General features: G+C 31.8%; 2 protein-coding genes across 2 annotated transcripts; one reads left to right on the top strand and one right to left on the bottom strand.

Annotated features, from left to right (window-relative positions):
* Positions 1–160,534: 160,534 nt before the first annotated feature.
* Positions 160,535–167,188, bottom strand: LOC130444713 (coiled-coil domain-containing protein 40). Its single transcript, XM_056779989.1, has 7 exons — positions 166,147–167,188; positions 166,004–166,059; positions 165,749–165,945; positions 163,425–163,836; positions 162,935–163,174; positions 161,593–161,715; positions 160,535–161,026 (listed from the first exon to the last, which is right to left on the bottom strand). The coding sequence occupies exons 1-7, from the start codon at positions 167,186–167,188 to the stop codon at positions 160,535–160,537; spliced, it is 2,562 nt and encodes an 853-aa protein (XP_056635967.1).
* Positions 167,189–197,511: 30,323 nt separating this feature from the next.
* On the top strand, positions 197,512–946,297 carry LOC130444229 (nephrin-like). Its single transcript, XM_056779287.1, has 14 exons — positions 197,512–197,864; positions 493,668–493,718; positions 700,309–700,441; positions 785,583–785,788; positions 804,300–804,410; positions 831,119–831,325; positions 866,930–867,093; positions 868,992–869,136; positions 880,945–881,075; positions 935,494–935,653; positions 938,321–938,704; positions 942,176–942,388; positions 944,153–944,395; positions 946,108–946,297. The coding sequence occupies exons 1-13, from the start codon at positions 197,780–197,782 to the stop codon at positions 944,389–944,391; spliced, it is 2,229 nt and encodes a 742-aa protein (XP_056635265.1). The 5' UTR covers positions 197,512–197,779; the 3' UTR covers positions 944,392–944,395; positions 946,108–946,297.
* Positions 946,298–1,007,706: the final 61,409 nt, after the last annotated feature.

Below are 1,007,706 nucleotides of genomic sequence, written 5' to 3'. Positions count from 1 at the left end.
AGTGAAATTCATTTGCATAGCATTAAACGTTTCACGCCAAATAGTTCTTGTAATAATGATAATACCAATTACAAGCTAGTAATTAGTAGTATACGTAATGGATGGATTAAATACAAATATAAATATAAATAAATATATTAAATATAAATACAAATATTATTTTTATTGAATTCTCGGACTATTCATTTAGTATATTATGGAAAACGAATACTCAAATAATTTAATCGAATTACTTTAATCAAGCAAATACTCATAACATTGATACTTAGCAATATTCTGAAGTTTCCATTTATATGGTGCGAAATCAATCTAAGCACATTTTTTCTTCGTGGTAACCTTCTCAACATTTTTCGGTTTTCAAATACACTTATGAAGAAGCAAAGGCTTAAAATCTAGGTATTGCGATGATTATTCACTCCTCCACTTCACCTATCTGCCTAGAATATGTTTTGTAAAACGTGAAGGCATACAATCATGTTGAAACTGGATATCTCTATTTTAGACATAACTACCAGAACCAAACTGTTGTGGAAGTATTTTTCCGGTGAGATTGTATTAAAAGATGTATCGAAAAATGTTCGTCCTATAATTTTATTCTCTTCAACCCCTTCCCCAAACTATCTTCTGGGCGATAAGACTGAATTTTTTCTACTACGAGTAAAATATTATTTTATTTTTGCTTAGCTGATCACTACTTCGTTCAAAAAAAGGCAATCTTTTGATATGATTATCTTGCAGTATTAAGTACCTAAAGGCTTGTTGATTCGTGCAATTTGAGTTTTAAGTATTTTACGGTTGACTAGAAACATCAGATATATGCTCAATAAAGATTTTAGAAGTTTGTCTACATTGATATACACTTTTTTTTCTTACATGTTCATTCTGCCTAAATTGTTTTTCATTTTAAAAAAATAATAAAGAATATCACACCTCTTCATTCAGTCAATCATATTAAAAGAATTTTCAAAATAATTTTGCTAGTATTTGCGATATATTCGAATCCACTTCTCTTGAATATTGAAATTTTTAAATTATATGGTGGTAAATTCCTTAAACTCTTCATTCACTTTCACAAAAATAATAAGAAATGAACCATCCGATTAAAGTACAAAGCAAAATGTTCTGTGTAGTGGTTGTTAACTTTGTTTAACCGTGGCAACATCGCGCCATTATTCTTTGCTAGCTAACGTTAATCTTAATGAGGGAAGCTCCTTTTTGCGTGAGAATTATATTTTTAGATTCTTCAAATGCCAAGAAGAAAGTATGTTGTGCCATTAGTAAAGGTAAATGTCAGTAATTGATCTTGTTACGATGATAAAGGGTTTATGTTCTATTTTATAAGAGTATCTCTTTCTTAAATATCAAAGCCACCGAATACTTTTAAATGTAAACGAATTTCTTGTGGAGTTAACGTTGGAGGTGACGATTATAATGTAGCATGACAGCGGCACGGTTTTTTCATTGAAGATGGGTGACGTTCTATTTTTAATAAATATTAATAAATATGTTGAATCATATTATTTAGAATATATCAAGCAACAACGTGTACCGTCAAAATGTGGGATTGAACGAAACGAATTATAGTAGAATAAAGCATTATTACCCATATATGGATTCCTTGAATCCAGAAGTATCCATGTTTCCAACACAACATTTAATTGGGTATTGGATATATTCGTAGAAATAACATGATTTATTCACAATTGAAAATGAACTATTTTTAGTAATGAAATTTGAAGTTTGGTCTGGAGATAACTTAAAGAATTGAGGTATACTAAGTTTTGTAACTTGTGAGAAGAAGGTTGAGCTCATGTTTCTGGTGTAGTAAAGAGTAACAGAAAGAGAGGAAACTGAAAAAGCTAAAGATATTACATATATAAATAATGAGATAAGGAAGCTAGTAAAAAACTCTGAATAATTATCCTGATTTCAACTATCAGACTCAAAAAATGTTTAAAAAAATTAGATTCCATTCAAAGACAAATGTACGAGTCAAATTCACTCAGCCTTTTCCATCAATAACTTCATTGAATTCATTTAAATATATAACAAATACATAATTTTTCGATTTTTCGATAGTTTCCTTCTCTAACATTTAATCCGGCAAAAGCTTCTTCAACGGTATGGAGATGGGATTTTAAGGGAAAAGGATTAGAGCTGTATGCAGGTTCTGAAAGCCCAGCCTTCTAATTGTTTCAATTATGTGATGGATCTTTTGCAGCCGGGCGTTGTTGTGCAACAACAAAACCTTTCTTGATAGTGGACTAAGGCATTTATCTCCATTGATTGACTTCGATTTATTGATCAGGTAATCATTGTATATGGTAGACCATACAATTTTGAAGAAAGCTTAGGTATACTGTTGAAACAAGATAAGTGTCATTCTATTAGTTTAATGCCGGTCATCAAATAGAGTTAAGAGACGCCCCACTGCGAAATAAACATCGAACAACTTGTCCAGGTCCGCACTACCATATTCAATTTTCAAAATCAGTGAATTATTCAGAAGTATAGATAAACAACAACAATATACAAACAATAAATACCTTGGGGTTACTAAATAAAACCGGTACTGAATCGAATAATACTGATGGCGAAGAAGAATGAATACAAAATGGTATTATACATAATTCGAAAAAGTTTCCCTACAATCATCAGCTAGGGTTTCCAGTTCAAAGTCAGAAGTTAGTTGTGAGATGTGCAAGTGTGCAGTCTATTGAGGTCAAATTATTCCTAAATAGTTTAGTAAACAATAAAGTATGTGGCAAACGTGGCTTCAAGATCAAACATCAACAAATCGATAGGCAGATTCCATAGACGTCCTACTAAATCCTATCACAGAGAGAGGCTAGTCGAGGAATGTCCAGAAAACATTAGTTTAGAAAAATACTTCTCAGAATACACTATACAAAATTACAAAGCAAGGTGTGACAATGAGAAGAAGAAGGAATGTTTCTTGAAATTTTCTGAGAATCAACTCCATTATGTGAAAGAAGCTACTCGTAAAGTATATATTCGCATTCAACATAATGCTAAATCTTCAAGGTATTCTTGCAGAACTTGAAAGTAGAAATATCCTTGAGATATGTTCGGTATAAACACTGTGAAGATATTACAAAATCCATAGTTCTTAATAACATCAATATAGTGTAGAAAAGGTAAACAGTAATGGGAATTAGTCGTTTGATAAAGTGGAGAAACGAATATATAATAGAAATTCGGAAGTAACGTACTGAAGGGAGTCTAATCCATTACTTGGATGATACATATTTTGACAGCCACGATGCTGTTCATGAAAACTGGACAAATGATAATTGGAGATGTAAAACCAGAACATCCCATTCCAGAGGTGAGTGCATATGCATATTACATTGCGGTGGGAGCAAGGTTGAGCGAATTATGCATTATTATTAAGTTCGAAGCATCTTAAAGATAGCTCTTTATATTACTACCATAATATTGAAGGAACCCCCCTCGAATTTCGGTTCAAAGAAGCTGATACCAACACTACATGCAAACAGTGCAATTATGCTAGATAACTCCTCCTATCATCAAGAGAAAGTCCTAAAATTGCTACTTAATATGCTTCCAAAGCAACATTATACAAAAAAGCAGCTTACAAAGGTTTCAAGAACAAAAATAATTTTCAAAGATATACTGTAGACGAAATGGTCAAGAATAATGGTCACACAAAAGATCATCTCCGTATTTAAGGTCCAAAGGAATAATTATGGTCTCAACAACAAATACACCTAAAAATTCCTCATCCGTTAGAGAACGTAGCACTGAGTAATGTAAAAATTTCATAAATCAAGTAAAAAGAGTTGGAAACCAATTTATGCAACATGTACCAGTTTTCAATAGACTATGTATGTCACAACTTTAGAATTTTCCAGAAAATTGTCGTAGCTACGAATCTACAAAGTTATTTCTCAGTATGATTATACTGTTATAAAATAGTCACTCTAAAGTATAGATATTACGGCAACAAAAAATGGTCTAAACAACTTTACCTGCCAAAGATTTTTCAACTCCACGAGTAACTTTAATCAAAAAGTGCTATGAAACTTTTACTCTAGTTTTTAAGTTACTAATAAAACTTTGAAACCACAAATTCATCTTGTATTTAATTTCTGAAATTATCTTCGCTTGTTATATTGAGTACAATTCGATACAATTCTTAATGATGGGCTCCTTATCTAACATTTTATATCTGATGACAAGCATTATATCATTTTGTTAGTTCTAATATGCCGAAGCTTTTATACGAAATCGGCAATATTGTAAAATTACCAATTCTAATGGAAATAAATTAGTCACAATTTGACTGGTAAATGTTAACATGCCTCGATCAAAATTATAAATTTTTGGAATATGTGTTCGATTAGGTTTAAATAATTTGATAGATATTGGTAGATATTTATGAGAATCAACCAGACGTGTCTACTTAAAATAAATGCAAAAAACTGTCTCAAATGTGACTGTATATTTTGATAGAGGACACACAGTGTCATCAAGGGTATTCTGAAGAAGACGAATGGACAGAAAAAGTGAAAAGGGGAACAAATAGATATTTTCATGATTTTAGTATCTAAAGTTACTCCTTACAATATTGTAGATAAAAGAAAAAGTATTTCAAATTCAACATGTGAGAATTAACTTAACTACACTTAACGAACATGGATGTGAAAAAACATTAATATTTCTTTCAATGGCGGAAGAGAAAATAAAAAAATCGAGACACTGTTTACAAAATCAATTTAAGCATTCTCATATATCACAACCAAAAGAACTTTTGCCACTTGCAGAACATGATTTATTAGAAAATACAGCAATTATTATAAAGTGATTTTAGCAGAACATGAAAAACACCGAAAGTGGAGTTTTAATTTTATTTTGATTTATAACCGCATTTTGCAAAGTTGTTAAGGTTATTTTTGTAAGATAATGAGCGAACGAAACACATAAATCACCACCGTTTTTATATTATCATATTTTTATGACTTTTCAAATTTATTAGTGAAAAAAATTCCTCTGACAAGTGAAATGTAACCAAAAGAAGGCGTGATGAGAACATTTGGTAGAAATAATGGAAAACATAATTGCATATTTTGTATAGCAAGATAAGATATAAAAATATTGTTCACCCTATTTCACCCTATTCACCCTATTTATGTACATTATATTATTGAATCTCAAAAAATATAGTAAAGGAACTAAATGAAACATAACATCTAAAAACTATTTTTCAATTATCATTCAATTTTCATACATAATGAGTACCACTATTATCCTCAACCCTTCACCATTCTTAGGATAACAATATGATTCCATCTGTATAGAACTCTGGTTCGCTGGTAAAAACCTGGTGATAACATTTATGACATCTCCTTCATTGTAAAATCTTTTCCTTCCATGTAGTTTAATAAAGACCGGAATTTATCATTATCTTATACTTTGAAATATATATTATAAAAATATAAGTTAGATGCATTAAAAATTCCTGAAAACATTCCAAAAAAGTTGAGGCAATTTTTAGCTACTGATAATGTCTGCCCTGACGTTGTGACCCACCATATTGAACAACTTCAATAGTAGAGTACTGAATCGACCATTTGTGTGCAAGAATTACCTTATGGGTTAACACCACTTGGTTTTACAATCGTTTGCATTCAACATTCTCACATATCACTTTTTAATCGTACATGAGAAATGCCTTAATAAAATATTGTTTCATTGATTGAATTCCATGAGATCTATTTATGTCTTTGTAAACATTCTCTTCATACTCAGAAAGTTTGTCTAAATATGAGATTGTCATTTTTATTGGAAGAAGAGTATCGAAATAAGATAACAAAAGTCGAGGAGAATAATTCATATAAAGTTTAAACCACTAAATGGCTCCTAAGAACAACAGAAATGCGAACTCTGAGATCAATAACAGGACATACGTTACTCGATCGGAAGAAAAATGAAGAAATAAGGGACATGTGCGATATTCAGGATGTAGTAAGATGGTCAAGGAGCCGCAGAAGAGAATGGAGAGACCATATTGACAGAATGCTAAATGAAAGGTTACCAAAAATTACAAAGGAAAAGAAACCAGATACAACTCGACCTCCTGGATGACCACCTATAAGGTGGTATGAAAGCTGGTCCTCAGCATCCCAACTACTCCTGGCAAACCCTTGATGAAAATACAGGACCTAGTCCTAGCGTAAGAAGAAGAAGAAGTATAAATTTGACTTTCCTCCATATTCTGAGAACAATACGTATTATGTAGAGGCAACTATCCCGATCAGCTGCAAAATTTCTACTTTTTTATTTATGGTCAGAGCCAGTCAGAGTAAATCCAGTCGAATAGAAGAAAATCGTTGACAACTGAATTTCTCTCCTAGTTAATCCTTAGCAAAACTAGTACAAATTTTTCGGCTATTCGGCTACTGATTAATAACAATTCCGTCGCAAATCTGGAAGCTCGAATGACCCCTGTGAAACATGCGTCCAGATGGTTCAATAGTTTTTTATACAAGAGCATCATCTTCTGTAAAAAAAATCAATATTACTAAGATAATTTATCGTTATGATATTATGTTCGGCTCAAACATCGTCATTGAATATAGAAATTGCAAAAATTAATTCAATTACAACTGTAAATAGAACTAGCACTATATCATACCTTCAACAAATATATAATGATTTAATGAGGAAGGACTCAAAAATAAGGAGAATTATACCTAGAAAAATATTTAATTTCAATTTTTCTCACAAAAGAACGTCACATCCTTATATTATAACGGATATATTTGTCCCACGGATGCTTCCACTATTCAAAACAATTTTTGTACTCATTTCTAGAAATCTATGACAACTCCTTTCTTGTTTTTTATCTTGACCACTGGAATGATACGGAATTGGTGTTCTTTCATACTTTCATTCTTTGCCTGTGAGTAAGTAGAATTTGCAGAGACAGTCTAAAACTATTAGACGAAAATGGTTACAGATATTTTCTGGACGTCAACAACAACAAATATCATAAATAGAATTATTGTGCTCTGTAAATCACGGAATCCACCCGTACAAGTTTTTTGTATAGCGCCATTTTTGTTATAAGTTGTTTTTCTCAATAAAACTGATTCAGCAATATTTCAACCAAGAAAAAATAAAATAGCACCACTAAACATTGTTAAAATGAACTGGAACCAGAACAAAGTATGGCAATAAATGAACACAGACAGACAAACAGAACAATTTACACCACTGATGTGGTGATGAGTTGCGCTATCTAATGTTTTGCAAAAGAAATACGTACTACAGGGACTCGGTTTAGGGTGAAGCTATTCCTGTTATTATCGGATCCCCGTAGTACAGTAAATTTAAGAGTGAAGGGAATTTCTGGTATTCTATGGATTGAAAGGAACTACGTAACTGCGTAACGGGTTATAAATGAGGAAAACAATAGAGAAACAACGACATAAGACAAATTCGTAGAGTGCAAGATGTTCTTTGATCAAAAGGTCAAAAGTATGAGAAAGATTATATGAAGGAACTGGCTGATTATCAGTTTCAGAAATGAGAACCATCTTCGAAAAGAACAAAAGAAAAGAAATTCGTAATAAGACAAATAATGAATGTATTTGAGTCGAAGCGGTGAATGAATAAATTAGCAATTTTTCTTAAATATTGATAAAAATTTTATTTTTTATGAATAATTTGGTAATCTGTCTACTACTACAATTCTGATTTCGCATTGCTTATATAGTTAAGGTTGTTTTCAACGAAATACACGAATTGGTCAGATTCATCAGACACATATACAGAACAACAAGTAATGAATTGAATATAAATATAAATATTTCATGATTATAACTGAATTATTCCATTTACAAAAACAAAAGTTGATATTGAGGCGTTGTTTAGTGAAAACCATCATCGCATTTCTCACTTTTTTCTCTAAATTAATATTTCTAAAATAAAATGAAGTAACAATACAAATGCGATTATTTCTTGTATACCATGCGGCATCAAAGCCGCAATTTTCTTTAGCTGTACTAGAGTTAGTTGAAGCTGGAAAAACCTGTTATACACTGTCGTTACGACTATTGATTTTCAGCCGTTGCGAGTAAAAAATGGGAGTGATCATACTTACCAGAATGTTCACTAAATTCTACCCATTTGGTCGCTTAGTTTCTGTTTGTCAATTTTATAAGTGAATCATTGCGAAGATTTTTTTAAAATGATACACAGATTGAGGCTAGATAGATATAAAAAATTATTGATGCATCAATAGAACACATTCGTCATGTACTGACTGAAGGATAATACATGCTCCTTGGGTACCGCGTTTGCTCACTTTGAATCAAAAGCTTAATCGAATAAACCGTATTGATGCGATTTACGCAAAAAAGCTAGATTTTTAGCGGTGATTGTGTTGAAATATGGAAATAAAAATTTCTTGTTTTTTTTGTTAGGCCTAAAACACTCGTTTATCATTGAGTTGAGATCTGTATTTTATTGTTACAACTCAAATGTTCAATATTCTACTTGATGATATTGTGATGATATATGTGAATGTATAGGACTGATCAGAAACTATGATCGGGTTAACACCACAATGATCTGAATGTTCGGAAACTAACCCGAATTCGTTCATTGTTTTTTGAAAACTGATCGAGTTAATCGGGTCGTAGTTATGGTATGATCCTTTCTACCCTGCTAGAGCGGTGGGTAAATACGATAAACTGACGGGTTGTTTTATTTGTTTATGGCTAAAAAGTTACTTATTTCTCTTAAATGACCATGTACTATTAATTCTTGTGAGCAGCGTCATCAATAGTTTACTGAGATATGCGGTTTCCATACTTTTCGTTTTTTTTTTAGCATAAAAATAACTTATTGGTCAGTGCAAAATCCGTGTAAGGTGGGGTATTTGGAATTTCCACGGAAAACTGAACGTGATGTTCGGAAACCGAGATCTAAATCCAGTTAGGATTCACAATTAACTGATAGGTGATCTACCGGAAACCGAGTAATAGTTTCCAGAAAATCTTTATGTTTATCGTTGGTAGAAACTGAAGATGACTATTTATTGATAGTTTGTGGACGAGGACACTTCTGTTGTAAGATTGAACTATAGAATTTTCAATTCGAAATAATAGGAATTTTGATTGTCATTTCATCGACTAGATTCATTTAGTATATAATAAAACGTACGAGCACAAATCAATTGATATATAAAATTTTATCATCGAAACAAATAAATACCAGCGCGCAAAAACAACATTCCCAATTTCCAGATAAATTTATACAACACCAGTTTTACGATGTTGTTTGTAAATCAGTAACCTGATATTTTAAATATTGTCGTTTTAAATTGTCATGTACAATTCTAATCAAATTATTTATATTATTTCGAATATCGCAATATAAATTCGATTAAATTGCTAATAGTATTATTCCAGTAGCACGATCAGACCTAAAATCTGTTATCCACATAGGACTCATCAATAGAATTTCCAGTTGGTATATCAATATTTCAAATTTTGACCCAACCAATTCATGTATTTCCGAATATCATATTCGCTATTCAATTCAAAAAATTTTAATGATGACGAAAACCAAATGAACAATGTCAGTTGGAAACTTCTGAATTTTCATTTATAATTGAATAAATATTTCTATCTTCATCAAAAAAAGCGAGAGACTATTTTTCGAAAAGTGATGATAAAAAACATTCGGAAGGAATAGTAATTGAAAACGAGAAACCATAGACATATTAAGGAAATATGGAAGGAAAGTGAAATAAAGATAAATGCTGCAGAAAAATCTGTTACATACACTGTACTTTTGTAAGTGATAATTGTTGTTATTTCTTCGAGGTATGATGGAAAAATACGTTTATTCATTCTATTTAAAATAAAGTTAATTGATAATATGAAATTTCCATCATTTCCTGCAAAGTATTGCCCTAAGAAAGCTAAGCACTAATTACCAATTTGAAATAATAATTTCCTTAAATATTTCTTCTGCCAATTTTTTTTTCTTTCAATCAGTTTTTTGTATTTCTAGGAATAGTGAGCATGACATTGAATCTGATGAGTGAAAACACATCTGAACATACAGGATGATAATTTTAGACACCCGAATCCCGCAATTTGAAAACCACTTTCACACGATGAGAAAAATCATTATTAGAAGCTCTCTATTCACATCTAGATACGTAAGCATTTATGAACCCCCTAGTAAATTTCAGAGTTAATTTTCTCCTTGGAATGAACTTCCTTTCCACAATAGAGGAAAACGGCTTGATATTTGGGTCTTTTCGTGAAGCGGTGGGTCAATAGTTTGTCATGAGAAACTTTGAATTAATAATTTCTGGCACTATCCATCAGCACTTCTTTTATCTAGATGAACACGAGCTTTCAATTCCATGCGAAACGAAACAACTTTAATTTGACTACGAAATTCTTCACATCACATGTAGCTGGTCTTCCAATAGCCCTTCTATACTTGTTTTTATCACTTGCATGATTCAAAATGCCTGATATCACTAGTTTTATTACCTTTAAAAATAAAATTTAAAATCCCAAACCATTCTACATCAATAGTAGAAATAGGAAAGTTCTAACACAGTCTCGGAGGTTCTTAAACATCTAAAAACATACGTGAGAGTTCTGGTAGATTCTAGAGTAATAGTGATAAGAGAGATCTAGCACAGTTTCGGCAGATGAAGAGCAGTTCTGAAAACATATGATTCATACATTCGAATAGAACCAACTTGTGATTACGCTAATGAAACACAAAATTTGTGCCAGAACTCTCTCATATGTTTTCAGAACTATTTTAGAACCCCCGAGAGTGGGCTGGAACCCTCCTTTCTCTACTACTCACATCAGGACCAGCAAACAACCAAAATTCGCTAAGACGAGTGAAATTATATTCCAAAGTTTTATTTTATATTTCATCTGCCTCTTATAATATCTGCTAATATGAAGTTGACATAATCTCTTTTGAAGATATATTTTTCGTAAATTCTAATACACAAATTCTCACTTTTTGGGTAATTGTGACTCTCCTTTTTTTTCATTCGTTTTCCTCACTATATAAATAAAACTATAATTGCAAAATACTCTTGCATATATACATACGTCGAACATTAATTGGTGAATCTATTTCTGTATCGTACAGTTAAGATTAAAGATAAAGAATATAAGTGGAATTGTTACTATTGCAAAAGAGGGAAAGATTATCGGTTTACCATTCTTTATCTCTCTCCACTCGCATCTGATTTCTTTGCCGTTTCCATCACTTGAAACATCGACGTTATTACGATTCAATCAGACTAGAATAGGAAGAGAATGATATACGGATATTCTGTCTGTTACTTTGGGCAGTTCAGGCACATTTGAACAAGCTCCCATACCTCGTTCTCTGTATTTTTAACACAAATGACCTTCTTGTCGAAAGCTTCTACCAAAAAATATCCCAATTCTGCAGATAGAACTAGCCTATACCAGGGCTTTACAGAGGGAAACAGCCAACAAATACTTTTAAACACAAGATCATAATCCTCAAAAATGCATTTGGTGAGCCAATGTACTACGATTGAATCACATCAATCACATTATTAATTACTAGTGATCACATTTTTCCTATCACAAAAGTCATGTTTTCTTATCATGAATCACTAACCTAATATTTCGACTGCACTCTGTATGAGCAGCAAATTTATTTATTATCGAACGCAACTTTTTCCACTTAAAGTGTCACCTCAACGGCAGATGTCGGCGTTTGAAATGCTATATCGTTAAAATAAAAATAAACAGAAGGGTAACACGAGGGATAAGTTACAGAAATAATCATAAAATCTTTTAATTATTTTGTAGTAAATACCTTTACGCACATTCTGTAAATATTTGTTCCGTGAAGTATCATTTTTGATGTTTTCTATTATTACCGTCAATAATATTTCGTAGAAAGGAAAACTATTTGGTTGAATACTCGTGGGATTCATTTATATAGTCAGCTGTTTTCTTCTATTTCCCAGATGAATATTTTTAGACCGATGTGAATTTCTGTCTCCGTTTCTAAGAATAGATTGGAAAATATAACCTCAATCTGACTCTGGAATAATTAGAAGATCCTTCCCGAGTAAATAAAAAAATCTGGGGATACAATATGGAAACGTTTATTTATTATTAGGTTTTGTTCATCTACTGTTTACTACATATTTAGGTTTTCTAGATCAACGTAACGTAGAGTGACTACTTTATTAATGACTCATCATATTTAATATATCAACAACATATTAACCGAATCAGCTAATTGAAAAAAGTTTGAAATTCATTTTCAGAAAAAATTATTCTGCTGTCCATTGAATCAACTGACTGAGATTGTCAAATCGTAATTATCACGGGTTCCTTATTCTCCATAATTTATTAAATTTTAGCTTGTGTCGTGGTTCGTAGAAATCGGATTTCGTACCTAACCTAACCAAATTTAGTATTCAACAATTGTGTTTTAAGCATGACATCCAGTATTTTGTAACCGCCATCCGGAAGAGATATTGAGCTTACTTTGTTGCTGGGATCCTTAGCCAAAGTCTTGCATAGGAGCAAGACCAGGTATATATTTATGAACCCTCATCCAGAACTGTCAATTGGTTTGCTGAGATATTTTTCACACTGCCTTTGGGCGTTATGAAACGCCTTTGGTCAGCATCTAATTTCTAGCAGTTGGCCTCACATAAGGGCTTTTTCGGTGTTCCTCTGCTAGGAACTCTGAGCATCAATAGGTTTTCATTTGATTGTTAAATCAAATGCATCGGTAATCGCATTTATCAGTTTTGTACACTCATATCAATGTCAACGGCGAGTTTGTCTATGCGGTATATCCAAAAGCAACCAGTGAGCTTCTCACGAAAGGATTCTCAATTAGTAAGCTTTGGGTTTGTGAGAGTAACTTTATCAGCTTGAAAAAGGTTAGTTGATGGTCCAACATATCGGAACCTCGAATGGCATATGCCACGAGCCAAATAGGTTCTCTTTATCTATTACGAATCACAGTGTGTCTTCAATTGTTGACTACTAGGCTCATTGAGCCAAAGAAATCGGAAGTCGGTTAGGAAGCGAAACTTGGAGTTCACATCCCCATAAACCATGATGCGAACTAGATTCACAGTTGCATGTATTCACAGTTTTATACGACTTCAATTGAGCCTGCATGAAAACACACTATGTTCTTGGTTGAAACGCAAGCACGCGGATTGTCATGAGGTATACAGTGATGTAGTATGTTCCCCGCTAAACCCAGTCCTTTGACCGTGCCTTGAACAATTCAGGGTTTCCGGATAAGGACAACGCTATTATCAATTTCACTGAGCCTTTTGCATAAAACCACCGTTTATGCCTTGTCGTATAATTGGCATGATAATAAAAAGCAGAGCTAACCGGTAAATGCTGCGGTATGTGGCTACAAGCGGGAAAGGGCTAAACATATGTCCACTCTCAAATGATAAATTACAAATAATATAAATGTTGTAATACATTAAAGTTTTGTATTAGCATCATATGGAGCTCCTACACATCTGCGTTGTAGCACCAGCACTTGAAAAACCGATAAATACTATTGGAAAAATCTTATTGGCAAGTGGAAAAATATTCTGCAATTAGCTGAAAGAAAGTGAACACAATTCTCCTCATACTGAATATATGACTTAAGTACTTTCATTATTATTGCAACAGTATGTACTGTGAAATGCTTAACGAAACTAATAATGAGGTCATTAATATCAAATAGAAAGTAGTTTTAAAAATTAAATTGTATAATCAAATGCGACTATCCTCTATGACAGTATCATCTAGCAAAATACCCATGCTCGGGAGAAACTTGCTCTCTCTCTTTAAAGCAGCAACCGTAGAAAACGAGCTAAGCAGAGATGTAGATTTTAGAAAAGCAAAATTTTGTCATCCACTATAAATTGACTGAATCGCTTGGTAGAAACCTAGAAGATATCCTTTCCGAATTTTCGGAAGTAGTTCGAACTGGATCCCCAGCCCTCACTCAACCTACTAAAATTGATTTTTGTATATTCTTACATACTCATTCTTATTTGCAGAAATTTCCATTAACACTAGCTTGAGGTGTCGATAGAAAAATATAGAAAAACACATTTAGGAAAAATATATGTTTGATGAAATAAATACAATATTTGTAGTAATGTAAGTAATTGCTACTTTATCTGATCTCGTAGGTGCTACGAGGTGCCTTTTCTGAGGTTTCCTTGTAGCCTAATGAACTTTTTAATCAGTCAAAATGACGACGACATAGAATAATTCAGAAGCACTTTATACATATTAATATAATTTGATCCAGAAAAATATTTTCAACTATCAATTCAATCCACGGGACCCCATATACAAAACAAACTCCTTCAAAAATCATGTCAATCATAGTCAAGCAGAAGAAACCAGGATAATCCAAATCAACTTATCCATAATTAAAATTGCCTCACATAACCGCAATAAGCTTTTGTCATTTATTTGCCATATAATAATTTTTTTGTATCCTTTAGATACTTTAAATAACATTTTTCTATGTAAAAAATTCATGCTGTTCGTTCCATATACATTTTTATTATATACGTACGTGACAAATGAATCTACACTCAATAAATTGATCTTACTGAACCTCTGAAATTTTTTCTCAGAATGAACTTGGTGTCATATTAAGTTGACGATTTGAATGACTCATCTAAGCGTTATTCGGAACTGGCTGAATGTTTTGATGTTATTTTTGGAAATGTAGTCTATTGACCTAACAGTCGAGAAAAAAAAACTGTTCATTTGAATTAATAGTTGACATACCTAGAAAAATTATCTTAAAAATCATTTATGCCAAACAAAGAGGAATAATTTGAATTCACTAGCAACAAATTGTTTAAATGAATTGTGAAAGTGAAATTCAAAACGAGATATATAAATTAAGACATATGGGGTGTTTCTAAATTGATACGACAAAGTTCAGGAGGTGATTGCTCGTATGATATTACCCTTAAAAGGTGGTGTACGGCAATCCATGACACGTAGGTTTTATGTATTTCATTAATTTGTTCATAATTATGAAGGAAATACAAAAATTACCTAATACCTAATTTTTAGGTGCTCGAGTGTCTTGAAATTGCAACTAGTATTAGCAGAGGAAGCTTAATAATAATTAGAAAATAAAATAAAGTCTATAAAGGGAAACTTTGGGAATTCGACACATAGAATGAAAAAACCCTGTGAAGTCAGTACTATAACATCAATTGTTTCAAACGATGATGAAAAATGCCTAACGAGAAGGATTATTTTCAATTCTCATGTCAATCAGAACAAAAACCGACGTTGATTTAAGCTTTTATTTGTTATAAATTGAGAAAAGATGCACTATATATGTAAATTTCTAGTTTCAGTTGCTTTGATGGAGTTTTCCAAATAACCTAGTTCTAAATTAACATTTTTTTGTACGTGATTTTTTGTTATTATGAATGTGCATTGAAAACATACCAATAAAAAAAATTGATATATGTCAAACTATATCCAATGATGTTTTTTCCAATAATTGACGTTGCTAAATTCATTCCGCGTCTTTTTGTCAAATTATTTCTGATTGGAAACTTCAGTTGAGTTATATTTTACTAGGGATTCATACCGTAAGCAGGGTATTGAAAAACCATATAAATTCTCATCGAAAGTAAAATTGCTGAAATTACTCATCGGTATTTGATCGTTGCCGGCCGAATGCGTATAGATATCAATGACAAATGAGCTTATCTGTTAAAAACTTCTGCGTTCCAGACCAACAGCTTCGAAATTTATGCTTGTAGGAAATCGTAAATTTTCAAACATGACCATTTTCTTTTCCACTAAAGTGTAAAGGGTCATATCGAATCGACAAAGTTTTGCAAAATAATTCTTAAAATACGGTATTTCCTCAAAAAATGCATGAGGATCAACTATAAAAAAATAGGATCGGAATCAATAGGCTTAGTGCAAATTAAAAGGCTAAAAGGTTTTTTACATTAAAAGTAAGACCAATTGATTATCGTCATCATCTGAAAATAACATAAGTCGTCTAGTTTGAACAATAATATGCAATCAAATTAATCATTCGACCAACACGTAATCGAGGATTAGCAATAAAATGATTCTGTTTTTGTGAAATATATTAATATTAAGAGCCTTCATACTTCATTACAGTCCCTCCGTTTATGACTCGAAGCATTTTACCTAATAAAAGGCAATAAGAAGAAGGTAAGTTCGATACAATTTCAAGTTATTGCTAAAATCCTTCTTCTTCCATTTATTTCAAATGTTGCCCTTTATTCTCCGATTCCTCAATCTAGATCTTGGGTCATCGATATCAATAATTCGACCTTTTGAAGGTCTATCTGCTGATATTTTAGTGGTTGGCTTCTCTTGAATGCTTGTTTCGCAAGCTGATCCTCCTCCATTCCGTCGATGTATGCTTTCCACCCTCGTCTTCTCCTTCGTACTCATCTGTTTGCATCTGTTGTCTGGTTGCAGATCTATCTAATGTCGGAACTGCGTTTTCTGTCCCAAGAAGTTATTACGGCTATTGATTCAAGAGTTGTAGAAGTGAGATTATGACAAAATTTAATACCAAAGTGTACCAAATCTAATACATTTTCCAGCTTTCGAATACTTACGTATTCATCGTTTGGGACTGTTTGGGAAGTTATTGATTATGGTTGTTATATTATGCACGAAATTTAAAACGCCGCAACTCTTTATCAAATTTTTATACTTTTATTCATATTTTAGTACACTTTGGTGTTTAATGTTTTTACAATCCCACTACAGAAACAACTAATATAGCTGCCATAGACTAGATATTTTTGTTCTTTCCCAACTTTTAAGTAAATATTTATTTATTATAAACATTTTGCCATTTGAGTGTGATTTATTTTGAGTAATGTTAGAGCAGGGTATACTGGTCAATTGGGAGAAGGTTAATGGAAGAGGCCAATCACATTTCATCATTCACGTCGTTGCCCAAAGAATTGAATTTTTGACCAGTCAGGAGGTGGAGTTGTTAAAATATCCACCATACAGCTCTAATTTGGTATCTAATGACTTTTTTCATCAGAAAAATCCATGTTCAGTATAAAACTTAAATTATGCAGCTACCTCTGTAGAAATGGAAAAAGTGCTTCGATAATTAATTCAAACACACAAAAAGTATATTGTATATGAAAGAATCTATCTATGTTCGGACCTAGTTGACCAGCTGCAGTCCACTCAGATGATGATCGTTTTGATTCCGTAGTGAAGATATAGATCCATGTTTTATCCATTGCCATATAGCAATGCAACAAATCTTATTTATTACGTGCTAAATTAGCTAAACACTGCACTGATCAACACGTTGTTGTTTTTGATTGTCTGTGAGTAAACGCGGCACCCACTTTGAGAAAAGCTTTCTCATAGTCAAATGTTCATGCATAATTGTAAGCACACTGCTTTCTGATATCTTTACGGCCTCAATGTCAATTTACGATCTATCTAACCAATTAAACAACAAGAACGTCATCGGTGTCTGTACGACCATGTTTAAATTCATCAAACCAATAACAAATGCTTCTTTTTGATGTAGAGTCCGGATAAAATTTTTGAAGCCATTGCTGAGCTTGTACAGTACTTTTTATCAAGAAGCAATGATAAATTAATACACGAAAATTTTGAATCAATTTTTTGATAGAAACATCCCCTTAAATGGCTGTCACTTTTTCTGACTAATCAAGAAGTCATGAAATTTTACACATAATCTTCTGAAAGTTGCTATTTCATAATCGTAATATGGTAAGTGGTAAACCTCAACATTTAAATGATGACAGATATTTTCTTATTTACAAAAAAAGTCTCGAATATTCAGGAAGAAACTAGGTTTGAGATAAAAAGGGTTCGTTAAGGTTGAGTTTGTCTCAAAAAAATATGAAAATTTCTCTTGAGCACTTCAATTATTTTGCTATATTGGCGAACTCAGTGAATATAGAGATATAAAGAAGATACTTCGATACTTTCGTTTTCAAAGTGTCAGTGATTGTCCATATCCAATAAAGTAAATTTTTGGATAGGCAAAGTACTAAATGATTCTAGTATTGCTTGCCCTGTTTCTGAATCACATTACAACACTTTCCTTTTTGAAAATACCTGGAAATGCACTTTTATAGTAAAGTTGAAAATAGGATATATATTAAAATCTCAAAAAACTAACAAAAAGGGGTACCACAATTCGATGAAATATAAAATAATTCTTAACACAAGTATACAATTACAATCGAAAACATTCATGTCACTGTTCTGAAAGCGTGGATTGCTTTCAACATTTTTTTCAAACCAACTCTGCATTTCCGTGGAGTAAAAAATTGTAACGATTTATTTTGAGTACCTCTAGCTTTTAAGACAGTGACATTAATTTTCTCGATAGTCATTTTATTCTTATTTTAAAAATTATTTTAAATTTTTTGTTTGATTAAAACAAAGCTTGTTTTTAGTTTTTGTCCACCGTAATTTATTATTCAATATAACTTTTTAATTGTAATTGAATGTTTATTGTCAATATCTAATTACGTTGATAACCATTGAAATATTTGATGTTTGGAATTAGAATTGATTGATTGTGTTTGTTTTGATTAGAATATGTTGGCTTCATGTCCTATTAATTAGATGCATACTAACGACATTTCAATTAGTGATTATTTCCATCATTTGTCTTTTAAAGATGGAAAGAGATAAATAATAGGAGAGTGTATAATTGGAAGACAAGAATTAATGTTGCTTGATGTGTATATCCATATTTCATACATGGTATTTTAAACCGAAAGATGCTCATAATTTGAGAAGTGTTATCGGATATCATGAACAAGATGTGATAGAAGCGAAGCTCTGTTGGTAACTCTTCTTTGTAGCTCATTACTGTTAGTGTACCCCATCACTTTAATTGTTTTCGATAGCCGGATTCGCCGGTCGTGGATTCAAATCTCTTTCACGCTATAAAAAAACTTTTTTTTGGCAAATTTGTTTCATTGAAATTATCACTGAATATTTCCTGTTTAAATGGATTGAAATAAAAATTCTAGTGTTATTGTGAGTACCCAACGCTTTTTTCAGAATAATATAAGTTTGTTTCATTCATTCACTAATCTTTTAAGCTTATTTAAATAAAATTATTTCAAACTTTCCAGTTCGATATGCTTTAAAAGCGTGTTTTTAGCTTTTTAAAGTATATTTATTAGGCATAATTTGCCACACAAATAGATAATTTAATGTGTGAAATATGGTTACAAAAAAAGCCAAAACCATATTCAGATGAAGCTGTTGAATTAAGGTGCAAATTGGGCAGGATATTTCTTTTATTATATTGAAGTGAATTCAAATTTTGTTATGGAAACTAGAACTCGTTCTTAGTTTGAATTAGGAATAGAAATAATTATTAGATTGGATGGTATCATAAAAATGTCAAAAACTAGTTATATTGTTGTCATTGATATTTTATTAATCAGTAATTTTGATGAGTGCTCTCCATTTCCTTATATTTTTGACTATTTCTATGGCCTCTTTAATTTTATCTGTTTATCAGTTCTTTGTCGATAGTTCTTCTCCATGTTCGTACAGATTCGATGCTCTGATTGGTTTGTTTATTTTTTTTTGTGTTTTATTTTCTCTCTTTCAGTTATTTTCCATTATTTATTTATCAGACTTCTGTTCATTAACGTGAACTTTCCTGGAAAATATTTTAATTATATTTTAAACTTTTCACTCTATATAACACAACATATCAAACATTTTTCTGAAACAGACTTAGTTTTGTTATTCTTGTAATACTTATTGAAGACCATATTTTATGCATTCACAGCGTTTTAAGCCATGCCTATTCTTCTTTCGATGTCATTTCCAGTACATCCTTTCGTACTTACTATGTTACCTAAATAGAAAAATTGCTCTACTGGCTCTATTTCTTTACTCTGTAAATGGTGGCGCTTTCTGTTTAGGTTTTGCTTCGAAAGGTATTTGTTTTTCTACGATTAAGTCCAACTGATGTTTAGTTATAATGTAGCCTATAAGTTTTCTCTCACATGTGATTTCTATTTGTTGTTAATACACAATATCATCACCAAATTCCAGGTCCATGTTTTCAAGTAGGTTCAATGTTGATTTCTGACTTTTTATTATCTGTTTTAATTACTATCTAAACTTACTCATGCATATTCACCCCGTTTTGAATTTTGATTTGTTGGGACTGTACTGTATCCGGTCCATGCTGTGGAATTATTACAAATACTTACTTTTTTCCATCAAAACCTTTTTAGAAGTCTATAAAATTTAACATGATATCTTTACTTCCCTCTTTTATTTGCTGTATTATTAATCTCAGTGACGCTATATGGTAAGAAACTGTATTTGTATAGATCAATGTTATACGCTTTGGTATAAAATTCTGAAATTTTCCATAGCAATAAAGCATGTCATCTCTCTCATACCAATATTGAAGAATGATTAACCTGCTAAAAATATGTCGATTATAGTCTATAAACTGATTTTTATTAATTCAATCACTGCCTTGATTAATAACAGCGACTGTACAAACAAATAATCAAAATATTTTTCTAATATCAATTACTCCAGTTTGAATTGAAGGTGTTCAATGTCTATATATATTCATGATGTGATATTTATTTATATCTTTTTCTCAATCTGACATGATATGATTCATCATTATTTATTTTCTAGTTCAGTCAACTTATACCATGATGAGAATGTAACATGATCATCGTTTAACAGAAAACAGTAAAGCCGCGGCGCCGGTTTAATAACTAACACGCATTCGGAGTGTCAATTTTCATATTGTACTAATAATTAGTACCAGGAAATAAATAGTAGTCTCAATAGTAGTGAAATGAAAATTGAGAAATGTGATTCAAACTTCCAAGAAAATATTTGATATGCTTCATATCCAATTTATTTTATTTACCGGAAAAGGAATTCTAATAAAAAGCATCAATGTGAGATTATGTTGAAGTTTTCATTTTTTTCCTTCATTGCATCAAGATTGAACTAATATTGAGCTTTATCAACGGTAATTCATTGCAAACTATACAAAGTTTATAGTTATTTTATCTATTCATATGGTTCCTATAACTATAATTCAAAGTTTTATTCTATATATATATATATATATATATATATATATATATATATATATATATATATATATATATATATATACCTTCATATTATCACGGGATAGTATTAGCATATCTCAAAAAATACCATCCATAGATAGATATGTCGATACATTATATGATTTTAATATTATGATAATCCTGATTGGGTAGTTGATAATGTCATAAAACTATTACATGTAAGAATTCATAACATGATAAAATGAAACAAATAAATCATTAGAATTATCTTTACATAGAAATTTTGTATCCAAAATGGTGATACTAGTATCTAATCAGGTAATTTTTACAAATTTTTGTTGCTATAATTCGAGAAACTAAGATTGTTGCTGCAGGAATTTTTCTAGTTATTATATATGCGTGTTATAACTTATAAATAAGTAGTATATCTTATTCCGACCTATTGGTATTCCAGAAAAAAAGAAAGTGACACCAATGTCATCCAATACGTAACTACTCTTAGCATTTGCATCCATACTAATTCATTGAGATTTATTTCACATAAAGTTACCATTTCGTCCACAAATCTATTTTTGTGTATATTTGCAAGGGATTGAAGTTTCGGTTTACTGAATGATTAGGAAATGGTATATTTTTCAATTCAAGGCCTTCGTAAATTTGGATTCACGCCAACTGCTTCTTTCAACTCATGTTATCCATTACAGTATACCTAAAAAATAAGACGAAACAAAATTTCTTTCGAGAACATAGGTTTTCCGAGTCAACCAACAAGAGAACATCCCCGAACACAACAACCTTCTTCGCATACATCCGTCGGTGGATCCTTAGATAGAGGCGAATTCTCACATGCGCGTGTTTGTTATTTGTTAGTATTTCTCTCACTGAGACAAAAATTGGCCTTGCATGTATTTTGTGAAAATGAAGAATAGGTCTTAACTCCTTCATTGCAGGTGAAAACTATCTCAGAATTTTAAAAAGCCAAATAAAGTCTTCACGTGACTAATAAATATTCATCTGAATCAAATCAAAATGTCTGTGTATTTAGTAGAACTAAGCGTTATGACTCATATTCCAAAGGTCCTTGAAGAAGAAATTTAACTTTTCCAATTTTTTGTATTCCATTCATTCGATGAATATCATAATATTTGGCAAAACTCTTATGATGAAAATATTGAAATACATGGTGAAAACTATATTTTCGGAACAATTGCTCAATGGCATATATTATATTTTCTTTTTGGTTTTGTAATTTGCAATTTGTAATTTCTCAGGTCTTGAGAGCTTTTCATCAAACTGAACATTATTGGTTTTCAACCAATTAATAATCTGATATTTTTTTGATCAAGTGGAAGGTTACTTTTCTGCAAGTATACTATGATAAGACGCAAGGGTTCTTTAGAATTAATCTCTTTTAAATTAGGAATTAACTGTATACTATATACACATATATAGATAATACTATATATACTATCATATATAATCGTAACACATTAAACAAAGCTCATGTCAAATTCAACTTCTAGAAAGGTAAGTTATTCACGTTACGTCAATTATATCGTTGTCTCTCTTCACGATTACTACAATTTGAAAAAACTATTACGTATATCTTTTAGTTGATCTTATGAAGAAAACATTGATTGATTTATTTCTATTGATAGAAGAAGTTAGTATGTATAAAATAAAAATGTTTGATAGATTGGGTCACATGATGGAAAACTTCTACCGATCCGACGTATATTCAAATATGTATTCATCTACCAAATGTAGATATAGTTCAGACATGTATTGAATTGAGAAAATCAAAATTTAGTAGTGGTTTTAACACACGACATCAGAGTAAGTTTAAATTTAAAGTGTCACAGGCTTAGATGGATTCATTTATATTTATGAAGATGAAGAACCGCACGTGAGAATTCAGTCTAAGAAAATTATTAAGTGATATTCAATCTTAACCAAATTCACTTGTACTAGTGGCACTTCGAGAGTCTAGTTGTTCCTAGTACAATAGTTACCATAAAATTAGGATCATGATCTGAATGTCCTGAAACTAACCCGGATCATTTTTATTGTTGTTCGGAACCTGATCGAGTTAATCAGGTAGTAGTCTTATGATATATATCATTTCTACCTGAATCCCAGTTATAGTTTTCAAAAAGTGAGCTAATAGAAGGTTTCTCAATAATGAAAACTAATTTGTTATATATCAAGCAATAAATCAGCAGAAACCATATAAAAGTATATTAATTGATCTTACATAAAATACAAACATCACTGTTGGATTGTTTGTGATATGTAAACAGAAAATTTCATTTAAATTACGTTTGAAAATATTTAAACAAATTTTCAATACTATCGAGCACTTTCTCGTAACTTTTTCTTGTTCCTTGTTCATCCACGTTAAAAATAATGTTCAGTTACTACTCGAAATTAGTTCTTTCATAGATGATATCAGGAACATGACATGAACTAACAATATAATTAACGTAGCAAATGTGTTTTCACCCTCTGATAAATTCCTATTGCATCAAAACTACCTTGTATCTGAAAGCATATTTTGTATGAAGAATTATTCCTAACGACATAGCAACTACCTCAGGAAATGTTTATTAATGGAATTCATATTTATGTATCAAATAGGAAATATGTACATAATTAAATTCTAGTGAAGAATTTGAGTTTATCCGCCTATCACAATCGTAATTTTTTATTGCTCTTAAAAATTACAAAGGACCACCCAAAGTCGTTCATTATTACAAAAATTTCGGTAAGCTTAATAAGTAGAAATGTTGACTCATGTTCTGAAGGTTAATGACGCAAAGCATCTGAGTGCGATATATCGCAATTAAATTGCGTTCATTTACTACGTTAGGGGCACTAATGAGCACTTATCATCCACAATTAAATCCACCCCATTTAATGTAACTTAATACTTCAGATAAACGACTTTGATTAAAGTAGATTGATAGCAACAAAGCCGCCAGGAACATGCCAAATGAAAAGAAATATATTTCGCAATATTCAAAATTGGTTTTTTTCATTCAAAAATGTGTGATTATTAGTTGATCATTTATCATAAATTACCTTCAAAAATATGTGAGGTAATGAGAATTAATAATAATTTATTCTAAACTAGAACTAGGATTCGATGCAAACGTATATAAACATTTTTTACTCAATGTTTTCTTCCATCAGTTAAAGATGCCATAGATCTTATATTACTGCGATCTGCAACAAAAAAAAAACACGGAAATAACTAAGAAGAAATCAAACATTCGTTGCGAAGTGAAAAGCTTAGAAAAAAATTTTCTATTGTAATATACGTTCTTCTTAATTAATATGGTATAGATGAAATAGAAATGAGAATATACAATCCACAATATCTGGAAAAGTAGCATTGTGGGCGATCAAGGGACGTTGGGAACATGGACTTTCATATAGGTCCGTCGTGCTAATATCTGGAATTTATTATAGACTTTATAACAATAAGAACAGATACAGAAGTCCTCACATTAGTTTCAAACTCATCTAAAAAAACTACTTGGTACCATATTTTGAATATATATCACTTATACCAAGAGTAACAGAAGGAAATAATAATTGAATAGAATTCATAAAACTACAAAAAATTGAGTCAACGTAATAATTTAAAATATCTATCAGTATTTAAGAAAATGCGTTAGTTGTAATGAAAAGAAAATATTAGTGGGAAAAAATATAGGAAAATTATCATGAATTATTCTTCAATATACAGGTATAAAAGAAAGAGGATGATAGGTTTATTCGAAGGAAGCTTAATTTATGAAAATCGATACACCATATTGACTACAGTGAAATATCTAACGGGATAACAAATTATCTTATTTGATCATTTTTTCTAATCCTTTCACTTATTCTTCTAATATTTGTGATTGAATTCAAACAACAGGAAAATTATTCTATGCTAATTTCAGCATTTATTATTGTTTTCCAGACAACGTCAATCCTTTTATGTAGGAAACTCTACAGATTTTCCTTTCAAATCTCGTAACCCACCGTCGCCTTCCTTAATTATTTTTGATTATTACCAAAAAACTTACATTCCGTTTCGACAAGTGTAAAAAGTACTGATGATTTCCAAAGGCGTTATCAGGCTAGAAAACTTCCATGTCTTTATAGGTACAAACGAGAACTGTATGAATCAACGAAAAGTTATTTGTATATATAATTCAATGCTAAATAAGCTCCACGACACGCAAACTTATTTTGAATCTGCGTGAATTCCACGTAGTAGTAGAAGTAATAAAATCATAATCATATTCGAGTGAAAAAATCTGGCTCAAGTAATATTATTCCTAATAAATTTAGACTGAAAAAGGAAAGATATGTTTAAAGTGATGGAGAACAGGGATATATGTATCTATTCGTTCTCAAGACGCTAGAACCCTTTAAAAAAATTTAATAAATTAGCCTACGATGAAGTTTGTTTCCCGAATAAATATTTTGCCGTATCTCCAGTCATACCTATTTTTCAGTGCTCAAGTTGTTAATTTTGAGTATATGATTTCCACTGCATGTTTGAATTCTGACTACAAGTCGAGAATATTCCTATTTCAAAAACAGCTTTGATTTGGTGATCATAATTTACTCATTCAATATCTCTCGTGCTAATGTATAACAATTTGGTTGTTGTCTCGGCTAGCAATATAGACAATATAACCACTAGCTTGTTTTGCATAACAGTATATTCGTATCTATGGGATATAGTTTCCACCTTATTTGAGTATGTGTACACCTGTTTGAGTTAATTTTCTTGTTTTAAATCCCTTAGTGCAGCACATGTTCGTTCGAACCTCACAAATTCTGGCAAAGAAGCTCGAAGCTCTTATAAAAACTATGAACTAGCCGACGATGGAGTTTGATGGAGATTTTATCATTTGTTTCTAATCGTCTCAATGGAATTATATCCACATTTTCCATTGCTTGAGGTATTCGTTACTGATGCTTAGCCCGGTTATCGATATACCTATTTCAGATACAACTTTGATTCGGTGATTCAAATCGCTTCTGCATTGCTTATACAGATGTATACTACCAATGTGCTTATTATCTTGAGCTGCACGATGGGCATCAGTGAATAGGATTGGTTCTACACTTTGTTTGCGCATATTTGCTCCAGCTAGAGATAGTTTGTTTTAAATCTATACGTGTAGCACATGTATCCTTTGGATCTTATCACTTTGTGGAAATCATCCCATTGGAGCCATACCTGCAAGCTTAACTGCTTAAGGCGTCCGTTAATTTTGAGCACGTGATTTCTACTACAGGTTCAATCCATGTTAGTTGTTGAGTGACCTCAAGCTTAACCAGGTTGTCGATATTCCTATTTAAGAACCCGAATAAATCTCGTGGTCATACTTTATTCAGCTTATATCATTGCTGCATGGTCCTCGGAACATTACAACTTTGTGGCCAATAATCTTGAAGCAATTTAAACCAAAAACTGATTGAATTAGCCGACGATGAAGTTTGTCTTGCAATTAAAGGCTTAAGTTTGTCTGCAGCTGTTTCAATGGAATCAAACATTAATTTTTCACTGCATAATGTGTTCATTACTTCTACTTAATAGGGTTATCGAAATTACTATTTCAGAAACATTGGATTCGATCATACTGCTTGTGCGAATGTGTAGTTCTAATGTGGTCTAATCTTGTCTTGGGCAGCAAGGTATTAATCAGTATACCAGCTTTATCTGCAGAGCAATACCTTCCTAGTGAAAGGATAGCATCCGTACAGCAAATATTTCTTCGGCCTTTACCATTTCGTAGTTCTCTATGCATGTTTTATCCGATATTACGCCTTCGCAGCCTACATGCTAATCGACGACAACTTCTGATATTTTTCCACTTCAAGCGCAATGTATTTATATCTAATAATGTTCAAATTACCATTCTGGGGTCTGCTCTCTTCATAACCAGCGTTTTTAGCACTTCATAATTCAAGAGAATTATGGAATTAATATTCCACTCCATGTCGCAGGTTAGAAGTCGCATCGTTTCGATTAAATCTTGTCTAGAGCTAATGCATGCACCTTGGCAACAATGGTCAACATGCGGCTCGTATCGAATATTATATGTTATGTTACCCTGCTTCTATAACAGACCATTTTTAAGATAAATTATGATATAGAATCTTTTGATGTTTTTTAATCAAGTTTCTCAAACAATTATCGACTTTACTATAACCCCAAACTGTAAAGATAAAGTTGTTACAGTTTATAACGAATTAAAACTGCTTCAGGCGTTAATGACGTATTCTATTTGAAAGAATAAATGCTCTTGTCTCAAAAACTTAGCTATTAAATATTCAAAAGGTAATGTTATCTTCAATTTTATTATATTGAGTAAAAATATGAGCAAAGCTACTTATGGCTTGACAGTATTGGTCCTCTTAGGCGGTATTCTATTGAGACTTGCAAATCGTGTTGTATCGTTCTCTGCCATCAAAGGACAACAAAAGACTTCTCAGGCGCTCCAATTATTTTATAATGAATTAGACTTTGCCCCAGCGTAATTCTTCTCGTGAAAATAATAGCAGCTGATAAATTATTCTACACACTTTTAAGGTAAAACGTCGCTTTGTCACGAAAAGAACCTGCAATCTTAAAAAAATATTTATGTACTGAATTTAATTACTGTCTGGATTTAATAAGGCTATAGATAATAATTTACGTAACAAATTTGAGCTGAAGCTCGCGATAATATTGCTTTCTCTAAAACAACAAGAAGCTAACGAGAACTGTTCTTAAATGTTGAGATGAATTATTATTATACTTTAATTAGAGCAAAAATTAAAAAAATAATAAAATGTAGGAGTCATTTGCTGGAGCCACACAGTTTCAAGTTATAATAGTTTTATGATAATGAAAATAGTTACAACTTCCATTTAATGCTCACCGGATATAATACTCTTTGTATAGCTCCATCTTAGTATAGTGATTGTATTTCGACCGCATTACGGTCACTTCGTCCATAAAATTTTGATGGGATAGAAAGAACTTTAATTAAAACGTAGCAACAGTTCGAACAATATATCCGAAATGAGTAATGTCTTGAAATTTCTACAATAGATGCTTTCCCTATGTGTACTAAACTCATTAGCTCGACGCTAATGAGCTTAGCACACAAGAATCAATTGGTATAAAATTCGGTGAGCTTTGTGTCACGTCTCAAATTTCAAAACACACCACAAATTATTTGTTGTCATATACAGAATACAAAATACTGAATTAACTGAATAAAAATTCGAATACTACATAAGTACTTTTTATAACTATAGTTTTTACTATAGATTACCTTCTTAGGCTTTGAACTTGTTTCTGCATCCAATAATGCTAGAAAATATTCATTACGCTTTTAAATATTGTTAATTTAGGTCTAAACACCGATATAAATCTAAATAAATGTCCACATATCTCACAGTTTATCATGAAAGCGCAAGGTTGAAGCTCAAAAAGCCAAATTATTTATCTGGTGCTTGAGGAACAGTGAAACATACGACTGTGTTTGATACACAGATCACAAAAACGGCAATTTGGAACATGCGTTTGAAATTTTGCTCACCGGATTGGAAAGCAACTGTTAATATAGAATTTCAGCAAAAATGTGGAAATGGATTGAACTTCATCATTCTATCCCAGTGCGTGTGAAATATTTATTCCAATTCACACGTATATTTTTCGACTACAGAGCTCAAAATAGGCATTTTGCTGACAGCTTTTAATATTATGGCAATTTTAGCGATTGTAGACGGGGGTATTGTAGACTTTGAGTAGAACGTAGCCAATGACATTCCTTTAAAATCGTTATCGCAGAAATTTCTGGCGCATATTTTACAAAAACAAGAGTTTTTTTCGTCCTTTTGTCTGTCTGTCTATAGCAGCGATACAGGAAGCATGTAGGGTTTTTTGCATTCAATTCCTGTATAGCTGTTGATATGCCGAAATTGAAGAAAATTCAAGTATTATTAGGAAAAAATTTACAAAATTGACCAAGAAGCGATCCCCATGGCCAAATGACCTCAAGTGATAGAAATTGACGTGAATCAACAGCAATCTTTGTTAAAAGATAGCATAAGACATCGATCAACATGAAATAACAATAAACGTCTATTGGCTTTAATGTCACTTGAGGTCATTTTTCTCTATGAAAACCAATTATTGTTAAGAAATAATTGGGACTAAATTATTAAATAAATCAAATTATTGATACTTTTCTATTTTCATTTTTTATTAAAACTTTTGTTAATTTTGAAGCGGCGCACAGAATGAACGTGAACGTGACGCTGGTTCGCTAGTAAAGTCAACCTTAAAAGTGCATGTATATAAAGAAATTTGAACTGAGAACTATATACAAAGCGTCATTTGATACGGCATGAGTGAGATCCCTTAATTTAAATGAAAATATCTACAGTCACTTTACTACTCAAAATGTATTAAATAGATCACGACGGATTTTTAAAAACATGAAGAATGAATCGGGATTCATATGATCTACTATTGAACTTATTAAGCATAGACTCAACAAAACATTCAATAAGAAAACCTGATTGTCGATTAGATCAAAAAGATAATCACCATTTTTGTCATGGAATTTTCAAAAGAGGAAATCATTCTCTATATTCTGCCAAATTTTAGTTTTCTTTTATTCAGCCGACTGTTATATAAACACTATTAGTCGAACCAATTTTTGGTCCATGTTAAGTGAAAGTTTGAGCAAGGTGATAAACCCAGAACTAAATTTTTGACTAACGATAATTAGTCATGGTGATGAACAAAGCAAGACCAAGATGACCACTCGTTCGATTTTGGTTTTACAGACATGTCTTGGTTTTGGTATCTCAAAACTAGGTCTTGCTGCAAGGATCTAGGTAGATTTTTTTTAAACCGCAAATACTTCTAAATTATTAACCAAAAAACTTTTTCAGCAAATATGTTTTGTGAAAGCTACATAATTTTTCTACTAAAATGGTCAGCCAGAGATCCCAATATTTCTAAATACAAGTGAAAAAAGACTAAGTATTTCAGCAAATTCGCAGATCTATGTGATCCACAGTTTGGAAGTATCTTATCTATCATTGAAAAACCTTTTTGGAAGTCATTCATAAGGGTGAGAATTATGTATGAATTATGTTATTGAAGGAATATGTGTAAGAAAAATCAAACTTCAAAAAGAAGGTCAAAATTTTTCATTGGTCATACTAAGTTAAGTTGAGTTTTATAATTAATGAACAATAATTAATAATTTTTATCTGATGTATATCAACCGGGTAAATCAGTAAATATATTATTTATGAAAGATATAATAAATACCAGAGATTCAATAAACAACGAAAAGATAAGCAGATTAAATAATAAATTAATAATTTTCTAAGAAGCACTAACAACTCAAGTATTTGTTAAAAGTCCAATCTTTCTCTAGATAAACTGAAAAAGTGTTCCAATATACTCTATGTTAATATCACACATATAAAGAATTCTAGTTAGTTATAGCGACATTCTATATAAAAATTTCATGTGAATGGGGTTGAAAGGTATTTCAAAATTTATTGTTTTTCGACCCATGATGATACTTATTGTCAAAATATCAACACCTCATATCTCTACAAAAGCTCAAAAAATCTGGCTTCCAGGAACATTAATTATATAAACATTCATACACACATGTTCCACCCATTGAGCTTCTATATAATTTACTTCAGCTTTTCAAAGCAGTATTTTTAGATGTGGACCCTGACATCATGTTTGAAGTGCATAGGATGTTGGTGTTATTAATTAAAATATTGACATTAGACATAGAATGAAAAACGCGATTCTTTGATGAGAAATAATCACTTCTTGATGTGTATCTTGTCATTACCTAATTAAAATGAATTGGAGTAAGAATAATATTATGCGCATACAGGACGATATTAATTATTAAAATCTTAGTATTAACTCATTTCTAATTAGAAATTGCCTTGAACTTATTCGTGGTAAACAACTATCCATACATATCAATATCAAAACAATTTCCTTCATTTAATAACCTATTTTAATAATCTGTATTATTCATATAATAAGTGAATAGTATTTCAAATCCATTTCATCTTCACACTCGCATTTACCTATAACCAGTAAGCTCAAGCCTTCGAAACAAATGGTGTCTTTAATAAGATGTCATAGTGTAGTTCTCATAGTCAACTAAGTGATGGATTTTTTCCAGATATGAGTAGGTGGAGACAACTATATCTACTCGTGAAGGACCAAAACCAACAAAATCTTATTTGAATAATACTAGGTACGATCGGTAGTAGAAACTCAACAATCGTTCGATAAGATTTAACAATATTCCATTTTTTGCCATCATGAATTTTGAAATAGGAGGAAATAAATCCCTCTTGGATATAACAGCTTATGTTAACTCCCACACCTTGATAAATATCTCATGTATTCTGGTGGAAAGTGAATTACACGCTGCATTATTTATAAAATGAAGTGCATAGTATTTCAAATCCGTTTCATCCTCATACTCGCATTAACCTATGACCAGTAAGCTCAAGTTAAACTTCGAAACAAATTGTGTCTTCCTTCTACTTCCTTTTTCATTGTATTTGATCTGATCTATTTCTTCAGTTTTTATTTTTGTTTCTTGGTATATATTTTTAATAAAATGTCATAGTGTAGTTCTCATAGTCAACTAAGTGGTGGATTTTTTCCAGATATTAGTAGGTGGAGACAACTATATCTACTTGTGAAGGACCAACATCTATCTTTCATTTCCTTTTTCATTCTATTCGATCTGATCTTTTCCTCAATTTCCATTTCTGTTTCTGGGTATATGTTCATAGTAATATTTCATAGTCTAGTCCGCATAGTTCCCTAAATAGTGGGTGTTTTTTCCGAGATTGAGCAGGTAGAATTAACTATATCTACTCGTGAAGGACCAAAATAAACTAGTCTTATTTGACTAATACTAGGTAGGTGTAGTAGTAGAAACTCAACAATCGTTTGATAAGATTTAGTAGTATTACATTTTTTGCCATGATGAATTTTGTAATAGGAGGAAATAAATCCCTCTTGGATATAACAGCTTATGTTAACTCCCACACCTTGATAAATATCTCATGTACTCTGGTGGAAAATGAATTATACGCTATTTACGATAGCAAAATCGAACCTTGTCGATATATACGAAAACCTACAATAAAAAAATAAGTATTTTGACCTTCAGTTATACTCACTAACTTTACTGTACTAATGAATCATTATTTATATGAAAAGTTCCAATACTTTGTAGGTATCTACTTATTATAATGATTTACATAATTGTCTATATAATTACTCCGTCTCTACAAATCCGATCGAAATTAATTTCTTTCTGCATCGAGCCATCGTTAAGATATCTGTTAACAACTATGTTATGAATTTAATTCTGCAGAAAACTATCTATCCATATATATACAAACTAATCTAGTCGATGGTGCAAGATCGACTAGATTCGGACTCCTTGTATCTATCACGACATTCCTGTTTCTGTGTTGAGAATTTCGGCGGTTTCATACAATCGGTTCCGCTTGATACAGTTCTCGAAATTCAAAAACTAATTCATTCACTCAACAGGAAGGCATTATTAATAATGATTCTCTTCACATGTTCTTCAAATGTCTTGAACTCTAATAAGACTGAATTTCTAACCAATGTATGGGCGGCAAGACGAACGACGACACAAATCTTTGATCTTGAAACAGCCGACAACGGATGGTTTACTCCCGATATGAATACCAATGTCTTTGCGCTAACACTATTAAGTTTATCCACATATAAGACGAATGATATTGGTTCTAATGTGTGGAGTCGACGTCATAAAAATTTCAATAATTCGAGATTTTTCGGTCTCTATACTTTTTCAATCAAGGGAACCAATGGTTTATATATAGAGAATTAGTAATTTTGTCAATAGAGAGAGTTTAATCAGTTCAAAAGTTGTAGTGATCGGTCATAAAGATTTCCAAAGTGAATTGAATTATAGAACATCACGAAAATTTTCATTTGTTCGTTACAAGTATCATTCACCAATAATCTTTTTCTGATTCAGAACTAGCAGTCGATTCAAGGCGATATTATTAAATGCAAAATCTTGTGCGAGATTTGAAATTTTTCTTTCTCCAGATCGAACCTTCCGGCCCCCTCATCTTGTTCCCATCGCTTCTTTACTCTGACTACGGTACTCGCATTAAGACCTAGATGAGTTGCCAGTCTTCTGATAGACCAGCCATCATCCAATTTGGAAATAATGGTAGCTATCAAAATTTCAGTTATTAGAAGAGGTATCAAGTACACTTTCACTTCAACTGAAATCAAATTAATCATTGAATTATCTGTCGTTGACGATGACAGTGAGATTAGAAAGGAACTCTGATTTACGCAGCCAAAATGTAAAAATATGCTTTTTTAGTGAGCATAAGTGTACTTCCAATCTATACGTGATTCCTCCCAGCTTCTCACATCTCAGAAAATAACAGTTACTATTATTTATCGTATCGTAGCAGACTTATAGGCAATTTGAATAGCTCTGATACTTCCTCATACTGGATACATTACTTCATATGTCACCTTCAATCAAATAACTTTGCAGGCGTCCCAAGACAAGATTTTAATGTTGTAGAAAGAGTAATAATTTACTCATGAATATTTAATATCTACCTCTTCACTCATTTGTACCATCTGCAGTTTTGATTTAAAGATAAAGTACACTTCTACTGAATGTCAGAAATATGCTGCCGAAACATATCAGCTTCAGATTTAGCCAAATTACATCCTGAATGACATTTAACAAATATTTTTTCCTACTATAATTCTTCAAAGATATTTAACTTCAGCATAAACTAAAGAACAAGTACAGATTCATGATATGTAAATATATGTACGTAATTATGTTTCAAAATCAATTTTTTTCAATAATTTTTGAAAGATAGATTAAATGCACGTTTCGACTTTTTTTCAAGTCTTTATCAAAATATGTATATAATTATATATTGTGGTCCATAGTTGCTTTCCACATTGAGATGTGTACATTTGTGTGTTTTCAAATCCGTGCGAAGAAATTTAGGATGTGGTTGATCGTATAAAATTATGATGAGTCCTACTACAAAATTTCCTTAATTTACCTAGTATATTTTGAGGGGATGACATTAGCAAGCATTAGCGTAATTATTGTCAAATCTGTTATTCGAGATTGATTTATATAAAACAAGAACATCAGTTGAAGTGTCTGTTCTCTACTCTTGAAACGTTGTTTATTGTTGGTAGTTTGAAGCTACTTTATTCTTTTTCCTCAGAATCTGTTTAGAAAACAAAACAAAAAGGATTAAATCTCAAGTTTTTTATTTTTAATCAAATTTAACCTTTTAAGGGGTATGTTTCGGGCTGAGGAATTTTGTTATTAAAAAAATTCTTCACAACATTATAAGGGAGAAATTTGAATATCGTCGTATGTATATAGTAGCACCCTGTATATACTACAAAGTAATACAGGGTGATAATACACATATAGATCCAATCGTATCAAAGTAATGGTATAGTCGCCAAAATTACTTGTCTTATTCACTACTTTCAAACAATTTATGAATTAGAAATATATTAATGTTTAAATAAATTGTTTGTTACGCAATCCACTTACAGTTACAGACACGTTATGCTTTGGTAATATTTTATATAACAATAATCCACTTCCAATTCTCCAATTACATTCGATTTTTTATGAATAACAATTTTCCCGATGATTCCAATATGCTATTCATGTAATCCGAAATTTATTGGGCATTAGTTATACTCTTTCCATCTAGTGTTGAGTTAACGAAAATATTTTGAAACAGTAGCAAGGAGAAATAATTTCATTTTCATTGATTCTAAAACAGAAATCTCTCAATATTATGTTGAAGTTACGCTATTCTCCAAGAGATGGCAGGCCGATGTCAATTTGAAGATAATTAACAATATTAAACTTTACCTGAACATCACATTCACATTGACTAAATATGAAAATGATGTATCTCTGTAGCCTCCAAATAAGCAGTTTAAAAATATTACAAAGGTATTTTATATCGTATATATTTAATGTCGTATTATGGTCTTGATTATAACTAATAACTTTACCGCGAGCAGAAGAAATTGCAATGATTTTCAAGCAACAATAAATTTAGGAGTTATCTGCATTCGAAATTTGTAATTTGCATAGAAGAATATTTTGAAATCGTCCTATATTTTTTAATTTTTTGATATATTCAATACGAAAAACAAATCGAATATAGGTGTTGTGTTCTAGATATAAGGCGTAAATTTCATGTATATAAAAAGTTCAAATTTTGATTTTAAAACTTAGAACAAAAAATTTTTAGGTAGTTTTATACTTTCGCGGTCCCCTATAAAAAATCGAAAAATCATCGGATTTCGATAATTTTTTTCAAATCTTCATTTTCACGGCAGATTTATGAAAAAAATTGGTTTCAGGGCTTTAAATGTTCTTGAAAATACACGTATAATTGTTAATAACTTTTTTCAAATAATCAAATGAAGTAATTATATATTTTTTTTCATAATTCGTACAAAAAAACGAACATATTGAAAAAAGAAGTTATACAAAAAAGTTGATTTATCATGTTCCCACAATATTAAAAGTTGACTTTGAATTAAAAAAGTGCTAACCAAGATTGACTGTTAGAAATGGAAAATTAAAACATTTTTCATTTTTTTTTCCAAAGTATTCCGTTTTTTGTGTAGATTAACAAAAAACAATATACGAACTGCGTTTGAAGCTTTGTAAAAAACTTATAAACAATTATATGCAAAGAAGTGCGTTTATTATCTCATTTAAAGTCATGAAACTATATGAAACTCCCGGTGAGATATTTCCCATATTTTTTTCATACATCCGCTGAACGAGTATTTAAAAAAAATTCATCGAAATCGGATGATTTTTCGAGTTTCTAGAGTGAAATTATGAAATTTTTATTATTATTCTTAAAAAGGGTATTTCTCAATTGTTGAATGCCAAAACCAAATTTTTATCAATCTTAATATACCTAGAATTCAATAAACTCACAATAGAAGAGCATCTAGTATAATAGATTATTCAAAAAACAGCGAATATTCTTTGTGACCTCTATTTGCACGTATAAGAGCAACAAATCTTGGTATGCTTCGGATCAATATATTTTTCTAACTAAAGTTGTGGAAGAAGATCTCAACCCAACCTAGATTTCACTTCTTATGAAACCACCGTAGCTCGATATGGTCTCGCATTCTAGTCTACAGTCTAGAATCAAATCACAATAGGACTTATTTTTAAAGATGACGTTTCTCCATTCATTAAGTATCAAAACGTATTCTTCTCTTTATTGTTGAAATCTTAATTATAGCGTTAAAAATTCAGTTATAGTTTCTTGGATCCGATTAAGTGTGCTAGGAATGGAATTTTTGGGACTCATTTAGCGATTTTCAATATTCATCTGCCTCGAGATTCATTCATCCAATAGCCGTAGAAGACTGCCGTTCAATTAGTTTTCTTTATAGTCTTATTAAAATTAACCAAACGCTTTATGAATTCTGTTGAACCGATCAATATTGTTACAAAAACTAAAATCATTTCGAAAAGGTCGACTTAGTTTCGAATAGAGAAATATCCCAAACTTTTGAATAGGTGTACCTACATAAAAAATGTATTGTTTGGGTAATCGCAGCTTATAATTTTCATGCTGGATTGTTAATAATGTTTTCCAATTATGATTTGCATTAAATACCTGATGATATACTTGAAATCCATGGCCAGAAAAATACTATTTGTATTATCCATTTTTATGATGCATACTATGAAATCGAAATGAAAATTTCAATATATTTTTGAATTATATGCTTAAAAATGGAAGTTTATGTGAACCACTGCAAAGAGTGGTAATTTAATGAATTATTTGTAAGATTTTGTACTTATTTCTATTTACAAAATTTTCATGATATGCCTAATTATTTCTTGATAATCATTAAATTAGAAATTATTACCAGTAGCCCAGATACGTGAACGCTTACTTGACTATTCAATTTTCTGTTGAGATATAAAAACATATTCATCTTATTTTTATAGAACAAAAAAGAAACAACACCAAATTATGATACAAGAGACTAATCCAAGGATTTCAATCGGAAACAACAAAATATTAAGTTCTTTACAAACCATTTTCAGTTACCGTGTTGCCAATTCATCCAAAAAGCTTTTCTTCTACCATATATCGATTTATTATACAGGGTATCCCACGTGGTTTTGACCATTATATTCTTCAAAAACTATTTGAACTACGGCATTAAAATTTTGCAGTTACAAAACATGGGTAGTTTTGTTCTGAACTTTATCATGCTCTCATAAAGAGTACACGTGTTAGATTTTCTCCAGAATATGTTCTCCCTCTGCTTGAGAACATTCCACTGAATGAGAGAGCGATTACGTGGAAGCAACAGGATAGAACAACTTATCATTTTCTTTAGCGAGTAACGTCTTGGATTTTTAAATAGGAAAGTGTTTGTTTAAATCAGACAGTACAACATGCAAAGACCAGCATTGCAGTGATCGAAAAAATGAGTTGATGACTCTACAAATGTTGAAAAGAACAAACAAAAACAGCGTTGTGAAGATGCTTTCATCGAGTGTTTGACAATGTTTCACAGAAATAAAGCCGAATTTTTGCGCCGTTACATAACCATAAAAATAGTGATGGACTTAGTAGCAAATTGTTATTTTATTACAAAATTGTCTCTCTGAAAACAAAAATCGAATTTTTTCCTCAAAATCTGATTGCATTATTTTCTACTGTGTGTACTATTTTCTTATTCACTTCAATGTTGTGTTCTTTAATGTTATAGATCATCTAATTTTACAAAAATGCTCCTAATTATCCAGTTGTATGATTTTTCTACAGCATTCTCTGTGGATTGGATCGCCATCAACACAAATTTGATTTTCATCGCTAATGCTTGACGACCTTAAGACGAATCTGAAGTCTGTTTGATTCTTCACACGGTTTCTATCAATACCTACATATTTATAGAAACCATTGAATTAGTCTTATTGAAATTCTGAAGAGTGAATATGGATTTGGGTAGTGTTTATTATAAAAATACTATTGATTTGTTCCATGGAAAAAATTTTTCTTGAAGTTCTCGGTTGGATTATTACATCTTGTCATTATCCGTGTTGATACATTACCCATGCATCAAATTTCCTTATTGTTACAAGTGAAAAAATCACTTTGGGAACAAAAAAAATCTCTTGGTAGTATGTATTCATTCCCAATGATACCAGTGTTACTCACTTCAAGCTAGTATCTTGATCAATTCTCATATTCGCTACATCAAATTCAAAGTAATTAACGACAAATCATCTTGAACCTTATTTGTTTGGCAACTATCGGTTGTAAATGTTTTCAGTGAATTTTTAAACATGAAAAAAGTTGTTAAACGTTATGTGGTACTTTTATGGCCTTATTCTAACCAATATAGAAGCTGAACAAATGAGGTGACGACTCTACAAATGTTGAAAAGAACAAATAAAAACAGCGTTGTAACGATGCTTTCATCGAGGGTTTGACAATGTTTCACAGAAATAAAGCCGAATTTTTGCGCCGTTACATAACCATGGATAAAACGTGGGTCCATTACTTCACACCCGAAACAAAAGAACAATATGAACAAAGGACAGAAAAGAAAAAACCGGCTGTAAAGAAAGCAAAAACAGTTCCATCTACAGACAAGGTCATGACGTCGGTTTTTTTGGGATGCGCGTGAGATAATTTTCATTGACTACCTTGAAAAAAGAAAAACTATCATCGGCGAACTTATTGCAACGTTTCAGTGAAGAAATAAAGCAAAAACGGCCGCATTTAGCTAAGAGTTAATGGCAGTTATGGCTATTTTGATAAGCTTGACGATAAGTAAATATTTTTTTTCCAAAATTTTTGTGTTTTCTTTGTTCTGAGACCACTCTCGTATAAGAAAAATCCTCAAAGAAGAGAATTAATATATAGGATGTCTTATCAACTTTTATGTATATGGTACCACGTTACCCGAAATTTAACGTGACAAAGTAGCTGCTTGCTTTGAATTTGTAATAATACCTACGGTTCATATCTCTCAAACTCTAATATAAAATTGTATATACTTTGCATCCGCAATGTTTCTCGAAGAGTAGATATGTACACAATTCGTTATTTTACATCTAAAGTTTGATATTGCTCTATTTACATTCATTGAAGACATTTGAAATAAATTGTTATAATAGATTTTTGGGACAAACTAAATTCTGTGTTGATATAAACGACAAATTCCAGAAGCTTGTTTATTAATTCCTGGTACTTCCTTGACTATTTCTGAGATATTCATTCAACACTAGCAAGTCCTAATTCCCTTTTTGTACTTAACATAGCTAGAATTCTGGTATTTTGAAACAAAGATAAAAATGTAATGGAAATTTTGAGCATTTCCTGGATTCTTAATCCTTTTTAGTAAATCCTCACAGTTATTTCTAGACCTCTTGAATTATTTTTGATGATTTCCATAACTGTCCCAACCGTAAAATTCGTTGGAGTATCTTATCCCTAGAGGAAAACTCCATTTTTCATTGGAGTCAATTTTCTTCCTATCGGTAATACATTAGAAAGAAGATAGATGACTTCAAATTACAGGTATGAGTATAAGCGAAACGGATCTTATATCCCCTTTTTATAATTCATTGGTTTTAACACCTCCGCGGGTCGATAGCTAATGCATAATGCATCAATTTAAAAAGTAGCAACGTACCTTGGCCAGTTATTTCAGCTCCTTCTCATATTCGAACAGGACGGGACCGGCCAATAAACTACTGCAATGAAAATATGTTTTTGATTCCAAACAAGCAAAATGTTCAGAAACGACGAGCCGTGATCATCAAGTTGTATCCTAGACTCACTAATGTAAACATCAAATGTTGTAACATTATTAGGAGACGGTCAGTAGAACAAGTTTTTCTAGATAGAGATACAAAGATACGTTTCATAGTGGTTGCATCAAATCAATTGATTTGTTTTTCAATTGATTCCTCCAAATAAAACATATGAAAGGTCACACAATAAACTCAAAAGTAGCGTTTCGAAATTATTTGTAGTTACTTCATATTTCAACAATAACTTTCACGTTATTAGATCTCGTAACATGATTTTGCTATTTGGTTTATTTAAATGGCAATAAAGTTTTCATCTATTGAAGACTGCATTTGGTTTATTTCCATAAATTGAATAAAATAATAAGCTTGTCGGAGTAGATTATACAAATTTTCATGAAATCATTAATGCTGTCAGTTTATGCAACATAATATTATTGTATGCGAATATTCTCTTAAGTTTATCACGAATGGGTAGACGTAGAAAAAGTTTTAGGCGGTAAGCCAGTTAAAAGCCTAATACGCACTCACGATAAGTTATTTACAACTTTTGTAATGTAATCTATAATTACAAACATGTATTACACAAGCTAAAAGTTCTCACTTTTTGTGAAGAACAATAAATATAAGAAAGCTGTATGTAGAGAATATATGATGTTTGTCAATCTTCAAATGAAGATACTTTTTTTAAATCTTCACAAACTTGAGAGGGAGAGCATTTGAAACAACCTAGTGAATGATGCTATTGAAAGCTAAACTTAATTATGGTTGACTAACATCGTACAAGTTTCTGGAAAATATTTTTAAAAATCTGAAAAAGGGTTCGAAGAGAACTTAACTTAACAATAAAAAAGCCCAAGGATTCATTCTTATATTTAGGAGTAAAGAAGTTGCTTAACTTTCTCGCTTTCAAAAAAACTGTGGAAATAATCTCAACACATTTTGCAATAGAATACAACATTTTGAATAATTTGAAATCATCAACTGAAAATAGAGAATAATTTGTCGCTCTGGGAACAAAAATCGAACTTTTTTCTGAGAATCTGATTGCATTATTTTCTGCCGGGACGTCTTATGACCAAATTCTTATTCACTTCACTGTTGTGTTATTTATTGCTATAAATGATCTAATTTTACAAAAATGCACCTAGTTCACCAGTTGTATGATTTTTCTAAAACATTCTTTGTGGATTTTATCGCAATCAACACAAATTTGATTTTCATATACTTGTGCTAATGCTTGACGACCTTAGGACGAATCTGAAGTCTGTTTGATAATTTATAAGGTTTCTATCAATACCCACATATTTATAGAAACCATTGAATTGTCTTATTGAAATTCTGAAGGGTGTATATGGATTTGGGTAGACTTTATTATGAAAGTACTATTGATTGGTTCCACGGAAAATTTTTTTTTGAAATTCTCGGAGTTTGGACATTACCCATGCATCAATTTTCCTTCCTGTTACAAGTGAAAAAATCACTTTGAGACCAAAAACAACCTCTTGGTAGTATTTATTCATTCTCACTGATACCAGTGTTACTCACTTCAAACTAGTATCTTGATCAATTCTCATATTTGCTACATCAAATTCAAAGTATTTAACGACAAATCAACTTGAATCTTGCACTATATCAATATGGATATTCTTCAAACTGATTTATGTGACCAAAAACAAATAGTTTGAATAATTATTATTACTATAAATCTCGATTCTATCTGGAAATTTAGATTGTATATAATAATATGTTTAAACTTATACCACCATAAAGTAATCGAGATGAAATTTTCATATTGTTGAGAAACATTGACTCAATCCGCTCCTGGTATACATTATCACATAAATTTTTGTCCTGAAATAATTACAGGGAAACCAAATACCTCCAATAGATTTAATTTAAGTGCGAGCTAAATGATCTTAACGAACGTTTAGAAGAAGGTCTATATATAATCCTAAATATGGAATTATTTCGGCTATAAATTATTTATGTACGTAATTATATACGTCAGAATGACGAGTGCAGAAATGAATATATATATATAACGTGAAAAAATAGGTCAAAAAATATCTCGTAAAATTAAATGACAATACTTTTGTAGTAAAGTGCGAGATTGTTTTTATTAAATAAAAATTAGATTATCTTCGATTAACTTTATTGGAATAAAAAAATAATATAAAATCATATTCAGTTATACATTATGGATTTTGAGTAGAGATCGACTTTTTGTAAAATTTTCAGAGTAATAGCTTAAGTTAACATTAGATGGATTTGACTGGGTGAAGTAGTCTAATTTGAATGATCCTAAGTGATTTATTTATTGTCTAGTATCTTTGGGTTTGATTATAAGAAAACATAATAATGAAAAGGGGTATAAATTGCGGGTACATGTTGTGTGTATCATTAGCTAATGCTGTCTGTGTTGGTAAGAATCGTCAACTCGACTCTTTCCACACTCCACCGTACAGTTTATTAAAAATATATCTGCACCAAACGATCGGTACCAAAATAATCAAACTTCACACTTCTTGATTCTTTTTATATGTTTTTGCAAATGAATCTTCTTAATTCTAGGTGTTATTTAACTTTTTCACTAACTTGTTCAAGAGCCATGGTTCATGCAGTGCGCTATTACCCTGGCGTTTGCGAGTACAAGGATGTATTAATAACAATAACTTATAAGAAGTGTCAGGGTAAACTTTGATGAGAGAAAACGTAAACCAGAGTTACGCAATAAATTAAAAGAAAAAAGATGTCCACCGAAATTCTGAAAACTGAAAAAATGCAGTATCGAGCCATCATCATGTACCTGTATTAAAAAGATTAAGAGGTAAGCATATTCACGAAGATGTGCTTAATACCAGTGGTGATCAATGTCCTTCTTATGCGACCGTGAAAAATTGGACTGCAAAATAGATCCCCAAATGTTTAAATGTTAACCAAAAGCGTGCAAGGGTAGAAGCATTGCGTTCGATCTGTGCTCGATTTCAAAACGATGTAGACGTCTTAAACCGAATTGTTACTATTGATGAGATTTCGGTACATTTCTACGATCCAGAAACAAAGCAACAATCGATGGAATGGCGACACTCTGGTTCTCCAAGACCTAAGAAGTTTCGTGTCCAAAAATCTGCTTCAGTTTTTTAGAATTGCCATGTTATCATGATTGATTTTTTGGATAAGGGTAGAAAAATAACTGGAGATTACTATTAGACATTAGTGACCAATCTACGGGAAAAAATTAGAGAGAAAAGAATCGGAAAACTATCCAAAGGTATTTTGTTTTTGCTGGACAACGCTTATGCACACAAATCTCATGTTGCCATGCACAAAATTCGTTATTTAGAGTTTGAATTACTAGAATCCCCCTTATTCACCAGATTTGGCTCTGTCCGACTATCATCTCTTTTCTCAACTGAGAAAAAGTTTGAAAGATCGTAAATTTTCTTCCAACTGGAAGGTAATAAGAGCTGTGGAGGTCAGGTTTGCAGAGCAAGAAGAAACATTTTGAAAGGTCTAGAGACGTTGTAGGTTCACTGTAATAAATGTATCCAATTAAGAGGAGAACATGTTGAGTAATAAAATATTTTTGACATTGAAATTTTGTTTGGTTCTATATTAGGCTAAGAATATATCCTAGTATATTCGTCCAGAGCAGTACAGCTCAATGCGATATGTGTTTTGCCATGAATAAAATGCATTAAACTTCGAAGAGACTATACATATGGCTTTCAGAGGCATTTGGCTAGAGATTAACATATTCTTTCTGCGTTTGTCTTCGTATGACCAGCAAGATGTAGTGATTTTTGGTATTATTCACAACTGGTTTTCATTTTGTGTGAAGCAATAACTGCATAGAAGATGTGACCCTTTTCTACATAGGGCTCAAGTGAAGATATGCCAATACATTCCTTTTATCCAATATCTGTGAAAGTTTTAACATTAGATGTAGCACCTGTGTATACCAGGTTTCGCAGTCACACAATAAAATATCTCGTTGGTTGACTAGTCGAATCTGCCAGGTTCGATTCTTGATTCAAGTTCCATTGCATCCAAGTTTTGTGGGCTTGTTACCCAAATATAGCATTCTACATTTGCTACACTTTCATGTTGATTTTGCAAATTCTCATTGTTGGATAGTTTGACATCTGAAGAAAGCAGCTCATATTCTTGGTCACTGACTTCGCTTCTAGCTAGAATTTCTTTCAATTCTTTTTTTTATCAACAGTGAAAAATAGTAAACTACTTCAGTCTTACCGAGAATGTAAATTTTTGATACAAATTTTCAATGAAAAGACATATGAAATCAACTCAATTTATCAACAAAAAATATCAAATTTCGACGTACCGAAACCGATAAACACCGAAAGAAGACTGAGGAGGAATTATTTATGAATGCAACATGTTTTGAAATTCCGAAAGTAAAAACCTACAATATTGATGAAGTAAAAGGAATCGAACAATAATAACCGTACAAATGCCAATCTTTTTTTCCATATAAATTATAATTAACAAAGATAAAAATACGTCGCTGCTATATATAAATCCAAAATGTTAATTTATTCCAAAGAAACACGTGGATTGCGGAAAAAACAAGATATTTTGCTTTGAAATAAATATAGATACACTGAAACATGGTAATTTGAATATATTTTTGTATCGAATGTGGTTCTTCCCATTTCTTTGATGGGACAAATGGCACGTCCCACGACGAGTTAAAACCATCTGTATATGGCAAAATACTTATAGTAGAATCATGAAAATTTCTATGTTTGGGTTTCCGGATAAGATCTTTTTAACTAAAATATTTTCTGGTTCCGGTTCTACCAGAAGTCGACTGTAACTTTGATATTTCAAATGAAACACTCTGTATATTAATACATTTTTCAAATCTGCGTAAAATTATAGTATACTTTTGTCTGAAAACTTTTTTCGAAAAATGCATACTTTTTGACTGATTAATTTTTTTGTAAAAAATTTGCAGACCCTTATAAATTATGTTTTTACGAGAATACCCTTGAAGATATGAAAATGATTCCTATTCAGTTGCTTTTAGCAAGGTCAGACGTGTTAGAATCTATGTCAAAAAATTTTCCATTTCCACAGGATAAAAGTATAAAAAGTGTTGAAAATTTAACTTCATAAATATCATATTTCTTTATCTATTTTTTAATAGAATCACTCGGTTTTTTCTATTTGAATGCATTTAGGGGTGAAAAATAAGGCAAATTCATGTATAGTTTTCTATACTTAAACCTTACCATTATCCAGATATTAAATGTTTTCAGTAAATTTTTAGAGATGCAGGTGTGGTCTAAATTTTATTTTGACCAATTGATACAAGCACTAAGAAATAAAAAAGTATTTTTCTTCATCTTTTCAAAGTCTGTGAAAAAAAATCAAATCAAATTGTATCTACCAATGCTATACCAACTTTAATTTGGTCGTTTCCGAGATATTTGAGGTTTTAAATTATTATTGTATTTTAAGTTTTAAGTATTAATTTTTTATGTATACTTTTGTAATAAATGACACTTATTTAACTGTTATTAGTCAATTGTTGATACTTTCGAAAATCGTTAAAATGACTCGTACTCAATTTAATAACGAAGATTATGTAAATTTGCTTTCAATACATAGTGAATTGAACAAAGTTGTTACAAGAATATGTACTTTATTTGCTGCTATCTACATAATCTTCGTTATTAAACTCTAACGATTTTCGAATGACTAATGACAGTTAAATAAGTGTCATTTATTCCTCGTAAAAACTAATTTTTAAGGGTCTGTAACGGTCAATTATTTTACAAAAAAATATGCATTTTTCTAAAGAAGTTTTTAGACAAAAGTATATTAAAATTTTAGGTAGATTTCAAAAATGTATTAATATATAGAGTGTTCTACCAAAATAACAAAGTTACAAACAATTACGGTTCTACCGGAAGTTCGCCATCATTGAAAATATTTTAGTTAAAAAGGTCGTATCCGAAAACCCCAACGTAAAAATTTTCATGATTTTACTATAAGTATTTTGCCATATACAGATAGTCTTAACTCGTCGTGACACACCCTGTATAGAGACATAGTTTATGATAAAGCTCGGCCTAAACTCCAATCGAGTTCAATCAATTTTCTTCTCAATGAAACAACTCGTTGGGTATATATTAGTTGCTATTATATAACAGTAGCGATAATTGTTCAATTATCCATATATTTCCAATTAATTCAGCTTATCTACATTGTTTACAATCCCCTCATGCATTCCGTAACTATGTTACACACACCTACGCTGTCTATATTCTATATATTCTAGCGCTGTTCTTCTCGTTCAATTGTTGGATTCATTGCGTCTATTACGATTATATCTTCAATCTACCCAGTAGGGAGTACAGACACACTCAAATCGTAGGAATATTCACAGTTTTGATACTAAAAATTATATTACGTCATATCATTACTACAAAGTCATTATTATTTATATGATATCATCATTTGTTCTCAAATATAATTTTAAATCATGAGATCGAAGCTCAATATCCTGATATTAATTGACATTCTAATGAATTGTATCTATTATACTTAGCTAAGCATCAAACTATCATCTAAAGAAACGTTTATAAGAGGAGTTTCACGAGGGTTGATACTTAAGTTTTGAGATATGGTAACACTAATGTGAATATGTCAAATCTGACATTGCCATCAAAAAGTTTGTCATTTTCAATTGTGAACGTGCTGTCATTCGAGTGCTATTTTAGTTGTTTACAGATACTTGAAACATCTTGTTCAAAAAATGGAATCAATCACTTTTTCGTTCAATGGTTTTCTATGAATTTCGACGCAAAGTTGTTTTGACTATTGGTGATGAAGCACCATATCGAGCCATAGTGTTTCACTGGTTTCCCGCTCTTCGCTTTCAAAAAGATTTTTTCGCGTTGTATACGGCATGATTTTACCATCATTTAAAAAAAGCTCGTGCAAAGAATTGCTGCAAAATTTAATCGACTGTACGGGTCTTTTAAGACAAGCCACACCAATTGCAGGAGACAAATCATTTTCCATCACGATAATGCGAGTTTTCACACATCAAAGAAGTTTTTGAACAGTCAAAACGTCGAACTGATGGGTCATCCACCGTAGAGTCCTTGTTTGGCACCCAATGATTACTTCTTATTCTCGCAGATCAATAACAAATTGCTATGTCAACGTTTTTCTACTCCTGAAGGAGCTGTTGATGCAATAGAATCACATGTTTTCGTTAGTTTAGGTAACCTAACCTCAATCGGAATGGAAAACTTTATTTAAAAATTGGTTCAAACACATGCAAAAGCAAACAATAAATTCATATCCAATCATAAATTTTTGTTTTTATCTCAAAAATTAAGTAGTAATCCTCGTAGTCCAATCAGATGTATCAATTTAACTATAGAGCTTACATAGGACAAAAACGAGCGTACTTTTTTCAATTTTGCTTTCATGGTTTTACCCTCGAAAAATGTCAAGTGAAACTAGAAGTAGCTTGATTTTTTTTTAAGTACCATGATGATTGAATTATTCGCGTGAGAATCATGGAATTGCTTTTACAAAAAAGATGTGAAGTTCTCGTTACACGTTTAGTGGTATTTTGTCTAGTAAGTTGAAGAGGTATCAAGTAAATATGTCGAAATTCGACAAAAAGTTCTATTGCGTGAGAAAGTTTCCAGGAACTACTTAGATTGAAGAGAGAACAGTTCAGTTTTGTACTTAGAGTGGTGTCCTCTCAAACAACAAACTTCGAAACCAACATGAGTTAGTTATATTATTTGAAATATAATAAAACTTCATAAAGTGTGGAAAGTTATGTCCGAATAAATATGGAAATTCTGTAGAAAAATAAAGACTCGTAGGATTTAAAAAAAAGTTGTTCGAAAAAATATGTGAGGTTTTGTGTTTTATAAGCAAAAGGAGCTCAATTTTCGAATAATCCGCGTATTTTCCATTTCATTATTCAGATTACTAAGATACTGATATGGAAATTTGTTTCCATGCATTTCTAATTCCACATGTATAGGAACTTATGTCCTTGAGCTTTAGTTGGAGAGGAATTTTTTATACCACATCCGTGAAAAGTGCAAATGGATCACAATCCGTTTGTAGATATAAGTGACTTCCTATTTCTAGCCATATCTACCTGGAAATAATTCGATTGCAGACATTCGGGATTGATGGATATCTTAATTAGGACTTATTTCATTAGTTATCCGTTGTTAATTGAAGATACTATATAACAAGATTAATTGCGTAACCGTACAGACCTTAATTATACCTTAGTAAAGGTAAGATACGTTACGTTCATTTCAGGGAAATTGAGTTAGGGTTTTCATTGATATTTAATATGATAACAAAGAAATGGTTCACATTATTTACATTTCGTACTCCTTGAATAATTTAATCAGATGATGTCGCACAATTTATCACAGTGTTTATTATACTTAAAAGCCCTAAAACCCTCACATTTTCTTATCAGCAATCTTGTGAATTAGGCACTCCGCTTTGGGCTAAATGACATGCTTACCAAGACTTTTTCATATTTTAGTGCAAACTTAGCTAAAACCAACGCGATTGTATGAAACGTAAATAATTCTTCAGTTTGTTTCTCTAGTATTTGGAATAATAAATCAATCAATATCAATCAAATTGTAACCTAATTCAAACCTAATTTTTGATTTACAAATATTATCTTCTGAATCAAATGCTGTTTCTATTGCAAGCAATTTTTAAGTTGGAATATTTTTTGGAAATTTCGTTTAAAAAAAGGTAATCACCTACACGGTTATCAAACTAATAGTTCAAATAAACATGTATGTATAATCGGTATTCTTTTCGCGATATCTGAAATCTAAATTCTATGGATGTTATATGAACTTGCAACGTACTTTAAAATGCTACTTGTTTTTCCCAAATTATTTTTTAATTTATTATTTAATATTAATATCGGCGCCTCTGTGCTTTTTTATACAGGATAATATACACTTTACAAGTGTTTAACAGAGCTAGATTGACTGGTCTACGGGAATAATGTTCTGTAATTCCAGTCGTTATCATCAAGATAGTTTTTTGCGTAGTTTAGTTATCTTCAGGTATTTTTCTTGCCTCCACTTACACAAAGAATAAATTTTCCTGCTTCTCTTTCGAGTATAGGTCCATCCTTCACCAATTGTCCTTTTATATTTTGCTTTATCCTTCGTACCATTTCACTAATTCAGGAATATATGTTTTTTCTCAGTATGTTTTTTATCATTAATTCGATAAGATCATTACTTTTCTATTTATTTCACGTGCATGTGTTTGCATGTCGCGAAATTTGACTTGTCAATTGTAATTATTTGCATGGAATCTCCATTATTCAAGGTGTTTCGAGACTTGATCCGAGAAATTCGGGAGTGAGTAGATGACATGGAAAAATATTTTTCTTACCACACCTCATTTCTGAGTTATATGCAATTAGATTTAGGAGATATGTAGATTTTTAGATCGTTGTATATGCCATGGAAACTGTTCGCCATAAAGAGACATTATGAATAAAATTATCATAAATTGTAATTATTTATTGAAAATTCAATAACACAAGCAAATATTTTTAATTGGATGATGGAGCCTCTCACCAATCCCTGAATGAAAAAAAAGTCATGTTAATAACATTTTTATTAATAGATGGTTTAGTCGGGAAGGTCTATTTGCATGGCCACCGCGTTCCCCTGTGACGCTATAAGACAAAATCTTGGAAAGTACAAGGTGCCCACTTCGAACATCAATTATAGTTTTTTTTGTTTTTATTTGATAAGTTGTACGCTAAACAACTCAATTTTCCTACATCTCAATTTTCTCCTTATATAAGTAATTTCAAAAAATGATAACAATCATGATAGTTTTTTTAGAATGTCCCTTTATGGCGAAGGCTTTCCTTAACATATACAACGATCTAAACATCTACATATCTCCTAAACCATAGATTTTATCTTTCCATTAAAAATTGATAATGTTCAAAAGTATAATTTCAAAAATATTCTTAAATATAATTTCTGATTTTGCCTCTTTGAAAGCCTATAACTGAAAAACGAGGGGTCGTAAGAAGACTTTCACAGCATTATTTTCATGTCATCTACTCAATGCCCAAGTTTTTGCATCTAGTCTTCGAACACCCTGTATACAATTAGTTTACAATAGCTTTCCAGGATATTTGCAATATTTATTCTGTGTGTTGTATGATTTTTTGCCTTCCTCACTCGATAACCTTTTAGTTATCTTCTAGATTTTGTATTGAGTAGCCTTCTAGACGTTGAATGATTAAATTGGCAGGCACCTTCTTGTCACATTAAGTGATATTATCAGTTTTTTTTATTTACTATTCTATATGTTTTTTCCGTATCCGTATTTTTCCACTCTGCTTTATGTATTACTTCAAATAATTTATCTAAATGTCGTCCCTGTAGCCTTACATTATTTTATCATACATTATTTCAACTTCCTGAATCCCTGGTATTTCTTTTCTCATTTTCAAATATAGGAATATTTCACGTTTTTCATGACACTCTATAATTGAATTTATTCAGTTAAAGCTTTATTTTCTAGCGCCGCAGATACAAAAGTGAATAAAAGACAAGAAGATGGGTTATTGAAACGGTTTTGTAACAAATTAAAATCACCTGGACTAGTTTAAACTTATTTTACTTGTTATTCAGAACAATTTTCCCACTTTTCTCTCGCATTGTTCGCTCTTATCTGCGCATCAATTTTTAGGTTGTTAAGACTATTAGCTGTTTTCCATTTATATTCAAGTGAACTAAGACACTCAGTTTTGTATCTTATACTCAAATAATGACGTCGTTGCTGAGTAAATAGAAATACTCTCAATAAGATTATTTACATCGATGACTGTTCTAAATAATTCAGTATTGTGTACTTATTTGCTTATTTTGATTACAAAATCTGACAACATGATGTCCTCAACTTCACTTTCAATCTGAGCTCATAAAACTCACTGAAACATAAGGTTTCAAGCTTGTCCAGATTGCAGTTAGATCTTACTTGTGAGACTGATAAGGAGTCAGTATTGAACTGAGTTACGACATCACAGGTGAGAATAATCTGAGTTTTGTTTTGCTGTAATTGGAAAGCAGCTATTGTTTATGTTTTAATTAAAACGAGAAAACTAAAACGAATGCTAGAATAATATTCGGTAACTAGGTTTCAAGTAAAAATAATTTTATTGGTACGAAAATTAAACAGGTCACTCCTTCTGTATTTTATTTCTTTGTCATCAACAAAAAGTATTCATATTGTAGACAGCAACTGTCTCGTTTATTCTTTCACAAATAAGTTGTTTTTGTATGCCGCTGAACATAAATACGTTTACATCTGTGTTTTTCATGTAAATTATAATTTCCAGATTCAAACGTATCGTCAAGCACAAACGTGAAGCAAAATTTAAGGAGAAACGAAGAACGAAATAGACTATTTGTTTGTAAAAGATAAACAAATCGTAATATAGCCACAAGAAATGTATTATGCTAAATATCAGTGGTGTACCAAGATATTTGTATCTTGGTAATCTATTGGTAAAAAATTATACAATGAACTTAGAAAATTTTCAACGAATAAAAATACAACTTGATGGTGTTTATTTCAAGTCGATAGGGTTAGTAGAAAACTAATAAGTCTGGATATATTTTATACCGCCCGAAATTCGTTCCGAATAGGTACCACGACATCAGCGCCAATTGTGTAGGAAAGCAGCTTTTGGCTACTGGCTAAAGTGTTATTATAACGACAAAAAGTTGATGTGTTAATAAATATAGAGGAAGGGTTTTTTCGTGGTTCTCCAGACAACTTGTCCCGTATAGATTTTGTCGCAATGGCTACTAACGATTTTATAACTAATAAAATCCGCGGGAGGAACTAGATGAATAGAATACAAGAAGAATTTATGTGCATAGAACCTCTCAATGTTGAGATACCAAGTGTTGGAGCTTAAACAAATATATTACTTTAATTCGGTGCAAATTCAACTGCGATTTTAAGCTTAAGTAAGATGGTCAAATTTTTATTAAAAAATGAATGAAACGTGATAAGAAAATACTATTGTTTTCTAAATGTGATACCAGAACTTTGGTATTTTAATTTAGTTACTGCCTGATAACTAGCAAAAGGTGTCAGTTTATAGCAGTTTATATAAAAAATGTAGTTTTTATGAAAAAATATGCTCGAATCACATTTTGACGATTTCGTCATGAAAATCGGACCAACTTAATTTTTCACTCAAAAAAAAGTTAGACGAGAATTTTGTAGATTATTACTTGTGAAAAACCGGTAGTGTCCCCTTTTTTCTTCAAGATTAATCAGACTAGATGCTGTATATACGCTGATGCAAAATAACAAAAAAATCAAATTACTAGTAATACTTTGAAACCACTACATGTTACTATAATACGTTAGGCTACTCTGTATCTTTTCTACTCGAAATTATTTTCACAACAAAACCGATTACTTGAACTAGATAAAACAGTTGCATCTTATCAATTTTCTCCCTTGGGGATACTTAAAAATAATTTATTTGTTGTAGTAATAGTGGTATTGGTACATTTTGGTACAATACAATATTTATAACGAGCCTTTGTAGATTCAGGCTTCGACATCCTAACAAAGACGGTTGCTAGTCGGCGCTAGTGACCTAAGCAACCGAATAGCACTTATCATGAGTGCTAGAGAGTGCGGTAAAGCGCAAAATGTATGTTACGGCGCGGCGTGTGTCCAATCATTTAAAAATTTTAGCCCACATCCTTCTTAAACCCATTAAAATTGAAATGATATACTTCTAAGGAATTTTATGTTGACAAAACTCATATCCACAGTTAGCTTAAATGATATTGGTTTACTAAGTGCATTATTGATTTTATGTAAAACAATAATATGTGTAGTCTTATTTAGCGATTGCTATGAACGTTTTCATTTAGTTATTTTTCTACAAAATTTCACAGAATTTACACTTGCCTACGAATGAGGCATTCGGTGTTAGGAGTCATTGTGATGGGTGGCAAACAAGTCTGGAAACATATATGATATAGAAGCAGCATATGAAGACAGAATCGACTCATTTGATTTATCATAAAAGATAAAAGTGGAAGGCAGAGATGGGTAGCTGTACGGGGTTGGGAATTTCGAGCAGACCTCTTATTATTCTCAAAGAAAGTTGCGCAAGATTGATTATATTCTATTTTTCAAGATACTTGTTAAAACTACTCAGTTTCATCTCGCTCAAGATTTTCCTCTTCCAAGTTCTCCCTTTACTGATTCCGTATTTGTATTATCCATTTTATTTTCGTATTCATATGTAGTAGTGCCACTATATCAATTAACACTCAATCACGTTCATTTTTGTTCGCTTGCATATCTGCTGTTAGTTCTTTATCAACAATTTTTTTGAGGTTTTTGTAGCTCTCTCGTGGCCTTATATTTTATCGAATTTTGTTATTATTCAACATTTATTTTTTTACTCTCTCTCAATTATTCCTTCTTGAAATTCTACAATCACTTATTTAATTTTGTTTGCAACATTTGCACTCAGTACTTCAGCAAATTTCATACTTAGTCTTGTTGCGTCCCTAACCACTAAAATACATATACCTCTTTCAGTTGGTAAGAAGCTTTTGCACCATCAATTTCAAAAATTACACATCTCATATCATCACTTCATATCAGAAACGATTCGGCATTTCCCATAATTTTGATTGGATATTTTTTTGTAGCTTAGAATTTCCAGGAAATCAATTTTTTTATTACGTTTTTTATCTATTTTTTTCGATACTTGTTTATCGTAATTTCTCACGTACGCCTCTTTGGATCCTCTCTATAATCTGATTATTACCAATAGCAAGCTGGAAGTGGATACCGGATGGGACATAAAGAAATATAAATTGTAAAAAAGTGATGTCATTCAAATATCTGGGAGCAAACATAACAAGTAGTAAAAATTTAAAGAATGAAGTGAAAGCTCAAACAACAAAAGCGTCATCAATATCAGGGTGAGATTTAATATTTAAAGTACAAGATCCGTGTAAGATAAGTAATGACGTACGCGATAGAGACCAGAGCAGAGAACACCATAACTAAGCGGTTTTTAAGAATTTCTGAAATGCGAACGCTGATATCAATAGCGGGACACACATTGACCCCAAGAGAAATTATGAAATAAGGGAGATATGTGATATCCAGGATGTAGTGAGATTGGCAAGAAATCGGCGGAGGGAATGGAGAGACCACGTGGACACAATGTCTGATGACAGGTTGGCAAAGATTGCATAGAAAGAAAAGCTGGTCTTCATCATCCCAGCTGCAGCTAGGCAATCATTGATGCAAATACAGGACAAGTCCTAACAAACGAAAAAGAAAATCTTCTGGAATTTTTGGTTTTTCAAAGGTTTGATTTGTAGTTTTGTGAAAAATTTTTAATTTCAAATACTGAATTTATGAAACCTGTGATTATGAATATTCCTCATTGCGCCAAAACCCCTCCAAGTTTAGGTATAAGACGTCTATAAAGATTAGGTCAACATTTTGCTTCCCAGTAATAACGCCACTAACAGCATCGTTAATCATGTGTGAAATTGAAAAAGAAATGATGTCTTTTCATCCCATATTCTCAAAAACCCTCGGTATATTTATACATTTTACTACTTTTTTTGGTTCTCAACGAATCAAAATTATTAATCTTTATAATCCTTTATATATAATAGATAATAGATTTCCACTGACACATTCCGTTCAATAAACAAAAAAATATAAATAGAACATCTAAGCCGCCCATCAACATCAAACTTGAGTTTTTATTAATTTCCGTACTTGTTAATTTTCTTTATTCCTTCTTACTACATTCTCCAAATTATGAGGAAAAACATTCAAATTGCATTCTGTGAAGTTTTCGAGTATTTCTATGATTTCAAAATTTCCTCATATCTCATGATTTATTATCTACCTATAAATTGTATATGCAGATTCGTAGAAGATCCTGATATTTTCTCCTCTTCACTTCCGAGAAACTTTTGTTCTGTTTCCTATTTTCCTCCATCTAGCATTTATCATATTCATGTACTACTCACTATAATTAAATAACTTTCAAGATGAACTTAATGAATATTCAATTTAACCTAAAGTAGAATATATTTATGTCTGGCATTGATTTTCACCAATGGATGACAGAAAAATGTGTTTGTTCAATATGAAGTATGTATTCCACTTTGGAAGGAGCTCTCGTCTTCTACACTTATCATGTATGAAGATAATACCCTCTAGGGAGCCTAAGACGTTGCCGTCGCGTCAAGCTAACCTAGATCGTGTACGTGATACGCTTGTACAGGGTGTCGACATGCTCAATATGTCGCCGATGAACGTGCGATAAAAAACAAGAGAGTGGAAATACTTGTAAAAGTGTAATAATTATCTAAACGACGTCTTTATTCTCAGAATTTTCCGTAATCTCTACCTCATTCTGAACTACTGAACAATATGAATCAAAAAAGACTTGTTCAATTCTTTCGAAATTCTACCACTTATTTTTTGTAATACTTAATACATTTTGATAAGGAGTAAAATAATAGTATATTATTCACGGGTGAATAATGGAGGTTATTATTCAAAAAGTGAAGTTTACCGAGTGAATAATAACTCATTATACGCAAGTAGAATACTATACTTTATCCACGACTACTGAATATTTTTGCTGAAGTTTTCATTGGAAAATTTTGTTACCTTATTAGAAACTCTTCTATTTTATTATAACAAATTTTCCAAACAATATATTATTGTTCATGCTCCATGAAAATCAACACAAAAATCTATGTATTAGTTTCACAAATAATAAGTATCTAATATTTATTAGAAGTTACTAATAATCCTAGTTGCCAGTTCAAAATTCATATTCCATATGTTATACTTTCCTTGACTTCTCTGGCAATAAATTTGATTAGGCAACTTCAGCAGCTTCTCTATTTTCTCACGGTGTTAGAAAAAGTCACTTTCATTTTCTATATCTATTTTTATTTAGTTTTACCAAGGTACGCTGAGAAGCAGATATATACGTCAAGCACATTCATGTCGTTGAGAGCTCAGAGTTAATGTTCTATGCCTTCAAAGTGGAGGTCCCTGCTTTGAATCTGGTCTAGGAAAATTTACTTGTTATCTTAACAGAACTAAATTGAAAATATTCAGTATTGTTTCACATGATAACATTGTAAGAACCGATTTTTTATATATAACTAAATCAAGAAAGCATCTGACAGCAGTGATTTATGATTCATTAATCACTGCCGTGATTAATGGGTATTATTAAGGTCGAGCAAGAAGACGTATAATGGCCACAACTTTATAGCAATCATGGATAAAAATAATTTTGCGACATCTTTTATAACTTGATTAATTGAGATAGTACAAGTAACAATATTTTAATGCATATGAAAGTCCGAGACTATCAAATATACTCAAAATCTGTGAAGTATATACAAGTTTTTCGTCTAAATGCAAAATTTATTCTTAAATTAAAAGGGTAACATAAAACTCCCAGCCCCAAGCTTTTACTTGAACAGAGATTCCCTGTATCAGATCTCAATATTTGTAAAAATCATGTCTAGAAGGAGACTTGTAGCTGTTCTGTAAAATATTTGTTTTTGTAAGCCCTTAAAAGAAACAAGACCAAGATCATTATCACAAAAGTGAAAATGTTACATTATAAATAATATTTCAAAGGTGTATTAACCAGAAGAGAATGTAGTATCGATAAAGACTGTTATTGCAAAAAAAGAAGGAGATATTGTGTGGTAAAGACAAGCTAAATATATTGATTTGATTCAAAGATGGATCGGAGATTATAGAGAATGAAAATCGCAGCGGCAAAAAACGGAATTATCTCAAATGTTTTTGCACCGCCTATCTACCAATTTCACAAATCTTTGAAACTATGCAAAAACTTTTTTTTATAATCCTGTGCAATTATACTACTCGTCTTCAAAAATGGTGGTTTTTGCTTGTAAAACCACAATCAGTTTGATTGAAAAGTATCTTAAAATAGGTTTGTCGCGAATGTGTTAATTCGATACTTGTGGTCAGCTTTCCGAGGTTAATTGAATATCATCAAAATTGAGGGTAAATGAAATTATCGATTTGTATAACAGCTAAATGGATATACAAAAATATTTTGAGAAATGGTGTCCAGCTAAGACTGCGTAGCGGTTCCGTTGTTTTGGCGTACTTTCACGGAAAATCTGATGTATTGAAATCTACATTAAACTTATGGTGTGAGTATTCTATAAAGGAAGGAAAGCATAAATTATAACAAGTATCTTAAGCTTCGAACATTCTTTAAAAGAAGAATGAATTGCTGTTAGTCTGACTTTGTTCATGAAATAGAAAAGTAAAAATATTTGCCATGTCTTCAATTTAAACTTAATGATTGAAGCGTTTTCCTTGAGTTGATAAGATACATTTTTTGTATGAAATGGAAAAAAGTGTCAGAATTCGTTATTCAAAAAAATATAGGGAGGACAAAAAAGGATTTTTTTCCTAAATGTTCTATCTGCAAAACTGCATTCCTCGCTATATGGTCAGGTGGTACTGACTTACGAAGGGACATATTTTATAGTACATTGTTTACATTTAATTGTATTATTCCTATGTAGACCAAAAACAGCTAATGGCTAGGAAATACGTATAAAAATATCCAGATTCATAATTACAACATTAAATAATTTCGGTAACATAAAAAAAGCCACTTTATTAGAAATGCAACGAAAAAATTATTTCCTAGCATAATTAGTTTTGCAATAATAAGTTATAACTTGGATAAAGCTGGACGAGTCCATTTTGTACATATAAATGAAAAAAGTTGGTGTTATAGGAACTATTACGAATTTAAATAACATATTTCCTAGTAAGACTTGCACCAGCGACAATTTGATTGCAAGACGACTATCTAACCACGCATTTTTGTTATATTTTCAAACGTCCAATTCATATATGAAAGGATGATTTAATTGACTAATAATATTTAACAGCGGACAATTTGAAATAATTTGAAATATTTTTCATTATCTAATTTTTCTCAATAAATGTCACCCTGAAATTAATCGCGGCATCTTTTGGTGAAAATATTTATTGCTAGTACTGTCATCTATAAGTTAAATTTTAAAGATTGATCCTGAATGTTGTGACATTCCTCCGTTACATACAGAAATCAATTCATGGGATATTATTGAATATTTCACTTTACTTCTTATTGAATCATATATTGTAATCAAAAACGAGAATTTCAAGCTAATAGATTGAGTTAATGTACGTAAAAATTTGATTGAAAAATTTCAATAGACTTAAACAGTGGTGATATCATGGTGCCAACGATCGAATTTGCCATAATATTCCAAATCGATTTGGACGTAAATCACATAAAATTATTGGTTCAGTACAAATGTAGATAATTGTGTTACTAATTAAACCCGGCAGTACACGCAAATACTCGGTATTTCGTTGACTCCTTATGATTGTAGTATCATGGTCTCTTGATTGTACGCCTCTGAAAATGATTTTGAAGTTGTACCTGTCGGAACCAGAACAATTAAGCCATTCAATCGTTTCGCAATATCCAATTCAACAAACTAGCGCTTAATACTCGATATATGAACTAAAAATTTCTAAAGTTGGTGTTCGAAGTACACGTCACGATAATTTAAGTGAAATATGAAATTTGTTAACTATATTTCTCGTTTCTCTGAACTATTTATGTGATGAATATAATATTCACCAACTTCGGAACTTGGAGTCACTTGTGGAATAAAAAGGATGTTATTCTAGTATTGAGAATATATAGAATATTAGATATTCGATTTGTAAGTATTACGACATTTTTAATATTTGATCATATATAAATATTGTAAGTATACGTTCTAACGAGAACTGTGGGTCAGAAAAAAAACTTGAAGGAAAGCAAACAGAGTTGACAATAATGTTATAGATATAATATTAAAAAATTATCAAACCTACCTCTATATTAGATTATGGGAGATAGCAACATTCCAAATAAATCTTACAAAACGACACTAGAATACAGAAAATAGAAAAAGGGAAACAAAAGAATACCAAAATGTTTCTAGATCAACACAAGATAAAAATAGGGAGATCCGTTTCCATTACATCATTTAATATAGTTTAATGGTTAATGTAGTAATCCTTTCAATTGCGGTGAATGATCCTAAAGAACTTTCCGGAGCTTTCGTAGAAACGGCATAGTCAGTGAATCTACGACTCAACGAAGTTTATGATAATGACAACACCACAAAGAAAATAAGCAGATATGAGTTTTCCAATAGAACTGAATGAAGAGAAAATGATAAGTATTATATATCTTGCGGTGGTTATCAAGGACGACGGTAATGATAGAGGAAATCTAGAAGCAAGGATTACGGAGAAAAATAAACAGTTGAGAACAGTGAATGTGATAATAAGTTCCAAAAAAATCTTTGGAAGGTGGAGCTACATCTGTACAAAACAATAATAAAACCAACAAAGAGCTACGGAGACGAAACATGGATTCTTAACAAAGTTGACGAAGACAAAGACAAAGTTAGATATATGGGAAAGGGAAATAATCAGGAGGATACTAGGAAGTGAAGAGAAGTGTGAGAATCGTAGCTGACAAAGACAAATGACGGAATACGGAATTTATTTGGAGAAACAGAACTAAGCAAAATAATAAGTTTAGAAAGAATAAAATGGCTAGATCACAAAGAATAAATGCCATGTTTTAGAGCAAACAAAACAAATCGTACATAGAACAAGGAAGATAAAAAAAGTAAGATCAAGAAACATATGGTGCGTAGAGGTATTAGAAGGCAGAGGTAGATAGAAGGACTGGAAAACTTTAAAGCTATGGGCCTAAATTGTCATGCTTGTATTGATCTACAAATTTAACTTTGTACACTCTTTGGCATAATTTTAAATCAATAATTGTCTTTTTAACGCATATTTGAAATTGTCAACTCGGTACTGTATATACTACAAAAATTCTTATGATTATTGGGATATTTGTCAATAGTTCTCTAAATTATTTGTTCTCGAGATATTTAAGGTTTCACATACAACTGAAGCATTCGTCATAGCTTTTTTTCTAACCAGATACTATAATCAATTATCTGATCACCTCAGAGATTCGACTTCACACAAGGTGATTTGAATTATCCATAATACAGAGTTGACCAGAAACTTGGATAGTTTAGATCTGTTTTTTCCAGAGATTACAACAGTACATTCGATCTTTTCCAGCACAATTCCACTAAGAGCAGTATTTTTAAGATCCACTCGATAGGTAGACGAGGCTCATGCTACCGAGCTCCTCTACAGATGCTTATAATGCCAATTTATAAAGACTTCTTCTTCTGGAGGAGTGCAAATCTGTGGAATCAGCTAGGCAGATATTTTTCGTACATTGATTGATATAGTTAAAATAATTATAGTTTCATTATTAAATGTGATTCAATATCCATTTTCGAATAAGCTGTTTTTCTTGCAATTATATCATCATATAAAATTCCGAGATCTCTTTTTTCAAATAATAATATTGAACAACAAACAACATCAAGATCGGAAAAGGGACGTTTGCGATCGATCGGTCGCTTACCGTACATTGTTTTGTGAAGTTGTGTAGCGAACTGCAAAAATATCGTAAAAGAAATTGTGTATTCAGAATTCGCATTAATGAGATTTCATTTTCTCGACAGTGGATGTATAGAGAATATTAAATTTTTATTCTTTCAAATTTTATGTAGAATCTGATATCATATAATTGTTTCAATATCTTATATTTGAGATTTTTCTCATCGTAAATCACGTCCGTTGTGATTATTTAGTATTGATAATTTGGCTACTGATGAGGATTGAATACAGAATGTATGGGTATATTCCAGCTTTATGAATTCATTCTATACATTTAGAGAAAAGTTTTTCAAACAAACAAATCATTTGGGACAAGTCCATATTCTAAGATGAACTCATTGGCACAACCCATTTCGACTGAAATGTTTTGCCATGGCTAAGCTGCTCACAAAATTTGTTTCCCAACGAATATGTGTTAAATATGATAAGGCGTAGTGTTAATACACCAAGTTTAAGTTGCTTGGAGCGAGGTTCAGAAGGTAGCTGATTGAATAATTTTTTCGCACTGAAGATAATGAAATTTTTCGCCAGATCATAAGTAGGTATGGTTGAATAGAAGTCCAACTTCTTTCTTCTAGTAGGATAGGTATGCATGGGTCTTTCAGTTCAGTTGTGGAAATGTTTGCGAACCAAAGACACGGATCTTCTAAAATTAAGAGAGCGGGGAGAGTTACAATTTTGTGTATTTTAAAATAGAATTCGGAATGCGTTCCACTACTCAAACCATAAATATAACGAAGAGCTCGTTTTGGTAATTTGAAGATAGAATCGAAGAGGTGCAAACTACAATACCTCCAGAAAGGCAAACCATACCGAAGATGCGATTCGAATAACGAGTATTAAGTTGTGAAAGCAGTGCGAGAATTCAGACACAGCAAAGCAATCAGAGGTTAAGTTTTGTACATGTACACACCATTGAGGGGCACCGTCACTATGTAGACCAAGAAATTTGATCAAATTAGAGGATTATATCAAGTGATCGTTGAGTTTAGAGGTTTTAAAGCTCCTTTATAGGATAAAACTAAAGTTTTGTCAGTGTTTAAACAGACACCGTTTGTGTCAGACCAGGAATTAATAGTTATGAGATCATTGCCCATGGTCGAATGTCGACCAATCCAGGTTACACTGGTGTCATCCGCGAATAAAGTGAATTGATTCGTAGGTCTGTGATATAATTGGGGATACACCACTGCCAATTGGCAATTTACTTTACAACAAACCATTTTAATGGAATACCTCGGATGCCATAATATTCTAATTATTATTATATTAATCAGAATTTTATGATCAACACAATCAAAAGCGCTAACGAAATCACAAAAAACCGAAACCGTATAAAATTTATTGTTAAGTGAGACATATATTTAATTGAGAATATAAAACATAGCGTCATTAGTTCATTTATTAGGTAGGGGGGAACCAAATTGTTGAGCTGTCAGAATTTTATGTTTAAAAAAAAGGGTAATAGACAGCTTTTCATTAGTCGTTCAATTATCTTCGATAGGATTGGTAATAATGCGCCCTTGTGCGAAGGAACTATTATAGCTGTCAGGAAAAGCCCCTTTTCAAAGGATTCGTTTATTAGCGACCATAAAATGTCAATCATTACTTCTGGAAAAACCAAAAATAACTTATATAATAATTCATCGATACCGCAGGATATCTTGTTTTGGATGCTGAGTATGGTTTACTCTAGCTCAGATCTATTTACGGGTCTGAGAAAGAGATTGCCATTGATTCTTTTAGAAGGAACGAGAGAAGAGAGAGCATCTCGACATGTGGATATTTTGGAGCTAATATTCTCACTAACGTCACGAAATAATTTTTAATTTCGACTGGGACGAGATCGTTAATGTTGAACGCTATTTGTTTCTCAAATCATTGATGACAGACCAAGTTTCTTTCGACATATTGTAAGCTCTCAATATGCGATTGTAGTAACAGTTTTGATTCATAGATAAACTGTTGAAAAATATGGACTTTTTAACTCATTTTCATATTTTTCTGTCTTAAAGTTTCCGCATGGAAACCAATAACGTACGCTACGAAAAGCTACAACATCTTGATTATCAATTACTAAGCATATTTGTGCAGAAATCTTTGTCGCTTTTATGACACAAGCATTAACTTGATTCAAATTACTTGTTGTTTCCAATATACCATCATCAACATCACTTACTGTCAATATACTATCCAGATAATGTTACTATTGAGCTCTATTTTTAGCCAATATGAAAGATTTCGAAAGCAAAATTTCGAAACTTTTGATCAAGAACAAATCTTGATAATCTTCATTTAATGCTAGAACTCATTCGTTGTAGTCAAATCAATAAAGATAATATTCCATATTTGTCGTTTTGAAGTATCATATTGAAATAGCTGAGTCTAAAGTGTATCAGCATTATGATCAGATATAAGTTGTTTTTTGGTTAATCTACGTTATTGGAAATTTTTAAGAATAATGGTATCATTTATTTTCGTTTTTTATTAAATGCTACTTTATTAAGAATAATTTGAGTTTTCAGATATTTGTGAAGATGTACCCTTAATGCAGATTGAAAATTACAAGAGGTAAACAATTTCTATGCAATGTGTCCCCGAATAAGTGAAAAGAATCTTGATTGGTGTTTCTTCACAAAACACTAAAATCTAACATAATTTAGGTTTTGAAAGTGCAATCAGAAATCAATTCATAAAATATCTTTTATATGGAAAATATGAGGAAAGTTGATTAGAATCAACATCTAGGCCTATGTATAAAATTTCGAAATCAGTTGTCGACATCAATTCTAAATTTTAATTCTTCTGGAAGCTTGAAATTTTCATTTTTATCTCTTGAAAAAGTCGTTTGATTTATCCTAGGACACAGTCTACACCGCATCTAATCTCAAAACCTACGAAACCAGTTGTTAATCCTTTACGTTAACCATCAAATATTTCTCTATTAGAATTAATTCAATATATTATTATGGTATCAAACTTTCTATTCTGCCTTTTTTCTTGATAGATAGTACAAAAAAAAAATAATTTCAAGTAAGAATTTTTCAGTCACGTACCTACCACACAATGGAACATCAATGCTTTTTGCCATTTCGAAAGACGTAGATAGCGTTAAGCATAATAAATAGTGTTTCATGTTTACCAATAAACCATAGACAATGTGACCTCAACAACTAAGTACGACTATTTCGCTAACCGTAGTGTTAATTCCGATGTTTAATTATCTTGGCCAGGCAATATTGTTGGTAATATGTAAACAGGACGCAGAATTTCAAATCGATAGCCCAGGAAATACAGGAAGGAGATTGAGAAATATTAGATAGATATAATTAAACTACAAATAGTAACAGAGTTGTCAAGTCTATTCAATGACGGTGTGTATCAATTAGTTACTTAAAGAAATTACATTTTGATTACCTTAAGGTCTAAATCATTACATATGTGAATAACCTTTTCATTTGTTCATCTTGAAAAAAATACTATGTGGCAGCACAAAAGTCCGATATCATTACTTTAATTTCTAAGATTATTTGTTGTATTTAAAGTTGAATATGGGAACAACTTGATGATAAGAAATGGACATGTTTAATAGCAATTTTGGATTGAAATAAAAGATCTACTTGGGGTTGAGAAGAATATTTCTTAGAAATTTATAACAGCTAAATTATAGAAAATCATCAAATCATTTTTTGGATGAATTTTATTCTTATCATTGTTGTGTGTCAACACAAACGCTGTAACTATAGCTAACTGGTCAGATCAAGTAATAATTTTACCGATCTCATAACGACTTATAATTTCACAAACTGATCTTTCCATTATTTCGCCCCGGAAAAACCAATAAGATACATGAATAAAAAATTTGACGCGGTGTTCTCTCAGAATTATTTCATAATGAAATAAACGATGCTAAAAATTCTAATAAAAAAACAGAATACTGAATACTTTAGATATGCTGTCATATTGAACACTGAATCGCATAAGTATTTTTTATTTTATATGGAATGATGATTTTTAATGTAAAATTTTTTTCAAGCTGCATTAAAAATGTTGAAAAATAATTTTCTGGAGTGATGAATGGTACGGCAAAACCAAAAAATATTCATGTTTATCTAATTCATTAGTGATCGTATCTAAAATTCATGATCCAGCAATTAAATAAATTTCTTTAGTTTTTTTATTTCTTAGACCTTTTGATATCTTAATGCATCTATATGTTTTTGATTCTAGGTCTGTTCTGTTTTAAATCTTAGTCTTTTTAATAATTTTTGGAGGAAAGATACAATTTGATGCTCCGACTTTTCTTTAAGTCTTTATCAAAATATAGATTTGACGGACTTGAATACAAGTTGAACCATTAAGACACAAATTGGGAAAATAAATGGAAATCTTACTAGACCTATATCAATCGGGAAGAAAAATGAAAATATACTATGATTTGGTAGCTTTAATAATGAGTTTGGCATATGATTATTTTACCTTTTTCGCTCAAGCTCCATGTAAAATAACTATGAGTTATTCAATGAATTTCTGAAATCTTATTCTCACATATTCCTAGAAAACTGTGTAGCTCCTTAACACATTTCAAATTCTTTTTAGAAATATAACTTCATTATAAACAAAGCTAGTAAATTTTCAGTATGTAAATGACTTCTTCTGCTTCATATCCATTAACTTTTGAGATGCTAGAATTTTATAAAATAACATATTTTCAAAGCTTTCCTTTTTAATCTGTTGAATCGGACAAACTCTCTTTCCTGATATCATGGATGATATTATATATAAGTTAAAGTTAAAATTTGATATGGATATCGATATTGATATGAAGAAAATGTAATTTTGATTGAATAGAATGTTCTAAATTCTACTGTATATTTTAATTTGAATATTAGCAATAAACCTCAGACAAGTGACATTTTGTTACTTGTCAATAGAGGAAAAACGCTTCCTACATCACAAAAAACAGTCCTTACTTCCCAATTTGAGAAACAACAGTAATAATTATGTACGGAAAGAGCTGGTGGAAAATTAACTTTATGCTTCAGTGGAAAATTGAGTGTCTTAAATATATCAATGGAATTCGACTGGATTGAAGATCTTCATTATGATAAAACTACCCCTATGTTTTTATTGAGGAAGAAACAAACACTTGCCGTTAGTTCAGTTACATAGTATACAGTTTATATTTATCCTAGGACAATTGGTTCAGAAATCCATAAAATACAACTACGTTTCATCAACCTCACAAAAGCTTTTGACCGTATCAAATAGAAAGATGTTATTCACTTTTTGTACAAAGGAAATATACTCATCCTGTGCTACACCTATGACGCAATGGGGTACAAAAAATTATTGAATTCTTCAATCTCCCAAGAAAACAGTACAATATGACTATTTTGACTGGAAAAAGCCTTATGCATGACATCAAAATAGTTCATTAGATGCAAATTAGAACTAAAAGGTCAAGTAATACGACAGAATGAAATTCAAGTACCTTGTAATTGACATAACCAGTTATGAGACATAAAAAACGAGATTCGAAGACAAGTAGCTATAGCAAATGAAGTCGTGGGATGTCTTCAGAACGTAGTATAGCGAAGCAAACACCCAAGACAAGAAAAGAATCCACGAATTTATAAAGCAACAGTCGAACCTATAATGATCTATACATCAGAAATAATGCTAGAAATATCAGAAATGAAAAAAATCTTAAAGACCAGAGAAATGACATTTTTACGGTAGATCTCTGGAAACACACTCATAGATTGAGGAAAAAGAGAAAATATCAGACGATCATGTGAAGCAAATAACATAAATGAATGTGTTTTACAGCATAAGAAACGACGTAAACAACATATAAGTTGAATGACAGACGATGGACTAGTAAAAATTGCAGGGCATGAATATCCAATTGGAACAAAGAAAAGAGATCGACCACAAAATAGTTTGAGTGAACACTTACGGTCTCGATGACGAAAGATATCGAATAAAGAATGGGATTATTATTATTATTGCCAGAAGCACTTTTGCTTGCTCAGAGCAAAGGATAAGGAATCAGACAAGATACAAGATACAAGATACTTTATAGAATTAAGAGGCTTCAAGAGATCAAGATAGTGCAGTTTTGGAAAACAATTGATTTTAAACACTCAAATAAACTCTAAAATATTCGTTATTCATGTTATACGTATATGAAATGAGAATTATTCGTATAATATGAAGTAATGAATCGATACTCCATAATTATTCTGATATGATATACTGTAATGATTGGTCGTCCTTCTTTTTCTTAATTTTCCTCTCCTCGATGGCGTCGCTACCATCAGTAATGTCCAGGAACAAGTTCTCCTTATCTCTCTTCCTATTGTTCTCTTAATGAATTCAAATCCGGAAGGCGGGTCGCGAAAACGGAGTTTTGCATTTATTTGCATAATTGTATATATTGATGTTCGTTAACGAATGTAGCTCAATGTGCTTTAGAAGGAACGAATCAATAGAGGTTCATCCACAAAGATCGATATTCAATCTCTCGATTGTTGAAATAAAATTATACTTCCGTCTTAAACGGATTTTCTATCGCTTCATTCCTCACCCATAATTACTAAAATTCTTCGAATAGCATTACAAAGGGAAATTTATTTTGAAGGGAAAACGACGTTTTTTTGCACATCTCTCAAAATAATATTCCAATAAATGTGAGGTATGGACATAACCCTTATAGCATTTGGTTTAAAATAAAACTACTTTGTTTCATAACTGTTTATTCAAACAATTCAGTTCGGTACTGCGTGGATGATCATAGAAGTACATGGCCCAATAAGGAAAAGACAAAAATTTTGGAAAAAAATATATTTATTTTCAAAAGTAATCTCCTATTAGCTCTATACTCTTTTCCCAGTGATGTTCAATAAGTTCTAAGTTCGATACGTTTTTCATAATAAGAATCGTCAAATTCCTCAAAATAGCCATCAACTGCCGACATCACCTCTTCATTGTTAGAAAATATTTGACTACCAAGCCATTTTTTGATGTCTGGGACCAGGAGGCTAAATCTAGCGAATATGGTGCGTGAAGTATCAACTCAAACTTTAATTCATTCAACTCGAAATTTAATTTATTAGTTTTGGCTATTGCATAACGGATGTGTGGACTGGTGAATTGTCTTGATGAAATAACACTTTGTTCTTAGCCAAATGTGGCCATTTTTGCTTGATTTCTTCGCTCAAACGCTGCAATCAATTATGCCATAATCAAGCAAATTATGTCATGCGTATCCCAAAAACCGACTCCATGACCTTTTCTACAGTTGGAACAGTCTTTGCCTTCTTTGGGGCCGGTTCGTCCTTTTCATTCATTGTTTTGATTGTTCTTCTGTTTCGTGTGGTGTGATGGACCCATGTTTCGTCCATGGTTATGAAACTGCGTAGAAATTTGATTCAATTTCTGTGAAACATCCTCACGTTGCTGTTTTTGTTCCATTGTGAAAAAATGCGGCGCCCATCTTGCGCATAACTTTCTCACGTCAATCGAATGAGCATAATTTTGGGACCAAAATACAAGAAGGCATTTTGACATTTCATCTAACCATTTAAAAGTGAAATGTTCACTTACTCCTTCCTTTCCCCCCTATACCGACTTCTAATATTCCCTATTTTTGTCATCCTCTGTTGATTTTTGTGGCTTCAATAAAGATCCTTCAATGCATCGGTTTTCCTGCGACGAATTTTGTGGACCTAATTTTTCTAGAGCCATAATAATACAGGTTTATCAATTTCAGATAATTTTTGTATTCCTGCTCCCCCCACCTAACTTTTTTCGCAATGAAACTGGCACTTCTCTACATGACAGTTTGACAGTTGCCATCTATATGATTTTGATTAAAGGAGCATCATATTCAATCATCGAGTTTTAACTTTTTTCAATTAGCATTAATGTCCTACTGCCATCTTATATATGAGCTAGTTTAAGCTTCTATACCATATTTCTTGTCAGATGGTGCCAGATCAGAGCTATATGGGGGATGTGGCATCACTTCCCAGCCCAGCTTCCATAGTTTCCCACGAGTATCCAACGATGTGTGAGGCCTTGCATTATCATGATGGAACACCAAGTCTATCCGATTTGACAACTCTGGCCGTTTTTCTTTGATTGCTTCATCAATTTCATTAATTATTGACAGAAAATATCAGAATTGATCGTTTGGTTCCTTGGAAGCAGCTCAAAAAACACAACACCTTTGTAATCGTACCAAACTGACATCCTGAGCTTTTTTTGTTGTTTTTCAGCTATCGATGTGGTTTGTGCTGGTTTGCTCTATGATTGTTTTCTAAATATTTTAATGTACAGGACTCATTTTTCATCACCAGTGATGATTATTTTCAAGAGAGGGGTGGTTCCATTTCGTTTAAGGTGCTTATCGCAAATGTTGATTCTTTGTGTTAAATGGAATTCTTTGAATTCAATATCTAGCCAAAGGCAATTTAAATGTTATTCAATTATTGAATATGATACAAATGGCTGATTCGCAACCTCTGGAACAATTATATGACGACCCTCTTCAATTATGACTTTGATTTGGTCATCGTTAACTTCATTAAGCCGACCAGAACGTTGCTCATCTTTGAAGGAAAAATCTCCAGAACGTAATTTTTTATACCAATTTTAACACGTGCGCTCTGTTGAGCAATCAGCACCATAAACGTCACATATTTCTTTGTGATCCGCAGCAACTTGGTTTCCTTTCCAGAAATAAAAAAGTAAAATATGCCCAAAATTTTCGTTTCTCCACTCCATCTACAACTAATAGCTCCAATAGAAATCACGCACTTCTTGCTTCTAAAGTTACGTCAATGTGACAGGTATCACGTGACAAACGGCACGTACAGCACTGACATAAGTTATTCAAAAATGGAGCGAGGCTGTCTATCAGTAAAAAGGGACAGTTTTTAGTTTAGTTTGATCTTTATTTAAAAATTTTCAATATGAAATAATTTCTCAGATATCAAGAGACTAAAGGTTGAAATCCGAATAGTAATATAAAGATAACATTTATGAGTTACCATATGTAAAAAATTTACTGAATAGACTGAGTTTAGAGCCTATTGAAAACAGAACTAGTTGAAAAATGGAGAAATATGATGAATATAAAACATGCTCTTTTTAAGTTGAATTATGTGTATGTATATTTCAATTTGACTCTGCAAATGCTGTTTCTAATTAATTATACCCGAAAATAATTTCAAATATTCCAGAAATGGAAAAAATTTCATATTGTGTTGGGACTAATTAATTTGGACAACTGAATACCTACAACGAACAAAGTTTTCACTTCCAAAGTTACTGAACATAAGCACGTTGTTTTGATATAATGTGAATGTGAATGTTGGTAGTGATATTATTCCTTTAATTATATTATATTTTTCAAACTTGGAGAATATAAGCAGCTTCGTGCTTTGTTAGAGCAGATATAATTTGTAAGATGAAACCCCAAACAAATATTTATTTTTATTTCAAGTATTTGTGCTAATGGAAAATAAATAAATTTCAGAAATATGAATTTTTATATGTATAATAAATAATGATTTATTGCTTCTCATCCGATTAATACAGTCTTACTTAATCGGTAGTATAATCATAAAAAAATGGTGGATTTTCTTATCACTAACAAATCACTCACTTAAATGAAGACACTCTTATATATTTTGAAGACACCATTCACTATATGTCATTAATTTATAATCAATACTCAGGTTTTGCGTTAACGTTTGTCTCTATAACTAACTACTTGTCACACACGACGCCGGAACCCTTTCAACCAAAATATACTCGTCAAAGAACGATGCTTTCTAGAAAGAACTCTCTGGTACCCCATCTCCTTTCTATTTCTATTATTCGTTTTGTCTCCCGTTTCATGTGTGTTTTTCGCAGCTTCTAGAAGATGTCAATTCTCATTATGACTAAACACGACCTTAAAGAGTAGATCTGCCATCTGTATATCTTGCCGATGCTCAGGGATTTGTAGGCCTTTTAATAGATGGTCCATTTTAATTCTATCACTGTACTTCACAATCATCAAATGTTTATTTTCTGAGAAAAACACCTGTGCATACACCATAACAAACATCACCATATATTTATTATCAAATACTCATTAAGAAAGAAAAATTCGCTGAACACGTTGACTGCCATCTATGAGATAACTCGTATTGTGTTACCATTTTTGTGCAGCTACGAATAAACTTAAGTAGGCGTATATAATGCTAATATCGATAGTTGGCTTCTGGGAATAGAACAAAAGTCAAATACTGCCTTGTATGAACAGAAAACTAGATAAAAACCTTTAAAACCGTATAACTAAGAAAATTCCTTCGAATGGAAGGTACAAAATAATGTTTTATTGTTTGTGGAACTCCTTCAAGAAATCTTCCACACAAAGAATTGTCTTGTCTTCACAGGCTGGACAGAAATGAAGCGTTTCTCAGAGTTTTTAGCTTAGTTAGCTGAGTAAATATATGACTTGTCTTTATCGGACGCTAATTATTTGGAGCTGATGCAATTTGATTTTTTTCGGAAGGGATTACATTTCTTTTCCTATCAACTCTACGACAAATTCTCTGAACTTTATCAGTTCTATTTTAGAAGAAGGTACTTTTTGAAAATTGTGGCCATTATGATCATATATCTATAATATGTGAAAAAAACTTTTGGGTTCGTCTGATAGTCTTTCTCAGACATGAGTACTACGAAAACATTTAATCTGTCGATGCCAGATATTCCTTTATTGTAATATCGAATTCTGTTTGATTTCATAGGAATATTTCCATTGCGAATCGGCATCATTTCAACAGCATGCATGTACTAAGTACTAAGGACAACTCCTTTGTATTTCCATTTGCATACATCAACAGGATAATTTTGCTGCCAATTTCACTCCACGTTTTTCAGTTTACAATTTACCACAATTTCCTTTTTTGTTATTTCTTATTTCCACAGACATAAGTTCTCCCTGCTTTTAGGAGTTGTGCAATAGTATCAGAATTATAAGAATTATCCATTTAAACCGTGTAACATTTATCAAAATGGTGAATGTAAAATAACGTCAATAGTGTGATTAACATTACTCTCAGTTCCCTCAGATTTTCCGCTGTAAATCTTTGTTCATACGTTTTGTTATCAACTTTTTGATTTTTTTATGTATTGGTGTAAATGCAACCTTCCCCGCCATAAAATCATGGATTCGTCAATAAAAATATTTTTATCTGGTATATAGGTTTCACACATAATATTATTAAAATCATTTAGTATGGGTTTCTCCTTGTATAATCTTTTGGGAGATGGTATTGAGCTATCAACTAAACTACGAAGTAAAAACTGGAATCGATTTATAGTAAAATATTAGCGCCTAAACCACAATAGTTGAAAATACAAATTCCCACTCGTAACAATAATCCAAAAAAAATTTTCATCTCTCCATCACTGACGTTTTACCACTTTTCATATTAGACTTGTTTATTGCTTTGCGTTCCTCAATTTCTTGCGCAACATATAAATTTGTTTGTTTCACCAATAATGCAGGAAATTCATCCGAAAAGGTAAGTTCACCAGCGTTAGTATCGTAAAATTTGCCGTATAAAATTTCACACAAATATTCTCTTGGAAAATAAATAATTCAGGACTTTGTTCAATTTCTGTCCCCATATATCATTCGTATTTGATGTTGTTGCCTGGAAATTACCGTCATTATTCTCTAATTTAGCATCAACTTGAAGTTCAGAGAAGACTTCATCTTTACCATCACTTGAATTATCACAAACTTCATAATAGCTACACTTAGATTTGCGTAGTATTCAATTTCATTTCAAGTCAGTGGTTTTTTTCATATTAGGCTCTTGATAACTCAGTTATAAGAATAATTGGAAAACAAAAAGCTCAATAAAGACTGAAATGTGATAAATTCGATCACAATTTCTGACGAATATCGACGAATATTTATGATTTAGCTTCAAAGAAGCGATAAGTCGGATATCTGCGTGCAAATACGCGCGAGTTAACTCCTAGTTAGCTTTCGCTAAGAGATTTCTGGTACAAAAGCCAACTACGAGATAATTTGTGAAACCTTCAAATTCTCTTTTTGTGGTAGATTTCTTAACATTGCTAGTGGCAGTTGACGTGTTAATAAATTTGTGTTGGTATATGAACTGCTTTCTGAATTCGATATAAAGTCATTGTGCTTTTTAAATTTGTAATTGAAACGACTATGACGTATTTTAAATGAATTTCTACTACTTTAGAGTGTTTCTCCTTCTGCTATTACAAAAATAATCATTCTATTATAGCTTCCCGCAAATTGCAGCACATGCATATGTTTTACGATTTATTCCATTATATTCTTTAAGTTGTGGCAAATTATTTTGTGATATTGTGAATTATAATCCATTTTTCTCAGAGACTCGTATTGAAATTAGTACAAGGAAGAGCGGACATTGAAAATTATACAAGCAAAAAAAATGTGACAAAATATCAAGAGTGATAGATTTTAAGTATTGTAAAAAACGTGAAGAAACGGACGAGACACTTACAAATGAACATAAGATACCTCAACATGATTTCAATAAATTTAATATATGCATTTGAAATCGTAATAATGGTAGAACATCATAGAAAGATGGAAGCACTAATAAATAATTGGATGGATGTGATCGAAAAATTAACATAGAAAAATGCGAAACAATGATAATAATAGAGACAAATGGAAACCACTTTTGAATATTTTGGAACAGTAATCACAATTAAGGGCAAAATAAGCTGAGGTTACAAACATATGGAGTTGAAACGTGGGTAACTAAAAACTAAAAAAGGAAGGACAGATCACGAAAAACATGTAATTGACAAATAATCAATTTTCAAAACATAGGAAACCAATGATAAATCGAATGATAATACTAAACGACAGATTAGAAAAAGATGATGAAAGTAGGTAAATGGATAATAAATATATTTCCGATGCCTTTAACTGAGCGAAAGGAGAAATGAGAAGGAGAATATTAAAAGAAAATTATCATATATAAATTGCATTTTGATGTAATTTTCCATTGAGTTTTCTATATCAATTTATAGCGCTTATATTCAGAAGTGAGTAATAAAAATTTCTAAAACTTAATACCTGAGTGACTCGTGAAATATTTCATAATGATTCTGCTAGCTTGTATTTAGTTTAGTAATTGGAAATATAAATTCATGCTCCGTATACGTACAAAGAACAAAGTTTTAGAATATCATATCTTGAAAACAGGTTTCTACAAGAGGAAAACCGCGAAACTTCAGCTATTATCCATTGAAATTCTCTATTGAAGAATCGAAGTTTCATCAAAGACTTAAGTAAAGTTACTTCATAAACCTATACATACCTTAAAAACGACACCTTAGCATTATATACGGGTAGCAGGGAAAGTTCTGTCAGATTGGGTTCAAGGTTCCCGACCAAAAAAAAAACAATTACTTTGAACGTGTCTTCAAACTTTCAGAATTTGCAATCACACATCAGTATTAGTAGTAGTATTCAGTATTCAGTATTCAGTATCAGTATTTTGTTCCTGTAGGTTTTATCAAATCTTTTCATTAAAATATTTTTCCAATTATTTTTAGATACTTTAGTTGTCAACATTTCTTGTTCTTATACCACAATTATTCCTTCAGTCCCAATTTCCATATTCTGTTTTAAAGCTCTTTCCCTACTAGCATGGATAGGTTGGTTCGATTAAGTAAATTGGTCTCAATCTCAGTCTCCTTGTCTCACTCTTTTGTTAGTTTCGAAACTATTTATCACATTTCCACTAACTTGTGAAATATTTTTAATTAAATCAGCTACTGCAATGTTAATTCCATTATCTATTTCTGATTTTTGTCTAAAAGCGAATATACAATCCTGAGTTGATATGGTTGATATGAATTTTACTCGTGTATCGATTAATGTGTTGTCCCAGTCTTGTAAAGTAATAAAGATTAGCGATATTCCTTCATAAGTTTTGCATCATTTCTATTGAATTGTGGTTCCAAGCTACTTGTCCTATTCTTTGTAATAATTTCATACCCTTACTTGCTTAATACTTAACAATTTCGTATGTATTTCTTCCATTTCTGATATTTCGTCTATTTTCTGTTTGTCTATCACCTTTACCACTTCGCTTCTTTTTATTTCTGCTCCAGTTGCTTTTAGTATTGCGCTTGTTCTTGTTGTATTGCCGTTTTCTCGTTGTTCTTTACCTTTTTCAGATACTAGATGCTGTTAGTATCGAAATAATTCATTGAATTTTTCTTTTTCTTTTTGATTTATCCCAAGATATGATGAATCATTGTTTTATTGCATTTTCCTCCATTTTTTTTTCAAACTCCTCACTTCTTTTACTGGGTTATTTTTTTGTATCTCCTTGGAAATTATTTATTCAAAAAACGCACATACAACCGAAATTCTCCACATATTCACTTTCTATATTATTGTTATTATTGTTGTTTCTCATTTCTCTTCCATTCTATAGTCAAAGTTTGTATTTGATTTATAAATAACAACTCAGTGGTGATTACCAAACAAACCAATATTTCAAATACGTTGAACCCATTATAACCCATAATAACAGCTATGAACAAATGGATTTCAATATTATAATGAGAGTAATATCTTTACCAGAAGTCAAATATAGTAACCACTTGATCTAAGCGATTAGCACAGAAGCCATGATAGATTTCCTCCTTCTCCAAGTTCCAGTGGAAATGTTCTTGGGGTAATTAGAAAGTAGGGCGGCGTAACGTATTGCTGTAGTTTGTGTCATCACATTTTCGTATAAACATACCAATGGTGCAGGGTCGTTAGTGACCCATTTGCATTTACAATTGGGCGAGGAAACTATTGGATCCCTCGACATGGCCAAGGCGGTATGGGCGAAGATAAGATCTTAGATAGGATGCTTCTCAACTATTTAATAAGGTTTCAAAAGGACGTCGCCAGTTGCATTGAAACATGTATTGATAAGATTTATCGTTACGTAATTGAGGATTGCGGTCTTGTTAGAATAGAATCGTGAATTTGATTTTAACAGTATTTATAGTCGGGACATTAGTTGAAAAATATGACATCATTCCAATATTGTAGTTATTTAAAGTGTTTATAACGTAATGAATCATTGTTACATAACTTCTCACTTAATTTTGATAGCTCCGTTACTTTTGTAGCTGGAAAATATCTAGCTGTTTCATATACCTAAATTATATAGAAGTAGTTGGAGTGTCCTAGTTTCTGTATCTGTGTCATTTTTTGTATGGTTACTATTCATGTTTGTATCAATAAATCATTATTATTTATTTGTATTGGATAATACAGAAATATATTCTTTTTATAGTAATTAGAGCACAAAATATTTATCATGAAGTTGGATAAATGAATACAAAAATACTTAGAATAAAGTTTATCCGTATAATTATTATTATTGATCTAAATTGTAGCATGTAAGGCCACTGGATGCCTTCGAGTAAATTGCAACCACTTTTTTCGTTATTTTATTGCTGTAGCACGTAAATAAATAGTTTTTCAAGTATTTTCAAATAAGCATTATCCTATGTTAAGCACTTTACAACACTAATAAGTTTTTAACGACATTTTATAACACTCAAACAATTCATCATTAATCCATTAACGCTCAATTTACTTTTTTTCAACCAATTTCGAAGGAAATTACAGAATATCGTTAATTTTTCATTAGAAACTCATATGCGTAGAAAAAAAAATAATATTACGTCTAAATTCATTCAAAAAGGGCCGTTCTCAAGTGAGGAGTATGGGAGAATGGGACTATAAATTTGATGTATTTGAAGAAATAGGATTATAAGACCAAAACATCATTTTATGATAAAAAGTAACAAATCGGACCAAACACCATACAAAAAAATGAACAGAAATACCATTAAATGGTATACGGATTGATCAAAAACATAAGATGGAACTGGAATAGCAGTGTACGGGCCCAGTACCAAACACAATGAAAGTCCGGGCAGCGCACCAAGCATTTTTCAAGCAGAAATCCAGACAATTGAAAAATGTGGTCGGTTCAATCTAGAGAGGAGCTATCGCAAACAGGAAATCATCATTCTGTTCGATAGTCAAGCAACCTCTAAGCTCTAATATCATAAAATCCAAACTTGTTTGGGATTACCTAGAAAAATTAAACGAGCTAGACAAGAAGAATAGAATTACCCTACGATGGATTCTGGACACACCGGAGGGAAGGGAAATGGAATAGCTAAAGCATGGGTAGACAAGCCCTTCATGGTACCTGAGCCCTTCTATGGTATCATTTACAGAGCAATTGAAAAAGCACTAGAAAATAAGGTAAATAGGAGCAAAATAAACTATAGGACAACCTAGAAGGGCTGAGACAGGTAAAGACTTTTCAAAATGTATCAACCAAGTAAGATCAATCTGCGAATACTAACAGGAGTTCATCGGGGCACTGTTTTCTCGACAAACATCTGAAGCCTAGCAGATAATGTGACCTGCAGATTTTGTTGGACAGAGAACGTAACCTCTATCCAAATTCTATCGAAATGTGAAACACTAAGGAACTCCAGAGCACTGCACCTGGGAGTGCATGAAATAGAAGACGAAGATCTCTGGCAATTAAAGCCATCTCACATTCTAGACTTTTTAAAAGGAGTGGGATTAAGGGATCAGCTGTAAACACTGAGTTCACTAGTATCGCAGCAAGAAAGGGGGACACAATAGATCCTTTGGGCAGACAAGATCCCAAACCCATACATACATACATGCATAATAAAACGAATAAAAATTTAATTTTCAGTCCAGTTTCATAATAGCTGACATTTGATTTTAATGTCGTCGGTATGCTAAGTAGTCAACCCTTCATCAATCGTTGCTTATGTCAAATTTCCGGGTGACCCATTGTAATTTGCTTCAGGAAATATTTTATTGATATTGTCTTTCCACCGTTTACTGCACGATACAACAATAAAGCATTGACCACTGCAATTTCTATAATACGCGTAATCAAACACGGATATCACTTTATTCCTTTGATTGGTATTGAGTGCTCTTCTAGCAATCAATCGTGATGAACACCTCCCATATGTTGATTGTAATTTTCACATTTCGTTGTAGAATTGGTATCCGTTCCTTCTTTATCGACTCCATCGGTGGATTGTTGTCTTAAAGTTGGCAACAAGTGACGCGCATTTATTGTCATTCCACTTCAAAAACCAGTATCTCATTTTTCTAATTAAACTGATAGACAGAACTTTTGAGATTTGTGCATTTCATTTATAGTTCTAATGGGATACTTTTGGTTTCTGTTCTCACTAATAGTTTCCATTGATCGAAAACCCTTTTCGTTTAGTTTTAGAGATAACTATTGAAGAAGTTGTTGGAATCGTTAGTGTGGATTTCGGGATTTCTACAACGGAACGGAAATCCTTTTAGAAACTACTTATCTTAGTTCCTAAAGGTTTACTTGCAGCTCCACCGCTTTCTTTTATACCATACGAGGAGAAATTGCAGCAGTATCCATCGAGTCCGCTTATTGTCCAAAGTTTGTAGCCAAATCCTATGGGTTTCGCTAAATTGCTTCAACGCATTGTGTCCATGATATCTAGCAATCATATAACATATTTCTAAATAATGATGGAAGATTCCTCAGTTTCGTAAATTTTCATATTTACATTTCCTATGAGTGGAAGAATTTTGAATTTTCTACGTTGGGCAAATTTTGCATTATTCTGGAAATGAAGCACATATTTCATTTGAAGATGAACATTCCTACTGAAAGAGTTCTGTACACCGGTACTGTCGGACCAGTAGTCTCTTTCACTTGCTACTGTATGATACTCGGTGAATATCAGAAATCCAATAAATGTTTATAACGGAAAAAACGTGCTTATTTTTCTCAGCGGTTGTTTCTCCAATGATTATATCGAACACAGTGCCGTGAAAAGTTTGGACAGGAGATAAGTTTCGTTTTCATATTTTCAAAATTTTCCTCCAATTTATTTCTTTGTGGATGAAACTATAATGTGTAGGAACTTGCTCCAGTTAGACGAAATGTCTTCACTTTTCTGTACACTTTGTGAGGAAGTCTGCGTAAACGTACACCGTGTTAACAGTGCCAAAGTTATATCGTCATCACAAAAAATACATTCAAGATTTAAAAGAATTTTGCACAGATGTGAACTAGACAAAATTTGGAATGACTAAATCAGGTACAATTAGTGGAGATACCTTGTTATTTACATTTTATGGTAGAGAGGGGAAAAGCTGGTTATATTACCACCAAGTGGTCGAAAAAAATTCTTAGAAACTGTCCTCAAAAGAAGAAGATGGGCGCTACTGGGCTAAAATGCTTCTAACTGTTCAAAAGATCCAATTGGAAGTTAAACCTTTTTCCATATATTGTCAAATGCCCTATTGTATACTGTTCACAATAAAAGTTTGGAAATGTTTCAAGAATCACATTTCTATGAAAACGTTTTTTTTTCAAACTTTCTTGACAGTCATTCAAAATGCCATGTTTATATTAATCATTCCAAAAAATATTATACACTGTAATAGCTTCCATTTATGAAAAAAAATCATTTTACATCAAAAATTGAATCAACAGGTGATCTAGAAACCAGATGTGAGAGATGAATAAGTTATAACTTAAGGATGTGATTTTTCCAATTTCCTCGGTCTCCACTATTTTCTTCCAAGTAAGTTGAACAGAGTATCATAATAAACATAGTAATAACACATATATCACGCTTTGAGAGTACAAACTAGCCAAACTAAAATAAATAAACAAGAAGTTGCAGCTTTATGTACCTATACTAAACACATAATTCAATGCTTATTATACGTATGCTTGGAAGTTTTAAGTTCTACGTGTCCAGTAGAAATGCAAACATACTTGCGAGAAATAGTAATTTCAAGATGCATGGTTGGATAACCTTCTCTTAGTCGACCATGAAATTACACGAATAACTGAATTATAGTCGGTTGAATACTCGCTGTGAACTAATTGAAACTCTAATACAGTATGTGGCAAGTTTCATTAACTGAGAGAAGAATAGAACTTTAATTGTAATTAAAAGTAGATTAATTACTTTACAACTATTTTCTAAAGAAGCTCCGTTTATTTACCTCAACTTTCAATGATTCAGTTTCTGGCATGTACAAATAAATCGATTGTGATGATTTAAAATGATTATATGCTATGGATATAGACTATTTGATTACTGCCTCTAGAAAAGGCGCAGAAACAACAAAACAGTATAGCGAAATTGGTGAGAGAGAATAAAAAATAGTCATATAAGAGCTTCTTCTTGTGAAAAACTATTTCAAAATTCTTACTGGACTTGTAAATCTTATGCTACTTTCAGCGTACCAACTTCAGAAAATATCTGGTTATAAAAAATTGCTCAAATCAATCCTACATTAAGTTTGTATTCTCAGAATTTTGCTTGTAGAGGTACAGATAATTCAAAAGGGTTTCCACTTGTATATCTTGGTTATACAATATTCATTTTTATTATTTGTTTCTAAATCTCTTTTCACATGCACCTGAAATATCTATTGTGTTTCCTCATGATAGGGCTGGAAAGAGAATAGAAAATCGTCATGTAAGAGCTTCTTCTTGTGACCAATAATTACTGTATAAAGGTTTCCGTCCATCATTCGTGAAAGATTGAATGCCTAGAATTATTCTATTTGCTAGAATAATTTTTTGGTAAAATATCTGTTTGAAATATGGACTTCATTTTTCTGGTCTTTGTGTTTTTTGTGAATCAACTCATTAAACACAGTATTGATTTTTGTAAAAAGTGATTATTTCAGACGTAGGTACTATGAGGAAATGCAATTACAGTTCTTTGAGGTATTGGATTGGGGAAATTACTGATATTCACACTATGATCTCTTCAAGCCCAGTGTACAGAAGAGAGTTTACCTGTATATATGAACTGAAACGTCGATGTTGGCGGCTTCGGATCTGAGTGTGTCTGATTATCTGAGCTCAATTTATTTTGGGTATGCAGGTGTGAAGACTAACACATGTGAGTGAGTCACTCAAGCATGTATGTACAAACTGTTAGATAGTTCTGGATAATTTATCAAGTAGGAAACGTGAATGCGCTCCTTATACTCTTGGTTTTATTGTTAACCAATGATTACTTGATATGAGAATCCTGCCGATCCTCATATCAAGCATCCAGCAAAAAGAACCAGGTTGTCTATCAGTCATTGCACTGCACTGCACTGCACTCAGTTTTTTTTCTCCGAATTGAGTTCTCAGATGTACAGATAATTCAAATAGGTTTTATTCATCAGTTTCAACTTGTATACCTAGGTTGTACAATAGTATTAATTTCAATTTTTTGTTTTAATTCTAAATCTCTGCAGCTTGAATATGCATATGAACTATCTGTTCTGTTCCCTCTTGATAGTTCTGGAAAAGTACACTATAGTTTCCCATAAGCTTAGTGCAATGATAAACTTCAAAAAGGTTGATTATTCGCTTTCATTTTAAATACCTCAGTTATATAGCCGACTACTGCCTCGATACACTCAGTTTCACCCTATTCTCCACGCTAGTTCTCACGAGGTATTCGATGAAGTAGCCACGAGAACGCGTAGGTAGTTTCTACTTAGATCGAGACATTAATAGACTTATATTTTCTGAGAAACAATATCGAATATCTATGAATAGATATAGATTTCCATAGTCCGATTGGTATTTCACGAAATAATTGGCTTCTGTCTTGATCCCCGGTATACTGATACCCAGATAAGCAGAACTTGCTCTTATTTTATAAACGATCTTCAGATATTTTATAACCAGCATTCAATTAAATGAAAATGTGTCTTCTTTCCAATATTTTCCATCACTTAGGAAGACTAAGAAATTTTTTTAGACAATACCTGAACGTTCTAGTAGGGGAATTGGAGGATTTAATCACAAATTCCTTCTGTTCTCAGCTGAGGTTTCCTCTCTAACAATAACCTATATATTGAACTGTTAAATTTAATAGAGGGTACAACTTTCATACCTATTAACTCGTCTGGAGCTGATCATAACAATGGTGGTAATGGAAAAATACTGAAAGTTACAATAAACTTTTCCTAAAGTTCTAATTGTGTCAAAACGCCGCTTGACAAGATAACGTGCAAGATCAAAATATTGCAGAGACGAATATTGCATGTCCCTTGACATTACGCAAGTCTTTAGCTATTATATTAAGGTTACCACTAATCAGAATTTCGGAAGAAAAACTGAACATCCCTAACCACAAATTTCATTTTATATTTTGTGGGTGGTTTAAAACTCAAAATAACAAAGATAGGTAAAGTTAACAAGAATAGGTCAGCAGCTGAATTGCTTTTGAAGTCTTATGGGCAGAAAAGAGCGATGGTGGGCCAAGCCCTGGCTAGATAAAACAAAGGAAAGCATAAGTATAGCTATAGAATTAGGCGAGAAAAGGAAATGGATGAGGAATCATTTGAAATAGTTTTAAGTAGAATAAAACAAACGATAACAAAGAAATACTTGGCACCAAAACGATAATGTCGCAAATGCGAGATCTTGCATAAAACAAATAGCTGAACTTCATCTGCGTTTGATCAAGAAGTATTGTGTCGTGCATTGCATTGCACGTTATTTTGCATAATGTCAAGCGACCTTAAAGAATGTGAAGTGTTGCGAAAGGGAAAATTGAAACAAATATATAGCAGAAAGAATGGAATAAAGACAAATGATAAGGTACAAACATAATATTGGAATGAAAAAAGCGATGATCAAGTTACATACCTACCTACGTATCTAGTTAGACGAACTGGTTCGTGATTTATAAATTATCATGTTTGTATTTCCTCTCATTTTTGTTGAAGTTACAATTTATATACAATAAATGGATGGAAGTATCAAACTATCTATATTTTGAATGATTAAACACCCTGTACGGAGTGAAAACATGGATCTTCAATGTTCTATATACGCATCCTGAAGATACCATGGACTGACAGAATGAGCAACGACGAAGTATTAGGACGCGTTGGTAGCAAAAGAAAGCTGTTGACAATTATTAAGATAGGAAGAACATCTTACATAGGACACATTTTACGCAACGACAAATACCTTCTGCTACAGAACATAATGCAGAGCAGATTAGAGGGAAATAAAGGCATCGCACAAGAAGAAGAAATCCTGGTTTCGTAACATAAGAGAATGGACGTATCTCAGCGGCGGAGAATTGTTTCATGTTGCTATAGACAGAGACACATTTAAAAACGTTGTCGCCAACCTTCAATAGGAAGACGGCATGAAAAGAAGAAGAAGAATGCCCTTTTATAATATACCACATCCATATAATCAATTTGAAAAGAAAATTCTCATTGTCAACAATCCATAACAAAGATTTATTATCAATTATCTATATTTTTACTCCTTATATTCCTTATTTGATTTATAGTTTTTATAGATGGAGTATTATTAACCAAATTATTATTTTATGTGAGGAATTATAGCCAGAAGATAATACCAATAAAATTACTGTTTTCTAATTAAACCACTCGAAATTATCAGGTCGTTAATCAACATACATACTTACAACTAAATATTTTTTGGCCCTGTCATTTATATTTTAGGTACTGCCTTAATAGTATAGCCCTCATCATAGCTATAAATTTAAGCTCGACTGATACCCACATTAAGTGAATTGCTCGAAGATAAAACTTTTGGTTGATTTTTATTATGCCTGTTGAATTAATTTGTTGTCGCTAACCGACGTAAGGCTGGTATCGACGAATCAATTATTTTGCGAATAAGATGTTCTTTTGAATGGTCGTATGATTGAGATCATGACAGAATAATTATCATATTGTAACGTAATTGCTCGTTACAAACACCTACGTGGTCTCTAAAATATCTTTTCAGTTCCACAAATGACGGCAGAGCTTGTATATTTATTGATAGTCGTAAATCGTTGCCGATAATAAAACTTTTCATGTGATTTGAAGTTTGAACATGATAAACTATAATTTCAGGTGATTATCAGCCACATGTTAAATTTTAGCGTGATTTTGAATTTGACCATATATTAAAATGAGATTAGTCCATTAAAAAAATTTATTCTGCTACAAATATGACCGCCATTGTATTCGAATATTTTCAATGAATTAAACAAAACTTTTTTCAGCAGTATTAGATATGGCAACCTTTTCAAACGGAAAAGCCGAAGGCTACAATCTGAAAAAAATTCTGTTTCTGAAGAGCCAATAATAATTTTTTTCGTTGCAATAAGATAGTAAACAGAGTCTTCCGGTACTTGATGCAAAAAATTTGAGGGTGAGTAGATTACATGAAAAATCTGCTCAATTTAAAGATAGCAGAAATGAATTTTTCAATTTATGGTTTAGAAGATATGAAGCTTTTCAGATCGTTGTACATGCCAAGGAAACCGTTCGACTTAAAGAGACATTCTGAAGAAAATTATGATAAATTGTAATTATTTATTGAAAATACATACAATCAAACATTTCTAATTGAAATACTGTCGAACATCCCTTTACTTACAAAAGGGAAAAATTGAATTGTAGAAATATAAAGTTGGTTAGTTCGCGAGTTATCTATTAAAAAAGAAAAAAAAACTATAATAAATGTTTGGAGGGGCTATCTTGAACTTCTACACACTTCCTTAGTCTACGGTAGATATTTCTTTGAAATTGGAATAGAATTTCAAGATTCGGCCTTATAGCGTCACAATGGAAGTCTTTTTCATTGATCATTTTGCTCCTGTGTTCAATATACCAAGCTTTCAAGATATCCCCAAAAAAATGAGTCCATTGTTTCTAATTCAGAGGAATGTGGTGGTCATGCAATTAGACCTTTTTGTTAAAAAATCAATTGTAAAATTAGTATGTGCAGCGATCTAGAAATCTACATATCTCCTAAACCACATTGTTGAAAAATCGATTGAAGAATTCATTTTTACTATCTTTAGACTGCAAAGGTTGTTTTTCTGAAAGGTACGGATTGTTAACCATTGGTCATGGGCCGCCCCTGGCCTTCGGATAGTAGTGTAGAATTATTTATCCCGCCAAACACACCAAATGGACATACGGGATCATCCATTAAAAATTTGTAATGTTCAAATGTATAGTTCTTATTTCTCAACTTTGAAGGCCCATAACTCAGAAACGAGTGGTCGTATGAGATATCCTTTCATCTTACAGAACTACTCGTCACCTACTCACTTCCGAATATTTTGTATCAAGTCTCGATACACCCTGTATATATTACTTTTATTGATTGATGAGCTGCTTTGTATTTGGATATAGAAATTGATGAATCATTTACAGAATAATTGTGCGACAAAATCATACGCTGAGAGATTTTTTATTGTATGTAATATTGCCTTTTCAGACAGATTTCACTCGAAAATTGAAAGTGAAAATAAGAAAAGCATGAACTTCAATTAAATATAAATTCGTATGTTTATTGTTGTACTAAATTGATTTTTGTTTTACAAAAAATGCAGGAATAACTTGAAGTCCGTGAGATTCAGACAAAGAGCAGGACGGGACATATACAAGAGGGAAATCGAGCAGTGCAAGACGACCAAGACTGGGAATACCAGTTTTTTAGGTCTTGCCGTTTTTCACATGTTGCATTATTGATACTAATTCTTTGGTCGAAACTTCTGAGTCGAAATATTATGAAAATATTTCCTTACAACAAATGATCAAAGAAAACATTATCCTGACCTGGGTTTTTCACAAAGGAAATGAATGAAAAGAATAGGATTGAACGTATTTGGAATCTTTAAAACTAGAAAAAAAATATTGTAATTGTTATTTTAAATCAATTTTAATATAAAATCGAATAACAAAGGCAGTTTAATTGTATCTGCTTCGATTTTGTTCATTCTATATTTCTAGAAACTTTTCACGTTATTTGTACCAACAACATTTCACTCCTAATTTGTAAATTCCCTTTTCAATTGAATCGATTAAAAAACTAATTATTTTCAAATATTTTCCAAAAAATTTTCTTCTATAAAAATCTGCCGACTTATATTGACAAGACCAAGAACAAGATTGGACCTTCCAAGACCTCCAAGACAGTGCAAGATCAAGACTAACTTGTTTTGGTATGGGTTCTGTATTTATCCAATACCAGTTGTGGTGTTTTCTTGTAGAAAAATGAAGTTTAGTTCATAACTATCAAAACAAAAATTGTATAAAAACTATAATCAGTCCGTGTCATCATTAAATACCTGACCGTATTCAACCTTAGCTCAACCACAAAAGTTGTTTCTGAAAATTTTTTTTTCTGATAATTACGGAAAAAAGTTGCTTATGATTTTTTAGTGATCATATTTAAAGCAGGTTATGAAAACAGACTGATGTTTGATCTGGATATGAGTCCAATCACAGGAACAAATTTTTCCTTTCATTTGTTACAAAAAAACTTTCATCCAAGAAAAAGTAGGTTGATAAACACGAGAAGGCCAACTTGTCAACCAAATCATACTATCGAACATCAACATAGACGCTTTAGGCAAATAATCATTGTGATATAACGATATGTAGATGAAGATAGACCTGTTACTATAGGTAAATTATATTGGAGCATTCGATCCTTCAATATTTTCTTTACCGTTTACGATAATTCTGTTTCGGTGTATATGAAGGATTCAATGGAGAGCTACATGATATCTGAGTTGCTATTGAGGGATACAATTGATTGAGAATAATAAAGACTAACTTATTGTACGTCTAATGGTGAAGGTTTTCTCATAGTTTATCAATATTTTGCCACGACCACTACAATTATCCAATTTAAATTACATCAAATATGAGTTGAAGCTGCTTGAAACAAGGTTCCATTACCAGACGTCGACTACCTTTTATTGTCGATGCCCAAACATGCACAACTGTGTACTCAGCTAAGCAGTAGTCAAGTATAACTGATAACTCAAGATCTCCTACAATATTTATACAGGTTATATTTCTTTTTCATTTAGTCTAATTCTCGACTTCTTGTTTGGCTTATCCCCAGTAAAATCCAAATTTCAAGTTATTTCGGCATATCTTCCTTCATTTTTAATATGTGTCCAAACTCACTCAACTTTTGTGGTTAGTTTTTTTTGCACCGCACTCACTACGTTTACTCTACATCTATTTGGGTCGTGCTATTCTCTTAATTCAATCTCTTTTCTCAGTATCATTTGATCCGTTGATATTTTCTGCTTCGATCTGTTGGTTATAACAAAATATTTGTAATCATAAATCAGCTTTGCTAGTATAGATATTAGAATACTAGATATTTTTTTATGAATTATTTCATCTGGGTTTACAATTGTTACTGGATACTTTAGCCTTACTTAAACGTCCATTTTCTCTTGTTCTTGTTTCGCGTAGTTACTCCTTTTAGTATATTTAATATTCTAATTATATTTGTCGTATATTTATATGCTAATAGTATCGTTTCATTTCATTACTCCACTTCTCTATTCTATTTTATATCTCTTTTTTTTTCATCTTCCAAATATTTTTTTATTGTTTATCTGATTTGGTCCTAGCTTGTTGTATCTTGTGTATATTCAATTTTCTTCTTTGCTAAATTTTTCAGCTATTCCATCTATTAGACTAGATAGATAGTTTACAACGCATCCTTGTCCCACTTCTCTGATGATGGAAATTTTAGTTTTTATACTTCATGACATTAATTATTCACCAATTTGTTATCTATGTGTGTCAAATCTCGTTCGTGCTATTTGGCAGAACTGCTATAATTTCACTGGGTAACGATTTGAAAATTATGGGATTCACTGGTTCTTTTATATCCTTATTACTTTGTCTTTTTGTTTGACTTACACTACCTCAACTTTGTGTTCTCTTTTTTTATTTAACAATTACATAAAATCGTTTCAATATAAAGTTAAATTGATAATACTAATCACCTTCCTTGGTTTTCCTCTAAGTTTGCACATAGCACGGTACGTACAAAAAAATAGTCAAATATTACGAATTTGTGGTGGTGTTGTGTAACCTGAGGTAAATAGAACGGTGCTTTTTTGGATTAAACTACCGAATATAAAATAAACGTTGATTGAATTTGCGTTCCCGTTCTAGACTAATTGAAAATGTAATTAATACGTGGGTTCGACTGTTACGATACCGTAGCACATAATTTATTAAACATTATCAATATTTATAAGGGTAGCGCTATTTCCAATAACAATAATTGCAATAGCGCAAATGTGGAATGAGCTAGGTATACACCGTAATTGTTATTTCAAAAACAGGACCGGAATAGGGATTATACTGAAATATATTATAAACTATCAATCTCCAAATGAATAAGTGAAGTAGCTCAAATAATTTTTTCCCAAAGCATATGACATTAACCACATTACTTTAGAAATCATGGCTTTTTTATGAGGATGGTAGTCCAGATGCTTGGAACTGCTATGTTAATACTTAATCTGTTATTTATCATTTTTGAATACTCTACCGTAAAAATGTCAATGAATTGAAATAAATACCTGTGTGATTAGATTGAAAGTAAGCTCGCTTTTTTCACAAAAACAACTTCAAATCGAGTTGTAGGGAAATCCACTATTGACGTAGTACTGTCGACGTTTCAAGCGGTCAAGAAACTAGAAACGAAATATTGTGCAATAGTGAAAATAGACGTGGAAAACGCTGTTGATTTTGCTTGTTATAAATTGATAAAAACCAAGCTTTAACAAATAAACATCTCTAAATACCTGGTCAACTTATTATCTAGTTACTTCGAATCAAGAAATATAGTCCTTGAAAACAAGGACTTTCTCAGGATTCAGTACTAGGCCCCGCTTTGTGGAACACTTTCTACGACGATGGCCTTAGCCTGGAACTGACAAAAAATTTTGTAACCATTGTATTGGAAGACTTTGTAGTAAAAGTCAACGAGAACTTGGAGCGGATCAATACATATATGGAGGAGAATGGACTCAAACTGGTTCTTCACAAAACTGAGACAACCCTGGTAAGAGGAAACCAAAATAGAGCCAATATTAGCTTCACGCTGTAAGAAATTACCAGAGATACTACCAATATCATTAAACCGAATGGACAAGCCACTAAGCTTCCGAGAACATATTGAGTATATGCCACAAAAGGCAGAAGAGAATATGTGAAAACTAATAAGAATTCCCCCGAACATGAGTAGACCAAACAGCTGCAAAAAAATGATTTTGCAGTGCCCTTCTCTAAAGTAATATAATCGATTCCAAAGAAACATAGTTTAATTGGTAACGTCAGCCTGCAGAAGTACCTAATAACAGATATAATACTCATAGACCTTTCTTTGTTTTTGTTTTCTCTGTAGGGAAGAAAATCCTCATAAGCAATCAGCGTCATCGTCGGGTAATGTAGAACTCTTACCGACTTAAGCCTCCCTGATCTCCCGCACTTCGCAATGGAATCCAATCCTGCAATGTTTCATTGCAAAGGCTGTCTATCATTATGTCTAGTTCCTACCCACAAGGACTCATCTGATTCTAAGAATGTATGCGTGGCATCATTATTCTCCCTGTAGTAGATGCATTTAGCAGTATCTGATCTCCGTCTGGTGTATAGGTATCTGTCTGTGAGTGCTTGTGTTAAGAAGTAGTTAGTTTCCCAACGCTTCTTGCTCACCCAGAGTCGGTGAGTCCATCGGCATTATGTTCCGTTACCCCATTTCACTTGCCTCATCGGGATGAGATTTGTTTTTACATCAGCCTTCGATACTTCGTCGTACCTGTCTTTTCTCTCTTTAACTTGCAGCTCCATAGTTGCCAGTCCTGCAATTGCCCCTTTTCCTTCGGCAAATACGGTCAGGTACGCAGTGCATATGCGGACAGTGATCTTTCTCTGTAGTCGTGTCAGTTTTGCGATATATCTAATAATTACCGAAAGAAGCTTCATAAATGAGAACATCGAGAATGAACAAAACTTGAGAAAAAGTAGAAACAGAGAAAGCATTCTAAGAACGTAACAAGAAAGATCAGAAAACAAAAGCACACTAGACAAAACACCTAATAGTTAATATCCGTGAATAAGTACACTGCGATAACCTCACAACTGACTACTTGCTTATCCAAGTTTTGTCAGGACATAGTGTTCCGTGTTTCTATGTAAAAAGATTTGGAAATATCAACATAGAAAATTGAACGAGTATTAAAAGACCCCGTGGAGCACATTATTTTCCATTACACCAAGTAGGAGTGGAATAGAAACGTACCAAGAGTTAAATCGCGAGATAACACCCGATAACCTCATTGAGACAATAATGGGAGCAAACATCATTTCCAAGAAAGAAGAAGACGATTAAGAGAAAATTACTTATAGTAAAACAGCCTGATGTCAATGACGAGATGCATCGACGGCAGTATTATAGCATCTGCGAACGCTGTTCAAAACGGCAACTTCACTAAGGCGTCCACTAGCTGCATCCTTTGAGAGAAGATAAAAAAAATTGAGTTGGATTGAAGTAACTAAGCAGGTTAAGTGAAAGGCTAGGGCAGGACTGGCTCTTCACGGAATAGTAGCATACCCAGTGCAACTTTTTTTCAACCGTGCTACTTTGTGTACCAAGGCTTCTTCAAATGTTCTTCCAATTGTAAAAAGATGTAGCAGCGGTACCGGCGGCCCGCTTAACAGTAGTTTTAGTATACGATATGTTAATGGGCGAGCAAGATGATGAACAATAACTTTTTTTTTTCGTAAACCTATATTTATCTAAAAAATGTTGAAAAAATTCATACGTTAAACGATTGTATAAATATATTAAAAGACCTCCGAGATATTTTATAATTTTCAACATGATGAAAATTGATTTCACACCTATAATCAAGTGAAAAAACAATACCTATATTGATTATTTGAAGCCGCTTTAAACGAAATATATATTTTAGGTGGTGGGCTGGCACTTAGAAAATCGATTTTATATTTAAGGTGAGCATTTAATTAAGCAACCTGTTATTTACACGCTCATCCTTCTATTTTCCTTTGAAAGATTTTTATTTAGTGAATTATCGAGAGTTTAGGCGAAAGATACTGTAGGGATAAGCGGTGCACGGTTATTTCTGTAAGAATATATTGGTATTAGCTGCTAAGTTTCAGAAGTGATATATTTTTGTCTCCCGTAGATATGCTACAATAAATATTGTAATGACTCAAATTCATCCATTCGCGCTTAATTTATCCGCATCTATATAAATGTCAACAGTTACCAAAATATTAAGTTACTAAATATGCAAACTTCTTGTTTTCCAAGAAGTCCTCGAACACCTATTAGGAATTCTTGATTCCATTGTCTGTTATAGTTATTGAAAAATTATAATCAAAATGATGTGAAATATATGTTAGAGTTAGAGAAAATGAAGAAATTAGAAGTTTCATTGAACCTGTAAAATATTGATCAACCTCATAAAGTGTGTTTTTGCCATAATTTGATTGTTATGTTCTACCTTCCTGGACTCATTAAATGTATAACTCAGATTTATTCTGGAAACTTTATTATTCCTAATCACTGAAATGTAGATTATCCAACAAAATAATTTGACCAAATTCTTTTCATGTTAATGGGATTATATATTATGTAATTTTGATCATGATGGTACTATGAACACTCAAAATTCTAGACATAATTCAAAAGAGAAGTAATCAAATTGAATTTCTAGGAATAATAAATTGTTTCCTAATCAGTGAAATGTAGATTATTCAACAAAATAATTTGACAAAATTCTATTCGTGATAATGACATTATATGTTATGTAATTTTAATCATAATGGTGCTACGAATACACAAAATTCAAAAGAGAAGTAACCAAATTGAATTTCTAGGAATAACAAATTGTTTAGTTGATGAACATTGTCAAAATCTACACCAAGATTAAAAGAAAATGTGTGTACAGTTTTATTTTACACTTTAGTAGTTATAATTTCATTATATATTCTAGATATTTGCGGTATACATATCAAAGCAATTTCTACCCTATCTGCATTCTACTGGAAATGGGCAATTATACAATTTTCATGATTTCCTGGAACGAAGAAACACTAAATAGCAGCCGGAATTGTATTGACGATAAAACTATCCAATGGTAGTTTATATGCTCTCAACAATTTTACACATCGTTATCTTGCAATCCAATCCTCCCTAAATTTCCTGCTCTATTTCGTGATATAAATTTCCAACATAGAGGATATAAACCAAACATAAATAGCAAACTAATTTCATTGGAAGTGTGGTAGAATGCCGTCAGCGGTGGTTTCTTTTGGTTTTTATCAACATTTGTTCACTAACGACGATTTTACAGCCCTCTCCTGGCCCCGATATCCTAATATTTATCTTTGACCAAATCCCCTTCGAATATTTTGCAATAACTTCTATTTGATCATATATCCTTGATGATTCAGATTACAGTGTCAGTTTCATCGCTACTAGCACTGTTACTGTCTCTTCTGCATCCTGTCCCAGCATTCCAGTCTTTAGAGCTTATGTTTTAGCTTCATAGCGTCCTGAAATCGATTTTTGTTTTATCCAGAGCACTACGCACATAGTAGAATAAAATTTATTTTTTTGAATGGGACATGGCATCGCTGTTTGTGAATCGTATGGTACTATGTACTTTCCAGAGTTTTTGTCAGTTCCTCGCTCGATCTTTGTAAGATCTTGTTCTTGCAAAAGGTTCTCATATCTTTCCCTCTTTCTTTTCCGGAAGAATTCCCAGATTTCACGTAAAGATCAATCCTTTTCTGGGAAAATGAAAGTCAGTTTTAAATTCTGTAGTATATTTGTCAAAGTATATGGGATAAGAACTATATTCCACATGGTTAGTTTTGCTAAATCGCACATAATCTCTGTGCAGAGCAGTTATAGTCTTTGTTCCTTCTATAAATTCTTGTACCACATCGGAGCTACTGGTCTTAAAGATTTTTGTGCTTTGTCCTTGACTCACTTTCGATAATGCCTTCAGTTTGTTTTTTTCTTTGTTTTTTAGCTACTGTTCTTATAATTTTGGATGTTATACCTAATGTAGACATGAAAAACTCTTTACGGAAGTGTGATAGTAAACCTTATTCTGATTGCGGTTGGGGCTAGTGCTCTAAGAAACCCATTTAGGAGTGACTGAAGTTTCCCAATAGAAAAGTATGTTTTTGAATAGAAATATCCAACTTTTATCACTTGAGCCAGTACCAGTCCAATGATATAACGAATTATAATCTACTTAACATGATGTTGATAATACCTAAATTTCTGTGATATCAGAAAAACACACGTCGTAAATTTAGAAAATATAATCTCACTATCATACATGACACTTGCTTGAAGAGAATTCGACGATATATTTCCAGAAAGAACATCACAAAAATTATAGGAAGGGTAACTCACGAGAACTTTGTTTTGAGTTATATTTCATAGTAAAGACCGTACTATCTTCGAATGTGACGTTTTGTTCCTGAAAACAATTGAGTTATTCGGAATAAAATTTACCTTGAAAATTGGTACAAATAATAATAGAATAGTGTTTGTCGAAAAAAGTTTACCTACATTTTACTTCAAAACTGAAACAATTAAAGATGTGACGTTATTCCTCGAGCTCTGAACCGAATTTATACGGCACTTTAGGACAGTTTTATGCATTATGAGGATATATTGGATATATACTATAATATGACACAAGAAAACAGGAAAACGCAATATTCGAGTTGTTTCTAGAAATATGCGACAATAATGTAAGAATATCTTTGTTTAAAAATTTATTGAGGAAGCTCAATGAATCATCTTTAACAGCAAGTTACTTTGATGAGGTTTGCAATGAATATTTTCTTTTCTTAAAGTCCCCTTTTTTTGTTATTCCCGTTTATCAATTAGAAGATACTCAAAAATATTGGGCACTTCTCACTCCTATGGAATGATGTCTAGATAAATTATATTTAACGTTACGAAAATAACCTGTTATTTTGTACGTTCTCTCGCGAATATGCTTCAGAAGTGTGCGATATTTTAAAGAACATAACATTAGCAAGGTAATTGAGTTGATTGTACAGAATAAAAGCAGTTTTGAAAAATCCATTATCTAAATCACAGTCACGTTAAATTGGCTGAAATAAAAAATTTAATAAACATCCATTATCATATAACCAGTTATTATTAATCTATTACGGTTTTGCCTAATGGTATGGTGAAGCAATTTAGAAAAACATAGGTCTAACATCTTATACTGTATATTTTTGCACATATTTTCTACCCAATTGGGACGAAATTGGATTCTAATTCCCTATACAAACAATTTTCAAGCTAAAAGCATCTGTTTATGATCTAGAATCCTTTTCTACAAACGTTGACGATTATGTCATCGATCAATATAGTATTTACTTTTTTTCTATGAAATTGTATTGTTTTAACATTGACTTTCGCTATTTCTTAAGCTGTTCTTTTATCTGTCTCCTCTCCCAATTATATATCTGTTCCTAAGGTCATAATTAATTTCTATTTGTATTATGAAGCGTCATGTTAATACGTTAATTAAATCAAGCGCGAACTTCATGAGTTTATACATAAAAGTAATTATTTGTATTATCATAATAACGGCAAAGGAAGTTAGGAATGTCTTTTTACATGTATCTATAAAAACTGCGAAGCACATAAAAGTTTTCGAAGTAGAACTCTTACGTGAGGATATTTCTTTATGCAAATTGCACCTTTCTTAACTAACTTCTAGATTCAGCCATGATGTTTGTTTTCAAGATCAACTTGTGAGTCTTAGAAAGAGAAAACTCAACTTTCGTTTCAAATGGTCTTAAGAGATAGCAATTATAGATATTAATTAATAAGGAATGATCGATAACTATATAAAATTATCCTCACTCGACTGTTTTAAAATTTCATATAGTTTGTTTTTTATATAAAAAAGTATTATTGGACGATAAAGTGTTTGACGAAATAATTTTATTACCTGTGTTCTAAAAAAACTACGTACAAACTATGTGAGTTTAATTTTATTGTTGATAATAGAGACATAAAATTTAGTTTATCATATTCTTTCGTATCTTTATAAACGATGTAACTTTTTTATACAAATATTACATGAGTGGAGAAAGTACAGTTATTCTGATACCCCGTAAAGTTACTATTATTTTTATTAGTTTATCATACAAAATGAATATTTGTATTTGTTGTTTATGAGCTATCATATTCTGTAATATTCTTTCAACATTTATCCTCAATTTTTGTGTACAGTATGATGTCACTTGAACCAGTTATATATAAAGATACTTGCAACTTAAATACTAAAGCACAATAAGCATCCTCTGCATATTTCTTTTATATATTTTATCAATTAAAGAAAAATAATTTCCGACGTAAAATTTTCTCTTCTAGTTTTTCGTGTCCATAGAAAATTGAAAATTATACTTTCATGTTATAAGGATACAGTTGATTTTCAAGCTTAGTAAATAATTAATCTTTCTTTTCAGTACTTTCAAGAAAATGGAGAAAAATTGTGAAGTGTTTTGGAATAAGACTTATGTATGACATATTTTTTGAGCTGCTTTCAAACTCTACCTAAAGTTTTTATCGCCATTTGCTTCTTTGAATAATCCATTCCTTAGTCTCTGTTTTCTTCTTACTCTGACATAAGTTTTGGTTTTGCATATCCTATAGAAGCCAAAACATAGGGGATGGTACGGTTCAAAGTGGACACTCACACTGTCAAATTATTTAACTTTTATCCATTACTCTTAGATTCTTATTTGTATTTTATGCAAATTGTGTTATTTGTATCTGATTCGTATTCAAAAATTTTCCTACTTTTCGAATGAAACTCAATTTTGTTTCATTCCGTGGATAGTGATTGGTTTTCATTATTTATGTGTTATGTACCCCATGATATAGCATGAGGGTATCGGTACCAAGTGGTACAGCTGAATTTAGTAATAATACCCTCTTATACCGTTCTATTGATTATCATGTTGGGTATATATCTAAAAATTTTTCTCAGATTTTTGTTTCATTATCAAACTCATGATCTATATTTGCATAGACATTGTATTTTGTTTTTTTATATCAACATTGGCTACTGCTTCATTTTATATCTCTGTGATTGTTATTTTATTTGTATTTTTTCAAAATTACTAATCACTTGTCAATAATTTTCTGAAATCCAATAAGTAAAATATTTTCATGGAAGTAATTCTGTGAAACAAAAATAATAATATGATAATTATCTTATATACCGTATTGAAAACTAATATATTTATTTTGTAAAATTGTTTCACTATTTATTTTTGGTCATTCTAGTACCAATAAAATTTTTTCATGAATTATTGGAAAGTATAATGAGTTTCTGATCTTTCTATAATCTCTAACAGGTTCATATTGTTCGATATAAACCTGTTAACTAAAGTGTTCTCAGCATTTTCTATTTTCCACTCAAGCTTTCAAGCAATCTCACTATCTCAACCTACACCCTACCACGGCGTTGACCGGAAATGGAAGTGCCATTTCCGATAATGAAATCTGTAGGATCTGAAGTTTGTCCTTAGGTACAGGACTATTTCTCGTTTCCTAGATTACTTATTTTTATCCTTTTTTGTTTCGAACTACAGGGTGAATCAATCTATTACTGAATCGAAAGAAAAATTATCTGTTAACTTGTTCAAAGGTTGTTGCTATTTATATATACTTTATCTACCGTAGTAGTTATATAAGTTTTATCCCTATTTTCAATTCAACCAATCCTTAGTTTTATTATCAACATCAAGTTATTATAAACATTTTTCGTTGTATGGATTCTTCGGTTTATTTCTTCTTTAAAAATCTCGAATTTATGAATCATTCACAAGGAAACTATTTTCTATCCTAACTGATTCTGGATAAATTGCCCTTATATTAGGAGCTTCCAAAAAAAAGAGTTTCGCCAGTTATTTCAACAGTTATAAAACGGACTTTCTCAAAGTAAATAGTTTCCGGAATAGTTCGTGAAAGCTGGAAATATTTCAGAGAGAGAAATAATAGAATAGCCGTAAATGTTCCAGCATCCGGAATTGTACCATTTCCACAAAAAAAATATTACTTCAGAAATAAAATTAAGTATAAGTACCACTAAGAAATAATTATTTTCAAAGAATGAAAAGAAAAATACTAAGTATATTTTGTGTAGAGGATTTTCTCCGCCCCATTTTATAAATACGAGGGTAGTGAGATATGCCAACACTAATGTGAATATTTTCAATCTGACAGTGCCATTATAAAGTGTGACATAGTCAATGAATGAATGAACGTACTGTCAAAAAAACTTCAAACACGTCTATAAAATCGTAACCCGAAGCTAAACAACAATCGATTTTATGGGTCTTCCAAGACAAGCCAAATCCAAGAAAAGTCGCCTGTTTTTTCGTAATAACTATATTTTTCGCCAACGTTCCCTCAGAACAACGTAGAACGGTCAATCCTGAATGATACGCCAGCATTTTTTCGCCAAAAGTGTTTGAAAAAATCAAGGCAACCAATGGGAAAATCATGTTCCACCACGACAATGCGAGCTCTAACACATCAGTTCGAACAAAAACGCCCCGTTTTTGAATAGTGAAAACATCGGATTGATGGTTCATTGGCACCCAATGATTTCTTCTTATTCCCGCAGATCAAAAATCAGTTGCGAGGTGAACGATTTTCTACAACTGAATAAGCGGTTGATGCGTTCCAATCACATGATTTGGAAATACCTCAATCGGAATGGAATGGAATGTCAGTAGAAAATTTATGAAGCAGTAGAGAACCTTTTCACTGGTCAAATCAATCAAATAATAATCTATTATTCTGGATCAAAATAGTACAACAACTAAAATTTAAGTATCATTCATATCAATTTTGCGATTGAATTGAGAACACAAAAAATTAGTCTGAAATAGATAAAAAAACGTAATCTATACGTATACAGCATCATAAATAGAAAATGCATCATAAAATCTGTACTATAGTCTTAAGTAGAATACTACTGAGCTGAAAGATTGTGGATACTTTGGAATACTAATGTAAATGAATATTCTAGCTGGTGAAAGAGGGATTTCCTCAAGAGTAATATGGCTTATTCTACTGCAATTAAACCTAAATTACATCATCCACATTTATTCTTCTTACGAAGACTCTCAGCCGAGAAAGATCTTTCCATGTAGGTCCTTGCCAATGACTTTCCCCAGCCCAAGAACCATTTTTCAATACTTCTATCCAGAATCATATCCTCTACAATTTAACCTTTTGTTGAACAAAATCAACATTATAAAACATCTGTTACCTAATTTAGTATGCAAAACAAGTATATAATACTCACAAACAGTAATGTCTTCAATAATTAGGTTTGCCTTGTATTTTGGAGATTGTTTCAATATAAACTGTTTCGCTTGTCTATCATGTGGTGAATTGCTTCAACAGTACTCAGAAGGTTCCTGGTCAAACTGTATTAAACCAGCATGTTTCGGTTTTATTCGGTTTTTTTGTTTATGATTTTCGTGACGAAGTAGCTAAGTTACTGTGACTTCGCTACAATCACTCAGTGTCTCTAGAGTATAGACACAATACATTTGAAAACTTGCTAGATTTTGCTCAAAATAGATACTTAAATAAAAGATAGATAAAAGACTATGAAAGGATCTTTGCAGTCATCTATAAATGTTTTTAAACTGATATATATATATATATATATATATATATATATATATATATATATATATATATATATATATATATATGGGTCACGCAATTTATCTTCTATATTTTCCGTTACTTCTTTGACAAGCTGGGTACCAGTTGAATTATTGAAGTGCTGATGTAATGAGAAATTTTCTATTGAGTGTAGAACTAGACTTTAGAGGAGTATTTCACAAAGTGGAGAGTTGGATTGAAATATGGCTCGTGTTTGGTAAATTTGGATAAACTCGTCATCTTTCCCATTCGATAAGTATGTATTCCTCAGTTAAGTTTCAAGGAAACCTATTTTTTCATTTAGCACCATCAATTTTCCTAGTTTAGACTGCAACAATCAAAAGTGATAATATGTTAATTCACAATTCGTGGAAAAGTTATGATTCTCAATTTCCTCATGGAAATTTATTTGTATTTAGATATGCTATCGAATTGTGTAGTTTTCTATCTATTACAATGGGACATTATTGAGTAACATAAACGTAGCAAAACCTTCTCATTTTCGTAGTAATTGAATCATTTACTCTCATACATTTCTTGAAACAAAGCAATGTATCTTGAAAACGAAGATGACACTGAATCCAGAGCTTCACATTTTACATTATCTAGAAACAGATTAATGACATGATCGACACAGCGTTCCAAGTAAATTGTAGAAATCCTATTTCCTGGCAAATGAGTATAATAAAGTAACACTTGAATAAATCTTCGTTTACATAGCTACAAATTCTCTCAAGGTAATCCATTTTATTTTAACAAAGCGAACTTTTACTACATGAATGTTCTATTTTGTGATTCGAGCAAGAGATATTTCAGAATGTATAGATAAAATATTTGTTCTAATGAATATTGTTATTTATCATTATATTTAGATAATACGAGGACGGTCCAAGAAGTACTTGGCCCAACAATTAAAAAAAAAATATATTTAATTTTAAAATTATTCTTTTTGTAGCTCCATACACTATTCTCAGCGCTGGTCAAGGGTATTGAACCTAATACCCTTTTTCATAATAAGAATCTCAAGCTAATCAAAATAGTCATAAATTGCCGACATCACCTCTTCATTGCTGGAAAACTTTTGACGACCGAGCCATTTTTTCAAGTCTGGGATTAGAAAATAATCCGAGGGGTCTAAATCTTTCGAATAGGGTGCATGTTGTAGCAATTCAAACTTCAATACATTAATTTTGGTCATTGCAATAACGGATGTCAAGGATTAAAATTAGCGAAACTGAATTATAATTTGTATTATAATAATAAGATATAATTAGAATATTCTAAGAAAGAAAACAAAGAATGGAAATTCAAATGCGTTCATTACGAGATTTAACATCCAGTCAAGTCCATATTATAAAAGTTACTCACAAAAATACGAACAAAGCAATTTTTAATCAAGAAATTATTAATAAACAGTGAATAAAATCAAAAGAAATTTCTCGAATAAAAAATGAATGATAAGCTATTCTGCCGAAAATGCTAGCAAAGGGTATATTTAGTAATAAAGAGGGAGTTATGAGAAAATTGAATCTGTAATTAAAAGAGAGTTTCTCACCAGAATTATTAGTCGTAAGGATTGTTTCAATGTTGCCTTTGTTTATTAGCTCATGAAGAGAAAAGGGAGATTAGGATGGAACATAAATATAGAAAAATGAAAATTGAATTACCCTATAACAAATCTGGAGACGCCATTCTCATATATAATGGAAAATATATTTCTTAACGGTAAATTATTCTTTAATTGGTTACCACACAATATTAGTATCTACTCAAAAAGGTGAAAAATAATTGATATTTTTTCTTGAAAGGCGTCAAAAATTTTTAAACGACCTATAAACTATCACTACGAACCGTTGAAGGAAGATCTGGAAATGATGCACAAAACAGCAGCTTTTGCTTCATTTCTTGAATATAGTAGGAGATTTATTCAAACGAAATGAGTCTGAAATACAAACTTAGTAGATGTATCTAAGAATCAGCAAATATAAGTCTAGTAATACATAAACAAGCATCTAACGAGATTGTATAGAATATCAATTCCAATAAATCATCACCAGAATCAAATCTTCATAAGCTAACAAAAAAGCTATACACCCTTCATAAATCCAATCATATGTACAACTAGCGGTTATTAATATATTAATATTATTAAATTCTTCATTCAAATCAGTTACACAGTTTATATAAAACATAGACCATTCAAATAAAGAACAAGTATGTTGAGGCATAATTGTAAGAAAACGACTTGGAAAATGCATTTGAATTAGATGTTAATTAACAATTCGAATCTCAAAATGTATTCTAATCAGATGAATTTACTATTGACAGTGGTGCCATCTATCAAAAATTGGCGCACTTTTCTTCTTCGAAACATTTATCCACCACTCAGAAATCTTTGTGGGTTCATGCATAAAAACTTTGCTTGGCCGATTGATATGATGCAAGATTAATAATGCACGATGCTTGTCATTACGCAAGTCTCTTGCCGTTGCATCATGGTTCCCACTAATAAAAATTCCATGAGAAACAGTAAAGAATTCATTAACCTTTTATATTTTGTGTTTGAGTTTATGGAAATAACAAAATTAGGTGAAGTAAACAAGAAAATATAGTAAGCTGCTGCCTATCTTTTGGAGTCTGATGGGCAGAAAATAGTACACATGTGATGAAGCACAAAGCCCTTGCTAGATAGAATATGGGAAAACTAGCTATAGAATTAGACGAGAAAAGATGCAAAATTATATTTGAGAAAATATGGAAAAAGATTTTAAAAACTTGAAAATGAAACATAACTAAGAAATTCTTGGTGAGAGACATAACATCAGGAGATCATTTTTTCCTAGAATGGGAAATCTCGAAATCTTTTGGGAATAATTTAATGACTAAAAATGACTGAAATAAATTAAAAAATATAAAAAACAAATTTACTATAAGATGGTGCTACTGTCATTTCAACGTATTACGGTGACTGTTGCTGGGGGCAACTGTACGAGCTTAGAATTTTCCAGTCAAAATTGTTACCTCGATAACATTGTGCATTATTTTCTTGACTAAGAGTCTGGTTTCGTGAACTTTGCAAATATCATCACATGATCAAATACTTCACAATTCCAGAAAGGACATAACAACGCCATATGAAAGATGGCTAAAGTAATTATACTATCTAAATCCGGAAAATTACACAATGAATTGACGTCATACATACATACATACATACCTATCATACATACCTATCTCCCTATAGCCCTATAGCCGTTTATTTGAAAATTGTTTGAGAAAACTCAAGGGAAATAAATTTTATTCCATACCAACTTACGTGGATCCCGACCTAAAACACCAGGAATTAACAATATCCTCTAGAATTCTCTACATTAACACTGGAGAAGACCTTTTTAATTTCTCCAAGGTCCCAGTAAAAATTATCATGAACGTTGTCTTTTCTACCTCGATATTATAGTTGAAATAATGGGAAACATTATCAGATCCTCCAAAAGATACTCTATAACAAATATATACAGAGTGATAACGCCACTCCATAAATCTTGAGAAATCTCCATCCACAGGCCATTGCTGTAGGCTTCAGCTACATTCTCACATATAACTGCTCGTCGTTACAATCAATTGTACAATTGCGTCTTATATGTTTTAATACGCTTAGAGTTTGGAATGGAGGAATTTAAACGCACGCCAAATCACCCAACCTCTAATTGATCAACTATACAATGACTTATATTTAGATTACACTATACACTAATTTTTTTTCCGGTTCTTGTTGTATTGGTTAAAATACTAAACTCTACATTAATTATAACTCTAACTCTCTCAGTATTCATATTGTCAAATCTGAAAAAAGTGATTTACATAAAATTCCCTGCATCTGCTAAAATTGCATCATTTTTCGATGTGTACAAGTTTCATTTCTTAGCAGTACGAAACGCAAAAATCCGATCCAAAAACATTCCCGTTATAGATTCAGATTTACCTATATTAAGATTAAAAATATGTACATATTTATGCAATTGTTAATTATTGGATTACATCTATTTACATGCATCAACAGACGAAACATTATAAATTCACTTTATTCCAATTTACTCAACTGCTTCGACATCCATTAGTGAAAAACAGGAAATCCGGTAACAGAAGAAGAGGAGACCGCTCGACAAGACTTACTGACAATGTGTCAGCTTTCTAAACCCAAATAACAATTCCCTGGAAAGACTCGGGATATGTTTTACAAATGGGCTGCTAATTTGTATTGAAAGATAGTTTCAATTCTGGTAGTTCGAACATTTAGTGTAGAAAATTAGATGTGAAATTTCCTTGATATTTATTCGTGAATAAATAGAATATTCATTCACGTTTTGTACTGAAAAAACTGTGTATTTTTCCATATAATTCTTTATTCGAGGAATTGAATTGGAAGAAGAAAAATTTATTTTAAATTCAAATTTAATGTTCTTATGAACACAGAGTAAATTTAGTTAATTCACTTTAAGTAAATTTTATTTATTATAAACAATAATAATAATTATAATACCTCATTTTTCTACATTTTTCATTTACAAACATTCTAACAAAACAGCATTTATTTCTCAACAAGGAAAGTTGAAACAATAATCAAATGATATGTAAAAGTTTTCAAAAACTTTTTCACCAAAATTTAATATGCAAATAAGCAGCCTAGAGCAATTTTTTCTCGATGAAGTGAATGAGAATTTTCCTAAGTTGAGAAGTTTTCCAAGAAAACGAGTTTCTCACCAAATGCGGCTATGAATTTAATATTTTTCTTCTCATTATTTTCTAGTTATAATAACTTTGACAAGAAAAGTATTTAGTTCGGTTAGAAGCGGGTGATTTTTAGAAGACAAACTGTTGATTCCTGAAGTACTAGGAAACTAAATGAAAACATCTCCCATTAATGTTTTCCACCAATTTTTGCGCAATGACACGGATCAACAGAAACTTCTGACATTAGTTTTCTTATTTAGTTCATATCCATTGTACTGATGAAGTATAGTTTTTTGGTTGTTATCTAATAATTTTTGATTTTCTAAAGTGCTTCACAGAAAAGAGGAAGAAGTTAAATTCACTCTTGAGCTAGTTCTTAGACTGAACGAACAAAACACACAATAAGAAAAGAATAGAGTCTTATGGATTAGATGTTCAAAAAGTTCCTTAACATTTCTGTTAAACAAATACCTATAATTGACAAAAATTCAAATTTTGAAACCTGCTGTAACTAGATTAGGCCATATTACATTTGAAATTTGTAAAAGCTTTGGATATGGAGGTCGATCATTTCAAATATATTCGCAATTTTTGGTCTCAGTATAAAGAAGTTGGCATTTCCAATGGACCAAAAATTTCTGAACAATATTTGGAACTGCAATGAATTAGTTGTAAGGTTGCTCTAGGAAACAATAAAGCTAAGTTGTATCATGTAATAGAGTGAAACATTTTAAAAACGTTCACTAGAAGCTAATATGGAATCCAAATTGCATTATGTAGAAAAATGTAGATGATAGCTCTAGAGATTTCACTGAGGAATAGAGAAAACTATTCTACTAAGATGAATGAAGACTGATGTGATGGCAAATACTGCTGGACTTTACTGATGGGACAAATCAAACTTTCTGTGCTATCCTGGGGTTTTGAGTAGAACAATATTTATGGAGAAATTTCCATGAAAAAGTATAGTTTCACATTATTTGCAAATTCTTACCAGTTGAGTAACTTAAAATTTTGAACAATGAGGTAATTTTTGGGCTTAACAATTGATGAAACTAGGGATTCTACTTTAGTTTTTAGGTATGGCAGCACCGATTTGAATATGTCACATCTGACAAAGCCATCATAAAGTTTGACATTTTTAATAATGAATGTACTGGAACGTGTTGTCATTCGAGTGTTATTTGAGTTGTTTACATAAACTTGCAATATTCATCTTTGTCAAAAATGGTATTAAATCGCAAAAATTTTCGTGTGACGCTTTTTTATAACTTTCGACGTGAGTTAAACAAATAGCAGTATGCCGATCAACTCATGTTTCATTGGTTTAATTTTGGGTAATAATACTAATATGCAAATTCTAGTCACTGAATAACCAGTCTTGTTCATGGTTGTTTTGATTTACAACCTAATTTACATTCCAAAAAGCAAAAATAAAACTATTTTCCTCAAAGCTTGGCATCGTGATGAGATGTTTTGTAAAATTTATCGTAATGATAAAAACATCTCAAATATTTGTTGGAAATATTTCACGTTTTTTTTTTGAAAGTGTTATGAAAATGAGTTTACCAATACTCTCGGGTTGCTTCCTATATGGTTTTAGTGAGGTAGTCACCTTTTTAAAAAATGTACGGCTCGTCTCCTTGCACTTACTTGAATCTCTAGTGAAATAAAAATCTATTCAGAATTAAATTATGGACTCTGATGGAATATGGTTCATATATAACGTACTTGAAAAGAAAACGAAAAATTGGACCTCGGCTTAATTCACGAATGTGATTGTGATATTAGGAGACCTTTACGAAAGCGGATCATAAAGTGTATTGAAGTTTTTTGTTTTTGTTTACAAATTTGTTATTGTTACATATTTAAGGAATAATAAATTTTTTTTAATTTATTTTATTCATTTATTAAACTTTTTAGAAGCAAATAACTCGATAACCGATTGAATTACACGAATCAAAGAAGAGTAACTTTTTTGTGTAGAATTTAACTCTTTTTAATATTTTTTTATCATTTTAGTTGTAAGTTCGGCCCAAAAAAAGTTTACTTTGATTTAATTAACACAAACAAGTGTAACTAGCGCCCTCTATTAGCAATGTTAAATTAGAGTTCAAATTATGATTCTTCATGCCAAAAAACGTAAAATTGCCAATTTTCAAGGAAAAATTGTGAAAACATAAAAAATTATTGTGAAAATCAAAATTTGAATCAAAACTTCGAACACCCCGTATCTCGGAAACTCGCAAAAATTGCATCAGGCATGTTGAGCAGAATCATCATATTTTGAGGTCTAGAGTCTACAGTTCAGAGATGGGACATTCTTAATTAATCAGCCTGTATAGAAAAAGTGAACCTTTCTAAACATAACAAGGATTGAGACAAGGCGACCCCCAATAAGAAGAACCAGTATCAAGAGAAAGGGAATGATATTTGACAAAAGCATCAATGCTTAGTATATGCTGATGATGTGGCATTAATAGCAAGAAACAGAAAAAAGCTTGAAGAAGCCACAAAACAACTAGTAACAGCTGTGCAGACAGTCTTAGAAGAATATTAACATTAACAGATATCCAGATCTACGAAATTGCGAATTCAGAAGACAATTTTGAGACCCATCCTGACATATTCCCGTGAAACCTAGATAATGACGAATAAAATCAAATAGAAATAGAAAATCTGGAAGAGAAAAATACTAAGAATCTTTGAAGGAAAGCAGACAGAGTTAGAATAGGAGAGAAGATCAAACCATGAAATTTACATACTTTCCAATGAGTCACCAATCACCGCGTTTATAAAGATCAGAATGTTACAATGGTTAGGTCATCTAGAACGAACGGATGAAGACAAACTCTTGGAACGAGTTGAATGGAAGATACCAGAGGGAAAAAGGAGAAGAGATAGACAAAAAAACGGTGAATGGAAGTAGTGGAAGAAGACCTGAGAAAAAAAGCAAGGGACCGAAAGAAGTGGAGAGAAATTACAAGGATGTGGACCTAAATCGTCTGCATTTCTTCATATGAGCCTATATATAAAGGAAAATTATTAAAAATGGAGGAATCATATAATATTGAAGCAGATGATGACAGTTTTCAACAAGATCAGTGAATACTGATTACAGAACAAACAGAACAGAACAGAAAAAATGATTCTATTTTTGTTCAAAATATGATTCTCAATCACAATAAAAAAATTCTTATCAGTATTTTACTTAACAAATCCATAATCTATCCAAGAAGAAGCTATGGTAGTAACCTCAGAGAAACCTATATTCCTTGATTGATAACCTTATAAAGAGAACAATAAACAGTTCATATACCATGAAATTCATGCAAATTCATTTTTTGGTCAACCTATTCTTCCAGTTTAGTTTCACGACTTAACGGTTTTATTTAATACTTATCATAAAAAGGCATCCGTTATGAAATTTTGTATTTTTAGGTCACGTTTCTCATATAAAGAACACAGAGGTACAATAAATTTTGAAAATAGAGAATAACATAACCATCTATTTTATGAAAAGTTAATATTTGGAACACGTAACAACTATATTATTTCATAAGTTTATGTAAGTTGTGAACGCCTCTGTTGTCTTTCCTCTTCACTTCATTGGGATAATTCCAGGAACGGCTTATTTCAATCAAGTTATGAATCAAACTTGGCTACTTTATTCAATAAATTATACGACATTGAAGACAGTTGAACGAAATATAGGACCTGTGTTATAAAAAATCAAACATATCAGTGTAGATTCCAATAAAACGTGGATTTCAAATTCACTCTTTGAGTTTGTCAAAAAGGTTTAAGTTACATGGATCAACATCATTATATTCCTCATTTACAATAAAATTAAGCTTCATTCCGCGGAAATGGAAAACCTCTCAGAGATAGTGAATATCAGCACAATCAAAAGAGGGCATCTAACCAAAATAAATTTTCGTAATAGTAGAGAAAAATAAACGTTTGATTAAAAAAAATAACTGAAAAATTTGGAGAGCTACTGAACAGGAACGATGTACAAAATAAGAATATTGGTATGAATGTAATGAAAAATGACAACCACAATCTTTTAAGGATTTAAAACAAGCTGGAAACCTGGAGGGTACTGAATTACTGCAGATCTAGTATAATATGGTGGGGAAAGTCTCAAAAAGTGCTTTGAATATGTTTGTCATTGCGTCGATTCAGCAGTTATTGCCAAATGAATAGACATACCCTTATTGACACCAATTATAAAAAAAAGAATATTGGAATTTGGAAGTTTTCATGGGATCTTACTTTTGAGGACTTACTAGGATTAAAAAGAATAGATTACAATCTATTGATGCTGATCAAATAACAGGCTTCAGAACCGGTAGGTCTACGAGTGATCAAATTTTCAGTAACTGGAATATCTTTTTCCAACAAAACAATAAACTATGTATATGAATAGACATACTATAGTCGTACTATACTCCAAAAGATTTCAGTTCCTTCAAAAAAGAAAAGATTTGTTGGAGTTATTGGTATAAAGGGATCAAGACAGATTGATCGACCACATAATGGAAAAAATTAATTTTAATTGAAAAGAAAATATTCTAAACAGAATTTCATAAATTTTTGCAATCACTGATGATGTGGACGGATTGTGGAACTTATAGTTAACAAGAACAAAGGAATAAATTGTAGTGTACAGAGAAAAGAGTATGGCCAAAGATGCAACAAATTTAATACTGAACTTGATTTAAAAACATGACAAAAGAAAAGTTCTGAAAAATATATTGACCAATATAGGATGGAGATATCTTGAGAATAAGTGATTCATAGTGACATCTGGTACTAAAACATAATGAAAGAGAAACAAAGAAGATGTACACAGAAACAGTAAAGTGGAAGAGATGGATTGGACTCCTAAAAAAGGTAGTTGATAAGGTATAACAAAACATTAACATATTGAAAATCAGAAATTGGGAAAGCACGGCCAGATATCGAGTGAAATGAAGCCGTGTCTTCAAGGATACTGAGGTTCTCCATGAAATCAAGAGTAAGTAAATATCTTTTTCTACAACCCTCTAAAAACTGAAATATTGAAAATATAATTCGACAAGCTAGTTATCCAACAAAAAATACCGCAATGTTTAGTGAAAATATTCTGGCCTAAAAGGACAAAATTTTCACCCGGAAGCCATCTGCAGGATTTCCGGATTAATCCGAATGTTCGGAAAATAGTACGTATTCCATTCACGATCGTTCGGAACCTGAATTAAGTGATGGTTTCTCCGTTTTGTTACTACTTATACTATGAATAAAGCGAAATTAAATATTAAATCAGCAGATCTCTCCGGATTGCATCGAAAACCATATTGTTTTCAAGGTTAACCACAATCTACATATATAGAATAATTCATATAATATGTGAACGATATTTTGATCATTTCTACATTTTGTCCAACGTTACTCCATTTTCTTTATCGAGGTCATCAAAAATTTCCTAGTGTTTGAAAACAAAAAATAATTGTATGGTGCACTTTTGTCCCGGTACAGTGCGATCAATTTTTTTTTAAATTCTTGATAAATCGACCCAAGAAGGGTTTGTTGGACTTTCTACCAGAAAAACAAGATTGCCTGACTTACGACTGGGTGGATGTTTGTCAGAAGATCCAAAGAGGAACCAGTTTCATGTGCCAGAACTGGAAATTTTTTTTGTACAATAAAATTTTTTTTCAATAATATGAAGTCCTATTTTTCATCATTTTATGGACGTTTTTGAAGTAAAAGCAGGTAAAAACACAAACTAATATGTCTGGTGGTAATTTTATCTTGTCTAACCTTGGCCCAACCAATACTAAACATAGGTTTGAGAGTATGGGACAAAGTTTTCCCATATCAAGGCAACTTTGACCCAAACATTAGAAAAATTCAATATAATATTGCAAAATAATCGAGGGGTCTCAATATGGTTTTAATTTAATGATATAATGTTTGCTTACACATTAATACAATCAATGTCAAAAGATATGGAACTGATAAAACCATAACATAGTTTTAGATTTCGACCAATCTTACCTCAGCTGACGGTATTTTGCCGTCTCCTTGAACGTGGTGTGGGACCAAAAACTTTCAAACGTTTACAGTTATTGAGTTTTGGCTTTTTCACTGTCGGCGTACAAATAAAAAAAAATTAATCTAAATAAAAGGTTTTTGTGGGTTCAGTTTTGAATTTTAAACTTTTAGTGTTGGGATCCACAATCGGATGATCCTCCTGATCCTGAATCATAATTCCCAAAAAGTCCTGATATTACAGGGTCATTACGTAATTCATATAATCTTTTGTTCATCTGCATCTGTTCAATAGGCAATTTTTGTAGCGTCTCTAATCTGATTCCACCTAACTACAGTGAAAGTTATTTCTGAAACCCAAATCGTATAGTTCTGCACAAATATTTTTCGCAATAAAAGTATGAATTAGAGACTACAAAGTATTGGAAAAGAAATATTTCATTTCATGTTCATTCCAGTCTTAATACTTGGATGTTGAAAAACAAGCTGGTATAAACTGATATTGCAAAAATTTGTAATTCCCGAAATATTACACAAATATGCTTTAACCCCAATTCACAATAAACAAAAATAATGGCTGTACTGCAGATTCGTCGCTTAATAGTTTCTGACCCGGTAATTTTGTTATAAAATTCGATTCGATCATATGACATTTTTTACTATAAAATATTCTCACTTGAAAAAAAAATACGTAAGCACGTGCAAGTTTTGAGGTTAGATTGCTAGTCGACGACGCAGCGACCAAAGCGCAGAGGCGAGGGAAGCGTGAGCGGTGGGTGCCGGATTATTGGACGCGCCGATCTATTGAAGTGCCGGATTAGTGAGATTATACAGCACATTGAAAAATTCAAAATTCCAATTATATATTATATCTTATATTTCATATCTTTCTACTTCAACGGCCTTCTTTAAATGGGCTCAAGTTTTCGTCATAATACTAACAATTTTCTCCTAAATTACAGTCTGGGTATCATTAATTCAAAATTTCAATTATAATAAATATTTTCCTAACCACGTGTTTTGATTGGTTAAGTTACAGTATTATCTTGAATCTTTCAAGTGCTCCCTGTTTTCTTATATTCTTAAGTAGGACAAATTTATACTTTAATAATAATCTCGACGATTATCATTTGATTTGAATTTTTAATATATTGAATTATTCATCAAATAAATTCCATGGTAACTAATGAAAATAGTTGAGTAGAGGCTAAATAATGATAAATAAAAGATTAAAAGGAACTTTTATGATTTGAATACGATTTACATGTAGTTTTGACACGAACATTTAATTTTTTCATCATATATTTATTGTCGCACTAACTACAAAGATTATTATTATTATTATTATTGTAAAGTAGAGAGATTATATTGTTTGGGAAGTTGTTAGCTAGTCTTTCGTTTTGTACTTTTCACATGTATCACTTTAGTGTGCCCTAGCCACAAGCGATCGATGTTTATTTAGTTTGTACGAATTTTAAAACTGTTGTTCCATGATTGATATGTTCCACTCGCTTTGTCACTTGTACAGAACTTTTTTTCTGATTATCTCTTTATAGTCAGTTGCGTACAATTGCTGCTCCGTTGTTATCTGCTGCGTCTTTGGCACATTGGTCTTCATTTCGTTTTCTGGGATGCCAGAGTGTGATGGGACTTAATATTTGATGTAGTTATCATTTAATGTTATTAATATCAAGTTGTACTAAAAATACGCTTAGAAATATTATTCTAATTGAACTTACGAAGGACAACATCACACCTGTAATTATTCTTTGGCGATCTCATATTTTAAGCTCCAGAATTCTCTGTCTCGTTTTTAATAATTCTTGAATGTACCAAATCTATAATTTCTTCTCTTCTAAATCACTTCATATCAACAGTTACCAAGATAGGATATAAGTTTCAGTAATGGATGACAAAGATCCTTTACATTATTTCACATTCTATTACACCAACTAAAAACAGTAGATAAATAACTGCAGTTAAATATACTGTAACGTTTTTCGTATTTATTTTCATTCGTGGGGCTAATTGATAAGCACTGCCTCTTACATTCTCAATTTATTCACACACCATACTTCAATTAATTCGTTCTTTTCACAACGACTATTCATTTAAAACTAAACTAACTGCGCTTACACAATTCCTTATTTATCCTAAATAAAATTCTACAAACTATTAGAACAAATCAATAAATAGATTTTACTAGATATGATTTAAAAGAAATACTGTAAATAAACCGTCTTTTATAATAAAAGTTCTAAAAACAATTATGAAAGGCACGTCCGCCATTACTAAAAAGTAAAAAAAAGTCGCCGCGCGAATTCACTGAATTCCAAAATTCCATTTTAGCTGGAAAGGACCGGCCTAAGGACCAATTTCGCGAACTTCTTTGTAACAATACTTTAATCTTATAAAATACCAATTCATCAACATATTATTATAGATTACTTCGACAGAAAAATTGAAATAATAGACAAGAACGGCTTTTATAGTTGAAAACCAGTTGCACAATGTTTGCTTTACTGATAGCTGTACGTTATTTTCTTAATCAATGTTAACAACAGAAACTGAAGCGATGAAAATACAGTTCTAGAAAAGTACTTAAACATTATTTAAACCAAACGAAATAATGAGGATGGTACGTTTTCAAAGTTGTATATTCTCAGTACAAATCAATTTTCGAATTGAATCAAAGTTACAAACTAATGTATTCAATTAAGAACACCTTCAATTATTATATTAATTGCTTCTATAAATTTTCAGGTGTTCGAAAGGATCCCGTGAGTTTATAATTTAATGGCTAATTGTATGGTAGCCAACGACTGTGATGCATAAATTTATTAAGAAAAATACATTTTTAAAACACCGTTACCTGGAATGAAATTAATTGTTTCGACGATATTCAATATGAACCTTACAAATAATAGCTAATAAATTATTGTTATACACTTAATTCTACAATGAATTTTAAAAAATCAATGAGGTAGAGTGGTTTACTGCAAATTTGAATGAATTTAGTTTCTACTTTTTCTTGGCGATTCTAATAAAGACTCTATCGTAATGTAAACGTATCGTATGTAATGTATCGTAATCCTCCATTTTCGGAACTCAAAATACAATTTGGATACTTGGTTTTAAGATCCATTATTTCCCGGAAGAATAATATAAGGATTCAAAAAAATTATTTTTTGAATCAAAAAAATGCTATCACTGTATTTTCGTGATTATCGGCAAACATGTTCCCATAATCCTACTTAATATCATCATTTTATCTTGCAATATACAGAGTGCTCCGGGATGCAAAAATTCGGGAGTAGATAACATGAAAAAATTGCTGTGACATAATATTTATGATCTCATGCCAAATGGTTGACAATCCGTAACTTTTACAGAGATAACTTCTACAATCTAAAGATAGCAAACATAAATATTTCAACAATAAGGTACACTTAGTTTAACTCGATAAAATTTATGGTTTAGGAGATATGTGGATTTTTAGATCGTTACACATGCCAAGGAAACCGTTCGTCATAAAGAGACATTCTGAAGAAAATTATCATAAATTGTAATTATTTATTGATAATACTTGTGTATTGAAACACAATCGAACATTCCTAATAGAGCATAATTGTTACCAACTATTCTTTCCCACACATTAACAAAAAATCGATGTTGATTCTTTGTATTTCATAGTGAGGATTTTCATCTACCCATAAATATCAATTATGGAAACTTTCTGGATCTGAAAGGAGTAAAGAAGCTGCTCCTGGAAAATCCTATGAATGGATGTCCTGGATACGTTAAATTTTAGTGACATTTTGTGTACGCTAGTTGTGGGATCAGCATCAACTGCATCTAACGCATTTTACTCTAAAGCTGGTGTTCATATATTTCGTTGTTGGCCTTCGCCACCTTTTTTTACTAGGACACATCCTGAAATATCATTTTATAAGAAACAATGGAAACTAGTTTACTCAATTTATGTAGACAAACCAGTTTCCCGCAAGCTGTATAATTCTACCCAGAAAGCATTCAGTAAACAACCTTCTGGCGAGTTATCAGAAGCCAAACCATCCAACTATCCAGCCAACCATCAAAATCATGTCGGAATATTCAGTGAAGGTAAATTCGGAAATTGAATGCGAAGATCGGAAACATTTATCAAAATTCGATTCTGGGTTGGGGTCCATAATCAGCTGATAGATAATCTAGCCTCAGATCATAGTGTCCTAAAAGCCCTTCAGCCTGATATTTCACTCTTCAGTTTTATAACTAGTACCTTGCTCCTATCTCCCGTACGAAATCTTCATTTTACCAACTTTCTTGGTGTATAATTAACTGTTGAAATGATGAGTTCATTCAGAGAAAATTTGATTTCTTCCACTGAGATTTAAAAAAAATTTAAATAAATATATTCTCTTGACATAGAGCACGTTTATTTCACAAGGTCTCAGTATTACTTCAACTGACGTTCTCAGCGGAAATAATGTACTTCTATGTATGCTGTCAATAGCAATGGAGGTGAAAATCTCATCTAAATCCGTTCCATGGCTAGGGAGTAAGCGAATAAACAACAGAACCCAAGTTTGTTTTAAATTATAAATTTCCACGTAAAGTTAGATCGCCTTCTATTATGAACATTCAATTTAAATTATTGATGTTGAAAATTCCCGAAATTTCATTTCAAAATATTTAAATCATACATTTTACCGTGATAGATGAAATTGTTTATGCTATACTTCACAGATAGAGGATCTTTGTTCAAATTATGATGAATCACGTAGTTAAAACAAGTTACAAATAGTAAACACGTTGTAGCTAAATTAAACCCACTCTATTTCGTTAGATTTGGTATTAATGATACTAATTTAACTTCAACGACAAACATCAGATACCGATGTACAAGTTCTTCTCAAGTCTACCACCTCCTTTCGATATAAACTATTATCCAACGTAATGGAACCGACCACTGAATTTATCGAACCTTAAAATACTACACCATTATCAAAACCTACCTGGTTAACTTCTAAGAAGTTTAGTAATTAATGAGGGCTCTTGTTAATCGAACCTTTCTCCTATTATTTATTCTAACAAACTGTTCAATCAGCCAGTAAAATTTCTACATTCAGATTCTTCTCAAAACAATTTAAATTATAGAAAAGCCATTACGGTGATGAATTGTTTGATTGGTATATTGGTTCTTTAAATTTAAGTGGCGCGGTCGGTAGAATAATATTTTCTGAAGTGGAAGTCGAAGAGGATGTTTCCATTATAAGGGAGTTATTGTACGCTATACAGCTTGAATTTTGAACTCGAGGTTTCTTGTTTTATAGACCAGGAATTTTGGAAAATACAAGATAATAGGATTTTATATTTGAGCAAGAAGGATAAATCACGAAAGTTGAAGAAACTAACCGTTAAATTGATTATTTTTCACAATATATTGCTGAAATGAACATATATTTGTTCTGAGTTTTGTAACTTTTTGCCGTTTTCTATTTTTTTTTAGTTTTTTTTGCGTGTATTGCGTCTAAACTGAATTCTGATATGTATATGGTTTTTCCCATCACCCAAATTTTAGAAGAATGTAACTTAAATAAAGGAACTCTTACGTGAATACCACCAATTTTATATCATTTAAGAATATTCATAAACAATGGGTATCTAACTTTACTGAAGTTATTTTACGGTCTTAAAACATTCAAGTGGAAATCAGAGTGATCTAAACGTTATTTTGACTTTAATCAATCACTTTTGAGTGCATTCAACTTTCAACGATGATGGCGATTCCCACACTGTGCCACCAGATTCTAACCGTAAAGCGATTTTGAGGATAAAGTTCGCATTGTAAGATTAGATAAGTTCCAACTAGATGTTTGTGGTTATGCGACTTTTATGAGACATCAGATGCTCTTTTCTCTTCTTTTACTCGGTTTCTCCCTATCACTCACAAATCTTAAGAGATGGGAGAATATAGAATATTTAAATTCGAAGTTATGAACAATCCAGTGGTGAATTTCAAAAAGATCCAGGCAGCAATTCATTATGTGATTTTTTTCGCTTGTATTCACCAGAAGTTTTACGTTTAAGGATCCAACCGTAGTCCACTATCATATTTTTCGCCAATTAATCCACTGAATGGTTTTTCATCTAAGCAATTTGCTAGGGAAATCTCTCTCCCTGTTCACTTGAAACTGCACCCATATTGCCGGGAAAAAATTGTGAATGGAAGAGAAGAAGATGCAGTTTAAGTGACATGGTGCAACATAAGGCATTATAAGATTTTCAATCTGAAGTATGGTTCCAGAATTTTTATTGTTGAAAATTCCTCGTAACGATCCTTCTTCAAGCGTTACTTAACCCATACGCGGGATTGTTTATAATGAAGGAGGGCAGTTCTTTTTCTCTGTAAAACTTTAACAAAAACTTTTACGAGGGCCGTTTTTTTCCAACCTCAGATAGGGTATAAATGAAAGACAAGTTCATGAAAGACAATAACTCTATTACCAAAAGGTTGGTACACTTATGGTTTCTTTCCGACAAAATCACCGAAAAGATTAAGACTTTTATCATATCTCTGAAAAAACTTTTCAATACCCTCTTCAAAGAAAGTTGTCGCCAATGAATTCAAGTAGAGTACAAAACAGACCTTGAAATTTCTGGAAATCCCATTGACAAAGCTGTAATGGTGAAGCTGCGGTTTTCTTTATCATTCTCTCAAGTCGTGGAACCGTGTCATCTAAAACGACAGATTTATGTCCTTGGCCCCCTTCATCTGTATATCTTTAAACTTTCGACACCATTCACGCACAACACCATCACTCATGAAGTTTTCACTATACACACAACTCATTCTCCGATGGATAACCAGTATAACCTTTAGCCTGTAGAAAACAATTCACAATTTGAAATTCACACTTGTCAGGAACATCAATAATGGCGTACATGTTTACGTGGCTGTAGCAAAACGCCGTTTGATACCAGGATGTCAACAATGGCCAATGGTCAAGTGTGTAGTGCGAGAGCTGGAGGCTCATGCCTGCTTTCTATTGCCTACGTAGCGTCTGCACGGAGCGTTCGGAGGTTGCAAATAAAACGGCCCTCGTATAAACCTCAATTTAAAGTGTAGTGAAGGTGAATAAACTTTTTACAGATCTACTAAGAGTTAATTGAGGACGTTATAGCCAATCTTTGAATAGAAATTGTTGGTTTCTGGCTCTGCTGTTCCATTCCTATAAAACAATATTTTGTTGAATCAGTCTGCAGTCCTCAGAGCATTGCAACCACTGTCAGATCCGCACAGATGTTCCATTTATTATCTTTGTGTTCCATACCTTGACGTAATATTCTGGTATGTTTCTTCCATATTTATAGCATAACGGAAACTAATTGCCGTTCGTTTCCAGTGAACAACAAAATCTTCACATATTTCTATAGAATTTCTACTGTTGCAAGCATGAATATATCATTAAGCTCTTGTTAAGGAATAAAATATGACTGTTTGTTGCTACTATGTATGAAAACGACTTCTTATTCAAAACTTAATTCGTACTATGGCTTCTTTGGATCATGATCATTTGGTTCATCATAATTCTCTGGCGGCTTATAGGATTTTAGTGCAGAACAGTGTATTTAGAGGAAGAAACAGTGGGAAACCAGGTGGAAGCTCATTATAAGAACCCCTCGTGTTTATAATGGTATAATTCACAATAAGCTTAAGAAATTGTGTGAATTAAAGGCTTATATAACAGAAATGGTGTGGAATATAACACAAAAATTTCATAAAAAACAGAGGAATGAATATATTGTTATCGTAATCAAACATTTTAACGCGAAAGAGAAATCACGGAACTTTACGTGAAATTTTGTTATAACACAAATATTTAGTGGAGGAAACAAGAGGAAATATGGTGTGAGTTGTTTGTGGAAGCCATCGTCTTGTATGTATGTATAGATTTGGAGTCTCGCATACACTCAAAGGATCTATTGTGTCCGTCTTTCTTGATGCGATACTGTAGAACTCTGTGTTTACAACTTAGCCATCAATCCTACTCCTTTTAAAAATTCTAGAATGTCGAAAGCCCTCGTCTTTGTAATAGTATAATTTCCAATACACTCAGTAATTGCAGATATTAAAAAAAATATCAGGAGTAAAGACAAAATTATTGAATAAATGAGTAAGGAAAGTTTATGATTTACAGTTGAATTGAATTTTTTCTCAATAGTTCACACTCAGATGGAAATAATTAATATTTTACATAGATTTTGATCGAAAGACAAAAAAATATAATCGTTCTCATTTACAAAGTTATTTTTTTTGACATTCACTTCATCTCACTTTTTGAAAAACCTTAAATAACATATCATCATACTTCAAAAGAATTCATTCAATAAAAAACAATCCACCAAAGGATTCACGTCGGCAAATTAATTTAAAAAAACGTTGAATATGAAATATGAATCATATGAAAAATTTCCAATTATTAGTTAAAATGCCACTTTAGCGTGTTGTTATTATGTAATTATCATCACACCCATAAACAAATTCAGTAACATTGAACATTAATTGATTCACGTCACTGATTGAAATAATCTTGAATTATCCAAGTTTACTCAAGAAGATTTATTTGTTTTATTTCGATTTCCATCCAAAGTTCAAAACTACCCAGGAGATATAATATTTATTGTAATTTTATACAGCTACAGGCGTAAAGATTAATTATATTAACAGAATTTTCTATAATCCACTAATCATAAGAATCTCTTTTCTTAATAAGGGTAAACACAAAATTTTTTTTGTTACACATCACTTTCCATTAAAAGTCTCATTTTCAAATAATATAACGAATTCATTGGTGTTTTGAATTCATGAATTTAATCTTGACATTAGTTGAAATAATTATGTCATTCATCATATCATTATAATTATATTTAATAGAACAAGATTTTCACAATTGGATCCTATCCTCGGCTATACAGTTATTCAGATATGGAATATCGTTCTGGTAATTGAATTCGAAAACCTTGTTATACTATTCTTCTTTTTCAAGAGTTATTTGCATTTTATTGTTATGATTATTCCCAGTGCGCTTGGTATGCAGCAAGAGAACGTTAAATGCAATGCCATGTGCAATAAGTTTTGATGAAAGGCATCCTCCGATGCTGACTAAAGATCTCGCATTTGTTACTTTATTTATTTTGTGCCATTTTTATTGTGAGCAAGTTGTAATCTTGGGAAAAATCTTGTTATTGTGGTTCAACATCCAACCAAATATCAGATAGTTTATTAAATGGAGCACTTGTGAAAAATTAACTTTTTGTCTTTTGTGGAAAATTGTGTCGTTCAACAGAGTAGTTCACTGTGAAAAGTGGTATTTATGGATCCAAGTTATGGATTATTTTTATCGAGACACTGAAAACTGAGAAGCGGAGGATTTAAGACATCAATACACTATTATATCTCATGAGTCATTTCGGTTTTCATATGTGAACATTTCTACGCTTGAATTGAAATATTTCGTAACTTGTTGAGACTTATCTTTAATTCTATGTAGAGTCAGTTGCTACGTACGTTTTTTCATTGAATAGATGATTATGAAATAGTATGAAATTAATGTATTCTTTAGATATTATTGGAAACAAAAGTTTAAAGCGGGAGTGATTGGAAGAAAAATATATGATATTGAAGAGGAAGACACAGTTTGAGCGAACGTTAAACTTATATAAAGTATAATTTTGGTTTCAATTTAGTCCGGACCTTGCATCCACATCTTACTATTTATTCCGATCCAAGGAGAAATTCTTTTTAAGAAAAAATTTGACCGAATCCAATTTGTAAAAGCACTGTACGACAATTTTTGCATCTGAGCGCAAATAATGATTTTACTCAGGTCCTAAAGACCTTGCTGAAAATTTTGTTAATACAATAGAATACGACGGGCTATACTTGTATGATGATTTAGTATACAAAGTGAGCATTGAAAACAAACATTATTCATAGAAGCCACCTCCCTATTTCTTATCAAGACAAAATGGATTGAAGATTGAGATATAATCAAAAATTATAATGAATATAATTGTGTCAAATGTAAAGAACAAGAGTCAGTTTATAATCTCTGTTTGTGCTCGATCTTCCTGAAATGCGCGATTCTCGTGGTTGCGTTCTCCAAAATTGTCCGAATTCAAGAAATCACCTATTTATGTTTAGAGTTGGAATAACGTAATTTATTTTGGGAGCAATATATGGAATCCGTCAAATGGATTGAGTGGTTATTGAGAAACAATTTCTCTTTCTGAAGAAAATTCAATAAAGTTGGTTGTGTGAGTCTTTAGTGACAAAATATATGAGTTTAGTCCAGCAAGTTTCAAACCATTTGAACAATGATTATTCAAAATTTCCACAAAAACGCGTTTATGTTTGTCATTACTTTCACATTTAACTAAATCTCCCTCCCACCAAGATAGAAAGTGATAAGGCAATAAAAACATAATTGGATTAATTTTCTTCAAAAATAGCGGATGAATGCAGAGACGCATAGTCGTGATGGAACAAGACTCTTGTGAGTAAACCAGGATAATATTAGTCGGTAATTGTTTTCCTCTTGTCTGAATGACAAGATGATACCACCAACGAAATAAAAAAGAAAGCATAACATCATTGTCTTAAAAATCGGTTTCTGCTTCCTTGGGAATACGTTTCTCGGATGAGAAGCATGATGTTTCAACTCGACATATATTTTTATCATTTAGTTATCATAATGTGTACCCAAATACCACCCGCAGTGATACGTTATCAAAACAATCAATTCAATTTTCAATATTATTGAACTATTGATCCACCTTGCCGATAGGTTTTACATATGAAAATGTAAAATAACCAAAACTGAGCCGATGGATATATTCACGAAGTATCTAAGTAACTAAGTATAAGGGTACGGATTTAACTAACCATTTCTGAACCCGCTGCAGAGAATAGTCTGCATGCAGCATAGTCCATATTTTTTTTGGCATCTTTCAAACTTTAGGACAATCAGATATCTTTTGACATCATCTATTGATTATTTTGAGTTCTTAATTGATGTGCAACCTAGCGACTCAATCATATATAACAATTACACTCGCGCGGCTTTTTTTTAACATTATACTATTATCTAATTAACAACTTAACCTTCTGTGTAACTAGCTAAAGTCTCACTGAATAGCATCATTAGATTTCTGATATACTTTGTACGCTAATTAACGCACACCTGAACATATAAAATACCCTGCTGTTAACGGGTCAATCCTCTTGAGTCTTCTCTCTATTCCTTCAATGGCAATGAACTGGATTACCTCAACATTGGTGTGGTGATGAAGTCGTAGTTCATTACAGCTCAGTTAACTATGTCTATATACAGATTCTTTTGGAGACTACTGTTTCGAATGTACCAAGGTGCATCCACGGTGTTCCTTAGTACCTTGTTTTGAAATCTTTGAATGGCTTTTAGACTACTTTGACTAGCACAGTCCCATAGGTGGATACCATACGAGCAGATAGGCTTGAGGATATGTTCATAAAGCATAATCTTCTTTTGTACAGACAGAGATTGCATTTTACCCTTTTCTTTTTAATATGATCTTTCCAACGAAGCTTTGAGTCGAGAGTTATTACTATATACTTCATCCGAAGTTACAGAGTAGTGTTAATAATCTAGATTATGTATAATTCCCTTTGCCCGATGAAAGTTAATTCTAAAAATATATCACGAAACTTTTGATATTGTTTAGACATTATTTGATGTTTTGATATAAGATTGAAGACGTGAGGAATTCGAAATATTTCATTTGACAGCTAATGCGTTACAAATAAGCAATTGAAAAAGTATTTTTCCAATGAGTTTATATATAACATTCATTGCAACAAGCAGTAGATATAATATTTCAAAAACAAGATTTATTATTGTTATAAAGAAGTTTAATAGAAATCAATCGAACACATTTCTAATTTCTTCAAGTTTACGTTTACATCAAATGCAATCTTCAAATATTCACCCGTCGCAGATTGGATTCAATTAATCACAGCTCGACACTTAATTTGTGGTGTTCTTGTGGTTTTAAAAGTGATCCTCCGGTGAATTTTATTTCTTCCACTTCCAGTTCAGACGTATAATTAACGCGACTTAAAAACAATATTGAAAACATCGTTAAAACTCAAACACAGTTTACATCTGAAAACAACGTGAAATATGACTTATGCGTCTATTTTTAACTAAAAAAATACGTATCTTAAATAATTAGAGATATATTGTAGGCAACAAATAATGTTTTCATGACATTCTCCTATAGCTAGAATCATGTTAATTTTTTTTGAGGAAGATACTGAATACTGTTTCAACTTAAAAAATGTCTCTACAAAGTATTATCGTGAAAATAAACACAAAGAAACTGGAATTATCTAACTTACCTGTAATTTAAATTACAGGATCAGATATAAACAACGAATATTGTTACATAAAACACTACCAAGAAGAAAACTGAAGTATTTTCAATGAAGGGTTGATAACTTCAGAACGGCTAGATATATTAATAAATAGTTAGAGAAGAAATATCACGGTTACTAGTTCAAAGTCATCTAAATTAGATAGATTGAGCTACACCAACTTTTAATTTTCGCAATAAATTGTATACGTCAAGAGCAGACAAACCTAGGTAGATGAAACCTCATTTAAATTCGACTCTATTTTTCATTTAGGATTCAAAAATATGATGCATATACAGCGTTGTCGCCAAAAAATCGTATGTTTGTTATGGTTAACCAATTTTGAGATATCTTGTAATATAAAATAACTTTAGATGGAGCCGTAATATCTATAAGAAAAAATTTTGAAAATGTCATCGTTTGCCAATAGAGAATACATGAATACAGATGAATCACTCTATTTGGAGAAAGATGTATATAGATACTGAGGGACTCTGCAGTAGTTTTGTAATAGCGATCAAAAGATATTTCAAGAGCCGCCAAGTTACAGATTTGCGATGCATTTATACAACCAAAAATGCTGTGTGGCAGCGAGTGTGGAATCATGAACAAAAAAAGTAAACAAAATAAAAATATGGGAAAGAAAGGTACTGAGAAGGATGTTTGGAGGAGCACAGGAGCGAAACGAGTGAAGGAAAAAAACGAATGCAGGGATCAAGCGTGAATAGAGAACTGGCAACGACGAGTACACAGGAAAAAAAAGCATTTTTATCAAATTCTTTCAGATATCCTTTGCATCATTTATAAAAAAAACTATTAAGATTAGTGACCAATAAAGTGTAGTTTGAATAACAAAATTTTGAATGAGTTGTAATATTGGTAAATGGAAACAATCAAGTCTCATTCACGTATGGTTATGATTTATTTTATAAAATTCTGATATAACTATTACTAAAAATATTAACAGAATCTTAATTTTCTATCAAAATTACTTTCCCGTCTGATTATGCATTTGACCAAATATTGATAACTCATTGGTATTTTGGGGAAGACGATTTCAATGAAATGTGATTTATTATAGTTCAAAAATAGAATTAGCATTAGTTGATTTAATAATAAATTAAGAACTATGATTTAGGAGTTGATCATTGATATATTGATTGATGGCTTTAAAAATCTTTATCATTAACTGAACATTAAGAGAATAATATAGTTTCAATCAATTTTGAAAATCCATCTTTCCATATATGACTAATGATAGAAGTCATACGAATACAACATTATCTTTGAATAATTGTTGTGAAAGAATAATTTCGATTTTCTCAATTGATTGAATTGATATCAATCTCTTGTCAAAATTTCTTTCGGATGGCAAGTGGTTTCTTATGTAGAATATGGTTATGCTTTAGAGATGGCCCAGATTAAGGAAAACCTTTTCTCTGCAGGGCTGGGATTTTTTTGTATTAATTTTCATATTGCTGGTGGAGTTGATGTTCCCGAAATAGTATAAAATGGAATTTCAATGTAGTACCTTAGTAACTAAGGGTATAGCTGCTTCTATATTGTTTTTTGTCGTTGACCATTTTTCTGATGAACAAGACATAATGGAATTTCGTTACAAAATATTTAAAGCATTTACAACATATGCAGCAGAGAAAATAATATTCAATATACTGAAATTCATCAGCAGTGAGCTTCTAATATCATGTGTTCCACTGGTTACGAGTGGCATTATTTGTAAATGGTTCGAGTCCATCAAAAATTCTGGTTATCAAGCTCAATTTAACAATATAATAGAGTAGAAGAACTAGAATTGACGAAACCTGTTGTTTTTTAATGAGAAATATCAACTAAGTTAATCGTATCCTATCATATTACAATTTTTTTTCCAAAGTTGGATTCTTTTTGTACAAAAATTATGCCTATTTCATTTGATTGCAAAAAAAACAATGATTCTTTTCCATTTCGATACAATCTAGCATTTCTCTACTTCAATAAAAAGAAGGAATTCTACGACGTATTACAAAGTCCTTAATCTACATTCGTCCCCTTCCGGCTCTTTTCTCTCTCTTTACTACCCACAATTTTCTTTCCTTTTGGAAAAGCAAATAAAGTCGTGGAAGTTGAATTTCGCAATTTCGTATACTCAGAATAAATGAAACTTTAAACTGAAAATGTATACAATGTTTACTGTTGTAACGATCATTTCAATAATTAATTAGGTAGGAAAGAGTTATTTCAATTGTTGAAGTCATTTTCCAGAAGTTGTCAAGAGCAAAAATATCGATGCTCCTTTATAGAATTAAAAAGAAGCTATTGCTTAAATGCTCTTGATTTGGTATTAAATATTGGTCATTATAAATAGAAATGTATCGTTTAAGGTTAATCGGTATATGTACTATAAATAACGCCTCACTGAAAGAATTTAACTAAAAAGCTCTATTCTGATCATCCTGTTTACCTAAAAAAAAGCCAAAAAGACGCCATTTTGTAAATAAAAACAGTTTGAAGAATACGAAGAGACTAGGAAAATGTGGGTGAGAACATGAGTATCGAAGAAAAGGGAAATGAGGAAAAAATATCCAAACTCCAAACTAAGGTAGCTGACAATACATGAATCAATTACTCTTCAATCATTTCGGAAGTCTGGGAATGTTCCTAATGTGCCTCAGCTATATTTTGAAAGTTGGGAAGCAACTATACATCAGGAATTGAAAATGAAAATTTTGAGAAAACTCTGGTGAACGTTAGACTCGGTACCTCATAATTTGATGCATCAATCGAAGAAGAAAATTGGGAAAGCCAGTCGACTAGGTGCTGATTCAGATAAACAAAATGTGTGACACTATAGTGTAGTAACCATTTTTTCATAGAGTGAAGTGCAAATAATCAAATTAAAACAAATAATTTGCCCGATTTTTTTGTCCCCATAACCCATAGCATGGTAATAGCAACGGAGTTGGTATTAGTATTTTATTTATTGACTAAATTTTTAAACACAAAATGAATTTGATTATGTACTGATCTCACTACTCATAGGGTAATCTGAAGTTATAATAAACCTACAATGTTGGATTTTTGTTATTTAGATTACAAAGCTGTGAGGAATGATAGATGAATTTCCTTGTTTTCGAAATTTTTTGATATCATAAATATTACCTGTTGATTTAAGAATTTCTAACTAAGGATATTCGTAATATTATTTTCACACACTTGAATCACTCCAAATAATAAGGTTTGTTTTTCAAATAATCACAAAATAAAGCCCACCTGAGTATTTTGAGAATATTATCTTTCTTCATTTTCTAAATGTTTTTATTATCAAGCAGCTTGCATAAGATGTCATCAAATCAAATTGTTAGTGAAAAAACTCAAGTTACATAATATCTGTAATGGATGAAACATGAGGAGGAATGGAATGTTATCCGACTTTTTAAGATAATTTCATACCTTTTGAGTAGGCAGAAATTGTTTAAAAAAATCAAAGTTCTGCTACATCATACCCGGCATGAACCTTATTAAACATTCTTATGCCTTCATATTTGACATTGAAATATTTATACACATCAGAACATGCAATTTCCAATATGTGCTTGTGGAGGTTTGGGCTCCAGACTGGTTTGTTCTTCATCAACGTCCCCATCCTCTCACTTTGATTCTTTGTTAACCTTCTCGAATTTGATCAGTACATCTCATACGAGTTCTTCTACTGCTGTACATTTTGGTATTCATGATTCTCTTATGTATCCGCTAATACTTCATTGTTCGAATGTGGTCAAACCATATCAACCTCTGGGCTTCAATGAATCCGATTATGTTTTCATTACCTAACGTTTCATCGATCTCTCTGTTTGTTGTGAAATGAGCTTATAGCTTACATTCGAAATAATAACTGTCTGCAAATTGCAGGAATTTCATCTCGATTTCTATATATTTGTCCAGTCAAGTAGTTATAATGCATTATATTATCTGTAGAGCTTGAGGATGATTCAGTGGAGAATTCCAAATGGTCGTTTAATAAATAAATTAAAATGGAATGAACCATACTTTTCTTCCTGTTCAATAAAGAAATAACCACTTGAATACCTCAACTCTCTTTTATTTGTCTGCTCTAGAGTAGAAAAATATGTCAACGAAATAGTTGAGAGATACACTTTTCTCAAAATTATTCAATTTCTTGAACTGCCTAATGTCATAAATTATCCCGGTACTAGTTTCAGCAAGTTTGTTGTTGTTGGAGAAATTCTTGTTTTAAAACAACATAGAGACTGGAAAACTGATAAAATAGCTGAAGGATATGTGCAATAATCTCTTGGATACGAAGTACGAGTACTTCCGGGGGATACCCGCTGAATAATATTGTTGTTAATAAAAATATCACGTAATCTGCGTTGGCTAAACCTCTTACTTCTAGTGACGTTCGAATAATCACTGCTCAAAATTGTTGTACGCTTGAATATGTGGGATGCAAGAATGGAAATAACGTATATGTAAATTATACTGTACTTACTTCTTAGTTTGAGTTCTCTAATAAATATTGTTTGTTAGTTTCATAAATTGATTATTTAAAAATGACTTGTCATTTGAGAGAGACGGGAAAATCATATGAATAACATGGGAGTGAAGTGCCTTTTTCTCCCTTGAAAGATTACCTCATTCTCGGAAGGAAAAGTAGTATTTTCCTCTCTTCTAATACAAATAGGTGTTATCGGTACGATAAACGAGAAAATACGAGTCGTAAAATGTGTCTTGACCAATAACGAACTCCTACAAAATCATAGATAAGGAATCTTTCTCTTGCTGAATTTCAGTTATTATACTATTCATAATTAAACTCTCGAAACCCATTTATAATAATATGATTTCAGAAGTGTCATTAAGCAGAAGATCCTGAAATAAACGACTATATATAAAGGTAATTTAAGCAAAAGTAATAAATAATGAAACGATTTTAGAAACTGAGCTTTTTTGAAAAGTTTTTTGATGAAAATAAGTTTAAAATTTTTCCATAGTAGAAATTTCCAAATAGAATCTATATAACAAAAAACTTACAGAACATATGCATTTCTAGTTTTAATCAATATAAGTTTGACAAATGCGGGTTTTCTTTTTTAAAAATTACATCGTCCAAATTCTGGACGTTGCGTCGGGCAGATTCATGGAACCTGGGTTCGGTATTTATTGCATCTCGCTGGAAAAGTACCGCCAAGATGCTATTAAATTCGCGAACGGTATTTTCTTTCAGTTCAGAGATTGTCGCCGGACTTGTTTCGTACACTTTACTTTTTATATAACCCCACAGAAAAAAGTCCATGGGGGTAAGATTCAAGGACCTGGGTGGCAAAGGGGTGTCGACTAAATTATCAATTTGCTAGTGAAGAAATCACGAAGCAGCACCATGGTCTCTCTAGCAGTGTGAGGCGTGGCGCCATCTTGCAGAAACCATGTCTGTGAAGTGAAGGCAGGATGTTGGAAATAAATAATCGTTAAATATTTGCCTATAAGCAACACCGTCTATGTAAAATGCCCGCCCTTGAAAATTTTCAAAAAAATAGAATCTAATTATTCTTCTTCTTGACAACGCACACCAAAACGTCAATTTGAGATTGTGAAGTGACTGTTGATGTTTTAAGCGGGAGTTTTTTCTTTTAGGAAACAAATAATGATATTTTTGCTTGTTTACACTTCCATTCAAATGAAAATGGGCTCCATCACTCCAAAAGATAATGTTCACTGTGCGAAATCCGTCCAAAATAGTTTCACAAAAATTTTTGCGCATATAGGCTTAGGCGTTTGCACAATTTGAATTTTAATTTGATGAAATTTAAGATCCTTGTGCAATATTTCGTGCATTATAGTATTTGGAAGCCCCAAGACAGCCGCTCTCTTGCGAACGGACTGACGCGGATTACCGCGTAAACTTGTCGCGACGGGTTCGATAGTGTTATTTGTTCTCGACGTCTTGCTGGGTCCCGGTCGTGGGTTGTTTTCTGCTAAACTTGTTGATATTCTCACCTATGACCGAATCAAATCTTTACTTATGGCGTCACGTAACTGTCGAATATTCTAACGTGAACAAAATCTTCGACAAGCAATTGCACACGAATTCAAATAGGCTTCGAGTGCAAACGCACGTTGTTCACTCATCTACTGCGACATCGCGACAAAATAACCCGCTCGACTGACGATGGTAACGAAGAAATTCGAAATTCAAATCCTAATTCCGCCACCGGACACCCGTTACAAATTTGATAATTATTTTGATGTATCCATTATATGGCTAAATAATTTCATTTTTGTTTATTCGCATTTACATCTGACATGACATTTATAAACAGGCATTCAGGAATTTATTGGAACTATTTACGGTGCAAATACCTCTAATTTCAATTATTGATTTGAATAATTATAACAGCTAACTATTTAACAGAGAAATACTCTTATCAAATATTTGATATTTAAATTATTACCATTCAGTTAAATCGATTGCTTCTATATCAGATAATGCAGGTGCGGAATAGTTGATACTTTTATACTCCTTCCAAAACAGGATAGTTAGTCTTGAATATTTGAGTTCGTCCAATTTCCCCATTTAAAAAGCAGCAAGAGTACTTGGAGTGGAAATGTCGCACATACGTAAATTTCTAGGAATTAGGCGGTCATAAGTCGAAATTCCAATAATCCACTAATGACAAACAATTTTTTTCCTGGAATAGTAGACTACCTGACGAACAATAGCCAACCCCACCCACATCCCTAGACTGCGCGAGCGCGCTGCATTACTAGTCGAAACTTGATTGTCGCACTTACTGCACGTGAAAGTTCTTGACACCCTTTGCGTATATCATTATTATTTATTAAATTAATATGAAATATGAAATTGTATTAAATATATTGTCAATAAATGACTTAATGAGCCGTCAATAATACCCTTTTTTAGAAATGTTTTTCCTTTATTTTTCAATTTCAATCGAAAAAAAACTTTACTTCCGCACCTTTCCGAGTTACATTTTTGATTTCATTATATAGTATAAAGTCTTATAAAAGAAACTGCTTAAAATCAGCTGCTAGTTTTTGCTAGTTTTAAAAATAAACGAGTTTGAAATTTTTTTGACAAAAATAGGAAAAAATCGGATTTTATGTTTTTCTGTCAATATTATTTTTTTATTGTTATAGGTTCACCTGGCTGCTCGGTGGTGAAAATGTTGACTCGTAATTACCTCTTCGATAAAATGAACGAGCAACATTATCGATAAATGAAAAAATTGAATATTCAGAAAATTATTTACTCGTGTGTTACGGGGACACAGAAGAACATAAAAATGTGATAAAAAAGAAGTTTTCGTATTTTAAATGTGATATGATAAAGAGGTGATCTCGGGCGCATAGAATACTTGAAAACTTTTTGGCGGCCAATAATTCTTGGTTGGAAGGAACATTTAAGATCCCCGTAGACACGCATCAAAGGCCAGGACGACCTACCAAATCTTTCACCGAATCTAGCGAAAGAACAAAGAGAAGAAAAACTGGAAGAGTCCGCGCATCTTTCGACGAAGAAGTAATTGTTCACGCGGCCCAAGTAATTTTACAAACAGAAGGAAAAAGAAACGCGTCTACTGTTTTAAAAGACATTACAAATTCTTCTGCGTCTGCCAGTGATTGTAAAAACAGACATTGAAAGTCTAAGGAAATAGAGCCCCTTACTCCTCTGCAAGCACTGACAATGTTTGTTGAAGCCGATTTGACCAGAAGACAGTACGAAATTATTCGGGCAACGAACAAAAGATTCTCTCCACATTATGAATTATTATTGAAGGCCAAAGAAGATTGCTACCCACCCAAGGAGTCATTACGAGTGACGTATACCTGCGCAGAAGGAAACCTACAATCTTTGTTGGATCACACTGTAACCAGATTATTCCTCTTCTAAGAAGAAGTCTTACTCACACTTGATGGGGTTGTGACGGCTCTCAACAAGCTCAGTTTAAACAAAGACTCTCAAACGAAGATGAATCTGATGCTAATATTTTTATAAGCTCATTTGTGCCTCTACGAATTGTTTGTGGTGAGGATAAGAGTAGAATCGTGTGGCAAAATCCAACTCCATCTTCACCTAGATATTGCCGTCCAATAAGATTTAGATTCGTAAAAGAATCTACGGACATCACCAAAGAAGAAATCAATTATGTAAAGAATAGTGTAAACTCATTAAACTTGACGAAAGTTGACCTCAATGGAGAGAATTTTTTTTTCAACATAGTTTTAAAATGACTATGGTTGACGGAAAGGTCTGCAATGCAGCTACAGACACCAAATCGACCAGCAGATGTTATATATGTGGAGCTACATCAAAAGATTTTAACGATTTAACAAAAAAAAATGATGTATGCCTTGAAGCTCTTGAATTTGGCTTTTCCGTATTACATGCAAGAATCCGGATATTCGAAAGTGGGCTGTATTTAGCATATAAATTGCCCGTGAAAAAATATCGCGAGAGACGAACCGAAGAAGAAAAAAATCTAGAGAAGCAAAAGAAACTTGATATTCAGCAAAGATTTAGAGAGGAGACAGGTCTCTTGGTCGATATGCCAAAAAGTAACTTCGGAAACACAAACGATGGAAATACCAGCTGAAGATTTTTCGAGAACCCTGAATTGTCTGCAGAAATCACTGGGATAAGTTATGACTTGATTATTAGATTAAAAGTGATTTTAGAAGCCATATCAAGCGGCCATAAGATTGACGTAGCAAAATATGATAAATTCGCCATGGAAACTGCGAAACTATTTGTTGAGTTATATGGCTGGCATCCTATGACTCCAACGATGCATAAGATCTTAATTCATGGAGAATCAATAAGAAGAAAATTCGTTGTTGCCGATAGGGCAACTTTCGGAAGAAGCTGCTGAGGCCCGCAATAAACATTTTAGGTCTTATCGCCTAAACTTTGCTCGCAAGTTTTCGAGGGAAGAATGCAACTTAGATATTTATCATAGGTTACTATTATTATCCGATCCATTCATTAGTTCCATGAGAAAGACCAAAAAAACCGCTTCAAAATTATTTTTACGGCGAAAATTTAAATGTAGATGAATAAGTCTCCAATGTATGATTGATTATTTTAATGTATGTAACTTTAATATTGTATAACGAATGTAAAGATAATATATTTACTTACTTATTAGAATAAAATAAACTTTGTTTTATTCAATAATACATACCTTAAAGTATCACTAAAACGTAGACAGCTGTCCCTCCTTGGGGAAAGCCGTGAGTATGTCATATGTATTTTCAATATAATATTAAAAAACACTTTGAAATCAACTACGATCTCGAATAAAATATTTTTTGATAAAAAATCACAAGCAGGTGCGCCTAACCACCGTGCACCAACAAATAATTTCGATAAGTTATTCCAAACACAGAATTCTTTTTATGTAACTATTTTATAATATAAATATCACATAAAATAATTTTGGCCGCCTAAATCCTGAAAAACGATCCATGTGTTTCGGTGGATATTGATCTCGAACGTCTGTCGGTTGTAGTGTTCGGGAAAGACGTGCCTTAATAGCTGATTTCACATGCTCTTCAAAGGAACGAGTTCAGATAAATTGATAGGCATGTGATCATGAGCCACGTCTAACTGTCGAGTAGGTCTCTCGCAAAAACTGCTTTGCTTATATTGGACAGCTCGGAACAGCATCTTCTGTGGTAGTATCATCAAAGTAGAGTCAGGTCAGCGACCTTCCTCCTATGTTCTAAGCTGTCCAAGTTTCTGGTCATTTCTGGATCGCCTATAAGTCGAATCGCTTTCTAGAAATTAGAATAGATGATATATATATTTATCAACATATATACTTGAGTCTAACATCTATTTATTTTCAAGATGGATAATTTTTTGGCACATAAACTCTAACTATTTAAATAAGGTAGAATCAACACAGCCGGATTCATTCTCTATTTGAAAACTTTTGATTGTTATTGTATAATAAGAGATTGATAAACAAGTAATTGAAAGAAACTATACACCGGTCCTGCACATTTTTCTTCCGCAATACACAACATATACCTATTGGACCATGGTTTCAAACTTAACGTTATACTTCATAAAAGAATGATTGATTACAGGAATTATGCAATATGGCAGTATCCTTGGAGAGGAGAGAGCGGGTAGGGTCGATATTCACCTCAGAGCAATCTGCAAAGTCTCAAAGGAGAATATGAGCGAAAAAATTTTATGAAAGTGACATAAGTAATAAATTATTTGTGTAAAGAGGGTCTACTGACGTGTATACTTTACAAGGAGTGGATGAACGTGTTGGTAGGGAAAACATATGTTTGAACAAAAATTTTTTCTGAAGTTTCAGGATTTCTAGGAGTTTTTATTTAATCAGGACAAGCGCTACTACAAAAAATTTGTGAAAATACATGAGAACTCAATTAACATAAATTTTGCAACAATAACAAAAATGATTAAGGAAAAAATGTATGTTGTTGTTTTTTCTTCCTACCGAAGCAACCCTTGTATATGAGAAAATCTTGTCGAGGTAGATTAAAGTTAATAAATTGCCAGTTTAATGTAGTTTATTACTTTTTTTCATATTGTGTCAACAATAAGGTTGGTTATAACAAGAAGAAAATGTAGATTGGGAAAAATTGAGAACAGAATTGAATCACTCGTAAATTTGAAGTATCCTTTCTTGGCCTAATGTGTGATTTGTGACGCAATTCCCATTTCAAATGTTTACTGCCGTCATGAGGGAGTGTGCCGACGTCCCAGAAAGCGGTACACAAAATATGATAATGTTCACCTAGACATAGATTGTATTAGAGTTAGTAGGAGAGTCGATTTGAAAGCATATGCGGAGTAAGGGGGTCGGATTGAATTGAACGGCAAAAAGTTCGGACTGATATAATTAAGTAAATATGCAAAACTTGTACACATTGAGCTTAAATCTGGTAATCCAAACCCTTATTATCTCAATTGCTTCCTATTTCTAGTTTACTCTTCCGAAGAAATGATATTTGTACCAGTTTAGTTTACCAAAACTCAATTTTTAACATTCTATCTTGGTTATCATCACATTTTTCACAAATAGGATTCCCGTATAGCATTAAATTCATTACTATTTTTTATACAAAATTTCACATATCCCAATAACCTAAGTCTTAGTATTTTCTCGAAAACATTGTTATCACCGCATACTTTTCTTCATTTCTTCATTATCATCGGTCCAGCTGAAATTTTTTCATTCATTTGAATAGGATCTGCAGATACAAAGTTGCCATAGGTCTACTGTCACAATCTGAAACTGGTTTACTTTGAATTGCTTCCACATCAGTATACTTTTGTTTCTGAAAATCAAATCATTCAATAACTGTGAAATTGAAAATGCTCCAGTAGAATCCAATGGAACCAATTAATTTGTTATCTGATAAACTGCAACCAATCAGTACAATATAATACCAAAAAGAGATCAGAGGTACATAATGATCTAATTCAATTTGACGTTTTAAGTAGTTACTTAAAATTTAAAAATGTCACGATTTGATTGTGATATTGACGTGAATATTATAGAATGCAACGTACCAAAAATCACTGATTATAGTAAAAAAATTGGACGACGGAAGAATTGGCGTTGATTTTGAAGGATTGGGCTGTGAATATAAGAAGAAAATATGATATAGACTTTAAAGAAACTACTATCAAAATCATGTGGAGCCCAACGAGTGAGCTGTTATAAAAAAATTATGAAGAAATGGAAGTTATGTTTGATCCATTCGTAAGTGTTGTATTTCAACAAGCGCGATTCTGTACGATGAAAACCGTAATCAGATCAAAAGGAAGTGAGGTTAGACAGCATCAAATTCTGTAGAAATAACGAGAATGATACATTTATAAATTTGAAATACACCTGAAGGGCTCCAATGGAAATTGTATCACCTATGGGGGGATTGGGAATCTGATGCTGGCTTAACTGACTTTTTTTGTATTGAAACAAACCACGATGGTTCTGTAACAGAGAGAGTTGAATTCAGTGAGTTGGTTCAAGAATATATACTGAAAGAAAATTTTTAATAGAAATGGACGACAGCAGCGTTTGTTATTTCTAGGAATGAATCGTCACTGGAAATCCGAAAGTGATTACTGGTATGATCATATACTCATCGGAATAAATACGATTTAAAATTGGACAAAATGTCTACCGAAGCGATTGGCTTGAATACCAAGGATCACCCCTTTGAATCGACCGCGGTTAGTCGATTGGCCAAAATGGTGTACAAGAGAAAAAGCTTATATAAATTACGGATCACAACAATGCCAACTCAATGGAACCCTACTTGAATATTGACGGAGAACATCAAATTATTAACAGCATACGTATTGGAAATGCGTCTTTATCAGTTACAGAAACTATCACGCCTGGATATTTACAAAAATTTTCTAATTGCTACTTTGTTAATTGAATAAATGGTATTTTTTTCATAATTAGCATGAATTTTCTATAATTAACATGAATTTTCTTCAATTAGCATAAAATTTTCTATTCGAATGACCCTCGAGAATTGATAATTGGTCGAAAATTTTGTAACGACTCTCCCAAGCTTATTGCTTATAGGCAAGTAACAAGTTATTGAAATTTGTTATAAAAGTATTTCAAACAATTATCAATGTCCTTAAGTTATTACTACTGAAAATTTACATGTTGAATACACAATTTTCGTGAATTTCCTTCATTTTTAATGCAAGAGAAGAATGTATATTCATTATATTTCGTAATATTTCGTTAGGTGCCGCCTATGTTCCTTAACATAAATGAAGACACATATTGAGATAGTAACATAAGGAAGGCAGTACGGAAATATGAAAACACATGTCTAATAAAAATCAATTTATGGGGCAGCAATCTGTTAATGGAAAGTTCGAGAGTCACGATGAACAGGATTCTTTTTCCAAGAATATTGTATTACTAGCTAAAAATAAGAATAAGAAGTGATAAATCATTACCTTCACAGTTTCAAAACAAAACATGAACTGTAATTTTTTATCGGGAATAACATATTCTTCCAAAAAATCAACATTCTACTAGAAAACATTGTATTTTTGACAAAAATTTTGTCTTTTTCCAGCTTAGGACATTTTACTGGCAACAACAACAATAGATTTGTATAGAAAAATTTAATTTAGATACATATAAACAAAGTAATACGAGTTGTCACTCAAATATTTGGTAATGATAGGATAGTATTGTTTGAATATCATTTTAATGGATCGATTTTTTTCTCCTTAACTTTGTGCTTATTGAATTGTAGTTCGACTTCAGAATATAAACTTCGCAACGATACGTCTGGTATTATTTCCAGTTCAAATATTCTAGGAACCACACCAAAGTAAAAATTCCGTTTTGTTTGATTCGTAATAATCTTTTTTTTATAACTCCATTGTCAATAAGAGCTGTTTTTTTCTATTATATTTTTTCATATCCATTTTCACATCTGGTTTGCATTCTTTAATAGAAGTCATAGGTTTGCCCCTGTTTTTCTAACAAAAGGAGTATATGGAAATGTGAAAGGCTTTGAATAGACAAAAAAAGATCGAGAAAAATTGAAATGAAGATGGATTCTAAGCAAGAAAACTGATAAAAGCAATAGGAGAAGCACAAACTGCAGACAATAATTAGCCAGAAACCTAGAGCCGGTAAAAATAAACGAGTTTGTTTGTGCAGATTACTGTAATATTGGTGAATATATTTAACAGAATGGAAGAAAAAGTAGACACATGGAAAAAAACAGTAGAAATCTTTAGAATTGTGAAAAGTAAATATCGAACCATACGAAAACAATATAGTAAACCAAAGTAGGAAACTCAAGGATGATACAATAATGAAAAGATTAAGAATAGATGAAGTGATTACATGGAATCATTTTCACATAAGATTGAGAAATAGATATTGGGAGAGCGTACAGAGTAAGAGGAACTAAGACAATATACCGAGAAAAAGGAATAGACATATAAATGAAGATAGACAATTCGAAAGCAGTAATTACCTAAATATTTAGAAGTAAATGATGAAAAAGACACGAAATGAAATAACAGCAACAAAGATGAAATAATTATAGCAAATAGCAGGGAAAACGAAGATGGATAGGATGAGAATTGAGGTTATACATGAAAGCTCAAGCAGGAACCGAAATAAAACAAAATAATTGAAAGACGATTCACCACATAAAGAGAACCACCTCACCCTAAAGCCTCATAAGGAAAGTGACAGTAGCGAAAATATATAAATTTAGTTACAGTCAGAAGCTCAATACGAAAGAAGACAGACAAAATAATACGATAAATGAATGAAGTAGTAAAGGAGTGGAAAAATGGAAAATAAAAAATCCTGTCTTTGGTTGTCGATAAAAAATTTAGAATAGTTTTTGAGTTCGAAAGACCTTTCGAACTCGGCCCTTTCCCAAGATGTTGCCAGAATGTGTACAGTTTCTATTGAATAGTACGATTTCATAACAGAAGAGTTGAAACTGAAACAGCAGCAAAGAGCATAAAGAATTCTAGACAAAAAAATAATCGTCTCTCACCCGCATACCACAAGGGCATGAGGAGATGCATTTTATGAATCCTTAAATACTATATCTCACATTATGTATGACGTCTAATATCTATCAAGAAGTTCATACTTCATACGAGGGTTGCTAGTCAAGTTAGGAGATATGGCAACACTGATGTCAAATCTAGTTTCGACATCACAAAGTTTGACATTTTTAATTATAAACGTACTAGAAGGTAATGTTATTCGAGTACTGTTTGGGTTATTTATAGATGCGTGAAACATTCATCTTTCTTAAAAAATTCTATAAAATAGCGAACATTTTCGTGCGATGATTTTCTATGAAATTCGACCTAACAGTAGTGTGCCGGTTAGTCACTTCGACTATCTCGAGCCACCAATTTTGAATGAAACACCAGCATTTGTTTGCCACTAGTATTCTAAAAAATCAAGGAAACACATACGCGGAAGACGAAATACGAAAACAAAAGCGAATTGATGGGTTGTCCACTATACAGTGCTTGTATGGCACCCAATGATTTCTCCTTATTATAAATTGCGAGGTCAACGTTTTTTTTTACATATTAAGAAACAGTTGATGCGTTCAAATAATATTTTCTGGAGGTCTTCAATCGGAAAGTGAATAAATGCTGCGACAATTGGTTAAAAGTCATGCAAACGTGTATTAATAGCAATGGAGGATCCTTTGAAACCAATAAAGCCATATCCAATTATATATATTTATTTTTATTTATCTACGTTGAAACTTAAGTAGTTTATTGGTTGAGGACTATTGACAACGTTACTAATAATTTAGTAATTTATGGAATAGTTTTATTTAAATTCTGCGTATCGCATTCTACGTTTCTTACGCTGTTTTTACTAAATTAACTGCTTTTATAAATTTTATTATGGTCTGCTGTAAACAATTTAACAACAACCCAAACGTGCACGATTTGAAAAGCTTAATAATTAACGAAAACAAAATAATAATGCACGTATGATATGAAAATCTCTCAAAGCTTCCATTTATAATTTGGGTTGCAATTTTGCCAAGATAAATGCATACGGCCAGTTTCAATTGCGAGTAATTTGAAGGTAGATAATTATACACCGAGTTTTATTAAGAGCTCATAGCTCATTAGTGTGCGATGAAGAAGCTGATACTAAAGGGAGAAACTTTTCAGTGATTATACAGTGCGGGTGTTCGTTAAAAATAGCTTGGTAACAACAACAACAAATTTGTTAACAAAAAAAAGTAGAATATTTTGATGCTGGGAAAAATATTTTCATTGAAAAGGGGACTAAATCATCAAATGGTTTCCCAATGCTATTCATCACTTTTTTGCCACGTTTTCTTTTGATTAGATAAGTTCAGGTAAGGTTCCAGCCTTCGTCCAATGTTTAGTCAAAGTTGTAAGGTGAATGTTGATGCAACCGGTTGGACGCATCTTTTATTGCAGTACTGCATCCTGCCTTCCGTCCAATGTTCAGCCGTACGCTGGAACGCAAATAATTAACAGTGGAATTTTCTAGTTTTAAGTAGAAATATTTCATTTTTGTGTTAACAATATAATAAAAGTACATGGAAGAGGTTACAAAATTAACTGTTGATTTGAATTGAACTATGAGAAACAGTTATTAGACGGTGAGGGCTGAATTACTGATTTCAAGAAGGGACTATGATAGAGAGGAAAGGAATAGTAACAGGATAAGATGAAGAAACGAATAAAATACAAAACTGAACAGTTTGGTAGGATAATTAGTAGAAAATCTGAAACCGGCAACAACGGGCTCTCTACAATACGCAGATGATTTATATTGATATAAAATACCAGTAATAAGATGTGGAATCTTATGCAAATATCGACTAAAAAATTTGAAATATGAGATAGGAAGTGAATACTTGTGAAACAAATGTTTTTATTATATTTACAGAAGATAAGAAGATAGAGCGAGGAAAAACAGAAAAAAATAAACGGGATTGTAGTATACACTGAACCATAATATGAAGCGACATCGATATATCGGAATATACGTTGAAATGAATATTCACAAATGATCACAATGCACAGAAATGAAATTAAAATCAAAAGATAAGAGAAAGAACGGAACAAGAGCCAGTAGTAAGAGAAGAAGAACCAAGAAATTGGTCCGTATACATCCACAGAATGGAAGCAGGCGGCTAAAAAAAGTGTTGGAACGGAAATACAATCAAGAATAGAAGATGTAGACCAAGAAGAAAGTAGGAAGCCTTAATGTCGGGAAAGAAAACCCCAATTGATATAAAAAAACTCGCAAGTACCAGGAAATTTTTCTAGACACCTGCAGAACTAGAAAAAATATTTATTGATAAATGGAAATTTTTCTCTTCCATATATTGGAGGTAAGAGTTGAATGATGATGTTGAATTTATTATGGTTGTAGTATTTGATATGTAAAAATATTAGGGACTCGAATATTTCATTGTATTGTTAGACAATAAAAGATGTTTCCTAACTAAATATTATGGTATTGTTCTTTTTAAAGAAATATACATTCTTCTACACTCCATATCATCCCGTTGAACTTTGATATCACTTTTCTGTTTCTTGCGCACGAAATGGAATGACAAAATAATTGTTTATAAGTTATTATAGTTGTTTTCAAAAGACAAATGGGAGTTTGATGGATAAAATTAAATCATAATCGCTTTAAGAAGGTACCACGGATTTTCTGATTTCATAATGAGTGAAAGCAAAAAAATAATCAGAGATAGATTCGTACAAATTGATTATTTATCGACCTCAATGGTTTCATTGAATATGGAAAATTATTCAAACGTAATTAGAGTAGAACTGATACCAAATTTCACAATAAAACATCATTTTAATCCGAAATAATGTTATTACGACTCAATTAAGGATATTTCAGAGAATATGGGAATATTATTTTGAAATGAACATTTTACACATATTTCCTGTTCTGCTAAAACACCGTACCCTCAATCTCGTAAATTCACAACTATGCAACCTTCAATCTCTGCTTCACAACATTCCGCTTCCATTCTATCTTTTGTACCTCAACTTTGGAATTCTTAACCTACACGAATGCTGAAACATTCATTTTTTTTTGTTTTCAAAACCACGTTCTGGAGAAAATTGGATAAAAATTTCAACATTCATGTTTTAACTATAAATGGTCATCAATATTTACCAGAAGGTAATAAAAATCGTGAGTAAAACTAACTATGCATTCCACGAAATTATATCAATTGCAAGTCTTCGTTATGCGGTATCTGTCAATTAAACTGTCACTAGTTTTAAATACCATGGAACATTTTTTCTGGGAAACAGTTTATTCCGGTTCTTATTTCTTTTGTAAATTTAAAATAAGGACCTTAACCCAGGCAAAACCTGACTTGTGCCGATTTGATGATATCGTATCTAGCATGTTACTCACTTCCAATGACAAACTAAGTGAACCGGAGTTCCAAGAAGTTATCACTGAAAACAAAGGGATTCATCAGTTATCCAACGAGTTAATATTATTCATAGGAAATCATTCATACTTTGTACAAGAAATTCTCATTTGATTGTAATGGTACACATAAAAAAACACAATTAAACGTATCGGTGCGATTGGAAAAGTGAATGTTCTGGTTCATATTTCTTTCCTAGGTTTGGAATAGAAGGTTCATTTAACCTTGGAATTCAGGTGCTTATAAAATTGACGTTCAAACTTTTAAGAAGCTTTACACAGCAAAAAAATTAACATGGATATTAATAACACCTTGTGAAGCTCTTGTTACAAGTTATTTATGAAACTTTGATTGCCTCGTTTTTCCATGTTGTTTTTGGTAAGGCTCTCCACCAGTAGTAGAAGAAGTGAACGATGACGTGATCTGTTTTCTTCTGAAAATCAGGATGTATAACGCAAATGAGTTGAGATCACCAATATCAACTATGTTCATGAAAAGTCTAAGTGGCCGACGAGCAGTTTTTCTAGCACACGAATATTCTCTTATCAGTTTGTCAGCATTATCAACTGCGCTCTTGGTTATTTGTGACTCATTTTCAGTTTAAGGAGAAATTTTGGGCTGATAGCATTCCTAATAAGGTTAATTGTATTGAAAAAAAGTAATTTGTAAGAGGGAAGCTGGTAAAAAAATTTTCTGTTGCTATACCGTGCCAGCTGCCGTAGTATTTGTTTCTGCATCTCCAGTCGACAACTTCCTGGTGTACTATTGATGATTACGAAGATACCATATTTTCACGTCTGCGTGACTTCTGCGTTTATCAACAACGTCACGGCCGTCATATGTTATATTTCACGTTCCAAACAAAGTTTGTGAGATAGTGTATTCTTTATGGTTATTTAAAAAGTGTAATTAGTATACTGTTTTATAAGATGGTAATGTGTTATGTACCAGAAGGTATTTTTCTGCATAGTTTATCAGAGAAGACTTCTTCGTTGGTTTGAAGAAAAATTAACTCTATCATTCCAGCCATGGAAAACAAATTCAAAAACTCTAAGGAAGCACTTGCATCCAAGACGTGCGCTTACAATATTTCTTCTTTGTTGTTTGATAAGGGCAAATAGCACAGTTTACCATTTTAGACCAGATTTTGTTGGTTTGGTTTTCAAATCCCTCCTCATGCTCGCGTTGTGTCAGTGGTCAACGTCTTCGAAAACCATTAAATCTAACCCAAATCTGTCAAAAACACCTAGATTCAAATTTGGCACCGGTCAATGCCCGTCCGGCGTTTGAATGGTACCTAACTTATCGCTAACTGCATAATATCGCGATACTGTTGCAACGATTGCGCAATATACACATATGATAATATTTGTAATTTCAATCACATAGCTAGAGACGCAGTTGCCATTTGTATTTTATTTGTAAAAATATTGTAGTGTATTTCTTATTTATTTATAGTATTTCCATTCGTAGGGTGATTTAATAATCACTGCCCTCCCATATTGTTATTTGATTTGAATACTTAACACAACACTAACTCATAAAATAATTCATTTATCACTATCACTTAACTAACTTGAATAATTCATTCAAATTCTTTGATTACTTTCTATTTTGGACTATTCACTACGCCAATTCATTGTAAACTTAACTAAACTGCACCACACAAACTCCTTATGTATGCCAAAGGAGTAATAAAAAAGTCTATAAATTGGGGAAATAAAACAAATAAATAAATAGAACTTCTTAGTAATTATTCAATAGAAACAATGTAAATAAATTGCCTGCTTTGATAAAATTTAAATAAAAACCTAACATCCGCCGAATTTTAGAATTCCTGGTATTTCAATATAATATAAAAGATGACCGCCTTTGCCGAATTTTAGAATTCAATTATATCCGAACAGGGCCGGCTTACGGACCCATTTCGCGTAACAATATTGAGGAAAATATTGTACTGTGGTCCTTTGAGAAACCCCTATTTTTATTCAAAGGTTAACCCAGCAGACATCTTGTTCGCACCTATTTCATGATACGCTCCTAAAAAATGTACGTACTTTCACTAATTAACCAAATAAATCGAAAAATTAACCGTATTCCCATATTATCCACAGAATCAATGCTAGTTACAAAATATGTATAATTCAAAGAAATTTCCATTAATGTTTATGCATAGTAATTTGGTAATGAAAAAAAACAATTTCTCCTGTTATGGTAACAATGTAATATGTTGAAAAATTTTAGAAAATGTCTGTTCTGGTTTCTACTTATTCGCTAGTATTAGGATGGAAAAATTTTTACCAAGCAAAAGCTCAAATTTCATGCTATTCTCCTAGTAAACCTGAGTAAATCTAGTAAACCTAAGTCAACCGAAATTGCAGAGGTTGAATAATCTTTTTTTTCGAGACGCTTGAGATATGCTAGTACATTGATGTATAAAATTTTATAGAAACTATATGGAAAAAAGAAAATTATATCTTCGCCATTTTTCCACTGAGAGTCGCTCAGAAGCAGATCAAATGGATTAGTTCTGATTCTTGTGATAAAACGTATTGATTTCATTTTTGGTCTATTACTAATGGTTTATTCGGAATTATTAATGTATTAACGTATTTCAGCCTCTATTGAAATATACCATAGACATACTAGAATCAAATCTGTTCTTACAATACTCAACAGTTTTTTATCCTAAGTTGTCATGCATTAAAAAATCTTCATTAACTTATATGCGTCTAGTATTGGTATTTTGACGAAGCGTCAGAATGATCCTCTAACCTGTGTTTCTTATAGTATTTTAAACCTCTATAACACTATCTCTGGGTTGTTCTTTCGTAGGAAGCTTATGGTTGCTGAAGCCAATTTTTAATGTTCCCGTGCTAAAATACATGTAATTTTGTTGAAATAATAACTCATCCTGGGATATTCTGTAAGAGTGATTTATTGTTGTTGGAGATATTCTTGAGAAAACCACACAATAACAGTCGAAATGTGAAATATAACTTATGGCTGTAGTTAATCATCTGTTACCAATAATTTATAATAACACCATAAAATTTGCTGTGAATTCTTACAGAATCACAAAATAGGTGTCATAAGTTCACTTAAAATTCGGATAAGTTAAGAAAATGCAGTAATTTTGTTTGTACTGTTCCATAAATATACACACATATGCGTTACATTAAATTCTCCCCTAAAAAAGTAAATGAAAATTTAATGTTATTGTTCCCTAAAAATTCTGAAATGGTGTACGCTATGCGTGCGTGTGGAAAATTGTTGTGGTAGTTTGTGAAGCTAAATTTAACATACTTTTATGGAAGTGAAAGTTTTGATGATCTAACTATCCAATTCAATGCATACTCAAATGAAAATATGATCAATAATTTAAAAGTTTAGCAGTCTTAAATATTTTATAGTTTGGAAAACGTATTTTTGGAATATCATGAGAAACACAACTTATGTTAACTTTTTAGTAATCTCATACGCATATAACTTGAATGCATATCAATTTGAAAAATAAACAATTATCTGGGCTAGGACTCATTCTTTAATAAAAATAAGAAAATATGGCGTGGAAGGTTTTTTGTGTCATCTTTTCAGTTTATTCAGTCTCGTGATTTAATTTAAGTTTTTTCTTCTTTACTATGCGCCCGAAGTAACAGCGCCTTTAATTAGGATTTTTCATCTGGAAAATTGGTTGTGCAATGGAATCATAAATTTGTGAAACAATGTTTGAGGTAGATAAAGAAATGTGAAGTGCATTTTACAAGGTATGTTTATACTAGTAATTTCAACAATTCTCCAATCTCAATATTTGTAGTTATCCTAATTGTAACTACAAACCAATACATTCAGAAATCAGAAAAACACATTCAGATTTTAAGTGATATACTCTTTAAGAGTTGGGTTTTGCCAAAAAATGAGAATAATAGATGCAAAAAGAGAGAAGAGCAAAGTATTTGCAACAGAGCTGAAATAACAAAGAAAACGAATGGTAGTGATTCAAACAGGAAGAATCATCAATTAAGGGATGGTAGAGAAAATGGGAGGATAAATGAACACAAAACATAAATAAAAAAGGAAAACCAAGACAAATGATAAACGCAGTATTAGGTGGAATTCTAAAAGACATGACGAAATCTGGGGAAAGAAAAAAACGTTTGCAAGATACAGATTGAAGCTTCGACAGAAGCGAAAACTTTGGAGTATCCACTTATTTTCAAGGAATTTCTCAGTACATTGAAAGTTTCTTTAAAAAATTGGTACCAAACGCTGATGTAAAAAACAAGCACAAGAGGATAAACCCTATTACACTCGAGATGTTCGAATGGTGCCTAATGTATGGAGATGCCTGCGAATATTGATCTCGAACTTTTGTTGTAGTGTTCGCGCAAGACGTGCGTTGGTAACTTATTTCACAGGCTTTCACGTCTCCAAAGAAATTTCCAATAAATTGACGTGACGTGACGACCTGCGTCGGCAGGTGAACTTGTTGTTCATGACTCACGTCTGCCTGTCGATTATATCGTGCAAATAATGATCCAGGTCGGATTATGGACAGTTTGGAAGAGCATCTGCCGAGGTATTATAGGTCAAACATGCTCTAGGCTGTCCAAGTTTCTGGTCAACTCTGGATCGGATAAGTCAAATTGTTTGTTTGGGAGCCGAGTTCCAAATGTACGAAAAATACTCCAAAGATGGACGAATGGTCTTGAAGATAGCTCCAAACGCGACTGACAATGAAAAGAGATTCCATAGTTGTCTCAGGCAATGCAAAAAAAGTAGTCGTTAAGCAGATTACACATGTTCATAACCAGGCGTTGACATTTGATTAATAGAGTCTTCACGGGTTCTTTGACAAATAAAGGAAGTTTTTCACTTGACATTAATCAAAAGTGGCGCTTTATGGTAATTGAAATTGAAAGGACCTCTCCTCCCGCATCTGAAAATTAACCTGAAAAATCTTTACTGTTAAGTCGCTTGTGACATAGAAGATTATTTGAATGTACCTCTGATTCTTTGGATTATCTATTATAACTCTTATATCAAAAAGTGATGAATTATTCGCGTGTTTGTTTTACTGACAGATAGGTTTTGATTTCACCATCATATCCGATTAGTATTGGAAGTTAAATTAAAAATTTCCGCCCAATTTTTAACGATAAAAACCAACATGTCTTCTGTTAGAGTAATCATTTTGGGTGTACATGCGCAATATACTTAATAAGGTCGACTACTTTCATTCAAATCAAAATTATTAACTCTCATTGTAGCAACTGATTCTTTGTATTTACTTGAGATAGAATCTCTAAACTTAATGATAATAAAACAGAATCCCCAGTTGCCTCACAATACACAATATTTCTAGATTTCCTGGTTCCTGATGACTGACTAGGTTATTTATGATAGCCACGTTAAAAACCACAAGTTTACCATGTACTAAATAAAATGCACCCGTATGTAACTACTTAATGTATCAAATAATAATAACAAATTGAGAAAATTGCGGAGTTTGTAGATATTATGTTGAAACGAAATACTGATTAAGAAGCTTTCCGCTCATAACTTCGTTACTGTTCACAGTAACATGAGTGTATCAGTCAAACTAGAGTGTTTGAACATGTTTAGTATGGCAGAGAAGACTTACGTTACATATTAATTTTGCTTGAGCGCTTTTATATGTATTGTATATAAGCCTTTTGAGTGCTCTACTTATAGTTTGGAAGATAAAATTAAATCTCTATCACAGATGCAATTTAATAAACATGGTAAACCTGTGAAAACAAATCATTATGTATAATTTTGGTACATATGAAAATATATTTTGTTATCTGGTAGTTTTGATTATAGAATTTCCATGCAGTTTGAGTTACCTATGAATAATTTTGTGTATCATTTTCACAATTATCAGTCTATAGAATCTGAGATGAATATGAAACTCTCGACTCTTATTTAGTTTCAAAGGATATAGATATAGAAACATAGATTTTCTGAATATTCCCCTATTTTCATTTCAAATAATTCAAAAAATGATTAAGTATTCGTAGATTCTCATCATTGCCATTAATCAACAAACTCAAATCTTAAAATATCTAGGCTTTTCTAAATTCAAGATAACTGTAGATATTGACTTCCATACCATGAAACGAACGTGATATCTGATTTTTGGTTTGGAGGTCATTAAAAAGTATATCGTCGGATTTTGAACCAGTTGGAATATATTCCATTGAAGGGAGATTCAATTGCTTATATTGGGCATCGTATCCTCAAAATTAATGGATAAAAGTGATAATTGAGTGATTATCTTCAGGACAAGTACTCAGGTTTCATATATGATAACAATTCTTCTTACACCATTTTGCACGTATTCCCTAATATATTTTCACCTTTGTATGTTCATATAATTCATTGTTTCACACTAAGACCATAAAGATCTATTTCCTTTCTGTTGCTGTGATACTTGGTATACTCAGTATTTACAGCTTATCTGTACTGGTACTGGGCTTATACTCCAATTGTGTGTCGTTTTGAAGTAATTCCTATTCTGATATCATTCACATCTACAGTGTAATTTTGAGATAAACTCGTTCCAAAAGTTAACTTTTCAATATTTCTTTCTGAAGTATGTCCCAGATTTGACTTCGCTCTGAGATAACTTGCCGAGAAATGTGCAGGGTCCTATATAGTAAAGTCCTGAAACACTTTGTAGTATGCTTTTGGATTTCATAACACATTATTTATGTATGCCATCAGTCTCTTTATTTTAGAGCCACTTTTAAAAAATAGTTCATAATGCTTGCATATTGCTTCTATTGGTTATTTACTGTAGTTTTTTCAACATTTTCTTCGATAAAATCGTGTCATTTGCAACAAAGTTCTAAGAAGAGAAATCAACAATAATGTGACAGCGACAGTAGTTGACACATTGAGCATTGAACAATCAAACAAAGATTACATCCATTTTTCAATTTCACAATACTTTAATTTCCCAAAAAGTAAGTCTTGCAGTTTTGAAATGCCTTTGTTGGATTCGATTCTGACTAGTGTTTGTTGTACGCACTTTGTTCGAATTTGAATTTTTTAGAAGATTATGTAACTGAACAATTCATATTCATCAAAATACTACAATTTAATCAAAAATAACTCTGTATAATGCTTCTAATTTCACTCATAAATCTCTTATCTCGATACTGCTTAAATATAATGATGCTTTAGTCTTACCCTGATTCAATCTGAGCCCTTTATACTCTTGAAATGGCTTATCCAACCAGTTTATCCTTTCCACCGATTATTTTGTTTTCTTGAAACAATATTTTCAACCGGATTTGAACGTTAATCTCCATTTTCTGGGATTATGAAGAAATAACGATATAATCTGAAATAACTGAAATAAGATATCTCTTATACCTATTTCTGTCTCCTAAATTCGAAATATGTACTCTATTCAATAATTCTAATGAGGATCAACACGTTGTAACATCTGGCTGTTACAAAATTAAGAGGGTACGCAATTCTTAATATTTATCATCAATATGCTGATGAGGAAACCATTAAATGAAGATTATTATAAAAAATTTAAAAATTTGATTATCGACAGCTTTATTTTAAATTTATGCGCTGAAATTCCACTTAAATATTCAGTTTTACACCTAACAATGAACCGAAACAATCCATAATAATAAGAATTGAAAATTAACATAAATAAAATTTATTCGCGTCTAGTTATTTGCTTAAAACGATGAAATTAACTAAAAGTGAACATTAATTAGGAAAATGAACTTCGCAAGCATAACAAATTACATAAGAAATCGTTATATTGATTCTATACCAGTATATATTGTTTATAAAGTGTAATCCTACAATTAGGATGTATATGTTACGTCCCAAGCCCGATCTTGTACGGAGTCGAGCTTCGTACAATGAATTTGTACGAAGTCCGATCTGTACAAGCCATTTTGTACGGAGTCGAGATTGGCGGACTTCGGACAGAGATGATTGTACGAAGTCGACTCTGTACAACGCTGGTTGTACGGAGTCGGAGATGTTAGTAAACACAAACGTAGTTATTGTGATTGAAAGTATGTTCTCCGGCTAGTTGGCTACCATCTATTGTTAGGTTAGGTTAGGTTAGGTTGCGTGTACTACTTCGGAATGACCCGCTCATTACCGAGTGAGTATCGATGCTCCGACTCCGTACAACCAGCGTTGTACAGAGTCGACTTCGTACAATCATCTCTGTCCGAAGTCCGCCAATCTCGGCTTCGTACAAAATGGCTTGTACAGATCGGACTTCGTACAAATTCATTGTACGAAGGTCGACTCCGTACAAGATCGGGCTTGGGACGTAACATATACATATAGAGTCCAGCAATTATTCTGGACAAGTATTGAATGATCGTAATATATTATTTTCATGACTAGAGAACGGATTCTATGCTGAATGGATATTGCATGCATATAAATTTGAAAAATTTTATTTGATTTCTCATTTTTTCAAAAATAAGGTTGTCCTAGTGCGACTCATTACGTGAAATATTCCAGGTAGAAAACTAGGGATTCACTACTTCTCAATAAATAGGGTGGGGTTGAAGCTTACTGCAATTTGGTTTAAACATCAATTAATTACTTAACCACGTCATCAGTGAATGTTAGTTAATTACTGCGGAAGTATTTTGGTTCCAGAGAAATACATAATATCAAAGGACAATTCGATCCTGCTCAATTCTTGGACTGAAAGCTATTACAAGCTTGCTTACATCAATGGAAAAATATTTTGTTATGCCTACAGTACAATGCTGAGTTTTCAAAGATTGTTTCATTTCTTCCGTTTTGGTGAATAATTTTTTGGTTCTCGGATATTTAAAGTTCAGATAGTGTAAAAAATGTATGTTCTTATTCTATTCTAGATATCAATTCAACGGAAATTTTCAGTGACATAAGAAGTCGGGATAGAACTACAAAAGAAAATGAATCAAAAATTCCAAATTTCAATCACCCTCAATTGGTAAACCGTCGTTTCATAGCCTCTGATAAACAAAAAATAATTTAATGCTGATTTATACGAGGCATTGACTCTATTTCCAAAGATATTTCGAGAAACTATTTTAAGGAAATTGTGTCTTACATTAACAGTGATACAGCGGATTCAAAACCCTGAAGAAAATTTACGAAATTTTGAATAGAAACCTCAAAATTGATATAGGTATAAATATATACATATATCAAATTCAAGTCACTTTTACTACTTGTTTACTAATTGTTGAAAAAAACTTTTCGAATTGAAAAATATTTTCTCATATGGAAGACAAAATTACAGTAAATATAACTTGAAAAAACACATTTCATAAATTATAATAATTTCTTTAGTTTTGTTAGAATAATAAACAAATTACTGTTTTGTAATTACATCCAGTTTTCTACGTAAAAGTAAATTAATTATAAACTTTTCAATGAAAAATATACAAAATTCAATTTTTCATTATGAGATTATTTCATATTTCATCAACAAATCTCGGCCTGCGTACATAAATCACAAGAATAACTTTTCGACGTATCCTGTTTTTCGATATTTCGGAATTTGAAATGGGTACTACAATTGCAAATTCCGCTAGCTGTGTTATTATTATTGTTGACAAAAAACACCTTAAGCCCAATGAAATTTACCAATTATCACCACCTCTTTGGCAAAGAGCTATGGGATCGGATCTTATAGTAACTGATTTGCAAGAGATAGAATTCTCTGATTCACCGAATAGAAATTAGATATGATGCTAAGGCGTTGCTTTCTAGCTGCTAACTGTTTCCTCTTTCCAGCTGCTAGTGATCAGTAAAGTAGGTTGCTGAAGCATTCTGCGAAAAGTAGGGTAATAATATGAAGATGATAAGATTCTGTGTTATTCTCCGTCATGAAAGAAAAGCGGCTGTCATACTAGTTAATAGCTTTAGTGTCCTAGAATCTGGTATCTCTGCGAAAAGTTGCATTAATTTTGAGTGAATGATACTATAGGTCAACTCACTCCATATCTATGTTTGAGTTTATCAGATTAGAAACCAGCATTAATCATTATTAGTTCTTGAATACAGAGTAGCTACTTCAAAAACTTTGCCAGAGTAATGTTTGAAATTACTGTGCAACTGAAGAAATAGCTCAAAGAGTATACTGTAAAGCTTTCGTTTCGATTTTTATGATTGCGATATATTCTCTTTTTGTTAGGTTTCCTCTTTTGGTATTTATTATTTTGAAATTCTATAAATTCATTTCCTCCTACCGAATCAATAGTGTATCCAAAGCATCTTAAACAATAAACGGGCCTAAAGGTAAAATTATTATATAATAATATTTTTTGTATACAAACAAATACCGCATGACTTAAATTCTTCAAATTGAAGTGTGGTGGCCATTTATCAATGGGTTGTGAACTAACTATGAAGTCAAAACCATATTGATGTCCACCCTTAACTATGAGTTTGTTGATAGCAAATCCGAAATTACCGTTCTCTAAAGTCATTATAAGCGATATTTATTGTCTTATTCAACCCTAATTCTAGATTTAGGGAGAAGTATTGATGTATTTTTTGAATGAATCAAACTCTAAATGGTTAGGTTAGGTTAGTTTATGTTCTCTTAAGGTTCTCTAAAGTCGTTATAAGAGATAATTATCATCTTACTCAACCCTTATTCCAGATTGGTGAATGGTGAATTAGGCTTTCCACTTCATGACCAAACTTCTTGCTCCATTTTCTCCTCTGCTTACTCCCACTCTTCTTTAATGGACTGTATTCTTGTTGGACTTGAGTGGTTCGAAACAGAATAGAATGAAAAGAATTGATGATAATGATAAAAATAATGTTCAATTTTAAGCACTCTACTACCGTCTTCAATCATAATTTCCAGGATAAACTAAAAGTAACAATTGGTCCATTATGAAGATAGATATTCATCTTAGATCATTCGTAACGATATATTAGATCCTAGAAATCATAAAAAAGTAGAATTACCTTCTCTAGATTCGATTAGAACGGTAAAACCCTGTATATATTCAAACAAAAACGGTTTAATTGGATTTTTATGTTAAACTGTGGAATGTGGTAAGAATAAAGATTTGATTGAAATATTAAAATAAATGTAAATGTTATTTCAGTTATTTCTAGTACCCAAGGCGAAGCTACCAATAGAAATCTTTAATTGCGTTGAACTCACCTGCCTACCATATATGGGCGGAATAGAGAGATGTAAAGACCAGAACTGAATTATTAAGACGTAATTACTTAAAAAATTTGTGCTTTAGATACATTAGTTATTTTTTGCTGTTTATAGTACTTCAATAAAAAATAATGTAAACATTGCATTAACGTCCATCGTCATTATTTGATTATTTCTTATATTTCACAAAACTGGTTTTGTGTTGAGTTCTGATTTAGTAAATAATCATTTTCGGAGAAGAAACATTATGATTTTGATTTGTTTATATTTTTTCCAGTTAGAAATTGATGAATTTATCTCATAATGATACAATCTCCTAAGATGCAATTATATTTTAAATATTATTGAATGACTAATGCTTACTGAGCAAAAATAAGTGTTTCTAAAACTCTGTATTCTACACCATCTCTGTATATTTTTTAATCAACGAGTTTTCTCCTTTTGATGCGGCATATAAGTCAAAAAATCGGATGTGATTATAATTGTATGGTATCTAGGTACTCAATGTTTTCAATTTACAAATTCGAGAAACCAAAAAAAAAAACATATTATTATCGAGATCGTTTTTAAAAATAACTGAACGAAAGAATTGAATCTAAAATTTGAATTTCGAATATACTGCCATGAGCAGGAAGGAAACTGTTGTTTCATGTACGTTTACTATCACTATTGAACTAAGAGATGGCGCTGAAACGGGAACTCGAGTTAGCTATCTATAGGATGTGGTTTATCTATAGTTATACGACCTTAATTTGAATATATCAGTACGTATCAATATAAGTTGAAAAATATATTTCCGCATGTGTTGTAACATTACGTGTCGGTTTGACGCCAAAGTTCAGGCATCGAGTAGCTTCGGGCTCCAGTTTTTCATCGTGCTCCGGGAGGTGTCAGTGAAGGAAATATAATACTTTAGGGGAGGTCAACAGCCAACTGAAATCATTTTACTTGCCCTCCTGGATTGGAAACCTGGGTATTCGCCGATGGTATTCCTTACGAACCTGTTTAGTTACGGAGTAGGACCAGAAAGCAAAACAACGGTTAAGTGCTTTTTTGTTTATTAATAGCTTGAAATAAAAATAAACTGTATATGAAGACACATCAAAATAACTAAGAATAGTCGTGAAAGTCAACGATACAAAAAGCGTAAACTATCTATTAACTTTCAAGTGAAGTACAAACGGCTGCTAATCGGTACGGCAGAGCGTGGCAAAAATTGGATAATAATAAGAACAAGTAATACATTAGTATACACTATTTATTAACAATTCAGTAATTAACAAGTGTAATAGTTATTTATCAAATAATTCCTAAGCATAACGATTTTTCCAATAATGAGATGCGCGATATGATTTGTGTGTGCTCAGTCAAATTATAGTGGTCCAGCTACGGCTCGAAGATATTCACAATTATACCCAAATCGAAGGGAACCCAATTACAAACTGTACCGAAATCTTTACAACCGCTTAGGTGAAACGGGGTCTTTACGCTCTAAAACTGAACACGGTTCTACAAAAAAATCACTGCCGATGAAGAAGATAAAATTTTAATTTGTGTTACGGAGAATCCAGATGTCAGTACTCGCCGATTAAGTCTGCAAACAGGTATAAGCCAATCATCTTTTTTTAGAATACTGAAGAGGGAAAAATTGAATCCATACCATCACACTCCTGTTCAGAATTTATTACCTCAAGATTCACCTAAGCGTCTACAATTTGCCCATTTTTTGCAATATAAACAAAATGTTAACCCAGATCTTCTGAATACAATTTAATTATAAAAATAATCATTTGTGGGATTCTGAAAATCCACATGATATAAGGGAAACATATTTTCAGCACGAGTTAAAGGTTAACATTTGGTGTGGTGTAATATGTGGATATTTAATAGGTCCTTTTGAACTGCCAACCAATTTAAATGGATCTCTTTATTTATATTTTCTTCAAGAAAATTTACACGAATTACTAGAGGATATACCTCTCGCTTTAAGACAAAATATGTGGTTTTTGCACGACGGAGCACCAATACATTATTCTTTACAAGTTCGTCAATACTTAAACGAACAGTTTCCGAATCGATGGATTGGTCGTGGAAGTGAGTTTGCCAAGAGGACCTGATTTAAATCCTTTGGATTTTTCAATTTGGTCGTTATTTTATTTGTAAGTTTAGCCCAAAAATAGTTTACTTTGATTTAATTAACACAAACAATTGTAACTAGCGCCCTCTATTAGAAATGTTAAATTAGAGAGCAAATTATGACTCCTCATGCCAAAAAACGTAAAATTGCCAATTTAGAAAGAGAAATTGTGAAAATCTAAAAAATTATTGCGAAAATCAAAATTTAAATTTAAATTTTGAACGTATGTCGGAAACTATTTGCATCAGGCTTGTTGAACAGAATCATCATATTTTGAGGTCCAGAATCTACAGTTCAGAGATTGGACATTCTTAATGAATCACCCTGTGGAACAGAATATGAAGATATTTACAGAGAATATAATTCAGATTTGACAAGAAACTATCTAGTACAAATTTCTCTTCAAATTAGTATAATGTAGAATTTATAATTCAAAAGTAACAAATGTGTGAGCTTCGGTAAGCAAATTGCCAACATTTTAGTGCTTTCCAATTCCAGTTTATATACGGAACACTGATTTCACAGAACATATGCAACTATAATTGTGGATGACGGTATTGATATTACCACCTTAAAACCATACTGTGGCTAGAAATTCTCTACGGTGGCACTGAGTTATATTAAACCAAGAGTCCTTAATACAATTAGTGAATTTGAGAAAAGTCTTTATCTAACTGAAAATAGAGATAGAGATAGAAGAAGAAGAAGAACAATCTGAAGAGAATCAGCCTTCAGATTGTTCACAAAGTTAACAATAACTGATTTATCAATAAACGAAAAATATTTGTGATTTGTACATATTCATATGTTTTTCGTGAAGTTTCATGTACTGTTCTTGTTTTGTGTGATTATTAAGTGATTCAATATAACTTATTAGTCATAGTAGAAAAATAATGTATGATACTTTCTTGTAATCGCCTATAATACACTCTGATGTTATTTATAAAACTGCCAATCCTTTCACATGTGTATAATTTTTTAATCATTCAATGATCTCTATAGTATAATGTAATAAGCTCGACCACGACATGGACAGTGAAGCCGGCCCTGTTATGTTATAATAAATCTTCCAAATTTTGCATTACATGTTTTTATTGAGGCGGCAAGCTTTTTACATTATTTTGTTAGAACTAATTTCTAAGAACGTCTTTTCAGTTATTTGTTTATTTATTATATTGAGAGTTTATGAATAGAAGCGATATTGAGAGGATCGAAATAGAAAAGTAACCGATGAATTTGAATAAATGAGAAAAGTATTGATAAGTTAATTAGGTCTGGTGTGAATAAGTAAAAACAGTGTGTATAAATTAAACCCACCGTTGGGAAATAGTACAAATAAACTAGGAAATAAGAAAAACATTACAATATTATTTATAGAGCGAGTGATAATGAGAATGATTTCAGCACTACAAGTGTAGCGAATGGAGTAACTCTTTCGAATGAATAATAGTCATCACTGGGCGAATAGAATTCTTTACTTCGTTACAAATTATGAAAAAACACAATAGTACCTGCTGGACGTGAGTTTCTCCGTTCGATCACTGAATGGAAGTTGAAGCAGCCTCACTCATATTCACAACAATTTCCAAACTTCTTAAATTTACAGCACTGTGTAGTATATACTGGCGTCAATTGTTTTTTTTTATCTTTCGCTACCTATTCACTTTTTACTTGTATCGCTGTCGAATCAACTCCGACTTCTAGTTGGTCTTGGGAAGAATGCGATTGATCTTTGTTGTTGATGGAAGATCTCTACCCTTTCTACGTTATTATTGATTTCTGTTAACACGATAATTATGGATAATGACATATTTAAGTTGTATATCCTGTGATAATGGTATTTGCAATATCGTCAATACTTTATATGGTATAGTTGTTCGCTCCCACTATCTTCCCTTCTCGTTAGAACTTGTAAGACTACTGCGGTTGATTTCCAGCCTACTAGGCTAAGCTTTGATGTCACCATCCCTACGTATCTAGATTGTGCCAAATTGCTTTTTGATTAAATTCGACATGACGATTGAATAATATCATTTCATCTATTAGTATTTCTCATTCAATGCAGAAGATTAAAAACTGTCATTATTTGTCAATAATTATCAGTAATCTATAGTTTGTGTGGTAGTTTAGATAACATTGAAGAGTTGATTGATAAGTGTTGCTCTATGAAGGTAATTATGATGGTCTTTTAGGGGTCCCGGTATATGGACGAATTAGGAATCAATTAAAAGGACTGAAATGAGAATAAGCTTCAACCAGAAGTTAATTGAATTTAATAAGCTTTTTAGGAACGAAAAATTGATAATAAAGATTCCTGAAGTTCCATCAAACCAAAATGAGTTCTGCTTACCTGTCAAATTAATAGACAACATTTCACTAAGCAGTCTAATAAAGTTGAGCCCGAAGAAAAAAAAGGCGAAAAATCCTTTAAAACGATTACCTGTGAAAAAAAACTCAAATTAAATTACAGACTTTAATTGACTACGACCCTTAAATTAAATTTGCTTTTTAATTTCTTTTTTGGGAGGAAGCCGAAAATGGAATTCTTTCCGTTATCAAGAGGAACAGCGCAAAGAGGTCGTGAAGAATTGCTGGTAATTACTTAAAATATGATCAAAATATTTAACTCTCGATTGCTTGAAGCAAGGAAAGGGTGGATTAAAAATAAGGTGAATTTTTCACAGTATCGCTGGGAAAAAGAATTATAATAAATAAATTTTTGTTTATTCGAGAAAATTGAGAAGGAAAATCAATTAGAAAAGGGATCACTTGGTTAAAATTCATTAAGACATTCCTCCCAAGTACGATGATAACATATATTTGTCTTGGTTTATTCCAATTTATCTTGGAGATTTTCTGGAAAAAGTGGATGGGATACAAAACATACAAGACTTATTTGTCAATTGGAAAGATAGTTCGTAATGATAATTTGATTTTTCGATTAATTGAGCTGTGGGCAACTACGGAAATACAAAATTTTTCAATAGATTACTGGAGGAATAAATTTTCAAAGGTCGACACAAATTCATTACGGTTAGTTCCCGATAACCTTGTGACGTTTTCTCTGTACATTTTGGATAAATAGGATAGTTGATGAGTTTCTTAAAGTTACAGAAAACAGTTCACATTATCGGGTAAGTATATGCTACGTCTACTTGATACTGATGAAAAGCTCACTTAAAAAAATTCAAAACGACTGTTTTCCAACGGTATCTCACACGAAGGCTCACCATCAAACTCCAGAAACAAAATTACAATCGAAATAATGGACTCGTGAAAACAAAAACCATTTTTCGTGCCATTGAGGTGATGGCCACAGTATTTAGGTATTTCAATGGATGATTATTCAGTAAAAAAGGACAGAAAACAATCGTATTTGTTTGTAGAAAGAGCAAAGTGCCATGTATCTGAAAATTCGTACGCTATTGTTGCAGAAAAATTATTCAGACTGAGTCACGATGTACAACCTCATCCGCCAAATTCTGTGAATCTAACTTTCTTCCGTTAATTATTTGTTTACTCACATAAAATATTGGATTGAGACAAACGCAGCTTGAGGCAACTTCTGTGTTATATTTCGGTTCACTAAGAGTATACGTTTTCAAGAAGAATGTGCTGAGAATAGTATTCCACTGTAGTATTGAAACACATTGATACTATGTTGGATTTGAAAATTTTGCTCTCATAATAATTTCTTGAAATACTAAGTGCATGTCAGGATCGTGGGATGAAGTGTGGTGGAGAAATTTATCAATATAGTGCCTATCACATATTTTTCAAGAAATTTCCGGTTTTTACAAAAAAATATGAACACCAAAAACATATCTCAAGCTGCAGATGTTCATTAAATTGCTTTTACTCACAATTTTTATTCATATTTTGGAGTAGAAAACTACAGAAGAAACTCTACTTAAAAGCAAAAGAAAACAAATAATATGTTTCGACTGGATTGAATTGCTAAATAAATGCACTGAATAGAAAAAATATATACTTGGATTTTAACAACAAACTCTCATTTTCAGAGCGCTGCTAGCAATCGTTGCAGTTTGTTAGTGTGCTAGTATGTTAATACGAGGTATGACAAAACTAGCGCTGCTACAGAAAAATTATGCATGCACCAAAATTTAGCTATTATCAGCCTAAAGTGTACTGTAACGTTTTCACTGCTTACAGCTTGCATTACTTATGGTGTTATAAAAATTATAAAAAAACCTACCTACATCTTATTGTAAATAATTTTGTCATATTATCTTTGAGTAGAAATATTTACATATCATATTTCATACCTCTTTTGTAGTTTTGTATGTTTTTGTTGGTGACATACCAGGCTCCTAGAATTTAAGTTATTTAGCACTGTTTAATTTGTCCTTTTCTTGAACTCTTTTTATATAAACAAATAGAATGTTTGGTTTATTTTCTTTTGAGGTTTAGTCTTGGTCTAAAGGACGCAAGCATTATTCGAAAATTGCCAGACGTGATATAACTGGTGGCAGAATTATGTTGCTTGTAAAAGCCAAGTTGCTTCCCCTTAGAAGGTTATAGCCACATCTAGTAACTGTTCACGAATTAAGTTATTCGTGCAGTATTTTGTAAATTTTGCGGATATTGATTTTTGGTTGTTTTGATGGGTGATTTGTCAACTGGTGCTTTTGAAATTGAGCTATTGTTGCACCTGGCTGGATTATCGTCATGACGTGTGACCCGATTTTGCTCAAGAATTCTGCTGTTAACTTCACTCATACTTTTTTTTGACTATCAACCGATGCGTGATATTTCCGAAGAAAAATTTGACGATTGGCGAGATAGTTACCTTGTTCTTTTTGGTCAGCGACAGTGGTAGCGCTAAGATCAATTTCTCCAGAAATTTTTGAAAACCGGGATTTAGCCGGCCGGAGTCTTCCGTCGATTTCTAATATTCTGGAATATTAAATTGTTAATTGACATTCAAAAAGAAGTAGATATAAGTTCCCTTCGTTGAAAAGGAAAGTAAGAACCTTTTTCTTGTAAAAGCAGAAATATTTCTAATTACTGTCTTATGAACCAGGTTAGGCTCCAAATAATAGACTTCTTTTTATTGCATTCAGGAACGGTCAAAAAATTGAGTTATAAATTATTTCTTTTAATATTCTATAAATTGTATGATTGTATTTTTTAAATTTTTCTTTTTAATTTAACTAGGGACCTAGTTTTGGACATAGGACCTTTATTGGGGTTTAAAACTTAGACGACCTTAATTTGGGTTTAACGTCAAACTTTGACTCGTGGAACTACCCAGTCGGGGACAATTAACAGAACGAACTTCTTTAATTCCTGACCATATTCCACGGATATGGTCCTGTTTGTATTCTCCTGACGAGAAGGGAGTCTCATGTGTGGTTAAAGGTCAGATCAACTCTTATTAGTTTTTTTGTAAAATTTATTTCATTATTTCCTGTTTTCCTGTAAACCAAAACTCATATTTTGCGGGTAACTTTTTTTAACCTGTTTTTTTTATAATTTCAAATATAAATCTTCGTATCTTATTTTCAACAAGTAGTTTTATTTGGAACTTGAAAGCAACCAAATTTCTGTACATATTAAACACCGCAAAATCTTGCAATGAACCCTGACAACACACATTAACATGATAAGCTCAGTCGGAACCCAAAATGTGACTTTTTAGATTACAGTACTCTTTCTATTACGATGTCTCTCATATCTGTAAAAAAAAACAGTGTAGCCGTTGCCCTCGTTTGTATAGGGCATATTTTTTGTTTTGTAATAAAAATGATCGATGTGGAAATAAAGCAAAGCATGTTTGTGCATTTTCACTCAAATCCTGGAATAACTTCACATGAAGCTCATAATTTATTGAGGCAAGTGTATGGCAATGAATGTGTGTCATGTCCACGTGTTTTTGAGGGGGTTACGTGTTTTCGAGAAGTTTACATTTGAATCGCCGTTTCATATAAGAATGAACAGAAAAAATGTGTGGCAAATTGTACATTAAAATTTCAACGTGAGAAAAGTGTGAGTGAGGAAAGTGTGTGCAAAATTGGTGCCTTATTCCGCACTGTCCGTCAAGAGGTTTCTAGCCAAGTACAACATCTTAATGTTAGTTAAACAGGATCTTGAATCGTGCGATTCCTACCTCTTTCTTATCGTCAAACCTGCATTGAAAGGAATAAGATTTGAGTATGTTCAAGCTATGGAAGAAAAAGTGGCACGCCTCCTAACAGAACTAGGTTAACACTTGGATTAATAAATACTATTTCAAATTGATCGTAAACAGATCTGCTCTTGTTCACTTTAAAAACAAACGGAACGGAAATATTAACAATATATTTGGGGAATGTTACTTGACGCTAAACTCATCTGTTGACTTTGGAATAGAAATATACTGGCTCCTAGGAAGAGACTGCACAATTTCAAAAAACTGTTTCTCTGCAAACAAATATTCAGAAGCGTCTGGACATATGGTATACAGATTTAGGAAATTATATTCAAATGATACAAAGTTTACAAAAACAAAAAACATTCAAGTTATCCAGCTACTCGACAATGCCAATTTAGTGACAAGTCTCAAGATGATCAAGTCATTTGAGTTACTGAGCTAGTTCAAACGACGGTGTTAATTAAAATCAAAATATTGTAGAAATATACCGTTACAGAGACACTAATGTATATCAATGAGAAAGACCTAAACATTAAAGAATTTCCACAATACACAAGTGAGATCAAATGAAAATCGCTTATTTACCCTTTCAGGTAATGATAACATAGAGGATCGGAGTTAATCGCGCGTTTTCTCTGACATTGACATTGTGTAATGAAGAATAACAGAAAATAGTCTAATTCTAGAAGAACTGCGGAAAAAATAGGCTAAAATTTACGAAACAAATACGTTAAACAGAGAAAACTATATATTTGTAGCATCAGATATTCGATTTGGAAACGCTGCTTGGGTTTCAGTAATAGTTTCAGTTTGTCATTCTATTTGGAAACGCCTATAATTCTGAATCAATTATATTCATTCATCTGAATATATATAAGTTCTGACTGATTAACTGATTTATCATCACTTAGCTCAACCTAACAAAGGTACAATCATGAAATTTGCACATTAAATTTCTTTTAAAACATAACCTCTCAATAATAAAGGATTTTTAGACAACAGTTGGTGTAATATATGAGTCGAAATTACTCAGAAAGCTATTGCTCTAGGTTTAGGGTAGATAATGAGAAACAAAATTTGATTAGTGCATAAATGTATTACTTGTATTCTATAATGAGAACTACGTATATATAGATCCTTGAACTATTCCCAAACTGTTATATAATCTATTCAGAACAGTTATCTTCGAAGGAAAATCCCTTGTTATGTATTCTAATATTTTCATCAACTTCTTATTTTGATTTTTTTGATACTTATATTCATTTATCAGATCATCTTCATCATTATATTTTAAATGTGGTTTTTGTTGTTTGACTATCTGCTTGTACATAACTGCTCGTCGTTGCTTTAGGAGGAGTATTTCAAATTTGAATTGTCTGTTCGTTTTGGCTGATTCTAATTGATTTTGTAGGTGTAGTACCCGATTTTCTCTATCGCTCCTACCCTTAATTGTATCTTGCAAATTTCTTTCAGCTTCTAGTATTTGTTGTTGTACTGATAAGATCGATTTTTTAATTGTTTCTGTTTCATTATCTGACTGTTTAATTTGGTTCCTTATGTTATCTATTTTTTTAAGAATATTCATCCGCATTTTACTACCTGGGATTCTTTTCTAAAAAAATTAACAATCTTTTTTAATTTATTAATGACAAACTGTATTCTTGAAAAAATACATATATATGTAGGAAATTTATGGAAAGCATTCAATTCAATAAATCTAACCAACTAAATATGAAATTAGTCAGTTGCATGATAGGCACATATAAATACTCGCACTTCAAAATGCCACTGACGGAGAAATCACAATAATTAATATGTGTTATGTATTACGACATGTTTTTCTTATGAAAGAGTTTGAGTTTCAGAGAGAGAAAAGAAGGAGGGTGTGTTTTGTTGAAGATATAATGGTAGTAGCTCATAAATAAGGAATGACATAGATATGTTATTCAAAGAAAAAAAAATTACTTGATTGAGTCAAAAAAAGTGGAGAATGAAAGGACTGGAAGATCATGTTGAGAATATTAATCGCAATGACTATGAATAAGTGAAAGAAATAATTTGTGAATAACTGAGGTATGAGGCTTGGACCACTAATTGTAATTAATAATAAATTTATTAATTATTGAATTATAATAAAATGTTTGATTACAACAATATGTTGAACAAAACGTTACTTACCATTGCAGCATCTTTCGATTCTTTTGCTTCTGATACGAAAAATATTGATTCTCTCCTAGATATACAATGCTTGAGGTTGCAGAGTAGCTTTTCCTGTACTTTTTTGAGCTCAGAATATATTACCTGCATATGGAAAACCAGGAAGATAATAAAAAGAAAAAATGAGTCAAGAGACTCCTTACTACAACTCTGATTGTAAAGCAACAAATTGTGAGTTGATTTATTTGCATAATAATTAAAACTAAATGTTCACGATATTTTATTATTTTACTATCATTCATTACATAAAATAACCAAGAAGTATGTAAAAAGGGAAGAACTTAATTTCACGAGCGGCTTGTAACAAAAGAAATGTTTGGATACATCAGTCTTATTTCTCAAAAATTGACATCATAAATGACATGGGTCTGTTTCCATAACATGCTAAGAAAACGACTTATTTTATCAGAAAATGTATATCAATGTTATCAACATTTAAGAGCATCTCTAAGTCCAAAATATATATCACTAATAGCAAGGTTATATATTTTTTGTTTGATGAAATTTTTATGTAAATAGACAAAGAAAATCATAAATACATGAGAATCTGATTCCTATGTTCAATTATCTTAGTATGTGCATGTTAATGTAAATATGTAACAAGGAATGTCGATATTACGATGTTTCACATTTATTGACATGGACGTAGAAAAAAGAAACTCTGATCTACTCATTTCCAATCTGCTCATGTGAGTTTCATTTGAACGTCACGATAAGTTTTTTCTCCACTTTTCTAGTGAGTATTGGGAATGTGTGACACTCGCTTATATTTTTCCTTCATTGGGTTTTTCACTATGAGATAAGTTGTTGTTTGAATTGAGAAATGAGTGAAAAAATGTTAGATTTTCAGCTATCGCACGAATACTTTACCATCTGATCAATTTATATTCGCAATTTTCTTAAAATTAGATACGGATATACTGATTTGTTTACAGTTCATTGCTGATAGGATAGATGAATACAATAGTGACAGCCGTAAGAGACGGTCGTGTGATTACGTTTCGTGCGTTGTCTCTGTCTGTATTGAATGTTTGTTTTGTTTTGACTTGACTTGTTTTCAATTTTCGTTTCGGTCCAACATCTTATAGGTGCGCTAATATATGTGTTGTTTCACTAAAACTGACCTTCAATGCTCACATTTTCTGTAGCACTTTCAGTATTTGACAGAAACTCCTCGTATAGTTAATATTATATATAATAATATATAATAGATATATATAAAAAACAAAGACAGGCAGCGAAAGCTGTTTCGTTTATGTAAAATCATGATTCGCTGCATGATAATGATTTTTTAAATACTTACATTCAATCTGTGAATTTGTATTTTCAAATTACTTGTATCTCCTCCAGCTCCTTTTTCATTCTTGATATCCAAATACGTATTCCTAGCTTCTTGGAATTTTTTCTCCCATTCCAATCCTTCTCTATTTGTTTCTATCAAATTTTTACTTAGAACTAATTTTTCTTCTTCCGCTTGTGCTATTTCAGCCTCTAGCTCTAGTAACTGCAGTTCTGAGTCTTTTAATTTCGATTCGTATTGGCTCTAAAAAATTTGAATGCGAACATATAAATATTCCATACTTAAAGATTGGTTGCGCAATTCGTATATAGCGTTTTGCTCAAACTTCGTCTTCGTGTGATAAAACCAATAGATCCACATTAGTTGCACAAACTATTGATAAAATGACAACCAATAGCAATTAGAAGCTGTCATGATAACCAAACTGTTGAATGGACTAATGCGTTTGAAGTAAAACAATTTTAACCAAATAAATATTTACGAATTAATATACCTGCAACAAAGTAGTAGTTTTATCCAAAGTTGTCTTTTTGTTTCGGGTTTTGAAGACGTATTCAGATAATACTTTTGATTTAGTAGAGAGAGCATCGATTGCATTCGACACTTTTTTCTCATTTTGTCTTATTTGTTGAATTTCATCATCGATTCTCATATTCTTTTGTTCCAAAATCAGTACTTCCTTCTTCCTCAAATTGATGTTATGAATTTGTTGCTGTCGTTCACCAGATACAATGAGAATATTATTTTGTTCACGAAGCCAAAATAACTGTAGTTTCTTAATAGATTCTTGTGTATCGTCTATTGCTTTGTTGAGCTCAACAATCCTCAAATCTGATTTCGAACCTAATTCAACATTTCGTGAAGCTGTCAACCTCTCTAATTGAATTGTTTTTGCCGCAAATGTCCTGAGGAATATGGAAATTTAAATAATGAATGTATCACAGGATAAAACTTCCAAAATAACCCAAGCCGAAAGAACCTTTTTGATAGTATGATGAAACTTCAAAATATGATAGAGTGATACTAACATGACTTTAGATATTAAATCTACTACCCATATGAACCTAAAAAAATAGACTTATTTGGAGGGGACGTATACAAGCGCGGAGGACGCGAAGGACACCTCTACTACCACCGAATAAATGCTAATATTGGAAAGCTACAAGGTACTCAACGAGTTTCGGAATAGTAGTAGTTGATATGTCAGATAACTGTTATGTAGGTTCAGTGGCAATACAATTGCTGATAACCTAGCCATGCTAGAAAACCAAAACCTACAATTGAGACCCCTAATTAACACATTACGGAGCCCATTAAGCTACGGTAGATATGATACTGCAGTTATGATAGATACTGAATACACTGTTTACACCACCACTACACCATAACTCATAATTACACTGTCTGACGCGCGTTTAGATAACTAAGTTATTGTTTTCAGAGACTGAAGGTAAACAAACAGTGTATTTAGTATGAATATCACCAAAGGTTCTAGAAATTTCAACTTAGTTATCATAGAATCTTCTTGGGTAAACAGACACCTCAGGGTAGGGGACGAAAATATTGTAGCTAACTAACATACATCCTCTGCCGCGCTCAAGTTATTTTCAACACTCAGTGTAAAATTCTAGTGGAAGATCCTTGCTTTCAAGCTAGCCATTGTTATAAATGGTATTAATAAGAGGGTGGGTCAAAAATAAATCGGAATTTTGCTTTAAAAAATTCATTCTCTGTCACTTTCTACTCACTTATGCCACATCTCGGAAAGCTTTCGGATGCTTTCTTCGTAAAAACCTTCCGGCTTGTAACGGAAATATTCGCACACGAAGGATTCTATCTTCGTATTGCTTTAATGAACCAAATAAATAATAGTTGTATGGTGACAAATCGAGACTATAAGGAAAGTGTTTCCAGTGTTTCCCATTCCAATTTGTTGAACGTTTCCATAACAAGCGGTATGCGATCTGGCTTTATAGAATATCGCGTTGTTTTTATCTATTTGTTAGGAGGTTATGTTGTTAAGAAAGAGAAAATCAACCACAATTACTCTTCTCATGTCCTAACACACGTTACACATTGATACATTACAACTTTACCATTGATAGTGTAACATTCGCTGTAGCTGGTACGTCTTCATATTTTTTTCTCTTCCCCATAAACTCTTCAGAACATAGTATTGTACCCAAGTATCGTCTGTGATGAATATTAAGTCCTCTTGAAACCGCCGCAAGAGACGCGTGCACCAGCATGAGAATTGAAAATTTCTGCTCAAAATTCACATGTCCTGACTTCCATCTGACTGAAATTTTGCAGTAACAGAGTCGCTCAAGAATTATTTGCTCAATACTACCTACGCTGATATCAAATTCTTCGGCCATATTGCATATAGTATGTGGTCTATCAAAATGAGTTTTTATACAGCGCATGTAGCAAGTTTCCAACTACTTATACTATTTATACACTTTAGTCTTGGAGAGGCCCTCATCCCCGCAGATTTCACTTTATCTTCAACCAACAAACGAGTAATGATGCGTTGCGCAACAAATACTTGTACATCCTTCTTGCTCATGGGCCTAGCTGTGCTCCAGACTTCGTAATAGACCAGTCCATCCACTTCTACCATCACGAGCTTTTATTCGAAAATTCCGGTTTACATTTGAACGGCCCTTTTAATGCTGTTGCATTGAGTTCAATTTCATGAATTCACTCTGTGAACTTAAAATGAGAAATGGAGAATTCCATCACTTGTTGGCATATTTGGTGAAAAAATTCAAAATTCGAGTTGCCCTTAAAAAATGGTTCAAATATGCTACTCACTTCTGTAGTTTTCTATATCGGAACTCGTATTTCTCCTTCTGAGATTTCACTTGACCTGCTTCCTTTTCCAATTTATCCAATTGCATACATAAATCATTGTACTTGAAATTAAGGTTTTCATTATGAATCTTTTGCTCTTCAGAATCTGCTACAACACTCGCGTGTCTGTTTTCAACCTCCATTAATATCGTATTTATCTGAAGAATTAATTGAACAATTATTCATCCTAATTTTAAAAAAATACTAATAACCTACCTCCTGTTTTTTATGCTGCATTGCGGCTAATGTAGTTTCTACTTTTTTTCGTGACGCTTCATGTGTGATTTTATTTTGAATAATCTCCAATATTTCTTTTTCAATTGATTGTTTTCTCAGAAAATGATCGTTAATTTCCTTACAGATTCTATCTTGTTGTATTTGTTTTGGCTTGACCTCCTGTTTCACTTCTTCTAGTCCTGATTCAGTTTCTTGCATAACGCGTTGCAAGTCAAACAGCTTACTCTCTATTTCGATCCTCTTCGATTTTTCTTCAACTAATTGACTAGTTATATTCTTAATGTCCAGGTCTGCTCTATTTTTCAAGTGTACTAATTTTTCGTTCTCTTCCAATTCCAGTTTACATAATTTTTTAGTTCCTATAGTTTCCATTTTCAGAGCCCGGTATTTCTCATTCAATTTATTGAGGTTTCCAGAGACTTCGTCTAAGATTTTAGATCTAGCACCTACAGCGTTATAAGCTGCTTTCCATGATAACATCAAACACTTGTATTCAGTTTGTCTAGCTACGATGTTAGTGTTCTCTGTTATTACGAATTCTTCTAATTTATCCAATTCACTCTGTTTGGTGCTCACTTGTAAATGTATTTGTTCTAATTCCGCTTCATGCTTCCATAATTCCTTTTCAAGAGTATGGAGCATGTAGTCCTGTCGTATCTTTTGCTTATTGAGTTGCTCGTCGTCTTTTCTAGCTTTCTCCAAAATTCTTCTATTCACGTTTAGTTGTGTTTCAAATTTACTTCCATAACGTAAGAGATGATTATTCAAATCCGTTACAGCTTTTGTTTCAGCTTGAAGCTCTTTATTAACTTTCTCAGATTGGAACAGTTTATTCTCGATCTCCTTCAGAACTTTTTTATTTTCTATCAAATTATTCTCCTCTTTCTGTTGTTCCAATTCTTTGAGCTTAATATCGTTTATCAACGTTTCAAGTTGATTGTGTTGCTTACATACCATTTGCTGCATCTCATACGTTCTTTCTCCTACAGCTTCAATTTCTTTGTTTTTGTAAGTAATATCTTGCTCTATTACAAAAATGTCTTCTTTTGCACGATCTATTTGAGAAAGTAAATACTCTTTAAGGGCTTCTTGGAACTGAGCTAATAATGGATGCTCTGGTTCTAGAACAGCTTTAGATAAATCTGTGTCATCTTTAGTATCCATTATCTGATAAATATCTTTATTACAACTGTTTAAAAAAATACTTCTTCGGTAGGTTTTACAAAAAAATGTAAAAAATTACTGACATTAAACTGACAGATAATATCTTGGATCAAATCTCTTAAATATGAATTATTTGACAACGTATTGACAGAAATCTCTTTAACAGTCCCTTATATGTCGTTTCTTAGTTTCTCCAGATCATACGAGGGTAATTTTAAAAGTATGATCGGATCGCTTTCGGATCAATTCAAGCTTTACAACTTTTTGCCAGTCTCTAACTACACCGTTTATGGACGAGACACAACGGTGAGGTTCTTTGGCCCCTGTGGCAACTTTTATATAAAGAGAGTGCTAGCAATTGGAATAATGTTCCAGCCATAATGGAAAGTGTCATAAATGAAGGTAGAAACTCAGTGGTTTTCGAAGATATATTTGATTTAATTCTGACTTATGAGGCCGAAGTAGTCATATTTGAAAAAAACAGTAGTTCTGGTCACATTGAATAGTCGAATATAGATCCTTGAATATTTGTTGTAACAAGATTACAATCTTGGTGGAAATTGGACAACAGTATATAGTTACTAGTTTTAAATTTGGGGTGAATGATGGTGATTTCAGATTTATCACCAGAACCTTTGAAGTAACTCCTCCATTGCTTTAATGGTATGAGGCTTGAAAATTCGGTAAAGTGACACAATAATAAAATTTTTCGATGAAGTGGCCACTCCTCAGGTAATTTATCAAATATGGTTGCCATATATTACAAATAAATTACATTATGGTATTCCTTCAATTTCTGTTTGGATTTGAGCCGTTAAAGAAATTGGCTTACTCTCTTTTGCCAAATTACCATTTCTCCACATCCCGTCTACCTGCCACATATTATCTGCTCATCTCTTTGTCTCCTCCAGAAGTTGATTCTGAATTTCATATGTAGATATATTCTGTATTCATGAAAAATAAATCCCAGCGCACTTCATCGCCAGACCAAATTTTCAAATGTCTTTACTCTTCAATTGTCATTTCCACCATCTAGTCTCATATCAGGGATAAGTAACTTCATTCGTCTCCACTAGGGAATAATTCTCCAATTTGCCCTATAATATACTCTTTTCCAATGCTTTTTTCTGAACACTCCTCGTATATTCTGGGAATTGACTAAATTATTGATAAATATAATTTAATGCAACTGAATTATAACTATCAATTATATAGTTAATTCCTAGAATATACGAGGAGTGTTTATATAAACAAAAATGGAGAATTTTTTAAATCAAAAATAAACATGTTGAATTAATACAAATGTGATGTGGATTTCTCATAAAGAACAAATCAAAATAAAACAAGTCTATTAAATTTCCTATATATAATAGGGACGCATCATCCCGACAGCTGCAGGTGTATCACAAAATATCAACACCCTAACCTTTTATTGTTTCCAATCGTTCCAACTAAAAGGGGCCCCAATTGAGTTTCGCTATCAAAAAGTGATCAATTGACTTCCATCGACCCTATAAAATTTTTTCGAAAAATTACATCCGAGCACGCTCTATACCTCAACTATAAATGAAGGACGCAGCTGTAACATGTGCGGCTTTCTAATAGGAGAGCCTGGTTTAGTATTAGTCATGGCAGTAAGATCGATGGTGTTAATAGCGCCCTCTTTAATCAAGTATACAATACCATATGCATTCTGGCACCTTGTTGGGCCCGAATATAGACAGGTAAACAGAAATTATACAGTAACACACGTCGACTCTTCGATCCGTCTCTATTAAGGTCACAGAGGGTGGAGATACGAGAGGCTGTTGATGAGTTTTACTTGTTTATAGCAACGTTGGCGTGTTTTCCATATTCAAACGTTGATGCACGACTTTTTTTAAATTATTTGTTAAATATTCCTATCGAATCATCAGTAATTATATGCCGGAAAATCAGTAAATCATATTTAATAATGTGTAATAGGGTGTATACAGAAAATCATATATATAAAAACTATTTGTCAATCCCTTTATTTTTTCAAATCAGTAGTTTGTAGAATATAATATTTTTTACTAATTTGATATTTATTAAGTAACTTTTGGGAATATAACTAAAATGTCATACGAGGTTATTATATAATATAATAAACGTAGATATGGCTGTGGATGCAGCAAAAACTAGCAATTAAGTGTTGTAGGCAATAGATATTTGTATAACAAGAGAGGAAATTGCCACTTTTTCTCCTGAGGATGAAGTTCAAGGGAGGAAAAGGCAATCTACTCCCATGTTATACATAATATTTTAATACCTCTCTCAAATAAAATCATTTCTAAATAATTTATTTACGAGACTAACAAACAAAATGTATGTATTAGAATGCTAAAACTAATGAGTTGGTAAAGTATAGCTTACAGGCTCATTCTTGCATCTTACATATTTTTAATTTGTAGTAGATTCATATTTATACTAATATTGAACGTGCAATTTTCCGCAGTTGTTATTTGATCACCATCTAATTCAGTTTTCGTAATATTTTCATTATCAAAATGATTATACAGCTGGTATTACCCAGAAGTACTCGTTCTTGGCTAATTACAATCAATTTTATTAGCTTCCCATAGTTTGGTTTGAAATTTTGCAGATTGCTGCACATATATTTGAGTGATATTCGTAGATTTCTAACATGTATGTTGCTTTGAAGCAAGAATGTCTCTTCCAGTATTTGCAAGTAAACTTCTTCTGAAGCTTTGCCTGGTATAATTCATGACATTAGGCAGTTTTAAAAATTCTGCAATTTTTTAAGGAATTTTAGCAATAGTATCTTCTCCAACTTTTTGGTCTATAGGAGACAAATAAACGTCCATCCTAGGAAGTACGACTTTGCTCCCTACAGATCAGGTAATATATACTCCAGAAAAAGGTAGGCGGAACTAATTATATTTCGAATACAATCGCCACAAAGTCTGTGGTATTTTCTTCATCTTCCATTATCAGAAATAAAGGTAACAATTAATTTGGATATTGTTCATCCCCACACTTCATTGTTTTAAATTGCTTACGGTACAGGTCATTAAAAGCAAGGGGTCTCCATATTATATTTTAATTTAATCAAAAATGATAAGGGTCCAAAATTACTTTTGTAAAGAAGTACTCATTACCAATTTTTGTTACATTCAATGAGGGGTCAAAATCATTATCAGGAATGTTTCTTCCACACTTTTGTTCGGTTTTTTGGCTAAATTGACAGAAAAATGAGTGATACGGAACTGTTCAACGACTCAACTTTCCCCTGCTTCTACAAAGTAATGTCAACTTTCATTTGTTAAATTTCGTACGCCTTATTTAAATTTGTCATGACTAGTCTCTAATTCTATTAAAATTGCTTCACTTTTTTGTGATCATTATTTGTTTATTACGTTTCTATAATAAATAGTATGGAAGCAAAAGTTTCATGCTGCCAATGCAGGTTTTATCGAAAGAGTATCCAGGTTTAGGTAACTTGAAGGTACCAGAAGACAATGCTAGACTATATATTACAAAATTAACGCGAAATAAGATCTGAGAATTTAGTGGGTATTAAACTCTTACCACTTACCAGCTTTAGCTCTGATATTGTACCGTTCGATTTATATTTATTCAGATCTATGATGAAATTCTTGCTTGGGTAGAAGTTTAATTTAAGATGTTGGACTAGCCAATGCAGTATATTTGCACTTACTATATAGCCGATCGCTGCCCGACTATATAACCTTTTAAGCTCTGCATTCGTTCTTCTTCTCAATTCCGCTTGTTCCTCTTAGAAACCTATCAATCTTCCTCTCTCTATTTCTCCTGTTTTCCTCTTTCTCATTCATGACCCATATAACTCCGTAGGGTATATAACTTCCTGTGAATTCTTAGCTTCACTACCCTTGAAATATCTTCGGACCTAGGTAGGTTTCCTAGAGCTCCAACTATTTTATTATCTCTTGCCAATCTCTTGTCGAATTCGTTAATTCCGTACCTTTTATCAATTATTGTCGTTCCCAGGTATTCGAACTCTTGTACTATATCCAACTGGAATTTTTTGTTTCAGATGTGGCAAATTCATGCAATCCCAAAAAATGGTTTTGTCAAGGTTTCAAAGAGCTTGCTGAAGGTTTGGTTGTATTCATAGAATACGATGGATTATACTTCGAATATTAAGGCTTTCTTTTTGTTTCATTATTTGATGAATAAAGTTAACGTCGAAAAGTGATATAATTCATAAATATCTCTTATAATTTGTCGATTTTCACATATGTGATTAATGACCGTTTTCCATTTATTCAGTTGCTGCCATGGTTAGGAGAAATTAGGGACCGAGACTCCTCTAATATTTTGGATAGTATACATTCAATAATGTTAACTGGATGAGGGAATTTTTTTAAATATACAAAATGAATGATAAAAATCAAACATCGAATATTCTCTAGAAGCATATAAACTCAAGATTAACTTTATTTTCGTTAGATAAACGAAAAATATCCCTTTATATTAATAATATATGGCTTCACCTAATTAAGTTATCATGTTATAAGTGATTGTAACGAATCAGTCACTTGTTCCTACAATACAGGTAAAGTCCAAAAGTATTTCTTCATATGAAAATAAAAAATTCTTCATATCAGTTCCTCTTCTAATTTTATTTGAACATTCGATGAACAAATTGAGTAATGAACAATTAGATGATTGTTTCCGACTACGAGTTATGATCTAAAATGTTGGATTCTGGATTAGATTGTTGATAAAGATATGAGCTTACATGAATAGGAAATCTAGTGTTCAAACTTGATCACTGAGAAATGTTTCCAACTATTCCACTCAAGTACTGAATGTTAAGTAGTTTTACGTACTTGTCATTGTCCAGGTAGATCCTCTTTCTGTTATTGGGGCTTTTCTTTATTACTCCCTTAGTTCTTATCTGATATCGAATATGTCCGGGATGTGTGTACGGATTAACATATTCCACGCATCAGTGTTGCAGAGCGTAACATCAATACGCGTTTTAGAGTTACCTGTTTCAAAAGTGTGCTGGCCATTGTTTTTCGGTACCCATTCTATTTGGGCCAGCCACTCCTCTACCATTTGTCCTTTTATATCAGATATGGGAGATCCCCGTGTCGCGGATTTCGCGTTTATATATCCGGCTAGGATAGATAGTCCATTGTTTCTGGTAGCCATTTCCAAGGTTGTATCAACGGACTTTTGGTATTCCATAGCGTTTATGTTCGGTGAGATATACGCCGCCGTCATGGTGATGCCCTTAGTTTCGAATAACACACAACTATCGCCTCGGATCATCATATCGATTTCTAAATTTTTGTTCAGTATGGCTATCGCCACACCTACTTTCTTGTCTACGATCCATCCATTTGCGATGTTCCATCTTAGACCTTCCCAGGTTCACTTGCAGCACGTTTATCTGGTATCCCCCAGTTTTTTTGTCTAAGGCCATTTGTTCTTATCTAATGCCCAACTTCTCATCACTCTGAGCAGCAAGAACGCGACCCGTACTATCATATATTTAGGAAGTGAAATTATAATTAGCAATAAAAAATAAATAATAACTATATAAATTTAAATCTGTAAAATAATAAAATAGTTAAAATAAATAAATAAAATAAGTTGTTGTCGTCATGGTGATTGTATATGAATCACCCGACGACGACAGTCTAAAATAGGCCGCCGGTGTATATGGCCGGAACCTAAAGACAAAAATAACACATATCACCATTATAAAAGGTTTAAAACCTGGGCATAAAGGTTGTAGAAATACCTATTGTCCATTTTGGTAAATTAAATCTTATATCTACAACATTGGTAGATATTCCCGCCTATTTCTATAGAATTAATTTTCTAAATTCTGGACACTTCATAGTGTTCATCATATGTCCTTCGATTTTGCAAGGCATACATTGATTCAGCCCTCCGCAGTTGAGGCACTGCTTTGTCCTGTCCTCCCCCTTACAGGAGGTCAGGCTGTGTCCGTATTCCAGACACGTAAAGCACCTGACAGGTACTATTCGCTCCCTGACCCTGCACGCCGACCATCATATTTTGATTGTCCTAGTTGGTATGGAGAGCAGACACATCTGCTCACCGAATTTTGTTTTCTCGATAGTTTTATTTCGACCAGACCGGCTAAGCCAACCAACCTCCTCTGAGGTGACCACCAGGTCGAGGTCAGTGATATTGAAGACTGTTAATTAATGATGTTTGATTGGAAATAAGAGGCTTAATTTGTGTTGACTCAAGTATTAATGCAAACGGCGTAGCCACCGCAATCTATGAAAAATGTTTCAAACTTCCTTATACATAGAAAAATTGAAAACTCTATGAATTAATAACTATCTATGACTTGGAAACTTTGTTGTAGAGAAACCTCCTTCACGTCTTAAGAAAATATATTATACCAATTGTATTATAAGGAATTGTCTCTTTCAAAAACAAAAACATTTTTATAGTAAACTTTATTTTCTCAATATTTATAATAACATAATTTACAAATTATAAACATTACAAATCAGACAGTGTGAGAAGACAATAAAATTTCCACTGAAAGTGAGTATTACCATATATGGATTAGGAGTAATATGAGAAAAATCAGAAATAAACAAGCCATACTAAAAATAAAACCAGAAACATGAGAAAAAAATGTTATACTGCACTTTCACTTATTCATACAAGTGAGTCGGCTGGAAATTGAAGAGTCGAATCGAAATAAGCTGTTAAAGTTATAAATTCAATTCAGTTATAAATTCAATAAAGTGGATAAAATTTTTGATAGTCGCGTTTAGAGTCGATACTGTCATCAACATCAACATAAAGAGTCTCTGTCATAAAAATATAACTAGCAACTTAACATAAAATGTTATTCGATATATAATATAAACCGGCCTAAATATAAGTAGATTAAAAAAGAAATCTGTCTCAAACGAAACTTTTCTTGAAGTTTATCTTCCCAAAAGGAAATATTTGTCCTCCTAAAATTTACTACCATCTTATACGAACTCTATCTTCGTTCCAAGAGTTTTACAAGTAGTTTTAATCACTAACTGTTCATTATTTGTTTTTGTTTTGACTTTATTACGAGAGAATAGGCATGAGAAGTTGGTAAATTAAAACTTAGTTTATGGGCAGGAACATCAAATAATAAGATAGGGGACTAACTTGAACGTCATGTATAAACAACAAAAGTGTATCTATAGTTATAGACATCTTTGAATATTTTCAGACGGAATTGATTACAGCCGCTAGTCGTATTATGTACAATGTTATTCTAAGTTGAGTATATGATTGAAATTTGCTTAATTAACTTAATGTAATCGTACAAAGACAGATAATTTGCGAAGTGTAATTAGAATAGATAATTCCAATCAAACACAAATTTCCTTTTCGAAGGAGAAAGCATCAACTACCACCGATAGATTTGAAATTTTTGTTATTTTTGTTAAATTAGCAATAATACTTGAGAATTTTGTACAATGCTATTCCCAGGTATCGTTGAGTACAAACCTTCTCAATTTAATTTTTCAAAGCTCCATCAAACATAACACGATTCGTATCACTGTTCATAATGATGAAATTATCAGGCGTACTAAATATAATTGCAAGTGTGAAGATTCTGCCCGTTCGTTGTATAATTGTTTTGTTTGTATAGATTCTTACCAACAAACTTCACTGTATAATTGATTATTTTTAAATGTGATTCCTCTCGCCCACTTTTGTAGATAGACATGAAATAAATTTCGCCGATTTTTATTGCCAAATAAAATTAGTTAAACATACATTTTTAACTTGATTATTGATGCTATCTGTATTGTTTTTACTGAATTCAATTTATTCCTACAGTCAAGAAGTTATTTAATATTAATAATTAAAGCAGTATGATCCATGTAATTCTTGTTTGTTTGTTTTTTCTCAACTTTGTTTCTTTGTTATTTTTTCTAGTTTATAAGCACTATAACTTTCACGCGAGAATAGATACTTTTAGCACAGAATATGTCGTAAAATACTTTTTTCGTGTCTTTGACAGGTTCTGAAAACTCCAAACTTTCATATTATCTTTTTATATATGAAACAGCATTTCAGTCAGTACCTTCTTCTGATAGACCACCGACATACATCGGAGTGTTAAGTCTTCTTCTTTCATTGCCTCATCAGTTATGAACGTTGGCTATCAACAAAGCTATTTTTATCTGGTCTACAGGGTTTCTAAATAGATGAAACTGCAAACATGAATGCCGTCTTCTCTCTGCTTCCCTCTTACTATCTACTTTGCCTTGGACAATCAGATGCAAAAGACCGTATTTTTCTTAGTATGTGGCTAAATAGTAGAGTTTCTGATTTTTAACTTTCTTCTATTTCCCTGGCCTCTGAATAATCTGGCCATATTTGGTGATTTGCTTCGTCAAGTATATTTCCAAAATATGCCGATATATCGACGTTGCGAAAGATTCGAGTGTTTTTAAAGTAACCTCGCAGCTTAAGCTTATTCTATCCGTGATCATATTTCTTATGTCTGTTTCCATTCCGCGTTTATTGTGGGGCTGTTAAACATACATTTTTAACTTGATTATTGATGCTATCTGTATTGTTTTTCAAGTTACTGAATTGAATTTATTCCTACAATCAAGTTTTCTAATATTGATAATTAAAGCTGTATGATCCATGTAATTCTTGTTTGTTTGTTTTTTCTCAACTTTGTTTCTTTGTTATTTTTTCTTGTGTAAAAGCACTATAACCGTATTTGTCTTAGTATGTGGCTAAATAGTAGAGTTTCTGATTTTTCACTTCCTTATATTTCCCTGGCCTCTGAATAACCTGGCCATATTTGATGATTTGCTTCGTCAAGGATATTTCCAAAATATGCCGATATATCCACGTTGTGAAAGATTCGAGTCTTTTTAAAGTAACCTCGCAACTTATTCTATCCGTGATCATATTTCTTATGCCTGTTTCCATTCCGCGTTTATTGTGGGGCTGTTATTTGTGTACGCTTCTACCCTATCTATGTCTTGATATCCTTGATATTAACTTTTTCTAATAATCATATTTTTTGTTTCGATATATTCAAATGGAGTCCATATTCTTCACTTGCTGCTTATATTTTTTGCATGACCTTTTGAAGTTCTTCATTGTTATTTGCTATAATTTCTGTGTCGTCGGCATATCTAATATTGTTGATTGCTTCTTCATTTATTTTGATTCCATCTGATAGTTCAGCCTGTGCTTTTCCAAAAATTTTTTTGGAATATTCCCAGCTACAGAATTTTTCCCGCTGAATGAATCACCTACTTTTTTTTTCATTATAGCTCTAGTACATATTAGCGATAATACGTCAATGCTAGTGTTTCTAGGAACCTCGATAATTTCTTCTTATTTAACGTTATCGAAAGACTTGGAGAAATCGATAAAGTACAGGTCTTCATCTTTGACCATATCTCTGCATCTCTGGATGATAAACTGTAGGTTAAATATGGCTTTCCTTTTACCTAGATTTTTACGAATACCAAGATGTTTGTTTCACATTTTGCGTATATTCGATTTTATAAAATTTTGGTAAAAACCTTCGTTATGTAATTTATGAAGCTTATTAGGTAGTATTGTTCACAGTGCTTCTCATCGTTGGTCATGGTTTTTTAGGGACAGCGATTAAGGTTGACTGCAGACAGTCTTCAGGAATCTTTCCAGTCATAGATGTTGTTGCTCAAAATATGAGGAAAATGATTTTCTGTTAAGCACATTAATTCCAATGTTTTACCTGGTTTGTTATCAGGACCCGGTTTTTTGTCATGCATTAAGGACCTTGGATCTTAGACACATAGAAGACATCGTCGTCTGTGTATTTACTTGTTCGTTCGTAATCAAATAGTTTCTCTGTGTAAGTCTTCCATATGTTTAAAAGATCTGAGCTTTCGAATATTAGGTTTCCATGGGTGTCCAACAAGATGCTAATAATATCAAAAACTAGAACTCAAATTCCATTTAGTATTACGGTTGAAAAAATTTGTTTTTTTTTGCAAAGGGTCTTATCATCTTTAACGAATACGTCATCTGCATAGTTTTCGTATAATCAGTTTCTTATTTCTTAAACCCTTTTATAAGTTTCAATTGCTAAATTGGCTTGAATTTGGGCCTCGAATTGAAAATTAGTTTTTGAAACTGGTCAGAAATAGACTTTGCATAATAGAGCGCTTGCAATTTAAATATAAAAATAAATATCTCTTTTAATCAAAAAATAAATAAATAAATAATTTTTCTGCGGTTCTTACATTTCAAAAATATGTAGCAGCTATCAATAAATTTCACTCAAATTGTGTTTAGGTCTTTTTTATCATTTCTTTCTCGTTCCTTTGTTTTCGAACCATTTCTGAAAATTCTCTTCTGTATACTTGAATTTTCATAATTCAATTATTTTCTGTAGTTGAAACAGATCTTGATCTTCGCATTCATGCTGTAGGTGATTTATTCATGAATATAATTAGGAAGTGGCCAGTGTCAAGTTATATTACGATAAACAAGAAATAGGTCGAAACGTCAATTTTCACCTGGTTTAAAAACAAATTTGAGAAAAGACCTAAAATGAACACTATTTAGCAACAAAAACTAAAAAAAAATATAAGTTGAAATATAGAAAATTTCGTTGAAAGAATAACTTATGGACATACCAATAACAACCGTATATATTGTGTGAATTAATTAATATAATATTGATCTCACGACTTATTTTTTTCTTTTCTAGAGTCCGAAGTCGTCCAAAGGAAATTTGTCCTCGTCTTTATCCTAAGTAATCCGGAAAAATCTTAAAATCTCTTAAATCCTTTATACCGTGTACAATGAACAATGACCAAGGAAGTGTAGAGTTGGAGGGGTGACTAGACGAATGAAATAGTATAGCTTATCAGGTCTATGGTCGACCCTATGCACAAGGATCATTTATCACAGCGGCAAGAGCAAAGATGGATCGATTGTCTCTATTCTGAAGTGGCACCGCTCATCGTTCACATATATGCGAGATTCTGATTTGATTTCTTTTCTGGTATTCTCACCGCCTTTAAATGATTTATTACGATTAGACCATTTTTAAGGGTATTGTGTAATTTTTTTCCTTTGTCATAGTGAGAAACTATTCATGGTAAACTACATTTCTACATGTTTTCAACGTTGGTAGAAATACAACCATATGAAAAGAATTTCTTAAACATTCTTCTCTTTCAGTTTAAGGGATATTTCAGGATTTCAATTCAAATCAAAATTTTATCGCCAAATCACGAATCCACTCACAAACAAACAACGGAAAAGAGTGAAGAAAATAATATAATAATGCTGTTGGAAATGAGTTTATACTGTTTTTTTACTCCGTTTCACGTAGAATTTATGTGGAATTCACAATAATTTCAGAGACTATAGTTTGTAATTTCAGGGAAACAAGGGACAAAACAAGAATCCTAGCTAAACCTAAACTATTGAAATGATGATATCCCATTAAAAGTAGTCTGCGTGGGCAGCTATATATCAGAGTAATCGTTGTTCTCACTTTTAGTCACAGTGTTCGAAGTCTAACTTTTCTTCCAAGAAGCATATCCCAAAATGGAGTTCATTCAAGACATTTTCCATGTCACAAGGATTCAAATCAAAATTCTCCGTCAATCCCATCAAAAAAATCATTATACACGTTTCTTTGTGAGGTTTCACTTTACTACACAAATCTTTCACTTCAATCAGTTTTTGAAAGACTTGTTGTTTTGAAAATAAATTTTTTTCATACGCATTTTGGAGAGTATTAGTACCAATTACTTTATCCCATGTCGCTTTGGGTCTTCCTCTTTTTTTGATTTTGTCTAATTTTGCTTACCATACTCTTTTCTTCAGACTTGAATTTTCCATTATTCGTAAATCCACCAACTAGAGGGTCTTCGCTCATTCAATACCCTGAGTTTACTAATTTCCAGATCTTCTGGTATCGGGTCATTTTTTAATCTATCCTTTTTTGTAGCTCCTCTCGCATACCTGAGATATGTAATCTCTGCAGCTTTTGTCCATTGGTCATAGTCTATTTTCACATCCTTAAGTCAATATTGGTATAAATTACTTTATAGATATTTGGTTTTGCATTTCTTGGAACTTCTTTTTTATTTATCAAGCAGTTGTTGTGATATGTATTCACGGAATTTTCAATTCCCTTGGCAATATTTTGCCTAAATTTTCTATTCTCATATCACTATGCTTATTATTTGGTGTTTGAGTGCGATTACTGCAGTCTTTTCCACACTTGTCCTCTAACCACACTACTTTAATGTACTTTTCGAGATATCACAGTTTTCCTGTAGGTATTGGATGCTTTCTGTAATAAGGACTATATCATCAGCATATGCTCCATCAGATATTTCCACTATTTGTAGGTTTTTATATGCAACACACTCTTTCTGTGATTAGAAATGCCTCTGACATTAGGTTTTTACTAATAACTTGGTTGCCATTTCGTTTATATATTTTTATCCTTGTTAGTTCGTCCCATCAAAAAAATAATTGCACACGTTTCTATGATTGTCCTCCTCATTCATAATCATTGGTGTTGAATAACTGCATGATTTGACAATAACCCTCACATATTCAACGCTTTCATCAGTTTTTGAAGTTAAGGTTTTCCTGTGAGGGTTTCAAAACATTTATGTAAACTACCTTCGTAAAGTGTCAAAGGCAAAAAATTTATGAAGTTGGGTTTTAAAGGAGATTTGAGTATAGTATTTCCACAAGTGACCATAAGTTCTAATGAGATTTTCGCAAAAATTTGGATAATTATATTCAGGATTGTTAGAGATCGTTGTGTTATAATTCTTATCTCCAAAGTATCGATGATGTTGAGTGGTAATGTGAACGTCAATTTTAACAAGATTTTGTGTGAGAATTTTATATGTACTTCCGTGGGTATTATGCTCAAGGACGAGTTATGGGATTAAACGGAAATATTCGACGCAGATATTTCAAACGAGTAAATGATTGGAACGATAACATATTATCACCATTTATTTCACATCAAATAAACTTTTAATTGTTTGCAGATCTTCCACTCACAATAGGTTTTAATGATACATCAGAACTATGAAAAATATATTAGAGATTCACTGTTATCCAGACTACCACCATTGAGTTATCAAACCTAGAGTTTTGCGAAGTTAGTAAAAAATCAAATTTCTTAGACATTAACACCTAATTCTATTATATTAAATCAATAAAACTAACAAATTGTATGAGAAGAAATTTCTAACGTGTTTATCTAGTTTGATTAATGACTGATTTAACATTGCGTGTTTGCAACATTGAGAAACTTCATCATTGATGCTTGAATGGCATGTTTTGATTATTAAGATTGCTTTAATACTAGTTCAAAGCAGACTGGGTATTTTATTAGTGCGTTGAAAATACGAGGTGCTAGATTACATGAAAACATAGATGCAATAATTTGATATATTCCATAATTAATGGAATGTTGATTATTTGGTCGTGAAATACGTGAAAACTGTATGAAATGAAGGATAATTCTAGACAGTGGACTTCATTCATCAAATATAATTTAATGCCTAATTTTCAGTCTTATCAATTTGATGATCCTTTAATTTGATTTTCTATCAGTCAATTACTCGTGAAAATATAAATATTTCGAAGTTAAATCTTAAATATTCAATCGTATTGAGCTAATAATCGAATGGTTCTATTCACAGAATGAAATTATTATGAATGAAACTAAATTTTGTATACATATTAATCGATACACCCACAGTAAAGTAAAATCAATCTGCTATTTACGATATCATATTTGTTCAGGTAATTTGGTTACAATTTTTTTTCCTGTAGCTCTTTGTCTATATGGATACAAAATTATGGATTTTTATGTTCTATTACTGATTTCACTGAGTTAGAAAACATACGAAATCACCCAAGAAAATTGTGACAGATGTATTTTGTTGCATTTGAAAATCGTTTATTATATGAAATAACATCTCAATATTCATTATTATGAGTAAATTTATAATTCATATTTTGATCCAAGTAGTGTCCAGTTCTTCGTAAGTGAAGATGGTGCAGATGAAATCCACTTCCTACACTCCCAAAGTAATGGAAATTTAGTTTCTATCGTCGAATATCAGAGTATGATTATGTTGATTGGTCATGAGATGGAGGTATACATAGGGATTGTAGAGATGGGAAAAGTCTATGGAGAATCTGTTCTGTACGTAGGTGCAAAACCATTCTTTCCATGCAAAAGAGTACCGTCTACGGTGTTGGCAAATATTCGCAAAGGTAGGGTAGAGATTTGTCTTTTAACACATGTGCTAGTGAGATTTTCCACTTGACTTCAGAGCACAATCTAAGAATCACTAAACTGGATAAAGACATTGCAGATAATTATATTCACTCTGATACTTGGAATATATAAGTTTCCATTCAAATCCCGGTACTGAAACTCTGTATTTGTCGATACGAATCAGTCATTCTTGACGTACATAGTTCACTTATATTCCACTACTTTCAGGTCTATCATCTATCAATGTATGTTTCCTATCTTAGAGCTGGTCGTCCTCTACGTCCACTTTCCAGAGGATCTCACTTCAGTATAACTTTTGGGCACTTAAATCCTGACTTTTTGGCATCTTTTGAATGTGACATAACATTATAGAGTTAGGTTGTTTTATTTTACTTGTTATTGAGCCTTTTACCCCCATTTGTTGATAGATTTAAATAGTTCTTCCGGTTTTGTGACTTGTAGACACACTCTCATAAAATTGGAAGTTCCCAATTTATATCTCATTGTTGATATCATCTGTCTCTTATGAGGAGATATTCTGCATTTTTTTGTGGTTCTAGTGCTCAAGGCAGCCAATGTAATACCATTTTGACATGTCTTCATTTTCTTCTGCAAAAAGAACTCTATCATTAGCGATTATAGGTAAAGATAGTACATATCCATACTTCTCCATAATTCTCATATCATCTCTTTTCCATAGATATTAAAAAGTGTGAACAATAGGCCCTATCTTTGTTTTAGACTTTGTGATATATGATTTTTCTAAAGCATTTCTTTTCATAACTTTCCACAGTTGCTTTATGTCTTGAAATGGAATAAGAAGTATTTGACTGCTTAAAAAGCTTGGAAATAAATGAACGACCATAGAAAATATTTAGAGATAAAAATTGACGTTTCGTCTTCTCTTCAAGTCTTTATCAAAATATGATATTGACACTGATAATTTGCGTATTTATATTGATCTATAGATCACCTTCATCATGAATATCAAAATAAGAATAAAATCAAAATAGAAATTTGTTTTAACAAGAAAGATCAATTTTTCCTTAGTTTTTACATCTCATATATATGGTAGTGATCAATTAAATTATTTGTAGTTTTATTAGAATTCACAAATTAGAGCTATAAATTTTGCTTGAATTATTTAGGTCTTTTTTATCATTTATAACTTTCTCGTTCTTATGAATGTGAACCATTTTTCCGTTTCAAGAATGTTTGAATCTTTATTATTGAATTTATCTTTTTTTAATGTTTTATGGTTCCTCAACACAGTTTTATCGTATTGATGACCTCTTAGTCTATTTTCTGAATACTGAGATGTCTGCCCCATGTAGACTGCGTCACAATTAGTACAAGGCACTTCATATATAATATTACTTCTTTCGTTTTTTGGTGCTTTAGACTTTAATTCAGTGAAATATTTGGATAATGTATTATGTCTTTTATGACTTATATTAATATCATATTTATTAAAATAATTCGATAATTGTTGGAGAAGTTCTTGTATATATGGAAAGGAAAAATGTTTAGGTTTTGGTGTTTTTTTAAATGATTGTAGTATCTGCATATCCTTTTCATGAATATGTTGTTTATCATTTTTTACGGATTATTATTTTCTTTCAATGCAGTATTTGCTTTTTAAATTGCTAAGAATATAAATTCAAGTTCTGATAGATGGATAGATCTATAAGCCAAATTTATCATCACTGATTTTTTTTGTGACATAGGTTCACACAACTTGAGGGTTAAATATCTTGAGGACCAAGATGGTTTCGTATACCATTCTGTTCTTATGTTCGGATCAAGAAAATTGATTCTATTGTGAATCAAAGTTTTTCATGCTTATCATCAACGAAGCAAAAACTAAAAAAAAAACATTTAGCTCCGCAAAACGAGGTACCAGAGAGTGAAATTATTGGGAATGATATTACATTCCGGTATCCATTGGGAGGGAACTCATTATGCCCAAAAATTTCATCACAGTTTTTTGCAATGACATTGCATTCCTATATTGGCAGTAATCGCGATTTAGTTTGCTTTGATCCACAGAATTCTAGTCTTCTGGCTCATGGTATGAAACAATGGAGCAACTCTAGCAGACTTCATTCAGAAGACTGCTTTGTGAATTATTCACCATGTTAGAAGTCGAGGAAACTACAGCAATCTCTTCACAGATTATGAGATCCTACCATTGCCTTGCATATTTTTTTCAAATACTTCTGTGTTATCATAGGGATGTATGAGATAAGGCAACTCATATTTAGGCTGAATAACAAGTTTCTAGATTTGCATACTAATAAGAACGTGGGAAATATTAGCCAATCGGTTCTACCAACTTTCACTTGTTTTATGCATTCCGAGACTATATGTCTTTCAATTCTTAGCCTCAATGATTTTTACCTCATTATCTCATGTTGATAGCCGGTTAGTGTTATACTAGTCAAAAAATCGTATCATATAATATAGTATTTGAGAAGATGTCCCTATAGAATTTGAGTAGATATTTCCTTATCCTTTTTTTCCTGCATATTTTCTTGATATTTAACATCGGAGTCTTAAAAAGAAACTTATAAACTAATCTATCGATTTCCAGTTATAAATTGTTGAGATTTCTAATGCTCCTCAAAAGACGAACCCAGAATACGGAACTTCCAAACTAATTAAAATTATAATTGGAATTGTTTTTTAGATTTTTTTAATTTGAATCGTCGGTTGGAACTTATATTTGCAACCTATTACCTTTGAACTTAAGATTTTTTTCAGTGTTAGAAAAAAAGAAAATGTGTGAATATTATAGGCTGCCATGGTATTCTAAAATAGTCTCGAATTCCAAGCCCAATACTCTATATTTTCAAATCCTTTTTGTGATCATTATACGAAACTTTTCATTGCTGACAATGATTATTTCTTAATCTGCTTTCATGTAGTTTAAATAATACTGCTATCCAAAGTTACTCTTTTCCAAGAAGTGTACTTATAACCAATAATTGTCTTTCCAACATTTCACGCTTGAAATTTAATTTAAATAGCGGAATTCGAAGGCAATTTTCCAAGTTAACGACTGTCGACAAAAATAAACATAAATTTATCCAAAACGGTGTTCCTTACAGTGGGTTTAATAACGAGCGATTCATTACACAGCCGTTGACTGCTATTTAACAGGTCAACGCTTTGAGTCAGAGTAGACTTATTAAGTTAATTAATTACTTTAATAATTGCGCCCGATGAGTGACGTTAGTCATCGGTATGTCTCAGAACATAATAAGTTGACGGGATGTTGTTAACAACAACGTGTGATATTTAGAGAGTAAACTATATTGAAGACAAGCAATATTCTAAATTTACCAAACTACTTCCGATCCGATATTGAAGTGAACTATAAGACTAGTGTGAATTGCCATAATCAGTGATTAGTTAAAATTGAAATTGAAAGTGTGAATAGAAAGAATCTGATTCCAAGAATTCTCAAAATTATCGTTTGAAGTTCGTTCTGTTATAGTAAAGCAATCGAGTTCTCGTATTTTTAATGAAATGTTAATTATAATTTAATATGAATGATGAGAATATTATAATTATAGTGAGAAGCAGTCGACTTTTCTTAGAACGGAGAACATTTACAGTGAAAAGAATACTGAACTAATCAAAAACTGATTTTGAATCGATTCCAATTTCGACCGGCAAATAAAACAACTGATTTTCTATTCATAATTTTCAATATAAATTGAGCCCTTCAGTTTTATGATTTGGAATAAAATCTTCCAAAAGAACATTTTTCTCGTGACGAATCGAATTGCATTCTCATCTTTTCAATATTTCCATGTAATATGACACAAGCAATTTGGGAATTAAACGAATCCAAATTTTTTATTTCAATCTCTAGTAAAATTTTTTTGTCAGAACCGTTTTCCTACTATAAAGTAAGGTAAACCATCTAAATATGCAGGTGTTAGCTGTTGGTAAATGAGTCTCGTCGACCATACATGCTTATTCGCAACTATTTGGTCTAATCTACAATTTATTGGTTGTAGAGCTGCTCATTGCCAAAGACTATTTAACACATATCACTTGGAAACATAGCTTAATTGGGCTAACAGATTTTTCATGCTTCTAGAGCTACAGTTAAATGCAGATATCCCATTAGGAGCATTATGTTTATTTGAGTTACAGGTGAAGAAAAAATATGGATATTGACTCATTCTATATCATTAAGTCCAGGAAAAATATTATTGCGGAAGAGAAGAGGGAATAATGCTTTTCTGTCAAAAAATTCTCCAAAATTTGTAAACAAGATAGTAACTACGAAACGCACAAATAACGAATTGAATTCATAAATAATAAAATCTAAATATACACTCGTAAAATTCGATGAATGACGATATTACCTCTCAAAATCTCCATTGTCAAGATTAAACATACGGCAATTCTAAAATATGTGAAAATTTATATTTAGAATTGAATTTTGTTATCAAATTACAAGTCTACACTTTCCAGTAAATAAGCTCTCAAATTCTTGGGGAATACAGGTAAAGATGTTATAGATTTGATTTCAATTGGCAAATGATTGTGCATTTTGTTCGCATTGTTCAGTATTGAGCATGAATTCTGGATGTGAGGCACGTAAATATTATCGTTCTCAAAGTGGATAGGTGTGCAATCAGTTTTCTAAAATAAAAAAGCGACCTTAAGGATAAGGCAAACCGACTCAAATATGAATGAGGAAGGAAGAGTCTATATTTTGAATCTAGTGTCCCTGCAATGAGTCCTACTGATTCGTCTGAGTGAATATCTAGCTGCTCTCTTCTATAGTTTAAAGAATCGCTCACATCAAGTCGCACAACACGTACCCCAGATGGGAAGGGGATAACGCATACATATATTCGAAATTTAAAAAAATGTTAACTATGCAGAGAAAGTAGCTGCACTGAAAATTTTGTAGTATAGCGTACCAAGACGATTTTCGATTTTTAGGGGATCTTTTACATGTTCCCATCTATTTTTGGTGCAATATTGATTATATTTGATTGTACACTCGTTTATTTTCATAGGTTTTGTTTGGTTCTATTTGTCAGGAAAAAGTATTACAAAATCGACCTTTTTTCCTTCAAATATTTATATAGTGCTTTTCAGATAAAAGTATCCACCTTTAATAACTTTTGTAATACTGGTATTTAGAAAAAATCCCAAAACACGTCAATTCATGTTGGAAGGGGCAAGCATTATGGCTTATTTAAACTTACTGGAAAAGCCACCCCCTCACCCCTAGCAGCATCCCCTTTATTTTTTTAAATTACTTTTCATATTTTTTATGTAAAATTTGGATACTCCTCTTTGAGCTGATTTCAAAAATGTATAATACTTGTAGGTTAAAGTGGTTAGTTTATGAGATAAACAATTTTTCTTTTAAGAGCACAAATTTTACTTATTATTTACTTTCACCTTATTTGCCTGTACTAAAATGAGTTGTACAACAGTTCAAACTCTTTAATCTTTTTAACTGTGCTATTTATTCTACTTAAAAAATCCAAACAACAAAAAACTCTACTTTTTATTAAAGTTTGACATTGTCAACTAGAATTTGTAGTCACTATTGATAGTATAATTTGATACATTATTTATTTTGTTTCTCTGAAATGGTTTACTCTTTGCAAGAAAGAATTGAAATTGTAGGTTTATACTACCAAAATAATAATTGTGCAAGAGCTGCTGCTAGAATATTTAACGAATTACATGACGGAAGACATGCAACTCATAAGTATGTAATTCAACTGATGGAGAAATTTACCACAACAGGGTCTGTTTGCAATAAAGTGCATAAGCGAGAGGGACTCGTAAATAAAGAAGCAATCCAAGTGGCAATTTTAGGGCAAGTCAGCTTAGAGGCTCAACAACCCCAATCGTTGTCAACAATAAGTAGAGCGATCGGTGTTTCATCTTCTACAGTTTTCCGAGTTCTACATAAATTCAAGTACCACCCATACAAAGTTAAGTTGGTGCACGAGTTGCATGAAGATGATTTTGATCGTCGTCTAGAGTTTTGCGAATCAATGACGCAAATTATCAATAACAATCCACAATTGTTAAACAATATTTGCTTTTCTGATGAATGCTCATGGTCATTAAATGGCTTAGTAAGTAGGCATAATTGTAGATATTGGGCTGAAAGTGATCCACATATTATACGTGAATTCCACACACAACATCCCCAAAAGTTAAACGTTTGGTGTGGTATCCTAGGTGACCACATTGTCGGACTTTTCTTCATTAACGGAAATTTAAATGGTGAATCATATCTTGAGTTACTCAGGGAGGGGGTTGACCCACGTATTACAACAATAATAGAAAATGATGATAACCTTTCCTAATAAGATTTACTGGTATTTCAACAAGACGGAGCTCCCCCACACTATGCTATGCCTGTCCGACAATTTTTAAACGAAACATTCCCCGCTCGTTGGATAGGTAGAAGGGGGCAGATGATGGAGTGGCCACCTAGGTCACCGGATTTAACACCCCTAGACTTCTTTTTATGGGGGTATGTAAAAACAAAAGTTTATGCTACCCAACCAGAATCTCTGGATGATTTACGAGAGAGGATAGAAAATGAATGTCGACAATTAAACCCAGCCGTATTAAGCAATGTCAGAATGGCATTTCAAAATAGATTATACCATTGTATGGAAGTGAATGGTACTCATTTTGAACACTTATTGTGACTTCATAATAAATAGCACAGTTAAAAAGATTAAAGAGTTTGAACTGTTGTACAACCTATTTTAGTACAGGCAAATAAGGTGAAAGTGAATAATAAGTAAAATTTGTGCTCTTAAAAGAAAAATTGTTTATCTCATAAACTAACCACTTTAACCTACAAGTATTATACATTTTTGAAATCAGCTTAAAGAGGAGTATCGAAATTTTACATAAAAAATATGAAAAGTAATTTAAAAAAATAAAGCGGATGCTGCTAGGGGTGAGGGGGTGGCTTTTCCAGTAAGTTTAAATAAGCCATAATGCTTGCCCCTTCCAACATAAATTGACGTGTTTTTGGATTTTTTCTAAATACCAGTATTACAAAAGTTATTAAAGGTGGATACTTTTATCTGAAAAGCACTGTATGAAAGATAGTTGTATATTATACATAAAATTTCATGAGATGACACTGCCCAGGCATTCTCTTACTTTTCTTACCTTTTAGTCCACTGAAGCACGGAAGTTACTGTCCATTTTCGTTGCTCGCATTACACCGTTTGAAGTTATCGCAAATTTTTTTTCATTAAAACATTACAGTATATTTTCCATGTGTTTGAACAATTTACTATGTCATAATACTAATAATTTCATGAGCCTCGATAATTCCACTACTTGAAAGTCAGAATATCGGCCAATATTTTATTCCTCTCTCTCTCATATTTGTTATAACGAAAAGGATTTTTGAAAATTTGACGTATTAATCCACCCTCAAACCCTCATTTCATAGAAAAAGGTATCTACCCTCCGACATATGTCATTTCCTCTATTTCCCCAAGGTAGATAAATTATAAACAGGGCACACAGTATGGCGTTCATTACAACATCTTTTGAATGGCCTCATTCTATTTCGCCAACGTTAGTTGTTCAGTGCAAGGGTTCCCTCAAATTTATTTTATTTTTCCCCAAGTTCTGTGGCTTCACGCGAACGAACAATATTTTCTTGCAATTCGTTCTATATGAAATGAAACTAAAAAACTTTATTGTTGAATAGAAAGTCATAAAGTAGTGTAATATAGGATGTTTTAAATATAAATAAAATGAAATGTAAATAAGATTATGAGCAAAAATAATTTGAGAATCAACAATATATACCAAAGTACCAAAGTTAATTATATTCGAAGATAATAACAAAATTGCACTGGCTCTCATTATTCAATTAAATACCCGTGGTAGATTAATAAACTTGACGTTCCGGCTTTCCGACCTCCATTTGTCGTCTGTATAGAGAAAATTGTATCTTTCATAAACCTGACGTCGTGCGTAATGTTATTAGATATTTAAATGAATCTTTTTATGCACACACATCTCAAAACCTTCTTTCAGTATTTTTAAAAGAAATAAAAAGGAAGGATTCCTTCTCTGAATATGTTCAGGGTAGCATTTGAATATCACTCCTTAACATTTATGATTATTTTCTGAAGGAGCTTCCTGGGAACTATTAAATCGCTGTTCGTGACCTGTTTCTCTTCGGATCCTTTGTCGATTTTTGCATCGTGGAGTTGTCTTTGAACTCTAAGTGTCGATATAATACGACTATGGAGGATGAAGGTGGGGAGTATAAGGTAAGGTAAGTGAGGAAAACATCTGTGTATATGAGAAAGTGTTAATGCAATACTCAGTAATGAAGTATGATGGTGAATATTTCAACACAACATCCTCAAATTGATCTACAATTGCTACATTCATACCATACCTTCTCTTCACACAAACTTGATTCTGGTTTTTGAACTAATATTTATCGTATCCAGTTTTAAAATTTTTCAACTTTTCTCCTATATGAGATACTTCTCCTTACCTCTACTTTCTATAAACTCGACGTAATGTACCATGAAAATGAGTCCTTACAGTTGAAAATAAACATCAACATCACACTTACTAGTCTGAAGAATTCAGTTCTGAGAAGAATCTCAGTTCTGAATCGCTTAGTGAATAATCTACTCGTGATAGCGAGAACAGAATCTACAGTTAGTTGAGACCTTTCCAGCCTTCATCTTTTTAAAAAAATAAGAATAATTGTTTAAATATTGAAAATCAACACAGTAATGTCACAGATAGTCACCTAATGACTGCAGGTCTAAAAAAAATAGAGTTTGGATTTTCTGTCAGCCTAACAAAAATCCTCAATTCGCCGGATCCAATAGACAAAGTTATGTCACATGAAAGACATTAATTATCGCTCCTAAATGTTAATTGTTCTTTAATCTAATCATAGATAAATGTAACTTCTAATTAAATCGTATTGTGTTCATTATACTAATGTTTAGTTTAAATTGGTTCTTATAAACTTCGTTTTTATTATTTTTATGTTAATTTTGTTCCTTGGTTTATTCCAAACGAAGTTATAATGTGCCAGGACACATCTATATAGCATTTTTTTAAACTTGTTCAATTTAGTACTCAGATAAAAAACTGATAAATCATATCACATTGAAAATAGAATTTTGATTGTTCAATTTTTCTTCCGCACAGTAAAAATAATGCCAACGTCTAATACAAAATCAATAGTGCCCCATATGCAGGCGAGTTGTATACATAACTTGGCATAAAAATTTATTATATAGTTCATTTCAAAACAAATTGTTGACCCGAAACACGTTTCCGTAATAGACATTTTCGCTGAGAAACGTTACTATATTTCTAGTAGTATCGCGGCAATACGTTACTTTGGGAAAACGGCTGGAAAGAATGATCTATAAAAATATATGGTGTCTACCTAAACGTAAGCGTAATTAAGCTTCCACAAAATTGTAATCATTAGAAATTTGTAAAATACGCCCCTCTCCACTTTAATACATAGTTCAGATTAACCGAATGGCAAAATAATTTGGAATTGAACTAAATTTATTTTAGAAATATTGAATCTTAATTAATCATTTTTCCATTGTTGATATTTAATAGATTAATTTTTTACACGAGAGAGTGTAAGCTATTAATTCGAAAGCTTCTCACCTCAAACTCATCCACGAAATATGTTACCAGTAAAAAATGATTTATCGGAAAGAAAAAATTATCAACTTGAGGTATAACTGGTTGTTTTCACAGCTGAAACAGGAATATTATTTTCAGAGAATTAAACAACATCAGCTTCAACATAAAAAGCTTAACGACACTTTCCATACCCTGGTATTCTATCACGGAAAATAAAATATGTAAATTAAGAGAAATTTTCCGAGTATTTCACGACGACGTTATAGGAGACACGGTCATAAAAATATGTACCCATATACCCGTGACGAATAAAACAAAGCGGGACTCATTTAAAGTTATACCAGACAATATTCTCTTCCATACTGTACCTACGTGAATCTGGAAAATCAAATGAATAGGGGAGGACCCCACGACGTGTTATTGTCGTGGGGTGGTTTTAAACATATAAACGGAAAAAATATGAGAATGTACACCTACTTTATACTTTCTACCAAGGGAGACACACATTTTTGAGAAATAGGGTTATGGGTCTTGTAAATTACGAAAGATTCGAAGATTCCACTGTATGTGAATGGAATAATCGAAATTTTCCAAATAGTTGTGCGAAGATGAATGTGCAGGAATTATGGAGGGTAAAGTTAAGGAAAAATTTGCTGTTTACAGCTGGACACTTTTCCAACTAACCCCCATACAAGACGGTTCTCCTTACCTTTACCTTCCATAGTAAAAATGATTCCGTTATTATAAGTATTCAAGAGACTGTTTATTTGTGAAGTAAAATGCTTACGGTTCGTGAAAAGATTATGTTGATTTCGTGATTGGATATTGATAGACTAGGATTAACTCTGTGACGTATAGGAAATTTATTAGGAATTACCTGACCCAATAAAGAAAATTGAAAAAAATTTTGAAAAAAATATATTTATTTTTTTATTCCATAAACCAGCTAACGGGGGTGAGGATTTCTTTTTGTTAGTGGTACATAAAAATGTATTATGAATGATTTCCAGTGCTCTAAACTTCTTCCGAAGTTGCCATTGGTGTACAGCTTTATCTCAAATAATAAAATCTGGCTGATAAGCTGAAGATTTATATCAACGATTATTGTAACCAGTATTTCATTATTTCAAGAAAATTAGAACGATAAATTTATCCAGAATTATTATTGATATTAAGAAGGAAATTAATCCAGCTAGTCCTATAAGTAAAAATGAAATGGATTTCTTAGCAATATATCTTTTTCGCAAAGTGTCAAAGGAAAGAAAAGGCATTTTTGCTAAATTAATACTGTGATAATATTAACTGAGAAAATTGCCAAACACGATATTTTTGATCATGAGTAATATAAAATTCGAAGCGCTGGTTAGTGCGAAGAAAAAAGCTCTAAATTTCTAATTGGGCTGCTTGATTCTATTTACCAAAAACGTCATTTGCATTCTCTATAATGAACATCACGTTTTGTTGAATATAATTGTCTAGAATACATTGAAATTTTTATAATTCAGCTATATTTTGTAATGTAATATTCAACTATGTAAAGAGTCATCTGTAGTCGTCTCATAAGAAACGCCAATCAAAAAATTTGATCTTTTAATATTAATAAACGAGAATTCCTCCGATTTTCTTCATAATTCTATTCAATCATCTGCCGTTTTAAAAAATACTGATCTGTGATTGAAGTTGTGATAATATCTTATTTCTTTTATCGTCACACAAGTTGTAACACTGAATGATACGGTATTGAAAACTTGTCAGAAGGACTGTTCCGTTTCATTCCACTTAATGTTACCAATTTTTCATTTTTCCACGTATACTTGAAATAGATTTTTGGTTAGATGGCTATTTAGTTTTAAATTGAATTTCTGATTATCCGAATCTATTTATCCGAAATTAACGTAGCTAATTTGAGAAGTATATAAATTTTCGTAGGAATAGATTCACGAAAAAAAAACTATTATAGATATTCGAGATCAAAGAAATACAAAATCCATATACCTATCATACTTAAGAGATTCTCCAAGTCCAAGTTGAAAGTTTTAGCAACGATAAAAGGATAAAAGATTTTAATCCATTACTGATTAAATTGAATAGAACATGTACTGAACGTAAACAAGAAAAAGCACTGTCATTTGCTAGCATATAGAAAATGTTTTAAACCAAATCAAATAGAAGCAGTATTAGTAGAAATAGATAAGTCAACCATTAAATGAATAATATTATTATCGCCAATAGAGAAGCCATTAAAACTCAACAGAAATATGAATTTAGGAAAAGTATTATGAGCTAGTAACGAAAAAAGTCCTTGATTATTTGAAAAACAATCGCACTTATATTCTCAAATAATGCTATATATACCTATATTGTTAAGAATAAGTTCAAAAAATGGTTCCCTAGGCCGGCCCTGTCCAGCACATATGAAATTATGTTGCTTATGTTATGTTATGTTATGATGTTTATTTGTATATAATTTTTTTTCTAGCGGGCGGTTCATTTAGAGTATTTTTCTAAATAATATCTAGGAAAATCTATTTATCTATTTCTTTCAGTTTTTTTTTTGTAAAATTATACGAATTTTATTTAAGTATATAATTGGATTTGGTAAAAGCAGTTAGTTAATTTCTTATAAATAGTCGTAGTGAATAAAAAAATTAGTAAAGTGATATTTATAAGTGAATTATTATAAATAGCGTATAGTGTGTAATCAAATTAAGAAGATAAAAGTCAGTGTTCATTAATTCACCGCACGAATAAAAATTGCAATATTGAGAAACAGTAAAAATGACTCTTAAACTTGAAAAACCCGTATAAGAGGTTCCACTACGTAAATCAATCAACATTGCACATTATATGAATACTTCTTGACCTTTTAAAATATTCAATATTCAAGAGATAGGCATAATTCCCCTAGTTCATATGAAATGAGAGGCATAACCAACTAGGAATAGCTTCAGATTGAAAGATATGTTCAGCGGAATTTCTGGATTTGGCTAAAGCAAAACTGTAGTGTCAATGATTTGAACAAAAATTCGTTTCCAGAGAATAAAGCTCGTTGCTAAGATCTAATACTAGTGAAATATTCGGTATTGATTGAGAGAATGAACATCTAGAACTAGAATTCACTACAAGCAACATTCTGGGCTCAAAGGTGTATCTCCTATACTCTTCTGTTATACAATATTTGAAAAATAGCACATATGTACTGGAAATTCTGCGAGGAAGCAAGAACGGCTTCACAAACATGGGAGCTTCGAAGGAATCCACCTGCAGGAGTATCATTAAATAGTGATAGAATTCTAAAAGATGTTTGGTTTAATGTAATCAAAAGCAACTGCAATCATCTCAAAATCAGTGAAACAGTTCAACTTCTTGATTCTAATGGGAAAGTCCAGTTTCTCAATTTTTTTCTGGATTATTTTTCATTGTATTCAAAATAAAAATGAATAACAAATAATGGTATGAACCCAACTGATCTATCAACATATAATAATCTATGAAACAGGAGCAGTTGATTCAAATATTAGAATTGATATTTTATCGCATCAATAGCAATTCTCGCATTCCAATATAACCAAAATATTCGTCAGCTGCACAAGTATATGTAGATTGGACAAGTAACTGAATTAAGTGGCAAACCTTCAAACTTTGTTACGTTATAGTAATGATGAAAGTATGGAAGATTAACATCAGATATTGGAAATAACGAATATGATTATTCTAAATTGACTTTTTCACTGCTTTGTTTCAGCGCTTTGCTTCGTCTGACACTATTCGAATATTCAAGATTATTTGGTTCATCCACCACCAAATTTTAATCTGTATTCAATAATTTCAGTAGACCTATTTTGGAATATAATGAGATTTGCTATTGTAACCTAGCGATTTATTCGGAAAAGATGGTACAAAAAACTTTTTAACATTAAATTGGTCACCGTTAAAGTCTGTTATGGTCGACATTTCTAATTACCCAATTACTCGAATTGCATTTGGCACAGTGAGCCACAATGTAAATGACCGAGCGAAGAACGAGAAATTTTCAGTTAGTCAGTAAATTGATCTAGGTATGTTCCATTGTCTCGAACGAGTGAAACCCCATATTACTCATCCACTTGGTCGTTGGCCGCTCGCCTTCCTACTCGGGCAGTTGATGCTGGTGAGTATGAAATTTATATCACAACTTTCCTACTATTATCAGTCAAATATTCATCATATCAACTATTCAATTTTTTTTTCTTACTTCTCACAAATCGTCTTGTTTTTACGGTTTGAAAATGTCCAAACGGTTATGTGAAACCACAGTGAAGTTTATTCTATTTGGAGGGGACCTGTTAACATCGCAGAACACAGCTGATAACTATAATACCTGACCAGCTGGAATGTAATGTGTGTAGTAAATTTTGACGGACAAGAAAAATATATTCCATCATTTGATCAAATTCATTCATCATTTTATCTTTATATATTTTTGGATAAAATAAATAATTTTCCTAAGCAAATATTTTACGGGTAGACCAACGACTAACAGCCTATTAATTGTCTAAAGTATAAAATATTATACGATACCATTTATATAGTTGTCATAATGTATTTTAATCTGCTATTTGAGGCTGTGAATATAATTCAATGATAGATTCATTGGTCGAGAGAAGAGTTTCTCAAAAGAAAAAAAAAAGGTTTCTGCTAATACTAATCCATAAGATTTTTTTTGTCATCCTCCACACCCTGGATTTGTGGAGTGGTATCATACAACGTTTTTAGATCAACACTTTTATTCAGAAAAAGTTATTTATATATTCAAAGAAAATCTATGGAGTATCGATATTTTACAGCAGATAAATCCTATTGAGAAATTGAAGCAAGAAAGCAGTATTTAGATAAAGTGAATATTTGACGTGCTGTGTCATATAAGGTGGGATTCATCGAATCTTTTTTCATTGAAGGAACGTTGAAGTAACATACTTACCAATACTGAAACGATTTATTCACAAACTTCCCTCAAATATTCGACTGACTCATTTCTTTCAATATAATTACTGCTCTGCTCAATATACAAATATACAATGTGCACTGTTCGGCTGAATATTTAGTTTGGTGAAAGGTGATTTGAAAAAATTAGTGAGATCTTTTGGCCGGCTAGATTATCAGACTCTACAATAATGATTTTTTTTGGGGAAGGCTAGAACAAATAGTTTTTGAAAAATATTTCAAATGATACACAATAAAATGTTGGACAACGGTTCGATGAACAAGTACAGACAGCTTTTGAACAAATATAGAAAACGTATAGAACAATGCGCATATATATAAAGAGATAAGTGGAGCTTAAAATTTAATCCGAGGTTTTGAGCTCACTTTTATATAATTATCATTAGTGGTAAGCCGATACTAATAGACCAGGTGTAAATTTTTGAAACAATAAAAATTGAAACTTATAGTTGAAATAAGTCAAGCAGGGCTAGGGTTCAACAAGTAAAAATTTATATCGAGAACTGTTCCATCTGTTACAATAGTCGTTTCTCTTAAGCGGAAGACATGGTAAGTCTAAGGACTCTAATAAAATCGTATTAAACATTTTGTGTTTAGCGTTTCTTCATTTTTGAGCCAAACTTATTCTTATCCTTTTTGTTTTGCTGTTTTACTTCGTATAGTTATTTATTTAAATAAGGAATGCAAGTTTTTCAAATACTGCTTCAATGGTTCATAATATATACTGATCCATAAAATTATTTAAAAGAAATATATCATTAGAAAGTCGTTCTGATTTCTTTGAAAATCAAAATAACGTTCGTATATCATTTGAATCCCAAACAATAATTCAGTTCTCAAATATTAACAATCTCTAACATATAATAACAATGATAGATTTCATACAATATTTGCAATAAAATATGTTATACTAAATGCCAATATTCTATTTAGGACCTCTTCAGAAGGATGTTACGAAAGTGACTATTGCTACCTTCCGAGGTGTAAGAACTCCAACTAGGATAGAACACCATAGATATGTGACTCTTCCAGTTTCCACATAATTTTTGATTGCATATTCTCTGTGATAAACATTCTTGATTCAATAATTTAACTTTGTAAACAAGTAGACTCATTTCAGTATTTCTGAAAATGTTAACGTAGGAGCTCTTAAGGAAACATCCCTTACCTCATTCAATTACGAGAAGACATCCTTACCACGGACTAAAAAAATAATTACTATCTGAAATTATCCTAGTTTCGAAGGATTCAGGATTGATAGGACCATTCAAGCCAGGATAGGGTGTTACGAGGTAGGTAGTGGGGTCCTTTCGCGCGCAAGCTTTCAGCATTTTGAACCGTTTTACCGTTCAGTATCACGCGGGACTCGCATCTTACTGCTGGTAGATCGTGACATTATTTAACTTATTACGTGTGTACTTTTCTCGGTGCCCACCCACCAAAGATGCACTGCTTTCAATAATGCAAGTGTCAAATTATTTGAATTGAACGATTTTGTTTGCGCTTTAGAGCAAGCGCATTGGGTGAACTCTTTGAAAATTTATCTGACAGCGCGAATTGTGTACTGTGCTATTTTTTGTGATTGTTTATTTTTTTGAGTGATGTGTGACTAAATTTTAATGGATATGGAAGTGTTCACATTTAAACTTTGTGGTTATTTGATATTATTTGGAGGAGTTTTTGGATCTTATTTACATTCACAAGGTATTTTATAAAATAAATCTAATTTATTTATTTGGTAATTATATGATTTGTTTAACAAAACTGTACATATTAAAACTTATCTAATAATTTTTCCATGATTAAATCAGAAGCAGGTAATTATTAAGAAGAATGGTTTTGGTGTAATTTCAACTATGTAGTTTATTCCTTCACTGATTAGATATTCTACTTGATATATTTTTTAAAACATTAGTTTTTTTTTATTTTCATGTAAGCGCTTTATCTAGTATCAATATTGTTATTTATTCCTTTTTATATGTGGGACAAGTTGAAGGTAAAATTTCGTTTTGCTGGAATCATCTATATAGAAAATATCGGTATAAGATAGCCGTATCAAAAATAAATATAGAAGAAATCCGCGGATACGAATCATTTTGATTCTCTCAATTTCATGATAACTAAAATTATTTACTTAAAAAAATATTTCTATTCAATATTTTAGATACATTTCCATACATATAGGCTGAACTTTGGCATATGGAGTTTTCAATATATTTTTATAAACATTCATTTTTATTGATACAGTCATCTGTTATGTTTGAGATATTTTTCTCAGCATAAACGCACAAACATTATCTCGCGTAAAACAATAAGCCTTTTTTATCAATTTTTTAAATAATATGAAAACGTAACAATGCTTGGTAAATATTGAATATCTAATTGAAAAAAATACAATACCTATTTTGCATTCGAAGAAATGTTATAAAATCCAATCCATCTTTAAAATAATTATTCTCCAAAACTATCTTGATAATACAATAACGCTTCTAAAGATATTCACGAAATTCATCAGCATATTCATCTCCAGGAACATGATGTCCCTTAAAATATATTCATCACTGCATTCCATTGCGATATCATCCTGCTGGTATGCATCCCATCACCTACCACAAATACCACATTATATTTATCTGTATGATGAAAACAACCATAATTGGAAACTTCATTATGAGATATACATTCATATTTATGAATAAAAATTGCAAATTCCACATAATAATTTCTACTATGGTATAAGCAACTATTTTATTTCACAAACAACTTGTCTTAAATCATTTGAGTTTCAAGCAACACTCCCTAAAACTGAATGCCTTGGTACAATGCGTCAAAGATGATATTTTGTTCTGCTCAATGTGAAAATAAACAGTGTTATTAACTGGTAACGTTTTTTTATCATCTGAACTTAATAGTTGAATACAGTTTTGGATTCGATGGAGACCTGATGTATAATTCACATTTTTATCAGCACAATCAGTTCGAGCTTAGAACTAGTGAAAAACAAAATTAGAAAGTGTGGCCCTCCAGTTTTTGCAGATCCATCAACATCTAAATAAAAGCATTACTACATTCAAGAAGCTATTATGGCTCGTCCTAAAATTTCAACACCAATACAAATTCGTTTATGTGATTCTCTGTGAGTAAATTTAGTATTTTGGTAAATAAGTTCGGAAAATCTAAATCTTTAACTGATAAAAGACCTTTCAAATCAGGCTTCTTTTACAAAAAAAAAACATTTATCGGATTTGTTATTTTCTACACCACCTAGATATGCACAAATCTGGAAAATAATATATTGGAATTATATCCGTATCATTCGAATGGCTGTTACTAAGTTAAGCTGAGTTCCATGTCTACTTTTAGGTAGTTAGCTCATTTACGAGAGTTGATACTTTTGATTCATTGACTCATTTGTATACAAAAAAAGAACGTACGTACAGTAGAAACCCAGATTTAATATAATTATCAAAATGAAGCATATGAATCAACGTGTAGTGATTTAATATTTGCGTTTAAAGAGTTCGCCCCACAGAAAACTACCGAAAATTTGGTGAATACATCAAAAGAATCAGCAGTATCATATGAAATAGTGATAAGGTGAGTCGAAATGTAATTTTGAGTCCATTATGAAAATAGAGCACCCACAATGGCTACCAAATACGAAAATGTTGAATTAAGTTGATGGTTTTGTGCTGCAGATCCACGAGATTCTATTGAATGGATAGATAAATGAGGAATGTGGTGTCTCATAACAAATGGTAAATAAGACTAACTGAAAAATGAACATGGAAAAACTGTAATCGTAATTCAATTAAATCATGTAGATACCAAATTTTTGATTGAAAAGATCGAAATTCAGAGCCTCTGTAGAAATTCATGACGCAGCCTTCGGTGGTGAAGGTCATACTGAGCGTTTCCGATGGTTAAGTCGTAATTTACAGGTGTTTACAGAGTAGTTGAGTAGGCACAGGTCCATATTGGAGCAAACCAGTGGCTCTGACACACTTCGATACTTATAGAATACGTGGTGTTATTTGAATGTGTCATATGAGAGGGATATCAGTGGTTTGCAGATGTTGAATAATCCTCCTTTCAGTGCTTATGAGGAATGATGAGAAAAATCTTTTTGGAGAATATATTGAAAAATAAAAATTAAAACTTCGCAATTTTTTTGTAATTGCAAATAGATCATTACAGTGATGTTTGAAATGAGACATACCTGCATCTACTCTATACTACTCAACTACGTTTGTTTCCAGAGAACTACATATCTATGAGGTGTGTCCATTAAGTAACGCGACTAGCTCTACTATAGAAAAAGTATGCATACGCCAAAGGTTAGCTGTTTAGCCTGTAGCGTACTCTTTCGAAAGCGATGTCTATCGTGTCTGTAGACAAACCAGTGTAGCCGTATATTTCGTTTGTATAAAGGCTGTTCCTTCTTTGAAACAAGTGTATGGTGATGAAAGTTTGTCGCTTTCACATATTTTTGAATGGTTTGAGCGTTCTTAAGATAGCTGAGAGAATATTGAAGATGATTCACGTTCAGGTCGCCTTTCTACATAAAAAACGGATAAAATTATTGATAAATCTTCACATTTTAACAAAAAGAAGCTAGCAAAAATATGTTGGCACTTTGAAGGCGATGGAAAATGACTCAAACTTATTCGAAAAGGTGCTAATGTATGATAAATTGGAAACAACAAGTCTTCTGAAGCTGTGAAAGAAACAGCGGCGCACGTCATGATGGAACAGACTTCCTGGACTATTTTGAACAATGGAAGATTGGCAAGGAGCGATGTTGAGGTAAAGGAGGAGTATATATTGAAGGTGATCAATTATTTATAATTGCGATCGAGATTTGAGAGAAATACATATATAATTTAACAACATTTTATCAATAAATGGATCCAGTTGTTTTAATTCTAAAAGTGTAAAATCAACCCCAACAAATGAAAATTACGTTCTCTTGACAAAGCAACTTAGTTTGGAATAAATAGAAAATAGAATTCCATGCTTTTGATGACAATGAGTTAATACGTTTAAAAATTATGAAAAATACGAACGGAAATTATTTTGTATAACTGATCTCAGTTATTGTGATTGGCGTGCTTCTGGTATGAAGAAGTCTTCCTTAAAGCTACTTCAACGATATTAATATAGCATATTTCATTTGAATGAAAGCTATTCTGCAGTTAATACTTTCTCAGGGCTAAACCTTTATCAATTCAGCTCTATTTTTCATATAAAACATTTCGTGTCTTTACGAATTGCATGATAGTCTTAATAATTTCATTATATTGTGCCAGCATAAATGTTAGTCTTCACGGTCTATTAGTACATGCTTAACAATTAATGTCAAACATCACAGAGCTGTTCGACACCGTAAACCTAATCATGGGGCAATCCCGTGTATGGGAAGCAATGGAGTGACATGATTACTTAGGAGACAGTTAGCTAGCAAACGTAAATTACACTTCTTTGGAGAAAAGAATGAAATATTTAACGACGGAGAAATTCTTGATGTTATTTTAGCAATCTTTGAACTCTATATAGATGGATAGAATTTTCTTCGCTTGAATTAATAAAAATATAATAGTATACGAAAATCTAAGAGGTTGATAAAATCTCAGGTTACATTTTTAAATGTAAAATGTATACTTGTGTGGTTTACGGAGTTGTTTTCAAATAATGATTCTTCTAAAACAATTATAATCGTTTTCATTTATTGTAAAATGATAGAAAACCATTTTGAAGCACGAATATTTTGGAAACAATTTTCAATTCTTTTGAAGGGCAAGATCGTTTTGATGTTAGACCTTCTAGATATTTTTCCACTTTCTTTGCTAAGGTATCAATCCATGAACTATATGTATAGATTACTACCTATAAACACGTGTTGTTTTGATATAATAGCTCAACAGTTTTCTTAAGAATCTCACAATAGACAAATCTAACAAGATGTAAACACAAAAAAACCGAACAAATGTGATTTAGAATATATCTTTGTAACTATAACTGAGGACAAAATAGATAAAAATGAAATAATAGATGAATAATAGGAATAGGATTAATTATGGGAAAACTACGAAAATAACTATTTGACATAAGATTTTCATCGTTAAACGCCAATATTTTGGCGACAGTTTTGCAATAATGAGAATAAGTCAGGTAATACGAGGTGGCAAGATGATAAAAAAAGCCGTGAGCAGCAGAGCTCCATCACGAAAGTCGAATTTTTCGTCGAATGAAGAATTTAACTAATACACAAACAAATCTTTCCATAAAATGAATTTCTTGGAAATGATATAAATTCTCAATCTTATTTCTTTATATGGAAAATTTGCTATTCCTCAATAACTTTTCATTTCACAAGTTATCTCTCTCTCTCGAATGAAAATTCATAATTTCAATAGACCCGGTGGTCTCGAACCCTCTTGTTCAATTCCAATTGACAACAAAGAAAAAATTGTCATAATGACAAGAAATATCGAAAATGGGAAGTAAAAAAATCACCCTAGCAACGATCATACTCGTATTATTCATTAAATAGGAGGCGGTCCAGTTCAACAATTACAACGATCAAAATGATTTCGGGCGTTTTGTGCTAGAAGAACTGAAGAAGAAAACTTTGAACTTGAGAAAGACAATTCTTCAACATCACCCCTACTTGCATGCGAAGTTCGAACCCTCTAGTTAAACTTTTTCTGGCCAAAAACTAAGAAAATATAACAAAAATGACCATAAAATGGAGAGGGGTGGAGATGGAAAATTTCGACCTTAGACAGGAAATCATCTCGCAACTAATTGAACCTACATGTGAAATTTCATTTTTCAGTCGCTTTTCATTTGACCTGCAGAGGTGAGCAGAGGTCAAAAACCACTTTTTTTGCACTGCGACCCCTCGAAATATTCATTTGTTTTCAACCAAACGCTAATAAGATCAATCCGCCGCCATAGAGCCATGTACGCTAATTTTGAACCAAATCGGACTCATAGCAATTGCTCCAGAGACGAAATATGAATTGTAGCTTAAACAGAGAAGAGAAATAGATGATTAGGTATTCATCATTCTGATAGTTTCTAGCAATAATTTCTTATAGCAGAGTTTGTATTATGGAAAGTACTCTTTCACTGTTGCAAGCATTAGAATTAATTAAATTGTACAATGGTGTGGGAATTAATAAAAAATAATAATAATTTATGACAAAATAAATATGAGAATATCCCTAGATAGATAGTAGAGTTAAAGTAGCAATTTACAAAGTATACTTTGGAACGACCAATGATATAAGATATTAATACACTGAAAATCGTGGAACTTCAAGTGGAAAAAAAGAAAATCAGAAATACGTTGGCTGGACGATTTGGAAAAGTTCACAAAAGCAAAATATACGTAACTTTGCCAAGACATATAAGTTGCAAAGTGAAAGAGAAGGCTACAAGAATTGATTAGATAGATGGATAAAAATTGGTCAAATATTTCATAATAGTTATATGGACTTTACGAATATCTAAATCAAATGTATGTCATATACTAATTTTCATTATTTATCTCTAAACCAAAATCTTTTCTGGCATTTAGTAATTTTTTTGTATTTACACAGTTTTGCAATGTACCTCAATCTAGAAGTTTAACCATGTTTTCCATTCCATATGTATGCATATATTCGAAACAAAAATCGAGATCATCCGCTCTCAAGAAATAAAAATCTCAATTCCAAAAGTTGAAAAAATGTAATACTGAATTAAGCATTAATTGTGTCTTCGTACTTCACTCATTTGATATCCGTTCATTGAAAGCTGGATATGTTATTTCGAAATATATCTAAGTTGAAACCATTAGTAGGTATCCAATTAGCCCCAAAAGACACGCCTATGTCTCACCCTTTGAATGTTCCATGGAAAGTTACCGACAATAACGTGATCAAAAAAGTAACACGCGAACTTAGAACATGTATGTATATGATAAATTCCAAGTTGTACATAATACAAAATGACACAAGGGATGAGATAGCATCCGGAGGGTTATGCAGGTTATGTAGTTAGTGAGTCATGAAAAAGGTTTTTAATTACACACGTAAATATTTGATAATAATTAGATCTAGCCATTTTTATAATTTTACGTGGTGCTGGTAATACCTAATAAGTATTACTACAGTTTTAATTCCATTTCCTTTCTTGTCTGCACCTTGAATTTGTCCTTTGCACATAGTTAATAATAATAAAAAAGTACCACTGAGATATGAATCAAAAGCTGTGATACACTCGCAATTAATCACGCTGCATCTGTTCCAACTATGTACCATAAGTGAAGCCACTTTTCTGGCATTATATTTGCATTGTCTTCGATGGAAAATGTACTCATAGTGCTGAAGTATCTTACGAAATAAACCAATCGTATGAATTCAGTAAACTATTTAGAAATAGTAAGAATGATTCAAAAATGAAAATTGAAGAGAAGGGGCGAATAAGAGGTCTATCGATGCAAATATGCAGAAATTAGGTGCACTTTCATTGAAATACGTTATTGAAATATTGAAACGATTGAGAAAGGGTATGCTTAAAAATGGACCAAAAATACTGGTTTTAAACTTATCAATGCACAATATAGAGTCGCTGAGACACATCCGACTATTTACGAAATATATGGGAAAAAAGAAACGTTCCAACACTATTTCTGACACTGGAAGCATATAACACAACAGGTGAAAGACAATTTCAATGATGCTTCCGGTAGTGTCAAGTAGATTAAGTTGAATTATATTTTAACATCTTTATTTGTTCTGTTAATATCATATTCACAGTATTTTTTCATCACATCTGGTAACATTAGCTTGGATATATTGTTATCTTCTTCATCTTCCTGCTGTGTATAGGCATCATTGCCTGTTTTTCTTCACATCATTGCCTCTGCTCAGTCACCTGGGAGGTTGTCACTCCATCTTTTCCTAGGACTTCCAAGGCTTTTTTGTCCTGCTGGTGATTTGTCCCTTGATATTTTCACAATTCGTTCTTCCGTCATGCGTCAATGTGCTCATTCCATTTTATCTTTCTATCCAGTACCCAGTCATTGATGTTATCTATCCCGCATGTTCTTCTTACGTTTTCACTTCTTTCTCTATCCATTAGTGTTTTTCCCGCTTTTCTTCGAACTATTTTCATTTCTGTAGTCTCCAATATCCGTTTCGTTTTAGAGGTCTCAGGTCGGGTCTCTGCTGCATAGGATAATATAGTCTGATTGCGGTCTTGTATATGCGGGCTTTTGCTTCAGTTCGAATGTGTTTATTTTGCCAAATTGTGTCATTTAGTTATGCTGTTGCTGCTGAGGCTCTTGTAGCTTGGTTTCTTACTTCCGTCTCCACGTCCCCGTGTCCAGATATTTCGATTCCCAAATATTTAAATTTCATTTCCTGGTGTATTATTTTGTTATCCACCACAAGCTTACATCTGATCGGTGTCTTGGAAGTAACCATTGATTTTGTCTTTGCCGCTGATATTATCATATTGAACTTTTTTGCTGTTTTGTTAAATTGGTACAGTAGCCTTTGCAGATCGTCCTCGTTCTCCGCCAACAGTACCGCATCGTCTGCATAGCACAGGATTTCGACCTCTTTATTTCCCATTTGTATCCTCTTGGTATGCGTACTTGTTTTATTATTTCATCCATCACTATGTTAAATAGGAGCGGGCTGAGAGAGTCCCCTTGCCTAATGCCCCTATTTGCAGGTATCTGTTCAGTTAGGTCATCATTTATTTTTGCTTGGATCGTATTTTTTGAGTATATATAGTTATAATAATATGAATTAAATCGGCGAAAACCGTCAAAATTTTCATGAATTCGGTTTCATCACACTTTTTTAATAGGCTTATATATAGTTTGTTTATTTGAATGTCTGTCGTTTGTACTAAGAGCAAGTTGCTTATTTTATAAAAATTTCGTTCGATAGAGAACCGAACCTCCTTGTTGGAAATTAAGCACTTCGACAACCTCACAAACTACACTGTTAAAGCTCGATACAAATTCCGAGGTGATGTGGGTATATAAGCATCGAAGCTATTATACGAGGGTGGTATCAATTAGAAGACTAAAAAGTGCAAAATAGATAAAGTTCAAAAAAAAAACTGAAAAACACGCTTTTGAAGCATAAACTAAAAAGTTTAAAACAATTTTTAAAATAAGCTTAAAACATTAATGAATGAAAAATAGTAGTATTATTGTGAAAAAATCGTCGGGTGCTCGAATGGAACAATGCGCCCCACGCCAATCGAAAATTCTCACTACCTAATATCGGCCTAGGTACATAAAATATTATTTGGTATCTACACAGGAGACAAAAAAACAATGACATAGTAAAAAGTCATTCACCAATTGTCAGATGTCATTGTTACCTTTCTAATAACACGTCAAACGTCATTTGCAACGAATGTTTTCGTCGACATCTGATGACTCATGACTGTTTGTTATCGTTTGGCAATCCACTTTATTTCGATGTCACTGCTCGGTTCGCGTTCGGTTATATAATTTTATGAACACTCTGAGCAAGATTTTTTTTGCTCTGAATCTTAAGAATTCGTAGATTTTTTTTAATTGACTTGACTGAATGAAGTGAAAAATGCTATACAGTTCAGACTCCTTGTATACAAAAATTTTATCACATAAAAATGAATGAACTCGAAACCAAAATAAAGATTAATCCAAATTTCTTTCGACACGCTTTTATAGTTACACCTTTATGTTAGCTTGTTTGTTTGTAACTGTTCAGCAAAACTGAAATATATGGTTTAAAAAAGCTAAAAACGCACATTTAAAGCACATCTAACTGAAAAAGTTGAAAATATTGTTTGAAATAAGCTTAAAACAATAATGAATGAAAAATACTAGTAAGAAGCGTGGAGCTGTCGTTGTACGAGAATTATGGAACAAAGCGCCCAACGCTTTTCTAACAATGATACTAATATTTTTCATTCATTGTTGTTTTATGTTTGTTAGTTATTTTAAAAGCTTTAAAAGCTCGTTTTCCAGTTTTATTAAACTATATTTTCTAAAACTATTTTGTTTTTCTGTGTGCAGAGAAATTAGTCACAAAATGTTGGAACAATCTCCAAGAAATCAATACAATATTATGGTTGTTTCTTATAATTATTCCACTATTTATCAAATCCGATCTAATTTCTTTAACTAACAGCCTTGACATATAAACTAATCATTGCTTAACATCATAATCAATATTGGAGTTAAATTTCTTTTTGAATAATTAATTACCAGCTAAATATTCATAAACAGGATTGTTGATATTTCCTGATGTGGTTTTAGTTTATCAAAACTAAAACAGTTCATGTTTCCATTCAGCATGGATAATTTGTTTATGGAGAATATACTACAAGGTGAATTTATTATTTATAGAACAATTGTCATTTGTGGTCTACTTTGTATCGGTCATGATAATTCATGTTTATTGAAGAACTGCGTATATATTAAATATATCAATGTTCAATTATATCAATTGAGTACGCATGAAATCACTATCGATTTGGAAGAATCTTCGTTATGTATTGAAGATAATATTAATCTAGTTGTTTTATATTTATTGTCATTCTAATGATACTATTTTATCTAGTAGCTTTTTACGTCGGCTGTACTGCTAGGAAATATGTACAAAAATAAATAAACAAGCCGAAATTTACTAATTATACATTTTGTATTTGAAAAATAATAATCCCAAAAGAGAATATATCATTATTTCATGAAACAAACTCTGTATAAACAAACTGTTTTACGAATATATTTTTGATTTTGTAGAGTGAGTTTTATTTATGGAACGCCTCAATTATTTCAGAAACGGCTTGTACGATTTTTATACCTTTTTGTATACAATCATGAACTTTGTTATCTCAAATAGATCACCCTGAATATTTTTCACTTTTCGACATCCTTATTATTTTTCATGTAATGTTCCCTATACCTAAATTGTCCTTTTTATATCTACATTTGCATTATCTTCGCCGAAGTTAAAATAATATATTAGTTTAACGAAACTGGTTCAGTGAAAGATTTATCCAAATCAGGGTGCAGGAAACCTGCATCAACTAAAAACAAGTCTTTAGTGTTTCTGTCCTGTTAGACACTTGAGTAGTAAACAGGGATCTAGATATTTCGCAATCATCCGTAATGAGAATTTTACGTGTAAATGAATTCCATCCATACAAAGTAATGTGGGTTCAAAAGTTGTCAGATAACTATTTTGATAGACCTGAAGAGTGTCCATACCGATTGATGGAAAAAGGTTACAATTAAAACTATCCAAATTTTTTAAGTAATGTTATGTTTAGCGATGAGGCGACTTTTTTATTAATGGAAACGTAAATTGGGATAATTGTAGATACTGGTCACGTAACAATCCTCGTTGGATGCGTTAATGCCACATCCAATATCCCGAAAAACTGAATATATGGGTTGGAATAATAGGCGACAAAATAATTGGTCCCTTTTTCATTGAGGGTAATTTAAATGGTCCGGCGTATTTTGATTTATTGAAAAATAGTATTATACTTGAGTGTGCTCAGATATTTCCAAATCCAAATGTCCCCCTTTCTTTGAACGAATATTTTCAGTTTATCAAGAGTGATTATATCGCAATAAAACTGTTCCTTCATTTGTCAAAAGATGGTTCTCAAACAAAAGTAATTAGCATTAATTTTTCATATATTACTACAAAATAATCTAAATATATCTTTTCATAAATGTACTTGTACTATAAGCTTCACAGAACAATAGAACAAGGTTTGGATTGACCAAAAGCCTTGTATGTTCAATATTACATAGCCATACAATAAGATCTATTTACCATAAAAGTTGAAAATTTAGTTTCATTTTAATTCGAAGAATCTGTATCCGATAAATTTCACCGAAAGTACGATTTAAGGTTTTTCCATATAGTAAGGAGTTCTAAATAATGTACTATCAATTATAGTTTTGCTGCAATATGCAGGTGTAGTGTGCAATCTAATGTGAAATCTTGTGAGATTGGAAAACAATTAATAATTATTTGTTTCAAATCATTTATATAAAAACATTTATGTAAAATTGTTGATGACAAAGTGAAATTAGATAGTATGACGCCTTATGGCGAGTTTCAAATACAATATGAAGCTCCAAGAAAATCAAAATTTTACATAAGAAATCATTTGATAGGAAGACTTCGAAAGAAACTAGGTGCGTTCTTCTTTAGAGAAGAATTTCCGTAGTACACTTGTACTTGTCACGGTTCGAGATTCACGGATTACCCTGTACTGAGTCGAAGTACACTATGGAAATTTTTAAAAGAAATAGGTTTTCATTGGAAAATTCTACGGACAAATAGAAAAAAAAAACGATATTGTAAAATGAAGAATAAATTACCTTAGGACTATAAAAAGAATAATAAAGATAATAGTACACAGTTCCGGTTACAACTTTGGAGAAATGAATGCTGATGTTTTTGAAGTAACGTTCTAAAAAATCTTCTTCCTCAGAACTGTACAATAGATATGGATAATGCAATTAATCACCCAAGACTTTTGGAAAATTTGCCCATGACTGAGTTGTTGAAAAAAAATATGAAGAACTTACTAAATTCAAGTTCCATACCGATAATGTGGAAAGAGAATTGTGTTTTTTTGTGTTACTTAACAGTGGTTAAGTCTCCACTATATCATTGCGAACCTAACCCGATTGAACTGGTATGGGCACAGGTAAATATGAAGATAATATGAAGTCGGGAAAAGATATTATATCAAAGAAGATAAAAGAAAAAGAAAAAATGTGGCAGCTGGAAAATATTACAGATCAAATGATCAAGCCACTAAATGTGAATATTCATGTTGTGATTCCGATTCTTATTTGAATTTGTAAGAAGTTTCTCTGCTCTTAATAGTGGGGTTTTATATTAAAATATTTCTTTATAGCCGTAGAGTTATTCGAAAGTCAAAGTTTAAACTCTTATTCCTATACGTCCAGTCTAACAGAATTCATACCTTGTGAAAAACGAAACATTTCAGAAAAACTCTCACCTTTTCGACGCCTCCTAGTTGAAAGTTGTACGCAGGTTAATTAAGTGAAAACATAAGTGTACACCGGGCATATTTTATAAATTTGAACAAAAGCTTTTTCATACGAAAATCTTCGAGGTATAACTTTCTATAGAAGGAAGTGATACGCTCCTAAACGAATGCTTAATTATTTTATTACTCTCTCATACATAAAAATATTATTTTCCAATGATCTAAATGATATTTTGGATCAAAATTATTTGTTTTATCCAATCTACGAGTACTACAAGTATTCTCTAATATCAGTAGAAAATTACAAAGTTGACATAGATTTTCTCAATTTTCCACATACAGCTTTCAAGTGTAATGGAATGCTACAATAGTACTAGTTTTTTCGTCATATTCAATGGTTTATCAAGGTGGATTTTTAATATCGATAAATATGAAATAGAAGGAAAATATACACAATAAAAAATAGATTACAGAAAACCGTGTCGAGAAGATTTAAATATTTGACTTGACATGCGAAAAAAAAACTCACAAAAAATTCTTCTATATATATATATGGATTTTTATGTCGAAGCACAATATATCGTGTGAAGGATACATTCACTTAGGTTCATAGGTTGAATTACCCTCAAACCGACCTAATGTAATGTTCCTCCATAATTCACAGAGGATAATGGCGACATTCAGATCAATAGGATGACATGTGATTATATAGTACCGCATCGTATATTGATTCTCAACCTTTGTTTGGGATATTTGATCATTGTTTTCACAACGGTTGAAATATTGAGATTCTTCGACAAATGTTCAAAATATCAATTTTATTAGATTTCTTTGGAGATAATTGGAAGTCGTATTTAGACAATAACAAGAAAATACAATCACTGGTATATCTCGGATTATAACAAATTGTTATATAAAATGACAATTTCATCATCCCTCAGTGAAATTTAACTGTTTTCCTAAAATGAATTGTCGCTTATGTTCCATTAATTATCGTTATTTGTAGCGACATATTTCCAGAAAGCCACAAACGGGAGAATCTCCTTATTTAGAGTATCTGTAACATTTCTGTATTATAATGTTTCAATGCGAGCTCACTCTGTTGTAAATATTTAGAAAACCATATTGAAATAAGAGATATTTTTTTTTATCTCCTAGTTTTATAGTTGTTTACCTGATGCAGGATTTTTTCTGAGTATTCATGAAGTGTCATGAATTTTAAGCAACTAAATGATGATGAATTCAGATTATCTCGCATTATATTGTCGGCTATTGAGCTTATTGAGCTTGAGGACTTGAAGTTAAAATAAAATCACACAAAAATCTGCGACAATTATAGTGTGAATGAATAGAAATTGTGGTTCTATTTGTAAGACGTAAAATACCTTCTTAGTTCAAACTGTGCATTTCGATAAGTATGAATTCATTCTCAAATATTTTTGGACGGATTTCCAAGGAGTATCGTATATCAATTATTTGATGGAACAACTAGATTTTTTCAAGTTTCTATGGAGAAATTTTTCATATTTCTAGAGTAGCGTCACAGTATAATCGCTCAAAATACTACAAATTTGTCATTTGTTTCAATTTATATAAAGGTAAAATTAATGGCCATCCTAAGTAAAGCTAATTTGGGTACCATTAGTGCAATTAATACTGTTACGCGCATTTACGTACCGTGTACGAACTATAGACACACTCTCGGTAGCGTAAAACTTTATTTCACGCACTAGTGTGAAAATGTGAAATGTAAAAATTATAATAAAAGTTGTATGCAAATTATACAAAACTAATTTTTTCTGAAATCTTGCACGTACCTTATTTTATATAGCTTGTTGGTTTGTTGATGCAATATTAGGGTTAAAAGTTCTTCAATCCTTCTTTCAACTTAATTTTTGTTGATTTATACATTCTTCCACAGTTATTTTGATATTTATTGGTAGTCCGTTTCTTTGGCTGAGTCCGATATGTGCTTTTATCCACAAAAATTTTATTTCATATTATTTCATTGGCTTCCAGTTTAATTTTTTGAATACTTTACTTTTTAAAGTAGTGTCATTTATGTCAAAAGGTTGACTAACGCTTGTGAGAACTGGAGTCCGATGGATTATGATGGATTTTTTATATCCATTTCGTTCAATGAATTCAAGAGCTTTGAAGATCCAATCGGTTCATGCGGAGACAATAGAAGTCAGATAATCACGTTTTAATCGCATTTGAAACTTGGTGGTGTATATATTGAGCTACCAACACAACTTGATTGCTTAAAGGCATCTGTATATAAGTCAGTATAATTATCGAATTTGCCAGTAAATTTCTATTGTTAATTATATTTTGTGGTCTTTAGTGCTATGAAAAATTCGCAAACTTCATAATATGTCTTTGTGATATCTGAATTATTCCATGAATTTTAATTATTCCTGAATGAGAAGCATGTAATGGGCGAAAATTTTTTGAACCATTATTTATTTGTGAGGTCATATGTATTCAATTCCGAAATGTTTTTAATTATTGTTGATTGCCCTTAGTAGTATTTGATCAATTTTTTTGTTAGTAAATTCCTATGAAATTTTAATTACGGTTCTAATGCTTCATTTCGAAATGATTCTACTGGTTTAGATTTCATTGCCATAGAGCGTACATCCATAATTTATAATTGATCTTATATATATTTTGTGGAATCAATAAGAAAAAATTAAATAACGGAGCTAAGTGAAGAATATAATGTAATAATACAGTAACGCCACTGTTTACTTTTGAAATGGTCGTAAGAATCTATTCTCTCAAAAGTGTTTTTAATCGATTGTTAGAAAACTCGATGTTTTTATTACCGTGAATACTTTGTTGAAACATATTTTCAATAAAAACCAGTCTTTATGCCATAGTCCGAATATCTTTATCGGTCATTTGAGTCACTTTATATTTTGAACATCACGATAAAGAATATGAAATGAAAAAATTTGAAGTGTATTGTTGAATTTGTGTCGAGAAGAAGCGTTCATATGGAAATTTTTATGAATAGAAGATAACATAAAAAAGGCGGTAAAAATAAGAGGTAAATTATGAAATTTTGTAGACTTCGTTGGAGGCTCACTGGTCAAAATGATTATAATTATAACTAAATATAAGCAAATCGAATAATATCAATCAATTCAAATGACATGTTACGGAATTAACCGAATTTAAATTGTAAATTGGATTTATTTTCGGAAATTAGAAAATTTATCACCTCTAACATCTGTTAGAGTTTATACGGAGTGTTAACGTTAAAGTCGTACGTAATTTCAGAAATTCACAATAATATTTAATGTAACATAGATTGCAAGCTGTATAAGAAATCCGTAACTTATCTCTCATAGCTTAGACTTAGTCTAACAAGAAGAGCACGTGATAAATACTTCAAATTACCAGCGGCCCAGCAATTATTCGGAGGGAGTTATTGAAATGTCAAAATTGTCCTCATCTAAAACTCGTTTTGGTGGCATGAGTTCGTGTATGGGAATATGTATACAGTAAGTGATTTGGAACAAAGTATTCGCTAGCTAGATTATGAGCATTTTAGATTGCCACAATCCCACTAAGAAAACACTTACTTATATACATTAATATACTAGCTAAATTGATTCGAAAAGTTCAGGCAATTTAATCAATTCCAACATCTTTCAAAGTCATCACTATTATTATAAAAGCTACCATATTTTTCCTATTTCAGATAATATTCAACAATATTATTTCTCAGTTCACTAATGTGAATCATTGTTTGATTGTTCGTATAGTATAGTATATTATAATGTTTCTACTAGAAGGTGCAGGAATAAGACTATAGAAAGGCCTTTTGGTCTAAACTGAATTGTATGGATCTGATAGATATAGGGATCATTAGAAAGATGCTACCACCCATATGGCGCCCAAAACAATCAATTTATCAGGGGAATGATTTCCACATCGAATCATCTCTTGGAATTCGTTGTCAAGTAACCGTCAAGATCGTGCGACTCCTCTTTCCGGTTTTTTTTAGGAATGGTGAGATCTACTTAAGTGAACGACAGACGAATTTCGAGAACAATCGTCCGGCATTTCATTGTCAACTGTGCGACTACTCTAGTCAGATTATTATTTGATATTCGCGATTGAAGTACCTATGGACATATATCGAGCTCTAGATAAGGATCCAATCCGTCATCGGTCGAAAAGACTGACCTAATTGTCACAAAATCATCTTTATGCGTCAAGTTTTTTGAAAAGTTAGCGAAATCAAGGACCATATGCTCATTTTATTACATACGTATTAGGAAAATGTTAACATCAAAATCTACAAGGAATTAGATCTGGTTAGGAATTTACTTTTTCCATTTCCAACTGAGAAAAAGTGCTCTTCTCAACAAGCATGTATGGTTTCAAATCTGTCTGAGTTTTAACACTCAGTATCACTTATTTTTTTGACAGTCATTGATAACAAAACAGATTGGGCAATATAGCTTCTGTCAACAGGCATGTATGGTTCTACTCCGCTCAAAATTTAAACAATCAGCATTATTTCACTTCTTTTTTGGCAGAACACCTAGTGATTTGAAGAAAATGAAGAAAGTCACTGTTTGAGATCGCCTACATTATTTAAAAACACATTCTTTTATATGAGAATCATGTACACTTATGTTCAATGAAATAGCATACAAGACAAATTTTTGCTTGATATTTGTTGCAATCTGTACTAATACCAAATTATCAGGTAAGTATTCACAAAAAAATTTTCATTCATTCACACATGTGGCAAAAATCCATTAATTGGGCTACGAATTGAATTCTCAGCTTCTGTGTTTTCATGATTTAGTTTCATGTGATTATTTTTTAGCTCCAAACTTGAAGAAATAGCACGGCGGAATGTGATTTGACCTCACAAAAAACTATTCCACCATCAATCCAATATCAGTTTGAAAATTGCACAAATCTAATTTTTTAAAATATAATAAAAGGTTTGTACGAAATTTGTAGAACTCAAAGAAGACTATTCAGTCAGATAGAATAATTTTCATATCAATCAATCTAAGTACCTCCCAAAAATATTCCATCGTCACAAGATACCTCACTAAAAAATGGCATTAAATTCTATTTTAGAGCAACTAGCAATAATTTTGCAATTACAATTTTCAATAGGCCATAAACCATTGATGAACTTTTTCCATGTCCTAATTAATTAATATGTACATGAGAAGAGTCGCGAATTTTTAATAACAATAACGACAAGTGACGAATTTACAAATCATAAATTTGTAAATACGCTCATAAATATTCATAGATTCTTATCATATCTTCAAACTCTTGAAATTATTTATTATTATGAGTATTTCTACAACAAACCTTTTTGTGTCAATAAATGACCGCTATAGAATCAGAGATCCTACTCGCGTTCATTAAAAAACCTGGCTTTGCCATAAGCTCATAAGAATTAAATTGTTTTATATAACGATTTCAATTCTACAAAATCCCAATAAAGTTTCCTAGGCAATTAAATTCACTGTATGTCTGGAATCTTGTTTTTTTTGCAGGTAAAAATTCAATAAAGGTTATAATAATAATATATAATAATAAAATACTTATCCATGGAGGAACTCCGCATTGCAGACAAAATAAACGATGTTTGATCGTAACTAACAGGTCTGTGCAAAAATAATAAGCAAACTTTGATTATTAAAATCTTTCGCTTCGTTGGAGGGTAGAAATAGAGTATTTCAACTAATAAAATAACGATCTCAACAACTTATTGTTTTTCTACTAAATGTTTCATGTCGCTAACGAATAGATATATTTTTTTTATTTTGCGTGCTACATAGGAAAAGTTTCATACTTCTTCAATAGAAAATATTAGGTAATAGTTAGTCAGTAAGAATAATGGAAATGTTCTTTCAATTTTTGTTTTAAACACTTTTTGGAATGTTTTTTGAGTGGGTATATAAACACGGATCATACTTAACAATAGCAACAGTAATTTACTGTAACTGAGTAATGTGAGTGCTTAATGCTGATCAAGAGCTTGCTGACATTGAAAATCCTAACTATTCTATGGATAAAATATGGATAGACGATTATAGCACAATCGAAACAATAGATTTTCTTCGAGAAACGTTTTCACAAGAAAGAAATAATCATTTGTTCACGCAATAAAGTCATGTTCAGAGTTTAGGGCAACTGCGTAGGAAGTATGTGAATAGCCAAGTTATCTGCAAACTCTTATACCATACTTGTAGATATGATATTTCTTCTCTATTTGGTTCTATCATCTTCTGCTTCCTGTTCAGCCTATTTCCGCATTCCTCATCATTCTACATGTACCACTTCTATTCTAATTGTTCATTTGGTTTCCTCATATCACTCATTCCACATGTTGTTATCGCTTGCTTCAATACATTACGTAGCAACCAGGATTCGCAAGCATATACCAGCATTGATACTGGTATATTGGTATTCTGACGCATAATAATTTGTTTTTTCACGTTTTATATCTCTTTTTTGCTGGAAAATACTGAGTATGGTACTACATATGTGTATTTATTCAGTTGATTATCTCTTCGTCAGTCATTCTGTCTGGTCTTACAAGTATCCGTACAACTCAAAGGTTGTTAACGCTTTTCTTGTTCTGTTTTTGAATTGAATTGTTGAGCTACTTCTTCTGATATGTTGAATATTTCCATCATTACTATCTTTGGTATATTGATGTGCTGTTAGCAGTTGGGAAGTCAGTATTCGAAAAAAACCAACGGCTTGTTTTGGATACTGAACGAGTCAATTATTATCTTTTCGTTTTATAGAAAATATAAGCGCCTGGGCTTCCTAGTAATAAAGGACGGGACGGGACGTGGTGTTCTGTTCATACTTAAGACATACATTCCTCTGGATTAGTAAATATTAATATTTTTTCTTTGAATTTAATCACACAAGAGTTCACAAAACATTGCTTGGATACAGAAAACAACTCTATGCAAGATTTCGAGAGGTATATGTAGAAGTCACGCCTAAAAAAATAGAGAAAAAATATTCAGAAATCATGCGAAAAACATATCGAAATAGAGAGTGAATTTATATAGCGAAATTGAATCCAAAATAAAGTGTAATATTTCGGTATTTCTGCTCACTGTTTTTTCTTCCGTTCGTCTAATTTTACTGTAATTTTTTTATCGAGTGATTATGTTAATTCTAATACTCCACTTTTCACAGACAGTTCCAATTATTAACTTTAAACCAACTTTTTATGGCTTGTTGGAGAGATAATTTGTCAATAATAATTTGTCAATAATAATTTGTCAACAATAATTTGTCAATAATAATTTGTTATCAATGTTATTATATCAATTTCTCGGATGCGTATTAGATAGAAATGATGGCAAATAAATTGAATAAATATAATTAATAGGATAAATAGTTACATGAAAACTAATAAACGCAATTCATTTCTATTCATTATATGGACAAAATTTTCAGGGAAAGATTTTTTGTAGAGACATACAGCAGAAATGAAAATTGATGTAGTTAACTTGGTAGTGAAATATTCTAGTACATTGAGGAACTTATAACTTATTATACTATGTTATGCTTGTTGAGATTTTGATTTGTTGAATCCAAGGCAGACCTTAGGGTGTCGACCGCTCGCGTGCAAAGACCTAATGTGCCTCCCTGTTGAGACTGTTCTATATTTTAACTACTATGCATTATGACATAAACTCATCTGGGAACAAAAAATAAAAAGTTTATGAAAATGCAAAAAATTGAGAACTAAAAGTTTCCGTCACTCAAGTTAAAACATTGAAAACATACTAAAATATTGAAAAAATATAATCTTCCGAAAAAAATACATGTATTATTTGAAATACAAAACAACAGGATTAACTCAGAAAATACAGCCCAATGAGAACTTGGAAATTAATCTTGTGAAACTAGAAGTATCTAGCTCATTCTTTCTAAAAATCCAATTATTAACTTTAAACTAACGTTTTATGGCTTGTTGGAAAGATAATTTGTCAATAATATCAATTTTTAGGATGCGTATTAGATAGAAATGATGGCCAAATCTGTAAGCCTTGTTTGTATTATTATTTATTGATTTACTAAAATTTCGATCGCCCAAATCCATAGATACAATTATGCTTAACAAATTCTCAATGTCTCAATGTATTACGTATATGAAATAGATATTTGGGCGTTAAGATACTTCGAAAAAAAGAAAAATCCCAGAATAGATTTTATTTCTTCGAACTCGAGCAGCAGTTTATATCATAAAAGCGAAGTCGGTCTCTGTAGAATGAGCTTCATCGAAAGAAACCAGGTGTTAGAGCTCCATTCTAATGATAAATAAAACCCTAAAAGATACACTCATAGAGCACTTCTTCGTCTCATCTAGTTGCAGGACCCTTCTAACAACTAGAGTTAAAGGTATAATTAGATCGTCATACTCAAATTATAATCTTAATGTAATTAATTTGAACAAAAGCGAAAAATACTTCCAATCAGACACCACGCATCCTATAAACACATTTTGCAGGATCAAAATTAAACTACCAATTCATTCCAGCAGATTTGAAATGCAAGAAGGAATTTGAAACTGGTCTATCACTGCGCCTGTTTCAAGATTATCTTAGCCCTCAAACCATGCTCCAATATCCAATTAAGGATTCTTAAGCATTTTATTGAAGACATTAATTATTGACAATATAATACTAAATTCAAAATGAACACAAAAATACCAATGTTTCTAGAGTTTCCATTACTTATTTAGTAGCCATAATGCTCCAGGACTAATATCAAGACTCCGTTTCTGAACACTTATATTTTCTCATTCACACATTTGGTTTGTCTAATAAAATCAGATACGGCCAGCGGTTGTCCATTGTTTTGGCCACGCTCGTGCGGTGCACTCGCTGTAAATATGCTAAAATTGGCCTTAGATGATTCATTCAATTGTAATTGATGATGTCCATCAATAACTCACATAATTTTCAATTAGCAATAAATTTAAAAACCTTTCTACCAACGCTTAGCAAGTCTTTTAGTCACAGCCATACAATGAAATATGTTTTGAAAGCAATATGTCACAAACAATCGGAAATCGATTGGTATTATAAGCGGAAGAATTACCAATCACTTATTTGCATTCAAATACATAATCAAATGCTAATTTGATCACATTCTCAAATCGATGATATGTCATCTTGTAATCGAGCTGTACACGTCCACGTTCACATCTAGTGACTTGATGTTTTGAAAGAGACCGTTTCGCCCAGTTTCTAAATATCTACTACGTGTTTTTTATCTACAATTAATCAAAGTATAATTAATCATTCGTTGACATTTTGTGCTGGAGATTTCGAACAATGACAAGATTAATTATGACTGTGAGGTTTTTTTGTATATGAGAGAAGTTTGACTTTACAGGATTTTAACATTGCAGTAGTTGAATGTTAATTATCACCTACGTCTCATGCAAAATATGTTTTGTTGCAATGACATCGTCGCTTCGATACTGTTGTATTGAAATTTTTCGTTAGAAAAATAAGAATTGATAATTTTTTACTGGAAATCTCCCGATTTTTTCTTGAAATATATTTGACATTAAACATCTTTTTGCCACACTAATCAACTCACTTTGCTAGTTTTTTTGTGAAGATGGATTTTCTTATTTAATTTCAAATGATTATCAAAGTATTGACTCGAATTTTTCATACATTCACGCGATTGTTGACAATAAACGATTCAATAAAATATTGATGAAATATTAAATAACGTCGCGTGGATTGATTGCACAAAACTGTTTATACTCTATTTATCTGTCATTCTATAAGATTATTTTGAATAGAATCCATTCGATAGCTTAAAGGCTTGCCAACGTAGTTCATAATAATAAACGTGGAAGATGAAATCTTATGAAGCCAAAATATGAAGACAATAAAAAATTTCAACAATTACACTCAATTTAAAATTGACTAAATTGACTGAATTGACTTTAAAAGTGACTGAATTAATAAATAAACTAATAAAATTTTTGTCCCAAGTCTTAATAAAATTGGTCTTAATGGAGACTCAATAATGGAAGCTGTTGTTTATAATGCTGGGAATTAAATAGCGAAAATATTATCTTTATATAAAGAGATAAGAGACGCCCCACTCCGAACTGAAGAGTTATCAATTTGTCCAAGTCCGTATTACAATATTTGATTTGCATAATCAGCAAATCATTTGAAAGGATAGATAAATAACAATATTATACTTTTCGGTCAAAGATTTTGAATAATTTTTAAGAAAAAGCGATATTATTTTACAGAAATTAATTACGATTGTTGAAATGAGTTCAACTGTGTACAATTCTTATTGATGGGTTCTTTATCTACGTTTGTAACCCAATTATGGTTTCACCAATTAAGAACATCTGTAATAACATTTTCGCCATTTGATGACCGGCATTTTACAAACTTATTCATGTGTAAAGGAACGTGGAGAAAAATTAGTCTGACAGGAATTGAGTAAAGTTAAGAACCGTAGATATGAACATAATGTGGTAGAGTTGAAATAATTTGAAAAAGTTGATATTTCAGAAAGTAGTTGAAGAGTAGATAAACATAAGAATACCATAAATTGTGGTTATTTGTTGCATACAATGAGTTCAAAACTTCTGTAGTTCTTGATATTACCATCTTTATTTATCCTTCAACTATTTTTCCACATATTATAATCATTTTTTCATAAATTTATCATATCTGTCTGCATTATTAGCACATATGATAAATCATTTAGAGCTATAGCTGTATCGTGCTAATGCGAGGCATTAAATTGGTTTTGTAGAATTCCCAATAAATACATTATTTTTTTCCACATTTTTTTCATTATTTTACCTGTTTCCTATGTTATATTCAAATGTTTAAACATCTCAGCTCTTATTAGTTCAAATTCGGTTTGAAACACTTTTCTCTTGACATTACTTTTGAATTTATTTCGTTTTTTTGATTGAGGGAAATTGTGAATATCGATTTATTCGCGAAAACTACTTTCTCCCCGCTTCTAGTTCTAGTTTTAGTTTTTTCTGTATGGTTAGGTATTCAAAGAGAATATATGCAGGTTTGCAGTTATTGACGAAACTATAAAAAAATTCGCGGAGCATCTGCTAAATACTGAGGACCAATCCATGTTTCAATTTCAAGTAAATCCGTGAATTTGTCATCCCTTTCTCTCTGATGATTTTCCTGCCTCGTTTGTATGTGATGATTGGTGTATGAAACAATAATATTTAGAAGAGTATCTGGGAAAAAGTCAGCCCAAATATCTGATTCTTTTTTTAAATTTCTTAGTGGTTGTTTCACATTTGGAAAATTTTGGCTAAGATTTTCTTTCCGTATTATTCTACATCTGGGAATTTTATATTTAGACCAAAGGCTAATGCCTTCAATACCAAGGGACGCCTGCTCGCTTCCATTAACAATTTCTGGGATTTCTACATCATCTTCTGACTCATATGAATCAACATTATCAAAATCAACACCTTTATCTGTTCCATTTCAGCTGAACATTTAGACATTGATATTTCCAATTTTGCTGCTTCTCCCACGAAGCCAAATAAACCAGTTATTACGAGAAACATTCGAAAAGAACAATAAATTGCTCTACTTTGAATAAACTGACACAAAATTCTGATATTAAATAAGAGTAATGCCCAAAGTTAATATTTATAAGAATAAAAATAATAACATGGAAGGTCCCAATCGGACTATCAGTCTGCAATCACTACAAACACAAAACATCTACACCAATTGCGACGAATGTGCAGACGCAGATGCAAGTGCACTCTGGATTTATTCCATAAATAATGAAGCTGCATGGTGAGAGTACGCGCGTGATCTCTATAAGTTTAAATGATGGAAATACATAACTTCTCAAACCCTTTTGATTCAAGTGATAGTGTTTCCAATAAAATTTACTACTGATAAATATCAAGAATTACCCAATTTCCGTCTAAACTGTTATGGTCTTATTAATGACTCGGTATTAAGCGAAATTTGAGCCCGCAACATGCTCCCTGAAGATATTAGTTCTGACCTTATTTCTAATTATACGGTTTTGGCTTTCGTGAATAATATGTCTTACTTATATATAAATCTAGTTTGACCACGTTATATACATTACGATATGATTCATGGTTTTGAAGAGCTTGGAGATTAGCCAACATCTAGTGTCTAGATAAAAGACATAGTACATTTGAATAATCTCAAATTTTTTCATTAGTTGGGATACATATGATAAATTTTTTTGTCAAACTCCGAGCACACAGTATGATGGCCAAGAATGAAGCAGCATCTTCCTGGCTCAAATCCTCTATCATTGGCGATTTAAACAGATTATTTTCGTTTAAGTTGCAGACACATAAACACCAAGTGTGAATTGTTAACGGTTATTCTTTCCTTGAGGCCAGAAGGGAACAGTGCAGAGGAAATTCATTGTGGTGCCAAAAGTTTAGTGATTGCCGAATTGATGAAGGGAGTCAAGGACGCAAGTCTCTCGCTATAGTTAACCAAGCTGGTAGTGGAACTCGAAAGTTCACAATAAATGAATTATCGATGCAATTTCCGGAAGTTACAAGATCTACCTTGTACTCTATCGTTACTTAACATTTGCGATACAGAAAAATTTGGGCTGCAACGATGATGACAATTACAAATCTAGTCGAATGGGTGCTGCTTTGAAGTTCTTTGACAGTTACAATACTAATGGATGTGCACACAAATTCTTCAAACTTCAAACGAACCTTAACTGTGAAATTATCGACATAAAATGCGCGCCACAACAGAGCCGCCTGTGTTTGGCTCGCGGTGATCGAGGCTTGTCGCCACGCGCTGTAACGTTGAGATAGGGCTTAATAGTAGCCAATAGTGAAGTGCCAAACACCGGACCTGCACTAATATCAAAGTATACCAATTTGTGGAGTGAGGTTCAAAGAAAACGATTTTTCCAGGTTCAAAAATGTTCAGCTGGTCAAAAGTTATTAACATCGAAAATAAGTAAAAGTCGTCGATTTTTCGACTTTTAAAAATTCATAAATTTTTAAATGTGCAATATATGGAAATATAAGAAGCCTTATCATTTTAAAAAAGGCCATATTTGCATAAAAAAATTTTCGCAAAAACGCCGGTCATACTTTGATTCAGCTGCTCAAAATACCAATTTTTTAACCTTGGCCCTATAATTGCACACGGCGGCTCCCGAACTATACATTGAAATGCTGTTTAGAAAATATTTATTATAGAATTCGTTTCATACTCACATGTTGTTTGTAGTTGGCTGTTCGTCACATAAGATAAATTATTATGAAATAATTTTGAAATAATCTAGAAAAAATTTTATCAATACTAAGATTGATAGTTATTTTAATAACATTGATAATTAAGTTACTTAATCAAAAATATTTCATACTTGAACTGTATAAAATTTTCTATAATTTCAAACTCTTTTGATTTTTGAATAATTCTCTATGCTTCTGTAGTAAATACATTTTCATTTTGTATTGAATAATCAGTTAACAGATTATTATATTCTTTATGAAATTTGTTATAATATCTCAAGTGAAACTTTGAAGTTAGTTTTCATTTAGTTCCATAACGAGAATCATAATAATTTGATGTTATAATACATCATAATTTGGAGTTTTACTGTCTTTGAAAGCCTTAAAACTAATAGAGTCAACGCCCCGAATGTTTCAGAGCATTTAGTAAATTGACGATTTTATAACTTCTTCATTAAACTGGAAGAGGTTCTATATATAAATTAGAAATAGTAGTCTGTGAGTTCCTTTTCAACATCCTTGATATAACACCTAGCATATTTTCTCCCATTAATCATTATAATATGAAAATTTCTTTTTCAAATTAATGATCGTTCGCTAAAGTCTCCATATTATCTGACTTTTATGAAAAGTTACGGACAGAAAGATTTTTAGGCGATAAAAAATGAACCCGACTTAACAAACTAAAAGTTTAAATGGAAACGGGTGTTGAAAATAACGAATTAAGGCCGATTCCGGATGCGTCACTGAATTATTAAAGAATTTATCTCGAATGACACTGTGAATCTTTTTAATATTATCATGTCCGATGATTTCGACGAAAAGGTGGATAAGTTTGATATACTCCACCTCAACTTATTGAATCTTTCATAAAAAGGTCGATTTGTGACACTTTTCCCAACCATCTCTTTTGTTGAGATAGAAATTTTTCTAAATATTCCTTTTCTTCGATGTTGCAAGAAAATATGATCGGAGAAGACCAACGTGCGACAGAATTTGAAAACTGAGATGGGGAGGGGGTAGAAAATTATCAAATCATAGATATGGGAAAAATAAATCTTGGAAAATGGAATAATTTGCTGCAATTACAAATTTGGCGTAAATTACATATCAGTTTATCAAAAACAACTTGCAATTTCTAAGCAAAAAAATTGAGATTTCTTAGGGCAAGAAATAGAAGAAGATCATGTAGCTTTTAGACAGAAAATACAAACCGAGAACTATGTATAAATCGTAAAGAATTTTATGGTATTTTTCAATTGAAAATCAGTATTTCACATAATCTCAAAAAATTGATACTGAGAATACTAGTGTTCCGAAGGTAAGAATATAAAATTAGGTAGACTGTTATGCTCAATCACTTTTCCTCGAAGCCGAGGAAACACTTAGGTGGCAACCGCTTCAAGAGTAAGCACAATGCTTCCTCAAAAGATTGACAGGAGACGTCTTCAACGGTTACAAAAGCTGGAAAACCGTCTCCAATAGTGTGTCGAAAAAAAAATTGAGACTATGTCCAAGAATGGACAATAGCATATGAATTAATAACAAGCAACATGTTTTTCTCCACAACTCTCGTGATAGTTAATTTCAATTAAAATTCACAACTCGCATCTTAGAAATATTAGAAGTTCGAAAAATTTTTGTAATAAAGAATGAAAAGAAAATTAATCAGGCAAATTTTTATTTGATTTGCATCTTGATAATATAGTTACAAAACTACACATTTGTTTAGTATTCTGTTAAGATGCCATGCAATTTAAAGATTTTGACGAGTGCGCGAGAAATTATCGAAATCTAATTTTCGAGAAAAAGACTCCATCTTATACATAGGAGACAAATGAAGAGATTGCTAGTTAGTTAATATTTAACAGTGCATTTAAAATGAATATTAGTTTTGTGATAGTAAATGTTGTCGGTATATGGATGGCATTTTCTCTAAATCAAACACAGAAGAATCCTCCAATCGGAGATATCAAACAATAAAAAATATCAAGCTTGTTATAAACAAATTCAATACATCGAAATATTTGTTTAATAAGGTAGAACGAATAGTGTATGGTCAGAATATGAAATTTGAGTACAAAAAGATGATTTTGACGGTGAATATTGTTATTTCTGAAGTTAAATATAAATACAATGATATAACAATCACGAGTGGAGGTTAATTTATCAAAACAATATTATTAATATGGAAGAGAATGGAGAGACCATGTTGGCAGAGTACCAAATGAACGGTTGGCAGTAATTGCAAAGAAAAAGAAACCAGACGCAACTCGACCTCCTGGTAGACCTGGTAGGTGGTATGAAAGCTGGTCCTCGGCATCCCAACTACTCCTGGCAAACCCTTGATGAAAATACAGGACCTAGTCCTAACGTAAGAAGAAGAAGAAGAATATTATTAATACATAGTTCAGTATAAGAGAAAAAGATGCAGCGTCAAAATTAATTTTAAAATTGAAATTACAACAGAGCAGGTCAAGGTGTGCGCGAAGAGTTTCAAATTCTTCTTCAATTACAATTCGGGAGGGGTACAAAAACGTGACCCCACAGAAAAAAAAAAATTACAGGGTATCAGGTCGCAGGACCGTACGGTCCAATTAACAAATCCTAGTATGCCTATCCATTCTTCAAAATGAACAGTAAGGTATACATAACACGTAGTAAAGTGAAACTCCATCCAGCATGAAATGATGGATCTTCGCGAGTGTTGTCCATTTGCCCACGTGAATGTGAAGCATTTCCAGATAACTTCCTGTTACATGAATCTCAAAAAAGTATAAACTCACATCACCTTCCGCATGAATATGTGTCCCCCCCCCCACACACACACACACCAGAAGATTCAATTCTTCTTCAATGAAGAACTGAGTATTCTGGTCGTTCCAATACACGCAGCCATGCCAATTGACGTTCCGTTCAGCTTGAAGGTTGCTGCATCTGAGATACCACTCGCAAAATTTCAAAATGCGATCGAAATCATCCTCGAGAAGTGCATGGAGGAGACGTGCACGGTGAACGTGATAGTGCGTGCGTTTCAGCAATACTGTGGATTGATTCGACTGCTCAACTAACGCCAGCTACACCAAATTTTCATTAGCTGTTACAGATATCGGTTTTCCAGGATTCGCGTCTGTAACAGAGTCCGTTTTTAGAATTTCTCGTATGTTTTCCACACTAATGAACGATTTGGTAGCAGTGAATTCGAAAATTTCACAATCCGCGTTCGTATGCAGATACGACGAAACATAAAAGCTCTTCTTTAAGCATGAAATTGTATAGGTTATCCATTCTGAAATCGCGTCTATTCGACACAGGAGAAACTAACTGAAACAAGGCATGCATCGTTTTATAATCTTTTTCGACATCGATACTCAAACGTCAGAAATTTTCGTCCTCAATGAATTTTGTAACTCTTGATTCAAGAACGCAAAAACTTTTATTTAATATTGATTTAACTTTCTAAGCCCAAAGACTAAATGGATGTCTTCTCTAACAACTAAGCAGATGTACGTAAACAGAATGTTTCCAATGTAAGGATGAAAAAGGATATCAATAGCGCTCAGTTTCAACTACTTGCAATTTTATAAAACGTCAGTAACTTATCAAACGAGAATTGTGGATAGTTGTCACTGACAGTGCAATTTTCACGACTTCGTTTCACGTATCACTGTGTTGTTTTTTCCTGGTTTTCGCTCATACAAAATACGGCAGTAAACAAGATCGATGAGTGGAGAAAAATAGGAACTATACATTTCCCATTCAGATAATGTATAATATTTTCCATGAATCATCCTTAATTTATTAATATTGCTAGCAATAAATATGGAAGTGAACGTTGCAAACAAGTTTTTTAATTCCATTTTCAAATAGCACTCGCTATCGGTTTCTTTTTAGATTCGATTACTAATCGAAAGAGATACATAATAAAATTCTCTATTTCACTTATCAGTTATCGTTTGTAATATAAGAAAATGAAAAAATTGTACTCAATTTACCATAAATGAATATAATATTCATTTTGTATTTAATTTGTAACATGATAGTTATGGAAATGTGTCATGAGAAGAATTATGACTAATTGTTAAATGGAATGGAGTTTTGTATATCTACAGGATGTATTTTCAAATCAAAACAATACCATTAGCTTGTGATCTTCTGTAGTTACATAGTTCTAATGTTGATGTAACGATATTGATCAGATTGAGATCATTCGCGAATACCAATTTTATTTGAATTTAAACTTTACACTACCAGTTTTACGAGGTATCAAAGAAATTGAGTCATACTTTTACCACATTTACGACTACACTATTGTTTTCAGACACTGCAGGTAAACTCAATTGTGAGTGTTGGTGCAGTGGAAGTGTAAACAGTGTGCAACTAGAAGTCATAAATATTTTCTTAGATAGTCGGAATTGATACATGGTCTCATTATCAACAAATAATGGGATGAAATTCAAACTTTGCCACCAATTTACAGTTAGTTGATCAATAGGGCCAATGGTCAATATGCTTCTTCCCTATAAAAGTAAAATTGATTGGAAAAGTTCTCCATTGTATAATGTTAATCACACAAATCGCTTTTTATATGAAAATATATCTATCTCATATTGACCTGCACAATATTTCAAGTTTTATTCTCAATTTGATATTGGGTGTACTACAAAAAGTTTTTTCCACAATTGCTATGAAAAGTGACGTATTTCTGGTAGCTAACTTAATTTCAAAACCACATATTGCTCACACTGTGAGAAATATCATTTCTCACGGCACTTTGCCCACACTACATACATTTATATGGAGAATCGACAAAAATCGTCGAAAACTTGTTGGCTATTGTCAACTTTAAATACAAATCTATACACAGGTCACTGCTTCAGACGTTCTTCGGCAACAATTTTAGTAAATGCAGGAGGGGACAATACAATACCAAGGCAGAAAGATACGTCGAAAAGACTATTAAAAATAAAATTAACGTTGCTATTAAAATCGTCAATTCCTTTGAAAAATCACTCGAACCTCTCACAGAAATGGAGACATATAATACACCGTATATGAACAATCAAGCTTCAACGTCTAAAATTAACATAATAAAAAATTTAATAAAAAGAAATGACTATACAAAATTGTAACACTATATACTATTCTTAAAAAATTTTCTCATTTAATGAGTTCGTGTTTGTACCGACGAGGGTGTCTTGAATTATAACTACATTATTCGTGCGATAGAAGCTGTTTTTGAAACTGATAGTATTATCAACATGCATAAAATTATGAACCTGATCTCATTACTCCATCCCACTACGGTGAATTCTCTTTTTGAAACTGATAGTATTATTAATATCCATTGTAACAATCAGTCACATCGAATACGTTCCCTTATTAATGGAAACGATAAATTGGTAGTACAAGAGGAGATTTAATGTATGTGTAAGCTAAATATAGCTGAATATGGAATTAGACGACTTTGAGGATATCCCAAGGTTGAGTACTCGAAATCAAAGTGATTACCTACACCGAAGAAAGTAATAACAAAAAACAAACGACGATGTTCTTTCGAAAGCTGCTTTTTTTCTTAAAAAAAACCATCATATGTCGTTTGGAACTGTGTTTTTTTGAAAATAAACCATTAAATTAAGTTAAGAACTAGTTTTTTTTTAAATTTTGCTTTTTTAATAATAAATTCTCATAAATATTTGAAAATTCTCTTTATTTGGAAAACAAACAAATATGTGCCTTTGAAAACTATTCTTTCGAAAAAATGAACCAGCATGTATGTTTGCCTTTTTTGAAAATAAACCTCCACATGTATTAGGAAACTCTATTTCACAAAAAAAACCGTTATTCGTTTCTTAAAACTGACTTTCCAATTTTGTTTAACATGTTGGATTCCAAATCGAAGTCCATGGAAAGTTTGTTGTAGAAGATTAACCGAAAAGTGATTGTGTTACGATTTTTTTCGCATTCTATTTAGAATTGTAGCCGCTCAGATTTAGACCTTTCGACCCTGTATTTTTGTGGGTAGTCTACCCCCACTACTTAATTACAGCTTAACACATGTTTAAGAAGCATCGAGTATTGTTGTCCATTTCTTTCTGTTCTGGAACAGAATTTTTTTCAACTATCATTTTTTTCAATTGTTCTCACTATAAATTCCAGTTAATAAAATTCAGTATCTGCAGTGCATTATTTACAAAAATCGCGATATTTTGGATTTGTTCAAAACAAACCCTGTAAATTTCAATGATTGTGACCGGACATATGAACAATGTATTCACTATCTTGGACTTGAATGGTACCTACTCCTCTTATATGGAAAAGGAGGGTTTTGGTGTGCCGTATTGTTTTTATACATTTGCTTCTATAAAAAAATGTGACCAATGTAAAAGTCGGTGGAAATAAGGTGTCAAATAATAGGATCCTATCAAAAAAGTGTCTACTGGGTCATCTTGAATATCCAAACTGAAGTTTTAATACAGAAATAGATTCCTCGTTAAAAATAATAGGGGCTCACGTTTTACTTTTTTCGTACGGCCAGAAATCATAACTGCAAGGTCCAACAATTTGGTGTTTCGCCACAGTGTGCGACGTCTTCTAATATAGGGTAAGGTACCTAGTCATTGGCACCTTAAGCGTAGGTGCAAAATGAAATTCAAATTTCTTGACTGTGGAATATTTTGTTATATTGACTTTTTTATTTATATACAAGAAACTTAGAGCTTTATCTAAATGTTTACATCATAAAAATATTCTCATGACACTTTTAACAAAAATTTTTTTTGTACAAACATGTAAGATTCAGGAGTTATTGGCACCTAACGCTAGTCATTGGCATAGTTATCACTGTAGTCATTGGCACATATTTATACAATGTTGGCACCTTGAGGAGCCAGTTATTGGCATCCCAAATTTGAAATTTTTGAACTGTGGACAACAATGTACACTTAAACATAACAAAAAATAACTGGAGTTGTGGATATAATTTTTTTATTAATTAAAGCTTTTTGGATTGACATGATTTGCATAGAAAATGCTCTACATATAGATTGTGTTTTTTAAGGCATCGGTAATGGTAAATTCGAATACACTTTTCACATTTGATGGCAAAATTGGAAATTGTAGAATTGGAACAGCATATATAACATAACCCTTTATTTACGATTTTATTGTTTTTTGGAGGACCTTGCTCTTGAGATGTTCCATCTTCAGATAAATTTTTTTCATCAACTTTAATTTTATCTGTTTTAATCTGATCTGAAATTTTCTTTCACGTTTTCCTCTGTCTGTTTCGTGTACTCGTTATGTTCAAGTGCCGATGATAAATTTCCGATGTGTGTTTTCTTTTTTAACGCTTTTGCTTTTGAAGATTTGGTAGCAGCATTCAATTCTCTCTTCTTTCTTTTTTTCTTTTTCAATTTTTTCTTTTTACTTGTATTCTTTTTTTCCGTCCGGTAGATGTAATGACAAAAGGTATTCTTTCGGTTTGGCTTTTACCTTTTCTCTCTGGTGTCTGATGCCAAAACAAATATTCTGCAATCGGTTTTGTTGGGGTGCCATTTATTTGTTCCATGTTAGATGCTTCAAACTCACCTGAACAACTGGGAGATTGTAAAGATCGTTCAGAAATATTTTTGGACTCAATGTCATTGTGATTGTATTCATTGTCAAGTGAGTTGGATTCAGTATAGTCGTCTCGTCCTAGTGTTATACCCTCAAGAATTATAATTTTTTTGTTTACACCAGCAGATGATGTAGATGGTTGACAGAAATCTGCGCTGATAATAATTGGCATTTTATATAATTGTTCTTCTGTAAATGGAAGTTGCTCTTGCAGTTGGGTAGGCTCTGCTAAATCTATATCATAAATTGTAACAGCAGAATCGTTTTCTTCATCATTATGGTAATCCTCATGTGTATTATTTGTTAGCCTTTTAAAAATATTCACTAATAGCCCAAAGTCTTCATTTGAATTATCTACGTTTGGAGATTGTATTTTTGCCTTAATTTGCTCTAGCTTTTCAACTCCGATTATTTCAACAAAGTCATCGTAAGTGACGCTGGAACAGCTCTCAACATTTTGTTGAATAGGTTGTTTAATATTAGTTGATTTGCCGAGACACTTAGAAAAATCTATTTTATTCACATCCCACGGACACAAACCACAAGCTTCAAAGCCATTTGAAATAGAAGTGGTTTTTAGACTTGCTACAGCTTCTTTGAGAATAGGAGCAAAATGAACCTTATTTAACTGAATAAACGGGTTGGTTCTCCTCCACTTTAAAACTGCTAATTTCCAAGCATTCTTTAAAGGTTTAAAACAAGAAACATCTGCCGGTTGTAGCAGTCTTGTGGCACTTGGGTATAAAGCGATAAGGATTATTTGTAGTTTGGAACATAAAGTGCTGAGTTCGTACGTCATGTGGGTTTTATGCCCATCCACAAACAAAATTATAGGAAATGTAACGTTTTGTTCAACAAGATGAGGATGAAGCACGTTTGAAATATATTCAAAAAATAGTTCCGACTTCATCCACCCGTTGTTACTAATTCCTAAGCCCCAATCGCCTGGCACGCTATTAACAATGTTACTAGGAAGTCTTTTGTACGGATAGATGACCATTGGCGGTGTGACAGCACCAGACGCTGCAAATGTAAACATCACCGTCAAATTAGCTTTAGCGAGCCACTGATCTATGTGATAAACGTTTCTTGAGGCCCGGGGAGCAATGACTTTTTCTTGTTTAGGGCATAAAAGAAAACAAGTTTCGTCGCCATTGTACACCCTTTCCGGGTCGTTTAGAATTTCAAAATAGTTTTTCTCTTTCAAATTCTTTTCTAAGCCATGAAACCAATTTCTAATGTCGTTTTCAGAAATAGCGCTGCTGGCTTTGGTGACTGCTTCCGGTGTTCGATTAACGAGGTTTGGGTGTCTGTTTAAAAATTCTTTGTACCAGTGTCTTCCTGGAGTATTGTCCTTAAATGGAGTTGGCCGAGGATTCAGGTCTAAAAACGTTTTCACAGATGCCTGCACATCGTTTTTTCGTCTGGGGAAATCCTTTCTATAGCTATCAATAATCCACTGCTCTAATATATTTTCCTCTTCTTCTGTCAAGTAAGACGAAGGACCGTGGCGAATTTTCTTAAATTTTTCACTCAAGCGGTACTGTAGAGTTGGTCTAGGAATTCCATATTTCACAGCTGCTTGTTTTTTTGGCATCCCATTTTGAATGTCCACCAAAGCTTTTTGTATCAGATTTTCGTCGTATTCTTTGACATATTTGGATTTTTCTCTAACTTTCGGCATTGTAGTCTATTAAAAAAGAAGAAAAATATAGAAAAACTCACTCAAAGTTCACTCAAAAGAAAATAAAATTAATTTTTGAGCTTTCTTAAACAAATTCATGTGTAGAAGATTGCTCATTTAAATAATGTTAAAATTGTTTAGAAACAACACAACGTCTTTATATAATTGACTTTATTGCCCAAAAACCTTTTAAAAGTTTGAAATTTAATTGTTATTCAAAAATTTCATATGTGCCAATCACTAGACACACGCTAACTGCAGATTGCACTAGTTATTGGCACGTATGCCAATAACTACTCACACAAATAATTTTGTACCTAGTAATCGGCACCCACAAAATTAACAAAATTTAAGGAACATTTTCCTAAGAATCAATACTCAACAATGCTAACGATCTTTATCGATCTATCGTAAAACAGATAAACATAAATCAAGTAAAAGAAAATATTATACAAACCTTTAAACACAACACTTTTCTAATCGACACAGCAAAGTAATGGCGTTCACCAGTTCACAGTTGAAATAAAGTGAGATTCAAAGAAGCCATTTGCAGAAATATGGTGGCAACTGTATTAGTCACTGAGAATACAGTACCATCTAGTATTAGATAGCGAAATTTAAAGCTAGCAATGTAAAGAAATCTTGTAAATGTAATAAATGAAGAGAAATGCCAATCACTCGGCCAGTGCCAACTATTAGGTCTCTTACCCTAAAACCACTTACCGCTTTTTCCAAAGTCATGCTTGATCATCTTCATTGTTAGTTCAAGGTATTTCATTGCTTCACTTCGATCTACTGACTGTGTCGTACGCTTGCTTATGATCAATGAGGAGAATATGTAACCATATATTCGTGACTAACACATTTCAGCTGGTTTATCATGAACAGTTAGTCAACTGTACCTCTGCCTTGTCGTAACACCGCTTGATAGTCTCCAATAATGTCCAATTCACAATTTTTCAATCTTTGAAGCATTTATGGAAAGAGGATTCGTGTGAATTTCTTGTATTTTCATATCATTGGTTTAATGTTTATCGATTGGATAAATATTTCCAATGCACTACTCATATGAATTTGAACTCGAAAATTTGATTACGGATTGTATTGCTTAGAAATGGCTATAATAATTCCTATAGAAGTGTGTGATCTCTTCAAAATAGTAATTTAACTTAATTTGCTTGAACTTCATAACCCTGCCCTCAAATTGTTCATCGGTTTTGTCGAATCAAATGTAACATAACTTTTTTTATTTGAAAAAAAAAAAGAAATCATTATTTGTATGTTTATGGAGAGAAAAACATTTGTACAATGTTTTAAAACTATTAAGGGGATATCTTAGGTACGCGGATATATCATGAACGAAGATATGAAACATAAATTAATAGCGTTGACTTCGTCGATTCGCCTATAAACATGCAGGAGGTAGAAACGTTACAGCGATGTTTTGCCGTTTTAACGCCTGAAGTGATATTTAATCTCGCATGTATCAAAATAATCTAAAATTATCACTGTAGGTATCCATTAGCTTAATTAAATTTCATGCTCAGAATATCTAGATAATGAACAGAAAGTGAAATTAATGTTATGTATAGGAATTTTGCCCAGTCAGGGGATATCCAGTAGACACAGTCAAAATTGTTTCACAGCTGGAAACAAACTTTGATTCACAGTGAAATATGAGAAAATCCTATTTCAATAGAAAACATTTTTCACTAAGAATAAAGGAAAATATTTTCGTTTGAAGACCAAGTCTAAAAACATGTTTATAACATTACAATTGCGTAATTTCGAACAATTTCGGTCAGTGAAAAACTGCAACTCGAGTAGAATATCAAGTACTAAATTTGATTGAGAAACTTAATTTGATTGAATTGTCACGATTTTTCTATATCAGCATTTGATTCGATTCAGAGGATTCGAAAGACACGGTTCATTAGAGGAATTGGAGGTAATGATTCTAATTTAAATAATTTGTCGCTGAAACTAATACATTAGAAAATTTTTGGAAAAAGAATAAGAATCTAATATATTGAATGGATCATTATAGAACGTTTATACAAATCTCATTCCAGACATTAACATCATTAAATTTCATTGAACCAAATTATGTTGAAACTTTAATGGACGAAGTTGTCTTTATACAAAGCAGATGGTCCTAAACATGCCATCTCTCACAATATACTATGAAATTGAGTAGAAGTAACACAAATAATAAATTTTCTAATGTGAAAGTAAATGAATGATTGAGTAATATAGAGACACTAGAAAAATTTGTTACATTTATTGTAGAAGCGAAATATTTAGACAACAGAAACTGCAAAATAAGACTAAATGAATATTCATTATTGATAAGACTGATATATAAGTCCACTTTTCGAACTGGAAGATGTTAGATATGTTCGATGCAGTAAAAGAGACAGTAAAGGACATCTAGATAGAATGGCTTATATGAATAGAATTAATAACCAAAATTTTAAGAAAATCTTATACGTAAAAGGATACTTCCAGTCAAGCTGGACATGTTGGGAAACATGTCAAAGAAAGGAGTAAGATCAAAAAGGAGTAATACCACTGGAATTATTTTTTGTACAATAATTTTGACGATAAATACCCCACCTCTCATACCATATATTTTTTGGGACTAATCGAAATTCCATTGGGTTGATGAGGATACCAGAAAATATCACCATGAAAGTTTTTCTTTATTATAAGTTTTTAGTAACAATCGGAATATTTTTTACATTCTATGGGTTAATTTGCTCGCGAGTGTTAGATACTCTGACATCTATAATGTCTTGGTAAGGCTTACATCGAGTGATGCAACCTCTTACACCTCATATTAAGTCTATTGGCCAACTTTTTGTCAATCCGCATTTCGTTTCGTTAACAACTCCTCTAGTAGTGGATTTGGGTGGGTTTCTATAGTTTTGTGGTATTGAATGATCCTCTCTTGGATAACTTCTTGTACTGTGTGCAGTCCCATCTCCACGTGACTGGTGTGGTTTGAAATACCACAGACAATTATAGAAAACTATCCAATTACTTAAAACATAATACATCACACACTAACCAAAAGAAGAACGATTCTACAGAGTTGTAATGAAATATTTACATCACTCCTTTAACACGAAAGAAATCGAAGAAGAGCTGAACAAATCAGGACACAAAGTCAGAAATTTAATGAACGCCAGACACATATATACCAAGGAGCCCTGAACGTGCGAGTAGGAATTGAATGCTAAAGGCAAAAAACATAACACAGGGAGATTCATACAGACACTGGGGTAGGAAACAAGCAAGGGTAATAAAATATAAGAGAGGTAATTGGAAAGAACAAGATATTGTACTCTATTCTATGTTAGTCTTACAATCCAATTAGAAGAAAAGAATTTGTTGATAGTACTCGTTAAAAAGGTTTGTAATATAGTTGATAGTCGTTGATACTCGTTAATTATTATTTTCTTCCAGGCATTAATTCAGCTTTTTGCTAATATCGACTGATTCTCATTTCAAATTTATTTTGTGTGTTATGGAAAGACCATAAGCCTTTTTCAAAGTTAAGTTGGACATATTATTATCTAATCAATTTCTGTATGTTAGCAATATGTACATTTGTACATTTATATTCATATATTTTCATGTGATTTTTACCACATCTTTAGAAAGTATCTTATTTATCCTGGAAGATGATAAACATATTTACACCATTCTCCATCTTGGCTCTTATTTTGTTCACTTTATTTCAACTGTACTCTACTTACTGATATACCTTGAACGGCAAAAGTTTTTTTTAGTTTTGTTATATCAGAAAATATATTTTGATTCCAGAAGTAATATGATTATTCCTAATATTCACCCCTCCACTAATGAAAACGGAATAATCGCCAAATTTCATCCCAGATTAGAGGAGCTTGGTACGTGCAGTATCCGTCGTGGAACATGACCCTTCAACAAAAAATTAACATAACAATTTTTTCAAACTGGAGTAACGTGCTAAATGAGCTCAAGTAATGTTGAAATTTGTTTATAGATAATATGATAACTTTTAATAGAATTTACCAGTGGTTGAGTTATTCAGAACATTGGCCATTAAATAACAAGAAAGAGACACTTCAAAGGTCCAATAGCAAATATTTGTTAATCCCAAGGGAACAGTTGTGAGCCTCAACGGGTACTGGAGTGATAGTAGTTTGAGTCTATCACGAATTTTCATCAGCTGATGCCCATTTGAAAATGGCCGTCGTGGGGTGCCGTTAGTTTCTATATGAAGATTTATTTATTTTGTGAAGTTATTTGTTGGTTTTTAGACCTCATTATTCTCAGTTTTACTGAGAAAAGCATTTGCGAAATTTCGTCCTAGTAACTAAGCTTTATTAGTATTTTTCTACCATGTAATTTTGTACGTACTCTAAGTGAAGTGGTGACCTGAATCTGAGAAGCATTATCCAACGCACCATTTTGGAGTTTATGGATGATCAGACGCAAAACAGTCGCAGCTACTTCCATTATCTATCGAAATTACTCCCCGGCAATTTCTTACTACTTTAAAATTTAATACATATTGAATAAAATAAATGCAGCTTTAAAATTTCAGAATGTAAGTACACGTTTCTTGTGAATTCTTATTTTTTCACATTATTATTGAACATATATACCAAAGACCTTGTTCAATTACTCATTTCATTTTCTATTCTGTAAAACTGTAATCTTCTCAGGGTTTAGTAAGTTAAGTCATATTATAAAGAAGACTATACACTTACCTTAAATGTAACAACAATAGTACTCTTACACTTCAGAATACAGCAATTTGTTACAAGTTCAGTACGAAAGTATTTAAAAGCAGTTAAGCTTTCAATGCTTCCATTTGGGTTTTGGTATAGAAACTAGTAGTTAATACCAAGTATGCTACAATATCCATATTGAAAACTTGTGCAAAATTAGCAGGATTCTGACTAAAGCCCTTTCCATATAATGATAATGGTGAATCTATACTAGAATGCAACAATGACAACTAATGTCTAAAAGTCTCCCGCAACATATAAGTTTACTGAATTTTGTATATTGTTTGGAAGCTTACAGCAGACTGACAATAAAAAAATGTTTAGTTTTAGCTGCATCAGTTTCAATAGTATTCTTAATACTGAAACATTCACTGCCAGAAAAAAGCAAGAAAAGCTATCACGGGTTCATAGAGAGTACGGATTGTTCAACCCACTGCCACCATTTTGATGTAGATCAGCTGTTTTTTCTTTAAATTGGCCAAAAGCTGTCAAGTTTTGTCATCATCCTAGATAATGAAAAGACATGACATGATAAATGAGAGTCTTTCTTAAAAAAGTACATTTCTGGTTAAAGGAAGTAAAAAATAATAATTCACTGATTCGACCTCACCTCGTATATATTTGATACAACAATATCAGCAAATGTAATCTATGGTGTATTTTTTACTAACTCTTACAAAATCTGGGAAAAAGTAAACAAATTATTTATACTCTACACTAACGCATCTCATTTATAGATATTCAAAAAAGAAACATTGAAGCAGTAGTAAATGCATATAACATCTGAAGACAAAAAAATAGACTAGAATTCAACATTCAATATGGGTGGAAAAATATTATGTGCAGAAATTCCGTTATTATATTATTATCAGTTACGAATTATTGTGCGAAATTTCAATTTACGCCAACGTTTTTAAGTAGCGAAAAATCAAGTTGGGAAATTCTGTTACAAAGATAGATACAAAAGCAAAAACTACAATTCAGGTGGTCTGAAGATATACTGCATAAAAGTATAGAATACTAGACTATTTAAATAAATAAGTATAGAATATTAGGTTTTTATCGATGCTTTTTCTTCTTAGAAGGATTGTATTTCATTCTTTCACTTATTATATTTTCCTTGTTATTTATCTATAGTACTGAGCATTGAATTAATTCCCTTTAAGTTCTTATTCCATTTAATCGTTTATTCTACATTAATCTGTTTCATGTTGCTTATACTACTGTATTTCTAAATATTATATGAACCTAACTTTTAAAATTTGCTATATTTTTTGAGAAAATATAATAAGAGGAAAGGTAATATTTATTTCATCAATTTATTAGTTCTTAGACCTCTTGATATACTCATGCTTGTAAATGCTCCTAGTTCTAGGTCTCTTCCGTCAATTTTTTATTAATCTTTTGAAGATAATCCAAAAAAAAACTAGTTTTGGAAAGGAAGAGACCTAGAATCATGTAGGATTTATTTGACCAATCGGAACGTTGGTTGAACCAAATAAACTAGTTAAGAACATTATTTTTTTGTTATTTATCATATAAACCGAATGGGACATCCATTATTCAACTGAAATGAAATATGAAATGAGACTCAATGATACTATATTTTCTAATTTTAATTCTACTCATTTAAAACCTTTAGAGCCATAATGATATTTTTGTGTTTTTTCAACAAGTTGCAATCTATAATTCCCATACAAACAGATGTTTTCAAATTTTAACTGTGTAGCAATTTCTGGGATATTTAGTTATATCTAAGCTGAATTAACTGTCTGACCCTTGTTTGTAAAACAAGTAATAGATTATTCATTTCAATTACTTTCATTAATTACATTGTGCTATTAATTCAAGTGTTAACAAAGTTCTATAGTCTAATGGAAATAAATTCTTATTTCATTTTATTCTGTGGCACTCGAAAATCCACATATTGGCAATTAGAGCTTAGAGTGTTCCTATTTTCTCTCGTTGTGAATAAAATTGGCAATATTTTTGTTTGCGTTTACGAAGCAAAAAATAATGTTAGTTTGCTAGATGAAAAAACAGGTAATCAGACACTTGTTCAATTACTTTCACTCTCCATTCTCTTCACCTCCCAATAAAGTCCCTGTTATTATGCACCAAATCACCAAAAATTCGGTTTATTCACCTTCCAATGAATTAAATCTTCGAACTATCCGAGTTACTTCCCTAATAAATTATTAGGCAATCACAAGCGTCAACTAAAGAATTTAATTGAAACTGAACCAAAAAATGATTCATAAAAAGTAGCTAATGGTATTTATTAAACCTTTATAAGATTAGATCATTTTCCGAAATAAATGGATGCTTTCGAATATATGGAAGATTTGTTTTTTGAGGAATTGATTGAAAAAATGCTGCAAATGCCAGAAGAAAGAGCTTATTCCGTTCGACATAAAATTTATCATAACAATATTTGGTCCGATGATGAATTTCATAAACGGTTCCTCTTATAGAAGTTCACCGTTCTACTTAAAATTCAAGCAATAAAACAAAGTTTACAAAACGAAGCCAATCATCGAGTTGCTATCCTAATACATTTTTCTATGTATTTGTTTTTTACTCTTATTAATATTCTTTTAGAACTTTATCTAGAGCTGTCATGTCAATGAATAAATTTTTGATAACTTTGAGATTTCTGGCTATAAAGCAACTATTTCAAAAATTATTAACCACGTTCGCTCTTTACGAGAAAGATTGATAAAACTTCCTTTGACTAACGCGGAAAAAAACAAAAAGTATTGAGGAATTTAATTGTATTTATCGGTTCTCCAGAGAAATTAGGTGCACTATGTACTCATAGAAAAATTTTAAATCCATATAGGAAAACTAATTACATGTCCTTTTTCTACTTAATACACTGTTTACACCACCACTCACAATTAGACTGAAGGTAAACTTTTTCAGTCTCTGAAGACGATAGCTTGATTATCGAAACGCGCGCTAGACAGAATTATGAGTATTGGTGTAGTGGTGGTTTGAAAAGTGTATTCAGTATGAATACCACCAAGGGTTCCAGAAATTCCAGCTTAGAAACGGAAAATAGTTATCAACACTCAAGGTTTGAAACTGACATAATAGGTGAAAGTATACTCCTTGGAGATAATGGATATAAGGAGATTGATATTCTAGGCATTGAAGAGAAAAACTACGAAATAATCCAAGAGAATCATGGAACTCACAATATTAGAAAACGTTTTATTGATAATTATTAATTAATTATAAACACGTAAAGTGTTATTTGAGTAACTTAATATCATACTCATCGTGTCTCATTGTTAATTTTAAGTTCGATATTTTTCCATATAAAATCATTTTCTTCGTTTTTTGTCTACTTCCCTAAAACTTGCTTCTCTTCTAAAAATGGGAATTTCTTTCTAGTAATAACAAGTTGGATGCCCACCAACACCTTTCGGGAATTGCTTAATTTCGAATTTTCATAACATCATATCAATTATGATAACATTTTTATTCCTAAAATCACATTTGTCTGCGATTTTGAATGTTGATTTTCAAGCTAAACCGAGTACTCTATTTCCTATTCAATACATAGATAATAGATACAGAAATAATGTAGATAACTTTCATACCGTTACCAATGATATTATTCAGTAATCACATAATAAAGTGACAGATACTTATTAGTTACTTGGCTTCAAAACAACTTGGGTGACGAAACTGTGAACTGTTATTGGATAATTAAAAGTTCCTACTAAAGTTATGTAGCTAATAATTATTTGGAACTTTATTAGAGGGTGAAGAAACTAGGCCAGAATAAGCTACATTCGATTCGCTTATTATTTTTCCAGAAACGCTCATGTGGACGTGTTTTATTGTGGTGGAAAACAATATCATTCTAATTAGAGTCGATTTCTTTTTTTGTTTATCATAACAATCTAGAGATAACTGCTATTGTAGTATCGCGATTTTCCAATGTTGGTTGCTAGATAGATAGATAGATAGGAAGACCTTACAATAATGGATTTTTCTTGAATAAGGGTAGTTTATTAAGTGCACATTCTGATAATAACGCAATATTTCACTTAGTTTCATAAACTACTAGAGAAACTTATATACTTATATGGAAAAATTCTTTTTCCAAACGTCATCGCATTCCACAAATTCCATTAATATGTTTCTCATGGTTAGATCAATAGTACGCATTTCCTTTCCGCCAATAACTCAACATGCATTATACCCGTAGGACCTTTGCAAATAATACTGTTTGAATTTATAGAGTTCTATTTTTTGTCATGCAATTTTCCGAAATTTTGTCTCAATATTCATTCATTCAAAGCTCTAATATTCACTTTTTTCTTCAGATTTTTCAATCACATAATATGATTCTCAAAAAATAATAGGTGTAAAGCTCCATCCACTTTTCAAATGAAATTATGGAATCAATTTCGTTCAGAAAATAATAATTCCAAATTGGCACTCCGACTTCTAAAATTGGAGTAGGTACAAAGAAACATTGCATAATTCAATATTGAAGATATCAAACTTTAGAAGGTATAAAAAAGACTTTTAGTAATTCAATTTTATTTCAAAAGCCGCTATTAAGTTATAAAGAAACGAATCGGCTATCCACGAGTAGATGCTTGAGTTTAGACCAAAAGGAAATATTCTTTGTTGCTGGAATTGCTAATCAAAAAGTTGTTAAGAACTCCACTCGAATTGTTAGTCGATTGTTCTCCAGTGAAACCTAGGTAATAATATCCAAGCAACTTCAGATCTAACTTTTCTTTAGTTATCGTTTACTGGAACAGCAATTATATGATACTAATTCACATAAAAGGCATTGTTTAGAGCCCGTACCAAACATATATTAAGATATCCTTATGTACACTGGAAAAAATAGCAAGCTAGAAACAGTTTTTTAGAGTTATACTGATAGATTCTATTTTTTTATTTGTATATTTGGGAAGACCTTTATGAATCAATAGATAATTATGAACCATTTGATACATTCAACAACTGTTGATTTAACCCTATGTGATAGTGAAATCGATTCCTTCTTGAGTAGAAAAGCAGCTGCTATCACAAGGATAAGGACAATGACAAGGATGAGAGGGTTAAATAAAGAAGATTGAAGAAAGTAATGTAACACTGTGGTTCAATAGGGCTTACAAACTCCTGGACGAGGTGCTGTATGCTCTCCCATGAGGTTTATATGTTCGCACTTACTTTACTCTGGGTCTTTTTCCCTAGTGCCCCTAAAGTTTAGGAGAATTCGTAGGGGTGATTGCAAAAACTATATTACAACAAAAATTATGATAATGATGGAAAAACAAATGATCCCAATTGATATGAAACAAAAAAAAAGAAAATATTTGTATATAAATCCAGAATTCACTGTTTCGTTCGTCTGAGCCGAATGAATTTTTTAATTTTTCCTTTGAGTACAAAGGCATACCTGTATACTGTGTGAATAAATTTCTCACCAAGCAACGACCTTTAATGGCTCTGGCTTTTTACCTCCGAAGTGAAAAAATTCGTATTCAGCACAGATTGTAATTACTTTGTTCACTAATTAGAAATTATTCCTATTTCAAACATGTAATTGGAATTATCTCTTCCATGTTTACAGAAGAAAGTATATACGGACACTACCTAGCATTTCTCGCTAATGAATATTCTTATTTCCTACTGCGAAATGAATCTACTCAACAATAGAGAATCTCTATAGACCCTATCTAAGATTTTCCGCTCATAAATGTTCTATTTATCAAAAAGTTTACTGCTATTTATCGACTCATTAAAAGAGAATTTATGTAGATACTAAGATTTCCCATCCATGAGTATTATGTTTATCAATTTTTACAATGCGATTCATACACTCAACAAAAGACAATCTATCTAGTCTCATAAACTTGGACGTATTGAGATATCTAGATCAGTATCAAGATTGATCTATAAACAGTTAGAGATTATGATACACATTGTCAAAAATGTAGAGCAGATAAACGAAGGACAACGCTCACAAAAAACTAAATCAGCCTAACTAAAAATATAGATATCAATTTACACGAACGTTTCACTGGATACTAGGCACTACGTTCGTGTTTCACCAGAAGATAAACTTTCACTGTTCACAAGACCTTCGCTGACCTTGTCGCGAGAATCAACCTTAAAGTCTCTTACTTCAGGTTGCCAAACTAACTAAGTTTGGGTTCACGGAGGCATTTCACTTGCAACCGCAAAACAAACTCCCTGAAATTTCCGGAAATTTTCCAATTCATTGAAAATTTTTTTTACTCAGTGATTCTAAACTACTGGCGAGTTGTTGCTATTCGATCAGTATATCTAGTGTGGTTTAAGAAATCACAAACTTTTGCAAATTTGCGGGATCAGTTGTTCACTGCATGCCGAAGTATTTTATAATTAAAGGCGATTCAAAATTGAATGATTTCCAATTATTTTGCTTTGATTAAATTTTTATATTTCCGTGTATATCACACAGAGCAGATTTACTTCGACTGAATAGTCTATGCCTAGACAACCACGGACTTGGTGATCGTCAATCGATGCCAATAATCATACTCATAAATTACAATGATTAAATGTGAAATATGGATGAATTGGCTACACAACTGGAATGAAAATATGGATAAATTGGTGTTTATCCACGTCCACACTGACCTACAGTCTAGTGTAGAAACCATGGAGATCTTGAATCACGTGACTAATACGTTAGCACTATATTCATATGAATAAATCAAAATTTCTGACAACTCAGTAGAAATAATCGTTATGACGAATATTCCAAAGATCAGTGTTTAGGCGAATAGGTAATTAAAAACGAAATTTAATTTTTTCTTTTTTATTCATATGGTTAACATCGATGAATTTAGCGAAACTCTTTTGAGATAAATATCGATATACTGGGTGAATGAGTCGCAAAATCTTTCTCACAGTTCTCTGTTATAAATCGACTCAGATGAATATTCTATTATTTAGATGTACAATATAAGGAAAATATAAAAAAAAATTATGTCAATTTTATATGATATAATCAAGAAGTTCTATTTCTGTGGAAGGATTACATATGATACATTGAACAAAAATTTAATTATACTACACAATTCATATTATTTCTACGGAAAAGGAATCTTAACCTCACAAATAAGGTATTTTACTTATTGTCAACGTAAGTATAGGTAATATTCCTTTTTTTTATAAATTATTTTATATTATTACTATTATTATTATTATTGGCCAATAATACGTGAAGGAACTGACCTGAGATGATAATATCTTGCAATATCAGATCTAAAACTTGTATTTACTTCTGTGAATTGTCAGTAACAAATCTTCCACTCATTGGATTAGTAACAAATCTTCAACTCGTTAGATTTTCTTCAGTGCAGATATTTATCTTCCATTCATCTTTAATAATTCGCAATTATTTTGTATTTTGATTCAAATTTAACTTCTATTTCTTATAACTTTGCACTCCCCATTCTCTTTTTTGCTGATCCTACTTTTTTTTCTAGATAAATAATGATCCTCTTTTTTTATCTCCTTAGCAACCATATCATATGACTCACTAGACTTTTGCTCTTGTCTCCTCACAATGTCACAATGACAAACACTTGTCAGAACTTATATTTATGTTTTTAAATAAACTTTTATTTCATTAATAGTTTATGAATTTTCACTATTATGGGTCCTTTTGGCAACAGTTTCATATATTTTTTTAAAAAAATCAATCTTCCACTAAGTTTTATATTAATTTATAATTAATAACATTATTCTATGATACAAATTATGATTTGTACATATGCAATCCTTTAGAATATATCATTTTTAATAAATAATTCCTTATATATAAAATAACTATAATTAATTAACTTGCAAATATCAATTCAATTTCTTTTATTTTTTTATCGATTTTTTGCCTTTAGTTTAATTATCTTTAGTAAAACTAATCTCAATAAATTATAAATTTTCATTATGTACCTACTTGCTTTTAGATTTCTGATCATTTCAATATATATATTAAATTTAGAGTTATCTCTATCACAATGTAACTACTGGCAAATTATGAGTTCATTGAGACATGAAACATATTTAAAATGGTGATTTTCATACGCAAACTTTTACAATATAAAATTTTATAAATGTACAAACTTTTCTGTTCTTCATTATTGAGAGATTTCTTGTTTGTACCTCATTGTTTCGCAATTTCCGAAATCTTGGCTTTCATTGGTTAGCTTGAAGAGAATTTTTGTATATAATTAGGAAATTTCAGAACTGATTTTCTAAGAAACCTGTTGTCCTAACGACTCTCGAAATGAATTCGAGTAAGCAGAAATATCATCTTGCTTTCTAAAGAGTATAGTAGATTGGAATTGAAATTCGTAAACTCTGCGGTGACTTTCGAAATCGACAGAAACCACTTCACAAACAATTTTAAAAATAATTAATTTCTTAACAATTTCGTACTTCAAGCAATAATAAGTAGCGGAATCATTTTGGTATATACAATTCCTTTTCAATTTATAAAGACAATCTAATGAGCAAAATATTGAATTTGACTAAATTGAAAATTTCTGTTATTATAACAAATAGGAATTGGAACAAAATTATTTAAAAATTGACACACTTTCTATTTTATCTGTAATTGAATGAGGTAGAACACTTATTTTGTGGTTTATATAAAAAATGAAGGAAGGAAGTCGATTTGTAGACTAATATCAGAATATTAAAATTGGTTTCTAAAGGTCAATATGCAGCCACTAAAGAATAAATGTATTTGGGAACAAAATCATAAGCAGCAGCAGAACCGAAGCAGAAATAGAAGAACGATAAATAAAAGAAAATAATCTGTGGAACACTGAACTCCGTAATATGATCCAAATCTCCAAAGAAAACAAAAACATCAATTTTGAAGACCGTTGTTTTATATGGATGTCAAACGAACCATCTGATGTCAAATATAGAAAAGGCTATTATCCCTAGAAATGTATTTTTGGCAGCGAGCAGCGAGCTCCAGCATATTACTAATATCACAATATGAAAGATGATGAATGTTGAGAAAACCATACTGGACATTATACAGGAAAAAACAACAACCCATTGGAACGTAAATAAGGAAGATCGAAAATGACCTGGGTAGAAGAAGTAAGCAAGGCAATGTCGACAAGTAAGGGTTTTTAATGGTTGCGCTATGGGAGTTTCCATATTACGTGTTATAGCACAATTCGAAATTAAATTGAAAACATAAATAAAAAATTCAATCCTCACCACAGAAAACTCAAATTAATTTTCTTGATGCCACATTACATAAAATTAACAATATCATAAGTACAGAACAGTATACAAAAACAACTTGAACCTCCACATATTTGATCGTCAATTTAAGTCATATTTTATCACAAAAAATATCAGTGATAATTAGTTTGGCAGATCTATCTGAAGCATCAGATTTTGAATTTAGATGCTGTCTACATAGGGCAGACATCTCAGAAAAAAAACTAAAAGGTCATCAATACGGTAAACAAAAATAAAACTGCGAACAACGAAATATCATAAAAAAAATACATTCTATTATAAAGATTCAAAAATACTAAATAAATAAATAAAAACGGTGAAAAGAATCTTTAGAAATTGTTTACATACATAAAAACAAGAAAGCTATCGATGATAGAAAATACCCTAATAATTTGAGTAAAATTCATATACTATTCAATGTTTGGTAATTATAGCTTATTTGTAGCTTTTTGAAAAAATTCACAACAGCAACAAAAGGTGATGGAATAAGAATATCATGAGTAGACAGCAAACCATTACCGTGAAAGTTAAAAAATTGGTTCAAAAATATAGAAAGAGCTGGTATAAGAGTGTATAGACCTGAAATAAAATGCTCCGGAAGCTTGTGAACAACCTCAAGCACATTCCCAGCGAATATTTATGCATGAAACATGACAAACAAAAGATAATAATCCTAAATTTAGTTACCCTATTATAGGTACTTGAACACAGCGGAGTAGAAGAAAATGAAATAGTAGAAGAAAATGAAATGAAATTATACCATAAATGATAAAGATAATTGCTATTATCTATTCCAATTAAGATAATATAAAAAAGGTGTCCAAAATCCACCACCAAGATATATATGAAATAAATGGTTACCGATATTTTTATGTTTATCGTGTGGCTCTGCACATTCTTTGAATTCAATTTGAAATTTATAAATGTGATGTTGATCTTAATAATTACACCTATTAAATTACCTCCTCTCAAATTAATGATAAAACTAATTAAAAATGTTTTTCCTCTCGTACTATTTTCACATTGATCATCTTAATTTATTAGTTGAAGTTTTTTCCACCACTTAACATCCTAAAAACATTCTTCAACACTTTTTCACCATCATTTTTAATCCGTTTCGTAAGATGTCTTGTCGCCTCATTAGCTTTTTTAATTAAAACTTCTCGTTTCTCGAATTTGTTTATCAAAACAAACTCTTAATATAAAATATGGATTTAATTGGGTTGATTCGTGCGTCTGAAATTGACCAGTTTCGTTCAATTGAATTATTTTTGTAAAAAGTCAAGTTGAACCATTTGTTGCATGAATTATTCACCGTTTTCATATAGTTTACAGGATATATTCTATAATTAGAAAGACTCAATTTTTCAATTATTTATGCAATAAAATAATGAAAACGATAAAAATTTTCCAAAACAGCACCTCTTCGTATCTACACACTGTTGTAAACGAGTTTTCCAGTTTTCGATCTGCGTTACGACCAGTTGGACCGCCTCTACCCAGCCTTACGTTCTCTCTCGAGCGTAGATGTTATTCTCGGGAATAGAAAAAAGTGTAGTGGGGCCAAGAAGATCCTATGCTTCGAGGCACCAACCTAGCGCACATCTTCCTCATGGCCAAGTTTTCTGTCATGATCTAAAAAACTCGAGTTTGAAGCATACTCAATCCATCAGCAATCATTAAGGTGACTGTTCAATACATTTTCGTTGGTTTTGTTGATCGAGGGGCATCCAGTGCGGTCTTTGTCTTCCACTCTTCCCTGCATTCTCGGAATAATTTGAGCCACTCAAAACACCCGATCTAGTTATGGCAAATCATCGTAGGTGTCCTTAATCATATCGTGAATCTCTTTGCCCGCCTTACCAGGTGTCACAAAAAATTTGATCGCGTATCGCTGATGCAGTAAACGCCCTATGATTCACGGTAACGAGGTATTTCCACAGGGGTTCACAGTACAAGCGATTGTATCTGGCCGGGAGATGACAACCGATTTTTCTGGGTTTCCTAGTATCATTGTCCTCCAATCTGCGCGCGCAAACCACTTTTCTTGCTGACGTTATCTCAGGAAAAACCAAAGTCCTACTACTCTCAGAATAGATCCATTGAAATAATCCATCTTTCGTTTCACGCTATTCTAAGATGGCCATTTCTTCTTTAACCTCCGATAGGCTATAAATAAAAGACAATTTCATATAAAACAATAATTTTATAACCAATAGATTGGTTACTTTTCGACATAATCACCGGAGAGATTGAGATATTTGTCATATCGGTGGACAAGCGTTTCAATTCCCTCTTCAAAGAAAGCTGTAACCAATGAATTCAAGTAGAGTACAAAACAGACCATGAAACTTCTGTAAATTCCGTAGACAAAGCAGTAATGGTCAATCTGCGGTTTTCTTTAACCATTCTGTCAACTCGTTGAACCATGTCATCTGAAACGACAGATTCGCGTCCTTGGTCCCCTTCATCATGCACATCATTACGGCCATCTTTAAACTTTCGACAACATTCACGCACAACATCATCACTCAAGAAGTTCACCCCATATACACGACTCACTATGGCCTTCAGTCTGTAGAAAACGAACCACACTTCGCAATACACACTTGGTGGGAGCATCAATAATGACGGAAATATTTACGTGACTGTAGCACAACGCCGACTGACGCCTGAACGTCAACAATGGCGGAGTGTGTAGTGCGAGAACTTCGCATTGACCTACAGCGCGTGCCCCCACTTTATTCTGCCCGCGTAGCCTCTGCACGGAGCGATCGAAGTTTGAAAATAACTGGTAGTTTAAAAGAGTAGCGTGATTTATTTGAGGAAATTCGATTTATTATTTCGCAACTTTTCGTACTATCAAGCATATGGATAAGTTTAAGAGCAAAGCTTATTAAAAAAAAAAAAACACGATGAGTGAGGACAGCCCCTGGATCTGTTTTCAGTATAATGTTGTACTGTTTGGTTGTCTTCAGTCCGATGACTTCAAATCAATTGATTCCATTGGATTTCTACTGGGGCAAAAAATTTCCAATGTTATCACCTTCAATTAACCTCAACAAATTATCTGAAGTTTTGAAACAAAATGCAACATTTTTTTCAGAAGAGATTCTTCGTTTACAACTCGCCTGATCTGAAACATATATCATTTTTTTCAAATATAAATACTAGAAAAAATATATTAAATCGCTTTTAAAACTTCTTTGCTATATACTAATTAAGAAGGAAACAATAAAAATAACGACAAACAATAAGTAACTATGAAAGAATGCATACCAACCAAAAGAAATGTTGAGAGAATTCCAGTAATCATTGGTAGACTCCCTGTTATCAAGTTTTCTACAATTCTTAATGAGAAAACAGTTACCCCAAAGTCACTATCTGCTTTTCTCATATGAGTATATTGTGAAATAAATATTTGCTCCACAGTATTATCAACAATATAACATTAAAAGTTAACAGACTTTTTTTCCAGGTTTTCAAGTTTGAGTACCACGTATTGTTCTCCCAAGAAAATCTTTTTTTTCTGTTGAAAACTGTAACTGTGGAAAGCGATCATTCATCATCCGTCCACATTATAAATTGAATAAATTGGGGTCTTCCTCCAGTCTATGCATCATATGTTGACAGAACTCTAAGCGGTTTCCATTTTTAGCCTTTCGTAAGACGTCTCGGTAGTAGTTTGTATGACCTATACTCATTGTTTTTCAATAATAAATCTCAGTATAACTTCTTACACAAATTAAATAACGTTAGCAATTTCATGCGTTATCATTATTGGATGTATAATCAGTGTTCGTAGAATTCAAAACGTATTTTCCAAAATAAGACAGACGTACCAACATTTCCACATATATTCAAATAAAAGGAAAATACTTACCAAAAATATAGAAGTTTTTGTAAAGTAAAACTGCATTTTCCATGCTGCTAGAAATTATCAGGAGAATAGTTGATTTTGAAAAAGTACAAAACTTTTTTTTGTATTTCTGATAGATAGAAAATAGTATCAAATTATAATGAAAAGCTCAGTAGAATGTTATTCCTTCAAAACTATACACAACATCTATCACCAGAAGATTTAGGAGCTCGGTAAGTTATATTCTTATGAGACATTCGACACATGTTTATACATCAAATTGATGGATAGACCTCTTTGGAAAATACTAGTATCATATATCCTAGTCTTTGTGTTAATATATATATATATATATATATATATATATATATATATATTAGGTCTGTTCCAAAAATCCTAAATAAAAACTTGATGATTGAACATACAACTCTATTATCGTTTAAAACCTTAAGTATTTCTTTATGTGCACAGTAAAGAACGACATTATTGTCTTTATGTTCCGTCCCTTATCAAATAAATTATTTAGTTTTTTCTGGAAAAATGTTGCATTTTGTGACAAAAATTCGTGTGATTTGTTGAAGTTGAGGTTAACTGAAAGTTATAACAACGGAAATTTTTTGCCAGTAGAAATCCAATAAAATCAATTAATTTGGTGTCATCTGATCGAAGACAACCACTCAGTACAACATTATACTGAGAACAGATCCTACGGGCTGTTCTCACTTTATCGGGTTGCAATGGATAGAAATTGATTTACTTCGATATTGTCGTTTCAAATATTCAATATTACAAAATGTCAGAATTTGGTTGTGATACTAACGAGATTATTAATGAAATTATAGAATCAAACATACGAAAAAATACCGTTTACGGTAAAAAATTGGTATGGAAAGCATTTAGGGACTTTTGCAGTGATAGAAAGTATCTATTAGATGAAATTCTATTAATACGAAAAATATTATAAAGAAAAGAAAGTTATTATTAAATCATGCCAAAGTTTTATATATATATATATATATATATATATATATATATATATATATATATATATATATATACAAAGCTAAACATTCTATTGAGAATTAGTAGCCGCTCAAATTGAGCTCTTTTGACCCTGTATTTTTGTGGATAGTTATTTCACTCTATTTAATTACAGCTTATCGCATATTTTTTGCAGCTTCGACTATTGTTCTCCATTTTTCTCTGTCCTGCACCTGTTTGTTCCACTCTCGTACACACACCATATTTTCCATATCTTGCACAATCTTATCTTCCCATCTATTTTTGTCCACCAGGCAATCTTCTCTCGCTCGTTCTCCATTCTGTGATTTTCCTTGTACCTTGCCGTTTTTCTATTCTTTTAATGTGCCCGTACCATTGTATTCTTTTTGTTGTATATACTATATCCTTATTTTCTAATATATTTTTAATTTCATAGTTCATAAGTCCTCTACATTCTTTATTTCCAACTTTCACTGGTCCATGAGTTTTCCTAGTTATTCTCCTCCCATATATCCTTAGTTGTTCTTTGTCTATATTTGTTAGTCGCATTGTTTCAGCGGCGTATGTAACTACTGGTTTTATTGCAGTCTTGTAGATTCCTAATTTGGTTATTTGGTTGCTCTGCTTATTCTTTTGCTCTGCATTATAGTTTTGTACTTATTACATGCCCTATACCCCGCATGAATTCTTTGTTTTGTCTCGTTTTCTGTGTCATTTTTCTGTATCATTGTTCCTAAGTACTTAAAGGTGTCAACTACTTCGAAATTGAGGTCATTTATACGCACTGTTTCTTGTTCGCAAAATTCCTTCTTTCTTTCAATCTCCATATATTCTGTTTCTTTCTGATCTATTTCCAATCCTCTTTTTTCTACCTCTTTTACAATTTTTTCTAATTTGTTCTCTAGACTAGTTCTCAGTCTCTTGCTAATAGAGTAAAATCATCGGCATATGCTATTATTTGTATTGATTTATCAATGATACTTCCATCGATATTACATTCTCCCAGTATACCTTTAACTGCAATGTTAAACAAAACCGCTGAGAGTACGTCACCCTGCCTTACCACAGCATTTATTTTGAATTTCTCAGCTGGAATAAACTTATGGAATGAAAATACCACTACAGGGCTGCAACAGAAACTCTATCACATAAACAGTGGACAATTATCTGTTGTTTCACTGACTTTTTTTGCATCTAATAAGAAATCGAGTTGAATATAACCCTGTATTAATCAAGACTTGCCAATATGGTTCAAGAACGTGTACTGAAAAAAGTATTAAAACCAACAGATAAAAAAATCGTCACTGGACATCTGAAAATGATATGATATGGTTTAATAATATGGTCATTAGAAGAAAAACGATTCAAAATTGGACAAAATCATCCTCCTAAACGATTGACTTGAATACCAAGATAAAATTACTAATCACTCCAATAGATCGACGGCGGTCAGTCGATTGATCAATAGCAAGAAATCAATAAAATTCTACGTAAACATTGACGAAGAACGTATAGAAACTAACACTTCTGGATGTCTCACTCAACTTTTCTAATTATTATTTTGTTGATTTGCATTGATACATGTTCAAAAAATTTATAGAACTATCTCAAGCTTGTTGTTTATAGGCTGTAGGCGGAAGTCTGTTTCCAAGCAACTAGCAAATCTCTTATAAAATTTTTGCCAACAATTATCAGTGTCCTTGGGTTATTACTACTGAATACAATACGAGTAGTTACCAGTACGATTATTTCCTGCTGCAATCTTAGCACCTCATGTATGTAATTACGATTGACCAATTATACCATTGAAAGATGATAAATTGGTCAAAAAAGGTCATTTAAATTTATTAATTGGTCAACATTACAAATCTTTCTGACGAATGCGTAGATGTAACATGCCTATTTTGTCAAGAATCATACTCACGTTTAAAATTTGAGGAAGAATGTATAAGATGCCAGCATATGAAAATTACGGGTCACACAACGCCAATTCAATAAAATCCTACATGAAATTTTGACTAAGAATATCATAAATCATAAATTATTAACCGCATGTGTATTAGAAATACTCGATCTTCACTCAACTTTTCTAATTGTTCTTTTGTTCTTTGTTTTTTCTCTGCATTTTCTCTATAATTTGCAAGAAATATTCTATCTGAATAACCCTCGAACATTGATAAATACTCAAAAATCTTATATGGCGTCAATCTGTTTCCAAGCAAGAAGATTTCGAAATCTGTTATAAAATTATCTATATCATTAATTAGAACAAAATTTGTCTTGAAGATGCAATTCAATAGAAAACATTGAATTCATTTATTTCAGTTTGTGTTTTTTCTAAATTCTGTATATTTTAGTATTATTTATAATTCACTTTCGTATTTTTACAAGATTTGAGAAAATATTAAAGTTCAATTTAACCTAATACCCCTAACACAATTTTAATGTAAATATATTATGAGAATATCGTGGACGTGTTACTTGCTTACTTTTTCAAGTCCGTATTTAATGATCCAACTGTTTTCGGGGACTTTAAGTCTCGTCTCAGAGGAATAAGTCGTTGAAGTTTTCTTCCAGCTTCACTAAATCATATGGTTCTCTGAACAGGAGCTCAAAGATTAAAATCTAATTTCGTGCGCTTTTTTGACTATAGATTAAGCTCAAGTTTCCAAAATTAATGTAGCATAAATCGAATATGAGGATTTTGTATATAAATTTTTCTTTTTGTTCCTTAAACGAGTTTGAATGCTGGAAACGGATATATCTCAAATTCAAATTACACTTCACACGTTTATGATGGCTTGCAAAATTATACAACGAATGCAGAATACAATTTTCATTTCTGAAATAAACTAACCAGCTGTGATTAGACTGTGGATATTGCATCCAAAAAAAGTATTTTTTTGGTACGAGATTACTATTTTTTTTTGTATATGAAGGAAATTCTCATATTTTTACATTTACTCATACACACGCACATGTCCACATTATCCGAGCGCAAGGGAATAAATCTGTGAGTAATATGTGTGTATGTATATATGCGGATAGCTCGACAAAACAGTCTAGTTGAGAAAGTTACTTTACTGATATCTCATTTTCCAGCATGATCTTTTAACTTCATATGATCAAACAAGTGAGTTTTCTTTTTTCTGTAAAATGAATATTTGTTTTAGCTTTCTTGAAATCTTGCTGATATCTATTTCATATGTCCCACTAGCATGGATATCATCAGTTATTTCTGGAGTGGTTAAGTAAATGAAGTTCCGAGATTTTCAATATTGTCCGAGCTCTTATTGCCACTTTCAAAACTAGGACGTTGCAGTTTCACTTACATTTTTGGATTACGTATCCAGGCTTACGTATGCTGAACATAGGAACTGAAACTAATTTGAGGCAAGCCCGAATGGTGCAGGCCTCAACTGTGGTATAATTTGTAGAACGCGTGATCAAGTGGTTTAGCTGTTGGTGGCTTACTTACTGGGAATTCTGCCACTTGAACTTGGACTTGAAAATGGCTATTACCAATTGCCATGTTACACTAAATTGATATATCACTTAACATGAATATCCTCACAAAATCTGATTCAATTTGTTTATATGAATATTCACATTTGTATCTGTGAAGACAAAGCAATTATCCATATAATTAGATATTTCTGGTCACAAATAAATTGGAGTTTTTCTCAAATTACTATCACCATCAATAGATTTATTATTTTTATAAATATGAACCATTGGATGAACTTAACTTTTCTATCTTATTGATAATATCTATTTTGTGTCATAATTAGCAAAAAAGTATATAATACTTATAGATTTGATACATCTGAAATAATTTGGTAATATATTATTTTCTTTATGACATTTCATATTTAGATTACATCTAATTTATATCATGATTCGATTTTTTAATATAGTATTAGTACAAACACATAAATAACAAAGCAAAGGTTGCCCTTTAGATTCTCCTCCACTAATTGTGCTATAATACTTGTTTTTGAAACCCCTCAAATTACAACAATATTCATAATTTGTTCTACTAAATCTAATGAATTTTTTATTTGGTATTAATCTTTGTATTGAAATGGTGTTAAGGTGTGTACTCGTATATGGTAAATTATTTATTAGTTCAAATATCTGAGCAATTTTTCGCAAATAATATTTCAAATCATTTATTCAAGAAGAAAATATCATATATCTACTGTATGTTTCATTTCAACAGCGAATGGGCTTAGACGAAATTTATATTAAATTCTTTGTGCCATAACTTCAGTTTTTCCATTTGACACTGCATGAAACCAGCTTGTTCCATTCCTAGCAAATTCCGGCAAAATTATATACAAAAGAACAAAAAAAATTTAACGGAAGTTATGAGAAACAGCAGTGTATCATATCGAATCAGCCAGTGGACACATGTTCCCTAAAGTATTCTAAAGTTTTCGTTGTCTGTCCGTCCATGCTTAAATAAGTTAGGGAGCGGGTCTCCTTTGGGACATATGGCGCCCCTTCTACACGGTGACAAAAAGCTCAGTCTTGGAAAAACGTTCCGTCATTTATTACTCCCAAGTCCGTATTTTACATGAAGCTCAGAAGCGTACATTGTGTTTGTTTTATTTCTTCCCAAAAATAACGTACATTAGTGTTGGGACTCAATGAACATCACGAAGTTGTTATACAGTTTTCAAGAAATCATCTAATCATCGACATAGATAAATACAGGGATATTTATAATGAACTGTTGAATCGATATCGGAATCATCTACGTAGTTGTACTGACGAAACCGCGGAAATTGGAAATATAACAGTTGTAGATATTTAACCAATTAAACTTTCAGTGTACTCACGGTTGTTAGAGGCAAAGAGTAATGATTTTAAATTATTGACAAGCGTTAAGAACTAGTCTTTTGAAGAATTTCCACATTTTTTGTCAATTAGTTTTACATCAAATGAGAACAATTCATAACAAAAACCATGTGCTCTTAAATAAGGTAGTACTTCAATGAAAAGACACATATGGTTGATAAATGCGGATATGTGATTAACATTTACATCATTAACACAAAAAATTATAATGTAATTTGTGTTCTGGACATTACCAACACTATAACGTATGATTTTGTATACGATATGACAATACAAGAGTAGGTACTTCAGGTTTGAGATATGGCAACACTGATAATAATACGTCAAATCTGAAATTGCAATCATACAGTCCGATATTTTTGATTCTGAACGTATTCAGAACGTGTTGTCACACGAGTGCTACGTATTTGAGTTATTTGCAGATACTTGAAACAATCTGGCATGAAAATTTTGTGACCAAAAAGATACCGGATACCGCATTTGTCAATCACTTAAATTGATTGATGCAAAAGAATAAACAACAATCGACTGTATAGTCCTTTCAAGTTGAGACAAATCCAACAAAAGTTATTTGCGCACGAAGTACTTTGAAGTACATGGTCGCCTGTTTTTACGGAATAACTGGATATGTCTCCGCCTCTCCATTAGAGAAGCGCAGAAGTGTTTGAAAAAACCAGGGAAATCGATTGCAGTAGAAGAATCAGTCTTCACCACGACAATGCGAGGTCTCACACATCAGTTCAAACGAAAATGTTTTTGAACTGTCTAAACAACGAATTGATGGGTCATACGCCTTACAGTTCTTGTTTGGACCCAATAATTTCTAGTAAATACCGCAGATTGAAAATGAATTGCGAGATCAACGGTTTTCTACACCTGGTTGCGTGCGGTTGGTGCGTTCAAATCACATGTTTTGGAGGTACCCAAATGTATATGCAATACGAAATTTGAAATATTTGTTAATATTTGTCTCAACACTTAAGTAGCAACCCTCGTACCTAACTTGGAATATGATACATTTTAGAAATCAGCTGAATTTGATCTTTATTAGACGAATTGTGACAAAATTTGAATTGAATTATCACAACTAAAACAGATAAACCGCACTGAATCAACACTAGCCGTGTCGACCCTCGTCTATTCTTTATCTTAGCATTTATTCATTGATAAATACCTAAGGTATTGAATGCTATATTTCCATATTCAAGTGAAATACCACCACCAGAAGGCATCTCATAAAATGCTTTGTTTTCGCCAGACATCCTCACGTCCATTTGGAGGTTTGAGGCTAATTTTGATTTTATCAGAATTTAGAAAAGATTTTCCAATCAATGATAGTCCAGTTCTGATATATTCTCGCAAAAAACAATATCTGTTTAAGTTTAAGTTCTCCCTTAAGTAAAGGTTTCCAAGACGATCCTCTGTTGCTCAATCTCGTTTCACGGAAACGTCTTCTAGCATGTGGTAATAGATTGCCGTTTTCTAGATTTCCTAGTCAATTCAATTATTACATCCAAAAATGTTAGTCTCGATAGAATCCAAGAAGATTTGAAGCACAGTGAATAATGTATATTACGGATCTCTAGAAATGAATGATTAGTTAAGATTTTGATGGTTCTACTATTCCTAAATACACATTAGAACAACATCATCCTACAGTATTAACAGTGACCTCAATATGGTTCAAAGGAAAACAAACAAAAACATTTGAACATAACACCTTGTATATGATAAGAATGATATATTAGACTAAGTTTCAACGTCAATGGAATGCATCCAGATAGAATAATATATGTTCAGAAACCATTTCAGGTCGGACGATATAGCTTACCGCTGTTATCTCATGAGATGTTGACAACTGGTAGTTTCCTGTTATTGACACTTAAACTGAATAATGCAAGGCATCTACGGAACACACCCAATATTTAGAGTGGTTACACCTGTCTTATATTGGACATCATGAATAAAGTGAATCAAAATTATTCGCTATTAATTAAACTATAATTCAACGAGGTATTGAGAGTGGTAATACCACGGAAAATCTGATATTCTCCTGTCCACTAGCTTATAATAAAGTAGTTTGCTGATCAAAATCACTTTCCCAATTAAAATTTCAACGACTCTTATTCAACACATTATTTTTGACAGTATCACTAGTGTTTATTGTATGTTAAGAAGATTAAACATAGGGATTTGAAGAAGTGTGTGCCATTAAGTTTTGTGTTTTTGATATATACTCGAGGAGTAGAAACAGCAAAAATTGCTTGCTTAAATCACTTTCAAGCATCGGACATTCGGCTTAAAAAACCGTTGAACATGTGAGGGATCATTCAGGATAAAGTCGTCTCTAAACAATAAGGATAACAAGTGAACAATCACATTTCACCGTACATCAGGTTTTGAGAGAAATGCGACAGATTTGTGCCAACTGAACAGAATTACAATCTAAGGCGTTGATCTTATTGAGTAGAATGTCAATCACGCAAAATCCTTGAGTTTTTTCTTTCTCTCAAATTCAAGCATATCTTAAAACGACGTTTTCAAAAGATTGTGGTGAACTAGTTAAAATCCATAGCAGTAAAGACTTCCGGCGCTTCTACTTAAAGTGGAAACAACCATCCACTGGTGTATAGCTGCTAAAGGGGATTAATTTAAAGTTGTTTAAAACGATAAAACTGAAAATTCAGTTTTCCGCAAATTTTATTCAATATATTTATTGATAGTTATTCGATTTATTATATAGAATGTTGTGTGAACTGGCGACAATTACAGGTATTGTTATGAAGAACTGCATCAGACTTTTTCAAAGATTGACCAATGAATCAAATATATTTTCACTAATAAATGTTTCATAAATTTCGGTACGTACTTATTTTATAGAAATACGGAAATCTACAACCATGCAGAGAAGAAACACAATTTTTGAATTACTAAGATGGTAAACGTATAAACAGAATGCTTAAATGAATAAATTTAGGAACATAATAAACGATATAGTGAAAGTTTCGCAATTATATGCAGTCCATTGATTGCGAATGTCATCTGTTTTCTATTTAAGTTAAAATTCAAGAGCTGTTCTTTCATTTCTAAAACGCCATGAGGGTTTCAATCCAGTATTGTTGCTGAGTTCTATATCGATATTTCTATGGCAAACAGAATGAAAATATCTAAAAAGAGTAAAAGAATCAGTTCAGCCTCCAGCGCTACTGAAAACTAAATTAAACAATGCCGTGAAAGCTCAGTACGTTCCCTATCAACTTCGACATTGGTTAATATTTCAATTAGTGGATACCGTGTTGAAAGATTCATCTTCCAATACTATTTAAATATTACTGTGAATTTCAATAGTATGAAAGAAAACAAGGTATTTATTGAAATACTTTGGAAAAAAAAACAACATTTATTCATGGAAATAACAATGAAAAGTTGTAGGAAATAAGAAACTTTGAAGAACATCTATAATGAGTTTAGAACTGTATTTTTGTTTTACCCACTAAAAAAAACTTCTCACCTCTATTCCAATTCAATATTCTTGGTTATAAGTATGAAAAGAGAATTCGATAAAACTATTATTTTGTATAACCTGTTGTATTTCTATTCAATTATCACATATTTGGGATGTTTCCGACTTTTAAAATACTTGATAATATGTTTTAAATTATTCCAAGAACAAATACTATCAGAAAACTAGAAATCACCGTTTACTGAAGACTATATTTTACAATAAACTTTTATTATTAATTTGACTATCTGCATGAAGTAATTGAGTTAATACCTTGTCTCTCAATAAAAACAGTGGAATGAGATATGAAAACTAAATCTTTTGATTTGTTAGTCATCTATATTAGCACAAACATATTCCTATTCCTATCAACAACAAGATACAGACGTCGGCCTAAGTTAGGCAACGCTCTCAAAAATTCGGCAAGTATTTATGCGTGAGGTCTCGTGGGTCAAGTGACGGTCGAAAGTTATCTGGAAATGCTTGAGGATTTACGTGTGATTTCTTCCAGTGATACCTTATAAAGGACCGCGTGTTTGCAAGAAGACCGCGTTTCCCTCTCGACCTCCGAACTGCAATTGAAGAAGAATTTGAAAATATTCGCGGACAGCTTGACATGCTTCGCCGAACGTGCCTCTCCGTTGAGGATCGTTGCCTCAATACATTGGTCAAGATGAGCATCAATTTGAACTCTTTATCGACTCCCTTCTGTAATTTCTTCTAATAAATTTATTTTGATGCATCTTTTCTCTTGTTGCCTGAGTTATATCGACCTCTGAATTAATGATTAACTATAGAGTAACTATAGCCTAATGGAAAGCTATCAAAATAACGTAGAATGAGTAACAATGAAAATAATGATTTTAATAAGTGAAAAAACCAAATTGAAAAACTAGAAAATAATCAGTGTATATAAGGGTAGAATGGTTAATAATATCATTAGAAATCATCCCACACTTTTTCACATTAAAATGATATCTGTAGTAATCACTTTACCCTTATTTGAAGTATTCTCCAATTCTTAATTTGGTTTGTTTTTAATACACGTTTTTTTCAGTTTTTACGCAAAGTGGATAACTTATGTAAGAAGTAGGTGTTGTACACCCGCTACCTATCTGAAAACATCACGATTTCTTTTGATTATTGGATCCAGCAAAACGCGTGTCGGATCACATTCGTTGATAATAAAATGAATCCTTAGCATGAAGAACCTGATCAGGATTTTAGTACGAATTTAAAAATTTCTTGTTTTGTCGTATTCAGTGTGTGCGAAATTTCAAATTAAACCGACCTCTCCAAGTGCTTGAAATCTACTCCAAAGATTCCCTCACACACATATACCAAAGTATTACATGAATGTTGAAAATAGTGCATTATACTTTCAAACATAAACCAAAAACTGGGTTAATAAACGCTATCTAGTTAACAGAACATTCCATTGCCATGGATTAAACTATATTTGGATAAAACATCAATATATATGGAAAAATATTGAGTACATTTAATATGATTTGCATGCAAAATAGTAAAACACGTATGATATGCGTGAGGCATATTTTCAAATTAGAATTTATGGAGTTGAGTTTAAATAATAATTTTGTCATTCTAATGAAAACCATCTTCTACGTATTGTAGATATGCATAATTAAATGTGAAATTTTATATTAGAAACATTTTTAACCTAACATCCAGAGTTCCGCTCCTGATTCCGAGTTCATATTCCACAAGGCGAAAGAGCTGCTTGATCTTGGAAGGCGTTCGGCGACTGCGGGTATTATTGGAAAATTATAAAATCAAGAACAGCGTTGGTGCTGTCTACATTTATTCTCGAAAAGAGAAATAGCTACCCGACAAAGGACAAAGAAATTACGTTTTCAGGTAGAGTCCGTTCAGCTTATATCGTCATCGCTTTTCCTAATAGCTAAAAATTGGTTATCATAATATAAATTAACTTTCCTGACTAGCAAAAATAGTTAAAAAAAATAAACTCACTGTCAAAAGGAACAACTTGTCGTAGAACTGGAAGAAAAATTCATTATATGCAACCTAGCAAGGGAAAGTATTATAAGTGAGACTATGATGTAGATCTGGATAGTATCTGTTCAAATACATTGTATTCCTCTGAAGAATGTCCCTTTTAACAATTATGGTTTCGTTATCCTTCCATAAATCACGTATATGTCACAACGTGAGTTTTGAGAAGATAAAAAGGTAATTGAAGCTACTATATCAGGGAAATAATGAGGTTACTATAGGCTGGAAAATATTGATCACTTTATATAGTAATGCATTTTTTTGATTTCATAGATATGAAGAAAATTATTATTTCAACCTAATACTTAGACTTCTTATCAACCTTTTTACTTTATCGCGACGAAGGGCACTCTATATATTCTAAGCTGTCACGAAACTGGAGACGCTAGAGCTGATGACTCTTTATGTTGGTTTCACAACTGTAAATCTAATTTTTTATTATGATTTTTATGCGAATTGTAACTCATTGGAGTCCACATAGACTGGGCGATTTCCAAAAGGCAGATAGCGCAAGAAATATTGAATAATGATAAACATCGTGTTCTTTTGAAGTATTGGGCGATTAAACATAAATACAATTTCGATCCTCGACACGTACCGGCTAAAATATAGACTACCCACAGACTTAAATATACTATTAGGTGTAAACTGCCCAGTTGATAAATTGTTAGGATTCCTAAAGGACATTAATCTACTAAACAAAATCTAATATTGTATATTGTTGTATATTGTTATACACCCCGCAATCACCTTGGGTGAAAGCGGATTAGCTTGAAATAAAAAAAAAAAAAATTTCGATCCTTGTGTTTTCTATTCATTCTTGAACCTAAGAAAAGATTTACTTTGACAAAGTTCCACAACGAAGAATGAAATAGACGAAGCTTTTCGAGTTTTTGAGAGCGTTTTAAAAAGATGGCTGGCTTCAACCTTCTAAGTTTGGGGAAAAGTTGGTTACAGAAGTGCTTTGATGTAGTTAGTGATCACTTATATCATAGAATTTTTCTATTTTCTACAAAATTCACGGGAAAACTTTGAGTATTATAAGTAGAATATTAACAGAGTTAAAATGAAAAAACGTGATAGATAAGATATAATAAAAATCGTTAGGTGAATAAATGAATCCACTCTCAGCACTTTCTTGCTCCCAGAATTCATATTAACTGTTTTTACATTTGCAATCAATCTATTTTCTAATGACTTATGTTTTTGACTTTATTCTATCTATGTCAAATATTGAAATTATATCACAAAGTATAATTATAAAATTTATCTATACAGTGAAAGTCGATCAAATAACTTTTGTTGATGCCTTCCGAAAAAATTTATGAATTGTTTAAGGACATACTGCACGATATCCAATTAGATAGAGTATTTACTATATTATGAATAATAGAATTTGTTCATGTGCCATCATAGTATTGAAAATTAACTAATGTGATGATAGTTTTCAATACCACGAATTTTTTTCAATACGTAATTTTCATACATAGCGTATTTGTGAGCCATTTTACTCGTGGGATCAGAAATAGGTCAGAAAGTTTTATTTTACTGATTGTTATCCACAGTCAACATTTATATCCATAAGTTTCCAGATAAATTATTTAATTATGGTGGGTACCATATGTCCCTTTAAATGGTAAGCGAATTATTTCAAATAAGTTACTCATATTTTTCATCAACTTTATTCGATTTTTAACTTCAAAAGGGTTATCAATGCCCTGTTAATTGGTATTGAAATTTTATATTCATGACATGAGCCAATATTAATTCCAGCGAAATGCTTGTAGTGTATTTGCTACCAAAAATAATCTTTTCTAACTAAACTTCTAACTCATATGCCATATCCATCTTTTATACATGAATGGAGATAACACTTTTTTGAACAAAAATGATATGGAAAGTATCAACAAGATGAAAAGTAGTGGGCAACAAATAAGTAACAACAAACTCTAGGAGATAACTTAGAAAATAGCCACATAGCAACACTCGAACCTGAAAATAAAGAGTAACGGATTAAACTGTTAATGAAGAATTCCAAAAACTAGAAACGAGAGATAAAGAATGAGAAAATAAAAGTTCTATGTAATTTTGGAATTTGTTTAGGACTAGTAGGAAACCGAAGAAAACAACTAACGATACTTAATACTCATTGAGGTCAACAAAAGTAATATCAAACTAGTATTTATTGATATGGGATTTGTCTATAACGCAGTCATTAGAAAAAGTATAAAGACAATTCTAGAAAAAAATTGGAATATCTAGTAGTATAATAATGGCTATAGAAATATTAATATAATAGTATAGAAAAATGTATGAAAAATTTCACAATATTTTGTACTTCTTTAGATATCTCAATCCACTTTATCTCAATTAAATTCCATGGAAACGTTTTTATATTCGGGATATTTCGACGTCTTAAACTTTAATCAAACGAAAAAGTTTTCACCTTCAGGCTGTAGACTGAAAAACAGGTAGAAAATGTTCCGTATTTTTCTGTATACAAAACTTTCCAAACTTTACGTTTGCAATCGATCTTTATAACTGTAATTCCGACAAAACCTTCGAAATTTTTCGGAGCTAAGTTCAATCAATTGAATAATTGATCTCTATACAACAACTTTTTTAATATTATTTTTTTCCTCCTTATAATAGACTTGTAATTTTTTCTTTGTGATGATCTCATGTTATTAAAGTTTGAAACAAGCATATTACAACCATATATATAAAACCGATTATCAATTTTGGAGGTCCCAAATATATATCACATCCTTTTTCATAGTCTGATTCCTGATTCAACGTCTATTAATATCCTCGTCGAAAACTTGAATCACAGTAATCATTTTTCTCCAATATACTCCTTTTGAACGCGATTCTCAATCAAATAAAAACTGTGAAATCGCATCAAACCGACCCTGTTTGAGAAAGAAAGACTAATGACTATGGCACCCACAAAATTGCTTCATAATTTTCCCTGGTAACCTTTCCGCTATCAATTTGAAGCGACAGCGAAACTCAGTTTGGAAACGCCATACTTCAATAAGTTTATTGTCCTCCAGAATTGGCCAAAAAATTCTATAATGAATGTTTTTTCGGGAATGTTCTAATTGAAGAAGTTTTATGACATTCTACAAGTGCCTTTATCATAAGTCGAGAATGAGTTATCATCCTCTAATGATTTATGATTACTATGGAGTTTCGTACAAATCTATGGAATTCCATTTCGATCAGTTTTCGTTCAAAAATTTGCGTTTATCAGTAATGATTAACAGAAAAACTAGGAAAGTGAAAAAATTATTTATTCTTAAACATAATAAAAATATGAATAGTGAATGTTTCGATTCTTCTGCGGAATAGTTTCGCCATAAAGTGAAAGCGAGAATCAATTGTATTAAAAGAATCATTAGAACATTTCAAATGTCAATGCTACAAAACATTTCGCTATAGAAGCATGTCTAGTTAAATCATAATCTTCCGATCTAATTTCCATTTTATTTCATGCTAACCTACGATGTAGATGATGATCATCACTTGCTCATAACAAAAGTTATATAAACTTCGTTCTACAAATCGTTTTCTCATTAAGGTATTCGAGTCTTTTTCACATTGTGGTAGTAGTTTTGATCAAGCTCCTGCATTTTGATTGAAATTTTTCCCAATTAATTTATTCCCAATTCCTCTTTGTCTTTTACATTTTTATGCTATATCAGGTCGCTTTCTCACACTTTATCTATCAGCAGGTATTTGTACACAATTTTAATACAGTTTTCAGTATCTTGTTTATCAGTTATACTGCCATGTTTATCATTTAGTAATTGCAAATGAGGTCACATCAGTCAATACTAATTGACACGGCGTTATGTTAATGGATGTTAATGTCAATCATTTTGTTCACTTTGAAAGGGATCAGTTCACGCTGTTATGCCAAAAAATATCTCCATTTCTCCTCAATTTGTATCTCTCCATTTCCAGTAAACCGCAGCTTATTTGTTTATCACCATATGGTCCCCATAGAGGATTTTCTGTTTAATAATTTTTTTCCTCGCTCTCTCTGACTTTAATATTTCATGTTCTTGACTAATTACTTGCTCGTCGTCGTCGTTACTTTTTTTTTCAATGGCATCCTCACACCCACTGCCGCATTCCTTAGAAGGAACATATTTTTGCTCCTTCAGAGCCCATTAGGCAAGTCATTCAAATTCTTTCTCTGATAGGTTCCTTTTATGATTTGCTCTATGGGCACTACATCTAGACGATCCTGCACTGCATCTAGACGATTCTGCACTACATCTAGATGATCATTTGGGTATCAATAAAAATTATTCTTTGTGTACAATACAGGAAATTGTGAGGTTGGCGATAACCAGAGCTTGTCACCAATTAAGTGACCGGTGTTAGTCGTTTCTAACTGACACAGCAGAGTAAATGTTAACATAATGTATTTGTCACAATATTGTTTTTCAAACCTATCAGATTATTGGATATACCATAAAGTCTTATCACCAAATCTCACCGCAAAGAAATTGGAAAAGTAGCTTGACATATAGAATCAACAGCATTTATGAAATGACTCAACGTCTTGATTAATATTCACACGACATAAATCCTTATCTAAAAAAGGCTACTGTATTTATTTCCTCTTTGCAATACATACATGGACTACCAGAATACTCTTGAACAAATACAGAGAAGTTCCCCTGTAAGTGAAAACAAAGATAACTAGGTCATATGAGAAGCTTTGAGATGTGAAGGTGAAATAAGATCCGCATCAAGAAGATGCAGTGCAATAAAAGCTTTTAGCGCTATTTTGGGATATGCTTTTGAAAAGCTGAACAGGAAAGGCAAAGGCATAAACTACTAACTCAAAGTTAAAATCTCAATGAACTTACCAACATGGTTGGAAAGCTAGAAGTACATTTAGAAATAGAAAAAGAACTGAACTAAATGGATCTTTCCAAAATTAAAGTGCTGGGCATTGAAACTCAATAATTTCGGTGGATGACACACAAAACTGGAATTGATCTTTTAGAATAGGAAACTCAGAGAGAGATCAGAGAATTGAGAGAGAATATCCGAAAGAATAACAAGTGAAAAATATTGTTGGAATAATAATCAGAATGAAGTGAATAGAAATAATGAGAAGTGTGAACTCATGATGGACGTGCAAATTGAAGAGCAAAAGAATCCACGAGAATTACTGGGCTACTACTTTGCATATACCAGAACAATTTAGTTTCCAATGCGGGCAATAACTGGTATAAAAAAATTTCAGCATGCAGAATGCATTGGAGATAGGTTTTTTCAGAAATGCATGTGGCTAAATCGTTAAATAATCTGGAAACTTGAACTCCTGAGGTTTGAATAAAGAAAAATTTCAAGAACTATATTGGATTATAAAGTAGCTCGTCTGAACGATATTTCTAATTCAATATCATTGTCTCTTTTCTAATTTTTCAGCGCCCATTTATACTTTTTCCCCAACCATATATAATATTTTCTCAAGCTAAACTTAGTAATTTTGTACGAATTAGAAAATATATATACCATCGCAAAGGTTAATCTATATTAGTTCGAATATGAAATAAAACATAATGTATTGTTGAAGAAAAAGGAGCAAATCAAACTGCATCTCTTTAATCAACTATTCCATATGAATATAACCTGCATATCAGATATTTTCGCATACAGAGCTGGAACAAAAGCTGATCAAAGTGTCTGAAAATGAATGGAATAATGACCCTCTGGATGAAAGCATGCAATGTGAATCGTATTGAATAAATGTCAAATGGATGGTTTAGGAAGCGAAGACATGAGAGGAGAATACAATCAGTATATTAACAAGATGTCTCACGGAGAGTAATACGAAATAATAATGGAATTATACATAAGTGGACAAAGTGAGTATTCACAATATTTGATGAAATAACCTAACAGGCTATGACTGTTAGTGTTGTTTTCAGAATGTTTACGAAAAATTAATTTCTTTCTCATAACTATCTGCTATCTCAGCACTCATTTTTACTTATCTACTTCTAATCTAAACTTAGTAATCTAGTGCGAATTAGAAGATATTACTGAACACCATTGCAAAAGTTAGACGAAGAATAGATAATTGGGTCTAAGTGAAAAGAGTTTAACAGGAAATATTAATCAATCAGTTTGTATATAAACAAATAATATAAGAATCTTGATCTTCGTAGAGGATCAGCCGCGTTGTATAGTCAGAATAGAAAATATACCGATCGATGTAATTGTTACTTTTCATGTGATCGAATAGGAAATAAAAAGTTATGTATTGTTGAAGAAGAGGGAGTAGATCAAACTGCATTTCTTGAATCAACAATTGATTATTAGTAAAACCTGCAAATCAGATATTTACGTATACAGAACTGGAACAAAAGCAGATACAAAATAGCTGGAAATGAATAAAATAATTATCCTCTGAATGAAAGCATGTAACGAAAATTGTATTGAATAAATATCAAATCCCTGGTTTAGGAAGTGAAGACATGTAAGAATACAATCAGTATATGAACAGAATATCTTACTATTGAATATAACGAGATAACAATGGAATTATTCATGAGTGGACAAAGTAAGAATTCACAATATTTCATGATATAACCAAACAGGCTATCACTGGTAATGTTGTGTTCGGGATATATAGAAAGAATTATCCTAATTCTTTTACTTTCAAAAAACATCTTAAATTTTTATAGTGGAATAATGGTATTCGGTGCTCTATAAGCAGTTTGGATTGATAGACAGCTGCTCTTTAAACTTGAAACACATTTTGCTCCAAATGGCATTTTTTAATTTGCGCTGAGTTGTTCTTTGTAACCAATCGACAGATTTTATTAATTATTTGGGAGTTTTATTTGATTTCTTGTATTTTACCGTAATTTACAAGAACATTGTGAAAAATTTTGCCGTGGAAAAAAAAGTGAACAAAAATGTTAAAATATACATATTTTGTAACAGCCGCCATTTTGTTTCTTTTTCAATTTTTTTATTTAAAGGTGGTAAATCACGATATAAGCTACCTTCCTCTTTGAAATGCTTTTTGAATTTTTTGTTTCATATTTACCAAATTCGAGATAATCCAAGCGCAATGGGAGGCTATCATTCTCGCAATTTCAACTATGGCGTCCTCTATATAATGAATTATAATTAAAAAATGATAAACAAAAAGTTTTATATGGATTTATAATGAAGAAAACGAGAAAAAATATTTAATTATGCGTCATTTTTCACCCCCATAACCGGTACTAGTCCCTTAATTTATCTCTTACTTTTCCACTTCAAAATGATCAGCTACTAAATTGTTTCAATTTTTTTTATCGAACAAAATTAATTGCTGTTAGTCTATGTGAATTGCAACCGTGTATGAATTTCAATAATTCAAATGTACAGTTAACAAACAGCTGTATAAATTTACTCGTTATACATATTTGGCAGATGAACAATATGCTACATGTAACGAAAATTAATATACATACAAATAATTTTATATTGATGAATGGAACAAATGTGCAGATGTAACTAACGAATACGAAACATTAATAACGACATGGTATTATTTTGATGAAATTTACATCGAGCAGTTCTTGTGTCACATGTGTTTCATTCATTCATAGGTTCAAACATTGAATCATACTACAAAGCTCATTTTAATTCCAATGTATATTTCTGATTACACCGCCGTGGAAGAGTACCGTGAGAAGTGGGATAAAAAATGAAGTATATGGATAATAATTGGAAGGAAACTTCAAATATTCCATAGTGATGACAAGGTATACTAGACTGCTTTAACACACCCTCCATTATCTCAGGACTTCTTTTTTTATACCTGAAGCGTGAACAATTACTACCGGTGGAAAGCAAACGTCTGTTTCTCGATTTGAATGAACTACAGCTTGCACTTTGTCTATTGTTTATGTAAGAACGTTTCAGATCATTTGCAATTTTAATAGAAACTCTTATGATTAAAATCATTAATAAACATTTTTGTTGGTACAGAGAGTTTGGTAGAGTCACTCAATGCCAAAATTAAAAGGTAGAATATAAAGTAAAACAAAATTAGTTAGTCAAAATAGATATATAAATTATTGTGGTTATTTTTGATCGAAACACTTTTCCAGATTAGTTTGTTTATATTATGAAGAATCTGAAAAAAAAATGGGAAAATCAATTTTTTTACTATGTATGCTGTTTGTCGACTACTGGCTCCAATATGTAATACCAGTCTGAACCAGTATCAGACACTCGACAAATAGTGTCTGACAATAAATAGAAGCGAGATATTAGAAATTATAACTAAGTAATCAAGAATATGGCACACAATAAAATGACCGCGTTAGACTAAGATACTCAAATTTATGTGAAATTCTTTCTGGTGTTAATTAGAAATATTGACTTAGAAATGTCTGCGGAATCAATACTAATACGTTGCTTTTCATAGAATGATAAATAATAGTTAAAGACATCAAGTGAAATTTGGGCCAAGTTTTTTTAATTAAGTACCTTTATAAGATACATCATTTTTTATCGGTCCGTATAATTGTTTCAAATGCTTAATCGGGAGCATTAGCAACAGCAATGCAATCAGTTTTCTTTGTAGTCTAGGGCCAAAAGTCATCCAGACTACGGAGCGTATGATTGTTGTATGCCTCCATTAAATGAGAAAAATGTTTGAAAGCGATCGATATTCATGAGATCTGTGCAGTATAAAGAGTGTTAGAATGGATTTGGTGAACAATGAGGAACGTAGTGGCTACCCTTCTCAATACTAACTTTATTTGAAAAGTTGACCAGATAAACCAAGAAAACACTGAGTGGTAAGCACCATTACAATGAGAAGGATGTTAAAACAGCAATGCTGTAGTGGTTTTTAAAACAGAATCCGAAATCTGATTGGTTTATATATGATACGTACCTTCATTACAGTGGAAGTTTTGTTGAAAAGTACAATTAATGAGATATCTCTGTAGATCCTTTTTAAGAGCTTAGAAACATCACGTGATCCTCCATAACAGACCCTTTACTTCGCAGATCAGTTGAAATCTCAGTTTTTCGACTATAAAGGTTGTAAATACTGTGTTGACCCTTTACTGTTGTGAAAAAACGAGGAACGTCTCGGATTGGACTGGATCGAGCTTAAGAATAATTTTGGTTATTTCTATTATTACGCAATAGATGCTGAACATTCTAACCTACATCAAACGTGGAATATTCAAATTTACAATTTATGAAATAATTTGTTTTAAACAATGCAAATCTTCCTAACTACCTATGGAATTTTCTTAAAATGAATTCAATGATTTAACATGTGATCTGAATTTATTGAAACAAAGATTGAAACCGTTCATCTCAAGCTTGAAAGAAAAAGGATAACAATTTTTCTGTGACATAAAGAACTAGTGATGATATTGCGATGCTGTGTTCAAAAGAATACAAACCAACTGTAACGTTTGTTTTCAACAGCTATGAAATAAGTTTAATTACACTCGCCTTACAGCACAATGCAAACATAATAGAAATAAATTAGTATCACTTCCAATTGATCATTCCATTAAAATTGGAGAAGCAGATGGAAATATTGAAATGGTTATAGAAAAATTTACTCACAAGGAGCATCAATAACCGATGTGTGGTTTCGAAATAAATGATTTGTAACTTAGTTAACAACTGGTTAAGAGAAATTCAATTCGTTCCTTTGTATGTAAGACAGTGGAGCAAAGCAAATTAATGAGGAAAAAGATTTTTGGTCTAATAGAAATTAGAAGCTATGGGTAAAGTCAATATAAAAAGGAATCCGTTGGTAAGTAGAAAGTTATATTTCCAACATTACATAACAAGGTAGGAATGATTAAGTAGTTCGTTAAAACGATAAACAAAAAAGGAGATTGTAGAAAATTTCCGAAACTCTGTATGGAAAAGTTTGAGGGTAGAAAATTTGAAAATCCTCAAATAACAAACAACAAAGCACCAATTTCTGCAAACCAAGCTGACAGACTTTAATATTCTGGGAGTAAATATCAGTTTAAATTTACAATATTTCCGCAATTATCTATATACATAATGTAGGTTTCAGATATTTTCTCTCTATTTACTTGCATGTGTCATAATATTTCCATGCTTTTAACACTTATAATATAAAATGAAGGATTTAAAAAAGAGAGAGCAGTTCCTTCAAAACCATTTATACTTTCATAAATTGTGAGCACTAATATATCCAAAATCGATCTTATATCAAAGGTGATACTCAATATACTCGGAGCAAATGAAAAGAAACAACTCAAAAGTGACTGAAGTCACCAACTGACCAACGCAAAAGTGAACAATTGAGTTTTGAGATTTCCAGACTTTTTTCAAACACATACTGAACAACAGATTTTTCCCCTTATTTTAACAGAGTGAGAGGAGCTATGCCAAGCCAACCAAGCAATTCAATCCAAACTTTTTTTGCAAATGTATAAATTATCCTATTCGTTCATCTTTGGAATATTGCTCGCACATTTGGAGCTCAATTCCCTGAGGATGCTTGTCTCAATACAGAAGAGAGAAATTCCACTTATGGGCGATCCAAAGTTTGGTAGAAAGGTCGTTGACCTGACTTTGTTTTACTTATACTACCACAACAAATGCTCCTTCGAGTTGCACCTAAAGCATTTTCTGTAAGACCTACTCAACAGACAGACATGGATCATGAACACCTGCAGACACCAAGAACGTCAATTTATTGAGACGTCTATCTTTGGAGAAATGCAAGCTTGTGTAATCAGCCACCAAAGCTCGTCTTTCTCGAACACTATAACCTACAGAAGCTCGAGATCATCATCGACAGGTATATCTACTTGAATTACTCGTGTAAGTGTAACAGGGTTGTGCTTGTTTTTTACATGAAAAAATAACAAATATAGTTTCAAGAAATAAAAAATAAATGAACAAATGAAATGTAGAGAGTAATTTTACTATAATATACTGTTTAAGTGGAAAACTCGTGTTGTCGTGATCAGATTGAAAACAAAATAATCTCTGTCCATTAAAACCTCTGAGAGTCGGGTGATTCAAGCTGCCAACGTGTTGCCGACTGGTTGGTAAGCAATTGCTCCATGTTTAGTTTCTTTTCAGTTGATTCGTATGTATTGACCAATGTTACAGGAAGAAATGACTATAAAATTTGATGGATTTAAACGATCTAAAAACATTAGTCTCATTGTTTGAAAATGAACTTATTTTTTATTCTCAAACCACAAGCTCATGCTGCATAAACACAAACTCAAACAAACTCAAACTGATTCAAAAATCATTCGAAGCTACTAGATCAAGAAGACATCGCAGCGTTCTGAATAACCAGTATTTGGATAATTCTTGGATAATCATAGACAACTCCATCAAGAATTTGAATTCCACAGGTGAGTGAGCACATTAGATATATAGGGTGTTGCTGAATAAAGTTTTCGTTATGAACAACTATACGTAATTTCTCATGGTTTATAGCAAGATCAGAATATACGTATGAGGATGATTTAAAACTATGTTATGGAAACTATAGTTTACAATTATTAAATTTATAATGAGAAAGATCTATTTACTCATGATTGAAGTAATAATTAACAATTTAAGGAGATGATAATGGAACTGACAAATTCAAATTTAATACCGACAATTTGGAATTTTGTCGTTTAACCATCGTAAAACATTCAAGAAAAATCCATTTATACTCTATATTACACGAAGACAAACTTTGGATTAGTTTGACTTGTTATTAGATAGCATAGCTAGAACTATTTGAATAATTTATCAATCAAGTTTCGTTAACTCAGTGATTAAAAATAATTTTCCAACAGTTATTAAGTACTCCAGTGAAAAATGAACCTTCTAAACTTCTAGAAACTATTGTATAATTTCTGAACAACACCTGAAATTAGAACTACGATTTTACTATAATGAAATTACACGAACAAAAAAAATGACATTCGATTTATACTCATCAATTCTAACGTTTTCTTATTGTAAACTGTTTATTTGTGATGTAAACTTTTCCTGGTAAAAGAAAAATACGCATTTATTAGGTCTAGCTAAGATATATCTTCATGCACCTTTCTGTTCATTACAATACGTCCGCAAGCCCTTTTTTACATTTATCATTCCGCGTTTCTTACGTTATACACATTGCTTCTTCCTCGAACGACACATTTTTCTAGTCTTTTTTCTGTACAGGAAATATTTTAGCCTCTTGGGACAGACTGAACCAAACAGAAAACTTTTTATACCAGTTGACTGCGGAAAAGAAAATCAAGAAAGATTTCGTTTATTTTTCTTTATGCTGAAGTTTTTTTTTTAAACGTTGCTTTTTATATTAACATACCAGTATTTGGGAATAAATCGTTGGGACTTTTTGCAGCGTGAATTATTTATAAAAAAAAATAACGTAACCATTACGTTCGTAGGGAAATAGGTGAAAAATTGATGACGTGTTTATGTATATATTAATTATTGATATTTGAATAGAAAATATTTGTGTGTATTGAAATAGAATTTTGTTGATAATGCCATTGTAAACACTGCACCACAAATAATTGCTTGAAGTTAACATCCGATTAAATAGTAAAAAAATTAAAGTGATAACAAGTTTATTGGTTAATTCAATCAATTATTTGCGTTCTTCTAGGAAAATGGTTACAGTGAATGATTTTTTTTGGTTGAGGTGACATTTTCTTTTTCATACTTTTAATTTTAAAAAAAATTATATCCCATCATATAGTTTAATTTCAAATAACATTGTTTTCGATGTATATGTCGTATTTCAATGGAATAGGTATGGAAAATCATCTTTTGGATATACCTGTGTTTATCAAGGGTCGTGGGGACCTTAAACAGGTAGTAAAACGGGGACGAGAAAGAGGGAGGTTGAGGTGACGACAGCGGCAACTGCAACGTGCAACTTAACGTACGTTTTCTGGATAGTAGTTTTGTTAAGTGAAAATTATGTGACCTAAAATAAAATTTTATACATGTTGCCAACGAGAGTTTAATTGGAGACGATTTTTTGTGGTTGAAGTTCTGCTCAAGATTTTTTATTTCTTCGTGTGGAGCTCTGGCAAAAATTAAGACTTGACTACAATTTTTTCATTGAAGATACAACTAAAAATTCATATTTATTTAATTTGATATAAGAAACCATTTTTCAGCCTAATATGCATTAAACTATTTAAATTAATATAATTATCCAATTTTTTATTTTAAAATCAAAAGCTCAAATTTTCAATGGAAATATCTTCATCCATGTTATTATCTGCATATTTTTTTTCATCCACTGTAACGGAAGTCCGAGGTTTATATGATTATGATGCTCCAGGCGCTCCACTAGCTGATTTTTCTAGTAATTGGAGTATTCCGCATTATATCTGTGATTCTGATACAATATTTTTTGCTTTTCCCGACAATGTTTTTCATTTCACCATCTCTGTTACTGTTCTCTATTTTATAAGCCTCTTTTCGGATTCTGCAGGACAGTATATGTTTATCATATGTATTTGCTTATTCTTCTCAAACATTTCTTCTCAATTTGAAGTCTTTCTTGGTCATTGATGTAATATAGACTTGTACCCAGATATTAAGATGACAATTAGTATTATATTATAGGTAGAGATATTATTGAAGATGAGATGAGGTACCGTGAGATAGGGTACCCACGAAGTCTTTACGGGAAATGCTTCCCATTTATGATAAGAAGACCCGGGTTGACTTTATTGGAAGCTCCACCATACTAAATACACTATCTACACTACCGTTACAACAACAACCAGAATTAAATTGGTATGTATTTAGATAACCAAAAACTTCAACAAGGTGAGCTTAAACCTATCAACTTCAGTCACTTATTGTATACTACATTTCTTCACCAATAAACTTTCTCCGCAAAAAACATTTTTCTCTTAAAGGGATGGGCATCTTTTCCTTATTTAAACTGTTATTACTTTTATATATCTCAATGCTCTCAAATGCATCCAAAATTTATTATTCGATACATTTTTAACATTTTGGGTCCGTCCGAGCTATGAAGTCTTCAAACCGCATATAAATGGATCTCTTAGATTGCCCAACAAACTCCCTGTCACAATCAATATAGCTAATTTCATAGATAACACACTTTTCCAAATTCAGTTTTTCATCTTTAGTAACCCAACAAAACATATTTTTGTTAATCATAATTATTCTTTCATCATATGTAATGATCGAATGAAATACCAGAGAAGAGTTTATAAAAATTTTTGGTCTAATAATGAAATGCAGTACTCGTGAAATCTTTGTAGAAAGTTTTTCATTCTAATGAAGAAATGAGATACTCTAACTGTCGTGAATCTTTTCGTATCAAAAATACATAACCATATATTTTTCGCCCCTCATACTTTCTCCAAAATAAATTATTTTTGAATGATGTTATCGCCCAAACTAATTCTCATCGTTTTTTGGTAGATTGAAGATTCAAAGGCATTGGAATGTTTGGACGATTTATCTCAAACAATCGTTCAATACGTACATTTCGTCTCTTCGTCTCAACGATCCACAAGCCTATAACGTTATTATCATTATTGAAATCAAGAAAAACGCCATCTTAACTCTTAGATCTAGCAAACAAATTTTTCCATGGAATTTCAAGAAGAAATTATATCATTTTTAATTCGGCTCGTATGGATGTTTTTTCAAAATATTATCAAGCCTGTATACCATAACTTGTGACAACCTGTTAATATAATTATATATAGTTAATTATAGTTATTAGAATATTTGAGGTATTTAGAGAAGGCACCGTCTTCACGACATTTTTAAAACAAAACTGTTTTACCATGTTCATACAATGTGCTGTGAAATTTTGTACTGTTTGAGAATAAATCATTCGGTGCTTAGAAATGACTTTTGTGTTGGTTTCGAGTCGCGAACTCTCTATTAAAATTAATTATCAGGTACGTTTATGAAACATTCTAAACAGGCTTTAATTACTTAATTTGATCATGCGAGGCATTCTGTACTCTTATCCGCTTAGGGTAATAACTCAATTGAAAATTTAATATCACACAATTTACACTATTCAACATAAACCATTGATGCGGAAGAATTACTACCGTGGAATTATTTCACTGTTACATCTTTACAGTAAAAATCAAAGAAGCACAGTTCAAAAAAACACTTTACTGAATAATTAGCCAGTGAAAATTCTACTGCAAAAATTTAGTAAAACGAAATATTGAAAACATTTGAACTGCCTAGAAAATTATTCGTTTATAGTTTTGGAATTAATTTCTTCTTCATATAAGTAGGGAGTTATATCAAAAATTACCAAAATTTGCTTGATTATAATAATTTATTTGATTAGTTTAAGTTAGCAATGCAGCTTAAGAACACTCAAAGCACTCAACAATTGAATTTTTTTACGCCTTACATTTCTGCTCGTGTAAGAAATTTTAGACGTAAGAATTGTAGAAAATTATTTGTCGGGATAAAACTAGATATACAGGAAAAATACTCAAATTTCGACTAAACTGATAAAAAATTTGAAATTTGTTCATTTGTGTAGTAATTATGGGATCAATAACAAAATAATATCGATTTTATAGAGAAATGTAGAGGAAATGTTTCTAAAAAATTGCGACGGCGTAAGCTAAATTTATATTTTTTTATCGCTGTTTATTTCATGAATATTAACAATTTCGAGATACGGTTCACTGCAAACGACAGAAAAAGAGTTTTAGTTCGATAAACAATGGAATTTGGAATTGAATTCATATGTTTTTTAACGCTTGATCAAAATAGACGATTGATTCAATCGTTTTTAAATTTATTGGTGGAAAATTGATATTATTTTCCCTTTTAATTTCAAGAAAAGGCTTTCAGAAACCACACATTTAAACAAAAATTATTTGAAGCCGAGATAAAGAAGAATGGTCAAAACATTATGAAATATTTTCAGTTCTTGAATAATTTGTGGGGTTGTTGGATCGAATCTGTTACGTTTCTCCCCTATCATAAAGCCTAATCGCTGCCGCACTATAGTTTTGTTGCCCCAGTTTAAAACAAATGCCTTGGATATTTACAGCTTCTCATTATTATATTAACGTTTTTCTCTTGAAATATGTGATTTATGATTTTCTCTTCTTTTATAATTAGAAACAGCATTTCAAACTGATTGATCAATAATAAATTCCAAGAAAACACAAAACATGGCTTAAGCGTTGATATACTTGTTAATGAAGTTTCGAAAATTCTGCTGATATTTTTCATGGAACTACTGTTCTTCCTTTGCCACTAGCAGCCGAATACGTTGAGGACTCAAAGCTGTGCTAGTAAGCTGCGCTATTAGAGAAATCAAAGAAATTATCTTCAAAAAAAAATGATGTGAGATTAGTTTCTAAATCTTGCTTTCCCAGATTAAAAGGTTGTTATTGTGTAACTGTTTTTTGTACCATGAGTTATAAGGGGAATTCATACGTATAACTTTATCCCAAATGAATGGTTTGTATATAGTAACATCATCTTCTTTTTCGACAGTTTACTACACGAGATCACCATCATCATTGCATGTCCAATACATTTCCCATCATAGAGTTGGTAATCTTATACTTTGTCTTCCTGAAGGTTCCCATTTTAGTATTCGTTTGGGCTACCTGTATCTTAGCGTTATTAGCCGCCAACAAACCATTACATAGCCCAATTTCTAGTTTCCTTGTTATTGAGCAATCTACTCGTAATCGTTGCCATATTTATTCAGTGCTAATTTCAAGAGAGATTTGTTGAGTAGATTTGTTGAGTTTTTTATAGATGAGCTGAGTAAATCTTTTATGTTTAGGATGAGTTTTATTCGGTTTTGGCCTGATATGGTAATTACTCCTCTGTAAGGCTGTAGCAGTGGTGGATGGTAGGTAATTTGTACTACATTTAGGTTGAAACGAAAAAAAAAAAAAATTAAAACAGAGTGAAGAAGCAACGAAATGAGCGCACAATACAAAACGTTTCTTCTCAAATATATAGGATTTTTTTTGTTACTTTTTTTAATCTGTTCTGTCTTTTTCTGTCTTATTCTCTCTTGTCGGCAATTTGGCCGGCGAACCGGTTCACCAGGTTACAGAAATACCGCAAAAAACCTGCCTCACCGACGATATGCTTATTTTGTCAGGTTTGAGGTTTCAAAAGCACATTCTCATATACATCATACTTCTTTGTTTTTGTCATTGGCCAAATTTTCGCTCCAGATAAGATGATATTCTATATTATGCTTTGGGAGATTCTTCTTTGTATTTATTATTCCTGTCTGGATCTATCTCTATCTCTATTCACTCGTTTTCCCGGACAGATTTGACTTACATGATCTGTTCAATCCTCTCCTTCCAAGTCCTTGAGGGTCTTTCTCTTCTTCTTTTATTCTGCGGTTGGTACAATAATACAATAATACAATAATGTCCGTGGCAAAGTAGTTGTATTCTGTCTGAAGTAATGTATACTTGACCTGTTCTTTGTCGCATACTTTCTTTTCGTATATGCTCTGTTCTGGATATCCTGTACAATAATCTGAAGTAGTTAATTTCCACAGCCTTTATTATTTTCTCATTAGTTGCCAGCACTCGCATCGATAGGTCATATTTTAGTTGAGGTCAATTTTTTCTGAACAAAGCAATGAATACAGAATTTTTTCCTCATTGCACTCTAATTCTACACGCAAATGTATTTACAAGCTTATTTTGATAAGTGCGGACATCTTTAGCTTAAGGTCGGAATTTTCTTAGACAGCCCGCGTAATTGGTAGTGTTATTTTACTGCAAATCCTCTCTTCAGGAATAAATTAATTTCAACCTCCAATTTGTGATAAATTGAATCGTTTGTGGTATATACAAATAACAAGAAAAGCAAGAAGGAATACAATGAAGCCAGAAATATATAAAGTCACAGAAGCAATTGAAATATCACAGACTAATACATTTTCCTATTTATAAGACAAACTGTAGATTCAGTCAATTGGGAAAACCAACGGTAGAGTGGATGAGAAAGTAAATTTTGAAGAAGTGAAGCAGAACGCTTCACAGAAAAGTTTTTCTAGTCCGTGAACATGAAAAAAACTGTCATCTTCCATCTTCCATCAATACTCAGATTGAATTGAACAATGAATAAACACATTGCTTGCAAGAGAGATTCAGATCGATAAAAATAGAACAAAGCTTCAACAGAATAGTTGTTAAGACTTGTCGTAACACATTTTATGCGTTCATTGAAGACGTTGATGGTTTTATTTCTATTAGTTAACTATTTCATAAAGATGAACAAGTAGCCCGCGGTAAACGCTGATAAAATACAAAATTCACATCGTAATAAATTTTCGAACAATTTGTTATCTTGAAAACAGCTGTTTTTAAATTATGACTTATTTATCGAACGATCATTCACCTTTTGTTGGTTTATGATAACAGCGGAGGACAGAACACCACTTGAAAATTTGTCTCGTTTTAACAAACGCAACCAATAATTCAACTGTATTCCATTACAACACCTAACCCTGTCACATTTAATAAATTCATAACCTCCGGTCACATTCTTTATTTAAATTTTTGACCAAATAAACATTTTACGAGATACAGAGGCAACGCGACTCTTTCAAATTTGATTTACGATGCCGAAATAAAACGATCTCGGTAGAAAATTCTCTGCGGATGAGAAATAACTTTCCAATGAACGGTGTACGTTATCATAACGAAGTCAACACTGTTCCCGTCAATTTTCTAAATTAGTTTTTTTTTTTTAATTAATGTAAATGATCAATTCACTACTCAACTTTGAAAATTAGAACGAACAAACCTTGAACGTAATGCTACAATATTTATTTTCTATTTATCGAATATGATACCCTAAAATGCATTTACTTTTCATTTTTCTGATGTCGATATGTTATTAGATAAGTTATAAAGATGCCTGAGCTAATATATCATTTTTTTATATATCTGTTGCTCCACTCAATTTTTTTTTTTCATATCTGATATACACGTACAAGTGAGAACAATGCGCATTAGCTGAACACCAATAATTTTGTTTCTTTTCACCAAGGGGTATTTGTGAAATTTACAAGAGCTATTATTTTTAACATTCGAAAACTGATTGCTGTTATATTTAATCAGGACCGCTTTTGACGACATTTATTTGTAAAGCACTTTATAGTGAATTGAACCATGTTAGTTTGAAAGGTGAGAATAGTTACAAATGGATATCAAACAGCAGAGAATTCAGAGCATTGAATCAGAAAACTTTATGTTGAGAACGAACAATGAAACAAAGAAATATGGACAAATGCTTGACATTTCGTCTTTGATACTATTTGATCCTATTTTAGGCACAATACTACTGCCGAAAAATGTTAAACTTCTACTTACAAAACAAGATTATGAGGTAACAACAATATTTCACAAATCACTTCACAGTATTTCACACTACATTTGACACTATTTCACAGTAAGAACCACAATCCTAGCTCTTCCGCTGCCAAGAAAGAGAGTCATCTATGTGCCAGACCAAAGTTTTACTGACTTATGTCAGGTTTAGCACAAGACGTACATGAGAAAAAGGGATATTTTTATTGACATTTGCTTATCATCACGTACACCCTTATTTTACCTTACCATTGAAGGATTACCTTGATCTTTTATTCAAAGAAAATATAATTTTTTTAATTTTCTACCTCTTAGAACTTTTACATGTTTGTCGTGATGATTTACCTTCGATTAAGATTTATTTTAATCGAAAATCAAATTAAATTAACAGGTAGAAATTTGACGTGAATATATATTTTGATAGAAACTGTCAAGTATGTCAAATTCCCACTTTTTGATTTGAGTTGATTATTTATCAAAATACAACTAAAATTAAGAAAAATCTTCACGAAAAAAATTTTATTAGCGACAAGTTATATGATAGATGCTAGTCAATATATTGAAAAAAGTACCAATACAAATTATTTGCGGCTTTTTATCTAATTTGCCTAAGAGAAGATTTGAGAAGATGGAGAAATTTCGAAAGAAAAGAGAAAACCAACAAACATTCAAAATTACAATTAAACTTAGGTCGATATATCTAACTAACTGTTGGGCGGCAGAGATACTGGAAGATGGTCCTTGTTTGTGCTATTTGGTATGGTGAATATAGCTAGAAGTAACTTTTTTTTTAATTTCTTCTCGTAGATATAAAAGAAAATAGAAACCAGTATATGATAGATACTCTTGCTGAGTTAAAGCTAAGAAAATTTTAACAAACATTACGTTGCATCAATCTATAAAGTCATATCACCCTCTAAAGAAAATATATGAGAAATTAGCGGGAACTCATCATCATAAAGCCTCTCAATCCCTTGGTTATCGCTTATAGCGCTTCAAAATTCTTCTTTGAGATGAATTATTCCTCGTTTTCTATTTTTGTTTTCTTTATAGTTTATAGATTGTCTTGGCTGCTTTTTGTTATTATTTTCCATTCCTTTCAGTTCCGACATATTGCCCTCCAGTTCTCTATATCAAGTGCTCTTATGTCCTCCTCTATTTCGGTTCTCCCAGTCATTCTCGGCCTGCCTCTTCTACTTGTCCACAAAGGGGTCCATTGCATTATTCTTTTGATTATTTCAGTTGGTTTTCTTTTCATTATACGCCCAGTTCAGTTAGTATTTGTGCTTTTATGTATCACTATATTTTCCTTCTCCCTCCTATGTAATGTTTGGACCTATTATCGTTCCCATTATCTTTCTCTCTAAAATATATATTTTAATTTTGAGTGAATATATTAACAAGGGATAGATTTTAATTTCCTGTATTGTCTTGACTGAAATAATGAATTATTTAACAGTGAATGCCTGTAATATTTGTTGTATTGCTGGAGATGAACTTGAGAATGCAATAATAGGCTATTGGGTGAACCAAATAATGTTTCAAATAATCTGAGAGTTTCCCGCTACCTGTTCAACCCTTAACCACAGAGCCTCCATGTTTAGGCCGTAACCACAGAGAGCCGGTCATTTTGACCGTACCAACTTTTTGGACGATAAAGTGGACCTATATTTATATATATTTTTTTGTACAGATTACCTATTTCTGTCCTTTCATATTGTTTTCAATCGAATTCAATTGTTTTGGAAAAAAAATAAATATGTATTTACTTGGAAGTATTTATATTAACAAATTTTTGTCAAACATATCAAAATATTGCCATAATAACGAAAACCTTTTTTTTTAATTTCTTAATTTTAACATAAGCGGTATTTTATTAAGTAACTTTAGTAATAATCAAAAACATTAGGCACACATTATAACATTATATAAAAAAATCTGCAAGTGGTAAAATTTTGATACTTTCAAGGAGAACGTTCCTTGTAAATTCTTTTAGTGCATTCCATACATATGGGAATCCTACATAAAATACCAACATGAAATGTTTTTCTTTCATTTTTGGACGGACACCTTCTGCAAGTTGTTCTGGTGGGTAATTTATCTTCAGGTGGGAATTGTTCTTGATCCTGCAATTTGAAAACTCGTTTGATAGACAATTTTATTCCTCGACCAATATGAACATTTTCATACCTGCGTTTCATATGGAGAGTTACCAATATCATCGCTAATTCTTTGCCAAATTGATGGCGATCAAATATCTCGATACGACTGTAGGAAAATATATAAATTTACTCAAGATATATCTAGGAGTCTAAAAAAAAAATAGCCATGGGTCATCGGCGAGTTCTACGACGCGTAGAGTATACGCTGCATTTTTGACCTAAACTGTCGACGCCTTCTTTCGTTAAATTATAATAATCTATTATCTCTGGTTTACCACTTTTTTCATCAGTTTTTTCATTATGGTGCATGAAAGAGTGAGTAATACTGCCTTGTTTCTCTTCGGAACGTAGGGTAGAAGAGTTGTATCACTGGTGAACCCATAGAGACTGGAACCAACACAAAAAATGAAGCAGGGATTTCGCCTTTATTTTTGTAGCGTTCCCACATAAGTTAACCTTTAAGTCTTTAGGTAATTAACTACCTCCAACGAAGAAAACCAGTTGTCGGCGGTGACGTTTCTGTTAGTATTATAAATTAGTTTGGACAGTTTTAATACAGCCTGAGTCGGTTTAGAAAATACTTTTTCATCGTTGCTCAAGAAATGACCATCAGAATCCTTTTCAGAATACACGTAAGCATAGAGAAGGTATCCAGTTCTTGCATCCGTTAAAGCCATTACTTTTATGCCATATTTGCAAGGTTTCGCTGGCATAAACATTTTGAATCTACATCAGTATCAAGTATCAAGTAATTCATTACGCAACGAAATATATCCCTCCCAGAGCCATCTGTAGCGAAAATCGATCTGATATCTTCATGATTCGATTTGAAAATTGTAATGTAAAAACATGAGGCCAAAGAAAGCTTTTAGTTCAACAAGATCCAATTCACGAATGTCGGCACTGTTTTCTTTTTGTATTTTTGTTTTATTTTCATCAATCGTGCATTAGTGTATGGAAGAATTGCATTTAAAATTCGTTCTTTAAATAGAAGACTCCATACTTGCTCCGGATTGGCATTATGCTCATATATATTTTTAAGACCTGGGCATTTGAGGACAATGTTATGTTGCAAGGTATGCGTATTTTTAGGAACTGCAGGAATCGATTACCTTTAAACCTATTTTTCTCATAAAATGCGGTACTTTTCTCCCCGACGTCTTCATGGTTTTCTTGGTTCATTTCTTCAGCTTCAATTTCTGACTGAGTTTCATGATCGGATGGTATGAAGTCGCTATCTGAGTCAATTTCGCTGGAACCAGACTCTATTTCATCAGCCCATTTAATCAAAATCTGCTCATAATTCATATCCCCATATTAAACTTTTTTGGAGGGCCTAGGGTTGCAATGCATACCCAATCTAAAAGCGCAAAAATTAAAAACAAATAAGTATAACAATTTCAATTTATTACCTAAACACAGATCACCGGTATTTTTGACCGGCAGCGAAGTTTGCACGTGAATAATTTCCTTAATTTGAACACAACACAGTAGGCACTTTAGCTGTCGCTATAGAACTAAATGATGGGAAGGTACACAGACGCGGGCACGCGAAAGTGGTAGGGATGCGGAGAAACTCATTCGCGGGGTCTCTCACTGGTCAAAATGACCGGATGTCTTTGGTTAAGGGTTAAGGACCATTTAGCCAGCATCTCGCTTAGTTTTTTTGTAGTAGTCGACTTTAGGAGTCTCAGCAATCTGTATTTTTAAATGAAACTACTACACGTAAACTAACACAATGTTGAAATGGGTATATGGAAATAAATATTTATCCCATAGAAATGTTGAAAGAAGACGAAAGTTCGCTTTGTGGAAGACCACATTCTGGGTTCTTCATCAAGACAATACACCGTCACATATGTTCCTTGTAAAATGATGTATTACCATATTGGAACATCCACAGCGTTTGCCTGAACTTATCCCTTATGACTTTTCTATTTCACAAGATGAAGTCAGCAGTGAAGGCCACGCAATTCACAAGTTTGCTAAAGGTAAGTATAACATGTGACCATATCATGTAGGTAAATATGAGTCAGTTCGTGTGATAGAAGATTATGAGAGTATTTTTTTATAGCAGCAAAACTTAGTACCAACTGAATTACATATATCCACCTGGAGATAATATATCATTGAAACATGGATGTGATGGATTTTTTTTTCTTATTTGGGAGATAAAAGTAAAAAAGTAAAAATGAAATTCATATACAATTCGTTTGATGTTTATGTTGAAAAACAAGTATAATTGGATTCGAAAATAAGAAATGTTTGAATTCAATTTCGTTATGGGAAACAGTATAATTACTTCATAATTTCCCGTTTATAAGTAGCCAATTCCTATTCAAGAAAGAGGTCGGTTCATTTCTGATTCAAATTAAAGGGAATAATTTGAATTATTGATTTCCCTCAATCCACATCGGTAACTGCAGAACGGGTGCTATGAGGATTAGGTGGTTTTTCGAATAATTTAGGAAATGGTATTTGTGGTTATGTTTGTAAAGGCAGGTGAAATTCGGTTATTTTTATGAATATCTAATCCTGTTAATTGGAATCAGAAAATGAAATTTATCAACTTTGAGTCAATAACTAATTTTTTTGTTTTTGTTCTTATTTTTATTCAATGGAGATCTATATGTCTCCTGTATATTATTCAAAAAACTGTATTTTCGTCTTCACCAACTTTTTACTGCTTGCTTCCAGTGGAAATACACATAATTAATATAATATAAATAACAAGCACCGATATTGTATCTATCCATTTTACATGGACGTCACGCGGCTTTAGCTGCGCTCTAAGGTGAAAGTAGCTTGGCAAAATAGGAAAAAATACTAGAGGCTCTACTGTCTAAGCCACAACCTATTCATGAAGCAACCAAAGAAAATTAAAGAGGTTAACATACTCGCCCAGAAAAAAGAATGATTTCCTTTCATTGACTCGAATTTTCCATTACAAAATTTTCATTAGAAGGAATAAATTGTAAAAACCTCTTCTAGAGCAGGATCACTACAAAAGTCTTTCGAATTTGTCGTCGATAATCAGTAAAACCAAACTTTATGGTCTCAGTTGTCTTCTTAAGGAGACTACCGCCTAAGCCCTGAACGATATAACCTCCAACAGATTCTGGAGAATGTAGATTCTGTAGGGAGAAGGGTGTGCACTTGGCTCCCTCATGCCCTGCTATTGCAAGAGTACGGAAGAGATGTTTTGGGCCAGAAACCTGTAGCTGCTAAAATCTGTACTCAACATCACAGCATAGATATTGGAGAGCAGTATCTCAATATTGTAGTTCAATCCATCAGTGCTGTATATAAATTGTTGTTATAAAGGATGTTCCGTGACTTGATGCAATATATTCGGGAACAAGTAGTCGTGAAAATAATACTGGGACACGAGAAAAATTTTGCCAAAGGCCTTTAAATTTGCGAGATCAGAACCTATATTTAAGTATATGATCTTCCGTAGTATGTAGTACAAATGTTTTATTTAATCATTATTTCACCTTGAAGTTTTGTTTTAATACCTCCTGTTAGTATTCCTAATATATAATTGAATTGAATAATTTATGATGATTTGCTCTCCCAAAACATAAATTTCATAAAGTTGAAAAAAGAATATCTTTTGTTGAAAAAATCAATTAAAAAATTTTTGTCGTTTTAATTGAGCTCTTCTATTACGTTTATGTAATTCACGGGTGTCCTGACTTCCCAAAGTATATCAGTGATGTCGGCTATTTGAACTTTATTAGATACTTTCTTGAGATCGATAAAACAAAACAGAGGTTTCTAATATTCATGTATGAAAATTGCGACTCCGCTTATTTCTATTTCATTCATTAATTTTATTGTAATAATTTTGGCAAGCAGCTCAATTACGTTGCTCTGCTAGGATATCATTCTATAATATTCTGGATAATTCTGCTTTCCCTTCCTGTATATTGGAATAGTGATGCTGTTTTTCTAATCAGGAGATACTTTTTGCGTTTGGATAATTTTTTAAATAGTAATGTGATCGCTGTTTCAAGCTAAGGTCCTCTGTACTTTCGTTAACAATTCGATCAGAGCCAGGGGCCTTTTTGTTTTTTAATTTTGCTAGTGCCTCATGCACTTCCTTTCGTGTTATGTTATCTTCTTCTGAAAGTTCTTTGTATTATTATTGTCCACGTTGTCACTTACTCGTGATCCACATCTTTCACGTACGCTTCCCACTTTTCTGGTTTAATGATGTTTGTTTGATTTCTTCGTTGACTACCCCTTTTCTGCTTTGCTTTTTAGTGTGTTCCAAATTTTCTTTTGTCCTTCCTTAGTAATATTAATTACCATTGAAAAAGGAAATCCACCTTATCCTGTAATTATGACGATCCCACAATTTCATATCAATTTTGAGGTTCCCAGCTACTGTATAATATTATACAAGGTCTATTTCAAATATAAAAAATATAAACTGGAGCTCTGGTTTTTCCAATAACCACGGTCAATATAATAGATTCAAACAATTTCAACGAAATTTGTGCAGTAATCACTCCATTTCGCAAATCCACGTCCATTTAGCGAATTTGATTCAATTCAGTAAAATATAAAGTAAAAACATAATATATATATATATATATATATATATATATATATATATATATATATATATATATATATATATATATATATATATATATATTCAATATTGAGTAACTAGAATTAATGGATATATTATTGTTGTGAATAATTGAATAATTTATCTCATATTTGTTGATGGCCACTTTCAGTTCAAATATATATTCAAATTTTTCAATTGTTTATTATAATACATTGTGTGTAGACACGAAAATTTTGGGGAGAAATATATTCATTTTTAACGTAATCTCCTTGTAGCTCCATATACCTTTCCCAGCGACGATGGTCAATAAGTACGATACCTTTTTATAATATGAATCATCAAGCTCCACAAAGTAGCCATTAACTGCCGACATCACCTTTTAAGTTTTGTAAAATCTTTGACCACTAAGACCATTTTTCAAGTCAGGGAACAGAAAATAATTGTATAATGTGAGAGATGGTGCATTTTCGTGATGAAACAACACTTTCTTCTCGCTCGTTTTTGCTTGATTTCTTCGCTCAAACATTGCAATAAATTCGCATCAAACTTACCGTTAATAGTTTCTCGTTTTCGAGGATATTCAATGAAAATTATCCCAAGTGGATCCCAAAAAATGGACGCTATGACCTTGCCTGCAGATGGAAAGTTCTTTTCCTTCTTTTGAGTGTTTTTTGTTTCGGGTGTGAAGTGATGGACCCATGTTGAAACATTGTCAAATACATAGAAACATCTTCATGACGCTGTTTTTTTTTATTCGACGATCATCCAATACCGCATTGTGGATTTTTCTCAACATTTCTGGAGTTGTCACCTCAGTTGGTCGATCACTGCGATGCTGGTCTTCACAGGTCGTATATTGTCGTTTAAACTCTGCTACTCATTATTTTAATATTATTAACCAAGTAGAAGTCTCACTCAGAATAGAATCTAGTTCAGCTTTTATATTTCACATTCAAACGCTGACCAATTTCTTCCATATTTACAAATTCACTGAAAACGTTCACTAGTGATGACTGTCAAACAAATACTAAACAACCTGGAATCTTTGGAATCCTCTGGCAACTACCGCCATCTCTTGTCAGGCCAGGCATTTCTGGGACCAAATATTTCAATTGAATGTTACCCACAGTTTGTAGTACGAGAGGTTTTCATTAGAAGTAATTGCGTATAAATTTACGTTAAAAGTTTCTAAACTGTAGCTTTCCGATTCCACAGATATAATCTTGTCCTAATTGTGACACTTCCATTTATAGAGATTGTTTTTTTTTTAATAAAACGGAAAAAATTTATTAATTCCAAAAAATTCGAGATATTTCGATTTATTTCAACATTTTGGAAAAACCCTAGCCCACATTGTATAACCAATAAATATAAACTTTCACCAACAACCAACAACAAGCGCTTATCTGTTAATTCCATACATCCCACTCATCGATATTTCATACAGGATTTCAACCTTATCCGCAAACTTGCACAATTTAAATCGTTTTGAAATCGTGAGCTGCTCACTTAAAAAAATACCCTGCACTCAATAATTCCTTTGAGCCAATTCGTTCAATATAAGTATTTCATATACCTAAATTTAATCACATTATTTTATTATGTGAGTTCGCACATTACAACTATTATTTCAGTATTGATAGAGGGTAGGCCATAGTCAAAGTATTGTCTTGGCAGTTTTTTTCAGTTTATATTTCATGGGTAATTGAGGTAAATGTAGCTTCAATAAATGACGATTTTTGAAATAGAATTATTATTTACGGAAACTATAAAGATATCATAATCGACCAACCGCAACTTGTAATAATGTAAGAAGATTCCTTAAAAGTCACCGTCAGTTCAACCAATTCAAGATTAGACGTGACATTGATGTTATGGGTTATTATACGGCCCCTCCAAATGCCTCCTATCCTCCTATAGAAATTGTGCAAGAGACCTTACCCTAACGAAGAAGTATTCATCGCATTTCGAATAAAGAAAAAAAACATAAATGGAAATTTTGAGCTTCAGGTTGGTATTAGCAACTCCTCATTACCTTGGGTATATTGCTCAGCATCATCACATGTATGTTGATAGGTGGATTGCCAATCATCACGGTTTATTTCGTTGGTCTTGATTTGATATTTGAGATTATATTAAAAATCATGTAAAACCAGTTACAACGAAAGAAGATATGCTAGCTTTCTTCTAATTCTTCAACACCCGGCCATATTCCCATAATTACAAGACATAACTGAATAAAAAGGATTCGTTGATGTTTAGAAGTAGATGTTGCTAATTTTGACACTTGTTAGACATTTTTCTTCAATATTACATATAATAACTTTGGTTCGTGAGTTATATAATTAAATTAATAAAAATAACTAGTCGAAGTTTTTAATGATATTCAAAAACAATTATTCTTCCACGCTATCGATTACTACTTTGTGTTCTTCTGTGTACCATTTCTTTATGCTGAAATAATTAATTGATACGTTTCAAGTAACATGATGAAAAAAGGGTTGCATATAGGTACAGAGAAAATCGATAGAGACAAAGAAATAAATGTGAAAATGTAATGAATACAGGGTGTTCTATTTAAAGAAAACAACTCAGCGTGATCAATTTATCAAATTAATCAAAACCTCTCCCGCCACACCTTGTATACGGAAAGTATAAAAAACTGATATCAAGAAGTGTATAAGTGTGAACACGTTTTTGGAAATACTCTAGCTAAAGTAATACCAACAATAGTTTCATTGATATGATATATATATAATATGAATAATCATATTAAATAACGTTAATACCAATCAAATACGATTTTAACATTTACTCAAATTCATTCAAAGTTGAATATTTCTAGAAAACAAACGACGGACCATTTCTGAATTCTCATCAGGTATGACGTGACATCGAAAAAGTAAATTGTCCATGACTAAACTATTCCCAAAAGAATCATTATGATCGACATTATTACGTGGTTAATTTTCTTTCTCCGTCATCCTTTCGTTTTAATGTCAATGCTCGCAGGTTTTCCAAATTATTGAGAGATCGATATAGTGAATACTGATAATGTCTCCGCTTTCCAAGGGGTGGTCGGATCCCTCAGGTAGCATTATGGAAACTTGAAGAGAGAATTACAGAGTAGCCTTCAATTACGGATAGTATAAAGCTCGCTGGAATTTTTTGAATTTGTGGTAGCGTATGAAATTGAAATAAACTATATTGGAAATTAGTGAAAAAATCTCATTTACATACTTTTCCACAATCTCTTTTACAATAGAGGTCTTCATTTCGTTTTATAGTTTTCTCCCTGATTATCCCGTCTCTAGTTCAGTCCTCTTCTGTCCAGGTTGTTTCCTATTATCTATATTCCATTTCCTCTTTGGGTCGGTCTCTAGCCTTTTTTTGTTACGATTCCCCATATAAGATTGCCCAATCCGTCTCAACTGTTCCACTGCACTGACAACGTTCAATTCAATATCAAATTTGACGCTTCTTGCTCGCTTATTTTTTCTGTATTTCTATTTCACACGATATCATTTTAACACCAAGGAGATGCGCGACTATAGATTAGCATCTGTAGTAGTGCTCATTCGTAGATTACAGTTTTTATTCGTTTATTACTCTGTACTCGGCTACATAATATGTAGATATTGTTTCATTTTACCTGTCGATTACTCCTTCATTAATTCCCATATCTTTCCCAGTTCATGTATTTGCACGGTTGTTTCTTCTGTTTTGTTTGATTTTGTCATTATTACAGTCTTTTGTACATTTATTTTTGATACGTATTGATTCATTTTATTATTCCACTTCTGTATTTGATTTCGTAGCTCTACTTTTGTATTAAAGAATATTAATAAGAATAGAAATGTTGATGAACAACTGATGACCATAGAGAACATACAGAATTCGAGAAGATTACAAGTGGTTTGGTGACTGACAGAATATTGAGACAGAGAGGAGTTATAAGCCCTTCATTGGTCCTGTCAGTTATATATGAAATAGCTGAATGAGTGGACAAAAAAAAGACAACACAGATAGGATACGACAGACTAACAACAATCCACTTCACGAACTAATGATGATCTACAATTTAGCCATCTTTGAAAACTATGTATCAACTACTGATCGTGGGTTAGAAAAAAAAAACATTTGAGAAAACTGAACATCCAGGGTGGTAAAAATTTTGTACGTAGTTTCTTCGGTGGATAGGCTTGTTTTTATTGTGTCGACTCATTGGAAACAGATTAAATTTTAGCTAGCAAGTGATAGTAAGAACGTCTCAAAGTCATCAAGGTATACCTTTAATATAACTATTAAGAGAAACAAACATGAAAATTGAAATTTTCACAGTGAAAGACTCAAATTTGGAGTATACAACGCAGATAAATCAAAGGAAACTCGATAATCTAGCATCGGTTGCAAAAGCATTTGACAGATTACTTCAGATCCACTTTAAATTGATAAGTATCACAAAAGATTTTACAATATTTTACACACTTTTTTTGTTTTACTCACTGAAGTCGTATATGATTTTAACCTTATCAAAACGATGATCAGCAATAGAAAGTAAAGAAATTTGAGATGAGAATGATGATATGATTATTAACTTTCATTTAAAAATTATATTGAGTGTTTCATATAAAATGATACTATTTTCTATGAGAATTAGTTGAGCGAGCATCAGTTTCAATCATTTATTCAGTGCACCAGCGAAAATATATTTCTCAAAAAGCGCGACATCTCCCAGAAATACGAGCTCCATTTGAAACATAAAGGCAAATTTGACGGGGAAATTTGTTAGGGATTGCGTAGCGACGAAAAGGAGAATTAATTTTGCTGCTTCCTAATGTTTATTAAAAGAATGACAAGAGGAAATCCAGGAAAAGATAAATAGAGTCGATTTATACAGAACCTAATTTGAAAAGAGGATTTAGAGAAATTTGTATAAGCCATACTTACTATCTAACGTAATTATTTGGCTTTTTCACTCATCCTCTAATTTAGCAAATTAAATCACAAACGACAAACAATAATTTGGGAACAGTTTAATAATATGCAAAGAAGTTTGATTATTGAAAATAAGGATAACAATGATGTGAGGAGTTATTTTCTATTACTGAAATTATTTTCAATTAACTAATATTTTCATTTATTGTCCTATATATTTAGCTACACAATTAATTCTACTAGGTTTTTTCTATTCTAACTTAGTTGAACCTGTAATGAATTTTCACAAAACTTGTATGAAGCTGGCTGAATGAAATAGAGCCTCTACTATTTCATTCAGACCTGATTTAAGATTGTAGAAACCTCTACAATTATTATATGACCCGTTTGCATACAATATGTTACTGCGTTCGCAATACAGAAAATCATTCAGACGGAAAATAGAGATCTCAGCTACAAATTCAATGTATAAGACAAATTACAGTACAAAGAGGATATAATTGAATGGTAAACATACGTAACCTACAACTAAGCTCAATTTATCCTTATATTTCCATATGTCTTTCGACTGTCATTTCTATGGATGGAAGTTAAGTTCATCACGATCCACAGGAAAGTATTTTTTAGAAAAATAATGGCACTAATTAGACCAAATGAAAAAGAAAGATAATGTACGAATGAAAGAAAATTGTAAGTAAAAAATGATAGAGAGCAATTCCATAGAGTAAATTTGCAGTTAAATGGAGTGTATCGTTAGAAAATAGCTATGGAAAACATAGTTTGTTATACCTATGATAGAACGAAATATATTATCTCAAGAAATAAAAAGCTTTTGGTAGGTGAATCATCTTGTGGAACATTACATAACTGTTTCCATTGAAATATTTTATTCGACATTATAAGAAAATCTATCTTAGATTGTTTTATGATATAACATAATAATTTTAGTTGAAGTGAAAACAGAACTAATCCTATATCCAAACAAAATATCAGGTAATAGATATAAGTACGCAATTACATACAATTTAATTGAGCATTTCATATAAAAATGTTCGGTCTGCTTCGTTTATTTTTCTTAGTCAGAATAGAAAGTTATCTTTGTACAATTGATAATAATAGCAATAATACGTATTAAATATCAAAAGTTAATATAAAGTCTTAAAAGTATATATTTGAACGACAAATATTCATTTTCAAAGAGGATATGAGATATTTAAATACATCACAATTCAAATCACTGTAGTGTCGCAAGATTCCCGATTCACTCAAAAACAACGAAGCAAAGTAAAGAAAATATAAAACTAATTGGAGAATTATGAGCTGAGAATGTCTGGAAATAAAAATGAGTAAAAATAATGAGAGTGGTTCGGAGAAATTAGTTCTCAAAAACATTCTTAACAAGATCAGTCTTTCTTTTTGATCCAATTGCTAACATTGGTGAGAAGTTTTTAACTATAGAGAACAACTGCTATTATTGAATTTGTGTGCGAAAATTCGGCTAATGAGGATAAGATAAGTTTTTGGTCTATGCATTGACTGCTGCTTTTCAAGGCAATCACAAAAATACAACAGAAATTATCATAGAAGGAGATTTGTAAGCAAAATTTTAACAAAGAAAACTTGTCAACGTATTATACATTATAAAACAGAAAAACAGAAACAATTCCGAATACAAATTTAATTGAATTATTCAATAAAACTGGGATGCTCAACATATTCCATCTCGGTATTTCATTTTAAAGAATCGCCTCTGAATCTCAACGAAGAGCCATTTTCGATAGGAAGTGTATTACTTCAATAATGTGTCAAATACAACACATTTGAACTCCGGAGAAGCTACTCGAACAATATTGAAGCCCGTGTTGACGCAGAGGAAGGTAACACTCAATATTTGATGAAACTGAAACGGTGCAGTTCATTATATGCTTCTTTAATTATGGTCTCCTCTTAAATAATGTCAGACCGTTCATATACTTAGACGGGATGTTTTGGTGCATCCACCGTATAGCCTTGATCTTGAAGATCCAGAAAGAGTAGCAAAAAAAAGAGAAATGCATCAGAAAAAAACCCAAGGGGGATTAAAGCTATTTGTTAATTGGAAAAACCAGGCCTGGGATCAGAAGAATGCTGGAGCTGTGTGATAGAGAAGGCCAAGGCCATGAACTAAATAGTCGAGAGACTAAGTAAGTTAGTGAAGCTCATTTCAATAGAGGATTATGAGAATAATTTGTTTCCGTTTTCGCATAGAATTATCAAAATTTATGACGTTATTATAGCTTTAAAAGAAAAATGTCGATAGGTTGTTAATTTTAAAGAAGCATATATCATTAAGGCTCTAAATTCTTACTTAAAAACATAAATAAAAACTATTTTTTCTAATCCCATATATCCCATGTAAAGCTCATCAAGTCAGTAATTAATTTCTAATCTATATTCAACATACCCATCACCGATTCACTCACTAAGAACTAGTATGAATAAGAATTCAATTTCTGCTACTCAGAACTCTTTAAATGTTAATATAAATAGACGATGCTTCTTAGAATGAGAAATCGTTCCTTAAAACAATTTAAGAATCATTTTTATCTAGTTGATATACAGGATTTGGTTGGTATCTCTATTCTGAAATAGTTTCAGAATAAGTTTATACGATATAGTTTGGTCTTTACATCCCTAATTCATAACTGAAGAATACAATACATTTGAAGCTGATAAAAATCAAAGTGGAGAAGAAAGTGGTTTCCCAGTGAAGTTATTAGAAATAGGTAGGTGACAATTGCATGAAAGGATCTCCAGATTGATGAGAAAAAAATATTTGGTAAAAAGAGCGAATACTAGATGTATGGACCAACGTTGTTCTATCTGTAAGAAAGGTGACAAGATCTGCAACGAGAACTACATAGGCATAGTATTGTGGCCTACAAAGTTTTGGCCAGAAGTCGGCGAAGCATAGCGGACTAAATTTTCGCCATAGAAACCTTGGAAGTAGCGATCAGGAAAGCCTAAATATACCCACGGGGTTCAATCTACCACCAGAAGCATAACATTTTAGCATATGCTGACGATATTTTATTACTAGCCAGATCCCGAGGGTAAAAAAGTGTATAGTCTCAGGGTTGAACTAATTATATAGAAGTGCAAAGGGAAATCACACTTTTCAGGATGTAAAACGAGAAATACCATTCTGAAAGACTTGATTATCTTTCTTCATACCAATACGGGTAGTAGAGCAATGTTCTTTGAATAAACTTTTGCGAACAAAAGGCTTATCCAAAGCAGTAAAGATTAGTAGTAGTAGGAGTGAATAACTACTCCGAAAAATAATGGAGGAGTGGAACTGAATTAAGAATCATGGAGAAAAGAGCAAATGCTAAGTTGGAATGAATATATAAGGATCCTAATATTACACACAAGTAGTCGGTGCCAGTCACTATTATTCGGTTTATGTTGGTGAATATTCCAATGAATTCCAACGAATTCAGTACCTCTGCATTATTACGGTTAATTTCCTCTTAATAGAGTTTTGTTATCTGAATGGTTTTTGTCAGGTTATATATTTTCAAGTATCTCATTTTATACAGATGGCAAATAATTCATAATTAAGGAAACTTCCAGAAATTTATTCAAATTACTGTTGCTTTCCGAACTAATGAATCCGCTAATGAGAGTATACAGGAATAATGAAATATCAAAACTTCAACTGAATTACTTTTTTCGGGAATTCAGAACTTCTCGCGGTGGAATACATTCATCATACGGTTGCGAAGTTAGTGATTCAGGAAATGTAAATATATGAGAATTTTCGTTTGTTCCCGAGACAATCCGCAGCTTCCTCAAATGTCTGGGGGTGTGAAATCAACCATCGGCTTGATTTATAACTTTATATAATCAGTGGCTCCCTATAAAGAAGCTGTTTTTGAGGTTAGAAATTGATAGAAATAATAAAATTGTAATGTTAGTTGATTATATAGTCTGTTTGTCGATAAAAATCGTTTTTTGTTAGGAATGATAAAATCTGATATTCTTATACGACAATTCACTTGTGATAACATGTTATGATATCTTGTAATACACTTAGTTGTTTCATTTCTAGATAGATTACACTTCCACTTCTGGTTCAAAAAGGGGTGATCTAGAATCCAATTTCTTCAAAAAACAACATTAAAATAACCTCAGTATTTGTTATGATAACGGTCTTGGAATTTTGCATAATGTAAACATGATTCGATCGGGTTTATTTTAGTTTATTCTCATTTTATCTCTGTCAATCCGATTGTAGAGTGAGGTGAGTTGTTCTTGAAGGTTAATTAAGGTATTGTTCATATAATATGGTTGAGTCATTGGCAAATATCCCAAGTGAAGTATGTCTTTAGGTAAGCACGTCAGATGTGAATAGGACGTACGGCAGCGGCACAAAGACACCTCCTTGTGAAACTTTCGCTCTTATGTCAAATATATTATTTATATAGGAGGAAGTGAGATAAGATAAAGATTTATTTTATTTAGTATATCTTCTGCCAGAAATCGAAATATTCTTGACTGACGTCCAGAAAAACTACCGAATAATGATTCATCTTTCATATTCGTTGTTAATTTCGTATGTTCTTAAGTTAATTTGTTGAGTTATTGATTGCCCCACACTTCTATTCAAATGTTGATTCTTTGTCGTATGAGTTTTTGAGAAATTTTGAAAAATAATTATCATTGATCAATAAGAATTAGCTTAGGTAGCTTAAAAAAAAGTTGGAGCCCTCCAATAATACCAAAAAACTATATAGCTTCTAATCTTCTACAAGGCCCAGTTTGGAACTTTGACATGATAGAGCATAGAAAAAGAATTCGCTTTATTTTACGGATACTACCACAGCAAATGCTCTTGCGAGTTGTCCAACATAATCTCACCTAGAGCAGTAATTGCGAGACCTACTAGAGTTCACCTGTAGACCCCAGAACGTGAATTTATCGGGACTCCTTTCTTTGGAGAAGTATAAGCCTGTGAGAGGTATTCTTTTCCCACCCACATTTTCAAGTTCAAGATCAATATTCACCCAATATTCTCACAGTAGGCAGCACACGAACTACTTGAGTGTAATAGTTTTTCCCACTTGTGCTCTATTTTATTTTTACATGAAAAAAAGGTTCACATCTGTAATCTCATTTCCTCAAACGGTTATTGTGCTCGTGACTCCTTCACAAAATTCCATTTTTGTTATCTTGGCATTGTCAGTTATTTGTTCTGGCAAGGTGCCTTTTTTGAGCTCAACAGTTTCATGATTCCTTCCATTTTATTCTGAGGGGGGATTTTGATAGACTGTTGTTTCTCAGTAGGCTTTTCTAAGCTCTAATCTATTTCTTAATGTATTCCATTATTATGAGGAGTAAATGGACAGAAGACATACCAATTACTTTGTTGGCAACTTATGCTGATGTCACATCTGTACTAGCGTCTTACACTACAAAGGAAGTACATCGAAGGTATTGAGACATTCAAACAGGTGCTTATATAGTATAAAAAACTATATAACATGAACATAGAACATTTTCGTTCCAATCCAATCTAGTCAAGACCCTCAAAGTCCAGAGAATACTATATCTAATATCTAATAACCTCACGGCTTTTTACTTTAACTATTCTCAAATAAAAAATCGATTTTATAGAAAAAGTCCCAAAATTATCTATGAAGTATTTTTCAAATTTAAGTAAACCGAATCCTCTGAATAAATATCTGAACGTACTGCTCTGATTTATTTCCTTCTAATCCCTACCGACATATATTCTGTAAGATAAACAAATTATCTGGTAGAATCTACTTCATCAAGAATATAAATCTCAATTTGAGAATTTTATAAATCAAGATGAGCTCGTACCTAAATTTTTGTAGAGGCACAAATGAGTTATACTTCGCACAACAATAAAACACGAACAGAGAACTTGAAATAATTAGTTAACAGGCTGATTTATTTAGATTCAAACCATGAAATACGTGAATTTTCTGACATTGTAGTTAATTTCTGACCACAGAAAACTCTTCCTTAATGTGTTTAGCTTTCAAAAACTTCACTTTGTAAAAAAACAGATATTTATCATAGTTATATTATTGTTGGTGTATCAAACTAATATAATAGAAATCTGATTCATATAAACCGAATCTGAATGAATCAAATCTTCATGTACTCAGTTTACATGAATCAAATTGTAATAAATAGAATAAATTTCAAGGCGTTCAAGCTGAATCTCATCTAATCTTACTTTGTGGAGAGGGGGAGTCTCGGAAAATATAATGTAAGTGCTTTTCCGTAAAAAACAGAGTGAAATTGCGAGAAAATAGTATAGAATCAAGTAAAACATGTTTCTTGACAAAAAGATGACCAAATATTACACAAAAATCTTTCAAGATATTGTACATGTTTACTTTTCGTATTACGGAAAAATTCTATTTCGAAATAAATTTATATTACGTTATGAATGAGATAAATTCATTACATGAGAGTGGTTGAATCGGGACGAAGCTGAAGGAACAGATGATTTTATTGAAAATCATATGGATGTTGGTTCCAATAGTCACTCTTGAGACCGTGCACGGGTCTCCCTGGACTGAATTGGAATAAATATACTTTTGTGAATCTATGGATGATGAATCAAAGCAATCTTAAATAATAGTATTACATGAAAGTATGAAGCAAATTATAATTAATTATAATTAAAAATAAAGAAACACACATTTTGAAAAATCTCACATGAGATTGGGAGATGGGGGAGTGGGTTGAGTCAAATCTCACGAAATCTCACCAGTGGAGGGAGGGGTAAAAAAATGTTTAAAAAAGCCTCACGTAAATAATAGACGCATCCTAATGTATCTATATGAAACTAGTATAAATGAATGGAGTCTACATAAATTTCGTCTATGGAAAACAAATACTCGTATATTTGAATTACGATACACAAACACCGATATGCTGACTTGTCGGCTCAACGCCTGGCGCATGACGTCACACTGGAATCAGAATATTTTGTTGGTTATTGAGATTACGTTTTTTTTTTATTCATCGGCTTAGCCAGTATTTAAGACTATTGTAGAGTTAACTATTTTTAATTTCTTTTTATAGATTGACTTTTCTATTAAGAAATCATAATGCCGTAGCTACACGGAAAAATACTAATGGAAATACCAAAGAAACAGGTATTAAATACTTTGGATTTCTAAAAAATGGAGACTTATCAAAGCAGTGGATAGGATAGGAGCCACAGTATTCCCACAAATGAGAAATGTCAGGCACGTTACTGGCTGAGAACAGTTTCCACGGGCTCCCTTCTATATCTGGATTGAGAATTTTGGCAGGTAGCTCAGATATCAGAACAATAATTTTTTGAGAGGCATGAGGCCTCTTTGAGCGCAGGATAAATAATTTTTAATAAATTGGTTCAAAAAACTATAGTTTGTTACCGTTTGTCACATAAGTGTCATTTGCGGTGATTCTAAGCAGAACACGGATATATATAAAGCTAGAAGCTGCCAAAAAAATTTAGTAATGTTAAAAAATAAACAGTTTCCTAGGTTTACGTTCTGATTCTCACAATTTTTTTGGGAGTAATATTTTTTCTTGACTCTATAAATTCTATTATTCAACTACCTGAATAATGTTCTATTAGATTCTTACAACTTATTTTGTTGTTTTTTTTTGAATTCATTCTATATTCAATTCTATATAATGCAAATTATGCTCTGGAGCCGGTTCCGCTTGGATATAGTGGAATTCTGAAACTGGGTGAAGGCGATGCCTTTGATGAAATACCAGGAATTTGATTCTACATGAGTTTTTATAGCAAGCGGTTCATTTACTAAAAAGATCTACTTATTCGTTTGTTTTGTTTCTTTATTTTCCTAGAACTTTTGGAAATCTCTAAGAATATATATATAAGGAGGTTGTGTAGCGCAGTTCAGTTCAGTTTATTATAAATAGTCGTAGTGAACAGGCCGAAATAGAAAGTAATCGAAGAATTTCAATGAATTATTTAAGTTAGTTAAGTGACAGTGATAAAAGTGGATTATTATAAACTAGTGTATAGTATTTAAAAACATTAAGAACCTAAGAGACAATGTTTATTAATTCATTTCACGAATAGAAATAGTATAAATAAATTAGAAAAAATTTCATTGGTGTCAGCTATGGGGTGTTGTGTAAATAAATAGTGACATAAACGTGAACTGAACTGAAAGTGACATAACTGAAGGCAGAACTGGAGAATCGCGAGCTGGAAACATCCGGAAAAAAGATCGAATTAGTAGAGAGACTCAAAGTGGTACTGGTAAGTGACAGATTGAATCTTATCTATTCAAAGACGATTCTTCCACCTTGATCTCGTCACTTTTTACTATTATGGACGAGAAGATTTCAACATTAAAAAACGATATTTCCGTCAACACCAAAGACGATATTTCAACTTTGAAGAACAATTTTTCTGTGGATATTTTGTAATTTTAAACTGACATTGCCAATGACATGGAAAATAAGGATTTCATCCCTTAAATTAAAATGAGCAGATACAATCGGAAAAAAATATGAAAACGAGTAATAAGAAGATACAATCTGGAGAATAAATTGACAACGATAAAATCAAAGAGATACATAAAAAAGATCGCGAATTCGAGAACAGAAGACATTCCAGCAGAAGAAAATCCTGCAATCAAGAAACACCATTCAAGACAACGGCAGTTCTACACGAGTTTGAATGCATTAAGAACGTAAGACAGTGTTCAATTATGAATAAAAATTATATAAATAAATTAGAAACCAATTACATTGTCTAGGATTAAAACATATATGAATGGCTTGAAGAAATAAATGACTATCCATCCATTGCTTTTTAAATTAACATGGAACTTCATAACAGGTATAAATCATACATTAAGCTTCACTTTGATTCCAACGTGACGTGACGGAAGATGACACGTGCCTGCGCATAAGCATACCATGAAGCTACATGATTTAAATTTATATAATTCGAATATTTATGAACTGAATTCACAAGAATCAAATCTACATGACTTGAGTTTTTTTATTCTCAAAAAATTGTTGGTTAAGGTGGCTCCCTAGAATCCCTTCTCTATATCCGACTCTATCAAATATTCGACCAAAAATTGTATACAAAAAATAACTACTTTCCTTACTAATTAAATGAACCTCATTTGAAATTGAAATTGTGCGGCAACGTTACCGCACGAATGACGAAATAAAAAGACAATGTAACTACATATCTATTAATTACGTCTGGTTTACATAAACTTTCGAAATTTGTTTGCCGTGTTATTATGAAGTTGCAGCTGGAAACTCCGTGAAACGAAAAATATGTAATGCAGAAAAATTTCTAAAATTATAGTTGAGCTACGTGGGTTGCTTACATGATGACGTGTTTTTCCCAATACAAAGTTTTTTAAAATTTTTTCCCTCTCCGTACATATATGTCTTTTAATTCATTTTTTATTAAAACTGATCTCTGATATCATGAGGATTTCATATTATATTACTTTCATAATATTTTTTGTTTGTATGTTTTATGTATGTAGTTCAGAGTGTAAAATGCTCTAGTAATTCTACTCTTCTTAGAAAGATCTTGCCTAGGTTGATTCTAATTTGCGGATCCAGCTACTGGTTTTATACTTAAATACCTTCCCTTAGCGTTTCTTCAATAATTTTGTAGCCGATATTACAGTTCAGGTCACATGAAGGGTTTCTCCACCCCTGTTACAGCCAGTCAGTCAGCTACTTCATTTTCTTTAAATACATTTTATCGTGAAATACATTAGAGGGTAACCTTATTCTTCTTGCCCAGCTCAAACAGCTTGTACAACCATTTACAAACCAGTTTAGATTTTATGCCATTAGAGCTTAGAACTCTAATGGCTGCTTGGCTATCGAACAAGATGATAACTCCTCTCCAAAACAGGACATATTTTTGATATGCATGAATGTTTGCACTAAAAATGTTTAGTATACGAATGTTTTCAAAGTTGTTAACGGTAATTCGATGTTGCGGTTGCTTCATGCTGAAATAAAACTGGTTCGCATTCAAGATTAAAAAAAAAAATATAAAATTTTCTGAAGATTTATCCATAGAAATATAAATAGAATAGAATATAAATACTAAAAATCTAAAAATAGACCTTTCGGACAAGGTCACGGCTAGAATATCTTAGGATTCCAAATTTTCTCATTCCATCCAGAAAATGAACAAAAACTAAGTAAATGTTGAGTACGATTTATTGTCTCATCCACGTGGTATCCATATGGTATCATGAACAGTGGATCAAAACAAACGGAAAGGTGATGGTGAAGTCAATTGCATAGTTTGCGCTATTACTGAGAGACATACGTGCACTGATTTTTTTGCAAATACGTATCTCTGTGAACAGGTTTTCGAACAAATCGTTAACATACACAAAAATTCATAAAACATTTATAATTTAACTGTTTTTCTAAAATATATCAACAAAATAGATGTAAAAAATGAAACCTTGGAATATTGGGGTCTAATTTTATTTTCATGACAGTTCTTGCTTATCATAGAGTATTGGAAAACATTTTGTAAAACATAGAAATTCAAATGTTCCAAACAACTTATCTCCAATCTTCTTGAATAAACAGCAAATAACTTAGGAAATAGTTTCCGGCGAAATTTTGTGAAATCATGATACAAGATTGGAAATAAAACTGAAAATCATTTTATTCGCTGGAGAATATTCGTTTTTGTTTTAATTGAACATAATGTGTTTCCCAAAAGATAATGCTCTTGGGAAAGCAAACAACTAATTACCCCTGTACACACTCATAGGCTTCTTCTGTATTGATGAATTGAATCAATCCTATAGTTTTGTATATATGGTTCTAGTAAATAATTGTCCAGTTAAAAATACTTATTTTCACACAAATTTAGGTTAAAGTGAAATTAATGTTATTGTGGTTGTAGTAATAACAGCTGATTCCTCATAGTTCTGATTTGTTAATAATTTTATTTGAGTCATTATCACGATAAAATTTTCATTGATAGTTTCCATTTTCTGCCAAATATGATTTTATTTTTCAAATCTTTAGAATCTACTTCAATTTCCAACTTTAGCAAAGATAAATTACTTATCTATTGTCGCAACCGATCTTCTCAATTCAATAATTTTCTTTGAAAAACCCGAATTTTTTTCAGAATTGTCCTAAATCTAGACACTTTTATTCTGATACCGATCGAATTTGATTATATACGAATCTAAATAGAATGCCCAAAGTGGAAACCAGTTGAGTTTAATGTAATCTATCACGATGTTCTATTGAAATTTATACTATTAGATTGGAAATACGTTATTAAAATTGTTCACATTTATTTTTAGTACAATTATTTTCAAAACCCTATAAGAATTTCACAATTCTCAGTAATTAATCCAACTTGAACAGAAGCCTTGCATCTTGAATAAAGTTTAGTACAGAGTAAATAGACCGAAACGTTTAAAAAGTACCATCATTTGTATGGATCATTGCATTTTATTGACAACATACTCGTTAACATAATTGATATTTATTGCTGTTTGCCCATATTGATTGATATTATGACACTACTCAATTAAAATAAATATTTTTTCATTGCAGGTAAGCTGTGACAATATGGTATGTATTGGACTTAATTATCTAAAAAACAAGATGAAAATATTTATTCACTCAATTCTCTTATATGTGTCTCTTCTATTCTGTTGTGATACCCAGCCTGAGTTTACTTTAGTGTTGCGTACGAAGAACAATGCCTCGCGACAGCTAACTTTCGATTTTGTTGCTTTTGATTCCATTTTTCAAAATCTGATTGGCTATTTTCTTGTGATTCTACTTGATTCACTACTCTCTCTTTGCAGTCTGGCAGCCTTCTCTATTATGTAAATGTCCGCTTGAGAGATATCATATCCAGTTAACAGGTTTTACGATGTTCAGTTTCTTTGACTACACACCCGCTGCTGTTTTAGTTTTTCGAGGAGTTTAAGATTTCTTTTTCTATTTCCCTCTGCAAGGAATTTTTATATCATCCTTTCGTTGAAATTCCTTTTGATGATCGTATACGCTGTGTTATGAGCTAATAGATCCTAATATGGAATATAAAATGATAAGGCTAACGATTGTTGAATATAAAATTTCAGTGCGAATCTCTCCACGTATGCTCAAATATATTTGCAAAATCGTATTGAAAAGTGTTGTCATTTTCAGCTTGAAGAGGTAATGAATACTACACAATATTTCTATCAAGGTTGTTGGTATAGATTCTGAACTATATTGCTCCCATTTTTATCCTATATTCAGTTATATTTTTCCATACCATCTTAAGCAGAATCCACATATAAGTTTGTTGATATTATTTCCTAATGCTTCTCTATTTTAAATGCTCCTGTATATTTGACTGAATTTTTATTGCATGCCGCTTTCCATCTTTCTTTAAAACCTTCAGCAATTTATACCCATACTTTGCATGTCCAAAATATTTTGTTACGAATGTCAAATAAATTTGTTCAAAACGAGGAAAGTAATATATCTGCATACAAACACAGTGTTAATTAAATATTGACAAAAATAACAAGTCTATAAATAATCCATAACCATCATTACGGTTTAGTTGAATAATTTAGTCTATGAATAATTTACCGTGAAATTCTGGGACAGTGAAGTTTTGACCAGCTCATGATGTAATTGGTTCAGTCACCACATGTTAGGAACAAATCACGTTCATACATTATAAATACTACAGGTTCCTCTCGTATTTTCAAATATTTATTGGCTACCAAGTACGAAAAGTAATAATTAGTACTTAAAACTATTTTTAGATTATTTATTAACAAGAGTTCTATTTACAGAGTGTTTTTTAGCTCACTAGGGCAAATATGAAATATAAATGAGGTTTTTCGTGGAATTTTGACTCAACTTTCTCGCGTGTATTCACTTTAACCCATACAGTTTGCTATCCTACTTATATAAACGATTTCCTACAACTGTGATGATGCTGTTTTAAATATCTTCCTATATCATTTCATGTGTGTCTAGTTTTCTTACTGTTTTTTATCCCAGGAAAGATTTTGATTCTGCAACATTTTTGTGAATCTATTACTTGCGTTAATACTAAAATATCACGGTATTTCTTATGTAGAATGCGACTTACTCAAATGACACAATTATCCTCATGATTTATACTAGGTAAAAGCATTCTAATAGCTCACTAATTGAGCTTGAACGTTTTGAGACTATTGACTTTACTTTACATTCACAATTACACTATCTACCTAAGTTATCGTCTAACAAGAATAGTATTCTTTTAGGCCCTCTCTCAATAGTTCACCTAAGAAATAAACAAGTGGGTACACCTGTTATGGAGTAGTTTATTGTGACCTTCAGCAATCTTCTCTATTTCTTTTTAGCTGTTTTTGTAGAGAGTTCTCCGAGCACTTTATTCCTAATAATTAGATGTGAGCTTCTCTCTAGTAGTCTTTGTTTCTGGGTTCAATTTTCTTTCCTTTTTGATATGTTTCTTCAACTTTCATTTTATGGAATAATCATGTTCTATATAACTGTTCCGTCTTCTTATGAGTAATCGTGATACGGGTAAAATTCCCTTCTATCAATACTCCATACGTTAGTCCAAATATCAATTTTATTAATTGAATTTTGAAGATTATCACCCGCCTTCTCCAACAAATAGTATTCCAATTTCGTGTGCAAATATTGACAGTTTGATATTTTTCGTTAAAGATATCACAGGTAAAGAATGGATACAAATTACTGTCAGCTTCTGCTGACTTCTCTGACTCTGTCCTTCAGGTAGGTATGTACTAGCTGAACATAATAGGCAGATAGATATTTTTTGATTTCTATTAAGAAACCTCCATGGAAAACTTTATCAAATGCTTCTAAATGTCCAAAAGAACAGATGAGCATGTATTATTTCTAGTCTATCTATTATATTTGTTACTCGATATATCTATTGTGGATGCCTGTTTCAGAAGGCAGATGTTATCCTTTTTAATCCAGTTTTGTTTTCATTCTTATTGATAGAACTTATGGGAAATTCTTGTGAAGGCTATGAACAAAACAATACGTAAACTGAACCCTAAACTTTTTCTCAAGGGGCTTAAAATCTTGTTCGAATGTAGATTATGTAGCTACTTGAACAGTCTATTTCCACAAAAGATGATGTTATCGTCAATTCCCTCAGTACTTAATTGTACGAGTAATCAGGCAAAAATAATGTCAAAACATCATTTTCGAGATGTGAGGAAATGATGTAAAAGTTTTATTATTAAAAATAAAGATTAAATGAGGTACTATTATTTGTTAGCAATGCTCTTGTCGCAACGATGTATCAATAACCGCAAACATTTCTGGAAAGCTCCTTTCGGGATAGTCTGCATCTGTTTCCCATTTAGTACGATTTTTTTTAGAAAAGAGGCGTATAGCTCTAAATCTGGACAGTGGACATATATGTCCATGAAGACTTTTAGCGACAATACTTGAATCAGAAGCGATTTGTGGAACGGCCCATTGCTTTGATGACTCTTGATCCATTTATCTGTAGGATTTTATAGTTGTCTCCCTTAGAACGAACTCTGATACTATGCTAACAATCGAAGAAAATAATGATCTTGATATTAGACTCGATGTTTCAATGCTTTTTAGAGTTACAAATTTTTTATCGAGATCTAAATTTTGGTCAACCTTAATTTCAAATAATAAGTTTAGCAACAAAATCTAGATTTATTTGAAGACGATCTTTCAATTTCTCGCCAATTGGTAGACGATTTTCCATTATGAAAAGCCTCAGGTACTCATTTATCTTATTCAGTTAATCACCGTAACAGATTCATGATTTAATTGTAAACGAAAATTTTTAACGTTGCTATTAAAAAGTTTTTTGAGCATCAGCTTGTGTTATAAATTCTTTGGTTATACTGATTATGATGTCTTTCACATGAAGAACCTATAGCTATTATATCAGTTGTATGGAATATTTAAAAACTTGTAACCTAATTACTTCTTTCTCTTGATAATCCAATCATGAATGGAGAAAAATTTAATATATCAAGTAATTATTTTCCTATATTATTGATACTGGAGCCTGAATACTGTATTTATGAGTTTCATAATCTCCGTTTTGGATAATTTTCTACAATATTGTTCCCTTGGAATTAACTCTATTTTCAATAATTTTCATTACCTCTTTATGTTTAGTGCGTTGTACTTGTTTTTGGTCTATTCTCTTCTTCATTGATATTCTTATCATTGCCATTATCAGTTTCCTAATTATTTTTTATTTCAAAAGTTTGGGAAATATTCTCTACGTGAATACATATGCCTTTTGTTAGTCATCACGTGCCCATTCGTTTGAGAGACGATAGTATAATGGAAAAACGGATATGTTCAGAGGTAGTCGATAAGATAATCTAAATAGAAACTTTTTTCGAGGTCTGAAAATCCTTCAAATAGAATATTAACAAGTATGAAAGATGAAGTTGGAAGTCAAGATGAGTATAAATCATCTATCAGTAAACTAAAGTTCTAGATTGAGACCTTTATAATCACCATTTGGAAGTTATTATATTTCGGAATAATCATTGACGTCGATCAAGAATTTACCATTAAAATAGATAAATTCCCAATTAGAAATTCTTTAGTACTCAAGTAGAGTCAAGGATACAGAAACTGGAGATTGGGAAAATTTAATCTCATGTGTTGTAATTTCATCATTTCCTAGTCTTTCGACTCTGTAGATACAGACTCGTTCCAATTTTCTCTTTATTATTTTTGTTAATCTAAAGCTTTTGATATTTTGATAGGGAAATAGTTATAGATCGACATAAGTTCTTTTTGAGAGATAAGTTTTTTCCGAAATCTAATTAAAAAGAAGAAATAGGAAGATAACTTATTTGATTTTGTATGCAGAGAGGAAGTTTCATGAGGGATATTGTTTGTTTTTGGAATGGCACTAAGGAGAAGATTCCATCAAAAGAAATGCGGTTGAGTTGATTTTTGTGTGTATTTGCTATCTTTGGCGTGAGAAATTGAAGAAATCTAAAAAGGCAATAGGAACACAATAAAATTGAATAGCTCGACGACACAAACAGCTTTTTGGGTATATTGATTAGGTGGAAGCTCGTAAAAGCTTATACATCTGCGGTTCACTAGATTACAGGAAAATCGCAGAAAACTCACCACTGACAATAGGAGTTTGGGATTAAGCTAATGGGAATTGGAAAATTTTGAAGAAGGTTGCAAAACTTTCTGGTAGTTCCTGATAGGCTGTTGCTAGTAGACGAAGAAGATATAAAAGGGTTTTATTTTGGGTTTTGAGAACAATGCAAGGATAATAATTGATCAGATGAAATAAATCACGTACCAAACTTGTATAGAATTTATTCGACTCAATATTGACCAAAATGGTTTCCTTGGAGCTGAATCTACACTTGTATTTGCAATACCTGTGGATTTACTACTCATAAAATAAGAGCCTTAGGTTAAGGTGGTTGGATATGGATTGGCAATAAGCGTTGTTCTTCATTCGATTATGGATCGGATGTATGTTTCATACATAGGAAAACAGAAGAAACTCACTACTTTTCAATATTAAATTTACAAAAGGAACTGGAACTATTTTGAATAAAACATATCAATAACAGGAATAGAAAGGAAAATTGCAAAGTTTCTGACAATTTTTGTTGACTTCAATCAAATAGATGTAGCATTAAATTGTTCATAAATCTATGTATGTGATATATATCCGAAGGTATTGAAAAATACTATTCCTTACAGTCCATTCTATTCCAGTTTCTTAGTTAAAAATTAAACGTTAAATTCTTTGCCGAAAAGGAATTTCCCAAGTAATTCTTACTTACCAAAGTTTATCGGTGTAAAAGATTAAATATACAGGTACGGACAATACCATGCGTTAAGTTTATCTTCAGTCTCTGAATACGATAACTTATTGAAATACGCATGCGACAGTATAATTGAGAGTGGTTGTAAACAGAGTGTTAAATAGTTGCTTAAATTTTTTCTCATGTTTTGTTTGTGCACTTCCTCATATCAATTCCAATTGAATGTAATTGAAGTCTGTATATATAAGAGGCACATTGGAGACATGATGTAGGAGGAAAAGTAAGTAGAGTTTTTAGGTCAATCATGTACATAACTCAATTTCCCTGCGAATTGACATATTATCAAGGTTTACCTTTTCAACAATTATAGTCTTAATATCAATATCATTTTATATTTCTATCTATTTGATATATAAATTAAGCTTGTTTAATGAATGCTCCTAAATTCGAGAGAATTTTCATTCATATATCTCAGTTTATATAGGAAGCTATTTGAACTCTAAATTTTCATTTTCAGGATTTCCAGCACTGCAATTCTCTTTCATAGTATAAATTGCGATCATTCAGAGCAAATGTTACTTTTCCAAAAAATTTTTGTTCCACATATTATTCAGATACAAAATTTTGCTTTTTGTTTACAGTACTCTGTTCATGTTATTTTCCCATTGATAATATTATATTCTCTTATTATCACCGGTAATTTTGTATGTATCTCTGATTTTGATTAATGTTCAAACCGGATGACCTATAAAATCTACTACGTATATGTCCTCATAGTATTTTCATTTGATGGCTTCGATTTTAGATACGAAGTTTACTTCCAGCGTCTACCAGGGGTTATATCATTTTGATTAACCTCCAATGAGTTCGGGGACACACTAAAGTGAAAGGAAATGATATAGCAGACATACTTGCTGAGCAAGGGACGAGTAAATCATTTGAATGAGATGAAACTTCCTATGAAAGAAAACACTAAAAAAATGTGGGTAGGGCAAAAATCAGTTACTGTAATAATCTACAGGGGTTAAGACAAAGAAGATCTATTGAATCTTTCAACTAAATAATAATAATTTACGCATCAAGGGATATATGAAGACGATTGTTTTAGCATAGCATACAACGTGCAAATTCTGGTAAGTAGAGCACGAAACTTCATATTCTCTCAAAAGACTACGGAACTCCAAAGATTTACATCTGGTGGTGTATGAAATAGAAACTGAGGATCTTGGTATCTAGAGCCATCCCAATTCCTGAACTTTTTGTTAGGGGTGAACCCAATATATCCTTTAGGTTGCAGTGTAGATGATACCCAGAACCACACGTAACTCCATCACCTTGATACCCTGGATATCCCCGCAAATTTCTATATATCCAAGTACACAAATTAGGAACATGCTAGTTAATATGCTCTGATTCTAAAGTATCTTATATTCTAAGTATAAATACTTCATAATTTGGTGAACGGTGGATTTTATGATAGTGAAATTATTTCAAAATAATCGAAACATTGAAAGTAGCACGTACGTTTGAATTTACGAATTTTTATAAACATTATGAATAACTGCTTGATGTGTTCGGTCCTGTTTCATCTTATAGAAATTCATTTGAAAGATAAACTTGTTGAAACAGAGACGTTTTGAAAGGAATTTACAAGGATTGGCAGGTTTAATATGGTTAGTATGCAGAACTTAGTTCGTATGCTAAGAAACTTGATCGAAGAGTTGAGGAACGGCTTATAGCTTAATGGCTCTTCCAGCGGTTTAATATTTCACGTGTAAGGGGAAGTTTTGTCTAATTGTTGAAAATTTGACGGCAACCATAGTGTTCGCAAACAACAAACAATGAAGCGGACCAAGTAAATTTAGATTTTATATAGAGAGTTTATTATAAGACTTTATACTTAACCAACTTAATTGTTTTCAGTGGTTATCTTTGTGTAAAATAGATAACCCTATTAAGAAAAGTTTTGATATGGAAAGATGTGAATTTTAGTTATCAAAAATATGTTATTATACACAAATACTGTTTTTAAACATCATTATTTGAAACGTGAGTGGTTTCAACATGATTCCAAAAATATGTTATCAATATTGTTGACTACAGGTTTTGTCTGATATAATACAATATGAAAATGAAATTCTTGATCATTTTCTTTCGAAGCGTCAGTTCAATGAGATAAATCCGCAATTTATATTAGAATAAATACAGACAAAACTTATCAGTCTGTTTGACTGACGCCTGTCTGACATAGAATGTAAGTTCAATGGTGGTTGTACAGTAGATTTGGAAGGTTTTGGTTGTTGATTATTAGAAACTGAATTGAAATATTCGAATTAACAGTTGTAAATCAAATGTACCGAAATCGGTAGAAAAAGAAGGTATCCGATTCATATTAATCCGAAAGTGTCAAATGTGAATGCCTGAATATTAAGCATCAAAAGTAAGTATCAGTGTTCACGTGGAAAATAGAAAGCTTAAGTTCAAAAATATTTGAGGCGTTTATTTACCTCAAAATCCAAATAAATGTTGTGTCACACGTTTGCAGATTCACTCACAAATAACGAAGGAAAGTGAAGAAAATAATGTAATGACTATCCATGATTAATCTGAAGGTTTTTTTATTATTGGATAGTTATTTCATAATTCTGAAGCCTTTCTACCTTTTCAGGTGTAATGCATGCTGGAGTTGAGTCATTACGTGGGCTTCCTTCTCCACATCTTATTCCTCGATTTTACCCTGCTATTTCAATATCTTCTGTCCAGCTTCTGCTCTTTCTTTTTTTTGTATTAATCGTTCCTCTTCCATTCATAACATGGCTAAACTAAACTAAATTCAAATTTTCTTATATAGTGTTAATCCTAATATTGTCGTATCTTCATTCATTCTCTATTTTTCAGAGAAATATTTTTTGTTTCGTGTGAGTGTCCATGTCTCTGAACCGTATATCAATATGGAAATTGATACTTTTTTATTTGTTTTGGTATTGCATTTCTAGCTAGAAACTGTGTCTCAATTGCATTGAATAATCTACCAGCTGTTGCAATTCTCTCGTGTATCTCTTATTCCAATCTGACATAGTTTTTAGTCTGTTTATATAGAGCCATCACTTTCCGTTTTCACTTTTATTGACATAGTTTGTAACCACCTAGTTTAGAAAATGTGATTTTCGTAGCTCTCCTAACTGCTCTTTCCAATTATTTTTTTAATCACCTGGCAAATTTACCAACCGCAAAAATGGAAGATCCTTTTACAGAAACCTCCCTAATTCCTGTATTTTCTCACAAAATTCTCGTATTAGTTTAATAAAAGACTTACATCAAAGCAAATAATTAGTGAATTGACAAATTTTCTTCGTAATGACTATGAAATAATAAGAAGAGAACCGGTGTGTCAGAAGGGCAATAATAACAGAGAATCCTCTTAAGATTTCCGTCTTAAAACAACGAATCGGCTTTTAAAGGAAACCAAAGAAAATTATCGCGAGCATGCAGTTGAAAATTAAATTCAAATACTTATTAAAAGAACCAATATTTTGTTCTACCCTCTAACAAGATGAAGACGGAAATATAAGGCTTCGTTACGTACAAAAATATATATCATAATGAAATTCCAACGATTATGATCGACATGCTAAGAGTTCTAGAAGAATTCCTCAGTCCTGTTCTTTCCCAATTTATACACAAAACCACGATTATTGACGAAATACCAGTAAACGAGCTCAAATTATATAAGAGTCCACTCCGGCTCATAATTTCCGTTGTTTTAACATGCTTTTATAAGTTCCACTTTTGTTTTAATAAATAATTTTATTAGATCACATTTCTTCATTTTAACAAATAAATTACTTCACGTCGTACATCTTTGGAATATTACTTGCACATTTGGAGCTCGGTTCCCAAGCATAACCTAAAGGTGTTTTACTCAATACAGTAGAGAGTAACTCGACTAATAGGCGATCCAGAGTTGACTAGAATTTTGGACAGCTCAGAGCATAGAAAAAAGGTCGCTGATCTGACGCTGCTTTACAAATAATACTCTTATGAGCTGTCCAAGATAATCCCACCTAGAGCAGTATTGACAAGACATACACGACAGGCAGACGTTGCTCATGAAAACCAAGTTCACCTGCAGATGCCCAGAACGTCAATTTATCGGGACTCATTTTTTTGGAGGATGCAAGCCTATGGAAGCAAATACCAAGGAACGTCGCGTCTGTCCCGAACATTACAATCTACATAAGTTCAAGATCGATATATACAGGCATCTCTACACTCGAAGTACTCAATAAGGTTCACCTACTTGCTTTTTACATAAAAAATAAACACATGTAGTTCCAAGAAACAAAAATAAATAAAGGAAAGTATTTTTATTAGAACAAAATGCTGAGCTGTTAAAACCTTTCAAGGGCAGATGATTCAAATTGCTAGCGAAGCAACAGATCAAGTTTTTTCGAATCGATGTCCAGCCAGTTGGCAACCAGTTGCCCCATCTGTAATTCCCCATTTACATACAAATGTTGTTACTCATTGTAAAGTGGTTAGTAATTTGCGTCAGAAATGAATTTATTACGAGTTGATTTATGTGTATTCGGATTCGGATGCTTACTATGATATTTTCAAACTAGCTTTGTGTTTTGAAATGAAACTAATGAAAAGTTATAATGAGTGGAATTGAGTCCTAAATCTTGCTATCACCATTTTAAGCAAGTTAAGTACTTAAACGGGGGAATAGAGAATGAAGGAAAATAAAGATTACCTATATAAGAGACTCACCTAGAAACACAGAAGTCCATCTTAACGTAGACGGCCATTCCGAGCTTATTAATAAAATAGGACGTAGAGAGAAATAATTAAAAGGAAAGTCCTACGAAGTTTATTCCAATTCCTTATTTTGAAATACATATTCCTGGAAATATTTTTTGTATTCCGCTTGTAACTATTCCCTTAAAAGTATATGTTTCACTGTTTCTTTAATAGTTATTTCAAAATCTCTTGTGGAAAAGTTCACGTAAACCACATGAATTCGGTTGACCTCAAATGTGACATACATATTGAGCTAACAGTCTAACACTCCTTTATTCAGTATTAACTCTTGTTTATGGCTTCGGTCTTTCCTAAAGCCTGCGGTAAAGAGTTCCGACATAAGCATTATCACCAGAATAGGCCCTGCTTTTTATTCTAAAGCAATTAAAATGCTTTGGTTAACATTAAAAGTTCATAAAATTAATTCTATGCCAAATTTTGTTGCGAGAAGGAATTCAAGAATTCTCTAAGCATCAATTATTAATTAGAAACACTTTTAATTAGTTTTTTCTTCATATTCATTAAAATATACATCTTCTAGAGAAAATAGATCATTTGAGAGAATGACTCTAGATATTTAACATGGTAGATTTGTTCCTAATCTTTGACACCGGTTATTAGATCAACCTAATTTTAAATAATGTTTTTATGATTCCGTATTTTCCCAGAATATATGAATTTTGATTGGCTTATTGCTTATTTACAGTATTCTCAATTCTACTAATATTCAATAAAGTAGTTAGATCATATTGGGTATCAGATTACCCATCCCGAAAACTGATACTGGAATGTTTTCTCGATACTATGATAGTATTCACATGAATGTTCGGAAAGTAATCCGGATTACGTTCACTGTTGTTTGGAGACTGATGGAAATTATTGGGTAAAAGCTATATTATAGAATCCTTTCTTACCTAGTATACAAGTAGATAAGTGTGATCAACTTATGTGTTCTTTCATTTTTGTTTTGGTTTTTGAACAACTTCCGGGTTTTCTATTATTTGTTCTCATGACCAGCGTAATTGGCATGTTACTCAGGCTTATGTTTTTTGTAGTCTTTAGCTTTTCAAGATAAAAATAGCTCAATGGTATTGATGTCTAAAATCCATGCAGATAAATCTGTAAAAACTGCTAAATTACAATAAATTATCATAAAATATTCACAAAAAAAAGTTGTAATGTAATGGAAATCCAAGATATTGGTTGATTTGTAGATTTGAAAATCGAACGCGACCTGTGATAAATGCTGGTTTTGGGTCATAATCATAGTCATAGATTAAGAAAAGCTTCTTACTTTATGAATAAAAAGGCAACAACCTACCATTTATGTTTCCATATTAAAAGGATTTCATAACTTCACTATATAACGAATTATTTTATTCCTCATTGGTATGTCTAGTTTCCTTAGCCCATAAATTAACAGCAGTTTGTTTGGATTTCAAAGAACACTTAAATAAATTAAAATTGGAGTTGCAATATTGCGTCAATTATGTATTATTCAGCTATTATAATGAAATCCTTTTATTTCAGTAGTCTGTAGTTATTACACACTATAACTTGAATCTCAAATTGGCATTTCATGAGTGTAAAACTGATGTGGTGGCGGACGGTATATAAGCAGAACTTATTATACTTCACTACGAAAACTATAATTCAAATGTTTATAATTCTTCCTGAAAAATCGTCAAAACTTTGCATTAACCACATCGATTGCTAGTTTCTCTCGATCATCCATCAAAAATGTCTAATTTTTAGTGCCAAATACATTAAACCCTCACAATGTAATAACTCCAAAGCCTAAACGAAATTGAAATTTATTTGCTGTTAAATTCCGTATAACTTCATTGGAATATCCATGTACCGAACGTAAATCATCATCGCCTTTTGTGGAAAGACATTTATCTGGTTATGTAAGGACTAAACCGGAAGTTACGCCCCAGGAGCGCTTTAACTCAAATGAACTTCTGTATGCTTATACTGTGCCAGTTCTTGCGTGCAGTACATTTATTGCCGGACATTATTTACACCCGCAAGACAGTCGTTGCAGATTTCAGAACTTGTGTTATTGTCGTAGGTTATGTTGATGTTATTCTATTAATTTTGATCCTGTGCTTACAAACCAGCGTACTCATATCGCTTGATAACACTTGATATCACGTTTAGTGTATAATTGAACAGTTGTTATTAATTTGGACATAAACAGGTGTTTCTGTTACTATCAATTATTCGCTATTAATTATTTATCATGTTCATTACTTATATATTATGATAAACTGTACGAGAGGTTTATCTTGTCCAATAAGGGCTATAAAATAGATTTTCTAGGAATTGAAAAGTCAATAATTCGTAATTTTCATGAATGCTACAATAACAGCCCAAGAATTTTACTCAAAAAAAAAACACTGCAAAGTGGAAAAAATTGCATAATTTGTTCAGAATTCCATGCTTATTCAGAAAATTACAAAATTAGAATTTTTTTCTAGATCTGTCAAAATTTGATTTTTACTCAATTTCTTCTGACAATCACTTTTGACGCGTTATCATCAGTTGGTCTCTTCAGATCAAGTAGAAAAAATTTTGAAAATTATGCTATGCTATTGGAGTTTGCTTCCTAAACGGGCAATTTTTTTCTTTCTGGTCTTCTGCAGCTGGAGTCGTATGCAACCTCTAACACCATAAAAGTATGTCGAATGGGTACTTATGCTGTCAACATTTTTCGAATAAAACATCAAAAAACAATTTATTGGCATGATACCGAACATAAATGCCTTGGAGCTATACTGAGGTCGTTGTATGTTCTCCAACTAAAGAGGGTTGCATGAGCGGGGAGGGAGGAAAGAGGGAGACCTAGATCGGCAACTTGATTTCACAGATGTGTTTTTAAAAATTTTGAAGTAAATTGTGGATCTATCAATGATAGATATTAAGACCAATGCGTTTTGGATACTAATGTCCATTTTTCGAAAAGCTCACTTGACAAAAAATGCCTTTCAATGATGAAAAATATAACGGGGGAAGACATAGTGAAAAAAATTTGATATTTCCACTTATGGCTAATATTGAGAGATCGAAAAATTGAAACCATTGGTAATAGGACAAGCCATGAAGCTGCGGTGTTTCAAAGGAGTGTGGACCTTTCCCACTGCTAACTGGATAATATCCATTTAAATATGGTAAGAAAATTTTCTTCACACAGAAATATAAATAAAATATTAAGCAATATACTTGAAAGTCTAGAAAATATAAAATATTCTTTATTCGCAATATAGCGAATCTTATTGACAAATAAAAGGAAATATTAGTAAAATGAAATTTACTCGTTAACTGAGTAATATTTTCCCATTTTTTCTTGATACAAAACCCATAAAGTTGTCGCAATCGGAAAATAAGCGTCAACTCAAAATCTTTGTTGAAGTCGTTATTTTCATTTTCTTTGTTAATGGTTTCGTAATATCGAAATCATATCTTCTGATCTGATTCGCAATATCCTTTGACCGTTCACAAGAATATACACTTTGTGACATAGTTCAAAGACATTTTCACCGCTCCCTGTGATATTGTGTTTTACCGAAATAGCGACCAACTCGATTTATTTTCCAATAGTCGCGTAGGGTTCACTTTATCGCCTTTGGCTGTACCTACTACATCATATAATGGGATCAAAATTTCGTGCTATGTGAAAGCTACAGGGTAAAAGCGTTTTTATAGTAGGTGACTGTCGGCAGGATTCACGTCGAGAAATTCGTTCTAAGCATAAAAATGATGTATGCTACATAATTTGATAAGTACTTATAAAGATGAATTAGAATTTATAATCTCTCAATTGAAATCGTTTAGAAAATTATCATGCGTTAGCCTCTTTATAATGGATGATACATACAAATATTTCACGGGGACTATCTAATGACTCAAAGATTGATTGTGAAACTTGGCACAATTCACAATTTTTCGACAAGATCCCCTAACATCCCGTGATTTTTCTGCATTATACGTCTATCACTTCTTCCAATCTCAACACTATCCAAATTGTTTTTTTATGAATAGCGTCATCTTTGCAAAGCAGGAATTCAGCTTTTTCAGTAGCTATTTGACTGAAGTTACAGGTACCATTATATGCATATTCTTGTTGTTTGGTAGATGATAATTCACGAGACAATATTTCGAGAGAATTTCTGTCATTATATTTCTAATTCATTGACTGAATGTGTTTTTTTGTCTAGGTCTCCGAGTAGGAGCGGAATGACATGTCTGCCTTTGTCCTTTGAACATTTTTCAGTATATAAGATGCATCTTTTCTTCATATTCCTTATATATAAATACTTCAGAACAGTAGCGTGGATTTCATACTACTAATATCACCTTAAGAAACACTCCGTATCACAGTTTTCGGAACAAATTTAATCACAGTTCATATATTAGAAAGAAATTAAGAATATCTAACTACATAAAGCATCCAGTACGTTTATTCGATATCAATTCAAGAATGAATTTTCACGTGTAGAGTTAGTTACATGCTAGACCCCACCTAGTGAGAGGTGATTATCATTTATACCCATTAATCACTCATGATATTGGAGGAAATGTACAAGATGAAATAGACACCGAGAAAAAATGAGCTCATATTTCATTTTCAGAGTGTACACCTTTAGGAACAAACATATAAGTAAAATCAAACTTTAATCAAAAATTTAAGAAAAGATCATCAATTCGATAAAGTAATTGAAGAAGTGACTATAAGTAATGATTAACGATTTATATAATGTAGAATTACAAATATGGACCGAGTGGGATGAAATATGATACTAATAGACTCATTTATAAATAGAACAAATGAATTAATGGTTGATAAATTATTAAGTTGAATTCTAAATTTTTTCTGGGATAAAGAGAATCTAGTGTTGCTCACTCATCAAAAAATAAAAATGAAGCATGATTGCTATCAAATTATGTGATGGTTTCCCAAGAAAATATATTCACAGAAAAAGCTATAACTCTACTTACACTAACTAGACAAGTAGGCAGCATTTCATATCAATAATGGAATAAATCAATATCAAACTATACTTGTTACTTAGCACAATGCTAGTAAGTTACTAATTTCTGAATAAACCCGTATAATTTCCGAATAAAAGAGCTATCGTCTTTAAGCTCTCCATTTGGCATGATGAAGTCCTGGTGGATATATCTGTGAAAATTAATATTTCGCGCGTGGAAACAGATTTTGAATATATCTTATCAATGTAAAAGTTTCTGTAGTCAGAAACATTTTAGCCTTGATGATTTTACGTTAGCTAGAGAACCAAGAACTGCTAAAATTAATTGTGATTAGTTATTCATTACATATAAACAAACATTGAAGAAAACAAAGGAAATTACGAAAAAAAACATAAGGAAATAGGGAGACAGATAAATTAATGACAATTTATAAAGCAAATAACAAGTTTCTACAAATTACATAATGACCATTATACCTTTCAACGTTTTTCAGTACCTGAAATACTTTTTTATTAAAACACATACACTTAGTATCTTCCATCTATCAAATTATCACTTTTGAGCGCACTGAATATGATGTTCTATATAGAGCCAAATAAAAATATGAATTTTATCATGTATATGGGGCTAAAACGATATTATGAACAAATTTTTCCAATAATTTTTTTCTAGTATGCAGGAAGGAATCTGGAATTTCTTTAAAAATAACAAAACGAATTATTTCAAATAAATAATATGTTAGCTTTTACCATTTTTTCAACATTTCTGTTGAAATTATAGCACATAGTTCATACTCATATATAAGTTTTATCTCGTAGTTAGCGTAGGGCGGAAGTATATTCTAAAATAATCTTTGAAAATGAAAGATATCACTATGTATAAAGGTATAAGACTTCAAACCTAAAATCGAAAATATGGACTAGCGTTTATCTTGAATATGATATGCTGTATATCTAACTAAAATCAGAATTATATTCAGAAACTCTTATCATAGTGCTGCTGAATTCCAAAAAACGGATACATTATTTTTGAAAGGTATTATTGAGCTAGAGAAATTATAGATTTTCCGATTCTCATTTCCCGCATAAAGGTAAGACAAAGAACATAGGTAAAATTTCTGAGTATCCGTTTGAAATATTTATTGAAATCCCACGGTTCCTTCGAAATCGTTTCAACGTACTTTTAAGTATAAATGGAAGTAAAATTCACTCCGAAATGTATACCTAATATGATTTTATCAAATATTTACTTAATATAATTTTTTCATCTCCGAAGAAAGAAATACCCGTTCTTTTTTGAATATTAAGAGATCTATATAAATGAAAATCACGTATACAATATTGGCATAATTTTTTTTCCGAGCGATTCACGTTTATATCAGATATTTGAATGAGATGAAAATATTATAAACTTTGTTTCACAAGTCTTCGTGCATTGTGAGAGATGAAAATATCTTGTTTATTTAAAGATATTATTCTATTGTAATATCTCAGTACTTTTTCGGAATATATTTCAAGTTGAAAACAAACAATTGAATTTTCAAAGTATCATTCCACTTTAAAAATGAGTAAACTTCCTATTTTCTTTTAATGTATTCACTAGAATATATTACCTTTAATTTTTCACAACATCTTTGCTATTATGTAATTGAAGTCAATTCTGTTAATTATATTTTTAGATCAACTTTCGACCTATCTCAGGATTTATATTCGATTTATAATAGATAAAGTTCGATATATGATGAATATCGTCGACTTACTTTCAAAAACTCCTGAGTCAGTTTTGACTAATTTCACTGGAGGAATGTGAAACCTGACTATATTCTAATCGTAATTAAGTAAAGAAGAAAACTGGAACAATGAAATGAAAATAATCATAATTGAAAGAATAAAAATATAAAATAATATAAAACACTTTGAGAAATGAATCTTATTTAAACGGTAGGGTGTCATGAAAAGATGATAGTTCACTGATATTACTTCCTCCAGTTACTGTAAACGGTCGTATTATTTATTTTTTTAATCGACAGATTTTAATAAAGAGAAACTATAGCATAAAATTTTTTCTAATGCCACCCAATCACCATCAAAATTCAGTTTCTAGTATAGTTTTCCATCAGGTCTATACTGTACGGTACACAAATCAATATCAGATCTCCTTTTTTATATCCTGGACGAATTCAAATGTGATATTTTAGTGGCAAAAAGTTTTTGAGATATCTATGATCTGAATATTCAACTTGATAGGATCAAGTACTTAAGGTATCCGATTTACAAGCAGTAATATATAATTTCTCTACTACGGATTCTTCCCTCAATTGTACAATGCATGTTGTCTCATTCCATCTGTTTATGTCTACTTCCCAATTATTTTTTTCTTTTATTTATTATTTTATTTTTTTCTAGAGCGTCGTTATTAGTAATTGATTTATTCATTTCCAATAATGCTGAAATTGAGGCACTATTTTAGAGGAAGATGACCCACCATTCATTTGAATTTGGAACTAAATTCACAATGAAGTCATTAGTTCTCATGTCCCCCTACATCTTGAGAACAAAAAAAGTGTACTATTAAAATAAAAAAATCATACCGCAAATTAGATTGCAATCAAATAGTCTGAATCAAAGCCACAGAAGTCGTTTTCCAAGAAAGGAATCAAATTTAGCAACTTATCTCTGATAGTTTACATTTAAAAGATAATTATGGTTTCATTACCATAGGTTTTAATAGAAAACCGTCACTTTCTTAAACATTTCTTCGTATTTCAAGCAGTCTTTGGTTCATGATCATAAGCACATTTTGAACAATGACGCCGAATGCAGAATGTAGATCTAGAAGCTTTTGAGTAATTCCATGACATGCAACTACATGGAAGGTTTTGCTAATGTGCAATAGATGTCGCTATAACTAATTTAATAGTTAGGGGCTTCGAAGAGTGATAAATAAGGATATTTCAAATATATTTGTATTAAAACCTTATAAATCGTAAAAATCAGACTTCTATTTTAATGAAATCCAGTATTCAGATTAGAAAGCTGGCTAAATAAAATTTATTGTCATCGATATATGATACCTACTTTAAAAGTATCCCTTCGTGTGTTAAAGTTGAAATCTTGCTGTGTGCCAGCGCGATCCCGTGGCCTTAAGTGAGGTATCATGAGATATAAGGGTTTCAATTATGAAAAAAGCTTTCACTACAAAACGTGGAAAATTACTGTGAGAGAATGTGTTAATGACTGAAATGTTCGTGGACAGCTCAAAAATGGCATAAGATGTTGAAAAAAAATCATAACAAATATTAATTGCAGATTGATTGGATATTCAATTTGATCATGTGAGAAGTTATTTATAAAATATCAGACAAAAATTAGTTTATTATGTTGATGCATATCTATGAAAAAAATTGAATGTCATGCCGGTATTTTTGTACTCAAAATCACTATTTTCATTTAAATGGTCAGTTCTGCAAACGAAATGGATAGATGGTGACAACTGAGAAAGTCCATGGACAAAATTTGATCTTTAATCGGTATTGGTGACTCTCTAGAAAATATTACGCAAAATCTAAAAAGAGCGAATATTTCGAAAAAAGCAGTTGGCGAACAGGCTTTGACAACTGCGGCAACAATTCAACGTTTCCTGTACTCCAAAAATTCATCTAGAAAATTTCAAATCTGTGGATTCAATTGATAGTGCTCTAGAATTTTGAAGTGCCATCATCATCACTTCATTATTCGCAATCGAGACAACATCTGTTGACATCATCTTTTATAACAACAATATGGAGACATATTGCGCACAACAAACTAGTAACCTGTTTTCATAATTGTAGATGGATCTTCAAATGGGTTGATGGTTAACAATCACCAGGAACAGTAAAGTATGTGACTGAGGAACAGCTCATCAATGGTAGGATATTCGTTACAATATCTTGTTGGTTCAAATAATTGAAAATTACTGGAGTACAACTATATCATTTTTCTGTTCTCTAATTGAAAACGTGACGAGAATTCGCTGTCTGCCAGGCTTTCAGGACTGTTTAACATTAAAAATATTTTTATAATCAATACTCCAGGTATCTTAGAATAATATAAAAATTTTACCTATTCTAGCGTCCGGCCCATGGGATCGCAATGGGAGATGCCAGCTTTGCTACATGAAGGCATCTTTTTTTTGCTAGTAGCGTCGTGTTGGGTTTTATTTATAGAAGTTTATAATCAATTATGTAAACCACTTCTTTCGTGTAATGAGATAAAATACCGATAACATAATTTTTATACTTTTTGTAGCTATGATAATGAAATAAATATTTGTGGTTCAACATTCACTTCTGTGGATATCACATTGTCTCACATATCTCCACAGATTTATTGGGTATTATGTAATTTATAATTATGATCGGACTCATTCTGTTAATTTAAATTGGTGCTTCAAATGGTCAGTACAAAATTAAATAAAAGAATTGAGTAATATACCGAGGATAAAAGGAAGAAGGATTTTTAATTGGTATAAAAGATCATCTCAATCGAAGAGACCGAATGGCTCAAAGTGAAGAATGGAGGTAATTAAATTAATGGAGTAAAGAGTTGACCGTTTTTAAAAAAAATTATTCAAAAACTCTACATTATCACAAGTTTCCCGTTGTGAATATGAAACTTAAGCTCTGTTCAAGGGTCACAGCTAGAACCGACTCTGAACCATTTTTTATCAATCCAGGAACGCAAAAGAACTAAAAAATAGAGGTTAGGGAATTGTTAATCAGGTTTTACATACGCTAATAATTTTTGTTGTTGGATATTAGTAACAACATCGATTCGATGCAATCTGCGTGAACATAATAAATACAGAAAATTCAATAATTAACGAACTTCGATTAAAAGTGAGGCCTGCAGGATAATATAAAATAAAAGGTTAATGGAATGAATTGAGGACATGTTTTGGAGCTAAATATGGACTCATCAGTGTATGTAAACAATGTGACTTTTTGCAGAAAAATTAATTAAAAATACAATAGCTCCGAATGAAAGTACCTACCTCATGGCATCCAGAGAAAATTGAGTTTATCTTAGTAATTGCTTCTACAATACCTACATAATTTATCTTATCTATTGTTAATTTTAAGATGAGAAGTTGTGAATTAATTTTGTTAACAGAATCTCCCGTATAAAATGAATAAAGGGTGCTAACAAAGACGGAGTAAATAGAACGAAATTGGAGAACTATCAAAGGATAACTGCCAACGTTCATGTTGTCCGCTAAATGACGTTAATAATAAACAAAGTTTTAAATGAAAATCTAGTAGACTCTGAGAAAATCTCTTGAAATACAAATAATCAAGGTTTCCATATTTCATTATGTTATTCAAATATTTCTATTCAAGATATCTACAGAGAACTTCTTTCATTTTGAAAACAAATTTTCCGGAAAAGGAAACTCCAACCGTGTTATGAGAAGAAACATAACTATTTATCTAGCAATTCATCTCGATTTTCCCACAATTCTGTACACAATAAATTTTTCGCTCTCCAATAAAAGAAGAATTCATAATTTTTTGCTGCATCTGTTCGGTACCACTTCCTGATTTACTCACCTTTCTAGGCTTGATAGAGAAAGATATAATACAATGTATAATAATTGTTTTCCGTTACTTTGGATTACAAAACAATTCATTCAAATTGTTCTTCAATGAGATTTGTTAACATTAGTATAGAATGCAGATATTTCCTTTGCAAAAAAGTTCCCTCTTTTACCAAATTTCAGAGGTTCATAGGGATATTGAAATTTGATCCACTCGTTATATGTGGATCCACTTCATGAATTCTTTCTTCTCTTATTTTCTGATACTCTTATCCCCATTATCATCAAATTCAATTTCATAATAAACTTGGTTTTATACAGAAAACAATTTATCAATTTTTTTGGTGTTTAATGTACACTACAGGTCAAAACTTTTTGCCCACCCCATTATCCATTCATGAAATTTTCAAATAACACACTTCAACAAATTTCTTTATCATATTGTCAAGTAATGATCGAAACGCTGTCTGATAAATCGAGAAAAATAGTCAAGACAAGTTAAAACTTGCAAGTACCGGCTGATTTGTGATTTTATACCACAACTGAATTTTTTATGGCGAAGTTTTTGATTGTAGTTTAGTCACAGTTAGCCCTTTGAGACGCAAGAACGTGCTGTGATTCATACTTTTCAGACCAAGACAACTTTTTGTGCAGTTCGTATACGAATTCTTTATTCTCGCAAATTCAGACTAGCAAGTTCGGTACCAGAAATGGGTGATATTTTTAGCTACCAGATGTAATTAGTCGCAAGGGTCATTATAGTCTAGGAAAAGAGAACCTTTCGATAGCCGCCGTATTAAAAACACCTCGACGTACCGTGGACCAAAACGTGAAAATATATGCATAAACCAGAAGCTTTACGAACAAAAAACGTTTAGGGGGCCTCTAACCGCTGAAGATAATTGATATTGATATTGATCAGTAAACATAATCGACGACGTACGGACCCAGAGATATCAGCTCAAATCAATGAATCTAGGGATCTGCATTTGAAAACTTCTACATAAGAAAATTAAGATCAACTGGCCTCTTTGAGAAGGTGGTAATGAAAAAACCTCCTCAAACAAGTCAAAATAAAATTATGAAGTTGCAGAGTCTAAGGAACATAAAAATTGGACGCATTAAGAGTTTTATGAAGTGATGAGTCAAAGTTTGAGGTTTTTGGGTGTGAAAGATTGAATTTTTATGGGACAATTTGGAGAGGGAAGTTATAAAGCAGTGTCCTACTTCCAATTCATATACTTACTCGTTACAGAGAATGCCAAAAATGTGCACCGAAATAATAAAAGCAAAAGGGGGTTACATCGATAAACCAAAAATTTAAATCTGTAATAATTACAGACTATAGTTTCATTACTACCATATTCTTATCTATATATGTTTTTGAAATATAAATATCAAAATCGATCATACAAACTATAGTGTGGACGAAAACTTTTGAGCAGAAATGTACTTTTATTGCTCAAGCTGCTAGCAAGCAACTTGATATTTATTCCATGGTGGTAGTTTTATCAACTGTAACAACGTTGTGAAGGCTTATCTTTTCATTGCTAACACCTCGAAGGAGCTTAAAGTTTAAAATTCCAAATTTGTCGATCGCTACGAAAGGATACAAAAGCACAATTATCAAGGTGACAAGACGGGAAGCGGATTTATTCATTCATGTCAATAAGGAAATTTGTGAGTCAACATCCTGCTTAGGATTTACTTCTAAAACCAAGCGTAATCCTCGAAAAGCTCCCAAGTAATCATGATAGAATCGTCGGACTATTGTGAAAAGCTGTTCGGGGCAAATATAGCAAATACCTTTTTCTGCCCATTTACTTCGTTGAAGTTAAATGAATTATTTACAAAACCGTTCGGTATGGGTATTACACCTGCGTTTTTGGGAAACTGCGATATTGACAAAACTGGAATTTCTTTGAAAACAAGATGATAAGAAAACAAAACATTGTAGGGGGAATGTGCTATAATAATAATAAGAATAATGGACTTCACCTTATAAACGTTGTATTATACAATAAAGTAATTGCTCAAATGAAACACTGAATGTAAATGAAAGTAATTTATACGAGTTGTAGCTCAGTAGTGCATCTATTATTATCACTGCAATCAATATTATATTGATTTGAGAATCCACCTATGAATTATATTATATCCAATTATGCAAACAAGAAGTAAAATGGACCCCAATAAGGATTTCAAAAAGGTGAAAGCATTGATCATAATTCAATAGTTTTATCGTAGAGTTATGGATATGGATAATCTGGTAATATTACAGTGTATTTACTATGTATTACATGGTTTATTGATTTATCTCTTAATAACATAGTTTTTGTTTCTGCGAGCGTATATCAATAAGGATAATTTTCTTCTCATGGCGAATATAGAATTTGAATTCCTTCGACATTTTTTAAATTTGGAAGAAGTATGATACGAAAATTATCGTATGAAACCTGTAACAATACTTAAATTAAAACAATTTAGAAACGCCCTGTATATAGTTTATTCAGAAGTAATATAGAAATACTTGAGCTGTAATACATTCTTAGGTTATCAAAATAACCATGTCTTATTTTCATATTTAATAAATCGTATTATTAAATTCGTTACATGCTTTTCTTTTCGTTAAAAAATTGTTTATTGATCACGAGTATATGCCAATGTCTTTTTGGCTTTCAGTTGGCGTTAAAAGAAATTGAATATACTACGTAAGAGAGCATGTGGAATTTTAAAACGAAAAGATGTCAAGCTAAAAAATGTCGTTACTTCTCAAGGAAAATATTTTGAGAGGCTTTTACGGATTACGTCTTGTGTGTCTTGGAAATATCGTTTGACGTAAATTATTGATGAAATAGTGGAGTCATTATTGATGCATAGATGTTGATGTGTGTCTACGTTGAAAGCTTTTCAAACTACAGTAATGAATCGGTCGTAAAATGGATTGAATTTAAATGGATTTTATTAAACGATGGAATATTAGGTACTAAGAAAAATAACGTATCTACACAAATTATATTCACGTTTAGTCCTAGGAATACCATCACATTACTGAAAACGGGGTACATATCTGGATCAAATTACACAGCTACAGCAAGAATAATATTATCAGTCAGAAACAAAAACAATAAAACAAAGTTTAGTATAATCACCAGCGACGGAATATATGATTAAGAGATATATTTTGATTACATACAGACCCAAAGCTATCAAAATCAAGGTTTCGTATAATAAAGTATTTCTTGAATAAATATAATGATTTGTTACGGTCAAACAATGGAATATATAATATATAAGGTATCAAGATGGAAATGTATAGCCCTCCATGTGTCGACTCCCATAAAAAGTTAAATAATATATGTAGCCAAGTAACATTTACTTTGATAAATATAATTTAACAGCTGATTTCATTTAAATTATTTCAATTCCTAGCGAGGATGTACACAACCTCAAAAACCTTGAATAGGAAAAGGGGTTTTGTGGGGTGTTCCGAATAATAAATAATTAATATTTCAGAAAATCTCAAGAATGCTATAGCATTCTTTGTGGTAATAATTTTTTAATTAATATTAAGCTACTCTATATAGTAAAAATACTGTAAATATTTTTATTTTCTTTTAATCAAACTGTTTTATAACGGTGTGGTAGATTTATACACAATATTTCTTACTTAGTTAATTCATGCACACGCTTACATAAAGTACACTATACTATTTACTTTTCACTAAACTATAAACTAAGACTTATTAGTGAACACTTTTTAACATATTATTACTGTTTAGATGTGTTTGGTATGATATCAGATTATTAACTGACTTCCTGGCTGATGAACAGGAGAGTATTTGTACAAAAAGAATTTCCCCATTTTTGAAATCTAGAAATAAAACAAGAAAATAAAAAGGTCTAGTAATCAATTCTTCAAAACAATATAAGCAACTTGCCGCTGTATATAAGAAACTGCTTTAGATACTTCCATCTTTACCGAACAAGGTCTGCTTCACGGTCCATGTCGCGTTCGTAACAGTACTACGAAACTCAAAATTTGTAATTGTTGAACTCGTGAGCCAGTTAAGCCTATTACCGACAAATTTCAAATATTATTTAAAGTTAAAATAATGATCCTCCTTCTAATTTTTTATATATCTATTTATTTTATTTTAAATGACAAAAATATAGTAATTATAAATGGAATTGTACTTCTTGTCAGCGTCTTATATATGATATTTTTTTAAAGAAGGATTACTAGAAGTTCATATAAGCATCAAAAAGATAATATTCCAATAGTGTAAGCAACTAGCAGGCCGAAAATGTTTCCAAACCGAAACTATTGAGGCTTGAATTTTCTTAGGTGCATTCACCATACGCATTTACAATATAGTCAGTTGCTAAAGCCTTCCTCTATCGAAATTTTTAGGCTCTACCAATGTATTATCCTAATTTGAAATCAGAATTAATATCGAAAAACATGAGAGAAATTGTAATGCATCCATTCAAGTGACTATTGAGTCAATTGAGACTATTCCATGCAACTTAATACCATAAATGATTTCCCCATGAGTAAATTTCAGTCAATTTAAGCGAACAATATAACTGCTGATCTTTGCTATCGACTGCAGTTAAATTTCGAGTAGCATCGTTCGTGTGAAATAGAATTCTAAAAAATCAATTCACTAGCCGTTTTCCAAACCCAAAAAGACCAATTTGAATGGAATCACGTTTCTACACTTTTTTTACCAGAACTTCCCAGATTATATATTCTTTTTCACCGGAATGGCATCGGAAACGTCATAAAAGTAAGACGGAAATTGAATATTTTCAGTTCAATTTCATTCAGTAGCACCGACCGATATTTTATACCATGAACCAAAAATAAATTTCAAAGGGAAAACCACGGGCTTAACTATAAGGAGTGAGTTCCTAGATTTGGGTCCATTTAACATTCCCTACAATAGACCGAAATTCATATCCCATTCCTGATTTGAAAGATGTATCCTGAAAAGTCCTAAAAGATTCTAAATGTGTATTTTATGTTATCACTGGAAAATAAATGTAAGATACTCAGCCAGGATCAGAATGGGCAGGTTGTCGTGTTAAAATTATGGACATATATTATAGTTATGAGCTTCACTTTATGGAAGCTCATAAGTTATCTTAGGAAGCTTTTTTCTTGAAATATTACCATCAATTGTTTTAGAAAGTTGGAAAATATATTTGGGAAAAACTATCCTCTTACTTATTTCTTGAAGGAAATTACAAATTCCCTATCAATACTAAACTCCATTTGATTTTGTTCCCAAATAATTTTTTGTCCAACTCAGTTTAAATGGAGTTTTATCAATATGGGATATTTCTCAAAATATCCATGGTGTGTCAATATTATAGTAGTTTTTAAATCCTATATAAACTGGATTTTATAGTGAAAGTTAATTTGTTTATTTATCACTTCAGATTGTTCATCAATTCTTCCGTCAGGGAAACAAACCCGAATTGACTTTTAAATCAAAGAATAAGAAGCTTAAGAACTCTCACCCCAAAAATTTCACAGTAATGAATCACATATACGACCCATGTCTCAATTTTTTAAAATATGAAATTTGTGAATGTATTTCCTGGAAACTTGAAATTTTATTGGTGATGAAATATTTTCACTTTCTTAAAATATTCATAAAGAAATTACAATGCCAACGAGACCATTCTTAAAGACATTTTATATTGAAATGTTTTCATACAAACGAGGGCTAGAATTTACTTTCGAACAATAGATGTGGCGTTAATGAGGTGCAGCTTTTGGTGATGAAACACAATCAAAGAAGACTGTTCACAATTGTTATTGGTGATAGGTGTACGTCAATCAATGATGAATGTCGAGTAGGTCAGCCAAAATTGATTCTCATTCCGAGAAATATCGATACTGTGCGTAACATTTATTAGAGAATATCGGACATATAGAGGCATCACCTATCACAGACTGTAATACAATAGATTTTGTACGAACATTCAGGTATGAGAAAGATAGGTTTTAGATGGATTTTGTATGCCAAGTACAACATTTTAATATTTGACAAAGGAAAATTCATGTCTCATTGCCCGTATTTCCTGACGACTCTTTTTTGTTCTCCATTGTGGGACAAATGATGCGCAGGCAGCAATTTTCGTCACCTTGAGAAGCTCTAAGGACTCCCAAAACCATGTTTCTGCGATATCAGTTTCAGAGTGAAAAAAAAATCTGCAAAATTGGCTTAAGCGTATGTATGTGGAAGATATATAGACCTTGAGGATCAATATTTCAAAAAGCAGTGAAACAATTTGCTCTGATCTTGTTAGTTTCTATTTCACTTTTTGCGATAACTTGAGATGCAACCCTCATAAAAATGTTATTTTTTAAAAAAATGAATATGAGTACAACTCAAGTTGAATTGTTTATCGGATGTAGCATAGAGGTTATTTTATTCACTTGTCTGGTTTATTCTCGAAAATCCATAAAAATCCACATATTTCCCTAGTCAATTTCTATAGTGTTTTACAGTATTTTTTGAGTAAAATTAAATAAATTTGTCATGTTTCATTAAAAAAATATAAGAAATGGGTATATTATTATATATATTATTTCATAGTCGACACAACTTCATTGAGGTAGGGTTTGGGTTATGGAGCGCAACCTAGTTGCTGTCTCATTTGTAGAACTAAAGGCGGCTACAAACATAACTGTAAGCTTGACAAGCATGCATGATCAAGTTTTTTGTGCAAGAAAGCGTGAGCGTCTGTAGGAAAAATCAATTTAAACGCTTGTGCAGATTTCTCCCACAGACGCTCAAGCTTGCTTGCACAAAAAGCTTGATCATGCATGCTTTTCAAGCTTACAGTTACGTCTGTAGCCGCCTACTCATGAATCTTTAGACGTGAATAAAGATATCCACTTGTGTCTTGTAGAATATTAGAGAATAATATCTAACAGAATATTACATCATGAATCATTTGATCCGATTCGTGAATCACAGATCAGATACGGGAATCATATATTTAACTACCGAAAATTTATTTATAAAAATTTTATTAGCACAAAAACACAAGCTAAAAATGAATGAACTCTATTGATTTCAAGCGATTGAATTAATTAACAATTATTGAATGAACAAAATTCATTTAAAAGTGTTCCTATTTTATATTAAAATGCTGATACATGTTTACAAAATATGATCTTTTTGCGTATCAATTTTTAAAATATTCTAGATTTTTCTTCATGATTAAGAATAAAAGGAAATGGATGATGACTCTCCACCACTTATCCTATGTTAATTAACGCACCTTAATCGTAGCGTCATATTTTTTTAAATATCTTTCACTTCTAGTCAATTTTCTATAATTTCGAAAAAGTTAGTTTTATACAAAAACTATTTTTACAAAAATCGTTAGACAAAATAAAATCGCAGAAATAATCTCACTGTAGTTCAAATACTTTTTACAAATTAACCTAAATATTCAAGTTCTAAAATGTCGATAATCGAGAATATTCCGTACCCTAGATTTCATTTTATGCTATCAAAAAGTTACAAATTTTTTTTCTTCACTTTTGAAAACCTTTCACTGACGGTAGGCTTTGACGACAATTTTAGGATTAAAAAGGTTGAAATAGTTTTGGGAACGGTCATTGATATTGTGTACTCTATAAACCAAATATACGATTAATCTTCATCACTCTGACAGAGGGTTTTCTATTCGTTGACAGATTATATATTCGTTGATGTTATAACGTTCCAAATAAACACATTCACTAACTTGTATTTGAAAGATGCCGAGATCAAAAAGTGATACATCAAAATCATCGTAATAAAATAATGCTCATATTTATGAGCTATAATTACTCAACTTAAAGAAGTATCACGTGGTATATAAGAAATATATATGCAATAAATACCAAAATGTGACCATTCTTCACAAAACTACCAGAATAAATTGGTATTTATAACAATGTTGCATACACAGTCTATGCTTTCTTTTGGTAGCTTGAAATAATTGTTTTTTTAAAAACAAAGGATTGCATGTATACCCAAGATATCAAAAACTTTTTTATCTACCTTGATCAAAAGTCGCAATTTTTGCACATATTTCGAGGCAGTGCATTGGTAAATCTCCATAAGAAATAGGTGCAAAAACGCGTGCTAACTTTCGACTGGCTACGCTTCCGGCAACATGGCGCGCAGTGCAGAAATCTCAAACTTTCTACCCTAGTAGTATGAATACCGTTCCACAATTTCAATTCTATTTCCAAGATTTTCATGAAATGACTCAAATACTTTAAGAACTTAAGGAAAATGAAAGTTTATAGATGAGTATTGTGCTGGAAATACGTTACCTTTAGACTCGTCTACGATTTTTTCAGAATATGAAAAAGAAAGTGTGGGAATTAACAATATTGCAAAATACCATCTGAATTTCCTTTATATCTGAATCAACAAGAGTGTCATTTTTTTTACACTTCTGCTGATCGTTTGCTACTTTCCTGGTAAACAGTGGGGTTGGTAACACATAATTAAAACGACTCGGGAGCTCCACAGTTCCCGAAAGCTAGATAGATGATAATATTGATAAAAACTAGAATCTGTGAATAAATTTTGATATGCGCTATCGAATGTATAAATAAGGGGCTGTGTCACTTATAATTAACCAGAATATATCAATTCAGAATAATCTTTGTTTGTCTGGAAATATAATTAAAAAATGTATATAATTCGAAAAGCACACAGTGAATTCACATTTTGGAGCTAATTATCTAATAGACAAAGATTGAATTGGAATAGCTTCATTTGAGAATAAGTCAACTAGTGGGTACGTACATATAATAAGAATACAAGTGAATTAACATGAATTGAAACTCTTATTACACACTGACTTCCTGCTTCATTTTTGTTTCACGTTATTATAAAGTTACTTATCTAATTTTCCTACCCTTACGGATGTAAGACGTGAGGTTGCGGATTTTTTTCCTGGGGTCTTTTTTCGAGAACTCTCTCCATTTCTTCAGAACTTTTGTTTTTGGTAGTACCTCATTTAGTTTTCTCAATTTTTAATAAGACTGTTTATTTCATCCTCCGATGACTTCCTTGGTCTTTCTCTACCGATTCTTATTATTGAGGCTTCGAATAGTGTTTTTATTATTCTTCCCCCACAAATGTTTTTTGCACATGTCCGAAGGATTTTGTTGATTTTTTTACGTTCTCTTATCTCTTTAGGTATTTGATTGTTCCTTATAAATGCTGTTTTTATCGCGTTCAATTAATTTTACTGCGCTTGTTGTCCTTTGTATGATTTCTTTCTCTTATTTTTGATCATCGATTCATCTTTTTCCTATTTTGATCGAGTCCGTCTTTATTTTTGTGCATATGATAATTGTCTTGGTTTTATATTGAAAATCTTTCTTTCAAGTTTTCAGTTGTACAGTTCGAGATTGTGAACATGTAATCATATCATCAGCTTAAAATATTTCCGTGTCATAACTTTCTTCATTTTCCATTATCTTTATTATCAGCGTTGTCTTTCCTCACTGTTTGTTTCAAATATTCTTGTTGTTTCGAGATACGTTGTAACTTTGTATTTTATTGTAGTGATTTTATACAAAATATCATTTATATTAATAGTAAAAAGTGACATAATTGCTTCCAAATAATTACTGTAATTCATATTAATTGATAATGTATCACTTTTTTCATTTAATAAATAAATAACTACCATCAAATGAGATATATCGTCCATACGTGTTAACTAGTCTGCATACGAGTTATTTTGTGTTATCCTCCTATAGATGATCCTGTCGGTTCCAAAGTCGGACAGGCTGGTAGCAAGGAAGTATTAGAGCGTGTATATTATGGATTGGGAGACAGCGATCAGCTTTTCACAGTACACTATCTATTTCCGGTTGTAATCTGTTAGCGCAAAGATAGATTGGTCTGGTATTGAGAGAACTAATCCCTTGTGCGAAACCGATGATATGACGAAAATTACTCGTAATACTGTGTAGAGTAGGGAAAGAAGCGTGAATGCAAGTTGAATCTTTTTATCCTATAGATTACATGGATTAATAAATTAAAAACATAAATACCATTTGTGTGAGAATGGAATCATAGTTTTGAATTGAATTGAGAATATGTTAGTATAGTTGAGAATATGATTATTTGAAAGTATAAAGAATATTTATTGAATAATAGATGTATCGTTTACGAAAAACCATAATTTCTTTGCATTATTTAACGATGTTATATGATTTACTTGGAAATATATGTTGGAAATATTTTTTTTGGGAAGACCACTTTCACACTTGTGGCCATGACCATCAGCTGCGGTTAGGTGCAGTTACTATTTGTAGCTATATAGACGAGAAAATGTTGTGGTAGCAGCGTGAGTTTTTAAGTAGATACCGTGATTAATATAATTATGATCATATATCAACTTGTACAGATATAGATGACCTCCCGGTTTGTTACGATAGAAGCAGAAGTTCTGTTGAAACCAAAAGGAAATAATTCGCCGGTTTCAGTTTGCTAACCACGTCAAATCCACAGCTGCGATTGAATTATGGTAATTGGATGAAATTTAGGATGAAATAACCTTTCCTTGTATCTAGATGTTTAGCATCTACTCCAAAAATCTGAATCTATTTGTATCGTATCATTTTGGATTGCGGAAATGAGAAAAATTCTAGACACATGTCAGAAAACGTACTAGTACATCCTGGTACAGCACAAACAGTATTACTAAAATTGATAAAAACGAAATTTAGCAAGGCATTAGCAATATTATAAAGTATTACATACCATTCCCAGGACTTTGAATGTGTACCTCAATTTTCAAATTTTTCTCAGGCGTAGTTTTATCTGATAACGAAAATACGTGACATTCGATTAGAGTAACGCCATTTTCTTTCTTCCAATCAGCAAACTGACAACTGCAGATATAAGCTTTAGGGTCAGGAGTTGCAGTACTTCTATAACGCATAAGAAAACTTTGATAACTAATAATCTTGAGGCGAATATGGAGGCAATACTTGCCTCTAAGTGTATAATAATACACAAAATGATTTTGTATATTAATTTTTAATCTCAAACATAGGATCTATACTTTTTTTAAACTGAATAATGAGGAAGAGAAGATACAAGTATAATTGTGGAAAATGGAGTTTTCATAATTTTTAAGTGATTATAAGGCATAGGAATAATTATTATGCCACCATAGAGTACAAAATAACACGAAATATATATTAACAGATCAAAATGGTAGAGTTTCAACAGAAAAAGCAAAAATAATGGAAATATGGAAGTCGTATTCTAAGCTAATACTAATGGGAATAGAAGATAATAAAGACAAAATAAAGAAATTAATAGCATTAACATTGGTAAAAAGAGGACCACAATAAAAACAAAGAAAGGAAAACAAAGGATATTCAGAGTGTCAGCGTTCACCATAATTCGCTTAGTTTTTTTTCTGATTTGTAATCTCTTATCTTAATCAATAAGGTTTGAAAAAACTAGTTCATAACTCTTATTTTTATTCGAAAACTGGAAGCATTTTATCGAAAAAGTCGCTAGAAACAAAACATAGTAATATCTAGGACTTGCAACTTGTTTAAGTAAAATTTCGATAAAAAATTCCGTACACTGGGGTAGAGCACACCCCGATTCAATTTAGGTGCCAACTGGTCGTCTTAAGGAAAACCGGTCGGCTTGAAAAATACTGCAGGGACAACTAGGGGTTATTGTTGAAAGGTATATGAAGTAGCACAAACCAAAGGTTACTTTGAATTGAGCTAGAATAGTCAGTAGCTTGCCTGGGGTATGTGACACCTTGGTGTCCTGAGAAAGGAAAAATAATTTTCATAGTCTTAAGAATCACTCGAATCAAACATTTCCTATCAACTGTGTATATATAGCACTTCGAATTACGTGATGTCGTCGAGTATGAAAATAAAAATTATAATCAAGATATACGGGGGTTATCTAAAAACCTTACAACCTCAACCTAAAGATGTCAGCGCTTATTAATATGAGTTGGAGACAATGTTTACGCCTGTGTTAAAAGATTCTTACTAAAATTTCAGTCTTGTATTATTAGTAAGAGTTGTAACGACTGGAATTTCGCTGGAATAGGTGTATAGACTTCAAATAAGAATATGGAGAAGTATAAAAAAGTTTGTGGCAAAAAAATGTCTTGTCTATTTATTATTGCCAAAACTGTTCAGACAACTCCGTTAGTCAGTCAGCAGCATCTGTACTGCTGCCCGTCGAGGCAGCAGTACAGATGAAAACGAATCGGTTGTTACAAGCTGTTCAATAACAGCTACAACAAACCAAAAACGCACAACTTTTCACTAATAAGTCGTCCGTCTGAAAGAGACTTAACAATTATGAGAATATCATATACATTCTGTTGAGCATATTTGTGTTTTCAATAACAATACACAACTATTCCGAGATTTTGCTATGGAGTTTTGAAGTTTATGAATCTGAGAGCCAAATATGTGAAATTCATATGCATATCATACTCTCTAGAGATTTAAGTTCCCCTCTAACATGAATTTTTCACAAATCATTGAGTTCAAAGAGTTGAGAGGCAAAAAAATTGAATTTATCCAACTTTTTCTTTGTTTTGTTTTTATGAGGCATCAAAAACAGCTTGTGTAACCATAAATTTACTTGTAAATATATATAACAGGGAAAAATATAAATATGAACGTCTCATAAACAAAAATTTGACTAAAAAACGAGAGCAATTTTATTTTTTCTCGAGTACATTACATTATTATAGTCTTTACTAGAAACTGATAACAAGATGTACACATATAGGAACAGTTCTTCTGAAGATATAGTATATCAAATATATTTTATCAATACACTTTCAAGAAATGAGCTTCCTCAAAATTTTGTGTGATAAAGGAAGATATCAAATCGTTGACATGATGATGTAATGACAAAATAAATATTTAAGGTTATTGCACATAAAAATCCAATTAAAAGTAACAAAATTTTTCAATGCACGAGGTCTATCAATTTAGTAACGAGGCTGATGCCTTAAAAATTATTTGTTATAAAATTGTTCAGTGACCTTTCAAAGTAATTGTCTGTTTCAAAAATTCACCGACTCAAGCGATTTTTCCAGCAATTCTTCTGACAGGACCTACAGTTGTTTGGATGCTCCCAATCCATTCATTTTTGATTGACAAAAAAATACGTTGCAGAGGTACAAATTCACCGAAAATACTGGTGGTGGTAATAAAAATATATATATAGTCGAATACTTCTTGAGAAACACGGATCTATGGACGATTGTCATTCGAATATTGTAATAATTGGCGATAGCCACCGTTTACTTTTGAACTTTAATTACATGGTCGTACTTTTCATAGATTCAATTGTAGGGTGCTTTCCATAGATATTCAATAATGTTGATGCTGTTCTGTAATGTTTTTTTAACCATTCTGCACAGAGCTTTCTCATTCCAGGATTTAGGGTGCGTACACGATGAGCGTCGTTCTTCGCATTCGTGGTCTCAAATCGTTTTTCAATATTTTATGCCAATGTAACACTTGTGCATGGCTGGAAGATTCATCACCATTTTCACACCTATGTTAAAATTAGGAGAAGAGAACCACCCACAAATAATTCCATGGGACGGAGAACCTTCAAAATAATATTTACGTAAATTCCATTTGTTTGACATAATGACAATTCGGAACTTGAAGTTTTGTTTCTCCATATTTACCCCATTCTTCGTATAAGTACTGAAACTGATATATCTGTTGAGATTATGGGAAATTTTGCTACATGAAATCGAAGACATAGCATATATAGCTAATAAACCACACTCGTATTTATCAAAAGCTCATGAAATAGTGTTTGAATATTCTAGAGTTGAGCAATTGAGTATCAAAATAACATAAGTTCCAAGTGAAAAGACAGTTTATGAATGTTATCCACCATTTCGACTTCCATTTATAGATTTATTTACAAATCACAAGTATTTATGATCCTGGATTAATGATCCCCTCTAAATCCTGATAAACTTCAATAAAAGCTATCGAAAGCCTGCGGTATCCACATATTTCAGTGGTTCACCAGAACATTCTGAAATTACTTTCATACTACTGAAGTTTTACTTTTTCAGTATGATGCTTGCTTTTTCAATTTTTTTTATTGATAATTCAGATTAAACAGCGATGAACAACATTCTCATTTTCTAACGAAATTTGATAATATTGTATCGATTTGATATACTCAATCGTGAAAATAAGGCATTCGAATCCGAATTATTGATTTTTCACTCCATTTGCCGTATTTCCTAACAAAATAGAAAATTATTAGAAAAGTTCTGATTGGCATGGAATTGAATTTATTGTTATAGAAACCTCTGAAGAGAATTAAATGGAAAATACATCCTAAGAAAATTTAAGACTCTATTAAATTTACTATTCCCATTTTCCGCTACTCGCCGGAATTGTCCAACTTCATTTGAAAAATGTTCGACAAATTCAAGGGAGAAAGTTTGAAGCTCATTATAATGATAATATAAGGCCTGAACTTAATCAATTTGTATTTTCGGCGAAATTTTCAAGTGGAGGTTGAAGAGTTATTGTGCGAAACAGAACTCGAAAATATAAATTTCATAAAGTGGAGAATTCCTAGTAACTTTTTATACATGATAGAGCAAAATAGGCTTAATTTTGACTATTATGAAATATTGGCTCCAATAAATTTTCTGTATATTTCATATACAACGCAATTGTATTCACATATATTCTGTTTTGTGTTATATTTTTTGAGATATGATATCATCGGGTGACATTTTGATTTCCGCTTTTTTTGGGTAAGTATGATATTCTTAAATTCACTGATACCAGATTTGATTAATCAAAACAACAGACTGAAAAGGGGGAATCGTCCGTTTCATCTGTAGTCAAGGTCATGGCGTCTGTTTTTTGGGATACTTGAGGGATAATTTTCATTGACTAACCTGGAAAAAAGGAAAAACTTTGAACGGCGAGTATTATTCAATGTTTGAGCGAAGAAATCAAACAAAACAGGCCGCAATTGACAAAGAAGAAACTGTTGTTTCATCAAGACAATAAACCAGCACATGCATCCGTGATTATAATGGCAAACGTTATCAAATTTAAGTTTGAATTGCTACTTTATGCATCCTATTTGCCAGATTTAGCTCCTCGGATTATTATATAATTCGAGAAAAAAATGTCCTAGTGGTCAAGGATTTTCCAAAATAAAGAGATGATGTCGGCAGTTAATAGTTATTTTGCTTGACGATTCTTATTATAGAAATAGAATTGAACATATTGAAGATATTAAACATACTGAAGAGCCCCGTCCCATTTCAGTTGGCCCAATTGAAAAAAATTACTAATTATTGCTTTTTCAGCTATTAAAAACCGGCAAATTGTTTTGTTTTCCGTAATTCCTTGAGGCATGGCGTTTATTAAATTCTGGCAGTATTCGGGAGTAAAATCATCCCAAATTTCTTGTAGTCTTTCTTTTAATACCATGACAGTTCTAGCTGGATTTGCACGCAACTGCTTTTTCAATTCATGCCAAAGTGTTTCTATTAGTGATAAATCTGGACTACCTGAAACTCACTCTAAAAGTGGAATATTATTGCCTGAGAACCATTTTAAGGCCTTTTTGACTTATGGCATGCTGCTCCATTTTCCCATCGGTTAAAGTTACTTCTCTTGTTGGCAACAATGATTCTTCTAAAATATCCAGGCACTTTTCAGTATTGACAATTCCGTTTATGAAATGCAGTTTACCCACTCCTCTTGCAGATATCGAGCCTCACACCACCACAGATGCCGGAAATTTCACTTTCCGCTTCAAACAATCTGGATGAATAGCTTCATTTTTTTGTCGAATAACACTACTTCGATCTCACCAACGCAAACTTCAAAACGAGACTCATCACTCCAATGTATACAGCTCCACTGTTCAAAACTCCAATTTGTAAGCTCTTTGACCCATTTAAGTCTACCTTTTGAATATGAGTCTATAATGGCTTTTTCTTGGCCTAAATAAAGAAAATTTGAATTTAGAAAAATATACATTAAACTAAGGTGTTACAAAGTTCACCGTATGTCCGAAATCCTAATTTTGTGTGGATCTTGAAACCCGCCTACACTGCATTACTCCAAACTACCCTTAGTTGTTCATAGTTAGCACGTCTGTTTTGTTGAATTATTGTTTTCAACGCTTGTTTATCTTTGTCTGATAATTTCGATTTTCTTACGTATCGGCGTTTAGAGACAATCGAACCATTTGTTTTATACAAGCGAATCATATTTAGAACACTTTCGCGATTTCTGACTTCTTTCCCCTATTTTTGAATAAGTTTGTTATGATCAATTGAATTTTTTCATCAAAAACTTTCCCTCTACCCATTTTAAAAATTATACTCACCTCATTACTTCAAAAATCTATCAGTCACTTAAAAAAAACATTTTGTGAAAATATGACTTACACCGGCTACTTTATTATTCGCGTATTTTACACCTAATGAAACTTTGAAATCAATTTTGGAAACAATGACCCTTGTGTATGCATAAAAAAATATTATCAACAAGACCTATCTATTTCCATTATATTAAATATCATTCAAAATATTTGACACTAATCATCCAATACCTATTTTAGACGTAAAAGTAAAAGTTTAAAGCATTTTACTAACAGCTACTTTTTGGCATTATAAAATAAAGTTTAATAATTTCGAATTTTTCTAGTGGGGCAACTGAAATGGAACGGGGCTCGTGAAAGGAGAATATGCTGAAAAATTAATTTTTTTAAATGGGACCATCCTTATATAAAAATAAGTAGGGGAACTTCTGAACTCAATACATCCACACTTTCATAAGACTCTTTACAATATTTTTATTACATATTCGCCACTCAGAAGACTCAGAAAATAGGTTTTATACAAAATTTTCGAAACCCAATCTCTACTTGAAATTGAAAACTGAAAAATTGGAATCGAGAATTTTTTATGTCTGTCTAAAGTCGTGTCATCTATCTCAGGAAACATTTTATGTGGTCTTCATAATATATCCTGGTATTCTCATCAAAATAACGAATGATATTAGATTTTGTGTTTAAATAATAATAACAATAGGTTCCAAATAACCAGATTTCAAATTTCTCACAATCATAATGTTACGAACAGGCTCACGAAATGGATCCTTAGGCTGGCCCTGACCAGCTACAATGGAAATTGAAAATTCGGCGAATTCGCGGTGCGTGTTGTTGTTTTTTTATAAATGGCGAACGCGCCTTTGATGAACTTTTTATTATAGAAGGCGATTTTTCACTATATTTCTTTTGAGAAAGTCTATTAATTTATTTTTTCTGATTCTAGAACTTTGTAGAATTCTGTTTGTGGTATATGAATAAGTTCATGTAAGTTAGTTTTAAATGAATAGTCGTAGTGAAAAGAACGAATTAGTTAAAGTAATGGCAGAAATTATTCAAATTATATTCATAAATAAATTATTATTGTATAGTTGGTGAATAAATTAAAAACGTAAGAAACAGTGTTTATTAATTCATTCTACGAATATAACGAGTGTAAATCAATACAAAAAACTTTACAACAATATAAAAAATAAAGATTGTATATCCTACAGTACAACTAAATTATCAAATAGGTATAGGTGATATTTCGGAATTATACTAGATTAGGCATCTTTGAATATATTGAATATTAATTGTTGGATAATAAGAAAAACGATTTATTGTTTGTTTCAGTTAACAACTTTAATGTATTCATCCAATGAAAATAACCGTTATACTGATTATTTTACACTTCGATAATTAATTTCCGGATAGTTGTTTTCAAAAGCATATTTACTACTTTTCATCATTGTGTGAACTAATTTCGGATGTTTATCAAAAAAATTCAGTTGTGAATAAATCTATAAAACATTATAAATCAGTAGTTTGATGAATCATCGTGATTTCACCATAGTTTGTATGAGGCAATACAAAATATGCCAACGGGACATCACTCTCGCCTAATGTACAAAACCAGCTAAATATATTTTCATTCGGATTGACAGTAGAATCCACATTATATAGACGTCTAGTCAATATTCTGTCACATTATCTTCGCCGTAAATCCGCATACGAAATGAATATTGCTTGTGATTTTCGTTTAAAATTCCACATTGCATGCTCTTCGATTTATTTATTGCTCAGCAGTGAATCAATCATTGGAAGATATATCAATTTTGACATAGTAGGGAATTTTTTCTAATTCAGTCCAAAAGCGTTCATGCGAGTAAATCAGGAAACATTAATAATCAAAGTATTCATCAAGAAAAATGATGAATAATTAAAATTGTTATTTTAGTATTTGTTTACGATTTCTTCCACACCAATTTATTCTTGCAGCTTGATAAGTAAAAGCCCAATAATGTAAATTATACAGAGTGAGTTTTATGTATGGAACGCCTTAATTATCTCGGTACGATTTTTTTAAATTATTGTGCGCAATGGTTTTGTGAAACGGTCGGTATTATGGTGATTATAGTGGTATCTACATTGTTGTCAGATCTTTCCTTTCTCCGGAAAAATTATGAAATTTATTATTTCCATCCTTAAGAAATACTGATTATTCTTTATGCGATTTTCTCTATACCTAAATGCCATAGCTACATTTACAGTATCTGCACCAAAGTTACAATAGATATTGTATATTTAGATAGCTAAACTCGTTGAATTTCTCTAATATTTTATGTGCTAATACAAATCTCGTAAGGTCTAGTGTCAGTAAGTTAGTAAAAAGTTAAACGAAATTGGTGCAGTAAAATATTTATCCAAATTAATACGCAGAAAACCTACAACAACTGAAGACAAATCTTTAAATGTTTGTCTCATGTTAGAAGAAGATCCGCATTTATGAAGTAGAAAAACTACGAATTTTAGAAACATACAATAAAGGCGATTACAGCAGATGCTGTCCATTTACTTAATTTATTCTTCTTATATCTATAGTAATCCTATTTTTTGATTCGTGAATTCAGAAATGTTTTGATTTATAAACGATGCTTTTTAAATGAACCCACAGGAAATAGTCTAAATAATTCATGTCGGGTGATCGCGAGGACCATTCGATAAAAGCAAGCCTTCCAATACATATTCTGGGAAACACATTATTCAAGTATTGCATGTTCTAGCCAAATATTGTCGTTTGAGAAATTGTTATTGTCTGAAAATTTCCAATAATAAAGATTTTTTTAAATGTAATACTATTTTGCATTGCATCTAAATACGCCAGACCATTTAAGTACCCTAAATGAGAAAGGGACCAATTATTTTGTCGCCTATTATTCCAGCATCAAGTTTTTCGGGATATTGAAAGTGGCCACATCGCAAAACAACATTACTAAAAAAATTAGATCGTTTTTCTTGTATCATTTTTCTATCAATAGGTCTGCAACCTCTTCACGTCTATCAAAATCGTCATCTGACAACTCTTGAACTAACGTTACTTTATATTTATGGAATTAATTATCACGTAAAATTTTCATTACGGATATTTGCGAAATATCAAGTTTCCTGGATATTTTTCTAGTTCTCAAGTGTGGATTGTCTTCTAGCAGGACACAAACATCTAAAGATTTGTTTTCAGATGATGCAGATTTTTGGCGCCCTGCTTTGGATAAATCTTCTACTGAACCAGTTTCGTTGAACTTTTTTACTAATTTATTGACAGAAGATCTTGATATGGAGTTTCGGTTAGGATATAAATTATTGAAAATAATACATGTTTCTTGTTTACTTCTACGTCAATCACCACATCCTAATATCATTAAAATATCAATTCGTTTCCAGATAAACGATCCATTGTGACTTTCAATAAACTTCAACAATAATAATTAATGGAAACGTCTAATTTGTTATTGTAGCAGACTTAGCCTCCTAAATGTATTATTTTAACCTCGGCGGAGATAACACAAATGTAGGTATAACTCCAAAGTTATGGCATTTAGGTATAGGAAACAAAAGATGTACAATTATACGTATTTCGTAAGGATTTCGAAAAACAAAAATATACAGGGTGATCCATTTGAAATAACAGAGTTTATTATTTTTTTGAAAAAATGAAAGATATGAGAACAATGTAGATACCGCCATAATACCGGCAATATCACAAGAATCTTGTGCACAAATGTTTATAAAAATCGTACAAGCCGCTCCCGAGATAATTTAGGCGTTCTATAGAAAAAACTCACTCTGTATTTCATTTTTTCTGGATATTATTGAAAAGGTTTTGTTCCGTTACTTCAACTTTTCCTAGAATATCTGAAGATATTCACAAATGAGTTCCGATATTAAATCATAGTTGATAAGATTCATTTGATTAATAGGTTCCAATAAAAGAAGTGTAGTTTACTTGATATAATTTTTTGTCAGTGAAAACTGTCATTATTTGTCTTTATTATTTATTACTCACGTTGTGGTATGCGGCATTGAATGCCTCGATTTTCCAATTTTAAATATTATTTATGAGAAAAACCGCAATGCAAGGAACGTATCATATTTCTTATCAATTCATACCTAATTTGTACCTTTCAAAGACTTCAAACAACAATATCAGTACTCGTACAATCGAAGAATTGTTGGAAAGTTGATATTTACTGTACATAAATGCAAATTTCCTTTCTGAATATGGCATCAAAGAACATGTTAATATTTGTGGTATTACAAAAACTGCCATAAAAGCTTACAAAGATCAAAGCCACTATTTGCACGTTTTTTTTTGTTACAATTGAGATCATTATTTACAAATAAAGCGAGTTATACAACAAATTTTAATCTACTTTCTATACTGTATTATTTTTAGATAGTTTCTCTATAAGAAAACCAAATATATTATCAACTTTTATATAGAAAAGACAGATTCAAATATAATTATCATTATTAATACCAATACCAATGTCAGAAGTTGAATAGTTAACAGTCAAAAACTGGAAAAATAACTTTCTAAAATAGTGATGAGATCGGAGGCGGATCCAGAGAAGGGATGGTTAGGTTAGGCTATAGGAAGGCTATAGCCCCCCCTCGGATATTCAATTTACAATAGATCACTAGATAAAATGGGTAATTTGTTTTGTTCGGCTGCTGAACATGATAGGAATCATAATACCACACAATCCGATTATGCCACTACTACAAGTTCATTCACCTTCCAGCTCTCATTCATCTAGTGACAATTTTGTGATTTAATTCTGTAAATGAGGTTCCAAATCTGAAAGGACTAATTTCGTCTAAGTTTTCTAATCAGTTAAGTTAATGAAGTGTTAGAAGCTGCCAATATCTACTGTGAGGACATTTCTGCTTCAACATTAGAGTTATCCGCTGAAATTGCACTTTGGCGGGTACATTGGAAATTGGCAATCACCAAGAATCTTCCTCAAAGCTATGAAATTGCTTTGTCAAAGTGTAATAAATATTTTTCACCCAACGTTGCAATTTTATTACATATATTCGCTACGTTAGCGGTCACAACTGCCTCGACCGAGCAGAGTTTGTTTTCGCCGAGAAAAATCAAAACTTATATCAGGTCAAACATAACAGAAGATCGATTGAACGGGATTGCACTGGTTCATATTCACAAAGACAGGGAAATTGATGTAGATCATTCTGCTATATCGTTTTGTAACCATGATAAACTCAGACAAACTCTTCGACGCTAAATACTTCCATTTTTATGAGGATTTTAAACATTAGCTCATTATTATATATTAACTTTAATCATATACATGGTATGATCAAATTTGACTTGGTCTTCTGCATACAATCTGCATCCGTGAATCAAATCGGCAACATTGTCTTTTTCAAAACGGGTTTCTGTTTGTCAGCTGCCAGCGATTTGTTTGACGATATTGCAAGAAAATTAATTAGAAATTTTGAGGTTCTGTGGTTTGAGGAGTCCAATTGATGGCAAACGTAAGTATATGAATGACTCTAGGTATCCATTGAAGATCGTGAATGAACAAAAACCAAAGATACCACGTCAAGATCGGTCGGATATGGATAGTCAATAAGGAATAATAATTGGCCGTTTTAAAGCATCTACGTGAAGAAATTTCATGCAAACGACTAGATTTGTGAATAGAAAATTCATGAATTTTACACCATGGTGATGCGCCGTCACGTTACATCATTATTTTGACTACTATTTGCCAAAAATGAGACGAGAGTTACCGCTCAGCCACCGTATTAGCTACATTTTTTTCCTTTATCGAAACTCAAAAATTTGCATCGAGGAACGCTTCTTAAAAAAATAGAATCCTCAAAAATCATACGTTTGAAGGTACTGAAGGATATTCTAACCTAGACACACAACAATTGTTTAGAGAATTGGAAGTCAAGCATGCTTGTATTCGCTCGAGGAACTTATTTTAGAAAGATTCATGTAGTTTTGTATTGAAGTACGTGAAAATGTTGCTTTTTTGGGAGTCCGGGTTGAATTTGATCACATTTTATTACATATAAGATGGCGAGATCACGAATTTACTCGTTATTAACGTATATATTTAATATTTTAGTTTATTAAAAATTGAGTAAGTACATAAATTTTCTTTATTTTGAGTTGTAAGCACATTGTGGAAAAGAAGTGTAAAGAAACGCTTAAATAGAAGAAAATAGTAACCAAATTATTGTGATAGATATTTGGGGATCAAAAATCGTTAGTTTTTTATACTTCTACATCTTCTACATTTTGTAAAGTTTCTCCTATACAGACAATACGTATTCTGCTAAGATCTGATTTGATAGTCGGTTGATCGTTACCTGACTTGTTTTCTAATTGAATGTCCTTATTATATGTCATTTATTTTCTTAACTTCATGGACTAAGGCGGCTATGATTGTGTTTACCTTTCTGCTTTCTGCATTTCAATTGGTGGAATGCACATCTTTTTGTTCGTGTCTTGACGTCTAGCACAGCATCAGAGCACAAAATTGAAAGTAATTGCAGAGAATTGTGTCATCCTTTGGTAATTAATCATACAATAAATTAATTTTCCCAGTTAGATATCTTATAAGAGAACGTAACGACCTCTGTTTTTTCTCTACGTTTTCGAATCTATATAAACAATTCCAATGAATGCAGCTTTTTCATTTGGAAAGACATGACAATGGTCCGAAAATATGAGTGTAGTGGACAGACATCTTCTACATCGGATGTAACTGTCCGTCATCTGAGTTCGGACCGGACTGTGGACAAACGCCCTAAGGTCCTTGTCCTACTAGGGGGACGAGACTCAAAGCGATTATAGATATCACGCAATAACTGTTTGTCTCATAAAATATGGGTGAATATACCGCTGACCTCTCATCGATGCGTTGCGAAATGATTGCAAGTGTATATTTGGGGTTTCAATTATACTGAATACATTTTAGATAACAATTGTCCATTTTATCTAAATAAAACTATTTCTACTAGTGTAGAGAAATCAAATTATGAAATATAAGCTCGTGAAATTACTAATTATATATTTAGTGAATATGTACTATGCTGTAATAAAATATTTCTTATATATTTTATAATTTACAAATTATTGAAGGCCTGCATTGAGGCTGATCTGACCGTAAAATTCTTTGTAGACATATTAAAAATGTTTTATGCTTTCCTAAATTTATTTCCTCCCAGTAAGGAAAGGTTTAAGAAAAAATTTAGACCCTCCGAACAATGATAAACTTTTGTTTGTCGGTGGGTAGATTAGAATCCAGCGAATTCAAGGCATGATGATATAAGGCGAGTTTATCTTAAGAAACAGAGACGGTTTCAGAACAATAACACTTTATTGATATCAAAAATTGACCATTCGGAATGAATAGATGTTTTTTGGGTTTATTTTGATCTTAGTTCAATATTTATTTTACTATATTCCTTGCAGTCGAGAAGTACGAGCGCTATATTAGCATCTTCGTTAAGGTTCAAGAAAAACCAATCTTTCCACTACTTCAAAACTATTTCATATACATAGGAAATGATTTCTAATATCTTTCAACCATCTATATAATATGAACTTGATAAATCGAAATTTTAAAAGAATAAGATTCTCAAAGAACTTCCTTCATTATTTTGTGTAAATGAAGACTTACTAGAAATTCTAGACCTTTTTGTATATAGTTATGGAATGCAACCTGTCGGAGAATTGTTTTTCTCTTTATCAAAAAAAGTAGTCTAGATGTATATTTCGGGATTGACTTTCAAAATCATTTAATAAGCTGATTGTGGAATTGAAAAATCTCTGGTCCTTTTAGTAGTGCACTGATTCGCATTCATCAATGATAATTCTTTAATTAAATACGCCAAGAAAGTTATTAATTGATCATAGCTTCGATAAAAAAATAAGATTAAGCATCTGCATTGCCACAGAAACCACTGTCGGAGTTTCAGAAAAATCAGAAAACGCATTAAAAAATTAATTACTTTAGCTTAGCTTCTAGTGTGGAAATAATTGGAGGAAAACAATACTAAATGCGTTTGGCACAAGTATGATAAGCCACCCCACAACTATTATCATGAAACTCTATAGATAAAATGAAAATTTAGTAATTTTTGTATGGTTAGGTCAGGTTATGTTGAGGGTGAAATCAATAGGTCTATTTTTGGTTCAGATTTACGACATTCTCGTCGCCATTTATATTCTATGATTCTGTCCCCCCAATATTCTGAAGGTACATGCGAAGAATGCTCTCAGAGGTCTCCAGCTGGTCTCAATTCTTTGGGTATGAGCCCTCATGCATTTGCATAATTTTTTCAAAGAAACTCATCTGCGCATCATCACGTTTCACATACAGATAGATCTTGATGAGATCTATCGAATTAAGTTATCCATGGTTCGATAGCTGTTTGCCTTCCTGAGATAATGGCTACTTTCGATATCTCCTGAGGTGAATGCTTCCGCATAAAATATATATGATGAATCGATTTCTTGTATCGCCAATGGTCTATGTATAGAGTTTCATGATGATCATCATGGGTGGCTTATCATACTATTACCAAGCGTTTGATTGCAGTTTTCAGAATTCTACGAAAAGCGAAATAAAGTCTTTGAGAAAACGAGGTATTCTTGAAAAATGGGCTCTAAATATAAAGCGAACTAATGGCACCAAACATAACAAGATGGATGGCAACAAAATTGGAATATTTCCACGAAGCTTCTGCAAATTAGGTATTATCAAACATATTTTTGAGGGATTAAGATACAAATGTCTGGCCAAAAGAGAGAACCACATGCGCTTCCAGAAAAAACAATTCAATTGTGCAGATTTGACAATTGAAGTAATCAGCAAGTTGTGGAAAAGTGGAGAAAAGTTTTATGAAAACTCACTTTCACATTTTGTTACTAGAGAAATAATCGATCATTTCTGAAGCTTTTTTAACGTTGAAACTGATCGATTCCTATAAATTAGTAATGTTTCCATGGTCTTTGCTAGATAGATTATGAGTGATTTCGTAGTGGAATTGTAGCAAAACTAGACACTAGAGTGTACTAACTCTAATATGTTTCCGAGCTTTCCAGTACATATGTTTTCATCTTCTATTCAATGAAGCGTCAATTTGTATATTGATTTTCTAAAATCCGAAAAGGAACAAAAAAATATAAAACGTCGCACATAGATCGTTTTTCATGATTTAGGCGACCAAAATTATTTTATGTGATATTTATATTACAAAATAATTACATAAAAAGAATAACCTTTAGTAGTATTTTCAGTTTAGATATATACGGGATATCCTTCTATTTTATTTCATCAATTTATATTTGTTAATAAAGTAAAAGCCTTCTCTAAATTGTTTCAATATACATTATCGTACAAACAAGTAATGATAAAAAGTAATGTGTGCCGGATCTGTATGCCGAAGGAAAAATGTAGCTATCTCTTTGTAATAATCAAGATTAGGAGTTGAGTGCGGGTGTGGGTGCAAGAGAATCCCTTCCTTCGAAGGGTGAATTCGTAGTTGTAAGCCTAGCAGATCGTAAATTCACAGCTTTCCTTCTGTTCCGGACCAAATCCACTTCCATAATTTGCGCACCGGTCAGGTGGAAGGAACACAATGGCGGCACACTCTGAAAATATTCATGTTGTATTATCTCTGCAATCAATTGCTTCCGCTGTGTGTAGTTATGTAGGGAAAGTAGTAAAATATTTTCTGGTGCTCCCTGGGCAACCGACATTATTCATTCAATGCGGTAGGTGAAAAAAATGACAAGATTTTTGTGTTCTTCCATTGTTGGAATTCGTACAACTGTTATAGGTTATTTCAGCAATATGCTTCATAGGAGTTCGATTCAATTCTTGTATATAATGTGGTTGAATGAACTTATGGTGTTGCTGATAGAACCTCTCGGAAAGAATATTTGCTTCTTATGATTTACTAAAATTGTATTTATCAGTATATAAAGCATCAATAGATTCTAGATGAAAGAGGTATAAATTAAAATTATCGTTTTATAGAGAATCAAAAATAATATACTTCCAGATAGCACTCTATCTTGAGAGGGGTGGGGGTCGGATTCTCCTGAAAGACAGCATGAATCGTTTGAACAAAAAATCATGCCCATGGGAAGCTTGTCCACACACACCAAATCGGAAACCCTACAAGCACTAAAACAAAATGAATCATGTGTTTCAGCATTTTTAGACATCCAAAAGGCTTTCGACAGAGTATGCCGCCAAGAACTACCGTTCAATATAAAAAAAATTACCCCATCATATCTTCCTTTTACTCAAATATTACCTAAGTAATAGATATATACAAGTCAAAGTCCTAACCAATAAAATCAGGCCTTCCTCAAGGAAGTATCCCTGGCCCTTATCTGTACCTTATGTATACCACTGATATTCCAACTACCGACGATATTCTAATCGCTACCTTCGCAGATGATATTGCAATAATATCTTCAGATGCAGACTCTACAAGAGCATCAGAAAAGCTACAATACCACCTAAATGTTCGACAAGAATGGCTACATCAGTGGAGAATGGGAGTCAACACTGACAAATCCACACCAAGTCAAGTTCACCAAAAAACGAGGTGTCTCTCCGCAAGCGACAACGAGGTGTCTCTCCGCAAGCGACCATTAACAATATGCCTGTTTCAGTGAAAACAGAAGCCAATTACTTCGCACTACACTTGGATGAAAAATTAACTTGGAAGAAACACATACAAGCTAAAAAAACACAACTAAAGCTAAAATCTCAAAATGTGAACTGGCTAATCGGCAGACGATCGTAGTTAACAATTAGAAGTTAAATACTTATGAAAAAAATAATCTCATAATATGGACATATGGCATAGAGCTATATGGTTGCAGTAAACTATCGAATACCAAGATACTGCAAACTTTTCAATCTAAAATACTTCGCATAATAGCTGATGCTCCATAAGTAAACACACATTACACACAGACCTCGGTATTCCAACCATTAATGAAATTATTCAGACATCAGCAATAAGAAACAAAAACCGCAACGAAAACCATCAAAATCCACTAATATCCAAGCTTTACACTGATCCAATGGAACAAAGAAGATTGAAAAGACGCTGGCCACAAGACCTCATACGGAGGTCTTGTGATCTAGGAAGTCCCATCAGTGGATGGTCCCCCCCTTAAGCCAACTCTGTATTTTTGGAGTAAATTGTAAATTGGCAATTAAATTGAAAAAAAAGAAAATTTCGGAAATCATAAAAACAACTTTGTTATTATGTCAGGTACATAATATCTGTAAGATACCAAAAATGTTGGTAGAATTGAATCACGTACATAGATAGAGTCTTTGAAAATATTTTAGAGGGATTAACACTGATAATTCAGATCTGAAAAGGTGAGATGATTATGGAATTTATTATATTTGTATATAATTTGAATAATGAATTCACACACAATTTTCAATTTGCTTTTAAATGGATTTCTACGAATTAATAATAATCCATATTTCTCATCTTAATTTGCTCAGAGAAATTCTCATTTCCTATAAAGCTTTGTTTTCTGGTTTTGCTCACGTCGCGTGAGAGTTATTGGCCATGACCGTATTGCGTGTTGTACTTTGATGTAAAAATTCAAGGATATTCATTATTTAAATGATTTGAAGGAGAAGTGTGTATGAAAAAGTACTGTAAAAACAATCAAAATCAATCTGAAGATTATGCTTTGTGTTGCTTTATATCCTTTGTTATTATTTCCTTGACATTCGACGACAGAATGAAATTTGTCATAGGTACAATCAGTTTAATCGAGATGTAGACACGTTTGGTTGCCATGAGATTAATCAATTTAGTTCGTTCTCGTGAGCCTGAAATCTACCAGTGGTGTGACAAAAAGAGCATGAAAACAATATCAAATCTTGTTCTCAATTGAATTCCATTAAAGAGTTTATATCTGCTTATATCTGCTTGGCTTGTCTTACGATCATAATAAAAACACGTATCTTTCTCGTAGGATCTGTTTATATAGGTCCGAGATGTCGGAAATTAATATTTCTTCTGGTTTGGTTTTTGAAACCAGACTTATGAATTAGATTGAATGTTTTATTTTAGATGTCTTCTATTCAATTTCTAGCTTTTTCTTGATCTTGTTAAGCAGATTGAGGAACGGATTCATTTTCTTTTTATGTTAGAAAAGATTTACTTTTATTTCGATTGACTAAGCTTCACTCTAGTCAGGATAAATTATCTTGATGAGATATGTTTTTATAATCAAGAGAAGCTTACGATTTACATTTAAACAACCTCTACAATTGTGTGTAATCGTGTTCTATTATTATTCTACAGAGGGCAGTATTTTCCTAGTTTGATTCAATTATTGTGCTTATCAATTTATTAGCATAGTAATGTAATTAGTAGCAGCTTTGTTTGATTTCATATCAACCAAATTTTCAAAAAACTATGAAATATGAGTCTACATTTTGGAATTAAAAAGACATCAATTATAAAATATTATTTATAACATGTTGTATTTTGAAATAGAAACTTAGATCACTTGTGATACCGATAAAAAAGATAACTGAAAATGAAGAATAAAGAAAAACTCTTGAGACAAATTTTAATATTACATCAAATAACAAAATTTCTCTTGTCTTTGATTGAATGAATGATTCCAATATATGTATTTGCTCCTGAAATATTATATTACGAATCTGATACTGTCCGATTATAATAGAATACAAAAATTTGGCGAAAACGCGGCATCTTTAACGCTTCTCATAAAGAGCGGCGAGTTGTTTATGTTATTTTTTTAGACCTCATTTTGTTTTTATTTTCTATACTTTTTGAGAAATTCATTCTGAGTATATAAACGAGTTTGCTTAGCGGAGTTAGTTAGCTTATAATTAAAAGTCATAATGACAGAACGACAAGTGACCGTTTCATTAAAAAAATCATATAAGTTAGTTGAGTATTAGTGATAAATTAATTATCATATAAGTTATTGACTCTACTGAAAGTGTTTTAATAAATTAACTACGTAGATTATATATACAGTGGTAAATAATTAAATAACAGACAATATATATAAATTCACCTCACAGATAGAAATTGTATGAATAATTGAGAAAAACATTACAATAATCATTAATATTTGCTAAAGACATAATCTGATCCAACGACGCCGACGTGTGGTTGCTGCAATGTAGTGAGATGGTGATATACATGTTAACTATATCAGCTGGAGTTAAAACCCGATTACGGACAACTTCTGAAAAATGAAATTCGAATTTTCACCTGTCGGTAGACAATGACAAACTACCAATCGTATAATGCCTAGATCGGTGTATTCCAACGTGGGTCAATGCGATTGTTCAGGGAGGCAATTTGAAAATGGGCTTGACACGAGCCCAACACTTTCGCTTTGAGTCATTTAAATGCTATATTTCGGTGCCAAAAATTTAATGATAAGGATTAATTTATTTGTTATTCCATGCAAAAGCGAGTATTTTTGGTTTAATTGGTCTGATTGAATTATCAAAAATATAATAATAAAAATTTTAAAATTTTTCATTGGCTCCAAAAATGTGAAGTAAATCTTTACTAGTTATTCTTAATCATCTGACTATTTTATCGGCTGATTCAGATCTTCTGATTGAAACAAATTGATTCACCATCATGAGTTATGCAGCCAAAATTGGTGGATTTGTCAGATATATCCCATATGCAGAATGATCGAAAACTCACAGAATGGCAATGTGTTGAGTCAATTAAGACTTTATTTTATCTATAAGGAGAGATGGCATTGGTGTTTGAGGAAAAAGATAACCAAATTAAACCAACTGCTGCAAAAATACTATTGAAAATGTTTGCATCTTTATATACATCGGAATATGGGTTTGGTACTTGGAAATTAGCTGGATATAAGACAATATGTGTGTCATATAAGAAGTGTATGAGAATTCTAGAAATGCTGAGGTTGGAGCTTGGTTCAAAAAAAGTTGCGAAACACTGACTGTTGATTCACTATCAACCAAGAATAAGAGAATAAGAGAATAAGAGGTCACCCACATCTAATCCAGAACCTGACATAAGAAAAAAAATGATATAATTATTCTAGATGATCGCACAAATGTACACTGATTGTTTTAATCTCATATTCATTTCTGAAAGTAAGTTCATACGTGGGATATATTGATTCTGCGCAGACGGATCTTTTGAACTATTTCATATGTTGAAAAAATGATAATGCTTCACGGCACTCATATAGGTATTACGTTTACATCATTTCCTTCGACCTACTTGAACATTTTACATCCAATCAAACTCTATCAAAACGTTCTCAAAATAAAGCCTTCATGGTTCATGAAAATTGCCAGATGTTTTTCCATATATTAAATATATTTTCGCATACATTCTAGAAGTGTATTACATGTATAAAGGAAATTTTGTTATTCAACTACTCGCATTCCGAATTCGAAATTGACAGCCGCCTTGGTTAAATACATTTCTTTAAAAATTATGGAAGGTAAATGTGTGTAACAATCTGCATTTTCCTGGGAAATCACTAATTTCATTGATTCTGAATACAACAACATTCAAGTAAAATAGTTAGCGAATAAAGGCCGTATTGAAAGTTCACAATTGTCAAAGATGGTTTCCGTAGTATATGACCTACTCATCTCCATTTTTCTTCTTAATCTTCATGTGTATTTTCTCTTTTTCAGTAATGTTCCAATTACTTATCCAGATGGTGAAAAAATTTTGCTTGTAACTACGAGGATGGTTCCAAGAGTACCTGGCCCAACAAAGGAAATACATTTTCTTTTAACTCTATACACTTTTCCCAGTGATGTTCAATAAGTTTGACGCCCTCTATGTAATAAGAATCGTTAAGCTCCTCAAAATAACCATTAACCACATCATCTCTTAATTGGTATTCGACCACCGAGCCATGTTGCAATAAGTCTGGGAACAGAAAATAATCCGAGACGGATAAATCTGGCGAATAGAGTGTATGAGGTAGCAATCCACAATTCATTAATTTTGGTCATACCAATAACGGATGTGTAAGCTGGTGCATTGTCTTGATGAAACAATACTTTCTTCTTAGCCGTTTTCCCTTTATTCCTTCGATCAAATAAATTTGCTTAATACTAGACGTTAATATTGTTTCCATTTCCAAGATAGTCAATGAGAATTCTCCAACGCGCATGCCAAAAAAACGACGCTATGATCTTGCCCGCAGATGAAATGGTGTTTTCCTTCTTTGGAACCGGTTCTCCCTTTTTAGTCCATTGTTTTCTTTTGTTTCAAGTGTGAAGTGAAGAACCCACGTTTTTGTGAGACATTGCTAAATATTCAATGGAAACATCTTCACGACGCTGTTTTTGTTCTATTGTGAGAAAACGCAGCTCCCATCTTGTTCACAGCTTTCTCATATCCAAATTTTCAGTTAATATTCGATCTACTGCACTTTTTGAATTGCCTATTATGTCTGCTGTCTCGCGCACTTTCAGTCATTTGGTCGACCATTCCAATGCTGGTCTTCGCAGGTCGTATGGCCTCGTTTAAACACTGCTACACAATATTTCACTGTTCATAACAAAGGAGCAATCTCACCCAGAGTAGAATCTAGTTCAGCTTTTATATTGGTTAGGCTAAGGCTTTTCAAATAAAAGTGTTGTATCACATAATGGTGACCAATTTTTCCCATGTTTACAAATTCTCTGAAAACCGTCAATATTGATGGTTGCCAAACAAATATTTAACAACGTGGCGTTTTCAAACTTAACGTAGACATTGGTAAGTGCGCGATATAATTTTCTGGAAAATCTCATTTCCAGGTTACAGCCTCACTACTACATTACCTCAAACGTCTTCAAATTGCACTGATTAACTGAAAGTATGGAGATAAGCAGAGCAGTTGGAACTGCGTGGAACGCGTTGAATAATATTCTGAAGAAAGTTGGTACTTTCTATCTGGAGGAACTAGCGACATCAATGTTTCCAACCTTATGTTCTTGAAAAAATAAGAAACATGGTATAAGTAATTACTTTTGAAATTGGAATAATATCAGTTGAACATCCTGTCAATATTAAATTTATGAAGCAAATAATGAACCAACGACTGCCATCTTTTCCAAGCCTTCAGAAGATCTAGAATTTGGTACTCAATATTTATGAGTGTGAAATACCATTGATTAGGCGTATGGAGAGCAATTTTTAATGCCGGATCCTGTGTCTTCATTTATCTATATCGATATTACATTTCATTTTTTCCAACATGCTTTTATCATAAGACTCAGAATATATGTAAAGGAATATTTGGACTTCCGAGTACTTCGAAATAAAGGAATAATTTGTGATTTTATACCTTTAATTATAACTTATAACTATACGATGATTTCATAAATTTCTTCCATTATTCTTGTCATTATAATCACGCTCTCTATTGACTTTATCAGGAGGATTCTCTTTTTGAAACTACGACACTCAAGACGTAGATGAATCAATAGCTTAGAAAGTCTTAGGAAGATGGAGCTCTATTATGAGAGATATTTAACGACTTAAAGTTATCATTCAGATTTTGAATGAATTGTTACTTCTTCAGTGTCTCAGCTATTTTTTCTAGACAAAGTCATGTTGTACCACTCAAGAACTAGTTTATTCATAATTCAGTTGCTCTTAAAAAGGTTAGTCGAAGAAGCAACCATTATTGGTGGTTACCACTCTCTCAGCTGACATTCCGTTATAATATTCATGTGACAAACTATGAATAGAATACATTTGAAATGTTTCTATATAGATAAGAAATTCAATTATTTGGTTGAGGAGGGTGAATTTTTATTTTAGCGTGAACCATTAACGATTTCTCATTTCGTCTCTCTATTAAAATGATAGTAGATTCCTTCTTTTCACCATAACGACATTCTAGAATTAATTAATTGATATAGAGCATCGACGTGAACCGACGATTGAGTGCTATCAAAGGTTTATGATAGTCGTAAAATTCTCTAATAATACACATCCGGGGGTACTTTATATTTAAGATGAATGATACAGATTTTATGGGGTGTTAACCTATCGCCTTCAGCATTATTAAATGGTTAAATGTGGGAAGACTATTAGAATCGTAATTGTGAGTTGGTAGTAACACTTCTAGACCAAAGGCAAATTAACTATTATACTCGTATATATAAGGCGTTGTTCTATAGAGATAAGTCTACATGATAATAAGCTATTTATTGAATGGTTATCATTTTGAGATGAAAATTCAATTTGCTTCTAGACAAAAAAGCAGAATACGTACAAACTGGTGTAATATGGATCGTAGAGCATGTGAGCTCTCACTCTCCTTATCTTTATTTCCATAATTATTATGATAGATCGGGTAGGACTACTATAAGTGCATGCGCATGAACCACTTCTACATAAAAATGACCTGGATATAGATATATTCTAAGACCAATCAGGAATATAATGGATTTCACTTGACCAGTTCAAGAAAAGATGCTAGAAAACTAGATTAGGTTAATTCTAGTCGAGAAAGAATGAACTTCACAGAAGAAAACTATTCTATGTACACATGTCTTATGGCCTAGGAGCTGCAGTAGTAGTGGAGAATGAAATACACACATTTAAACCATCTCCACATAATATCGTCCACACTGAAGAATTCTATGCCATATTATAGGTACTAATCATCGCTAGAAAAAAAAATACAATAAAATAACCATAACTACAAAGTACAGGAGCCCAATACAAACCATTCAACAACTTTTTCCCAAACACCCAATAAGTATCCTTATTAAAACCCATTGCACCTCATCCACCAATCTAAGGCAAAAGCAAAAGCAGACAAATGTGCCAAAGAAGCAGCAGCCAAAGGACAATTAAAACAAAAGTTTAGTGAGTGGAACAGATCGCGGTAGATATTAAAATCATTGAAGCCATCCGTCCAACCATAGAAAAACAGTTTTAAAAATCGTACGGCCAAATAAAATCGATCCTTTAAGGCTAGGTGACACACACATATTTATTTAACCGAGAAAACTCACTAAAATGTAAAAAAATTTATTTAAACGAAAAACTAACAACTTTCCTAACACCATAATGTCTCTACATAACAATAATTGTAATACCACAAACTTAATCAAATATCTAAAAGACACTCAACGAAAAAGATTCTGGAGGAATCACATAGAATAAATGCCAGAAGATAGATGGGTAAAGTGGGCTAAAGTTTAGAGAGTGAACACTCGCAGACCTGTAGGCAGATCACGAAAGAGGTGATACGAGAGCTGAAGTTCAGCTTCTCAGGAAGATCCAGGAAGAGGGCCAAACGTACAGGATTGAGTAGGACCTGGTCCTAATGAAAGAAGAAGAAGACACTCAACTTTATCATAAATGGTGAACAACAATGTCGCTAATAACCTTTGAGTTGATGCGACAATAAATAAAAAAAATATGATGAGCTTTGTATACACCACAAGCAATTGAAATTTATGGTTAATTGAACAATTAACCTTAAATTAATAAAGAATAGAAATTGACACTTTTTAGCAGCTACTTGTTATACTCCCGTACAAATGGTGGAAGTATGTAAAGTTCCTCATAACTCACACTGTATATTCATGAGATTTTTAATTGTGCCTCCTGTTATTGGGATCAACTGTAAGAATATAAAAAACCATTATATAACTGTGACATTTAGAAAATCAGTAAGCAAGCAATTTATTCATATGTGCATATGTATCACCCAATCAAAAAGGATTGGATAAAACGAAGTAAAGGGACACATGCTACCGGTAATATTGATAACAAATTAAATATAAATGCAAACATATGGGCGTGATTTTAAATAATTAATAATCCTATCCATTTATATCGTTCAGAAACACTGTTGCCTATTCAATATTTATATACCGACAATAAACATGAACATGGGTTGAATCGTATAACTATATCAATTGTATCAATCAATTTAAGTAAATGTAATATTCCTCACTTCATTAATATTCGTAAAAATATTAACATTCAATTTAATTCAGGTTATTTATTTGTTTGAAATAAATTGTAGATATTTGGACATAATTTGAGATAATTTCAACTATCGACTATATTTTCATTCCATATAAAAGTATTCACAAATTCGTTATTCAATGAAAAAAATGATATATAATAGAGTTTCAGTACTTGTTTCAGTAAAATAACGATTTGATGCACATTTAAGAAGTGAGTGTTTCTAAACTGATATTATTCCCGTTTATCTACGCTTATCTTGGATGTTTTACGAAAAGCAAAACGATATCACAACATATTAAAGAAGTTTCGTGGATGTTTTGAATTTAAACCTTAAGATTATTCACAAACACAACAAGAAAAATTTTAACTGCAATTAAACTATCTACTTTCTCTTGGCCTGTACTTGTACTTGATTTTCTACTCGCCAGTTCTTCCATCTCGCACAGAATATACAGAATTTCAATACTGATTGTTTAGACTTAATTAAGATAGAGAATTTAATTGGTGAGTATGGTAACTCAATTGTCTAGGCCTACTAAACCATCTACTTATACAGTAACCATGCACAAAACTGGAAAAAAAGGTACACATTAAATTTGAAATTATTATTTCGATTTTAGTTTTGTTTTAGTTTGAATAAAGTACTGAATAATCTCACGTAACTCTAGAATATATTTATCAGATAATAAAATTCCAAGTTCCAAGTTGTATGAACGAAAATGTGGAAGTGAGTCGATTATTGGAAAAAAACTGTCCAGGCCGTCATTAAATCTTAAAAGCAAATTAAAAGTACTAACATGTCCTTTAATATAAGTGACTGATCATTCTAAAGTTAGTTTGAATTGCGTAATGGGAAATAAGTGGCAAATTGTTTTCTTCAATTGTGACGGTACAGTATGATTGTTCCACTGTAATTTGAGAAAAGAAAAAGATCAACCACTTTCGTCTTCACCAAAACTCATCGTGTCTTCAGGTGCTCATAATCCACCAATTCGTTTTCTTACTTATATATCCATATTCATTATCAAAATTAGAACCAATAACTTTCTATAAGGTAATTATTTCCCTACCATTGATGATGCTATTGCAAAAGAAACCTTTCAGGTTTGAATCCTTTTGTCACGTATTAAAACCTGGTTAGTTCAAGTATAATTTTAATAAAGTTTATTCAAAATCCGTGTTAATTTTTCACTTGGTTCTGAATGGAGTATTTACTGTATATCTTTTTTACAAGTCATATGTTGCTTTGTAATCCAATATCTTCGTACTGCCATTCTGCTAAGACCTGAGTGCAATTTACGAAATCATGAGTAGTTGAATCCTCTGCTAGATAAATATCATTATTATTAGATACAAGTTATCTTATTAAATAATTATCTTTTATTATAATTAAAATCACCTCATCCAACTATTTATCTCTTGCAATAAGTATTAATATCCATCCGATAAATAAAATTGATTTATCTGTATATCTAGTGCCACATAAATGAACAAATCAGATATCAAGATTCAATATCTAGCTACATAAGCTATAATTATCCAAAGAGCTAGCTTCCTAAAGCAAATCAATCGAATCCCTGCACTAATTCTTTCAAATTCGATTCAAGAACAAGTTCTCAAATACAATATTAATATTCAACAAAATAAAGAAAGATGAAGAAATTATCCAGCAATATCTTACCACATAAGGCGAAATCAATCAGATATTAAGTCATTCAGAGAAATCTTGATACAGAATTCAGCCAACAAGATAGATTTGAAATACATTCATCACGGTGAAATTAAGTAGAAATATCATTAACCATTCAAGACCAATCCAGCTCTATAATATGAGATAAATTACAATATTTATCCAAGATCTAACCATAAAGAGCAAGATCTACCGCAAACTTAGGATTAATTCAAACTCTAGCTAAACGCAGCAAAACTGATTCAGGATACTGCTGCCTGAAGGAGAATTAATTGGCAGTCACACTGATCAAGACTAGATCAATTTGAAATCTAGCTACTCAAAGTAAGTTTGATTCAAAATATTGATGTTCTTCCCACACATGAAAGACTAAAAATTAATAGAAAGTGGAGACTCGATGATTTTGCTAATCTCGAAATCTCGGTTTCAATTATTAAAACTAAGAAAATGATACGGCGGAATAACAAAACATTGACACAATCATAATGGATACTCTCTTTTGAGCATTTCAGTAACCAAGCAATTTTCCTAGAGTCCGAAGGTAAACAGTTTATCCGAGGACGGTGCTTTGGTTATCTTAAATTTGTATAACTGATTGAAATCAATCATAAGAAAGTGTTAATACTAAATATTACTAATACTAAATGACAAAGGGCAATCAACATCAGATGATATTACTCATAAAAGGTTTTTCATTGTGAAAAGTTCACCAAAATTCGGATGCCACTAATTTCCATTCCATTTTTCGTAATCGTGGAGTAACCATATTTTCAATTCGTTATATTCTATCCAATTATTCTTGTAATTATCACATGTACATATGAATTTAATCGTTATTTACAATTCATCATATTCCATTAAACGTGATACTCTCTCGAAAATCAATTTTCCAATCAATTATTGTTTATTCAATGAGATTAATTACTTAAGTTAAAAAATATCCGTAATCGAGTTTCATAGCCCTGAGTTAATTCATTAATGACTAGATATGAGAAAGGAAAGAAACGCCACCGTAGATACAATATAAATCACGAAATGCTACCACGAGACTTTTTTCTGGTACAAAGAAAAGGGAGAACAGAATAAAATGATATATGGAAAACCGCAACTCCAGTTCAACAGCCCTGACAACAGAGACGTAGATCTTTTCTATGAAAATTATTCACGTTCGATTGAGATTTTGAGGACCAAGAAGAGACTCTCAAAAGTATATAAAGTATACTCAATTTAAGCCGTTACAAGTTCCATGATTTGAAAATTTTTCATTTGGTATCATTCACCAACTTAGGAAGAGATGAAAAGACTGTATATACCAAAAAATACAGACCAAGGATTCTTAACGACAGGATTTTCATCCATTGAAATACATTTTTTTCAGGGATATCAATCAAGTATAATTAGATAATGTGAAGGTGACGAATCATCCACACATGAAACAGATGTTATGAGGTTTGAATTCTGTGAAATACATTGAAATAGAAAACGGTAGTATTTGATACGAGGGTAGCTGAGTTTTGAGACAGATACATACGAATATTCATATTTGGGAGTGGCTTCATTATTTTACAAAGTATTCTCCATTGTGATTAATAAACTTTTGCATGCGTTAGAACCAACTATCGTTTCTCACATTCTGATTAAGGCATCTTCAAAACATGTGATTTGAACGCTTCAACCACTTCTTCAGATGTTTTGATCTACGGAAATTAGAAGAAATCATAGGGTGGCAAACAAGGACTGTACGACGGATGACCCACCAATTCGATGTGTTGACTGGTTATAAAAGTTTCTATTTGAGCTGATGTGTCGTAGTGGAGAATGATTGGTCTTTTGTGATTGTGATTATATCATTTTTGGCAAAAAATTGCTGTTATACCATTCTAAAATGACCGTTTTACGTTGCTCTAATGGAACGTATCAAGTAATTCATAAAATTATGAGGTATGCATATGCATGCATCGTATATTGGATATATACGAGTGGAACTAATTACAATTATGCATTATTCTTATGGTTTATTACATGACGATTTTGCAATATCAGTGAAACACGGTCGCTCGAAATGCCACCATCCGATTTGAAATATTCACATCAGTGTTGTCGATTGGCTTCGTAATTCACCAATTCTATATCCAATAGAAAGCCTTGGCTATTAAGAAACGATTAACTAACATGGAGTTTACTACAAAAGAAAGTAATTGTGGCTCCACGATGAAGTTAAGAACATGTGCGCTATACTAGTGGAGTGAATGGTAAGGTATGTTGATAAGATCATTTCTGATAAAGGTTTTTACCAACTTTTTCCAATAATAAAGTGATTTTATTATCTTTAATAATTTTGTACTTTTTCCACTTCTATTAGATACAAATTACAAATTAGACTTGAAAATTAATTGTATATGTTATTGCCCCCAATTCTGAATATACTACTTAGTTTTTGGTCAATATCTTCTGTATTAAGTTGGAAAGTTCTGTTTTACTTCATCAATTTCAAGTCTATATTTTCATGTTTTTTTTGGAGTGATGTATTGAAAGTACCCAATATTTTTTTTCTTCTCAATTTTCTCATGTTTGCTCCCATAACTTCATATTTTTTCAGTTGTTTGTTATTTATATATTTTTTCCCATTTTCACTGTTAACAACATCATTTCTAACTACAAAATCAGATGACATCGAATAATTTGTATCAGTAAATATCTAAAATTGTCATTTTGAAATTAAAAAACTGTTGAAAACTGATAACTTGTCATTCTACTTTTTAGGGGGGACTGCACTTTTTTATCTGCAAGAATCGACGTCAATGGGAATACCGATCGAGCTCTCACTTGAATTACTTCATAAATATTCCCTTGACGTGGTTTCCGATTTCTCACTGGAACATGCGGAAAGTATTTCATATTTCTTTTGATTATTATTCATTGTTTTGCGAAAAGGTTACATAAAATCAATATGAAACTTGATAACTATTCTTCAATTATCAAAAGAGGGAATTCGGAGAAATTTGATTATCGAACCATGTGGAGAAAGCTCTTGTTAACTTTTTGGGATGTTCCGAATATAACGTTGATTATTTCTATAAAATTATTCGATTCTATATTACTATCAAGTTTGATATGACATTTTGATATCCCAACAAATTTTCCTGAAGTCAATTCATTTATAAAGAATTATTATATAATTCTTCTCACTAATTATTCATCTAATCTCTACATTTTTTGTTGCAAGTAATATCAGGTGAAATGAAATTGTAATACATAAAATTTACTTCAAATTGATGCTTCTTTTAAACAACTAGGCGTTGAATTTAAATCGAGAATAACTGGAGATGCAACTACCTAGGTTTTTATCCATTTAAGATGCCGACACTTAATGCAAGATCAGTCAAAGTTCGTCCTATTTGAGGTAGTGATATTTTAATTTTCGACAGTTTTCCCAAACAACTTCATCAATACAACAATAATCCTTCGACACTGGGAATTCCAAGTTGTCTACTCTGGGAATTCCAAGTTACCCATCTTTTATAACTTTCTCTCCCTAGTACATACTTTAGAAGCTACCCAACACATCTACATCCTTCTACATTTTTTCTTAGCAACTGTTTATTTTCCTTACTCACACAAATGCAGGCAAGACGTTTCGGAGGACACATAACGACCAAAATACAGTCTTTACGAATTCCCGTACACGTTGTTGGGTTTCGTAACTTGGCCCAATCATTCCAACGTTTTATGGACGATGTGCTTCTTATTCGTTTATTTGGATAATATATTGATAGCATCCATAGATAACTCACAACACCGAGATCATCTCATCCCGACTACACTTTTAAGAAATCTGACGTCGCTTCGTATTATAATTAAATTTGGGTTCCAAGTTTTCCAGGCAATTAGTGAGAAATTTCAAATGGGCGAACTGCCGACATCTTTAACCAACTAAATGTGGAAGTTGTCATGTGCGATGTCCGCACGACGGCAGAAAATATCTAGTGGTTTGTTTTGGAGATATGCAACGTATAGACGGTGTTGATTATTGTTCAATTTATGTTTAAGAAAACCTTGACGTTGACGCATAGTTATAATGAAAACTTGATTCGAATCAATCGATATTCAATACAAAAAAACTTTTTTTTGTTTTGTTATTATTATGAATATTTAAAAATGCATGAATACAAACAAATACTCAACTATATTTTACATAAAAGAACTAGAATACTTGAAAATGAAAATTAGATAAATTGTAATACATGAAAATAACATGAAATAAGCACTGAATACCCTCTGTGGCATCTTTCCAATAAATTCTTCTATGTATCCACTGTTCCAAGGAATTGTCATAGCTTCAGGTAAACAAAACTAGACAGGAGCAAGAATCTTAAGAAAACATACTGACTGACCCGTATACTTTTCTATCAAGTGGTGTTAGAAGCAGAATTATGAAGTCTAACTCTTTCGATGCAATTTTTTGACAGATCAAATGAAAACATTGACAGAAACAGTATTTTTGAGAATTTTGATTCATTTGAGGTCACTATTTGCGCACACGTTGAGTGAATCTCACTAGAATTTCGGCAACATTCAGATTCTGAAACTGAGTATGAATCTCTCACTAAATATTAGACTTTGTACAGCAATTCGAATACACAAATGATAGAGATGGTAAACAGTATACAGATACTCTGTTCCATTATTTACCACCATAAAATTTGAGGCAGTTTAATTCAAACCTAGTCATATCTGCGAAAGAGACAATGGCATTGACTAATAATTATGTCGGTGTAAGCTATCCGCACGTTGGGTGACAATTGAGGACCAAAAGCGCATTTGAATGAACATTTCCCTATGAGAAATGATAATGACATATTTTGTTCTTAAAATAAATATCTGTATCATCTTCATTATCATTATTGAACTTACTATAATATTCAAAAATGCATAATCTAAAATGGAAAATAGAAAAGTTGGTAGTGACTACAAGTAAATTGATACACCATATTATTTTTCTTATTCCAAAAATTGCATCCAATTTTTTAGTCTCCTATTCTTACCAAATCGGCCTCAATGTCTCCAATTTATTAACCACATTCGTATATCAGAAGATGTATTTCCTTCTCGTTCACGTACATGTTTAAAAAAATTTCTCGGTGATAATTAAACATTGTTTTTAAAGTGGAAGAACAAATAAAGGAACCGAGAAACAGTAAATATTATCCTGAAAGTGCTCCGACATATAGAATCATTTGTTCGTGGTTGTTTGCTTTTAAGAGTGGAAATATGAACACGGATGATTCTGAGGACCACTTGAGAAACGGTAGACGAAATAGGGTTCAAAATGTGTAATAAGCATTGATTATTGAGTAAAAATAATAACTGACTAATATTATGTTGATTTGTTGAAAAATTTAGATGTCGAACATCCGCTTTGGCGAAGAAAAGAGTTTTGTTAAATCACGACAATGCGCCTATCGTAGGAAAATAAGGGAAAATGTATCAAGATTTATTGGCAATCGTCTGATCTTGATCCAAACTCAAAAAAATTGAAAAGCGATTCCAAACGAATGATGAGGTGATGGCAGATACAAAGCAATAACAAATATTGAAATATCCAATGATAAATGTGTACAAATTTCTATAGTACCCTTATAAATGATCGAAACAAGATAAGTAGAAAAAAATACTCTCAAAGCTGTAGCTTTAAAATATAAGTGAGTCAATGAGCTCAAAACAACACCAATCAAAATATGTATGTTTGTATGTATGTATGATATTATTAGCAGCTTATTCAAACTTCCAATATCAATTACAGATTATAAAAACTGGTTTGAAACCGTTGCCGACAATTTTGTTGTGATCTACCATAGACGTAGATACCTCATTCCATGAATTTATTATATTTATAAATACTTTTGAAAATATGTATATCTTATGCGAGAAAGTATTCGGCAAAAGGCAATTGAATCATTATAAATTGGACGGCATTTTTCGCCGTTATTTAGACAGATGCACTTGTGGTTGTAAAAAATTATTGTTATACCTTGGTAACTTGATACAACTGAATATTAAACTATGAAACGTAGATATACAAGTAAAATCGACCTACTTATAAGGTCGTTTGGTTTAAACAGGATACCCGTCTGAGTCCTTTTTGTATCTCATTCGTTTCTTTCTGGAAATCGAAATTTCAAAGCAAAAACCAAAAGGAAAATAAATTATTGGCAAATAAAACAAAAGGAAAAAAAAAACATTACAATTCCAATGTATCTTTATGAATAATCATGGTAGTCAGAATCGTCTGAATTATGATGGTTTGTAATGAGGGTGATACCACATACTCATCTTTGATAACGTGTTCAACACAGTTTATCCAAAGCTCTTGGTGGTCTGCTGCTAGAACTTTTTTTTACGAATTCTAGAACCACCTCATTCGCCCATGCCCCAAAGAAAGTCATATTTCTATTTATTTAAAGAAATTTAAGAATTGAGTGAATCTCACCCAACGACCCCACTGTTTTTCGTAGACTGTCTGACAAGAATATTTCGAAGAAGTTGTGCTTCAGCCAATATAAATTTATTTACTCATTCGATGTTTACGTTGGCAAACAATGGAGATGGAGACTGTTTATTGGATTTTATAGGGGGAGTGAATATTATTTTTCATTTCTTAATTTGGTATGAGTGCCGTGCGTATTTATGAGATATTCATGTTCCTCGCATAACTCTCTTCTGCAATTGATATTGGAAAACTATAAAACAGAGACATGCGACATAACAATGAATCGAAAAATGGCACAGCCTTAGTTGTTTGTATGGTCTCCACTTTCTAGCAATATACTTGTAGAACATCCACAAATGTATCCATTTAGTTTTAAACAAGTTGTGTCCTTGAACATTGGTGTTTTAAAATACGTTTTTTACAAGACATTTTCAATTCATATTAAATTATTACTAAATATCAACATTATCCGAAATAACGTTGCCGTGGTTTCTCCTTGATATCTCTTCACGTTTTCAGTTATGAAATTTCCAGAAATATTATATTATGATATGCTTTATAATTATATTACATGTGAAGCTTCCCCATTTTGGTCGGAACTAACTTTATAATTGAACTAAAAATTCTGACTAAAAAACGTGAGAAACTCACATTATCCCAATTAATAATTTTTTCAGTATAATAATGATGAGTAATATCCAGATTTATAAAAATGTTCTGAATATAGAAACTATTTTCTTTTCGAAACTTTTAAGGTTTTACTATTATTTTAGAGCTAAATTGACGCACTACGCTATCCAATGAAGGAAAGTACTTCAAACCATCCAATATCCTGATCTGATTAAATTATTGTACAGTTCTACATTTATAGAATTTTTCAATAGAAATTAAATAAATCTATCCAATTAAGGAGATTTTTTTAATATTATATACACATACGATCGTTCTAATTCCTATAAGATGATTCCTCTTGTATTACCAGTTCATCATTGATGAACAAGAGGACAAGAAAACTGACTCAACAACATCTATTACATTGCTCTTTATGAAACATCAAAAATAGAGATCGTCCATACTCTCATCGTCTCGGGAGTAAGTTTTAATTAGAAATTCTTCGAAAAAATAATTGGAGTTTCCATCTTCCGTAATTGAATAAGCCCATTTCCTCTTTGGAGTTACGGACCACTCTTTCTTCTGGCAATTTACTCAGCACGCGTACTATAATAAATTAAAGCTCACTGAAAGCCTTATCATCTGTTTAAAAATATTGCAACCAATACGTTACGTCACTAAATTTCATGTGAAACAGTTCAGAGCTTCTAGAACAAAGATATATTTTTCAAATGCCTTCACTCCTGAATTTAGTTTACAAATAGATTCATCAACTTCACTACTAACAATGTTTTCTAGTAAATGTGACTCAATACTCAATTTGTCGTTTTTCTCTGATACTTTGTCAAACAGACAAGTAGGTATTCCCTTACATCAGACTCATTTGTAATATAAACTTTTTAAAATGTTCGGAAACTGTGATATTTCCCAATTTTTTTTTTCCTATAGCAATATGAACATCAATAGAATATTTGATAGTGATGGAAAATTTATTTATTTTGATTATTATCTATCTCCAAACGTCTCATCATTTCCTAAGAAAAACATTTCTTCTCTCACACTATTTTAGTTTTAATGTTATCAAAGTTTCAATATCTTTTAAAAATTCATAAAAAATTTATCGTTAAATTGAACTGATATTTACAACTATAAATTGGAGATGTACTAGATAAGGTTTCTTCAAGCAAGTTGGAACCTCTTTTTTCGTTGATTCATTTGTAGGCACGTGAATTAATAGTTTTTCAGGTGTTTTTAAGAAGGTGTTAGTACACTCAAGCATTATTTAACACGGTTTGAAAAGACATTTTATAGGACGATTACAAATAAAACACCGAGAAAAGCTGCGAACTGTTCCAAACAGTATTTAATGACGTAGTGGCAACGCCATATTGATAACGAACGTTTTAGTGGTAAGTTTATACCAAAAATTAATAAACCTGATTCTATAGTGTTGATTATTCAAAAAGATATTATAATAATGTCAAATTTACGGTATATTTAGCAATTTAAATACTTTTTCAACCTTTGTAAAACACCCTATTATCGTGAGCCTGAATCTTAGATGAGGTATAAATATTTTTTCACTCTAGTCAAAAAAATATTAGACTTTGATAAGTTATTATGTATTATTCATATTAAATATTTCCCTCAATTTACCTTTTTCTGATACATGTGAGAAATCATTTTCCGTATCCTATTTCAGTCAGCTAAAAATATATGAAAATGATCGTTTTATGTCTTCTGACAAAGACTGTCCAAAGACCCGCAACTGAACTTTTCGTTCAGCTCATAGTGGTCCAATGGACCTCAGGACGTATTTTATTTCGAACTTTATTGCTTCATGGGATCGTATTCAAATGTGTTTTACAGTTTGGTTGGACCGTCCCGGGTACTTGAAACATTACCCTACACATGGTTCATTAAATTTTTTCTCAGGATCTTCAATTTTCCAACTATACTTTTAAAATTTTTTCTGTTTTCATCAACACATTCCAAATGATATTTGATTCAAATCAATTTGTGCTACCTTTCCATTGCTTGTACCTATATTTAAAAAACTTTTATTATAAAATATTACAATATCAATGCAACAAAATTGTTGTTTATAATCACAATTATTCATTATTTGCACAACACGGAATAATATTATGTGGTTTGTCCAAAACTAATACTGTAAAAAATAATAACTTTTTCCACTTTGGATTCTCCAATATTTTTTTCATTTTATTCCACTGCATCCTTCACAATCTTTTCTTATCTGGTGACTTGGACTTTCTTTCTTCACTAGGCAATTGTTTTTTTAGTTTGAGCGTCTCTTGATCAGCAAAATCCGTAGTTTCTTTCTTCAGTAACTTCTTTCCAACATTGATTTGAGAATCGGTAATTGCTATATTTTTTTCTGTTATTCTTTTATAAAGAATATTGGCATTCACCTTTGCAGTACCAAATAACAGCTCAATAGCAATCTTCCTAAACCACTCCAACGACCCACTCAAAAAAGTGTAGAAGATTTGCCTTTGTTATAGTCGACCACGGCTCAAGGCTTTACAACCACTCCTGATCACCTGTCAACGCTTACTGTTTCATTGGCATGCTTTGTAGAAAGCAACAACACGCCACGTTCCACTTTCCTTTGCTAGTAATTTAATGTTTCTCCAGCTTCTTCTGTACTACGTTTTTGAGTAGACATTTTCTATTTCCTAGATATACCTCCAATAAATTGGTTTGGTATCCTAGCAGCTTTTCTGCTAACTCCAAACTCGCATAATAATTGTCTGTTACAATTCTTCTTCCTTGGCCCAGATGTTCCGCCAAACTCATCACAATATTTAGGTACAGACTGTTTCTTCCCCAGTATAAATTTTCATATGCCATGTATATACTTGTATGACGTATATGTTAGTTTTGTTTGGAATGTTTCGACTGATTTGAAGTCTACCACGGAAAGGAATCCTTCTCTCGTCAATGCCACACATTTGTTGAAAGTCGGTTTGCTCAGTTTATCTAGTTTGGAAATCCTATTCCCTTCTGGGCATTCTTGATTGTTTGGAAACTTATTTTTGATATTATTTGTATATAGTTATTCATGTAATTAGTTGTATAAAGAGAGATATTGTTTAACAAGCGTAATATTTGCCAAAACGAGCACCAGCGTGTTTTGCAAATTACGCGTGCACAATATTCTGTTTAAGAAAATATCAACATGATTTTGACCAAAGACAAATGCCCTGAAAACACTCTACTGACGACAATATTATATAGACAAAATTTCTTGAACGAGACTATCTGCATGATAAAGTTTTTAAACGGCGACAAAATTTGCTACATAAGAAAACTATTACAGCTACGTAGACAATGAATCCTTAGTCTATCCTTATCTATAGTAAATCTGTTTCAAAAAGTCGTATGTTTGATCTGATATACTTTCCTCGAACTCACTGTATGGCTGTATCATGAATTTTTTTAATATCACGGTTAGTTCACTGGAGATCAAATAAATTTCTCATCCTCCAAACATCAGTATCAAGGTATGTTTGTTATTCGATCAACTTTTTTGAAGCTGCACTATCGGTGGCTTATCTGGGATTTTTGATTCTGTATAACATGATACATCATTGAACTATTTGTATTGTAAGTAAAAATTATATTTTGGTAAACCGAAGGTAATTGAGTTTATTGGAGAAAAATCACCAAAATTATATTTAAAACGTAACCCAGACTGTCTTGGTTTCTGTACCTTTTAAATTATTGTAAAAATATGACCCGAGCGAAGACGTTTAAAACATGTTTTAACACTTTTCCACTTAAGCGAGAAGTTTGCCGTTCTACTATCTAAGTTTGAGCTATAAACGTTATCAAGGTATCTATATATCTTCGAAAAGTCCCCGTTGCAGTACTTGCGGTTATAAAAGCCATGTATATAAATTTCCGGGAAACTTATTTTCAATGTGACCGCATTGTTCATGAATATAGAGCCGTTTAGTGCACTGCACTTGTTTGAAATAATATCTGGAAAACGACTTGTCTCCACATATGTCAAATACTAAAGACTAGCAGTCATCTTCGTATTTATTGATATTGAAATATTGATAAACAACGTATTTAAATACAAATAGAATACACCGATTCACATGAGGTTATAAGTCTAAATTATTTTGTTTTCGTAAGTTCATCAACCACATAACTCAATTTAGTTCTAAATTAAGTCTAACAAAACATCCAAAAAAAACGAACAAACAACCAACTTACCCAATTAATACTGTTACGAACAAGGTCGCGAAATGGGTTCTAATGTACCTGTCCAGGTACAATGGAATTTTAAAATTTTGCGAACTAGTGTCGCGCTTTTGATTTGTTTTTTATAAATGGCGGACGCGCATTTTGTGAACATTTGATTATAGAAGGCAGTTTATTTACAATTATTTATTTATTTTGATTTTCGTTGTTCTAGAAATACGTAGAATTTTATTTAGGTATATAAGTGATTTGTTTAGTTAAATCTCAAATAAATGGTCGTAGTAAAAAGAACGAATTAGTGGAATTAATTGCAGAAATTATTTAAGTAATATTTGTAAGTAAATTATTATAAGTGAGTGTGTCGTATAATGTGTAATAATGTGAATAAATACGAAAAACGTTACAATACTATGAAAGAAGGGGTAATACTTCATTTTGAAAATTCTCTTCCTTTTTATCTCATAGATGAAGGCAGATTACTACTGGCTTGAAAAAAGAGATTCTCCCCTGAAAAATTAGATTTTCAAATATCTGATAAATCATTTATCATTTACCATTAAGAACAATTTATTGATATTTAACATAGAAATGTAAATAAAAGGTTTGGGTTGTGTTGACCAATTCTTCCACAGTAACCACTTAAGTTATACTGTCACGAACTCATCTCCGTCCTGGAGCCGGTCCTGCTTGGATATAGTATAATTTCAAAATTCGCCGCTTTTGATGAAATACCCGAAATTCGTTTGATATTTGTTTTTATATAACTTTTTATAGCGGTTTATCTACATTGTTCTCTAAGAAGTCTTTTGCGATATTGTTTTGAGATATATAAGAAGTTTTTATAGCGCAGTTTTGGTCAGTTTATAATAAATTATTTAAGTTAGCTAAGTGATAGTGATAAGTGTATTCTTATAAGTAAGTTAAGTGTAATCTTTAGTATTTGAATAAATTAAAAACATTAGAAACAGTGTTTATTAATTCACCCCACGAAGAGAAAAAGTGTAAATAAAAACGATAAATATTAGAATACTAAACTACTATAAAAACATACAAATACAAAATTCATTGAATACTGAAAACAAAGCACTATAATTCTTCCCCTTCACTGTTGCTCAAAAAGCAGTCGTTTATATTCATTTTTAAATGCATTTTAAGATAACATGTAATTAGGAATATTCAAAAATTTCATAAAAAGGGACATTTAACATGAGAAGGAACGTTTTTATATTTGTTTATTATATGTAGGTATATTTATTACATTACTCCGTCTCAAATTTAAGTTATAGATGTCTGTTCTATAAGTAAGTCTTGTGTACAAATAACTTGGTGATTTGTTTCTTAAAATTTTGTCGTAAAAATTTAGACTGCAGCTCTCTTCTATTGTACATACTAAGCCAACCCGCATCTTTTAGTTTATACGAATTTTTTCCATTTCGCCTGATGCCGTAGAATAGTCTTGAACAAGAGTTCTAGTTTTTATAATTCTATGAGTATCACTTTTGACTAAACATAGCCGATATACCACATCACAGTAATTAAAATGTGTAAGCACCAAAGAATCACACAGCATTTTCTTTATGTCAATATTTAAACAAATTCTTTGCTGATAGATTAATTTTAGTAAAGCATAATATTCACTTAGTTCTTCAGTTATATATTTTCCAAATTGTAATTTGGTGTCGATAATCAAACCCAAATATTTACGTATCCACTAAATGTAAGTATGTTATTCTCAAGTAGCGATTGCATCCGATTGAGTACCTCTGCTATTTGTGCTTCAAGGTCAAAAATCCATGCAGTAGACTTAGTTGGATTGACTTTTGATGAATGTTTTTTAGAGATGAAAGTAATTTCGAAAAGTTTCTGATTTTTTTTGTCTGAAGCCTCTTGTATATTAGAAAGTTTGAATAAATAATAAATTTTTTTGTCGTCAGCACACATGTGGTATTTACAATTTGGAAGATAAGTATGAAAGAAGATTATGACAAAGAATGAGGGGAAATATCCCAAAAGCATTAATAGTTCTATTACATTTGTCCATTAACTCGTTCAAAACAAATCCAATCAATCCTTTGCAAGAAAAAACATTTTTTCTCGATCGAACATTTTCTTTTGTTTGTGAGAATTAACAATAAAGAATCGCGCATACGAAAAATTTATTGCGAAATTTCAACGTTATAGCTGGTGTAGTATACACTCTTATCGATACATACCACACACAAACATGATTATTGTTATGTGGTAGAATCTATTTGTATGTAACAAACAGTCAGCAAACTGCGTGTGGTAAATTCAATTATCTTGTAACTGTCAAAAAACCGCTGTGGTTAATACAAATACATCGTTGGTACACTACGTATTATTTATGTCAGAGATTGTGTATTGTTCATTTTGTAACTGTTAAGTTAACCGTGTACTAGAGTGAAGTTGATGAAATCATACGCGAACAAATGTTAAAATGCAAAACTGCGATGACAAACTTTAGTTACATGCAATCATTTTCAATAGCTGAATTCTTTCTTTAATATAACTGACGAAAAATTTGAGAACTGAACAATTGACTCCTTGGAAAGTGGAATTCTTCCTTACAGTTTAAACTGTGACTCTCCAGTATCTGTATTGAATCAAGAATCATTAACAGTATGCTGAAATATATTTTTGAAGTCTCTACGAAGGAAGACTTTGTCATTGCAATAATGTGAAACAATAACATTCTTTCATCGAAAGATCTACAGAACGTTCCATAGAAGTTCAGAACTTAAATCTCTACATCTGGCTTATTATCGAATACTTGAAGGAAATTATGAGGTCTGGCTATTAAATAATAAGACTGCGCGCCCGGAGAGCGCAATAGACGGATGGGGTAGAAAACGAGTAGTGCGTTGGGTATCTAGATATTTTGTCTATGCACGTCTCAAAACACGTTTCCGTCACTATTATAGCATTTGTGCACTAACGGTTTTAAACGAACGTGTTTTTTCCTCGTGCCGAAAACAATGTGGCGTAAAACAGGAGCACCGTATCATTCTCAAATTTCTCGTTAAAAAACTCCGACTATAAATTATTGCACGAGTCCTATGGGGACACTGAAGAAGTCACTACCAGTACCCAGATCGCTCTGTGACTGTTTCAACTCCGGAAACAGTGACCAAAATCAACCCAATTGTGCGCGCAGATCGATTGTCGAATGAACATCCAGATGATTGCCAAGGCTGTAAACGTCGATAAGGAAACGAATAGAAAAATTTTACGAGGAATTACACATGATTAAGTACTGATTCTATCAATGGAAAAAACTTATGGAAAGGTGTGTGGAGAGGGAGAATGTAGAATGATTTTTAAACAAAACCCTTTATCGTAACCAGTCTTGTTATTTAATAGTCAGACCTCGTATTGAAAAGTTAAAATGTCATTCAAACTTTAAAGCATGAAGAATGAGATTTTTGGTGGGAAAGGTTCATACACCAAATATTCATACTATCTTCACTTATGGAATTAAGTTTCAGATACCATACTGAAATAATTATTGAGATCGATCATATTTTTGAATATAAAAATAGGATTCGTGAAGCAATTTACAAAAGCTCTTTGTCAAATCTTGAAAGCTTTTGCATAATAATTTCCTTAAATTATCAGAAGCTGCTTTGAGAGTTGGTATCGTCCAAAATAGAAAAAATAAAGGTTATTGGAGAATTCTAGGAGCTACTGAATGCTCATGAAAAACAAGAGAGCCGCAACCTCACACATATGATTTATTTCTTCCTTGGGAATAAAAAGCTACATATTAGAGAGCTTAGTTCTAGTATGATAGATAATTTCAAACTCATGAGCTGCAGAATGTCCCTTAAAGTACACGTTATACAAGTTCACGAGAAAATCCTTATTCCCAGACTCATAATTATAGTTATATTTGAGAAAGGAAAATGAAAATCTACCTCTACATTAGTTGAAGACAAGTGAAAAAAGAGTAAAGACGCGTGTGATTTCATGAATATGTGAAAAAAGTATGCTCCATATGTAGAACTGGATGAGTATAATCATTAAAAATTGTTTATATTCTGATAACTTCAACGTAGATATCGGAGAAAGATCGAGCAATTAAATGGAAATCTACACTAAATCTTGAAACAAGATAGACGCTATTTAACCGAAACGTCAAGTCTACAACTCAAAATGACGCGGTCTCACCGCGTATCTCTTCCCGAGCGTTCGAAACATTGTTAGATGGTAGAAATGTCTGTTAATTTGATGAAATTTGCCGTGTCTTTCACATTTCATTAGCCTTCAGTCGATCAATCAATACGATAGACCAGTGAACAATAATTGATTTGTGTTAAGAGAGAGATTGCATTTTATACTTGAGTTTAATAAGTGAATAAATGCAGTACCAGAATTTGTTCACAATCAAATTAATAATAAAAAAATGATCTTATGTTTGCTTCTTTTTGGGTGTCGCCTCCTTAAACTTGCCAACTAAGTTGGTGTAAATTCTTCGAAGAAAGGTATATAAAGGAGTATTTATCTAATGAAAAATCTACTGGTCTTACTTACGAGAGAAAACATGCATTGATTCAACAAATTTATTATTATTAAAAATGTATATATGAGTTTAAGATAGTTTGCTACGCTGATGACGCGGTTGTGATATCTGAAGATGAGGATAATCTGCTAAAACTGCTACACAGATTTGAAACAGTTGCAGGAGAATTCAATATGATCATATCGAAACAAAAGACACAATCCTTGACAAAAGCGAGAGAACCAAGAAGATGCAAACTGGCAATTTATAATGAAAGTGTAGAACAGGTTATGTCTTTTAAATATTTAGGGGTTAACATCACGAGCAATAGGAACTTGAAACAAGAAGTCAAAACGCAAACAACAGCAGCATCTAGGATATCAGGATTCCTTCGAACCGTGATATGGAGAAATAAATTTTTAAGTATCGAAAGCACAACACGGATATATAAAACTTGTGTCAGACCAGTAATGACATACTCCATAGAAACGAGGGCGGAGACTGCAACTACTAAACGGATTCTTAGAACAACCGAGATGAAGACAATACGCTCAATCACAGGGAAAACACTGAGAGACAGAATAAGGAGCAATGAAATCAGAAGAATGTGTGACGTTCCGGATATAGTGAGATGGGCCAGAACTAGAAGAAGAGCATGGAGAGATCATGTCAATAGAATGAACGACGATCGACTGGCGAAAATCGCAAAGGAAGAGAGACCCAATACAAGTAGACCGCCTGGAAGACCACCAAAGCGCTGGTATGAGAGCTGGTCCTCGCAGTCACAACTTAGGCTGCCTCTTTGAAAACACAAGACACAGTCTTAAAATAAGAAGAAGAAGAAGAAGAAGAAAAATGTATATTAAAACTACAGAATTTTTATAAATGATACCGAAGTAAAGTATAGAATAATACTATATAAAAAAGAATTTTTTCGAAAATGTCAGTTATATAGATGGAAAATTGAAACATCTTCTACATTATGAACAAAAATTGCTGACTATGTATTAGAATAATTCTGGTTATAGTACAAAGAGAATTACAAGGATTTTATCTCCTATAAAAATCAAAATATGAGTATATAGTAAGTAGTCAGCTACATACAAAATAATTGCGCTTTTTATATAAAGATTATCAGTCTGCATCGTTATTGATGCCTGCCGAAACATCTAGCCAAAGTTCCACGATATGATAAGCTTCATTGTGTGCCATTTGTTGGCAAATTCATATCAAAGAAGAATGATTTTTGAAATATACTATGTATTAAGTGTTAAATGTAAAAGGATCAAAAGCGAGCTTTAAATATATATATTCGTGTAAAAAATACTCATTTTCATTAACATTATCGTGCTTATTTTCCTTCATTCATGTGGTTAAATCAAGCTTCTTTAATAAAAGTCGGATATTGAGAATTGAGTATTTCGACTTTGAGAAGGATTTAACTGTTGTTCAGTTACTTTAAAATTTCAAATCGAATTGTGTCACGAGATTGTTTATTACCTGACAAACAAAACAATAAAGTAAAAAAGGGAAAAAACGAATATAATAACTAAAAACGCAACTATGATTGATATAAATGTTTATAATGATAATGATAAGTAAAATGATTTTCGCTATCAATATGTACTTGATACTAATCATAAATGTGGATAAAACTTAAATTATGTTAGGTTGTGTGTTGGAAATTGGAAATAATATTTATTTTTCATCTGGCCTATCTAAATACGTATTTCATGCACTAATTGCAAACAAAGTTTTCGCACAACGTCAACTTGTATTAAAAAGATGTTAACTTGATAACACAACACTCAAAATTATCAAATTCTGCATTATTTTTGCAGAGCTTGCTAGTGATGGAATCTTCATTTACATTTTAATGCGATATAATTGCTCACTTTGAACATGATCTGAATATTTGAAAAGTAATCTGGATCTCGTTAACTATAGTTTGGGATGTGGTCTTGCCATATAATAGGATCTTTTCTATCCTAGTAGAAGACAACGCTGTTTTTCTCAACTTTAAAAGTTGAACACACTGTTTACCCTACTCCAATATACACAATTAGACTGTTCAACGCATGTTATTTACCTTCAGCTCATGAAGACGATAACTTGGTGATCGAGAAGCACACAAGATATTGTAATTGCGAGAGCTGGTGAAGTGATAGTATAAAAAGTGTGTTTGGTATGAATAGTATGAATGTACAAATGATTCTAGTAATTCCAACTCCCTTCAAATATTATTATTTCTCGTTACATAGTTATTTTCCTATAAGAAGCCAAAAGTTGGAGAAAGCAATTCTCATATTTCTGGCTTGTCGACATAAGAATGGATTATTGGTTCAGAAATTTATTATTAAGTACGTAAGTATTGGTAAATCACTGACAACTACTCTTTGATAATTATTCAAACACTAAAATATATTACACTGAATTGTTTTTTTTTGTTTATTCATTAATTGAAGCAATAAAAACTGGAGGTTTCATTAGATTGAAAACTGAATGTGACGTTCGCAAACTCCGCTAAAAATATCCAAGATCATGGTTTTCGAAAAGCCTTCTATAGGATGGAAATTTTTAACCGTGGAACAAACATACACGATGATATTTTTGTATATATTGACTGTGGCAGTTGCCAACAAATTACGAATGGTTAGAATTTCAATTATTAAAACTATCTTCTAACGAAGTGAGTTACGAATAGATATGCACCATTATTATTAATGTAGGAAATGTCACAACAAGATGAGTTTCAATGATATAACGTTTTTAGAAATAAATATTCATACTATAAGGTATGTAAATATTATTTTCTAGTGGAGAACGGGAACAATTAAATTTTGATACTAGTAAAAATATTCACATCCCGTGAAGTATATAGGAATTTCTTTCAATCTCGAAGAATTGTCTGTTGTATTTCTATTGATAATTTTCGCTTGGAATTATGGACAGATTCAACCGGTTTCCATTGCATAATAAAAACTATTATTTTATCAACAACATCAAGCTATTAATGTGAATATACCAAGTCCTTCATAAAGAAAAAAATAGTGTTACGAACAAGTTCGCAAAATAATTTTTTAGACCGGTCCTGTCCAGCTACTATGAAATTTTTCGGGCGGGGACGTTTAGATTTTTTTTAATGTTTATTTGTATGTAATTTTTTAGTAGCAGGTGGTTTATTTACAATATTTCTTATAAATAATTTCTAAGAAAGTCTATTTATTCATCTTCTATTTATTTTGTACTGGAGCTTTGTAGAATTTTATTTAGGTATATAAATGATTTGTGAAAACGCAGTTTTAAATAAATAGTCGTAGTTAATGAACGAAACTGAACTTAAAAATCACTGTTAGTTTGTTGTTGGTAGAATGAGAAATTGAAGGTAATTTCTATTTTTAGTTGAATCTTGTTAAATATAGGATGTTTTTAAAATTGATGAGATACACGTTTTATATATCATGAATTATTAGAACCTGAAAGTGATAAGTTCACTCACAACCACTCGTCAAGAACAATTGATACATTTTTCTTAATCACGTCCTCCAAATTAGTATCAAAATACTTTTTTCGTTATATAGGAATAACAAAAAATGATATTATGATATCACTTATCTAAAATGTATTATTATATTCTTTTCAAACTCATTACGCAATTTCTGAAGTCTCATTCTTGTTATTTCACCCTCTACTTCTGCCTATTTAGTGATAACGTTGACAATGGAAGGGGCCAACGTAAAGGTATAATCATTCATCGATCTTGTTAATTATATTTTTACGAAGGGTGCTTTCGAATATTCTTGAATATTAATGGAATTATAAATTATTCAGTACAAGAACTATGATCATTATTGATCTCACTTTACTGAAGTTTAACAAAAAAAAATGTGATATCTTGCGTTAAAATATTCTTATTTAAGCGTCAGCGACGGAAAAATCACAAATATTTGTGTATTATAATATGAGGGGCTCCATTTACAAGCTAGCCTTATCCATCTTCTAGGAAAATTGAGATAGCGGTACCTATGAATTATATTAACAGGGCCTTATGCGATGAGCACTTTAAACGTATCAAAAGTCGACTTATTTTATATTAAAAACGGGCAAAATATGATGTATTCCCTAAAGTGCCTTGTTCATTATTTGTATCATTTCGAAACTTGCCACCAATAGAAATTCAGCACTTGTATAGTGTGAATGCAAAATATTTATTAACCCTAGTAACACCGTTTAAGTCAATACAGACATAACCTCTCATCTCAAGTCTTCTAAATGACCTCCAAGACAATGTTATTCGTACTATCGAATCAACTAACTCCGCTGCCAAATAAAACCCTTATTACCCCCTGGCTCAACAATATACGGCCCCTCGACTTAAAGTTCAAGAGGAAACTTATCCGCCCCTACGACTGCTAGCAACAGCGTACGAAGATCTCTTTGAAACCTACCTTAGTTTTCTGGACAATTTTCCTGTATCCTCTGTGTTGATGGTTTGCTGTTGTAGAACAGCAAATTGTCTTTCAAACAGCTTTTTTCCTTTTTGCATCTGATAAATAATTTAGAAAAAAATGAAAGTTTACAGTGCACCAATTTCTATGCACGCAAGTTTATATATTTCTAATTATGATTTTGTGAAGAAGTCGTCTCAACTAACAAAAACTTATTCTGTCGTATATATTTGTCTTGAGATTGAAGTGACAAATTATTTCTGTGCTCATAATCTCTACACTACGTTATACACAAAGGAAGCAACAATAGCTAAATCGCATTTCCAGTGGTTGGGCTTCAAAGGACAATATTTCTCATTTCTTTCTGTACGTATATTTTCGGACTGTAGATAAGAAAGGCCATCTTAATAAAATCTACTCAAAAACCAAGAATTGCTCCCAGATCTGAATTGAAAAGAAAAAAGAAAGCAATTCAGTTCCCTAAATGATGAAAAGTCGAACATCAAATACGGAAGACGCAGAAAAACATTAGAACGTTACTAATATTTTTGGAGAGTATATTGGACATACTCATTAAATAATCCATATACAGGGTGTTTGTGTATACGACCGACAACGCTCTACCACAGAGAGATCTCAATAAATGATTCATTTTGATATAGGAATACTTCTACTAATTGCTGAGGTGTTCCAAATTTTAAATCAAGATAAAAAATTTACCATAAATCAAGAACGCCTTCAAATTCTCTTTTCTAATATGGTGACCAATATGCTCCTGAATGAAGTAATATTTGCACATAAACAAACTTTGGAAAAACCAGTGGAGCGCTGTCAGGGTTTGGTGTCACTTTTATCCACTTGTTTTTCACGCCACTGGAGCAAATTCTTTTTTTAATTTTGTTTTAAATTGCCAATTTATTTTTAGTAAAAAAATTTATGACCTTTTATGGAGCTAAAATGAACAGTATTGTAGAAATTTGCCTCTAAACTGTCGCTTACTTCAATACACTTATTACACCTTTTTGTCATTGAAAAACGTTGAGAACAAATCTGGATGTGATTGAATGATTTCTGCCACAGATTGAATTCTAACTATCAGATCTTGTTCAGATGCGATGATTATTTCCTACACTAAGGTCTTCATTTAGCCCCATATAGAAAATCGATAGGATTTAAGTCAGGTGATCTTGAAGGCCAATAATTGGGTCCACCTGGACCAATCCATTTTTCTCTAAAACGTCTGTTTATGTAATCTCTTGCCGCTGCAGCAAAATGAACAGATGCCCTATCGTGTTTGAGAGGTAATTTCAAATAATATTTTTGAAAGGCCATCTTTAAGTATTCGAAGTGTTGGTCGCGCTTTAAGAGTGGACCATTCTACTGTATGGAAGTTTTAAAAGAACAAGTGTTACATCCATACAAATTGGCCAGTGTTCAATCATTAGAACCTAGAGATTTTCAGGTGCATATGGAATTTTCAAACTGGTATTTACAAAAGTGTCGTGAAAATCGAAATTTCCCAAAATATGTGTTGTATACCGACGAGGCTAGATTTACTAGGGAAGGAATTCTCAACTTTAGAAATAGTCACGTTTGGGATGAAGAAAATCCGCACTTTATTCGTGACATGGGATTTCGATTAATGTGTGGGTAGGTATGGTTGGAGATTGCTTGATCGGGCTTCACATTTTACCAAATAAATTGATTGGAGCAATTTATACTCGCTTTCTGGAAGGAATGTTCAATGAATTGTTGGGGAATGTACTGTTCAATATTAGACAGCACATGTGGATTCAACACGATGGGGCATCTGTTCATTTTGCAGCAGTAGCAAGAAATTACATAAACAGACGTTTTGGAGAAAAATGGATTGGTCGGTGTAGACCCAATTATTGGCCTCCAAGATCACCTGACTTAAATCCTATGAATATTTTTATATGGGGCTATATGAAGTCCTCAGTGTACGAAACAATCATAGAATCTGAACAAAACCTAATAGCTAGAATTCAAGCTGCGGCAGAAATCATTCAATCTCATCCCATTTTATTCTCAATGACATGTCTTTCAATGAAAAAACGGTGTGATAAGTTTATTGAAGAAAGCGGCCAACAATTTGAACAATTGAAATTATGAATAATTTTTATTTGTATTGAACTACTCACTGTTTATCATTATTCGACATTAAATGAATAATTAATTGATTCGTAAATTCTTTACGTGCTTGCAAAGTTTTGTTTAGATGCAAATTTCTACTGTTCATTTTAGCTCCATAAAAGTTTGTTAACTAAAAATAATCAGGCAATTTGAAACAAAAGTAAAAAAAATTATTTTCTGCAGTGACGTAAAAAATAGGGGGATAAGAGTGAAATCTAACCCTGTCAGCGCACCATTTGTTAAATTTTTCCCAAGTTTGTTTCGTCAGAACATTAATTTATTAAGGAGCATATTAGTCATCAAATTTTATTTATGGCAATTTTTTTTTATTTTGATTTCAAATTTTGAAAACCCTATACCTCAGCAATTAGACCCCGCAAGGGTTCGAATTCTTATATCAAAATAAATTATTTATTTAGATCTCTCTGTGGTAGAGCGTTGTCGGTTGAATATAAAAACAATTTGTATATTTTCCACTATTTAAGAAAGAAAGCTGGAATAATAATTGATTTCTGCAGGAAAAAATTAGTTTCGTAGATCAATAATTGGAATGTAATATTTTTCTAAATCTGTAGTGAAGCACAGATTTGAATCAATAGCATTACACTAAAACCAATATCATCTGGTAATATTAGTTATATTGACGTTACAGATATTACTGGGAAATATTGGAAAGACGTGAAATGCTAAAAAAGCTTTGAAATAGAACAAATATCTCTCTTACTTCAACTAACGTTAAACGTCGTAACGATTTTGGGATTGGATTGCATAGTTATGACTGTAAATAAAGGATTATAGCTGATACATAAAGTTGCTCAATAAAATTGAATATCTGAGTGTACCACTGATAATATATAGAACCCATTATCAATGTTAGTAATAAACTCAGAGTCTTAATGTGAAAGATTTTCTCCAAAAATCGCTACATGATTCACTAGTTAAAAATAGGAAAAGTGGTATAGAAAGTAGTACAATAAAGGATGTATAGGTATAAAATGGACGAAAAACGATATGATAATTCAAAATGTATAGAACAATTGGAAGAATTATTCTTAGCTAGCTTAGGTACAAAGTTAAATATATATATTAAGAAAATATTAGTACGAAAATGTGAAGAAAATTTATATTTTTAGCTATTGTGTAGAAATTAATTTCGTATTGATAATGAAGTTCAATGTAATGAAGTGAAAATTATTAAAAAATGGAATTTGTAAACATGGAAAAGATTTGTTATACAATACTTTCATTTCAAAAGCCTTAGCCCGACCAATATAAAAGCTGAACTAGATTCTACTCTAAATGAGACTGCTCCTTCGTTATCGACAGTAAAATATTGGGTAGCGGTGTTTGAAGGAGGACGTACGACATTGCATGCAATGGTCGACAAAATGAGGTGACAACTTCAGAAGTGTTGAAGGTAACTGCATATATCGATATTAGCAGACATTAGGTATTTCAGAAAGTGCTGTAGATCCAATATGAACCGAAAATTGGAACATGAGAAAATTGTGCACAAGATAAGTTCCGCGATTGCTCACAATGGAACATAAACAGTGTCGTGAAGATGTTTCCATCGAGTGCTTGACAATTTTACACAGATATAAAGTCGAATTTTTGCTTAGTCCCATAACCACGGATAAAACGTGGGTCCATCACTTCACACCCGAAACCAAAAAAACCTTCAAAAGAATGGACTGAAAAGAGGGAACCTGCTCCAAAGATGCAAAGACCGTTCTATCTGTAGGCAAGGTCATGGCATCGGTTTTTTGGGATGCGCATGGGATAATTTCCAATAAATATTTCGAAAAGAGAAAAAACTAAACTAAACTAAACTTTGAAGTGCTACCTCATCCTATTCACCAGATTTAGAACCCTCCTTTTCTTATTATGAAAAGGGGGTATCGAATTTATTAAACATCGCTGGGTAATGTCTATGAAACTGAATGAAGATTGCGTTGATAAATAAAATTTTTTTCACAGTTTTTGTGATTTCTTTGTTGGACCAGTTACAACTCGGATCATCCTCGTATACAAAACATCGTTTTGAAATTTTTAGAATTGTTATGGAAAGGAAGTGTAAAATAATGCACTTTGTCGTATATGAAAATTAAGTTAATTGATTCAGACACCACAATTCTTCTATTGAATATATAATTATATCATCAAAACCAAGAAAGTATGAGAAAAGGCATTAGATTCATCAAAAGCTAATAAAAAATTTATAATAAAAGTTCTCCTAAATACAAAATTTAACAAACTAACAGAGTAGATGAAATCTGGTAATAATGTAACATGTTCATATATATCTAAACCTATTGAACATAATAAATGAAATTCTGTAATATACGAGCAAAGATACATCAAAGTTCTGAAATGAGATATTTGTTTGCCGTTCCATAACACGATCTTTTCCAAACGCTATTTTGACACCTTGCGGTTGCGCTTATGAAAGCGAAACCAAAAAGAGGGAAACAAGTGAGTGCGGTATCTTGTATTAACAAATCCCGCTAGATATTTATGGTAGCTATTTGCGAGATGTGAAGCGGCCAGTGTTCAAGCTCTATTTACTATTTATCTGTCCCTTTGGTACCATTTGACTCTATCAAGATGGCGGGACTCAACATCGTGCTCGCCTTTTCTCTACAGAGATTCTTATTCTTTATTTCTTTGTTATTCGAGACTTGAGCCGTTTGCTTGTTAGTCTGGAGAAATAGCTATAAATATTTCCCGTGATGTAGCGAATTATTTGAGATGCTGAACTCCTACTAACTCTAGCTGAACAAGTAAAACTAATAAATATAAATCTTCCTATGTCAATTTTTTTCTATTTATTATATTGATTCACCCGAAGAAATAGTCACGTCAAGGCAAAAATATATTGTAATTTCTAACAAACATTCTGATAACTGGGTATTCATGGTATGCGAAGCTGTGATATCAAAAAGTGATAACATTCAGGTGATATCAAAAGAATATCCTTGCTAGACCTCCTTTAACTTCCAATTCTGCTAATCATTTCGAAACTTTTTTTTATCGAGCATTATCACTTATTCATCTTCAAGTTCCCATATTTTTTCTTATTGTTCCACGCTAAAGCACGGATTGTTCGGCGTATAAGTTCATATCTGAGAGCTACATCATCATCATCATCATCATCATTAACCCTATCAATCGTTTGGATTATGATTATCGCTTATAGCGCGTTAAAATTTTTACTCCTATTACTCGTCGTTTTCTATTTATGTTGTCTTTATAGTTTATTGTTTGTCTTGGCTATTTTTGTTATTATTTTCCAATCCTTTCGCTTCCGGCATTCCGCTTCTCATTATATGCCCAGCCCATTTGAGTCTTTGTGCTTTAATTTATCTCACTATATTTTCCTTCTCCAGTTCTTTTCCTATTTCTTCGTTTTTCTTTTCTCCGTCCATTGTTTTGTTTGAACCTATTACAGTTCTCATTATTTTTCTCTCAGTTCTTTTGAGTTTTTCTTTTTTTCCTTTTGTTGATTACTGTTGTTTCCATCGCATACGTAATTACTGGTCTTATTAGGGTCGTATACATTATCTTGTTTTGTTTTTGTTTTGTATTAGGTTTCTGTTCCTTCCATTGGCTTGATAGCCTTTTTGTATGTTCCAACGTTATTCCTAGATAGTTAAAGGTCGATACTGTTTTATAATTGTATTTGTTAGTTTTCAATTGGTTTTCTCTCTCTTCTGGTTTCCCCCCATTTTCATATATTTCGATTTTTCTGCATTTCTCCAGTCCGTAATTGCTACTTCTTCTAATTTGTTGATCGCCTTTATTAATTTCCTCTGTCCATTTCCTATGATAGTTACATCATCTGCGTATGCTACTATCTGTGTTATCTTATAATTCTTAGTGTATATAATTCTAAAATCATTGTTCACATTGGAATAATCGCAAAATTGATCTTTACGATCGATTGAAACGAAATTAGTCCGAATTTGGTGTTGACTCTCAAAATTTAATGCTAATTGTGAATTTCGAATCGTCAGAAACCTGGCAACACCCAATTTAATATTTATTGTTGACCTCATTTAACTATCAGTTTTGTCCATGTTATCTGATACTCAATACAACACTCTGGAGAATAGTTTCCAAAAGCTTCCATTAGGGAACTTAAAGATAGAATATTACATTCTGTATTGACAAAGTTACTATTTGTAATTATTAAAATTATCAAATTGAGAATACTGACAAATCAAATAAGATAAAAAAAAATATTTTCCGATAATGTTCAATTTGATATCTGATGGTTCAAAATATATAAATTGATATGTGTTAAGTGGATAACGATTCTCTAAAATAAAGTATTTTACGGCGCCTCCCATTCTAATATATTATTTGTTGAACTATGTTGAGCCAATTCTATCCGATTTACAGCAGTCTGTGCTTAGAAAACATATAGTATAGTGAGAGTAGTAGTTTTTGCTCGCTTCCTTCCTCTCTTTTCTGATTTGTAATATAAGGATCTCGCACTCAATTTGATCAAATATTTTCTTCTTCCGTTAGTACTGATTGGTAGGAATTTAATTCCTCTTACTAACACAAAGGCACGTCTGGCCCAACGGATCACAGCCAATTAGTTTATAGTTCTTTCTTAATCATCTGCAGAGTTGCATGTTGAATGTATTGAGACATATTATTGAAATTAGAAATTCTCATTTGATCTATTGATTACTAATATATTTCACATCACTTCATCAGTATGGCTGATAATTTAGAGTGTGTGATTTGTGCCTCGGAGCGAGGAGAGAAAGTGTGAGTGAGAAGAAACTAAAAAAGTGTCACCGTATTCCATACTTACGAAAGCATCATAACCTGTAAAACAAAGATGTAATTTTATCTTCAGATCTTTATTATTATGGATACCACCGAAGTTGATTTCGGATTTTCACAGCTTAAGCCGAAGTTCTTTGAGGCAAAAGATACAAAAAATATAAATGTTGCGTCATCAACATCTCTAACTCGTTATCAACGGGATTACCATATGCTCAGCAGTTGTCAACATCACAGAAAGTTCTATGATTGTTGAAAGTGTGACTCAAGATGTCAATGTGTCTATGGATTAGACGAAGTGATAATTCTCAAATGGATACATCTTTAGAAGTAAGATTTATTGCAGATTCGCACTTCATAAATTCATAAGAGAATATTTCAACTATAGAAAATGGAATTCCAGTAGTAAAAGGTACTATATTTTTTATGAGAGAGAAATTGAAAATTTCTTAGTGAAAAAGTCCTCTTAAAACCTCGTGGCATTTTCCATAATTATCACAAAATTGTTTTTTAGGAAATATGAGCTCTGGTCATTTTTCATTATTTATTATTTTCTTTCATTCTAGCAAAGGCAATATATCAATTAATTTAGCGGGTTAAGTAATAATACGGGACGTAATTTAATTTCAGTACTTTCATCACAACATTTAGAAGAAAAAAATCGTGTTAAATTTGCTGGGAATATTCGAAAACTAAAATCAGCTCATAAAAAAGTTATTGCACCAATAGGTGGTAAATCCTTATTTGCTTATTAGAAAGAAAAAGAGAGGCCATGATCTTACACAAAGAAATAGTGAACATTAAGAAACCAGAACTTGAAAAGTGAAAAATTGATGTACGGTGATTGTTCAGTTCATTCACATCTATATTTTATTGCTTCAGTTATTGGGAGCTAATTCCGCAAACTACAAAAAAGTGACAGTTTCAAACGTCTTGTCAAATCTGAATACCAAGACTCAATTAATACGACCCATAATTGAAATTTTGAAACTTCCAAACATATACGCTTTAAAATGTCTCACTAGCAGCCGCTTCTTATTTAATTTTTTTTTTAAATTTTGAACACTGGCTGCCGTGATATTTCAACCGTTAAAATCGCCATCCATAGTAATTTTTGTAAGGTTAATTATAACACATCAAAAATTTACTTAATTTTCACACCCGCCTAACCTAAGGGACCTCATGAATACCGCGGTCAGGCTTAGCTTGTTTACTGGGTATAACAGTCTCACTGGACGAAGAATCGTAAATATGTGTTGTCAAATTCAATCTGGCTCTTAGACTATAGATTTCTATGTTATGGTTATGAACGTGAGGAGAATCTTCTGGAGTTGCCCATTGAATTGTTCCATACCATGTGTTTATACGCAAGATTTTCTTTTCCTTTTGCTTAATCTATCCAAAACCTTGAGCATAGATTCATCAAAAAAAGAATTGCAATCATCTCAAAATAATAGATTTTTTTATTTGGAATACAATGTTCACAATATTTCTATTCTAATAATCTAGTTTAATTTATAATAGACAAATAAACTAGATTCTCCTGGAGCGGGCTTTCCAATTAAGCGATTACCGATTATTTTGTATTTATTTTCGCCCTGGAGCCGGTCTTGCTTAGATATAATAGAATTCTACAATTGGGACAAGTCGCCGCCTTTGATACAATACCCGAAATTCTGTTTTAATATCAGCTTTAATTTCAAGCGGTTTATTAACATTATTTCATTCAAATCTATTTATTCATTTGTTTCGTTTCTTTTTAGAGAAGTTATGGAATTTTTCTGGGGTATATATATATATATACAGTGCTTTTCAGATAAAAGTATCCACCTTTAATAACTTTTGTAATACTGGTATTTAGAAAAAATCCAAAAACACGCCAATTTATGTTGGAAGGGGCAAGCATTTTGGCTTATTTAAACTTACTGGAAAAGCCACCCCCTCACCAATAGCAGCATCCCCTTAATTTGTTTAAATTACTTGTCATATTTTTTATGTAAAATTTGGATACTCCTCTTTGAGCTGATTTCAAAAATGTATAATACTTGTAGGTTAAAGTGGTTAGTTTATGAGATAAACAATTTTTCTTTTAAGAGCACAAATTTTACTTATTATTTACTTCTACCTTATTTGCCTGTACTAAAATGGGTTGTACAACAGTTCAAACTCTTTAATCTTTTTAACTGTGCTATTTATTCTACTTAAAAAATCCAAACAACAAAAAACTCTACTTTTTATTAAAGTTTGACATTGTCAACTAGAATTTGTAGTCACTATTGATAGTGTAATTTGATACATTATTTATTTTGTTTCTCTGAAATGATGGTTTACTCTTTGCAAGAAAGAATTGAAATTGTAGGTTTATACAACCAAAATAATAATTGTGCAAGAGCTGCTGCTAGAAAATTTAACGAATTACATGACGGAAGACATGCAACTCATAAGTATGTAATTCAACTGATGGAGAAATTTACCACAACAGGGTCTGTTTGCAATAAAGTGCATAAGCGAGAGGGACTCGTAAATAACGAAGCAATCCAAGTGGCAATTTTAGGGCAAGTCAGCTTAGAGGCTCAACAACCCCAATCGTTGTCAACAATAAGTAGAGCGATCGGTGTTTCATCTTCTACAGTTTTCCGAGTTCTACATAAATTCAAGTACCACCCATACAAAGTTAAGTTGGTACACGAGTTGAATGAAGATGATTTTGATCGTCGTCTAGAGTTTTGCGAATCAATGACGCAAATTATCAATAACAATCCACAAATGTTAAACAATATTTGCTTTTCTGATGAATGCTCATGGTCATTAAATGGCTTAGTAAGTAGGCATAATTGTAGATATTGGGCTGAAAGTGATCCACATATTATGCGTGAATTCCATACACAACATCCCCAAAAGTTAAACGTTTGGTGTGGTATCCTAGGTGACCACATTGTCGGACCTTTCTTCATCAACGGAAATTTAAATGGTGAATCATATCTTGAGTTACTCAGGGAAGGGGTTGACCCACGTATTACAACAATAATAGAAAATGATGATAACCTTTCCGAAGATTTACTGGTATTTCAACAAGACGGAGCTCCCCCACACTATGCTATGCCTGTCGTTGGATAGGTAGAAGGGGGCAGATGATGGAGTGGCCACCTAGGTCACCGGATTTAACACCCCTAGACTTCTTTTTATGGGGGTATTATTTAAAAACAAAAGTTTATGCTACCCAACCAGAATCTCTGGATGATTTACGAGAGAGGATAGAAAATGAATGTCGACAATTAAATCCAGCCGTATTAAGCAATGTCAGATAGGCATTTCAAAATAGATTATACCATTGTATGGAAGTGAATGGTACTCATTTTGAACACTTATTGTAACTTCATAATAAATAGCACAGTTAAAAAGATTAAAGAGTTTGAACTGTTGTACAACCCATTTTAGTACAGGCAAATAAGGTGAAAGTAAATAATAAGTAAAATTTGTGCTCTTAAAAGAAAAATTGTTTATCTCATAAAGTAACCACTTTAACCTACAAGTATTACACATTTTTGAAATCAACTAAAAGAGGAGTATCCAAATTTTACATAAAAAATATGACAAGTAATTTAAAAAAATAAAGGGGATACTGCTGGGGGTGAGGGGGTGGCTTTTCCAGTAAGTTTAAATAAGCCAAAATGCTTGCCCCTTCCAACATAAATTGACGTGTTTTTGGATTTTTTCTAAATACCAGTATTACAAAAGTTATTAAAGGTGGATACTTTTATCTGAAAAGCACTGTATATATATATATATATATATATATATATATATATATATATATATATATATATATATATAATGAGTTTCTGTAGCGTAGTTCAGTGCAGTTTATAATAAATAGTCGTAGTAACAGATCGAAATAGAAAGTAATCGGAGAATTTGAATAAATTAGTCAAGTGATAGTGATAAGTGAAGTTGTGTGTGTATAGTATTCAGATAAATGAATAACGTAAAAGTAATTTTTATCAATTCACCTCACGATTAGAAATCGTATAAATAAATAAATAAAACACTACATTTCTATATAGTACTGAAAAAATTTTAGTAAATGGATGTTTCATCATCTGTTTTTCCCAACATGTCCGTGGTGGAGCACATTACCGGTAAAAAAGTTTTTTAGATATTTTCACGATTTATTCATGATAAAAATCGTAAAATGGTATCATAGGAAAATTACAAGCGGTAGGTGATAATTGCAGTCCAATATTATAATTTTATTTCGGAAGATTTGAAAGGTGATATATTGCAAATTCCTTTACTATACTACTTATTTACAGTATAAGTATAGTATAACTCATTATAGAATATTCGTTGAGAATGAATATATTCATTGATTACAATCAAAAATCAGCTGCAGAAATCATAATACTGTTGATAGTTATATTTAGAATCACACCGGTAGTTTGTTTTCCAAGCTTCCGTACTATATACGAAATATCTTGATTAAAGTGTGGAACGAAAATGACGCCCTTTTGTTTTTAAGGATGTTTGCGAATTGTTGCGCACGATTCTTCATTTTCTTGTTGACATTTCGCAGCGTTTGGAAAATTTGCCACTTTGTACTGAAGTTCACACAGGAAGCCACGAATTTAGGTTTGCTGAGCTTTATGTTTCAATTGTATGGAATTAATTAATCAGTTCTCAGATAGATCAACTTTTGAGTGTAGACATATCTTTTTGTTGATACATCTCTAAGATTTTAGATCTCTTGAGATTGAAAATTAGTTTTTCAAACAGATAAATGTGTTGGCGTTTTGACATATTTCGGTCTCTGTCAAAATATGATTTGACAAATCACATAATGATATCGATCAATAGATAATCTGCAATAAAAATAACAAAGTAATTTTTTTATCACAATATACAAATTTATTTATCCTTTGTGACGATATCGAAAAAATAAATGGCAACCATCCAATGGAATCATTCATATTTAAAAATTTCACTTAGATTGTTCAGATATTTTTTATAATTCTCCTCATTTTAATGTATAAAGATTTTCGCAACAACTATTGAATTTTTTAATGGATAATTTAAGTTAATGAGGAAATATTTCATTTAAAAAATAATCACCCCATAGCAAAAGAAGTTATATCATCTATCAAGTACTTTGTGATAGTTGTGACTTTATATACATACGACAGACATCTTCGTATTAAGAAAGTAGACTAAATGGTCATCAATACGATAAAAAATAAAACTGCATTAACAAACCATGGAATATAAGAATTAGATGAATTTGAGTATGAAATTTTCATACATTCGAATACCAGAAAAAGAAATTTTTGAGAAATTATTGACATAAGGACATATGGATACAACCCAATAATGGAAAAGACTCGATAATTTCAATAAAATGTGTAATTTTTTTTTAAATTTCAATGTAACTAAATCTATTTTGATAAATAGCAATAGAACGAATTTTATTAATCTGAGAACCAATTAACAGAGATCTAAAAACATATAAAATAAGGTCTATGAAGTAAGAATTAGTAGGAATTTGGAAAAATATTGACAAAGTGACTGAAAATTGGATCAGTATTGAGTTTTTTGATTCTGATATTCCAAGCAGTTTCACGTGAAACATTCAATCGCGAAAATTCAAAAAATCTCTGAAAGGAATTCAATAAAAGGAAAGAATGGTTAGTATAGTTTCTCGAAATCGACAGTAAAATGAAACATTAATGCCGATTGGTCGATAGAAATCTGTAGTAGAATCGTGAAGAAACTAAACTGTTATCCGCTTCATGTTCGACAGCAGTCATTTACACGTCTTACAACCTTTTAACATAACGAATGTAAATAAATAACATTTGCAAGCCAATTTTTAAAAAATAATCATATTATTCAGCTGTGTAACTAAACGCGACATTTATAACATATTCAGTTTGCCTCATTTCCAAATGTTCTCGCAAGTATTTTAAATTCTGAGTGATTTCAGAAAAAATATAATATGTAATATTATATGATATTTAAGTATATTTTTGTCCCTCATCTGGATAGTTGCCTCGGCGTCTAGCGAAGGCAACTAATCTCCAGGCTCGTGATAATAAGTATAACTTTATTACCTTGATACATGAATACCTATTATTGTTGTTATTGTGGTCGAAACAAATTTGTGTTTTGATATTCATATCGTAAATTATCTATAAATTGATATTTTGATAAAGACTTTAAGAAACTTAAAGTCAAAAACATCTAGAAGCAAGAACATATCAAAAGGTTTCAGAAATAAGAAATTGAAGAAATCAATATTCCTATGTACATTTCCAGTCTCGAATCATATTTTGAAAGAGTCTGAAATAGATAAACAAGTCAATACTCATCTGGGAAACTAGAGTAGACCTGCTGAATGTATCAACTTGAGTAAGAACAATCTACGAATAGTATTCTATCGGGGTACTGTCGCCTCAACAAACACATGAAGACCTAGCAGAAAAAGCGGCGTGCAGATTTTGTTGCACACAGTACGAAACCTCTATCCACATTTCTACCATCCACAAACCACCTGGGTGCGGATGAAATAGAAGACGAAGATCTTTGTTAATTAAAACAATCCCACATTGTAGACTTTTTGAGAGGAGTAGGATTAATGGATCGGCTGTAAACACGTCAATATTTTTACCTGTTTTAAACACTCATTTCCATCAGGAGTTGTTTAAAATCAACACTATTCATCAAAAAAACCATAGGAAAGTATAAGAAGTATGAAATTGGAGAAATTGACATATTTTAATATTCTGAAAATTCACACAAGTATTTTCTGTTCGATAATTCATATAATTGGTTCTTATATCATATAACTGAAGAACTTATTTTATTCGATTAAGAACTACGGATTTTATTTATATAATATGGTTTCACTTCTTTTTCCCCCTCTATTCTTTATAATAAGTTCTAAATTTTTGTTATATATCTTCATTAATTATCATAATATTTCACCTGATTGTTTTCCTCTATAACCAGACTGCTAATTTACCAGATAATATTGTTAAGTTACGAGGCTCCTCGTCCCAATTTCGAAATTTCAATTTTTTGGATTATCATTCTATGACCAACGATAAGCATGAAACTGATGGGTATCCAAATTCAAATATTTGGTAGTTATATATTTTCGTAATAATTTTTGGGGTTTTACTATTTAACATTTCGAGCTATACCTATATACGCAGGTAATCTGTTATTTCATGCGTATCACGTCCGCCTCGCTATTTATAAGAGCAATCCCATTGATTTCATTTGAATCCCTGACAATTCAAGTGGGAGCCATAACATCGACTAGCTACGACTGACGTTCATCCACAGATCGAACCCCAGATGAACGGACCAAACAATAACCCCCAAGCGAAACCGTAACAGTATTGAGTTGTTCCGCAACACTTGATTATTTACATAACATGATTGTTTAAACACAAAATTTATTTTGAAATCACTTCCAATTTACGCCATATTTAGTTAGAAAGCTTACAACTCCTAGTGATTAATCCGTATTTGCGGATACTGCAGGATGAATAATAAAAGTTGATGTTGTGGCTCAAGATCCTTTAGTCTTAAGAAATATGTGGTACAATAAGAAAGGAAATTTTTTAGAAGAATTGTTAGAGTCTTCATTGGAAAAACAAAGATTCTTGAAGTAGATGTAACGAGCCATTCATAGTGCTGTGAATTGATTGAAAACTGATTAGCATTCTTAAATATACATGTTTTAAATATGGATTACTTAATGATAGAAATGATAGGAATAGTGATAATTCAATTTGGGTAGTTAATTGTTTGCAAGATGCTTTTAGCTATCCGTCATCATCCTGCTTTGATATATGATAGAATTTTTTCAATCTGCCACGACCAGATAAAGGGTTGCGGATCATCTCACAGCTTGGAATCTCGTTCCAATCACTCAAGAAATTCCATTATGTCGGACTAACATTTGACAAAATATAATAATGATACCCTAAGTTCACGTGATGATTTGGCTATTTTATTGTTTATTTCAATATCGCCAACGAATTGCTAACTGTGAAAATCTGCAAAAGGGACAGGCTTTCTGCCTGCCTGAATCGAACACAAATATCTAGGACGTCATCTCTATGCTACAGATTTAACAGAAGCTTCAACGGAAGCTTTAATTGCTATTGGTACATGGAAAATGAAGAAACTAGGAATATCGTCATTGGTGAACGCGTAGCATGTGGGAATTTCACACACATGGGTGAGCTTTACAGTTTTCCTAGTGAAGCTAGAAATTATAAGCCTAGTAAGCTTTTCCCAGCGTTGGTTTCGATAGTTTCGAGGTCTATTTCTATTACGGTTTTTGACCGTCCACTGTCTTAACAATGAATTATGAAAATGTTGAAGTGGACCTAATGACTAAAAAATTCTACGAAGTGTAGAATTTCTCACAGGTTGTATCTTGTTCTAATTAGCGATTCGGTGGAAGGTTCAGTTGGACGAATGATCAGTTTTTGTCGCTAGCTATAGATTGAAAGTTTGTTACCTATCATGATGTTATGATAAATATTATATGTTATATATGTTATATGAATAACATTTAGCTTTTATCATTTAATGATCTAATTTGCACCAATTTGGGTTTTTTATATTTTTTGTATATATATATATATATATATATATATATATATATATATATATATATATATATATATATATATATATATATATATATATATATTGTATAAATTATAAAATAATAATAAAATATAAATAAAGCAATAAGTTCAGTTCTGTTATTCGGTTATTTAGAGCAGTTTATCACAATAAAATAAATAACATTCTTTATATTAAGTTTTGGCCAACACTATATTCTAAATTATTATTTAATTTTGACAAATCCTGTATAATCAAAGAATTTAATCCATAAATTGACAGATAAAAACATAAGTATATAATATTTGAGTTCACACTTCCATGTAATTTAGTTTTATGAATGTAATTATGAGTATGAATGAATGAATGAATGTTTGTAAAATAAAATAATTGTAATAGCTAGTTAAGAAATTGTATATTTTGAATATTTTATTCATTATAAAGAACAGACCCGGTCTTAAAACTATTATAATCTGACCTTATAACCATAACAATTTATCGCAATAAAATTTTTTAATTTGACCTCACAATATAATACCCTGAGAATAAAAAAAATAATAATAACATAATAAAATAAAGAAATTCAAATAATTATTAATGGCGCCCAAATTAAAATCTGATTTTATTTAAAATAAAATGTATAAAAATAAACATTACACACTATTAATACCAAAACAATATGGCGCCCAACGTGGGGCATATATAAAAATTGGGTATAAAAAAAATTGGACATAACAAAATTTGGCATTGAAGAGTTTACAGTAATAACAAATTTAAACAAGAAAAATGGAAAAAGGAATGACACTCAGAGATGGGAAACAAATAAGAGCAGAAGGAGAATCAGATGAAGAAGAAAGGAGACATGGAATGGGTGATTTCCAAGTACATTATATGGAACAAGACCATAATGAAGAAACAGAGAGAACTGAAACAGAAGAAATGATAAAAAATCAAACAGCAGAAAATTCACAGAAAAAGAAAGAGAGGATGGATATAATGAGTATGTTTCAGATTATGATAAAAAAAATGGATGAATCTAAAGAAGAAATAAAACGAGAAATGAATACAAATAGTCAAAGAATGGAAGAGAAAATAGAAGTTATGAGAAAACAATTGGAAGAAGTAAGAAGCTATGCCGAAAACAAAATACAAGAGACAAAACAAGAAATTCGAGATGAAATGTTAGGAAGATTAATGGAAGTGAAAAAAATACAATCTAGAGAAATGGAAAATATTAAGAAAAATGAAAATGAATTAAAAATGGAAATAGGTGGGAATAGTAAGAAAATAGAAATAAATACTGAGAAGATAAAGAAATTAGATAGAGAAATAATGAACTCGAATAAAAATATACAAGATATGGAGGAAGAGATGAACAAAGAAATAAAAATGAATTTTAAGATAGCAGAAGAAGAGAATTATAAAACAAAAAGGGAATTTAAAATGGAAATAAAGAACATACAAGGAAAAATAGAACAAATTGAGAAAAAAGGAATGAGTATGGAATATGTTGGAGGAGTAAAAACAATTTATGGAGCAACTAGTCAAAAATTTGACGGAAATATTAAAAAAATACATCCAAAAATATTCATAAGAATTTTGAAAAATCGAATAAGAGGAATAAATAATATTGAAGACATAAAGGAAATAATAAGAGATCATTTAGAAAATCATGCGTTAATATTGTTTTCTGCCAGGGAAAAAGATATGTCGGATTTTGAAGATTTTGAAACGGCATTTTTACAATATTTCTGGGGGGAAAATACTCAATCAACCATCAGGGAACAATTATATTTCGGAAAGTTTGATGAAAATAGAAGCCATAGTTTGAACAATTATGCAATCCAACTACATACGATGACACAATATCTGGAACTACCAATCCCTGAGGAGGAAATCGTTATGTTCATAGCAAGGCATTTCAAGGCAGAATTGGCTGAGACCATTGCAATACAAAATATAAGAAAATTGGATCAATTATCTATGTATCTACAAAGAGTAGAGAGAAATTTGATCAGACATGAAAATTCACAACAAAATATAAGAACAAATTATAGAAACAATGGAAATAATCAGAGAAACAACAATCAAAATAACAAATGGACAAATAATAGATTTAATAATAATAGAAATTATAATAATAATGCACAAATTAATAATAACAATAATTATAATAACAATAATTACAATAACAGAAACTACAATACTAATACTAACAATAGAAACAACAATGATTCATACAGACAAAATAATTATAATGACAGGAACAATAGACAATATAGAGGAATGGAGAGTAGAAATTCTGAAGGAAATATGCAAAAAGGAAATGGAGATCAAGAGACAAGAAGAGTAAATTTTCAAAGAATCAATCAAGATAGAAGAAATAGATCAGAAAGCAGAGATGATGATGTAACAAATATAAATGAGACAAGATTACATACAGCACAAATATATAGGGAAAATACAAGACAGACAACTGAACAAATAAATGACAATGAAAATTTTTAAATACGCACACATCAAATAAACAAAATATATATATTTGTAAATATGAAAATCCAAATGAATTTATAAAAATAAATGAAAATATAGACACAGATGGGAATAATAGTTTAATTATTATAAATGGGCTAATTAACAATTTAGAAGCTAAATTACTTATTGATACTGGATCAGAAGCATCAATGATTAATCAAAATTTTGTTGATAAATTAAATATTCCTACAAATAAAATTATTAAAATCCCAAAAATAAATTTAATAGGTGCTAATTCAAAGAAAATATGTGAAATTAATAGATTAATAAATATAAATGCTAATATTAAGGGAAAAGAATTTAATTTACAAGTATTAATTGCTCCAGATATTGAGAGGGAAATAATAATAGGATATGATGTGCTAGAAAAACATAAAGCCATAATAGATATTGAAGAAAGAAGATTAAAATTGGATGGAACATGGATTAACTTTGAAATAATAGCTTTGAAGGAAGAAGGTAAAGTAGTTAATAATATGTACAAGGAAGATTTGAAAAAAAATTATGATGAAGAAGAAGGGGAAGATGAAGTTATAATGGATTGTCCAGAGGACAGAAAAGAAGAAATAAAAATGTTAATGAATAAATATAATAATTTATTTTCAAAGGAAAATAGAATTGCGAAAGATTATGTACATAAAATAGAAGTCAATGAAGATATTAAGAATTTCAAAGCTAAAACTTATCCTATTCCATACAAGTATAAAGATCAAGTGAGAAAATGCATAAAAGAACTATTGGAAAATAAAATAATAGAAAGAAGCAACTCACAATACATTAATCCTATTGTTGTGATATTAAAAAAGAATGGAGAATTGAGACTTTGTTTAGATGCAAGAAATATAAAGAAGAATTAAAATTTGGTTTTCTTATTTCTTTTATAAATAAAATAAATCAAGAAAACAAATTTTGGGAATGTTGTTATGGTATGAATATATCCAAAATAAATTATGAAATAATAATAAGATATAAATAAAGCAATAAGTTCAGTTCTGTTATTCGGTTATTTAGAGCAGTTTATCACAATAAAATAAATAACATTCTTTATATTAAGTTTTGGCCAACACTATATTCTAAATTATTATTTAATTTTGACAAATCCTGTATAATCAAAGTATTTAATCCATAAATTGACAGATAAAAACAGGAGCACCAACTTCAAAAATTTGTGCCACATACCAACATAAATTTTAAGGTTATAAATGATAAAATATAAAAATTTTGACAACTGCAATGATAAAATTAATAACATAGGAATGAAATAAATACAACAAAGGAATTATAGAATAATATTATTTGAATAAAGTCACAATAATTTAAAAATTTAGAAATGACAATTTAGTAACTAACTTTTAAAATAAATATCATTGGTTAAAAGAAAAAAAAAAAGTTTGTTTAAAAAAAAAAAATGAATGAAGAAGAAAATCAACAACGAGAAAAAAAAAATTTTTTTTGACAAGAGAAAAAAGAGTAAAATAATTTTAATTGAAATTTAAAAAAATTAAAATCTTGATAAAAAAGGCATAAAATATTCAAAGGATTGATAATTAATAATTGTATAAGTGTAGTAATAAGAAATTAGTGAAAACAATTAAATAAAGTGAAATAAGTGAGAATACTCACAAAGGAACAATTTCCAAGATAAAGAAGTTGTGAAAAGGAAAAGAACAGGAGTGGAACTACAGCGGAGTATCTGTATATTCTGCAAGGCCGTAACAATATCCAATTGAAAAAAAAATTAAAAAATACAACATAACAAACACTTAAGGTACTGTTTAAGTATTTCTTTTAGTATATAATATTTGAGTTCACACTTCCATGTAATTTAGTTTTATGAATGTAATTATGAGTATGAATGAAAGAATGAATGTTTGTAAAATAAAATAATTGTAATAGCTAGTTAAGAAATTGTATATTTTGAATATTTTATTCATTATAAAGAACAGACCCGGTCTTAAAACTATTATAATCTGACCTTATAACCATAACAATTTATCGCAATAAAATTTTTTAATTTGACCTCACAATATAATACCCTGAGAATAAAAAAAATAATAATAACATAATAAAATAAAGAAATTTAAATAATTATTAATGGCGCCCAAATTAAAATCTGATTTTATTTAAAATAAAATGTATAAAAATAAACATTACACACTATTAATACCATAACAATATATATATATATATATATATATATATATATATATATATATATATATATATATATATATATATATATATATATATATAATTCTTGACCCTTCTTTATTTTTTAGTTTTATTAACTAGAAATTTATTGGTCAATAATAATATTTCTGTTATGTTAAACTCAACCAGAGGAACGATTGTGTTGTAATTCTAATGGAAGCTAGTCTAAAGGCAGCAATATATTATTTTGATCATCTCTGAAATATTTTGATAAGTCAAATAATGTTCAATTTCTGCTCAAGATCTTGGGCGTCGGTTATTTTACGCACTTGCATTTATTGAGAAAATTATTCGAAAGGTATTTTTCTCTTCATAAGTATCTACCAGTCTTTAACGGAGATTTATTTTGATTGTTCTATGGATACTTCTCTAAACAACACATATTATAATTTTCACAACACATTCACTTCAATTACCATATGGCATTGTTATCTGAAATAACAAATAATTCAATTGTCGTTAAATATATTTACATCGACGGAAATTCGATAATTACACCCTGTAATATCATGCATTAATAATTCATTATACCAATCATGTGAGTTTATCATACAGGTTTTGTTCGTTTCAGTTTTCTCTATCTCTCGTTCTCCCAGTTTGAAATTCCTTTGAATTTCCAGAACGATTTAGGAATGCTGCTATTCCGGATAATTACTTATTGATTACCTTGCACATTGTTCTAGTCTCTACTAACCTATCTGTAATAGAGGGCAGAGAATGTTTTTGTGTATGATGTCTTTTACTACAAAAACATTTGAACTATTAGAGTTTGAAAGGAGGATATTCCTTTTTAAATTGGAAAAATTTAAGGAAAATGGAAAGTTTCAGCTAAAAATTTCTGATTATCATCACAAGGGTTTCTTCTTACAGGGCATTTGTTGATATTCCAATCTCTTATTAAAATTTGATCAATGATTAATTCCTTCCCAGCTTATTACGTTTAAGGTTTGTATAATTGAAGGTTACTCACCTTTACGTGTATTAACTAATATATTTTACTTTTTCTCCAAGTCTATCTCATACTCATTCAAAACAATACTTCCGCTTGAGTCTTCTCACTAAATCGGTTTTTCTAATCAATTTTTTATAATCTGTCCAACAATATCCATTTGAGGTCCCAGTAGAGATCATTCCTAACCTAACGTATCAAAGATCGTTCGTTATTCTTTGTTTTGGAATATTAGATATGCCGAACTCTTTCCAGATGTTCCTGTTTTCTGAATTCTCTGTTATAAGTTCTTCTTTATGATATGAGTTCACCCTCTAAATGAATATTTGTATACATTGCTGAATCCACAAAAGGAATATGTGAATGACTTATTCTCCCATAATTAGCAATGCGACATTCTAATCATTCAAGCATTAACTAAGAATATTTCAAATAGAGTTAAAGGGTTCCTTACAGCCCATTCTATAGTTCATTGGTAGAGGTATGAATGTGAAAGTTCATGTTGAAAATTCATCTGAAATAGTTTTCCGTAGAAATATGTGGTAGGAAAATTTAGTAAATATAGGTAGGTTAAGTTAATTAATTTCAGTTTGCCAGAGGGTGAACCTTCAGTTTCTGAACAGGATAACTTGCTAATCATAATCTGTGTCGGTCAGTGTAGTTGTGAGTGTTCATGTAGTAGTGACATAAATGGTCTTTTTAGAATAGATCTCCCAACGGTTCTAAAAATTCCTCTCTCCCATGAAAACATAATGAGTCATTGTATGGAGCATGTCGTTACTTGAAAAACAAGTTGACTTATTGTGGATGTATGTTTTCCTTGATAGTAGAAAAATATTGAAAATATTTCTTCACGTGCGTTTTGGGATAGAGAAATGAAAACAAATATTTATATATATGTAATATAAATATGATAATTTTTAATTTTCTTACATATTTTTCATTGAGATCAATACACTTTTGTTGGCTTTTGAGCCAATTTCAAAGCAGTTGTCCCATCCCAATTGATGTTCCTCCAAAACATGTCATTTGAACGCATCAATCGCTTCTTCCGGTGTAGAAAAAAGTTCACCTAGGAACTCGCATCGTCGCTGATATTTTCACTTCTTTATAACACTTCTTGCAAACAAATTCTGGTGTACTATTCACAACTGACCATTCTACGTTGCTTTAATAGAACGGTGGTTATCTAGTTATTCCGAAAAGTGCTTCGTGTGCAAACAACTTTTGTTGAATTTGGCTCGTCTTGGAAGACTCATACAGTCTATTTTTCTTTAGTTTTGGATTCATAAATCCATGACTATCACTTATAGACGTCATTTGAAGTACCGCAACTGATTCTTTTCGGCATTCGTGATTGTCGTATTATGCGGTATCAAATGCGAACGAATCTTGGCAGCTAAATGTTCATGCAATATTAAATATATACGATGGGAACTAATGCCTAAGTACCCTTCAATCTCACGGTGGATCCTATGAATTTCTAGCAATATCATTTCACGCACAGCATCGATGTTTTCTGGTATAACAGCTGATTTTGGACGACCTTTACGAAATTTATCCTGTGGCGAAGTGCAACCACGATTGAATTCGGAAAACCAGCGAAAGACGGTTGCTCGAGATGGTTCTTCATTATCAAAAGAGAATCGAGTTGATCGGCACACTGTTTTTGGTTTAATGCATGTCGAAAATTATACGAAAATTTTGAACAATGTGAATGTTTCAAGTGTCTATAGAAAAACTCATACACCACTCGTATGAGAACACGTTCACTATTAAAAACGTCAAACTATATCGTATCTACCTATGAATATGTAAAATATTAAAAAATATTAACATTCTCAATATATGCAACTCAAGACTTATTTAACATGAATAAATGATTTGATTGATTTTGTCAATTTATAACTATATCCCGGTCTAGTGAATCAGTTTACGATACGTTGAATTCGTCGATGTGGAAATCGTAATTTCCAACATTCAACGTATAATGAGCTAGAGTTTTATCGTATGATTGAAGTAATATTTCTATATTTTCTTGAGAAAAACTCATAGAAAATTATTACGTAGTAATCAATAATATAAACCCAAAGAAAGAGAACAATTTTTCCACAGCACGTTCGGATTGTCATCATTATTTCTATAATCAGTTGAATCAAGTTCATTACTCGTAATCAAATATTTATACTACTATCATCAGAACCGTTGAATGATGAACAATTTGATTCAAAAGAACGAGACTGTACAGAAGACGATATCTAAACTAATTTCAGTGACGTATTATTATTATCTCAGAGATATTTTCTTGGATATCTCCGTCAGTTCAGTTACGTCTGATTTTTATATCACTAGAACTCATCCAGATATATATTAAAAAAATGTGGTGTTCCTCATGGAGAGATATTTTTCAACAAACATTTATAAATAGCAAATTTTTCATGAGATCTGTTCATGAAATAATTAATTTTGCGATATATTAAAAGAAATGACAGAAAATCACCCGTCTGTAAATCTCTGGTTAAATTATAGAACAATATCAACGAATTCGAATAAAACTGTTTTTAGAAATTATTTAATTTTTTTCCGGATTAAGCAATAATATTCAATTTTAGAATATCTTGTGTGTCTATCTGTGTCATGAATGACACGTTCCTCAAACTAATCGGTACAACTGTCTATTTTTTTTTGTTGAAATTATATTTTTTTCTGTCATCACAAGGATTGGGCCACAAATTCGGTGTTATTTTAGCACTAGCAGACGTTCTAAAGACATTATTATTTCTGTTATGTCTGTTACCAATTCATCAACCTAACCATCAGCGACCGTTGATGGCTTCCAATTGCAATGTTTCTTTAGTGTCATCAAGTCTCTTCCAGATTCAAGAAGTGTAACAGTCGATCTTGGAAATAAATGACCTGTATATGAGTTAGCGTTTCCAAGTTGGAAAATATTAGCTCCTGTTTCGGGAATCGTATGAAACTGGTTTCTAACCACAATCTGATTGATTCATTTTCCATGATTATGTACATTCGGTAAAATATATCTTTCAGGAACTACAAATCTCCTGTGTACATCATTCTTTATTTCTTCAAGGTTCATAATTAATAAAGATTACAAAACATCAAGTAAACTTCATCAGGACCATTATTCAAAAAATCACCAATTTTTGTACTCGCAGGGCTTGCATCCTTTTCCTCAATGATAATGGCTTTTGTTGTGCCATTTTCAAAAACTAAGCCAATAACACCCTCTCCTAGAAAGAACTTCTTGTTTCCCTCATTTTCCATTTCATGATACTTGAATACGTGGTTTCGTAAATTTTCCGCGAATTAGGTGGCAATAATTTTTGTGACAGTACTTTAGCTACTACTACTAATTCCGGGAAATCAAAGAAAACTCAGAATCAGACATATTTTACTTTATAGTATTGAAAAGAACTGAACAATGACAAAGTTTCCTTAGCAACGCCGATGTAATTGCCGCTAAAGTACAACATAGCCTGCTAATGTCCAAATTCAAATTCGATATCGATAGAATTCTAACATTAATATTTTGGTAATATAATTTTTCAATATTAAATCATCGTTTTTCCTGTCACAGAAAAAAATTGTGTATTTTTTTGCCTCATTCTCAATCTAGAATTCCGTACTTTTTTCCTTGTACGATGAACTAAATATATCTCTTTTTCTACCTTTGGGACTTTTTGAATATGAGCTCTTGAAAGAGACTTCTAGCACTCAAACTCTCAGCATATCCTCAGTAGATAAATCTCGTCTACCGGTCAATTTTGAAAATATACCACAGTAAAGAAGTTGTGAACACACTGAAGATTTTTACATACAAATTCAAATAAAAAAAGGTATCTACAACTGAAAATACGTGAACATCCTTTCGATCCAAATCAGTGACTGACGTTGAGTATTTATCGATAATCTAAGAAAATCAGAAAGTGTTGTTGTCCAAGAGTTTTTGAAAATACCAACGTTTCGATCTCTTATTTGATCTTTACCAAGGCTAAACATGTATGGTACATTATAACCCACGTGAAATTGTGAAATTATAAGTGAAATCAGATACTTTAACAATATAAATATCTATACAAGTATATATAAATGGAGAGCACATACTACATCTAAGAAAAACTATAACATAAACAAATAAAAACATTGTTGCATAAAACAGAAAAACAATGAGAATGAGTTATTTAAAGAAACCAATACATTTACATATAAGAAGAACCTGTGCAAACAACATACGTTTCAAATTATTAGACGTCAGTCAAAAGATAAAGTACATATTCCCCACGAAGAGATAATTCTCCTGTTAAGATATATCTATCAATGAATACTTCCAAACTTTTCCAATATTAACAAAAGCATGAACTGATCATCATTTCTCTGATGGTCACAACTTTAATTTTGATGATGTGAGAATTCTGGATAAGGAACATAAATATGCAAAAAGAACCATCAGCGAAATGATATACATAAACCTGAATGATACAGTTAACAACTGTAATATGTGGCCAATATCGAGCTCCAATGTAACTGACTGACGTCTAATAATTTAAAAAGGTATATTGCTTGCACAGGCTTTTACTTATATGTGTATGCATTATTTTCTTTGATTTGATATTTGTTTATGTTATATGATTTGTCTTAGATACAGGGTATTCGATTCATTTAAAAGTGCATATTTATACTGTTACACTATCTAATTATTGTTCCACTTTTCATTTCAACAATGTGTTGTTTACTTGTTCATCTTCATCAACGTCTAAATACTATATATTTCCAATAACCTTGATAAGCATCAAATAAAAGATCGAATCGTTGGCATTTTGAAAAATCCTTGGACGGTTTCATTTTGAGTGCAACACCATGCGAAATTACATTCTAGGAAGGACAATAATATCAAAAATGAAATGGGAAATATTATAATACTGTAATTATTGATGGAAAGCTCAAATTATACATCTACTTTGGCAAAATATTCATATATTTTCACTGAAACAGAAGTCAAATAAATATAATTGAACCAGGATTTAAAACCATAACAAATACCAAATTTACAGCGCTACTGGTCAACGTAATCCGGATTTTATAGAACTCTAGTATAATTTACTCCATACCAATTTTCACAGAAAGTTTTTATTGAATTTCAACATGAACAAAAATGAAATGAAGTATTCACTCATTCACTTAATGGACTGTTTTGTCGATAGTAATGAATACGTCATTTTAATTACTCATCATTTTCCCTAACCAAGAACTATGTCAGTATTACTTTTAGCTGAAGTTTATATTCGTTTGCGACTGGTCGTTCCGTTATATCTTGCATTAATTGATCTGATTCGTAAAATCAGGCAGCCGTGTCTCTCTCAGTATTGTCTCTATGTAGGTGGTAACGTAACAAAATGATGAATGGTTTCTCATTATCAGAAACTCAAAGACATTGATAATTGTTCGAAAAAAATTTCGAAAGCTTGTCTCTTAGAAACCTACGGACGCTGTGGGTGGAGGTTTGTTGTCTATAAGCAACAATCTTCAGAAAGTTGTAATAAAATTCATTTCTTGATAATTATAGAAAAAATACAGACGAAAAACAATTTATTTGAAAGTGTAATTAACAAATGAGGTTGTCTTCAATGAAATAACATGAAACCTTTTATTTCTGCTAACAGTCGTCTATATTTTCAGTCTTATTTTGTTTTGTAACTACGTCCACAGTACTTGCAGTCATCATTTTGTAATAGTGAAAGTACCTTCGTAAAATTATCTTTGAGGTTTTCATCAACTTACTATGTAAATGGGCTTCTTTAAGTTACTAATTCGATAAGAGTATTGTTCAAAAATGTTTCTTTACACGATGGCTTGATTGGTTTCGAAATATTAGAACAAATAATACGGTTAGTAAGGAATAATTGTTTTTTCTATATTTTTCGGTAGCTGTAGCTAGGTGTTTAATGTGTTGATGTAATTTAGGCAAATGTTGATATTATTGAAGCTTCTTCTTTTTGCTCCAGTTCTTTTAATTCTATTGCATGCTAGGTACTTTGAAATAACTTCTTGTTCCTTCTGTTTCACTTTTGTATCGTTGGCTATAGTCACTTTCCTCTTTCTAGAATGATTTATTGGGTGTATTGTGATATTTTTTCTATTCATTCATACTCTCTATCGGTTAGGTGAGTTTATAAACACTAAAACTCCTTTATATATCCAGAACAAAGTTCTTGAAAATTCTAGAAAATGAAGAGAGAGAACAAATAAATAACAAGACCTTTTTAGAAGTTAGTTGAAAAAAAAACATAACATAAACACCTCGCCAACGATTGGGCGTATTTGTTTATCCAGTTTCAATATCTCTATTTCTTTGGGATAAAACGAAGAGTATAGTGTGTCTGTTTCAACTAGTTTTCGATGTAATCGGGTGGTTCTATTATGGAGGTCTCACAGGATTCTTCTAAGTAAAACTTCCGTTTCAATTTTCTCCATATTTGGTTGGTTTATTGTTATGTTGAGATTGAACACCAAGTTATTTTATGTGTTTTGTCCCATGTTCGTTAAGACTTTTCTATGTATTTCTACGCATTTCCCATTTTCTGAATTATTAGTATTAGCAATTGGAAGATGGTTTTTCAATTGATTTGTGAAGAAAAATCGTTCACTATTAGGATAGAGAGGCAGGTATTGAACTTTAGTTGGAATCTATCTCATTTTACCAAAGTCGTAGGGATAGTTATAAAGTTGGTGACTTACTGGTGATCATTACTATTTGGATAAATATTGTTCTCACTTCTGGAACGGAAAATTCGTTCTGATTCGGATTTCAAAAGAAAAAAAAATGATAATTTATCAGACAGTTACATTATAATATTTGAATCTCATAATATGAAAATAGTACAATGACGAAACCCACAATCATTTCGAAACATTGCAACATGTATATTATCAATTGGAAAATATATCGATGTAATATTGAAACATTGAGTGATTTGTTTCATCCAAAAGCGAAGCATGAATTAAATATGCATATAAAAATGTTTCCTTTAATAATTTGTTATTTTTCTACTTGACAAGTGCGTAAAGAGAAAACTAATTTTATTAAAGTTCTGTTGGATCGTTTATATATTATATAAATTATGAAACCCTTACTTTGGTATCAATGTCTCCTTATAAATTGAAAAAGTTCACTTATATATGGAAGCAAGTTTCTCCATGTATAAAATTCAAAAATTTAAACGTGATAATCTCACACGCCAACGTATAATGTTTTCCTCACCACAAGTTTTGGTTCATGAAAATATATGGAAAATCCCACATGCAATTATATTCAAGTGCATATATTCATCGAATTTTTATTGAGCCTATTGGCCTGTCATAACCGTAAGTAGTAAGTGGTTGGAGCGAACTGAATCTAAATCGAAAATTTCCATGAATATACGTTCTCCTGTTTGTATCCAGATCAATATAGCAGGAAGCGTTTTATACCAATAAACGTTCTTTTATTAGAAAGTCTATTAAACTACTTTCAATTTCATGTATAATTCATATTTGTTCTAGAACAATTCCTGCAGGCTGAAAAAAACTCTTTCCAACAAAAAATACGGAAGAAAATGTACTATTTGAATGAACTATTTTGTAGATTTAGCCCATAAAAAAATTTTGTCAATATATTAGAGGGGTATATTATATCGAGATGATTACTTCTTTTACCACCGATACTGTTTTGGTTTTAATAGTTCCAAGAAGTGGTCTGCCTTTTCTTGGAGAGGAAAACTAATAATTCCATGGCTTATACTGGGACGAATACAGAATTAAATATTTCCTCAATAAATGTTTCGATATTACTGTAATTTTTCTGAAAGAAGATCTCATGTTATTGCTCTCATAATACCGCTGTAATACATGCTCGTTCAAAGATTCTTATCCAATCTTGGTAGCCATAGACTTCGGGCATTCAATAAACAAAAATTCCGATATTGGTGTACCGATAATTTAGACAAAAGGTACCGTATAACAAAGATGTAGAGAATTCATGTACTTTTGTATTTGGCCATACTGCATGTTTTGTTTTAAAACGAAATTTTACTCCTATGACAACCATAGAACACAATATTCTCTCCATTCTTTACTTGGGAATATTTCTTTTCAATATTTCAATATATTATTCATTATAAAAAATATGTGAATCGTTGGATTATCATTAGGGAAATCTTATGCTTATTATATTATTCATCATTTCATCCCAATTATCCTAAAGTTTCTTCTGCAATGTTAACACTGGCAAATTGTACAGCATGATCGCTATACCAAAGATGCCTGAAGAAACTCTATTATTGGAAAAAGCAGAAATGATTGTGTGAAGGCCAGAATATCTAATGATAATATTTGGGTGGGCTTGTCTACCCAATACACAGTTTAAGCAGCTCAATCTGATTGACCAGTGTAAGGAGACATGTTTATTCATTAATTTTAGCCATCATGTTTTGATCAAGCAACGATTCACTATGTTCGTTAGGTGGATTTAGTATAGTTGATCGTTAACGACTGCATTAAGAGATTTATCTCAACTTCAGTTGAGGAAAAGTTATAACTCAATTTTTAGGGTTGATATTTGGTGAATAAAATAGTATTTCAGGTTACCCTGAATATAAACTAATGGAACGGTTTGAATATGTGAGGAGGAATTTTAAATTTTGGAAATACAGAAAGCTTCAATTGACCGCATTTTGATCAATATTTATCGTAGAAAATGATTCTAAATTCTAGAAATCTCTACTCGCTATGAATCTATCTCTATAGCAATGTAAAAGTATAAAAATTACTTGTATTAAAGACTCTTTCATGTAAAATAATAATCATTTCAATAAGAACTCTTGAAAACTCCCAAGGCACATGAATGAAAAAATATGATATTCTTTTACCTTTCTCGTCTTCATGGTATTCATTCACTCCCATAATTTCAACACTAATGAGACAATTTCAAATCTTTCTTTGTAATATTACTCGTTACTTTCATTAATAAGACTCATTACCACTATACTTTGTAGGTGAACGAAAAAAAAACTCCATTAAGTGATACATTTCAAATCATTAAAAACATCTTCTGGAAAGAAAAAAAAGTGGCAAGAAACAGAATATTAATTAAAAAGATTTCTGTGAAATGAAATGAACTTAATGCTTTGGTTGAGGAAGATAATTGCACAATTCGAGTAACTTACAATTATTAATTTTCCCTACTGGAGCCTAATGGTAACTTCATGGATATTGAATATAAGACATTTATTTATCAATATTTTCTAGCAAGCTCTATATTCATCTATTATCAGTGATATATCTTCATACTTTACTCTGTTTTTCTCCAAACTCTCCATCTCAACTTCTCCATTCTGACCTTGTTTATTGACATTCGTTTTGGATTTCATATTGTTGTCATTTGATATTTACTCATCCTCTTCATTCAACCCAACTTTAGTCAATATTGAAATCTATGGTCGAATAATAATTCTGCCAATAGGAATGCATTACAGATTATTTCAGTTCGGGTTTCTTAATAATCAAAAATACTCATTTAACTACAATAATTAAAATTAAACTGTTGTTAAGATGGTTATTGTTGATTGTTTACTCCGAATCTAGTTTTCAAAGTTGTTGTTTGTCACTGTGCTCAAAAAATTTATAATATTCGTAGTTTTTGTTGTCATGAAATATTTGTATTATTTTTCTAGGAAGAGGAGAGATAATTGAGCTTGTAATATTTAACGTGTTTTTTTAATAATAGAAAGCTGTAAAAATTCAAAATCTTCGCATTATTCCATTAAAAATATTTCTATTGGCATATTTATCTCTTGCCATTCTGCTTACATGCTACATGCATCTTATTTTTGTGCTTTTTATCTGATTAGTTATGTCTAGACTAGGGTTGCCAATTTTTTTCAGCCTATGAGGGACAAATGCCTAAATAGATGAAAATTCAGAAATTTAGTTTTTTACCCGGCACGAATAGAAAACAAAATGATATAGTGTCTTTCTTTCTTTTTTTATTTTTTAGAGGAACGAGTTAGTTATAACATATTTATTGGTTTTAACATTTTATAAGAATCAATACAATTATATTCGTAAAAACGGTCATCAACTCACTTTTCATTATATTAGGTGTACATTTATCTTTACATCAGTCCACTCAAGTGCCATCGGTGGAAAAACCGTTCCCACGAAACAGTTTGAGCTTGTTATACTAAAAACGAAGAATAAAATTCGGAAAATGTGAGGAATTTCGGTACTTAAAAACCCTTAGGTGACTCTCTTCCAAGTTTTAATCTCTCCCATACTCTCGCAATCAGAAGTTGTATCAACAATATTCGGGCTTATTCTGATTATTTGGAATAGTTCATACAAGCAATCCATATTTATTTCTCCAATATTGAAATATTCCGCAGCTTCTTCAAAATTGTTGTGGTTCATTTCAGATTCAAAATTTAAAAAGAATACCTTAGAGAAAATATTATTTTCTGAAAAATCATACCATGACAACAGGCTGTAAAATTAAAGTAGAACTGTGGAAAATCCTTTTCTAAAAATTTGTTCGCGTCAGCAGTTGATCCACGCATCATGTCTCTTGCTTTACTGCCAACAAAATTTTTGGTTATTCTTTGTCGATGTTCTTGCGAATCCTATGCATCTCAATAACTGACAGAGTATCTGATTCAATCTTCATTGTTATTCATGTCATTATTTTTTTTCTCCAGGAAATGAGATTCTGGTGCAACAGTATATTTTAATGATTCTTTCAACAGAGGAAATCTCGTTGTGACATGTTTCAATATTTCTTCCCACAGCATATATTTCTCTTCAAATTGGAGTTCCAAGTCCGCCCTTCTTTTTGCAGATCTTGTAAAGTGACCGAAAATTTTCATTATCGAACTTTGAATGGCCACTTCCAATTTATTGCGACTATATTTTGTAGCATTATGGATAATACGGATGGAGCAACTAGCTTTAGTAATGTTTGTATTTTAAGACAGTAAAAGTGTATAAATTAAATAGGTTTCGCTGAAGTTAACGTTCGTATTATCAGTAGAAAACTAATTTTTTATTAAAAGATGATCCATTTTCCTCCAGTGTGTCTAATTATAATTTAGTTACTTCATGGCTGATTCGTGGCTGCTTTCTACGGAATCGAGAAGACAATTATGAATTCCTGTATCGAATTCAAAGTATCGTATACAAATTTGAAACATTTTTCTGTTTTTTCATCAATTTCATCTGTCGTGATCGAAAAGTATAGATTTTTTTCATGTGCGGACTGAAATATTTTCAACAAATTCCTTGGCCAGTATTTCGCATATAAGAGATTCTGCTTTTGCCCTGCGGCAGTCAAACTTCTGAGGAATTTTCAAACCACTACATATATGGTAACAATTTTTGTGAACAATGTATACTATTGTATCTAAGGGAATGCCTTTCCGTATGATAAACCGAAGTAAGTTCTCTAGCAGCTATTTTTTAATCCTTTTAATCCAGACTTATCAAGTCTTGAGAAATATTGTGTTGAATTATTTAGAAAATATGTTATCGAACATTTTTTTGAATTATCATGAATTGAATTGAATAATTAAACCATAAATCCTCTCGAGCGTGCGTGAATACTTTTGTCTAGCGTAGATCGATTGATTTAAAAAATAAAAAAAGCACAGTTCGAATACGGGACAGAATTAATCCTACCGGGATACTTTAAACTAAGCCTAAAATAACGGACGTCCCGGAAAATACGGGACGTCTAGCAACCAAAATCTAGGCACTCGATTGCTTTTCGTACCTATTCATTGATGAGAAAAAAATACTGTACAAGCTCAGCAATGACTTCAAAAGTATTATCCTGACTTGGTTCCATCGAAAAGAACCATTTGTAATTGGTTTGCTGCATTTTAAACGAGTTCGTACAGACTCTGTTGATGGTAAACGTTCTGGCCGTCTAATTGACATGGTTACTCCAGAAAACAAGTCCACAAATTAGTTATATCTGATCGTAACTTGAATTTTGTAAGATAACTGAGGCCGTAAAGATATCAGAGGGCAGTGTGTTTCCAATTATGTATGAATATTTGATCATGAAAGCTTTTTTCAAAGTGGATGGCGTCTTTACTCGTAGTCGAACAAAAATAACAACGTGTTGATGATATAGAGCAGTGTTTGTCCATATTTACATGTAATAAATAAGATTTTTTGCGTTCATATGTGACAAAGGATAAAACATGGATCCATCAATTCACTCCGGAAATCAACCTCAAGTCAACAAAGACTACCCGTCTTGTTGTATAAATTGGGGATATGAGAGCTCTTCATTAAAATATCATTCCAAGTTTTTTTTTTTTGTGAAAATATGTGCAATATCATTTTTGATAATCCTGATTAAATATTCTCAAATATTTTTGAATAACTACATTACATGAGGTTTCAAAAATTACAGCATACATATTCAATGTGAATCATAATTCATAAAATTAAACTTTTCCCATAGGTAACTCAGTTATGAAAACATCTAGGAATTCATTCTCGAATTAAACTTTCCCTGATGATGTAAAGAACACTTCCCGAAAGTTTGAATTTATACTTCAATAAAGATTTCTCATTTTCCAAATTTGCTGCAATCCCCAATATATTGGTATTTTTCCGGTAGTATTTCCTGTTTTCGACCGAGTCAGGAATTTGTCCGTAGTCTTGACGGTAGATCCAAACAAATTTCCTTCTTAGATTCGTACATTATTCCATTAAATTTTTTTTACCAAAAATATGAGTTTATTGTTTTTTTTCCTCGCATTTCCCATCAAAACCTCAAACCTCCATTTTTATGAACATATCCATATATATTGTATGAAATCCTCTTTTTCTGTATTGTAGTCAAATATTATTGCTGAAAAGGATCTAACTTGATTGGCAGCACTAGCATAACATCTAATACCTCCTAAAGTCGATTATGTACGTAGGAGGAGATCATGGCGTAGTTTTCTCAACGAAAATTGCGGTTTTAGAGATAACGCTTGTCGAGATAACGTCATTTCTTAGTAAATCCATCTCTATATTTCACTTTGAACATACAGAAACTGAATTTAGTTTCCAGAATAATTAGAAAGATAGTTTTTCCACCCTTAAAACATTTTTGAAATATTTGATAATTTGATACGATTTTTTATGATAAAAGTAGTCATCACTGAATCACTAATAGTAAAGTTCAAAGCTAAGCCCCTATCAATGCCAAATAATAAAAATGACAATGACAACTTAATTTCAATGTATAGTATAGCATCACCCAATTTCTTAGAGTAAAAAATTTCTTAGAGTAAAAAAAGGGAATTAAATCAATTTTCTTCTTTGAAAATCTTCATATTTCATTGGACTCATTAAATAATAGCGTTAATGAAAAATGAGGTCTTGTATCAATGCAATACCAATATTTTAATGATATTGGGATATAATAAGAGAAATACCAGTTTTTGAAGAAAGGTTGAAATGTCATGATATTCCTGAAGAATGCATTCATAAGTAGGAATATATCGTCGACCTCTACTGCTTGACTTCCCTTTATTTACATTACTCTTTACAAGTTACATATATTGGAAAATAATGCAGGTACTGAGTCACTTTTCTCACGTCCTTATTAATTGCGAATTCTTTAGTGTTTTCTCTGCTTTCAATTCCTTTTGCTTTTCCTCATTCTGTCTCTCAGCTCAAACATTGACGATAGTAAAAGAAAACAGAATAAAAACATTGATACGGTGATGTAGTATACTTCTAGTGACAGTTTAAAATCCTCTTCAAAGCATTTATTTTGTTGGTACCCCTAGATTGACCAATTCGTCTTGATCGTGTTCTTCTATCATCTCCACTTTGCACAAATGTCACTATTCTGTTCCTAATCCATTACTTGCATTTAGTCATCAAGTTACTCCTCTCACTGAGCCTAAGATTCTGTTCCAGTTTCATGTTCATCTCTTTCTGCGAGGTTAGGTTGTAAGTGATTTGGGAAATCTTGTGCTTTCTGGCTGTTGCTTTTGAACCAGTAACCTTCAGAGTTGTGGATGGAAGTCTTTGAACTTGAGAGTTCAGCTTATGACAACAAATCTTATGCACAAATTTCTAAATTAGTGAATATTAAATATATCATTATCGGTAGTCTTCTTTAGAGCATTTAATAAATATTATGAATAGTAGCGAAAACAAGAAAAGGACATTTTTAATACTTTCCTACGGTATTTGATTATATAACAATTAAAATTGTTACATAAATACAAATGTGGTATATTGATGACTTTATTTCTGCTGAAAAAAATTTTCACAATAGCGAATGCGAAATAACGAATTTTTTATTCATTATTTTGCGTTTGTGTTTGCATATTCCGCCCTTTGACAGGGTTATTTCTCTCTTCTACAAAGTGAATTATAATTTGATATTCATTAACCCTGAAGCATTAGATAGATCGGAAACTGAAAAATTCGTCGTCACTGTATTTGGGATGATGATATAATAAATTATACTATATTTTGATTTCTTATTAATGAGGCATCTATAAATTGTAAGTAACCATTAATTTCCATCTCATAATGTAGTTTCACAATTGGCAGTTTCATATCTGCTAAACTCTAGGAAAGATTATATTTAAACAATAATTACTCGAAATCATTTTCTTTGTAAAATTAGTTTTCTATTAAAAATAGCTCTTTTTCATTTCGTTTAATGTAGGAAATATTCTGTGATATGAACATCAAAACTGTTATTGGATATTTCCAGATCTGCACACTAAGAAATAATTAATTCACATCAAAGGAGATGCAATTTTTGCTATTTCCTACTACTGTATCCTTTCCTTCAGTAGTAGATGCTAAAGAAGTTTCAATCGAGAACTATCTAATATGATGAATAAATTTCCTTTTTTGTCTCTTTCCGTTGGAAACAACTTCGTAATATTAAATCTCAGGTGTATAAGGATATTTCTTGTAGTTATGTTGATTTATATGTGTAAATAATTGAGATTAGGAATATATTCGTCGTTTGATGATATTTTGTTTTGTTTCAGGTAAGTCCATGATCCAATGGTAAGAAAAAACTAGCTACCTAGTGTGAGTAGATTATAACATATTTTTTTCTCTTTCATCCATTGGAAAATCACGCATTAATTTTAGTTCTAATTATATAATGTTCAATTTTCTATTTTTTTCCATTATAATATTCTAGAGGAAGTACTTACGGGTACAGCGCTGATTATGTAATAAAATCAACCATATAGTGCGCATTGTAGCGAATCTGATTAACCATTCCTTTATATCACCTAATTTGAGTCTGACCCATTTGAACTCGTTGATGCTCTCTGTAGCAGGTTTGATATAACCTTATGTGCGACACCATAAGGATACTATTCACGCGCTGCTTTTCTGTGTTACTGCTGGTTAAATTCTAACTAGATGGTTTGTAAATTAAACGTGTTATATTAGATGTATTCCTGGATTGATAAATTTTTATGCATTGCGTCATTTTTAATTGTATCAGATCTACAGTATAGCGTTTGCTGCATGGATAGGAGGGGAAATAAGAAGCAATCATCTGAACATGAACTACAGGAAATTGTAGCAAATTTTTGGAAGAATGACGACCACTTGGATGTTAGCGAGTTTGAAACATGATTCACTTCATTTTTCATTCGAAAACAGAATGTCAATGACTTCAAGGAAGAAACCACCATCCATACTGGATTTATCTACACGTTATGCTTTTTTCAAACATTTTTTTGATGATGAGCTAATTGATAAAATTGTGTATGAATATATTGTAATTATGCTACTGACAAAAATCCAAGCCTGACTGAAATCGATACTTGTACATTTGTATATATAGTCTTTGTTTCATATGCCTAATTGTCGAAGTTATTGGTCTAATTCCTTGGGTTATACTCAAATAAAAAATATCATGGGCGAGAAACGATTCTACTTTACAAGAAAATGCATACATTTCAATGACAATGCTAATTTGGATCAAAATAATACAGAACGAGATCGCCTACATAAATTACGATGTGTCATTGATAACGCGAATAAACAAATTCAGAGCATTCCATTGGAATCAGTGGATGAGCAGGGCCCTTCTAAAACGACATTGTGTGAATCAATATATGCCTGCTAATCCCCACAAATGGGGCTACAAACTTTTTGTTTTATATATGGAGCTAGTGATATTCATATAACTTTGAAATTTATACTGATATGCAAAAATACATCGCCGTTTAGAAGAACCTGATTTAGATGCAAGTGCCGACGTGGTCATTAGGATGACCAGAATTGTCCCACAAGCTCAGAACTTTGTTATCAACTTTGATAACTTCTACACGTGTCTGCCTTTACAACGCTATGACGCTAGGCAAGGAATATACTTGCTTGGTACTGTTAAACGTAGTCCTTTTCCAAACTGCGAATTATCTTCGGATAGGGCTGCAAAAAATGGACCATGAGACATCTGTTGAATATGTTTGTTATCTCGAAGGAGTGAAAATATCATCCGTTTCCTGGAAAGGCCAGAAAAGTGTTTGTTCGCTATTAGCTTATTCTGGAGAGTTACCAAAAGGAAAATAGAAAGACAGAAAAATAAAGTACCATTTGAACATTGATTTTCCCATTGTAGTCCAAGACTATAACCTCCACATGGGGGGGGGTGGATCTTATGGATAGCATCATTGGTCGTTATTAAATCAAAATTTAAAAAGTGTTATATGAGGTTGTTCTACCATCTTCTTGACATGACAGTTCTAAATTCCTGGCTACTTTACCGAAGATGTCTCGCACAAAAAGGGATTCAAAAGTATATGAAACTTTTGAATCCCTGATTTTAGGGCTGTGATTGCATTGTCAATTCTAACCATATAGTGAAGAAAAAGTGAAAAGGTCTGCAAAAACATCCCTGGTTCCTCCAAAAGTCGTAAGGCTGGATGGACAATCTTATTGACCATTGTACAGAAAGGAAAGGCAAAGATGCTAACTTCCCAAATGTACTCTTTCTAGCAACACATTTTTTTCTTCCTGAAAAACGGTGTACATTCCAAGCAGAGAATTGTTTTTATTAAAGTTCGTTTCTTTGAGGAAGATGGATACTGCTCTTTCATAGATTTTTGCTTTATTGCCGGACACGTTTCGTTGCATGTGATAATATGACTAGTTAATTTATAGCTGGTTTTTTGTTCTCTGGTTGATAATTTTGACACCCAGCTTGAACACAATGTTCGATAATACACAAACTCATGAAAACACTTCATCATTCAATATATTAGTAATTTCTGAAAGTTACCTACTTCCAATTTTTAAATGTTTGTACGGCCATTTTAGCGTTTTGGAATTCAATTGGTATTTCAATCGTACATCAAAGATTGCCACGTTTGCTGAAGTTTAGCATTAGATAATAGCCGGACAGGGCCGGCTTAAGGAACCATTTTGCGAAATTGTTTGTAATCATAGCTATTTTAAGGATCTTGACAATTCTTATTATAAAAATTGTATCGAACTTATAAAAATCGCTGGGAAAAGTGTATGGATTGTTGTGTTTCCTAGTGCGAAGATTCTTTGTTGGGCCAGGTACTTCTGAGCCCATCCCCGTACATTCTGAGACATCTGACATAATTATATTTAAGCCATGGAATTTCTTTATAAATTACAATACGCTCTTTTATAATCAATCAATATGTATAACGACATTTACAGAATAATTTTAATGTGAGAATACCTCAATCATTCTTCATTAACCAACAAACTAGAATAATGTGATTCCTAATGTTTCTCTTAATATTTTAGATAACAATCATAACAAAATCGGATGAGGTGAAATACACCAGGGAACATACAAGCTCAACACCTAATTTTGAGTTAATAATTTTCCTCTTCTACGTTATTCTCGGCATGTTTGAATTTAAAGTCTAATCAACGATAACGAAAGTTGTTGTTCCAAAATAACTTTTGTTTTGAAGCTTACATTATGGTTTCAAGTAAACATCTCATGGGGAGCAACATCGGTTACGCGGTAAATATTGTTTCAAGGCTCTCGAGACCTTGAAATACGTATAAGTTATAATTATTATATTAGACTTAACCCTAATTTTTCGCAAACCTAAATAAAGTTATAAAAATCCTCCATCAAATGTTTGATGATAATGAATTAATCGACCTATCAATAGTTATTTATATGAAATATGAAGTATGTAGGAACATTTTTTCGGCAATCATATCGAGTCGTAAAAACGCCTTTACACACGAATTGCATGCAATATTCTCTCTACTATCGAAAACTTTATAAAAATAAAGAAGTTTCAAGCACTCGAAAGTGTGCTTATAGTATGAACTTTAGGTACGGTAGTAGAAAAACAATTTTTTTGTTCACTATTTGTGATGAAAACATCATCAAGTTTGTATTTCATCTCTCATCTATCCTATGCAGGCAAGCTACGAAGCGATAACATAATTAATTAAGCACATATACATCATCCTTTGAATGAGGGCCCTTAAATTAGGGTATTGTCCTCTCTTGGTATAATTTCTCGTGGAAACGGTTCTGTCATTTTCGTATATTCTGACATATTTCACGCACACACATGTCTATCAAGATTATCGTTGTTGTTATTCATGATAGTAAAAAAGATTTCTATATATGATGTACAATGTTTGTTGATATAAATTGATTACCCTCATTCATACCGAAATCAAAGAAATGTTAATGTTAAACGGTCTTTACGCCGCGTCGTTTGAACTCAGAAACAGTTAAAGATGTGGAAAACTGATTATTTTAAATAGTGGATTGATAATTCAAAATGTAGAGAACTCTAGTTACTTTTCAACAATCAACCTGTCTATCTGGTCCAAAAGCGAGACAGCAGCATATATCATCACTGACCACTTTTTTCTTGTTCACTTCACTTAGCGTTGTTCACCGTCTCGAAAAGATTTAACATATCTATAAGAACTTTAAGTCGTTACATGAGAGAAAATATGAATAAAAAGCAGCCACTTGGAAGTTAAACGGTGTGAAGTCCTGAATATGGAACCACTTTTTGTTCCGAATCATACGACTAGCTGAGGTAGGTTCTCCTTGGTTAGAGGTCAAAAGTTGAATGAGCATATTGTGAAAGATAACTTCGACAAACTTAAGAAAATCTTATTGAAGCTTGATTTGATGAATAAACCAGAGAAGCTAAATGAGAAGGAATGAAGTTTTCTGGCTAAAAAGTGCGTACACTTGACGGTCACAGAGCACGGAGAAAATGCGCCAGAGGTCTCCTGCGGCAACACTAGTGGAGTAAGAATTCTCCCAGCCATTTTATTCAAAAGACAAATGATAAAGCTAGAGGGATGCGACCATCTACCACGAGGAAACCCTTACTCTCATGACACAAATAGGAAGCATGACGGCTGAAGCTTTTAATAAATGGTTACTACACTTAGAAAAGTATAAACTGCCAGAAAAATGTCTCCTTATTATCTATGGTGCTTCATACCAGCAAGATACATCTATTTTGAAGACAGTTGACACATAAGGTATTACACTGTTTTGTCTTCCGAGTAACGTGATCCACGAATTCCTACCTATGGCCGAAACTGTTCTCAAAAGCTTTTGAATGGATCAGCAAGTGTTTTTATACTGAACACTTTACAAGGAAAGCAGCATACCCAAATGTTTAGTGAGATATTTACGCTTGTTAAGGACTTAGCCGTTACACTAAAAAATATAACATCTGGTTTTTCTGCTACTGGAATATATCCATTCAATCCCGGAGCGATCTGTGATCTCGCTTTGCTTCAACAGAATCACCAATTGAAAAAAATTTTTTCGAAGATGAACAGCTAAAAAAACTTGAGAAGAATTACAATAATTGATAACTTTAAAGACATTATATCACAACTAGGGCCCTTAGGATCATGTCAGTGAGGAACTACTAACAAGGCTTCTGAAAAAAGCTATCAAAACCACCAAAACAACAAAACCGAAAACTGGACTTCAATAATTAGCAATATTGACAGTGACGTTATCTGAAACTTTTACATCAGGGGCAAATTGAAGGTCAGGAAGAAAATATTAACAACAAGGAAGAAATAACTCGCGAAGAAGATGAAGTTTAACTAGGAATTCTAGAACAAGTGAGGAAGATTTTACAAAACAAAATGAGAATGAGAAATTCAAGGAAAAAGCTGCAAATTAAAGGTGAAGAAAGAAGTTCATGATGTGAGTTTCACAAAGATATGTTATAAACGCCTTATAAGGAGTAAGTGAAGAAGAGATATTGAAAAAAGACCATCAATAGCAAAGCATTAGTGGTTTCCAACATGTTCCCAGCAAGGAAAAAAATAAAAAAAAAGTAACAAAATAGAGAAGCTGGAAAGAATCGTCATGGAAAATATACAATACAAGTCTAAAAACGCGGAAGAACAAAATAAGACCATAATACTGCAAAATTTGAGATAAAGATGAGCAAAAATATATGAGGAAGTGCATAGTTTGCTTCATCTACATTCAGGAATAAAGCGCAGGAAATGACAAAATCAAGGTTTTTTGTCTAGGCTGATCGTAATAAGATTGGGTTACAGTTCTCTTGAAGAAAGCAAAAAATGTGAGCTCTCTTCCGAGAACTTTGTTGTTTTTAGAGTTATTTAATTTTTCTTTTGTATTTGAGTTGTTTTATAACCTGGAGAATTGTTTTTTGTTGTTATAAAATAAAGCAAAATAACTACACACTATGGGCATATTACTACCAGCTGTGAAGATTAACAAATAAATGACGAAAAAAACATTGATGTAGATGTTATAATTTTATCTCAAATTATTCTATAAAGTGATAAGATTACTTCTTGCATCAAGCATAAATAAAAGTCGATTTTTTCTATAATCTATGGAGAGATTTTAACGTGGGCATACTCCCCACACCTACTTTAGTTTTCGAGATGTTATCTTATCTGGCCGCTCTTATTCATGGAAGTGACCATTCAACTCATTATTTGTAGTTTTCTCATGTGCCCTTAGAATTCACATTCTCAAGATAAAACACGAATATCCAAAAATTTTGAATTGCCCTGCCCATATAATATCAATGGAATACAACCATAATTCATACCCAATATCTATTGTACTGTACAAAACAGGGGTGAATATATAAATTATATATAGATAGATCTTTCGCTTGCCATTTTCAAGTTCTTACCGGCTCACTGGAATTCAAAATTCAATATTTACGTTTAGCTATGATATACAGATATTACCCTTGATGTGACAGACGTTTTTTGCATATAAATGGTGTTTTTATCACAATAGCACTTTCTCGAATAAAATTTCTGTAAATTATTTATAACACTTCTTCGTTTTCTTATCGAGTGTTGTGAATTGTGAAGAGAGGTAAACGTGGGACGTTGGAAGATGTTAAATTGAAAAATAATGTCTCCTGTCACGATAACGTTGCTGATTTAGGAAAACAACTTTTTTTGTCATTTCTACACTGATAAAAGAACTTCTTTTCTTCAATAGAACTCTACACATTCCATATTACGAAATATATACCAGTAACTTACTCAGAAAAACTTATGTAATACATTGTAGTTTGATGTGAAAACAATAGATTATTTGGATTTATTATTTCCCTTTCTATAATAAATAAGTATTCTCATTATTAGTAGAATCGCTGGATGAATCAAATGATAAAAAATTATAATTGTTGCTCATTAAGTTAATCACTAATATGGATATGTCATATCTGAGATTGCTATTATAAAGTTTGACACTTTTAATGATGAACGTACACAGAACGTCATATTATACGAGTGGCATTGGAGTTGTTTGTAGATACTTGAAACTTTCGTTATGGTCAAAAAATGAAATTAAATTTTGAATGGATGACGTGGATTCAACCAAGTAGCAGTGTTCCGATCAACTCGCTTCGACTTTTGGTGATAAATCACCATCTCGACCAAAGACTTCCACTGGTTTTCCGAAATCAATCGTCGTTGTACTTTTGGATTTCGAGTAGGTCGTCTAAAATCGGCTCTTGTGCCAGAAAACATCGATGCTGTGCGTGAACTTATATTGCAAGATATTTCTGTAACATCCTGTGATATTGAGGCATACTTGGGCATTAGTTCCACTCACATATATTCAATATTTCATGAACATTTGGAAGTCAAAAAGATTTATTGCGTCCTATACCGCATAATTTGACAATTGCCAAAATGAAGCTCATGTCTTTTGTTGTAAAGAAATACTGACAAAATTCAATCGCAGTTAAATTGAAACCCAAAAATGAATAAAAATCGACTGTATGGGTCTTACCAGACGAGTTAAATCCGACAAAATTTGTTCACGCACGAAGCAAATGGTCTCCTGTTTTACTGAATAACTGGACACATCAGATCAAAAATTATTTAAGAGGTTAACGTTCTTCTACACCTGAAGAAGTGATTGATGCGTTCTAATCACATGCTCTGGAGGTACCTCAATTGGAATGGAGAAAATGTGTGTCAATTTTAATGGATAATATTTTGAAAACAAATGAAGCCATATCCCATTATAAAAATTTATTTTTGTTCGTCTGTCTCAAAATTAAAGGACAACTACTCAACTAACATTTCCATTTCTTCTTGAATATAAATTGTAGTACAAATTCTTGGTTTCCGCAATTTTTGATATTTGTTTGATTGTTTTCTAAAAAAAAAGTTACTTTTCAATCGTTACACGTCAGAGAACAGCCAGAGTGATAAGCAAAAGTACACGCGTACAAAAGGAGGTGTATTATGTTATTGGAATTATGGAAAATTCTCAGAATAAATGAATTCCCCTCGACAGATTTTCCTTTCCATTTCTGTATTAATTCCAGCTTTGAATTCATGAAATTCTGGTAAGATCACATATCAGATTTTGAGCTTCTAAAAACTTTGAAGCTAGTACGCATTGTTAATAAACAGGGCTTTGGATTTTCATTGGCGTGCAAATTGCGACCGAATCTATGCAAATAGAAATAGCATATGGATTTCAATCATTTTATTTGCAAAAATATGTTGAAGTACTTCACAAGAAACCATACTATATTCCAATTTCTTAACTATGATCCTAAATTGCCTCTTTCAAGAAACATGTTCATCCACATTTTGCACATTCTAACCTATTTTAATTCCTCGTTTTGCCGTTTCTCTTCAATTGACCTTTTTTCTCTCCTGAATCGCTAATATCATGCTTTTGCACTCAGTTTTTATTTTCGAGGAAACTTAACGGTAATTGGAATTGTAAGATTCGTGCACACTGCAAAAACGCTCTTACTTTAGCCGCCAATCGATAAGCTGGTTTACATTGGTAACTGATTACTTGAACACTTGAGGATATGAGACATACTAGTTCAATAGATATAGCCCAAGTAAATGCTGCTATGGAAATGCATGCAACAACAAATACCTCTCACAGAAGAATGAAGCTGTAATGGAAAATGAGGGAAAATGATAGTTTCGCTAAAACGAAATATATGAATATTGAAACTGACTTTAAAAAGAATTTGAAGACGAATCAATCAGAAAGTTATGAAACCTACAGATCCCAAAATGAGATAATGGTTTCTCAACAATAGCAAACAGAAAAATGTTTATGATTCCCAGATTTTGATCATTATTGCTGTAGAAGATCATTTTTTGATTCAGTTAAAACCAATTCTCATACAGACTTCGTTACATAATGAAGACCTGTAATGGAAACCATCAAAAAACATCGGAATAATGAATTAGTTTTATTTTCTGCATACCATAAATATGAATGCAATACCTTTAGAGTGAATTACAGCGTAAGATCTTTTCCCATAGGCGTATTTTGCGAAATGTGTCTGGTTGGATATGAAATATGTTCATATATCGTTTCCACTATTTTCTTGATAGATAATTTTGCAGCCAACAGAAGGTCAGTTTTACTCATCTCTTATGCTCCATATTGATTGCCCTGTTTCTTTTTCCACACTTCCTCACTAATATTCTATTTAATTCTATCTATACTCAAATTGCAATACCATACTCCCATAATTGATTATATCGATACATATATCCAATTAAATTTGTATATTCATTATTCGAATGAAAAGTTACAAGCAGAAATATCAACAGTAACGCCAATTATTGCTTTTCACTTTAAATGTGCTGAAACTTGTAGAATAGGAGTAAATTGACAAGTATTTCCATTAAAAATATATAGCCGGCGGGATTTATCATTCGAACTAATCAATGAACAGGTATTTCCATCGAAATTCTATTACACTGTTCTGACAAGCACGAAAGATCGACAGTTTGTGCAGGAAGTTCAATTCCAACCTTTGTGAAGAAAAACACATATATGAGTATTTCTAAATTTCAAAATAGACATTTCTGTAAAAAAAAATTCACAGAACTCTGGATTTTTCTAAGATCTCGGTCTTATCATTCCATCAAATTGAAATCATGATATCATATATATCATTATATATATATATATATATATATATATATATATATATATATATATATATATATATATTGTTATGGTATGATAATGTGTAATGTTTATTTTTATAAATTTTATTTTAAATAAAATCAGATTTTAATTTGGGCGCCATTAATAATTATTTGAATTTCTTTATTTTATTATGTTATTATAATTTTTTTTTTATTCTCAGGATATTATATTGTGAGGTCAAATTAAAAAATTTTATTGCGATAAATTGTTATGGTTATAAGGTCAGATTATAATAGTTTTAAGACCGGGTCTGTTCTTTATAATGAATAAAATATTCAAAATATACAATTTCTTAACTAGCTATTACAATTATTTTACTTTACAAACATTCGTTCATTCATTCATACTCGTAATTACACTCATAAAACTAAATTATATGGAAATGTGAACTCAAATATTATATACTAAAAAAAAATACTTAAACTTAATAGAACAGTACCTCAAGTGTTTGTTATGTTGTATTTTTAATTTTTTTTTAAATTGGATATTGTTACGGCCTTGCAGAATAAACAGATACTCCGCTGCAGTTCCACTCCTGTTCTTTTCCTTTTCACAACTTCTTTATCTTGGAAATTGTCCCTTTGTGAGTATTCTCACTTATTTCACTTTATTTAATTTTTTATTTTATTTATTTATTTTATGCCTTTTTTATCAAGATTTTAATTTTTTTTAAATTTCAATTAAAATTATTTTACTCTTTTTTTTCTTGCCAAAAATTTCTCCCGTTGTTGATTCTATTCTTCATTGTTTTTTTTTTTAACCAATGATATTTATTTTAAAAGTTAGTTACTAAATTGTCATTTCTAAATTTTTAAATTATTGTGACTTTATTCAAATAATATTATTCTATAATTTCTTTGTTGTATTTATTTCATTCCTATGTTATTAATTTTATCATTGCAGTTGTTAAAATTTTTATATTTTATCAGTTATAACCTTAAAATTTATGTTGGTATGTCACACAAATTTTTGAAGTTGGTGCTCCTGTTTTTATCTGTCAATTTATGGATTAAATTCTTTGATTATACAGGATTTGTCAAAATTAAATAATAATTTAGAATATAGTGTTGGCCAAAACTTAATATAAAGAATGTTATTTATTTTATTGTGATAAACTGCTCTAAATAACCGAATAACAGAACTGAACTTATTGCTTTATTTATATCTTATTATTATTTAATAATTTATTTTGAATATATTCATACCATAACAATATATATATATATATATTATATCATTACATAAAAATATCACATTATATGTAAAACTCATTGTTTCGCTCCTTCCTTGGGAGCTTTTTTAAAAGAATAATTAATATTATAATATTATTAGTAGATATCTTAAAAACATTATCAAAAACATAGTATTAGAGTCAGTGTTTTATTCTTCGAAATTTCAATAAAACGATATTATAGGTAGATTGAAATAAACTAATTGATCAAATTTTTATATCTTGTCTATCATTTACAGAACATTTATTTTATTTTATGTGTATCATTTCTTTGATTAATAATTTTTGATAGTTAGTGTCATGAGCTAAAATTATTGTTTTTTTAAAATCAAGTTCATGATGTTAATTTTTTTCGTGTTTATGTAGAGAAGTCAATGCAGTTTTGGTGTATTTGTGACCATTTATTCTGTTTTCTAAATATTGCGCAGTCATTCCTATATAATTTTTAGGACAATTCAAACATGGTATGGAGTATATAATATTTGATTTCTTAGTGTCTTTATTTCTGTTTTTCAGTGTAGTGACAAGTGATGATAATGTGTCTATGACTTATATTGATGTTATGTTTCCATTAAATGTATTTCAATTTTTCTGATAGTTGGTATGTATAGGGGAGTGCTATGTATGTATATTTTTCTTTACTTGAATTTATTTGTGTAGCTGGATTTATATTGTTCTTATTATGTAATTTATATGTATGTTGTTGGATGATTCTATTAATTTGATTTTCTGGGTATTGATTATTCTTGAGTTTTTTTATTACTTCACGGTGATATTGTAATTGTAATTGTAATGCTCTATCTGTAAAACCTATAACGACGCTGTTTTTTGTGATTTGGGATGATATGAGTTATAATTAAGAATAATATTTAGTTTTTATTTTATTATTGATTTTGATAAGTGTCATGTCTAAGCAATTAATTTTGTTGTTATTTCCAATTTTTGAAGTGAAATGGATATTTGAGTTGATTTTAATAAAGTTTTTTTTTTAATTAAATTATCGAAACATGACTTTTCACTACACTAAAAAACAAAACTAAAGACACTAAGAAATCAAATATAATATATTCCATACCATGTTTGAATTGTCCTAAAAATTATATAGGAGTGACTACGCAATATTTAGAAAACAGAATAAATGTTCACAAATACACCAAAAATGCATCGACTGCTCTACATAAACACGAAAAAAATGAACATCATGAATTTGATTTTAAAAAAACAATAATTTTAGCTGATTACGCTAACAATCAAAAATTATTAATCAATAATAATACACATAAAACAATATAAATGTTCTGTACATGATACACAAGATATAAAAAACCTCAACCAAATTTGATCAATTAGTTTATTTCAATCTACCTGGTATAATATCATCGTTTTATTGAAATTTCGAGAAATAAAACACTGATTCTAATACTATGGTTTTGATAATATTTTTAAGATATCTACTAATATGTTCTATCTATTCTACAAATATTTTAATTATCAAATATTAATTATTCTTTTGAAAATGCTCCCAAGGAAGGAGCGAAATGTTGAGTTATACATAAAAATGTGATATTTTATCGAAATTTATTTCATAGGTATCGGTTTTTTCCTGATGGGTCGTTATTTGAACATTCTGAGCTGAGTTTTCACATACAAATAATAGATTTGGAATAACTTTCAGTATAGCTGTTAAGCATGTTTTCATGACCCTGGTTGTACATATACAGGCCAGTCTTTTCACTTTCCAGACATTGGTATCCAGCCTATATTCACTGCTGGATCTTTCAGTGATAAAATGATAACCCCAATTATTCTCTGTTAGGCTCCTAAACATCATCAAGTTGAAATTTTACCTATTATTTCACTTGATTCCAAGACCTCAGGCTTTTAAAATGTGCAGTTTGATAAAAATATATAATTAATCTATCACTGTATATATATTTACAAATGTTTTGGATTAGAAGCAATTTTTTGTGTGTTCAAACGCATTTCTTAAGAAAATTTTAAGAAAAGTTACATCCAGAAAAATCAAAATTATCAAAATGTAAAAAGTAATACTTAAAAACATTATATTTTGTGAACATGTTTTCAGAACTTATTTCAATATAAATAAGAATATTGCGAAATAACAAATGATATATTCGATTTATCCCTTCAATAATTTGAAATGAATTCGATTTATCCCTTCAATGAGTTGTACTAGTTAATCCAATGGTTGAGTTAGTTCACTCAAATTGTAAAATTGTAATTTTTGTGAGTTTACCGTTGTCAAAATATATAATTGGGGTTTTATTTATTATATAACTCGTAAAAAATCTATCCCACATTCCTTTTTGATGAACTCACATAAAACTTATGTTCATAATTCAACTATTAAAATGTTACGTGTATTAATATCAAAATTATAACCCTAAAATTTTCTTATAGTGAAAGATGTGAATCACAGTATTGTATTCATTTCTCTGGAATTATTTATAGCATACAAGTTACTCAAACTGAGCTTCGAATGAATTTATTGAAAGCTCATGTTGTCTCTCATTATAATTAGTATGAACATTGCAGCTCAGCAGCTCAATAAAATCCCTCAGATATCATTATGATTAAACGATGACCCATTCCAATACCCAAGATAATAAACTATTAATATAATTAATTTATTCCTACGAGAATTTCTATTAGGGACTCTATATATTCCCTGGTAGAGTAAACTGGATTTATGAAATTTTCTTTGAAACGTTAAGCTCAAATTATATGCCGAGCAAAGGGGTGATATTAATAACTTGAGGTTTCTATCCATTATGTTTATTTATGGTGGATTATAGATACATTGGAATCTACATTCTATTAATCAAACACAAAATTTAAATAATTGATATGAATACATCGGATAGATAAATAACAAGGAATATTTAGGAACAAATTTGTTTCATATATTTTATTAGAAATATGTAAACTTTTTTATGTGTAACTAGTTGTAGCTGGAATTCTTTTCATCCACTTGTTTTCTTCCATTCTTGCTATATGCCCTAACCAACGCATACTTCTTTCCCTTACTATATAGCTGTATTAGTTCTTCTCTATTCATCTTGTTCTACTCGTATTCCTCCAAAAAATTTCTCAACACACCTCTCTTTGTGTGCATTTATCCTGTTTTCCTATTTCTTATACAAATACCAGCAATTTTCAGCTTCGCTACACTTGAGATATCTTCGGACCTTAATAGGTGTCTTAGAGCTCCAACTGTGTTATTGCCTTTTGACAATCTCTAGTCGAATTCTTCAATTTCGTTCCATTTACTTGTTACCGTTAATCCAAGGCATTCAAACTTTTGTTATCTATCGAGCCGGACCTCCTTGTTTCGTTCTGTTGTGGTTTTTAATTAGTTGTCACTTAACAGTTCGTTGCCCATTTGCCATAACTTGCCGTTTGCAATGTTAAATTATTTCTTGGGATCGTAATCTCTTACCCCTAAGGATCACCTCTAATAGGAAATTGAACAAAACTGTTTTAGACCTTTTTTGTTTCTAAATTTTCGGATAAACTTCCTTCTATGGCTACTATGTTTTCGGTTTTGTTTAGTGCCATTTTCCCCTATCGTATTTATTTCTTCGGTATTCAATGTTTTGCTAGAGCTATCTCAATACTAAATCATATGTCTGTTCAAAGTCGAAGTATAATAGCTTCAAATTTAGTCCCTGCTTTCTATAATTCTGTATTTTCACAAAAATTTGATCGCTAGTCGATCTTTCTTTATATAAAATTATGAAAAAATCATTTTCCTATTGCCAAAAATTGGTGAGTTTTCTATTATACAATTGATGAAAATTGCTACAATCATTTCAAAGACATAGAACACACAAATTTCTGTACATTCACTATAAATGATCCAGATCGGATTATTAAGAATACTTCAATCATCTTTGATTTTCATACATTCTTACTCCCAATCAATGAGTTGTTAAAAATGATACTATTAACAGCAGTTAATGTTAGTAATATCGAATGAATTGATTCAAATGGAATCATTACTCGGTTATATACATATAATAATGAAAATTGCGAGAATTTGTTCCAATTATTGAAAATATGTATGCACCAAACACAATAATTTCAAGACCATTATATTCATATGATCAATGTGATTTGTTTTTGATTTCTAATGAATTTCATAGTAATTATTTTGATGTTTAATTTGATCAAAAAAACAAATCGATCGTAATGGATTGCAATTAAAGTCATAATTGGTGGAATATATCAAATAATTTCAATTACTCGACCTCAACACTCCATTATATGAATCCTTTGAATATAAATCAACACACGACTTGTACCTGGGAGATACAAAAGAGATTTTCCAATGTAATCATCTTACTTCAAGATTTTTCAGATGAAAAGTTTGTGAACAGCAACCATTTTGTTTACTGAAAATTGTAGGAACTATTTTGAAAATTAAAGAGTACATAAAGTCCATGAAAATCAACTCTCTTTAAATTTAACACTATTCATTGAGAATGGAATATTTTTTAGAATAAAGTTGGTCATTCACATTGATTACGATAGTTCTGAATAAAATTGGCACTAAGTGAATAAAAATGGAGAATATACGATTAATATAAAGTGAAATTGAATTTTAATACATAATTATATGCTATTCAGTATTTGAACAATTAAGAGCTTACCTTTTTTCTCGATTTTCATCACAATCAGCATATTCAAAGTTCCAACAATCTGGACAAACTCATACTCATACATAGATATTTACCATATACATTGCAAATGCCTCATCAATTTCGTTCCCTCCCTAACATGATTTAAGGTACATAGTACAAATTTCATGCTTCTTTCTCAAGTTTCTAGCATTCACGGCTAGGCTGCTGAATGTATTAGAATCAGAAAGTATTGAAAAAATGTGTTTTTAGATAGCTGTTGGGGCTTCACGTATCCCATAAAAGAGACAGGCGTTAATGAAGTAGGTGAATTCCAAATTAAAATTGTAGGATATTTCATACAAAGCTTCATCCCTTCTCGCCATTTGGTGCATGAAGGTATGATAATTTCTGATAAACATACTTTCATTTTTTAATTTCTAGTCTAAATACAAAATATGAGAATCATTACTTCAAATTGAAGAATTCTCATGCGAACTGTCACCTCAAGTTCACCAAAGTAGGGGTTGAATTATTAAGAAATCTGAAATTTTTTTTATTAGTAGGAGATTGAGCTGTGAAAGGAACACAGTCCAAATTTAAGGATTGTAACTTTAGTTCTGACTGCGCGATGATGAATTATTCATTCAACCAACTGGTACTAAAATATCAGTGAGACTTATAACTAATATTACTCTCCTTCAAGCTAAGTTGAAAGCAATTATTAATGCTGAGAGGAAACAAAGAATGTGGGTGAGACGAAACAAAAACTGTCCAATTGTTATATCATTTACTTTGTCATTTCAACATTTTCAATGACCTTTTTTATAGTATGGTTCGCTAGAAAAATTAATCTTATTATCCTAGTTGTTCACATTGGTTATATCTCAAACTTCAAGCATCATATTCAAAATTTCATTCAATAACTAGAGAAGTCCTCATAATTATAAAATTATTGATCTTTATCACATTATTCTTCTTCACTTTGCTCATTCATTGACATGAAATTAATGTAACCCTTGATGATATTAGTACTCGACACACTATTTAAACTAACACTAACGCACTGTGTAGCGCGAGCTTCGATTACCAAGGTATCTTATTCAAAGACAGAAGGTAAACTCTTCTCTCTAATCTCTGAAGACGATAACTTAGTTATCGAAACGTGCATCAGACAGTGTAATTTCGTGCTCAGTACTTGTGAATGCGACACAATTTTGATTCGATTTTTGAGGTACTTGAGTAGCTCAAATTTTTTCAAACTTGGAATACTTTAATTTCCACGTGAAAGCATGATGTGAAGCTTCTATATTTGACTATTGATAAATATGATATGTTTAGGAATAATGTCACTTTAAGACTTTAAAAAGGTCGGCCCTGTTCAGCTACAACGCAACGAACTTTTCAGTATAGAGGGCGATTTATTACAGTATTTCTTTTTAATAATTTCTAGGAAAGTATATTTTTCATTTATTTTGTTTCTTTTTGAGTACAATGAAACTCAGTCAAGTGTGACTGTCAAACTATTATTAGTTTTTGTTGTCAGTGCAAATATTTTAGGGGCGTTATTATTAAATTTAATTTTACTTCCTAGTTCACAAGAAACTGAATTTGTTATATTGACTATTTGTTTGGGAGGGCGTCAATAACGGAGTAAACTTATAATTTAATGTAGATTGCATGTAATTCTATATCTATATCTATATATATATATATATATATATATATATATATATATATATATATATATATATATCACGTACTTTAGTTTGGATAGAGAAATAAGTCCTTTAATAGTGATTCTGTTCGTGCTATGACCACAATTACTATATTTAATGATCATCAATTGAAAACGAATTTATACATTCGAGTGATCTATTATAATATAATTTTGATTTGGTAAGATCTCGTTCTGTAAGTAGCTATCATCGCTAAAAATTCATCTATTTCACACTTTTCTCAAATCAGAAATAAAAGAATTTCTTGAAACTAACAACAAATTCCAATGATCAGAGTCTTCCAAGTTCAAAAGACACAATTAGGTAATCTGTGTATTTTATAGTTTGTTGATCGTAGTTGACACTTCGTCGATTTTCTGGTGGAAGCGGTGAGTGAATGTCGTCAATTCTGAAACGACTAACGATATAAACCCAAGAAGTCTTTAGGTTAACGTTAACTAATACACATTAATTACAGTTAATTAGGAATATTTGTTCTTGCAATAAGGTATGTTTGATAATAATCCAGTTTCGTGTTGAGTTGATCGTTTTATCAAGTATAATCAGTCTTTGTAATGTGATAATTTTATTTCCGTTACTAAATTCAAAGCTACTAATTAATACTACCAATGAATACACAACTGGACGTTAACATATATTCCACTAATTAATCCTCTTCAATAGTATTTTATATTACGATCATGTAATCATGGAATATAAAAATAATAATGAAAATCTGTGGTTTTTTAGAACATTCGAGGGAAAAATTTTATTTGCATAATTAACAAGCTGAATATGTTGTATATCGAAATTTTCTTTTTGTAGTAACGAGAGGATTTTATAAGATTTTCAGAAATTTATTTGCAATTAAGAATACGTGTAGCAAGGAAATAATTTCACGATATTGTGATTGGAATATTTTCGATTAATAAAAACGTAGATTAATTGATGTATAAAGAAATGGAACCAGAATACAATTGAATCCATCACATGATATTGTACTGTTGACATAAGCCCAGAATTAATTAATTAATTTTTCTAGGCAATTCCAAACGACTTTCTATTTTATGATTTGTAGCTTAGAGCTCTAATGACTATCTGACAGAAAGATGATCTCCTGTTTTGTAAATTGAAAGAATGATTAGGTTTTAGAAGGTTCCAAAACCTCAAAGCTCATATCAAACATACAAGCCGAAAATAAGTGAACGTGAAAATATAATAAACCGGTATATCAGCATAACAATTCCTTAGTAAATTTCTGTGAAGCGAAAGAATTTACTTCCTCAAACTTTATAAACAGTTGCGAGATTTTTATATAGTTATTACCCAAGAATTTAGCTTCTCTATTATATAGAAAACATGGTTCAACATAGAAGCCTCTACAAAAAGAAAATCAAAATACTCAATATTTATGAAACAGTCAGCAATAGGTCGAATAGAGAATATAAAATAGCAATAAGGTTGGACATTTGGTCGATCGTTGTTTCAAACTTTATTTTGTTTGGAAGTTTTGCATAAAAAAATACCAGATAAGTGAATTTCTTACTGAAGTTTCCAGAAACGAAAGAAATAAATTTCCAGCTAAGCAGTAAGAGGATGAGATAACTTCAATAAATATATCAATAATGATGAAATTACTAGAATTTTGGATAAATTTTGAGAATAGAAATTATATTTGTATGGTTTTAGGACTATTTAGGCGTCGTATGTTCTTTTTTACTCCTGAACTTTCGCCAAAAGAGCAGTTGATATCAGAGAAGCTACAATCAGTTTGACTGCTAGCGACGTAGCAATCTACCAGTAGCTTCTATAGATGTTAACCTAGACCGTCAAGAAGTCCAAAAACTCTACATATATTGGAGGATGACTGCGGAAGCCTCACACAATTCATAAAACTGCTTTAGTACTGTAAGTGCACATTATTTAAATGAACTGAAACCTATATATTTTTAAAAAAGCTGCAACCTTGAAATTCTAGACTATAGACTCTTCCATACAAAGTATACAAAGTGATATTCGGCTTCATTCAAAATATATATATATATAATCAATAGTCAAATGGAATGAAAAATTAATATTGACGCTATGAACTTCTAAGCGAAAATTGGAAATCAGTAAATAGGTGAAAAAGCTGGAAAAACCTTATGAATAATTTACGTTACTAAATTGGATAATTAAGCAACTATAAACTATTATTTTCTAGAGATTAGATAAAGAAACTGACCTGGAGAAAATATAATGAATAAATAGAATAAACAAGTAGAAATAACAGATTTGAGTAAAAAGAAGCTTATGCTTCAAACTGACGTTAATCTGTTTTTTCTTAACTGTTCCCTAAATTTAATTTCAATCCACAAACTTTTCACAACCAATTTCTTGCAAGAAATAAAGGACAGCCAATGATAAAAGTCAGTTTATACCATGGTCGAAATAACTACTAACGGAAAAGGTGAAGAGTGGAAATTATATCAGAAAATTGTATTCCAATGATTTAATTTAGACGTTGGTCAAGGTAAAACAAATCGAAAATTAAATCTTGCTACTTGATATCAATCGATATGTCTGACGAATCGAATAGTTACTATTGGGCCAAAATAATAATTTAGAAAATAAACTATAAAGGTAACGTCGTCAATTTTAATAAAAAAAGAATAGATGATTGAATACAATACTTTAATCAAATAAGAGTTAAAATTTTAATTTCCCTCGTCTATCATCAGCTAAATCTATTCATTCCTTTAGTTTTCCTCTATAAATCCGTTATGATTGCTTCTTATTATTTTATGTTTAGTTTGCCTGGTTGTTTTTGCTTTCTTTTTTTTGATCTCTACTCTTTCTACTGATATTCTGCTCACCTATCCACTTTCCCTACAACTTCAATGATCATCCTAATTTGCTCGTTTTCTATTTCCAATCACTTTTCTCTCACATAATTCAACTTAATTCACAGTACTTTTCATAACTAGTTTTCACAACCATGGGGTATTTTTAGTGTAGTTCATATTTTTGGTTCTTTGGAAAGTACTTAATGATGAATTATTCGTACTCCTACTGATCTACATCTTTTGTAATCTATTCCATTGATTTCGTTATTAATTTTTGTGCTTAGATGTCTGGCTGTCTTTTGTAAAAGTAAACTTTTTCAGATTCCTGTATTATCTATGACAAATTCATCAAATACAAATAACTTCATTTAACAATAATATTCCATTTCTGTAGTATGAAGTTAAAATTATAGAGAATTCATTAATGCTACGCTTCAGTTCTGGTCTTAGAATGAAACTTTCCTTGTGCCAAAATTTATATGACGTCCGTTGAAGATTTGGTTTTGTTAGCATAAGGAGCAGATGAATGATTATTAGTAATTTCATTTCAAATTCTGCTAGGTAGGTATACGTATTTTGAATAATACTCTCTGAATTAGGCTAAGTAGCGTAGTGGATCATGTATTTGGTTCACATACATGGGCTCTTAGATAGAACAAATAACTAGGTAATGTTATATGGGTCAAAAAAAAATAATTCACTGACAAATTAATGAGGAAGCAATATGTAGAAAACAGTGGAGAATAGCAACAATATAATATCTTCTATCTGATAATGACTCCATTCCACATTCCATGAGTCAACCACCTACATCCTCCTCAATTCGGAAGTTTTGAATCATGTCTGAAGATGATCAACTGCAAATGTTGACCCAATATAAGCTGAATCTTGGATTATCACAAGAGAAAATTGAAATTCTTTGAAAAATTTCTCGAGAAATCACCCTTTATATATTTAAAATGACACAGAGTTAAGATTTTCTAAACAGAATAACTTCCGTCCATTAATCAATGTTAGCCACTTTCAGATTTTGAGTATTTGTAATAATCTTTTCTGTTTGGCGTCGATACCATAATTGTATCAGATATCTAAGCCGTGGCTCTTATTTGCATTGAATAAATATTCAGCGTGACTATTTGTAACAAAAATGTTTATTTCAAGTGATGTCAAGTACTATTTTCCTTCATGTCACCCCTGTACGTGGTCCATAAACGACACCAGAAAAGTTGGATGGAGAAGGATGAGAAACTTGGTTTATATTGGAGTTTAATGTGACGTTTATGTCTTGGAATTGTTCTTTGCGCGGCTGGAAATTGAATTTGGGGACGTACACATTCCTTCCGTTGACTTGCTAACGTTCTGTGGTTTCTTAATTTATTGCATTTGTACCACCTTTGAAAGTTTTATTTAGGAGGAGTGATTGTATTCTCAGGAATTTCTCGTTTATTGAGGTAAAAAGAGACCACGTTACATATAATTGATGTTTGTTCTTCCATTTGATAAAACTATATTGTTCAAGTCTAAATATATTTATAAACTATAAAAGGCTGACTGATTTCACATTTGACTGACATTGTGATAGTTCTCGGTTTGGGATAGTCAATAAGCTGACATGAGAAAATTCAAAGTTTATATAAAACTGAAACTTGTTTTATGGTTTGCTTGGATTCCACTAAGAACAATATACGCAATAATTCATATTCCATGTTTGAATTTATTTTTGAGAACCTGGTAAGAGAAATATAGCAAGTACAAATCACTTTCCATTGCTAATGTAATTAAGTCGAATGTTTTCTACCTAATTCAATTCAAGAAATAACCAATAATTTTTATTAATTATTTCTCTCCAATTGTAAATAGGAAACTATTTTTAATCTTATAATTTCTCCCATAAACTCGTGTCTGACTTTGTTATATAAAGTTTGTTTCGATTATTTTTTCCAAACTTTTGAATTCTATTCAATCAATTTTTAGTTTCTCTCTGTGAATAGTTCAATTGACTTAAGTATGTAGTTACACGGACTCTTATCTTATTATTAGAATAATTTATTAGAATGTGTTAAAAAAGACCTAACAACATTACTACACTACACAGGATGAGTCGTACTGAGTTTTGAAGTATTTGATATAATTTTATGAAAAGTCAAATAACTATACTCCAAAAGAAGTGGCAAGTTATTTGTCTGCTGTAACCACTGGAAAAGGAAAGATACTGAAAGACTTGAATATAGAGTAGAATAGAGTACAAATATATCAATGGGAGATTTAAATACCAAGTTTGTGTAGCTATATCAGTACCTGGCATCCCAGGACCATACTTATTCGAGAAAGAACGTGATCACGTGATTACTTCTACTTCAGAGCTGCAGAATTTTCCAAGTTTGAATACCAGAATCTGGTTTAAACATGATAGCGCAACTGTTCATACATAACATCGCAATATCTTCCGTACGTATACTTTTCCCCAAAGAGAAATCTTGAAAATGCAGCATTCATTGCCCACCACGAAGTTCGGATCTGAGTCCAATGGACTTTTTCTAATTGGATTACATCAAGACTCGAGTAATGGGACATCGCTTACAAGTATTCCAATAACGAAATTGAGCACATTTGTTTGGAGTATAATTTTCTTTAAATGTCGATTAACATACAATAAAAAAATTCATTCTTAGTTCAAAATACTTCTGGGAAACCCTGTATGGAATTAACAACATGTGCCCAGTATGATCTACTGTGGTTTCAAGGTCGATTGAACAAAAAACTCTTGAACACTCATTGGTAATGAAAGTTCTTCACAAGCAACTATAGATCGCAGGTATAGTAAATTTAAAAAAGAACGGATATCGTTTTGTAATGAATCCGCTCCTTAGTTACTCTTGGAAACATTGGGGAAGTGATGCGTATGATCGAAGTAGATACGATGTGTCCATATCAAGTAATTGAAACAACTCTTAATGTTGGATTAGAATTGTGCTAGAAATGTTCAATAATCGAGATCATCGTATTTTTCCTGAAATGGTAACAAGGGTTGGAAATCTACGTACGATTTTGTGATAATTATTTCTACAAGGAAGAAGGAAGAGAAAGAACATCAAATCTGGCGGAAAACTACAAATCAGCCAAGAAAGTTATATTCGCAGCTCTCTTCCGTAGTAGGAAACTAGTAAAAACGTTTCACGACGGAAAATGAAGGAGATAAATCAATTCTCAAGTTTTTGAGAGCTGTCCAAATAGTGACTAGATCTAAGGCTGTACATTGTGGAGGCTTAGGTTGCAAAAGAAAAATTATGTTTTTGATAATTACCTTGAACATAAATTAAATGAAAAATTCTTTTAGTATAGTTTTTTTTATTCGAAAATATTAATATTAGAAATTACTAGGTGTCGCCGGATATAAATTTTGTAACCTATTATTTCATTACCTACTATTGAATTCCAGATATTTGATACGAATTTGCTTTTCTCCAATGTTGAGAGACTCAGAAGAAATTTCAATGCGTAATGAAGAAGAGCCAATATTGATTAGAACAGAACATCCATTCATTTCCGTAATAAGTTCAATTTGTCCACACAGCTCTATTGGAGAGGAAACGTTTTGAAAAATAAACTAGCGACTGTGTGAATGTGTTTCGATAATTCTCCAACAACTTTTGAATTTTTCGAAAGAGTACTTCCAGAGAGTACATACACTTGTAAAACGAATATGTGATGACGGTTAAAAGCACTGGCCGGATCAAATAACAAATTTATTTATTAAAAACTCCGTTACCACATCAAAGGCTAAATTTTTCAACCCACGATACTGATAAATTACAACTGAAAAAAATTCGAAACAAAAAACCGACTTTCCTTTATTGGATTCAAGCCTTACAGTAATCAGTCAGTAAATCGATTTGTAATGCTGCTGGAAAAAAGCTTACAGAATTCAGTTTGCCAACTTTAATCCTATTAATTGGTAGAGTTTTACGGTTACCCGTTACTGTAAAAGAACATGTGAGAACTGAAATGTTTAATCACCATGAGCAGTGCAAAATCCGGTTGGTTTATTTCACTCGTATTTATCAAAATATTTGAGCAATTTCATACAACACATCATTATTATAATAATATTTGTATAGACATTGATACCACTTTTTGATATTACATCTTCAAAACGATTTTTGCTCGAAATGTACTCGTATTTTTAGTACTAATTATCCATTGTAGAAGATTAAGTGTATACAAACATTTCGCAGCAGGAAGGATTGGAACAAAGAATTATTATTAATTTCAGTTGAACCTTAAGCTTCTACAATACAATTTATTAAATTTTAATTTTTCTCCTCACTATACTTTTCTCACACATTAATCTGTTATCCTCAGAAAATTGCAATATTTCCTCTTATCCATATCTCTTGGATACTTGATCAAATTGGGAAACAATACATCAAAATTAGTTAAAAGAGTATTGCAAACTTCACATGATCGTATATTACAAATGATAAATCTGATACGTTATCATTTTTAACTGTATTTTGCTCATGGGATCTGTATATCTGTATATTCCCAATTCGATCCTACCTCGGGACTCCTTTCACACATCTAAAAACTCGGAGAAGTTTGAATTTTAGGTTTATGAGAGTTATAGAAAATCGATCACTCCCATTTGTATGTAATACTAATGGTATTAAAATTCTAATTTGGTTGATAATTTTGTCTGATGATCAATTTCGAATTTGTTTTATGGTTTTATATATCCTTATTTTCCAGTTAGACGTAACGATCATCTCAAATATCTCATTTTTACTATCCACAATTTTTATATTATCTATATCTGGTTTTTATTAATTTGCTGCCTTTGTTTTTGTTTATTTCCAGTTTTCAAATAAATCATAATATGAATAATTTCATGTGTTTAGTGCATTTGGATAGCACCTAGTGTATCTATAAATTCCAAATTTTTTATCTGGATATTATGTCGATTACTCTTTTTATATCTTTGGAAGCCAGATAAAAGTTATTACTTCGGATTTGTCGTTTTTACACTGATTGTTTTGTTGTAACATTGTGGTTTGTGTTTCTTTCAAGTCCAAATCTTTGTGATACCCGTATCTTTTTATTCTGTTAAATAAAGTTATACTTATTGTTATCGAGTTTCTAATCTGTTCCTTCGAATATATTATTAGAGTAGTTTTGCCTTATTTTGTTATTTTTCCTTATCACAACCCGTACTCAAGTGCTACCTCTACATATTTTCCTCCTAAGATTTAATTGTTTGATCTATGATCATTTATAATATTTTTTTGAATAAACCTTAAAGGTTACCTGAAATTTGTAATCTGATCACGATACATACATCATCACGATCAATGAACAATTTTATTCTATCCCTAATTGCCACAAATTTCTTGAATTTGAGTGTCTTACTTAATAGAAACCTCTTGAATTGTACTGCGATTATTACAATAACACTTTGCCCTGTTTTTACACAGTGAGTATTTACATAACTAACTCATAAGGTTTCGTTCTTTTCAATCTTCTCTCTAGGTTGGTGTTGTCGAGGAGCTAATTCGCCTCGATATTCACATGTTTTGAGAATTGCTATTCGCAAATTTAGTGGTTTATCTTAAGCTTACGAGATCGTTATTTTGAAAATATCAGGGTACTGAACAATGCTCTTTAGCACTTTTTTTATTTGGGTATTGCTTTCGCTAATCCATACCGGTTTCAGGATTTGTTTATATACTAGTAATTTATGATGAATTGAATGGATTTTGCTCAGCAACCAATACATTATTTTGTATCTAATACCTTCTTCTTGTTTCCTTTTTATGAGAGTTATATGGCGTAACTTTGCATATAGTGTTAGCTTTGCTGTATTAGCATATGGTACGTCGTATTTTTATTGGTATATATTGCTCCTTTCTATTTGCCAAATAGTGCTAATTTTTTATTTTGTTGTTTAAGCTTATTGGCCGTTTTTTTCGTAAAATTATTATTTTCATTGTGGCTGTGCCCTACAGTCAAGATAGTCGTCCGCAAATGTCACAATAGTGTTCGTTTTCTATTTGGGGCTTCTAAAAAGTGAAGGCTTGCTCAAGAACACTACCTTGTGGTACAGCGTTGATTCCCGAATTTTTCATCTTTCAGTATTTTCCTGTATCCTTCCTATTTTCAGAATTTCAGAATTTCCAGAATTACTTTTGGTTATCAAGTTGATTTCCAGGTGCCTTAGACAAGTTACCTTCAACTTCTCATAACTATGATGTGTTTTCATTTATTTTTTGAATAAAAATCTATTACAGGTTTTCCTTTTCTATGTAATTCCAGTACTTTCTAGAATAATTACTAATTATCAATATTTCCTTTTTTCTCCAGGCTTCTATCTCTATCAATTTTTAATAACTCTTTGAAATACTTTTTGTTCAGTTGAAGATGGGAAATTTCATCTCTTCTTCTATGTTCTTTATTATTTCGTAATTCTTTTTGAATTTTGCCGTGAGTTAATAGCTTTCCCTGAAATTTTTCTCCTTACTCTTACATCCAGTGTATTAAGGATGAATTATTAATATGACAAATTCCAGAAATAAATTTTCATGCAAAGGATAGCGAAAAGATTCTTTAATTTCTGTACTATTCCGTCTAAATTAAATATTGAAATAACATTGACACAGGTATGCTTTTCAGCTACATCGATAAAACAAAACCCAAGGGATGAATGTTAATGCATAAAATGGGTTGGGAGCACAGGGACTCAATCTAGTAGCAGTTAAAATTATGTGTTTTAATAAATTAGTAGTTATCAATCGCTCCCGTATTAGAATATAAATACCTAGTTCACTCAATATTTATATTGAAATTCATTATGCTAATAAATATCATAATTCAAACTTAGTCGCATAATTCAAACTATATCGTCAATGATAAATCAAGTAGTGTTATGTACACATTTTCATTGAGAACAGTATACTGTATAATGTGATAAATTCTATTTCTAATCAATATTTCTAATCAATATATTCATATTTTTATTTTTTTTTTGTTTTACATAATATGGTGAATATATTTTGGAGCTCAAACTATTCTACCTCCAACCAGTATACAACAATGAGTTTTATTAATTGTAGTGTCCTTTGAAATTCGATTTAATTTCCATTAAGACAACATCTAAAACATCTCTCATACAATGATGATCTGAGACAAGTCTGCAACTGTTTTGGTTCGTCATTCTCCTATTACACCCGCTGCTTTGGTGCTTGAGGTATTGGTTGTAACATTTCAAATGATGGAATAATATTGAGTTCCAAGTTTTTGAAAGGAAAAGTCAAGAAGTGTTGGATCTATCCACGATTATTATGGCAACAAGATTAATGGATTGCATCGTCCAATAATGACCAGTCAATCAAAAACGAGCAAAAAAATTTGATTTTTGTTTTGAGTGCATAGTGCGATCATTCTTTTCAAAGTAAACAACCGTTATTCTGAGTTCTGTACACATCCGCATTACTCACCGGACTCAACTTCATGCGATTCATTTTACCAAAAAATATTTTGATACATTCTAGGACGATAGAGCAAGACATTTGGAAGCAAGCCGTGGTTTATATTGGATAATATAAAATGACAATTTGGCTTGATGATAATTATAATACGATATTAATATATTACTTAATCTCCAGAACTCAATTTTGAAGGTAGCTGATTGAGTAATTGTTTGGCATTCAAGATGATGGAATTTATGACCAGATAAAAGCTTGGTATAGTTAAGGTAAAGTCCAATTTTTCTCTTTTAGTGGGGTCATTATGAATGAGACCCTCTGTTGAGTTGTGAAAGTGTGCGAACAAACATATTGTAAAATGAAAATAGAGGGGAGAACTAAAATAGCTTTTCTTTGTAATTTGAAGATATTCAAAATCCCCAGTAAAGCAAATCATTCGATTCGAATAATGAGTAGTAGTTGGTAAAGTAGTGCGAGAGTCTAGTTGTTTGGACACAGAATCAATGCAATACAAGCAGAGCATAATTTTTTTGCCAAGGTCTATACATGTACAGACTATTGAAGGGGACCGTCAATATGTAGAAAATCTACAAAGTCTAAAGTGCATGAACTGGCAGGCATAGTAGGCATTTTAAAAAGTGCTGTACAGCGCATATTAACTGAAAACTCAGTCAGAGAAAAGCTATTCGTTAGATGAGATCCGCGTTCAAACAATTGAAACAATTGACTAAAAAGGGAGAACTGGTTCCAAAGAAGGAAAAGATCGTCTCATCTGCAGACAAGGTCATGGCGAAGAAATCAAACAAAAATGGCTGCATTTGGGTAATAAGAAAGTGTTGCTCCATCCAGACAATGTACCAGCTGACACATCCGTTATTGCAATGGCCATAATTCATTAATTAAAGTTTGAATTGCTACCTTAAGCACCCTATTAGCCAGATTTACCCCCTTTGGGATTTTTTGAAAAAATTGCTCGGTGGTCAAAGATTTTCCAACAATAAAGTGGTGATATCAGCAGTTAATGGCTATTTTGAAGAGCTTGATGATTCTTATCATGAAAAGGGTATCGAACTCATTGAACATCGCTGGGAAAAGTGTATGGAGCTAGAAAGAGAATACGTTGAAAAATGAATATATTGAAAAATTTTTGTGGTTTCTTGGTTGGACTAGGTACTTCTGAGACCATCCTCGTACAGGGAATAGATAAAGCAAATAGAATAATAGATAACAAAAATTTTCAGGGACAAAAGTACTTCTACCACAAATGTATACCTGTCGATATTGGAGGAGGACAATCACCATTGTTTGGTATGTCACATAAGCTACAAATCACCGGAACTTTCTTCATTGAAAGAGTATTGAATCATCATACTGAAATTTCATTTGATTTTCTCCAAAATTGTCTCGAATAGGTGACATTTAACGTATTAATATGAATTTAATTTAAATCTTTAAAAAAAAGTTTTTCATAAGAAACATGGAATTTTCATCTCAATGTAAGTTTCATGAGACTTTATTATTATAAATGTTAGTAAGTTCGCAAAGTTTAAATTTTCCATCACAATCAATAGTGATACAATATTATAAAAAGTATTGACATGTTTTGATACCTTCTTTCATGTTTCAAAGTCATTTGCACAAAATTGAATTTTGCTTTCAATTTAAGTTTCCTAGCATATCTAATTCAATAATTTCAATGAATGTGAATTTAGACTTGTACTTAGTTTCGATAACCAAGTTAAGGTCTCCAGACACTGAAGATAAACTAAAAACTAATAATTTTTATTTGAATGATCACAGATATTGGTAAACTCTTTTACCACTATTGCCCCTTTGTGTCCCTTAATTTCAAAATTGTCTGGTCTATTAGTGTTCTTTCGAGTAAACTGTCAAATTCGCATTTGCTTGCCTTAGTTTTTATTAATTTTTCTTAATTGATTGAATTGATCATCTTCATTTTTTGGTACAAAGTACCCTTTAAACTGGTCCTGAATAATATCACAAGTTATTTTTGTATGTGTCGCTAAGGTTAAAAACTGTTGTATATTTCGATTACTCCTGAGCCTATCATTGCCATAAATGTTGCTGCCCGGACTTCAGCTCTAATTGAATAGCGAATCCATATCACTCTAACTGTTGTAACCACTTTTTTCAGTACGTTGATTTGTACGAATCAATTTGTAAGTTGGCTAGTGGCTTTAATCCATATGGTGCGTCGTTCGTTACTATTTTACAATTTTCTGACGTTTTTTCATAATTCTGACACCATGTCATATTTTAGTTTTATGATTTAACTACTATTTTAAAGAAAATAATCGAGCGGTTGAAGTGACATGCGAAAACTATATTATTGATTGACGTCTGAATTGAAGAAATTTTACACTAGGTGTCTAGACTTCGCAAAAAAATTCATTCAAACTCCGGAACTTTAGATGGTTCAGCAACAAAAAACAGAAGATAATAAATCTTAACGTGAATATAATTTATTCTAATTTGATGGCATTTTGAAAACCGATTGTCCAGCTTTATGTCTAATCTCTTACTTTATACTAACTATAAATCGATTATGGCCATGAGGATTATTGGAAATTATTCGAGTCCACGGTTGTTGAAAGGTACAAAATTCGAAACGGAATACATTTAGGAGCCAATTCCATTACCAATATTACGGACGAATCCTCTTTAGTAAATACAGATAGTTTTGTTTGTTAACTCGAGAACAAAAGCTATACAACAAAGCCATAATGATTTAACACCGAAAATTATTGAAGTTTGTGCTATCAGAATGATATCTATACAATTGTCGTTAATTTACAGGTTTCGTTTCTTCATTCATCTTTTGCTTGATTTGGCGTTATTGAAGTAAATGTTTTTAAAAACACAAATATGTGTTGAAAATATATGGAAATGTTAAAAATTCAAATTAATTGTATCGTTTCCTTAATAGACTAGATTTTCAATAATTTTCCAAATATATCACTAATTTCCATTTTTCCGTCAAAATACAATAAAAAACTTCCAAAAGAATTATTTTTCTTGTAAACAATCACACTTCAAGTCTTCTTCATAAATAAAAGACTACAGATTACAAATTAATTTAAAATTGACTTTTCATGATATTTCGTTGCCTCATAATTAATGTTCGTGCTAGTTGAGTCGAATTTTTCAACTTATTGTAATTTTCTTACTTGTTTAAGCAGTTTTTGAAACGGTGAATTCAAACACACTGTGTGTTTGAATTCACTTACAGAATTTACTATGCACCTACACTTTACTATTCACTAAACTCGGCACTAACGTATTACTAAACATTTATAAAATTTATTCAAATTTCACTTGTAAAATTGTAAAATTATTTATTGACAACTACGGTTGTTAGAGACTCGCTTATATACACTATCACACTTCAAGAATATTCGAAGTCTCCTTCAGCAAATAAACGATATATTCTTAGAAATTTTTTTCATAAATAATACTGGAATATAGTGTGAACAGGTTATAAAAACAATACAAAGAAATTGCCTCTGTATAAAAAAATTCTGGAAAATGTACCTGTACATCTGTCAAACTTTAGATTCTATTAACATAATGGAACACGACCAGCTGCACGGTCTATATCAACAGACGAGTTTTTGAAACTATGATCTACATATATGTACACTTACACACAATTGTGATAAATGACAAGCAATAATGTAAGTATGAGACAGACCCAACCCCTTCTACTGCATGTTTCCTATGTATCACTCACCCTGTATTTTATATTTTTTGGTCATTAGTACAACTGTGGAAATGGAGAAAATAAATTAAAATAAACACAAAATTTCGCAATGAGAGATTCAACTTGAAATGTATAAAATCTATAAAACCTATCAAAAGATGTGAAAATGAAGAATAGAGAATTTGAGCATCGACAAGCTTATATATATCAACCAGTTATTTGAAGAAATGGAAATATTTAGGCAAGAATTGCTGGGAAACATATCGTAGTTCCCTTTTTTATTGATGGCAATTCCATTTAAATAGAAATGAATATTTAGAACTGCTCCAAAATAATGTAACAACTTTGACAAACTTGTATACTGATCCAACAAACCTTCAAGTTCCTGCGAATATAATGTAGTTTCAGCAAGATAGAGTACCGTATAAATACATGAAAACATATTGAAAATGTTGGTAGCATACATGAAATAATAAATTGTGAAATCAAAATACGAAACAACTAGGTTATTGGAGATGAATCAATGAACTTTTTATATTATAATATAGAAATACTTGAAAATAGTGATAGCTACCCATTTATTATCAGCAATAAATAATATTATCCATGAAACCATGACTTAATGATCTGGAATAGTGACTTGTATTATTATATCACATCGATTGCTATTTTACCTGTTCCTCTACTCGAACGTATTCAAAAGGAAGGCTACAAACCAAACAAGAGTTGGAGACCCAATCTCAAATAATGTTATTGACAAGGAAATTGAATGTTGGATGGAATTTAATTTGGACAGTCGCGACAAAGTTATTGAATAATGTAAGAGGAAACTAGGAGGCACTACAAATGTCGAAAGGATGTTTGATGTGAGTACTTAACTTTTGCTACAATTGATAAAAGTTACATTGTTATACTCAATTATGTTTATTTTGTGGAAATTGAACTTTTTATAGTATTCCAACATTTTAATCAGACAGTTTAATGGAATGAGATTATGAATAGTCCTAGTCTTCCAAGTGATGAAAATTTCAATTAAAAATTATATTTAATGATTCGGATAATTTAATTTGATATTGTTTCAACTTGTTATGGATATATTCCAACTTGCAACTTTCTATGTTATTGTTGTGTTATTTCTTGGAATATAAGAGGGATTTCATTCTCTTATTGCTACAATCATAATGAGAGATTTCAACTTATTTGGAAATGGTCAACACAGTTCAAAAAAGGTATGAAAGAGTGAATTTTGGAGTGGATACGCTATGATTATATATTTCATAAAATTGAAATGTGTATTAAAAAATTTTTTACTTGGATAGGTATTCAAATCCTTAAGGAATCCAAGAAGAACCTACGGGGAAAGGTTCACGGAGAAAGCTTTTCAGAGAAGTTAAATCAGGAAGACTTGAAATAAATGAAGCTAATTGTAGAATTAACTTGAACTAACATAAAATCGGAAATAGAAAACTGAGAATTGTTAAATGAAATCCTGGTGTTAAAAAGTGACGTAAATGAGACTGCCTTACAGAAAACTGCGTTCGATAGAACTGATGGTTATATAACGACCCTATTGGAGCGAAAAATGCAAGAAGCTCCAGGTTACCTGGTGAGTATCGCTGGAAAATAAGAAGGAAATAGGGTGGTTAGGGCAATGGACCCCTCTTAACTATATAAATCAGAATAATCAAATGGAAAGTCACCTGCTCAATGCTTCACGTCCCTGAACAGTGTAAAATGTGATATTGAGGTAATTTCCTTGCAAAGCCTGTATACCTAATGTCGGTAACCAAGTCAAAATCATTTAGACCGATAATGCCTCTGAAAAATGTTTAAAGAATGTATAATATTGAAATGGACAATGTAACTGAAGATAACTACAGTGATAGACTGGGTTATGAGAATACTCCAAAACAGAATAAACAGTTTGGAATAAGGAGAACTTGAGATTAAGGAAGGAACTAGTAGAAAGACACCTCAAATGATATCACTGTAGAGAGAGTTCGCCCATCAAGGAAGCTAACTACTTGGGAAACATACTAGACCACAATATTAAAGAAATAATGAGAAAGCAAGTTCAATGCTTTCTACAAATTTGGAAAGATGTTTGATAAGGAGTGGGGTACTATAAAATCTTGATCATACTTAGATTAGTAATAACGAATAAAACAGAAGCCTACGTTTGTTCAAAGAAACATCCTTAAGTCGCACAAACTAAAAATTGGATGTAATGGGAGAATATTGTATTCATGTGGTGAATCAAATATAAACACTACAATTTACTCAGGTAGATTCTTGAAACTAAAATATGCTGGGAGTCTGAACGCTTAGAAGTGAAAGAGATCCCTAAAGTAAATAGGTTTGCAAAAATTACAACGCTAGAGCAAATCATCAGGATATGGTCAAGCAGAAGTGATTGCACAAAATCCATACCATTTTAAGGATCAATAAAGAAAATACATAAAACATTATGAACGTCTAAGTAACAATTAATTGAGATGACCATTTCAGTGATCATTAGATATTATATCGTTGCTGCAAGATTCTTTGGGTAGTGATAACGGACAACGATTGCAATCAGTGTAAAGAAGCAGCAGAGAGCAGCAGAGAAGTATCAGAATTAGATACGAAAAAACTAGATTCTGGGTTGGAAATGGTATTAAAATGGCGGTTAGATAGTTATATACGTTTCTAAATTGTGGAAATAGAGGTGAGATAATGAACTTCAGGCCTCCGAGTAAACCACAACAAATTTAGGTTGTTTCAATTGACAATAAAATATTAAACCTTAAAAAAAATTCTGATATTGACCTTGAATACAAAAGGAGACATTAATATAAAACAATTATTAAATCTTTTTTTAACTTTAGATAGTTTTTCTTCTTCGCACGATCTAACCAATTGTATCCTAATTCATTTATCTTGATGGAATATTTCTTATTTTTCTTTGGAATTTGCGTTCTAGTTAACCCGAATTCTATAGAAAATGGCAGGATCGGTCTGATAAGATCTCTTCAAAAATTGTTCACACCAATAACTCAGCAATATAATGGATGAACAAAATCTAGCTTTCGCGTGAGAATGAAAAATAATAAGTACAATTTTTCACTTTATGACACATCTTGAAATCTTGATATGCGGCAATGCATACACTACAAATATTAAGATATAAATATATTTCTTACGTCTCGTATATCTTGTTTTCTAGTATTTACATAGTTCATCTTATTTCAACAGTTTCAAGATTTTCTGGACATTCAACTATCTTTTATCACAAAGTTTAACCCTTGGAAAATACTGGGAGTGGCTCCGATGGTCATGTATTTCAACAAAACTCTCTATCAAGTTTGGTCAAAAAAGTTTTCGAAAATCTTCCGAATAAACGACACATTTTTTGAGTTACTTTTTCGAATTACGAAATAGTTTCAATCAATTTATCCTGTATTCGTATTGAATTTTTCGTTTGTATTTTATATAAAACTATGGTTATTATTTTCTGTACTCATAAAATTATCTAAAAAATACTATAGAGAGTGTATTGCAATCCAGCTAAAGACGAAATGGAATATGCGAAATAGTCAGAGATTTCAAACAAAAATTATTAGTCGATTGAATATTATTGGATATTAACTTACTGTGCATTTAAATACCTAGCTCTGTAAATTGGATATAATCTATAATCAAATCAGGAAATCACTATATTTAGATCGTCACTAAAATTTAGTTTAGTATGGTCAATAATAAATTTGAAGCGTGATAAAAGCTGAATGAATCGTATATTAGAAACAAAAATTTGAAATGTGGTGATTAGGTTATTTGAAAATTATTAAATATCATCTATAAAGATAACAAAACGAATCGGTCAACCAACGCAACGGTTAGTCTTCTGTCCTTAGAAACGTAGCCTAGCGATTCAATCATTGTATTGGAACTTCTAAACTGGTGGACAAATATAAAATTATGAACATGTTCAACGCAATCTCTCATTTCGATATCTCCAAAATGAGGTATCCTTTCTGGCATTCGATAACAACTGGTCGATAATCAAACCTGTTACGTTAACTCAGTAGACAAATTCGAAAACATAAAAAAGTGATCGTTTGGAGTTTATTTATCAAAACAGACCAGTCAACAGCTCATCGATTGATTCGGATGTTTCGCACTTTTGGAAATTTATCAAACTGCTATAAAGAATCGCGATGGAGCACGTGTTAGAGAAATAAAAGAAATAAAGAATATATGTGCAGCAGTTCTCGTTGCAATTGCAAGCCATTGGGGATGTTAATATCGTCAAAAAGGTCGATGAGCATCACTTTCGTCAGAGGAGATTTAATTCAGTATTCGTCGAGGCTTTTTCCTCCTTTAAAGAACGACAAACTATATTTTAGAAAGATTGAATTTCCAAATAAGTTTCAGAAGTGAAAAGTAGGAATCCTATATTTTGATAGATGTATACCAAGAAGGGTAGTCTTTGCCGACTAGTTAGAACAAAAAACTTGGGGTTTGAAGCAAATTTCGAAAATGAGAACTCTTTTTACTATAAATTCAAACTTTCAGGAATTGTTATTTCCATCATGAGACAGACTACAAATTAATTCACTTCTCATCATTTGGAGCTTTTTGGTTCTTATGAATGTGAACCATTACTAAAAATTTTATTTTTCGTGTATTGGATTTCGTTCTAAGAATTTTTGAATCTTTATAATTGAATTTATATTTCGTAGTTCGTTAATGAAGTTTTTTTTTTATTCCTCTCATGATCTTTTAGTCTATTTTCCAGATCATGAGGTGTTTGCCCTATGTAGAGACCGTCACAATTAGTACAAGGCACTTATTTTTTGGAGTAATTGATTTAAGTTAAGTAAAATGTATAGTAAAGTAGTAGTAAAGTGTATAGTTTATAATGTATTCTTTATGATTTTAGTTCTCTTTCCTAAGAATCAAAAATCAATCAATCGGAAAATCAGGTAGAATTGATTTTCCAAATTGATCATAATAAAGCGTGAACGTTTTGTTAAATTTATTTAGCAACGATGCAACTATTACCAAACACTTCAAAAAATAAAAAAATAAAAAAAACGTTGCTTGTCGTCTACAGATCATAAAAATAATCCACATTACTATTTGGAGGAGAAGAGATTTCTTACATTGATTCTGAATCAACCCATATACTTAATACTTCTGGAAAATGTCTCTTGGTAGATTATTCAGAGCGAATAATACACTGAAGAGCCATGATTCATCCTTTATTGCCTTAAAGTATATATTGTAGTGTGTGGGTTGAAAGAGTCAATCATATAAATTGTGCTTTCTTTAGGATAATCAAAATAAATATGGTATTGATTCTTATAAAATTTCTGTGAATAACGAATAACCTTGTATATGAATGGGGAATCTATAAATCAATTATCAAATGAAATGATGTACGTTAAAAATACCAGTTTTTTTTATCAAAAATAATGACTGATATGAAATAACGGCAGTTATTGTCTCTCATATATTGACATAAACTCCCTCACTTTTAGCTGCATCGACACGGCAAATGAAGTTATAAATTTCAGTTTTATTATAAAAATAAAAACAACACTGAAACGTTTGCCGTTCTATACTCATAAATATTGTTTAATGTAGACGGAAAGACATTTCGTTATTTTCCAATAAATGCAACCGTATCTCATGTATGTATATGAAAGTTGATATGCACTTGAAACGGATCTTTAAAAATTGCAAAACTCAGCCGACTCGACTACTTTTAATTTATGATATGAGACAACATAAAAGTGTTTATTTATTTGAATACATCCAGTGCATTTTGAGAAGCCCAATTCAAGAAAATGATCAATATTGAATTTTATTCTTTAGATTTCTACAATATTAACTATGGTATTTTTTTCTGGAAGCGCGTCAGCGTACAACAATAATGTTATAGTAATAATCTTAAAAATCTTCATGGTTTAAATTGAATCTATTAAAGTAGGTAATTTGTAACAATGAAAACCAAATATTTTAGTATCTTATTTCTTCATTTTTCATTATTAAAAATCTTTGTAAAAACGGTGATTCGTGCTATTACTTTTTACACCTCTTTTTAGTTCATTTTTTAGAAATAATTTTTTTCAAGAAGAAAAAAAATTATTCAAAGTACTCGTAATTCTTGATGAAAATAGACTTTTTATGATCTATGAAACCCATAATTTATGCATTGATACGCAAATAACTTGCTGATTGTACAAAAGCAGCAGTATATTGTGACCTCAATGCCTATTTATGAATTCTATTCTATCGATCTATTCCATTTCTCTTGTCAAATTCAATTTCTGGTTTTCTTTTCCCCACAGAATCTGCACTCATCAATTTTTTCTTAGTCATAGTCTTTACGTCAAGTCCTCTGAAGCTGGTGAAAACGTGTAGCATATTGAACTTTAAACATTAAACTTCTGGAAGGACATTTTGGAGTGGTCTGATCCTGGAAACAGTTGTAGCAATAATTCCTTTCCAAATTTCTCCTATTCCTGAAACTATCTTCTGTAGGTTCAATTTTCTATAGGACAGGAACATTTCGATCCAGTATAAAGCATTCTCGCTCCGTTTATATAAAATCATTGGCATTTGGATTGAGCTGATGACCTTAATAAAAAATAATATCATTCTTACCCAAGGAACTCTCAGAACAGCTCTTAAATCGATGACGTGGCAACTTATTGCTTTAATGGGTTCTCCTATAGCAAGTATATTCGCCTGAAAGGAGCACTCTGGAAGTCTGTCAGCACTAAAGACTAAAGTGGGTGTGATTTTGAACCATTTACTTACCTTGAATATTTTGGTGCTAGATTTCCTTCTCTAATCTCTCTTCTAGCTTAAAATTGTGAGAAAGGCTTTTCTTATCCTTATTGACTATATTGTAACTACGATTTTAAATGATATATAATGACTTATAACTTATGATATTCAAGGCAAACAAAAATTTGTTAATTTTCGAAACTTAAAGAATAAAAACAAAAATCTTTTATTCGCTTTTATTAAAAACATCACATCACATCACAAACATTAAATGGAATTTTGAGAAGGATAATAAATTTAATGAAACTTACTCACTTACGTTTATAATAAATTATAAGTTCAATGTTTTCTTTCTTATATTCTTATTTACTGATATTATTCGAAGCGGAATAGTTGACAGTGAAAAAAGATTACATTCAATCATTTCTTCTCTGACATTGGTACTAAAAGGATACGGAATGACACTAAGAATCATTATACACCACTAACTTGTTGTTTTATACTCCAAATTCTTCCAGAAGCCGAGCTGAAGTATAGTAAACATCAGCTAGGATCATGAGCCATTTGGAAGACCGCATCCATAGAATTATAATACCGCATCATTTTATAAAACCGCTGAGCAATTATTTTGAATGAATGCTTGAATCGGAGCACAATAACAGAATTAAAACCAGCAACTATAACAACGGGTTAGTTTTATCTTTCCTAAACTCAAATCTGTAGTTCAATTTACTAATTTTCAGTCGATAGAAGTCTTTTGTATTTTTTAAGTAAATATGTTTGAACGAACGTATTTGGTATAATTAGCCTGGTTATGTCGACTTTTATTTTCATTATTTATTCGTTGATGTACAATTTGGAAAGTTTTATTTCATACAAAAACACCTTTCATAATAATACTGTTTGATGTATGCTTTCAAATTTACATTACACATAACTGTGAAAATAAAGTCCAAAATCCAGAAAGTTGTATTTCAAAACGAATTGCGCTGTTAGAAAAGATGTTTCGAACTTTTATAATAAAAATGAAAATTTGTTGGTAGAGAAACTTGAACGTGTTTATTAAATATTTATCTTCATTCCATAGATGTACAAAACTTGTAAATGTTTATGAGAATGGGAGCAAGGGAGAGAATATGACTATATTATCGCAATTTTGTAAATTTCGACGATATTTTATTCCAAATAAATTTGTACAACAAGTTCTCTAAATTGGTCATTATAATTCATTCGACACAATTTTTTTCCATAACTTTAAGATATAGCTTCATAAGAATGGAAATGTTTTTTTGGTATGAAAATAATTGTTGCTGAGAACTAAGAAGTATTAACAACAGAAAAATTGAAACTTCAAACATCAATGATCCAATAGTTCTCAAACTTGATCTGCAGAATTACAAAAACCTCGTTGATTTTTTGTATTAGGCAAATTAATATCTTCTGTATATATTCAATTCCTATTCTATTTCTGATGATATATGAAATTTTGGTTATTACATTCCTTACATTACATATATTATGTTATTCTGATTATGGATATACGAGCGATAGCTAACAGTTTTTTTATTTATTATTGTATTGATATCCTTAATAGGTTTTCTTTTCTTTAAGTGATCGTTCAACGACCAATGACTATTAGTTCTTCAGACTCGAATAATACAACGACCCTCAATTTTTATGTTGTTAATACGTCCTAGGTTTTCAACAACAATTATGTTTATAACAAAAAATTGTTTCTCTAATATAAAGCTACGGCGTGTTTCAGAAATAGGTGCTCTAAGATAGATACAAAACTGGAAAATATTTTTTTTCATCATCAGCCATTACTTCTACATTTCAGTATCAGTTATTACTTCATGATTATCAAATCTAAATATTCCGTAAACGGTAGACGGTATCGAGTTTTATCAAGAGTACCTTTTTGGTGTAAGATTATGTGATGTTTAGGTTCACTAGAAATTTTGCTGAGTAAATCTAATATTGATAAAGTTATATTCATAACTAGCGCCCTCTATGAGTATCATACATAACAACAAATTTGTTGGATATATTAGACTCCAAAACATATTCGTAAAATTATACAATGTTGCCAGTAGATGCTGCAAAATCGTAAGAATTGTGTTTTATTTTTTTTTCAACGCCCTTAATCTTGAATACGGAACGCGTTTCGAAAATTTTTTACTTTTACCAAATATCTTTCAGTTTTCTATCTATCCTGGAGACAGGATCGCCTTTTTTTAAACACCCTGGACATCTTACAGTGATTATTTTCACATTATCACACATTTTAACACATTATCTAAACATACATGTTGACAGTTTTGACTCAAATTTATTTTGTTTCAAAAAGTACTTCCATTATTAAATTGTTTCAAATCACGGTCTACTAAGAAACGGATATAGAACTCGCATACTTCAAGCTGCTGAAGGCTTGATGTAGATGCTCCATGCCTTCCAGCTGCGCGTCCCGGGTTCGAATCTGGTACAGGAAAATTCACTGACTTTTTCATTTTTTCATGTGTACAGAACTGATTTAGAAATATTTAGTGGTATAAATGATAAAATTTTGAAAACCGCTTTTTGGTAGCAAAACATTATAATATAATATGTAAATTAAGCAAACATAAGGCAACAGAGACTTTTTTATGTGTTTTTCGTGATGATTGAAAATTTTAGGCGTCTTTTAACGGAAAATCAGTTCAAAATCACAAGTGAAAAGGTTGCATATGTCGTTTTCATTTCTTATTTATGTAATTTAAAAATCGCTTATTGCATTGCATATACAGGGTGCCAAATTTAATACGAATTACCAAATTTATTTTTCCAAAGCCGGTTCTGAGCTGATTAAAATTCATGATCAATTTTACAAATAATTCTGTAAATTAATAAAATAGAGTAGTATGAGAAGTTTCTCCTGACTTTCTATATTTTTCTTGATCCTATTTTCAAATTAAGGCAACTTTTTATTGAATGTATCGTTTTGTGACTTTATCATATTCAAATGATGGAAGTATTCAAAATTTCGAGATAATAATGTACAAAAGAATATATTTCATCTTATTTATTTAATTTTCTGTTGACATTGTGCTATTTACACGTCAATACTATTAGGACGAATTTATTTGTGTGAGGATATTTGTTTAAATTCTGCTCTAAAATCGGGTAGGATTGTTGAATTTTTGATACATGTTTTTCGATTCGTGAAAAACAATTTTATATTTTTTCCAATAATTAACGATATCGAAAATCGACCAACATGAAATCATCCTTTTCCCTTTTATTGTGTTTTTACTGTTTGTTTACGCTTTTATATTTTTGAGAAAAGGTTAGTACATATATCGAACAAATGCATTTAAAAAGCGGAATTTCTGACGGGTTTCCCCCATATACAATACAGATTGTTGCGGTGAAACGATACTATTCTTTAGCTAGATGAGTGATGTATTGACAAATGAGATTCTTAAAAAAATTCCCCAGTGAATTTTTCCTTTGAAAAACTGATATATGGGAAGATCAAGGTATATTTTCGGAAGATCTTTTGTGAATAAACAACTACCGGAAAATATTATGTAGTGAAATTCCATACCGAAGCTATTAACTGTGAAAATATGGAAGCTAGGTTATGGAAATTGAATGATAATACTCACAATAATTTTAAAAATAATCAAATAACAACTATCAATCATTTGAGAGTATCTTTCGCGATTATATTCATAGTTTTTCAAAATATTCTCCATTGACATCAAGGAACTTTTGCATGCATGCAAAACATCTGATTTTAAAGCATCGACCCCTTCTTCAGGTGTAGAAAACGTTCACCTCGCAATTTATTATTTATATACGGTGATAAGAACGAATTGATTGCCAAAGAAATATTGTTCAGCGGATGACCCATCAATTCGATGTTTTGACTGTTCGAAAACATCGTGGTGGAGAATGATTCGTCTTATGCGATTGGTTTCCCTGATTTTTTCGATTATGTCTGGCAAATAAATATTGATGTACCATTCAGAATCAATCGTTCTACGTTGCTCTAATGGAACGGTGGCGACATTTCCATTTATTCCAAAAAAAAACAGCAGACCATTTGCTTCGAAGTGCTTTGTGTGCAAACAAATTCTGTTAAATTTGACTCGTATTGAAAGAGACATATAGATTGTGGTTTAGCTTCGGGTTCATATGCATAGATCCATGATTCGTCGGCTGCCATCATCTTATAGACATCTCCAAGCACTGCGATTGAATGTTTTCAACATTTCTTCGCATCAATCGACGCGAGCTTTTTTTTGAGCTATTTTCAAATTATGCGGTATCCAAACCTAAAAAAATTTTTGAAAACCAAATTCAATATTATAGTTATGCGAGTGGAGCTAATGCCTAACAACTCACATAGCACTAGTATAGCAACACTTTTTAAATACATTCACCATTAATTATGTCAAACTTTATGGCAATGTCAGATTTGACATATTCACATCAGTGTTGCCATATCTCAAAACTTAAATACCAACCCTCGTATCACAGAAATAGTTGATAATAGAAGTCTTTTGTTGATCAATTTAATCAATGTATGAATGAATTAATATATCAAAGGTACGTTTTGTGGAATCGATAACAACTTGGATCAACTACACAATTGGTATGGTCATTTTGCTGTTATTAGATATTGATCTAAGAAAAATATGAGAAATAATAGAGAAAATTTAAAGTAGGAAAATTTCATTAATTCTTTGAACATATTCGTGAAAACCATGAAATCTCCTTGTCGCTTGCATGTCCATGTTTGACGCTAACACGGTTAGTATAATGAATGAAAAATTGTAGTATTCAATTCACATTCAAAATTGAAATAATCCATCGCGTTCAACTTCTGTTATATCATAATTGTTAACTGATTCCTTTTTGTGTCAATAGATAGCGTAACTGGTATTTGTTTCTATCATTTATCGTGAGATGTATGGGTTATGCCAAATACTTTTTTCTTCATATTATTCTAGCTCTAAATTCTTCTCAATATGTCCCCTCTGACTCAACTGCTTCTTCCACATTTTCAATTCGTGTTTTTCTTGGTCTTTCTCTATGATTTTCACCTACTATTGTGGATCCAAAATTCCTTCCTGGCATTATGTGGTCCGAAATCCGACACATGTATCCAAGCAATCTTTTTTGTTGTTATCTCTAGTTGGTTTCATCTTATTTAATTGTTTTCATTGCATTTATACATGTTATTTGATTTTAAGTCATCTTCTCTATCATTCAACTTAACAGCTAAGTAAGGCTCCCTATTTTTCACAATTCTCATTTTAAGTTTTTGGTTCTTACTTCTTCTTTTCCAAAGAATGATGCATGAATAATATATTCTAGGAAGTCTTCTCTCGAAGAAAAAAAAGTGTATACTATTGATAGAATCAAAGTGAACAGCAATTCACGAATAACTTCAGATGAAACAACATTTCAAAATGTAACTACACCAATACATTAATATTTGTGGGAAAACTTTGTAACAGGAAGAGAACTGGAAGAGTTCGACTGATCCATTGAAATGAATTCGTCATTAATTTCCAAGCGAATTCTTTTGATTAATAAGAATCTCAGGAGTAGATGAGGATTTTGTATTATAACCTGGCGTTGTATGGTTCTCGCAATTTTACTTAGTTGGTCTATTAAAAATGGAGTCAGTGAAAAAACTTTATCACATCAGTTTTCTTTCCATCATGAAATTTCTGTCAGGATATGAAGAATTGGAGATCATTCGAATTGAACAATCTCCATATTATGGAAAAAACATTAGTTTAGTCCTTCAGCTGTGCCGCAAACTTACTTTTCGAAAGCTTCATCTCTTTGTCAACTTTTTATTTATTATATCGAATTCGATTGTGAAATCAAGGATTGTTAGAACGGTTGCCAACCAAGAAAATCTCAAATAACCAAGAACTAATTTACATCTTTACAGAGGTTTCTACTATATTTTACTACTTAATTCTTATTGTCTTCGAAGAAAATTCGGAATCTTACAATTTTCAAAGATGTCTCATTCAAAGTTTGGCCATGCTAAGGGATTGTTTAATGAACTAAGATATGCTCAGGAGCTCACTTGAGCCATATTATTAATTGATCCTAATACCACATATTTTACTCTACTATAAAATTGGCTCTATCGCCACCTAAAAGAAAGCATTGAAAACAATACAATGGTGGTGATTCAATCCACGTTACAATTATTTTTCTTCTTTAATACTTTAATATACTTTGTATATTTGGCAGTTTCCGCTACTTTTTCCTATCCTAGGTATTATTTCACCAAACGCGGACTTCCATTTTCTTCAGATCACTTGTTACTTGAGTTTCCAATTGGATTTTTGATCCTCCTTTGTGACTGTTGCCTCTCGGCTTCCATTCTGTTATTTTTCCAACTTCACTACTGTTTTTCACTCGTTTTATGTATCCTAACCACCGTTTTTCTTTCGAGGTGTTCAGTTTCTCTTCATCAGCCTCTATTAGATAAATCGTTTTTCCTCCACAGGTTATTGTTGGCGTTTTCCTTAATATAGTTTTTCATACAATAATATCCAGTGATGCTATATCTTTTATTCTCAATGGTATTTTATCTTCATATATAAATATTTTGATAATTTCTTGGTATTTATTAAGATTTCCATACTGCATATAATCGAACAACATGCATACAAACTGTATTATAGTATATTGATCATTTTAAATCGTTCTAGAAAGTAGCAAAAAATAACTCAGAACTAACCCACGTTGTGCAGTGATTTTCTACAATTGGATCACGTCATACTTTTTAAGATCATAAATATTATAAAGTATGTCCTTAAAAGACCTTGAAAAAAACAGCGTGAATCGGAAGTCAGGTGGTTCATTCAGCTAGAGGACTCTACTGAATGCTAGTATTTCGTTTGCAGTTTTTTATTAAGATACTATAAAGCCACTGCAAAGTACGGAGTAAATTTTTATAGCTTAAGTTCTTAACTACTGCAGCGCTTATGCACAAGGCGCCCCTGACTGTAGTAAAACTTGAAGAAGTATATTTTTATCTTCTAACTTCACTGTGGGTATACGCTTAACTTAAGTTTTCAATAATCAATATTTTACTGTTATCTTCCAATTATTATCATTCTAACTGTAATTTTCATTTATTGTCCATTCTATTTTTTTCCTCAATTTCTTCCGTATATTTTTGTGATGTAACTTCTCTCAATTTTTTTCAATGAAATAACAGTATCTTCTATTTTTTCATATATAATGATTATCATTATAAAATAATACTTTCCGCAAAATGATTACATATGAATAGGCTCTTAATGATAATCTATCAAAATAAAATTATTGGTTCTGCGGATTCATTAATCCTCTTTCTTATTGTAATGGAATTTCTCATTTTCCTCCATTCTATCTCGTAAGTCATTTCCATTTAAAATGATAAATATTTAAGACCAAATTCTAAAACATACAACGATAATAACTTTTTTCCGAACAACCCCCATTCATTGCTGTTTATTTATGTATTGCTAAGTATTCAGTTGTTACACTGAATATATAAATTGTCCCAAAGGATTAAGCAGCTCCCGTTTACTGCCGACAAAGCTTTTCCCCCTTTATTTATCAGATCAAGGTTATTGTGGTGTGACTAAGGAAAGTAACAGATGCCTGAAAATACGTTGTACCTACATAATAACATTTTATTAGTCAAACATTACGCCTAAAGTAAATAATTACGAAACAACTTGGTGGCAACATCTTTATTCAATTGTTGGTAAGCGAAAGATGATGTCTGAATAACTTATAGTTAACGCTACTGTCATTGACGTCTGTCTCTGCGTTATTATTGTTATGTATCTTCGTTATTAGATTTCTAAGCAAATTCCCTTTATTCTCTAGCGATATGTGTTCATCATGAGGAAATTATAATGTTGATTCTAGAAAATTGATTCTATAATATAGAATATTATCTATTAAATTCATAGCGCTTTTTACTCACATTATTTGATAAATCTGATGATTTGTAGTTTATTTCTCTATAAAGTCCATCAATAATTATTATAAAGACATTAATCAACAAATTTTGACTAAAAAAGTGTTCAATTTCAATACTAACATAAATTGCCATCCTAATAAGGCTCCTTCTTGAGTTTCTTAGAACAATTTTGCTCTCAAAAGTGTCTTCTCTATCATTTGAAACTAAGTTTTTATTAATCAACATAACAGTCCAAAATTCTAGTTAATTTGATCTGCATCTTCTTCAACGTCTGGCTGGCGATGATGGCAATCTGTCAACAAATCCGACAAAGACCTCCTGACTCTTACCAACCCATATTAAGTCTTAAACGCTTGATCAAAGACAGAATCTGGAATTTCTATAGCGAGAACAATCAAATTTCAAACTTACAATTCAGATTCAGATATTATGGTATCCCAAGTAATTAACCGAAGAGAATGGGTTACCGCCAGTTTCAAAGATATTCGGAAATCCTTCGTTCAGATCTGGCAAGCCGGATATGTTAGGAAGCTTCTAATATATTCATATCTCACTAACCGTTTCATGAGTGTCAAAATCAGTTACTGCTTATGTCAAAAAAACACTCCCATGACCGCAGCTATACTCCCTTCTCTACATAGGAACGCATTTTTTATCCCTCGGCGGCTGTAGGCGCACACACATACAATGAAACATACTAAAAGAAACCTCTCTTAAAAACTATCACAACCAGAGCCATGCATAGGAAAAGTTTTGCTACATCAGAACCATTTCTTACATTAACTATATCTCACACAAAAATGTGAAATGATGTTCGGGTGAAATGCCGAATCATCATTCACGTCAGAGTAAATTGTGTAAAAAACAATGTATTGCATGTGTGATCTCCATCCATTTTATCCATTTCAGAAAATTAAAGGCTCTAGCAAGTTTTTGGGGTATTGCTAGATTTAATCCCAGTAGGTATAAAAGGATATAAAACTTCCTATACCCTTTTATCGATAGGTCAATTCTCTACCAAACATTTTTATTACAATTTAACAATACAAAGGTGTTTGGAACGAATTGAAAATAGACCAGATTGAGTTAAGTTAGGAGAAATTAGATTAGGTTGGGTTGGTTCAGGTTTTGTTGTTTTTGCGGTTTTATTGATAAAACTGTAGAAAGTTGATTGGAATTTTATGTAAAATTCCGAATTTTAAAAAGAATATCAAATTTAGAAATTTTCAAAAATGTATTGCTTCCCATTTCCTTGAATATGCCTCATTTTACGGTTGCTTCTTAAACTATAGGATATAAATGGGTTTCAACATTTTTTGTAAACTTTGTATATAATTTATGCCTTTTTTGCATTCCATTTAATCGATGGATATCATTCAATGTTACACTTCCACATTTTTCTTCTTTCCTTCGTTGCTTGTTTGTGAATGGAATCCATGATATCGCGACTCAATTTGGATTATAATTTTGAGGTATTTAAACACTTGAAATTGTTTTTAAATTCAAAATACTTGAAATAATATTCTAATATGATTAAAAAAACTGGTTTTAGCGAAAATAATCATAATTTATGACAATTTTCTTCACAACTTCTACTTTGTACGGTGTCCTTTGCATATACAACGATCTTAAAATCTACATATCTTCTAAACCAAAAATTTCATAGAGTTGAACAAAGAGTACCTTTTTATTGAAAAATCTAATGAAAAATCAATTTTTGTCATCATTAGATTGTACAGCTTGTCCCTGTGAAAATTACAGATTGTTAACTATTGGACATGGGCGCTCCTTGCCTTCAGAGCATAGTATAGAATAATTTATTCCATCATTCACACTACATGGACATACATAATTGTCCATGGGACATTCATAATGTTCGAATGTATAATTTAGAAAATATACTCAAATATAAGTTCTGATTTCTCAGCATTAAAGGCATATAACTCAGAAACGAGGGGTCGTATGAGAAAATGTTCTGTATGTCATATCATTTTCAGGTTATATACTCACTCTAGAATTTTTTGCATCTAGTACCAGACCACTCTGTATATCTACTATCATCCGCGTTACTAAATGGTGTGCTTTTCTAGGTAAAACTCATCAGTTTAACTGAAGAAACTGATTATAACTTCACCTTAATTTCTTATTTAAAAAACAGAGAAGTACTTTTTTCCCAATAATTAAATGGCATCACCGTATAAGCTACAAGCGCACAATATTTTCAAAAGCAATAAAAAATGGGCACAATATGAGAAGAATGCTTTTTATTCCATAATATTGGATTAACTCCAAGTGCTTCTGAATCTTACTTCAAATTTTGTTAGTCTTACTGGTATGAGTAGTCTTCGACGATATGAATATTAATATGCTACCGTTAACAAAATCAACACGGGTGATAGCTATATTCAAACCTGGTAACAATACCTATTATATAACCCCGCTCGGCATGTATGACAAACTTCCTTCTCTGCATTAATGATCAGCTCTGAATTACCCTAAAGGTGATACTGCAGCGTAGGTGATACTTTTCCAATTTTTTTGTTTTTGTATAATATTTGTAATATACTGGTATTCATTATGAAAAATGTTGAAAAACGTCCAAAGACAAAATGATTCTCAAGCAAAAGCATAACGATAAGTCAATCATCTCATATAAGAAACTATTCGAATGGTATAACAAATTAGAGTATATTAAATCGGTTTATTATGAGTTACAACAAGCTATTATCCTAAAATAATGCAGGTTAATTCAACTATACTGGATATAATAAAGCGAGCGATACATTTTTAATATCCAATGCAATGAATAGAAATTATAAATAACAAATTAACAAAGGCACACAGAGGGATGAAGAAAATAAGTGTACTATGTATAGTATGCTAGAACAACTCATCAAAAAATTCTATAAACAAATTACTTTTCAATAAGTCATCTCAAATTTGGCATATAATAATGTAAAAGAAGTATCCGGCCAAGATGCAATGATACAGCCTGTTTACAAAGACATTTTTTGAAAATTATTTGTTGGAGATCTTGAAAACATTCAGGTTTTATAGCTAAACCATTGGACTTTGATTAATTCTACAGAAAACTCAGAGAAGTTAATCGAGGAGACCTAGTTGAATGGTCGCTAGAACCTCGTCCTTGTCCAGGAAAACGAGAAGTTTCGAACACGTTCTTTAAAGAGGCTTTATGATGAAAATAAGTTGTTCCCATTTGAATTTTTATCATCTTTCAGTATCAAATGATAAACAAAATGAATATTATAGGAAGTCCACTATACAAATTCCTATACATTGAAAAAAGTCCGTTAATATGGTCGCCAGAATTCCTGCTCCTTAGAATTATGAGACCTGAGAATGTACGAAATGGTTTCACTCCCATAATAATGATTATATCTTTTGTTTCCAGCATTCAAAGTGAACATGAATACACGGGAACAGCAGATATATTATCCCAATAATATAGTTCCACAAATTGCGATTTCAATTATGAACAAGTTATTGATAAAAAAAACCTATTACTGAACATAAGAATTTCACACTAAATTACATGAACAACTTTTTTTTGAAAAATAAACTCATCCTAACCCTTTGAAGTCTCCTTACCAATCATTATTGTCCAGGAGTTGTTTAAGATTTCTTGCCGATTTGTTAATTATCTAGTGAACAGTACCTTTCTCCAATTTTCTTTAACGAATATAGCATATTAAATAATAAAAGTAGCCAAAAAATTATATATTATTTTGGTTTCAAAGGTATGGTTCTAGATGTTCAAGAAACAAAAGATGAAGAGATATAACTTAAGACAGTCTAGGTTGCATGAAATCTATCGGGTATTTTTCTGTAATATGAACAAAACTTGAAATATTTAAGGGTACATAATTTAGTTATGACACCGGATACTGTGAAAAAAATGCACTAACAATGTAACTAGCCATGTATTCAATTCTGAAATCAAATTCGCCGTTAAAATTGAAAATCGCTAGCATGATTATAAATATTATTAATCTATTAACAACTATTATATAGAATATATTCCAATTGTAATCCATCATTATTCAATATTAAATATTGTTTAGTTACACATTGAGTTAAATATTATCCTAAACATTTTAAATATTGAAAGTATACACCCTATAATTTTGCTTCAAAATTGTCATCCTCACTATCAAAATATCTTGTTTACTTTTTTGACATCCATTAGAGTTCCCTTCAATGATTTATTATTTCTAAGCCCCAGTCCTTAATAGCTGTCCGGGGATCTATTATAGGGAGGGTGGTGATGACGTTGGGCTGTGAATTATGGTCTAATTGTGGCCCATTATATGCAGTTTTTGGTATTTCACTGGTGCTGTAATAATGGACTTTCAAAAAAGTCAACTCAGTTGTTACTACGTAATTTGATTATACAGTAATGGTGCAAAAAGATGTGTCATAAAATGAAGAGATACGTGGTAGTATTATGGTGTTTTTGATATGGTATAACTGAGTGTGACAGATTCAAAGGAAAACCTTTTCGAGTAACAAAGCTTTAAAATGATATATATACATATATATCCTCTGGGAATCATGAAAATATACAACATAAAAAAGAATTTTTCGACATTAATATTTAACGAACACAAAGAACATATGGTTCGAGTTTCAATAGGGAATAAATCAATCAATCGATTAAGACGGTTTCATATAAATTAACTTGAAGAAATCAAATATATTTGTATCACAGTTTCTCATGCTGAAGACACTGTTAACGCTATTACTACATCTAGAAGTAAACTGTCTAACTTCAGTATCTGAAGGCGATAATTTGATTGTCGAAACACACGTCAGGCAGTGTGATTGTGAGTGTTGGTGTAGTGGTACCATAAACAATATGTCTCTGTAATTCCAACTCTTTGTTTTGTAACTGAATATGGGGAAATCCGTGTCAATGGAATGCCACTAATCTACATTGAGTTTAGGTAAATACATCGATATGCTGCAGGGTTAGTAGAACTTTATCAAAATGCTCTTGTCAATAGTGAATTAATCCTCAAAGATGTCTAATAATACACATTCCAAGATAAGGAAGGAAATTCTGTACCAATCCATCCACCAATGCTGCCATTGGCACCCTCCACGGAAATCTCCGTGGCACTTAGAGGACACGGAAATCGTCCCCTTCCATGGAAAAATCCGTGGCCATCATTTCAACCTTATAGTCCCAGAAATTTTCATAGAAACGGATCAGAATGAAACTTTTGTCCGTGTTTCTAAATCTTACCATATGATCCAAAATCACCACCCTCCACCGAAAAAACCGTGGCCATCATTTTAACCTTATAGATCCAGAAATCTTCATAGAATTTTTTCACAATTATTGACATTATGTTTGCCGCAAATCTTTCGTTTCCACATCATGTATTCTAAGTTGGTGATGCCAAGAAAAATGTAAAATTGGGTCCATTATATTCGATCGAACATATATATATATATATATATATATATATATATATATATATATATATATATTTAATGATACCTGTAAAGAAATCATATAGAGTGAAAACTGGATAAAAAATCTTTCAAGAAAAAATTTACTCAACAGAAGTGGCTACCATACTGTTGAGAGAAACATTATCAATCAAGCAGAAACAATCCACACAGATAACCAATCAGCCTTAAAAATTATGCCATTAGAAACAGCATAATTAATAGTAGTACTGAGCTGTTGCGAGGCATTCTTATGGATTCTTGTGACTTAAGTAAGCCTTCGCTAGGTATCTGAACACTATGAACTGGAAAAAAACTACACAGGCTTGCAAAAATTGGGATGATGGTAGAGAATATATTGTCAAACAGAAGTGTTTGCATTATATCCAGAGCGATTCACCCAATGATAGATGAAGAGTGGAGACGAACAACTGTATTTGCACTGCCGGTGCCCAAAGTTGACGTAAAAACGATGTCAAATGCTGAGAGACAATATAGTATATTATCTTGAAATGGAAATATCATTCTGGGTGAGAAATGCTTAGAAATAAGATACAAAAGAGTCGAAGATGGAAGGAGGCTCAGGTAGTTAAGTTCATTCGAAAATTGTAGAAATTAAGGATAATATAATGAGTCTTAAACTACCAATGGATCACGACCAAGCTAGATCGAGATTTTCCACACCACCTTACCTAATTCCAATCATGATTTATGTGAGTAACCACAATTCTGTTTACATTCAGTATAGAAGAATAGAAATGCTGCAGGTTTATTGTGGGCGTGAAAAAATGTTCTAGTGTCCTCTTTATAGCAACATCCTTCCCCTCAATGTCGTCAAAAAGCACTAATTTCTAAATTAGAACGGAAAATTCGTAGTAGTTTTTTTTCCAATCGAAAACCAAGATAGCTGAAGGAATCGTACAGAGAATGATAAAGACGTACAAATATATAAATATCACCTTATATTCATTCATATTTATTTCAAAAAACAAAGGATAGATTTTTTATCACAGAAATTGATGTTCAATTAATCAAATTATTGTTATGATTGCCAGTAAACAATCGTTTTCAAATCAAATATTTCTGACAGATGAAAGTTGCTTCCAACAATGATGTAATATTCAAAATGCCCATCATTATTGATCGAACCACAATCTAAACTAGCCTAGCTCAGCTTGTTTATTGATAATTTGAGGTATAAATATGTGGTTTGGGTTTTACCATGTTCAGATTATTTGAGGAAGACACTATGACTAAACATCAGATTCCTTTGTCATAATACAATCAATGAACAGGAAAACAGTGCTCGACTTATTATTGAGAAACATTTGCTTGAAGCTTTCTTTATTAGTAACAATCTCTGGCTTCAGAGGATGTTGTATTCGGGAAATGTATCGAAGCGTTATACCAGCTGTGATTCAAGCCTAAACTAACCTCGGTGTACCTGCCGAAAACCGTTTTATATGGACGCCAATAATTTTGAACACTGGAAATACTCTTTTGTTGTTTTTCAATTGTTCAATAGCATCAAAGTTATTGAGTGGGAATTAAAATTTCATAGAATGTTTCTATTTTTATTTATGTAAAAATATATGCGATCGTTAGACAAGCGGTATGTCTAAGAAATAAATGACTTAAATCTTACCTTAAATCAGAATGATTAATATAATGAGAAATGGAATATGAATCATTACAAAACAAGAAAGAGTAGAGACATACAAATAGCTTCGAAGTATGTCAGGAACATAGTTGAAAATATCTACAAAAATAATTTATAGTGTCAATGAGAACACAAAAATTCAATTTTAGATAATTTAAAAATGTATACACAACAGATAATTGAATAATTTGGAGAGGACATGAGACAAAACTAGGGCTACTGATTTGAACAGTATGAAGAACGCACATATCATGGAAGAAACGGAGAAGACAGTGGTAATGGTAATGAAGAGGAGGAGAGAATACTTCATCTAAACAAACGTACACATTATATTGAGTTTTCCTTAGTATTAATTCATCAATCGGAATTTATAAATTGTCGCATTCTTGAGTAAGAAGCAACCAAAAGATGGTGAACCCTTCTACATTTGAGTGATTCGTGTAGTGCCTCTCGTGTGAAGATATCTGTAGATATTGATTTTGTAGGTTGTAGTGTTTGAGAATTACGTAGCTTGGTACTTGATTCCACATATTTGCACTTATCCAAAGTAAGGAATTCGATAAATTGACGTTGTGAGCGTCGAGTGGATGTTGCAAAACCTGATATAGGTGGGATTATGTTGCACAAGTCGGTGGAGCATTTGCCTTAGTAGTAACAGAAAGAGGTTAGGTTAGGAAGCATATGCTGGCTGCATATTATGCTTTAGTATATTGCTAGAAACTGAAGTCTCTTTTATCTCGTTGATAAAGCTGTTAACGTTCACTAACAAAATATCTTTTGAATATGTCGACACAATTTATTCTTTCCTGATTCAGATATTCTCCATTTGATCTTTTATTTCAAACAATATTATATGTTGTGAAGCTGTTAATGAACTTTTGGGAATTGAACTTTTTATATTGAATTCAAAATGTTAGTTCCTTTGAAAGAAAGTTTCTGGTCTTCACAAAATAGCAATATTATTGTAAGTTTCTGAAAGTTATCCTTGTACCAAGGAGAAAATTTTATTCGAGTAGTTCATCCCATAGTAATGAAAGTTCCGTATACTAACTATAAAACATAATATCCCCAATGAATGAAGGGGAAATAAATAAAAACCGACATCATTTTCATATCCGTATATTATTTTCCTTCTCAATATTCTTTTTTAGTATCAACATAAAAATAACTATACATTAAATTTGAAAGATTTTTTTAAAGAAAGCAAAGTTTTCTCTTTATTTTTAAGTACTGTTAGTAACTGTCAGGTTCGCGACTTCTTTATTCCCGTAGAAACAGTTATCTACAGCTGTCTGCCTTTGCTTAATCCCAACATTCTCGAGAGACATAATCATTGCTTTTATAATGATACAAAAAAAGAAAATAGTCTAAATTTTCCATACTGTATATTACTTTGATAACTTACTAATGAATAAAAAGAGAAAGTAAATTAGAAAGTTGTGTGATGTGATGTATGTTGGGTCAAGAAAAGTGATAATTTTTCAATATCTCTCAATTCCATGTTTTAATTTCCGAATATTTGTATCCATTCACATAATTAATTTATTTATACACATTGTCGGTACCATTTGTTAAGGTGACCGATTACTAAAATGACTTTCGCGACTAAAAATACGGATGTCTTCACGTTGTCAACTCTATATTACGTTTTAATCTATTTTGAGTGAAGTTCATCGATTGCTGTTGATTTAACCGAGAGCTAATTGTAATTTGACGTGTAATTCTGGATGAAATTTCTGTCGCTAGTGCTCGTGGACACGATTCTATGGATTTTCAGAATGTTTCCCGATATGATAACCTTTTTTGTCGATCAGCGCGTGGCATTTAATCAATGTTCATACAACCACGTTTGAATTAAGCATATTAGTAAATAATTACTTTGAGTTTGTCATTGGAATAATCTTAGTCAGCAAGTTTAGATGGGAATTGTATTCTATTGAAAGTAATAAATTTTCATCACTACTTATTAAACGATAAAAGTTCTAAACTAAATTTCGAAGAACATAGGGTCTCTGATTGCAACAAAATAAAAAATTGGAATTGAGCAGTGACACGTTGGAATTCTAACAATATGCTAAGAAATTGGGACTAATTTTAGAAGTGGACTTTATATTAGTGAGCTAAGAAAGTATCGTTCGGCCAAAAGGAATTGAGTTGATAAAAAATGTCGAAACTTGCTAATTTTCAAAACACTGGATAACTATTTATTTAAAGAAAATACTTGTTTTCCGTGAACTTATACGTAATGTGGATGTGAGGTATAAACATTATTCGAAAGAAGTTTCACGTATATAGCTGTTTGCAATCCTCTTTAGAAAGACTTCAAATTGTGTGGTACGAGGATGCTCTCAGAAGTACCTTGCCCAACAAGGGAAACGCAGACTCCTTCTAGATCCATAAACTTTTCTCCGCGATGTTCAATAAACTCGAGTCCTATTTGATAATAAGAATCGTAAAGCTCCTCAAAATAATCATCAATTGTCGACATCACATTTTTATTGTTGGAAAATCCTTGATCGCATAGCCATTATTTTTAGTCTAGGATCGGAAAATAATTTGAAGGGGCCGAATTTGGCGAATAGGGTGCATGTGGTGGCAATTAAAACTTTAATTCATTAAATTTGGCCATTGCTATAACGGATGTGTGAGCTGGTGCATTATCTTGAAGAAACACCATTTTCTCTAGCCAAATGCAGCTTTTTTTACTTCATTTATTCGCTTAAACGTTGCAATAAGTTCGCATTATACTTGCCATAAATAGTTCTCCCTTTTTCGAGATAGTTAATGAGAACCATCCCACACTTATCTCTAAAAACCAACACCATGACTTTGCCTGCGAATGAAACGGTCTTTGCCTTCTTTGGAGCCGGTTTTCTCCTTTCAGTCCATGGTTTTTATTGTTCTTTTGTTTTGGGTGTGAAGTGATGGACCCACATTTCATCTGTGGTTATAAAACGTTGCTAAACACTCGATGAAAACATCTTGAGGACGCTGTTTTTGTTTTTTTGTGAGCAAACGTGGCACCATCTTGCAAAAAGCCTTCTTCAAGTCGAAATTTTCAGTTAATATGTAATGTACCGGCGTTTTTGAAATGGCTACAATGTCTGCTAGCTCGCGCCCTGAAAATTTGACGATCATCCAATACCGCTTTGTGAGAATTCTTTCTAGAGTCGTCACCTCATTTGGTCGACCACTGCGATGCTGGTCTTCGTAGGGCGAACGGCCTAATGTCTTCTAAATAAAAGTATTGTATCACATAATGATGAATTGTTTGCATGGCTACAAATTCACTGGAAATTTTCACTATTGATGGCGGCCTAACGTGACGTCTTCGAACTTGAAACATATGTTGTAAAGACAGTGTTATTTTTCAAGCAACCACCGCCACCTCCAGGTCAGGTCAGGTACTTCTGGGACCACCATCGTAGAAGTTCTTTTGAATTCAAGTACAGAGCAATATTGTTCAGAGAGTACATATATACCTGAAATTTCCTCTTTCGACTTTGATATTGTATTTTATGAATTTATAGTTGACAGTTATTTTGCAATGTTAAGCAGCATGGAGAGGTTACCTTGCTATTTGCTTTGTAATTTGTATATAGTACACATCTCAGACAGATACACAGCAAGCATAATTGTAGACTACAGAAGACATTATCGCAATAGAACCCAGAGGGAAGGAATAGTAGTAAAAGCTGGGAAACTTTGAAATATGGTTTAAAGTTGGGAGATATATAGGTTGAATAGAATAGAGTATTATCAGTATTGTGTATATTTACGTAATTCTTCGCACCTAATGAATCTAAATAATTCGGAAATAGCTGCAACCTCAACCATGAAGTATTTCTTATCTGGTGTCTCGTTTATAAACTTTGCAAGTTGTTAATGTGTGAGAATTTTTGATTTTTTGAGACGATATCCTCCGATTTTCCGTTTAAATATCTTGAAATATTTTGCACCATTTCTCACAAGGGCGCTTTGATCATTCAAAATTTATCTATTTACACTGGGCCAGGAAATTCTTATATGCAATATCGTACTGATTAGCTGATTTTTCATGTATGAGTTCCAAAGTTGCTCTTCTTGCAGACTCTGCAATATCCACAGGAACAGCAAATCAACACTTTAGACAAGAACGCAATTTAAATTCATTGGAATAAAGCATTTGTTAGCTACCACAGCGCTTGAAACGTTTGCCATTTACAACAATCTTGTGATCATATGAATATCAAAATGCGTTTAGTTTAGTTCAATGCCATTCCAAATTATTTCAGTATAAAAAATGGGAGTTACACAAAAAACATTGCATGACATTTGTGTTAAACGTGATTTGATTTTGTTCGTGTAATTATCCAATTCACTCCGCTAATAAATAACTAGAAATAATGCTCAAGATTGGTCTGTGAAATTTTTAATATGATTTTATAGTTGATATTCTAATGAATTTTACTGTTATATACTTTCAAAGAACTATTTTGTTTCCGAGGAATGACATATTCTGTATTTATATTCCCTCTCTTATTCACTACTCTTTAAAATTCCAGTTGTTCTACAAACGTGGAATTACCTCTATGAATAGTCATAAAAATGGTTTGACTGACATTTTTTAGTTATGGCTATACTCATTTTTTCCCATTTAGATTTTGAAATATGTTCTCCGATACAGAGAAGGAATGCAGCAAATAGGGATAGAGAAATGACCAGAATTTTATATACTTTAAAGTGGAGTCACGTTCAACAATATAAAAGCTGTACTTAAGTTTTCAATCTAGTGACGTTCCATTTATTCCTATGAAAACCAAATCTCCAGCTTTGTATAAAGAAAACATAATTTAACAAACAGAAAAGCATCATTCTTATTCAGATTTTGGGACTGAGTATACATACTAAAAGAGCATGAGGTCATGACGGGCATATATTTTTATGGAAAATGAGAGGCTTTTATGCTTTATTTACGTTTTTGAATATATGATATGTTACTTGGTTAAAACAGGCAATGTTTTTACAGAACAGAACTCCAAGAGGTCGTAGTTTGGGAGATAAAGTGGGATCACAAGTTCATTTCGGACTATGTACATATGAATATGAAATTTCGGTTCCGCATACCCAGCATTATAACAGGGATTGTTTATGGATATTCATGTGTTTACGATATTAGTGTATATTTAAACAAGGAATGAATTTGATACTTTTCTGTAAAAAGATTGAACATCACGAATCAATACAAAAATATTGAATATAATAATAAAACTAATACCAAAGTAGTAATGAAATAAATATCCAGAAAATTTGTTTAATATATATAATAAAATTATTGTTTTGACAACACACATACAGCAACCAGGGCCAAAATCGATGATTAGACTATACAAAATGAACCGAATAAATAAATATAGATACATATACGACAAACGTAAGGCTGATACGTCGAAAGAAAATGAGAGTACCTAATAATTTCTTTTCTAAATATCAAGACATCTCCATATCTCATGATGATACCAAAAATGTTGAATGAACTGCACAAAAAAGGGATCGTGATGCTAACCTGTACACTTAAAACGAGCTTAATACTGCACTACTGGCCAAAAATATTTAGAATATCTCAAACAATATTTATCTAAGTATAGACCAATGAGCTTGTTACCCATGTTTCGAAAAATTTTTATTGCAACGAATTAATCCCAACGTAGATATAATTCAACAAGACCAATTTAGTTTTTGTCACAAACACTCAACAAGTCAACGTTGCCATTGAATTGAGCATGAGATAAATGAATGAAGCCCTGGAAAAAAGGTTCCTCAGGAGTTATTTAGATATAAGTAAAGCATTTGATGAGGTTTGGCACGACGGCTTGCTATTTAAAATCAAAAGGAGTCCCTTCTACAACTTACTGAAATATATTTACGAGACAGACTTTTTCGAACAGATAAAACGTCACAATTCAAACCCATTAAATCTATAATTCACCGCCGACCTCCCAGTGTGTAACTACATCATAACGAGACTGTTATTCCCTCGACCCAGGAAGATCCTATAGTACCATCCGTACATCTACAAAAACTTTTATTCGAACTAAAAAGATGGCTCGAAAAGTGGAGAGTGAATATTAACGAGAGCAAATCGCAACACATAAGTTTTACACTAAGAAAATAATTAACACAATAATCTAATATTTGAAATGAGAGAATCGAATTGATTTCTATGCAGAAAATAAAAAATATCGTTAGAAATGAAATCTTATTGTACAATACAGTCATCATTTCAATTTGAACTTACGGCATAAAACTGTGGGGCTGTGCCAGCAAATTTCCAGCACACAAAGAGCACAATCTAAGAATCTGTAAGCAATTGTCGATGCTCCTTGGTACAAAACACGATAGATTAGAGAAGCCAAATGCATTTCCAAATGCTGGAGTCTCGTGACACAACAAAGAGACGACAGAAGACTATAGAGAAATTGCCAATAGACTTAAAATGAGTTGTGTAGGAGATCTTCGCATTAGAAAAGGCTCGTCAAGAAATATGCTAGTTTTTTTATTGTATCTTCTTAAAGTTCTTGAATAAACAAAAAAATTGGGACAACACAATATTAATCAAATATAATAATGGAATAGATTAGTGATGAGATAATCTACAAAAAAACTTTTCAGGTACCTAGAAAGAAAGAAGGACTTCGATAATCATATGAAACTGTCAAAGCTTTTTAACTAATAATTGTAGGTTAGGATTGGTTACTTTGTAATTTTGCTTCAAACGGAGGCCTTACTAATTGTTCACGAACTATTCAGCTGAATATTGGTAATAAAAATTCCGCCACCATGATTTTAATAATAAAACTCGTAAACTAATTGTCCAATTTCTTACAAAATGTAGCAAAAAGGATATACTCTACGCTAGAAAACTTTTAAATGTATGGAGAAAAAAAAAACAAATAGTAATGTTATTACAGGAAGCAAAAAATGAAAACTCCAAAACATTGTTCTGTTCCATAAAATAAGTTGATCTGGCCATCTACATCAATTTGTGAAAAATATCAGTCCATTCCATTGATTTAGAAGACAATTTTCCCATATTTTTTATTTGTAAACGTGAATTGATTAATATATTCTCAGAATTAAGAAAATTATAATGATAAATATTATATTACTCAATTTCATCGACATCATTGGTTCATTTTTAATGTATTAACTTTATTTTATTATCTTGAAATTTCACACCTTCTAGGTTAGCATGGTTGGCACTAATTGATCACTCTATCAAGTGTGAAGGTAATCCCTAATATAGCGGTATTTTGAACATGTTGAAACTTCTAAATCCACCGCCACACGATACTACGAATACTCTGAAATGTTAGACGCTTCATAGTACTTCTAAAATAAGTTCATTATTCGAGTTCGGACTCGATCAAGCCGATACTTATCTAAAGCAAAGAAATTCCATGAGCGCATGAATAAATTTGCTACACTGTTTCAAGATTTCTTGTAAGCAGGTTTCTATTTCAATCAAATGATAATTTAAATTTTGTTATATTGCGGATATATTGTATGAAAATGTATTGATATCTAGTTAGCCTAGACCAGTTCCATGCATAAACAAAATATTGTGTGACCATAGCAACTGACAATTACTTATTAGAAGTGTAAGTGTAAAGTTTGACGTCAAAAAAGTAAACCAGAGTTACGCAATAAATTAAAAGAAAAAAGATTTCCACCAAAATTGTGAAAATCGAAAAATTAGGGTATCGAACCAAGATCAAGCACCTGTATTTAAAAGGGTTAAGAGGTGAGCAGATTTACGAAAATATGCTTGATACCCTTGCTGAGCAATGTCCTTCGTATGCGACCGTGAAAAATTAGACTACAAGCTTCAAAAGAGGTAAATTTTCCATTGAACATTGAAGTTTATCAAAGGCGTGCAAGGGTAGAAGCATTTCAAAACTATATAGACTTCTTAAACCAAATTGTTACTATGAATGGGACTTGGATACATTTTTACGATCCAGAAACAAAGCAACAATTGATGGAATGGCGACACTCTGGTTCTTCAAGACCTAAGAAGTTTTGTGTCTAAAAATCTGCTGCAAAAGTTCTTGCTTCAGTTTTTTATAGGACAACGCCCCTGCACACAAATCTCATGTTGCAATTCTACTTATTTTGAATATAGTGGATAAACAAAATCTCCAAAACGGTCGTCATCACTTTTCCGGCCAATGAAACCGTCTTCATCTTTTTTGGAATAAGTCCGTCTTTTGATATCCACTGTATTGACTTTTTTTTCATTTGAAATGTGAAGTGGTGGATCTAATTGTAGATCCACCAATCAATGCAAAAATCTGACATATTCAACTTAAAATTCGTCAATAAGGGCTCGGATGTTCATTCGAATGCGCCTTTGGCGCGGATTGCTTTCTGATGCATATGTCTGCGGTCAGTATATTGCAAATGCTTTTTTCTTATACAACGATAGCCTTTTTTATTTTTCGAACTTTAATCTGAAGATCGTGCAATACTATTTGATGACCTTTTTCGATTATATCGCAATTTTTTGTCCTCCTGTACGCTCTTGGTCAGTCAAGCTAATACGGCTGTGTTTGAATTCAGCTTTCCATTTCCAGAAAAATCTGTCATCTTCAGGCTGAGTTCGGAAACATTTCAGGTAACCCCCACATATCTAGATTGCAAGTTATATCAATATTTTTTTTAATCTCCCTCAGTAACTCATCTGGATGATACTATTGACAAATTTGAGAATAATGGCGCTCGATCCCATTGAGGAAACATATTCTCACTCCAATTTAATAATAGACAATAAATTACTTATAAAAGAAAAATCAAGCCACTAAAATCCGTTCCATATATAGTTTCCAAACATATGCCTAAAGGATGTTTTGAAATAAAATTCACCATATATTCTGTACCTGACATTTTCCGCAATTAATTCTATAAATTTGTTACAAACTAGATTTTCTTCAGATATTCGTGTTGTACGTAAATTTGAAAGCGGCTGTATGAAAATGTATTATTTATGTAAAATATTTCATGTGTAGCAGTGGCTCGTTTGTGACTTGCTGGAATAAAACAACGGAAGGGATTTGAGAAATGTGTCGTTGAAAGGATTTTTTACTCTTGATTTCAAATAATCCACGAACCGTAACAATGTTTAATAGCAAACACAATTGAGAGTTGATTCATCTTGGAAATAAATTCTGGTTTCTTTGAGTGAACTTGTTTAGAAATTCAAATTTCTTCACAAACTGGAGATGAAACAAGAATTAAGCAACATGTGTGGATGTTCTCCTGGGAGGTGGATAGGTAGACTTTCTGTTCTTAAGTCCAGTTCTCAAACTTCCAGATTTTTGTAGATGAATTTAAAAATCTACAGGAGGTTCGAAAGCGAATTAGAATCAAATACATACCTTACGAAATAGAATAAACAAATCTCATAATTTAACAAAATTAGGGCTTACGTAACCTTGTCAAAACAGGTAATGTTACCATTTGTGCACATTATTAGAATAATCGACAACTTTCAGAATTTCAAGTCAAAAGTGATAGCATGAATAAAATCTTAGTTGATGCTACTTCAAATTTGGTCAAGTATTCCCTTTACCAGAAGTTTATTGACAGATTCATTTCGTGATATCTATTGTGAAACATAAATAATAAGAATCTAAAACATTTTCTAAGTGAGCATTGACAAAATTTGGAATGAACGTCAGTTATTTATATTTTTCGTGAAACTAGTAATAAATGTCAACCGATTTTACAATATTCTCCAATGAAGTAAAAAACATTCCAGATGAAAAGTGTGAATTTTTCAATTCAAGAAGTGGTGTACATGATTTGTGTGATTGTAACAGAAATTGTTTGTTAGAAGTGCGTCTTTAAAGATTTCCATACCATAGTTCCAAAAAAAACTAATGGAATGTTTCAATCGCACTAGTGAAGTGATATACGAAAAAAAAAACGAAGTAAAAATAGTCTTAACTGGGGTAAATGAAATTATTGATGAGTATCATACAAGTGTGATAAATATATCAAAACAGCACATTTTTATATGTTTAAATAATTGGAGATATTGGAGGTACAAGGAAAGCAGTGGAAAACCAACCTTGAAACAACAATCGCCGATTATTGGATTACCTTGGACCGTCTAAGGATACCATACATCGTCACTTATAATCATTGGATTAAATCTATAAAAATTGTCGATTATTTTCATACGAATTTACCTAAATTTGAACAAAAAGTTGACTAAGTGTGTAAAGAGTTCCTTGCACTACACGAAAGATAATCATTTTGTTAAAAGCATGGTCACCTTCAATGACAAATCGATTCATATCAACAACTCGAACGTGGAAATCAGTAACTAAATCATCCCAGATTTCAATGGAGACTTATCCAGGTTTAGTTAAGTAAGCGGTACTTTCTTACAACAAGGCAATGCTGAACAATATACCGCGTATATCGAACTCCTACCCACTTTCACTATTCAGTCTGGTTCTCACACCGTCAGATTATTATTTATACAGATCCATGGCGATATTCTTGTGAGTGGGAAAGTTTGAATCCAAATCAGATTGAAAATGCCCTACTACAACTTTTTGCCTTTATCTTAAAGAATGGTTTTATGATGTCTTAAAATGCTTGCTGAACGCTGAGATATATCATATGAATATATATGAATATTGAAGATATTTTTGTCGCTTGATAAATAAAGTGAACATTGAAAACCGAATTCATTCATAAGATCTGCCAATTTTATTAGGAAAATTCCGTTTTATATCCAGCGAGAAGTGTGATATTCGAATATTAATGGATCTGAAGAGGGTGCTCAACTCAATGGCCAGCTCGGTCTTCCGATTTTCCCAAAGTTGATTTCTTTTTATGAATAGTAATCACACAGTTCACACTACCACTACACCATCACTCACAATTACACTCACGTTTCTATAACCAAGTTATCACCTCCAGAGACTGCCTTTTTGAATGTTGGTATAGTAGTAGTGCAAGAATTCGACCAACGGTTCCGGAAATTCCAACTTAGTTTTTTGATGGGGAGTTATTGAAAATGATGTTTATACAACTTCAATGTCTACTAGAGAGCATATGAAAAAGTGAATTAATTGAGCATTTCGATGTATTAACATGAATATTCTGAGAAATGTACATTGAAAAGACATAGATTTGGATCAAACTGTATTGATGTGAACAATGGAAGCTTCGAATGAATATTTGTGGGAATAGAGAAGGGTTATACATTTATATTAACTTAACAAATGCGAATTTAAAACACAATCATATTTTTCATATAATGTTCACATTCCCCAAATATTCCTACATTCTCCCATGTGGTCCACTATTTCTTATCCATTTCATTTCAAATAAATGGAATGAAATTCATAATTTCTAAAAGTCTTATGAAGAAATAGGACTTCAAATAAAACATTTACTGCATAAAAAGCAAATAAAGCTGTAATTACATTTTGAATTCCGTAACGAAAGACGTGCATAAACATAAATAGAATAACAAACGAAAAGAACACGAATTGATTGATAAAAAATATGAGGAAAACAATAGATACCTGAGCTTCTGTCATCGTTGTCCAAAACAACCCTAAGCTCAACGAATCCAGAATGTACACAAACGTGTAAACAAAACAAACAAAAAATATCGATATAAATGTCACCATCTAAAAATTGAATTTTAATCGTATTGATTGCGCTGTCAATGTTAATAATGAGGGAGATTAAATTTGTTATCGTTGGAATACGAAAAGATTAACACAAAAAATATTCGTTTGATTAAATGACGTCTGATTAATCTGGGTGTATGTGTCGTGCATTTTGTATTCAGTACAATATGGAAAATGGAATTATCTTTGAAACCGCTTGAACTTTATTGACCGAATTGTGTTCAGTCAATTGTTGCGGTTACAACGTTGCCACATGTCATTATTTAAATTCTCCAAGTGTTGAGCTGTTTATAATCTTATAATTTGTTTGAAAATAAATAAGCACGTATATCATATATTCAAAATGATATAATTTCGGTTTCAAATTCAGTTTGAAATATTTCAAAAGATCAAAGCTTGTGAAGCTCAGCTTAAGTGAACTTCAGGAGAAGCAATTAACATGAAATAATGGCCTTATCGGAATGAGGTCAATTGAAATTCTGCGCCCGTGGTTGTGGTTATCACTTCATCACGGACAAGTCGGTATATGTATAATAATTTCAATTTTCACTATTCCAACTATTCGATGTGGAAATTGATAACTTTCAAAGTTACAGTAAAATTTTGTATTTCGAGTATGACGTTGAATATTCAATGTTCTGAAAATAGCGAAAGGATATTGCGAATCCATGAAAATATGAGACAATATTGTAAATAATAGTGTTTATCGGTATTTGATTCCATGACAAATGATTTTGGAAACTTTTAGAAACAAACTTGTGGATTGTGGAAACTCAATAATTTAGGACAGTCTTATCACATTCAGCTTACCACATCAGCCAACTCTTATTGCACAAAATGTGAAGTAAAATTCCAATCAAATATGTAGAGCAGAGCGGGATCTGTGGAGCCCCGGAGTCTAGTGATCTAGAGACACGCCTCGTGCCGTTAAAATTTGGTTTTAAAACCACAAATATCATCATACGGTTATATTTAAATTATATAAGTAGATTATTTTCAAAGAATTGTAAATTATTCAACATATTATGAAATTTGGGAACGGGGTTATTGGAGACAAACATTTAGGGTCAAATGAACTGCGTTCAAATATCTATTAATATTTAGTCAAGCTACGCTTGACCGTTCCTGCATTAATATTGTTTTAATTCTAAGATGTGGGCTTACAAAAAAACTTGAACATGCTAATATCAGTGGAGAATTTATGAAAAATGCTGTACAAGTCCTTAAAGGTTCGATCATTCGGAAAATTGCAAAAGATAATAAAATAAACAGATTGGTTTCGTAACAAGCTACAGTTATGGACAAGTATCAATTCCTAGCTTCTAGAATATAGAATATCGACGTAACTTATGTTCCAACAGTTATGAAACCGTGTGAAATGATAGCAGCTTAAGAATTTTTTTCTAGACTGGTCCAGTTCCAGGAATGTACTTGAATTTCCATAGTTAAATCTGATTTTTTGACAAGTTTGTAATACGCTGTGAATGCATCAACTAAAAACTTGTAATAAATATTTTGAAAATGATTTACGATGAAAAAAAGTTTCGGATTTTCTAAGCTGAAGGAAAGTATACTTTTGATTCTGCTCCGAGATCAGGAACTTATGTCGGAAGAAGTTTAAAGATTACTTTGTTTGAAATAATGTACCATCTGAATGTATAGGATGCGGTAACTGACGACGAGTTTTTCATGCAGAACTTTATAAACAATGTTTGTTAGACAACCAATGACTTCGATACGAAAAGAAAAGAAAACCACTTCCACCACCATCAGACATCGGAGAGGATGATTATTTTTCTCTGGTTTACGCTGAGAAGAGTGGGCACAGTGCACTAGTTCCCGATATTGAGATCATTATGAGTGCTCTTCTGGTGTCAGTGTATCTTAAGCTTTTTTATCGATACGAAATTCATTTATGTTTGTTTTTGTTCCTATGAGGAATTTCAAATATGTTTTTTTCTATGTTTCATATGTTTTAATGAGAGAGTGTGTAAAATAACCCAGTAGCTCTAGTGGGTAGCTTAAAAAATCCTGCCTGTGGAGTCTCATAAGCCTCATGACTGTTTTTCTTATGAGGTAAATTTAGTATAGTAAACAACGGATTTGTTTGAGTTTTTTATCACAATTGTCTAATAAATAATCGACTGATTTGAAGTCAACTTTTCTAAATGATTTCTTCAAAAGTACCTTACATTATTTTAAACAAAATACGGATCAAGTGACCCCTCTCTGCCCTACTTTGCACTGCAGAGACTATACAAACTCAAGCTAAAATCTACTACTTATTTCCCTAGAATAAATAACTATTTTCAACTATTAATGGTTTTTTTTTTATTATAACTGAAAGGAAACAGATTTTTCTGCCTCATTAATTTTACATTTCTCGTTAATTCTCTTAGAATATTCACAAAATCAAAGATAGGTTGATTATTGAAATATTTTTATAAGAAAGAGGATATAAATTATGCATATGTTAACATCTTATATTATGTACATATATAGCTGTAGGCCATATCCATTCGGGCAAGCGAAAGCTGTAAATGTCACAGCCTGTGTAACTGAATAACATGGAAAAATTTACGCAAAACGCGTTACCGGTAAATCGCTTTTTAAAAGGTTAATATTAGGGAAAAACTTCGCTAAATTGGATGAAACCAAACTTTTTTTTACATAATTCACGGTTGTTTTTCAGTAGTAACCAAAATCGGATTTATGGCTTAATTTAAACGTTGACGGTATACAATTTTATTCACCTACTAGGTGTTTGTTGTTGCGTGAAAATGGTTGGAAAACACTAACGTTATTTGTGGTTGAATAACAAAATGGATGAAAGATAAAACGTTAAAATTCATTGTTTGAGTGACATAAAAGCCCAACCGTTTCGCTTGGAATTGTGATTAAAAACAAAAGTTGTTACTTATTGCCTATAAAATACGGAGTCAATTTCAAAAATATGGATTGTTACAAAATATGAAAGGAAACTGTTGGTCTCAAACATATTATAAAATATTCCTTCTGTTTTGCCATTTCTTATCTCCATGATCGTGAAATCGTATTGATTGAATATCTTCAACTCATTGGAAATAGCTTATGTGATAAAAGGTGACCTAACCAAACTTATTAGGCATATAAGATGATATTTGATCTTTTCTGAAGAAAAATTTCTTCGAAACACCTCTTTTCAAAATATTACCCTAATAATGTAGAGAGTCTAACTTTTATTCACAAGTTTTTTGCTCAAATTTAAGCAATAAATTTTGTAATTTCCGTTTATTGCTGGAAGAACAATCAAAGTTAATTTTTCAGATTTTAATTGAAAAAATCATCGTTTTGATTAGCAAATTATTGTCTTCATATTTCTCTAGGACTCTAGGAAAGTTAATGGCGGTAGTGGTAGTTTGTTTATTTTTTACCATACTTTATATCTATATTTTTTTCGTGATTTCCTGAATTCGTTTGCCATGTATTTGTACACATTGAACCCCATTAATATTTCTACAGTAACTATACACCTCTTTCTCAAATTTTCAAAATCTAATTTTGCGGAAAAAATGTTCATCCTTTGATATAAGCGTCAAAATTCTACACGTTCTCCAACTCCACTTCATTTCGTCACTACTGGAAAAAATTATACATCACCATAGTAACATTCAAGAGTTAAATATATACCCTCCTCTTATTCATCTTTTCTTTAAAAAGCTTAAAAAAACTATCAACCTCGGTGTCATTCCTTCATTGTAGACAAATAGTCTCTCTAGCTAGTTCTCTCGAGCACATGGTGGATTGTCACTCCATTGAGACGACAAATCTTCAAATTTTATCACGTAATTCATGTATTTAGGACAATGTTCTCTATCTTGATGGAGCAGCATGATTATTTCTGCAATTAAGGAAGTTTCTCCGCCATTTCAATACTGCTTCAATTCAATAACGTTATGTGAAATTTACTGTTAATGTTTCAACAATCTCCAAGTGAATATGTCATTTACTTGCCATATAATGTTTCTGGTCGATTTAGGTGGCTTTTACTGGCTAGTGTCCACTTAGCTATCGATAAATTTGATTCAAAGAGTCTCTATTTGATTTAGGAATGCATTTTTTTAAACAGCGTTTTATTCCAAGCAGCAATGAGGTAGTACGGAAATTATTTTGATAACAATCCAATTTTTGCTCTCGCAAGACTATTTTTTCATTTTCTATTATTATTTTTAGCATTCAAGCGAATAAAATATCCAACATCGTCAGTAGTTTTTCTACCAAATTTAAAATAAGTACAAAACCTTTTACTATTTATCTCCAATGAATCAGGGTTTGAAAAGGAATTAGTTATAAAGCACTTGTTTTATTTGCAATGAAGCGTTTCTCATTATAGTGTTTAAATAGTAAACGGAAGCCGTTATTGTACCTTTTTTTAACTACAATATCTGGATCAAGACTGAGTCAAATGTCGATTATTGACAAGAATCCTTTGAAGCTTGTGTGCCACAAATTATTCAGTGATTTGGTACATAATTCAAAACAGAAACGTACGTAAATATGTCATTATCTACAATTTGTTTTCGTTGCGTTTTATGGAACTTTCTTATAAATAATTTCATAATCTTGCGTAACCTAAGTAGTTCTTTTTCAATTATTACAATCGCAGAATTTGTACTTCTACTATAACAAATATCTTGTGTACATCCTCCCATGTTTTTGGCAAGTAATTTCAAAACAATTTTTATGATCAAACTGCAATTTAAACTCAATTCAAATGATAATAATGAATCAAGTCTACGTAATTACTTTTCCATTTTTAGGTTGAAAGTACAGTTTTATTTTATTCTTTTCCTTTTTAGGAAATAACCCATTCTTGCGGATATTACAAAATAAATGTAATAAAACAAGACTTTTCATTTCCTCAGAGACAGTTTTATGTGTAAGGGTCACGATTGGATTCTTCTTATCTCTGGTGCCCTTGCAATTTGAAGGGATGTCTTAAAGCCGAATATCCAGAAATTTGATGAAATGACTTATTCAAATATATTTTGAAATAACGGAACCAAAAGTATTTTCATCCATATGTTATATGAATATTTGTTCGGGATTCCGTCTGAAGGATAGCGCTAAATAAGTAACATATTTTGGTATGTTCAAACTTGATTATATCTCATTTTATTTAATCAACAGTTACATAGTATCACATCAAATTCATATAATTTCAGACAACATTTTGTGTTGTTCACGTCCTCTATAATACATAATAGAAAAATAGTACAATCAATGTAATCCGTGCCTAGCTTTAGTAATCTTTAGTCCTATTATTGATGATTAGCAATCACCTTGATTTTATACATGAAGGTAAAGAAATATTTTATCCATTTTTGTCCAAATTCTTGTTCTGCTTCGATTACAAAATTGATTGTATCGGTAATACAAAATCTTGAGAGAGCAATTAAAATTAGGAATAGGCTGAAACATCCTTGAAATTGAATATTTGAGAATTATTTCGTTTTTACATAATTCATATAAGCCGAAGGTGACGTTGATGGTTTTCAATGATTACTACGGTAACGAAAAATATAATTGAGACGAAAAATGAGATAATGAAAAGAAAGCTACTTAGAAGTACTTATTTCAACAACATCAAAGGCATAAACAAAAATTCGTAGTAAGTTTTGAATTTGTTTTTTGATAGCTGTAGCATCAATTTGGAAGATAGACAATGAATTTGGATGCATAATTCATATTTTGTATTTCATTACGGCTTCGTATTTCGACATTGTACTATCAAACTGAAATATTTAGGATTTCCACTTACAACCTAGAATTTACTGAAAACCCAGCCTTTTATAAATATAGATCAAAGTAAAAATCATTCTTCAGCTCTGTAGCTCGTTTAATAACCGACTAGCTTTTGTAGAGATTGTCAGAATACTCCCGTTTGTCGGTACAATATCCACAACCGGGAGAATATTTGCCGTATCATAGTAAGTGTAGCAGGTCGTCACTGATGGAATGACGGGAACAAAGCTTACAATCCATGCGGAAGATAAAAAGTATAATTGGAATGCGAAGGAGCGATACACCGCTAGATGTCCCTTCTCTCACTGACAAACTGTGTGCGGATTAAGATTGGCAAATGTCGTTTTTATATACAGAAGAATACATTCTAATAAAACGGATTCTTTTGTTTCTCCGTTTTTTTTGCAGGTTTTTATGCAGACGTACTCGTAACTATTTGAGGAGGGTTGATGAAGGTGAACGTCGGATCCTTTTAAATTTTAATTATTTAGTAACGGAGGTGAAGAGAATTTTTCATATATATTTTTGTGGCCCGAAAAATGAACAAAGGATATTTTGAAACTTATCTTTCACGGTTTCAATCTGCCTAATCAACGGTACGTCAGTCGGTTGATTTTAGGGCCTCAATTCTGAATTCTACCGGAAAATTTAACTTTCATAAGATGAATATGAAGAATCATTTCACGGAAAACTATTACTGTGCCACAATAATTCCAACTACTAGCTTGAAGTCAAACCTACTAGTAGGTATTGTCTTTTTGGTGCGAACGCGTTGTGTGTTATTAGCAACAGAATTGAATCCCAAAATCGTTGTTTTTGGCGCTATTTGGTGAGTATTAAAGGAATTTTTCTCAGGAGGAATAGAATATTTGGTTATTTAGTCAATAAAGACTCCATCCAAATTAACCTGCGTTAATACATGTAAAATATATGTTTGAGATATTGAATAGTGGCCTTTGCTGAAAACTCTTCGATGTTTCAGTGTTAACTCTATTACTATGATCACTATCTATTAGATTTAAAAACATATTTATCTGGTTTCGACTGGTTGGTATGTTTCTTCGTATTCTTAAACATTATAACGTTATAATATCATTTCTGGTGAATTATTGAATTTAATCCTACGTAAAATTCTCTTAACAAAATTCATTGTCTAAACAAATATGTAACTCTCCTCCGACAAACATGATAATATTGTGATCCTTTTAACAAAATTCATTGTCTAAACAAATATGTAACTCTCCTCCGACAAACATGATAATATTGTGGTAAGATATACAAGTAAAATTATCAATCAATGAGAGTTTGAAAATAATATTCATGTTCTCTAAACAGTTATTTGGGGAACAAAATTTCAAAAATGTATTCACAAACCCCCATCTATTTAAATAGAACGAGTCTCATAAAATATTCTGCTCACAAATATCTTTGACAAAGTTTCATGCCATTCACGTTGGTAAGTAATCAAGACTTTAATGATACACAATTTCTTTGGTGCTCCCTTCAACTTGTGGAATCATGAATTAAATGAATTATTTGTACCCAAATTGTTACTTCATAATGAAATTATTGCAATGAGGAAAGCTGAATTCAATTTAAATGTACGTTGAATATTTAATATCGTAAAGAAATTCAACACCAACAAAACAAAAGCGAATATAATTCCTTAAGAGAAGTTAGAGAAGCTAAAATTCTGTCTACTGGGATCCTCATGAAACGAGATGATACATACAAGGAGTTTCAGAAATTTAGAAGTAAAAAACGAGCAGGTTTAATTTAAAAAAAATATTTCATCGACTTTTATAAGTAGTTCCACTTTACATAGAGATTCCACAGTACTCCCACAAATCAAAGCATCCTTGGTCATCGTCTAAAGTTAATCTGTTTAGGAACACGGTTGAGGTGTGAATTTTACTTGAAAAGTAGAAAAAGTTTCGTTGCTTCTTAGTTCGTCCTGCATGATAAGTTACTGCACAGGTATGTATTCACAACGAAATCGAAAAAACGTTGAGGATTTCACTTTATTTTTACGCACGGTCACTGCTAGCTTTCTTGCGGATATCGGAGTTGTAATCAAATATCCATATTTTACCTCCTCAGTAATTACTAGAGTCATCAAACTTTTGTTAACGCTCCAAAACTGTAGTAAAACAAGTACTGCAAGTCTCTTTTATTTTAATTCATAGGTGAGAACTTTTGGCACAATCTTGACGCAAATCTTCATGTAACATTTTGCGGACGGTGTTTGATCTGATATTGAACTCATTAGACAATGCTTCTTACAAATTTCTCAATACAAACGTGAATCCATCACGTGGATAGTATTCTACTGCTTCATGCTCTTTTTGAATCGATTTGCTTGTTAAAACAATTTTTTACAATACATCAACCGCATTTTGCGGAGGATTTCCAAGAATTTTTCGTCAGATTTGCCTAAAAAATCAATCCTCTCACGTTCCTTGTGATATGCATTACTCATACGACATAAGAGCCGTTTTTTTCAGGGAAATATGTGATAAACATTAAAAATAATATCTATTTCAGACTTGAGGTGAAATGGCAGAAGGAAACCTATCACGCTAAGCAGATGGGAGGAAGTTACACATTCATGTCGGTTTCCGAGTTATGTCTAAATTCTTGTAAATTGATTACCATATTTCGTAGTGTTTTTATTGAAATTTGCCGTCATAATTCAAATTGTATGATATGGTAACGCTAAAGAATGCGGAGGTTATTGAATTAGCAATGGGAATAATCACATTTATAAAATACTTGATCACTTATCATATACATTGACTCGTATTAACAGTCAGGTATGTGTAATGATAATGACAATCATATAAGTCGTTATATTGGATGATAATACTCATACAAAGAGCACCATATTTTATGTGAAAATCTACACATATACCATAGATTTTGAAAAGACCTTTGACAATGGAAAGTTCAAATAACTGTATTAAAACAGAGAAAAACTGGTACGCGGAACCCTTTGGAACCCAGAAATGACTGGTTTCTTTCTCTTTTTATTCGGTGGTAGATTCCTAGCAACGTGATATTATGTATCGATTCCAGTGATGGCTGTTCATTCCAGTTGATCTTTTGTCATCTCAAATAATTGGATGCCTTTTACATCAGTTTTACAAGTCTGAGGATAACGTTTTTTTCGATCTTTTCCCCGAGACTGCTTTTTCTCAGCCTTTTTTTATCCTGACTTTAACTCCAATCAAAACTTTTGCCTTCATCATAATGACCGGTTTTTCTCTCTTATTATATATTGTAGATTTTCGGCAACGTGTTTTTATGTAATCATTGTAGTTATGGCTTTCTATTTCTCCTGATTTTATCTTGAAAGAATTAGTTTCTTCTTTTATTGGTCCAGGATTCTCTCAACATTCTAAATCAATATAATATTTTTTAGTTTGGTCTTGGACTCTTCTGCTATTGTACCTTCCATTATTAGATGCATACTTTGTTACTATTTGGGCAAAGAAAAATATGGTCAAATGTGTCAATATTTTAGCTACAAATTACCATTGAATCAGTTTTCTTTCCTGTTCACCTGTAATTAGAATCCTTTTGTTAGATTAGAATGGATAAGTTGTCAATCATTGAGTGCATTTCTCATAAGTCAATGTTTGATCTTTTCGCTCATTCTGGAACGATATTTGATGTGTCATCGCCATATCAACATTTCAGAGATGCTGAAATGTTTGAACATTTTTCATATTTACTGCGAATGGTTATGAAAATAATACTTAGTATTTAACTCATATTGAATTGTATCAACATTTTCCTTACACGTAGTTTCTGTTCTAGGAAAATATGTCAATCACTACAGTAACCAGTTTGATGATCCTCAAACAAACCGTAAGTAGAATCATTTGAAATACCACCAACAAACTTGATCGTTTCTCATCAGATATATCGTTTATTATTCCATCAGAAAAACAGACATAATGTGTTGCATCACTTAATAACAATGGTTCAAAAAAATTATGTTAATTTATAAAAACATATCAACCATAATATTTAAATGAATGAATCAACTTCTTACGAAATTGTTAAGGTTTTGTATATTCATTGGCAAATGTTTAAAACGTACATTTGATTAAATTTTTGATTACATTGAATTTGATATCCAAGATGCTTTTCATATTGAAGATTTATTCGAGTCCAGAAAATATTATTGCCTCATTTAAAGGGAGAATCTACATAAAATCAAATAATAGTATGGAAACCATAAGTATCTTCAAAATCTAGAAAGTATTTGATATGGTGAGCCATTGTTGGGGTGAGTGATTTGAGAATTAGAGATGCTTCCTGAAATATATTATGAAATAAGAAGAAATAATGTTTCAATATTATAAAATAATAATATATTGTAATGTTTTCTCATTTTCTAATTCATTCAACATGTTTTTAAACGGTAGGGTGAATTTATACACTCTTTTACTTACCCTGGACTTACTCACATAATAATAATTATCAATTATTCATTACTTTTATAACTACTTCTCTAATTTAATTTACTGTTTAATTTCCTATTTCGTTCCATTCATTACGACTTCTGATTATAAACTGAGTCTAGCCGCTTAACAAGCACGAATTTATAACAGAAAGACATTTCTAGAATTCTGGAAAGTGAACAAACAAATACAAAAACCTTTCTAGACATAAGCTCTAATTAAAATAAGCAACTTTTCACAGTTCATGAAAAAACATATGAAAAACGCAGCTATTATAAATATATATGTGAAAACAAACATCAAACGAACGACTTGTCAAATTTTAGACAATTATAACCGAACAGGATCAGCTACACGGTATATACGTGGACGAGTTCGTAACATTACCCCTTCCTTAGAGGTAAGTTCGTCCTGGAACTCCTGTATAGCCGAAACTGAATATTTAAATCGGCATCTGAACCCATACCTGCACTTTCCGGTCATACGAAAATAACAGGGCACCGTATTCATTAGGTCATTAGGTACTGAGGACGGAGTGGATAGCTGCAAATCAATATTTGAACCATGGTATCGTAGAATATCATCTTTGCCATGTTCCAAGCTCTTCTCGCAAATGGTTCTTCCGTTTCTGTAAGTCACAGCCTCCTTCAATCGGCGCTAGTCGATTTTGGTGGACTTCTTTTGGTTTTTCATTGGGGATCTAGAATTTTGTATAATTATGGAGAAAATTCCTTCCTTCTTGTCGTGTTATGCAAGCATACTTTGTCCGCCGTTTGTGCCTTCCGTGTGTGGCATTTTTCCACTCTGTCGCTGGAAACTTGAAGATATGAGAGAAACAATTCATGTATGTCGTCCATTATCCTTCCCAAGTGGATCGTATAATCTTCTCCCGTTAGGTCTTCTTCAGGCCAATAGCAAAACTTAAGCTCGCAAGTAATCTTCATTTCACGTCCGAACAAATCATTGATAGCATCAGATCGATAAGCCATTGTAAATAGGAATAGATACTGATCCCCATCTCTCTGGTGGCTGGAAGGTATTTAGGATAGATATTTGCCAATAGTCCTGTTCATTCTCTCGACAATTCCATCTGAATGTGGATGTGATGCGATCGTCATGGTCTTCTTCCTTCCCTGACGGCCACAGATGGCGTGAAGACGAATTAGTTAATAAACTCATCAATAAAATTTGATTCAATATTACCACAAAGTATAAGGACAAGTGGTATTCACAATATACTTGAATAACATATTTTCACTTTCAATAACATATGTGGAAAAAACTATTACATTTTATGACCTCAACAGCAATTGTATACAAGGTAAATGACTGGAAGAAATTGAAGAAAATCTTATAAAAACTAAGTCTTATACTCTAGTGAACAATAGAGATTAATTTTATCTTGATGAATTTGATTTTTACAGAAGATTTTCATAGTTGTGCAAATTATTAACATAGTTAGTGAGTGTTCATGTTCACTTTCATCTATGTAGTAATATTGTGTCAGCTCTATTTTTTCATAATAACAGTTCCCACCATTTACTGAAACGGGAGCAAGCTAAATGATAATCATCAATATTCTGTTTCACTCACATATAGTAGTGTTTGATTACCCCTCCCAAAATCAAGAAATATTAAAAATCATTTGTGAAGGTATCAGTATCAGCAACAATAAGCTTAAAAAGGCTGCCGCTACGAATTTGATCCAATAGTATACAGATAGTTCAAAACAGCAACGACGGAAGCTGGCGTCAAAATATTAGGGGCCACCATATCATGGTTACTACCGATAGGCTCCTGTACCAGCGCCTTCCAGAAATACTTGTTATTGAGATGTTTGTGGAAATAAGTAACATAGTCATGCATTCTAGTGATCAATCTAAAATCAAATTACTAAACTCTCATATCAACTATTGAAACATGTCCCAGTTATGTCCTTTCTAGTACAAACCATCACAAAAATGTTCTGGATCAGAAATTTGTGAAGCCGAGAATATGAACTTGGAATAAGGTCATCGACTAGATTTGTTTAAACTAATGAAGAAGATGTACTTTCACAAACTTAAGTTGATTAAAAGTCTCCTGAAAACTTCTCAAAATCAATGTTAAGGAACAATATTATTGATACAAAGATCCTTTATATGGTTTGATATTCTCTCACTAACAAATTATAGTAATATAATAAATTTTATTGTTTTAATCACGAAGCTAAAGGAGATTGAAGCCAAACAATGTTCAATGAAATATTCCAACGCCCCAAAACCGATATAATAAATCTACAATGGAGTCAATTATTACCACGTTTTGTGGGAAATTGTTATTCAATATTTGTTTTGTCATAAAAGAGTTAATGGTTTTCAACTGAAGTCATTCTAATAGGGGGACACAATATTACATTATCCCCTGTAAAATCAGAATTTTCAGATAAACTGTTATCGAAAAGGCGCTACGTTCATTTAGTAAAAATTTGATATGAATTAGAAAAACGTAATACTCGCACTCAATAATATTAATCAATCACTTCTCTATTTATATCATCTAAAAGCACATGCACTACAACATTAGTTAAACATTCGTTAATGTTACTATTTATTTATAATCCACGTATATGATAAATTAATAATACTAAACTAATTACAACTAAATTATTTCAAAAACATTGTGGTGAATCCTCCTTTCACTTATAAATATACGTATAAATTAAACTGACATCTTGTAATATTAGTCGAATAATTGGATAATAATAATTCCCTTGGATACTCACATTATATCTGTGTCTAATTGGCTCGAAGAATTAGAATGAGCTCAACAATATTGCGAGACTCAACTTCAAAATTATCTAAGCGCATATCAAAAGTTTTTAGTAATTGTCTGGAATATTCTCACTTACTCCGTAGTTTGGTTAATCGCCTTTAGCTCGTTCTCTTACATAAGCTCCCTAACTCTGGTATATTAACACGAGATATTGATTCACTTTAGTTTAATAAATCACAAACTGTCGATAGGTTTATTGTTTTAGCAACACGAGATATTTTATTATGGTTACCACGAGCTTTTTATCGAGTTATATCTCGATCAATATGTTAAGATTGAAACCAGCAACAATTTCATCACTTTATTAATATTAAGTAATATTTAGGCATCATCAATTGTTTTAAAAATTTTACAATGTTTTTAAAACCGATAGCAAAAATTAGAAGAGATAATAACAATCTCTAATGATAAAAAGTGCACGTATTATGCAAAGAAAACTTCTGACTAACTAAATTCATTATGAATTTATCGTGTTCCAGAATATATTATTCAGACCCTGCCATTTCAAAAACAACAAAAGTCAAAAAGTTAAATTTTCAGTAAGGAGAAAAAGATAAATAAAATAAAAACAATTTTAGTTTGACAAACAACTTTCTAGTTACTAATATACAATCTTTTTATACACATTTTAGCTTAATCGTAGAATTTTAACTCTTATACAGTGTTTTTAGAAATAAAATAAATTTGTGACTTTTGTGGTTTCAGCAAAGATATACCATTACTTGTGGATTAAAATACTTCAACACTCAATGTATTCGTTGTGTTCTTCTTCTTCTCTGGATTATTAGAAACATAGTAAGCCTTTTTAGTTGGTCTGATGTCCTAGCAAAACTGAAAGTATATTTTACGAACCATCAATAAGATATTCGAAGGAAACGATCCCTTTTATGTTTGTGTCGTATTTAAGATCAATGTATGTAGACACGGCGACAAATTTCGCCCAAAACATTCCTCCGCCACACATTTTTTTTGTAATATTTCGGTCACTACTTGATGAATTCCAATATCTGAGTTATCTATATCATGAATACATAAAATTTGAAACCTGCTTCCGCCTTAGAGTAGTATTCTTCTGGAACAAATATTCGATCGAATTCTTCCATATGCCGTTTTAGTACGACCAATTTTTGATCACTAGGGAGGAAAGAATGACCTCTGATAGGAAAGTAGTGTGTTATTTTGTAAAAATGTTTTGTTTCTGTCGAACCCAGTAAAAATCTTACTACCATTTAGTTTTTATTCTAGCCAGGGTAGTTGTCAGAAAAAATGAGAAGCTCTTTTATACATTGTCGAGACAGTTTCCAATGTAATGCAGTATCATGGAACAAATTTCATTTTCGCCTTTATTAGCCATACACTCTCTTGATATGTGTAAAATACCGATTTTCCTGTTTTCAGATTTTTTAAACCGAACTAATTAACCAAAAGTTGACGCAAATAGAAAATCTTCTGAACGGGTATACACAGTAATGGCAAATTCTGCATGAAGTGAAAACTGCTAATTCGGCTTGTGCAGTTAATGTGACATTTTGATTCAAACTTGGACTTAGATTTTCACACAGAATCCCTCTCAAGTTATATATGTATCCACCTGAGGTTTCCCAAATCGCAAAGAGAAAATTTTCTTCAAATAATTTACATAAAATTTGTTTAATTCAGGGTCTGGAAATTTATCTTCATATAATATGAACATCATAATCACATTCAACCGAACATCAAGATATTCTTTATGCGTCTGTTTTCTTGGAAATACAATAATATGATCGTGTGCTTTCTTGAGAACTTGTGGAAGTTTTGAGTTGGCTTTGGTAAGCTTTCTGCGCTTGTCATGAGGAGTGTAGGCTACATATCCTCCTAACTCTGTGTTGTGCAATGCAACAAACATATTGAAATGCGTTTTTGCAAAATTCTTTCTCTTCTTCTGACATAATAATGAAATATTTGAATGAGCGTCGTCTAGACAGCGCACCCTCTTTCCGAGGTCTGTGAAATTTTACATCATGTTTTCCAATCAATTGTTGCAATAATATCTTGCACATTCTTACCGATAAAACCATTCATATTATTAATGATGTGGTCGGAGTCGGCTTTTACAAGATCGTTGAAACACTGTTTTCTGCAACTTAATTGAAAATACTACTTTTTGGAAAAAAAACTTGTAATTTGGTCCCGTCATACTTGCCGTAATTACTTTTCCTTTCCAGTTTGTGTATGCAACGCCATTCACTTTGGCTCGGGCATCTTTAATAATATTTCTTTTATAGTTTTCACGTTGAAATTCTCTTTTTCCACATATCATTATCACTAGATATTCCAGTAGATCGTTTATAAGTATGTACTTCGTCTGATATCTATGAAACTACTGAATTTGTCCAAGAAAAATATCAATATTAATATAGCTGGCGCGGTGCATATCTACCACTGGATCAGCTGATTAACCAGTCATCATGCTCATTATTGTTCTATAACGCATGTCATTGACTTATATAGTTTTAGCAGTGATCATTCCAAGTAGATTAATGCTTCCCACATATCGAAATATACGACTTGAGTTCTTATACCAGTGAACGATGTATTAACACTCGAATATACAATACCGATCAAAAATCCTTTTCGGGTTTTTTCCACCTATGTTCTTTTCGTAATGAGAGATTCAATAGAAAACAAGAGAAATTTGCTAGTTTGGAATTTCTAAACAAAACAATAGTAATTATTATATCTATTGATAAATATTTCGAGATATTTCCCAAATTCTGATAACTTCTGTGGAGAATTTAACTATATTTGGATTGAATGATTTAGGGTATAAAGGTATTGAACGATTTCCTAATATTTCGATCCATTAATTTGAGAGTAGTTTTCTTTGTTTACTTGCAGAAAAAACAAGAGTTATATAAAGTTTTCCCAATCTTCTTTAGGTGGTAATTTACCAGACAGTGTCCATTGAGCATATTAATAACTCTCTTTAGGTCAAATTAATAGAATAAAAAAAATGCTCTCGCCGAATTCAGATCTAGTGTCCAATTTCAAATTCCTGATTACTTCTTGTTGTTCCCTTTTTTATGATTGATGCCTTTTGAGGAAATTATGTATGGGGGTTAGAGTATATATTCTCCCAGTGAATTCAGGGACTGCATGCATTAGCATATCTGATGATAGGTATCTCTTCAGACGAATAGTTAAGAAATTGCAGATTTTAAACACATTATATATAGCGATATCGATTATAAAGCTGTATATACCCATTCCTGTAGGTCGTCAGCACTATAAAGTGGCAATAAACCATTTGTCCGCTGATGTTACTTCATTATAGGACCTCATAGTTTTGAAATAGCATAATTATTATGGCATTGCATTAGAGAAATGTATCAAATGGTGTAAAAATCATTGAATTTTAGAGAAAACTGGTAAACTGATTAATATAAATTATTCAATTTTCACAAGACACTGAATAATGAAGTTCTCTATAAATTCTAAATTTATCTCACATCCAAGAACTATTGGAACTATTTCTTTTAGTGACGAATTATGTTCTACTGTGATGCAACTGTGGATATAACGTGAATTCTCACATGGTTTTTGAAAATCGTATACCCACAAATGAGAATGTTTAGGCTACTATCAAGAGAAACCAAATCATTTTTATATACCAACTAAAAAACATGAGTACCATAAATATACTGATTTTGTTAGAGCGAGAAACTAATAACCTATCTAGGTTTGAAGAGCGAAATGACGAATAATTGCAGATTAAAGGTGCGACCTTCCAAATACGAGTGGAAGGGCTTGGTAAAATTATTTCATATAAATTTGTCCAGTTCGTTTGAATTTTTATTCACATTCATTTGAATACTATTAGGTAGTTCAAGCAGAATAAGAGCAGGGTGTATAGTATACGCCTGCTTATCGAAAATATCATGCTGTAAACCCTGACTAGTGCCGTAACCTCGATTTTATTGGCTCTATGAAATCGAAAAATCAGTCGATTCAAGTGAATTTTTGTTAAAATTTTGGTTTACATATTCCATTCATAAGAACGAACAATTCCACTTAAAATTGTTGATGACTTTCTTACTCTTAAGTTATCGAATGGTGTAGAATATTTTCTAAACCTTTACAAAAAAACTAGTGATGTTAAAAAATGCGAGGAATTCGTCAAATCTACAACTTTTGGATGGAAACCCAGATAACATCGTTAATTTTGTAACTCACGTTTCAATAACATTATGCTCTTACTTATTACGAAGCAATAAGATGGTATTTCAATGATGAATATCTTGGTAGATGCAATGGACGATGACGTCCAACGGAATGGTCCGTCCGAAGATTAATTTCATCTTATATCTATGGTTAAACTGGACGTAACAATCTTGATGTTTAAAACAATGAATTTTTACAGAATGGGGAACTATTTTACCATATTCATTCTAAAATATACAAAAAAAGTTTCTAAATAGAATGTGTTACTGTCAGTTGAGCTAATTTCGAGAAAATTCTATCATCACCTATACACCGATTATTCGATCAGTTAGTAAAATAATTATTGCATGTCTCTGAAATAACTTCACATAGCACTTGCATCAGACCTACTTTTTTATGCAGAACAATTTAGACTTTCTCGTTTTCTGTGTTTTGTAGGTGATTCTACTAATTCTCTATAAATCTGTTCTGGAGAGATTTTTTGTTACCTACAAGGGTTAAAACAACATATATACCTTTGACCCAAAACATTAAGGCTCAGATCCGTCGGAATCTCTAAATTTGGATTGGAATTCACTCACTCACGTGGAATTTACGATGCTAGTAGCGTTTAGAACTACAAATATTAGCATCCTGTGTACACATCCGGAATATGGCTGTTGAAAATTTTCACAGCCAATAAAGCAATAGATTTTTGGTTCTGGTGAAACATTAGTAACCTTGTATAAGAAGAAACTAGTCAGCTCCAAAATACGTGACTTTTCTACGTATATAATCGCGATCTTTCAAAAAAGTGCTTTATAGCCAATAAAGTAATAATAAATAAGAATTTTGAAATGTGGTTCTGATTAACGTGTTAATCACACATGGAATCATTGAGAACTTTTTGGAACATACTTCGAATAAAAAACTCAAGGTCTCCACAAAAATTCAGCTCTATGGGTTATTTTGTTATTTGACCATTATTTTTCAGTCTAATTTGACTACACTAACAAACCCACATTCAACGTGATTACCACTTTCTAGTCGCTAATCTCTGAATATGCACTCGTTCAAATGAATCCGTTTTTTTGTCTTTCGCAGCTGTTTAAACTTGGGTAAATTGTAATTGTTTGATTTCAGAAGAAAAATTCAAACGATTCCCTTTTTTATGACCGGCACTTTTCCACCAAATATTGTATACAATTGTATCTTCTAACTATAGTTTTCATTCTAACAAAATTTACTACACAATAATCTTTGCCATAAATATATTTCTTATCCTTCTAATATTTTTATTAATTTGATTCTATACTTTTCTCATAAATTTATAGACAGACTTGAAAAATTTGTTATCTTATTAACAACGTCAAGTTGACACTTTCTCATCTAAAATCAAAAGATTTTAAACTTATTGATTATTATCAATTGCAAATATTTCAAGAAATTATACCAAACAATGAATTCTCTCGCAGTTTTAGTGTTTTTGGCGTACTTCCACAAAGAATCTACTGCAATAAGTATTCAATCAATCTTATGGTGTGAATCTTCCATGCTGATATCCACCGTTTCCATAGGGGAAAACATATATATTTCCAAGTATCCTGAGCAATTTGGGAAAGAATAATGTATCATTGATGATTTGAAGACGTTGATGAGATAAAGAATTTAAAACGATGAATATAGGGTGTTCATTAATTCAATAGGATATAAATAAGTTTTATATGGCATGAATTATCACCACCCATGAATAGTTGATTTGAGATCCGTCGTCGTTACTCACGTCTAATTATGTGAGTGATGATTCGAGGTTGTGATAGTTTGGATATGTAAAAATAAGCTATAAGATAATGAGAAGTTGCGAAGTGATGAAAGTATGATTTTCAATTTAGAATTATCCAATCTTTCAATTAATACTTCGTGATAAAATAGAACAGAGTATAAGCGCCAAAGCATTAAAACAAACCTTATAAAAACACTGGATAATGAACAAGTGGGAAGAAAACTATTCAATATTAACAGATTGCTCATTCAAAAAATCACTTACTCAAGCTAAGAGGACTGGAATTTGTCAACGAAAAATTACAGCAACCCTGACCTGCAGACTAAAAACTGAAACGAACAATTAAGAAGGTAGGATATCGATTAGAATATTTTGCTTAAATTTTCAAATTATTATTCAAATTAGATATTCGAATTATATATGAAAAGCACTGGAATCAATTTTTTTTGAGTAACCGTGGGCTATCTATAGATATTTTGGCATTGGAATTGTTGCTGTACTCCGATATAATAATTTTTGTAAGGCTGCTCTGCATAATGAAACAGCGCTACCCTGTCGCCTCAAAAAGTATTCGGTAAAAAGGAACGTGTATATGAAATTTACATTTTAATTGAAAAAGCGTGTAAATGTTTGAATATTTCCATTGAATAAATATATTCTAGTATAGTGCATTAGAGCGTACATGGATATGAGTCATCTACGGAAATTGTTTTGTATATTGGTGTTTTCCTATAATTAATAATTTTTTTCAATGTTTGTTATAAAATATATTGTAATATATTCCTCGCTATATTTTGAATATAATTTCCATTTATTCACAATATTAATTTTAGAAATCCAAATTTGTTTACAGCGAGTGGATCGAAATTTTAAGCGCACACCTTAACCAATATATGAAAATATATTACAGTTATATTACAAGAGCAGAAATAATCGATTATTCCACGAATCATCACAAGACGTAGCTCTAATGAACTACATCTAGCTGTATTGGTAGTGCTCAGTAGCGTTTCTTTTCAATTTCTTCCTAAACGATGGTAATTGCCTGGCTTTGGTTAGGTGACGTTAGTTTGAGATCTCAGGTGAAAAATTACCAGTGATTTGAATAACTTTTTGTCGAATTGCTCAAAGTAGAGATGCGCTTCGAATAACTGGTTATTTTCATCTTTTAATATTAAGCTCAATACTCTGTATGCCTACTCGTTCCAATCTTTTAAGTCCCAACAGAGAATTTCTGTACACTCAATACTCGATTATTGAACACAATTCCTGTTTTCTTCTGTTTTGATATTCAGTTTTTTTAGACTCAACATCCTTGGTAGCAGACACGTGTCTTTATAGTCTTTGTTGATGTTAACAACAGTAGGATTTTCTAAACTTTGTACAGATTTCGGGAGGATTATGATTTATTTAATACGGCCTAATAATCCACCATGAATGTCGATAACGTTCTCGATAAATTCTACCATGCATAAGATTGCTACGTTGCCTCAGCTCGCGAACTCGATGGCAGATATTTGGTAGAACTTCTCTTGTGATACTGATCACTTTAGAGGTTAAAGATGTAGAACTGGATTTTATTTTCTCTGAAAGCGCTTGTAGCTTTATTTCTTCGGTTTACGTTTCTGGTAACGTTACAATATGTGTCTTTAAATAGTTCTATTTTCCTGTTGAAACTAGTTTTTTTGTAGAAGCTTCATGAAAATATTTTAAATTATTCACACAAATTCTTCTTCATAATCTGTGCCATTAGCTAGCTCATATTGAAAGATTAATTTTCAATAAAACCCTCTATGTGTTAATTCCAATATTTCGTAAGAAATTCATGTTTTTGCTCACTACCAAATGTCGTAAATTATTTTTAGGTGCATTGCTTCATTTTCAACGTGTTCAAGAACATTACAGATCCCATTTTTTCGCTTATTTCTAAGCTTGATGAGTTTTTCAATATAATATTTACAAGAGTTATTAATATTGTAATTTTTATATTAAATTAATTTCAGTATTGATATAGGTGGGCCAAATATTTCCCGTATAAATCCTGCCTACAAGAATTTTTGTAACACAATTAAGGAGTTTCATATAATATTCCTCCAAATACTTACAATTTCAATTCCATATTTTTTCAACGATTGTTACTAAACTTCCAAAAAAATTTATCAAAACTTCCTATAGTAGAGTATTAAATCTCATACCGAGATAGAAGATATTGAGGAAGTATTTTGTTACTTTCCTATTATTGAAATTGAAGCAGGTGATATACGATCAACTAGAAGTAAATATTAGATCAAAAATTTACAATCATGAGGCCAATAATAACTCATGTAGCTGAAGTAGCAAGGAATTTGGAGAAAAACTGAGAATGATGGAAGAAAAATCATGAAAAAACTACCAGCACTAAAAAACTACAAGAAAATGAATATTGAAAACGTATGAACTACGAAGTAAGGAACCATGGAAGGTGAACTTGTAATAAAGTACGTGAGAGCTCAGAGACTGAGAGGGATCGGACATAAACAATGAAAAAACGACTGGTCCTTGTTAAAGAGAATTATAGATAGGAAACTAGTCGAATACAGGCCAAGAGGAAGTACTGAGTAGCGGAAATTAGACGGAAAAAACACGCTACTTTTTAACAGAAATATAAGTTAAAAGGAAATACAGATTGATCTACTGTGAAAATATGAATAAGAAGGACTTATTAAGAGAGGTTGATACTCCTTAGCCATATACTTATCTCAAACATACATTTGATCTTTATCAATGAAATAGTAATAACACAGTAGTAGTCGCGTTTCTATATCACTGAATATGATATTTTTCACCAATGCTACAATTCACATGAAGTCGAATTTTTAATGCAGAATTTTCAAATTTTTTTATATCGAAACTTTATTTTCTTATAACGATTATTTTGAATTGTTATCAGTTCTCTCAATATTTGCTATCACATCAACACATCTTACATTGATATGAACTTATATTCACATCTCTTACAAGTTCATTAAAATATTGGTCGGAACGAAGGAGAGTAAAAAGAAGAAGAACAATTATTATTCTAAATTTATGCATTCTCATTTCATAGCATCCAGATCCGTCAAAAAGGAATTGAATCCGATATTAAAATTCTAGCTATCTATAATGAAATCTTGATTGAGAAAGTGTATCGCTATCATATTAAAAAATACCGATGTTGCAAAATCTTGGGTGTTATGGAGTCGTGCCTTTCTGGTTATCTGTGAGGATTTCACAAAACCCCTGCAGGGACTTTTCCATAGATAACTAGTTTCGTTTTACTTTTCCTGGAAGCATTCAGCAATGGATACAATAAAAGATATTTTATATTGGATGTGCTGAACGATAGAGATATAACTAGATAATTTATCTCGATGTGGAGAAATTTCAAATAAAGTAGTTGTTTTTAAAATACTTTCATTTGAATATAAAAAAATGGAAGGAGGTATTATTCGTCGGAATATGATTTATTATTATACATCCTTACTAATATTATAAATGTGAAAGCGTGGATGTTAGTTACGCTTTCCCGCAAAAAGTACTTGACGAATCATCATGAAACTTTGTACACATATTCTGGAAGTTACTAAAAGTAACATAGTACACTTTTTATTAAAAAATATATCATTTTGTTAACAAATATCAACATTTTGCTACTTCAGCACCATCTAACATACAGTAATAAAGTTCAAACCCTAAATACTATATTATGTACGATATTACCGACGGTCAAGTCAATATCTATTTAATTCATACATCCAATTCAATTGACTATAGTTTCAGTTGTGTGGAATTTTTGAGGTTAGGTACAATGGTATCTTCAGTGAGTATCACTGAAAGCGTTTGTCTAAAAAATGCCTCGGAAGCGTAAATCTAAAAATTTGTCACGGGTCTTAGCACCAAAAAATGAAGTAGTTAATGAGATAAACACCGACGTTTTAAAAGATGTGCAAGTAGAAATGTAGGAATATTTGTCGATGGATATAATTATGGATACAGAACTATGTACTTCATATCCTGTCGAGTTTTCAAATTCCCTTGGACTGTCACATAAACTTCAATTAAAACTAAATGTGCCAGTAATGATGATGCGCAATCTAGATGCTCCTCGCCTATGTAATGGAACAAGGCTTCGTATAACAAAATCGGGACAGAATATACTTGGTCCTACTATCTTAACAAATGTCAACAAGGGAGAAAGTGTTATCATACCTCGGATTCCAATTATTCCAACTGACTTTCCTGTTCAATTTAAAAGAGTTCAGTTTCCGGTCAAGCTTAGCTTTGCTCTTACTATAAACCCAGCACAAGGGCACATTACAGGTAGCAGGAGTGTATTTAAAAAAGTCATGCTTCTCTTATGGTCAAGTATATGTGCCGTATTCACGTGTATCTAATGCCCGGAATCTACATATATTTGTACCTAAAGCAAAAACTTATAGCCTATAAAAATATTCTAGATTAATACTCAGCATTTTATCTTTTTAATTGTTGGAAATCGAAACTATTTATTTTTGTTACAGGAAAATATATTTTAACATTTGTTATTGTATTTCAATAAAGCATGTTTTGAAACTTCATTGTAATTTTCAAAAAACGATAATACTAACCAAGCAATAAAATAATGTTATCACATTGATATATTTCTATTATAATCAGTTCTGATTTTCATTTAATGGCTTCGATGCGAGCGAAGCCGCTGGCAAAAGCTAGTACGAAATATTATAAAATATTGAATTTTCTTTATGTTCATCGAGAAACCAATAATTGTTTCTTTTAGGTTAGTTGATATACTTCATTAATAGAGTGCTCTAGGATATAATGTAAAAATTTCGGAAGTGAGGAGGTGAAAATAATGCTGTTAGTTGAGAAAAATTTTCTCATACGACCCCTCGTTTCTGAATTATATGCATTTCGAAATCATAACTTATATTTAACTATATTCTTTGAATTGAACATTCGAACATTATGGATTTTTGATAAATGATTATATATAGTGTGATTGATGGAATAAATAATTCTACACTACTTTCTGAAAGCCAGGGGTAGCTCTTGCCCAATGGTTAACAATCGATTTTACAACAAAAAAGTACTTTATGTTTTATTCAACAAAATGAATGGTTTAGGAGTCATCGGCTTGCGACATTGTAAAAAAATCATCATAAATTGTAATTAATTATTTAAAATTATTATGCAAATGTAGAAAAAATTTGTTGGTGAGCCTACACTTATCAAATAAAAACAAAAAAAAAACTATAATAAATGTGGAGGATATTTCTTTGAACTTTGAGGGATATTCCAAGATTCTGCCTTATAGCGTCACAATGATTTAGTTTATTTAGTGTATTGATCATTTTGTTCCTTGTATGGACCGGTGTTGCATATACCAAGTTTATAATATATCCCCAAAAAAATCAATCCATTGTATTAAATTCAGGTTAACGTGGTGGTCATAGAAAAGGACCTCTTCGACCTATTCACCTCTTCAAATATTAATAAGATGATTTTTCACTTCATTTAGGAAGTGTGTCTGCGAATATTTAGAGAAATATCACATAAAATAGGTGGGCAATCATTTTAGAGAAATCCGAAAGTTTCATAAAAAAATTATGGACATACTAAATTATCACCCACCATTCCTGCTCACCTATTAACACAAAATTGATATTAAGTCTTTGTTTGAATTGTACCGTGAGGATTTTCATCTGCCCATAAATGTAAATTATGCGAATTAAGGAAACCATTTGTGTGAAACCAGCTTCATCAGTAAACAACATTTTTCCAACAAATATATTATCAATTCGTCGTTTATCTAGAAACCAACGAACGTAGGCCAATCTTGCTGGATAGCTCTCTACTCATATGGCATGATCTTTCTGGATGACAAAGGGATAAAGAAATTGCCCCTAGAGAATTTTATGAATAATTTTGATTTGTTTTCGTTGATACATTGAATGTAGAGATATTTGCGTACGTTAGCTGTAAGATTTAAAACTATTAAATGATTGATACTCAGTGCATGAGCGATATATTGGCGGCTTATATACCGATGTATCTCGATCAGTACGAAATTTCAACCTTTTTGTTTTTAAAGAGAGACTATCCGGAATGAGACACTTCTTTCAGATAAAAATTCCTACCTCGGAAACTTTCAATGCTATTACGCACAGTTACATACTTCTCACAAAGAAAAACACAAATTCATCGACATCTCTGTGATATTTTTCAGCCTTTCCTATAACGGAAAAAGTTTTTCTCATTTTCAAACGTTTATTCTCCCAAAAACACTATCTTCACGAAAATATAAGATCAAATGATACCTATGTAACGTGCAACAAGCTGGCTCAGCTGGAATAGTCTCCTTAATGCCATCTACTGTGAAAAAAACCGCACAATGGTCAGTGTAAAAGACCATTTATGAGGCATGTGGAGTGATGTATGTCACCACTTATCTATGTCTATATCTACATGAAAAGTCTCCTCGAATGAAAATATAATTATAATATATCGGCATATTTGTATGATCATGAAATATAATATGCCAACTAATATTTCGCGTTCCTGGTCCTGTGGTCATGATTGGGTTGAGTAGTTAAATTTCAGTCCACATCAAAACGAGAGAACAGACCGTCATAACATGTCTCAATATCCCATTTCACCACAATTTCAATAGAGTCGGTACGGAAATACACCCTCATTTCCCTTGTTACTATCCCTCTCCAATTATTTTAGCGGATAGCGCAAATTATTATCTTCAGTGATGAATTACGTGATTCTGTGTTAACCATCAGTTGACATTGCTTGGGTAAATGTCTTTTTGTCTCTAAGCTTTTTTTAGGATGATATGATATTAGAATATTCATTTCCAATATTTATCAAGATTCATAATTCCATTGATTACAGTTATGAAGAATACCTATCTTTCGTTATTTTCTTGAAAACCTACGATTCATCGTTCGTCCCTCAAAATTATTTTTACCTTCACACCAAGAATCATTTCAATATTATCAATTCTTGGCAATAGAATGCATGTATATAGGGCTTCAACAAAAGTGAATCTGATTTTATTAGATTGTATTGTATATAGTGATTATACCAGATTAAAAAAATTCGAAGCTGAGTCATGCTTGAGAAAATAAAACATATAACATCCAATCGTTTTACCTTATTTTTGTAATTCATATCATTATTAGATCCAAAAAAGTTGCGGCAATGTTTTTAACGGAATAAAAATGGATTGGGAATTCGGATCATACTCATCGAGATCGTCATTGGGTTAAAACTTCCGTAACGCAGAATCCGGTGAGACTACCGGATCATTTGAATAAACGTTTTGCAAATTCCGTGGATTTTAGAAAGCCTTCAAGTCATTATGCAAATTATCTCGAACACTGGCCCCCCTCTAGCGTGACATACATAATAAAATAGTCTGTGAAGTGTATTGGGACTTGTATGTTCTCAAAGACGGTTAACTCTTCCCTAAATATGTGCAAATTTTCTGACACTCGTAGAATGTAATTCGTTAGCAATTCGCAACAAAATATCCAGCGTTTAATAATTGTAGCTGACGGTAGAATATATATCAATTATAAATTTATTAACTTAATTCCGAAACGAGATCGGAAATTAAGAATTTCATCTCAGTTTGTATTTACCTGATAAAGTTTCACGAAAACCTGTTAATCAATTTTTTCTTCTTTGAACAAATTGTCAACTCAATATTAACATCGCAAGTACCTTGAAAAATGGCTAAAATTTTGCATGAAGAAATCTTAATTATAAGAAGAATAAAATAGATCGGTTAGGCCCTGAATCGACTTCACTGAAACTTGGCACAATGAATTCGCACAGTTAGATTATTTAATGTGATTGTCTCGTAATAAAAGTCAAAATAATGTAACTAATAGGTAGTGTAGTATTCATTATTTACAAGAAATCTATAAAAGTTTTTCTTTTAAGATAACTTACACAGGATCAATACAAAATTTTATTGCGTGTGGTGATAGTACAAAAAAATACGGGATTATTGATATTCCACTGTAATATAAAAACGTTTAACAATGAAATAAAATTGAGATGGAGGATTCTAAGATCAAGAAAATACTTAATTTCCATAACTTACTCGAGCCGGAAAACTACCAAAAAATGTTGATAGAATCGAGCTTTTTATTTTTATAATGAATAAGATACTTTTTCAGTTTTTTTTTTTATTAAAAAAACAGGAGAAAGATTACAGATAACTCAAATACTATTACATGCGATTGACAATATAATAAATAGAGTGAATGCCAACAATCATTAACAGAATTGAAGACTCAAATTTTATTTTAAAAACACAAAAATTCACACAATAAAGATGAGTATTCTTACTTCAAAATTATTTTTCACTCACATTTCGGTCCTTATTCATAAATTCCTAGATTCAATAACATATGAATAAATTCCAACCAGCCTACGAGCCCAAGGAATATATTCATTAGAAATGAACTTGAAAGTTGATTACAGTTTTTTCATTTATTATCAAATTCCTAATTCTTCTGTCTCCATCCATTCTCATAAGGTTTTTTGCTTCAATACCTCAGATCTTTTGAAATACTGGCAAATAATTTTCATTTTGTGTCCGCTTTTGTGATCCAGAATCCACATACATAAAATAGCACTGCCTATTCTTACGAATTGTTCAATTTTTTATTGCCCTTTGAAACATGACTTTCCCACCATATGAATTTGTGACAACCAATTTATTTCTCGTACTGTAAGTCTGTGTATAGGTGGAATCCATATTAAAGCCTTTATGGTCATAGAGAATACAACATTGGGATTCACCAAGCAACACGAATATTATGTAGATACATTCTTCTCAAAACAAAGTAATCAGATTACTGGCTAATCCTCCATGGTATTAACAAACTGGATGTGCCCCACAGAAGATAGTGTTGTGTTGTTGCTTGTGTATGTTACATGTTTTAACTTGTTATAGTTGTACAGCATCAGCATCATTTATTGATACTTCTGAATTAGCATTTGGAAGAACTAGTAAGAAATCGGTGTGAGGGAACCTAACCTCTATTCTTCTGTAGCAATATATTCCACATAGCCCCAATTTTCCCCTCACGGGCCCAGAAGACGACCACATATATAAATATAAGTAGTTATAGACCTATAGCTTTCAAACATTTCCGTAACATTTAGTTCTGATAAGTAGTGACTCATCATTTGGTTGTAATATCTTTTAGAGTATATACGATGTTTTACATTTTATTTAGAATTTTGATTGACCTCTTTTGTCTTTCTATTTTGTAGGAAGTCTACCTCTCATTTCTACTTATTACAATGTTATTTCAAACTCCTGGGATGTTCCTTCCTATATAATTATCCTTCCTCTCTTTAAGTATGTATTTGGATCAATTTAATTGAGAAATACAATTTCGTTTTAACTGAAATCCTATCCATTGTGAAAATCATATTTGTTAATATATTCACGTTCGAAATATAAACAAGCACATTAAATAATTAAGCATTGTCAGATATTTTGGCTACTTATTACTGAAAATTGAATTAAATACAGGCGAGTGTCATCGATTTTCTCATCTTCATCATCTTTGTCTCAGTTTTCATTAAATAGGCGCAAAATTTTGCAGAGGTGAATTTATGAATGAATAAGTAACACACAACAACGTTTCATTATTTTTAAGTAAAAAAGGTGATGAAGTTGCAATAAATCCTTGTCAGAAGAAACAAGCGAAAAGACTAAAAGAAGATAATATAATGAGTTAGGTTAATGGATTATTTTAAAAATAAAAAGACCTAATCTGCTTTCAGTCTTTCATGTCCAACTGTGATATTTATATCAGTAGAAAAACGAGGGTGAAAAATTTTTTCAGAATGGAAATTGAGGGAAAAATACCAGTTTCATTCAAGGATTTAATGGAACAGTATAAATAGAAATTTGAATTAACGTGGATAGTTAGATATTCCAAAATTATTCACTAATGCCGTTATTAAACGTATAAAACAATTCACTAACATTTATTTGCCGATATGCAGGATTTGTAGGTGATTAAAACATATATTATCAGTGGTATTCATGTGCTTAGATAACTTTTTTATTGTTGCGAGTAGTTTCTATGAATTGTATATTTCAATTCAAAAATAATGAATAATAAATGTTTATCAAAACATCAGAAAAAATAGATAATGAAATTGTCATTGTAGACGAAATTTAGTTTTCATAGAATTTCTTTGTTATGAAATTCTGATATTAAAAACATGAGAAGAATGGAATTTGTTACAATAAAGAGCATTTTCACAAGATAAAGGAATAATATTCCATTTAACTCGGTATAAAACCACTCACCTTAATTTGTTCGAAGATAATATCGTAAATTCAATTTGAATTTACTCTTATCAATGAGACAAAGATATAAAACGTCTGTTTTCTCATTCACTTCAGTTTTTTATTGAATATTGAAAGATGAGGATCATTCACATGTAAAGAAAAAATGAAATCAGTTGACAAAGCTACTCAAGATTTTATACGTAGGACAATTTATAGTTTATATAAGGAGAACAGGGTAGCGACATTAGAAGTAATACAGCAAAAAGTAGAAAATTATTCAGAATACAATTACGAACATTATATCAAGTTTTGTCAGCATATGGTTTTAAACATCAAAAACTGAATAAACAGATGGCAATAACCGAATCGCTAAGGAGAGTTGGATGGCTACAAGATTATTTGCGTCAGATAAAAGACCACCGAAATTCTAATAGACACATATTTTATCTAGATGAAAAATGGTTTGACAGTTACGATGTAATGAAGTTCGGTTGAAGTGACAATAATAAAAATTGCTGTTTGAAAAGGCCATGTTCTAAAGGGAAACGCATTATAATGCTTTATTAATATCTGCTAAAAACTGTGCAACTAATTATCTTGAAGATATGACAGCAGAATTATTTGAAAAGTGGTTCAATGAACAGCTTTTACCTAACAGTCGACCACAGTCAGTAATCGTTATGGACAACGCATTCTACCACTCTTACCAAATAGTAGTAGCAACAAAGCTTTTTTATATTGACAAGCTGTGGGTCATACTCTTCTCAGACTATCTCTTTACTATTGCATATTTAACCTTATAGGGTTAATGTGGGCAAATGTGAAATCAGAATTACTGAAAAGTAATCAGTCTCCAGAACTGAGTAGGACTCGTTAAGAAAGCTCTAGCTGCAGATCGCCGAGAGCTTTGGAAAAACTGTGTTGAACAAATTATCAAAGAAGATGAGTATGTGGTATATTCAACTTTTTTTTTCTTTTGTATTATTTGCAAAGAATTTATTTTCCTTTATGGTTTTTGCTTTTTAATTTCGTTTTCCAGAAAAAAAAAGGAATAGGGTACAAAATTGTATCAGTTCACGTCTGATACCCTGTTTGAGCCAAACTCCTTTAGAGGTAGGTATAATGATTTCATTACCTGAAGCATCTCTGCCTATTGTAGATCAAAAAAAAATGTGCAAGTGTTTTTTTAATCTTCAATTGATATTGGAAGAAGAAAAGATCAAAATTTTCTAAATCGATATCAAATTCTTGAGTCCAATATTCACGAGTTTATAATGATAATGCATCGTCACACATACTCAGTTGAAATTTTTAAGAATATTCCAATAGATGACTGACTTGAAGCTCTCAAGCTATGGAAGCTTCAGCTTTAGTTACAAAAGGCATTTATGTGGGTGGTGAATACTCGAATCATTTTTCTTAGAAGTTTTCTTGTATATCCAAAATCCATAGCGTCACATTTTTTTGATAAAAAAATTACTTATTTCCAGCGTCCATATTACCTGGATTAATACAATAACTTATTCTATCCAATGAGTTTTTACGTTAGTCTTAGATGCAATCACCTGCTTATAATTACATAACTTATTTATGAACTTATTCACGATTATGAGGGTATTTCAGTTGAAAACGTGGATTTTTTTATTTAAATTTGATCAATACAAAGCTCAACAAATTCATAATTATATATGTGCGGTAAGAGAAACTGGCAACGACGACATATCTCCAAGTAATTTAGATGTTTATCCCTCCTCATTCGAGCCGTATGAATATTAATGTTTTGGGATTAGAACTGTGATGAGTTCCGCCCCTGGAGAAGATACGATTCGCCAGTCTGTGCCTTATTTTGGTAATATTTTTGCCGGCTGTTTCATACTTTTTGGTATGTTGCTTCAATGTTTCATATATTTTACGAGAATTTCTATTTGGAAATACTACCTTGTTAGCTGGTCCGGATCTATGAGAATAATTAAATACAGGGACTTGGTAATGATGGAGGATTCTAATTAAACTCTTTCATCAAAAAATTATAATTAATAGTGAAGCATTTCTGTTTCGGAAGATAAAAACCGAATGGATTTTTTATTGAGAGTATTTTTTTAATTAGTAAGAAAATATTGATATACGCAATTAAAAAGAATTTGAGTCGGATAGTCAATCAATAGTCAATCTTGTGACTGTGTATATTTTATATATATATATATATATATATATATATATATATATATATATATATATATATATATATATATATAAAATATTTTTTGGCCTCGTCTGTCAACCGTGGATGTTTTCAGATCTTAATTTAGTTTAGGATTCTTATATTCAATTCATTATTTGCTTTTATTATTATAACTATTTAGATTTGTTGATGGTAGTGATTTACAAGTTAAGGGTCATAAGGGGTCTGAAGCAAGGGGAATCTCCTTTTTGTTTTCTGTTCAATCTGAATATTTAGGAGGCTGCAGACAAACCCTACTCATCCGATTTAGGCAGAAGGTTGGTCACACAGACGATGTTGACATGCTAAGTAGAGGGAAAACAAAACTTAGAGAGAACTTCTAGATATTCAGTGAAGAATCCAAACGAGCTAAAACGATGTTAATGCTCATGTCACCCAGACGATGTTGAAATCCCGCCTAATCAGCAGGTGCACAAAAGAGAGAATTTACTGTACAGTACTTGTCATGTATGCTTTGGAAACCTGGATAATGACTGCTGGAGACAAATTGAAACTTAACTCGTGGAAGAGGAAAGTACTTTGGCGCCTCTAGGACTCAATACAAGACCAATGAAAATGGCTAAGATGGCTTGTCACGTCGAACGGATGCCGGAGGCTCAAGGAGTCACTTTTCAGGTGGACGATACAGTGTCGAATAATGATTAAAGTAAGAAAGTAAGTTTCTACGTGCAAATTCATATGTCCATTGTCATAAGATTATTTCAAATATGTTTTATTATCCAAGATAAGCTTGTGTAAAATAATAGAAATTGCTATTCTGAAAGGGTCTAAACAATCATCGTGTTGTTCAAGTGAGGATGTTACAGATCTTAGATTAAAACTAGATATATTAAACCAGAACTGGTGAATGTTAACGTCGAGATTAGATGAATAATCTTCGAATTTATACAGCCCTTGTGGTGCCAACATTTGATATGATTCAGATCAAATTGCGTACGTACCTTGATTATAATTGTAAATCTAGAAAAGATATTTCAGTATATTTTGATGGTGTCTAAATTTGAACATGAAAAACTTGACAAAAGAATAGTTAAATTGACATACTCATTCAATGTTGTGAATGGTTCCTAAACCCCGCACAAAGAATAACTTTTCATTGTTAAGATTTGAATACTGAATTCCTTTTTGCTAAAATATGAATTATTGACAATTTCTGAATATAAATATTGATTTCTTAATAAATTTTCAGTAATAGTTGCCCTAATACAAACTGCCCAAATAATACGATTTTGCTTTATATGCCAAACAAGGCTTTGTCTACTTCCCTTTTTATGAGAGACCTTGTGGAACGATATAGTAAAATATTAAATTGGCGTGCTAAAGTATTCACAGTTGAGAATGGATTAAAATATTATATTTAATATATAAAGATAATACAGATGACTTTGAGTGCAAATTGATGTTATCTGAATATACTGAATAATTTCAAGGATTCAAATAACAATTAATTACAATTAATACAAACATTTATTTCAATAGATTGGATTTTCAACTAAAAATAATGTCAACAAAATACTTCTTATTGTGATGATATATTTTGTATCTGGCAACGTTTCCTATTCCATTGTGTAGAATATTGGGAGAAACTATCAACAAAAGCTATAGCGCCATGGTCATCGTTTATATTAAACTCGTGTCGTCTTCATGTATGTTTCCTTGCAAGTTTCTATCATATCTGAGCTCGATCTAAATGAACGAATTTCTCTCGACCACTTTACACAATAGTTGATAGGTCTGGAATGGTATCTGGGGCAGAGGTTAATACATTATTAACTAGGCCTATGCAAAAGCTGGTATGTCAACATTGAGGCTTACAATACAGCATGAAAGCATATATCCACTAACGTTATAAATTGTCCACTTAGTATACAACGGAATTCACTCCCATTTACCGATATTAGATTGAGTTCCAACAGTGAATTCCTGTATAAACTTGATTAAAACTTGGTTCGTATGGATAATGGAGAATTATTAGTTTTCAATTTGATTTCAATTAATACTTTAATTTACTATAGTCGCAAGATGATTAAGAATTCTTATGTTTGATATATTGATTTAGTTTATTTGATTATCCGTGACTAAATAATTTCATGACAAACGTCTATGTATGTAATGTAACAAGTATGAATTGCCGCACTCGCCTTCAGATCTTGATTAAACTGTCCTACTCGTGAAAAAAAAGTTATTTTACTCACGAGTTTCGTACAAAATTTTTCCTACGTCCGTAGACTTTCAAAAATTCGATAAAACTTTTATCTATTTTCATATGTACTACCATGAGCATTATTAATTCGAAGTAAAGACGAAGTTACCTTACAAAGCGTTCACAGCCAACTGTTTTGGTAAAACAATTTTATAATTGCGTTGAGAAACTTTTTTTAACCAGAAAGCGTGAAAAAGTGAACCGCTACGGTACTTTTTTACACGCTTTTTGACCGATACGGAAATTACATCATTCATGAATCCAAATGAATGGAAAAAAACGTGAATCTTATAACGGACGTAGAAAATAGTTATTTATATAACAAGTGTGTAAAGTAGCCTTTTTTCAACGAATGTGAATTGCCGACAAAAGTCATTCACACCCGAATTGCATAAAATATTTTTTCTACTGGCCAAATTTTGATCAAAATACAGTTTTTTGGTAATTTTCTATATAAAAAATCTGATATAAAGGACTTGGCAATGAAACGGGAAGATTCGGGGTGGGGCTTGCAGCTCGCAGTGAAATAGTAGGGAAGACAGTCATAGGCCTGCCGGAACCCGAGTGGCTTGCCATTTAGTTGGGGTTACACAATCAAGGCTTATTATCAAAATGACGAGGGATTTTAGACGGCATTTTAATATACATGTTCCGTCAGACCAAGCGATTAAAATGTGGATAAACAACGTCGAGGAAACTGGAGCGAGGTGCCAGAACGATTCGAACTCCTGAAAATATCGAACGTGTTCGACAAGCAGTGTTAAGGAGTCTACTTCGATCGCCCGTCCGGCACGCCGCACGTCACACGCCTTCGAGAATGATACTCCATCAAGATCTTCGATATCACCTATATAAAATACAGGTTGTTCACCCGGGTAATTATCAACAGCGTCTCAGATTTTGTGAGGTTATGCTTGCCAGGTGGGAAGAAAATTATGACCAAATTAACAACTTGTGGACTTTTACCTCTCCGGTTTTGTAAACAAACAAAATTTCAGGTACTGGGTGGAGGAGAACGTTCGTTTGCTTCATGAAACACCTTTTCATGCTCAGAAAATGACAATACTGTGTGCAATGTCGGCAAATGGAATCATCGGTCCGTATTTTTTTGAGGATGAGGCTGAAAATGCCGTTACCGTTAATTCTGAGAGATACGTTGCAATGATTCGGAACTTCCTTTACTGTTTTTCAGTTAATGGAAAAACACTTTTTCAACAAAATGGTGCAACAAACCACACTGCAAGAATTTCAATGAATCGGATGCATGCTTTGTTCTCGATGCGTGTCGTTTCTCGAAACGGGGCGATTGCTTTTTATGGGGTTATCTAAAAACGAAAGTATTTGAAATTGTTACACCCAGGACAATCTCGGCCCTCAAACAACGAAATCGTGTCGAGATTGCAACAATACTTGTTGATATGCTGCGAAGAGTTGTGCAGAGCTTTCACCCTCGACTCCATGAATGCATAGGTGTCAACAGGGGACATTTGTGATATGTAGTTATGGCTATTCTTTTATTTCTCATTAATGTATCAATAATTACAAAGAAAATACTTTTTCATCATTAAAATTATTTACGAAATCCTCCCGTTTCATTGCCGTACCCTTTATTTATCAATATTTTGAACATTTCAATCAAGATTAAAAAAAATTAAGAGAACAATAGACGAATTTGTGTTGTTAAATTTGTCCATTCTTTTCTTCGATATGTATAAATGTCACCTAAGAATAATTATTACGTAATGAATTACATAAGTAGGAAAATAAAAAATGGATGTAATCACCGTGACTTGATCCTGGGACCTCCCGCATGTGAGCCTCGTATTCCAGCCACTTGTGACGCAAGTTATGCATAAATTGGTTAACCCCAAGAGACTTACCGATAAAAATAATAATTAAGTATCTAACTATATTTATTTTTATGAAATTATTTCACTAGTTATAAAGTTAGGTTATTTCCCTAGTTTCCGTCGTAAGCTATTTTGGCTACTAGCGTCATATACTTAACATAATTAATGTGAATGCATAGTTTCACAGCTGATTGACTGATTGACAATAAGGAAATATCAATATCAGCTGCTCAGCTGCTTAACCTTCCATAGATTGTATTGCTTAAGTCTTTTAAGGCTTTTAGTGATAACATTACAATGCCATCGTATTCTAGAGGTAGAATAAAAGTTATATGCATAAAATTCAACATTTCTTGTCTGAGCGTTATCTATTTAAACTATAAAAACACCAAAAAATTGATACAATTTTTTTTGCGTCTTGCGCTGAACCTATGCAAGACACGTCTTTGTTACTTGGGGAATATTGTAGAGAATTGAAAAATCTTCAAAATAAGCTGTTATAAATTAAATTTCGATAATTTGTTGCTTAGATAATTTAACCGAAAGGAGAAAATTTATAATTTTATACATAAAGGTTTTTTATTCACTGAAAACCGAGATCTCGATGTACTTAATCAATGCTCTGAAGATGGACACTGTGGCCCCAATAGTTTTTGCAAAATGGCAATTAAATTTATAAATAGGAGGCCTTTTTTTTCAAAGGGCCATTCTTACTCACCGGATGGTCCTATCATAATTTGGAAAGTCGCGTTGGAAATAAGAAGAGTTAAACTAAAAATCTCTCATCTCAGTTTTTTGGATATTTTTGACCTCAAAAAAGTTTGCAAAAAAGGAGTAAAAAAAAATTAATAAACTAATTATTGTTTTTCAAACATTTTATAAAAATATCGTAATACCAATGTCATATTCGGAAAGCTGGCAGTTTAATTTGGGGCGAAGCTAGACTTTTTTTTAAATTTCACCGCGGCTTTGTTATTCAATATTAAGGAATGTTTGCTTGAAATTTTTATCAATAAAGTTTCAATAATCTTTTATTGAAAATGTGCATTTGGTAGCAGTATAAGTATAAGTATTGATTTTGTCATGTAATTTCGTAAATGCCCTGGCCTAATTACAGTTTCGCCCAAGCCCTGGTGGAATTATGTATATGGAATCAAACAATGAATTCTCGTACGTCTCGAATATTGTTGTATTGTTCCTAGATATATATTCTTCTTGTACCTTAAATCGCACCTGAACATCTCCTTTTAGGAGCAGTCTCTGTTGAACTCAGGAAACGGTTCCATAAAAAAATCGCTAAGATGGGGAAGAGATTTTTAAAAAAGTGGAATGCAAGCATTTTGGCGGATTTCTCCTACATTTTGGAATGAGACACTTGTACCTTAAGGTATAAAACGTAAGCAAGCGTCAAATAATAATAATTATTTATAATTTATAATTGTCTACACCTAAAACTGTTCTTTTTACCTCTTAAAATTAAATCAATGTCCATAAGTTTATTATTATTATCAAAAAATAGTGAGAATTGAAGTCGGAGCTCCCCTGATGATGGTGAGTGATGATATAAAACGATAGTTATATTTGGATTTAGGACATAATTTTACATTAAGCTTTTCACTGCTAGTATTACTTTATCAATAATTTACGAAATCCATTAGAATGCGTTGTTGAAAAAAGATATTGAAAATCTTGTGACCGATTTTAGAGATGGTCCGCAAGCAAAGAACATTCGTCTAGATCTACTAAAATGGGGTAAAGCCGGGAAAGCTTCACTGAATCGACTATAGTAGGGCGTCGCAGTGAAAAGGTTAATTAGTAATATCAAGTTTGAACTAGACGCAACCAACTTAAAATATAGAAGTATCTAGAAGATTATGGATATACTTAAATCTATAAGGTGGTTTTAATATCATGAATAAAACCATTGGCAAAGTTTTCTTTCATCTTCAACCAAGAAATAATTAAAACTCCTATGTTGGTATACATTTATAAATATGCTTCGACAAACTGCAAGGAAAACAACATCGGAATTCATTGTGAAACCTTGGTATCTGATATTATGGAAATAAATGCGAGTAATTTCAGCGATCGCAAGAACTTGAGGTAGAAATAGCTTATGTAGTCTGTACTAAATTCACTAGTTCAGTAGCAGGTACTTTCCAGTGATTAAACCTACGGTTTACGTTGCGTACATACAATTAAATTGATAGCAAATAAATATGCAGAATTTTCAAACATACGGAAGAAATCTCTCTCAAGGAATCATCGAGAGATTTGGAAATTATTTTATGATATAATACAATTTTTTTCGCTACAATTCGAATTCTAAGTAGACAAATAACTTCAAACAAACTAATTAATGAATAAGAAGGATTTGTTATTGATAAAACTTTTTTATATTCATCTTTTGTTTCCTATTCAATGGAAAGCACTTCTATAATGAGATAAAATGCAACAAAATCGAATAATTTTCTCTCATAATTCCAAAAGACGTAGATATTCTTTTTGTTATCACCACATTTCAATTCAAAACATGTCGATTCATTCCAATTTCAACTGTCAACTAAAATATTTTACGTTGAAATTGACTATGATATAGTTGAATAGGGAATTTGTTCATCATTGTAAATACATTTGGCAAAATTAAACTACTTTATGAGTTATGTACACAATGAATACAGGCAGCATGCCCGGTTGTAACATCTCGACTTGACACTGACTATCACGCAGCTTTTGTTTATTTTTCAATTAGTTGCACAACTACTCATAAAGAATATATCAAATACTAGAAAATTAGTTATATAAGTTACTAAAATTGAGATCAAATAACATCACAAAACAACATCCAGCCTTCAAATGTATTATTACATATTCTAGATGAGAAATTCATTAAATATTCTACCTGCAAATGATATATAACGAAAATCATCCTTCGCATACCTATCAAATCGATAACGAACCTGATATATCCACTTCCTCTACTCACACCTACTCCATTATGTGAGATTCCTGCACGTCGACACTTTATGAATTATTGTGGAGAGAGAAGTTTCCCATGGATGAGAATAAAGAGTTTAACCTTGCTGTCAACGTAAACCAAAATATTGCAAAAGATAATTTGAAGGAAAGATTTCTATCGAGATCGTTACAGTCTCTGCCTATATTCATCGAGAACAAAATAATATTCAAATGTTATTTAAAATCTATGAAAAACGAAATATTAACTATGGCCATTCCATTTGTTATTGGTGTAGTTATCGTTAGTATAATAACATTATTATTGAAACTGAAGATACTCTGCATTTTGCAATTCAAACTTTCATATAATTACTTACATGGTTCTTGAAGTACGATAAGTTTCCTATGATTCAATATCAAAACTGCGTTCTCTATGACTTTCGCAATAGCTGGGACTAAAGCAATCGTACGGTAGTTATTGGGATTTTTTTTTATTTGGGTCAAGCCCTAGCAATTTTACAATTTGCACGGAAGAGACCTCTTTTATATGATAGAGAAAAGAGTTTGCACAACGGACTTCCTAGTTCAGCAGCGCAATTCTTTAATATGATTGGTGGTATCCCATTTGGACCAAACGCTTTTTTGATGTTCAAACCTTTGAGAAGATTTGTCACATCTCGGTCTCGGCATATATGTACAAACTCAAGGCAGACTGGTTGGTAGTTTTCCCCGCGAATCAAAAGTTGAATTTAAAGCAAACACTTTACCCAAGAAGTTTCTGTCTTGTATTTTATGGTCATTGCCATTGACCCATCTTCTCCAGTCGATAATGGAATTTTTGACTTTTGATTTTTTTTTCACTCACTCATTATATCGTTCGTGCCAAGCATCTATGGTCTGCTTGCAAGTATTTCTCTAGACAACAAAGTTACGTTTTACGGCACTACGTTTTGAGCACCATTTGCGATAAACAGCATTTTTGTGGACTGCTCTAGTGTAGTTTTTATCAAGACATGGATTGTTCTCGGCAAATCCATAGAAGGAATATAGGCTTCCTGTCAAATTTCTATCGAGATCATCATAGTATATGCATATATTTATTGAAGATAAAATAATATTCATGTGTTAGTTAGTGGATCATCGTCGGCAATTTGACGGATTGAAAACCTTGAACCTTGTTAATGGAATTTATGGTTTCTTGTACTATATGCTCATTAGATGCTTTTATTGAAGTTATTATTGTTAGTTTAGTAACATTCTCGTTATAACTATATTTTGCATATGATGGGGTACTAAATGCTGCAAAACTTCCATATCACCCTCAAACAACACTCTACCTGTGTACTTTTTTTTGTTAGGCTATTTCTGTTGTTGTTGTCGTTACTAAAGTGGTTCTTGAAATATAATCACTTGATATAAAAACGGCAATTCTAGGCCATATAATTATCTTCATTTGGCTCTCCAAAACTCGTAATGGTTTCTACAAATATCCAAAGACTTTGTGATTCCTTACACCGTTACATCTACTTTCATCAGTGAGGAAGTGGTAGTATTTATATATTTCAACGAAAATTATCCAAGCAGCTTCGTAATTAAGTAAATTCGCCTCCAAAAGACTAAAATATACAAAAAAGTCCACTGCACTCTTAACAAAATTCCATTTTTTTATCATGCTACCACTTCCTTAGATCCTTCTAGCCTTCATCCTATTTTTGTTCAACGTAAATGGGAGCTGCTCTCAGTAATTCAAAATAATCCAAAAGACATTTCAAACCTGACTAAAGACACGGTGTAGGAGAGCAAATACTTATTGCTACTATACTATTGTCTACGTATTATGTGGTAAACATTTTTGTGAGAATTAATCATCAATATCAATACTTCAAAACTCTTCAAATAATTGAACAGATTGTTTTGACATATATAGGACAGAATGTACTTAGATGTGTATCTTGAACGAATGCATCCCAGGAGATTTGGAAATATTTGGAATATATTTTCTCTCAAACTATCCCATTTCTATTCTGAATTGTAATTTGGTTGATGAGCTTTTTTGTTTTATTAGAACGATACATATCATGAAAAATTCATCTAGAATCAGAATTGACCTTAAAAATGTGCAAAAACTGGAACTATGGCATACAATATTAAAGAAAACCTCATTTCATGAAAATTAAAATAGAATAGACTTTTCCATTGCCAAAAAGAGAGGAATAATTATGACATAACCTTTTAAATATAGATTTACGTCCTTGTTCCCGTAATATTCTGGTACGTGTAACTCACTCTCTAAGTAACTCACTCTCTAAAAAATGGTAACTGATATGATGATGTGAATAAAGATCATTTCGGACAGGGCGAATACTCCTTTATGGCAAAGAAACGCATTTCGGCTCAAACAGTAGAGAATCTCAAATTCAACAAAGGCATCAAGATTGGGGAATATACACATAGATGTGAGATTTTATATTGTAGATATGAAGCTGTGTATTGCAGTAGATGAATTTACTATACTAGCATGGGAAAGCGCTGCGAACTATGTTCCAAAAACATTTATTTAGTCAGTCACATTGGAAACGATAATATTAGCAACGATAGTGACTGAAGTGAACTAGATCGATGTTCCGAAGTAATTTTAATAATTTAAATAATGACCTCGAATTTAATAATCAGTGACGTATAACATATAATACAATCACTGTTTCAAATTATCCGAAATTTCAAAATAATTCAGATTCTTTAGTCACTAGTACTTAATTAGGAATGTTAAATGGATATAAATATAAATTTTATTTTGTTTGTTACATAAAAGGTCAGTAATCTTTGTACTCATAAGTATTATCCTTATTAATGAATATATATGAAAAACCTAATTTAGAGAATCACAAATATAAATACAATATTCAATTTTATCAACAATAAAAACACAAACAAAATTTATTTTTGAAACGAAAAGAGTTTTGCCAATCAGTAATTTTACGAAAAAAACTGACATGACAAAATCACGAGATCGAAGGCAAAATTACTGATAGAAAAATTTTGAGTTCAATTCTTAGAAGAAGTGTTTAAATTAACGACCGAATATATGAATGAATAATTATGTATATTGATACAATTAAATTATTTAAATGAATTCATGTTGTATTATTTCAGTATCAATTATCAACAATACGTAAATAACTTACAGGGTAGGTGATAAAAAACGACGCACCTTTTTTATAGCTGTCAAAATGACAAAGCAGTCGTATTTAAATGACACGTTTTATATAGGAGTTAATTTCTCGAGTATGAACAGAATAAAACATTTAACAATATATAACAATAGTTTTTCATGTATGTAGCTTATTGATTTTTAAGGAAAAGGGCATAGCTCCCTCCCCCACTTATACACGTAAACAGACTCATTAAATTTTGATGCATGTTAACTTTTTCGTTAATTGTTTTATTGTTGTTCGTGAAACAGAACTTTCTATGTGATTATTTTTTACGAGCGTATATAACAGAAGGCGACTGATGACATATAACATGCGAATATAAACCAATAAAAAATTAACGACAAACATCATTATGGACATACATAATAATTGGATTGGCAGTACTTTTTGCTGTATAAGCATATGTTTTCCAATGTTAGTATCAAGGGGAGCTGAATTCACTGGTAAACAGACGGAAATTTCGATGTATTGATGGGAAATATAATATCAACCCAATTATGTGAATATTTTTCATTTAATAAAACTTCGAATGGCTTTTATACTACTAAGTATGAGGAAACTATTGGAAGACAATCATTATTTCAATTGCAATGACAATAAAAATGCAACTTCTTCATATAATGGTATTATTGATGATAAAATCTTTCTAGTAACTATGATTTGCTTTCATATTCAATATATTCATAATTTATTTTCCCCGAAATAATTTCAAGGAATTATTGTTCCAATCGTCGTCGTTCTCACTATTTCCAAATAATGAATGGAGCAAAATTGACAAAGGACGAAAAGACTGTAGAGTATGAAGATTTCACTAATTTGTTGTAGGATGGAGTGATTTATCGGAGATGTTATACGCCCACACTTCTAGGAATGCAAGAAATCTCTGAATTATCGAGCATTTTCGTTCTGCAGTTACATGTAATTCTTGAGGTTGGGTACGGAAAACATAGTGGCTTTAAGAAAAAGTCTGTTCGCTTCTGAATTTGACCCTGTCAAAACTTTTTAGGATATCTAACGAAAAATATTCAAACAACTTTGTAATTGAGTGAATCTGTCGTTAAAGTTTGTGCAGAAGAATCAAAAAATCCACTATACTTTTGAGGATGGGCCCCTGATCAATTTTTTTTTCAAATACTAACGAGACTTCACTTGAGATTACTGCTAATCAATAAAGAAACAGTTTGAAAATTCTCAAGCCTAGAGCCCCATAATTTCACTGAAATTGCTCAGAACAGGCTGATACCTTCTCATATATATACATTTCGATAGTAGGGTGATATCTGTACGGTGTGATATCAATTGGTAGCCCAGAATTCTATTATAATCTAAATTTTTTCTACCGGGCTACCTTGTTGTTGAATTAGGAAGTGAGTTGCTAAGTGAGTGGCTAAATTTCGGAGAAAGCAGTGTCGACAATTGCGAAAGGGTCGCTTGAGTTGTGCAGAATTATTGGTAGTTGAAGATTGCAGGTTGCATTGGAAATAACATAAAGGCTAAAAATAGTTGGTTAGGCAGTGATGTAATCCACAATTTCGGCTGATATTACGATATAATAATAAATATTGTCATGAATGAAAAACATTCAATATCTGCATCCACAACAATACATCATCATTAATGTTCAATATGAAGAATTAGTTATACGAGAAAAATATGTTCTGTGGAATCTCTTAAACTACTCTGATCATAAATAAAGTTGAATGAAGAATAGTTCATAAATATTTATATGTTGTTCATTACAGAAATACATGAAAACACAGTTAGTTTAGGTCTCACATTTTCCAGTGGCATTCCACCAGAACAGTGTATGTTCTAATCTTATTTTACTGTAAATTTTTTGAATATACAAAATGATTCAAAAAAATCAATGATGGGGCGCCGATTTATTGAAATATTTTTCACTATTTATATCTGTGAAGCAGTTTTTTGCATATACCGCTCTGAATGTTAACGTGAGGCAGCAAATTTATTAAATAAAAATATCGATGTTCATTTGGAATGATGAAAATTATTGAAGACTTTATATGAAATTGAAATATCGTAGAATTTGCATCCATAGCCTAAAAATTATTGGAAAAAAAGTTGGCAGCTAAAACTAACTCAGTTACGATTGACAATTTAATTATTCTTAAGTGTTGTATATCAGATAATATATTTCAATAATAAACTATTTCAATGCTTTTCATTATAACAGTTGTTATGTGTCACCTTTGTTCACATACAATTGGTTAACTGTGTATTTAGATATTTTTCATGCTTTCATTTTTTCATCATACTAGCATTATAACTTATAACTAACAAAGTATTTTGTGTGATGTATATCAATTTTTGAATTATTTTTTAGGAACAATTCGTTATTCTTTTACACATCTTGCGTAGGAGTATAATTTTATCCAATCATCAGTATCTAACTAAAAATTCAGTTCTAAATGAAACCTTACCCTTATCAATAGGATAGGCTACAAATTTTAATCGGTTGTTTTGAATAAAAATAGAATATATCCAAAATAACGAAAGAGAAAAGTGTTTCCAAGGACCTCTTTGAATATTCTCTTAATTCCATTAACAGAATTCCAATGTCACATTTCCACTTCCAGAAGCAAAAATCTCATAAATCTAGACATCACTTTCTGTTCACTTTCCTTGATCGATTCTAGTATCCTTAGGGACTTGAATCGAAAGAGGAGACGAGCTATTTTTTCCAAGAAATAAATAGTTTATATAAGAATAATATTTATCTTTTGCAGAAATTCTGGAATTTTTCATATCAGAAATAATTTGCAGTCGCTAGAACGCACAGTATATTTAAATATTATTCGAGTTACTGGGGTCTTTCTGTGATTCCACCTCTTTTTTATGTTATGTTAACTATACAGGTGAGTAGGAACGTATGTTTTCAACAGATAGGGTTCGTATAAAATGATAGAATCATGCCATCTGCTATTCACCACTGACATCGTTTGAGTATCATAATCCGAAAGTCATAAATGAAATCAAATCATTTTTCCAATATGTAGGAAGTTTGGATTACAATAAGATAAGGTCGAATGAGGATATTGGTAGAAAAAATAACATATAGAATTCTTCACAATCTCAGAATCCAGTTAATATATGATATGAAATAAAATTGACTCTTCCCTTATATTTATATCTATGGTTCCTGCACCTTTGCCTGTGTCAGTTCATTTCGAGCCATAAAAAATTGGGTATATTAATATTTACCCGCTGAGATAAAAATGATAGTTAAGTTTTTATACAAGTTAGTAGAGCGAGGCCACCAAAAATACTTTTCATTGAACCATACTTCAGCTTCAACCAGCATCATTGAAAGTACAGTTTGGTTAATTGTGAATGATTCGATATCTCCTGAAAACATGAAAATGCAATGGTGTGCCAAATAAGAAGACTCTACGCGGAGATCAAAAAATCCTTTGCAACTACGATCTGAACTTTGCTCTACATATGAGGAAACTGCTCTAACGTTTGGAAGCGCTTAAGATGTGGTTTAAAGATAAATTAGGTCGATAGAGTAGCAAACACCAAGATTCTTCAGCGCATGAACAAAACGATCTACTTCAGTTGGTAATGCAAGACAAAGTAAATAAAATGTTCGTCCATGGCCAATGGGAGTTAACGATTGATAACGGTCACGGCTCGTGAAAAATAAAAAAGTTGTTCCCATTGAGACTACTTTCAAGGATGAAAATTTTACTTACCCATGTCTGGATACAATATCTGTCTGGGCTAGAGCGACAGCTACTTTATTGTCTTACTGAGTTTAAAGTTAATTTCCATATTAAAAACATTTTTCCCGATTGGTGTTTTCGGAAGTTGCCTCAATTAATGCATGAAGCTCTTCTTCAGTTTTAAAATGTTTGAGAAACAGTTATTCCGGAAATAGGATGTTTTCAGGCCAAAATTGCTAGTGACCAAATATTATCAATTAATTTGGTATTAAAACCTTCAAGCATACCAGCCACTATTCAATATTTTTTATTTTGAAAATATTTTGGAAATCACGTGGTTGTCAGGTGTTAATAGAATCGGAGGAGATGTGCTAATAGAACGAATTTTCGTAAATTAACATATTAAGTTGATTTGGTATACTTTAAAATAATTATGATATTTACCAAAGAAAGTGACGATTATGCATGATTACCGGTTATTATATATAATCAATGGATTAGTCACATTTACCCTAACATATATAAAAATAATATTAAAATAACGTTACAACGCTTTCTAATACAATAAATCTTTTTGCAAATTATCTAAGAGATTAGCAATTATTACATGGATGGTCAGTGTGAATAGATTCAGAAAGACAGACTCTCTTTTCGTTTATCGAAATAGCTATATCAAATTTCCTGGTTTATTTATATGAAGACGAAAATCGAAAACTGGAATAGAAAAGAGTGGCCGTCGGAAACAAATATAACTTTCGGAGAAAAGATTCTTTATCAGCCTCTGATAAATCCGTAAGGAATTATTTCTTCACCTCTACATTTTGAATAGATTTTGAAAGCTTTAGATACAAATAGCGAGTGCTTCAAATATGTGTTTTGATTGTTTTTTGTTCTCAGTACAGAATACAGGAATAGAAATCAGGTAATTGACAACTTCAGAAATTAGTAGGAATGTGTTTCAAAAGGACTAAAAGTTAATATGAAACTGTGTGCATAGTTATTTAGAAGCTTTTTCAAAAAAAAACCTTGAAAATTAGAGTGTAGATTGAGGAAAACGATTCTTCAAAATATCATAATCATTGAGAAGAAGAAGATATGGAAACCGATAGGATAACCATATAAACGTAGACTAATTGACATTATCCCTTTTTTTTTGGAATAATTCTAAATACAAAAATTAATAGTAAAAACGCATGAAATCATTTTAAGACAGATGCAAAAATAAATGCAGTAGATACTAAATTAATGTTCAAGCAACCAAATTTTTTGAATTTGTATTATGTAGGTACGTGTGAATATAATAATTACGAAAAAATTGAGACATAATGAGGGATATACAAGTACATAGTCCATTAGAGGAGTTATTATAATGAAAAGCCTCTCAAGTAAGGTTACTTGATGGAAAAATCCAGTTTTTATTTTCAATTTTCAGAAGTGCAAAGAAGCTGGGGATGAATTAAAAATGTGACAACTAGTTACTAGAGTACGTCTTAGAGTCCCTTAAGACCGTTTGTAGTTTTGATTTCAATGAGACTTGTACCAAAATTTGGTGATTCAAGATTCCTTTATGTGAGAATTCACAAAAAGTTTTCACAAGAAATGTATTGTTTGCTGAAATAAGAAACTGGTAACTGGTAAAAAATGACAAAATCTGTGATATTACTAGATCTATAAAATGTTAAAATCAACGTCAATTAAAAAAAATAATTCACAGGGATTAGAGTTTTGAGAATCAATTTTATAATTATAATAAATCTATGATCATTCTGTCATCTCCTAATATTTCCTCACGTCACTCTCTAAATGATTTGATTTATGTGATGAATGAACAAATAATCTCGTCCAATGTATGATGTGCGTAGCCTTTGAGTGTGATATATTACTGTGACTTGCGATTTCACAATTAAGCTTATGCCCGATATCCCGAAACTGTTTATCCCTGCTAATTACTAATGAATCCTCTTCCTGTACATAATTAAGGAAACGCGCAAATAATGTTCTCTTATCTATATTATTAAATGTTTGTAATCAAAGTATTTCTAATGATATTTTCCATGGAAATATAAGACAATAGTAGTATAACATTGAATTAATGGTATTATTATTATTATTATTGAGCAGACATCAAATATATAAGTAAACATTCAAGTTTGCAAAAACCTTATTCTAAAATACGTAGGACAGTTTAGTCGGTAGTTCATATTAAACACTCAATCTCGCTATCAATTCAATGTGAATACTGTCATATTAGTTAATTTCTTAAGGTCCACTATTTTGCTCAATATTTCACTCTTTTGTTGATCAACAACCCTCTAGCTGCATTCTAATTTGCATCGATTAACTACTAACATTTATTTGAGGTTTCATGTCAATTGTATGTTTCGACCTCCTCTTGCTTTTAACAACAGTTAACAGTCGATGATTCAATTTTTCATCTATTAAATCGTTTATGTATTGTATCTTATCGAACCCGTTTCAAATTCATAACAAATTTATGTTACTTTGACGATTACACTCATTCAATAAAATGAGAATACATATATTCACACCGACATATAATTAATGTTTTACCAGGGAATCTCTTTCTTCTTCACTGCAAATAACTTATTCGTTTCCAATAAATCATCGAAACTAAAACTTTAATCATATAATTTTGGTATATAGTGCAGTATTCAGCAAATATTATACAACTTCGTTGTTCTGAGCGAATGATTAAAGTTTGCGCTCCAGTATTGTTAGCAATCTGGGAAACTTTGTGTTAGTGCTTACAGAAAACAAGATGTTTTAAGTTTCATCCGACTAAATTCGGAGTATTAGCAAACTGTCACGAACTATCTTTTATTTTCCAGTTTCTGTGAAAAGACAGGAATCTGAACTTTCTTTGTATCTCAGAGTTTCTAACGGATAAGGATGTGAGAAGTATACTCTGAAGTTTTTCACAATTGTATCAAATATTAGGAAATGTTTGGTGTATCGGTATCAAACACGTTTCTCAATGTCGCGTGAGGTTTTCTCAAAACTTCAGAAATAAGCCGAAGAAATACTTTATATTGAAAAGTTATTTTTGTAGAGAATATGTCAAAGGGGAAACTGTTCCGTTTTTGATAAAGGAATAGTAACGTTTGAAGTAAAAACACTCCACTACTATATACAGCATAACCTTGTGATGTTGGTCGCTTTTTTAAAGAGAGTTTAAAGATTCTTTGAAATTACTACCTTAATACTCATTTATTCAAAAAATATCTAGGAACAAAATATCCAGCTCAATAAATATTTTATCAAATATTGCTGTTTAAGGATGTTTGAATTACTATATAGTCATCCAATTAGTTCCTAAATAACCACAAAAATATAAAACATCTCAACGATAATACTAAAATTTTACAAACAAAAAACTACTTTACAATTTTACAATCGTAATACAAACAATTTTACTGATGTCCAAAAATATTTATTTATATATATATATATATATATATATATATATATATATATATATATATATATATATATATATATATATATATATATATGTTGCTTGATATATTGAAGGGTTTAGCATTACAAACTTCTAAATAAATTATCGACTGGCGTATTAGCTATTAGCTCAAAGACCGATCCATCCAGTTCGCTATCGATGGACACACCTCAGAAAAGTTTGAAGTCAACGCTGGTTCTCCCCAGAGATGCAACTTGTCACCTACTCTCTTCTGTACATTAACGATCCACTCGACAAAACGTTCTAATTAACCACTCTAATGAACTAGGCTACTATCCAAATTCCAAGCAAGCAACTAACACCACCATTAATACCGATTTTGAAAATATTCTGAAATGGGGTGGAATCAATCTGATTGAGTTTAATGCAGCAAAGATGCTGCTATTTTTACAAAGAAGGCTGGCACTGCATATCAAGATTTGGTCCTGCCTGGACATAAATTATGCAGCTTCACAAAAACTTGGAACCTTCTTTAAGACACAAAAGCTATATATCTCGCAACAGCAATAGAAACATGATTTTGAAGATACGGTTTTTCAGCTTTATTGGCTGTTATCGATATTATAACCTAAAATCTGTATAAATCTATCACTATTACTATCACTCTTAAAGTAAACAAATTCTTGGTAGAATATATATTTTCTACTTCCCTATCACAACAAACTGGTACATAAGAAAATGTTTCCTTGCAATTCTTGAATTTATTATTATTCACAAGTTAATGCTGCATCACTATAATGAATTGTCACGCACTGCACAGTAAACAGTTCAGTTTTTTTGTGAAAACAATGTAACAGTCATACGTCCTATTTGCTTTATTGAGCCTTGTGTTATTTCTGGTTATTTTTCAACCTGGAGAAACATTCATGTAGTTGACGTTCGATGACGGAGAATGGCATAGAAGAAGCAATTCATCAATTTTTTGAGAACATTCCTAAAAATTGATGGCTTAATCTATAAAGTTATGGAACTTTAAACATAATTGGAATCATTTTCCTGGAAATACATGTAATTTTTGTTTCCCAAAATGTATATACCAATATCGTCGACATTATCGCTGTTTTCCGAGCCAACAATCATGATATGTGAATAGCTACTGACCTATTTACCATTTCAATAATATAACAACTATTATATCATTTTATATCAAGAAAAAAGAGAATTTATTTAACAACAAAGACTCAAAAACAGGAGGAAATGATTCCGGGCGAGTAAAGTTACAAATAATATATAGTCTACCCTTTTTTAGAACTCTTTGGAAACCATTGAATTGAATAATGATTTCAGTATGTATGAGCCATAAAATGATCTCCAGAATTGAAGAAAGAATCCAAAAACTCCTATAATATCAAACTGTTATATGTTGTTATATATCTTGACATTCATTGCAATATAGTGAATAACTCAGTTCAGTATCTTACATAGAAGTGACAATGCTATCTTTGGGGAAGTGATTAGCCAATTTTAGTAAGAATAAAAATGGATATTTTGGAAAATAATAAGAATCAAGAATCTGGAGTTTTCTAGATTCTAAAGTTACAACAGAAAGTTCACTTGAAATTATTTTTTGAAGGACCATTCAAAAACTAATTTTGAAATCTCTGCCACCATATAACTTTTTCATAGTCGAAATTCATAAGAATGTGTACAAGCACCAACAGCGAGTAGACAAAAATTTGTTAAATAATTAAACTTTTAACTCGTTCCGTTTTATTTGAAATTTTTATCCGGAGAACTTCAATAATGTTTTAATAGGAAAACTTTGTCATTATATCGCAGAAAGTTGTGGGTGTGTTTATTGAAACACAAAAATTGATGAGATTTTGGAGCTTAATTGAATTCTGTATTATTTTCTAACAGTGCTCAAAACTGAGCTAAATTATTTCTTATAGCAAAAACTATGTACAAAAAATACAACTTATTTCAGGTTTTAATTACACTGATCAAAAATTGCTCAGGAATCAACCCCTTTTATAATCAATTTCTATTTTCTGGAAACTTGAATTCCAACGTTTACTAGGTTTTACTATTAGTTCTAAACATGATTATTCAATGAAATTTGGTGTTCAGGGTCGCTTAGTTTCAAAACGAATCCATTTGGAACTAAAGAGTGCTTACTCATTTTAGGCTTTACCGTCGCTAGGAAGCTTTAAAAGTTTGTCTCTTTATATTAAGTAAAAAGATAAGAATCAAACGTCGTTTGTATCAAACAATATTTCCAATACAATATTATAATGAAAGACTCATTATAATCCAAATTAACGCAATAAATGCCACTACAATTTTTTCCATATTTGCTGTTCTAGATTTTTTGAAATCAGTAAAATTTCCAAGAATGAAAAGGAATTTGTGCGATATATCATTGGATTCATAAACTGTTTATTACATATCAGCATAAACTTCAAATTTCCATCATAAAGCAACCATTTCGGTAAAACGATTCATATGAACATATTTGTTGAGAGTATACTGTAACATATACTATACGAATATTTATCGGCAATTTATACAGGATCGTTTCAAAAATTACATGATTATTTCAAACAAGTAAGACAAATGACAAATTGTCCTGTACCCTTTTTTAATAGAAAACATTTTTCGGTTGATTCCACTGAAAACGCAAAAAAAGTTCGCAAGGGCGAAGGAGAAAATTCAATTTGTGGCAAATGGAGATTTTTTGTGCCTGTCGAAGGGGGAATAGCAAAATAAAAAATACGGTTAATATTCCAAAACAACGATATACCCTCAATGATGGTAATCGACACTAATGATACAGAATAAAAATTGAATGGAATTAGATAACTACTTCATAGAGAAGATTATCGATTTGATTAATCTCATCAATGACTTATTTTCTCATGATTTAGAAAAATACGATTCATAATAATTCAAAGGTAGCCACAAATTTCGGGTTCAAACTCGATTTATAATCTGTCACATGAATTGAAAGTAACAAAGTAATAATAGCTTCAACAAAATTAAAAAAAAAAACCTTGTCACAATCATATCCTTATGCCCATTTGAGAATAACTTCTCTAGATACACTGGATATAAACTGACTAAACGATCTTTCTGAAAGTACTGTACAAAGAGGTATTGATAATTCCACGATTGATGAGTTAACAACACAAAAAGAAAAAATCCAGAGATGTTATGTGGAATTCTCTTATTTTGTCATTATACAGAGGTCATCATGAGTCAGGCAACACTTATAAGTCTGGCAACGCTGTCGAAAAAGATTAAAACGAAGCATGTTTGTGCTTCAGACCCGTGTGTCTGTGTCATGATACATTCGCTTCAAGAAAATTATTTTTTGTTTCGTACCAGCGTACGAACGCGGATTTCGAAACTATGTTTACCGAATTCCAACAATTACCTAATTCGCCGCTACCATATTGTTCAATAGTGTGGAGACATACCAGCAACTCTGTTGCCGATGCGCTGGACGACCGGTTCCTTTAACAACTAACGAAAATATAGAAACAGTTAGACGAGCACCCAAACTAATTTACAGTGCGGATATCGGGCGAACTTCAAACATTCGATCGTTCTATTCTGAGAATACTGAAACGCCTCCATTATCGATTTACCATGCACGTCTCCTCCGTGACCTTCACGAAGATAATTTTGATCGCATATAGGAATTTTATACCTCAGATGCAGTAAGGATGATCCGCAGTTCCAGCATTTCATTTTATGGTCGGATGAAGCAAACTTAAAGCTGAACGGTGTGGTCAATCGACATAAATGCGTGTACTGAAACGACCAGAATCCTCATGTCTTCTTTGAAGAAGGAATAAACCTGCCTGGAATGTGTTTGAAGGCAGGTATCCATGCGGAAGTTCTCGTGGCTCCGTTATCTGAAAATGCTCGAAGATTTACGTGGGCAAATATAAAACGATCCAACACTCACGATCATCTGTCAATTCATGCAGGATGGAGTTTCGCCGCACTACGCGTTATGTGTTTGGTAGTACCTCAAAATTTATTTTGGAGAATGGTTAGGTAGACGAGGATTCATAAATGTTTTTGTGGGGCCTTCTCAAGCACAGCGTTTTTGTAAGAGGACCACGCACCCTTTCCGACTTCCGAACTGCAATTGAAAAATTATTTGAAACTTCACGGACAGATAACATACTTCGCTGGACCTGCCTCAAACGTTGCCGTCCAAGCATTGATCAAGATAGGCATCAATTTGAACACTTACAGTTACCTTTATAGGATACCTTCAGGAATTTCTTTCAATGAATTACATGTTTCTCTTAATGAGAATTTGTTATCGGACTTATGCCCACCTCTGTATTATCGTTTTTATATCAATTTAAGGCATTTATTGTGACTATTTTATTTTTCAACTTTCTACGCAGCTTTGTAGAAATTTCAATGAATAAAGTTTTCATATTTCTAGAACTTATGACTCAATGTTGCTCAGCTTGTTCAATTTCTTCAGTTTAGAATGATGAAGAAAGTTTAAGAAAATCAACAACCGTCTAATATATTGAAAAAATGACGTGAATAAAAAATTCCAAATGAAATAAATTCTCTGAGGTATGATGCCCGAAGGAGCATTTGTACTATATTCTGCGTGACATCAAAGTTATAAATAATGGGGTTTCAGTTCCGGAGATACAAACTTTTTATGCACGACGATCTAGATATCATTCCGGATCGAATGAACTAATCCACTTAATTTTAGAAATAGTATGTTGCATATCCGATTTGAATTTTATTACTAGACTATTGTCTACTTACAACTTATAACTACTTATAATTTCGGAGACTAATTGTGATAAACCAACAAGCTCAGAACTGAATAAATATAGACGAAGATTAACGGCTGAGGTACTCACAATTAATATTTTTGTTTGGTTTTCAATATTCCATCCGCCCCACATATTATTCTTTCCATACTTCGATCAGCATCTTAAGTTTCACTCGACATTTTCCTCAGCCTTTTAGTGAATCATTATTTGGATTTAGGATATCAACTATGCCACGAATTTCACTTGTTTGACGTGTGGATTCAATTTTCATCTTGACTGATAATAACAACAAAAGAATATTCTATTTATTCGAGTTTATTATGATGTGATGAGTTTAATAGTTTGGGCCCTGCGGAGAAGCAATTCATAAATCAGAAACCCTCCTTCTATAAAAATTTTCCTTATCCTACTAAATTCTTTCTAACGAAACTTTCCCTCTCTCTCTTAACTTTTCGATAAATTTGATAAATTATCAAATTTCAAAAATTATTGATAATAAATTCTGAGTTGACCTCAAATATCTCAGATTAATTCCATCAAGATATGAAGCATATTTGTATCCGAAAAATTGCTGGCAATTGAACAGGAAAAGAATTGAGTTCCTTTAAGATTTTATCTAAATAGAGACTATATACTCCCCATATATCACTTTATAGATAATTATATTATTTTGAATCGAATTATACTCAACTTTCACTTCCAATTACTGAAGCCGGTATTTAATATAAGAAACGAGATGAAGAAAACTCAAATAATTCCTCTGGAGAGAACATCTAAATAAATAAATAGCTTGAAGAACTTCTGGCATTCCTCCATTACTGCATAATCCTGAGTAAATATCTGTCAGCCACTTTGTGGGGATTCTTGTTTGACTTTGAAGCTCCAATTTTAAGGATCAAGCCTATTAATGATAAACAGTAACTTAATTTAGACTAGTCGAAAGAAAAGTTTTATAGGATGAAAGAAATAAGAATATAATAATTTTTCAGATGAAATAGTGATGTATATACGGAGATATATTTTTTATTTTCATCTGTTCCTCTGTTTGATTGTTAAAAAATGGATAGGATCGTTTATCCTTTGGGTCACACTAACTACCATCACTCTTACAATAAGCATATTTGATTTATAAACAAATCTGACATCACTATTATTACCAACTGTGAATAAGATAGAATGAATTGTGAGAAAATGTTAGGTTATAGTAACAGCAACCCAATGATGAAGTCAATGGGAACTGAAGAAGTATGCCTACCATGCTAATTGTTACGAACTCGTCCACGATATTGACGGTAAAGTAGGTCCTGTTCGGTTATCATGGAATTGTCTGAAATCTGGCAAATTGGATATTTTTTAACATGTTTCCATGCCTGTTTGCTTAGCAGTGAAAAGTCAGTAAATAATCTGATATTATCCCCATCCCACCGGGAAGTAAACGGTGTGCTTAAATAAATTGATATGCTAAGAATTAGATAAGTGTTTAGTTATAATTCTTAGTGCGTAGAATAGCGATTAATTTAGTGTGATTGTATAAATAAATTGAGTAAGTAACAAAGAAACGTGCGTATAAATCCACACGACCGTATAAAAATTGTTTAAATAACGCATTTTTAAAGAGGATTATGATAGTCTACAATGGTAACCGTGTAAGCTAGATACTAGGTATGTGAAATTATCAAGAAAAATAAATTTAATTCTGGATTTTTGTGGAACTATAATTGCAAACTCTCATTTTACAAGTAACACGTCTCACTAGAGACGTGCAAATGAAGAATATAAACCTTATTACAAGTAAATGCCAAGAGCTTGTTTAGAAATAATCCTTATCCATAGATTTTATTATTCATTATAGTAGCAATCGAGGACGATACAACGATTATAGAGGTCATGCAATTTTTCGATACAATTCGTTGTATTCTTAAAATAAGGGTCCATTTTCAGCGATTAGATATTCATCAGCGCAAAACTTTTGTCTATGGAGCGTCTTTTTAACGTCTCGGAACATGATAGAGTCGCCGGGGTCCAGATCTGGAGAATACGTTGAATTCCGAAACAATTCTAAGCTCTATTCATAAAACTTAGATAAGGTGGATAGACTTGATGAAATAACACTTCCTTCTTCAAATGGTGCTCATTATTTACGATTGTATCCTTCAAACACTCATATCAAGCAGCATAGTAATAGCTGTTTAAGGTTTTTACTTATAAGATAGTCGATTTGCATCCCAAAATAATGATACCATATCTTGCTAGAGAATTTCTCACGTTTTGAAGTCGGTTTATTGTAAACAGTCCACTTACTTAACTGTCGATTACACTCCGATGTACAATATTCTACCCATTGTCACATAACGATCCCAAAATTAAAGTTTATTACTGAACAGCTCCAATTACTGCTTAGAGTCAGCAATCTGTTGTTATTCGCATTGGCAACAATTTGAACAGAGCCATTTTATACTGAAATATTCATTCATACATTTTTATGATTCTCTTCCAGATTGCTTGTAAATAGTGAATTAGGAGAACGATAATAGGAAAGAAAATTGTTTCTTGATTTATGTGAGAATTTAATCAAAATTATCAGGAAGGATGCAAAAAATAGTAACGCAAAGACTTTTCAGTTACTACACCTTAAGCTTATTAAATTTCTTATATGACTATGTATTGATCTACATCAACAAAATATGTTTAAAACAAGTAAATGTTCCAATTTTTGATAGCAAAATAGTACAAGAGATGGAAAATATTGATATGGTTAAACAGAAACTTTTTATGAATAATCTAAATAAAACACAAAGAAAATAAATCAGTCAACTTATTCCTTTGAGAACTAGACAGTGCTTTGAAAGCTATTATCAGAACAGAACAAAGTAAATTTAAGCTATTGGAATCAAATTCTCAAATTAAAAGCAATATAAAATTTTTGCTCCCTTTCCTTGACAAGGTAGGCCTTCTCCGTGTGGGTAGCAGACTTCATAATTCTTCAGAAATATTTTATTAACAAAGGTACTCCATAATACTGCTAAAAAACTCTCATGTAATTAACTTCATAATTAAAAGAGAACACTTAAGGTTGAATTACGCTGGCCAAAAACAAATACTTAGCAGCCTAAACATGAAATATTGTTTAATAAGTAGCAATCGTGAAATACAAAAAATATCCATTGATGTACTATAATGCTCTAGGTTAAAGGCAGAATTTTCTATTCAATTAATTGGATCTCTTTCTGAAGACAGACTTAACCCATGTAGAGTCTTTACACATGAAGGCATAGACTATTCCGTTTTTTTTTTAATATTAAGCAATCTCCCTTTAAAAAATCTATTATCATATGTAGTAGTGTTTGTCTCTTTCAAAGTGAAAGCCATACATCTTGAACTGGTCTCTGATATAGAAGACAAAAATATTTCTTGTGGCATTAAAACGTTTCATTTTGAGGAGAACCTTTGAAAATATATTACGACTATGGTAGTACATTCAAATGGGCCAATCATGAATGAACTAATCTCTATGAACTACGAGGAACACAAAGATTCTGTCATTGACTATTCAGCCAATGAGGGAATTGAATTGATATTCATTCTCAGCTAATTTCAGATATTTGGGGGTCTCTGGGAATCGGCAGTTAGAAGTACCAAACATCACCTTGAGAGAGTAATTGGAAACTCAACCTCAAACTATGAACAATTTAATGGCGTTATAATTGAAATCGAAGGAATATTTAATTCACGACCAATTCCACAAATAAGTAATGACAACAGACTTGAGTTACCTCAGACCAAGTCATTTCTTGATAGGAGAACCTATAGCCTCATATCCAGAAATACCGAAAACCCCGACAAAAGTAATTCCTGGCAAAGATGCTAAGGTAAGGGTGGTTGAGACGATCGGTTACAAAAGTTGCTGTACTGTGAATTTATGTGAAACAGCGATAATAGTGAATAAAACAGTGATCTTGTGAAATTTTTGTGTAAAAAGGTATGAGAATTTTTCTACTCGTACATTTCATTGCACAAACATTGTACAAACACACCTCGGTAATATTAGTTACCTTGTAAAACCTCCTCGGTGTGAAACATGCCACAGTTCAAATGCATTTAAAGTAAAAGAAAATAAAATAATCATTTTTAATTGCAGAAATATGCAATAATTATAATTCAATATTTTCTTGAAGGAGCGCAATTCAAAAAAAAGGAGAGAAAAACATTTTTTCATATAAATAAATGTTCTTATTGGAATACTATATATGATGTAAAAAAGGTCTAGAAATTACTGAACTTAAGTAAACAATGATTCCAAATAAAAAAAAAACAAAGGGAAAATTGCCTTCTTCTGGTCCCCCAGCATGTTGGATACACTCCAACAATCATGCCAAAGTTAACAATATCGCAAAGCTTCAGTCTCCCTTCTTGTTTTAACATTGATGAGGGTCGCAGGAATAGTGTAATCTCCTCCAGATTTTTTCTAAAAATGCGTTGATTTAAGTGATAAATTTACTCATAAAATTCTCAAAATAAACTTTTATGAGGTTGATAAGAGATATACAATTGAACGTAGATACCTACAGTTAACATTGTATTGTTCGGCATCGTCATAATATAGACGAATTCATATTCATTAATTAGGAATATAACCAATTTCTGATAGCGCCATAGTATATTATATGATGTACTTTTCACTACTCTGTAAGTAGTTCTTGCAGTAATAAATGCAGTTGTTAATAATTTCAATAGAATTTGGTTCCAGCAGGATGAGTTTTGGCAGACTTCAGTGAAATTACTTGGAGACAAATGGATTGAAAACTTGTAAACAACAGTAAACCTAATAATAGGTATTAACTGAGAAATATAATATCATTTACAGCCCGTAGAGTTTATGCACATGACTGAAAAAAAAATCCAAACATCCTAATCAAGACTAATAATATTTATAACAAATGAAGAAGTACTGGATGAGTACAACTAAAATTTTCTGGCTTTCATGCGGAATGAATAATGAAATATGACTCCATCGCACAGTGCAACAATCATGAAAAAATCTAGACGTAAATTTTCATTGCAATTTATTTCATGTTTTATAAACTATCTAGGTGATCTAGGCCACGTTTGTTCATGAATGGAATTACAGTTTTCTAATTAAATAGGTAGGTGTAAGCAGTGCGCTACAATTTTTTTTTTGTAAAATTATTTGGTGTGATTAAAATTTTGAGATTAATATTTTGGCTTACTACGTTTTCCGGCGTCTTCCGATCTCCAACCGCCATATGCCTCTATCCTGTCATAGATCTTTTGTTAGTTCTCTTTCCCTGTATTTTCTTATCTTCTTCGTGGTCTTCCTCTTCTCCTTTCCCTTGTGGTGTCCACTACCATTTAGATATTCTACTTGCTGACATTCTTTGTACATACCAGAAAAATTGTTTGGTTTTGATGTCATCCATTAATTTCTCACTCCCACAATCTTCCTTATTCTCTCATTTCTTATAAGCTTTTGATATATTTTATCCCTATAATTTTCATCATAGAAATTACTTTTCTGCCTTTATATTTCTTTTTTCGATTGCTGTGTCCAGTGTTTCATATTGTGTTATTTTCATTTCTAAATATTTGTATTCCTTGCAGTGATTCATTTTTATATTGTGAGATAATGTTCAGATTAAATGAAGATGAGTGTTCTCTAGAAGTTAATGAAAATGTTTATCAGAAACTATGTGGTCGTATGCCAAATCTATAACTGAAAAAACTTCTGGATAGCTTCATTTAATCGTCACAATAAAATGAATGTTTTATATAGTGTTGTCAATCAGAGAACAGAGAAGTTGACTTCTATATAATATTCAATTTGTTGTATTCATAAAAAAACTGATTATTCATAAATATTATATCAGTTTAAACAGTCATTATCCATGGACCAAGTAATTTGCAGTGCTTTGTTTGATTTGGAACATGAAACAACATAAGACGCGACGTATTTCAAATGATAGCTATTAAGCAAGAGCAAAAAATTCTCAAAATTTAATTTTTTCGATTTGATAATTTTTTAATTCCATCCATATTTCCAAATTTTTTCAAATACATTTATTTTTTCAATTTTTGGTACGAATTTTAACTTTTGTCCCACTGTGCATCGTCATAAAAAACCAGTTTTCATCATTGCAAAACTGAATTCAAATTCCAATTAACAATAATTTGATGTCAGTCACGTTCCTAGATAGTTTCTCAATATTTGAAAATGAGTATTCTCCTAAATTAGATTTGTAATGCAATTCAAGGAAAAGAAACATCTAATTTGCTTCATATACGCCTCGACAGACATCAAATTACTTTTCTATCTATATACGTGTCTCACCAAAAACAGTCGATAACCAAGTGAAATCGTTTCAATGCCGGGCTAAAGTTTCAAGCTTAATACAGAACATTATGAACTTATATTTCTTTGACAAAGGTTAAACACAAAATTAACATTTTCTTCATATTGATTACGTAATTGGTATTTCTATATACCCATATTTCGCAATCTGGAATAGTAGCTCGTTTTCTACAACTCTATTTAGAAAAAAAATATAACACGTGGCCAATCTGATGTTAACTGCTCAGATCTCTAAATTCTGTCACTTTTCTTTTATTTATAATTCCGGCTCAAATTAATAATCTGGATCTCATATCTTCCGAAGATCAAGTCTCATTGAACATAATACTAAGTTATATCTACATTCTTAACTTTACTTGTAAATTTGCAAATAATTGGTTTATATTTGACCTTAACTCAAGATCAGTTAGCATTAAATCAGCCTTGTAAAGTATCATCATTAATGTTTTTAACAAATTCATTATTTTCGACAGTATTATAGTCTTCAAAATTGGTTTCAGCTGACACATTTGACGTGATGTTTACCTTCGGATTCATGAAATATCCATATTGAACTTTAACAAATACGTTATTCTACTAATTGGAGCTCAATTTTTTTAATATCAATGAAATAAACATTATGAATGAAAATTTATTGATATGAAATATTATTGGAAATCATCTAGTCGGAAATCAGCAATAGTCAATGTGAATAGAAAAATTTTAACGTTTTAATAAAAAGCGTTTGGTACAAAATCATTTCACTACTAAATTTGTGGAATAAAATACTTCAAATACTATTTTATAATAGATGTGAGTTGAAAATTATAGACTATAGAATATATTTAATGCAACGTGAAAAACACTAATTGAGTGACAAAGGAAAAACTGATCACCATTAATTTGTCAGTTCAATTTCCCACAAACCTTAATTGTATGCAATATGGGCAAAAGAGGAAATTTTCAGTCTTAGAAACTCTATTGCCCTTTTTGTAATTTTCTCATAACATTTTAAAACAATCGCATTAATTGTACAAACTTTTTACTGTGAATGCGAGCTCAATACTCTTCATCTAGTAACACCAGGAGAATAATTGAATTGATGACGCACAATATTAATATAAATGTCGATAAAAAGTAGCAAAAGTACATCGTGACTTATTCTTCTTAGCGTGCCGTATCACGTCCCCTTGGCGTTGGCAAAACTCTCTCTCTATTTTGAACTAGTCTAAATAACTGTCCTGCTTCACTTATTCCAGTCCATTCTCTAATATTCTTCAACGAAGAGACTTCTTTCCTTCCAATTCCTCTACGACCTTAAACTTCATAATTATCTCACGAACCGCTCTGTTAAAAACTGCATCGTTTGTTTGCATAGCTGTCCAGGGTATCTTGAGCATGCGTCTATATAACCACATTTAAAAAGCCTCCAAGCTATTAATGGTCGAAATGTTCATATTTAACATTTGATCATCCGTTTCCGGAGTTGAAATTTTAAATTATCATTATAAAAGAGTAATCTGATTATTGAAAGTGTTGTATCTGCTACCTCAATTCACATTTTATTCACTTATCGAAATCCAGTTGTTCAGTAATGTGGCAACCAAGATATTTCAAACTGGACACTCTTTGAATCCCTTGTCCGTTAACCTGTAGCTGTGTGTCATGATACGGCAAGCCACTGAATACCATATATTTTTTTTAGAACAGTTAATGTCATATAATCTAAACATCCATCCCGGATAAATCCCATCATCCTATGTCATTTCCGCAGGTCCTCATCCTCGTTCGCGTCACAGTTTCGCGCGTAGATTCCTTCCTCTCCCCGGAGTTCTATGGGAGATTCTAATATTTTTATTAAATGTTAGCCTGGACGTTTTAATGTGTGTGTGTGTGTGTGTGTGTGTGTGTGTGTGTCTGTTTTCGCTGCTCGGGTAAACCGCCTTATTCGGCAAGAAAAGATCCAATCCGAGTTGTCCTTTGCCTCGTTCACAGCTGTCCCCGATGCATAACTCGGCACTTGCTTATGTGTGTAGTGTGTAGTTACCGTGTCCTCTTATGGGTTGACTCGGAAAACCTAGGATCGTGTGAAATATTATTTTTTGTTTTTCTTTTATATTTTTTATTTTTTTATTGGTGGTTCTGTGTTTTTTTTTTGTAATTTTGATATTTTTTGAACAAACCTAATCTAACCTACTCAACCTATCGGTCCATTTGTCTTCTTGGCCTCGTTCCTGTAATCCTCTCTGATGTACCTCATGAGGTCCCTTAATTACTCATTAGGATGCGTTAATAACTCCTCGAATAGTTTCTCTGTACGGTCATCCATGATGTGCAATACTGTTTCTCTGTATAGTTCCTCGCTTCTTGTCGTTCGGTGCATATTTAATGCATATCTTAGCATTATGTTTTATTGAGCCTGTATTTTTTTCCTGCTCAATTTGTATGTGTGTCTTCATACAACCGAGGGTACGTCAAAATCAGTATTATTATACTTCTGATAAATCTGAGTTTTGTTTCTGTCTGTAGCCTTCTTTTTCTACCGATAGTTTTTCTCTCGCTTGTCTTACTTTGTCGACAGTGTATTTCACACGTTTATTTCTATGTTCCGGTCGAGTCGGTGGCTCTTTCTTTTATTGTATTTAACAGCTTGACTTTTCTCGCAGTTTACACATATATTCCATGTTTTGCACCGTTCATATATTTCATTTGTAGCGTTTTGGGGTCTTTTCGTGATGTTTTTCACCTTTGCTATTGCGGTATACAACTCTATCGTGGTGTTCTCCGGTCTTATGATGTCCGCTGTGTATATGTTATACAACTTCGGAGGTAGTACTCCTCCGTGCGGTACTCCCGTCTTCTGGTCTTCGACCTCCGATTTCTCGTTTGAAACCTTCACCTGAAACTTCCTGTCTTTGAGGTACGTACTCAGTAGTTTTATCAGCGGTTTAATGCATCGATCGATATCTTTGCTTTTGTCTAGGAAGATTACTTCTATGGACTTTCTGGTTGAAACCTTGAGTAGGATATTTTACTAGTCCCAAGTGCTTTCATGTTTCCTGAAGCCCGACAGCTCTTTTGGTATTGTATTCAGAGTTCTTCAGCCTAACCTAACAAATGTTTCATGGTTCTAATTGAAAACACAAATGACTGGGTGGCATATTTTACATGTAATAGTCCAAGTTTCACTATTGTTTTAAATCGATATTATTAAAAAATCTAGTACGAGGTTCTTGTGTCAAAATTGTGATTAAATGCCATACTGCCGTAGAGAAGGCTAAAAATAAAAGAATTTTTCTAATGGTGAGATGGAAGTATGCTTATTTTAATTAATTTAATAAAGTTTGATAAACACCAAGTGTGCGATGACCCCAATGTGATCGGTATGTTATTGGAATTTCCAGGTGGTTGCACAAAATTCTGTTGTTTCCTTTGTTTGTGGGACACTGGTATGAAACGCCATCATTATGTAAGAAAAGAAAGGCATATTAGAATTGAGTATATCCCTGGTAAAACGAACATCAAACACGAGCTGTTAGTTGATCCAAATAACATCACTCTATCCCTTTCATCCATTAAATTGGAGCTCATGAAAAAATTTGTAAAGGCACTTGACAAAAACAGTAATATATAATGAATATTTCTTAAATCAGACTTGCCAAATTTTTTTAAATACTATTTCCTGGATAATTCTACCTAAATGAATAACAACTTTCAGCAGGTGTATGAAAACCATGCAAGCTAGTGTAATTCGGATACCCACTGTATAATATAACCCCATTTATTCATTTTCTCATATTTGAGAAACATGTAGAGTGAGAAGTAGACAAACTGGATATTGATATAATTTTCTCGTTTCCATTTTATTGATAAATCTAGACATTTGCTACAGATAAAAACGATTCAAACCCCAAAATTCCACTAGAAGAAACTCGCGTTAAGAGAAACATTCATAGTAGACGAAGTGATTATAGAGAAATCGCTTGAGAGACAGTAAATGGGAAGGGAACGATCAAGTTAACAAAGAAAAGCGAATGGCACGTTCTTAACTAGTCGATTGAGGCTTCTGAAAAGGAACTTAACAGTCTACATTTTTGGTAATTGAAAAAAAAAAAACTGAATTAAAATTTGAATCATAATCACAGTTTCTCTATTCAAACAAATATTGAAATAAGAATGTTGTTTAGTGATATTTCTATATTGAAAACCTCCATTTAGATATATTTGCAAAAATATTATCAAATTCCCGAGATAAAACAAGATATATTTCTGAAATATTAAGGCTCATACTATAACCGCAATACCAGTGGTCGGTTTTCCATTGAGGGAAAATGCCTGTCGTTCGCAGAGCTTGCAGATGTCGATGGCAGGAAGTCAAATGGCTCGAGACGATTTTGTGGTCTAATGTGCGATATTTCTGTGAATCCACAATTGGAAACTAGATTTTCCTATGTAATATTTCATACATTCAAGTTTTTCATCTAAGAATATTCATCGAGTATATGTTTTCTTCAAAAGATGTTCTACGTGATCAAAAAGTATGACCTTTAGTCGCTAAAATAATAAGAATGGCAAATTATATAAAAAAAATTGGCTTAATGCTCTTAAAACTTTCACAATAAACTCGTAGAAATGTTTCTTCAAATGTCATTGTAAATGATCCAAAAGTATAATAACATCTATTTTGAATTTCTATTTATAATCCTAAAATAAAGGGCACATCCTCACAAATCCTCATTTTCACCAACAGATAAAAAACGAAAATCGGCGAAACGAAACAATAATAAATTGTCATGATATTGTCAACCTTTACTAGATTTTTGATGGTCAAACTATCAATCAACATCACTACCTTAATGCTCTCGATGTCGTGGAGTAAGGCAAAACAGTCTTGAACCGTAAAAGAGTAAGTCATGAATTCTCCATTAAGCCGAAATGCCGGCTCATTTCGCATTGTCTATCAGTTTCTAGGTAATCGCAGCTTTCCATATTGGATAATTTCCTAAAGTATGCATCGGAAGAAAAAATAGTTCCATTCGTGGAATCTGTGAAACAAAAAAAGTCATACAGGAACTGCGAGAAGATTTCAAGCATTCTTTCAAAATGGAAGGTTTGTAAGGAGCATTGTGAAGAGAGAAGAATAGTATTCTACAGAATAAATATCTAATCCATCACTCCTTCATTTAATTTAGTTTCCAGTTTCTCACAGTTATTCAAATCCGTTTTTGTCATGTTCTATATAGTTTTCTATTATATTTCGCATAGAGAACAATGAATGGTAAAAATTTCATTTTTGTCACAATAATTGTTCAATTCAGTAATTTTATGATAATTGTCATTGTCACAATGCCCCTATAAAAATTTCCAGAGAATTTTAAGTTTTATTAATAAGAGACAGTTGCAGTACCATAGTAGTTACTTCAAACTTATTACTCAATATGTTGTTAAGCAAGTCATTGGTGATTTTATCGTTGATATTTTATAATTCTTGAATCATTCATAAATTGGAGACTGCAAATGTTATTTTTCGGTTCACTTTGTCGCTTCCTCGAATCCAAAATTTTTTCACTAACGGTTTTGTATGTACATTATAATCTGCGTTTCTGATTAAATTTTCAATCTTCTACGATCAACCCCTATTTTTTATATGTTAATTTTAAAAATAATTTTTTTACAAGATTTTCATTTGTTTTCTGTCATGACAGAATGACAAAATTCATATTACATTCAATTTTTCACCCTTCTATTTTTCAATCGCGATTTTTATTTATTTTTCATTTTATCCACAGATCCACAATAGAATTGCAAGATGACAATCGTATAAAATCATTATAGTACGATAAATTCTTATTTACAATTCCAATTTTCTTTTTGTATCGATCGTAGCAGTGACTATTATATGTATTATTTTAATTTTTCTTTGCAACTCTCATCGAATATTTATCATTATGTTCATGTGCAATAATTATTTATGAATAACCGAAAAGTTAGTTTTTACTCTCATGTAAATAAACATGTTGTGAGCTGGTGTAAATATCGTACCTGTACATATTGTATTTAATATTTTTTGAAAATAGTTATAAATCATAACAGAAATGTGTACGTGTTTAATAAATATACGTGTTTTATTATTGAGAACGTCAAATAATGAGTAAACGAATACAATATTAAATCACGGTTTTTCAAAAACAAGTATTTATATGTTACAACTACAGTCAGATATGCCAGCAAGATCTAAAAAGACAAATTTAAGTCGTCGAACAACAATCAAATCTAGAGTCATGTAAGATATATGAGCACGAAGATCAGGCGAACAAAACAATGCAGATGTGCGTGTGAATCCGTCGCAGTTATGTCAATCATAGTCGCAAAAGACGGAAGATGAACGAAATTAAAATAGACAATTAGAACGAAGAGAAACACGCAGATTCATAGTAAACAGACGTAGAGGAATTGACCAACAATGCCAACAAATTCCTCGAGCAATAACATCAGATTTATTTCTTCGACTAGCATTCCAGTATGAGCCTGATGTAGAATATTAGGCTCATTTCAAAGTGTTTAATGGCATTAGTGGCATTTTCTCGCCCGATTGATAGTAAAAATATAAATAATTATTTTTACATCCATATAGCTATCAAGACTTTTAATTTTTAATATATTTGTTACTCTAATAAAGAATCCTACAATAACATAAATAAAGCATACTTCCATTGCTTATACAACGCTTTCTATTGAAAGAACATCCCTATAACTTTATAGTATGTTAGTTATTTTTAATGAACTAGAAAAATATTTCGTAGATATAATTTATATGGCGGAACAACAACTGCAGGGTCAGGTAGTGATTGAATAAAAATGAATGTGATATTATATAATAATAATTTATTCTGTAAAAATGTTTTCTAGTAATATTGTTGCACATCCATTGTATGAAACATATTCACTCTCCTATTTTTGTGCGAGAGAAGCCAAGTTTATGAGTATATCAAAGCCACTTACTTGCCGTGATGATGTAAACTTAATTATTTCCAATAGAAAATCCAACAAGTGAGACCGGGGAATAATATTTCCACAATGTAACCATTATACTCATAACGTAATGTAGAATTCTGATCAGTAAAGATTCAAGTAAGATTTAAAATTTATTTTCTCTTGAGGAATATTGTTAGTTCTATTTTTCAGAAGAGGAGGTGAGGAGGAGGAGAATACACACTAAAACCCTTCTTCTTTAGTCTAAACCTCTCTGAGATTCCCATCCTGGACCCATTTTAGCATTCCACAAAATGGTTGTTCTTCACTTTGCGTTTATTCTGTTTAATAGATCTTCTATATAATATCTTTAGCTGTTGCCTGGCGTAATCTCCTCATCGACCAAACCGTCCCGTCCCGTTTCTTCTAGATACTGAGCTATGGCGTACCAGTTCTCTTCTTTCGCGATCATAATACCTACAATATTTTCGAGTCCGACCTTTTTTGCAGTATTCCGCGTTGTAATTGTGAATTATAGTAAAAAGTCATATCTACAATATTTGCAGTATGTTCAAAAAGGAGTAGTGTCATTTCACCAAACATATGAACACAGCAATACCTTTAAAACAAATTATGGAACATATTAAAATGAGCATCTGTTAAGGAAGATATAACAAGGAGATAATACAAGTAATTTCATTTTGACATTTATCGTGGTTTCACATAATAACGATTCAATTATTTGTGAGACTCAAAATTATTGAGTAAATCCTATCAAGAGGATTTGTCAATTAATTTTATAATAATGATGATCAATATATATGATTGGGATTTATCTCATAATTCATGTTTCCCTTCATGGTATATTGAAATAGTATGATTCCAGTAATGGAAAACAATCATTTGCGGGATAGTGTTATAGGAACAACAAATAAGCTCATACACGTCAATACAAAGTTGATTGGTTTCTGTCTGTTCTGGAAACAGAGCATTCGAAATAATTGGTTGACTAGTAATTCATCATGTATCATGTAGAGAAAATCACCAGAAAGTGATTCCGTATTATGAGAATGAATTATACTCTTCCTGTATATACTGCGCAGCTTTTGATTTTTTTATCCTATAGACGAGTTCAATTTTACTAATTTCACTGTTCAATGAAATTCCATCAAATTCAGTACCTACAGCATTGTTTTTTGGTTTCTATATCATTAATAGCTGATATTGGATTGTTGAGTTGAAAATCGATTTTTTATCTAGTTCAAGATTGTAATTATATTAAAAAACAATTGGGGAATAGGGATTATAGAGTGGAACATTGCAATAGTTATTTGTATGCCAAGGACTGAAAGTGCTAGACGAGTCCAACAAAGTAGTATTTCAGCCGCGGCGTTCACAACATTTTTTAGACGACTGTGAAAAAAAAAATAAATAATAGAGAATTATAAACATTTTATTTATCGAACAATATAATGTACATAATGATATTCGCAATGTCAATATTAATTTATTAATTATTTGCGAAAAGTAATGTTGATTATACCTCAAGGACAATTATTAATATTTTTTGGATTGGATGCATATGGAATATGTATATCTCTACTAGATGTTGATGGAATCTCTGTAGAAGTGTTTGTGATTTCGATACAATTTTTAGATGTGTTTGTGTCTTAGATAGAATTTGTTGATTGATTCGTATTTGTGGTAGAAGAAAGTTATGCAAAAACATCAAAGTGAAACTGTCAACATTTAAGGAAGTTAAAGTTGTGTACTTTAAAGCGTCCCAAAAGTGTTTTTCAGTACGAAACTGTCACTTTCACTACATTGAACACTCAAAACGTAACTTTCGGTATGTAAATGAATACAGAACGAACAACTTTCAGATGGCGTTGTCTAAAAAATAGCATTGTCATCATATATTATTTTAAAGTACAATATATTTTTGATTGTTTTCCCCTTCTGTGTAAGAAAATACTAGTTTTGTCAAAACTCGATCTTAATAGAGCAACAAATACGAGGTTGTCAAAAAAGTTTCCGACCTAACAAAGGAACAAGAAGTTTTTTACCATAGTCAGTTATAGTTTTAAACATATTCTACTTTCAATCTATATAGTCTTCCTAGTAATACTCCAAGTTTCTCAGCTTTCTTAAATAATAGACCTCCTTTGTCTAATGAAAATTTTCAAATTTTCGCCCATCATCCTATCAAAGGAAGATGTGTGAATCTCTCCCATTATTGTCTCTCCATTTTCAAGCCTGCGATCACAATTCCAAAAAACACAATTCCACCGATAAAACCGTCTCCACCTTTTTCGGAGAAGGTTAATTGTTTGCAATCCACAGTATTGACTGTTTTTGTCTACTTAAACAATGAATTGTTGTCTTCAGGTTTCTTCTACAGTTATGAATTAACATCGAAAGCCGACTAATTTAACCGAAACGTCGTCAATAATGACTGGGAAATGTTCTTTCGAATGCACTTTCATGGAAATTATGAACATAACAATATGGGTACATACCTTAAACAGAAATTTCTTTTATAACCACTGGCTATCGGATTAATACCCAAACAAACCTTGCATGTGTAAACATTTCAATAGGTTTCTGTTCCTCAGAAACGAGCTTATACTTAATAAATATTTGTCGAAAGCTATTCGTGTCAATCGACTATTCTACTAGGTACCGAACAGAGACGAAGCATTGTACACCTTGTTGGTTGCGACCGAAAAAGTATCGAACCGAAAGGAAACGCATACGTATGAAACAGGCCTAACATTAGCTCGATTTATTTATGAATTAAGTAATCGGTGACAAACCCGAATGTCATTTAGGAACGAATCGATTATTTTAACGCGAACGGTGTATCGCTTGTCGCTTGTTCAATGTAATCATCACTTGAAGGCAATAAATTAAATATATTACCTGTATTTACTATAAGATAATAATAGTGAATACGATAATTATATTCCTCAAATTACTTTTCAGACAACTTTTATATGGTTTTGTTGATAAATTATCTTGATATTGGTCTCTATCCATTGAAATTTCGTTCATAAGCATATAATATTGGCGTTTTGACTACTTTCAGTCTTCATCAAAATATAATTACTTGTCAATCAACTAAAAACTTGGAATCTATTCAAAAAGATTTATTACATTTTTTCGTAATTTTTATATTAGGATGTTCTATGAACGTTCATTTCTTTCAAGTTTGCAAACCTATTAAAACAAAGTAAACAAAACTGCTAGATGCAAAACTAGGTCGAGTAACTTTGAAAGCAGCAACTTTAATAAAACATATTTAATTTCATTCGCGATGGGCTGACATACCCAAGGATGCAGTTCCAAAGTTCATAATATAAAACTGAAGTGTGAGTCATTAAAGAAGTTGCGCATTTGATGAGACACTTAGAAGCTTACATTTTGATTTAGAAGCTGAATTGTTAATTTTCTTCTACAATGTTTCATGTAAATCATTGCAAATACGTATAGTAGATTATTACATGAATCGTGCATTGAAATACAGTTTATAAGAAATCTTCTATTCACGAATTTCTTTGGATAGCCATATGAGGAACATATATAAATAAATGCTGTGATAAACAACCATTTCTGTGCGAAATATATTTCAAATTAATACATTCAGCCCCAACCAAACTTGATAAACTTGCCCCTGGGCCCAAAATTTTTTTGTGTTGTTACACTTTATATGGAATATGGACCTGAGAAAAAATTAAGGAAATAGAAAGTATACTACTGAAACTTTCCCCAGGGCCCAGAGCGATCATATGGACAAAAATATTATATTTTTCACTTTTTACTGGAAATAAATCTTTTCATCATATTTCTTTGAAGTTCCACCCTACTTGCAGTATGAAAAAATAAAATTTTGTTTGCTTTTCCATCCTTCGAACGATAATTTATTCTTTAATGTGCGACGTATTTTGTAAAAAATCATATGAGATCAAGGTAACGTGAAGCTGACACAAATGAAAAATTTTAGTCAAATATTATTCGAATTACGTTGAAAAAAATAATATGAAGAGTAATTTTTTTACAATGGAGCTGAAGATCAAGCAAAAAAAAATCAAATAGACCAAGTGAAGGGTAATGTTTCAAGTACCAGGACGGTCGAGCTACACTGTTACACATATTTAAATATAGTCCCTTGAGCCATTGAGAAAGTGTCAAGTGAAATATGTCGTGTAGTACACAGGACCGCTCTGGGCTGTGGGTAAGTTCAGTTGTGGATGAAAATATTTAATTAGAATGCCATGTCAAAAAAAAAATTGAATATTTTCTAATACGAATAATATCAACTAAGCATCTGTTGAAAATTGATTACAATAAAATGGGATACATTCTTTTGAATTTTCTGATTGGCACAATCTACAAAAATATTGAAATATTTTGGAGAAAAGACCGCCAAAACAGAACCTAAAACATGAAAAATGTCTTTAAATAGTTTCACTCAAGACAAATATAGATTTTTATCAATAATATTGTGTCTACTACTTTCTTTTATGGTATAATGAGATAAAAGTGATAATCAGAAGACAAGATACTTTTTGTTTTGTATAAAATTGTATAGGGTGAAAAATATCCTACAAGATGAACAATCTCCACGTGTTGATATTAGTATCAATTTTTATAGAGCATCTAAACATTGTAAACCGTCATGAATGTAAAACTAATACACCCTAAATAACAAACCTTCGAAAACTTTCCATCATAAGAGAATTGCAATTTTCAAAATAGGTAAGAAGAGAATCAATTGATACCTCTATTGTATTAAAACTACAGAGCAAATATTTATGTTCAATATATTGATGAGGAAATAGAGAAAGGACGAAGTGCATATAGAAAAGCAGAACAAACGAACATAAGAACTTAAGAGAAAAGTGTAGCAACGGAAGGAATGACAAACAACATTTATCGATTTGAATGAGCATTCGACTCAATAGACAATGATATGGGAGAGTATGCAGAAAAAAGGAATCCTCCGAAAAATTATGAACATAACTGAAGAAAAAAATGATAACGTGCTGGAATACTCGAGTACGTTTATTGTGGATATAGGGGTAAAAAAAGTCCACTTAGTATTAATACTGATCCTGGATAGGATGAAATCTAATATGGAAAAGAAAAAACATAAATTAGAGACAATCATTGGCCACAGAAACCCAAAACCCGTTTAAATAGATATATTAGTATATGAAGACGATATAATAATAGTAGAAGATTAAATTAAGAGAATGGGAAGAAGCATGGAATAGAAATTAACGTCAAAGAAAAAACATTAGGGACATCTTATGATGCAGGAACACAGAATAGATAAAATAAAATCCTGTGAGTGATTTTTACGAGAGAATAGATATAGAGAGAGATAGCGAACATCGAAAACCAAATATAGTATGTTGTAATTAAGACTATATTGGGGCTAATAGAAATCGTAAAAAAATAATAATTGAGGTACTTACTTATAATATAATATGAAAGTAAAACGTAGGTAATAAACAAAAAGATTTAGAGTAAAATGATAGCAGCAAAAATCAAACAATTCAGAGACATTTTTAAGACTACAAGAATAAAGAGGAAGAAAAAATTTAAGAAAACCTCAAACAGTTACTATTGGGAAAAAATAGATGGAAGATGTTTAAATTGGTGGAAAGAAAAGAACCACAGAGCTTAATAAGAGGAGAGCAGAAGCGAAAAGGCATGAGAAAATGGGAAGGAGAACCCAAGAAAATTTGACAGAAAAAAGAAACATAGAAAGAAGAAAAAAGAAGATAACTATAACTAAATGTATTAGCAGAGGATCGAATGAGTGAAGTCTGACACTAGGAGAAGAATAAACCTGACGATTACCTCAATTATTACTACATAAAGTAGGAAAAGAAGTAAGAGAACTGGAAGACATAAGGAATACTCTGAAACAAGATCTACATGCACTAAGAACGTTCCCAAGAAAATAATAATGCATTTAATTTTTCAGCATTTATTTGAAATATATCTTAAAGTGTCCTTCGGATGAATAATTTTTGCAGTCTATTATAACAATTTGATATTTAACACGTAGACCTGATTCTGACGGACATCAATTTTTTTTCATTTGGAGTTTTTAGTAGTTTTAAATTCAACTGAATTCAAAACTTAAAATCATTGAGTGGAAGTAAAACACCTGGAAATCGTTGAAGGAAACAATAGTACTTGTTATTTTATTATTGATAATAACACAAGAGAAAATGGTCAAATATATTCTGTGAAAAAAATCAATCACCATTCGAATTTCGACCGAAATTTTTATTCTCATTACAAACTTTTGTTTGTTTACCGATATTTGTTTTCATTCATATTTTTATATTGTTTCAAATATTTGAGATCGACAACATTTTTTCAATCTAATACTATTCGTTTCGTCAATCACAACCCTATAATTATAGCTAGAAACTTCTTCCAAACGTCCTTAATCTTAAAAGTTCTGAGCCAGTTTCGCAAATCGATAGATCAATATAAAAAGAACAGTAAAATAATTCTCTTGGTTACCTGTTGCCTTAAAAAAATCTCTTTTATTGTCAAGAGTATTGTCAATAGAAATTTTCCTCTAGCTTGAATTTGATTGCAAGATTTATGTCCACTATTTACAATTTTTCAAAAATTGAGAAAACAATAATTCACTTAAAAGTAACAAAAATCAGATATATTCGTAACTCAAGGTGCAAGGTCTACTTAAATAGTGTTATTCTAGAATATACGTCCATAGCTGTAATATTCATCATATCTAAGAAAGTTAAAGTATCTAACCTCAGTGTTTGTATGAATTATTGACGTAATTATCACAGCCCAAAGGTCAACATCACCCATACATTTTACATATTACTCTTTTGAATTAATTTTTATGGGTTTTAATCCTTCTAGTACCAATTTGACTCAAATATTTATTTCAAAACAAAGATCTTCCACGTCACTACTCAAAGAATGTTTGCCATATATCATAAAGGAAAAAAAATAGAGCAAAACTTGATTGATTCCGGAATGTTTTCGATCTGAACGTATATTTAGCAAACTAATAACGAATTTATGAGTTACTTTATATTCTTACGGTATATATTCATATTTTCATGTACGTATTAATTACATTTATACTCATGATAATGTCTAATATTCGTATATTATGCAGAAACATATTTTTTAAGTCAAACATTGATATACTTGTAACATGAATGGGTACATTACATATTTTATGTAGTCGAGCAGCGGCAATTCTTTTTAATTCAGCTTAAAATGTCAAAATCATAAATATCGTTGGAACAACAAGCCTTGTTATATGAAACTTTAAAGACAAATGATTTATTCACCAATTTTTTGTCAATCTACGTGTATTTATTCCTTTTTGATTTCGAGTGAAACCTACTCTCCAGTAAAATTGACTCATACTATCCAATATTTTAATCTTGCCATAAATTTCAACTGAAATTCACCATATGGTGGTGGAATTAGAACATCAATAATATCTTATTATATTCTTCAGGTTTCATACGTCAAAATTAAAGAAGGAAACCTTTAAATATATATATCATTCTGTTATACGTTTGATCGTTTGTCTGCCAAGACCCTCAATATCGAGAATACGTAAAGGTTTCCATTTAAATTGAGAACCATGTACTCAGATCTGCAGTCCCTTGTTACTGCGAAACAATTTCTTAAGTTGACGTATTGTCGGACAAACTGAAGGAAATATAAATTTATATAGTATTTTGATATAAAATTTAACAGCAAATTCTCTTACATACGATGTTTTTCACAGTTGTAGTAGGCAATAAATCCAATTATCAGTGGAAGCTGCGTTTTGTGCAATTTAATTTCATTGCAGATTGTAAATTTTAGGAATTTTCATTAATGGTTAGGTTTGTCAAACGTATCATGAACTTCGTCCATTTTATTTTGTACAGAATTATACTTATAGCGGCTTATTTAATAACAATGAAGATTTTTCGGACCAAGTTCACCCATATGGTGGTGGAATTAGAACATCAATAATATCTTATTATTATATTCTTCAGGTTTCATACGTCAAAATAAAAGAAGGAAACCTTTAAATATATATATCATTCTGTTATACGTTTGATCGTTTGTCTGCCAAGACCCTCAATATCGAGAATACGTAAAGGTTTCCATTTAAATTGAGAACCATGTACTCAGATCTGCAGTCCCTTGTTACTGCGAAACAATTTCTTAAGTTGACGTATTGTCGGACAAACTGAAGGAAATATAAATTTATATAGTATTTTGATATAAAATTTAACAGCAAATTCTCTTACATACGATGTTTTTCACAGTTGTAGTAGGCAATAAATCCAATTATCAGTGGAAGCTGCGTTTTGTGCAATTTAATTTCATTGCAGATTGTAAATTTTAGGAATTTTCATTAATGGTTAGGTTTGTCAAACGTATCATGAACTTCGTCCATTTTATTTTGTACAGAATTATACTTATAGCGGCTTATTTAATAACAATGAAGATTTTTCGGACCAAGTTCACCCTTATTGATAACGTGCCTTCCATCAAAATCCGAACAGCCCGCACTGAAGAAGCTATCGACTTTACACAGGTAAGCATTAGGGAAGATCCAGATCAATCAATTCCTCGTCATTCTCAGCAAATAAGGTTATGTACCTCGTTCTTATAAAATATTTCATTTAAAGATCTTGGCTTGGAAGATACCAGAATTGAATTTGTGCAAATGCGGCTCCTCTTCGGCGAATGGGTTCAGCCATAATATGACCTTAAATTTGAATTCAACATTTTGTTTTTCAATCAAGCTCATTTTCTGTTGAATGGGTACATCAAAAAGCCGAATTGTCGTAGTCGGAGTGACAGTAAACTTTTGTTGATGTTTCAATCAGATCACTATCGTGAGTAGTGAACAATAGAGGAGCATGATAATGATCGTACCTCAAGTATCTAGCTTTAATATTGCTATCATGAGTTTCCAACAGAACGAGATCACATGCATTATAGTACTCGCTACAATTGGTTCTCTCGAAACAATTTTGTATAAAAAGAAAATTTCATGTGATTGTTTAATCAATTGTCCAACATGACCGTTTCATTCACTCTATTGTATTATGTTAAATCTATGATTTATAACCAAAGAAATGGATGAACAATCGAAATCATATTGGAAATGCTATTGGCGAAACAAGGCCGCATATGCTGCGGAAAGATTGTGAACATTGGTGTTCCAGACTGCTCTTTGTAGGCGCAAGCTATGGCGGGCACATGGCCCAATAATATTCAAACAGTTCGTTATATTGATATTTGGAATATATGGCTTTGTTTTATTGTGACTCAAAATTGTTTAACTAGAAGTATATAGCTTTTTTCTCAAATGTAGAAAAAAAATTTCGAAATCTATACTTCTTCCATTTTGAATAGGTGATTCATCATCGAGGTTAACCAAAGGTCTGCTCACTAATATTTATATGGGTCATTAAATCTTTTTGTAGGTTCTTTGGAACTTTGACTGATTTATACAGAATATTTTGAATTCTGTGGTAAATACTTGCGCTTTTCATATTTCTATTGTCACCCCCATGTTCCATGTTTATATCGCCATGTTCATAATTCTTTCCAATTTTCATGTTATATTATCTACATTGCATCTCCTCCAAAGCACTGTTGGTATTATCCTAGTCTCCCTTACACGTATTTCCTTATTTTTATGTTATCATTGTGGTTAGATAAAATTTTGTATGAAGTGTATAACTTGTATGCGATATTGTATGAAAGCACTTTGTTGCCAAAATGTTCAACAGATTTTTGATAATTTTTTGATGTATACTTTAATATTCATTACTAAGAACGACATTGAAAAAGTGAACAACTCCATTCTGGTTTGAGATGTTTGAAAATTAGCTATGAAAAAAAGAATATGAGGGGATAGTTAAGTTATTAACTAAATTTTCAAGTTATAGAGAATAATGGGTTTGAAGATTTTGAGTGAACCACTGCCAATCTGGCTGCCCGTACCAAACTAAACTAACCTACTCTGGGAAATAATTTTGTTTTGAAATGAGAAATTTTGTTGGATTGATGTTAGCTAGTCATTCCGTCGCTCGGATCTAGATTCATAATTTATGTCTATTATTACGATTCGTAGCCAAGTATTGTCTTGCGTCAAGGAAAAATTTTGTCCTACGACTAATAGCTCTGATAGTTAACCTTGATGTATTGAGACGACCTCCAAATATTTAACAATTTGTCCTATTTCCTATCCAAATGAACTCTAGCAAAACGTACTCTTACGAACTAGTCCATGATATGGACCAAAAAGCCGGTTCTGTTCTGTTATATTTGAAGTCTAAAATTTGAAGAATACGCTGACTGTGACGGCGTCTTTGATATGGTCTTCATCACATGCTTTTATCACAGCGGTGAGTTATTTATATTATTCCTTTCAGAATTCTATTCATTTATTTGACGGATTGGTTTTAGCTGGAATTTTTGACAAATTCGTTTTGGGTATATAAACTCAACTTTGTTCAGCAGCGGAATGGAATAGAGAAGTAACTGGGGAATATAAATAAACTAAAAAGCAGTTCTAAAAGTACTAAATAATTAATTATTTAAGTAGTGGATACTTATTAAAAGTTTAACTGTTCAAATGAATTGAGAGAGTAAAAGAAAGTGTATAAATTTACATCACCGCTGATAAACAGTTGAAATAGGAAATAAGAGAAACATTACGGTACTGTTATCTTCAATTTACTGTTGTTAATGTTCTATAGAAGGCACTCGATTCAAATTCGAACTCGCTAAGCTATTTTCCCCATTGTATTATTGCTTATGTCTAGTTATATCTCTGATAATTATAGTGAAACAAAATAAACTCAATTAGGCTTTTGAATTAGGTAACAACTTTCCTGACCTAGTCTTCTTTTATTGTTATATAGAACCATCAAGAGATGCTTTTAAAAAGCCTTTTCCAATCAACGTAATAGCTGCAGCAGACAACTCCGGAGTGAGATTATTGATTTTGGTGAATTTTAAGAGTTTCATATCTATTGATAAATATTTATTGTTTATTACTCAAATTACCTAATTAGAGGTTGATATATTGGTAGACATTGAAAATGAGCAAATCAAAGGGTTCTAAAATTGCTTTATTAAAATTACAACCGTATAATAAATTTTGTTGTGGAGTAAATTTGCTTTGTTCAATGATTAATCCATTTTATTATTGTTATTGATAGTTAGTTGATGTGTTGAACAAATATATTATGAAAAATATCGAAAATTCGTTATCAAACAGTCAGGATTCTACTATAACTTAGAGCTATAGTCACAAAAAACTGGTTTCACTTTCTCAGATACAAAGACACGCTATATTCTACTGGAACTAAGCTAGAACCGTCATATTAGAAATCTTCTCCTAGCGTGTAATAAACTTACTAAAAATGCTAACAAACAAAGATCAAACCTAGACTATGGATCAATTGTATATTTAACAGCTAACGAATCGTTTCTGAGAAAACTCGACAGCTCTCACAATTCAGACTCACGCTTAATAACAGGTGCATTCAAAACAACACCAGTTGAAAGTCATAGGAAACGGAAGAGTATATTAGAGCCTTCCGTATGCAGCCAAAGTAAAATCCAATCCTTCCAATCCACCCTCCAAAATTGCTTCTCCAAAACCCCCAAACCTTTATATGTTAGAATTAGATCATATTTAAGGAAATAAAATGTCTTCCTTCCTGGTTGCTTTCATATCGAATCTTCTCAAACTTCACCATGGACAATATAAAGAAAACTTTGCACACATATGAAAACATTTACACATACGCATCGAAATCTCAAGAGGCTACGGGTATCATTATCATTACACCAACCTCTAATATATACTAAGAGCTCCTCCAACCCCATCCACTTTCACTGCTGAATTATATACATTATATGGAGCTACACACATCGCCGCTTCATCAAACGAACCTAATCATCTTATACTCACAGATTCTCTGAGCTCAATTCAAAGTCTCCAAAAAATTCACACCAAAAATTCTTTCAACTGCAATATATACAAGATAACAACAAAAAATACCATTTTTTGGATCCTCTCACACACTGGATTAAAAGGAAACCCATAGGCAGACTTGGCCGCTAAGAAAGCTGTAAATAGTGATAGTGCGGAGTGCGTGAACTTCTTAATTACTGCCTATATTATATCAATCCTATAACGTGAAGTGATTAATGAATGAGAGAACAAATGGTTAACGTCCACACATAAACTTCATGAAGTGAAAGACTCAGTAGACCCATTGGTCAATACTACCGAAAAATCACAGGCATGAAGTTCTTCTAAAGTGTCTCCGTCTGATTCATAGCTACTTACTTGAACCAAAATGTAGCAACTGCAATTATAAATTGACTATAAAACACATAATCGCAGAATGACAATTTTTTGAATCAGAAAGATCATCAACAAATCTACCAATCGGAGTAATCCGTGAAATTTTATGATCTAAATACAATATTACTTACCTTAAAAATTACCATAAACAGATTTCGATCATAAAATTAATTTAACAAATATCTGTAGATAAATCACTTAATTTTCACTGAATCGCTAATAACCAGTATACGGTTGATGGGAATTTTGTAATAAAAAAAGGTATATCATAAGAGGAAGAAATTTTTTGAAAATGAAACCATATTAAATATCAACCTTCATTTTCCATTTAACAATAACTATTTTCTAATTAGTTTAATATTGTATTGATGAGATATCCTGGTAACCTCTATGTATAACAAAGAAAATCCATTTAAATATCTTCCATGAATATGTAATACTCATTTTGAGAAATGGCGAAGTATCAGTTTATGTGAAAATATACAAAACTCGTCATGATCAAATTACAGCAAAAAACTAGAACACACTGAAATAAATTATAAATTTGAATAAATAATCACAAGAGCTGAGAAACTTTCCAAATATATAGGTCTCATGGTACCTAATAAGAATAAAATAAAATAATATGAAAATACAGTTGTATTCAGTTGAAATTTTCTAATGTCATAAAATGTTTATTCTAGTACTAAATTTGCATAATCTGGAATTTGCGAAAACGGTTATAATTAGTTAAGCTGGCTACAGTTTGGAAAATGATAATTACAGCTTCTATAAACATCACAAATCCCTGAAAACTTGCGATTTTCCAATAAAAAATTTCGATACATCCATATATTTGTAAATATTTACACTTACTGAGAATTTGATTGTCAATTGCTTTGTTATAATAAAGTTCCATTTTCAACCACTTTGCAATGAATCTATTTCGATCTCTTCAAAGTAACATATATTGGAAACACACAAACCCAAATTTGAGGCCCCATTTCCTTGGACTATGCTGGGAACTTTCTAATTAGAAGTGCAGATTTATTGTTAGTTCCTTTTAATTGATTCAGTTATCTATTTCCACAAAATATTTGTGTCGAATGTTTACTATGAAAAACTATATCAAATAGCTCACAAAAGTAGAGATTTCCAACATGTTATAATTAGAAATTACTTACAACGTTCTATCTGGTAACTGCGTTTATGGAAATATGATTAAACATGAATAAATCTACTTTCTGTGGCTGCTACATCCAATTAAAATAAGTTGCTTCCAAATTACTAAAATCTCAACCATGAATGTCAGTTTTCGAAACTTTGACTCACTCGAGAAAAAGGAAATAAAGACTATCCATCAGATGGGAGCTGACTCCACTTCAGTAATCTCTTTAAAAATTCAACTAGAAGTTTGTAAATGTCCATTTGAATGTATTGATCTACAAGTGAAATATTTTCATATACTTATTAAAGCCATTAGAGTAGCAAAATTATCCATAATATAACATTACATCCAGGACAGCAGATCGCTATGATTCCAGCTTGTGATCGTTTCCATTGAATGGAAATATGTCTTTCACTTGATGATCAATGATTATAGTCAAATAGTTATTAATTTCCTGGATTTTTAAACAAAAACTAATTTTTCAGTCAAATTCAAACAGTTCAACGTTCTCACAATGTCTCAATATCATTTCCATAGTCAAAGTCTTCTTTGATATCAAAGAAGTTCTGTGTTGTAGTGATGAATCAAGTTTTTGATTCATTGTACCCTCTAATCATATACAGTGATAGTTATTGTTGATTGTTTGCAATATAGCATCATTGTTAATAAACTTTAGGATTCAATCGTATCCTCAGATGCCAACTTTCACAGAAGAAGTAATGTTGCTTCCCGTGATCCCTTCTTGTAAAACTTCTCGCACGTATTTATTTCATACTTTCATCTTATTTCCATGTATTAGTCCATTCACGTTGCAGCACCTCAAAAGCAATTTCCATTTATCTATTTGTCCAAAAATGAATTAAACATCACCGGAATAGTTGCAGGACCATCCACCGCGAAGGTACTCCGCCCCGATCGTATTTACTTATAGTTTTACCTCGTACGTCTAGCTGTTTGATGTTGTCGCTCCTCATTATATATCTATGCACAAACATCCCTTAATTAGCTATCTCCACAATTAGTGATTCATTAATGTGGAACTTGTCATGGTGTTAAAATCAATATCAGATATAATTAATTTCAAACTATACTTTAATCAGATAATCAAAGTTAAAATGGCTTCAATTCTTTTTCAGATAAATAAATAGATTTCACTTTATTACATTACGTTGGTGACATTTTATATTTTCACATTGATATTAAATGAGGAATGTATCACTTCTAACAAAGTTATCTATTATTTTCAATGGTTTTCAATCATTTGCCTCTATGAAAGATTTCATATTTCATAACAGATCGCTTGGCCTTCAATTTTCTGCTCACATCTTCCATCAAATACTTTTAGATTGATTTCATTTCATGAATTTCACAGTAAAACGATTTAATACCAAACGCTCTCTCTTTAAACGTTTGTAAAATTTTTCTATCGGTCTTGACATCAAATGGAATCCTTCGGTATGTGTTTCGATAATATTAGATAAAAATATTTGTCTTAAATGTCGCATTTATTGGTTTGGAAACAATTGAGAGTTACAATTTATTGTTGACATTTTATTTAGCGAAAGTATCACATCGTCAATTTTTTCATATTATTTCGACAATACAAAGGCTAACATCACTTCAAATGTCTGCTGAAAATAAATATAGAGTATTAAAATCAAACTGCAATATACTCAAATTTAACTTGTTGAAATCATCAATTATTATGGTATATTCCATGAAATTTCAAATCTCTTTATGTCCTCATGAAATATTATTAGATAAACTAAATTCTTCCACCAATTGCTTTATTTGTATATCCAAGTAAATAAGTTCTCAATGAAGTCGAAACAAACTAAAATTCGCTGTATACTCTTAATTATTGGGGATGGGAATTAGATACAGAATACTAAAGCAATAACTATATCTGCAAATAATAAGTGTCCTACTCTATATAATTAATTACAATTCTTCCAATATCAATTGCAGAAGACAGTTATGCGAGAAACAATCAATATTTCATATATACGCATGGCACTCTTGAGTGAGAGCACCAAATTGAGAAATGAAAAATAATGTTTACTCCCCGGATAAAATTCGGTAAACATCTAATAAACCGTCAGTCCACGTGGACTCATTAACTCCACTGTTTACCAATGAAAACATGGAATTGTAAACATAAATGCATTTTAGATATCATATCTAATGGATATCCAACATTTGGTCAGCTCGTCACAATAAATATCAATGTTTGAACATAGATCTTATTCACATTTCTTTTCCACTAACCTAGATAGAGTCATGGTTTGTTCGTTTTTGAGTGAATCTGCGATCTGTTGCTATAACTTTTATTCAAATTTCCAATCCAGTCAAAATAATTTTTTACTAGATTATTCACTATTATTTGTGGAGTGGAAGTGGTTACCTCAATAAGTTCAATGTAAATAACTTTTTGACGTTTCTTTACATGGTATATGGCAAGATCATTTTTGTCAAATGAAATACACATATTTATCTAGATGCAACTTGCTTTGACAGTCACGATGTACTAAATTTCGGTTGGGTTGACAATAGTAAAAATTGCTGTTTGAATGCGTCATGTTTTGAAGGGAAACACATATCTGCTAAAAAATTAAGAACTGTGCAGCTAATTGACATGAAGATATGACAGCAGAATTATTTGAAAACTGGTTTAATGAACAACTTTTACCAACATTTCATCACAATCAGTAATCGTCACCATACTACCATACTACCACTCACAAAAAAGTCCCAACAAACAAAGAATTGCTTACTGTTATTAAAGATCTAAAGTTAGAGGAAATTTATTATATTGACAAGCTGTCCGAAGAACAGGGTCATACTCTTCTCAGACTACCTCCTTATTATTGCATATTGTTAATGTTGGCAAATGTAAAATCAGAAATTCGAAAATGTAATCAGTCTCCAGAACTGAGTAAAGAGGTTGTAGACGTAAACAAAGTTCTAGCAGCAGATCGCCAACAGCTTTGGAAAAACTGTGTTGAACATGTTATCAAAAGAGAAGATGAATATGTGGTCTCACATTCTCACAACCCTTCATAATTTAATCAAATTATGACTCTATCTCAGACTATTCTGACAACCCTGATCATTTATAAAGATACTTTGGAATTGAAATTTTTCTTTTTCTTTTATTTCATTTGCAAAGAATTTATTTTGTTTTCCAGAAAAAAAAACGAATGGGGTACAAAAAGGACTCAGTTCTCGTCTGGTACCCTGTTTAAACCAAACTCCCTCACAGGCAGGTACATTTTACTGGTCTATTTACATTTTATAATCAAATATTCAGTTGTAGCAAGTTATCAAGGTATAATAATGATTTTTATTAATGTAGTTCCAAGTAGGACTACAATTAAGTACATCTGTCTAAATAACGGCGTATAATGCCGTCCAATTTATATTTATAAAAATAATGAATTCATAAAATCTACGCCTATGCTAGATCAAAAGAAATTGTCGTCAAGGGTTTTTACAATCTCTGCAATTGATATTGGAAAAACTACCATTACTCAAGAAGTCAATCTCCTATATAGATGCAAGTTTTTGCACCAAAAACAAAAAGAAAGTTTAGATATATCCTAATCAGGGGTTATTAAAATATACTACATGCCACATGGTGAAACGGAACGAAAAATGTGTGTGGGGATAAAGTTTTTTCAATAACCTGAGAAGGTATCGGCATCGCATCTAAATTAAGAATTACCATGATAGTCAATTTGATGAATAGTGTTTTCTCTTTTATTCGTGTTAGAGTATTTATGTTTTTCTGACTGGCAATATCCAAATAACTCTTACTCTGAATTAAAAAAGAATATGAAAAGATTCTTAATGATGTTAATAATGTTGGGGTTTTATATTTCTGACTTCTCAACTTAAGATATAACTGGCCAGATCTGTTATACAAATATTGGGAAAATGTTCGATTTCAATTTACAAATCACTCAGCTGAAACTTCTATGATAGAATTTCAAGTAATTGTAATGATTAATCAACTGATTCAATTATAATGACATCAGCAAAAGATATGTATAACAACATAATTCCCGTCAAACATTGACAAGCTATTTTAATCACGAAGAATAAAAAACGATATCAATATTTGATTTATATCATATTCCGAGAATAAAAAACAAAAAATTACAGTGAATTGATATTATTAGTTAAAATTATATGATGGAAATAAAATTTCCAATACAATAAATATTCCAAAATATCAAATTCACTACATACATACTTCTCACTACCTGGATTTCTAATAAACGACACCTTTTCTTGCAACCCAAGAGAAAACTTCCCTAGCCTCTCCTTTGGTGATAGCGACGGCGTATGGAAAACTCTCGGAAAATTTTTAAGCCTTCTTACAAGTTCCTTATCGTCATTATATAATTGCAATTCCGACGTCCTACCTATCCACTCGTCTGAGTTATATGTTTTCTACAATTTCAACGGTACAGCCACAGCTGTACCAGCCCTTATATATACTATTTGTTCCAAGACCTCAGAATTTCTCTGGTCATTAAGTCATTTACACACCTGGAGAAACAAATATAAAATAAAAAAACATCACAATACCAATTCTGTGGAATAAACATTTCCATTAACCTGACAACTCTTCAAATAAACCATATCCCACATGAAATATTCCTCACTCTCACCGAAAACAAGCCACAACGAAATCCTCACTATTCGTCTCAAAATATTCAAAAAACAGCTGCAAGAAAAATAATATAAATGATAACCATCAGGTTTTGTAGGTGTGATGAGTTGACATCCACCTTCAAAAATCGTTATTTCCAATTAACTCGCTTGTATTAACTAAGTGTTTGGATGATACTAACCTTACAATGCAATCCAAAGTGAACATCATCAAGCTGTATAATATGTGTATGAAAGTAGCTATTTATTACTAACAGGGAGGACAGGGATTACTGGGACAACATGGTGGACATGGAGGACCAGGGCAAATTACACAAGGTGGATTCATAACTTGAACACAATTCAGTAGAGGTGCATCTGGTTGGAGCAATGGCAAATAATCGAATATGTAGAGAGGCATTTTTAATTAGAACTGAAATTTTCAAAATTACTTTGCGTCAAACTGATGTTTCTTCACGGTTGATAGCGATCTGTCGAAACACTGTTGCTATGGATTCCATTAGAAAATATTCTCATTATTTGGTAGCATCTAGTAACAAATATCGCCAAAAGGTAAATGGAAATCGGATCATATTCAACTCTATATGATTATTCAAATCCAATATCTGAGTTTCTTTCTATATCCAATGTTATTCATTTTGCTCAGGTACCGTATCTGATGAATATCCAACATTTTGCCAGCCCACGTCACAATGAATATCAATGATTAAACATAGATCTTACATTTCTTTTCCACTAAGCTTGATAAAGTTACATGGGTAGTTTTTTTCATCGTTATAAGTTTTTACATTCTTTTCTTCACTTTGTGTCAGGGTTTATTTGTTTTTAGTTAATCTGCGATATGGTGATTCAACTTTGATTCAAATTTCCAATCCAATCACTAATATACTAGATTATTCACTATTTTGAGGCTTGAATGTAGCCTTTCACATATGACACTCAATATATATAATTTCCTCCGGATTGACTCCAGTTTAATGACAATTGACAAATAGAAAATTTTTGATTATCAATTACGATTATTGGTAAAATTATAACGGTCCTTTTGATATCTATATAATTGGAACAACTTACAGTTTCGTGAATATAAAATATTTTCGTGGAAGTGGTTACCTCAATAAATTCACAGTAAATAAATTTGGAGGTTTCTCTGTATGCTATCTGTGAAAACTACTCACAATTTGTATACAATTTGACAGTTCAAAACAGTGTAACCAATAACATAGATAAATAACAAGATATAGGGGAGAGAAGAATAATCTAACCAACCAGACAACATAACTAATCTTGTCAAGTTGTTGCTTCTAAAAATCATTTCCTTAGGATTATTTCACACTATTTATTGAACCCTTTTATTCGCACCTCGATCATTCTGCTTCCAATATGATAGCTTCTAAATAGCAGTAGACGATTAAGACAAAAATCCCGTTAATCAACTTTTCAATCACTGATCCATCCAGCCACATTTTCTCCAGACTTGTAACTAAGAACCAAGTCACACAGTAGTCTCATCTCATTATTAAGCAGTATCTCCAGCAGTGTTTGTGTCGAAGGAAACCTCCTGTCATTATTATTCCCAGAACCTTTTTTTTCTATTGTACTTCTTAAACCTTCTGATAACTCTAAAAAAATTAAAATCATAGTTGGTACTATTCATAGATCTTTATTCACACCGTCGACGGTACAGCCTTTTATGAAATAGTGGTGTTTTTTGTCCTTATGGTTGACATACTCTATGGGAGCTTTACTGTGAATTACCCAAATGCGAGAAATCTCCGAACCAATGAAATTTAACAGGATCGTCGAATGAATCTCAACGTCACACATTTTTACTACAATTCTTTTCAACATAGTCGACATTTTCCTTTTTTATCGATACCAATCGTCTCGTTATAGTAGCTCACTTCCTATTTCCTTCATAACTTTTCCAAATTTCTTGCCTAATATGTTTTATTCTTCTGAACAAATCAGCAACTAATACCATATGCGTGATAAATCGAACGTTTCAACTAATTTTCCAATCGACACAATTGAAGGTATTAGTGGAGAATTTATTCTACGAAATTTCTTTATTATACACTGAGACTAAGGAGCAAAATGCTCAATAACATGGTAGACAACGAATAGAATTACTCATTGTTACAATGTGGATATCAAGAAATAATGCACCAGTATGATATTATATTTATAAATACTGGTTACTGTCACGCTAAGATGATGATGAAATCAAGGGTAACTTTAGAAGAATATTATTGTATCTTACTGCACTTTCAATTATTAAGTTTATTGATAGGCTCTGATACATTACACCGTATAGTTACATGGAGTACTACTCCGATTCTCCACAAAATAAGGAAAGTGGTGAAGCATCTATTAGGTCTATCTTCAACCAATGAAAATTTTTGATTCGCTTCCTTAGAAACAACTTCTGGAAAAATTACAATTGGTATAGATTTATGTAAATTTTTCGATAACCACTTTCGAAACATCGTAACGTCGAAATCGATTATTTTAGTCATTCAAAACCGCTCAGGAAATATATAAGATCGCTCTGATATATGTCTTTAGAAATTTTTGCTACTATCTCGGTCAAAGTGGTAGTTTATGTAACTGCATTGCCTATGATAGATGTGTATTAGAAAAATAAATCAAAATTAAGATTAGCTCAATTCTGAACATTTATGTGAAATTCTTATAATGACCTATATCCTTTAGAGTACAATCTTGGTACTTCAAATGATTATAAATAAAAAGATACGGTTGGAACATTTGTTGTATTATCCGTACAAGAGGATTTTTGACGTTTGCAAATTTTGAGAATGTATTTGAAAGAATAAATATTTCTGGACTTCAAATTAGTGAATTTGTTCGAAAATATAATTATAAATATTGATTTTTCTCGTTGTTTCATCCGTAACAAGGTTTCTTGAACACAACGAATGATTTCAAGAACATTTCCTTTGCAAAAGACAGCCTAAAGGCAAATAAATATTCAGTTTTAGGAAACGACAAGCTACGGCGACGGATTGAAGAGTCAAAATTTATAAGAAAGGTTGAGATTCCAACAAGATAATTATACTAATACTCGTAATATAGATACTGAACATTACATTATATATTTTCGATAAACATGCATCTTCACATAATATGTAAATAACACGCTCAATAACACTGCATTGTTTTCATATATATATACATGAAGATCAATTTGATGAAAAAAATTAAAACAGTCTCCATGACAACAAATTTACATCAATCATTCTAAACTTTGAAGTGTGAATTCAACTAAATAAAATTTTGAAGTTTTCTTATACAAAAATGTCTTGTTGCGGCCCTTCTTGTTCTGATCCTTGTTGTCCTATTTTGAGTGGATACTGTCCACCATCCCCTTGTATGGTAAGTCTATTGATTATCTTATATTTAGTAGTTTGAAATGGATTTCATGAATACCGCATCCTATTATGTATAATTGATAATTTAGATCTTACTTAGATCTTACGATTTTCTCCTTATAGTAGTGTTTTCTGTCTTCTTGGATTAGTCAGATATATACCTCAATTTATTAATTGAATTGGAGATAAGCCACCGTCACATACCTACTCCTTTCTTATTTCATTCTTCTCATGTTAAAATTTGTATGAGATCAATTCTGTTCAGTTCGATTTTCTCTGATCAATTTCTGCGCTTGTTGTGAATTAAACTCACAAAAGCAGATGGTTCTAATCATACAATGTTGCTTCTATTTTATCGAACGCATTAATTATATTGATGCTCTCAATTGTCACTAATATATTTCTATTCAAACTATTTGATCATACACTAAATGCTATTACTATCCCAGACAATATAATCTACTATATACATATATAGATAAATAATAGAGGCTTGGAGAGGCTTAACTTCTAAATAGGATCAATATAACAAGACCATAATATGTATTGTATCTATGATGTAACATTTGTGTGATTACTATGGCAGTTTGAAATTTTAATCAGCTCATTAGATTATCGGTGGAAAAATTGTACAAACATTTTCAAGTGAAAGTGTGAGAAAATAATTAACTTGTGTATACTAATTACCTTCCACTACTTGTAATAATCCACAATTATTTATTAGGTTACACCCCCCTGTTGTCCACAATCCTGTCCACCTGTACCATGTGTTTATGTCCCAGTAGTAACTCCAGCTGTTTGGCAAATGGTACCCAAGCCACCGGACTGTAAAAAGTGATTTGTTTTTTCTCTGAATAAATGAAATAAAATATTTGTAAAATTTAATTGATTTACTAAATAATATGACGATAACGATATTAAGGAATGAGAATGAATACATTGGTAAATAAAATGGGAATTTTGAACTGTGGAAAGCTATTAAACAGAAAGATAATAATGTCAGTATCGTTCTAGTTAAAAATCACATCAAAATACGAAAATAATACAATATGGCATGATTGGAAGAAGTGCTATAAATGACAAAAAAATCTGAAAAACCGAAGAGTTGGAATAACAATCAATAGAAACAAAAGTTGCATATTTTTTCGGTGAATGTGTGTTCCAGTGATATGGACCCCGTTGAAGGATAGCTTCTACGCGGAAAGATTTTAAATAGTGGAATTCACCTCAAAATATGTTTGGAATGAGGTTTTTATAGGTGGGATGCCAAATTACCATTGAATATACGTAAATACCGGTGACAGATCACAATACTTCAGAGGGCTCTCTTCAACACAGCTTCGTCAACCATTGGAGTCTTATTCTTTTATATACAACAAAAACTATTGAAAACCGTGGGAAATTGATACTTGCACATCTGAATAGAGCTAAAAAATCTACCAACTTAATTCCTTTTTAAAAAGGCTTCTATTTGCTCGAAGTTCGAATGTAAAATTAATTTGCATACTTGTTGTTTTGATTATCTACATCGCAGGAAATCCAACAGAAACTATTTTCTCTTGCTGAATAGTGATGGTCCAGATTAAAATATTCCTCAATACTATAACATACAAGCTGACTCAACAAATGATAATAGTTTCATGACTCCCAATACGAGGTCTGCTACTATACTCCATTAGGCTCAACTCAATTTTGCGTACAATTGTACAATACAATTGTCGAAACATGGGATAAGAGCGCATCAACCGCTTCTTCGGGTGTAGAAAGTTTTAGCTCGCAATTTATTTATGATCAGCGGGAATAAGAAAAACGTTTTTGTTTGAACTGTTGTTTGGAAGCTCGAATTGTCGTGGAGGCGAATGATTCGTCTTCTGCGATTGGTTTTTCTTATCCTTCTAAATATTTCTGGCCAATAAATGCTGGTGATGTATTTGGCTCGTCTTCAGGGCCCCAAATAGTCAATTGTTTTTATATTCATATACATAGATCCATAATTAGTTGCCTGTCACTATCTTACAGACGTCTTTTTACGATGGAATTTTTCCTGCATATCTTTGCACCAATCGACACAATTTTTTTTCTTTTGAAAAAATATTTCTGACATACTAAGTATGCATGTTACATGACGATCTTGCAATATCAATTTACACACAGCATCGATGTTTTCTGGCACAACAACGGATTTTGGACAAACTTCACGAAATTTATCCTGTAGCGAATTTCGACCATGACTGAATACAAAAAATCAGCGACACACGATGGCTCCATATAGTGTTTTATCACCAACAGTCAAATTGAGTTTGTCGGCACACTGCTGTTGGTTGAATCCACTTCTAAAGTCATAGAAAATTATCGTACGGAAAGGTTAGTGAATTGTTTCCATTTATTGATTAAGATGAAGGTTCCAATTATCTGCAAACAACTCTAATAGAATGCGTATGACAACACGTTCTAAGGACGTTCAACATTAAAAAAGCCAAGCTTTATAATGGCAATGTAATTGGTTGGAAGCAACAACGATTATTTTTATACCAACAACTTGTTTTGTACATCCTTCATTTTTATATGATAGGAAGTGGTTGCTAGTTGCGTTCTTAGGTCTCATATTAGCATATTTTTTATTTAAATGTATCAGCCAATAACTGAAAAATGCCGCCGTCTTTTATACGTTCTTGAATTTGGAATTGTGGTGGTTCCTTTTATTTTGAATGCCATCAATTTTCGTCTCCGACAACCTTCAGTTATTTCCATAATTAATATGACATTCTAATTAACTGATGAAGTAACAAAAACTAATCACATATTTGAAACTTTCACCTTACACATTAAATATTTGTGGTCTGTAGCATTCAATAAAAACGTTCATTTTCTCTCTAGTTTTGTATCCAATCGATTTTCGTATCAGAAATGCTATTACTTTGGTATATTCACTTTGATCTCTGTTATAATTAAATATTAAGGTTGATTTTAGTTTGGAATAGCTGGACCATACTTTAAATACTTGAATTTTACAGACCTTTCTTCAAAATAACCTAATTGTACGCATTTTGTAAATCTGTGAATATTATTCTGATTCCGCCATTTCATAAAAGTGTTATATTCTCCAAGATAGTTTTCTTTGGATTATTCCGGCAATAAATTTGCCTTTTCTATGATTTCTTTAGGAGTACATATTTCAAACTCGGAATCTTCACTTGACAATAATAATAACTAGCTTTTACCCGCGGCTTCGCTCACATCGAATCCATTAAATAAGTATTAGAAATCATTATAATAGAACAGAACGAACTCTGTAGCTATATTAGAACCTGAGATATAGATCTTTGAATGTAGAAAAATTGCCAAAAACCTACAAAAATCCATAGTGTTCAAAAACTCAAAAGAAACAGGATTTTTCAGCGAGTGTTCTCAAACCAAAACGTAGTCTTTGTCTTGAATAGAACCTGAGATATTGAGGATAGAAAAACTCCCATAAGTAATGTACAGGGGGAAATCGCATTTGAGTATAACTTGAGAATGGTGAAAATTAGATGAAATCCGATGGTGATGGCTGATCTGTGCATCAATACATTTCATTGAAAAAAAAATTAAGTACTCGGAATGGAAATCATCAATTTTTTTCATATATAAGATAGAAAGCTACTGAATTGAGACAAATCCAATTATTGATTAAAGTCAAATCAGTTCATATCCTGTCATGTCAAAATCAAAGGTAATTTGATATTTTTTATCAATAAAGGTTTTGACGAATTGCACTAATCAACTGGCTTATGAAAAAAGTGATAAAAATGAACGTTATGTCACTTTTATAACTTTTTTTCACTCTAAACATAAACAACCACCTGAGGCTCTACAAACCGGTGAAATACAAAGTACTTTAAACATAAAGGCGTAGAACAAAAATGAAATTTTTGTTAATTATCGGTACATTCACAATGAACTATGTATGAACAAGATTGGTTTGTGAAACATTCATCAATAAATTCTGCATATTCAACATTTACTTCTTTTATTGACTCAATCGTAATAATATAACATTCTCTTGTTTTTATATAGTTACAATCTTGACTTTTAACAAATTAACTATATCTTCAAATACTATCATGACAATATCTCATGATTCTCGGACATTATTTGAGAAAAAAAAAAAGATAAAACTGACATCTGGAAATTCCATTATTTGATAATTCTTCTACCTGAAGCAATATTTGATTCAAATTTCTCATTTTTCATTTGATAACTTTTGGTAAATTATGATTAAATATCGCACATCAATAACTCCTGACTAATAAACCTCTCAACTATGTAGATTGTGATAAGAGGGAATTTTTTTGTGAACAAAATTATGTATGATATAAATGTGAAAACAGATTTTATTTTGCTCGTGGAGTTGAAAAGCTATACGCATTTTTTAACCATTTCTACTCACAAAATAAAATCTTACATTCACTTGTATCATGAATAACTATTATTCCAAGCAGCTCACCGTGAAATTACGGTTTCCGTAGAAACAGATGCTAGGCCATAATTAATCTGTCAAAAAATCAAACTTCAAAACTTGAAATTCCTGGAAATTTAAGAGTTTTAAAAATTACCAAGTATCAAAAAAGAGTGGAGTGAAATGTCCTGCTGTCCTCCATCTTGTTGTGTTCCTGTACAAGCATGCGCGTGTCCACCTATGCCTGAGATTATTTTCCAACCTTACCCACAACCGGTAATCGGACCATTGATGGGAGGTTTTTGCATACCACCGATGTGTCCTCCTATATGTTGCTCAACATGCATTTCTCCATGCTGTTCAAATAATTGTTGTTAGGTAAACAAAATTACCATAAATTTGTAATTTCTAATAATAAAAATATTGCTTCCAAATTTGCGTTAACCAGTGTGAGTTTTCCATTTTTTTGACAAACGTTAACAATATTTTCAAATATTATGGAACTCTGTATGTTCACCAAGATCGTTCTGAATAAGGCATTAGCAAGTTTAGACAATCAGAAATATTGACAAAAATATTTGATCGTTGAATCGGTAGAAACATATTAATATCAACGATACCACTAGAATCATAAAGAATCGAAACTGTACATCTAGTGTAATATCCAGATAGTTAAAGTAATCAAGTCGACCACTGAGACCTTATTCGCAACAATATCATTATCTAATATCCAATATTATTACTACCCGAACAATGCAGCTTTAATGCTTCGCTCACAATGGAAAACATAATTCAAATTTGCTGTATATTTGTTCAGGTAAAGTAACCCTTAACGGTTACTCCCACACAGTAGGAATGAGAGAAGTTGCGCTCCGAGAGCGTATGCTTGGGATAGTTAATTCCATTAGTAAGGATCTGATGTGTGCTTAGAAATTTCAAGACATACACCCTAGGTTTGTGTATTTCCTGTTTGTATGTTGAATTAAATTGCGAACTCACTTAGGCTTTTACGTGCGTTTAATTTACGTATATGCACTTTTTATGTTACAGTTAACAACACAATGTAGAGATATCACATTACTTTGGGAGTAACAGCATCATTTACATGTCACTCAGGGAAAAAGAAATAACAGTGGTGTAGGTAGACATTCTCAGGTATTGTGTGAAGTAACTGAATAGAAACATGATCAAGAGAATGTATAATCTGAGCCCTTATACGCGAGTATTACTATTACCACCTTATAGAAATTTTAAAAATATCGACCATAGAATTAATACATTTGGTATTATTTCAAGAATACCAACTGCCTTGAATTTATTTTTTTGTTGCCAGAAGTACCCATATCAACAAAAAAAAAACAATAATTTCGCAATAAAATATATTAACTTTTTAACTTAATATCCGTACACTTTTTCCAGTGTACGGATATTAAGTTCGATACCCTTTTTATAATAAAAATCGTCAAGCTCCTCAAAATACCCATCAACTGCCGACATCACCTCTTCATTGCTGGTAAATCTCTGACCACCGAGCCATTTTTTAAGTTTGCAAACAGAAAATAATCTGTGGAAGCTGAATCTGGCAAATAGGGTTCGTGAGGTAGCAATTTAAAATTTAATTTATTAATTCTTTGGTCATGGCGGATGTGTGACCTGGTGCATTGTCTTGATGAAGCAACACTCTCTTCTTAAGTGAATGCGGCCGTTTTTTTGTTATTTTTTCGCTCAAACGTTGTAATAAGTTCGCATAGACTCACACTTGATAGTTTTCCTTTTTTCAAGATAGTGAAAATTATCCCACGCGCATTCCCCAGATTGAACGGACTTTGCATTCTTTGGAGTCGAAATATTGACAAACACTTGATGGAAACGTCTTCACGACTCTGTTGTGTTTTCATTGTGAGCAAACGCGGCACTCATGTTACGAACAGCTTTCTTATGTCAAAATTTTTAGATAATATGCGATGTACCGCACCGTAAAATGCCTACAATGTCTTACACCTTGTGAAATTTCACTCGACGTTTATCTAGTACCACTTTGTGAATTCTCTTCAACGTTTCTGGAGTCGTTACATCATTTAGTCGACCACTGCGTTGCTGGTCTTCGCAAATCGTACAGCATCGTTTAAGCTCTGCCATTGATGGCTGCCACACAAATACTAAACAACGAGGCGCCTTCAAACCTGCAACGTTGCTGCATATGTTGTGTACTTTTTAAACAGTGGTATTTTCAAGCACTACCGTCATCTCTAGGTCAGGCCAAGTACTTGTGGGATAATACTCGTAATAGTAAACTATTCCACAAATTCCGATAATTACCTATAACAAAGCAATAAACATTTAGGCTGCATTATCTCATTTTTTTCTTACAGTGAAGATTTTCCTTTCTAGTTGCTTCAATTTCTACGGTTAACAGCGACAGAAGACACACATTACATTACAGTATATGTTACAAATAAATAAATAATCACAATGAAACTGGTCGCTTCCAAATAATCAATTATATTTTATATATTCATGTTTTCACCTAGAGTGTCAGCTACATTCACTAAAAAATCGTACTTCTTCCTTGTAACTCACAGTTCATGTTCCACATTAAGATTCTTATCAGTTTCTGCATCTTTGTAACTCAGTCCGTATGATAAAATTTTCTTGGGTTTAATTGCTATGACCTTGTCGTAAACGGGATATTCTCCAAGCCAAGCATTCACTGATGGTTCGATTTCATCCAGATTCAAAATTTATTGTTAAGTGAGGTATATATTTCTTTCATTTCTTAAGCCTTTTATATACGTTAATTCTATTAGGAGATATATATTACAGTGAGAACAGAAAACATAGCGTCAACAGTGTATTCATTAGGTAGGAAAAAAAAGTTGAGCTATCAAGATTTTATGTTTGAAAATAAAGGGTGATAGACGGTTTTTCATTAGTCGTTCAATTATTTTCGATAGGATTGGTGATAATGTGACTATAGTTACTGTGCTATTTTTCTCACAACCCATGTGCAGGGGAACAATTATAGCTGTTTCCAGATTACTAGTGAAAAGCCCTTTTCCAAAGAATTCGTTGATTAGAAAACATAAAACATTAGTCACCACTTACGGAAAGTTTAATAATAACTTAGCTGATACCCCAACGTTGCCGCAGGAATTCTTATTTTGAATTCTGAGAATGTTTTGATATAAATATCTACAGGTCTGAGAAAAAGACTGTCACTGATTCTTTTAAAAGGAAAGAGGAAAGAAGAAGGATGACGACATGGAGATATTTTAGAACTAATATGCCTTACTTGGAGAATGGAGAATTTCAAAGCCAAATCTAATGTTCTCAAATATTCTTAAGTGAACTGAATATTTGAAAATTTTTGCAGTCAAACTATTTTTTTAATCGACATAAAGCAGTTTCAAAATAATATTGAGAATGTTTGTAATCAAAATAATTTTTTGTAAGAATGAATTCAAAATTAATTCCAAGTCACAAATTTATTCTTCCCTTGAGAAAACTGTGAACATTTTTTTTATATTTTTGTCCCAGTTATTATTTTTAAATATGTGTATCCATCATATTGTATTAGAAATTTATTTTTAAACTCAGTGTCTTTTTGACTTGATAAAACATGATTTGAAAATAAAAAATTGACAAAAAACTATTTGGTGGTGATTTGTTTTACAAAGTTAGTAATTACCATTACAATGTAACTACAATGTTGGAAGAATTAACAAATACAATTTTTTTCCGTAAAGTAACCGCGTTACATGGAAATGAATGGCCTGCTGAAAAGTCCGGGAATATCGTGTGAAATCACAAGCGGAAATTGTGTTAGCGTCGATGTACCGGAAAATAACGAAAGTGAAATATTTTCAGTAGACGAGGCGATAATTGATCATTGTTCAAATTTTTTCATTATTCTAAATACTATTCAAGTTATAAACAAAATATGTATTCATCTGTTAGACGTCATTGATTTGGAAATGGAATAAACATATTTTAATGAGATTCCAGTCATGTGTTTGTATATGTTTATTCTGAAAAAAATGTTATTCATCTATCACTAAGTATGGTCCCAAAAAATGAGCGTCATAATTACTTTTCCTGATACGAGATATTGAAAAATATATTGATCAATTATTTTTGGAAATTGTATTGAAACTTGTGACGCAGCTGGACTACCCAAATCAATGCTTTCAAAATCAAAATTTTATGTTATAAAATATGATTAATAATTTGAAAATGTTGCTGTGATAGTTCCAAAATGGTTCTCACAAGGAATTCAACATATTATCAACCTGAAATCCTGAATAGCTACGCCTATAAATTTTCAAAACTGTCAATAATTTGAATTCTGCCTGTTGAATACAATTGATAGATGAATCTTGAGGTATTCAATTATTTTGGCAACGTCACTCAAAGAATATGTAAACTGATCTTCAGTCGGCATTTGAGGTACGACTTAGCAATCCAACAAACAACGTTCGTTAACAAAATGATTAAATCGTTAGCAAATCCATAATAATCTACTATTTGACTCTAAGTAACCAATCCAGAAATGAAAACCACATTAACTTATTCAGAAACGAGATGGCATATCCATAATTAGAAAGTATTGGCAGTCGTCGAGAGTACATTGACCCCTAATAATTCACTGAATTCTGATAAATTCCACTGAAGCTTCTGACCCAGCTTGCAAATAAGTAAGCTAGAACAATTGAAATTTTAGTTTCTAAACAAGGCTTGAACTATTAGGCATTTAGTAATATACATTGTACTCGATTTTTTTCAAAAATTGACTTCAGTGGACACTTTATATTTCCCACTACTATCGTTAATTCAATTTAGCTGCATATTAAAATGTATGTACTTGTCCCACGTATCTTGACGTAATCACTTCCTTTGGCCGCAGCCATCGAAGCAGCTCTTATCTAGTAGGTACCAAACTTATTCAGTAATCGTTTGAGGTATGATTCCCTGCGTTCCAACTCCAATCGTTTTCACATACCAAATAAGTTAGTCGTTATGTGGGATTCAATTTACTATTCTAATTTTTTTCTTATCTATTTATACGATTTCTATTCGTGGGGTGAATCAATAAACACCGTCTCTTACGTTCTCAATTCATTTAAACACTACACTTAACTTATATTATAATCCACTTATCACTATCACTTAGCAAACTTAAATTTTTCGATTACTTCCTATTTCCCAAAAGAATTCTAAATGTTCTAGAAAATAATAAAACTAATCAAGTGAATAAATAGACCTTACTAGAAATTATACAAAAGAAACAATTTAAATAAACCGCCTTCTATAATAAAGAATTATATAAAAAACAGATATTAAAGGCCGTCGGTCTAATTCTAGAATTCCTGATATTTCAAACGTACGTCAAAGGTTTGTGCTTTAACCGAATTTTGAATTCTATAATAGGCGCACAGGGTAGGCTTAAGGACCCATTTCGCGAACTTGTTCGTAACACGATTCAGATTTATTTTATACTTCTCCAAGAGAGCTAGAAAAATCAATTTATAATTTGGTAGATGAGATAACATGTCCCTCATCGGAAATATAATTTTTGTGGATTCCCTTATAAATTCTTATGAACTAGCAACACAAATTGCAAGGTCAGCTAAGGGCACATGTAAGGAAATTTTTAACTTTTAAAGGAGTTAAGCTTATATGTATCGAACTACGAGTACATAGATTGTACTGGCTGAAAATCTGAACCGTTACTCTAACTAGGTGATAAAACATGTTATCATCCTGAAATCTGTTTATAGTTTTTGTGTTAAGCACAGTAAATAAGTAATCAATGTACTGGTCAATCAGCAATATGTGATTGATTACAGTAATAGCAAATGCGGTTTAAGTCTCTTTGACTATTTGTGAATGGGTATAACTAGTTGAAAATTCTGTATTTGCCTACTTGTATGTAACCATTTCATGTATATGACGCAAATTACTAATATCCACTGAATTATTCATACTGCCTTCAGAAGAGATCGATATAATCTAAACACTCATCAAGTATTTCGTACCAAAATCCCCAATTACAAGTTTTATTAACAGAATTATTGGTATTTCATTAGAATAGTGATATTTTGAATACGTTATACAAGGAGAAACCGGAAAGTGATTCCCTCTACTAAATTGAATTCGGATGAAAAATTTTCTCAGAAATTAATGGCTTATTCAACAATGCAATCAATATTTTGCCATTACCAGTGCTGATAGATTGGTTTTCTAGTAAAACTTTTTGCCAGTAAAGAAGTATTGTAGTGATCAGAATAAATAGAAGTCCTGGAGTACGACATCAAGCCAATATTGTGGCTCAAGTAGTAATTAATTTTGTCTTCGATTGGCAACTTCTTTTTTGTTGACAATCACCAGATACCAGATACACCAGAAATTGGTTCACACTATCCAGGTGATTTGAATACAAATCCACATCAACAGCATGTCCAGCGTGTCAGAACTAACAAAACAACATTTTTTTGTTGACAATCACCAGATACTATCATTTTTGTCTTCTGTAGTCAAGCGATTAGAAAACAGTTCTATGCGGTGCTGTTGAAGATCTATTTCGACGAAAACACCTGTCCAATCCACTGCATATATTCATAGATTCTGGACTGAGGTAGATCAAGGATTTTGAGAGTTTCTCCATTGTCTTTGCCCTTTGTATGTCATTGTCCATCCATGGTCTTCCTTATCGATAGAAGTTAAAGAGAGAAAAAAATTTCAGATATGAATTTAGGAAACCATGCTTTGCATTTAGGAACGTCTAATGCGTTTAGAATAAATTCCGCAAATGGTTTGGATTGCAACTGCTAGTATTTTCGGGTAGTTTAAAAAAAAAGAATATTCGATTATTTACATGTTAACATACCTTAAAATATCTTTCACTTATGGATTTCACAAAATAATCTGACAAATCATAATCAAATATCGATATGCGTATTAACGATTTTACTCTCTAGTTCTCAATGTGTTTGTGGATACAGAAAACAATTCGTATTTTTCCAAATATAAGTAGTAATCAACCACTGTTTATGTACTATTTAATTCCTACGTAAACTGTTTCAGTAATCCGCAGTTTTTTTTTCTATATCCTAAAATATCCCCAACTACATTAGTTTAATTGAAAGGACTGTTCCTAAAAGTGGAACAGGGTCTTTCACATATAACCACAAACCTCAATAAACTACTACCGTATCCATCCTTGCACACAGCTCTCTTCTAACTGCTGGGTGTCCTTTTAAGGTCAATAATTAATTAAATTATTAAACTTCTCTATCATAAGGTTCGTACTCATTTTGATAATCGGGATCTCGACCAAGACCAAGACCAAATCTAACTGATCTTGTTTTTCTATTTACTAATTTCTTTACGTCCGTTACATACTTTTAGGGTATGACATGATATTAGACGATAGAGGTCTCATTACAGAATAAAAATAGAATTGCTCACTCTGTACAAATCAGATTGAAGTACTTTGCTAGATACTGAAACTCCAATAGAACAACTCTGCTGAATCCGTACGAGAATTGCATTTATTTTTCTGAAACTAGGCACAACGATAGTTTAAGTGGGCTAATGAAGAGTCTCAATGGGCGCGAAAGCCCAAAACCTTCAAAAACTACCACTGAAGAGTCTAAGACTACCATATGAGGACGGGGTTTTGGCCAGCTCTACTGAAACTTGGCATAATAATCGTCAATGGGGTAAGTGAGTTCAATAAATAGCCTCAGCTCATTTCCTTGAAAACGAAGAGGTTTATTAATGGAGCTGAAACCGTCATAAAGATGATTGAGTTGAAGACCTGAATCATTGAGATGTTAAGCACATGCTCTTGTAATTCTAGAAGCATTGACTTGGCATTAAGTACTCAATCGTAATATGATGTTTACCGTAATATATTTAAACGAAATGCTGGAAGATCATTTTGAAAATCTCTTATTCCATTCATTATAGAGATGTTATAGCTATAACACAATCTAGTATCTGAGTTCACAAAAAGAGGATCTCTATTATCAGTATTTCTTCTAAATAGGGAAATTTCCCGTTTTCCGATATAATTTCAGCAAATGAATTTGCTCGCATCCCATTTTTGGGTGCTTCCTATCCTACCCACTGAGATTTTGAATCAGCTTGCTTTGAACTATCTTCCATTATCAGTTTGCGATGAAGAAAGTGTAGAACTGGGTCCAGCAGCCAATATATTTCCAGCCATTCCCGTCAAATAGATAGGATGTGATGTTGAAATTTTTAAAAAGTAAATCTAGATACAATGTAAATACAAACGACTGGAGATTATGATAAGTATCCTTATTCAAATCTGTGTTTGATGACATGGACCTAGAAATCATTACTAACCCAAAGTTTTGTTTTCGAAGCATCATTTTTCATCAAATTTATTTTTTGGAATCGATTGCTTTTATGAAAATAGAAGAATGTAGAAAATTTGATTGCATGTTAAATGTCTATAGCACAAACTAGGTCGTACATTAAATAAAATGTATAAAACCAGTATAATAGTTGATGTGACCGGAAAACCACATAAGGTGAATGAAGATGATGTGATCAAAAAAACAGAGTTTCAACAGCATCTGAATATCTTGATTCATTGCTTTTTGTTAAGTAGATTCAAGGGATATTTCTGGCACTCATATAGAAAAAAGTTCGACATTATATGAGAAGTTTACAAACTGTCTAGTAAGTGAGGTTTTTGAATTATTAACAATCTCAGTATTTCTATAATCTATATCGGATATGATTTATATCAGACATGCTTCAAATTTACCACATTAAATGAACTTTTCCCATCTTTAAAATGCCACTGCTCTCCTTTTTATGGTATACTTCAACTTCAACATCAATCTGTTATAAACTGCACTTCAGTTGAGAGAATAGGAGTCGAGTGCTTCGGTCACATGACCTTTATAGAAACCCAGTACGTCCGACTCACCAACTCGTTTGCACGTAATTATGGAAACGCAGTTCGTTAAGGGAGTCAGCTTAGTTTGAAGAGGGGGCGAGAGTAGAGGGTGGCTTTAATTACAACGTAATTTACAAGTCGCCTAGTTTTCGGTTCGTTGTAGGCCAATCTGGAGATTTTATCACTGAAGAGACTCTTAATTCCTTAATTTTTAAAACGACATAATTAATAAATTATTTCTCGAAATTATGTAAATCAAATATACAAATATGTATTATTAAGTCATTATTTTGTAATGAAGTATCAGTTCCTCTATAGTAAGTGTATCGAATATTCAGTGGTTAAAATGTCCCTACGTTATGTTCTCCTCCTCTATATGAGTTAAAGAAAATTATATTCTTTATTATACTTGAGAGAGATGATCCCAGAAGTACCTGGCCAGACTTAAATATGGCAGTAGCTGCTTGAAAAATACCAACGTATTAGAAAGTACACAATCTATACAGCATATGTTTTAAGTTTGAAGACGCCACGTTCTTTAGTATTTATTTGGCAGCTATCAATAGTGAACGTTTTCAGTGAATTTGTGAACATGGAAATAATTGGTCATCGTTATGTGAAGCTGAACTAGATTCTACTCTGAGTACAGTACAGTGAAAGTTTAAACGAGACCATACGACCTGCGGAGTCGCAGTGATCGACCAAATGATGACGAATCCAGAAATATTGAAGAAAATCCATTAAGCGAGCGAGCTAGCAGATATAGTAGGCGTTTCAAGAACTGCGGTACATCGTATATTAAATTAAAATTTGGACAAGTGTGTGCGAAAATTTGTGCTGTGCGCAAGACGGGTGCCACGCTTGCTCACAATTGAACAAAAACAGCGCCATGGAGATGTTTCTATTCAAATATTTAGCTATGTTTCACCGCCGCTGTTTTTTGCGCTATTTTTAAATCATTGATGAAACGTAGATCCATTACTTCAAACCCGAAACAAAATCGAAATAATTAACTAAAATAGGGTAACCGGCTCCAAAAAAACCGTTCCTTCTGTAGGCGAGGTCATGGCGTAGGTTTTTTGGGACGTGCATAGGATAATTTTCCTTGACTATCTTGAAATAAAAATATACCAACAGTGAGTTTTATGTGAACTCATCGCAATATTTGATCTAATAAATCAAGCAAAAACGGCCGGCTAAGAAGAAAGTGTTGTTTCATGAAGATAATGCACCAACTCACACATCCGTTATTACATTGATCAAACTAATAAATTTAAGTTTGAATTGAACCTCCAAACTTAGCCCCCTCGTATCTCTTTGTGTTCCTAGACTTGACAACATATTTTTTCCAGTAGTGTTTTTTTTATTTACACACAGAGGCTCCATAGTATCTCTAATTTCAATCAATTATATTTGTTTTGTGCCCTTAAATAATGGCTTCTAATCCTTGGTATTGCTTTAACATAAACTCTTATATAATTTTCAATAATTTCTGCAACAGTATGATGTTTCTCATGTTTTCTTCTTTGATGTTTTTTTAACCAACCCTCAATCGTTCTATCGTTAATATCAAGCGTATTTTTTAAAATAATTTTGCAGACCTCTTCAATGAACCTTCAACTTTGAACAAGAAAGCATAATTGTTGTTTTTCTACTTCTGCTTTTCGTCATACCGATACTTTACTGTAGGTGCCAAATGTATAAATTTCCTCTGTTTTCCTTAACTTTGCAAAGCCTAGTGAAAATCATATAATCGAAATCTCATTTTGTTCATTAAAAAATAATTTCATTTCATTCTACAAGGATTCGCCATAACCTTCTTTAAGAGCTTTTTTAGAAATATCTCGTTTTGATTCTGTTTGATAAGAAAATTCAAAGTTTGTTAGAGCTCTATTCACATTTTGTTTCTATTGCCTGTTTTTTCACTTGAAGTTGACTTTTCATTTTATTCCTACAGATTATTCCAGTCTTTTGATATTTATTGATGAGGGATCTTTGTGAATGTCTTCACTTGGTATTGACTTAGATGACATATTATATTGTTTTATGTTAGTTTCAATTTCTTAATAATCTCAACGTAAGTATCAATATGTTGTATGTCATATTTGAATTAGTCTATATAATATGTTTGATAACATCACAAGTGTCTTTATTACGTAATGAATTCAGTACGCCCTCCAAACAAGAGCTATAGTTTTAATATATGATTGTTGAGAACTCTAACTTTCGCACTAATTACATTTTTTTATCTTGTTCCAGGTAAGCTTCATACAATACATTTTTGCAATGGTATTTTAAGTGAGTACAGTACAATAACTATGAAAAAATATTTCTTATAAGTTATAAATGTGGGAGCTTTTCAACAACTAAGCTGACAACACAAATTACATTTTCTCTTCATCTACAAAGAATAATTAATCCCGACACAAGAGGAATTATTCTGATACGTCATTGATTAGTCCTGTGATTGATTAACTCGGTTACCGAAAAAAATGTCCGTATTTCGTTTTCTATGGACAGGACCTATCCAAATCTGAAATTATTGTGTTTTCAGGTTTTTAATTTATCACGTATTTTGCATGCTGTAAAAGTTTTTTTGAGAAAAAAGTGCGATGAAAAATGAACTATATATTAAACTCGATTTCCACAATTCTATCGGACGGTTGAATTACATGAATGATCTAAATTGATCAGCTATTCATGTTACAAATAGCTTATAAGCTACACTTTAGTTCAATTTAGCCATGTTTATTTGGAATTTTAAATATAATTAATCCTACTCCTTTTAAACAGTCTAGAATATGTGATGGTTTCAATTAAAGATATCTTCATCTTCTATTCCATACACTCCCAGGTGTAGTGCTCTGGAATTACTAAATGTTCCACACTTCGAAAGAATGTGGATAGAGGTTCCGTCCTCTGTGCAACAAAATCTGCACGCCGCATTATCTGCAGCTCTTAATTTGACAACGATTCAATTTATTGATTAGTTTTGTTAAAATTGTTTTTCAAGGTCTAAATAAACTAATTTCAAATTCTGAAAAATTTGTAGGATACATTGCCAAATGGAACTCAAAGAAATTTATGTAATTAAACCTTTTATTCATACATAAATATTACATTTAAACGTAAAACCTCAAGCTAATTGAAATTAATAATTATAAAATATATTTTGGTAAAAAATTAAAGCGTTATATAGAAAAGAATCTTTAAAATCAAAACAAACCAACATCTAAAACATCAATTTTTCTCAAATAATTAAAAAGTAACTTACAAATTGGTTGTATGATAAGCTTCAAAACAATTTTTTTATTCTTGAAAGTCCAACTCTACATTTTCGGCAATGGACAGTTGTCTGCCCTACTTGGTAGTTGCCTTGGATTGTGCTCATACATGGACAAAGATCTCTCATTAGGAGACCTATATATAGTTCATCTACCGATACCGGTTCGTCAGCAATCTACCGATCCATCATTGTCTCATCCTTTGACACTTCTGAAGCTTGCGATGCATCCTCTGCATCAAAACGTTAGGTTATTCAATGTATATATCAAAAAATTTGATCGCTGTGTGAAGTAATAAATCTTCATTCTTCTCATTTTCTTCATTTTTTTCCTCATCTCCAGAGTCCGCCTTTGGTTTAGGAATTAATAAAAGAATATAGGCGGCTCTTGAAATAAAATTTTTGCTCTGGAAAAGAAAAGAAACTTCTAAATGAGGCTGAGAAGACAAATTGCCAAACCAAAATATTAAAACTTAATAAATTTTGGATTAAAGTGAAATTTGATTTTTTCAGCCGGAGGTCGACGCCATTTCTATTGATGAGGCTAATTTCACTGTTCCAATTTTCAAAGTAAACAAACTTTCACGCCAAATATGTATTGGAAACTGTTGTAGGTTGTAGGAAACTAAAATAAAGGAGCTAAATTTAAACAAAAAATCACGGAAACTCATGTATCTTTCAAGATACACTGCCAAATTAAGGGCTAGGTCTAGCGCCTTCAGGTGTTTCTTGAGGCGACAGTGCCCCGATAGAACTCCTGTTGGTATTCGTAAATTGTTCTTACTTAGGTTAATACATTCAGCAGATCTACTCTGGTTAAAGTTTTTCAGAAGAGTCTTTGTCTGTCTCAGCCTCTGTAGGTTGTCCTAATAATTGGTTTGCCTCCTATTTTCCTTCTTTTCCAGTGATACCACAGAATGTTTCGGGTCCCATGCGCTCCGGTCTGTCCCGGAGTCCATTGTAGGGTGATTTTATTTTTCTTGCCTAGATCATTTGATTTTTCCAGACAATCCCAAACGAGTTTGGATTTCATGATATTGGATCTTGGATTTCTAATGGCTGATTGAGTTCCTCTCTAGATTGAATTGAACACATTCCAGTTTCATCTACAACCCTTAGAATGGAATATATTGTTACATATTATTGATTAATTTTTTATTCATTTGAACTTTTTCATTTGTATCAAATATGTGCGCTAAAAGTAAAGTATGTGCATCGACGAAAGTTACTACTCTACGTGAGTTTAATCACCGTAATTAGAAAAACAATTTTTTAATTTTCTCCTGTTTTTTTTGTTATTTTACGGCTTACTAAACTTTTTTTACTTGTCTTGAAATCTCTGTAAATCAGCTCAACTGCCTTCTTTCAATGAATTCAATTTTTTTCCGTGTATATAGCACATTAAACTTTTTATTCGTTCCGCACGTTGTATAATTAAAATAATTTAATTTTATAATATGACAAGAGCATGTCAATATGAAAATGAATGTAAGTAGGTTACTAGCACGCAATACAAACGATCAAAATACACACTAAGCAAGGTATTAAAGCAAACGGTCAATAATTCCCTTTCGGTACCACATATATATTCGTGATTGCGTGTCAGACTAACCTGGAAAATTCCATTATTTCTTTGGTAACGACATTACCTATGAGTCCAAGGTGTAATTCATGAATTATAACGTATAGTGTAGTGCTATTACTGACAGCCGTAGTAATTAGCACCTCGATTAGACAAGGCTGAACGTTCAATTGCTAAATTTATCAAAAGTTTGGCAAAAATAATTATTAAGATGACTTAGAGTATATCGTGACTTAGGGAATGGTAATTTATGTGATAATTTGGGAATTGCGAGTCACGGAAAATCACTTTTGAATCGTATTACGTACAATATTTTTCTTTTGGCTGTTGTAAGTGTTGTGTTTGTGAGTAGGAGAGAGCTAATATTTATTAGAAGACGGAAGTTAAGATCAATCAAAGAAATGTACAGACTAGTTACGGCCACTTCGTTTTTCTTCCATTGCAGAAAAATATGATTAGTATCGCCTATCGATACGTTGTCGCAGCTGCAAAATGGTGACTGTGAAATACCCAATTTATAAAGGTGTATTTTTTACTATCATTGTTATATGTGGAATGCTATTTGGTAGATTTGGGTGGAGCTGGAAATAGAGATTTTCTGATGTTTTGCTTAGGTTATTATGAGCTTTACTTCATCTAATTCTAATGGATTTCTTATGTTCGCTAATTACATAAACACATATAAAGATGGTACCGTTGGATTCGTCATACTCTACACTTGCTTCGCCACATTTCGCGCGAGAGTTTCCTTGAATTAAAGTAATAATTGGTAGGTAGAAATGATACTAAGTAATGGAAGCAGCTTTTCTTTTCCATTTCCAAATTTTGAATTTTATATATCCAAATATTGTTCTCACATGTCATCCTTTGTTTTATTTATCTATTCCTTACAATTATTAGTATTCTTTTGCTTCCTTTAGCCGTCTAAGCACCCTGTAAGCATATATTTTTATAATTCCGAGTTTATCGTAATGATTCTCATAACTCTGAAGAAGAGGAATTATTATCAATTATTATTACTGCACTCTAAATCATTTACTACGACATTCAGATTTACAGTGTCATATAGGATATTTCTCAATAAATTTATTTGACGTTGAATTTCTGAGATAGAATAAAATTACGTTAGAGGTATTTTTTAGATAGAATTTTCCATTTGACTGATTTTTCGATACTTTCTTCAAGATTGACCGGACATCACGTTATGAATGATAATTTATAATCCAACGGCAGTGATGGGATCGAATGAAACTTCATCTCCTGCTTCAGGGGTAAATCAAATTAGGCAAATCGGTACATAGCTCGAGGCCGGATATTCAAGCCAAATACATTCGTCAATGCTTCCGATATAAGGGTGAAGTTCGGTGTCCATTAAGGCCACCAGGTCAGTAGTATAAAAAACCACAGGACGAAACTACGTTTGTATCGGTATACGCTGAACACAGAATCATGTGAATGAGAATAACTTGTTACTCAAGTTGACTTGTGATATCGAGGTATTGATTTAATCAAAATATCTTACTTGTAATGAAAAACTGAACTTGAAAAAAATTCTGATATCTAAAGAAGAAATTAAATGAAAATAAATAAAACAGAATTACAAAAAAAATATCTCTAATGATAATTTGAAATAATAATATATAAAATTGTTATTTCTGATATCATTGTTAATTGTGGTGTTCTATCTTTGTGTTTATGTGGAAAAGTTTATGTCATTTAAATTTCATTCTTATTCATTGTTTGTGTCTGGTTCGGAAATGCTTAATATATTTGTCGATAGTGGAATGCTTGATGAAAGTGTTGATTTGGTTATTTCTGTGAATATTGAAGAGTCTGCAAGAAGAGCAACTTTGGAACTTAACAAATTCATCATTCTATTGCTCATAGAAATGCCATTGCGGAAAAAATTCCCCAAACTTATAACAAATCGGCATTCAATATTGTACTTGTAGTTTCTACTAGCTATGATGGTACTGGGGTCACTAGTAACGTATTGCGGAGCTCCCTAATGTCATTGCTCTAGTTTAATAATAATTTCATTAATATCAATGGTCTTAATGTACATGATTGCTAATTATTGATAACAGAAATCTGCAATTTCTACAGTTATTATTATAATTTTATGTATATCATAAATATTTTTAACACTGTGCAAAAATTTACACGTAAACAATCACTTTCAACACTGTTAGCTATCATTGAAAGTGTCACTTTCAATGGCACTTTTACAAACTTCAATTTTTATCCACTAAATACGTCAGTTAAGCCATATGAAAAATCGAATTTGAAAGACTCAATATCAGGCCTAAAAATATGTATTTTTGCGAAAATATTCATTTTTACATAGAATTTACAGGGCTCCTTTCAATTAATTAGTATGCCCAAGTGGACTTATTCACTTAAGGATAATACAACCACTCTCAATATTTTACGTTTAAGACTGTAAGGCAGAAAAGTGAAGAAAAGGAAATAGAGTTGTAATAAAGATCAAAATCAATTTGGAAGAAAAAATACTGAAGATAAATCTGATTTGAGAAGCCTGTAGATCAGAACATGTAAAGAAATGGTTCAATCCGTATAACTTGCCAAATAGTTTCTAACTTCGGATTTATTGTGAATGATAGGACTAATTCGCCTTTGTATAAGCTCACAATACACATTTTTTCGTAAATTACAGTGAAAATAGAAAAGTCCTAGGAGATTTTAAAATCTTTATTTATTTATATCTTATGTTGCAGGAATTATCTTTGCCATGTAAAAAAAGCACGAACAATATGATAGAATGAAACAAATGATTTTTTTCCATTATTCACTATAATTTCATCCGTTTCCGAAAAATATTTCATAGCTGTTGATAATTGAAACCAACGGTTTTTATTTCATTTCAAAGCATCTCATGTGAAACTCAATACACCTCTACGATCATGTTTTGATATTGATCAATCTAATGTAATTTACACATGTGAACTTAAAGTAATTTCGACGCTATAATGTTATCCATCTATCCTATCTACCTTTTTTTAAGAAAATCTCAATTGAAAAATTGAAAAAACTGCAGGACACAAAGAATCAACGCTTTTACCAGTTATGAGATGAATGAGTTATTTCTTTCCAATTGTCAAATAAAATTCTTAAAAATTGAATGTTTGTTAATTACAAGTGTCAAAAATTAGTACAAATATATTCATACGACACCAAATACAAACTGTAATTCTGCTGCCCCCAATATGGGGGAAATCTAAAATGACCCTCTCCATTATTTGAACCAAGAAGGGCTCGTTCGGTTTACAAATTGGTTCAAGATATAATTGGGAGAAGGGCCAGGTTTCCCTAACGAAGAACTGAAAGAGAAGAAGACTCTTCTACCAGGTACCAATTTTTCAAGAAGAGGTTTACGCAAGTTTGGCTTGTACTAGACATAAATTCAACCAAAAGCAAGGGAACAAAAACATCTGCTGTTACATCAGACAAGCTCTTAAACTACTCATAGCGATGGTTATCACCTCCAAGGTGATTTAAACTATATTGAGCTACTTGAGGAGCTCTCCATAAATAGCTAGGTTATGTGGGTTTATGGAGATTCTGGTGTGGAGGGAAATGAAAGGGCAGCCTTTTTAGCAAGAAGTGTTTTCGGTCTTCTTAATTCCCACAAATGATATTTTAATCAGAAGTATGATAGTCAGAAGAGCTTGAGATCCAGGTGGTTGGAAAACATCGGAATGAGATACATAGAAACCCTTTTCAGGGGGCAATTCATGACACGGTTGGATTTATTAATGGACACTGGTATATAACGAAGTACCTCAAGACGATATTACGCATGATGCTCGACGTCAAACATGCAAAGGTTAGGAAGAAACTTCACTCTACGTGACACCGAGCGCGAAAGGCTTCTTGGCCAGACACACTAATTCGGTCTTCGTTATCTGTACTTCACCCATGAACTTTCTTTCATAGAGCCTGTGCAGAATACATGAATTGCTGTACGCTTAGCTCAATCATAATCCAATTTAAACCATTTTTCTGCGGTTATTTGAAAGTCACCGTCATTATAAACCACAATTCTGGAATAATGGGTCGTTATAACATAACTTCTTTGAATTAAACCCTAATAGAGAATATATTTTAGAAGTCATATTTGTTTTCATAGTTAAAAAATTAATTGTACGATATGGTAAGGTTGTTTTGAAATATTGATGTTTGTATATATACTTGTTATCTATGAAACAAAAAGCTCATTAGATAATGGAATCAAATTTTCCATCTTCAACTTTCTTATTGAATGTTCAACGTTTCAAAATCATTATGCAGAATTTGATTTATTTGTATTTATCAAAAACAGGGTACAATCAAATCAGTCATTAGATAGATGTATTCACATTTTATTGAACAATGTTTATATAGTACAAATTGTGATATCAATCATAATACGGACTGAAGATAATTTGATGGAATTTATAGAAAATATCCTAGAACCACTTCCAAATAAAACAAACAACGAAACGTTTACGAGTTGAGCATAACCAAGAATATAGAGCGGTTGTGAATGTGTATGCCGTAAAACTTTATTGTCCAAACAAAGGATCGAATATATTTGAAAAACATATCAATGTAATATTCTTGATGTGACTGTTCAATTGTGCAGTCAGCATAAATCAAATATGAAATTTATTTCTTCGACTTTGTCTTGTAGTCACACAATGAGAAGGAAGAGTTTTGAAATGATTTATAGCATTTCAATCATAATGTACGAGTATGTTGAGTTTTGCCTATACCGTATCCATACTCATATATTTTACGATTGTACAAAATGAATAAGTTCTTTTCAATAACCATTGTAATCAAATTCTCAAGTGAAACAAAAAAGTTCTGTACGATTCACGTCAACTGCGATTTTTGAATTTCGTTTTACCAAAATTTCCTTCTAATTTGTTTCAAACCCATAGAGGTATAGAAAATGATGTTTCAAGATATCGCGTCATACAAGTTCCTTGTACAATATGGAAATGTCAATCGGTATAAATTCAATAATTCAAAACTTTTCTTTTTCAATAATTCTGTATTTAGTCTGTCCTATTGCGATTTCCCCACACAATAATAGTAATTGTTTAAGAAGGAAGAGAAAGAACTCAAGCGCATTCATTCAGATCCAATACCCAAGAGCTCAAGCCAAGCTAAATTATGTGTCTATGCGTTCTTAGGAAAATGGCTTTATTTATGTTCAAATTAATCATCACCCACGAGCATAAACTCTACTTTACCTGATAACCTCAATGATTACTTTGTGAATTTAACCAAAAATTTATCAAATTCTATAACTTTCTCCCTGATGCTAATGCTAACTTACACAGTTTTTTCTTTCTACTCGTAGTTTTAGCAGAGCTTCGCAGTACAATTAGCACTGCAGCAACTTTCGTTTGTGTTAATCATAATATTTTAATCAACAAATTGCGATACTATGGTTTCAGGGAACACTTCTCGCATGGCTTAAGTCATAGTTCACCAACAGAAGTCATATTGTGAGGGTTGATAAAATGATATCATTTTGCAAGCCAATAGAATGTGGAGTGCCCCGAGGCTCAGTACTAAGTCCTATTTTGTTTCGTCTGTCTATAAATGACATCGCCTATCTAGACATCAATGGTAAAATATAACTTTTTGGAGACGATACTAATTTTCAAATTACAAAAGAGAGCTGTTAAATATTTACTCGGACTAGATAGCAGGGCTCAATAGAGGGACTAGAGGGACTTGTTTAAAGGATTAAAAATTCTGATTCTTCCTTTCTTATTAATCTTTGAATCCGTTTGCCTAATTCGTAAGCACACTTCTCTAATTTCAGGAAGATCGTTGCACGGCTATCCCCTTAGGAACGCGGAACACGCACCTTTACCTTCCTATTGCACTGAATTAGTTGAGTGCTCAATTTTTCACAATGTGAAAAATGCACAATCACTTGCCGCATTTTCCCATATTTACTGGAAAGTGCCTTCTACTCTGAGAACGACTTCTATTCTAATAATAATATTTAATTCCGGACATGCTGCATACTGGCGTAATTTTTGCTTTGGACTTTTGTAACCGAAGCTTCCACAAATCCAATTTCCATGCTAGTTATATTTTCGATTTATAAAATCTCGCCTTTATAATTGGGTAAACGTTCAACTGTTTCCTATGCAGTGTGTGATGATGCATTATCGTGATGCAACATTGACTGTCTTAACTTTATTTGTTTTACCAGTTATTTCCAGCTGTATAATGATCTCAACCGTCAATTGATCTCGCAGACCATGTACAACGGAAAAAAATTTTCCAATATACTTTTGAGATACTTCTCTATATTTGGTGTTAGTGAATCCACACACGATTCTAGTGATGGTTAGAAATATAATGTTATATATGTATAATCGCTCATTTGCGTTTTGGAAAATCTTGAGGCTATGTAACATGAACTCGACCTCAATCACTCAAAGTGAATTGTAGATTTTCTTCGATCACAGGTTATTCACAACTGTAAATGGAGAACCAGGGCTAACTAGCACATTCACCGTTCTCTTTCAAAATTTTTATACCAGTGAAACACAGTTTCACATGAAGGACTTCTATAACCATATGCACGTTGCAACTGCTCTCAAATCTTTGATGTTCTTATAAACCATCATGGTACAACATAACGCGCACATACTTTTCTATTAAATTCATACAAATTTCGATGACAAATCATATGTATGACTATTTGCTCTGTGTCATCAGCCACTCAACTGCAGGTGAAACTCATATTAAAAATGCATTTTTTCAAGTTTTAACTAATTTAGTTTTGTGGCTTATACAGAATGGCCTTATATTTTTTCTATTTATCATCTTAACCATGAAGTTATTTTTTATTATCTTTTGTTTAATTTTTCTCACTGTTTCAGCAAGTATTCTTGATTAATTAAATGAAGGTTGTGAAGCTAATTTTTGAAGATTTTATTGTAGTGAGAATATATATTAATATTTGATATCCGAAAAGTCGTTCATTTAAATCTGACTTCTGAAGAGTCCAAGAAAACTTCCTATGTGAAGTATCAGGTACCATTTCTAAAAAAATGCTTTGGAATATTGTTTCACCCATTAATATATGGTAGACTAGGGTTTAACTACCAATTAAAAATTGGATCTCTGGATATTTGTCTAGTGCTCAAATGTGGATCGTCTTCTAACAGGATATAAACATCTAAAGATTTCTTTTCAGTTGATGCAGATTTTCTGCGCCTTGATTTGGATAAATCTCTTACTGAACCAGTTTCGTGTTTCACTAATTTACTGACAGTAAATCTTTTTATAGGATTTTGGTTAGGATATAAATTATTAAAGATATTAGACGTTTCTTGTTGACTTCTACGCCTATCACCATATCCTAATATAATTGAAATATCAATTCGTTCTTTCTCAGATGAACGATCCATTGTGACTTTCAATAAACTTCAACAATAACAATTTATTGAAACTGTATTATTTTAACTTCAGCGGAAATAATACAAATGTATCCGGAAAAATCTGAACAATGTAAACACCACCATAATACTGGCCGTATCACTAGATCCTTGTACACAGACATTTATAAAAATCGGACAAGCCGTTTCCGAGATAATTGATGCTTTCCATACATAAAACTCACTTTTTATAATCATGGATTACGCCTCAGTTCATTTGTAGTTATCAATTCGATTCTCCCAATTTTCTTGAAAATTGGTTAATGGGGAGTTGAAAATAGACAGACAAAAAGTTTTTTCAAAGATATAAAACTGCTTTGGAGCAAAAAGCTACTAATTCAATTAAAATTTCTTCTACAATGTTAAGAATTTCACTATAAACAGTAAACGAATAAGTACTTTATTAAGTTTACTATATAGTTCCAAAACTTGCAAAATCCAGCTTAAAATTGATACTTTTTTGACTTTATCGAACTCAATCTAATTCGGGTCGAAATAATTGGCCTCAAGTATAAAGTTTGCAGGAAATTGCCAACAATTTCAGACTGTTTGAACCTTGCAAAAACTCCCTAAAATAAATTACGTGACTCGCTAGACTGTAATGATCATTATGTGATACCGAACGAGTTTGTATTTCATCACGAGAATTTATTTTCAGTAAAAAAATATTGAATATTATCGTGATATAAACCTCAAGAATTCTTAGGCTATTACACTGGTAATTTCTATTTATTAACAGAGGCGTAAATAGCAAATGGGTGGTCATTTAAAAACGGTTGTAATCGGGTATATTCTTGTGATAAAGAGTTTAATAAGATATTCCCAGCTCTAGGGAATGATAATCGAATACGAAACTAAATATGAAATTAGTAAGCTGGAACAGCAAAAAGAAAACAACAAATATAAGTGTGTATTATAATCCAAACTACTAGAAATTCAAGATAATAGGATTCTAGATCTAGAAAACGATGAAAACGAACAACCGATACAAAGAGAAAAAGCTGTACAGAAGCTAAAAAGAGGTAAAGCAGCGGGCTATGTTACATCACAAATGCCACAAAAAAGGTATACAAAGGGTAACAAAAATATGTGTGGAAGTAAAAATCTCGACAAAATGGGAAATAAGTATAGTTTTAGCACTTGTTAATAAAGGAGACATCACAAACTGAATTGGTTTTAAGGCAATAACATTGCTTAATGCGTTACTAGAAATCCAAAATCTTGGAGAATCAGCTAAAGAAAATAATAAGTATTTTAGAGCGTCTAAAGAGAACAAATACAGAGTAGTTTTCAACAAAGAGGGACTGAAGTCAAAAAAATATTGGAAGTATTTATGAAAAAAGTAGGAACCAGGTGAGCAAAAATAATAAACAATGTGAGGAGAGGAGAGATAAGATAAGAATAGCCTTGTTGATAGCCAACTTTTGCAATGGATAAGGCAATCATAGACGTATCCGAGGATTTCAGGACTGATGGGGATTAATGACAATGGATGATGTATTTAAAGAAGTGAAAAAATAGTTAAAGAGATACATTTAATAACATCGAAACAAGCATTAAAATTGATGCACATGAGTATCAGTACAGAGAAGACAAAAATAATGTTGATGGGGCAACAAGAATAGTTGAAATAGGATGTAATATAGTTTGACAACAAGTGAAGAGTTCCATATATTTAAGAGTGGACATACAAAGTGATGGAAATCAACAAGAAGAAATAAATGAATCAGGGCAATCTAACTTTATTATGCGTTGAGCAGAAATTATCTAGAAAGAAAAGAAATAACAAAAAACACTAAAATGGAACATTTTGGCCTCTTCTTATACATTTTAGCGGAAGCTGACTACTTACAAACTTACTTAAAAGCACAATTCAATCAGCTGTAATAAAACAGAGTCAGAAGTGTCACTAGAAAAGATCGAATAAGTAACGAAACGATACGATGAGAGAAGACTTGAATGTATAAACTGTGATAAAAAGAATTGATAAACAACAGCTAAGTTAGTTAGAAACACCTTTGTAGAATGGAGAGCAAACGACCGGCAAAAAGGATTTGGCGAGCTAGAGAAATAGGAAAGACAAAAAAAACAGGGCGCCCGAGGAAATCTTGGAAAGACACAATTGCGGAAATTTTAGGAGGAGAAAAGTATCATGCAGGGAGGATAGGAAAATCTAGAAATAGAAATAGAAAGTTTTGTACACGATTTAATGATAATTTGACATCTGTTCATGTTTTCGCAATTGAAGTTTTGGCGATTACCATTTGGTATTTTTCTATATATCAAATATTTATTGCATTTTATTTCACCAACTCAAATTTTAATCGAATTATAAATCAACGTTCTTTTGCCAATTCACATTATAAATGAAAGTAGTTGTATTATTACTAGCTAAAATGAAATTACTCACATTCTCCGTTAGAAAACAAACAAAAAAATATGTAACGTGTCATTTTATCAACTTAAATAGAATTACATTTAACATGAACATGTTCTTAGTGCAAATTGCATTTGTAATCGGTATTAAAGTGCTTCCTGTACCTGAAGAGACCTCGCTATTCCCTTTCTTGTTTTACTTTCGAGTCGCAAACGTTGCAGAGAACTTGTAATTTGACGGTTCAGCATACTACTTCGGGAAAGGAGATTTAATTGCTATACGTTTGTATCATGTTTTATTTGAATGAGTTATAGCTCAACGATGATATTGTTATTCTTTTGGTAATCCATGCTACTGCTTATCATACATTCACACGAATTATCATATTAGAAAATAGATCGATAGAGAACTGTCTTAATAGGATACAAATATATAAATAACAAATAACCATGTCTCTGAATTAATTCTACTACTAATTGCGAATTTTTCCTGTGGAACGTATTAAATATTCATCTCCATATAATATTTTGAAAAATGAAGAGTTTCTGTTGAACTGATCATGAAAGATTGGAGACGAAGTGGCGTCGAGAAATTGAGCTAGGTAGAAACTACATTCTGCTTTTTATATCGGAACGAGTGTGCCAAAATTATCGCCTATGTGCAAAAAATAATAAAACACTCCAATAAGAAGGAAAAATTATCGAATTCTAGCCGAATCGGCTAGGTTTGCAACAAATTTGTATGAGGAAGTAGGGTCAAAAAATTAACCTAACATAACTTTTCCCCATAAGGAATATTATGTTCCTAATCAAAAGCATAATGCTTAATTTCCTAAATGAGCTTGAAAAATTAAGAACGTATATTCTTTTTCAACTAAAATAAATACAACTCAATTTCACAGGAATAATAGTGTTTATTTCTGGTCGTTAGAATTAGTATCAAGAAACTTCCAAGTTTGAAAACTTGGATACCGCCCGATATCCATTTCAAATATTATGTAGGAGAGCAGACAGCAGTTTGACAAAATGCTACTAACTAAAGTGACTTTGTGGCTATTTTGATAACAGAAAGGTGATTCGTAATAAAAAGGAAATAGAGTTTTTTCGAGGTTCTTTAGACAATTTGCCCCAAACAGATTCCCTCGCAAGTACTAGCACAATCAACGATTTTATGACTATTGAAATCCGCAGCAAGAATCGAACATATAAAATGACATATATATGGGGAAAAACAAGGAGGTTTTATGAGGACGGTACCTCTTAATTATGGAATACCAAGTGTTGAAGTTCAAACAAATACATTACATTTAATTTGGAGCAATTTCGAAACAATTCATATTGTACTTGAAAAAATTCTTGGGATCAAATTCACTTTTTTCTCCAACAATATTCAGGTTAGATGCCGGACGCCAAGCCAATGCAGAAAAACAAAAAAAAATCAAATCACAGGTAACACTTGAAAACTACTACATTATTGTTGCGATAAAACGTCATACGTACATTTTAAATATGCTTTTTGAAAAATGAAAGTACATAATTACCTCCAAATGATCTTCACAACAAAACCGATTATTTGTATTTGATGAAACAGTATTTCTGTTATGAGCGGTTTGACATGTTGGACCAGAAGATATATCCAATAGTACCAACACTTTCGAATTAAACTTTTTATGTCTTTTGAAACACACTTCTGAATTCACTTCCTCGTGTCTTCCTCACAATAATCCGTCTTACCATTCGCCGCTTCACTCCTTCAAACCTTCAGCGGGAAAAATCTCGTTATTGAGACTTCTAAGTTTTGATTTTTTTTCCATTTGTCGCTTCTCAGAATCTGAGAATCTGCCGATCTTCTGAATTTTTGATTACATTCTGTTCCTGTAGAGTGTTGCTTACGTATTTCTTATCGATTTTGAATTTTTTGCCCAATTTCCGCAAACTGACACCCATTTTTAGGCGAGTTGCTTCAACCTTCTTTTCTTTTTTGGTTTGATTTTCTTCCTGATTTTAACTTTCTTTCGAACGGAATAACCATTTCACCACGTCGATAAATATTGTGAATTGTTTGTCTGGCTATTTTATTTCAAATTAACCGTAAAAGATTTCTTCAGGTTTTGATTTCATTACTTTTTTCAATAAATTATTATTTGCTGAAACAATTTTTTTTATTGGTCACATCAAACAGTGATAACTTTGAGGAGCGTTTTATGCGATTGTTTTATTTTGTATTGATCAATTAAATTATTTCTTCACCATGGTTTCCACTTTTCATTTCATTCCGTTAAACAACTGGTGGTGACCATTTGAATATCAGTTTTCCATTTTATTCTAGTTTCAAATATACTTTTACTGAAGCCGAATACCACTTCCTGCAGAAGAATCTCTAGCCAGGGAAATTAAGGTGACAGCTAGGGTAAGTCCGGGAGAGTTGGCTCCGATTTTTTTAAAATGAGATAAAATCAAAATCATAACGAATATTTAAACGCAAAATATGTATTACATATAAGAACCAATAAAACATTAGATTATAAACTAATTTTAAAGAAAAGGCAAACAGGTAATGAAAAAAAAATATAGGGTGAGTTGACCCAACAGAAATGTGTATTTCTACTTCCTTTTCTTTGATAAGTTTTTACCACAAAGGTCACATAGGTTCAAATATTTCGAACAACTTTCGTGAAACCATCTGTGGCAGTATAGACATTGAATCCAATCATCGGCTTTCGTGGTCACATTATATTTTACACCACATCCAAGGCATTCTGTTGCATCATCTTCGTCCGGACTATCATCAGACTGAGTCACTAACCCATCTAATGCATCAGTATCATCGTCTGTTGATTCATCTTCAATTTTTTTTTTCTTCAGTTTTTCTTTTTTTCGTGCAGAGCCTTCCTCTTTGATGTTTTTCTCTGATCTTCTTCTTTCTTCTGTTTAAAAGCAGATCTTTTTTTTTTCAATGTGACTTGGGGATGTTAAAAAGGCTGCCACTTGCTCTGCCTTCTTTCCTATTTTCTGAATGCTAGCTGATGAGGAGCTGGGCACCGGAAAGAATTTGTAAAGAAGTGTTTCGGGAGTATTTTTATCGGTATTTATCAGCTCCGGTTCAGGTTCTGACTCTAAGACTGAAGTAGAGGGCATTTTATCGTATTTTGTTTGAGTGGTATTATTAGATTCATTAGCGTAAACTAGGTAAAAAATTAGTTTAAAGAGAGGTCTCTAAATTTACACTAACCTGCAGAAGTATTGGGATCTAATTTTTCATCTTCAGAATCCAAGTAGGCATACTCTGGTATAGCACCAGGATTAAATGGGCAGATTCCTATAGATTTAAAAGCCGACACAGCGTTATCAACAGTTGCTGCTTTTGACCACGCCTCCGACAACAATTGACCAAATTGCATACGAGAAATTTTCCTGCCAGGATTTGCTTTTACAAATGTATTGCAAGCTTTATTCCAAAAGGCTTTCAGGCTTTTAAAGAAACACCTGTCCAAGGGTTGAAGGAACTGAGTAGTATGACCAGGTAGACAAAACAGAATAACATTATGTTCATCGGCATATTCCAGCATTTCTACCGAATTACAATGACTGGCATGACCATCCAGTAAAAGTAGAATTTTCCCGTCTGGTTTACGTGGAACCAAATGTTCTTTTAACCAGGTAAACATCAAATCCGTATTAATATAAGCGGATTTTTTGTTCATGTAAACCTCAGAACCCGGAGGCATACCATCCTCAAACTCGGCTTTTTTATTTTTGCTCTTAAAAGTGCAAGCTGGTGGTATGTAAAAACCTTCTGCATTACAACATGAGATTACTGTAATTGTTTCTCCCTTTTCTGATGATGTTATTGCGGCAACGTTTTTTGAGCCTTTCTGAGCAATAACATAACCTGGCTTATTATTTAGTTGGAGACCCGTCTCATCCATATTAAATATATGACCAGGCTTGTTTACTAAACCGGCCTCCATTAATGTTGTTTCTAACAGATTAAAGTACGCCTAGACCTTTTCTTTATTCATACCGTTGCATCGAGCTAGTGATACACCCTCAGCTTTCCTAACACTCAAGTCTGGATGTCGTTGTAAAAAACATATGTAACCAGTCATAACCAGCAAGTTTACTGTCTGTATTAAAAGGTTGTTTAATTTTAAGCTGATCTGCCAGGTGAAACGCCATTGCTCTGACATTTTCACGAGTTGGCGCAAATCCGTGTTTTTGTAGCTTTTGTATATGAAGCCTAATTTTTAATTCATTCTGGATGCCAAGGATACAAGGCGGTCCAAGAGTTCTTTTGATAAAGTCATTATTTTTAAGTCGCCTTCTAAGTGTTGGAGGAGGAATGTTGTTGAAAGTGCGGCATGCTTCTCTCAAGCCCATCACACCGTTTTTAACTGCTTCTGCAGCCCGGAGTAGGTCGGCTTCAGCCTATTTTCCCCTTTGCACTGTCCCTTTTCTAATATATTTTGTTGGCATGATTCTAAAATCTGCAATAAATTATAAGCACTGTAATAAGTACCTACATACTTCGAGATAGATGGCCCGTGAGCCAACTAACCCGAATGTCCATTGGGCCATCTGTCCCAAATGCATGGGAGTGATGGCCCACTTTATATCTCGCATGTGCTAGGATATAAAAAAACTTTCGTCATCTTAACATAACCTCAAACAATCCCAAACTTAAGATTTGCTATAAATAAGTCCGAAAAAAACTATGTTGGAGTTAACAATTATTCTTAAAACGGACCTTAATTATTTTTAAGGCATGCAAAATAAAATTTTTGTAATAACTTACCCAAAAACTCACTAAATTTATTCAAAAATGGAGCACGGTATGCACGACATGAATATTAGAAGGTGGCTAAAGTAACGCTAAACGTAAAGTTAAAATTTGCGGAAATATTGGAATAGGTCATCTTACACGTTGGGCCATCTGTCCCGGACTTACCCTATACAACCTATTTTTGTGAAAAACTTAACCAACTTCACCATAAAATTCCGATTTGTCCATCTCTCTTGATATCAAATGAAACAACAGAAACAGTTATAACTTGAAATTCTTATAGAATTATTCATTAATGACCGCATAATTTTCCAAATAGAATTTTTCTCTTCTGACTAAAAATCATTACAAAGTATTCTATCGTGAAATATAACGTTTAGGTATAAAATTTTGTTATCGTAAGAGTAAAAATATTACTCAGGAACGCTTAAAACGCTGCATTCCAACACCAAATCGGAAATTGAAAAATGTATATTGGAAATGATATACATCAGCAATAAGAAGTACAGGGTTGTGCAATAGAACGTGCATTTATTAAGTAGAGGCTAAAAAATAGATACATAAGGTATTGTTGAAATAAAAAATGATTAGGTAATTGAATGAAGTTTATGTTTTGGAAATAACATCATCTAAATGACGGCCCTCTCGAAGACGGCACTCTAAACGCGAACGCTCTTATAAATAAATCTGGGGCGATTGCTGCCATTTCTTGGCGGATATTTTCCTTTAGCTGACTGATGTCCCTCGGATTATCATAAAGACTTTATATTTGAGGTGTCTTCACAAAAAAAAATCAAGAGGCGTCAAGTCAGGACTACGTGGGGGTCAAGGGATATCATCTCTTTTGGAAATTAGTCTTGCAGGAAACATCTGTCTCACAACCGCCATAGAGTCATTTGATGTGTGACAGGTCGCTCCGTCTTATTGAAACCAAGTTCTCGTATTCGTTATTCTTGATCTCGCAAGTTCTGGAGTCAAATATCCCTCTAACATCGCAACATAGCGGTCGCTGTTAACGGTGATGTTTCGCGCTCGTGAATCTTCAATGAAGAAAGGGCCAATAATTCCTTTGCTTGAGATTGCTGCCCATACCGTTACTTTCGGACTATGTAGTGATTTTTGATGTTTAATTTTTGAATTTATTTCGTTCCAATAACGACAATTCAGTCGGTTTAAGAACCCATTCAAAAGAAAATGAGCCTCCTCTGAAAAAAGGATGACGTCAAAAGTGGAAAATCGACTAAGCATTTCTTCAGCAAATGCCAACCTCTTTCATTCACAGTAAACTTGTCGCGACAAGTTTAAAGCTGCCGATCGCTTCTGAGTGGACACATGCGGATTTTCTCGTACCTTTTGGTGGTGGTTTAAATGTGGAATCGGTCTTTTCAAAACGCTTGACTCATATTTTAAATAAATTTGCACTCAGGGCTTCGTTAATGTGTCTTAATCCATATTCTGAACGATACGGTAGCCTTGTCAAGACGACTGCTCTCGTATAACGTGTGAACACGAAAAGAGCGACGCTTTCCGTCGAAGTGACTCATGGCTACGAAAGCTCCATGAGTGCAACTATCCAACCACGCTAGACTCCCCCCGCCGACGCACCGTTTATCTAGCGAAAAAAGATGATGCAATATGCACGTTCTATTGCGCCACCCTGTATAATGGTATGATGCTACATTCAATACAAAATAGGGAACTTCGATCTATTTAAAAAGTACGGCGTTAACTCAACAATCGTGCATGGAGAAACAAAGTAATGAACGTCTATAAATCAAACTATTGACCATATTCATACAATTCACCGTCTTCCTTAGTCGGAAACATCCAATGAAAATGCATGACAAGCGTTTTAATTGTCGGGTGAGACAAATGAAGCGTTTAAGTGGCTTTAAAGTGGAAAAAACTTGCAGTGCGTGATTTAATTGGAAAGTAAAGTGTATAAGGTGAATAGATGTTTTTAGAAGCATTAATTATTTGAAGCTAGGTCAAGTTATTTTCAATTTAAATTTTTGAATGACTGGAATAGTAGTAGTATTACCTCTTAGTTTGCGATCAATAAAGTCAGATATCGTTTCTAGAGTATGACACAATTTCCTAAAACGAATTGGAAAATGAATTATTTGAATCTCCATTTTCTATTTCGTCCTGGTAATGGAGAATATAGGTTCAGTCCTCAGTAACTTAAAATACTTTTATAGTATCGAACACCAAACACCAAACATTAAAAATCAGTAACTAATAACAATAAAAATTTGAAACTCGTTAAAGTTTCTGAGACATAAATAATAACCGAAGAAAATACAATCATTGCAACAAAATAAAAATAATTTGATCTAAATTTTCGAAATGGAACATAGCAGCCTCTACACTTTTTTGTTGCCGAATTGTTAATTGCCTTATTGAATTACAGATACTCTGGGGATCGTTTCTAATAGTAACACAAAAAAGTTTAATTTTATCAAATAATTGTTCTCAGTTATTAATATTCTCTGTGTAAACTAGTTACTTCAATCATCCCCAAACAGGGTAATCAACGGGATTGAAGTCAGAGAATCCTGGAGACCATGAAATAAGATCTTTATGTCCTATCCACCTGTTAAAATATTATTTAGATGTTGTTTCACTCCCAGTAAAAAGTGGAGAATTTACCAATAAGCTGGAAATACATTCTTCGGATAACAACGTTCGCGTTGGTGAATGAATTTGGCAAAAGATTTCGTTAAAAGTCCAAATAGAATTGAACTTTCTACGGATAGGACCAGTATAAAAGTGAAGACCTATTAATTGTTCACTTATGTCACGAATCCACACGTAACTTAACTGCGTCACTCTCGAATAGCATGGGGATTTTCTTAGGCCCACACATGAGAATTACAGGAATTATTTATCTCGTCTGCCTACTTATCCCGCTTTTATAAATGGTGCTCTGCTTTAATCGATGATTATTAATCTATCTTAAGTTCAACTTATAGATTTCTTCTACACAATGTAGTCGCTGGACCATTCGAATATGATATGGAACAAATGATTTTTTTGTGAGCTACATCTACTTGTCGTACAGATTTCCTGTGATATTTTATAGTAGCAGCTCTACCTTTACCATTACAGAACCCGTAAACAAAAATTATGTTGGCAAATTTTGTGGTCGAAACCTAAAATGTAATTTTGAACAACGAAACAGAAGCTCTACCAAAGTTGACACAATAGTAAGTAACGTAAATATACACGGAAGGAATATACATTTTTGTACACATAAATAACGGATGTAATGACAATTGGTATTATCTGATATGAAATTAGAATCGCTTACAATCAACACACATTAAGATATACATGAGGATTGGCTTTTCGTGATTCGTTTTTTACAGGCTGAAGATTATAATAATTGAGAAATCCAGCAGATAATGATTCATGTGTATGGGGGAAACTTCATGAGTGATGGTGTTGTGCGTGAATTGTGTGGAAAGTTTAAAAAATGTCGTAATGATGTGCATGATGGAAGAGGCCAAGGACGCAAATCTGTCCAGAAGTTTCATTGTCTGTTTTGTACTCTATTTGAATTCATAGGCTGCAACTATCTTTGAAGAGGGTATTGAAAAGCTTGTCCACAGATATGACAAATGTCTCAATCTCTTTGGTGATTATGCCGAAAACTAACCGTAAGGTACCAATCTCTTGCTAATGAAATTATTGTTTTATATGAACATTTTTTTATATCCTATTGGAGGTTGAAATAAAAAGGGCCCTCGTACTTTTTGTACATTGCCATCAATAACATTCTATTCCCTATTGCTCAATGCATTTTGAATAAGATGTGGTTTTGTGAAAAATTAAAACAAAAAATTACACTCGTTAATTATTCTTTCTCCATTTTTATCCAGAGTATCTCCAGTAATGATCATCAATAAAATCATCTCTTAAGATATATATTCAAAGAAATTGTAATCAAAATACAAAAGTTCATGTACCCACCCAATTGAGTGGCAATCCTAAACCATAATACTATTAAGGACAAGTTTGTGAATGGGAAAAATAGCTAAAAAGGTCTTAATAAGTGGAAATTGCTACAAAAGGAAATACCACGTGAGCTCTCAAAAGTTTTCTAAGCTAGCCGCAGAGAAAGACCGATCTCAAAGAGATAGATCTCTACAATGAATATTACAATATACTTATAACAAAACGACTGTTAATAGGGAATTAAACTAAAAATATACACCATGGTAGGAGTAGAATTGAGGAGAACTATGGAAGAGCTTTATATTGAGGAGTGAATGGTGAAAATTTGACAGAAAATTGGAATAATAATAATAATCAGGAAGTTTCATTATAAAACTCATAATTTCCTCATTTGTGTTATCGAATGAAACAGCATAATAGATGAATAACTACGTATATATTTTTTTTGAATATTATATAACATCAATCTCCTATTATGACAGAAATCAATTCCAATTTTACACAAACATTTTGCAAATGTTGCAAAGGGTCTATATTATTCGATAAAACGATATAATTAGGGAATGAAAATAAGCGTTTCCCAATTTAATATGGAGCTGTTGTTCACTAAACTGATATAGAATTACTATATAACTTGAATATAATGGACGTATTGTTGTACATAAATTAACTGCGCCACTGGTGAACTGTGAACATTCTACCCTCTGTGATAGAGTTAAAAGTCATTTTAGGCACGCAAATATCATCACGCAATTGTGATAAAATGGATAAAATTTGAAGCATGAATTATATGGATACACTTTTTTTGAAAGAAAAAAATTCGGCTATTCGACACTGAGGTAGGGAATATTTGTCATTTTTATTTATTTAATTGATAAATCATAATACCTTCAATAAACACGCCTATATTTATCGTATATTTATATCGTGTTGTTTCCACAGTGATATATTTATATGGATTAGAAATAATGAATTGAACAATTTAGGGATTAACCCCAGTAATAACAATAATGGCTATAATCGACTTGTAAATTCTTAACAGGATTTATCCTGATTATACCTTAATTTTTACTCTTCTTTTTGAAGCGGTATTTATACCAATAATTAATTATTTTTCAATCTTTTTCTAATACTACAAACGAAAATGGATTGGAGGAAGAAATCCGCGAGAGAGTAGATCTAGCCATAACCAAATGATCGACAGTACTTCAGCATTTGAATAAAAATTTCAAAATATGGAAGCAAACAATTAACCGGAGGAATATGGCTATTGTTGACTCTAGCATCGTAAGAAGAAAAGATGATTATAACAATACATTAAGCATAAAAATGCTCGAAAAGGTCATAAGGAAGAATGTTATAACTACAGCGATAACGCTTTTAGATGTAATATACAAAGTTTGGCTAAGTACTTTCAAACAGATTAAACAAATAGTAGAAGTATCAAGAAGGTTCTAAAGCAGAGAGACCAAATTTTTATTAAGAAACAAATCCAAGAGAATGATTAAGCAAAAAGTCTAAGTTCACCTATGCTATTTAACGAGGTCTACTGAAACTATAAAAAGAAATTCGACAACCGAAAATTTTAAGACCAAGATTGCTACTCATGTTTCCAGATAGATAAATGAAAATAAATACTCATAGCTGGATATATTGTTTTTCAAAATAATGTCCATTAAGATCAATACTTATTTGCACGCGTTTGAACCAATTGTACATGCATTTTTCGCTTTCCGATTAAGGTACTTCCTAAACATCTGATTTGAACGCGTCAACCGCTTCTTAAGGAGAATTATTCGTCTTCTGTGATTAGTTTTCTTGATGTTTTCTAACACTTCTGGCAAACAAACGCTGGTGCTTCCTTAAGAATTAACTGTGCTACGTTCCTCTAATGGATAGTTGGCCACATTTCCAGTTATTCCGAAAAACCAGGCAACTGTTTAGTGTTAAATGCTTCCTACGCGAAGAACTTGTTTTGGATTAGACTCGTCTTGAACGATACGAGCTTCTTTTGGTGCTATTGTCAAATTATGCGGTATCCAATGCAAAAATCTCTTTTTGTCAGCCAAATGTTCATACAATAATAAATGTGGAAATTATTCTCAAGTATGCCTCAATCTCTTGTTACGTCACATAGCGATGTTGCAAATCAGTTTACGCAAAGCGTCGATGTTTTTTGGTACAACAGGACATTCACGGGATTAATCCTGTAGCGACTACGATTGAATTCAGAGAACCAGCGTAACACGGTGGCTCGAGATGATGCTTCATCATCAAAAGTCGAAGCGAGTTGATCTAATCCCCGTGGAAAGTCATAGAAAATCATCGCACGAAAATGTTTGCGACTTTTTATCAATTTTTGACCAAGGTCAATGTTTCAAGTATTTGTGAACAACTCAAATAGAACTTAAATGACAACACGTTCTGATTACGTTCGCCATTAGAAATGTTGGCGATATCAGATTTGACATATTGACATCAGTGCTGCTATATCACAAAACTTAAGTGGCAATCCTCGAAAACGAGATAAATTAAGGAGACTTAGTTGAGATGATGATTCGAAAATTTGAGAGCAAAGTAACTTTGATAGACAGTACTCAATGGGAAAAAACAAAATACATGATGATGATGATAATAAAAAAGAATGAGCTAACGTATACTTTATAAATAATAGCAGAAATATTTCGGAGTCACTATCACAAATAAAGGAGACGAAGGACAGAAATAGAGACAGTTAAATAGTTGAAACGGTTTGAGAACTGTTAAACTCAACTATCACGAACTGCTGAAATGAGATTAGAGTGAACAATAATAAGACGGTAAGTTATCTAGTTACTAGAAATATTGAGAAGTAGAATGCTCAGAATTAAATATAAATGACCTGATATACATGAAGAAAACGGAAACTAGGAGATGGATAAGATGGAATGAAGGGTAATATCATGGAAAAAATGTTTGGAGGAGGCTGAAAGAGATTTGAGAATAGTGGAAATGAGGTTCTGGCAAAATGAGGCATAGAACAAAAAAATGGAAAGACATAGTTTATGATCTCAAAGCTGAGTGCCAAATATCTAACTTGAATGCATGAAAGAGGTGATGAGATTTATCTACATGATTCATAAAATCGATTTAATAATTTTGAAATTCCTACACATAAAATTTTATTCCGGAAAAATAGTGAAAAATACTTCAGAAGAGCTCGCTAAATGCAGCACACAAGGCAAACTGATTATGACTAATTGTAGCAAAAAATTTTATTATTGTTTTATTTCAAAATGTTCTTTTATATGCTTTATGGTGAAATCCAAATCTGATACTAGTTGAATTTTGAATTGCAACTTTTTAAATTGGAATTAATTCGAGGACAACTTAGATCGATATTTCCAATAAATACTAATTTGATGTAAGTGGTGAAGCTTCCGTTACTTATGCATTTTGTAGATTATAAAATGGAATATGCCATGCTTTTAAATAACATATGTCGTGTGTGACATATTTCACTTAGTCAATAAAATAGGTGATATACGTTTTGATATTCTTCTATACCTTTGAGTGAAAATATCGTTTGTGAAAACAAATCAGATTGAAAGTCACGATAATGAAAAAATATCGACATCTTCTAACGAACTGATAACGATATGATCAAAATCTGAAGTTGTAAAAAGTTAAAAGTGAAATGAATTTTCTCCGAATGAGTTTTTCAGAGAAGCGAGTGACATTTTTATTACCTGGCTGGAAATAAAACACTACAGTTATAAATTACCCTTTAGATGTTATCCGTCAGTAGCGATGAAAACGACTTAGCGTGTTCCAAAGCGAAATAAAAATCTTTCTCGTTTTCAGTGAAACGTCTTTTTTTTGTGAAATCCGACAGTTTTTAAGTGTCCTTTATTTTAAGTTGGAATAAAGAGAATTCAACGACACACTTACACGTTTTACCGAGAAGAACACAGTCTCGTAATCATCATTCAGAAACTATTCAGATAACTTAGATTCGTGGAATGTGAATTTGAACTTGTTATTGGAAAAGTGAGCCAATAAGTTTTCTAAAGATGCGAGGTGATTGTTATAGAGCTTCAATTTATTTATGGAGTGCTTAAAAAAATGTATCTCATTGATAACTTTAATAATTTGGAAGAATTAAGAAGTAATCATATGTAATAATGTGTTATAGATTTCACATCAACTCTTCATATGTATCATATCTTCAATCCTCCGCTTGTTTTTGTTCATTTCATTTCAATTGACTTTGCAAATACATCGACTTTTCCTACATTCATTATCATCGCGTCCTAATACTTCAGGATCGAATACAAATGCCTCTAAAATCGCAAAAAGAATAGGAATATGAGCCCAAGAATCAAATCCTCTCAATCAATACAAACTTCTCCTAATAGTAAGCGATTAACTCAACCTCTATCAAGATAATTGGTTATCCAGATACACTAAATGATCTGAATAAAGAGAACAGTGTTCTCCTAATATAGGTGCCAGCACACAGGTCTCCCGTCGGCTAACGCTGGGCCGCAAGATAAATAGAAAAAGAAATGTAACACTTGCTTTTTGGCCTTGGTAGCGTGCGTGTGATTATTAGTGCGCTATTATCTTATAATATATTTATATATTATGTATTTTGGTTTATGTTAATTAGCAAGAGTGGATAAATGTTTTAGTTTCAAAGTACAATTTAGTTAAATAGTAAATACAGTCCACTACTTATTTGTTTATAGTTTAATGATGTAGTAAAGGTGAATAAGAAGAAAGTTTAGTGTTTTATTTGCCATTACAAATGAACTAAAATATAACGTAATCAGTAATCTCCTGTACAGAATCCCTTACATCTTAGTCAAGTCCAATGCTTCAAGATCGAAAAGTTCTGTGGATTAGTCTTTTCATAATGAAACATCGAATCTGCCGATCATTGTCTTCTTTCTGGATCATATGAGTAACCGTAAGACTCTCTCACGTTCTCTTTTCATGTCCTAACATAAGTTCTATTTTATTATCAGCCTCTACCACATTTTAACCTTTGCACAAAAACTTCTGTATATGATATTTTGCTTCTTGTATATATCTTAATTGCATGATATATCACAAAACAATTCCAGTAAATAGGTTTCCGTACCGTATCATATTTACTGACACAACTATTAACATGTAAATCCAACTCATTGCATTAACCAACGACAATGGTTTATTTATCACAATACAACGGATATAGAAATGTTTTGAACGAGTGAATTTTTAGAAAATTATTTTTCTCAATTCATTGTTTACTGATAAATAACATACCGGTTCATGCATACGTATAACACGGATCCATGTCATGGGTTAGACTACATTTGGAGCAACAGTATATACTGCTTGGGTACCTGAACTAAGAAGTGTTTAAACACAAAAATTTTCTGAAGTTTTTCCTTATAAGTTGTTTGATTTGCTTAACAGTAGGATGGTTCCCTAAACTATTAGAAACCACAAATATGATTATAATGAATCTTAACATATTTTCCATTACCATTGCAGTCCATCCCTGTAAATAATAAACCTATTAATTATTTCCGTGTAATTTCTATGACGTAACTCGTATTAAAATTGAAACAAATCACGTGCAATATTGTTTTAGGAGAATCTATGGTGAATAAATGGAAACCTGTTATTACTGATACAATGTTGACTTCCACAGCCTTTATTCCGCACATTGCATAGTTACAATAAGACGTAATCGACTCTCAAGCGATTGGAACGTACTGATTACGATTTGAAAGATTTCTCACAACTCATGATTCGTGATCAGTCCTTTGCTTACTTTTGGAAGAAATCTAACAAAAGTTTTGTTTGTGTGTATAATCTGTCTGTCTAACATGTTTTTTATCATGAGATGAATACATTCTACCAACCCGTGAAAAAGATTGTGTTTTACAAGTTAAAAATGTGACGAGGACTTTTAGGGATCTAACAACATGTACCAAATATCAGACACAAGTATGGAATTCAAGTATATATGTTGATGGGATATTTTTTTCACTTACTATCTGTGATTCATATGATTTGACACACCAACATGGCTAACCCAAGCCACTAGGGTGCTAAATGCTATAATTAAAATCAATCCAAACCAGGTTAACACGAAAAATGTGGAAAGAACAGCGCATACGATAGTTATTCTCAAGGCATGGTTGTGAATGAAGGGAGGGTTTTGAGTATCTGAAACGAAAATAAAGAAGAATTTACACGAGAGGAAAATTTTTTAATTTATAAAACACATTTTAACTATAAAACATTGTAAACATATTCTAAAGGAAATTAGTGCTGAATAAGATAACGTTTCCTTCAAATGAAAGTTACTAGGTCGTTCAGGGAGCGAAGACGGGGATAGTAAGTAAATGAGGTGAAAAAACAGAATACGTTCAAGCTGTGATATATGGCAACATGAGATGTGCCTTGAGGAATGTTTTAACATTGCTCATAAATGAGTGTTATTTGCATAATGTAAATTTCAATTGTTGTTTCTTTATATTCGTAAATATACTTGGATATCCCATATTTTCAATTTTGTATTGTTTCCAAAACTTTCTTCTCCACGTTCAAGTTGTGTCGTTTTCATTAGCTTTCCTATATTCTCGATGTAGTTAGAGCAAACATTCTCATTAGTTCTTTCAATCATTTTTATCTATTCTATTATCAATACAAAACCAAATTTGAGGAGTATTTGTCGGTGAGCATTGAAAAAGAATCAGATTTCCATGTCACGAAAAAAAAACTGCTCTTTTAATGAAACGAAATCCAAGATAAAAAGTCAATGAACTGTTCGAGAAGGAACAGCGTTCCTGACCCTTGCGAACTTTGTTGGTCGCAGCAAATGTGTTCAAAACGAAATTACTGATTCAATCTGGTAATACTAACTTTCAGTAAACAAAATATAACTCTCTATCTTGACAGGTCTGCAAGTAAAAAATCGCAGAGGTATTCTAAACATTTTTGTTATTCCTAAAACCTAAGAAAACATTCCACACCGTTTTTCTTATTTGGTTAGGAATGTTTGCTTCCCAGAACGGATCTGGTTTAGATTTTTCAGTTTTCAAAGAATCTCAACTTTTTCCTCAGATTTAGCTCAATAACCTAGTCAGAGATTTGGTTCAAAAGATGCAGCCAAATTGCGAGGTCAAGGCTAAGAAAGAAAAACTTTTTATCATCTGGTACCTCATTTTCCTGGGACAGATATCGACAGAAAGTATTTCATTAAATTAGGCAATCTAGTTTATTGTACCTAATGATATTCGTGGACTTACGAAATGCTTTGAAATATAATATGATTCATCAGAATGACGCTTATCCTTTTATTCATTTTGGTTCAGCTAGAAAAGGTGTTATTGCTACCTCTTCATATTAAATTGGGGCTAATTAAGCAGTTTGTGAAATAATTGCGAAAAGATGGGAGTTGTTTTACATATATCTGTTCCATGTTCCCGAAATTATCTGGAGCAAAGTTAAAAGAAGGTGTTTTTACTGGACCCAACATAAGAAAACTTTACTATGATTTCCTCTTTCCTGAATTAATGGGAGAAATCGAAAAAGAAGCATGGGATTCTTTCAAAAATATGCGGCAGAAGTTTTTGGGCAATTCCAAGGATCATGAATATATAACTATTGTTCATTACTGAAAGAGTGCGAAATTCAAAGGGTGTAAAATGAGCTCAAATGTTCACTTCTTACAATCCCATTTTGAGTAATTTCCTGAAAACTTGGGTACCTATAGTGAAGAACAGAAGACAAAGATTTCGAGGTGATATCGAGAAACGTTACCAAGAAAGATGAGATGTCAGTATGTTAGCGGACTACAGTTCGACGCTCAAGCGAAAAACCAGAGAAGGAAACTAAAAACGTGTTCGGAGAAGCATCATAAGAAAGAAGAAAAGGTTTCACAAGAAAAAAGACTGAAGTTGTGTATAAATTTAAATAAGAAATATAATGATTTATGGGTTCAAATAAATATTATGCTGTGTGTTTGTTGTAATATATAGTTGATTTTTGTCATTTTTGCAAAAAAACTATGTGTAATGGAGAGTAATGAACGTTATTGTTGAAATCAGCCTACCCTAAAATATAGAATTCAACAAAAATATCTCATGCAGATGAAAAAAATATTTTGTTTTGCAGACCCGTAGTCATCATTTTTTCTCCGCTAAAAGTTCGAGGATCTCGTCAAACAAAAAGATATCTCATAAAATTGTTTATAAAAGTGAGAAATTTATTCAATATCAATTCCTTAGCAAGTATAAATATCGTTTATACTTTGAAAAATATTATCTATTATTCATATTACTATAACGAAAGAAAATGTACTTTCCAAAATCTCTTGACTGCAACCATAATTTGCTAAAAAATTTGTGAGATCAATTTTGATAGTGTGATGATGACATATATAATGGCCGTTTGATTCAAATCACTGAATGTATAAATTGTTACTGGTTAGTGATAGTGAAAAAAAGAGAGATTGGGATAATATCCAATGAATTTTCCACAATCAGAATAGAATAATGGAAGAGCCTCAAAACCGACTAACGCATCAGAAGAAGACACATTACATCACATTATATTTCCAATGTCTCAATTTCCACGACAGAGCTGATGGAATAAAGGAGGAAAACTATTAAGATTCTTATGATATAATAACCAGAAAATTGCGGAATATAAAGATGAATTTAGCTGAGGTAGCGAAAGTTACACTTACGAAAACGACAGGGTCATAATTGATGAATATTACTGATTTAAAATTATCGGTATCTTGAGTCAATCTGAGGGATTTTTTTCACAATATTCATGTATGTACTTATTGCCAAATTACCTTAATTTATTTCTAAAATGATTCGAATTTCTTTCACATCTCAAATCCCTCTTTTTGCATTCGTTCATTCCTCTAAATACCTCTTAAATTTTTTACCATTGAATTCCATTCCTAAATCAAGCGTCTCATTAGCAGCCCCATTAATTATTTGTAAAGAAATTAGTACGAGAGACAATTAATTTCATTTGCGTTCAGGAAAATCCAAAGACGTAGCTATAAAATTTTTGTAAGGGCGGTTCTGCATTTCCACATTCACATGATATGTGCGTGAGTTGTAATTCTCTATTTTTCATATAAGAGGATTATTCTCATACTGATTAATCCATTATTTTAAAGATTCATACACAATATCAGAGATGTAATAATAACGAATAGGTAAGTGACTGATTTTTATAACAGAAGTTATTCAATCCACAAGAGATGTAGTAGTGGTAGAAAGAAAGAATTGAACCATATTTTCATATATCTTTAGAAAATCTGCTACATTTAATTTCAGGCCTGAGATTGTATGTATGTTTAAAAATTTACTGTGAAGTATACTACATCAGAAAAAATGTGATAAAAAACGAGATATTTTTCCCAATCCTATTTGCCGGAACAATTTTTTGGTCAGTGGATTCTCTACCTAGATTTAGAAAAATGAAGATGTTATGAATGATGACACTAATATTCAATTTCTGATTTTCTCCTACTTTACCAACCAATTGTCTTTACTTTGTGGTATCCGAAATTTGAACATCTCGCTGTTTATCTGAGAAACAGATGCCTTGAAGTTTTTGTACGTTTTCTTCAATGAAAAATACAAAAGAAAAATAATGTGCAGCGGTACCGGCTAGGCTATAGATAAGCATATTAATTTATAGATCTACAAACTATCAATTTACTCTTAAACCGATTTAATGCCAAGTATGGAGCGTTGATCATAGAGGATATAGTTTATATTATACACTTTTTTCCTTTTCATGGATGAACAAAATTATGAGAATTCAGGTCACATAACTTATAAATTGATTCATCCCTTTTATCCAAATCTAGGCTACGTTATTGAGATAGAAATACGCACAAGCAACTTCAGTACTAATTTGCTTCTAATAAAGGACCGAGGAGCCGGACACAAATCGAGCAAATTCAGTTAGGAATTTCAGTATTTCGTGCAACAAACAAGTGTAGCTTTATATCGTTGTAAATTGTAAACTAACTTCGAGATGGAGAACTTTTTGTTCATTTTCCTGTTTACTAGGAACTTCGTATTTTGTTTGCGGAAATTATACGATTTGCAGGCTAGATTATACTTCCGCATAACTAAGAAGATTCCATTTTACAAAGTATATTAAATTGCAACGACAGTTATCTGAAATGCTTCTGAAACATTTATTAATTATCATATATAAATTTTGCTCATAATACCCCGCGGTTCGGGATATTATGAATTATAAGAAGAAAAAGAAATGGTGGAGACAATATAAAAATAAACATGGTAAACATATTGGGGGTCAAGAAAAGAGTTACAGAGACTAAAACATCACAATAGGAGAGGAATTTGAGGATAAGGAGGGGTTGAACGACGATAGGAAATGAAATTGAAAATCACGGAAGAGGCATGTAAAAACTCTAAATATGAAAAGCTTGTGAAGGTGACAATGTAGAAGAAGAAGTCAATGAACTAAAAATGGAAGTATAAAATAGTATATCTCTCAATATATGGAAGTTTAACCTATAGACAGTATAATATATGAGGAAATTCTACAATAGCTTAAACAGGAACCAAAAAAAAATAGTTGAAAGATGTTTCAACTGATATGGTCACAAGAACACCACAAAGCTCGAGAAATAAGTGTCTAGAACAAGTAGCACATGTAGAAAAATGAGACAGCAAAGGCTCGGAAAAAGTGAAAAGATTAATAGAAGAAAAGTGAAAACAGAAACCTCAATACTCCGACGCTCGTAAGGTCATGAAGAGCTCAAGATATGAAGAAGAACAGTACCTGATACGGTACTTTTTACAGGGCACCTAACTGAGTATTTTTATATAACTATTCTATAACCAATCCAAAAATACGATCTCCATTAAATTCCTAAAAGATTGCTGAATCTCATATGTTGTCATTTTTTTAGTCTCCCATTCTAACATAAGAATCCAAAGACTTGGATTGTCGTTTGATCAAAATTGAAAGAAGTTATTTAAAATTCTTAATATTTACAGAATAAGAAGGAACTAATTACTCTGATTTTGCCTCTAAACAGCCTACCGTTGTTGTGGTGTTATTGGACAAAAACTTGATATTCTGACAGTATTGGATTGCAATTATCGTTTAATTAGAGATACCACGAGCTTCAGAAAAGGATTCTACATACTTCGGAAGTTTTCGTTATAACTTATATTTTATTTTGAAGAGTTAATCACCTCTAACTGTCAATTATATAGAATAAGTTGAATTCTAATTTTTGTTGGTACCTATTGCATAATTGATTATTGTGATTGTCAGTTCTGTTGATGTGATCAGTATAGACATGAATGATATTCAAGGTTAGGTTTGTAATTTACCCATCCTAAAAAAAGGGAAGAATTTCGAATGGAAGACTGTAGATGGATGCTTTAATAGTTTTCTTTGAGAGGCTCAGAAATACTTTTTACGAACAATGTGTTCCTGAGGACACTGCTTCCACCTTTCTAAACCTCTCGGACCGCGTTACAATAAGTTCAAAAGTTCAGATTTTCTAAAATATTACTTTAGTATACTACTATTGAGGTATATATCTTTATTGATAGTCAGCACTCTTTATTTCAGAAAATCTTTTGTCGTCGTGGCCACAGTAGTTTTTGCCAGAACCAAGATGGATCGATGTAACATTTTTATCAGAAAGGATGTTGTTTATTTCCCTCTGGCATTTTTTTTTGTGTGGCATTAAAAGAGAGTATGCTTAGCGTCGTCGTTCTTGTTGCATTATAGACATATAGGACTCTCAATGACGTGGAAACGATACAAATAAGCTCTGAAACATCCATGTCCAAAGTTAAGTTCAATGTATCAATAGTTAGACGTTTATTTTAATTAAACACGTATTTTCAATGCACTCATTCGTCATTTTTGAACCCTTTCTTCTCTCCCAGACCAATTGTTGAAAAAATTTGAATCATGAAGAAATTTGGTTGAAATGGGTCAGTAGCAAGTAAAATATTGAAAAATTTGAGTAATATTTACGAAGATTAGGCGTAGACGCAGTGCAACTGGAAAGCCAAAACGACTTTCAGAACCGTCTACAATATACGTTGTGTCGCTCTGTAGAAAATCAGAATGTTCCGGAATTTCATCAATCTAATTATCTAATACAAACTGCCATTTATCGAAGTAGACTACGCTCTATTGATCACTCTGTATTTTTAATGCATACTGGATTTATTATTATTTGCTATTCTAGCTGACCACATTTACTTCTGTGTATTCAATCTGATTACAACATTACAAAATGATAATGTGATTGACTAAAATCCAATCAACTATCAAATCAGCTTGATGCCAGAATATTGAGCGTGTAATTTCTAAATCTAGAGTGAGCTATTAAATGTTGTGATTGATATACTTAATTGTTGTGGATAAATCATTAGTATCTGCAAATAACAGTCCTAATAAGCATCGATAAAATTAAGACATTAACGGTGCCAGTATACTCGGTTTTAATGTCCTGTTAGAGGGAGAACTAAATTTATTCACCATCATTGGTTGAGAAAATTTATATACTGCTTTATCTTGTTGTATATGGTGGATATTAACAGAAGCTTGAAATTTGCTGTATACTTGTTTTAAGAAAAATACTCCTTAATGATGTTTATGACAAAATAATAAGTTTATTACGTTATTATAAGATCAAAATCACGAAAAATTTTAATTCAAGTTCAGAAAACCTACACATTTTAATTATCACTTCTTCTAATATACATTTCTCCAAATCTGTTTAATTGGAAAACTGAAATGAATAAATGAATGAAAAATATTGAAATAAACCACGAGTGTAATATTTAATTCATCTACATCAATCAAACCTAACTCAACCAAAATAAACTCCTTGGAAAATAATATATTAATTCCGTTGAATATACCTCTATAAAAATAATTTGATACCATGTTTTGAAAACATGTCTCTCATGTCTTGTACCCCCTTCCATATCTTCAAAAGTTTCTGATAAAATCTTTGTTTCATCTTCTACTGATGATTATTGTTATATTCCAATCCTCTTTACTCTCATGACCTTGAACATATTCTTCTTGTCAGTCTTTTTTTCTGTTAATTTTTTGTAAAACTATCTTAGCTAATTAAGCCACCTACCTATGCCAGGAAATTTCTCCCAACCTCAGCATCTGACAAGTGGATTTGGGTTGATATTTTATGTCCAGACAAGATCAAATCTTGAGCTTAGGTGCCAGCCGTTTTTTGTAAAAGAAGCAGCCTCGGTATTTGCAGCGCTAAACTCAATCAGATTGCATTCATCCCACTTTAGGATGTTTTCTAGATCGCTATTATTAACGGTGATCTATTGTTGCTTACGGCTTTGGGGGTAAGTTGGGTTTATTAGGGCGGCTGACTCCAGTGTGCTATAGGCGGTGATACTATAGATCGGATGTACAGGAAAGAGAGATAGAAGGAGAGTAGGTGACAAGGGCACACCAGCGTTGACCTCAAACCTTTTTGGGTTTTGTCAATGGATAGTTACCTGGATGGATCGCTCTTTTAGAGCTACTGTGACAGGACGACAAACCGTACGATTTTAATTCATTTAGAAAGTTTGTATGTCAAACTCTGTCGAATGTCTCCGATATGTCCAGTACGATTGCTCTTCATTCCCCACATTAGTTTTTTTATCGGTTGCTGTATGTTCCATTTTTCATTTCTCTCAGATTTTCCTCCATATATGGTGAAAGTTTCTCATGAATTTTGGTTTTCACAATTAATTTCTTATCAACCATTGCTATGAAGTAGTAATCTTACTTCAGGTGGAGAAAAATAAGAACTGAAGCCATATCATTGAGAAGAAATTTTTCTTCTTTCAATCTCCTGATCCACTCTCGAAGTTATCTGAATAAATTAGATTGAGAAAACAACACAATTGCGCTAAGTAAAGAACAGAATTTCTTGTTGAGATAGTTTATTACTAACTTTGCTGTTGTTTGTATATTATTCACTATTGCTATGTAGTACTGAAGCACAAGCTGCCACAAACTGTGGAAAATTACAAATACAAATTATTTATCACTTTTATTCTCTTTAATTGTAATATCATAATGTAAACTCATCAATATATTTTCTTTTAAGCTTTCTATAGTTATTGGAATTTTTTATTTCATTATTGCAAAAAACTCATTTTATATTTATATAAATCACGGCAGGTAGACAGCCGCACGCTATATGACTGCGCCAGCTATAGCATAACTTTGTCCAAACTATGGTGTGACGGGTACACAGTTGCACGCACGATATCTAGTGAGAATTATAAAATTTATTTATTTCTAAGAGCTACAGAGCTGCAAATTGATGAATCTAAGGGTTCCACATATTCGATTCTATAGATTTTAACTCGAAGTTTGTATGTACGCTCTAAACACGTGCCAAGGTAACATGAGAACGCGGATTGTTCGGTCAACGAAAGGACCAATTGAATTCTGAGCATTATGAGATGGGTGCAATAAAAAGCTAGAAAATACAAGCAGAAGAATAACCGATAAGTAAGAGCAGAAAAACGACCAAAACTATTGTGAGTTTGTTAATAGGCAATAAGAATTTGAAATTCATGTTATTCATCGTGGATTCTTAAGTGGATCGTGGCCACTGGAGAGGAAAGACGTGAAAGCCGCTGTCTCTTAGATGTAAAATTGAGAAAAATAAAATGAGGTAGCCGTAGAATGTAACCTGGATTTTAAGAACTTTGTCTTATATATATCGAATAACTTGTACAAAGAAAAGATGGTAACATTATCTAGATTTTTCTATTCTGAATTATCCGGAATTTATTTGTAAAGCCAATGTTCACATTCTCAAAGGGATGAAACAATTTCATAAAACGTGAGATAGCGAAAAGATTCAAGATCTAACAAAAACTATTTTAGATATATGGAAAAGATATGCGGATACTTGGAAAAAATGTTGATCGGTTGATAGCAACTATATTCGAATAAAAGTATTCCAAATTTGAGGTGAACGATGATACCAAAGACTTTATGTGGTTTTATGTTTTGTTTTCATAACAAATTCCTAGTTTCATGCAGTTCATACGAATTCATAACTAAAATATATTGTCTTGATGATCACATGTATTAAATAAATACTAGACTTAGAGACAGGTAATGCTTCGGATTCATAGTATTTTTTAGTATTAATCGTTTCTCTTCAGTAATTATATCTAACCGGTCATTCGGTGAACCATTCACATAGTTTTTCCATACTGTATCATGTTTCTTGTACATTCAATTCGTCTGATTATCACTGTCAAAAATATATTTTGCTAAATTTGAATACCACCCTATATATTTCCTTCCCTACCGAAAATTCTATAATATGCAAAGCCCTGTGACACTTATTTTCAAATGAGAAAGTTTGTAGGCTGGTTTTCAATTTAATTAGATCAACCCTTTAGCGAGACACAACTCCTAAAACCTCAAAGAGAAATGGGGGTGATTGATAACTTATTTTAAAGGTCGTTTAATCACCTTTTCAGAATAGCAAATACTTTATATGAACTTTCGAAGATATTTCAGGTATGTGTATCGTGAGCTTTTATATTAAAAAAAGGAAATCCAATAAAACTGATCAAAGTCTTGAAACATTTTCTTTTATTCACTAAACAAGTGTACTCTGAAATTTCTCTATTATATTTCGGAAAATCTGTCTACAAATTTATAAATAATAGCTTTTAAACGTCCCCGTGGAAAAAATTTATAGGTTATAATTCATGAAATCACTGTGGCCACTCTATTGCTTCAATACTATTCTAAATAATATCCATGGATAATATGTGTGACACTCCCAAAAAATTCAGGTATTTTCATTTCTCTAGTAGCGACTATTCCACTTCTTACATGATCATTGAGAGAAAATGTATATTCGTCATGGAAACAAATATTTTGGATGAATTTTATAATTCCTCATTATAAAAACCTTTTAACAACTCATAGATTTGAAATTTATTAAACTGTAGTACTTTTTTGTATTTAACTTTATTTGTAGCACTTCACCCAAGTCACAACAATTATTTCTTGTTTTCTAATATTTGAACCAATTTCATGAAAATAATTTATAGATTTAAATAAATCTTTCGTTGAATATTTATAAGAGTCATTTCAATTCTTTGTTGGAATGTGAAAATCAGCCATTTACAAAGAGACGAGAGGCGGTCTTTGATGAAACGTAACTGATACCTTCCAATGAAGTCTAAGCCACTGAAGCTATAAGAAGCGAGACACGAGGACTTTAATCTAAGATAGTATATCAAATAGTCATTAAACATATGATCACATACGCATTGCTTGTTTGGTGGTCGAGAACTAAAAAGATACAGCTCAGAAAAAACTGAAAAAATTCTAATGCTAAGTATCACAGGAGCAATGTCAACATAGCCTTCTATGTGCTGTTAAATCTGGTTTATCTTCATTTTATAGTGAGAAAATAGGCATTTAGTTCTGCCCACTGGCTAATCCAGATAGAAAAATTGACGCCAGATGGGAGGATTTGATAGGTCACCTACAGATTCCAGAAATTATAGGGCTAGGAAGTATTCTCATACTTTCTCCTATATCCAAGGAGCCTTGAAGACCCTAAAGCCTATTAAATACAGGATTTAGTAATCGAAATTACCAAAAAAGGGCAACCACTCTGCAAAACTACCGAAGATTATTCGAGCAAGCAAAAAGGGCAACGACTTTGCAAAACTACTGAAGATTCTTCGAGCAAGCCATGAAGCATAAATTCAGGTCAATATGATGAATGAGGAAATAAGTTGTAATGCAACAATAGTGGAAAAAATGGGCATGCGTATGGTGGTGATCACACCTTCAGAATCCCAAAATCTCATGATCTTATTGGGGAAAAGACAGTGTTGCTTTCCTGGGATTACGTTTATTGGATCTGGGTTACAGTGTACCTAAATTTCATAAACCAGTCGATATCAACGGAAAAATAAACTTGGCTTGCATTCCAAAGATATCCAAAAAATCGACTGATGGATATATTTATTTCATTAGATACGAACCTACTTTTATTTAACGATCTCTCAGTACAAGGCAATCGATTTTATTAACTATTTCTGGAGCAGTTATAATATACGAGATCTGGCTATTAAATAACGAGACTGGTTATGAAAAAGGGTTTTAATATGAAAATTATTTTACATTCAAATGCTACCTTTCAATGTACTTCCCTCCCTTTCAAAGCAAATCTTTTTCTAACCTTTCAAGAAAATCTGAGCAAACCCGTTGACACAAGAGCTTTTGGTCAGGAGTCAGATTTTTTGGCACCAACTTCACATATAGTTTTGTCATGTGTAATCCCTAGTGTAGAATTTTTCTAGCCGTTTCTTTATCGACATTTACAGCCTCGTCAATTATCCGGATGTTCCTTCGACGATCTGCACGAATAATTTGGTTGATTTTGGTCACTGTTTCTGGAGTTGAAACACTCACAGGGCGACCTGGACGCTGGTCATCTTCAGCGCTCTCTCGGCACTCACTAAAGCACTTACACCACTCAAAAAGACTCGCAAGAGATAGAGAAATGTCCCCATAGGCAACAATTTGTAGCATAGAGACGGAGTCTTTTTTTAATTTAACGAGAAATTTGGGATTGATACGCTGCTCCTGTTTTTCGTCACACATGGTTTTCGGCACGAGAAAAAACCAAGTTTGTTTCAAACCGCTACTGCATGAATACTATAATAGTGTCGGAAACGTGTTTTGGAACGTGCATAGAAAAGATATCTAGATACCCAACTACTCGTTATTCATCCCACATGTCTAGGACGTCCTATAGGCGTCTCGTTATTTAATAGCCAGGCCTCGTATGGACGTTTGGGAATTTAACATCATCCGTGCTCATATGGCTCCTTTTTAAAACATAGAATACAAGAAAACGAACTCTCTCAACATCACAAATTATGCTTTCTCCATATTTATCCAACAATGAAAACAATTTTCTCCATCAAATTAATCTATCTGTAAGGTATATGTACATATATAGATTTTGAAACATAAAATAAGACAAAATATAATTAGATAATTAGCGTAACAAAGTATTGTTGTCTTAAATAAGTCTTTCAAATCGCCCTAATATTTGTCACTTATATAATTCCCAAATATAATTCAAAGTTAATTTCTCGTAAAACCAATATGAAAACTCCAAACTCTCAGATTAAAATTGTAAATAAACACACATCAACGAAAATTGAAATTGATTCACATGTATAATAATGAAATTGGTGAAAAATTGGGAATGATGACCAAAAATACCGCTGTACAATTCCTCCGTGCATTGAAAATAAATGGAACGTGACAAGAAAATCCGCTTTGTACTGGATTCCGGATGATACTATTAAATAGGGAATGTATTCACCACAAGCCATATTATATTATACAAATTGGCTGATGTCGAATAGAAAATTTATAGAAGCTTCTTAACGCGAGAATTATAGCATCGATATGTAAATTCGTTTTGATTCGATTTATTAGCGAATTGATCGGTATTCGTGAGGTTCCTCATTACTGTCTTTCCGCAGAGATGGACTGAGGTTAACTAAAATTAATTTACTATACGAAGCGTCGATTTACAGGGCTTCTAATTTAATTGACAGTATTCATTAGATTTTAGAAGGTTTGGAAATAACCGATATTTGGTTTACGATGTTTTATGGTAATAGAGCTCCTAGTGATTTATAATAAAATATTCGCTCCACTTTTATTTCATGCCTAATATTAATTTAGGAGTAGCTATTAATTCAGTCAATTATCTTTATCGAAAACTTGTGTTCTGTGTTAATAATACCTGCTTTGGTGTTAATATGTTGACGCGTTCAAGCACCTTTTTTCGAAAATTGTTTTTTTTTCTGCACTATGTTGTTTTGAGCGCCTTCTCTTAATAGAAACTCTGTCCATAAATTCTACTACTTTCCTGTATTTCTATTTAAAGTTGCGTTAATGCCTCTTGATTATGAATTGCGATAAAAAATTGCTTTAACATTATAAAAACAGAGGTATAAAGCAGCTGGGGCAGCAAATAAATGTGAAATTGACAATACAACCTTGGATAATCGTTTTAATAGTGGATATTTGTTGTTTGAAAATCGCGCTCATGTCGATCATTTACTTGGAATATCGAAATTACAAGCAAAGTATCAAAAAACCAAATTATTAGCAGCAATCGTCGATTGTCGGACATCATCGGACCTTTTAAAGATACAAGGATGGTCCTAGAAGTAGCTGGCCTGACCTAGAGAAGGCAGTAGTTGCTTGAAAAATACCATTGTATTAGACAGCACTCAATATTCACACCATATGTTCCAATATTGAAGACGGCACGTTGCTTAGTTTGGCAGCCACAAATAGTGAATTTGAAGTTTTCAGTGAATTTATGAACATGGAAAAAATTGATCATTATGTCAAAAAATACTTTTACATTAGAGGCATTAGCCCAAGCAATATAAAAGTTGAACTAGATTCTACTCTGGGTGAGAATGCTCCTTCGTATCGACAATAAAATATTGAGTTTGAAGGAGGCCGTAGGATCTGCAAAGACCAGCATCGTAGTAGTCGACCAAATGAGGTGACGACTCCAGAAATGTTGAAGAAAATCCTCAAAGCAGACATAGAAAGCATTTCAAAAGGTAGATCGCATATTAACTGAAAATTTGAATATGAGAGAGCAGTGTGCAAGATGGGTGCCGTATAAAGCCGAAATTTTAAGCCGTTTCTTAACCCTGGATATAAACTGGGTCCATCACTTTTTAGGGATGCGTGTGGGATAATATTCATCCACTGTCTTGAAAACGGGAAAACTATCAACGACGTATATTATGCGAAATTCAAGCAACGTTTAAGCGAATGAATCAAGCAAAATCGGCTGCATTTGGCTAAAAAGAAAGTGTTGTTTCATAAAGACAGAGTACTAGATTGAAGTTATTTCCAATATTTTTATGTTTTCTTTGTTGGGCCAGGTACTTCTGGGACCAAGCACGTCATTCAAAATAATTAATATCCAGTTGTCGAATAGTGCCAAACGTTGAGTGAAGGTGTGTAGACAGCTCCTTACCCTGCCGAAAGATAATCGTTTTATTAGGTGTATTGTTTCTTTACATTAAGAATGGATATATCTAAATAAACCGAACCGTGAAAACCAACATAGCTGTTGCGAATGTACGAGGTTTCATCGGAAAAAAATCAAATTTAGTGAACAGAAAGCGGACTCTCTTACAACAAGGCTTACTGTAAAATTTATATTGAGGAAGATCCAAAACTTGGTAGTATTAGACTCTCCAACATTTAGTCCGGACTTTCAGCTGTCAGATTCATTCATATCCATAGCGAAATTATTATGTGGAAAACAATTTGAATCCAAAGGATGGTTTTAACAAAGTCTCAAAGAGCTTGGTGAGCGTTGTATTGACACCATAGAATATAATGGGATATACTTCGAATAAGGCTAACTCCTTGTATGATTATTTAATAAACAAAGTGATAGTTGATAGTTATATATGTTGTTATTATTTTGTTTGAATAATGACAACTGATTTATTAGGATTTCTTTCATAGTTTTACTGTATCACAATACTAACTCAATCGATTATCTATAAATACACACTCCTCGAAGGGATTCCCATTCGAACTATTAGTTTCCCTGTTATAATGGTATATTATTCTATATTATAATACAACTCAGGTATTTTAACAACCAGAAGAAAGACTTTAACAATGAGATACGGACTTTAAATTGGGAAACTATGAACTCAAATTTTCTCATGCTTCACTTCATACTCTGGTATTAACTATTAAAGAATCCGTTGTGTTGATCTGCAACAGATTGAAGTAGCGAAGGAATTTGTGTTATGATTCTTAGTGACATTCACCCTGTACACCCCATTTTATTTTTCCCTTTGATATAGCTACTATGGATTATTACTAAAATATTTTATTTCTTCGCAATAAAACGTCATTATGTCATTCGATGGAAAAAGCCTTTTAAAGATGAAGAGAAAGTTATTTTATTCGCTTTTTTTATATCTCTTTATATTTCAATGTCATCTTTATTGCTTTATATAGTTAGACCCTTTATATATTCTTGACAGGCTAGAAATAATTTGAAAATCAAGAAAAAGGTGGAATCATATTTTAAATCAAAAGTTCTCAGATAATTAGTATTGTTGTAATATTAGCCTTAATAAAGTAACAAGACAACAACTCGTTTTTTACCATCGTTGATCGTGAAGACGGTAGAGCGAAAGAACATTCGAAACTCGCCTTATGAACAGTAGGGTTGACTTTTTATCTATTCCCCTGCTCTAACCATCATATATATATTTGGATAAATATACTTTATGTAATAGATAAATACACTTTATGTTAATTGGTGTGTCTTCCACTCAAACAAGAGGAAAAATATAACATGCATATCACAATGCTACTCTTCAGACATGGCTTGACTGCTATTTAGAAAATTTCACATGCATATTATTCAGTAGGTCTCAGAATCAGCTACTTTCTATTTGTCATACTCCTAATTGGTAAGGGTATTCCACCCCTAACAGTTTTTTTAATTTTTTTTATTTTTCTATGATACACTTATTGAAAATACATACAACCCTGAATTTACCTACCACAATCAACCCTCATTTTTTCTTTGTTGATTATGAACTTTCTTCGTGACCTAGGATAAAAAATTTATATTACTCTCCTCTACTTTCACCCTTCTACGATACATCCCTTTTTTACCATCGTCAATTTTATCCGGAATAGGGTTGTAAGATGGTAATCGAATATTATAATTGAAGAACGATAACTGATCAACCACCAATCGATCCCCGCCAGGTGTCACCTCTCATCCAGCGAACATCACGGAATATGGATGAAAACGAAGCCGGTCTTCTGTCTTACTATACAGTTTTCGACCATTTTTTTGGTTTTATTTGTGTATAGATCGCAGCAATAACAGCTATTAAGTATTATGAATTTATTTGGAATTATGAATATGCAAAACCCAAAGGGACCAAAGTGAGTAGTCGAACAGTCAAATATAAAGTCACGCAAGTTATAAGAGGTGATCACGAAGATCAGGTGAAAAATGCAAAAACAACATTGCAGATGTGCATTTGAGCATGGCACAGTTACGTGAATCATAATCGCAAAAGTCATAGGCGTGGATAACATATGTAGAGAAATCAATCCACAACGCGAACAAGTTCTTCAAGCATTTGCACCAAATTCCTTCTACTAACATTGCAGTAAGAGTCTGATGTTGAATATTATGCTCTTTCCAAAGTGGTCATCCGTACTTTGGACAAGGAATCATGCACTCAATTTTGAAAAAGGGTCAGTCGGGATGTGTTGCTCTTCAGGAGGAATACAACGGAAACAAAACCTGACCCATTACTTACTTATCAGTTAATTCTTCTTTCAACTGTAATTATATTCACATACAATAACAATATTAGTTATTTTTTAAAATATTTCCTGAATATTTTCTAGATATAATGTAGTATGGGGTAAAACAATGTTTGCCTGGTCAGCTGGTAATTAAAGAAAACTAATTAATAAATTTTCGGACACTCATTCAGGAGGAGAACCATAAAAGCGTCTTCATTTTTATCTTTTTAACATCTGCAGGGTAGTTAATAGGAGTTCAATAGTATTTGAAAAAGGAGTGCGCCCAAACATCGTAATAAATTGAGTGTTGGATCACGATCATGTACGCTCCCACTACATGTTGGGTGTGACGTAGTTTGTAAGTACTAATTTCTCTCCCGAGGAATGATATAATCTTCATAAAAAGGAAGTATTCTCAACCTACTGATGACATCCAAACATTTGCTTAGAAGGTGCTGTTAAAGTTTCCACTCAAACAAAATTGCAACAACGCCTGGAAAATTCGCTGAAGTCGTGGTATGTGTCTAAAAGGAAACTAGTTTGATTTGTATATATATAACATTCAAATTAACTCACATTGTTCCATATTTTTTTGTATGACGCGATGGTTCAATGTAAATTTGAAAAATAGATGAAACTGATGGGCAACTTTTCGGAATTATCAATCAATTTTCACGTAAGAATAATTTTGGAACAAAAGATTGAAATATTAAAATTTATACCTCTTTGCATTATTTAGTGTGTATGTATTTATATATAAGTTAGGAAGTCATATACCATGGAACCCAAAGGAACCTATTTTCTTTCTGTCGGATGTTCAATCTTTGTTAGTTATTCATTAACCTCACTCATTTCAGGAAATTTAGGATGTGGAATAATTCTAGCTGCCAAAAATCTTTGTTTCCTAATTGAAATAACCTAGATGTAATACTCTGGTAGTCTGTAGTCTCTGACATTTTGAGAGAATGCGGATAGAGCTTTCTTCCTTGACCAAGCATTATCTGTACGGTACATTCCTTGCTAAGACTAACATCTTCAGCTGCCCATCGTCCCTAAAAGGGAGTGAATATTGATAAATTATTTTTAATCAGCTTTTTTTCCTCAGGTTCTCAGGGATAACTCAACCCTTGTAGATTATTCCAATAGTTGATTCTTCCTATCTATTTCCTTTTTCAGTATTTTCTTTATTGTCTTGTAGCGGATTCCACAGAAAAATTCATATCCTACAATCGCAGTCGACTTTTATCAACTATTTGAGAATTTCACTTCTAAAGAGTGAGTCCCAGATATTTCAATATTTTTTATACTCAATGACTCTTCGTCTCAATTGGTGAGTTTGAAAAAAAAACTTCATCTCACAAGTGAAGATAACTAGGTAAGTCTTTTTGGGGTTTACATTCAGTTTCACCGGTCGACACCATCTTATATAGTCAAGTCCTATTGGGAATAGTCACAAAAGTTATTTTTAAAACTACCTTGCATGAAAAACTATGTCGCTGGCGTATCTTTGACAGGATATGCCGTTGTAATATCCACATAAGAGTCCGTCTACTACCAAGCGCCACATAAGTGAGGATGCAATTCGCTCTTCTGGACATCTATTTGAAATTATAAGAAAGTTTTCGTGCCCTAATACAGAGCATTCTGCAGTATCATTAGTGAGAATGCAATAGATTGAGCGAGTAATTATTTAAATAATGAATGTACCCAAAGATATAATAATTGAGTTGAGATCGTTGAAGACTATATTTACCTAATCATTATGAACTTAAGAAACTAAAACGCACACTTCAGAACTGTATCAAACAAAAGGGAGAATCCCGAAGTTGTAAGACCAGATAAAGAGATTAAGAGGAGTGTAGATACTACGTATTTAGAATTTCCAAGTTTCCACTTTGTTAAACCAAACAATACAGGTTACGTGAGACTTGTTGTATTCATTGTTCGTTGTTATTTAATGTTCCACAAATTATAATACGGTAATTGATGTTTGTATTATTAAATTCACTTGAATTTCGTTTTATATAAATTTGCAATTAAAATTTTGCTGTTATAGGACGGCATGGAACTACCGAAAGACGAGCTCTATTTTGCATATTGTGTACTTACTCAATTTTGTAAAACTAGACGACGTAATTAAAATATTTGGCGATCGAAAGGTATAACAATAATTCACAGTTTGCAACCATGGAAAAGTGTTTTAATATATAATCAGATTGAGAAGATTGTATCCACGCTTGTTTTATTAAGAAGACAGAGTCATTTTTAGATATATTTTCAAATAGGTATATTACTTCTCATAGTCTCATAGTCATTATTCCCTCCTCAGACACTTAAAACAGCCATGATCAAGGCATTGTGGTTCTCCAGGTCATCCTAATTTACGTTAAGCGCATCAATAAGCGTAATGAAATTGTCTGCACGGGATAACCCAACTTAAATCAATTTCCTAGTGTTCCTTATATAATGTTCGAATGGATTGAGGAAGCTGACTAATTCATAAGGACAATATCGACCTTTTCTAATATTAATTGATGATAATTAATATCAAGCTATCATCTCAACGAGCTTCCGCGACAGTGTATTCTTTTATTAATATGATGATGATAATCATTTCTTTTTGTTTTCCTCTGTTTCTTTCGCAGTAATATTATGACTTTCAACTAGATTAACTTGAAAAAATTGTTATTTCAAGCTGCATAATTCCAGTTTTCGAGATTCCTTGCAAAGTCAAATTGAATTCTGAGATGTTCTACAAACAGCAGTAGATATAGGGCTGGTCTTCTAGATGATAATTTATTTTCATGCAGTAGTCAACCGAATATCGATATTTACCACTAATTTTACGCGAGGTACCCTCTATGGCCCTTTGGCGTGGATGTCGATTCGACCAAACAACCTTCGAATAGCGTTTTACGCCTAGTACGTCTACCGCATGAAATTGGCTGCGATCTTCTTGCACTAAAGCCTTTGTTCAAATCAGTCTAATGATATTTATCTGATTGTTGGAATCAGTACGATAAATAATTGATTCCTCGCAGTTCATCAAACTTAAATCCTCTCAAGAATGGAAATTTTTGTCATGATAAAAAATGTGAGAATAATTTATACAAATTGATAACTATATAACTGTACAGAGACGAGGCCAAGGGTTTATTTAAATTTATTTATCATCATAAATATCATATAATCAGTCCTAAATTGTGAAGCTCAAAAGAAAAATGAGAAATATGTAATTAACTAAAGTTTTTGCAACTGAGTGTATTCACATAATAATCATTTTTTTTTTTCTAGGATAAAAAATCTCTTTATATTGAACTTAAACTATTGTTTTAAACAACAATCGATTTCGAAATAAGCAAAAGGAGAAAATAGAAATGATACTGGTCATCGTATCGTTTTCAGATCTAATTCCCTGAAAAATGTTTGTTTTCAACAGACTGAGTCTCTATATAAACATGTAATCATGTATTCAATTCCCAATATTGTTCATGAATCTCCGAATATACAAGTTTAACGTCATTATTGAATAGATGGGTATAAAAAACAGGTACGCGCCTCTTCTACAAATATACAGTACCAATATTAATAAAAAGAGAAATTTCATTGATCACGAAAGTAATTCAGATTCTTCAACTATTCTTAAATGTAATAGATTCTGGAAAACAAGAAATCTCATAATTTCAATGTAATACTACGGATGTGAAAAAAAAATTTTCAGGAGAGATAAAAAATTGCATAATTTTGTATAGATACGATAATTTACTTTTTATTTACACTTGATTTTATTCATATTCAATGCAGAGTCAATATCTATTTATAAAAAATAGTTAGTATCTCAAACGTGAAGACATACTCGTACGTTGTGTTGTCACTTTAATATCCAAATTGACATGCTTTTTTCGGAATGATCAATCTAATAACGCAGAGAATTGTCTGTAATACTTAGAGAGCCTAAAAACTCTTTGGGACTTGGACTTCGCACAGAATCTTAGTTTCCTGCATTTATTTTTGGTCCTACTCTTTTGGTATAAGAATTTACCTGACCTTTAATTTTTTCTTACGTTGTTTTAAGTGTTTTTTCGTTTTCATTAGCTTGTACTATATAAATATCATGAATAAAGTACTGTTCTTCATCACTTAGTTCATTTGTTACAATTTGGGACATTAAATCAGATACTTTCTCGGTGCTTATTTCTTCTGACGATAATAGTCTTGTTTTGTTTCCACAAAATTCTTCTGATTCTTGTATCATTGATGTTTCTATAACTTTTTCTGTTAATATCAACGAAGACTATTCAACTTCCCTCAATGTAATAATTACGTTTTCAGTAATTATATTCAAATGATGGTCTGTTGAAATTTGTGGTGAAGTTTATGTAACTAAATCAGAAACAAATGTATTTTCATGGTTATATAATATTAGAATAGGGAAATTATTTAGATCAAATTTTCAATGTTTGAAATTGGGTATATAGAATTAAGGGTAATTGATTTTGTCTCATGATTTCCGGAGATATCTTTATTTCTAATTGCTTGCAAAGCTCCAATATAATTTCATCCTCGTCATCGATTATTTTCGAAAATTAAACCGAAATAATTATTCATTACCGAATAAGTAGATAACCTACTTACACTGATTTATTTAAAAACCAAAAAACCGTTACATTTGAACACCACGTAATTCCTGATGGGCCTTAGAGCAACACCACATACATACACACACTCATTTCACCAACTCTAAATAGTATTAACTGAGTAAAATAAGCTTATATTAATATAAAAATTTCAAAGTCAAAGAAAAGGAATATCAATCGAAAAATCGAGAAACTTTTTATGAGATAATGATATTTTTTTACCGTTTTTTCATTAATCGTTAGAAGCAACCAGACTATGGAACCTTAGTGACTAACGGGCTGTTTCCTAATATAACGCCGATTTGGTGTATCCCGAGTAGATGCATTTTCTTAATTTCAGGAGTTTCTATTGACCGATACATGTTTTTAATTGGCAAAAACAAAGCGTCTTCTGTTTCTCTAGCAAATGCATCAAAATAGCCAAAAAGTGACTTATGTCGTTTTAGAACTTCAACGGCGACATATCTATATTTCAAGCATTGGATTTTCACATAGTGTTACTATCAAAATTGCAAAAATACAAAAGGTTTTTAGTGATATTGAGACATAAAATTGGGAAAATACATAAATAGAAAGAAAATAGAATGGGCGGAGATGCACAGTGAAGAAAGAGATGAAAGCAAACTACTAAATCGGTAGCAAGTGGAAAAAATTATAATTTTACTCAATGAATTAGATCATCCAGGAGTTTCCGTAACATCTTCAAATTTGAAGGAAAATAATATAGGTAAGAGAATCGTCAAAGGTAATAGAGCGGTAAGGTCCTTATCTAGAGTACATAGAGCAAAACCCATTCCAAGGGCAGTTATAACCAGAACGTATACATACATCGGACACAAGCGCAATGATAAAGGAAGATTAGTATAAACTGGAAAGGTGGTAAGCAAAAATCCCCAGGAAAATATATGACCAGGTCAAAATGACAGGAGGTATCCTTAGACAACGTACAAATAAAGAACTTATAGTCGAAAACAACATAAAAAATTCATACAGAAATAGCAAGAGAATTAATACATATTGTCATTTTATAAAATTGTGAGAATGGGTCCGGAGAGACGAGAAGTTGAAAAAAGAAAGAATAGCTACAAGGAACCAATCATATAGGTGAAGTAGGAATGATCGAGTGGAGAGGAGTAGTAGAGGGCCTGAAGAATTAGGGAAGAATACTGAAGAATATCTTAGGATTCACAAGTTTTTTGTTGCTTAAATCGGGACCTTCGTCGATTACACTGAACTTGCAACATTAGTATGAAGCTGCAACAAGGTAACTCCTGAGTTTTCATTCATTAAATTATTTCAAATATCTCTTGTTGGAGTCTTATGTTGTGAAAACCAATTAGGAAGAACTAATAATAAAGGAAATAGATGAATATTTCCAATTATCCAATAATAAAATTTGTTTTTGGAATAGATAGTTGAATATTCATTATCTCAATTTCAAGCTCAAAGGATTCTGCAAAGCATATAAGATAGGTAAACTAGACTTCATTCCATTTTTATCACGTAGATGTATCACAAATTAATCGATTGACTGACATCTCTATATAAGTATATGAATTATATCTTAGTACTAATAACAATCTAGAAGCTCCTTATTACTTTTGAAGTATCCTTGGTTGTCCTTTCCGGCCGATAGACACTCTATAGAAATGGATGTTCATTCGAGCGTCACTAGTTTCGAAGTTTTTTCACTAAACCAATCGAATGTGTTCCATGTGTGAATAATAGCTTGATAGTACAGAGTTGATCTATCTTAGTTTCTTCTTCTATTACCATTAGGTCGCTCTGCCTATGTTGTATCTATGAATACTGACATCCGCTATTCCTGTTATCCAGCTTATAAGTGTATTTTTTCTCCTCACTTAGTTGCAGTATATCCTCCACTCTGTCTGGGAGATTTATCCCGCCTATGCATTATCACAAATATTTGTAATGATATGGGAAGATACTTGTATACATTTCTAAATTGTAGTATATACTACTTCACCATAAGTGTCTATGTGAGAAATTATAATTTCTACTTCTATATAGAGTAACCTCAGATGTAAATTTTCATTGGTAACCAAAATTATACAGTTTTTCCCGAAAACATTATGCAAATTCCTTAGATTAATAAGCTTTCCTATGTGACTTTGCCATTAGCAGCAATCCCAAGACCATGAATATTGCATAAACAAGCTGGAAAATATGTCCGCTGACTACTAGATGGAATAGTTCAAACAAGTATCAGAATCAATATAAACGAGCTAAATATAATATTTCATATGAAAAATATGAATTTATATCTGAAAAAATTCCTATTAAATATTATAAATGAGTTTTTTTCAAATTCAATTGCTAATGAATATGATTTGAGATGATAAAATCTTACTGAGAGTCGCGTTCTTTTTTCTGTGATAAAGAATTGCTTTTTACAAATTCTGAAGGGACCAAAACTATCTACAAAATCAAACTATACCCCAAATTTTCAAACAAATGATCAGTTGATATGTGCACTTGAAGGAACTGATAAAAACCCGGATAGGTAAGCAATACAATCGTCTTTTTCGTTCCTACACCTTCGTTATTTGGGTTACCAATTTGTTTTCGATAATTCGACATTGGAAAACCATTAAATTGGTCCGAATTCACAAACAACTATAGCATTTCAGGACGAATTCAATTCAAAGATACTCTATGGTAAAATCTCACTGAGAGTCGCGTTGTTTCGCGACCAAAACTATCTACATAATCAAACTATACCCCAAATTTTCAAACAAATGATCAGTTGATATGTCCACTTAAAGGAACTGATAAAAACCCGGATAGGTGAGCAATACAATCGTTTTTTCCGTTCCTACACCTTCGTTATTTGGATAACCAATTTCTTTTCGATAATTCGACATTGGAAAACCATTAAATTGGTCCGAATTCACAAACAACTATCGCATTTCAGGGAGAATCCAATTGAAAGATAATCTGGAAAGCATATTGTTATCATGTCACACTTTTTTTTCGTAAAAGTGTAGGTAACATAAGTAATTAAAACTGTGTTAATCAATTCACATTCTGAGAAAACAATTCGCTTCCGGCGTGCAATTTATTTTTATGAAATTAACGCTAATGTTTGTTTAGAAGGTGTTTCCCATCATTTTTCGAAGTTACATCCAACCTACTAGCATTATGTTCATGACAGTTCTATTAGGTGTGTACCTGATGCATGATTACTACATTTACTTTGATAAAAAAGGTCTCTCTTAATTATAAGTGAGTTTTCTTTGTTATACGGACTCATTTTTACTAGTCGAATGAATTTATTGCTGGAACATGCCGAAAACAAAGAGAGATTTTGTTGAAATTAATATAGGGATTCTACCAAATGTAGATTCATCAATTATTTCTTCTCTCACCGGGATGAAAAGTTCGCAATTCCTCTCTGGTATGCGGGACAAAAGTGGCCTATTGTCTCCCGGAACGAACTTTCTTTTGCTCCCGGTATCGTAACAAGGACTTGTTTATCGAAATATTCATTCTCGATGAAAATTTGCTTCAAACCCATTTATACCTAACCATTTATTATTTATTATCGCGCGAAAATACAAAAATTGATGAATTTCTACTAAATAGTACCATAAAAAAAATGATGGTCAATAGATTTTCAAAAGGACCGTTGGGAAATTTTCTTCTGTGAAAATATGGCTTAAACTGATTTAATGTTGCGAATTGCTCACAAAAATGGAAAATTAATGGTCTGCACAGTTTTAAAAAATGGTGACAAGTTGATTGATGCGGATGCCCATAAACTTTCTGAATCGACGAGTGACAATTGACCAACATTCTGTAAGTATTGGATTTTGACAGTAGAGTCCAGCATGACAAGAACTGATTTTTCCTAGTGCTATCAGAAATAAGATCGAGTTGAAACATGTTGTGCTTTTAATGAACAGATTCAGATTTTCTGTTGATCATTATAGGATGAATCATGCTATGGTTATAACCTAGAATCAAAGAAACAGCCAAGTAAGTGGTCCAATCTAACATTGAATCGATACTGATTTTTTTGATACCAAGGACGTAGTTCATGCATAGTTTATTCCTTCCGTTCAGAGCGTCAATTAAACCTGCTAATAGGGTTAAAAAAATTGCTCAATAGTGTACGTTGCGTTTTTCAAAGAAAACGTGCTCATGCTGAGAGAGTGAGAGGGACTATCAGCTATATCTACAGATGTATCAATCCAAATGGAGAGTATTGGGTTGCGTTGTTTTATGAAAGCTGAATATTTTTTTATCAAGATTATCACGATTTCTGTCTTGTACTTTTTGAAAGCTCACAGTAAATGGTGTGAAATTTTATTTTTGCCTGGAACGCATTAGATGATCTTTCACATTGGAAGTTATTTAGAGCAGGATAAAATTATGAACAGTTAAATATTTGTTATTAAAAATTCCCTATTTGAGACTAAGAAAAATCCTCAGAATCTAATTATTTCAATGTTACATAAATATAACTACTTTTTACATAAAGATAGATAGATTGACATTGAATTTCAATTTATACAAGTGTCAAAAAAATTATATAAAATACAGTACGAATTCATGATACTTAACTACACTTTTGAGTTATTATTCTTTTAATTTGATAATATCAACAATATAATAGCTTGCCAGCTTAAAGAAATCTTCATGATAGAGACTAATCTTACCCTTATGGTCTTAGTTTTTGAAGAGAGCAACGTCAAACCTAGGTACTGCTGAAGATTTCTCAAAAATATAAACTAGCCTCAAAATATTTCCAAATAAATGCTACTCACCTCAGTAGCAAATATCATAATCGTTAACAATTTACTTAAAATCAGTTAATGTCTTAAAAATCATCGAAGAGCATGTTTTATTCCACCATATTCCAAGACTTTTTCTAATTTGATCAATTATTGGGCCATCATTATAAGCATTGCAGAGCTCATCTACTTGACTGTACCATGCCATATCCATGATCGTTCACATTTAATGTTGATCACCAGTTATGTATCTTTAGAAAATTGTTGTATTGTTTCATTAGTATCTAACAATTTACCCCATAATTCATTTTGAGTGAAGAAATTCCAATACGTCAAAGAAACATTGACTTTTCGAATATCCTTTTTTAATCAAATTATTTAAACTGTTTGACAACTTAAATATATCTGGATCAGTTTCCAAATTTTATCGGCTTTTTCTGTGAAATCTCATTCGAAGAAGGTGTCTGGTATATTTTATCATGAACGTTATAATTGGAAAAAGAGACTAATCAAAATGCATTTAGTTCCTCTTCAAGACTCAGAAAGATATAGTGAATCCGTACATGGCGATTCTGTCAAGTGATTAAATGGAGACTCTACCAAACGAGTAAGAAAATTCAAGTGCTGCTAACTTCGAGGTATAGTAGTTTCAACCACTTGGATGTTGTCGATAAAGGCGTGAGGAATTGAATAGGAATCAATTTGTGCAACCTTTCTGTAGAAAAGAAATGGAAGAAAACATTTCCAGAAGGACAGATCTAAGAACACAACCAGATAATGTATTCATGTAAAATCCTGTGTATCAAAGGAAGAAAAAGTACTGCCTACAGTTAAGTAGGAATAGCTCTTAAATTAACAGAGACCTCACCTATGTTTTCAGTTTTGGGCGCCCGAGACTTGAATTCAAGTGGTAAGATGATGAGCTATGTAAAAAGGCTTCATACACTTCAAAAAACACTTAACCTAAAATTAATTGAGAATATTTTGTCGAAGAGATACAATAAAGAGAGAAACTTCAGACGTTTTATTATCTGAATCATAATACGCGAGCCTTCATAGTTAAACGTTTCATGACGTTCCTGCAATATGGTGGGTAGTTGATGTTTTTGCAGACACCAAATCACATTACAACTATTAGAACAAATTTTCACTTCTTTATCTGCAGTATCGTCGCAGTGAACAGATTACATTTTTCTATTTTTCTGTGATGGTTCATAATCTTTTCCTTGAAGAAAAATCATCATTTATTTTCGAAGACTTTACAAACATATAACCTAAAGTACTATATGTGAAACGACTTGGCTTAATGGCCAAATGACTCACTTAGAGCGCTTGTAGACGTCCGTTTTTTCACCGGACAACGGACCGTGTTTTTACTGGATTCGCAGTGGTGTATGATTTATAATTGATGTGTGTAAATGCACCGGACATCGGTCTGGCTAACAATATATCCTGTGCATGTACACACATCCATTATAAATCATACACCACCGCGAATCCGGCAAAAAACCCGGTCCGTCGTCCGGTGAAGAAAACGGACGTCTACAAGCGCTCTTACACTCTCAATCAACATATTGTTATCACAATCAAACCTATTTTATCATATTTTAGTTTTGTTCTCCGTACCAACTGATTGTATCTTTACATGTTGATGTTTTGTGGCGTGTTATCTTTTTCCGAAAGAACTATTATGTGCCGTGTTTTATCATTAAGATAAGCAAATTAAAACAATTGTAATGCACTTACACTAACATGCTCTAGAATTTATTTGAAATTATTCTTACTATCAAAGGAGAAAACTCGTGATATCTTCCATAAATTGGATTAGAATGGAGTAATTTACAGCACTGAATATGGAAATGGAATTGCATTTGAACGACCTAAATATACATCAGGCGTAGCACAAGAAATATAGATATTAATACATATTCATTCGACTTCTGCATTTATTACCATTAGTTCCAATTGAGTCAGTTGAACTTTACAAGATTTATCAGTTTGCTTTGGTCAACTTCCAACGAATCCTCTTCTAAGTCGTATTAAATTGGATAGGAATGTATGAACATGAGAAATTTTCGACTTTGATGAATGAATGAAATGAACGATCTTGATATATTTTGGGTTTTTTTCTTTGATGAAACAAAGTTCATCCAGGGACTTATTCATTCGAAGTAGTAGTAGTAGGACAGAAAACAATCACGTGGCTAAATTTGAAAGATTTAAGTAGAAGAAATCAAATGTTCAATCTCTTTTACAATTTCGTGATTATAGTCAGAACATTTCGATCTAAAGGTGTACACATATCGTATAGCTGACTATTCTATGCCACATTCAGCATGTATTTACTCGCATCCAGTGTAAATATGGGTGTGAGGACAAAAAATACGAACAAACTGTTTCAATTTAATTATTCGCACTTCACTATATGAAACAATTGTTACTACACTATAATTACACACATTTTATATAACTGAATCAGCACCTAGTCGGCTCGCTATCCCAATTTTTGTTGTTAAATGTTGCATTGAATAATGAAATACTGAATCTGAAGTTTGTCTGAATTTGCTCAAAATAATTTTTTTTCCTACGTTTCGTTACAAATTTTGCCAAAACCGTTGAATTGGCCACATTTGAGGCACATTAGGAGAATCCCTAGACTTGCTGAAGAGCGACCTCAAGACGATATAGCCAACCATACCAACATTTTGGAGTTATTGTGTCTCTTCTCTTAATTTGCTTACTCAACTTTTTAATGATTATAAAGTCTGTTCCATTGTCATCAAAAGTAAAATATGATACGTCGTCGTTAATGATTTCCAAACCTTTAATGACTGAGACTTCTAAGTTTAGATTTTTGTTCCATATGTTGCTTCTCAGAATCTTTGGGTGCCGATACCTGTTAGTTCACAATGCTGCTTAACTTTTGGCATTTTTTTGCTTTTCTGACTGATCCTAACTTTCTTTCAATCGAAATACCTCTCTCAATACGATGAAGATATTGTGAATTATTTGTCTCGCTAATCTCATTCTTACAAATTAATTAACTGTGAACAATTTCTTCAGATCTTGATTTTGTTCATAAAATTTTTTTTACATCGTTTGTTTTCTTTTGGATTTTCCATACTTGAATCCAAACTTCTAACAGAGACGAAATGTTTATACTTGATGTTTATACTTTTGACAACTGCCAAATTACGAGGAACATTTTCAGTTGGAGCAAAATTAATATTAGTGAATTATCAGTTTCTCTGGAAATAATGATTCCATACCTTGATTATTCACTACTACTGTCACTCAGTCCTATTTCTTGATATTTTATAGATACTAGAAAGAGGTTATGGCGGTACAATAAAACTAACACCATTATTTATTCATACAACGTAATATAAAACATTTGGATCCATTAAACATTGCAGCTAAGTGTTGGAATAACAAGTCTTAGTACGTTGATTATTACATTGAAATTTTGATGAATTTCCATTTAGTATTAAACTATTTAAATCTAGTAAACAACCAGGTAACATCCAATAATAATAATAAAACTTTCCAGTAGTTGTTATTAATCAGATACATACTACGTAGTGAATGTGATTATCCACAACTTTGTTTACATTTGCTCCATAGGATTAATATAGCAGTAAGTACTAAATACAGAATATACAAGAGCTTTGCATTTTTGATTGAGTCAAATCCTGAGAATGAAGTTACCACGTGGTAATCCGACAAATACTCACAGGGAAAAATCTCCTATTTGTTTCAACAGTCGCCATAATTCCATTTCCATAAGGTTTATAAGTAGTATCTGGAATCTCAAATGAATTCAACCAACCGAATATATTTATTTAAAAACTAATGGTCTTGTTGGAATCCCTGACCAGGAATTGATTTTTCTTTTCAATTCCAATAAACAAAGTGTTCCGGGACGTGATGTAAAACATTTGGGATTGAGTAGATGACGTGAAAATAATGCTTTGACATAAAAAATATCTCATACGACCCCTCGTTTCTACGACTACATCAACTTCTTATCATGATAGTTGTTGCTTAAAAAGTTATGGATAATAACTTCTTTCATAACCCACCACTTTGGAATCAAAATCATTTCTTTCAATATTGCATCCAGCGCGGTCTAGCATGATATTTTTGTTTGATTCCTGACTTTCTCCACAGCACGTTTTTTAAGCTTTATGTTAGTCTCAAAAAACTCACTTCTCAATTTCTTGAATAACGAAAAACACATACAACTGAATCAATAGCATTCTCAAGTTTCAAATTTCCATAAATGTTTAATGGAAGTCTCTTGAGCTTCTCTCATTTTTCAGTTTTATACCTTCATTATAGCGTGTATTCTATTCTACTCTGGAAGGTGGGCACTGCAGCTCAGGATTTGTACTTGTCTGGACATAAAATATCACCACAAATTGGCTTGTTGGATATTGAGGTTGGAAGTACTATGTCTTGGCATAGTAACGTAACGGATTTAGTCAAGACAGCTTCACAAAAACTCAGAGCCCTCTTTAAAACCAAAAAGAAACAGCTTCTAATCCTCTATAAGACACATTAGGAGCCCGGCTCCCAAGCATATCCTGAAAATGCTCGACTCAATGCAGAAGAGAGCAGTTCGACTTATTGGCCATCCAGAATTTACGAAAAACTTGGCCTGCTTAGAGCATAGAAGAGTGGTCACCAACCCGACTGTTTTACCGGTACTACAACGCTCTTCTGAGCTGTCCAACATAATCCTGCCTAGAAAAGAGCTTCAATTTATTGGGATTCATTTCTTTGGACAATTGCAAGCCCGTGGAGTCAGTTTTCCCGAACAGTACAACCTACAGCTGAAGATAAATATCTACAGGCATCTCCACACGGTATGCACCAATCGAGTGGAAAAGGGTTTACCCTCATGTGCTTGGTTTTCAACTTTATGTAGAGTTTCTCCTATTGATATGCATGGTTTTTTATTCAATTCCATCTTAGGCAAATAAGGTGAATAATTCATTACTGAAATGCTGGATTTGGTTACAAACCTCTTGATAATGTCTTGATCTTGGTGGAGAAACCTCAACTATCCTGTGGTACGTATTCTTATACAATTACTATAGTGACAGCCATGGTAAGAATACCTAAGTAACGGTCAGATCGGATCAGATTATCGATTTATGCATATTGTCATCCATTTTTAACAAGAAAAGGCAAGCGGAGGGGATGTAATATTACTCTAACATAAGTTACAAGTGGAATTTAACAGTGCGACATTTTCTGTCTAATGAGAATGATTCCTACGGCTTTATTGATTTTTTATCAAAAGCTAAGCAGCTACATTGGCAATAGAAGGTTTCGCTGTAACACATTTCTTCTGCAGCATCTCAATCTCTTGATTCAATAGTCATACCTCATATTTGACTTTTAAAATTCGGCACCTAGAGGGAAATTAATAATAATGATGTAATAAATGAAGAATTACTCATATATGAATATTCTCTGTATTAAATAAATATATCACATTAGATACTCTCAAACCAAATATTTGTTTTTGCGTTTTCTCGTTTCCCGTTTCCAATATCGGTCTTCAATAAATCCTTTCTAAAATTACTTTTCTCTATTAAACAGAAAAATGATTATTATAATAACAGCTTCTCCAATACTTATACCTTCTCATAAAAGAAATTGTAATCTCCGATATCCAGACTTCTCTCTTTTAAAATCGCCTACTCCCCGAGGAGCTGAAAGAAGAATCGATTTCACCTGCTCCGTTCCAAAGGTGGATACTGTTACTTAAAAAAGTCTCTCGCTTAGTTTGAAACAATAGACGATCTGTGGAGAATTTGAGTAGAGTATTTCGTCTCCTTTAGAAAATTCATTTCTTAGAGATTATATTACGATAATAATGAGACTCGACATGATTTTTAATAGTCGTAAGGTTAGCTCTTTTCGACTGTAAATCGATATACATCTACTCGTATTTTTAATTGAATCTTGATCGTCGGGGCTCAGGAACGACATATGAAGAAACTCCAAAGCAATTTCAATATTGGTTTCGCTTCAACAAAATCAAGGATATCTTATATTCTGAGACTGCTTGATATAGCGTCCTTCTTCAATTGATTGTTTTAATATTTAACTCGACAGCAAGTATCTAATCTTGCTTTTGATTCCCTTCATACATGTCTCATTTTTTCTTTTTCGATGTTTTTCTATTGAATTATCACGTTTTGATCTTCTTAACCTGACCAAAGTTGTTTATTCTAATTATGTATTCAAACTACCACAGCCTTCACCATCATTGTCATATTTGATTATATTTTTTGTATTAGTTCTTTTTTTCCTTGCCTTATTTCTAACATTTAATTCCGTTTTTATCACTCTTATCCTCCATTCCAACTGCATGTAATTTGATGTTGTGTTATTTCGTGAGTACTTATTTAATCTCCAAATCTATCAAAAAATTATGAAAAATTATAGTGAACTAAGACTGAAAACCTATATCATTGGGGTAAGCAAGTATTCAATGTAGTTTTTCAGTATACATCCTACAAAATTCAATATACTAAACATAGATGTATAGTAGAAGGATAACCAAAACTGAGCGTCTCAAATTTTAAGACCTTGATCAATATATTAATGGTACCAAATTGCGGTCGAAAGAAAAAAGACTAGGTCAGAACCGAACCAGTACATTGAATGGTATGATGAATAAATACATTATTAATAGAATCTGGTCTAAACAAATGATCCTGTCCCGTCTCAAAATTGGATATAATCGTATCACACAAGACGACTGGAAGTATATCAGAAACCAATGTGCGGAAAATGTGATAATAAGTTAACTGTGAAATACCTCTTAATTGACGGTTTAAAATATGACAACTGACGACAACTAACATATGCACTTGAGAAGATACTTCAAGAAGACCAAAAGAAACTTATGAACTACTCGAAAGACTGCAATATAACTAACCAAATCTAGATTGTAATCCCGAATGTATTCAATTTAATTATTCACTAATATCCTGTGTGGTTGTTGCGTATAAAAAAATGTATTAAATGCGATAAAATGAATATCATAAAAAGGTTGTACCAAAAGTTATGTTTCTAATGGGCTATACTCTCAAGGGAACGTGCTTAAATAAACCAATCTGGAGGCCACCCGACCTCGATTCGCTACGTTGCTTACTGCTTAATTGGCAGATAAATGTTGATCGTCGCTGCCGACAAGTGTGAGGTTCGAATAATCCGGTTTCTGTAGACAGGGAAGTTCCGCTCGTGGAGATTCATCGACATCTGACTGATCGCAGAAGAACAACAGTGAGCTGCTCAAATATTTGAGGGTCACCGTCCATGAACATGTTTAACGCATTTCTAAGCTTACCATCGCAGAATTTGAGGCATTTCAACAAAAACGTTCGGTTATCTCAAGATGAAAGCTTATAGGTATCTCGGATGCAGGAGCAAAGCAACGACTTTGCTCGCAAATTCAATCAATAATTTGAGAGGATAAGCAACATAAAGAAATTGTTGGACTTTATTGTCAAAGGTGTTCAATTACACCCCTGAAACAAAACAAAAATCTCTTCATTGGAGTAACGGCCACGAAAGAAATCAAATAAACGCAGTAGACAGGAAAGGTTATGAAGAATGTCATTCAGCCTGGGATGACAAGAAACTAGGAAAGTTATTGTGGAAAATTCACCAAACTCTTCACAACAACATTCAATCCCATGTCGCTCGTCAAACATAGAAGCTTTTGCCTCATCACCCATACCGCCCGGACTTACTCCCAGTTATTATCAGCTGTTTTTCAAGCTAAAGGAACACTTAGGTTAACAGAGGTCACACGCTTTTTCGACGGATTGGCCGAAATGCAAAAGCTGGAGCACAGACTTTAGAAGTGTGATGGAATATAGACAACAGTGTAAGCTTTTCAACGATGTAATATTAAATAATATTGAACAATGTTTTCTATTCGTAATATGTAAATCTATTTATTTCTCTCACACTACTCGTGATCAGTGGTTTGAAGAATTTAATATGCAATAAAATTTCAAACATATATTGCTAATAAAACTTGTCTTTACAGTGTTAATTTTATCCAGTACAGGATCTGCACTGATAGTGAATAAAGTGTGAATTCAATTTTCCAATCACTAGTCAGATACTGTTACTTGAATTATGTAGTCACAGCTCAGGTTAATGGAGTAACTCTCTCGAGAACCTACAAAATGACAAAAGATTTCAAATATACGCTCTTACTAGCCGAGGGGATTCTCACCTTTACCAGGTGCTGGCTGCTGAGCTGAAAATAGGCCAGACAATAATGATACTTTTTAACTGGATGCTGTCAAGACGTAAAAATGAGATTTTTATTGAGAAGTTGTAATTGGAGTTTTCGAAGAAAGTTAAATTGAATGGGATTCACAAACAAGATAAATTTCCTTGGTTGATGATGTTAATAAACTGTATTTGAATATATACAGTCACCTGTATTTTTACAGTCTCGAATAACATTTTAAGGAATATTTTTTTTTTTCATAACGACATGAACAACAACATTTTCACACCTACAGGTTGTACCAAAACTAGTTGAAGAAATAAAATGATTTATTGAATGGAACGCCCTATATTTGATCACATTTATGAATGCTACATGGTAGACTCGGTCAATTTTGATTCCAATCAATTCATTTAACTTGAACAAGTAAAGTTAACCACAGGGATTCAAGATACTTTGAACTATCATTCGTGCTATTTGATTCATTACCTCATAATAGCGGATTCAGAAACTGAAGGTCTCTTGGACCAAATTCTAACGTTCAAGTAACTTTATGGTGTTAAATGGAAGTCCTTGTATATTTTCAATGCAATAAAAAGCATTTTCTATCATAGTGCATGATAGTTATTCACGTTATAAGTCGGGAAAGGGATCTAGTACGGTACGAGATAGATGTTTATGCACGAGGCGAAGAAGGAGCCGAGTAAAGAGTACTTAATCGAGTACCGTAATAATAACTTCAAGGACGTATATCGCAATATGTTTTTTTCCTACTCTTTTCGGTTAAGTTAGATTGGGTTAGGTTAATGTATGTGGAATTTCATGCAGCGCCGAAGCAATACCCAATATTTGATCTTTCTCAAAACATTAAGTCCTTCAGTATTTCAAATTTTTCAGATTTAAGAAAGAAATTGTTTGGCTTTATATATAATCTAGATGTTTCAATTCAATTGTACACAGAAACGACTATTTGCCTATTTGAAGTACACTCCTCAGGGTTGATCATATTTTATGATTAAACTTGGTGAATCAATAAAAATTTTATTCTTAGAATACAGATTTTTCCTATATCTTGAAAAAATAAGGTAGAGTTGCAATTGAACGTTGAAGAAAGGATTTCATTGGAGACAAATTTGTCCAATGTGAGATTCATTTACGTCTTCTAGCGTTTTCTCAAATTATTGGTTGAATATTCTCTACAATTTGGTATATCGGGTAGAGAAAATCTGATTAACATGAGCGTGGAAGTCTACTCGTCAATTGTTTATTGAGAATATTCATTTTTATGTTAAAAAAACAAAATCGCCGTAAGTTTTTCCCAGCATATGACATCTAGAGGTACTGAAAATGAGTAATCATAATATTTAAGAAAAAAATTCACGAAGAAATTCATTCTTATAGAATCTATCCATTGAATTCTTAAGCTTTGACAAAAGTTCCAATAAATTTCTTAAGAATAACTTAACTTAAGAATTTACTAGTTAATATAGTTTAATTGATCCTTCCATTCGAGTCATTTCATTGTTCATTTGGAGATTACCACTTCGATTCTCACTTATATTCATGGTGATTAAACTTCCTTATCTTCAATCCGGTCACTCAAGAGAGTCTACTCATTTAAAAATTGATTTATTAATTTAGATTGTATCTACGGATCATATGATATTGAGAACACTTCTGTTCACACAAAAATTTGGACTTACATTAAATAATTTTGTCTCATGGTACTCGTACCTTAAGTGATGAAACTCCATTATGGCAATTGGCGCATGATATTGTCTGCTGGATATCCAATTCACCAAAAAAGTTAATGATTTGAGCTACATATGTGTAGAGATTTATTCAAATTATTAATTAATATGCATTTGGAAGGAATAGAAGTTTTCATATAAGCTCCGCTTGTAAATCAGCCAAATGGCTAACGATAGATGCAGCTTCAGCTTCATTCACCCCAATCTTCAATCATTTCAATCCATTAACCTTTCACTTTATGACGAACCGATACTTGCGTAACACTACACGCGAAAGAGCCCAGCTAAAAGCATTCCAGCCTAATCTGTACAGCGAAAGTAAATCCTATTAGTATCATAGAAAACCAATCAATTTGATACAAAATCAAACATATCATCTCAATTAGACTAAACCTGAACGATATTAGAAATTACATATTATAAATGAAGTTTTCATATTCTACAAAATTTGCGATTTCAAACGTGGAACTGATACGTTCAGGAAGTCAACGTCTAATGAGTTTATCAGTATATAAATGAGACTGTATGATGAAATTTCATCAATTGTCTTGTTAATCATGAATTCTAAAGTCTCTCTTGGTAACTTATATGATGAGTTTTGATTAAGTATTGAAATAAAATCCCTCTTAGAAAAATACAAGTTATACGAGGATCGTTACGTTAAGTTTTGAATTATGGCAACACTGGTGTGAATATGTCTGACATTGCCATCATGATTTTAATATGGAACGTACGGATGGACGTATGGACGTGTTTTCATACGAATGCTATTTGAGTTGTTTACACAAACCAACAGCAGTGTGCTGATAAACTGGAGTGGAGGTCGGGTCAAAATCGGCTGTTGTGCAGAAAATATCGATGCTGCGAGTTAACTAGTATTGCAAGATCGTCATGTGATATTTAGGCGTACTTGGGCATTATTTCCACTGGCTTACATTCAATATTGCATGGACATTTACCTGTCGAACAGATCTGTTCGCGTTGGATACCGCATAATTTGACAATCGCTCAAAAAAAACTCGTGTCCCTTGATGCAGAGAAATGGATCTATGCATATAAACCTGAAAATTGACTGTATGAGTCTTTCAAGGCGAGCCAAATCCAATAAAAAATGTTGGCGTACGAAGCACTTTGAAGCAAATATTTTTTTCGAATAACTGGAAATATCGCCTCCGTTCCATTAGAGCAACGTGGAATGGTCAATTAAGAATGGTAGATCAAAAACGGTTTGTCAGAAGTATTCGAAATAGATCAGATCAGATCCACAAAGACAATGCGAGCTTTCACACATCAGTTCAAACAAAAATGTTTTTGAGAAGTTAAAACATTAAAACATCGAATGGATGGATCATCCGCCGCACAGCTCTTGTGCAGCAACTAATATTTCTGTACTCACTCAGACTGAAAATAAATTGCGATGTTAACGTTTTTCTACACCCAAAGGAACAGTTAATGCGTTCAAATCATATATTTTGGAATCGGAATGGGTAATATACTTCGAGAATAGGTTCAAACGTGTATTGATCTCAATGGAGAATATTTCAAATAACAATAAAGCTATATCTAATTTTAAATATTTGTTGTTAGGTTAGGTTAGGTTAGGTTAGGACAAAAATTGATCCAGGATACTTTCAAAGATCATTTTTCCGATAATGGATATATCATGTCCCTTTTTCATTATCAGTTTCACCCAAAAACAATAGTACAAAAATTTTCAGCTAATCGGGAAATGGTTTTATTTATTTTTGCTTTCCAACAACTGGCCTAAAAAGAAAATAAACCAAGAAAGATACTGTTTCCGATACTTACACACGACGTTACTTAGGAAAATGTAAATCGTTCCTTCTATTTTATAGAACACTAGTGGTTTTGGAAGTAGAGTGAAAAGTTTACGGCACATTTCGGAGTGGTAGATAGATATATGTGGAGATGAGCGAAACTTAAATTTGAAATTTAAATGTTTCTTGTTGTATAGTGGATAAAGAATTGTTGGAATTTACTTGCTTCAAAATAGGTCAAATCAGAATTTGATCCCAATTATTGACTGAATTTGAGAAATCCAAATCTTGCTAGCAACATGGAGCTACAGAAAACTATTGAAATAATTCCTGAAATTTGCCAATTGAAGATATTTTTAATATTTCACTATTTCTGATAAATAATCGCTTGAAAACATAAGATTGATAGAATTTCTAATGAAATTCATGAAATTCAGAACGCGAAATCGTTGAAGCAAAAAACATTATAGTATCCTTTTTATTGTCCAATCAATGCAAGTTTGCCTTCCCTTCATTGCTGGTAAGTTTGGTCATATTATCCAAAAATTTATATTTTGGTGGTCAAATACTCCTCTGACTCAAACGCGAGCAACTACAACTACAACAGAAAAATGTTTTCATTTTAGTCGTTTTTTGCTGTATTATTGATCGTATTCACAACCTGATACTTGAAAATCACATGTTCGAAATATATTACTTGTTAAATCATTACATAGTCAACAATTCAAGGACCAATTCTGTCCACGATGTACAGAGCAGATTTAACTAATTCAAGATTCACCCTTAAAGCAACTTATGCTGATGACACTGCCGTGCTATCATCTTATACTAATTCAAAAACACCTTTGATATCCAACATGCTACCCCGAACAAACTTCAATATCAAAATCAAGTGTCAATACATTCACCCTATGAAGACAAAAATCTTCATCGGTAAATATTAAGAGTGGTATACTTCCACAAGCGAAGGACGGAAAGTACCTAGGCATGCACATGGATTGGAGACTAATCTGGAGGAAAAGAGCGTGAGGAACTAAGCAATAAACTAATTCAAATGCACCGGTTTATTGGTCAAAAATCAAACTGTCCATACGCATACAACAAGAGGGTACTATCAGTAACTATAATAACTCTATCCTTGAAAGGTTCCCTATTATGTCTCCAATGGGGTAATCCACCATAACACCCACTTGGAATTCGTTGAAAAAGCCATGAATCTTTCTAGTTCCAAATATATTGAAAGGGTCATCCCAATGTGCTAATGATAATTGTACTCGACAATAATGAAGTGCGAAGGTTCAAACGCCTGTTGTCGATGAAGATATTAATCAACACATATAAAAACGGAAAAAGAAAAAGTTTAAAAACAAGACGAAGATTTAAAAGGTAGGTATTACTCGTTAGAATAATTCAATCAAACTCTTATTGCCTATTAGGTAGATTGCAATTACTCTGAGAGTTTAACAAAATAGTGCATTTAATCATAGATATTGATTTTAGATGAAGGATTGTAAACAACACTGCATAACTTCAAGGATTTCTCACCATTAATTATGGTTTTGGTCGGCCCTACTCGAGAGGATTTTCGCTTGACAAAGTTTTACAATCTTTTGAATTGCAGTTTTACTAAATTCATTCAATATATATCATTAAACAAGTGAGAGAATTGCTATTCTTCAATATCCGGTGAATACAGTGAAATTTTAAATCAGACATGTGACAATAAATACATTCCACTAAAAACAAAGGAAATTTCAATAAAATCAAAAATAGAATATTTATATATGTATATACATATCAAGTGAATTATAATTGAATTTTCATTTCAATTATCAACTTAAGAAATAAAGTGGTAGATTCAATTATTTTGAGACGAAGAACTAGTATCGGTCAAGTTATATCTAGTTCGTCTCTCGTGAATAAATTTTTAGGTAAGTACTTAATTTTATCCTGCCAGTTCTGGTTTGCAGTTGATACTCTGTCGTGCACAATTCTATTTTCTGTGTAATACGGGGGTTGTTTTAAAAAAAACAAATATTTATAATTGAATATCACTTTATTCTTGTCCAAAATGTTCTCTATTAAGATCATTCAGCCTTTGTATGTGTTTGAATCGATTGTCAAAGCTTTTTTTTGCTCTGATTGATCCGATTGAATAATTATTGGGTGCCAATCAAGGATTGTACGGCGGCGGACCCAATAACTTAATGTTGATTGGAATGATATGTAAGAGCACGCATTGCCGTGGAGGATAATGATTGTTTCCTGTTTTTTCGAATACTACTGGCAAATAAATGCTTGTGCACCATTCATAATTGACCGATATTTTGCTCTAATTTAACGGAACAGTTATTCGTAAAAAATAAGTGACCATTTACTTCCTGACCGAACAACTTTTGTTAGATTTGGGTCGTATTGAAAACCCATGGCGTCGATTGTTTTTCATTTTCAGGTTTATATGCTTAGATCCATGATTTGTCGAGTTCACGATCTTATGGACGTGTTTGGAAGCATTTTGAGTGATTGTTAAAGCATGTGGTATCCAACGAGAACAAGAAATTTCAACAGCCAAATGCTCATGCAATAGTGAATGTTTGCGAGTAGAACTGATTCGCAGGTATGACTCAACCGCAGAAACTCAGCGAAGCGCGGTGATTCAAGTTTGTGCTTCAATACCAAAAGTGAAAGCAACTTGATCGGCACACTGCTATTGGTGTAATCCTCATCGGAAGAAATAAAAAATTGGGGCACGATAATGAGATGAACTGTTCACCGGAGATGGCTCTCAATTTGGCCATTGTTTCGCGTGCCGTGTGATATGTGGCACCGTCTTGTTGAAACCACATATCAGGCATGTCCAATTCTTCCATTTTGGGTAAAAAAATCGTCAATCATCACACGGTGGTGCTCGGAATTCACAGTAACGTTTCGGCCATTGTCGCTTTTGAAGAAGTAAGGCCCGATGATGCCACCGGCCCATAATCCACACCAAACAATGTGGGGGTATCGCTGGCTCTTGCAATGCTTCTGGCTAATCTTCACTCCAGATGCTGCAATTTGGCTTCTTGAAGTATCGATTCAATCAGAAATTAGTTTCTTCGCTAAACACAATTTTACGATAAAAAAGTAGAGCTTCCTCCAACTTTGCCACCGCCCATTCATCAAATGTTAGACATTGTGGGAGACCGTGTGGCTGCAATTCTTGCAACAGCCGTATCTTATAAGGTTTTATACCCAATTCTTCCGCAAAATTTTCCACGTAGTGGACTAACAGAGGCCCAATTGCTGCGAACGGCGGCGAATCGACATTTTACGGTCATCAGTAACACAAGCGCATACAGCCGCATATTTCCTTCGGTCCTCTTTGTACGTTTGTGGTTTGTGGTTAGTGGTTTAATGTCCAATAGTGTAAACTGGGTTCGAAATTTAGTCCCGAGCTTCCGAATAATTCCCTCACTAGGCCGACCAATCTGCCCATAAATTGGAAGAAGTGCGCGATTCACCGAGCATAAATTTTTATAGTAAAATTCAATAATTTGCAAGCGTTGTTAGTTCATGATTAAATTATAGACCAAACTGAATAAGTTTGACAATGACGCAAAGCACGATTCACGCGTGATCTGTCAAAAACAGTGTTGGCAAACAGATACGAGCAAAAAAATCACTCGTTATATATAATCTCCTATATCGTTTGGGTTTCGTTTAAGTATATGATAATGTTCGTTAATGGATTGGAATGTTTGAAGAGAGGGGTGAATGAAGCTGAAGTTGCATCTATCGTAAGCTATTTGGCTGATTTACAATTCCAGATTATATGGAAACCGCTCTCAATACGGTGATATCGTCATAACTATGCCGTGTTGTACAATAGTCACAGTAATCGAAGAATTATGAGGATTTTGGAATTGCCGGGGTACATCTGTTCTTTACAAATGTATAACATTGATTCATCAAATTAATAATTTGAATAAATCTTGACAGATACTTAGCTCAAATCACTGAAATTTCTCAAACTTATTTACTTTAGGTACGAGTACCATGAGACAAAATTATTTTAAGTGAATCAAAATTTTGTGAGCACAAACGTGTTCTTAATATCATATGATCAGTAAACACAACTTAATTAGCAACCCTCGTATATGCTTTAAAAGAATAAGAGTGAATGTTCACATTCGAAAGCTTATAGTTGATTAATAACAAGCTGCGAGAAGAAACATATTTCGTTTGATGAGGATGTCAATGACATTAAAATGTCTAAGGGATAAAATATTTGTGATACTAACATACTGAATTAAATATATCAATCATATCTTAGCTCTCCAGGTTATTTGCACTTTACAAATTATAATGAACAGTCTTGTCTGTTCTCATGGAATATATCGCTGTGGAATATACCTTTAAAAGGTATTGGAGCTTATTTTTTCAATTAATTACAAACTGCAACTTGCCTTCTAGCAACAACCGAATATAATATATTCCAAAATATGTGAAATGTATCAACAATTTGATACGAAAAAATATTTTGGTGGTTTCAAAAGCCAAAGTAATGCAAATTGAGCACGTCAGAGTAAAATCCCAGTTGTATATGAAACATTATCATATATCTTCTTTTTCATTAGTATAAAAATGTCAACGTTCATATATCCACTGAATCATTAACAGAACTAACAATAAATTAAATGAGTATACCGAAGAATTAGAACACAATTTATATTTTTACCTTACGCTTGTCGGTACAATTCTATCCAGTTGATCTATTTTGAAATAAATTTGTCTTTTTCTAGTTATACAAATAAACTCCCATGTATGCTCTAGTCAGCAGTATAGTAGATAGAACACAATGTAGGGAAATATCTGAATCGGTGGTTAACTTTTAGCACTGAGGTAGAGCAGGAGAAGTAGTATTGAAATTCTGTATATTCTGAGTATGAAATTTGTAAATATTTACAATCGTATATAAGAATGTGAATTTTACATTTTTTTGTTTATAAATGATTCTTCATACGTCTACAACTCACTCGAATATTTGGTAATCAGAAGATATGCTCCTTTTTATACAATATACACAGTGATTTTTATTCATGAAACGACTCAATTATCTCGAAAAGGGCTTGTACGATTTCAATAAATTTTTGTAAACACAGGTTTTACGATACGGCTGGTATTATCGTGGTATTAACGTTGTTGTTAGATCTTTCCTTTTTCCGACAAAATAATCAATTTTCTTATCTCAAATGGCTCACCCTGTATACTTATAACTTTTCATCTAATGTTCCATATATTTAAGTGCCATAATTTCGTAGTTATAGCTAGATTCGCGTTATCTCCACCGAAGTTAAAATAATACATTAGATGACTGTTTGCTACAATAACAAATTTGACGTTTCAATAAATTACAATCGATTGTTTATCTGCAAATGAAGTAATTCATATTTTAATGATATTAGAATTTAGTGATAAGCGTTAACAAGACACGTGTAATATCATTAATAATTTATATCCTAACGGAAATCCAATAACTCAACATAATCCCAGATCTACTGTCACTAAATTACTAAAAAGGTTTAACGAAACTGGTTCAGTGAAAGATTCATTCAAATGAGAGCACAGAAAAATTTCATCAACTTAAAACAAATCTTCAGATGACGATTTGCAGACCTAATGATGGGAAAACGTTGCTATCAAAATAATCCAAATATTTTAATTAATGTTATGTTTGGCGATGAGGCCACTTTCGTATTAATGGAAACTTAAATTGGTATAATTGAAGATACTGATCACGTAACAATCCTCGTTGGATGCGTGAATCCCACACCCAATATCCCGAAAAACTGAATGTATGGGCTGAAATAATAGGCGACAAAATAATTGGTCCCTGTTTCATTGAGAGTAACTTAAATGGTCTGGCGTATTTAGAGTTTACAAAATTACAAAACTTCATTATTAGAAATTTTCAGACACTAACTATATCCCAAACGACAATATTTGAATACACTTCACTGTGCGTGTATGGTGAGGCAATACCTAAATAATGTGTTTCCCAGAAGAGGGTTTGGAAGGCGTGGTTTTATCGAATAGCTCCCGCGATCACCCGGGGTCACTTAAAAAATATCGTTTATTAAACAAAACTTGCCGATATTTAGAAATTAATCGATATGATTTTCACAGAGACAAGAAGAATCGAGCAGTCGGGAATGTTGCAAAATGTATTGCAAAGTTTTAAAAATCGCATGGCTTGTTATATTGAAATAAATGGACATTTTGTGTATCTGCTGTAATCGCCTTTACTGTTTGTTTTCTAAAACTCGTAATTTTTCTAAATCACAAATGTGGATCTACTTCTAACACACATATTTGAAGATTTGACTTCAGTTCTTGTAGGTTTTCACTAACTTATTGACACTAGACCCTGTTACGAGACATAAATTATTAAACAATATTCAAATTGAACGAGTTTATTCACTTGTAGCCATCTAGCCAACTTGTAGCCATCTAGCCTAATCGTAGCCAACTCAATTTCTCAAATATTTCTAAAAATGTATTGGGTGATTTATTTGAAGTAACAAAGTTCATCATTGTTCCAGAAAAAGGAAAGATCTGACAACAATGTAGATACCGCCATAATACCAGCCGTATCACAAGAAACTTGTACATAAAAATTTATGAAAATAGTACAAGCCGTTTTCGAGATAATTGAGGTGTTCTATACATAAAACTTACTCTGTATACAATTCTAGGCATACGGAAAGCTTCTTTATCAGTAATATCAAGAAAAAAAAATTCTTCATAGAAATACAACCAACAAACATTCTTTTTGACGTATACGAAGTAATCAATATGAAACTATACCTATATTGTTCACAATATTGATAGTTAATTCGTTTGTTAGGAAAAATTTCATGAGTTATATCCATATTGAAATTTTTTAACAAAGTGCGGAATGTGACTATCGCCTTCTATGTTACATGACTTAAATTTCTCGTTTCAATTTATTTGTGAAAAATTTATGACTCTGTATCATCGAGATTGTACAAATTTCGTTTGATTATCTGTAATCTTTATTGTTATCCAACTTTGTTGTTAATTCAACTATAAACTAAATTTATGTACGAGTATATAACAAATCTGTTTTTACTTTTGCGTTTGAAAGTAACCGAAAGTTGTTGGAAAAAAATCCAGAATATTTTGATTGTTGTTTACTAAAAAATAAATTGAATTTCAATAAAGACTTCAGACTATCTGGGGTTGATACATTAATGTTTTCTTCGACTACCTGTACCAGAGTAGTTGTTTAGTCTCTATTCTCTATGAAGTCGTGTTTAATCGGTTTGTTCTTCGTCATACATCCAATTCGTGTATGCTCTGTTCTGGATGTCCTACACGATCTAGTCAAGTAGTTCATTTCCACAGTTTCTATTGATTTCTCTGTTCAATTGCCAACATCTATGCGGTAAAATGGGCTCCACTTTGACTTTGTATATTGTAATTCTTGTGTACAGTAGTCAGAGCTTCCTGAATGTATATTTTGATTAACCTACTTCCTTGAATCGAACGCTTTGGAACCGAAAACGGTTTCGATATGATACTTATTGAATAGATTCTTTATAAATTTGTACAATTTTTCCAGTCCATATTTAATCAATGGGAATGGTTCAAGGTCCTGCCGCCTTTCCAGTTTTTCAACAATTGTAAAGCTTTCTGAATTTCGTCTACTGCCAGCGCTTCTATTTCTTGGTTATCAATAAACTGTTATTGAAATTGTGCTCTCTTTTCTATCAGCAGTTGCTCGGAATGATCCTTACATTCACATATGTCCATTAATTGAAACTATTTTGTTATTTTTCTCCTTTTATAATGTTTCATTTTCACTTTTTTTTACTTTTACTTTTTTCATATAGAAATTATGTGATGTAACATTACTTATCCAAAGAATAGAGAAATCCCGCGATCCACTACAATAAAAAATTACTATCTATGTATCAATTTTGAGATGAAACTTTTCATTTTAAAATTGATTTCTATGTATTACTTTTCAAATGAAATTCTCCATTTTCCAAATATTCCACTATTTCTAATATATCATAGAAGGCTGTGCTTGCATGTTGCCATTCACGTAGTGTTTCTGTGCGACCAGTTTGGAGGAAGGTGGATTGGAAGTGGTGGATCAATGAAGTGGCCTCATAGGTCACCTAATATTAGTGCCCTCGATTTTTTTCTAACAAATAGTGTCTAAATCAACCGACAAGACAGTTTAGAAGATGTGACGGAACCAATTGGACAAAAAATGATTCTTATAACTCCGCAGATAACTGAAAACACTGTAAATCAGATCTACCGTCGTCTGTTTTGTTAATTCAAAAGATCTAAAATTAACTTTATTTCGATTTTTATCAATTTCCTCTTCCTTTTTTTATTTAATAATAACGGATAATCCAGCTTCTTGTTATGGAAGAAGAATAATATTTGTATATGAAAAAGTGTCCGTCAGATTTTGTTAAATTAGAGTGGTGCTACATTGATATCATCAGAGTTAGTTTCAAAGGAAGCCTATTTAAAAAAATGTTAACTATGTCTCAAGATGTTTTTATTTAAAAGAATGAGCATTGTAGATTCTATAAATTTAGTGAATTATTTTATCATAACCCTCCAGATTTTCAAATTAGTGCGCAACCTTCTTCATGTTTTGTTAAGATTTAGTCCCCTGTTAAGGCACATCCTTTTCTGACCCTCGTGCAGACCATTACGTACTGTTTGTGCACACCTCCGCTTTTCGGTAATGCGGTCTGGATAAAAGCGCAGCTGGAAATGGTCAGACTGCATATAGTGAATGCTGCTGTCAAGATTCAGGACGTTGAAATTTACGGTCACTTGCAGGGATATTCGCTACGACTTTATTTTCTCGGTTGGAAGCTTTTCTCGGTGCACAGACGGGAAAATATGATGGGCGACGTTTACTTCGGGATTACAGTGATTGTAAAGGAAAATGTGCGAAAAGCTAAGGTAAGACGGTAAAATCGATACTGAGAATATAATATTAGGAAGATATACTTTTATGTGTGTAAAAATATAATCCAATATACGTTCGGCTTTTCGCTAGCTTAATACGATTAGGTCTAACGGTGAAAGTCCTCAGGAAATTTTCATTTTCGTTCCTCTTTTTCATACGCTGTCAAATCAACTTAATCTTGTTGATAAGAGCGTCTTCATAACGTGAATATTACTGATAATGTATTTGTAATATATATTTCCAGAAGGTATTTCATATAATATATACCAGTGCTGCTACTTAAGTTTTGAGAAATGAAAATAAATATATAATTCGGGGGCTTGTAATGTCCATAAAATGACGTATCTTACTAATATTTAAGCTTATCCTAATTCTCTGTCAATTATAAGTGGACACTATTACTTAAAAATGATTGACCACATAATCCTTCATTTGATATATCGAACTCCAATAATAAGTATCTGAATTGCACCTAAATCACCGAGTATTGCGAAGATAGTGAAGGATTGTGTTCAACTAAAGATCTGCCTAGAACGGTAACTAATGATGAAATATCCTTGAACGTTATGCACTTCTCGGAGATTCATTTGAAGAGCTGCATTTTAACTGGATTTCAGTGTGGGATTCTTCTCTATCAATATTAAGAACAATAAGCTTCATCATATACATGCTGAAGAGGAAGATACCTAATAATATAGTATTAATATAAAATATTCATTGCAGCAGGTTCTCGAAAAAAAATTAAAAGAAAATATCTAAATTAATATTTTAATATTTTTCTTATTTATTTACACTGTTACTATCGGTGGGGTGAGTTTATAAACACTGTATTTCACTCACTTAATTTATTCAAATTTATACAACACTTAACTGACTTATAATGATCAACTTATCACTAACACGTAACTAATTTATATAATTTATTATAATTCTTTCTATTTCGTTCTGTTCACCATGACTATTTATTATGAAATAAACTAAACAGTGCTAAACGAACTCGTTGATATATTCAAACGAAGTTCTCGGAAATTCTAGAAAATAACCAAAACAAATGTATTAATAAAACTTCCTAGTAATTAGTTCAAATGAAACAATGTAAACGCATAGCTTGCTATGATAGAAACTTATATGAAACAAACATCAAACGAATTTCAGTTTATCAAATTTGCCGCGCCTTCGCCAAATTTTGGAATTTCACTACAACCGGTTATGACCCATATCGCGGACTTTTTCGTAACAATATTGATAGAAATATAGTAATAGCCATGGAAAAGTGCTAGAGTCAGAGCAGAGAAATATCATTCAAAAAAAGACAATAAGAAATAGAAACTAATCTTAGAAGAATTAATGAAATAAATCGAAGTATATGAATTGAAAAGAAGGAAGAAGAAAAAGAGGACTTGGAGTTTATAGTTATAAAAAAATGTTAGTTGTAGAATAGACCTGCAGAAGTGAAGGAGGAGGAACAAGCAGCAAATAGAAAACTCGGTGCAGTACCTAGAATATATAAAGTAACATCATGATTTATGCTGTGGTAACAAAAGAAAAACAAATGCTGGAAAAAGAGAATATGGTGAAGAGAATTAAAGAAACAAGAGCAATATGGCTGGAGCATAATATGGAGAACTGGATCTTTAGCTGTGTCAAGAATAATACGTGTCATTCTAATTAAGAAGTTTGTCGAGTTACTTTTAAGGAATTTTTCAGGGCAGGTCTTGAAGAAGAGACACAATAGAGAAGCCAACTAGATCTCCCGATTCATAACATTCCTGTTGTTTCATGGGATATATAAAAATGTTGATATTACATGATAATCGAGATGATCTGAGAAATAAAATCCTAATAAAGGTTAGTTCCATATCATATTCTTTCAATAGAAACTGTAAAATTGAAGGAGGAAGAAGGCAGTTCTAGCATCCAGTTATTAATTTCTTTAAATTATTTTTGTGAGAACAATGTATCATCTTTAAATAAGTCTTGTATCAGCGTTATTCAACATATTCTTTATGATAGCTTTGAAGTCAGATCCTACCTCAACATTATATTTTTTCGAAGATATATACAAAAGGCTTTACTATAAAACTTTGCAGAAAGTTCTAGAGAAACATGCACAAAGGTTACTGTTTAAGAAAATATAGGGTAATGATGCCCCTGTTAACTTACAGTTTACTTTTGTTGCTAGCCTCAATTATTTCAATATTACTCAACAGAACAAACCCCTAGAAATTGAAGCATGTTAAATATTTACAAATTGCGTGTATGAATATATTGTTTATCATATTCTTGTTTCTCTATTACAATAATATAATTATGATACGTTAGCAGATTATTTTGACAGAAATACATGAAATAACAATTTTACAAACGATTGTGATAATGGAACCCCTCAGAACAAAAACTTCATTCATGAGAAATCATTTACTCATATTATGAATCCACAACCTCTTTTATTTCTTGATAAGTTTTTCTTTCCTTGAGTTCTCCTTTGTTTGTATCCAATACTGATACAAACTTATTGCAGAATATAAAATAACTGCAACTGCAACCTTGTTTCCGTTCACAGTCTAAAATTTTTGTATTAAATAATCCTATACATATATCATCGTTGTTTATGAATATTAATTGACTGACAACGAATACGCGCTACTATTTCAATATTTTCTTTCTGCTCTTTTTGTTAAATCATGAATATTCCCCAATTTTTGATTCAGAACGAATTTATCGAACTGACTACAAAATTAATCTGACAATAAATGTCAATAATACATTCAATGTGCATATTAAAATTATAGGACTCATTTAAAATAAATAACTCCTGCCAATACCACAAGAAGTTGTTAAACTTTAGTTTGTACTTCAGTTAGTTGTACAATTTCTCTAATTAAGTTAGTCTAACACAAATATCAGCGAAAGTATTTCGCCTATTTCATTAGAAATTTCTTAATTTACCACATCTATATCAGAGTCGATTGGTAAATTAGATAAGCAGTTGCAGAAATGTAGAAGCTCTGAATTTCCTTAAAATTCATGTAATGATGAAAGAAAAATCCTCACTGGATGAGAGAATAGAGCAACCGGCACTCAAAAAATGAATGGCGTTAGAAAGGAGACTCTAAGCTATATGTCCGAAACTTATATTGTTCATTTTTAGTTCATATATGCCAATCATAGGGCGTAGAAAATAGAAATCGTATCATCTCACTGGTAAATATATAATTCGAATTAAGCGATAACAACAAAATTAATTATGTTATTCACTGGATGCTGGGATAAACCATTCAAACAGTATTTTATGATATAGCACGAAGGACCTCTATCAGAGAAATGATCAATAAGTCCCCTAAAATATAAGGACGTCAACTATAAAGAAACGCACGCATTGGAAAACTCGTTTTAGAGCTGCTCGAAACTATAGAACAAGATTTTTTGATTGGGGATATTTTTAGAAAGAATTGAATAATTTCACTCTATCCTCTAATTTAGGTTTACAAAACCAATTGTTATTTGGAATATATTCAATAGTATATACCCGAAGAGATACATCAAGTTTAGTTAAGATAGTGTTATACCAGGCAGATCCATAGGTGAACCAATTGAAAGATTACTGCGATCTGAGGGTCCTTAGGAAGTGAAGTTCCTAACACTAAACCGGTTAAGGATATAAAAGCAGAAATAAGAATGGATTTGGATCAATTTCGTTCACATAAGTTAGAAATGATTTTGGTAACATTCATAGTTTACTGTACAGCAACACTGTTACTATCTTCAGAGGCGGTTGGTTATCAGACAATTTAATGGTATTGCTGTACAGTAAATAGTGTGTTTAATACAGATTATGTTTATTTATTATCAGTAAAAAGATTCAAGAGAATTGTTTCACTCATTACTGGAAATGGTCACTCCTATGAAATAGTTTGATAATAATTGCTCATAAAAGTAGAAATATGAAAACGATGATGCTAAACATCCTAGACCATCATCAACTGTATAAATCTGGATAGAAGTTGAGTCAATAATACGAGTACCGTCGCAACCATGCACCTCATCCAAAAGACGTACTTCCAAGAAAGAAATCGAATGTTTTGAAATGTTCACAGATAGATAGAAGGAGGAAAAATTGAACTTGCCAATATTATAATAATAACGAGCTCCAGGAAAAACGACTAATTATAATATAACGGCTATTATGTGGAAAAATTGGTAGAACTATAATACGATTCATTGTCTCATCTACTATATTTACCTTTTGATGATATCCTGTTCACAAAAAAAGCTCCTGTGGAAATTTTAAACAAATAAATATGTAGAGTAGACTTAGACTGAATTAAATTACATTGAATATTCACGTTTCTGTTAAACTGCTCACGTAATCTTAGATCTCATCTATTTACGTTAATGTCCTCGGAAATGTCAATTTTTGGTTACTGAAATAATTAAATGAATCAAGTAAAAACTATTGAAAAGATTGTCCACAAAATATTGTATGTCTACTCCGGCCTAAGCAGCCATCACTCCACTGCAACAACTTTTTGTGATTTTTCTATGACGATTGTATTAATCATAATCAACAAATTGCAATACTGCGGGTTTAGGGAAACACCTCTCTCATGGTTTAAGTCATACCTTACCAACAGAAGTTAGCTTGTAAGGGTTGATACAACGATGTCATCTTGCAAGCCAATAGAATGTGGAGTGCCCCAAGGATCAGTATTAGGCCCTATTATAAACGACATTCCTTTTCCAGATATCAGTGGGGAAATATATTTATTTGCAGACGACACTAGTTTCTCTTGGAGCAACCTTGATCTCACGGCACTTCATAGGACTATATCTAGTGACCTAATCACCGTTAAATCATGGTGCGATTCTAATCTTCTGTGTCTCAAAGTTTCCAAAACGTTTTCTTTAAAAATACATTGTTAATTTCTTTATTATATAATACCATCATTGACGTTGTTAAATCTGTAAAATTCTTAGGTCTTATTTTGGAAAATTCCTTGAAATGCGAATTACATATTGCCGCCTTATCTGAAAAATTAAGTTCCTCCTATTTTGCACTGAGATCACTTTTCAAAGAAATTAACTTATTCACCTCTTTAACAGTTTATTATGCCCTTATTGAGTGGCATCTCCGAAATACCCTTCCCTTCTGTAGTACGTGTGGTGGGGCTCAATTTGAGCGAACCTTCAATCTAGAACTGTTATATATTTATTTTTAAAAGATTAAAAATTCTGATTTTTTCTTCCCTATTCACATTTGAATCCGTTTGCCTAATTCGTACGCACGCTTATCCAATATTAGAAAGATCATTGCACGGCTATTTACTGATGAACCCGGAGCACGACCTTCACCTACCTATTCAACATTCAGAATTAGTTGAGGGCTCAGTATTTTACAATGCAAAAAAATGAACAATCACTTGCCAATTGAAATCAAATCGATACTACCTCTCCTGTATTCTGCAATAATTTGAGGGCATATTTACTGGAAAGTGCCTTCTACTAAATAAACGACTTCTATTCTAATAATAATATTTAATTTCGATCAGGCTGCATACTAGTTTAATTTCGCTATACTAATTATAACCTATTACTATTACGTATAATTTTGTTTATTGTTTTCTTCTTCATTTTATTTGTTTTATCTTTATTTAGTTATTTTTATGTTTGTATTTCAGTTGTTACAAGAATAAATCTACAGATGTATTGAATAATGTTAAACCTTATCTAAACGATTTTTTCAATTGTATTCAAATTCGATGTATATTTCTCTCCAAAATGTGTTCCTCTCTTGAACGAGTCAGTGGAAACATAAGATCATTATTTATGTATAAACTTCCACCCCAACTATAATGAAGCACAACATTACCAAAATTTATTATTTATAAACCAGGTTGTTAAACTTCGTGACTCACATGAACTTTTCTTGTTCATACATTTTTATGTTATATCTTTCAAATGAGCAATGAATCTAGAAAAATATGTTGTCTCATGGAACTTCATGGGAGAGAGACTGTCAGACGTACCACGAATGAATGGATAAATTATTCATGTAATTCTGTTTAATGGATTAAAATATCTCTACGGCACTGAATACTAACATAGCCCTATGTAGACGGTGTCTACGACGTAGTTGACTCAGAGTTAAGCACATTTTCACCTCGAAGATTATTACTCTCGACCTCGAGTGGAGGTAATCGTTTAGCTTTCTTATTGAGCGGTATTGAATAGGAAGGCTAATTTACGTTTTTCCACTAGCAGCATTAAAGACTTTTTACTACGTTAGTTGGAATAAACAGTTTTTAAATAATTAAATCTCAATTTGGAATATTTGGGTGAATTGAAAATAAATTTTAAGATATGAACAAATGGAAGTTGACGAAATTTTACATTCACACAATATCCAGTCAAAAAGATATTTTAAGTTTCAATTAATACTATGAGGAAATAAAGTTCAAACAATAATTTATTTTATTACACTGTTTGGTATATTTTTATTAGACTGATATATTCACTATTACATCAATTACAAATTGTTTACTGACTCCTGATGCTAGAGACTCGTTTAGGCCTTTTTAGAAATTGTGTCATAATGTAAGCAGGTAATTGAAAAATACGAAGAAATTTTCGCCATATAACTGGCGCATTTTAATAACGCTCAACCTAATATAACAGGACCGGCTTCACGGTCTATATCAGTCGGTGATTTCGTAAGATTATTAAAAAATTTTGTGTGGTTTTTATGAACAATATATCTCGCCAATTTTTATTAAATCCGCAATTTGGAGAATACACGAAACTGATCCATTTTCTTACCTTACTGCATCCCGAACTATAATATCAGCATAAAAATTATTATTGAGGGGCTTCCAATGACTCAATTGGCTTTAACCACTGATTATCTCTAAGTAATTGAAATTCCTCAACTCATATTGTACCTACATAATAGAAGTCATGAATTAAATATTTTGTTGAATAAAGGGAGAAGTTCTCGAAAATTTAGCCAATTGCACATCACCACTCTATAATTTGATTGATGTGGTTGAATGTTTCAACGATATTAAAATGATCAATAATATATTAAGAGAGCAGTAGAGTGATATATCAATGAATATGGACCATTTTTCTAAATATACTTTATGCTTATGTTCAATAATATTTTACGTTTTAAAAATGATGAGTTCCAACTACATATAGTGATTCTGTTTAAACATGCATTCTTTTACGCAATTTTATTGAATGGCAATTATAGTGGCAAGAATAATTTCATTATTGGTTTTTAGAAAAAAGCCAACAACTGTTGTTGGTGAAAACAATCAATATGAGGTTTGCTACTTAAGGTTTGAGATATGGTGCTTCGAAAGTCGTCTATGAGATCGAGACAAGCGAGGAATCATGGATCTATACATATGAACCCCAAAATAAATAAAAATCGACTGTATGTTTCTTTCAAGATGAGCCAATCCAACAAAAGTTGTTCGCGCCTGTTTTTATGTCGCCACCGCTCCATCACATTAACGTTGACCAGTCAATTCTGAATGCTACAATTGTTAGCTAGAATTGTCCAGGACCAAGACAAATCATTCTCCGTCACGTCAATGCGAGCGGTCACACATCAGTTCCCGCTAAAACGTTTTTGAATAGTCGAATTTATGATCTATTGAGAGGTCAACATTTTTCTACACATAAAGAAGCAGTTGATGCGTTCAAATCACATGTTTTGGAGGTATCTCAATCGGAATGGAAAAATACTTGAACAGTTGGTTCAAACACAAAAGTGTATAGATTTCAATGGTGAATATTTTGAAAAACAATGAAGCCATATACAATTATAAATATTTATTTTTATTTGCCAATCTGAAAACCCAATCATATAGAATCATCAACTTAGCTTCATCGAAAACTATTTTCATTTCAAAAAGATGGAAAATGTTCTTATCTTGACTAATTAGTGAATGAATAAGTTTGTGAAATGAGCGGAGCGAATTGAACAAATCCACGAACGAATTGAAATCACTTTGAACACAAATATCATTCAATGTTGTTTTAGTCTAGGAAAAGATAATAATTCGAGGCAGCTAACTCTAGCAAATATGGCGCAAAGGGTAGCAATTCATTAATTTTGGCCATTGCAGTAACGGATGTGTGAGCTGGTGCATTGTCTTGATGGAACAACACTTCCTCCGTCTTAGGCAAATGCATCCGTTTTTGCTTGATTTCAGCGTTCAAACTTTGCAATAAGTTCGCGTAATACTCGCCGTCGATATTTTTCCTTTTTCAAGACAGTCAATTGAAATTATTCCACGCGCATCCTAAAAAACTGACCACATGACCTTTGGTCTGCAGATGAAACGGTCTTTGCTTCGGAACCGTTGTTAATGCTCATACTGGACACACTGTTCACTCATTTATTTCCGGTCTCTGAAGACGATAAATGGGTGACTGAAACGCGCGTTAGGAAGTGTGGTGACTGTAAGTTTTGCTGCGTTGGTCGCAGTGTCTGCAGTTTGCTGAAATCTACGTAATAACACTCCAAAACTGATAACGTAAATTTTTTATGAACGTTTATAAATATCTATTGCCTAAAAATCTTTATTTTCATATTGCACAAGCGTGTTTCCATTCTAAATGCGTAACACCGTATTTATTTATTAGTGAGTTATTATCCTGACATTATTTTACTACTGCTTCGACCTGGTTCAGTAGATTGATTCTACTCATAAAAAATTTTTCAGTCAGTCAAAGCAATATAAAGTTACGAATGAAAGTATTACGTCTTTTGTGTACTTAAAAAATAAAAGTCTTGGATTTGTGCAGTGGAAAACCACAATCCCATCTTGGGAACAAATAATATGTAAGTTCAAAGAAGAAATAATGAAAGTGCTCATTCTATTATGGTCAATATTGTTCATCCTCTTTTTTGACAATATTTTAAGGGATATATACATAGGAAAACATGTAATTCGTTCCACGAACTGTATTATATTAACAAGATAAGTCGACAAAGGCTCTTGACAAAACATTTTCTGTTGAAAGCACTCAAAGAAATATTGATGTTTTCACAGAATAATGTCCTTTTTCGGGTATTTCACAGGATCCTTTGTTCCTGTCGTACAAATTCTCAAATTATAGCTTTAAGCTGATGTATATTTATATATCTCTTTTAACAGATATCTATCTTTGTTTTTCTCTTAAAGATGCCGGATAAATGAATCTTCTACAGTTTTTTTACGAAGAAAATTTAAATAGATATTTTGTATATATAGTATATATATATATATATATATATATATATATATATATATATATATAAATATATATATATATATATATATATATATATACTATAAATAGAGATAAAAGTCGTAGTGAACTTATGATTACTGAAGTTATAATTCTGAAGCTTACTTTGAAAAAATCTAGTAATTTTTAGTCACTAGTTTACATTACATCAAGTGCCGAAGAACTTTTAGCTGTTGTTGAATACATAATATGATATATGCAATATTTCTGAGTCACATCCGTGTAAGTATGAAACTCTAATAAAAAATAATTTGTTGTGTTTCTGAAATTTTCCGGAAACTAGGTGACTATGGAAGAAGTAGAGTTTTATGCTCATATTGCACCTCATATTTTCTAATTATAGCAGAGAATCTTTGACAGATTTAAATCTTTTTCATGATTTTCCAACTCATTTTGGGAAAAGGATTCAGATATATATTTAAGGACTAGCACTGCACTGTACTTTGAACACAATTAGTACTTGCATACTGCCATTTACCTCGATTTTCAGTGCTTAGCGCTATAATATAACAGTACTTGCCAAAAAGTGGATGTCTTAAATACAAAATCAGTTTTTTTATCATTGTGTTATCATGAATATCCCATACATGATGTATAAACATAATTAGAAGGCTAAGACATTTCTATCTACGAATATCCCAAAACTCTTAACATAGGTATTCTTCACCAACTCTCATAAACTTTTCAACAATGCTCAAACACATACTCTCCCCCCCACAAAGATAGGAATTGCTTTATCTACCTCTCTTTGAACTACTCATCATGCTAAAATACTGAACATACTGTTTATACCACCACGACACCAGCAATCACAATTCAATGTCAGACGCGCGTTTCGATAACCAAGTTATCGTTTTCAGAGGCTGAAGGTGAACTGTTTACCATCAGCCACTGAAAACGGTAACTTAGTTATCGTAACGCGTGTTAAACAGTGTAATTTTGAGTGTTGTTGTAGTGTAAACAGTGTGTTCAGTATGAATATCACCAACAGTTCCAGAAATTCCAACTAAATTATCACGCAAAAACTTTAGATATTGATCTTAACACAGTAAAATTTATGCGCTCAAATAATAAAAATCACAATGAAAGTGAATTGAGCCGTTCAAAAAACTTCTATTTTTGACGCATACAAGTAAACTTGATAAGCACAAAAATTGAATTTTGCTCTCAGTTCTTTCAAGGAATTAAATTATTTGGATACTTTCAATACGATACTGTTTTATAGGGTCTGAGCGTGCTGTTAAAAAATATTTTAAAATATTGGATATAGCCTTATGGAATGGAATAATCTTGAAATATTGACCAATAAAGATTTCTATAAGCTTAAAGCAACAAATTATTATCGTTGTAGTCGATAAATTAGTTTCTCAAACAAACTACGGTACCACCAAATAAATTATGTAATATTGATTAAGCAGTATTAAGATAAATTTCACACTTCAACTTATTTGGTTGATTTGTTTATTTCGATGGAATCTCCTAATCATAGTTGCACATACTGTTGATCAACCTGTTAAGTAGAAGATAATTTGCTCACTTTCTCACTTTTTATGACAATATAATTCAATATCTCGTGATTTAAGTACATTGAATTTCATTCGCAGCAGAGTAAAACAGAATTTTTAAAATATTTGTTTTAAAATAGATGACGAAGAAACAACGAACAAAATGTACTTTATTTTCTAGTTTTTGGAAACTTTTTTTGTTACTTGTTTTTGTTTCAATTGTTATTCAACGAATGTTTTGCTTTCAATGTTAGCATTGGAACTTTGGCCATGGAAAGTCGGTTTTTCTGACCAGCGTCAAAGGAGTACCCAGCATTGGAATGAAGTTGGAAACAACTCTTATGGAATAACTACACACACTTCTTGTGAATGCTACGTGTTTTGTCAAAAATCAAAGTTGTCAGTATCAACGAGCTTTTTTTTTAGAAATTTTAATCTGTTGTATGCTGTTCATCACTTTTTTACTAGGTTTTTATTTCTTTAGTTAAGGTTCCAGCATTCGTCCAATGTTCAGCCAACGTGGGAAGATGAATGATGGCGCAAACGTTGGACGCATCATGTAATACCAGCTTTAGATGAAGCTAATATGATGATCATGAGCACCGAAACGGGAGCACACGACATCAAAATAGAAAATAAACATATAGAAGAAATAGGACACTTCAAATACCACGGCTCAATAGCAGGAGATCGGAAATTAGATGGAAAAAGGACAGAAAGAACAGAAATAAAATTCTTGCGAAAAATTGAGAAGAAGACCTTATTAGACTACATCAGCAAGGAAATATAAATACAAATATTTAATACACAACCTGCAGAACAAGTCAAAGGAGAACATCAACTAAGATATGTAAAAAGAATGATTGAGGAAAGGACGAATATTACAAGCTAGAAAAATAAGAGCGAGAAATAGAGAAATATCAAGGGTACCTTGATTGACAAAAGTAACGAAGCGGCGGAGAGCAGAGAGAAAAAACTATACGAAGTAATAACACAAATAAGCAACTAAAAGACTTGGAGAGGATTTTGGGAAAAAGACTCGATGACAAAAGAAGCTTAACTCCAAGTCTTATACTCGTATATAAGTATAGGCACTAATAAGAAAATAAAGTAAGGTATTCGTGAATAACTAGTTTTCAAAATATTAGCCCTATTTCAAAGATATAATATCCACTTATAATTTTATATACCGTTGCAATGACATCTATATGTAGTATCGTGACTAACAGCAGCTGAATGAGAAGCATAAAATAATTCTGCAATTTCTATTCATCTAGTGTTCGTTTTAAGTTTCGGGGAAGTCCATTCGAATTGTAATAATGTTAAATAATGGAAGTGCATCCGTATTTCATGAGATACTGGTCACATTTGTCTAGCCGTTGACAAGACACGGGGGATTTACTGACCTAAATCTGCTAAACTTATCTAGGGAGCAATTTATCCCTAAAATAGTGTTTAAATATCATTGTAGATAACTCCATTGTGAAACTAAGCAGGAAGTTAGAACTGATCGAAGGAATTAACTATAAGAATAATTGTAGTTTTATTGCATGAAATTGAATTTTTTCATTGTCTTATTAAAATGAATCATTAATCTGGAGCAATTGTCACGATTCTTAGCTCTCGTTATTTCACGTAACTGTACTAAACCATTTGTCTTCAATCAAAAATTAATGACGACTATTCGGGGATGCTTTCGCTTCGCTGGTGGTAGAATTCATTAGAATAGAACTTTACAACCACAGCTATGATCTCCCAGTACCCCCGAAAACATACTAATCGTCCATAGCAGCCAACTTATTCATGTTCACTTCACTTGTATGGATATTTTAATACTCTGGATATTTGAAAATAAAATTTTAATGCATAAAGTGGTCGCCTTGGAAGGTATTCTCCATTAATTTTGATAAATCTAGATGCTTTTATGTTGGTGGCTGTTATATTGACAGGAAGAGCTTCGTTATTATTTCCATGGAATTTAACTTGTTTGAGTTGTAGGCTCCCATTAAACTCATGATTTGCTCGACCTGTGTTGAAAATTGAAAAAATATTTGAAAATTCCATTTTGATGACTTGGTCAGAAGAAATTACTGATTTGTTGCTTCTTCAAGACATCCATTCAATTCATTCCAATGTAAAAGTCTAGGTTTTTGAGAGGAATTCAGTTGAGAAACGCTCACATCTGTGGGCACTTTTTGTTCAATTCAGCAAAACATAAAATTCACAAATTTTCACAAAAAACGGTAATTTTTGGCGTTGAGTCCTAATTTATGAAGTTCTGTATGCAGCATTATAATCACCCTTTGATTTTGTCTATAGCAAATTTTCTGTTGAGCTAGCGGCTAACTCCGATATGATTCATCTTCATATATACTTCAACTTATGATATAAATTCGCAAAGTGTACCAAATAGCTGAATTATTATTCATAAAAACAAATGTCTATAAGAACATCGCACAACCCTACGATTGGATGATATTATGAAGTTAAGAAATTTCTGTAATCTACTAATATGAAAGAATGGAAATATTATATATTGTCGGTACCAGTCCTTGAAGTCATTTATTACCATCCCTTCTGTAGAAATCTAGTTACTTTCACTAATCAATAATACCATTAGTGACAGTTCAATTAAACTAGATGAACGAGTATTGACCGTTTGGTTCCGATTCAAATTAGTTGCATCTGATTTTCTGAGAGTAATTTCCCTTTCCGAATTCCTGACAACAGGCTTACTAAATATAGAGCTCCTTACGAATTTTTGGTTCATATAACATTTTGATAATGATTATCGAATAATACCATATATGATGAATTTCTCCAACATAATTTTCTTCCAATACGTCAATTATATAAGTTACAAAACTAATTTCCTTCAACGTTTTATTATATAAGATGAAGATTCTAACCCTTCTTACACCTATTTGTTGTATTGCTTTCTGTTTTCTGTACACTGTCAACTACTCAAAGGTTTTCTATCTTTTTACCTTACTTCAATTACAATTTGGTTCTATTGCCATTAATTTGAAGCATCACAATCATTCCCGCGCCTTTCTTTTATTGTCTTCACACCAAGCAGATATTTTTTTATTTAACTGTTTCGATTTTTGTTCTCATTCATTATTTTTTCAATGTAATAGTCCTCCATACCGTACTATTTATTTTTGCTCGGCACTTTTGTACTTGTTTCATTCTTGTCACGTTTATTTTTCTCTTCTACTAATTTTGTGTTGCTTGTTATTGTTAAAGTGATATTAAAATGCTTCATTTTAGTATCCTAGTATTTAATGATTCGTTTATTTCCTTTCCAGATATCGTGTTATCATACACTTTATACGTTGGCATACTTTTCTATTACTACAATTTTCCCTCTTCTCTATTTCTTCTCAATATTATTACTATTGTTGTATCTAAATCAACCTCAATTTTGTAATCAGGTCAGACGTTCACCAACTTGAGTTGTATTATTACAACTCGCTGTTAAAACTTCAGCGTTGGCTTAGGTTTTGATGATGATAGGTAAAAAAAATTTGGGATTTGATCCCCAATGTTCATCTGCAATTATTATTCTGACGCTTGCCATTTTATCTCACTTATGTTTTTCATTTTCTCTATTTTTATTCATATACCTTTCATTCAATGCTGATTGCAAGTGTTCAAAGTTTTGTACTGTTTTATTTGATGAATGTGTGTTATTTTGACCAAAAAGATGTTTATTCAGTTCTTCATATGGTGTCATTTTTAAACAATATATATATTTCTGTTCAATATATCATTTATTGAATTCTTATTCTATTATTATCATTATTTTTGTCTTTCTATTCTTCTAGGTTAAATGTATATTTCTTATCAATTTTGCCAATATTAGCAAATAGACCACAAACATTCAAATAATTTCAAAAAACACCAAGCATATTGCTTACTACATTTACTCGTCATGTTTGAAAAACAGAATTATTTTCCTAACTCTCCACTCTTCCTCGTATTCCCTGAATTATTTTTCTGTGATTAGAAAAAAAATATGTGGAAATTTGTTCAAGGAATCTGCATATTTGAAATTCAGCTGAAATTCCGTGCGAGTGAACGAAAAACAATTTCCCTAGCATAATATCCGACTTGCGGGTGTGTGCACGCAATACGGTTATTAGAACAGAACCGCATAATTTTTACATTAACGACAAAAGTATGGGCATATAGATATTCACGTAGTCTGTAATGTATTATTTTTAATTTAATATAGTTACGAACATCAACCTTGGAATAAAAGTTGATAAGAATATGTTTTCATAGACACTCTTCCCGTACTATGCCTACAATACAATTTTACCTGTATAATGAAATAGGAATTAATGCAACATCACCTGATGGGTACACGACATATTATAATGAATACCCAATGTGAAACATGAGGTGATAAATCCCTGACTGGTCAAAAAAAATGAGAGTCATAAAACAATCAAATTATTTCAACGCTTTTAAGCATTTTATGTAAGAGGTGTTAAAACAGACTCATGTGTACATATTCCATTGTTTCTTGAAGTCAAATCTTCATCTCAACATTTTTCTGGAATAATGCTTAATCAAGTCACGAATTTTGGAGTCCTCTCTGTAAAGCGCAATAATTGTATTTCCAAAATATTTATTATGCCATAAAAGACAGCGGAGATCCCGAAAGACACCTGTAAAATAGGTATAAACGACTCGTTCCATAGGACCACGTTTTATAGGTTTCCCAAAATGTCATAACCATAGATGTGTGAACATACGAGAAAATCATATACACGGCGTGAGCTCCCATTCTGAAACAATCGAAAAAATTTCTTTTCCATTTAATTAAGAGGAATCAAAAGTCTGTCTTGTCGAGATAAGCTGAGTAGAGTTATTAGTATACCCATTGAATATGGACACAATGCGAGGGATTATAACTTCCAAAATAACATGGGAGAAACTCCAGACAATTCTTGTCGTTTCTGAAAAGGAACCAGTCAAGCACCTCCTCTGTCCATCAAGCATATCAAGCAAAGCAGAAAATATACTCCACATAGTCTTCAGACAGGTAGCCCACTAGTTCCGATTAACAGTCCAGGGTACATTAGAGATCAATAAATCAATGTCAAATACGGCCTTAATGTACTAGCAAATATAAATATAGCATAGAAAATTGTTTGTCGCGTTTATTTGGAAGAAACTTAAAAACATTCTAAAAAACTATTGGATCTTAGGTAGCTGGATTATAAAACATGTGTTTGCATACTAAATCAAATATATAGTTTTTCATTGAACCCCGTTCAAAATATAGTTGTGGAAATTGAGTATATTTAGTATATTGTTATGAATTTGACTAGACTGTGAGTTTTAATTCACTGTTACCAATTATATACCCCAATTTTCTACCCTTGTGTTAATTTTTTCGAATCCTTTCTTCGTACACACTTAAGTCATTCAGTTTGTGCTAATTCCATGCTTCTCTATGGCATTAAAGGAGAAGTTATACGATTTTAACTATTACAAGTGAGTATTGTATCAGTAAGAACTGTGTGATTTGAAATTTAAATTGATAAATATATCTTTCGTGTTCATCAATTTTCAATTTTTAGCTGTAGCACAATATTAGAAGATCCTTTCTTTGAAATTGACGAACTTCCATCTAAACTCCGAACGTTAAGAATTGGAAATTCATTTATTTATTTATTTATTTATTTATTTACTGGCTTTTACCCGCGGCTTCGCTCGCATTGAAGACATTATAGTATCAGATATCGTTACAATAGAGATAAATCAATCAGTATGATAACTATATTTTATGCTTCGATGGAATTATCAATTTTCAAAAATTATAACATACAATGAAGTTTTAAAAACTTAAAAATTTAATTTAAATAAAAAAAACAAACATATTTCTCTGTAAGAAAAATAAATAATATAAAGTTTTCAAAATATATAAATGTACAATACACAAAAATGTGTAAATTCCAGACATTAGACAAACATATAGTTGACCATGAGTGAATCGGGGATTTTTTAAAAGCACTCTCGATACCTGAAATATCCTAAGTTCAGTGGAATAATTGGAAACATAATGGATATCGTCTAACCAATGACACGTAACCTCCAAAATTACGAAGTGGGCGACATCTGTTAATTTTCAATAGAGGTGTACAAAAAAGTCAGAATACCAACAAATTTTGTTGTTCTATAAACAATAGAAATGCTTAAACCCAGTACGATTGAATACAGACCAGATCTTTACACATGAAATTACGACGGCGCGGCGCATGGTCTGCATTTCTACATTATGAATTTTTCTCGCCAGCGATTGTTCTGGCGATTCTATCGCTCTTCTAGCTGCTTGCAGCGTAGTTTGACTTACTGAACGAACTCTTGCCTGAAGAGGAGTTTCGGCTGGTCTCAAAACACTTTGTCGCTCTGCTTGCTGTTGTCTTCTCATCTCTGTGTGAACCGAAGGATCGTTATTTCGGGCAACTTTTGCTGCACTGGCATTTTGCTTTCGAGGCATCTTTAGAAGATAGAATAATGTAAGAATTTAAACCAAAGAGTAAATCTAAAATAATGAATAGCAGGTAACCACAAAAATGACTCCTAACCTTAAAAATTCAAATAGTTCTATACTGCATATATAATGAGAGAAAAAAATAACGATAAATAAAGATAAATACCAAATTATACTTAATTGGATTGGATATTTACGTGACCGTTGGTAATAAAGTGGAGAGGTATTACAGTAATCAGGGTTAGAACTTCTTTACTGGACTTCTAGATGGCGTTCTAGATTTTGAGATTTTTCCACAAATAATTTCCTCATAGAAAGTATCCTATGTTACTTCTAATACCCCAAAGAATATGAGTAGAAAGTTTCATGATGACAGGTTAAGTAGTTTTCACGTGAAAGCGTAACAAACAAACTTACATTCACATTTAAAATATTAATAAGGAATTACTCAAAGCACAAAAGTTTTCTGTTAATATCCAAAAAATTCTGCATAAGACAGTGATATTGATTCATTCGATGTAAAGGAGAATAGTATAGTATGCAACATGTGGGAAAAGTACTTTTCTCACGAGTGTGGAAGTTGTGTGCAAACACACGAGTGTGTAAAGTACTTTTCCCACATGTTGCATACTATACTTTGTCTGCAACTGCACAATTTGAAAGAATGAAAGTAATAGAACTTAATGTTCATTTTTATGATTAGTAAAACCAAAATAATACTTAAGTATCCTCTTAACTTAACATAATTTATAAAATATTATTTAAAATTGTAGTTGATTGTGAAATTTTTTCAATTTTGTATAGTTAAACCCGGAACGTAATTTCTTTTTATAAATTTTTTTGTTATACGGTATATTTTTTGTCTCCATTTCTGTAGAGGGTTCGACTGGTTTTTCAATGGAGTTGACGATTTTGTCAGCAACGTCTTAGCCATACTACCGAATTTGTTAATGCCAACTACCTTTTTAGTACATTTTTCGTGTTGGTAATTTAAAAAGAAACGTTTTGCTGGCAAATCAATCGGTCGAAGAACAGTATATTTTCCATATATCTCATAAAATTACTTAACTTCCACAACACCTCTCTACGACATGCCTCTGCTACGCCTATAGCTACTGCCATCTGCCAGAATGAACTCGGGACTACTGAGTTCCAAGCGGACACGCTATCCACTGCACCATTGGCCATTGATTCAAATGTATTGATTAGAAGTACATATATCTATGTACCATAATTTGAAATGGAATTTTTAATGATTATTTCATTCTATTTATCTACTGAAAAGCCCACTAATTAGAAAAATCCATGTTAATTCAAGGAAAAAATAGTTGAATCCTAAAAATAGTTGCATCTAAATAAATTTCCTTTTATTAGTAGATATTCCTTGTCTTCTTTAAAAATCTCTGCAATGGGTCAGCTGTCAATATATTTGATTTTGTCGGACTTTGTTTTCAAAAATGTACGTAATTTCTGATACGTGGATATATCAATCTTATTTTTTATACTGATAGTACTTCGCAACATTCAAATATTGTGACTAAAGTGTAGACGCCTTTAAAGTTTTCGACAACTTTTTAAAGTACAGTTTCCGAAAACTTTTCCTGTATTTTTCGATATCTCTGGAGGAGCACTATCCAAATCGTCACTTCTGTGTCAGTATCCATATTATTTATTATAAATTGGCATAATTATCTCCTACTAAAATAATATTGAATGGAAATTGCGAATTTCATAAAACCACGAATGAAAACTACCTTAAGAATTTGAAAAACTTCTTTAATCTGACAGTTGTGTCAACTATTTGAAATTGACAATTGCCAATTAAGTTTTCGTCGATATTTGTTGATTCTCCATATAAATGTAGGTGGTGAAAGCAAAATGTCGTGAGAAATAACATTTCTCACAGTGTTAGCAACATATGGTTTTGAAATTTCCTTGGTTATGAGAAATACGTCACTTTTCATAGCAGTTGTAGGAAAAATTAATTCTAGCAACTGGAAAGTGGAATAAAGAATCGGACCAAGTGGCAACTCGATGAGGGTGTATTCTAAAAATATGGGTACGTGGTAAATGTAATCTACGGTCGAAATTCCATGACTGTAGCTATATTAGTTTCGGCAGGACAAGAACTCTTAAATGACCCTCTGTATTCTCAGTAAACTACATTTTAGAAGTGAAATATTCGTTTACATTCCACCTGTTCTCCTCTTAGCTCTCACAATATGATAAAATTCAGTGAAAAATGCAAATTTTATAATTTTGTGAGAGATTTGTGTTTAAAAACTATTCACATATTTAAGCGTTTCTGTTGAATATTTGAAAAAATACTAGTATATCTCAAACGTTATTTTATTTCATCGGATCGTGTTCCAACGAAACAGGGAAGTGAGACTATGCTTCAAGTACTGTCAATCTACCGCTCTAGAATCCATATTCCCGTATACTTTTTCTCGTTCTATTTTTCTTGTCAGTTCGGCTCTTGATATATTTACATAGTATATTCTACTAACAACACAGACAAATGTTCTACAATGTAAAGAAAACGTCCATCTTTGCATCGTAATTTTTATTTCGAAGTGTTGCAGGTCATGCTAATGTTACAATTCCACTTCTATATGTGAAATATCACCAATTATCTATACAATAATTCAGATTAGAGAATCTAAAATATGAAAACAGGGAATTGAAAATACCGTTTGCGGTTAATTAGGAAGAGTAGTTGAAAAAAATATTTGTAATCGCTTTCATTAAAGGTGGAGGAGATATTTTGAAAGTAATTTCAGTTAACAACTAACTTATATTAACTACTCGTGATTTCTCTTTTTTCGCACCCATTGAACTATTGAAACTAATCTATTAACTCTTTTAGTATCCATGAAATGAAGCCTCTATTTTCATCATATCAAAATTCTCCGTGCATTTTTCAAAATTTGAATATTTCACGGGGTTTGTTGAGACAGGAACGAATTTTGAATTTCACTAAAATGTATGTATCGATTGTGGTATCGAACGATTTTCTTGGGGAACTGTGTCCTAATTCATTTTAGCTCGACCGAAATGCTTAGCTCTATAGAAGTGTACCAATCTTTTCCTAGAAACTTGTGGGAGTAAACATGAAAAATTACAAAGAAAAAAATTGAAAAACAGCGGAATCTCTATATATCTCAAGTGTGAATACTTGTAACAATAACTTACGAATATTAATAATAGTCTTTTCGCAGCACTTTCGCACCAGCAGATATCTAAGAACAGTTAGGTTTGGTATGAGATATAACGAGCCGATTCTATTACGTGGGGAAAGAAACCTCTCCCCAAATCAAATAAAAAGTGTGAGAGAATACGGAGCTCCAGAGCACTATATCTGGAGCGTATGACATATTTGGCAGCTACAGCCATATCACATCTTGAACTTTGTGGAAAGAGTGAGTCATGAATTAGATATAAACTCTAAACATCAGCAAGAAACAGGGACACATTAAATATTTTGGATCGCATTGCCTTCCCAAACTACACTTCTTCCAGGTCAATGCAAAAACTTTTCTTCAAAATGTCTTTCTATTGCAAACTGTTTTCTTGACATGTACAACGATTTAAAACCTACATATGTCCTAGGGTATAAATTTTTTCAACGCCTATGTCCGTAAACATCAAAAATCTGACCGACAGTATTCCTTGTAAATGACATTTAACAATAATATGCACGTAGAGCACATTATGCAATTTCTTTAAGAGTATGACACGTTTTCTTAAGTAGCATGCTATGAAAATAAATGTCATGTCATTTATATTGTCAATTTCTTGAACAAAATATGATTGTATCCGAACATTTTCTGAACTTTATCTACGAATATATCTGATAGTAATAAATAATAAGACACAATGGATTTACAATAATTGTTCAATTGTTATTAACAACTATTATGATTAGTTATTTAATGGAAAAAAATGGATGGGCGTAGAAAAAGTATAGTACGTTACATGAGTTGTAAGCCCACTACAGACTCATGAAATTTATGCACTCGCTGCGCGCGAAACTGCATAAAATTTTTCACTTCGTGCGTAATGAGTTACTTACAACCCTTGGTACGTAATATTCTATTATCGGGTTAAACAAAGAGTATCTTTTTGTTAAAAACTCGATTGAAAACTTCATTTCTGCTATATTCGGATTGTTAACCATTGGGCTTGATTTCTACTCAAATATACGTTCTGATTTCGAAAATTTAAAGTCCTATAACTCAGGGGTCGTATGTAATCAAATTAATAAAAAGCAATATATCTGAAAAAGAAATCCATCCAGTTTTCAAACATATTTTCTAGTCAAAACTTTTTAATTTTGTCTGTATAAAAATTTGTGCTCCTTCGAAAAGTTCTGTTAGACTTCCAACGCACTTTGCTTCAATATGCAGTTAAATTGTTGTTATCAATAAAATGCATCTACATAATACATTCTAACTATATTATCTATTTCTATTTACAGGATGAACTCCGACAAAGTATTTTCCATAGAAAACTTCCGTTTCTTGGAATAAAAGAGTTTTCCTTTCATTGTACACTTCTCTCAGAGTAGAAATCATAAAGTAGATGCCCAATAAACCGTCAAGAGGCGTTTCTCATGAAAATATAACAAGGAAAGCTTTCCAATTCACTGAGGAGAATCAATCAAGTTCCTTTAAGCAAAGAAAATAACAAAAATGAATATTTTCATTTGTTGGTCTGTTTAAAAGGATTTTATTCAAATGTAGACCTTATTTTCGAATGATGACTCCGTCTTGCATTTACTTTACCTTTCGAGTACATTAAATTGAAGAAATAGGATGGGTTATCTGAGCCTTAATAAATTCGAGTAAAAGAAGACGTTCAGACTCAGGGTATATTTAATTTATCTTGAATGGATACTAAATTAGATATAACGATATTTACATATTATTTGCAATATTTCTATTATCAAATTTATCCTGATATTTCTATTTTCCAAATCAAAGTATTCAGTTTTCGGTATTAATCCTCTTAGTTTAGGTGTTATCTCAATAGCTCCTGTCCCAACAATTAAGGACCCATATTTCGTTAGAAACGTTCTCTGTTCATTAACGCTATATTGTTAAATGTATCTTCTTCGTTCATAAATGAAGGATTTAATTGAAAGTTTAATAAACGCAAAAGTTTATGACATATCGTAAAATTGGATATAAGTAGCTGAAATACAGACTATAAAAGACAGCAAAGATGGGAAAACACAACTCGTATTGATGTTCGAAAAAATTTCATCAAACTTAATATAGGTATATACATAACTACAGATCTTTATATTGTTAATTGTACATTATATCATTTAGCTGACTGTTTACGAAGTCATTGGTAATATAGAATCATAATATTATTATACAAGCTGGCACAAAAAGATCGCATGAATTTCAATCCGCTATAATTTTCTCCATTTTGATTACATACAAAATGGACTCATGTGAATACAATATTCAGATTATCCAATTTGTGACTTCGTTCATTGTAATATCGATATGCACTGTTTGTAGTGACTGATCACTTTTAGAAGATTACTTCAGATAGATGGAGTCCTTCCGCTTCGATACACATCAAAAGTTTTCCATTACTTTTGACAAATTCAGAATTAGAGCACGCCGCCTATTGGAGCGGCCAGGACTTTGAAGAATCGACGCTCTAACTCAGTCGACATTTTGTGGAGTTCGCGCCGTGCGAGGACGACTGGATAACTTATGTTCCGTAACTGAACCAGTTGTGCGAAAAAAGGCAGTCCAACGAAATATTGTGTATTAGACCATTTCGTGGAACAGTGAGCTCTGTGCGGAAAAGCCGTTGAACAGTAATAACATATTCATTATTTTTGAAAAAATGGTCAACAGCGAAAACGCGATGCGCCACTGTCCACTGCGCATTTCGCTACTAAAACTGGACGCCCTAACCTACAACACAACCATCCCCGCCCTGCTCCTTCCACTCACACTACTCTACTTAAATTAATGCGTTCTTTTTGCGCCACTCTTTATATATATATTTTAAATAACCACAAAAACCATTTGTGCCATAATTTGTACTTGGTGGGACAATTTATAAAATATATATAAAAGCAATTATAGTCTAGGAGAATTCGGAGTAACGAAAACTATTCCACCCCAATTTTTTCATATGCGATCCTTTTCAAATTGCCCTAACGATGATATAAATGCATTTTATCATGGAGCAACCCCGTGCCATATTATAAATAAAAAAGGTCTATGACTTTCAACAATAATGTTGATATTTCTAGAGATATGAATTTTTAAAGGTTCGAAAAATCTCGAATTGGGGTAGTTTTTATCGATTAAAAATATATTGAGAAAATGAAATACAAATAATGGTTTTTTTTTCAACTCTTCGTATGATAGCCTTTGCGCTGCATAAGCCTCTCTGTGAATCATCATTTATCATTTATCTTAAAAACTATCAGCTTCATCAAAATTGTTAAAGAAAGCAGTTAGGAATAATAAAATTGTCAACAATTTGTTTCCAACAAATTTTTTTCTGGAATCAATTTCCCAAAAGTTATTTGAGTATGAATCGGAACATATAATTAAAATTACTTCTCTGTCAGTTTTTATCTGTATTTTTACATTTTTTGCGATCACAATTATAAACTAATGATTAAGGTTAAGCGACGTAATTTGTCCGGTTGAAAAATAACAATTCCTTGTAGTTGCTTAAACAATTCCAGTTCAAACAAGATGGCAACATGCATTTATATTATCTGTACGATAATTTGAAGAGGATCGCATAAAATAATTGGAATAGTTTTCGCTACTCATGTGCATCCTGGGCTATAAAGTACTTATTCCAAACATTATCTAAATTAAACGTTAAATTCAAGAAATAAATCAAAAAAGTAAATTAAAAAAGTGATTTGATATAAGATAAAATCATTATTGTGTAAATATTGCCCCACAAATCAAATTCAATGTACGTTTTCAATTCTTTTTGAATCAAGAAGTGTCAATTAATTCATCTTTTGATTCTCTATTCCTCATATAACTTCTTAGTTCAGTCTGGAAACTTACTGGTCTATTTTTCTTATATCATCTAGTAGGTTGCTACATAATATAATACCTAATTACAAATAACTTCTAAATCCCATGTTTTTTTTTCATAATGGGATCAACATAATTTTGTTATTCCTATTTTCATAGCCATGTGTTCGATGGGATACCTATGATACCTATGTTCAAAAATTTATTTTGCATTATAGTGTGTTTGTGAAGATCTTCCCAACGTATAATTTCATATATAATAATTCCATAAGTTAAATACTTTCAAGACTTTATAGGATGCTCCTTAATTCTTTTGTTGAATAGTCCACATGAATTTTCCATCGGAAAGAACGATCTAACATTATTCCTCAATATCTAATTTAATTAGCTGGTTTTACCGCGAAAAAATTCTGTATAGTGATATCAAATCTTGATAGAGCTTTCTTGAGGCTATAGTCTATAGTTTAACCAAATTTTAATTCCTACCAAATTGCTTTCATTTATCAATTTCAGATTGTACCAATTTGCGTCCTTTATACAACCACAGTATCATCAGCTAACATGATGGTTTGACCCATTCTATCCAATTGAAAAATACTATTTATGTAAATAGTGTCTAACAGAGGACACAAGACAGTTCTTTGAGGCACTCCACATTCTTTTGTTATACTCATTTTGTCTTTGTTTTTCAGATAACTTTCAGAAAATGTATATACCGGATCTCTTATTCCTACGTTTTTTTAAGTTTATAGTAGAATAATATAATGGGCTGTGTCGAAATCCTTTGCCAAATCAGGAAATATCACTATTACTGGTTTAGCCCTATCTAGTGTTTGTTAATGAATGTATTGCATCTTGAGTTGACTTATGATTTCTAAATCCAAATTGACACTTTGAAAGTAAAGTATGTTTTTCCAAGAAATTGTTCACTCTAGCTTTCAGAATTTTTTCTTATACTTTAGCTGGGATTTTTATCAGTGAAATTAGGTGATAATTTGCAACACTGTTCCTGTCTCCAGATTTATTATTACAACAATGATGTGGAATGCTCTTGGAAATTTTATTGTTTCGAGTGAACTGTTAGTTTTTACCTATAAAAACCACTATAATTTTCAGTGTTTTAGCAATGATCTTATAATACTCAGGAGTTTTTTGAGTTTCAGGTCATTTTTAACAATTTGTTTTACCTCACTCTCAGTTGCTGGATACAAATATAATGTATGGTAATTAACAATCTCCATTTATTGTGATACTAGTAGTTATTATGTATCCAGTGTGTTTTGTGTGTTCTTTGCAAATGTTCAAAATAGTATTATATCCAAATCATTTTCAATCGCATCGGTATTTTTCTACGGGTGCGTAATTGATATCTGTTCAAAACGACTTTCAACATTGAAACACATAATAAATAATACATCAACCCATTCTTTTATCTTATTTAAAATGTATTTTTAACCAAAACAGAAAGTTGATTGTGAAATTAAATGAAACTCCACAGAATAATTTTATTCATGCTCTTGTGGCACTGGAAACTGCAACTATATGTTAAAAGTCTTGATATTTCCATTTTGTTACCCACATGGAGGTAGATCCAATAACATTGATGGATTTCCAGCCCCCATGAAATTTTAGAGTTTAGACCACCTGCAGCATTAAGTGAAATAGTTGCAGGTAACTTTCAGATACCGTGGTATGTGTATGATTGTGGATCCGATTATTCTGAAAATTTTGCTATATATTTTGACCTGCTGCCAAACTCACTTATTCACATTCGCCATTTTGATAATATGAAAACAGTGTCTCCGTGCTCGGTCGAAACTTTATATATTTTTCTGAACATTTGGTAGAATTATTCTATGACTATTCTCAATATTTGGTGACTTCATTGAAAGGAACAAATTATAATTTAAATGAAAACAATTTTTAGTTTTCGTAAAATGGCGCATGCTTTTGTAGAACCTTTAGCCAAAGCAGCCTATAATTGAAACCAATTATATACCAATTTTCATCTGATCCCTTCTATTGGATACGTATTTTATAAATTGTTAAACTTATTAGGAAGTTGAAGTTTTAGACTATTTTTGGTTATAATTTTCCGATTTTAGTTCAAAAAATGCGCATAATTCAACATATATTAACAATTTTTCAAAAAGTATGTTAATCTTCAGTATCAAGCACTGGGTTCTTAATGTTAATGGCGTAATTTTTTTTTAATATTCCTTTAGAATGAAGTGAATGTATTTTTATGAAAAGAATTGAACTCTTCTGTTTTTCAGTCTATGATGTTACTGTAAGTGATTCCATATGTATCTATTGATATATTTCATTACTATTTTATTATTACATACATCGAATGCTTTCCAAACAATATCTAGTAGTGTATTCTCAAACTCAAACAGTATTCGTTTTTCGATATTCCATCTATAACAAATCTAATTTGTTTAAGTAGAGAAAACAATAAAGCTATTTCCGTTTGATAAGTTGACAGCAATGGTAATTGTGTAGTGTTTTGATCGTGATGTTACGAGAATACTGGCAAATATTGCGTGGTAATCATCTGCATTACATCGTCAACATGAAAAATGTACCGTATCAATTTGACATCTAATAATTTGTGGTTTATAAAAATAACAGTAATATATTATTCGTTACTTTAATGGCGGATATTTCTCACTGCGTAATAAATTTTCTATTTTGAAAGTAAGGGAACAAAGTGAATATCCAAAAAATCCGTAGAAAAATATGATTCATATCTCTGAAAACTCTCCTTTAATGGTTATCTTGATAAAAAGAAAGTGGGGAGCTAGCTTAAAAATTTATATCACTTAAACTTAAATCTTCTCAAACTATGGACTTAGTAACAGTTGACAATTCTTTTAAAGTGACTTTCTGCTTACGTTAGTTTCTTGATGCCCCATATTTTTATATGTAAAATGAAGTATTTCAGCTGCTTGTTATTTTAAATAGCTCACTGAAATGTTCAACTACATCTATATAATCATTTTCATATACCCATCTTTAAACGTAGGACTTTCTTTTCATTCTCCATGTTTCTCTGTCTCGGAAGAATGCTGTCTATTCTGGTCCAGTGATATTAATCATAAGATTTCAAATATTAGGGGTATTTTTCTCTCCCTAATTTATATGATAGCTTTCCAGTAGAAACCTCCTGTTAATTTTATATTTTTTATTTCTCACGTTCGGTTTTCTCTATTCGGTTTTATGATTTGTCCTTTATACACCCTTAAATTGAATTGAAATTGCCTGTTCCACTGTAATTTTTAGTTATTCTCGTTGATTCGTCATAATTTTTGTTCTATTACTGCGTATTACCATTCATACTATCAAATGTGATGATTTAACATCTCCTAATGTTTAACTAATTAGTTTTGAAGAAATCCAATCTCCTTCTCCAACTCTCCGACATAGCTTACGCTTCTTTGTTTCATTTATTGAATAGTTGTTAAATCGTTCGATGGCATGAAAAATAAATTCCGTTTCGACATTGTAGTACTTGATAGAAAACTAAATTTACAACGAACTCTCACAATTTTGAAAATATATTATGTTGAAAATTATTTGAAAACTTGTGATTGGCACGAGGAACTATAAAATTGCCCAGAAAGAATGACCGTATTCTCTACATATTTTTATTCTGTTGACTCCTCTATTGTTTAGTTACAGTTCAGTTTTGAGTAAACCAACGATCTGCATAAAGCCAACAAGCTTCTTTGTAAATTTCTCATAGAAATGAAAATGTATGTATTCCGAAAATTTTGCTACCCATCTTGTGTTATCAAGTTGCAGTAGAACCTGTAACTTTGTATTATTAGCAGTTTACAGACAATCGAATATCTTTGATGCTATTAGAATCTATTAGAGTTTGCTAGATATTGTGAAGTAAGAGTTGATTAAATGTTGCTGTTACTAATTGTTCGTGTACTATAATTACCTGGATACTACAAACTAAAACATCGATAAAGACATTTTGTAAACATTTACTGACGAAGTAACTTCCGTTTCCTTATTCACCAGATATCTATGCATTGCCATTATGGAAATAATATTCACTCTAAGGTGTGGGTGAGGTATTTATATAGATAGCAATATCTACTTCTCCTATATATATGACTCTATGAATATTGGATCTAATATAAAAAATAATGATAATAAACTATTTAAAATAATCCATAACGTTTTGTTCAGGTTGACTGTTGTATATTACTTTCAAGTAATATAATATCTATAGTAGGGGATTCTAACTTCACAACTTCATAAATAGGAAAGTGTTGCTTTTTATTATGACAGAAACGGAATAAGGTCAAACTAATTAGAGAAGGGGAGACCGGCCAAACAACGATAAAATCATATCCGATACGATAAAATCATTCAAAAAGATCAACTGCAGAAAAATTGTGCGTTTTCCGATGAATTTGCAGCCAGAAAAACTATTCATCACATTTTTACAGAGAATGAAACTTAGCTAATCAATTTTTTCCGAATAAGCTTCAAAAATTACTATAGACTGGAGATATCCTGGATTACCAACGGTAAAGGATACGAAGTTATGACAATCATATATTCTGTACCATGTGGTATTATCCTGATAACCTAGAGTGTGGCTAGACTATCAACATGAATCGTTATTGTGAAATTTCAACAAGATTACGTGAAGTCATCCAATGTAAGGAGCCGCCTATGTTAAGTGATTCTGCTGCATGATAATGAAAGACCCCATACTGCTTAAGTCACACAGAGAAATATGAAGTTACCATCATATGGTGAAGATTTGGCACCTGGTGATTATTTTCTTATCCTGAAGCTGAAGATGCAATAATTTAGTATTCAGTTCTCTTCACACAATGTGAATGAATCAAAGCATTCGTAATTCAAAGGCGTATCACTTCTAATAGACAGTACAAATGTTTTTCCTATTATACCTTGAGTATTTTCATATGAAATAACATTTGCTCAATTATAATACATATATCGGCTATAGGTTCATATTTTCAACTAATCACCCTGTTTATAACCTGTAAACAGCCGAGAGAAAAAAATTGAAATTTGTTTCAAAATGTTCCATTTCTCCACAAGGTGTAAAGAACATAGTATGATTCTGGTTATATAGCTATAAAGGTTTAACATTCCATTTTGAAGCAACCTTATAATAATAAAGATATATGATATGTAATAGTAAAACCAATATAATATCAGAGTCGGAATAAATTGCTGCAAATAATATTTCCAATGAGTCCAACTTCTACATTTTCTCTTCTTCTCTAATCGTTTCATCAACTTATTGATCTAATTCATTTTAAAAGAAATATATCTTTTCAACCTTCCCCTTTATCTGGGTCCATACCACACCACAAGGACTGATTTTTGACGTTTACGCGGTCCTTCCAGATTTTCCATAATCTCACTAGAATTCAGAGACTGCTTAGAATACACAACCTTTTTACTATAAGGAAAACCCAAAAATGTATTTTTGGAGAAATTTGTCGGGAAGTAATTTTTGGAATTGAAATAATAACAAATTTCCAGCTTTTCTTAGCAAATAAGTACATATAGATCTTATGATACGGCTATGTAACTTTTAATACTCCAGATTTTCGACCAATTCAAACTATTTTATATTGTTCTATTCAGCTTATAGTTAAAAAGCAATAAATGCCCGAGTGCTGGTATTGGTTCAGATACATTTATGAAAATTGTAGGAAACATTAATCATTTTATAATGAACTCACCTCACCCAACTAATTTCTCAGTTATTTCGATGTTTTTTATCAAGTATATCGAAAACTACCCTTTTCAAACAGTCTTTCAAGGAAAATTGCTTGAGTAAATGGCGGAATAAAAATGTTTCCGAGGAAATTCCCACACCTTGTGTAAAGATCAGGAAAAGCAACTGAGTAAAAATATGATCATTGTTATTATTATGGCCACTGGTGAAACGTATTTTCATTCTTTTATCACGCCTTAAGGGTCGTATTTCAACACGAAATACTGTTGTGTATTTCACATTTACCTGTAAAATATACATGTAGTTGAGAATGGAAATTGTATTGCATGGAACACGCGCATGGAATGCGGCACATAATAATGGATGTACAAATGCTGGACATATGAAAATCTCTACCAAGTACCAAGTATTAAACATATTATGTTAATGAATGGTCTGTTCACACAAAAATCTGAAATTTTCCCTGTACTTAAATGAAAATTATCTCTCTAATGACTGTACTAGATGAAGGTCGTCTTGGAAATTCAATATCTTTACAAAATACCGCTGTTAAGACTGAAAAAGAGCATATATTTCTGCGCTAGACATAACAAAAAATGTTAACAGACTCTTTTCTTTGCTCTCTAAATTTCTGAAACCTCCATAAAAACCACACTAAGACAAAAGAGTGGATGGGGAGAAATCCATAATTCTTCGCTGGTATAAAATGAAAAATTACGCCATTTTTTACGTTATTCCTCAAAGAAAAGTGCCGACAAATGATAAGGAAAAGATTGAGCTGTGTGTTTAGTAAGGCCTATCAATATAAAGTGAAGTCCCCTTGGGTGAGACGAAGCATGAAAGCCGTTTTGAAATCAGTCGTCGCTTAGGAAATTGTCAAATAAAGTAAAAACAGGATTTACAAGATAATAATGGGAAAAAGCAGATATGAAATTTCATATTATATTTTGAATTACCTTTCATTTTACAATTCTTCTCGAATTTGTGAGAGTAAGACATGAACGTGCGAAATAATAAATGGACAGAATTTACAATCATACGAATAGTTTTGTTAACACCACCCTAAAATTTTATTCACGCGTGACTAGTCTAAGAGGGTAAAATCCTCAAGGTAAAGTCAGTTGCTTGTTGTGCTGCAGCATACACGTAACCTCTGTAGTATACGTTGCATGTATATAATGAATTATAATACTGTATCAATTTTTCCAAGATTGTACACCTGCATCATCTCTGAAAAGATTGAAGAGATATTTGTCACGAGAAAAGAATAAACCATATGTTATTGTTGAGAAAAATAATGAAATGATTGAAATCTTATGTGTACTTGAAAAATGAAAATTACTTGGATGGCTCAATTTTGAAGTTCATTGATGGCAAAATATGCGTTTTTTTGCAAAATTTCCCCCTCCCTCGATTGACGAGCTCAATTTTGCTCTCAGATTTTATATCGTTAAAAAAAGCACCTCGAAATACTAAGAAACACATGGTCTTGACTAGTGCTGGGAATAATGAGAGTTTTTATTAAAAAAACAGCTGAATTAACTGGACTAATATACGATGGATGATAACCCAAAACAAAGATTAAATATTACAAGTGTGTCTATTTCAAAATTACATCACATGGCTATGTCTTTAGAATTATTACACAGTGAAATGAAGCAACGAAGTTGAATGGATGAAAAGAGATTTTGGGTACATAATTGTGAAATGATATATTTCAAAGTTGGTAGGATATGTGATGACAATTATTATAAATTTAGCAGAAATATAAATCTCGAATCATTTTTGCATCTAGACATATCTAATTTTTCATTTTTTCCTTTGAATTAAGTATTCTTACCTCTGAATGTTAGCAGTGGGATTCGCAGAGTATTTCATGTGTCATGTTCTGTGGAAGAATAATCAACCATATCATGATTTATTAAAGTTGACGTTGAACAAAAACAAAATGACAAATCACTTTACTACATTCTGGCCAAGATTAATGAACATTGGCAAATCCTTTTTACAATTGTTTTTCGCCATCGTCCGACGCGTTCATATGTCGAGCGACAGTAGCGATATCGCTAAAATTAATGATATGAAAAAAAAAACGTGAGTGGATGGAAGAATTAGTGTAAATGCTTCACGAGGGACGTGTAGGTTTGAATTTGTAAGATCTATGTTACACTATACTCTTAATAAGTGGTTCAATCATTGCATTGTCTATTATTATTAATCTAAGCTACAAGATATCAAACTGAATGAAAACTTTGATCAATATGTGGACTCATTTAGATGAACAGAATTTCCAAAATCTTCAACGGATGACTGCGGATGAATGTACTAATGATCGAGTATTTATTTCAACAAAGAATTTAACATCGATAGATCGATTCTTATATTATTTAGTTACAAAAGAGAATTGTGAGAAATATTTGATCTGCTGAAACAAAAATTTCAATATCATATATTAGAAATAAAAGTCTATATATAAATGAGGTATTATATGCATATGAAACGGTTAACGATACCAACAATACGAATATTAGTTTACAGCTGAATGCTTTCATTAAATATGAAGTTCTTAATTTATCAATAAATAAACTGTATCATCTTAACAATAATATCAACGTTCAATTTGAGTCGGTAGTACCTGTAATTGTGTATTTTTTTATATAAAAATATGAATGAAGGTATCGCTCACTTTGAGATTGGTATCCACAATTGATGAACAAATTCATAAAGCAGTGATTTCAAACTTGATCAAGTTGTTATACATATTAGCGCTTATTATCTCATATCTAAATTAAATTGGTTACAGATAGACCCATCAATATTTATGAAGAATAAAAAGAAGTTGACTTAAAATATAAAGACGGCTATCTTAAAGATACTTTTATAGTCAGAATGAAAATAATACAAAAAATCCAATCTTGGTAAATCATAATTCTTTGTATTATCTAATTAATAACATATTATGCTTTTATATATATTTTCCCGGTCAATTTAAACCATTATCAAAATAGTATTGAGTCATTTGGAGACGCTTCATTGATAATTAAACATTTAAATTTTTTATATAATTAAAAATGTAGCATTCGAATGTAAATCCTCATTTTCTCAATGGGGGGAACAATTTCTATTAAAAATTTAAAATTTGATGCTTTTAATAGTTATTGAATGCTATTCTATTCTATTCTTCGAAAGTTGTGATGTTTGTCTCATGTAAACGTTGATTTATATTACGAATTATAGAGCAATTGCGTTCCTTCCAGTTGTTGAAAGTACAAATATAGTTTCTTCAATTTCACTCCCACTGGTATTTGATCTTAATCAAACCTTGTGACGTATGTTTGTAATAGACAAGCATACTTGAACTATTTACATCTAGCGGTGTAGGAGTTTTGAAGTAATTCGAAAGGCATTTTTCTAAGCAACAGAAAAACTCGGAACCAATTAGTTCTAAGTGGAACCATCACAAGATATTTCATATATAATCGACTTTTGATGATATATACCCATTATGTTTTATTCTGATTTGATTAAAACAGTCACGAGGGACATAGGTGTCTTAAAATCAAAGGTATATTTTGTTCCTTTGATATCTTTTCATAATTATCATATTAAGGAGTACACTTTTATTGAACATTATAAAACCTCTGGAAATAATTATTATAATAGTGAACCAACTAAGTTGGAATTTTTGAAACCGTTGATGATATTCATTCTAAACTGAAATTTATCAACTTGTTGAGGTATTATAGAACTATAAATTTTCAGTATTTGTTTTATACTCTTTGTAATCATCGATGCATACTCACTAGTTCATCGTCAAGCGCCAGGATGTTTTAGTACTATTATATCAACTGCAGCTCTCTAATAAAATTGCTGCTAGCGACGAACACGGTGTCCAATATCACAATAGCAGTTTGGTGATTTTACAAGTATAGAAATTCACAAAATTATGTTTTGACTTCATCCAATATGCCAATAAAAAAACAGAGTCATCTTGATATTATAGTATTCATTGATATAACTAATGTTTTATGGTTCAAAATATCATTAATAGTTTTTTTCTCGTTAACTTGACATTTGATATTCAGCTAGTATTGCTAAAGATTCAATTCTTATGAATCAATTGATAGTAGAAACGGCAAACGGAAAAATATTTTATTCATTGGAAGAGATCTTAAATCACTATCATTTATTCACAAGGATATTCCAGAAACTTCTAAGAATTAAGAATATATATATATATATATATATATATATATATATATATATATATATATATATATATATATATACGATATCATCAACCCTGATCCCGATTCTTCATTCAATGACAAATGGCAAAAAAGTTAATTGGAATCGAGATTTACGCTTGAAACTCCACGGTTAAATCCCCGCCAACCAAAGGAAATAAGATAAAATTACTTTTCCTACAAAGATTATTTCAACGGAGGGTATATATTTTATACAATTTGAAATCCAGTCACAACCTCCAATAGTGAGTATACGCTCCTTATATTCTTCATCATTTCCACTGTCCACGTTTTGTGTTCATTTTGTTTCGTCTGAGAAATCTGCATAACCACCAACATTCAACATAAGATTTCTTTTTATGCTCCAAACGTGGATCGAAAGTTGAATCGTAAAGTAGCTGGAAAATATATTTCCCAGATTAGATTGTAGCTTGATTTGAGTAAACTAAAAAATTGAATCATCAATTCTAACTTTGTAGTAGGGTTTGAAAGAAAGATATTGATTATGCTAGATCCAATTATGGAATTAGACAATATTTTTGAAACATTGGTTCAAGAGAAAAGCTTTTTTTAACATCTTATTCTCTTATACGGTAAGTTCACTGGTGAACAAGAAGTGTACAATGAAATATTATATGACGTTCCATTTATTGATGCTTATCAATTTTTGAGTTTTCATTCGAGTACATCAATATTATATTTTTCAACTTTATTAAATTGCTGTGAATAAGTAACCACCAGCTTCCGCAGCTGACAAGCACTCTCAAATATGATCAGTAGGGGCATGAAAGAAACTTGTTTCAATCAAATTAATTCATTATTCCATTCACACTTCATATTCTCCGCATACTCAACTTTAGCATTTAATGGAAAACTACAGAGAAAAAGCGAGATACTGGACAGTTATAATTTGCTCTAATATAGTTTTTATTATTCAACTTACATCTCAAAAGATGAATCTGAATAATGTATATTTAAACATGATGGAATTATAGGAACCAAATTTTTGACCATAGTTAACATTAATAGGAGGGAATATTTGGGAAAAGTTAGTCTGGAAAATGCTAATTTTGGGTTAAATGAATAATAAAATCCATTTTTCATAAATTGATACTAGAATATGGAATTCTAAGGAAATTAAGTGTAAAAAAATCTCTATTCACTATTATATAAATTCGGAATAGATAATTTTTGATCAAATAGATCTCTGAGAAACAATTATAGACTAAATCAAATGGAAAATGGCCATTGAGATTGAACAAACCTTTTTTTGGAACAAAATAATCTTTGGAAACCAATTTTTAAGCTTATTAACTACTATTTAAAAAAATTGATCTCATTAAGTCCAATTTTCCATCAAATTGTATTACTATCAAATATATGATTAGACAACTTTGGGAAGAACCAGTTTGTGGAAACATTCAATTAGAAAATAGAATTATTGAATCTTACCAATTTAAACTTGGAAAAAACTGTAACTGAAAAAAATTGGATTAACAAAGTACCATTTTCTACTTTATTAGAAATAAAAATGACAAATCGTAACCTAATGGCTCTTAGCAAGATCACTCCACTGGATCTGAATCGAAGAAGCGGATATTAGAATAAACTGCTTTTAGAAAGACTAGTCTGTGACTGAATTGGAATTTTTCCATGATCCAATTCATGACACTGTTGTAATATTTTCTCAATTTACTTATACCATTTCGCTTCGTGGGGTTAATTAATAGAGACTGTCTATACACATATATAACAAACTATTCCATCCCGACAAAATGACATTCTTTGAGTTTGAGGATCATTATGTGTTAAAATTAATATTTGTTTTAATTTAAAAAAAGTCTCCCCCTCCTATTCGATATGTTACTGATGTTTGCTTGAAAATAAGATGCTTAAGTGGTGTTGACTACCGCCATCCATAAAAAATGTTTCAAACTTTCTTATACATAGAAAAAATGGAAACTCTATGAATTAATAACTATGACAGTGACTAAAATTGAGCTGCGCCACAGAAACTTTAACACAAATAGAATTCTCTAAACTTCTAGAACATAAAAAACAAAACAAATGAATAAATAGACCTTCCTAGAAATTATCCAAGAGAAACAATGTAAATGAACTGGCTGGATATAGAACACAAATATCAAATGGATTCCGCGGTTTCTATACCTTCGCCGAATTTTAGGCAGGACCGGCTTTAGGGCGGAAACACGTTCTTAACACTATGAATCGTATAGTAATCCTAAAGATTGTAATTTCAAGTGATCTGAGAACGTTGAATGTTATCATTCAAACTTGACTTACTAGAGTTTTTCTATAAAAATATTATAATTTCTTTGAACATAACTGCCGTAAAACCTATGACCGTTTTTAACTGGTGTTTAATTTTATCAATTCATGCTTTCAACTAATCCATTTGAGAAAAGCCAAATTTACACTGAATTGGAATGTTTGAATGAATTGTGATTGAGAAAATTAATTTTAATCAAGTTGTACTTGGAAAGGCAAATATTTGACTGACTTTGAATGAAACGGACAATTTTTGATCAAATTGCAGCAAAAAAAACGTTTTTGAATGAATTAGGATCAAAACAACAGATCTATGAGCAAATTGCGTTTAGAAGGATCAATTGAATTGGCATTGAAAAGGTTAGTTCTACAACCGTCCCATATTTCATATACAATCAAATTCTCCTTTGTCTTCACTACTTTTCTTCATACTCCTATTGTGGGTGCTATGAATAGTATTTTAAACTTATCTATCAATTATTTAAATCTAGGAACGCAAGTCAAATTAAATTCAAATTTCTGGAAATGTTTGGGATATTCATACTATTTACTTGTGTTACAATATCAACACTAACAATTACCTTCTGAAGCTTGTTTCGATAACCAAGGTATTGTCTTCAGAGACTGAAGGTGAAGTCAGCATTCGTCTTTGGCTAGTCTGAGTTTTTCAACATTATGAGATAATTAGAAGCAGATTTTGGAAAAGCCTATTTCTAATAAAACTCAATTTCCAAAAGCCAATTTTTAAATGAAACTAATCTCAATATTTTTAAGATGAAGAATATGTTCTATGAAAAAATTTAATTTGAACCCGCTAATTTCCTCCTACATGAAGTGACACTGGAACAGTAAAATATTCATCCAATTGCACTTGATTGAATTGGAATTTAGTATTAATTAATTAATGAATTCCACATTTATTTAGAACCACTGGCTTCACTATACTCACTATAATGTTATATGTTGAGAAAGAAAGGAATAGTGATAGGAAATTAACTTGGTAGTTGATAATTCTCTATTAAAGATGAAGAGCACACCCAATTTATACCAAAACTGAATCATAATTACATAACAAAATAATAATATAAAAGATATGAAGTACCACACTGTATTGTCAATTGTATTGATATAAATCACGTACTGGAGCTCCGCATTGGAACGGAACGATCGTTCTTTCTCTTATAAGAATTATTAATTACGGAAATACATTCGTGCAATTCAAAAATCCTTCCATTAATTTCCAATATACCTATTTTCCCACACATACGCCATTATAAATTACCCTTAAACGGCTCGGCTATCAAGCGCATATTGAATAATGCAAAACGGCTGCAAATTTAACGTTTTCAAAAGAGTTTAATTTATGTTCCAGGTGGCGTTCTAGCTCACGTCCAGGCCCTGCTCAAGGGAACTGCCCTATTGCCATGCGACTTGACGCCGACCGCTCCTAACGATACTGTGCTTCTAGTGGTTTGGTACAAAGATGAGCACACCCCGATTTATAGGTAAGCGTATAGTTTATTGACGCACTCCACTGGGAGAAATTGGCCATGAATTGTCGAAGCTTTTAATTTTACTGCTTCGTGATTAAGTCAACTTTCATAATATTGTACATTATTTAATGAGGTGTTTTGTGATGGAAATTTTTAAGGGATAAATATCATAATTTCTCTTTAAATGTCTTTGAAATTTTGACTATATTGCCAAACTTCTTAATTTTAATGAAAGTGAAGTGGACAGTATAGTAGACGCCACTCACGTAATCAGTTGCTTGGCGGTCACTTGCCTGCACTCAGAGCCTCCGCTACTAGATGCGCAAAGTGTGCAATGTACACAGGCGCCAAAAAAATCAAAAATAATTTCAAAGTAAAAATTGAGAGATTAAATTTAATTGGGTATAAATACACACGAAATTTTATTAGTATATCATCTAGTTTCTGTTGATTCCGATGCTGCGAGATTTTAAAATTGGTTTTTTCTTAAAAATTATAGATCAAAATTCAAACTCCCTGAATAACCGATTTTACAAATCAAATGAGTATAATAATATCTTCGGATTTTTCAGCGACATATTCAAATCAAGTGAAAGCCATCTTTTAAAACGTTGTTCTGTTGTTGAAGAACGACTAACAGATAAGAATAATAAGGATATAGACTCCAATGATTTTTTTAATGAAATTAAAGCGTTAAAGTTGTTTTCATTACCTGATAACATTCACCGTGACCCCTCAAGTATTTTAGAATATTTATTTGAAAACAATTTAATCTCACCCTTCCAAACGTAAGCATTTTACTATGAATTCTTCTAACATTGCCTGTATCTATAGCTTCTGGCGAGCGATCTTTTTCAAAGTTAAAAATTATTAATAATTATTTAAGGTCAACAATTCTCAAGAAAGATTGTCTGTGCTAGCAATATTAGCAATTGAACAAGAAATTTCTGATGGTATAAATTTTAGCGAGGTAATTAACGAATTTGCAGCAGCAAAGTCTCGGAAAATATCGCTACAGTAGCGACAGTAGCGAGATTATTGTTGTAGCGAAGTTACTACATAATCTTTTTTTTTAATTTTTTTATAGTACCTCATTTTTGATATTATAACGAAGTTACCAAGGTATTTTTTATCAGAATTATTTGCATATTTTTTAAAATATTGTAGTATAAGTAGAAAATAGTACTTATATACGTGTTAATGAAAAGGCGCAAAACCTCAGACAATCCAACGTATTTTTATTGTAAAAGAATTACGGACAAAACTTTATTAGCTAGTTACGTTACTGCATAAACGCACTGTATAAATACTGATATATTGGAAGGAATAATAAACACTATCTATAATTTTTGATCAAAAAATTTCAATTTCATACTCCATCGAGATGTTATTAAATGTTACTTAAGCGTCTATTTTAGCTTATTCTTTATTAAAAAAATATAATTGGAGTTTATCCCATTTCAGCACAATGTACTCAGATCCTAGCATTTTGTGTAATAAGCTAACATTATAAAAGTTGAAGACTAGAGAAAAAAAAATAGAAATTACTATAAGGCTGTTAATGGGCCAGACCGACTATGTCAAAGGTACTTAGTGTTTTTCACTTTTATTACAGAGTCTAGACAACTTCGTAATCTCTGGAAGTAGAAAATTACTGGAAAGCTCCTTTGTATTTCAGACTGCTTTAAAAATTTAACCCAGAATGCAGTAATAATGTATTTTTGAGAAGTAGGATCTTAGTTCAGTGCATATTTGATGCATTTCATTATTTTTCTTAGCATTTGAAATATATTAGATTTTTTCATTAAACATGCCTTTGTAACTTTGCTCCACACTCTTCTGTAATGAGAAATAATCAAACAAGGTAGTGATGATTCGATTATTAGTATACTAATAAACAGCATTCTATTCCATTTAAACTCTGATTAAATTAGTGAATTCGAGAATCAGAATGGTTTGTTCTCGATATTGAAGCGTCAGATTTCAGTTTCTTGGAACAATAAAATTGATTGGAATATTATGATGACATAGAAACAAATAGAGGTGCGTTAATTACTGTTTTTCTACTTCTATTTACCAAAAGCTAATCACAAAATCTATATTAAATGTTCTTGTGAGTGACACCATCCGTCAATTAACCTCATTATACTACTCATATTATAGGTGTTTTATTTTGAAGTAACACAAACACGTTAATTTTGTATTCTTGTTCTTTATTCACTATGCCAAAGTATTTTCATTCTAAAAGAAATAGCTGCACTAATATATTAATTAAGATTATCTGATAGTGTTAAGACTAGTATGTCCACTTCTTATGACAGAAACTAAACATTAACCAATAGGAAACGTTTATATAAGATTATTAATTACTGCAAACTCCACTTTCAACTCATGATTACATAAAATCACACTTAATCAACACGCTGTAATCGAAAATTGGCGGAATTTTTGCAAGAATAAGACCTTTTACTCGTAATTTACAAGTTGTATGAGTCAAATTGTCGTGTTTATATTTATAGCTATTCTATGAAAGAAATTTTATAGGAAAAATCTAAAGTTTGGACTATTTTCGTGATTTTTAAATTGCCATACAGATTCTAGTAAGCTTGATAGTGACTTTTTATAAAAGGTTTAAATTCAGAGCTAACTGTATCCCCAATATATTCAATTTTTGAGATCAGTCGAATTGAAACTAAAATAGAACACTACATCTAATTTGGTTCAAAATTGGTCGTAATAGTAGGTTTTTAATTTTGTGAAATGTTTATCTCGGTATATTGCTCAGTATAAATTAGATTAGAACCATTATTTCGCATAGATTTTTCATAGAATTCATCTCCGGAGAATATGAAGATCACTAAAATAGCTCAACATTTAAATTTTGATTCTCCCTGCTCTATTCATTTTAGAGCTATTTTCAGAATTAAAAATAGCAAATACATTTGATGAGCTCCAGAAATTGACACAGGCATTTCTGCTTGCAAAATTTTATTATTCTTTGGCCCACAATTTACCACAGACTTAATAGACTGGCATAATTCAATTAAGTATGAAGTGTGATATTATATGTTATAATTTTTATCAATAAGCCCAATTGTTATTTTATATTATATGATACAAAATTGTGTCACTTTGTGAATAAAATTGTAAAATTTTCTTATGACAATAAAAAGTATCTCTCTCACTCTTTCTCTCTTCGAACCAAACCAATTACTCTAAACTGACATAGATCCGTACATTATTCTGTTGGAATATCTTTGTTGAACATCATTCTTCACTATTCATTGGTTCTGACTCTAATGAAAAAAATGCACAGTTTTTAAAGGCAGGACATTATATTAAATTGTCACCTCCAAAGTTTCTCTTTTAGAAATACTAGAGATCTTTCCTCAAATGGCGGCAATGCAACCACTAGTACCATCCAATTTGAACTTCTTTTCATTGAAACGATTATCTAAATTTGAAAAATAAAATATTTGATGTCTTCAAGCAGAATTCACGATATTTCAACTAACATATTCAGGGGAGCAAATCGCTTTTTTCCACAGAAGAAAACGCAGTACTACTCCAAACTTTCGTGTCTCGATGGAGGGATATTCGGATGAGCATGAGGTTAATATTCTATTATTTTGATTAGTGTTGCGAGTTGAGGACTAAAAATAAAAACAATCTAAGAGTTTTTTGAAATGCCAACGTTTCGATGTTTGATTTGATGTTTATGAAGGCTCTGGGCCAGATCATTGGTATTTTAAAAAACTTTGGGACTTAACGCGCAACTCTATTCGAAGTTAATATTCTATTCCAAATATACATCCAAACACCCGTCCTAGTTGAGAGCTTGGGAGGAATTGAACAAATATTAAAGTCTAGATAGTGCTTGATAGAATTATTGAGAAAGTATTTGTATAATCTTAATGTTGAGTAAAGAGGTTTTTGTGCATTTTTTAAAAATATATGTCTTGATGACACAAAGGAATCTGATGTGTTAATATTTTTCCATTGATTATTGTTTGGTGAATATATTTTTCGATTTTCAAAATCCTTGAGAAATACTTATTATTTTCCATCATATGCTCCCTATAACTTAATGTCAAAATTTAGTAGTTATAGCTACATATTGCTTTATCACCACCACACATTTAGGTGGCTATGCTTACCACAAAAACAAATCTGACGAATTGATATTTTATTGATATAAGGATATGGCGTAGAAGTCAACAAGAAACTTGTAGTATCTTTAATAATTTATATCCTAACCGAAATCCCATAACAAGATCTACTGTTAGTGAATTAGTAAATAAGTTTATCCAAATCAGGGCGCAGAAAAACTACATCTTTAGATGTTTGTGTCCTGTTAGAAGACGATCCACACTTGAGTACTAGACAAATATCCAGGGAACTTCATATTTTGCAAATATCAGTAATGAAAATTTTACGTGATAATAGATTCCATCCATACAAAGTAACTTTGGTTCAAGAGTTTGATAGACGTGAAGAGTTTGCAGACCTAATTATGAAAAAATGTCACAATCAAAACAATCGAAATTTTATAAGTAATGTTGTGATTTGCGAATAGGCCACTTTTTAGAGAATATCACTTTTTGTATCAATGGAAACGTAAATCGGTATAATTGTAGATACTGGTCACGTTACAATCCTTGTTAGATGGGTGAATCCTACACCCAATATCTCAAAGAACTGAATGTATGATCTGGAATAAAAGGTGACAAAATAATTGGCCTCTTTTTCATTGAGGGTAACTTAAATTTAGATTTATTGGAAAGTAGTATTATACCTGAGTTGGATCTGAGTATTTTCAATTCAAATTAAGAAAAAACTTCATTATTAAAAATTTCCAGACTATAATAATATTCCAAACGACAATATTTGGCTACAACAAGATGGTACCTCACTATGCGTGTGTGGTGAGGTAATACCTAAATAATGTGTTTCACACAACATGAATTGAAAATCGTGGTTTTATCAAATGGTCCTCGAGATCACCCGAAATGAATCCTTTAGACTATTTCCTGTGGGGTCACTTAAAAAACATCGTTTATAAAACAAAACCTGCCAATATTCAGGAATTAATAGATAGGACTACCGCAGAGATTAGAAGAATTCAGCAGTCAGGGATGTGCAAAATGTATTGTAAAGTTTTAATAATTGTATGGCTTGTTGTATTGGAGAACATTTTGTGTATCTGTTATATGTGGTTGGAAAATGACCGTGTTCTTCAACCACTTTACCCACACGCCTATTTATATCTAAGCGTGAGGAGCGCTGCACGTACTTGTTAACTGTACAGCACTTAGACTGTAGCAGTTGCTGATTTTTGGTAGCACAAAACGGTATTTTAGTATAAGGCTAAAAGACATACGCCACTATGAATAATCTTTTATTTAGCAACTACTTTAGGTCGTAAAGCTACAGTAGTTGGTGTCTTATTGACTTCTGTCGATATAAATTGAGACACTTTCAGGATAAAAAGTTATAATAAAATATGACTACACTACACAAAATGTTAAACACAAAACTTGTCCTGCGCCCAACTACAGTAAATAACACTTGAAACGTAAATTGAATTAAAGAACTATGTTAATTCATCAAGAGAAATTAATTTGACTTTTCATTTTTAAATGCACTGACAACTGACACCAATTTTTTTTTGAGATCAGGTAGTCGTAAATTTATTAATCATTTTTAAAAGATCATCGATTCTAAAATCGAATGATCATTCATTGGTTTGAGAATATAATTCTCGAACAATATGTTTTCAAAAATTTGTAATTTTTGTAATTAACGAATGTAGACCTACTTCTAAAATGACAAAAACATTTAAAGATTTGTCACCAGCTGTAGGGTTTCTGTGCCATGATTTCGATAAATATTTGACTGCACCAGTTTCGTTGAACTCTTTCCTAACTTACTCACACTACAACTTGTTACGAGGTTTGTAGCAGCACAAAAATTATTGAAGAATATTAAAATTGAACGAGTTTATTCAATCTAAATGTACAATATTTATTGTAACTTTGGTGGAGATAGTGCAAATGTAGCTATAGCTCCGAAATTATGGCATTCAGGCTTAGAGAATATCACATGATAAATAATCAGGATTTCTAGAAAACACAAAATATACATGGTTATCCATTTGAAATAACAAAATTCATCATTTTTTCGAAATGAGGAAAGATCTGACAACAATGTAGATACCATGTCTTTTAATAACAAGAAAACAGAGTTGTGTGTTGTTATTAATGAGAATAGAATAGCTTTTCTTGGATCATTTGAAGTTAAGTACTTGAACGTAACTATAGATGTACAAAAGACGTAAATTTGTAAGCCGCCTGTGATTCAGAAGAATCATGTTTCATTCCATTCCACCCTTTTGTGGAAACAGAAATAGGCTAAAACTGAAATTAGACATATTCTAGTTTATTGTGCCAAATATAGCTCGTATTATATGTATCCTAGACTCTCAATAAACTATACTAACAATGGACGTCCCTTTATATTGAATATGGAAGAGAATGAATCCTTAAAAATGGATTGTAAACTTATTTCATTTTAAATAATGAAGATACCCTCTAACAAAGGGTTCTACTGGTTTTTATTAAATTTTTTATCATCGAACTTCAAGAATAAATTTGGTATAAAATTGATTTGAATCGGGAACTCTCATAAACTAGATCGAACAATACTGTTATGAAACAAGAGTTATAGTTTTCTCAAGAGAAGTATATTCCAAGACATTTTATTTTGTTGGCAATAAAATTCATATTGAAACTGTCGCGTATTCGTATATTTGTTGACATATCTTCGTCGTTTTATTATAAGTATTTGCTACAGGCAAATAATTCAAAAGAGTGAATAATTCAGTTTGATGTATCGTATGGTTTTTTTACAATCAATTTTTTGTTTTGGTGTTTATTTAAGCTACAAACGGCGTTAAATAATTCATGATTCAATTATATCGTCTTTCCATTGAAAGAGCAGCACTAATCATATGTTTCATTCATCTTTTATTTCACTTCCGTCAAAAATAAAATTTCTTGTACTCATCAATTATCATTTTTTTGCGAAAAATATCATCTTGGTCACACAAGTACTGAAAATTTTAGACGTTTACGTGTAGAGTCCATACTATTATCATATCGCATGTCTGGTTATAACTTTGATTACTTGTATCGTCATATGGACGAGATTCTGTGTTATTTGATATCGTGGACAAATCATGAATCCTTCCAACATATTAGAGAATTGTTGGAATATCAATAGAACATAAAACAAATAAATAAGATAAATGAAGATATATAATAGATTGACACACTTTTCAAGATTCATTTTGAAATTATTGCCCATCATTTATTCTCTTACACTAGGGTATTATTTCAGGAATTTATGCTTAAAATTTTGGGTAGAGTAACGTACAGGATATTTTTCCTAAATAGTGGTCTGGGAAGTATATTATTCAACGATTCAGTCGACTCAAATATACAAAACGTTCAACAATCACTAGAGTGTTTAATTCCATAATCCCAACTAAATAAATTCCTGTAGTGAATCAGAGCCAACAAATATCAAGTTGGATTTATCAGCTGATAAAATCATGAAGATCGTTTTTGTATCCACAATCACTAACTCAAAAAGTTTCACACAATATCAAACTGGTTCGAATTGATGAGGATATTGGAAAAACTTCGATCGATTTTGACCAAGTGAAGAGTTGTTTTGTGCTAGGATAATGCAAGGATCAACATATATATTATACAAATTTTATGACAGGAACATATGATTTTGGATACTACCCACATAACAAATGGATGCCGTACCAACGTTGGGTAAACGACCTGACATAGGAACATAACTTCCCCACATTCACGAAACGACCTGTATGTGCATTGAAACGAGAAAGCGAATTGCAGAGAATCTAGATCCAGATCTAATGTTTTTAATAATACTCTGCCTTAAGACGACATCATAAGCTCCACCTTGATTTCATCGCAGTGCTAATACGTAGGCGCCAGAATTGCACATCTTGAAAAATATGATTTTTTAAGAGGCAATGATGAATGTTGACTATATATTTGTTGACATTATTCATGTCTGAAATCCGGGGGAATGTAAGTCTACCAATTCTGGTCCATTAGTAAGGTATTGAAAATTTATGCTGGAAGTCTTCAAACTTGTATTCATTCACGCTCGCCCTCATATTTTTGGTGAGTTTGAAAAAGTAGCCAGAGAGTTTATAATTATTTTAAATTCTACATTGTAGGAGCTCCAGATGCATGAGGTACTGGAAACACGTCCCGTAAATCCCATCCTAAGATGATGGTTTTTCCACCGAATGGTACTTCGTTACCCATTATATATATATAAATAAACGATTAATACACATTAAACAATGTTTGTTGGCCATAGGTACCTCATCCTGCATCATCATATAGGTTATTGGCTTAGGACTGCAGTTAATCTGAGTTTAAGCCTAGTATATTTAAGAATTTAAACTCAAAAAAATTCAAAATTGCAGTTGTATATCAGAGCTTAACTCTCCACAAACTTAACCAATTCACTCGCTTTATATCTCAAATGAAAGGGCTCGATTTATTGAATGTCCTTCGACTAAAACGAACAACTCACTCCAATTAGAACTCGACATATGAGAAAAGTAACGGGAAAAGAGTAATGTTGAGTGACTTTGATAAGCTTGATGATAAATCGAGGCATGAATACCGTACAGTCAAAAAAAAAATGAAATAAATTGGCCGGATAGAAGGATTGGACGGACTGCCATTAGATTTTTATAACTTTCTTCAATATATATGTGAATAAACAAAACTATAAGTTGTCGTTTAATGACTGAATAATGCGGTGTTTCAAAAATTATGTTTTTGGTATTAATTATATCGCACATACAATAATAGAATTCACCAACACCTGATAGTTGTTAAATTATAAAACAAAAGAAAATAATTCGAAAAAACTATTTGTTTCAATAAAATGAATATGAGATGGCTAATTTGTACATAACTAGGTCCAAATAATAAGAAATCAGGAAAAAATATTGGAAAAGATCCCAAAATGATTATCTACTGCTTTCCGTTTTTACAAGACAGTTCTGTTTTATCTCTTTCCTAATGAGGTTGACAGCTTATTCAAGTTGTTATGTCCCTTAAATTTTTTATCATCCGTTTGCCCAAAGTACTCTAATATATATTATCATTTTATAAGTCATCAGGATTTTCAATTGAGTCTAAACATTTCCATCAACTCTTTTTACTCTTTCAAATAATGGAAAAAATTGGTTTGGAAAAGGTTACACTCTCTTGAATTCTGTCATTGACATATGGTGATTAGAATTTCTAAGACAGTAGAATAATTTTATGAAAAAGTATCAAAAATAGAGCTGAATGCTGAATAATGTACTCGAGTATTTGCAAAGGTTATCAAGTATTTTAGAAAAAATGAATATTTTAATGACTCAAAAAGGTTATTGGTATATCATTTATTACAGATGTTGGGTGTCGAAACAAAACCACAGAAAACCAATTGGTTTAAATCAAGGTGTCGTTATAATTCCGTCAATATCAAGGTATCCTAAAAAATAAAAAGCAGTCTTCAATACCTTCTCGATACTGCGAATCTCAAAAACATATTTCTAGATATTTTTTGTTACTCGACTTTTTTATGGTGTAATTCTAATTGGGAAATGTTCGTTCATTCACTCCATTTTCCGAATTTATCTCTAAATGACAATGTATGTTTTGCAAACCTTTAGAAATATTAATGATAAACAAACAAATATCTCTCCAAAAACTTAAACAATTAGATTTCTTTGAATGTTTGAAAATTTCCAGAAACAACGGACAATTTTTATAGAAGAAGAAGACTAGGTTGAAAATTAAAATAAATTGAAAATCAAAAAGGTTTGTTCAATACAAAAAGTTATGGAATATGTCACAGATATCAGATGTACGTATGTAGCATTCACCGAAAGATTAATGTTTGACCATCAGTAACAAACCGTGGTTTCAAATTAGGTCTGTAATGTATTGGCATGGAATTATTACCTTTGATGATGAGATGCTTCTAAAATGTTGTCAGTAATTAATTGATCGTCATATCAAACCAGATGGACTCAATAATATAGTACATAACACATGAGCGAACAAATCAATAATCATTGTTGAGAAGAATGGGTCAATTAACATCAATAAGTATACATGAGTACAAAGTAATTATAGCCAATTTGGTAAATACTAGTTACACAAAATAAATAAAATTATGAACATTGTAAAATGATTATGTTGCTCAAACTTTTGATTATGATATAATACATGATATTTGGGTTGCTTATTAAAAAAAAATAAGAATGAATATTAAGAATTTGTTCTACAATATAGTTAACTTTATGTCTTTATTTCCCTTCGAAATCAAAACGCCACAGTTTAATATGTATATAAAAGGAATTCTTTAAACGAAAATGATGCACAGAATGAAGGAAATTCTCCCTCAGGGAAATCTCGTTGGATTAGCTAATCTGCAAGAGGCCACAATCTAGGTTGCATAGAGTATAAACCCTTGGAAATCCTTTCTTGTGCTACAAAAACTATACCTCTTAATTAGAATATATTTTTTGAAAAGACGATTTCAAACATCGAAAAAACAATTCTTAGTTATAATAAAATGAGGTAAAACATCAATGAAAGTGCATGACACGAGAAATGTATATCGAGAAATATGTGAAGGAGATCAGAATAATTCAAGAAAAAAGTTGCTATTACCATACACATGTTAAGGCCAAAAAATCCAAAATCGAATATAAATGTGGGCATAAAAATTCTCAACTGTAGCAGTGGGACGTTGAGTCAAAAAAATTCTGCTCTTGGCATATTTCAGGGAACATAGCACTAAATATTAAGTATTGTCTATATAGACTTTCCATTTCATACTAGAAGCACACTCAAAATAAACGACAAAATCAATATATTGCGTTAAAGTTACATGCGCTTCTTGAACGTCAATCAAAAATATATACTTTGTATATAGGAAAAATTTTTCCAATCAGAAGAACTTAGTACTTTTATAAACGAAGAAAGAAATATCTGACTCAAAATAATTCAGTAGTTTCCTACATCTAATCAATTACATGGCTTATATTTAGTTGTTACGTGCCACTACACACCGTCACTCAAAATTACATTGTCTGCTTGTGGATAATGATATATAGATCAAAGATAGTTCCAAACTTTCAATTTGATACAATGATATATTGTTTGACAAGAGATCTTGTATTTTAGATACAATTATACCGTTTTTATTATTGCGTTATAAAATATTCTGTTATATAAAAATTAAAGGTACATTTCACTTATTTTGAAACTATCATTGAAATATTGGATTTAGCTTTCGAATCAGAGTTTTGACTTGTCTATTACATCATTGCTATATTGAGTAACTTATCATTATCATACTGTAAACATACTGTAAACATCGCGTCTCCATTGTTTCCTTATTTTTCTGACCTTCGCGTTCTGTACCCTACAAAAATCTAGCTTTTCCATATTCTTCTATAAGTCTCCTACACCCTTGACTTCAATTTCCCTCACTATTATTCACAATTCGATTATTTCTACCCTATCTATATCTCGCTTGACTTTTCGTCTTCAACCTTTTCTCCCTTCCAGTACCATTCTCATAATTATCTGTTGTGAGTTTCTTGCAATATGTTTTCACAATTTTTCTATTTGTGCTCTAACTATTGAGGCTTTTTTTCATTGTATGTTATCATCAGATCATTGTTCTTATGTCATAATTTCAGTTTATTATTATCTTGTCATCATCAAATGTTTATTCTTCATTTCTAGATGTGTTTGTTACTACCAGATAATAGAATTCATAAACTATTTGAAAATTACATTTTTATGAAATGAAATAATGTGCATTGTAAAATGATTATGTGGCTTGAACTTTTGATGATGATATGATACATAATATTTAGATTGCCAATTAAAAAAATTTAAATGAATATTGAGACAATAGAATGAATATTTTTGAACAAAATATTGAAATTCAATGCACGAACAAAATTTATTGTACGATATAGTTAATTTTATATCTTTTCCTTCGAAATCAAAACGCCACTGGAAGTTTAATATGTATAAAAAAGGAATTCTTAAGACGAAAATGATGCATAGAATGAAAGAAATTCTCCCTCAGGGAAATCTCGTTGGATTAGCTAATCTGCAAGAGGCCACAATCCAGGTTGCATAGAGTATAAACCCTTGGAAGTTCTTTCTTGTGCTACAAATTAGAATATATTTTTTTGGAAGGACCCCGATAATAGAATTCATAAACTTTTTGGAAACTATATTTTTTAACTTGGTATATCTGCTTTCATCTGCTTTTATCTGTATCTTTTGTATCGAGATCTCCTTATATTGTTTTCTTTTCATTCATTTGTCTGATGAAGCTTTCTAGGTTTTTCGGTGCTTTATGATGAGAAATCTAAGCTATTGTTTGAATTCCACTATCTCCTATTATTATTTTTGATACAGAACTGAATAGTTGAGCTGGGGGATCATCGGTTTATTTTAATCCTTTTTCCCAAAAGAGAGAGAGATGGGGGCTTTACTGTCAAAAAATTGTTTATAATTTGTAGACAAAAGCTTCTAGATAACTTCAAAACAAAAATAAGAATAACTGAATAAATACACATATAAAAATACTATGAATGACGATATTATATTTTACAATCTTACACTCGATTGAAACGCCTTCACGACGCTGTGTGTGTTCCATTGTAAACAAACGCGGCAGCCATTTTGCGCACAGCTTTCTCAAGTCCAAACTTTTAGATGATATGTGTACTTTTTAAAATGCCTATGTACTAGCCTAACAAGCTCGCGCACTTTCAGTCAACGATCATTAAGTGCCGCTTTGAGAATTTTCTTCAACATTTCGTCGTTATCTCATTTGGTTGACCACGGCGATGATGGTCTTCGCTGTTAGTACAGCTTTGTTTAAGCTCAGCTACCTAATATTTTACTGTTGATTACGAAGGAGCAGATTTATTCAATATTTTGTTAAACTTCAGAACTTCATATCCAATTCAGATCATAAAATAGTCAAGAACTTGTTACTAATACATGGGCTGCATATTAATTTAAGTACATATATAACATCTATAACTTTACAAACTCATATAAACTTTATTCAAATACATTCAAGTGGAATGAAGAGAGAAATATCAGTTGATGAAAGTAGCTTTCACAGAAGATAAGTTAAAATCGTGCTATGACGAGTTTTGTCATTTTTGGATCCGGCTTATTGTGACGAAGCCTCTTACATTGAATTCTTACTTGAAATAGTGCAGTATCCAAAATTTTTGATTGTATTTATATGAAAAAAATAATGAAGTAATAAATAAAGACTTTTTATAACACAAGCAAATAATAATGAACTGGATGAACTAATCATGAGTGTTTTGTTAAGCCACATCGATATCTATTACGATAACTTTCACTCTTAATAAACTTTTAACTATATTAACTGCAGAGGAAACTCACTTATTCCCAAGTAAAACTCTCTGGAACTTTCAGAAATTGATTTGAAAAAGTTTGAGAGAGAAATCAATAGTCGATTGTGAGTTTGGTGTTTATTTAGTTATATTCATGGAAATGATGGAAGTGAATTCCAGTATTCATTGCTAAATTATTTAAATTCTAAGGCTATCTTATAATTAGCGTTTTTTTTTTCGAGCAACTATGAACAGAATTTTCTATACAATTTCATGTGAGAGCGTTACTGAAAGTGATTCTAAATTATTTCAATCGAAACTTCTATTATTCCAGTTATGAAAATACTGTTACTATGTAATTATTCAGTGAATGCTGTTGTTTCAATCAAAATTATTCCGGAGGTGAAAAAAGGAAATGATTCATATTAAAAGCGAAGCAGACGAACAATTATTATAACAATAACTCAATTTTTTCTGTCAGAGTTTCATTCAATCAGATTTTAGAGGATTATGTTAAAAGCTCGTAACCCCTACTACAGTTTTATTTAATCAACTTTTGAATTAACGGAGGGTTTGTAAGCACCAACTACTAGATTAAATTGAGATTAAATTACAATTAAGGAATTTGTATATGCACTGCGACCCAAAAAGATCTATTGTGTCACCCTTCCTGAAACTGGGCATGTACGATACAGTTTCGAGAAAATTACTTCTCTGCTTTCGATGTCGGTCTACATCTTTATCTTGCTGTCTTAGCGTATACAGAATTTAGTTGTCCTATGTTCCACCGTTTTCTACGCGAAGTGTGCAATCACCGGTGTCTTCATTCTCACAAGGTGTTTGTTTTTATAGTTGAGTCTTCTCGGGAATTCTATAAAGACGCATAGTTTTTACAGATATCGATATATTTATTAAATTTTCAGTGATGACGGTTTTTATCAACCAATAGTTTTGAATAAGATTCCTTCTAGAAACTATAGATTTATAAGTTTATTTCGTACACCATTAGAAAACATAGTAATACCCTATTAATTGCTGTGTGAGAAACGTTATAGGTTTCTTAGGGTGATTTGGACTAACTATTAGATTATTGTACCTTTCGGTGATCGATGGTTTATAGACCAACAATACATTGGAACAATTGTTGAGCAATCATAAGGTTAAAATACCAAGGTTGGGAAAAAATGGTATATATGAAATAAGCTGTGGTGGTTGTAACAGGAAGAGTATTGACCAGTTTAGGAGAATCATTTCTTTTAATTTGTAGTTGCATTATTATCAAATAATGTTCTAGACCAATTCCATGCTCAAACAAAATATTGCGTTACCATAGTAACGAACTTATTAGAAGTCTCAATGTAGAGTTTAACGTCAAGAAAGTAAACTAAAGCTAGGCAATAAATAAGAAGAAAAAAGATGTCAACCGAAATTGTGAAAATCGAAAAATTGGAGTATCGAGCCAACATCAATTACCTGTATTTGAGATGGTTGAGAGGTAAGCAGATTTACGAAGATATGCTTAATAGCCTTGGTGATAAATTTCCTTCGTATGCGACCGTGAAATTAGACTGCAAGCTTCAAAAGAAGTAAATTTTCCATTATTGAAGATGATGACCGATTGGGAAGGCCACTTTCTGTGTCAGTCCCCGAAAATATGGATGCAATTCATGACATGATTTTATCACACCGTCGAATTGGGCTAAAACGAATATCTGAAGCACTGAATATTTCATACGAACGCGTTCATCATATAGTTCACGTCAAATGTTTGAATTTTGACCAAAAACGTGCAAGGGTAGAAGCATCGCGTTCCATCTGTGCTCGATTTGAAAACGATGTAGATTTTTTAAACCGAATTGTAACTATGAATGAGACTTGGTATACTTCTACGATCCAGAAACAAAGCAACAATCGATGAAATCGCGACACTCTGGTTCTCCAAGACCCAAGTTTCGTGTCAAAAAATCTGATGGAAAACTTCTTGCTTCAGTTTTTTGGGATTGCTATGGAGTAATCATAATTGATTTTTTGGATAAGGGTAGAACAATAATTGGAGATTACTATTCGACAATACTGACCACTCTACAGGAAAAAATTGAAGAGAAAAGACGCGAAAACTATCCAAAAGTATTGCAATGCTAATAATTCGTGAGTTAGGGTTTGATTTACTAGAACACCTCCCTTATTCACCAGATTTGGCTCCGTCCGACTATCATCTCTTTCCTCAACTGAAAAAAAAGTTTAAAAGGTCGGAAATTTTCTTCCAACGAGAAGATAAGAAAAGCTGTGGAGGTCTGGTTTGAAGAGCAAGAAGAAACATTTTTTTAAAGGTCTAGAGACATTGCAGGTCATAAATGTATCCAATTAAGAGAAGAATATATTGAGTAATAAAATATTTTGACATTGAAATTTTGTTTGGTTCTATAGTAGGCTAAGAATTTTTCAATATATTCTCGTAGATTTATAGTTAATAATCACATAAAATGAGTAGTTGACATAAAGGACCTGAATTACTGTGAGATTACAAGTTGTTGAAGTAAATATTTGCTGTTAACAAAAACTGCAAACAGAAAAAACTGTTATTTCCATTTTTATGATGCCACAATTAAAAGATACCTCTCAACAATATTTTTGAACTTTTACAAAGTTGAAATTTTAATGGTTTGTTACTTGAATTTATAATTCTACTGAATAGAGTTTATTATATTTGGAATGATAGTACAGAAACTGAGTTTCAATGATTCTAATTACAAACTTTGTGGACATACTACTACAACCAAAATTTTTTAATTTTTATTTCAACATATGATTCACTGTCTTTTTAGATGTTTGCAAAGCCTTTGACAAGGTTTGGTACTTAGGCTTCCAATTTAATGTCAAGAAATATCTATCACCTAAAACTGTTAAGATCCTATCTGAGCGATAGAGAATTTGAAACAAGGGTTTTCAAATAACATCTGTAGTTCCACAGGGAAGTGTTCTGGGACAACTACTATATGTGCTATTTACAACAGATCTAGCGACTAATGAAGAAACCATCACTGGAACATTTGTAGATGATACAGCTAAACTTGCAATCCGTTACAGCGTCTGCCAAGTTGAGAATCAAAACAATTGAAGTAATTCGTTTAAGTAACATTTACCTTAAAAAAAGACCATTTTCCCCCAGTTACGCTTAATAACGTTCAAACTCCACAATCCACTAGTACTGAATACCTAGGAATACTCCTTGATTCAAGACTTACCTTGAAGCAACATATTTTAAGGAGCGAAAACAAAGTGACCTAAGAATAAAAAATCTACACTATTTAATTGGTAAAAAATCGAAACTGTCTTCGGAAAACAAAATACAAATCTGTCTCTAACCGAACCTATATGGACTTATGGAATTCAACTTTGGGGATGTGCGAGCAAGACGAATACTACCTTAATTCAATGAAGCCAATGCAAAATACTACGAATGATAGCTGATGCTCCATGATACGTGTCAAACCAGACTCTCCATGAAATCATAAGAATCCCGTTCGTACAGGACGTAATTGCAGAATACAACACAAAATACCATGAAAGGCTGTAATGAGAGTAATCCCTCACTCCATCCCCTCTTAGAACCCCTAGCTGATAGAAGATTCAAAAGGAGTGGCGAAATGATCTAACAAACTAGCTTATAGAACTGTTATTATTTTGATTGCTATTGAATGTTCAACAAAAAAAAAGTTTTGCAAAACATTCTTCAAAATATTTCTCTTTAATATATCCCTCTTCAATTGATTCTTGTTTTGAAAATTAAATATATTTTTCGCAACAAATCTAACAACGTTTTCAGGAACTATCCGAATTTTCAAGGTTACTTATACATTCATCTCCAAGATGTTTGTATAAATAACTTGAATATTAGAAAGAATAAATGTTCATGGAAATAAACTAAGATTAAGATATTTTATTCAGAGTTTTAGTTATAATGGTTATAATGGTTTTTCGTTATAATGGTTATAATGGTAATATTTATCCAATCGGTAGGCAGTAGGTAGCTACATTCTATCTACTAGTCGCGGTATAGGCGAAAGAAGAAGGAATAGTAAGTATGGGCGACGTCTTTAGAACATTACTTTGACATGATTTAATAGGAAATTGAAAAAGAAGAGAATAATTGGATGTACGAGAAGAGAATAGGTTCGAGTGACGATCTACTGAAACATTTGCTATACGATAAAGATAAAGTGATAAGATGATTAAATACAAATGTTCTAAAAGTTAAATAGTTTCTAAAGAATGATCTGAGAGGATTAGGTCATAAATAAAAACTAAATAAGCTCGCATCTCATTACTGTTTAAGCTTTACAATGACCAAAAATATGATTTTCCAAGAAAAAATGTTCAATTAATGAAATAGGATTATTAATTTCAAGCGATTTCCGACTCAACCAATATAAACCATGGTTCTTCTTATTCATTCAAACAGTTTTTATTCACAATACTGGTGGGATTGATTTATACACACTTATAAAATTTATTTATACGGTTACCATACACTTAACATCCAATTTATTTAAATACTTACAACTGTTGGAGACTCGCTTTATATATCCAAAAGCGCATTCTAGATCCTTCTACTCTAGGGGTCTCTAAGGTGCTGTAATGTGAAAACAAAAAGGCGTTCTTAGTAGATGTCTTTATAGAAACAATGACAAAAAACATAAGTTGGTGCACCCGCCAAACTCCAGCTTCGATTATGTATCAGAACGTGGGCCAGTTCGTAACAATATATAATATCAAATCAAACTCTATATTGTTATTAATGAATAAAACTCATAAATATTCCAAAAGGATGAGTGGAAAACTGTCTAAGAAAACTAGAATTTCTAAATTGATATCGATCCTGCATATACAAATATGTATACAACAAAGGCTTCCTTGTGACAAATCTAACAAAAGTTCCTTTTGTAGGCAGCGCACTAGTAATAATCGACATTCGGCTAAATCTTATCGAAATTATGGGTCTTCCAAATGTTTTCTCCTTTATCCAGGATAATGACATCACTTGAGTCAGCCCTCAACAATAGACGTAAAAAATCAATGAAACGTCGCCTTTCAGATAGAGTAGTTAAAGCTTACGAACATTATCAAAGGAAACCACTCCATTTTATGACGATGTATAATTGATAAGAATTGGTCTTATCTTGTGAACGTTTCCAATAATTATTATTAGCAATTAATGATTTCAAAAACAACGCATACTGTTAAATGTGGTGCAAATATAGGATACTAATATAAAAATTTAAAATGGAGAAGTCATGGTTATTCACCATCCGATACTTGTATCGGACACACCCTTGTTAATAATTATATTCACCTATTATTTTTTTCAACCTTCACAAATTGAACAGCGTAATTTAAAACTTGAAGATTTCCAAGTACTTAATATGGTAACAGTTATGCTCTCAAATAATTTCCTATGCAGTATAAATACGTTGTCTTGATTATTTCTGAAAAGGCTTGAAGGGTTTTTCTATATTCTGGTATGTAACGCTTCTATTATGTTTGTTTGTGCATTGTTGTCAGGTTTCTCGTTTTTTGCTTTTCATTGGTGTTGTACAAAATGTTTTTAGTACTTGATACAAAAAATTCAGGAGTGAGTAGATGAAGTGAAAATATTGCTGTGACATAAGAAAAACTTTCTCCTATCAACTCTCGTTATATGCCTTTCAATTTGCGAAATCAGAACTTATATTTCAATATATTTTCCAAACTATACAATCGAACATATGAATTTTTAATGAATGATTACGTATGATCACGTAGTGTGTTTGACGGAATAAGTAATTCTAGACTACTATCTGAAGGCTAGTAGAGGCTCACGCTCAATGGCTAGTAATAATAGCAATCTATTTTTCAATCGAGTATTTAACTAAAAGGTACTCCTTGTTGAACTCGTTAAATTGGTTTAGGAGACATGTATATTTTTAGATCGTTATACATGGCAAGGAAACCGTTTTCCATAAAGAAACATTCTAAAAAAATTATCATAAATTGTAATTTTTTTGGAATTACTTACAGGAGGTTTCAAAACATAATCAAACATTCTTAATTGAATTGTATACTGTCGAAAAATAGCCTACAACTTATCAAATAAGAACAAAAAAGCTATAATTAATGTTAAAAGTGAGCAAATAAATTATTACCCACTATTCCTACCAACACATCCACACAAAATCGATTTTAATTCTTTGTTTGAATTGTTCCGCCAGAATTTTCATATAGCCTTATATGAAAATTAAGGGAATTGATAAAACTATCTCGTGTGAAACCAGCTTTATCAGTAAACAGTACTTTTCCAACAAATGTATTATCAACTCGTTGCTGGATAATCCTCTACTTTTATGGCATGCACTTTCTGGATGTGAAAAGGGGACAGAATTTGCTTCCAGAGAATCGTCGATACGTTAAATTGTAGTAACATTTTGCGTACGCTAGTTGTAGGATCAGTATCAACAGCATCTAACACATTTTGCTTGTTGGTTGGTTGGTGTTCGTTGACCTAGCCAATGTTTCTTGGTAGGACACTTCCTAAAATATCATTTTATTAAAAATAATACAAACTAATTTAATTAATTATGTTTGCCGTAAACAGCGATCAACCCTAACAAAAGTTCTAGAGTCGGATATAATTCTGCCGATGATCTTCCATAATAAATACTGAAAAGGTGAAACAACAAATGGTATATATGCACGACTTAACTTCACTCACTTAACTCACTTAACTTAACCTAAACCTCATTTTTTAATGCTAATCCATATACCAGCATTATGGAAAAATGTGAACTATGTAACATGTAATCGTATCGTTGAATGCATAATACATAAAGATCATCATCCAACTTACTACAGGAACAATGTCTCAGGATCAAACTCTATCCTAATTTATCTCGAAATTACTTCGATTTTGAACACAATTTAGTAGGAATACCTATTCTTGCTTACTATTTCATAGAAGACTACTTTGTAACAATTGTATACAGGCCGCTAAAAACCCATTTTTATTAATGGGCATTTTATGATACAAAAAATTATTAGGAATTGGCTTTCAAGTTAAAAATTCCGTTATTTGTATTTATAATAACTATATTTGAGCAACAAAATTTGCAATACAACAACCCCGTGACGTTAGGAAGTATCTAACTAGCGAAAAACCCAGAAGATAGATTGGAAGACGTGGTTTTATTCATTATCGAAATACCTGGACGTTTCAAACCATTTCCTTGAGGTTGAGTACCGAAGTATTGATTTCAAATCAAAATTTACCATTATAGAAGTTTAGAAAATATCATTAGCAAAGAGATATGTGAAAATCCCTCAGGGTTGTTACGAATCATTTTGGAAAAATTTTAAAATCACAAGGATTGATGAATTTATTTGAAATTTGATTTCTAGTTCAGTTTGTCTTTGGTACGTTTTGAAAATATTTTTTACTGCAGCAGTTTTTCTTCAATCACTTACTGTAGACTCAATTATAAAATAAACTTGGAAATTTTCCAAATTGAACTAGCCTCACTATTATAGTATTTCAACTTAGAAAAATATTTGCATATTTAGCTATAATAACTCCATTTAATGAGATTGTTATGTATTTTATGTTACATGACGAATATTAGGCATTCTTCATGATTTTGATTTCTAAAATCCATTATATTCTTGGAGATCTAACAACAATACTTGTACCATCATAATATTGAGTTTTGTTTAGAAAATATTTACAAAAATTGATCAACACGTTTCGAAGTTAATTGAGGTATCTCAAAACTGGAGATTGTTTTATCGGTGCCATTTTCATAGGGTGAACCCAACCATATCACTTATTAAATTAATATCCGATTATTAAGAATGCAAATCAAATAATTCAATGCTACTAGAAACTAAGATCACCTATTAGTTTATTGCTTTTACAAATATTATTTGTTATGTAGTTAATACAAAATTCATCCTTTCAGTGCATTGCTGACTTTGGTACCTTTTTTCTTTTAGCCGTATCTTATCCGTATGCTCCTCTGAGTGTTCTCCCACCCATATTTTACATTTCCTCCAGATTTTTTTTAATTTGTTGAATTCCTTCTTTCTCGTCAATCCAATCATATGTTATCACTATATTGATTATTTCTTCTGTTTATAAACGACATTGCCTATCTAGATATCAGTGATAAAATATGTTTATTTGCAAACGACACTAGTTTCTCTTGAAGCAGCTCTGATCTCACAGCACTTCATAGGACCATATCTAGTGATCTAATCAGCCTATATCATGATGCGATTCTACTCTTCTCTGTCTCAACGTTTTTTAAACCAAAGTCTTATCATATGAAAATACATTGCAGCATTTTTTATTGAACATCACCACCATTGACTTCGTTGTGGACAATTTCGTAAAATGGAAGTTATATTTTGCCACCTTATTTAAAAAATTAAGTTCCTGTTTAGCGCTGAGATCAGTTTTCAAAGAAATGAACTTATCCACTTCCATAACAGTCTATTCTGCACTTATTGAGTCGCATCTCAGATATGCCCTTCCCGTCTGGAATATGTGTGGTGCGACTTAATTTGGGCGAATCTTCAAACTACAAAAGAGAGCTGTTAGATATTTACTCAGACAAAACAGCAGGGCTTACCGCAGGGACTTCCTTTAAAGATTAAAAACCCTGACTTTTCCTTCCTCATTCATCTTTGAACCCGTTTGCCTCATTCGTAAGCACGGTTCTCCAATTTCAGAAAGATCGATACAAGGTTATCCGTGAATGCGGAGCAGAACCTTCACCTACCTACTCCACGTTCAGAATTAGTTAAGGGCTCAATATTTTACAATGCAAAAAAATGCACAATCCCTTGCCAATAGGAACCAAATCGATATAATCTTTTTCCACATTCCACAAGAATTTAATGACATATTTACTGGAAGGTGCCTTCGAAAGGACTTCTATTCTAATAATAATATTCATTTCCGGACATGCTGCATACTGGTTCAATTTATGAAATTTTGTTTCATTTGTATCTTCATTTAATTATTTTCTCTAGTTTTTACAAGCTTTTGTCGACAAATCATAAAAATTTTTTGTAATTTATGTAATTGATTATTAATGTTAGCTTCATCATTCTCCTTATGTTCGTTTCCAAATTTGTGCAATTCCATTTTTCCTACTACTTTTCTCATATATCATTTATTTGAGTTTTCATATTTCAAGCCACTACTAGGTTATCTGCAAATAACAAACTATTAAGTTTAGCTGGTTTTAAATTTTACTTGTCTGTCTTTCTATAATTATTCACTGATCTGTTCATAACCAAAATACATAGCAACAGTTTGAAATGTTCTTATCATATTCAATTCAATTCATTTCTATTTATCTATCTGTTAAAGGCATGTAACTGTTCTTATCTTATTCTCACTATTGTAGGGATTTTTCATTGTTATAAATATTCCATATTTTCGTCTATCTATGTTTTAAATAATCATTCTTTTTTCTGAATATGTTTTCTCAATACCTAAAAATTTTAACTTGTTCATCTGATGAATTAAGAAGCAACTAAGTTTCATACATTCTCCCAATTCATATATCAATATTCAAGCACAGCTTCCCAAAGATAGAAACATCGCGCTGAGATTTTCGTGCGCTCTCTAAATAGTCTATTTCAGTTGTTGTTCAATTTGATAAATGTAATCTCAAATTTCATAAATCCAGTTCTGGCAGGTATGGTGAATTAATTATATAGAAATAAGTACCGTTGATTGGAAAATCGTGTCTTCAGAAAAGTTCAAAAAAACGTTACTTCGAAAAACTATACGGCATAAATAAGGATTTATTGAGAAGCGTGATTTTATAGAATGGTCTACGCGATCCCCGGATATAAATTCTTTATACTTGAAAAACAATACTTATAAAACAAAATTTGCCGATATTTAGTAATCAATAGTCAGGCTGACAAAGAGATATATAAGGAGACTTGTAGGGGTTGTATATTTTGAAATAAAGCAGAGGTGCCAATTTCCAATATTTTCGACTGCTCCAGTTATTTGTTTGATAAAATAGAAGAAATATTTCTATATTCATTTCGGACAATTATAAAGATCTTATCGGAGTATTCAACTTGATTGGATATAAATCAATCAAATTAGACGTTCACCTTTTAAAAAAGTTCCCATACACATTGCTTAAATATTCACATTATAATAATGTTATTACTTACTTACATTTCGATCCCACGTCTTTCCTGTGTGTGTACTAAGAGGAGGTGTCATTAATCAAAGTGAAAGGTAGAAGTATGTTGATATGTTGGTTTTTTATAAAACGTGCAACCAGGTATATCAGAAAGGATTAAGTTAATTTCATGATATTAGAACATTGAAAACATTATAAACTATAGGTAACTTGGAATTCCAAAAAGAAGACAGGGATCGAAGGATTATTGTTTTATTGAGAGAGTTGCTCTTAAAAACGGTCAAATGGAAAAATGCCGTGAATCAAATTGTACCTGCATTAAATATTTTTAAATGCAAAGGCACCTGGCTTAATTCCCACCAATTACAACCATTTATTCGATTATAAACCACAAGAGCATTAGTAACCGTAACAATAGATTTACTTCACGAAATAGCGGATTTTTAAGTGAATATTGAAAAGTAATAGTTCCTTATGGCCAGCTTTTCTTTACAGATACATTTTCACAATATACTTCTTCAACTTTGTCTTTATCAACAGCTATGCTTTGAATTATTTTCAAAGAGCAAATGTATCGAGAATACTAAGAACCATTCCAAATATTCAATGCATTCTGATAGGGTTTTTTCTTCAATTTTTCCACTAAATTATTTGTATGCCGCTTTCAAGAAACTTCGATCTATCAAATCTATACTTTTGAAAACTCAATTACCTAATTTTTTTTTGGTATTCTAAAATTGGAAATATAAACAATCAAAAATAATTTCTAATATACGAGTATTATCGACAGGTACTCGGTATATTTTGCGATTATCATGAAAACCAAGTTTCTTTCTTGTTCGGAGAAGAGGAGGTGAAGATAAATTTTCTTTTTATAAAAATATCGTTTTCACAATTCAAACAACCATTTACTCTACGACAGTAGATTTTTTCGTTCGACATTCAACTCGCGCTGTGTGGAGATTTGAATCGTTACAGTGCCGTATGTCACAAGATAGTGGGCTTGCAGGTCTACGTCTCGCTTATGATCAGAGATTACGAGGAATATGTGCAGGGAATGGCAAACAGTTTGTTTTCAAGTTTTTTCATACAAGAAAAAACGAACTGATATTTTCTCAACTCACTGTATTCCCCTCAATAATCTGACACATAAGTGAAAGCCAGTATCTGAGAGGCATAATAATGCATAAAGGGTGATGCATTGATAAAGAAAGAATCTCAATCTCAAAATTGATATTCAACTATAATTAATAAGAGAAAATATGTCTGCTCGGTGTGTTATAACGGTTTTATTGTAACTCCAGTACTCGTAGTTTTGGTGGATCTGTAGTCAAATATTATGATTTCAGAGACTATTTCCTTCGAAAAAATTAAGCCAACCAAAAAGCTGTAATATTTTATATTTACCTAGCAACGATCAAATTTCAGCGATAATACTGCACTAGTGCAAATTATCGATAATTTGCACTAGTGCCAAATTTTCGTCTAGGATTAATAAACATCATTTGGTTTTAATTTCATATTTTAAGAAAAGGAACAATTATTGTTTATTGTAAATTTTTCTCAGGAAATAGTCTGCCAAAATGCCCTCTCGTGCATGTCAAATTGTCTCATAATTTCCTCTCGTGCGCATTCGCGCACTCGAGAAAATTAAATTATCGACAATTTGAGATGCACTCGGGACATTAATATTGAATATTGGAAGAGAAAAATGTCATTTTCGGATTAATCAAGAGTATCTCCACATAGATGTACAAATACAGGTTTCATGATGATTTGTTAAGATGATTTGATTCTAATTTGTGATATGAATTTATTATATCAATTAGGAATAACAAGAATAGATATGAAACATTTTTGATAATATGTATATTTATCTATTATCATATTCAATATATACCTCTCCTCTATCCCTGCATCGTAGATTTAATTAATCACACGTTTTTACTATTTTACGTGGATTCATTTCCATACACTTGTTCCAACAAAAGTTTCAGTTGCAGTTTTCGCAAGTTAGACGTAAAATTTCACAACAATCTCTATTTTTACGTCGATTATTTCTACAAAAAATAGCTCACGGCTACGTTGGTTTGTCTACAAAGACGGAAAGTCCAGTCATAGTAGGGGTTTCACTCCGGAATGAAAGATAATAAGCTGAAAATTGGTATAAACCGTTGCTTTGTCGTTCTAAATATTGTCTCAAAAGTCACCATTGCTATCGTGTCCGCCTCTTAAGAAATTAAAGGTCAAAGGTGATCAAAATCGATGGTTTTATGCGATATATTCCGTCTTTGTAGACAGAGCAATGTAGCCGTTACCTAATATGACTGGGTTAAAGAGTAGGCTTCGGGCTAAACAGCTGATAGTCGTAGTTAAAAACACACCTCGTTATATATATTTTGTGAGTATTTCATTTTAAAACTAACTTCGTGTTTATCAAAAAAACTAATGATCACCCCATGTTTTAAGAATCAATTTTTTCTTAAGATAAACTATAAAACTGTAGTTTCTACTTCTCTTAACTATCATTTATTGAACTAAGAAGATGATTGAAATGCTCCACTTCACTATTAGTACAAATACCTTTCGTAATATTAATATTTGAAATGAATTAATAGGGTATTCAAATTTAAAATATAGTAGAAATAATAAAAACATTTGTAAATATATTTAAATTTGGTTCGGATGTAACTAAATACAAGAAGTTATTATGATCAACGTTTATTTCTATCACTTCATACGAAAAAATTATATAACTAGCTTAATATAATGATTATTCCTACCACAAATTATTAATAAACATATTTTCATGACTTCGATGAGTGCATGCAAATTTATTCGATTGTGTTTAATTCAATACGAAATGTAACTTGTAGACGTTAATGAACCAATGGAATCAATGATACTATCTGTTTCAAATACTGGTTGTTACAAGAATGGATAGCTAAAAATCTGAAAAATCATTTGGGTTTGCTTAGTAAACATTTCCGTATTCGAGATAAAGGGCGATTGAAGGAAAACATTCATGAACATGTTATACGATATTGTTGAAACAACTAGTTACGTTGTGATGAAATTCGATCCGAATATGCTTTGGGAGCTGATACATCCCATTAATATGTTTTTATATCTGAATCTAATAGGAGATTCTAGTTACACAGTTCATTCCAAGTAATATTGAACATAACTTTCTCAAGGTTATATTCCATAATCAAAGTTGTTTTAGGTCAAAAGATCATATAACTTTACAGCAAACTACCGGTGTTATGGGTATCTAGAAATCAAAAGGTACCACTTACCCAACACTCATTAATGTTTGAGCAGTAGTTTTAGGTAGAAAGTTGATTGGTTATCAATTATACATGTAAATTAGAATGGTTATATGTACCTGGATTTATGAACAATTACTTGTTCGGGATATCGGAAAATTTAATGTGAAACGAGTGAAGATCTCTATTTCTTATCGCCGCACTTTGATAGGTATTCTAATTGGTAACCATTTTGCGAATCAATGGATTCAATTCATCTATATGAATTCTTGGCTTTGTACAGGTTGTATCTCATGAGAAAACTACATGCTGTAGAAGTGATTTCACGTCAAGAATTTCAAGATAGAATCCAACGTTACTTTACTGACCTCATAACTGATCGCCAACCATTTAGAAGATTAATATAATCTCCAGAAAAATGAATAGACTTGTGTTCTTATGAAAATTCACTCTAATGAGATTTTGTTCAATGTTCTTTGTAGCTTCGTGCTATTTTTTGCTTAATTGAAAACTTCACCTTTACTGTATTTCAGCATTGGTTTTCACTACATAATTTTCTGATCCATATATTTCATAAACGGTACAAATTATCGATACCTCTTTGATGTAAAATTGATCTTTATGCATGAAATTTTAATATATAAATGTAAACTCTAAAAATCTATATTCAATATTACTTAGGAATCATGTAATTAGCGCTATCTTTGATAATCAGATTTGAAAATGAATTTGTGAGGTATATAAGCTTTGAAAGCATATTCCTATGAAATTTTATTACATTGTTGCCACTTGTTTCGGTAAAATAATTAAAAATGATTATAAAATTTTGTCTTTCACCTTTCTTCGGCGCCTCTGGCTGTGCAGAAATTCTTTATTAGGCAAATCATAATTATTTATCAGGATAAAAGTATAATTATCCTTTCCTAGAAACAAGGTCACTTTTTGGAATACCCTTCATAATCATACACATAATCGAACTTTTTTCCGTTTACTTACATAAGTAGATAATTATTTGTTGAATCACTTCTATTCAAATTCATTGTACAATTATGTTTATAATTGTTTCTTGATAACTATAACTATATGGTATTAAAAACTCTATACGGTGTCTACAGATAAAATCTCTCACTTTTTGTAACGTTAAGGCCATTATTTGAGAACAACCTTGAAAATGTCTGAGCTATTACTATCCGAGAAACACATATAACAAAAACCTGCAAAGTGGATCAACTAGGAATCCGGAAGGCGCTGAGATTCCAAAACGAACGGATTTGGAAAGTAAACAAGAAAAATATGAAACAAGGATTGTTATCTCACTTGGTCAACGTCGACTTCTGCCTGTCTGACATGGCATCCTAGATTTATGTTTAGGGATAACAGCCGGACGCATCGTGATCTGAAAACATAAAATTTGGTCGCAATATTTCCAAATTGTTTGCCTCCAACCGACCCGGATAAATATTATGGAAATTTGTCAACGTTCTGGAGTGTGAGTTAATTCATTCAACTAGTGAACAAATGAAAAGAAATTTGTAAACCAACCAATTTACAATATCAATGTGATAGAAACATTTATTTCTCATTATATACTTTTTTCAATATTCATTAGGAATAAAATATTCCCAACTATAATTCTGATGAATTTATCATTAACCTAACCTAATCGGACAAAGTCTATTCGCATCCAGGTAACTTAATACTAAGACTAATATCCAGCAATCGAGAGATACCCTGTTATTTAGAAAAAGTAAGAGAGGATTCACTAACTAAACAAATTAAACGGATGAACTTGAATAATATTCTATCCATCAGCTCAGGCAGATTAACAATCTATCTTAATTAGGACAGGTAATACTGTATACCTATGACCACCATCTCTATAATTTCTAGCAGTTTCCAGCTAGAGTCAACATAAGTGGCTATAGAGGTCATTATATGGACCAAACGTCAGCAGTTCGGAAAAAATGTACCCTGAAGAATGACATTACAGATATTTACGTTATGAGTGAGAGTGATTTAGCACAGTTCGAGATAAATAAATAATAGAGAATTATATATGATTTTTTCTGGTGTCACCACTTCATAGAGAGCTCGTACTGTTTTTCGTACCTTACACGAGATTTATCCGGCAACGAATTAAGAACTGCCGCATTACTTTCTTCGGTGAGATCAGATGGCGTGGATTCGAGTAACTCCTCATCGCGGATGTCTTCTTTTTCATCATCATTCCTTGTTATTCATTAATTTAGAAAAAACTTTGGATAAAACAAATGATTTCAGATAATTAAAAACTTAAGGTTATGCAAAATCATCGAAGTGAAACTGTCAACTGTCAACATTGAAGTGGCTAGAGTCACATTTAAGAAAGTTGAAGTTGTCTACTCTAGAGCGTCCCGAAAGTGTTTTGCAGTACGGAAATTTCACTACATGGAACACTCTAAACGTAACTTTCTGTATGTAAATGAAAACAGAACGAACAACTTTCAGATGACCTCGTCTAAAAAATATCTCTTGTGTAACACTTGAAAATGATTATAGAGGTATGGAAGTGAAAACGGGCTAAACAATGATAGATACGCAGACGAATCAATTCTAATAGCAGACACTATTAAGGATTTACAGCACATATTCGACTGATTAAAGCATGCCCAAATCTGACAATTGAATTGGCCCGCATGAAATTTACTACTGTCCTCACCAATAAATATATTAGCTTGAAACTAAGAATGGGGTACACTGGATGTTACCTACGGTTAGTATAACTTTATGGTATGGAAACATATACGCTTAAGAAATCAGAGACAAAATGACAAATGATCGTAAGAAGAATGGGAAAGGACGTAGAAATTCTTCTGAATATGAAAGGGAGAAAAACAGCGAATATGGGTCATATCCAGAGGCCCAAAGTACCGACTTCTTGGGGTAGGATGTTGGACGGAGAGCTGGGAGAAATCAAACTTCTTGGTTGAGGAACATAAGAGGGACAGGCCTGAGAAATATTGGAGATCTGCTTTACACAGCGTCGGACAACGAAGCAAATAGAAATTCAATTTCCAATAATAGTCGATAGGTAGCAGAAGAAGAAAGATGAAAAGTCATGCGTCTACAAATATCTGTTGTATAAAGATAAAATATGCTTCTTGCTAACGTATAACAATTAATATAATATTTCTCACCATTATAATAATAAAAAAAAACGGCAGCAATGAATAGGAACAAACTGACCATATCATTCTATTTTGATTCGAACATTACATTCGAAAAATGTCTCATTTCTTCAAATTCTTACTTCTTAGACCTTTTGCTATATTTATGCTTCTAAATGTTCTTGATTTCAGGTCTCTTCCTTTTTAAAATTTTTTCTAATAATTTTCAAGAGATTGATGAAAAATTGACGATATTTTGATGAAGACTTAAACAAGAGTCTAATCGTCAATTTTTCATCAATCGCTTAAAAATTAATATGTCTCATTATGTATATGGAATTTATAAAAATAGGTAGATCCAGTACTAAAATATTCATTCACAGTCACACAAATAATTATTTCGTTCTAATATGTCATAGAATATTAAAAATACATATACGTATATATTATGTACAAGCTTCTAGATAAAATAGTTTATATTACTAGGAATACATGGCTTCATTATGTGTTTCGCTCAGATTACAAACGTCTGCGCTTAACACATAATAAGCATCTTCAACTCGGAACAATATAATTTACCGGGAGTTGATTACATTCGTTTCGCATTCAGCCGTAGTTATTCCATTATCAACCTCGATGTTTAAATTAAAATTCTGGCTTGCCCATTTTGACTAAGATCATGTTTTCTGCTCAAGCTTCAAATTTCTCTGAAATGTTTCCTTCTTAAATTTTATTTATGAATTATGACCATAATGTTATGTTGCCAACTATAATTAGAAAATCGCAAAAATTTATCATATAATACGCGGGAATATACCTGAAGAATGCACCGCATTCTTATCAATCAGTTGGTGAGGGAGATTAATCTGCAGTCCTTCCACGTTAATTACACTTCTTCAGCTGTTTGAGCAGTATTAACTCCCAGCGAAACTATCTGAGTGAACTTTCACTTTCATTATTCAGAGCTACCCACCTAACTAGTTATAACCTGTGCGATTTTTTTCAAAGAGTGAAATATTTGCCAAAACGAGCAACAACGAGTTTTGCAAATAACGCATCCTTTCCACCATGGAGAAAAAAAGTTTACTTGTCATTCCCTTTTATTCGAAAATTCCTTCATAATATTTTGAAGGAAAAAGAGTCAGCTGACTATAACATGGTCGATTGTACGTCCGCTGGCTGCTTGAACAGCACATATGTACTGCAAATAGATACCTGCCTGATAAAACCAATTGTCGATTTTCCATTCCGAATGGTGCACCTGCAAAATATATGATTTGAACGCATCAACCTCTTCTTCAGATATACAATAACGTTGACTACAAGATTTATTTTTGATCTGCGGGAATGAGAAGATATCATTGGGTGCTAAACAGGACTGTATCGCAAAGAACCCATCAATTCGATGTTTCAACTCTTCAAAAATTTTTTGTGCGAACTGATGGGTGAAGACTCGCGTTATCGTCGTGGAGATTGATTCGTCTTCTGCTATTGGTTTCCATGATTTGTTTGAACACTGGCAAACAAATGCTTATGTATCATTCAGATTTGATCGCTCTATGTTACTATAACGGAACGGTGGCGAAATGTCCGGTTATTTCGGCGAAACAGATTCGAGCAACTTTTGTTAGATTTGAAAGACCCATACAGTCGACCGTTCTTTATTTTAGGGTTCATATGCATAGATACATGATTCAACGCATTTCTTTGCACCAATCGCCACCAGCTTTTTTGGGCGATTTGCACATTACGCGCTATCCAACGCGAAGAAATCTTGTTAACAGATAAATGTTGATGGAATATTGAATACATGTAGTGGAATTCATGCCAAAATATACCTCAATCTCAAGGTATGTCATGAATTCGGAAAACCAGCGACCCTTTGAAATATTTAAACACCTCAAACCCTTTTCAGAAATGAAGCACTCATTGAAAATGAATGTATACTCACATTCGATTTTTATTTATTCATAATAATTTAATTCAATAAGCACCAAATATAATTCTCATATGGAAATGGATATGCCCGAATACATATTCCTGAGACGTGATATTGAGCCTTTTATATTGGACACTCAATTTATATCATATAATTCGGAATCGATTTATTAAAATGTGAATTTAATTCATTTAACTGATGCATGAATGGATGAAATTAACAATATTTTTTATAAGAATACGCCAGTCACTTTTCTACGTTACTTATTATTTTCAATTCAATGTCACTGTTACTTTCAACTTTTTTTCTCTTCATTGATATAATAATTTCCACCTTATTTTTATACGGCATTCTGTTTTGAAATATTACATTGTCTGCTTACGAAGGTTTTTTACATTGAATATCTTATTTTCCTGTCACTATTTTCTTTGATCAATCCTGGCTTGCTAATGTGTGGTTTTTTCAATATTAGCGGCATTTTTCAACAACCAAATTTTTGAACTCTTTTCTCATTATTCACAATTTGTTGATGACTCGGTATGTTTTTTACTAAACCTGACAGCGATCCGTTAAAAGTGTTTGGCTGTTTTCTGCCGGTTGAGATATGATATAATTTTGTGAAAATAATGGCATTATCAATGTGGTGGATGTTCTAATTTTTTATATTCCATGAACAGTATTATCGAATGCATAAATTATTAAATCATTGTCGGTGTTATTTTCAGAATCTCATGTGAATATTAAAAGCTTTTCAACTTAACGAGAGATTAATTATAAACAACCTCATTAACTACACTTCGAAAATAATTAATTTTGGTCGACCATTTAATGAAACAATGCTGATTATTCTGAATATAGTGCTATAACTGAAATTTCTATGGTAATGGATGTTTTTCAGACTCTACAACTTTCAGATCTCAAAACTGCTTAATTAGACGATCCAATTAACAGATAATAGTAGTTTTTGACTTTATTAATAGAATTAAGGGCAATGTTTGTGAACTATTGAATTTTTTTATGAAATAATTGAAATGCACTTCAAACGTATCGTACGAACATCGTATTCGAACAATGGTTGTGGCAATTATTTTTTATTTCGCCAAACAGCCAACGGCAGTTCTTCGTCTGAAGGCAAGGGGGTCGTGATTCAATAAAAAAATGTTTCTGGTATCATTCAATATCTTGAGCGTCACTATATTTTTGAAATTCAAATACATCTGAATTATGAGACAGTGTCTTATGAAATAATAGTCAAAAATCCCAATCATAGTTTATTGTTCATAAGTGAGCAATAATAGTGAATATGTACAATTATAAATAGTATTGATTGGAAGACAAAGAAAAATGTAATTTTCTGAAATAGTATCCAGATACATTAGTAAAAAAGTGAATGAAATCTGATCAAATAAAATATCACTTATAGTTACTAAGACCTATTGATATGTAATATACAGTTTAAAAAAATTTATACATATATGGTTCTAGATACACAATATCCATTTATCTGAGTTTCTTAAATAATTCCTTTATTATAATAAGATTAGGACGTATTTTTCCAACAATGGACAGCAATGGACAGGCAGATACTCAGATTGACCTTAAACTTCGAATCGAAATGGGAATCAGGACATATTAATCTATGGATCTTAGCAAATGATAAGGGTGAGGAACAGGTTATTCAACGAGAAGTGGACTGGGACATCCAGTAAATGTGAAACAAAACCTTCTGGTAAGTTTCAAACAAACCGTCCAGCTGGACTCTCTTTACACCAGGGGGTAAGCAATAAGAGACGAAGACGTTTATTTTAAAGCACTAAAATGGGGGCATATCCCCAAACTCAAAGATATGAAAAAACGATAAAAGAAAACTGATCCTCCACAAATCTAATCAACTTCTCTCCAGAATAAGTTTGGGTCATTTGCACGAAAATAGAGTGGGACAAGTATGGTACAACAATATATATGGGAAGAATCAGATTCGGAGGGGACCAGAAACCATTCGTCGGGTTTATTTAGACTCTTGAAAATAAAGAATTTTGAAATTGATAACAAATATTATTTGGAAGAAACAAGAACGTAGTAATTGGAAAAATAACACTTAGGTGAGTACAATATTATTCATTCCGGTGACAATCGAATAATTGTAGAATGAGTCAATAAAAACTAAACAATTTCCATATGTTTACAGGATCAACCTCAATGTAATTGTTGTTCAGAGTTCAGAACTATGATCCATTTTAACACATATGTATATCCTTCCGAATGGTATAGTTTTAATTGAAAACCTTGATTGTTGAACAAACAGATGACGGTAAAAATAATATACAATGGGTGAAAACTTTTTATTTCAAGTTATCTTGTGATCAAAAAGTTGTCATCAAAACTTTAATACTAAATTGGGAATTGGGAAAATATAAATAGATCATTTGGAGTATTATTTACTTTTGCCATTTCAAAATCTAATTGAATATTGCTAGGAATAGATGAATAAAGGAAATTTTATCAATGACTAGTGTAAAAATAATCATACAGATCACCGACAATGCGGATAAAAATTATTGTGCCCTGTAAGACACAGGTCATGCTATATAGATATAATAAATAGCATCGAAAAATGCACACAAATCAATCGACTCCGCTATCGACAATTATGGAACTATCCTTCTATATTATATGAAATTTTATGGAAGGGTCTTGGGTCGAAAGCTTCAATTTGTGTATAAATTGAAGCGAAACGACCATAGAATGCGCCCCTAATGAGTTGAAGTCAATATTGAGATTGGTACTGGATTCCGTTTAAAATTTTTGTTTTGCTATTAATAAAATTGCTACATGAATAAGCAGCATTTTCACTTTTTGATTGAGAATAGTCCATAAATCAAAACGTTATTGCATCTATATAAAACTACTGTTTAGTGAGCTTCATGAGTTGGCAGAGTAATTGATATTATATATTCAAAAACTATTATGGACAGAATGTCAATGGTGAATATTATAGGACATTATGAGGAAACTATTATATGATACTTTTCGTACCTGATTTAGCTATTATAAATCATACCAGCATTAGTTTCTAATAGGATCGATCCACATGCCACACACGGCATACTACAACTAATTAACTCGAAGAAACTTTTGGTGAAAGAAAATTTTATTTGATAGTACAATTAATTGGCCATCAAGATCGTGTAATTTTCTATCTCATTTCATATAATGTAATTGATATTAAAAACTTATCCCTCTTGAATATTAGTATCATATTGAATATGCTACAAACTTGTGAGATCGACGCAGACTGAGTTAATTTTGAAACCTCACATGAACACTAGCATCTTTTCCATTAATTGTAATATAATTGTAATACTTTCATCATAACACAACATTATACCATAAACTACGTACTGTGTGTATATATATGTATATATTTCCCTTGTTTCAAATTCTGTATAAATCGTAGCTAGAGTGTTAAAAAATGCGATATTAAAAAATGCAGGAATTCTTCAATTTAACAACTTTCTGTCGACAGTTCGGAGTAAGCCAATAATAAAATTATATCCCTTATGAAATTTTTCATAAAATTGTTGCGCGAAATTCGGGACATCATAGCATTACTGTCGCTTGGCCTCGTATTTCATCCAGTTATAATAAAACTTTGACTTCCTCCTTCTATTTTACATCACGAAAATTCACAGGCATATTAAACTTTGAAGACCGGATCGTTATTAATAAATGTAGAGACGTAGTTTAATTTACAATAAATTACTCGAAATATAAACTATATATACAGGAATTCAACATTGGATCAGCATAATATTTCTCCTATTGCAAATATTTATACCTAAAGCGAAAATTCCCCCTTTTTAAACTGATAAAATGTAACTAATATTTCTTTCGGTGCCGTGCTATCATGACAATTTGGTTCAATTGGTCTCTATCTGTCGCTACTCGGAAAAGTTGTTCTACTCCCAATACGGTCGGATTTCTAATATTTCGTAGATACCTTTTGGGATCTTCTGCCCTTTTACCTGAATGATCCGCCGAAGGATGAGATGTGGTACCTCGTATTATATGCTCAAAATAACCAAACTTTTTTGTCTTGATAGCATCATATCTCTAAAGCTCCTATTCTATTGTCTTTTAGCGGGTTTCCATTTGCTAATGCCCTACGTACCATTCAAATCCTCACTCTTATCTTTTCATGGCAAGTTTTTTCATGATGAAGTCAGCTACTAGATTAGGTTCAAGGTCTGTTTCTTCTAGTAGTGACAAGAGAAACTTTAACAATTTCTTCCATAGTGAATCCTATGAAGCACTAAAAACAAATTGTTGAATAAAAAAGTATTGGTAAAATTTTGACTTACGACATTGACTTTTTTGTGTCGGCTTATAACTTTTATTGTGACATTGTAAAAATTAGTAGTTTTTTGACTGCTTATTACAGGTAATCCAAACAAAATCGTTTCACGCACTACTTGAGTACACAGCCACAGTGATATTCTAAAATTAACCACATATAAAACGACGAAAATATTATCACAAACTTCTCGTGAATATTTTATATTAATTATATGGAATGGAATTTTTAAAGCGTTTTCATCATGCCCTCTTTTATTAGAAATGATAAAATAATTTCAACGGAAAAATTACCAAAGTAAACTGAAAAGAGCAGCAACTTCTAGTGAATCTGCAAATGAGATGGATGCTATTACCTAATGATTTGAGAAATGAAAGAAATCGTATGAATCCATTTTCATTACATATATTTCATTTTATAACATACATATTTTAATTGGTGAATATTTAAAAAATATCTGGAGAAGAAGTATTTTACAGAACTTTTCGAACATCCCCAAACTATAAAATGAAGAATGCTCGTTCCGGATTCCAAGTCAGCCAGGCGCACAGTAATTCAGCCATTGTGTCCGTGCCCTCTGAAAGACCATTCATGGTTTGAATCCTACATATATGTCTACTCAATTTCGATGTATACGCCGAGAAGATTTCCTCTCGAATACATTGAAGAATAGGGCAGATAAGCAAAACGTAGAACAAAGCTTCTTTCTCACCTTTGCATCCTGGATCTTCATCATATTCTGTAATGTGGTGATTAGCCTAAATTGATATCATTTGAGTTGAACGAGAATCTATTCCAGTATATTGGATGAAAGAAAAAGGTTTTGGTGTCCTGCTGCCGTTGGTTCAAAAAGCTGTCTTCCATTCTTCTCCTCAATAGAGTTTTGATGAGATTACCGATTATGGAAATTAAGAAAACTGGTAGCTAAGTCTTATTAGTAATACTTCTCGTTAAACCGTCTATACCTGAGTTTCCAGACACCACATAGTCTTCTTATGTAGTTTCTGGAACATTTTAATATAGTTTTGTGTCGCAAGTAAAAACTTCAAATCGACTGCTGCTAAAGTTATAGAAGTGTTTGTTACTATGAAGCTTATAACTATAAATATTATTCAATATTTCTGATACTTATGTATTCGTGTGAATTCAGTTTGTGCTTCAGTAATTGCAATTAGAAACTGATGTTATAGAGTAATTAGGATACTACAAATTCCCAAGGAAATTTGATTTGTGTTATCAATGAGTTTGATTCTTTTGTAAGTAGTTCCAATTAGTGTTTGATAATTAAGCTCCCTCGGTGACTACGAAACTGTTATAATATTCTAAAAAACTTTAATAGATATCTTAATATAAACAATTACGAGTAAGAAACTTGTTAACTAACATTATTTTACTAGGATTCATGAATTTTCACATCTTATTATGTTCCAACATAATTATACAAATAATAAATTGATAACCTGCTTTTGAAATAATAATATAGTAAGATATGCATCGTTTTAGTGTAACTGTAAACAGATTGCTACTTCTATTACATACATTAATTAGATTTCCGCTCAGTGAATGTTGCAGAAGTACTTCATTAATAGGGTAAATATAGTTAGTCCTGATAATTATCCCGTGATACCTTTGAAGAGCAGATTAATGTGAAACCTGTTGAAATAGAATATTATCTAAATACAGAGCTATACAAGATTAGAGGTGACTTTGAGGGACAATCAATTAATGTATTGAAATTCAACTAGTCACTAAAAGTGTGATTAGGACGAAATATGATGTTGAATAACGTTGACATGTTATGATTTCATTCGTGTTAGTTGTGACTATACTCAGTTATTTGATCATACAAATATACGAGTCCATTTAATATCGAACCTTTCAGATCATAGCTTTGTTGTACGAGTATATAATTCTGAAACTTTGTATAAAATGAATTTAATTTAGAACTTTTCAATGACGATATAGATCCCAGCGGAATAACCAAAATTGTACTGTGATTTGTTTTCCAGAATTATTCAAATTACGTCTAATAATATCGAAGTAGGTATTGAGAGAGATCGATCTATTTACCACCAACAAGACGGAGCTCCACCGCATTTTGTACGTACCGTTAGACATTATTTAATCGAGATTTTTCCCAATATGTGGATTGGAAGACTTGGAACGATCGAATGGCCGGCTAGATCACCCGATTTGACTCCTCTCGATTACTTGTTATGGTGTTATTTTAAATCTAAAGTATTTCTCAACAGATCTGATAATATTGCTGAAGTTAAAATTGCACCATTTAAAAAAATATTTTGCTGAGCAGAGGACTAAAATTTCCATTTCCATTTCCAATAAGATGCCACACGAAATTTTCGAGGGGTTGCTAGAGGGGGATGTTATTTTCATACTGTAAATTGTCATTGTAATTGTATTGTACTATTTGAATATCAGAAATTGTTTTACAGCTGACAAATAATTATTAAAAAGGACGCCAGTTGTTTTTTTGAACGCTTAAACTCTCGAAAAGTTTCTGGAAGGTGAAAGTCCTATCGTCGGCATATGGCGGTAATAATACAAGGAGCCATTAGAAAAATTCCATCAAAACCGCCGTTCTCGATCACAGATGCCCGATGATAGTAATCAATTCGAGGCCGTTTAGATACCATCACTTCGTACAGCCTGTTCTAAGCCCCATTTAGACGACTTCTCTAATACAACACATAAAAGTGAACTGCGGGAACCAAAGAAAGCAATAATCCACACGCGGTCACGATCGTTATAACCAGTAATGGGAGTGAGTTGGGAGATGTCTCACGCCAGATATAACTTAGCAAATAAACAATTTGCCATTAGTCAGACGCCAGTCTCACGAACAAAACGCCCGGCAAATAGCATTTAGGATTTCTATATAATGTAATTAAGATGTCTTATGAACTTGTTTTATTATTATGGGTGTGAAATAAAAGGTATAAGAAGGAAATTCTAGAACAAGCTCCTATTATACTATAGTCTAATAAACTAAGAATCGAATTAATCAGGTACATTATCGGAACATAGAAACGAAATTAAGCTTTAAATTTGTTTTACTCATATGATTTCACTTCAATTTGTATTATTGTTTTTGTTTTTTTGTCTATATCAAGGCAACGCTGCTTATTTCTAAAATTTGTAAATATAGATTCAAACTGAAGCTGTACTACCACGCCATTTCATGCAATCATGTAGCTACTGAAACATTCTACCATTTAGATCATTACACGATGGATCACGCTGATTTCCCTTAGAAAATCACAATTAATTTCTATATGACTTGCTATAAGGCGATGAATTCACAAGGATAGCTTATCGATTACTTGTGATGTTAGTGTCAATATCAACCGTATGTTGTTTTCTGGATTTTGTAATTTTGCGGTTATTTCATCAACCCTCTGAACCTAATATCCCGTCTCGGAAACCGACAGTTTACAATTTTTGCAAAAATTTACGATTGTGCTACGCTATAGCCCGACGGCTACCAATACCTTCCTATCCCAAATATCTCTTTTCAGTACAAAATTGTGGGTTCAGTGTGTTTCAGTGGTTCTGAGAGAATTCGATGTCAGCCACAGATGTTATCTTCCGTTTACCACGTGCTCGGTCCTTCAAACTGACGTTAGCCTCAGTTTAGTTGAATAATATTGAAAATAAAGTAAGTTAAAAATGGATTTCGAAATATATTTACTAGTCCAATTTCGTATCTTATTATTTATTTAGAATTGTTCGAAGAAAATCGTTTCAGGAAGTTATAATGACGAACAGAAAAGATACCAGCATCTTTGGGATGAATCTGAATCAGATGGAATTGAAGAAGCTCATGACAACGACAGCAGCCTTGAAATATATAATATAATAATTTCGAAATGCAAAAACAAGACATATCGAATAGGGAGATAGATGAATTTGAATTGAGAAGATATCGTGAGCCTTGCTTCATATCAAATGATGGCACCAAATGAAAGAAACATTTAGGAAAATATTCAAAAATCAGAACATATGCTGACAACATTGTAACTCAGCTGCCGGTAGTTCTAAATCTAAAACAGAAGATAGTAGCAGTAGAATATGGTCTTCATTTATCACAGATGACATGATAGAAAAGATGGTAGCACATACAAATATGGAGATTGAAAGGAGGCAATACTAAAAAACGAACAGAAAGACAAGACCAACGGTCGAAGATGGAATAAAAGTCTGCTTGGATTGCTTCATATTGCTAGTAAATTGAAAAGCAATTATCAAAACATTCTCGATCTCTTTCTAACAGATGGCATGGGATTTGAAATATTCAGGCTAACAATTTCATTAGAAAGATTCATATTCTTGATTCCTTGGACGATGAAACAAACAAGGACAGAATGACATGAATATGATAAACTGGCGGTGCAGACATTTTTTATGAATTAAACGCTAATCTACCGAAGTATTTCACTTTTTCCCAATATGCCACTGTTGATGAAATGTTGTGAGCATTTCGAGGACGTTGTGGTTTCAGAGTGTATATACCATCTAATCTCAATAAATATGGAATTAAAATATATTATCTGGTCGATGCAAGAATGTTTTATACGGTCAAAATGGAGATATATGTGGAACGACAACCAGCAGGTCCATACAGGTTTTGACACATCGAATATATCTTTAGTTCCCAGGTTGTGTGATCCAGTGTGGGGATCTAAACGCAACATAACAATGGATAATTTGGCTTCTCAAGTACCACAGCTCAACACTCATAGTTACCCTGAGGAAGAATAAACCAACCATACCAGAAGAGATGAAGTTGAAAAAGATTGAGAAAAGTTGTATGCAGCGAAAAGCGATTTCAATAGACATGTACTCTAGTGTCGTATATTCCACGAAATAAAAAAAATGGATATATCATAGATGGATCAGCTGATAAACCTGATAATATCAGTGATTAAAACCCAATTAAAAGTGGCGTAGACACCGTAGATAAACTCCGCACGAATTACGCGACGTATGCCGATGATGATTGTTTATGTCGTTCTAAATATAGCAGTCATTAACTCATATGTGATTTACAAGACAATTGTACAGTCAAAACAAGCGGTTTCTAGCAAAAAGATGCTAAAAAAAGTTTTTAGCATTTTTATCTAACGGTCTCGGAAACTGATGTTAGCTTTTATGTTAAGGTTGAATTATCTATTGTAGCTCCTGTACTACAATTATCGATAGATTGAGTTCAGTTGATGGAATGTTCCTGAACATTTCCGTGAAGTTTTGTTTTAATGTGCACTTCAATAAGTCAGTAATAAGAATGTTCCCATTTGTTCTTTTATATGTACAATATGACATGCACATAAAGCCACTGTGTCACTCATTAATATGGATTGATTGCTTCAGTTGTGGTCTTGGAAAATTATCATGATTTAAATAAAAATAGCAGTTTACTGAAATTGTACGTTTTGCTTGAACTAAGGGCGACTTTTCTTGTATTTGCATCACATAATGTAATTATAAGTATCATCAATGAGGTATCAGGTCAGATTAGGAGATTCTAGACCAAATATTCAACTGCTAGTCTTATCTAATGTAAGAAACAAAAAGGAAGTGCCAATAATCTAGGAGAACAGATGTAGAAGTGAATATAATATATAAAAATGCAAAAAACTTCCATGTAGATATTATAGAAATAAGGTGGAGACTCTCTCCGGTTTTAAACAGTATATTATATTAATAATAACAATAATTATTATTAATTATTATTGAGAATGACGTTTTTTAGAACATTGATTGAATAAGTTCCTTCAAAGATCTCCATTGGGCATAAAGTCGACGTGAAAAACGTAAGTTTTGAAATTTCACGCGTTGACAAATCTGGGAAGAGACTCCACGTTTGGTTTGGTGGGCAGTTATGAAATAGAAGAATCGAAATATTTGTCTGAATGATGAAAGCATTTTATCAATTATTAATTTAATAGTCATATATAAATATTGTTCAGATATACTAGAGCAAGTGCTAATTCGTACTTTGTTCAAGCTGAATGCTATAAAAAGTAATTGGTTCAAGCTGTATATCCCAGTTACTGTATAAAACGCCAACTAATAAATATACTTCTAAGATAACTCGCTTATTTCGTTTCCTCTGCCACTTATTTCTATTGCCCGCCATATAATCTAGTTAGTGAAGTTGTGTTGCTTCGTTAACTATAGGTAAAACTTTTTTGGCGAGCTCGTAATTTTGTAGCAAAATTAAATAAAGTACTTATTAAAGCTTGCTGATATAGACGACAATTAGGCAATATATGAATGGTCAAAGAGAAAATTAAACACTAATTTTCATTGAATTTCAGCTGAAAGGAGTTCATTCAATTATTCACACAAATATTTTACTCATAAAATATTTCAATTGGCTGAATGAAATCTATTTTCAGTTTATAAATTACGCGAATAATTGCAGTTTTTTCATTACAAGAAAGAAATCGATATGAAACAAATAGTTTATAAATATTTCATCATTGTAAAATTGACTATAAAACTCTCAATAGTCTACAATTTATTGAAAACTTAGAAGACAAAGATATTTTTTCATCATCATGCTTATCTTTTTGTTTTCGAGGAACTAGACAATCTAGTCTATTAAATACAGGAGAACGTGGCGGTCATGCAAATACACCTGCCCGACCAATCCACCTATTAGGAAAAATATTATTTTTTTGAATTTTGATCATTAATCTCTCAAGTTTTTCTTTATGCCAGTAATATGATCTTCAATAGTATGTAGTACAAATTTTTAATTATTTATTCATTAGTTCTCCAAGAAATGTTTGATTATGTTTTGATACCTCCTGTAAGTATTTCCAACAAATAATCACAATTCATGATAATTTTTTCAGAATGTCTCTTGGCGAGGAAAAAATCATTCAAACAAAACTCATTCGAGCCTGTTATCCCATAAGAAATCTCAATAATATCATTTCACTATGACCAAAGAAAATTGTGGGCAGTGAAAACATTCTTTTTCGAATTTGTAAGATATTTTTTGAAAATATTCAATAACATTGTCTATTACTTAACTAGAACAGACAGCCGAATGCTTTGTTATATTTTAGTTTTGTCGTATTTTTTGCTCTTTCAAGTGAGACTGTACTAAAGTACTAAATGATATATCTTAAATATTGTGAGAAAAATTCAATGTATTACACAGTCTATGACATTCTACTAGAGGCTACTTCCACTTTTAAAATGTTATAGAATTCTAAAAAATTTGAATTGGATTATGCAGCGGAAGTTTAGACTAGTACATTGGAGGAAAATAACATAATGGGTCAGAAGTACTGTCCTTGATATGCGCAAAAAAGTTTTAACTTATGAAACCACTGAAATATTTCATATATCTTCAAGCAATAAACACATCAATGCATTGTAATATCGAGCAAGCAATGAAGTTTGAAAGTCAAATATATACAATAATTTTGTACGACCTAATACATTTCAATAGAAAGACGAAGAATAGGAATAGGAATAAGGTGACCGAAAGAAATATAAACTTCATATTATGGGGAAATCTATATAACTACCTATCCCACTTCATCTTCAACTAATAATAGAGACAATAATAATATAATGAAATTAATTGTGAGGAAACAACTCATCAAATTTCTGTCAATGGAGAATATAGCAAAATATTTGAGCATTTTACTCTCTAGTGTAGAAATGGAAATTATTCGAGCGATTGAGGAAGCAATTAAAAATAGATAATTGCTTTATATCTCCAGATATTGTACCAGTTTGAGTTCTAAATTCACTAAGAGGATCAAATGGAATCCATACATTTTCCCAGATCCAAGATGGTGGAAAATGTACATATGTGATTTTCATAAAAGTAAGTATTCCAATAGTTGGAGAAGATATAAAAACGTCTGCTTTAAAGCACAAAAGCAGATAATGCTGATGTTCTGCAACTACTAATTGACCAAAAATATGGATCTTGGACCTTGTCCAATATGATACTACTATTCAATTCTTGAATAGTTCGAAAATTATCCAGAAGACTTCTCAATTGATCGTGAATTGTTATAAATATTTTATTTCATAAGAATTACCTAGAATAGATAATTACCCTAGATGTTCAGCTAAGCAGAATAATTATACGGAAATAGTGATAAATTACATATTCAAGAAAAGTATAAATTTATACTATGAACAATTGTGAAACAACACATAAACTGAACATCATAGTATAGAACATTCTCCTTGCCATATGTACAAGAACTTTTCCAAAAACTATCGAATTACGTCAATAAATATGATATTAGTATCAGTCATAAAGAACATAATACATTATCCAAATATTTCACTAACCTATAATCTAAATCACCCAAAATCAAAAAAAGTAATATTATATATCAAGTAGATTGTAATGATTGTGACGCTACCTACGTAGGGCAGACATCTCAAAATTTAAAAAATAGACTATGAGGTTATCAATACGACAACAAAATTAGAACTTCATTAAGGAACCACGAAATAACAATAAAACATACATTCAAGTATAAAGATTACAAAATTTCTTAAATAAAATTAAATAGACGAAAAAGGGAATTTTTAGAAATGGTTCAAATACATAAAAATCAGAAAGACTCAAATAATTTTAGTGAAATCTATAGTTCTATTTTATTGCGAATAATTTGATGTCTGCTGAATATTTTTGACATACAGCAATTAATAATAAATTAACGATTATTTCATTAAAAGTCATGATGTAGGTGATGCTAAATCATATTTTAAATAGGCCGAAATTTTCGCACGTGATTTTCTTAGAAAGGGGACCTAAAATAAAAAAAATTCTAACATTATTATATAAATTATCCATTTCGTACAGCTCTCTCAACCAAACTTTTCCCCTCAAATAGATAATAATAACAAGTGTGTAAAAATATTTCTCAGTGTCACTCGTTTCTTATTAACTATGCGAAGAGAGAGAACGGGATTAAATCTCCTTATATTGCTAGTTCACTCAACCAGTTCTCTATCGGTTGACATTTACTAGATCCCACTCTATATGAAAGGAACGCTGGAAACGCGGATGCTTAACAATGAGAGAGGCAGTATGCATAATTCATACTCCTAAATAAATATATACCTTCTCCAGAAAGATATCATCATCTGGCTGGATTATTACCCTTCAGCAATTTACGCCACAACTGTTGTAGTCCGGGCCCATTGTTGTACCTGTTTCACTTCAGACCAGCTGAGACTTAGTGTCATCATTATTTGCTTCCGTGTTACTATAGTTATCAGGATGGGATTACTGTGGAAACAATAGAGAAATACTTAGTCTCTGTAACATTATACCTCGATTAGGAGTGCAGTCGAATGGATCGATGGAAATTATTACACGTTTTCATGTGTGTGATGCAAAGGAATTCAGTATAAAGCGAATCTTGACGTGAGAAAAAATAGTCAGGGAGCTGAGACATTAGTTGAGAGATCAATAAATCGAGTTTTCATAAACGAAAACAAATTTTTCGACAAGACAAAAATTGGGGAGCTAAGAAATGATACAAGTAAGCAATAATACTGAAAATTTGCTGACTTTATTGATCGTCGGCGCACTCTCATAAAGCGACAGTTGCATGATAGCCTTTTCAAATTCATCATCTAACGTACTGATCGCTAGACCAGGTTTATTTATCTTAGAATCGTTAAAAACGTGGTTCCAAGAGTTTGAGGGTTTCGTTGTCCATAATAAAAAATATAAACCTGCTTCTTTTTGAACAGCTTCTTTACTTTTATCTAATGGAATGTCAATGAAGATGTACGTGAGTACAGTTCATGATGTCATATACACCGTTACTCATAGTATCTATTGTCTCCCCTATTTTTGTTGTGGCACTGGGAGATAATCAATTCTTACAGACAATCTAATGGTCCCACTTCATTAAAAAAGTTGAGGATATAGGATGGCTGTTGCTGCCAACGCTCTTTAATTTCACAGATGTAGAGCTTTTCTTTGTCGCTAATAGTTTAGAGAATGTGGATATAGTTTTTGACCTCTACGTGGAAGAATTTTCATAATTTCTCATTTATTGAATCATTTGATATGTTTTTGCATCTAAATGTTCTTGATTTTAGGCCTCTTCTATTTTAGAATTAAATGTTCTTAATACTTTTTGAAAGACAAATAAATATTGACGTTTCGTCTCAATCAAATCTTTATCAAAAAAACTCATTTTGAAACAAAAGAGACCTAAAATCAAGAACATTTAGAAGCATAAACATATCAAAAGGTCTAAGATGGCGTTTTCATTCTAAAATCCGAATTTGAATCAATTTTATAAACTAGTAAAGTTGAGTCGTAGTGAATAACTTAGTGCAAAGTTCAGTGTTCAATGCATAGTTCAGAGTATTTAGTGTTGGTTTTTATATAGATCCAATGAGTGAGTTTGCGCCAGTATTCCAATGCAGGCTGAACATTGGACGGAGACTGGACGCCAATAAAATTGTATAATTAAACTTACCTTAAGAAATGTAAACATGGCAAAAAAGTGGATTTTCATACAAAACACGTAACATTCATACGCAAGGGGACAAAAAGTATGTGTAGTTATTTCCCAAGTGTTGGTTCTAACTTTGTTCCTATAGGGTACGCCTTTGATGTGGGTTAAAATAACCAATTTTTCATGGCTAACATTCCAATGCCAGCATTGGAAACAAAACATTCGTCGAATGACATGCACATTATAGATACAGATTCTTCAAAAACAGTACAAAGCAAAGCTTTAACAATTATTCTTTATTTTATGTTATTCATTTAACTCACAAATTTGGTGATATTGGCAAAGTTATTGAGTATGTTCCAAAAAAATAAATTTTTCAAATTAATATCCGCCACAACTGAATTCACCAACTCTGATAACTTTTTTGTTTGCATAGAATATATTAATCGTTTGTTCACTAACTTTTATCAACATATTGACTTGAAATTTTCATCATCGAGTCAATTATTCAGTAATATCGTCTGCATAAATTATTTCATTTTCAAACAAGATTTCAGTATAAAATTTTGTAATTTCACTGGAATATGGCGATTCAAGTAATGATTTGAAGTATTTGAAGTATTTATGATTTAACCAAAATATAACGATAACGATGAAGGAATTAATTATAATAATAGCATTGAATCCATTGGATGCATTCATTGTCCATTAAGTATTATTACTTGAATATTCAAGTCTAGCTAGGAAATGAACAATTTTTCATTTTCGTCATCACGTGAAAGTATTTTCAAGTAGATTGATTCGATTTTACAAATTTCGTAATTATTTATAATAAATCTTCCATACAATCCTTCATCTACATGTGATACAAAATGTAAAACAGCTTCGATATCTCAATGATTAGCGCAGCTCGCACTAACTTGGTTGATAGATCGAATTTCATTAGAGACGTGATTTGAAAAGTTGAAGCCCCACTAAACTGAAAATAAAATATTTGGTGTGAATTGTAATGAACTGATCCAATAATAGTTGCTGATTATGACGAATTTAGAAAGAGTATATTTTAACGATGTAGCTACAGAACTGTGAAAGTAAGTTGGTATATAGGACTTACTACTTTTGCGAATTATTTGCTAAGAAATCTACTATTTAGTGAAGTTTGAAATTCATTTCCGTGGATATTATATTAAAATTGACTTTATTCGGAGAAGTTGAAATTATTGAAAATTGGTTGTATAAAAAAAGTTGAAGAATGAATAGTATTAGTAATATCATGAAGTGTAAGCATTCGAGTTCAGCGCAATGAGGCTTCATCGCACAACTATGTTAATCTAGTTTTCAATGATTTTGGCAATATAACAACCATGTTTTAATAATATTAACTTGAGACCAATCACATGAAAATTTACGACAGAAGCTTCATTTTTTGTTAGAAATATCACTTAATATATTTATATAGTACTCGTAAAACATGTTTTAGATAGTTTCTATTAAAATAACAACCTCAACAGTGCTAATACAAAGACAGTTATCACTTTTAGTGGATATAATGTGCATAATCAAATATGCAACAACATAATCTGTTTAAGTTATTGGAAAAATTCATATCTCAACTGTTAATAATTTTCAGGCTAATTTAACATTTCCGAACAAACTTTGATTTAGCACAAAATTGGATTATTTCACATTCCATTACGAAATTAAACTTTTCATATTGTTTCCATGTTGATGTTGTGTGGGCATTCAATCGCGAATTTTCTCCCAGAATCTCGATATAATGAGATTAACGGGTGTTCTATTTATTCAATTAATCGGCACAAGATTGTGTATATCGTGGACAAGCAGATAATAACATGGTAAATGGTGCTATTAACTTTATCCAATATCAGTTCTAATCGAGTTAATTCTCTATGAGCCAAATTCCAGAGTAATAGGGCAAGATGAGGTGACATGATCGTCGGTGTAATGCCCTTTCCCGTGGGGATTTCTCAGGGGTTTGCTTGTTTTTCAGTCCTTTCTGTTATCAAGACAGACAGGACTCAAAGCTACATCAATCCATTATCCTCTAATGAATTATTTACTTTTCCTACGTTTTCGTCGAAAAACGCCAAAAAAGTTTTTGTTTTGGTTCGACTCGAGTAATTCTATTAGCTTGAGTTTATTAGTAAATGAAGTAGAATAATCTTGTCGAAACTGGAGCCGTTCAGAAATCTTACAGGAAAAATTAATGTTTCTGTTTGCGGTAAAATAGAATGATTAAAAGAGATTAATTTGTTCGATCACAACCGACTCACTTCATTAAATTGGATAAACTTCGTAGAATCTGTATACAGAAATGACATGGAATAAATCTTGACATTATATAATTCACAATATTCACAATTCCATAAATAATTTCATACTACAATTGGAAACAAATTTTATTTTTCATTCGAACAGTTAGATTTCAAAGATAGAACTTATGTACACAAATATAAAATCGATATTATTAGTTGTGAGTGAATTTCTAGATGTAGATCTAAAAGCATAACCAGATAGTCCAGTGAACAATTGTTTTTGCATCAGATAAAATCATTATTTATCGATCTGCTCGAAATTTTACCAGTGATATTAAACACCTTGAATAGCAAAGTATATCCTGTGCCGATATGTATCACCCCAACTTTTTTGTTGGAACTATCAATATAAAAAAACATTCTAGGCACAAATTATTCTAAGGAGTTTTTACGAAAAGTCAATACTACTTGACTTATACGTGATTGAAGTTTTGATTGTGTGTTACAAAAAAGCATATTTTTGATCGATATCTCACAAATAACTCAAAAACTTTGGATTTTGACAAGAAAACTGTAAGAATGTTGAATGCAGCTTTTAAAAAAATAGTGAGAATGTTTTTTTCAAGTATAGACCGAATACAAACTGAGGTGTGATTTAATAATCTTGGAACTTATTCAGTGCACCGAAGATTATGGAAAATTGAGCGGAAAACTGTCAATTTTACGAAAAAAATATATTTGTAAGGTTTTTTAATACATAAAATGAGGGAGTTATGACAAAAATAACATATAATATCTTCATTTCATGGAGAAAAAAAGTCATTTTTACCCTTGATGACAACCTAATTGGAATTGAATTTTATAAATTTGCAAGTCATTTCAATTGCATGAAAAAAATAGGATCAAGAAGTTTAAATGATTTAAGAAGCTTGATTCTGAAAACAATTATGGTTAGAATGAATGAAACAGTTTTTAATTATTTTATATAATATAATATTTTATATAATAAATATAACCTCAAAGTTTACAGTAACATGAGACTGGTACCCTTTTGGAGCCCTTTGAACGTTCACCTTTCAAAAATGAAGAGTCCAATGGATTTCAAATATATTCAGCCTAATAAATTATAAAGTTTTCTACAAAAAGGTTTGTCAATCGACTACCTAGCTCAAAAATTAAGAAAGTTATCGTATTTTAATTTTTTTTCAAACCACAATCGCTAAATTTTTGAGGATTCCAATTTTTTCTGCATGCGGAGTAGTTTTCAAGGAAAATAATTATTTACAAAACAAGCACTACAAAAAATATCAATTTAACATAAGTAATCTTTTTCGTTCTATAAATAAGATCATACATGTTTTTATTTTCAAATTTTTTGTAATAAAAGATGATTTGTGAGGGTGATAAAGAATCATTTCAGCTAAATTCAATGAAAAGAACACTTTTAATTTAAATTAATAGAGATATAGCACTATATGTTATTTTCTCAATTTGTAATAAGAGGGATTAGTTTTTGAGGATTTAAATATATTTATTAATGTTTAAAAAACTGGACTGGACTAGGACAATTTTCTCTAATTGCCTTAACCACGCAGGGTTATAAGCGAGTAATTGAGACTTAATACATTCTTGGTCTCTATCTAGATTTTATTAGTTAGTGTACAGTCTTTCAAATAGTTCATAAGATTCTTTTAGTCTTCTTGAAGTAACTTCTCTAGTAAATGTGGTAGTTGAGTCTTTTTTCTTTTTTTTTGTCATCTTTTAAATTGTCAATCAAGAGGTGTTTCACAGTTAACTGACTATTGTACATCCCGAACATTAATAATAATAATAATAATAATAACGTTTATTCATAAATTTAACAAATACAGTAATAAAATACAATTAAAATTGAATAAAATTGAATAAACATCTAGACATCCACAGAAGTATTGTACATACTTGTATGTGGTGAATATAGGCAGTTAAAACATTATAAATACATTTTTACATGATTGTGTTTCAGACATACATTTCGTACATGAGTTTACTCTTCTCTGTTTTTGTTTCAGCATTCTATCATTTTGTGTATTTTTGTTTTGTCTGTTTCTTTAACAAATGTTACTAGTTGGGTTTTGAAGCGTTTAAAAGAAGTTTCATCGATAATTATTTGTGGTAGTTGCCCGAATAATTTAGGTGTCAAGTAGGAGTAACCTTTTTGACATATTGTTTTATGAGCTGTTGGTATACAGTATTGATTATTCGATCTTGTCGCGTATCTATGATTGTGAGTGGTAAGTTCGTATTTATTTTTATATTGATGGCATCCTCTCTGAATAATGTATAGTTGTCTAACATCCAATATTTGCGTTTCAGTATAGAGTAGTGAGCTTGAATACCTTGTTGGTTTGTTGAGAATCATTCGGAGGAATCGCTTTTGAGTCACTTCGAGGGCATTTAGATAGCTCCTTGAAACTCCTCCCCAGCCAATAACGCCATAATTGAGGTGTGACTCAACCAAACTGTGATACAGTATTTTTTACATTTAAAGCTCAAAAATTTGCTTACTTGCTTAAATCGAAATAGGATACTCCGAAGTTTTTTAGTTAAATATTCCATATGATGGTTCCATCGTAAGTGATTGTCAATGTAAATGCCCAAATATTTAATTTTTTTTGCAGGTTTTATTTTAAAATCTTGTTGGATATTAAGATTGTATTTTGGCAGACACGTTTCATGACTACTGAAGGGTAAATATACAGTTTTGTCAAAGTTTATTGAGAGTAATCTGCTGTCGAACCAGTCTTTGAGTTTTCCAAGATCACTCTCAATATTTATTTTGAGATTATACCAGTCATCATGTTTGTAGTAAATCACAGTATCGTCCGCGAAGCTGATTATTTTTCCAATTGTTTCCTGTTCAAATAGATTATTTAAGTAAATTACGAAAAGCACCGGCCCCAATACTGTTCCTTGAGGTACACCACATTTAATGTTGATCTCTTCACTCACATGATTTTTGAATTTAGTTTTTTGTGTTCTGTTTGTTACATTGGTTTGTGATTTCTCGCTAGTAGGAAGTCATGTGTGATTCTTTTGGGGTTATTCTGAACAACTATTCATATAACAGCTGTGAATTTAACATCAATATAGTAAAAATCGTAATATTACATCGCAGCCAACTTCAGTACGATATTCCTAATTTTCTGATTATCGTACTTTATTTTATAGATATTTCATCAATCTGTTTATTCAATATTCATGTTTATTTTAAAAAATGGATAAACTCTCCAATGCCTCAATTGAAATAAAGTTACTTAATATAATATTTATATTAGAATATAGACTTTTTTATATTATATACGTATATACATAAACGAATTATTGTAGACAAACGAAAAAGAAAAATTGTCTAATGAACAAAATAAATGAAACGGAGGGTGATTATGTATTCATATGTGAAACCATTAACCAAATTTTGGGCTAAAATTACTTTTAAAACAAATGGACATTACTGACAAATAAATTGAATTCACTGGTAATTGACCACAATTGACCGTGGAGAATGGAGGAGGATATTTTTGTTAAATAAATGTGTAACACTCGATGTAAATATAAAAAAATCCGAATAAGCCGAGAAGCAACAGGTAGAAGGCCCCCATCCAGCTTGAAATAAATAACATTAGAGGATAGGAGTGTATATTTTTGAGGAAGGGTTACAGTTGCTGGATTTGAAAGTATTGTAGGAGCTAAGCTTCAAATAAATTCTGGTGAAATGTCTTGATCTTTGATTCACATAGACAATATGGAAAATGGAAACATTGGTATCAAAAATATAAATTCAAAAAATTATTTGAAAAAACCTAGTCGATTATCTCCTTTAAGTGACATGGCAAATTATTTATTGGACTCAATTGAAAAAGGCGAAGAGCCAAGTTAACATATCACTGCTTCAATTGAAAAATTAGCCGAAGCTTATAAAGAGAAATTATTCATGTTGTATTGGTTAATTCTATCCAGGGAATCTACTTTATTAGTTGTATATAATGTCATAATTCGTAATTTGCTGTGAAACTCAAGAAAAACATTCGGTTTAATTGGATTAGGAATGCCAAGACGAAATATCATACAGTTACTTACATGTCACTCACATCTTTTTCGTCAAATGTTCTCTTGATTGTTTACGTCGACACAACTTTATTTGTAGAGCAAAGTTTTCGACTTCAACAGAAACAATTTAAACTTTCCTGATTTGAGATTTGAGATGATATAAGTCAATGAATACGAAACAGTCAAAAACACAAGATAAATAAGAAAACAGAATACAATTTAAATATACGTCATATGCCTATGAAAGATCTGTCTTGGATAATTAATTTCTAAATTGTTTTTTAGTGATGAAAATATTTCTTTTTCTGTCAATATTCACATTGCAGTTCACATTCGGCATTGATTAATACTTAATTCATACTTAGTCGGAAAATATGAGTTGTATTCATCGCAGACTGATAGAAACGATGTTTTTAACAATAAAAATTCCATTATATAGGTTACTACGTAAGAAGATTCGATGCTCATATCATTGCCTGCTTATGGGGCTCGACATAAATGGAGAACCGACTGAAATATTTAGTTGCCACAAGCATCGTCCACCTTTCAGAAGAGTTGAGCTTGGTGCAGCCGAGGTTCTTGATTTAAGGGACATAGACTAACCCTAAAAAATATACACAGTTTCGCCAATGAGGACCCGTATATTAGAGCATGGTCTAAATCAATAGCTGAGAAATCATAACAGAGCGTTACTTGAATCAGCAAAGTGAGAGGGGGTGTAGAGAGATGATGAATATGGCAGGCGTAAGTTCCATAAAGGCCGAGTTATTGAGTGCCTCTGAGTGATAGAGATAATCGGGGATGGCTCAGAAGATTTCAGATTAGAAGTTTCGCCGAGATAGAGAGATATTGATCCCATTTATGACAGTGTATCATAATCGAGAGTTCGTGTCTCAAGAAGGAGGTAACATTCAAAGAGTTGAAGCTCCATTCCAATTCGTTCATACTTCCGTAGGTGTAATGTTAGAAAAGGAACATGTAGTTCAGTAACGATGACACGTGTACGAAAAATGGAATATATAGGCTTCAAGCTTGTTAGATGGAATTGTAGACTTGTATAAATTGTGAAAATGTGAATAAATATAATTTTAGGTTAGGTTTAGTTAGGTTAACTTAGGTAAAGTTAGGTTAGGTTCGTGCTAGATGCCGTTTCAAACTCTCTGAGGTATTTCAAATAATCTCTTTTCAAAATATATACCATTCATGTGGCCTCAATTTGTTCATTTCCGCAATTGATGGTTGCATATTGTGAGTCCTCACCTCTAACTCAACTTACATATCAAACCCCATTCGCTTCCATTGTACAGAAAACGAAAGAATGACAGCAAAATTCATTTTTCAAATTCTGTCAAGTGTTTATACCTTTTATACTCAGCTAATGAAGATTGGGAATAAAATTAATATGATGGTTTTAAAAAAGGGTTTAAAATATGAAAGAACGGAATGTTTCTTGCAGTCAAATACTTTTCGTAATAAAAATCAACACTACTGCATCGCAAATTGTAAGAAATATTTGTAAAAAAAACAATAGCTCATACAAAAGAGGAATTTTGGCTTTACTGGAAAAGTGGAAATTTGACTGTATTTTAGCAATAGCTCTGACTTCTTCCAAAGTTTGAATGTATATTTAAATTATATTAATTGTGTTACATACTAATTCTTCACTTTTTGAAAACTAATTCATTCCTAATATATTAGAACACAAAATAAACTTTTATCGTTCTTAACAGTTCTTCAAAATCAATTCCTTTATTCATAAAAATACTATTCGATTAATCTTGCGGTTGTCGAAGCTTTTATTGATTTTGCCTGAAGATTTCAAATAAAATAAGTGGAAAAACAAACAAGTTTGACATCGATCTTAAAATAATTTTTGAGTGAAAGAGTTTCATTTCACATATTTGTTGCCATGATTTCATAAGAGAAACTGTAGAGAATAAAATCTATGTAGAATCAATATTTTGTGATATTTTGTGAATTGATCCAGGAAACTAAACTTTTTCAACTACATATTGTGTATATACTTTAAATAAAAACTGGTTCCATTTACTGGTATCCTCGAAGGCCCATTATCCTAAACATATTGTACAGATAGTACCAGCAGCAATATTCTTTTATATTTTCCGGAAGTTCCTAACCAATTTTCTCAAACCCATACTCATGCATATTAAAATGGAAGTTTTCCAAGTTTGCTTACGTTCATGTAGACATAATCTTCTTCAATCTAGGCCATGCCATGCATTATTAATTTCTCTAACAAGAAAACAATATAAAAAGTTCAGTATTTTCTGTCAACTAATTGTGTTGCTGCGGCTTTATTTTAGTTTATTTTCAAGAGTATTTGAATAAAAACTTGATGAAAAATGTACGGTTCGAAGGTTTATATTCATTAGGTCATATGTTTTTTGTTGCTTATTGTGTCATAAAATTTGTAGCGCTTCGAATCCAAATTCAAGAAATATTTTGTGTATATCGTAGGTAATTACAAATACCGGGCATTCATACATGTGCTTTTGCTTTCCAAAATGTTGATATAAATACAATGAACACGAAACTTCGAGCAACTTTAATAACACTGGGACCTAGTCAAAGCCACAACGATATTCAGTATCTATTTCCAATTGAATACGTACCTTAAAGTTTATTGAGAAAACAACCCAATTAGAAGTTAGGAAAAAATACAAATCTCCCCTTCTCCATTGACACAAGGCAATTACTTGAGTTTCTTAAGGTTCAGCGCATTAGTTTCCTGGTGGGGGTCGATAAAACTTGCCAGATACGATTTTCAGTTTGTCATCAAAGTAGCAAAATATCAATTCGACCGATACGATTTTCTGTTCGTTCCTCGGATTTTCCAGAAAAACTCCTGAAAATGAAGACTATATCTAGGGCATTAAGATTTCTGCAGTGGTTACTGATGCCATGATGATGTAATGAATAAAATTTTTTGCATTAATATTTGACAATGGATGAAACATGGATTGATCACTTCACTCAGGAATCATAACGATCATCATCTAAGTTGACTGCAACGGGCGCACCACGTTCGAAGCATCCAAAGGCACAACAGTCAGCTGGAAAGGTTATGGCTTCAGTATTTTACGATTGTTCATCGACTGTGTCCAAAAGGGGGAGAAAATAAATACACTAGATAGACTTGTTAGATCGTTTGAACGCAAAAATCAAGGCCTCTTATGTAGACGAAAAACCACTGTTTCACCAAGACAATACACCGATACACAAGTGGATGTGCAACGATGGTAAAATTGAACGAGTTTCACTTCGAATTGCTTCCTCATTCAACGTATAGTCCAGATCTGGTTAACAGTGATTATTGGCTATTCGCTGATCTCAAAAAAATGTTCACCGATAAAAAATTCAGCTCAAATGAAGGCGCAATTGCTGAAACTGAACACTATCTTGAGGCAAAAGACAAATCCTCCTACTAGCATAGCGTAGAGAAGTTAAAGGAGCGTTGGAATGATTTTTGCTAAAAAAATAAAATAATAAATTTTGTGACCAAATTTCGAATTATTAACGTAGTTTTTGTACAAATTTCAATATTTGCGAATGTGAACTAACAAGATGTTAGCATCAAAAAACTCTTCTTTTTATTTCTTATCTTCTCAAATTTGATTTTAACCTTTTCTTCTTGTTATCCGGCTTTCCTTACAAATCTATCTTGAACTAATACCCTTCTTCTAATAGAAGCTTCACTTCCCTCGCAGTCCACATTTTTATCAACTTCTACGATGAAATCTTCATCTTCATCAAATAATTTCAATTTTTGGTAAAGCAGGGTTTGTTTGTAATCGATATTTATAGAGGTTAATTTTATCCACGATATATGGAAATATGTATCCACCTAATTTGACTGAATTATTCGAATATCGTGTGGAGCATTTTCTTAGTAGGATAATTTTGGATAATAAGATACGTATACCATATTTGTCTATTCGAAGGATCAGGCATACATTCGGATTCTTTGAACGTCATCAACACATATCAATGTTTCAGTTTTATCATTTTGTTCTTGTACAGAGCTATATATTCCTAACCACTATTTCAAGCTGGCAACCATATAGGCAAATGATAGTAATAATTATTTAAAAAATATTATTGGGATACAGATATAAGATCTATCCAAAACTACCCAAATATTAGTAATGTTTGAAATAGACCAGCCATGTGGAATTGTTCTACCAAATCTTCGCGCTAACATTCAACAAACCAAAGCCGAAATCAAAGCACTCGGCAGTTGCATTTTGGTGCAACTCTAATGATAGAGAAAGCAGTTAACAGACGTGATGTAAATATTTGCGTAATGGGACGAATTTATGTTGTCCGTCATCATTTAAAATAATTTTTTGCGGTCCGTGGTTGGAATAATAATGCGTATATACTGACTTCATTTGCATATAAAAAGCAAAAAAGACGAGAACGTATTATCTGCTTCACCTCGCACATTTTCAAATTATTCCACCCTACAGGGCGACAATGTCACTAACTATGCTGAGGTAGTTTGTTCTTTTTCTAAAAACAGACCCGGACTCAGCAATAATATCTAGCATACATTTCGTCTTATCTAAAAATTTGTCATCTGTTTTAGATAAATTATTATTAGAATTTTTAGTCTAGGGTTTGCAGAGAAAAATTAATTATCATTAATAACCCGAGTAGTGATTGTTATTAGGGATACTGATAAAACAACAAGGGATCTATTGACAAGTTTGTAGTCAATTTAAACCTAAAATTGGAAATAATGCCAATGTCGTTTCTGTTAGTGTTATAAAGCTTAGTTTGAAACTGCTACTAAAGAATAAGACAAATATTGGAGACCGAAAGTTATTTATTTAAAAGCTACAAATATCAATTAGGTGGGTTCAAATGTGATATTAAACTTATGCCTTTTGGCGACGACCGTTTTTTCGGTTCACAACTGTGAAAGCTTTTCCAACCTTCGGTGAAGTACGCTGAAGTAACAAATTAATCTTGTTCTGTGGGAGAAGAAGATGAAACTGACTCTTGTAATAGTAAAAATAGTTTTTGTTTAATTAGTATCCCTAATAAGAATCGCCACTCGGGCTATTGATGATAATTAAAAGTAACTTTTCTTTGCAAACCCTAGACTAATAATTCTAATAAACTTTATATAAAATAGATGACAAATTTTTAGATGGGAAAACATTAAGAACAACATTTAGTTGATCAATTATAATTGAATAAACTTGTCAAAGATTCAGATTTTTCCAGAGATAATGGACTCGATATTAATATCAAAATTAGGTCATAAAAAGTGTGGAGATTGTCTATTGACGGACCAAAACGATGTTTGGAATCAGTTTTACTACATACTACTACTTTCATCTTTGTTGTCGTATATGGCGCTCACTTGAAAAAAATCTTATGATATTTTCCCTGAAATTTAGAAAATTATTAATTATTGAGAACACAAGTAGTATTATATACAGATGTGAAGGTAGTGGCTTCAATTTTAGGGTGGTAAACTGGCTATACGAAGTATTATTGTTATTCATGTGAGCTGGATAAAAGGAAACGTCCTTATCTGATCAAACTACTGGCCTTTAAGAGGTGGTTTTGTACCAGGCTGGAAAATGTAATAAACGAAGCCTTGGTGCCATCTGAAGAATAATTTCACTACCGCCAGAGGTCAAGCTGAGTTTGATAAAAGGTTTCCTTGAAACAGTTTCCGAAGACAGATTTGGATTTTTGTTTCTTGGACCATAAGTTATTTTCATTTGTACTGGCACATGAAAAATCGTCAGAGATCATGTTTTTTTATCGAGCGTCATTTCTATTGAAAGATGTCTTTAATCGTAATCAAGTGTTTTTCGTAATTACAAATATCCGTATTTCCATCAAAACATTTCTCGGCTGCTGGGTGTATATCTCAATCTAGGATGTAACATTCACTTCTTTCGCTTTAATTCAAGTTCCTTTCTGGATAACACGAGTTTCAGAAGTGATGAATACGCTGAAAGAAATCGATAAATTACTGGAGGAATTGCATGAGAAGCATTATAAAGATGAATAGAGTTAGTCATGCTCATTGACTGCCACAAATGGCTTCAAAAAAATAAGTAATTGTTTGTTAATGTAGAATGGAACTTCATCACTTCTAAACATTAAATATTATATGTCAAATTATTTTGATGCCGAATCATAGTAGTATGAACCCATTGACAACAAAAAAATCACTTTGTTTTGTGTTGGAATTAATCACAAATTATATTGATGATCGCAGTAGATAAGAAACTATACTAATTCAAAATAGTTTGAACCGCTTTTCCAACAGATTAATATCCTCAACACCTGTACTTTTCGCAGATGTAATGCACATTTAATGTAGATTTAGGTCAGAAGTTATATGACTTTCCTATAGAAATCAAACGATCTAATTCGAAGAAATTTGACTAACCTGTCAATAAACTTCAGTTATCAAGTGTTCAACAAGAGGGCCGTAACGAAATTTATTGCTATCTGACACTATTTCAAAAAGTAAAGTTTAAAGTAAGCTTAAAATAAATTGGAAAATAATTCAGTTTAGTTAATAATTTACTGAATGTAACGTTTGTAGCTGAATTTTATTATTTATTCAAGTTTCGTACAGCAAAAAATCAAAAGCGCAATGAATTTTTATTTGCCACGGTCTCGATTCAGACTCATAAATATTTTTTATCTCGTATTCATCATTTTTCACAAGTAATTTTTTATGGGTGCTGCGTTTAAAAAACACTGTAATGAATAATTGCCAATTGAAATTGGAGTTTTTATTATTTCGCTTGAAGCCGGTCGTTACTTAAATAAATGAAAACTTTCAAATTGATCAGTAGATAGACACAAATTGTTGGTTCCTAGTTTTTGCTGGGAAAAATTATGGTTTTCTCAAATCAATTATATGAAATGAGTATTTTAGATATTTCACCGTTTTTCTTCTTAATATGAGTGGAAGAGCTAATTGTATATTATATTGGAAAATTAACACCTACTCGGAACTGTTTGACCATAATTTCTGTATTAATCTAAATAATAGATACAAAACTTACCTAGCTCTGATATGTGAGCTTTCACTTAGTATTAGTGCTCTGCTTTTACACTTTCACTACGTATTTACGCGAGGTATGAAGGTTTTTATCTAGTAGCTAGATCATCTCGATGCTAATATTATTGTGTTTTCGAGATTTTGGGCGTATCTAGTGATTCGTTTCTTGACAGTTGCTACGTTGAGGTCCCTATGCAGATTTTCGTTTCAGCTATAGTATGAAGTTGAAATTGTTGAAAAAATTGTTGTGATTAAGCCCAATAGCTGTAAGCTGTATCTTCATACGTTTCAGTTTGCTCCTTATATATCATGTTCCATATGGTATCTCCATCCGTTAAGTGGAATTGGTACCATTTCATTGTGAGTCTTGTTTGTGAAATTTGTGAATATCGATTTTCATACACTCCACTTTTTGCTCCATTCGTTGAATTGATTATAAGTTATATTTAAATAATACCACATCTGTTCTCGATGAAATAAGAGCAGTTACATTTGGAAATGTGGTGATTTTTATGTTATATATTTTTGGTATATTATATGTATAAGTAAATATAGAACTAGGCCAACTCACGCTTTGAAGCACTCCTGCTTTTATGAGTGTTAGCTCAGATTATTCAATTCTTTAGCTTTGCAAAATCGATCCATTTTATAAGATTCAAATAGCATCTCATATGGATGCTCTATTTTGTTCACGAGTTTCTCATTCTAGATCTTCTCATTAAATTTTTGTGATGTCTGAGAACAAAACAGTTTCTCAATTAGACCTGTGATCCAGTGAGCTCGATCCATTGATTAATGACTTTAGTGAATCTAATTTGATGGTCTTTAATGAGCTTATTTCCTTTTATAATGGTTTCAAGCCTTAATATTATAGGTAGTAGGAGACTAGGCCTCTAGGATTTGAGTTTACCTGCATATTTTCCTATTTTTTGTATCTTAATCTATCCATTTATTTTTCAGACTCTTAGAACATGCTTCTCTCTGAGGATTGCATTGATTAAATTTGTTATGCCTCATCTTGATATTTCTCACACTTTCTAATATTGTCCCTATGGTTTTATCGTATCCAGGTGCTTTGTTTGAATTCAGGTTTGTTCCACTTCTTCTTTGGGAGTAAACTCTTTCCCTGTCTCCCTACCGAAACTAAGAGCTGCTTTCCTCTTGTAAGTATGAACTAATTTGTTAATTTTTCATTCAAGCTATCTCCATTTTGAACTGTTGAACAAGTTTATTAGATACTGTTCCATTATTAGGGTTTCTTGAGGATTGCCGTTTCTTTCTATCATTTTTTTCTCTGTAATTAGTTCACACATTTTTCTAAGATAATTCCTTTCAATTGTTTATCTCGATTGTACGATTCCATATACCTATATTGAATAATGATATTGTAATGATTTTCTAATTAAACTAAACTATTCACTGTTGATTAAACTATACATCAAGACTTAATACTTACACGTATTTGATTCATAAATTATTAATTCATATATAAACCGTTAACTTATCTATAACATCAGATTTTTTATGGCCTTTTTCGCTAATGAACAAGCGACAACAAATTCCACAGAGTAAACAAACAAATAAGTAGGTCCTTCGATTCTAAAACAACAATACAAGCAAATCGCCGTTTTATATAAGAAAACCTGTGAACAGCCGGAGAACCTCAGCACCCGCCAAACTATAGATTATTTCATCATAACCGAAGAGTATCAGCTTAACGGTTCATGTCATGGACGAGCTCGTGATAATACTGTTAATTCAATTTACTGTATATCTTGTAATTTATTTACTCAAATAATTCAAATATAAAATACAAAATCCACTACCTTCATATTATCTCCTCCAGTTGTAACATATTTATACAGAAAAGTATTTTTCGAAAATTATATTATTTAGAATAACTTCCACTTTATATTTATATTTAGTATTTTATCGCATAGGGTCGAGAGATGAATAAGTTTTTGTGTCCCATGCAAAACAAACTTTGAAGGAAGAAGGTAATTTTTTAGATTATAACTCGTGGAAAATTCTAGAACTTGTATCATAGATGTATTTGTTATGTACATCTATAACATATATATATATATATATATATATATATATATATATATATATATATATATATATATATATATATATATATAACAATTACACTGTCTGATGCGCGATGAATTTATGAAATTCTAGAAATCATTATGTTGAATGTATCCGTTTAAAATTTGGTAACGCAATTTTCCATGTATATTTTATAGCATCTACGCCTATGCTGTTCTACTCTAAATCAGTTACAGCGGACACTTTTCCGTGGGAAGTTCAAAACTTTGTGATAAAACTTCTAGCAAAAATTAGATTATGTTTCTCCGCGGGTATTACAGTTCTCTCAGCAATACTCAGTTGGAAAAAGTTAACCACAAAGAGTTTTATAGGTATTAAACGGTTCCGTGAAAGTTATATTTTCCTCAATCTTTGAGCCGAAAAGCTAGAGTCCATTTCTCTTTTATTGTCAAATCTGGTCAGGGATAAGTTACATCGAGATAAACGCGCAACGAAAACTGAAAGAAGCTTTGTATATGTTCAGAATCTAGAAATTACTTCATTTATTCGATAATATAATGGAATAAATAGAAAGTTATATTCCATTATGTTACCTTCAAGGAATTCTACTTTTTTCAGTGATTACTAATATTTAGCATACGTTTCACAACATCGGAAATGTGGTTGCCGTTAGCGTTTGTTCCAATTTTTGTTGATTTTATTCGACTTTTATAAACTATTTAGCACAGTTTCCGATTAGATTTCCAGTATTCTGATATTTTTAGGATGAAAATGGATATTTATCCATTTTTTAATGAGCAGGTAATAGGTATTGATCCTACACGAAACATATCATAAATTATTTTTAGTAAAAACCGGGTTCCTTCGATAATGCCTAGTTCTTAGCCAGAAATTATCTTGTTGATTGATTCGACAGAAAAATGTACGCTAATATGTTACTGAACACATTTTTATCACGATATTATGATTGAATATGATCAAAGTATCACTTATCGAAAAACTTCTGTCATTGAACGTTTGGTTCATGATCCATATTCACTGGCTGATACTATGTTTTTTGCGATATTGTGTCAGTTGTCTTTTTTTTGTTTTGCCTCCTGATTCTGAATCAATGTATTTTTTAGTGGTTTGTGTCCTTTATTCTCTTCATATCTTAGTTTTGATAGAATGATTTCATCCTTGATTTCCCATCATTTTTAAATATTTGAATCTCAGCTGTCAATGGGATTTGGTACATTTTCTTATGGTCTGATGACGATTTTTTCGAACTCTCCATTTGCTGAAAATATACATTTTAGAGCTTTTTGTCGTATTATTTTCGAGTATATTTGATTGATAAAAATTGACTAATCAAAACAGAATATCAAAATCAAGATTCTCACGGAGCTAAATCCCCATCGTGTGCTAAAAATGTCGCTCAAGATTGAAGGTCATTTGGGATTTAATGGCGACATCTCAGAAATGGTGATTCTTAGAGAAAAATATAGAGGGATAAGTTTTATATATGATTTTATGATCTGCTGATAAACCTTGTTGTTTACCATAAATAATCCAGAATACGAAAAATTGTTTAGTTTCACCACAGATATTTTTCAGCACAAATGGGATCGGTTAAAATTTTTGGAAACTTTCTAATGGTAAATTTTGTTATTCGATCGTAGTCACTTTTCATAACGAATTGATTCATTAGATGAAATTGTAACAACTCAACTTTTCAAAATCATTCTTTCTGTACGATTAATGGAATCAAATGGAATTTCAAAAAGTACATTTTGTAGCAAATAGTTTCAAAAATATGTGAATTTTCTATAAAAATCACAGTGAGAGAAAGTATAATTCTTGTGATTTCGAAAATCGTTCTTCAATTCGGGAAACATTCGTAATCATGATAATATTGGTTTATGACGTTATTTCCGGATAACCAATTTAACTTGATATCTTCCAACAGTCATTTATTGTCGGTAATAGACAACAATCAATAAATTTATACTAGAGTCCAATTCGTTAACTTCCGTTTAATTAGTCGGATGAAGCCACTACTGTCACTCAACTACTATGTGTTATTGTACATAAACAAATCAAACAACATTGGTTTAACTCCATGGCAACAATGGCAGTTATCTTATGCGGATATCATTGGAAATTAGTAGTAAAGTGGGCATCTCTCGAATTAAAATCGATTTGTTGGTGTCTCGAAGCTCAATTGATTAAAGTTATTGCTATAAAAAATATCAAACTGAAATCTTAAATATATATTTTTTATCTTAGACAAATGGAACTCGTCTTTCTTCATATTGATGATTCTGTACTATTAACTGTTTGTTAACATATTATATTACGTATTATACCAGTTAGTTGCTGGTTTCAGCTTAATTGATGACGATAATGTTGATTATACTAACGAAAGTTGTAACGAGAATAGTGAATATCAATATCACCTAGAAAATGGGACTCTAAAAGGGAGAGGGTGAAGTATTTTTTAAAATTCTGAAATCAGAAATTATCATGCAAGTGGAGCAGTATATACCTTCGACCAAATGGTTATTTTATTGCAAATCAAATGCTGCGTATATTAACTCGTTGGTTATTTAAATTATCATAGAGCAAAGAAGTTAAAAGATTATTAAATGTTCCACTTCAATAGCTCCTTATGGAGCCATGGATAAACAAAATAAAAGATATATCGACTCTGCCACTGTCGATTCTTTACTACATTGGAACTATGTTAGGATATTCTGTATAAAACTCAGCTCCAGTATCCGAGGAACCATTCGCAAAATATGACCACCATCCTATGCAACTTCTGCAAGAAAAAACTCTGTAAAGATCACTATGTATGTAGATCCAAATAAATCGTGTATTCACCTTGAAAGCATCCTCAATGAAAAACATTCTCACGTAGTGAATTACTGAATATAAATCTGAAATAATATTTCACAATTTATTTTTCGAGTTAAGCTGAAGTCTTGAATTTTACGAATAATGAAAAATTTTTCTTTTGAAGGACTTTGTTCAATAATAATAATAATAATAATAATAATAATAATAATAATAATAATAATAATAATAATAATAATAATAATAATAATAAAGTGTTTGCTTGGAGTCAATCAACTTGTAGTTAAACACAGATCCACCGTAATATTGGTAAGTAATACCTGAATCATCCACTTTTTTTCATAGTGAGTTATTATAAATCATGTTTGTTTATAGATATCATTAATGGCTGAAAATCAGTTAAATAATTGATATAGAAATTAATAGAAATAAATTTTATTTAATTTGAACGATCTCATGAAACAGATATCCATTCAATTTGGATATATAGCTTTACAAAATTCGATTAAATGTAATTAGTTATTCATTTACTTTGTTTGGCAAACATTAATATTTAGATTCTGCACATATTATCTATATTGTTTTTGCGATGTTTCAATTAGATTTGTTTGAAATATTGAGCTGAGTTTAATACATAATTAAAATTGATATAAAACTTATTCGCTGATTCATCAAAATCATTTGAAATACTCCTATTTCATTATTCAAATTTAAATCAAGTCATTGCCAGTTAACCAGTAGTCGAAAAAATAAATAACCCTCCATAAGTTGAGTCACGACCAGTTGAGATAGTGACGATAACGGCTAAATTATTCTTAGGCGCCATATTCAGAGTAAGAACAAGCCCAAACAGTCGTACCAACTGCATCGCTCTTCTCAATCGCCATTATGCAAAGTAAACCTACATTTGCATATTTTAGAAGCATTTTAAGGAAGTTAAATTCTAATTCGAAAGGACCAGGAGCGAGATGAATTGTGCTCTGCGGATGACATTGTTCTTTCTGTTTTGATTATGTGTTCAGAGGACCGGAACAAATTACTTGTTATTTCTTGTTGAAATAATTTATGTCGCAATGGAAATGTTTTCAATTTGGAATTGATGGAATTATAATTTTTTGTTCCATGTTCCGAGGGTTTTTATTGTCAGGAACAAATCCACCTAGATAGCTGATTTATGAGTTAGTTTTAGATGGTTTTCCATTATATATAACTGTTCCCATACAGAGTGTTTTTAGAATACATAAGTTTTCCTATTCATAATAAAATTTTCCACAATCGTTCTCTATCTAGATAACACGACTAGAAGTATGAAATTAAGTTTTTTTTTTTCATTTAAATAAAGATTTCCATTCATGTTACATTATGCTGGAATTAAATTGGCATCCCTTAGGAGCTATTTATAAATCATCAAAAAAAAAAGAGGATTTCAAGGGATATGTGGGAGGATCGTTTTTGTTTCAGTCATTGGCTTCATACGCTAAATGTCCTGCCTGCGTTGTAATAAAAAGAGTCACTAGATGAACACACTTCTTATCTATTGTTTATCAGAAAATTAAATTTCATTGATTGAGAGATTTTATTCTGATGGTGCTACAAATTTGGAATTTCTAGTTTCTTCTTTTTCTAAAACAATTTGTTAATCGATGTTTGTGATAACATATTCCAATATTCGATTCCTTGAGGCGTGTATTAACGACTACATTGTTTAATATTTTGCAATCAAAATATTCTCCTTCCTCCAATCCCTCTCCAGTCTTCGATCTATTTAGAATTATATGATCTCGTTGTTTTTCAACGTCTTAGTACCACTCCATTTGCTAGTCTATCAATCGATAGAACTTCAAGGACTCTACGATATATCTACATTTCGAAATTCTATCCATCCTCCTTGAATGTCCATTGTTCCACATTATGGAGGAGCACCAACCACACGTAACATTTCGAATGCCTGTCGGGTCTTTTTGATTAGACAGTTCATTTCTTTGTCTTCAGATAGCTGGTATTTTCTAGATTAGATCAAAAATTTAGTTTTTGTTGTGTTCATATTTAAGCTTATTGTTTTACTTTGTTCTCCTACTTTATCAATCAATTGTTTTTTGTCCGACAAATTATCAGCGATTGAGACCTTGTTATCAGCATATCTGAAAATATTAATCCACACTCAATTAACCTTAACTTCCATTTCCAGATCCTCCAGAGGCTCCTGAAAAATCGCCAAATATAAATTAAATAGGAAAGTAGACAACACAAATCTTTGTCCTGTTCCATTTTTATTTTTATTATATTGGACATATCATTATTCACTTTTGATAGAGCTGTTTTGCTCCAATATATGTTTTTAATGCGTCGAATGTCCTTCTTATGCTGTCGTACATTATCAAATGTCTTCTCGTAGTCATATTTTTGGTAAACTTTTTGGCGGATTAATTTTAGGAATATCTTTAAGGTATGACTCATCAGGCTAATAAGTCTGTGGTTGTGGATAATTCCTTGAAATGATAGTTACGTATTGCCGCTTTATCTAAAAAATGATTCACCTGTTTTGCGCTGAGATCAGTTTTCATAGAACTGAACTTATCCACCTTCTTAACTGTTTATTACGTCCTTATAGAGTCGCATCTTCGAAATGCCCTTCCCTTCTGGAGTACGTGTGGTGCGACTCAATTTGATATTTACCCGGACTGAAAAGCAGGACTGACTTCTTTAAAAGTTTGAAAATTCTGACTCTTCCTTCCTTATTTATCTTTGATTAAGTTGGCATAATTGTTAAACATGCTTCTCCAATTTCAAAAAGGTAGTTGCACGGCTATCCAAATAGGAACGCAGAACACGACCTTAACCTACCTACTCCACGTTCAGAATTAGTTAAGAGCTCAGTATTTCACAATGCAAAAAAATGCAAAATCACTTTCCAATTGAAATCAAATATATACTACCTTTTCCGTATTCTGCAATAATTTGAGGGTAAATTCTTCTACTCTATAAACGACTTCTAATCTAATAATAATATTTTAGTCCGGCCATTCTGCATACTGGTTTAATTTTGCTATGGACTACTATTATCAACTATTACCTATAATTTTATTAGTTTTTCCTTCATTATATTGATATTCTATTGAATTTTTATTTTTATTTATTCTTATGTTCGTTTCTTAGTTTCTACTACAAGCTTTTGTCTACAAATTCTAAAAATTTTTTGACAATAAAGCATTTGTCTCACTCTCACTCTTAGGTTGAGGGATAAAATTTGAAAGCAACCACTGTTTGGGGTAGTGGCCTCTCTCATATATGACCTTTAACACTAGTATAAAGTGTTATCTCCCTTTCATCTATAAGTTCAAGTGTTTTTAGGCCAACTCCTTCATCATTTTTTTGTACTATGTATTGCTATAGTCATTAGCATAGCAATCAATAGACTGGCATAATCAATTTAGTATGAAGTAAGATACAACACGTATTATGATTCTTATCATTGCCAAATTGTTATTTTATATTGACTAATATGAAATTGTGAAATTTCCTAATGATAATAAAGCTTCTCTCTTTTTCTCTCTCTCTCTCTCTCTCTCTCTGTTTTATTTTCTCAATATTTGCCCACGGTTTAGTTTGCCTTTCTACTTCTTGACCTTAGATAGCCCGTAATTCATTTCTCCTTCCATTTTTGTTATATTCCATTCCTTTTTGAAAACGTTTCATTCTGCTATGATTTGTTTTTCGGTTTCAAACATTATCAATCCTTCTCTAATTATGTTAAATTAGAACGAAACATAATGAAGTGACAGTGGTTCGCTTTATTTTTACTTTAGTACACTGGTAAAGTCGGAGAAGTCGGAGGATCATCCCTCAGTTTTGTGAAAATAATTAATAAGTTCCAAATTTCTGAAAGTCAGGTTTTATAATGAAAACGACTTTGACTACTGCCGCCTCTACCACGAATATCGCTATGAAATGAAGTATGCGTGTTGAGAGTAGACAATAATGAATCTCCACATTCTGCAATACCCTCTATATTTCTCAAACTACGCTATCGGGTCGATGGGGCTTGGGTAGTTTGATTATTTCAAAAACTACATAAAAAAGTTGTTTCACTATAATCTATATTACCAAATAAATTATTTTATTTTCGATATTTAACGTACTTGTCAAATTATTCATAATATTCATTATATATAAATTTTGTCTCCGATTTTTCAACTTGAATACATGCACCTTACTATCAAGTTCAATATCTTTCACCGTGAAAAAGCTCATTACTAAATCGAGCTTTGAACAGAAACAGAAAAAGATCTTGTGCGATCAAAAGTGATGGAAATAATATTTATTGTGGATAGAATTTATCCTCGTTCTATTGGGGATACGCGCCTTCGTACCCACGGGCAATATCAGATGATATGGGGTAACTTCCAATATCTCGTTCACCGAAAAGAAGCTCATTACTAAGTCGAACTTTGAACAGAAACTCATGAAGCGGCAAACAATTTAAAAATTTCTCTTTAATTGAACGTCATTAACAGAACTTTCAGAAAAAAGATTCAGACATATCTCTTTCAACGTTCAATTAATAACATGATTGTTTTCCAAATACATTATTAATTTTTTAATTGAGCTTTCTCACACAATGTATTTCAAACTTGTTATATAATTTTATTTATTCAATGGAGTTGCGATTGAAAATAACACTTTCTTGTTTCAAATTGATTTTAGATGTCGAGTGTTTTTGACAGGACGGATACGACATTTCGTCGTTTATTTTTTCAAGACTCAGACCAATTAACAAGTTTCACAATTTTCAATAAAATAAAATGTTTACCTATTCACATATTGTCATTTCTACTATGATTGTTGGACTATTAAATTGAACAATAAAAATGAACAAAGCACCGAAAATGCTGCCTGTATAGCTATGATCACTGGTTAGGCTACGTTAGGTTAGTCCCAAACTACGCTTTACCAACATCTATGGTTATTATAACAAGTCGAAAACAATAAACAAATGCAGGAATTGTAATAAACAAGAAGGTTAGGAATATATGGCACAGGAACCAAGCCTGCGATCTCAATGGAAATATGGGCCAAATCAAGTCGAATCCATTATAAAAATACATTTAACCATAATGGAGTGCACAGCAATTAACCATCTGATGACTTGGACAAAAAGATTGAAAACTTCTTCCATAAAACCACAAGCTTTTATAGGTTTTTCAAAAAGCCATCAATCTATGGCCGTAAAAAAGTTGGAAAACGAAAATAAATTAGAAAAATTAAGACTCTTAGGTATGGAACGAAGAGGTTTCTTTCGTATTCTACCAACTGATCTCAAGGACACTGTCACTGACTCAACATGAGCTAAGAATATTAATTGGATTTTTCTCTATCCGATGAAATACGATCTGAAGAACATTCGAATAACTCCCGACAGCACTTATCGTTTCTAGAAGAAAACAAAGGAAACCGCCGAAAAACTCTGACTGAGAGCGAGGCTGTCTATAGACAAAGTCTACGGTACTTATATTCAAGATCCTTAAGTAAGGAGAGGTAAGCTGCATAGCTGTCAGACACAGTTGTTGCTACCTAACTGCTCAACAAATCCGGATATATAGATATAGATCGAAAGGACAAATTGTTAGCGAAGTAGATTCATGGCCTGCATGCCCTAGCTCATGTTATCTTATCTTATCTAAAATCAAACATTATACATGAGCAGGAACGTAGCTATCAAATTATTTGAATGGTTTGGATGGTTAATTGGTTCAATTGAACCTTCATATGTTTCTCTAACATCTCTAATAGAGAACATTGTTGGCGAAAGTGGAAAATTACCCAAGTCCAGTCACAAAGTTGGTACAAGAGGAAGATCAAATACATAATAATTATTGTAGATGCCTCAAGCAATATATCAAATCATCAATCGTCTGCTTACTTTCGTTTATATTTGTTTGTGTTATTCAATTTTTTAAATTGTAATTTGAAGCACTTCCGTTGCTTGGATTAAGCTGAAATATTTTACACATCCATCTGCTACCTAGTAATTTGGTATTGAATGTTTTCTCATACTTTTTTGTCTCGTATTTTTTCTCCTCTCAATTAAGGAACAGGAATCGATTGCCCTTGACGATGAATTGCGCGGTGGTAATCTATGCAATATACATCATTCACTTGAAAGGATAGATAATATTCTATAAATTTCGACTGAACACAATGGAAAATTTTTTTTTTATTTTCTAGCAACTACAGAGTGAAAGTACACGGTGCCCGAAACTGCAGTAGAAATATTGAAACGTTGCCTTATATTCCTTTCTAGATTTTTTCCGGCAATAGCACAAACAATCGGTATTTGCCATTGTTCTATATTCATTTGATTGTTATAAAAATCAATAATTCTAATTTCTGATAATAAACTATCATCTTAAAACCGATCAAAAGTGTCCATAATTTTATTCGGAAAGTATCCAATAAAATTGAAAAATATGCTTATATACCTTACGGTGAGAATATTTATTAGACACGAATTTTATTGCCAGCTCATGGGAGCAAACTTGTTTTCTACTAGTAAATCTTACTTACATCCCTGATAGTATACGAGGTATGGCCATTAAATAATGAGGCTTGTGATATAAAACAATCCATTTCAATATTATGTATATTTATGTATTATCACCTTCAATATATACCACTCTTCTCTCCCTACATTGCTTCACCCGTATTTTTCATTATTTGAAATAGTGCAGAAAGTCTTTTTCTGTCACATCCCTCAGGACGCTCGCCGATTTTCTGTCATAGCTTCTATAGACTCAAATCTTGGTCTCTTCAATGCTGATTGGATTCGTTATAGTTTTGATTCATTTTCAATCGCATTCAAAGTGTGAATAGAACTACTGCGAGCTTCTTGTTATTGAAATGTGAAAAATTTAGATACAATTTTGCATACCCTTTTGGCATGCTAAAATTTTTCGATATTTCTATCCGTTTTTGACGTGGAAGGGTGATCCGAACGTGAATCATCATCAAAATCTTCTCATCCATCGTGTAAATGCTTAAATCACTCGTGGACGCGATAAAAATTCATTACCATACACTTGTTACAATAATACAAGTTCTGTTGTAACTTTTCAAAGTTTCATGTGAGGTTTCACTACTATCCGTTGCTCTATTTTCACTTTCAATTTTTACGGCAATACAAAAAACAGCCCCCATACAAACGAAGACAACAGCTACAATGGTTTGTCTACAGACACGGCAGACATTGCATTCGAAAGAGTAGGCGCGTACGTACTTCTCTGTAGCATCGCTATTATCGTTACTTAATAACTACACCTCGTATATAACTATAATTGAATTAAAATGAATTTGGAGTATCCAAAGTAAGCATCAGAAAATGCGGTAACTCATGTATAGATTTTGTCACATTATATCATATTTGATTTTACAAAACTTATTCCTGCAAACTATAAAATGAATAATTTTTTAAACAAAACCACGTTTTTTATGACTCCTTGAAAGTCTTGAATGTATTTCTATGTATTTTATATCGTCATAAAAACGCCGGTTTTAATTTTGTTTTATTTAGTCTACTACGCAAGTAGTTTTTGATGACATGAAACTATGAGCCAATGAGTTGTTATCAAGTTTCCGAATTAATGTCAAAAGTGTGGGGTGATTTTCGACTCGAATAAAGAGGAATGTTCATCACTTTATAATCAAATCAGTATAGAGAAAACAGAAACAGCGATCTAAATCACGCATAAATCGAGTCTCCCTTGGGGTGCTCGATGTCATTAGTTAAACATCTAATACGTATACCAATCTCTGACGCTTGACTGCTATGCTGGCTGTGTCGGTTTAAATTACATAATCAGGCCACAGTGATACGTTTAACTTTAACTTCTCGCATTAATCATATTACGTGTCAGAGTTTCCGATGAATGTTATCATCTTGGAATATACACATGCGAGTCTCATACGTATCTATCGATTCATTATTCTTATTGGTTTATGATGAATTGACTATTCCAATGATACAAGTATTTAATCCGTTGTTCCTGCCTTGATACCTTATTCTATTTTTGTGATAAAATTACATACAAATATTGAAGTAAACTGGACATATTTGTGGAAAAAAGTCACAAAATAAACATTCAACATATCCTCACAGTTCTAATAGTACGTAATGTGAAATTTTTGGAAACGTTCGTGATATTAATCCTGAACAAACTCTGTGGTTAGTGGAAACAGTGTGTTCAGTCTTAACAGTCTTACGAATCGATTATTGGCCTACAATAACTAAGATACTAATATGTGACGGATATGAGCATTTTTTTAGATCACGATCACGACCACAAAATTAATTTGTTGTATTTTCGGTGATAGTGAAAGCAAAAAAAAATGGGGCTGATTTTACATTATAAAGTTGATTACAATTCGTTTGCGGTCCGTTCTTGGTTTCGTAAAATCCGCGGTCAAATAACATTCCAGTCACAGTCAGTCTTGAAGAAATTTTGTTTGAGCGAAATCGAAATTGTCACGACTATACGTCGTTAATATTATCTTCTTTATCAAGAACAAAAGATATAACTGTTGGTTCTCCAATTAAAAAGTTCAATGACTTTCTTCGGTCGCGAAATGACATTCGCGAATATTGCAATATATCAAATATTTTAAGGTTTATTTTAAGCCAAATATATCCGATTATTATCGGTTCGAGACTAAATCGTGAGTGAGATTGTCTAATTCGAGTGTGATTGGATTTATATGGATAATATCTTCTTTCGTTTGTTATAGTTACTATTGATTGGAGTCTGCTCAAATTGTCATGCTAGCATAAAACTATTTCTTTATGAAAGTGCCTCACCCCATTTCTTATTGTATTCCAGTGTCTGTGGTAATATACCTAAAATAATCTCTTTTTGTTCAGGATACATTTGACTTTACATGAATTCATCCCATTCCTCCATTATAAAACTTTTTTTCAGACTACCCTTTTTTATTAAATCAATCATTTTATTGCTTTATCATAAGCATTTTGCATTTGATCTTTGGTCTAGTCTTATGTCTCGTTCTATTGAAGTTTCTGTTCAATCACTATTCACGTAAATATTTCCCTCCTATACGTGAGTTTTTTTATTGTGAGATTTATGTATGGAAAAATCTATGTAAGTAGCCAACAACTAGAGTATATCACGACTGATGGTTGAACATACCATCCAACTCAATAATCATTTTTACTCTTCTTTTGAGGTGTCCAACCCCACCTAGAGCATTATGTGCAAGACCTACTCTACAGGCAGTTGATCAGGAACTCCGACTTCGCCTGTAGACGCCCAGAACGTCAATTTATCGGGATTCGTTTCTTTGGAGAATAGTAAGTCTGTGGAATAAGCCAACAGGGCACGTATTTACCCAACACTGTAACCCACAGAAGTTCAAGATCAACATCCACAGACATCTCCACACGGCAGGCACTGCTCGAACTTCTCATCATTACTTCTTACATACAAAAAATTTTACTGAATTATATTAATGAATAATTTAAATTCAAATTATTTAGGTTATTGTCATTAACATGATGATAAGAAAACTGGGAAGTACTGTAATTAAAAAAATTCGTGGATATACTTTGAATCAGCATTTAAATTGTTTGATGTGAACCTGAATATATATGAAAGAATTTAAGATAAATAAAGAATACATCGAGGCAAGATCTTCACCGAATATGAATACGATGTTATTATGGTGAATTTTCCAAAAAATACACCTGCAGTAGCTTGAAAACACGAGATTAGTAAATAAATACATTAGAAATTCATAGATCTCAAATAAATTCAAACCAAATTCAAAAATGTACTGTACTGTGTGTGAATTTTCTTTGTTGTACACTTTTTATTACAACTAGGAATTCGGAGAAAAAAATTTTCTTGGAAACTATAACATAATAAACCAAACTCGATGATAACAAAAGTCATTGTTTTTAGAATTACCGCAATTATCCATAAAATGAAAACGTGGTTAAAAATTTTGTACAAATGAATACTCATATGTTTGATTTCATCTTTATTCATGGATATAAATTTGTAATAAAACTAGTTTTTGGATGACGTTTTTCAATGAATAATGCACACTGATGTCGATTTAATACCATTAAATTTTGCATGAATAAAAACAAAACCTTCATTTATTAATTTCACGTTTCATGAAAAAGTAATTACTATTTTTGATTTAGTATCTAGCGTGTTATAAAATAATCGCTTTTAGTTGCAGATCAATGAAAAATAATGTTTTTTTAGTCATGATCTCGACATTTACTAATTTATTGAATCAATTAACACGTAAACGGTTTGTTGAATAATTTGAATAATGAGTGGAATTACGAGGATGGTTTAACTAAAAGGTGACCTTTCCAATAAATCTTTCAGATGATACCTGTTTGTTTTAGTTAAAAATTTTTCAAATCTGGAAACATAAAGTATTCAGGAAGACACAAGTCAGGTGGTTATGGTGAATAAGTGAAACAGTAACGGAAATATGAACAGGAACATTTTTTTATATAACAAAACCATTTTCTTCAACAAATATAATTTTTCTTAAGGGTATCTACATATTGAATAAATATTATAACGTAGGAATTCAAAAACACTGTTGTCTTGACTTTATTGGTAGAAAAAGGGATTTGCTTTCTTTAGAGCACGTTCCTCGGATGAAAACCATTATTTTGACTCCACTTCTGTTTCTACTACATGATGACTCACCTACTGTGACACATTTAAAGAAAAATTCATTCATCACGCAATCGCGGTACTCACCTTACCGATAAATGATGATCATGGCGATCCCACACATCATTCCCGTTCAGAACTAATCTACATGGTAGTTACTTCTCTGTAAAATTTTGATACTTGAAATGGAGAAAAACAACAATAAATTACCGCGTGGCAAACATATGAAGTCACATTTCTGTCGAACAGATCACGTATTTAAACGTTTTTATTAGAAGAATTATACTGGATAATAGGTATCAGTAATAGCAGCAATTTATTCATCAAAATACAATAATCATCAATAATATTATTCAAAAGACAAACCAGATATTAAATAATATTTAACATCGGAAAAATCATACAAAAATAGCTGGTGCAGTTCTACCGTTAATAATATATCAATAGGTAGTATTTAGATAATTGAAATATAATTTTGAACAATAGTCGTTATCAAAATAAGTATGTATTAACCATATACAGGTTCTAAAGGTTCACACATGTTTATCTTGCGTCATAATTATTTTGAAAACATGAAAAAGTATGGGAATGAAAATGGATCTTCTGAAATGATGTGATACATTGTGTCTTCAACAATATACGTTCAACAGCTAACAGGTGAATATAACACCAAATAGAGCAAGTCTTATAAAAACGTCACCGGTTAATATAGAGAGTGTGTGATATAATATCTGAAACTATATGACATACAGTGCTGTAAATATCCCCATAAAATTCAACCCAATTGAATAAATGGGTTATCAGCTGATCGTGTAGGAGCTGAAAATTTTTAATGCAAATACTACTTCTGTGCAATACGAAAATTAAATGCAAGTATACGAATTTTTGGTGACTAAATAAGGAAGATAGTGATAATTGGATTATTACTGAATGTAGGTTAATAAATATTTTAATAAATGAAGATTTTTTTCTTTGTTACCCCTCTAACTCTATTTACTATTTACAATTTACGGCTATCAAAAATTATGTCTTCAGAATAGGCAGAAAAAGGATATGGAGAGACTATGAAAATAAAGTGTATCTAGAAAATAAATTGAGTCGACAGTAGCATAGAAAATCAGAAAAGATCAAACAAGAAAGTGTGAATGGTAAAAGAGGGTACAAAAGAAAAAAATGTTGTAAATGAGTGATATGAGATTGAATCAATAAAATCAATTAAAATGTTCTAAACGAAAATTTCAATTTTTCGGAAACTGTCGCCAAATTATTGAGCAAAATGTGGAATAGATTCATTGGTAAATCAAGCTTACTTCAATAAATGATTTTATATATTCTAATTTAAAGAAGTGTTAAACTAATTTATGAATGAGAATATTAATTTATCAGTCGTGAACAGATGAACAAGTAGGTAGAGAGGTAGAGCACCCAGAAGCGTCACCACACACGAAAAAGTTATTGATCTCATATTGCATGATAGACGTCTTACTATAAGACAAGTAGTTGAAGATACTGATCTCTCGTACCGTCACATAGTTACTGCTGAATTGAACGTGAGATAATTGTATACAAACTTCAATAGATGCAAACAAACAAATTCGAAAAATATGCACAAGCCTCCTTAAACTCGATATACGTAGGTAAAAGAATGTCTTGCAAGTTCACAACGCTAGAGAAATTGCAGTTGCAACCTTCATCGGAAGAGTGATGCTAATCGTATTTTAATTCAAAACACTTTAAGCATAGGAATGAAAGCGAAGTTGCAGAAAATTATTCTCAATATAACCCATGCAGTCAGAAAGTGCGTCTTTATAAGAGAGTAATATCATGGGCATGTTTCGGGTCAGTTTAGTATCTATTCAAAATGATGTCCATATTTAGCAACTAATAATTACTGACTTTTTCAAAAACCTAAAGAATATTGGTAATTATTGGTTCGCGAAGATTAAGTAATCGTTATTTTGATATGTTTTTCCTATTAATTTCTAAGATTTCTATTCGTGGGGTCAATTGATAAACAATGTCCCTTCTCAATGTTTTAATATGTTCTTAATATATTTGAATACCTTACACTTCGTTTAGTTATAATAATTCACTTATCACTAACACTTAACAAACTTAAATAATTTATTTGAATTCTCGATCACTTTCTATTTCAGTCTGTTCACCATGACTATTTATTATAATCTGAACTAAACTACGCCACCCCATCTCCTTATATATCTCAAAAGAATTTCGAAAACTTCTAGAGAATAAAGAAACAAAACAAATGAGTGAATAAACCTTCCTAGAAATTATTAATGTAAATAAACCGCCTGCTATAATAAAGGGAGGGGAGGCTTCTGCAGAATTTCATGATAGCAGGAACGCGAACTTGCTCGTAACAATTATTAAAAAGTATTAAAAATCCTAAAAGATCGATACTATAAATATATTAACCTTAATTTAGACTATATTGGAAAATAAAAATGATATATTTGCCAATTTTCATTGTAGCTAGTCGGGAGGGGATTAATGTAATATGTTATGAAATTAATAAATGGTTAAAAATGATTAGATTACAATTTATGAAACCAACTGAACCAATTGTGTCAAATGTGCATATAAGTAGTTCTGTGGTTTGGATTATTCATTTTTCTCACTGAATTTTAACAATGAAGAAAACTCTTCAACCATTCGGCAGTATTATTTTGCTCATTTGACTTCACCATGTGGCAGCTACTTTTTTCTATTTTTAGTGAACTGTTCACATTATACTGTAACAGTTTTCATAGACGATTTCTAAGAAGGTCTTTTAGCTAGTTAACGGCAAATTAAAGATTTCCAGGAAATCGAAGATTCTGGAAAGTGATATAGTATATGAAACAAGTCGCTAACAGCCTGAGAGTAGTGAACAATTGGTTTGTTAGTGTATAAATGAGTTACGTATGTACATACACCGTGTATACATCGTCGTTTTTTGGATAAACATTATTAAATACGAAGAACATTACAATTTCATTAGTCACTTAATTGAATCAACTTACAACAAGAAAGTTTAGCGGGCAGAACTTCATGTTGTAATTGAAATAATTGAATGAATTTTTAATAAACTAAGGATGGAGCGATTTCCAATAAATTTGGATCGATCATAAAATATATACATTTCTATGAATTATTAATGACTTTCTTGTATTTATTGAATCATTTATTTCCTAAATAAACACCATTTCCAATAATTTCATTTCTTTGTACTTAGGTGACGCTATATATTTTTAAATACAAGAAAACTACAGACTTGGACCACAATGTTTCTTCGGTTTAAAATAATAATAAGCAAAAATCACACATAGCTGAATTAGAAGAATAGAGTGGATTTTTGTTGTGTGTTACTTCATTTTCACTTAAAAATATCTACTGTGCTTTTGAGATGATGTAGTAAACTGATGCAATATTAAGTCACGAATATTTTCTGACTCAAAAGTTTCAGTTAACATTTTATAGTGTACTAGTTTGTTGTAACTGTGTTTTGCTTTTTAAGTTTAATTGACAAATCTTCGACTACACAGCTCTCTTGTCAGACCTTTGCTATTACATCATTGTTGATGTTGATAAATTTTCTTTAATACACACAGTTCTCATCTGTCGAGTACTATATGTTATTTCTTTCCATTAGCACAAAGTTTATATCATATCCGTGATAAATTTCAGACTTTCTTCTCGTCACCTAATATCCTAACGATTTAGTTCTAACGAAGTTATAGAAAAGTAGATTTCAGATATTACAAATAATTTCTACTTGGAAAATCCGTTTCAATGCAAAACACATTTATGCAGATACAAATTCTTATTTCTAGATAGATCGATCATTGTAAAGAAACCAGCTTTAAATATTATTTCCAACCTGTTTTTTGTTCACTTAATTTATAGTCATCTTCTATTCTCAACTATTCCCATTCAAATTTTTTGTGGTAGCTAATACAACAGTAGATGTGAAAAAATTCGATCGATTGTTGAGAAGCGGCGTTAACAAAAACTGACACTGTTTGTTATTGTTCTCACCCCTTAATGTAATAGTTCAGTAACTCTTCAACAATATCAAAATTTCAACAACAAAAAGGGGTTTCTGTTCGTCGATCTTCGGCTTTCTGAAATCATTTCTACAATCCCTAAAATTTAATTCATCCGATGCAGTGTGATTAAGCCAAATGGATTTGAACACGGAAAGCGACGCTACAAATAGGCCGGTAGAAGTTTGAGTGCTAAAGTTAGTATTTTAAAATATATTCTAGTTTTGAAATCTAAAACCAATACAAAAATGAAACAATAAAATCCACCAGAACACAATAGTCAAGTACGTGTGAAAAATTCAATTGGAGTATAAGTACCATATCAAATAAATACTAAAATCGCAATTTAATTCTTCAAAGTAATAAACACCTTCACCATACCAATCCTAACATATTTATTTGAAGGTGAGGGATAGAATACAGATCTAGACCTACTCAACTGACGACATACATATTCTAAGTCCTTTTGTTGGGTGAATCAATCCCAATTTTCTTGGTGATTCTTTTCCATCGCTTGATCCCCATTCTACTCAGGCCCTTCTCTTCTTTTTTAGATCACTTCGATCTTAGTCTTCCACTTTTCGAAATATTGAGTCAAAAGTACTGAAAATATCAACTTTATGTAATATCAAATCACAACTAAGCAACTTTTATATAAATTTGTAGCTATTTACGAATACAAATACTTCTAAAATACAAAATTTGGAATATTTCTGCTTTGTTTATTTCTGAGACTATTCAGTATGTAATTATATACCCGAAGAGCAAATTTCAAGAACTTTAGATTGAAATCTGTATGTATAAATTTCTACCAGAGATATGATGAAATTATTTTCTCGCACAGAAGTAGCAAGTTCGAGAAATCACCAGATTGTTTATTTTGGAGAGAACATATTCACTAACACAATACTATTTTATTCCACCATAGTACTTTTAAGGCGTATAACCATATTTTTAAGTTTGATTCACTAGAAGGATTTCACACGTATTTTTCCATCTCATTTACATCTAGATTATCTTTTTCATATATTTACAATTTGGATTTTCAATGTATTTGATTCGTCTTATTTATTCACTACCTTCTTCTCTTCACTTTGACTCATTGTTTATTGGTTTATAAGTGAATCCGCAATCTTGATATTGAAGAATTCCGTCCAGATACGTTTCGACACTTCACATTTGATATCCAATATATATCATATGTTCAGGATGAATTATACCTTGAAGCAATTTTGATTTATATAGGAGACGTATATAGAAAAAAGAATGTTATTCATTACCATATTTCCTCTGTCCCTTCATCACTGTAGATTATAAGCGTATCATATCACATATAAAACTATAAATGTAATTGGAAAAGTTTCTTTCGAAGATAAAAGAGCGAATAAATTGAATTATTTTATAGAATTAATCAATTTCTAATAAACACAAATTCATATTGAAACAAAAACTGTTACACAATTTTCTCATTCACTAGTTTTCTGAAAAGAATATGAGACATCTCCATTATTCATTTTGAATGTATATTGATAAGTATTCGATTAGTTATATTAATAGAAAAACAAGACTGACAACAAACAAGATTAACTATCTATTTTCATGTTTTATAATCAAGCTAGAACCATTTGACATATTTTTTATTGATATTTAATTACTATCCCTTCAAATGATGATTTTTAGCTCTTCAGGAGGAAACTACCATACGTTTTTTGATGAAACAATATCTCGTGAAATCTTTCATGATCATGATTTTACAAAATTTATAGCATGAAGATAGAAAGTTTCCATCTATAGAGCCCATTTTGATTATGGAAATCAAAATTTCTTATTATATTCCATTGCAAACTTTTTCTTGAAGTCTGATAACAAATACATGTCGCTAGAGGCCATATATTGAGAAAACGGTGGTTACGGAATAAATTCGAGCCCTATTTTATACAATTTTGATTTGGTTGTCATTGAGTTTTTATACATTCCATTCTCTTAAAGAATCAGCACTTTCTTCTTCAATTTGAACCTATTTTTTGCGACTTTTTCTTTCAAACCCTCCAATAAGGCCACGTTATATTCGCTGTTTATGATTTTATTTTTTTTTTAATATGAATGGATGAATTACAATGCGCATCCAGAAATATTGATGTCATAACCTTGCGTCTTCCCATAGTTGATTCATCATATGGAGTCCACTGGATAGCATCCATTGTCAACTACCCATGCAAAATTCCGAGTTTAGTTCCTCTGATATCTTCAGGGTCTAAGCTTTTATAGTAAGCTTGACAATTCGAAAATCATGCAGTTTAATACTGTACTTTTGCATTGTGTTCAAATCCAAAACATTCTTCACATTTAGCGTGTTACTCGTATTCCAAAAACTAATTTGAAACATTGAATTTTTGCTAAGCCATAGATTCATGAGCGTATGTAATAAGCTCAATTTCATTACTCATACAATTTCTTAAAAATATCAATTTATATTATAAACAAAACCGAACAAAATAACCCATTCAAATAAGTGCTGAATGTTTGCAGATGCATCTTTGCAAAGCATATTTTGAAATATAATTCTTCACTGTAGAAGTTTTGAATTGTAATTTTTTGCAGAACAGAAAACTGAAAATAATCGAGTAATCGTTGCTTGTGTTTTGACAAACTGCACTGGTGCTCGTTTCCAATGTTAGAAAATTACTATTTTAGCTGGAACTCACATTTAAGTAGCTTTGCATGGTCACAAAATGACACTCATATTTTACTGATCTTGTCACAATTTTCTGAAGTAAAACCGGCCTACAATCTAAATAAATGTGTAAACGAACGAAGAGAAAGCGTACTGCCGAGAAATTATATCCATAAAACATAATGAAATTAATAATCTCGGATGCAGCAGTTACTGAACCGGGAAATCACTTAATTTGAAACATATTCTGGTTCGTGATGGCGTGAGGTTTTTGCTCGAATCCCACTGTTGGCTAATCAGATGAACTGTGAACTGTATGATGCGAAAGAACCGAGATTTTGGAGCTATTAACCGCACTCACTTTGTTTAAATGTTTTAAAATTTGAATTTATATCCTAAAACTTTCGAAAAATCTCCAATTATTTTAATGAATTGGTCGATAATACGAACAATGATTTGATGATAATGAATTGATTCTCTTGTCCATCTCATATGAAAATTAAAAATCCTCCCATTTAGTCATTTTTCAAATAAATTTCAATTACCAGCTAGCTATCGCGACTCTTTTATTTTGTTTTTTATGAATAAAAAAATGATTCCCTAAGTACATATAAGAAATAAATGCTGGAAGAAGTTTTTCTAATAAATAAAGAGGAATGATTGTATAATTTTCATTACAAAAAACGGCTAATCCAATTTAAATTCGGAAACTCTTAATTTATTAGTTTTTAAGTTTCTTCTTCGCTGTCATATTCAGAGTTTCTGGTAAAAAAGAGCTTCAATTAGCGGTACAGGCCAAGTGAAACATCAGAACTCCACATTAATTAGTCAATCAAAGTTTTTATCACCCTTATAATTGGGATATTTGGGGATCAAGACTCAAAATTGTCTCAATTAAGGTTTGTTGGATATTTAAACTTTAGAATTAATTGTTTTTAGGACGATATTCAGCAATATTTTGCAATGGTAATATTGATTATTATTTCAGCTTAGCCTTCCATATTTTTATCGTTGGGTTACATATTCTATGAAATTTTTTTTGTTAAGTTGGAAGTAACAAATTAATATGATTTTATTTCGCTTCTAATACTGAACTGGTCTATGGTCTATGGTCTTAACCCAAGCTCTGTACATTGGTAAAACCATTGTTTAGTCTTAAATGCAAAAAATTATTGCACATTTTTCGCACGTAAATGGATTTGAATAAATAGTAATCTCATGGTGCAGGGTCTATACTAAATGCTGGGAATGGTAGGAGCTGAGTACCACCAAGCTCTTTGATCTTATTTTACGCATCTTTCTCAGTATGTGGCTTAGCATCGTCTCGTTCTAAGAGAAGCCGCTCTCGGTTGAATACATCCGGATATTTCTCCAATAAAACCTCACACATTCGGAGCTGTCCAATATATACCTTCCATGTTTGGGTTGTTTGTATGGATCTATTTTTTATCACAAGTTACGATGCATCTAATAAAACGATCTTCTTTCGCCAAGGTAAGGAGCTCTTTACACAACTCTATTAAAAGTTTTGTTCAAATCTCGATTGATTCGTCGACTTTCATAGATCTCACCTAATGATTTCAAATGGCAATGTATGGTATCTTCAGAAGGTCCAAGGAAGATTGATACTAATGATTATTTTCCACTGCTCCCCTTGTAACCTCAATAACCAACGCAGGTTGGTGCGCTAACGATCTTCGTTGCTCTCAATTGTGTCTTCCCGTTCGATTTCGTATATCTTCCTTGCTACCGCGGTCGCTATAAAGTTTTGTTTTCAATAACGTAGTCACCCAGCATAGATTCCATTAAGACAATACCGATCGCTCATATTCCACAGTTGAGTACCCTAAACCATCCTTTTTAGAAACTCATCCGATGCTTCCAAAAGAAGCCAAATAACAATTCAGTTTCGCACCAATAACACTTATTTTATTTTAATTGTCTTCAAATTGTAATAATAACTATTTTCGAGAAGCTACTCCAGGATATCAAATTTGATATTCACTTCATACTATTCAGTAGGAAAACGTATGCGTCGTCAATAAACAAAGAGAGAATGATTAAAATAAAGTAAAGCATTTGTACTCTTCATCGTATTAGAGACTACTCTTAACAAGTTCTGACATGTTCAGGAATTTTCACCAACAACACATAATTTGGTTTCAATTCCACTGTATAACATATAATACAACATATATAGCTTACAGGAAGAAATAACGCAGTAGAATTATTCTTATATAAATTTTGCGTTATGTTATGATATAGAAGATTATATCTATTTCCATTCGTTATATATATATATATACATATATATTCTTACATAACGTGCTTTTCAGTTAACCCTCAAAACTATAAAAATGGATGAAAAAAGATACAGCCGAACAAAGCCGTCAGACACAAATAGAATTCCTAAAAGTTTTCTAACCGCTTTTTCCAAGCCTTCTAGAACGATAAAGTTGGTAAATTTCATTATTGTTTCAGTTACGACACCCGAGGTGGTCACGCAACGCTGGCGAAACATTGGCAGGACACCAATTTGGAGTCCAGGGCATTTTTCAGGACGATGACCGAACCTTCGACTCTCAGTATCGATAATGTTGCTGAAAAGGACGAAGGAGAATATAGATGCAGGATAGATTTTTTGCGGTCGCCTACCAGAAATGCTAGAGTTGCTCTTAATGTCATCGGTGAGTAATGAACTATAATTTAAATGAGAGAGTTATTTTAAATTGATTTTTTATGTCCAGAGATTATGACTTTACCTATTTTAGAAAATATTTCATTGTCATTAGCACATACAATACCCAACACAATCCTCGATATTGTTATTCATAATTATATACAGTATGTCAAATTTCGTTGGCTATTTATTATTTAGCTTTCCTTAAAAGTTATTCATTTTAATAAGCTGCATGGTTCAAAACGAGATATGAGAATTAACAGTCATATACGAGATTTTTGCATACATGTGTTTTTTGGTACACAGTAAAATAACTTTATTTTGGACAATATCCAAAATTATTATCAAAATATCAAAATTAAATCACGAAATGTAATCATGTGTCTAAATAAACGGAATGTTAACTATCTAATTGTTAGATTTAGAAGGCTTTTCTAACCACGTGAGGAACAAAAAGTGGTAGTCCAAGTCCAAAGCTTTCAACATATTTATAGATGACTTAAAGATTTCTCAACCAAAACCAAAAAAAAAAAAAACGATTGTGGTGGATATACGAACCAGCAAATATTAGAATATCTAAGGGATCAGGTGCTTATTATGTAGCCCTTATTACAGAAAACTTCCGAGATCTAAAAAAAAACTATGACAAGGGAAGACACTGAAATGAAGGATTGAAACGACGTGTATCTTGGAACAGATATAGAATATACAGGAAATGAGGACTAAGGGATTACTTAGAGAATAAGAAATTCTTCAAATATTTATCACAGAATAAACCATTGCTGCATCAATAAAAGAAGTAATCTCAAAAAAGAACCAACCGAATGTTTAGAAAGCAATTTCTGGACTTTAATGTCCTATGTGTGCGAAACATGGACACAGATTAAGACATTTAAGTTGGTGGGGTTTATAACAAAGAATAGAAGATTCAGCCCCAGTGAGAGGGTGGGTCACAAATATAAGCAAATATTGAGGAGAAAAAGACCTGAAGCGACATAGAGTGAAGTACATGGTATTATACTTATGACAAGAGGCACAACATGAAAAGAAAGTATTTACCAAAAAACAAATGGACAAAATTTGCATACAGCAACTGCTTCTTCATTTGTGCTCAATTTATTTAATTTATTACGAGCATTTTTTTGATATCAGCGAACAGCCAGTAGTCACTGGTGGTCAGAATTCGACTAAACGGTGGGTAACATAGCAATTCGTTCAATTCAACCATCCTTGTCATCGACTTGCGCATCGGTGCATTGACTTTTTTGATATTGCCTGGACTAACAATCCCAATTGGACGACCAGAGCGCTCATATAAGTATACACAAACCGTATAACACTTTTGGAGCCATTGCCAAGCTTGTACAGTATTCTTTTTTTTATCAAGGAGCAATGAGGCAAATTAACACACGAAGTTATTTTGAAAACATTGTTTTGAAAATAACGAAAGTAGCTTCATTTAAATGGCTGCCGCTTTTTGCCGATCAATCAAAATATCATATAGTTTGAAACATATTCTTTTGAAAGCTGGTACTTCCTGAACGTCATATGGATTTAAAAATGACAGCGTTAGTCAGAAGACTTATTGAGTGATGAATTTTTGTATGTTCAAAACGATGTTGAGAATCAAAATATATAAAACGTATTACATTAACATACTTTATTATTTCACTTGGAATTGTAATCGACAATTATTCAAACAATATCAGAAACTAATCCATCTAATTGGAATATATATTCGGTCAAAGTTGAGGGGGAATGATACTGAGCTTTCGTAGCAGTATTGTATCCAGATTCAGATCCAGTACAGTTTTGGATATTTCCATTTTTTTGCCATATATTTATTGGTATAGAATGTATCATTGTGTTTTGGAATTGTAATATCTGCTCTTGCAATAATTAGAATAGTCGCATTTTACCTTGTGGAACAGTGGCCTCTATATAATTTCATATTCGGTAATTATAGAAATTTCGCTATACCAAACTATGTATTTTTTTTTGTTAAATTGATACATTTTATGTCTACATGTGGGAACTTATGGGAACTCTGGTTTCAGTATTCGGTAATAAACTAACAAAGTAATTTCAAATAAATACTTTACCTTGTATTGCATTCTGAAGTATTCCAGCATAACTCAATAATAAAACTATCACTTTTGGAAAATTAACAGCAAGAACAGTTGTGGGCAGGGCCGGATTAAGCTAGGGGCTTGGGGGCTATAGCCCCGGGCCCCAGGTCCAAGAGGGCCTCATCATTTGGAAATAATTCTGTATTTTTTCATGTGTTGATACCACAAATCTAACGTATTGATATTATTTTGTGTATTTTTTCGGGTTTCCGAGTTCCTTAAGGCGGGGCCCCGTCATTATTTTAGCCCCGGGCCTTATAAATCATAATCCGGCCATGGTTGTGTGTATGTTTTTGTCGTTTCGTTATAGAAACATCTGCACATGTATTGATACCTATGTATGTAGTAGATTTGCGCCTTAATCGTCGTTAACTTGGAAAACGTTCCTAATCAATTTACATACATGTGGCAATTCTTGGTTGACTTAAGTTATCATAATAGCAGTAAGAAATTATTTCTCACTATAATTACGAATATTCCTTACTGCACTTTATACAGAATTAATAAAATTGGTAATTGTGTATAATGTAATAATAATATATCCCAAATGACAATTAATTATCTGATCATTGTCCAATACACCAAATCGATTAATTATGGATGGTGACGAAAACTTCTGTTACTGTACAACACAATCCTATTCAAATAAAACAATTTTCAGCTAAATTGGTATTGTAAGCGTTCCAGAATATATGGTCGTTTCGATATGAGGGTCAATATTGCTGCTTGGAATAATACTATAACCTGCTTGGCCGGAAATCCCCAAAGGAGAGCTCAAATATCACCCCAGATAGACATAGCCCGAGTCGGGTATACGAAACATAACCTAAATATTTAATATAACACTGAAATAAGGCACTTTCATTGAATATTGAGCGATATGTTGAATTTTCATGCAACAATTATTTGAATGTCATTTAGAATATTATCATGAAGTTCAATTGCTCATCATTGTTTGTTAATAATCATAATTCCATTATTTACTTTGGATAGATCCATTATTATTACCCGTAAATACCTAGATTCTTTTTCTCATTGGGGTTTGGTGCTTATACTGATTAAAATTCTAAAAAATCATAAACAACTATACACTAATTACTGGAAATAGTAAAATATATATTTCATTCCCTCAAATCAGAACGGTTATATAAATGTATTTATCATAAAAATATCTCAATATTTTACAAATTCTTTAATTGAGACATTTCCACATTTCATGAAGGTTCTAAATTGGTGTGTATGTAGATGCTACAAAGTTAATCTATAGCACTTCTACTACAGTTCAGCTTGTTAACGACTTTGCAAATCGTAAACTTTCTAGTTTAAATTCACCATTTAGCATCTTGAAAAAGTTAAGTATTTTTTTATTCGATGTTTTTCGAACGAGTATGTAAATTGTGTGTACAAAATGTTACTTAACTGATAAAGAGATGGAACATATTTTTTCCTAAGTGTTACATGGTAGTTTTAACGCGAATAATTTTAATTTGATTAGAACGTTTTTTGTTATCGGAAAAAAGTGTATTAAAACAGAAAATCATTGAAGTTATGGTGAATATATGCAAATTCGGGAGAATAAACTGTATCACTAAGTATTCAAGAATAACAATTTGCTTTTCTTCATACTTATATTAAAGTTAACCAAATGTACGATCGAAGAATTAACTGATTAGTCTTCAATGTTAACAAAGAAATGAAAATTGAGTAAAACTGATATCTACTACGGATTACTGCTTGTAACATATAACAGGATATGTTTATGTTGGACAGAAAATGCACCTCAAAACTAAGATATACGACTAATCGCATAATAAGGAATTAATAGAAATGCCAAAAGTTCTGAAAGCTTGCTTAGTACACCAAATTTATTCTGACAGAGCAGATTTTACTACGTAGAGGAGAAAATCTACATCCACATCCAAGTGTAAAAAACTACGGACCTCCAGAGCATCATACTTGTGAGAATATGAAATGGAGATTCTTTAGCAGCTAGAGCCTTTCCACGTTCTGTTCTTTTCGAAAGGAGTGGAGTTGATAAATCGCCTGCAAGTTCGAGCATCCTCAGGCCACAGCCAGAAACTCGTACACTATATATATTAAAAAAATTAGGTGTAGCTATACTTAGTGTATATCATCAAAATAATCCAATACCAATCCAATAACCTAAAATTTATACTTTAACTAGAAATTTGATTGTTGTAAATTGTTGTTTGGCTTTAACTATGTTTATTTAGTTCCAGATCTATAGCGAGCATCATCATCACAGCCTTACAGGGGGCTTTCACTTTCTCAAGTCTCGAAAGCCATCCATTCCGGTCTGTTGCAAGGACCATTCAATTTGCTATCCCAATCTTTGTAGCATTTTGAGAGGCCACGTCCTGCTTATCTAAGCCTGCCAATCTTAATTGTTGTTATTTTTTCTGTGTTTCCTGATCCTCTTCACATGTTGCAGAGCTCAAAGCTATATCAATTTCCACTGAGATTATTTTCTTGGACTCATCAAAGGCTTTGATGTTATACTCTCCAATTGTAATATTTGAGTTGCATTTCTAGCCCTGCGGTCTTACATCGCATCCTTTAACTTTATCTTATTCGCATTGATTTGTACTCCCATATTCTTTATATCGGTCTCAAAATTTACAATAGTTTTCTTTACTTTCCTTAGAGTTCTAGAGGTATCGGTGATGTTCTATTGAACATGGTACTTCTAGTGCGGAGTTCCGCACCTCTAACTACTTTTTAGAGTTTAATGCTGAACAGGAGACACGCCAACGCGTCACCCTACCTCCCATCCACTATTGTCTAAAATAGGTCTGAAATTTCATTTTGTATTTTCACGTGACATTCAACTTAGTCAATTGAAATTTTAGATATGTGTAGTTCATTCGAGCCCTAGTAGGGTTTCGGTCTTAGAAAGCTATTATATACCGCCCTTAAATCGATAAAAATTGGGAAAGTGTCGATGTTGTACTCGTAGATATTCTATAGAATCTGGTGTAGTATGAGAATCTGAATTATTGTCAAACGACCACCTCGGAATCCGCATTGATATTGTCCGATTCTGGATTTCGCATTAGCCCTTTGCGAGATGTCAGGATGTATGCCAAAATTTCATATGCATTATTCAGTAGTTTCTTTGCAAAGGAATTACTACACTCTATCTGATCACCTTTTGTGCAAGGGAGATACAACGCCGATACTCAACTCCGGCATTTTCTTTCCGCGTCATACTTTTTGCATGACTTGTAGGATGGTTTGGTCAAGCATTTGTCCACCAGCGATAAACAATTCTGCTATGATTATATTATTTCTGGAAACTTTGTGATTTTCCAGCTTCTTTATAAACTCCCGTAATTCTTTTAGATTTGACGGTTCGTCTATGTCATAATTTAACGTTTCTAACTCATTATTTTCAGAGCCTTGGTCCATTCGGAAAAATGCTCCACCAAATTATTAAGGATGTAATTCTATCTCGACCCCCGATTAATATATTGCAACTTTCTACAACTGAATTGAAATTCATTCATTCGTCAGCCCAAATTTTATCATATTTCCGTGTACGGGGATCAAAGACTGAGAGACGAGAACCGAAATAAAAAAATCATTTATTGTCAAAAATTATAAACTACAACTTTTTTTTAGAATACAACTGAAACTAATGAGAGCTATATTATTTCTCATGATTAATAATGAGAATGTAGGTTCTTTCATAATGTGACGGGATAATAAACGAACCACCTCAACATGTCAGCAAAACGCATTTTTTATAACGATGCGCTTAATATCAAGAATCTCGCATCGCATGACAGATTTACTGCTTAATTTTAGATTGTTCGGTTATGCTACTACATTATTAAAACACCCAATTAAAAGTTTCACATTGTCCTGATTATACCAAAAAATTAATATTGCTGCTCATAATCTTTCCCCTGCGTGCTTTTTTTAACTATTTAATGAATGAAAAAGGAAGCCGACTATGAGGAAACTCAATTATTTGGCATGACGAACAAATGAAAAGGATGAAACGAAATGTATATAACACATACCTCTTTATTTGGAGAAATAATTCCTTTGTGGTACTTATGCCCACATTAGATCCTACGTTGCATTGACATCATGAATAACACACTTTATCAATTTGACATGTAATAATTTGTGTTACTATTATTACATTTTGTAACATCCTCCACAATTTTTTAAGTAAATGATGAGAATTGAAATGAACAACTTCACCAATATTTCTATATGTCAAACAAATTGTCAGTTTTTATACACTTCACATGAGGACTACCTGCCCCATATGCTGAATAAACTGCTTCTTCTTCTTCAGGTGCCATGTCCATTTATTGAAGATTGGCGACAATTGCGGCATACTTCTTTCGGTCCTGAGTGGCGCAAATTAAAGATGACGTGTTCATACCAGTCCAATCGCGTATGTTTTTCACCATGAATGTTTTCTGAGACCAGGTCCACGTTTTCCTTCCGATTTTTCCTTCTATTATCAAGTTTAAGTCCAAGGTTGCGTTACATAATAGGTTTTTCATCTTTATTAATGACTCTATTGTGTTCTATACGTGATTTTACTTCGACGTTAGTGCCTTCATGTGTCGTTATGCAGCTGCCAAGATATTTAAATTTCTGAACTTTCTCTATTGCAGTGTTATAGATGTTTAAGTTCAGTTGTGGTTTTGGAAATCTTGTTATGGCCTATACTGTTTTTGTTACATTAATTTTCATGCCTAGCTGATCTCCAACTTCTACAACTTTGTTGATTAGGCGTTGAAGGGTTTCTGAATTATCTTCAATGATAACCGTGTCATCTGCATAACGTCTGCCGTTAATTGTTATTCCATCTTCGTCATTGCCTATTGTTTGGTTAAATATGTGCGCAGAGTGGATACTAAACAGTAATGGCGACAAAACACAACCTTACCGCATCCCCTTTTCTATACACACCGATTCTGATGTCCATATCTAACCGTTGCTTCTCGGTTCCAATAAAGATTTCATATAAACTTTTTTCTGTAGTAATGTGAGAAGGATGGTATGATTAACTCGATCGAAGGCTTTTTCGTAGTCTATGAAACAGGCATCTCTCGACATTTCTGGAAGAGCATTAACAAGCTGGTTAGTGCTTTCCTTGTTCTTAGACCTTCGCGAAATCCCGATTGGGTATCGCTTTGATCGGCTTGTGGTACATTCTACCTTGTATAATTTCAAGTAGGATCTTGAGCACTTAAGTCTGAATTCATCACATTTCTTGGCTTTTGATTTCTTAGCAAGGGGAATAAATATAGAGGTAAGCCAGTTATTTGGAATATTACCTGTTCCATGAACTTCCTGTAGTAACAGGAGAAGTGGCAACAAATTTTTTTCATCTATTAGTTTCATAATTTCTCACTCACTTTTAATCATTTTTGGCGATTTGGTTCTCGTTTCTAGCTTTAGTTTAAATATTCCACTACAATTTAAAACAGTACTTTCTTATGAATGTTATGAGAATTTTTTCATGAGAAACCCAACGCTACCACCAAAAGTGATCTGTTCGGCAGACCTACATATAACAAAAATATATTTTGTGTAACACAAAAAAAAATTGATGTTCTATAAGATCTAAGTGAATCTACGATTAAATCAAAGCTCAGATTCCATATTACAAAAATATCAATTGTCCAACAATATACATCGATGTCAATTGATTTCTCATTCCATAGATCAGAAAATCGTAGGTCCATTTTTTTTTTCATTGGAAATATGTTAATCACGTATGTTCTTTTTTATGTGTGCTGAAAGTTATGTTGGCTTGGATGGTAATCGTTAACCCCAGTAATCTACTCTTAGGGTTTTCGACGAATGTATCGGCATACAAATTGTGGGAAAGAATGAACTACTCCCATGACAGATTCCTTTTTCAATTGGGAGGGTTTTCGTCTTTCGTCCATTATCGTTATATTGGCAGTTGTTTCAAGTGATACAACAATGGTCAAAAACTGAACGAAAGTGATTTTGTTCATATATATTACTTCCTATCTAATAATCATCCACACACAATGAACAAATTCACTAGGGATATCAGAAGCAAATCTTTACAGTGGAGATCGAGTGATTGACATACTTATATTGAGGACATAATGGAAATAGTTTGAAATAAAAACTAAATAGAAGCGAAATAAAAATCAAATATATCTAAAATAGTTATTTATGTAAAAAAAGTCGTCTTCACACACAAATTCCATACAATATTTTTTCTACGATTTCATTACTATTTTTTCAAAATACAGACGTTTATTGATGGTAATTATCCTTACAAAATATAAAATATATTGAACATTTTAATAAAGATAAGAAAAAAATAACAAATCAACATTTGAATTATTGAATTTGTAAACTCTCGACTTTGGCATATATGAATGCCACATAAAAAGAATCATAACAACAAAAGTAAAAAATAAAAATGGCATCAGCACGACTTGAACCTACAATATCCCGCATGTGAGCCTCGTAGTCCAGTCACTACACTTCGAAGACATTAATAATTAACATACAACTGCCTAAAGTATGTTTCTTTAAGTAGTGTGTGGAGTAAAATTTTTTGCAATCGAATGTGTGTCTTAGTACGTACTTCACGCTCGTAGTAGAAAGAAAAATTTCCAATCTCATGATAAAGTTTCCAATGCCTAATCATTATCACTGACGTTTTTTAGAAAGAATGAATCCGGAGGATTTGAATCAAGTTTTTATGTAATGTCATCTGAATTACCCTTATACTTTGTTTTCGGCATTCCTGGTATGTTGAAAGCAGAATACCGGGTGTATGTGTGGATATTTGACCTTGAGTTGTTAACATCTGAGACGAGGTGTGATAAAAAATACCGTGAAAATCGAGATTGTAATTTATACTGTATATATTTCAATTAGGTTGTAGTTATTTGTTAAGTATCACTCAAAATATAAAAATCTGTGTACTGTGATAATGAAGTAACTTTGAATGATGTTTAAAATTATTGTGAGCGATTTAAGAGTGGAAATGAATAGCATGTTCCGATTTCAAAAATACATTAACATATGTAAAAAGTGGATATTTTGGATCATAATAAACAGAACAAAAAGAGTCTTAATTACAAACTCAAAATATCTTATCAAATATTATAATAAGGGGAACTAGTAAGAGTTGAGTTTGTTCTGAGGTCTCAATTTATGAACAAAATAGAAATTTTGTAACAGTTCTCATGGAATTTCTGGCTAACACTTTGAGACAAAGATTTAGAGGTTTCCGCGGAATGATATCTCGTCTCAATATATCCTTTCAATGAAGAGCGTGGCATTGTTTTCTTTAATTTGTTTTATAATACCAACTACCTGATCAAAATAAACCTACTTACGATAACCGCTCAAAAGTGATTGAAAATGGGATGTTAACAGCTCTAAAAACAAATTCTGTTGGGTTTCTAATTTTGTATTTTTCTGAAAAAGCATGAAATTTTGATCAAACTCTGTAATTTTAAAGTACGCCACACGATGTTTCCCATGTTAATCTATAAATTCTACACTACGGGAGAACGAATTTTTTCATCTTTTCATATGTATTTTTTTTATTGTTTCAAACACAGCAAAAAATTCACTTCTTTCCCTAAACACACAAATCATGAATGCAATTCGAATTATATTTTCAATCTATCAAATTTTTTCTTAGTAAAACTGTTATTTTCATATGCGATGTAGCTACAAGAATATTCTAAAGGAAGTTTGTACTGAAGTGAAAGGGAATAGAAAATCAGTCCCTATGCTGTAAAGCTTCCAACGTAAATATAGAGAAACATGAAAGCAATTCCAGTCAAACTTCATTCGAGCTTATATAATGTCTATTGCTTCACTACTATTCGAGTCCGAAAGGAAATGAAAAACGCTTGTACATCGGCGATTGTTCCTTGTAAAGGAAATGAATTGATTTCTGATAAAATTAGATTTAGGAGTATCTTGAAATGGGACATTTATTGTAAGCAAATGAAGATTTCAATGATTGAGTCTCTCGAAAATATTGAAATTGATTTTAACTGTTGAAAAACATCGAGGAGAATATGCGAGATGTTTTTCGTGATATAAAGAAAGGAAAAAAAATCAGTTGAAATTATCTTGGAATTTGTAATGTTTTCAATTAAGACTCTTCATTCAATCTTATTGGAAACTGATATTAGAACATGTGGTTAAATATATCAAACGATTCACCCTGACTTACATCATGTTACTAAAAGGACGTGGGAGGTATTTGATGACGATGAAATACTCAAAAAATTTGAAGTGCAATATCCAAATTTCATTGTAAATACTTTCCTCATTTAAAAATGGACTAGTATTGGTTCTTGGTCTCAAATATAGTTTCAAAGACTTGTTATTGATTTGTTATAGCTGTTACAAAATCTTTCTAATGACGTACATTGAACGTTGTATTAACAATATTAAACCTCTAGATATAGTTTTTAATATTAATGCATAGTTTAAAACTGAAAATTTGGAAATCAGTTGTATCCAGCATGGCTTTATGATCGATGATGTGAAGTACCCTGAATAATCACCATAGTATCCATCTGGAAAATTATATGGTTTGTTTCTGATATAATCAATAAAAGACAACACTTTTACATTAGAGGGACTGAATAAATTAAAGAAAGCACCAGATCACCCATTTCTTTAATCATATTTCATCAATGTTTTGCTCAAGAAGCATTAATCATGGATTTTATATTAGCCTGCTACATGTAGAAAATTATAACGGAGATTTTATTGTTAATATATCTGTCACCCAAACAAGGATTTCTAGATTATAAATTCCATTAAATTTGTAGGCAATACCTTTTACTGCTACATCAAACTCTTCATTTACCAAAATGAATCAATGGAACATACAAAAATTTGGCATGAATACATTGATTCCTAACTTTAATAAAATTAATTTTCTGGTCATTCCGTAGATTATCAGCATCAGTTTATGTGAGTGGAGATGGTAACATTAAAAATGTGAGAAATATTAGGAAACTTCCTATTTGCCAATTTGAGAATGTGGGAGAAAATTATTGGAATGATTGACATGAATAAAGGCAGCATACACAGATTACAAATACAACTATCACAATAAGTAGTACTAATATGACGGGTAAAGAAAATATATTTGTAACTTTTAACATTTATTTTTTTTCCCTATACATAACACTGGTCGAAAAAAAAAATTTGTCATAACACAAAAATAAATAGCATATTGTGATAGAATGGACCTATACAAATACGAGAAAATGGAAAAATCAATTGTAACACTTGAGGTTCTTAAGTTACATAAGTTACAGCTACATACATAGAACCGTATTCATTTGGTTAAATATTTAATATTTATTGAAAAAATAATTTCACGTTTGTTGAATCGTATATATTGAGAATATTGATAGTTCACATCTAATGAACATGCCTCAGCTATTAAAGATAAAAACATTAAAAAAATCAATTCAAATATTAATTAGCTCTACTTTTTCCTTTTATGAGGGGTTGCACTCTCTCATTTCAAAGAGTAATCACTCATCATGACCAAATCCCATCGTCCTTGATACCGAATTTCTATTGTTCCAAAATCTTGGCGGAATCTTTCACCCTACTCATCACTGACAGCCCCAAATTCTCAAAAAACAAATTGGCAGATGATAATGGAGCAAATGAATTTTCCATGACATTCGAGTACCAAGGCGTCTAGAAGTTCACCAACTTACGGTTGGTAGTTTGAATTCATATTGTTGCCCAAAAATCCGCTCACTACATTAAAAAATGCCTTTCATGCTCTAGGTTCCTGTCTGCAAAACAATTTTCTTATTTGTGGACCAATAAAAATACCTGCCTTTAATTTGATATCATCCAACTGGGGAAAGACTTCTCTGAGGTATTTGAATCCATCAACATCTTTATCCCCCTTTGCAAAGTTTTTCATCAATCCAAGTTTAATGTGAAAGGGAAACTTAACATTTCGAGATCCCAGTTGAAACTCACTTCTTGCTGGCCAATTTTTTTACATAGTGTTGATCTAATGCCCGACTGTCCCCTAGACAAAAAACAGCAATGTTTCGTAAACCCTCCCTGAAGTCCCATTAAAATTTCAATCACCTTCAGGTCCCTACATACTCGTATCTACCACTTATACTTGTTGTAGTTAATTTTTTATTCCCATAATCCACTGCACCAATGACATACTACAACTAACACAGCACACGTTGGGGGGTTACTGTTTGTCTTCAATTATAGTACCAAAATACTTGAAATAGGCTTTTTTCACATTTTCAAAAAATGGCCTGGCTTGCGGATTCACCATAAATTCTCCACAAATATAGCAAAATTTGTCAGAAGTTTTACAGTTGCGGCGCGTTTGACTCGACATTTTCGTCTTTATAATCACTTTTTGCACTATGAACAGAGAACCACTTACTATGAAACTCAACAGAGTACTAATTTTTAATGATACTTTTATGTTTATTATTCTAAATAATATACAAATCAGGTATTTTTTATAAAGGTCTCGCCTGTGTTATGAAAATCTTGTGGGCCAATGTCATAATTTTTGTTTTTAACCTAATAGTTATAGATGGAGTACAGTATCCTATTCGCGAATAAAGTCTATTACTTTCTTATTAAATAATATAATGAGAATAACACCAGAAATGATTGATTCTGTAACCTCAAAGTTTGCTCAACTTATTCAGTAATTTTGTGTGAAAAATATTATTCCATACATTTCAATTAAATTTATGGAAATTTCAGAAATTTAATCATAACTTACAGCAAAAACAAACCAAAAAACTTCACTGAAACACAAACAAAACTATCAAATTGATATTACGACAAGTTATGTAAATTTGCACTCCCAATAACAATTTGCATAATCGTATCCAGAGAGGTTGAATTATATATTCTACGTAATATTCGGGGTGGCAATTATTTTTTAAGCTTTTCATGATAATAGTAGGCTGAATATGTATATAACTTCTCAAACTTTAGGGTAATAGGAGTCCTTTGAATACGGTCTTTTGGTAAAAATTAAATATCACTTAAATGCTAAATATTACTAGTTACATAGAAGAAATCCATGAGGATATGAAAAACTTGACATTATTAGTAAAAATAAATGTTTGTGCGAAATCATGTGCCACTTTCAGTCTCTCTACAAATTCATTCCTCTTTCCACACCTTTCGATGTCGAGACTATCCAATTCTTCCAATTTCAGGACACTTAGCCATTGTTACATACTTTATTTATGTACGTGTCCCCAGATAGGTGGAAGATTAAAACACTCGATTTTAATTTCCATTTTCTGTAGTCCAGCCGTTCTTGGCTAAATTCTAATTTGTAACATAATTTTTCTCTACAGTAGAATGCTTCTCATGTGGGGAATATAAAATTTATTGAGATGAGTTGTTTCGAATATCAAACATCAAAATCATCGGTCAACTACAATTTTCTTATTCTATATTCACAAATCAAAAAATAATATTCGTAAATACGATATTAATATTAAAAGAAAAAGTATGGGAATTGGTGTTAGGGAACCTCTATGACCAAAAGTGATGCTTGGGGTTTTATCAAGAAAACCTACTAACAGGAAACGAGAATCATAAGAAAAGATAGATTCACATTTACAGAGAATTCGTTAAGCAGATAGAATTTATCAGTATGAATTTGTTACCCTCTAGAAAAAGATTACGAAGCAAGGCGATTGCAGTTTTGTTTGTCTCGAGAAAGGCTAATTCTGAGAAACAAATTATGATAAATTGACAATTTTTGTTTGACAAAAAACCAGGTTTAATGAGCTTGCTAACTTACAAATTATTCTATAAAGATTTATTGACAAACTTCCTTCAAATATTCAACCAACTCATTTCTTTTAGCACGAGTGTTTCTTTATTCAACAGATACAATTACTGATTACCTCAATAATCAGTTTGTTACAAGATGGCTTAGAAGAACCTTCCAATAACAGATTTTTTTATGAGGAAAGGTGAAATAGATAATTAATCAAGCACACATTCAGAACAATAGTAAAATATTCGGAACTAGATAAATATTGAAAATTATACGGAAATTTTAATTTTAATATTTGGTATAACGGTTTGATGTGGATATTTTACGGAACACGTCTCCGCCCTAGATCCAGTCCTGTCTATATGTATTGAAATTCTAAAATCAGGCGAAGGCCCGCATGGCGTCTTTGACTTACTTTTTATAAACCGCGAAATCAGTTTGATGTTTATTATTTTATATTCGTTTCAATAGCAGGCGGTTTATTTACATTGTATCTTTTGGATAATTTATAAAAAGTTCTATTCACATATATGTTTTTTTTTCTTCATTTTTTTATAATTCTCAAGAAATTCTATTGGATATATAAGCGGGTTGATTTAGCGCAGTTTAGTTCGGTTTATATTGGATAGTCGTAGTGAGCAGAACGAATTATCAAAGTAATTGAAGAATTTAAATGGATTAGTTCAGTTAGTTAATTGATAGTGATAAGTGAGTTATCATAAATTGGTGTAATGTATAATATTTAAGTAAATTAAGAACGTGAGAGACAGTGTTCATCAATCAGCCCCACGAATAGACACCGTATGAATAAATGAGAAAACCATTATAATATAAGAAATTATTTCACAATGACTTTTTTTCTTGTTTGCCATGAAAAAAAAAATAGTCGTTGAACCTGTTAGAAGCCGCATTGTATATTATTCCACACTTGACACTAATGTAATAGCACTTTCTCACTAAATTACTCTTTTTTCAAGACATTCGGAATTCGTGTTTCCCAATTCTACTTTCAGTTCTGTCAATTTCAGGACACTTTGTTACTTTCACGTTCTTATTAGTTTATATTACCCCACAATTGACACTAATGTAACGCTTTTTTCGTTCTTTCTACTAATTCAGTTTCCTTTCCCAATGTTTCGGATACGTGATGTTTCAACAATGTTCTTGGACAACAGTGAAAGTTGCGACCCTGAACGTGATGCAGGCCTACTTATAGCAGATTTCTGGAATGGATATAAATCTATACCATAGTAAATGTAAATACGTAAAATTAGTTCATTTTTTCACAATATAGACATAAAAGTTTGATGATCTTTCAAATATCTATTGATCAAGATTGGATAGAAGCTTATTGAAGCCATTTGGTGTAAGGAATATATCCCATTTTTTTATTTCATGAACCTAAAACTACAACATTTAATTTCAATTCCAATATATTGTAATTACACTACATTTTTCACTCTAAGTTTATGATTAGTTTCAATGGGTACTAAACCAACAACTTTTACAGCTTCTAAAGGCCGCTTGACATAATGCAAGAAATTGCATGCAAATTATTGCATAGATGAATATTGACATTATGCAAGTCTCTTGTCATTGCATTATGGCTGCCACAAAAATTCCATAAGTGAATTCAACAAATATCTTACCTAAAATTTGATTCAATATTTTGTGACCGGTTTAAAAATAATAATAAAATAATAATAATAAAAAAACTAAGTAAGTAAGTGTAAGTGAACGTAAGTGTAAGTGTGAGTAAGTAGCGAAGTGAAAAAGTGATCAGTGAATCACTGTGAATAATTAGATCCGCTGCTTCCTTCCATGGTCTGGTTGGTTGATTAATCAAAAGTAAGTAGATTTCTCCCTAAAATTGCAGCTTGTATGCAATAAAAATGATGATGTTGAAAGTGCAAGATCTCGCATGAAACAATGAGCTGAACTTCTTATGCGCATGCTTTTTATCAAGAAAAATTGCACCATTCATTCCATTGCACCTTGTATTGCATCATTTGAAGCATTCTTTATTGATTTGGTGCCAGTTCTATTGCTTACAAGCCGCAATTTTAGGGAGAAGTCTAGTTACTTTTGGCATACTAACCAATCTGTCAATCAGGCTCCGAAGCGAAGCAGCATCATATATAATTATTGTCAATTTTTCGGGCAACACTTTTTCTTGTTCTGTTTTTACTCAGCTTACTTATTTTCATTTCATTAGGAACTGCCAGCCATTGTGAAGAGGCTAGAGACGTCAATAATAATCTTTGAAATATTTCGATTTTGGAGAAAATTGAATGTTCGTTGTCTTGCACCATGTGAAGCTGATTCAAGTGTTTTTGAATGGAGTCGTAAACTTCTTTTTTGATATCATTTTTTTTGTGTTGGAGAAATCATATTTTTTAGTAATATCTATCTTATTCTCGACAATTTGGAATAAAATATAAAATTTTGACTCTAGCATTTCACTCAATTATATCAATCAAAGGTTATAGAGAAAGAGTAGAGCTGCATTTTTGTGTACACCCGCAGATAGTTCACTTGACTCGAAAACTTAACTTATAAACAAACGTCACAGTGCGTCCCAGCGATTGCCTTTTATTATTTCAGTCAGCGTTTCAACGGTTATTTTATATTATCCTTAGACTGCACATTTATCTCAACTGTTATTCTTAATATTCTCACTACCAAAAGGAAAGTAGCGAAAGTAGTAGAAAAAAAAATAGCGATTTCTAAAATCAATTCCAATTCATGCCTTCTTGATTTTCTTCAATAATGAATAATCCATCTCGATTTATTTAAAGCCTATTTTCAAATCGTTTTAATCTAATGAAATTGTTATAAATTCTTTTGAATACAGAACCTTTTTCGGTCCATAGAAGCATGAAAAAAAAACTATTCAATTGGTTTGGAGTCATTGAAAGCAGCCAATGAAATATACGTTAGTCCTCTTATATGGTTTGCTATTATCTCGGCCAAAGTTGGAGTACATCCAACGGTGTGGTGTAAGATATTATTCCACGTAAGTAGTATAGATTTGACAAAGGCGAAGACGAGTTTTTGTTATTATAAATTACCGATAAGACAGAACAATATGGCTAAACAGCGACTTCATACTGTGAATTAAAACAGTGTCGCGCAATAAATAATTAATTCAATTACTTATTTACTATAACCCCTAGCGAGGCGGTATAAATTCAAGGACATTATGATTTGTTTCAAGAGAAATACCAACATCTGCAAAAAAACTTACACTGTATGTAGAAAGGAGAGAAGCTAAATTTGTAAGTAAGTTGAAGTAAGTTGTGGTAGCCAATTCTAATGAACTTCTAAACCAGTTCACCATTCTACAAGCAAAGTATACAGATTTGAAAAAGATGTTTGGAGGTGAAATACAATATCATGCTGATGGAAAAGAATTAGCTAGAGAGACAGAGTGGATAAAACTGAGACAGAAAAGAGATGAGAAATATAAATGCCTCTATCATCTCCACATGAAAATTAGACCATCACAAGTAACCAATAATCAGAAACCTCTTATGCCCAAGCCCATCGTAGTAGATGGGAACAATCAGATAACATAATGCCAATATTCCAAACATTATTAGGTTAAGTAGAAATGAAGTGCTTGCTCATAGGTTACTATTATCTAGGTAATGAACTAAATGTCCTATGAGTGTATCAAAAAAATTGTAATTTTCTCTGTTGATAATTTATAACTGTACCTGTACACACTACTAAACTGGTAATTTATATCTTAAATAAGCAATTCAGCAACCACGAGAAACTGGACTCTTCATTCTATAGGGTAAAGTCATTCTTATGAAATACTCTATACATTCGTCAGAACCTAAATATTCCTATTGTTCAATAGATCAGGACAAGGAATGAAGAATTATATTTTGTTCTAATAACATTTCACTTATTAACAATCATACTTAGAGGTTTCGAAAAGAACACGAAATATGGAGATATCGATACAACACTGATATATAGATTAAACATCAACGAACAAAATCAGCTTTCATTTTACTAAATCATGATCTTGTTCGATGATAGAAACAGTATCATTTCCATAGTATGGGATCTAACTATTAATAGAGAAAGATTCGTGAAAATATGAATGAAATCACTGTTTCTAGGATTTTTAGTTTGAGAGATGAAAAGAGAATGCGTTGATCTGACAATTAGAAAATGAGATCTTTGAAAGCACCAACAATATTAAAAATAAATAGTAGAAGAAAACATTCTCCAGATGGTTTTCACTCGTAATCCAGTTGAGGAAGTTATTACATTATTATTACATTATATTTTGCACCTTATATATTTTTATATGTTTAGTGTATATACATAATACATCTCGTGATAATCCTTAATATCTAAATTATGACCTTGTCATAAGATATGATCCAATATGAATATTTGTAGAAAATTATGTGAGAATGTAATTTCTTGTTACAAATATTTAGAAATTTATTATTTGAACATCATCATCAATTTTTTCACAATTTACTTCTGATTACAAGTAAGCAGAGCTTTTTGTGAGTCCAGTATTTTTGTTTCAGTCCCACCACAAAAACCTAGTATAATAGACGAAAAAGGAAAAGAAGTCCCATCACATGCTGGTCCTTACGAAGAAGGAGGAGACGTAAAACTAACATGTATCGTTTCAGGAGGTTTGTATTTATTTCATTTTACTCTTATGTTATATCCATATTTTTATATCATAAATGTTGAAGTTTGATAACGTTATCAAATTTTGAAATATCCACAACTTTGATGGTAAGTGTATAGTTTCCAAGATAATATTAAATGTTCTGTTTTCTGACTTTTTCCAGTTACATTTGTTCACAAATCTTGTATATATTTCTCATACAAGTTTAGGAGAAAATGTTCCAATTTCTGACAGGAATATTTATTCTCATCGGAATGAAGGTTTCTATAACTTAGTCATTCACTATATTTTCAATCGCTTAATTCGAACTTTTGGGAAGCAAACTGAATGTTATCCAAAGTATGATGTATTAGTGCACAACACAAAATATTTCTCAATTTCACATATTTTCCATCAAATTATTAAAGTTAATTCTCAACGTTTTCACTTCATTTTTGATCAGAGTATCTTTCTTGTCATAATCACTAAACAAATATCCACTATGGATAAAATTTTGCTTATTTTGTGTTTTATATTATATATACATTGATCCCAAAATATGCGTGGTTAAGTGGCTGCCCTCTATTCAATGGCAGTAAGTCAAAGCTTATAGATATTTCTCCTGCTAAGATATTGGCATAATTTTAGAGAATCTGGCATATTTCTTTGTTGATTTTGTCACTGCCACTCTAAATTGATGACGATTTTTCTTTTCTGCTTTCTCATATGATTAAGAATAAATTTTGATTACTAGTATGTACTCTTTACTAAGTCACACACACTAGAATTTGTTTCGCGCGCACGAAAAAATCCTTATTCCCAGACACCGAATGGAATGTTAAATATACAATTTCTCACCTCTATACCAATCGCTCTTTTCAACGTAACTTCAATATATTCATATATACCAATATCATCGAATATACTTCTTCTAGTACATACTCTTCTTCTTAATGCACCATTTCACTTCCGAAGGTTGATTGTCACATATTTTGGTGGGTATGCTGAAGAACGGCCACGCGAAGATATCGCCAAACATACCAACACTTTCGAATTGAGTTTTTTGTGACTTTTGACTGTTATTATCCGCCGGTTCATTCGCGTCATAAGTAACATATAACTCGTGGTCGATGATGTTTTTCAAACCTCACATGCGAAAACTCGTCACTGAGACTAATCATTGATTTTTATTCCATTTGCTGCTTCTCATAATATTTGGGTCCCGTTTTGTTGATTCTTTAGAATGTTACTCACATATATCTTATCGATTATGAATTTTCTCCTCAATTTTTGCAATTTGACTCCCATTTTTACCTGAGCCTCCTCAATTTAAGGTTCTCTCTTCTTTTCAGGCATTTTTTTGCATTTTTGCCTGATCTTAACTCTCTTTAAAAAAAAATATTTCTTCCAAAACGCTGACAGATATCGTAAATAGTACCTTCTTAAAAACGATTAACCGTAGATGATTTCTTTCAGATCTTGATTTCGTTTATAAAACTTGACAATTATTTTACATCGTTAGTTTTCTTCCAGATTTTCAATACTTGAAACTAAACTTTTAACACGAGAAAATGTACGGATTTAGTCGTAGTGTTTCATCTCAAGTATGTTTGCTGAATGTCACATTTAATTGAATGGAGCAAATTATCGATAATTCTCATGTAAATAATCCGTGATTCCTTATGTCTTTCAACTTTATTCGTATAGCTAATGTGACAGATCCATCTTCTATTCGACTTCTGTTTCAATAATACACATACTGACCATAACAACACAAATATTTTGAAGACTATTACTTTATGACAACTTTCCTATCTCGTATTCTACGTTATATACAGAGTGTCCGGGGATAGTTTTATATTTATTTAACAAGCCATGCGATTTCCAAAACTTTGCAATCCATTTTGCAACATCCTTAACTGTTCAATTCTTCTTATCTTGTAGTAATCCTATCTTTTAATTCCTTGGTATTGGCAGGTTTTGTTTTACAAAAATGTTTTTCAAGTGATCCCACAGGAAATAGTCTACAGGAATCACGTCAGGTGATTGTGAGATTGTGAGTGCCATTCGATAAAACAACGCCTTCCAATCCATCTTCTAGGGACACATTATTTAGGTATCGCTTCCCCATACACTTATAGTGAAGTGGGGTACCATCTTGATGTAGCCAAATATTGTCGTTTGGGATATTGTTATTGTCTGAAAACTTCTAATAATGGTTTTCTTTGAATGTAATTGAAAATACTTACTTGGATTTGGAAATATACGAGCCAACTCAGGTATAATACTATTTTCCAATAAGTTGATATACGCCGGACCATTTAACTTACCCTCAATGAAAAAGGAACCAATTATTTTGTCGCCCCTTATTCCAGATCATACATTCAGTTTTTGGGGATATTCGGTGTGAGATTCACGCATCCAACGAGGATTGTTACGTGACTAGTGTTTACAATTATGCCGATTTACGTTTTCATTAATACAAAAAGTGGCCGTATCGCAAAACATAACATTACTTAAAAAATTTAGAGCGTTTTGATTGTAACATAACTCTTCACGTCTATCAAAATCGTCATCTGACAACTCTTGTACAAACGTTCCCTGAATATTTGTCTAGTACACAAGTGCGGATCGTTTTCTAACAGAACACATCTAAAAATTTGTTTCCAGTTGATGCAGTTTCTCTGCGCCCTGATTTGGATGAATCTTTTACTGAAACAGTTTCGTTGAACTTTTTTACTAATTTACTGACAGTAGATCTTATTATGGGATTTCGGTTAGGATATAAATTATTAAAGATATTACACGTTTCTTGTTGACTATCACATATATCCTAATATCATTAAAATATCAATTCGTTCTTTTTCAGATAAACGATCCATTATGACTTTCGATACACAACTATAATAATTTATTGAAACGTCAAATTTGTTATTGTAGTAACCACCTAAATGTATCATTTTAATTTTGGTGAAGACAATGCAAATCTAGCTATAATTCACTCTGTATACTAAATATCATACAAATATGATGTTTTCTCTAAGAAACTGAATGTCGAGTGAATCGGACGTGGAAGAACTATTAGTTCTATATGCTTCATAACGCTTAAATGTAGAAAATGGGTAGATGAAGTAAACCGTGAAAGAGAACTTGAAGTATATTAATGTTCGTATTGAGAGCTTCTACAAATACTTTCAAATGTATCAAAGAATAATCGAGGAACTGCATCAATTGCTCATCCCAAAAATGTATTCCATGTACCGTTATTCAAAAGCAGTAGCAAGAAAGTGAAGTAAAGTAAATAGAAACGACGGACGTCATAGTGGAAGAAAAATCTCACAACAAATTGAATCTTGATGTATATATATATTTTAAGCAAGACATAGTCAATGTAAGTAGAATAAAAAAATTGGAACCAAATGAGTAATGGTACAAAGGGACTTCATAAACAGAAAAGCTACAGCTGATAATTAAGACGGTGAAAAGGAGAGTGGTGCGTGGCAGTTTAGTATCAATAATATCGTGACTATTGAATAGCGGTAATCAAGAAAATATTTAAATGTGGACTTTCAAGGGTCTAAAGAATGCACAACATTTCACTTCAAGGGTTCTTACGTGAATGTTCAGATAAAAGTAATGTATATGTTAATAACAACACCTATTTCTATATTTTTAATAAGATGAAAGTACAATAGTTAGTTTCGGGAAAAAAATGATAATACCGAACAACGTGAAGAATTACAACTCTTGGTGTTCCTGCTTACACGAGTATTAATCCAATATCTTCTACCGTTGGTATTCCCTGCTTATATTGATCCAATATCTTCAACGGTTCCATGAGAAACATTATTTCATGATTTATTGGTGGTAGGAATGACAGTAGTTGTAAAATGTCCTGTTTTTTAATACAGTTACAGGTCCTGGTTCATTGTATATGTACTCTATTCAATATTTTCTCATCATATTTCTTTCTCAGTAAAGGTCGCAATGTCTAGAACTGAGAAAGGAATGTTCGCATTTATAGTTTCTTTTTTAAATGGTTCTTTTGATTTGCATTGGATCCAATGGATCTTTAGTGGTAAAATTTTGTGATCCTCTACATTTTTCACCGCCAGCAGTAGTATCAGTAAGGTTTTATGTAGTCTAGAAATTTATTCTTTTGATCTTTGTCATGGAGATGCTTTTTCTTCTTCATTGTGTTTTGACTATGTACCAGTCATTCAGCACACGTATTGGTTAGATTTTATCATAAAATTCTATCGAATCAAAGTTGGAAAGATTAGGTAAATGAGAGTAATCCTACATTTGTAATCATAAATTTGAATCTGGTTTTATAGTTAAGAACTAGAATGTGCATGGAGTGGACAAAATTCTAATTTACCTGTACATGTGTCATTGCAGAAGAAAATATTCTCAGGCTCAGATGCACGGGCCTCAATATGTTCTGTTAAAGGCACTCAGTACTCATTTTTCGTTATCCTGAAGCTGAAACCCTCTTAACCAAAAAAAGTTCAACATTAGAAGCGTCCCTATAACGTTCTGTTTAGAGAAGTATCAAATCTGCATTGCACGCATATTTAGAAATTGAAATATAAAATACATGATTGGTGTGTTACGATAAAGGACTTTTAGTGATTATGTAATACAATTTATTCCATATTTAGCGAAATATATCCATTAAAGTTTTGTAATTAAGTAACGTTTTGATATAACATTCAAAATAAAATGCTTAAGCTCCCTTATTTGGAATCATGTCCGACTCATAAAAATGCTGGAATCCACTTTAAAAATATCAATTCCATTACGTAAATATCCTTTGACCTGCTAACCACTTAAAATACACCGTCAGGACCGAAAAAGGAAGTAGCGAAGGCTATTAAAATAACATAAGTTATTCATGTCCATTTCTTGTTTCTGCAGATAAATGTTGTAAATGCGAGGCAAGATGCTCTTTTAAAAGGAAACGGAATGCCATTTGGTATGTTATTTCAGCAATGATGAGAATATATTTTAGTTCCAAACATAAAGTGTGGATTGGATAAAATTATAATTATAGTGTATCCTCGGGTAAATCGACCTCAAAACAGAAATAATGATAGTTTAAAGAATTCCAATACATAAATATTGAGATGACAAAACTCTTTTTTTTGTGTTTAATGAGAGCAGATAAGCAGAAACAAATAATTATTTGCGCATAACACTAAATTCGGTATGATTTCAACTGACTGTTACTGAAATATTTGAGTTTATTAATATCAAAATAATAACAACATACATTTCGAAAATTCGTAACCAGAAAACTGCAAATAATATATATATAGAATAGATGACGGTCTATGTTATTTTCCAATTATTTTTAATGTAAATTAACTGAATATTTCGAAAATTGTGTATCATTGACCAAATGGCGTATCGTGGACTAAGAAGGGCAGTCTCCTAAGTCTCAGCGAACTGCTCAGGCTTTTCGGATTAAAAGGCAAAACAGCGGTGAGAGGCGTAATGGGGCGTAAACCATATTTCACCGAGCAAGGACTCGACCTCCGGCTCTTTCAGCGAACTGACTCTACTAGAAAATCGGACCATTACAAGGCTACGAATTAATGTTCCACTGTCAGAATTCACTACGCTTCAAATACAGGATTTACTCAGAAAACGGTTAAAAATTATGTTGGATGGATTTTCGATTCAGAATGGAATATAAATATTGGAAGCAGAGCCGTTTTAGGTTATTGGGCATTTGAAAAAAGGAGTGTATTTCTGTTATAAGTTAGTATGTAAAAGTGGGAAGAATATTCACATTAATAACTATTAGAGCAACACGCGAAGTGTCTTTGTATTGTATATTTTATAATTTGTTAAAAGTAGTATTTGAGATAAGCTCTACTAAGAATGGAAATCTGTTCTGTTGAAACTTACTTCTTCACATTTACACATACGCTGGAGCTCTTTAAGCCATCTTATCATGAGTGGTAAAATGTTTATTGAGTGCTCCTTAAATACTTAACAAACCAGGGAGTTGTCGACTGCCAGTTTAACAATCCTCATTCCAGTTGATTTCCTTTCATCAACTTTCGGATATGCTCTATTCTCAGATGATTAGACGAAATTTTATTTGTGAAAAAATTTTCTGTTGGCGTCAACTGAGCAGAGAAAGTTTTTTAACTGAATTTCACAGCAAGGGAATCCAAATTAATATTTCAGAGACCTAAACAACTATGACATGCTTTCGTGAACGATAACCTCTTTCCAAAATAAGACGGCATTCAATCATCTACCCCTAGATTGGAACAAATATTGAGAACATCAAAAACAATCTGAAACAACATTTGTGTGACGTAAAAAGGTCCTGTTGCTGATATCAACAAAAATTGTCATCTGATAAAAGGTAAACTCGCCAAAATTTACGCTATTTAACTATTCAGGTACTGATCTAATGTTTATTTTAGATTAGAAACACCTACACTGGAAAAGAAGCTACCACGTTGTAATTGTTGGAATTAGGTCCAATATATTTATACTTTTCAGGTATTCCATCTTCTTCCGTGAAACCTTTTTTGGCAAACTCATATGTACCTGCTTGTAGCTTTTGGAGTTAAGGCATATTAGGTACATATTTATTTCAGGTATTAGATAGGGGACAATGAACACCTGAACTGGAGAAGAAGCATTACGTTCGCTAATATAATGCCATTCGGTGTAATAAGCCATCCTTCCTTGAGAACAATGATCTTGTCCACATCGCGGTTTCTTCATAATCTGGTAACAATGGTCTTGATCGAATCGTTTCTTCACTAAACTTGGTTGGAAGTGTCCCAGTCTTAGATTTATCAAAACTCGTAGTACAAATCAAACACTCAATTCAAAACTCCACTATATCCATAGTTTTCAGGTATTTCATCTTCTTCGGTGAAACCTTCAGGTCACTTTTTTGGCAAACTCATATGTAACTGCGTTCAGGTTTTGGAGTTAAGGTATATTAGGTACATATATATGTAACAAATAAGGGACGATTGAATTTCATTAGAATTCATTATATATTCTGAGTGGTTTATCAATGCTTCAAATCTCGCTTTAATGTGTTTTCCCTAATGCAGTATTTTCAAGACAACTGTAGCAATTCTCATGACTCTACGAAAATATGATATGTCTTTATATTAAGATGTTATCTGTAGCAATTTGACTTATCTAATATTAGCAGGAGAACAACAGAGGATAAGAATTCTTACATTCACAATGATAGAAACATTTTGCTCATTATTATTAGAATTGATTATCTCATCTCAGTTTTCTTCGATTTTTACAGAAACTTCTGATTTTGTTGAGTTTTATGGCAAGCGTGGTATTCTTTTGAAAAGGTTTTCATCCTACATTGAAAATAAATGAAAATATGAATACTCTCACGAACCTATGTAATGTTGTCATGGCTCAGTTCATGATCCAGTTATCATTCTGATATAAATATCTGATAGTATCATCATCTTATTTGCATGTGTCTTTGGAGTAACTTAATATGTTACCCTCACAATCTATCAGAATTATAGCTCTTGCTAGTATGATCTGATTCTAACGGAATTTACTGACAATTCTCTACTTGTCTTCTATAGAGCTACTTTACAACGAATTGTTCGCAATATCAACTGACTTGAGTTGGTTAAGCTCATAAGTTTTTATATTGATGGCACTCTGAGATAAGCATTCATATTATCCTCCATTGCCTAAATATTCTCCTTTTTCTTGTTTGAATCCCACAGATTCTATGGACAATCTTTCTGGGGTTCTTGAAACTTACGTGACTTGCATGTTCAAAATACAAAACGTTTTATAACTGGTTGAGCAGAAGACTATATTATGAATTTTACCTCAAAAATAAAACAGTTGTTGCTCATTTTCCTATAAATATGTCTTGATTTCATGTAATTTCAGAATATAACGATAAATTAATTTCATAAGAATCCTTAAGGAAGCTTCGATTTTAATTTGCTTCTCCTAATTTTCCCATTATACGATAATTTTTCCCGTAAACATAAAAGCATCAAGTTTGTGCATGCAGCTTCGAAAATTGATGACAACCGACGTTTTATGGAAGACTTATTATCCAGTTGCACATTATTGTACTGTTATTCCATAGTACTATCGAGTCTTAGGACCATAAACAACAAAAATATTATTTCTATGATGCTGGTGTATGTACTTATAATATATGATTATTTGCAAACAATCTATTAGATTTCATTTGCTTGAATCCCGAGAAAGGGCGCTAAGTTAGTATAATCGAATGATGGATTTCATACGAAAAAAGTGTTATGATATTACCATTGTGATGTAAAACTTTTCCAATAGAACATGTGATGCAACAATCAATTTGAAAATCATGAAAATACAGAAGCTACATTTGATTATTTTAAAAATGCTTCAAAAATGATATATTGTATCATAAATATAATGGATGTTCAATTCATTCACGAATTTCTATGAAAACCCATATTTTTATTAGATTTCAAAGAGTAGGGGTTGAAATGTACAAGGTCCTTCACAACGAGCTGAATCGATTCGCATATGGGAAAGTACTTGGACTAGTGATCCGAAATTTTGCTTGCATGAGTTTTCCAAAATGCTCGTTTCAGCTGAAATCATTTCATTTTTCTGAAACTTCCGGTTATACCCTCCACCTGCCGATAGTGAATAACAAATAACAAAAGTTAACGTATTAAAAAAGTTATTTTCCTAACAAGTGCGGAAAGTGATACTTTCCCGCACGCGACTGCAGTTGTCCCGAACGACGCGGAGCGGAAAGTGGGGAAAGTGCGGGAAAGACACTTTACGCATGAATTAGGAACATTATTTTTTCTACGACCGTATATACAAAAAAGTATACCAACCCATTTTTCTAAAATTATTGTATTCCAACAAACATAATATACAAAATTTATACAAAAATATAACTAAAAACTACTAATTATTATAAATACTAAAATTGAAAACACAAAATTTGTGGCATTCTGTAGACTAGTAAGAATTGCCGGCCCAGTGGAGTTATTTGGTTTCAACTGGAAGGTAGATGACGTTGGTGAGGATGGCATCGGTTGCAGGTCGCATAAAGATGACGATGACGGCAACGGTTTTAAGTCATTTGTAGTACAGAGAATTTTATTTGATATTTTTTTCTTCTGATTCTCGGTGTCCTCCAAATAGCCCTCAGCGACAGTAGTAGACTTCCAGCCACCCAGGTGCTTTAGGTTGGTTATTTTTTCGCCGGAGTCTGCTAGGAACGTTGTCGAAGAACGTCTGAAACTGTGTCCTGTATAACGTTCCGGATTAGGTAGGCGTAAATATGCGGCAATCACTGCTGGCATCTTACCAAAAGTGTTTACGCCAACATATTGAACTGAGCATTTTCCATTCTTATAATGAATAAAAAATCGGCGGTGTAGAATGGTGGGTGGTCGTAAATCTGCGTACTTTCAAATAGGTTCCATCATTTATTTCTTCAGATAAAACAAATGATCTTGACGAGTGATTTTTGGAATAAGAAATTTTCACAACAATTAATTAGGTTGCCTTTATCTTGAATGTTGTACTCACTTTAATCATCTGGAGCTAGCATAACCCTGTATATATATTTTTTGGTAAAAATTTGTGCTTTCTGTGCTCGAAAACCAATATTTTTTTGTTTAAGAAACGACGTTAGCTTATGGAAGTTTCCTATATCCAAATTTTGTTTTATTTTTACTAAACTTTTCACCATCGAATAGCGGGACCATAATGCAAAACCTTACTTAGGTCTGAAAAATACGCCAGAAATACCTCTTCCTCATAAGTTTTGGCCCCTTTCTCCTTACACCATGTAACAAAATGGTCGTATTGCCTCTCATACCTTAGTCTGGATTTGGCAGGTAGCAGCTCGGAATTAGCTTCATTTGCAGCCTTCAAAATGGCTTCGGGAAGTTCTTCGTCGGATGAATCCATTAATATTATTGTATCGGATTCGGTTTAATGTGGTTTAATTTAGAAGATTGTTCTTATTCGGTCACTTCCGAAACGTTTTGAACAACTTTGACGTTTTAGTAACAATTACACGCTTGGGTTGTCATAGCAACTGCTATCAAACCCGGGTGGTTTGATAGTTGTTTCTCCTTTGAAGAATGTCACTTTTCCGCACTAGTGCGGGAAAGTGACACTTTCAAAACTAAAATGCGTGCGGAAAAGTGGGTTAAAACGCATGGTCGTAGAAAAATTGAATTTGCAGCGCTTAAACGTCAAACTGTTTTAATTGTTTGTTTGTTTGTTGATATGTTAGCTTTTGTTTTTTTTTTGTCACTCCAGACAATCGACAATGGAAAACTATGAAGATTTTAGTTTTTTCAAGTTTCCACAGAAACCGTTAAGAGATATATAAATTTATAACGAAGTTACCTTAATTTAAAGCTTAGAATCCAATGTTGAGGAATCTCGAGACAAGAGATCCACATTATTCTTAGATCATTAATATTTTATGAACTTCTTTGTATTGGAGCCAATAATTTCAAAATAAAAATTGTAAGTATCTACACCGACATATAGTTCAAAAATAGTTATATTATTTTTGTTATATTGACAATAGAATTGTGCTTGATATACAAAAATAAATGAATTTTTTAGTCCTTGTCTCCTGATATGATTATTCACAAAAAATCGTTGAATTGTTCCTTTCACTTTTGAGCGAATTTTCTAGAGCGAAAATTCCGTATTCTCTTATACCTCAGAATGTACAGAAAGTGGCTTCGGATGCAGCGAATAAGAAAAAATCCAAGAGTTCCGTTTTCCAGCGAATAATTGTATCATGAAAATATGAAATGCACCATCCCATTGAAAGCACTATTTTGAATGCCTTTTTATGCCTCAATAAAAATAGACCATATTTATTTTTTGTTTCCAGCCGTCAACAAAATGGTACGTTATGCCGTGATTTCTCCTACATTATCATGAAGTAGACGGTGAAACCTCAGTTTGTTATGACTAGAATCAAACTAAAAAATTTCATCCATAAATCAGAATATATGAATGACAATAATAGAGTGGCAATGACGGAAAACAGATATAAAAAAGGAGATACAACTACTTACAAAGAAAATACTAAACGATAGTTCGAAAAAATAATCGAATCGAAGGGATCACAAAATGGAGAACATCTTGTGGAGTATATCAGAAGGGAATCAGAATTATTTAGTGATTGGGTGAACATTGGTTCCAACAATAATTCATCAATTTACACGGGAAAATAAATTTGGATATTTGAACTGAGATATCATAGACTGGAGATCTGATTTTCAATATCAACGGTTAATGTTAGAGAGTGAGCTTCGATGGAAAGAGCATTTTGAAATAACTGATCATAAACCTAAAAGATTACTCCAAAAATTCCGAGATAGATATGTAATGATTGTAGTACTGATTAGCAAGGATGGTGCATAACAAATTCTATCAAAAACCGTGATGAGAAACTTCTACAAAGTTCAAAGGCTGCAATATATCCAAATAGAACGCTTAATAAAGACCTGATACTTTATCCCGATTGTAGGGAGAAAAACCTATGAGGCTGTTTCATGTAAGGAAAGTAGAAGCAATGAGAGAATCGAGAATGATGAAACTTGATAGTCACGATAATGTCATCAGCGAGTGTATAACTGTATGTTAATTCAAAATACAAGCATCAAAATTAGTTTAAGTACAAAGCCTCATAAGAAGGAAGATGGGAAGAGACATTTATAGGCCACAACCTTCAAAAAAATACCAATAAGTGAAGAAAATAACCAAGAAAGCTAGCCTTGATATGTTTTTAGCATCAAATCCTCATTAGCTCATACGCTCTCTCTTTAATAGTCAGGTAAATATCAAGAAATTGACCTCCACCTACACCAAGAACATCAAAATAGGAATAAAATCAAAAAGAAAATGTTCTAATAAGAAAAATTAATTTTTCCTTAGTACTTACATCTCAAATATATAGCAGTAATCAATCAAATTATTTGTAGTTTTATTAGAATTTACAAAATAGAGCTGAATACTGAATACTGAATACTGAGATGTCTGCCCTATGTAGACAGAGTCACAATTAGTACAAGGTATTTGCTATAAAACATTACTTTCTTTTGATGCTTTAGATTTCAATTTAGTGGAAAATTTGGATAACGTATTATGTCCTCTATCACCTACCACATGAATTCCAAAAATTCTAGAGCAATAAAGAAACAAAACAATTATATTAATGAACCTTCCTAGAAACTATTCAAAAGAAACAATTTAAAAAACGGCTTGCTATAAAAACTGATATGAAAACAAAGATCAAACGAATTCCGGATATTTAATCAAAGGGAACGCCTTCGCCGAATTTTTGAATTCTACTATATTAACAAAAGCTTAATTAATGAGTGTAGTTTCTAGGGAGTATGGCAAAAACATTTAGTTCCTAGTAATTGTAAGCATAATTGAAAGAATGTTTGGGATATGGAACTTTTGAAATTCAAGATCCTTGAAGTCGTGGAACTCAGTGAAATTGTATATCTATAGCTATAATAAACTTTAAGTTACAATGTTACCTCTAACATATATAATACAAATGGGATGTACAAATTACAAAAAACCGCAAATTTTAATAGGAATAATTCTGTATAATGCAAAATACGTTAGAAGTTCGTTTGAAATTAAGTTAGCAGAAATTATGGATATGCCGATAATGATTATATCTTGATGAATTTCTATGAATCAATTGAATTGTTAGTAAAGTTTTCGGATAATGTATAGAAAATATAATTACAATTTCAGTACATTCCTCAATATTATTCGATGAAGTTTTTATACACATTTTTGTGAGAAACAAAATGAAAACTCCTGTTATAATTCAAAAACAAAATTCTCGATAACTATTCAAAAATGTACCCTCCTGCATAGCTGATAGATAACTCATTAAAACATTTTTAATCATCCATTCTTCGTTTGCCTGTTTTAAGCTGTTTGTTCAGTGTCTATAAAAGTTTGAACATTCCATAAATTCGACGTTCGTTCGAAAGTTTTCTGTTGATGATTAAAGTTTTGAGCTTTTGTGTTATTTATTTACTTTATTACTCCTTTTTACTTGGAAAGTAATATGCTCAACTTGTCTCGATCCTATAGTTGTGGATAATTTTCATTATTGAAATTTTCAAATAATAAAGTTAAGAAATACAGAATTTTGTAATATGTGAACATAAGAATTTAATAGAGGACAGAAGTGAGGGAATTTTGAGATAAAAAGGAGTTTGGAATTAATACTCCATTAAGTTCCACTTCGATTTCATGGAAACTGTAATGAATTGAGTGTAATCAGAAGACTTATAACATTTTCCTATCAATACGGTCACTAGTGAAAATAATATTTCCACATCTCATCCAAAGATGAATCCAAAGATACCTGAATCGTATATGTAACTAGTAATTATATATTATGGTTCGTGGCTCCTCTTACAATGTAAGTCATTTTTGCAATTTTCATTTTCCTTCAGCGCTCTTATCAATACTAACGACCAGAATAATAATAGTATTCATACTTAACTACGAAAGTGTGTTAAGAAATTCACAAAATATCTACGAAATTTCGACCATTTCCATTCATATAAAAAAAATAATTAAAAACTTCAAAATTAGATAGTACAGCCTAATCCACATGTTATCCATTTCGCCATTCTGTAAAGTATCGTTCAAATAACTGTAATCGTTCGTAAAATGTATGAAAAAAGTATGGTGAACTGAGAATAGGATGGAAGGTCCTTCTCTAGAATTTACGACTTTAATATCCTACGAAAAGGCGAAATAACTTTTCTCTAAACTGCCATTGTTTTTCAGTTAGGCATATTTTCCAATCAGCTGCAACGAATTGACGTCCTCTTTATAGGAAAACGACATGATTTGCGAAAAAAGAAGATATAAGTGCTTCTAAAATCGTTGTAAAACGAGCTTTCTATAGAACTCTGAATTGAAAAACAAATAAAAACGAGCGATAATGGATTTTTTTGTTTAAATGGTCAGCATCGGTTTCGGAGAATGAAACAACTACTGAATTTTGTTTATGTTTAATTCCTATTAGGAGGACATATACTCTTGAATATAAGGTTGTTATGGGATAAAATAATTTTCAAATTATTTAGTGCCAATATGAAACTAATACAAGACTTTATAAAGTTGTATTCGATCTCGTATTCAAATTTTTAATTTATATTGTAATAGAACTTCATATCGATAAGATTATATCAAATTTTTGATGTAATCTGTCATATAGCATTCAGATTCAACAGGCAGAAACCGGTTTTGGTAAGATAAAAATGCAGATACTGCTCTTAATATTTTGCTGAACGCACTGTTCACACTACTACTACACCAACACTCAAAATTATACTGTCTGACGCTATAAAGACGATAACTTGGTTATCGAAACGTGCAGCAGACAGTGTTATTGTGTTTGTGTAGTGGTAATGTGAATAGTGTGTTCAGTAAAATATGAAGAGCAGTATTAAAATTTTTATCTTTCCAGAACCGGTCCCTGTCGGTAAATCTGCATGCCATATGATAAATTACATCAAAATTTGATGTATGAAGATCCAATAGAATGTACATATAAAATAAGGGAACGCGCGTCAGACAGTGTGATTGTGAGTGTTTGTGGAATGGTAATGTAAACAGTGTGTTCAGTATAAATATCACCAACGGTTCTTGAAATTTTAGCCTAGTTGTTCTATATATTCCTTACAAAAGGCCGGTTTCTATTAAAAAAAAACCCTATCATTGCATTGAATGACATTATAATGGTTATTTAATGGAATGATTCTGTATAAAAATGTATGAAGAAGATTTATACCTATTTTTGTAGGCTTGTTTACACAATTTACGTTTTGATAACAATGATTGTGCGAAATTTTGAATCTGCTGTAACAAAACAACTTTCCACTATTCATTAAATGAATTATTTTGAAGCTGTTAAGACAAATAAGGAGACATTTCCATCATTATTATTGAGTTTCTACTGCGTCATAAAGTTGTGAATATTTATCTAACTGGTTTGAACAGTTTTAGGCTTTGAGTTACATACGAGCAAAATCTCTCAGAATAGAACGACCATTATGGATAACAACTTTTTAAATATATTTTCGCAGCTGAAATCGTGGGAGGTTCATTTCGATATTCACATCAAAATGAAATTGTGTTTGTGCCGACTTAAAATTTATAAACACAATTTCATTGCAGAATTTATAAATGAAATATTGAAACATTCCATTAGAATATGAACCAACACCCATTTTTCTGCTCTGATAAGTGATATAAACACGTTTTATTTATTTCAAATCAGGATTTTGTAAATATAACTGACTAGTTTTTCTTGAGAGTTGAACCTTGGACGTCCGACATATTTTCACTTATTGTGAATGGCGTAGATGCAAGAAAAAAAGTATTTTTCGATGGTAGCTATCCCATTAGTAATTAGCATCATAAATATTCACTCTAGCCAATAACTATAACTGAAACTAGTAGCAAAATAACTGCCTTGTTTGTGCCATAAAAATATGACTTTCTGCAAAACTCTCGACACCACTCAGTGGTGTAACATGTCAAAAACACGACACGGTAAAACATTTCAGTAATGAATGAGAATTCTTCAGCAGCTTGTCGACGGCTATCCCAACAGAAGGATTGAATTCTATTGAACAATGATAGCTTTTATGACGATAACTATCTAAAATAGTATACCACTTTTCAATAAAAGTATTGATCAAATCGTTTTTTGACAAAATTGAACTTTTTTTTCAATTAGACTAAAATATACAAATATTTCGATTAAAATAAACTTCAATATCTACCCGATATCTCTTAGATAGAGGAAAGGGTGTATTCTGGATCAAATGAAATCTGAAGATGCCAAATTTTCATCACATTGAAGGTATGGAGGTCAATTTTTGAACAAATTAAACATATAGGTCAGTTTTAACCAATTGTGTTCAGCATTGTCTGGAATCAATATTCTAAAGAAACTAACAGGCTGCTATTTATCTGTCTATCTGGAGATCAGTTGTAAAGTGTGTCCATTTGCAGACAACACTAGCTTCTCTTGGAGCAACTCTGATCTCACGGCATTTCATAGAACTATATCTAGTAACCAAAGCACCCTTAAATCATGGCACGATTCTAATCTCTGTCTCAACGTTTCTAAAACCAAAGTTTTATCATTCAAACATACATTGCAGCCTTCTTTATTAGATAATACCATTATTGATGTAGCTGAATCAAGAAAATCTCGTGATCTCAATTTCATCAAAAAAATGATATTAAGATTCATGATATCATCTTATTACTTTTATACTTTGGATAGAATTGATAGCATATGAATTGTTTTTAGATAAGTAAGAAACTAGTTGAAATAAGCAAATAGATATTCATTCCTATGGTCGCATTTGAAATTGATTGTTGCGTGAATGGAGCCTGAAAATAATGACGATTTGAAGTGTAGACAGCTGCAGTCAGAAGTTTTCCTTAATATGATAAAGCAGTTTTATAAGCGACAATTGATATTTGGAGAATGAAAAAAACATTTGATAATTTGATGAAAAAACAACCCACAAAATAACTGGCCCTTTTAAAACATTATGTGCCGGAAATGTAAATTGTTGAATATTCTATAGAAGTCGAGCTATTAGTGTGTAGTTCATTCTCAAATACACATCCTGTATATCACAAATGGAGAATTCGCTTAAATCTCATGTACATCAAACGCATTATACTGAGACTATATTCCATTTTTCTGATCTGGTTGGATTGTAATTTCTAACGGTGTTAAAGGTTGCTCTTCAAATTTAATTAACGATTGTTGTGTTGTTTACCGTTTCACGTTACGATTCTACTCATTAAAACATTTATAATGAAATAATTAGAGCCTCTGCTAGAAGTTGCACGATATTGCAAGTATCCTAATGAAAATTGCTCTTGAGAGTTTCAAATTTGTTGTTAAGTACTTTAAATAGAACATCTGGAGTAGCGCATAGTATTTTCGGAATAGAATTAATTTTACTCTTGAGTGTAAGTAGTAAATCCAGTTATTGTCTGGAATTATAAGATAGCTCTTGACAAAAATACTGTTTTAAAAATATCCATACAACTCAATTCAAATTCTAAAATCATCAATTGGATCATTAATGTTAAGTTTTTGGTTAATAATGAAGATTTGCTTTAACGAGAATCTAGTTCATCTCACACATTTTCTGAAAATTCTTTGAAAATTCTCCAGAATTAACAAGCTTCCGAAGAATTCCATTATTATTATAAGACGTACGTTTTAAACTAATATTCTTTTTTGCCTGAAATCCTTATTTTTGGATCAATGGGAAAATATTGATTCTCCACTTATAAGGACCAAAAATAATATTCAAAATAATATCATACACTAGTGGTAATGTGCACATTTCCTGATGAAACATTGGAAAGAATGTTTTTCTCTGATATGACATTGTCAGTTTCCACCTGAATCTTCACACAATCTACTATTTTTTCTGATTTCTTTGTCTATCCTTTCAAAATCTGCTCAGATGAAAAACCTCCACACCTCTATTTAAGACTGGTCAAATCCTACAATACATTCCTCATTTGTTTCCATACCTTAGTTTGTCATATTTTAAAAGTATTATTGGACATTGTTTCGGCAGTCACTTTCTGTGTCGCTCAATAAATGTGAAAATATTGAACCTTCACTTCCTAGAGAAAGAACAAGAAGTAGTTTGAAGGAAATCAATGGTTAAATAAATATATATCAACTTTTCTTTTTCCTACATTATCATAATATATCTCTAAATTGTGACAGCTAGAGTCAGCTATTTTCTGTTATCGCTTAACTTGCAGCTTATTTCTTTCCATTACTTGTAAATTCCAGATCTACTATACATCTTGTCCACTTCCAGTTGAGGCTCTTTCCATATTTTATATTTTTGTCCTATTATCTCAATATTTCCAGCGAGATTAAGAAAAATTTATATCGCCCAAACCTCGTTCCCTCAGATTCACATTCTTTGTACCACTCAAGGGAGCTTTTAAAGGTCATCGAATTGCGTCAGATATGGATTATCAACATACGGTACAAAAGTGATTTCATGACCAATCGTAATGCATACACATGTTTTGGAACTTGTTGCACCCAGTTCATTGCTAAAGATGAAGACTACATCGGAAAATGACTTATAAAAAGTATCGAATTTATAAGAATTAATCACATTCCAATTCGTTTTTATATGATTAACAAAGTGGATTCGTAGAGAAAACCAAATACATACATATACTACCTGCTTTTCTTTTGTAGACTTTTCTCCGCCTTTGGTTTTTTCAAAATATTGTTAGTAACTCTTTTCCTCATTATATTGCTAATTATAAAGTGTGCCTTTGTTATAATTTATATGCTACCTTCCAATATTCCCTGTCAGTGGATTGCTTTATGTCTCAAATTGATGAAATGGGTAACGTTGATAATTCTGTATGTTATTTTTAGATTTGCCTCTTCCGATACCTAATGTAGTCCTGTCATCTATCAAGACTTCATAATCAGTTTAGATAAACGTATCTTAAAAGAAAGAGCACTCACAGTCCCAAATTTTTTATAAACCATAATTTCCCAACAACGCTATCAGTTTTAACATTGCTATTGATCAATTATTTAAGGCTTATTAATTGCAAACAAAACTGTCATAACTCTAAGCTGCAGTCACATTCAAATGTATAGGAAGTGGAATGAAGTGAAAAGTGAACTTCTGTTTTTACAACAGCTCTACCTACCCCAGTAACTTTGGAGGTTGAACGCAGCCAGCAAAGATTCATATTCAGCATTCACCAAAACTTCATCCTCCAAAATATGCGCATAGATTTTATAGATTTAAATTATAAGAAACTATATCATATATAAATATGCATGAAAAGATTCGGAAAATTGCAGTATACTTAAGAAAGCTCTGCCTATAAGTTGTAGAAATTATTGATTGATATCAATGTTTCTATCATATATAAATAAAATCAAATTCAATTATCAATGAAGTTTTGATAAAATTTTGTTGAGATGAAAAAAATCATAATAACTTCAAAACAAAAATCAAATATAAATGAGTAATACATGAAATTCTAGAATAGGATAAATTATAATAACATCATCAGATTGCATTTTGTAATATTTCTTGATTGTTAGATGCACTTCTCTTACTTTTTCTTCATTATTTGTCTATTGAAGTTATATTAGAAATACCGGAACCTCAGACAGACTTAATATGCGTCAAATCTTCATACGGCTCTGCAGTGAGACAAATTATCGAATAAATAGCTGACAAATTGAGGGAGAGCTCCATCTTGCTACAGCCACGTATTGTATAATAGCGGTCTCATGGTTTATTTTAATAATAAAGGTCATCCTGAGTTGATGCCAATGATTTCAATCCACACACTTACTTCATCATTCAAATTTCAATTGGATTTAAAAGTCGTTATTCTTTTTGTATTCTGTAAAAAATCCAATTTTCATCTAATGTTGGTTATTGGTGCACATTACTGGTTTAAAAAACACAACAACCTGCTTAGGAACAATAATCAGCAACAAAGTGTATAACATGCCATTTGACATGTTACGTTTTTTTTTCTCGAAAATTTTCAGACACTTTGGATGTATTCATTCTAACTTTCAAGTTTTCGCAGAAATTAATTTGTTATCGACCTTCCACTTCATTCGATAAAGTCAATAAAACCTCGGAATGTATTCAAATTCTTCCTCTACCTATTTACACTTTAAATGAAAGTGAATTTCAGTAAATTTGTGGTGATTTTATTCATTATATTTCTGTTACACAATTGCTAGGTGGGAGTTTCAACCACTAACACCGGACTACAAATTGAACCAACAACTCAGCCTCAACTCTAACATCTGAGAACCCAGTTGAGAACCGGATATCCATAAATAAATCGCAGCTTGGATATGAGAAAATATATGAAAATAAATCTGAGTGGTTTTTCAATTTATAACTGCTTTCATTTGTTGTGCTTTTTTGGATATGCAATCAATATATATATATAATATATATATATATATATATATATATATATATATATATATATATATATATATATATATATATATATAATGCGAATTTACTATTTTTTCAATAAATTTATTTGTTGCTAAGACTTTTTTTATTGTTTATAGCGATAGATATTAATTTGGATATATGTATCTAGGGATAGTTTCATATTGTTTATTTCCTATTTTTGATCTGTCATAACATGTATCCAGCTTTTCCGCCTTTTTTAATAATTGTTGACATCGTTCTATTGTTTATTCACCCCATCTGAGTAACAGTTATTTATATACTCTAAGGCCGAGGAAGAGTCTCCTACCAGGAAAGTAAGGTTACAACTGCATCCTGAACAAAAAGTAATTTCATTTACACCACGTTAGTTCTTATAGGAATTAATTTACCCCAACCACATCTACAAATCACTGAAATATCCCCTCTTTTGGCTTTCTGATCAATACTTATTGGTCTCGGAAAATTTCAATCCAAATTATTTTCAAAACGAATGTCTCAATATAACAGTTGTTGGAATTTTTTAACAAATTATAACACTCAGAAAATATAGTTGAAAAGGTCGAGTTGTTCAAGAAATATACGTTTTGTTCGCCACGAATTTTGAATCAATGATAAGATTTTTAATTCTGATATTTATATGTTATTTAAACAAGTTCTGAAAAAAATTTCCCACATTATACATAATTTTGGAATAATCACGTGTTACTGAACTTTTCACTCACATAACCTTATACAATACAAAAATTGGGAAGCTAATGTAGAATCTACAATTGGAAAACCATCTGCATGGAACAAAGAATCGTATGAACTTGAGGGGTGGTTTATTAATAACTTTAGTTGATATTATCAATTCATGTCACTGAAGTAATAACACATAACAAATTGTTATTTTGTCGTTCATAGAAAAACATTAATCATATAAATTGATCATTATCAAACTAACTAATGATCCTCAATGCCCCTAAAATATCAAGGATATTGTTAACAAATGACTAGTTCAAAACAACTTCATACGCTTGTTTTTATTAGGAAGAATTTCTACCCCATTTTTCAGTTTTTTCGAAATAAGCAATTATTGCATTCCTATAGAATAGGGTTGTTTGCTGGTTCGATACATAGAAATATTGTCTTGCCAATGACTGAAAATTTGATTCATAACCACTCCATTACATAATATGAACATTATCGATATCTGTTGATATACAGGATTCCTCTTTATCGTTAGTTTTTATTAACTAGTATGCCCATTTTTGGAATGTTATTAGCATAATCACACTATGAAATTCTGTATCTAACTCACTTCAATATGTTGAATGGAATAATAAAATTCATGGAGTGACAATCTTGTAAACCCACGAAAATAAACTGATGAGCTTAGTCTAATATTCAGTTGATTGAATGATTGGAAACTATTCATTTAAATACATAAGTAAATTTTCAACAAAGTCGGTTCACTTCTACATATTTTTCTATCCCAAGAAGTTAGTAGTTTATGGATTATTATATTAAACAAATAATTATTACCAGTTAATTCTGCTCTTTTTATAGTGAAAGCTTCTGTATCATTTTCACATTTGATAATTCCATATTCGTGTATTTCAATAGATTTAAGAAGTAGTATGTCTTCAAGTTTCAATCCGCTAAATACATACTTTAATCAAAATCAAATCTCCATATTTATATGAATTCGATCCACCGATTCATTAAATAGGGAACTCACAATATCTTTTATCAAATGCAAAAAATACATCATGTACTGAGCAGGTAAAAACATTCCATAGTGAGTAGATATGTTTTAGATAGAGAAAACAAAAAAATATGAAAAGAGCTTGAACCTTACATCGTTAGAATGAGATAGGATGGAGAATAGTCTTCTGGTCATCATGAATAGCAAAGGAAAAAATCAGAAGAAAATTTATATCAAAAGAAATAGATACCATGAAAACATAATAGTGATCAGTTTTCTTAAATAGAAACGTATTTTTGAATTATTATTAAATACAATAATAAGATATATCTATTCAAAGCAGCAGAACTAAAAAAATAATGAGACAGGAGAAGGAAATTCCTTCAAATAGAGTTTGTTGAGCTAATTTTATTTATATGCAATTGGTGGTGGAAAATTTCTAACTGAAAATAATCTAATGGATCAGGTTGTGCTTCAAATATACTGTATGTTTTTCTTATTTATTAATACGATCTCTATTCGTGGGGTGAAGTGATAAATACTCAGTTCTTAATCTATATAAACATTATACGCTACACTTTTCACTAACACTTAACTAATTTAACTAATTTATTTAAATTTATGGAAAACTCTATTTCAGTCGGTTCACTACGACTATTTATTACAAATTTAACGGCGACGTTATACAAACTTCTTATATTATTAGAATCAATGTATTTACCTTGAAATTTCAATAAAACGATATTATACCAGGTAAATTGAAATAAACTAATTGATAAGGTTATGGTAAATTTGGCTGAGGTTTTTTATATCTTGTTTATCATTTACAGAACATTTATCTTGTTCTATGTATATCATTTCTTTGATAATGTAGGTAGTTCGTGTCTTAAACTGATATTTCTGTTTCTTTTTCAATCAAATTCATGATGTTCATTTTTTGCAGTCGATGCCTTTTTGGTGTATTTTGACCATTTATTCTGTTCTCCAAATATTGTGTAGTAATTTCTATATAATTTTAAAGACAATTAAGACATGGTATGGAATATATAATATATATCATTAGTGATCAATATAAGCCAATATGTGAAAAGTGACAAACGTTGCTATCAATTATTCATCATTACAATGAAATGTATTGAATCATCGTTTCCATCTCAATTTCTTGTAAATAAAATTGAGCAATAGCTTATTAATTGGGTAAATCATTTTAATGGTTAGAATTATTCCACCCATATACGCGTTCTTATTATAATCATGAGTAACTAGTCTTCACATAAGTTCAAGTTAAATAAATTAGAATACTTTTGAAAATGCTACAAGTACACTTTTGTTGAGTTGAGATTGATCACATGAAAAAATTAGTGATTATATGATTATATGGCAGTTTTTTGATGCCATATCGATGACTCAAATTAAATTATATGAGAATTGATTCTAAACGAAAATTTCCACTCCTTATAAATTGTACTGGAACATACAAGATACTTCAGAAATTATAGTAAAAGAAGAACTTCAAAATGTAGTTACTTTCGTAGGACACATTATTAAATTCCCCAAATAAAATCGAAGTGATTCAACCACGTCATCATATGTATAATCCTTCGATCACTTAGTACTTTCGGACTATTGGCTTGCTTTATTATGAGTTTTTTTTTCGGAAGCAATAATTCATTATTATAATGCTAATGATTACTACATTTAACATTTACCCTAATTATTTTATTTCTAACCATCCTAATATATTATCAGTTATTTCCTTTGGTTGAATTATGTTTAGAATACTCGTCCTACAATGTCGACTATAACGCTTTTGATAACGTTAAATACGAGAACTTACCGAATTTCTTGGTAACACTGGCATTGTCGGAAAAGATATCCGCATTATCACTAATACGTATTGGAGTTCAACTGCAAAAATAGAAGTAGGAAATTGAATTTATATATGTTGGAATTTCTGGAACCGTTTATCATTATAATTATTGTATGGAATATAATAATTGAAGTATAAACGTCTTCCACAGAGATACGTTGATATCTTGAATTAGTAAGCAATTTATCTTGAGATCATAAACAAATATCATTTATTTGATACTCCATTATTATTATAAAGAGTTTACCATGGTTTATTTCCTAAGTCATCAGGACCGTAATTCGCATTTCCATAAGTTGCGTCTTCAAGAACTGTCGGAAAACTTGGTACAAATACCAGTGACAAGTTTCAACGATATTTACACAAAGCGTCAACTTGTTACTTGGATCACTTTCATCATGGTAGTTCGCACAACTACTCAGTCAACTTGTTTTAGAAAATATCTTAAATTGAATTTCGCCCTGTTATAAAATTCTGACTGAAGAATTGATACCGATACAAATCAAAAACTAAATGGGAACTGTTTACAGTGACCTATGTCCATCATTTTCAACAACTGAAAATTAGTCCAATTTGTTTCACTGGGGAAAAGAATCACTAGAAGATGACCATCGTGCGAGAGGTTCTGTGACGGTAAGTACTCCAGAAAATATTAAATTAGTGAAAGAAATCGTTCTAAGTGAGTCACTTAGAACGAACAGAAATTGGAGCACAGGCTAGGATTTCAAAACCACTTATTCTGAGGATTTTATATGAGCACTCAAATATGATACAAATTAGTGCCTCGAATTCTCACCGCAATGTTGTGAGTTATTTTTAGAACAGACAAGACCAAGAAAGTGTAATCAGATTAATTGTAAGCTTCAGTCTTTGACTATGATTTGATATCCAAAAGAGATTATATGGAGTGGCATCGGAAGGATGTGCGTTTGCTTCATAAAAATGTTCCATGGCTACTGTACACGGATATGGCTTCACGGAGACCTATAAAATGCATCCAAATACTTGCGACAGGTTTTTATTTGATTATTCTTCTTATCTTGCTTCTGATTTACTTTTGAATTCTTCATCAGTAAACTTTCCGATTATGTAGTAAACAACCAATATAAAGTACATGAGTGTCATTTATGCAAAAAATCTTAGAAGTTAAAGTTAAATTGCAATAATAACACTCATAACCTAAGTAATAAATGTTGAGTAGTATTGTAACAAATACGTCACCGCCCTGGATACGATCTTGCCTAGGTTCTAAATATTCTTGATTAGATCTCTTTTGCTTTAAAATTAGTTCTTTTTTAATAATTTCAAAATATATTTTGATTATGATACAGACTGAAGGTGAGTCAAAACGTCAATTTTTTATCAATGTTTCAAAAATTATTAACTAGTTTTAAAGCAGAAGCGACCTAAAATCAAGAACATTAGTCTAAGAAATTGAAGAAATATATATATATATATATAAACTTATGTGAAGACTAGTTACTCATGATTATAATAAGAACGCGTTCAGGGGTGGAGTAATTCCAACCATTAAAAGGATTTACCCAATTAATAAGCTATTGTTCCATTTTATAAACAAGAAATTGAGATGGAAACGATGATTCAATACATTTCGTTGTAATGATGAATAATTGATAGCAACGTCTGTCACTTTTCACATATTGGCTTACATTGATCACTGATGATATATGAATGATTTAACACTAAGTCATACGTTTAATTCATTAAAGAGGAAATTGGAAGTTTCCGCAAAAAATGTATTTGTTCATAATGCCTTGTGGTAGTTTTTTGACCGAAAAATACATTTTTTCAGCTGAAAATTAAATACTCTACATATACAGAGTGGGCCACAGAACAGAGTGGCAGAATTTACTGGATGCTGGTACATATCGATATTTTGTTCCAAACGGAATTAACCTCATTTGAAAAATAAGTTTTTAATATACATTTGCGCTTCAATTCGTATCTACCTCTCCAATATCGTTGAAAACTGCATCGAACCATTTTTTCTTTAGTTTTGCCCTATTTCTATTACCTCCCTCTCCTTCTTCAATGACCCTTTTTGCGAATCTACATCCCGGCAATTTCTCTGTTTGCCATTTGTTGAGAAGCACTTTCTTTTCCTTAAAATGTGGTCGCTTATTTGCAATTGCTCTCCTTACCTCATCAAGTAGGAATGCGTAATGCTCTCCTGATATTCTTTCGCCTTTTTAAAAACAGTGGATGTAGGTGATTCCATGACCATTTCAACAAAACTTTTTCATTCGATGAAACCGTTTTCCTTTTTTCTGAGAGAGAATCGCCTCTTTTATCCCACTGTTCAGACTGTCTTTTCATACCAGAAGGACTCCATCTCAAGTTTTGAATAGATCTAAGAAATCCTCATTAGTGAATAGCGTCACCAAGGTCTAAGATATCTTACATATGCACATTTATTTCTTATCTTGATATGCCAATAGCCTCTTTTGTTTTTAACCCTTATTCAACGGTCATACAATACAATTTGGTGGACTTTTTCGATGGATGGCGCAGTCCTGCCTGTTTGTCATCAGTCAATCTGATACGACCACGTATGAATTCAGTTGCCAAAAATTTCACGATTGTGACACCATAACTCACTTACAAGCTTGTCAAACGGATACTTAGTGTCCAGAATACGAGTGATAGCATGCTGCTATGCTCAATCCTCGAAATGTTGAAGGTAGTGAGAATACGCAGGCTCAAAAAGTTTTTATGAATACTCATAACTCAAGCATCGTATTCAGTGCATAAAAATGTGCGACAATATGCAAAAAGCTATTAGAATTAATTTGGAATACACATCTATAAACAGAGAGTTGAATCAAAATTTTGTGCATTGGAAAACGTTATTTTCCTAACAGTTACCGTTGAAAATAGAATTCCAAATCCTGTACAGCTTCCCAAGAGTTACGTACTTATTTTGTACACGTCCATTTTAATATTCAATACCAACATGAATGAATTTTCAACGACCTAGTAATCGATAGTACCTCTTGAAAAAATAATCCAATACCAATGATTATCATTATTTTTTTCCGTTTCAGGAAAGCCAGAACCAATAATAAAATGGTGGAGGGAAGGTAAACTCATCGAATCGACCGAAACTCGTTCTGGTTTTGAGAAAGTTCGAGCTAACCAGCTCATCGTTCGCGGTTTACAACGGTCCGATCAACATGCAGCTTTTACATGCCAAGCTTCCAATAACAACATTAGCCAACCAGTTTCCGCAACCACCACTATCGAAATACACTGTAAGTATAAATAAATTCTCATTGGTTTATTCAGAAGCACCATTTCTCTATTATTATTAATGTTTTTGCACTCATATATTTATGTGTAATTGATTTTCAAGGAACTCTAGGTAATACGTAATAGAAACTCAATATTGACGTATGAGAAGATAATAATACCTTTATTTTCTAAAAATAACTCCAAATATTCAAACATTATGCCTAAAGAGATGCAGCGGAAAGGATCCTAATATTCTGGACATAATTTATTCTATTTCTTGTCACACAAAAATTTATTAATAAAACTATGTTCGTAAAACTTGATTCTATTTGGAACTTAGTTGCTGTAAATTAACGATAGCAACTCAATGGAAAATTCTGGTACTTAGGATACAATTCGGTAAATCTTGAGAAATTTGTTATTAAACAATCATTGTTAACATATTTATGTCTGTGCTTTCCAAAACCACAACAATCCATTTCCAAGAATAATGACATTATGATCTAGCCCATAGGCGGGGAACCTGCGGCCTCGAGGCCGCATGAGGCCTCCGCGGGGTTCTTGTGTGGCCCTTTGCCACCTAGTACAAAATGGTAGAGTTCGTTTCAAACAACTATTGTACATCAACGCCATGACAGTTGCGTGAAAAATCCCGCCAAAGACAGTCATATTGTAACATGACGTCAGAATACTAGTCTGAAACGGATCCTAAAACGCATGAGCGAAGCTCTGTCCCACAGACCATCCGTTTCAGACTTGGACACTCAATGTTAATTTTTTAAACAGTTTTTAGCGCCTCCAAGTTAAAATAAGAATGAACTAAACGAAAAAAAGCCGGCTTATGTGTGTGTATGTGTTATTTCTTTTTTCTTATTTTGTTCTTTTTTTATTTAGTAGGAATATTGGGAATTAAAAAATTGTAGAATTTTCAGGTAAGTGAAAAATTATATATTCGGAGATTTCAGAAATCAATTATGCTTTTTTCAGAGTATTGAAATGTTGGTTTTATATCCAAATAAATAATTTTTCACTTTACTAAAAATTCCACATTGTTTATGTAATTTACATGTCTAAAAGAAACGAATGATATTATATGTAGCAGCGCCAACTACCTTGTCTAAGAAGTGAACAAAACTCAGTTTCAGATCTCCAGCTTGAGTGTCACACCTGACTCGCATCTCTCAACGCTTCCCTGTTGCGATCTTCAGCAAACTGTAGTTAACAGTGCGTGCTTATAACAGTTACACGGTTTTATTGTATTTCTAGAAAGTACTTTGTTAAATATATTATTTGATATTCGTTTTTTTATCCATCATGTCAAATAGAAAGAGAAAAAAATTAGGTGATGAAAACAGAACATTTAATGTAGAATAGGAGTTATATTTTTTCTTTACTGCTGAGAAAGATAAAATGATGTATCTGCACCGATGGCGCACCTTCCATGAGAGGCAAAAAAGAAGGATTCGTTGCTGTTTAGAAAAGAAGACTTAAACTTGGAAAAATTGATATCATTTCACTAAATTTTGCATCAGCAAAATCTTTGCGCAAAATCTACCATTTTGCAAGACACTCTGAATAGAACCATTGTCATTGTCAACTATATTCGCTTAAATGCAATGTGTCATCGTCAATTTCGGCAGATGCTCTCTTTAGATGAGGAAACATATAGTGTTGACCTACCATATTACTGCAAGGTTCGCTGGCTACCAACAGGACAAATTTTGATAAAAGTTTTGTCTTTACGACAAATTTTAAACTTTTATCAAGAACAAGGAAAACAATGTGGTCTACCAGATGAAGTATTTCTCAGAAACCTTGCATTTTTGTCTGATATGATGACAAAACAAAATATTTAAATATTTACCTGCAAGATGAGACAGGGTATATTTATGAAATGTGGCAAAATATCCAACCGTTTAGAAAAAAATTATCATTTTTGAAAACATTGCTTTGTCAATCGGAAATATCTGCAGAACACTTCCCGGAGCTAGCTAAAATGTTAAATGAGCAGAACTGTGAAAATAAAATATTCGATGGATATCTAGGTGTCTTGGTTTGTTTAATATAAGAGTATACCAATAGATTTTCTGACGAGCACACTCCTGATATGAAACTGGCATTTGAACCACACTCAATAGATATATCCGAGGCTACTGCAGAACTACAAATGGAGTTAATTGATTTAGGGAGAGATAGTATCATCAAATCCCTTTTTAACGCTAAAAAGGATCCCCATAGAAATCTGGAAAAATGCTGTTGAATATCCATGCCTTCGAGAACATGCACGCCGTTTACTTTCCTGCTTCGGAAGTACCTACTGTTGCGAGACAACATTTTCTCTCATGTCAAAAATGAAAACAAATTTAAGAACGCAAATTACAGATGCACATTTAGAGGATCAATTAAAGCTGTTACGAAGCTTGATCCAAATATACAATTACTGTCAAACAAAAAACAAAGCCTAATAAGTCACTAACTTAGTGAATAAAAAAATATTTTTTATTGTATTCTTTTATAATATCTCTATATTATTTCATATGTATATTATAATTAAAATTTTGTAGTATTATATTTTATTTTTTCTATATAATGCAATAAATTGTTAAATCTATAGAAAAACTGTAATAATTTCACAAAAGTCACTTTTTTAGGTCAATCAGCATATGCGGCCTCTCTTATTGCTGCCTAATTTAAATGTGGCCTCTAATGGTAAAAAGGTTCCCCACCTCTGATCTAGCCTCTTCCGAACTATACCAAATAATAAGTTTTCAATGGAAGAAGATTCTAAAAGAGAATGTCTGACTTCAGATGCAAAACGATAAATTTGAATAAATTTTGCATTTCTTATAACTCTTCATGATCGTCTTATAGCAAGTCAACATCCTATTATTTAATTTCATATTTCATGGTAAATTTTCCACAAAACACGTCAAAAAGTTAATTATTTTCATTGTTTATTAACAACCAATCTAACAGTTATAATTTGTAATAACCCTAATGAGTACGTTGCATGTTAAGAAAAGCGATTTGACTTCAATAAATATAGTTTTCTCTGGAATAAGGTTTGGAAACGTGTTATTTCAATATATAAAACAGACCAAATCAGCGACAGAATGGCGGTATATTTTATTTACAGTTCTGAGGAACGTAAAGGTATAAAAAGTTTCCTTTGTAAATCGGGGTGACTTTGAACATAATGTACTTGATCAACAAGATATTTTTCAGATAGATGCCTTTCCTGTGTTTATTTCTTGTTTTACAATAAATTTTTAGTGTGGGTGTCTCATGTCGCCATTCCACAAACTTCATACAGTTCTTACATAATAAGTGCATAAGTTTGATAAAGATTTGTGGAAAATAGCCAAGTTATTAGTCGGGTAGTTTATAAAAACCGTAAACTCACAGATTTCAACACAAATTTCGTTAAAAACGCCAGACGAAATAGACCAAATAAGTTACCAATTAACTGGAGCCATACAAAAAGGCGCATGGGCAAAAACTCTACAAAATAGTCGCTCAAGTAATATTCCTATTGTAATTAGACAGAAAATAGCCGAAAAAAGACGTAGAAGTGAAAACGACACATCCAAATTAAACAAAACCACAAATAATCTGCAGAAGCTGCTTTTATAAATCAAAAATAAATTAGTCCAAGACTACTTATGTTCATTAACCGCCACCGAAGCCACAGATTATTCCCTCTGGAGGGCTAGTCCTAAAAAGGGCGCAACAATTCTACTTTCCAGTACGAGAGAGCAACAGAAAATGGGCAAGGTATGACATAGAAAAGGCAACAGCCTTTGCTAATTACCTGGTGAAAGTATTTGAACCAAACGAAACGGAACCTACTATGGATTATAAAAAGATTAATAACTTTTTGGACACTCCTCTGCAAATGGAGTTACCGATAAAAAAATTAGTCTCACGGAAATAAAAAATACAATTAAGAACAACTTAAATCCATAGGAAGCACCGGGGTATGATTTTGTGACTGGTGAAATATTACAAGTAAAGGTCTCAAAATGATACAACTGATCAGTTTTAAGGACTGGTCTCTATACTGCTCAATGGAAAGTCACGCAGATGATACCAAAAAGTTGAAAAAAACGAGAATAGTTAACATCATACATGCCATCAAGCTTACTAACTATAATTTCGAAGGTAGTCGAAAAGCTCCTTTTAATGCGACTAATCCCAGTTCAAGAGAACAAAGGAATTATGCCAGATCATCGATTTCGCCTTAGAGCAAAACGTGTAATAATAGAGTAGGTACATAGAATTGTTCAGGAAATCACAAATGCACTAGAAAAGAAATCCTTCCTCTTAGGAGCTTTCTTAGACATTAGTTCAACCATTCGATAAGGTTTGGTACGAAGGTCTACTCTACATAATAAAAAAACAACTACTACACTCCTTTTCTCTCCTCCTAAAGTCATATCTGACGGATAGGCTCTTCCTGGTCAAGCAGCAAGATCAATTTTATCATTATCAACTACTGAATATTTTTAATTCAGTTCTATACACATAAAAATTTTGAAAAGTGAATTTTTCTCGACCAGATTCGAACCCAGAATTGGAATGGTAACAAGATGACTGTGGTTTTCAAATCATATAAGTACTAAAATTAAAAATGGTAACGGTCAATATGCTAATCTATAATATCAATGATATTTGACCATATTTTTTGAGATCAAAGTTTCCTCCTATAGCAGTTAACAAATGAAAGTTTACCCATGAAACTCTCCAAGGAGTGAACATAGTTGGATTTTCACGTCCTTCCAGTGTTTACATTATTTTGATCTAGAATTACAATATGTCAAATTAGTTTTGTGGGAATTTCAACTCCTATAATTATTTGTATTCCTATTGGGTGGATTCATGGAAGTGTAATGGAATATTTGATGTTTGCTACGTTAGTTCAACTTCGAAGTGTAAACCTATTTTCGTTGTTCCGGAAAGTTATCAGAGACAAGGTGTTTGAAAGAAATTTAGCGCAATCAAATTAATTATATCAATGTTTGATGATAATATTAATCAAGGGATACCTGAAGGAAAAATTTAGTTACTAAAAAAGAAGTTAAAAGCCGAGAACCCTCACTCTGAGTCACACTGCCTGAGTGTTGTTAAAGATTCATCATAAAAAGTGTGTATTTCGAAGTTATCATTACCATAAGCAAAAAACTAATTATGCTAAGCATTATACAGTTTTAACTGGTCTGAGTTCTACCGCAAACAATTCAAAATTTAATAAACATTTTGCAGAATGCAAAGCCGCTGGATAATAGTTTTAAACTGAACTTTATAATTAGTGATGGTAATTTAGATTTTATTGTTCCCCTTCAACTCACCCTTTAGTGTTTTTAGATTGATCCTGAAACTTCCACTGACTTTATAAAAGCTTAAACTAGTTGCACCGAAATCAGAAATGGTAATTTTCGGAACAAAAATTTGCTCAAGGGGTTTGTTGAAGTTTCAAAGATATTTGAAAGTTTTGATTCGCTAGGAGCATTTCACAATATTTCTTGGATAAAATTTAAAAAAAAAATGTAGATCGCTTCGAGCTAATGAATCTAAAATCAGTTACTCAATGTCAATTTTTCTTTATTGGATCTGAATTATTGAAGCTTTTAAAAATTTTATTTCATTATCGAACATGTAATTTTTGTGTATATAGCAATATATTCATGTTACCCGCAATTTTACAGCCTCAAACGTCAGGTTATTCCACAGATACCGATTTTTTTCATATTTTGAAATTACAGGTGGCTTAGAGATAATTTAAGCTTTAATTAAACCTGAAATTCTAGATTGCAACCTTGTCATTGTTTTTCTGGGCACCGGCTAATTATATACCCGATCGCTTTTTCTTCTCCAATAATTATCTGTTATAACCTCCAATATCTGAAAGTGTGCCAACAGTACAAGGTCCAGTGGTCACATCAATAGAGCTGTTCATTAATCCTTGGACAAATAGCTCTGGATTTTGTGCAATCACTTATATTTGACTATATATCCTGATTCTTGGCTGATTCAACAGCATCTTTCAACAATTTCTTCAGTAGTAGAACTGTAACTGTTTTTTCGGCATCCTCTCCTACTTATTGATCACCTTTGCTCAAAATTAGCGAGTCAAATCTTCGTAATTCAGTAATTGTTATTGCATACCAATCGAGTTATTGAAAACAGTATATTACTCACTTTTTCACAGTAAAGTGAATCATTCATTTTGAGAGTTTTGCATAAAGAAAAATACCACCCTTTCAAAGTTCATTTAATTCAGGAGTTAAATACAGATGATCCTGATAGAAGGCAATAATTCTGTGATATCATGATGGACAGAATGAATGCTGATTTGCAGTTCATAAACAAATTTTTTTTCTGATGAAGCGACGTTTCAATTAAACGGAACGGTTAACAAATATAACTGTAAATATTACAGCAGAAAAAATCCTTACTGGATGTGTGAGGCTCATACTAGATATCCTAAAAACGTGAACGTTTGGGCTGATATGAAATTGTTAGCCCTTATTTTTTTGAGGGCACAATTAATGGTGAGATTAGTCTATATTTTTTGATAAACTTCTTAGTTACTTAGACTTTTCCTTATGTTAACCAACAAGAAGGAGCTCCACCGCATTTTGCACGTACAGCTAGAATTTATTTAAGCGAGGTTTTTCCCAAAAGGGGGTTTGGAAGACATTGAACGATAAATTGGCCGACTATATCTCCCTATTGGACTTCTCTCGATTACTTCATATGGGATTATTCAAAATCTGAACTATATTTAAATCGACAAGATAATACTGATTTTAAATTCCGAATAATGGAAGAAATACCCCTGAGGTTATACAAAATATTGTACGAGAATTCCAAAATCCCCTTGGTTATAGTGAATGGTGGTCATTTTTAACATTTAATTGTTGAGTTCAATGAAAAATACATTCTAAATAATATGCGACATTATTATCTTCATTCTATTTTTTATTTTACAGCTTAAAAGTTAATTATGTTTGTTATATTTTTGCAGCTATTTAAATTTATAAATTATAATTAGGACATATCAAAATAATTGGTACACCCCTATTTTTTTATTTTTTAGATAAAATATTTTTTCATATTGTCATGACTTAGAATAAAAAATAGTATATCACTCTCAATTTTTCACCCTTCTACGATCAAAACCTATTTTTCCATGGCGATTTATAGTACGATGAATTCTTATTTATAATTTCAATTTCCTTTTTGTATCCATCGTAGCAGTGACTGTTATACGTATCATTCCAAATTTTCTGTACAACTCTCATGTTGATTTTATTCTCATCGTAAATTTATCATAAAGCTTCAGTGCAATAATTTTTTATTAATAACTGAAAAGACAGTAGTTTTCACTCTTATGTGTTGTGAGCTCCCGCTAACAACGGCCGTTATCGTACCTGTACATATTGTACTTAAAATTTTTTGCAAATAGTTTTAAATCAAAGCAAAAACGTGTACGTATTTAATAAATATTAAGTCACTGTTTCCCCCAAATAAGTATTTCAACTTGATTTATTTATGGGTTATATGTAAATTCAGTAATGCCAGCAAGACTTAAAGGGACCAATTTGAATTATCGAACAATCAAATCTCATGCATATAAGAACAGGAACATCAGGCGAACAAAACAATGCAGATATGCGTGTGAATCCGTCGCAGTTATGTCAATCACAGTCGCAAAAGACACAAGATAAACGAAATCAACAGAAACAATTAGAACGAAGAGAAACGCGTAGATTCATGATAAACAGATGTAGAGGAATTGACAAACAATGCCAACAAGTTCTTCGAGCATATACTTCAAATTTATTTCTTCGACTAGCATTCCAGTGTGAGCCTGATGTAGAATATTAGGCTCATTTCAAAGTGGTTATTGGACAACAATATATAATATTTAAATTTCTTAGATAAAACTACATCAACCCCTATTTTTCATTTGTTAATTATAAAGTCAATTTTTTATCGTGGCTTAAAATAAAAAATATTATATTACTCTGCATTCTTCACCCCTCTACGATCAACCCCTATTTTTCCATCGCGATGTTTTTATTTTCAATTATTTCGTTTAATTATGATGTTTTTCTCAATTCAATTTGATCTTACGCCTTAGCTGGTCGATAACTGATAAACTATGAATAGATCAGTTATCCCCGCTAGATGTCTACTGTTGTCACTTCTCATCCAGAAAAAATCACGGCGTAAGGATGAGAACAAAGCCGGTCTCATGTCTTACTGACTATATAGTTTTCGGCAATTTTTTTTCGTTTTATTTGTGTATGATTCGCAGTAGTGACTGTTATACGTATTCATTTTTCTGTGCAATTCTCATGTTAATTTTACTCTCATCGTAAATTTCTGTGACTATTTCCTTTGAAAAATTTAAGCCAACCAAAAAGCTGTAATATTTTATGTTTACCTAGCAACGATCAAATTTCAGCGATAATTTTGTCAAATTTTCGACTAGGATTAATAAACATCATTTGGTTTTAATTTTATATTTTAAGAAAGGGAACAATTATTGTTTATTTTAAATTAAATTTTTCTCAGGAAATAGTCTGCCAAAATGCCCTCTCGTGCATGTCAAATTGTCTCATAATTAAATTATCGACAATTTGACATGCACTCGGGACATTAATATTGAATATTTATTGGTTCGAATATAAATGATAATAAATTTTATAGGTTAGGTCGTTATGAGTGAAGTTGAAATTTATAGGTTAGGTGAGGTTAGTTGGTTGTTAGTGGCGTTGAATTATTATAGAATTTGTTTTTTCAAAATCAAAAGATATGCTTAAATTACACTAAGGTTATTTAAATCAGTTTTCTTATTGATGCATTGATGATTTTGGGCAATACATGTTGTTTCCAAAAATAGATGTTTTTTGTAGTTTTTTTTTCAGTTGTCAAAACTTTGGCAGGCTCTTAAAATTAATAACGTGTCCTTTATGATATACATCTGTCGCTAATGAAAGAATTTTTCAGTGCAATAATTATTTATTCAAAATTTTAGACAGTTTTAACTCTCAGTTGATTATGAGATTTCATGTGTATAAACACGTGTTGTGAGCTTCCGCATCCATCCGCCGAAACTTTCTCTAAACAACTGTTATATATTGGGGATGGGAAAGTTGCTGTGAATGAAAATACTCAATGCATAAAATTACAGACACACATCTGCACAATCCATCGACTCACAAAATATTCTCATCGATAACATATTTTCCGATGTACACACACAATATGAAAATCATAAGTGGCTGGCAGAAAGAGCGATTTAGGCAGCAAAAAATATGGACGTCAATAGGTTGAATTTAAAGTTACAACAGTTGTTGACTGGGGACTTGGTGTCATACTATCGTTGCAGTTTGCGATAACAACGAAAGTGTAAATTAATCAATTGAGTATTTGAATTCATTAGATTTGCTCAGCATGTCACCACACCATTTATAATTGAAGGTTAGATCTCCGATTCTGCTTCATACGCACACGATTACTCATCAATGAAAAACGTTTTTGAAGCTATAAATTTGAATACCGAAAGGAGTAAATGTTTTGCTTTCAAGAATTTCTATGATTCCTACAGATGTGCCAATTCCCAATTAGATTGACATTCGCTATGAATATCAATAAGGCACAAGGCCAGACATTGTCTGTATGTGGCTTAGATTCTGAAACACCATGCTTCTCCCACGGACAATTAAGTGGCATGTTTTCGCGTCGGAAAACCATACAGTTTGTTTATGTTGGCTAAAGACGGACTAACCAAGAATATTGTACATTCTATTTCGCTCAGAGATAATTGATAGTAAAAATATAAATAATTATTTTTAATGTTTAGATAACGATCGAGAATTGTAATTAAAAATGAATTTGTTACTTTAATAGGAATTAATATATAAACTTCAATATATTATACTATCTACAACGCTTTCGATTACAATTACATCCCTACACACTTATAGTAAGTTAGTTATTTGTATTGATCAAGAAAAATATTTCTCAGATATAATTTATATGACAGAACAACGTTTGCCTGGTCAGCTAGTATAATATATCATGTAACTGTACTCAATTTATATGAATGAGGTTAATAAACTATCTATCCATCTATCTACCGTCTCACGTTTGTAAGCCTATTCGCAATAGGGTTTTCTTTCACTTCAGAGTGTCCAGGTACTCATCAGAGGCTTACTTCATCGTCACAAATCAAAGAGGTTGCCTCGCAATATCTCATTGCCAATTTTTGTTATTGTTTCTGGTGCTATTATATTAAATGCTGCCTGGTTATCGGTGTAGATTGTTGAATTTCTGCTCGATTCGTAATTTATATCAACACTTTTTACCTCAGAAATTGCGATTGGCCATTCAGGTTGTTAGCGAGATTGTAAAATGTTCGAGGATCCCCTCGGCGCCTGCCGTCTGCCTTAAAGAAATTTATTTCACGACACCAAATACCCAGTTGATCTCGTCAAGCCAAATACCTAATAATTTAATTTGCATTCAAATGGTCCAGAGCGAAAACGAGTTGAGTCGAGTCCCATTTGCTATCCTCAACAACAAAATTGCCCCTCAGTGGGGTATCAGCTCTACGTTGGGAAGCACTGGTTTAAATATTTCCTGCGCAACATTCGGCTATGCATAATTCTTGTAACAATACTTTGTACCAACTGAATATTGATAAGACCGTCCTGGAAACGGTTCACAATCGATATCTGAGTAGGTTTGAACACAAAACAGAATCTTTCGTACAACGGTAACTGCCTGGTTCGAACATGTAATCTTTATTGCGCAGCATCGTCACCGTACCTAGGACGGTTTTTTGATGGTTTCCAACGAATTTTATATTGTCTTCAGATAGAGATTCTTCTCACATGATACATTCGTGTCAAAATAAATTTATGCAGAATAGAACTGTTCTGTTGCATATTGTGGAATTGTCGTTAAAACTACGAAGTTTCTTGTATATATTATCTGTCAATTTGAAAAAATTGCCGCAATAAATTTACAGAGATTATTGGAACATCGAAAAATTAAGATCGTCGATGACAGGACGATTTCAGAAACTTTTTCACAGTATACTTTTCAAATTATCAGTTTCTATCACTAATCTCAACTAATTTATAGGTAAACCGAATTCGTTATACATGCTAAATTTGGTCATTATATGGAAATTTCATACTTTCATTTCCATTTACATGAAATAACGTATTCACCGAATGTACTCCTGTAAAATACCTGAAAACTTAGCATAGAGCATACTATATTCATACTAATGAAATTCTACACTTGTTACAAAATTAACTGTTTGATTTAGTGCTTCAGAAATGACCACAGGGTGGTTCCATCATGATTTTGGATCCTATGATTCTGTCGATATACTAATGAATGTGGTGTATTCACAACAAACAATCAAAATACATTATTTGAGTATAAAAATAGATATTTTGTTGCGGATTTAGAAGTAAGACTTGCCCGCATCGCTTGATACGAGCCCCATCACTAACCGATATCCTTTTTTTAAATTCGTTCCTTCCGCGAAAGTCCGTTGCTGCCTCAGGACTGTTGGAATGATTTAACTGCGGTTAGAGCTTAATAATTAAGAATTAGGGTATTTAAAAATGCAAAGTCATGCTCCTTTAGTTTGGCGAGATCTCAAAATATACTTTGTATTATGCGTAACATGTAATCATAGAAAGCATCCAGTTTCTTTGCAATATGATGTTTGGTTGAAGCCTTCGAACAATGAATATAGTTTTATTGATTTTCAAAATATTTCCCATTAAGAACAATACACTTTTGTATGCGTTTGATTGAGATAACTTCAAAACATGTGATTTGAACGCATAAACCCCTTCTTTAGGTGTAGAAAAAAGTTAACCTCGCAAATTATTTATGGTTTAAGGAAATAAGAAGAAATCACTGGGTGCCAAATAAGGATTGTAAGGCGGATAACTTATCAATTCGATATTTTGACTGGTCAAAAACGTTTTTGTTTGAATTGATGTGTGAGAGCTCGCATTTTCGTGGTGGAGAATGATTCTTTCCAACACTTTTTGCACACACATGCAGGTGTATTATCCAGGATTGGCTTTTCTACTTTGTGCTTTGTGTACGAACAGCTTTTTTTCGATTTGGCTCATCTTAAAAGATCCATACAGTCAATTGTTGTTTAGTTCAGAGTTCTAATGCATAGATCTTATAGACGACTTTTAAGGCATTGCGATTGGGTTTTTTGCATTTCTTTGCACTAATCGATACAATCTTTTTTTCATTAATTGTCAAATTATGCTGCATCCAACGCGATAAAACCTTTTGACAGTCAAATTTACCAGTAATATTAGATGTATGCAAGTGGAATCAAGCATATGAACTCTAGTTTTCTGTATTTGATAATCATAGTTTGTTCAATTGTTAGACTGGAAAATTTTCTTATTTTACCATGAATCTCTGCAAGATTTTAACTTGTATATAAAATGAATCGTAAAAGAATATTTAATCACGTAGTGAAGACACTATTTACTCAAACACAGTTAATCATTATACGACATGTTATGTACAGTAGTACAGGTGTATATGAAAATACGGCATATCCAATGAAATTTGAGTAACTTAACTTTTTTTACATGAACACTTCTCCAATAATCAACACGAGATTCTAAAAAGATGTAGATGAATCGAAGGTAAACTAAATCCATACTGCATTCCTAACCTCATTTTTCATTCCTGAAGCTAGGAATTGCGAAAAAGATTCACATGCACTTTGGATAAAATGAACTGTGCCGGATGGTTTCTTCCAAACACTTCTTATATATTCAGATCTCTCTACCGTTAGGTATTTTTCAGACGAATTCAACATTTGCATTAGGTATTGTATGATTGGAATCAGACGAAAGTTCCGCATCATTCCATTTGTTTCAATGTTCATATTTTATACGAGCCAAAGAGAGAGTTTCCACTTACTTGGATTTACTGAAAATACAACAATATTTTATATGCATCTATGTATCACATATAGTTTTTTAGGTTGAAATATTAATTTGATCAATAATGTAGTGAAAACTTTCCATTGTTTGAGACAAAAGTTTAAATGATTCGAAGGTGTACAGTTTGAAGTATGTTTTTTCCATTGATAATGACTGATACTTCATCATTCGTGCTGCTGCTTTTGTTATATTCGATATAGCGAAATATAATAAAGTTGTGCAATCCTGTACAATGAAATTTAATAACAGAACGTACTACTACATTGTCCGAAACCGCAATCTCCATGTTATATACATTAATAATAATATTTATTGCTCTGCGTAATCTGTGTCACGTATGCTATGCCCTTTATTCGTTTCAAACTGTTTATCTTTTATACACCGGGATTTAAAATTGTTTTTAAAAGTAGTATAGAGCAATTTCATATTTGCTGGAAAGATAATGGATATTCGATGATTCTGCAATAATTTTGTATGGAATGATCGAATTAATATTCAATTAAAATATTCCAGTGCTTGCGACCGGGAATATTTATTGGAAAACAATAATGGTTTTTTGATTTTGTATATTTCTATTAGCTACTCAAACGACATTTTTATTCGATAACTAAGTTGGAATTTCTGGAACTGTTGGCGATATCCATACTGAATACTCTGTTTCCACTACCACCAAATCAACACTTACACTGACTGACGCGCTTTTCGACAATCAAGTTATCGTCTTCAGAAACTGAGTGTTTAGGGTTTAACTTGGTTATCGAAACGCGCATCAGACATTGTAATTGGGAGTGTTGGTGCAGTGGTAGTGTATTCAGTATTTTTATTTGATATTAGTGCGACATTACATTTCTAAACTCGTTTATCAATCCAAAATAGCGTTTTGCTGTTATCGACAGCGTTAGTGGAACGCTTGAATGTACATAAAACTAAGTCCAACTTGTAATCTCAGTGACTTCAATTTATGTAATTTATCATTGCTTGGATTACTAGTGAACTAGTGAATAGAATACTATATTTTGTCTACAACAGTCACAAAGAAAACACAAATATTCTTAATTTTTGTTAATATGATAACTGTGATTAATATTACTTTATGAAGATTCTTATCACCCTCAATATTATGATGGTTAACCCTTTAAAAGGTACAGTTATTCTTGTTACCTACTTCCACCTTGTGTTTTGTTATTTATATTGTCATCGAGGTTACTTTCGGTAACTATGGTTGATTTCTACACTCCTAGTTTGTTTACAACTGTGATGTTACCGATGATGGACGAAATGCATGACTCGTGTAAAATTTTGGGCTGAGGTCATTTAGAAATTTTGACGCTTCTTTAACAAACTTCACCTCCTCAACTGTACAACTATTGGCTTTTTTGGCTGATCACCTTGAAAATGACGTTATATAAGTACTTGCAGTTTCATATACTTTTTAGATGAAGGTAATGGTCAATATTCATTGTAATTTTACTATCGAGTACAAATCCCATTATGAAAGTGATTTTCACTTGTCTAATCTAGCAAAATACCAATTTGCGGTAAAATTAATGGTTATCTGTTTATCCATAAAATTATTATTGTTAAAGCCTACCAACCATATCATACAAAGCTTTCCACAACAGCAAAACTATTTAATTTTATATTTATACTGAATAGAGCGTTTAGAAACAAAAATATAAAAGCATATATTTGACTAAATCCTAGCTTTGACTGTGCTGCGAACTGAACGATACCATAAATGGCTGCTTCCACTTCAACACTATCAAGAGAATCCAGACTACTCCTAATACACTGTTGAATTTGCTGCCGTCCTGGAATAATCGCCGCAACAGCTCCGAATATTCTTATCGTCACAACCATTGCAATAGAATCATTGTCAAGTATGACAGTATAAATTTTAAGTACAAATATACAGCATTATAATTAATTTTCGATTTTTCGAATGAACAGATTTTCAATAGTGCTGCTAGCATCCAAATATTGGGAGAAGCCTGCCATGCATTTCGACTTCATCCAAAACACTAGTCGTATGAGTATTCACATTCACAACCTAATAAACGACTGGAGAACAAGCCACAAGACAAATCACTGTACGGATCGCTCAAGGATTAATACTGAAACTGGATCTATGCAATTGTCTATATGATAATTTGTTTGGACTGGAGTTTCTTTCGGCGTGGTTTTCGTTGCTAACGCCGATGATGTAGTTGTGGCGGTTACTGCACGAGATACAAGTAGCGAAATGGATGACAGATCACGATTCACCACACACACAACTTAACTGACTTTTGTCACAGGACTATCCATGAGGATTGAAACAGACGAAATCAAGTTCAGATGCGAAGCAAAGTATCTGGCGGTGTCGTAGGATACGAAGATGTGTTTCGGACTCATAAGACGGTTTATGGGACATTATTCTTGAGTTGCTTAATGGCAAATATTAGCAAACCGCGTCCAAGGAAACGTAGGCTGCTGATGGCAACAACGCAATAGATTCTTCTGTATGGTACGGAGATCTCAGAGGACATGACGATAAAGAAATACTCCAACAGGATTGTCTCTATGATTTCGGGTGTCATTTTTGTGAATCTCCTGGCTTTAGAGAATAAGAGGGTGAACAGAAGCAGCTCAGATATAGGACGACAGGATGCGAGGACTAATAAAGGACCGTAAAGGAAGTAAAGGAAGTTCGAGGATGAAATTTTACATTATCGAGCTCTTGATGGAAACCGGTTACTTCCGACAGCATCTTAAGATAAAGAAGTCGGATGATGTCGAAAACACGTTCTGCGTGTGTGACCACTGGAGGGATTTGAAAGAGAAACTGGAGAAGACTGGTATCAAAACAAGATTGAATTGTGGCAACTGGCTGTTACTTACACAAAGATAATTTTAAAACAAGAAATGAGACAGATCTCCGAACTTGAAGTAATATCATTGTAGTTCCTGGTTAGACGGAGATGAGAGAAACTTCTTAGAAAAAATTTCTCGTATTGTATGCCATACTAAAGGAATATTAGAAAATCTAATTGTAAATATAATTCAATTATTAGTAACAACTATCCTTACTTGTCAATATGACAATATGAGTATTTTTATTGATTATTCCATTATTGATTCAAATTATATATTATATTAGGTCGTTGGCCGAAAATCTAAAACCTTCAATAACGTAGCCAGAATATGTCGTCTCGTGGTAAAGCCAAGTTGTAACGCTGACATCTCCTGATTAATTTTAGATTGATTAATAGGAGAACCGACGAGGATAACTAAACAGTGGGTTTTCATCATTATTAAGGTTTTAAAATAAATTTTGGTCTTTCAGTAAGAATAGGAACAATCTGACGAAACGGTTGCCGATCAATATGTCTCTTCGTGTTTAATGAAAAATAATCTGTTCATACAAAAACATTTATCGATCGTGGTGAATTAGATATTAATTTTTCTCATTTTTCCACGTAGCTCTCAGCTTTCAGCATTTATATTTTAACACATTAGGCAAATAATTGTTTCAATAACAATTGTCACGAATCTATATGACTGGAAAACAACATTTGTTTATTTAATTCCATGTAAGAAAGAAGCGAATATATTGTACTATAAGATGAGAAAGTTGTAAAAGAAATACGAATTATCCTGACTTCAAATTAATATAAATAAAACTCAATCTCTATTATAAAACACCAGTGAAATTGATTTTGGATAAGGAATCATTAATGACTGTTTTACTTCCAAGTACTTAGGTTCGAAAATACACTAAGATGGTGCGAAAGTCAGAGAAATAAAGATAGAAATAACACGATAGAAACAAGTCATAAAAAATTTCCATAAATTGGAACAACGCTACGAAACAACACACATGACAAAATAAAACAAAATAGTTCATAACAAGTGCGGAAAGTGATACTTTCCCGCACGCGACTGCAGTGCGGGAAAGACACTTTACGCATGAGTTAGGAACATTATTTTTTCTACGGCCGTTTATACAAAAAAGTATACCAACCCATTTTTCAAAAATGATTTTATTCCAACAAACATAATAATATACAAAACTTTAACTAAAAACTACTAATTATTATAAATATTAATATTGAAAACAAAATGTGTTGTATTCTGTAGACTGGTAAGGATTGCCGGTCCAGTGGAGTTTCAACTGGAAGGTAGATGACGTCGATGAGGATGGCATCGGTTGCAGGTCGCATAGAGATGACCATGAAGGTGACGGCAACGATTTTAAGTCATTTGTAGTACAGAGAATTTTCTTTGATATTTTTTTCTTCCGATTCTCCATTAGCCCTCAGCGACAGTAGTAAACTTCCAGCCACCGAAATGCTTTAGGTTGGTTATTTCTTCGCCGGAGTCTGCTAGGAACGTTGCCGAAGAACTTCTGAAAATATGTCCTGTACAAGGTTCCGGATTAGGTAGGCGTAAATATGCAGTAATCTCTATACAGCGTCAAATAGGATCAATCATTTATTTCTTCAGATAAAACAAATGATCTTGACGAATGATTTTTGGAATCAGAAATTTTCACAACAATTAGGTTGCCTTTATCTTGAATGTCGTCGACAGTGATATTTACAAGCTCTGATCTGCGGGGAGCGCCAACCAGTGCAAAAATGGTACTCACTCTAATCATCAGGTATACCTCATCGGGATCTAGCGTAAGCCAGGATATATCTTCTTTGGTAAAAACTTGCGCGTTCTGTGCTCGAAAACCAATATCTTTATGTTTAAGAAACGACGTTAGCTTATAGAAGTTTGCTATATTCAAATTTTGTTTTATGTTTACTGAAATTTTTACCATCGAATAGCGGGACCATAATGTATTAGATTTCAGAACCTTACTTAGGTCTGAAAAATACCTTTTCCTTATAAGTTTTGGCCCCTTTCTCCTTACACCATGTAACAAAATGGTAGTATTGCTTCTCATACCTTAGTCTGGAATCCATTAATATTATTGTATCGGATTCGGATTAATGTGGTTTAATTTAGAAGAAAATTGTACTTATTCGGTCACTTCCCAGACGTTTTGAACAACTTTGACGTTTTAGTAACAATTACCACCCTGGTTTGATAGCAGTTGCTATGACACTCCTTTGAAGAATGTACAAGGTTATATAAAAAATATCTTCATTATTTTATATTTTCAAAAAATTAAAAATGCTACAAAAATTTAATTAAATGATTAAATTTTATTTGATGGACTATTTCGTGAATATTTATTTACCTGTAGTAACAATAGTTATAACCATCGAAGTAAAAAACTATCTAATAAGGTCAAAATATGCATAATTTTACTTTCCCGCACTAGCGCACTAGTGCGGGAAAGTGACATTTTCAAAGCTAAAATGCGTGCGGGAAAGTGGGTTAAAACGCACGGTCGTAGAAAAAATATCTTTATTATTTTATATTTTCAAAAAATTAAAATTGCTACAAAAAGTTAGAAAAGGTTTAATTGTTATTTGATGGACTATTTCGAAAATATTTATTTATCTATAGTAACAATAGTTATAACCTCCGAACTAAAAAACAAAATTTGCATAATTTTACTTTCCCGCACTTTCAAAACTAAAATGCGTGCGGGAAAGTGGGTTAGAACACACGGTCGTAGAAAAAAATATTTCCTCTGTTTTGATATTACAACAACGTTATTCTTGAACGCATTTTCGTGTAAGAATGGACTCCATACCTAAACAATTTTCAGTAATTTTCTGTAGTGAGTTGGTACCCCTGGATAATAGTTCCACTGACAGATATTATTTATATTACATTATTTAAATTATAATTCGTTTTTGGACAAAGTGAATGCAGTCATGAAATATGGAGGAAACATACAAATCTTCAGCAAAGAAATTTCTTGTATAGACATAACTTTAAAATGAATGGATGGTTTAATATATTGACATTATTATATGAAGAGTAAATTATTTATAACATTAGAGGTCACGTGTTGGAATTCTGGTTGTGTAAATTGAAGTTTCTTACCCAACATTCCGCTAACAATCATGTTTTTTTTCTGACTTAAGCAAATTTTAACATTCAAGAATATTTCTAAAGTGAACTGTCAAATATGAATCAGTGCTACCAACCGACGGTGTAATTTCCCTAATGTATATTTTTAACAATATTTCAAGGTGGCAACGACCGTAAAACTGTAAAGGAAGCCTCCACGGAGAAGACAAAGAAGACGACAAACAAAAGATTAGAGACATATATTGGACATGCGATGGTAATCTGGGAACGTTAAATTCTCAAAACAAAACTCAAAGTTTCGATTTTTAATTATCTTAAATAATGCCCTTCGATAACTTTATGTTCCTATATTATTATAACGGACTTAAGAATTTGGAATTGATTATATGTAATATAGCATCTCCTATTGTGAAATCTGTTTGAAGATTGACTTAATCAAAAAATTTCGTAGCTAACTCTATTAAATGAATAAAAAGAAACAGTGGCAATAACGACAGATTGAGTTGAAAAAGATATTTAAATAAAGTGGCGAAAAACTATGGGTTTGCTGTAATTCTGGCGTTAATTCTGTTTTAGCAAAATGAAATTACAAGTTAAGCCCTCGAGCAGCACAGCTTTTGTGAAGTGATCGCCTAGATTGGAATCTGCATATTCATGAACCAACTTTGTTCCTCCACTTCCAATGCGATCCGTTGTGCTAGGATATCATTGATGTTTATCATGCTATATGAGTAATGGAGATTTTCTGATATTTAATTCTGATTACCATTTCCATGTAGGATATAATAATTGCTACTGGTTTGTCGATAATTTCATTTCTCTACTAAATAGAAGATAGAATCTTGAAAATTTCGATTGATGATCTCATGAATGATGAACTTCCAATACAATTTCAATTACAAATTAATTTATTTTGAAAGAAACGATGTGCAGAGTTCAGTATAAAGTGTAGGAAAAAAATAGAGAATGAATAAAAGTAAGGTAATTCAGAGCGATCGGTCGTACGTTTTTAAGGTAGAATTTTATGTAACTGTTACGGAGAGGAATATAAATCTGTAGTTTATTATTGATAATCCTTTATTAGTCAACTTTGGTTTTACAGGCTTTGATGATGTTTTATCAATTGATAAATTGATAGTAATTAACTTCTTTCTCAAACAAACTAAGTGGCCATCTCATCCGAACCATCCGTGACAGATGGCCATAGAAAGTAGTAGAAGATGGACATATTATTTCTTCGTTCTTCCTTCATTTTTCTTTCCCGTTGCTTTGAATTTTCTTGTCTTCAGTCTTTTCATTTGCTTTTTTTCCACATGTGTCGCAAGTAGAAGTAGAATTTTTAAGCATTATTTAAGTAAATACAGATTGCCGAAAAGGCCATAAAACCGCGTTTATGTGCTTCATAGACTTAACAAAAGCATTTGACAAAGTGAGATTACATGACGTCATTAAGCTACTAAAAGAACGAGGCGTAAACCAAAGGACAATAGACATGATTCGGGACATGAACAACGGAAATAACACATATGTAAGAGTAAACAACGAACTCTCCAGTAAAATGCCAGTATCAACAGGGATCAGACAAGGAGATAGTTTCAGCCCAATACTTTTCAACATTATAATGGACGAAATCATGAAAGAAGTCAAAACGGGAGGCAGAGGATACAGAATGGGAAAACATGAGTTTAAGATAATTTGCTACGCTGATGACGCGGTTGTGATATCCGAAGATGAGGATAATCTGCAAAAACTGCTACACAGATTTTGAACAGTTGCAGGAAAATTCAATATGATCATATCGACACAAAAGACACAATCCTTGACAATAGCGAGAGAACCAAGAAGATGCAAACTGGTAATTTATAATAAAAGTATAAAGCAGGTTATGTCTTTTAAATAATTAGGGGTTAACATCAAAAGCAATAGGAACTTGAAACAATAAGTCAAAACGCAAACAACAACAGCATCTAGGATATCGGGATTCCTTCGAACCGTGATATGGAGGAATAAATTTTTAAGTATCGAAAACAAAACACGAATATATAAAACTTGTGTCAGACCAGTAATGACACACGCCATAGAAACGGATGTAGTGAGATGGGCCAGAACTAAAAGAAGAGCATGGAGAGATCATGTCAATAGAATGGACGACGATCGACTGGCGAAAATCGCAAAGGAAGAGAGACCCAATACAAGTAGACCGCCTGGAAGACCACCAAAGCGCGGATATGAGAGCTGGTCCTCGGAGTCACAACTTAGGCTGCTTCTTTGAAAACACAAGACAAAGTCTTAAAATAAGAAGAAGAAGAAGATTTAAGTAGATACAGTGAAACCAATCCTCGATTTTTCAGTTTTATACTAGTTTCCACCATTTTACACAATCATATTTGCAGTCTTCTCCAGCTGAATATTCCCTATCCAAATATATTTCACAGTTTATTCTGCATTGTTTTTACACAAAAGAGTCTTGATATTTTCAATATTGTGCTTCTTCTCCATGTTTTGTTTCTTTCTTGCAACTCTTCTTGCAGTTTGGTTAATTTCTAGGACTTAATTCACGAAGAAGTTTAGAAGGAATTATGATAGTGTCTGTAACAGATTTTGATGTTCCTGTTTGGGGCGACTTCAACTCACGACCCAATGGTTTTGCGATTTGACTTCCATTAGAACGTTAGATTGTATTGATCTATTATTTTGCTCTTCATAGAATTTTGATATCAAATCATAATCAAGAATAATGGACGGGTTGTATGGATATATTCCAGTGGAGCTGAACCCAGAAGAAGCATTCCTTTGAGGCGTAGATTCTAACAAAAAAATGCCAAATTATGATCCTTCGACTTGAATCATTATCAAGTCAATTACGACATTGTTTATAAAGATAATATTTTGACTTGAAAAATGTTCTGTCTCGGGGCTGGTCATAATGAGTTTGCTAGACCAAGCAATTCAACCGCTTAATGCGACACATGTCCATTAACAATCAGTAGGACCTTACCTGTTGGTTTTCGAAGAACAGAATGGGCTTTAAGCCAAACCATATTTTGCTCCTTTATTTTTGCACTCTATTATGCAAGCGGGAGGTAAAAACACTCCTTGGGCACTGCAGAAGGATATCACTACCACAGCTCTTCCCTTTTCCGTCGACGTTATTTTGGATACGGCTTTACTTACTTTTTTAGCTAGAACTGCTCATGATGATGATTTAGTTAGTGACCAGTTTCATCCATATCAAAGATGCTGGGAGGCTCAATAAACAATTGATTACCCTTCAAAATGGTCTCCAAAAGGTTGAAATATGATTCTACATTATTACGATTCATACCTTTTAAGCGAGCAATAGATATTCCTCCTGATTTAACAATTTTAAGATATTGACTTCTTTCTAAAACTCATTTCAACATCATGTCCAGCTCATTGCTTTTCTGTAACGAATTTGTTTTATTAATTTAACTTCCATATCGCATAGACTGTATCTTCTGTATATGACGACGACGAGTCTTCTTTCATTTTCAAAGCCGAATGTAGTAGCTGGGTCCAAATGTCCCTTTCTAGGGTAATTTCTCTTCAAACGCCGTTCAAAAGTTTTTCTTGGAATGTTAAAAGTTATTGCAGCCCTACACACTGACATGTTCTCGTTTTTAATGGCATTTACTGCATTTGATAGCTGTTTTTGTGTCAAGTTACCACGGTTCGATATTAGTATGTATTCAAGAATTTGAAAACAAACAATAAATTGGTTAACAAATAAAAATATTATGGCCTTATAAGCCTTGAAAGTATGGTCATGTAAACCATATTTTTAGGATACGATGATCATACATACAAAAGCACTGTTAAAACTAAAATGATTTTGACGATTTTGAGGTCATAGTAAAAACAAACCATCAAACTACAGATAATCGATTATGCAATCACGTTCATAATCTATTAACAATATTTGAGTTAGGCTCAACATAAAACCAATAAAATACTTGCTTTTTAAAATTTTTTTCCACAACAAACTGCACTAAGTGAGCGTACTGCTGATACATACCACCATTTATTGATAAGAGTTGCACTTTTTTAATTGGCTATCTTAATCGACTAGCTCTGAACTTTCCTACAAATTTACACGTTCTAATATCTTTAAAAAGTCATTAGTAATTACATGAGATGATTATAAATCAAGAAAACTGGGAAAATAAGTGAAATAAGTTAACAGAACTCCAATAAAGTCGATAAATAAGTGTTCAGGAAAAATTAGAAATGTCTTCAGAAAAAAAAAACAATCTAAAAAAAGTATACTTACCTATAGATGTTCAGAGAGATTTTGGTAAATTCATAAAGAATGATTTGTCGAATTATACTTTATGATATAATATAATGTATGAAAAGTTTATGATGAAGCATGCTTAAATAAAAACTTATAGTTGAATATATTCTTTAATTTGGAACTTATTATTAGTAATCATCATTTAGTTCCAAGTATTATATGGAAAAATTATTATTTCATACTGTACCAACAATTGCTACCATACAGAAAAATGTGAAAAAAGTCTATGATTCTTTGTTGCATTATCGTTATTTAGCTATTGGAGATATAATTAAAGTCAATGGTCTCTTATATCTATCTCTATATAATTACTTCCAATTGTACATGAATAAATTGACTACACGAAGTGTAACAGATACATACTAACAAACTTGAAACGACATTCACAGTAGAAGTTCAATGGAGTGTGGACAGAAAAAACGCAGCATAAAGACTGATGATGTGTCGTGGACCATCAATATTATTATTATATAGCCAAAAATGTAGACTGAGTAGTTCATACATTGAACTGCCGAAAAAATTCAATATGCAACTTTCAGCATGCAAGTTCTTACTAACCGTATTTTGAGATGCTCATAGAGCAGAAGAAATACACGTTCACAGGTGCTTTTTACGCCAGCTTAGTCCCAAAATTGCATGGGGTGATAAAAGGGAAACCAGAGGCAATTCAAATACGAAAAAAAAAACAATCAATCTGATAACTCAAAGTAGGTTTAAATCAATTTTGATAAAAATCCATGCCAGTACATGCCTATATTATTAGCTAAGTTAAATATGCCACCCTCGCACACAATAGGTCACTGTATGAAGTATCTGAAGACCAACTCTCCTTCTTCTTTCATTACCTTATCCATTGCGAACGAAGGCCATTTTTATGTTATTTATTGCGATTCTGAACAGATCAACAGATCACACTCGAAACCACTTGCGTAGGTTGTGCAACCATGAATGCTGTCTTCTCTCTGGTCCACTCTTACTATCCACTTTGCCTTGGACAATCAACTGCAAAAGACGTATGTAGTCAAAATACTTCAGTTTCCGTTTTTTTACTTTAAAGGCGACGACCTTCTCTTTCTCAACTCTTGTCGTAACTTCCATACTGGTCATTTACTACATCCAGTATATTTCCACAAAACGCAGATATATCCACATTTCGAAAGATTCCAGTAATTTCAAAGTCACCTCCGTCCAACCATCTACACCGTGGAAACAAAACGTATATATGTATGTAGGAACTATTGTGTCCCCCTTTCCAGCTGGGATACTGGAGAACCCTGAGATCTTCGTCTTCTATTTTATATGCACCTTTGTGTAGTTGTCTGGAGTTCCTTAGTGTTTCACAATTCATGAGAATGTGGATAGAGGTTTCGTCTTCCGTGCAACAAAATCTGCACGCCATATTATCTGCTAGGTCTAGAACTCCTGTTAGTATTCTTAGATTGTTCTTACTTAGATTGATACATTCAGCAGTCTGGTTATAGTTTCCCAGAGTCTTTCACTGTCTCCGCCCCTGTAGGTTGTCCCAATAATTGGTTTTGCTCCTATCTATCTTTTTTTCCTGTGCTTTTTCCATTGTTCTGTAGCTGATACCACAGAAGGGGTCGTATACCATGAAGGGCTTGTCTGCCTCCGTTTTAGTGTGCTAATCAGCAATTTCATTTCTCTTCACTCTGGTGTGTCCCAGAATCCATTGTAGGGTAATTTTATTTTTCTTGACTAGCTCGTTTAATTTCTCTGTATAATCCCAAACGAGATTTAATGATCTAATGGACTATCGGAAAGGAAGATGATCTCCTAATTGAAATTGTTCCTCGCTACCCAGTGTTTGGTATTTGGTTCGGGGCCCGTACTCTCTATTCCAGTTGCTTCTGCTGTTTTTGATCAACCGTTTACCATTTGATGGCATTTCTGTTTTTTTTTTTTAGATTTTTGGTTTTTTGTTTTGATTCTACTTGATTTCACAGTTTATTATTGAAGTGAAGTTTTTCTCAAAGGTAAACGTTATGAGGAATGCCCCAGGGTGTTGGTCATTATTCACGAACGTATTTTTTTTATGATTCCGTCTCTGAACACTTTAAGTGATGTTTTCTCTTCCACGCTTTCCAGTACTTTTGCTAATAGTCATATGTTTTGTTTCTGCTATATTCAAGAAAAGTTTATATTAATCACTTGCTACGTAAAAAAATTGATTACGAAATGTGAAATAACACAAGAAGTATAGAGTCAACATCAATCAATTTTTCCAATATACTAAGTAAGTATGTGGAGAGTTTATGCTATCATCTCAATTCTCATCAATTGTTAAGTGCTATTTCATATTTCAGTGTTGTCGGTCAAATATCTAAATATCCTGTAGATAATATCTTTGGAAACTGTTAGCAAACAATCTGTTCGACTTGAATTTAGTTACTTGAGTAAACATATCCCGTATTTCTCAGTCACTAATTAGGGAAAGTATGTATGATCATGTTACGCTACTGCAATTATTTCACTCAAGATATCTATCTACTGATTGCTTTAGGGTTTTCCAGTACCAGTATTTCCTATTGAAATTGGACTATGTGAAACTGTATGTCAAGGCAAATTCAATTGAATGTACTCCATATCTCCATTGATTGAACCAATTAATTTTAATCATATAGAACAAAGTAGACCATAGTATATCAAACAGTACTGTATATATACATCAGAAGGAATCGTAATCGCAATGAGATTATTATGTATGTATCATGCCGTTGATATCTTCCTTTCTATTATTTCATTGTTCATTGATTTGTTGAGACAGTATAACTGGTTTTCACATTAAAACAATTTCAATAATTCAATGGAATGATTGGAAAGCTTCTCCATATAATTTAACTATATAATAGAATTTATATTGTTATATATTTTGTTTGTTGACTGTACAAGGCGAGAATACTAAAGCTGTCGAATATTTTATTTTATTAATACGTTTACAATTATTGTTTGAAAAAGTGCTTAAATAGTAAATCAGTTTCTTCTAGACGTGTATCCCTTTGCGTTATCATATCTTCAATGGACTCAAATTATGTTTGTTGTACTATGGATTTTACCGTATACCGTAAAAAAGGCAAATGGAATGCTGATCTTCTTGACAGTCAACACAGAATTAGCTAGAGTCTGTATTAATTTTTTGAGTTTCAGTATTCTTACTAATACTTACCTGATTCAATGGTCAGATTGAATCAGTTTCCTAATATTGTCATCAGATTTTCATGTGAAAAACTAGCCGAGTGCAATTCATGCAGAATTTTTTCTCCAACTTTGTGGAATCACTTATATTACTTAAAAAAAAAGTCCAAGTAATGAACATTCACTACCATACACAAAAATTCTTATTTCCATTTGAGATTTCTTGGTTATCTATGCCAATACCCAAGATTTTCTTACCAAAACAAAATAAAAATTGCGATTATAATGAAGATTGCAGCAATACTGATTTGTTTACAGTAATTAGAGGCAGTATATTCATTGCAGAATGATTCACAGTAACACTTGTTAATTCGATTTTGTTATTTTATAGCTACACCTCCTTTTTTTCTGGACTTTACTATAATTCACAAAAAATACAATATAAGAAATTCTATGATTTGATGATATATAAACTCTAAACGAATACTTCTGACTTTTGTTCCATTGTTGAATAAAAGTATTCTTCACAGATTACATCGTTTTTATTTCACAGAATAGGGACACACAAAAATATCTGAAAATTATACGTGATTGCTAAAGTGGAACGTGGAAGTGAACATGGAAACTTTTCGGCATTTCAATTTTCCTAAAAAGATAAGGAAAAGATGAATCAACAGCTGTCAGACTGCTGTACAAAAAACAACACCCCTCAAGGGTTCAAACTTAATGTATTGCTATTTTTAGCACGAAATAATGAAATTGTAGACAACTTCAAGCACTCGTACCGGTTGTTTTTTTCCAAGCAATATTACCATCAAAATTACCGATGAAAATGGGAGTTATTATAATACGAGGGTCGTTTTCTTTTTCAACCTCCGATAGACTATAAATAAAAGAAAAGTTGATATAAAACAATAATTACCCAAAGATTGGTACAGTTACGGTTACCTTTCGCCATAATCACCGAAGAGATTGAGACATTTGTCATATCTGTGGACAAGCTTTTCAGTCAAAAAAATTGCCGCCAATAAATTCAAGTAGAATACAAAACAGACCTTGAAACATCTTGAAATTCTGTAAACAAAGCAGTAATAGTGAATGTGCGGTTTTCTTTAACAATTCTGTCAACCAGGTCATTTGAAACGAAAGATTTGCGTCCTTGGCCCCTCTGGATCATGTACATAATTACGGCCGTCTATAAGCTTTCGACACCATCCAAGCACAACACCATCACTCATGAAGTTTTCCCTATACACACGACTCATTTTTCGATGGATTTATGCAGCACTATGGCTTTTAGCCGTAGAAAACGAATCACACTTCGCAATTCACACTTAACGGGAGCATCAATAATGGCGGACATGTTTACGTGGCTGTAGCACAACGCCGGATGATGCCGGAATGTCAACAATGGCGGAGTGTGCAGTGCGAGAGCTTCACAGTCGCCTACAGTACATGACCGCTTTCTTTTGCCCGCCTAGCGTCTACACGGAGCGATCGGAGGTTGAAAAAAAAACGGCCCTCATATTATTGTGAGAGAATGTTTATAGTTTGTTGATGTGATTTAGTATTTAATTGTGCGATATTGAACAATATCAATCTATACTTAAAGAACTTCAACTCAGTTTTATTAATAATCTATTACGTAGAAAAATAAACTGTATTTATTGTTTTCACATAATGTGAACATTATCATAACTTTATATTATACTATCATATTAATATGAAAGAAGCAGTTCATAAGAACTTCTAAAAATTGATGGGTGTCAAATTATATCAGTTTGGATCAAACTTTTTCTCAAGGTTTGCAAACTTTGGAAATCAGAATATATCTGACAAGGAGAAGTATACAATATAAAAGTTTGTACATTGAGAGGTTGGATACAGTTGGTCATATTTTCAGTACAAATTGAAGGAGCAGACCACTAAATGAATTCTTGAATACTCAAATTTCTCATTTCTCTTTGTATGTTGTTACATTTACCCAATATAACAATTTTTCAAGTACATCCACCCAAACTATAAAATTCGTGATATATAAATTTCGTGAAATGACACTTATAAAAATCAAATTTTTTATACTCCAAAATAGAATTTTACCCTCAAATCTCAATAGATTTTTAATAAAGCTAAGCCTTAGACTAAAGATATATTGGAGAAAAAATTTCAGCTGTAATCATTTTTGTTTCCTCACACTTTGTTAAAATCCTTAGCATTTCGAGCATTTCATCTAAAATAATGAAGTAGAACAGTCGTACTTAATTTAGGTAAGCTTCCTCGGGACTAATGGTTTCTCTAATAAATCTCAGAAAAATAATACCCAACAGACTTCCCTTTCTCTTATATCTCTGAATCAAGGAATCGGGATCAACTCGATTCATTCCAGAATATACCGGCCACACAGCTGCTACTGATTTCAATAGAGTTTTAATAGTGAAGATTCTTGGAATACGAGGTTACTCCCAAAAGAATCTATCCCAACTCAATATCTTTACAAAGTTGTTTTTCTTTATGAATGAGTTACATAACTCAAAGTAGTCTTGAATTGATTATATATCTGGTTTTCTGCAGTGTTCCCACTTTCTGAAGCAGTAAATTGTAAAATTTCAATTCATTTTAATTGTAGCATTAGTTTCAATCTTCCGACCGAGAACTCGTGAGAACTGTGAGGAGATGGCATGGTTGAATGATTAGAATTTAAAATTATACGATTTCTGTGATACAGTGAGGTCGGTAACATCTATCAGCAAACTTATTTGAACCAGATCAACAAAAAAAATTTAGCTCGAGATATATAAATTTAATGATAAAAACAGGCAGTAAAAAATTGTCCTTCATTGAACGCTAGTGCAATTTAATATGAGAAAAATTTGTCTATCCACAATTTTACTACTTATACCTTGACACCATAATGCCGTCAACTATTGGTACAAGGCTTCAACTTTTACATATATAATCATCAGTCACATTGCAGAAAATTGTGTAGACAAAACTTTACCCTCGAACCAATTCAATTCAAACACTCAAATTGAGTGCGACAGTGTCCATCATTTAATAGAAACCAAACTGAAAAAGTTCATTTGCCAAACAATTGACTGAATAAGCAAGACTTAACCATTTCCCTATATAGCCCGATTAGTGACACATGCTGTTTTTGAAAATTACTCGTATGATCAAGCAACAATGACATTTGGAATAGAAAAATGATGAATAATCCTTCGGTAATAGATATAAGGGTATTGAGTTACGATCCAAACTAAATAAAAAATTTTATATGAATTCAAACATAATGACGAATACAGGCCATAATCCGCGCGTATAAATCCAAAAGGAATGGAAATAGTGAATTATCCACAATTACACAATGGAAGAATTAATATTAATTCAAATAAGTTTCTTCACATTTACCAACTGATTGTCATTATTATTACGACAACATACCAAATGATTGATTGTAATTTTTTAATACCAATAATAAAAATAAGGAGGAAGAGCAATACCCCGTCTCTACCAAAAAATACAAAAATTGGGAAAATCTAATTATTGGTTATAAAACAGCAATTGTTTTGATTACACTTGCTACAATAGCTTTCAAATTTTGTCAAAAATTTGTCAATTTCAAATTTATGTAGGTTTTCGTCTCTACTGTAAAAGTGACATTTATCGGATACGGAGCATTGGTATTAGGTCATCGATTAGTTTGCCTGAAGTTTGCGACAAAATTAGGAAAACCAATTACAGGAGACAAATAATTCTCCACACATCAATTCATACAAAATTGATTGGTATGTCAAAACATCGAATTGATAGATCATCCGCCGTACAGTCCTTATTTGGCACCCAATGATTTATTCTTATTCGCATGTTTTGAATGATTTCAAAAATAAATTTCGAGGTCAATGTTTTTCTACAGTTGAAGAATCGATTGATGCGTTCAAATCACATGTTTTGAAGGTACCTCAATCGGAATGGAAAAACTGCTTCGACAATTTTATCAAACGCATGCAAAAAATCAAAACGATTTAGAAACATAAACATCAATAAAAGTTCTAAGAAATAAGGAATTGACGAAAAAACATATATAAACTGGATATAATTGGAAAATCTACTTGTCAAATGGCAAGGAAAGAACATTCAAGGAAAATTGAACTCACTCCGTTGTAATCAGAGTGCGATTGAACGCTTGTGTTGTATAGAAAATTCAGTGCCTGTGAAAAAACTCAATGGAAGTGCATCATCATGAAAAACTGGCATTCAATAATTTCCCTCCACTATCTCTATGAAATTTGGAATTGTTCTTCATTATCCAAACTACAGTACTATTTTTTGAGCTTGTTTAAATAAAATTATAGGTCTCCTCTATTTATATTCATAATATGTAGTAGATAAAATTGTGGAAATATATAATGAGAAATAATACTGTCATTGTGGCAGGTTTCAGATTACCAGCGCGATCTTTTCAGACGCGCGAACTTCGTAGTGGATACAGAAACTTTAATAATTAATTTAATAGTTACAATAATTTTGAGTATTAGATACCCGAGCACAATAGCGCCTTTCTCTATATTTTTTTTTCAAAAAATTCTCACATAATGATACTAGTTTCACTATTTCCCTCAGACAAATTATATTATGAGTACGTTTTGCTTGGTAGGAATTCTCTTTAAAACTTTATCAGCAAGAAAATCGGGAATATCCATAATGTCATTATTTTAGAATCGCGGAAAGCTGAAACTGTTAAAAGGTTTAATGTACCACATCAAACCATTTCTAGAATTGCTACAGAAATAAAGATTACGAAACTCAATATAAATCTATTTTTGACTCTTCGTACTATTAGATGAAAGCTTGTGAATAGAATCTTTCACAAAACGAATATTTTAATCCTTTAAAATATGTGGAATGATAAGAAAAATACTCACCTTGAATCACTTGCAGACTGGAAGAATACCCACTAGCCCATAATTGATTAGAGATCATGAAAGTCACAGATTGCAATTTGCTTTTGAATAGATTTGGAATGACGAAGATTAGATAAGGATGTAGCTCATTGATTGAGGCTGAATAGAGTATACAAGCGCCTAGAAAGGTGACTCGCTTCACATATCATATATATGTTGAAAGAGCATACGTTGCCATTCATACCATTCATTAGAAATAATATCAGTCCACACATTGCAAATCCAAATTTGGGATAGAAATTCAAGAGCTTCACTTCTTAGCGTGCGAGATTATCGTGGAGTAATAACAAAGGCTACTGGAAACAAGACTTGTTGAAAGTTTGTTTCTTCAACTTCATAAATTTTATCATTTTTTGCTGATATAACTATGTCCTATTATAGCCCCGTACAAAAAAACACTTTATTCATTTCGGATGATGTTTAACCAAACGTAAGAACAAAAAAAAAATGAAAGAAAAGAATGGTTCTCACGTATCAAATTTCGAGATTATACAATTTTTATGCAGGATAGAGAGGTCGGCATAAGTCATGCAACATGCATTAAAAGAAAAAACAAAAGGGATTCGGAGCAGGACTACTGTAAGTGTTCAAATTGATGCTCATCTTGATCAATACATTCACGGAAACATTTCTAAATGGAGAGGCAGATCCGACAAAGCATTTCAAACTCTCCAAAAATTCTTCTTCAATTGCAGATCGGAGGTAGGAAAAGGTGCTTGAGACCTTCCCATAGGTAAAAATCAAGCGGTGTCAGGTTACATGATGATGCGAGCTACTCAACGAATCCTCGACTGCCTATCTCTTCTCCTTCAGGTACTCCCGCACAAATAACGCGTTGTGCGGTCAAGCCCCATTTTGTATGTAATGAAGGATGCTCGCGGGTGTTGGATCATTGTTCATTTGCTCACGTGAATCTTTGAGCATTTGCAGATAACTTTGACCCGTCACGTGACTCTCAAAAAAATACACGCAGTTATTAATTCTAATCCGCAATATAAATCATCCTCGTAAAATGCGTAGAGGAAACGTAGACGATAAACTCAATACTACATTTTTCGAAAAGATCCATCGAATGTTTGGCACTGCAGATTTGTTCGACTGCTCAACTAACGCCAGTGCCACTATTTTCATATTTTTGTTAGTTGTTACGGACACTGGTTGTCCAGAGCGCGGCGCGTCCGCAACAGAGCCCTTTTTATACATTTCTGGTAGATCTCCCACACTATTGAACGATTTTGTAGCGGCGATTTTGGAAATTGCTGTTGAATTTCGGTGAATATAACTTCATATTTCACGTTCGTACACACATACGGCTATTTATTCTGAAAACGCATCTATTAGATGAGCACGTGTTATTATGACACAGGCACAGAAACATTATGAGGTACGAAAATCTTTTTCGTCAGCGTTGATAGACTTATTACCGTTGCCGATTTTTCGAGAGCGTTACCTGACTTATGTATTTCAATATTTCAATAAAAAACATCCAGCTTGAGTCATTATTTTTTCCCTGTATATAAAATTGTGAGATATTGGGAATGATCAATAGACAAATTTGTGTTTTCATATAAATTGTTATCTTTGTTCTATTTTATTATACAATTAAATATATTCATTAAAATTTTATGCATTTACTTGTTGCATGAAAATTGTCTGAAAATTGGAACTGTACTTTTGGTGAAGAAGCTTTAGTTTTATAAAATAGAAAAGTCTGTTATCACAAATATTTTACTTGTAATGTTGTCATTCATAAAATTTGTAAGAGAAAGAAAATTCCTATAAAAACTGAATATCGATTTGAATATATCTTTTTTCATATATTTTCCGAGAAGAAATATTGAAAACAAACAATATAAAATTGCTTTTGCGTATATTTTTTCCATTAAATTTCGATGTAGGAGCTCAAATTACAAATTGTTTTCAATGTTTGAACTTATTTCTCTATTCTCAACAGAATATGAAAAATTTTTCTTTCCATTTCAAATCTGTATAAAAAATTGATTATGTGAATGTGATCACACGAAAATTATTATTACTTAATAGTTTGTAACATTGAATTGAGTCGATTTAATGAATATATTCTATCCAAATTTTATTTCGTAATCAAATAAATGTTATTCCCGAGGGCAGTGAACAACATTAAAAAAAGTTGAATCTATTCAGTACATACTCAATAATCATTGAAATTGTCATTACAAAAACCGCACTATTTATATTTCAAGATAATGTAACCAATATTTGATTCACTGAAAATAAAACGGAATAAAATTTATTAGATTCAATCTGGTAATTTTGTGATATGTAGGAAGTTATAAACGTTATAAACTTAGTGTTGAATTATCTGAAGATTACGGTTATGTTCTTCATTTCACATATAGACATTGAGCTTTTCGCGCGCTTCGACTACAGTTCTCGGGCCCTCCGCCCATTTTTTTTATTCTGACCAATAAGCTGAAAATTTGTAAATCGCTTGTTACGGTCGAGACCGACAACTTTTTTCTTTGCGAAAAACGTCGATTTTGCGCCATTCGACCCGTAGATGGCTTGCATCTATTTATTTTGCAAATTCATACTACTGAACTGAACTCTACGAGCAATCCGGTTGTCCCACAATATTCACGCTCACTAATTCAATAGTATATAAACACACGAAATACACTCTTCCAAGTATGAGCATGCGCATGGAATTCGTGGCGAGCTGTATTCAAGCACACGGATTGAAGAATAATACCAATACTTCTCTGTTATTCAGACATATTACTACCTAGAAAACAAAAAATATTTCTGAAATCTTTCTGAAAGATTCCAAACTTGGACAATAAAAAACTATTGATGGATCTCTCAAGAATTTCCGAAAAAGATCATGAAATATTTCTGGGATCTTTCACCTATTCCTTTTGAAATATTTCACAAAGCTTTCAGAAATATTTTGTACTGGCTGGGTGAATTTAAAAAATGTGTGATTATGCTGAATGAACGAGTATGTTAGTACTTACAGATCGGAAAAAAATTGTTAAAAACGCAGGTTCCAAGTGTCGGACTCTTTTTATGGCGCGCGCTATATGTCGGACAACATATGTACATGCTTTTTTAATTTATGAACCTTCGAATTCTCAAAAAATCTGCTTGCTGGTTATCCATTAATATAAGCGTGATAAACTGACATAATTAACCTGTTTGACAGAGAAAATGGCACATTATTTTTGTCGGACAAATTTCTTTGAGGTAATACTAATGAATAATCTCCCGTTTGAAATAAATATCAACCAGTTGGTATTTAATTATTGGTAACTCGCACAAATTCCATGTTTCCGCCCTCTACGGGGCGAATGGCGCAAAATCGAGGTTTTTTGCAAATGAAAAAGTTGCCGGTCTTGACCTTAACAAGCGATTTACCAATTTCCAGCTTGTTGGTCATCATCAAAAAAATGGAACGAGGGCCCGAGGACTACTAACTTTTGAAACACTTTCTCCACTCCGATTGTAACATGCCAAGCGATCTGTTACGTTACATTTTCTTATGCCATTAATCAATTATTTTGGGACAATAGTAACTTCTGCTTTGTAGCCACTGCCAAGTTTTTAAAGAAATTAATTTGTTGTCGAAAAAATTGATGAACTCTCAGTCAGAAATATAACTCGTTCAATATATCTGCAGCACTTACCTGAAGCAATAACTGCAGCTGCCAGGTTGAAGTATCTAAGGATAAAACTAAAAGACAAACAGCTATATCGTTTTTAACGATATTGAGGGCTGCAATTTCTCCGGCTTTGTCCAGAAAAATTCCAGTTCTCATTTCTTATTCCTTGTCCTCTCTAGAATAAGTAGTGAAGTTTTCTTAATAAATATATTATTGCAAAAACATTTTCATATTTAGAGCGATTCTCTTAGTTTGCAGAATCTTCGTAGAGGATAACTTCATTCATTTTCCTTTGTTTCAAACTTCTCATCTATTTCTTCATTCTATAGCCAGTGACCGTGATAATACAAACTTAAAATATGCGAACACAAATAAAGCGTCTGTGTAAATTTGATACACAGTGGCCTAGTGAAATATCAAACATTATTAATTTTTAATAAGAACGGGTAGCTTATACTTAAATAGTAATGCTACAATTCAACTGACTTAACTATAATAATGTAAAATGTGATAGTTGTGATAAATTACAATCGAATTAATGTATTTGTTCTTGTTTCAGTTCGACCTCTTACTGTTGAAATTCTGATCAGCAATAATCCATTCTCTGCGGATAGAAAGTACGATATTCCCTGTCAAACTTTCGGTTCAAGGCCACCCGCTAAAATTTCTTGGATAATGGATGGAAAAGAGCTACTTCCGCCTAAATATAATGCTACCAGTTCGGTAAGTGCTGTTTTATTTCTAAGCCGGATCAGCGTTTTTTAAAGACTGTGACCCAATTCAGTTCGCTTGATTTAATTAAACAAAAATAAAATTGAAGAAGATGAAATCTGTGATATTTGTTCACTATTATATCTACTAAATAAAATTGCGGAATATTGATACGAGCGAATTACAGAGCGTGGAGCTGTTGTATTAATAAAAGTTTTCTCTTCCAATTCCTCTAAATCAAAAATGGAAATTTGTTAAGAATAAAATGTTTAAGAATATTCTACATTTAATAAAATAAAAACTTAACAGATAAAATTAAAAGGCTGTCCTTGCTGGCAATTATTTTACAGAATGTATCTGATTGTTACTAGCTTTTCTTGAAAATATTGAACGATGAAAGATGAGAGAAGCCCACATCAAAACGCATCAAGATGTTAATGCTGGGAGAGTTGGCTATTAGAAAAAGGAGCGTTAAGTTGTAACAGTTTCATTGGGTAAGGTGAAAAATGGGAAACAAAGATTTATTCTTTTTTCTAAGTTCAAGATACTTGTGAAAATCTATTTTTTCTTGTACGAAAACAGTGGACTTTGACATGAAATATTCTCACCATAAGCTTGATATAGCCTTTAGTCTGTCGTTGACGTTGTTGATGAAATGACAATACTTATATATATATATCCCCTTTTATAGCGTTATACGCCTTTGGGTTCCTAATCTCCAGGCCTGTCTATCTTGCCATTAACGTATCTCTCCGATGACCAAATTTCTCTCTTATATTAATGTTACTGTGAAGAATCATAAATTTAGCTACTTAAATTCAAAGTTAATTGTAGTCATCAAGATTCATGGTACACGATCTTAATGGGGACCTAGATCATAGATGATTGATTCCGGCTGTCCCTTGGATACTTCAGTTACATTTAGGTATCAAATTACCCACTTTATTTGTATCGATATGACTCGAACGACCATACTTATAGATAATTATAATCTTTCATACAATATAATTTTTCAGTATTCAAGAGCGGTCTGTAAACAGATAGATGTCTTAATAATCTGGTGTTCGTTCGAATATGGTCTTTGGATTATTGAAACTACGCTCAACTACTTATTTTATTATTTAATGAATAATTTATTTCAAAGTAGTTTTGATGTTTTAATAGAACGAATATGGTCAACCATTATTGGTTAGCCCGAAGATACATTACAAGTCAAACATCGACTATAATTTTAACAGAGGCTGAAACAAATATTAGTATGTTGAAGTGAAAATGTTTCTGAGGGATATTTATAGGACACATCTTCAAAAAATGAAATTACAAGTTCTTAAAGTGATGAGAGATTAAACAATTAATCATGAATAAATCAGTGGATCCTTTCACAAATGTACCGGTATGATATTAGAAAATATATGCAAAATAACGTCTGAAACATCTCAAAACATCTGAAACTTATGGGTAACTTTGTTGATGTATACCAAGGGAAATTAGTGACTTAAAAAGTCATAATTTTATCCATTAAGATGTGACTATATACTTGACTGACAACTGAAACATGGATGACTAAAGTATAATAAAAAATACAAGTGATAGAACTGTTCCGCTATTCATCGGAGTATGAACTGGTTGAAAATATTTTACTAAAATAGCAGTATCTTTATCATATATGAGAGGAAGAAAAGTGGAAGAAGATCGAATATTATTGAGGATTATTAAAATTGACATTTAGAATGTTATGACATGTCTCTTCCCACTACCTTGGTGTTCATTATTCCTTTTATATCCATTAAATTTAATGCTCAAAATTAGTTGCGTCATATATATTTTAAAAATCTCCTCATGAATAAAGTTTTCATTATTTATGTAAATCACCTTCTTTTAGACGATTATTTATAATTATATATTTACAGGACACTGAAGATGGAAATTCAACAACTTCTATTCTATCTTTTGTACCTGCCAGACTTGACAACGGCCGATCTCTAACGTGTAGAGCATCCAATCATTTGGTACAAAATGGCGTCGAAGAGCACACCGTGAAATTGAATGTATTCTGTAAGTTGGTACAATGAATATAAAAAGCACTACGCTGTTAATTATAAGGAGTCTATTCCTTTGTTGTATGCGTATCCCTTGTCAAAATAAAACAAGCGAATTTCTTTATCTTTATTACCACTTGGCTTGCAAGAATACTAATATAAATTTCCAGAAAATCGCGAAAGATGTTTCAGGAAATAACTGCTGAATAAATTATAAGATTTTTACAGAACTAAGCACTCAACTGTGTTGTGAATAAATACGTATAAAGCTCGTTTTAAACAGAGAATCACTATTTGTTTATTAATAATTCACCAGGTAGGGCTTATTTTGATGAAATCTTTTCATTTTCTAACATAATGGAGCAAACTTTACCAAACAGATGGCGAAATAAAATAAACACAAAAATAAAAACCAAATCAAAACAAGATAACTTTATTTTAAGGCATAGTTATAAAGGATAGTTTTTGAAATGCCTCAAATCACTAGACAAACAAATCAAACAAGAATATATTGACTGTAACAATAGAACTTTCAAGATGTAATTTGCGAATTAGGATACGTGTCTGTGTAAAAAATTCTCCCAGTCCATTCTATAAAACGGTTAGAATAAAAGTAATCGATATCATCATCAATTATCAAACATAAAATGGAGATAATACGATTTTTTTCATTCTCAACGAATAAGAGACTATATTTTCTCCATGGACTGGAAGGAGTGGATACAATTATCGAATAAAGGATCCAATTAATTTGCTATGTTTCAAACAGAGAGATATACATTTCCAATAACTTAAGAGGATTTTCAGCTTTCTTCGTGTTTGTTTTAGGTATAATATCAATATAGGAGTATTATTATCACTGATTTTTTGTGACTTGGGATTATGAGTTTGACTCATAGATCTATTCAATCAATGGATCCTGAAAATTTAGATGCTCAGCCATCCAAAAAGCAAAAACTGCATCAAATGAGAATGATCATTCTGAACAAAAACATCAGAATATAAAACATTTCTCGTCACTTTGTGTACAAGAACAACTGTCGAATGATTCAAATAATATAATATTGATATAAGTTATAAATGATTCAATATATATCTCACTGTGATAAAATATAAAACATCGAAAATCAAAAGATATAAAAGATAATAAAGATCAAATATCCTATAATAATTGTGACACTGCTTAAATAGGACAAACATTTCCGTATTTATAAATAGATTAAAAGGTCAACAATACGATTAAAAATGTAAAACTGCGTCAAAAACCATGGAATATAAAAAAAACATTTATTCAGTTATATAACTTGAATCAAATTTCAGAAATGGCTCACATACATAAGAACGAGCAAGCTGTTAAAGATGAAGAAGATCTAAACAATTCAATTTAGTTATACTTCTATATTAACAAATGCCAATAATTTAATTGCCTGCTACATATTTTTGGAATTCAACAAGTGAGGAAAATTTTTTTTTTTGTTAAAAAGGTGGTCTATCGATTAATATAATTATGAAAATTGTCAATTTGTTAAAGTCATATTTTGATAAAGACTGGAATAGGTCGAAACGTCAATTTTCACCTAGTTTTTGAAAACAATTTTATATCAGAAGAAATTTGAAATTGAGACGATTTATGTAGTAAAGCATGTAAAAAGTTAAAGAAATGGAAAGCTGAAGAAATTTAAAATATTGTTGACAAAGCACAGTCATTCCCAAATTGGTCCAGGTACACCCCTAGGGGTCCTCGAGAAGCTCTAAAACAGAAGTTAACGTAATATGGTGTCAACTTGAACTAGAAATAAGTATTTTGAAGGTGGTTTCCAAGGAAGAAATTGGATGTTCTGATTCAATCAATCATTGCAAAGTTACTATGTAGGTATCGTTGTCAATGATTAATTCGAAGACGTTAAAATCATGCAATTTCCATTTCATGCTACAGAATTCTTGTGTAAAATCGCTACAAACTTTCGTTGATATTTTTATTTTTGATTGCTGTTACTCTATGTCCCTTCACACTCTATGCAATCATTATTTTGTTCTTATCTGATTTGTTTCCTATCCTTAATCAATTTCTTCTTTTCTAACATAATCTAACAAATCATTTGATGTATCCGAGTCTGTATCGTCGGTTATTCTCAATTTTTCGCTTTTCGCATTTTCTCCGCAAAGTAGAAAATTTTTCTTTCAATGTTTTGCTTCTGACATTTTGGCTCTTGGTACTGAAGGTACTTGTCCTTTTGCGATTACATCTTTAAAAGCTTTCACTTTTGTCGAATCTGTGTTTGGTTTCTTTGATCCGACAAAAAAAGGCCAGTTTCATTAAATATGGAGTGAAATTATTAACTGAAATAATGAAATAACTAATAAACGAAAGTTGCTCGAAATGGAATGAAAAATCGACTTTGAAAGAGTCAGCCATGTAAAAGCTGATTTGTTCATTACATTGTGGCCTGAAGTTCTTAAAACACATCTTTTGAAATCTTAAGACTTGAGAGCAATATATATATATATATATATATATATATATATATATATATATATATATATATATATATATATACGTCATTATATTGCTTGAATATTCATTTCCTATTTATTTAAGACGAGGAAAATGAGTTAAGAACCTTGTTGTTGAAAACGTCGTACCTTCGGTATGTATCTTCATTAAACTGACACATGTTTGTGGGCGACATCTAGTGTAAAAATCGTAAAATAAAACTGCTCCATTTATTTACAAACTAGCGCGTAAATGCAGTGAATAATTTGCAGCGAATAATTCGCTGCGAATAACTGGCTAATGTCAGCATGTTGACTGGTTAGAAAATAGGTATTTTTGATGTGGCGGTTTTAATTTTGTGAGGAAAAATCGATGATCAGTAAATTTATCGTAAAAGTTTATTAGCTAAAACAATTGTTCATGATTATTATGAATTATGTAGATCAAGAAAATTACATATACATATTCACATTTTAAGCAAAAAAGATATGCTATTGCCTCAATTTTCCGACGGAGAAAAGCTAGTGGATTTGTTGTTGCAGTATGCCTTTTCTTGTATCAGAAACGGGTGATTAATTTCAGATTAGGAAGAGCCAGAAATGGTAGAGAATTCTGTTGGTATTATGGTATCTAAGTGGACAATTCTCAGAAAACTAATTAATAGGTCTGTTAAAAATATTATTTCCGTTGTTCAAGCATCAGTGTGTTTGCATAATTGGTAGATATCAGAAATGAAAATTACATACAATATGGTTTAATGGTTGCACCAGGCTCTTGAAGAGCTGAGTCCAGCCAATACAATGAATTTAATGATGTATCTACAATTGGAAGCAATACAAAAGACGCAATAAAAAGAAGAGGAGCATTAACAACTTATTTTAATGATGAAAGGGCTTTAGATTAGCAAGACCTATATATGTAAATTATAATGGATATGTGTTATGAAATAAAACATAAAAATAACTTTTCTTACATATAATTTTTCACCTAATTTCAAGCTAAAAATTTTGGTGTAGCGTTTTAAATTGATTCACAAACGGAGGTATGAATGTACATGCGATTATGACAGATAAAAGCATATTAATTCAAAGTCTTGATTTCTTCTTACTTACTTATTTATAAAAACAGAGTTTACAGAGTAGGATTTTTGAACTCAATATTTGAACAACAACTTTGAACAAACACTAAGTCCTTAGCGTATACTAGCTGTTAGTTTAAGACATCCAACTAGAGACGAGTGCTCGCCATCTTGCAGAAGAGAAAACGACTCTTCGAAATCTTGTATAATTCATACAACTTCTCATCTACCATAAATTTTGAATAAATCACATTGACGCATATTAATCTACTTCTAAGTTGCTTCAATATTTTGATAATCCCATAGTGTTATCATTGTTTCTTCATATCATACTGTCCATTGACTGCGTGGAGTTGCGAAAATGAATTGTATTCATGTTTTGAATACGTTCACATATTAGTCAGGACAAACATACTTAATCGCTATTGATATGGCTTATTCGAAATTGTTTTTTGAAAACTCATTTCTGGCAAGAAACCGGATTTCATTTAACAGTCAGATAGCGTGAAATAAAATAGGACCTTAAGACAAATTGAATATCGATCAGTCAATGTAAATACGAAAATAAAGGAAAGAAAAGATCAACAAGAATGTTTTCGTGATTATACAGGGTGAATTATAACTAAAAGGATAGGAAATATATTATTGTTAATCTATAATTCAATTTAAAACCATAAATTTTGAGTATATAGAGGTAACTATGCAGTAGCCATAATAAAATGGTCCTTTTATGTGAAACTACTTTGTATACAATAGGGTGCTGCATTTTTTAAAAATTATTAATTTTGTTTAGTTCTCTCTATGGTCTATGAAATAATGTCACAAAGTGAAATATGTAATTAAAAGTGAAAAAATAATATCTGAATATTTAATATATAATATTTAATTCGCAATTTAAAATTTTCAACTACATAAGAAAACGATTCTCATTAGTTTTCAGTTGTGAGGTTTTATAAAAACATTGAGCAGTTGATGGTTGATGATCACGAGGTTATCGTTGCCGGCAACGTAGCGTGTGCTGTTATAATAGAGTTTGTATTTATTACTTATGATAAATTGAATAAATCTTTTATGAGTTAAGTTTTAACATTATTACATAATCGATAACGATAAAAATTGATAGCATAATAGACTCAACTACTAAAAAATATTAAAATAAGTTGAATTTGAATCTTTCTTACATTAAAATGATCCTGATAACAGAAATTATTACATCTTGCAGGATCCTCAGAACGACCAACACTCTCAAACTATTTTAGTTGTATATTCGAATTTCTTGGCATAATAAAAAAAACTTTATCAGGTGTTTTAGTCGTTGTATTTTTCCATTGTGGCACAAATCACGATTTATACACCATTTTTCAGAATAATTAAAGTCTTATAATAACGCTCATATTGCAATAATCGAGAAAATAAGTGTCGTCTTTATTTTGTATCATAATATGTTCAATGTTCATTTTATACCTATGACGTCACGCAATATAACGGCCTTACTGAAATGTTTAAACTACCTAGAAAATTTTCAATTTTCAATAATTCTTTTCTCTATAAATATTGATCAAAGAATAAAAAAATTATAAAAAAAGTTGTATATAAACGCCAAGCAAGTACACTATTGTCGACGTTTTGAATAAATATATATGATTATCCTACAATCTTATATAAAATGGTTTCAAACTAGATAGTGCTACTAGCACTTTACTATAACTTGGTAGAGGGTGTTCTGTGAGATTATGAATTTATTAAATGACTAGAGGTAACTTTAAAAATAAATATGAAGATATAGGTCAAAACATGTGTCACATCCTTAAAAGATCTCTTGGAACATTTCTGAAGTATTGATCTCCTTGTCCTGTCTTTCTGTTGGAACGTTTTTATTAATACACGAGATCTTCAATATTAAATTTTCAGTTAGTATCTGTCTCATCTTTTCCTTTCTCAAACACATTTATTAATTATTGTAAGCAGCTTATCAATGGAACTAATTGTTGTTGCTATAATCATATTTTATCTCAATGTCCAGTAGACATTTCAAAGAATGAAAAATTTCCAGTGAGCTAAATTTTGGTGAAGATCCCATGTTTATTAAAAGTTTTATTAAAAAATTAGTCACACAGAAATTCTAGATATAAAAATTATAGACAAGAACTGTCGTTGTACTTTTTGTGTAAGAATAACTGTTTTTGATATACAGTGATGATAAGCTGCTATACATTATATATTGTACGAGTATTGTGACATTTCTCACGTGAAGCTACGTGAATAAAATTGTACAAATTAATTTCGCGCTTACAGCTTCATCAAATCACTTATAACACCAATTATAACACTTTAAACCCTGTAAGTTCTACATATAATTCTTTTCCAAACAGTTGACAACATTCACGTTGACTCAAATAAAATATAATACTTGAACATTTGTACTGTCATTATTAGAGTGGATGATAACATCACTAGCTTTAAGAGCTCCACTACAGATCATTTGGTAGGATACCATCTAATTTAAAATTATTGCGGCACAGTAAAAACTCCGTGATTATATCTTCGAGTTCAGCAAATAGCTCGGCACGATGTACCACGTGATCAAATTTGATTCCGATTATACAAAACAACATTCACACGTATTCAAATACAAATATATATTATCGCTTCCAAAAGGCTTTTTTCGAGACAATATGTGTATGTCAACCCTTAATCCAATTTTCCAAACACTTATTATCCTAAACTGGGATAGTTTTCAGTCACAGTAAACCAAATCTAGCGAATAAGTAGCTGAGTAGAGTCTCGTTCCGTGTTTGGCCAAAAAATCACTCAATCTATTTGGATTATTTACAACGAATCGCTTCACGTAGACGCCTCGAAAAGGGCAAGTAACAGTATTGATTACTTGATCCTCTGGAATGAATACATTGCGGATCACACGTTTGGTAATGGGACAAAATGATGATGACCACATTTATTTTCGAATAACTTGATGTTTTTTCTGCACAATTTCGGGTCTCTTGGAATACGAGTCTAGAATTGTGTAGTTGGTAGATCCATGAGAGATGTAAACGGCCTACCCTATCTGTCAAATGCCGACACGAAAATTTTCAACTTTTTTGAGGTTATCCAATTAACAGAGGAAGACTCGCTCGAGAAAACTTTCCGACGACATCAGGATCACTGAATGCTTCGTGCCATGAAAATATTTGCGTTCCATGAAAAGGATTCTTCAAAATATTTCAACAACATAGTCGTAATTCCATTGGAAATACAGAATTTCAAGAATAAATACCTTACAAACATCAATCAATTATATATGGTTTTCAAACTTACAAGAACATCAGAAAAAGTTGTAACAATTGTAAAAACGTGTTATCGATTCGATTGCCGCACCATTGCGGATCGATTTTGATCAGATCATTTGTATACATGAAAAATTCAAACCCCCATAACACCAATTATGTCAATCGCCGTGATTTAAATTTTCGGTTTACAATGTTTTGCTAACCGAAGTAGCTACACTGAAAATTTGATAAATCCATAAAAGTGGTGTCCGTTCATCCATCGCAAATTGAAGTCTACGCCTACTTATTCGAAATTTCCTCAGAAATCTAAAAAATTCGATCGACATTAAAATAAAAAATCCTTCATGAATTTCTTCTATATATAACTTCACACAGTATATAATATCTTAACTACTAGTGGTTCGACGATTTCTTCCTTACACACTTATCGATCATTAACAACAATCACAAAAACACAAATATTTTTCTTTCGTTCACTTGCCAATCAAATATCAATACATCGGTTATGCTACGACGTAACAAGGATCAGTGATGCTGCTTATACATAAGTTCGAATCGGTAGAAGTCTTCAAAATTTCTGTGTACGTATATACTTGTATATATGTACTTATATATTCTAAAAAATAACATAATATGAACTGGGTATTCTCTTAAATGAGTCAAAATCACTCTTCATAAACTGATTTATATCAGGAGCGTTATTAGATTCATACACGTGTAACGTTGATACCATATTTGATTAAGACGGTAGAATTGTAGCAGAAAATCTTGCTTTAGAGTTCTGAGTAACATATTTACTCTGAAAATAAAAAGTTTGAATCTACCTAATTTCAATACTTAGTATATAAAATTATCAGCTTTCTAAGAATTTTAAATACAACACTCGAAGCAGCTGGTAAAAAATTACACTACTACATGCACTATGAAGGTGTACTCGTTAAATTTATTTAAAGTGTAAATTAACTCTAATCTAAAGGTCAAGACTATTGGACGGTATTGTATTATTTTTTAATAAGTTTATCTACTTGATTTGTTCATACATGTGTCTAACTAAGTGGCGTTGGAAAATTTTTATTCTCTTTCTTCTTTTTTTATTAACGGTCCATACCGTATTTTTTAAGATTTTCAGTGCAGTTGCCACTCTCAGAAATATATAATATTAATAGACAAGTCCTTAAAAAGATGTTAACTTTAGTATAATCAATCGTTATTTTTTTCCATCTCATAATATTCAATAAAATTTGTAACAAACTCCTGTGGTCGTGATCTAATCTGCTTTTAAGCCATTGTCTGAGAATAATTTTGTTGATTAATATACTGATGCAAGTATAATCAGCCACTTCTTTGACGCAATTTTAAAAATTCTACAGAGATTTATGAATTCTATAGAATTCTAAACACTATTTACGACTAACACGAGGATTGTAATTTTCTTGTCTTACGGTATTTTAAGCATTATACAATGTCGAAAGCTTACAAGTTAATGATATTTTATATTTCTACTTAACGATGTAAAATTAAATAAATAGTGACACTAGCTCTTACAACAACTGACTTTAATGATAAATATTTGTTAAATGTAATAATTTCTTAAAAACAACATTGTAAACAAAGCTCACGTCAAACTCAACTTTTAGTACGGTCAGTTAATTCACGTTAGGTCAATTATATCGTTGTTCCTTTTTACGATTACAACTGTCAATTTAAAAAAACTATTACGTATATCTTGTAGTTAGTCTTGTCAAGAAGAAAATCAATCTTAGGTTATCACGTTTGCTTTCTAGTTATAGTGCTTGATAAATCTTTGATTGAGTCACGTTATGAAAGACTTCCACTGATCCGTCTTTATGTTGTCGTTGCCTAAGTGTCGGCAGAAATACAATTGATTGACATTACGTGATATTCTGAATGTTGAAAATATTACTTGCGTGTTGAACGTTTGTTGTGGTGTAAATGGAAATTTGCTCGTTATTTTGGTGTCGACTGGGTACAATAAAATATCTTATTCCAACCTATTAGACGAGGTTGGCAACTTTAGTAACGTTGTAAGCATAGCGTCAAGAGAGAGGTAAAGCTTAATGGGATTTTTCCAGTCGATCATTCTCTTGCAAAATATTTGATATTTGGAATCGTCAATAAAAAAAAATCACTTTTCCATACATCGAACAAGGAATTACAAAACGATTATTCTATGATACATACAAATCGTAAATCATTTTATTGTGAGTTGTATCAGTGCTAAATAAATGTTTTATTACAGTTTTTCATGAATTGAGCTAATTAATTTTACATGAAAAGATTTATGAAAGTATTATTTTATTTAGCTTTGTTCTATTTCGTTTGGCAAGGTTTGGAACAGAAAGTCTCCTCTTAATACTAGGTAATCATATCAAAATTGATTTCAATACTTTTTGGGTGTATGGGGAATGATATTGAATATTTGGAATTCAATGATTAACATCAGAATAATTTGCTGAAATTCTTGGTTCACTAAACATGCTGTTTGGAATGTTTTATATTCATGAAAAAATATGAAAATTAACATTTTAGTGGTTATTCCCGATCAACAAATTCGTTCAAAAAGTTTCAAATCATTCCTACAAAGTTTTGAAATAACCAAATTCCGTGAAATACTACTTTCAGTACATTTCAGCATACGTCGTAATTCGAGATTCAAATAGCTTCATGCACATTAAAACTTCCATGTTAAAACATATACCTCACATATCCATTGTCTGTCCAGTGAAATAAGGTAGAAGTTAGACAATGGAATGGCGTTATTACAACACTCCTCCTAATATATTTAATAACGTAGGCGAGTTTGGCACAGCTTAGCGAAAATCCCATAGTGGTTAACAGAATAGTTGAAAAGTTTTAAAGTCAATAATTTAGGAATTAATTCATGATTTACATTGTTGAGTTCCAAAAATTATACGACGAAATTTCACTCAACTATATCTTCTTTCGGCATAAAAGAAATGTGTCCGATCTAAAGGATGTGTTTTGAATAAATTTAGGAAAACACAGCTTATGTAGTTGAATCTTACTATTTATAACTAATTTTTTTTCTAAAAAATTCTGTTATTTAATTAATCTGTTATCATTATTATCTGGTAATTATTTTCCATATGATGATCATGTAAAATTGAATTAACTGTTTCGATACCAGCACCAAGAGTTGCCTCAATCACTTCTATCTTCTTAGATTACACGCCTCACTTTCTCAATGTTTCCAACAGTAACTGAAGAACAGAGCCTAGCAGATGATACTAGATAATACTAGATAATAATAGATGATATTAGATGATACCAGTTGACACTAAATGATACTAGATGATACAAGATGTTACTAGATAATACTAGATGACACTAGAAGATATTAAATGATAAGAGATGATATTAGATGATAATAAATGATACTAGATGATTCAACATGATTCTAGATGATACTAGATGATTCCACATGGTTCTAGATGATACTTGATGATTTAACAGGATTCTAGATGATACTAGATGATTCTAGATGATACTAGATGATTCAACAGGATTCTAGATGATACCAGATGATATTAGATCATTCTAGATGATTGCAGATGATACAAGATGATTATAGATAATTTCAAATGATACTGAATGGTACTAGATGATACTAGATTATTACGCCCAATTTTTATAAATTCATATTTCGAGGACAAAAATTATGCAGTATTTACTTTGTAATAGTAGCGTCTCTACTGCAGTCAAATCTTACTACTTCATGAAAATGGTATTTAAAAATACAATGATGCAAGCTCTACCTCCAGTATTTTCGTAGTTTTTCGAAATACACAGACTTCGTATATAAACCGGCTTTGAAAATTTATCTAAGTAACTTCATCACGAATAACCCATACTTAGAAACCATTACGAAATTTCGACTATTCTTGTACCTCTCTTCTTTTCCATGGTTCATATTTCCATACAAATAGGGTTCCTTAAGTAGACATCGACTTAACATGTGGTAGTTATTATTAGTGAGAATCAGAAAACTGTCTACAGCTACAGCTGTCTATAGTTGTCGTACTATTTCAATTATTTGGCAAAAAACATTTTTTACTAGTTATTATCAGATAAATTAAGCTACGCATAGAAATTTTGAATTGAAATTGAAATTTTGTTTTGAAAACGTCCAACAATATAACGCCTGAGAATAAATAACATGGTAACATCAAATTATATTCAATATATTATATTTTTTAGTTTGATTGTTGGACGTATCTATAATCTCCTTTTTCTTTTGTTCCTTCTCCTTTATCTTTTTTCTTCCATCTCTGTTAAATGTTCAAAATAGTTTGTATATTTTCTTTGATTGTTTCTTGATGTGAGTTGTTCTTTATAATTTCATTTCCTATATATTTATCCCAATTTCTCCTTCTATTTTTCGTATGTACTTCATCAAAATCGTTTCTATTTTATTATCTATTTAATTGTTAGTTAGACATACTTCACTTCCATATGTTAGTGATGATAATGTTTTTATTGTATACGCTGAGTTTCACTTTTTTTCTCAGAACAATTAATTGGAAGAAATATAGAAAGAGAAATTATAACAAAAAGTCGTGCCTCATCATACTATTTTTAAAGTGTACCATACTTTTTATCATTTCTATGTTCCTATTTTCATGAAGTTGATAGCTCGATAGTATATTGGTGAAAATAATGAACGTAAACAGAAAAACAATTCATTTATAATTCAGTGACTCTATTTAGCAAACCAATAAATGAGTTACAGTACGTATTCAAAGTGTACATAGAGTGATAATCGATACTTTAATTATTGTAAATCTTTTCATAAAAATCATGAGGAAAAACATATTGAAAAGTCTCGTTATACTTATACAAATTAAAATGATTTAATCGGGCCGATTGGAGAAAAATTCGAAATTATCTTCGTATAGAAATTGAATACTATTGTGATTTCAGATGTGCCCATTCTCCACCTGTCTCTGGGTTCGAATCTCAATCCTGACGATATTGAAGAGGGAGACGATGTTTACTTTGAATGCAAGGTAAACGCCAACCCTTGGGCATACAAAGTTCTATGGAAACACAACGTAAGTTTTTACTTAAATATTAATACTTTTCTAACTATGCCCATTAGAAGATGAAAACGATAAAGATATCAAAAACTTTAAGACTAACCAATTATTATTATTGTAACGTTTTCTTATTTTATTCATTGTTTCATTTGGGTGGAATAAATTTAAACAAATTTAGGGCATTTGACAAGATGACAGATGACTTATTCATATTACACCATGAAGGAAATTTTAAGAACGGAATAAATGATAGTCAAACAGTGCAAGTTCTGAGCTGTAGATATAACAAAAACTTTTAAGTAACTAAAGATATGAGTGGTCTAGCGTTGTCGTGGTGGAAGATGTCAGTGGTTACCAGTAGACAGTTTTGCTAAGCAACATCTTCCCAAATCTCAATACTAAGAATTTGTGAATCCCCTGTTATTTAACGAAATAACCTACTACTATCTACATTTCCAGGTTAAAAATCCACAGTGTTTCTCATGAATATGTACTTCCCTATTTATATATTCTGAAAACCCATAGTTGACGTAACAATTTTAGTTTGAATCCTACAAAAAATCATTGTATCATCATGAATACGATAGGTGGTATATTTGCTGTTCTGTATGCATCACAGATAGGATGAGAAGTTTTGGGAAAGTGGTTCTATACACCAGGAGCTCAAACGTCTCCAAATATTCGTGAGATTAAGTTATGGAGACTTACAGAATGTTAATATCTTCTGATGTTAATATGTTTTTAAGTAAAATCTTGTACTATAACAGCTTTCTTTGAAAAAGCGATAGAATTGGTTCAGAAATTATTTTTTTTATCAAGTAAGTCCTCACTAAACCAGAATGTGTCGTGCCTCAATTTGAGTCCAACTAATAATTTTAGAGAATGTCTTTTTGGAGTCTGGTAGTCCACAAGAATTAGAATAAATTGATGTATTATCATTTGTATATTGATTCTGTCCAAAAGGTTGTTATCACATCACTAAACAAATTTTTGGGAAGTATTTGATATACAAAATGTCTTTGTTGTTAACAGTAATTTATCGTCTATATTTCATTGAAATTGAGAGTATTTCGTCTTGACTCCGATCCTGTTTACTATTTAAAAAGCATATTTAGTTACTGTGGCAGTCTATTGTTCTGCAACCACCGTCTCACACTTTTAATTAACTTAATTAAAGAAGAACATTTTCCTCGAATTCGGATATGCCTGCCTTAAATGGCTATATTACGAGAGAATCTCTCGATTTCTTAAAAGTAATTAGATAAAATGTTTGTCTTTGAATCTGCAGCCAAATTGCGAAATTACCGAACAGTGGATGAGCCAAATGTTGGGAATTGCTGGTGATTAGAGCATGCCTACTATGTATAATTGTATACAAAAGTTTACTTCCTGAAATTTTATTGAATTATGAGATAGAAGTTTCCTGTATAATATACAGAACAGTTTTAATTTCATTTGAGTGAGAATAAATTGACATAAATTCGTAATCAATTCAAGAGTTTAGAAAAAAAAAGATGTCGCTGAAATTGCAATAAAGGGTTGTGAATATTATTAATGTAAGAATCGTCTAGATTTTAGGTCTCTTTTTTACACTTTTTGGAAGGTAGATAAAAATTTGACGTTCCACTATTTTCATCAAATTATACAATTGTTTGATTAATTTCCTCTTCTGTCGGTTCAACTTCTTTATTAACAACGGATTTGGATTCTGTTGATGTAGTAGATTTTCCTGTCACTAAAATATCAATTTTCTCACTTTTATGGAATATCTTTAGAAGTAAATTTTGTGATAATTTTAGCTTATAATTCTTTTTTGGCGGCTTAATATGTGTTTTTGTTCTCCTTATACTTATACATATTATGAGCCGAAGGCAAGTTTTCTTTTTGCGGTTTTTCATCTATCAAACAGTCAGTCAATTTGACATTTAAGTCAGCTTCGTATTCCTCACATTGAATTTCCTTCGCTTCTTCTCTATTCTCTTCTCTTCTTTTATGGGTTCACTACTGACTTGATCATCTCCAAGTTAAAATTCAGTTCTTGCATCATCTGCAATTTTTTCAACTTCTTAAGAGCAGAAGCACTTTTAAATACGTGATAAACTTTTTTTCTTTCCAAAGTATTGTACTCGGGAATGTTGTTACTTTTCGCATAAAACAGTTTTGTTGCATCATTTATGGGTACAAAATCGGTAATCTTTGGTTTTAAACTCTTCGCCTTTGGGATATTTTGATGAAAACTGAAAGTAGATAAAACGTCAAAGTTTTATCTCTCTGTCAAAAATTAGGGTTGAATATTTTGTAATATTAGTTTCCGAGGAAATTTAAGGTTTTCCTCTGAAACTTGAATATGAAACCTAAATTTATACACAAACATAAATATGCCTGTTTACAAATGTTCTACATTGAATAGGTAGATATCAACGGTTTTTTCTTGGAACATGGTACGAACAGAAATAATCAGACAGGGCCAGATATGGTAAATGTTTAATATCTGTATATAACATATTCCTGTCCAGTAGCCTTGGAAATAGAAGCAATGTGGATTAGAGCATTCTCGTAAAGCAAGCTCACACCTCGGCTGATTTTGCCGCGCCTTTTTCCGATAATATTTTGACGCAATTGCCACAGTAAGCTATAGTAATATGTCGCATTCATAGTTGTTTTTATTTCTTGAAGTAAATCTTCATTCCAAAAATATTTTAGCCAGCAATATTCGTACGTTTCGTGACATTTGTTATTTCAACACGGGCTTTTTTCTCCGATCTTTCTCAGATCATGCTAAAATACCATAACGTTTATTTTTTTGTCCAAGATTATGTCTCGTGGCCGGTTTCTACTTAATTTGGCTTCACAAAAAGAATCACAAACCTGCAAAAAGGATATTTACATCGGAATAGAAGGCACACAACTACAGCATATCTGATATAAATAATCTGAACTTTTCACCCGAGCATTCAATTCCACAAAATGCAGAAATTAAATTATATGATAAATATGATGCAGGAATAAAAGTAACCTAAACCAGAAGCTAGCCGATTATGGTAGAGGTAGCTTAGGAGGCGATGATATTGAAAAGTATGATATATTAATAAATCTGATAAGTCTGCCTTCGGATCAGAAGATGATTTAGAGAAAATTCCAATAAGAGGAACAAAATAAGGAGATTAATTGGATAATGATACGTCTCAAAGAATGAAAATATATACCAAGTTATCAAATAAAAAGAGATTGAACAAATTTGAATCACCATTTACGTCCTCTTACAAAATGGAATGGAAGCGCTATTTTTGAAATTGAGATTTTTTTAAAAGCGTGAGCAACGAAAGTTTATTAGAACTTGATTTTTTAAGTTGTCATTGTACGCTAGGACAATATTGACTCGTATAGAAAAAAATTGGCGAATCTTAAACATGTTTGTTGTTTTAGTAGGAAGGTCTAATAGACAGTGACGTGTTTTTTTTCAAAATAAAGTCGTCGTACTAAGAACAAACAAATAGGTATTGAACAAATGAACTTGACTAAGCAATAAAAGTTTGTTTGACCATATTTTCTAATACCTTCTTGATAGAATCATAATTTGAATCGAGACCATAGTTCATTCCATATATCTCCATATATTCGTCACACAACAATATTCTCATTCCATTGAAACTCTATGCCATTTATATCAATGTAAATAGCTCCCCACTGTCTGAATATGTTATAAACTCTTTTTACAGTTTCTATTAACAAACTACTCCTCTTGTATTCCCAGATGGAGAAATGATTAAAATAGTAATTTTTTAGATAAGAATGTTTGCCAGCAGCGATTCAAGCTGATAGAGTTTCCAACTTCTGAGAGTTCATGGAACAACAAACATAAAACTTTCAACTTCTTATATTCCTCTAAAAACTTCTTGAACTATATCAGGCGTTCAATAATGTAAAAGAAAAAAAAGACTAATTTACTTCAATTTTAGATTAGCTACTAGTTACAATAAATTATTCAAACCTATTTCAGAGAGATAAATTTCGAGCTTAGGGATGATTTTTGTTGACCCATAATTGGCGGTCGTTAATACTTCGAATGAGGTCCATTGGTTTGTCACGGATTCCTAGCTGTATTATCTCTAGAATCATTAGTTGACCTATCAGATGTTCTGGCTTTAGTTTTACTGTCTGGATTATCTATCGTAGATAAATTCCTCTTTCTTCATTATGGGGTGAAAAGGAGACAGGTTCAGTTGCGCCTCTAAAGCTGTAGTAGCGCAGGTTGACATTGCCCCTGTAATATCTAGACAGCTCAGCCTTTGAATCTTGTTTAGTTTTATCTAAATTGTTTTTGTTCATTTTTCGACCACCAAACAAGCGCTGCTCATGAAATAATGGGTTTGATGACGGTTTTATATATTCGGAATACCATTTTAGGCTTTAGTCCCCATGTCTTGCGACAAGTCCATATAACTGCAGTGGCTTTTGCAATTACCTTGTAGAGGTGATTGTTTCAATTTAGTGTTTTATCCAGGATGCCTCCCAGATATTTCGCTTCACTAGAAAGTATTAATTTAGTTCTATTAAGGATAGATATGCTCATATTTGTGAATGGGACTAGTGATGTTTTATTGGGATTTTTCGAGAGGTGCTCCTCATCAGCTCAGTTTTTGTTTATGTTTAGGGCCGTCTGCATCCGGGCAGAGAGTATACCTACCACTAAATAAAACTGATATTTTTCCTTTTTCTACTCACTTCCATGGTATTTCATACATCGTTGAACATAAAGAAAAATAAAACACTTAATAGATACCAAGAAATTAAATCTCGAATAAACCAGATTGTTAGATATTCGGAAGAAGTCAAAAAAGTCGCAATTTTTGGTACGGAGCTAATCTAACTGACATTTATGTGATTGTTAAATAAACTTTATCAGATTTCATCCTGGAATTGATACTTAATTGCCATTAAACTGTCACCAATACGATCAATTAGATCGTTTTTGTTGAATCTGTGCATACTTTTGATCAAGATATATCTGGTCTTTATTGCATCAAACGTTGTGTTGTTTCATATCACGGATCTTATGCAAGTGAAGATATAAGCGAAAACCTACGGAGCCTTCATCATACCTTTGTTGAAATATGAAGAGGTTATGTTCATAGAGCATTAATTTAAGGAATGTACATGTTTGTTCCAATATATTAGTAATCAGCTCATACAAGACGTGTATTTTTTGAACACTATTGATAATATCTATAAGCAAGCAACAGTGGTAATATCTCACTATGTTGAATCGGAGAAGATTCTTAGGAATTAGTTATCACTTCTTGGTCCCCTCTTACTATCTACTTTGTCTTAGACAATCAACTGCAAAAGACGGTATTTGTCATGTCTTAGTGTGTAGCCAAAATACTTCAGCTTCAGTTTTTTTTACTGTAAAAATGACTCTGCATAACTTCCATGTTGGTGTTGTGATCCGTCTAGGATATTTTCAAAATACGCAGATATATCCACATTTCGAAAGATTCTAGTTTTCTTGGAGGTGGTCCAAGCCTTTTCACCATAGATCGAAAGAGAAAATATGTACCACCCGTTTGGTCTAAATTTTTGTTGTGAAGGTATATCTTTGCTGATATGATGTTTCTTCATGTTTACGCGCGACACTGCGACGCGAAAGAGGATGAGGACCTGTCGAAATGACAGGGGGCGGTGGAATGTTCTTCTTCGCACCCACTCGTGGATTTATTCGGGGGTGGATGCCTAGAGGGACGGGCTCGTCTCAAAGGAAATTGTGTGTGTATTGTGTGTCTTCACGTTTCATGTTATTAAACGCAGCTTGAGCTCTTTCTATCCTTGATGTTATTTCTAATGCCTGGCCCCATTTATCGTTTATTGTGGTTTCGAGACAAGTGTACTAACCGATCAATGCCTTGATCGTTTATTGTCACACTTACTGGAAATGATGATGAATTTTGATAATAATCATATGTTCAGTTTTTGATATATTCAAGGAGAGTCAATTTCTTCACTTGCTGCGTATAATTGTGCTGTTTATTTTTATTTGTTATAGTTATTGTGTCATCGGTATATCTAATTTTGTTGATTACTTCTCCGTGGATTTTTAAACTATCTGATAGTATTTCCAGTGCTTTTTTAAATGTTTTTTAGGAATATATAGGTATGCAATCCTTGTAGACTCCCCTCTTGACAGCAATTTCTCCGTTCAGCGATTTATCTAGTTTTATTTTTGCAATTTGACTCCAGTGAATAATAGTAATACGGATATCTTTTCCGTCAATGCCAGTGTTTCTAAGAACATCAATACGTTTTTCTTAATTGACGTTTACGAAAGCCCTGGAGAAATTGATAAAGCAAAGGTGTATGTCTTTGTTCATATCTCTCGATGTCTGGATGAAAATTTGTAGGATAAAGACGGCTCTCCTTGTACAAAGTGCACTACGAAAATAATATTGCGTTTTAGGGAAATTTGTTTCCCATTTTGCATATATTCGACTTTGTATAATTTTGCTAAAAATCCGTGTTATGTGGTTTATCAAGCTCATTAGGTGGTATTATTCACAGTGCTTCGCATCTGTTTTTTTGGGGTAGCTTTAAAGTTTAACTGCAGCCAGTCTTCAGAAATCGTTACTCTATCTTAGGTCTTAAAAATCGTGGTCAAAATATAAAGAAACGTTTTTTGACGTGCTTTATGGACGTTATAGCTACATGTATCTCGGAGATTAGAATTGAAGGATCAGAGACATCATCGTAGTGTGTGTATTTACTTGTACGTTCATCATCAAAAACTTGTTCTGAGTAAATCTTCCACATCTTCAAAGGCTCTGAGCTTTCGAATATCAGGTACCCATTGGCGGTCAACAAGCCTGAACGTAGGCCATTTGATTTCTTTTTAGTTTTCAATTCCCTCAGCTTCTGATGAATGTTATGTTAGTCGTAACTTCTTTCTAGCTTTTCTCTTCGTGGGTAACATCCATTTTCATGTTAAAGATTTGATTAATAATTTTGTGTATTTGAACTTGCATATTGTAAGAAATTCAGGAATGGACAAACGTGGTGATTTTTGCTTGAGAAAAAAGAGAAACAACAAAGAGCTACTACCAGTAATTTTCACAAGTAATAATCGAACGTATTGAAGCTATTCTAAAACTTCCACACAAAAAATGAGAGCATTCCTGCAAATCAATGACAGAAAAATTTGAACGCATTTTTCGTGTAAGCGAACTTATCTAATAATCTTACTCCACTATATGTTAACTTCCCAAATTTCTGATTGGAATCTACCGAACTAGATATTCCGTTGCCGCGATGGAAAAATTTTCTGTTAATTTTTTTTCTATGAAACGTGGAAATCAAAAATAATTAAATTGAAATTCGTCAAAACTTCAGAAAGTCGAATGAAGTAGTTTAATGTAAACTTGACTTAATTCCAATGTTAATTGCATTGCATTCACTTAAATTTGCTGTTGCACTTCATAGTAAACAAGTAATTCAGATTCAGCCGTCGAATCATTTGTATGAGTATTTAGTATTCAATTGCAAACTGCATTTCTTGAACATACAACCCGCTTTCACGTCCATATCATTTGAGTTACGAACCTGAGAACAAATTGCTGGTTAACGACTTATTCAATTTGATTATGATTAAATTTTCAAAATAATAGTGAAAATAATCAATTTAAATGGGGTATTTACGAACGATCATCATGTAATATAGCTATTTATTTTAATAAAAATAATAAAACTAAAAAATTTGGCGTAAAGTTTGTATTATACTTTTTAGTACAATAATATAGTATTAGTCTAGTCTCTTACTAACGTTGAATACATGGTTGGAATTATTTCTAGAAGGGTGGTATCCAAACGCCTCCTTTAGAATTATTTCCACGAAAACCAGAAAACGCAAGGTACTAGATCTAAGGAGTGAGACAGATATTGATAAAAAGGAAGACTTAGCTCCAAAATCCCACTGAAGCGACTATAGTAGCAGATTGTTAAGCAGGAAATCTCTGAAATTTGTCTCAAAACATGAGATTATGAAATATAAGAGTTATAGTTAATACAACCCAAGTAATTGTTGCTACAAAAATCATTCGTCCCATTTTTTACCGTACTCGTACATCGACAATATTGGTTATTGTCAAGTTTTATCATTTGACAAGATGCAAACATTTGTACATGCATACGTACGTTTCAAGTACATTTTATACTGGACCGTTTCATTTGAGATAAATTTCTATGAATTCTTCATCATTCCAAATATCGTCCATTCCATAAGCCAGAGGTCTCCAAACTTTCTTAACCCATGGCTCCCTTTCAGTACAAACATGGCATGGCGGCGCACCTTGTATAATTTACCCATTTACCCATTACATTACATTTTTAATTTCTCTAATAGTCAATTTTCAATATATTATTACATAGCAAAAAGATATTAAAATTAAATAAAAAAGATTGTTGCTACTTTTATAACAACACACAATTCAAGAGTTCTAACATTTCTTACAGATTGGTCAGTTGCTGACAAAGTTTACCAAGTTTACCTTGTCCTTACAGAGGTCAAGAAATAACATTTAACTTTAACAATTTACATGAGTTGTAATAATACATGATTTACTGACAAAAATTGAACTTGAAATAAACATCTGGTAACCAGAACTAATTTTCTGGAAAAATCTAAAACATAACTGAACTAACAAGTGCCAATTTTTTTTTCAATGGGAGGGATGCGCTCGTTCGTTTTTTTATGAGTTTATTATATCTAGGAGTAAATTTTTATAGAGCAGCCCGAATTTATTTTTCAATATTAAGCTTGGCTCTATACTTGGATTTCATCACTGAAACAGCAGAAAAACCACACTCGCAAAGGTAAGAACTGGCAAATGGAATAACAGCTCGCAAAGTCTTCTTGTTCAACACTGGAAATTAGTTTTCAATACCACTCCAAAACTCAAACAGGAAATGTGACTGAAATTTTGATTTCAATGACAAGTCCGTTGAAATGTCCATCAGCTGTTCTTCTTCTTCATACTGAAGTGTTCAGGCATTTCAGTTTGAAAAGGGTCGTTTACCCACTGCTGCGCTTTGATTTCATCTTTCGGCAGGTAGTCTTCAAAATAACACTGTAATTTGGACAAGTGCTGAGTCAATTTTTTTTTCATTTCTTATTTCAGAATAAAATTGTTTTCTTGTAGAAACTGGTTCATGAAAATATCGAACAATCTCCATTCTTCAAACTTTTTTCCCAAAGCATAAATTTCTTCTTGAATGCTTCAACTTTACTAGTCATTTGAAAAATATCTGTATTGTTCCCCTGCAAAGACTTGTTAAGAATATTCAAACATTCGAAAATGTCTGTCAGGAACGCCAGTTTAAGGAGAAAACTTTCATCAATAAACATATCAGCAATAACATTATTTTCTTCACTCAGAAACATGTGGATTTCGTGTCTTAGTTCAAACACTCTTAGCAGAGAATTACCCACAGATAGCCAACGTGCACTGCTATAGTAGAAAAGCGACAAGTGTTGAGCGCCTGTGTCATCACATAGCTTTGAAAAACGGGCCTTCATTGGTCTTGTTCTGATTGAGTATATTACTTGTATCAAAGTTTTTAAAACTGCACTTAACTCTGAACTGAACTTTACTGCTGCCAGTGCATCTCGGTGTATAATACAGTGTGTCCAAACAGCGTTCGGGGATTTTTCTAGAATGCGACACTGCAGTCCTTGGTAGGCCTTTTTCGGAGACAACGGCGGCGCCCCTGTCACTAGCACCAAGGCGCCGTTGCGCACAGTTTGGGAACCACTGCCATAAGCTCATGTCCAATATTTTATGTAGCCTTTTTTACATGCAAACGTGCGCGTGAGTAAACCCGTCCCTCTAAGCATCCACTCCAAGATAAATCCACGGATGGGTGCGAAGAACGACATTCCACCGACCCCCAGTTATTTCGAAAGGTCCTCATCCTCGTTCGTGTCACAGTTTGGAAAGTCTTATCTTTTTGTTAAAAGTTAGCCTGTTAGCTATACACCCATGACTTCTTTTTCTGAACGTCTTATTGTATACAATTTGTAGTAATAAATTTATTCATTGTAAGTAGAAATGACTTCATTGCATACTTTTATAATAACGAATATTCCTGGATACTACAAAACCAGTTCTATGAACGGAAAGTTTAACCACATTTATTTCTTGGATACCTCCTGAAACTTCTGCTTTCGTATTTCTTAAAGATGTTTATTCTTGTTGCCTCGCTATATACTTCCTTTTCTCCTTGGTTAAGTTTTCACTCTTCTTGACTTTATTTTGTTACTTCATCTTCATAGTTCTTCAATATCTTCCCTCCAATATCTAGTTGACTATCTTGATTTAAAATAAATTCGACAGAAATGTGTCATATAGTGCCAAATTCTCTTGTCTCATATGGTTTTCTCAAGGCTGAATCCCTAACACATTTTATGTGGAATTTTCTGAAGTATAGAAAACAATTAGTTTGGCAGAGTCTTTTTTTTTCTCAGAAAGAATTAATTGTACGATCTTCTTGATAACATATTTGGAAACAGTTATTTGAATTAGAAGATTCTTATGATACTCTTAGAGGATGACATACGCATATACATTAATAATTATCAGACTATAAGCCATGAAATGTGTGGGACCCTTTCATATCAATTACAAAGATTTTGACCTTCTGGAAGTATAATCGATATCAAGTTGTTAAACTAATCTTAGGATTAAGGATTAGGTTGGTTCCATTGATAGTTTTACCTAACACTATGTTAATGAGTGGAGGTCGTAGTAACGCTTGGTCACAGTAATAAAGGAGAAAATAATGCTACAGTGTGCCTGTCGGAAATATATCATCAACGAGTGAATGTCTCCAGCAATCTGCAACTATTGTTAAGTAGTTGTTTGTTGTAAAGATTTAATGTAAGTAGTATTTGTGGTCCTTTAGACTTCACAGCGTATTTGATAGCACTTTTTTAGTTTTATCCAATGTTATTGCTCCAAAGTTTTGTATACTATCCTCTCCAAAATTCTATAACCGATATCTCCCACTTCTCATGAGTTTCACCATTATGTATTTGGAGCTGTCAATGACGTATTTTTGCTAATTTATCTTCTGTCTGGGGTGTTTCCTTTGTTCTCTTAACTTTAATAAGTTAAATTTAAATTACATCACTCAAAGTTCTTTTAGTCTCTTACTGGATAAATGGACTTACTATAAGACTATATTGTTTTTGATGAAGTTGGTGATTTATAAAGTCAGATATTTCTAATTAAATTCATATCACTACAGGAATACGAAAATATCAATAATTTCGAGATTCGACGTGCTTCTTGAGAGAACAACAAAGTACTAGAGGGATTCAATAATAATAAGTAAAGCATTGCCATTGGCGGGAATTTTGTTCCGAGACCAATTCAGTGCTGTCTCTTATATCTACGTTGTTATTTTCATCTGTGGTGATATTCAATGGTGCGTTACTTTCTTCTTGTTCGTTTTACAGTAATACAGCTAAAAATTGGGTTTTTACTAGGTAAAAATAATACCGAAATTGTTTTAAGTTTGGGAGCAGTTTATAACGTTGTACGGTTGAAAAAAAACTCGAATTTTGAACAAGTATTTGGAAATGAAAAGAGTTGCTGCGAAGTTTGTTCCTCCGACTTTGACTGATGATCAGAAATATGAACAGTTGAAAATTGATTCAGATGGTGCTCTGGTAATAAAACAGAATAAAAAAAACAGTCGAGTCACTCCGACCAAAAAATGTTGTTACTCGATTTGTGGCAGACAGAAGACTTTTTCTTCTCCAAGTAATGCTCCTTCACCGACATCTATATACGTTCAACAGCTAGAAATTAGGATAATTATGCAGCTTATTTGCCACACCTAATCCCGTGTGACTTTTTCTTATTTCCGCGCATGGCCAAAGACTAGATTTAACAACATAAAAGAGGTTGAGAGAATATTACGAAGAAGCTATCAGCTGTTATATTTCCTTAATAATTCCGATTATTTTTGGTATAAATTTTCTCAAAAACCATTTAACACACATCAATTATGAATTCAATAAGAATGAAATCTGTTTCCTTTCATTGAATATTCTAGAATGTTTGTCATCGTTTTATATCTTATGCATAATTCAAACTGCATGTACTTAAACTCTCTAGTTTTTTGAATTTGTGTGTAGACAACCAATATAATTCAAACTGTCTGCGGTGGGTAGATAAGTTAATCGGACATCATCCCAGTTATATCGAGCTAGCAAGAATTAGTTTTGTTTTAAGGATAGAGCAGGATAGAGAAAGTGGAAGACCACGATTATGTAACTAGGATGCAAATGCCCTCGCGTCATTGTTCGTTCGTAGCTTTGTTGTGGAGGTTAACGCAAACTCATTTTTAGCGGTAGAGTTCTAAGTACAAAAAGGAGGAAAAAGTATTGTAGTTTGCGGACTAAACGAACGTATTTGTTCGATTTCGGAGGTTCTGCTATGTTTCAACAAATATTTACGGGTTGACATGATATTGGGTATAAATAAACGACCACAAGTTTAGTGGAATTTGGATTAGCTAAAATAATACTTTAGTTGTTCTCTAGAAGTGAGGAAGAAAAACTGACGATCTTAGAAATAGATATATGGAACTTTCAAAAGTAAAATAAATGTTCATTTCTGTTGTTTAAAGTTATACATTAAATATGCAATGCAAAACAGCTCGTTGCTCATATTTGCTCGTAATGAGCTAAATATTACCAAGAAGTCACAACGAGGAGATGGCAACGTATCAATTTCCACCCACGTCCCACTCTTTAAGAAACTTGTTATATCTATCAATTTTACGGGCTTGGTTTCATACTTTTGCATAATATTTCTCAAAATACAACCATCTCTAGCTTCATATCCTGATACTCATATGTTACCACTTCTGAGACAATTTTGACATATCTCTCCACTGTCTGGGAATAACAAGGAAATCGTGAAAAATTTGGAGCATATCTTGTCTGAACTATCTTCTCAATTTCTTGATCGGTTAATCGTGACAAGATTAGATATTGAGTGCATTTCCATACATTCCAATTCATTTAATCTAGCCATCAAAATTAACCAAATTTCCCTAATATGTTTTCTAGAATCAGTTACCACTGCTAGAATAATATTTGCTGATTTATTTGGCAAAAGATGCAATTCTTTGAATAACTGTATCAACGACGTCTCTGTACTGTTTGTTGATATGCATTATGCATATTTGACATTCAACTTTAGTAACAGATTCAGTAAAAACTTCGAGAAGGAGTTTCACACGAGACCTATAAACGTAATATTCTATCTGCAGTCGTTAACCTACGAGAATGGCCAGCTTTTCTTGATTTTCTCTTTGTCAAGTCTTTGAACAATACTTAGGTTGATGATGCCTGCAGATCTCAAATAAGTATTTCTCATCAGCACTTGAGTCTTCCCAATAAATTTCGGCAAAATCAATACATTTTCTCTATAATTTGGAATTCGCAGTTTTTCAAAATTTTCAAGCTGTTTGCCTATTGGACCAGAAAATCCTCTAGGCCCCGTAGCCTCTCCATCAAGATATTGAAATAGGTGACTCAAAGGATGTTTATTTGCATGTAGTAGACAAATTATCCATTGCAGGAGTCTTCTCAGTTCAGTTTATAATATTTCGATTCGAAATCCAGATTTACCGTTCATAATATAACTACAATACTCTCGTAAAACAAATGATCTGAGTGCTATATCGGGGACCAAGGTGAAACAACTTGGCTGTCAACCGTCTAAAAATAAAACATTATAATTCTTTGGGTAGCTGATAAATAACCCGTTGCTTCAAATCTGCATATAAATAGTCGTCAGTTTTTAAATATTGAGAAAACAGCAGAAGTAGATGATTATTATTCAAATATGATGAAATCTGAACTTCCTCCGTTATGAACTTTGTAGGTAATGAAGGTATTATTGAAGCTGTTAAGCAAGCCCCTATTCAAGGGAAGATATAATATCCTGAAAAACGGTTTGAATGAGGAAAAATGTTGTGTGCTAGGGAGTTTTGTTAGGATGTATTGTTCATTATAAATCAATAAGATAGAATTGGAATTTGAATTCATAAATCGCTTTTTAAAAATTTGGTTTTTAAGTTGAATTGAGCAATGACACATTGGACGGTTTTCTTTGTCTATTGAATAATAGATGAATAATTGAAGTTCAATAGATTAGCGAAGAGGTTAGAAAAATCTTGAATGGGAACAAAATTCGTTCAAATTTACTGGTATAATCTTTCCTAAAAATGATAGTCAAAGGTGTGTACGTAGATTTGTCTATGTTCTATAATGGAACTGTTGTGTCTGTAAAAAATTGGATAAACTGACGAACAGTTTCAACTACTGTTCCTGATATATGAGATATGAAAACTGAATCAATATTGATGCAGCTGCAGTCAAATTGTAAAGGGTATTTAAGAGTAGCTTTGCTTCTAGGATGGTCTAAAGAGGCTGACGTCGATTCTTCAGACCATATTTCGGACCTGGGTCCTAACTGAGCGTAGAACGGACTGATCGACATAGATTATAAGGCTACAGTTAAGGGCCGATCTACAAATATTCAAGAAAAGGTGTATTGGGTTTGAGATTGAACACTTGCAGTAATAGGAACACCCTTTTACTTTGAGATGAGAGACACTCATGATAATAGATGTTTAAACGTTTTAGAATTCTCCGATAATTGGTTATGTTTTATTTGATTCTGAATTTTAAGTAATAGGAAATTACATTTGAATCTGACTATAGTGGTGATTTCTTCGGATGTTTAAGTAGATCCGTATGGTTTTTTCTAGCTAAGGAAATTTTCCTTAATCGGGGTTATAGTTGAAGTTAAAACTTGTTGAAGTTGTAGTATTGTTATTAATAAGTACAACATACCTCAAAAATATTTGTTCAAACAATAAAATTGATCTTAATAAAGATTGTCAGAGAGTGGAGAATTTATATTATATAATCAAATTAACAAACTTACAACTTTTCCCAATCTTAACAATTATTTCCAACTTCGGATTAATACTAAGTGGACCATCTCAAAGAATCAAAGTAATCTCGTGGAGTTCCTGGCCAAGTTATACACTTGTATTTCTTGCAAACAGACAACAGAAAATAATGTGACAAGTTTCTCGCCTTACTGTTTCAGATTGCGGGACTGCCGAAATTAGAGTTGGCAAAACTTTCTTGCGACCCAAAACTTCGTTTATTAATTGTAGTTTCTTGTCTGTATCCAATGAGGTAATGTTTTCGTAAGAAGGAGTATGATGGTTCGGACCAGCTTACAATAAAAAACGCTCATAATTTCCCACAATTTATGAGCGTTCGCATATAATTTTTGGTGATAAATCTGACCAGAATTGTGTCACACCAATCCACTACAATAGCAATAAAATTATCATAATGGAGAAAACTAGAAAACGGTGCTAGCTGATGTTTAACTATACATTTTTGACTACGTCTACGTGAAGCCATCAAGCATTCATAATATTCAGCTGATAAACCGTTACAGAAGCTTCCTTCAGTTGTTCCTTACATTTTATAAATTTTGGTTGATCCTTAAGCGGTACTTATATTTCTTTGAGATGATTAATAAATATCTTAAAACTACCATTGAAACATCATCAGCTCCTGAATATTTTGAAAAAGCAGAAAGTTGAAATGAAATAGTTTCCAGCATGTCAGTTGAATGAATTGAATTCCCTTTTCTCTTTGATAGAAAATCCATTGATTATTCCGTAGTAATTGACAGAATTATTCTGGTCATAGTACAAGCAGAATTAATGTTAAAGGACTTATTTTTTATTTAAACTTAAATATCAGGCAAATAGAATGCAATAACATTTAATTACGCATTAATTTTGAAAATTATCAAAAAATCAACAAAGCGAGCAAAGTAGATAAGATAGATCCTGAAATCGTCAAATATATGGGAGAAGACGGTAAGAAAAGTATACGGGAGATGATAAAGGAAGCGTGGTCAGAAACAATACCACAAGAATGGGAGGTGAATCTACTGGTTCTAATCCACAAGAGAGGAGAAAAAATAAATTTGAAAACTATACAGTAATAAGCGTAAGTTCAGTTTTCCACAATATTTCGACTAGGATAATAGAAGGAAGACGAAGAGAAGAAGTAGACAATAACTTGGAAGAAAAACAATCATCGTTCAGAAAAAGAAGATAGATATTTTCATACTAAAAAATATAATTAAAATACGATATGAAAAAGGACAAACAATGTACTCAACCCAAACAATATGTGGGATATTTTAATCGAGCTAGACACACCAAAATATGTGTCAAATATGATAGGTTATCTGGAATTTACAAAAACAGTTCTGATCCCAATTGATTATTCAAATTTATATCAAAATTGTATCGGGAGATTGCGAATTCACTCACAGACTAAATGAGGAAACAAATTTATGAAAAATATAGATATAGAAGAGAAGAAGGGATAGAAAAGTGAACTTGTTATTTAAAATTGTTGGAAAGGCAGTAGGTAGTTTGATTATTGTTCATTCTCTATCATAGTTTCCTATCATTTCTCCTCAGGGAGTAACTTCTACATTGAGAATGTGAATTGATTCAAGTAAATATAAAGAAAATTATATTAGATATGGCACTCCAGCTTTCCTCTCTTCCTAGTTTTATCATCCTTCTAAGATAACAACAATTATAAATAGCTAATTTTATGACAAATTGCTATTTTAGGTATCCAAATTGGCGAAAGGGACTCTTTTATGATACGATATCGTTGTATCATCAATTATCTAATTTCTTTCATAATATTGTGAATACACCTTGAGTTCACAGATAAATATCCTGACAACATATTCAGAGATAGGCATACAGCAAACAGTAGAAGCAATTTCTCAAAGGATAAATATACTACTGCTCATTAAATGTACATCACCAACCCGAAACTTTTCACGCAAATAATATACTTTAACGATAAAGTGGTGGTTTACTTCTATGTATAAATAATTTAGAAGGAGCACTTTCGATCGTTTAATCAAGATATAAATAATTAATCCACGTTTACTTTTCAGTAGATACAAGAATTGCTTTTATATTAAGATATTTTATGAGTTTGTCATTTCTACAAAAGTATACTCAAAGCAAATTACGTGGGGTTAATAAGATTTCCATGAACAACTAATTTTTTATTGAAGATCAGGGTATATCTGATTGGATCTGTTACGTAACAAAATTATAGGAGGGAATAAATATTTTCGAGAATATACTAATAAACAGTGTAGCCACGCAATGTATTATCGATCTACTACTTTGAATAATAAATTAATCAAGAATGTGCCATGACGGACAGGATACAAATAGAATGTGGTTGAAAAAATATAAATTCTGCTCAATTTTTTATGTGGACAGGTGAATAAGTCTTGAATTTCTAGTATATTACACGAAAGAACTGACTGCCATTGATACCTCATAATTTGAAGAGGAAAATAAAAACTTGCATATTCTGATTAAAAAAACATTAGTACCCATGAACAATGCTATTAGGAAGTCGGTACCATTAAAATACTGAATTTGGTTGCGGATCTACAAGAACCAGGCATAGTTTCAGTTTTTAATGAATATTGAGAACCTTTCTGGGTGTAAAGCTTGCTCTTAATGGAACACAGAGTGTATGTTCAATTGCAATACGGATGAGTTTCACTCAGTTCAGACATTCAGCGACCACTTTACATGAGCGCCTTAACATCAAACAAAATGTGTTTCTATAGCTACACATTTTTTTTTGGTTACATATGTTATCTTGAATAGATGAAACAAGAATGTTATATGAGATGTACAGTTTCCATCGCGAAAATTAATTAATAAGACTGATCATCTCTTTCGCCATATTCTCTGCATTTAGTACCGAGTGACTACTTACTTATTTCAAACCTAGCGAAATCTCAATCTTTGAAAAGAATAAAAGATTTGGTAGGATAAGAATACGTGTTTCATTCCACAAATGACAAACTTGTGAAATATTTGTGAGAATATTCTAAGATATCAATTTATTTTGATAAGAGAGAGGTTTTCAACATTATTTTGAACAAGCCGTAATTTGAGAAATAGGAATATCCACATCTTCCATCTTCTCCCTATATTTATAATTCGATATTGTTGTTCATTTGATTGTGGTACCTATTTATCTATTCTTTCAATGAGTTTCTTCTCGCTTAAGTAATGCTAAAACTGGAAATATGAATAATTTTGCAATAGATAAGCCATTACACCATAATCTCATCGTCAATATACATAGATTGTAGAAAAGTGTACAAAATGTGTTCTTCTGAAATTCAGAAATGGAAGTTCTGATATCTAGAAATTGATACATGAATCCGAAATATTCAACATATGGATAGAATCCAGAATATTCTGAAATGTTTTTTATAAGAAATGACTCCGTTTGCATCTAAAGGGCGGGCTTTTGAACAATTTGGAATGTTTAATGTTTGAGAACATCTAGAGATTGACATATATTTGTGTAGTATTTTAAAACATTGTAGACCATTAGAAGTTCTTCGTCTAGGGCTGAAAAATATGGAAAAGAAAATGATACAAATTGTGATGAAAGAGATTATATAGAAAAATCTAGATAAAGAGAAGGCCTTATTCCCTTATAGTAAATACACATAATGACAGCCAGGGTGTTGGAGAAGGAAACTTCTAATTTGAATTTAAATATAGGCAGGGGACAGAAAATAATTGAAATACTGTGAATAAGAGAGACCAAAATTCTCTTCAAACAAATGGAGAAGTATAATGAGAGGAGGAAACTTGTTTTATGATATGAAACTTGCCCAATTTTGTAATGGACGAAATTTGCTAATGTATTCATAACCTTTCATCATTTTTATTTCTGCAGGATGAGTAACTCAATTATTTCATTTCTATGATATGATTCAATTATAAGCTATAAGCTATATATAATATGCTTATTTTTGTTCACAATCTTTAATGCGTTGTTTGTTTGTTATGATCTTTCATAATTTCGTGTTGATATATCCATTGCAATTTCTCCGAATGAGCACTTCCAATATTGAAAAGGTCAGGTACTGAAAACTCTCTCGAAGCTATGGATTAAAAATAACAGCTATTCCATGTGTTACCACTGATTTTATATTCAAGTATATCTTCAATATCCATTCGCTTTGACTATTGAATGTAAAAGCACAGTTTTTCACAGATTATTCATTCATGATGAATCCATCGTGTTCGAATAATAATGTTTTATAACCATTAAAATAATCGAACAATGCCACTTATCAATTGATAACTGATTTATAGTTTGTCTTGGTAGATAATTTTTCAAGATTACAAATGTTGAAAGTACTTTATGACAGAATTAATCAACTGTTGTCCTTTAGGTGTATTTTTGTCAAGTTCAGATTTCATATTATTTGATATGAAAATGCATTCTTACTGACAATTAATTTTATGTAACTCAAAATATGCATTGTTTTGCTTATATTTTCTTACATGATTCTGGTGCTCACATTAAAAATTCTTCGACAACCCATCGTTTTAACTATAGTTATGTGATGATTCATCTAACATTAACGGAATAAATGATATTTCAATATCGTCAATCAATATGTTTTTCTATGTTTTTGTACGAATAAAATTGTTCAGATAGAAAATTGAAACTATGATAGTTGAGTCAAGACAGAAGGTAAATACCCTTCCATGTACAGACAAATTCAATAAATACTCATGTTATAATTTTTTTCACACTTTCTAACCTCATGCACAAAACAGGAATTCTGTGAAATATGCCGCCTCTCCTCCATTGCTTCCAGGAAAATAAATTTGATTTGATCCCTATTGATTTGTATATCCTTGCACAACAATTCAATTTTTGATAATTAGTTAATATTTTTTGTTAAACTTGTTAGATTTGTTGAACTTGTTCTATTCACAGCTCGGGTTTTTAATAATGATATGTAACAAAGAAATAAAATATATTTTCACAATATATTGCAGTAAAAAGTAGTTTACATTCCAAACATACAACAAAACACATGAAAAAACAATAAAAAGACCACCTGTTTCATAAATTCATATTCTCTTATTTCATTTGACCAACTTTACCTAACCTAAACTAACCCAACCAAGTATGCATAATTATGTCATAAAGAATTTCACAAATTGAGACTTCCACAGATTTTAAAAATTCATTTCTCTGTTGTATATTGTTTAGTACTTACCTAATATTAAAATACAATTTAAAGGATTCATAAATTCTAGGTTCTCATTTTTGGATTATCCAGGTTTACAAAATTGATTAGGTACTAAATTATAGGTAATCAATGAATCCGACACGAGTTGTATTATGTACTCGATCTACCTTTTCGTTTACCTGAAATCTACCCGTCTCTAGTTGACGCATCCTCATCTCAAAAATCGTCACGAGTTGTAGCGCACTCCTTTTTGGAGTTGTTTCTCAGTGATATTCAAAACAGGTATAAACACTTTCGAATTAGCATTTCACCTTCTAAAAATAAGACAACTTTGAACGACGGAATATATATGAATTGATCGATCAATATGAAACTCATAGTACCTCTTGGTGAAAATGAAAAACGGAGAACCTAATATCGTAATCCTGAATGAACTGGAAAAAGTTATTGAAACACTGGGTTAGATACCGAAAACAAATTTCAGAAATAGGGACACCCCAAAAAATACTTAGACGGAATTTTTGTTTTCTTTAGCCATTAAATAATTTTTTAATGTTAAACTATATTATCACTCATATATTTGGTAAGAAAAATTTTATTGCCAGATAAAGTTTATTGTGATTGTGAAGGGAAATATTCACGAATTTTTATAGTCATAATTCTATTTTCGTTACCTTGAACTCTTCATATTTTCTGAACATATTTTTATGTATAGAATTTGCTATAAATTATCAAAATAAATGACATGTCATAAATATATCAATGGAGAATCTTTCAGTGTTTTTTATCACATCCAATTACAAATATTGTTCCAAAATTAAATGATGAAAATCTGAATGAATCAGAATCTCTCTCTCTCTCTCTTCTAGCCGTTTTCTATTCTTTGGATATAGGCCTCTCTCATATTTTTCCAGTTTTCCCTGTTCTGTGCCACTTGGTACCAGTTAAGTCCGGCTGTTCTCTTGATATCATCATACCATCTTTGTTGTGGTCTGCCGGTGCTTCTTTTCTCCCCCCAAGGTCTCCATCTTGTTATTTTTCCGCTCCAGTTGGTGTTATTTCGAGCAACATGTCCGGCCCAGTTCCATTTAAGACAACCTATTCGCCTCACTATGTCCTCGATTTTGGTTCTATTTCTTATCCACTCATTGGTTTTATGGTCTTTAAGCGTTATTCCTATCATTTTCCGTTCTATTGATCTTTGATGTACCTTTAATTTATTCAAGATTTTCTTTGTTAGGACCCATGTTTCACATCCGTAGGTTGTTACTGGGAGAATGCATTCCATGTAAACCTTGGTTTTTAGTTTGAGGGGTAGGTTGGAGTTGAAGACGTGTCGCATCTTCCCGTAGGCCGCCCATCCTAGATGTATTCTGTGGTTAATTTCAAGTTCTTGATTGGTTTTACCCAATGTTAATTCTTGACCTAGGTAGATATAAGAGTTCACTTTCTTTATCTGTTGTCCTCGCACATTTATACTCTCTTTGTTTGTCCGTTGGTTTGTCATGAATTTGGTTTTAGAAATGTTCATTTCTAGGCCTACTTTTCTTGCTTCTAGTTGTAGTTCTATAAGCATGTATTCTAATTCTTCACTGTTTGGGGCAAAAATGGCAATGTCATCGGCAAATCTTAGGTTACTTAGTTTTTCTCCCGATATATCAATTCCTCTGTCTTCCCAATGTAGGCTCTTAAAAACGTCTTCTAGCACCAGTGTAAATAATTTGGGTGACACAATGTCTCCTTGTCTAACGCCTCTTTTAATTATGATTTACTCAGTGTCTTCATATAGCCTTACTTTCATTTTTGAGTTGTCGTTTAGTGTCTGTATAATGTCAATATATCGTTGGTCTATTCTTGCATTTTTCATTGACCTGATAATTGCCCAAAATTCAACTGTGTCGAAGGCCTTTCTAAAATCTATGAAGGCAATCCATAATGGGATGTTATATTCCGTTACTTTTTCGTTCAGTGTCCTTACGGTGTGGAGATGTTCTATTGTACTCATGCCTTTTCTGAAGCCCGCCTGCTCATAGGGTTGGTATGCGTCGAGTTTGAATTCAAGGCGGTTTGCTATTATTCTCATAAAAAGCTTGTAGATCTGTGATAGCAGGCTGATTGGTCTATAGTTTTCTAGGTTGCTTGGATCACCTTTCTTATATATCAGTATGACTATCGCGGTGTTCCAATCCTGTGGTATTCTTCCCTCGGTTAGGCATGTATTAAATAATGATTTAAGCTCTCTTATCAGTAGGCTTCCACCTTCCTTCAACATTTCCGGTATGATGTTATCGTCACCTGCCGCCTTTCCGTTTTTTAGTTGATTTAAAGCTTTTACAATTTCTTCCTCTTCAATCTAAGGTAGATCCTCGGAGCCAACGTTACATATCCTGTTTTTATGGTCACTGTTTGCTTTTCTAACATCCTCATTGTCTATTTTGGACTCGTACAGACCTGTGTAGAACTTCTCTGTTACCTTGAGTATCTCTCTTCGATCTTCTGTTATGTTACCTTGTCCGTCTCTCAATTTGATCATTTCTTTTTTATGTGCGTTTTCTTTTTTAAAGATGTTCAGACCTCTGTTTTGCTGTATCAACTCCTCTATTCGATTTTCTTGATACTTTCGTATGTCCTGCTTGGCCATTTTCCTTGCTGTTTTGTTTAGTTCGGCATACTCTACTATATTCCTTTTGTTGTCTTTAATGAGCTCTCTCCTTCTTTCCAGTAGCTGTTTGGTTTGTGTTGTAAACTTTTCTATTCTTTTAGTTTTTGATGATACTAAACTTGTAGTTGTTTCTTTCAGTTCTTTTACCAGTCTATTATTTGTTTCGTCCAAGCTCTCGTGTGATGATGTTGTTTCCTTTGTTAGTCGTTCTGTCAATCTTTTGCTATATATTGACTTGTTGTCTCTTATTGTATCAGGATCTATACGGTATTGCGTGCTGTTGAATTTTTTTGCTCTTTCCAATTTTGTGTTTAATACGATCCTGCACCGGACTAATCTGTGGTCGCTGCCCGTATTAAAGGAATTAAGAACGTCAACTTCTTGGACGATATGTTTATTTGGTGTCAGCACGTAGTCTATTTCGTTTTTTGTAATTCCATCCGGGCTGGCCCAGGTCCATTTTTTGTGAGGTCTTTTTTTGAAAAACGTATTCATTATGTATAGTTGTTCTTTTTCCAGGAAATTTGCAAGCATCGTCCCTCTTTCATTTCGTTTCCCCAGTCCAAATTGTCCAACATACTGTGAGCTATTACACTGCTCTCCTATTCTTGCGTTGAAGTCTCCTATTATCAGCGTGTATCTTGTCTTATTTTCTGTTAGGCTCTGTGTGATTTCATCATACAGCACCTCGATCTCTTCGTCCTCATGACTACTTGTTGGGGCATAGATTTGAACGACTTTAATTGTTATATTGGAGTTAATCTTAAGTGTTATGTATATTACTCTATCTGATATGGTTTTAAGTATTTGAAGATTTGGGGAGATTCGTTTGTTGATAAGAAAACCCACACCACCCAAACTATTATCTTCTCTTCCTTTGTAGAATAGGATATGTCCTGATCTTAGTCTAATGGATTCTTCACCTCTTCTCCTTGTTTCTGATATTCCCAGAATATCCCAGTTTATTCTGTCCAGTTCGTACTGTAGTTCCGTTAACCTTTCCTCATTTCCAATTGACCTAGCGTTATAAGTTGCAATGTGAAGTTGGCAGCCTTGTTTTACCCAGGGATTCTTAGCACCCCCTGCTCTACGACTGGTCTGACCGCTACCTTGGCCAGGGTCGTTCGAGCCGCTGGGCACTGGGGGCCATTGTTTTTGGTATGTCTTCATATGAGAGGGGTTTAGCCATAAAACACCACGTTGGCCAGACGTCTTGGTGAGTGTAGGTTCAGCCGCCCCTAACCTGGGGAGCCGTCGCTGTTTGCAGCCGCCCACTCTGGGTCAGACGCTGCAGATTTTTCCTGTTGGTCCACGGGGCGTATTTGATTTCCGCCCTACCACCCATATCTGGGAAGCATTCCCCTATCCGCCACCCGGGGACGCGCTCTCTAGGAGTTACAGGCTCTCCCGAGAGTGAATGAATCAGAATGTATTGTGGATATCTATCAAATAGTTCACTTGTCGTTTACTCTGAAAAAAATATAGCGGCCCTAACAATTCAAAAAGGAATTTGGAAAAAGAAACGAGCAAGCTTTTACAAATATGAAATTCTTAATAAGGTCAGTGTTAGCTTTGAATATGTAAAAATGACTGTCTATTTTATTATTTGGCAGAGTTCATTGCTTCAACCATATTTCTATGTATATTTACCACGCCTACGATTATAAATCGTATTAACAACCTTTTCATAAGAGATATAGTAGGTGTAGAGAATGTCAAAATAACACATTACTGTACCAAGAAACTGTTTCTGTCCCCATATCAAAAAGGTAATTACGATAATTGAATAATCGATTTCTTTCTCATTTACTGATGTACAGTACAATCAAAAACGGAAAATTCTATATCTAAATTATGTTTGGAAGAAAAATGAATGAATATATTTCTGTCAATATTATCACAAAAATTTGGAAATAAAAATCAAAGGACATACCAATTATCTCAACTTTGCAGAAGATAACCTACATATTTACAAGTAACCAAGTAAAAATAGTTTACCAACATATATAAACTTAATATAAACTCTATTATACATCTAGTTCAATAAGATGAGGTATTTTTTATACAACGTAAAGCAGTAATGATGATTTATTTTTAACGTTGGAATTTTGTTAAAGATTTTCCACACAAAATCAAAATTTTATCTTCAATACTTGACTGATAAATAGAGACGATACTGAAGTTTTTCTACCTCAATATTATGGATATTGTTCAAACAATGAAAAACATACCATTCATGTTTAAATTGCACCCCCAGAAAATTTGAAAGTGGAATATTTCTATTTATATTTTGTTTCCTGGAAAATGGTACAAAAGGTATAATCTTATCCAGCGATACCTTTCATAATCTTAAATTTTCATCCGAATGATAACAATTATAATTTGTCATTCAATCTCGTTATTTCATTTGGCACCGTCCCAATTTAATATTATCCTACAAAGCAATTTCAGTGTTTGTTTGCACAAATCATTTGTCATTTTGTTGTGTAGTGAGCTACGAGAAAGTATTGTAATCCACGACACGTCCGGGCGCAGCCTCACACAAATCATACACAAAGACATTAATGTAGAATTTCTCGGCCATGTTCATGTTGACTCTCAGGGATATAGAAACTAAGATAGTAAGTACCTGTAAGTATTTTGTGTCCCTATGAATAACTTCAACAAATTATTAGCTATAAAAACTTTTTGACAAAACAGATTAATATTTACAGGGTGCTAGAAATAAATTATCAAATCTAATGACTAAAAGAAAGACTGCTTGAGAGCTTGAAACAAATAAGTATACGGGAAGAGCAGCAAGGCTTCCGAAAGAACACACCAACCATCGATATAATATTCATCATCAAAGAGATATCCGGAAAATATCTTTAATTCAATGCATAAATGTGCTCTGTCTATAAGACCAAGGCTTTCGATAGATTGAAATCAAATGATTTCTTAAGAATATTTTTTGATGTCAATGAAGCATAATAATTGTGGTTTGATTCTATGGATTTCTCAAGCAATTGTAAAATAATTACTGCATCTACGCAGGATCTTCCTGATATGAATCTTTACTGCTTATCTTCTAGTGTTGTGATAGAGTTAATTTTAAGGGTGATAATTTTTGTAACTAGATTTGATGTTATATCTAATAACTTAATCCCCCTGTAGTTAGCTTGATCTTGTTTATATAAATTTTTCAGTATCAAGTATAATTGTACTGATTCGCCATCTATCTGGTATTCTAGAATGTAGAGGGATTTTCCGGGTACAATTTGTAAGTTCTTGTGTGAAATATTGGACACCGTATTTGAGTAGTTCAATATGGACTCCATCATGTCCTGGAGATTTTCTATATTTTAAGGTCTTCAGGATTTTGTCGACTTCATGAATCGTGACTTCCACGTTGTTTTTTATGTACGGTAAGCTGGTGTATTTATTTCTCCTTTTGGTAGTCTATCCACTTGTCTTCCGATATTTGATTGGATTTATAAAGTTCAGTTGATTCTTTCAGTTGTTGTCTTATCACTATATTAATTCATTCAATTGTGGCGAACAGAATACATGTTGTTAGTTTCACTGCGTTGTCCTGTTCAAAGAATAATTCACATCAACTGATAATATTGCTTAATATGACAATAATCCACACTAGTAATATATCTGAGAGAGAGAAATGCTTTATTGTCAAAAAATTATTATAATTTGTAGAAAAAAGTTTGTGAAAACTAAACGACAAACATAAAAATAATTAAAGATAAAAGAAATAAAATAAAATTATAGGTAATAGTAATAGGTAAAAATTAGTAAATAAGTCAAATGCAAACATTAAAGCAGTATGCAACATTTCCAGAATCAAATATTATTGTTAGTCGTTCACAAAGTCGAAGGCACTTTCCAAAAAACTTGCTCTCAAATTATTGCGGAATGCGGGAAAAAATGCTGTAAATTTAAGTTCAATTGGCAAGTGATTGTGCATTTTTTTGCATTGTAAATTATTGAGTCCTCAAATAATTCTGGACATGGTGTCGGTAGGTAAACTGTCATGTGAAAAACCGAAAATACTGAAATTTTATTTAGTCCTTACAAAAATGAGTCTGTGTTACATGGTAGTAGATAGTACTGGCCCAAAAAAAACTACAAGTGTGCCTATTGAGCAAATATGAACATTATTATGTGGATGGATAGAAAAGTATAAACTAGTTGGATCAAGCTTTTATCATCTTAACAGACGTTTACCTTGGCAAAAACATTTATTTATGAAAAGGAAACAACTTGGTATTAAATTTAAACAAATATATTGGATGATTTGCGGTAAATCTGAACTGACTTCGGAAAACAAGATGATATTGTACAAAGCTATACTTAGACCAATTTGGTTTACGGTATCCAGCTTTGGGGGACTGCAATTCTCACCTAAAAATACTGCAGTGGTTTCAAAATAAAGTGTTATGAGCTACGGTAAATGCTCCATGGTATGTTAAATCAGGATCTATATAGAAAGACTGTTTGGCAATACAAAAGATGAAGTGCGCAGACTAAAACGCTTTGAACCTGATGATTTGGTAAATAGATTTACAGGAGGTTTATCAAAATGTATAGTGTTTATTTATTGTTTTCCTGTTGTATCAGTGAGTTAGAGTCGTTAAATATAGTACATATATGCATTAACAGAGTACGTTCACTGTATGATACTCCCACATGTCTATTAGAATCAACTGAATGATAGTAGAATTTTTTCCAATTATAAATTTTTCAAGATTATTTTGTGGAATAATATTCCAAAAGCTACATTCGTTAATGTTTTGTTTGAATGCTTTCAGGTTATTTTCACTCTAACTACTATGTCATTAGTTTCACAACTGGGGAAAAACAAATGAGCCTTCAAATGTCCATTAATAAAAATTTTTGATGTATATCATATTCCATTGTGAAGGTATTTGCTCCCAATTATCTAAAAAATGCTAGAGCGCGTATTATTGATTAGGGAAGGACATAATACGAGGGTTGCTAAATAAGTTTTCAGATAAGACAAAAGAAGTCTTTATGACCACCGTTCCATCAGAGCAGCACAGAATGTTCAATTAGGAATGATACACCATCGTTTATATGCTAGGAGTGTTAAAAAAAATCATGGAAATCAAGACGATTGTCAAGGTCAACTAGCAATGTTTGTATCTATTTGCCACATTTTTTCTTTAGTGGAGTGGATATCAGACGCTTTATCAAAGACTTATTCTTGCTGCAAATTTGATGAATAATTGGTTTCCTACCAATAAGAGCAGTTGATACACGTTCACTTATATGAAACACCATCCACAAAACATCGTTAGTTTGACTCAAGTCTTTTTATTCTCTTTTTATATTATTGGAAATCTATCCCGTTCTGGATATTCAGCCTTCTCTTGAGCTCTCTTTGAGACGCCGAGCTCCATCTCTCATACCATCTTTTTGGTGTTCTATCTAGTGGGCTATTTATGTTAAGTTTCTGGTTTTAGGTACATTCAACTCATCTATTTTATGGTATTCTCCCTACATATTCTTTTCAACCTCGTTCACGTCTCAAAACCATTTCACCACATCTTGAATTACTAGTTCCCTTTCACTCTCCTGATTTTACATTCTATTCTGAGGATCAGTACCATGATTATTCATGCTTTAGCTCTTGTTTCTGTAAAATGCATGTTTTGTGAATTCTCAACATGCTTTGCGTACTATCACATTTTCTCTACATATTATTTGTCTCAACCTCACTCATTGATGCTTCTATGGCTTAAGTTGATGTTTCCTCTATAAAACTTTTCTCATTTGATTTGCTACTCTAGTGGAACATAAAACAAATTTGAACGCTATTAAATGGTAAAAATGTTTAAATTTGTGCGGGTTCTTCTCTTATAAATTTTACATATTACGATATAATCAAATCCAAAGTTTTCGGTTTGTTTATTATAAAGAACATCAATTGTGGTGATTGATGGGATTTATTATTAACAAAACTTAGGTTATATCAGTAACTTAACCACAACAAAGTGTGAGTATATTGAACTTCCATGAAATTTATTCATTCGTACCATCATAATAACTGTTATTACGATTATTACTCCATAAATATGAACTGAATTATATTTAATAAGACAGAATCCCAAACATCATTAGTGAAAATAAATAACACAAAAGTGTTGTTCTTATCGCTTATATTTCCAATAAAATTAGGAATTGACGCTTAAATGTAACATTGTTTTAATAAATGGCCTCTGATAGTCGATAGCTCTTCTGTGGCTCTGTATAAACAGTCGTATATTTGCTATGCTATAGAAAAAATAGGGAAACGTTGAGGATCTCTAGAAAGGATGTCCTCAGTTCAATAAAACATTGAATAACAGCGGCGCACATTCATTGAGCTGATAGAAAATGTGTTAGTTAACCATCAATATATAATAATACAATTGCTGAACTATCACAATTTATTTTTACAAGGACCAAAAGTGGTGTTTGAAAACAAGAGAAATTTTTTATGGCTGTTGATAATACCTATAGGATCTAAGAATGAAACTGAGAGTATGTTTTTTGTGTTTGAATGTACCGATGTGTCTTGGAACTAAGTTTCCCGATTTTCAAAATTTGTAAGAAAGTTAGCATTAAATAGGAATTATGACAGTTATCTAGTTGAAATATGAACGATCTAAAGAAACGATAAGTAATTTTATCGTACAAGTCATTGTAGTGAACTGTTGGCTTTGGAAATTTGGTACTTCATAAGAAAAATGTGACTGATGTGAGCAATGAAATATATTATTATAGCTATAGGTTGACATTCTTCGCTAGGATACATACGTTCAATATTTTTTTTATTGAGTTTCAAAATATCAACTTGATACTGAGTTTCAATTCATCATCTTTCTCGTTACAAGTATTCTAATATTTCCTTGAAACCAATTTCAAAGAGATAGTTAAAAGTCATATGAAATCTGGTAATGTGGATGGGAATAGGATTGTATTGATGTGGAAGATTCCTGATAATGAGAGATTATGACTTTTTTTGCATTTTTGAACATTATAAAACACAAATAAACCTGATTTCCACAGATGGATTCGAAAACCTGGACATGCATGACGGAAATCTCCTATCACTTTCAAACGAAAGATTCTGAGATAACCATATGTGGGTGTTTAAAACTGTTGACTATGCAGCCGTAGATATAACTTACAAGTTGACCTATAATACCATAAGTATCAAGTAGTAGAGACATAGAGACAACCATTGAATGGAAATAAAAGGATCACCTAGCTGGGAGAAAAATCGGTGGCTCAAGTAAGCCGTGATCACAATAGTATGTCTACTTTATTATGATACGGAACGAATGTTGAACATAAATTTGTTGTTTGTTCTATATTATGTTATTGAAATCGTTGAAGGCTCCTGTAAGTGAAGGTGTGTTTTCAAATCACCAAAATCGATTTCTAAGTTATACTATATATGTTATTTATATTGTCTTGTGAGCTTGATTATTTGTATAACAATAATTCACGTTGCAAAAATACAGGTGATTAGGTTAAGTTTGCCAATAATGCACCTGTAAAGATGAATTTGTACTCGATCTATAAAATCAACACACGAGTATATAATCTGTTATCGATATAATATCAGCTCTATAAGAAATTATAGCAATAACAAATGCTACGCCTTATCTGCGGTTCGTATATAGGTTCTCGATATTCATTTTCTAAATAAAAGCTGTGTTTGGACCACATTCATTCAGTTTCAAGTATACTATTATCGTTTAGTAGAGACACAGTTTATTCATATAGATTTACGGCACTCGTACACCGAATTACTGTACGCGTACACCAAAAACGATTTCGGCAAACCATCGGACGTGCAAGTGAGTATAGTGAGACTATTCGATTTAGCTATAGCTATAGTTAAAGGTGCATCTTAATGTTGTGCTTTGTATTTGCCAATTCAATTCTTCAATTCAATCTCTCATTTCAATTATTTCATCAAATTCTTGTCATTTTCAATCGTCAGTATTAACGGTTCTACATGATTAATGTACTTTTATTTCTACGACGTTCCTTGTTCTCATAATAGATTTATTATATAAATTTTCGACGTTTGAATTCACGTTTCCCAGCTTTGTCATGAGGTATCTCTGAATGCGATATCCGCTGTCACCCCTTAAAAGATGTAATACAAAATGTCCTTTCTTAAACTGTCTTCTCGGAGCACTGTTATTGAATAGTGCCTGGTTGTGAACGAAACCTGGCCAACGACCTACAATGTTAAGAATCCGAAGCCGAGCATTAGATAGAGTTTGTACGTTTACCTATGTTCGCATTTGAAGTCTGCCGCTACAAAAGAATTTATGTGCTAATGTGAAACATTTCGGACTTTACTTTAAAGTTCAAATTAAAAGAACATGTAGGCTAAATATCAATTATGAAAAGCTCAGTTTTCTTTGTCGACAACATAAGAATAACGATTCGTAATTTATTCAAGAAGGTGATTTGTTATGAGTCCCACCACCAGATCAACTTGATTCATTGTATTCGTTTTATTCTCTTCCAAATGCTCAATTAGCTTTTGTTCATATATTCCATCGCTATTCATTTTCGGTGTCACTTTCGGCAAAGCCGTTCCCGCTCCATAATTGTAGTTTTTTGAAACAAATACATGATGATTTCACTACTCTCTGTATTATTACTAACCCCCATAAGAAATCGAAGTGTTGCTAGCGATACACGTTATGTACATATAAATAATACAGCTGTTTATTTCAATGTAGTTGTCCCAGTATTTGCATTAAATAAAATATCCTGTTCGGTTTACTCTGCTGGCAATAGAGAATCGCAGCGATGTATTCATTGCATGTTACGAGGGTTGCTACTCAAGTTTTGAAACATGTTGCTACTCAAGTTTAAAACATGGCAACATCGATGTAAAAATGTCGAATCTGACATTTCCATCATGGAGTTTGTCATGTTTAATATCGAACGTAATCAGAATTCTTTATGAGGTGGACTAAACCAACAGCAGTGTGCTGTTTAACATACTTCGACTTTTGCTGATAAAGCACCATCTTGTTCCATACAAACTATAAGATTTAGGAATATTTGGGCATCAGTTCCACTCGCATACATCCAATATCGCATCAACATTTGGCTGTCAAATGTATTTGTTCGCGTTGGATACCACAAAATTTGAACTTCTCTCAACAGGAACTCGTGACTATTGGCGCCAAGGAATTCTTAGAAAAAATCAATCGCAGTGCATCAAAAGGATATAAGATCGTGACAGGCGACGACATATGGATCTGTGCATTTGAATCTAAATAACAATCGACTGTATGGGTCTTTTAAAACGATCCACATGCAACAAAAGTTGTTCGCGCTTTTAGCACTTCGACATACCCTGATTATACATTTTAAGTTCCTATCAAACATGAAAAACTGTTCATTACAGAATATAGGGTAAACGTGTTGAACTGCGTTGAAATTTTCTGATCCCTCTTTGGAGCCATTATCAAAAGAATGGTGGGAATAGGGTGGTTAATCGTTCATTGGTAAGAAATGATCCGATTCCGTGGTCTTAATCTGCCTACTCCACACAACTAATAAACCCTTTTCCTGGTTGATTCCAAGGCCTCAAACTGCTTAGTTCATGGAATTTCAATGCCTACTATCGAGAACACTAAAACACTACTGGTCTTGGGCTAACTGGGCTCTTGCGTACTGAAAAAACGGCTAATCTATCTTTTTACTAGCAATAAACATGGTTATGCTGATTGCCATAACGAAATTATAATGGCATTATTTAAAAAAATGGTTCAAACATCAGCTTGTACCAATCATTCCTCCGAATCCAGTCATTCTTATGTATAGAATATCTGATCATTCCCGAATATTAAACGAAATACAAAGCACCTTCGGAAACGATGAGATATTAACATTTATGAGAATTCCTAAAGAATTTCTACCGAAACGAAGTAAAACATCCTAGATTGAAATTTTATTTGTTCAAACTTACTGTAATTATTAAATATCGTTCAATTGAAAATAGAGAAAAAACTTCAACTTTTCATTGTCATATTTCTGAGAACTTCCCATCTTATTATGTGATTTATTGGGATCGTTATAATCGGCGCTCCTGATGTAGGCTCAGTTAAGAAACAATTCTGAGGAATTCCTGATGTCTCATAGTAAAACCTTAATATCTCTGGATGAATGTATCCATTTCTCTATGTCAAGTGTTCTGTATACAAGTTGGTATGCACGAGTTAGTTCTTACCCCTCACTTCTTCTATTCCACGGTCCTTTACTTTCTCTCCCTATATCCCTGGAATTCCAGTAACTCGAGACACGTCCAGACATTCGGTTGTAATTACGAAATGCTGTTGTATGTTTCCTCTTGCTCGTATACAATAAATAGCGGACATCTCCTTGATTTTCTGCTGTTGATTCCAACACTTTTACTTGGAGTTTATCGCTTCAAGTTTATCGCTTGTGAACAAGAGCACGGCTCTCTTCATTTGAAATATATCAAAAAAGGATAAAGAAATTCAAAGTGAGCTACACGAGAATTTTGTTTAAGCAATTTTTACTGCTGTCAGATTTCTGATAAGAAACTATATAGATTGTGTACTTTCAATACAGTGAAATTTTCCAAGCAACTACTCACATCTCTTGGTCAGGCCAGGTACTTCTGGAACCATTCTCGGATATTTATTAAAAAATTAGTCCGAAGCACTGAATTGCCGTGAGAATATGACAGGAATTTCATCGTCCACTCTATTTAAAAAAAATTGGCGATTTTTATTACCACAAAGAAGAAGTTATATTGTATACCTACCACGTGTCATGAACTTGGAATTGTGAGTGAGTACTGGTGTAGTGGGAGTAATAAATAGTGTGTTAAATATCATTATCACCAACGGTTCTGGAAGTTCAATCCTAGTTATTTCATACTCATGAAAGTCATCGCAGTTCTTATGTTTTTACACTCTCTGAAACATAAGTAAGAGGAGCTGGTCTACAAGAAATATGAGCAGTAGGAAAAAAATATTTTTTTTATTCAAACAATAAATTTAAAAATTATTGCAAGATCCTCATGTGTCATACCATGAGACAGAGGTATAATTGGAAATTAATTCCACTTAAATACATTCAATATTGCATGAACATTTGGCGAGGGTAAAGATTTGATCGCTTTGGATACCTCATAATTCAACCATAGCTCAAAAAAAGCTTGTGTAGATTGGTGCAAACAAATTTTGAAAAACTTTAATGTCGGTATTTCAAAAAACGTCTATAAGATTGTGACACACGACGAATCATGGATTTATGCATATGAACCCGGAACAACAATCGGCTATGTGGGTCTTTCAAGTCAAATGAAGCAAATGATCGCCTTTGTTTTCGGAAAAACTAGACATGTCGCCACCGTTCCATCAGAGCAAGGTGGAACGGTCGGTTCTGGATGATACACCAGCATTTGTTTACCAGATATGTTCCAAGAAATTAGGAATACCAATCGCAAAAAACAAATCATTCTCCATCTCGTCAATGCGAGCTTTTACACCACAAAAACGTTTTTGAACAGTCGAAACATCGAATTGATGATTCATCCATCGTACAATCCTTATTTAGCATCCAAAGATTTCTTCTTATTCCCGTAGATCAGAAGTAAATTACGAGGTAAGCATTTTTCTACACTTGAAATGTGGTTAATGCGTTCAAATCACATGTTTTGTAGGTACCTCATCGGAATGTGAAAAATGCTTATGCAATTGGTTCAAACACATACAAAAGTGTATTGACCTTCAGGAGAATATTTCAAAAATTGATATAGTCACATCCAATTATTTATATTATCTGATAACTTGAATAGCAACCGTCCTATTAACAATTCCACATTTCTAGAAGCGAATTTTAAATATTCGAAACAAAACTAGCTTTGTTCAACTTATTGCCTCTATGGGACATTATTTCTAAGTTTCATAACATCAACAATAATCATTGCATTGTACGTAAATATTATAGTTTTTTTTTCATTGCATGGAGTATCATCATTTCAATGATTCTTCTCTAAAATCATCACATGAGCTTCACATAGAAATGTACTCCAGTTCATTGTTTATAACATGGAGTGAAGTTTTTAGACTAATTAATTGAATATTTCTCTTGAAATATTTATATTGGCACGAAAAAAATCCAATTTTATTCTAATTGTATAAAAGCGAGTTGGATCAAACAGTTATTGTAAACTTTTATTTCAAGTGTCTGTTGAAACTGCGTTGCTATATCAAACAAAACAACACATATTTTCACTATATTGCGAAAAATTTCACGCGAGTTAATGAATATTTGTGAATACGGCAGCTATACCAGGGAAATTACGACACTTTTTCACATTGACCACCGATAAGTGGACGTCAATATTAAAAATAAAGAAAAGAAATATTCTTTTGTAATATTGACAGTGTTGATTTCTCTGCGTCTCCTTCGACTTGGACGAAATATCAGACAAGAACTCCGACTTTTAGCTATCGCATAATACTTATAAATAGACAAAAATCCACACCTGCAGGTAGTAAGTAGAACACGTGAAAGCAAAACGACGTTTCTCAAGCTCACTCGCATGACGATCCAGGATCATGTCAAGGAGCACCACCTAATAGGAAGCATCATGGGTGTTATGGGAAAACCCGCTATTGGCAGTCGGAAGCAGTCAATGTGAGAGATTCTGTTACAAATTGCAAAGAAAGACTAGGAAAAAATATGAAATGATGGTGAAACGGACGAAAGCCGTCAACAGTATGCTGGGGTGATGGAGCAAAGGCTGAGGATAGTTGAGAGGAAGGGGGTTGAAAAGTCATAGATCCCTAGAAGGCATTTGATAAGATAGATATATCAATATTCTGTTGAATGAAACGGTTGAAACAATCTTAAGCAGAATAAAAAGCCTATATATGCATTAAGAGGTCAAAGTATCTGAAATATGGAGATTACTTCGTACCTATCGCTGAAGACATGATGATATCGGCATGATGATAAATTTTAAGTGAACAAAATCAATTATTTTGAGTAACGACTAAAAATCATATAAAATAAACCTAAATAAAAATTAATCAGCTAGAAAATGGGAATAAATTTCAATACATTGGTTCCAAAATAACGAAAGTTGACGGAAACGACAACGAAATGAAGAAGATGGAAAATGAGAAAGGACAGTAACGAGACATTCAGTACTATACTCACGTTCAGGGCAGATATATGACACAATACGGAGAAATGAGATAAAAACCATGAAAACAAGATATCTAGCGAAGATATATGGTAACACGAGATAAGATTACAGATAATACATATAGGAATATCTAGGGATAGAAACTATATATACTAAAATAATGGAAGCACTTTTAAGATGGTTTTGACATATTACAAGAATAAGAGAAGACAAAATAGCTACAGGAGTGAACAAAGCAATTACAGCAAAAAAGAACAAAAAGGAAGACCGAGAGAAACATGTAATGAGGGAAATGAGATAGTTTGAAAAGAATGGAATAGGATAACATTGAAAGTAATGGATAAAAAAAAATATTGGATACATTAGAGATGTGATACTATATCGTAGCTACTTCACATACGCTTCACATCCTCACATACTTAGGGTTAAGTAGATGAAGTGTCTAAAAAAGTATCTATGCTGATGTACCGCAAAATATACAGGAATTTCAAGACCGAATTGTAGACGCAGTTGATGAAATTAATCTGAAAAGTATTCGAGAAGAAGGTGTTAGTCGTTTTGTTATTATCTGAAACCGGTATCGCACACTTTTAAAAAAAACCGGCATCTAAAATTGAAAATAGATCCTAGTATTTTTATCTGGATTGAAATGTTCGAGGGATAATGAATTGGTTCTATAATTTAGCCGCGATATATACTTTTTAAATATATTATCGTAATAAATTCTATTCAAACAGTTATTTTACCATAGTAGCAGAGATCCGATTCATAATTCAGAGTGACAAACAGCTTTCCACTAATTAACTGCTGTGGATTGGATATTACATATTGTATTACTCAATCCAAATTACTTGCTTAGTAATTTCCATTAAACCTTAATGATAAGACGATGTTGACGGTAACAGGATTTGAGTAAATAACCAAACTCGATTAATGAGCCACATTAATTTACTTCCAAACTTGCTTCATGAGTTTACAAAGTGTCAAACAAACATTTTTTACCCATACTCTTATGTTCACATTTATAAATCGTATGAAATATCCACTAGTGAAATAATGAACTTACTTATACCAATAGTGTAATATTGAATCTTATTGATAACAAACTTGTAGTTATCGTCAGTCTTAGAACACATAGTACCTGTCAAATTTCTTGATAAATATCTACATTCAATGGACAATAATTTACTAACAAAAAATTTACCGTAGATATTTCTTCCAATGGACCTTTTCCACTTAATATATCATATAAATAAATGTTAGCTACTGTCAAGAAGTATCTGTTTTCCGTCGATTTTGATTTGAATTATAAATTTTATATTATATTGCATGCGTGTTTTGGATACATTTTATTCACTTAAGAAAACTAATTAAATTAATTTAAGCATTCTTGCGTGAATAGAATAGTGTCTAAAACACTTATACGATGAATAACATTTACAATAAAGAAAATTATTTATGTTTAACTTAATATAGAATCTTAATGAGAATAATTTGCCCCCGTAATTTTTATACATTCTATGGATAAAGAATCAGAATCAATTCTTTGGCTGTTATATCGTATACAACTACTCAAACTATTTATGGGAGAAATAATTCTTATCTATTATGTTTCCATTTACTTTTACAAAGAAGTAAAAAAGTGACATTTTCAGAATAGCGCACGAAAATTTTTCCCGATATCCGTTTTTTCTCTGAAAACAACAACATAATTAGTATCTTCAGGAATCTTTAGTTTTAATAGTAACATTCTTGTACAATTTGTAATATTACAGAAGTTTAGGACCTTTGGTGTTACATTTTTTACATCTAAAGATGTTGCAGCTAACGGTTCGCAAATGTTTCGATTCTCCTGATTAAATTTGGCAGAGCTGGTATTTTGCAAAGGAGCTGAACAATTTTTGTAATCCATCTACTTTTTTCCGTGTCTTTTCAGAGTGACCAAATCATCGCCGCTTTCCACCAACATCGTTGCCGAAGAACGCCTTTTCCAGCTTCAGATATCTTACGAGTTTCGGGACAGCCCTGATAATATAGCACCCAACATATTGGGCGTAGATCTGCATTTTTACTGTAAAGTATATGGGGCTGGAATCCCTCTCTGGTAACATAACAATCAAACGCCCATTATCTTCCACATAATCTTAATTCAAACGTATTAAATCATCTCTACGATACGTTTCAAAGATCCAAACACTAAAATCACTTTTGCCAGTAGATATTGTTCATCTGAAGCTTCACATGAAAATGTGGTTACTTCTTCTGTCGCTAGTAGCCAGAACTTTTTTGGTAAATAGCCCATAGACAGGAAAATAGTTTGTGAATGTTTGGTTTTATAGCGAAACGAATCTCAAGGATTAAGAACCGCCTGCATAACGTGGAAGATTTCATACTGGCTTTTTCGACAAAATAAACTAGTAGAATATCATCACTTACAGTTTTAACTTTCTTGAGATCTCGTCATTCCATGAGAAGTAATAGTGTTACCTCGACCTAGATTTGCTGGTAACAAATCAGCACTGGGTCATGCCGCTAGCTCCAATATGTTTTTAGGAATATATTAGGATTCTCTTTCGAGTACAGGTTTTAAAACATCCATTGAACTTACAGAAAATAAAACTGGTACTATTACAATGTATTATAATCACTTTGAAAATAAAATGTTCTAAACTCTATTCTCATCCTTTTTTTCGTTCTTTTATAGATGAGTACAATAGAATGGATCGTTTATTACACGTCCAGAAATGGATTCTTGCATGACTTCCTGTGAGAATTTGTCACACGCGCCCGGGAAAATTCTTATTTTCAGAGTTCAATTTTAACATGAATTGAAGAGTTTTCCCAATATCATTTTCCAAACGTATTATCTCTTCAGTTCATAAGTGCAAAAATGGTCAAATATTAAATTCTTTCTTTCAAATAAGATTGGAAAACATTCCAAGCGAGTTAATTGAAAATCAAGATTTCTCTCCATATTTCAAATAGTCTAACATGAACGTTGATTCACATTTGAATACATTGAGTGATAATAATCAGTCACTGTAACTTATTTTAGACGTAATTAACTTTGTAACTCCGAATACCAATTTTTTGTAATGCTGGATATAGCGCAGTAAGATATGTCTTGGCTCTTCTTTGGTCCCAGCTCATGCCTTTCGAAATTGGAATCTTTCTGATATCTCTTCCTTTGTTATGCTATAAAAAGAATTGTAGGCATAAACATTGTATGTTCTATATCATGAAAAAAATGAATTTACAAAAAATATCTTCCAAACCTTAATTGTTTGATTCATTTGATATATAAGAAATTTTATAATTATTTTATTTATACCGAAATGCCGTAAAAACTAGAAAATGAAATTGATATTATATAGAATATATAGTATGCAGAGGAAATATTTCCTCGCAAATGGAAATTCATATATTCTCCCTATTACTGTTCATTGCCTGGATATTTTGAATATAGAGACGCGCATTGCGGCATTTGACGGATGAAGAAAATTATAAACAATATTGACATAAAAATAGAGAATTTAACCATAGCCACACATTTTCCAAGACTTTCCATTTCAAATTGAAAAAATTACACTTGAAGAAAAAAACAACTTGGTAATTCGCCTAATTTAAGCCGAGGTAACGAAAGGCAACGTCCGCTAGGTATTGCTAATTCCGGTTCGTGATTGATTCGTGAGGCTGTTGAATTCAATCTACAGATCTAATTAATGGTTTAACTTTCGTTGCACCACTGGGTATGTAGAAAAGGAGAGTTATATTGGGGGATTTAACGCAACAGACTGAATCCAACAGTCCCACGAATCATTCACACATTCAAAATTTATTTTGGTGTTCTAGCGAACTTTGACATTCGTTATCTGAGCTAGTAATGGTCGTATTACTATTTTTATTGAAATCTGTGATTTTTTGTAATTTGAAAAGAGTAGTTGAATTTCATTTTCCAGCAATTGATCACGGAAAACACAAAAAAAGCGTTGAAAATATGTGGATGAAATTATAAAAATTTCGTTTATACTGTCCATCAAATTTCAACCATATTGATTGCAGCAAACTGCATATCCCTGTTGATATTCGTGGATTGAATAAAGTTTTATGAAGCATATATTCACTTTGAACAGCGGGCAGTTGGAATGTTTAAAATACGAAAATACCACTTTTTTCTATCTATGTCTATATAATATCCATATCAGTTTACTATATTTCTATAGTTGCCGCATAGATGAATAAATGCTCAAATTGGAAGGTATATCAACGTGAAACACTTATTTTTAAATGCCCTAAACTGTGCTTGCAGCTAGCGCTACAAGTTTTTGCAAAAGTTTATCAAATAGAATTCAGTATAATTATTATTCATTTTCTTTCCATGAGTAATGACTGATCTTGCTATTACACGTTACTAGAAACTGATATGGCAATGTTTTTGTACCATTAAAACGTCTTCTAGCTGGAAATATCTTACTAGATCTTATAGCGTTTTTTCGTCCTTCGCAATTTGAGTTAAGACTAGAACGAACATATATTTTGATAGCACGTTATCAATCATGTCAGATATTTTGATAAAGACTTAAAGAAAAGTAGAAACGTCAAAATTTATCATTCTTTCAAAAACCTATATATATATATATTCAGAAAACTGCAAATAGTACAACTTATCTTATAAATGCTTTGTCAAGTTCTGTTTTTAATATGAGGAAAATACTCTAGTTTTGGCTGTCCTTTATGAAAAGATGCAAAAATAATTGACATTCACACTTTGATCTTAATGAACTATAATCATTCCATGTTAGTTGATATGGAAACAGCATGAATAATATAAACCAATTTATGCTTTACTGGCATCTATCAAAAAATTGTGTTAAGTGCTTTGAGAGTTTTCTCATTTGAACTATTTTTGAAACAGTGGAAAGGAGCTAACCTCAAAATTTACTGTGTTTTTATCCAAGTCTTTCAAACTTCATGAAATATAGCTAGATACAATACCCATGAGCAGTTTTCTTCCACAATTCTTCCACTCAATAATTTTTTTCATAAACAAAACCCGCTTTCTCTCTTCCACTATTTTTCTCTGTTTCTTTCCCATTTCCATTTCATCCGAAAAATCGCCATGTGCGATATGGAAATGTTAATTTTAGAATGATTTCCATTTTGAAAGTAACCTGAGTCTTACAATTTTTTGCAGCATTCTTCAACCATTATATGATTAACAAAGTGATCCCTTATAGAACTAAAATTAAACTGCACTAATTAAAGAATCACTTATCCACTGCCAGATAACTCGACTTTGCAGTATTGTAAAATTACACACGTGATTTATTACGGTACGAGATAGATGCTTATGGACGAGGCGACGAGGAACCGAGTCAATAATATCTAATCGAGTGATAATAAATTCACGGACGTATATCGTAATATGTTTTTTTTTTCATACTATTTTCGGTTTCAAATGAAAAGCAAAATTGTATCAAAATAGCTATTTTGATTTTTCTCTTATTATTTAAAAAAATGAAAATTAACTAAAGTTACTAAGGTAACATTGTAAACTAAAGTTTATACATATTGTATTCTTGGAAATATAAATATTATCGATGTTTTACGACTGGTGTAAGAAATACGAGGTAAAAAGTACTCATGAAAATGTGATGTTGGCTTATTATTATCATGTGGTGAAAACAGTTGTAATTTGGAAGCATTATTCTCAAATTTTCAGTCAAAAACATCAAAGATCTCATCATTATGGTCTATATACTCGATGGTCAAATCAATGATTATTGTTAATGAGAATGTCAACATGTCCCGTTATTCTGATTTAACAGCTTTTTTTGAAAAACGAAGTGTAGACTACCATCCAAACCAGTCGAAGATGCTAACAAAACGAAGATTACTTACTGGTGAAAGTTATCGTATTAATTGGCATTGCCGGAGGTTGTTGAAGGGCAGACATTTATAATTTAGAAGTAGACGATGTAGTGGATACTGGTTCTTCTCAATTAGAGGTTGGTAGTAAAAACAGAAAAACACATATTTGACGGGTTTGTATTGTGATCAACAGCAATCCGGTGCAATATTTGAATGTGTTCTAATAAAAATAATGTTTTTTAAACCGTACATAAGAGTGTTAATTTCGAGGCTAGAAATTCTCTTGAATGATCCATGATAACATGAATGTTATACACTAAATACAAACAATTCTCGTAGAACTGTAAATGAACTATATTAGAAATAAAAACTTTCGATAAGTTATTCAACCAATTTCAAAATGCTCTCTGTCTGTATCTGTATTTATTATCAATTGATATTAGATTAAGATATGGTAATATCATTTTTGTTAATTCCATTGTTTACACAAAAAAAGGACATACGAGGAATTGTTTTCATCCTGAGATATTTTTGAGAAACTCGCGAGGTGTTGCAGCTAACTGTTGTGGTTTGATCTTTTTTATTTCAGTTATTTTAGGGAATAATAAAACCATTCTTTGTAAGAACGAAATTTTAATGATCTACAACCGTGATATGTAACAGACTATATTATACATATTATAAAACAGTAGGTATGTAAGTTTAATAAAAATTAAATTGAATTTATGAATTTGCTTGAGGTTTCGTTGAGAATTAGGGTTGATTTTCATTCTGGTTTTTTCATGATTTGCGTTTTTATGAAAGGAGTTCAGTAATGGCCATAAGATGTTCATACTTCTCTAAAGATATGGTAGGTTGTCCTGTATATAGGTCCCTGTAGGGAATCCCTGTCCTAAGAAGTTCAAAATTTTTGTTCATTCGGGCAGGCAGGGGTAGATATTCTAAATCGAAAGTCAGTCTTGTAATTTATTGTTCTTTCAGGGGTGTATTTTCATGTTTTTATGTCGTTTACTCTCGATGATCCGGGTCTAATAGTGGAATACCATTGGTAGTTAAGGTGGGCGTAGTTTCTATTTAAGAAATCGGAATGGAGATATTTGGCATCTAATGGAAAAAGATGTTGCTTTGCCTATTTGGTAATGCTAATAAATTCACCGGGTAGATATAATTCTCTCTTGTGCAATTTTCGTTCAATCTGGCTGTGAACTGGGAGACATACCATCTATATATGTCCTATTCGGCTCCCTATAGGTGTGCCGTACAAATAAAAGGTATTACATGCAAAATATTTTCTAGGCTCTATTACTAGTAACTGTTTTCCGTCTAATATAGAGCTTCTAGCGGTTTCAAAATATGTTCCGTTAATTAAAGCATCACCATTTGTATTCTTTCTCTTTCAATTTTTTTAATTAAAAAACAAGTGTTTTCATCGGGTAACTTCAAGTTTCAATTATTTAAATTATATGGTTTATTAGGACAAAATCAAAATCAAGCTTATTCCGTTCATATAAATTGTCTAAGCTTTTTTCCTTATTTGTATTTTTCCCTAATTTTCAAAAAGTATACGTTATAAGTTTTGTGCATAACTTCACGATAATCCTTTTCAATTCACATTGATTCAAAACACGTGATATGTTTCCAAAAGAAGTTTACATTCGACATTAAGAGAAACATTTGAGGAAAATTGTTCAGTTTCAAAGAAGACGAATAACCGAAGGAAAATTCTCATTTTTCGTCGTATCTCAATCGATATACTCATAATTGAATTCGTGTGTATCAAAATTGTTTGTGCATGAAACATGTTTAACATTAAAATATTGTCCAAATATTGTCGACGTTCTTCGTAGAGCTTTCTCCAATTAAAACGTTTACGTTCAGTGTTTTGTTTGAGCTATAAACAATGGCTGCAATTTGGTTGCTTCTAACAAACGTTAATTATACTTGGGAACTCTGGATAGAGATGGCACGTTTTACAAGACCTTTTAATATTAATTAAAATTTCAAAATTCAATATAAAAACACTAGTTGAAACTGCTGCATTGTGTTTTTTCATAAATTAACTCTAATAATATTTCCATCAATTAAATAATTCATTACCAAATATAAATGTAGTAATTTAGTTCATTTAAAGGTACTTAATTATGTAGCTTCACTTGTTTTAATGTAAGAGTAAACAATTTTGGTAGATCAAAGTTTACCGACAGTATAAAAACTAAACAATCTCGCTTTATTACGTTTTTATGACAGAAAAGAAATTTCAAAACATCAATAACGGGTATTTTCTTTCCCTAGAGTAATAACAGCTTTTATTTAGCGAATAATTCTTATCTGTAAACTAAGGCGTCTTTAATTTCTATAATTTTGAGTGCTTTATGCCTACAAAAGCGTTTTCTAATCTCGTTTCATACCGGTTCGAATCGTTGATGAATAATAAATATTGAAAGAACTCCTGACAAGTACCTTTATGATAAAAAATTCAAAATGATTGTATTATTGAATTGGTCAACTGTTATGGTATTATTATAAAGTGTTGTATTTGCAATGCTATCAATCTTTAAGTTATAAATTCTGAGTTGTAGTAAAGAAAATTATAACTATGAGAACAATGATTAGTAAAATGTGTTGCCAACAATAGTGCAGTGAAATAGTTGAGGTTTGAATAAGAATAAACGAAAACATCACATGAAAGTTGTAGAACAAAGATAAAATAATAGGATTTCATTGCTAATTACAGACACACTTTTATGTAGCTGCACGGCTGTTTGGGTAACTCTCATTATGCACTCCATTACTCCCAGCATAAATTCTGCAAGATGTTGCTGCGGATCGCGAACGTTAGATATTTTTCGAAGAGTTGATTCCACAATTTCACCAGATATTTCAATTTGTTTGGAACAAGATGAACAATTCAATATTGTGTTAGAAATCTCAATTTCGTTAGTCATACTCTCTTCCTATATAGGTTTCTGCTATGAATAATGCAGATTTCCAGCCACAATGACGTTTTGTGGAGCTTTTTATTCAAGACAACAGTCGCGATGGCCTGCTTCTCCTCCACAAATGAGTTATAGCTACTAAATCAAAGAGTTCAGTTCAGTATCTTCTAAAAAATAATCATATATGCCTGACCATTAGAAATGTTTCAAACAGCGAACAATACCTTTCATAAAATTTCTTGATGCAAAGTAGCTCTATATTTGACGGAAAACAATTACTAGTAATAGAGCCTAGAGAATATTTTGCATATAATACCTTTTATTTGTACGGCACACCTATAGGGAGCCGAATATTGTGTCACATGATAAAGCCTAACCAGAATAGAAATTTAACGCTTTCCATTCATTCCAGTATGCTGTGAAAGAAGGTGAAATAATTGAAAAAAAAATATTCAACAAAAGGACATATACAGATGGTATGTGACCCAGTTCACAGCCAGATTGAACGAAAATTGCACAAGAGAGAATTATATCTACCCGGTGAATTTATTAGCATTACCAAATAGGCAAAGCAACATCTTTTTCCATTAGATGCCAAATATCTCCATTCCGATTTCTTAAATAAAAACTACGCCCACCTTAACTACCAATGGTATTCCACTATTAGACCCGGATCATCGAGAGTAAACGACATAAAAACATTAAAATACACCCCTGAGAGAACAATAAATTACAAGACTGACTTCGATTTAGTATATCTACCTCTGCCTGCCCGAAAGAACAAAAATTTTGAACTTCTTAGGAAAGAGATTCCCTACAGTGACCTATATACAGGACAACCTACCATATCTTTAGAGAAGTATGAACATCTTATGGCCATTACTGAACTCCTTTCATAAAAACGCAAATCATGAAAAAACCAGAAAGAAAATCAACTCTAATGCTCAACGAACCTCCAGCTAATTCATAAATTCAAATTAATTTTTATTAAAATTACATACCTACTGTTTTGTTATATGTATAATATAGTCTGTTACATATCACGGTTGTAGATCATTAAAATTTCGTTCTTTTAAAGAATGGTTTTATTATTCCCTAAAATAACTGAAGTAAAAAAGATCAAACCACAACAGTTGGCTGCAATACCTCGCGAGTTTCTCAAAAATGTCTCAGGATGAAAACAATTCCTCGTATGTCCTTTTTTTGTGTAAACAATGGAATTAACAAAATGATATTACCATATATTAATCCAATATCGATTGATAATAAATACAGACACAGACAGAGAGCATTTTGAAATTGGTTGAATAACTTATCGAGAGTTTTTATTTCTAATATAGTTCATTTACAGTTCTACGAGAATTGTTTATATTTGGTGTATAAAATTCATGTTATCATGGATCATTCAAGAGATTTTTTAACCTCGAAATTAACACTCTTATGTACCGTTTAAAAAACATTAATTTTATGCACTCAATATAAAAATAACTATTTTGAGTCGCCCTACACAAGTTTCTACACAATAATCTTATTGTGTACAGAAAATGTTGTATAATCTCTTAGCTACATAATTTCATTTGTCGCTAGCCTTACTAGATTCAACATTAGTTTAATCAGTTACTGACAATACTATGAAGATCTGACTATAGAATTGCGCTGCATCAATAGATAGATAGACGCGTCAGAATAAACTTGTTCCTGTCTGAAGTAGATCGAAACGGCATTAATGCATAAGAACATTCCACTGACTACCGCTCTCCAGAAAAAATTTGTGAATTAATCAAGAACAAAATACGTGAAACTACAATAAAAAGTAACTCAAAGTTACCTAGTTAGAGCATCTGATTTTGCCTTTTTTTTTAATTGTTTTAACAAAACAACTGTTCGTGAGAGTCAATGTTACAACTAACGTCAGGCCAATTTTTGTTATTAGTGCTGCTTCAAACGAAAAAAAAGAAAAACAGAAATTATATTCATGGTAGTTTATGGCGATAGTCATGAAGAAGTATATACTTTATTTAGCGAAATAAATTTTGGAATGCCGCCAACTGCTAGAAGCAGAGTAAGCAAACACAAATTAAATATTTTGCTGTCAATAAAACGGAACTCTCACGTATCTAAACCTGCCTGACAACAAAATGTCGTTTGTAATGAAGGGAAAGTGCACCCATAGAAATTTCAATTCACAATTAACAAACTTTCATGATGTTTTCATGAGGCATTGTGAAGAAAATACAAATTATTTTCAGTCTAGACGTTTTGGATTCAGAAAAAGACATTCCTCATTTCTTTTCAGGGAATTTAATAGTTGAGCTATATTTGAAACATATTGGTATGGTGGTGCTTCCGAATTTAGTTGTAGTATTTCCGTATTCAAATAAAAAAAATAACTTGGATCCCAGTACTTGGTTACAAGAAAATGGTGCACTACCACAGTATTGTCTTTATGTTCGGAGCTTTTTAAATAACTAGTTTGAAAGAAGGTACACTAGAAGTAGTGGATCTATGGAGTGGCCACCTAGATCACCTGATCTTACCCTCTTTGTTTTTTTTTCTATGGGAACATTTGAAGTCGAGTCTACGTTAACTGACCAGATAATTTAGAAGACTGAATGGAAGGAATTAGACATGAAATGACTGCAGTGAAAACTGTAAATCAGTTTTACCCAGCTCTACATAATATGACCAATTCATGTGAGAAATAATTTAAATTTGATAGACACTTTATTTAATTAGAAAGGTACTATATCACTGAAATTGGGTATAATTCGATTTGTATTAATTTTGTGTGATTTACTATAGAGAAAACTTTTATCAGAAAGATCAGAAAGATCGCTTATCAGCTGAATAAGGATTTTAGGAATGAGATTTTTAACAAATTCTCTGAATTTATATGCATGTTTAGAATTTAAACCTACAAAATCCTTTGATTTTTATTACTCTAACATTGTGCGTTACTTTTTTCGAGATATATCATGTTTATAGCCAATAAGTACAAGCTTCAGTATACTGCTCCTTTAGCTGCTTATATAAATTAATCAAAGGTAACTGTATATAAAGAATAAATCATTTTTAAATTTAAAAAATGAAATAACAAACGAAACGATTAGCTCGTTAGCTTATCGCATTTACCTACTTTGTATACTAAGGTACAAAGGATCAAATAGTTAAGGCCGCGATTATTTCGATCAGTTTCCGAACAATAGTTAACGTGATCCGGATTACTTTCCGACCATTCAGTTCGTGATAGGGTTAATCCAATCATAGTTTCCGAAAATCTCTTATGTATTGAAAGTCATTATCTGTATAAAAATATTATTTTGAAAACTGATAGTTAATATTCACTTTGTAATTTGAAACTGTGCTTAATCTACATAATGGAATCGTGCACAATTTGGATGATTTATCATTACTCCTGTGATAAAACATGTGGTGGCGGCTTATGCACGAGAAGCTTCACCATATTTCAGTATGACAATTCGAGATTACTTCAATAATCAATTTCCACAGCGTTGGCCCTTCCATTGTTGCTTATATGATTGTATAACTAGATTACGTAGTGAATGTTAATTTTGAAGGTTTAGAAACAACAGCTTGTATCTGAATTTTGAGTCCAATAAAATTGTATATAAATAGTATTAGCTCCCGTGAATAAAATGAAAATAAAGATCAACCTCAAAATGAGAAATTATGAGCTGAAAACACTTATAAAATCTGATGTCCACGAAATATTAATCTGTTGATATCTTGTCAGATATTCTTATTGTACTAGGCTTGTTACTTTAGTTTTGAGATAGACAAATAGAAACAAAATTTTATTATTGCATTTGGCTTCATTTCTTTCTCGGTCAAGATCAATAAATTTCTGCGTGCTTTTGAACAAATGGTCTAAGCACTTTTTCCATTCCCATTGAGGTATTTCCTAAACATGTGTTTTGAACGCATCAACCGCTTTTTCGGGTATAGAAACGTTGACCTCGCAATTTATTTTTGATCTGCGGAAGTAAAGAGAAATTATTGGATGCCAAACAAGGACTGTACGGCGAATGACTCACCAATTCGACCAAGACGAATGTTTCAAGTATCTATAAACGAATCGAATAGCACCCGTATGACAACTACTTCTGAGTACCTTCACCATTTAAAATGTCTTCATGGCAGAAATGACAGGAACATCAGATTTGAAATATTGATAACAGTGTTGCCAAAACTCGTGAAGAAAACTATCATAGAACTTCATCTACCCATACTACGGATATTCCCATTTTGCACGCATTTAGTGGCTGCTATGACTTGACATCTGAATTTTTATGAAAACATTATGAAAACTCACTGGAATTTGAGTGAATTTGGGTGAAATGAAGTATTTTTCGGAAAATAGAACTGTCCGGTATAAATGCATTTAAAATTAGAGTCCGAATACTTTTTCTGAAGTCAACAAATCTCAGTAAACTTGAGCAGATAATTTAGAACCCTAGTAACAAGGTTGGATACAGCGGAATGAATTTTTCATTTTTCCCTACTAAACTACTTAAGTTCAATATTCGTCAGTTCTCACTCAATATCCAAAATCTCTTTCCAAATTCAATCAAAATGTTGAGTATAAAGGGCCAACAAAGTTCTAATCATTTTCTGCTCTCTATTTTCTATTGAGACTCGAGATGGAAGGTGGATACGACAAGTGGTTAAAGACTAAAGAAATATTGTACTAGTCTATAAGACATAATGTATACCTTCTATTTGGCTCACAAGTACTTCAAGTACTCCCAATAATTCGAACAACGATTTTAAATTATTTGTATGAATGTATGAATGTATTTATGTGCATCTTCGTCATCACTAACACCTGGGATTTTTAGGGGATAATCTGGTGGAGGGACCATAACGATTTTCCATTATAAAGATAAATGGATGGTTTCAATTTTGATATATTAACCCAGTTGAGGGTGCGTCATTTGTATCAACAGAACAGCAATGATTTTGTAATATGGACATTCCATGTACAGGAGAAAAAATTTAAAATACCATATCTTTTTCAATCGAGTTTATTTCTATGAGAATATGCTAAGGGTAAATATTTTCGCATTCTAATGAATATCAGACAGTGAATATCTTATCAGTGAAAATGCAAATGAGGATTTGCAAAGATAGGTTTCATTCAGTCGTTTCATTTTTCCGTTTTGTTTTTGATTTGATTTTAAGTTTCAATTACAACATTAGTGAATTGATATTTTGGGTTTTTCGTTGGTTTGTCTCCATGTTGAAATTCAAACACAATTTTAGAATATTATATTATTATTCTCGCCAAAATACAACACATGAAACAATTTTTTTGAAATATATGTGGTTCAACTGAAATTTGTCTTTGGATACAAAAATAGGAGGGATAAGTGTTTTAACTATCTCACCAATCATCAATTAATAATAGCTGAAATGTGATAAAAAATTTTTGTAATTCATAAGAAAGAAAAATTAGTTTGTTAAATGATATATATGTATTTCACTGTTATAGTTTTTATGTTGGCACTTTAATGACTTAGTAAGTCAAATTTTGAGGTGAAATGCTTCCCCAAGCAAACTGGAACATCCCAATGAAACATAAACCACAGTGACCACACACCATGACCTCCAATTGTATATACAGAGTTCTTCTTCCAACTTCAAGCTTGAAAATTCAGATGATGGCTCGTGCAAAATTAGGATAAATTCTTCTTAATCCATTCCCTAATCCTTTTAAGATATATCGTCACTAAAATATGACGAGTTGAAATAGTTGCTCTACAACAAACATTTTGAAGAAAATATCAATTCTTGAAAAAAGTTAGTGAACATGAAACTTTTGTAAATTCCGTGAAAAGACATAGCCTCCAGTATTAGTTCAACAATCGTGTTACATTATGATGAGTAACACTCTTAAAGTTGTTGATTGTGGAATCTTCTGTTCCCTTCTGAAATTTAGTGTTATAAATATGAGAATATTATTGAAAATGCACTTCTTATCAAACTACCCTTAACGTTGAATTTGCTTTTTCTTAAGTACCCTTAATTTTGAATTTGTTTACCGACACCAATAGAACAGAAAATAATTATAATATGATGAATTTTAGTCTGTATCAAATAATAAACCATCTACCTTTAAAAAGTGAAGCTCAGACATGATGAAAAATATAAGAAAAAAATGCGATTCATGATAAATTCTGAAAATTATTATCCGTAGTCAAAATACATAACCGTAGTGTGCATTTCATCAATAATCCAATACGTAAGTATCACAAGCTCTTCGAATTCGATCATTCTAGTCCGGGAACCAGCTGTATTTTCAACTAGTCATTCCGTTCGACCTAATTCTGCTCGTCCTGACAGAACTCACGAACTACCACAGCTAATACCTATTGCTTTCTATTAACTCATCTCTAGCAAGGCCATTGCCGTAAATTTCATCTGAAGACTCTTTATCGTCATCACTTCCCGAGTCATCTCCCTCTGCAATATAAAAAAGTTATAACTTGAAAAATGAACTTTGTACATCAGTTCTTTATGCAAATTATAAGAATGTGATTATTACCATAACATTCATTGACATCTTCATTCAACTTGATATCATCTACGCGCGCGCACTCATGGGAACCTTCAGTGTATCAGCTGGAATCTCCGTCACCCTTCATGCAGCTGAAGGTTTTTTTTGCTAAATATACAATATACCATATTATTCAGATTAAGCCATCCCGGAATGAGTTGAATTTACGAAGTTGATTAGACCTGGATCAAACGGACTCGGCGCTACCTTGCCAGCTGAAGGTCATTACGTGCTCTCCTAAGGTGAGTTCTATCAGGACAAGCAGAATTGGGTGGAACGGAATGACTATCCAAAGTATACAGCTGGCTCCCAGACTATTCCAATCGCTGATATCAAATATTGTTATGTTCTTAGCCAACTAAACAAGATTTGCCATTTTCTCTCCGAATGTTAAGATCCTAGGACTTTACAACTAAGAAAGGTTTTTGAATATTTTATTTATCAGGTTTTGTTATATATAAGCCAGTTATATTACTTTCCACCTCTCTCGTGATACTCATTTATATCACTTTGAATAATCCAATTTCTATCAGGTAACTACAATAACTACATTTCTAATTGTGCTGATGCATTGTTGGAATAACCAGGAACGTGGTTCTTAGCAATAATTATTTTCTTCAATAGAAATTTTTTTGCATTTTAATTGCTGCCATTACAAAATAGAAAAAATTGCAGTGTTTTTATTTCAATAGTTATTCACGTAACTAGTTATGAAAAGAGCGATATTGATCAACAAGCGAATTTGTGATCACTGCTAGAAATATTGCTGGTGTCAATCTTGTTGTTTCCTCAAAAAGTGAAGAAATCTTAGACCTGCTACTGTAAAGCACGACAGATATTTTTGCGATATTATAATAGAAAATGTGGCACGTAACCCGTGAACATAGATACCATTGGAAAATTAGCAGCAAAGATTGCTCAGTACCTGGACATTGTTTCAGACGCATGTCAGCGTTTCTACTGATTGAGCGGATATTCTGAACATAAACCAATACGAAGGATGGAAATCCAACAGTGGAGCCGAAAGTTATGTTGAGAGTTCATGAGAAAACAAGAGAAGAATTTCAGAAAACATTCAGGGCCAAGTCCCTGGCATACATGAAGATATCACAGCTTCCAATAAAATTAACATTAGACAAGAGGTTCACGAGAATATTCACCAAGAAAATGGACTTACCTCAAATAACCACTTTTCGTAACTGATATATGAAAGTTAGGATACGTTATGTGGGACGTTTTCTAATGTCAAGAAGTGACTTAAAGTGTCACATTTGATAGCGGAATCAGATTTGTTCTATCTATCTAAAATTGAGATTACATACTTCCAAATTTGCATTTTTGGCGATAAATTTATTAGATACTTTTGTATCTTAATTTTTCATTTCCCATAACTCATCCAACTCCATGGAAATATGCAATGTAGTTCACGGAACTATTTTTAATTAAATTTTCGTCAGACGATTTGGTATTAAGTTACTTGTCACTTTTCGATGACTTTTAAATGGACTTACCGCTTCGAAGCAAATTAAAATTCTTGAAGTTTCACTTTTTGTGATTAAGAATTAAAAATAACTAGCATCGATTAAATGAAATAACATAAACTGGTACATTGATAAAATGTCTGTTCAAGAAGCAAAAACCAGAATTTTTTGAGGCGTTTTATTTTATTCAGAACCTACTTTATAGAGTATTAAGTAAATTTATTACAAATCTTAGGCGATGTTCCTCTTTATTCTATATTGGTTTAGCTTGGTTCTATTTTGAATACACAACTTCAATTTTCATCATAAGAGCAAGTATATTCACTGGTATCTCAAGTCATGCTGTCATCTATTAGTCTAGACATGCTTCTTTCAGGTAAGATATTGGTCAAAATGTGGACCAAGATATCTGTTACTGGTGGGCATAAGTTGTGTCGATTGACGAATGTTATTCGAGTTGATTATTAGTTATCGTGTCATTTATTAATTATATCAAGATGGTGTTGCATATCTTCTATAGGATTTTCATTTACAGCTAGTAGCACTACGTCGGCGTCGTCAGCAAACGAGGCAATCGTTTATGGAGCATTCCTCGATGCTAAATTTTATCGAACGCGAGAATATCTAAGAATACACCGATGGAACATTTCGTTTCTTCGAGACTTTTTGAAATTTCATTTAGAGTTCAATGGACTCGCTGGATAGTTTTTTCGGAACTCAAAATGTTTTTTTTATATTTTTTAGTGCATTCTAAATGAAGTGTAGTTTTTTAATTATTTTTATAATTAGTAGATAAATTTTTAGTAACCCTGGAGGTGTATATTGTGAAAAGTAAGTCCCACTGGTGTTGAAATGCCTTCAAATAATTTATCACTATTAGGAAAACAAATCCCTTGATTCTGTGTAGAATTATGACACCCTTTCTATTATCACAAAAGTCGGTGATTGCTGAAGTTTGAGGGTTTCCATAAATCAAAACCGTTCAATTCTTCATTGTGTTTTCATACGATTTCGAGCAAACCATTTCTCAGTTCTTGAAAATAAGCATTCAAACCAACTTGTTACAGTGAAAATATCATATAAATATGAAGCAAGGAAAATAGAATAATAGTTATTTAAAAAAATGATTTTCAGATAATCACTCAAGAATATATTTTGATAAAGTATCTAACGTGTTGTTACATCGTATTCCAACATTTTCAATTAAGAAAGAAACCGGAAAACGCAATCTCGAACAATCAGCGAGAAAAACATAAAATATTTCCACACACCGAAAACTCTAGCGGCCGAGAATCCTCTATATCAACTGTCCACTTTGCCATTAATAAAGATCAGTACACAAGACAATCCCACTGACCGCGCCGTGCTATTATGCCTCAGATGTCGCTATAATTCCCGTGTCCGGTCGAATAAAACAATTTATTTGATAAATGTTATTTTTTTGCAGGGTGAAGTGATGCAGGCCAACCAGAAGGGCGGTGTGATCATGAGCACGTTGGCGTTAGCCCTGCAAGGTGTGACTCGCAGTCAAGCGGGAAATTACTCATGTGTGGCGTCAAATGTCGAAGGAGATGGTGACAGCAACACGGTCGATCTCAAAATTATGTGTAAGTCCGAGGAGGTGGTTTTAATCTGACATTAAGGAGGTCGTCTTTGGGATTTATTAATTTTTTGGTCGGCGTGGGGAAGATTTATCGCCAGTGTCTCAATTTACTAACGGTTTATAACGAGTTTTTCGTGAAACGAAGGAGCGGCAAAAATAGGGACAGAGTTAATTAAATACTGATTGATAGTTTTATGGTGTATGTTTTGGTTGATTGTGAGATTTTTACAAAATATAGTACCGAAGTATATAAAAATAATAACAGGGTATTTAGGAGAGTTATTTTCATTGTTTAGATTGAATAGTATCAAACTACATGATTACGGTTATTACATAGATCGCTTTCATTTGTGTAACCTTCTTAATATTTATATTGGTTAGTTAGTTAGATTGGTAGTTAGTAGACAATTTATATTTTTTTATATATTGATATATATATATATATATATATATATATATATATATATATATATATATATATTTCTGTATAATTGATTATGAGGAAAAAATCACTTGTATTGATATAATCAATAAGGTACAGGTTAGTATAAATATATAATTAAAATGAGTCAGCAAGGCAATAGGTATAAACAAAAAGAAGTGGACCAACAAAACAAAACAAGCAAAAAACATTCCAAGAAAGTGAATATAGAGATAATCAGATTGTATAAGAGAAAAATTAGAGAGCCCACCAAAGATAGTAAGGCATGGAAACCATTGGTGGAAGGGGATACGTCGCTGAAACCTGTACCTAAAAATTCATAAATTTGAAATAGTTTCAAAGTATGGACAGAGATAAATTGCTATTTGAAACATTACCGCAAATAATTCGCGAATAAACAACAGGATATAAGACAAACTTTTTCCTGGAAATTGTGACTAGCGACTAGTGTATCTCGATTAAAATGTATAGAGCGGTCCAAGATAAACGAATCTTGAAACTGGAAATATTTTAAGTGAAGCTCCAGAGAAGCAAAATTGAGATTGAGGACAATATTCGAGACGAAATTTATAACAAAGACTACCTTTTCCACAATAATCCGATTTAAGTGAACTCATCTCTCTACGGTATAGAACTTATCAAGGAAGGCTCAGGTGTCCATCTTTTCACACTTTCAACTTGTTTCACAACAGTTTCTTTCACTTCTGCCTTTCCATAGCCATTTGTTTCCAGATCAACACTCGTTTCCAAATCCATTTTACAGGGACTTCATGCTGATTGAAATACTTTTCCATGTTCTTAAATAGTTTTCATTCAGTTTTCACTTGAATTTCTTCAGCATTTCTCATCTTGTCTATTCTTCATTCTCTCTTCTTGCTACCTTTCATATACTTCGTCTTCGCAGAAGTGATATTTACATGCAGTGTTTCGCCTTCATCCTTTGATTCTACCAACACTTTTTTATTACATTGATAATATTTGTTACTATAGCTATATCGTCTGATTTTGTTTGGACCTTTTTGTTTTCATTGATATTTCCCGCTACTCATTAACATTATTTTGCGTTTCACTCTATCACTTGAGTCATTTCTATGAGTCTTATACAATTCGATGAGTTTCTCATGTACTTCAAAGCTTTACCCAGCAATTTTGTCTTAAATTTATCAAATGCCTTCAAAGGAAGTTCATGAATGAAATTTCTCTATCTAAATTTTATTGCTGCTATCGCCTGCTTTAGCGTATATATTGAGTCAATAATTATTTTGTTGGGCATAAAACTATTTTGGAAAGCATTCAGTTTTCTCCAAACATTGAACTGTCTGTTGTTAATTATTTATATTGGTAGTTTTTATGCTGCATTTAAATTTATTTTCCTGCTGTCCACGGGCATCTTTTCTTCTCTGCAAATTTCTTTTTCCAGTAACTAACATAATATCTACTTCTTTTCCATTCTTAGTTTCTCTTCCTTGTGTTTTCCATTCTTGTTGTATTGTATTCTTTTCCTTACATTTCTTCCTCTACTTCATATTCTGTTAATATTGTTTTAAAATTTTTGATCTATGCTTCTTCAACTCGTTTTCTATTCTCTGCTATGTTATAATTTTTATACTTTACTATGTATCTGCTTGATACTTTTATTTCCTCGCAGTTTTATCCCATCATGAAATTATTTCTTTTTTGTTTATTACCTTCTTTTTTATTTCATCTTCTTATCTATCTATCACTTTTATCTCCCGTTATTTCGCCTCTGTATTCTTTTCTTGGTTCTTCGCATTTCACTTGATCTTTTTGTTTTTTATATGATTGTTTTTTCATTTCATACTCTCTCCTCTTGATACTACTGTTTGCAGCATTCTCTTCTTTTCTATTTTTCTGTGTTTTGCCTACCTTTTTCACGTGCTGCATTGGAAGAATGGTTTGAGAGAATTTCAAGGAAATATCAACGACTCTAGTGATAAAATAATTTCCTGCTGTACAAAAAGAGAACAAAACCTTCTTTAACAGAATACATAATAGTACAAAAACACCAAATTTAATGAAATTTATACTTAACAATTCCAGAATTAGAATTACAGTTTATGAAAAAATTATACAGACTCTAAGAAATTACCGTTCAGGTTACATATCAAAATAGAATTTTGTGTCATGCTGCTCGTTGTTGATTTCTACATATCTTTTATTCTTTATCCAAGAATTAGAAGTCATACCACCATTTTTTTTATATTTCAGATAAACCAGTATGCCGATCAGTGCAAAAACGTATATACGGCGTAGCGAAAGCTGAAAAAGTCAAAGTACTTTGCGAAGTTGAATCGTATCCTCCACCAGACACTTTCAAATGGTTGTTTAACAACTCAGCAGAGTCATCTGAAGTTCCTATCACACGATATAAAACCGGAGTCCACAGATTTAGCTCAACTCTAACGTACACACCGATGACCGAAATGGACTACGGCACTGTGATGTGTTGGGCGAATAATTTGGCTGGGAGACAGCAGGAGCCTTGTATATTTCATATCATTCCTGCCGGAAAACCAGATCCGCCCTATAATTGTACTATAGTTAATATGACGAACGAATCACTGGAGGTAGAATGTACCGAAGGATTTGACGGTAAGAAAAAATATATAGCTTAATAAATATGAACCTGAAAGTGAACGAAGATAATTATTCTAGCACTTATTCTAAAAATTTGTTGATATTAATGGAACAAACTTTGTCAAACGTAGAATTTTGTGACATCAATGTTTAAACTCGATAATGTGATTGACATAGGTGGCGTATATAGAGCGCAAACTGGAACACCGAGTTTCTTAAAAAACATTTACAGCATATGTCTTAGGAAATTGATTTCCACGTGTTCAATTGCCTCCGTTTTATCGACGTACAAAACCAACTCAATTCTTGATGTTTAATCAATTGAATCATTATGTTTTCTTTATTATAACAAGTTTATATTAGCAATCAGACTATTTTTTACATTCTATGGGTTAATTTGCTTGCGTGTGTTGGATAAAGTAACATCTATAATGTCTTGGTGAGGCTTACATCCACTGATGCAACCTCTTACACCTCATATTAGGTGTATTGGCCAACTTTTTTCAGTCTCTTCGCGTTTCGTGGCGTTAACAATTTCTCTAGTAGTAGATTTGGGTGGGTTTCTATAGTTTTGTGGTATCTGATGATCCTCTCTTGGATAACTTCTTGTACTATGGACACTCCCTGGTCCACGTCAATGGTGTGATTTATCACACACCATGAAGAATTTTAGATTGGGATTTCTTAATAATAGTTCTCTGAATGTAGTTCTCTTGCTTTTAAATCGAGTTACTTTCTTTTTTTGTGATGTGTTGTTTCCAGTAAAGTTTTTTATCTAGGTGGATTCCTAAGTATTTAGCACTATCTGCTTGTGGTATTTCTGTATTGTTTAACTTAACTGGCGGACATGGAATCATTGCGTGGAATCGTTTGTATATTTTTAAGAATATCAATTGTACTGATCACAGCGTGTCTCCGTCATGTTAGAACCACATGTTAGCAAGATTGATGTCAGCTAATTGAAATACAAGAGAATTTGAATCGTTTTCACATGTCATTCATCATCAACAATAATATTTTGACCATCATAGCTCATAAAGAAATAGAGACCTATGAATCTGTCTATTCATAAATCGCACGAGATTGTTATTATTCCCACTCCAAATGCAATGATTTTGCATATTCTTTAAAAAATGGGCTTCATTGGAGAACGAAATGTTGGATGGAAATTTAATATCGTTATTAATTTGTGCATCAACTTATATGCCGAATTAGCAGTGCGGATAATAGTTGTTGGGCTTTAATTTGCTCACAAGTTGAATTTCACAAACTTGTAACATAAGATACCTTGGTGAAATTTTCCACAAAGTGGAAGTACATAACCCTAGTTGCTGAAAACGACGACAACTTATACAGCGTTGCAGTTTTTTCTGTGGGCACTATTAGGTTTCGAACGGATTGAATATTCTCTGTTATCGAATAAGTACTTCTATAGGACGATTATATACGCCATAAAATGGATGTAGGTCACCATAAGTTTGACAGAATTTTAACAAAAAGTTTCAACAACTTCTGAGCGTTACTTTAAGTCCATTCAGAATGGACTGTCAAACCAAACTTATCAGAAGCAACTATTAAATGAGCTGTCAATTATAACAGTGTTGCCAACCCACAATAGTGAACTATTGGAAAGAAGACTTGTTTATACTAATTTGAACAAACGTGATCTCGTACTCATTTCGGAGATACTACATATCAACAAATTTTCATATGCTTGAATCTCTTTACAAGTATATTAGGAAAGTATTCAATGGCTTTGAAGAAATTAACATCACAATTTTTAATTTTTTCATTTGAAACGTATCTAAGAATTGTAATTATTATTAATTGAGAATTATAATGTCGAAATAGGCAACGAAAATATCTGAAACCATGAGAACAAAATGGGAGAGAGGAAATATCATGTAATATATAAATTCAATTGAAAACATCTTCCACCAAACTCATAAAACTAAAGAAAAAAAAATAATAACATGGCTAACGTAATGCAAAACTCTTGTGAATAATTTGCTAAAGGAACGAAGAATTTAAATCATTTAGGATACAGTAGAAATCACATCTAGAAATCAAATTTCAAAGAAGTCCACAAAACTTCTAATCGATGGGCAGTAAGTGATCTAAAAGATGAGAATTTGAGCTGTCAGAACTAAAACGTGATGATAATGATGAGAGATGCATATGTAAAGTCACATCTACAACAAAGAGTTGAATTGTGTAGGTCTAGAATTGTTTACTATAATGACACAGAGTAAAAGAGAAATTTCCTGACTATTTGTACGCAAATATATTTCTTAAGCTCTTCGAGAGAAGAACAGACAGTACAGAATTACATAAAATCAAAGTTATGGAGCATTGAAGTATAACGACTACAAAAAAATGGAGTATTAATGGATAAAATCTGAAAAATGGCGTTTGGGAATCAAAAAACAAATGGCTTCCAACATTTCGTATGTAATCAGTTGATTCATTACATTCAACACACTTTTTTCCAGTTATGGAGAATCAATGTCATAGAGCATTGAATAGGTTCAGAAAAAAGTCTTAGAAGAATAATGAAGAATTTGTTGGAGAAACCCTAAAGTGGATATAATAAATGATATTCGAGATTTCGTTATCATCCGTTTGAATAAGTCTATCAAATAAATTATGTTCCTTATAGAAAATTGAGAAAATTTCATATTTCATAAACACATCGACGATATGCTGACATGTCTGGAATACATAGATGTTTATGATTAAGTTTTGTATATACTCAAAAATATCACAATCTTTATCACTCTTTCTAACGAACACAATCATAATAAAGCTTCCTGAAAAGATCTAACACCTTTCTCTCTGTTCTGTCTCATAAACTCTCCCAAGGCGCTTTCCAATTCGTTCCGAATCGTACAACACTTCGGCATCAAGTAACTACCCGGTAGTTTTCCAACTTGTTTTTTATTTTCTAATTATTTACTTTTTGTTCGTAGCATTTTTATTTGGTGGGTGGATGTTTGCAGAAATGCTTCTCGAATCTCTTGTAGGAATGTGTCAGTTAGCTGTTCTCTCTCCCTCGCATTATAAATAATTGTTTTTCGCAAAAAAACGAGAGAAATGTTTTGAGATCACATCGATTGCTTGAACTAGTTAATTAAGAAACTTTTGAGATATATTGGGATAATTATAGATCGATATATTAGAAACTTCAACTGAAGCTCTGAGAAATTTATATTACCATATTATATGTTCTAATTAGACATTATTTTTCTAGCTAGAGACTATAGTAGAATGGGCTAAAACTAATGTACTTTCCGTTACTTCTTCCAAATAATACCGAAAAAAAATGTCTCAACTTACAAATAATTTGATATAAAATGATGTATATTTCGATACATGACGTTATCAGATATGTGAAAGATAAAGTAAAGACAAAACGAAAGTATAGAAATATATTTTCTGTTGAATCCTCTCTGTTTTAGCGCTATTCGTTAATCTCTTTTGTTGTAGGCGGACAACCGCAACATTTTCTTCTGGAAGTTTACGATTCAACGACTGGACTTATATTAGCAAACGTTTCTTCAAAATTTCCTGTCTTTATCGTGAGTGGTCTGGACCCCGGCAAGTCTCTGAAAATGATAGTTTACGCTGCAAACAGTAAAGGAAAAAGTGAACAAGTTCCACTTGAAGGATTTACTTTGAACGTAGCCGAAAAACAAACAGGTGAGTCAGCTTTTAGATAACGTTCGTCGTTATTAGAATTTTTGTATATACAATATTACAATTTGAATGATGGAAGCTGAAAAAACTAATATATAGAAAAAATGGAGTCACTTTAAGTCAGCTAAGTTTAGTTGTAGAGCAATATGAACCTTTATACCACAGGCAACATGGTCAAGTAATATGGAGTTCAATGGTTTCTCACTTGCAGGGCTCTCCAAAACTTTCATTGTTTGAAAATTAAGTGAACATAAGATACTGACACAAAACGCACATTCTCAATATTTATTCTCATATTTGATTTCAACATTTTTCGATTATAATATTTGGATGATAGAGACGATCTCAAAATTTTCTTCATTTGTTACCTTCTTTAGTCATTCTCATACAATTTCACTCATGAATTTTAACAAAATTGTTCAAAATAAAAGGACTAGTTCAAAGTTTTCATCTAATTAAAAATATAACACTTCAAGGCTCTTCGTTGGACAACATTATAATCATATGAACTCTCTTGTTTTTGATTAATGTGACGTTACTTTTATTCTTCGTCTTTACTTTAAGATTCCCAATTCCTATTACGAAATAATAAGTGATTGAGTACTTTCTTATGTTTTTTCTCTCTCCCTCTGCATAACGGTCTGAGATGATGAAATAAGAGAAACATGCCAAACTGCTATCTAATATGTCCATCAATCCTATAAATACCAGTGATGAAGTGAATACGAGAAGATCCTAATGTTATCGGTTCTCAGAATTCAGTCTAACAGTATTCGTTGTTTCTTACCTTGACTTTTTAATCTCCAGAACTACGAGAACGTCTTCGCGAGCTTAGATGTTGTGCCCATGCATAAGCAATTCCTGGAGCTTCTTGTATATATTTGGTTTCCATTTTTATCCAATTTTAACTATTGTCTTATTAGGATAGATACATTGGGATGTTTATTGATGAGAAGATCAGTATAGGCCAAGTTAATTAAAGCTTGGTTACCTCTTTGTCTCCATTCTGAATTTCTACATGGACATTGAGTTTTTCATAGAGACTTCTCAACTCACTATACTATACGTACAGGTGTTGACACTAGGCAGTATAGCGTAGGCAGTAAAGAAGCCCAAATATTTTGCTGGATAGAAAAATACCTTTCTACCACTTTATTAGAAAAATTTTATGCCTAGAAACTAAAGCCCTAGGTGTCTGGAAGTTAACAGAGTTCGATAAAGAAATCTAAGAAACAGTGGAATAGCTTTCAGTTGATTTTAATATTTAGGTCTTAAAAATAGTTGCCTTGTATTATTAAGACCTAGTATCCTATGTGTAGCGCTCTTTACATCAACCAATCAACAACAGGAAAATGTGCAGAGCTAATTCAGAAGCAGCTGCAAACTTTAAGAGTACACAATAAAGGTAAATTGAAAAGACAATATTGCCGTGTAAGCTTCGAAATACCTTTCAATTTTTGGTCGCTACACTCTCTTCATCACAGTTCCCAACCCAAGAGGGACGGACATGTTTTGTTCATCCGACTACTTATAATTTTGTTTTGGTTAAAACAACCAATATTTTCTGAGAAGCTAATGGTCTAACAGAGAAAACTTTAGAAAACATTAGAAATTTTTTTTGATACGTGTATAACAGTTTGAAGCCTATTGTTCAATGTTGATTAAAACTTCTCACTGATACTGGTTCAATTGTAAAAAATTAATTTGAAAATAATATGATTTTTTAATATTTACTCTAAACTACAGATGAAAATATATATTCTTCAGCAACAACAATAATGCATGACAACATTCAAAGCGAACAAACAGGACAACTAAGCCAACAAATTACCGATTTCCAAAATCTCAAAAAATTATTTGAAGAGCTTAATTCTTTGGTGAATATTCAGGAAATGACTAGGGCAGTGAAGGATCTATCAGCAGCTATGAAAAATGCTACTACAAAACTAGAGAAATTTAATGCTTATCAAACCTTTGTTGAGAATATTGATAACTATAACATCTAACGAGGTAGGTAAAGAAATATGTTTCGGGAACAAAATTCATTGAAAACTTCATCTGCATCTGGGATTCATTTTTATAATATTAGCGTATCCATGCAGTTTAACGATATCCAAGATCAATATGAAATAATGATCATTGTCATACATCAATATGGCCAACAATTCACAATCATTCCACAATGGGAAGTCATAAAATGAATTTATGGTTCTTAAAAGCTTGATTGGCTGGACAATTTATGTTACAAAATTAAAAAATCTTCAAGGTTTACTTTATCAGTCAATATTTAACTGAACACACACATATGAAAGAAGTCAATTACCACGTGTTCCTAATTTTAAATTTGCTTTTCCATTTTTCCATGTTATCACTTGTACAAGTATTGAAATGAGAAAATATCAAGAAATTTGCTTGGAAAATCATTCATCACTACTTCGAGTGGCTCGAGGTCTTTATATATGACTGAAAACATTTAAAAAATCGTTAGTTTGATTGAATATGACTTTCTATTGATAGTTATAGAGATTTCTGAAACTGAAGGAATTGGTAGTGAATCCGTACATATCAGTCGTGTCCTAGCCAATTTGAGTATTCCTGTATTAGTCCATTCGTCTGTTGAACCAAATTTTAGGCTATATGATTTCCTTATATCTCACAAATTTAGATCTATAGTAGAAGGAACAACAGTGAGAGATATGAAAAAGAAAGCAGCTCACGGAGAAAATCCTGAAGAAGATTTTCAGTACTCTGTCTATTCTTAAATATATGCAACTGGGGGAATTATGAAAAGACCACATTGGGAATTCCTGATTTCTACGTAAAACACCGAGATTCATATATTACTGAAGAAGTCTCAATATTACCACAAGTGTCTATTGGCACCCTTCACGGAAAAAGTTTTAAAAATTCTGTGTTTCCAAGATTAGAATTATACCACGGTTTTTTTAAATGCAGGGTGGTGATTTTGGATTTAGAGACACGGAAAAAAGTTTAATTCTGATCCGTTCCTATAAAAATTTCTGGGTCTATAATGTTAAAATGATAGCCACGGACTTTTTCGTGAAAGGTGGCGATTTCTGATCACGCGGTAAGACTTAGAGAAACGGAAAAAGCTTCATTCTGATCCGTTTCTAAAAAAAACCTCTCTAAGAGCCACGGAAATTTCCGTGGAGGATGCGTATAACAGCACCGCAACTTATTATTATTGATTCACATATTACATTGATAGTAACAGTATTACTAAAAATTTGACGATTTGATTTATTCATATCGTTGGAACTTTATTCTTTTTCATAATTTCTATGAGGTTGACATAGTGCATTCAAAAATACCAGGGTTTTCCATTTTCTCATTATGATTTTCATATAACCCTCATCAATACAGATTATTCATAAATTATTTCACAGATAAGTAACTAGAATTCAATTCGTTAAGTCACTCATCAAGCTACTGTTTAGGTGATTGAATTGTATTGAAGCAAGTGATTGTGTCTCAAAAATATCACCTTCTCTTCAAAGAATACAGTTATTTATATGTTTATAATATGCAACGTTTTTTTAATCGAAGACAAGGCAGAAATTTGTAATGACCATGGTTCATTTTGATAACAACAAGAATCATCGCATACGCATTGGGAATTCATGAAAAAACCTCATGCATCACTGGAAAAATGAGAATTTAAGAAAATCTTTAACTACACTGTTTTTTAACTAATTTTTCAGGTGTAAACTGGTTGACGATTTAAGGAGTCGGAAATAACAATTTAGAAAGAAATTTAGATATAATTCTTTTTTAATGTTTGAGTGGAAGAGTCATCACATTACAATTGACACTTTGTGAGAGACTCATCAATAATTTTCTATATATATAAACCAATGTATAGTTTGTAGCTCCAATAAAACTTTGCTTTTACTTTTGTGTTTCTTTTTTAGAAAACCGTTGTAGGCATTTTATTATGAATGACGAAAATATGTATGTCCTACGGAAGGGTGGAAAAATCGCAATTATTTGCTAATTTTAATATTAGAGTTGTTTTTTTATCCTCATGCTTATAGATATGAGCAGTAATATCAATAACAAACTATCTTTCTTTGACAAGCTATTTTACTTTAAGTTCGAAAAGAATGTGTTATGATTGATAACTCATTCTAAATTTTGAAGGAAGAAACAAATCTACCACACCTCATATCGAAATATTGAAAATAAGAGTTCTAGCAACAAGTTTAAATTGCAAACGGCGCAGCTACCACTAACTATCAAAAAAATTTTAACCATAGAATAATCAATTAAAATTGTGACTTGATAACTATAAATGAGTTTGAAACTGCCTTGTTGTCACGTTTATGTCTGCTTTACGAAAATAAGTTATCATTTGTAGTTAGGAACAGTCTTTCACAAAAACAAAAACATTTTTATATGAAACTTTATCTTCATATTATTTTAATAACATAATTTACAAATTATAAACATTACAAATCATACAGTGTCAGTAAACTAGAAATAGTTCTTTTTTTTCAGTCAATCTACAATTACAATTATACAGACTGTTACGGGACGTGATGCAAAAATTCGGGAGTGATTAGATGATTTGAAAATAATGCTGTTATAGAAATTTTCTCATATGACGAATCGTTTCTGATTTATAAGCTTCCAAAGCTGCGAGATCAGAACTTATATTTAAGCATATTTTTCTAATTTATACATTCGAACAGTTAGCCACAGCATTATTTCACGTAGTCAACTCACTCCCGAATTTTTTGCATAAAGTTCCGAAACACCCTGTAGAAAACTCTGAAACTCATCAACATTAAATTATAAATTAATTTTCTTTAATATGTGGAGTTCTAAATGGTGACAGGATTTAAAACCAAATGTGATTTAACACAGGGATTTAAGTAGTTAATTAACTATATATAATACTTATGTTCACTAATTCAATTGACTATAATCATATAATGAAGAATAAGAGAAGTAATTAGTGAAAAAAGTTCATTAGACCAAATATTTGGAATATTTGAGGTCATCTGTGAGTTTTAAAACGGTGATAATACTCATTGGCATAGTTTCTACTAATATTTCACAATGACTGCCTGGAAGTTATTCCAAATTTCCGGAATTTCAACTTTTTACTTTGAAATTATGTGTGCTTCGTAGTGCATTTTTTGTGATGCCAAGGAAACTCAATAGAGGATAGAATGTTTGGAGGTCATCTCGTGGAATAATCATTCTCTAAACCTATCAAGTGACGAATTGAATTAATTGAGTATCAAAACTTTTAATTATAATTCCTTGAAACGAAGTTCATGATTAAAATCATTATTTTGAAACGTTTTACAAAGGATGCCATTTTAATAAAAAAGAAGTAAGGCTTTAATGTTTCTATATTGTTTCCATTTTGTACTCCCATTATTGGAACGAAATAATGCATTCTGTAAAATATAGATATACTTCGTATATTTGACAGTGAAAAGGACCCAAACCCTAATAAAGACAAATATATTAGGCATACAGCTTTTATCATCAAACAAATTATTGTTTTTCGTATTTACTTACACTATTTCTATTCGTGGAACGAATTAATAAACGCTGTCTCTCACGTTCTTAATTTATTTACACACTATAAAATACACTCAACTAATAATTTACTTATATAATTTCGCGGAATTTCATCAATTCTTTCTTTCCACTACCACTATTTATTTAATTGAACTAACTGCTTTTACACAAATAATTTATATACCTAAATAAAGTTCTAAAACAAAAAGAAGGATAAGAAATAAATAAATAGACTTTCCCAGAAACTATTTATAAGAAATACTGTGAATAAACCGTCTGCTAATAAAAAAAAACAAATAAACATCAAAAGAGTTCCGCAATTTATGAAAAATTCGCCGAATTTTTAAAATTCCATTGTAGCTGGACAGGTCTGTCTTCAGGTCCTGTTTTGCGTACTTTTTCGTAACAATATGTAGTATTCTACTACTAACTGCTCTGCCACTACTGTGCATCGCAGACACCACTGTGCATCGCATTTTAGAGGTAAGCTAGATAGCACCCTTTCGAAGCAAATCTTTCTCAACCACAACTTTTATACATTCACCTTCTGACATTCCCAGCTTCACCGTAACTTACTATAACTCGAGATTTGTAGATTTTATTAATTGTTCCGCCTATTATCATACGGGTCCAGCAGAATATCAATAACATTTATCATTATCATACAACTATAGCCATTTGTGTACTAGAATTGTGGATGATGATGTATCAAAATAGAGATGCTATGAGAGTTTGCATTCCGTTCTTTTGTTAGAATGTCCCCTTCATTTTTATATAACACTGTTGAACTTTCTTATTATTATTTTGAACCAAATGTGTTTATGTGTTCCCTCCTAATGATTAATGACTTGAATAATTAATAGCATACATATTAAACAGCCACTGATCACTTCATAATTGCTTAAACAGCTATGACTACAAATTGTTTTCATCAATTTTTTTTTCTTTTCAATTGCAATCGATACTTATCCGAATGGGTTTGTAAAAAAAATGCATGTAGATGTATTTTAGTATACGTCGAAATCTGAAATTTTATTGTTATTGTCCTATACAACAGAATACGCTGGAAATCAAACCATTCTGCTCGACTTTAGTAAACTTTATCGCTAAATGCATTACTGTACTGTTTAATGTTTAACAGAATCGTAATAACTTTAGCGATATTGGCAATTCCAGACCATTCTGATTTTTATTCCTGTTCAACAAACAATTTTTGATTGAAAATTACAATGCTGTATCCGTAATGTTTATTTTAGTATCAGGTAGCCAAAGACACATTTGCAGCCATACAACGGATTAGAGCGAAGTTATGAGTTTAATTCTGATAAAGCCGCAGTTATTTGAACCTTCGGACAGAAAAATTTCATACCTAAATGAGTATTGTCGAAAATAATTTGACGAGGAATCTCGAAAGTAATATTCTCCCATTAACGCTAATCCGCTGAAAATCCCACTCATTTTGAATTTCCAAACATGAATATCAATCCACTGCATTATGAGGGATAAAACTAAAACTTTAGGACAACCTTTATCCAAGCAAGAAGAAGAAAATGGAATTTGTGCCGTTCAATTAAATTCGTGAGATCATCCAATAACACACTTTTTGACAATCAATATATTTGAAAATGCTTAACTGATTTTTTATCAAAAAATCCTCCCTCACATGTCCTCTCTCTATATATTTTTTCACAAGTCTCGGCATACATCAATTTATTCATAGTGTCTTGTGATATATTATTCTAACTTAACAAAAAGCATTCCACATTTCGTTTCGCCAGTATAGACTATAAAGCTCTTCCCATAAAAGTTCAATGGGACCCCTTGTGACTCTTTCCTCCCAAATATCCTCTTCATTTTGTTATAATTTTTTTTGTACTGTTTCTGTTACATAACTCTGTCAATTTTGATCAAGTCGCCATTTTCATGGCTATAAAAGCAACCCCAGATCCTAATTGAGTCGCAACCATGCTCCATTGCTAGAGAAACACAGTCTGGCATTATGTTTTTTCGGGCACTGCGACGAACATAAATTCTTCGTTTTCAAACAAATAGCTAAGACTTTAATTCATCGGCCCAAATAACTTTTTTAGTATCTTCAACAGTCCAAGTGCCCTGTGTCCGTTTTTCCTTTTTTTGTGGCGTTAGCAACAGTTTTCGAACGGCAACATGACCATACAACTTAGCATCCCTCAGTCGCCGTTTTACTGTAGTCAATTATAAAGGTTTAACTCAGTTTTTGTTTACTTCGACGTGGATGTTTGAAACTGTGAAGCATTATTTCGCTTGACGTTAACAACAATGAAATTATCTTCACTTGACGTGGTAGCTTTCGCCCTTCCCAAGCGTGGACTAACTTGAAAACTGTCTGTATCCCTGTATCAAGTTATTCGTCGATAACTTCAATTGTAAAGTAATCTCACGTTCGAATTTAACTTAATTATTTGAAACACTGATAACAGGATGCATTTCACTGCTAATTTCCAATTTAAACCCTTAATTACGGTTGCAGCTTATTTGGAATTTAAATACTGAGATCAGATGACCACCAACATATTTTGCGTTAAAATTAGAAAAAATTTTATAGATATAATACAATTCAACTGTGATATTATGAAGGCCGTTTCTTTTTCAACCTCCGATCGCTCCGTGGGCAGAAGAAAGTGATGTAGGCGACTGCGACGCTCTCGCACTACACACTCCGCCATTGTTGACATTCAGGCATCAATCAGAGTTTTGTTAATAACAAAATACTTTACACATTTACCCACGTGATGTCCACGTGACCATTTCGAAAGTTTAGCTGTGATTTACGTTATAACCAATAAATTTTTTGACACTATATTGCAGTTAGTGGTTCAACATCTACTAACTTAAAGCTATTGAGAATTAAAGGGTGATGGCGAAAGTATACGGTGAGTGTCATTTGGTACATATTTTTTCTGAGGTCATGGTGACCTCTCATCAGTAGCTGATGGTTAAGACGTCTTCAATATAAAAAGTTTAGACTAATTGAGATTGTTTGCGATCCAAAGGTAATAATAAGTCGGAGGCACGTGGTTTTAGAAGCTAAGTAATTCTTAAAACAAAGCAATTAGTTATTAGCACATCATAAAAATATTATTACGACTCTACCCCTTGGATGTAACACAGCATTTGTCGATGTTTATTCTCCAATCACTTGGAAGTAAATGGAAGGATGAGTTTCGAAGATATTCGATATTAACAATAGAATATAAAGGTGTATTAATCTTATGAGGTTCCATTACAATTCATAGATAATTATGTTGTCCTGTATGAGCTCTTGAGCTATTGGTCGGCAGGGTATATCCTGCTTGCTTTTAAGTACAGTTCATATAATATTAGTGAGCATTACTTCGCTTATCCTCACCAATATTATAAATGTGAATGTAAGGTTGTTTCTTACGCTTTCACGCGAAAAGTACTCAACCGATCATCATAAAACATAGGATACTTTTTTTATGAGATACGAAACAATTTTTTGTGCAAAATTCCAAAATATAGCTCCGTCAACGCCATCTAGCATTTCAGTAATAAAGTTCCAGCCCTGAAAACTTTATTTCTGATATTTTTTCTGTCACTATATATGCAGTATAGAACTATTTGAGGTTTCATTCATTATTTTAGATCTTACTCTTTGATTTCAATTCTTACACTGTTTTTCTCTAAAAATGCCTCGAAAGAAAAAGCCCCGTGCAGCAAAGTGTTTGGAGAGCAGCTGAAACTCCTCTTCAGGCACGAGTTCTTTCAGAAAAACAATCTACGCTGCAGGCAGCTAAAAGAGCGATAGGAACGCAAGGACAATCGCAGGCGAGAAGAATTCATAATGTAGAAAGGCAGACCACGCGCCGTCTAAATTTCATGCGTAAGGATTGGTCGGTATTTAATGGTGCTAGGTTCCAATATGATCCTTCAACTGAACATCATAATCATCATTTGATTATTATTGGCTCAATGGTTAAAAAATGTCACTATTGCGATGCATTCAAATGAGAAGATGAAACTGTTAGAATATGCAGTGGCAGAGTTTCACTTCCGTTAATTGGTGAACCAGAAGAGCCTTCGAAAACTTTATTGTTAAGCGTTACAGATGAGTCAAAGCAATTTCAAGCAAAACAAGAAAGTATAGCTCTTACTTTTAATCATATTCATTCATTTCTATTATAATAATATATGATACTTATTCTATAGCTTCAAACAAATCAGACATTGAACCCAATAGAACTGAATATAGAATTCCTCTCCTTCATAATTCAATATCTATCTAAATTGGGTTTCTTAGCGATCTCAAATGCCTCTGGGGTTTTATTTATAAGAGTTTAGTATAATGCAGTTACTTAAACTGATAAATAAATCAACCTGGACATAGAACACAATGTGCTGAAAGTTTCTATGGACTTACATCTCATAAGATCACGTTTGAAAGGTAATCAGTATTTCCGAAATATCTTGCGTTTTGTACCTCCAGTAATATATCCATCAATGTTGCGAAGCTGTAGAGCATAAAAAACTATTTTTATGATCAAAGATAAAAACACCAATTTACAAACTGCACTCAAGCAGAACCAATTAAAATTTAGGTGTTTTGCTAAATTGAGTTGGTCAGATGCCACATCGCTCACTGGTTCTGGATTTGGCAAGTATATTGTGGAAAAATCAAATATATGGATAATCATTTCCAACAAATCTTCGAACAGTATGAAGGGTTTATTCAATTCATGTGACGCATTGAATTGGAAAAAAAAGGATTGGAAATTTATTTTTATATGCGTCATTTTAATATAAATGTGATACAAAAGCTGCCCAGTATTTTGTTTGTCAGAAAGCTCAGTTTCAAACTACAAAATGTAACTTTAGAAGACAATTAAGTTGTTTAGTGCAATACTGTTTGTGATCTCTTTATGCATTCGTGACTTTTTCCACTTTGTTTTAAATAGGCTACTCACAGCTCTTTGTTACGTAATGTTCTGTTGAATAAATTATCAAAATCAGGTAGGAATTTCACAACAATGGATATCAGAAACTGAATCATTTATTGGTATACAAACAAAGAGAATATGCTTTGAAGCAGATATTGTATATAATTTCTAAGAAAAGATAATTCAAATATACCCTAGGAATTTACAGGTTTTGAATCCCAGAGGAATTTCAGTTACCGTTATGACTTCATTAAAACGTAACGAAACTTTTATGTGAGTTAAGTAGACGTTTCATCATTTAGAATTTTCTTCATAACAGAATAACGGATACCATGATAATTTAGAAGAATTAATAAGAATAGAAATTGTAACTTGCATTTATGAAAAACATAAGGGTGCAAGATATATTAAGAATGCCACCAATATCGAGAAGAAAATATTCTTAAACCGCCAGTATACGAGGAAAAGTAAATTTTTACTTCGCATAACTCGAATTATGTTTATACTTAAAAGTAGAAAATTCCAGAGCAGTTCAATGTTGACCTTAGAGGGACTTAATTTTCATACTAACTATAAACATATTTTTCACCCCTCTAGAGCCACTGATAAAACTGCTGAGATTATTATAGAAAAAAAAAACATAAATTGGGCTATCGAGCTGGTCTATCTAGAACCTAGATTCGTTTATTAAATTATAAATGAGGTCAACTAGAAAATACATTGGGTAATCAAATTATCAATGAAAACAGCGAGATAATGCTATATACGGTCGCTATATACGTCTGCCTGAACAAACAATTTAGGACTTTTCTGTCTTACCTCCTTGAAAATGTGTGTGTAAATGTCACTCACAACAATTATGTCTATTGTTACGAACTCTTCTCCGCCCTTGAGCCGATCATGCTTGGCTATAGTAGAATTCTAAAATATCCTATCAGGACCGGCTCCACGGTGAAGATTAGTTCGTAACACTATTTACCATTTACCATTCAACGTAAGTGAACCTGCGTCGTCATGCCAAACTTTGAACGTTGAACCGAATCATCTTTGTTCAATTGTTGAACCATGATTTTGGCTGAAACTTAGCTTTTTTGACTATCCGCTGAACTTTTTCTTTTAATTCATAAGAGACATGACGGCAATTGCCTGTTATTCGTTAGAAGATGACCAAGAAGAACAATCATTTTTGTGTACAATTAGTTAATTAATACTTTAATAATAATAAGTTATCAGTCATATAAAAAAACTGAAGAAAAAACTATGCGTTCACATTTTGTCTATTAGGAAAGAAAAACTTTCGAAATGGGCCTGTTTTTAAAAATTAGATCGATTTAGGGGTCCTTACTCGATATAATTGATGTTTCGTTATTTCCATTCCGTGTATAATTCTTCATAATACTCACTATTCAGAATATTACATTTGAGATAATAAACCGGTGCCAAGATATGAGAATAATTGAAGGAAAGCTAGTTGGGGATAAACTTTGACCAATAGAAATCGAAGGTCTCGTACTAGTATAGAACAGTAACTTCATAAATCACACCCTACGTCTAATCGGGTAGTTCTGATTTTTTCCAGACTTGATTATGATGTTGGAGTGTTGAATAATTCAAGTTTGTTACCTCGAGCGCAACTCTACCACCACCACGAAAAAATCGTTTTTTTTTTAAATTTTGGCTATTTAAACCTCAAAGACTAGTTTTTGAAAAAAAATTCTAAGTTCGTTATTAAAGTAGACTATATTTGCCAGAATATTGTAATGGTTTTTGAATTTATTCACACTCTTTCTATTTATAGGCTGAATTTATAGACATTGTCTCCTAATTTATATGAACACTATACATTACACTAACTTATAATAATTCACTTATCACTATCACTTAACAAGTTAATTAACTTATTCAAATTCCTCGATTACTCTGCTAATTCGTTCGTTCGCTATCTCGACTATTTATTATAAATTGAACTAAACTGCATTGAGCAAACCCGCTCATATATCCAAACAAAGTTCTTAAGAATTCTAGGAAAATAAAGAAACAGAACAAATAGATAAATAGATATTTTTAATAATTATCCAAAAGAAACAATGTAAATATGCCGCTTGCTATAAAAACGGGTATGAAAAACAAAAATCAAACTGATTCCGAGGTTTATATAAAGTAAGCCTCGCACACCTTTGCCTAATTTAGAATTTCAAAACATATAGGCAGAAACGGCTCTAGGGTTGAGGCACGTTCGTAACAATGAATGAATGAAGCTAGATACTAGAACTGTCTTTGTAGACCAAATAAATTACGAGATAAGGCCTGTCAACGTTTATCATTTTTTTTTCGAACTTCCAGATTTTTGAAATTCTGCTTGTCTGATTGAATTTTGACCCTGATTTTCTAATTAAACAATTTAAATTAACCGCTTGGCTATAGAAACGGATATAAAAAAAATAGCAAACGGATTCCGAGATTTATGAAAAGTCAAATGCGCTGCACGTGTCTAAGCTGATTCTAGAATTTCAATACATCTAGACAGAAGCGGCGAAATTCTATTTTCCCGATTGAATTTTTACATAGATTTTGCTAACGAAGCCCTGTATGTTTATGATGGGATGTGAACGATGATGTTTATGGGTGAAGAACGTACTAGGTAGAGAGTGAGATGAACAGCTCAAAGTGAAAAGAGGAAAATGTGGAGAAATTTATTAATTCTTATTTTTGTAATGAAACGCCCGGCTGTGGTGCCTTTAGAATGGAGAGCATTTTATACCTGTCTTCCTGTACCTGCACACGTTCCCACAACCCTTCGTACAGCCGCAAGAAATCATCCGCAAGAGGAATTGTGGGACTGCATCTCTAGTCATAATTACATGCCTTGAGTAGTGGATATCCTCCCCAAGAAGAGAGGAATCAGTCTGACTTCCAACCACGCCTGTCCTATAAGAAGTTTGTACATGAAAATAGAAAATGATAAATGATGTGTAACTGATGTAAACACAAATTTTCACCTGATTGCATGTCCGCAAGGAGTAAAATCTAGTCTCGTGTATGAGGTAACCTGACTAAATTTTTCGCGGTTTTTTCAATTTTAGTTACGTTCGGCATTAGCGCTCACAAACATGGATTATCAATAAACATCAAAAACCAGTCTGCGAAGACTTAGAAATACCGGATTTCAGAAACTAGTCCATTAGAGTTATAATCGCCAAAATTTGAAAAATTGATTGTGTTTCCGTGTTTTTTGTTTGATTTTTGACAAAGTTGCATTCGGCGCTTACTGGATTAGATTTTAAAAAATGTTTCTATTAGAGTCAGGTACCCAGGTATTTCATTAAATAATAACACGATAATTTGTATGTGCCGAAAAAAAATTTGACCCTATTATGCCATCAGTGTTTTTGACTATTATTTCCAGTATTTTGCCATGAATATAAAGAATTTGAAAAGCTGAAGTGGAATAATAATATAATTAGGCTTCATAGCGTTCCTTACAATATGAAAACACTTTTAGGGCTCACAAGTCCACAATTTCAATAAAACTTTCTATAATAATAAATTTTTTCTTACAGTTCTGTCTTTGGGTACAAGGGATAACATTGAATTTGCTCCAATACTGGGAATCCTTGTCGGAGTAGTGACAGCATTACTTTTAGTGACGGTTGTAGTTTTGGGAGCAGTAAGAATAAGATCAGCTAGAAGAGAAGGATCGAGAGCGCTTCGACCTGCTTTTTTCAATGCAAAAGAAAAAGTAACGTTGCCACTTCGATCAGAATCTGAAGATTTGTTTGAAAAAGACGACAAAAATCCAGATGTGATTCCCAATAATAAAGGTAATACAAATTATTTCTTATCCATGTTTCACAACTGTCATAATACATCTGGATGTTTAGTAAAACTGAATCTTATTCACAATAAGTAGTATAGTAGAATTATCATTTGGATGAGTCATGGAATATACTACATATTTTGAATTAATTGAACTTCAGCTTCTTTTTGGAGTAATATGTTTTCCAAATAGGTCTTGTCCAGAAGTCTTACCACCTTTTGGAAGTTGTGATTCAAAGCCATCAGTAGGGATTTGGATAGTCATTCAAATAATGTCTTCAGTTACGTAACCTCTAGATGTTTTTACGCCAATATTGCAGTAAGCTAGTATTCTCGTGAATATATATTGCAGTATAATCTCAAATAAGAATATTTCCTGATATTTCATCATAGCCAGAATTAACATTCAAACATTTGTCATCGGCTTTTGATTCTTATTTGATACCAACTGATCGCTAAATAAGTTTCTTCTAATGCTTTCAATAAGAAGTTCGAAATACAGATGAAAGTCTGATGCTACTTCTAGGAGTTTTTGTATTATATTTCTGTTTTTTGTCTCATATGTAGTACTTGTAGTACCGGATAAGCTTTCAAAAAGTAGATATAATTTTCCGTATTAAATTTTCTTTCCACATTTCCCATGGTCGTGTCGGAAAAATCGATTGATTCCATTCATTATATTGTCGTATACTCTCTGAAGTGTGATAAAATGGTCTGGAAATATATGCCTTATCATGTCTTGCCATCTTTTTTGTAATCTTCCCATTTTTCTTTTTCGTGCTGGATTCCATATAAACAATTTGTTTCTGTATTATCAGGTTTATCATTTATTGGAGTTAACTCTACCATTTTAGTTGCTTTATTCTTTCTACTGTTGTATGATTTACATGCATAATTTCCGAGATGCGGTTATTAGTTGTCCGTTCTGAACTTGACATGCGCGGGGCTCTTCGCCGAAACTCGATGTCCATCTTTTTGAGTGATTACCATCCTTTTATGGATATTCTAATAGCTGATGCTGAAATTACTATGTTATATATTTGTCCCAGTTGTTTGGTATATAATGAAATAGGAATTATTATATCTGTCTCTCTATCTTGACGGGTTAACCTCAGTAATTTCCAATTTCTGTGCCTATTGTTTGAATCCTTGTGCATTTTCTTTCCCACGATTCATCTGTGATCTTTCTCCTGACTTTTTTTGAGCTTCTTTCAATATTTTACAAACTGCTTCACTGATATAGACCGTGAAGCGGGTCCTGTTCTAATATGTTTTCGAAGTAAGTTTGACGGGCAATTTTTATTTACATTATGAGATTTTGTTATCTATTAACATTATTTTTTTGAGTGTTCCACAGCAAAACAACAATTTGATGTCATAGTGATCATATCGGGATAGTGATAAGTAAACTAGACGGTGTCATCAAATGAATTAAATGTTGAGTGTTAGTGAATAGTTTACTGTATAAGTGTAAATAGGTAGTGTGAAGATAAAGTGAGTGAGTAAGATGAGTAACCTGTTTATACACCGATCCCACCGTTTTGTGATTGAAAGCTATTTATATAAATAAGAAGAACATCACAATAATTTATCTTCATCTTTCTCGTAAATGCTTGATTCCCTACAGTTCACCACTCAAAAATAGACACTTCCGAGGAGACCTAATCGAAGAATTCAAATCGGTTAGCATATGGATATTACTCAATTCACAGTCTTTTTCCAGTACATGTGAGCATTCGAAAGGACAAAACAGAAAGCTATGAAAGGGAGATTGTTGAAAACAGGACAGGACTATAACATCAGCAAACATCTATTTGTTTGAGACAAAAATGGACAAGGAATTACAAGGAAAAAGAACTATATTTATGAATTATATGCTGCAGTCTTAATAAATAGCTTTGAAATGTGATGGTATCCAAATTAGAAGTATCAAAGTAAAGGCTAAGAAATAAGAAACGATCATTGAGGGAAACAGTTTCGTCGACTCTGCTCTGGATCTGAAAAGAATTAAATTTAATCATTCAAATGTCGTATTTTTGTAATGAGGAAAGAAAATATATAGCCATCAAAAATATATGTTATTTTAAAAATGGTATCCCTTTCAACGACGGCTATGTCGTACTCTTTAAGACCTCCATTTATTTCATCATATTCCATCAACCGTACTCAGACTAAATGGATAGAGTAAAGCTCCGATTATAAAATTGTTTTCCAGACAAAAGTTTCGTCTTTGAACCACTCATTTCACTGCTACCGCAGCGTAGTTCTTTTTAAATATTCCGAGGTGAAATGTAATGAACAATTTAACTTTAAATTTCTATTTAAATGCAGAGTTACTGACTTTCGTATAATTACTTATTGTCGTTTGACCGGGGTATTTAAGTTACAGAGTAATATCCGTAGAAAATAAATTCTTATAAGCAGGAAATAATACAAAAAATCAGTAGCAGAAGACAAATCAATATTTTTATTATTAATTTGTTATTGGGAAATAGATAAGTACTACTAATCAATTGCCGATTATCAGTGAAAATTTAATTCGTAGATTATATTTGATGCGACAAAATAATTTCTCAAACAAACTCTCTTCACAATATCTTTGTGAATATCTTCAGCAGAAAGCTAATCTAGTATCTCCTGATTTTTCTCATGTAATACCTCAATACTCCTCATTGGTACTGGTATATATTTTTGGAACTACATTATCTTGATACTCATGATGTGAAACAAACATAATTTTTGTGTGTATCTTAAGATACACTCTCATCTGTGGTTATCAAAATAGTTGTGAATAACATTGGGATCAATGCTCATATTTCTGTTCTATGATAAGTTAAGCATTTGTAAACTTTACTTGTTTAATCCAATGATTTCGATTTTGGTCTCGAGAATGAACTTCATAACAAGGTCAATATTAACGTAACGAGATTACAATGAAACATCCTGTTCAATAAAACATAAAGTCTATATTTTGACCAAGTAACCATTTTTTACTGCATGCATTACAAACAATTTTAGTATCGAAAGCTAGTGTTTGATAATTTTCGAGCTCATACTATACACAAATATGACAAAACAAGTATGAATTCACATTTCAACCTTGTATCAACATTTTTACAGCAGTTGTAAGAGTGTAGTTCTGTCACCATGTAATTTCAACAACCATCTGCTTGGGTCTAATAGTTGACCAGAAGTTTGACTTGTTTTTTTGTAATGCTTATTGTTATAGCCGTCGGACTCGTATTCCTTCTATGAGATTCCAATATTTTGAATTATAATGATATTAGAATACGATAAATGAATCTCTCCGCAACTGGCATTTGATTTCGAATGTTTCCATGTACTGACTATGAAACTGAATAATTTCGTTTTCAATTTGTTACACTCAAGTAATAAACCGACTGTCATTCTATTAATTGAGCTTCACAACATTCAGAGTTCTCAAAATTCCGAGAATAGAAGAAAGTGAGAGAAAATTACAGTAGCATTTATTCTATATCCATATTATATTATTATAGAAATAATCACATGGATAACTGTTTTATAAGGTTCGTAGATATTTCAAAAAAAAAAAATCAGTTTCTATCTGTTTCATTTAAGATCTGTTGTCAGAATTTAACGTGAATATTTCATTCTCTAATAACTTTCAAAGTGAAATTATAGAAGATAATTATTCATTAATTAATCAAACGTAAATATCGAATTCTCTTTCAAGATAACACATTTCTCGAGTCTTTCTCTTTTTTCTTAAAGCTGTATCAGAAAACTCTGAAAATTTAGAATTAATAATGTAGGAATTAATAATTTTTTTTCAGATTCCGACTACCAGTTGGGTTCGGCCTTGCAAACTCTGGGTTTGAATAATTCAGAAACGGCTCCCACCGAATACGAGACGACAGCTGGAAATGGGGCGACAGGGGCAGTCGTAGGAACGGTAAATGCGACCGCTGCCTCCCAACAACAACCGCTGGGACCGCTACAGGAGGCCTACTTGGCTCGGGACAGAAATTATCCACCACAACTTGTAAGTTTCTACACTATAAAGGGACTCCATTTTACATTACTTTCCACTAAACACAAACAGAAATATTTAGTGGGTTCACGTTGATGTATAACATAATTGAAGTAATTTGTATTGCTGGCATAAAAATCCTATATAATCAGAGAAACAATTATTTGAGTATTTTGAAGATTATTGATCATTGGAATTTATTTGATTATCTATCAAGTACCTACAAATTGCTGATACCACTTTGCTAACATGTAATTATACCACTAGAATAAAAATTTCCCTCAATTTATGATTCACAAACCAAACACTCATTGTCTTATAATCTTTATCGTATCTGTGTATATCACAAACTTCTTTCTAAATTGAAGAGAAATAATGAATTGGATCAAATTCTAAATTTAAAACTGTGTCTTCCATGTCTTATTATGCGAAAGAAGGTGAATTAATTACAATTATCAAAAACTTCATCTCTTATTTTAAATTGAAGCAGACAGGTGAATTGAGGTTATGCTTGTAGTTGAGAAACAACTAGGTTCACGACGCTTTTGTTCTTACGATAACAAGTTTATGGTATAAGCCTTAATTATACCACGATTAATCAAAATTATGACGTTTATTCCTGTTATTTTGCGTAGAAAGCTCTTCAAACTAATGCATTATCTGCTTTTGTATACATGAAAAGGATAATTAAATGAATTTTATATCCATGTGTCGCTTGAAATAATCAAAGGATTCTTTCTATTTACATTGATAACAACACGCTAATAAAAATCCTTTGTTCATATTTGCGGATTTGAAAAATACAATTTATTTGGATTAGTTTACATCGTTATTGTTGTTTTAAATATGATGATTAGTCCTGGCACAAGCCGATTTCCTGTGGCATTCTGATAATTAAGGTCGATTTTTTCGAAAATTGGTATGAAGGCAGTATTTATAACGTTCTCCAAAATCTACCTTGTGCCGAACGGTGCTTTTGCACTGGAAACGAGAATTTATTTTGGAAAAAACTCAACAGATCTTTTTCAAAGCACATGAAAAAAAGTGAGTACTGTCAAAAGTCTTTTGCATAACAGTAGACCGATTCATAACAAAATAAAGTTTATTCTTTTTTGAAAAAAATTAATAATTATATCGTCGCCATTATCACCCTAATTGAAATTAATCGTAATTCAGTAGCAACTAACTTTAATCATGTATTATTGATATGATCCATGTAATTAGACCAGTTGTCATTGTTATTTTAGAAAAATATAATTGAATAACTGCATTTCGGTAATCTCGAAAAAAAAAAGTTTTTCTTAAATAAAAACTATCATGTTATGGGAAAATGTTTCTAATACTGATCGTACGGTTTTTGTTGCCAACAATTTTGAGCTTCTTCAAATCTACGTATCGTAAAAATTGGACATACGTTAGTTCAAAGTTTGCATTCGCTTACCAAACTTGTCTTATGCAACCCCTTTAAGCTGCAGCCTTTTCGAAAAAGGGAGTTTAAAGAAGCTTCCCTTCAATGGATATAACGTTGAAGTACATGAAATCCTCTACAAAATACTTCATGAAAAATTTTCTAGCTTGATAATTGAGCGAGTTATTGTAAAAATCAACTGCTTTTCAAAATTTCGGAGATCAAATTTTGGAGAAGGAGAAGATGAAGAAGAATTTGGTGATGATGAAATGAAATCTAATTATTCAATTTTTTCTCTTTATATTATTTTCTAAATGAAAAATTTCATTGTTTCCTGAAATATTTTTATTTTTATGTTTTTATTATTTCTGCAAAAAAATGTCAACTGCAATTTTGAAATTCTTGGTCCATTAAGGTGGGTTTGATAAAGTTGAAATATTAAGAAAGCACTACTTCTTGAAAAATTCGAATAATTTTTAATTATGAAAAAATGGTTGAGGTTAGGTAATATTTAAGGGATGATTTGGAGGGGTTGCATGAATTTGATTGATCATTAACGTATTTGAGAATGTCAACAGATTCACGAATAAAACATTTAAACTTCATTTTCCTGAAACATGCATAAAATCTGAGATTCTAAATTTTTTGCAACAAGAGTAGTTTACACCCCCAAAATATGAAAAACCAGGTTCGGCACAGGAAAGATTTCGTAGAAGAGAGTAACTAAAGCTTGATTCCAAATTTTCATGGAAATTAAGATTATAAAAAGCTTTTAATATTACTACCCTCCGAAGATGATCTTTGAAGGGGTTGCATGAGTCGGATTGATGATAAACTTGTTTGAGAATATCAACAGATCTACGAATAATTCATTTAAACAACCGCCTAAACAATCAAAAGCACCCTCCGGTACAGGGAAGACTTTAAATAAGGGGGTAATTAGAGCTTAAATCTAAATTTTCATGAAAATATATTTACAAAACTCCAGAGTTTTTACGTTTCCTTGCTGAGATTGAACAAAAATTTGAACGATATATATTAGTATCAATACATTTATACGACTATATATTCACAAAAAAAGAAGAGCAAAAGGGAAACGGGGTAAAGAAGAGCAAATAAAGAAAGTGTATTGATATGGATATGTATCTTTACTATCCGGAGTGAGATTACCAATTGGCATTTCATTAGTTTCATTTATTATGGAAATCACATATCCAAGTCTTATTTCGATAATGAAAATAGACTTATTGATCAAATTGAAAATTTGAACAATGAATACTTAGTTAGGTAAGTCTCTTTGATGATAATGAGTATAATTGGCAGATTGAATATTTTAAGACGATTTCAGAGACCTTGACATAACGAAAAATTAACCTGAGCTCTATTGTTCTTTCGATTAAAGGTAGTGTTCATGTTCACTATGAACACTACTAGAACTAGAACTGAATTTATGTTCTGTTCATTTTAAAAGGTATGACTTTCTCATGCTATCAAGTGGGGTACAAAACCACAGGAAAATAGCGTTCTTTAGGAGGAGTCTACGTATTTTGGAAGCAAAACAATGTGATGTAGAGTCTACAGAATATAATCTAGGTATAAGTGAATAATGGCTAATAACCGATAAATTTATGCTATGAAAGTATTTTTTCGGTCGATATCTTTGGAACTAAATGTTTTAGGGATGCTTACGGTTTCATATACTTTTTCAGGTAGATAGTTCATACTCCAATCCATAAAATTCTTGTATGCGAAATTGTATTTCGTCTTTCATTTTGTAGGAACCAAATTTTCCGTTGAACTTGCTTCTCCAACTTGCTAGGACTTTATCATAATAGTAGTAGACGTACACAAACTGCACAATTTATAATTTTGAAAACAAATGTCACCGTTATATTAGTTTCGCACCAATACCTGGGTGCGCGTGAATTGAAATTAAAGCCATCCCACTTTCTAGACTTCTTCAAAGGGGTGGGGTTGATGGATCAGCTGTAAACACTGGGTTCTCCAGTATCGCATCAAGAAAGGGAGTCACAATAGATTATTTGGGTCGCAATGTATACGAGAACCTAAATCTATATAATATATACATATAGTCTCACACCAACAACTTGCGCCTTAATAATGCATTAAATTTTCACCTGACTTGCTGGGGTAATTTTACAAAAAATATGAATTGTGTATATTTTCTCATCCATATGTCATCATACTTTCAACAACTATTTCTCAAGGCGACGTATAAATACGCAATTATTAACTCCTCTAAATCTCCAACAAATTCAAATTTTGCACAGTTTTATATGCTTAATTATGTCGATTTATTATTTTGCGCACCTTTCAAATTTTTGTTACAATTTATAATCCAATTTTAATTTAATTTTTGTTTATTTTAGGAACGTTATACACCATTTCCGAATGTATATTAATTAGTAAGTTTGTAAATATTTTACGAACACTGTTTTCAGCACATAAAATTGCACTCTATCAGTCTTCTCCAGCTTTTGCATACTAATTTTCTCTCTTTAATTCTTCATCGCAGTTGTCTTTATTGCAAGAAATTGAATTTCAAATTATCAACGGCAAACTGGGAGAGCCCTTTCTGATTTCCATGCATCAAAAATGAAAAATATTAATTTTAAAATTTTTATCAGTAGGTTTAAAATGATCTGAAAAATAACTCATATATCTTTTTTCTGAAATTGATACTAGTGATGTATATTGATAAATTATCTCTATCACATTGTGTTATACAGTGTGTTTATAAGGTAAGGCAACTAGCTAATATTTCGATTTGGTTCAATAATCATATTTTTCAAATGATTATTCAATTACAAGCATAATTTACACTTCTTTATGTTATTTCATTAACTTGGAGGCAACAATGAAAAAAATACTCACACGTCATGGCCTTCTTTGAAGCCGGTTCTCCATTTTTAGTCCATTTTCTGATTGTTTATGATGGACCAACAGTTATCAAACGGCGCGAAAATTCGTATGTTGTATTAGTGGATATAATAATAAATTTCCTCAATTGTACCTTTTCTTGCTCATTTTAAGTACGTCTCTGCATTTGACTTTAAAACATGCGTGTTTTAAAGTTACTTTCATCACAAAAAACGTGGAATCTTAGCGTCAACTCTTAATTTTTGATCTATCGAAAGTACCTTGGAATATCATGTGAAATATTAAAATTTTTTCAATTATTCAATATAAATTTGTCAAACGTATTAGCGGATATGCTGTTTAAATTATTATTAATATTTTCTGAAGTCAGCGAAGCAGCACTTGTGTTAAATTACGGTTTTTTGACATTAAATTCCACTGTTGCGTCAAGTTTATCAAATTGATACCCAGTGGCAGCTGGAAGATATTACAACAAACTTAATCTTTAGGTGGAGTTAACCCTTCTTAATGAAATGAAAAGAGCTTTAATTAGGATCCTACTCATTCCAAAAGTTTGCTCACACTGAGCACAATACTGCATAGTGGAAACAAAACTTCACCTGTGAAAATTTCGCACTTCTTTTAGCAGCAGCTTTTTAATAAGCTGATTCGCAAGAAAACTGATAATGGAATGGTCTAAAACTGATCAAATAAGTTCACAAACCACACAAAAACTTATCGAATGTCACAGATTGCAAATTATTTTTCTCATTGCCTTGACAACGGGAGGCTCAGAATTATAATGTCACGATCTCAACCATCCTATTATTAGTTGGTTTCTGCATATTTATATGATTTAAAATTTCACCAATAGAGTTAATACCACCCTAAAAAAGGAGTGATAATTTTTTGTTGAAACTAACTGTAGAAATCGATATAAAAAGCATTCTTAGTACAAATTATCTTATAGAGTTTTATCGGAAAATCAATACTGACTGACTTATTCTTGGTTATGATTTTGTTACTGAAAGAGCATATTCTCAATCTAATCTTCACGAATAACTCAAAAACGGAGGTTAAATATAGCTTCTAAAAAAATAAGAAAATGTTTTTATTTGGTTAAAGACCAAATACAAACCGAGCTCCGATTTATTGAAGGTGGAATTTATCAAGTGAACCGAAGATTTTGAAAAATAGAAAATTGAATGGAAAACGGCCTATTCCACTAAAAAATGTATTCAATAATTTTCGAACAAATGAGACTTTGGAAAACTTTATAATAAAAAAATAAGGGAGTTATGACGAAAGTGAGATAGTATCACTTCATTTCATGAAAAAAACGTAAACGCTACCCTTGTTATTGCCGTCCTAATTGGAATGAAAAGTTATAAATTTGCAAGTCACTTTAATTGAATACAAATAATAGGATCAAAAAGTTTAAATGGTGTAGAGAGCTTGAAAAAAATATGGTAACCATTGTAGAAACTAACCGTAGAAATAGATGTAAAAGTTTTTTCGAAAAATCAATACTTTCTGACTCATTCGTGGTTCTAATTTTGAATTTTTGTCACAAAAAAGCATATTCTCAATCGTATTCTTACAAATAACCCAAAAACTTTAATCGGAGGCTAAATGTAGCTCCTAAAAGGATAAGAAAATATTTTTATTTGGATAAAAACCAGAGACAAACCGAGTTCTGATTTATTGAAGGTGGAATTTATTAAGTGAACCTAAAATTTGAAATTGAAAATTGAATGGAAAACGGCCAATTTCACGAAAAAAATGTTCTCAGATTGATATTGCAATGGAATGCAATTGGAATGAAATGTTATAAATTTTCAAGTCACTTTGATTGAATACAAATAATAGGATCAAAAAGTTTAAATAGTTTAGACAGCTTGAAAAAAATATCGTTGCAATGAAAAAAGCATTTTTTACTTTTTTAAAAAAATTGTCTTATTCAAAAAATATAAAAGATACATTAAAACTACCAGAAAAGTCAGGTTTATTTGTGAAAAGAAGTTTTTTTTTATTTCTTTCCAGACAGAATTAACCGAGATATAACCTTTCAAAATTCATAGTAGCGTGTAACTGATAACTTTTTGCAACCATTTAAATATTTCCGTTTCAAAAATAAAGGTTCCAATATATTCCAAATTTTTTCAGCTTAGTAGATTATAAATTTTTCTATAAAGTGGTGTTTATAAATCCTCCAGCTCATAAATCAAATATATAAAACTAATTTGTACCTATTGGCATATTGACATGAAAGTTAAATAGAACAGAATTCTAAAATTTCCCGCGATGAAATTCTAAGGTGATACCATATTTTTACCGTTGTTCATGGGACTATTATACTTTAATATACTATTAATTGCATGTGTGTAAGTGACCATAGTATTCTAGCACGTTAAAAATAAACAAAAATAATGTTAACTCTATTTGATAAATTCTGTTGAGATATTCATTCACATCAGGGATTTATTACAATATTTTTTAATCCGTTATTTTCGTGTTGTAATTGAACAACCCGTTGTGGTATTTGTGGTCTTTTCGAAAACACTCCGATAGTAATCTGGTAGTACTATTATTTGTTGCATTTCAACTAGATTAAAAATCTAACTATAAATCCTGGGTAACATGTTTCACTTGTGGAGTATAGGCCATTTTTCAATTCTATCGTGTGTATAACACGATTACAACTGTTGTGACAAACGTAATTTGTGTAAAACAAATACCGAAGCAAAAAAAATGTTTTGCTCATTCAAAGTATAAAACACTCATTTCAGGTAATTATATCGATAATCACTATATTTATGAGATTTTTTATATTGCATCACGAGTTCTGATAATTCTATTTTAAACCAGCGGACCCGACGGACGTTGTCCTGTACACGCATATTGAATTCCAAAATTCGAAATTTTTATGGATAAGTCCTAACTATCTATACCGTTTTGATGGAAATATTTTTTAGAAAGTTATTACACACACAAACACACGTGCGCCTGACAAAGCCCGTTATTACAAGATCTAACGTCATTAGAAACATCACCAACGTTCTCAAATTTCGACCAATAGATACCGTTGGAATAGGGTAGAGCATGTTTTCACTTGAGTGGTTATAGCTCCTTAAAGATAAGTATGCTTGTTATGTACACTGAATTTATTCGTTTGCAAAATGGCTCATAGTAATTTATTCTTTACATCTAGAATGTGAGAGCTACAACTGATTTAATGCAGAAAGTACCCCTCAAGTGAGGTCAATTGAGCAGAGGTAGGAGGAAAAATAAGCTTTTGGAAAGTTTATCCAAATGATCGATCTAATGTAAACCAGACAAGAAATGAAATGTTCGATAATCAACTTTTTATTTTCCCTTTTCCTTTTCTCAACAAGAGAATATTAATATATAAAAGAAAATAAGAATAAAATATTAATCGTCGTTGTCACTGTTGCAATTGACACAATCGAATTAAGACTAGCACCTAGCGCACATTTTTATTGGTCCATTTCATGCAAACTTGATACTGGATCGTTGTACCTCCTAATGAACTTTCAGAATAAGCTTCGTAAAAAATCAGACAGAAATATTGATCAACGCTGCTTTCCTCATTTGACAAATGAACTTTTTTAGGAACTTTCTTCTTTGCTTTCTTATCAATTTTCATCCTTGGTTTTCCAGCCTCTAGTAGTTTTATTTTGTTTTTCTAATGCGTTCTTTTCGGGGGTATAGCAGATTTTTTTTTCTTCTATTAGTTTTGGTTGCTTTTCAAGGGCCTACCTTCAAGTATGGTCCAACAATTTGTGTAAAAAATACTTGCGTTAGATCAACCAGTTAGTTTTCTTTGTTGCTTGGGCTAGCTACAGGTTCAGTTCGGCTGATTGAGGTAGAGGGAGTGTAATTGAGTTTCGTGCTGGACATCATAACATGTTTCATACCGAATTCTCTTTCGGCAGCATTCACGCTTTTTCCTTCATCATTCACCGCTTCGCAGCATCCTTTAAATTTATATAATTTATATAATAGAAAGCGAATATTACTTTAGTTCTATGTCGTGGGGTAAGTTAAGTAATGATGGCTCAACTAATTCTAGTCCGAAATAAAAGTGAGGTTATGACAAACCGGTTAGAATTATACCCAAAATATTAAAATACTTTAAATTTAGAGGAGTTTAACAAACACCTGATTCAAATCGTATTACTCGTACATTTAATTACACATACGAAAAGTTTCGGTTTATAGTTATTTTATTTTATTGTTACAAAACAATCTTTCGATGAGTTCCCATCCCGTGATCCCTTATTTGCGCTATGTGAATAGCTTCCGAGATATTTCGATCGACAACTTGCCCCTATGCTCAATTAGCCCTGCCCTGCCCTATATGTAATAAAATTAATTAGCTTCACAAATAGATTTGTTGGTTGGGATAGTTGTTGATCAGCGCACGTGTATATGTAATAGGAAATCATGTAAAATAGTCACTGCAATTGCACATTGAATTTGCACATTGGATAGTTTTTTATGTACACTTCAAACACTAATTACATCTCCATGTAGATACACACTATTGATAGTGTGTATCTAGACCATAACAAGAAGTAACCAAATAATGTCGGAAAAAACTGGAATTATTATATTCAAAATGTGATATTAAACATATTTCTGAATATCTCATTACATATACGAAATAAATGATTTCCACTATTTACATCTGAAATTATTTCGAAAACGGTGAAAACAACTACTTTCCTGACTAATGCCTCGACGAACATTAAATTACATTACACTACTATGATGCGCCAACTCCGAAGTTTGTTGAACTCCACCCTAATAACAGATACAAAAATTTTCAACGTTGTTGTCATAACTAAAAAAAATGTCGCAAAGCCCAAGGACCATATGGTTAACACTTGTTCTTCTTAATGCCACCACGTACATTTCAATTTGAATTAGTTAGTACTACACTAAATTTTTATTGCCGAATAACAAAAATACAAAGAATTAAAATCAGTAATTATTTATTAGAGGATTTTAGCAAACGTGCATTGATGTGAAAAATTGTAAATAGGCTTCAAATTTACTGTGAAATTAGTCAAGAAATTGAAACTCAAGAATTTAAACAAATTTATCCGTTAAACATCTAACATGTGACGGTAAAGTACCAAATACTCCAGCCTGGTTTCTCTCTGACCTAACGTATTATCCATCCATGGATAATGAAAATTCTTCAACATCGGTGGAGTTATGGGCCGGGCATACAACAACACGAATGTACTAATTGCAAGGCGTATATTAGCTGGCTGTAATATAGAAATTATTATGTTATTCAAAACAAAAACCTTTTTGTGAATGTTTAATGAAGTTTTGTTAATAAAGTGTTGAATGTTCTCTTTCTCATGAGCACATTTACAATGAACTTGAACTTCAAATATGATTCTAAATGGGGCGTTCAATGTTTACCATAGAACAGAAGGATTGAAAGGTCTAATATATCTATAATATATTTGAAATTGTTTTATTTCGTATTTCCTACATCTTTTATATATGTTTTATGAAAAAAACTAATTTTAAAACAGAAGAAACCTAAAATCAAGACGATTTAGGAACATGTTATATTTAGTATAGTAATATGTATTCAAAATAAATTGCTATTCGTATTTTAAAGAGGAAAATTGTGATATTATGACATAATAAAAAGTAGTAACAATTACATTTACTCTTTCTCTATATATTCGGGTGTGTAAATTCTTCAGATCCAAATTTGCTCTTATACTTGTAATAACACGTCGACTATTGATGAAAATTACATGAAGGGGATCCAAGTATCACCATCATCAATTATTTCTAGCCTAGGTCTTGGTAAACTCATAAATTTCATCTTTCAGTTCCAAGAATAGTTGATTGAATTAAAAATTTTTCCATATATTATCGAAGTCGGTAATAATTGCATGAAAATCATCTTAAGATAAATACTAACCATATAATATGAATATTATTTGTATGTTGCCAATTTTATTGTTGTATATGTTTTTTTTTCAGATCGATCCAGAACTAACTTATGCAGAGTTGAACCATGTGCGACCAAATTCCTTGGAACCAATTAAAAATGGTGGAAACCAATATGGTACTCTTCCAAATAGAAACGATACCACAATTTATGCTCAAATCGACCACAGCCGACGACCACCTCCTTCAAAAACACCCGTAATCGTATCACCTGTCTCTGCCATATTTCCACATAAGCAGGGAATTTACCACAGAGAGGTAGTTACCGTCAGAACGCCGTTGATGGGATGCCAGCAAGAAAGTTGTGTGTAAAGTTAGTTCGGGACTAATGTTGTAAATATGCAGGGACAAATGTGGCACACGTCTCTAGTGTGCTATCTCGGTACAGAGTAGTGAGAAAACAGTGATTCTGGACATATATTCAGTGTGTAAGGGTTATTCGAAACTTTTATGCATGAAAATCTGTTTGGTATTTCAAATTTGATGTCCTTAATTATTTTTGGGACTACTATTAGTAGCTTACAACCATTTGTTGATATAAGATACTAAAATCGACACTTTTTAAAGATAATTTGATCACAGAAAATAATCAGTTGCCCTTATAGTCATTGAAAACATTCCCATTGATGATTCAGTGAGATATACGGGAATAAAATAGTTTTAGGTTATTCGAGTTATACTTTTACAACTAAAACTATATTTTGAAACCGCCTATTCCACATCCATGATTATTATATAAAAAACTACTCAAAGGAGAAGTTTGGAACAATAATAAAAGTTTCCGATTGCGAATTCGACCCCAACAAGGAGCACTGAACCGTATGAAGTTAAATTTTTCTTGTAAACTTCATTATTCCTAAATCTTCATGAAGTTCTGCTCAATTGATGATTCTCTTCATTTTTTAAAATCAGAATATCTTAGTCAAATTGGATCAGCGCGATATTGTGTCGAAGTATTCCAGTCTGTTTGATGTTAACAATCCTGAACTAAGTTCATGCATTAGTAACTTGGAATACCAGCTTTTATCAATAATTGGCTTTTGAAAAAATTGTTGAACCAGAAATATATCTTTTGTCTTCTCCCTGTTTTATTTAAAAAAGAAAGCGTTGTCTGAAGTTATTGATCGATCAAGTAAGAATTTTCTCTGTAGAAGCTTATCGTTCATTTTGAAAACAACTCAACAACTATACAAGTACTTTTCATAAATCATCAACAGCAGGCGTATTCTCTAAAATCGTCCACAAATTATTTTAACAGGACATAAGTAGAGTCCACTGTAAAATATAAATTTGCGGAAACTATGATCTATATTACTGAATCTGCAATTTATAATAACTAGAGATATTCGTCTACAATTTGAATGGTCTTGTCTATAGTGTCCTTCATGTGTTTATCATAGGATTGTGGCAACGAAATTTTACAGCACCCTCTTTTCGAATAACTCTGTATGCATCATCAGGAACTATATATATTTTGATGAAAGAAAAGTCGAAATTTCAAATTTTATTTTCTAACAATTATTCAAAAAACTAATTTTAAAATAGAAGAGACCTAAAATCAAGAACATTTAGATGCATATATATATATATATATATATATATATATATATATATATATATATATATGTAGAAATGTATATTAAAAAGAGTGTAGGTCCTTTGGAATTTCATTGACATAATTCAATAACAAACATAATCATTACTAAGTTAGCAAAGTCTTCGGTCGAATTTATTTATTTGGGATACAAAGTAAATGTCCAGCTATGTAATTTCCAAATAAAAGAATTATAAATGCATGCAACTTTGTAATTATTAATTCTTAAGATTATGATGCCAATAAAAATTATGAAAATAACTCAAATTCCAATATTCGTTGTTGTTTTTATGACAAAGAATCACCACATCGTGCATATATAATATTTGAAAAGTAGGTGAGACAAGCTTAATTCCATAATTTTCATACAAATCGATTTTGCGCAAAAATTGCAAGGTAATACACCATTTTAAGAGTTACGGACCACTTGTATAAAAAAACTGGTGTTATTTATTAGAGTTAGTTGAGAGCTAAACCTCAATTATTACTATTAAAGGTTATAATTATATTTAGTTATTGACACACTTGTTAATGTGGTTAAATTATCTTTATTGCAACTGATTTATTGGTCGAGCTAGAATATTAAATGGTATTTCTTCCATTATTTTCTTGAGTTGTAATGGAGTTAATACTCCAGTTAAACGTATAATGATAGAATTTCGATATTTCCTCATACAATTGGGAATTATTTCTCACAGATTGATCTACTTCTTCTTTTTCTGATATGAAAATTGTTTCACTGATATCTTTGAATAGGTCACAGCTATATTGATTAAGAGCTTACTCAATATTCCAGTTATAATTGAAAATGAAACTTAGAAAGATGTACTTAAAGATGAGCCAAATTTTTCTTCCCCATCGTTCACAGACAAGCCAAATAATCAGGGCGAAAACAACGTTGTTTCAGTTTCCTCAAAACATCTTTGAACGGTGCAAAATATGAGAAAATTACTTTCGTGGAAAAATGAGGCTGAGAAAATGTTACGAAAAAAAAAGTTATAACTAATTTCTTCGTAGGAAAAATGTTTTCTACGGAAAATGAAAAAGAAGTTAGCGCTTAGTAATATGCTTCGAGTCGAGCACAATTGAACAAAAAAATTCATCCTCCATTAAAAATTTGCAAATTTTTGAAAATTATCTTTCATAGCGTACTTGTAAACGCTTAATTTAATGGCCATAAATTTTTTGTGTCCAACCTGTCGGTTTATATTAATATTTCAATAATTTTCTCCATAATAATCAAAAATATAACATTAATTGAATAAATTATTTAATTCCAATTTTTTTTCACGAACATGTGAAATATAGACGTCATACGTAGACGTAGATGGTTGCTAAAATATGGTATATTGTAATTTTTCTCTTATTCATTTGTATGAATTCTATTCCTGGGTTTAATTAATAAATACTGTCCCTTACGTTCTTAATTTATTTAAATACTATTGACTACACTCAACTTAATTATAATAATTCACTTATCACTACCACTTAACTAACTCAAATTATTTATTTAAATTTTTAAATTACTTCGCCAAATCGTTCTCTTCACTACGACTATTTTAAACTGAAGTGAACGGCGCTACATAAACTTATTTATATATCACAAATAGAATTCTACAACTTTCTAGAACATAAAGAAACAAAACAAATAAAAAAATAGACCATCCTAAAGAAATAATGTGAATAAACTGCTTGCTATAAAAACTGATATAAAAAACAAAAATTAAACGGATTCCGCGGTTTATAAAAAGTATGCTAGAATTTCAATACATCTATGCAGGACCGTCTCTAGGGCGAAGACAAGTTCATAACAATATATATATATTCATAGTCTATGCAGGCGCACTGTGTATGTGAGAGGAGCGCTATTACGTTTATAATACAAACACGAGCAAAACCGGAGTCTTGGTGAAACCAAAGCGTGAAATTGTACCTGAAAATCCTGTTTATTTTTAGGTGAGTAATGCGTAAATACGTTCTATGGACGTATAAGAAAATCTCACTCACATTGATAATTTCCGTAAAAAATAAGTCTTCTACGAAAAACTGTGTGGTAATATTTAAAAGAAAACTGAAAGAACTGTTTTTTGTCTAATTATTTGGCATTTTTATAAACGATGGTCCTGAAAACAAAGGTTCATCTCAAACTACCCCCTTTCAAGTTTCATTTTGAACCGTAATTGCAACATCATGGAAATACCTGACACTAAAAACCTTCCTTTCTAGAATTATTGAAAATGACTTGGATTTATTTGGTATTGATGAAGTATTAATAGTTGCCAATAATTAATCTCTTTCGTTGTGTACCAAAATACTGATAACATAGTTGTATACATATTCAAATCGAAATAATGGAAAAAAATGATGAAATAAACATTTTGTTTTTTTGTTGAAATTTGAATTAATCCTCATAGTAAAAAGTAAAATATGGAAAATTAGACAAAAGAACTAATTTATTATGCAGTACAAACTGTCGACTTGAATAAATATCAAACAATCAATTAAGTAGAAAGTTTCTCAATAATTCAAGTGTATTTTCTATTGCTTAGACGTGTTGAATATTTCCTACAATTTTGAAATTTATTCTTGAATACGCATTAAAATATTAAGTTGTTGAAATACAATGACTAGAAATCGAGTGTAGTTCACTATGTGAGAACAGCAGTATACACGAAGTAAGAACCAGTATACACGAATTATTGATAAAATTATCTGTGGTTTGATTAAATCTTGTAAAATTCAATATGCCACACCAATTTCTCATATTATTCATCTGATTGCAATTAACACTTTTGTACTGAAATGACGATACACTAATTCTAATAGGGTCTTAAGAAATAAACAACGACAAGAACAGTGATGGACATTAATTTACCATGAAAAACAAGGATATACCACTATTAAAATCACATCTAATGAGGCCATGTCGGTTCTAGTTGCCTGAGAAATACCTTTTCAGTCCGCTTAGTCACCCCCGCTCCCGACAAAGAAAAATTTGAGAATATTGCAGGCTTCACTACCTTGAAAGCCAGGACTTTATTCTGGCGTGTATGAAAAAAAGCTTAATAGCTGCAGAGGATGTGATCAAAATGTATCCATTTTCCCAATCTGAATATCACCTGTTATTACCGACTTCCACATGACGTGTTATCAATCCTGCCAGTATTCTCCTATTTATCTGCAGTATTCACCAGTCTAATCTAATGATTTCAATTTATCTATTGAGGTTTTGGCTTCTGTACAACCATATAGCTGCATGCCTCTTTGGTGTTTTTCTTTTCCGTAGCTTAACGTATTTCTCAATCCGTGAAATAGCGGTTCTCACTGGAAGTTCAAGCTCTTCGATGATTTCGTGGTTTCAAACTTGTCCAGACCATCGGTGATTATATTCCCTTCAATTTCTCTATGTCATGAGATCCAGAATAGCTCTAGTGCCGTATTTTCCTAAGTAAAGTATTTGTCCTTTTCATCAAACTGTTGTCAGTTTGAAGGCAGGTTCACCTATTTGTGTTTCAAAACATGAATAAAATATTGAGGAGTTCATCGTGGCAAAGAAAGTGTATTTGCATTCGGTTGTATACAGTTATTTCATTTACAAATAAAGGAGTATAAATGCGGCATAGAGTGAATAGAATAGATAATGATTATTATAATCTAGAGTTTGGAAACAGATAAATATGCCATAGGCGGTAAAATATGTTTTTATCCACCATTTAGGTAATTGTACGACGTTATGCATAAGTAGATGAGATACCGATCGATCTATAATGGGATTATATACAGTGCTTTTCAGATAAAAGTATCCACCTTTAATAACTTTTGTAATACTGGTATTTAGAAAAAATCCAGAAACACGTCAATTTATGTTGGAAGGGGCAAGCATTATGGCTTATTTAAACTTACTGGAAAAGCCACCCCCTCACCCCTAGCAGCATCCCCTTTATTTATTTAAATTACTTGTCATATTTTTTATGTAAAATTTGGATACTGCTCTTTGAGCTGATTTCAAAAATGTATAATACTTGTAGGTTAAAGTGGTTAGTTTATGAGATAAACAATTTTTCTTTTAAGAGCACAAATTTTACTTATTATTTACTTTCACCTTATTTGCCTGTACTAAAATGGGTTGTACAACAGTTTAAACTCTTTAATCTTTTTAACTGTGCTATTTATTATGAAGTTACGTGTTCAAAATGAGTACCATTCACTTCCATACAATGGTATAATCTATTTTGAAATGCCTCTCTGACATTGCTTAATACGGCTGGATTTATTTGTCGACATTCATTTTCAATCCTCTCTCGTAAATCATCCAGAGATTCTGGTTGGGTAGCATAAACTTTTGTTTTTAAATACCCACATAAAAAGAAGTCTAGGAGTGTTAAATCCGGTGACCTAGGTGGCCACTCCATCATCTGCCCCCTTCTACCTATCCAAAGAGCGGGGAATGTTTCGTTTAAAAATTGTCGGACAGGCATAGCATAGTGTGGGGGAGCTCCGTCTTGTTGAAATACCAGTAAATCTTCGGAAAGGTTATCATCATTTTCTATTATTGTTGTAATACGTGGGTCAACCCCTTCCCTGAGTAACTCAAGATATGATTCACCATTTAAATTTCCGTTGATGAAGAAAGGTCCGACAATGTGGTCACCTAGGATACCACACCAAACGTTTAACTTTTGGGCATGTTGTGTATGGAATTCACGCATAATATGTGGATCACTTTCAGCCCAATATCTACAATTATGCCTACTTACTAAGCCATTTAATGACCATGAGCATTCATCAGAAAAGCAAATATTGTTTAACAATTGTGGATTGTTATTGATAATTTGCGTCATTGATTCTCAAAACTCTAGACGACGATCAAAATCATCTTCATTCAACTCGTGCACCAACTTAACTTTGTATGGGTGGTACTTGAATTTATGTAGAACTCGAAAAACTGTAGAAGATGAAACACCGATCGCTCTACTTATTATTGACAACGATTGGGGTTGTTGAGCCTCTAAGCTGCCTTGCCCTAAAATTGCCACTTGGATTGCTTCGTTATTTACGAGTCCCTCTCGCTTATGCACTTTATTGCAAACAGACCCTGTTGTGGTAAATTTCTCCATCAGTTGAATTACATACTTATGAGTTGCATGTCTTCCGTCATGTAATTCGTTAAATATTCTAGCAGCAGCTCTTGCACAATTATCATTTTGGTAGTATAAACCTACAATTTCAATTCTTTTATGCAAAGAGTAAACCATTTCAGAGAAACAAAATAAATAATGTATCAAATTACACTATCAATAGTGACTACAAATTCTAGTTGACAATGTCAAACTTTAATAAAAAGTAGAGTTTTTTGTTGTTTGGATTTTTTAAGTAGAATAAATAGCACAGTTAAAAAGATTAAAGAGTTTGAACTGTTGTACAACCCATTTTAGTACAGGCAAATAAGGTGAAAGTAAATAATAAGTAAAATTTGTGCTCTTAAAAGAAAAATTATTTATCTCATAAACTAACCACTTTAACCTACAAGTATTATACATTTTTGAAATCAGCTCAAAGACGAGTATCCAAATTTTACATAAAAAATATGACAAGTAATTTAAATAAATAAAGGGGATGCTGCTAGGGGTGAGGGGGTGGCTTTTCCAGTAAGTTTAAATAAGCCATAATGCTTGCGCCTTCCAACATAAATTGACGTGTTTTTGGATTTTTTCTAAATACCAGTATTACAAAAGTTATTAAAGGTGGATACTTTTATCTGAAAAGCACTGTATATTTTTTTATTACTCAATACAAGTGAATAGTAAATGAGAAAAAGTTATTTCCATTTAGGTGATTCTGTTCAAACTAAGAAGTTAATTGAGCCCATGTTGTATCCCGTTTAAATTTCAAAATAAAAAATTAAAACAATGGTTCAACCTTATTTTCCAGCAATCATAATGACAATCAGCCAAACTTGTTCGAACTAGAATCATCATTTGTTCATTAGGGGCTTGAAAAGAGCAACGTGTAGGAGTAGCTCGTACTTTTTCAAATCTAATATATTAGCTTGGAATTAAATATAAAGTATTAGTAAAAATTAATTCAAATTTCATTTCATAAATTATATAAAATTTTTATTTCTTCTCGATTCAATTGTGACAAAATTTTTAATTATCTCATGAAAATTCATATCCTGTAACAACTAATTTTCAATGCACGGCCTTTTTAATGATATTTTTCATTCTCTTTAAACCTTAGAACGACCTTTCTGCTCCACAATTCGCTATAAGTATCAATTGATAGTTTCCATCATATCTGATTCAACGATCCAATTAAGCATTATTCATGCTATTAATGAATTATTTGCATTTTTAATAAATTCGGGTTGAAGTTTGATAAGAGGAATGAATTGCTGTAACTAACAAAATAATATCCAAAAATAAATGATCAGATTGGTAATTTTGCATGGCCCCTACGTGCTCGGGGACTGAGGCTTCATCCTCCGCTGGACCCTCCCTAAATCCGACGCTGAAAGAGAGGGGAAAACCATATACATATTTTTCTCCTCAATACACATCTTACTCAATATTTTCATTGCTTGGTCTTCTATCATAACTTTTCTATATATTCCAAAACCTAAAGAGTTGATGCAATAAATGCAATAAATAGTCTATTTCTTTTTATCGTTGATCAGTATAATAGGATTTCTGTAATTATTCATAGCAATGATAGAACCGTGGTTTCTATAATTGGTTGCATGAAGAGATATCACATAAATTCAATTATTGCATCTTCTCTACCGCTACTAGTTGGTATATTACTTAGTGTCCGTCAGTGATACGGATTACAATAAATGGTGGAATATCGTGTGGGAGCTATTTCTTAAATTGATTGTGAAATAAGTCTGCTACCATGTGTCAAAGTTAATTAGATTCATAATTATACATTGATAACTCTATAAATGGAAAATGGCAAAATTGCTTTATCAAGTATACGAATATTCCTTTTTTACGTATTCGTTGCTCTATTCATATGTGACAAAAGTCAACAACATTTAATAGTCCAATCGGTACACAGATGCTACTCTAATAACCATTTCTGTTAAGTTTCACAGGGCAATTGAGTCCACATTGACGTTTGCTTCAATTAGTCTAATACACATTTCGATTTCTTCTGTAACTTTGCATATACACCGGTAAGAAGGTAGTGAGCTAGTTAATGCTCTAACAATTGTAAATGATAAAACTGTTCACAGATACATTGTATTCTGGCATCATAATTTTTCTGGTTCACTTTATATTCTTTATATCTCAACAACTAACTACTTACTATATCACCCTGATATGGAGAACATATTTCAACTATTTGTTTGATATGATTACGAAAAAATTTGTTATACTATCTAATATAATCTCTTGTTGAATATTCATGAAAATACGATCTCTAATTGTCACTAAAGCGTCACATTATATAAGGGTATATTACCTCTCGCTGTTTAATGCTCTATCTCCATTCCATATTATGGAAAGTGATATTATCTTTGTTTCATATTTTTTTTTTGTTTGCAGTTACTACTATCCTCATATAACCAAAATATAACAGAATTAATTGTTCCGTATTTCATCCATAGTTATTTGGTTAACGATGAATATAATGGAAACAATAACTACTTCATTTTGGAACGTCGCGTCGTATACAAATAAAAATGTGCCCCAATGAAATGAAGGATACTATATTGTATTTGTTCAAATGACAAACTGCCACGACATTTTGACCTACACTGTCTCTTACTTACTTACTATTTTATTTACATATTTACACCAGAAATAATTTATAATAACTAATCACTATGTATAGTAACTACTCTTTATGTATATTAATTTATTCAAATTTCAATTATATACTGACTCCTCGCTGCTAGACAAGCACGCATTTATACGCAAAAATAGTTCTCGAATAATTCTAATAAGTAAACAAACAAACAAATAAATAGAGAGGCCTGCCTACGCATTTATTCTGAAGACAATATAAATAAATCCCCGCTGTATATATAAACACATGTAGAAAAACTAAATCAAATGCTTTCCGAAGTTTGGCGACCGGCGCGTTCACCAAATTTTAGTCTCTTCAATTATTATCGAACCCAACTGATTCCACGGTCCATGTCGTAGACAAGTTCGTAAGCATAATACTGACTTCCTATAAGGAAGTATTTATTTTCAAGTTATGAACTTTTCTGTACCGGTAATTAATTTTCCAAATTCACTACACGGATAAAGTTTTTTTTCTGGAAAAAATTGTAATTAATAATTTCAGTCTTGTTAGTCATTCCTCAATAGAAATATTTATAAAATTGCTTCACCAACGTCTGGTATTTTTACTTCAACTGTATCTGAGATCAGTCATGAACAAATTATCAGATTATATGAGATTTCATCTTTTTTACTTTTCCAAGTTTCTTTATGCTTTTATATTAACACAATATTTTTGGCAAGAAATTCAAACCACATTCTGCTAATATTTTTGTTCGATATGTAAGATATATTAATGTGGGTTTTTCTATAAACAGTTTCTATAATTTCTTCTCTATTGCTACTTTTAGAGTTTTAGATAGATACATAATGAAAACTTGTCTCCATCTGTATAGGACTACACGTCAATAAGATCCAATGATCATCTTCAAAAATATTATTTTTATAACAAGCCTTTTTGTGGCAGATGTCGATTTTCTTTGGCATTCTTTAAATAAACAAAAATATAATTTGAAACCTTCATTAGTAGTATATCACCCAGGTATGAAGAACATATTTAAGCTATTTGTTGAATATAATAAAATTTGTTATATTATCTATTATATTCTCTCATTGCTCAATATTTATAAAAATATGGTTTCCTCTAATCGTCACTTAAGTGTCACATGATGTAAGGGTGGATTATCTCTGGCGGTTTGATGCTCTTTCTACATTCCACATTATGGAAAATGATACCATCTTTGTTTCAAATTTTGTGTGTTTGCGGTTACTACTATCCTCATATAACGATTAAAATACCAATGGAAAAGGAAATTTCACTACCTGGGAATTTCTCGGGCCGTTTGTTAACATCATATTTCAAATGAAAACCAGAGAAGAGTAACGAATTGATAATCCACGTGGAAGTTGCTATTTGAATGAATCCTCCTTTTCTTTATACTCAATTATTTTTAGAAAAGATTCAAAAAAGGAGGTATTTTCAGATGAATAATTGAAATTGTGAAAATCAGAATCTATTCATATATTTTATAAAACATTGTGTATTGGTTCTTTGTCTTAACGCTGAACAAATATATTTGTATATAATATGAAGCACTAAAATGTTATAGTTATCAAATAAATACACTTTGTACTCATTTGGATGTGATACATTATGTAAAATACTTGTACATATCATAACTATTGCATAAATAACCCAACCTCTAACGAATGACAATATATCTATACGTTCTTATCAACTTATTGAACATATCCTTTATTAGAATGATCAAATCTCGATTGCAAAATACCTGCTACTGAAATCACAGCATACGTCTCATTTTATGAGCTGCTAATTAATATTAGAGTAGATTGGATATAGCTTAGCAAACTCATATGATAAGGACCAGTAAATACTTCATATTAAATTGATGAAAAATATTTTTCATTTCCAAATTCAATATCAAACTTTTATTATCATGAATCATTTCTCTGAGAACTTCGTTTCTTTATTTTGTGTATTGATTGTTCAACAAAAAGATTCAAGTATTCACAAAAAACTTTCCAGTACACTGTATTTACATTGTCATCAAATATATTTTTCCATTGCTTGAACTTCAAAGAAAATTAGAGTATTTAGGTATTTGTTACAGTCAACGGCTAAATTTAGGTTCTCTTGAATAAATTGATTTCAAAATAAAACTAATTGTTAAGTATTTCATCCGTATTTACTTGGATGACGCTTAATATAGCGATTACAAGTATGGTTCTTAAAAATGTTCATTTTGGAAGGTCGTATACAAATAAAACTGAAATTAAGGATACTATAATGTATTTGTGTAAACAGACAAACTGCCACGGCATTTTGACATACGCTGTCTCTTATATACTTTATTTATTTACACACTTACACCAGACACAATTTAGAATAACTACTACCTATTTATAATAATAATTGTTCACTACTTATATAATTTATTTCAATTTCAATCATATACTGATTTCTCACTGTTGAACAAGCACGTATTTATACCCAAAAATAGCTCTCGAATAATTCTTGAAAGTGAAGAAATGAACTCTTAAATGAAAGACATTCCTACAAATTGATTCTAAAAACAATATACATAAATTGCCGTTGTATATATAAACACAAATGTTTTCCGACTTTCGAAAACATTTGCATCCAGCGCGTTCACCAAATTTTAGACTCTTCAGTCATAACCGGACAGAACCGGCTTCACGATCCATGTTGTGGATGAGTTCGTGAGAATAATATTATTAATGTTCAAAAATACTATTATTTTCATAACAAGTCGTTTTATGGCAAGTGTGGATTTCTCTTGGCATTCTTTAAGTAAACAAAAATATAATTTGAAGCCTTCGGTAGTAGTATTCTCCTACTTTCCCTTGCATCAAATTTCCATATTATGTTCACTAATTCGATCAATGTCTAACTGTGTATATCCGATACTCAATTATATGTTACTTGATATTTCATGCTATATCCACCTCCTAAGGCGATACAAGTAATAATATTCCCAACAACATATAATCGTTTCAGATGTCGATATTCTAGAGCTCATCAGTCATCCTGTGGACTCTATATATGAGACAATCAACGAGTACTTTTTACGAGATGTTTTCCTATGAAATTATCTTTTATATATAGATTGCGAATTGTGTCAACAAGTTACATTGAATGGAATGAATACTTTCATTTTCAGAACGACGTTACTTAACTCTCGAAATTTTCTATGACACTGAATACTTACACGATTTTCTTCTCAAAATCCAAGCACCAGCAATATATTGTTGAGAAGGCACCTCCGCCCTGAAGCCGGTTCTGTCTATATTTAGTGGAATTCTAAAATTCTGATCAAACTTAACTTTGACATATTTTCAAATCACGGAAATAGTCGTAGTTAACAGACCGAAATAGAAAGTATTCAAATAATTCAAATAAATTATTCAAGTTTGTTGAGTCTTGGTGATAAGTGAATTATTATATGTAAGTGTAGTTGATAATGCTTAAATATATTAGGAACGTGAGAGACAGTGTTTATTAAATCAACCCAATAATAATGAGTGTAAAAACATTAAAACATTACATTGGTGTCCAATACGAGGTGAATTAATACACTGTCTCTTATATTCTCAATTTATTTAAACACTATACAACTACAACAAGAAATTATTCAAAAGAAACATAACTAAACAGCTTGCTTTAATGAAAACAAACAAGCATCAAACGGATTTCGTGGTTAATAATAAGTATTTCAGAGGTGCCGCACGCCTTCGTCGAATTTTAGAATTCCACTACATCTAGGCAGGAACCAGTAACACAAAACATACCATGTCAAGAATTTGATGAAATAGAAAAAAATTTTCTATATACATAATTATTTTATAGCATATTTTCAAAAAAAGAAACAGGAAAATTTGGATATCGATTGAGTAAACTTATTTTCATCCCAGAAGTGTGTAGTCAAGCCATGTCCTTTTATAGTCCTCGTACATGCAATTAGTTTTGTGTTTCCAATGATTCAATATCTTTATTTATAATCTACAATTATCATATTAGCGGAAAACATTCATCAACAGCGTTTATATATCAAGGAAATATCAATATTTGTATTTCAGTAACTGATATTTTGCGGGAATCTGATTAAAAAATTGTAAATACTAATTTATCAGTTTCTGGGAAAATCTATAGTTTATTTAGCAAACCTTTTCAGTATAATATAGTATAATTCTATCGTTCACAATTCCGATTAAATATCTATGACTACTGATTATTTGTGAGAATTTAGATGAATTATTTATGAATATATATATAATTGTTGTATGAAGTTGATTATTTTACTTATTTATAGAAATCTGTTTTACGGCGTATTATACAACTATGATGATCTTCTTCTGAATCAATAAAATACAGAATGCTCGGAAGTCTGATAATACATGTCAATTTACATTTCACGAATATATTATACAGTGAAGAGTCACATTATGGTATGAGATGATTGTAAACGGAATAATTTTTCGGAACTTCACTTCACGGTACAGTTTAAATATTATTTAATAATACCCATGTTCTAAGTTACATTTGGTAGTTATTGCTTGGTGCATTACTTTCTTTGACAACGCTTGAAAGAAATGGACATCTATCAACAATGTAATCAATTCTACAATAATACATGGATATACTTAGAAATGTTCCAAGCTGTCGCTTATTTGTAGCGAAGACATAAGCTAACTGAAAGGTAGATTTCTCAGCTATGCATCAAAAATTATTTATTCAGTAATGATCTACTTACAATTAAATTGAGATGCAATAAGGATCTCGTGATAGATGTAAGCATGTATTGAATCTATCGATAGAGATTGAGAGTGTGATCCATAGATTTTATTTTCAATCTACAGGCATTTTATTGGATCGATTATAGATCTATGACCTACTCCTCCACTAAAAAGCACTTATTGAAATATTTAGTTATTATTATAGCCAATAAAGCATTGCACATTATTTTGGTAGCTTACAGAACATCTTTCATGGGAAGATTACATGTAGAACTAAAGATAACATCACTAGCTACCAATAAAAGAAGCAACCAAGCACTTTCAAGTTATTATAAAACAGTTGCAAAGTTATGGGAAAAGATTATACTGTTCCGTTGACCAGATAGTGTTATAGTAAATCATACAAGTTTCCAAGTAGATTCTTCACATTCTAGAATCAAACGTTGATAACCCATCTCTAAGGCATCGAAACAAATTTTTAACAAGACATTATTTAATATAATTAATTACTTAATTACTTAATATATATTAACTTTCCCTCGAAACCCTCCATATATCTCAATTTTTAAAATTTTTTAATGATGCTTTCAAATTCTCGAGTGGAGTTGAAGCTATATTATTATTTCCTATATACTACCTTTGACATACCAGGCACAACATAGTATACAGAAGAAATATATGCTATCCTAAAGCTAACAATCCACAAACCTACAGAATACTGTGATAATAACAGACTCCTTAAATGTCCTTAACTCCTTGGAAAATATCGTTTCAAACGATTCTTGGCAAGTACAAATTAAGAATCAAGTAAATCTACTACAAAATATCTTGAATATGAGATTTTCATTGGTGCCCTCTCACCAAGGCAAACATGAAACATTTTCAGAGCAGTTTTTGTCGCTCTTCGGTTTGCGTTTAAACAGCGACTTGTGAGGAATAAAGATCCAGACAAAAAAAAGGCCCCACTTGGGTGAGTTTTTCCATGGGTATAATGTATTTTGGAAACATTAATAAATACCATCATATTATACAAAATTGAACAATATCTGGTAGTTTTGCTACTAATTGAAAGATCTGTATAAACACAATTATTCATTAATTAGATCACACGGCACAGTGAATCGTCAGAATTTCAGGTATTAAACTCGAAAGAGTTTAGTCCTCATAAATTAAATGCATAGGCGGAGACAATCAATGTTAGAATCCTTAGTGCTTTTTCCTTCAAAGAAAATCTAACACAAAAAACTTGAATTTTTGCTAAATAAACCTATTAGTACTTGCAGACATGTCCGGTAGACGGATTGGATAGTGAAGTTCTAAAGAATGTTCAATAATGAATCTGGGTCGACCATTTCTAGACTTTTTCTTGTTGGGCTGTATAAAATCAAAGATATATTTGAATAGACTACAAAACGATTTATGTGATGCAGGTGTATATTTGCTTGTAGTCAAGAAGTCGATGGATGCTGATCTTTGATTATTTCGGAATGAATTATAATTATCAATCTGAATATTAATTGAGAAATTATTATGACAGAAAGTACCATTGAAATTTCTTTCGAATGAAGTGTCATTTGATTCAGCAAATGTTAATCAGAACTTGGGTATTTTAGAACAAATCCTTCGGCATCGAAAATAATTATTTCATTCTATAATTCAGCATTACACTGTACAATATAAAATGCTGATAAAATATGTATAGTCCCTAGCAAAAAAACATCAATGTTCGGAATATGTATATTCTGTTGGGTTTCCCAGAACTGTTATAATGAAAGTTTCGTGAGAACAGCTGAAAACTTTCATTAACATTCGTGATATGTTCGCATGTTTCAACCTGGAATGTATAATGAAGTTTTTAAAAAACCATTAGCACTATCCAAATTTGCATTACTTTGAAGAATAACTTGGATTTTCACGAGTTCATGAGTATTTTCTAGTGTGACAGTAGTCACGTTTCCAAAAATTCTCTTGATTCTGGCGTCATGTAATATTCAATAATAATATCCAATGGTTATTCAATAGATCTTTATCCAAATTGAAAATTTCAAATATATATTTAATTTCAAATTGAGCAATGAATCAAATCGTTTTCGTAGGGTCCACTTGGAAATAGAGGTTACTCGTAATTGAGGTGAATATTAGCACACATCAGAAAACATCAAATGCGTTACACGCATCATTGATCGCTTGCCGCACCTCATCATAACTTTGAGTCGTGCTGAGCAACTGTACGACATGTGAAATAATAGATAGATTGCCAATCTGGGTCCGTTTCGTTGGCCAGCTCGTTCTTCTGACCTGGTTTCGTTAGATTTTGGTATATGTGGCCTGTCGTACTTTGCTAATATTGAAAAAGTTAAATGTTATACTTCAAATAACATACAGTAGAAACGGTGGAAGTGTTGCATTTCGTAACTAATACGTCGGAAACAAATCGTTTGTCGTCTCACGGCATTTATGGTACTATAAAATATCAAAATATTACAGGATGATGATGTAATATATATTCATACTTACCGAAAAAATTAAATAACAAGTCAAATTTGTTTTAAAAGAAGTGATTTCGATAATGAGTACCCGTTCAATCTGAAAATTCACCAAAAACAAAGCAATAAAAAACTCACGTTAAGCTCAACTTTTAGTACGGTCAGTTATTCAGATTACCACAATTATATCATTGTCCCTTTTTACGATTACTACTGTCATTTTAAAGCAACTATTATGTAGTGGTCTTGTGAAGAAGACAATCGATCTTTTGTTATAGTGAACACACGGTTTACACTACCACTACACCAACACTCACAATCACCTTCAGTCTCTGAAGACGATAACTTGGTTATCGAAACGCGTCAAACATTATAATTGTGAGTGTTGGTGTAGGGGTAGTGTGAACAGAAAATTAATATCTCTAACGGTTCCAGAAAGTACAACTTAGTTGATCTTATGTTGTTATGTTTGATTTCAATTGATAGAAGGAATTAGTAAGCGGAGAATACACTCAGTGACATATTCAAAAGAGCACTCAATTTTACAAAAAAGTAATGCCGATCGGCGAGGGTAGACGGTAAACTCAACTTCAAGCCCATAAAGCTGGTAAATCATTCAGCGGAAAAAATAAAGGAAATATCTTCAACTCATAAAAGATAATGAACTTCTCTGGAACAAATACTAAAAGGAGATAATCATTAATGCCCCAAAAGCTCTGATGGTGTGCAGAAACTTCACAGAGAGGAGTTGTGGTTGTAACCCAAAGATACTACTGTAAATGTACAAGGCAATTGTGATGCAATCATATGGAGCCGTAGTTTGAGGTGATATAACTAGTCTGATTACCACAAGGACCGATCTTTCAAAGCTACAAAGACTGGCTTGCATATGTGCTGAACTAGGAATGATTCTAAATCTCTCACCTCTCCAAATAGCACTAGAAAGCGTGGTACGGAACCACCAAAGAGAAATAGTTCCTAAATAATGACCAAACCTGGGATATGCCTCTGGATGATTCATTCAAGAAGTTCAGGTTTAAGAAAAAATTTACCTCAATTTTAAGCTATAGACACACCCTATAAGAAATTATTAGTCTTGATCAAATCTTGTCGAACCACCTTTACATAGGTACTAACTAAGTTTTTCCACTATGAAAATATGGAACTTTGTTTTAAAGTGGATTTGATTTATATGGGTGTCATAAATAAACTTATAAGTTTGTAATTTGGAACTACTTACTACTGAAACTTGATAAATGAAAATTGAATACTTTAAAAATGTTTTTTGTTGGACACTCAGTTCGTGTATATTGAATTCAATCAATTTCTACAATTCTGGTTGGTAGTTGGCACTCCAACTTTTGTCAAAAATTTTTTTTTGCTTCCAAAATAAATAAATATAGGAGAGTGTCAAAATATACAGAGAATCTCCATAAATTCAAATATCATGACGTTCTTGTATATGTTTGAAAGTTCGTATCGCATCAGTAACTCAAGTGAAATTGCGTTTTTTGATACTCCCAAACTAGACTGAAAGTTCAATTCACAATTCCTAATGACGCGCGTATTGAAAGTCACGTATACCTCCACGTGATCTTCGAAACGAATCTTGGATTTATTCCATACTTTGTAAGTTACTCGTTTGACAATCTATGGAAACCTAGGAAACTCGTAGAATATGAATAATTCAAGGAATTGGTCTTGGCATTAAATATAATTACCAAGCATTCTGTAGAATACAAAATTTCGAACTTTGTAGGTAACATAATCAGTATGTCAGAATTAAGATGAAGATATTTCAATATTTTAGTTATTTCATGGAGATTTGTTCAAAAATTGTGCAAATACTCTAGTGGAATTTATACGTTGTACATCCTACTAACAAATAGGCCCAATGTTCTGTATTGTACTTTAGAGCTTTAGAGCAATGGAATCAGGAACTTTTTAGAAAAAGTTGATTTCAGCCATATACACAGATTTATCAAACAATATACAAAATTGAACACAAACTTTCATTTTTTTGTTATTTTCATCAATACATGGAATCAATTAAAGTTTTTCTCTTTGATCTGACATTAAGTGAGCCTGAAAATTACTTTGTCAGTTACTGTAAGTCGCAGTCTATTTCTAATGATTCTGATGATTATGACAGCAAGGTAGTGTATTTAGGGTTCAATTCGAAAAAAAAAACATGCTCACAGTACCCATAAGAAAAGCATTCGCGATAAAGAGTTGTTATTGATCAGTTGATATGCCTTGAATCAAAAACCGCCAAGCCATATTTTTTCGAAGTTGATTTTGATATTGTTTCTTATTGATTTTCTATGCTGAATTCAGTACAACTGTTTGTTCATTTGAAAAAAAGGACACTATTCTTAAGCCAGAAGGGTATGAGAAGTTCTGAGGAAACATGGAACCGGTCATCATGTTGGAATCACTGTCCCGGTTAAAAACTGGAAGTCTGAAACTGAAAAAGTACAAACGAAATTGTGGCACTACAATTTCAATCCTCCAAAAAAGATTATGCTAATAAAAAAGAAGACAAATAACATTATGGTCCAAGTCTTTTAGAGAACTGAAGCTTGTCAAGCTCTATTTATTCATAATTATTAACATTTCCCACCTGTCAGTTGATGAACTAGTGGATAAAATATATCAAGGAAATCCAAATGAAATTTAATTGTCCTACAGATACCTATCTACAGGATTAAAAATGCAATTGATAAACCGGTCTTCAAGTGAGTAATACATTTAGGATATTAAATGACGTCAAAATTATTGTAAATCTTAACATATCTCTAGCGATTCAGAAGCTTCCAATCAATATCTCCTGGAAACTGTATACATCACGTTAATCATACACATCATTTTCTAGTCGAAGGTGTTTACCAAATTTTATAATTAATTGTATAGGATAATTGTTAATAGTTATTTAATAAGATGATTTTTATAGACTAAATGACAAAGAAAACATTTGCTAGGAAATGAATGAGATAAATCGATAAAATATTGTATGTTTAACAAAAGTTAGCACAATTATGTAAAGAGTGTATATACACATTTTTTGCGAATATATATTTATTTGATAAATGTGACTATTCCTGCGGATGAAGAGGTTTTTTGAAAAATCCTTAAGAAATATTATCATTCATTATGGACATCTTTAATGTGTAAAATCTACATTATGTCTCTATAAGTAATTATTGTAAACAACTCAATAAAGTGTTTATGCTACGAAATTTTGTTTTTTTCTTACCTTAATCCATAGTTATCCTGAATTGAATGAGAATGGGGCTATAACTTGAGAATCCATTAAATATTCACTTATGGTGGGTACAAAATCTCATTATTTTCTATTATTTATCACAGTTTATTATTATTTATCATATATTGCTTATAATGACATGTTTCAATACGACGCCACTTGATGTGCGCTGATCAAATATACTTTATTTCTTGCATGAGCGGACTCCACATTATATTTTCGGTAAATGTGTAAAAAATTGTATAAAATAACGTAATTAATCAAAATACCAGTGAATTCTTCCAAAAATCAATCAATTTTGCATGATCCGAGTGTGCAGTTGTTGTTTTTGCAGAAAATTGTTGGGTCTCACAGGGAAAACCGCGCTCAAGATCTCCTTAATTCATTTAAATGGTAGATTTCAGCTAACCATAAAAACAGATTTATTTCAGATACAGTAATATTACTAATTCACTGATAACATCTCTCTTGGGTTCCCCTGAAATAAGGAAGCGTTTTAAATACTTTTAAACGTTTTATTATAATATCATTAGGATAATTCATTGATTTATCCTTAAATTTTTTTGAAAATAAATAAAGTCTCGCTCAAGAACGTTTAGTTTTTTCTTGATAATACTGATTCGTTCTAATTATAAGCTGAAATTCCCCAAATGGGTCGTAGTATTCGGTCTATATACAGCTGATAATCAGATAGCGTGAACAATTAATATTAAGTTGACAACAAAGCTTTTTATCGTTAAAAATTAAGGAAAAGGTGGAAAAGCTGAAACCACCTTTTAAAGAATTAATGTTACTCGAGTGAAATTAACTATCCTCGAACACGATTAATATATATTGTTGAAATTTTAGAACAGAAAAGTAAATTCCACCTTTCAAGGGTGATATGTCGAAAAGGGGTAGCCGAGAAAAATGTCTTAAAGGAAAGACCTATCGTAGTTCCATATGAGAAATTACCTGAATTTTGACAAAAATTAAAAATACCCTGTATATATAGAATATGAGAAATATAAGAAGATGATATCAGACACTCTCCTTGTGCTGGTAAAGAACTGCTGAGACGTAGAGAATGATGTTTTCTCTGCTTGGTTGATTATGAAGGCCTTTGAAAAGCTTCAACATCACAAGTATCAAGAACGATGGGGATGAAAGGAATATAAGATATATTTAACATTTGTACTGGTACCAAACTACTCACGCTACAACATATAAATTAACAACAGTTGGTATAGCAATTAGCAGAGGAGTCATACAAGTATGCATCCTATGTCCACTTCTATTTGACCTCTACTCTGAGGTTATCATTAATGAAGCACTTAAAAATGAAGATAATCACTAGTCACAAAGTATACGACTATTGGTGGATGCTGAGTCACAGAACTCATACTTAAAATCCCAGTTGATCCTGAATATTTAATAGTCAGCACAAAATCAAAACAAGCCAATGCTACGAATATAATCATTTTTCTAATCATTTTCTCAATGAATTACACTTTGAAATTAGTAACATTAGTAACGTGAACATTAGTAGTTTTAAATTAACTTATCCACACAATATTATTGAATATTTCACCATTTTTTTTATTGAATTATTAAGTATTGTCATCAAGGGCAAGAAAATATACGAAATTTCAAGTGACTAAAATGATTAAAAGTGAGAATTTGATAAAATAACGTTTAGACAGACTAGTAAACACAGTAAGATGAAGTGTAGTAAAAAGAGAGAAAGAATCGCTTAAAATGCTTATTCAATAAATGAGAACACGACAAATATGAACCGGTTGTGAAGTAAAACCAACGGTAGACTTAGATATGATGGTTAGTGATAATGTACCCATGACAATCTTCCTCAAAATTTACGAGGCGTACTGAACGCTTTAGTCTCTGAAGACGATATCTTGGATAACAAATCGCGCGCCATACAGTTTTGGTGTAGTGGGACTGTGAACAATGTATTTCAGCATGAATATCACTAAGAAATTCCAGCTTGGGCAGTAGCCGTTACCAAGCATCTGTAAAAAAATAACTTATGGGAACTAATAAGGAAAGAAAGTGTAGATAAAACAGATTTGGAGGAAAAGAACTTTACAAGCTAACCCAAAATGAGCTATATTTTCTAAATATCATCAGACAGAAGTTTTAAGTTTTTTTTTATCCTAATCGTTCTGTTCCACAAATATGCGTGGTCACTACAAATTCAAATGGAACAAAGTATTCAATTCAAATAATTTTTTATATAAGTTACTTAAAAACTATGAAAACTTACCCAGGGGTATGAATAAGCATTTTCCAAAATTATTTCGAGACTTTATATTATTATCACTTCTAAAAGGCAGTGGAAGAAAGAGAATAATTTATGAGTTGAGTTTAGTTACCTAACAAGAATAGAATCGGTAGATTAATTTATTCTAGACCACTATGCCAACATAATTGATTGAGGAAACAGGAAAACTGAAGACGAAAAGAATATGTCGATTCTCCCAACTACCAAATATTTCGCAGCAATTTTGAGACGGAATCAAATAAGCAAAACCTGAATCGAATGAGAAAAAGTGAAACGATGTAACGCGAGTTCCCAAAAAAAAATATTGAATATAAACATTGATAATGTCAACAAACTGATCCGTATCCATTAATTGAAATAACATTAGTACACCGGTGTATGTGTGTGTTAGTTATTTAACAAAAATCGATATCATCTTAGTTTGATTTATTCTGTGATAGAATATACATTATGTAATATATAACAGTTATAAATATTGAGTTTCGCAAATACATGCGAGGAATTTTTATTGGAGCCTTCAAATTTTGTAAAAGGCAAAATAGTAAGGTGAAAGCGCTCACTCAAATCACATGGTGTACAGATAATGTGAGAAGGGGGAAGCTCATCCCTCTAAATAGGTTACTTGTGATAAAATATAATCTATACACATATTATTATATTCTAGATTTTATAATACGTCTTGTTATTTGTAGCATGGATAGCCATATTAATTGGGTACTGCCTGTTGATTGCTAGCAAGTCTTTTCCTGAATACGAAGGCCAGCACTCTCGCCATAGATTAGGTGATCTTCCCTGTGCTCTTCTTCCTTTGCATTCTTAGAAAGTCTACTGTCTTCCATTTTCCTCCTATTTTTGTTCCACAATTTTCGTCTGTGTCTCGCCCATTTTTCTATGTCCTTTATTCCAATTCACTTCTTAATATTTCCATTCCGTATTCTGTATTCTGTCATGTAAATTTGAGCCTTATATACTTCTGAGTATTCTCATTTCGACTTTTCTTATCATTTGTAGTGCCCTGTTCGTATTTGGTCTTGTTTCTATTGCATATGTGATGATATGTCTGACAATCGTTTTATATATCTTGATTTTACTTTAGGTATATAGGTATGGGTATATGTTACTGTGAATGTCCAATATTAGAGATGCACCATTGGATGTCGACAATCACCAGTTTCGATGGTGTAATTCCAAAACTGTCCTTAATTTATACTTGAATCGGACATACACCGGTGAATGTTAACATACACGAAAGAGATACTGTGAACCTTAGAATCGGCGATTCACAATTTGTGTGAATGTTAACAAAGGCCAGTTGTTTGTTCGAAAAGCGAGAACGTTCTCTCTTTAATATACCGCCGCTACACTCACTGACCACAGTAGAAAATGCGTCGCTGCGCTATTTTGTTTTAACTCAGGACACGAAGAGGTTATGTTTGCTTAACCTAACCTAACCTAACCTAACCTAACCTAAGCTAACCTAATCCTAAACTAACCTAACCTAAGCTAACCTAACTTACCTAACTATACCTACTACAGGTACGTTGTTTCAATGATTTCGATTAATAAAAATATTGCATCTATTTATAATTTTACTTATTGTAACAATTTGTGACTTCATTAGTCATATACTGGTTCAGAACTTCTGTTTTCACCCATCATTATTTCTCTATATAAATGAGGCAGGCATCATAATTTGGATCATAATGAATATTAACCAAGTCGTCGTGGTCTATGATAACAGTCACCGTAGAATGACCGAAATCGTTATGAAAAGGATAAATAACGGTTGGATGTTAACAGGCACCAGAGTATCTTAACATACACTGCATTTCGGACATTCATAGTAACATATATATTTCAGAAATATTCTCTTACTTCGTTAAAAAGGTTTCCGTGATTCGTCATTTGCGCTCTCAGTTATTTCAAGTGTTGTTCACTAATTTTTTAGTCGATTCCCAACTCACATCGAATTCTTTGGACGTCACTAGGCATTTGGTCTTCTCGGTGTTGATGAGCGTGTTCAGTTGTTTTGCTTTAGTGCTAAAGAAATGTAGTAGCCTTCTATATTATCTTCCGTATCGGCAAATATAGCAACATTGTGAGCATAGCAGACGATGCTTTCTATTATTTCATTAAATATTAAGGAACTAAGTGAGTTTCCTTGTCTGAATTCTGGGTATGAATTTATATCTTCTGTTTTTGTATGACCCACTGTGATTTTTGTTTTGCAATGGGTATTAATATCTTGAATTATGTTAATTTGTCTATGATCTCGTTCCTTTTCTCTTTATATCTCTAAGATATAATTTGATCTCATTCTGTTAAAAGTCACGGTCACATCGACAGAGCACATATAAACAAGTTCATTGTATTCTGGAGATTTTTCGGATGTCTATTCGATAATGAATATTGAGTCGGTGGTGGATCTGTTTTTTCGGAAGCCTTGTTGTTCTGTGATTTGTTCCAGTAAAGATTTTGTTTCATGCTCTAAGAGGGCCGTCAAACAGTGATATTTCTCGATTATGTTTTTTATGCGTTTTCTGTCCTCTTCTAATATGGGAATTATCATGCTGTTTTTCCACTAGTTTGGTATTTTTTGTTTTTCTATGATTTTCTCAAAAAGAGTCGATATTTCATTTTGTGATATTTTCATTGCGTTTTTTTATGCTTTTTATTCCCTAAATATATTTTTAAATTATGTTACCAACTGCTTTGTTGTGACTTCATTAATTGATATTTTAGATTTGTCTTCGACTTCGTATCCTCCATAATCTTCTTTGACTACCATATATGTCGTTTTTCGTGCCTTTTGTGAATTATTCCCAATGAATTTTCCATTGTTGGTCTATACTCTCTTTAGTATTAACTATTAACTGCAATATTTTCTGATTCAACTGGTTCTTATATATATGTGTAAGGTACTCTCGTCTTCTAGTGATTAGACATTGGACTCACTAATTGTTTGGGGTTTTAGTTATAAGGCCTTAGGTATCTCTATTCTCATTTTGCAATGTATGATTACTTCTAGAATTGGGGTTATTTAAAGTTTGAAGTAGTCTAATACTTATTGTTGCCATCTTGTATTTTGTCAAGTGTATTTATAATTCATGTTCAAAGTATGTGTAGTTATCTCATGTTATTGTTCAGATGTTTTCAGTAATTCTACATTTTTGTTTGTAGCATCTTCGTTGAATAGCTGCGTTACGCCTTTTAGTGGTTCGTTACGTATCCTCACTTTTAGATCCCTCATGATAACAATTTTATCCGTTGATATTATTTTATTCACTACAGCTTATAGAATCTCCATAGAATCTCTTTCCTTCTCTCTCTTACTCATATCTGGAGCACAGACGCTTATAAAATCAATTATTACGCTCTTAATACATATAGTTACTTGTAGTTTTGTATCTTTGATGTCAGGACACTCCACATATCAAGATTCATATATCTACTTCACATTTTCACTTCCCTTTTTTCTTTGTTGTTTAGTTCCTCCACATTTTCATTATCTTCTGAGTTCCAGGACATAATGTTCCTTGTAGAAATTCTGAGTTTATTTTGCTACTAATCTTAGACCGTTTGCTTACCGTTGTTGTACTTGTTCTATTATTTGAGTGTTTTACCGCAGGTAGGGAACTAGCTTGACTACTACCAGCCACCAACAAGTGACACCGTTTTTTGATATGTGTATAAGATAAGGCAAAAGAAAAAAAATATTTCATATAAAAATATAACTGTTCCACTCTGAATGTTTTTTAACATGTTAACATCAATTTCAAGTTCATTCCAAATTCAACGAAGTATATTCATATATTTTTGATGTCAGAATCGACACGTTGAATATATCTGAAAACAAATTCTTTGAATTTCTATGAATGAAACGCTAGTCCACAGTCTACGAATAAATGCAATTTAGTCAACAACATTGCATGTATATTTAAATGAAGAAGAGCATCTAGAAGCGGAAAACTCAAAGTAGACATGCAATGCTCTTGTCAGATCTGGAGTAAAAGATAGTGTGAATTGTATCCGGAATAAAAGTTTTATATAAGCACATTTGCTAATGGAAGTTCATTCCTGTCGAGATAGATACCTTTTAACGATATCACTTCTACTTAATAAAAGTTTCGACTACAAATCTGATTAAGAGAAGAGTTATTTACAACCATTTATTTAATTGCCATGACAAAGTTACGTGCACAAGAGATATGTATACTACAGGGTATCGGTGTGTGGAAGATTCAAATCAACGAAACCGGTTAAAATTTCTTGTCCGGTCTACTTGTAATCATACTTAGGCGCTTGCACCTACCGCAAGAAAGACAGATGTAAGTTTCGTCCAATTGTCCATTGCCGTCTTTTCAATTGTATTCATTGATATGAAAAAACCTTTAACAATGAGAAATCCACACGTCTTCAGGTCTTCACGTGTACTGGTCAAGAGGAAGCAGTTAGAGTATCCGCTCTACACCCCTGACTTATTGCTCTGTTATTTGCGTTCTTTTTCCAAAGAAATTTTTTAGCTGGGGTAATAAACTGAAATACACAGTATAAATAATCATTTTGTAACCATCCACAAAAATTCTGGAAACAAGATATCGGGTAATTCCTTATTAATGAAGACTAATATTTAACTACTCAACTTTCGATCTGAAAACTCCTAGTACGATTTCTATACATAGAACTGATTGCTCATATTTCATATTTCATCTTTTTTATTCAAAACCACTCCTTCAGCATCCCAAAAAGTTATTATTTATCTCAAGTTCTAAGTAAGATTGATATGATACCCTGTGCATATTCAAATTAAAATATCAACAACACCGCAAATTCGCCTTTTGAGTATTGAGGCTGGAAGATATATGTCTTTGCCTCTGTAAAGATCAGATTTGTCCATGTTTGGAGATCAGTTAGTGAGTATACCCTGAGGATGCTCGCCCCATTTCAAAAGAGAGCAGTTGGACTTATAGGTGATTAGAAACATGAACAGCTTAGAGCATAGGAGAAAGGTCGCCGCCTCTGTTTTACCGATGCCACCACGGCATATCCTCTGCTGAGCTGTCCAACATAATCTCACCTAGAGCAGTATTTGCAAGACCTACTCGACAGGCAGATGTAACTCATGAACTTTTAGTTCGCCTGCAGACGCCCAGTACGTCAATTTATCTGAAGTGCAAGCCTGTGGAATCCACTATCAAGGCCGTCTTTCCGGAACACTACAACCCACAGAAGTTTAAGATAGGTATCCAGAGGCACCTCCACACAGCAGGCACCACTCGAGCTACTCGAGTGTAATAGATTTTATCCTCTTGTGCTTGCTTCTTACATAAAAAAACTATTTCTCAAATGTATAACAATAAAAGATATCGTAACAGCTGATTACTTGATTCCGGCGAGTTTATTTTCTCAAACTGCCACTGATTAGTCATGCAAATATTTTTTTTTGTGTTTCAGTTTCAGTGAACTCCTTTTCATTGTATTTGATTTTATCGCAACTTATAAAACGAGATACTATGATTTTACGCTCAAAATATACATTTCATATCAAATACTAACATGCTTATTTAATAAGAGGTACTTTTCGAAATGTTTCTGACATTTCTCAACGCTCAACTTCATAAGTATAGTGTATAACAGTGTTATTTTTCAACTTTTCAGTTTAGCTGAGAGGTGAAAATTGGACAGTTTAATTAAAATTGGAATGATATTATACTAAATGATATCATAAAAGCAACAAAACTTCGTATTTGTCATACTTCAAAAATAAATTTCACTTGAATGAGAAGATATTTATTTAGACATGGTAACAGATGTATAACGAAAATTTCACTTACGTAGAAGCATTTAAATGAAATGAATAGTGTGACAAGCAGAAAAGAAATTCGATACATTTTTCGAACAACACACTTTCAATTGATTCCAACAATCTCTAGTAACATATTGTGAAAATCCCTTGATGACAATCTTGATAGACGTGAAGAGTTTGCAGACCTAATGGAAAAATGTTACAATCAAAACGATCCAATTTTTTCAAGTAATGTTATGTTTTGCGATGAGGCCTCTTTTTGTATTAATGAAAACGTAAATCGGCATAATTGTAAATACTGGTCACGTTACAATCCTCGAGGATAAAATTCAGATTAAATAAGTGAGTTTTTGGTTGGAAATAGGCTATGCGGCGACAGGTTAACTCCCATCTGTTATTCACTGTAACTAGTTCATAGTTGTTTTATGAACAAAATTCAATTTCATCCTCAACAATTAAAAGATCCTTTATCTGACTAAGAAGCAAACTTAAAGCCATTGCTATTGACTGAATTATTATTTTTTAAATCTGTCGTTTTATTTTTTATATTATATGTATGATAATAATTGCTTGAGAGAAATGATGAATTCTGTATATGACTTACTTTATAATTCGTTGGAAGAATCACAAAAATCTCCAATAATCAAGACATGGAATAATTAACTATCATGCTTAAAACGTTTTATATGAAAAAAACCCGAAGATATATTTGCTTTTTCAAGTTGAGCCGTTTAACACCCCACGCCTGCATGAGTCTTAAATCGGAACACAAGTCGCAATCATCACGTCCTCGTTTGAGAATAAATAACGAGCCGATAGAAACGATAGAATTTAATCAAATGCTGATCTGAATAAAATTCCTCCGAGTAGCTTGAAAACTGTCAATTCTTACAGCCACTTTACTTTTATTTGACGAAAAATCTCAATAAACGTAGTAGAAGTGAGAATGAGGAAAATATTTTCAGTTCCAAATTATTGGACTATCGATCAATAACGCATTGTTAGCGTTTACTTTTCTGAGCGGAACTACTATGCATCCATAATATAATGTGGAAAAAATAGAGTGACGACAAAAAGAAAAAGAAATCTACAGAATTCTTCATGAACCGTAATGTAAATATTTGAAGTTGAAAACCTCGTGGAGACTTCACCACTGGTTACTAGTTGATTCGATAAATATTGTTTAAGAAAAAGTCATAGATTTGAGGCCAATTTGTTTGGGTGATCACAAGAAGCTCCTTTTATGTGTTATGAAGAAGCCGTCGTAACTAACTCTAAAGATTGCGATGTTTGAGAGAAAAGAAAAGGAGATTAACTAGTTATATTAACTTTCATTTGAGACTTTGCGTCTATTATCAAAGTAATAGAAGTCAGAGTAGTAAACGTTCAAACTCCCAAGCCTTCATCCATCAGCGTGACAATTTATATATAAACTGAAGCTAACGACCTTGAATGACTTCTTTAAAGAAGAGTAAGGTGTATTGTGAGCACATCCGATTGATGATGAGACTATTTTTTGTTATGATACGCGTTCTTTTCTACAACAAACTTTTCCAAACTGTTATCATCATATCTCAAAAACTGGGAAATTATTCTACACAAATTTGTTTAACAACTTCAGTACTTCTTCAACCCACTGCAACGTCTTAAATTTATTTTGATGTCTTGAAAGAGACTTCTTCACACTCATCGTTCCAAAAAGTCCAGGTTCCATTAATCTTCTTTTCACTGTAGAAGTATTCAAAGACAGATTGATTGATCGGAGCTGCTATCTCTGGGCATATGAGTTGTCATCATGTTTACTGATCAATACGATACATTTTTCTTCAACTGTTGTAGTTTTTAGAGGCCTCCCTGAACGTTCACTATCTCATAAACTTGTGGTACCCATTTTAAAACTTACAAGTCTGAAAACAATTCTTATACGAACTTCACAAAAAGATGTCTTGGTCGGAAAAGTATAGCACGTTATTGCGTCTCACAATGCTAACTGGGACTAATCTACAATCATAAACACATTAACAAATCAGCCGTTCTTACAAGTTTTAACTTGTCACACTCACCGACAAAATATAAATTTGCGCTCGTATAAAGTGAACTAATAACGAACAAGCTTGTGGGCATCGTTTCAATCTTCGTTCAAAATCAAAGAGAAATTTGTTTGAAAGTTTGTAACGTTTTCACTGCTCACAGTTTGCGTTACTTTTGTTGTTATAAACATTATACGATATAAACCTACTGACTTTTTTTCGTAAATAATTCTCTTTATAAGATATTTTATCATATTATCTTGAGAAGAAAAATTTACATATTATTTTTCATACCTCTTTTGTAGTTTTGTATGTACTTGTTGGCGACATACTAGGTTCCTGGAATTTAAGTTACTTAGCACAGTTTAACTTGTCCTTTTGTTGAACTGTTTCTATATGAACAAATTGGATGTTTGGTTTATTTTCTTTTGAGGTTGAAGTCTTGGCCTACAGGACGCAAGCATTATTCGAAAATTGCCAAACGTGGTATAACTGGTTGCAGAATTATGCTGCTTGTAAGAGCAAAGTTGCTTCCCCTTAGAAGGTTCGAGCAACATCTAGTTACCTGTCTAACAAGACGACCTTAATTTGGATGTAATGGTTCCTGACCGCATTCCACGGATGTGGTCCTGTTTGTATTCTTCTGACAAGTAGGGAGTCTCATGTGTTGTTGAAGGTCAGATCCATTCACATTAGTTTTCAGTTGTAAAATCTACTTCATATTATTTTCTGTAAACCAAAAATTCTTGAGTTTTGCGGGTAATTTTCTAATCCTGATTTTTTCATTTAATTTCAGATTTTGAATATAAATCATTTCATTTTATTTTCAACAAGTAGCTTTATTCCTAGAGATACCTCAACCTATTTCTATACCTTTATCTCAATTTAGGTTAAAAAATTGAGTGGCGCTCCATTTGAAAATTGTAAGGATACAAAATTTGTATACCCTTTAAGCACATCAAAATCTTGCAACGAACCCCGACAACACACATTAACATGAAGAGCTAAGTCGGAGCCCAAAAGGTGACGTTGTAGGTCACAAGTTTATTGTTTTGAAATTCAATGAATGGATTATGAGGTTGGCGAAAACTTATGACTGGTAGTGTAAAACGAATTGACCATTTGATCTCTTTCTTGGTTAGTATCTCTTCGTTCTTTATTTATTGATTCAACAAAGCATGACTGGAGTTTTAACATGAAATTTTCAGTTTTGTAGGGGGATAATATGATGTAATAATCAAATGTTTCCAAAATATTTTAATTTTATATGCGTTGCGAAAGTTTTTCAATAAAGTGATTAAAAACAATTACTGCCTCACGGTTCTAATGAAATGAATTCACTGTATAGTTATTGGCATTAGTTCAAACAATCACTCTCCGACCTTTTCTGACGGTCCCCTCGAACAGTTTGCTAAAGTCGAGAAAATAATCAAGGAGCATCTGCTTGATTCTCAGTTCTGCGTAAATCTTGAATTGAAATGCAAATTTTTCGTTAACCGAGTTAAACACGGCTCTTAACACCACAATAATTGTATGCGCAAATATGCAAGTTAGTTGGTACGGAGTTCGTGAAGTCGTTGGCTTATTAATTTGAATTAGGGTGTTTAATTAGTGTTCAGTTCCGTGTGATATAGAAAGCCGGAATCAAGTTATTGGAATTTAATACAGGGCAGTACAATATAATATAATAATAATCACTAAAGTTGAAAAGATATAGAAACCAAAGAACTATCTAGTTCATAAGAAATAAGAAATTTACAATAACTTCAATCAACAAATTGAAATGTTTCCGATTTTTTTTTGTAATAACCCAATCCTTCCTATAATAAAGACCGAAAATTCTCGTTTCTCTAGTATGCTTATCGAACCGATGACTTCTCTTGGGGTGAATTCAATCGTCAAGAGTAGCATTCTCCAATAATCTGATTCTGTTGTATATAGAATTCTGAGATCCGATCTCCAACCCCCAAACGTGTTGATTCAAAATGGGACCTTATTGAAACTAGAACCGGGGGACAAGCCGCGACCTTGCCCCTCCTTTTCTTTGTAGTTTGTGTATTGCCTGAGAGGCTTTAGACATCTCAATATCCAGGGACGGATCTGCTAAATGATTTTCGCTATGAGTATATTCAATTACAATGTAAACATTTTAAAGAAATCGACGATTCATTTCGCAAGTACATAAAATGAACTTAACATTTCAAATCATAACGCTGCCTTATGAATCGTTACTTAATAGAGAATGGAGGTAGCTATAAAATCAATTAGTTCTGATGAATTTCTTTTAGCCTCCCCTGTCAATATCAATCTACATGCCTTTTTTTCAAATACCTAATTATCTACGTTGTAACACACATTACTTTTTATTATATAATGTTGATTCCTCAAAGTAAGGAACCTCACAAAAATCGCATGCTACCATTCGTTGATGGAACATACCGTTCAACTACTCTGTAACGTATGTTATAACTAAATCGATTGATAACTGGCAATAAGTTTATTGAGTGATTCTATACCACATAATCTGAAGCTTCTCAATATTTGTAAGTTGGTAGAGAAAAACCATTGAGCGAAGAGATTGTTGTGGTTACGTGAAAAAATAAAAATTCTGCAATGGGAATATTGTATTCGACAATCACCTCGTCTCTCTGCTGCTCTACTCCGTATCAGTTTTCGGGCTCGATTCTAAGGAAGTGAGGATAAAAATGAATGACGCGTAGGATCTAAGAATAAGAGAATTAAATATAGAATAACTGTCAAGAACTTCTAGAAGGCGTCTGGTGAGAGTTTGTATCGAGCAATAAATACCAGGGAAGATATCGACAGTCAATCACAAACGGTAGAGTCTTCGACAGCACAATGTCACTTTTTCATTGAAAGTTATAATCGAAGTAGTAGAAAAAAATGATAAGAGAGTTGTTCAAAAGTGTATAAATACCGATGGAGATATTTTTTAATTAAATCAAAATATTTTTGGTAATAGCTTATTGTTCATCAGTTTTTTTTATTATTGGGTCAGAAATAGGTATACACTTAAGTATATATATTTTTATTCGTCTGATTTCTACATAGTATCAATTTCATATCACATCATATCAAAATAAGAAATATTCTATAATTCATATAATCAAAGTAATCCATCAATTCAATCCTCACTGTATATTTCTATATTGTAATGCGAATTATAAATTTCGGGTTTCGAAATTTATTTTTAAAAAACTTTATTTTTGAATATTTATATGAATACAATTAATCTCAAGATCGAACTAATTATAAACATTAAATATCATCGAATTGTTTACAAACATCTTATTTATGGTAAAATAGTGCTGATACATGTTTACGTTATTTCATACAAAAATAGAATAAATGCTGATACATGTTTACATTATTAGATACAATGGTATTGTTTTAAAAATGTCCTTCAGGAATTCTTCGCATGTAACTCCTCCATCCCTAAGAATGAAAAATGACGGAGGTATTTTTCATCCTTTGTTGTCTTTCCTCTTCTAATTCGATGTCTTCTTTCTTCATTTCTTCTATTTTCTGTTTTCTTACAAACTTATATTTATATTTTCGAATTATCCAAAATATTATGAAAATTATACAAATTATTATTATTACAGTAAATAGTCCTATCGATACATGACTTTGTGGATTATAAATTTCATGAATTGATTTTATATTCTTAGCGATGTTATTAATTTCATACAATTTATTAAAATCTATATTAGTTAAATTAGGGGATTTATAAATTTCATTATTCAAAAATTTAAAGTTTAATTTCGGTAGTTTTTTGTCTCGAAATTTTGTTTTAATGTAAGCTATGTTTTGATTTTCATAGGATAGGGGATCGTTTCTGTTTTCATTTCTCTTATTGATTATTTTTTCTTTAATGTTAGTATTTCTATCTTTAATTTTTTCATATAATAATTTGGAGGTTTCTTTGTGATTTTGTATGTAATTAGATATTATTAAATGATCGTCTAAATCGAATGGATCAGGGTTATTTATATGGCCTTTAATAATTTGAAATGGTGTAAATTGCGTTACGGAATGAATTGAATTATTATATGCTAATATTGAATGTTTTATCAATTGATCGGGAGTCAAATCATTATTATTTTCTTTTATGCACCTAAAATGTTCGATTAAACTGGAATGAAAACGTTCAACAGGTGAATTAGAATTGCTATTTTTAGACGTGGTATAATGTAACTCAATTTTGTGTAATTTTCTATTGAAATATTTTGAACTTATTTTATTATTATTTCTATCAAATTCTTTATTAATTGTTTCATAATTAATAACCATTTTCTCATTTTCATTATTCAAGTCTCTTTTATTAATCATATTATTTTTATTTTGTATATTCAATATATTTGTATTTAATTCAGGTTTTATAACATAACATTCTTTTTCTAATATATCATTATCTATTTTCATAACATCATTTATATCCTTTTCGTCCTTTGTCATATCATTATTTATTTCTTTTATTTCTCTGTTTAATTCTATTACATTTTCTTTTACTTCAATTTCATTATCCTTTTCATTCATTTTTATTTTATCTAATCCTGTATTGTTTAATTCCACTTTATCAAATAATTCTAATTCTCCTTTTGTATCATTATTCATTTGTTCTACCATTATAATATTTTCTTCTGAATTCTTGTCTGTTACATTTAATTTATCTTTTTCTTCTTTATCAAATAATTTACTAAGATCTAGTTCTACTTGTTCATTTATTTCTTTACAATGATTTAATTCTGATTCTTTTGTTTTTATTAATTTTTTAATTTCTGGTGATGAATTATTAGATGTGAAATTTATTTCAATTATTTGTTCACTGGGTTCTGATTCGTTAATTTCTATAAAATTTTCAAAATATGTTAATGTATCATTAGGAGTAAAATTTATTTCAATTACTTTTAATTTTTCTTCCGAGGCTCTTTCCGAAAATTTACGATTCGATCATTATCTTCGTCGCGTTCAAACAAATGGTGAAAATCAATTATTTCTTCTTCTTCTTCTTCTTTATTTTTGTAATTATTATTATATAATTCTTCAGAAGTAAAATTCGGTTCATTTCGTGATTTAAAATATTTGTTATTATTTGTATTATTATTATTATAATTATTATTATTATTTATACGTCTACTTGGTCTGTCAGAAAAATTTCTTGATGTCGTTGACATCGGTTCAGGTCTAGGTAAACGATTTACAGGTATTTGGTTCGGGCGGAAAACATTTTTCCTAGGACCAAATACTTGCGCATTCGTTGGGTAATTTTGTCTTCTTTGCGGTATTGGATTTACGTTTATAGGTTGACTAGGGAAATTATTATTGTTGTAATTATTGTTATTATTATTATTATATCTTTCATTATAATAGTTATTATTATTTCTATCATAATTATTATATCTATTATAATTGTTATTATTAGGTTGTCGGTAGAAAGAATTATAATTGTTATGTTGATTGTTTCTATTATTTCTTGATGGATTCATTTGAACATTAGTATTATTATTATTATTATATTTAACTTTACGTTCGTAAAATTGACCATAAAGTTTTTTGAAATTTTCAAACTCGTCTACATAAGCCATAGCGTCTTCTAGAGAATTAGGCTTTTTTAAGTACATATTGTTACGTATAACGCTTGAACATCCCGCAATAAAGGTGTTCAAAGCTGTTTTCTCACAGTGATTAATTTGACATCTTTTATCGATTTCTCCTAAGTTTAAATTATTACTTATAATTTGTATAGTCTGACTTTTTAATAATTGCAATCTGTTACCAAAAGCTATTAAATTTTCATTTTTAAATGGTCGTGTTCTCGTTAATTCTTGTAAAATACAATCCAAATCACGCCTATCTGCAAAACATTGAATCAAGGCTTCTTTTAATTTAAACCATGTATTCAACTCAATTCTATTTCCCACCATTAACTCGGCTTTATCTATTAATTTTTCTTGTATGCATTCTAATACGTGATTATTAATATCTTGATCATTATAAACTGAATACGTCTCTATAAGGTTCTCACATCGATTTATAAATTTATTTAATGTATTTTTGTTTCCATCATAAGGTTTAATATTTTCTAATTTTAATTTAAATAAATCCCAATTTAGGGTTTTTGGATTTGACGTTGCCATTTTTATATATTCTGAATTATCTTTTAAGTTTAATTCACTGAATGTATTCAATAATTTATCAAAATCGTTCATAAAATAATATATTTAAAATTATTAAATTATCTCTTCCCTATTCAAAGTTCTGATAAGGATGGATAATAAGGAATCAAAATAATAAGGAGACTTGGCACTTACAGCTATCTGAAGTCCTGTCCCTCGTTGAATACGTAGATCTAGTGCTGAGGTACTGGAGTACTTAGCCGGAACTTTATCGCACTTTGCGTAAACTCGCGACCGCACTAATCCTACTGACTGCGCCAATTATAAATTTCGGGTTTCGAAATTTATTTTTAAAAAACTTTATTTTTGAATATTTATATGAATACAATTAATCTCAAGATCGAACTAATTATAAACATTAAATATCATCGAATTGTTTACAAACATCTTATTTATAGTAAAATAGTGCTGATACATGTTTACGTTATTTCATACAAAAATAGAATAAATGCTGATACATGTTTACATTATTAGATACAATGGTATTGTTTTAAAAATGTCCTTCAGGAATTCTTCGCATGTAACTTGCGATGTT

The sequence above is a fragment of the Diorhabda sublineata genome, chromosome 5 (assembly GCF_026230105.1).
Source record: "Diorhabda sublineata isolate icDioSubl1.1 chromosome 5, icDioSubl1.1, whole genome shotgun sequence".
NCBI classification, from domain to species: Eukaryota; Metazoa; Arthropoda; class Insecta; order Coleoptera; family Chrysomelidae; genus Diorhabda; species Diorhabda sublineata.
The sequence above is the reverse complement of the archived record's forward strand: the minus strand, read 5'-3'. Positions and strand labels throughout refer to the sequence as shown.

Coding starts and splice junctions, on each gene's coding strand:
- LOC130444713 (XM_056779989.1), bottom strand. CDS start 167,188: ATGGATACTAAAGATGACACAGATTTATCTAAAGCTGTTCTAGAACCA. Junction 163,837..165,748: donor CGATATAGAAAACTACAGAA/GTGAGTAGCATA, acceptor CATATTCCTCAG/GACATTTGCGGCAAAAACAA. Junction 163,175..163,424: donor AAACTACTACTTTGTTGCAG/GTATATTAATTC, acceptor CAAATTTTTTAG/AGCCAATACGAATCGAAATT.
- LOC130444229 (XM_056779287.1), top strand. CDS start 197,780: ATGGATATGGAAGTGTTCACATTTAAACTTTGTGGTTATTTGATATTA. Junction 869,137..880,944: donor CGTGAAATTGAATGTATTCT/GTAAGTTGGTAC, acceptor TTGTGATTTCAG/ATGTGCCCATTCTCCACCTG. Junction 935,654..938,320: donor GGTCGATCTCAAAATTATGT/GTAAGTCCGAGG, acceptor TTTATATTTCAG/ATAAACCAGTATGCCGATCA.